Raw genomic sequence first — 1,153,433 nt, 5'->3', positions numbered from 1 at the left:
GGCCAATCCGATACAAAACTTTTATGTTTATGTTTATGTTTATGCATTTGGCAGACGCTTTTTTCCAAAGCGACTTACAGGGGAAAACCAATTAAATCACTCAGTCAATCAAATTTTATTTATATAGCGCCAGATCACAAGAAAGTTATCTCTTGACATTTTATATATAGAGTTGGTCAAAACCAGACTCTAAGTCAATTTACAGAAACCCAACAGAATCCTCCAGGAGCAAACACTTGTGACTGGTGACAGTGGCGAGGAAAAACTTCCCTTTAACAGGCAGAAACCTTGAGCAGACCCAGACTCCTGGAGGATGGCCGTCTGCCTTGACCAGTTGGGGTTAAAGAGAGAGAGTAGAGAAGGGGAAAAAGAGAGAGCGATAGAGATAGGGACTGGGGGAGAGGGGGAGAAGGGGGGAGTAGGGGGAGACACATGGAGGCGGTTGAGGATAAGTGAGTGGTGATGATGAGGGCAGGGAAGAGGCCGGACCACCGCAGCAGGTCCAGAGATAATCGTGAAAGAATCTGTGGTTGTCCTGGGAAAAACCTTATTAGAATATTTAAAATGGAATGTTTGAAAGTGCTAGGACAGGAGGTGCTCTCGGAAGAGCTGGGTCTTCAGGAGCTTCTTGAAGATAGGCAGGGATGACTCTGTTCTTGTAGCACTTGGTAGAGCGTTCCACCAACATGGAACGACCCATGAAAAGAGCCTGGATTGTCTTGTACAAGGTCTGGGGACCACCAGACTACAGTCCCCAGACGAGCGGAGTGGTCGTGGGGCGACATAAGCTTTTATTAGTGCACCTAAGTAGACAGGAGCAGACCCACGGAGAATTTTGTAGGCTAGGATTAAAGATTTGAATTTGATGCGGGCAGCTATGGGTAGCCAGTGTAACTCAATGAGTAAGGGGGTGACATGTGCCCTTTTAGGCTGATTGAAGACCAGACGCGCTGCTGCATTCTGGACCATCTGTAGTGGTTTGACAACACAAGCTGGGAGGCCCGTTAGAAGAGCATTGCAGTAGTCAAGACGGGAGATAACCATAGTCTGCACCAGGAGCTGGGTGGCCTGTTCGGTTAGGTATGGCCTGATCTTTCTTAGGTTGAACAGAGTGAAACGGCATGATCGGGTGACAGAGGCAACGTGATCCGTGAAGGTCAACTGATTATCAATCATGACTCCCAAGTTACGTACTACACTGGTAGGAGCCAGAGGTATGGAGTCAATAGTGATGGAGATGTCCAGCTGTATGGTTGGCTTAGCTGGGAAGACCAGCAGTTCAGTTTTGGACAGGTTCAGCTGAAGGTGATGGGCTTTCATCCATGCAGATATGTCAGAGAGACAATCTGAGATCCGCACTGAGACTGTGGAGTCATCAGGTGGGAATGACAGATAGAGCTGGGTATCATCAGCATAGCAATGATATGAGAAGCCGTGTGAGTGGATGATCTGACCGAGTGAGGTGGTGTATATGGCAAAAAGGAGGGGGCCCAACACAGAGCCTTGGGGGACCCCCGTGGTGAGGCGGTGAACTGCTGATGTGTGCCCTAGCCAGGACACACTGAAGGACCGACCAGTAAGGTAAGATTGAAACCAGGAGTGTGCGTGGCCTGTGATGCCCATGTTCCAGAGTATGGCTAACAGGATATCATGATTGACAGTGTCAAATGCTGCTGATAAGTCCAGTAGAATGAGTACTGAAGACTTGGCTGCTGCTCTAGCCTCTTTCAAGGCTTCTGTCACAGACAACAGAGCCGTTTCAGTGGAGTGGCCGATTTTGAAGCCAGATTGGTTGATGTCCAGGAGGTTATTTTGGGAGAGGAATTCTGTGACCTGTTTGAAAACCACCCTTTCGATGATCTTAGAAAGGTATGGGAGGAGTGAGACTGGTCGATAATTCTCCACTTGAGTGGGGGTGAGGGAAGGTTTTTTGAGTAGTGGTGTTACCTGCGCTTGTTTAAATACTGTAGGAAATGTTCCTGAAGTCAGTGAAGCATTAATCACATGTGTGATTGGTGCTGTGATAGTAGGGGCAACAGACTGTAAGAGGTTGGATGGAATAGGGTCCAACAAGCATGTTGTAGGACGGCTAGAGGAAAGGAGTTTAGACACCTCGTTCTCTGTGAGCGGAGTAAATGAGGGGAATGACGCAGTTGGGCTTTTATCAGTTGAGTTAGTAGTAGCCATAGTCAGGGGAGAGGAAGCAGTGTGTGATGATGATGATGTTGAAGAAGGAGGCGTGCAGTCTATGGGTGGATCAGTGAACTGACTGCTGATAGTAGACACTTTATTTGTGAAAAATGAAGCAAAATTGTCTGCTGTCAGATTAGTAGTGGGCGGTGGAGGTGGAGGGTTGAGTAGTGTTTTAAAGGTTGAGAATAGTTTCTTGGTGTCGGTGGCAGAATGAATTTTGTTATTATAGTAAGCCTTCTTCGCAGCAGTGACACTGGATGAGAAGGATACCAATAGTGACTGGAATGTGATCAGGTCAGAAGAGCTTTTTGTTTTGTGCCATTTTCTCTCTGCGGCTCTGAGGTTGGTACGCAGCGACCGGAGGTTATCATTGAGCCATGGGTGGGACTGGGAGGATCGAGCGGGTCTAGTAGATAGAGGGCACAGATTATCCAGACAGGAGCTAAGTGTAGAGCACAGAGACTCAGTGGCATCGTTAACCTCTAAGGAGGAAAAAGTGCAGGGGGGAGGGAGAGCGGAGGCTACGACAGTGGAGAAGTGGGTGGGGGACAAATTGCGGAGGTTGCGGCGGAAAGAGACCATGGGGGAGGGAGCAGAGTGTTTTTCAGGGAGAGACACACTGAACTGAATGAAATAGTGGTCAGACAGGTGTAAAGGTGTGACTGTGAGGGCATCTGTGATGCAGTTTCGGGTGAAAATGAGATCGAGCTCTTTACCAGCTTTGTGGGTTGGAGGACTGCAAACCCGCTGTAGCTCAAAAGAGAGTATTAGTGACATGAAATCTGAGAAGCTGGGATTGTCTAAGTGGATGTTCATGTCACCGAGGACTAGCATGGGGCAGTCATGCTCTGGGATGGAGGAAAGCAGAGTGTCAAGCTCATCAGGAAAATCACCCAGTTGCCCTGGTGGACGATAAATGACAATTATGTAAAGTTTGACTGGTGCTGTCACTAGGATGGCATGGTATTCAAAGGAGTTGTATTTGACTGAAGGTAGGAGTTGATTGTGTTTCCATTTGTTGGAAATTAACAGACCCACACCACCTCCCCGTCCAGATGGACGAGAGGTATGAGAGAATGTGTGGCTGATAGAAAGTGCGGCTGGGGTTGCATTGTTTTCAGGCGTAATCCAGGTTTCAGTGAGAGCCAGGATGTCCAGTGTGTGATGGTTGGCATAGGCAGCAATAAAATCTGCTTTGTTCACTGCAGATTGGCAATTCCATAACCCTATAGAGAAGGACGCACCAATGACTGCGGTGTATATTAATGGGCGGAGATTGGTGATATGACAATGCCTTTTAGCAGTGTGAAACCCCATACGTGAACTGAAAATAACAGGAATAGGATGGTGACCAGTAGAGAGATTGTTCCTCAGAGGTGAGCTGGTGTGAGTGAGGGGTGTAACTGTCATTAGTGAGGGGCTGGGAGAGGAGGAGAGATCAGCTGGGGTGGTATTCAGTCTGACTACAGACTGTACAGGAGACTCTGAACGTGGTGATGTTTGATGTGACCAGCAGGGGGAGCAGGTGACTGCAGCAGAAGACGGGGAGCGTAGTCACATAGGTGTGGGAGTGGTTTTAGTCTGGACAGCGTGTTGAATGTTTTGAGCCAGGACGCTGCTGCCTAGTGTAGAGGGGTGGACGCCATCGGACTTGTAGAAGGAGGAGCGGTTCCAGAACAGATTAAAGTTATCAATAAAACTGAAGCCGTTCAGAGCAGAGGCGGACTGGAGCCAGGTGTTCAGGCTGAGGAGTCGGCTGAAACGGCCCTCACCACGGGCAAAGGAGGGGAGGGGCCCGGAAATGAAAACAGCCTTCCCGGATCTTTTCAGTTTATCAAAGAGGTTTTTAAAATGAACCTTCGTCACTTCGGACTGTTGAAGAGAAGTGTCATTGAAGCCCACGTGAACTATGATCCGGGTAACGGTGGACGGCAGTGAGAGCAGCATCTGAGGGAGTTCATGGAGGATGGAGGTGACGGTGGAACCAGGAAAACACCTGGTTATGGCGTTAAAGAAACGGACGTGACGGATGATGGAGTCCCCGAGGATAGCGGTGGTCGGAGGGAAAAGTGGTCGAGGAGACGGTGTTGAAGGTGAAGGGTTCCTGGTCTCTCTAGGTGGACATTCCACGGGTGGACCGTCGGTGTGACGGCGGACGGCCTCTCGGAGGAGGCGGCGCCGGGCAGAGGAGCGGACCGAGGAGCGGGGACCCTTGTTCGACGGCTTCACAGGAGGACCGGCTTTAGGACCGTCGCCGGTAATCAGTTCGGTGGCAGCCACGGAGTCAGCAGGAGCCGGTTCCGGGACAGAGCCAGGTGGGATGGGGGGCACACCAGCCGCGGGGGGAGGAGCCGGAGCGTCCTCCACGGACAGGACGGCGAAGCGGTTTGATGTGCTGATGGTCGGCGGTGGTGAGTCTTTGCTCGTGTTGTTTTTGCGGCCACGAATCACCACTTCAGACCAGGGTGTAGAACACGGGGGGCGAGAACAGGCAGAGGAAGGATCCCATAACACCGTATCATCACAGGAGGCTTTGGGCTTCTCTGCGCTTTTCAGAAACAGACTGGACAGTGTGGGAAGGCGGCTGGAGAAACCACAGAGCTGGGCATTTTTCTCCTCGAGTTCTGCGGAGAGGCGCAGTATTTCCTCTTTGAGATCCGCGATAGTTTGGTAAGCCTTTACCAGGGTTTTGTTGGCTTCGACAAGAGGACTATCTCCGGCTGATGAGGATGACGCCATGGTGGAAACAGCGAGATACCGGGCAGAGCGCGGGAAGCGATGGGTGACAACCAGAGGTAAGGATCCACTGACAATACTGACCTGTCCTGATGGAGGTTTGGATTGATGGCGTCAAGTTAAAAAGACACGGTTAAGAGGTTAGGTTCAAGTGAGTAAGCGTTGAAAGGCAAGAAATAAGTAGTTAAAAAGCTGTATTTCTAGGAGTAGATCCGCCGGCGGCTTTTGCAGATACGACTGAAACCGTCTTCATCTGGACAGGGTCTTAGTTTGAGCACACAACGCATGAGGACTCTCCTCCATCAGGCTTCACTAGTTCAACCCCTTGTGATTCATTTACATCCACAACCTTTATTTTGAGGATCAGTTTCCATGTGTGAATATCTGACTGATTAAATTAATAAACTTAATATCATGTAACTACTGGTCATTTCCAAACACAGGATAGTTGTCATAACAAAGATTCAGCAGCTGTTCTTAAGACCCACTCCATCTCTCGCCTAATGGATGCCCACATTCACATACTAATAACTGATGATGAAGTATCTCTGAAGTCGTCTTCATCTTTTTATAGTGTGACTGGCTGTGAATATGCGTGGGTTTATCAGGGGAAAAAAATAAATGATGAAGTGAAGTCAAAGTCTTTGATTGATCTGTCAACTGACAGACAGTTCTCAGTATGCTCTTCATATTAAAAATTGGAATGCCTTCTTCATTGTTTTATTTCTGTCATAATTCCATAAAAGAGGTGGAGAATAAATTGAGTCACAATCAGTATCAGTTTGTGCAACTGCATATTCGCAAAAGGCTGTAATTTAAAGGTCCAATGTGTTTGCATTGGGGATATTTGGGATCAAATGACATTGAGTAGAGACAGCTATTGTAAATATCCTTTTATATTTTTTATACTGGTTTAAATGTGTATGACTGAGTAGGAAAAATACATATTTCAAAATTATTAATATCCTGTGTATCATTAGATTGCAATATTCTACATAATAGTCATGGAATTTTAATTTATTTTTTGTCTATTTTGTTATGAATATTCTATAATGTGTTTTATATTTTGACTTTCAGCGTCAACTATATTAAACAAGACTAACATTGAATGATGTAATGACTCCTCATCCAACCCTTTTGACACAGGTCTGCTCTGCACCATTATCACTGTCCCCTCACCTCATCTGTGCGACCTTCTCTTATCTCCCCCCATGACCATGCACTGACCCTAAAACACATGAAAAATGAAGGTCAACACTTCCATCCAAAGTTGACATGTCAAGCCCAATTTGCCCTTGAAAATAAAGGCCAAGGAACACCCAAAAAAGTCATCCAAAAGCTCCCCTAGTTGAACCAAAATACCAAAGATGAAAGAGATCAGATGATTTGGTGAAGAGTAATCTCACTGACACTGATAAACTGACAGACACACAGACGGACACTGCAGGGTATGATAATACCCCTGCAGACCATGGCCAACTGAAGGGTTAAAATAGTAACTGAGTACTCACATGTAATGACTTGAATTTGGCCTTACAGTGATATACAATCCTTGTCACAGTCTTTTCTCTTTTTTCTCCAGGTTTTGTCATAAATTATACATTCATGGGTGTATAATCCCTATAGTACATGCAAAAGTGCAATATGCATTTGATGACGGAAATTATGGAAGCCATTTCTTTCTGGTATAAGTAATTTTCCATATAACAATTCCAATTGCTTTGCTACTTTTTTTTTTTACAGTTATTATTTTAGCAAACGTGAAATCAACAGTAATACCCTATTTATTCTGAGGTTACTACACAACAGCTGACAAACACACTGACGCTTCTCTATGATTTCTTTGCACATCAGTATAAAAATAATTTTTCCTCTATCAAAGTTATAGTTTTGGATTTTTAATTATAGTTTAGTTTTATTTAGTTTTGACTTTTTTTTTTTTCTCTAATTCAGTTAGTTTTAATTAGTTTTTACAGCATGTTTGCCAGTTTTTATTAGTTATTGTTTTTTTCTGAATGCTTAGTTTTAGTTTAGTTAAGTTTTAGTTTTAGTTATTTCATATATTTTATCTTCCTCACCATCCTATTCAAAGAAATTAGTGAGCTACGGATCAGTGGGTTACCCTGGACACTTTATTTGGGGGTCGGGTTAGGGCGGCTCATTGACTGAGCAGAGACACAAACACATGTACAGTACAATGTATAAATTCCCTATAGCAGGTTGGGGGGGGTGATACATACACAACGTCCCTTACGTGAAAACAATGCGAAGATGTGCAAAGCGTGAGAGGAGATGCACAAAGCAACCAGCAGTTAAACCGCATACAAACATATAGAAACCATATAGAAACATATATAAACCACTTATAAACATATCTAACCCAGTCCATCATCAGTAAACCACACCTTAGCAGATCTCTCATCTCTTAATCATCTCCAGTTCCATTATTAGCCAACTTTGCTTCAGTTCAGTTCAGCTAGCTGTAGGTAGTAACATCAAATGTTTTTTAACATTCTAACAGGTTCCATACCTCTGTAATTGGATTAGTTTTCATCCTCCTCTTCTCTCCTCTTCTAAACTGTGCAGTTCAGGGCTTGGAAGGCCTTTTCATGGTGATACACTCTCCAGTTTTTACCTGGATGCTAGTCCTGTTTGACTCTGTCCTTTAGCTCCGCTCTGTCTCTGTCACTCACGCGCACACGGTGAGGAAAAAAAAAAAAAAACCCACCCCACTCATCACTAAAGTAAACCCCAGACAGGACTGTGCTGCTGTGTCCCAGCTTTAGTCTGTATGTTCCAGGTAGAGTGGGGACCAGAAGACGACTGGAAACCACCAGTGACCAGACATGACAGACTGTGAAGTGTCGTATGGTGCTGCAGCTAAAACTGCTGGAGCCAAAGAAATCCATTTCATATCAATCCGACATTGACAAAGACGAAAACGAAGGGAATTTTATCCATAATTTTTAGACGTTTTAGTTAGTTTTGTAAGCTCACAATACAGTTTCAGTTAGTTATGTTTTTTTTTTTTTTCTTTTAATTAGAGTTTTGCAAAAGTGCAATATGCATTTGATATGATGGAAATTATGGAGGCCATTTTTTTCTGGTATAAGTCATTTTCCATATAACAATTCCAACTGCTTTGTTATTATTATTTATTTTTTTTACAGTTATTATTTTAGCAAATGTGAAATCAACAGTAATAACCTATTTATTCTGAGGTTACTACACAACAGCTGACAAACACGCTGACGCTTCTCTATGATTTCTTTGCACATCAGTATAAAAATAATTTTTCCTGTATTAATACAGTGTGTCTGAAAGCTGTGCCTTCTCGCTGTCTCGCTGATTCCACATGTTGCACGTTTTGTTAAATATCATGTAACTGTGTGTACGTTTAAGTAATGAATAAACTGGTTTGACTCATATTAATTCCTGTTCCAGTTTGTACTGACATTTATCTTACACATTATCGGTGTCTTCTGAGGTTTTGAGCCATGCAGTTCTTTAATGTCGTTTAATTTCAATGAGCTGTAATTAACATGACAATAATAGTTACTTAAGTATTATCACGCACAGAACACTTATATATTTTAACTCCAGCTAATGTATGTAACATCTTGAGAACCTTATGCCCTTAAAGCTTACTAATCAGTGTACAGGATGAAAGAAAAAAGAAACAACCGTGTCTCCTGTGACTGTTTTATTTTGGTGCAGAGTGTCTAATCTGTTGTAGCAATGATTTTATTTGTTGATTCGTCTAACACCTCTAAAGAACCAAGGACACTCAAGTCACACTGCATTTAAATGGCTTTAAATATAGCACCTTAAAAGCTTCTGTGACTGTGCAATCAACACCTTTTCACATGAATTGGAGTCAATTGAAGTCAACTGGCGTCACATTAGTCTCCTGTAGAGTCTATGTTCTGTAAGCTCACTTACTGCAGCTCTGGTCGATCAGGAGGCAGTAGGTTTTATTCTGGAAACGTATTCTGTCCAGGGGATGCTGGGAGATTTTCAAACGCAATTATATTCATTATTGATTCAACCTCAATGGACCAATCATGAGTCTGTGTTCCAGCTAACACTAACAAAGAGGAGAAAACTTTCATCTTGGGCAAAACAGATTTGAACTTTTTTTCTTCCAACTCTGGGAAGAATAAATACAATATGAAAAATGCAATCGACAGTGTAAGAAGAGAAACCTTTTGAAGTGAACCTTTGAAATATTAGACATTATTTTGTCTTTGTTGTAACTTCCAGAAATGGTGAATCCTTACTTGAGAGAATGCAGTATTTTTTCAATAATTTGTTACAGGTATATTCATATTTTCCTTAAAAAAACAGTATTTAGGTTCATATAAAAATCATCCCTGTCTTCTGACCTCTGACCCTCTGTCAGTGTGTAGTGGTATATTTATCTTCTGTCTTTATTTTGGATTTTCCCATCATCCATTCCAAATTAGGGCTGTGCAATTAAAGCTATACCTACCGATGTGGCATTTCACAGCATTTAGTAAAAGTTTGAACATGAACAGCCCACCTCCCTCCAAAGCCCCGCCCACTTCCCCCTGCCTGAACTCTGACGCTCCCCTCCTCTCACCTGATGCGTGCGGTGGAAGCGGAGGTGGAGGCGGAAGTCCAGTCCGCTTCGGCGTGTCCGCGGACCCCTCCCTCAGCAATCAGATACATCATCCACCTGCCGCGGCTCCTGTTTCATCAGTAGACCCTGTATTTAAGGGTCTGGTCTGTGCAGTGCTGGGTCAGTGTCTTCACTGCACATCATCCCCTGGGCGATGGGCGTGCGCACTTTGAACTTGCGCCCGCCGCAAATTTTCCATGGGTATTTCAGGTTTCATAGTCCATTCATTTATCATCCTACATAATCCTACATTGTGTGACACCAAGTACATGTTCGTGTATGAGTCCTGCAGTCATAACAGCTGAGCTTTGTGCAGACCTGTTTGGTCCAGTACACCTGACTTCCAGACTTTTATCTCCATCCTTCATTCATCAGACTCCTGTTTGTTCTCCTTAGTTGTTGTTTCTGTTAATAAATCCGTTTTTTCCCTTCCACGTGTGCATTTGACTTCTATCCATACACATCCTAGACAGTAGACTGTGGTCAGTGACAGGAGGGGCAGCGCGAGTGAAGCATCAGATTCAGAGGTACCCACTGGATGTGGGAACGGCGATAATGGATCGGATGCTGGACGGCCGTACTGGATGATTGACAGGAGGCTCAGCCAGGTTCGACCAATTATTTCATTTGGACCGAATAAAATGACTGGTCAGAATTTTATCAGAAATATGAGCAATATATGAGAATTCAACATTTTTGAGTTTCAAAACCTGGTGGATTTCTTTTACATTTTAGTTTGACACACGCTTATTAGGAGCATTTTAAGATGACAAAAGAAAAGTGCAAAAATGCCACATCACACGGTATAGCTTTAATCAAATAGTAATTGTTACATCAGCTCGTGCAGTTCTATAATCACAAAAGGCTACAGTTAAAGGTCCAAATTTAGGAGGATTTAGAGCAGTGTTTTTCAGCCTTGGGGTCACAACCCCACGAATTCCGGGTAACCTGGAAATCAAATGGGGTCTCCTGAAATTTCTAGCAATTGATAAAAAAAAAAAAATTACTAATAAAATTATTTTTTAATGATTAAATATACAGAGTGGGGAAGCAAAATTTACAATGAACATTTAGTTGTTTTTTCTCAGCAGGCACTACGTCAATTGTTTTGAAACCAAACATATATTGATGTCATAATCATACCTAACACTATTATCCATACCTTTTCAGAAACTTTTGCCCATATGAGTAATCAGGAAAGCAAACGTCAAAGAGTGTGTGATTTGCTGAATGCACTCGTCACACCAAAGGAGATTTCAAAAATAGTTGGAGTGTCCATAAAGACTGTTTATAATGGAAAGAAGAGAATGACTATGAGCAAAACTATTACGAGAAAGTCTGGAAGATACTATTAAAGAAGAATGGGAGAAGTTGTCACCTGAATATTTGAGGAACACTTGCGCAAGTTTCAGGAAGTGTGTGAAGGCAGTTATTGAGAAAGAAGGAGGACACATAGAATAAAAACATTTTCTATTATGTACATTTTCTTGTGGCAAATAAATTCTCATGACTTTCAATAAACTAATTGGTCATAAACTGTCTTTCAATCCCTGCCGCAAAATATTGTAAATTTTGCTTCCCCACCCTGTATATTTCATTATAATTAAAACACCACACACTTTTCCTAATAAAAATCAAGTTCAAATAAAATGCAGGATATAGTATCTGAGAGGGCATATCTTGATTGACCTGATGATGTGACTGCATGCGATACCATGCTTCAGCCTGCCCGGACACACTCGCAGTCAGAAAACCAGATCAAACAGACAGAGTGTATGCATATATAAATGTATGTATATATAAAATACATTATACAGCCTAAGTGTCGTCTAAAATTAACTTTATTTACAACATAGTACAGCAAACTATTACATGATCAAAAACAAATTAATTTGAGCAAAAAAATGTCTCAGTTTTGAATGTCTGGGGTCACCAGAAATTTGTGATGTTTAAATAGGGTGGTCACAAGCCAAAAAAAGTTTGGGAACCACTGATTTAGGGTGATCTAAATTTAAATATGGTTATCCATGATAACCAAGCGACTGGATTTCAAAATTGCAAGCACAATATCACCTACAATCAGTGGCAGCTGGTGCTAAACAAGAGAGAAATAAAAACCTTGTTACTTGAACTTTATACTTGAATTTGCACACCTCATACTTGTGAAATACCTTGTGAAAAACACGCAGGTGGAAAGAACTAAGTGTTGGTGGAACAGGCTTAAGAGGACACATTGTCATTGTCTGTGATATTTGGAGCAGGTTCATCATCTGCCTTGCGTTCATTTTGAGGTCCTGACTCCATCTGTATGTTACTTGAAATGTGACAACCCCAAAGTTATCCAATCACAGGAAGACGAGAGTCTAAAAACAACTCTGATTGACTACTACCACCACAAAAATGCCACCTACGGTGAATCTTTAATCCTCAATTGAGATTGCAGCCTCGTATCACCTGCTCAGCAAAAGTCTTATGAGCCACACAAACTCATTTTACCAGCACCCCTCGACCAGACAGTGAACACATTCACACAGAAATTTACTGAATATAATGAAGAACAATTTAATAACACACTGACATGAACTACAGGACACAGGAGTATTATATCAAACTAATACAAACAAAGCAGATGCTGCTCATCTTCTTCCAGTAATTTGAGTGGGGTGGTGCCTCTGTGGACTGGCCGCCGCTGCCTATAATAATAATTCCAATGTAATTTTTCACCCAATCGACCAGCACTAAAAACAGAGTGACCTGGGTTCATTCTGCTCTTCTCATTTACTGCACTACTCATACACCACTGTGAAGATACTGCGTACTACTGGAATACTGATTCTGACCAAAGGTCGTATGCAGTTTGTGAAAAATCCGCAGTACGCCAAATATACCTGAATGTATACTGTATACGACATCTGAACAAACGTCTCAGTATGCTGCTTGAGCTACCTGAGTGATATAGTGCATCCCACAATGCATTGTAATCATCCTCTTCTCCTTTGGTCTAATGATGGGCACAACTAACACTGTAAGTGCATTCCCATCACCTGCTATGTTGGAGTTTGAGGCAGAGTTCACTGTTTAATGTGAATACACAGCTGAGGAAATGCAGACAACAACTGCAGAGCACTGCAGTGCTGCAGAGGAAATGAGTGACAACACTGTAAAGACCTCAGCACTACCATGAGACGATTGGCTCTGATGCATCTAAAAATCATTATTTGACAAGAAAAAAACAAAACAAAGCATTGCAGTCTGAAATATTGAAACGGCCTAATGACCTGCTGATGCTGTAAATATAGTGACCATAACATGAACAATATTATTTGTATCAGACATTTCACAGAAATGTTAGTATAAAAACAAAGCAAACTTATGTAAATGTGTCTGAACATCGGACACATTCCTGTATTTATGGTAATATGCATGGTGGTCATGTGAAATAAGTGGCAGTACACTGTAAGTAGCATGCAGTGCAGTATATTGTACATAGGTGTGCCTTGGTGTGGGCAACTGTATGTTTTTCAGAGAATAAATGCTGTGGGGAAAAAAAAACAAAACTGAACATTACATTTTATTTTTCTGTTTCGCTATTTTCATCTTGCTTTCACTGCTTGCTCTCCCAGTACGTCTATTGCTTGTTTGACGACTGCCATTTCTACCTTGCTGGCTGAACAGAGAGGAAGAGCTGTTTGTTAAAAGTGAAAAATGTTCATCTTTAAATCACTGAAACGCAGACATAAATAAAACAGCCATATTATGACTAACATAAACAAGTTACTGTTCATATCTTGAGTGAAAATATTGTGCATTTTGAGTTACACTCCACTGAATTTCTGTTACTGTTAATCAAATGTTACTGTGTCACTCACACTGGTGTATGAACTCGAGTGAATGTTCGGCGGTGGTTGGAGGGGCCTGCCTCAGGGCAGCTGTGGCTACACATGTAGTTCACCACCACCCGAGTATGAATGTGAGAGTGAATGAATAATAGATCCCTAATGTAAAGTGCTTTGGGTGCCTTGAAAAGCGCTATAGAAATCTGATCCATTATTACTATCATGAATATCATAATATTTTGTACTTTGCATTTGTTGCGCTGGGCGACACAGTGGTGCAGTGGATGGCACTGCCTCACAGCAAGAAGGTCCTGGGTTCGATTCCAACACCAGTCAATGGGGGTGGGACCTTTCTGTGTGGAGTTTGCATGTTCTCCCTGTGTCTCCATGTCCAGGTACTCCGGCTTCCTCCCACCATCTAAAGACATGCACTGATAGGTTAATCCGTTAATCTAAATTGTCCATAGGTGTGAATGTGAGAGTGATTATTTGTGTCTGTATGTTCAGCCCTGCGGTGAACTGGCGACATGTCCCCCCCTGTACCCCGCCTTCACCCATAAGTAGCTGGGATTGCCTCCAGAGACCCCCGTGACCCTAATGAGGATAAAGCGGGTTCAGAAAATGAATGAATTTGTAGCATTTGTTTCCTGATGTTTAAAACGTACATTTCATTGTGTTTGCGCAACGTGAAAAAACATCATAAATTGTGTACGCATAACATGCTACTTTTAATTGGTGTGTTATCTGTACACATTATAAGCTTTCCACATGTATGTTCATGCCACGTAAAATAACACGCAATTAGTGCCATTAGCGATTAGTGGCTAGTGCAATCAGTGGTTAGGGCCAGGGTTAGGGTTAGGTTTAAGGTTAAGGTTAGCGGTTATGGATATGTCAACTGGAGATCTTGGCATATATTCACACACCATCAAATGGCGTTGAATAACATGTGAAAGGAGGAAAATGTGTAAGTATTAGGCCTGTAACGGTACAAAAAATTTTTGGTTCGGTACGTTTTAGGTTTTGAAAGCCACGGTTCAGTTTTTTTTTCGGTTCGGTACAGGAAGAAAGAAAACCCCTCAAAATGTCTTTAATGCATTTATAAATTTTTGAACATTTTTCCCAAAATTTTGGAGACAATAGAATATAGAAAAACGGGAATACTATAATTCTGCTGCTATAAATCAAATAGAAAATAAAATAAATTATTAATATTACTAAATATATTTTAAACATTAGTATTGCACTTTTCCCTGAAAGGTAGTTTTGAACAAACCAAAAATCTAATCACAGTTCTGTCAGTTCACATTCTGCATAAAAATAAAAAAAATTCCACATGAAGTGCAATATTAACAAGAGGACAAACTCATATTCTCTTTTAACAAACTGAAGAGCTACATTGACAACAAAATTAACAAAGTTATTTATTTTAGGATATTGAACAAACTGTTTAGGCCACTTTGTGTATTTGTGTCTGTGTGCAGGGTGCGATTCGTCAGAAACACGGGGGTGGGGGGGGTGGGGTGGGGGGTGTCGGAGCCGAGGGGGGATACGGTCCATAACTAACATAACTAACGCTGGCGTGAAACAAAAGTGAAACTTTACATACTTTACATGTTATACAGCGTGTGTGTGTGTGTGTGTGTGTGTGTGTGTGTGTGTGTGTGTGTGTGAGAGAGAGACAGACAGACAGAGTTAGTGTGTTTTACAGCTACCATAGTTCATGGGGCCAAACAGCGTTCATCCTATCTTCTCTTTCCTCGTTATTGTCTTTCACTGGGACCTGATGTGATTCCAAACGGGACTGTAATGATGGTGGAGAGTCTTCAGTCTCTTCCTTCCAGGTTGACATCATATTTGTTATTTTTTTTAACCTTATATCAGCTGCTGTTTCATATTTTGGTTCGTTGTGCGCTAGTTCCATATGTCCATGTAAAACTTGCGCGGATTTAAAGTTCCGCATCGAACGACGTCTTTCGTTCCTTTTTCTTTTTCTCATCATACTGTGCCGTTTCGGTACAGCTGTGTACTGAACCGAACAGGTGCGTACTGAAACGGTTCGGTTCAGTACGTGTACTGTTACAGGCCTAGTAAGTATAGCACGCCAAATACGATAAAAACTGGCATGACATGCAACGTGATTTCATAAGATTAGTCTGGTTTGCAAATTACAAAACTGGCCACAACAGTAACCCGTTTCATGATGCACTGCTGGAATGTGCTGTATCATCCCACAGCCTTTTCGTTGTTTACTTACTCAGGCTCTGACTCTTGTGCCTCAGCTTTTACTCTGCCTCACATAAGAGGTCATCTCTGCTTCATCCTCTCTTTATGCAAACTAAAGTGAATTCAGTCCTTTATGGTGCCCCACCCGTCTCCCATCCTGCCTATCCTTTTACTGTATTTCACCTTTTATCTTTATCTCCTTCCTTCTTCCTTCCTTCCTGTCACATTTTATCTTCCATCTATCTGTTAACACCTGTCTTTCTCCACCATCCTAACCCGAGTACATGAGTTTGTGTACTTTACATCCACACACTTTTACACTCACACACATACAAGATCCTATTAATATGACAATGCTCTCATCAGTGAAGAGTTTGCAGCCCACTGAGTGCAGCACATTACTCCTCGGCTCTCTTAAATCATCACCTCTCCTCTGCTCTCTTCTGTTCATCCTCCAGTTAAGTGGAGCAGCTCCAGATTGAACCCCTCAGCAACTGTCATCTCTCACTTGCTCTCTCTTCAATTCTAGGTTCACGCAGCATTAAAACACTGTATGAAAACCATATTAACCCACAGAGACAGACCCACAGCTACTTGAGATCTGTCTCCAGAGCGGTTCCAGAGATAGTATATCAAACTCTAAATCATTTTCAGGGATTTAGGTAACTACAGTGATGAATTCTCCTTATCCGTGCTGAACTTTCATCACATACTAATCTTCTCTATATCACATCCTCTTTTTTATTTCCATATATTTAGCTCTCCCCTCCCCATCCTTCATTTTTAGTAAATAAAACACCTCCGCACTAAACCGCTCCATCAGTGTTCACTCATTTTGCGCTATGACATGAATCAGTGTAGGAGCAGGGTTTCATTAAAACCATATTAACCCCCAGAGAGAAAAAGAGAGAGATGTGCCAAAGACTCAAAGAGGTCATCAATCTCTTGGGCTTTTTTCTTTCTCCCTTTTCTTTCTCCAGATAGATAATTCAATATGTTGAGAACAGGACAGAGTGCTGTACCTTTGCACAATTTCATTAAGCAAAGCAGCTCTACTAAAGGTGTGTCAGAGAAGAAATAGATTTGAATTAGAATGTGATGAAACAGGGCATCAACAGGAGAAAGGTGACAGTGTACGTGCCGCATAGTGTCACACTAACAGCATTCAGCCGCTCTAAGGCAGGATTTACATAACCTACTTGGGCTCCCATTATTTCTCTCAGGGTTTGGGGGGTTGGGGGGGGGGGGGTGATGATTGGAACGTCTATTGCATCCAAACATTTCCCTAAGCCTCATCTATTGCAGAAGGGAATGATGTTATTAAGGTGTATTGTGAAACAGTTTATATTACTTTGTCCCACATTTAAGATACCGAGAAATTATTTCTGTTTATTGTACTTCTATGCACATGTTTGTGAGCAAGTTTTGTCTGTGTTTTACATCTGTTTAATCTAATAAAAGTCCTGCAGGCAGTTAATGGCCTTAGTGTGCCCTAAAACTGGCTGTTTGGGTTTTTATCACTTGGAAGAAAAGAATAGTTGGAGTACCACCTAGATATTGTTCTGCTCACTTCAGCCCACAACACTGGCTGTGTAACCCAAATCCTGAATAAAGTATAGGCTCTCTACTTTTCTCTCGGTTGTCCTTGAGCCCCTGGAAGTTGTTGAGTATATGTTATTTAAATATAGTGATGCTATCTTCAGTGTGATAGTTGCTAAGGCAACAATGGCAGAGGAAGAAACTTTAAACTGTTAAAACTAACAATTCTAATTTGTGAAATAAAACAGTTTTTTTTAGTGTGAGAGTACAGTACTTTAAAATTCTCTTGCTAGCGTATAAAGCACTGAATGGTTTAGGCCCAAAATACATCAGAGACCTTCTAGTCCAGTATGAACCATCCAGACCACTCAGGTGGTCTGGTGCAGGTCTGCTCTGTGTTCCCAAAGTCAGGACTAAACATGGAGAATCAGCGTTCAGTTTCTATGCTCCATATATCTGGAACAAACTACCAGAAAATATCAGGTCTGCTGAGAGTCTGAATTCTTTTAAGTCAAGGTTAAAGACTCACCTGTTCACTGCTGCCTTTGACTAAAAGGCTTTTTACTTTTTAAATTTGATATTCTCTTTTGAAACTCTGCACTGCAACTCTTACTTTAATATGAGTGTGTTTTTATTTATTTTTATTTTTTTATTTTTTGGATTTTATGTGTTGTTTTCTTACTTGCTGTTTTTAATCACCTTTTACATGTTTCTTTTATAATGTTTTAAATGTGTTTCTTTTTCCCTGTCGTTGTATTTCAATGTCCTGTGTGAAGCACCTTGAATTGCCTTGTTGCTGAAATGTGCTATACAAATAAACTTGCCTTGCCTTACAGTTTAGATTAGAATATGTGGACAGTTTATCTAAAAACAGCCTTCTTGACAATTTGCTAGAACTTTTTTTTGAGAGTTTCCATTTGCTTGACTTGGTATTGTAGATAAGGATAAACATCTGCATTGACACTGCAGTGTTTCTGGACTGACCAAAATTTGATCTGTATGACTACGTCACATTTACTATAGCTTTAGCACACTTTAAACTTCAATGAAGTTGATTCTAGAAATAGTATTTAATTGAATAATGGTCCCTGCTCTTGGGAAAGGGAAATGCAGTCAGTGCAGAAGAATCCATAATTAGTGAATAATTACCAGATATAATCACTTACATCATTACATAAGTCATCCATTATATGTTTTTTTTAACCTAGAATGAGACATTTTGATTTAGCCAAAAAGGACGTCTTTAAACAGTCAGTTGGTTTTTAACAATCTGCAGCTTCACTACTATATGTCACTAAATATCACACACTGAGCGCCTATAGCTCAATGTGAAGCAGGTGGAATACAAGTCAACAGAGTGATTTGTGCGTTAATGGATGATTGCGTTTTTTGGGTTAAGTGCAAACAGTTCACATGTGGTGAAGGAGTTTGGCTCTCCTTCATGAGTGAGATTGATGCGGTGCATGTGACTGACATGCAGTGGAACTGAACTTTGCTGGGTGTGTGGGCTCACCCTGAGAATCAAAGTGTGAAGCATGATTATCTGAAACAAGCTGGTGTCACTCAGAGTCAAAAAGAATGCACCATCTGCTGTATTTAAAGCAGCCAGTTTTGGTGGCTGGGGGCTTTAATTAGAGGTCCTGGACTCCTCCCAGTGGCTACATTACAGGCCCAATCAATAGTGAAGGGAAGAAGAGCACACTGTTGGGATTATACTGTGCCACCTGGCCTAGTAGTGACTTGGCTGACACGGAATAGCTGGACTTGATGGCTGAGGAAGAGGACCTCTACTTTACCAGCTACAGACAGCAAAGAGGAGCAGCCTCCACACTGCAGTCTGCTGAGAGATTGAAGCAACTGATGCAGTGCAGAGAAGGTCAGTGAGAGTTATGATGAGAAGGTTTATTCCACGGTGAGCTGTTGCTGTGAGCGATAGCACTGATTGTCAAATGATTGCTCCCATAGCATCCGCTGCAGCTTACTTTGATGTTTGAGGGCAGTAATGTTGTGACAGCACATGCTGACTTCACATCTGGGTCCTATTCTTTGTACGTGGCTAACCGAGTTACAGATGAGTTTGTTGACAGGTTGGAATCTGCCCAAGATTTTCTATTCCCTAAAGCAGTTTTGTCTGTCATGTTACCGGAGCACCAGCTCAAATCTGCAATGTCAGAGGCTAAGTGTTTTTTTTTTCTTCCCATAAACAATTTAAACATGAAATAAAAAAGCTCAGCTCACAGATGTAAAATATGTACATCAGTGAGCTAATAATAGCTGGCAGGTATTCCGACAGGTTTACACGAATAATTTACATGCAACACAAGTTGAACATGAGCTCAAAACAACTACATCTGGTTTAGTAAGTTAGAAGTCATTTATCCGATCTAATAACAACTACCATTAGCATAAAAATGATTAGATATTTTATATATACATCACATTTGCCTTATAAGAAATGGACTGATATATATTTCAGTACCCTGGCTTGTCTGCACAGTTGAAAAATAGTTGCTTTCTCATTTACAGTGACTCAGCAGTGTGTTCGCAGCGTCCTACCAAATCAGCCAATATTAGCTTTACAAAATTATTTGAACTGGCTGGTTAACACGATATTATTCAACATTAATTTCCCAGTTTATGAGAAGCAGGACCTTTACTCAGCTCCCTCATACCTTATCTTTTTACATTTTTTTTTTTTTTATTTTGCTCTATCCTTTGCTACAGCCCATTCTCTGGCAGCTTCAGGCAGCAGTGATGGAGTGAGTGTGTGTGTCTTATTGTTTGTCATGAAAATAGGATTTCAGCAGATGGATGGAGGGATTCTGGGGGAGAGGTGTAATATAAAGGGAGCAGCACAAAATGGATGGTCTGTTGTGGTTAGTGACTTTCTTCCTCCCCAGTGAGGCAGCAGTAGTGGGAAGAATTTCCAACTTCCATTCTTCTGCACATGCATATATTATGAAGTTATATTAAAATGAAAAAGAGTCTAAATTATTGACTTCATACACTACCAACCATCTTTGCTTCCAAGTTTGCTTTAGCTGTCATCACAGCCCTCTGATAGTCTAGTGTTATGGTGTCAGCTGGTGCAACATGGCTTTTAGTATTTTAATTAGAAATTACTGAACAAAAAAAATCAAACTTCAAATCATATCAAGCTGAGAATTGATATCTTGCCTCAAAAGTCCTATGTGGCAATACATTTTCCAACATATCTTCATGTCTAAATGGCAGTATAGGTCAACATACAATACAGTTGACTGCAGGTGGTGAGAACCTCGACTCCAAAATGAAGCCAATGCAATTTACTGGGGATGGTTCTAAAAAACACTGGCTCCCATAGACTTAAACTTTGAGTTATTCCAGTCTCTTCCATTTTATTTCAAACCTCCTGTAACTGATCTGGCGGTTCATCTTAAAAGTTTTCCCTGCTGATTAAATCTCAGGTCAAGTAGAAAGCTTTGATGTCTGTTGTATCAGGCTTTGATTGACAGGTCTGTATGACAGCTTGCTCACCTGCTGAGTCAGACTTTCAGAGTTTCCGTTTCTTTTAATAGATGATTTTCTTTCCTGCAATAGGTTGCACTCAAAAGACTGTACGTTTGTTATGCAGTGCATTATGAAGTTTAGCATTTTACCTTCTTAGTCGGCTAGTGCTTAGCATTAGCTCACCTCTGACCCCTTCTGGTCACAACAACAACATGGTGATGGCCAAATAGTGAATAAATGTTTCAGCTTCAGAAACCAATGGGTGACATTCACGGTTCCTCCAACCACTAAGTCTATACAGTTTATAGTTGATGACCGTAAAAAGTGTTGCATTTATGCTGTGACCTTGCCATGTGTGAGCTTTAATGAGGTTTCGGCTGAAAAATAACTTGGTAAGTGTTGGCTAAAATCTTCAAACAGGACTAAGATAAGAAAGTTACATGACGATCATTGTCATGGTTATAAAACAAACATATTCAGCATTGTGGAAAGGGGCCAGTGCAAGTATAAGACCTACATAGAAAAGACTTTTATTCCACCATGTCAGTCTTTACCTGTCACCAGTTCAAACCATTTTATTGACCTCAGTTGACCTACATCACTTCTTCCCTCCTTCCTGTACTAAACCATACAATCATTGGTTATTTCAATCATTTTCCATATAGTCATTTTCATAGTGATAAATGATCATTATAATTTTTCCCTGACAGTGTGAATAAAAATGTTAATTCTTCTGAAACAGTTTGTGTTTAAAGCTATGAAAGGTTTTAAAACCGGGGCTGTTACCTGATAATCACAGATGCCACCATGATGTGTTACATCTGTGTGTAGGTGTTTTTCTGTCAGTTCATCTGAGGCAAGGAAATAAAAAGAGACTGAATAAACTGAAGGGCGCATTAAAAATGGGAATGAAAATTGCTTCTTCAAGTAGACGAGACAACAATAGCCTTTGAAGAAAAAAAATCTTAATGTGGCATTTAGAATGTCAAGCATGCATTTTTCCATCAATGGATGAACAATGCAGTGCAATGAAAATGCAGATCAAGTTATGTTTATCAATGATTTAGATAAGATAAGATAAGATAAGATAAGATAAGATAAGATAAGATAAGATAAGATAAGGGGTCAGTCCATCTCAGATCACCCACAAAAAAAAAATGTATTTTTAAACCTCACCCCCTCCAATTTTTATGAAATTTAGTATATAAGTAATTCATATTCAGAAAAGCCAAAATTTCACATTTTAGCTGTATCACACCAACAGTTTTGGAGATAATGCGATTTCATTTTTTCACTTTTCGTTAAAATAAGGCAGTGGCTGCCAAATTTCAATTTGCTGTAGCTCAGCAACCACACGTCCAATTTTAAAAAGCAAGGTATTTCTGTAAAAGGGGATACCATACAGAATCTAAATCTTGCATTCCTTTGTGCGTTTGGACACTTTTGAATTGGATGACCTTTTGACCTATATTTTGACCTTGAAATTGATACTGTGGGACATGCCCGACCTCTTTGACACCATAATGAAAAATGTAGCCCATTGTGTCAACTACAATATATTAAAAAAATTGGAGGAGTTAGGGTTTAACTCAATGGGTGAACTGAGATGGACTGACCCTAAGATAAGATAAGATAAGATAAGATAAGATAAGATCATCCAAAGTGTACCCCACCTTTGCCCATTGGTCACTAGGATAGGCACCAGCAAGTCCTTGACCAAGGACTAAGCAATTTGGAAAATGAATAAATGAATGAAGAGAAGACAATCTTTTATTGGTCCCAAAAATTTTCAACTGGCAGCATATCAGAATTCTGTTCATTTTTTGTACTTGTCTGGATGGATAATTTTGACGACGTTAACTCATATGGTGAGCAACAGACACTTCAAATACTGCAGAGTGAACATAAAGCAGATGGTAAATGTACTCCAAATTTTATAGGCGAAAGAGTTTAGTCTCATTCGGTCTGTTACTCCTCCATTTAGGCCCCTTCAGCTCTCTGTGGGTGTGTTTTAACTGAGTGTGATGCAAGTAGCCACATGGTTTTTTGGCTAATTAACCCAAGACGACACACAAAACGATGTCTGTTAATCTTCTCTGTAGTAAATAATTAATGTTTTTTCGCAAGAAACACTACAATACAGGTGCAGTTAATCAAACTATGAAATTGGAGTTTAGGATATGCCAACACACATGATTTCAGCTGACTGGCACATTAAAAATTTTGCTGTCAGCTGCTGTTCAAATTATCTCGCAGCTTCCCAATCTTGTTTACCACCAGTCGACATCGGAAGAAAGAGCCAAGTCAGTCCTGTTATCAGGCTAATGTGGATACAGCTGCCCATAAACACATTCTTTACCACTTTAGGTCTTTTTCTACATAGAAATTGGCAATCGAATAATAGCAGTTACTGATAATTTGATACCTGAGGATAATAATTGTTGTCCTGTACACAGAGCCTTATTCACCTTAAGACTGTGTGTGTCGGCCAATTAAAAGTTAAATGCTAACACAACATATTATATTTGTTTAAAAAGGGTCAGATGCACTTATGCCATGGAGTTGTGTGCATTGTTGTTTGTAAGCTGCTTAACACAAATGACCACTCTGCTATTATTCATCTCTGCTGTTGTGTCAGCAGTGATGTTAATTTCTAAAAGCTCCAGATGAAAGAACAAAAAACTAAAAAATATAAAGCGATGTTAAGCCTTTTCCATCTTTTATTCTAATTAATTCTTCTCTATGTTTGATTAGTAGGAAAATATAATTATGTGTTTGGTTTGCTGAGAGCTCGGCTGTGGGTATTAACAGAGTGGATAAGTGGATAAATCTTGGACTGTGCAGAATTACACTACTTTCTTGTGTTTAGCTCACTGTCTTGACTTTATCTTTGAGCCTTTTGTTGTGTCTCATTCTTTAAAAATCAAAGTCAGTACTTAAGATGTTAATTTCAGCAGTGAAAGGCGGTGTATGAATTGATATTCAGACAGATAAGCTCGCTGAGCAGAACTAAACTCATTAAGTCAAAAGTCAGCTTCTCCTCTTCTTTCACATCAGTCTCTACCCTCAGTCCTCTTTTTTTTTCTTCCTGGCAGCTGTCTTTAATATCCATGCTTTAGTCTCAATGCTCCCATTAATTGGTTTTAGCATTTATTCATTCTGTCCCCCACTCATCCTGCACCTGACGGACTAAACCTTACAGATGTAGGGTTTTCTTTTTCTTTTTTTTTTTTTTTTCTGAAATCCATCCTGACATTCAATAGCTAACACTTTTGATTTCCAACAGTCAGTCTCAGTGTGTTTTGTCAGTCGTTTTAATCACACTGTAATTAGGTTGATGGGGAGATTAAAAACATGATGTAGCTGTCTCATAAGTCCCCTTACTTCGTCTGTTTTTGTATTTTGATTTTGGGTGGAGTACACTGGTTAGTGCTCGTGCCTGACAAGTTCCATTCCCGGTCAGACCAGGACCTTTCTGTGCTGAGTTTGCCTGCTCTTTATCACCATCCAGAACAGTTATGTATAGAGTAAAGAAGCACAAAACATCGTTTGAGCATCGCCATAGCAATATATGTGTGCGCAGTATTCACATCGCAGGTCCTGCAATGTAGGAGGCCAATGAACTCATCTAATTTTAACCTGGGTAGCAGACACACACTGTGCACAGCGATCCACCAATCACAATCATTCTTAATCAGTTTGTCGAAGTAGACCACCCCCCTGCACATGGAGTGAGTCGCTGGTAACAACATGGAGAAAGGAGCAACGAACAAGAGAAAATCACTGAAAACAAAGACTTGGTGCCAAAAAGAAAAACAACATCAGTGATCGGGAATTATTTTGGCTACAAGAAGGGTGATATTAGTCGCTTTTCTGTTGACCCTCAAATTGTGCAAATAGAACATGCGCATAAAAATGTACCTAATGGAAAAATCACAATTTCACCAAAAGTCTCATTTCTCGATTAAAAGTTTTTGCGCTGGCAAGAGGTGGTTTTTCAGGCGTAGCGCAAATGGTATATCACGCAAAACTGCAATGGAAAGACCTTTTTTCACAACTAGAGTCAGGTGAAAAAAAAAAAAAAAACAGATGTTGACATACATTACAACAAGCAAAGAAGAAGAAGAAACATGTCGCAGTATGTGTGGACACACCAGGAAACCCAATCATTTTTTAATTTAGTATGAGATAGGGGGGTAATATTTAATAATAATGAATATATCTGTAAATCAACACCATATTTATGTTTGTTGTCATATTCATGGAATGACTTTTCGTGTCATCTTGCGATAATAAACAAATCATTGTATTTGTGATTTAATGGAAAAACCAACATTACGCACTTCTTTTTTTTTTCCATATTTAGTAAATATTGGTAAAGGTTTGGGCATATGTCGAGTGGAAAAGAAACTAGTGTCATATTAAAATTAAACCTACGAAGTGAGCTTTGTATAGCTCTGCCAACGTACCAACTAGCAACTATTTCAGGGTCCTGTTTTACCGGTGTAGCCAAATAGCTACACAGCGGAAACTAAGTTTCAAAGGAGGTGGGCTGGACAAAACTTTACTACCTACGATATTTGGATTAATCATCTGCTTAATTTTCACTCTGGAGTTCTGAAAGCATCCGAGTCTCACCCAAGGCCGAGAAAGCACAAGAAAGTAGAAAGAACTCTGATTGGTTAAGAACATCAAAATTGCTTTTTACAGTAATATAACCTGGAAATGTGAGCAAAATTACTCTAGTTTGTGTAAAAAATCATCATCTATGAAGAACGTTAACATGTGTGTCATTACTAGGGGTGTTACTGAACACAAAAATCACAATTCAATATGTACCTTGGTTTTTGGATTATGGTTTACAGTAATATACAAAACAGAAAACTGCAGAAAGCAGCAAAATCCCAAATGCCTTTGCTTTTTTTTTTTTTTTTTTTTTTTTTCTGGTACTTGCAGCTGCAAGTAGTAACAGAAACACAACAGAAAAAATTTAAACCCAATGGGAGAGACGCACAAGATACAGGATAAAAATGTCTTGTTTAGAATAAGAAAACAAACATAGGCTAGATGATATTCAGTTTACAGAATACCACTGTTGAAGAGGCTGGTTCAGGGTTAACACAGACAATGAACCTCTGACCACACAGACTGGAATGGACCCAGCTGGACACACACTGGACCACTACACAGGACACAACACACTGAACAACTGTTTACAACAGCTGAACTAAAAAAGCTGAATGAATGTCAACCATTACAGAACACACTAAAGCACTTATATGAGCTCCTAACATATCTGATTCATCAAATACAGTGACTCATCTGAAGACTCACAATCACAGTATTATCTGACACATACTAGCCTGAAAGTCATGGGTTTTTCATGGGTTTTCCTGAGCATTTTTTCTCTTACCTTTTCCTGGAGATTTATCATGTAAACTTATCACCAAATGTTTCTATTACATTGTACATCCAATATACCTCTCAGCTGTCGATATACAGTCAAAATATGTTTGTATTAATATCTGATATGTTTGATTTTGCCTGTGATATTAGTCGCTTTTCCATTGACCCTCAAATTGCGCAAACAAAACTTGCGCATAAAAATTTACTTAATGGAAAAATGACAATTTCACCAGAAGTCTAATTTCTTGATCAAAAGTTTATGCGCTGGCAAGAGGTGGTTTTTCAGGCGTAGCGCAAATGATATATCACGCAGAACTACAATGGAGAGACCTTTATCTGCAACTAGAGTAAGATGAATTCAAAAAACGGATGTTGACGGATGTTACAACAAGCGAAGAAGAAACATGTTGTGGTATGTGTGGACACACCAGCAAACCCAATCAATTTTTAATTTAGTATGAGATAGAAGGGTAATATATAATAATAATGAATATATCTGTAAATCAACACCATATTTACGTTTGTCGCCATGTTTATGGAATGACTTCTCGTGTCATCTCGCGATAATAAATAAACAAATCCTCGCATTTGTGATTTAATGGAAAAACCAACATTACACACTTCTTTTTTTGATTGATCATGATTGGCTGACGTTCTGTGACACTCCGCTCTGATTGGCTGGTGTTCTGTGACGCTGCGCTCTCATTGGCTGACGTTCTGTGACGCTGCACTCTGATTGGCTGGCGTTCTGTGACGCTGTGCTATCATTGGCTGACGTTCTATGACGCTCCACTCTCATTGGCTGGCGTTCTGTGACGCTCCACTCTCGCTGGCTGATGTTCTGTGATGCTGCGCTCTGATTGGTTGACATTCTGTGATGCTCTGCTCTCATTGGCTGGCGTTCTGTGACGCTGCGCTCTCATTGGCTGATGTTCTGTGACGCTGCGCTCTCATTGGCTGGCGTTCTGTGACGCTGTGCTCTCATTGGCTGATGTTCTGTGATGCTGCGCTCTCATTGGCTGGCGTTCTGTGACGCTCTGCTCTGATTGGCTGGCGTTCTGTGATGCTGCTCTCTCATTGGCTGACGTTCTGTGAAACTGCGCTCTTATTGGCTTGTGTTCTATGATGCTTCACTCTCATTGGCTGATGTTCTTTGACACTCTGCTTCCTTTTGGCTGCTGTCCTGTGACGCTCCGCTGTCATTGGCTGCTCAAAACAAATAAATGAATAAATGAGAAAAAGCTTGTTTTTTTGTTTTTTTTGTTTTTTGTTTTTTGTTTTTTTTATAAATCATGGCTTCCTGGTGCTCTTTAAGGCTAAAAATTAAAAAAAAAAAAAAAAAAAGACTGTTCTAGGTAATTTGCAAATGCCCATGTTCCTGTGGCTTTAATAAAAGAAGCCTCAAATCATCGCAACTTTCACTGCAATTTTTTTTGGAAAAGCTGCCGCAAAATCAGGCATTTTAGGCCACAATAATAAAAAAAAAAATCCCTTGAAATCCTGGAGGGACTGGTTTATGGAAAAGTCATTACATTGGTGGGATTATTACGTTAAAAGCTGCAAATTTGTTTGTTACGTTTGTGGTTTATTACATTTGCTGGGAGTTATTACGTTTGTAGGGTTAACAGGCCCCATGTGCAAAAAAAAATAAATAAATAAATAACTTGGAGCCCCAGCACTTGAATACTGCAAACCCTAAAAATATAATACTGTGCAGGCATAGAGCAATATTCTGCTTTATTATCACCCTGTCTTTTACATTCTAATAATATTTTTGAGTATTAGAACAGTATTAGAATATTTTTTCATTGATACACAAATACAAATAAAATATAGATTTACTTTTTTGATGGAAGAAGCTGACTGGATTTTACTCTTTTTTTTTTTTTTTGTCAAAAACAAAACTAATCTAATGCAAAAATATATATCTGTATATGTTCATTAGCACCTTGTTTACATTCTTTTATGGTTATAGGTTAAGAATTTTCTTTAAAAAAAATGTGACTAATGCTCTTCTGTTTTCCTGGGCCTCTGTCAGTCATGGACCCTTAGAATCATCATCACTTTTCTCCCTTTTCTGTATCAGTATGAATGACAGATGCATTTTTTCTCTTCATCATGCTTATACTTCATACCTGTACCATGTACTGAACCACAGAGTAACAGTTCAAATACAAGTCACATTACTGTTGTGTGTGTCAGCATAAAGCCTGAACACACATAGAAGCAGCTGTCACAGAGGTGAGGCATCCAGTGGATCCCAGTGTGTCACACACATAGACGACACTGGGCTTTGCTAATGTTAACAGCTGCCAAAGTAGATTTAGTTCACGGTGTGTAATTGTAACATTTCCACCTCCACCAAGCAGGTTATACCAGACACAAACATATAAATATAATAAGCCGAAAATACAGAATTTGCATCTTTTGTCACACGGCTTTTAGGTCCCAGGGAGAGTCCCAGGTTTTTGTCTCGCTAAGTGAAGAAGGAGATGAGCCCCACTTACACAAAATCCTCCTCTGGGACAGGTGAGGCGAGGTGTTTAAGTGTTACCTGTCAAACTGTGGCATGGGCGTCCAAAGGTGAGCTCAGGAACACATGCTTTTATGTACCCAAAGGGGACCAGAGTGCTGTGGACTAACCAAACCCTTTTAGCTCTGACAGAGTGGACACACTGCCACAAATAGTCCAAAAAGAAGTCTAAAAATACTGTTATCAACATGAGGGTGTGGCCACAGGTTCAGAAGAAGATCATCTTGACACTGTTAGTGTGAGGTGTACTTTTGGACATTTCACCCTGTGACAAAACCTCCCACGTTAAAGGAGTGATATTTTGCTTTTTGAAATGGAATTATTCATTTTAAAACATTTCCCTGTGGTCTACATAAACTGTAAATGCTCTGCTTGGGTCTGAATTCTTCATTAATTCAACTCCACAGGTCCATCTTCAACCCTATTTCTGAGTAATGACACCAGAAAGGTCATTTTGAGCGCTGGCCCTTTAAATGCAAATGAGCCACTTCAGGCTCCAAGTTCCCTCCAAGTTGTTGGCTGTGCTGCTCTGTCCCGTTCATCCAACTACTGTGCATTTTAGGTAATCGGCTCAAAGTTTGGACATATTTTCAGTATGGACTACAACCGCTGCTGCTGATAAACAATTATGTCATACTCGGAGAAATGTTCATCAGAAATCTTGACCTTATATGTTCAAATGTCATGACAGAACTAGTTATAGACAAAACAAATTAAGCAGGAATTAAAACAGGTTGTAGAAATCCACTCAATTTTCGCCAAAATGAATATAAAGATAGCTTTACAGCACCTGGAGGGTTCAAATAAAAACTTTTTGAAGTATTATGGTCCCCAAATACACAAATAAATGTACCAAATACTAATAAAAGTGAGTTTAGCTAAATATGACCCCTGTAAAAGATGCTAGTAGTCTTCTAGCCACACACAGAATTAAATTTGCTTAGAAACGTTACAACTCCAGCCTGTTCAAGTTGAAATAAGAGCTTGTGCTGAGTTTTAGGCTATATCGGTAAGCTTGTGAATTTGCATATAGAGTGGAAAAGTCAAAATCCGATCACATTTGGAGATGCATATGGAGAAACACTCTCTTGTGAACAGATGCATTTAGAGCTGGTCAGCTTTTATCAATTATCAAAACCACAAGATTAGCAGAAAATTAATTCCAGACTCCAACACAGCCTGAATTTTACCCCTTACATTACAGTCTTCATGTAAGAGAGGTGTTGAGACTTTCTTCTAGCTCCCCTTCCAGTGGCGGCTGCTCGTCTTGCAGACAGGGGAAGCTCATTGTCAGCTTACATCAAAAACAATTGTCAAGTTATTTTAACATACATTCATCCCTCCGTTCCTTTTTAAGAAAATGCTCAGTGACCTTATCGTACCAAATAGGCGTCTTTTCCAGGGACTGGACCAGTGTCCTCTCTGCTCAGATTGCCTTTGCCCATTGTGTTGTGAGTGTAAGACTTCAGCCTTTTTAAACTACAGATGCTCCTTTCACTCTGACCTAGCTGACAGTTTGATTGATTTAACTATCTACAAAACAATATTAAACTCGAACAAGAAATGATTAAATTATGGAACTGAAACAAGAAAACACTGAAATTATGTTAAATTGAAACAAGGAAGTCCATTGAGTGTGTTTTATTTACAGTGCAAGAAATGAACAAGTAATTTGGTAGTAGTTTCTCTGATTTCACAGCAGAATGTGTGACGGTATTAAACTGAAGTGTGTCAGTGAAGGAGCAGATCTGAAACTAGCTGTCAGTCAAACGGGATTCAGCCTTTCGACTGATCCTCCAATCAGCACGTGGGATTCTGGCGTCCAGCCCAGCTGAGCTCCGCCCACAGCTTCATTCAACCCCAGAGACGCCCGGCGTCCAGGGGCGGGACAACATCGTAGCATTTATCCAATTACTGTCCAGTTTTGAGGCAATGAAAAAAACTGTTCCACTCAGTCCCATTGAAGCCCAGAGACGCTCCGGCGTCTACAGACAAATGCACTGAGCAGAGATGTATGAGAAAACAGCGCAACAGGAATGGATGAGAAGTGAACAACATCGAGTCTATTAATTTGTGATAAAGCTGATTCTGAACGAACTCGTCTGTGAGATGAATGTGTTCTAACACATTTGTAGTCAATAAAATGTCAACACAACCGTACATATTTAACCATTTAATTTTCGTAATTTTAGGGGAAGCCGGGCTTCCCTTGCAGTCTATGAGAAATCACCATTGTCCCCTTCCGATATGTAACAGGAAGTAGATGCAGTAGAACCATTCAGCAGGTTAAGTGACCATCTATGGCAGATGAAGGTATAGAACCTCACAACTCCCTCACCCATATGCTTTTGTTCTGGTACCTTTCTATTTTTGACCTCTCCTGCCCTTATGGGGAAGGACAGGTGCATGCTGGGATAACCATAGAGCAGTGAGCCTCTCTCAGACCTTTGCCCCTGTCAGTGCAGTGGAATAGGACCTGGTCTGTGGTTCTGGCGGTTCGAGAAACACTTGTTATGAAGCCATGCCCTCTTCACCGAAAGGGAAAGGTAAGAAAAAAGAAGGAAGGTTTTTTGGTATCCTTCCTCACAGATTTTTTCCTGACATTTATTTTATGGATTTTCTCACTGGGCCATGAATTCATCCAGAAGCGTAAGGTTTATCTAGTGGAAACCACTTGCCTGGATGTGTATATATTTTCTCCCACTTGAGCCGTTTGAACCACTTCTTACTGTAGTGTTTCTGCATTAGAAAAAACATCCACTGTCACACTAATCTCTTCCTCCAATTTGTATTAGCGTTGCTGATGTTTGCTGTTTATTTATATTTATGTTTTGCATTTTGATAAAGAATAATCCCATGTTTTGGCATCATATTACTAAATGTATAAATGCTGCAGGAAACAATGTAACTGTAGTTAAATCTTCAGAACTGTCACTCAGGCTGGTTGGATGGGGCTTATTAGGCCATGAAAGACCTTTTCTGTTTTTAAAGTTAATTAGATGTTCAAACTGGAGCTGCAAAGGTGAGTGGGTTTGGGTCCTTTAACTTTGTTTCTTCATCAGCTCTAGGCAGCTCAAAGAAACTAGACATCCACAAAGCAAAGTCAGCCACTGAATGGGCTAAATCCCCCTACAAAATTAAATTTGTCCTTGCAACATTGTCTGACAGCTGCACAGAGCTCACAGGAGAACGGATTATGTTCCTCCTCTCCCACTTTTTCTGCCTACAGTCTTATAATGGAGAGTCTTTGAACCCATGTAATTAAACATTTGTCTCAACTGCTGCGTAGATGTGTTCACATCATTATAGGCTGCCACCAATAATTATGAGATTTTTATTTTTTTTTGCTGTTTTTCCTTTTGAAGAAGTCCCAGGTATTATGTGAACATTTTATTTTTATGCCAGTTTTTAATCCTCAAACTAGTAATACATGTTGATGACTGGGTTAGTTGTGGTTACGCCAAGATAAGAGTTTGGATCATGGTATAAGTGTCCAAATCTGGAGGCTAATAAAAGTGAAGAAGTTGAAAAAGTTTACAAAGTTCTACTTGTTTTTAACCCTTAAACTGCCAAATAATTATACCCACAGTTATTTTTCAGTTGCGTAATTTTCTGTTCTAATAAAATGTAGAATCTCCCCTATTCTCCTTTATTCATACTTTTTTAATATATTACTGTTTAAACATTTAATTTTTATTTTCCTCAGGAGGTTCCTTTTATTTATGCAAAGTACATTTTCTTTTATGAAATGTTCTGTATAAATAAACTTGCCTGGCCTTGCCCAGATTTGAGTTTTCCTAAAATTGTGTTGTGTTACATTTTGTAGAGTTAAACCTGGTCAAGATCAAACCAGATTGAAAATGTAAGCGTTTATACCAGTGAGTGGGTCAAATGTACTCTTATAGAAATGCATGGATTTTTACACCATTTATGTTGTAACACTGAAGATTTTTATTCAAGAGTATTTGTTTGATTTTTAAGTGCTTTGTGACGTTTCACAATGGAAATACTAAACAAAAATACTGGTATTTTCTTTTGATCCCCATTTTCCTTGTCATTACCCCGCCCACCAAAGAGGAGGGGTAATGTTTTTGGTTCAGTTTGTTTGTTTGTTAACACTCTAGCAGCAAAACTATTGGTTGAATTCATTCCAAATGGGGTTTATAGATTGCCAGTGACCCAGAATACATCTCATTATGTTTTGGGAAAATTAGGTGTCAAAGTTACAATTTTTTATGAATTTTTTCAATCTTTTTTTTTTTTCCCATTTACTTATAATGGGTGAAATTTCACGTCTGTAGCAGCAAAACTATTGGTTGAATTCATACCAAATTTGGTTTATAGATCACCAGTGACCCAGAATAGATGCTATTACATTCTGGGAAAAGTAGGTCGAAGTTTTAATTTTTTAAAATATATTTTTAAATCTTTTTTTTTTTTTTTTTTCCATTTACTTACAACAGGGCAAAATTTTATGTGTCTACAGCAGCAAAAGTATTGGTTGAATTCATACCAAATTGACTTTATAGATTACCAGTGACCCAGAATGGATCTCATTATATTTTGGGAACAGAAGGTCAAAGTTCAAATTTTGTATGAATTTTTCAAATCTTCACATTTTGTTAGAGCCATTTTTTGTGTTTCAGTTAAAAACTCATATTTATATTTAGGTTTGATTTATCATTAATAATTTATGTATATTATATGAATGTTGAGTAATAATAGTATAAGTGATAGAAAAATTCTGTAATACACTCTGAGACAAAGGACGGAGTCACTGGATTCTGGAATCAGAAGATTTTACTTGCAAGGAGTCAAGTACATACAGTGAGATGCAGCAGTTGACTGACTATCAACAGGAAGTGTAAGATCTTATGAAAAAACATGAGTATTACAATCATTGGACCAAGTGTACAAATATTATGACGTTGATCAGGTTCACCATTGGCTTAGGTATTCAAAACACGGTGATGCATGGGTTCAGTGACCACATTTGTACTCTTCCCCCACCTGCCCCATGGCCTGATCTCCTCAAGGGCAGCAGCCCACTCTGGACCCAAACTGGATGGACAACAAGTACGCTTTGGTCCCAAACTGGAACAAAACAAGCAGATAGCAAAGAAATGGTAGACATACGAGGGCCGTTCAATAAATTCATGGCCTCACACAGAACAGAACAACACAGACTGATAATTTATATTTTATTTTTCAACATAATCTCCATTTACAGCAATACACTTGGTCCATCGATGTTCAAGCATCACTATCCCATCACAAAAGAATGTAACATCCTGTATTATAACAACCAGTATTTCTGGGTGAGGCCATGAACTTATTGAACGGCCCTCGTATCCTGAGTGAATATGTCCAGGCATTCTTGCAAAATGTCATCATAACCCATCCATGATTCGTACTCTGGACACCTGGTATTTACAGGATATAGTCTAATAGCCTAACTTTTCTAACAATAAATTTTGATATAATTGTGTGACGCAATCCTATTGGCTGCTAAGATTATAAAAATGTAAAGAAAAAGGAGCAGAACCGGAAGCCTGGAGCCTGGAGCATCACAGTCTTTTGACCGTCACGTAATTTGATTTAGAAATTCATCTTTTGTTTGTATTAATCTAAGTTTTAAGAAAAGACCGCAAACAGAAAACTCGGATTCCAGACCTTTTGTTTACTGATACATGTCGCGTACAGAAGAACTCCGAGGTTCACGGCTAGTGAGTTATACGCCGCACTCACACATTTACTTATAATGGGTGAAATATGTGTGGGGGCGGGGTTTGTTGTGCCTGGCACCACTTGTTTTAGACTGATTTGTACATGCATCTATGCAAAGTGATTAGTGTTCATTAAGGTTGTTTAATTATAAAAGCAGAAAACCAAAACACAGAGGATGATTAAACCAAGTCTAGATTTTTCTTGGTGAAAAGAATGGCTTAATACACAGGTGTCAAACATGCGGCCCGGGGGCCAAATCCAGCCCGCCAAAGGGTCCAATCTGGCCCGTAGGATGAATTTGCAAAAATGCAGAAATTACACTGAAGATATTAACAGTCAATTGTTTTAATTTAGGGCTCATAACAAGTCCTACTTTAGTCTCAAGTGGGTCAGATCCGTAAAATACTACCATAAAAACCTACAAATAATGACAATTCCAAATTTTTCCTCAGTTTTAGTGTAAAAAAAAAAACGTGAAATTACATGAAAATGTGTAAATTCACAAACTAGCCTTTCACAAAAAATATGAAAAACTAGAAATGTGTTAAGAGAAGTAAATGCAATTTTACTAATTTTCTGCCAGTTACTAAAATATTTTGTAAATTTGCAGATCCATTGTGACCTGTAAGTGGTAATGCACATTTACAAATGATAAGCAGAGGCAAAATAGAGTTAAAATTGCACTTATTTTTCTTAATAAATTTCAGATTTTTCATGGTTGTTCATGTTTTTCACATTTTTAAAAGGACAGTTTATAGATGTAAACATTTCCATAATGTAATTTTACCTTTTTTTCACTATAAAATACATTGAAATATTTGGAGTTGGCATTATTTTTTATATTATTATATTATTAATTCACTGGTCCGGCCCACTTCAGATCATATTGGGAGGATGTGGCCCCTGAACTAAAGTGAGTTTGACACCCCTGGCTTAATACAATGACAGAGGGCATTTTTGTACAAGGATAATTTAGATCCAGTGGTTGTTTTAGGTGTATAACAAGCTCTGGAAGTTCTAGTGTTAAAGACTAAAATGGTCAGAAACATTTGTTATGTATGTTTTTTTTTGGCTGCCTCTCTATATATCCACAGTACAAATGTAGCATCTGAGCTGCAGCCAATGTGGTAACACACTTTGAAGAGTTCCGTCTTTATAGATCTAAACATAAAAGCTGAAAATGGCTTCATGCTCACAAACGAGCAGACTACTTTCCAAGTTTGGAAGGTTACTTTATTTTTAGAGAATATTTTACCCTCCAGTAAAGCTGGGAAGTCTAAAAAAACATCAATTTAAACCGGCATAAACATCACAGTCGACTATTAAAAGTAGTCATGTTAGAACCCTTATTGACTTCCAGAAGGAAAATCTGTGTGAACTTCCAGTACTGAAAGGTGTTCTTGTTAGACAGCGTGCAGGCTTGGCAGATACAGGTTGTTTAGAGCAATCCTATTGATTTGATTGGCAGACAAGAGGCGGTGAAAACCCAAACAATAAATGAATGGGTCCTGTCTAGACGAAGAGACCTCTCCTTGTAAGCCATCCTGCCCTTGATGGTGCACTCACATTTGTCCCAGTGCATTTTCTGACCTGAGCTGTCTGCCAAAAGAAGACACTGCTGCATAGTGAAGAGATACCGAGCAACAGAAGGAATGTCCCATTCTACAAATAGCCTTTTTCTGAGGAGAATATAGTCATATGTAATTACCACTGCTTTGATGGACAAATGTAATTTAATTATAGTCCTTACCTTCAAAGTAATGACAGACTAGTATGTTTCAACATTATTTTATTATTTACAGATTATTCCATTAGCGAAGGAGAGGCAAAAGTAATAAAGAAAATGAAGATACCAAGAGACTGATAATGTTGCCAATCAGAAACTTCAGAAATCTGACGTTACTGATCTTTTTGTTCCTGCAACCTTCACATTAGGGAATAACCCCCCCCCCACACACACACACACACACCTACACACACACACACACACACACACACACACACACACACACACACACACACACACACACACACACACACACACTGAACAGTGCAGCAGCTTATCAGGATCTGAGAACACACAACTGCCCTCTCTTTGCACTCTTACCTTCACACTAACAAAATCTCCGCTTTCCTCTGTCCCTTTAATTTGTTCCTTTGTCTTAATTTATGTCACAGCAGTTCCTTTAATCAAAGTAATCTGTCTGGCTTCAGTTTTGCCTCTGTTGTAACACTAAGCAAACAGCTGGTTCAGCTTTCATCAGTCACATCTGAATCCTCGGTACAGTTTTCTGTGCTCCTGAATAACCCCATAATCTCCAGAGACAGGAAAGAATAAATCAACCAAAGCAGGTGGAAGCAGATAGCTGCCTTGTTTGAAACTCCCTGAATTCAGAACACTGTTTAATTAGAAAAAGAAAAGAAAAGAAAAGAAAAGAAAAGAAAAGAAAAGAATTGTTGACAAAGGGGATGTTCCTCGTGCAGTTTAAAAAATACTAGCGGAAAGGAACTAAATGAATGTGATCTCTGATCTCATTAGGTTTACAAATGTGTTTTCACTCTTGAGCTGTCAACCCAGAAGAAGGCCATCAACGAAACAATGCATGTGTTTGTGTGTTTGTGGTTTTGTACTACTCTGCCTTTGTCAGTGGAAAAATCTGAGGGCTGCTGGGTTTTGTCTGCCCTCATAGTCTCTATCGATCTAAGACAACAGACATGAAAGACACAAGGAGTGAGAGAGAGAGCGGAATGAGAGAGACAGGAAACAGAAAAAGGAAAGGAATGTTATTTCCAACTATAAACCAGTTTCTTATATCTGACCTTCAGGTGATCGATGGCTTCTCCTGTGAGGAGCATATAACATCTATGGCTGTTTAGTATCACTTCTTCTTGGATAACATGGAGACAAATCCCTGTGTGGAACCAAATTTGTTTTTGTTTTAACTGGTAAAGCAAAAAAAATATTGTGTAATTTGTGAAAAAGTGCAGGTTTGCTTGTACGGATGGATGTGGATGAAGTATAAACAACCTGTAAGACCTGCATCTACAAATTTGAATGATCTTGTGGCTATTACTATTGCTGATTATTATGAACATTTGCAGTTATCGAAGCTCTAGACTTGTTAATAGGGGATTTTTTTTAGCTGTCTAACAAAGTCCTTATCTCGGTGATCAGAATGGAAGGGTGCTGCTGATACAAGCTTTTCAGAGTATCTGTTTCTTAATCTGTTCAGAAGGTGACCTGATGCTTTCTCTGCTTTTCTAGTCCTGGTATCTGTGTTTGTTTTTGTCTGTTGTCTACTCTGCCCCATGAACCTACAGAGGATTAAATTGTAACAGATAATGAATGAATGAATGTTTTCTATTGTCTTCGTCACTAATCCCTTTGACTGAACGGCTGCTGTGCATGTGCTTGTACATATGTGTGTGGGACATGGATTTCTCTTGGTGTGATAAGACTGTAGAAGATCCAGAGTTTATCACTGCCTGTAAATCTGAAAAATAAATAAATAAATAAATAAATAAATACAGCCTCTTCTATATGATCAGGGTAAGAGGACTGTGAATTCAGACATTTTTTGGTCCTCAGAATTCCAGCAACCAGTCTCCTCAGTTGCAGCACTTATGGACTGTTGTTTAAAGATTCTCCACAGTAGTCAACATGGTCCTGTCCCAATTTTTTTTAAAGACATATTGCTGCTATCAAGTTAGAAAACAAACAAACAAACAAAAAAAATCTTGTGGTTTTCCCTGAAATTTTCCTCGGTGTAAAGATTTGATCAATTTTCTATGTTCTAAGGTGAATGAAATATGGGTTCATGAGATTTGCAGAGATTGTTTATATATGGGTGCTTCTATGAAACTGGGTTCATTTTGGTATCTGGCAATTTGCCAGCTTTTTTAGACCGACTAATAAAAGAGAAATGTAGACATATTTTTATGTAAATATGTAAATCCCATTTAAATGTTAAGAATGTTTAATTGTAAATTCTCTATTCATATAAATATTTATTTATATAAATACCAAATTTCTCATTTTCTATTTCAACTCTCACTTGTGTTTTTTTTCTACCTGGTTTTTGCACTGGTTTGTTGAATGTTGCTGCTGTCAACTGTAAAACTTCCCCATGCATAATGGGATCAATAATGTCTTATCCTATCTTATATCGCCCCAGGATGTACCTAATGATAACCTCAAATAAATGCAAAAAAAAAATTATACTCTTGCTCTGAGCCATCCCAAAATTAATGAATTTTTATTAAAATATTGGGGCCAAAAATAGGACCAAAACTGCGACAGGAATAGCTACCTAGGTGTCAGTGCATTTAATCTGGAAAACATGGCTTGAAATGGTCTTATATACCACTGTAATAAGGACATTGCGTTAAATTTGATGATCCTAGTGACTTTTCTAATCCAGACATGCGGGTTTTTCATGAATCTCAGTCTCATTCCAGGTTTCATGTGTAACCTGTTGCGTCCACTGGTGTTACATGCAGAACCTACCCATTTAAACACATATAAATAGCGAGTGATTTTGTAACAGTGGTCATTTTTGTGAAACACTCTGCCTTGCATATATTTACTTTTTCCCAAAATGTACCTGTGAGAGAATAAAAAGATATTTGAAAAAATAGTGATTTTTGTGTCCATTTTACCGTGTTGCACACAGATTTTTGTATACAAATATATAAAAATGGGTTTTATCTGAAAAATTGTTTCTCTTTTATTTCAGTAAATATGTATTTCTAAAATAAACCCAAAGTGCTTCCAGACTTCCTTCATAACATTAGTCGACATCTTGTTTGAATTTTTAGCCCCTCTGTCCTGTTTTTGGGGACCAGTTTCATAGAAGCACCCAATTCCATTTTACACTGTGTCCCAGCTATTTTGGAGTTGGGCTTGTATGTTAGAAATGTGCAATGAGTGCACTCCACCAGTTGAAATCTGCTATTGAATTTTACTGTTCCCTTATCTGGTGGCAGCTTTCATCAGCTATTGCTCCCTCCACCTCACACACACTCCCATTGCTTTAAAACCATCTTCTGCAGACTGTAGAGAGGAGGATTACTGAAGTATAGTGATTGTGTAGTTTGGTTCTCTGAAAGCACTCTGCTGGAATAAGGATGAATATTTCCGTCTCTCTGTGACAAGATTGTCACTCTCCTTCCTTCAGCTATTGCTTTGAAAGCCCCCCTCTCTATGTGAAAGAACAACAACACTGAACCACAACTACATCCTGAAAATGACAGGTTTTGACAAAGACATACATCTTTTCATTTGTCCTTTTATTGTGTAGGGAATATTAGTACATGACACATTTCCTCATGTCCACATGTTCCACCAAAATAACTTCTCTACAAACACTGTTTTGCAAATGATCTGCTGCAGCATACTGTGCTCAGCCTGGTCTAAGAAGTACCGAAACACCTCAGATAACTTTTAGTCCTATTTCAGAATGAGACGTCAGATCCACAGCTATAGCACAGTGAAGAAAGCTCTGGTTATATGCAAGGCTAGCTGATGGAGTAGTTAGACTGTAGTGTTAGAATAGATTATTATAGCGTAAATCTTATAATTAGTTGTGCGTTTACAGGATTTAGCATTTGAATTAGTATTTTTTGACAGTTGGTATCAAGGTTATTATCGTTAACGAAGACTAGAATTGAAATAACATTTTTGCTAACTGAAATAAATAAAACTATAATTACACGAAAAAAACAACTGAAACTGTATTGTGCGCTTACAAAACTAAGACGTATAAAAAATTAAGGCAAAAATTCCTTTAGTTTTTGTCTTTGTCAATGTCGGATTGATATGAAATCGATTTATTTCGCAAACAAATTTAGCCGGCGGCACCATACGGCACTTCACAGTCCATCACTTCTCGTCACTTGTCATTTAGAATCGGCTTCTCGTCCCCACTCTACCTGGCAACATGGAGACTAAAGTTGGGAGAAAGCAGTGAAGTCCTGTATGGGATTTATTTGAATACGACAAAAAAAACTAAAACTAATACTAAAACTAAACTAAAACTAAGCATTTTACAAAAAACGAAAACTAATAAAAATTAGCAAACCCTCTAAGAATAAATTAAAACTAACTGAATTACAGGAAAAGTCAAAACTAAATTAAACTAAACTATAACGAAAAACCCAAAACTGTTATAACCTTGGTTGGTATATTGTTATCTAACTTCAGCTAAGCTAATGGTTGACACTAGCATAAATTGGACGGGGGGACACTGACTGTGGAAAATGCTGCACATAGCTCTTAATTTCATGGGATGATTTATACCGTTTTTCACCACATTTATGCTGTGTGACAACTTTACTTGCCAGATACCTTTTAACTTAAAGGGGTCATATTTAGCTAAACCCACTTTTATTAGTCTTTGGTTCATTTATTTGTGTATTTGGACCCTAAAACTTCATACAGTTTGAATTTGAACCCTCCAGGTGCTGCAAAGCTACCTTTATATTCATTTTGGCAAAAATCGAGTGGATCTCTACAACCCGTTTCAATTCCTGCTTAATTTGTTAAGTTTTATAACTAGTTACATCACGACATATAAGGTCAAGACTATCGACGAACATGTCTCTCAGTACCTCATAACTGTTTGTCAGCAGCAGCGGTTGAAGTAAAAATCTGAAAATACGTCAAAACTTCGAGCCGATTACCTGAAATGTTCAGTCATTGGTTGTATTAGTGAACTCAAGTGGCTGAACAGGACAGAAAGCACACTCAACAACCTGGAGGGGGCGGGGCCTGAAGTGGCTCATTTGCATTTAAAGGGCCAGCGCTCAAAATGACCTTTCTGGTGTCATTACTCAGAAATAGGGTTGAAGATGAACCTGTGGAGTTAATTAATGAAGAATTCAGACCCAAGCAAAACATTTACAGTTTATGTAGACCACAGGGAAATATTTTAAAATGCATAATTCCATTTAAAGAAGCAAAATATCACTCCTTTAAAGAACTACTTATGTGGTGACTCCCTAAGAAAGTGTGTGGGTTGGGTGTGTGTAAACTTATCTAGTGATGTATTTGCAGATTGAAATGAACTGAAGACCACCTTCCCATCTCCTACAGCTGTAAAACATAATGCAAGAGATCATCCTTAGAGGCTCTATTTATTTTGTTCATCATCAGTAGGAAATTAGCTGTGATTTGTACACAGTAGTTGTACACTAGATTCTGAGGAGGAAGTCTGTTTGGAGGTACTGTAAAATATACAGGGTGGGGAAGCAAAATTTACAATGAACATTTAGTTGTTTTTTCTCAGCAGGCACTACGTCAATTGTTTTGAAACCAAACATATATTGATGTCATAATCGTACCTAACACTATTATCCATACCTTTTCAGAAACTTTTGCCCATATGAGTAATCAGGAAAGCAAACGTCAAAGAGTGTGTGATTTGCTGAATGCACTCGTCACACCAAAGGAGATTTCAAAAATAGTTGGAGTGTCCATAAAGACTGTTTATAATGGAAAGAAGAGAATGACTATGAGCAAAACTATTACGAGAAAGTCTGGAAGATACTATTAAAGAAGAATGGGAGAAGTTGTCACCCGAATATTTGAGGAACACTTGCACAAGTTTCAGGAAGCGTGTGAAGGCAGTTACTGAGAAAGAAGGAGGACACATAGAATAAAAACATTTTCTATTATGTCAATTTTCTTGTGGCAAATAAATTCTCATGACTTTCAATAAACTAATTGGTCATACACTGTCTTTCAATCCCTGCCTCAAAATATTGTAAATTTTGCTTCCCCACCCTGTATATAATACAAAAATACAATAATTCTCATTTTTATGTGATTATTCAGTAAATTTAAGGCTTACTCATTGACATATTAAAAAAATATGCGCACCCGATTGTTGCTGTTGGTATTTAAAAACACTAAAATATTTTATTGTGAATTCCTTGCTAGCCTCCTGAGTGTTTCTTGGTATGCACCAGATGGCTAAACCAAGCCTGGAGTCATTCCACAGCAGTTTAGGTCATAAAACTGAAAGAGAGAAAGCCCCTCTAGACTCACTGTGGGCCTTTCAGCAGAGCCCAAGGAGACTGAAGTGGATGTCAGAGGAGAGAAATTGGATTGTAGAGACATTGAGTATCAAAAGTAACAAGAGATGTATTTCAACACTTTAAAGCTATTGAGGGACTGAGAGGAGAAATGAGAAAGGAAGCACTCAGGGCAACACAGGGCCGTCAAAAGAGGAAATAACAGCAGAGAGACAGCGAGACTGAGAACTCAAGAGAAATAGTGTAATAATCTGTAAGAGAAAGTGAGGTAGGTAGAGTTGGGATAAGCAGCCACTATTGACTAGCACAAGATTGACACTTAGAGGAGAGAGAGAAATGAAGAATGGGTGAGCAATATGGAGAGAAATGAATAAGTCCTTAGAGGTAACAGTGGAATGACAAAAGGAGAAGTGGACTGAAATGATAAGGTAGGGGGTCATTTATGGAGGTAGGGTACACTGATGTATGGGAATGAAAAGGCGACAAAGAAAAGTATAAAAAATGGAAAAAAAGGAACAATAATAAAGAAAAAGCATGAAGTTTCCAGGGGTTTGTGTGTGAAAGAAGGCAACATGCTTCAGATTGTCTTCCGCCTGAGGAAGGGGATATTTAGGAGGTGAAAGAAGATAATGTTTAGCTGTTGGCATCCTGCTCTTTCTCTTCCTCTGCAGCAGACCTGTGGAAATGAATAACAGTTGGAAATGTTATCTGTCTACACTTGCCAAAAGGGGGTTTACACATGCACACACAAACACATAAAAAATGATTAGACCACCCCTTGTTTTCTTTGATTTCTTGTTCATTTTAATACCCGATACAACTAAAAGTACATTTGTTTGGACAAATAGAATAATAACAACAAAAATAGCTCATAAGACTTTAATTTCAGAGCTGATATCTAGTCATTTTCCATGTTTTCTTGATAATAACCAATATCACTTCAGTTCTTACATCAATATCTATGACATTGTACTGTCAAAAACAGTGCTTTTAGGCATTCCATGTTTTCTTTTCTGTCTGTTTTAGTCACATGATACACACAGGAGTTAGTACTTGATTGCATAACCATAGTTTTTGATCACTTTTGATGGTCTAATAATTTTTTCCGCGACTGTACAAATGGGTTGTGATTTAACCCATAAAGATCCAAACAGCCACCAGTGACCAAAACCATCTATTAATCTAAAGTGTTTAATATGAAGGTATGTTTGTTTCTTTATTGCTTCAATCAAAAAAAAAAAAAATTCAATCAAAAACATATTTTCAATAAAAAAAAAAATTCACTTCAATCAAAAAAAACCTTTTCAATCAAAGAAAAAAGTGTTTGAATGTAAAAAAAAAAAAAAAAAAAAAAAAAAATTAAATCCAAAAAACCCACATTTGAACACTTTTTTTCTTTGTTTGAAAAAGTTTTTTTTTTTTAATCTTTTTTTGTTAAGACAAGTTTCTTTTTGATTGAAGCAATAAAAACACAGATCTACCTTCATAGTTTAATACTTGTTGATCCATTAACTCTGTCAATACATGTGACTAATTGGTGTAAAATATAGTCTGTTATCTTTTTATGGTCATCAGATATGACTCATTTGGACGTTCAGAGGCTCTGTAGTCGCTGTGGAAACACTGTCATCTTCTACAACATTGACTCATCAGTAAAACCCATGGAGTTGGATCAGTGACAGTGGATGGAGAAGCTGGGTTTATGCTCAGTTATTGTTATATTCTGCTGAAAGTCACTTTTTCAGTTAATAAAAAAATAAAACAAAAAGTTTTTGACGTAATAACCCTCAATTTTACTCTGAGCTTTGACGAACATCTACATGATCTGTAATGAAGATACAGGGAAAAAAAATCTCTTAAAAATGCAAAATACAGAGGATAATATCATAATAAATTCTAATAAATGCTTAAGAATGGTTAAATATAGAGAAAAAAATCATCTACATGGGAACTGGCACTAAAGAGGCACTGGGTCTTTTTTGGGTTAAGGAGAAATATCAGTTACAGTGGCCAGATTTAGAATGGTGCTATTTGACTTTGCTCAGTTTTTTTTTTCATTTTAATAGACTCTGTTATTTTTACAATTCACAAACCATACTCACGACATACAGCAGAGACATTTCAATGTGTGTGCATTTGTGTGCATTACCAGTTTTTGCTTGTAACAATATATTTTCTGACACTTTTATAGTTTTAAAGAATGAAAGCCAGACTATTTTTTTTTTTTTTTTTAGGTTTTAGAAGCAGTTTTATCACAGTTAATAAAAATGAAAACCATATTCACACAGGACTACAATATCCCGGGGAAATTACCCTCATGTGTTTCATTCAACATATTTGCATGGGATAAATGAAGTCTGGGTTTTATTCATTTCCCCCAGCTCTAATGTCAAAGCTCACTGTTAACAAGCTATCGCTGAATGGTGAGTCTGTAGAAAAATACTGTCGAAAAATATTTGTTACCATCACCTTTCTAACACTTTCAGCTTGTTATTTCTGTGAATGGCCTCCCGTACTGTGTTGCAGGATGAGGTAAATTTGCAGCAGAAAATTATTTAATAATTGTCAGCACGGCCTCCATTATTCAAGCGAGAAATAGGCAGAGTAAATGTGCAAAAGAAAAATGAAAAAGATTACTATAATTAATTTTATTGTACAAATTTCAGACATGGGATATTCATATGGGGTTCATATCACAGATGACCTCCATACTTTTTTTATTTTTCTTTTACAAATTACCACAGATTGAAAAGAAATGCCAATCCTGTTCTAGTAGGATAAAATATCTCTTAAAAAATTATTAACTAAAACAAAACACAAAAACTGAATAAAACCCACCATGACCAAAACAAAACAATTTCCTCTGTAATCCTTCTCTTTTTCTGTCAGTTGTGGACGCTGGTATTTTTCATTTCATAAGACATACACAGGATCTCTTTGTGTTTGTTGTGTCACTTCCTACAGTGTGTGACTCCTGTTTATCACCAGTATTCAGTGTCAGTGTGAGTGATGTTTACTCTTTTCATCCCTAGTGTGTGTGATGTGCTCTGGTGCCACACACCGCATGTCAGCCTGGTCTTTTTCCAGTAAACAGGAACACCTTCATAGTCTCATAGGAGCTGTTGGCGATGTTAGTAACATTCCTGTTCTGCCTTCCCAAATGCCAAATCATGATCATGAAAATATAATTCAGGTCTGCTGTCACAATGAAGCAATTATTGGAGTTGTTCATTATCTGCACTAAGGGGGACATGGCACGCCCATCTGTTTGTTGTTGGCAGGATTACGAAAAAACTACCCTCATTTTCAAGAAACTTGGTGGAATGGTACAATGTGGACAGAGGACGAACACCTTTAGAAGCAGCTCCACTAAAGGGGGCAAAGCCTGGAAGTGTATCTTGCTGTATTTGGTACATTTAACAAAAGTTGAAAATTAGGGCTGACAAAATTAACGTGTTAACATAGATTAATCCGTATCCGTATTAATCCCTCCATCCGTAACTGTGACTCTCTCACCACATCCAAATCCAGACTCAAAACTCACCTTTTCAGAATAGCCTACCCTCTATAAGCTCTACTGTCCATTCTACAACTTCATTTCTATATATAATAATTAGTTTTAATCTGTTTATTTCTTTGTATTTTATGGATTGTTTGTTTTATCTTGTTGTACAGTGTCCTTGGGTGTCTTGAAAGGTGCTTATAAATAAAATGTATCATTATTATTATTATTATTATTATTATTATTATTATTATTATTATTATTATTATTATTAATCCATCATCATAATTAATCTGATTAAAAATTTTTATGCAATTAATCCATCTGCAGCTCAGAATGACTCTGAACGTTTCTGCCAATGCATTTGGGGCAGTTTGACCAAGTAGAGTTAGCGCTGCGCATTCGCAAATGCAGGAACTGACATAAAAGTAGCACTGTGGGTCTTTATGGGTTAAAGGGGTCATATTTTGCTAAACCCACTTTTATTATTCTTTGGTACATTTATTTGTGTATTTGGACCCTAATAGTTCCAAAAGTTTGAATTTGAACCCTCCAGGTGCTGCAAAGCTATTTTTATATTCATTTTGGTGAAAATTGAGTGGATTTCTACAACCTGATTTAATTCCTGCTTAATTTGTTATGTCTGTAAACAGTTACCTCCGCCAAGGAGGTTATGTTTTTGCCAGGGTTTGTTTGTTTGTTTGTCTGTCTATCTGTCTGTCTGTCTGTCTGTCTGTCTGTCTGTCTGTTTGTCTGTCCGTTAGTGTGCAACATAACTCAAAAAGTTAAGGACAGATTTGGATGAAATTTTCAGGGTTTGTTGGAAATGGGATAAGGAAGAAATGATTAAATTTTGGTGGTGATCGGGGGTGGGGTTGGCCCACGGGGGGGTGGGGGGGTGGGGGGGGCACTGATCGTTAGTGTGCAACATAACTCAAAAAGTTATGGACAGATTTGGATGAAATTTTCAGGGTTTGTTGGAAATGGGATGAGGAAGAAATGATTAAATTTTGGTGGTGATCGGGGGTGGGGGGGCCCACGGGGGGGCGGGGCACTGATCAGCCTTGGCGGAGGTCTGCGCTCTCCGAGTGCTTCTAGTTATGTAATGACAATTGCACATATAAGGTCAAGACTATCGACAAACATTTCTCCAAGTACGCCATAATTGTTTGTCAGCAGCAACAGTTGTAGTCCATACTGAAAATATGTCCAAACTTTGAGCCGATTACCTAAAATGTTCAGTTGTTGGTTAAACGGGACAGAGCAGCACAGCCAATAACCTGGAGGGGGTGGGGCCTGAAGTGGCTCATGTGCATTTAAAGGGCCAGCGCTCAAAATGACCTTTCTGGTGTCATTACTCAGAAATAGGGTTGAAGATGGACCTGTGGAGTTGAATTAATGAAGAATTCAGACCCAAGCATAGCATTTACAGTTTATGTAGACCACAGGGAAATGTTTTAAAATGAATAATTCCATTTAAAAAAGCAAAATATCACTCCTTTAATACTTAGGTGAAAATCCTTTACAGTGAATAACTGTTTGAAATCTGAAACTTATGGACATCACCAAACACTGAGTAATGTGGAAAAAATAATATTTGTACCACTATCAAAATATACGAGGACGTGACTCATTCATTCATTCATTTATTCACTCATTTACTTTCCAAAACGCTTTGTCCCCAAGAGGGGAGCCAGTGATCGAAATAGTGATTATAAATAGTGATTATTAATCAGGAAAAACACAATCATGATTCCTCTAAATCACACAAAACCTTAGACACTGCATGTCTTTGTTTTGTTGTTTCTTTCTTTACACTTGTCTCTTGTGTCCGTCATTCTTGTGTTCTTTGACACCACCATCCTGCACGTCTGTAATGATGTGCTGACCTGCATGTTCAAAAATAGAGATGAACTTTGACTCAATGCTGGTTCAATCAGAGCATTATCCAGCTGAACCTCTTCACCATAAGCTGTCAAACAAGTGGCGTTTCTGCTTCCCTGAGCCAGGGGTGAGAGAGGAAAGGAAAGATCAGGGGGGGGAAAAAGTCGAGTGAAGAAGTGAGAGATAACTGGAGCTGTGTTGTTGCCTCTAGCAGGTGAAAAATGAGTGAGGGTAAAATGAGAAATTAAGGCTGTAGAGTTGATGCAGGTGCAGGTCAAATTGATGGAAACGCTACTACAGTTTTCAGAATTTTGACGCTAGGGGAATTGCTGGAAGATTGACAGAATTTGTAAGAGGAGATGGAGAGATACTGAACCTGGAAGAACAAGGAGGAAGGAAGGTATCGGCAGGCTGACGACGAGAAGGTGCAGAAAAACAAGAGGAGAATGAGTGTAGGGAGGGTGGGTAGTCAGAGAGAGATTGATGGAGGTAAGGGTAAGACTGGGCAGGATGTTATAATTCGTGCAGGGAATAAATCATCTAACCTTGTGTGTTCTTTGATCTGGGTTGCCTTGTCAAAATGACAGAGGTGAGATTCAGACTCAGGGTCAACAGAAATGCCACATTCGTCAGTCAGGCTGATTGTGGGTCACAAATAACCACAATATTTTTGCCTTATCCAGTTAAACAAGGGGAAGAGAAGACATGACAGATGCTGAGAAAACATGAGAAGCTTCTGTTACGTCCTTGAAAATGGCCAATCCACAGGGTTTATGGCTCCTTTTCTTTCTGTAAGACAAGACTATATTTGAAAAGGTCTTATGTAACATGGTGGCTTTCAGTTTAGTACTTACTGAGTTCTATCTGGGACCATTTTCCTACATTTTTAGCTCTATATACACATACTGCGTTTTCATCTCTCATCTTCTTTATAAGCAGTCAGTCAGTGTTTGCTATTGGGCAAATATGAAAAGAAAGCTGACCACAAAACCAGTCCTTTCCTATACACCATCCAGCCTGCGAAGGGTTGGTTTTGTTGTTGATGATGCTTTTGGGCTTTTTGGTTTCTGGCTCCATTGGCTCCCGTTTGTCTGGCTGTCTTTCAGAGTTCACACTTTGATCGACTTGGACTGCTGTGTGATTGTCTTCTCTCTGCCTGTGTAATCTCGGCTGCTGCAGACAGCCTGCAGAGCCTGCCTTTAAAATTGAAATCTAGTGAACATCACAGAAACATGTGTACCGTCTGATGGACACAGCGCCCACACAGAAGAAGCGTGGATGTACATGGGTCACATGATGATATGCTGGAGAACAATGTGACTATTAAAGCTCTTTGTCTGATTAGCTGGCTCTCTTTATGACACATATCGCATTATTTCCAGTGTAGTAAGACAAAAGTATACTTTACAATCAGTGTTCACCTTTTCAAGTTCAACACTGAACAAAGGAGTTTTCTGACAAATCGCATACTCCTGACTTAGATAAATCACTGCTTATCTAACGGCATTCAGGTTTTAACCCTTATGTCTCCCTCAAAAAAAAAATAAAAAATAAATAAATAAATAAATAAAAAGCCTCTGGTCACTGGTCACCCTCGTGGACAAAAATGTACATGCACATGAAAACTGCTCTAAAATCATATGTCAACATTTTTTTTTTTTTTTGCTTTTTAATTTTTTTTCTATAAACCTCTTAAACAACTTCCCCGCTGCTCAAAACTACCAAACATTCAATTGTTTTCAAGACTGTAACCCTTTAAATGCCAGTTTAATGATTTGAATTCTAGGTGAATTATTACAAAAACTAGAAGCACTCGGAGAGCGCAGACCTCCACCAAGGCCGATAAGTGCCCCCCCCAATCACCACCAAACTTTAATCATTTGTTCCTTGTTCCAGTATCAACATTTCCTGAAATTTTCATCCAAATCCGTCCATAACTTTGGAGTTATCTTGCACATGGACAGACAGACAGACAGACAGACAAGCCAACGCCAGAAAAAACATACCCTCCTTGGCGGAGGTAAGTAGAAAAGCACTTGGAGAGCTAACAGACAAACCCCGATGAAAATATAACCTCCGCCGCTATACTTGGCGGAAGTAAAAATCCACAAAAAATGGAATATTTTCCATAAAATAAATAGTAGGTGGATGAAACATTGGTGGTTATTAGAGCCTTGGATAGGTCAAAGATTAGCAACAAAAATGATTTGATTGCATCAGTCTTTTTTCTGTAGTGTCAGATACTTCCTCTGGTCACCTTTGTGGAAAAAAAATGAGAAAATGGGCAAAAATGCCTGAGAGGGTCCTAAGGGTTAAGCTGACCAGATGAAATCGGTATAAGAATTGACTTTAATTATAACCTTTAAAATATTCCCTTTATAATTTGTCATTAAATATATCTGCCTAAAATCAAAAGAATCAAAGAAGTCTTATCATCTTGACCTTTTCCAAATTTCTGCAAAGCTGAATCTCTCTTCAGAGACACTCATAAATGGTAAAAGAGAAACAGCTTCTGTTTCTAACTCTGAAATACACACATAAAAAGCAGCAGCAAACAACTGGATAACACTTTAAACCTTAACCATAATTGTTTGTCAGAAACTTCACTAGATTCACTGCCCTTTGAATTCAGCAAGTGAGCCCTGGGTCTACAGTGGCCCAGAGGGGCAATAGCCCAAAAAATATCCACTGTAAGAAAAAAAATTTTAAAAAAAATTTAAAAAAATGATATCATTTAAAAAGTAGTATCAGGGGAAAAAAAATGTATCCCTCAAATAAAAATACACTTGCATGAAAAAACAAACAAACTATTTCCTCAAAAAAAAACAAAACTCTTTTAATAAAAAATAAGTTTGTACAAAGAAATAAAATAAACTTGTATGATTTTTTTTAAAGAAAATTCATTCATTCATTCATTCATTATCTGAACCCGCTTTATCCTCACTAGGGTCACAGAGATCGCTTGGAGCCTATCCCAGCTACATAGGGGCAAAGGTGGGGTACACCCTGGACAAGTCGCCAGTTCATCTGTAATGCCCAGAGTACGAAAACTGAACCCAGATGCACGACCCAGAGAGACTGAAAAGTTCACAGTGTTTGTTAAACACCAAGCTCACTGACAGTTCAGTAAAAATGATACAGTACAAAATCCTGAGGATAATGGTGACGAGGTTCTTCTCAGGGTGAGTACCCCAGACCGGAGACGAAAACCCACCGTCCAGTTCGGTAGAACACGTCGGTCTCCCGACTGGGGAGAAGCAGAGGGAGGTCAGTGGCAGAACCAGGTCATACATGGGAAGGCAGTCAAACAGGCAACAGGACATAAGGATCAGGCTAGCTCACGTACCGTTAAAGTCAGGCGAGGAGGTCAAAACCAGGAGGTCAGAATGAGGCAGACAGAACCGACAGGGATAAGGCAACAGGCAAAACAGAGACGGCAAACCGGGTCAAACACAGGAAGACAGACAGACAGGATCAAAAACGCTGGTAAGTATCTCACAAGTAAATACGAACTGGCAACAAACAGGGGAAAAGACAGGGCTTAAATACACAAAAGGGAGGGAAGACAATGAGACACAGGTGGAACAAATTAGGGCGGAGTCAGGTAATCACACAGGTGGACACAATCAGGGACAGGAAGCAAAGACACCAGACATGACACACGAGGGAAACTTAACAAAATAAAACAGGAAATGACAGACAACATAAAAGACAGACAAAACCAGACTATCGTCTGGAGACAGGCTTGACATCATCGCAGGGCTGAACATATAGAGACAAACAATCACTCACACATTCACACCTATGGGCAATTTAGATTAACCAATGAACCTAGGTTAATAGGTTTTAAAGAAAATAATCTCCTCAAATAAAATGGACTTTAAAAAAAAAGTGTCTCAAAATAAAATTGGGCAACATCAAAAAATTGATTCAGTGTTGGGTTTTAAAATATGTTACCCCAAAATAAGACAATACTCATTCAAAAAATATATTTATTAAAGAAAAAGAGTGTTTGAAAACAAAACTTCATATGCCTAAAAAAGAAAACCCCTTCCCTTTTTAAATAAGGTTCATCCATCAAAAAAAGAAAGAAAGAAAGAAAGAAAGAAAGAAAGAAAGAAAGACAGAAAGAAAGAAAAAAAAACAAAATCATACAAGTTTATTTTATTTCTTTGTACAAATTTATTTTTTTATTACAAGTTGGGGTTTTTTTTAGGAGATTTTTTTTATACAAGTTTATTTTTATTTAAGGGGTATATTTATGTTTTCAAATACTTCTTTTTAAATGAATCACAATCTCTTTTTTTTTTTTTTTATAGTGGATAATTTTCTGGGCCACCGTAGCTTTCAGTTAAAATTATAAAGTTTAGTTTCTGTTTTTGTATCACCTGTGGCCTGAATATTAGCAAATGTAAATAATATTTGGTCAGAGATGGAGTCTAAAGGTCTTCAAAATGAAATTGCAGCATGGATTACACAAAGTAAAATCTGTGTCTAACTGTGAAAAATATCAACCAAAATGTGTAAAATGTCATCTAGGTTGAAAACGAAAAAAAAAAAAAAAAATTCAGGCAAACGCACAGACATAATGGTGAGTCTAATTTCGTTTTGCTTCGCCTCACTGCACATCTAAAAGTTGCAATTAAATTTATCATCTGTCACCAGCAGAGACGGCCCTGGAATGGTGCATGCCATTTTATTTTGAATGTGACCGCTCTCAGTAATTGGGTGTGATTGCACGGGTGCCTTAGGCTGCTGTTACAGGCAGTTGTTAATGAGAACAGCATAATGTGAAGAGTTTTTGTTTTTATAGTGTGAGTGGCAAGCTGAGCCTAACTGTTGGTTCACATGTTTAGACAGATATGCACACAGCCTTCATACTTACTCTGCTTATTCGCTGTAAATTGAACTGGTTTTCATTCTAATTATCGTCATATTTCGTTCATTAATCCCTCCAGCTGTCTGTCAGGGTCCCATGACCTCACCTGGCAACTGTCTGGAATAATGTATTCAAACACCTTGGATATTTGTTTACAATTTTTAACACAATTCTGATATTACATTCATCTGTCGTATGAACAATGCCTTTTTATATGTTGTTTTCTAAACTTTCAGATTGAATTCTGTTATTTGGAAGATGCAAAATTCTGTAAAATTTAACTATTTGATCATTTTATTCAAATGAATTAAAGCAATAAATAAAAAATAGTGAAATCTGTGTTAAAATGCAGTGCCTTAGATTAAAAAACTTTTTAGAAAAATAAATATTCAGATAAAGTACGCCTACTTGATATGCAGTTTTTGTGTTTTATTATTTCCACCTCTGGAAACTAATGCTCTGTTTTTCAAAATTCTGCAAACAAATATAAAACCACATGTACAAAATGCAAGAAGCCTGGGGGAAAACTATACACATAACACCCTCCAAAATAAAAATACTAACTCATTGTTTATATGGAGACACTATTGGATGAATCAGGCAGACTCTGGTGTGCACTAAACAAACTTCATTGCTCTTTCCAGCAGTTGTAAGTTTTCCAAATGCAAAGTATCTACTCTACAGTCTACTGAAACACAATAACAAATATATTTGTCTGAGAAAACACAGGGCTCAAATGCTATACAAACTGTACCACATACTGTAAGTTGAAACAAAGGAACAAAAAATAAACAAAAACAATCCTGTCTCCTGCTGGGATCAGGCGCAGCACAACCCAGTACCTCATCTACATTTACAGTGCATTCTATGATTCTCTTTCATCAAATAACAGAAACATAGCATCCAGAATGGAGCGTTCAGGCTCCATCATTGTCACCATATGCCTCCTCTGTTCCATGTAGAAGAGTCGAACCTTCCATCGCTACGTTGAAAGAGTTCTTCTGTGCAACGTGATGTCATGAATTGTACACAGATAACACACCACTTCTAATTGGCGTGTTATCTGTGCGCATTACAGCATAAGGTTTCTGCTTGTATGTTCATGCCGCTTAAAATACCACGTGATTAGCGGTTAGGGCTAACGGTTAGGTTTAGGTTTAGGGTTAGGTTTAGGGTTAGGGTTTGGTTTAGGGTTAGGGTTAGAGTTAGCGGATAGAGTTAGCATTAGGTTTAGGCTTAGGCTTAGGTTTAGGGTTAGGTGTAGGTATAGATTTAGGGTTAGGGCTAACCGTTAGGTTAAGTTTAGGTTTGGGGTTAGGGTTAGGTTTAGGGTTAGAGTTAGAGTTAGAGTTAGCGGATAGAGTTAGGGCTAGGTTTAGGTTTAGGCTTAGGTTTAGGGTTAGTGGATAAATTTAGGGTTAGGTTTAGGTTTAGGATTAGGGTTAGGTGTAGGTATAGGTTTAGGGTTACGGTTCGTGGATAGAGTTAGGGTTAGGTTTAGGGTTAGTGGATAGATTTAGGGTTAGGTTTAGGCTTAGGTTTAAGTTTTGGTTTAGGATTAGGTGTAGGTATAGGTTTAGGGTTATGGTTATTGGATAGAGTTAGGGTTAGCGGTTAGGGTTTGGTTTAGGATGAGGGTTAGTGGTTAGCAGTTAGGGTTTGGTTTAGGATAAGGGTTAGTGGTTAGCAGTTAGGGTTAGGTTTAGGGTTAGGTTTAGGGGATAGATTTAGGGTGAGGTTTAGGCTTAGGGTTACGGTTAGTGAGTTAGGGTTAGAGTTAGCGGTTAGGGTTAGGTTTAGGCTTAGGTTTAGGTTCAGGATTAGGGTTAGGTGTCGGTATAGGTTTAGGGTTAGGGTTAGCGGTTACGGATATGTAACCCGGAGATCTGACACGCAATCAAATGGCGTTGAATTAAAGGATGAAAATGCGTCCGTAGCACACGCCAAATGCCATAAGAACTGGTGTGACATACAGCATGGTTTCATGAGATCAGTCTGTTCTGTGGGAGTGAAAAAGGAGGATATTTGGATTGGATGGAAACTCCCATCATCCCAAATGCCAAACCTGGGCTGCTCTGCGCTCACTCTCATGCCAAGTGGAAGGATGTTGTTAAGTGTGTCATGAAATCACATTGTGTTTTGTGTGGATCTGATTCAACATGACCATGAATGACACCATTCTGGGCAATTATAGCAAATGTAACATCCATTCTGTCCAGTCATAACAGTGACAACGGCACACTGTCCTGGTCAGACTGAAGTCAGCTCCGTCATAAACATGCACTCTGTTTGGGGGGGGGGGTCATCCACGTCCATAAGTCAACAAAACATACAAAGGAACTACTTGACACTATAAGTAGGCTACGTACAGACTGAAGGCAAATGTGGCCCAAATCCCATCTTTTTGCCCATATGTGACGTGTATTCGATCTGTTACAGACAGTTTGAACGGCACAAATTAGATTTTTTCAAATTTGACCCAGGCCACTAAATCTGATACATATCCGATATTTTGCGATGTGACTTCAGGCTGAATGGCCAGGCTGCATTTATCTGACCTTTACGTTATTGAAATGCGACAAACATTAAAATTCTGTGTCCCAGGAGGAGAAGTGGAGGGAAAAACATTCTAACATCCATTAACACAGTGTGTGCCTGCATTGTAATGTATTACATCAGGACCTCTTTGGTGCATGTGGGTCACTTTAGGGTCGCATTCAGTTCAAACTCAAAACTGATAGAATTTGCATTTAATGTGTACTATGAACGAGCACACATAAAAAAAAAAATTGGATTTCACTAAAAAATCCAAATTGTGCAATAATTCCTGCTGTCTTAACGTACCTTAGACACAATATATGTCAACAGAGTGTAATCTGGTTTATGTATGAAATAGTATGTTTCCTTAACAACATACACACGGATTTGTTGGCGGTAAATGCTGTTGTTTGTTCATGATGAGGGTGTTAAGCAACAGCTAGAATTTTTTTTTCCTGATTTGTTAGGGTCCATGAAATGTGTATCAGTGGCTTATTTGTGAAGCCGGTTACCGGACGTTAGTCTGGGGTTGTCTGTCTTCTATGTTTGTCTGTCATTTCCTGTTTTATTTTGTTAAGTTTTCCTCATGTATCTTGTCTGCTGTCTTTACTTCCCTTCCTGTTTGGTGTTCACCCTTACCCTGATTTCCTGACTCCGCCCTAATTTGTTCCACCTGTGTCTCGTTGTCTTCCCTCCCTTTTGTGTATTTATACCCTGCCTTTTCCCCTGATCAGACGCCAGTTTGTTCTCTCTTGTAGATTACTTACCAGCGTTCTGATCCTGTTTGTTCGTTTGCCTTACCGTGTTCGACCTGTTTTTTGTCATCCGTTTTACCTGTCTTTTGCCTGCTCCCTGTCGGTTGTTGTCAGCCTCTATCTGCCTTCCTGGTTTTTTGACGCCTTCGCCTGATTATTCGGTACGTGAGTTTTGCCTTTCCCTATGTCCTGTCGCCTGTCTGATTGCCTTCCTGTGCATGACCTGTTTCCGTCCCTGACCTCCCTCTGCTTTCCCCTAGTCGGCGTTCCGGCAGTAAACCCGGTGCCGAACCGTGGGTTCGTGTCCGAAACCCGGTGGACGGTTCAGACGAGGACTTCCTTGCCCGCTGTCCTCAAGATCCTGTTCTTTATCATTATCGTACTAATTGTATTCAATAAACCCTGTAAACTTTTACATCCGTCTCTGCGTTCTGCATTTGGGTTCTGGGTCTGTGCTGAAAGCATTACAGTACAAACTGGCCAGAAAATGAACCCAGCAGAACTTAATCAGGTCCGGGAAGCAATACAGTCCCAGGGACAGAGACTAGGGGGACATGATCAAGCCCTCCATACCCTGCTGGATAAGATGAATCAGCTGACTACTCAGGTCTCGCTGCTCACCAGTACCCAGGCTGCGGCCGCGGCCGCCTCAGGCGAATCCAGGGTTACCAATTCCCCGACGAGAGGTACGGATGAGCCTAACATCCCTCCTCCCTCTAAGTACGCAGGTAACCCTGACACTTGTCGTAATTTTTTCACTCAGCTTCAACTCATTTTTGACTCTCAACCTACTCGTTTTTCTAAAGACTCTGTCAAGATTGCTTACGTTGCTAGTCTGTTGGAAGGCCCTCCCCTGAGCTACTTTAATGCTCTATTTGAACAAGGCTCCCCGGCCGTTCAGTCTTTTTCCGGTTTGGTGGCTGAGCTAAAAAGGGTTTATGATCACCCAGTTAGAAACCAACTAGCCAGTCACGAGCTATTGAGGCTGAGACAGGGAGACAGGCCTATCAGGCAGTATGTTAGTGATTTTCGGTCCCTAGCGGTAGAATCGGGCTGGAACAATCAGGCCTTGATTGCTGCCTTCCTAGGCGGCTTATGCCGCGTAGTGGGCCGAGAGATGGCGCTCCATCAACAGCTCCATTCTCTGGATGACGTCATCGCCGAGGCGATCCGGGTCGCTGACCAGGAGGCAGTTTGGCGGGCAGAAGGATCTGAGAATCACCCATCCGCTTCGTCTGGTACTGTGGTCGCTCGAGAGACTTTTCATTTCCCGGTAAAAGAGACTGGTAGACCGCCTAAGGAGGAACCCATGCAGCTGGGGCGTACCCATTTATCCTCGGAAGAACGACGACGACGCCTTACCGAGGGTCTCTGTTTATACTGTGGTAAGGAGGGCCACAGAGTCGCCAGCTGCCCTACTAAGCCTGAGGGCAAGTCAGGTGAGGGGCCCCTGTTAAGCAGGACTGTATGTTTATCCTCTTCATCTCGTCAGTTTCCACTGGTTCTTCTCTGTTCTGATTCTGTGTCTCTGCAGCTTCCCGTTCTGATCGATTCCGGGTCAGACGCGAATTTAATGGACAGTAGCCTGGCCAAGAGACTGAACCTGGAACTGGTCCCAGTACAGCGTCCGTTGGAGGCCCGGGCCCTGGATGACCATGTTATCTGTCGTGTGACTCATCGCACCCAACCTGTCAACATACAGTTTCCGGATGGGCACACAGAGAATCTTAGTTTTCATGTGTATAAGTCTGATTCACAGCCCCTCATTTTGGGGTTTCCCTGGCTTCAACTACATGACCCTCATATTGACTGGATCACGGGGGAGGTCCAGTCTTGGGGTAAGGGATGTGAGACCCATTGTTTAAGTGTGAATTCTGTTGTGACTGTATCTGAGACTCCACAGATTGCTGTGGCACCGGTCTACCTCCCTAAGAATAGTGAAGAGGAGTTTCCAGCCTTAGAGAAGGTTCCTCCTTGTTACCATGACCTTAAGGAGGTTTTTAGTAAATCTAAGGCCACGTCCCTTCCTCCACATCGGCCGTATGACTGTGCCATTGAACTGCGCCCTGGCACTTCTCCCCCTAAGGGGAGATTGTATTCCCTATCGGGACCTGAAACTACAGCTATGAGGAAGTATATAGACGAGTCGCTGGCGGCCGGCCTTATTAGACCCTCCTCGTCCCCTGCGGGGGCTGGTTTCTTTTTTGTCGACAAGAAAGATAAGTCACTCAGACCATGTATTGATTATCGAGGATTAAATGACATCACTGTGCGTAACAGATATCCTTTACCACTAATGTCTTCTGCTTTTGAACTGCTACATGGGGCTAAGATGTTCACTAAATTGGATCTCCGTAATGCCTATCATTTGGTGAGGATTAGAGAGGGGGATGAGTGGAAGACAGCCTTTAACACCCCTAGCGGCCACTACGAGTATCTCGTAATGCCTTTTGGCCTTACTAATGCCCCTGCTGTGTTTCAAGCTCTGGTGAATGACGTGCTCAGAGACATGTTGAACGTTTTTGTTTTTGTGTATCTGGACGACATTCTAATTTTCTCTCCAGACGAAGAGTCTCATGTGCAGCACGTTCGTCAGGTCCTACAGAGGCTCCTCGAGAATCAGCTGTTTGTCAAAGCGGAGAAGTGTGAGTTTCACCGTTCGACTGTTTCGTTCCTGGGTTTCATCGTCTCCGAGGGAAGGGTTCAAATGGACCCTGAGAAGGTTAGTGCTGTCAAGGATTGGCCCACGCCTTCGTCTCGGAAGGAAGTTCAGCGATTTTTAGGGTTTGCTAACTTCTACAGAAAGTTTATCCGGGGGTTCAGCAGAGTGGCTGCCCCCCTGCATAGTCTCACTTCTCCCAAGTCTGTGTTTAGATGGAGCGTGGAGGCGGACAGGGCTTTTAACGCCCTTAAAGGAGCCTTCTCCTCGGCTCCCATCCTGTCTGTGCCGGACCCGTCCCTGCAGTTCGTGGTGGAGGTCGATGCATCTGATCTGGGACTGGGGGCGGTAATCTCCCAGCGTTCTCTGAAGGACAATAAGCTCCACCCATGCGCCTTTCTGTCCAGAAGACTCTCTCAGGCAGAGAGGAACTATGACATCGGCAATCGGGAACTGTTAGCCATCAAGGTGGCCTTGGAGGAGTGGCGACACTGGTTGGAGGGGACGGAGGTTCCGTTCCTGATTTGGACCGACCACAAGAACCTCGAATACCTAAGGTCAGCTAAACGTCTCAATTCCCGTCAGGCTAGATGGGCCCTATTCTTTACTCGTTTCAACTTCACCCTGTCCTACCGTCCCGGATCTAAGAATGGCAAACCGGATGCTCTGTCTAGGGTTTTTCACCCCGATAACTCTGTTGATGTCCCTGAAACCATTTTACCAGGCTCATGTTTTGTGGGGGCTTTTCTGTGGGACATTGAAAGAGCTGTTGCTAATGGACTGGTTAATTATGCTGTCCCGGATGGTGTTCCGCCAGACCGGCTGTTTGTTCCCCATAACCTTCGTTCCCAGGTGATTAGTTGGGCCCATACCACCAAGATGGCCTGTCACCCCGGGGTGAGGAGGACCCTGTTCATCATTAAACAGCGGTTTTGGTGGAGAGGAATGGAAAAGGACGTGACGGAGTATGTGGCTGCCTGTCCCGTTTGCGCCTCCTGTAAGGCGTCAAGCAGATCTCCGTCCGGACTGTTGCGTCCGCTTCCGACCCCTAGGAGGCCCTGGTCGGATATTGCCCTGGATTTTGTGACTGGCCTTCCCTCTTCTGACGGTAACACTGCTGTATTGACTGTGGTGGATAGGTTTTCTAAGATGGTTCACTTCATCCCTATGCCTAAGTTGCCTTCTGCGAAAGAGACTGCAGAGGCGCTGTTGAAACATGTGTGTCGGTTACATGGTTTTCCTAAAGACATTGTCTCGGACAGAGGTCCGCAGTTTACTGCTAGATTTTGGCGTGCCTTCTGCTCCCTGATTGGGGCCTCTGTCAGTCTCTCCTCTGGTTTCCACCCACAGACTAATGGACAGACGGAGCGTTTGAACCAGGTGTTGGAGGTGGGGCTTCGGGTGTTGGCTTCGCAGAACCCCGCCTCTTGGTGTCGTCAGCTGTTGTGGGTGGAGTATGCTCACAACTCTCTACCCTGTGCTTCGTCTGGGCTGTCCCCGTTTCATGTGGTGTACGGCTATCAACCACCTCTGTTCCCATCCTTGGAAAAGGAGGTTAGTGTCCCTTCGGCGCTGGCGCTTATCCGGAGATGTAAGAGGACTTGGTTCCGGGCCAGGCAGGCCCTGTTAAAGGCTTCTGCACGGTACAAGTCGGCTGCTGATCGCCATAGGACTCCAGCTCCAGTCTACCATCCTGACCAGCGGGTGTGGTTATCCACGAAGCACCTCCCCCTGAGAGTGGAGAGCCGCAAGCTGGCACCCAGGTTCGTTGGTCCTTTCCCTATTTCTAAAGTGATTAATCCTGTCTCTGTTCGTTTGAAACTACCAAGGTCTATGAGAATTCACCCTACCTTTCATGTGAGCCAAGTGAAGCCGGCCAAGGAGAGCCGTTTGGTTCCACCCGCCCAACCGCCGCCGCCCCCCCGCCTCATCGATGGAGACCCGGCCTACTCTGTCCGTCGCCTTATGGCAGCTCGTCGCCGTGGGAGAGGTTTTCAATACCTCGTGGACTGGGAGGGGTATGGACCTGAGGAACGATCCTGGGTGCCGGCCTCCTTCATCTTGGACCCAGACCTGATTCGGGACTTCCATAGACGTCATCCTGATGCCCCTGGTCCGTCTGGTGCCGTCCCTAGAGGGGGGGGTACTGTGAAGCCGGTTACCGGACGTTAGTCTGGGGTTGTCTGTCTTCTATGTTTGTCTGTCATTTCCTGTTTTATTTTGTTAAGTTTTCCTCATGTATCTTGTCTGCTGTCTTTACTTCCCTTCCTGGTTGGTGTTCACCCTTACCCTGATTTCCTGACTCCGCCCTAATTTGTTCCACCTGTGTCTCGTTGTCTTCCCTCCCTTTTGTGTATTTATACCCTGCCTTTTCCCCTGATCAGACGCCAGTTTGTTCTCTCTTGTAGATTACTTACCAGCGTTCTGATCCTGTTTGTTCGTTTGCCTTACCGTGTTCGACCTGTTTTTTGTCATCCGTTTTACCTGTCTTTTGCCTGCTCCCTGTCGGTTGTTGTCAGCCTCTATCTGCCTTCCTGGTTTTTTGACGCCTTCGCCTGATTATTCGGTACGTGAGTTTTGCCTTTCCCTATGTCCTGTCGCCTGTCTGATTGCCTTCCTGTGCATGACCTGTTTCCGTCCCTGACCTCCCTCTGCTTTCCCCTAGTCGGCGTTCCGGCAGTAAACCCGGTGCCGAACCGTGGGTTCGTGTCCGAAACCCGGTGGACGGTTCAGACGAGGACTTCCTTGCCCGCTGTCCTCAAGATCCTGTTCTTTATCATTATCGTACTAATTGTATTCAATAAACCCTGTAAACTTTTACATCCGTCTCTGCGTTCTGCATTTGGGTTCTGGGTCTGTGCTGAAAGCATTACATTATTAGTCTTGAAAGGTCCCATATTATGCAAATCTCACTTTGTGAAAGTTTTCTTATAGTAGTGTGTGTTGCAGTAGCCTCATTATGAGGTTCGAATTTGAAAACTGTCTGTTTCCTCCCTGCCTTGCTACACCACATTTTGTGAAAATGCTTGCTCAAACTGCCGAGTTTGAGTTGGGTCCGCTTATGACGACATAAGCAGATTTAACTCCTCCCCCTGACTGTGCCCCCACCCTGCATGAAAAGGTGAGCCCCACCCTGGCAAAGTACCTCTTGGACAACAAACATGGCGAAGGCGAGACACGCAAGTTGTGGTGTTGTTGGCTGCACACACCAACACGAAAGTTTATTTTTGCTCCCCACTACCGAGCCTCTCCATAAAAAGTGGCTGGATTATATCTTTGATGGTCATGGACCAAACAACATTCCGAAATGCTTGTATGTGTGTGCCCGGCATTTCACGGACGAGTGTTTTTCGAACATGGGCCCATACAGCTCCGGCTTAGCACAAAGACTCCGAATCAAGAAGGACGCAGTACCAACGCTTCGTGACCCAAGTACAAGTGTGGGAGATGTAAGTTCTTCTCATTTTTTTGTATCTTTACTGCATAACCCTACATTACGGATAAGCTGGTGGTTGTTGATGTGTACGTCTAACGTTAGCATGGCAGCTAACATAGCTCGGTTACTGCTGCTAACGTTTGCGTCCCCGTTAACATGCAAGAGCTGATAATATCAAGAGACATTCAACAGAACTACTTTGAACACGGGCCTTTTGTGGTTGGCATCAGTATAGTTAGCATCAAGCTTGTTAGTAGCTGCCCGCATTAGTGGCGGCAGGCGTCTTTCCGTGTCAGGTCCATGAACCCGACACACAACACCGCCGTTTTCCGTCGGGGCTCAATCACACCTCAAGGCAAAGAAAGCCAGTGTTTGGAAAGACGTTCTGTCTGAGACATGTATCGTAGACGAGAGAGGGGCATTTCAGACAGGTGACTTGTGTATTCAGAACAGCGAACGCTAGCGTAAGCCGCGTCCTCTCCCAGAGAGGGGAGGGGGAGTGGGCGTGGACAGATGCGTTCATTTGCATACCCGGAAGCAGGCCCAGAAACAGACTGTTCTGAGGAGGGCTGGTGAGAGTGACTTTTTCGACCGCTGAAACTCCGAACAAAGGATGATTTTGGGGCGAACAAACTTAAATACTATGTTTTTGGGCTTCTGAGACCTATATGACGTGACTGAAAAATAGCATAATACGGGACCTTTAAGTATGCTGTTTCTATTGTAGTCTGAGCCCAATGAGCAAATTAGCAGTGAGCATTGAGGACTGTGTCTTTTCTAAAGAAGTAAGCAGACAGAAACAGGGCTGATGTTATTTGTATTATAGTCCAGTAACCATGGTTAACATTTTCATTAATGCAGTTAAAGGTTTCAGTGGCTGAATGTCAGCTTTCAAGTTTTGTCTGTTAATATGTAAATAAAAAAAACGTAATCCATGCAAAAATGTATTCTGCAAGGACTTTAATGGAGGGAATCTACATTTGACACCTGGAAATCTCCATACAAACCGAGTCAACGTTCCCATGTGGGTGCACCGCTCCATCTGCTCTGACAGAGACAGCAAGAGATGGTGATGATGTACACAGTGAGATTCTATAAAGATTACTATAGATAAATAGCTCAGATAGCTCCACATATTGTATATTTTTACGAAATGTTTATCTGCGCAAACACTGTTATTTTTGAAACACCCTATCTGAAACCATTGCCACACAAAGGAATTACATTTACCCACAATGAATGCACATTCTCTTCTAGACTCACTTTGTAACTATAATACACTTCTAACAAAACAAACCGTGTATGCAAAGTGGATAAAGTCTTACAGTCAGACTCACAGACAAAGAGAGATTCAACCAATTTTCTTTCTGTTGCGTTTTTTCTTGCAGTTTTTTTTTTTTTTTTTTTTTTTTTTTTCTGGGCTTTTCTTTATTTCTTTGGGACTGTTACATTTTTGAGGAAATGTTGAAAATACATTCTCCTAAATTACATATTTTTGTCCTATCTGTGTTTACTACATGTACAACAAACCACTGTGTCCGATTGCTTTGTGTTGCACACAGAAAAAAAAGCTAAATCCAGTTTCTTTCATTTGTTACTCTCAGTGTGCAGTTGGTGGTGTGTTAAAATTAGGATTTGTGTCCAAACTTTTAAAAAAGGAGATTTGGAAATAGTTTTGTTTTCTTTTACAAAAAAATATGTCATGTTTTTCTGCTTGTGTTGCTATGGTTTTCAGTTCAGTGTGTCAGATGAACTATAGCCTGGTTAAATGGTCGGTACTTACTACTTCCTTACTTTTATGGTGCCCAAAGCGCTTTATAAAGCCTCACATTCACCCAGTAGGCGGCTGCTGCCATGCAAGGTGCTGCCAGGTCCTACTGGGAGGAATTTAGGGTTCAGTGTCTTGCCCAAGGACACTTCGACAGTCGGAGGCAGGATTCAAACCGCCGACCCTTCAGTCACTGGATGACCTGCTCTACCAACTGAGCCACAGATGCCCAATATAGCTACAAAATGTTGATAATGTTTTATTACATATGTCACCAGTAGGCCTATCCCTTAGCAGTCCAGAGGAACAGAGGAGAGCTGAGGCAAAGTGTGCAGGAGCAGACCGAAGTACATTTTATTCATATTCACCCAAAGACAGACAATACTGACAAAAAGAGACAAAAAAAAAGGTTTAAAACATGCAAAATGTGCAAAAAGGCATCACCTCAGCTCAGTTCAGTTCAGGCAGCACTCCTCCTCAACAATGGAGGAGAGCAGCCTTTTACAGGCCGGCCAATGCACTAACCTATACTACATTAGAGCACAGGTAAGTTCACTTCAGCCGCCATTAATTATTTAAATTTACACATTTGCAAAAAGTACCGTGATTAACTACATGTCAAAGAGTCGTACAAAAATATATATTTTATTAAGTTAACAGTGTCCATTTTAAATATTAATTAGATTTGGCAGACAGGTGAAGTTAAACACCCCTGCTCCTCCTTCCACAGTGGTCCCTCCTGGAACCTTCTTAAGGTGCTCCGGCTCCCCGGGGACTATTTTAGCTGGAACACCTGGGACCAGACCAGAGAGACGAGGGTAAGTCCCATTTCCACACAAAATTACAGCAATTACCTTTAGTTTTACTTATACTTTCCTTTCTTCTGCAGATCTACACCTCCGCCCCAAGAGCAAGACACCAAAAAATAACAAATAAACATTTTGAAAATATACCGTTGTGGAAAAAATTATTAGACCACCCTTGTTTTCTTCAATTTCTTGTTCATTTTAATGTCTGGTACAACTAAAAGTAAATTTGTTTGGACAAATATAATGATAACAACAAAAATAGCTCATAAGAGTTTAGTTTCAGAGCTGATATTGTACCATTTTCCATGGTTTTCTTGATAATAACCAAAATCACTTCAGTTCGCACATCAATAGCTATGGCATTGTACTGCCAAAAACAGTGCTTGTAGGCATTCCATGTTTTCTTTTCTGTCTGTTTTAGTCACATGATACACACAGGAGTTAGTACTTGATTGCATAACCATTGTTTTTGATGGTCTAATAATTTTTTCCATGACTGTATAATGTGCATGTCTCCTTGTCTAACTGATCAAGTAATGGACTTACATTACAGCATATCATTGAATAGTGTATAATTCATAATTGAGCAAAACATGCATTATCATATATTCAAGTGACAATATTCAAAATATCACAAACCTTGTGCATTAAGCAAGCAGACCGTGTGGGCTTTGTTTTTTTAAGGAAAGAAGTTTAAGGAGAAGCTGTCCTGCTGAGCAGAGGTAAACTGACTCTACTAGGTTTAATCTAAAGTCAAGTGTAGCTTTCAGCAGTCAAGATGCTTCATGCTGTGGCTGTAAACAGAAGAGTGAGCTGGGTCAATCTGTCACATCTCATGCATGACTCTAAAAGACAGGTAGCACGTCTCCTCTTAGAGCAGGTGTTACAGCACTCAGCTGAGCTTCACTCGAGAAATCTAATTATAAATAGCTCTCGATGGGAGAGGAGGGCCATTTTTGTTCACATCAGACTGACAGAAAAGGAGATGTACAGCACCAAAACTGTTTCTTCAAATGTGCAGATCTGAAAAAACAAAACACTTTTGCACCAAATGCACCACCGTTTACTATTCTGTTGCTTTTCACTGTCTGTCATCTGAAGCTTTGTGACAGAAAGCTCATATTTCGGAACAAGTCGAACTGATCTAATCCTCCAGAGGTGGAACAATTGTTATGTTGTCATTCCTTCCTCTGCATGTTGTTCACCACCACAACCATCCCTTTTAGTTTCTCTTCTCCCTCTTCTCCTTGTGTTCTAAATGTCTCAGATTTTTATTTTTATTTATTTAGTTATTTATTTTCACCATTTTTCATTCAGTCACATAATCTCGATGATTTCAGATGTGAATTGTGCAGATTTGTGGTTTCCGTCTCTTGGAGGATCTTGGCTGAGTCATCAGTTATAATCGTCTGTTTGACAAACATTTGACTTTGAGTGACTTTCATGTTTCTCGGATTCTGTCTAAGCTTTGCCTCTGGAGCATAGCTAGCTTATCCCTCTTGGGCTCACACATACATGCAGACACACACAGTTTCCACCCTCTCAATCTCCCAGCTCTTCCTTCACTTGTGCATGCATCACTAATCACTAATGAAATGTAACCATATTAGACAGCCCAGCTCTTTTCCCCTGCTCTGCCTCTGAATGTTATTCCATCACCATCAGCTTTTCTTTCTTTCTACTGTCCGGATCCATTGCTTCATTAGTTTCTGAAGTGTCAACTGTCATAAACGATGTGGGATAATAGGAATAAGTTGCTGATTAAAAACGTGTTCCTGAGCTGAAATACTTATTTTAGCAGAACACCCACACAAGAGTCAATGACCGTGAGGTTCTTAAAGAGTTATGCAAAAGTAAAATGAGAAAAAAATGACCTCTCATCAGATTTTTATCAGAGCTTTGGTTTCTTTGTGTGTGTAGAGATGTGTGAAGATGGTGGATGTGACGGTTCACATTCAGTTTTCTGCAGGTTGATGGAGTTAATGTTTAAAACCAGACGGGGCTTTAAACTAATCATAAAGTAAATGATGCGCTTTATCCTGCATTACATTTTACTGGAGCCAGGAATCAGATACAATCAGATGTGATTTTGGTTTTTTGCTGCAATGGGAAAGTGAAAATATTAACCCATACAGACCCAAACCATCTACTGATGTAAAATGTTTAGCACCTGTTAATCCACTAATCCTATTAGTACATGTAAATAATTGGTGTAAAGTACAGTTTGTCATCTTTTCATGGTCATCAGATATGACCCATTTGGACGTTCCGAGGCTCCGTAGTGAACATAGAAAGACTGTCATCTTCTACAACATTGATTCACCAGTAAAACCCATGGAGTTTGATAAATGACAGAGGATGGAGACACTTGTTTTTATGTGCAGTTAATGATATCTTTGCTGAAGAAGTCACTTTTCCTTCAGATTTCTATATTTTGATGTAATAACCTTTGAATTTACTATAGAATTTTTATAGGAAATTAAATACAGGAAAATACATAATTTAGAGTGAAAAATTGCAAAATAGAGAGAATAATATAATAATAAATGGTGAAAAATCATTTAAGAAAGGTTAAATAGAGAGAAAAAGTAATTTACAAACTACCACAAAATTAGCACTGGGTCTTTACGGGTTAAAATATCGTGTATGTTATTTCTGTGACAAGAAGTGGACACGGTCTTAACATGATTGATAACTAGAGCTGGCACAGGAGTAACACAGCAGCTGTCATATATTTAACACTCACACCTGCCTGGAATCTCACATGATCAGCTAAAATCTGCCATCATGGGTTAGATTTTCTCCTGCCACTGTAGAAGCCTCATTTCCCTTCAGATCACCTGAATGTAGTGAAAAGTAATCATGGGATTTTTGCCCAGTGATGCCACAAAGCTCACTGAATATTTAAATGCTTAAATACACAAGTGATATTTACCTCCATCTGGGCGCTTCTAAACTGGGTTCATTTTGGTACCTGGCACTTTGCCAGCTTTGTAGACCCAATAAGAAAAGAGAAATTTAGACATATTTTCCCCCAGGATGTACCTTATAATGACCTCAGATAAATGAAAAAATTATACTCTTGCTCTGAGTCATCCCAAAATTAATTTTTAATAAAATATTGGGGCCAAAAATAGGACCAAAATTGGGACATGAAAAGCTACCTAGGTGTCGGTGCATTTTATCTTAAAAACGCGTCTTGAAATGGTCTTATATACCGCTATAAATAAAGACACTGTGTTAAATGTGTCGATCCTAGTGGTTTTTCTAATCCAGACGTGGGTTTTTCATGAATCTCAGTCTCATTCCAGGTTTCATGTGTAATCCATCGTGTCTGCTCGTGTTATACATGGAACCTGCCCATTTAAACACAAATAAATCGCAAATGATTTTGCAACAGTGGTTATTTTTGTAAAACACTCAGCCTTGCATAATTAATTCAATTCCCAAAATGTACCTGTGAGAGAAAATAAAGGTATTCAAAAAAATAGTAGCGCGTAATTTTCATGTCCTTTTTACCATGTTACATGGGGATTTTTGTATAAAAATAATATAAAAATTATATAAAAATATGTTTTATCTGAAAAATAGTTTCTCTTTTATCTCAGTAAGTATTTATTTTTAAAATAGACCCAAAGTGCTTCCAAACTTGCTTCATAACATTAGTCTACATCTTGTTTGAATTTTTAGCCTCTCTTTCCTGTTTTTAGGGACCACTTTCACAGAAGCACCCATGTTCTATTGGACTATGTAGATCTATTCAAAATTTATACATAAGTTGTCGACTATATTGTTCTTTGGCCAGCATAATTTTGAATTTATGAGATAAATCAAACACATTCTATGTTTACTAACTTAATAAAAGAATAAATACAGTGAAGACCTTGCTTTAATTTAGAAAAATACATGTCAAAAGTGGGTTTAATTTCAACACAGTATCAAACCCTGTTCCTGTGTTCACCAGCTGATTTATAGCACCATGGACAGCTCCGGTGACAAACTCATTGTTGTGTTGGCCTGTGCTTTAACCTTACTTTAGAAAACACTCAGCAAAGCACAGACCCTTTCAATGTTTTCCATAATAATATCTGACTTTTTTCACTGCTCACCCTGACCTTTTTCATCACCGCTAATTGCTCCTCCTCCAGCTCGTTGGTTCTCTGTTTTGAGGTAACAGCTGGCTGGACGTCATGTTTCTGGCTGACCTCTGCAGCCCTGTGAGTTTGTCTATGAGCGTGTGAGAGAGAGGCAGCGTCTGAACTGATCTGGACCCAAAGCAGATGGTGTTTGATCCCCTGATCCTTTGAATTGTTTAATATCACTCATATGGAAATGTATCAGGGAGATTTGCATTTAAAGGTTAGAGTAGCCAAATGTGTGGCCCTGCTTTTTACTTCTTCTTTAGATTACATTACATTACATTACACTTCTTCTGTTAAATAAGACTGCAGATTCATGACATTCTTTTTGTTGTGCATCTCATTGTGTTGTCTGTGTGAGTGGTTGTGGCTCTCAGTTGTGTGAAGATTGGCTACCTGATGTTAAATTATTTAAAGGGAAGGTGAGTTCTACTGTCTGTGTTTACGTGATTGTCTGCTATTTCCAAAATAGCCTTAAATAAACAACATGAAAACAGCCATTTCCAAATACAAACAGTCATACAGTTGTGGAAAAAATTATTAGACCATCAAAAGTCATCAAAAACAATGGTTATACAATCAAGTACTAACTCCTGTGTGTATCATGTGACTAAAACAGACAGAAAAGAAAACATGGAATCCCTAAAAGCACTGTTTTTGTCAGTACGATGCCATAGCTATTGATGTAAGAACTTAAGTGATTTTGGTTATTATCAAGAAAACATGGACAATGGCTAGATATCAGCTCTGAAATTAAACTCTTATGAGCTATTTTTGTTGTTATCATTATATTTGTCCAAACAAATGTACCTTTAGTTGTGCCAGGTATTAAAATGAACAAGAAACTGAAGAAAACAAGGGTGGTCTAATGATTTTTTCACACATCTGTAGGGTAGAATTAAATTTCATATTGTTTTCATCTGATATTTGGGTCTGATCAAGTGAAAGTGAACATCAACATGAAAAAGTAAATCTGCACAAATCATTTATCAAGTGGGCTCATTTTTTAGCTAAAGATCTCTGTTTTATGGAGCTGTTATCCCTTTTAAAATACCACTTGTAGAAAAAAGTTACAACCGATTTTATTGATTGTACTTTTTACACCATGGCCATGCTTCAGACATAAAAATATAGCTCAAATTTGACTCAAAAAATTACATCTAAACAATTTTATAATTTATTCAATCTGTCACATTAAAAAAGACTATCTGTGAACTGTTACTGAGAAATTACTCATTATTTGTAGTTTACCTATATCAGTATGGACCACCACAAGTTGTAAATAACACTGTTTTAGTATTAAATACATTAAATAAAGCATTGTGATTATATCTGGCTTGTTTTAAAAAAAATAAGTTAAGATTCTGGGTGATGCATACAATGGTAAAGAGTTGTTGTGTTACTATGGCAACCTGTCCACGTGTTACCACATTCTCACATCAATAAAACTTTTACAAGTTATGCTTCTTCTCACTCCTTTTTCAATATGTATTATATGTGTTATGTTTAAGTGTTTTGTTTATTCATTTTCTTCTGTTTTTACATTCATATTCAAAATCAATCAATCATTCAAAACTTTTCAATATTTTACTCCATAATTTATTTTCAGCATAGTTGAACATAATATCTAAAAGGTTTTGTGCTACTTAATATCAGTTTGTCGAGAACTGCATGTTTTGAATGTTTGCGAAAAGCTTAAAAAATTTATGTCCGTTTCAAGTCCACATGTTACTGAGCACTATTTTGACATTTTTCACCTAAAAATTTTTATCTCCCCAAATTTTGTTGTACATAATGATAAAGTGCTTATAAAGACCTACTCAGATATGTATAATACATGCATATAAGGTACTCTGCTTACATGACAGAGACTGCTGAACACAAAATGTGTCCACGTGTTACCACTTGACCCATTTGCATTTCAAGTGTTATACATATGCACTATTTTTTTTCCTTTTTGTTTGCAGTATAGTCTTGTTACTTGTCTTGTTCCTTTTGGCAAGCCGTGCAGTATGGAAAAATATGAATAGGTATGGAATTTGATTTCAATCATTTGGATCTGGGGAACTACAGAGAAACAAAAGAAAATAGACTGTGGAAAATTATGTGTTCAGGCCATTTCCCCTATTCTGTTTCCTAAAATACATAATTCAGCATCCTTAAAATGAAATGGATCCTTCAAGCAGAGTGTTCTTTATGGTGTTTGGAGCAGACATCTGACACAGACACATCGATAACTATAGTGTGAAACAGCTCAACGGTGACAAAATATGGTACAAAGTACAGCATGTGACTGAGTGCACACTTCTACTTAGAGCAGCTCTTACACCTGGTCCATCATCCTCTGTTTGACGTTTTTTAGTTAGTTTAGTTTTATTTTGAGCACATAAAATCATCAGATAACAAAGAACCATACAACATGTCAAACAAAATTTTTGGCGCTCGAAAAGGAGTGGGAAAAAGTACAACTTACAGACTCCCACCCCTTCTTTACAAACTAGTAATTGAATTAATTCCGCATCCTTTGCTTTGTTAACACACTTATATATATATATATATATATATATATATATATATATATATATATATATATAAACAAAAAACATCCATATAAACCATTTACATACACTTTTGTTTATTTGTTTAGTCACCTCACACACAATCACATTTTCATAATCAACCTTTTTTAATATAAACTACAATATTTATATGCACTTTAAATATTTACAACAAATACAATCACTCATAAATGTGATAATATCTCCTAATCATGATAATCTGTGTTAAGGTGCTGTTCTGCGTGATCTTGAAAAAGTCTCATTTTTCTATATATGCCTGATCATAGACCACAATTTAAAGTGAGATTATCAGCACCAAAACAGGTTATTTTCAAATGCTTTTTCCATCTTCCCTGGTCAGGTCAGACAAGACCGGACTGATTTACGGCAGACTTATGTCACTATGACAACACCACACCAACCGGCAGAGTTTAGTAGTGAAAAGTAAGCTGAACAAATGAGGAGTAAGATCTGTCCTTTTTCCTATAGGAAGGGATTTATTGGATTTATTTTGTTGTAATGGTCAACACTGGAACTGGAGCTGAACTGGCAGAAAGAAAAAAGAAAAAGAAAACTAAACAGAGGAGTGACAGAGCATGGGCTAAAACACCAGTAAACCTCTGCATTGAACGGATGGATAGAACTAAAGGAGTTAAAGGAATGAAAACAGAGCTGGAGTTGTCCCTCTTCCTTCCCCACAGGTGTAGAATGCTTCTGTTCTTTATACATATGCGTTGGAACATTGTATTTTTCTATTGTGTCTGTTGGTAGCTCAGTCAAACACTTAGTAAACACATCTGTGTTAGCCACAGGGCTAGCTCTTTAGCATTGGTAATCTGTTTTATTTGGAGCATTGTTTCAGTCGCAAACTAAGGGCTTTGGAAGGTGAGACTGAAATGGTTCTGTATGGAGTTGAATGTTCATGCTGGGGCCTGGATACTAAACTGTCCTTCAGGAACAGGACAATTCTAACAGTAGAATACTGTGAATGCAGAAGGCTAAAGCAGCTAGCACTGAACTGCTAATGCAGAATGAGGAAGATGTTGAATGACTGAAGTCATTTATGGAAATGACTGAATACTTTGCGGAAAAACTAGTGCACATGTATATTATTGGGACATGTCTTAGACCACCGGTCTGTTACACTCTGGAGCTCTGGAGTAAAAGAGACATAGAAGCAGCAGTCAGACATCCAAAGTTAGGTTTCACTTTCGTGTTCACCCTGGTTACTAAACTACACTAAAAACAGACTTTATGAAGTTTGCTTGCTGTCTGTTTCAAACATCCCTTTGCACCTGCTAGTTACTGTCTGGGAAAAAGAAATGCAGAGTTGTAAAGAGGATCCACTCTTCAGTCATTAGCTTCAAATTAAATGCACGCCTTGCCCAGAGTTATGCGACAGTAGTTACTAGTGGTCATGGGATCTGGCCGAAGGTGTCGCTGCAATCCACTTTAAACAAACTCTCCGTACAGGACCTTTAATTAATTAATTACAAATAGGTACTACACATTAATATCATATTTTTATGTATACTTTTACATTCTAACTAGATATTCACTTATTCAGAAAATGTTCTATATGTTGTTATTATACTGGATTTATATATTCTTTTAAATGCACAAATTGAAGAAGATATTTTAAAGTTTTGCTCCAGATTATTCCACAGATGTACCTCTCTAACAGAGATGTACTTACTTTTTACTTTACTTTTTTTTGTTTGTTCTATACTTAATTTTCTTGAAGATTTCACTTCCCCTTAAATTCTAATTACTTTGCCTCAGCTCATACATCTCCTGTATACTGTAGAGGAGCATATGGCCATGGGCTTTATACATTATGATAAGAGTATTAAGGTCAATAAGATGTTATTGGATTATATATGACACAGTCAGTCTGTCAACTATGAGAGCATAATATCGAGTCAGGATCTAGCCCATGAATTAACTTTAGTTTAAATAACAGTTAGGTATTTATGCTCAAATGTCACTATGAAGAATCTGAAGTAGAATATGAAGCACAGAATTGGAAATCAAAATGTGTAGGAATTGCAGTGACAAAGGTGAAAGTAAGCAAGTTACAACTAAATGAACAAAGTTTGAGTGGAAAATCAAAGATGCCCTGAGTGTGGAAGAGTTTGCTGAAAAAGCATCTCTCAGACTTTCTGTTCTGTCAGGTCAGCTGAAGTCTGGAGGGAATATCTGTTACTTTGTCATGATGACTCAAAGGTCATGGAGTCCACCAGGTGGGCGGGGTCATTACTGCCAGTCTGCCCTCCATTGGACATCTGCCCATTGGTTTGATTGATGGACGGACAACAGTGATCCAGAGTCGCTAGTGTACGGCAGACTGATAAATGGTTTATTTTGAAACAAGGACAGACAAGATGGATTTGTTTGCATTCTGTATCTTTTCTGGGTTCACATTAAATGGAGAAAATTCTCATTTATATGTATGTATGTGTACACACCAGTTTTTGTAGGTGCACTAATTTCTTATATTGACCAACCGCAACCAATTTCCAGCATTTAAAGCCCCAAGAGGTAATTTATTTAGGTGTCACTGGGTAAACATTCCATAATAACCCTTCAGTATATTGTAATGGAAGTGGTCTCAGGGGAAGCTCCTCTTAGCTCTGTTTCCAAGCTTAAGAAAATAAAGCCCGTGACATGAAATTCTGGCCTATCTCAGATTTTGTCAGAGCATGGAATAAAAATGCATGATTGACAGCTGTAATGATCAGTCACTGTCAGGAATCCATCATCCGTGTCTGTCCTTTACAGACTCTGTGACTTGTCACGTTAGAATATGGCAACTCCCCTATCCATGATATTTTAGCTTTACTTTTCCATAACAGCATGAAACATTGTTGCATCATCCATTTTTATATTCAGTCAAGGCTTAGGACAGACTGAAGACAACTGATTTCTGGCATTTTTTTGTTGAGATTTCTTCCTGCTGCAGCTTTAACTGACACAGTGTGATTTCCCTCATTTACTGTCTTACATCCACACACAGGAAATGCACTCGGTAAGTCAGGCTGAACAGAAAAAGGGCTGGGATCTGTTTCATGACCTAATTTCAACACTTTACAGTTGCCTGAGTCAGCCTCATTTGCTCAAGATGACCGCTAAACATCACATCAGAGTAGAATTCTTAGTTTATTCTTGTTTATTCTGTGTCTGATTGTGACAGCATCATTATTTCTATCTTCCATTAAGCGCCAGCTAAGTCATTAGTGCTAGAAATAAATCCTACCACACAGAAAAAAAAAACACAGAGCCGATATCAGACCTCAAACACAATGTCAATCTTCACTCATGTGTGGCTGGATGGTAATTAAATTGTGAGAATGAGATGGACGTCTGTGCTGAGTGTGCTCTCACTGCATCATTACTTCAGTGGCTTTAATTCATTAAATATGTGATAGAGGATAACTGTTTTGCATTTTCCCTTACTTTCAAACCTTTATACGAATTTTCTGTCTTCCCTTTTCACTCTGAACAATTCACCATGTCTTGGTTCTAAATTTTTTTTTGTTTGTTTTTTTTGCACTTAAATTTAATTCACTGATCCAACATATTTGTTTATCCATCTTTCTGTCTCTTAGCTGTATTAAGTAAAAGCAAACCCTTTGACTTATGAAGTGTCACAAATCGCTTTTCCGTTGACCCTCAAATCATGTGAATATAACTGGTGCATAAAAATGTACCTAATGGAAAAATTACAATAGAGGGTATGCACATACCAGACTGAGTGGCAAAAACCAACCTGCTCAACATGACGGAGTATAGCAGTAAACACAGCAAGACCGGGAAAATATGAAATATGAAATTAAATTAAGGACAATTGGACTGGACATGGATCTGTACGAGCTACCGAAGAACAAGTAGTCCACGAACATTGACATGTGGCCCGAAATCGCGTATCCTGACATCCAGGGTGGAGGGGATCATCGCTATTTTTACCTCAAACAAATATACATGGTTTCATCATTACTGACAACCAGGGTCCAAAACTAGGGCCCAGAACCAGCTGATCAGCAAATCACCAGCAACTCATTATTTGGAGTTCTAACTGGACTCGCAACAGTGATTTGACCATTACAACCAGTACAAGACAGTTAATATCTTTCACGGATGTTGACACACGTTACAACAAGCAAAGACAGAGAGCTTTGAAAGAAACATGGTGCAGTATGTGTGGACACATTAGGAAACTGAATCCTTTTTTCATTTAATCAATCAGTCAGTCAAATTGTATTTATATAGCGCCAAATCATAACAAAAGTTATCTTATGACACTTTACATATCGAATTGGTCGAACTCAGACTCTAAGCCAATTTACAGAAACCCAACAGAATCCTCCTGGAGCTAACACTTGTGACTGGTGACAGTGGTGAGGAAAAACTTCCTTTTAACAGTTAGTATGGGATAGAGGGGTAATATATAATAATAATGAATATACAAGGGGTGATTGAAACGTTTTGAGCCTAACATGGAAAGGATTAAGATATGAAGACCAAATTTGGTCCATGAAATCTTTCACATATCTTAATCTTATCCACTAAATTTCTTGGTCATAGCAATCTTTTTCCCTGTTTTACACATCCCTGAACTTTCTGTATCAAGTGTTTCCTGAAAAATGGACAAACTTGAGTATTGGGCTGATTTGTGACTATGGATGAGACTTGGGTCCATCACTATCAGCCTGAGACCAAGGAGCAGTCAAAACAATGGAAACATCCCATGTCACCAACCCCAAAGAAGGCAAAGGTCGTACACGTACTTGATGACAGCCCCATACTCAAGTTTGTCCATTTTTCAGGAAACACTTGATACAGAAAGTTCAGGGACCTGTAAAACAGGGAAAAAGATTGCTATGACCAAGAAATTTAGTGGATAGGATTAAGATATGTGAAAGATTTCATGGACCAAATTTGGTCTTCATATCTTAATCCTTTCCATGTTAGGCTCAAAACTTTTCAATTGCCCCTCGTATCTGCAAATCAACACAATATTTACGTTTGTCGCCATGTTTATGGAATGATTTCTTGTGTCATCTCACAATAATAAATAAACAAGTCATCGCATTTGTGATTTAATGGAAAAACTGACATTATGCACTTCTGTGTTTTTCATCATTTAGTAAACATCGGTAAAGTTTTGCGCAGATGTCCACTGGAAAAGCCATTCCAGTTTGCTTCGCTGCTGTCTCCTCCCTGACCCTACCACCTTGTTAGCAACACTGGTTTCACCTGGGACTCCCTGCTGCTGTCCTCCCCCTCACCATTCCACACCTAATCAGCCTAACCCCTTCCACCTGTCTCCCCCAGCTGTGCCTAATCAGTTGGCCAGTACTTAGGAGGCACAGATGCATCCACCCAGGACCAGATTGTCCTTGGATCCTGCCAGACTTTCCAGCATTCATCCTGAACCTTCGTTCTTGTTTCTGACCCCACCTGATTTTGACCATGTCTCTTCACCTCAGCCCTGGTAACCTGACCTGTTTTCTGTCCGTGACCCTGAGTTCAGTGACTGTGGATTTCCCTGTTTTTGACCCTGCCTGGCCTGACCACGTCTCTTCACCTCAGCCCCGGTAACCCGACTCACCATACTGTCTGTGACCGTAATTCTAGGCTGTTAGATTTCCTGAGCCTTATGCCTGAGACTACGTGGCATTGTACCAATCAGACACAGGTAAGCCCCAGACTCAATGCTTCCATCTGTTCATTTGGCCTAGTGGCAACAACAGTAGCAGTCACATCTGAGCCCCAGGTTTGAGTCCAGGCAGCGCACCTGAGTTTCACTGTTCCCGAACTCTACCAGTGTCAAAGACTGTCAGTCTACATTTCTGCATTTGTCTGCTCTCATATTAAGATCTATTCTTAATAAAACTTACTTCTAAACTACTGAGAACTCTGCTGTGTTTGGGTCCTAACCACACCCGTTACATAGAAAGATGTGCTTTATTGATCCCAAACTAGGAAATTACAGTGTAGCAGCAGCATGACACACATTCAATAACAATATAATACCACAGCAAACATGAGTAAAGAGAAATATAACACAAAAGCAAACACTGTACACTATAAATTAGAAGTATAAAAAGATCTGGGTAGAATCTGGATAATAACTGTAATGTGCTGAAATAGAACTGTAGGGTGCAAAACAAGTTAAAATAGTCCAACCAGGAATGTGCAAAATGACATTTAGGTGCAACTAGGGATGCACCGATACCACTTTTTTCCAGACCGAGTACGAGTACTTACATTTGAGTACTTGCCAATACCGAGTACCGATATGAGTACTTAAAAAACCCATTCCAGTTGTTAATTCCTTTTGTAAATGTGCTTTATTGTCATTGTCATTAGTCTGACTGGAACAAGGTACTGCTACTGACATTTAATGTGTTGGAATGAGAGTTTCTCAATTAATCCACCAGGGGGCGCTGCTCTTAATTAACCATACTGGACAAGTACCACGAAGAAGAGTAAAGTTTTTTGAGAAGAAGAAAGTCAGCAATAGCAAACATGGAGACGACAGAGGTAACACTACTGTGATACTAATATTGCAGCGTTTTCACTGGTAAGGTTTAAAAGCGAGGCTTCAGCAGGTAGAGGAAAGAGAAATGAGCAATACAGGGTGTCCCATAAGTCTCCATACATAGGAAAAATAAACATTTCTTGACATAAACCATTTTTATTTATATAATATGCTCTATATGACTGCCATTTTGTCGGGAACACATTTCAATGCGTGTCCTCCACTGCTGAAGAACTATAAAGAAGAAATATAAAGAAATACATGTTAGAACCATATGTATTATGTCTCCGATGTATGGAGACTTATGGGACACCCTGTAGTTTCATTTTCACTTCTGCTGGCAGCGGTCTGCACCGCTCCGTACCCTCGGCTCAGCCCTGGGTAGTTGTCCTAAATCTGTCAGTAGTTTTTCACTAACTCACACAGTCGCTCTTTGAGCAGATCCTCTACCTCCACGGTTCCTGCTGGTATTCTCCATCTGGGTATGCATCCGCAAGCACCTGGAAAACAGATGGAATGACTGCAGAGGACGGACAATACGCTCCATCTGTATCTGTCTGTGTCTTTAACGTTACTTACAGTCAGCGTTACTTTTATCACCGTCATTTATTTTGAAAAATCTCCACACTCTTCACACTCCCCACACATTATTCCACCGCCGGATACCTGCTGCACTGAACTGTTAATGTCACATGGCCGTAAGTAGTATTGGTGCATTTGTATCGGATTACTTTTACGAGTACGAATACGAGTACACACACTGAGTATTGGAGCCAATGCCCGATACTGGTATCAGATTGGTGCATCCCTAGGTGCAACTGGATTTATGAGCAGAGACCTCAGACAGAAGTGAGTTTATTGTACAGTGTTATGGAATGTGGCAGGAAAGATTTCCTTAATCTGTCCATTTGACAGCGTCTACATGAAGCAGATTGGTAAAAATACCAAGTAGAGGAACGTGGAATTGCAATTTACTTTCTTTAACATCAGTGAGGTGTCTGTTAAGTTAGACAAAATGTACGGTACTGATGAAGATCTGAAGTTGATCCCTTGTGCTAATTGGCTAATACTAATGGTTGGTACTGTGTGTATTGACATGGGTAAAATGCAGAAACCAAATTTCCCTCTGGGGATAGTAAAGCAAGTTAACATTTAACCTTTCAAACTTGATCATTCACATGTATTTAAAAGTTACTGTAAATACGCATTGCCTGTCACGTGATACTGCAATTAATGTTCTATATAAGCAGCTGTGTCATGACCTGCCTCATGTCTGATGAAGGGCCGAAGCCTGAAACGTCACTGTGGTGAATAAACATCTTCTTGGGAGCTTACAGGTTGTGCAGATCTTATCTCATTTTTTATTCAACATTTAACCTTTAACCTTAACCAAATGGCCACAACTGCCAAATTAGAAGATGGCCATGGTAAGTCAACAAAAAAGAGAACAACATAGGCCATAATTTGTGGTTTGTTCATAGTTTTATATGTGAAGAAGAGGTGGTATTTGTTTCTGAGTGCCCTTTTAGCTTATAAATGAATAAGACAATAGGTTTTTATCTCAGTCGAATGGACACTTAGCAGCAGATTATTGGATTTTGCTTGGTTTGATAAAAGATGATGCATTTTTAAAACATTATGACCTTCTAAATACATTCATGTAACTGACTCTACTGCAGAAATAGTGAAGGGATTGCAGTTTATTTAGGCTTGAGCTTCTCACTCACAATAAACACACACAGAAGAACTCCTGTCTGAATCCTGAACTGGAGTCTGTTGAGGTGCATCTGCCTCCTGAACCCTCATCTTCCTCCCATCAACAACAATACAGCACTTAACTGGCTTAAACTGTAAATCTCTCAAGTTTAAGCAGTAGAGTGAGAGTGAGGTAGCACCTCAGGCAGGAACTCAGAAAAGAAGCGTGTGTGTGCGTGCGTGCGTGTGTGTGTGTGTGTGTGTGTGTGTCAGACAGTGCAGTTTACTGATAAGCAGGGTAGAGCCTATTAGCTGTATGGCCCGCAGCATGAGTGACACCAGTGATTTTTCAGAAACATTGTTATTGTTTTAGAGCCAGAAGAACATGGCATAAGACTCCATAATACATTTCCTGTTACATTTATTTTGGGAGAAGCTGTAAAATATGTAAATCTGTATGTGCATGTGTTAAGCAGGCATTAAAAGGCATTTACTTAATAAAATCTGCAGCCATTTGAAGTGGAGCTGAAAAAAGTCTTGTTGTGAATAGGCTTTAATATGGTTTGTCTATGTTATCGTTTATAATGTTTTTATATAGTTGTTTATACTGTAATTGTATTTATCTATTGAAAAGCCCAACGAGGAATGGGAGGTGCAAGCTAGTTAAATTCTATATACTCTGTGCAAACATCAGATGTTCTATGTGGCCACTGTGTTTCAATGCTTTGTCCCAGATAAATACATGAATAAATAGAATAAAATAAACTTATGAAATGATAAAAAAAAAAAAAAACATTTTGGTATTATAACGTCATTTGATTATATAAATTAAAAATCATAATAGATGAAATCCAGTGGACTGAATTCACCGCACAGACAAATCATTCAGTTGTGCTATGTTCAGTTCCTTTCCCTAATGTTTTCTGTGTTTTCACCTTAAAGTTTGGTTAAAATATTATTTTATATGACTTTGCTACCTTAACCCTCCTCTTACCAATATATTGAACATATATAGACCACTGACCAAGCGTAAACTACTCTGTTACAACTATCATGATGTTCTTTAGTCTCTAAACTTTATTAGTTATGTAATTAACACCATATGAAACACTAAACAGCTCATTTTTGTTTTTACATTTGGAAAGTTACAGTTGGTTTAGATATTGCATAATGCAAAAATGTATGTTTTTCTTATAACACAAGTGGCAGTTTTCATTATTTTTGTACAGTTCACAATATTACTTAAAAGCATTTTTTTTAATCAGGAGTTGATTCTGGTATCATTTAGTCTTCAAAAAGTTCCAGTAAACATTATTTGGGTTATATTTTCAGGTGTCATTTGATACCAATTGACATGGATGACCAGGATATTTTTGCTTTGGGAAAATAAGGATATAGAACACTAATAAAACTTCAGACCAGGCCAGGAATCTGGGTGTTGTCATGGATTCAGACCTGAATTTTAAAAACAGCACACAAACAATTACAAAGTCAGCTTACTATCACCTCAAGAACATTTCTAGGGTTAAAAGACTGATGTCGCAGCAGGACCTTGAAAAACTTGTCCATGCATTTATCTTTAGTCGAGTTGACTACTGTAACAGTATCTTCTCTGGTCTGCCTAAAAAGTCTATCAGACGACTGCAGCTGATCCAGAATGCTGCTGCTCCAGTCCTCACTAAGACCCAGAGAGTGGACCACATCAGCCCAGTTCTGAGGTCTCTACACTGGCTCCCTGTCTCTCAGAGAATAGACTTTAAAATTATCTTGCTAGCGTATAAAGCACCGAATGGTTTAAGCCCAAAATCCATCAGAGACCTTCTAGTCCAGTATGAACCATCCGGACCACTCAGGTCATCAGGTGCAGGTCTGCTCTGTGTTCCCAAAGTCAGAACTAAACAGGTTCAGTTTCTATGCTCCGTATATCTGGAACAAACTACCAGAAAATATCAGGTCTGCTGAGAGTCTGAGTTCTTTTAAGTCAAGGTTAAAGACTCACCTGTTCACTGCTGCCTTTGACTAAAAGACTTTTGACTTTTTAAATTTTATATTCTCTTTCGAAACTTTGCACTGCAACTCTTACTTTAATATGTGTGTGTTTTTATATTTTTGGATTTTATGTGTTGTTTTCTTACCTGCACCTTTTACATGTTTCTTTTATAATGTTTTAAATGTGTTTCTTTTTCCCTGTCGTTGTATTTCAATGTCCTGTGTGAAGCACCTTGAATTGCCTTGTTGCTGAAATGTGCTATACAAATAAACTTGCCTCGCCTTGCCTAATATTCATGTCATGAGAAAAACAAGGGCAAATAAAAAAAAAGCAGCTTAAATTCTCAATAAACTTCAAAACAAGCTATTAAATTAAGCCTAAGGTTAAAAATAAACAAGTAATTGTGCACATATTGGTATTTTCAGGATTTTCCCAGTGTGAAAAGGCTTCAGAATAGAATAAAACAATCAGGAACAATGTACAAGCCATGTTTTTAAGTCTGATTAAGTCTTAATTCTCACAAGTATGAGATGTACTATTCGAATTTGCTTGGTTACCACAGTATGTGTCTTATGAAATTAGCAAATTTACTTTTCCAGATGTCCTGGCTGATCTACACATACTGTGAGAAATATTTTAAGATGCCTGAAGCCTACTTTTGTCTGTCCTGTTTACTGAACAAGTGGAGAGAAAAACAAATAGAATCTATTTTAATCTGACCCGAATGTGTTTTCCCAGTTTATCTTTATTCATTGTGTTTTCTTTCAGAACTGTGAAATACACTACAAATAAATAAACCTTTTTAGGATAACATTTTGGATTGAAATAATTTTCCAGTCTGAAGAACTCTGTCAAAATCCCATCAGGACTCTTCTTTATCTCAAGTCCTGTTTGTAGGAGAGCAGCAGGGTTTCTGCCCTCTTTAACTGGAATCAAGTGAAGAGTAGAGGATGTCAGAATCATCAGGGAACAATGTCAGCACCATACATGAGAAACTGACTCCTACACATATCAGCATCTGTGCCTATAGATGTAGATTTCTTTCAGTCTTCAGCCCATTGTGCTCTCATCTTTATGCAGAGAGGCTTTCACCATATTCTCTTTGTCTGACTGGTAATAACTCAGCTCTAGAAGCTTCAGAAAGGGTATCTAAAGCTATAACCACCCAGGTGGTTATAGGTTTCAGGATGTCATTAGAGAACAAAAACAGCAGAATTGGATTCAGTCAGGAGGTGACTTTAATTTTCTGCACTGTCTACGTCGAAACATTACCATGATACTGGAAGCTCATGCTCTCAGTAAGATTTCAGATGTTTGGGACAGCAGTGTAACAGTGAACAAACCTGCCTCCCACAAATTGCCTTCATACAATTCACATAGACTACACTGTAATTTCTTGTATGTTGTGGCAGAAATACAATACACACATCATTATACTTTGATTGAAATATAATAAGTGTCTTTTTTTGGCAAAAAACTAAAACACAAATTAGATTTTTTAGAACTCCTTAGTTGGCAGGAAGTTGTGGAGGTGGATGGTTGGATGATGAACATGCTGTGGAAAATCAAGAGTAGAATTTTGGTCCCAACTGTAGCTCTTTTCATGACAACACAGACACAGGTCAAACCTTGAAACAGCCGTTTATTACCCCTCCCCCCCAAAGGGTCGGCAAGGGGTACTGGTTTTGGTTCGGTTTGTTTGTTTTTTTGTTTAACACTCTAGCAGCAAAACTATTGGTTGAATTTATACCAAAGTGGGTTTATAAATTTCCAGTGACCCAGAATAGATGTGGTTACATTTTGGGAGAAGTAGGTCAAAGTTCAAATTTGAATGAATTTTTAAAATCTTTTTTTTTCCCTCCCATTTACTAAAATTTCAAATGTGTATAAAAACATAAATTTTGTTTCAATTTACTTCAAACGTGGCACATATATAGGGACAATTGATATGCTGATATCACCACACACAGACATGATGACATCAGCTGGATCGATGCCAAAATAAGCTACAATACTTGCGAGGGGCAGGGGTTTGTTGTGCCTGGCACCACTTGTTGCCTTTCTAATGTTGGACTTCAGTCTTGGTTACAGTTGTGTATACTTAACCACATCATCTTAGGACTTCATATAATACCGTACCTTTTTAACACTGTGAGAACTATACATGCAAATAAACAAAGTACAAATGCACTTGAGAACTTACAGTGCACTCACCGTGCTAACATTAAGTTATTTATACATTTAATGAAATACCTTGTATGTGTCATGAAAAGAGTCCATCAAAGTCAATTTTAGCTTTTAGATGCCTTCAACATGGTTTTGAGCTTTGTGTCCTCTTAACAGTGACCTTTACTAACCTGCAGTCCATAACAGGTCTCAGTGGGCTTTATGCACAGCCCCACTATTTCCTGAACTTAAACCAGCTCCTTTATTTCCTGTCTTTCATTATTAGATACACTGATTAATCCAGGTTTGCTTGTTACTTGTTGTTGTGTCTACTGTGGTCAGACACACCTGAATTAATCAGTGTGTCCAATAATGAAAGACAGGAAATAAAGGAGCCGGTTTAAGTTCAGGAAGTAGTGGGGCTGTGCATAGAGCCTCCTTCAGTCCACAAACTCATATTCTCGCAAGGTGACAGTCTCTTCTGCACACTTACAAATGATCTTTAACTGTAAACAAAAATAATTTTAAAAAATCATGCAGCATAGAATTACATTATTTATGTGTTTTATGTTAAAAGCTTAAATTGTTTATGCATGAGCACTTACACCAACTCTTGCAGGTTTTAATAAAGCAGTTTGGTTTGGGCTAAAAGACACCTACATCAGTATCTTAGTAAAGCAGGTACATGGTAGTATTCCTGGTGTTCCTGTTAGTGAAACACAAACAAGTACCTTATGTGCAAACAATTTACATTTACATTCAGGATCAATACTTTTTCTATTTTGTTAAATTTAGTTATTTTGTTGAAGCAAAAATGTAATTAAGGCAGCCTCCAAAAACAGAGACTGCTGGCTTTATGAGAAATCTACAGAGGACAGTCATTTAGTCTACATATAATCCACTCCATTCACAGGGAAATAAATTGACTGTATTGAGTTTATGTTTATCATTGCAGTGTAAAATACCAGAGGTGGAGTTTCTGCCTGTTAAGCCAGGGTACTATATATATGGTTGAAGGAAGTATTGATTTCCCTACTGGAAATGCCTCTGATTCATTTATTCTGTGTGTTTTAGTGTCATTAATATCTGTAAGAAGGTGTGATTGTGTGATTGTGTTCTCATTGATTACAGGATGATGTGGTGGTGGTTAGAGACACTGCACTGACTCCAGATCACTAGTTTTATATCTTCTACAATCAATATGTCCATTCCTGCTGTTGTACCCCACCACCTCTTCAGCACATTGTGTGCTGCAAACAGAGCTTTAGAGCTAACACACACACACACACACACACACACACAAAATAAATAAAAAATCAGTGCAGTTTAATCTCATGTCTTGCATATTTTACGTCCATTCTCATTACCTGCCGCAGAGAGAATAATGGAGGCAAAGACAAAAGGCTGAGAAATGTTGTGCTGTAGGATAAAATGAGAAGGATGCAGTATATTATGAATAGAAACCAATGTAAGCAGCAGAACTGCTGTTAATCTCATGAAATGGAAGGAAAATGACCTAAAACCTTTTAGTGTTTATGCCCCACAAAAATGGAACACCCTGCCTGATACAGTTAGACATGCCACATCAGTAGCCGTTTTTAAAAACAGATTAAAAATGTATCTTTTTTTTTGACAGTGTTCTGTTGAGTTGTGTGTGTGCATGTGTGGTTGTGTGGGTATGTGCAAGTTTGTACATATAATTGTTTACTTGCACTTGCACTCTCTTTTTTATGATTGTTTTTTACTGTAGCTATTAGAGCTGCACAATATATCGTTTGAATATCGGCATCATGATGTATGTATGCGCAATAGTCACATCACAGGCCCTGCAATGTAGGAGGCAAATGAACTCAACCTGTTCTCATCTAATTTCAACTTGGGTGCACAGCGATCCACCAGTCACTATCCTTAATCGGTTTGCTGAAGCAGACCACGCCCCTACACATAGAGTGAGTTGCTGGTAACAACACTGAAAATGAGCTTGAACAAGAGAAAATCACAGAAAACAAAGACTTGGTGCCAAAAAGAAAAGCAATGTCAGTTATCTGGAACTATTTCAGCTACCAGAAGGATGATACTGAAACATGTGTTCTGTGTTGATAGTGCCTTGCACCTGCCGCCACAACGAGAGGAAGCACAACTAATTTGTTTGACCATTTACATCGGCACCACACAGCTGTTATATCCTCCCAAGTATTTTTTCATATCGCAATATATATTGCATCTTTAAAAAAATTGCAATGTCATTTTTTTCCAATATTGTGCAGCCCTAGTAGCTATATACCTGCTGTGAAGCACATTGAGTCTGCCCTGTACATGAAATGCACTTTATAAATGAAGGTGAATTGAATAAAAACAGTCATTAGATGACATCCTTTACACTGTCAGGCAGCATTGTTGCACAACATGGCAAAAGGGACTTCATATTCACAGGCACACAGATGTTAATATTATTTTAACATATTAGCTCTCAAATAATTATCTGATAACTTGTATTTTGTAATATTGATTATGACAATTGTAAGGAATGAAATGGACTTGCTGTGTTAAATGGTCCTGCTTTTGACACCAATAAATGTCAAGATTAACACAGCCCTGCACAGAAAAAAGGAAACTGAACCAAATGTGCATATCAATTGGAAATGTATTATTTTGAGTCATCATTAAGCTATTCATGTGATGTCATGTAAGTTATTACTTAGCAGCAGCATGTGTGAAACATGTAAAAGCATCTTTAGATTTCTGCATTATTTGGCACTGGCTACTGTACACTGCACATCTGGTGGCTGGTATATATGTGTCAGTAGATATGAATGACAGTGACAGTGAAACAAGGTGAAAGCAAAAGAACATTGTCATGGTGCAGTCATGCTTTGCCACAGACCCCTCCCTCAGACTGATTATATCTTCACCTGCTAACACCGCACCTGAGTCAGATCTCCAATAGAAGCCTCTTAAAGCGGCTTCTCTTCAGGTACGGTGCTGGATCATTACTACTGTTTCATACCTTCATAGACTCACCCGGACTTTTCATCTGATTTTATCATGCTGTGGACTGCCCTTTCATCTCCCCTCAGGTTTTTGTTTGAACCTTTGTAGTTAGGGGTTTTATTAAACAGAAAACTTTCTCCCTTCAGCACCATGTGCATGAGTCCATTCATTCACTCCGTCATGACAGAATGATCCAGTCATACATGGACTCAGCCAGTGCTGAACGGAACAGTTTTCATTTTTGTCATGCACACCGAGTTTTTGTTATCCACAATTTTTTTCTCTTTTGTTCGCTGCTCAATGCGTTTTGTGCCAGCTTTCTGGTAGTGATGTGCGGATTGATACTGAAATATTGATATCTCTGATACCAGATCTTTACACTCTAGAATCAATTCACAAATCAAAGTATCGATACTTTTGATACTTTGGTCATTTGAGGTAATATATCAGGAACACAGTGGAAAGTAACTAAACTATTGGGATCTTGTCCAAATGATATGCGATTGGTGGGAACTACTTCTTCTTCCGCCTGGGTAAGTGTGTACCTGTGTCACACTTCTCAGTCAGTCAACTCTGACTCAGTCTGTAGAAAAAAATGGCAGAACGGAAAACGTGTCGTGTGTAGCTATTTTAGTTCCACAAACAACCAAGAAAATGATTAATATGCAAGTTTTCATTTTCATAATAGTTTTTAATAATTAAACAATAATTACTGTCATGTCTTGTATTCTTTATGAAGTCATGATTTGAAATACACAATTTTTACCTCCGCCAGGAGGTACTGTGATCACTTTGCTTTGTGTGTTAGCGTTTTTGTTTGTTTCTTTGTTTGTTTGTTAGCAAGATAACTCAAAAAGTTACGGCCGGATTTTCATGACATTTTCAGGAAAAGCATTTTCAAAAAAAAAGGGGGGGGGGGGGCAGATCTGTCTTGGCGGAGGTCTGTGCTCTCCGAGTGCTTTTCTTGTTATTTTTCATTCCCCAAGCCATTGGGAATGTTCTTTTTTCAGTATCTGTTTCACCAGAGTTTCATGTCTTTCTCCATGATGAGTCTTTATTCCCCTCATGTGTCCATTAGTTCAGATGAGCCTATTGTTTCCAGTCAGTCTGTCTTCATGTCTGCCTGTCTGTCTTCAAGTTTGTCGCTTTGTCTGTCTTATCAATCTTTCATGTCCTTCTCTTTCCTCCATGACTTTTTCACTTCATTCATGGCTTTTTCATTTATTCACATCTCTTTCATTCATTCATGTCCTTTTTATTTGATCATGTTTTTCTTGGGTCGACATCTTTCTCCTTTCCATGTCTGTCTCTGGTCTCCCATGTGTCTGTCATGACGGTGTGAATGAATGCATGGTTGTGAAGGGAGAAACAGGTTTTATTAAACAGAAAACTAAAAACAAAAATGCAAAGAAAATCCTGAGGGGAGATGAAAGGGCAGAGTCCGCAGCATGATAAAATGGAGGCATGAAACAGCAACAAAGATCCAGCACCACACCTGAGCAGTGGAGCCACTTAAAAAGGCTTCTAATGGAGGTCTGACTCAGGTGCGGTGCCAGCAGGCGGTAATATTATCAGTCTGAGGGAGGGGTCTGTGGCAAAGCATGACTGCACCATGACAAACATAAATGGTGATTAAACTACTGAGAAGGTAGGAAGGTAACAAAGAAGATCTTATAAAAGTGTCTTTGTCTTAAAGGTGTGGGAGACTTTCATCACCAATTTTTCATCACATCTGTAAAACCCCAGTCATGGCCTAAGTATCACAAATTCATAAGACTTTCCGTGATTACTCACCTGAATCTCTTCCCTTACGGTGAACAATTTCGAAGTATACTCCACCATAAACAAACCATTTGTTTACAAACAGAGCCAATAGGTAACTCAGGCATCTTTGGAATTTTGTCACAACATGCATTGTGGGAAGCGGAGGTTCATGCAGCCACCTGACAGCGACAGTGCAACCATATGATATCATATGGCTGCAACAAACACAACGCGGAAACAGCTGGAGGCAAGCGGAGCTCCAGCCATTTCCGCATCGTGTTTGTTGCAGCCATATGATATATGGTTGCACTGCCGCTGCAGCTGCCAGGCAGCTGCGGGAATCTCCGCTTCCCATAATGCACGTCACGACAAAACTCCAAAGATGCCCAAGTTACCTACCGGCTCTGTTTGTAAACAAATGGTTTGTTTATGGTGGAGTACACTTCGAAATTGTTCACCGTGAGAGAAGAGATTCAGGTGAGTAATCATGGAAAGACTTACAGATTCATGATACTTAGGCTATGACTGGGGTTTTACAGATTTGACGAAAAATTGGTGATGAAAGTCTCCCACAGCTTTAAACATTTTCATTTAAAAGCTGCGGAATATCACACACTCTCATACCTTAGAATGGCAAAATTATAGGGGCTGGCCAAGCGGTAACAGATGGACAGCCTTACAACATTATTGTTTGCCTTTTCACAACTATTTTTGGTAGAAAAATTAATGATACCTCATTTTGCAGGGAATAATGAGCACTTTTAGATGTATGATTTTAAAAAAAATGTTTTAACCTAATTTTCTGGCTTAAAAATAATAAAAACCCCTTGGTAACAGATGGACAGAAAAATAACATCTGTTTTTGACCATTTTATAAAACCTGCCTTAAAGTGCAGTTCCAATTTTCATAAAACTGTAAAATCTTTACAGTTGGTCCTCTAGAGTGTCTATTTTGCGAAACAATAAACAGTTTGTTTTTTCAATCTATAAAGGCATAAAATAGCAAGAGTTTTGCTAAGTGTTTTGTAATGGGTGGAAACAAGGGAAATTAATTACAAGTTTCAATTGTATATTCAGCATATTTATTAGTGTACATATACAGTGCATATATAATATCTACAAAGTCAAATACCTTAATGAACTGATTTAATATACTTTAACATATATTGATCTCTCTTGTTAGATATTTGTAACCACTGTAAAAAAGAGTAGCAAAAGGTTTGTTAAACTGACCTTACAACTTATAAGTGTAATAAAGGTCCAATAGAGGAGGATCAAAGTTATGCCATCTAACTATTTTAAAAACATTTTTCTATAAAATAAAACTTGTGCTGGACACTAGAAGTAATGTAGTTTCAAAATATATGTCTTCAAAAGGTGATTTTAAATTAATTTTTTTATCTAGATGTTAGCCTTCCCTTGGCCAGCCCCATATATTAAAATGAAAGCTACCAAAATTGACTCTTAAAGATATCGGAGTTTTATGCCACTGAATCTATGTGTTTTGAGCTGATGGAATATTTAGAAAAAGACACAGATGATAGCATCAGTACATCTGGCGCTCAATTTTCTTTTTCAGTGTGAGGAAAGGTGAAAACATATGGCAGGTAAGAAGCTGCTGTAGAATAGTTAAACATGTAATGCTCTGTAGTGTATGAACTAACTTTTTTCACATTCATCTCACACATCTTAGGCTTCACAGCCTGATTTATTATCTGATAAGATTAAGTGATAGTGAATTTTCTGTGAGCAGGTGAAGAAAGATACTGAAGCCCAAGGAACACTCAGAAGACTCTCTGTATGTATTTTGCAGGAAACATATATTGGAACGAGCTTGTGAGAATAGATCAAGAATCTAGTTGTGAACGCCCTTCCTAACGTGTGAAATTTATGTAGTAGTAGATATCTGCAGAAAACCTAAGGATAATGTAGAGGCTGATGCACAGAGGTGTCAAAAGTATTCACATTCATTAGTATAGATACTAGGGTTTAAAAAGACTTCTGTAGATGTTGAAGTATCAACTCAAGTTTTTACTCAAGTAAAAGTATAAAAGTACTGGTTTCAAAACTACTTAAAGTATAAAAGTAATTGTAAGGGGAGAAATGCCATTAGGACAAAAGCTTAGACTGAGCCACAGGGGCCTATAGTGCACTACCCCACCACCCAAAAAACAGTTGTATATAAAAATGTTAATGTTGAAAAATTTAGGATGCACTATTCTACCTGTTTCAGCTGCACATATGAACATTGAAAATGAACGCATTTTAGTCCAATGCAAATGTATTAAAGAACTATATATGTGTACTACGGGGCATTAACATGTGTTTCATGGAGCCAAAGATGCGATGATGAGTTGTCTGTAAGTATTGGAATGGTGCAAAAAGTCAGGTGTGATGGATCGCTTACAAACCAATATGGTGTCAGAATGGTATATCTTTATACTTCTCATCCAACTACAATCAGATTCACTCACTCAGTTTTTTTTTTTTTAATTTGAACAATGACAAGCTGAAATTAAATAGGAGTAACGAGGCTATTTTTAAAATGTAAGGAGTAGAAAATACAGATAATTGAGTGAAAATGTAAGGAGTAGAAGTAAAAACTGAAAAATAATTACTCCAGTGAAGTATAGATAACCAAAATTTCTACTTCAGTAAGGTAATGAAGTATTTGTACTTTGTTACTTGACACCTCTGCTGATGCGTGTATGCACTAGAGGTCGACCGATTATCGGCCGGGCCGATTATCGGCGCTGATATTTGGGAATTTGACGTACATCCGTATCGGCCTTTTTTTTAATCCGACGGGCCGATATTAAGAAATCAATTTAAAACCGGGTTATTTCGGCTCAGATGCAGCCGCGCCCCTCTCGCTCTCTCTCTCTCTCTCTCCCCTGCACTATCCACTCTGCGCCCTCTGACTGGTTGACGCAGAAGCTGTCCTCACACACACAGACTGGGACTGACTTAGGATGAGACTGTTCTACATACATTTTCTCCATTACTAATGCATAGTCTGCAGTGCGTTTAAAGCCAGACTGATGAACTAATGTTCTGGTAAAAGCTCATCAGACTCCATCTCAGCGTGCTTCCCTAAAACAAGTGAACTGAGTTTTTTAGGCGCTCTCTCTTAATCCCACACACATGCTTTTCTATCACAGACTGTTTCCGTCTCCATATTATCAGGAGTCTAATTCACACACGTCAGGAGGTAATCTGAGTTAGCAGAGCTGCTGCTAATGTTTACTCTGCTCTGACGTTCTTCTGAAACATTAGTAGTAGTTGTGAGATGTAGAGCACAGGGATGTTTAGTGCAGTTTCAGAAGAGTTTTCTGCGTTTACCTTTGACACATGTGTTTTCTCTCCAGAGCTTCTCACACAAGAAAACTTCACCTCTCCGCGGTGCATACTCCGACACGGAAGGAGTACCCCCCCCCCAACGTCAAATAGTGCCGCTCTGGGGCTCTGACCGCATGCGTCGATTTCTGACTATTTGGGATGAGACTGTGTTGGTATGTAATGTAATAGTGTGTGTTTGTGTTAAAGTCACATGAAGAACTCTACAACTCACAACTACTAATGTTGCTGTGAGCTTTCTAGTCCTATGATCGGAAAATTAAAGTGAAGATGAGAGAGAGTCAAATTCAGAAGTGATTTATCTGAACATGGTGGAACATTTTAAATAATGTGTGTGCTCATTAAAGCCCTAAAGGCTGTTTGTGTTCTGTCAGGAGTTTAACTGCACTCATAGCAACTATTATACTTTTTATGTAGCTTTTGTCATATTAATCATTAATAATGTAGCAACATAGTTTTGAATGACAGGGTCCCTGCTATCGCATGGTAAAATATAAAATTTAATAATGAAATCAACTTAAGGCTTCCCAAATGCTGTACTAAATGAAGCATGATGAGTTAAGCATATGTCAGCATGTGGCCCAAGAGTTTACAAGAGTCTCCCTGTATTTTTGTTGTGTTTGAACCTAAAACAAAGATAAGTCATTATAGTTATATTTAAATTTTACTTTATTTACTGTGGAAAAACTTAAGGGAACTATTTATTTAAGCTTTTATTCAACTTTATAAGAGATGCTTCTGAGTCTAGGAAATCCATGCACTTCTGGAGCTATTATTTTCTATTTATTTGATTAAATAAACATGCTTTAGGCATTTAAACGAAGTTCAGTGTTTGCATTATTCAAAATTTTTCACGCCAATTTTTACACTGTTACTGCAAATGAATATCGGCTCCAAATATCGGTTATCAGCCTCTTCTAACTACTAATAATCGGTATCGGTATCGGCCCTGAAAAACCCATATCGGTCGATCTCTAGTATGCACATTCCTAAAGAGACAGAAACACAGAGACACAAAGTGTGTCCGTGAGCCTTGGGCTGTAGACCACTTGTCTGTAGATCCAGATGGAGGACAGAACACAAGGCAAAGTGTGCAGACTCTGAACAATGAATGAGGAAGAATAACATGAAGTCCGTTGTGGCATTTAACTATGTACAGCATATGTTCCCAGCTCACACACACACATTTCGTTTCCTGAGGAAATTGAAGTTGCAAAATTGATTTCTTATTGTCGAGTTTACAGCTGTAACAAACATTTAATCTCTCCATTATGCCCTTTTATTCCTAACAGTTATTGCTGTGTGGACAACCTGCAAACATTTATTTTTCATTATTTCTCCCCCCGTTGCCCTTAGACTCTTTGGAGTGTAAATTGAAAATAAAGGATTTATATAACTAATTCAGCATTTCATGTTGAACAGTCCAAAATGTACAGAGAGCTATTGATCATTAAGGATACTGTTTGCTACATCAGTATATGAAATTATTTATTTAATGGTTCCTAAAGGCAAGAGAATATTGGCTGGAAAGAATTTGGGCTGATCTCAGCATTTACTTCAAATTCAATTTATCTGACCTCCACACAGGCCCACACAATAAAAACCTTTATTATTATTATTGTTTTTTCCAAAAGTTCAATGGATTTTTCTTTCTTTTTCTTTTTTAATAATAAGCAAAACTACTTTGTAAAGAATTTAGTATGATACAAGGCTCTACTAGTCTGTGGAGTGTTTCGCATCTCTGATACAAGTATAAAAACACTTGAAAATAGGCAGGTCAAGAAACTCTCTGTCATCGAGTCATTTACGCTCACAAAGACACTCGGTTATATAAAATTTTATCTATATCATGTTCAGCTGTGCTCTTGCAGTAGTGTCTGTCAACTAGAAAGGACAGAGGAAATGAAACTGAAACTTTCTACGAAAGATGATGAGCTGTTTCACTAACTGACTCGAGACAAAAAGGAAGAGAAAAAGAAGGTCATGTTTGTTTTTCACATTGTGGAGAGGTTATGGCAGCAGTGTGGAGAACTGGAGCAGAGCTCACACTGTTAGTTTCTCTAAAATGCACCTGCAACAGAACACATTCATCATCCTTACGCAAATGGCTCCAAACTCACGGGTAGAGCTCACCTCACACATAGTTTATTTCTCAAGTTTGATTTTTTTTTTTTTTTTCCACATTTTCCATGGATTCCTGCCCCCCTTCTGGTAAACAGAGTATACATCTAGTCAGCTATGTGTGCTAGATCTGCAGACTGCCATACATTCTGTGATTTATTTTTTTTACATGAAATGCATGTGCCTTTTCCTAAGGTCTTGGATAAGCAATTATGTAAACAAAATTAAAACATGCATTTCTTAAAAATCCAACTTCACTTCTTCACTCTTTGAAGTGACAGCTGTCAGTCAAGCACAGACATACATATGAGCAGACAAACATCAGCAGTATTCCACTCACACTTTATTCCCACTCACTTTTTGACCTGTACAAACTTAGCCAGAGTTGTTTGCAGAAAATACAGTGTATTGTCAAATTTTTTTGGTCAAATAATTCATGGTTACTAATGAGAAATTTCTGTATTTTTCTGTCTCCCTTCATTATTTTGATGCAGAACTCTGACATTCCTTTTCACTTTCCTTCTCCTTCCTCCCTCTTATTTTTCTTTATTGATATGTCTATATTTTACCCATCTTTTACCTTCTTTTACACTTTGATATCTTTCCTCTCACTTTCCATGTCAAGCAGCAGCCAAGGGCAGCAGGATTTTAGCGGCGTCTGGCTAATTGGAAGACATGGTGTCTCATCTCTTATTCATACTGGCTCTACCTGCAGCAGCCAGTGGCTTTGTCTGTGCTATATTTAGGATGACCAGACATGTCTCTCTGCAGCTAAAGGCTACATCATTCAGAAAAATGGACTTGAATTTGAGAAAAGGGGTTATAGTCTAAGAACAACTTGGGGTCTCTAGATGAAATGCAATTATTCTACCAGTAAATATTCATATTAAATAATTTCAACTGGTCAAATCTATGGTGTTTCTTGTATTTTGCAACTACATTTTACTTATCACAACTATACAATCACAAGTTTGCTCTGTGCTAACATTACACACACAAGATCAACTGGGTGAAAACCTTTGAAACAACAAAGCATACTGTTTTTATACAACTACGTTAATACAGCGTTTACATAACAGTATATGATTAACAACACTTGGCAGCAGCCTAATTTGTACAGTGTACTTTCACAGTATGTAACCTACTTAGAGGAGTTATAGTTTGTTGTAATGACTTATCCAGCTGAGAGGTAATGGAAGCTGCCAGACATAACACTTTAAAAGTCACAACATTCGCATATTCACCATCTTCTCTCTCTCTCATTCTCTTATTCTGTACACAATCACAGTGACGGAAATAGCAGCACACAGAATGAACACATATTAACCTAACTCATAAAATGACTCAACATCTTTACATATGTATATTGTGACATGTACTGTTTATAGTTATAGATAAAATCTTGATAAATGAATTTGTTTATCGACCACAGTTTTTTTTTCTTTTAACTTTTTAGATTTTGTAATGTGATTATGCTAAAGAAAATGAGTAATTTAGGACATTTAGGGCATCCAGACCCTTGCTATTTTTAGATTTTATTGCAACTTCATGTAGAAAAATCATACATACAAACAAATACACTACCTGGCCAAAAAAAGTCAAGTCAAAAAGTAATTTGTAGGATCAACTTTACCTTTATTCACAAGAAGTATTAAATGTGGTATTGCTTAGGTCACACAGTACTTATTCAAAGTCAAACTAAAAGTCAGAATGTGTATATGCATCCAGAGTGGCAGTAATTTTTCACCTTCAGCCAACCTCTGGCCCAAGGGGTATTGTAATCATTTTGTTGTCTGTCTGTCTGTCCAACTGTCTGTCTGTCCATTCAATGACATAATCGCATTATCTGAAGAATGCATTGCGATATCTGCTCCAAATTTATACTGTGGATGCATCTTGGCATGGAGAAGAAGCCTGTTGAAATAGATGACCTTGACCTACTTTTTCAAGGTCCAATGTCCTTGTGCAGTTATAATATCTGAGTACTTTCAAATTTAAATACGTATGTAATAAGTTTGACACAAAGACAATCTAATTTAAATTATAAGGCAGTAACTTTCAACAGAATCTGACACTATATTTGGCCAAGGGGGATTAAAAATGTGCAGATCTTTGTATTGATGATGAAAGAGTTGGATTGTTGTGCAAAGTGTTTTCTAGAACCAGAGCCGACGTAGGCAAGGTAGGCAACTGCCTAGGGCCCCCTCGCTGAAGGGGGTCCCCGATGGCCGCATGGTCATTTATCTGTCCAACTTATTAAAAACCACCCATTGTAAACACACCACCACAGTGAGGCAGCGCTTACCCTCTCCTGTACTGTTTTGTGACTGCCCCCCCCCCCCAAACTAGAGGGATTCCCCCTATGCAGTGACAAACGCTATGAGGGTCATGTAGAAGTGACCTCCACCCTTGCACACCCCCCATCACACCCCCCACTTGCTGTCAGTGGAACAAACGGTCTGTCCACACTGAGCACGGTGGCGGCCATTTTAAAAGAACAGCAATGATGAAGCTCCTACCCTTCAGGGTTTGAAAAAAGACAAAAAAAAGAAAGAAGAGGAAAAACGCCAACGACACAGCGGTAAGTATTAAGTAAAGCATTGTTTTCTCCAAATAGGCTACAACTGTGTGATATGTTTGAAAGTGTGTGAACAAAAGCCCTCACATCAGTGACCAAACACACAGATCGATGTTAGCATGAGAGGGAGAGGATTCAGTTCAACAACTAATCATATACACACAACACAACTGTGTTCTGTTGGAAGAATTTAAGGAGAGAATAAACACGACTTCTCCATCGCCCTTTTCTACTGTTGTACAGCGTTCCAAAACTTCTTTGGAGCTAAATAATGTGGATGTGGAGGCCCGAAGTACGACAGCATTAACAGTATTTAGTCCTGAAAAGCCAAAGCTAAGCCTACTGAAGTGTTTTCACTTACTCTGGATGGTTGTCTGCTCCTGCTGCGGTCACCCACACAACTTTATTCCAAACAAAATCGTCTGGTCCTATGAATCCCATCCAGTTTGGACAAATAATCCATCCAGTTCAGTGGACATTTTCGGTTAGCTAGCAATTTCCGTTGGTGATCTGTCCATCCCATTAGGAGAAAAATGTCCCTTTTCCATTGCGTTTGTCCGTCTCATCAGTACGTCTGTTCCTTGTGTGTCAGCTGGTTTAGGCACAGAAGAGGACTAGAGTAGGACTGCAGCAAAAGTTTGTATTTTCAAGCCAACATTTGTTCGAGTCCCTCACATCAGCTCTGTGCCCTCACTGCGGAACTGAGTTCTGTTTACGTTCAAGGAGGCACACGTAAACAATACATGAGGCGTTCAGGAACAATTAGAATAATTAGGAAATTACAACACTTTTCAAAATCGTCAAATATTCAGAATATTCAAATACAACATCAAAAAAAATGAATGGCGATGTCTGTGAACCATGTCTGTGAACCATGTAATCACAATCCTACATTTTAAACTCTGTAATTATCTAGATTTCCCACACTTGCCCATCAACACATCACAACACTTTGCACCATGTGCTCAGGTAGTTTTGCCGATGAGGTCTGACATTACATTTTGGTGCATTATGGGAAGTGAAGTTCTTCTCCTGCAAAGTTACTATCAAATCTTCTGCACTTTAATCATATACTTCTAGAATAAGGACAAAAGTAAGCCTACTCATCAAATGCCTTTTTTTATTTTTTGCTTGCTTTGCTTAAATTTCTGTCAGCACCAATTGATAGTGACAATGCCACCTCCTCACAAACTGAAGGTATTTATCAGGCTACATGGAATTAGTAACATCACAGTCTAGGAAAAAAAAATCTTATCATTATTAAATCTATCACAATCAGTACTAATTGCATATTATTACATAATAAATAGGCCTAAAAAAAATAAAAAACTAATATTATTAATAACAATAATAATAATAATAATAATAATAATAATAATAATAATAATTGTATTTGTTTATCCTTTTATCATCAGTAGTACTAGTACTAAATGCACCAGAAAACAGGAAATCGCATCTGGATTTTATTTTTCTTCTTCGGTGATTTGACCACCACATCTTCATGTATTAAGGGCCTCACTTTACTTTCTTGCCTAGGGCCCCCAGATATCTTGAAACGGCCCTGTCTAGAACATTCTGAAAATTCTCAGTGGGGTTCAGGTCTGGACTCAGACTGTGAAAATGAAGTCAGCATGAACCATTCATTTGTTCCTTCCTTCCTTCCTTCCTTCCTTCCTTCTTCCTTCCTTCCTTCCTTCCTTCCTTCATTTATTTTCTGAACCACTTCGCAGTGCTGGAGCATATCCCGGTGTAACATGCCAAAGTATACCCCAGATAGGGACTGCACCCAGGCCTAAAGCGGCTTAGGCCCATTTGTTTCAACATACAGTTGACCATATTGTTACAATTGCATTATGTTACAACAGTTGCTTTAACCCTGGGTATTGTCTGGAAAGGGGTATACTTTGGCCCGTTACCCCGGGTGGGCAGGGTGTCACCCGTTCATCGCAGGGCTGACATAAACACATTAAATAGTCATTCACTCTCACATTCACACCTACAGGCTATTTAGTCACCAATGAACCTATTAAGGTACACATCTTTGGTACCCAGACAGAAATACTCACAGACACGGGGAGAATATGCAAACCCAACACACAAAGGCCCATGCTGATCTACTTGGGCCATTATTTCACAATTTGAACCTGCTAAATCCTGGTAATGTCATCTTGGAATATGCCTGTGCCCTCAGTGAAGAAAAAAAATCCACTGATGTTCAGACCTGGTCATTCGGTACATTTATGTATTCAGGTGGCCTCAGTTTTTGGACACAAAACACTGACCTGACCAACTGAAGCAAACCCAGATCATAACACTGGCCCCACAGGCTGGTATTATAGGCACCATAATGGGTAATCACGTCATCCATATCTTCTCTCATCCTGATGTGCCCATGACTCTGGAACAGGGTTAGTCTGGACTCATCAGACCACATGAGCTTTTTTCCATTGAAACACAGTCCAATCTTTATGGTCTTTAGCAAGCTGATAGTTGTTTAAAGGAATGATATTTTGCTTTTTAGATGGTTTTATGCATTTTCAAAACATTTCCCTGTGGTCTACATAAACTGTAAATGCTATGCTTGGGTCTGAATTCTTCATTAATTCAACTCCTCAGGTCCATCTTCAGCCCTATTTCTGAGTAATGACACCAGAAAGGTCATTTTGAGCACTGGCCCTTTAAATGCACATGAGCCACTTCATGCTCCACCCCATCCAGGTTATTAACCATGCTTTCTGTCCCGTTCAGCCACTTGTGTTCGTTAATACAACCAACAACTGAACATTTTAGGTAATGGGCTCGAAGTTTAGGCATATTTTCAGTTTTTACTACAACTGCTGCTGCTGACAAACAATTATGTCATACTCGGAGAAATGTTTGTGGGAAGTCTTGACCTTATATGTGCAAATTTTGTGACGTAACTAGTTATAAAACATTACAAATTAAGCAGGAATTGAAACAGGTTCTATAGTAATCCATTCCATTTTTGCCAAAATGAACATAAAGATAGCTTTGGAGCACCTGGAGGGTTCAAATTCAAACTTAATGAATTATTAGGGTCCAAATACACAAATAAAGGTACCAAAGACTAATAAAAGTGGGTTTAGCAAAATATGACCCCTTTAAATAATGAGAAGCTACTCACTGCATCAGTTAGAGTTAAAGAACTTGTTGTAGATGAAACATAATAATCACTGTAGAAATTATTCTATTTCCTTTGTTAAATCTAGGTGGCATAGTAATTTAAAATACAGTAAGTCTACAAATGTTTAACTCTTGTATCAATAGTTTCACTGTAGTTTATGCATTCATAAAATCCTTTTATGTCTTTTAATGTCCTATATTTGTTCTGTTTGAACTACACTCTGTGAAATGTAGTCATCTGTCCAGCCAAATCCATGCAGTCACATCTCCAAATCTAATCTACCTATTAACTGTGCCATAGAGGTGGCAAATGAGCTACTACCAAATGGCTTATATCCTTTCATGCATAATGGATACAGAGTTGAGAAATACAAGCAGCATCCCAGGACACCCTGTCCAGCTGATGCAGCAGCTGTTGCGTGAATGCAAAGGATGCATGTTACCTGCACAAACACAGGAAAGATGTCACTGGTGCCATCTGGCTATACAAATCCATGGCAAGTCAAATTATTGAAGTGCTGCTTCTGTAGACATTGGGAATACAAAGCGCTTATTAAGCTCATCATAGATTTGGCACCAGCTTTTCTTTGTCATGATTTTTACTTAGTTTTGTAAAGTGTGGCAAATGACTTTAAATACCAGTCTCATTATTCTTACAGGAATCAGGAACGGTCTACAGACTAATTTGTTTTATTCAAGTCTGTGACTTAATGATTATGTCTTGTCTGACATCTTTGGTATTTAATTGTGTCTCTGCATTAGTGTGGCCTCGTGAGACTAATGACAGTGGTAAATTATAAGACTGACTGTTGTTAAGCTAGTTTATTAATTAGTTACATTACACAGTACATTCAATAACCTTTTAGAGTTTATTCTGTGTGTTAACATTTGCAACCATATCATCAAAGATCATTTCTCTGTGAAATGATCGGAAAATCTGTTTCTCAGCTATGTGCCTTGTGTTTGGTCATTTTCTGTTTTGGCCACCGCTCTGTCTCTTCTAACAGTGTAGAGTAACACTAGACAGAAAATGCATCTTTCACTTTGATGGCATTCTAAATCTGTCGTACCCCTCCCTATCAGTCGTTGGAGGAAGATGGATAAAATATGTGGACATAACTCTACTATTTATTAGTTGAGAGAGAGGAAATAGACGGGAGGAAGAAAAAGATATATGATCACAAAAGGCAGATTTTTTTTATTCCTCCAATCACTTTGATGGGCCTTATTAATGCTTTTGATATTAGTATTGAATAGTAATAAGGTTTTGTCTAAAGAAAGGTCACCCTTCAGACATAGGTGAAATAGTGAGAGAGTATAGCAACCATTATGACCATTGTGCTGAAAACATGAGAGACGGCTTAGATGGTTTTATAATAAACTATTTTCTCAGGCTTTTCAAGAGAACATCAGTTTGTAAATAAGCGAGCAGATTTTAACTGACATGGAAGGGGAGAGTCTACAATGCAGGAAATCACATTCTTGTCTATCGCCTGGATTTTCTTTTTTTTTTTTCAGTCTTCACTTAATGAATTCTACTGGTGAAAAGCTTTTTCATGATGTAAACACATGCCTGTTTAATAAATTTCACCTTAATGAGCACTAAATCCACTCACACCATCAATTACTTTAATAGCCACCTTCTAAATAACCACTTAATTGGCACATGCATCATATTCATGCTCATGCTTTTGTTCGTATAGAGACATATTTTAAGCAGCAGAAAAGGCCAGTGATAGACAGGAAAGTGTCTGTTCCAGTTTCCCCAGGAGAAAGTATATATCACTATCTATACTCATCTTTTCCTCACTTTTTCAACTCCTATAATTTGCCCTTTATGTGTTTGGAATTACACGTCACATCAAATAAGACTATCTGGTCTCTGCAGCTTAGTGTGTGTGTGTGTGTGTGTGTGTGTGTGTGTGTGTGTGTGTGTGTGTGTGTGTGTGTGTGTGTGTGTGTGTGTGTGTGTGGATAAAGCAGTGCTGTGGTATCAGGACCACGTTTTAGCAGATTCCCATTACATGGGTCTTTGATCAGAATAAGTAGCATAGGGTAGTAATATAACTGATAAATGTAGAGTTTCTCAGTACCGCTGACCTTTCTTCCATAGTTATTCTTTTGTCTGCAGCCATTAAAGGAAAGTAAAGGAGGTAAATAAATTATCTCATGTATATGCTATTATAATATGCTGAAATGCTCTGTAGCTCTATAGACCCTTTTACTGTCAGTGTCCTCAAAAGCTGCGTGCACATCCTGGCAACACAACATTTGCCCCACCCTTTTCACTTTGGTTTGGCAGCTGTGGCTCAGTTGGTAGAGTGGGTCGTCCAGTGACCCAAGGGTCGGTGGTTTGAATCCTGGCTCCGACTGTCCACATGTCAAAGTGTCCTTGGGTAAGACACTGAACCCTACATTGCCCCCAGTAAGGTCTGGCAGCGCCTTGCATGGCAGCAGCCACCCTCTGGTGTATAAGTGTGTGTGTGAATGGGGTGAATGTGAGGAATTGTAAAGCGCTTTGGGCACCATGAAGGTGTAGAAAGTGTACTATGTAAGTTCAGTCCATTTACCATTTACTTTAAATGAGGACGACTACTGAGTTTTAAATGCTGATAAAAAGAAAGCGAAGATCTTACACTTCACATTTGACACCTGCCATCCTGACCCTACCCCCCTGTTCACACACTACTGGCAAACTCAGCATAATGTAGAAAAGCAACAGGGTAAAATAAGAGAAAATAATACTCATCCTACCATGCAGGTACAATTTACTGTTAGGACATAGAGCTCTGGTTTGTTTACCCATGCCTCATTGCCTCATATATAGTCGTCTTATGGCCTTGTCTTTGACTTGGAAGGATTTCTGCCTTTAAAGTACAAAACAGAGTCCTGCACAGGTCCACTTTTCCAAACCCGCACCTGCCCGTATCCGCAAAGCTGAGTACCACTACCTGACCCACTACCTGCATTTTTTTTCTGGTCCAATCCACACTCGCCCATACTCGTGCACATTAGACCTGCAACCCCACCTGACCCATCATTAAACACATTGTCAACACAGTAACTCACTTTTCAGGGCTTTATTTTTGGCTAAAATGCACGCCATCAATAAATCTCTAATATATGCTGCTCAAAAACGTCTGTGGGTGGATGTAAACAGAGGTGAAGCTCACTTCACAATAAAACAAACTATTTGTGGATCAACCACAGTGAAATTAGATGATAATGATCATTAAATGTCCGGCAAATTATTTTCATCCATGAATCTTCTTTTATTTTTTCACTTCCTTGCCCACTACCCTCCTGCATTCACTTTAATTTTACCTGTGCCCGTACCCATGAAAATTCTTCCTCTTTTTTTTTTCTTTTTTTTTTACCTGTCCCCGCATGATTTTGCAGGTTACCTGTCAGATACCTGTGGGCTGGGGTGTCGTAAAGGGGGGGTAAACTAGACAAACTGATGGGGCCCAGTATTCCTGGGGGGGCCATAGAGCAGTGAAGGGGGCCCAGTGGATACAGGTTAGAAGTTGGGAAAATTTTGTGTAAACTCCTGTGTACAACAGAGGCATAGAAACTAAATCACGTGGTTTTTCCAAACTCTTGTCTTTAATCCATTTTTCCGTCACCAGAATGTGCATCATCTACGTCATCACTGTTTACTAACAGTAAAAGGATCGATTCCTACTCCTCATGAGACTTGTGTATGTTTTTCCTGGCAACAGTATTGTTAACTTTCTGATGACACTGCTTAATGCTACAACATCACTGCCTTAATAAATCCAACAGCAGAGCTTGTTTAATTGACAGCTGATTGCTAAATAATCATATTATAAGGGTGGGCTCACTGTGAATTTGATTTAAGCAGGTTTGTCACATGACTTTGCGTTATAAAACTTTATTAAATCTAATGTATTTACATATTCTTTTGACCTTTAGTAAGCTATTGGTAACTCCAGAGCAGTGGTTGGAGACCCCTTCCCTGAGGGAGCTACCCAGATATACTGTATTGTTTTCTCAGAGGACATGAGCTATTGCTGCAGAACCAGAGAAGTGCTCATTTAAATGCACAGCACACAGAACCTAGGATGACCAGCCATAATTTGGTGCATTTGAGAAAATTATATCATAACAAGTTAGGAGTCACTTATACATTTATTGTGGAATATGTAAATATTGGGTTACACTTTGGTTATAAAACACCTCTCCTCTGTATGTTTGCCTGATTTGAACCTTTTTTAACATTTATCTTGGCTGCTATATGAAATGCATTGTCAGTTTTATACTCACTGAAGGCTTTTTCCACAATAATATAGTAGTTGCTAATGAGGACTTTGGCTGCCATGACACCTACAGCTGCTTATCTGTAAACCTAGTCTATGAGGACATGCCTCATGAATATTTTAAGTGTCCACCAGTTGGTGAGACAGTTTATATTACGACAGAATACCTACTGTATTTATATTGTTGACAGTATATGTGAAGTAACTGGACGTAGGAGGTGACAAAATGACAAAGAACTAGTTTAGAATAGTCTGAGAGGTCATGTGAGAGATCGTGGGCCTCAGTGGTGTTTTCAGTTAGATATCAGCAGCAGTATTTGTCATATGACAGCCTCTGCATAGGTAAAATGTGCATGTGCATGTCAGATCTAATAATAACCTGCACTGTAAGATACCTGAAGAGCCTGATTAAGCTGCCCTGCCCATCCAGACCACCGGAGCCCCATGTGCCTCGGGTTATAAATGGCCCAGATCTCAGTGTTGCTCCCTCACTTTGCCCTGCTGGTGTCTGTGACCCAACTCTTTACATCACTTGAGCCTGACCTCCTACTGGAAATGTATTAAAGTCTCTGGTTTAGCGACATCTAGCGATCAAACCAAAACCTCGTACTGTGACACAGATAAGAGCAAGGCCACTGTTGAGAATGTGGTTCAGCGCCAAAGTCCTCAAGGTCTTGGTTGAATAAACAAGTTGGCCTTTCATATTATAAGGCCTGTAAAAAAAAAAAGTTATTTTAAAGTTTATTTTATTGTGTTACATACCTAGATACTGACAAATGAAAGGAAGCTGACTCGACAATAATAAATGTTGTGTTTATACTGTCTACAATGAAATCGTAGTACACTACATTCTCTTTTTTTTTTTTTTTTTTGCATTTTTCATTTTCCAATCTACCTCTGTTTTTCATTTGGAATTTTGTGCATTTTCCCCTTGTATCGGACACGGAACCAATCTATTAAACATTGCTATATGTCAAATGAAATGGTACAAACCAACAATGCATTTAGTCATTTAGGTTGGACTACTTGTAGCATGGTTTAGACACATTCACATCAAAGCATTAACTGCCAATGACTAACACACACTCCCAGTCCAAAGCATTTAATTTCCTTAAAAAATTACTTTACTTTATGGACATTTTGTTTTAGTGAAGCATTTGTGCATGAGGAAGCAGTTGTATTAAATGGGTCATACTTTGCTAAACCTACTTTTATTAGTCTTTGGTACATTTATTTGTGTATTTGGACCCTAATAGTTCAAAAAGTTTGAATTTGAACCCTCCAGGTGCTGCAAAGCTATCTTTATATTCATTTTGGCAAAAATGGAGTGGATTTCTACAACCTGTTTTAATTCCTGCTTAATTTGTTATGTCTATAACTAGTTACGTCATGACATTTGCACATATAAGGTCAAGACTTCTGACGAACATTTCTCTGAGTATCATACATTGTTTCTCAGCAGCAGTAGTTGTAGTCCATACTGAAAATATGCCCAAACTTTGAGCCAATTACCGAAAATGTTCAATTGTTGGTTGTATTAACAAACACAAGTGGCTCAACGGGACAGAAAGCATGGTCAACAACCTGGAGGGGGTGGGGCATAAAGTGGCTCACGTGCATTTAAAGGACCAGCGCTCAAAACGACCTTTCTAGTGTCATTACTCAGAAATAGGGTTGAAGATGGACCTGAGGAGTTGAATTAATGAAGAATTCAGACCCAAGCATAGTATTTACAGTTTATGTAGACCACAGGGAAATGTTTTAAAATGCATCATTCCATTTAAAAAAAGCAAAATATCACTCCTTTAAAATGATCAAATCTGTGCAATAGAAACCACTGTGCTTTTCTTAAAACATGTTATTTTCAGTATGTAGACCTAGTTGCTACCTTAGAGATTGCAGTTTCATGTAATGAGAGGTTTGAGAACTGTAATAGGCAGATACCAAAAGGGAGGAGAATTCCAACCAAAATCATTGCCCAACAGTAGGATTATTCCAGCAGAGCATGTGAGGCAGACTATAGTCACTGCTAAACAGTACAGCAGCGCTCCTCTTGTGTTGTACAATATTGTTCTCATGGCAGACTGTGCACTTATGCACGTTGGAAAAAAAGGAAATGATTATGGTAAAAGATGGAGCCACAAAAGAAAAAGAGTTGGTGAAAGAAAGTCTGTACAGTTGGAAGAGCTGCAGGTGCAGCATTGGGCAGTGAGCTGTGAAAAGTCAAAATTGGTGACTGACTGAGGCATTTTGTCATCTCTCAGTTGGAAAGAAATGTTTTTTCACAAGGCTCAAGCCAACTGAGCCACTTTGATAAGCCAGGGGGACTTTCGCTGTGGGCACTGATTTGAGTCCAGCTGTGGGTGATGAAGCAATTTTCCCCCTCAAAGCACGTGCCTACAGCATTGTCAGGAACAAAGCACTGGCTTTTGATTTTTAACCCATGTGTTTTTGGAGTTGGCTGTCATACTCATAAAGCAAAACCTCTGTGTCATTATCTCCGTCAGTTTAATGCACTTATGGTTGTATTTGTAACAATACCAAATGACTTAGCAATTATATTTAATCCACAAATTTCAACTAAATCCAATTATGTAAAATATGATACAAAGGTTTTTACTCACACTTGGCTCTGTTTTCTGTAAACAGGGTTCCTATGAAAGTATGGAAAATATGGAATTTGATTTGATAAATTTCCAGGTCTGGAAAAGTATGGAAAATGGAAACAAATGTATGGGAAAATATTCATGTTTTCAAGACTGTTACTACCGTTCTATTTTCTAAAACCGTTTACGGTTACTACCGTTCTATTTTCTAAAACAGAAAATTATGAATATCTAAATAAAGAAATGGATCAGTTTGTTTTGTTAAGGCGCTTGCTAGTGTGGTGGAAAATGTTTGTGTGAGAGCACATACAGTAGGCTGCGTGTCCCAGAAAACATTTGGGCAGATTGACAAGTTGAATGCCCAGCCTTCTGCTCTTATCCTCCCCCAACCCATTTTAAGGCCTGCCCAGGTGTCTTCAAGTTTCACTGCTGCTTTGAGGGACAGATGATGTCCACACTGTTTGTGAATGAGCTATTCAACATACCTTGTATGATCACTGGCAAAACTCATAATGATTTGATATGAATTCTCTGATGACTGGCTCATAAATCCCAAATATAAAGAGTGGTTGGCTGGTGGGATTTTTTTTTTTTTTTTTTTTTTACCAAGAAATCTGGAAATTAGGGTCTGGAAAAAGTATGGAATTTTGAAATTTCAAAAGTGTAGGAACCTTGTGTAAATGAAAACTAACAAACTTAGTAACTTGGGCACCATTAAATGCAGCCAGTGTTTATTTATACATCTAGGACACTGAATCCGTACCTCTATTTGTGGCACAGGTAACATTGTGTTAGATTATTAGAGGTATTTAGGCGCTCACATGAACTCTTTGATCATGTACTAGTTTGACTATAATTATGTCAACCCTCTGCCTTTGGTAGAAAAATGCATTTAAAGCTGCATTAAATGGAGGGTTGATATGTGAGTGGGTGGAGAAGGGAAATCATTTTCAGAGTACAGCCCTCTAATCAGTATTTAACTTCAAACATTTGCTTGTGTGGCTAATTGAGGATGACAGATGAAGAGAGGCTAGCCTGTGCACAGAGCGTAATTGGAGGGTAATTCTCTGTGATTTGTCTCATCTCAATGGGACAGATCAGTGGTCTGGGGAGGGGAGATAATCACGTGAACAAATCACTGTACTCTGTCTCTAAATTCTTGTTGAACTGCTCAACCTGATAAGCCAAGCTGATTAGAAGAAAACACAGCACAACACAAATGCATGCTGCAAGTTTGTTCCCCTGTTAGATCAAAAGCCATCTTTGTTTGGCAAAGTGATTGAATGACTATACCCAGTAATACACACTCCGCACTGTGGGTGGAATGCTCTTGTTTGAGAAACCGTGTACTTAGCGTGCATGTTCCTATAGTGTTTTATCTTCCTAACACTAACGCTACTCGGCATCCACTTTGTCTCATGGAGCGGTTTGTTAGTTCATTACAAATAGAGATTTTGGGAGAATAAATACTTGTTGAAGACCATCAGTTCTTAAGCCTTTTTAAATATTTGCATTTCACTAAGAAAGAGGGAATAAACAGAACAGACTAAAAAGAGCTGCACTAATTTCGTTTTCATTCTCTGCCTCTCAGTGATGCATATGTTCGGTCTGAGTCGACAGTGCAGGTTTACATACATTCTGTCTATTTCTGTCTCTGTGTGTTCAGTGCTGCCAACATTTATTTTCCATGCTTTTGTTATGCCGTGTTGCCTTTCACAATGACTACTTCAAGTATGAGGCTCCTGCCAAGTTCCTTCGACCAAGGTAAGGCGGTCTCTTTGTTTCTTCCTGTGTATGCCACTGGGCGTACTTGTGCTGGGAAATGAAAAAAGATCACTCAAATAATGTGAAGATGTAAGAATTGTATTGTATTAAGCTGACAAACAACATGCAGTCGTATTCTTGCAGGTATTTCTAACTCACTGTCACTCAACTGATTCTTTCGCCTTGTGTGTGCTGCTTCTTCCATCATCCAGAGCATTTATTGGTGTCATATTTGTATAGCGGGTTTGTGTTGGTCAAATTCTCTTCTGTACACAGGGCCTTTTCTGTCAAATCTCTGTACCCACTTACGGTAAATAATCAATTCTGTAACCCTTTAAGATCTAGAGCTATTTTTGTAGCATCTTCCAAATGATTTTTCTCTTCATTTATCATTTCCTCAGTGATTTATCATGACATAAATTGTAATATTATCCTCTACATTTTGCATTTTTCAGTATTTTCCCATATTTAATTTGTACAGTATGTTCATGAATACACAGGGTAAAATTGAAGGTGGTTAAGAAAGGTCAAAGAGAGAAAACAGAAGAAAATGGGACTTTTTCAGCAAAGTATGTCAATATTTACACATAAAAACAAGTGTCTACAACCACTGTCATTTGTCAGATTACATTACATTTTACTGGTGAATCAATGTTGCAGAAGATGACAGTGTTTCCACATTCACTACTTAGCTTCTGAACATCCAAAAGGGTCATATCTGATCATGATGAAAAGCTGAGAAACTGCATTTTATTTGAATACTTGTATTATATTGATAGGATTAATGAATCAAAATGTATTTAAAATTTTTATATCAGTAGGTGCTTTACTGTTTAGGTTTAAAATAATTATCTCTAATGAAACTATGAAGTCTTAGCTATCACATACATCACAGTAAGAGTTAACAATAGTGAATTTGGTATATTAAATATGCCTGCTCTGTTTTGAGGTGTATATAAAATGTGTTATCTCACCAATTTTTATATATATATATATATATATATATATATATATATATATATATATATAACTAAACTCTCATGACAACATCACATTCAGATTTTGTGAAGTTCTAGCCACTTACTATATGGAAGAAGGTCCAATTCTACAACATGACAGGTTGTAGCTGTTAGAACAACAACCACAGTGGTAGGAAGTGAAATCTAAGGCCCTGTCCATACGAAGACGGTTTCGGTTGTATCCGCAAAAGTTCTGTATCGTATAGGCCTTTGGTCCACATGAAACCGGTGTTTTTAGTCACTGAAATTGCCAATTTTTTTGAAACCAGGTCCCAGAGTGGATAGATTTGAAAACGCTGGTTTTGCATCTTCGTCCGTATGACCAAACCACAACTTTGATGTCATAGCCCCACCTCTCTAACCAGGGATGGGAATTGAGAACCGGTTCCTTTTGAGAACCGGATCCCAGTAGCTCGATTCCTTGGAATCGTTTGCCTGCCTGCTTAACGATTCTGCTTATCGATTCTGCCTTCGTTGCGCATGCGTGATGACGTCACACGTATGCTGCATTGTTTTGGTCAGAACGTAGCTAACATGGCGTTGTGGCAGAAATGGTCTAAAAAGATGACACCGGGTCCACTTGTAACACTGTCAAAACTTCCATTTCTTCAAAAGGGTGGAATCCCTCCAATATGCTCAAACATTTGTCCACAGCATGTGATTTAATTACTGGAATGTCACGTATTTGATACATTACTTCGCGACGCTTGTGAATGTAGCGGCAGAGTGAACGCCGGACCCAGTTCCGGTTCTGGTGCGGGCAACAAACGTCGTACCCAAATATAAGTTTCCGAAGGTAGGGGAAAGGAAATCAGGTGCACAACAACAGGAGATGAGCCGAGCCGAGTCAATCTGGTTCGATGTAGTGGACATGCGGCAATAGAGGAATCAGTAAAGCGTCTTAAGTTTCACTTTCACTGTACGCCCCCCCCCCCGAACCAGGCCCGGCGTCATCTGTAAGTATTATTTGTACAAACTGTATATGGTATATTTTCTGTGCAGATGGAAATATAAAAGACAGTTAATGCAAACACACCTGTTTGTAGTCTTTTATTCCCTTACCCAATGAGAATCGATAAGAAATCGGATCGACAAGCAAAATCGATAATGGGATTGGAATCGTTAAATTCTTAACGATTCCCATCCCTGTCTCTAACCTCTCACCCGGAAGCAAGAAACAACAACAACCTATAGAGCAGTGCTTGTGCTACAACAGCTATTGAACTTCTTGGAAATATTGAATCAAAATCTTCGGCTACTTTTTCATTACAATGAGCGACAAACAACCATAGCTAACAATATTCACTACGTGCTCTTGGATCTTACGTGGAGAGGGGTGACCGAGAGGAAATATTGGATCAGACCCAATAGAACCAAGCAAGATTTATGTGCATACTCCATGTCTTCCCCCTTATTTTGCGAGAGCATTACAATGCCACATACAGGTCTGGCATCAGAACTACATTGTTTTCAGTGGTTTTTGTTTGGACGCAGATATTTCCTGAAGTGACTTTGTGTATACAGAGCACTTTTTTGAAAACAACAAAGAAAAAGATCGGATAGGAAAAGATGCAGTTTCATGTGGACATGTCCTAAGAAAGCGAAGTTCAAGATATGATGCCGTGAAGGGACGTTGACTAAAAGCTTTTAAAGACAATTGGGGGAAAAATCTTCTCAGCTCCTTTGTGAGGTTCTGGCTGCAAAAGGAATATGTCATTATTCACCTTTACAGATTCTGCTGAAATGAGCAGTGTCAGAGAGGAAACAGGCAAATGAGGAGAGCTGAACAAGAGACCAAATTAAGTGAAGGGAACAATTTATGACATTACACAGAGACCTTTTTGCACCTTTCCATAATGCCTCTCTAGTGGAAGGAAGAAAAGATGTAATGAGAACTCTTGGGTACACTGAGGTTTGTTACTGTGAGGATAGTTAAATACTGAGGTCTATAATGTAAATCTGCCCTGTTATAAAGGGTTTATTTACGTGACAGTGCAGAAAATCCACTTACACTTTAAATCCTGCCATTCATTAGTTTAAGTTTTAAGATTTATTGAAGCCACAGAAGAAGTTGGTTTGGATTAAAGGTTCTGGTTGATTAATTGTTCAGCATCACCAGCAGGTTGGTGTTTTTACTATACGATGGTATTCTCTGGATTGACTTGAGAGATAATCTGGGGATTTCTTCCTGTTCCTTTAAAACCAACAATGACTGTTTTTGCTCTATATCAGATGTTGTAGCGACAAATGGATCAAATATGTCAGTGTTGCTCATATATATATTTACATCAGTCATTGAAAAACCATCCAGCACCATCAGCAGGTCAAATCATACCTGATAGTTTAGCTCATCTGTTGACTCTGTCTTGTTCCGTTAGGAGTGTGATTTCTGAAAACGCATATTGTAAAAGTAGTGACAAAAAGATTATCATCAACAGTTTCCTGAAAACTTATTCTTTTCTTATTTGTACATCTGATTAATTTTCTCCTCGAGTTTTATTCTCGTTCTTTATCACGAAGCAGAGGGTTTTTGGAAATGTACTCTCAAAGCATTACGTCATCTCCTTAAAGTGGTTCATTAGCTTAGTTTATTACCTCCACAACTGCCTCAATTTCTTGTTTTAGTTTAAGAGTATGCCATTCAGACTATTACATATATTTTAGGGGTAAAAATCCAGTGTGTCTCTTGGAAAACAAATATTTTATACTGTTTTCTAGCACATGGGATGGCAATGTAATTCATTTAAACACACATAAACAGATTATTTGTATGCGTTTTGCACATACTTTAACAAGGTAATCTTTGGATCTTTGCTCAACCAAAATTTGGGATTACCATATGTTAAATTTTTTCCTCCTTGGAAGCCATGCCCAATAAAATCAATAATTCTGTGATGATTTTACATAATGTGAAAAATTTAATATGAGAAAACTTTCATAAGATAGTGTTCAGGAACCAGACAGCAGCGCATTTGTATGTACCTCCTTGACTCCTCACTGATGGTAGTGGATTGAGTATAAATATTGATTCATGAGTCTATGATGTGATATTCTATATACATACAAGTATGCACACCTTTAACCTTTTTCTACTGCAGCTACTTTAGCTGTTATATCAGCTTTAGCCTCTGCACATGTAGATGTGTCAACACTCTTTTCTTGTTCAGTAAATCCTGATTACCGATATGAATTATTTAATAAACTGTTTAACCTACACATAAATTAGCATACATTTTCTGAATATATTTCATAAAATGATTCTATGACAGAGATGCATGTTTCTTTGTCTGTTGGATGTAAGTCATTTCAAAAATTATGAAAAACAGAGAAAGCAAAAATGACTGATCTAAATAATCAGTAAATGTTAAAAAATAAAAAAAAAATAAAAAAAACAGGGACAAAAGATTTTTTTTTTTTTTGCCGTTTGCTCTTTTGATTCTTTCAGTCATACTTGTTAGCAGTTCTTTAGTGTCACATGATTAACACTGAATAATGTACTGAAGTCTGAATGCCTTGAAGACTGTTTGGTTCATGTTTGCTTTGTTTGACTTGTTGAACATTAGTTTAATTGTTATAATGCCAATTATGCCTAATGTCCCTAATTTGTATCACAGCTTTTGTATGGGCTATATTCAAATGAAAAATCTCCACTTAATTTAACATCTGCATCAAAAACACCATTTTTTTTATTAATATATGTATATTGTGAATAAATTTGGGCAGTACGGGGTTAAAATTGAGCATGTCTTTTTCATTACATCCTGAGGAAAGCACAGTGGCGATGGTGTCTCTAGCTGGGTTTCCATTACAGTTGTCCAGCAAAATAAAAGCGATATTTTGAGTGTTTGGCTTCTGATGCATGATTCTAGTAAAGTCCGGCCTTGCGACATGTGGCAATCCTCATAAAATACTGTATAGTTCTTGCAAGATGCTTGTTTAAGGAAGATGGACCCACTGAGTTTCATGTCAAACCTCTGCGCTGTTGGCACTATAGTGTTTGTTCATCTACTGCTATTGCAGTGACTGTCTTAAACAAAAGATGAAGGGGACATATAATCATCCCAAGGTACAGTCCTTATTTATGGCAGTGGCCACACAGAATGGATTTCTGGGAGAGAATTGTACATCAGGAATTCCCCAACGAGTTGTAGATCCAGAATTTCCAAATGATCCGGGCAACTTTTAATGAACTGTGTGATGTTATTGAACCTCTCATGACACCAGATTTGTCATGCCCTCGGGAAGCAGTTCCTACACAAAAGCCAGTGTCTATTGCCCTGAACGTACTAGAACCACCTGTTCTGAGTACAGGGTCATAGGTGAGACGTTTGGCCTGAGGAAGACCACCGTAAACAGATGGGTGAAAATGCGCAAAATGTGTTTCCATTACACTTGTGTGCTAAACTTCTATATCAAAATGTCCCAAAAATCACCTCATGAGAGTGTAAAAACGTTTTTGCGACCTTTGACAGTTTTTGCAACATTTCGGTGTTTCCATTACCAGTTTTTGATTACCTCGCCTGTTCTCTATTCTATTTCTATTGTGGGATGACACGGTGGTGCAGTGGATAGCACTTGTGCCTCACAGCAAGAAGGTCCTGGGTTTGATTCCAACACCAGTCGATGGGGGTGGGACCTTTCTGTGTGGGTTTTCTCTGGGTACTCCGGCTTCCTCCCACCATCTAGAAACATGCACTGATAGGTTCAGTGATTAATCTAAATTGCCCGTGAGAGTGATTGGTCTCTTTATGTCAGCTCTGTGATGAACTGGCGACATGTCCAGGGTGTATCAGATGCCTTGGATGCTTTCTCTGGCGTTGTTGTGTCTTTGCTTATGTTCTGAACAGTGGCTAATGGCTATTGATTATTTGCAACACTTATTGCTTTTTCTGTTTTTCATATAGTCTCTCCTGTCCTTGATGAGCATTTTATTCCTTCATACACTTGTACATTTTGCTTTTTTTTTTCTAAACAAGTGCAGCACTCACTACAGATGTTTTAATCTCAGAAATAACTTTGAGTGTCATGTTTTCATAGTTGCAAAGTTTGACTAAATGTTTGTGTTTGATAAAGCCGAAATATCCTCAAAATACAGATGGATTTCACAATACAGGTTGGATCAGACATTTAATTTCTTTTTAGTGTTCTCAACTTTAGTAGGTTCTTGTGATAAAGGAGCCTTTAAACAATGTGACACTGGTATAAAAATGTCTACAGTTGCCAGATTTCTTTTACTGACAGATGTCTTCCTCTACATCTTAAGGGTCTTTCTAGATTCCATCGCTTCTCTTTTCAGTGGCTATGGTTTGTTTGATACACATTTTTGCTGTGCATTCCAAATTACAGTGACAGTGTGAATGATGTGAACATCTAATGAAAAGTATGAATCTTCCCTTGTTGGCATGTTGAACAGTTGTGGTTCTGTTCTTTGTAGTCTTGGTACACTGTGCTAGTTCACTGAACTACAACAAAATATCACTGTGTTACCGTGGTGACTTGGCCAGCACAGTTGATTTGACATTCATCTTAGGGACTGTGTAGCAGCTGGCCATTTATGTGTGTTTGTAACACTTAATAGATGTAATACTTCACACTTAGAGACAGGGAAGCTCTGATCCACCTGCCTCACCCCTGTGCATACAGAGGGAATGAAAAACAAAAGAAAACACAAGCAGAGAATAGAAGTTCTTGTTTGTGTGAGATAATGAATGGGAGATGAGGCCATCAAAGCTAACATCTAACACTTTTATCACAAGATTGAGCTTCAAGACTGACTATAGATCAGTATTCACAGCGAAGATGATCCCTGCCACGGAGGGAAGAAGGTCATACAAGAACTGTATTATTTTGATAAATGAGAACAAAGCATGTCCACATCTTTTGAGTTTTATCATCTCAGTCAGCATTATCCATTTGATCATTATCACCCTTTTTACCCTTTATTACCATTATGATGGAAACTAAAGGAGCACTGGTGTTAAACAGCTGAAGTCTGAACATGCAGCCTGTTTTCAATGGAAAATTACTTATACTTTGTTGCACCGCATTATGTAATAATGGTGCAATATGTAATAATGTAATAATTTTTCACCTCATTATGTAATCCTGCTGCATTTTGTAATACAATTCTTGAACGCATTTTGTCAGTAATACTTAATTAGTGCAGCTTTTGTCTCCATTATAATGAATACAGTTATATTTGATTTAGGTCTGACCAATGAAACATCCTACTAGTTTTAAAGATTAAATTAAATCAAAATTGAATTAAAATGAATTCTAATTAAGCTGGAAGGCTTAATGTTGTTCTACTGGTAGGGTGGTTTTTCCAGTTACGGCATCAATTTCAATGTTTTTTGATGGTTTATTACATAATGCACCAAATTATTCCACTTTAAAAAAAAAAAATCTACACCCGCATTTTGTAATAACTGTTGCAATATGTAACAACTTATTACAAAATATGGCAAAGTTTATTACAAAAAGCATTACAAAATGTGGCATTATTACATAATGAGGTGAAAAATTATTACATATGGCACTGTTATTATATAATGTGGTGCTACATGCTTTATTGTGGTGTTTGCCTGTTCTGCGACTATGTTAAAAATCAGCAAACTATAGAAGATGGAGGAAAGTGGGGCAACACCAAATAACTGTGTGGGCTTACACTACAGTCACCAGGGTTTAAAATAAAGATAAATGCTGGGTGTGAAAAAGAAGAGTAGTTTTCTACCTAAGTTGAACCATCTGTTGTTACTCCAACTGTCATGATTGTCACATAATTTTCTTCTTTTTTTTTCCCCACTTAAGTTTTTATTGAAATTTTATAAACACATAGTCACCAAAAACAACAAAAAACAAACAAGCAAATAAACCTTGCTTGGGTACACTACACAACACTACATTCACATTATTCAGTCCTTCCACTATTCCGGGTTCTGTAATAAGTCCATTTATCCCATTTTTTATCAATTTGTGCTTCTTGTAGTCGCAGTTTGTGAGTTATTTTTTCCATTGTATATATATTTCTTCAATAATTGTGATCCATTGGTCTTTGGCTGGTGGTTCTGTCTTTCTCCAGTTCCTTGTAATATTTTTTTGCAAGCCACTAAAAGTATCTTAACCAAGTATATGTCATTTCCCACTACACTTCCATCAAACAAGTTACACAAATACAGTTAATCACAGCACATTGGAATCTCATACCCATCACATCATTTTCTTAGTTTAACCTTAACCGCAGTGCTGTCCTAATCCTACTCGAGTCATTTTTTGTATGTATTTAACCTTAACCAAACGTTAGCCATGGCAAATTCACCACCTAAAAGAAACAGTTATGGGATTATTTATGGACATTCACTGGTATTTTGTCATACATGTTTCGTTTTGCCAGTGAATGGTCATCAGTCTTTTCTGTCATCAGGTTGGAGGATTTTCTGGATGCTAACATTGAATCACAAATGTTTGCTGTAACATAGCTATATGTCACAGTGCTCACACTTGCACAAACTTACATTCGTATACCCAGGTGGCTGTCTTTGCACTCTGTGTGACACGCTGCAGCAATCTCAGCCTGGAGCAGCTGCCTTGTAGTCATTAAAATGTCAGCCATGTCTTGACATTTACCTCATTTCCCATTTACAGGAAAGAGGAAAACAGTCACATTCACAAACAATCTCACACACTCATTCCAAATAAATGCAGAGACTCATAAAAACCACCCGTATTTTGTTTTCCCTCTTTTCCAGTGTTTCTGTGTTATATTGTCTCCACACCTCCTACCCACAATTCAGAGTGAAACAATGAAACACACCTTGTCCTGGTGAGCACAGCCTTCTTTCAAAATCAAGCACTGAGCTGTGTATGTGTTTCTTATTTGTTTTCATCGTCTGCATTTTTCCATGCTCTGTTCCATTAGTATTGTTTGTGAAGTTGCTTTGAATAGGCCTTTAAGCCTGAACAAACAGACAGAGACAAGAGGGGAGGAAGAGTCCTTGGGAGTAGATAAGAGCTGAACAGTCAGCAAGGCAAATTTCATTTTGAGTTCTTGTATATCAGAATGCCCAACAGATTTGTGAGGTTGAGATTGTAATGTATTATCTGGTGAAGGCAGTCAAAGGGAGGATTACAAATGACAGGCAGTGCCCCATTATCACAGCCAGTCCAGTGGAGCACCAGAGAGTCAAACTGGCAACCAGACTCTGCCAGAGGACACAGTGCACAGACATTTGGACATAAAAAGGAAGACAGGCACGGCTGAAGAAAAGTTTGGAATCAGTTACAGCTGCAGTTTGTGTTTGGTTAGTAATAAGTGATGTAATGTTACAGTCTGATCTAACCTTTCTTATTGAAAGTTGTGTTTTGGTTGTAAAGCCTGCAGAGGTTCCAACATCTAATCTATTGCATTCTTTTATTTTTATGTCTTGTTTTGACCTTTTTTATTTGCCAGTTTTATCAAATGTAATTTTCTCTCAGTTCTGCATCAGCAGTGGGTTTAGAGGCCAACCCTGAAACCCTGCTCTATCTCAGGAGGAAATATACGGCCCACAGCCAGAATGGCTTTCCAGTCACACTGTTGTGCCTTAATTAACACTGGGGCTGGGAGAAAGCATGGTGTCTAACTGTGTTAAACTACAGTTACAAAGGAGGCATTATTTTTGTGCCAGAGAATCAATCCTTTGACCCACTGACAATGAGTTTCTCTGCTTTTGATTAGCACTATGTTTCTCAAAGATATACTGCAAACCACAAATTAGAAATTTTGGGACAGTGCTGACTGCAAAAGACTGTGGAAAGCTGAGGCTTTTAATTCCATCTCCATAAATAAATAAATAAATAAAGGTTAAAGGGGTTGTCACTTTAGGTTAAACACTGAGGGCCAGATCCAAAAAAGGATTGTGTGGCTTTTGTGGGCACATATTTGGTACAAACAAGGCAAAAAATATAACAAGTAATGCACAAACCACCTGCAAAGGATGGAATTCATATCATTCATAGAAAACTGCTGCCAAACAATATAATTTGTCTGCTGTCCATGAGGACCAACATTCTCCGTACTTATGCTGAACATGAGGACCAATGTTTCTGCTGAATCCCAGATGTGTTCAGTGACAGTACTTACTATGGCTGACATTATTTTCAGTGTCAGACATTAGTGTAATGCATTTCAGACCTCCCTGGATTGTATTAATAGTGGGAGCCTCTTTTGGGAAACATTTCAGTAGATTGGGATATAGATATGAAATACTATAGAAACATGAATGTTGGCTTGATTGTGTGTGTGTGTGTGTGTGTGGGGGGGGGGTCATTACAGACATGTGATGTGAGGGTATTTGCCATTTTTATCACGGACCAATCGGTGTGCTGAAATGCAGAGAAACACCTGAAACATTAGAAACTCTCATGTGAATCAAGGGCATGTACTCAGGTGCAAAACCTTATGGATGTGTTTGTGTCAGCATATCATGGAAAAACTAAAACCTCTATAAATAAGCGCATAAATGAAATAGATCGCAGGTGCAAGGGCCTTGAAATTCCCTGTACTAATATGGTAACTAATAACTAATATGGTAAACTTTGTCTAGCTACAAGTAAGCAACACATTTGTGCCATTTTTCATCCAAGAAAGCCCTGATGACTACTCTAACAATCATATGTATTCAGTCTGAATTTTTTTTTATCTTCACTTACACTTCACTGAGGGTCAGAGGAGGACTTCAGCCCTCACTGTCAGGAGAGTCAGCTGACTCTCTCTGAAGCTGGTGTGCCTTCTCTCCAGGACTTGGGATGTAGATAATATCAAAGCGTAACAGCATACATGCATGCACGAGTGCAGACATGCTTCAGTGTACGCAATGTTAACGCTGCCTGGGGCATCGGTCTTTAGTTCATATACCACCCACTGAATGAGAGGTTCAGCTTGTGGCTTCTCTTTTATAAATCATGATCATGATCCCACTAAGAATCAAATCAACACAACCTTGATAATTCCCTTGCTTTATAGAACAGGTGCTGGTATGCTTTCAGTTTTTCCGACACACAGAGCAATGCCCAGTCACTTCATGATGAGGAAGTCTTATAACGTAATTTCTGACTGTGTGTGGGGTTTTAATCATTCACGTTGGATGGTAGATGGTTTAGATTTACTGTGTCCCTATATATGATTAAAATAATACCAGTGACTTGCAGTGGGGTTCATGGCTGGGGAGGCACTGACTCTTTCAGAGCCAGATCTACAAATATATGGTGGCCTGAGGAACTGGAATAGAGAGAGTGAGCAAAAGGAATGGCCTGGGTATATGGGCTCTGCATCATGTCAGCATAGGTAGACTGGCAGGAACTCAACAGGAAACCTTCAAAAAGAGCCATTTCAAACTAAAAATAAAAAAGTTTATGGTCTTACCTTTATTTGTACATGAAATCCATCCATTCTCAGCTCAGAAATGTAATCCTCCATTTTTGATGAGGTGAATTAAAGTGTATAAAAAAGAACGAAGAAGATTATAAGCGCATGAATCTGTGGACTCACAGGCGCCATCTATCATGAGGCAGGGGTACTGTTTGCCTCCCCCAGTGACTTTTTCACTGCGGTTTTATGATTAATCTGGGAGCCTAAACGCATTACGGAAATACATTCCATACGTTATGCAGATTATGGAAGGATAGAGCATATAATCAGAGTGTTTGAAAGCATTTTAACTGCGATATACAGAGGGACAGCGACACAATATTTTCATCGGGTACCAGCAGAGTTCATGAGGGGAGTAGACAGTTCTCCTGGAGGCACAGCACAGCGCTGCCTCACAACGCATCTCCTCCCTGTATTTGAACGGAGCATGTGGAAATTCTGCTATTCTAATTGACAAAAAAAATAATAATAACAATAACAATATTGGATTCGAACGGAAAATGAGTTTATAGGACATACCAGCTGACAACTATCAACATTTATTATATTTTATAGTTAACTGTTTTTCTTTTCGAGATTGACAAGGGAGGCTCTGCCTCCCCTGCCTCCTCTGACTGCACGTCACTGAATAATGCATACTTAATATTTGTAAATGGCAGTGTAGAGGACTGTGTGTTAAAACAGGAAATGGCTACAATGGCTTAGGGGTTAGTCAGAATGATTGTATTGATTTAATTTCACGTATGAAGGAATGCTTTTAAACAACCAGGTTATTCTGGAGTGGAATTCATTGCTTGGGACTATGATTTAAATCATGCTGAATTTCTTTTGGTGTTGGATGTCTGGAAGAAACAGGTGATTAGAGAACGCCCACTGTGTTAGGAGCATTCTTTGAGCACTGAGGACCAATAAAGCAATGTATGTGTAAAAGCTGCTTATTATATTCCATTCAATTGGTTCAACAAAAGGAAAAGTGGACACTCATTTCTTTGTATATGACCTTATAAAACGCCCTTCCTCATCCACTGATACGGTTACATACTTTTCCACATCAGTTAAGAGGACTGACCGACTCTTTTGTGGGTTGTAGACCAGAGATGTCAAGAGTATTCACATTCATTACTCAGGTAGAAATATAGATACTAGGGTCTAAAAAGACTTCTGTAGAAGTTGAAGTATCAACTCAAGCTTTTTACTCAAGTAAAAGTAGTGATTTCAAAAATACTTAAAGTATAAAAGTAAATGTAAGGGGGGAAAAAAATGGCATTAGGACAAAAGCTTAGGTGGCGACATTTAGGATGCACTAGTCTACCTGTTTCAGCTGCATATATGCCCATTGAAAATAAAGGTATTTTAGTACAATGCAAATGTATTAAAGAACCATATATGAGTACTACTGAGTATTTACATGTGTTTCATGGAGTGGAAGATAAGATGACGATTGTATTGGAAAGTATTGGAATGGTGCAAAAAGTCAAACTTCAGAGGCATGTTATCAATAACCTTTAATGGAATGTAAATGTACAGCCAAGATTAGCTGCAGGAAAGGCAAGGCAAGGCAGGTTTATTTATATAGCACATGTCATGTACAAGACAATTCAAAGTGCTTTACATAAAACATTAAAAGCATTACAGCAGAAGCAATAAAAAGTATAGGCATGAGAAAAACAAACAAACAAACAAAAACTCTGATAAATAGATAAAACAGACAAGCAGATAAAACAGATCAAAACTTTTATCTTAAAAGGAACAGTGCAGATCTGAACTGATGAATAAAAACTCTATTCAAATGCAGCTGAGAACAGGTGGGTGTGTAACCTGGATTTAAATAAAAATGAGGGTTTCAGCTGATCTGAGGTTTTCTGGAAGTTTGTTCCAGACATGTCGAGCATAGAAGCTGAACGCAGCTTCTCTGTGTCTGGTTCTGACTCTGGGAACTGACAACAGACCGGATCCAGATGACCTGAGGGGTCTGGTAGGTTCACACTGGGTCAAGAGGTCACTGATGTATTTCTGTATTTTGGTTAGGAAACTGTGAGGTTAACGGATATAAGAAAACAAAGTGGACAAGAACATTGGCGTACCCAGGGCAGGTTTAGTAATGATGGCCCTTGTATGGTTGTAGTGGTTGGGACATTTCGCTCCAGTTCCCTTGAGTCTTTACCACAGACATCTTCATACTAGGCTGCATACGTCTGCGATGTCCTTGCTGGGGTATGTCAGGATTTGTGTCATGTGCAGGTAGATCACATACAAACCAACAGGGTGTTGGAATGATGTATGTTTATACTTCTCATCCAACCACAATCAAATTCACTCTATCTGGCTGGCGCGATTTATCTGGATAGTTTTTTGTTGTTGCTTTTTTTTTTTTTTTATTTGAATGATGACAAGTCAGAATGAAAACCAACCGAAATGAAATAGGAGTAACGAGGCTATTTTTAAAATGTAAGGAATAGAAAGTACAGATAATTGTGTGAAAATGTAAGGAGTAGAAGTAAAAGTCGGCTGAAAAATTACTACTTACTAAGTATTTGTACTTTGTTACTTGACACCTCTGTTGTAGACGCACCCTTTCTGATCTTGATCAGAATCTAAGTGTGCCCCAGTTTGTTTTAATTATGCACATATGCAAGTAAGTCTGTGTACCACAGCCAAACATCCAAATTGAAAATAACCTGTTTATTTTATCTGTGGTTGCATTATCATGTATTTGATTTGATGTCATGTGATCACATGAGTAAACACACGTTATCATGTTCAATACTTAATTTTCTGGATATGAAATTCCTTGAATAACAGCATCCTCCCAGAGGCCCCCATTACGCTTCCATCCCTCCATCATTCCTCTGTGTATTTCATTGATCTACTTCCTCTCTAGAGGAACATTTACAAAGAAGAATGAGGAAAATTTTTTATCTCCTGATGTGTTTGTCTTTCTGCCCCTTTACTTTCTATCATCCCTGAGGTGAAAAAAAAAACATGCTCTATAATTAGTTTATCATAGCCTTGAACTAGTGTTCATTTTTAAATAATGTGCAATTGTCACTGCTCATTTACATCATTTGAATCATGTTAATTTGCAAAAAGATGCAGTACACAATGAATAAAGAGCTAATGCAAGCACCTTTCTTTGATATTTTTCTCTAAACCCCAAAGCTAATGCCTGAAAAAACAGGCCAGTAACATCCCATAACAAATATGTCCTTGCTCTTAGTGTTTAAATGAGCTAGACCTAAGCAGAGCTGCCTCTTATAAAGGTAAAAGAGCACACGGAGAGGAAAACACATCCCACTGACCCATGCCCAACACTCTATTCATTAATTAGAGGCTACCTTTTTTCTGAGAAGGTTTCTTGGCAAAGTGGCCTCTTTTTTTTTTTGGACTCCAACTATCTTTACTGTCCAATCAGTGCTGGACTCCATCCAGAATTAGAGGACACAGTGAAAGTGTTTCATCTTATCTTCCTCTTTACTTTTCTCTGAAGGAACATTAGGTGTGAAATATATACAGATGGTCAGAGTATCCAAGGAAGTAATTGTATTTCAAACTTCACCTTTATAGTTATTATTTTTTTACATTTTAACTGTGAAGTTGTTTCAATTTTTTTTTTTTATTTTGCTCATCACAAATACATGGTATGGAGCACAAACATTATGTCATAACAGAAAGAAAAAGATATACATTCAATGCTAACAAAATTAATTGAAAAAGAGGTAAAGCCCTTTTCAAAAAGACACCTAATTTATGGATTGTTTTTGGTTGTTTGGACTGAAGAAGTATTACAAGTTTGTACATTGATGGATGCTGTGAGTGGTATTTTGGCAAATACTTTTCCCTAAATTCAACAACCTGTACATTATTACATTTAAATAAAACATGGAATTCGTCTCCCACACAACCACTACAGCACAAATGACAGACTCTCAGACTTATTTCCAAACCCTTGTAGGGATCCTTGTGTGTTTTGCTCTAAAGTTACAAATTGCTTGCCTATAACCAAGGTTTTTACATAACAGACATTTCCAAACAATGGTACATGTGCATTAATTAACTAGAAAATTGAGTTATTGTTGAGCATTTTATTTTATTTGGCTTATTTTTTGGAAAAATATGGAATTTTATCACCTTGACACACCAGAGTATGAGGACTGTTGGTGCTATTTAACACCTTCTATCCTTTTTCGAGCTTCATTTCTTTCATGACTCTGGCTAGCATTTGCATTATACACTAAGTGTCAGATCACCTCTAAAATCTTAATGCACTGAAAATTGTTGGCTTTGGGTTGTTTCATATATGAAGAATAAATAATCATGCAGAAACCAACAAAATGACAAAAGTAAGGCAATAATAGTGTAAAAATTAAAGCAACAATCTGGAAGGTTTCCATTTTGCTCTCTTTGGCACCATCTATTGGTAACAATATGTAATTACAGGTTTGTTTTAGTACTGCACTTAGTAGAGCTCCACTTGTATGACATCATCAATTACAACGTTTTCCACAGACGCAAAATTGTGAAAATTGATTGACACTAGGATAGTCTATAACCCAAAAACTAATTAGTGGATGGAGGAACCACATCACCTACTAGTTTCTGAGCTGCAGATTTATAGCCAGTTGTTAGCGATCTTGCTGTTGCCATGTTGGACTTTTGGAGCCAGAAGTGACCATATTTGGATTAAACATCAGATGGACCTTAATTGGGAATGACTAATTCATTTTAATTTGTCTGTTGCATAAATCTCCATTCCGTGCTCACATATCCATGACCCTATAACCCTCGGAAATACAAATTGCGTCACGGCAAACATAATTCTACTGCAGTACTTTTATCGTGCCCACCCAACTGTAGGAAAAGGAACTTAACACTAAAGTAAATGAATCCATCAGTCAGTCTATTGCAGACAGCACTGAGACAGGGAGGTTTGTTATATAATGTAAAGTCAGTACAATAATTATGTTGAAGAATATGCAAAGTCCCCCTCAGGCGTTTCATTTCAATCCACACTAATACAGCCTCTCAAAACAGCATAGATGATATATGAATTATGACACATTAGTCCACCAGTCTTCATTGATATGCACCAGCATAACTCTGTTTCATTTACACACTGATGCTGCCCTGCACAAATATTTTCTGTGTTTTTTTCCTGGTCAATAAACTTGGAGATGATGGAGTTGAATTTCACAGCAGCTCTAACAACAATTAAAAGTTTGATGTTCGGAATTAAATGGAGTTTTCAAATGAAGGTTTGTGTATTTCTAATGGTTATCGCTAAATTGGGTTATTTTGGAGTTTAGACCTTGCATTTCATTGTATGATTATGCTAAAATAAATGTTTACACTGCAGATGCTCAGATTCCTTTTTTTTTTCTAACACCTTCACTTTATTGGGCAAAACATTTTCATCAAAACAGTATACTACTACTACTACTACTACTACTACTACTACTACTACTACTACTACTAATAATAATAATAATAATAATAATAATAATAATATAAATAAATAAATAAATAAATAAATAAATAAATAAACACATACATAAATACATAAATAAAATATAAAAATAAATAAATAACTAAATAAATGTAAAAAATAAATAAATAAATAAATAAATAAGTACAAGGTGTCCGCTATCTCAAAATCTCAAGTCAATTACAGCAAATTCCAAGTATTTTTTCATACCCTACTACTAAGTGCTGTCATTTCACAGTTGTATTACAATAATAATAATAATAATAATAATAATAATATAAATGAATAAATAAATAAATAAATAAATAAATAAATAAAAAAATAAAAATAATAATAAATGTTAAAAAAAAAAAAAAAAAACAGTACAAGGTGTCCGCTATCTCAAAATCTCTCGTCAATTACAGCAAATTCCAAGTATTTTTCATACCCTACTACCAAGTGCTGTCATTTCACAGTTTTATTACAATAATAATAATAATAATAATAATAATAATAAATACATAAACACATAAATAAAATATAAAAAATAAATGTTAAAAAAACAAAACAGTACAGTACAAGGTGTCCGCTATCTCAAAATCTCAAGTCAGTTACAGCAAATTCAAAGTATTTTTTCATACCCTACTACCAAGTGCTGTCATTTCACAGTTTTATTACCATGAAACATCTTGTGAAGAATCATCTCATTTATTTCACACTCACAAACTTTCAGCTTCTTCAAATTTGCAGCTTTTTTTTTTTATTACATGACAGCCACAATATTTCATTGTTTTGTTTAAAAATTAGATCCTGTGGTACGGTGAATATGTTGTAAATAAAAAAATAGGGGCAGGTGGAGGTGAAGGAGAGAACTGAAAGAGGATGAGGAAATGCGAGGTGTACAAGGTGGCTGATTGTGGTGCAGAGACGCCTGCATTACCATTGATTGGATGGTTAATGAGTCGGCGCTTCTCGCTCTAGGTTAAATGGATTAAACTCGCTTCTCTTCGGCATCTTCCTCCCTCTTACTTATCATTCATCAGTGCCACTTTTTCATCTCCTTTAGCCTTCCCCTTCACTCCTGTGTACTCTCCTGACCTCTTCTGTCATCTTCTTCTCTTATCAGTGTCACTACATCTGTTCTTCTCTTGTGGTGCATTCATGCAATCGCTTCCATTTTCCACTGTCTTTTACTGGTTCTTTTACTTCCCCTGTTTTTTTTTTTAAAGAGACTACACCTGTAAAGCAGGTTTCACATTATGAAATTTTACCCGTAGAGAGGAAATTCTGTTTTTGTATGCTTTGTACAGTCTGCTTTGTCTTTAAGTACAATTATACGGAAACAACAGCATTGACTTTAATGAAATATATTCTATGATATTGTTGTGTATTGGGTGAGGTCAAGGGTGTCACAGATGGACAGCCCACTACTTTTTGATACGTAACTTTTGAACCAGACAAGTTTAAGACAAATATTACACATAATTGGAAAGGTCTAAATGCCATCTTAAACATACTCATAGGGCAAAATTTAGTTTCAAATATTTTTAAATAAAAAATATCAAAACCTACTGTGTCTTGGATGGATAAAAAATTAACGTCTATTTTTTTTGTAAGAATTACAAAGTTCTCAAAAGTGAAGTTCCTATGACATTTTCATCCTAAACTGTATTCAGTGTATACCTTAAACCCTCTATTTTACAATCTAATAATTGTTTAGAGGAAAAAAAAATATATGATCATACCTAAATAGCAAGAGTTTTGACAAATGGCAGCGTCATGGATGGACAACAAAAGTAAATATCTAATTAAACATTTTTTATTTCAATTATCAATATCATATACATTTTTTTTAAAAATATTTACAGCATACAAATAATATTAACATTATATTCAAATGAATTTTGCATAGATATATGCATTTATTAATTTTAAACACTGTGTGTTTAGAATATGACATAAATAATATAATAGCCAAATATCAATGTATTTGGAATAAATTTAGTTCATTTATGAGTTTATAAAATGAACCCAGAATGACGGCAGAAAACTTTGTCACTTTCTAAACATTCACACTCATAAACTTCTCAAATTTTTTTTCACATTTTTTTTTTCTCATTTTCCTGAAAATATAAGTAATTACCTACCCAAAAATTCAAGTTTGGTGTAGATTATTGTGATTTCTTTTTTTTTTTTTTTTGACCAGATGTTAACCTTTCCTTGACTTCGCCCTATTGCCTATTGGTAATTAATTAACTACCACAGACTATAACAATTAGGAGATATTATCACATTTATAAATGATTGTATTTATAGTAAGTATTTAAAGTGCATATAAATATTATAGTTTATATGTACAAAAAGGTTGATTATGTAAATGTGATTGTGTGTGAGGTGACTAAAAAGTGTATGTGAATGGTTTGAATGGTTGTTTTGTGTTATTGTAAAAAAAAAAAAAAAAAAAAAAAAAAATATATATATATATATATATATATACATATACACACACACACACACATATATTATATATATATATATATATATATATATATATATATATATATATATATATATATATATATATATATATATATAATAAAAGTGTGTTAAGAAAGCAAAGGAAGTGGAATTAATTTAATTGTTAGTTTGTAAAAGGGGTTGGGAGTCTAAAAGTTATACTTCTTCCCGCTCCTTGTTGAGCACCGAAAATTTTGTTTGACATGTTGTATGGTTCTTTGTTATCTGATGATTTTATGTGCTCGGAATAAAACTAAACTAACTAACTCACTATATTGGACGGTAGACAGTATCAGTCAGAGACAACCTCCTAAAATGTTGGACCTGATACAGAGGGTTAGAATCTGCATTTGCTGTTCCTTTGTCTAATATTATTACATAGAGAATTTGATCTTGTCTTGACTTACAAGACTGTGTGAAGGCATGCCTGTCCACGTTACTTCCCTGATTCTTAACTCAAATAAAAGAAAAAAAGTCATATTAAATTGGACAGAAATGGGAAAGGTTCACTCCAGCACTGATAGAGGACAAACCTAAATTAATAAAACAAATCATCTTCAGCAATATCATTCTGCCCCTTTGTTGCAATCTTAAAAATACTGTACGTCTGTTTGTGTTTTTGTAAGTGTGAAGTTTTGCGACTTTACATCTAACACAGTCTGTCACAGCGAGAGAGGAAATGACCTCTGTTCCTTCCCAGCGGATCAGTTTCTTTGATTGTACATAAATAAGCTTTGACACTTTTATTACGTGTGTGTGGGTCTCATTTTCTGTCTGTCACTTACCGGCATGTTTTCCATCTTTATTGTGCAATAGTGGTCTTTTTTTAGAGTCCCTAAGTAAAGCTCCAAAACCACAGGAGCAGAAATAGACTCTCCATCTGGACTACTGCGGAACTGTGCTGTAGAACTGGTGTCTGTCTTTGTGTGTGGAACTTCACTGTTTATTTTACATTAATATGACTGTTGATTATGATATTTAGCTGAGGGAATAAGCCTGATTTTATTAATGTTATGTAACCAAGATAATCCACTATGCAAACCACTGTGCGGTGTGACCAGAACTGGCAGATGATGTAAACATCAGATAGACAAGCTTACTCTCTTCTGTCAAATTTGCAGCCCATTACTTTTACACAGCACAGTTGTAGGGTAAGTATATAATTGAGGGACTTTTGAAGTGTGTGGGATATATCTTGCATACATCTTTATTAAAACTAAAAAAATAAAAAATAAAAAAAAATTAATGTTCATTATGATCAGGTCTTTAAAAATTCCATAATTATTTAATTATAGAAACAATCACTTATTAATAAATGATTAATAAAAAATTAATAAACGACTATATATTAAAATGTCAACCAAATAACCATCCAAATTTAATAACAGCCACCTTCTAATTAGCTAAACAATAATAAAATGAGCTTATTCAAAAATTATTTTGTTCTTTTTATTAAGTTGAGATAATCATGACAGATATGTCTTTTTTTTTAGAATTTCTCAAATTTATATGGAAAATAACAAATTGTATCTGTGTCCGAGATATCACTTTCATTTAAGTTACTCATTACAAAAACACCTCTGAAGGAAGTGTGTGAATTCCAAGTCACATGACCTGCTCCACATGATGTCATTTCCTCCTGAAGAAAACACTGGAAACACTCCAAGGTATGTTCTGTCTCCTCTGTCTTAGTTATTTAATATAAAGTAGTGTGTGAGCCAAGTGTGGATTTATCACATGTCAACAGCGTTACTACAATTTCTTTATAAATAACTTTCAATTTCTATTTTACTCAACTGTATATATGATATTTAGAAGAATCTTTCTGTAAAAATGCTATGTGGTGTTACGGTTATGTTGATTTTAGGCCTGAAAATAGCAAAAATGTCAACTATACCTGTCAACTGTTACCCTGTAAAGGGAACTCAAAAAGTCCCTCAGTTATATATTGCCCCTTTAGATCTCTTCACAGGTCACAAAAGATAATAAATATGCATAGCAACAAGGATGACCAGAGTTTGTTCTTGCTGTTGGGTGTTTGTGTTTATGATGTTAATAATTTAAATATAGATTTTTGAGTTCCAGGACTGAAAAATAATGTATTAAGGAATATTTTTAACACGTCGATATATTCGAGTAAATGACAACCGTATTAATATTAGGTTAAAGTATAAATTTTACAAGTGCATCCACAGAAGATGTGCCCAGTAATGCATATTTATCTGCAGCGTTTAAAGTTACTGCAAGTTGTCTTATTTTATTTCTATGGATCACAACAACCCTGTGGATTTCCTGTCCATCATATGTAATGAATCACCGATTTGTTCAACCTGTGAACAAACATCCACCGAAAACTTGGTTGACTAAAGTTGTTTTCACATCTAAAAGTCTGGTAGACTCAGACGTTCATTTAGTATGAGTTTGCTTCCACACTGCACTTTGCACTATTGAAACCTTTTCAATAACATATTCCCCTCCTCGCTGCATCAAGAATTACTGAAGGAGAAGACAAGACAAACAATGAACAAGAAACCTCACTTATCTATTGAATAATGTGGGGCAACTTCCATTTCTACCATATATGTTTACCCATGATGCCCTGTGTTGTAGTCCGTCCACTAACCCATAAAGACCCAGTGATGCTTTTATGGCAGTTCCCAAATTAATTTTTCTCTCTATTTAATCTTTCTTAAATGATTTATCACCATTTATCATATATTATCCTTATTATTTTGCATTTTGTTAGTGAAAATCAGGTATTTTCCAATATTTAATTTACTGATCATACACTTTTATCATCATGCTGGGATTACATTTAAGGGTTACTATACCAAAAATCGAGAAAACTGAAGAAAAACTGACTTTTTTAGTCAAATATATCATTAACTGAACATAATCTAAGCATCTCCATCCACTGTCATATATTAAACTCTATGGGTTTTACTGGTGAATCAGTGGTGAAGAAGATGACTATGTTTCCACGTTCACTACGGAACCTCTGAACATCCAAATGGGTCAGATCTGATGACCATGAAAAGATGACAAATTGCATTTTACACCAGTTATGTACATGTATTAATAGGTTTAGTGGATCAGAAGTTATTAATCATTTTAGATCAGCAGATGGATTTGGTCAGCAGTGGATATTTGGGTCTTTATGGGTTAAAGTGGACTGAGACCTATATTTTTAGGTGGACCACAGTTCTACTGCACATTCACTAGAGTTTGAATAAACAGGGCTGGTGTCAACTAGTAAGGGCCAGCTCTGGGTAGACACATACTGACATCAGCTATTATTTTCATCGTTACACCATGTATAGTCAGTGATGCTGTTAACCCACAAAGACCCAGTGCTACTTTTGTGGCAGTTCCCAAATGAATTGTCCTCTCTATTTAACCTTTCTTTAGTCATTTATCACCATTTGTTATCACATCATCTTCTGTATTTTGCAATTTTCACTGTAAATCATGTATTTTCCTATATTTAATTTAGATGCTCATAAAAACTCAGAGTAAATGCAAAGGTTATTACATCACAACAGAAAAAACTGAAGAAAAAATGATTTTTTCAGCCAAGATATAATTTACTAAATGTAAAAACAAGTCTCCATCCACTGTCATTGACAAAACTCCATGGGTTTTACCGGTGAATCAAGGTTTTACAAGATGACAGTGTTTCCACGTTCACTATGGAGCCTCTGAATGTCCAAATGGGTCATATCTGATGACCATGAAAAGATGACAAACTGTATTTTACACCAATTATTTACACGTATTGATCGGATTAGTGGATCAACCGGTATTAAACATTTTAGATCAGTAGATGCTTTTGGTCGGTGATGGATGTTTGGGTTTTTATGGGTTAAAGTCACGTCCTGTTTTCCATTCCCGAGGCAAAATATATATTGTAACGATGTGCAACATTGTCTCAACTATGAAACACAGTTTTAAGAAGCATTCAAATCAAGTTATCAGTCAAGCAAAAACCATAGGAGTCTGACTTCAGTAGGCATATGATTGCACAGTCATCATATGATACTGCCTACTTTATAGAATAACATCTTTGATTGGCCTTACACTTTGTCCATGTCATAGGGCACAGCTGTCAAACGTGCGGCCCGGGGGCCAAATCTGGCCCTCCAAAGGGTCCAATCCGGCCCACGGGATGAATTTGTGAAATGCAAAAATTACACTTTAGATATTAACAATCACTGATGTCAAAATCATTTTAATTCAGGTTCCACATACAGACACATACAGTCCAATTAGAGTCCAAGGTCAGACCAGTAAATATTATCATAACAACCTATAAATAATGACAACCCCAAATTTTCTCTTTGTGTTTTTGGTGTAAAAAAAAAGTATAATTACATGAAAATATTTACATTACCAAATTAGACTTTTACCAAAAAATGTGAATAACCTGAACAAATATGAACAAACGGAAATGTCTTAAGAAAAGTAAATGCAATTTTACCAATAATCTGCCTGTTACTAAATGTTTTGTGCAATTGCAATGCATATGTGTAAATGATAAACTGATAAACCGAGGCATAATATTGTTAAAATTGCACTTGCTTGTCTTAAGACAATTCAAGTTGTTCATATTATTCAGATTTGTAAGGAAACTTTGTAGATGTAAACCTGTTTATAATATAATATTACTTTTTTCACTATTATTATTTTACCGGTCCAGCCCACTTGAGATCAAATTGGGCTGAATGTGGCCCCTGAAGTAAACTGAGTTTGACACCCCTGTCATAAGGGCTTTTATATTGTGAAATTATATTCTGTGCTTTTCAAGATAATGTATTATGAATTGTGCATGGTTGGGATTTGAGAGGACATGCTTTCCAACATTCTTTGTTCACACTTTTGTAGGATGTAATGCACTTGCAGCTTTTCATTTTGCCCTGTTCTTGACATTTCCTTGTCCTTAAAGCTAAAAACTCTTATCTCTACCTTACTGTCACTCGTCCTTTCCTTTCCTTTTTTCAACTTATTTTTCATGCTCACCTGTCCCAGTGTGTCCGTGCTGTTAGCCTGGTGTGAAATGACATAATGTTTAGAGTCAATGAGCTGCTGTGATCTCCATCACTTTGAGCGCCAGCCAGCTGTGCCTCGAAGCCACGGCGATAGCATCAACATGTAGATTGATGTGGAGGAGAATGGGGTTGAGACCCTGAAAAATTTTTTAATTTGTTCTTGTATATACAAAAAAACCCTCCGATTTTATTCTTATTTTGTTAGAGCCAGTGGTACACTACATTTGTGTAACTCATACCTCTATATTTTGTTGTTAATCTGCCAAGTAGAAGACTCCTGTTCAATATACATAGTTATAATTTAAGGGATAGATTTAATTTCAAAATTCAGAGGGTGCACACTGTTAGGAACAGTTTGAGTATATCTGTGTGTGATGTTCAAGTATGGAATAGATTGGGGGAGGAGCACAAGGAATATTCAAACATAAGCCAATTCAAAAACACTTATAAGAGCATGTTTTTCACAAGATATAGGGATAAGGGTTATTAATTGTCACCATATGTTCACTATTGTTTATGTATATATTTCCTTCTTTGAGTTAGTTATTATTTGTTTATTTATTTGCCAGCACAACTAAGAAACACATTGGTAAAAGATTACATGTGTATTTGTATGCGTGCATGTGTACTTGTATGTTGTGTATATGTATAAACGTATGTATATGTGTATGGATGAATGAGTGTGTGTGTGTGTGTGTGTGTGTGAATAGATTTATAAATATGAAAGAGTAATGTAAAAGGAAGAGAGACATATATATTATTAATTAATTAATATATTATTAATAATATTTTAGGGAGAGGGAGTGAGATTAAATAAGTTGCACTTCTTCCCACCCCTTTTCGGGCATGTAAATGGAACTATTGTGCTGTTCTTCTGTCTAAGATTATTATGTTTCTTGATATTTGTGTTATTACCTCCGCCAAGGAGGTTATGTTTTGGCCAGCGTTGGTCTGTCTGTCTGTCTGTCTGTCTGTCTGTCTGTCTGTCTGTCTGTCTGTCCGTGTGCAAGATAACTCAAAAGTTCTGAGCAGATATGGATGAAAATTTCAGGTAATGTTGATACTGGCACAAGGAACAACTGATTAAATTTTGGTGGTGATGGGGGGGGGGGCACTGATCTGCCTTGGTGGGGGTCTGCGCTCTCCGAGTGCTTTTCTAGTTATGTATGTTTTGCTATGCTAGTTTGCATATATGTTAAATTTCATTGGCTGTTCAGAATAAATTGCTAAATCACAAAATAAATAAATAAAAATCACATAAGGGACTCATCTGACTGTACTGTATGTTTTATGTTGTTTGTGTAATTTCTAAACCTTTATACTGAAAATAAAGGAAACAAATGCTTATTTAGAGAGCTTTTTTAGAATGACTCTGATCAGCATATTAGTTATTTTCAAAGTCAATACCTGATTAACCCATAAAGGCCCAAACAGCCACTGGTACCAAAATAATCTACTGATCTAAAATGTTTAGTATCTGTTGATCCACTAACCCTTTTAATATGTGTCAACAATTGGTGTAAAATGCAGTTTGTCATCTTTTCATGGTCATCAGACATGACCCATTTGGACGTTCAGAGGCTCTGTAGTGAACGAGGAAACACCACCATCTTCTACAACATTGACTCACCAGTAAAACCCATGGAGTTGGATCAATGACAGTGGATGGACACACTTGCTTTATGATATCTTTGCTGAATAGTCGCTTTTTTTCAGTTTTCTCTGTTTCTGTTTTAAGAACCCTCAACTTTAATCTGAGCTTTTTTGAACATCTACATGATCAGTGAATTAAATATAGGAAAATACCTGATTTTATTTTAAAAAAAACCACAAAAATACAGAGGATAATATAACAACAAATGGCGATGAATCACATAAAAATGGTTAGAGAGGGAAATTAATTTGAAAACAACCACAAACGTAGCACTGGGTTTTTATGGGTTAATATAACAAACTTAACACTAGAGATGTTTTTTCTGTGGTTTTGATTTGGCCTGTATGTTCACAGAAGTGTAAGCACACTTACAGGATAAAGTTGTGCTCTTACAGTGTGGTAGTAAGGCGTTTCTTTGTATTTGGATTATGAATTACATTAAAGAGTATTATCCTGGATTATTTCTGCCCCCTGTTGATCAGTGCTGCAGCTCTACTATAGCAAACAACAAATTCCTGGTTTATATTACTTGACATGATTCACTGAATTGTAATGCAACATTAGACACACAATAATGTGAATAGTATGATTTAATTTTTTTGGTGTCATGTCTGTGCTCTTTACATTCATAATCCCTCAGTGCAAATATCATCTTCACTATGGCAGAAAGATAAAGAACAATGATATCCCATTATTATAAACTTATACTTTCCAAAAACTCAGCTGAGTATTAATACTTCTCATTACAGAAGAAGAGCGAGCACTTTCTTTTCTCATTTCTTGTGAGATACTGATACTATAAGTGGTAAAACATTTAATCAATGCAATATTAAAGACAGAGCAGTTGATACAAAGCTCTTTTTCTGGTGTTTTCACTTGCCTGGGGGAGGTAATTTGTCTCAAAACACAGTGCAGTCTCTTTGTCAACAAATTTCTTTAAGCAACATTAACAGCACTATGGGAGGTGAAAGGGGGGGGTATGGTTGTGAATTAGAATTTTGAGGAAAATACAGAAAATACTGGTAAAAAACCTAAGCCTTTGTAGATTTTGTTTTTGTAAAGATGTACATGTACATAGAGTCACCCTGGCTAAACACAAGCCATTCATAGGCAGAATTTACATAACGCATCTCAGTTTTCATTACTCATTTTGGGGGATTGTGAAATTGGATTTTTTCCCAGCTAGTCCAAACAATTTCTTACCCCTCACTTACCTGAAATGAGATTTATACTGTTAAATTACATTCTGAAGTAGTCCATCTATCTTGTTGTTTACATCGCATTAGGTTTGTACTGCTGTGTATAATAAAATGTCACTGGGCATCTTCTGCATCTAATGGTGTGTTTACATGACTGCTTAATGGACACATCTGTCCATCGAAGATAAATCACTGTTTCTGTCTCAGCACATCATTTCCTCACTTTCTTCACACATTGTGACTTACATACTGCATCTATCAGTAAAAAAAAAAATTAGCTAATATTCTTCACTTTCTGATTTTAGTTGCTCTGGTCACCAGTACACCGTCAATACATTGGTATATTATTAATATAATTATATTATTACATTATTATGTAAATATAATAGCTACAGTCATGTGGGATCGACTGGTTATCAACCATGATGATTATTAGTCTTGGTATTGTAATATACAGTCGCAGAAAAAATTATTAGACCACCCCTTGTTTTCTTTAATTTCTTGTTCATTTTAATGCCTGGTACAACTAAAGGTACATTTGTTTGGACAAATATAATGATAACAACAAAAACAGCTCATGGTAGTTTAATTTCAGAGCTGATATCTAGACATTTTCCATGTTTTCTTGATAATAACCAAAGTCACTTCAGTTCTTACATTGCACTGTCCAAAACTGCTTTTAGGCATTCCATGTTTTCTTTTCTATCTGTTTTAGTCACATGATACACACAGGAGTTAGCACTTGATTGCATAATCATTGTTTTTGATGACTTTTGATGGTCTAAAAAATTTTTACAGATGGAAATTAGCACTGCTGCTACAATTTGGTATATTTACAGCTGCAAATGTTGTAGATGTTCATTAATATGCACTGTCCCTAATAAATAAATACATAAATAAATACATTTTCTCTGACTGTTTATAGTTTATAGTTTAGTTTATTTGAAAGGGGACAATGCAATTTCATAAAACACATGGTTACACATGGTTACAAAAAGCCAGAATTAGCCAGAAGGTTAGTTTTCATCTGTAGTCCCCTGGCCAAGTTTTAAAAAGGCAGTAAAAAAAAAAACATTTACAGGAGAAAGACATGATTAGACACTTGATAGGGCGCTAATGTAACAAATAACATATACATAACAGACTGTTAAGGGAGCACAAAACGCACAATACCTGTACAATATAATACAAGATACATTTTCAAACACTTACTATACAATTAAAAGAGAATAAGACAACACAACATATCACGACCACATTTGATCACAACATCAAAACGTCACAACAGGCTTGTCCTTTAGTGTTGGCAGCTGTAGGTGTTGATAAGCCACTGTATGACTGTATCATAACATAATATCTGTGTCACTTTTTTTGGTGTGATATTTGGTAAAATAAATGGATTGGGTTTTTTGGCCTTTAGTAATATTCAATTACAGTTAGACATCCCAAAATATAACCTATAAACATTACATTCATTCATTCATTGGTATGTATTCTGTCATTAAATATTGCTGATATCTTATTCACTGGTACATTCCTCACATGAGTTATGTTGGATGGACTGTTAATTTTTATACCAAGATAGTAATTTTGCTACAAATACATATCTGTTATTGTCATCAGGGTTCCTACAGGTTTCTACAAGTTAAATTTAAGACCTTTTTAAAACTACTTAGAACAGAATTTAATGCCCATTTCACAGCTTATTTCACAACCATACAAAGTCAGCTTTTTCGGGTGATGTGCACGGCTACATGTGTTTTGGGCTGAATGTTCTGTGATCATTTCTGCAAAGTTAGCGATAATTGGTTCCTAATTTCAGTATAAATTGTTGGGTTGGAACGGGTAATGACTTATGTTACTTTCTTTGCAGTTTGGACTTTTAACAGACACATTTAAACACAATGCAGCCGACAAGTTTAGGGCAACATAAGTTAAGACGTACTATATCAAATGTACTGCCTTTTAAAGACTTTTTTAAGGTATTAAATGCAGATTTGTCAATTCAAGACTTTTAAGACTTTTTAAGACCCCGCAGGAACCCTGGTTATCCTTGATTATTGTATCGTATCATATCGTATAATGACATATTGTATCAACCTTGAACAAAAAAAAAAAAAAAAAAAAACACTGGTTGATTCTAGACAAACAGTTTAGCTACATAAAAATCATGTAACATTGGTTCTTGGTATGATAATACATATAGAGGAGGCATAGAACTGTCTGAAAGGATGATCTCAAGAAAATGGGATGGATTGTATTTTCTCACTCAAGATCTCTTCAAAATCCCTTAAAAAGATGAAAGAGTGATTTATAGAACAAGACAAAGTTGTGGTATAATGTGTATGTGGCACAGCACACGTAGGTATTTAATCTTTATCAAAAGCATAATCTCTAACATAAAACTCAATAGGAGCTATCATTTCCAGCTGGCGTTTATCTTTGATGAAAACGAGGCAGCTGTGTCCTGCTGCTAAACTATGCTATTATTAAATCTGATTTTAGCTCATTATGTATAAACATTTTGAACTATTATGAGAGGATTCGCATGCAAGAAAGAAAAGAGAAGATCTGATCTCAGAAGAAATAAACTGACTGCATTTCTCCCTTTGGATACATAATCATGAAGTAAGAATCAGTCCAGTGTGTGTGTTATTGCGTGTGTGCATCAAATGTGTCAAAATAGCTGAGCGCTGCAGAATCTATTCATGAATACAAATGTGTCCTTGACTTCAGGGATGACAAAAACTTTCCACTCTGTCTTTCTCAAGCATCCGTCCTGTGTTTGTTGCACATACATTTTTCTTTATGTTCAGGTCCATTTGAAAGTATAACATTGATCCATGTTATTGAGCTCTGACTGCCACTGGACGTAGGTGTTGTAGTACATGTATTACTCACTTTTAGTTCGATTTGTTTCTTTTGTTTGTTAACACTCTAGCAGCAAAACTATTGGTTGAATTCATACCAAATTGAGTTTATAGATTGCCAGTGACCCAGAATAGATGTGATTACATTTTGGGAACAGTAAGTCAAAGTTCAAATTTTTTTAATGAATTTTTAGAATTTTTTCCCCTATTTATTTATAATGTGTGAAATTTTAAATGTCTGTAGCAGCAAAACAAATGGTTGAATTCATACCAAATTGAGTTTATAGATTGCCATTGACAAAGAGTAGATGTCAATACATTTTGGGAAAAGTAGGTGAAAGTTTAAAATTTTTATGGATTTTTTTAATCTTTTTTTTTTTTTTCTCATGTATTTATAATGGGCAAAAATTCACATGTCTGTAGCAGCAAAAGTATTGGTTGAATTCATACCAAATTGGGTTTATAAATTGCCAGAGATCAAGAGTAGACGTGATTACATTTTGGGAACAGTAGGTTAAAGTTCAAATTTTTAATGAATTTTTTAACTCTTTTTTTCTCTCCCATTTACTTATAATGAGTGAAATTTTAAATGTCTGTAGCAACAAAACAAATGGTTGAATTCATACCAAATTGAGTTTATAGACTGCGATTGACAAAGAGTATATGTCAATACATTTTGGGAAAAGTAGGTCAAAGTTTAAATTTTTTATGGATTTTTTTTTATCTTTTTTTTTTTCTCATGTATTTATAATGGGCAAAAATTCACTTGTCTGTAGCAGCAAAAGTATTGGTTGAATTCATACCAAATTGGGTTTATAAATTGCCAGTGACCAAGAGTAGATGTGACTACATTTTGGGAACAGTTGATTAAAGTTCAAATTTTTTATGAATTTTTTAAATCTTTTTTTTTTTACTCTCTCCCATTTACTTATAATGAGCGAAATTTCACATGTCTACAAAAACATCAATTTTGTTTCAACTTACTTCAAACTTGGCACACATATGGAGGCAACTGAAATGCTGACATCACCACATACATAGACATGATGACATCAGCTGGACCAATGTCAAAATAAACTATAATATATGCAAGGGGTGGGGTTTGTTGTGCCTGGCACCACTTGTTTAATAATTAATACTTTATGACACAAAAACAAGTGGGGGATTATGGGAGATGGGAGGAAGAAGGATGAAAACAAAGCAGGTAATTCCCAGCCATGATCCAGTGTTTAATATCTGACTTGTATCTTAAATCAACAGTGTATTTGATGAGATACACACAGCTTTTCAGCTTAACTGTTCACTGCGTCTTCCTCCTGCGTGCAAGTATAGTCCTGACACAAACATTAACACTCTCACTTGTTTCTTTGCATACAGTCCTCGTTATAGTTTCTCTGTTAAGCCACGGATATTTGCATTGTACAAGTGATATACTACGCTACAGTCTCTGTGCCAAACTGCCTCATAACAAAATACAGTGGGAGTGTTATATAAATGTGGGAGAGTTACATAATGACTGAAATAATTGGTGATAATTTTAGGAACTTGAAACAGTCAGCCAGCAATATTTATTAATTATTTACATAACTCTTAATTTATCCTCTGAACTCATACAGACCCAGCAGGACTTTGATGTCAGTTCCCAAATGATTATTTCTCTATATTTAACCTTTCTTCAGTGATTTATCACCATTTATTGTAATATTATCTTCTTTGCTTTACGTTTTTTCAATTTAAATCCTGTATTTTACTATATTCAATTCCCTAATCATGTAGATGTTCATTAAAGCTCAGAGTAAAATTCAAAGGTTATTATATCAAAACAGAGAAAACTGAAGAAAAAGTGACTTTTTCAGGAAAAAAAAAAGATATCAATAATTGAACAAAAACCCAGTGTCTCCATCCGCTGTCACTGATCAAACTCCATGGGTTTTACCGATGAATCAATGTTGTAGAAGATGACGGCATTTCCATGGTAACTACGAAGCCTCTGAACATCCAAATGGGTCATATCTGATGACCATGATAAGATGACTAACTGTATTTTACAGCAATTATTGACATGTATTGATAGGATTAGTGGATCAACAGGTATTAAACAGTTTAGATCAGTAGATGGTCTTGGACACCAGTGGATGTTTGGGTCTTTATGAGTTAATGTTGCAAAGTGTCAAACTGAGTCATAACAAATATGTCCCACTCAAGCCAAAAGTAATATAACAATATTCAAAAACGAGGGTAATATAGTAAACATACAACCTGCCAAGACAAGAAAGATGGCATTTATATTTTATTTATAAACACATATTTCTTACTGTCACCACTTCTACTGTCACCACTACCTTCTCATACTGGACAAATTCATGTTTTATATTATGCAAATAAAATGACTTGGAAGAATTAGATCCAGATTAAGAAACAGGATCAATAACTATGACTGGAGGCCCTCTGCACCTGTGATTGTATAAATCTGTCTTTTCACATTTTTCCTCTCCCTCTCTGTTCTGTCTACTGCTCTATTCATCTCCATGTCGTCCTCCCCTATGCTTTTTCTCCATTCTTATATTTCATGGTGACACTTCTGCATAAAGGTCAGATCAATGACCCACACATACTGACTGCAGAGATGAATTTATGCCATAGGTATTTCGATCTTGTCCTGTTTTTGAAATCCCTTTCACATGCTGCTTGCTCTGTGTTTGTCTTCTACTTTGGTGTTAGCAAATCAACATGTTGTATTGATATTCCAAAGCAGAATGCACTCACAGCTAACAAACCCACTAACCACAAAAAAAAAAAAAAAAAAAAAAAAGAAATGGCAGTAAAACAACAAATAGCCTCTGTTTTCTGTACGATTTGTGTTGTCATGAGCAACACTAAAAGATCCATTTCGAAATGTGCAAAAAAACATCAGAACTACCACAATTTAGTCTGAACTAATACTCAGTACTACACTACTAATACTAATAAAAAATACTTAGACTAACTAGTCTGAGTATTTATTTGTATTTCTCACAGTCACTTTTGAATTAAATTTCCAAGATGTAAAATATCACTACAGGTTCTTGAGCTTTCTCTTTAGCAAACAGTCACATAATGGAAAAAATACATCATTCATATTTCAGAGTGGAAAATAACAGCAATTCTTCAAGCTTTTATCACTTACTTTAATCTATCTATCTATCTATCTATCTATCTATCTATCTATCTATCTATCTATCTATCTATCTATCTATCTATCTATCTATCTATCTATCTATCTATCTATCTATCTATCTATCTATCTATCTATCTATCTATCTATCTATCTATCTATCTATCTATCTATCTTCCTTGCTTTTGCATTAGATTAGCACCTGGCTATCTATCAGTCTGTCTGTCTGTCTATACTCAAAAAACAATTTGTTTGATGAACGGATTTTGATGTAATTTTCAGGAAATGTTGAAACTGGCACAAGGAACAAATGATTAATTTTTGGTGGTAGGGGTGGGGGGTGGGACAGATCTGCCTTGGTGGAGGTCTGCGCTCTCCGAGTGCTTTTCTAGTTTAAAAATGTTTAACCACTAAACATGAATTAATAAAATAGAACCTACATGATATACTTATGTTGTTAAAAAAGGCACTCATGTTTTTTTGAATGATCTGTCTGTCTGTCTGTCTGTCTGTCTGTCTGTCTGTCTGTCTGTCTGTCTGTCTATCTATCTATCTATCTATCTATCTATCTATCTATCTATCTATCTATCTATCTATCTATCTATCTATCTATCTATCTATCTATCTATCTATCTATCTATCTATTATCCTTGCTTTTGCATTAGATTAACACCTGGCTATCTATCAGTCTGCTTAGAAATGGGATCCATTATTGATTGTTGTGGGGAATTTTGCTTTTGCTGCATCATCTCAGAATGCAGTGCATCAGCTGCAAACTCGTCCCCCAAGGGCTTTCTGGTACGCAGTGTTTTACTGAAGATGACTTCAACAGAGTGAATGCTTCCACTCAGATGAGCTTCTATTGAAGGTTTCTCTTAAACACTAAGCCCCGTTGTGCACTGAATGAACTGTACAAACGCTTTGCTTGTATTCCCTTTGGAGCAACTTTGATGTCAGTCGTGTCTGACTCTGACATCTTAAAGCCGGACTGACCCTGCTGTGCCACTGAAAGAAACCGTTAACAGGACACTTTGTCTCTGTGTATCTTGTCCCTTTGTATGTGCATGCCTGTCTCTCAGTTTGCATTTGTTTTCTGCTGTAGCTTTCTGACTCACTGCCCATCGCAGGCAGCAGAGCCGTGCCTGTCCAAAACCATTTGGGTCACAGCAATTGAAACAGAAAAGAAGGTTCCTTTGAGACTCATTGTGGGACACAGTGCAACATCTAAAGACAGTAGAGAACCAAAGCAGGGTGGGAGGCCAGGACAGTTGGTGAAGATCAAGAGTCTCCATCACAATTAACATATTAAGCCTGAGCCAAAACATTAAACACTGTTAAAAGGAGAACCAGAAAAAAAATGAAGAACAAGACAAGCACCTTGTTTTTCAAATTTGTAAGATGTTTGGAGTTAAATTGTATCTATTTGAGTAGAACGGAACAACCCACTGTCAGTGTTTTACAGGGACATTGCACTGAATAAAAGGAATTAACAGACAGAAAACAGATTAACTTCCATGAGGAGTCACACTTTACTGTTCCACCTCACATGCTACAATACAACACACATGTACACCTGACTCGAATGCTGACTGAGCCCTAACCCCAGGGTGACTATAGCCAATTGGAATAAGTACGTAACCATATGGAATCCAGGAAGGCATGTTGAGATAAATGAACGCAAAATAGAGAAGAAGATTCAACATCTTTTGTCAAAGCAACAGCAATAATAATAATAATAATAATAATAATAATAATAATTATTATTATTATTATTATTATTATTATTATTATTAATTGCATTTATAAAGCACTTTTCATTCAGCAGAATCTCAAAGTACACAGAGAGAAGACCATCCAGTAAAATACTATATCAGGAATAAAAGACTGAAGCGAATAAAAAAAAGTATCATGGTGGCCCCTAAAAAGCTTGTCTAAACAGGAATGTTTTTAGCCCCTTTTTGAAGGGGTCCAGTGACTGAGGAGCTCTGAGGTGGTCAGGGAGGGAGTTCCAGATACAGGGGGTGGCAGAGGAGAAGGCCCGGTCTCCCATGGTCTGAAGTTTAGTTCTGGGAGGGAGGAGGAGGTTGGTGCTGTGGGGCCAGAGACTACGGGTGGAAGTGTGAGGAGGTCCTTGAGGTAGTCAGGGGCGTTTCTATGGAAGCAATTGAAGGTGAGGGTGAGGGCTGTCTTATAATTAATTCTGAAGGGGACTGGTAGCCAATGGAGGTTATGGAGAATGGGAGTGCTGTGTTCCTGTTTATGGGTCCGTTTGAGGATTCTGGTAACACTGTTTTGAATGGACTGGAGTTTTTGTAGCTGTTTCTTGGGGTCCCATAAAGAAGGGCATTACAGTAGTTGAGCCGACTCCAAAAACTTGATCAATCCTCAAACTGTAAATATATAAACATAACTATAGCAATACTAATGTGTACATAGCTCAGAAGGCAGGCATCTTATAAGGGCGTTTTCACATAGTGTACTCGAGTCTGTATCCGAGTACGCTGGACCCCTAAGTCTGCTTAATTTTATCCATGTGAACGCAACTGTTCCGTGCTCGAGTACCGTGCCCGAGTCTAGTTGAGAAAGTTGTCCTGGGTCTGGACTGCCTGTACTCCAGCATGGTACATTGCCGTGTGAATGTGATCCGTGTTCGAGTCCGGAAGTGACCTACCTAATCACCACTCTGACAACGGAAGTGGGTTAATCACCACAAAACCATAGATGGCGCTCTTGTTGTCTCCTGAAAAACCCTTAGATTTGCACAGCATGGGCTCACATTATCAACCAATCCGCTGTGTGATATATCAGGGACAATGAAGGTCGCTCTGCTTCACTTTGCCTCAAACAGGCTAACAGATAGGTAAAGGTTTGTCTGCTTCTGACGTCTGCCTTTGTAGGATAGCGACAGAATTCCTTTTCATACCGCCACCTGTAACATCCATTCGTACTCGGGTACGGGCCAAGCATATCAATGCAACATCTGCGAGAAAGGTGTGAATGTATCCAAGTACTTTACGGCCTCGAGTACGCTGTGTGAAAACGCCCTAAATCAACTACAGTACACGAATACGAAATATATGATCCAAATGAATGAACTTGACCAATGAACTCTACACGGAGAAACAATTTACTGGTAGTCCTACATCTGTGTACAGCATATCAAGTAAACAATAACCTGTAATGTGCATGCTTTGTCATACCTCTGACAGCCTGGCTCACACTAAGATGTGAAAGCTGTATTATTTTGCAGTCCATCACAACAATACAGCAATCAACACACGTCTTTTCTTCCTCCCCAGAGTGACTTCACATGCTGTCATTTCTGTTGATCAATTAGTCCTGTCAATCAAGTGAGAAAATTACACAAATAAACACAAACAAACTAATATCCAGGTCACGTGTAATTACCAAGTTGTGTCTCCATGGTTACAGAGAAGAAATTTCAGCTGACACAAAACTGTGTGTTGTGTTGATAAATGCTTTGTACTAATGAATGGTTATATGTGAAAATGAAAAGGAGAGAATTCATACAGTGTCTTGCTACATTCTTGTCTCCTTGCCTTTTTGTTATTGTGAAGCGCAAGTCTCTATTTCCACACATACAGAAACCTTGAATGTATAGTATATAATATTTCCCACTTGTTGCTTGTGACGACATTCTTAAATGTTGGTCCCTCCTTTCCACTCAACAGCTGATGGAGAGTATATCTATTGTTGGGTGGGCTAGAAAATGGAGAGCATCAGTGAAATCTGTGAAACAGAAATATCAAATGCTATTTGCTGATGGTTCAAAGGAGTGATATTTTGCTTTTTTAAAAAATGGAATTATGCATTTTAAAACACTTCCCTGTGGTCTACATAAACTGTAAATGCTATGCTTGGATCTGAATTCTTCATTAATTCAACTCCACAGGTCCATCTTCAACCCGATTTCTGAGTAATGACACCAGAAAGGTCGTTTTGAGCGCTGGCCCTTTAAATGCAAATGCTCCACATCCTCCAGGTTGTTGATGGTGCTGCTCTGTCCTGTTCAGCCACTTATGTTCATTAAAGGGGTCATATTTAGCTAAACCCACTTTTATTAGTCTTTGGTTCATTTATTTGTATATTTGGACCCTAATAGTTCATAAAGTTTGAATTTGAAAAGCTATCTTTATATTCATTCAGGCAAAAATTGAGTGGATTTCTACAACCTGTTTCAATTCCTGTTTAATTTGTTATGTTTTATAACCAATTACATCATGACATTTGCACATATAAGGTCAAGACTATCGACGAACATTTCTCCGAGTACGCCATAACTGTTTATCAGCAGCAGTAGTTGTAGCCCATAATGAAAATATGTCCAAACTTTGAACCGATTACCTAAAATATTCAGTTGTTGGTTGTATTAACGAACACAAGTGGCTGAACTGGACAGAGCAGCACAGCCAACAACCTGGAGGGGGCGGGGTGTGAAGTGGCTCATTTGCATTTAAAGGGCCAGCGCTCAAAATGACTTTTCTGGTGTCATTACTCAGAAATAGGGTTGAAGATGGACCTGTGGAGTTGAATTAATGAAGAATTCAGACCCAAGCATAGCATTTACACTTTATGTAGACCACAGGGAAATGTTTTAAAATGCATAATTCTGTTTAAAAAAAAGCAAAATATTACTCCTTTAATACAACCAACAACTGAACATTTTAGGTAACCAGTTTGAAGTTTGGACATATTTTCAGTATGGACTACAACCGCTGCTGCTGATAAACAATTATGGCGTACTTAGAGAAATGTTCGTCTGAAGTCTTGACCTTATATGTGCAAATGTCATGACATAATTGGTTATAAAACATAACAAATTAACCCTTTCATGCACGAATTATGAGAACCTTAATCAAAATTTTTTCCTGAGTGTTTTTATTCCTCTTTAGGCATGAAAAAACAATGCAATTGAAAATTTTCTTCTGGAAAATTTAAAAAAAAAATAATAATAATAATAATAATAATATTTAAAAAAAAAAAATTATAAATACATAAAAAAATAATAATAATGAAAAAAAAAATCTCATGAACCTATTTTTCATGAAGTTGCAAAAATGTCCACTCAGCTGGACACCACATGTTTAATTTTTGACGCACAGAAACATGAATTTACTGATAAATTGTGTGAAAACTATGGGGAGGGCTTGTGATTCTGGGGGTTTATGCTCAGGAGAGATCTACATAATGTTACCAATTCATGTTAGAAAAGATATGTAGTGTCTTAAAACTTTAATAAAGATATGTGTAAAAAAAAAAAAAAAAAAAAAAAACAACGAAAAGAACAACAAAATCCATGAATATACAAGGGAACAGCTGTAGAATAGCTGCCCACTGTAGTGACCAGTGTGCATGAAAGGGTTAAACAAGAATTGAAACAGGTTGTAGAAATCCACTCAATTTTTGCCTGAATGAATATAAAGATAGCTTTGCAGCACCTGGAGGGTTCAAATTCAAACTTTATGAACTATTAGGGTCCAAATACACAAATAAATTGTACCAAAGACTAATAAAAGTGGGTTTAGCAAAATAAGACCCCTTTAACAGTGGTTATGTTGTAAAGCGCAAATAATTATACCATAATTACACAATAATGTGCACCTGCTTTATCTGCACCAGAACTGTTATGTTTCATCCCTCAAACTTTATGCAGTGCTCTTATTTATTGTAGAGTACAGATATTCCCTAAATGCTGACGCTCAGAAACAACCAAACTTGACAGAACACATTGAAATTAAATTCAGACAGAAGACAGAGTCTATACAGGTACATACACTACCATAGATTTTAGGAAATTAAAATGATAATTTAGAAAGATTATTGTTGTATGAGTCTCCCTTTTTCACTAGAATCTTCCTTACTAAACCTTAAATCTTCTGACACTTATGACACATATACTTTACTTTGACAATGACAAGATTTTGTCCCAGTGTTCCACCTTTTTCCTTTATATCTGTTCAAAATTAGTCCCACTTTTGAGAGGTCTACAAGTCATATTTGCAAAACAAAAACCCAACAGTGGAATCTGTAGTATCTTCTATAAGCACCTAACAGGAGTGTTTCTGAGTCTTTTCTTACAGTGCAGTTTATTTTGTCTTACTGCCCTCTACCATTCCTCATTTTTTTATTTTTTTTATTTTTTTTTTTGTGAGATGTAATATCCAGCTTTTGAAGCTCTTCAGAGAAGCGGGGCAGCCACTTCAAAGAGCACTGTTTTGGATTGATGAACACCCAATCATAAGGGGCAGGAGAACTCAGATTGGATATTCATGTAAACGAGAAGCACAGTATTCATGGCTATGTGGCGCCTTGACAAGGAAAAATGTACATGTCTTTTTGAGATGCCTCTTAAGTATTCCTATTTAAAGTAATTGCCATCAAGCACTTGCTCATTTATGTCTAAACTCAGTAATGTTATGATATGTTACATCAAGCTGTTCTGGCTAATGTAATTATGTTGTAGTAAATGCACTCAGTGACACAGCTACAACTGGGTGACTAAAGAACCAAAAATTAAACACAGATTAATTCATGCACACTCATACTGAATAAGACAAAGTGCCATTCGACAGCCACTTTCAGGTTTTGTGAAAATTATGAAACATGTAAATCAGAATGGATTGTGTGTCAAGGCTTGCTTTTTGTCATTACATTTTGTACTTTCATAGGCTTAATTACAGTCCGCTATTTTCAAAATATTCTTTTAACAGCAGGATGGCTTTGGAAGCAGTACAACACATGTGCAATGTTACTTTGACATGAGCTGAGCAGGTGGGTTATGTAATTTTTGCTATAAGTGGCACCAAAGTACACTTGATGCTTGAGCGTTAGTGCCACCCGCTCTGTTAGTTGTTTTTTAAATGGCTGGATGGTTTGATCAAACTCATCTGGCATCAAGCTCTTGCGTTTCATTAAAAAAGTATAGTGTTGCAGCGTAATAGTGTTGCACACTGAGGCAACTCAGCAAATGTTTTTCATTGTTTTGCATCAAATCCACAAAACTTTACAAAATTTAATATAAAACTTAATGCTCAACAAACATAAAGTGAATGGAATAATACACTTAAATTGCATGGAACTCTATGTAAATCTTTTTTTTTTTTTTGATGTTGATCTTGATATTTTAACCAGTTTACCTTGTACTGTCTTTCATGTATTTTTATGCTGAGCTCTTGCAACTCATTTTTCAGTGCAGTTTTTCTGCAAGTGGCAAATAAACTGATTCGGATTCTGATTATGGAATTTTATTTTGAGCTATTAAACATATTATGTATCATATTTAATCCACTAATGTCCGTCCTGTTGGCCACTACACTCTGACAACCAACATCTTAACACACCAGGGTGTTTTTTATCAGTTAGACTTGAACTCAACCCCTCCTGGACCTGTCAGAGCTGAGGACCTTTGACTTTGAATGAGTTTTGTACGAAACTCCTTTTCTCAACTTCCGCAGATCCTTTAAAAATGAAAACTTGCCAGAAAATTCAGCTGCTGCTCTTTCCTAAAGCCTATGTGTGGCTACCTAGCACATGCTTTTCCACAGAGTTGGGTGAAATCTCAGAGGGAGGGTTGAAAGGATGCAGGGAGGAGTTAAGATGGTCAAAAGTTAATGATACAGCACTGGATGTATATACAGGGGTTGGACAAAATAATGGAAACACCTTAAAAAATCAACAAAATATAATTTAATATGGTGTAGGTCCGCCTTTTGCGGCAATTACAGCCTCAATTCTCCGAGGTATTGATTCATACAACTTGTGAATTGTTTCCAAAGGAATTTTAAGCCATTCTTCAGTTAGAATACCCTCCAACTCTTTTAGAGATGATGGCGGTGGAAATCGACATCTTACTTGAATCTCTAAAACTGACCATAAATGCTCAATAATGTTGAGGTCTGGGACTGTGCCGGCCATATGAGATGCTCAACTTCATTAGAATGTTCCTCATGCCATTCTTTAACAATTCTAGCTGTATGGATTGGGGCATTATCATCTTGAGGTGAAGGTGTTTCCATTATTTTGTCCAACCCCTGTAGAGCAGTGAGGTTTACTGACATGGTACAACGCAAGATTTCATTCATTCATTTTCTGAACCAGCTTTCTCCTCACTAGGGTCACGGGGGTTGCTGGAGCCTATCCCAGCTACGTATGGGCGAAGGCGGGGTACACCCTGGACATTTCGCCAGTTCATCACAGGGCTGGCATACAGAGACAAACAATCACTCTCACATTCACACCTATGGGCAATTTAGATTAACCAGTTAACCTATCAGTGTATGTCTTTGGATGGTGGGAGGAAGCCGGAGTACCTGGAGAAAAGCCATGCAGAGAAGGAGAACATGCAAACTCCATACAGAAAGGTCCCACCCCCATCGACTGGTGTTGGAATCGAACCCAGGACCCTCTTGCTGTGAGGCATGAGGGCTATCCACTGCATCACCTTGTCACCCTTACACAGGATTTAACATGTAGATTTTCACTGACTCTTAAAAAAGCAGAAATATGATGTTGTCACTGAATACTCACTGCATGAGCTGGATGGAGGGTGATGTAAATGAAAGTGTTTATACTACCTCCTGCAGATGGAAGAAGAGAGAGTGATGGGAATTTTTTTTTTTTTTTTTTTTTTTTTTACAAACAGTGGTATAACGTGCAAAGATAAGGGGGCATCAACTGGAATGAAGCTGATGTGATAAACATGGATAGGGTTTTATCCACAGAAACTTTGAAGAGGTTATTGACAGTTAAAATCAGTACTTTCAGTGGAAGCAAAAGGGGTGGGGGGGGGGACGAATGAATGCTGTGTTGTTGGAATAGGCAAAAAAATTGAGTTCCATTTAGTTTAATGACAGCTGCCAGTCACTCATCTCTGTTCAAGGACACAGCAACACACCAGGGCTGCTAACACACAGACACTGTGTATTTCATGTCCATAGTTCTACAACACATACACCCATACATACATAACATTAAAAAAGTGCATAACATGAGAAGTGTATGTTTGTGTATGTTGTGGAAGGTGACTTGTTCCCTTTTGGCAGATTTATAACCATTGGCCTGCATTCCATAAAATGATTATCATGGCAGCACTGGCTATTGGGTGTGTGTGTGTGTGTGTGTGTGTGTGTGTGTGTGTGTGTGTGTGTGTGTGTGTGTGTGTGTGTGTGTGTGTGTGTGTGTGTGTGTGTGCGTGCGTGTGTGTGTGTGTGTCACATATGCTCTTACAAAACGAGGCAATCTCAACAGCTGTAAGACAGTAGTATACACATGTATATACATATATACACACATAGTTCAGTGACAGCTGTCAGGCACTCATTCCTGTCCAAGGACACAGTGCATACATGTTTTAACATATGCAAGGACAATGTATTCCATTTTCGTATTTTATATCTGAAGTAACACAGTAAATTGAGAACCTGATTGTAACGAAGGAAATTACTATTTATTATAAAAAAAATATAAAGCAAAGCTGCAAAAGAACGATCTTAAAATATCCACTTATTTTATAACGTTTTTCTTCCTGCTTTTAGATGTGATTCCTGATTTAGTGGCTGGATATTTAAAAGTTCAGGTTGTGATATTTAGTGGCATCTAGCGGTAAACTCACAGATTACACCTCTTTGCCCTCACTACTCCCTGAGAAGAGACTACGGCTGGAAAAAAAAACCTCAAATGGCTCCGGTTGAGCCAGTCTTTGGTTTATCTTCTCTGTGTGTCATAGTTAAGGGATAATAACTGTGGTTAATACTCAAAACATTGTATGTGATGGTAATACACCTAAACACTGGATGTCAAGGGGATCAAAGTAGTAAGTCTGCTCTAACCAGCTGCAGAAACATGGCTACACAACATGCTGGGGATCCACTCCTTCTTGAGACATAAACAGATCATTCTAAGGTTAAGAAAATAGAGTGTTCGTTTTCAGGTGATTATTCACTAATTATGAGTAACCCATAAAGACCCAAACATCCATCATCGAACAAAATTGCCTATTGATCTAAAATGTTTAATACCTGTTGATCCACTAATCCTATCAGTCCATGTAAATAACTGGTGTAAAATGCAGTTTGTCATCTTATCATGGTCATCAGATATGACCCATTTGGATGTTCAGAGGCTCTATAGTTACCATGGAAACACAGTCATCTTCCACAACACTGATTCACTAGTAAAACCCATGGAGTTGGATCAATGACAGTGGATGGACACACTTGACATGTATTCAGTTACTGATAGATTTGGTGAAAAAGTCACTTTTTCTTGAGATTTCCCTGTTTCCGATATGGTAATCATGAACTTTAATTTGACCTTTTTCAGGAAATCTACATGTTCAATAAATTAAATACTGGAAAATACCCGAGTTTTACTGAAAAACCACAAAATACAGAGGATAATGTCATAATAAATGGTGACAAATAATTTAAGGAAGGTTAAATGGAGAGAAAAATTCATTTAGGAACTGCCACAAAACTATCACTGGGTCTTTATGAGTTAATACATTTTATTTCTGTTATTAATCCTACATACAATAACAAAGTAACTTTTGGACACTGAACATTTTTAGTCATGATACATAACAGTTCTTGAATATCTGTGAATGAACTATTCAGACTTTGAAAGGTGAGAACAGCAGCTGGAGACTGAATGAGTGGAAGAAGTGGTGGTGGTGAGAACAAAGCTGTTGATTGCTGATTGTTGCACAGCTCCATGTCTGATGGACAGACACACCGACAGCAAACCAAGAATAAAGCTGAAAGGGAAGACAGTCATGTTAGCAGTCACTGCATTTTTCCCATAGATACACAGATGAGACAGATGAGACAAAGTATTTTTTTGCATTTTATTTTTGCATGTCATTTCAGAGAGGGCAAGCAGCTGTTGTGGAGCATAGACCTGTACTAAAGATCATGTCCTATTTATACAGAAAAACTGCAGTACCCACATTTACTTGAACGTGTTCACAGAGTAGTTAGTACTGGACCTGTGTTTGGTGAAGGTGTTGACATATGATCCTGTGACCAGTGAGACGTCTGTGTCTAGTACACCCTGTGCAATGTTATTATTTGCTGTGGGTAGAAACTCCCAGACAAAACATCCATGCCTAGAAACATCATGAGCACAGCTAAATGAGTGGAAAGAACTAGAAAATACAAATGAGGGCAGTTAGTGTGTCTTGTTTGAATCATGTATGACCATTCTTAAGCCTCACACTTTATTTCCCTACGCCAAACCTAAATAATTTCTGTCTTTCAGATTTTTTCTTTGATCCAGGTGGAGTGCTGTGAGACTACCATCTCTGTGCTAGTAATCCAAACTGCTGGAGACAGTCTGCAGAGCTTCCCTTTACAAGTGCTGGTAAAACACTGTGAACATAAAGTGTTACAGGTCTACTGTCTCTTATAGGCACATCACAAAGAGATGTGTGCTACACAATATTTTTTAACCAAAAACTGTTTTGGTCTCTATATGATAAATTCAGATGAAGTATTGTCATCATCACAGGAAGTCCATTTAACAACCATCTGTGGCTCCAAGTCCAATATTGACTCACTTTTTTGCATTTGTTTATCTCATCAAGAACTGAGTAAAAAATCTCTTTGCCCTAATAGATGTTTGAGCTTTAAATTTCCAGCTATTTGTTTATCCATGCTGTCCCACTGGGTAGGTAGCATTCAGTCAGTTTATGTAAGCTGGATGTGTTGGTTGTAAAATTTTGAAAGGAGGCTTGAGACAAACAAGCAAAGACAGTGAGCTGAAACTGCAAACCTGGGTGTGGATTTTTCTTGCCTTGGATGCATTAGCACATTCAGGTTGTGAACTATAGGATTTAGTATTAAAGAAACTCTCTCCACAGGGAGATCTTATAAGTGTGGGTGTGTTGGAGGAGTGGATGTGTTCAATTTCAGTCAGAAAATACACCCTCTTCATCTGTGTCTCTTAACACATAAAGACCCAAACATCCATCACATATCAAAACCATCTACTGATCTAAACTGTTTAATACCTGTTGATACCTCAATCCTGTCAAAACATGTAAATAATTGGTGTGTAATACAGTTTGTCGTCTTTTCATGGTCATCAGATATGACCCATTTGGACACTCAGAGGCTCTGTTGTGAACATGGAAACACCATCATCTTCTACAACATTGATTCACCAGTAAAACCCACAGAGTTGGATCAATGACAGTGGATGGAGACACTTGGTTTATGTTCAGTTAATGATAGATTTTACTGAAAAGGGCACTTTTTCTGCAGTTTTCTCTGTTTTTGATAGAAAACCCCTCAACTTTAATCTGTTTTTAGAAACATTTTTATGATCAGCAAATTAAATATAGGAAAATACCTGAATTATAGTGATAAAAGACAAGACAAGACAGGAAAAGACAGATGACAGTATTTTAACAGACGGTGATAAATCACTTAAAGGTTAGATATAGAAAAAAATTTCATTTGCGAACTGATATAAAAGTAGCACTTGGTCTTTACGGGTTAACCATGGAAATACCTCGCTGACTTACAGGAAACACTGTATGTTACTGAATTACCCCACAGTCAAAGCTTTCTATACAGTGTTAAATGTTTCTGGTGTATCAGAGAGGCTTTGTTGTTTGTTTCTAAATGTGTTTCTCTTTATCTTATCTTTGTTAGTTTGATGCTTTTTGAACACATGAGCTGAAATCCTCAGGAGGAAATGAGGACTATGTGCGAACCATGAGATTACAAACACCAATCAGAGTCAGTTTTCCTGTCTATCAGTCAGTTTCAAGTGATGTTGTCTGTTCTCTCTATAAAGATAAGAAACGGGAAGTTTCAGTGGTGTCATTATCCTCCTTCCACCAAGTGATGTCGCAACACACACATCATAGGGAGGCAGTAAAAGCTGCAGTGGCGCATAAACATATGAAACACTCAGGTCAATTACAAACCACGCCGACTACACTGATAAAAGTAGCCATATGTGGAAGTTCTGCTTTTCTCTCTGTTATGGGATCTTGGTCTCTCCACACTTATTTTTAATATCCATATTGCCTCTCAGAAAACCAAACCAACTAACACAGTAATAAACTGGTCACTGTGAATACGGTCTCCATTGTAAGTATGGTAAACATTTTTTTAGTTGTTTTCTGGTCTTTTTTTTAAGCATTCTGCAATTCTCATGAAACTGGGTCCAATCAAGCAAAAGTGAACATCAACATGAAAATGTAAATTTGCACACATCATTTACCAAGTGGGCTCATTTTTTTGGTGAAGATCTCTATTTTTTGGAGCTGTTTTCCTTTTTAAAATACCACCAGTAGAAAAAAAGTTACAACTGATTTTATCGATTGAACTATTTACACCATAGCCATAGCTCGAATTTGACGCTAAAAATTATATCTAAAAAAATTTGAAAATATATTCAATCTGTTGATTATATAGATGACTGTTAAGTTTCGAGTACTTTGAATATTATTGACATTTATGAGATTGAACATTTGTGAGTTGCTTAAAAGGCCCTGTCCACGTGTTATGACAAAAATACCAATTTTTAATTTTTAAGTTACTTAGAATTCAGATATTTGAGTAAAGCTTTCAGAAAGTAATGATCTTTTGATACATTTTGGGTGATGCATTCAATGCTAAAAAGTCGTCCATGTGTTACCACTTGATCGGACACAACTGTGTCTTAATGGTGTTAAATCATAGTTTGGTTTTACCAAGTAAGATAAACAAATAAATGACAAACAGCTTTATATTGACATGAAAACTCATTTGTAGAACAAACTTCTACATGTGTATTCCTACAGAAACAGAACTGCAGTGTAGCTCGTTTTAGAAATGACTTACCTTTGTGTTACAGCATGTGAAAGTAATGCATTTAAGAGTTATTTTGCTCAGTTCTATGAATGTGACCTGATCAACTTCTGAGCACTCCCATTGTCATCTTAAAAGTCATCTCATCAGACACACCTTTGTCTTAATTTAATACAGTTTATTAAATCCATTCCACTGATAATGTTCTTTCTGTGGTGAGTCTGATTGATGCAGCAAGAAGAAGCTCAATTTTCTACTATCTTTCCCCATGTTTCATCCCTCTCTTTTCCCCTATCAGTCTATCTGTGACATTGTCATGGTGAAAGCTTTGATATAATGATTTCAGACCTGTTTAAAGCTGCACTTGAGTGAAGGGATGGATTATTGCACGTACTAAACTTAAAACTTGATTTTGATGGGGAGTGACAACAAGGTCTCTGGTGTCCAGACGTACGACCACAGAAAATGTGATAGCACTGGCATTCTATTTGATGTACATTTATGTGAAAACCAGATCAAACAAATCATTTGTAACAATGCATTGAAATGCAAGACATTTCTTCAGTTTTCACTGCTGTTAACTGTGAAAAGAACTCAAGAAAGGAGGCAGAGAAGTGCACTGCTTATTCATGTGGCTGCTGTTCACAGAACAGATGTTGCCAGACATCTGCATGTGGGACGTTTTATTTCCTTTCTTTCTTACATAAATATGTGTTTTCTCCATGTACAAATATGTACATTCATTCTTTTTCCTCTGTATTTGTTGATTGCTGGCATAAATGCATACTGTGCAAGCCTGGGAAAGCTGTGACACTGATGGGAGCATCTGGTTATTTCTCCTCGGGGAGTGATGGGTGGCATCCAGGTTTTATCAGTTGGATGTGTTGACTGCAATACAGCACTGTCCTCCAGGCTAATATTGACAGGTTGCACATTCTGTACCAAAAAATTGTGCTTCTCTTTTCAATTTTTGTCTGCATTACTCAGGCAGACAATAAGATATAACAAAGGGTTTTAAGTCTCATTATAACTGCACAGCACACTGCTCTCTGATGGATGAAAGACAATTGGATTGCATCATAGCCAGTGTTGTAGGCAGACCAGCTGCTCCATATTACCTTTGGGTTTAACCCCTTTCCAATGCATCATTAAGGTTGACTGCGTGTCCTGGCCTCTAGATTGGGGTTACTGGTCTTAATCCACCACGCTGATAAACTCCTAATAGCTTACCCTACGCGGACATGAGGCATGTCCTGCCCTATTTCTCAAAAGGCCTCATTCATATTTATGACAACCCCAACTCTCAAATTCCTGATTAATCCACTTAATATTGGTACGCAGATCTGTAAATCTCCTTCTGCCTCTGTAGTGAGCAGCTAGAGAGCCAAGCATGTGACAAGAATGTCAATACTGAGATTTACACACAAAAAAAAAAAAAAAAAAGCACAGATTCATACTCATACACACACATAACCCTGTTGCTGCAGTCCCAGTTTTTGGTCTTTTCCAAGAGCCAGACTGTCACAGAGGCTGAGCAGGTGGCTGGAAGACACCAACAGTTGTGTATTCTCACACCCATACAGCAACTTCTAAGAAGATCAGTTTAAATCATAAGCAAGCCAATGAAGTGCTGACGATTATGATCCTCTCTTTCAGTAGAGAGGACAGAGAAAGAGAGCATGACAGACACACACACTGAGTCACAGATTAGCAAGTCATAGAGAATAAGTGCTGTTTAATTCCCTCTGAGGAGTTCAAAGGTTTCTTCATCCTTGTTGAGAGCTACACTGCACCCACTGAAGAGCAAATTAAGTTTTCATGGGAGGGTAATCATCAAAGCTTTAACATGTCTATGACAGCAAGGCTACAAGAGTCACATAAATGGGTGTTACAGAGTTTTAAATATATGAAGAGTTGAAAACTAAAAGCTATTAGCCTCCCCTCTGATATGTGGCCAAGATGGGGTTGTGAATCCCATGTCACTGAATTTGTATATATCACCTGTTTCTGGGAGTGGGTAAATGGATTCAATCTCTCATTCTTTGTCTTTATAAGTCAGTGAAAATTGTTAGAGATAACAAGCAAGACTGTCCTTGAATACCCCAGAGTCCCGCTTTCCACCTTCGCTCATTCCTTTCACCCCTCAACTCAACTTTAACAGATGGTCGCAGATGGGAAACTAGAGCCCAGCGAACTGGATGGCATCTGTTTTGGGTCATGCTCTCCATAACTTACCCACATATCTGTCTTCGAACACCATACATACACACACAGAGCACTTCCCTTCCACTCAAAGCTTCGTCACTTTCATACATACAGATGCTGCAGTGACAGCACCAGTGTTTCGTCACTCCTACTGTAACAGCATAATCTGTATGTTAATACAGCACAGAGAACATTCTGCAAATATCAGCCACCCTCCAGTTCCACCATACTTTTGGTAGATGAGCGAGCAAATTAGTGATAATAACATATATATGAGTTGAACCAAATGAATCAATTACTCATGCATGACATTATATAAAAATGTGCAACAGATTTTTGTGTTTATTTAGTTAAAATAATAACATTACCATTGATAAGGAGATATTTTCTCAGACATTGTTTACATTGCTCAATAATGAGCAATAAAACACATCTTATATCTTCCTAGAGAACGCAGTGCACTTCTAAAATATAAATCTCTTTTTTGACAGTCTCCCCACGTATATTATAAAACTATGACCTAATGAGATTCTGAATGAAGTCTTGGCAGCTCCCAAACTGCTGGGGTCATGAGAAGTTTTTGGACCAGAAAATCAGGACTCAATTGAGTGTTTACTTTGATATATCTCCTCTGATTTAGTTGCATGTCTGTTACTCTTATTATAATGGAAAATTCTTCAGTTTCATCTTCAACAACGTACCAGGGTCCTTCTCTCATCTGAATGCTTACGTGTGACAACCAGGTGAAATGAGGGATGGAAGAAACAGCCAGGACAGCTCTCATCCACGGCGCAGCAAGTGCCATCCATTTCCAAGCGACAGATCATTACAGCCCTGATGGTCGACAGATGGTGATGAATTGGCCCTGACATTCGTACTGGACAATTTTGGAGGCAGTCAGGTGCACAAACTGATCTATCACTTTTTCCTTGATGTAGCTGTCCTGAACATGCCAAATAGTGACAGTAGCTCCACCAACTACCATCAGAGATGTTGAACTGGAGGGAAACCTTTGGGGAACTCCTTGAGCTTCTTGCTTGGTGCACAAACAGATGTTTATTCAGATACAATAACAATTCACTGCAGACACAGACAAATATCCAGCATATGGCAACCTAATAAAGTCTAACAAACTGCATGCCAAAATTAATTCAAACAAATTCACAAATAGACTTGACTTCAGAGTGCCCCACTGAGTAATACAAACAACATGAGCTCCTGGGATGTTATTTTCTTTGATAATAAGAATAATATCCACTGCATTGTAGAAGCCATTAATTTTTCCATTAACCAATGCTGCCACCTAGTGCTGTACATCTGTACAGACTACGTTATTCATCAACACTACGAACCTCCAGCCTACACACACACACACACACACACACACACACACACAAAATCTAATCTGTAAATGAGATTCCAACAGGCCTACTTATGAATGGAAATAATATACCACTTTTTTTTCCCCCAAAATGTGCCACATTAGACATCAAGCCCGATATATGTATATATGTGTAGTGAAGCAAAGTTAAGATATCAAGTCTTTTTGGGTGTGATATACTGATACTACTGTATTTGATACTGAAATAGCCCAAACTACTTCCACAGCATTCACAAAAAAAAAAAAAAAATCCAATCCAAATGATCCATCCATAATGACAGATTTTTTTTTTTTACAGAGTTAAGCGTAGCCTTCAATCTAAAATGAGTCACTAAATATGGCCCTCTGCACCTCTGAAGGCTCATCATTTAATTGCTGTGGTTCAGAGTGACCTCTAAACCCAATAAGACTCACACTATACTTCCATTCTCCTCACACTGTAATTTTAAGTTTACACATAGCTGATTATAGCATCACAACCAATAATTTGCATTGACATCATCAACTGCAATAGTAGGTAACTGGCTTTGTGAGTCACCTAGCTTAACACAACCAGTCTGATTTTCTTTTATTCATTTTCTTTTGGTAATGCTTCTACATCACCAGTCACGCTAATTGGACAGCTGACCTTTTTCTGGTTTGAAATAGTGCACTCAGCATTTTGGAAGCCACATTGTCCCAACAGTCATTGACAAAAGGGTTAGCTGAACCCTGCTTACTTGGGGAAAAAGAAGAATAACCTGTGAATAGATGGAGCTAATGATCAAGTCAACTGTTGCATGTCACAGAAAAACTTAAAATGAAGAGAATCCCACCTACACTGGTGTTAGATATCATGAAAATGTAAAATGTTTTGAGGTGCAGTTCCAAAATAAGCACAAAGGTGTAACCTCAAGTGGCAATAGTAGTCAACTCAGTGATACTCTGTATGCAACACATACAAACAGTCACATGAGTTTGAAATCCCTTTGGTCTATCTTATCAACAGATTAAGAGGCAATCTGACAAAAGACACATGAAGATTTTTTTTCTTGTTTTCCCATATATATATATATATATATATATATATATATATATATATATATATATATATATATATATAAATATATATATATATATATATATATATATATACACACACACATATCTATATATATATATATATATATATATATATATATATATATATATATATATATATGTATATATATATGTGTGTGTGTGTGTGTGTGTGTGTGTGTGTGTGTGTGTCTATATATAACAGCCATTCCATTCCTGTGTCTGTTGAATTCCAACACAAGCACACCTTATTCTACTGAATAAACACCTGATCCATGTCTTATTTAAGAAGGAGAAGTATAAAAACCACTACTGGGGCCATCACTATGTTCTTACAATAGGCAAAAACTGTGCTATTAGTACTGCAAAAGTAATTGGAATCCGAAAACAGCTATTCAAAACAACTGGACTTCTGCTCTGACAATGTTCCCAAACTCTGAGGACTGGTTTTTCTGTCAGGACAATGCTCCTGGCCTCAGCTACGTCAAAAAAGGTGTGGATGATGGACCACCAGATGCAGACCCTGTCATGGCCAGCCCAATGTCCAGACCTGAGCCCACTTTGAAAACTTCTGGAATATAATCAAGAGGAAGATGGATGGTCCCAAACCATGGAACGTTGCTGAGCTTTTTGAATATCTATGCCAGGAGCTGCATAAAGTCATCCAACAGCAATGGTGGAGAGACAAGACATATGAAAGCTGTCATTGAAAATCAGTTATTCCACCAAATACTGATGTCTGAACTTTTCTCCAAGTTACAACATTAGTATTGTGCTGTTTAGAAATAAATATGAACTGGTTTTCTATGCATTATCTGAGGTCTGAAAACACTGCATCTTTTTGTTATTTTGACCATGTGTCGTGTTCTGCAAATACATGCTCAAAATAACAATATTTTTATTTGGAATTTGGGAGAAATGTTGTCGGTAGTTTAAAGAATAAAACAAAAATGTTCATTTTACTCATTTTACTCACTCAACACATACCTATAAATGGCAAAATCAGAGAAAGTGATAATTTTGCAGTGATCTTTCTTTTTCTTCCAGAGCTGCATATGTATAATTTTTTTTTCGTGTGCCTGGAGTTGAATGGCTGAACTTAGATGTCAAGTTTCCAAAGTGGCCACCAGAGGTCGTTGCTCGCACAATGGCGGTAAACTGTGATGTTATGAATCACTACTATAAAGTGGATAAATTACTGGACTCGCCGAACTTAAATGCTATGGATAATATAAATGTCTATATAAATAGCAATTAAAAAGTAAATTGCTTGCAAAACTTGTGTTCAAATAATCCATCCTACCGTTGCACTTGAGCCACATCACCTTTACTACAAGTCCCATAAAGTATAGGGTCTAACGTCCGCCCAGCTTTTGGCGATGTTTTCAGACTTTGTCCAATCATGATTGAGAGTGTCATGATTGGCGTAGTGGCCGAGAAATTCTATTGGTTTCTATGTGGTTTCCAGGAAGGGAACGCCACAATTCTAACCACCTCCCACATGTGAGCCCGTCGAAGGCACCACGCGCAGTGTGGAGGAGATAGAAACCGGTCGGGAAGGCAACGTCATTCCTCGGACCACCGACTCGACGTAGCAGACAGAGAGCGGAGCGGAGCGGCGTTGTCCGAGGCAGGTACCGTATAACTTTTATTTTATCCTGGCGTAAATTCAGCACTAGAAAAGCTAGAGGTTGGTTTCCGTGTGGTTTCTAGGGGAACTTGGAGGTGAAAGTAGGTCGTATTAGATAAGAACAGGGTGGACGCTAGGGCCTAGCAGACTGTAGGCCTGTGATTCTCCCCGCACTGTACTGACTGAGGCAGCCCAGACAGGGTCTTTTCCTCACGGTCAGTCCAGCTGCCAGTAGCGGTCAGGTGCCTTTACAGACACCGTGCCGCTGGTTTGGAGAGGTATCTAGTCCGGCTACTTGCTGCTGATATTTTCTCCGACTTATTCCATACGAATTATATATTAACTCTGTCTCTGATCGGTTCACCCCTTATGTTGTGCTCCTTTTTCACGTTTTTTCAGGTGCTGAAGCGATTACAGCAGAAAGATGGCGGACGACCCCAGCGCGGCGGACAGGAACGTGGAGATATGGAAAATCAAGAAGCTGATCAAAAGTTTGGAAGCAGCCCGTGGGTAAGTAATCGGTTCGAAGTGCCTGCTGATACAGTGTCGGTGCTAACTGTCTCATGGCTTATGGCTTTTGGTGATGGTGTATGTGGACCACGGCAACAGCTGGAGCTCGAGTAAGTGGGGCCAAATTTGGGAGTGGTAGCCTAGCACCGCTAACTTAGCTTTGTTAAGTAGCCCCGGCTATTAGCTTGCTAATACATTTAGCACTAGCCAACTGTTGTCGCATTTTAATCTCTGTGAGTGACAATACTGGGTTTATTTGGAGAGATTATTTTTACACATGTTTATGTTTTTGCTTTATAGATGACATTTCGGTAGAGTTTCACTTTAGTCTTACACAGCGAGCAATGGTTGTGTTAGCTGTGCGGCTAACGAAACCCGCTAACAGACGTCATCTCTGTAAAGAGGCCGCCATGGGTGTCTTACCCAAGAAAGCACGTTGATGCGAAAGGGAGGCCGGCTAGCTTACAATAGTTACAGTTACCCCACATGATCCGATGAACGGTTTTCACAACCTCCAACTGTTACCTAGTGTGTTTAAAAGTGAGTCTATCGTCGAGTGTTGTAACTAAGCCTAGAGTCTACTTGGTAAATTGCCTTGTGCAACCCTTAAGAATAAAGCGTGTATAACTAACGGTCACAACGACCAGATGTAAATCCTTCTAGTCAGTGGTTTACTGGTTAGACTCGGTGGCCTTGTTAAATTATCAAACAGGACATGTGAGTTGTGGGTGTTGCTATACTTGCTAATAGCTTGCTCTGCGACAGCTTGTCGTCTAGTGTTGCGCAGAATTTGCTGCCCTGTGCTCTGCCGCCTGCCATGTCACACAGTTGACCATTTGCCCTATATTCATCTATAAGCTGCTACTTGCTTGTGTACAGAAATGCGTTTCCTGAGAGACAGATACATTATGTGCAGTAAGTGTGGAGCGGTGAAACTTCACACTCAGTTCATAGCTTCAAGGACAGAGATTGTAAACTGAAAGCCCACCTTGTTTGTCCCTCACATGTTGTCAAGGTGATATTTTGCCAACCAAGGTTTTGTTTGTATAATGAATCACAATAGTAGAAAAAAGTGTATTGGTTGTACATGTAGCAAATGATAGTTGCAGTAACGAAATTTGACTAGTTGTACTGCTGTGCTACAATATGGATAGCAGTGTTGATGTAAAGCTTCTCTGACAGTATGTTTCTTAAAGCAGCAATTTAATGATGTCTTGTAAGATGCCATATGCTGTAGCATTGTATACATGTATGTAGGCTTTTGTCAAAGTATGCATGTTTGTGAAGACTTAAAAGATGTATTTTTTTTTGTCTATAGTAATGGCACCAGTATGATCTCCCTGATCATCCCTCCAAAGGACCAGATATCCAGAGTGGCCAAGATGTTGGCGGATGAGTTTGGAACTGCTTCCAACATCAAGAGCCGAGTCAACAGGCTCTCTGTACTTGGGGCCATCACCTCCGTACAGCAAAGACTAAAATTGTACAATAAGGGTATGTGTTATCAACAGATCACCAACTCAAATACAAAACCTGCTGACCTTCATGCAGTGTAGTGTAAGGCAGCGTAACTGACTATTTGTGGCATCATTTCCTTGTATAGATTAACTTTTAATGTCATCATTAACATCAGGGAAATTATTAAATACATAACCTGAAAATTCTTGCAAAAACATGAGTAGAATGTAAACAGATTTCATTAAGCAAACTGCAATATAATTAAAACCTAACTAGAATTATTATTCTGACAACCTCAGCACTTCTTCATTTTCAGAATTATGTATTAAGTATGTTAATAGCTGTGTTAATAAGTTGTACCCCTTAGTATGAATGTTAGGCACTAAATAGGAGTCGCCACACTACACAGTGGTCAGTGGGGCTTCTAGCAAGGTGGAATATTATATTTTGTAATTTTCTGCCTATTATAGTCTTAAAGCTGTTTCAACTATGCCAAGGAGTGGCTGTATGTAAAAATGAAAGCAGGTATACCAGTGATCTGGTGCAGTATTGACATTTTTTGGACAGCTGGATAAAATTTTTATTGGCAAGAGCATGACTGATGTTTCTAGATAGGTGGTTTGATTCTTGATTAACTTGACCATAATCTGGTGTGCAATTAACTCACATTTACATGTAACTGATTACTCCTCAATGAATACTGATGACCTGTTAATCAGTACCATGAATATTTATAGAATAGACGTAGCCAGTTATGACAATGTCTCCCCATCAAATCGAGTGTGTAAGTAGGTAAGAAGATAATAAATGGCGTGCTGTGAGGCTCCACTGTAGAATTGTTAGAATTATTTTAACAGGATATTTACTGACACATTAGAGTAGATATTCAGTGTACTGTGTTCCCCATTTTGTTAGTGTATGCACTGAAGTCTGTACAAAAGATAAGAAAACTGGAAAATATTGAGGTCTCATAGAAAAAGTGAAATTTGCAGAGTACCAAATTTGATCCACAATAGATTCTCTTTAAACATGAGCTGTTAACCATTTTTCCTTTCACTTACAAACTGTCGATTGATGCTTTTCTAACACTTCATCTAATTTATATTGTTTACCTCCTTTCTCTTGCCAGTGCCACCCAATGGCTTGGTTGTGTACTGTGGTACCATTGTGACAGAGGAAGGCAAGGAGAAGAAAGTCAATATTGACTTTGAGCCTTTTAAGCCAATCAACACCTCCTTGTACCTCTGTGACAACAAGTTCCACACTGAGGTGAGAGCTTTTTTCTTGTTTTGTGGTCGTTTTTATTGTTTGCTTTCTGTTGCACTATCTTCACCCATTCTTCCTTCATTGCTTTCACAGGCATTGACAGCTCTGCTCTCTGATGATAGTAAGTTTGGCTTCATTGTGATTGATGGAAGTGGGGCACTTTTTGGCACACTGCAGGGCAACACCAGAGAGGTGCTGCACAAGTTCACTGTGGACCTACCTAAAAAGCACGGTACTTGCACAACACTTATCTTTGACATTATTATATATGTATTAGAGCTCATTGGATAATTACTCAGTATTGTTTTAGGGCCATTTGTCTTGTCTTTTAAGATAATTTCAGTCACTGACTTTTTATCTTTCAGGCAGAGGAGGACAGTCAGCTCTGCGTTTTGCTCGTCTGAGAATGGAGAAGAGACATAACTATGTGCGAAAAGTAGCTGAGACGGCTGTCCAGCTCTTTGTGTCCAATGACAAAGTCAATGTGGCAGGAATGGTCCTGGCTGGGTCTGCCGATTTCAAAACCGAGCTCAGCCAGTCTGACATGTTTGACCCAGTAAGTGTGTGTTTGTTTATGTCAACAAAGTGTAACACCAGTTGCATACTGTATTTATAATATCAGCTTATTTTTCACACAATTAAGAAACTAGGTGAGGAAGAGGTATACACTCTGTCAGTACCATTCTGTAAAAACACACTTTGAACTGTGTATATCACTGTGAATCATGATTACTGATTGAAGTTAGACTCAGACTTATCATAGTAGTTGCAGCTCATCACTATTTTCTAGATCTATTCTTTTCAAATTTGAAAGGTGATCAACACAGTGGCCATAAACCTATAATGTGGCATTCTGTAAAATGCTCTAGTACTGTATGGGTACTTTGCTCACTAAAGTCAGAGTGATGTTGGTAACTTTAATTCAGTGAACTAATAACAAATTCAGATGGAAATGCAAGGGAAAGAAGGGTGCTAAAAAAATATTTGAGAATAATCTGCACATCCTTGGTATGACGTTCACCAGTTTTTCATCAAATTTGTAAAATCCGAGTGATAGCTTAAGTATCACGAATCTATTAGTTTTTCCGTGATCATGCGCTGGAATCACTACTAAACCTAAATGAAACGGTCACTGTTATTTTTGGGATTCCACGCAGCCGCAGTAGGAAGAAACAATGAAGCCGTTTTATGTGTTTGTTGCCCCTACGGCCATACTGGCTCCAGCGGCTGCGTGGAATTCTGAAAAAAAACAAACCAGAGTGACCATTTAGGTTTGGTATGTCAACAAATGGAGTGTTTGTAGTGGAGTATACTTCGAAGTTGTTCACCGTAAGGGAAGTGATTCAGGTATGTAATAACAGAAAGACTAACAGATTTGTGATACTTAGGTTATCACTCTGGTTTGAGATTTGATGAAAAATTGGTGACGAATGTCATGCACAGGTTTAAGTATTGTGTTGAATCAAGTGTTATTCTGTGGGTTAACCAAAACCTCAGGAAACCAGCCTTAACAGTTAACATTTGAATAATCTTTTGTGGGGTTTTTATATAAATGCTGAAGTGGGAATAGTATCCTCTGCATAACATGTAATTTTTGTTAGCATGTTTCTTTTATTTACTTTTTAATGACTGAGGTTTAGGTTTCGTACTGCTAATGTTAACTTGCTACATTGATGAATTATGTTGCTTTAGATAATCACTGTTTGTGCATTAAAACAGTTTGTTAAAATTGTCTTTTTTTTCTGTACAGAGGTTACAGGCCAAGGTGCTGAAGCTGGTTGACATCTCCTATGGAGGAGAGAATGGTTTCAACCAGGCAATAGAGCTCTCAGCAGAAGTTCTTTCTAATGTCAAGTTCATCCAGGAGAAGAAGCTCATAGGTGGGTGGTCTTCGTAATTCAATGAAACAACTTTTGGAATTCTTAATTTCTAAGAGATCAAAGGAAAGGAGTTTTTCTTTATGTTGTAGTTTAAGAAAAACAAATTGACATGTTTTCTTGCCTTATTTGGCCCCACTATACAGGGCGGTACTTTGATGAAATCAGTCAGGATACGGGGAAGTACTGTTTTGGTGTGGAAGACACACTCAAAGCCCTGGAGATGGGAGCAGTGGAGATCCTCATAGTCTACGAGAACTTAGACACCATGCGTTACATTCTACGTGTGCATGGGGCAGAGAGCAACGGAGCAGAAAATGGTAAAAATCACCACATGCGTCTGTGTCACACTGCTGAAAAACGAGGTGATAAAACGGTCTGACGCTATTATGTTTTTCTCTATCATTTTTAGATGAAAAGACTTTGTACTTAACGCCAGAACAAGAAAAAGACAAGTCTCACTTCACAGACAAGGAGGTAATGGCCCCACCATTATGATGGACAAAAGTGTTGTCACTGATTTATGACTCTAAACTCATGTTGTCATGTGTTCCTCACCCATGTCTAGACGGGGCAGGAACATGAGCTGATCGAGAGCATGCCACTGTTGGAGTGGTTCGCTAACAACTATAAGAAATTTGGAGCCACGCTGGAGATAGTCACAGACAAGAGCCAGGAAGGGTCTCAGTTCGTTAAGGGCTTTGGAGGCATTGGGGGTGAGCACCGAGTGGTTCCTAATTCTGGAATTGCACATTTATACATGAAAAAAATAGAGAACAGTTGAATGTCCATATGTACTTAAGCTGTTAATGAGTTGGTGTACTGCCCTTCAGCCACAGAGGGTCAAACCTCTTAAGTATCTATGCGTATTTGTTTCTTTGTCCTACAAGTTCTTGGAGCTCTGTTCTGAACAAAATAAGTTAAGTCATAGGTTATTACTGGACATTATTACAAAATATATTGTGAAGGGCATTACATGAAATAACATAAAGAACATCAATAATGACAATGTAAAGATTTAAGACAATTGACAAAAAATCCAAAATATTGAAAATTTTGTTCACCTGAAAGCTCTCCCAGAGAGCATAAATATTTAACAAATATGTTTTACTTTTTTGTGCTGCATTAACTTCATTTAGTAAAAGACAGGCAACCATGAGTACTTTTTTTCTTAGTTTTTTGAGTATGAAATAGGTCGTAGGTGTACAGAATTTGTAAATTATTTAGTCTAAATATGTAATGGCTGTATGTATAATAATATGCATTGAACACATTAGAAAAGACAACAAAAGATCTCTGAAAAGTACCAGTAAAATTATCTGTAGCACTTGAAATAAATCGTATCATAGCACTTAAAGACAGGATTTTTGGAAGGTATTCATGTTGGATTATACGCACAGTGCCATAGTTAATGAGGATTAATTTGTCCTTGTCTAATTCTTTTAATTCTGCACTAGTCTGATAAAAGATGGCACAAGCAGGCCACCATTACATTACTTCTCTTAATCAAGTTATTATCTCTTTTCTTCAGGTATCTTGCGGTACAGGGTGGATTTCCAGGGCATGGAGTACCAAGGAGAGGACGATGAGTTCTTTGATTTGGATGACTACTAGGTAGTCGGGGACTGATATTGGGAGAAAAAAAAGAAAAGCAAAGGAATGAATGAAGAAATGAGGAAAGAAAAATGCCACCTCTCTTGCAGCAAGTGAGAGGTGCAACTGTGTTGACCATATATATGACAGACACACTTTCCAATTTACCTGTTGCATACACAAACTTGCACATACAATTCATCTGTACACATGACAAAATACATCACACAGGCTGAAGAGGAGTGAGATTTTCTTTCATCCAGAGAGGGAGAAAGCCCTTCCTGAATAAATCCCTGCCTTAGAGTGCTGGTTCCTTCCCCTAGTTGGATTGGACTCGACTCATTTTTTCTTATTTTTTTTTTCTCCTCCCCTCCATTTTGAATGAACACAACAGCAAGTTCCCAGATTCCTCATTGCCCCTAACCTGGTTTAAAGATGAACTTTGGGCTCAGTCCACACAAATAGAAAATATATTTTCCTTCCTTGCCTCATCATGCCCCTTCCCTCTCTCTCTCTTCTATGCTTTCTCTCTTTTTTTTCTTTTTTTGCATTTCATTTTTTTACTGGTAACTGCTGCTGTTGTATTTTATGAGAGTGGGGGATTTTTTTTACCTGGGTTTCTGTAGAGAAAGGGGGACAAAGTATTAAATTTGAACTGCTGAAAACCATTGCTACCTCCTCATCTGCTGTGGTCTCAATAATTGTGGTGTCTGTCCTCTTCCTGGAAAAGCCGACCTTTTCTCCACTTTTCTCATGAGATGAATATGATGTGATAATTCTGTGTGATACATATGCATGGCTGATTTTCACCAATTACAGTTGTATAAGTTTTTAAGATCCGGCTTAAAATGGTATCTAAATATGACGGAGATCGGAAATCAAGCTTATTTGATTTTGATAGAGGTTGTCATTAGCCAATAGTATAGCATTGGAGTTGAGTGCTCTGATTTTGAAGTAACAGAATACAAACATTTCAATGACGGATGGTTTTATAAATGGATTTTTTTTTTTTTTTTTTTACAATGTCATTGGCGTGCAAACAAAACGTTTTTTTGGCACAGATGCATTACATATAAAACTTAACATCCTCAGCATCATGTCATTTAAACATGGTTTCTCAAAATGGCATGGACTTCGAAATGATCAAATAGGTAAAGCTGTCTGACATTTTATTAGGTTAGTTTGTGATAGTGTCCCCAAAGATAATGCCAAGGATAATCACAAACATGTGCCTAAAAATGGCAAGGTTATGAAATAATCTACCCATTTGAATAAAATACAGAATCTTACTGCTTGGAACAGCTTGTTTCACACAAAGAAGATACCTATGTTTGAGGTGGCTTTGAATTGTACTCAACAAATGGGATGAATCCTCTTTAAAGAAGCTCATGTTGTCTCCTGTGATTCACTTTGTGGAACTGCTGAAATGTAAAAATGACCGGGTTTGCTAAAATAATGCAACTACTCAGCAATTTACTGAATTAACCAAAATCTGATTTCAAACTGATCTAGAACTCTACTGCTGACTTCTGCCAATGTACTGTGGATCAAAAATGCCTTATAGCTGTATTGGTTTTATTGAACATAATCACAATTGCCTTTTTCCCTCACAAATGACAGTGAAATACCTAAGATCTTGCAGCATCTCATAGCAAAGCTATGCGGATGATTGATTTCGCCTGAGTGTATTCCTGTTCAGGATAGCAACAGCATCTTCATCCATTTGCCCTTTTGTTTGGGGGAGTCACCAGGGAAGCCTTGGTAGCACGGTAAGCCAATCAATAAAAGGCATAGCTATGAAACCACGCCTCTTTTGACAAAATCTGCCCAATCAGCGTGGTTTTCATTGCATGGGCGTTCCCACCCCCCACCCACCCCTTTGACACTGCCCTACCAAAGCTGTGTGGTTGAGCGAAGTGAATGACGTCTCTGCATTTGCGGGCCGCCGACGCAGGGCTGGGTTTCCATTTTCAGAGCGAGTTTCGGGGGGGATCGTCAACATGGAGCCGGAGATGGAGGACAAAACGTTGGAACTGATGGTAAGATAAATTTCGATATGGCATCCTGAACACCCGAAGTGCTCCTTATCATTTCTAAATTGAGGGCAGCGCCGAGGCTCGATTCGACGGCAGCAATGGACTGAAGCGGCTTGTCGGGAGAGGAGGAGGAGAAAGGAGGGGGGACCAGAAATCAGAGAGGGCCTGAAATTATCGATACATTTGGCTAAGAATGCTGCGTATACCGGTCGGATTGATCAACAAGACAAAGACGTCAGTTACAGATTAATGTAACAAATAGGGTTATTGGACATAATGTTCTAAAATGTGGGCCATTAGAGAGGTTGATGTAAAGTCGTCGGGCGAAGACAGCCGAAGATTCTCGGGGTAGCGTTCACTGCGGTGACGCTGCGCCACTTTAACTGGGCCCTGTCTGATACTTAGCCGTCTAGCTAACACGGACTAGAAGGCAATGAACCTCGTAAATTTTACGGATATGTTATTTTACCTAATTCATATTGAGGTAAAGTACATAATCATACATGTCTGGAACATGTCACCGGTGTTTTCAACATAAGAAATATATTTAAAATCCCAATAGTGTGCTCCTCGTCTGTTTATATTTTTAAAGTGCGTAGAAGGAAGTGTTGCTTTTTCATTCGTATAGTACAACCACGATTAGCAAGGTAGCAATTAGCTTAATAGCTAGCATGCTAAAATGCTACGTATACTGGACAGCGATTTCTTTACCAAAACAGTTCGTTGGTAGACGAAAGTAGCTCTTCTATTAATCGGAACTGAAAACTGTCAAATGTTAATATAGCTATTCTTCATGTTTTCGAACAACAGACAATTTACTGTCCTTGTTAGACGATTCGCTATCTCAAAAAGCTAACTGGCTAGTCGAAATGGCTAACGTTAGCTTGCTAACATCATTAGACGGGTCAAAGTGATCGTGGACAAGACGTCAGTTAGCTTAGTAATCATATTTGTTAGACAAAATACTCATTCACTGACATAGTTACATGCTATATTCATTTGGGATGATGCTTACACAGCAGTTCAAGATAAAATACTGCTCAGCATTTAATTTCTCCGAGAAACAAATAAATTGTTTTGGCAAATAGTTTCATAGTTTACATACGTAGTGGGTATACTGATTTGGCCTTGTAGATCCCGGAGTATACAGGGTCCCATCACACTTTATGCTTATGTATTATCAATATCAAGTGTTGAAGGTGTTGGTAAATAACATCACTGATGACTTATTTATTGTATCTCAGCTAAATTTTCATTTATCTCCTAAAAAGTTTGATAGAAATAAAATACAAATAATTATCTGCAAACCAGAAATACCAGAAATGACTAAATCGATCAAAACATCTTTCACAGCCACTAAAAGTATAAAGTAAGTATAAAAGTTTGCATTTCTTAAATTGTTTTTGTCTTTTCACATATAGGCGATAAATAGACTGAGTCGTATAACTTGTGCTGAAAATGATTCCACAAAGTAAACCAAAAAATAAATATTAGGCTAATATTTGTGCAGGCTTATGGAGCCAAACTGTTACAGGCCTTCTGAAAAAATGTAAATCTTGTCTGGGTCATATCTGTGTCTTTGATTTTTATTTTATGTCCCAGTGTTATTCACTAACCACTCATGAGAGTGGGGATGGCAGAACAGTGGGTGGGGTATCTGTGAAAACCAGAATAATTGACACCAAATCCCATTGCCCCTCCCTCTCCTCTACCTATCCCCACCCAGTTCATGTCTAATAATGCTTCTGTGTGTATGTTTATCAGTCTGTATCTTGTGTGTGAACGAGTGTGTGTTTTTGCGCTCACTGTGCCAATGTGTGTGTAGCTCTAATACTGGTTTTTCCCCTCACTATCCCCCCCACTTCCTCCCCTCTTCTTCTCTACTCACCTTTGATGGTTACACTCCCACCTCCTCTCAATTTCCAACTAAATTTTGTTTATTTACCCATTATTTCTTTTATGTTCTTAAAACTTTTCTACACTACCACCTGTCCTGCTCCTCTTTCTCCTCACCACTTCATCCATCTGTCCATGCATTGATCCATCCATTCATTCCCTTCCTTTGGTTTCCTCTAAATTTCCCTCATCACCTCCCCTCCTCTTTTCCTTTACCTCCCATCTCTGGTCTTTCGCTCTTCCCTTTCTCTTCCTCCTTCACCCTGTCCACTTCGTTCTCCTCCTCCCTTCCTCCCTTCCTCTCTCTTTCACACAGTGCTCTGTGCCTCGCTCTCTCTGGCTGGGCTGCTCCTCGGTGGCTGAGAGTTTGTGTGCACTCAGGTGCCTGCAGAGCATCCCCTCCACCCGGGCTCACAACCAGGTTCTGCCTCTCTCCTCTTAATTCTGCTGCTCCTCCTCCTCTCCCTCCCTTCCACCCTTGCCATATTCTCACCCTTCACTTTACTTCGCCCACTCCACACAACTCCTCATGCCACCTTGGTGCGGACAGCACCCACTCACCCCCTCAACCTCCTACTGCCTCACCTTCCGTTGTCCTTTCCTCCCTGTTGGAAGCATACTGCTCTCAGATTCTTCTCTGGCCTGTCCTCAGACTCACACAGCATAGAACAGTTATTGTAATTATCATCATAATCATTGTAAGTCATAGTTTGAATACAAAGTTGTGTGATCTTTTCTGTTATGTAAATTAGAGACTCTTAGTTAGACTTGTTTGAATTGTAGACAACATGATGTATTCTGGTGGTCATGAAACAAGGGGTGCCAGAGAATAACTTGGATTGAGGAGTAACCTTTTCTCCTCTTCTACCTGGAGGTGTGAGGGCTGAGGTGGGGGGGTCCTTCAAGCTCTGAGAGGCTACATGCTTGCATGCCTGCCTGCCTGGCTAAATCCAAACTGTCTGTTTTTATCTCTCCTTCCTTTTCTTTTTCTGCTCTGCATGATCATCAGCACCAGCAAGCCCATTCTGGCTTCTTGTCCTGTCTGCTTCAGGCTTGGTATCTGACTATTTGTTTTGTTTGTGTGGTTGTGTTAGAGGCAACCGCTGATATGTTCTTTGTTGATTTTGCTCAATCTTGACATGAAGAAGCATTGCCATGTTAGCTGGATAACAAGGACAGGAACAATTCTTAATCCGAGCTTCACACATAAAGGGAAACTGACTTTCATATAGAAAAATATTTCTTGATTATTTAAGTAGCCTATTTTTTTTAGGAGAGGGCTCACATAGAAACTGCCAGTGGTACCACTTCTGTCTCTGGAGAAGCATTAACAGATGGCTAATTACAGTATGTGATAACTGTATTCTAGCCTTTTCGCCTACTCTGCCATTTCAAAGATTTGTCCTTGCAATAATGTTCACCTTTTCCAGGTAAAGGCTCTAAATATGTAATATCCCTAATTAGTCACTTACCATATTTGTAAACTTGAAATATGATTTGTTAGAAAACACTAGGTGCCAAAACTCAACTGAACATTGAACCAGTAATGATGGGTATGACGTTTTTTTTGGTGTGTGTTACAAATAATTTTGTCACAGATAGTCTACTTTTTTGTTTGTTTTTTTGTCTTTATGTATTGTGTGATGCAAAGGATATTCAGATTAGAGTCGAACTATGAAAATTGTTGGTTCTTTAATAAAGAAATGTTTGTTCATTTGCAACTCATCTTAAAAAAAAAAGTCTTCCCTACTTCCGCCTCAAGTCTCCTGTATGTATGTAATGATAATATTATGATGATGATAATGCCTCAGTATCCATTGCTTAAGTAAATATACTACAGAGAACCTGCTATTTGCCAGTAGAATGATTTCATTGGTCTCCTGTAATTTAGGGCTGGTATGCTCTCTCATTGTCAATAAGCAATTTATGTTGTAACCCTATTCTTAAACTGATTCAAGTCAATCTCACTTGTTGACAGTGTACTAATAACAGAACTCTAACTGTAACACGTAAGTCATGATAGACTTAAATGGGATCCGGTTACTTTACAGTTTTCTATCTTCAGTACATGTACTAAGGACAAGGATCTGATTTAGTTTCATTACAGTCATGCCTGTGCTGCTGCCAGTGACATATCCCAAGATTTCCTGTCCAGACTCTTTCACAGACAAGCAAGCAGATAGATTCCTTTTGTTGCAGTGCTCCTTTAAAAAAATGATTAAAAAAAAAAACAAAAAACATCACATCTGTGTGTATGCACGGGTGTTTGTGCGTGCACGCCTCAGAAGCCATGATGACAATCCTTTCTTGGCTGTGTTTGTGGCACTCTTGTGTCCAGTGCTATCTTAGCTGCTGCTCTGGCTCTCACAGTGCCTGTAACACAGACTCTTTGGGAGTAAAACACTAACCCGAACCTGTTTTCTGTTTTGTCTTTTATTTTTTTTATTTATTTATTTTTTCAACAGACCACATCAGGGATGGAGTCACAGAACCTCGTGGACGATCTGTCGCCAAAGAAGAACACAGTACTCAAGGTGAGTGTTCCTGTTCATTTTATGTTGGTAGATGGCATGTGTATTATTTTTGTTACCATAGTTTGTTGAAAAATTGTGAGATCTTCATGTCATTTAATGAAGAGGACATGACATAAAAATGTTATATTTAAACCTCTCAGCCTTGCATAGAATTAGCAATAAGGAGGAAAAATGTTCCATTGACAATGAGATATGTTGTGGCATTTGTTTAAAATAAGTTTACATGTCAACTGCATGCATACATGCTGTAAAATGTATAAACTATTGATCTAGTACAGAAACTGTCACTCCAATGCAATAACAGATGGTTTCCAACTTAATTTTAATTGAGCACTTTTATTTCAGCAGTGGAAAGTTATTGAATGCATTTTGTTTTCATGCCATTGGAGTGATTACATATGAAGTTCCATTTTTATGAATTTACTACACTGATTCAGCAGATTTCAGATCTATTTACCAGCCCCAAGGGTGAAGCTGCCATCTCCTTTTTCCTTTTTTATATAGAAATATAAAGAAATTGCTTAGGAAAATTTGATGGACTTAGATGAATTTCCATATGTGAATACCATGAAAGGTGGAGAAAAAGTGTTCCAGTTGGAGTGCTTCATATAAGTCTCTTGAAATACTCTTAACCTAACAGAGATTTGACACATTTAATAAATTTGTGTTCCCACTCCTTACAGCTTAGTAATGGTCCTGTTGTGGGGTCCCGCAAGCGTCCGTCAGAGGGGAACTATGAGAAGGAGAAGGAACACTGCATTGCCCTGTTTGACCAGTGGTCGGAGGCCGACCAGGTGGAGTTTGTAGAACATCTGATCTCCCGTATGTGCCACTACCAGCATGGCCACATCAACTCCTACCTCAAACCCATGCTGCAGAGGGACTTTATCACTGCACTGCCAGGTACAAATGCACATTGAAATTGTTAAAACCATTATGAACTTTATAAAAGATGCTGTACATACGAAATTGAGTCTTTTTTTTTTAATCTTACAATTAGTTTTTCAATCACTTTAAAATTATTTTGTCATTAAACTTGTAGCAAGTATTGTGTTGTGCTGAAGATTTATTATTTACTGTAAAGGAGATGCACTTAAAAAGTAATATGAGCTAAAAATGCTATTGCTAAAATTTCACAAAGATGCTTTCATTATTGGATCTGTAAAACTGATTTCATACTTTACACGAACCATAAATGTCTGTACTTTTTGTTTCAAAAATAAATACTAAACATACTGAGCCTTAGGCACAAAGAAATAAACCAGATAAAATCCTATTCATCTTTGCACCAAATCCCAACTCAGATTTCTCTCTGCTGATTTCCAGCACAAGGCTTGGATCATATAGCGGAGAACATCCTGTCATTTCTGGATGCACGCTCGCTGTGCTCGGCAGAGCTGGTATGTAAGGAGTGGCAGAGGGTCATCTCCGAAGGTATGCTGTGGAAGAAGCTCATTGAACGAATGGTCCGCACTGATCCACTCTGGAAAGGGCTGTCTGAGAGACACCAGTGGTGAGAATGGATTTGAACATATTGATGGGGGCTTTAATAAATTAGCTTTATTGCCAAATGGATAAAATTGGTGGGAAAATAATGGAAATTACTCGAGTACTTCCTGAGCATATGTCTGTTTTTGTGTGTGATAACCTTTTAGTTTTAGCATGTAAATGAGGGTAAAGAGAACGCTTGGGGCAATAAGAAAACCAGGTCATATGAGGTTTTGGACTTGAAAAAGAATCTCAGCAGACACAACGCATGTGTCATTCTTATTTTTCATCCCTCAGGGAGAAATATCTGTTCAAGAACCGCACGTCAGAAGTCCCACCCAACTCTTACTATCACTCCCTTTATCCCAAGATCATCCAAGACATAGAGGTAAGAAATGGTATACATTCTAGCTATTGAGATCTTGAAATTATTATTATGACATCTGATGTTATGGCATCTGCAGGACTGGTATCTCAAAGAAACCACATATTTTGGATACATTCTTCTTCATCTTTTGATTATTATTATTATTTTTTTTTTTTTTTTAAATAGGAACTCCGCAGTCATGTATCTGTGTGATAACCCTTTTGTTGGTGTGAAAAAAGTGGAGAAAAGTTTGATTCGAATTTACCTTGTTTGGCCACCTTTTAAACTGGGTTTTTACTTTTTAGAAGTATAACTAATTATTAGTTAATTTAAGTCATTGTTTTAGTTTTTTCCCATGCCCATAGTATAAAGATAATTCTACCAGCTGGGTTTCATTAAATTTGTTTCTGTGTCTTCTAATAAACTGTATATTAATTGATATTAATCTGTTATTTCAGACCTGTGTGTCTGCTTATTTGTCTTTCTCACAGTTTCTTCTTCTTAATTACAGACAATTGAGGCTAATTGGCGGTGTGGCAGACACAATTTGCAGAGGATTCAGTGTCGCTCAGAAAATAGTAAAGGAGTTTACTGTCTCCAGTACGACGATGACAAAATCATCAGTGGCCTTAGAGACAATTCCATCAAGGTATGACTATACAGTTTAGCTACTGTAAGAATGATGGCTTTTCCTGCTCAGTTACGTTTGCTGCTGTGCAGTTGTTTGACTATTTTGTACCATTTACTGGACAAAACTCTGTACCTCAAGTGTGTAGGGGATCCTGACTGCCTGAAATAATAGCTCATAACACTTGTTCTGCATCTTTCCTCTTTCCAATAAAATGACATGATGATACCATGTTATATTTCTAACATTTACTGAAAGTTTGGCATACACAATGAACTCTTGCAATTTAAAGAGTGTCTTAATTCATGCCTGACAGTATATTGAGGAAGTGAAAGCATACGGTTGGCATGTACTAGTCTGACATAACTGGTTCAAAATGACATGTAATTACATTTTATCCCATTAATGTGCTTAAGCAGCATCACCGGACAGCTACAAGTGTTCACTGTGAAAAAGTTGCACTGACTGTGTGCGTATTTTTCCCCTTACCTCTGTTTTTTGTATTTATGAATTGAATCTTTTTTTCCCCCTGGGCTCAGTGTGGTTTATCATCTTATTGTCTGTGGCGCTGAGCTAAACCAGCAGACACTGAGACAGAACACAAGTGAATTATGGGATAAAAGAGCTCAGCTTCAGGCCCGTTGTGTGTTCCACTTATGTGTCTGACCTGAGAGAAGAGAAGGAGAGGGGAGAGTGAGCAGAAGAGCGGATTTGTCATCTTATTGTTCTGGAGTAGGCTGACGCTTACCGAGGGAAGAGTTGAATAGCTTCTACATTCACAAAGAGAGCTCAGCACAGCAGTAGGGAAATGGGGCACAAAAACTGCTGTGAGAACAGGCCATTCTTATCATGACCCAAATCTGCAACCTTTCCAAAACCACTGATTTCTTCCTTTCTTTCTCATAACCTTTATGTCTTAGATCTGGGATAAACAGTCTCTGGAGTGTCTGAAGATACTGACCGGTCACACAGGTTCAGTGTTATGTCTGCAGTATGATGAGAGGGTCATCGTCACCGGGTCATCTGACTCAACTGTCAGGTATGAAGGTCATCTGGTTGCAGATGATGCACACTTTGAATTGGGACTCAAAAGTTAGATGCAAGTTTTAAGTCTTGAATGGTTCTACTACTTTACACTGTCGGTTCATAGGACATTACTTTCACACTTTTGAAGCTATCCCATTTAGAGCTCTTATACCATTTTGTCCATGTTTACTTGTTTAATATTTTGTGCAGAAAATTGTGGAATCATACAAATGATTTCAAGCAGCACAAGCTCTTTATCTGGAGTGAAGTCTGACAATCTGAAAATTAATATCAGCAACATCTAGTGCTGCATATTTTTTTAGTTCTCACTTCAACGTACAGCGGCTTCTCACAGCTTGGCAATAAATGTGCTTTTTTTATATCACATGGAAAAAGAAAATACTGAAGTTTATTATTTCATAGTTAGCTAGATTTACTATCACTACAAGAGATAGTTGTGTTTGTTTAAAAGCCAAAATTTAAAGGTCTGGCTTATGTCTGTGTGTTGACACTTGCTTGGCTACTGCACACAGAAGCTCAACATTAATTCTCTTATTACTTCACACTTCAGCCATACTCATTGGGCAGTATCCAAGGAAAATGTGACTTCACTTCCTTAGAAACGACTTGACATGCACTTTGTTTGTTGGTTCGGTGTAAGCTTTTCCAGTATGTTCTGCACTTGACTCTTGAATGCCCAGCGGTGCCGCTTAGTACCATGTTCTACACTGTGACTCCCATGTGTCACACTGTCTATTGTAAAACTAATAAACAAAATTCTCTCATGTCTCCATTGTTTTCCTTTTTCCTGTGCTCCCCGTTACATTTCTTTTCCACTCGGCATCTTCAAATGTCTTTCATTTTGACAAAACTTCACGGCCCCTTTCTCATTCCTTTCCTGCTCACCCCTTCCTGCTATCTTTTCCACTTTTCTCACTCCATTGTAATTTCCTCTCTTTCTGTCTCATACCCCAACTACTGTCGAATGTTATTTTTCTGCTTTTCCACTTCAACCTTTACTTTCCTCCCTCTTGCCACCTTTGCCCTCATCTCTCCCACTACTGTTTTCTCCTCCACTGCTGCTTCTTTTCCTCTACAGGGTATGGGAGGTGACGACGGGTGAGGTACTGAACACACTGATCCACCACAATGAGGCCGTGCTTCACCTGCGTTTCGCCAATGGCCTGATGGTTACCTGTTCTAAGGATCGTTCAATTGCAGTATGGGACATGGCTTCTCCTACAGACATCAGTCTACGTCGTGTCCTGGTAGGACATCGAGCTGCAGTAAACGTGGTCGACTTTGACGACAAATACATTGTGTCTGCCTCAGGGGACCGCACCATCAAGGTAAGAATATCCACAAATGAGATTTCTAGCTCAGTGTGGGTTTTATTCTCATATTTACTTTTTTTTTTTTTTTCTTTTTTTTAAATACGAAAATTTATTATAGTTAAGATTGAAAGAGGATGGTGAGTGTGAGAAGAAATCAAAGATGCCAGTGTGGTGTGTTGTTTTTTGGGAACTGCACAACAGATATTTGCCCCGGGCTGTTGAATTTTAAAATATTTATCTATTTTTTGCCTTCTGTAGGTATGGAGCACCAGCACTTGCGAGTTTGTGCGCACTCTAAATGGTCATAAGCGAGGCATTGCCTGTCTACAGTATCGGGATCGTCTAGTGGTCAGCGGATCATCTGACAACACAATCCGGTATGTGAGCATAAAAATATTTCCACCATGAAATTTATTGTGCAGTCTAGCTTTGTCATCCAGGCAGTACCTGTGTTGAATAGGTTTATGGTTTATATTTCATTTAATGTTTGCATTTAAATGTACAATATTGGAATCATTTCATGCAAACCTTTTTTTTTTATGTGAACACAACCTAAACTTCATTTGCTGATTCACTCATAATTGAAATGTGGTCAATGAGCTGGAAGTTTGGCCACATAAAACTCACTCACTATACATACTGTTAAGTGTCACTACTTGAAATAGTACTAGAACATTGTATAAAGGGAGTATTTTGTGTATTTTGCTGCATTTGTTAATGGGGACTTCTCTTCCCGCAGGTTATGGGACATAGAGTGTGGGGCATGTTTGCGGGTGCTGGAAGGTCATGAGGAGCTGGTGCGCTGCATTCGCTTCGACAACAAGAGGATTGTCAGTGGTGCATATGATGGGTGAGTGTAGTAAACTCAGCTCTGTTCACTGAGATATATTTTGTTTCTTACATTGTCTGTTCTTGTTTCTTTTTACAGTAAGATCAAAGTGTGGGACCTGCAGGCAGCCCTGGACCCCAGAGCCCCTGCCAGCACACTATGTCTGCGCACTCTAGTGGTAAGAATTCATTCATTTAGGTCATATAGTTAATGTGAAAATGCACACAAAAGGTCAGCTAGTGAATTGATAAAATGAAGCATTTTTGTGTTTTATAAAGCTTCCACTTACAAGCTCCTCTCTGAGTTATTACCCCACCCCAGAAGGGGAGTCAAAGGGTACTGTTTTTGGTTCGGTTTGTTTCTTTGTTTGTTTGTTAACACTTAAGCAATAAAACTATTGGTTGAATTCATACCAAACTGGGTTTATAGATTGCCAGCGACCCAGAATAGATGTGATTACGTTTTGGAAAAAGTAGGCCAAGTTAAAAATTTTTTAGGAATTTTTTAATTTTTTTTTTTTTTCCCATTTACTTATAATAGCCGAAATTTGTCTATGCTGACATCAGCACACGAATAGACATGATGACATCAGCTGGATCGATGCCAAAATAAGCTGCAATACGTGCGAGGGGCGGGGTTTGTTGTGCCTGGCACGACTTGTTATACTTGTAATGCTCACTTTGGTCCAAATGTTTTCATCTGTGTTGATTTTAATAGTTGTAGTTTTGGTTGTTACTCAGTATAAATATTAAATTTTGTATTATTACTTCAACTAAATAAGCCAAGATTTGAAGCACTTTTCTGAATTTGTATGTGTGTCTAACTTAACTCAGTTTTTGCAGTGAAATTCTTAAAACAAGATAAAGCAATGCTATATATCAGATTTGAAATTGTAAACTAGCTGCCAGTTTTACATCAAAGTGCAGGTTCATGTATTAAAACACTGAATAGCTTTAGAACCCAAGCAGAGAAAATAAATGGATGAGTGGCGATTGCAATGACTTTTCTGGATATAAATTATGTTGATAAAAGTATCTGCATGTAGAATAACACAATTTTGTATTGTGTGTTTGTAGGAGCACTCTGGCCGTGTTTTCCGTCTCCAGTTCGATGAGTTCCAGATCATCAGCAGTTCTCATGACGACACCATTCTGATCTGGGACTTCTTGAACGTCTCGACCAATGGCCAGTCAGAGGGACGGTCTCCTTCCCGCACTTACACATACATTTCGAGATAGCAGGTATAAACATGCACTTAGCCAGGCTTTCTGTTGAAATACATTGTCCTTCACTCTGGCCTTTGCACACAAGCCTGTATTTCTCAATTGCATTTTTTTTAAAAATTGCCCTTTGCACAAAACAACTGTGCATGACCTAAGTCAATGTGTTTTTTTATTTTTTAATTTGTTCTGAAAAGATGACGAATGAGGTCACCAAGCAGAGACAATGATTTGTGCACCTGCCAGTTCAGTTGTAAATAATTTAATCCAGATTCTGCTGTTGGAAAAGTGCACACTAGATGATCAGTCTCAAAGAACTGCATCGTATGTGCAAGATCATTATCCTTAGTTCTGTGATCAGTTTCTCATGCATTTGTCAAAGCTGATACCTCTCAAGCCTTTGCCAGGCATCCCAGTAAAATCATGTGTAAAGTCTCGTTGCCTAGGGCTTGCAGTGTTTACTTCTTGAGATTCTGTAAATTTTGTTGGTTTGTAAACATGATCGACACTTGATTGTATTGTATTGCTCCGTCCAAATCCTTAAAAAAGGCGTTTTTGTCTTCTCAGGTGGCGCCATCCACAGCACCCTATCTTGGAGGAGCCCAGGGCTGATTGGCTGACGGGTGCGACCATCTTCTCCTTCCTCCTCGTCATCTCTCTGTCCACCTCCCACCCTGCCCCCGCCACACCCATCTCCCTGCCCGTTCTGACAGACTCTTAAGCTTGTGCCCATTGCCTGCCAGTACCAAGACATGCGCACACACACAAACACACAGGTCAACACGGATGAGGATGCCCTACTACAGAACCAATGCAACTCTCCCAAACAGTTCACCCTCTACTAATTTATGTTTTGTAAAGTACACTAATGACAGTATTAATGTAGACCTATAAGACACAAGTTCCCTTTTATCCCCTTTATTCAAACTTAAAGCAGCTTCTGCTCCTCAGTTTTCAAGCCCTGCCAAAACAGGTTTCCACAGATACGGAGTCGCTAATAGATATATATTTATATATATATATATATTTAGAGAGAGAGTGCACGGACATAAATACACACACACAGTGGCACAGTTGGACAGAGGATGACTGGAGCTGTGATGTGGGAGACAGAGACTCTTTACTCAGCTCGAGGAAAGGAGGAAAGGATGAGATTTGGAAGGAGTGAGCGAGGGAAAATGTGTCGGGGACGACTCGCATCCTTCCCTGCTCCCTCTCACTCCTTCTTACTCCTCCTATTATCCCCCTTCATACACCCCTCTCCCCTCCCTCCCTGTAATCCCGCCCCCCAAAGATGCACACTTGCTTGGAAAATGGGGGCGCGCACACTCAAATTTGTGTGAGTGTGTTTGTGTATGTGGACTTGTGAAGCGGCAGAACAGAGCAGAAGCGTCAAACAGACAGACATGCATGTGAGGTTGCCATGGATACAGCATCCTGGTACACCTCTGCTTTTTTTTCTCTTAACTCTTACTTTCTTACTGTTTTTTATTACTGTTATTTTCTAATTTTATTTGAGTATTTTGGTTCTTCGTACAAAAATCATACTAAGCGCAGTCCTCTTTCTCTTTCGATCTTTCTCTCTGTCTTTCCTCATTCTTTCTTCTAACTTCAACCCTTGTTCATCTGTCCCTTTCACTCCATCTTTCTCTCATCATCTACGTGCTTGCTTTGGTTATGAGAGAAGCTGGAACTCAAGAGCTCAAATTTAGCTGTAAACGGAGTTGTCTTGTCAAAATTGTGTTGTATATTAAAAATGATTTTTTAAAGAAGAAAATGACCTTATTGTGAATAAAGTACTTGACAGTGGTGGAGTGTTGAGCCAACTGGAACATGAATGAGTGTCTAATTGTCTGTCTGTTCTTGTCTGTGTGTGTATGTGTGGGTGGAATTGTGCTTTGCTGCCTCACAATCTGACATGTAGATACAACACTCAGGAGATCTTTTGGGCTGTTCATTGTGTTCTTCTGAACACAAAAGGGAACAAATGACTGCCAGTCTCATGTTTTTATAGGAAACCAAGCAAAAACATAAGCATGCAAATAAAGTCTAGCTCTGCTCCACTCATTCACACACCAGCATCAACATTTAAAGTTTTAAAAGTTCAAGTCCAAGCAATTTGTTCAAGGTCAGGATTGAATGTTTTCGTTTTACTTGTGGACTTATTTGGGAGGATGTTAGGAACTAGTGGAATGTGTGATGTCAGAGGGATAGAATGCTGCGTCATGGAACTGGAGAACATTAATGAGCCTCTTCATGTCTGACTGAATTTGTTCCATCAATGTGGACTATTTGCCCATAACTTTTCAGATAAAATTGAAAGGTAAAGATGTATACCTTTAAGCTTTAACAGTCATACAAGTTTCAGATGATAGAATTTTCTTTTTTATAAAAGTCAACGTATGAAATAACTAATATTGTATAATAACTGGCCTATTACAGGATATTGTAAGGTGTTCATTCATTAGCACACTCTAACTTTGTATGACAGGTGTTTAAAGGGATTACAGATGTGTACACAGAATGTAAAAGATGTTATAAAAGTAATTTTACTTTTTAAAATTAAATAGTAAACCCCTGAGATTCACCTAATTATTTATTCACCTACTTACCTAATCATTATCAGAAACTGTCATGGAAAGAAATACAACTGATTGATCTGATAAAATATTTCTTTGTAACAGATGGTATATATGTGCTACACATTCTTAAAATCTTTGAATGTATACAGCTCAGCTCATACAGCTCCTTAACCATTGTAGTGGATGACAAGTAATCACTATTTGCATGTCATTTAACACTGTGTATCCAACACCAGTGTCTGTGTTAAAGATGGCCACCAGGTGGGAGTATAAACTCATCCATCTCCTCCAGTGTAATCTGTTTACGAGACTCTGAGCTGTCTGGGAGCCAAGTTTGGAGTCTAAACAACCTGTTTCAGTGCAGTTAATACACAATCTAGTAAACACTAGCTGTAGGAGGGATGTATATTTAAAATGCAGAAACAATTTCATTTACAGCAAAGCACTGGCTGGTGTATCATAGTCTATAATACATTTCTCTGGTTATTGTACAGTGTGTATTCTTTAGAGCAGGGGGAGGAGGGGAGTCTGCCTGCTATGGGGGCTGGTTTGCTACATTTCTGGGTTTAGTTCAGTATAGTAGAATGTTTCAAATTCTGGGAATACGTTATGTGGGATGGATTTGTGCTTGGTGGAGCACCATTAGTATATGATGTGTGTATGTGTTGGATATGGGTGTGTGTGCTTCCTCTGGGTCTGTGGGATTTTGGCCCATAATTCCTGCAGCTCTCAGGTCACAGCTCCGTTCTCACGCACATATTTGGCATTCCTTCCCCGACATGATTACCATACACCTTCCACTCTGGGTTTGGCTACGCAGAATATTTCCATCATTCCCGAGTGGAACTGGAGCAACGTTCCAGAAATGAACAACTCGCCCCACCACCTCCACCATCCCCTAACACTCTTCTTTATCCCACCCCCACACCCCGATTCTCTCCGACCCCACTGTCTCCTCCTTATACCAACCCCCTCCAGTGCAGATTCCTGCTGCCTTGGAAAAGGAATCCTCTGGTACAACCCTTTTTTCCCCCTGAGTCAGCTGTTTGTGTCTGCCGGCATGATTGGGTCATTTGGCAGCGACATCTCTTCAGTGACCTCCTGCTAGGATAGGGAAGGAAGGGGAGGGATGGGGGCATAAGAGCAGGATAGATGAGCAAAGAAGCAGCTATGAAACACTGTGCACTCTCCTGTCTTACTCGTCTTATTGTATAATCATGGCAAAACTTTATAACATGTAAGGGATTGCACAACAGTTGGTGGTAAACTGTATTTCATGCAAGTTCAAAGAGTTCCTGACTGAGTCTGGCCCATCTTAGATTTGTATTTTTCATGGAATTTAATATCTAAGATTAGATTTTGGAGTTCTGGCAAGAATGATGAAGACTTGAGATTCTGTTCTTTGGCCTTCAGCTGCCTACACCTTGGCTCTATTGGAAATGTTCTTGTTTGATTTAAAGTGCTGTAGAGGTCAAATAACTTTCATGAAAAAAAGAGTTGTGGGATATTCAGAGTTTTGTTTTGCAGTAACTTTGTAGAAGCAGGAGAGTAACATGAGTTCACTCTTGGCTTTTGATACTTGCTCAGAGTACAATTTCTAGTAATGTCATGAAGTAAATCTGATGATTCACAGTGTGAATGACAATACTGGCAAAATAAGATATAGATTTGTTATGAATTGTATGGTGAACTATTCATCTTGTCATATTGGCTAAGCCCATAATGCCTGTTTTAATTAATCACAGTGGAAAAGCTCCATTAGACTGACTCAACTCAATTGAATTAAACTCTTTTTGTTTTCCATCAAGCAAATAAAGGTGCCATCTCCACTGTTCTCCAAGTTCTGAGTGAGCTGAAACGATAAAATGTGACATAAATGCATTGCAGGCTACTGAGTAGTCACAGAAAATCCTCACTATTCATTGTTATGTCATCCAATTATACTGAGAGTCCTATATCTATAGAGGAGGTCCCTGCTGCCAAAGGCAAGAGGAATTAAGTTGATATGATACCATGTGATATAAAAGCATGAAGGTGGTGTCCTCTCAACAGCACAAGCTCCAAAAGTATGAAGTAGAAGAGAATGAGAAAACCGTCAAAACCCCCTATTGCAGTTGTTGGCTTTATCCCATTAGAAAGACCTGCTGTTGAATTTCTGTCTAACTAATCAAGCCCTAGGGCCATCTGAGCTTATCTGAAGCATGAGCAGACTTGTCTATACTTATTGATAGAAAAAATGTGTGAAGAAGCAATGTAAAGACACAGGAGCTGTTTCTGTAACGTTTACTGAGTCGAGAAAGACTGCTGCACACAGAGCTGAAATAAATAAAAGAAATAATTTTATCGTAATAATTATAGTAACCATCATAGTAAGGTTGCTTATTTAGGGTTTCTGTCTTCTTTCATATATATAATATATATATATATATATATATAACTTTCAATAAATTGTTCCCTTTAATATTCTTTCTCCTGTGTGTATACATGAGACTTTGGTTTGTTCCACTGAATGTCCTGGTAGCAGCACTCTGTATCCACGGTATCGCACAGGAGCATCATCCCCCTGGGTCGTTTCTATAGCAATGCTAATAGAGAAGGCACCCTCCCCATCGTGCCCCCCCTGCACTCATCACCCTCTGCACTTATAAGCCGAGAATGTTGTGTCCTCTGGGGGCAAGGTGTGGGGAGGAGTCATTTAGAAGGTGTCCAGTTGTCTTTGGTTGGTCGGTTTGGTTTAGTGTGATTGGCTAGCTGTTTTTGGTGCAGCTTGGTTTTTATACATTCCAGTTCTTAAAGCTTCAGTCCCTGCAGTGAGTTGTCACAGGTTCATGCGGGGACTTTATGGTCCCTTTCGAGAGTCCCTTGTGATCCAGCTTTACTCATGGTCGTTGGTGCACGCATTCATACACAAACACACACACTCTTACATACATTTCATTCTCGTCTTCCCATTACAAACATTTATTCAGCAGCTCATTCACTTTGTCATTCCCTCATACATCCTTTTGTCATCTATCCATCCACCCAACAGTCTCACAGTCTCACCAGTTTAGCCGTGAGACAGATAAGTGCGTCACATGTCAACAGTTCATTATTGGTCCATTTGATCTATTCAGATCTTTTTATCCCTTTGTCCACTCCACTGTTTTTTCACCCTCTGCTTCTTGTTTTCCCTTTGTCTTGACTAAGCACCCACTCTCTTGTTCAGTCAGTCTTCCTCACTCTTGTTCTCCTTCTGTATGGTCCAGTCATAATCCCATGCTCAGTATTGTCCAGCTGGTCCAGAACAGGAGAAATGAAGGCTTTGTGGTTTTCAGGGTTGGGAATGAAGGCCTTCGTGGAGCCATAAGCTTGGGACTTCTGCCCTTTTTTATAGTATGTCTGGTTTATGAAGGGAAGCAGACCAGGTCCACTGAGCTTCCAGAGATGAACCAATAAAGGTACAGTTGGAACTAAAACTGAAAGGAATGATCTCTAACTGGGGGCTGTAGTGGCAAAATAGTAGGTGTAAAGCAAAACCCCATGAATGATTCATCAAGTTTCTGGTCAATGTTTGTCCCGACAAAGGGAGGTGTTCAGTCATGTGCGCCAAGAGATGACTGGGTAAGCCTCAGGTCAAGGCTTTGGATGACAAGACAGTGGGTGCTGGTGTTAGCCACTACTAGCGTGGCCCAGTAGCACGCACTCTCTTGCTCCGCTTGCTGACTGTAGTAAAGCGGAAGGGGGTGGTAAGGTCAGGTTGCTCCCCAGGTGGGAAGCGCTTCATGAAGTGTACGTCCTGCTGGTTTGGAAGTGTGTGAGGGCCACGGCGAGGGCGGCCTCTCTTAGTGAAGCCCACATACCAGCCTGTATAACGTGCTGACATCAGGGCTGTGTAGTGGTTTTCCAGAACCTTTTCCACAAAGACGCAGTCAGCGCTTCGATTACTGGCCTTCTGAGAGAGCAGAGAAACCACAGGTATACACACACATACACACACACATTCATTCATTCATTGAGAGAAACAAAAGAGAGACTGGTCAGTAATCTGAGAGAAAATAAAACATTTTCAATAAGCTTTCATCTGCAGTTCAAAAGAAGTCTCACCTTTCCTACCAGCTTGCCACGGCGGTTCATACACAGGTAGAAGTTGGTTTCTTTGCCCCTGATTCTCACCTGGCTACCAAAGGTATCAGCCTCCACTACGAGCTGGGCTTGTGAAGGGACATACAGAAGGACAGACAGACATTAGAGCCACAGGTGGTGCAGAGAGTTATAATGTACTGTTTTGCTTTACAGGATATCAAAGTCTTATCAGGTTGTACGCCCCGACAAATAACAGAAGTAGAAGGATCAGGGGGAGCCCATATTTGGAGATCAGTGTAGAGCTCAAATTGGTTGCCATAACAGAGAAACACTAGTGGACTAACTGCAAAGTAGCATGTGTAATTACATAGATTACCAACCACCATTAAATTAAATTTGGATTTTACACTAGATAAGAGATCCCACTGAATCACAGTTTTGGGATTCATAGTTGCTGTTAAACTTGCTGATAAATCACAGACAAATGTAAATGTCTCTGGCTGGACAGATGGTTGACAGATAAGCACGGTCACACACATGGATGTGAGGCCGCGGAACACAAATGGGCCTCGTAAAAAAGATAACAGTCAAGAGTAGATGGGCTGAGAGGAGCGGGAGGATCACTCAGACTGAATGTCTGCGATACTGTTGTGTTAAGGTGTGTACATGTATGTGCAGAGCCTCATGTGTATATAGGTGCACACATTCTCATCCTTCCAGGCGATATGACTTCACTAAGGACACATCTTAGAGCGTTTGTCCCTGTTTAAAAATAAATCCCTAAAATGGTTCCTACATGACCTTAGTCAACAAAGGGGTCAAAAGAAATCAATACTTCCCCCCCCTTGCCCTCTTCCTCTCTCTTCCCCCAACTCTCTTCTCATCTCCCTTCTGCTTGTTCACTTCATGTTTATACCTACATGCACCCGCCCCTTCCTCACTTTATTTTTTTCTCTGTGTGTTTTTAGTTCCCTTGTGTGATGCTTCATAACCATAGCTGGTCTGTTTTATGTGGATATTCATCATGGAAGGAATATTTGAAACACAAAAAAACACTAAGTGGTACATGTTAGCAGTCTAACATGTTTGTCAATGCTATGAATGTGCAATATGTGCCAATGCCAGAGCGCACATAGAAATATGAGCTGTATAGCTTTACACATTGGCTTTTTTCTGCTCATTGATTCTGTGTGTTGTTTAAGAATGGGTTAGACATTGAAAGGCTGGGGAAGTAGGAGGAGAGGTGGAGGGAGTGGGGGATGGACGAAGGGGGTGTTAGAGGATGGAGGGAGGGAGGGATGGAGGGAGGGAACGAAGGAAGGAGGAAGCCTGCTGTTTTAAATCCAGAGGAGACAACAGGGAGGATGAGAAATCAATGGATGGATCAATGAAGGAGATGAGTTTCTAACACTCGGTCCGACACTCTACCTGCCAGGCTTATCCCTTGAACTCACACTTTTTTTCACCTTTTCTCACCCTCTCTCAGTCTCTTTCTTTTGCTCTCTTGTGAATCATTGAGTCAGCAGCTAGTCGATGAGGTCTTTGTACTCCCAAGACAAGCTCCACTGCCCCTCTGTCAAAGCCTGGGGAGGCCAGTGTGTGTGCTTTTGTGAGTGTGCCTGCACAGTTGCATTCTGTATCCATTCATGCATGCACTTGGTCAACCTTCGAGGCTTTGTAGTGCCAGCATCTTTCCCAGTATGCACTTGCATGCACCAAAGTAGTCCTATGTGTTCTACTGCTTTCCAGCACATGTGTGTATGTCTGTCTTACCATATTTGTCCCCGTCTTCTCCACGGGCGCTGATTCTACGTCCAAGGACCTGGACATGTTTCCCGCTGGTGCGGCTGTAGAGCTGGTAGACCCGGTGGTGTCTGCGACTCATGGTGTCTCGCACCTGTGTCTGGTTTTCCACATGCACGCTGAAGTTTACTCCATCCACACCAAGTACCTGCTGAAAAAACATACATGCAACGAGGCAGACACACACCAAAAGACAGGGACACAGAGAGTCATCAGCAGGCTTTAAAATCTGCACACACTTGCCTTTTCCACTGTACAGCCAATCTGTGTAATGCATGCAGACTCTCACCTGTAATGGATTGCACATCACCAGCAACATCTGGATACATCTGGAAAAAGTAAAAACAGATGAGTTTAGAAATATGTAAGCAAAATTGAATGCTGGAAAAGTCAGGCGTGACACCATCATTTCCATCGCTTTCTTCTCGTCAGATCTCTCTTTACAACATCTCTTTTGCTTATTGCATTATTACTCACACTGCCGGGCGTGCAGCTGGCACAGCAACATGACATACAGAAAGGCACATGTCCAGAGATCGGCAGACAGACAACACCCAGTTCAGTGTTTGGAGTTACGCTACAATCCCTCTGCCCAAACCTACTTTCTGACCCATCTGTGACTTTCGCCACACCAAAATCTGGCCTCCAAATGACCTGATTGGACCATGGCAAAATGGCAAACATGCCGAGACAACTAGAACATGTTTTGGTTTGGACATCTAAGGGAAAGGGCTGGCTTATTTGGCTGCTCTGTGTATGTAGACAGCTGGGCTGGACTACAGGTGTACACTCTGCTGTGATGTGGCTTTGGAGAGCAACGGACTGTGGTTACATTTAGAGATGCTATGAATAAGTGAGAACATGATCTACCAAAATGTGTGGAAAAATGATTTGTGGTAGAATCAATTGGTGGAGTGTAAAAATGGTGCTGCAGAATGAAAGTGTATGTGTCTGTATGAAACTACAGCTTGTTGGTGCTATTATTACTCACAGAGCCTTCTGACATTTCAGGCTATAGAAGTATTCAGATTATGAGTGAAACAGGTGGTTTCAGTTACAATTAAAATTATTTTCATTTTCACATTACTTAATTGAAATTAAGACTTTGACCTTGGATGTATCAAATATTATTTATAGCTTTGTTAAGGGAGTAATTTTGTTGCACAAAATCTTTTTTGGCAGGCCTTGAACTGCTCTGAATAAGGGGCTGAGCCCTTGATGAAGTTCAGAACAAAGTGTGTGGTCTTAAAAGCATTTCTTCAAATTCTCCACCACATCTTTTGGTATCACTTTGCATGCTTCTTCTCTCTTTCCTCTGACTTGCTGTCCACACTCTTGTCTACCTTATCTCTCCTTCTCTGTCCACTCTACCCTTCCCCTCTGCTCCCAATCTTTCTTTATGTTTGGAGTTCGCAGGGTGACTCCTCCACACTGTCATGGGCATGCACACAGATGTGCAGATGTGTACAGGCTGTATGTGTGTGTACAGGAGCAGGCAGCTGACAGCTGGCCCAAAGCAAAGGCATATGTGCTGCCGAGAGAGGGAGATAGGGAGGACAGAGATGCAGACTGAGAGGTACACAAAGGGATATGAAGACGACAGGACAGAGCAAGGTGATGTAAACAGAGGAGAGACAAAGCCAGAGGTCTGACAAAGGATAAAAGAGTGAGGAGATAAAATCAGAAGGAAATGGAAGATGCACAGATGTGAGAAGGAGGAGAGAGAGGTCAAAAACAAGACAAGGCTTCATCTCTCAGGAAGAAGAAATAAAGTGGCTAAATGAGAGACAGTAGTGTAACCACAGAGTGTGGTCTGGCCTGAGAAGTAGACAAAAAGATAAATAATGGGAAAGAAACAGGAAGGGGGTTTAACTCATGCACATCATAACACATGCTGCTGCCTCCTGACTCACACACATACATACCATTACAAGGCTATTGCTTCCTTTCTCTCTTCTCAGTCTTTTCTTTCCCATAGCTTGTATATTGGCCCAGGAGTTGCTCTAATAGATGCAGACATCCTGGGCAATGCAGTTGTGTGCTGGCCCTCACATTTTGCCTGCGCAGCCGAAAAAACCTGAACGCCTTTGCATTGTGAGGACTCTCAGCTGTTAAAACACCACGGCTGTACTGCCGCCGAGGACACTGCAGGAAAAGTGCCTCGGCACTGGATTCCCTGCTCCCACAAAAACCACAGACACTCCATATTATGCCAGCCACGGAGAGAAAGAGAAGGAGAGAGGGAAGAAGGAGACAGGATCAGTCGAGTGGGGGAGGGATGAGAAAACGAAAGAATAAGAGAGAGCAGAGTAAAATTCAGGGAGAGCAAAGACAGAAGGAGGTATGGAGAGAGGGAAAGCCCGGTGCGCTTTGGCCGACTGCCAAAACAAGCAAGAGTCTGACATCATAAACCTGCGTCCCAGCAGATCTACCATATGGAGGCTGTGGTTAGACTAGCAGGCCTCAGCATTGAGGACTGGGCACCAGCATGGAGTGAGAGCGGTTGGCTTGGTGGGACTCAGCACAGAGCGGCGGTTTCAGCTGTGTGTAGCAGTGGTTAGAGTGGTAGGCCAACAGAGCAGCAGTGGGCTTCGGCATGGTGCAAGAGTTTCAGATGTTCAACAGTGGGCCTCAGTGAAGAATAGTGGTTAGGCTAGTGGGCGTGTGAGTGGTATCAGCAGTAGGCCCTATGGTGGAGGAACGGTTAGAGAAGTGGTGAGCCCTGACATGGAGCTGTGGCTTTTAAAGAAGAGCAGTAACAGGTTGCTGGTGCACTTTGCCTGTGACTTTTCTCTCGTCTGTGAAAGAGGCATGTTTCCGAGGAGAGGTGCAAATCAGATGAACTAAATGACTGATAGGCGAGAAGGAAATGAATGAAGAGATGACCGGCTCTGAACGACCTAAACTAAAAACAGCAGACTAAACAGTCAGGCTGCTCCTCCTCAGATACTGCAAGGGGCGCCATCATTCATCAGTTATTAATTCATACTTTTTATCTGAGCTAGAATCCATGGAAAAAGGGGTATAGGCAAGACAGGAAGACAGATGTAGGCAGTTAGGTTGGTAAGTGGAGAGAGTGTGAGGGAAACAGAGGAGAGAGAAAGTCAGGCAGACACCAGCACCAGCAGCAGCAGCAGCAGCAGCAGCAGCACACACCCTGTCCAGGTTGTGTGAGGAATGAGAAGTATCTAGAGATGACTGCCATCTGGGAGAAGTACAGCCGACATAAAGAAAGAAAAATAAATCCCTTGGCTTTTAACAAGACACACCTCGAATGGGCAAACTCAAGCCCCCTGAGTCTGTATCCTCCTCCCTCAGATTTGCTCTTGGCACTTTATCATTTTCCTATCCCACTAGATAAAGCCGGTGTTATTTGACTCAACTTCTGAAATATTTTCAATTGGAAAGTATTTACTTGGCGATGGGAAAATGACCTTCTCTAAGCTTGCTTTGCCATCCCTCAAGTAAGTGCAGATGGTGATGGAGATGTTTATGGCAGGTTTTATGAGTAACACAGCCCTGACTCTGACCCAGTGACCCTGAACTGTCAGCCAATCAAAACAGGGCCTTCCTTGGCATGTTTTCTATGGGGACTGATGAGGAGTGATGTAATCATCAGACACTGCAAACCTTCCTCTCCATCATCTGCATTTGAAGGTAGTTCTTTTGAGAAAATGCTTTAAACAGATCAGAAAACACATGACCTGAATGGAGATACAAACCTATTACATGAGTCTAAAGAAAAGAAAAAGAAAAGAATGACTTACAAGACGGTCAGCGTGGAAAGAAGGGACCACATTGCTTCCCCCCTCCACTATGGAACTTGGCCCAGAGACAGTCTCCTCGCTCGGTCTGAGCCAGTCCGACAGTCCGGAGAGTTCCTCTGTGTGGTTGGAATCCGCTGGATGTTGTGCAGAGTCAAAGAGTCAGTGGACACTCCCGTTGGCATCGGCGGCAGCGTATCCCGGTTCCCCCGGCGTGGGTAAATATGCGGCCGCGTGAAGGTAGTGTGTAGGGCCGGGGTAACTGTGCCACTGTGACCGCCGGGCAACCTCTAACAGCTGTCCAGACCAGTGCAGAGCCGGATGGGCGGGGGAGCAAAGGGGGAAGGTTAGGGCTTTAAATGCCGCGCGTCCCCGACAAGGAGAGGAACAGGTGAAAGCGCGTCCACGCTTCACAGATAACCAACTCCGACCTTGCTGACCCTCAGAGTGATGGTCACCCCTGTAGACAGATGCGGTCGGCGCGTAAACTTCTGCGTAATCCAATGCGTAATCAGCCCAACAGTAGGCTTCTGGAAAGTATTGGAGAGTTTATCCCGGCACAGACTAGAGCAGGAGGCAAGTTTAGTCCAAACAGAGCTGGATCAGGCGCTGTTGGAGGTGGAGTACTACCTGGGTTGGCTGATGAACTAACCGGCGAGATGGAGACGGGGGCTCTGAGGGCGCAGGGCAGTGAAAAGCGGCCCCGGTCATGACTGCGCCCCCACGCTGGCTCAACGAGTCTGAGGCTCAGGTGACACCAACCAACTGCGTCCGGTAAAGAATGTGATATGGTCCCGGAGCGGTCCAGCTCAGAGAGGAATATGGAGAGCGCTGAATGAGAATGGGAGGGGATAATAAAGGGAGAAGAAAGACTAGGGAGGGAGGGGTGGCTGGAGAGGATGGGAACAGCTGTGGCTGGGTGGCGGACTCAGCCACCCGCGACACGGCGAGGAAATGACAGCCGCACTTTGCACCTGATTTTCCGGACTTCCCCGCTTGCCTCAGCCGATAGTTACCGCCTGGCTGCAGTAGTCCTCCCTGCGCCCTCTCGACACAACACCAGCCAAAACACAGCACGATGACATCACCTCCAAAATGTTTGAAGGGGGAAAATGCAATCCGATCGTTTTATTTATTTTTTTTTAAACGTAGAAAGTTTAAGCAGTTTCTGTGAATGGGGAAAACACTCAAGTATCTTCGTTCCGAGACAAAAAAAAAAAAAGAACTCGGCATAAGAATGCGGTACAAGAGGAGAGAGGAGTCGAGCTTGTTGTGAGTTGAAGAATTAAAAGTTGTACGTGCGCACTGGAAACGTGTTTACCCCAAATCCCACTTACAGATCGACTCTCACCGTAGAACCTGCACCGTCCCGGCGCTTCTTAAATCTGCCTCCTTGTTTCATTCAGACACCAAAGGACAAAACCCAAGAGAAAGGACGCAAAAAAAAAGAACTCAGTCGTGCGTTTTTTTATCCACTTCACTTGTATTATGCAGATCCTTTTTCTTAAAAAAACCCAACAAGCTTTCCTTCCATAAAAAGCTCTTCTTGAGGGGGGCTGCACAAGGAGAGGCGCGTCGGCAGGCACAGACCTCACTCCAAGAAAAACCAGAACAAGATTTTAACAGACGCGGATCAATCCTCCCTCCTCTCCTCTCTCCCTCCCACCTCTCTCTCTCCCCTCTCTCTCCCTCACACACACACACACACACTCACACTCACACGCACGCACACTTATTGGATCAAAATGGGATTAGTCAGTCGCTATGCGATGCCGACCAAGACTGCAAAATATCCATTTAGTGCTCCTTTCCGTAAGTGAAAAAATCTGCTAATGAGGTGAGATAATTTCACTTGGTTACAATTCATCACTCGGGTAGTTTTCTTTTAGGCTATTGTCTGTGTTGTTTTGCCTTGTTTTAACCGTAATTTGTTTGTGGAAATTCCTAAAAGAAGTGGGACAGACCTACAAAGTAAATGAAAACAGTTGGAATAGTATTATGGGATCGGGAGCAGATGATTTAGGAGTGTATTCCAGCTTTTGCTTTTGCAGAGAATAATCTCCAAAGACAGAAAGTGGCAAAGCATCTTGTTTATTTAAGTTCGTCATAAAGACACCTGTCTCGGTCAAGTGGACATCTGCCTTTTGGACAAAGGTAATTTTGCCCCTACATAATCTCCCCTGAAGAACCTCACCCCTGCAGCTTCAGTGGCTCCGGACTGTGGATGAAGGGCGGAGGGCAGTGCGCTCACACACTCACACACTCACTCTCAGAGCCGCTGCGCTTTCAAGTGATGTATTTTGACTCCCCATTTCATAACTTTTAAGTTAAACCTTAAGAGGGAAAAATGAAACGGAGAATGAGACAGTCGGGAGGGCGGTATGTAAGCACAGACACGGATCCAAAACGAACATTTCTCAGGGATTTCGGCAGCAACGCCCGCTCTGCGCTCCCAAAACTCCCTCTCACCGCCGCACAACCGCAGACGGTCAGCCAAGCCAACACAACACTCCTGCCATACCTTTCATTCACACACACACACACACACACACGCACACACACACACGCACACGCACACATACACACACACACACACACACACACACACACACTGAGGGAAAGAGAGAACAGAAAGAAAGAGTAAAAGTGTGCACAGAGTTGGGAGGGGGTTGGCCTCTTACATCGGGGACAGTTATCTTGGCTCCAACTTTAGGCTTATTCTTTTCAGCATTGTACTTTCAATTCACACACACGCTTCTGCAACTGGACAGGGCTGCACTGGGCTGGGTAGGGGTACTGTGGTTGAATGCCTTTCCAGTCATGCTCCATAGACAAGCCTCTGGCCTTCTTTCCTACTACTGGCTCTCTCAGTCTTTGCACCTGTGTAAAAAGACCTTCACTGCTCACCGCACTGCTGCAAGGGACAAGAGTGTAAATGTTGTGGAGAGGGATTTGAACCACATTTTGGTGGTGAGGTATGGGCCTGTCTGGTACTCTTAAGCCCAGATGGAAGAGTTCAGAACAGGGACTGCAGCACATCTAGGTACAAGTGCGGTGTAAGAGAAGAAACAAAGCCAGATTTTATTCCCGTACTTTTCAAGGGTTAAATTCAGTCACGGCAGAAATAAAAATAACTACACAAAAGTTAAAATGAAAAACAAGTAGGGCTGAAAGACTTAGGAGCTAGTTTATATGTGTACTGAGAATAATAATGATTTGTGTTTCAAACTTCTCTTGCAATTGGCTCTTCAGCAAAAACAGTTCCACACTTGCAGATTTATTTAATGATCTTGTCATCCAGATTACAATGATGTATTACTGTTTTCTTTGGAAATGAAGATGGGCTGAGATAACCAGTAGGTGTTTGTGGATGGACAGAAGTGGGATTTATGCAAAAAGTTCGATAGATTATAAATACAAAAACATAAAGTTAGAAAAAAAAATAAATAAATAAAGTAATTTCTGCCCACTCAGGCCTTTTCTGTCTTATTCTCTTTTTGTCACATCGCTCTTTCTCTTATTCATTGTCCGTCCTCCCTATCTAGCTCTTTAATCTCACCGGCTGTTTTTTATCTTCTCACTCTGTCCCTCCCTCTGTTTGCAGCCAGCATATTGATTGCCTATGTCTTTGCCTCTGCAGATCCTGGCTATTGATCCTTAGCTAAGACACACACAACGTCCCATATGCACAACACACACACGGATGTCCCCTTCCAGTTTATGTTCATTATATCTTGATTCAGACCAATTTTGCCACAAATATGATTAATAAATGGACATGTACGTTCATACACATGTGCACAAACACACACAAAGAGATGCACCGCAGCACACTTTTTGCATATACCCTCTCTTGTGTTGAATAGACTTGGCATTGATGGACGTTATGCCTTTGTGCTCCTCTCCTGACTCATTAAAGTGAATGAGAGTGTGTGTGTGTGTGTGTGTGTATGTGTGTGAGGCCTTGTAGCTGCTGCAGGTCTGGGCCCGGCAGCTTTCTCTCTGTAGCTCTCTCTCACTTTGACTGGGCCTGCAGGCTTCTTCATCCAGGCAGCCTGGTCAATATGGCCATTCTGTCTAGCAATTAACATCGATCAGCCCTCGTCAATACCGTCAGCACCCAGACAAAGACCCAGGGTGCATTGCGTGTGCTTGCCCTTTCTCTATCACAGTCCAACAAATCCCCAAACAGCACTCTCATTATATGAGGGCACTCTGGCTTGACCCCAAGGTCATTGTGGAGAAGAGGCATGGTGTGCTGGACTCTTATATCATGGGTGACTGAAGTGGAACCGAATGCAAAACTTGCAAGGTTCAGAGCCACAGGCCGGTCCTTGAACCATTATGACAGTCATGTGTGTATGTCTACGTATGAGGAGGTGTGGGTAAGGAGTCAAGTTTAGATATGCCTTCGCTTGAACCCAAGACAAGTTGGCAGTATATATCAAGAAATCATCCCCCTGCTGTGCACTCTGAAGTGTGAGACACTTTGAAAACTTTGAACACTATAAATGCAATCCATCATCTTGGTGACACACTGTGCAGATTTGGAGTTTTCAGATGTGTCAAGTGCAGTGGATTGGGTCCAATTAGCTTTGTCTATAAAGCATGTGCTGTATATGTTTGGAAGTGAAGAAGGACTGAGCGTATATGGGAAAGAGAGAGGCGCGTGGTTTTGATTAATACCTGCAGACATGGACCTTAAACTTCACATCAGATGTTGAGATGTCAGCCTAACATTGGTTTCTGAGATAGATATCTCTGCTCTGTTAATCATGGGCCAAGTTTAAACTGTTCCCCAATGTGTAAATGTATGAGACACTTAATAAAGGCCCTTTGATGACAGGGGGCCCATGCGAAGTCAAGGAATGTGTACAGTGTGCCGGGCTTTGAAATGAGAACCTGTTCGCCACTTGTCTGCGTCTGCAAGATGAGAGAATCGACAGCTGCAACTAAGTAAGAGCAGGAATTAATTAGCAGAGAGACGTTTGTGTGATAGTCAGCCGCTGTTGAGATGAAGAGAGAGGCAAAATATTGTTTTTATTAGCAGCGATGTTGGTGGTGCACAGCCTGCTCCTTTCTCGAGCTTAGCAAGATTAATCCAGTGAATATGAACGTTTACTCTCCTCTCCATCCTGGAATCCATTGCAGCTGTTGTCTCTATACATAGGCCAGCTGAAGCACTGGAATAACTTTACTTTGACACTTTCAAGTTGGAGGGCTTGATGCTGCTTTGGACTTGTGTCAGGGTAATTATTCATGCAATCTAGCTTGTCATCGTTAGGCCAGAACCTGGTTTTAGCGGGAAACGTGTCCAGGTAGTCTTGTTCCTTTGGCCATACCTGTGTGCTCGGGAAGAACTATTTTCCCGTAATTGCATAATTAAGTGACAAAATAAATACAGTTGCTGAAAAAACTATTAGACCACCCTTTGTTTTTTTCAATTTCTTGGTCATTTTAATGCCTGGTACAACTAAAGGTACATTTGTTTGGACAAAAACAATAATAACAACAAAAATAGGACCAATGGCCCTGTAGCTTACTGGACAAATTAAAAGCTTTGGGAAATGTATCCAGATGCCATTTATTGTCACCCAGTTATGTGTATTTATTATATTACAGAAATAGCCCATGTTGGTTGGTCATATTCCAATCAGATCTGTAAAAAATTCAAATTCCAACTTGATATCATTGATACTTACTGATTTATTGGATCAATCCACTTCCTATCTGTTATAATGGGAACATTTTTCAAAGTGGCACCAAATCCAGAATCAGATCCGGATCGAAATAATTTCAATACCTTGTGTTGACATCACCATAAAGAAGCTGTATACCAAGTCTGAAGTCAATCAGAACTGTGGTTTCGGAGAAAAAGACGATTGAAATTATTCCCCCATAAGAGCCCATGTTAAAATTTCCATAAGTTCCCGGATCCAGAAGAAGATCCTGATCAGCATGTGGCCATTATGTTTTGGTCATCTCCCCATCAGGGCTGGACTGTAGAAATTTACACTTGATATCATTTATATTTACTGAGTTATTGCATCGATCCACTTCCTATCTCTTATAATGGGGAAATTTTTCAAAGTCACACCAAATCCAGAATCAGATCCGGATCCAAATAATTTCACTAACTTTTGCTGACATCATCATAAAGAAGAGGTATACCAAGTTTGAAGTCAATCGGAATAGCAGTTTCGGAGAAGAAGACGATAGAAATTTTTGTAATGGACGACAGACGACGACGACAGACAACGACGGACACCGCATGATGACAATAGCTTACAGCCTGTCGGCTGGTAAGCTAAAAATAGCTCATAAGAGTTTAATTTCTGAGCTGATATCTAGTCATTTTCCATGTTTTCTTGTAACAACCCAAATCACTTAATTTCTTACATCAATCTATGGCACTGTACTGACAAAAACAGTGCTTTTAGGCATTCCATGTTTTCTTTTCTGTCTGTTTTAGTCACATGATACACACAGGAGTTAGTACTTGATTGCATAACCATTGTTTTGATGACTTTTGATGGTCTAATAATTTTTTCGGCAACTGTATACCTTTGTTGTTATGGTTACTAAGGAAAAGTTATATTTAAAATTCATCTGCTGATCAAAATTTTGACTTGCATTTTAGTCAGATGAATCAATATTCCAGGTATGGACAAAATAGGTGCTATCTGATCCTGACCAAAGATGGAGATGACCATCCACTATTCCAATCAACTTGTCCAAAAACAAGCGTCTGTCATGGCCAGTGTCCTTAGCAAAGGTCACTTGATGATGCACCACTAATGCTGAAAAGCACACTGAGATTTTTGAGTAACACACGCTGCTGTCAAGTTCACAACTTTTCCTGGACTGCCAATGCATATTTTAACATGATAATACAAATCTACTTTTTGCATACACTACAAAGGCCTGTTCAAGGAAGAAGAGGGTGCAGGTGCACTCCTTACAACATGCTTGCAGGAAGATTAGGGCAAACTTCCACCCAAAATGCATTATCAGTTGGTGTTTTCAATCCCTCAATGTGTTATAACTGTTGTGAAAAACAGGTAAATGCTTCATGTTCCCAGCACTCTTTTTTAATGTGTTGCAGACAAGGAAGCGATGACATGAAAGGATCCACTAATCCTATCAATACATATAAATAACTGGTGTAAAATGCAGTTTGTCATCTTTTAATGGTCATCGGATATGACCCATTTGGATGTTCAGAGGCTCCGTAGTGAACGTAGAAACACCATCATCTTCTACAACATTGATTCACCAGTAAAACCCATGGAGTTGGATCAATGACAGTGGATGGAGACACTTGGTTTTATGCTCAGTTAATGATAAGTTTTACCAGAAAAGACACTTTTTCTTCAGTTTTCACTGTTTGTAACATAATAACCCTCTACTCTAATCTGATCTTTTATGAACGTCTACATGACCAGTAAACTGTAGGAAAATACATCATTTACATTGAAAAAATGCAAAATATAGAGAGTAATATAAGAAAAAATGGTGATAAATCACTTTGGAAAGGTTAATAGAGAGGGAAAAATTCATTTGGGAACTGACACAAAAGTAGCACTGGGTCTTTATGGGTTAATTATGTTCACCGGTAAGACGCTCATAGTACAGTAAGATGTAACATTCATTCATTCTGTTGTTTTGCATCTTTTTGCCAGGCAGGAACACCTTTCCTTATGGCTGATTGTCAGACAACACATGTCTGCAATGCAAAGTTGGAACAAATTTGAGTGCAACTCCATCAAGGGCTGAATGGTAAGAGGAGCTCATTCATTTGGCAGCATACACTCCAACTTTAAGTGTTGTTTTTGATTGGTTCTGTCAGTTGAATTTTCATCACCTCTTGTCAAATCAATTGCCTAGTTTAAAAGATTTGATAGGAGAGTAACCATAAAGTAACCAGTTGCAGGTTACACAAATTTGACTGAGTAATCAAAGTAGTAATTTATGTACTCATTTTGATCAGGTATTAATCTGTATTCTGTTACATTTCAAGACTAGTCCTTCCAACACTCCCTTTAACTCTGCCAGAGAACTATCAGCACACACACAATTCACAGTAATTTCTCATTTTTAATATCTGTTTGTTATTGCTTATATTACTATCTATGCCTGTGGGATGAAATGTAAATTTACCTTCAAACTTATGTGCAGTCCAGCAGCTACAGTGCCTCATCTCTGTGTCATCTGGAAAGACGAAGCTTGGATACTTTGCTTTGGTGGAGTGGTATGTAAAACACATAAAGACATTAAGGCAGGCAAACTTGGAAGGCACCATCTTTATGCACCTGGATCATATATCAACATCATCAGAAACTCATGACAGACTCTCTTACACAGGCCAACTATTTAATTTCGAACATCCCCGATAAAATAAAACAGGGATCAGGATCAGGGAAATTGATTCCCAGCGATGGCCATCTCTTTCATTTGACAATAACCATGTTAGTGCATTAGAAAAGATTGGTGCAAATGTAATGAAGATTTGAAAAAGCTACCTTAACTTCACAAACATGTTTCTCTCTTTAGGTGGCCTTTGCCTTGTTAATGTTTTCAATGAGGAATGTGTTTTACGGAATAACTTCTAACATAACCACATTTAAAGGTAGGGTAGGAGATCCAGGAAAAATGGTTCAAGCAAGCTACATTTTGAAAATACCCAATTCAAATGTCTAAACCCCTTTTTTCAGACTTCCCCCATGCCTCCAGAGTATCAGAACATGCAATACTTATCCCCACCCCCCGATATGTGGATCTGTGCGTACCTCTGAGTTCAGGTCTGCAGGCGTGCCTGTTCATCACTATATTAGATTAGAACTTGGACTTTTCACTTGTTATTTTAATACGTGTTCTGAGTAATCTCAGGCTAGTAAGAACAGCTGATTGCAGTAAGATTGATGTCTAGCTAGCAGCCCACTACAGTTTGCTTTGAACGCTGTAATCTGTGCATTTCACTATTATGTTTGTCGGCAGAACAGCCCCAATTCATACCTAGCTGGGTAACGTTACATTTCCCCATGATTTATGTTAGTGACAAAACAGTTTGGCGGTGAACTTTCCATCCTAATATAACTAATATAGCCAAGCTCTGACTCTGACTTTGTTTCCTGTACAAGTGCTCCAAGCCTATGAGAATGCACGATTCATGCACAAAGAGGGGTTTGCGCAGAGGGGGGAGGGACATATGACAGTTGAGTTTGAAAGACATATCACCATTTGATCATTTCGATGGGCCGGTTAAAATGATCGGATGGTGTTTTTTTTCAGTCCTGTCCATTCCACAGGTGACTACTTTTTTTTTTTTTTTTTTTAATTTTTGTGTTAGAGCATTTAATTAATTGGTTGTAATTGGAGTGTGAAGGGGATTTTAAGTAATATCGTATAAAATGATCCAGGAAAACATCTTCTACCCTACATTTAACTTACAAGGCTGATCAGCAATGTCTCCATCTAGAAGAACAAGAAGTTATGTCCAGTCTGAAAACATGACTGGTTGTTGCAACAGGTATGTGTTCAGTGATGAGAGGACTAATGTTTTCCTCAGTCTTATCCAAAAAAAAAAAAAAAAAAATCAAGCAGAAAACAGCAACAGAATATCACAATCTACCGCTCCATGATCTCTACTAGTTCTATTTTGCTTGTTATAGCCATGCATAATGGAGCCTATACTGCAACCTTCAGTAAAAAATATATGAAAAAATAAAATAAAACAAACACCAGTCGATGGGGGTGGGACCTTTCTTTGTGGAGTTTGCATGTTCTCCCCTTGTCTGCATGGGTTCTCTCCAGGTACTCCAGCTTCCTCCCATCATCCAAAGACATGCACTGATAGGTTAATCTGTTAATCTAAATTGCTCATAGGTGTGAATGTGAGAGTGATTGGTTGTCTGTTTATGTCAGCCCTGCGATGAACTGGTGACATGTCCAGGGTCCCACCTTTGCCCATAGCTGGGGTAGGCCTCAGCGACCCCGGTGACCCTAGTGAGGATAAAAGCGGGTTTAGATAATGAATGAATGAAAGACTGAATAAAATAAAACAACCTCGTTAATTTGCTCCAAGCTTATGAAAAGGTGAGACATTTCAATTTTGCTCAGATGCACTGAACATTTACAGGCAAAATGGGCTGTAAAGATGCTCACAGCTGGAGATGAGATACAGCAAACCTTTAGGGTAAACACAAACACACTGTCCCATGGGAATTTATTGCAGGAGTGGCACTGCATGCTGTCTGACTCTGATTGGCAGAAACTGGTTTGTGTGCTCTCTGAGTATGTACTTGTTAATTGCTTCTGACCAATGAGGTTGTATATAAATATGCAACGCTCAGCGACTGGGTAGATGTTTGTTTAATTATGGTCCTTGTGGTTGTGTGTGTTTGGTTGAGTGAGTGTGTCATGACCCTCAGTGACAGACTATATGCAGCTGAGTGTGTGAGGTTTGTGGCTCTGGTGTGAATGCTTACGAGTATGCAAAGACTGTGTCAACAAGTGTAAAGATGTGTAGGTGTTGTTTCGTGGCTGCATATTTGTGTGTTATCCTGTGCTCTCCATGCATAGTGATGTGAATTGCAGCTGTGGTTTGTGTTGGACGCTGATCTGGCATGCTGGTTTTTTTTTTCTTCTTCTTCTTTCTGTTTCATGTTCAGGCGCTCATCGATGGAATCCATGAGCATGGTAACCTTCACTCCTGTCATCTTTTCTGTTCATCTCTTCCACACTCCTCCCTTCTCCTTCCTGCCCCCTCCTCTCCTGTAGTGTCCTCCTCTCTTTTCTCCTTTGTGCTGCGTCTGCTCCCTCTCACTCTGTCCATTTTTCTCATTCTGTTTTTTCACTCTTCCTGCACCTTTAGCCTTGCCACCGGGCAGAGGAGGAACTGTAATGTTTATGAAACCCTTTAATGTGCTATGTAATTACCCTGGCAACACCTCCCATCATTACTCATGCCAATAAAGCACCTCTGAATTGACATGTCAGAGTGGAAGAGCGAGAGAAAAACAGAAAGAAGGGGAATGGCACACACACTTTCCATCATTCAACCCCCTCCATTAGTCTTTCCTCCTTTCTTGTCTTTCTTCAGTGTCCATTTGTTCATCTCTGTTTTGTCGTTTCTTTCATTCCTTCCATCCACAGCTCCTTCCTCTCTTTCTGCATCCCTCCTGCTTGCTGTGACTTCTGCCAGATGCCCAGGTGGTGGTCAATTACAGCACAACTCTTTTTGGAATAACAAAAGCATTCTTAAACTTGTTGAATGGGCCTATTTTAGGAAGAGTTTTCTGCATGTTGGAAACAGGGTGAATGGGTGTGGGGAAGAGAGAGAATCACAAAAAAACACTTGCAGAAAGGGCAAATTTGTTGTTAGACTAAAATGTTGCCATTGTCTGTTTCTGAAAATCATAGATATGAATTGTTTTAACCTTCTAAACACATATCACAGTTTTAGTGGTATAAGCCCTCATAGCTCTATTGGCTTGAACATAAATGTCAGTTATTCACAGACAACATACTTGGTTTGTTTTCCTAGCATTGTTACACTTATTAAACTTTTTATGGTTAGGTTTAGGCACTGGAAGCACTTAAAGTTATGGAAAGATAGCAGGGCTTAGTTTAATACAGAAAAAAAATATTTATTAATATTTACACCAAACCACAATCTTTTACAAACCCTAAACAAGGTTCTTTTATGGGCTAAACCAAAATACCTGCAGGAGTCAAGATATGAACTCTCTGCTGGAAAAGTTCTTCACAATCCATTTCCTAATTATTGAGGGAAGGCCAAACAGTATCACATCCTTCAGTGATAAATTGCAATGGGATTATGCGTATCTGTGGTTTTGAATAAATGTACAATGGCAACATTTCTTTGGCAACTGTGTTGGGAAAGAGTGTAAACAAGGATCTTTAAAAACCCCTCCATTAATCTTTCCAGTAGGAGCAACTAATGTGACTGTAGGAGAAGCCAGAAATGGTGTATTTCTTGAATCAAATTGTTGTGAGTAATGAGCAAATGTTTGTTTATGCTAAAAACTTCCATATGCAATTAACACATACTTCAGGCCGCTTACACGGCCCCTCCCTTTCCAGCAGACCCACCCATGCTAGTCCTCCGGTCACTATACCTCCCACTTGGAACGTGGAGGACCTGGTTGTTCTTGTGTTAGCGCTTATGCTAAGTCCCATAGCTTTTCTGGACCTCTCCTGCAAATGCTCAAAGCCCAACTTCCATCTCAATGTTGGACTCTTAGTGTAATACCCTTCACTTTCCCTCTGTTCATGACGGACTGTAGCCTCTCGTTCTTCCTCTGTCTTGACAAAATCCTCATTTGTAAGACAAATATTATAACAAATTAAGCAGCAAAACAATGGGTGGGTGTCTGCCTGACGTCAGCCTGCATTTCATTAGCAATCGCTAGGCTAACACGTTCCATATGGAGGAGCCTGCAGGGTAGCCCCCTGCTGCCCAGCCCAGCCCAGCATGGCCTAACTCGACTCGGTTGCCACAGTCTGCCCCCACCCTAAGTCTCATTCAGCCCCCAGTTTGGACCCCATCCGGGCCCCCACCATTATGTCATCTTTAATTTGGACTTGTCACACATCACCTGACACCTACCCCCGTCATGCTGTAACCTTTTGTCCCGCTGGAGCGAAAAAGCACTCCGGAGGCTTTCTCCCTCTCCTTTTCTCTCCCACTTTGCCTGTTGTTTTATTCTCCTTTTTCCTCTCATTCTTTCTCTTTCTCTCACGCTCTTTCCCCCTCGCTCACACTCTCTCTGTTGGTTTCTGTCACTTTCTCCTGTTCTCATCAACTCCTCACTCCCTGTAAACCAACCTACCTTTCCCTTTGGCCTTTTGTCATTCAAACTTAGGTGCAATCTATGAATGTTTATTGGAGGAGCAGAAGAAACAACTAGGAAAGACTCAGGCAGGACTGGGATGAGGCCTCCATTCAGTCACCCACAGACCTTTTCCCAGACCCCCGACAGATGAACTGAATGACAGTGAAATATGGGAAATGACAGTCAGAGGGAAAGTAAAGCATTCTGGTAAAGGGCTAAATTATAGCACATGACAGAATTCTGGAGGCAGACTAGTGTGTTGGACTGAGCTGTGGACTTCTGGAGAGCGGCAGGACTGTGGAGCTGTCTCCTGTGATGGAAATATGGAATGTGACGGATCTCTGGAATTTGATAGAAGAGGAAGGACAGAGATGGGGAGCAAAGTACAGAGAAAAAGATGAGAGGAAACAAGCAGATAAGAAAGGATTTATGATAACAAGAGGGGGTTTAAGTGTTCAGTGCGCACAGAGATGTGTACGCATGTGCACTACAGGTGTGATTACTTACATGTGCAGGTACTTGTCAGCGTGGCCTGTGTATGCATTGGTAATGATTGCTCCTTCTGGCCTGTGTATCACTCTGTGTCATCATGTGGGTTTTATATGGCTTGTGTGCACTGGTGTGTGTGTGTGGGTTGCTGTGCACACCCATGTGAGTTGCTGGGTGTCTCTGGTAGCCGTCCCTCATCACTGCTCTGTTCCCCCAGGTCTCTCTGTTGGCTTCGATCTCCTCTCCTGTTATGTTACCCTGCCATATGCTGTGTTTCCACCTCTATTCTATTCTATTCTATTCTATTCTATTCTATTCTATTCTATTCTATTCTATTCTATTCTATTCTATTCTTTTCTATTCTATGTTTTACTGCCCTGTTGAATGTTCCTTTGTGCAGCACTTTGGTCACCTCATGCTGTGCATAAATGTGCTCCAGAAATACACTTACTTAAATCATATAAGGTCTTTTCCAATGTAGTATATTTTATGATATAGATAATATTTTTTTTTGGTTTAGACTGTTACGAAACTCATGGTTGGACTGTTGAACGCCTAATTTGTAGTCACAATAAATTCACAAGTTTTGAACACTATTTTTACATCAGGGAAGTCATTAATCCCTTTCCCTTCTGGAAAAAAAAGAATTTATCAAGTAGTGACAGCTGGTAGACGGCCATTTGGGTAAATTATTCTCTTCAGCTCAAAAGCCTGTATTCAGCTTGGTTGCAGAAAAATTATTTTTATTATGAGAGAATTATTTCTGGTGAGAACTCCACTGACTGAAGTGAGGGGAAACGTCATAAGATATAAATACCTCCATTCAAACACATTAATTAATTTAATCTAAATTCTTTCAGAACAAGATAACACAACAGGGATGAGTGCTATCCCCTTTAAATGGTTAATTTGGAATATATGAAGCAAGGTCAAATGAGTCACTTATGAGAGATGGGCATTTTAATTACTTTTCAAAGTTCAATAGTCAAACCAATATAAGTTGATGAGTCGATTAGTCACAAGCTCATCATCAGCATGTGCCCTCCACCAAACCCATAATAATAATAATATCATTACATATTGTTAATGATTTGACCAATCACGAATCAGTTATATTTACCCATTCTACCTGCAGTAGACTGTGGTGAGCACATCCCCAGTTCAAAGAAGCAGACAGACATTTTCTGAAGCATTTTGTCCTTGAGAGGGTCATTGGGGTGTGCAGGGGATATCCTGGATGTGTTACCAGTTCATTGCAGGGCTGACATATGCAAATGAATATGAAAAGAGGTGATGACACGCACATCCAGTTGTTAAAAGGTGTGCAGGATAAAAAAAAAAACAGTGAATAAAAAAGAAAAGATAAGGTCCACACAACCTGTGAGCTGCCAAGAAGATATTTATTCACCACAGAATAAATATCTTCTTTAGAGCTCACAGGTTGTGCGGACCTTATCTTATTTTTTCATATATGCAATTGAATGAATGAATTAATGAACCATTAATTCTCACATTCACACCTTCAGACCAATTAACCTATAGGTGCATACCTTTGAATGGTGGGAGGAAGAGAGAAGACAGAGCCCATGCAGACATGGGGCGAACTTATAAACACAATCGTACCTAAGACCTACTTGCTGTGAGGATACAGTGCTCACCACTGAACGACTGCTACCCTGAGTATTAATACAGTAAACGAGAAATGTGCAGGTGTGGACAGTAGCTAACAAAATACATTTTGACTGCATTATCTTGTTGTAAGATTGCCCTCTCTGGAAACCAAATTTTCTTGATAGGGAATCATTAAAGGCAGGGTGCGATATGTTGGGGGGGATGGGGTCATCCCCCCTCTGGTTTTTACATCCCTACTTCTGCTCAACGAATTTCATCCTCGGGGGGACATCCAACCAAGTGAAATATCAGGCAGGTTGTGACAGTTTTCTTTCACCTACAGTATATCCTACATTACTGGCACTAACGGTCACCTGAACCGAACTGTTGGCAGTATTAGAATTTGTGAATGTCCCCATGCATGGGGGCGCCGTAAAGGGGGGGTAAACGTGACAAATTCATGGGGCCCAGCATTTGTGGGGGGGCTCATAGAGCAGTGGAGGGGGTCCAGTGGATACAAATTAGAAGTTGTGAAAATTTTGCATAAGATCCGCTGTATAATAGAAACATAGAACCCGAGAGGTGGATGTTGAAAGTATGTAAAGTTTACTTTCGTTTCATGCCAGCGTTAGTTACGTTAGTTATGGACTGCACCCCCACATATATAACTCCCCCCCCAACTCCGACCAAAAAAACAAACAAAAAACACCCCCCCTCTGTTTTTTGGACAAATTGCACCTTGATTAAAGGCTTATCTTATCTCATCTCATCTCATCTTATATCAGTCTTACCTTGCAGAATACAAAAATTGTTGGTCTGTCACCTCCTCAGTCTGTTACTTTGTCTTGTGGTGCAACTTTGGCGTTCTAAACTACCTGAGAAAGGCAGCTATCAATCAGAAACTCACATGTTCTGTGAGTTGAGTTGTCTTTTTTTGTCAAGGTAGTCTTGTGGCTTTGAAGAGCACTTCAGGACTTCAGCTCCTAGTTGGAAACGGCTCTCTGACAGCAAAGCAAAGTGGTACCAGTACAGCGGTACATTGTTCAACCTCCATGCTTGTATTCCTTGTGTTTCCCCAAACATTCAGTGTGCTGAGTGCCAACTGTAGGTAACACACAGACTATAGTAGATCCTTCATTCAACTTCAGTTCAGTCTCTTTAACATATATTATGTGACAAACGGACATTGCATGATGACAAAGCAACATCACTTTGCAACAAAAAAACACTTTGGATGGGTCTGGAAAACAATGTGAAGCAAATCTTTCATTAAGACTTCTGAATATCATGACTAAACAAAGAAGAAACATGTTTTTACAATGAAGAATAAAATTGTATGACTTTTCTATAAATAACATTCAGAGTGGAGTGATATTGACCTAATCACCACAGATGTGTTCACATATATCCATTACAAAATGTTTTTCCGCTTTGTTATTATTTTGGGTGAAGATGTAAACTGTGTTGACATAGTAGAATGGTAGCACTTGAGCTCTTTTTTCATCCATTAACTGTCAGAATATATGAATTTTACTTTCAGCACAGCTAAAATCACAATGGTAGCACACTGAAAGTAGTGAGGTTGGCTTATAAAAGGACAGTGGTGGAGTGGTAAATACCAGAGCGACAACATCAGACATTTGTTTAGTGAGTTTAGAGTGTCTGGTTGCGCGGTATGCTCAGTAGCAGTGTGTTTTCAGTGGCTGCGGTGTGTGTAGTGTGTGTGTTTTTGAATGAAGGGGTTTGTTCATATGTGAGTCGTTTACAATGTGTGTACATAATGTGCATATGTAAATGAATGCATGCAGAAACTGTCAATAGTTATGCATCTAGTAGTGTGTGTTTATGTGTGTGTGTGTGTGTGTGTGTGTGTGTGTGAGTGTGTGTGTGTGTGTGTGTGTGTGTGTGTGCATGCGTACGTGTGCGTCTCTCTGTGTGTTGCTCTCTGTGGGGTTGTCGGTTGCTCATACTGGTTGGAAGTTTATGATCAGTATTTTCCGGCTTGCATGACTTAGCGTGTGAAAATCCATTCACACCCAACACAAACACACACAAATACACACACACACACACACATACACACACAGAGTAATAGTGTGGATCTTGATGATATTCCATGGTGTGTCCGTTACTGTATGGTAGTCTTGGTAGCGGTGCAGTGGGGTGGGGGGTAGTGGAGCGTGGGTGTGTGTGAAACTTTTTGTGTTTGTGAGTGCAGCTGCATGTCGGTGTGTGTGGAATGAGTGTAAAAGACATCAGACACCACCGTTAATGGGCTTAATCAATGGCAGATGAAATTCCTGTTGTTTTTCTCACCGCAGCACTGTCTGCTCCAATAGAAACAAGGCACAGAATGTGCAGAGAGACTGATGGGGACGACTGAGGTTGGAAATCTCACTTATGTTCTCAGCCACCATATACACACACACGCACACACGCAGTCTCATAAACATTACTGGGGAAAGGTTCGACACTGGCATGGACCTGCTTGCATTTTGTTCAGCCACAGCGTTTACGAATTGCATGAAATATGCATATTACAAATAAACTATGCATACACTGGTCTATGACTCTGTTACACACATATGTCCACACTCACTCACACACGCACACTTGCCAAAGTCCTTTCTGTGCTCCAGCTGGGGACCCAGCTGCAGTGATGTCATTGCTTGCTGCCACTTTGCTGATTGTGACTCTTATTGAAAGCAGAGCACTTTGATTCAGCTTCAAGAGTGGCCGCTGTGCACAGATGTGCACATGCATGCACACAATACATAAACACTAAAATAGATTGCGTACATTATGCATAAAAGCTCACATACAGTTCATCCTATCAGCATGTGTAATTTAAGCACACACACAAAGACACAAGTGTTTCAAGGTTATAGTGGGCACATCAGTTTTCACAGCACTTTTAAAGAACAGACAAATAGATTGAATAGTCAATAGATGAGATGGAAAGCAGGATGAGAAGGGAGGAGCACAAAAAAAGACTGTTCTCCTGAAGGCTCGATCCAAAAACACAGAGAAAAGGGAGATAAGGGAGAGGGACAAAGAGAAGGAAAGAGAGAAACGGAGAGAGATAAAGGTGGGAACATGGCATTGACAGTTTGCTTTGAGAGCATAGATAAGAGAGATGAAGTTACGCAATGAGGGAATGTCTCCTTTGCCTCTCCAAGCTATCCCCAAATACATCTATCTCTCCCACATGTGATTTTACACTCAGACACCTACCTCACCATAGTGTGGCAAACAAACACTCATAACTGTGTCCATATTTGGGTGAAGACACCCACAGACACACCAAACAGCCCGTGCCAGAACTTTTTTCAAGATCTGATATAAAACATCATTCTCCTCTTAACCTCCCCAACAGACACACATGCACACACACTGACAAAATCAGTTACAAGGATTTGAGAAAGTCCTGCCAGTGTAAAAAGCTGCAAACATATGAGAACAGGCCTGAACAGTTTCCCCATATTATGGTCCATCTGGATTTGTCCCAGCACCCCCCTTTTCCTTCTCTGCTGGCCTTCTCTCAGTGTCCTCACTGCCAGTGGCACAGTCTCAAGTCCTCAACCCTCCATCACCTCCTCCACCACCCCTAAGACCTTTCTACCCATTCATGTCCTCAGACCCTAATCGTTTGTCTCACTCCAAACCTTTCTGCCCTGTCCCCTTCACCGTTCCCCCTTTCTCTCCCGACTCCCCTCTCCCTCCCTCCTCTCCCCTCCTCTCTCCTCTGCCTTGTATACACTCGTCTGTTGGCATGTCCTCTGTCTTTCCAGCCTTTGAAGGCTTTTCAGGCTGCTAATAAAAGACAGGTCCCCACCACAACAAAAGGGCTCAGCGCTGCCTTTGAATAAACAGTTTATTTCGCTTTTATTTTTTTTCTCCCCATCATACACCCCCCCTCCCTCCCCTACACCCCACCCCTGTGTGTGTTTTTTTCATTCCTGGCTAAGGGGGAAATATGTGCACTTGCTATGTTTTTTTCCATGTGATCACAATGCTCTGGAACAGATTAACAGAAGACGAGGGAGGGAGAAAGAAGGATGAAAAAGAGCAGAAGAAGGAACAGAAAGACATAGCAGGTAACTGTGGCAACCTTGGCCTTTAGAGTAGACAGGCAGTCTGTGTATGTGTATGTGATTTGTCAGTCAGTCAGTCAGTCAGTCAGTCATTCATCCTGACCCTTTGTATCTCTATACTGACTCGGACCATATTGCTCAGGGGTCGTGGGACACAAGCTCTCCTCCCATCTCAGCATCTTATCTTCTAAACACTGCTGCACACTCCTACAAGCACCTGTAGTCTGCACTCTGAGGTAAACTCCCCAAACCACATTAAGCCTGTGTACACTGGCAACACCTGGCTTTTCCCAAGGGGATTCGAATAAACATCTTGTTGAAGAGAGACCTGTTTTGTTGGATAAACTGGAACAACCTGGCTTTGAATCTGAGCGTAATCCACCACATCCAGGGGAATCACGTCAAAGTTAAGTTGACAATTTGTCCTGTTTACATGTGTAGAAATATTTCTTTGGCTAGAAATTACTTGTAAGGCATATTTGAAAAGGCACATTTTTCCCCAAATGTAAATAAGCTCTGAGTTTGTTGGAGCCGGACCCAGTGTGGCCCTTCAAGCTGGAAAGACACTCTGCTACTGAACGGGCCAGGAGCAGGTTGGGCAGGGCAGACAGATCCCTCCAGCAGATCTGGACAAACATAAATACAGTTCAAAATATCTGGAATGGTTGAGGTGAAAATTAATTCCCTCATCAGACTGTCATACAGCCTCAACATGGACAAAAAATGTGGAAAGATATGATTATTAAACACTTGTAATGTGTGTTTTTCAAGTGCTCGGAGTGAATGCTGCTACTTTCTTGCCCGGGTTTGTTTCCCACTCATTTCAGCCCAACCCACACAAGCCACAGCCAGACTGTAACACAACCAAATGCTGCACCAGACCAAACCACAGCTCGCTACTCCACATCCACCAACAAACTTTCTCCCTCTCTCTCAACCTACAGCCCTTTGTTACTCATCGGTTTCTCTATCTTCCCTCTGTCCTTTTCTCTTGTTCAGGTACCCTTTGCCTTCCTACTCCCTCCTCTGTTTTGCTCTTTGACTCCTTCGTTTTTCTGCAACTGGCAGGCTGTGTTGCCGCAGCCCCACAGCTCAAAGTAAATAAATGGTCATTTTTCGGCCTCTTTCTCTTGGAAGAAGAATAACAGCAAGAGTAGCATGTGTGTAAAGGTTTGTGTTAAGTGTGTATGTATGTGTGTGTATTCATGCACCAATGTGTACATATCTGTGTATATATATGTGTGTGTGTGTATGCATACATGTGTGTATGAGGCAGCAAACCACAGGCTTATTGGAGCTATTAGAGAGCTGGCTGAGCAGCACAGCATAGCAGCACCAGATGGGCAACTAGAACTAGACACACTGCATGTAGACCCACAATACACACTGACACCTAATACATACATAAAACACACACATTGTATACAGACACATGGTACACATTAATACTGACAGACTGACAGAAGGGATATTGATAAATGCAATACACACGTGTGCATAAACAGACTTTGAAATGTATGCAAACAAATTGATTACACACACGTAAACTTGTGCACAGCTGGCATGCACAGCTGCCACAACCTCTGATGCTCCAGATGAATGATGGACAGAGTGAGAGTGAGGATGGGTGACACCAGAGAGCATCCCTTCATCTCTGTCATTCAGCTAATCCCTCTCTCCTCTCATCCATTACGTCACTCTGCGTCTTGCCAGGCACCCCCTCGATCCCCACCCCCAACCCTCATCCCACTCTGTGCGTCAGTCCTTTACTCTTTCCCTTCTCCTGTTGCCTACTTTCCTCTATGGGATCCATCTATTTTTTTTCTCTTCTCCGCTTTTTCCCCCCACTCGTAATCACCTGGTTATAATTTTCAATTTTGTTAATTTTGTATAGCTGTATAAAATTGACCTTTTTCATATAACTGTGCGACACTTTTTATTAGTGGCTCATTTATTACTATATATAAAAATGAACTTAAAAGGGTGTAAAGGTGCAGTGCTTGATAGTTTTTGAGCAAAAAAAAAATCCATAATTACCTTTCAGCATTGTAATTCAAGTGGTCTGATAGTACCTGACTCTACACTACACACGTGCATTACGTCTGTCTGGTTTTGGGCAGTGGAGAATTTACTTTATTACTCTGTTTTTTTTTCTAATGACAGACATTTTAAGAAAGGTAGGAAGGTTTCATCTGTGACTGCCAGCTGAAATGACAAGTTGCAAATCTGTCAAATGTCAACACAGAAGCTTTGAAAAGTAGTTACACTATCATAAAACAATATCAGGTAAGCCTTTTGATTTGGTCTGAGAGGTGAGGGCTGTAGAGACGTGTATTTTCTAATTCTGGTGTGCCAGATACTGTACATTTCCCCAAAATTAACCCATAAACACCCAAATATACACCAGTGTCCAAAGGCATCTATTGATCTAAACTATTTAATACCTGTTAATCCACTAATCCTGTTAATACATGGAAATAATTGGAATAAAATGCAGTTTTTATTGTTTTCATGGTTATAAGATATGACCCATTTGGACATTCAGAGGCTTCGTAGTTACCGTGGAAACACTTTCATATTCTACAATATCGATTCACCAGTAAAACCCATGGAGTTTGATGAATGACAGTGGATGCAGGCACTTGGTTTTTGTTCAATTAATGATAATGATAGATTAATGATAGATTTTAATAGATTAATGATAGATTTTACAGAAAAAGTAACTTTTTCTCAAGTTTTCTCCATTTTTTGGTATGATAACCATCAAATGTAATCTCAACATGATGATTAAAGTACATGATTAGAAAATAAATACAGTAAAATACAGTAAAATAAAATAAGAACAATTTTCACTGAAAATAATGCAAAAAAGGGAGGATAATATAAAGATAAATGGTGATAAATCACTTAAGAAAGGTAAAATAGAGAGAAAAATTAATTTGGGAACTAACACAAAACTTGCACTGGGTCTTTATGGGTTAAACTACTTATGTTTGTAATGCCAAGGCTCTTGAGGACTAACCAGATGGATGGATGGATGGATGAATGGATGGATGGATGTTTTGACCAGTTTCCATTTAGTGTTATTTAAAATCTGATTTCTCTTAATGCAGACTGTATTCCCTCCACACATATGCTTTACACTTTTCATAATATTGGGAAATGCTTGTCCATAAAACTTTCCAAAGTCAATTATAATAATGTGAATCCACAAAACATTACATGTCACACTTATCTGCAACTCAGAACTCACAACAACTGATCGAAAATGTCTTCTTTTCCCCGCAGTGCTCACTTTGCATCTCCTTTTCGGCCAGCTGGAGTTTACTCTAAGTGTCAGTGTTGCCCCTAACGTGATCCATTTGTCATCCATCAGGCCCACTGCAGTTATTGGAACATTGCAGCTATGCTTCCCGTGGCGTGCATGTGGCCAGCGGGCACGTTCTTGGGGTTGCAGTAAAACAAGCGTCTAATGACACCCCCTGTAACCACAGCAAAGGGGGGGGCACGCGTCACCACTGCTAACCCAGGAAATGCTTTGGTTGGCCACAGGGTAATTGGGACTGTCCCATGTAATTTGGGCGGAGAAGCAGTCAAGTTTGGCCGGCACTTCTGCACTTGTCTCTCCCTGGCTGTTGGTCAACCACACAGCACCACAAAAACGACAATGGGATGCAGTAAGGGAGCAGGGGAGATGGAGAAGATAGGGCAGTGACAAGAGATAAGGCCCGAGTTGAGAAAATTGTGAAAACAAATGAAAACCGAACACTGAAAAGTTGCATGGGAAGAAATCAGAGAATATAAAGCAGAAGAAACTCTAGAGATTGACTAAGTGGATTAGCGGTGTGTATGTGCACGTGTGTGTTAAAAGGAGAGTAGAGAAAGTGAAGCGTGGCGTGTGTATGGTGGGCATTATTTTTCCCCACACAGGTTCTCCTACGCTGAGGCAGATGGAAAATAGGAAAGGGGAGCAGGGGGGAAATTCAGCTTAGTCAGGTCTTCTGCTCCAGCAGTGTACTCATCACAGTGTGTGTATGTGTGTGTTTTCTCTGTCTGTCAGGTCCTCTTCACCAGCAGTGCTCAGTTTAAGTGGGACAGACAGCTTGAAGACTAAAGAGTTCTCTGTGTTCTGGCTTGAAACCACAGGTGTGTGTTTGTGTGCATGCACTTATATCTACTTACTGTATGTGTGCGTTTCAACCTTTTCTGTGTATTTATTTTTCTTTTGGTCTGAGTGGGTTCAAACGTGCTGGTCATGCATCTGTATGTGTTTGCACATGTTTGAGTGTAATGTGTGGGTTGTATAGTACGCATGAGACTGGTTATCAGCTGTTTCAGTGTGTGTGTATGAGGTAAACCTTAATAAATACTTAACTTTGCACTGTAGTGTGTGTAATGTCTATCTTTGTGTTTGTAGTAGCTTTGTGTCATACCTGTCTGTCTCTGCAGATTTTTTCGTATTAGAGGAATTAGACTGCTTGTTCCGCATGTTGTCTGCGTGTGTGTGTTCTGTCTGCCTATCTGTCTGTGTTTTCATGGCTGGCTGGTGTGTATTTGTGTGCACGAGCAGAAATATGTCGGCATATTTCTTGGGTTTACATGTGTGTGAGTGTGCATATAGAAATATACAAGAATGTGTGTGTGTTTGGGTGTGTGTTGCAGGCTATGGGGTCACTGGCAGGTCCTCATCTCCTCAGACCAGACCAGACGATGAGGAGGGGAGCAGCTCGGTGCGGCACAGAGTGCAGCGGTGCACTGTGAAGCAGTCTCCAATCTGGGACATAGCCTTGGGCTGTGACTAAATGAAAAATGAAACAGTACAGCAGCGGGGCCTTAAATGTTTGTAAATCGGAGACTGACTAAACCGCGCTAAACACAAAAACACACACAGAGCAGACTCCAAACATATCTCCCACAGAACAGCACCCTTGACCCGCTTTCCTGGTCTGGTTCTGGCCCAAATCCAAACCTAGTCAGGTACACACAAAAGGCAATTTCTCCACAAGTGGCCTGCCTTGGGTTTATTTTCCTTTTAAATGCTGCTTTGTTTTCATGATTAATCAGAGTGAAGGGTTCTCAAGCAGGATTCATGACCGCAATTGAATGCATTTTTAACTTCAATAAACAAAATATTTAGCAAGTGTTGTTGTTCTTTGCCCCAGATTCTTGCGTAACAGTAATATGTTTAACAAAGCACAGATGCTGTATCAGCCTCGAGACATAGGTCTGAGTTACAGAAGAAGAAGAAGAGGAAAGACAAGCAGAGAGACTTTTCAAGAATGTACCTACCTTTGGTCCAGCCACAACACACATGTCCTCATCCAGCCTGGACCAGAGGCTGTCTGAGTGCAAAACACACTCTAACCTTTCTCTGGACAATCCTGACCTATTAAGTTGGTATCATGTTTTCATTGTGACATTTGCGCTCTGCTCTCCACATGAGGCTTGAGAGGGGATTTGGGGTAATACGGGAATAAGCTTAAGTGAAAACACAAGGGAGGCATGGAGGAGGAGGTGTAAAATGTGATGGAACAGGAGATGAGGAGAGACAAAATGGTAGAGATTTACAGCAGTGAGAGGCAAAATGTGGTAGGGTGGGGGGTCCGGCCGTAAATGGAGGGAGTACGACTTACACTTTGCGCTTAGAGACCAATAGAATTTTAAGCCTTTTGTGTAGCAGTTGAGGTTATGAGTTGTTTCAATTCAGGAAGGACTCTCAAGCCAACACGGTTCCAGTATCCCTGCACTAGTACAACACACAAAGCCAAAACTCTGCACAGCTGGGAAAGTCCAATCTGACTCATTTGTGGATTCCATTCAGAGTCTATGCATTTACACATGGAGAAAAACTGCTGCACTGTAAATAAGCCTGAAATAGAAAAAATAAACATGAAACTCATCCTGACTTCTCACTCATTAAAAGGCTCGTCCAAGCAACAGCTACTGCCCAACAGACATAAACGTAGAGTTGCATCACACATTTGACAACTGAATCGTCTCCCTTTGATCTTACTTTATGTAATACTAGACTAGGGCTCTCTCATTCAAAACAATAACAAAATACATTGTTGTAAAGTAATGGGTGATCATGCCAGTTCCTGTGTTCACCACTTCTCTCAATGACAGACATATGAGATGACAGATGAGATAACATACAGTTGCGGAAAAAAATATAAGACCACCCCTTTGTTTTCTTCAATTTCTTGTTCATTTTAATGCCTGGTATGACTACAGGTACATTTATTTGAACAAATATAATGATAACAACAAACATAGCTCATAAGAGTTTAATTTCAGAGCTGATATCTAACCATTTTCCATTTTTTCTTGATAATAACCAAAATCACTTCAGTTCTTACATCAATAGCTATGGCATTGTACTGTCAAAAACAGTGCTTTTAGGCATTCCATGTTTTCTTTTCTGTCTGTTTTAGTCACATGATACACACAGGTGTTAGTACTTGATTGCATAACCATTGTTTTTGATGACTTTTGATGGTCTAATAATTTTTTCTGTGACTGTATTACCCCTTAAAGACCCAAACAGATAGGGGATCAAAACCATCTACTGATCTAAAATGTTTAATAACTTTTGACCACCCAATCTTATCAATACATTTCAATAATCCAGGACAAATATAGTTTCTCAGTTTATCAGTGGTATCAGATTTGTCTTTTTTGGAGATTCAGAGGCTAGTGAACATGGAAGCACTGTCAACTTCTGCAACATTGATTCATCAGTAAGACCCATAGTTTAAGTGCTTATAGATGCTTGTTTTATGTGCGATTAATGATAAATTTTGCTGAAAAGGTTACATTTGCATTTTGTGTAACTTTCAAACTTATTCAGTTTTTATGAACATCTACATGGTCAGTAAATTAACCCATAAAGACCCAAACAGCCACCAGCGACCAAAATTTTCTACTGATTTAAAATGTTTAATAATTGTTGATCCATTAATCCTATTAATACATGTAAAGAATTGGTGTAAAATACAGTTTGTCATCTTTTCATGATCATCAGATATGACCCATTTGGACGGTCAGAGGCTCCGTAGTGAATGTGGAAACACCGTCATTTTCTGCAACATTGATTCACCAGTAAAACTTATAGAGTTGGATCAATGACAGTGGATGGACACACTTGGTTTTATGCTCAGTTATTGATATCTTTGTTGAAAAAGTCACTTTTCCTTCAGTTTTCTCAGTTTTTGATATAATACACTTCAAGTTTAATCTGGGCTTTTATGGACATTTCCATGATCAGTGAATTAAATAATGGAAAATACCAGAGTTTGACAGAAAAAAATGCAAAATACAGTAGATAATATTATAATAAATGGTGATACTCACTTAAGAAAGGTTAAATAGAGAGAAAAATCATTTGGGAACTGACATAAAAGTAACACTGGGTCTTTATGGGTTTAATATAGGAAAATACCTGATTTTTCTGAGATCTAAAAATGCAGAGGTTAATAATATAACACATGGTGATAAACTTTGTAGGAGAGTTAAATATGGAGAAAAAAATCGTCAAAAAGTTGTGACGAAATATGGGTCTTTAAGGGTTAAAGGTGAATTACTTTTAGTTATGTATGTATACCTATTTCATTTGAAATAGCTGCGAGGAATGATATGGTTCCACTGACAGAGGATTAAATGAATTAATGAATGATAACATAAAATAAGTCTGGTCATTTTTTAGATACTGTACTGATATTAAATGCAACATATTACTTTGAAGTAGTATTAAAAGACTACAGGTGGAATGATAACAGAGAATTTGGGAGAGTGACAGGGAGTGGAAATGACCACTAATGATGTTTTGATGTATATTTCCAGATACAGATACAGATATTGTGCCATTCAGCTACAACCATTTTATTATCTACAAGTCTAAACATACATTTCTCCATCCCTGCTATTATTAATGTGAATTTAAAAAGCACTACCAGCACGTAGCCTTTCTTTCATTCATGAAGTTGTATTTTGGGAAAATAGTCAAAGGCAAGCAAATTAGGACTATGAGACACATCAATAGTTTTACACATCAGATGACACTTTTTAACCCATGTTTGTTCCCAACGAGGAGGCCATGCTCTTCCTCCTGTACTCCTCCCATTTGCACTCTCATCCCTCCCTTCTGCTCCCTCATTCTATGTCCTCTTCCTCTTTCATCTCAAGCCAGACATGCCCAACTGTAGCCAATTAGCATTTTTCTCCCTCTCCTTTTCTCTTTCTCCCTCCCTCTTTTTGCCCTCTCTTCTCTCCTCTCTCTGTTGTGTAAATTAGATTTGGGAGCTCTAGACAGATTTTGTACTGTTTGAGCGCTCTCTTTCTTCTCCTCTCTCGCTTAACATGAATAAACCTGCTGGCAATTAAACATTTATGGAACTGGCATGCCCCCATTTATCCCATCTTGCCCTGTCTTTCTCTCTCTCTCTCTCTCTCTCTCTCACTCTCCCTACTCATTCACCTCTAACCTGCTTTTATCCCACTCTGTCACTCTGTCTTTCTTCTTACGTTTTTGCTCTGGCACTCACATTGTCTCCTGCCTCCTCACCTTTCATCACCTGCAGGTTGTCCAGTGCCTGCACTTGTCTGTCCTCATCCTTTAGTCCTGTACATCTCTCTCTCTTTTCTCTCTCTCTCTCTCTCTCTCTCTCTCTCTCTCTCTCTCTCTCTTTTTCTGGGTGGAATAGGGGAATGATTAGTGAGAACACATTCAGATTTTCCTTCCATGTGTTGTGCCAATGAAACGCCCGTGTGCCCGCAGCATTGGGACAGATGTGCCAAGGAAGAAGTGGTGTTTGAATATGTGAGCATGTGAGTGCATGAGTGTGGGTTAAGGATAAGAAAGACCAAGGTTAAGGAGCTGCAGAGCGTGATACAATCAGTTGCACTTTGCATAACAAAAATGGGGAACTGGCTGTACAATTCGTGTGGCAGCAAGTGTGTCCTATGTGTGTGTGTCAGTTGTGGTGTTGATGGTGAGCATGCTTGCTGCTTACAGTGCACAGATCATGGTTTATCAAGGTGTGTGCAAAACGTAGGAGAGTGTGTGCAGGCGATGTGTTTTCAGTCGTGGGAACTCTAATTCTGCTCCGGCGGCCCAGATGTGCTGCATGGTGCTATGAAACCTGACCCCCCCCCACCAACTATAGCAGCCCCCTCTCCTCCCTTGTCCTCCAAACCCGCCCAGAACTCTACGTTAAGACACATGTGGAAACAATTCAGTCAATGCCCTGAGCAGGGTAGCCCTCACACACACAAACAGACATATACACACTTTAGTCTCTCATACACACAAGATACACACTTATTTCACACTCAGCCCTCTTATATACTATGCATGGACATACACACGCCCAGCATACGTTACTCTCATCTGTCCCCTGTTGAGGTGCTCATTGCATGGCATTTGACAGTGTGTTAACTCTACTGTGATCCTAAACTGCTATCAGGTTGTCTACACTCAATCAGTAAGTCATGTGTATCCCCAGGATAGCGGAGGGTTTATGTAGGAGGTGAACAGGGGGCTACACTCCAGAACAATATGTGCAGAAGGCAGTGCGACTGCTGACTTTAGAAATACTGTCTAATAATGCCAGAGTCTGTAGCAGGGATGTACAGAGAGCCAGGTATTTGCATCTGTATTTGTGAGGGCAGCAAAATTATTTGTATTTGCATATGTGTTCAAATAAATGTGGAAATACATGTAACTGTTTCTGTCATTATTACACTTATAATTTTAAGATATTAAACTAGTTTGTTGGGAATTGTTCCTCAAATACAAGTAGTTTAAAGGAATATTTATGAACCCAGCAATAAATGTGCACAATAAAACATCAGTTTTTATTCTTTCCAAATAAATCTCAATATTTGTATGAAATAAATATGTGTAAAGACCCATTATTTGCACTTTTCCAAATACTATATTTATATTCAGACTTTAGTTAATAGTTCCAAATGCCAAGTGTCAAATATGATCTTCGTGACAAAGTAATCACAGCTCAAAAGTCCATTTACAACCCTTTTGTAGACATTAAGTCGTCAAAAAAGCCTCATCAGTAAATTTAGTAAACTGAACCACCTCATGATTCAAAATAACTTACATTAAGTTTTGTGGATGCCATATTCATCTTTATATATTCCTTCTATATCTCATCCTATAGAAAAATTGTGGAATTCAGAGTATTTTAATCCATTTTGTCTTTGAAAATTTGGAAAATCATTGTTTCTATTAATTACAATAAATTTGCTACTGTTAGCCTATTACATCTCAACACTAAGCATATTAACTTTATTTATCTTGTATGCCACTGCTTTGGTACAATTTTTTCAATGGATTTCATTCATTTTTTCCCATTAAACTGTACTATTTTGTTTTTTTTCCTCCATTTTTATTATGTTTCTCTGTCTATATTGGACTGTGAGTCTGGAATAAAGTTGAATTGAATTGTACAGAAGCATGAAACTGTGAGCATTTTCAAGTCTAAACCTATTAAAGCTACATTGCTTGATAGTTGTTGGTGTTACTGGGGAAAAAAATATACAATGACATTTCAGCATTTTGTAATTTGAGTGTAACAGTTGACAACTCTGTTTTCTGAAAATCTATGACACAGTCTCTGTCCAATCACAGGTGTTTTCAGTAGGTAGGTGGGTTATATACATGACAGCTGTAATCCAGTCAGATGAAACTGTAACATACTCTGCGGCTCAACACAGAAGAAGAAAAGTATCTTCTCATTTTCACTGTAGCCATCTATACATGTCATTATAACTATTAAGTTTTTCATTTGAACTGAGAGGAAAAGCTCAAGCAGCTTTAATATATGGCAACAAATACAAAAATATAAATATTAATAATGTGAAATAAGACTGAAAGGATTTGGCAAAGTGATGAAATTGTGTTAAATATAAAAAAGAAACATGGAATAAATAACTTTTCAACAAGCGTTAATCTTACCTTTGTCTAATTATTGTTCTATTATGTACAGACAATATGTAGTTATGATCTCAGTATGCATAGGCATGATCTGTTCTGTGAGCAATATGGAAATCTACAAAATTACATTTGGAAAATGTCAGGTTTTGATAAATTCGACTCATATCATGGAGCCCACCGAAGCTATAGGTCATAGAAATGTCAGCCACTGTAACTATGTTTGAATGGATCGATAATAACACAAGTCATTAATTCAGAAAAAAAAAAAAAAAAACATTGAAAAAGATTTCAAGTAGAACTTTGTAACATTTTACCATTTTAGTTCTTCTTCACCGTTTTTGTGGTCATTTTTCTCTATGGCGCTCCCCCTACACTTCCAGAGTACATCAGCAAGATGGCAAGAAAATTGTTATCAAATACACCACCGGAGCAGAGTGGAGTGGGAAACTTTAGCCGGACATTGATGTTTTCGACATTTGTTTTTACTTCACAGAAGAGGTCATGGAAGCAGAGCTGCAGAGGGGGGATGTGTGGACAGGAACCCCCTAACCCATCCAGGTGGATGTGTCACATTCACACACCGGTTGTAGGTGCAGAGACCACCAGTCCGGGCTCCATCTGCAGCCGCTAGCACCGTGCTGCTAACGTTAGCCACACAGCTTAAGAGCTAACAGGCTAACAAACATCAGCAGCATCCACCTGTCACCACATCCCAGCCCTGTTAGCGATTAGCATACTATCATCCAGGCTAACATTTATAACAACAACAACAACAAACACCTAGATTCTAGACCAGGGGTATTCAAATCCGGTCCTCAAGGGCCGGTATCCTGCATGTCTTCGATATTTCCCTCTTCCAGCACACCTGGTTCAGTAGGGGTTTTTCCACACATGACCCGGAAACGGTTTGAAACGACTCATTTTGTGTATCGTTACTTCCGGTTTACTTGTCAACAGTGGCTGAAGCCATATCGAAGTGTCACTGTTGTGTGCCCCAATATACACTGAATAAACAAAGGCAACTATATTTAAGGTTTCATGGTTTTCCTTCAGATTTAGTTGAGAAGAAGAAATGGGTGGTTGCAATTCACCAAGATGAGGGGCCGAACTTCAGAATTCAACTAGGAAGTACGTTTGTGTGTACCAGGTGTCCTGAACACCAGCATTTCTGGGAAACATCAGTGGTATTGTGAAAGAAATCAAGAGGTTAAAAGTAGGGGAAAAAATGATCAGCTCATCATCAAGCTCTGCAGAAGCCTGATAACAATGTAATGTCTTCCAGGTGTGATGGAAGAGGGAAATATCTAAAACATGCAGGATACCGGCCCTCGAGGACCGGATTTGAATACCCCTGTTCTGGACCTTCACCTGTACAAGAGACAAGTATCATAGAACACCAGGTAAGATCAAACATCAAGGCTAGTTGTTATGACAGTCGCTATTCAGATTAACCCAATTAGATATGGGTCATATAAAGACTCACAAAAATTAAATTCAACTGACAAAATTCTGTAACTGGTAATAAAAAACACACTCCTGAAGCAGACAATGGGCTATCTAGTAAACTCAACAATCATACACCTATGATTATTAGTGAGTATGCTAACATCTCCACTAGCTAGCAAGCATCTGGGCGTCAGTAAAATAAGTTCATAAACAAGTAAACACTGTTGCAACCAATATCAATCACCAAGAGCACGCAAATCCACAAAAATACATAGAGTACAGATAATTTATCTCAGCAATACTTACAAGTACAGCAGCAACAACATCAAGTCTACATCTGTTTTGATGCTTCCTTTTCTTTCAGCTCTCACCATTCTGCAAAAGCTCAACCTATACAGACTGTTGTCTTGTTCCTGGTTTGCTCACTCACTCTTTTCTTCTTCCTCCGTCCACTGACAACGGTCACCTCTTCCTTTTCTCTGCCAACTCTGCCATGGTAAACATCTGTGAAATGAAGACATGGCTGGCTTTTGTTTACAGCTAGCCAGCAGTACTTGGCTGGGGAGGGTATTTGTGTAATAGTGCTGTAAACTGTGGTGGGGACGGTGTCAGAGAAGTTGCAAGTGGCATATTCAGCCTTAGAGACCCTAGTGCAGGGGTCTCAAACTCATTTTAGTTCAGGGGCCACATTAAGCCAAATTTGATCTGCAGTGGGCCAGACCAGTGAAAAAAATAACATAATAACACATAAATAATGACAACTCCAAACTTTCCTCAATGTTTTAGAGCAAAAAAAAAAACTAAAATTATGCAATGAAAATGTTTACATTTACCAACCATCCTTTAAAACAATGTGAATAACATGAACAAACAGAAATTTCCTAAGAAAACTCAATGCAATTTTAACACTATTATGTCTCAGTTTATCATTTACACATGTACATTACAACGTACAGATCACAGTGGATCTACAAACACACAAAACATTTAATAACAGGCAGAATATTGTTAAAATTACACTTCAGACATTTCAAAATGTTCATATTTGTTGAGGTTATTTGTGTTTTTATGAAAAGTTAGTTTGTTTTAGTGTAAATACAGTACAATGACATGAAAATGTTTACATTACAAAGGGTAAAATTTGGAATTGTGAGTATTTACAGGTTATTATGATAGAATTTTACTGATCTGACCCACTGGGGATTAAATTGGTCTGCTTTTGGTTCCTGAACTAAAATGATTTATATCTTCAGTGTAATTTTTGCATTTCACAAATTGATCCCAGGGGTCAGACTGGACCCTTTGGTGGGCCGGAGTTGGCCCCCAGGCTGCATGTTTGACACCTGTGCCCTAGTGGGAAGGTGGAGGGCTTCCATTCTCCCCCTAACAATCCATTTAACCATCACAATTACTTTGAAGCTGTTTAATCAAAGTAAAAATGTTACATAGTTACACTTTGACACTTACAGCTGCAGTGCTTGGTACTTGTTTGGTGTCATTAGGTATAAATTCCTAAGTACCACTCAACATATTGTAATTCAATTGTAATTCCTCTAAGAGGAAATAAGAATTTTCCACTGTACTCTGTGACAGACTTTGACAAATCACAGGCGCTCAGGCAAGTAGGAGGATGAAATTTGTGATTGACAGCTGTGATTACCAATCATTGTTAAGCTTTCTTCTGATACAACTGCTCTGCTCTATTCTGTACCTCCACATGGAATCCTGGAAAGCTTACTTGTCTTTTTCAGTGGTATATCAGAGTTTTGTCAAAGTTAAAAGAGTGAGAAAATGTGCATACCAGCAATGTATGTTATATGTCACAGATATAATTATCCTGTGCAAATTCAATAACTCTGTGATGTATGGGCCACAGTGAGCGAGAAACAAAACACACCAGGAGGGCAGAAAACACCAACTGAATGTGCACAAATCAGATGCACTTGCACAAAACAGCCACAGTTTATCAATTCTGCCCGCTACAGTGATCTGACTTTTGACAGTTTGAAAGCCTCTTGTAATTCATCACTTTCAACTGTCACATCCCACAACCTCTGAACCTTGATTGACTGACAGCTGTCATTTAACACCACGCAGCAGGAATATCTGTGTGTGACACGTTACTGGTGGGGTATGATTTCTTGTTCTCTCATAATCAATAATCATGTGAAACAGTATCATATTATATTTAATACATATACACATTACATACACATTACATGGGATAAGAGAGCTACATGTGGAAATTCTGGTTATTTTTCTACCTGATTTTGACTTCTGCAGCTTTTGGATTAAATGTGTAATTCAGCAATTTAATGTCGAATGAATGTCAACCAAGAAAAATTGTTTAAAATGAAAAATATATATAAAAGATTAATCTTATACAGTATATAAATAGCTTTACTGGAATTGCTTGATTGCTGATACTCTAGAATGCTGACACTATAAAACGAACCTATTATACATTATACATAGTGTGAAATGATATGTTGGTTTCAATATATTATGATTTTTTTTTCCTGAAACAAGCATCTAGAGGTCTGAGGAGGGACTGCATCTTCTGGCACTTGTATGTGAGCTTCTGCCACAGCTAGAGCGGCTGCAAAATGTTTCAGTGATTTTTAAACATCTTATAAAAAAAATACATATATAAAGTTATATGTGAAGGTTAACAGAGTCAAAGCGCTGCCTTTTACCAAATACTTATAAGACAAATATTTGCTAAAAGCTTCTCAGTGGGTAACAAGCTGTTCCTTTCACCTGTGCTGTATGGTGAGACACAGTATAAGGCGTGAGTGTGTGTCAGGTCAGGAGAGAGCAGAGGCTGGGTTGTTTTTGATATAACCAAAGTGCAGAAACAAGCCCATTTCTGTAATTTAATATTTCACTGCCTTCACATCTGGAGCTGCATGTAAAAATGGAAAATAGAGGGGTGGGATATAAGACTGACATGGAGAGAGGGAGGAAGAAAGAGGAGAGAAAAAAATACACCCTCTTCTCCAGCTCACACATTCATAGCTTTCACTCACTCACTACTCACACTATGACCACATGCTTGTCTGCGCACACACACTTTTTACAGTAACAGGATGCATACTTGCTCTATGCACATATACTTCTTGTCTTTCATTTTCTTTCTCTCTCTCAATCAGTCTCCTTTTTTTTTTTAGACATGCAGGCACACACATACACACCACTCTGGAGTGACTGGTGTTGTAAGTTGGCGTGAGCGTGTAGGTGATCTGGGTGTGATTACTGCTTGGCTCTCCGACAGCTCTGATGATGACATTCAGTGCTTTGAGCTCCTCTGGCCTGGGTCCGCTCCAAACACAACCAGGCTGTACACTCTTTCTCTACCTCGCAACCAGCATACATGCGGCCTAAATACTACGGCAACACATGCTCTGTATCCAAGCGTTCATCAGTACATTCCAGTTTTGCACACAATGTTAAATTTTTTTTTACCTAAATACTGAGGTATGATAATGACTGCGCCATCACCATCTCATTACATCGGTGTTTTGTTGTTTACACCCTTTTCAGCCCAAGTGCAACCTGTTCTTGAGTTTGTTGTTTTTCTGCTCAACTCTCTTCTATCTGTCTGTGTTGTCACTGCCTCTGTCTGTGTTCCATTGCTCCAAGTGTCTGTTTGCCTCATTTAAATGCCAAGCTTAGAGAGCAGCTGTGTGTTGGATCGTTGCTATCAAGACAGAGTCAACATATGCACACACAAACACACACACACAAACACACACACACACACCATTCTCTCAGTTGTGGGGCTTCATGCCCAGATTGTGTTAATCCTCTCTGTCCTCCACACATTTCTGTACACCCATCAACGTCAACGCTGCTTTGATGAAGACACACGTACACACACATACACACACTTACTACTCTCCATCATTATCATTGTTTCAGCTGGAGAAGAGTCAGCGCTTTTGTTTGTAATTACAGGGGTTTGAAGTGAAAGGGAAGAATTTTCAAGAAGAGAGAAGAGGATGGATGGAAAAAGAAATAAGAGAAAGAGTAGGTCAGAAAAAAACACACCAGTATGTCTGTGACATATTAGTCACATTTTACCGTAATTGTTGTTCGACCCCATCCCACACTTGTAAAAAGAAGAAAAAAAGAAATACTTTGCGAATGCGCTTTTCAGTGGATGGCTTCCAAGGTTTTGTCTGGTGTGTTCTGTACAAAGGGCAAAAGGAGCTTTGTGGCTGGCTGGTATGGCTTTAAAAACATTACAGCTATGGGCAGAGGCCTGTTCCGCTTCCTAAGCCTGGGGCTTCAGTTAGGATTGACCCCATCAAAGCAGAATAGATTGTGCCATTTGTAGAGGTACTAAGGAATCAAAATGAATCCCTCAGTGCAAAACCCAAGATAATATGAAACCAACTTAGTTTTCTTCCATCTGGACATGCAGTGATAAGCTAACCTTAGGATCTTAAATGACAGAAAAACCAATTGATTGATGGATGGATTGATTTCGTGTTCAACAAACCTATTGATCTGTACATCAAAAAGAGAAGTCTTCCCAGTCCAAGACATAAGCTTGTTTGACTCACTCACAGAATGTTCAAAAACAACACTGTTAAATGATGACAGGCCTGTGGCACACAGCAACATCCACACAGCTTACTGAGATTCCCTCAGGATTCATAAAACACAAGCCTTGTTAAAGCTTGTGACCCCTCTGTGACAAGCAAGCCAAGGTTACAATTCAGGGAAAAGGGTAAAGTAAAGAGACTCTCTCAAGAGACAAGAGACTCACTGTAGAAAACAAAATCTGCCTACGCCACATTTTTCATGCCCTGGTATTTATCATGTCAGTTTTTGCAAAGACTGATCTACCTAATTGCCCTCTTTGATTCCTTCCTTGGATGATGTATACACTATGTAAACATTGTTCCATTCAATGCCACTCCCGCTACACATACTTCACATAGCATCTTGCAAATTAACTTTAATTTGTTGTTGTTGTGCATGGGCATGTAGAAGAAGAGTTTTATTATCATAAAAAAACTGAAGCACATGACCAGAGTTGCAAACTAAGTGGTAACATGCAACTTCATCATGCAAACAAAGAACAAAATAAATGTAATTCTAATGTGTTACCATTGCAGAACAAATATGTGACGACTAATCATTACTGTGAAGTACAATTGTTAATCAAATTGCGATCACAAATGTCTCACATCGAAAAACATTATTTTCAGTTAAAAGATTATTTGTGGAAAATAATATTAATTCCCCTGCTTCACATGTTTTCATCATCTTTCCAGACAATGTGGGCCAGCAATATTGTTGAGACAAATATCTTCAATATTAGCAAAAAAAAAAAAAAAAAGTAAAGTAATTACAATTTTTGGTATATTTACGTTATTTAGTAGATTTCATCAGGGTAAATAAGAATATCTAACTTACAGTATTTCAACAGCAACCTTCCTAATACTGGCTGCACCTAAAACATTGATGAAAAATGCACAAAACATGCACGTACAGCTTTCAAACCCAAGCGCTTGGGGAGCTGTGTGACCCATGTACGTCCTCTCCTGTATCCCAGTGTTGCCCAACAGGGAGTGTTTGTGTGGTATCCAAGGGCAACGGTTAGAGAGGGTGGGGGAGGCTGATGTTAGAGGCAGGGCTGCAGCCACACTTTCTTCTCTGGTTTGTTTGCATGTCTGATTGCTCTATGTATGTGTGTGTGTGCCTGCAGAGCATGCAGGTGGACTTATGCACGATGTCAGTGTTTGTGTATGGCTGTGTGTGCATGTGTATTTGTGCATGCATGCGTGTGCTTAACAGTGTGTGGAAAGTGTTGTTGTCCACAGGCTAACTGTTACTGACAAGCACACACTGACTACTGGAGTCAAAAAGTTAAACGTACTCTGTGCTCTTTTCACTCCCCGGAGGCTCCCTCTTTCTGCCTCTCTAACTTTCTCTCCTCCCATTTTTATTTTCTATATTTTTCTCTCTGTCATACTCTCCTGCTTTTTCTCTCTCCCTGACGGTTTCTTTCTTTTACTCCCTCCTCCCCCCTTCATCTCTGATGATTTTAGCAGAGGTGTGACTCATTGGGCATCGGGCCACAATGTCAGGTAGCGAGAGGAGGGCGGGAAGGAGGGAGAAAAAGGAAAAGAGAGAATGAGAGGGTGAAGGAAGAAGTTGTTTTAAATGTGGTGAGGTATAGTGTGTGGGGGGGTAGGGGGTAGAGATATGCAAAAAGGAGTGGAATGTGCAAGAGGGAAAGAGTGAGAGTGAAAAGGAGGAGACTGGGGAGAGGGAGGGGTGTACAGTCAGCAGAAGGAAAACATAAAAAAGAAGGGAAATGAATAATTTCTGCAAACGGTTTCCGTCAAAATTGAGTTTTTTCCTCCTTGCATGTTTTCTTGATTGCTGGTCTTGTTTTGGTCATGCACCACACTCAGTGACCTGGCCAGTGTGTTTATGTGCAAACTTGTTCATGGGCAGGGCTCCATTCATATACAGAAGGAGTAATTATATACACATTATGTAGGTGCAAAGCTATTAACGGAAAATACCACTTGACAGATCCTGTAGTTTACAGTGTGAGGGTCACTCAGTACTTTAATGCAGTCAAGTGTCTTTTTTTTTTACCCTTTAAAAACACTGGTCCTGGCAAACATTCCACTTTTATCAGACAAATGCAAACAAATCATTGATATGTTTCAGCCTATTGTGGGTTGGTTGTGGCTCAGGCAGAAGACTGGATAATCCACAGACTCTGGGGTTGGTGGTTCTTTGCCATGTAGAAGTATATTTGGGTGAGATTTGAAACTTTCAAGTTGCTCACACTGGCAACTCTGCTCCTTCTTTTGTGTGAATGGGTGAATGATTAACACATTAACCCTATAACGCCAAACGTATCATATTTGATACATGGGTTTTAAGCCCTCTACATGATCAGTGTGATATTTTTTTCTTGAAAAACCTGATGTATACAATTAGATACATGCAATACATGGATAATCCACCAGGGGGGAGGAATTCGTACACCAGAGGCCTTTCCAGTGACACTACAAGATTGTCATTAATGAGAAAGGAGGAAGAACTTTGCCAATTTTGAAAAGGAGTTAACAATTTGTTAGATGTGTTTATGTTACATTATGTTTTTGTTTGTTCAAAATTAATAATATTTGAGCCTTGAGACCTGATGTATGAAATATGATATAACATTGAAACACATACACAGAAATTGATATTTGAAAAAAAAAAAAAAAATAAAAAAATGTTGGGGCCAATGAAGACTCCAGTTTCAAAGAACTGGAATTTTTTGTCAATGATTTAATGGTTCAGGCTTTACAGGGACAAAAAGGAACTTGGGTACCAAAAAAAAAAAAAAAAAAAAAAGAAAAAGAAAAAAAAAGAAAAATTGGTTACATAAATGCTGTCCATGTTAAGAATAAAACACACATCCTTTATCCACTATTTTTAAGCCATAATCCAAATGTTCTGATCCCATTAGGTCCATTCATGACATTTTATACTTAAAACTCACTAAGAAGTCATTAATATGTACCTGCCTCGTATGTTACAAAGACAGATTGGTGATGGTAAGAAGAAGAGTGTAAAAGTTGAAAATGGCTGGATAGAGGACAGGTGGACGATGGGTGGTGCTGAGTAGTAGTGGAGAAAATATTTGAGCCTATTGCTTGTGCATGTGATATGCCAAATATGGAATGAATATTTTTACTAAAACATCCAGATGCTCTATTCCCCCGTCACTTTCACAGATTTCTACTTCTTTAAACAACGACACATGTGGGCATGGAAATTAAGTCAGGGTGTGTGTTAAAAAGGCACTGTTTTATTGTTTCTGTAGGGCTATTTTCCTCTACTTCAGTTACACACACACACACACACATTATGATGTATTGTAGATGATTGTCTTGCAATGTGTCAAGTATTACAGATTAACTGTATCGTCATATCATTAGTCTGGGAACATATGATGATATTTGATCATGAAGTATTTCTATGGTTCCCACCACTAGTGAGGAGGGACAAAACAGAGAAGGAGGTTGGATTATAAGGATTTGGTAAGGACAGGGTTACACATGTATGTTCATGTTTATGTGGCTTGTCAATCAACTGTCTTTGTGGCCCCTAAGGCAGGGGTTCTCCACACTCATCTCAGCCTTGGCACAAATACACACACTCTTGGCTGATGTTATGGACTTTCTGGTATTTTCTTCCTTGTGATGAGACATTGTACTGAATGATTTTGTTTAATATGCCCTAAGGTCCAGGTCAGCATGAGGACACAATCACAGCACACATGTCTGCACACACACATGCACAAACACACACTTGAGCTTTTGACTTCTGTCCTCAGTAGACACTGCATTCATGCCAGATTCACATCTTTGTCTCCTCTCTGTCTCTTCCTTTTTGACTTCCTTATGTTTTTCTTCCCTCCCTCAAATCCCAGATAATTTTGTTGACAATCTGGAACATTACTTGAAATGATCATTAATGTGACTTGTATTGGCAATGGTGATGTTTATGTTTTGTTTTGTTTTTCTTTTTCACTTCTACAGCGCAAACCTTACCACAATGTTATTTCTAACGCTTCAGGTGCAGCTCTACTCAACTCCCTGGAGCTTCTCTCAACACTGCCCCCTTCAGATAATTTTCCTACAACTGAAGAGATGCACGTAGTTGTGCCATCTCTACTTTACTTTGGATGAAACACAAGGAGGTGTAGTTTGAAGAAGAGACAGAAAACATGCATTTGGTTTAAGCTTCAGTGGGTACATACATCTTGAAATACATGTAATGCACCAAAACTTTTTTACAAGTATTTGCTGTGGTGCTGTTATTACATCTTGGCTTGCATTTTCAGATTCTGATTGATGAGATGGGCTTGATCCATCCAGTGTATTTCAGCAGTGGTGACAGAAACGTGGGGAAGATCAAAGTCATCCTGATAGATTGCTATCGCCACTCCCACCTGTTCCCTCTGGAATTTCCTCCCTTCTCAGCATGTGTGGATGCGCGTGCACGTCTGTTATGTCTATCAGACTGTTTGTGTTTCTGCATGTGTGCCTGAGTTTGCATCTGTTACCAGGTGGTTGTGAACCTGTGTGTGTGTGTATGTGTGTGTGTAGTCTGTTTCAACACGCCTGCAACTTGCGGGAATCTTATAATCTGGAGCTGGAACATGTGCTCATGTCTGTGTCTGTCTAGCCCTGCTCCACCTCTCTCTCCATCTTCTTTCTTTTTTCTCTCACTCTCTCTTTTCTCTCACTCTTTGACAGCTCTAATAAGTTCAGTAGATCAGGTTACACCAGTAAATACATGCCAACCTCTCCCCATTTTTCTGTTCTTTTTATAATTCTGTCTTCTTTCTTCTTTCTTTTGCCCATTTCATATAAGTGCTACTATGTCTCACCAACAGACAGTTTCTCATAACAGGCAGTGAGACACAGTGCATGCACGCTCTGTCTCTGCAGGCCTCTCAGGTTGCTGACATTTTCCATTTTTGCGCATATAAAGTAATAATAATAATATTAATGGGTGTGACAGAGCAAGGGTCCATTCACTGCCACTGCCAGTCTCCTATAAATATCCCCCTTCTTCAGGGGAATCCGAGAAGCAGCCGAGACCTTCAGTTTACACAGCTGAGGAGCATGTGGACGAAACCCTCTATTCTCTCTCTTTCCCTCTTTTTCCTCCCTCCCCTCTCCCCTATCCTTGCTCTTCATTTTCCTATCACTTCACCCACTCGGTCTGCTACTGTATATCCTTAACATATTTCAGATTTCTTGCCCCCATGTCTCAGTCTATGACCTTTTCTCAGTTCATCTCTCCTTTCCAGATTAATCTTTCTTTAATTGATTTGTAGTGTCAAGTTGGGCAGAGTTCAGCAGAATATTTTGATCAGATACTCAAAATTATATGCACACATAGCCTACATCAGGACTAAGAGGAAATAGAAAAATATCAGCATATTTATAGGGAGACAGAGACACAAACTCTGATGTACATATCAACTTTAAATCATATTCATGTCAGTGTATTTAGACTGAAATAAAGTGGAATTAGAACTTTCATTTCTTAGTCTTTAGCTCCTCCTAGTGGACTATGGATGCAAGCAAACTTTTTTCCACAGGAGATAACGTCATTTTAAGACTCAATCCGGGTATGCTCTGAGTTTGTCTTGTTGCACATTTTAGGACTGGAATAAACAGAATGTGCAGACAAAAGCTGGTAAAAATCAAAGTAGACAGCTCCAAAGATTTGCACATTTTTAAGACTGAATCACAATCTGCACCTCGAGAAACGAAAGTTAAAAGCAAACCACACACTGTTGTCCTCCAAGTTTACCTCCTGATCATAAAGCCATGTAATAAGTAGCCTACTACAGATATCACGTGACCTGCAGTACCTAAACAGGAAGTGAAACGTCCAGCGTCAAAACCTCCTCACTCTTTAATTCATGGAGTTTTTATTTCTTTGCGCGTCTGTTCGATCTTTTTCTACACGTTTTCTTAAAGTCATTTTATATCGATTATGGCTGATACACTCCAGCCTCAAGCCCAGTGTTGTAGTTTCCAGTGTGTTGTTCATGTATTTATATCACCTGTACTCATTCATCCACTGCATCGGTTTAGCTCGACGGTTTCATCTTACCCTAAAGTTTCCGATCTTCGGACCGCGGGCCGTGGGTTCCGACCGTGGGCGCTGTCCGATGTTTTTTTTTTTCTCTGTCCCTAAATATTTTTTTAAGGTTTCTAGATCTGCTGATAACAATCTGAGAACCACCTGATCACATTTTCAAGTTTTATCTACTCTGTAAGCCCGGATAAGTTCAGTTTACTTAAAAAAAAAAAAAAAGAAAAGAAAAGAAAAGAAAAGAAAAGAAAAGAAAAGAAAAGTGGTTACCTTAAAAAAAAAAAAAGTAATAATTAATTAACTTTTTAAGTACATTTAACTTAAAATATTTTTAATATTTGTAGTTAAATCAATTTAGTGCGTTGAACTCAATTATTTACGTGTGATAACTATGCAAAGCAGCTGATGTTATAAAATATTTTAGGTTAAATGTACTTAAAAAATGCATTAATCATTACTTAATTTTTTTTTCAGTAAGTTAACTCAACTTATCCGGGTTTACAGCGTATAGGGGAAAAGCCTGAGAAGTGAGTAGATTATTATAATATTCAAACTCCTGTAAAATACAATAAATGAACATCAGATTCAGATCAGTTTTATTTGGCAAATCTGACCAAAAAAACAAAAACCAGAAAACAAACACGTTCCTACTGTTTTGATCATACCCTCTTGAATGAGAATATTTCAGAATAGTTCGGGTTAATACACAGTAGTGGTTAGAAAATGAAAGTATGTTGAGGCAGTATGTGTCCAGCAGAAGTCGCTGTGAAAACGTTTAACATGGGTGTCAAATATGGCCCAGTATGATCTCAAGCTGAAATAACTCCCAACTTTTCTTTATGTTTTTAGGTGAAAAGAAAATGACATGCTGAAAATGTTAACAACAGTAAAAAATGTAATAAAATGAACCTGAAATTTCTTAAGAAGAATAAGTGCAATTTTAACAATATTATGCCTCAGATTGTTATTTACAGATGTGCATTAAAACTTACAGACCACAGTTGATCTACAAACACACCAAACATTTAGTAACAGGCAGAGTATTGCTAAAATGGCACTTGTTTTTCTTTAGACATTTCGGGTTGATCATATTTGTTCAAGTTATTCACATTTTTTTGTGAAAGGACATTTTGTAAAAGTAAAAATTTTCATGCAGCCTAATTGTACTTTTTTACACTAAAATAAAGACAAAAATGTGGCATTGTACTTTCTTTATTGGTTATTATGATAATATTTTCCAGGTCAGATCCACTCAAGATGGAACAGGGCTGTATGTGGCCCCTAAATTAAAATGATTTGGACTATCTTCAGTGGAATTTTTGCACTAATTTTTGCACAAATTCTTCAGGACAGTTTTGGCCCACAGGCCGTGGCTCAGGAGGTAGAGTGGGTGGTCCAATAACGGAAGGGTTCGTGTTTCATGTCCTGCTCTGTCCTGTGCTGTTGTGTCCTCGGGCAAGACACTTAACTCACCTTGCCTCCACAGCTACTACTCACACTGGTTTATGAATGTTTGATGGTGGTCGGAGGGGCTGTTGGTGCGGGTTGGCAGCCACGCCACATATGTAGTCTACCACCAGCAGAGAGTGAATGTGTGAGTGAATGAATAATGGATCCATTGTACATGCTTTGACATTTGACATGCATTGTACATGCTTTGAATATGCGTTAATGCATATGCTATATAAATCTAATCCTTTACTATAATTATATGTTTGACACTGCAGATGTAACATTTTGAACATGATTTAGGCCTCAAACTCTTGTCACCCTTTCACTGGAATAAACTTAAAAGGGAGTCATCTGAGGCGTATCAAATGAGATAGGGGATATAGTTTCAGGTGCATGACTGCAACTTCAAACATCAAAATTAGTGTGAGCGTGGCTGTAATGAAGTAGATTTTACAAATATGTGTTTTAAGCAGTGAAAGAATTCACATATGTTATTTGAGTAAAATTACTAAGACCACCCTTTGAAAATATTTAACTGTAAAATGAAAGTTATGCATCCAAAACCCTACTTAGGTTTGCATATACAACTATTATCAGCACAAAAGTACAAGTAGGACTAGTATTTGTGCAGTATGGATTTGACTGACTTTAGTTCTGAATGTATGTGAGCATTTCATTTCAGTGCCATCTATAGCAGTGAAAAAAGTAAAGTAAAAATAGAAAAAAAAAAAAAAAAAAGTAAACATCTACATATGTTTAGGTTCACTGAACATTCATTATATACTATTGGCTAGTTGACTGACTGACTGACTGACTGACTGACTGACTGACTGACTGACTGACTGACTGACTGAAAATATTCACAAGTGTCCAAAAAGATACCAATATCTGCAGATACCCATTTCTGGTTACATAGAGGGAAAGGAGGAGAAAGAAAAAGATACAATGCATCATAATCTATAAAATCATCATAATAATCCTAATAAAAAAGTATCTTTAGACATTTATTTTGACCCTGTATCTCTATTTCTCTCTTTTCAGCTTTGTAGCAACATATATTCAGTTATTCAACTGGGGTTTAAAGTCTAAAATATAGTTTGGAAGGAGGATGTAATCCTTTGGTTTATTACAAACAATCAAAATCAACACATTGGTTTTCACTGGACAGGAAGACTATACAAAACTGTAATCTGAAAAGTAACCTTAGTGATTAGTGTAAAATGTCCCTCTGAGGTAAAGAAGGATAATGGTACACAGTCGCATAAAATGCAAACTAGGAACATTCAAGTGTAGTACAACTGGTATCATTTAAGTGCATCTACCATTGTTTGTTCCTTGGTACAGACGAACAAGATGGCAAGTCTGAGGAACAAGTTATAATAAACCATCGGAACTTTAAAAGTACATGTATTCTACTGTGTATTTGTATAATATGATGTGGCCTAGACATGACATACTGTATTGAAAACAATGTTGTTTTACCTTTACACTAACTTAACTTACCTTTTTTTTTTTTTTTTTGCTTTATTCCATTATATACAACATGCAATATTATCTTTTTTAATCTAGGACATTTATTAGCCTGATGTTACTTTTTAAATTAATAAAATAAAATAAAATAAAATAACAAAAAAACAAAACAAAACAAAACAAAAAAACTGATACACACAATAGCCCTAACATTTGGTCCATGTTGATGAACTCCAGTATTAAAATTCATGTGCATGTATTTGTCAGTGATAAAAAAGAATGAAATACTATTAGAAAACTTTGACAGGGGCCTTGATACCATAGCTATATTCAGAATAGAATAGAATAGAATAGAATAGAATAGAATAGAATAGAATAGAATAGAATAGAATAGAATAGTGGTTAGTAGTGCTGGTTCAGTTTCTAGTTCTTTACATTCTCCACTGAACAAATCCATGATTCCATGGCTTTGAACTATAGCTCTATATAATCTCGCATAAAAAATAAACCAAATGAACTGAAATAAAAACGTATTTTCCCTCCAACTCTATGAACCATGACGATGTAAAACTTAAATATGCTTAATGAATACAGTATCAACACAAACGCTTTGCTAGAAACATCCAACAGATGGCGTACCAAGACCACAGATCAACACAAGACCACCATCCCTCCTGATATTACATGATGGCACCTGAGACCAAGAAGCACCTAAATTAAATGACACGTCCTAATTGGCCAATTAATTAGTTTTAATGCGTTTTGTTTGAAACATATTAAATGCTTTTCTATTTCTTTTAACAGTTAATTACTTTCCCCGCCGTGTGTAAAACCAGACATTTGTTTCCATATGATAAGGTATAATTGCGTCGAGTCGGGGCAATGTGGAGTTTATGAGTTTTTCAAAGTACTTAAACAATACAGAAAAGTGTAATTTTCCACAGTCAGCGTCACACAGTAATGTTTTATTCCAAAATGTATAAAACTTTGGACTGGTAAAAGGGAAAACTCAATTTTTGTGGCTCTTTATGCCTGTTACTGTTTAAAACTTCTAATAATAAGCTCGAACAAGAATAAATAAGGATAATGAGTTTGTTAGTTTGCTTTGTGTTGCTTGGATTCACACATTTTTATGGATCAATAGACTTGTGGATTATAAATCTATAATGATAAAATAGGCTACAATAAGCAATAACTCCATATAATATAATGGGGCCCTTCATAGGTGGGTCTGAATTACTGAGATTGCATTAAGCTTATCTCTTTTCAAACCTGAGTACAATTTATGACTGTACCCAGTAGATGGTGCCACTAGATCGTGAAGGAAATTATTGTGTATTTATGTGCGCTGTTGCACATGGAAGTGGGGGGGGGGGGGGGGGGGTCACACATCAACACCTGTGATACATACATCTATTGTTAGATGCTTCAAAAGTGGAAACATCTGGTCATTAGTATCGAAACACACAGAGAAACAGAAAACTTTCCTTCTATCGCTGCTTTGCATCCTTTACCCACTCAGTGCCACTTGTCCCCCTCTGGCACACACACACTTCACAGTGGAGTAACGGTCACGGTCAGGTGGCTGTTGAGCGGTAGTTCAGAGAAAGTAATGGCCGTCTTTCTGTCGGACAATGGGGTGAGCGAGCCGATAGGGGCGGATGAAACCAGCTTAATGCTCCGTGTAATGCATGTTAATGTAACAGGCACCGAGGGACCGCCGGCCGGAGTGCTTTGGGATTATTTATCACAAAACATTTGTATTCTTCCGTCGGAGAACGGTTGATCCCGGATAGCTGCACACTAATCCCTCACTCCGTTAATTAAAAAGAAGGGTAAAGCAATGGAACTGGTGGTGGTGGTGTTTTTTTTTTCTTTTCCAGAAATGTAATCATTTCTGGAGAAGCTTAACCATCTGCTTGAGGTTAAGTCTGCAAGCAGATTGTGTTTTCTGCTTATTTAAACCTGGGGATTTTAGTTTTTTTCCTGAAAAGGGAGGGTGATGCATTTCAGGGGATTCTTGTTGGAAAGATAGGGACAACTTTGGTTCATAAAGTATAAGAGATCCTTGGTACAATCATTGATTCCATATGATCATATTCAGGTTAAAGAACTACAAAAAGAACTACATATCTATTTTTCTGTGTCTTTGAATCAATAGTCTGTCAACTTTTTGAGTAAAAAGTTGAACCACCATCACGTTTACCATTATATTTTTCTTTCAAATGAAAAAAACAAAACACAAAACACACACACACACAAAACATGGTTGGGTTGCCCATTTATTCTCACAGGATTCGAGCATCACCGCTGTCTTTGACAGAGGAATGGAAACGTCAGTGTAAAAATGCTGCCTCAGGAAAGAGAAATATTTGTTTCTTGTTCTTTCTCTCTCATCTCCCCCTCGCCTTTTTTCTTTTTAGTAGCTAACAAGCCCAATACTGCCCGGGGCTCAAGGCTGTTTCGTCAGTCCCAAGAAGAGACTTTCAGATTTCAAGCCACCGTTTTACATTAGGATGCCACTCGTGTCTGAGACGAGCTCGAATTCACAAAGGCATCCTTTAGTTTCTCTCTCAATCTCTCTCCTCTCTCTGTGGTTCAGTGGTTGTCTAACTGACCAGGATTAACAGCCAAAAGATTAGATCTGAACAAACATGTGCCGCACTCTAAAGAGGCCCGAGTTGTTCTCTTTGTCCTCAGAAAACTACACGATCCCAAACTGTCACGTAGTCCACTCAGATTGAAGAATTTGCAAACATCTCTCAGTGATACACGTGCGCCTTTTTCTGTCATTTCCAAGCAGGAAACACATCACCTGTGGATATTTATCTAATCCCAACTATAATACCTGATTACAGACACGGTTTTATGACATTATGATATTGCTTTTATGTTGATTACGTTTGTACATGTTCAGACCTACTTATGTGAATTAAACTCGTGTATAATGCGTGTGTAATGCGTGTTTGTGAGTGGATCACCAGCTCATGATTGTCGCTGTAATCATTTAAAGCCCTAAGGAAGCACTCATTTAAATATTGATTAAAATACCCTGACCCATCAAAGATTCTTTTTGTAAAGCAAAATTTTGTTGTGATGATTAATGAATAGGACTGTGTTTACCACTCTGGCATTCATCTTCAAAGGGTTTTCATTAAAAAAAAGCATTGTGGCATCCCAGGAGTCCACTGCCATGGCCACTGGCCGATTTACTGGAAAGGCCTCTGTGTGTGTTTGTTTTCCATAGAGCCACGCGTAATGATCAATCGCAGGAATAATAGTTTCAGGTTTTGTGAAGCTATCATGTGGGTTATAATAGATCAAAGTAAATCGCAGCCCTATTATTCTCACGGTCCTGACACCACGGTCACCAAGACAAATCCATGTCCATCCTCATTTGTTAAATGCAGCCTAGAAAACGACACCCACAACACAATTTGTTCCCTAATCCAAATCTGGCTCTGACGTCTGCTGTCAAACTTACGCCTTCTCGTCCATTTAATGGGTCAGAGGAACAGACACGATGATGTGAAAGGGTTAAACGTCTATAGTAATTAGAGTCGCACTTGGCGTCGGCGTCCTCCAATACGGAGCAGCGAGGAGCGGCGTCCACCCCCTCCATCCCTCTCCTCCCTCCTTCCCTCTCTCTCTTACACACACACACTCTCTCTCTTTCTCTCTCTCTCTCTTTCTCTCTCTCTCTCTCTCTCTCTCTCTCTCTCTCTCTCTCTCTCTCTCACACACACACACCCTCACCAGCTCCTCCGAGTGTCTAATACAGTGGAAAATCAAAGCGCAAGCCTCCCCCGTTCACACACCACCGGTGTTGCGCGTGGAGTACAACAGAGAGCGAGTGAGAGAGAGAGAGGGAGAGAGGGAGAGAGTGGTGTTTTCCCTCTCCTCTCGCCTGCCATTCCCTCCACTGAACTCCCCAGTAAAGTTCTCCCTGAACATATGTGTTCAAACGCACATATGAAGACATCTCATCTGGGGAGACTCCGCTTCTGCGTTTCCAGCCAAATGGCCTCATAAGGAGCATGGTGTCTGGCTGAGGTGATTTTTACGCACGGAGCTGACATGGATCACGGACTCTTCAGAGGCAGTTGGCTGCCGGTGACTGGGATGGTTGTGTGCCTCCTTCTCTGTGCGTGTGTAGTGGACCTGGTTCTTGCGCAAATTCGCTACTCAATACCTGAAGAGCTGGAACACGGAGCATTTGTGGGCAACATCGCCGAAGACCTGGGCTTAGATGTGGCCAGGCTGTCAGCTCGTAGATTTCGTATAGTTTCTGGCGCAAAGAAACAATATTTAGAAGTGAACTTGGAGAACGGCATTCTCTTTGTAAACGAAAAGATAGACAGAGAGGAGCTGTGTGAACGAAGTCCCAGCTGTTTCTTACACTTACAAGTGGTCATTGAAAACCCCTTAGAACTGTACAGAGTGGAAGTGGAAATTTTAGATGTAAATGACAACTCTCCTAGTTTCCCGTGGAGCGAGTTTAATCTTGATATCACCGAGTCGGCTGCCCCCGGCTCTTGTTTCCCATTAGAAAGCGCACAGGATCAGGACGTGGGCACCAACTCTCTGCGCTCCTACCAGCTAAGCGCAAACGAACACTTCATCCTAAATATTCAGACGCGTAATGATGGAAGCAAGTTTGCTGAGCTGGTGCTGGATACCCCACTGGACCGAGAGCAGCAGAAAAAGCATGAAATGGTTCTGACTGCTTTGACGGGGGCTCTCCTGAACGGTCTGGGACAGCACTGATAACTATTACAGTGTTAGATGCAAACGATAACGTGCCGGTGTTTGATCGCTCTGTTTACCGGGCGAGTCTGGTGGAAAACGCACCTAGAGGGACACTGGTGCTGAAGTTGAACGCCACAGACCTAGACGAGGGCTCCAATGGGGAGGTGACCTACGCGTTTAGCGGGCACGCACCACTCAAGGTGCGTGAACTGTTCAGTGTGGACCCGTACACGGGTGAAATCCGAGTCAAGGGCGTTGTGGACTATGAGAAAGCCAGTGTGTATGAGCTGTACGTACAGGCGAAAGACAGAGGTCCCTCGGCTGTGGCAGTACACGGTAAAGTACTCGTAGACATTCTGGATGTGAATGACAACGCGCCAGAAGTCATCCTCACATCAGTGTCCACGCCAGTACAGGAGGACGCGCCACCTGGCACGGTGATCGCTGTTATCAGCGTCATGGACAGGGACTCGGGAGAGAACGGGAATGTTGACTGCCAAATTCCAAGCAACGTACCTTTTCAGCTCCACTCATCCTTTAAAAACTATTATACTCTGGTGACAAGCGAGTTTCTAGACAGAGAATCGGTGTCTGAGTACAACATCACCCTCACCGCCCGTGACTTGGGCTCTCCTTCGCTCTCCACCAGGAAAACCATCCTCGTCCAAGTGTCTGACATTAACGACAACCCCCCGCGGTTCTCTCAACCTTCATACACAGTTTATGTGACCGAGAATAATGCCCCGGGCGCTTCCATTTGCTCTGTAACTGCATTCGACCCCGATTCTAACCAGAACGCCTATCTGTCTTACTCTATTCTTGAGGGTCAGATTCAGGGCATGCCGGTGTCCACTTATGTCTCCATCAACTCTGACAACGGCAACATATATGCATTGCGCTCTTTCGATTATGAACAACTTAGAAACTTTCAGATTCTGGTACAAGCGCAGGACGCGGGTTTCCCCCCTCTCGCCAGTAATGTCACAGTGAATGTCTTTGTTTTGGACCAGAATGATAATGCACCTGTTATTATATCTCCGCTGCCCAAAAATGGGACCGTAGCCACGGAGGTGGTTCCGCGGTCGGTAGACGCGGGGTATCTGGTTACAAAAATCACAGCTCTAGACGCAGATGCAGGACAAAACTCCAGACTGTCCTACCAGGTGTTGCAAGCCACAGATCCGGGGCTGTTCAGCGTGGCTCTGTACACGGGAGAAATAAGGACTATTCGCCGGTTAGTGGAAAAAGACGCAACAAGGCAAAGACTGGTAATATTAGTCAAGGACAACGGGCAGCCGCCTCTCTCCGCCACCGTATCTATTGTCCTCACAGTGGTAGACAGCGTACCCGAGTCGCTGTCAGATTTCGGAGACCTCACTCTCAGCCCACAGCCCCCCTCAAACCTCGCTCTCTACTTGATCGTGTCACTGAGCACAATATCTTTAATATTCCTGGTGGCTATTATTGTGCTGGCTGCGGTCAAGTGCTACAAAGACAGAGAGACCCTCAGCGGATACAATCTGCCCCCCTTCGCCTGCTGCTGCTGTGGGGGGTTTCAGCCCGAGCCGCCTCCGGAGGTGTTCAAAAAATCCAACCTGAACCTGCAGATTTCATCCGCAGCTAAAGTGCCCACGAACTGTATGGAGGTGAATGGAAACAGCAGTCTGTCTCAGTCATATTGTTATAAAGTGTGCCTGACTCCTGAATCAGCCAAAAGTGACTTTATGTTTCTAAAGCCGTGCAGCCCAGGCAGCACACCGAGGAACAACGAGGCGAAGAGCGCAGAAAACTCCTGGAACGCGCAAAGCCGGAGTGCATCTGTGAACAACGGAGCAACCACTCCAAATGAGGTAAACCAGTGTCCAAGACAGTGTGTTAAAATCCACAACAAAAGGCACTATTTTTGCAGTTTCTAACAATGCAGACAAGGAGTTTTATCTATGAAGGTCAAATTTAGCCTTTGAACTATAAATACTGAGCAAAAGCTTCTCCTGCCTTGATTATAATTATATTAGACAGAACGTGTTCCATAATTATGACAGCGCTTTATTCTAATTGTACAGCCTTTAGTGATGATTTGTACCCGTGAAATGAAACGAGAAAATGTGAGATGGCATTTTAATTGATATGTTAATCAAAGTGTATAGCTCGTGTCTTGCACGGAGCATATGCCGTGCGCACACCGTGTCTTAACATCTGTATAGGATGAAGTGAAATATCAATTAATGTAGTTCAAGTTAAGAGCTCAGTTTAGTCTTTTCACATTTCATATGAGAGGAAAGCTCTTGATAATTACTTATGAACTTAATTATAGGAGATTGTTGTCTGTGAAATGAATGATCCACTGGCTGACGCACACTTTTCGTGGACACCTTGACCTGCTCAACATCACGTATGCACGAGTTTCAACTAAACCTCAAGGTTATTTACGTGATGGACAAGGTGAATAGACCTTGTTTGCTGAGGATTCAGACGGTTCTTGTGCGACCAGCCGGATCTGCGACACGCCTTCTTATTCTCAAACTAACAATATAGGACAGATAACCTTACTAACTATGCCTCAAGGGCACGGGGACGACTGAACCATTATACTATACACAATGTGGCGTATTCGAACGGGAGGGGCCGGTGGTGGTCCATTATTGATGAAAAATGGCAAATGGCCGGTTTTTTGGGAGACAGGGGAGGACATAGAGAGGGGAGGGGGCAAGGAGAAAAGGGGTGGGGGGGTGGTGGTGGTGGGGGGGTTACAAGGACACGGCTGGACTGAAACGTGGGCCGCCTGTAGATCGGCCTCGGCGTTGTCCTCTGAATGCCACGAGAGAGAGAGAAATGTGGCTTCATATTTGTCGAGTGAGGTGGGGAAGAGGAGGGGTGAAATAAGTAGAGGAAGGAAGGAAACAAGGAGAAGGGGAGTTTATGCAGGCAGGATGTCTCCACCAGTGTTTTCTAATCCTACTAGACAGAGCAGCAGACCGTAAATGTGTGCGTATTGCTCACTGACGTCTCTACGTCTTTAAAATACAAAGGGACAAAGACTCAGAGCTGTGATAACTGATTCCACCAGGCAACAGACTGAGAAATGTCAGCTCGGTTACTGGTACATACACCTCTGGCCACAAGAGGGATTTCGAGGTCACTGTGATTGTTTTGCTGGAGGCTATGATCTTTCATGACAAAGTGCCCTTCCTATAGTTAATTGGTTCCTCCAGTTCACCCGGTGCTATTCAGTCTTAAACAAAAATAATAAAGGATGTGTTTTTGTTTTTTGTTTTTTGTTTTTTTGCATTGCACGGTGCTTGCCCAGACTAAAGCTGAAGGTGAAGCACTCACAGGACAGACGTGTGCACACAGTGTTTATGTTTTTCAACTGTCTTGGTTATGCACATACAGCTGCAAGGATTGCAAACTTTTCAAGGTTCTCTTTGAGAGTTTTAATTAAAAACCTTGCTCGAGGAGCATCAGGCAAATATTAATGTAAAACGATGCATAAAATCAACAAAACAATGACGTGTGTAATTTTCTTAATTTCCTCCCTGGCACGCTTTCCTTTGAAGATTAAAATCATGTTTCGTTTCATCCCGGTGGGGTTCTAATTGGTTTTGTGCATAGTTGGCGAGGAGTGTATTTGGAATACCGATTCTAATAATACGCTTACGTCGCATTCTCATCGTTAACAACTTTAAGTGAATTAATAAAGCGTGGAATCCATAGTATAAGACTCAGACTGAAATAAATATCACTCATCTGTTTTCCATAAAGCCCTCCCACTCCGTCTTATAGGATAAAAGTGACAGGCTGGTGGCAACTGAAGGCAACATAATCTCCACTCTGAAATATGTGTTCTGTAAAAAGTCCACGAGGTGGCAGCCACGCTCCATGATAAGAAAAATCAGATCTCCATTTCAGGGCAAACATGATACAGACTATTTCTCATGTCATTGATAACCTGAGCTGTCCTGAAACACGTGGAAAATAACAGGCGTCATTTGCTTTTTTCCCCAATATTGCTTCAAATAAATGTGTCATGAAGTTGCTATGGATATATGATTTCACTAATAAGTGGCAAATCAATGATGTATTTTTTTCCTCTGCAGCTCAAACAGCCAAACACAGACTGGACTCTTACAAAGAATCAGAACTCCTCCATTAAAAGGTAAGTATCCTCTGAGATTTTCATTACATTGCCAAAGTACTTGATATGTCTTAAAATATGAATATGTCTAAAGTCTAGAGTAATCATATATTGTTTCCTTTTGGTTTTGTCTGCAGTTACAACTCTATCAACATGGATGGAACTCTTATGCGTAAGGCAATGCACGCAGATCCAGAAAACTATGTCACCTCCATGGCACCAGGACAGTACTGGACTTGGGGTACTCACATGAGAGGCATGAAAGGTAAGGGAGACAAACCTAGAGCACCACAAACACATTTACTTAAATCTAGTTCTGTTTTTTTTGGTTGTTTTTCAGGTAATTTACTGATTTAGTCTAACTTCATGAATTATTGTTGTTTTTCTCTTTTAGTGTAACTCATGATTTGAAATAATTTTATTAACATGGCACTTTCCTTTACAAAAGTGCCATGTAAATGAAAGTGAGACTACAGTAGTCAGTCAGTATTATATAATCGAGTAGTTGTTTCTTCTCTCCTCTCTCCTCCAATGTATCACACCACAGATTATAAGATGACCCCTTCAACCAGTGGTGTCCAGTCTCGTCCCTGGACTCCAAGGTGCACACCGCCTCCCCAGCAGCAGCAGCCATCCATCCCCTCTCATCCTCATCCACACCCCCCGCCTGATTACCACCACAATGTGTACATCCCTGGGACGCCATCAGGGTTTTGCACCCTGAGGCCTGCAACGCAAAGAAGTGAGCTGGATGTTCACAACTCCTTCTCCACTTTTGGCAAGAGGAGACGTCTTCAGATGTCACCTCAGGGAGAGGCTGCTATGATAAATAATGACTTGTACAATGACTGACTTTTGAACGACTATCTAAAGGGATGATGAGAATGACAGATAACCTCATAAGAAGTCGGAGGAAATGACTATTTAGTATATAAATAATTGGACAAAAGATTTATTGAATAAAAAGGAAAGGAACTGTGCAAAAAAAAAAAAAAAACCTGCTTTGGCAAAATATTGGAAATAATGTCTGATGGATATTTGGTATTTATGTGACATGCCACTGCGATATGGTTAATGTATGCATTTGCCAATTATTATCATTATTATTATTATTATTATTATTATTATTATTATTATTATTATTATTAGTTAGACAATCAAACTGGAGAAGCAGTTGCCAGTTGTTACATCCAAAATGTACTAAACAGCATTAGCAAATAATGATTTTGCACATCCTTATCAATTTATATTTTTTAGGTTTAATGAAAAAGAAAATTGTTTTTGTATGTTTGTTTGCAGAGCTTGTGTGAATACGACAAATAGTATGATAGTGTTTTTGCAAGCTGCAACATACCGCAGATAACTGTAAAGAAGGGGAAAATTCTCCACACATGTACTGTACACATTTATGAAAATAAAGTATTTTTTTCATAAGAGTCTCCTAATGTTTCTGACTACATGTGTAGCCTCCTGTGGTTGATTAGCTCCTTACATGATACATGAATGTGATCAGAGTTCTACTTGGTCTTACAACATGCATAAACCACTGAGATGTTAGTTTCCTAGATGTATGTTTAATTAGCTCGAGTCAATTATTTTGGGTGGAAAAGTTCCACAGCTACTCTTTACAAGGGCGGAAAGCTTTTCGCCTGGGTAAGCTGTTTTTCACGGTGAGGAATAAACATAGTAAAATGCTAACATATGCTAATTGGAGTGCTTGCATTTCCATTTGCCCGCAGAGAATAGTGAGGTTCATTAACTGAACAAACAGAACCTCCTCTCTCGAAATATCACTTTAATTAAGACCACGAACACGAATACAAGCATCAGGGGAAGGGGGCTCAACTCCAAATGCCATACCTGGATGTGAGCTAAGGGGGCTGTGGCTTCTCTCTCTGTGCCCTTTTACATCTTACTTTTCAGGCAACAGATGAGAGTTGGCCTGTGGCCAGAAATGAGCAGGGTAATTAGGTCGTCGTGTGGCTCAGATTGAAAATAATTCCGTTAATAAGGAAACGGGTGTCCTTAGAGAGTGTTGAGGGGAGCAGAATAACCTTCTGTGCAGTAAGGTGATCCATAGGGACGGCTGAAGGGGCAGCTGTATTTAGGTCAGCTTGGCTTACTTGAAGATGAGTAAGGGATTGAAACAATGTTCCCAAAATAGGAGTTTAGGATTTTGTTGTCTCCGTTAGAACAACTTTAACATGAAAACTTCAAAGTCATTGAACGGATTAAAGTAAAATGAATAATAATCTACCTCTACACCCATAAAACAAACCGACAGGATTGCACACACTGGCTGAAACTGTAATGAGGCTGCGGATTTAATTAGTCACATTTGCAAAAAAAAAAAAAGTGTGGAAGTTACACATGCAGCTAATGTGACATTTAACACACGGAAGCTTCTGTTCCCCCGCGACCCTTCACCACGTCGGTCAGTCACACTGGGAGCTGTCCTTTCACGTGGTGCTGAAAATGCTTTTAACGTGTTTTTTTTTTTTTTTTTTTTTTTTTTTTTTTGCCATCTGCACTCTCACATTTGTCCACCAGAGGGCGCGTACACTACGTATGATAAAACTGATGCTGAAGAACTGTCTTCAACATTATCCCCTCCACGAGGTTAGGACACTTTGGACAGCACTTTTTGGGACCACCCCTAACAAAATACATCGTTTCAAATAATGGTAAAAAATAATTATAAAATAAATAAATTAAAAAAAAAAAAAAAAAGAATTATAACAATAGTTTACACATCTTAGAGCTTAGGTTTAAACAGAACAACAGGGGAAATGACCCTTCAGTTCAGCTTTTCACTCTTATATGTTCTGAAATGAAGTAAAAGTTTTTCTCAGTGGCATAATTATACAATAAACGTCTAGATGACAATCTGTACCTGTATGAGATCTTGTTGTATTTTGTTGATCCATTTGATCCAGCAGAGGGCATCATTGAGTAAGAATCAATGAAAACAACACGGTGTAACGCTAGAAGTAGAAGAATTTTACATTATAACGTGTCAAAGACTGTTGAATAGTCATAACTGGATATTTAAAATAAATAAATAAATACAATTTGAGGAACATATAACAATAGTACATGAGTTCTTCAAGGTATTGTGTATAATGTGTATTATAATATACTGCAGTTGTGTTAGTAATTCTTTTCTTTTCGTTTCGTTTCTTTTCTTTTCTTCTTTTCTTTTCAAAGTATTTCCATGATAAATAAAATGACCATAAACATGAATAAATACATATATGTCTCAAATGCTTGACCAGTATTTTCTTTCTTTCTTTCTTTCTTTCTTTCTTTCTTTCTTTCTTTCTTTCTTTCTTTCTTTCTTTCTTTCTTCTTTCTTTCTTTCTTTCTTTCTTTCTTCTTTCTTTCTTTCTTTCTTTCTTCTTTTCTTTCTTTCTTTCTTTCTTTCTGCTACCAGCAGCCAAGTACTAAACACATACATACATGTCATAATACAAATACACTTTTACTACGGATGCAAAGGAACCCAAACTGCTCTGTCTACTAACGATGGGCAAAAGTCACACTATGTCAGGACATACAGTATCTTAACAATGAATAATAACTGCATGACTACAAGACATCAGTTAATAATTTAGCAAAAAGAAAGTGATATGAGTCATTCAAGGGGCAGGTTACAGAGATCACACAAACCCATTATCCTTACAATCCAAACTGTTAAAATTTAAAGATCTAATAGAATTTGGGACAGCTCAGATATTATTGAAAGCAATAAATAAATAAATACCAAACTATTCATAGAAAGGGAAGGAGGTTATGAATTAAGAGAATAACATAATTTCAAAACTTTAAAAGTGAGAATGACAAGAAGTCTTTTTTTTTTTTTCAATTTGTGGAGTAAAATTATAGAACAGATTGAACGTGGAGCTCAAAGAATGTCCAAATTTCAGCCAATTTAAAAAGAGATATAAAGACATGGTTTCTACATGGTATAAAACTGAAGAAGGTGTTTTAGTGTTACCAGATGGTTACTGTGGTTGTTTTGTTGTTTTTGTTTTTTATGAGTTTCTTGTTGTGTTTATTATGTTTGTTTGATTGCTGTTACTTTGTCTTATTGTTTACTTTATTGTATTCATTTTGTATTGCTTTTAAGGATGAATGTATGTATATATTTATTTCTTTACTTTTCAGGGATATCAATATAGGTGTGTGTGTATGTTTGTGTATGTGAAGATGATAAGTGAGGTTTATTATTTACAAAAGATCCAAGCGACTTGATTTTTCATATACTATGCTGATAGGAAGCTAAAGGATAGAATGTGTGTGTGTGTGTGTGTGTGTGTGTCTGTGTGTGTGTGTGTGTGTGTGTGTGTGTGTGTGTGTGTGTGTGTGTGTGTGTGTGTGTGTGTGTGTGTGTGTGTGTGGAGAAGGGGTGGGATTAAATAAATTATGCTTCCTTCTACTCCTTTTTGAATGTGCGAATGAAATCATATTTTGTTTTCATGTATATGTATTCGTTTTTTTCATGTTTTCTTCCAAACTGTTTTATTTATAAGGACTAAGAATGATTACTTTTATTTTGTTGCATATTCAAAATAGACTAAACTGAACTGAACTGAAGGAATGTTGGCTGTTGACGATCAGAATGTTACGTGTAACATTGCTTGATGTTTGTCAAACATCAAATAATGGTGGAAATGGTTTGACATGATGTGCCAAATTCCAAAATTCCATCACGTATTTGCATAAATTTAATCTAAGAGTTTTACACAGCTCTGAATAATCATCATCTTCTACATCTGCAATAATTTGATCTACAGAACTACAGAGAGATATATAAATTCTGTCAACCAGAATTTATTATTAGAATAATTTCAGTGGAAGTCTATAAGAGTCAAAGCTAAAGCTGACAAACTGATATTCAGGGGAAAAAACAACAACAATATCTTTATCAGAAATAGAAGGTGAGTGAATATTGCTGTATATGTCTATATCTGCTGCTGTTTAACAGGGTGACCTGAGTCTGAACATTTCCACTTCATGTCCAGTGTGTGTCACATGGCGTCACTGTTCACCACAAATACATAATGCTCCTCCATCCTGTAAATCATGACACACCCATTTGAAAGGGTGTAGGACAAAGATTGCAGATTTTGTCTTTTCTTTTTGACATCAGTTTAAGAGATTTTTTTTTAAATAATTTGGTGGACTTAAAGTGACCTATAGCCCAATGTTTTGACGTACTCTGGAGTATTTTTTATGTTTTTTTGAAGACGAAAGGATGCATTTCTGGAACACTGTCTTTATCCTGTGTGCATTATGGCCCACTGCTTTGTCTGTGACGCGGTACTCTATAGCCGAAGAGATGCCAAGAGGCTCTGTTGTGGCTAATCTTGCTGCAGATTTGGGACTGGAGCTCGGAGGTTTGGCGCAACGAGAGGTAAAACTTGACATTTTCCACAACAAAAAATACCTAGACGTTAATAAAAAGACAGGGGAGTTGTATATCGTGGAGAAAATGGACAGGGAATATCTTTGCCCTGCAAAACCTACCTCCTGTTTTCTCAAGCTTGATGTTATCATAGAAAGCCCTTTACGTATATTTAACATTGAGCTTGGTATAACAGATATAAACGACAACGCTCCTCATTTTCGAAGGGACCGGGTAGAACTAGACGTTTCTGAATCTGCAACACCAGGAGAGAGGTTCTCCCTGCCTAATGCTGTGGATCCAGATGTCGGTATTAACACTATAAAAACATACAAACTCAGCGCCAGCGAGCAGTTCACCATAGAAATTCAAACGGGCAGTGATGGAACTCAGTATGTTGATTTAGTCTTGACCAAGTCTTTAGACAGAGAAGAAAAAGCTGTTCATAATTTAATTCTGACTGCTATAGATGGCGGGGTCCCTGTACGCTCTGGAACTGCGAATATTATCGTTAGAGTACAGGATACAAACGATAATCCTCCTCGGTTTGACAAACAGACATATGCAATTAACATGACAGAAAATTCACCCATTGGAACCGTAGTGATGAAACTAAACGCCACAGATCGTGATGAGGGTCTCAATTCAGATATAGTATATTCATTTACGCTTTACACGTCAGAAAAAACGCAAGACGTCTTTGCGCTCAACCAAAACACAGGAGAGATAACCGTAAAGGGAACGATTGACTACGAAGACATGAAATTTTATGAGATGCACATTGACGCCAGGGACAAAGGGGCGCAGCCTTTATTAGGGCAGTGTAAAGTTGTTGTCCACGTGACAGATATGAACGATAACTATCCCGAAATTACCATTCAGTCTGTGAAAAACACAGTGGATGAGAATATCCCGGTAGGTAGTGTCATAGCACTAGTGGATATTAGTGACAGAGACACAGGAGAGAATGGGGAGGTAAGTTTATCCATAAGTAATGACATGCCCTTTATTCTTAATAAGTCCTTAGACAGACCAACGCATTACAAACTTTTAGTGTCTGAACCCTTAGATCGAGAAAAAACCCCAGAATATGATATCATATTGATAGCAACAGATGCAGGAAAACCACCTTTATCCGACAATGAAACTATAACTCTGCATCTTTTAGACGTTAATGACAACGCGCCACAGTTCCCTCAGTCATTTTATACTATACGTGTAATGGAGAATAATGCACCAGGAGCCTTGCTCAGTTCTCTCACTGCGTTTGACCCTGACCTCCATGAAAACCAGTATCTGGTTTATTTCATCCTGGAGAAGGAGATAGCCAACACCTCCATGTCCATGCTGTTCTCCATCAACCCAGAGAACGGGAACCTTTACGCACTGAAAACCTTTGACTATGAGATTGAGAAGGAGTTTCTTTTCCACATTGAGGCCAGAGACTCTGGTTCTCCTCCTCTCAGCAGTAACGTGACTGTCCACATCATCATTGTGGATCAGAACGACAATGCTCCTGTTATTGTGTCTCCGTGGCGAGCCCACGGCTCAGTGGTGGAGGAAAAAATCCCCAGATCCACCGATAAAGGCTCCCTGGTTGCCAAGGTGATAGCCTTGGACATAGACTCGGTGCACAACTCTCGGATTACCTACCAGTTTCTCCAGGTGACTGATGTCAACCTGTTCAGTCTGGACCAATACAACGGAGAGATCCGGACCATGAGGATGTTCAGTTACAGAGATCCACGCCACCAGCAGCTGGTGGTCGTTGCCAAGGACAACGGACAGCCTGCTCTGTCCGCTACAGTCACCATCAAGCTGTCCACAGTGGAGACTGCTGTGAAGGCCTATTCTGACATGACTGAGGTGCCTCTAGAATATGACATCTTCTCAGACCTCAACCTGTATTTGGTCATTGGTCTGGGCTCAGTGTCATTTCTCCTGCTCATCACCATATTGGTCACTATTGTGCTCAAGTGTCAGAAACCCAAGGCCAGTAAAACAGCTCCTCCCTGTAGGAACAGTGTGATCAGTGAGAGGAACTCCACCATCGCAGACTCCACCCTGGTGTCCAACGATGCCTACTGGTACAGTCTGTTTCTAGCAGAGACCAGGAAAGGAAAGCTGGTGGTTAGACAGCCTGTGCCAAAGGGCTCCAGATACATTGTGTCCAGTATACCGAGAAGCACAGGAGTGACTGACACTAGTGACTCTGCAGCTTCTACTCTACAGGTATGAGAACATATGTATTACAATCTAATACAGTAAATGTCTGTCATACCAGTGTTTTTCAATGTAAATCACGCAAGACAGGACTTTCTATTCCTCTGTCTTTTTGTGTTTTTCCAGGTATGATTATCATTTACATACTTATTTTGCGTTACCTAATGCAACAGTGTTTTTAATTTAGAGTGGTTCGTCATTGGGTTACATATGCAAATAAAACTCACGACTGTTATCAGCAATACTAAATTAAATAAAAATAGAATAAAATAAATAAAATAAAATGAATCTTTTCCAGTCTTCGAAGCAAAAATAAAACTGAGCTCATGAATTATAAAGGGTGGCGCTGTTTGTTAAAATGTCGGCCCATGAAAGCCATCATTGTGTATCACTGTCATTTGGGCGGATCATAAACGTGGCGGACAGCTCCGTGGTGCTGAAAATCAACCTAAAACGCGGTCGTGCTTTGTTTTTACCTACATATTTCCAGGACAATTAATTTCTTCATACACATGGAAGAAAATGTTCTAAATCTAAACCCAATTTAACAGAAATGTACAATGTACCAGGTGAAATGCGGTAAGCCCAACATGACAATGGGACAATTGGATAACATGGAGTCTTGTAAGAGGTACGTGCTGCTCGCTTTTCTTTTTATTTTCTGCTTTGTGGATCATATTTCGACTTCAGTGACTCATTATTCAATACCAGAGGAAATGAAAGAAGGATCGGTTGTTGCTAATGTTGCTACCGATTTGAGCCTGGATGTAAAAACACTGACACAGAGGAAGATGCGTCTCGACATCATCTCCAGCAAAAAGTATCTGGATGTGAACAAAGAAACCGGTGAACTCTACATTGTTGAGAAGATAGATAGAGAATACCTTTGTCCATCAAAGTCCGTGATGTCTTGCTATCTCAGATTAGAGGTAATATTAGAAAATCCATTGCGGATCTTTAATATAGAGGTGGAAATTTTAGATATTAATGACAACGCCCCGCAGTTCCGCAGAGACGCCATTCATTTAGATATATCCGAAGCCACGCCAAAAGGAGAGAGATTCTCTCTCAGTAATGCTGTTGACCCCGATGTAGGAATTAATACGGTGAAAACGTACCATTTGAGTGACAGCGAACATTTCAATATCGAGGTTCAGACAGGAAGAGAAGGGTCGAAATTTGCCGATTTGATATTGAAAAGGGCCTTAGACAGAGAACAGCAAGCTGTTCATAACTTAATATTAACTGCTTTGGATGGTGGTACACCCGCTCGATCTGGCACCGCAAGTGTAATTGTGCACGTTATGGACACAAACGATAACGCACCAAAATTTGACCAACCAACCTACGACATAAAAATAATGGAAAATTCTCCTATAGGCAGTCTTGTAGTTCGTCTAAATGCAACAGACTTAGATGAAGGATCAAATTCAGAAATTATATATTCATATAGTCTTTATACTTCTGAAAAAACACAAGAAACATTTATATTAAATCCCTCTACTGGTGAAATTACAGTCAAGGGGGTGTTAAATTATGAAGATTTCAGGATTTATGACATGGAAGTTATAGCAACAGACAAAGGAACTAATAGTTTATCAGGACAGTGTACAATAAAAATTATGGTTGAAGATATGAATGATAACCACCCAGAAATATCTATTAAATCATTTCAGAGTCCAGTCAGTGAAGACATCAAATTAGACACAGTGATAGCAGTAGTTAGTGTCAGTGATAAGGACTCAGGTGATAATGGAGTGGTTGATCTTCACATTCCAGATCATATGCCTTTTAAACTGAGGGAATCCTCTGATAACTATTATGAGTTAGTGGTTTCAGAGCCATTAGACCGTGAGAAGGTTCCAGAATATGACATTACATTCACTGTTACAGACAGAGGTTCTCCTCCTTTATCTGATAATGAAACAATGACTTTAGAGCTGCTGGATGTTAATGATAATGTTCCACAGTTCCCTCAGTCATTTTATACTATACGTGTAATGGAGAATAATGCACCAGGAGCCTTGCTCAGTTCACTCACTGCGTTTGACCCTGACCTCCATGAAAACCAGTATCTAGTTTATTTCATCCTGGAGAAGGAGATAGCCAACACCTCCATGTCCATGCTGTTCTCCATCAATCCAGAGAACGGGAACCTTTACGCACTGAAAACCTTTGACTATGAGATTGAGAAGGAGTTTCTTTTCCACATTGAGGCCAGAGACTCTGGTTCTCCTCCTCTCAGCAGTAACGTGACTGTCCACATCATCATTGTGGATCAGAATGACAATGCTCCTGTTATTGTGTCTCCGTGGCGAGCCCACGGCTCAGTGGTGGAGGAAAAGATCCCCAGATCCACCGATAAAGGCTCCCTGGTTGCCAAGGTGATAGCCTTGGACATAGACTCGGTGCACAACTCTCGGATTACCTACCAGTTTCTCCAGGTGACTGATGCCAACCTGTTCAGTCTGGACCAATACAACGGAGAGATCCGGACCATGAGGATGTTCAGTTACAGAGATCCACGCCACCAGCAGCTGGTGGTTGTTGCCAAGGACAACGGACAGCCTGCTCTGTCCGCTACAGTCACCATCAAGCTGTCCACAGTGGAGACTGCTGTGAAGGCCTACTCTGACATGACTGAGGTGCCTCTAGAATATGACATCTTCTCAGACCTCAACCTGTATTTGGTCATTGGTCTGGGCTCAGTGTCATTTCTCCTGCTCATCACCATATTGGTCACTATTGTGCTCAAGTGTCAGAAACCCAAGGCCAGTAAAACAGCTCCTCCCTGCAGGAACAGTGTGATCAGTGAGAGGAACTCCACCATCGCAGACTCCACTCTGGTGTCCAACGATGCCTACTGGTACAGTCTGTTTCTAGCAGAGACCAGGAAAGGAAAGTTGGTGGTTAGACAGCCTGTGCCAAAGGGCTCCAGATACATTGTGTCCAGTATACCGAGAAGCACAGGAGTGACTGACACTAGTGACTCTGCAGCTTCTACTCTACAGGTATGAATTATATCTTTTATGGTATGAAACAGTAAACATGTTGAATACCCATGTTTTTCATTGGAATAATACCTGACTGTATTCTGCAGCGAGTACTCTTGAGATATGACTTTAATTTGAATGTTTCTTTTATATTACTTAACAGCAATATATTTCAATGTGTCTTTTAAACAGCAGAATAATATGAGTTCAGAATTTTTATCACATAGTCTAAGTCACAAATAGGAACAAAACTTATCATTCTTTTTCGCCCTACTCTTATTTTTAAAACATAAAAATAAATACAGTAAAAGGAATTGCTTTGAATCTTCAATACAAAATAAGCACAAAAATTCATAGAACTTTCAAAGGGTGGCGCTGTTTAGTGAACTGATATTTACTGACAGTCACATGAGTCTATCAGTGTCGGTTGGGCGGATCAGAAACAGAAAAGACAGCTCCGTGGTGCTGAAATTCAGCCTTATATTCCATTGCGCACTGCCTTTATCAACAGGCCACGAGCAATTCTAATTTTTTCGCCTTACGGGATCACAGTAATTACAGTTAATTTGATGCAACACACAAGTACATTATACCAGCTGAAATGCAGTAAGTCTGCACACAACAATGGGGCATTTCGGAATAATGGAGTCCTATAAGAGGTACGTGCTGTTCGCTTTTCTTTTTCTGTTTTGCTTCGTGGACCATATTTCGACTTCAGTGACTCATTATTCTATACCAGAGGAAATGAAAGAAGGATCCGTTGTTGCTAATCTTGCTACCGATCTGAGCCTGGATGTAACAACACTAACACAGAGGAAGATGCGTCTCGACATCATCGCCAACAAAAAGTATCTGGATGTGAACAAAGAAACCGGTGAACTGTATATTGTCGAGAAGATAGATAGAGAATATCTTTGCCCTACAAAGTTTGTAATGTCCTGCTATCTCAAACTGGAGGCAATATTGGAAAATCCATTAAGGATTTTTAATATAGAGCTAGAAATTCAGGATATTAACGATAACGCCCCACAGTTTCGACGAGAGGCCATTCATTTAGACATATCTGAGGCAACGCCAAAAGGAGAGAGATTCTCCCTGAGCAACGCAGTCGATCCCGATGTCAGAATCAATTCAGTGAAAACGTACAGTTTGAGTGAAAGTGACCATTTTAATATTGAAGTCCAGACAGGAAGAGACGGATCGAAGTTCGCCGAATTAATCCTAATAAAGAATTTGGATCGAGAGAAACAAGCTATTCATAATTTAATATTAACAGCCATAGATGGCGGTACACCAGCTCGATCCGGTACTGTCAGTATTATTGTACATGTATTAGACACAAATGATAACGCTCCGACGTTTGACAAGCATAATTACAGCCTTAAAATAATGGAAAATTCTCCAATTGGTAGCCTCGTTGTTCATCTAAATGCAACAGACTTAGATGAGGGGTCCAATTCTGATGTAGTATATTCATACAGTCTTTATACCTCAGAAAAAACACAAGAAACATTTAATCTGAATCCCTCTACTGGTGAAATTACTGTCAAAGGAATGCTAAATTATGAAGATTTCAGGATTTATGACATGGAAGTTATAGCAACAGACAAAGGAACCAATAGTTTATCAGGACAGTGTACAATAAAAATTATGGTTGAAGATATGAATGATAACCACCCAGAAATATCTATTAAATCATTTCAGAGTCCAGTCAGTGAAGACATCAAATTAGACACAGCAATAGCAGTAGTTAGTGTCAGTGATAAGGACTCAGGTGATAATGGAGTGGTTGATCTTCACATTCCAGATCATATGCCTTTTAAACTGAGGGAATCCTCTGATAACTATTATGAGTTAGTGGTTTCAGAGCCATTAGACCGTGAGAAGGTTCCAGAATATGACATTACATTCACTGTTACAGACAGAGGTTCTCCTCCTTTATCTGATAATGAAACTATGACTTTAGAGCTGCTGGATGTTAATGATAATGTTCCACAGTTCCCTCAGTCATTTTATACTATACGTGTAATGGAGAATAACGCACCAGGAGCCTTGCTCAGTTCACTCACTGCGTTTGACCCTGACCTCCATGAAAACCAGTATCTAGTTTATTTCATCCTGGAGAAGGAGATAGCCAACACCTCCATGTCCATGCTGTTCTCCATCAACCCAGAGAACGGGAACCTTTACGCACTGAAAACCTTTGACTATGAGATTGAGAAGGAGTTTCTTTTCCACATTGAGGCCAGAGACTCTGGTTCTCCTCCTCTCAGCAGTAACGTGACTGTCCACATCATCATTGTGGATCAGAATGACAATGCTCCTGTTATTGTGTCTCCGTGGCGAGCCCACGGCTCAGTGGTGGAGGAAAAGATCCCCAGATCCACCGATAAAGGCTCCCTGGTTGCCAAGGTGATAGCCTTGGACATAGACTCGGTGCACAACTCTCGGATTACCTACCAGTTTCTCCAGGTGACTGATGCCAACCTGTTCAGTCTGGACCAATACAACGGAGAGATCCGGACCATGAGGATGTTCAGTTACAGAGATCCACGCCACCAGCAGCTGGTGGTCGTTGCCAAGGACAACGGGCAGCCTGCTCTGTCCGCTACAGTCACCATCAAGCTGTCCACAGTGGAGACTGCTGTGAAGGCCTACTCTGACATGACTGAGGTGCCTCTAGAATATGACATCTTCTCAGACCTCAACCTGTATTTGGTCATTGGTCTGGGCTCAGTGTCATTTCTCCTGCTCATCACCATATTGGTCACTATTGTGCTCAAGTGTCAGAAACCCAAGGCCAGTAAAACAGCTCCTCCCTGCAGGAACAGTGTGATCAGTGAGAGGAACTCCACCATCGCAGACTCCACTCTGGTGTCCAACGATGCCTACTGGTACAGTCTGTTTCTAGCAGAGACCAGGAAAGGAAAGCTGGTGGTTAGACAGCCTGTGCCAAAGGGCTCCAGATACATTGTGTCCAGTATACCGAGAAGTACAGGAGTGACTGACACTAGTGACTCTGCAGCTTCTACTTTGCAGGTATGATTCTCATTCAATGTGTTTGGGTTATGTCATCTAAGTCTTTATTATATTATAATATTGTTGTAATGGAACATTTTAAATTTACTGAGTTATGCTGAAAAAAAATGCAAACAAATTTAATGATTCTAAGCAACATTTTACTCAAAAGACAGAAAACTACACTTAAAAGAATGTCATTCAGTCTTCAACACAAAACCTCATAGCTTCTCAGAAAGAATAATGGGTGGCGCTGTTGAGTAAAATATCAGTTCATGAACGGCATGATTGTCCATCGGTGACATTTGTGAGGATCACAAAAATAGCGGACGTTTCTGGACTGCTGAAATCCGAACAACTAAATAATCGAGCTGTAATAACGACGACCTATCCCTTGGATTACGAATTTCTCCATAAGATTCAAGCTATCACATGTCTTTCCGAAATGGCAGAATTGTGTGCTGTCCCAGCCGCAATGCACTAAGCCCATACACGACAATAGGACAATTTGCAATAATGGAGTCCTGTAAGAGGTACGTGCTTTTCGCTTTCCTTTTTCTGTTTTGCTTCGTGGACCATATTTCGACATCAGTGACTCATTATTCTATACCAGAGGAAATGAAAGAAGGATCCGTTGTTGCTAATCTGGCTACCGATCTGAGCCTGGATGTAAAAACACTAACACAGAGGAAGATGCGTCTCGACATCATCGCCAACAAAAAGTATCTGGATGTGAACAAAGAAACCGGTGAACTCTACATTGTTGAGAAGATAGATAGAGAGAATATTTGCCCTACAAAGATGTCGTGCTACCTCAGATTGGAGGTAATACTAGAAAACCCTCTACGAATTTTTAATATAGAGGTAGAAATTTTAGATATTAATGACAACGCCCCACAATTTCGCAGAGACGCCATTCATCTAGATATATCTGAGGCAACGCCAAAAGGAGAGAGATTCTCCCTCAGCAACGCAGTTGATGCTGATGTTGGAATCAATTCAGTGAACACGTACCGTTTGAGTGAAAGCGAACATTTTAACATCGAAGTTCAGACAGGAAGGGAAGGATCGAAATTTGCTGATTTGATCTTAACAACAACGTTAGACAGAGAGCAGCAGGCTGTTCACAACTTAATATTAACAGCTGTAGACGGTGGTACACCCGCTCGTTCTGGCACTGCAAGTGTAATTGTGCGTGTTTTGGACACAAACGACAACGCACCGAAATTTGACCAACCAACCTACAATATAAAAATTATGGAAAATTCCCCTATTGGCAGCCTGGTTGTTCATCTCAATGCAACAGACTTAGACGAAGGATCAAATTCTGATTTAATATATTCTTACAGTCTTTATACCTCAGAAAAAACACAAGAAACATTTAATCTGAATCCCTCTACTGGTGAAATTACTGTTAAGGGAGTTTTAAACTATGAAGATTTCAGGATTTATGACATGGAAGTTATAGCAACAGACAAAGGAACCAATAGTTTATCAGGACAGTGTACAATAAAAATTATGGTTGAAGATATGAATGATAACCATCCACAAATATCTATTAAATCATTTCAGAGTCCAGTCAGTGAAGACATCAAATTAGACACAGTGATAGCAGTAGTTAGTGTCAGTGATAAGGACTCAGGTGATAATGGAGTGGTTGATCTTCACATTCCAGATCATATGCCTTTTAAACTGAGGGAATCCTCTGATAACTATTATGAGTTAGTTGTTTCAGAGCCATTAGACCGTGAGAAGGTTCCAGAATATGACATTACATTCACTGTTACAGACAGAGGTTCTCCTCCTTTATCTGATAATGAAACTATGACTTTAGAGCTGCTGGATGTTAATGATAATGTTCCACAGTTCCCTCAGTCATTTTATACTATACGTGTAATGGAGAATAATGCACCAGGAGCCTTGCTCAGTTCTCTCACTGCGTTTGACCCTGACCTCCATGAAAACCAGTATCTGGTTTATTTCATCCTGGAGAAGGAGATAGCCAACACCTCCATGTCCATGCTGTTCTCCATCAATCCAGAGAACGGGAACCTTTACGCACTGAAAACCTTTGACTATGAGATTGAGAAGGAGTTTCTTTTCCACATTGAGGCCAGAGACTCTGGTTCTCCTCCTCTCAGCAGTAACGTGACTGTCCACATCATCATTGTGGATCAGAACGACAATGCTCCTGTTATTGTGTCTCCGTGGCGAGCCCACGGCTCAGTGGTGGAGGAAAAGATCCCCAGATCCACCGATAAAGGCTCCCTGGTTGCCAAGGTGATAGCCTTGGACGTAGACTCGGTGCACAACTCTCGGATTACCTACCAGTTTCTCCAGGTGACTGATGCCAACCTGTTCAGTCTGGACCAATACAACGGAGAGATCCGGACCATGAGGATGTTCAGTTACAGAGATCCACGCCACCAGCAGCTGGTGGTCGTTGCCAAGGACAACGGGCAGCCTGCTCTGTCCGCTACAGTCACCATCAAGCTGTCCACAGTGGAGACTGCTGTGAAGGCCTACTCTGACATGACTGAGGTGCCTCTAGAATATGACATCTTCTCAGACCTCAACCTGTATTTGGTCATTGGTCTGGGCTCAGTGTCATTTCTCCTGCTCATCACCATATTGGTCACTATTGTGCTCAAGTGTCAGAAACCCAAGGCCAGTAAAACAGCTCCTCCCTGCAGGAACAGTGTGATCAGTGAGAGGAACTCCACCATCGCAGACTCCACTCTGGTGTCCAACGATGCCTACTGGTACAGTCTGTTTCTAGCAGAGACCAGGAAAGGAAAGCTGGTGGTTAGACAGCCTGTGCCAAAGGGTTCCAGATACATTGTGTCCAGTATACCGAGAAGTACAGGAGTGACTGACACTAGTGACTCTGCCGCCTCCACTCTACAGGTATGGCCATTATAAAAATATTTCCCCTTAAAAGACTTTCTTATATTTTAATTTCAGATATCCAAGCATAATATTGCAGTGTATAAATTTCAGATAATGACCATGATCACTACCATACCATAGAATATTTTACGTGACTTAAGACATGCTTGATTCTTGATAATGATAATCATTACAGCCCCCAACTTAAACTGCAATTAGACCAGAATTTAAACATAATTTTGCTGTTTTTTTTTTTTTTTTTTTTTTTTTTTTTTAATAATAGTCTATCTTCTGTGAATAGATTAAAGGGAACAACATGTAAATATTAGGGAATGTAATGTTAAGAATCTAAAAACATAGTTTCTTGTATACTCTATAGTGACTCTGAAGGGTATATATTTTGATGTTTCATTGGTACTTAAAACCCACTCTGGTTATTCCAATTTTCAAGTGTACTTATTGTGAACAAAAAAGCAGAACTTTTGGAGAGGGTGGTTGAATACGGTTTGTGACACTTAAGATAATTTGCAGTTTGTCATTGCCCAATTTTCAAAAACCTTTTATATTGTTTGTAGAGATACACAATCATTAGGCTGTATGAAGGTATTTTTAAATTCAATCCAAATTTTGGTGTGAATTGCGGGCTGCACCTGAAAGCATACAGCCTCCAAATTCTGAGCTAAATTATTCCTGAAGCTAAATCTGTAGAAACCACTCGGGCAAACTTTAAAATATTGCAGGTTTAAACCATTTTTAGTTGTTTAGCTGTTACACAGTTTGCAAAGTGTGTCGCTGTTGACTAGATAAACTGGAGAACCCACGGTCGCCATGACAGGGAGTTATACAATGCAAAGAAACGCGAGCAGCCGGACAGCTCCGTGGTGCTGAAACTCGCATTTGAAGGCGGTTTATTTTCTCACGTATTGGTGAGCATCTTTGTTTCTACTGCAACGAAAAGGGCTGGATCGAAATTTTAAGTACAAGGTTTGAAATCCGTGGATTGCTTTATATGGACTGACTTGCTGCAAAAGGAGAGCAGATAAATAACAATGCGGTGTGACCAAACAATGCAGTCATGGGGAAGGTACGTGGCGCTTGTCGTTTTTCTTTCTTTCGTTCACATTATAAAAGCTTCAGTGACTCATTATTCCATACCAGAGGAGATGAAAGTAGGATCAGTCGTCTCTAACGTTGCAACGGATCTCAGCCTGGATGTTAAAACACTAAGCCGAAGAAAAATGCGCCTTGATCTAATTGCCAACAAAAAATATCTAGATGTGAACAAAGAGACTGGTGAGATTTACGTAGTGGAGAAAATTGACAGGGAACATCTTTGCACAAAAACACTGACATCATGTTATTTGAAAATGGAAGTGATACTTGAAAATCCTGTGCGTATATTCAACATAGAGCTGGAGATTCTGGACATAAATGACAACGCCCCTCAGTTTCGAAGGGGTGTCATACACTTGGACATATCTGAGTCAACACCTGCTGGAGAAAGATTTTCCCTCAGTAACGCAGTTGACCCTGATGTCGGGATTAACACCGTGAAAACGTATCACGTGAGCGCAAGTGAACACTTTGCTATTGAGGTTCAGACTGGAAGAGATGGGTCAAAATCAGCGGATTTAATTTTGACAAAAACCTTAGATCGCGAACAGCAGGCTGTTCATAATTTAATACTAACGGCTGTAGATGGCGGTACACCCGCTCGTTCCGGCACCGCAAGTGTAATTGTTCAGGTTTTAGACACAAATGATAACGCACCTAAATTTGATCAACAAACTTACAATATCAAAATAATGGAAAACTCTCCTATTGGAAGTCTTGTAATTCATCTAAATGCAACAGATTTAGATGAAGGATCAAATTCTGATTTAATATATTCTTACAGTCTTTATACCTCAGAAAAAACACAAGAAACATTTAATCTGAATCCGTCCACGGGTGAAATTACAGTTAAGGGAGTTTTAAACTATGAAGATTTTAAGATTTATGACATGGAAGTTATAGCAACAGACAAAGGAACCAATAGTTTATCAGGACAGTGTACAATAAAAATTATGGTTGAAGATATGAATGATAACCATCCACAAATATCTATTAAATCATTTCAGAGTCCAGTCAGTGAAGACATCAAATTAGACACAGTGATAGCAGTAGTAAGTGTCAGTGATAAGGACTCAGGTGATAATGGAGTGGTTGATCTTCACATTCCAGATCATATGCCTTTTAAACTGAGAGAATCCTCTGATAACTATTATGAGTTAGTTGTTTCAGAACCATTAGACCGTGAGAAGGTTCCAGAATATGACATTACATTCACTGTTACAGACAGAGGTTCTCCTCCTTTATCTGATAATGAAACTATGACTTTAGAGCTGCTGGATGTTAATGATAATGTTCCACAGTTCCCTCAGTCATTTTATACTATACGTGTAATGGAGAATAATGCACCAGGAGCCTTGCTCAGTTCACTCACTGCATTTGACCCTGACCTCCATGAAAACCAGTATCTAGTTTATTTCATCCTGGAGAAGGAGATAGCCAACACCTCCATGTCCATGCTGTTCTCCATCAATCCAGAGAACGGGAACCTTTACGCACTGAAAACCTTTGACTATGAGATTGAGAAGGAGTTTCTTTTCCACATTGAGGCCAGAGACTCTGGTTCTCCTCCTCTCAGCAGTAACGTGACTGTCCACATCATCATTGTGGATCAGAACGACAATGCTCCTGTTATTGTGTCTCCGTGGCGAGCCCACGGCTCAGTGGTGGAGGAAAAGATCCCCAGATCCACCGATAAAGGCTCCCTGGTTGCCAAGGTGATAGCCTTGGACATAGACTCGGTGCACAACTCTCGGATTACCTACCAGTTTCTCCAGGTGACTGATGCCAACCTGTTCAGTCTGGACCAATACAACGGAGAGATCCGGACCATGAGGATGTTCAGTTACAGAGATCCACGCCACCAGCAGCTGGTGGTCGTTGCCAAGGACAACGGGCAGCCTGCTCTGTCCGCTACAGTCACCATCAAGCTGTCCACAGTGGAGACTGCTGTGAAGGCCTACTCTGACATGACTGAGATGCCCCTAGAATATGACATCTTCTCAGACCTCAACCTGTATTTGGTCATTGGTCTGGGCTCAGTGTCATTTCTCCTGCTCATCACCATATTGGTCACTATTGTGCTCAAGTGTCAGAAACCCAAGGCCAGTAAAACAGCTCCTCCCTGCAGGAACAGTGTGATCAGTGAGAGGAACTCCACCATCGCAGACTCCACTCTGGTGTCCAACGATGCCTACTGGTACAGTCTGTTTCTAGCAGAGACCAGGAAAGGAAAGCTGGTGGTTAGACAGCCTGTGCCAAAGGGCTCCAGATACATTGTGTCCAGTATACCGAGAAGCACAGGAGTGACTGACACTAGTGACTCTGCAGCTTCTACTCTGCAGGTAGGAGCAATAGTAATATATTTCTCATTGATACACACACTTTTTAGTTTTTCATTTTCCAGCCTATGATACTTTAGTCTATAAAGTTGAGAGGATCAACGTGGTGGTTGTCACACCATCTAGTTTTCAACCTGATTTATCACATGCTTTCTCTTTCTCTACCTGTAGTCTGTCAATAGGTACAAGAGAACATAATGTGAAGTTTAGGGAAGGCAAGGATAAGAATCTAAAAAAAGTATTTATTCCATACTGTAAATATACTCCATGGGGCATATTTTTTGTGTTACTGTAGAAGACATAATCCACTTTACCAATTCTATTGGTAGAATATTATTTAAAAAATCCAAAAAGGATGTTTTGGTGGGGTATTGTAACACTGTTCTTTCCCCTAACATGTCAGTTATTTTTCACATTGTTACTCTCTTATTCTATAAACTTTGTGTCTTATTGGTACAGATAAACTACTATTAAATGACTGTTTTTGTTAAAAACAGTCCCATTTACGCTGAGAGTTCAGGGTTTTTAACTGAAGTACACCAAACTTAAATGATTTAAGGTGAATATTTAGCAAACATTTGAGCACTCTTTAAAATTGTTGCATTTTAGTCATTTTAAAATATCTCGCTGTTATACAGTTGGCAAAGTGTGTCGCTGTTGACTAGATAAACTGGAGAACCCACGGTCGCCATGACAGGGAGTTATACAATGCAAAGAAACGCGAGCAGCCGGACAGCTCCGTGGTGCTGAAACTCATATTTGAAGGGGATTTATTTTCCCACGTATTGGTGCGAATCTTTGTTTCTATTGTAACGAAAAGGGCTGGATCGGGATATTAAGTACAAGGTTTGAAATCCGTGGATTGCTTTATATGGACTGACTTGCTGCAAAAGGAGAGCAGATAAATAACAATGCGGTGTGACCAAACAATGCAGTCATGGGGAAGGTACGTGGCGCTTGTCGTTTTTCTTTCTTTCGTTCACATTATAAAAGCTTCAGTGACTCATTATTCCATACCAGAGGAGATGAAAGTAGGATCAGTCGTCTCTAACGTTGCAACGGATCTCAGCCTGGATGTTAAAACACTAAGCCGAAGAAAAATGCGCCTTGATCTAATTGCCAACAAAAAATATCTAGATGTGAACAAAGAGACTGGTGAGCTTTACGTAGTGGAGAAAATTGACAGAGAACATCTTTGCACAAAGCTGGCTTCGTGTTATTTAAAAATGGAAGTGATACTTGAAAATCCTGTGCGTATATTCAACATAGAGCTGGAGATTCTGGACATAAATGACAACGCCCCTCAGTTTCGAAGGGGTGTCATACACTTGGACATATCTGAGTCAACACCTGCTGGAGAAAGATTTTCCCTCAGTAACGCAGTTGACCCTGATGTCGGGATTAACACCGTGAAAACGTATCATCTGAGTACAAGTGAACACTTCGCTATTGAGGTTCAGACTGGAAGAGATGGTTCAAAATCAGCGGATTTAATTTTGACAAAAACCTTAGATCGCGAACAGCAGGCTGTTCATAATTTAATACTAACGGCTGTAGATGGCGGTACACCCGCTCGTTCCGGGACCGCAAGTGTAATTGTTCAGGTTTTAGACACAAATGATAACGCACCGAAATTTGATCAACAAACTTACAATATCAAAATAATGGAAAACTCTCCTATTGGAAGTCTTGTAATTCATCTAAATGCAACAGATTTAGATGAAGGATCAAATTCTGATTTAATATATTCTTACAGTCTTTATACCTCAGAAAAAACACAAGAAACATTTAATCTGAATCCGTCCACGGGTGAAATTACAGTTAAGGGAGTTTTAAACTATGAAGATTTTAAGATTTATGACATGGAGGTTATAGCAACAGACAAAGGAACCAATAGTTTATCAGGACAGTGTACAATAAAAATTATGGTTGAAGATATGAATGATAACCATCCACAAATATCTATTAAATCATTTCAGAGTCCAGTCAGTGAAGACATCAAATTAGACACAGTGATAGCAGTAGTAAGTGTCAGTGATAAGGACTCAGGTGATAATGGAGTGGTTGATCTTCACATTCCAGATCATATGCCTTTTAAACTGAGGGAATCCTCTGATAACTATTATGAGTTAGTGGTTTCAGAGCCATTAGACCGCGAGAAGGTTCCAGAATATGACATTACATTCACTGTTACAGACAGAGGTTCTCCTCCTTTATCTGATAATGAAACTATGACTTTAGAGCTGCTGGATGTTAATGATAATGTTCCACAGTTCCCTCAGTCATTTTATACTATACGTGTAATGGAGAATAATGCACCAGGAGCCTTGCTCAGTTCACTCACTGCGTTTGACCCTGACCTCCATGAAAACCAGTATCTAGTTTATTTCATCCTGGAGAAGGAGATAGCCAACACCTCCATGTCCATGCTGTTCTCCATCAACCCAGAGAACGGGAACCTTTACGCACTGAAAACCTTTGACTATGAGATTGAGAAGGAGTTTCTTTTCCACATTGAGGCCAGAGACTCTGGTTCTCCTCCTCTCAGCAGTAACGTGACTGTCCACATCATCATTGTGGATCAGAATGACAATGCTCCTGTTATTGTGTCTCCGTGGCGAGCCCACGGCTCAGTGGTGGAGGAAAAGATCCCCAGATCCACCGATAAAGGCTCCCTGGTTGCCAAGGTGATAGCCTTGGACATAGACTCGGTGCACAACTCTCGGATTACCTACCAGTTTCTCCAGGTGACTGATGCCAACCTGTTCAGTCTGGACCAATACAACGGAGAGATCCGGACCATGAGGATGTTCAGTTACAGAGATCCACGCCACCAGCAGCTGGTGGTCGTTGCCAAGGACAACGGGCAGCCTGCTCTGTCCGCTACAGTCACCATCAAGCTGTCCACAGTGGAGACTGCTGTGAAGGCCTACTCTGACATGACTGAGGTGCCTCTAGAATATGACATCTTCTCAGACCTCAACCTGTATTTGGTCATTGGTCTGGGCTCAGTGTCATTTCTCCTGCTCATCACCATATTGGTCACTATTGTGCTCAAGTGTCAGAAACCCAAGGCCAGTAAAACAGCTCCTCCCTGCAGGAACAGTGTGATCAGTGAGAGGAACTCCACCATCGCAGACTCCACTCTGGTGTCCAACGATGCCTACTGGTACAGTCTGTTTCTAGCAGAGACCAGGAAAGGAAAGCTGGTGGTTAGACAGCCTGTGCCAAAGGGCTCCAGATACATTGTGTCCAGTATACCGAGAAGCACAGGAGTGACTGACACTAGTGACTCTGCAGCTTCTACTCTGCAGGTAGGAGCAATAGTAATGTATTTCTCATTGATAAACATACTTTTTAGTTTTTCATTTTCCAGCCAATGATACTTTAGTCTATAAAGTTGAGAGGATCAACGTGGTTGCTGTCACACTATAGAGTTTTTAACCTGATTCATCACATGCTTTCTCTTTCTCTACCATTAGCCAGTCAATAGGTAAAAGAGAACATAATGTGAAGTTTAGGGAAGGCAAGGATAAGAATCTAAAATATTATTTATTCCATACTGTAAATATATTCCATGGGGCATATTTTTGTGTTACTTTAGAGCACATTACCCACTTTACCAATTCTATAGCTAGAATATTATTAAAAATTTAAAAAAAAAAAAAAAAACGATGTTCTGGAAGGGTATTGTAACACTGTTTTTTCTCCTAACACGTGGGTTATTTTCCACATTGTCTCCTTCTTATTCTATAAAATTTGTTTCTGATTGGTACAGATAAACTAGTATTAAATGACTGTTTTTGTTAAAAACAGTCCCATTTACGCTGAGAGTTCAGGGTTTTTAACCGAAACACACAAAACTTAAACGATTTAAGTTTAATATTTAGGAGACATATGAGCACTCTTTAAAATTGCAGCATTTTAGACATTCTAAAATGTCTCGCTGTTATACAGATTGCAAAGTGTGTCGCTGTTGACTAGATAAACTGGAGAACCCACGGTCGCCATGACAGGGAGTTATACAATGCAAAGAAACGCGAGCAGCCGGACAGCTCCGTGGTGCTGAAACTCATATTTGAAGGGGATTTATTTTCCTACGTATTTTTGCGCATCTTTTTGTCTACTGTAACCAAAAGGACTGGACAGCAATATTAATTCCAAGGTTTGAAATCCGTGGATATCTTTATATGGACTGACTTGCTGCAAAAGGAGAGCAGATAAATAACAATGCGGTGTGACCAAACAATGCAGTCGTGGGGAAGGTACGTGGCGCTTGTCGTTTTTCTTTCTTTCGTTCATATTGTAAAAGCTTCAGTGACTCATTATTCCATACCAGAGGAGATGAAAGTAGGATCAGTCGTCTCTAACCTTGCGACGGATCTCAGCCTGGATGTTAAAACACTGAGCAAAAGGAAGATGCGCCTTGATGTGATCACCAACAAAAAATACGTTGATGTGAACAAAGAGACTGGTGAGATTTACATAGTGGAGAAAATTGACAGGGAACATCTTTGCACACAAACGCTGACATCTTGTTACCTAAAATTGGAAGTGATACTTGAAAATCCTGTGCGTATATTCAACATAGAGCTGGAGATTCTGGACATAAATGACAACGCCCCTCAGTTTCGAAGGGGTGTCATACACTTGGACATATCTGAGTCAACACCTGCTGGAGAAAGATTTTCCCTCAGTAACGCAGTTGACCCTGATGTCGGGATTAACACCGTGAAAACGTATCACGTGAGCGCGAGTGAACACTTTGCTATTGAGGTTCAGACCGGAAGAGATGGGTCAAAATCGGCGGATTTAATTTTGAAAAAGACTTTAGATCGCGAACAACAGGCTGTTCATAATTTGATACTAACTGCTGTAGATGGCGGTACACCCGCTCGTTCCGGCACCGCAAGTGTAATTGTTCGGGTTTTAGACACAAACGATAACGCACCGAAATTTGATCAACAAACTTACAATATCAAAATAATGGAAAACTCTCCTTTTGGAAGTCTTGTAATTCATCTAAATGCGACAGACTTAGATGAAGGATCAAATTCTGATTTGATATATTCGTATAGTCTTTATACCTCAGAAAAAACACAAGAAACATTTAATCTGAATCCGTCCACGGGTGAAATTACAGTTAAGGGAGTTTTAAACTATGAAGATTTTAAGATTTATGACATGGAAGTTATAGCAACAGACAAAGGAACCAATATTTTATCAGGACAGTGTACAGTGAAAATTATGGTTGAAGATATGAATGATAACCATCCACAAATATCTATTAAATCATTTCAGAGTCCAGTCAGTGAAGACATCAAATTAGACACAGTGATAGCAGTAGTTAGTGTCAGTGATAAGGACTCAGGTGATAATGGAGTGGTTGATCTTCACATTCCAGATCATATGCCTTTTAAACTGAGGGAATCCTCTGATAACTATTATGAGTTAGTTGTTTCAGAGCCATTAGACCGCGAGAAGGTTCCAGAATATGACATTACATTCACTGTTACAGACAGAGGTTCTCCTCCTTTATCTGATAATGAAACTATGACTTTAGAGCTGCTGGATGTTAATGATAATGTTCCACAGTTCCCTCAGTCATTTTATACTATACGTGTAATGGAGAATAATGCACCAGGAGCCTTGCTCAGTTCTCTCACTGCGTTTGACCCTGACCTCCATGAAAACCAGTATCTAGTTTATTTCATCCTGGAGAAGGAGATAGCCAACACCTCCATGTCCATGCTGTTCTCCATCAATCCAGAGAACGGGAACCTTTACGCACTGAAAACCTTTGACTATGAGATTGAGAAGGAGTTTCTTTTCCACATTGAGGCCAGAGACTCTGGTTCTCCTCCTCTCAGCAGTAACGTGACTGTCCACATCATCATTGTGGATCAGAACGACAATGCTCCTGTTATTGTGTCTCCGTGGCGAGCCCACGGCTCAGTGGTGGAGGAAAAGATCCCCAGATCCACCGATAAAGGCTCCCTGGTTGCCAAGGTGATAGCCTTGGACATAGACTCGGTGCACAACTCTCGGATTACCTACCAGTTTCTCCAGGTGACTGATGCCAACCTGTTCAGTCTGGACCAATACAACGGAGAGATCCGGACCATGAGGATGTTCAGTTACAGAGATCCACGCCACCAGCAGCTGGTGGTCGTTGCCAAGGACAACGGGCAGCCTGCTCTGTCCGCTACAGTCACCATCAAGCTGTCCACAGTGGAGACTGCTGTGAAGGCCTACTCTGACATGACTGAGGTGCCTCTAGAATATGACATCTTCTCAGACCTCAACCTGTATTTGGTCATTGGTCTGGGCTCAGTGTCATTTCTCCTGCTCATCACCATATTGGTCACTATTGTGCTCAAGTGTCAGAAACCCAAGGCCAGTAAAACAGCTCCTCCCTGCAGGAACAGTGTGATCAGTGAGAGGAACTCCACCATCGCAGACTCCACTCTGGTGTCCAACGATGCCTACTGGTACAGTCTGTTTCTAGCAGAGACCAGGAAAGGAAAGCTGGTGGTTAGACAGCCTGTGCCAAAGGGCTCCAGATACATTGTGTCCAGTATACCGAGAAGCACAGGAGTGACTGACACTAGTGACTCTGCAGCTTCTACTCTGCAGGTATGAGATACATATCAAATCAATTGGTTCTGTTCAGATACTTGCCAAGCATGTCCTTTAAATATACAAAGAAATGTGCCAGTCTCTGTCTTGTATTCTAAAAGTACATATAAAAAACAATTTTATTCATTTAATTAACATTTAAAAAATGTAATATAATTTTTCAGTAGTTACCAAAATAGTCTGCAATAACACAAATCCATCAAGTAAACTCTATCATGTCTCTTCAAACAAATCAGACATATTTGTAATCCATTTCAGAGCGTTGTTTTCTCCATAGTTCATCCACTTTGCAGTAAGTGGCTGTTACATATGGTGCAGTCTGTTACACAACAAAAATGCATTCAAAACATTTAACAAGCACATTAAAATGTCATAAAACAGTTATGGAAACTGTTTTTCAACATGGATTTACATAAAGTCGTGGGCAGCTTCGAGATAATGGTATTCTTTGTTTTGCATAATAGAAAGTGAGGAAGGTCATATGGCAAAAAAAAAAAAAAAAAAAAAAAATATATATATATATATATATATATATATATATATATATATATATATATATATATATATATATACTTGTAAAGCAGGAAATATAACAACCTTGAAAAACTAATTAAAAAAAAAAACGGAATAAAATGGAGTAGTTGTCCATTGGAACACCGTGGGAAAATCTATACTATAAAACATTGTATAATCCATAATTAGATGATCCAAGCATGCTCACAGTTTTTCCTTTACAAAAGATGAAATGCAAAAACTACTTGACGATGTGTAAAGGTTCCTCAAAGGTCTATTGACGTCGCTGCTCTCCACAAAAATGTGAACTGATGAGGTCATCCTTCTCGCGATGTTTGATTGGAGGCTGGAAAAGCAGACATAACCATACCACCCCTCTATTATTAACAGCAAACAGAAACGCCGTTACTCAAGACCCTTCTCACTTTTCATCTTTAATCAGCATACCTATTTTTTTCTAACTAGATCTTTTCAAGGATTTAACCAAAAAAGATTATTCGCAATGGCTCTTCTTATTTGCTGTTCACGGAGAGGGTACGTTTCAGTATTTCTCTTTCTTTCTTTTATCGTGGACACGGTTTCCCCCGTCACCCATTATTCTGTTCCCGAAGAAATGGAGGAAGGCTCTGTCGTTGCCAATTTAGCGACAGATTTGGGATTGGATGTCAGGACTCTGAATAAAAGAAAAATGCGAGTAGATGTAGTAGGAAATAAGAAATATATTGACATTAACAGAGAAACGGGAGAGCTGTTCATCTCCGAAAGAATAGATAGAGAGTTATTGTGCCCGTTGAAGACAACAACATCATGCTTCCTTAAATTAGATGCTACCATTGAAAATCCCATACGGATGTTTAATATCGAGGTGGAAATTCTGGACATTAATGATAACGCTCCTCATTTTCGCCGCGGGACGATGCATTTGGACATATCTGAGTCCAGCCCCGTTGGAGAGAGATTCTCATTAAATAATGCTGTGGACCCAGATGTTGGAACGAATTCTGTGAAAAACTACCACCTCAGCTCCAGTGAACATTTCTCCATTGAGATTCAGACCGGTAGAGACGGGACAAAGTTTGCTGATTTGGTTCTGAAAAAGGCTTTGGACAGAGAGCAGCAGGCTGTTCATAATCTAATACTGACAGCTGTGGATGGAGGAGTCCCCACGCGCACAGGTACAGCCAGCATCATAGTGCGCGTGCTTGATGTGAACGACAACGCCCCTTCATTTGATCCGGACAAATATGATGTAGATGTTATGGAAAACTCCCCGATTGGCAGTCTAGTGATTAAACTGAATGCAACAGATTTAGATGAAGGGTCAAACGCAGAGTTAGTGTATTCATACAGCCTGTATACATCAGAGAGAACACAGAAGATGTTTAACCTGAATCCAGAAAATGGTGAAATCAGAGTCAAAGAGATGATCAATTATGAAGATTTTAAGATTTATGAAATGGAGGTTATTGCCAATGATAAAGGACCAAACTCCTTATCTGGACAGTGTAAACTGACAATACAGGTGACAGATATGAACGACAACCACCCAGAAATTTCTATTAAGTCATTTCAGAGTCCAATCAAAGAAAATGAGCCTGTAGATACAGTGATCGCAGTGGTGAGTGTCAGTGATAAGGACTCAGGTGATAACGGGATAGTTGATCTAACTATTCCTGAAAATTTACCTTTTAAACTGAGGGAATCCTCTGATAACTATTATGAGTTAGTTGTTTCAGAGCCATTAGATCGTGAGAAGGTTCCAGAATATGACATTACATTCACTGTTACAGACAGAGGTTCTCCTCCTTTATCTGATAATGAAACTATGACTTTAGAGCTGCTGGATGTTAATGATAATGTTCCACAGTTCCCTCAGTCATTTTATACTATACGTGTAATGGAGAATAATGCACCAGGAGCCTTGCTCAGTTCACTCACTGCGTTTGACCCTGACCTCCATGAAAACCAGTATCTAGTTTATTTCATCCTGGAGAAGGAGATAGCCAACACCTCCATGTCCATGCTGTTCTCCATCAATCCAGAGAACGGGAACCTTTACGCACTGAAAACCTTTGACTATGAGATTGAGAAGGAGTTTCTTTTCCACATTGAGGCCAGAGACTCTGGTTCTCCTCCTCTCAGCAGTAACGTGACTGTCCACATCATCATTGTGGATCAGAACGACAATGCTCCTGTTATTGTGTCTCCGTGGCGAGCCCACGGCTCAGTGGTGGAGGAAAAGATCCCCAGATCCACCGATAAAGGCTCCCTGGTTGCCAAGGTGATAGCCTTGGACATAGACTCGGTGCACAACTCTCGGATTACCTACCAGTTTCTCCAGGTGACTGATGCCAACCTATTCAGTCTGGACCAATACAACGGAGAGATCCGGACCATGAGGATGTTCAGTTACAGAGATCCACGCCACCAGCAGCTGGTTGTGGTTGCCAAGGACAACGGACAGCCTGCTCTGTCTGCTACAGTCACCATCAAGCTGTCCACAGTGGAGACTGCTGTGAAGGCCTACTCTGACATGACTGAGGTGCCTCTAGAATATGACATCTTCTCAGACCTCAACCTGTATTTGGTCATTGGTCTGGGCTCAGTGTCATTTCTCCTGCTCATCACCATATTGGTCACTATTGTGCTCAAGTGTCAGAAACCCAAGGCCAGTAAAACAGCTCCTCCCTGCAGGAACAGTGTGATCAGTGAGAGGAACTCCACCATCGCAGACTCCACTCTGGTGTCCAACGATGCCTACTGGTACAGTCTGTTTCTAGCAGAGACCAGGAAAGGAAAGCTGGTGGTTAGACAGCCTGTGCCAAAGGGCTCCAGATACATTGTGTCCAGTATACCGAGAAGTACAGGAGTGACTGACACTAGTGACTCTGCAGCTTCTACTCTACAGGTATGAGAATATTTTAAAAGTAACATGCAAAACATAGTAGTACTTAGAAAACATCCAATTTGGTTTCTCAGACAGTTATCAGACACTTTTTTGATTCTCCGGACAATTGTAACCTTCCTGTGCTTTTAGTACTTGAAGGATTATCTTCTTCTTTCAGTAATTAGATAGTGTTATATAATTTCAACTGACCATTACTCTACATGTTCTGGCAATGTTATAGTTAGATTTTAAGTAAAACTCGATACAATTTGAGGAAAACTAACTAACGAACTAGGTAATTTAGGTGAAAAGTGTACAAATTTGTCTCAGTCTATTAATACATATTCTTGATGTTACAACATGAATGTCTTTACATATTAGAAAAATCAAGTTAGAGAATCCGCAATCCATATTCGTAAAATATCACATAAATAGTGTTTATAAAAACCTGTTTGTGAATATACATCCAAAGGTAATTTCAAGTTTTAATATTGTGTTTTATCATTGACAAAAACGTGTTGGTACAAGTAGTGGAACATAAAGGAAAGAGGATTAACCAAATATTTACAGTTACCTCATCCGTTTGTGGGTAATGAAAGTTTTAGCAAGAAATGAAAAAGTAATAAACTATAGCAAAAATTTTGGGTGTTTATATTTATAAGTCTACTCCATGTTCATTGATAAAACTTCAGCAAAATTGTTTTTTTTTTCAGCTATTAATGCCATGTTACAATTATTATTTTAAATTGTGTAAAATAATATTTATTGCGTTGTTTACGAAATGTTGTACATGCTCCTCCTCGGCAATTTTCGTCGCTGTTGCCCATGAAAATACATTCAGTGATGAGCTCACAGCCTTCAGGAGCGTTCATTGGAGGGAGAACAGTCATTGTACTAAATGTTGGCTATGTCACTGGTGGTCCAGCCTAAAAAGGTTTCATATCAATAAAACCCTTGCGTTAATTTATTCAGTAAGGATATCTACACGGTTCGACGCGTAAAGACGGAATAAAATTAAACTTCATAATGACTCATCAAACCCATCAGTTTTTCTGGAGACGGTACGTGTTGTTACTTTTCTTTCTTTCTGCCTTCATGGACGCAGTATCCACCGTCACCCATTATTCTATTCCCGAAGAAATGGAGGAAGGCTCTGTCGTTGCGAATTTAGCAGCAGATTTGGGACTGGACGTGAAGACGCTTAAAGGAAGACAAATGCGCATCGATGTTGTGGGTAATAAAAAATATTTAGACATCAATAAGGACACGGGAGAGCTGTTTATTCTGGAGAGGATAGATAGGGAGTTTTTGTGCCCACTGAAAACGACGGTCTGCTTCCTTAAATTAGACACCACAATTGAAAATCCCATACGGATGTTTAACATCGAGGTGGAAATTCTGGACATTAATGATAACGCTCCTCATTTTCGCCGCGGGACGATGCATTTGGACATATCTGAGTCCAGCCCCGTTGGAGAGAGATTCTCTTTAAATAATGCTGTGGACCCAGATGTTGGAACGAATTCTGTGAAAAACTACCACCTCAGCTCCAGTGAACATTTCTCCATTGAGATTCAGACCGGTAGAGACGGGACAAAGTTTGCTGATTTGGTTCTGAAAAAGGCTTTGGACAGAGAGCAGCAGGCTGTTCATAATCTAATACTGACAGCTGTGGATGGAGGAGTCCCCACGCGCACAGGTACAGCCAGCATCATAGTGCGCGTGCTTGATGTGAACGACAACGCCCCTTCATTTGATCCGGACAAATATGATGTAGATGTTATGGAAAACTCCCCGATTGGCAGTCTAGTGATTAAACTGAATGCAACAGATTTAGATGAAGGGTCAAACGCAGAGTTAGTGTATTCATACAGCCTGTATACATCAGAGAGAACACAGAAGATGTTTAACCTGAATCCAGAAAATGGTGAAATCAGAGTCAAAGAGATGATCAATTATGAAGATTTTAAGATTTATGAAATGGAGGTTATTGCCAATGACAAAGGACCAAACTCCTTATCTGGACAGTGTAAACTGACAATACAGGTGACAGATATGAACGACAACCACCCAGAAATTTCTATTAAGTCATTTCAGAGTCCAATCAAAGAAAATGAGCCTGTAGATACAGTGATCGCAGTGGTGAGTGTCAGTGATAAGGACTCAGGTGATAACGGGATAGTTGATCTAACTATTCCTGAAAATTTACCTTTTAAACTGAGGGAATCCTCTGATAACTATTATGAGTTAGTGGTTTCAGAGCCATTAGACCGTGAGAAGGTTCCAGAATATGACATTACATTCACTGTTACAGACAGAGGTTCTCCTCCTTTATCTGATAATGAAACTATGACTTTAGAGCTGCTGGATGTTAATGATAATGTTCCACAGTTCCCTCAGTCATTTTATACTATACGTGTAATGGAGAATAATGCACCAGGAGCCTTGCTCAGTTCACTCACTGCGTTTGACCCTGACCTCCATGAAAACCAGTATCTAGTTTATTTCATCCTGGAGAAGGAGATAGCCAACACCTCCATGTCCATGCTGTTCTCCATCAATCCAGAGAACGGGAACCTTTACGCACTGAAAACCTTTGACTATGAGATTGAGAAGGAGTTTCTTTTCCACATTGAGGCCAGAGACTCTGGTTCTCCTCCTCTCAGCAGTAACGTGACTGTCCACATCATCATTGTGGATCAGAACGACAATGCTCCTGTTATTGTGTCTCCGTGGCGAGCCCACGGCTCAGTGGTGGAGGAAAAGATCCCCAGATCCACTGATAAAGGCTCCCTGGTTGCCAAGGTGATAGCCTTGGACATAGACTCGGTGCACAACTCTCGGATTACCTACCAGTTTCTCCAGGTGACTGATGCCAACCTATTCAGTCTGGACCAATACAACGGAGAGATCCGGACCATGAGGATGTTCAGTTACAGAGATCCACGCCACCAGCAGCTGGTGGTCGTTGCCAAGGACAACGGGCAGCCTGCTCTGTCCGCTACAGTCACCATCAAGCTGTCCACAGTGGAGACTGCTGTGAAGGCCTACTCTGACATGACTGAGGTGCCTCTAGAATATGACATCTTCTCAGACCTCAACCTGTATTTGGTCATTGGTCTGGGCTCAGTGTCATTTCTCCTGCTCATCACCATATTGGTCACTATTGTGCTCAAGTGTCAGAAACCCAAGGCCAGTAAAACAGCTCCTCCCTGCAGGAACAGTGTGATCAGTGAGAGGAACTCCACCATCGCAGACTCCACTCTGGTGTCCAACGATGCCTACTGGTATAGTCTGTTTCTAGCAGAGACCAGGAAAGGAAAGCTGGTGGTTAGACAGCCTGTGCCAAAGGGCTCCAGATATATTGTGTCCAGTATACCGAGAAGCACAGGAGTGACTGACACTAGTGACTCTGCAGCTTCTACTCTACAGGTATGAGAAAAAGGACTAATGCTGTATAACACAGTAAATTTCCATCAAACTGATTTTCAAATATTCTTTTCACTTAAATCACACCCTTTCCCTGAAATCTGAACTCCAGCATTTATTTACAGCTTAATTAATTCAAAGTGGATTTAAAGAATACTAAATAAAAAAAAGTAACAAATAAGTAAACATTTTTAAAATAATTAAATAAAAACATTTAAATCGTTTGTAAACAACCATATATTGAAGATTAAAATGCCTAAGACCAAACCTCTGAACATGTTCAAAAGTTTTACAGTACCTCAGTATCACTATTGTGAATTCAGTGAGCAATTTTGAGGAAAAAAAGTATATATATATATTTTCCCTTGTGTGCCTTGTTATTTTAGTCTTGATACGTCTGCACCCATACTTTAAAGATAAATAGGATATAATTTGTCAAACATGAATTTAAACTAAATAAACACACGATTGGGATTTATTAATGATACAAAATAAGCTTTTTACCGTATGCAAACTGATACTGTTCATGTCCATGATTGGAAAAAAAATATATAATGAAAAAGTATCGGGATCAGAATCAACTTTAAAGTTTGTGCAAATAAACATGGAATTTGAGTCTGGCCTGTCCTTAGCTCTCAGGTAGTATATAATAAATATGTGTATAAAACTATAGGAACAAAAACAAACAAACAAAAAAACTTATGGTAAAAAACAAGTCTTTTTCACTGAACTGTACACATACTGTGACCCCAAATAGGAAAATGAACTATAGTGCAAAAACCAATAATGGGGAATAAAAGGAGTATAGTGCAAATATATGAGGTATATACTGTCTGCTACAGTTTGTCATTCAACAGAGTGACTGTCTCGGGAAAGAAACTGTCCTTGAATCTGTTGCTTTTGGCGTAGTGTTCAGTAACGTCTATAGGGAAGGAGTTTGAACAGTTTGTGTCCTGGATGTGATGAGAGTGCAGAGGTTTACTGTATGATTCCTGAACCTATTGTGATGAAAGAGTTTGTCTCCTTTGCCCACGTTGATTCCAAGAAAGATTCTTGTTATGATGACATATATTGATATTCTACACCTATCTACACCCCTCCTTCACAGAGGTTTAGATAGTTAAAGAATATCAATAAATGTCATCATAAGATGCCATTTATTCATCCATAGACGTGGACTGATAGGTTAATTGGTTAATCTAAACTGCCCATAGGTATGAATGTGAGAGTGATTGGTTGTTCGTCTCTATATGTCAGCCCTGTGATGAACTGGTGACATGTCTGGGTGTACCCAGCCTTCGCCCATAAGTAGCTGGGATAGGCTCCAGTGACCCCTGTGACCCCAGGCTGGTTCAGCTAATGAATGAATATCTAAACCTGCAGATGCTACAGCAGCAGCTTAACTCACCCCCATTTGCCATCACCTTGCACCAGGAATATTTCCTAAAAATCACATCAAAGCTCTTATGCAATTTTATCAGCTTTTATATCATTCATACATATAACACTTAAATAGTGCCTTTAATATGTATCCAGCTCCATATAGTGACCAAACATGACCTTTTGACCTAAACTAATTTGAAAATCATCTTGGAAAATACAGCAAAATCATTAGGTTTGACTTTTAAAATCTAAAATAACATTCTTGCCCACCTTGTAGATTCTATTGCTTGAAATATGTTAAACACTATATTTATACATAAAATATATCAAGTTTTAGAATCTACGAGGAGGGCCAGATGTTAAATTATTAGGCAAATTAAGAAGGTTTAAAAATTATACACTACATGCAGAAGTGAATGCAACATCCCAACTGATCATCTAAACAAATCTTATTTACAAATGTTTGTTGTTATTATGATCATAAGCATGTGTTGGTTTAATGGAACTTCTTTTCAGTCGAGTGAATCATGTCTCTATTAATACAAAAGAGTTCCATACATAGTTTAAACAGGCATTATCAGCCTAAAAGGGATCAATTTTGGATATGCTTGATGTTACTGTTTTGCTTCAGCAACTGAATCATGCATCACTAACATGGTCCAAAATGATTTTCTCGACATCATTATGCATTTTACTGAAACATACACCGCTATTTTGTTTTTTAAACAATTCCAAAGTGGGCAAAATAGATAGGATACCAGAACATGCCCTTTAGTTTTATGTGTGAGACAAAGAAAAACGCTCTAGAGGCATGAATTGTAAGTTAAAGTGCAGTGATTTTTTATTTCTTCTTGCACCTCAGACCTAAGAGTTGGATGTTTGCGTTGCCACATTGCGTTTAAATCCAGAAAAGTTATGTTTTGGAGAGGCTGCAAATGCTCGTAGGAACTACATTCGTCGCTACATTCCAAGAAAACAGATCACTGCTGAGGTCATCGTTCTCTCAACAGATTATTGGACGGAGGGACAGACAGATATCGTGGTCTGCGCATGTCACTTTTACTGTCTTGCAAACATTTCCAGTGACACCCTTGATTTCAGCGTTGACTCTAAATTGCGCAACATCTGGATTACAGCACATTTTAATAGTGTAAAGGAATTCTTCAGGATGGCGCGTCATACCCGTGAGCACACGTGGAAACGGTATTTTTCGATATTTCTTTTTCTATCAGCCGTCATGGATGTGGGATTCACCGTCACCCATTATTCTGTTCCCGAAGAAATGGAGGAGGGTTCTGTCGTTGCGAATTTAGCTACAGATTTGGGGCTGGATGTGAAGACCCTGAATAAAAGAAAAATGCGCATTGATGTTGTATCCAATAAAAAATATTTAGACATCAATAAGGATACAGGGGAGCTGTTTGTTTTGGAGAGGATCGACAGAGAGTTTCTCTGTCCGTGGAAAACCACCACATCGTGTTTCCTTAAATTAGATGCTGCGATTGAAAATCCGATACGGATGTTTAATATCGAGATAGAAATTCTGGACATTAATGATAACGCTCCTCATTTTCGCCGCGGGACGATGCATTTGGACATATCTGAGTCCAGCCCCGTGGGAGAGAGATTCTCTTTAAATAATGCCGTGGACCCAGATGTTGGAACGAATTCTGTGAAAAACTACCACCTCAGCTCCAGTGAACATTTTGCGTTAGAGATTCAAACCGGTAGAGACGGAACAAAGTTTGCTGATTTGGTTCTGAAAAAGGCTTTGGACAGAGAGCAGCAGGCTGTTCATAATCTAATACTGACAGCTGTGGATGGAGGAGTCCCCACGCGCACAGGTACAGCCAGCATCATTGTGCGCGTGCTTGATGTGAACGACAACGCCCCTTCATTTGATCCGGACAAATATGATGTAGATGTTATGGAAAACTCCCCGATTGGCAGTCTAGTGATTAAACTGAATGCAACAGATTTAGATGAAGGGTCAAACGCAGAGTTAGTGTATTCATACAGCCTGTATACATCAGAGAGAACACAGAAGATGTTTAACCTGAATCCAGAAAATGGTGAAATCAGAGTCAAAGAGATGATCAATTATGAAGATTTTAAGATTTATGAAATGGAGGTTATTGCCAATGATAAAGGACCAAACTCCTTATCTGGACAGTGTAAACTGACAATACAGGTGACAGATATGAACGACAACCACCCAGAAATTTCTATTAAGTCATTTCAGAGTCCAATCAAAGAAAATGAGCCTGTAGATACAGTGATCGCAGTGGTGAGTGTCAGTGATAAGGACTCAGGTGATAACGGGATAGTTGATCTAACTATTCCTGAAAATTTACCTTTTAAACTGAGGGAATCCTCTGATAACTATTATGAGTTAGTGGTTTCAGAACCATTAGACCGTGAGAAGGTTCCAGAATATGACATTACATTCACTGTTACAGACAGAGGTTCTCCTCCTTTATCTGATAATGAAACTATGGCTTTAGAGCTGCTGGATGTTAATGATAATGTTCCACAGTTCCCTCAGTCATTTTATACTATACGTGTAATGGAGAATAATGCACCAGGAGCCTTGCTCAGTTCACTCACTGCGTTTGACCCTGACCTCCATGAAAACCAGTATCTAGTTTATTTCATCCTGGAGAAGGAGATAGCCAACACCTCCATGTCCATGCTGTTCTCCATCAACCCAGAGAACGGGAACCTTTACGCACTGAAAACCTTTGACTATGAGATTGAGAAGGAGTTTCTTTTCCACATTGAGGCCAGAGACTCTGGTTCTCCTCCTCTCAGCAGTAACGTGACTGTCCACATCATCATTGTGGATCAGAACGACAATGCTCCTGTTATTGTGTCTCCGTGGCGAGCCCACGGCTCAGTGGTGGAGGAAAAGATCCCCAGATCCACCGATAAAGGCTCCCTGGTTGCCAAGGTGATAGCCTTGGACATAGACTCAGTGCACAACTCTCGGATTACCTACCAGTTTCTCCAGGTGACTGATGCCAACCTGTTCAGTCTGGACCAATACAACGGAGAGATCCGGACCATGAGGATGTTCAGTTACAGAGATCCACGCCACCAGCAGCTGGTGGTTGTTGCCAAGGACAATGGACAGCCTGCTCTGTCCGCTACAGTCACCATCAAGCTGTCCACAGTGGAGACTGCTGTGAAGGCCTACTCTGACATGACTGAGGTGCCTCTAGAATATGACATCTTCTCAGACCTCAACCTGTATTTGGTCATTGGTCTGGGCTCAGTGTCATTTCTCCTGCTCATCACCATATTGGTCACTATTGTGCTCAAGTGTCAGAAACCCAAGGCCAGTAAAACAGCTCCTCCCTGCAGGAACAGTGTGATCAGTGAGAGGAACTCCACCATTGCAGACTCCACTCTGGTGTCCAACGATGCCTACTGGTACAGTCTGTTTCTAGCAGAGACCAGGAAAGGAAAGCTGGTGGTTAGACAGCCTGTGCCAAAGGGCTCCAGATACATTGTGTCCAGTATACCGAGAAGTACAGGAGTGACTGACACTAGTGACTCTGCAGCTTCTACTCTACAGGTACTAAATTTGTTGCACGATCAAAAACGTCTAGTGCAGTATTTTTTTATTTTATTTTATTTTTTTTAACATACTGTAAGTAAAAATAACATCTATAAAATTAATTTAGTATCAAACCTCACTTTGATACAGGTTTCATTCGCATCAGCTTCAAAAAAGTATTGCTGACCAGCATACAAAATATTAAGTTAATCTTCATAAATTATTCAAAATATGTTAAGTTTTGATGCATTCGGTGATCGTCCAAGTAGGTCTACATTTATCTGATTAGACAACCTGTTCTGTTTAGGGGAAGCTGAGCCTTGTAAAGGTCAACTAAATCACAATAGTGACTCTAAAAAAGAATAGTAATACAAACAATTTTTGTACCAAGAAATAAAAAGTTAAACCATCAACACAATTAACCTGTTAAAAGTTTAATCCCCAACAGTTCTTCCTTTTTTTTTGTATAATTTTGTGTTATATCATTATTTTTGTATCTTGTTTTAGGATTTTTTTTTTTTTTTATCACTTTGAGGAGTTCCTTTAAGGTTTGTTGTAACTGCTTCATCATTTTTTGTCTGTTTTTTTTTTTTTTTTTCATTTGAATGAAAAAAACAACTTTTTTTCCTTCTGAAAATAGAAACACAATGACGCTATAAAGCCTACAAAATACTTTTCCTCAAAGTGCCTGAATCTTATCACACAATATTCATTTCATGATCTTTGTCTCCTATCTATCTATCTATCTATCTATCTATCTATCTATCTATCTATCTATCTATCTATCTATCTATCTATCATGGTAAGTATTAGCTTGTGGAGGGACTAAATGTAGATCTAAACTCTGTGTGTTTAACCTACTTTCTCTGAATGTAATGAGCTGCTGTAAAAAGGGTCACACTAAACATGGTTAAAACATATTTTCCCTCACATTTCTTTCTTAGCTCGTCAACATAAATTCTTTGATTATACTATAGGATACATACACAACAGTCCTTTTTATGCTTGTAATGACTTGACCATTGAACTGCTTGTTTCTTTTCTCCCCACTCTAAAGTACCCTAAATGAGGGAAGTCCACTCTGCAGCTGGAGGTATGCAGGAGTCTCACTCCCCCAACCCGGATGCCCTTACATGAATGATGTTAAAGAACTTAGTGTTTGTTTTTGTCTTTGTTTTGTTCTCAGTGTTTAGTTTTCCTTCCTAAAGAAAATCATTACTTTCTCTTCTTTCCTAATATTATTTTTTGTCTTCTTTTACTCTTCGCATAAGGTCACTCAGTTGACATCACATGCAGTTTGCCAAATCTCCTCTGTTAGCCTTTTCATGCCCACATTTTGGTTCAAACTAATTATAAATAACACTAATAAATGCACTTGTGTTATCTCATTAGTAATTAACACTACCCTGTGAGTATTTTAGGACTCCCCTCCTTCAACGTATTTTTATCAAAAAAATAAAGCACAGCTACTCTTGTTAAAAAACAAAAAAAAAAAACAAAAACAGACCTATGTCATAATAAACACCATACTAACATTTTCAGTCTGACAGTGTGTACTGAGTTCTGCAGACAAGAAAATGTCAGTCCAGGTCAACTCCTATAGTCATTTATATGAATTAGAATTAACAATATCCAGTCCGTGAGCTACACACTTGTCCCTTTATCCCATATAATAGTAATCATTTAACACCAACATGCTACTTCTACTAACAGTTTTCTAACATTCACTCTTCTCACAATTTGGCTTTTGCTGTAATGTCAAGAAAATGTCTTTAATTCTTTCACTTTTCATGTCAAAAGGATTGTGTGCATGTGAGGATATTTACCTGTGTTCACCCCTGCTGAGTAATCACTAATTTATTATTTATTACCCTGCATTTAGATTTTTATGAGTGGGATTATACTCAGGATTACATTGACAAGAATGCTTTTTTTTCCTTTGATAAAGTGTTTCTTACTTCACAGAACAGCTCTTAAATTACTCTGTGATATACAGTAGTGTGAAATATGACCCACTTTTTTGTGCAGGGGAGGTGTAAGTGAAAGCAGTCGCCCAGTTACCTAGCAACCACTTACCCCCCTTGTAGCATGGTTGTTATTGATAGACCTGCCACTTCACCAGTAGACGTTCAAGGATCTTCCCAACCCCTACACCCACTATGTCTTCTGCTTGAAGCCCCTGCCTGAGTGACAGACGTCGGCTGCATGACATGTGTCCATTTAGCTAGTGATAGAAAACGCTATGGTGCTTTTCTAAATTGTATATTTCTTTTGTCTCTTCTGCAGGCATCCACTACCAGCAGCAGCAGTTCTACATAAGGCCAAACCTCCAGCTGTGTCCTGTACTTTTGAGAAGAGGAATGCCTAACAGAGGAAAGGAGAAATCCCTGCCAGTGAGCCCCCAGTGTTTATCACGCTTAGATTGGTCCTCGTCGCTCATGTCGTGTAGTAATCATGAAGAACTACACAGGCTAATTAAGGGCACCACTCTTCTCTCCATCTTTTGTTCTTTAAGCACATGAAAAGCCAATCAACAATGCCTCACCGTCTGTTCAATATGCATGATGAGACTGCATGGCTTCAGTCACACCAACATCTTTAAAACATTCAAGAGGAGATGCTTGTAATGATGAAGACCAAACAAAATATTGCACCAAGATGTATTTGAAGAAGCCAAATGACAGACAATTTGAGTGGACACTGGAATGTTGAAATGCCTTTAAGAGACTTTTCCCTCTCTAAAAAAAGAAACACATGGTGGATATTACATTTTTAACCTCTGTGCTTTGTCATTCCAGCGTTGATGTATTATAATATACAGTGTAAGTTAAGACGTGAAACCGCCAATAGCACAATTAACTAAGTGTCAGAAAAGCACCAACCGTGACTATTAAGTGTGGAGCAGAAGGGAAGCTGTATTCTGCAAATGGGCTAGCTTTTAGTAGTTGTATGTTTTCTACATGACTTTGTGCTTTATATGTTAGTAAAAGTGGGGCCTTACGCCTTCATGCATCTGCCTTTAGGTTTTTATTGCATGGAATAATACATAGTGAGTCCTTCATCGGCTTTACATACAGTATTGTATAATACCGATCAATTCATTTAAGCCTTACTGTTAAGTACATTAACCCCCTAAATTTAACATTACATTTATTAGGAAACGATTTTTTAGAAAGGCTTCACAGGAAATTAGATGAGTTTTATAGTGTGATGAAAGAAGGAGAAATATGGGTAATTTTTATGAAAGTACTTAAACTTTAACTTTAGGTTGTGCAAGTGTTTCATCCCTCGTGACACTTTGAAGAATATTGAGTCCAGGGCACTGAACTGAACACAAATGAACCAAGTGAGTTGTTGTGAATGGGTTGATAAATGTGTCATTATAACTACTGCTTATCGTACATAAACATACCATGTATTTTCACTTTTATGATCCTTAATATTCTCTGAGATTGCCTAATGAACTGAAAACTAAAACGTTAACAACAACCTTGTTTGCTTTACAGTACTATAACAGCATAAATTGTGTTTGAATTCTTTACATGGAAGCTGTGATCACTTGTATTACTATCTACTGTATGTACCTGCATATGCAACATGTATTTTCAGACACAGGTATAAGGGACAAATGCAGTATATGATATATCTGTATCTATGAATAGTTCTCTCTTTTTCAGTGCCAGTACTAAACATAATGTGAGATAATAATGATTTCTTTTTCTTTTTTGTCAGACAGGATGGAAAAAAGTTAATTTTTTGCCTTGACGTATTTCGGCTTCCACCTGTAGCCCTCCTCAAAAGGGTCACTTGAAGTTACCGTGAGTGTCATTATCAGCTGTTTTATCCAGGTTTGCCAGGTGACAGGGGACGATTATGCCCCCCGCTGCCTGGCATCCCACTGAGGACAGCATCTCAGACATGGGATAAGGTATAGGATCCCTCATCCCTGTTCATGATCCTCGGGCCCATTTTCTGATGTCTATGGCCTCCCTAATCCTGCAGTGGTACTTGTGGTTTCTGACAAAAAATGACAAAAAAGAAAAATAAATCTTTATAATTTCTAGTAGATGGTATGAACCTTATCAGACTATAATGTGAACTAAAACAGTGGGGATCCTGTGCCATCAGATTCATGTATTGGCTACTATGTAAAGCATTAAGCAATCAGACATCATATACTGTTATTGTTTAGTATAGCTCACTTGTATAAAGCTATTATGTGTTACAGGGAAACATTTACAGTAAGTACTTTTGTACAGTGATACTATATGGTGCGGTAGTAATGTACAATGTGTGTGTTTATTGTATGCAATCATTTGATCTGTATGAATTAAATAAAAGAAGAACAATGAACGTAAAGATAATATCTCTGTTGATTCTGAATTAAATGACATGGTTTTAGTAGTAGTTGTATTAATGTATGTTAGTCAACCTGTTAAGGAAATGGTTATGGGTTTGTATGAGTTGTTGTCATTGTTTCACTATTATATGATATTTTTGAATTCATATTACTGCAGCATTAATATGCATGCAATTTTAATATTATAGATGTTTAAAGTTAAGCTGATTTGAAGTAATTTCTATAGTTTTCAGTCTTCAGTCCACAGCAAAGCTTCAGATTCTATAACATCATCACATTTGTGGCATCACTGTCCTGTAAGAGCCACATCTTTACAAAGTCAGCTCCTCAGAAAAACAGACCTATTTTCAGATTTGTGACAATACATTTACAGATTATCTAAGGGGATTTCTGACAAATGTATTAAGCTTTAGAAAGGGGAAATTTTGTCAGCCACAAAAAAGTAAACTTAACACACAGCTTTGGTCATAGGTGGTTTTCATTTGACAGCAAGAATGTAAATCTCATCATCTAAAAAGTAGCAAGAGGAACAAAAAGTAACACACATCTACCAAAAAACATATATTGACCTCTGAGATGTAGTGGAGAAGTTTGAAGATGGAGCGTTTTCCAGCAATAACAGTAAAACATATAAATTGACCATGTTACATATTTTAGCATGAACAATGTTATTTGACAGTTTGCTAATTGTAAGGTCCTTAAAGTGTAAGATTTTAATGTGAAAAACAAAAGAAAACATGACCACAATTAGACATGTAACAAAGATCTATTTAAAGAGTTGAATGGAATTATGACACTCATCAAATGACAGGATAGGTTTTCCTTCTTCATACACTGTGTGACTGTTCAAGCAGACGGCCACTGTGGGCCCTGTAACATGAGACAGATAATCTTGGAAATCCGATATCTAAGACTAGGCTTGAATAATTGAAAATGTATGAGAAATGTTTCAGTACTCAGATTAATCCTCATATCCTCCTGAGACCCAGGAAAAGAAAAGTTTTGGCTTTTTTTTTTTTTTTTTTTTTTTTTTTTTTTTACATAAAATAATTGAGTTGATTGGAAACAACAGTTTTTTCAGATAGATTTTTTTAAATTTTTTTTATGCATTGTCCTTTGCAGTGGGCAGCATTTTTTTTTTTTTTTTTTTTTTGTGTGTGTGTTTTTTAAATAAATAAAGCCGTAAAACTCTTGTATCCTACAGAGGACAAAAGTGCATTGCTGGGTCTCAGGAGTATATACCAAGAGAGTTCTGAAAGGCCCCACTTAAAGCTATGGCTTGATGCTCTAATAAAATTCATTCTTGTGACACAATGCTGACAAAAGGAGAAGTTTGAGAAAAGATGTGAGTGGTTGGTGGGTCCATTTTATTGATCATCACAAGAAAATATAAAACTGTCCATTGTTTGTTACAGTGTGCACCTGAAATTGATCATCCTATGTGTTCTTGTTATCCCCAAGCACATGAATGCATGTGCATGTGTATAAGACATGTGCACACATTATTCAAATGAAATATTGTTTTACTTTTACCTTACTTGTGTTTCATTTGTTACAGTGGATTATGTTGCTAGTTGTTACTGTTTGCTGTTTTTTTTCCTGCAAAATTCAAGTTTCCAGTCTCAAAATGTCATTTTAATACAGACAAAAATAATAGGTAATATTGTCTTCATACTATATTGATATTTAAGGGATTTTTATAGAAACTCTTATTGGCTGAATTATTTTTTTTCCTCTCTATGTAGACTATAATTCATGTATTAACTCACATTTATTATTTTTGTTATCTTAAAAAGCAATGAAATTGTCCATGTAGATATAAGAATACTTGTCTTATATAAGATAGTAGTGGAAATTATTTCATCCAATGTGTGAGAGCACCATCACTTTTATAATTATTATCATGTAAAAAAAAACATAAACAAAGGTAATTAACATTTACAAAAGAGCAACCACATTATGTTTTAGCTGATGTTACACAAAGTGGTAATAGATGTGCGAAAGGTCAAATCCATAGCTAAAATAATTACCAGTATATGTCATGATGGCAGTAATAGTCAATGTTGGAATGAATTTTTACAATTGTGTTTGCTGTTTTGCTTGAAATTGATATTTAAGCTCACAGCAAAAGCTTTTTTCTACCTAAATATTCAGCAGTGTTTCAGTATTTGGTAGCTGTAACAGTTTATGTGACAGAAAGTAAAGCATAGATGTTGTCCTAATACATGTTTTTTTGTATGTTTGTGTTCTTAATATATGTATTTTATTGTTATATTTAGGTTTTATTTATTGTTATATTTAGGTTTTATTTATTCTTCTGTACAGCACTGTTTTCTTTTTTTGTACAGTTCTATGTCTTTTAATCTATTCTTGTATTTTAATCTTATATTTTGGTTTTGATTATTCTTCTGTACAGCACTTTGGTCCACTGCGGTTGTTTTAAAGTGCTTTACAAATAAAGTTGGATTGGATATTTTATAATTGTTGTAGCACACACTAGAATACTTTTTTTTAAAAATTAGTGATACAGTTAAGAAGACATATTGGAGATAGTGGAAAGAAAAAAAAACAACAACAAATAAACAAAATATAAATTAACCAAATAAACAAACAAAAATAATGACAAATAACAACAATGACAACATTATATTACAATGAAAAAGATAATAAATGTAAAGTGCAGCTAAACAATATAGACTGATTAAGGGCGATAGGGAAAAAGAGAAGGGGGGAAGAGTGAATGAAAGTAAGAAGGGGGGTGAGTGAGAGGGAAAATAATAATTATTAAGATAATAATAACAACAACACAGCAATAAATAGTTGTGAGACTAATAGTCTAATTTGCTTTTATTACTGCCTTAACAGTATATGTGACAGAAAGTAAAGCATGGATCTTGTCCTTACACATGTTTCACAATTTATAATAGTTGTAGCACATACTGGGATACTTTGTGTCACTTTGTATCTGTGTCTTAACCCATAAAGACCCAAACAGTCACCGACGATCAGAACCATCTATATTTAATAACTTCTTATAATTCTTTCAACCCATGTAAATAATTGGTGTAAAGTGCAGTTTGTTATCTTTTCATGGTCATCAGATATGATCCATTTGGATGTTCAGAGGCTCTGTAGTTACCATGGAAACACAGTCATCTTCTACGACATTGATTCACCAGTAAAACCCATGGAGTTGGAGCAATGACAGTGGATGGACACACTTGGTTTATGCTCAGTTAATGATTCATTTTTCTGGAAAAGTCACTTATCCTTCAGTTTTCTCTGTTTCTGATACAATAACCCTGAACTTTAATCTGAGTTTTAACTCTTTCATGCGTACTGGTCATTACAGTGGACAGCTATTCCACAGCTGTTCTCTTGTATATTCATGGGTTTTGTTGTTTTAGTTCCATATCAGCCAATACAGTGGACACTTATGCACCATCCCATACACTGCAATTCATACCATTACTGCAACTTCATGTTCTTGATAAACCTGATCTGCAGTAACATGATTAAGTGTAAATCAATTGCTGGTTGTTATTAGATTGTAATTAACAAGTTTTTTTTTTTTTTTTTTTAAACAAAAAGCGTTTTTTTTTTTTTTTTTTTTTTTAATATTATCTCCATGAAGAGAGTAGGAACTAGTATTAGAGTATGATAAAAGATGAGAAAACATCAGATTAGCTGCATTAAAAATGCTTTTGTTTCATAGTTTTCACACAGTAGATCTCTTTCTGATATTGCATTTTAAATACATGTTTCTTTGCTTCAAAAATTAAACACATGGTGTCCAAATGAGTTGACATTTTTGTGAATCCATGAAAAATGTTTTTTTGTTTGTTTTGTTTTGTTTTTTCTTCATGCCTAAAAAGGAATAAAAACACTGGGGGAAAAAATCTTGACTAAGGTTTTCATAATTTGTGCATCAAAGGGTTAATGAACATCCACATGATCACAAAATTAAATACAGGAAAACACCTGATTTTTTTTTTTTTTTTTCATAAAAATGCAAAACACAGAGCATAATAGTAGAGTAAATGGTGATAAATCACTTTTTTAAAAAAAGTTAAAAAATAGAGAAAAATAAGCTATTTTGGAATTGCCACAAAAATAGCACTAGGTCTTTGAGGGTTCAATCAAACTAATATACTTTATGTATATGAGGTTTGACTTGATTTTGATTTGGCTTAATAACTATTTAGTGTGTGAGCTAAAATAAAGCTTAACAATATAGAATTACAGTGAATGTCCTTTTTGACCACTGCTTTATCATGAGACACTCAAATACTTCCTGTGGTGCTGATGCAGACTTTTACTCTGTTACATGAACCAGCAATGCACCAATGTGGAACAAAACCCCGGAACAACCACCAGCGGGCACTACTAGTCTAACACATGAAATGACAATGTCTTTTTTTTTTTTTTTTTTATTTTTTTTTTTTATTTCCAGTAGGGTTGTTGTATATTACATAGATTTTGTTTTTAAAAATGTTGAAATGCAGAATTTTTTAAAAAGATATTTCAGTTCATCCAGCTTGTTAATATGTCTTACCCCAAACCCTTTATATATTCATAATATGTTTTTCTGTAGGTAGAATGGAAGAGCAAAAATAATTTAAACATCTGGATAAATCAACTGAGAATATTTCCAATCTGCACATTTTCTTTTTCGGCAATCACAGCCCTCCCCATCCCATCTCTTCCTCTCTGCGTCTGTACTTTCAGAGCGCCTGCCTTTGTCTCAGAACCACGTACAGTGACCTGCCTAATGGGTCTGCGTTGCCATGGAGACAGGCTGTCTCGTCACAGGAAATCGGGGTTTGGTCAGAGGCTGCCGGTAATTTAATATTCAGACCAGCCCCCCCACAGTTCACTGCTTACAGACATCAGCATCAGCATTAACAGTAGGCCTATCTGCTTTGGACTGAGACTAACTGATCATAATAATAATAATAATAATAATAATCGAGTTTTTGCAACAGTGTGGCCGCATTATTACGGCATGAGGGAAAGTGGTGGAGGCAGGAATAGGAGGAGTGGTGTAATGCAGAATGCGGCAGTGCACACGCATGCGTACATCGTCAAAGCAGAGCCAACGCACACGCCCAGCTCCAGCATCAGGGAGTGGTGTGCAGACTTGCTTTATTTTATTAATTATTATATAGGTCAGTTGGTTTTCTCTTTACTGCTGGTGTGTTAGCTTGTTTTCTTTTTTCTACTATATCTTATTTCGTCTGTACTATGCACTTGGGATCTTAATGGTAGTATGTCTGTGACTGCATTGAACAAAAGGCACAGTTCCAATTGAATGATATAATGCACATGTGCATGGTCCTAGGGGTACATGCAGGTTTAATCCATGAGATGTCGCTGTTCACCTCTGCAATAGGAGGCTTTTGGGAGTGTGCACACAGGATTTAAAGAGACAGAGTCATGTGAACAACCTCACTCAGCCAACATAAACCCAGAAAGAGGAAAACGATTCATTTTGAAAGTCTCAGTAGAATGGTAATGTGTCAGATAACTTAGTACTGATTATAGAAGAATGAAAGAAAGTGTTAAACCCATAAACTAATAAACAGTTTGTGCAACAAAAGACACTGAATGAAAAGATATGATTGGTAAATGGTTCCGATGGTGTGAAATGACAGCTGATAAGATTTAAACTGGGAGAACACACATCAATAGTTTAACCCATAAAGACCCAGTGTTATTTTTGTGGCAGTTCTCAAATAATTTTTTCTCTTTTGTTAACCTTTCCTAACTAATTTATCACCATTTACTCTAATATTATCCTCTGTATTTTGCATTTTTAAGTGAAAATCAGGTATTTTCCTATATTTAATGTATTGATGTTTATTAAAGCTCAAATTAAAGTTGAGGGTTATTATATCCAAAACAAAGAAAACTGAAGAAAAAGACCAAATTTTCTGCAAAATATATCATTAACTGAGCATAAAATAAGTGTGTCCACCCACTGTCATTGATCCAACTCCATGGGTTTTACTGGTGAATAAATGTTGTAGAAGATTACATTGTTTCCACGTTCACTATGGAACCTCTGAACGTCCAAATGGGTCATATTTGATGACCATGAAAAGATGACAAACTGAATTTTACACCAAATTATTTACATGGATTGATAGGATTAATGGACAAACAGTTATTAGATCAGTGAATGATTATGGTGGATGTTTGGGTCTTTGTGGGTTAACTTTATTAAAAATCCAAAATAACTGAGTGAAACAAAATAGGTGACTGAAACATAAATAGATAATGATAAATACTGCATTATATGGGAATCCATTATATGAAGACTTTTATTAATTCTGCTTTTGTCTTGTTTTGAATGGCAAAAGTGTTAAAATAACTGTGAAAATGAAAAATCTACTATTTCTGTCTACTTCTACACTGGCTACACTACAGAAGAACAGTTTATGGTTAATGCAGAGCCAGAAACGGGCAATAGGTGACGCCGTTACATTATACATTTCACGACAGTGTTCGTGTGGGATAGGTGGCATTTTTTTCATTTTAGCGTTCACTAAGAAGCCAAACAGACATCAGAACAGCGGACTAAACCATCTTACTACAATGATTTGTCCAATAGACCACCGGTGTTTATTATTATTATTCTAAAAAAAAAATCCCTCAGTATTCGTTGACGAACCTGATTTAAAAGCGTTTTAAAACAAACAATGGCGTTAAGGAGCATAAAAGGACAATGGATGAATGTGCGGACTGCTTTTCCTCTGGCGATGCTGATTGTGGCCAATTTCGGGGAAATTTCAGCTCAAATACGATATTCCATTCAGGAAGAAGTCAAATTAGGGACTCCGTTTGGAAATGTAGCCAAAGACCTTGGATTAGATCTTGGGAGGCTGGCGGACAGAAACCTTCGTGTGGTCTCAGGAACAAAGCAGGATCTGTTTAAGGTAAATTCGGGAGATGGAGTTTTGTTTGTGAACCAGAGAGTGGACCGAGAGGAGCTGTGTGGACAAACCGTTCCATGCGTAACAACTCTGAAAGCTGTTATAGAAAATCCTCTGGAAATGCACCAATTATTAGTTGAGATACAGGATGTTAACGATAATTCGCCGAAATTTTCCGAGGAAAACTACACATTAGAGATACCAGAATCCACTCCAGTCGGGTCTCGGTTTCAAATAGAAGGAGCCCATGACCTGGATGTTGGCTTAAATTCCCTCCAAGCATATAAACTAAGCCACAACCAATATTTTCGAGTGGAAACTGAGGAATTTGGAGAGGATGGAAAGGTTCCCTTCTTAGTGCTACAGCGGCCTTTGGATAGAGAACACACAGCCCAGCACTGGCTACTGTTAACAGCTTCAGATGGAGGTAAACCACCTAAATCTGGTAGTATGAATATCACTGTTATTGTATCTGACATAAACGACAACTCACCTATATGTGATAAACAAAAATACACCGTAACAATAAAGGAAAATGCACCTGTCGGGACATTTCTGTTAACAGTAAATGCATCTGACTCGGATGATGGACTGAACGGTGAGATAGAATATTCTATAAAGAGTAAACTTAGAGGTCTTTCAACTGAACCCTTTGACTTAGATAGTACAACTGGGAAATTAACTGTAAAGGGGACACTTGATTACGAGGAAAAGCAAATTTATGAGATTAAGATACTGGCTGCTGACAAAGGTGCCGTGTCTCTGTCCACACACTGCAACGTGTTTGTGAGAGTGGAAGATGTGAACGATAACCAACCAGAAATAGACATCACATCCCTTTCAAGCCGTATTTCAGAGGACGCACCACCTGGCACGGTGGTAGCACTGATGGCTGTGACGGATCTTGACTCAGGTGTGAACGGACAGGTGGTTTGTAGCGTACCTGGTGATTTACCTTTTGATCTGAAACCATCCCCTGATGGACAGTCTTACTCACTGGTTACAAAACAGTATTTAGATAAGGAGAAAATACAAATGTATACAATCACAATAACGGCTAAGGATTTAGGAACCCCCCCTCTTTCAGCTGTAAAGGTGATACAGGTAGATGTACTCGATGTTAATGATAATGGTCCTTTATTCACCGAAAGTCCGTACACTTTTTATGTCAATGAAAACAACAAGCCCGGAGCGTCAGTTTTCTCAGTGAGCGCATCTGATGCAGATGGTGGAGAAAATGCAGTGATTTCATACTCACTTGACCGAAAAGGCTCGGGGACCTCTGTAACCTCATTTTTAAATATAAATGAAGCCAATGGCACAATTTCTGCCCTAAAGAGTTTCGATTTTGAAACTTTGAAAACGTTCCAGTTCCAAGTTGTCGCCACAGATTCTGGAACTCCGTCACTGAGCAACAATGTGACAGTGAACGTGTTCATTCTGGATCAGAACGACAACGCTCCAGTCATTCTGTATCCACTCAGCTCCAACGGTTCTGCTGAAGGTGTGGAGGAGATTCCACGGAATGTCAACGCAGGACACTTGGTGACTAAAGTCAGAGCCTATGATGCTGATATAGGATATAACGGCTGGTTACTGTTTTCACTGCAGGAAGTTACTGACCACAGTCTGTTTGGTTTGGACCGCTACACAGGACAAATCAGAACACTTCGCTCATTCACAGAAACAGACGAGGCTGAACACAAACTGGTCATACTGGTCAAAGACAATGGGAACGTTTCACTGTCAGCAACAGCTACTGTGGTTGTCAAAGTTGTGGAGCCAAAGGAGGCTTTTGCAGCTTCTGATGTGAAAAGTGCATCAAAGGATGATGACAGTAATGTGACTTTTTATCTGATGATAACTTTGGGCTCAGTTTCAGCACTTTTTATCATCAGTATCATTGTTCTTATTGCAATGCAGTGCTCCAAGTCCACAGACTATACATCTAAATATCTGGAAGATAAAAATTATGATGGAACTCTGTGTCACAGCATCCAGTACAGATCTGGAGACAAACGGTACATGTTGGTTGGGCCCAGAATGAGTATAGGATCTACTATAGTCCCTGGAAGTAATGCGAATACTCTGGTTCTACCTGACAGGAGAAAGGCATCTGGAGAGGTAAGACTTTAAAACTTAAATTGTGTGTGTGCGTGTGTGTATGTGTTTTAAATAATATTTTATCACAATTATCTGTGGGATATTTAGGTAATACACAGAGTAACTTACCCAATATCTAACTTGTACTAAAAGTATGGATTGTCAGTTAAGCAAAATTTCGAAAATGCTGCAGCTTTGTACATTTGTAGTTTTAACATGAATTCACCTATTCTAAAATCTATTTTAAAAAGATATAGAAGAGAAGGTATATAAACGCAAGGGGTTGTATGTCTCACATTATTAAGATGTGATCATAGTTATACAAACCATTGTTATAGTAGTTGTTTTGATCATCTTGGCGCAACATTGCGCTGTCCGTGGTGCTGAAACGGGGCCGTATCACTATACACGGAGTTCCAAGAATCTTTCCCTGTTTGTCGCTGTACTGTGAGACACTAGCCACGTGGTGCCAGTATGGCATTGATAATTGTTGTGTTAGAGTCTGATTAAGCCCTGCCCATGTACAGATCATCTTTGATGGAGGTGGTATGGATGACCGAGTACATGTCTAGCGGTTAACATTTATATGTTAAGGCTTCTGCATCACAGTCGTAACATGGATATTATTGGGCTTGTTTGATGAATTAAGAGTTCATTGAATTCGCTTCAGCGACAGTCTTCATTTTTTGTTTTACGATGGGAGGACGGACACAAAGACGGCAGGAGAACTGCTGGTGGATTGCCGGGGTTTTGTTGCTGTGCTTTGTCGATTGCCTTCTGGCTCAGCTAAGATATGTGGTTCCAGAGGAAGTACAAGTGGGGTCCACTGTTGGAAACGTGGCCAAGGATCTGGGACTTGATATAAATACTTTGTCAGTAAGGCGGTTTCGTATTGTTTCAGGTCCAAATGATGAGCTGTTTCATCTGAATCAGAACAATGGAGTGCTGTCTATTGGAAAACGTATTGATCGAGAGGTGTTATGTGATGAAACAAAGGTTTGTTTGATAAACCTGAAAATTGTCGTTGAAAATCCACTGGAAATACACTACGTTAGCGTTGAAATAACGGATGTGAATGACCATTCGCCGACTTTTCCGGAGAACGAGCAGCAACTGGAAATAGCAGAAAATACTCGTCCGGGTACCCGTTTCCAGATTCATGCCGCAAGAGACCCTGATGTCGGTACGCAGTCAGTTAAACTGTACAAATTAAGCCCGAATGATTTGTTTGATATTGAAGTCAGAGATAGCGAGGAGGACAAGATACCGTTTTTACTGCTGAAGAAACACTTGGACAGGGAGCAAAAGGCAAAACATTATTTAGTGCTAATGGCTCTCGATGGGGGCTTGCCTGTGAAATCTGGGAGTCTGAACTTAACAATAAATGTCTTAGATGTAAATGATAATCACCCCGTTTTCAGCAAAGACACATTTACGGTGTCATTGTATGAAAATTCTCCCATTGGAACTCGTGTATTAAAATTAAATGCTACAGATTTAGACGAAGGGCAGAACAGTGAAATTGAATACTCTTTTGGAAAAACGCAAAAGAAAAAAGTGTACGATACTTTTGACTTAGACAGTGTAACTGGGGAGATACGAGTGAAAGGAAACCTTGACTTTGAGGATACAGAGATTTACAGGTTAGATTTACAGGCCTCAGATAAAGGGCAACCACCGTGGACGGCAGGAAGTAGAGTTGTGATAAGAATCAAAGATGTTAATGATAATAAACCAGAAATAGAAATAACATCTCTGTCTAACGTGGTCCCCGAAGATTCAAAACCTGGGACTGTCATCTCTCTCATAAGTGTTACAGACAGAGATTCAGGTCTCAATGGAAAAGTCAGATGTTCCATCGCGGACAACGTTCCGTTTGATCTGACGCCGTCCGTTGAGGAAAACATGTACTCTCTTGTCACAAAAGGAAATTTAGACAGAGAGACAGTGTCTAGTTATGACATTACAATAACTGCTACTGACTGTGGTGAACCACCACTGTCCACTGTAAAAACTCTGAGTGTTCAGGTGTCAGATGTAAATGACAACAGACCAGACTTTAGTCAGAATCCGGTTGAGCTGTATTTGACAGAAAACAATCCCCCTGGTGCATCAATATGTTCTGTACAAGCGGCCGATAATGATCTGAATGAAAACGCAGCAATAACGTATCACATTGTAAGAGGTGATGGGATACAGCGGGACATGACGTCATTCCTCAATATAAATTCAGAAAATGGACATATTTCTGCTCTAAAAAGTTTCGACTTTGAAACTCTGAAAACGTTCCAGTTCCAAGTTGTCGCCACAGATTCTGGAACTCCGTCACTGAGTAACAACGTGACAGTCAACGTGTTCATTCTGGATCAGAACGACAACGCTCCAGTCATTCTGTATCCACTCAGCTCCAACGGTTCTGCTGAAGGTGTGGAGGAGATTCCACGGAATGTCAACGCAGGACACTTGGTGACTAAAGTCAGAGCCTATGATGCTGATATAGGATATAACGGCTGGTTACTGTTTTCACTGCAGGAAGTTACTGACCACAGTCTGTTTGGTTTGGACCGCTACACAGGACAGATCAGAACACTTCGCTCATTCACAGAAACAGACGAGGCTGAGCACAAACTGGTCATACTGGTCAAAGACAATGGGAACGTTTCACTGTCAGCAACAGCTACTGTGGTTGTCAAAGTTGTGGAACCAAAGGAGGCTTTTGCAGCTTCTGATGTGAAAAGTGCATCAAAGGATGATGACAGTAATGTGACTTTTTATCTGATGATAACTTTGGGCTCAGTTTCAGCACTTTTTATCATCAGTATCATTGTTCTAATTGCAATGCAGTGCTCCAAGTCCACAGACTATACATCTAAATATCTGGAAGATAAAAATTACGATGGGACACTGTGTCACAGCATCCAGTACAGATCTGGAGACAAACGGTACATGTTGGTTGGACCCAGAATGAGTATAGGATCTACTATAGTCCCTGGAAGTAATGCGAATACTCTGGTTCTACCTGACAGGAGAAAAGCATCTGGAGAGGTAAGCCCGAGTTTTATTTTTATTTAGAATACATTTAAAACTTAGAGAATGAACTGTTAAATTTAATGTATAGGAAAAGAGCTTATTGCAGTGCTGGATTTTAAATAAGACATCCGTGTTCTTTTACTACAGTAATATAATTATTTTTTTTTTTATCCTATGATTGTGTCATCGTCATTACATGAAACTTTACCCTGTTGCTTGGCAAAGTTTAAACCAAAGCATAGCCAAAATTAAAATGTTTTATTTGCACAGCAGAAGCCAGAGCAACACACAGGTTTACTTGCGCTGTCCATGGTACCAAAACATATCCAAACTCAAGACAGATATGCCCTCACAACGGTCACATGATCACACGATCACAATAGTTAATCATAATCCAGTCACTAAAAATGGTCAGCTGTTATACAATGCCACTGTGTCTGAAATTCCAACGCATCTTGTTCATCTGATGAAATACAATATAACTGCACTTATTAAACCCCGTCAAATTGTTACAAACAAACAATAAAAAGAAGACGGGATTGAACATGTTGATGGTTAATTTTCAGTCTGTCAAAGCAGGTGCCATAATGTTTCTAGTCCACAGGGTGCCAGTGTCATACCGGCATTCATCCACTCTATAGAATTAGTCCTTCCCCTCTGAGGTTTTGTTCAATCGACAGCGAAGAATAGATAAAGAAAGGCGTGTGGATTACGTTAGACATATTCTGGGATTGTGGTTTGTGTTGCAAGTATGTTGATTTTTGTAGTTCCTGTGAAGGGCTAACATAGGAGGAATACGAACTGTAAAGATGGGAGGCGAAGGACAAAGGAATGGGATGCATTTTTGGTGGGTCACCCTCCATATTACTGTGATATTTTGCTGTTTGGATCGTGTTTCAGCTCAGATAAAATATTCCATTCCGGAGGAAGTAAAAGTGGGATCTGTTGTCGGAAATGTTGCCAAAGATCTTGGACTGGATATCAGCTCGCTGGAGGAAAGAAGATTTCGTATTGTTTCCGGTACTAAAGATGCTCAGTTTACAGTAAATGGGAACAATGGCGTCTTGTCCGTACATAAAACTATCGACCGAGAGGAGCTCTGTGAAAGCCTCTCACCATGTTTACTGAACCTCAAAATCGTAGCTGAGAATCCAATGGAAATACATTATGTGGGAATAGAAATAATAGATGTAAATGATAATGCACCCAGTTTTCAAGAGGATGAAAAAACACTAGAAATCCCCGAGTCAACTCTCCCAGGAAAATATTTCCAATTGCCACTTGCGCGTGATCCAGATGTGGTCTCCAACACAGTGCGGATGTATAAATTAAGCCACAATGAATATTTTAATGTACAAATTCGAGAGAGAGGTGAGGACAGAATACCATTCTTAGTTTTACAGAAGACTTTGGATCGAGAAAAGCACAATGAGCACAAACTGGTTCTGACAGCAGTTGACGGTGGGAATCCACCGAGATCAGGGACCCTTAATGTAACAGTCATTGTTCTTGATTCAAATGACAATCATCCCATATTTAGTCAGGAAGTGTATTCCGCAACAATACCTGAAAATGTGAATGCAGAGACAAGTGTGATTAAGGTTAGTGCCACTGACATAGATGAAGGTGTAAATGGAGATGTTGAATACTTTTTCGGGGACGAAATTGACCCTAAAATATACGACATGTTTAGTATTGACCGAGCCAGTGGTGAAATTAGAGTAAAGGGGGAAATTGACTTTGAGAAAGTTGACGTTTATAAGTTAGACGTACATGCTACTGACAAAGGACAACCGCCAATGAGTACTGACTGCAGGGTAATTATTAAAGTGCTGGACGAAAATGACAACAAACCTGAGGTAGAGGTGGCATCTTTGTCAAATATTATAGCAGAGAATTCTAAACCAGGAACAGTTGTTTCTCTGATAAGTATAACAGACAAAGACAGCGGTTTAAACGGTAGAGTAATCTGTAGTCTTTCGGATAATGTACCATTTGACTTAAAACCATCGTTACAAGATAATATGTACACGCTAGTTTTAAAACACAGCTTGGATCGTGAATCAGTGTCACATTATGACATTACAATAACAGCTACAGACAGTGGTCAGCCTCCACTATCAACAGAAAAGACTGTGAGAATTGACATAGAAGATGTGAACGACAATAGCCCAGAATTTTTGCAAAGTCCTGTGGAGCTATACCTACTGGAAAATAATGTGCCGGGAAATGTAATATGTTCCGTTACTGCTTCAGATAAAGACTTGAATGAAAATGCGGCTTTAAATTATCATATAGTGAGAGAGGAGGGGAGTAAATTAAAAATGACAACGTTTTTAAATATCAATGCAAACAATGGAGAGATAACAGCTCTGAAAAGTTTCGACTTTGAAACTGTAAAAAAGTTTCAGTTCCAAGTTGTCGCCACAGATTCTGGAACTCCGTCACTGAGCAACAACGTGACAGTCAACGTGTTCATTCTGGATCAGAACGACAACGCTCCAGTCATTCTGTATCCACTCAGCTCCAACGGTTCTGCTGAAGGTGTGGAGGAGATTCCACGGAATGTCAACGCAGGACACTTGCTGACTAAAGTCAGAGCCTATGATGCTGATATAGGATATAACGGCTGGTTACTGTTTTCACTGCAGGAAGTTACTGACCACAGTCTGTTTGGTTTGGACCGCTACACAGGACAGATCAGAACACTTCGCTCATTCACAGAAACAGACGAGGCTGAGCACAAACTGGTCATACTGGTCAAAGACAATGGGAACGTTTCACTGTCAGCAACAGCTACTGTGGTTGTCAAAGTTGTGGAGCCAAAGGAGGCTTTTGCAGCTTCTGATGTGAAAAGTCCAGCAAAGGATGATGACAGTAATATGACTTTTTATCTGATGATAACTTTGGGCTCAGTTTCAGCACTTTTTATCATCAGTATCATCGTGCTGATTGCAATGCAGTGCTCCAAGTCCACAGACTATACATCTAAATATCTGGAAGATAAAAATTATGATGGAACACTGTGTCACAGCATCCAGTACAGATCTGGAGACAAACGGTACATGTTGGTTGGACCCAGAATGAGTATAGGATCTACTATAGTCCCTGGAAGTAATGCCAATACTCTGGTTCTACCTGACAGGAGAAAAGCATCTGGAGAGGTAAGACTGAAAACATCAATTGTGCTCAATGTGTCTATTGCATTTAAATTCTTGATTGATTTTTTTTCCCGAGTAAATATAAGTTAGACAATATCTATCGTGTACTTAAAGTATACATTATCAAAAGGGCAAAGTTTTGTAAATGCTGCTGTTGTGTTATTTGCCATATATGGATGAGATTAGTTGTTTTAAAATGAAACCACCTCTTTTATCAAAATGAGTTTGCATTATAGGGTCTTTGGTTCTGAGGCGCATAGGAAGGATGCAAGCACTATTAGTTAAATCCAGAATGAGTACAGGTTCTGCTATAGCTCCAGGCAACAATACGAATATTTTGATGGTAAACGGTAGAGGACGGCTTTGTGCAAAGGTGAGAGTTTTACAAATATAATTTACAATGGCGTAAACACATCATCATTTATGTTGGCTTTAAGATCTGTAGCACATTCATTTGTTGTCATTTACAACCCTTAATAGGACACTGAACAGCATCAAATATATTAAAAAAAATAAAAATAAAAAAATAAAAAAGGAAGGCGTAACAATTGTGATGAACAGGGTGTGTCCCGTATTGGTGTGTAATGTTTTCTCTATAAAACACTGGCCAAAACAACTAACAGAAAAACTTTAAAATAACATTGTCATCTCGTGAAAGAGAATACAATTAACGTGTTCAAGGAGCTGAAATGCTTTTGCTTTGTGTATTCATACAGAAAAAACACATACAAAAAATAGTTGAGCAGTTGAGGATGCAGAATGTCATGTTTTGAAGTAATGATTGTTTCTTACAGTTAATCTAATACATTGTACTTCATTTTGTCATTCACAAAAAGAGAACACCTTAATCAGGGGTTCAGTCTTCACTGGTTTCATTGTTGGTATCAAATACGTTTTATGATGCAAATATTTATAATATTTTGAAAGGGCAAAAAGGAAGGATGTATGTTTGAATCATCATATATGACCTCTGGGTGTCAGTGCTACATTAGGAAACCACAGAACCATCTGCCCCTCCCCTCAAAATGCTTTTGTTCGCTTCCTCAAAAAGGAAATGAAAAGAGGAAAGTCGAGCTCACCGTCTCGTGAAATGCTATGGTTCTTTTACAAAGCATGCGATAACGAGAGGATAACTGGGAACAGACTACAAATTCACACCAGTAAGGAGCGGCTGTTTGTTTGTCTTTAGCTGGAAAATGATGGAGACCGCAAGACGAATTAGAACAAGGGATTACTCCTGGATTGCTCTACGTTTGGCTCTACTGGCGTTTTTTGGAAACCAGGTTTTGGCAGAAATAAGATATTCCATTCCAGAGGAAGTGAAAAGTGGAACTATTGTTGGAAATGTTGCAAAAGATCTTGGTCTTGACATCGCTTCACTGGTTGACCGGCGATTCCGTGTTGCACTCGAATCTAAGGAGACGCTGTTTGAGGTAAACCAGGACAATGGGGCTCTGTATGTAGATAAGAAGACTGACAGAGAGGAGCTCTGCCAAGACACCGGGGCCTGCTTAATGGAGCTCAAAGTCATTGTCGAGAATCCTTTAGAAATACACTATGTATCTGTAGAAATAACCGATGTAAATGACCACTCTCCGAGCTTTCCAGAAAAAGAGCAGATGTTTGAAATCGCCGAACACACGCTGCCTGGGAAGCGATTTCAGCTCCAATCTGCTCGTGACCCTGATGCTGGAATAAACTCAATTCGCACATACACATTAGCAACAAACGAATACTTTGATATAGATATTAGTCAAAGCGATGAAGATAAAATACCCTTTTTGGTGCTTAAAAAGTCCTTAGACAGAGAAAAAAAAGATAAACACTTGCTGACAGTCACAGCAATTGATGGAGGAAAACCTCAAAGATCAGGAACTCTAAATGTTTCAGTTACTGTACTAGACAGTAACGACAACAGTCCGATGTTCACCCAAGATACTTATCAAATAGAGATTTATGAAAATGCCCCCGTTGGCACGACTGTTGCAACTGTGAATGCAAGAGATCCAGATGAAGGAACCAATGGAGAAATAGTTTACAGCCTTGGAAAAACACTGAGAAGAAAGGTGTATGACATTTTTGAGCTGGATAGTTTAAACGGACAAATTAAACTGAAACAATCATTAGATTTCGAGGAATCAGAAATTTATAAAATTGATATTGAGGCTTCAGATAAAGGAACACCTCCCTTAACAGGAAGGTGTAGAGTGATTATTAAGGTGAGAGACGTTAATGATAATACACCTGAAATAGAAGTCACATCTCTGTCTAATACAGTGTCCGAAGATTCAAAGCCTGGCACAATTATATCTCTAATCACAGTAAAGGATAAAGACTCTGGTGTGAATGGGAAAATAATTTCGCAGATAACAAAAGATGTACCTTTCGAATTAAAACCCTCCTATAAAGAAAACACGTTTTCTGTCGTTACGAAAGGATTTTTGGATCGAGAAGAGGTGTCTTATTATGAAATAACAGTTAAGGCCACCGACTGTGGTGAGCCGCCATTAACGACTTATAAAACACTGAGCATTCAGATATCAGACGTAAATGACAACAGTCCACAGTTTAACCAAAATCCTTTATATGTTTATCTTTTGGAAAATAACGCTGCAGGCGCATCTATATTTTCTGTTAGAGCAACCGATAATGATATCAATGAAAACGCTGTAATTTCTTACAATATCATTCAAGTAGGGAATGAAAAGGGTGTAACATCTTTCCTGAATATTAACTCTGATAATGGACACATCACAGCTCTGAAGAGTTTTGACTTTGAAACTCTGAAAAAGTTTCAGTTCCAAGTTGTCGCTACAGATTCTGGAACTCCGTCACTGAGCAACAACGTGACAGTCAACGTGTTCATTCTGGATCAGAACGACAACGCTCCAGTCATTCTGTATCCACTCAGCTCCAACGGTTCTGCTGAAGGTGTGGAGGAGATTCCACGGAATGTCCACGCAGGACACTTGGTGACTAAAGTCAGAGCCTATGATGCTGATATAGGATATAACGGCTGGTTACTGTTTTCACTGCAGGAAGTTACTGACCACAGTCTGTTTGGTTTGGACCGCTACACAGGACAGATCAGAACACTTCGCTCATTCACAGAGACAGACGAGGCTGAGCACAAACTGGTCATACTGGTCAAAGACAATGGGAACGTTTCACTGTCAGCAACAGCTACTGTGGTTGTCAAAGTTGTGGAGCCAAAGGAGGCTTTTGCAGCTTCTGATGTGAAAAGTGCATCAAAGGATGATGACAGTAATGTGACTTTTTATCTGATGATAACTTTAGGATCCGTTTCAGCGCTTTTTATCATCAGTATCATTGTTCTTATTGCAATGCAGTGCTCCAAGTCCACAGACTATACATCTAAATATCTGGAGGATAAAAATTATGATGGGACACTGTGTCACAGCATCCAGTACAGATCTGGAGACAAACGGTACATGTTGGTTGGACCCAGAATGAGTATAGGATCTACTATAGTCCCTGGAAGTAATGCAAATACTCTGGTTCTACCTGACAGGAGAAAAGCATCTGGAGAGGTAAGACTGAAAACAAACATTATGTCCACTGTGCTTGGAGATATTGAAATCCTTGCCTATTTTGTCCTATGTCTAAAAAACATGTTGATAATAATGTACAGAATCTAATTCCACTTGAGTATTTTATATATCAATTACATAAAAGTTTGACAATGCGGTTTTTCTGCTATTTTAGATATGATCAAGATCTTAGGCTGAGCAAGATTTTCTTTGTCATAAAAGTGTAACATTACCCCCGCTGTAAGTCTAATTGTATCCACTGCATAGTTATTACAGATGTGTAGTCGAAAAAAAGATGAAAAGAGGGGCTGAATAAACAGGTAGATGGATGGCAGGAGGTAATATAGGACTCGCAAGAGAATCACAAGACACCCACAAAACCATATAAAGGTCTAGGTTTGATTTTTGTATTGCTTTAGGAGTTACATTGGCCCTAGAAAAAATAGAATATTTTTTTCCTCTTTACCGTCAGATAGTTCTTTTCCACAGGGACATGAACGCCTGTTGTCCTCTGTAAGCCAACCATAATCATCCACTGCCTCAATCGGCGATCTGTGTTCTTGTGTCTTTAGTGGATCAACATGTTAGTTCAGCTAAAGATATAAGACATACTTTTGACAGTATTTTTAATGGACTCTGGGTGTTCCAAATCGAGCGCTGTCACAGTTTGATTTCTTCATCAGAAAATGAGCCACTGAAGGCAGGATGACCACACATGTCTGAAAAGAGCACATTAAATCTGATTTTAAAACATATTTCATCACATAAAATATCAGTAATTGCTGAATACACGGCATTATAATGAGGGAAGGCAGAAGATGATTCTAAAATATGAAGCCCCACATTTTAGGTTCATAGTTGTATTCACAGCTCAATAAAATACCTTTCAATAGGCCTACTTAGAATGACTTCAGCAAGAACTATGATCGCTATCCATGGTGCTGAAGGGCAAGTACAGGTTGGAAGTAATACAATGTATAAAACGACATGGAAGAAAATACATTTGATGAGCCTTGCATGAAATAACTAATAAGACCTCTGGCAAGTTGAAATTTTTAATTATTAGGGGAAATACAGTGACGGAGAACAACACGTAACATAAACGCCGATTTACAATGTCAATACGCCTGATCTTAGATTGGTCTTTCTATAATTAAAAAAAAAATACAAGGGGTTGCTCTCAGTTCTTCCCTGTGGGTGTCACTATTACATACGTAAACCACAAATAGTCTTGCTCCTCCCCTTAAAACCCCTTTGTTTGTCATTTCAAAAGAGCATAGGAATCACACCAGTACATGAAATGCTGCGGTGTATCGTGTGCACGAAAAAATAGTTTTGTAAGGAACAAACTCCAAATCTTAAGGGCTTGCTGGATAAGGATGGGGATCGAAACAAAAAGTCTTATGAGGGATTACTCCTGGATTGTTTTTTATTTAGCTCTACTGCTGTTATTCGGACGGCCGGTTTCGGCTCAGATAAGATATTCTGTTCCAGAGGAGGTAAAAGACGGAACTGTTGTTGGAAATGTTGCAAAGGATCTTGGTCTTGACATCGGCTCTTTGAGTGATCGACGGTTTCGTGTTGTATCTGGAACTAAGGACGCAATTTTCGAGGTAAATCCAGATGATGGGGCATTGTACGTTCATAACCATATTGACAGAGAGGAGCTGTGCCAGGGAAGCGGTACATGTCTAATGGAACTGAAAATTCTCGTCGAAAACCCGTTAGAAATACATTATGTAGTTGTAGAAATCACTGATGTAAATGATCACTCTCCTAGTTTTGCTAAGAATGACCAAACCTTTGAAATAGCGGAGCACACACTGCCGGGAAGACGGTTTCAGTTGCACTCTGCTCGTGATCCAGATGCAGGAATAAACTCTATCCGGACATACACGTTGACCTCAAACGAACATTTTGAAATAAATATTCGACAAACCGATGCAGATAAAATACCATTTTTAGTGTTAAAGAAATCATTAGACAGAGAACGAAAAAGTAAATTAAATCTCTTGGTAACAGCACTTGATGGAGGTAAACCTCAAAGATCTGGAACATTAAATGTTTCAATACTTGTTCTTGATATTAATGATAATCGGCCGGTTTTCAGTCAGGATGTTTATGAAATTACAATTAAAGAAAATGTTCCTGTAGGAACTTCGATATTTAAAATCAATGCAAGTGATCCAGATGAAGGAATAAATGGAGAAATTGAATACAACCTAGGACAAACGTTGAAGCAGAAAGTCTATGATATTTACAAAGTGGAAAAATTAACTGGAGAAATTTTGGTGAAAGGAAATGTAGATTATGAAGAAAACGATATTTATGAACTGGATATTGAGGCATCAGATAAAGGAACACCTCCAATGACGGGTGAATGTAGGGTTATTATAAAAATAATAGATGTCAATGATAATGCACCAGAAATAGAAGTCACTTCACTGTCTAATACAGTATCTGAAGATTCAAAGCCTGGTACAGTTACGTCTTTAATTAGTGTCACGGATAAAGATTCTGGTGTTAATGGTAAAATAATTGTACAAATAACTAATGACGTACCTTTTGAGTTAAAGCCCTCCTATAAGGAGAACACATATTCAATAGTCACTAAGGGATTACTGGATCGAGAAAAAGTGTCATTTTATGAAATAACAATAAAAGCTACAGATTGTGGTGAGCCTCCATTATCAACTTTTAAGACCCTCAGTATTCAGATATCAGATGTAAATGACAACAGTCCTCGTTTCCAACAAAGTCCTTTAGAGTTTTATCTGACTGAAAACAACGTTGCTGGTCAGTCAATACTCTCTGTAAGCGCAACAGATGATGATTTGGACAATAATGCAGTGATTTCCTATCATATAGCGAGGGACGGAAGTCAAAACGATATTATGTCTTTCCTAAATATTAACTCTGATAATGGACACATCACAGCTCTGAAAAGTTTCGACTTTGAAACTCTGAAAAAATTTCAGTTCCAAGTTGTCGCCACAGATTCTGGAACTCCGTCACTGAGCAACAACGTGACAGTGAACGTGTTCATTCTGGATCAAAACGACAACGCTCCAGTCATTCTATATCCACTCAGCTCCAACGGTTCTGCTGAAGGTGTGGAGGAGATTCCACGGAATGTCAACGCAGGACACTTGGTGACTAAAGTCAGAGCCTATGATGCTGATATAGGATATAACGGCTGGTTACTGTTTTCACTGCAGGAAGTTACTGACCACAGTCTGTTTGGTTTGGACCGCTACACAGGACAGATCAGAACACTTCGCTCATTCACAGAGACAGACGAGGCTGAGCACAAACTGGTCATACTGGTCAAAGACAATGGGAACGTTTCATTGTCAGCAACAGTTACTGTGGTTGTCAAAGTTGTGGAGCCAAAGGAGGCTTTTGCAGCTTCTGATGTGAAAAGTCCAGCAAAGGATGACGACAGTAATGTGACTTTTTATCTGATGATAACTTTGGGTTCAGTTTCAGCACTTTTTATCATCAGTATCATTGTGCTGATTGCAATGCAGTGCTCCAAAACCCCAGACTATACATCTAAATATTTAGAGGATAAAAATTATGATGGGACACTGTGTCACAGCATCCAGTACAGATCTGGAGACAAACGGTACATGTTGGTTGGACCCAGAATGAGTATAGGATCTACTATAGTCCCTGGAAGTAATGCAAATACTCTGGTTCTACCTGACAGGAGAAAAGCATCTGGAGAGGTAAGACTGAAAACAAATACTTTGTCTACTGTGTCTAAAAACATTGAAACCCTTGTTTATTTTGTCCTATGTCTAAAAAAAACACGTTGGTAATAATGAACAGAATCTAATTCGGCTTGAACAAAAACTAATATATTCTATAAGAATAAAGAATCAGTTTCTTAAAGGTTTGAGAATGCTGCTTTGTTGCTGTGTGAAATATAAGGAGGATCTTAGGCTTAACCAGGTTTCCTATGTCATAAAAGTGTAACATTACCCCAGTTGAAAATCGAAATTCATCCGCTGCGTAAGTTTTATAGGTGGTGTAGAGTCGGGAAAAAAAGATGAAAAGAGGGGCTGAATGAACAGGTAGATGGATGACAGGAATTAATGTAAAACTCAAAAGAGAATCACAAGACACCCAAAGTACCATATGAAGGTCTATTTTTGATTTGATTTGATTTGATTTTATTTTTAAATATTGCTTTACCACTTACAGTGGCCCTAGAACAAAAAAATAGAATATTTTGTCCTCTTTATAGTCAGATGGTTCTTTTCCACAGGGACATGAACGCCCGTTGTTCTCTGTAAGCCAACCAGACTCATCCACTGCCTCAATCGGTGTTCTTGTGTCTTTGGTGGTTCCACATGTTAGTTCAGCTCACGATATAAGACATACTTTTGACAGTATTTTGAATGGACTCTGGGTGTTCCAGACCGAGCGCTGTCACAGTTTGATTTCCTTATCAGACAATGAATCACACACTTCCACTGAAGGGCAGGTTGACCACAGATGTCTGAAAAGAGCACATTAAAACTGACTTTAAATCATATTCAATCATGTAAAATACTAGAAACTGCTGAATACACATTATAATATGGGACGGCACAGAATGATTTTAAAACATGATGTAGCACTGATGCTGCCGCACTTTAGGTTCGTAGCTCCTTTCACTGCTGAACAAAACACGTTTTAATACTTTAGAAAGAACTAAGATCGCTATCCATGGTGCTGAAGAGCAAGTACAGGTTGGAAGTAATACAGTGTTTAAAACAACATCGAGTCTTGTATGAAATAATTAGTAAGCCATCTGACAAGTTGAAACGATGTGAAAAATGTGTTAAATTTTGAATTGTTAGGGAAACACACTGACTGACAACCACACAAAACAGATATGTCGATATCCAATGTCAAGACGCCTGATCGTAGATATGCTTTACATATAAAATATACTAAAGGTTGCTCTCAGCTCTTCCCTGTGGGTGTCACTATTACATAAATAAACCACAAATACTCTTACTCCTCCCCTCATAACCCCTTTGTCTGTCATTTCAAAAGAGCAAAGGAATCAGTACATGAAATGCTGCGATGTACCGTTTGCACGAAATAATAGTTTCGTAAAGAACAAACTCCTAATCTTGAGGGCTTGCTGGATAAGGATGGGGACCGAAACAAAAAGTCAAATTAGGGATTACTCCTGGATTGTTTTTTATTTAACTCTCCTGCTTTTATTCGGACGGCCGGTTTCGGCTCAGATAAGATATTCTGTTCCAGAGGAGGTAAAAGACGGAACTGTTGTTGGAAATGTTGCAAAGGATCTTGGTCTTGACATCGGCTCTTTGGGTGATCGACGGTTTCGTGTTGTGTCTGGGACTAAGGAAGCAATTTTTGAGGTAAACCCAGATAATGGGGCATTGTACGTTCATAACCATATTGACAGAGAGGAGCTGTGTCAGGGAAGCGGTACATGTCTCATGGAGCTAAAGATACTGGTCGAAAACCCGTTGGAAATACATTATGTAGTTGTGGAAATCACTGATGTAAATGATCACTCTCCGAGTTTTCCCGAAAATGAACAAACGTTTGAAATAGCGGAGCACACGTCGCCCGGAAAGCGATTTCAGCTGCACTCTGCTCGTGATCCAGATGCAGGAATAAATTCAATTCGTACATACACCTTGACCTCAAATGAGCATTTTGAAATAAATATCAGGCAACGTGATTCAAATAAAATACCATTTTTAGTGTTAAAGAAATCATTAGACAGAGAACAGATCAACAAACACACTCTTCTTGTCACAGCAGTTGATGGAGGTAAACCACCAAGGTCTGGTACTTTAAATGTTTCCATCATTGTTCTTGACAGTAATGATAATAAACCGATTTTCAGCCAAGAGATTTATCAAATTGCAATTCAAGAAAACGTTCCAGTTGGAACGTCAATATTTAGAATGAATGCAACAGATTCAGATGAGGGTTCATATGGAGAAATTGATTACAGCCTAGGAAAAACATTAATGAGGGAAGTATATGACATTTTTGAGTTGGACAATTTATCTGGAGAAATTAGAGTCAAAGGTTCAGTGAATTATGAAGAAACTGATTTATATGAACTGGACGTCGAAGCATCAGATAAAGGAACACCTCCACTGACAGGTGAATGTAGGGTTATTATAAAAATAATAGACGTCAATGATAATGCACCAGAAATAGAAGTTACTTCACAGTCTAATACAGTATCTGAAGACTCAAAGCCTGGTACAGTTATTTCTTTAATTAGTGTTACGGATAAAGACTCTGGTGTTAATGGTAAAATTATTCTACACATAACAAATGACGTACCTTTTGAGTTAAAGCCCTCCTATAAGGAGAACACATATTCAATAGTCACTAAGGGATTACTGGATCGTGAGAAAGTGTCATTTTATGAAATAACAATAAAAGCTACAGATTGTGGTGAGCCTTCATTATCAACTTTTAAAACCCTCAATATTCAGATATCAGATGTAAACGACAACAGTCCACATTTCAGACAAAATCCTTTAGAATTTTATTTGATTGAAAACAACGTTGCTGGTCAGTCAATACTCTCTGTAAGCGCAACAGATGATGATTTGGACAATAATGCAGTGATTTCCTATCATATAGCGAGGGACGGAAGTCAAAAGGACATCATGTCTTTTCTAAATATTAACTCTGATAATGGACACATCACAGCTCTGAAAAGTTTCGACTTTGAAACTCTGAAAACATTTCAGTTCCAAGTTGTCGCCACAGATTCTGGAACTCCGTCACTGAGTAACAACGTGACAGTCAACGTGTTCATTCTGGATCAGAACGACAACGCTCCAGTCATTCTGTATCCACTCAGCTCCAACGGTTCTGCTGAAGGTGTGGAGGAGATTCCACGGAATGTCAACGCAGGACACTTGGTGACTAAAGTCAGAGCCTATGATGCTGATATAGGATATAACGGCTGGTTACTGTTTTCACTGCAGGAAGTTACTGACCACAGTCTGTTTGGTTTGGACCGCTACACAGGACAGATCAGAACACTTCGCTCATTCACAGAAACAGACGAAGCTGAGCACAAACTGGTCATACTGGTCAAAGACAATGGGAACGTTTCACTGTCAGCAACAGCTACTGTGGTTGTCAAAGTTGTGGAGCCAAAGGAGGCTTTTGCAGCTTCTGATGTGAAAAGTGCATCAAAGGATGATGACAGTAATGTGACTTTTTATCTGATGATAACTTTGGGCTCAGTTTCAGCACTTTTTATCATCAGTATCATTGTTCTTATTGCAATGCAGTGCTCCAAGTCCACAGACTATACATCTAAATATCTGGAGGATAAAAATTATGATGGAACACTGTGTCACAGCATCCAGTACAGATCTGGAGACAAACGGTACATGTTGGTTGGACCCAGAATGAGTATAGGATCTACTATAGTCCCTGGAAGTCATGCAAATACTCTGGTTCTACCTGACAGGAGGAAGGCATCTGGAGAGGTAAGACTGAAAACAAACATTGTGTCTACTGTGTCTAGAAACATTGAAATCCTTGCTTATTTTATCCTATGACTAAAAAACACGTTGGTAATAATGAACAGAATCTAATTCGGCTTGAACAATAACTAATATATTCTACAAGAAATAAGAACCAATTTCTCAAAGGTTTGAGAATGCTGCTTTGTTGCTGTGTGAAATATAAGGAAGATCTTAAGCTGAACCAGGTTTCCTTTGTCATAAAAGTGTAACATTACCCCAGTTGAAAGTCAAAGTTCATCAGCTGCGTAAGTTTTATCAGTGGTGTAAAGTCGGGAAAAAAAAGATGAAAAGAGGGGCTGAATGAACAGGTAGATGAATGACAGGAATTACAATAAAATTCAAAAGAGAATCACAAGACACCCACAGTACCATATAAAGGTCTATTTTTGATTTAAAAAAAAAAATGTTTTACCATTTACAGTGGCCCGACAAAAATATAATATTTCGTCCTCTTTATCGTCAGGGTTAGGGTTAGGGTTTTTCTCCACAGGGACATGAACGCCTGTTGTCCTTTGTAAGCCAACCAGACTCATCTGCCTCCTCAATCGGCGATCGGTGTTCTTGTGTCTTTAGTGGATCCACATGTTAGTTCAGGTCACGATATAAGACACACTTTTGACAGTATTTTTAATGGACTCTGGGTGTTCCGAATCGAGCTCTGTTACAATGAGCGAAATTTAGCACATTTCGCCTGAAGGGCAGGTTGACAACACATGTCTGAAAAGAGCACATTTAAACTGATTTTTAACACATATTTCATCACGTAAAATGCTATAAACTGCTGAATACACATTAAAATGAGGAAAGGCACAGAATGATTTTAAAACATGATGTAGCGTGTTGAGCCATTTTCAGTTTCGAACCCCCCCCCCCCCCAAAAAAAAAGCCCAAACTAGTTCGTATATTTCCATTAGCACTGATGTTACCGCACTTTAGGTTCGTAGCTCCTTTCACTGCTCAACAAAAAACACGTTTTAATACTTTAGAAAGAACTAAGGTCGCTATCCATGGTGCTGAAGAGCAAGTATAGGTTGGAAGTCATACAGTGTCTAAAACAGCATCGAGGAACATACCTGTACAATTGATGAATTTTGTATGAAATAATTCGTAAGCCATCTGACAAGTTGAAACAATGTGAAAAATGTGTTAATTTTTTTTTTAATTGTGAGGGAAATACAGTGACTGACAACCACACAAAATAGATATGCAGATATACAATTCAAGACGCCTATCGTAGATAGGCTTTCATTTATAAAATATATAAAAAGGTAGCTCTCAGTTCTTCCCTGTGGGTGTCACTATGACACAAATAAACCACAAATAGTCTTGCTCCTCCCCTCATAACCCCTTTGTCTGTCATTTCAAAAGAGCAAAGGAATCAGTACACGAAATGCTGCGATGTACCGTTTGCACGAAATAATAGTTTCGTAAAGAACAAACTCCTAATCTGGAGGTCTTGCTGGAAAAGAATGGGGACCGAAACAAAAAATCTCATTAGGGATTACTCCTGGATTGTTTTTTATTTAACTCTCCTGCTTTTATTCGGACGGCCGGTTTCGGCTCAGATAAGATACTCTGTTCCAGAGGAGGTAAAAGACGGAACTGTTGTTGGAAATGTTGCAAAGGATCTTGGTCTTGACATCGGCTCTTTGGGTGATCGACGGTTTCGTGTTGTATCTGGGACTAAGGACGCAATTTTCGAGGTAAACCCAGATAATGGGGCATTGTACGTTCATAACCATATTGACAGAGAGGAGCTGTGTCAGGGAAGCGGTACATGTCTAATGGAACTGAAAATTCTGGTCGAAAACCCTTTGGAAATACATTATGTAGTTGTGGAAATCACTGATGTAAATGATCACTCTCCTAGTTTTCCCGAAAGTGAACAAACCTTTGAAATATCGGAGCACACGTCGCCCGGAAAGCGATTTCAGCTGCACTCTGCTCGTGATCCAGATGCAGGAATAAATTCAATTCGTACATACACCTTGACCTCAAATGAGCATTTTGAAATAAATATCAGGCAACGTGATTCCAGTAAGATACCATTTTTAGTGTTAAAGAAATCATTAGACAGAGAACAGATCAACAAACACACTCTTCTTGTCACAGCAGTTGATGGAGGTAAACCACCGAGATCTGGTACTTTAAATGTTTCCATCATTGTTCTTGACAGTAATGATAATAAACCGATTTTCAGCCAAGAGGTTTATCAAATTGCAATTCAAGAAAACGTTCCGGTCGGAACATCAATATTTAGAATGAATGCAACAGATTCAGATGAGGGTTCGAATGGAGAAATTGAATACAGCCTAGGAAAAACATTAATGCGGGACGTTTATGACATTTTTGAGTTAGACAAAATATCTGGAGATATTAGGGTAAAGAATTCAGTGAATTATGAAGAAACTGATTTATATGAACTGGACGTTGAAGCATCAGATAAAGGAACGCCTCCAGAAACAGGTGAATGTAGGGTTATTATAAAAATAATAGATGTCAACGATAATGCACCAGAAATAGAAGTCACTTCACTGTCCAATATAGTATCTGAAGATTCAAAGCCTGGTACAGTTATTTCTTTAATTAGTGTTACGGATAAAGACTCTGGTGTAAATGGTAAAATTATTTTACACATAACAAATGACGTACCTTTTGAGTTAAAGCCCTCCTATAAGGAGAACACATATTCAATAGTCACTAAGGGATTACTGGATCGTGAGAAAGTGTCATTTTATGAAATAACAATAAAAGCTACAGATTGTGGTGAGCCTTCATTATCAACTTTTAAAACCCTCAATATTCAGATATCAGATGTAAATGACAACAGTCCTCGTTTCCAACAAAGTCCTTTAGAGTTTTATCTGATTGAAAACAACGTTGCTGGTCAGTCAATACTCTCTGTAAGCGCAACAGATGATGATTTGGACAATAATGCAGTGATTTCCTATCATATAGCGAGGGACGGAAGTCAGAATGACATTATGTCTTTTTTAAATATTAATTCAGATAATGGACACATCACAGCTCTGAAAAGTTTTGACTTTGAAACTCTGAAAAAGTTTCAGTTCCAAGTTGTCGCCACAGATTCTGGAACTCCGTCACTGAGCAACAACGTGACAGTCAACGTGTTCATTCTGGATCAGAACGACAACGCTCCAGTCATTCTGTATCCACTCAGCTCCAACGGTTCTGCTGAAGGTGTGGAAGAGATTCCACGGAATGTCAACGCAGGACACTTGGTGACTAAAGTCAGAGCCTATGATGCTGATATAGGATATAACGGCTGGTTACTGTTTTCACTGCAGGAAGTTACTGACCACAGTCTGTTTGGTTTGGACCGCTACACAGGACAGATCAGAACACTTCGCTCATTCACAGAAACAGACGAGGCTGAGCACAAACTGGTCATACTGGTCAAAGACAATGGGAACGTTTCACTGTCAGCAACAGCTACTGTGGTTGTCAAAGTTGTGGAGCCAAAGGAGGCTTTTGCAGCTTCTGATGTTAAAAGTCCAGCAAAGGATGATGACAGTAATGTGACTTTTTATCTGATGATAACTTTGGGCTCAGTTTCAGCACTTTTTATCATCAGTATCATTGTTCTTATTGCAATGCAGTGCTCCAAAACCACAGACTATACATCTAAATATCTGGAGGATAAAAATTATGATGGAACACTGTGTCACAGCATCCAGTACAGATCTGGAGACAAACGGTACATGTTGGTTGGACCCAGAATGAGTATAGGATCTACTATAGTCCCTGGAAGTAATGCCAATACTCTGGTTCTACCTGACAGGAGAAAAGCATCTGGAGAGGTAAGACTTTAAAAAACAAATGCTTGTCATTTATAGCAATGTAGGTTCTCCAAACTTATTCAAACATTCACTCTTACTTCTCAGTTTTGTCAGCAAACAGATGGTTTTTTTTTGTTTGTTTTTGGTTTTTTTGTAGATCTTACATGGGTCTCTATTAGAAGTTTTAAAAAAATGGCTGTGATTTTCTTCTTAGAGATATGCTGTGTACATGAAATTTAAAACTGAAAATAAATGTGATTGCTGTCTATGGTCCTAAAGAGCAGGTCATAGATGACAGTAAAAGTGAACACTGTGTAGAGTTCTATGGAAGAGCATGCATTACATAATTTCTGTAAATGACTTGTGGATTTGACAAATTATGCCTTAAGTTTCGGCCCTGGCACGAAAGCATGTGGACCACAGAGTGTAACATTGTGACACTATGTGCAACAGGATCCATGCCAGAAATGTAACTTTTTGTTTATTGGTCCTGAAGAAAAAAGGCTTGAAAATAACGGAAGATAATCGGTGAGAAAATACCAAAATTTAAGTTTAATTTTTAAATTTAGTTTAGTTTATTGTTTAAATTTAACCAAAAGTTAAATCAAATTATTCACTATGTATTAAACAAAATAGCAATAAGATACTCTAAATATACAGCCGTGTTCCACTCAGTCTCTATCATATAACAGCTTCTAGAACAAATAAAAGGGAGCTTGAGCAGGGGCTGGTTTAGCCTACGAGGGCCGTTCAATAAGTTCATGGCCTCACCCAGAACAGAACAACACAGACTGATAATTTATATTTTATTTTTCAACATAATCTCCATTTACAGCAATGCACTTGGTCCATCGATGTTCAAGCATCACTATCCCATCACGAAAGAATGTAACATCCTGTATTATAACAACCAGTATTTCTGGGTGAGGCCATGAACTTATTGAACAGCCCTCGTATTAAAATATTTGGTTGTGGTTTGATAAATCAGGTCAGGTCTTTCCCTCCTGGTAAATACATTTTTAAACAACTTATACATCGGGCACTTGCAGAATTCGTTGCTGCATCGAGACTATTTGGAAATAAATGCTGACTTGTATTCCAGTTTGAAGATAAGGGCAGGTACTGTCAGGCACACTAACAAACACGCTCGTCTGCTTTTAGATAACTACCAACTGTATTATTTCTTCATGTAAGATGCAGTGTGGGCTGCTCTCAGTTTGTACCAACGGGTGTCACTATTACAGACAGAAACCAAAGCTGATTTCGTCCCTCCCCTTACACCCCTTTTGTTTGCCATCTCAGTAGAGCAGAGGGATCACTTGAATTAATCACGCCAGTTCATGAAATGACGAACAGTATCGGCCTGACATAATAATGTTTGTGAAAGTATAAAGAAAACAGCATTAATAGAAGGTTGGACAAGGATGGGGGAGGAAAAAGACACTCGAGGGAAGGATTACTCCTGGATTGCTTTTTGTTCAGCTTTCTTGTTGTTCTTCGTACAGCCGGGTTTGGCTCAGATAAGATATTCAATTCCCGAGGAGGTAAAAGACGGAACTGTTGTTGGAAATATTGCAAAGGATCTTGGTCTTGACATTGCTTCTTTGAGTGATCGGCGGTTTCGAGTTGTTTCTGAAACTAAGGATGGTATTTTTGAGGTAAACCCAGATAATGGAGCATTGTACGTTCATAACCACATCGACAGAGAGGAGCTGTGTCAGGGCAGCGGTGCGTGTCTCATGGAGCTAAAAATCCTTGTCGAAAACCCGTTGGAAATACATTATGTAGTTGTAGAAATCACTGATGTAAATGATCATTCTCCGAGTTTTACTAAGAATAACCAGACGTTTGAAATAGGTGAACTAACATCGCCCGGAAAGCGATTTCAGCTGCACACCGCTCGTGATCCCGATGCTGGAATCAATTCAATTCGAACATATACATTGACCTCAAATGAACATTTTGAGATAAATATCCGTCAAAATGATGTGGAGAAAATACCATTTTTAGTCCTGAAAAAGCCGCTCGATAGAGAAGAAAAGAGAGAACACAAGCTTTTTGTGACAGCGGTTGATGGGGGTAAACCTCAAAGAACAGGGACATTAAATATAACCATTATTGTTCTTGATAGTAACGATAATAAACCGATTTTCAGTCAGGAAGCTTATCATATTACAATTCAAGAAAATATTCCTCTCAAGACACCGATATTTAAAATGAATGCTACTGATCCAGATGAAGGTATAAACGGTGAAATTGAATACAGTCTAGGTAAAACGCTGAGGGAGAAGGTTTATGATATTTTTGAAGTAGACGAACTAAATGGAGAAATAAGAATTACAGGATTAATAGATTACGAAGACAACGATTTGTATGAACTTGATATTGAGGCATCAGATAAAGGAACACCTCCACTGACAGGAGAATGTAGGATCATAATAAAAATAACAGATGTCAACGATAATGCACCAGAAATAGAAGTCACCACACTGTCTAATACAGTATCTGAAGATTCAAAGCCTGGTACTGTTATTTCACTTATTAGAGTTAAAGATAAAGACTCTGGTATTAATGGAAAAATAATTTTACAAATAATAAATGACGTACCTTTTGAGTTAAAGTCCTCCTATAAGGAGAACACATATTCAGTAGTCACTAAGGGATTACTGGATCGAGAAAAGGTGTCATTTTATGAAATAACAATAAAAGCTACAGATTGTGGTGACCCTCCATTATCAACTTTAAAAACCCTCAATATTCAGATATCAGATGTAAATGACAACAGTCCACATTTCCAACAAAGTCCTTTAGAATTTTATTTGCTGGAAAATAACGTTGCTGGTCAGTCAATACTCTCTGTAAGCGCAACAGATGATGATTTAGACAATAATGCAGTGATTTCCTATCATATAGCGAGGGACGCGAGTCAAAATGACATCATGTCGTTTCTAAATATTAACTCTGATAATGGACACATCACAGCTCTGAAAAGTTTCGACTTTGAAACTCTGAAAACGTTCCAGTTCCAAGTTGTCGCCACAGATTCTGGAACTCCGTCACTGAGCAACAACGTGACAGTCAACGTGTTCATTCTGGATCAGAACGACAACGCTCCAGTCATTCTGTATCCACTCAGCTCCAACGGTTCTGCTGAAGGTGTGGAGGAGATTCCACGGAATGTCAACGCAGGACACTTGGTGACTAAAGTCAGAGCCTATGATGCTGATATAGGATATAACGGCTGGTTACTGTTTTCACTGCAGGAAGTTACTGACCACAGTCTGTTTGGTTTGGACCGCTACACAGGACAGATCAGAACACTTCGCTCATTCACAGAGACAGACGAGGCTGAGCACAAACTGGTCATACTGGTCAAAGACAATGGGAACGTTTCACTGTCAGCAACAGCTACTGTGGTTGTCAAAGTGGTGGAGCCAAAGGAGGCTTTTGCAGCTTCTGATGTGAAAAGTCCAGCAAAGGATGATGACAGTAATGTGACTTTTTATCTGATGATAACTTTGGGCTCAGTTTCAGCACTTTTTATCATCAGTATCATTGTTCTTATTGCAATGCAGTGCTCCAAAACCACAGACTATACCTCAAAGTACATGCAAGAAACCAATTATGATGGGACACTGTGTCACAGCATCCAGTACAGATCTGGAGACAAACGGTACATGTTGGTTGGACCCAGAATGAGTATAGGATCTACTATAGTCCCTGGAAGTAATGCAAATACTCTGGTTCTACCTGACAGGAGAAAAGCATCTGGAGAGGTAAGACTTTAAAAACAGTCTTTTGTCCAATGTGTCTTGATTGATTTCACTTCTTTGAATTCAGCTTAAGCATTGCTTTTTATGTCCTCCAAATACTTTGTCAGAAAACAAAATCAAAAGTGAATTTGGAATAATCTAATGTAACTATTAAATAACAATCTGTCACAAACATTTTGAGAGAGAGTCCATGGATCTAGGTTTCAACTGACAGGAGATGCGTTTGCTGTCCATGGTCCTGAAAACCAGGAATTTAGGGTACACCATATATATGTATGACTTCTGTGAGTGACTTGTGGATTTGGTGGATGTTACCTAAGGTTTCAGCCTTAGCCTTAAGGGCAAATATGAGGGATAGGGACAGAGGTTGACATTTTGTTGTGGTTTAAATATCTAGCTGAGGAAAGGCTTGAAAACAATCCTATTGTTCACGCTGGCCAAAAAAAGCAATGACCGCATATTGAATCAGCACCTTACGTCAACACCTTACACAAACTGTCATCTATCGTTTTTTCAGCGGAAAGGAAACTGTCTAATATGAAACCGGATTTTACAACAACCTATTCGTGATCACTTGAAAAATTAGATGCATCCATAGGTCATGTCCACTCAGGTTCTGGCCTACCAGGAAATGCAGTTTTCAGCAACTCCTTCATCTGGAACTTAAGGGCATTGTCTATGGAACGAATTGCTACATCCAATACATGCTATTTAGAGATAAATGTTGATGTTAATGTTACATTTTAGACATGAGCAGACAGACAATATCAGAAACGTTTATCTTCACTTTATATCTGACCGCTCTAACAGTTTTCAAAGTAAAATGAAGTCTGAGTTGTTGTCAGTCTTTGCCAACGGGTGTCACTATTACATACAGAAACCCTAGACACTACTTTGTCCCTCCCCTTACACCCCTTTTGTTTGTCATCTCAGTTGAGCAGATGAACCATTAGAATCAAACCCATCCGTACACGTAATAACGCTGTGCATCGGAGTACATGTTTAACATTTATGGAAGGATACGGCTCATAGTAAGATTGGGTTGTTGATGAAGGATGAGGAACGAAACTCGAGAACGGAATTTCTGCTGGACTGCTTTTTACACGGCTCTCCTGCTTTTTTTCGGACAGCCGGGTTTGGCTCAGATAAGGTATTCCACTCCCGAGGAGGTAAAAGACGGAACTGTTGTTGGAAATGTTGCAAAGGATCTTGGTCTTGACATTGCTTCTTTGAGTGATCGACGGTTTCGTGTTGTTTCTGAAACAAAGGACGGTATTTTTGAGGCAAATCCAGATAATGGAGCACTGTACGTTCATAGCCACATCGATAGGGAGGAGCTGTGTCAGGGAAGCGGTACGTGTCTCATGGAGCTAAAAATTCTTGTCGAAAACCCATTGGAAATACATTATGTAGTTGTGGAAATTACTGATGTAAATGACCACTCTCCGAGTTTTCCCGAAAATGAGCAAACGTTTGAAATCGCGGAGCACACGTCGCCCGGAAAGCGATTTCAGCTGCACTCTGCTCGTGATCCAGATGCAGGAATAAATTCAATTCGTACATACACTCTAACCTCAAATGAGCATTTTGAAATAAATATCAGGCAACGTGATTCCAGTAAGATACCATTTTTAGTGTTAAAGAAATCATTAGACAGAGAACAGATCAACAAACACACTCTTCTGGTCACAGCAGTTGATGGAGGTAAACCACCAAGGTCTGGTACTTTAAATGTTTCCATCATTGTTCTTGACAGTAATGATAATAAACCGATTTTCAGCCAAGAGGTTTATCAAATTGCAATTCAAGAAAACGTTCCGGTTGGAACGTCAATATTTAGAATAAATGCAACAGATTCAGATGAGGGTTCGTATGGAGAAATTGAATACAGCCTAGGAAAAACATTAATGCGGGAAATTTATGACATTTTTGAGTTGGACAAAATATCTGGAGAGATTCGTGTCAAAGGTTCAGTGAATTATGAAGAAACTGATTTATATGAACTGGACGTTGAAGCATCAGATAAAGGAACACCTCCATTTACAGGTGAATGTAGAGTTATTATAAAAATAATAGATGTCAACGATAATGCACCAGAAATAGAAGTCACTTCACTGTCTAATACAGTATCTGAAGATTCAAAGCCTGGTACAGTTATTTCTCTCATTAGAGTTAAAGATAAAGACTCTGGTGTAAATGGTAAAATTATTCTACACATAACAAATGACGTACCTTTTGAGTTAAAGCCCTCCTATAAGGAGAACACATATTCAATAGTCACAAAGGGATTACTGGATCGAGAAAAGGTGTCATTTTATGAAATAACAATAAAAGCTACAGATTGTGGTGAGCCTCCATTATCAGCTTTTAAAACCCTCAATATTCAGATATCAGATGTAAATGACAACAGTCCACATTTCAGACAAAGTCCTTTAGAATTTTATCTGATTGAAAACAACGTTGCTGGTCAGTCAATACTCTCTGTAAGCGCAGCAGATGATGATTTGGACAATAATTCAGTGATTTCCTATCATATAGCGAGGGACGGAAGTCAAAATGACATCATGTCTTTTCTAAATATTAACTCTGATAATGGACACATCACAGCTCTGAAAAGTTTTGACTTTGAAACTCTGAAAACGTTCCAGTTCCAAGTTGTCGCCACAGATTCTGGAACTCCGTCACTGAGTAACAACGTGACAGTCAACGTGTTCATTCTGGATCAGAACGACAACGCTCCAGTCATTCTGTATCCACTCAGCTCCAACGGTTCTGCTGAAGGTGTGGAGGAGATTCCACGGAATGTCAACGCAGGACACTTGGTGACTAAAGTCAGAGCCTATGATGCTGATATAGGATATAACGGCTGGTTACTGTTTTCACTGCAGGAAGTTACTGACCACAGTCTGTTTGGTTTGGACCGCTACACAGGACAGATCAGAACACTTCGCTCATTCACAGAAACAGACGAGGCTGAGCACAAACTGGTCATACTGGTCAAAGACAATGGGAACGTTTCACTGTCAGCAACAGCTACTGTGGTTGTCAAAGTTGTGGAGCCAAAGGAGGCTTTTGCAGCTTCTGATGTGAAAAGTGCATCAAAGGATGATGACAGTAATGTGACTTTTTATCTGATGATAACTTTGGGCTCAGTTTCAGCACTTTTTATCATCAGTATCATTGTGCTCATTGCAATGCAGTGCTCCAAGTCCACAGACTATACATCTAAATATCTGGAGGATAAAAATTATGATGGAACACTGTGTCACAGCATCCAGTACAGATCTGGAGACAAACGGTACATGTTGGTTGGGCCCAGAATGAGTATAGGATCTACTATAGTCCCTGGAAGTAATGCGAATACTCTGGTTCTACCTGACAGGAGAAAAGCATCTGGAGAGGTAAGCCGCCCCCCCCAAAAAAAAAGAAATTAATTAAAAAAATTGTCCATTTATGGCAATGTTGGCGATTTTATCTTATTCTAACGTTCACTCATACCTCCCTTAATTTTTTTGTCAGCAAACTGATTTTTTCATGTCTAACGTGGGTCTCTATTAGAAGTTTCAACAAAATGGCTGTGGTTGTTTTCTTAGAGATATCTTCTGTACATAAACTTTAAAACTGAAAATAAATGTGATTGCTTTCCATGGTTCTAAAGAGCAGGTCATAGATGAGAGTAAAATTTAACAGTCCAGAGTTCTATGGAAGAGCATGCATTGCATGATATCTGTAAATTACTTGTGGATTTGACAAATTATGCCTAAAGTTTCTGCCCTGGCACGAAAACATGAGGACCACAGAGTGTAACATTGTGATATTACGTGCAACAGGATCCATGCCAGAAATGTAACTTTTTTTGTTTGTTTGTTTGAATGGCTTGAAAATAACGGAAGATAATCAGTGAGAAAATACCAATATTCTGTGTAGCTAAATCAAATTATTCACTATGTATTAAACAAAAATAACAATAACATAGTCTAAATATACCGCCGTGTTCCACTCAGTCTCATATCATATAACAGCTTCTAGAACAAATAAAAGGGAGCTTGAGCAGGGGCTGGTTTAGCCTATTAAAATATTTGGTTGTGGTTTGATAAGTAGGTCAATTCCCTCCCTCCCAGTAAATACATCTCATACATCGGGCACTTGCAGAATTCGTTGCTGCATCGAGACTATTTGGAAATAAATGCTGACTTGTATTCCAGTTTGAAGATAAGGGCAGGTACTGTCAGGCACACTAACAAACACGCTCGTCTGCTTTTAGATAACTACCAACTGTATTATTTCTTCATGTAAGATCCAGTGTGGGCTGCTCTCAGTTTGTACCAACGGGTGTCACTATTACAGACAGAAACCAAAGCTGATTTCGTCCCTCCCCTTACACCCCTTTTGTTTGCCATCTCAGTAGAGCAGAGGGATCACTTGAATTAATCACGCCAGTTCATGAAATGACGAACAGTATCGGCCTGACATAATAATGTTTGTGAAAGTATAAAGAAAACAGCATTAATGGAAGGTTGGACAAGGATGGGGGAGGAAAAAGACACTCGAGGGAAGGATTACTCCTGGATTGTTTTTTGTTCAGCTTTCTTGTTGTTCTTCGTACAGCCGGGTTTGGCTCAGATAAGATATTCAATTCCCGAGGAGGTAAAAGACGGAACTGTTGTTGGAAATATTGCAAAGGATCTTGGTCTTGACATTGCTTCTTTGAGTGATCGGCGGTTTCGAGTTGTTTCTGAAAATAAGGATGGTATTTTTGAGGTAAACCCAGATAATGGAGCATTGTACGTTCATAACCACATCGACAGAGAGGAGCTGTGTCAGGGCAGCGGTGCGTGTCTCATTGAGCTTAAAATTCTTGTCGAAAACCCGTTGGAAATACATTATGTAGTTGTAGAAATCACTGATGTAAATGATCACTCTCCTAGTTTTCCTGAAAGTGAACAAACGTTTGAAATAGCGGAGCACACGTCGCCCGGAAAGCGATTTCAGCTGCACTCTGCTCGTGATCCAGATGCAGGAATAAACTCGATTCGCACATACACTTTAACCTCAAATGAACATTTTGAGGTAAATATTCGTCAAAATGACGTGGAAAAAATACCATTTTTGAAGCTAAAAAAACCGCTCGATAGAGAAGAAAAGAGAGAACACAATCTTTTGGTCACAGCAGTTGATGGAGGTAAACCTCAAAGAACAGGAACATTAAATATAACCATTATTGTTCTTGATAGTAATGATAATATACCGATTTTCAGTCAGGAGGTTTATCATATTACAATTCAAGAAAACATTCCTCTCAAGACGCCAATATTTAAAATGAATGCAACCGATCCAGATGAAGGTACGAACGGCGAAATTGAATACAGTCTTGGTAAAACGTTAAAGCAGAAGGTCTATGATATTTTTGAAGTGGAGGAATTAACTGGAGAAATTAAAATTAAAGGATTGGTAAATTACGAAGAAAATGATATGTATGAACTTGACATTGAGGCATCAGATAAAGGAACACCTCCACTTACAGGTGAATGTAGGGTTATAATAAAAATAACAGACGTCAACGATAATGCACCAGAAATAGAAGTCACTTCACTGTCTAATACAGTACCTGAAGATTCAAAGCCTGGTACTGTTATTTCACTGATTAGAGTTAGAGATAAAGACTCTGGTGTTAATGGTAAAATTATTCTACAGATAACAAATGACGTACCTTTTGAGTTAAAGCCCTCTTATAAGGAGAACACATATTCAATAGTCACTAAGGGATTACTGGATCGAGAAAAGGTGTCATTTTACGAACTAAAAATAAAAGCTACAGATTGTGGTGAGCCTCCATTATCAACTTTAAAAACCCTCAATATTCAGATATCAGATGTAAATGACAACAGTCCACATTTTCATCAAAGTCCTTTAGAATTTTATCTGATTGAAAACAACGTTGCCGGTCAGTCAATACTCTCTGTAAGCGCAGCAGATGATGATTTAGACAATAATGCAGTGATTTCCTATCATATAGCGAGGGACGGAAGTCAGAACGATATCATGTCTTTTCTAAATATTAATTCGGATAATGGACACGTCACAGCACTAAAAAGTTTTGACTTTGAAACTCTGAAAACGTTCCAGTTCCAAGTTGTCGCCACAGATTCTGGAACTCCGTCACTGAGCAACAACGTGACAGTGAACGTGTTCATTCTGGATCAGAACGACAACGCTCCAGTCATTCTGTATCCGCTCAGCTCCAACGGTTCTGCTGAAGGTGTGGAGGAGATTCCACGGAATGTCAACGCAGGACACTTGGTGACTAAAGTCAGAGCCTATGATGCTGATATAGGATATAACGGCTGGTTACTGTTTTCACTGCAGGAAGTTACTGACCACAGTCTGTTTGGTTTGGACCGCTACACAGGACAGATCAGAACACTTCGCTCATTCACAGAAACAGACGAGGCTGAGCACAAACTGGTCATACTGGTCAAAGACAATGGGAACGTTTCACTGTCAGCAACAGCTACTGTGGTTGTCAAAGTTGTGGAGCCAAAGGAAGCTTTTGCAGCTTCTGATGTGAAAAGTGCAGCAAAGGATGATGACAGTAATGTGACTTTTTATCTGATGATAACTTTGGGCTCAGTTTCAGCACTTTTTATCATCAGTATCATTGTTCTAATTGCAATGCAGTGCTCCAAGTCCACAGACTATACATCTAAATATCTGGAAGATAAAAATTATGATGGGACACTGTGTCACAGCATCCAGTACAGATCTGGAGACAAACGATACATGTTGGTTGGACCCAGAATGAGTATAGGATCTACTATAGTCCCTGGAAGTAATGCAAATACTCTGGTTCTACCTGACAGGAGAAAAGCATCTGGAGAGGTAAGACTTCAAAAACAGTCTTTTGTCCAATGTATCTTGAATGATTTAGCTTCATTGAATTCAGCTTAAACATTGCTTTTCATGTTCCTAAAATAGTTTGTCAGTAAACAAAATAAAAAGTAGAATAAGAACAATCTAATTAATTAACTAACAAACTATCAAACACTAAGAGAGAGAAAGTATATGGATGAAGTTTTCGCTTGAAAAGATATGTGTTTGCTGTCCATGGTCCTGAAAACCAGGACTTTAAGGTACACCATACATCTATGACTCTAGTGAGCGATTTCTGGATTTGGTAGATGTAGCTTATGGTTTCAGCCTTAGCCTTAAGGGCAAATATGAGGACTAGGAATGGAGTTTGACATTTTGTTGTGGTTTGATTGTCTAGATGAGGAAAGACTTGAAAACAATCAGATTGCTCATTAACCACTGCCCCCCCCCCCCCCCCCAAAAAAAAGAAGCACTAACTGCACATTGAATTAGCACCTTACATCAACACTTTACACACATTTTCATCTTTCGTTGTTTCAGCGGAAAGGGAACTGTCTAATAAGAAACAAGATTCTACGACAACTTATTGATGATCTCTTGAAAAATTAGATGCATCCATAGGTCATGTCCACTCAGGTTCTGGCATACCAGGAAATGCAGTTTTCAGCAACTCCTTCATCTGGAACTTAAGGGCATTGTCTATGGAACGAATTGCAACATCCAATGCATGCTATTTAGAGATAAATGGTGACGTTAATTTTACATTTTAGAGATAGGCGGTTACTGATAGAAATTAATATCAGAAACGTTTATCTGCATTTTATATCTGACCGCTCTAACAGTTTTCAAAGTAAAATGAAGTCTGAGTTGTTGTCAGTCTTTGCCAACGGGTGTCACTATTACATACAGAAACCCTAGACACTACTTTGTCCCTCCCCTTACACCCCTTTTGTTTTTTATCTCAGTTGAGCAGATGAACCATTAGAATCAAACCCATCCGTACACGTAATAACGCTGTGCATCGGAGCATCGGAGTACATGTTTAAAATTTATGGTAGGATACTACTCATAATAACATTGGGTTGTAGTTGGAGAAGGATGAGGAACGAAACTCGAAAACGGAATTTCTGCTGGACTGCTTTTTACACGGCTCTCCTGCTGTTTTTCGGACAGCCGGGTTTGGCTCAGATACGGTATTCCATTCCCGAGGAGGTAAAAGACGGAACTGTTGTTGGAAATATTGCAAAGGATCTTGGTCTTGACATTGCTTCTTTGAGTGATCGACGGTTTCGTGTTGTTTCTGAAACAAAGGACGGTATTTTCGAGGTAAACCCAGATACAGGGGCATTGTACGTTCACAACCACATCGACAGAGAGGAGCTGTGTCAGGGAAGCGGTACATGTCTAATGGAGCTAAAGATACTGGTCGAAAACCCTTTGGAAATACATTATGTAGTTGTGGAAATCACTGATGTAAATGATCACTCTCCGAGTTTTCCCGAAAATGAACAAACGTTTGAAATCGCGGAGCACACGTCGCCCGGAAAGCGATTTCAGCTGCACTCTGCTCGTGATCCAGATGCAGGAATGAATTCAATTCGGACATACACTCTGACCTCAAATGAGCATTTTGAGATAAATATCAGGCAACGTGATTCAAATAAAATACCATTTTTAGTGTTAAAGAAATCATTAGACAGAGAACAGATCAACAAACACACTCTTCTGGTCACAGCAGTTGATGGAGGTAAACCACCAAGGTCTGGTACTTTAAATGTTTCCATCATTGTTCTTGACAGTAATGATAATAAACCGATTTTCAGCCAAGAGGTTTATCAAATTGCAATTCAAGAAAACGTTCCGGTTGGAACATCAATATTTAGAATAAATGCAACAGATTCAGATGAGGGTTCGTATGGAGAAATTGAATACAGCCTAGGAAAAACATTAATGCGGGAAGTTTATGATATTTTTGAGTTGGACAAAATATCTGGAGAAATTAGAGTCAAAGGTTCTGTGAATTATGAAGAAACTGATTTATATGAACTGGACGTTGAAGCATCAGATAAAGGAACACCTCCACTGACAGGAGAATGTAGGGTTATTATAAAAATTGTTGACGTCAACGATAATGCACCAGAAATAGAAGTCACTTCACTGTCTAATACAGTATCTGAAGATTCAAAGACTGGTACAGTTATTTCTCTCATTAGAGTCAAAGACAAAGACTCTGGTGTTAATGGTAAAATTATTCTACACATAACAAATGACGTACCTTTTGAGTTAAAGCCCTCCTATAAGGAGAACACATATTCAATAGTCACTAAGGGATTACTGGATCGTGAAAAAGTGTCATTTTATGAAATAACAATAAAAGCTACAGATTGTGGTGAGCCTCCATTATCAACTTTAAAAACCCTCAATATTCAGATATCAGATGTAAATGACAACAGTCCACGTTTCCAGCAAAGTCCTTTAGAATTTTATTTGCTGGAAAATAACGTTGCTGGTCAGTCAATACTCTCTGTAAGCGCAACAGATGACGATCTAGACAATAATGCAGTGATTTCCTATCATATAGCGAGGGACGCGAGTCAAAATGACATCATGTCGTTTCTAAATATTAACTCTGATAATGGACACATCACAGCTCTGAAAAGTTTCGACTTTGAAACTCTGAAAACGTTCCAGTTTCAAGTTGTCGCCACAGATTCTGGAACTCCGTCACTGAGCAACAACGTGACAGTCAACGTGTTCATTCTGGATCAGAACGACAACGCTCCAGTCATTTTGTATCCACTCAGCTCCAACGGTTCTGCTGAAGGTGTGGAGGAGATTCCACGGAATGTCAACGCAGGGCATTTGGTGACTAAAGTCAGAGCCTATGATGCTGATATAGGATATAACGGCTGGTTACTGTTTTCACTGCAGGAAGTTACTGACCACAGTCTGTTTGGTTTGGACCGCTACACAGGACAGATCAGAACACTTCGCTCATTCACAGAAACAGACGAGGCTGAGCACAAACTGGTCATACTGGTCAAAGACAATGGGAACGTTTCACTGTCAGCAACAGCTACTGTGGTTGTCAAAGTTGTGGAGCCAAAGGAGGCTTTTGCAGCTTCTGATGTGAAAAGTGCATCAAAGGATGATGACAGTAATGTGACTTTTTATCTGATGATAACTTTGGGCTCAGTTTCAGCACTTTTTATCATCAGTATCATCGTTCTAATTGCAATGCAGTGCTCCAAGTCCACAGACTATACATCTAAATATCTGGAAGATAAAAATTATGATGGGACACTGTGTCACAGCATCCAGTACAGATCTGGAGACAAACGGTACATGTTGGTTGGACCCAGAATGAGTATAGGATCTACTATAGTCCCTGGAAGTAATGCAAATACTCTGGTTCTACCTGACAGGAGAAAGGTATCTGGAGAGGTAAGACTTTAAAAACTTAAATTTGCCTCATATATTTATAAGTAAATCATTGCCTGTTTGCTTTGTTTTCAAATATTTACTGATGTTTCTGTAAAACATTTCATTGATTACAACTACTACAAATGGACAATCATTTTTTTATGGTGTCAAAGTGAAGCTGTTAGGATGAGCGTATTTGTTTCAACATAAAGCTAACTTTGGTGCTACAACAAGTCTGGTTGCTTTCCATGGTACTGCAGAGAGGAAGCAGGATGGGAAATAATAATTGGAAAAACTGATAAGAACTTGGACATAATAACTTATATGTTTAAGAACTAATTGTTTTAATTAATAAGCCACACAAAGCCATAAAATCAATAAGCAAACACACAAATAAATAAATGGTCACGTCAAACTGTATGTTTTGACGGTTGCAAACAGGCTGAAGATGCAGTTCACCGGCATTTAATCAACTGAAAACTGCCGTATGTTTTAAAATTTAAAATGGTGATCCTGTTGCCGTTCTTACCTGAGGGTGTCACTGTTAGACTATGAACCTACATCTGACTTGGCCCCTCCTCTACCAACCCCTTTCTTTGTCATTGCAAAAAATCGAACACAACAGAACGTGAGGTGACGATGTGTATCCGTTTGACATAAAAAACTGTTTGTGGAGGTACCAGGCTCCGGATCATAATGTTTTCCTGGATAAGGATGGCGAGCGGAAAGAGATCTCCGATGAAGGATTATTCTTGGATTGTGATTTATTCAGCTCTAGTGTTGTTTGTCGGGAAGCCTAGTTTGGCTCAGATAAGATACTCTGTTCCAGAGGAAGTAAAAGACGGAACTGTAGTGGGAAATGTTGCAAAGGATCTTGGTCTTGACATCGTTTCTTTGAGAGACCGGAGGTTTCGCGTCGTGTCTGAGACTAAAGATTCTGTTTTTGAGGTAAATCCAGATAATGGGGCATTGTACGTTCATAGCCACATCGACAGAGAGGAGCTGTGTCAGGGCAGCGGTTCGTGTCAAATGGAGCTAAAAATTCTTGTCGAAAACCCGTTGGAAATACATTATGTTGTTGTAGAAATAACGGATGTAAATGATCATTCTCCCATTTTTCCTGAAAATGAACAAATATTTGAAATAGGTGAACAAACATTGCCAGGGCAGCGATTTCAGCTGCACTCTGCTCGTGATCCCGATGCTGGAATAAACTCAATTCGTACATATACATTGACCCCAAATGAGCATTTTGAAATAAATATCAGACAACGTGAGGCAAATAAGTTACCATTTTTAGTGCTTAAGAAATCATTAGACAGAGAACAACTAAAAAAACACACGATGCTGGTCACAGCAGTTGATGGAGGTAAACCTCAAAGATCTGGTACTTTAAATGTTTCCATTATTGTTCTTGACAGCAATGACAATAAACCTATTTTCACTCAGGAGGTTTATGAAATTACTGTCCAGGAAAATGCTCCAATCAGATCGTCAATATTTCAAATGAATGCGACTGATCCGGATGAAGGTACAAATGGTGAAATAGAATACACCTTAGCGAAAACCTTGATGAGAGAAGTATTTGATATTTTTGAATTGGACAAATTGTCTGGAGAAATAAGAGTAAAGGGATTGGTGGATTATGAAGAAAACAATATATATGAACTGGATGTCCAGGCATTAGATAAAGGAACACCTCCACTGACAGGTGAATGTAGAGTTATTATAAAAATAACAGACGTCAACGATAATGCACCAGAAATAGAAGTCACTTCACTATCAAACACAGTGTCTGAAGCTTCAAAACCTGGCACAATTATTTCTCTCATTAGAGTTAGAGACAAAGACTCTGGTGTTAATGGTAAAATAATTTCACAGATAACAAATGACGTACCTTTTGAGTTAAAGCCCTCCTATAAGGAGAACACATATTCAATAGTCACTAAGGGATTACTGGATCGAGAAAAGGTGTCATTTTATGAAATAACAATAAAAGCTACAGATTGTGGTGAGCCTCCATTATCAACTTTAAAAACCCTCAATATTCAGATATCAGATGTAAATGACAACAGTCCACATTTCCAACATAGTCCTTTAGAGTTTTATCTGATTGAAAACAACGTTGCTGGTCAGTCAATACTCTCTGTAAGCGCTACAGATGATGATTTAGACAATAATGCAGTGATTTCCTATCATATAGCGAGGGACGGAAGTCAAAATGACATTATGTCTTTTCTAAATATTAATTCAGATAATGGACACATCACAGCTCTGAAAAGTTTCGACTTTGAAACTCTGAAAACATTTCAGTTCCAAGTTGTCGCCACAGATTCTGGAACTCCGTCACTGAGTAACAACGTGACAGTGAACGTGTTCATTCTGGATCAGAACGACAACGCTCCAGTCATTCTGTATCCACTCAGTTCCAACGGTTCTGCTGAAGGTGTGGAGGAGATTCCACGGAATGTCAACGCAGGACACTTGGTGACTAAAGTCAGAGCCTATGATGCTGATATAGGATATAACGGCTGGTTACTGTTTTCACTGCAGGAAGTTACTGACCACAGTCTGTTTGGTTTGGACCGCTACACAGGACAGATCAGAACACTTCGCTCATTCACAGAAACAGACGAGGCTGAGCACAAACTGGTCATACTGGTCAAAGACAATGGGAACGTTTCACTGTCAGCAACAGCTACTGTGGTTGTCAAAGTTGTGGAGCCAAAGGAAGCTTTTGCAGCTTCTGATGTGAAAAGTGCATCAAAGGATGATGACAGTAATGTGACTTTTTATCTGATGATAACTTTGGGCTCAGTTTCAGCACTTTTTATCATCAGTATCATTGTTCTAATCGCAATGCAGTGCTCCAAGTCCACAGACTATACATCTAAATATCTGGAAGATAAAAATTATGATGGGACACTGTGTCACAGCATCCAGTACAGATCTGGAGACAAACGGTACATGTTGGTTGGACCCAGAATGAGTATAGGATCTACTATAGTCCCTGGAAGTAATGCGAATACTCTGGTTCTACCTGACAGGAGAAAAGCATCTGGAGAGGTAAGACTTTAAAAACAGTCTTTTGTCCAGTGTATCTTGAATGATTTAGCTTCATTGAATTCAGCTTAAACATTGCTTGTCATGTCCCTAAAATAGTTTGTCAGTAAACAAGATAAAAAGTAGAATAAGAACAGTCCAATTAATTAACTAACAAACTATCTGAAACACTTTGAGAGACACACTATATGGATGAAGTTTTCAGTTGAAAAGATATGTGTTTGCTGTCCATGGTCCTGAAAACCAGGACTTTAAGGTACTCCATATATCTATGACTCTAGTGAGCGACTTCTGGATTTGGTAGTTGTAGCCTATGGTTTCAGCCTTAGCCTTAAGGGCAAATATGAGGACTGGGAATGGAGTTTGACATTTTGTTTTAGTTTGATTGTCTAGATGAGGAAAGATTTGAAAACAATCAGATTGCTCATTAACCACTGGCCAAAAAAAAAAAAAAAAAAAAAAAAGCGCTAACTGCACATTGAATCAGCACCTTTCATCAACACTTTACACACATTTTCATCTTTCGTTTTTTCAGCGGAAAGGAAACTGTCTAAAAAGAAACAAGATTCTACGACAACGTATTGATGATCACTTAAAAAATTAGATGTGTTCTCATAGGTCATGTCCACTCAGGTTCTGGCCTACCAGGAAATGCAGTTTTCAGCAACTCCTTCATCTGGAACTTAAGGGCATTGTCTATGGAACGAATTGTAACATCCAATACATGCTATTTAGAGATAAATGGTGACGTTAATTTTACATTTTAGACATGAGCGGTTACTGATAGAAATTAATATCAGAAACGTTTATCTGCATTTTATATCTGACCGCTCTAACAGTTTTCAAAGTAAAATGAAGTCTGAGTAGTTGTCGGTATTTGCCAACGGGTGTCACTATTACATACAGAAACACTAGACACTACTTTGTCCCTCCCCTTACACCCCTTTTGTTTGTCATCTCAATTGAGCAGATGAACCACTAGAATCAAACCCACCCGTACACGTAATAACGCTGTGCATTGGATTAAATGTTTAACATTTATGGAAGGATACTACTCATAATAACATTGGGTTGTAGTTGGAGAAGGATGAGGAACGAAACTCGAGAACGGAATTTCTGCTGGACTGCTTTTTACACGGCTCTCCTGCTGTTTTTTCGGACAGCCGGGTTTGGCTCAGATAAGGTATTCAATTCCCGAGGAGGTAAAAGACGGAACTGTTGTTGGAAATGTTGCAAAGGATCTTGGTCTTGACATTGCTTCTTTGAGTGATCGACGGTTTCGTGTTGTTTCTGAAACAAAGGACGGTATTTTCGAGGTAAACCCAGATACAGGGGCATTGTACGTTCACAACCACATCGACAGAGAGGAGCTGTGTCAGGGAAGCGGTACATGTCTAATGGAGCTAAAGATACTGGTCGAAAACCCTTTGGAAATACATTATGTAGTTGTGGAAATCACTGATGTAAATGATCACTCTCCTAGTTTTGCCGCAAATGAACAAACGTTTGAAATCGCGGAGCACACGTCGCCCGGAAAGCGATTTCAGCTGCACTCTGCTCGTGATCCAGATGCAGGAATAAATTCAATTCGGACATACACTCTGACCTCAAATGAGCATTTTGAAATAAATATCAGGCAACGTGATTCAAATAAAATACCATTTTTAGTGTTAAAGAAATCATTAGACAGAGAACAGATCAACAAACACACTCTTCTTGTCACAGCAGTTGATGGAGGTAAACCACCAAGGTCTGGTACTTTAAATGTTTCCATCATTGTTCTTGACAGTAATGATAATAAACCGATTTTCAGCCAAGAGGTTTATCAAATTGCAATTCAAGAAAACGTTCCGGTTGGAACATCAATATTTAGAATAAATGCAACAGATTCAGATGAGGGTTCGAATGGAGAAATTGAATACAGCCTAGGAAAAACATTAATGCGGGAAGTTTATGACATTTTTGAGTTGGACAAAATATCTGGAGAAATTAGGGTAAAGAATTCAGTGAATTATGAAGAAACTGATTTATATGAACTGGACGTCGAAGCATCAGATAAAGGAACGCCTCCAGAAACAGGTGAATGTAGAGTTATTATAAAAATAATAGATGTCAACGATAATGCACCAGAAATAGAAGTCACTTCACTGTCCAATATAGTATCTGAAGATTCAAAGCCTGGTACAGTTATTTCTCTAATTAAAGTTAAAGATAAAGATTCTGGTGTTAATGGTAAAATAATCGTACACATAACAAATGACGTACCTTTTGAGTTAAAGCCCTCCTATAAGGAGAACACATATTCAATAGTCACTAAGGGATTACTGGATCGAGAAAAGGTGTCATTTTATGAAATAACAATAAAAGCTACAGATTGTGGTGAGCCTCCATTATCAACTTTTAAAACCCTCAATATTCAGATATCAGATGTAAATGACAACAGTCCACGTTTCCAACAAAGTCCTTTAGAGTTTTATCTGATTGAAAACAACGTTGCTGGTCAGTCAATACTCTCTGTAAGCGCAACAGATGATGATCTAGACAATAATGCAGTGATTTCCTATCATATAGCGAGGGACGGAAGTCAGAATGACATGTCGTTTCTGAATATTAATTCGGATAATGGACACATCACAGCTCTGAAAAGTTTCGACTTTGAAACTTTTAAAACTTTTCAATTCCAAGTTGTTGCCACAGATTCTGGAACTCCGTCACTGAGCAACAACGTGACAGTGAACGTGTTCATTCTGGATCAGAACGACAACGCTCCAGTCATTCTGTATCCACTCAGCTCCAACGGTTCTGCTGAAGGTGTGGAGGAGATTCCACGGAATGTCAACGCAGGACACTTGGTGACTAAAGTCAGAGCCTATGATGCTGATATAGGATATAACGGCTGGTTAATGTTTTCACTGCAGGAAGTTACTGACCACAGTCTGTTTGGTTTGGACCGCTACACAGGACAGATCAGAACACTTCGCTCATTCACAGAAACAGACGAGGCTGAGCACAAACTGGTCATACTGGTCAAAGACAATGGGAACGTTTCACTGTCAGCAACAGCTACTGTGGTTGTCAAAGTTGTGGAGCCAAAGGAGGCTTTTGCAGCTTCTGATGTGAAAAGTGCATCAAAGGATGATGACAGTAATGTGACTTTTTATCTGATGATAACTTTGGGCTCAGTTTCAGCACTTTTTATCATCAGTATCATTGTTCTAATTGCAATGCAGTGCTCCAAGACCACAGACTATACATCAAAATATTTAGAAGATAAAAATTATGATGGGACACTGTGTCACAGCATCCAGTACAGATCTGGAGACAAACGGTACATGTTGGTTGGACCCAGAATGAGTATAGGATCTACTATAGTCCCTGGAAGTAATGCAAATACTCTGGTTCTACCTGACAGGAGGAAGGCATCTGGAGAGGTAAGACTTCAAAAAAATTAAATTTGCTTCATATATTTATAAGTAAATCATCGCCTGTTTGCTTTGTTTTCAAATATTTACTTCTGTTTCTGTAAAACATCAAATTGCTAAACAGAAAAATCTAACTTAATATTTCAAATAGTGTTACATAAATTACAACTGTTTCAAATAGACAGTCATTTTCTTATAAAGTTTCAAAGTGAAGCTGTTAGGATGAGCGTATTTGTTTCAACATAAAGCTAACTCTGGTACTAAAACAAGTGTGGTTGCTGTCCATGGTACTGCAGCGCAGAAACAGGATGGGAATTAATAGTGTTTGAAAACTCATAAGAACTTGGATTTTATAACTTACATGTTTGACAGCATATTGCTTTAATTAGTCAGCCACATGCTAAACTAAAGCTATTAAATAAATAAGCAAACACAAATAAATAAATAGCTACGTCAACATGTATGTTTTGACGGTTGCAAGCAGTCAGAAGGTGTAGTTCACCAGCTTTTAGTCAAATGAAAACTGGCACGTTTTAAAATTTAAAATGCTGATCCTGTTGCTGTTCTTACCTGAGGGTGTCACTGTCCCATTATGAACCTACATCTGACTTGGCCCCTCCTCTACCAACCCCTTTCTTTGTCATTGCAAAAAATCGAACACAACAGAACGTGAGCTAACGATGTGTATCCGTTTGACATAAAAACTGTTTGTGGAGGTACCCGGCTCCGGATCATAATGTTTTCCTGGATAAGGATGGCAAGCGGAACAAGATCTCCGATGAAGGATTATTCTTGGATTGTGATTTATTCAGCTCTAGTGTTGTTTGTCGGGAAGCCTAGTTTGGCTCAGATAAGATACTCTGTTCCAGAGGAAGTAAAAGACGGAACTGTTGTTGGAAATGTCGCAAAGGATCTTGGTCTTGACATCGTTTCTTTGAGAGACCGGAGGTTTCGCGTCGTGTCTGAGACTAAAGATTCTGTTTTTGAGGTAAATCCCGATAATGGGGCATTGTACGTTCATAGCCACATCGACAGAGAGGAGCTGTGTCAGGGCAGCGGTTCGTGTCTCATGGAACTAAAAATTCTTGTCGAAAACCCGTTGGAAATACATTATGCCGTTATAGAAATCACTGATGTAAATGATCACTCTCCGAGTTTTCCTGAAAAAGAACAAACATTTGAAATAGGTGAACAAACATTGCCAGGAAGGCGATTTCAGCTGCAATCTGCTCATGATCCAGATGCAGGAATAAATTCAATTCGCACGTACACGTTGACGTCAAATGAATATTTTGAAATAAATATCAGGCAAAGTGATGCAAATAAGGTGCCTTTTTTAGTGCTTAAGAAATTATTAGACAGAGAACAGATCAACAAACACACTATTGTGGTCACAGCACTCGATGGAGGTAAACCTCAAAGATCCGGAACGTTAAACGTTTCTATCATCGTTCTTGATAGTAATGATAACAGGCCGGTCTTCAGTCAAGAAATTTACCACATTTCAGTTAAAGAAAACGTTCTTTTAGGAACTTTAATATTTAAAATGAATGCAACTGATGCGGATGAAGGTACAAACGGGGAAATTGAATACAGACTTGGAAAAGCATTGTTAAGAAAAGTATATGATATTTTCGAACTGGACAAAATATCTGGTGAAATTAGAGTAAAAGGACTAATAGATTATGAAGAAAACGAGGTTTATGAATTGGATGTCCAGGCAATAGATAAAGGAACACCTCCAGAGACGGGGGAATGTAGGGTTATTATAAAAATAATAGATGTCAATGATAATGCACCAGAAATAGAGGTTACATCACTGTCTAATACAGTACCTGAAGATTCAAAGCCTGGTACAGTTATTTCTCTCATTAGAGTTAGAGACAAAGACTCTGGTGTTAATGGAAAAATAATTGTACACATAACAAATGACGTACCTTTTGAGTTAAAGCCCTCCTATAAGGAGAACACATATTCAATAGTCACTAAGGGATTACTGGATCGAGAAAAGGTGTCATTTTATGAAATAACAATAAAAGCTACAGACTGTGGTGAGCCTCCATTATCAACTTTTAAAACCCTCAATATTCAGATATCAGATGTAAATGACAACAGTCCACATTTCCAACAAAGTCCTTTAGAGTTTTATTTGGTAGAAAATAATGTTGCTGGTCAGTCAATACTCTCTGTAAGCGCAACAGATGATGATCTAGACAATAATGCAGTGCTTTCCTATCATATAGCGAGGGACGGAAGTCAAAATGACATTATGTCTTTTCTAAATATTCACTCTGATAATGGACACATCACAGCTCTGAAAAGTTTCGACTTTGAAACTCTGAAAACTTTTCAGTTCCAAGTTGTCGCCACAGATTCTGGAACTCCGTCACTGAGCAACAACGTGACAGTCAACGTGTTCATTCTGGATCAGAACGACAACGCTCCAGTCATTCTGTATCCACTCAGCTCCAACGGTTCTGCTGAAGGTGTGGAAGAGATTCCACGGAATGTCAACGCAGGACACTTGGTGACTAAAGTCAGAGCCTATGATGCTGATATAGGATATAACGGCTGGTTACTGTTTTCACTGCAGGAAGTTACTGACCACAGTCTGTTTGGTTTGGACCGCTACACAGGACAGATCAGAACACTTCGCTCATTCACAGAAACAGACGAGGCTGAGCACAAACTGGTCATACTGGTCAAAGACAATGGGAACGTTTCACTGTCAGCAACAGCTACTGTGGTTGTCAAAGTTGTGGAGCCAAAGGAGGCTTTTGCAGCTTCTGATGTGAAAAGTCCAGCAAAGGATGATGACAGTAATGTGACTTTTTATCTGATGATAACTTTGGGCTCAGTTTCAGCACTTTTTATCATCAGTATCATTGTCCTGATTGCAATGCAGTGCTCCAAAAGCCCAGACTATACATCTAAATATTTAGAAGATAAGAACTACGATGGGACACTGTGTCACAGCATCCAGTACAGATCTGGAGACAAACGGTACATGTTGGTTGGACCCAGAATGAGTATAGGATCTACTATAGTCCCTGGAAGTAATGCGAATACTCTGGTTCTACCTGACAGGAGAAAAGCATCTGGAGAGGTAAGACTTTAAAAACAACCCGTTGTCCAAATTGACCAGAGATGTATTTGATAATAATTCATTGTATACAGTCGCAGAAAAAAAATATTAGACCATCAAAAGTCATCAAAAACAATGGTTTTGCAATCAAGTACTAACTCTTGTTTTCATCGTGTGATTAAAAGAGAAAGAAAAGAAAACATGGAATGCCTAAAAGCACTGTTTGGCAGGACAATGCCATAGATATTGATGTAAGAACTGAGGTGATTTTGGTTATTATCAAGAAAACATGGAAAATGGCTAGATATAAGCTTTTAAATTAAAGTCTTATGAGCTGTTTTTGTTGTTATCATTATATTTGTCCGCACAAATATACCGTCAGTTGTACCAGGCATTAAAATAGACAAGAAATTTAAAAAAAAAAAAAAAAAAAAAAGATGGTTTCATGATTTTTTTCTGCGAATATATAATAATAATAATAATAATAATAATAATAATAATAATAATAATAATAATAATTTATTACGACATAAAGCATAATTTAAATGGCACTGACATGATATGACTCTTGGGGGCAGTATAACATCAACAGGATAGAGAAATTCCTTGTCCCACCCCTAAAACCCTTTTGTTTGGTCAACATTTGCAGAGAGTACATTTGATGAATACATGGCTCGAATGAGACCTTGTGCTGTTTTTAATATGCGATACGCGAGCAGTAAGATGTATAGATTTTAACATTCTGTCCGCGTATGCCTTTGTATAACGATGGGGAACAAAAGACGATCAATGGACTGCACTTGGTTTGTTTTTTTTGTGCATGTACTGCTGTTTGTCGGAAATCAAGCTTTGGCTGAATTGAGGTATTCTATTCCAGAAGAGGTTAAAGAAGGGACTGTTGTTGGGAATGTTGCCAAGGATCTCGGTTTGGATAAAACCTCTTTGATTGAACGAAGATTCCGTGTTGTGTCTGGAGCTAAAGGGACGTATTTTGAGGTAAATCAGGACAGCGGCGTCTTGGAAGTTCATAGGAAAATCGACAGAGAGGAGCTGTGTCAGGGTAGAGGTCCATGTTTAATGGAACTGAAAATCCTTGTTGAAAATCCGCTCGAAATGCATCACGTCGTTGTAGAAATTACTGATGTAAACGATCATTCTCCAGTTTTCGCTGAAAAAGAGCAGATATTTGAAATAGGTGAGCAATCTTTTCCGGGAACGCGATTCCAGCTGCCCACGGCCAGTGATCCTGATGCTGGAATAAACTCCATCCGCACATATACATTATCTTCAAACGACCACTTTGAAATAGATATTAGTCAAAGTGACGAAGATAAAATACCTTTTTTGGTGTTGAAAAAGCCGCTAGACAGAGAACAAAAGAACAAACACTCGCTACTGGTTACAGCACTTGATGGAGGTAAACCTCCAAAATCAGGCAAATTAAATGTTTCTATTATTGTTCTGGATAATAATGATAACCGTCCAACGTTTAGTCAGGATACTTACCTTATTGAAATATATGAAAACACCACAGTTGGCACTACTGTTACAGCAGTGAACGCAATAGATCCAGATGAAGGGACAAACGGAGACGTAGAATATAGCCTGAGCAAAACTTTAGCACGTCCAGTTTATGATATTTTTGACTTGGACCATTTAAGCGGACAAATTACATTGAAAAAAGCTGTGGATTTCGAGGAAACAGATACTTTTAAATTAGACATTCAGGCATCTGACAAAGGTCAACCATCGTTAACTGGTAGATGTAGAGTAATTATTAAAATTAAAGATGTTAATGATAATCCACCAGAAATAGAAATAACTTCACTGTCAGACTCAGTACCTGAAGATTCCAAACCAGGTACAGCAATTTCTCTGATCAGTGTCACAGATAAAGATTCCGGTGTTAATGGAAAAACTATTTTACGCATAACTTCAGATGTGCCTTTCGAATTAAAAGCCTCATATAAAGAGAACATATATTCAGTAGTGACCAAGGGATTATTGGATCGAGAAGTGGCGTCAAGTTACGAAATAACAATAAAAGCCACCGATTTGGGTGAACCCCCAATATCGACCTTTAAAACACTTAACATTCAAATTTCAGATGTAAATGATAACAGTCCGATTTTCCATCACAATCCATTACAGTTTTACCTGTCTGAAAATAACTCCCCTGGAGCTTCAGTATTTTCTGTAAGTGCAACAGACAATGACGTGAATGAAAATGCGGCTATTTCATATGATATTGTAAGAGCAAGAGGCGAAAATGATGTGACGCAGTTTTTGAATATTAACTCAGAAAACGGACATATTTCCGCGCTAAAAAGTTTTGACTTTGAAACTGTGAAAAAGTTTCAGTTCCAAGTTGTCGCCACAGATTCTGGAACTCCGTCACTGAGCAACAACGTGACAGTCAACGTGTTCATTCTGGATCAGAACGACAACGCTCCAGTCATTCTGTATCCACTCAGCTCCAACGGTTCTGCTGAAGGTGTGGAGGAGATTCCACGGAATGCCAACGCAGGACACTTGGTGACTAAAGTCAGAGCCTATGATGCTGATATAGGATATAACGGCTGGTTACTGTTTTCACTGCAGGAAGTTACTGACCACAGTCTGTTTGGTTTGGACCGCTACACAGGACAGATCAGAACACTTCGCTCATTCACAGAAACAGACGAGGCTGAACACAAACTGGTCATACTGGTCAAAGATAATGGGAACGTTTCACTGTCAGCAACAGCTACTGTGGTTGTCAAAGTTGTGGAGCCAAAGGAGGCTTTTGCAGCTTCTGATGTGAAAAGTGCATCAAAGGATGATGACAGTAATGTGACTTTTTATCTGATGATAACTTTGGGCTCAGTTTCAGCACTTTTTATCATCAGTATCATTGTTCTAATTGCAATGCAGTGCTCCAAGACCACAGACTATACATCTAAATATCTGGAGGATAAAAATTATGATGGGACACTGTGTCACAGCATCCAATACAGATCTGGAGACAAACGGTACATGTTGGTTGGACCCAGAATGAGTATAGGATCTACTATAGTCCCTGGAAGTAATGCGAATACTCTGGTTCTACCTGACAGGAGAAAAGCATCAGGAGAGGTAAGACTTTGTGTGGGTTTTTTTGGCTGTAAATCCACTGGGTTGATGAAGTTTTTTGCTGAGGTTCTCTCAAATATAGTTTGATCAGTTTAACCATGAATAATATTTCAAATTGAACACTGAAGGAAGTCCTGGTCTCTTCTTTTTCTAATATGTGTGGCTACAATGCTTTTGCACTTACATATAGTAAATACTCTTTTTTAAATAGTGGAATGCATATGTCTGGTTTGTGGTAATGTGTTCACTATTGCTTATGGCTGATTTCCAAGAGGAAAAACAGGATAGTAATAATTTAGAACAGGGAGTTTGCTGGGAATTGCTGTCCATGGTACTGAAATGTACTTCCGATGATCATACAGCAATATGTGTACAAGAAAAAAAAACGTATATGATTTGGAATAGTATTTACTTTCACTTTTAGGACCATCTCTGAATGTTACCTATTTAAGCTGATGCCAGTGTTACATTTGTGATAAGTCATATTATTCAAACAGCTGAAACATTTTTTAGAGGGTTTTGGATGACAATCAGAACAAACAATTAATTCCAAGGGTCAAAACAGGTTCTCCGAAAATTTAGTGTATTATGTAGAGAAGGTAAATACTATCCGAGCAAACTGAAATCCTTAATATTGTTTTCCTCTTGGTGTCACTGTTACATCAAGAAAGCTTTGAAAGTGTGTTCCTCCCACCAAAATAACCTTTTGTTCAGTATACTGGATGGTGGAACACGGTTGTGTGGTATTTGGAAATTGTTTTCTAAACCGGTTGGATGTGCGAGATTTACTGGTTTCAGTACAGATATTTCTCTGTGTCTTCATGAAACATGGGGTACGAAAGACTTTTCAGACTAAGTGACTACTGTGTATTTTTGTTCCATTTGTACATACTGCTGCTTTTCGGAAATCAGGCTTTGGGTGAACTGAGGTACTCTATCCCTGAGGAGGTAAAAGAAGGATCGGTTGTTGGAAATGTGGCCAAGGATCTCGGTTTGGACAAAACCTCTTTGACTGATCGACGGTTCCGTGTTGTGTCTGAATCCAAGGATATATTTTTCGATGTAAACCCGGAAAGCGGTGCCCTGCATATCAGTAAGAAAATCGACAGAGAGGAGCTGTGTCATGGTAGTGGGGCATGCTTAATGGAACTGAAAATCCTTGTTGAAAACCCTCTGGAAATACATTACGTAGTAGTAGAAATTACTGATGTAAACGATCATTCGCCAACATTTTCTGAAAAGGAACAGATATTTGAAATTGCGGAACACACATCTCCAGGAAGTCGATTTGAGTTGCATGTAGCTCGTGATCCCGACGCGGGAATAAACTCTATACGTACTTATACATTATCAACAAACGATCACTTTGAAATAGAAACAAGTCAAGGCGATGAAGAGAAAATACCATTCCTGTTGCTGAGAAAATCGTTAGACAGAGAAAAAAAGAGTACACACTCGTTACTGGTTACAGCACTGGACGGAGGTAAACCTCCAAAATCAGGGACATTAAATGTTTCTATTATTGTTCTAGATATAAATGATAATGGGCCAGTGTTTAGTCATGATCCTTACCAAATAGAAATATATGAAAACATCTCCGTTGGTGCTACTGTTATACGAGTTAACGCTGTAGATCCAGATGAAGGTAATAATGGAGAAATAGAGTACAGCCTTGGAAAAACATTAGCCAGAAAAATCTATGACTTATTTGAACTGGATAGTTTAAGTGGAATAATTAGAGTGAAAGCAGCCTTGGATTTTGAGGAATCTGAGATTTATAAACTCGATGTTCACGCATCAGACAAAGGAACGCCCCCATTAACAGGTAGATGTAAAGTTATTGTAAAGATAAAAGACGTTAATGACAATCCACCAGGAATAGAAATCACATCACTGTCGAACTCAGTGTCTGAAGATGCGAAGCCTGGTACAGTTATTTCACTGATTAGTGTAAAAGACAAGGACTCCGGTGTAAATGGAAAGATTATTTCAAGCATAATCTCAGACGTTCCTTTTGAGTTAAAGCCCTCCTATAAACAAAACACATATTCAGTCGTCACCAAAGGGTTTTTGGATCGAGAGGAGGTGTCACAGTATGACATAACAATAAAAGCCACCGATTGTGGTGACCCTCCGTTATCAACTCTGAAAACTCTAAGTGTTCAGATACTGGATGTAAATGACAACAGTCCACACTTTCAACAAAATCCTCTGCAGTTTTATATTATAGAAAACAACGTTGCCGGATCGTCAATTTTCTCCGTAACCGCAACAGACAATGACAAGAATGAAAACGCAGAATTATCCTATAGTATTGCCAGAGCAGGAAATGAAAAAGACGTAACATCTTTCTTAAACGTGAACGCCCAAAATGGACACATCACAGCACTAAAAAGTTTCGACTTTGAAACTGTGAAAACGTTCCAGTTCCAAGTTGTCGCCACAGATTCTGGAACTCCGTCACTGAGTAACAACGTGACAGTCAACGTGTTCATTCTGGATCAGAACGACAACGCTCCAGTCATTCTGTATCCACTCAGCTCCAACGGTTCTGCTGAAGGTGTGGAGGAGATTCCACGGAATGTCCACGCAGGACACTTGGTGACTAAAGTCCGAGCCTATGATGCTGATATAGGATATAACGGCTGGTTACTGTTTTCACTGCAGGAAGTTACTGACCACAGTCTGTTTGGTTTGGACCGCTACACAGGACAGATCAGAACACTTCGCTCATTCACAGAAACAGACGAGGCTGAGCACAAACTGGTCATACTGGTCAAAGACAATGGGAACGTTTCACTGTCAGCAACAGCTACTGTGGTTGTCAAAGTTGTGGAGCCAAAGGAGGCTTTTGCAGCTTCTGATGTGAAAAGTGCATCAAAGGATGATGACAGTAATGTGACTTTTTATCTGATGATAACTTTGGGCTCAGTTTCAGCACTTTTTATCATCAGCATCATCGTTCTAATTGCAATGCAGTGCTCCAAGTCCACAGACTATACATCTAAATATTTAGAGGATAAGAACTACGACGGGACACTGTGTCACAGTATCCAGTACAGATCTGGAGACAAACGGTACATGTTGGTTGGACCTAGAATGAGTATTGGATCTACTATAGTCCCTGGAAGTAATGCAAATACTCTGGTTCTACCTGACAGGAGAAAAGCATCTGGAGAGGTAAGACTGCATTTATGTAGATAATGTGAAGATTTTATTGCACTTTCATACAGTGTTAAACTGTGTTAAATGTTGCTTCAGATTCTGGAGTGATATGGCTTTCTATTTTCATTGTTAAACAGATGCATTTAGACTCCCTGAATCATAATATAAGAATTTAATCTCCCCAAGTGGAAAAAATAGTAAAAGCAATTTCTTTCTCATTTCTTTTATCACGATATGGGTCCACACAGCTTGGCCAGGTGGTTCAGATAATTGTCACATAACTTTTAGTTATATTTACTCTTGTTTCACTATAACGTATCCAATAAATACTAATATGTGGCTGTATGTTTCCAGTCTTAAATAAATGATTTCCAAACAGGCACAAAGCATAAACGATGGCAAAACTATGTGTTTGTAACAAAAGACGACTACTGTGGACCACTGACCATGGTGCTGAATTATATAATCTACCTACTGGAGTATACTAAAAAAGCCACACAAACACACTGAATCTGCTGTAATAAATATCTCTTTGATAATTCATATTATGACCACCTTCAGTTTCCACCTATTTAAATTGCTGCTGACACTAACTGTGCATTCAGAAAAATAAATCCAATGTATGCATTGTTTTTGGGTGCACAGAAAGATAGTAAAATAAATAAATAAATAATAATGATAATGATAATTTTTTCAAAGTTTCTCTGAATGCTGTCACTGCATTTTCTAGGTTTTTACCCCAAATTATTTTGATAGGTTTGCCGTGAATGGATACATTATTACGAGAAACGTGCTGTAAGCACTTAAAATCGTTTTTATACCATTTTCCTCTTGGTGTCACTGTTATATCAAGAAACGAGTGTAGAATTTGTTCCTCCCCCAGTTGAAGCTTTTGTTTAGTACCTCAGGACGGTGTACGGCGCTATGATGTGCTTTGGGAAAATGATATAGCAAACGGATTGGATGTATAGAATTTGTTCATTTTTGGGAGGAGATCAAGTTTCTTTGTGCCGTTGATGAACGATGGGGTTCCAAGGACTTTGTCGATCAAGTGACTACTGTTTATATGCGTTTAGTGTGTCGATATTGCTGTTTTTTGGAAATCAGGCTGTCGCTGAGCTAAGGTACTCTATCCCTGAAGAGGTGAAAGAAGGAACTCTTATTGGAAATGTGGCCAAGGATCTCGGTTTGGATAAAACCTCTTTGGCTGATCGACGGTTCCGTGTTGTGTCTGGATCCAAGGAAACATTTTTCGATGTAAACCCAGAGAGCGGTGCCCTGCATATCAGTAAAAAAATCGACAGAGAGGAGCTGTGTCATGGTAGTGGTGCATGCTTAATGGAACTGAAAATCCTCGTTGAAAACCCTTTGGAAATACATTATGTAGTTGTAGAAATTGCTGATGTAAATGATCACTTCCCTGTATTTTCTGAAAAGGAACAGATATTTGAAATAGCAGAAAATATTTCTCCGGGAAGTCGATTTGAGTTGCATGTAGCCCGTGATCCCGACGCGGGAATAAACTCTATACGTACGTATTCATTATCAACAAATGATCACTTTGAAATAGAAACAACTCAAAGCGATGATGAGAAAATTCCATTCTTGGTGCTGAAGAAATCGTTAGACAGAGAACAAAGGAGTACACACTCGTTACTGGTTACAGCACTGGATGGAGGTAAACCTCCAAAATCAGGGACATTAAATGTGTCTATTGTTGTGTTGGATATAAATGATAATCGCCCGACATTTGGTCATGATCCTTACCAAATAGAAATATATGAAAACGTCTCCGTTGGTGCTACTGTTATACGCGTAAACGCAGTAGATCCAGATGAAGGTAATAATGGAGAAATAGAGTACAGTCTTGGAAAAACATTGGCCAGAAAAATCTATGACTTATTTGAACTGGATAGTTTAAGTGGAATAATTACAGTAAAAGGAGCCTTGGATTTTGAAGAATCTGAGATTTATAAACTCGATGTTCACGCATCAGATAAAGGAACGCCCCCATTAATAGGAAGGTCTAAAGTTATTGTAAAGATAAAAGACGTAAATGATAATGTTCCTGAAATAGAAGTAACATCTCTGTCAAATTCAGTGTTGGAGAATTCAAAGCCTGGCACTGTTATATCTTTGATAAGTGTGACAGATAAAGACTCCGGTGTAAATGGAAAGATTATTTCAAGCATAATCTCTAATGTACCTTTCGAGTTAAAGCCCTCCTATAAACAAAACACATATTCAGTCGTCACCAAAGGGTTACTGGACCGAGAGGAGGTGTCACAGTATGACATAACAATAAAAGCCACCGATTGTGGTGACCCTCCGTTATCAACTCTGAAAACTCTAAGTGTTCAGATACTGGATGTAAATGACAACAGTCCACACTTTCAACAAAATCCTCTACAGTTTTATATTATAGAGAACAACGTTATTGGATCATCTATTTTCTCCGTAACCGCAAAAGACAATGACAAGAATGAAAACGCAGAATTATCCTATAGTATTGCCAGAGCAGGGAGTGAAAAAGACGTAACATCTTTCTTAAACGTGAACGCCCAAAATGGACACATTACAGCACTAAAAAGTTTCGACTTTGAAACTCTGAAAACGTTCCAGTTCCAAGTTGTCGCCACAGATTCTGGAACTCCGTCACTGAGCAACAACGTGACAGTCAACGTGTTCATTCTGGATCAGAACGACAACGCTCCAGTCATTCTGTATCCACTCAGCTCCAACGGTTCTGCTGAAGGTGTGGAGGAGATTCCACGGAATGTCCACGCAGGACACTTGGTGACTAAAGTCAGAGCCTATGATGCTGATATAGGATATAACGGCTGGTTACTGTTTTCACTACAGGAAGTTACTGACCACAGTCTGTTTGGTTTGGACCGCTACACAGGACAGATCAGAACACTTCGCTCATTCACAGAAACAGACGAGGCTGAGCACAAACTGGTCATACTGGTCAAAGACAATGGGAACGTTTCACTGTCGGCAACAGCTACTGTGGTTGTCAAAGTCGTGGAGCCAAAGGAGGCTTTTGCAGCTTCTGATGTGAAAAGTGCATCAAAGGATGATGACAGTAATGTGACTTTTTATCTGATGATAACTTTGGGCTCAGTTTCAGCACTTTTTATCATCAGCATCGTCGTTCTAATTGCAATGCAGTGCTCCAAAACTCCAGACTATACATCTAAATATTTAGAGGATAAGAACTACGACGGAACACTTTGTCACAGTATACAGTACAGATCTGGAGACAAACGGTACATGTTGGTTGGACCCAGAATGAGTATTGGATCTACTATAGTCCCTGGAAGCCATGCAAATACACTAGTACTGCCTGATAGAAGGAGAAGATCTGAGGAGGTAAGGAGTATAAAACAAAGTTATTTCCTCCAAAGTTGTGTCCCGTCTACTATGATTTTTTTAAAACAAAACCTGAGCTTTATCAGTTACTGTCAAAAAAAGTTAGGAATTGTTTTGAAAAAATTGGATTCCGGAATTACTGGCTGCTGTTCTTCAGCAACCCTTTTTTTCCCCGCGACACAAACTGCTATAGTAGAACACAGAGAGTACGTCTAATATAACAGTCTACTTGTAATATAACAGTCTACTTGCAAGAGTTAAAACTTAAGCAGCATAGTAAATTTTCTTTGGCAACACTTGACTTTGCCACCAGCTCCCGTGCATTTTTTTTTTTTTTTGTCAGGCAAGTAATGACCTTTGAATTATTGGTGCTCCTGTGTGTGTGTGTATGTACTGTATGTATGTATGTATGTATGTATGTATGTATGTATGTATGTATGTATTTATTTATTTGAATTAGTACTTATTCAATTTTCAGATTATTCATACTTAGTTTTTGACTGGGTGACTTTGCTTTATGTTGCTGTCCATGGTGCTGAAATTCGCTGCATTCTCTTTAAGTATTAAAACACCCACATTTTAAATGTCAAAATTAAACTAATATATATGTATTTTTGTTACCAACTAACGTTTAAATGGTCACTTGGTGTCAGTATTTGTCAGGATGACTATTTTCGAGCCAATCCTTTGGTCAGAAATATAGATCCTCCCCTTTGTGGGTGGGTTTTAGTATTTTAGTGATGGATGCACCCGACACATTCACAGCAAGTACGTTAGTCAGCTTATGGATTTTTGACAACGTACTGGAATTTTTACACTGATTTTAGCGAAATCATCCTTTGGTTTAATTACAGACTCAGGTTTCCTTATCACCTGGATACATCGTTGATTTTATAGTTATGGAGGAGAGAGGGTTTGGAGCGAGGCGCGGACAATGGGAATGGCGGAGCGTTGCTTTCATTGTGTCTTTAATTTTGCTGTGGAGCAGAACTTCGGCGCAGATCAGATATTCAATCCCCGAGGAAGTTAAAGAAGGAACAGTTGTGGGGAATGTAGCCAAGGATTTGGGATTGGATAAGAGTACACTGATGGAGAGAGGATATCGTATTGTTGAAGAATCAAATGAGTCATTTTTTAACGTGAACCAGGACGATGGGATTTTGTATGTTGGACGAATAATTGATAGAGAGAAGGTTTGTGAGCACAGCAGCGTGTGTCTGATCAATCTAAAAACCGTGTTGGAAAATCCTTTAGAGATTCATTATGTTACCGTGGAGGTACTAGATGTGAACGACCATTCTCCCACCTTCTCCGTCAACGAATCACGTCTTGAAATTTCGGAGTCAGCTCTCCCAGGTTTTCGCCTCCAGCTGAAAGCAGCAGATGATCCAGATGCTGGTCAGTTTTCTGTCCAAGAGTATAAACTAAGTGCTAATGATCACTTTCGATTGGAAGTAAAAAATCGAGGGAAAGATGGAAAAATACCGATATTAGTTTTAATGAAGACGCTGGATAGGGAAACAAAGACCGGCCACAAGTTGGTTCTTACAGCAGTTGACGGAGGTAAACCAAGCAAATCTGGGACTGCAGAAATCAGGGTCGACGTTTTAGACGTAAATGACAATGTACCAGTTTTCACGGAAGACAGTTATTCAGTGTTTCTCGATGAAAATGCACCGATTGGTACAACAATAATAAAAGTAAATGCCACTGATTTAGATGAAGGCTCCAACGGTGAGATTATTTATTCTTTGGGAAATAATGTAAATAGGAAAATACGTGAAATATTTCGTGTAGATCAGAATACAGGTGAAATTATTATTCAAGGCCTGATAGACTTCGAAATACAAGGAAATTATGAAATTGATATAGAGGCTTCTGACAAAGGTTCTGCTCCTTTCAGGACAGAAAAAAGCGTTTTGGTGAATGTTGTTGATTTGAACGATAATACTCCACAGATTGAAGTTACATCATTTTCTAGTGCGATACCAGAAGACGCAAGAATAGGGACAACTGTGGCACTGATTAGTGTTTTTGATAGAGACTCTGGTCTTAATGGTAAGATTGTGTGCTCCTTTAGAGAAGATGTTCCTTTCGCATTATCACCTTCAACACAAGACAAATTGTATGCTGTAGTAACAAAATCTCCCCTAGATCGAGAAAAACAGCCAATATATGATGTTACAATTGTTGCAAAAGATGCAGGAGTGCCGTCATTATCGTCAGAAAAAAGCATCACTATTGTTATATCAGATGTCAATGATAACAGACCTGAATTTTCCTTAAGTCCTTACACGTTTTATCTTTCTGAAAACAACTCTCCTGGAACTTTGCTGTTCTCTGTGAGGGCTTCAGATCGTGATGAAGGTGAAAATTCTCGCATTTCATATCACATTATCAGGGACGAAAGAGAGAATACCAAATTTAACTCAGTTTCTCTTAACATTAACTCAGAAAACGGAGACATTACAGCACTAAAAAGTTTTGACTTTGAAACTCTGAAAACGTTCCAGTTCCAAGTTGTAGTCACAGATTCTGGAACTCCGTCACTGAGCAACAACGTGACAGTCAACGTGTTCATTCTGGATCAGAACGACAACGCTCCAGTCATTCTGTATCCACTCAGCTCCAACGGTTCTGCTGAAGGTGTGGAGGAGATTCCACGGAATGTCAACGCAGGACACTTGGTGACTAAAGTCAGAGCCTATGATGCTGATATAGGATATAACGGCTGGTTACTGTTTTCACTGCAGGAAGTTACTGACCACAGTCTGTTTGGTTTGGACCGCTACACAGGACAGATCAGAACACTTCGCTCATTCACAGAAACAGACGAGGCTGAACACAAACTGGTCATACTGGTCAAAGACAATGGGAACGTTTCACTGTCAGCAACAGCTACTGTGGTTGTCAAAGTTGTGGAGCCAAAGGAGGCTTTTGCAGCTTCTGATGTGAAAAGTCCAGCAAAGGATGATGACAATAATGTGACTTTTTATCTCATGATAACTTTGGGCTCAGTTTCAGCACTTTTTATCATCAGTATCATCGTTCTAATTGCAATGCAGTGCTCCAAAACCCCAGACTATACATCTAAATATTTAGAAGATAAAAATTATGATGGGACACTGTGTCACAGCATCCAGTACAGATCTGGGGACAAACATTACATGTTGGTTGGACCCAGAATGAGTATAGGATCTACTATAGTCCCTGGAAGTAATGCAAATACTCTGGTTCTACCTGACAGGAGAAAAGCATCTGGAGAGGTGAGTAAATATTAACATTTACTGCATTATAAGCATCAGTCATTCATTATTTGGGAAATTCTACAAAACTTGAACACATGCGGCCATTTTAGCATTTTATCAACTATAATTCACTAGTTTTAAGTCATATTTCTTAAGCTTCTTATACTATGCAGTCACAAGGTGGCAGGACCTTATCAGTATAACGCCCGTAGGATAGGCTATAGACCTGGGTCCGCCCCTTCTCTGTTCCCCTCTTGTTAGAAAACATTTACAGCGAGACGGTGACTGGGAGTACGGTGCTGGATTTTTGTATTTTTTATAATCTTTCCACCGTGAACTGATGATCTACAGTTCTTGCCTTGATGGAGACTAAACTATAAACAAAAAGAAAATGATGGACGCGTTCGGATTTGTACTCTCACCTAAAAGCATGAAACAAAGAGGATGGGGACAGCGACTACAATTGCTTGGCGTTTTGATTTTGCTCGGATTTTGCAGAGATGCTTCAGCACAGTTAAGGTATTCTATATCTGAAGAGCTTCCACAGGGAAGTGTCGTTGGTAATATAGCGAAAGATTTGGGAATAGAACTTAATTTATTGAAGCGCCGGGGGTTTCGTATTATGCCTGACTCCACTGAACCTCTTTTCAGTGTAAACGACAGTGACGGGGTCCTTTATGCAACGCGTAAAATAGATCGAGAGGAAGTGTGTAAAGACAGCAGTGCGTGTTTAATTAATCTAAAAACCGTGCTCGAAAACCCATTAGAAGTACATTATGTTACTGTGGAGGTAACAGATTTAAACGACCACTCTCCCACGTTTCCAGAAAAGACGAAAAGGCTTGAAATATTCGAATCTGCATTGCCAGGAGCAAAATACCAGCTACAAAATGCTCATGACCCGGACGGTGGCACAAACTCCATTCAACAGTATAAATTAAGTCCAAATGAACACTTTCGTTTGGAGGTTAAAGATAGAGGTAGAGATGGTAAAACTCCAATATTACAGTTGCAAAAACAACTGGACAGAGAGATAAAAAATAGTCATAAATTAATTTTGACAGCCATTGATGGCGGGAATCCTCCAAAGACAGGGACGGTTGAAATATATATCGATGTCTTAGATGTCAATGACAACATGCCTGTCTTTACCAAAGATTCATATTCAGTCGTCCTAGAAGAAAACGCACCAATTGGTACAACTGTAATCCAAGTAAACGCAACAGATTTAGACGACGGCTCCAACGGGGAAGTGGTTTATTCGTTTGGCAGTGCTGTAAAAGGAAAAACTAGAGAGTTATTTGACATTGACTCTGTTACTGGGGAGATAATTGTGAAAGGTAAGGTAGACTACGAGGAACAAGATAGTTATGATATTGACATCCAGGCCTCTGATATGGGAAGCATTCCGTTCAGGACGGATAAAAGTGTAATAATTAAAATAGGTGATACAAATGATAATGCTCCTGTCATAGAAGTGGCATCATTGTCCAGTGCCGTTTCAGAAGACTCTAGATCAGGGACAACTGTAGCTCTCATTAGTATTACTGATTTGGATTCTGGAATAAATGGAAAAATAATAAGTTATATTGACAAAGAAAGTCATTTTACCATAAAACCATCAATACAAGATAACATGTTTGCTGTTGTCACAAAGTCACAGCTTGACAGGGAACAAGAATCAAGTTATGATATAACAATAGTTGCTAAAGATGCAGGTGAGCCAGCATTAACGTCCGAAAAAACTATCAGCATGTTTGTGTCAGATATAAATGACAACAGTCCTGAGTTTTCAGTGAGTCCATATACTTTCTATATCACCGAAAACAACCCGCCAGGTGCTTCTGTGTTTTCTGTAAAAGCGTCTGATCGTGATAAGGGAGAAAATGCGCTTATTTCTTATCGTATTCTTAGGAATGGAGGGGATGAAAATAAAGTGATATCTTTTCTTAACATCAACTCTGAAAACGGAGATATTTTAGCCCTGAAGAGTTTTGACTTTGAAACTCTGAAAACGTTCCAGTTCCAAGTTGTAGCCACAGATTCTGGAACTCCGTCACTGAGCAACAACGTGACAGTCAACGTGTTCATTCTGGATCAGAACGACAACGCTCCAGTCATTCTGTATCCACTCAGCTCCAACAGTTCTGCTGAAGGTGTGGAGGAGATTCCACGGAATGTCAACGCAGGACACTTGGTGACTAAAGTCCGAGCCTATGATGCTGATATAGGATATAACGGCTGGTTACTGTTTTCACTGCAGGAAGTTACTGACCACAGTCTGTTTGGTTTGGACCGCTACACAGGACAGATCAGAACACTTCGCTCATTCACAGAAACAGACGAGGCTGAGCACAAACTAGTCATACTGGTCAAAGACAATGGGAACGTATCCCTGTCAGCAACAGCTACTGTGGTTGTCAAAGTTGTGGAACCAAAGGAGGCTTTTGCAGCTTCTGATGTTAAAAGTGCATCAAAGGATGATGACAGTAATGTGACTTTTTATCTGATGATAACTTTGGGCTCAGTTTCAGCACTTTTTATCATCAGTATCATTGTTCTTATTGCAATGCAGTGCTCCAAGACCACAGACTATACATCTAAATATTTAGAGGATAAGAACTACGACGGGACACTTTGTCACAGCATCCAGTATAGATCTGGAGACAAACGGTACATGTTGGTTGGACCCAGAATGAGTATAGGATCTACTATAGTCCCTGGAAGTAATGCAAATACTCTGGTTCTACCTGACAGGAGAAAAGCATCTGGAGAGGTAAGAATCATAGTTTGACAAACACTCTTGTAAATTTTCGTAACATTATCTCTTGTGCATAGTTATTGGTTGAAAAGGGAAGGAATTTTACAGTCAGTGTCTTTTGAAAATTATATTTTCACTTCAGTAAATCACCGGATTTTCCTTTCAATGTATTTACTACTGACGTGCAATCAAACTCTAAAGATATACAGGAAGTGACAACTCTCAGATTTTATTTTCTAGACATAATATTTAGTCGTTGACCCATCTGACCCTGATCCCGAACTGATACTCCTACAATAGACCTTTCTCGTCATGGTCTGTTGGGGTTTGTGGACTATGAAATGCCTTTATTTTATTTATTTATTTTATTTTTATTTTAATTATTATTATTATTATTATTTTTTTTTTTTAATAGTATTTGACTAACTACTGCAGCGTTCTCCGCTGCCACTTGGTGTCAGTATAAGGACAAATAACCTTCCAGGTGCTGTCGTCATAACCTACATGACATAGCCACCCTCTTAATGATAAAACATTGGATCTAAACAAGGTAACGGATTAACCTAACGGTTTACCTTCAACAGCTGTGGATGTTATAAGACGCTCATATAAGGAAACGAATGTGAGGGAGGATTTTACTTCTACACATTCAGGTCGTAGGCTGCGCTTTTCCACCATGTTTCATTTTGGGATCATGGAACAAAGACAGACATGGAGCAAATGGCCTATGTGGATTTCTCATATGATAGTTTTGATTACGCTGTGCAGCGGAACCTCTGCACAATTCAGGTATTCTATCTCCGAGGAAGTGAAAGAAGGCACCATTGTTGGAAACATTGCGAAAGACTTAGGTCTGGATAAAACAACACTGAAAGACAGAGGGTATCGTATTGTCTATGGTTCGGCTGAGCCCCCTTTCCGCGTAAATCAGGGTGATGGTTTTTTGTATGTGAACCGAAAAATTGACAGAGAAGAAGAATGTGATCGAAGCAAGGTTTGTGTAATCGACTTAAAAACGGTGTTGGAAAATCCACTCGAGGTCCACTACGTAGCGGTGGAGATTTTGGATGTAAATGATCATGCACCAAGCTTCCCTGAAAATGAAAGAATAATAGAGATTTTTGAATCTGCATTATCGGGAGCAAGATTTCAGTTACAAGCTGCTCGTGATGCCGATAGTGGTTCCTTATCTGTTCAGCAGTATAAGTTGAGTCACAACGAACATTTTCGTTTGGAGGTAAAAGATCGTGGTGCAGATCGTAAAATCCCTAGTTTAATTCTTCAAAAGCCTCTTGATAGAGAATCTGTCAAGACGCATATGTTACTTCTGACAGCTATTGATGGAGGCAAACCTCCAAAATCTGGAAACATGACCATAATTGTTGAAGTTTCTGATGTTAATGATAATCCACCCGTTTTTACACAAGATAACTATAACGTTGAGCTAGAGGAAAATTCTCCACTTGGAACGATTGTTATTCGAGTAAATGCAACAGATATGGATGAAGGTACAAATGGAGAAGTTGTGTATTCATTTGGTAATGATGTAGATGAACAAGTACGTGCACGTTTTGGTTTAGACCCAGTGACTGGAGAGATTACTGTGGCAGGATTAGTGGATTTCGAAGAAAGTGGTAAATATGAAATTGATATTCAGGCCTCTGACAAAGGTGCAGCAACGCTGACTACAGACAAAACTGTGATAATAAATATTATTGATGTAAACGATAATGCCCCAGAGATTGAAGTGACATCTTTTTCACGCGCACTTCCAGAAAACTCCAAACCAGGGACAACAGTCGCACTGATTAGTGTAAAAGATTCAGATTCTGGACTGAATGGTAAAGTAATCTGTTACATCAATCAAAACCTTCCTTTTACACTAACTCCGTCTTTACAAAAGAACATGTATTCTCTAGTAACCAAGTCACTTTTAGACCGGGAGCTTCAATCACAATATACTGTAACAATTATTTGTAAAGACGCAGGTTATTTGTCCTTGTCATCAAACAAAACTGTCAATATAGTTGTGTCAGATGTGAACGATAACGGTCCCATATTTAGTCAGAATCCATATAATTTCTACATAATGGAGAACAACACTCCGGGTGCCTCTGTAATATCAGTGACAGCCCACGATGACGACGAAGGGAGTAATGCCCTGATTACCTATCATATTTTACTGACATCATTTCTAAACATTAACTCAGAAAATGGAGACGTCATAGCGCTGAAAAGTTTTGACTTTGAAACTCTGAAAACGTTCCAGTTCCAAGTTGTCGCCACAGATTCTGGAACTCCGTCACTGAGTAACAACGTGACAGTGAACGTGTTCATTCTGGATCAGAACGACAACGCTCCAGTCATTCTGTATCCACTCAGCTCCAACGGTTCTGCTGAAGGTGTGGAGGAGATTCCACGGAATGTCAACGCAGGACACTTGGTGACTAAAGTCCGAGCCTATGATGCTGATATAGGATATAACGGCTGGTTACTGTTTTCACTGCAAGAAGTTACTGACCACAGTCTGTTTGGTTTGGACCGCTACACAGGACAGATCAGAACACTTCGCTCATTCACAGAAACAGACGAGGCTGAACACAAACTGGTCATACTGGTCAAAGACAATGGGAACGTTTCACTGTCAGCAACAGCTACTGTGGTTGTCAAAGTTGTGGAGCCAAAGGAGGCTTTTGCAGCTTCTGATGTTAAAAGCGCATCAAAGGATGATGACAGTAATGTGACTTTTTACTTAATGATAACTTTGGGCTCAGTTTCAGCACTTTTTATCATCAGTATCATTGTTCTAATTGCAATGCAGTGCTCCAAGTCCACAGACTATACATCTAAATATTTAGAGGATAAGAACTACGATGGGACACTGTGTCACAGCATCCAGTACAGATCTGGAGACAAACGGTACATGTTGGTTGGACCCAGAATGAGTATAGGATCTACTATAGTCCCTGGAAGTAATGCAAATACTCTGGTTCTACCTGACAGGAGAAAAGCATCTGGAGAGGTAAGAAGTGCTAAACATCCACTCATTTCCTAAAGATGTGTTGCCTTTGATATGTTTCTTTTTAGAGTGAGATTTAATATTATTCAGTTAAGGACGTATATGGTAATAAATAGCCAATAAGAAGCTTTTATACTATTGCTTTTGGCAGTGAAATTGATAAAATGGTATGGTTACTGATGATAATCATATCCCCACACCTACTTATCTGGATATTTTCGTAATTGTCGTTGTCCCCGGTGCTGAAATTGGGCTTTCTTTGTAGTTGTGGAAAATGAATGTTCTGAATGGATGCACTTTCAGTTTAAAATAATTTGCAACTTGTTAGTGTGAACACTGCAATAGCCTAGTAAATGTGTCTGACATTTAATTTAGATAGTTTCAGCACTTTAAATGTATGTAGTACAGATCTCGGATGTTTTAAATGTTTAAATTGTCAAATTGTCTCTGTCCATGGTACTGAAAGGGTTTCCTATCGCATCACGGAGGAATTGTCTATTAGATTCCTTGCTGCGGTTAGTGTCCACGATGTACACAATCCACTATGTACAATGATGATCTGAGATATCTAAGCAGACGTATCTTGGTATCTTTAAATTGTAATGATGATTATTATACTTACTGCAAACGTTTTACACTTGTTATTGCATGAGCAGACTTATTCACTGCTGTTTTAGATGCGTCTTGTTGTGTTTTATGTTGTTTTGGTTCATAGCATTTGCATCATTGTAATGTAGTGAGAGGCTTCATTCGGTTTGCTTATAAACATGAAGGGATGTCGCAAAATAAGGCGTTTTTTATAGTATTTCCTTGTGAAGAATGTAAATGTAATTGTAGATATTATTTGAACGCTTGGTGTCAGTGTAGCTCAGGTTGTAACGGTTTTACGTCACAGACATTATTTGGACAGAGCTCTTGTATTTCTTCAACAGTTCGGCGTCAGGGACTGATCAGCAACGGCTTTGTTTCATTGTCGATAGTTGTTCGGGAACATTTTACGCATCGCTTTTAAAATGATATATTGAGTTGTACTGAAAACGGGGCTTGTTGAGAGGAGGACCCTTTTCAACCTTCAAGTCATGGAACAAAGACGGCGCAAACCATGGGGGGAGCGTCGGTGCTGGCTGGTTTTTGTCATCGTTTTGGATGCTCTGTGGACCGGAGTTTCTGCACAGACCAGATATGCGATATCCGAGGAAGTTCAAAATGGATCTGTCGTTGGGAATATAGCTAAAGATTTGGGACTAGACAAAAGCGCACTCAGGGACAGAGGATACCGCATCGTAACAGGCTCAACTGAACCACTGTTTGAGGTGAATCCAAATGACGGTATTATGTATGTGAAAAGGAGAATAGATAGAGAGGAAGTGTGCGATCGAAGCAGTCCTTGTCTGATTAATCTTAAAACTGTGCTAGAAAACCCATTGGAGATTCATTACGTGGCAGTGGAGATACTTGATATTAACGATCATTCTCCTGTTTTTTTAGAGAAAGAGAAAAAGCTCGAGATTTCTGAGTCGGCCCTTCCAGGAGCCAGGTTTCAGTTACAAACAGCCCGTGATGCTGACGTAGGCCAGTTTTCTATTCAGCAATACAAACTTAATCACAACGACTATTTTAGAGTAGAAGTAAAAGACAGAGGGGAGGATCGAAAAGTGCCATTTTTAGTTCTGCAGAAACAGTTAGACAGAGAAACATCTGGGAAACACAAGCTACGACTAACAGCCATTGACGGAGGAAAACCGGCCAAGTCTGGCACCACAGAGATAAATGTGGATGTACTAGATATTAATGATAACTCCCCGGTATTCACTAAGGAGATGTACTCCGCAACAATAAAGGAAAACGTTCCCATCGCTACTGTAGTGCTGCAGGTAAATGCAACAGATCCTGATGAGGGTGCTAATGGCGAAATAATATATTCATTTGGAAATGAAGTTGATTCCAAACTACTGGAACTTTTCAGTATAGATCCAAACACTGGTGAAATTAAAGTGACTGGTCAGATAGATTACGAAGAAAGCAAAAATTATGAAATTGACATACAGGCGTCTGATAAAGGACATGTTCCCCTCACAGCTGGCAAAAGTGTCATTATAACTGTCACTGATGTGAATGATAATGCTCCAGAAATAGAGGTAACATCTTTTTCTAGCTCCATTCAGGAGGATTCAAAAATAGGAACCACGGTTGCTCTGATCAGTGTAAGTGATTTGGACTCTGGAATTAATGGTAAAGTTTCATGTAGAATTAAACAGGATGTTCCATTTAGTTTATCACAATCTTTACAAGAAAACATGTATGCTGTTGTAACCAAGTCGAAGTTGGACAGGGAAATTATTTCCCAGTATGATGTAACCATAATTGCAACAGACGCAGGTGACCCATTATTTTCAACTGAAAAGACAATTAATGTCCTCATATCAGATGTTAATGACAACAGCCCCGAGTTTTCATCCAGTCCTTATATAATTTATATTAGTGAGAATAATGCACCCGGAGCGTCAATATTTTCAGTGAAGGCCTATGATCGAGATGAAAGTGATAATGCAGTAATTTCATATAATATTTTGAGAGAACAGAGCGAAAATAATAAATTATCGTCGTTTTTAAATGTAAACTCTGAAAACGGAGACATTATGGCACTAAAAAGTTTTGACTTTGAAGCAGTGAAAAAGTTTCAGTTCCAAGTTGTCGCCACAGATTCTGGAACTCCGTCACTGAGTAACAACGTGACAGTGAACGTGTTCATTCTGGATCAGAACGACAACGCTCCAGTCATTCTGTATCCACTCAGCTCCAACGGTTCTGCTGAAGGTGTGGAGGAGATTCCACGGAATGTCAACGCAGGACACTTGGTGACTAAAGTCAGAGCCTATGATGCTGATATAGGATATAACGGCTGGTTACTGTTTTCACTGCAGGAAGTTACTGACCACAGCCTGTTTGGTTTGGACCGCTACACAGGACAGATCAGAACACTTCGCTCATTCACAGAAACAGACGAGGCTGAGCACAAACTGGTCATACTGGTCAAAGACAATGGGAACGTTTCACTGTCAGCAACAGCTACTGTGGTTGTCAAAGTTGTGGAGCCAAAGGAGGCATTTGCAGCTTCTGATGTGAAAAGTGCATCAAAGGATGATGACAGTAATGTGACTTTTTATCTGATGATAACTTTGGGTTCAGTTTCAGCACTTTTTATCATCAGTATCATTGTCCTGATTGCAATGCAGTGTTCCAAAACCCCAGACTACACATCTAAATATTTAGAGGATAAAAATTATGATGGGACACTGTGTCACAGCATCCAGTACAGATCTGGAGACAAACGGTACATGTTGGTTGGACCCAGAATGAGTATAGGATCTACTATAGTCCCTGGAAGCCATGCGAACACTTTAGTACTGCCTGATAGAAGGAGAAGATCTGAAGAGGTAAGACATATATTTCAAATCTTGTAAACATTTTGTTTATAAGTGATTCCTTTGAGTCTTTGGTTTCGTACAGTAGGCTCTAAAACACAAATGTTCTATGCTGCACTGAGTAGGTTGATACATTCTATTAATTATAACTTGTTGACTGAAATGCACATCGTGGGGTTTTGCCATAAAAAGTGAATGAACAATTTTAAATTCCTGTTTTAATGTATACAGATATGTAAGGTTTGGAATTTTATTTCTGTCTGCACTTACACAGGGAACACAATATTTATCTCGCAAAAATTCACCTAAATTTAGCTGTTTCAAAAAATATAAAATTAGCTTAGCAGTTTATCTGCAGCGAGAAAAAAATTCGCATGGTGTCAGTGTAGTGTAAAAAACCAACATTGCACCCGATTGTCGTCACAGAATTTGTTCCACCTCTTTAGAAACGCATCTACATCTCAGTCTTTTCTGACCTACCATTGTTCATGTGAATACCTTGTTGGACTTATCTCTCCTTTTTGGATGTGAATACAGTACTGTAAGAATGAGTTGTATTCGGCTGTTGCAACAGATGTACTGATCTTAAGACGGATAACTGATGTTGTGGGAAATAAACATGGAACAAAGAAGAAGCGCGCTGCGGTGCTCGCCTGGATGTTTGTTGGGCTGTGTGGTGGCTTTGCTGTTGTGGACTGTGGCCTGGGCACAAATACGATATTCAGTCTCAGAGGAAGTAAACGAAGGGACTGTTGTTGGAAATATAGCGAAGGATCTGGGTTTAGATAAAAACACGTTGAGACAAAGGAAGTATCGGATCGTTTCGAGTGATGCAGAACATCTTTTCCATGTGAACCAGAACGATGGAGTCCTGTATGTGAGTAGAAAGATAGATCGGGAGGAAGTCTGTGAGCAGAGCAGTACCTGTTTAATAAGTCTTAAAACAGTGCTGGAAAACCCACTGGAGGTCCATTATGTGGAAGTGGAAGTAGCCGATGTGAATGATCACTCTCCCAGTTTTTCAGAAAAAGAGACAATGTTGGAGATTTCAGAGTCCGTGTTGCCTGGAGCACGATTTCAGCTAAAACCTGCGCGTGATTCAGACAGTGGTCATTTCTCTGTGCAGCAGTATAAACTCAGCCAAAACGATCACTTCCGTTTGGAGGTTAAGGACAAAGAAGAGTATGGTAAAATACCAATACTGATTGTTCAAAAATCTTTAGACAGAGAAGCTGCTGAACGGCACTCATTAATACTGACAGCATTAGATGGAGGTAAACCTCCAAAATCTGGAGAAATGAATATAATAGTAAAGGTTCTGGATGTTAATGATAACCCTCCTATTTTTACGACAGATGTTTATTCTGTGATGCTGAGTGAAAATGTGCCAGTTGGAACAACAGTCATACAAGTGAATGCAACTGATTTAGATGAAGGACCAAACGGTGAGGTAGTTTACTCCTTTAGCAACATCATGGATCAAAGATTATTAAAATTATTTGATATAAATGAAATAACAGGCGCCATTCTTGTCAAAGGTTTAACAGATTATGAAGAGAAGCAGAAATATGAAATCGAAATTCGAGCAATGGATAGAGGTATTGCTCCTCTAACAACAGAAAAAAGTGTCATCATAAAGATAGTAGATGTCAATGATAACGCACCGGAGATTGAGGTGACATCGTTTTCCAGTTCCATCCCTGAAGATTCCAGACCTGGAACTACAGTGGCCCTGATCAGTGTTAATGACGTGGACTCTGGTCTTAACGGGAAAGTTATCTGCGCCATAAATGACGATGTGCCTTTCACTTTATCACCATCCATCAAGGATAAAACGTATTCACTAGTAACTAAATCTCCTCTGGACAGAGAGAAACAGTCCAAATATGATGTAACAATAGTTGCAAAAGACGCAGGTAAACCTCCATTATCATCTCAAAAGACAATAAGTGTTGTGATCTCAGATGTCAATGACAACAGTCCAGTGTTTTCACTGAGTCCTTATACTTTCTATGTCACTGAAGCGAATGAACCTGGTACATCTGTCTTTTCAGTTAAAGCTTTAGATGATGATGACAACGACAACGCCCTTATTACCTATCATATACTGAGAAGTGAGGACACAGTGTCTTCATTTCTAAACATTAACTCTGAAACTGGAGACATTACAGCACTAAAAAGTTTCGACTTTGAAACTCTGAAAACGTTTCAGTTCCAAGTTGTTGCCACAGATTCTGGAACTCCGTCACTGAGCAACAACGTGACAGTCAACGTGTTCATTCTGGATCAGAACGACAACGCTCCAGTCATTCTGTATCCACTCAGCTCCAACGGTTCTGCTGAAGGTGTGGAGGAGATTCCACGGAATGTCAACGCAGGACACTTGGTGACTAAAGTCAGAGCCTATGATGCTGATATAGGATATAACGGCTGGTTACTGTTTTCACTGCAGGAAGTTACTGACCACAGTCTGTTTGGTTTGGACCGCTACACAGGACAGATCAGAACACTTCGCTCATTCACAGAAACAGACGAGGCTGAAGCACAAACTGGTCATACTGGTCAAAGACAATGGGAACGTTTCACTGTCAGCAACAGCTACTGTGGTTGTCAAAGTTGTGGAGCCAAAGGAGGCTTTTGCAGCTTCTGATGTGAAAAGTCCAGCAAAGGATGATGACAGTAATGTGACTTTTTATCTGATGATAACTTTGGGCTCAGTTTCAGCACTTTTTATCATCAGTATCATTGTTCTAATTGCAATGCAGTGCTCCAAAACCCCAGACTATACATCTAAATATTTAGAGGATAAAAATTATGATGGGACACTGTGTCACAGCATCCAGTACAGATCTGGAGACAAACGGTACATGTTGGTTGGACCCAGAATGAGTATAGGATCTACTATAGTCCCTGGAAGCCATGCGAACACACTAGTCCTGCCTGATAGGAGGAGAAGATCTGAAGAGGTAAGGACAATAAGAAACACTCGTTTTCCCCAACAAATTTACATGCACCCTTGTATAGCTATTGTGTTAGAAGAACGAAATATGCTGGCATTTACAGTTTACAGCCCTTCTCACTATTCACATAACTGCAGTCAAGTCCGAATATCTGTCCATGGTCCTGACTTTTTCCCCCAAGCCACACTATTCTATAATGCATTCAAGTCGCATATCGAAGTTTGGAAGGTTTCAATATGTATAACAGTAGTCAGTATTGACAATTAGTCATTTTTAAAAAGTAATTTTTTCATCACATCATGCAACAAAGCAAAATTTCACGTCTCCCGCAATGGAGATATAAAGTTAATGCGTCTATCCTAACTACGTGACTTTGGTAAAAGTACACGTAATATTGCAGATACTTGTGCTTTTGTATAGTACTGTCGGTTCTTTGAATTCTTCTGTTGCAGTACAGGGGGAGCTCGCATGGTGTCAGTGTAAAAAATCGTTTCATAAACACCTGTCTTTGCTGTTTTCGGATCCGCCCTCTGACCACATTACCATTCCAGCAGAAAAAGCCCGTCGTATGCAAGCTGCCGGTTCGTCATTGTAAAACTGTATAAGATGCTTTGAGAGCGCAACGTTTGTGCTTTCAACTTGGAATATACTTCTCTTATGATGAATTTTCATTCTCGCGAAATGGTATAACATTTTCCGATGGTGATCATGGAACAAAGAGGACGCAAAGCACAAAGGGCGACACGTCCGTGGGTCTGTTTCGTATTTGCTATGCTCTTGTGTAGTGAGACCTCGGCGCAGATAAGGTACTCCATATTTGAGGAAGTCAAGGAAGGAACGGCCGTGGGGAACATTGCAAAAGATCTGGGAATAGACAAAAACACGCTGAAAGCGAGGAAATATCGGACAGTTTCTGGTGGAACGGAACCTCTTTTTCATGTGAATCCTGATGATGGCATATTGTATGTGAGTCGAAAGATTGACAGAGAGAATGTGTGCGAATGGAGTAACACATGTTTACTTAATTTGAAAACAGTGCTAGAAAACCCTCTGGAAGTCCATTATGTTGGAGTTGAGATTTTGGATGTAAACGATAATTCCCCAAGCTTTCCCGAACAAGAGAAGAAGCTAGACATTTCAGAATCTGTGTTAAGCGGAAAAAGCTTTCAGTTACAAGCCGCAAGAGATCCAGACAGTGGTCTTTTTTCCGTGCAACAATATAAACTTAGCCCCAACGATCATTTTCGTTTAGAAGTTAAGGACAAAGGGGAAACCGGCAAAATACCGATATTAATAGTGCAAAAACCTTTAGACAGAGAAACAGCAGGAAGTCATGAATTAGTGTTGACTGCGTTGGATGGAGGAAAACCTCCCAAATCTGGAGAGATGAATATACTGATAAATGTATTAGACGTTAATGATAATGCTCCTGTTTTTTCCAAAGATGTTTATTCTGTGGAGCTCTATGAAAATGTCCCAATAGGAAAAACTATTTTACAAGTAAATGCAACTGATTTAGACGAAGGTCATAATGGGGAAGTTGTTTATTCGTTTAGTAACAGCGTGAATCGTGAGTTATTTAAACTCTTTGAAATTAATCCATCAACTGGTGAGATAATAGTTAAAGGTCCGATTGATTACGAGCATAAGGATAAATATGAAATTGAAATACAAGCGTCAGACAAAGGCCTCGCCCCTCTCACAACAGAAAAAAATGTAGATATTAAGATAATTGATGTTAATGATAATGCACCTGAAATTGAGGTGACTTCGTTTTCCAGTTCCATCCCTGAAGATTCCAGACCTGGAACTACAGTGGCCCTGATCAGTGTTAATGACATGGATTCAGGTCTCAATGGGAAAGTTATTTGCACGCTTAGCGAAGACGTTCCTTTTATGTTATCACCATCTGTACAAGAAAAAATGTATTCATTGGTAACTAAATACTCTCTGGACAGAGAGAAACAGTCACAGTATTCATTAACCATAATTGCAAAAGATTCCGGGCAACCGCCGTTGTCATCTGACAACTCTATAAATGTTTTTGTATCAGATGTAAATGACAACAGTCCACAGTTTTCAGTGAACCCATACACTATATATGTCGCCGAAGGTAACAAACCTGGGACTTCAGTATTTTCGGTGAAAGCATTTGATATTGATGAAAACGAGAATGCATTCATTTCGTATGACATTTTAAGACCGCAGAGCGGCAATAAACAGATGTCATATTTCAGCATAAACAGCGAAAATGGTGACATTTTGGCGCTAAAAGGTTTTGATTTTGAAACTCTGAAAACGTTTCAGTTCCAAGTTGTCGCCACAGATTCTGGAACTCCGTCACTGAGCAACAACGTGACAGTCAACGTGTTCATTCTGGATCAGAACGACAACGCTCCAGTCATTCTGTATCCACTCAGTTCCAACGGTTCTGCTGAAGGTGTGGAGGAGATTCCACGGAATGTCAACGCAGGACACTTGGTGACTAAAGTCAGAGCCTATGATGCTGATATAGGATATAACGGCTGGTTACTGTTTTCACTGCAGGAAGTTACTGACCACAGTCTGTTTGGTTTGGACCGCTACACAGGACAGATCAGAACACTTCGCTCATTCACAGAAACAGACGAGGCTGAGCACAAACTGGTCATACTGGTCAAAGACAATGGGAACGTTTCACTGTCAGCAACAGCTACTGTGGTTGTCAAAGTTGTGGAGCCAAAGGAGGCTTTTGCAGCTTCAGATGTGAAAAGTCCAGCAAAGGATGATGACAGTAATGTGACTTTTTATCTGATGATAACTTTGGGCTCAGTTTCAGCACTTTTTATCATCAGTATTATCGTGTTGATTGCAATGCAGTGCTCCAAAACACCAGACTATACATCTAAATATCTGGAAGATAAAAATTATGATGGAACACTGTGTCACAGCATCCAGTACAGATCTGGAGACAAACGGTACATGTTGGTTGGACCCAGAATGAGTATTGGATCTACTATAGTCCCTGGAAGCCATGCGAACACACTAGTCCTTCCTGATAGAAGGAGAAGATCTGAAGAGGTAAGGATGATGCACACAGTTATAATCATGCCTTGTTCTGAGTCTCTGGTTTATTTTCCAACATATATTTATATTTGCTTCCACACGTTTATGACCTATAAGTGGAATTTTGAAAGCCTGTTGTTAGATTTGTAGATTACTCTGTGAACTGATGTAGAAATATTGATCATTCCATATTATTTTACATCAGTCGTGTATAAGTTGGATTCCATAATATGTGTCCATAACGCTGCAGTATTTATATGTCAATTTTGTAAGTACTTATAAGCCTAAGGAACTTTCTGACTGATATTTCCCTCATGCTTCCTTTCATGTATTTTATTTTAGGGCAGTAAGGACTTTTCAATTACTGTTATATATTCGACATCTGTTGCTTGAGGCATGTTTAGAACAGGAAAAAAAAAAAAAAAAAAAAAAGCCATTGCATGAGCTGAGCATTTATGAAAGTTATTCACTTCACCTTAGACAATACATAATGAGATATTTTTCTGAAAAACAATAAATACAAAAACATGAAAAATAAATCCTTATAACGTTAAAGGGGTGTAGACAACCCCACGATAGAATTTCTGTCCATGGTGCTGAAAACGTTCGTTTTCAGCACAGTATTTGGTAACTTTGGTGACAGTTATTTTTCCAGCCGAGCATATGGCCTGAAATGGATTGTCAGTATATTGTAGAAAATGCCATATTAAATTAATGACATAGATGTAAATGAAAAGAATAATTATTTCAGAAAAGGAGACCTGACTGGTTTCAGACAGATGATACAGACAATGAAAACCCTCTTGATAAAACGAAAGAATTTGGTATGTGACAAAATTCCATCACATGTAGCACAAGACTACTGTCAATTCATGTAACTGAACTAAATAACTGAAAATTTCCCATTTGAGGTAAAAATAATTTTGCTTTTTGAAAATTAAAAATGAAGAAAAAAACAACTTTCGAACACTCAGAGAATCCGTTCATATTGAACTAAACAAATACAATAATCACAGCGGTTGTATTAAATGTTGAAAAACATATGACAATGAACGAATCTACCACTTTAATATCTGCAGATATATATGATTTCGCATGGTGTCAGTATAACGTAAAAAAATCAGCATAGCACGAGCTAGTAGTCATTGCATTTCGTCAGCATTTCTTTCGGAGCATTGGCTTGGATATTACACTCATGTTTGTCCTGCTGATACCTTTGAGTATATCTTATTTGTCACGCTGCGTTACGCTAACAAGTTGCTGACTACATGTGAGTGTTTCACTCTTGATATATAACACGTTTATAGTCCGTGTGATGGACCGTTGTTGCCATTGTGCTTAAACATGGAACAAAGAAGACGCGATTCTTCAAGGGCGCCTGGATGTTTGTTGGGCTACGTCGTGGCTTTGCTGTTGTGGAGTACGGCCTGGGCACAAATACGATATTCAATCTCCGAGGAAGTGAAAGAAGGGACTGTTGTTGGAAATTTAGCGAAGGATCTGGGTTTAGATAAAAACACGTTGAAAGAAAGGAAGTATCGGATTGTTTCGAGTAATGCCGATCCTCTTTTCCATGTGAACCAGAACGATGGAGTCCTGTATGTGAGTAAAAAGATTGACAGGGAAGAAGTCTGCGCTCAGAGCAGTACATGTTTAATAACTCTGAAAACAGTGCTGGAAAACCCACTGGAGGTCCACAATGCTTTTGTAGAGGTGCTCGATGTAAATGACAATTCCCCCAGTTTTCAGGAGAAGGGGAAAACATTGGAAATTTCAGAATCGGTGGTACCTGGAGCACGATTTCAGCTGAAGGCTGCGCGAGATCCAGACAGTGGTCACTTGTCTGTGCAACAATATAAACTCAGCCAAAACGATAATTTCCGTTTAGAGGTTAAGGATAAAAGAGACAGCGGTAAAATACCAGTACTGGTTGTTCAAAAATCATTAGACAGAGAAACTGCAGAAAGGCACTCATTAATTCTAACGGCAGTAGATGGAGGTAAACCTCCAAAGACTGGAGAAATGAACATTCTAGTTAATGTTTTGGATATTAACGACAATGCACCTAGTTTCTCTAAGGATGTTTATTCTGTTATGCTGGATGAAAATGCACCCGCTGGCACAACAGTACTACAAGTGAATGCAACTGATTTAGATAACGGACCAAACGGAGAGGTGGTTTACTCATTTAGCAACAGCATGGATCAAAATATTCTAAACTTATTTGATATAGATCAAACAACCGGTGAAATAACAGTAAAAGGTTCAATAGATTATGAAGAAAATGAAAGATATGAAATCGAAATCGAGGCGTCAGATAAAGGTCTCGCTCCTCTAACAACAGAAAAGAGTGTCATTATTAAGATAGTTGATGTTAATGATAATACACCTGAGATTGAGGTGACATCGTTTTCCAGTTCCATCCCTGAAGATTCCAGACTTGGAACTACAGTGGCCCTGATCAGTGTTAATGACATGGACTCTGGTCTTAATGGGAAAGTTATCTGCGCTATAAATGACGATGTGCCTTTCACTTTATCACCATCCTTCGAGGAAAACATGTATTCACTAGTAACTAAATCTCCTCTGGACAGAGAGAAACAGTCCAAATATGATGTAACAATAGTTGCAAAAGACGCAGGTAAACCTCCATTATCATCTGAAAAGACAATAAGCGTGGTGATCTCAGATGTCAATGACAACAGTCCAGTGTTTTCACTGAGTCCTTATACTTTCTATGTCACTGAAGCGAATGAACCTGGTACATCTGTCTTTTCAGTTAAAGCTTTAGATGATGATGAGAACGACAACGCCCTTATTACCTATCATATACTGAGAAGTGAGGACACAGTGTCTTCATTTCTAAACATTAACTCTGAAACTGGAGACATTTTGGCGCTGAAAAGTTTTGACTTTGAAACTCTGAAAACGTTTCAGTTCCAAGTTGTCGCCACAGATTCTGGAACTCCGTCACTGAGCAACAACGTGACAGTCAACGTGTTCATTCTGGATCAGAACGACAACGCTCCAGTCATTCTGTATCCACTCAGCTCCAACGGTTCTGCTGAAGGTGTGGAGGAGATTCCACGGAATGTCAACGCAGGGCACTTGGTGACTAAAGTCAGAGCCTATGATGCTGATATAGGATATAACGGCTGGTTACTGTTTTCACTGCAGGAAGTTACTGACCACAGTCTGTTTGGTTTGGACCGCTACACAGGACAGATCAGAACACTTCGCTCATTCACAGAAACAGACGAGGCTGAGCACAAACTGGTCATACTGGTCAAAGACAATGGGAACGTTTCACTGTCAGCAACAGCTACTGTGGTTGTCAAAGTTGTGGAGCCAAAGGAGGCTTTTGCAGCTTCTGATGTGAAAAGTCCAGCAAAGGATGATGACAGTAATGTGACTTTTTATCTGATGATAACTTTGGGCTCAGTTTCAGCACTTTTTATCATCAGTATCATTGTTCTTATTGCAATGCAGTGCTCCAAAACCCCAGACTATACATCTAAATATTTAGAGGATAAAAATTATGATGGGACACTGTGTCACAGCATCCAGTACAGATCTGGAGACAAACGGTACATGTTGGTTGGACCCAGAATGAGTATAGGATCTACTATAGTCCCTGGAAGCCATGCGAACACTTTAGTACTGCCTGATAGGAGGAGAAGATCTGAGGAGGTAAGCCACAATTAAACAAAAGTCAAACATTACACAGTAGATTATTCTAACCAGAGTCAAAAAATTTTCACTTCAAAAGGTGTTAATCCACTCTTTTATTATTTATCAGATCAGATCATTCTCTTCGGCTTGGTATAGGAATGTTTTTTTGTTTGTTTGTTTGGGGTTTTTTTTGTTTTCTTTTCTTTTTTTCTTTTTTTTTTTTTGATGAGCTGCTCCTTACTTAGGTTGCTGACGTGCACAGGATGAAGGATTGTCCATTTCTCTGCGATCGTAAACAACCGACTGGCCCTTGAAATACTTGAAATATCGGTCAACTCTATTGTTGAACAAATTGTTGAGGCTAATATATTGACTGAAACTTGGCAGTGAGATTAGATGAATCGGCATGGTATTCTCATTCAGAAAGTTTGTGACCATTTTTCATAGATTTTTTAAAACTGTCCTTGATAAATTGTCGATATTAGCACCATTTTCATTGCATGTTGTCTTAATATATAATATGTGTAAATGGCGTTTGTGTAATGCTATTTGGTAGTCAATGAAAATTATTTGAGAGTTGTTTTATTTATTTATTTATTTATTTATTTATTTATTTATTTATTGGGAGGGGGGGGGGTACTAAAAAAGTGCTAAAAGGTTTCAGATACAGGAGGAGGCTGTGTCGAGAATATACCATCATATCTATAAAATTACATCCATAAAGGCCTTAACTGTAAACCGCTGTTGAATTCTATGCACATGTTCGTACGTCTTTATGTCTTTGCCATGAGTGCTTGTTGAGTGTGCACATCACATCCTATGCTTAGGAAAGATAAATCCACCTATGCAGGATTGTTTTTCTCCAGCAGTGAAAATATGAACGCTGACTTGTTTTTGAAATGCGCTAAAATCTCTATTGTTCATTTGCAGTGATACATTATTTCGGATGGTGTCAGTATAATGTAAGAAATCAGCAAACCATTGCTTTGTCGTCATTGCCTCATGTCCCACCTCTTTATCACCATTAGGTTGAGTGTTAGTCTCATTTTTCCCGTTGTGTGAAGCGTCGTTACGGGGATTTTTTGGACTGTAAAGCGATTGACTATTCATATGAAGGAATTATTGGAGTCTGTTTATACAGTGTGTTTATAGTCCGTTTGATGGATCATTGTTGCTATCGTGTTTAGCCATGGAACAAAGAGGATGCGATTCTCGAAAGGCACCGGGATGTTTGCTGGCCAGCGTGGTAGCTTTGCTTTTATGGAATGTTGCATGGGCGCAAGTAAGATATTCCACCTCAGAGGAAATGAATGAAGGGACTCTTGTTGGGAATATAGCTAAGGATCTAGGTTTGGATAAAAACACTCTGAGAGAAAGGAAGTATCGAATTGTTTCGAGCAACGCGGATTCTCTTTTCCATGTGAACCAGAATGATGGAGTCCTGTATGTGAGTAAAAAGATTGACAGGGAAGAAGTCTGCGCGCAGAGCAGTACCTGTTTAATAAGTCTTAAAACGGTGCTGGAAAACCCACTGGAGGTCCATTATGTAGAGGTAGAAATCCAAGATGTAAATGACAACTCTCCCAGTTTTCCAGAAAAAGAGGCAGTGTTGGAGATTTCAGAATCGGTTTTACCAGGTGCAAGGATTCAACTACAAGCCGCCCGTGATCCAGACAGTGGTCATTTCTCTGTCCAGCAATATAAACTCAGCCAAAACGACCACTTCCGTTTAGAGGTTAAGGATAAAAGAGACAGCGGTAAAATACCAATACTGGTTGTTCAAAAATCTTTAGACAGAGAGACTGCTGAAAGACACTCATTACTACTGACAGCATCAGACGGAGGTAAACCTCCAAAATCTGGTCAAATGAATATCCTGGTTAATGTTTTAGATATTAACGATAATGCACCTGTTTTCATTAAAGATGTTTACTCTGTGATGCTGGACGAAAATGTTCCAGTTGGTACAACAGTTATTCATGTAAATGCAACAGATTTAGATGAAGGACCAAACGGGGAGGTGGTTTACTCATTCCCTAACAGTATGAACCAGAGGTTATTAAAATTATTTGATATAAATCAATCAACAGGTGAAATACTTGTCAAAGGGTTAATAGATTATGAAGAAAATGAAGAGTATGAAATTGAAATTAGAGCCACGGATAAAGGTCTCGCTCCTCTGGCCACAGAAAAGAGTGTCATTATAAAGATAGTTGATGTCAATGATAACGCACCTGAGATCGACGTGACATCGTTTTCCAGTTCCATCCCTGAAGATTCCAGACCTGGAACTACAGTGGCCCTGATCAGTGTTAATGACATGGACTCTGGTCTTAATGGGAAAGTTATCTGCGTTGTAAACGAGGATGTGCCTTTCACTTTATCCCCATCCATCAAGGATAAAACGTATTCACTGGTAACTAAATCTCATCTGGACAGAGAGAAACAGTCCAAATATGATGTAACAATAGTTGCAAAAGACGCAGGTAAACCTCCATTATCATCTGAAAAGACAATAAGCGTTGTGATCTCAGATGTCAATGACAACAGTCCAGTGTTTTCACTGAGTCCTTATACTTTCTATGTCACTGAAGCGAATGAACCTGGTACATCTGTCTTTTCAGTTAAAGCTTTAGATGATGATGACAACGACAACGCCCTTATTACCTATCATATACTGAGAAGTGAGGACACAGTGTCTTCATTTCTAAACATTAACTCTGAGACTGGAGACATTGTGGCGCTGAAAAGTTTTGACTTTGAAACTCTGAAAACGTTCCAGTTCCAAGTTGTCGCCACAGATTCTGGAACTCCGTCACTGAGTAACAACGTGACAGTCAACGTGTTCATTCTGGATCAGAACGACAACGCTCCAGTCATTCTGTATCCACTCAGCTCCAACGGTTCTGCTGAAGGTGTGGAGGAGATTCCACGGAATGTCAACGCAGGACACTTGGTGACTAAAGTCCGAGCCTATGATGCTGATATAGGATATAACGGCTGGTTACTGTTTTCACTACAGGAAGTTACTGACCACAGTCTGTTTGGTTTGGACCGCTACACAGGACAGATCAGAACACTTCGCTCATTCACAGAGACAGACGAGGCGGAGCACAAACTGGTCATACTGGTCAAAGACAATGGGAACGTTTCACTGTCAGCAACAGCTACTGTGGTTGTCAAAGTTGTGGAGCCAAAGGAGGCTTTTGCAGCTTCTGATGTGAAAAGTCCAGCAAAGGATGATGACAGTAATGTGACTTTTTATCTGATGATAACGTTGGGCTCAGTTTCAGCACTTTTTATCATTAGTATCATTGTTCTGATTGCAATGCAGTGCTCCAAAACCCCAGACTATACATCTAAATATTTAGAGGATAAAAATTATGATGGGACACTGTGTCACAGCATCCAGTACAGATCTGGAGACAAACGGTACATGTTGGTTGGACCCAGAATGAGTATAGGATCTACTATAGTCCCTGGAAGCCATGCGAACACACTAGTCCTGCCTGATAGGAGGAGAAGATCTGAGGAGGTAAGGATTATGCACACAGTTATAATCATGCCTTGTTCTGAGTCTGATATATTTCCCAACATATGTATTTGCTTCCACACGTTGATGACTTTTTAATGGAATTTTAAAAGCCTTGTGATAGATTTAGAGATAATTTGTGAACTGCTTTAGAAATCTTCATCATTCCATATTATGTTACATCAGTCGGATTCCATAGTATGTGTCCATAACACTGGAGTATTTATATTTCATTTGTGTAACTGCTTGTAAGCTTAAGTAACTTTCTGGCTGATATTTTGCTCATACTTCCGTTCATACATTTTATTTTAGGCCAGTACGGACTTTTCAATTGATGTTGCATATTCGACATTTGTTGCGCGAGGCATGTTTAGAACTGAAAAAAACCGTTACATAAGCAGAGCATTTACGAAAAAAAATTTTGTTACCCTAGACAATACATAATCGGATATTTTCCGGGGGAAAAGAAGCCCAACAAAGTTAACGGAGTGTAGGAAAGCAAGGCTGCTATAACCCTACGATAGAATTTCTGTCCATGGTGCTGAAAAAGTTTATTTTCACAGTCTTTTCAGTAACTTCGGTGACATTTTTTTGTCAAGCTGAGCATATAACCTGAAATAGATTGTCAGTATATTGTTGATTATGCCATGTTAAATTAATAACATACATGGAGATTAAAAGAGTAACTATTTCAGAAAAGGAGACCTGACTGGTTTTAGACCCATGATACAGACAATGAAAACCCTTTTAATAAAACGAAAAAATTAGGTATGCAACGAAATTCCATCACATGTAGCATAAGACTACTGCCAATTCATGTAGCTGAACTTAATAAATGAAATTTCAAATTTGTGGTAAAACTCATACTGCCTTTTAAAAATTAAAAATGAAGGTAAAAAAACCTGGGAAATACTCAGAGAATCCGTCCATATTGAACACAACAAATACAATAATCACAGCGGTTGTATTAAATGTTTAAAAATAAGTGAAAATGTGTTTGTTAGGTTGTAGGAGCTTTTTTACCCACGAATCTACCACTTTAATATCTGCAGATATATATGATTTCGCATGGTGTCAGTATAACGTAAAAAATCAGCAAAGCACGAGCTAGTAGTCATTGCATTTCGTCAGCATTTCTTTCGGAGCATTGGCTTGGATATTACACTCATGTTTGTCCTGCTGATACCTTTGAATATATCTTATTTGTCGCGTTGCGTCACGCTAACAAGTTACTGACTACATGTGAGGGTTTCACTCTTGATATGTAACACGTTTATAGTCCGTGTGATGGACCGTTGTTGCCATTGTGCTTAAACATGGAACAAAGAAGACGCGATTCTCCAAGGGCGCCTGGATGTTTGTTGGGCTACGTCGTGGCTTTGCTGTTGTGGAGTACGGCCTGGGCACAAATACGATATTCAATCTCCGAGGAAGTGAAAGAAGGGACTGTTGTTGGAAATTTAGCGAAGGATCTGGGTTTAGATAAAAACACGCTGAAAGAAAGGAAGTATCGGATTGTTTCGAGTAATGCCGATCCTCTTTTCCATGTGAACCAGAACGATGGAGTCCTGTATGTGAGTAAAAAGATTGACAGGGAAGAAGTCTGCGCTCAGAGCAGTACCTGTTTAATAACTCTGAAAACAGTGCTGGAAAACCCACTGGAGGTCCACAATGCTTTTGTAGAGGTGCTCGATGTAAATGACAATTCCCCCAGTTTTCAGGAGAAGGGGAAAACATTGGAAATTTCAGAATCGGTGGTACCTGGAGCACGATTTCAGCTGAAGGCTGCGCGAGATCCAGATAGTGGTCATTTCTCTGTGCAACAATATAAACTCAGTCAGAATGATCATTTCCGTTTAGAGGTTAAGGACAAAGAAGACGAGGGTAAAATACCAATACTGGTTGTTCAAAAGTCTTTGGACAGAGAAACCAGAGAAAGGCACTCATTAGTACTGACCGCGCTAGATGGAGGAAAACCTCCAAAATCTGGCGGAATGACTATTCTGGTTAATGTTTTAGATATTAACGATAATGCACCTGTTTTCACCAAAGACGTTTATTCTGTGATGCTTGATGAAAATGTACCAGTGGGTACAACGGTCACACAAGTAAATGCAACCGATTTAGATGAAGGACCGAACGGGGAGGTGGTTTACTCCTTTAGCAGCAGTATAAATCAGAAAATATTGAATTTATTTGATATAAATCAATCGACAGGTGAGATAATCGTTAAAGGATTAATAAATTATGAAGAGAAGGAAAAATATGAAATTGAAATTGAGGCTTCAGATAAAGGTCTCGCTCCTCTAACAACCGAAAAAAGTGTCATTATTAAGATAGTTGATGTTAATGATAATACGCCTGAGATTGAGGTGACATCGTTTTCCAGTTCCATCCCTGAAGATTCCAGACCTGGAACGACAGTGGCCCTGATCAGTGTTAATGACATGGACTCTAGTCTTAACGGGAAAGTTATCTGCGCTATAAATGACAATAACCCTTTCACTCTATCACCATCCTTCGAGGAAAACATGTATTCATTAGTAACTAAATCTCCTCTGGACAGAGAGAAACAGTCCAAATATGATGTAACAATAGTTGCAAAAGACGCAGGTAAACCTCCATTATCATCTGAAAAGACAATAAGCGTTGTGATCTCAGATGTCAATGACAACAGTCCAGTGTTTTCACTGAGTCCTTATACTTTCTATGTCACTGAAGCGAATGAACCTGGTACATCTGTCTTTTCAGTTAAAGCTTTAGATGATGATGACAACGACAACGCCCTTATTACCTATCATATACTGAGAAGTGAGGACACAGTGTCTTCATTTCTAAACATGAACTCTGAAACTGGAGACATTTTGGCGCTGAAAAGCTTTGACTTTGAAACTCTGAAAAAGTTTCAGTTCCAAGTTGTCGCCACAGATTCTGGAACTCCGTCACTGAGCAACAACGTGACAGTCAACGTGTTCATTCTGGATCAGAACGACAACGCTCCAGTCATTCTGTATCCACTCAGCTCCAACGGTTCTGCTGAAGGTGTGGAGGAGATTCCACGGAATGTCAACGCAGGACACTTGGTGACTAAAGTCAGAGCCTATGATGCTGATATAGGATATAACGGCTGGTTACTGTTTTCACTGCAGGAAGTTACTGACCACAGTCTGTTTGGTTTGGACCGCTACACAGGACAGATCAGAACACTTCGCTCATTCACAGAAACAGACGAGGCTGAACACAAACTGGTCATACTGGTCAAAGACAATGGGAACGTTTCACTGTCAGCAACAGCTACTGTGGTTGTCAAAGTTGTGGAGCCAAAGGAGGCTTTTGCAGCTTCTGATGTGAAAAGTCCAGCAAAGGATGATGACAGTAATGTGACTTTTTATCTGATGATAACTTTGGGCTCAGTTTCAGCACTTTTTATCATCAGTATCATTGTGCTGATTGCAATGCAGTGCTCCAAAACCCCAGACTATACATCTAAATATTTAGAAGATAAAAATTATGATGGGACACTATGTCACAGCATCCAGTACAGATCTGGAGACAAACGGTACATGTTGGTTGGACCCAGAATGAGTATTGGATCTACTATAGTCCCTGGAAGTCATGCGAACACACTTGTCCTGCCTGATAGGAGGAGAAGATCTGAAGAGGTAAGATATGCTTTAAAAAGATTGAATTTGACACTATAGATTTTCAATTAAAGTCAATAACCGATCCTACATTTTTTTTCCCTCATATGTTTAAAATACACATTTTTTCTACTAAACTTTTTAACCGTTTCTCAACATCATGCAGTATAACAGCTAGGTTGGTAGGGGATTATGCTTGAGTTATGGTAGTATGTAGGAAAAAAATATCATGGATTTGAATTATCATGTCTTGGAAGACTGTTGAGGTTTGCAATACTGCCATTTTCAAACCTTTCTTTGTTTTTCACACTTTTTCTACCCGTAAAACATAGACATTATATGTCCCAAAAAATCATAAATGCTCCTGCAGTGAGACATTATATCGCATGGTGTCACTGTCATGTAAAAAAAAAAAAAAAAAACAGTGGTTTTGTCGTCATCGTGTTGTGTCTCCACCTCTTTAACAACACTGGATGGAATATTAGCAGCTCTGGTTGTCTTCTCGGTGTCGTTTTCATGGTAACCCTGTGCGTGACAGTTCTTACATTTGGAAAACATCTGATTCATTTATTCATTCGGTTCTGATACATGGGAACGTTTGGGATTCTACAATAACTGTCAGAGCCTGTGTAATGGATCTTTTGTCGCTATCGTGCTTAACTATGGAGCGAAGAAAATGCGATACTCGGACGGCGCCTGGGTGTTCGTTGGGCTGTGTGATTACGTTGCTTTTGTGGACTGTGGCCTGGGCGCAAACACGATATTCAGTGTCAGAGGAAGTGAACGAAGGGACTGTTGTTGGAAATATAGCGAAGGATCTGGGTTTAGATAAAAATGCATTGAAAGAAAGGAAATATCGTATTGTTTCGAGCAACGCGGATCCTCTTTTCCATGTGAACCAGAACGATGGAGTCCTGTATGTGAGTAGAAAGATAGATCGGGAAGAAGTCTGTGCTCAGAGCAGTACCTGTTTAATAACTCTAAAAACAGTGCTGGAAAACCCACTGGAGGTCCATTATGTGGAGGTGGAAGTGACCGATGTGAATGATCACTACCCTAGTTTTCCAGAGGAAGACAAAACATTGGAGATTTCAGAGTCCGTGTTACCTGGAGCACGATTTCAGTTAAAACCTGCGCGTGACCCAGACAGTGGTCATTTCTCTGTCCAGCAATATAAACTCAGCCAAAACGATCATTTCCGTTTAGAGGTTAAGGATAAAAGAGACAGCGGTAAAATACCAATACTGGTTGTTCAAAAATCATTAGACAGAGAAATTGCAGAAAGGCACTCATTAGTTCTAACGGCAGTAGATGGAGGTAAACCTCAAAAAACTGGAGAAATGAACATTCTAGTTAATGTTTTGGATATTAACGACAATGCCCCTATTTTCTCTAAGGATGTTTATTCTGTTATGCTAGATGAAAATGCACCCGCTGGCACAACAGTACTGCAAGTGAATGCAACTGATTTGGACAACGGACCAAACGGAGAGGTGGTTTACTCATTTAGCAACAGCATGGATCAAATATTCTAAACTTATTTGATATAGATCAAACAACCGGTGAAATAACAGTAAAAGGTTCAATAGATTATGAAGAAAATGAAAGATATGAAATCGAAATTGAAGCCTCAGACAAAGGTATCGCTCCTCTAACATCAGAAAAAAGTGTCATTATTAAAGATAGTTGATGTTAATGATAATACGCCTGAGATTGAGGTGACATCGTTTTCCAGTTCCATCCCTGAAGATTCCAGACCTGGAACTACAGTGGCCCTGATCAGTGTTACTGACATGGACTCTAGGTCTTAACGGGAAAGTTATCTGCGCTGTTAATGACGAATAGCCTTTCACTCTATCACCATCCTCGAGGATAAAACGTATTCATTAGTAACTAAATCTCCTTCTGGACAGAGAGAAACAGTCCAAATATGATGTAACAATAGTTGCAAAAGACGCAGGTAAACCTCCATTATCATCTGAAAAGACAATAAGCGTTGTGATCTCAGATGTCAATGACAACAGTCCAGTGTTTTCACTGAGTCCTTATACTTTCTATGTCACTGAAGCGAATGAACCTGGTACATCTGTCTTTTCAGTTAAAGCTGTAGATGATGATGAGAACGACAACGCCCTTATTACCTATCATTACTGAGAAGTGAGGACACAGTGTCTTCATTTCTAAACATTAACTCTGAAACTGGAGACATTTTGGCGCTGAAAAGTTTTGACTTTGAAACTCTGAAAACGTTTCAGTTCCAAGTTGTCGCCACAGATTCTGGAACTCCGTCACTGAGCAACAACGTGACAGTCAACGTGTTCATTCTGGATCAGAACGACAACGCTCCAGTCATTCTGTATCCACTCAGCTCCAACGGTTCTGCTGAAGGTGTGGAGGAGATTCCACGGAATGTCAACGCAGGACACTTGGTGACTAAAGTCAGAGCCTATGATGCTGATATAGGATATAACGGCTGGTTACTGTTTTCACTGCAGGAAGTTACTGACCACAGTCTGTTTGGTTTGGACCGCTACACAGGACAGATCAGAACACTTCGCTCATTCACAGAAACAGACGAGGCTGAACACAAACTGGTCATACTGGTCAAAGACAATGGGAACGTTTCACTGTCAGCAACAGCTACTGTGGTTGTCAAAGTTGTGGAGCCAAAGGAGGCTTTTGCAGCTTCTGATGTGAAAAGTCCAGCAAAGGATGATGACAGTAATGTGACTTTTTATCTGATGATAACTTTGGGCTCAGTTTCAGCACTTTTTATCATCAGTATCATTGTGCTGATTGCAATGCAGTGCTCCAAAACCCCAGACTATACATCTAAATATTTAGAAGATAAAAATTATGATGGGACACTATGTCACAGCATCCAGTACAGATCTGGAGACAAACGGTACATGTTGGTTGGACCCAGAATGAGTATTGGATCTACTATAGTCCCTGGAAGTCATGCGAACACACTTGTCCTGCCTGATAGGAGGAGAAGATCTGAAGAGGTAAGATATGCTTTAAAAAGATTGAATTTGACACTATAGATTTTCAATTAAAGTCAATAACCGATCCTACATTTTTTTTCCCTCATATGTTTAAAATACACATTTTTTCTACTAAACTTTTTAACCGTTTCTCAACATCATGCAGTATAACAGCTAGGTTGGAAGGGGATTATGCTTGAGTTATGGTAGTATGTAGGAAAAAAATATCATGGATTTGAATTATCATGTCTTGGAAGACTGTTGAGGTTTGCAATACTGCCATTTTCAAACCTTTCTTTGTTTTTCACACTTTTTATACCCGTAAAACATAGACATTATATGTCCCAAAAAATCATAAATGCTCCTGCAGTGAGACATTATATCGCATGGTGTCACTGTCATGTAAAAAAAAAAAAAAAAAAAAAAAAAACAGTGGTTTTGTCGTCATCGTGTTGTGTCTCCACCTCTTTAACAACACTGGATGGAATATTAGCAGCTCCGTTTGTCTTCTAGGTGTCGCTTTCATGGTAACCCTGTGCGTGACAGTTCTTACATTTGGAAAACTTCTGATTCATTCATTCACTCGGTTCTGATACATGGGAACGTTTGGGATTCTACAATAACTGTCAGAGCCTGTGTAATGGATCTTTGTCGCTATCGTGCTTAACTATGGAGCGAAGAAAATGCGATACTCGGACGGCGCCTGGGTGTTCGTTGGGCTGTGTGATTACGTTGCTTTTGTGGACTGTGGCCTGGGCGCAAACACGATATTCAGTGTCAGAGGAAGTGAACGAAGGGACTGTTGTTGGAAATATAGCGAAGGATCTGGGTTTAGATAAAAATGCATTGAAAGAAAGGAAATATCGTATTGTTTCGAGCAACGCGGATCCTCTTTTCCATGTGAACCAGAACGATGGAGTCCTGTATGTGAGTAGAAAGATAGATCGGGAAGAAGTCTGTGCTCAGAGCAGTACCTGTTTAATAACTCTAAAAACAGTGCTGGAAAACCCACTGGAGGTCCATTATGTGGAGGTGGAAGTGACCGATGTGAATGATCACTACCCTAGTTTTCCAGAGGAAGACAAAACATTGGAGATTTCAGAGTCCGTGTTACCTGGAGCACGATTTCAGTTAAAACCTGCGCGTGACCCAGACAGTGGTCATTTCTCTGTCCAGCAATATAAACTCAGCCAAAACGATCATTTCCGTTTAGAGGTTAAGGATAAAAGAGACAGCGGTAAAATACCAATACTGGTTGTTCAAAAATCATTAGACAGAGAAACTGCAGAAAGGCACTCATTAGTTCTAACGGCAGTAGATGGAGGTAAACCTCAAAAAACTGGAGAAATGAACATTCTAGTTAATGTTTTGGATATTAACGACAATGCCCCTATTTTCTCTAAGGATGTTTATTCTGTTATGCTAGATGAAAATGCACCCGCTGGCACAACAGTACTGCAAGTGAATGCAACTGATTTGGACAACGGACCAAACGGAGAGGTGGTTTACTCATTTAGCAACAGCATGGATCAAAATATTCTAAACTTATTTGATATAGATCAAACAACCGGTGAAATAACAGTAAAAGGTTCAATAGATTATGAAGAAAATGAAAGATATGAAATCGAAATTGAAGCCTCAGACAAAGGTATTGCTCCTCTAACATCAGAAAAAAGTGTCATTATTAAAATAGTTGATGTTAATGATAATACGCCTGAGATTGAGGTGACATCGTTTTCCAGTTCCATCCCTGAAGATTCCAGACCTGGAACTACAGTGGCCCTGATCAGTGTTACTGACATGGACTCTGGTCTTAACGGGAAAGTTATCTGCGCTGTTAATGACGATGTGCCTTTCACTTTATCACCATCCATCAAGGATAAAACGTATTCATTAGTAACTAAATCTCTTCTGGACAGAGAGAAACAGTCCAAATATGATGTAACAATAGTTGCAAAAGACGCAGGTAAACCTCCATTATCATCTGAAAAGACAATAAGCGTTGTGATCTCAGATGTCAATGACAACAGTCCAGTGTTTTCACTGAGTCCTTATACTTTCTATGTCACTGAAGCGAATGAACCTGGTACATCTGTCTTTTCAGTTAAAGCTGTAGATGATGATGAGAACGACAACGCCCTTATTACCTATCATTTACTGAGAAGTGAGGACACAGTGTCTTCATTTCTAAACATTAACTCTGAAACTGGAGACATTTTGGCGCTGAAAAGTTTTGACTTTGAAACTCTGAAAACGTTCCAGTTCCAAGTTGTCGCCACAGATTCTGGAACTCCGTCACTGAGCAACAACGTGACAGTCAACGTGTTCATTCTGGATCAGAACGACAACGCTCCAGTCATTCTGTATCCACTCAGCTCCAACGGTTCTGCTGAAGGTGTGGAGGAGATTCCACGGAATGTCCACGCAGGACACTTGGTGACTAAAGTCAGAGCCTATGATGCTGATATAGGATATAACGGCTGGTTACTGTTTTCACTGCAAGAAGTTACTGACCACAGTCTGTTTGGTTTGGACCGCTACACAGGACAGATCAGAACACTTCGCTCATTCACAGAAACAGACGAGGCTGAGCACAAGCTGGTCATACTGGTCAAAGACAATGGGAACGTTTCACTGTCAGCAACAGCTACTGTGGTTGTCAAAGTTGTGGAGCCAAAGGAGGCTTTTGCAGCTTCTGATGTGAAAAGTCCAGCAAAGGATGATGACAGTAATGTGACTTTTTATCTGATGATAACTTTGGGCTCAGTTTCAGCACTTTTTATCATCAGTATCATTGTTCTAATTGCAATGCAGTGCTCCAAAACCCCAGACTATACATCTAAATATTTAGAAGACAAAAATTATGATGGGACACTGTGTCACAGCATCCAGTACAGATCTGGAGACAAACGGTACATGTTGGTTGGACCCAGAATGAGTATAGGATCTACTATAGTCCCTGGAAGCCATGCGAACACACTAGTCCTGCCTGATAGAAGGAGAAGATCTGAAGAGGTAAGGACCGTTTAAAAAAAAAATCCTATACGTAATATATACTGATGACTTTTTGACATATTTACTGCGAAACACTTATGCTTTAAAGTTCATCGTCCAAGGACAAAAAGACAGGCTCAATTCAAACATTTTCTCTTCGGTCAATCACGACTTTTATATTATTGTTGCCAAACACCGCATGTATGAGTTCGTAGGGTTGAGATGTGATTTATGAAGGTCGTACATTCTTTGACTATTCCCTTGTATTCCAACTGTCTGGATTTTAATATTTCATTTTGCAGTAACAGAGATTAAGATGAACACAAATAAAGACAGATAATAATATTGAAAACTTTTATTTTATGGATGTTTTTTCGGCAGTTCTGATTATTCTGGTCTTTCTCGGAATGTTCATCTTACAGTATTTTAAACTGACATATTTTCATGAATATACAGCATTTATATAGCTTCATTTTGAGTTGTTTCACTGAGCCGTGAGTGTTTTCCCCGCCCGGTGGATTGATAACATTAGTATTTACATATGGAGGAAATGTATTTGCAGGTCGCCGTTTTTGTCTCTTATGCTTCATTTGTTGTTTATGTTGCACATGAAGTGTCATAATTTAGGACAGGGACAAGTGAACTATTTCTAACAGACGTTAATGTAAATCATTTGCGGAAATAGATTCAGCGAAAGATGCAATAAACACAAATAGCTCAACACTGCTGTCACTGGATTGCCCAAATGCCGGGTTTAGAAGAAAGTCGCTGTCCTTGGTTCTTACCAGGATTTTCTGGGAATACCCGATAAATGCTTGAACAACGTAACCCTGGAGACGAATTTGGGAATATTTATGGTGACATGTCCAATATTCACAACTGTTACATGTGATAGTTTCGCGCTGATGGTTTTGTACTTATTTGTGGGTGTGTGTTTAACAAAAAATAAATCCACTGAATTCTGCAGAAAAAAATCATCTCGCATGGTGTCAGTGTAATGTAAAAAATCAACAAGCCAAGACCTTGTCGTCATTGCATTTGGTCTCCACCTCTTCCACAACATTGGCTAGAATATTACAAGATTCGTTCTTGTCGTTCCTGTTGCCTCACGTTAAACTGTTTTGCGCAAATTTTACATTTGGAAGCGGACTGACTATATATAAAAACGTGGTGGATTCGGTTTGTACAACTCATCAAAAGTCCGTGTGATGGACCATTGTCGCGATCGTGCTTAACTATGGAACAAAGAAGACGCGATTCTCAAAGGGCGCCTGGATGTATGTTGGGCTGTGTGGTGGTTTTGCTTTTGTGGACTGTGGCCTGGGCGCAAATACGATATTCAATATCCGAAGAACTAAACGAAGGGGCTGTTGTTGGAAATGTAGCTAAAGATCTTGGTTTAGAAAAAAGCACGTTGAAACAGAGGAAGTATCGGATTGTTTCAAGCAATGCGGAACATCTATTCCATGTGAACCAGAACGATGGAGTCCTGTATGTGAGTAGAAAGATAGATCGGGAAGAAGTCTGTGCGCAGAGCAGTACCTGTTTAATAACTCTAAAAACAGTGCTGGAAAACCCACTGGAGGTCCATTATGTGGAGGTGGAGGTGACGGATGTGAATGATCACTCCCCGAGTTTCCCAGAGAAAGAGAAAACATTAGAAATTTCAGAGTCCGTGTTACCAGGAGCACGGATTCAGCTGAAAGCTGCGCGTGATCCAGACAGTGGTCATTTTTCTGTGCAGCAATATAAACTCAGTCAGAATGATCATTTTCGTTTAGAGGTTAAAGATAGAGGAGATGACGGTAAAATACCAATATTAGTTGTTCAAAAAGCTTTAGACAGAGAAACTGCAGAAAGGCACTCATTAATACTGACAGCATTAGATGGAGGTAAACCTCCCAAATCTGGAGAAATGAATATACTAGTAAAGGTTCTTGATGTTAATGATAACCCTCCTGTTTTCGCAACTGATGTTTATTCTGTGATGCTCAGTGAAAATGTACCTATTGGAACAACAGTCATACAAGTGAATGCAACTGATTTAGATGAAGGACCGAACGGAGAGGTGGTTTACGCATTTAGCAGCAGCATGAATCAAAGGTTATTGAAATTATTTGATATAAATCCAATGACGGGAGAAATAATCGTGAATGGTTTAATAGATTATGAAGAGAAGGAAAAATATGTCATTGAAATTCAAGCCATGGACAAAGGTCTCGCTCCTCTGGCCACAGAAAAGAGTGTCATTATTAAGGTAGTCGATGTCAATGATAATACACCTGAGATTGAGGTGACTTCGTTTTCCAGTTCCATCCCTGAAGATTCCAGACCTGGAACTACAGTGGCCCTGATCAGTGTTAATGACATGGACTCGGGTCTTAACGGGAAAGTTATCTGCGCTATAAATAACGATGTGCCGTTCACTTTATCACCATCCATCAAGGATAAAACGTATTCGTTGGTAACTAAATCTCCTCTGGACAGAGAGAAACAGTCCAAATATGATGTAACAATAGTTGCAAAAGACGCAGGTAAACCTCCATTATCATCTGAAAAGACAATAAGCGTTGTGATCTCAGATGTCAATGACAACAGTCCAGTGTTTTCACTGAGTCCTTATACTTTCTATGTCACTGAAGCGAATGAACCTGGTACATCTGTCTTTTCACTTAAAGCTTTAGATGATGATGAGAACGACAACGCCCTCATTACCTATCATATACTGAGAAGTGAGGACACAGTGTCTTCATTTCTAAACATTAACTCTGAAACTGGAGACATTTTGGCGCTGAAAAGTTTTGACTTTGAAACTCTGAAAACGTTCCAGTTCCAAGTTGTCGCCACAGATTCTGGAACTCCGTCACTGAGCAACAACGTGACAGTCAACGTGTTCATTCTGGATCAGAACGACAACGCTCCAGTCATTCTGTATCCACTCAGCTCCAACGGTTCTGCTGAAGGTGTGGAAGAGATTCCACGGAATGTCAACGCAGGACACTTGGTGACTAAAGTCAGAGCCTATGATGCTGATATAGGATATAACGGCTGGTTACTGTTTTCACTGCAGGAAGTTACTGACCACAGCCTGTTTGGTTTGGACCGCTACACAGGACAGATCAGAACACTTCGCTCATTCACAGAAACAGACGAGGCTGAGCACAAACTGGTCATACTGGTCAAAGACAATGGGAACGTTTCACTGTCAGCAACAGCTACTGTGGTTGTCAAAGTTGTGGAGCCAAAGGAGGCTTTTGCAGCTTCTGATGTGAAAAGTCCAGCAAAGGATGATGACAGTAATGTGACTTTTTATCTGATGATAACTTTGGGCTCAGTTTCAGCACTTTTTATCATCAGTATCATTGTTCTAATTGCAATGCAGTGCTCCAAAACCCCAGACTATACATCTAAATATTTAGAAGATAAAAATTATGATGGGACACTGTGTCACAGCATCCAGTACAGATCTGGAGACAAACGGTACATGTTGGTTGGACCCAGAATGAGTATAGGATCTACTATAGTCCCTGGAAGCCATGCGAACACACTAGTCCTGCCTGATAGAAGGAGAAGATCTGAGGAGGTAAGGACCGTTTAAAAAAAATAAATTAATTAAAAAAAAAATAATAATAATATATATATATATATATATATATATATATATATATATATATATATATATATCTTATACGTAATATATACAGATGACTTTTTGGCTTATTTACTGAGGAAAACTTATACCTTAAAGGTCATCGTCAAAGGACAAAAAGACAGGCTCAATTCACGTATTTTCGCTTCGGTCAATCACGTCATTTATATTATTGTTGCCAAACACCGAACGTATGAGTTTGCAGGGTTGAGATGTGGCTTATAAAGGTCGTAAATCCTTTGACTGCTCCCTGGTCTTGCAACTGTCTGGATTTTAATATTTCATTTTGCAGTAACAGAGGTTAAGATGAACACAAATAAAGACAGATAATAATATGGAAAACTTGTATTTTATGGATGTTGTTTTTTCGGCAGTTCTGATTATTCTGGTCTTTCTCGGAATGTTCATCTTACAGTATTTTAAATTGACATATTTTCATGAATATGCAGCATTTATATAGCTTCATTTTGAGTTGTTTCACTGAGCCGGGAGTGTTTTCCCCGCCCGGTGGATTGATAATATTAGTATTTACATATGGAGGAAATGTATACATTTGCAGGTCGTATTTTTGTCTCTTATGCTGCATTTGTTGTTTGTGTTGCACATGAAGTGTCATAATTTTAAAAAGTACAAGTGAATGATTTCTAACAGACGTTAATATAAATCATCTGTAGAAATAGGTTCAATGAAAGATAAAATAAACACAAATAGCTCAACACTGCTGTCACTGAATTGCCCAAATGTATGCTTTATCAGAAAGTCGCTATCCTTGGTCCTAATCAGGATTTTCTAGAAATACCTGATTAATGCTTAAATAATGTAACCCTAGAGCCGAATTTGGGGAAATTTATGGTGGCATGTTCAATATTTACAACTGTTACATGTGATAGTTTCACGCTGATTAATTTTCAGGTTTTGTACTTATTTGTGGGTGCGTGTTTAACAAAGAATCAATCTAATTCTAGAGAAACGTCCTCTCGCATGGTGTCAGTGTAATGTAAAAAAATCAACAAACCCAGACTTTGTCGTCATTGCATTTGGTCTCCTCCTCTTTCATAACATTGGCTAGAATATTACAAGATTCGTTACTGTCGTTGCTGTTGCCTCCCGTTAAACAGTTTAGCGCAAATTTTACATTTGGAAGCGGACTGACTATATATATGAACGTGGTGGATTCTGTTTGTACAACTCGCCAAAAGTCCGTTTGATGGACCATTGTCGCGATCGTGCTTAACTATGGAACAAAGAAGACGCGATATTCAAAGGGCGCCTGGATGTATGTTGGGCTGTGTGGTGGTTTTGCTTTTGTGGACTGTGGCCTGGGCGCAAATACGATATTCAATATCCGAAGAACTAAAAGAAGGGGCTGTTGTTGGAAATGTAGCTAAAGATCTTGGTTTAGAAAAAAGCACGTTGAAACAGAGGAAGTATCGGATTGTTTCAAGCAATGCGGAACATCTATTCCATGTGAACCAGAACGATGGAGTCCTGTATGTGAGTAGAAAGATAGATCGGGAGGAAGTCTGTGCGCAGAGCAGTACCTGTTTAATAACTCTAAAAACAGTGCTGGAAAACCCACTGGAGGTCCATTATGTGGAAGTGGAGGTGACGGATGTGAATGATCACTCCCCGAGTTTCCCAGAGAAAGAGAAAACATTAGAGATTTCAGAGTCTGTGTTTCCGGGAGCACGATTTCAGCTAAAACCTGCACGGGATCCAGACAGTGGTCATTTCTCTGTGCAGCAATATAAACTAAGCCAGAATGAAAATTTCCGTTTAGAGGTTAAAGATAAAGGAGATGACGGTAAAATACCAATACTGGTTGTTCAAAAAGCTTTAGACAGAGAAACTGCTGTGAAGCACTCATTAGTTCTGACTGCACTCGATGGAGGTAAACCTCCAAAATCTGGCGAAATGAATATACTAATAAAGGTTCTGGATGTTAATGATAACCCTCCTGCATTCACTAAAGACGTTTATTCTGTGATGCTCAGTGAAAATGTACCAGTGGGTACAACAGTCATACAAGTGAATGCAACTGATTTAGATGAAGGACCGAACGGAGAGGTGGTTTACGCATTTAGCAGCAGCATGAATCAAAAGATATTGAACTTATTTGACATAAATCAATCGACAGGTGAGATAATCGTTAAAAGTTTAATAAATTATGAAGAGAAGGAAAAATATGAAATTGAAATCGAGGCATCAGACAAAGGTCTCGCTCCTCTAACAACCGAAAAAAGTGTCATTATTAAGGTAGTCGATGTCAATGATAACGCACCTGAGATTGAGGTGACATCGTTTTCCAGTTCCATCCCTGAAGATTCCAGACCTGGAACGACAGTGGCCCTGATCAGTGTTAATGACATGGACTCTGGTCTTAATGGGAAAGTTATCTGCGCTATAAATAACGATGTGCCTTTCACTTTATCACCATCCATGAAGGATAAAACGTATTCACTAGTAACTAAATCTCCTCTGGACAGAGAGAAACAGTCCAAATATGATGTAACAATAGTTGCAAAAGACGCAGGTAAACCTCCATTATCATCTGAAAAGACAATAAGCGTTGTGATCTCAGATGTCAATGACAACAGTCCAGTGTTTTCACTGAGTCCTTATACTTTCTATGTCACTGAAGCGAATGAACCTGGTACATCTGTCTTTTCAGTTAAAGCTTTAGATGATGATGAGAACGACAACGCCCTCATTACCTATCATATACTGAGAAGTGAGGACACAGTGTCTTCATTTCTAAACATTAACTCTGAAACTGGAGACATTGTGGCGCTGAAAAGTTTTGACTTTGAAACTCTGAAAACGTTCCAGTTCCAAGTTGTCGCCACAGATTCTGGAACTCCGTCACTGAGTAACAACGTGACAGTGAACGTGTTCATTCTGGATCAGAACGACAACGCTCCAGTCATTCTGTATCCACTCAGCTCCAACGGTTCTGCTGAAGGTGTGGAGGAGATTCCACGGAATGTCAACGCAGGACACTTGGTGACTAAAGTCAGAGCCTATGATGCTGATATAGGATATAACGGCTGGTTACTGTTTTCACTGCAGGAAGTTACTGACCATAGTTTGTTTGGTTTGGACCGCTACACAGGACAGATCAGAACACTTCGCTCATTCACAGAAACAGACGAGGCTGAGCACAAACTGGTCATTCTGGTCAAAGACAATGGGAACGTTTCACTGTCAGCAACAGCTACTGTGGTTGTCAAAGTTGTGGAGCCAAAGGAGGCTTTTGCAGCTTCTGATGTGAAAAGTGCATCAAAGGATGATGACAGTAATGTGACTTTTTATCTGATGATAACTTTGGGCTCAGTTTCAGCACTTTTTATCATCAGTATCATTGTTCTAATTGCAATGCAGTGCTCCAAGACCACAGACTATACATCAAAATATTTAGAAGATAAAAATTATGATGGGACACTGTGTCACAGCATCCAGTACAGATCTGGAGACAAACGGTACATGTTGGTTGGACCCAGAATGAGTATAGGATCTACTATAGTCCCTGGAAGTCATGCAAATACTCTGGTTCTGCCTGACAGGAGGAAGGCATCTGGAGAGGTAAGGACTAAACTAAAAACAAATTTTATTTCAACTGATTGGTGTGTGCATAATACTATTTTTTCCCACTGATTTTAAAGTACATTTCTTTTCATGACACATTCGATTATACAGCAAAAATTTAATCAGAATAATTTAATTGTAAAAGTTATGTTCTTACATGAGACCAGTTAATCACTACATTACTTTGGTTCAAATGTATATTTCTTAAGGCTAATTAACATATAAATTTAAATACATGACCATATACAATTATCAATTATTGTTTGGTAATTCTTATGAATTCTTATGCTTATTCTTATTTTTTTGTGCATCAGTTCAAATCCATTTAGTAATTGGGGTCCATTTTAATATCTTTTATTTATGCTAAACGTGTAAATTCTGATGGTTTAAGAGAGTATTAATTTAAATATATGCATTTGCAGTCTTTTAGTGTACTGAGAGAGACACATAAGACAAGCAAACGGCTTTTTCATTGCATTTCTGTAAGTTGGTATAAGGAAAAGGCTTAAAACAAAAACAAAAACAAAAAAAACAAAAAAAACTACTGCATATACCAACACCTCTGAGTGCTGAAATGAGTTTCTCAGATAATAAGAAACCGATAATATACTATAATGACGAATTACAAGTGTAATTATTCAACGAAAAAAAACAAAACAAAACACAAAAACCTCGTACTTATTAACAAGTTAGACATTTTCTTTTTTATTTAAGGGGTAATTTTTTTTTTCTATTTTATGTGTTTTAGTGTTTTAAGCTGCAATAACATTGTAGATCGCATGGTGTCAGTATGTTGGGAAAAAAAATACCGGGTGATGTTTCTTATTATCATTTGGTCTGCCCTGGGTTTTGTCATTATTTGTTAAGGGTTTGAACAGGAGCATCCTGCAATTCTGTCTGCAGCGTTTTATTCATGGAGTATAGATTGCAAAGTCTTAAGACATTTTATGACTCCATAAAATAATAGTTGTACTGTCGGGAATATTTTTTTTTCTTTACACGATGGACCAAAACAGACAACCGACGTGGACAAAGCGATGCAGATATATCGCCTACATGGTGGTTTTGGTAACGATTTGGAGTGAAGCTGCAGCGCAGATAAGGTATTCCATTTCCGAGGAGGTGAAAGTAGGAAGTGTTGTTGGAAACATCGCGAAAGATTTGGGAATTGACAAGACCTCGCTGAAAGACAGAGAGTATCGCATTGTTGGTAGTTCAGTGGAGCCTCTCTTTCATCTCAACGAGGAAGACGGTATCTTGTACGTCAGCCGGAAAGTGGACAGAGAGGAGATCTGTGAACGAAGCAGCGCGTGTGTCATTAACCTTAAAACTGTGCTTGAAAACCCTCTGGAAATCCACTACGTGGTCATAGAGGTACTGGATGTAAACGATCATGCTCCCGTTTTTCCGGAGAAAGAGAAACGATTGGAGATATTTGAGTCCACATCACCGGGAACGAGGTTTCAGCTCCAACCTGCACGTGATCCGGACAGTGGTCAGTTTTCGGTCCAGCAGTATAAACTAAGCCACACTGATCACTTTCGTTTGGAAGTTAAGGAGAGAGGTGAAGACCGTAAGATGCCATTTCTGATTTTACAGAAACAGTTAGACAGAGAAGCGATGAAAGAACACAGGCTGGTTCTGACGGCTGTTGATGGTGGGAAGCCACCGAAGTCTGGTACAACACAAATATTAATTAATGTACTAGATGTTAACGACAATTCTCCAGTTTTTACCCGAGATGTATATTCTGCCATTTTGCATGAAAACGCAGAACCTGGTACATTAGTTATTCAAGTGAATGCAACAGATTTGGATGAAGGCGCAAACAGTGAAATTATTTATTCATTTGGTGATGAAGTTGATATAAATGTGCAAAAACTCTTTACGATACAACCAAGTACTGGCGAAATTAAAGTAACAGGTGAAATTGATTATGAAAAAAACAGAAACTTTGAAATTGACATAAAAGCCTCAGATAAAGGCAGTATACCGTTGACAACAGACAAGACAGTTAATATTAAAGTGATTGATCTTAATGATAATCCTCCAGAAATTGAAGTTACATCATTTTCCAAATCGGTCCCAGAGGACTCTAGAATCGGAACAACTGTAGCTCTGGTCAGTGTCAGTGATTTGGATTCAGGTCCTAATGGAAAAGTTTCCTGCTTTATCCGCGAGGACGTTCCTTTCGCTGTATCTCCATCTTTGCAAGATAATATGTATGCAATAGTGACCAAATCCCATCTGAACAGAGAGGAAAAGCCTTTTTATGATCTTACAATTGTAGCAAAGGACACCGGTGAGCCATCACTCTCATCTGAAAAGACAATAAGTGTTACAGTATCAGATGTAAACGATAACAGACCACAGTTTTCACTGAGTTCATATACTTTCTACATCACTGAAAATAATGACTTAACTTCCCCAGTGTTTTCAGTTCAGGCATCTGACCTTGATGAAGGTGATAATGCACATATTTCATATCACATTCCAAGAGACAGCAAAGGAGATAGTACTGGACTATTCTTGAACATTAACTCTGAAAATGGGGATGTTATGCCACTGAAAAGTTTCGACTTTGAAACTCTGAAAACGTTCCAGTTCCAAGTTGTTGCCACAGATTCTGGAACTCCGTCACTGAGTAACAACGTGACAGTGAACGTGTTCATTCTGGATCAGAACGACAACGCTCCAGTCATTCTGTATCCACTCAGCTCCAACGGTTCTGCTGAAGGTGTGGAGGAGATTCCACGGAATGTCAACGCAGGACACTTGGTGACTAAAGTCAGAGCCTATGATGCTGATATAGGATATAACGGCTGGTTATTGTTTTCACTGCAGGAAGTTACTGACCACAGTCTGTTTGGTTTGGACCGCTACACAGGACAGATCAGAACACTTCGCTCATTCACAGAAACAGACGAGGCTGAGCACAAACTGGTCATACTGGTCAAAGACAATGGGAACGTTTCACTGTCAGCAACAGCTACTGTGGTTGTCAAAGTTGTGGAGCCAAAAGAGGCTTTTGCAGCTTCTGATGTTAAGAGCTCAGCTAAGGATGATGACAGTAATGTGACTTTTTATCTGATGATAACTTTGGGCTCAGTTTCAGCACTTTTTATCATCAGTATCATTGTTCTTATTGCAATGCAGTGCTCCAAGTCCACAGACTATACATCTAAATATTTAGAAGACAAAAATTATGATGGGACACTGTGTCACAGCATCCAGTACAGATCTGGAGACAAACGGTACATGTTGGTTGGACCCAGAATGAGTATAGGATCTACTATAGTCCCTGGAAGTAATGCAAATACTCTGGTTCTACCTGACAGGAGAAAAGCATCTGGAGAGGTAAGGACCGTTTAAAACAAACTAACTTTTCTTCCAACTGGGCGATTTATGTAATGATATTTTTATTGACTCTATGATGTGTTATTTTACGACACGTGTCATTTTTTGTATGAAACATTTAATTTCAACACTTTATCATCAACAAAGGCAGGTGTTTGGGCATATAAAAGCGGTCACATGACATCTGTCCGTAATTGATATTTCCTAAGTATTTAAATAACAATTTGATATTCATTCATAGTATTTAATTGCACATTTTGTTGTCTCATTAATTTTAATAGTTATCCTGACGATGAATGTATTTCAGCCTTTTTAATCAACTGAATAACCTTGTAATTCGTGCGTTCACTCATTTTAAGAGTTATTTGAACGTACTGATTTGCTAATCTTTGTCAATAAATATATAGTTTTATGTGTGTTTATCAAATACATTTGGTTCTTAAGGACGGCCTTAGAGAGAACATCATTCTTTCTCTAAAATATATAAATCGTGATATTTAACAAGGAGGATTCATTATATTATTATTATTTATATACCTCACTGTCTTTTTTATACCCACACAAAGAGAAACATTAAATTTAAATCGGGTTTTCTTAACTTTACCGTCAGCCTCTATAAGGAGTATGAATCTATTTGCCAACGCGCCTACATGCCGCTAAGTCGCTGTCCATGGTTCTGAAAGTATTTTGGAAACTCGAGCGTTTTTTTTTAACTAGTTTCACAACATGTAATCGATTGTCAGAATAATTGCAAGTGGACTTGTTCATATATAAGTTTTGTTTTTTGTTGTTTTTTTTTTAACATAATACGATATGCGACCCTTTTCATCTGTCTTTTTTATTTAATTCTTAAGTTATTGTTAAACGTATCAGTCTTTTTATTTTTAGTTGAAAACTGCAATAACGTTGTGGATCGCATGGTGTCAGTATGTTGGTAAAAGAGTGTCTCGAATTTTTTCCGTTCATCGTTTGGTCAAACCCTGGATTTTTTTCTATACGTGTTAAGGGCTTGAACAGGAACAACAGTCAGTATTTCCATCGTTTTATTTTCTATGGAGCACAGTTGGTAGAGTACTGAGGCAAATGATGACTTCCTAATTAAATAATAATAAATTATCTGGAATATCTATTTTTTCTTTTCACCATGGAATACACGCGGTGGACAAAGCGATGCAGATATATCGCATTCATGGTGGTTTTGGTAACGATTTGGAGCGAAGCTGCAGCGCAGATAAGGTATTCCATTTCTGAGGAGGTGAATATAGGGAGTGTTGTTGGAAATGTCGCAAAAGATTTGGGAATTGACAAGACCTCGCTGAAAGACAGAGAGTATCGCATTGTTGGTAGTTCAGCGGAGCCTCTCTTTCACCTCAACAAGGAAGACGGTATCTTGTACGTCAGCCGGAAAGTGGACAGAGAGGAGATCTGTGAACGAAGCAGCGCGTGTGTCATTAACCTTAAAACTGTGCTTGAAAACCCTCTGGAAATCCACTACGTGGTCATAGAGGTACTGGATGTAAACGATCATGCTCCCATTTTTTCAGAGAAAGAGAAACGATTGGAAATATCGGAATCAACGTTACCGGGAGCGAGGTTTCAGCTCCAACCTGCGCGTGATCCGGACAGTGGTCAGTTTTCGGTCCAGCAGTATAAACTAAGCCACACTGATCACTTTCGCTTGGAAGTTAAGGAGAGAGGTGAAGACCGTAAGATGCCATTTCTGATTTTACAGAAACAGTTAGACAGAGAAGCGATGAAAGAACACAGGCTGGTTCTGACGGCTGTTGATGGTGGGAAGCCACCGAAGTCTGGTACAACACAAATATTAATTAATGTACTAGATGTTAACGACAATTCTCCAGTTTTTACCCGAGATGTATATTCTGCCATTTTGCATGAAAACGCAGAACCTGGTACATTAGTTATTCAAGTGAATGCAACAGATTTGGATGAAGGCGCAAACAGTGAAATTATTTATTCATTTGGTGATGAAGTTGATATAAATGTGCAAAAACTTTTTTCCATTGACCCAGATACGGGCGAAATTAAAGTGACCGGTGTAATAGACTTTGAACAAAACAAAAACTTTGAAATTGACATCCAAGCTTCAGATAAGGGAAGTATACCGTTTTTAACATACAAAAATGTAATAATAAAAGTAATTGATCTTAATGATAATCCTCCAGAAATTGAAGTTACATCACTTTCTAAATCGGTCCCAGAGGACTCTAGAATCGGAACAACTGTAGCTCTGGTCAGTGTCAGTGATTTGGATTCAGGTCCTAATGGAAAAGTTTCCTGCTTTATCCGAGAGGACGTTCCTTTCGCTGTATCTCCATCTTTGCAAGATAATATGTATGCGATAGTGACCAAATCCCATCTGAACAGAGAGGAAAAGCCTTTTTATGATCTTACAATTGTAGCAAAGGACACCGGTGAGCCATCACTCTCATCTGAAAAGACAATAAGTGTTACAGTATCAGATGTAAACGATAACAGACCACAGTTTTCACTGAGTTCATATACTTTCTACATCACTGAAAATAATGACTTAACTTCCCCAGTGTTTTCAGTTCAGGCATCTGACCTTGATGAAGGTGATAATGCACATATTTCATATCACATTCCAAGAGACAGCAAAGGAGATAGTACTGGACTGTTCTTGAACATTAACTCTGAAAATGGGGATGTTATGCCACTGAAAAGTTTCGACTTTGAAACTCTGAAAACGTTTCAGTTCCAAGTTGTCGCCACAGATTCTGGAACTCCGTCACTGAGCAACAACGTGACAGTCAACGTGTTCATTCTGGATCAGAACGACAACGCTCCAGTCATTCTGTATCCACTCAGCTCCAACGGTTCTGCTGAAGGTGTGGAGGAGATTCCACGGAATGTCCACGCAGGACACTTGGTGACTAAAGTCAGAGCCTATGATGCTGATATAGGATATAACGGCTGGTTACTGTTTTCACTGCAGGAAGTTACTGACCACAGTCTGTTTGGTTTGGACCGCTACACAGGACAGATCAGAACACTTCGCTCATTCACAGAAACAGACGAGGCTGAGCACAGACTGGTCATACTGGTCAAAGACAATGGGAACGTTTCACTGTCAGCAACAGCTACTGTGGTTGTCAAAGTTGTGGAGCCAAAGGAGGCTTTTGCAGCTTCTGATGTTAAAAGTCCAGCAAAGGATGATGACAGTAATGTGACTTTTTATCTGATGATAACTTTGGGCTCAGTTTCAGCACTTTTTATCATCAGTATCATTGTGCTGATTTCAATGCAGTGCTCCAAAACCCCAGACTATACATCTAAATATTTAGAAGATAAAAATTATGATGGGACACTGTGTCACAGCATCCAGTACAGATCTGGAGACAAACGGTACATGTTGGTTGGACCCAGAATGAGTATAGGATCTACTATAGTCCCTGGAAGCCATGCGAATACACTAGTACTGCCTGATAGGAGGAGAAGATCTGAGGAGGTAAGCAAGGTCCATTTTAGTACATTTTATAGTTCGAAATAAAAGGAGTAAGAAAAGAAAAGTAAGAAGAGAAAAAAAAAAGTTCTTAGTCCTAATTTATTCGAGCACTGATGAACTACTACTGATAACTATAATTAAAATACAGTTTTTTTGTTTGTTTTTTTTTTTTAATCTCCATTATTATTCTTGCATCATTATCAGATTTTGAGTGTTTTACCAGCACAAATGGTAACTGAAAAGATGATTTTGTCGATGAAACTGTACAATGCTTGCACTGTAATGCCAACTCGCATGGTGTCACTGCTTGTGAAAATGAGCGACTCTCCAACACGTCAGTAGTTTATACATCCCTGGTTTTATTTCTTCCATGGCTGTAGTTTAGTGGCACTCTACGCTTTGGGGCGACGGCTTCAGACCTGTGACAGCTCTACTCACATTTTTTCCGCAAAATGTGTGTTTTTGTGTGGACTCATATTTGAATTTTCACCTTTTTCCTCCTATGGTTGTTGTTAATTCATCCAATATGGCACAGCCAAGATGCAACGCATGGCTGCAGCGCATGGTCGTCCTTATTGTTTCTTTGGGTGCTACTTTGAATTTGACTTCGGCACAGCTACGATACTCTATTAACGAAGAGCTTGCGGAGGGGACTGTTGTTGGGAATATTGCTAAAGATCTCGGTTTGGATGTCAGTGCTTTGAAGACTAGAGGATTTCGTATCGTTTCTGGACCGACTGAAGCCCTTTTTCAGCTCAGCCATGACGGTATTTTGCACGTTAAGGAAAAAATCGACAGAGAAGAAGTATGTGTCCGTATCAAAACGTGTATTGTCAACGTAAAGACGGTTCTGGAGAATCCATTAGAGGTGCATTATGTCTCCATTGAGGTTTTGGATATAAACGACCACTCTCCAACCTTTCCCGAAAATGAAACGCTATTAGAAATATCCGAATCTGCTTTACCAGGGGCGCGATTTCAACTACAGGGCGCCCGTGATCCAGATAGTGACACTTACGCGATTCACATGTATAAGCTCAGTCAAAATGACCATTTCCGGCTGGAGGTTAAGGATAGAGGAGAGGATGGGAAAATTCCTGTTTTGTATTTACATAAACCGCTGGACAAAGAAACTGCACGAAATCATAGATTACTGCTGACAGCCATTGATGGAGGAAAGCCCGCCAGATCAGGAATCACAGAAATACTTATCAATGTTTTGGATGTAAATGACAACATGCCAATTTTTACCAAAGACTCATATTCTGCAAGGCTTAATGAAAATTCACCAATTGGCACCACTGTTCTGCAAGTAAACGCCACAGATTTAGATGATGGTTTAAATGGAGAAGTGGTTTATTCATTCGGAAATAGCGTTAATAGCAAATTACGCAAACTGTTTGAAGTTGATGCAAATACTGGTGAAATTATTGTAAAAGGATCGATTGATTTTGAAACTAAAGACAGATATGACATTGATATTAAAGCTTCAGATAAAGGACAAGTACCCTTAGCAACAGAAAAAACTGTTACTATAACCATTGTAGATCTGAATGACAATGCACCTGAGATTGAGGTGACATCATTTTCAAGTGCAATCCCAGAGGACTCCAAACCTGGAACAACAGTAGCATTGATAAGTGTAAATGATAATGATTCAGGTGTAAATGGAAAGGTAATCTGTTATATAAGTGAGGATGTGCCTTTTACATTAACACCATCTTTACAACATAATATGTATTCTATAGTAACTAAATCTCTGCTAGATAGAGAGCATGAGTCCAAGTATGATGTAACAATAGTTTGTAAGGATGCTGGTGAACCATCTTTATCATCTCAGAAGACAATAACTGTGACTGTGTCAGACATTAATGACAACAGTCCAGAGTTTTCAACAAATCCTTACACTTTCTATATTACTGAGAACAATGTTGCAGGGGCTTCCTTGTTTTCACTGAGTGCTTATGACTGTGATGAGGGTGATAATGCTCTCATATCATACAAGATAGTGAGGAATGGGGATGAACAAAAGAGAGTTACGTCATTTTTAAATGTAAACTCTGAGAATGGAGGCATTTCTGCACTGAAAAGTTTCGACTTCGAAACTCTGAAAACTTTTCAGTTCCAAGTTGTTGCCACAGATTCTGGAACTCCGTCACTGAGCAACAACGTGACAGTGAACGTGTTCATTCTGGATCAGAACGACAACGCTCCAGTCATTCTGTATCCACTCAGCTCCAACGGTTCTGCTGAAGGTGTGGAGGAGATTCCACGGAATGTCAACGCAGGACACTTGGTGACTAAAGTCAGAGCCTATGATGCTGATATAGGATATAACGGCTGGTTACTGTTTTCACTGCAGGAAGTTACTGACCACAGTCTGTTTGGTTTGGACCGCTACACAGGACAGATCAGAACACTTCGCTCATTCACAGAAACAGACGAGGCTGAGCACAAACTGGTCATACTGGTCAAAGACAATGGGAACGTTTCACTGTCAGCAACAGCTACTGTGGTTGTCAAAGTTGTGGAGCCAAAGGAGGCTTTTGCAGCTTCTGATGTGAAAAGTGCATCAAAGGATGATGACAGTAATGTGACTTTTTATCTGATGATAACTTTGGGCTCAGTTTCAGCACTTTTTATCATCAGCATCATTGTTCTTATTGCAATGCAGTGCTCCAAGTCCACAGACTATACATCTAAATATTTAGAGGATAAAAATTATGATGGGACACTGTGTCACAGCATTCAGTACAGATCTGGAGACAAACGGTACATGTTGGTTGGACCCAGAATGAGTATAGGATCTACTATGGTCCCTGGAAGCCATGCAAACACACTAGTACTGCCTGATAGAAGGAAAACATCTCAAGAGGTAAGAAAGGTCAATTTCAGTACACTTTGTTGTTCTAAGTAAACATGATACATATGTTCTGCATCAGCTCTATTATTCAAATAAACTAGAATATGAAATCCATAGCTGATGACATGATTTAAATGGTTTACATGTCTGCTTTTACAATCACGCCAGACTTCAAATAGTCAGCAGATTTCACAGTGGTTTGCAGTTTAAATGGTGTGTGGTTTAATAATGCGTCCTTTGGTATCCAGACAGACTAAGCTTCTTTTTTTTTTCCTCCTTTGCTGGTGTGTATGTCTAGTTCATCGTTCAGGAGATTTGACTTTAGCTCTCAACAATTTGTGATCACTGCTCTGATGAACCGTCAACTATGTAATATACAGTAGGTCACAAACTGGCTTTGAACCATAGAAGTATAAGGACAGTTAATTCAGTTTGTTTTGCCTCAGTCTTTCTAGGTCTTTGTGTTGTGTACTAAAGCACCAAAAGTCTAATCTACACAGTTTGAAGAGGAATGCACATTTCTTGCTTGTGTTGTATTTAGGTGACTCCAACTAATCTGTATTATACACTGTAGGTTTTGTGAAGTAAGTAAATATGAACATAAGAAAGAAAAAACACTGTTGGTATATAATGATTGATATTTGATTTTATGTCAAAAGTGGGGTTTGTGGATTTACAAACTACACAGCATAAAATAATTGTTCTTTCTTTATTTCATATGTATAATGAGAATGACCGACTAACAGAGTTATTTGAGGTCTGTGCTGAGGTGATTCAGTTGGCCATGAATGGATGGAGCTTCTGCAGAAAGGGGAGAGGGAGCCTGCAGCTGGTGTGCTGTGACTCATAATGTACAGCCTATAAGGTGGGCTTTGGACATTTTGTTTTAGCGGAAATCCTTATTTACTAGAAGACTGCAAACATACAATATTTGATTTGTTAGACTTAATGTGCTTTTAATTCTTTCTTTTTTTTTTAAAATGTCACATAATGATGCAAAATACAAGCTAGTGTATGTACCCTATGTGTCTATATGTATCCTGTATATTTCTATGAGCGTCTGTCTCATCCCTTTTGAAAATAGGTCATATTTTATCACATGTGCGAAGGCCTGCATGCTAGGCTTCTGGGCTGATTCTCTGTTGAACACTGTGTGTTGCCAATAGCAACGCATAGGGAGATCCACCTCTCTGAATTTACTGGTTTCCACAGACTAGTATGCACTCAGCGGTCTTAGCAACAGCAGCAGAAGAGGATGAGGGAAGGATAGAGAGAGCTGTAGAGGAGGGGGAAGGGAAGGGAAATGGCTTTTGTTCCGCTATCTCACAATATTTAATGAAAATGTGTTTATTTAGATTGAAACACATGGATTATGTCACTAAATCTCCATTGTAAATCACATAGCAGATGGTGCAGATACAGAAAAATGGTGAAGGCAGGACTAGTTGAGCTTCTAATTAGATATTTTATAGATGGGGATAATCTTTTCTCTCACAAACAACTAGGTCAACCATCAATATCCTACCTAGAAAACAACAGGCAAAAAAACATACTGCAGCTAACTTTTTCTTTCTTTTTTTTTTTTTTTTTTAAATCTCATGGTATAGTTTGACCCACTGAGAAGCATGTGAGTTTGAGGTGAAAGGCAGAGAGTGATGTGAATGTAGGCAGTGTAAGAGATCAGTTCAGTCATTCATGTGCCAGCAGCCCTGCATCCTGAAATAAAGACTGGACATGTTTTGTAACCTTTTCCTCTGTGTAGTTTCCTATATTCATTTGCTAAATTATTTTGAAATGATAACAACAAAATAACAATGATAAGATATTAAATGACAACACAGGCAAAATAAAAAATAAAAAAAAAAATAGGTGATTAACACAGATTACAAAACATCACTGTAAACCCACCAACATTGATACTACAAGACAGTAACTGAAATTAACAGGGCAGCCACGTGGTAAGATTCATCCTGGCAAGTGTTAACAGGTAATGATTCATGTATTTGTCTAAAATATGTGAATCAAAACCTCTACATATTCAGAATGGTCACAATAGTCCAGTCATGAACTTACACATCATGTATAAAGATTGTTTTTTTTTTTTTTTTTTTCATCTTTGATTCGAGTATAAATAACACAATAGCACTTGGGGGCGTGGCAGCTCTGCACTGGCTTTGTCTGTGTGCTTGACTGGCTTGACAGATCTGTGCAATTGTGTTTGCATACTGACACTCTGCACTAAAATCATTCACACTGCAGTGACCCTTGTTTTGTGTGTGTGGTCTTTGTTAAATGGGTGAGAGCATTTTTGCTTATTAAACTGTATCCTGAGTTGTTCGAAGAGAGATAAAAGGACAGAGTAAATGTCAGGGGGAGGGAGGGAGACAGCTGTTACAGTATGTATGTACTCTATGTACCAGTATTCCAGCAGACTGATGAAGAATTATGCAGCTGCTCTTCTGCATCAACACATATAAATAAACATGCTCCTGGGCATTATCTTTTTATTTGTGTTCTACATGTGCATATACTTTCTAACATTTTCTGTCGTCATCTCTTTCACCCTTTTCCTCACATTTTATATAAAATAAAATAAAATCTGTTATATTCCTTTTATTTTATACATATTGAATAGGACATATAGATATACAGAATATAGGGTTTTTTGTGTAGCTCCTTGCTGTATAATATCCTCTTTGTGGGAATATGTTCCATAAGTGGGAGGCTGTTTTGCCTTTTTCCAGATACAGGCAGTGTTTTGTTAACTACTTACAATTTATATTTGCATTGTGAGCTTTATAATATTGCTTTTGTTTGAAGCTGAAAATGTTCCAGGTTTACATTTGATATCAGTATTTATTTTTGGCTTGGATTAATTTTCTTTATATCCACAATTAAGAGTTTCCATTTACTGTGTTATAATAATAATAATAATAATAATAATAATAATAATAATAATAATAATAATAATAATAATTTCTTTAAGTGGGTAATTGAAATTTGCACAAAGTATCTTTTATTTCATTTATAATTATTAAGAATATGGTTCAAAAATATTATGGCTTTTCCATGTGGTCACTGGATGTGAATTGTTTATCTGTTGAATTTACAGAAAATGTGCAACATTGTGCTGTTGTTTGGATATGCATTGACCTACATTGGTGTATGAGAATTCGCTCAGATCACACATCCCAATTCTAAATCTGCTCTGTTCTGTTTCATTCTTCAACACGCTTTTCTTTCCTCTGTCTCCTCACCATCCTTACACTCTGTACTGATATCGCTCTCAGTTTTCCCCCGCCCCATCTATCCCCTCCCCCCCTTCTGCTCTTGGCCTCCTTTTCCCGCTTTTATGTCTGTCCTTCATTTGGTTCTTTCATATGCCAGCCCTCTCTCTCTTTCTCGCTATCATTTTCTGTGGTCTATCCTCCTTCGTTCTGCCACATGTGCCTCATGCCTGTGGGGTTGTGGCTGTGGATGCTACATGTGCTGTTGTGTGTCAGTAGGGCACACTAGCTCTTATTGCTCCAGCTTTGTTGGAGGATGGCGCCGCTCACATTGAGGTCAGCAGTGATAGTAATCTAATTTACTGTGCTGTGCAAAGCAAACAGCTTCTATCTTAATGTTCACACTTCATATGGAACACTTGTAGTCAGACTCACACACACACCTAATCCTCCTCACTGATATCTGCGTAGTGAGAGAACAGGAAAATGTAGAAAGAGGACGGCATGGTCTCTTGATGATAATATGACGTTGAGGAAAGACAAAACCCACAGTGAGACACTTAAATCAATCAAAACCTTGTGACAAAATTCAGAAGCCCTCTACTAAATGAAAATATCTCATATGGGCCTGGCCAAGCAAAGGTGAACATCAGGGTCAACTTATTTTTTCTCTAAAACAACATTTTTGATTACTCAACATGAAAGACATATATCTCTAGTTTCTAAAACTTTGTTTATTTAATTAGTACCTGAATTACAACTGGATATATAAGAAAATATGAGAATACAGTGTAAATAAAGAACAGTAAAGGTTGTAAATGAATGTATACAGCAGAAATTCAGAATGTAAATGTGTAAATAAATATGTTCAAAATATATGCCCGTGTCTAAACCTATATGTTACAATAGTCAAATGATATAAGGATTTTGAATGTTATTTATTCTAAAAAAAAAAAAAAACAGCAGAAAAATATGTATTAAATATAGTAATGAAACATATGTGACAAAGAAATAATTGTAAAAATTTGATCAATATCTTAATAAAATCTTAGATTATTATTCTGGTGCATCACACTGAACAAACACCTCACTACGTTACTTTTTTGGATTCTCTCTCCGTTACTATGAATTCATGTCTTTTAAAACTAAAATAAAAATTACATCAGTTTCATTTTTTGATATAATGTACTCTCATGTATCAAGAAAAGTGTGGTCTGCTAAATATTTGCACTTTCCTTGAGGAACAGCCCTTTTTGATATTCTTTCCAAACCTTGAATAATTGCTGTATATTTTTCCTCACTCCGTTACTTTGTCAATGATGATAAATTCATGTTTTTATTAAATATTTGGTTATTATTTCTTAATGGCATGCTAAAGTACTTGCTTAGACCTAGAATTTGAGCTATTATGGTTACTGCTAAATATTTTTTTAAGAACAGATATGGAATAATTAGTATTACTGCACAGTGCTTTCTCATTCTGTTACTCACTTGGCCAGGCCCATATATTATCACAATGTTCTTCTGATAGACGGAAAGTGTGCTTATGAAAAAAAAAAAAGCTTTGTTTTAAACACATTGCCAAAGAAAATGTTTCACAAGGGCAAACCCTCTGACAACTTTCAAAATTACCTAAACAATTAACCAACTAAAAAGAGTAATTATTTGAGTTTTTGGTAACACAACTGTGTATACCGAGTTGCTCATTCTGTGAAAATCTTGCACATGCATCCAATGCACGCTTTGGTTATTTGAGTAAAAAATGTTTTCATATTGTTAACTTCCTTTCACATACGTGTCTTCAGGCTAAGTCAGTTAATAGTCTGCTCACCTGATTCCATTTTCTGTAAATCATGCCTCTAAACTTCTTTTGTTCTCCTGGTTTAAAGTGACTTCACATACAATTAGATCTGGTGATCACCAAGATAAATTAGTATGTGTCTATGTGTGTGTGTGTGTGTGTGTGTGTGTGTGTGTGTACAGCCATACTGCATTATTTAAGAACGCTATGAGATATTTCCATCTGTGTCAGTGAAAAAAAGACGTTTCATAACTTTCAAAAGAGCTGACATGGTTGACTGTAAAACATTTTTATGAATTAAGGTAATGTGTTATTGTGAAAATATGAGGGTGACTATTATAATGTTGTGTTGATTCGTAGACAGATAAATAATTAATATCCAAAATGCTTTGTTAAATCGTGTGGTAGCTGCTTTCTAGAAGTGAACAGTTTTCTTTATGTGCTGATACTATCTGTACTGTGCCTGTGTGTTTGTGCATTTCTGCACAGCTGACCATTCAGGTGATGTGGTTTCTGTGAATCAGGAGGTGGTTATTGTCAGTGTCAGCAAGCACAGGGCTGCTGCAGTGCAGCGTACACTGTATTTAGTCATTAGGCTGTTTGTGTGGTGCACTACTTTGAATGCAGAGCGGCAGGAAAGTGTTAGACAAAACAGCTAAATATCACTTGTCTTTTAATTGTAATATATAAGTGTCTTGTGGTAGAACGTTTAATTTTTTTGATAATTTTGGATGTATCAGAGCAAAACAGATAAAGTCACCATCAGTGGGCATACATTTTCATTGTGGTCTGTATTAACAACTTTGGCTCAAGATGCGCTGGCACACTTTTCTTTTCTTTTGCTTTTGTCAACTGTGATAATGGGAAAAAACAAACTCTGAGACCAGACTATTTCAGTGCCATCACTGAGTATACTGCTTTGATGTGAATTGGCCCAAGCTATTTTTCAGTATATGGGTCAAATATGGTTTATCCATGGTTCAATGTGTGAGCTGGTCAAGTAGGTCTGATATTTAGTATTACTGCATTGATTCTCGTAAATCTTAACCCATAAGGACCCAGTGCTACTTTTGTGGCAGTTCCCAAAGGAATTTTTCTCTATTTTTAGCCTTTCTTAAGTGGTTTATCAACATTTATTCTCATATTATGTTCTGTATTTTGCAATTTTCAATGACAATCAGGTATTTTCTTATATTTAATGTGTTGATCATGTAGATGTTCATAAAAGCTCAAATTAAAGTTGAGGGTTATTATATCAAAAACAGACAAAATAGAACAAAAAGTGACTTTTTCAGTAAAATATACCATTAACTGAACATAAACCCAGTGTGTTCATCCACTGTCACTGATCAAACTCCATGGGTTTTACTGGTGAATCAATGTTGTAGAAGATGACGGTGTTTCCACAGTAACTACGGAGCCTCTGAACGTCCAAATGGGTCATATCTGATGACCATGAAAAGATGAAAAACTGTATTTTACACCAATTATTTATATGTATTGATAGGATTAACTGATCAACAGGCATTTAACTTTTTATATCAGTAAATTATTTTGGTTGCCAGTGGATGTTTGGGTCTTTATGGGTTAAGTAAAAATCTTTTTTCTTTTTTTTTTTAATAATAAGTCTTATCTATCTCAAGCCTGACATAGTGAGAGGAAGTCTGACCCCTTCCCAGTCCATCACTCAGTTATGTAAACCCTTAGTTTCATTACTTCTCAGTCCATTGACTCTTTGCTGGGTAGATGACTTCTATAGGTTTAAGTTTTATCAAGGCACCATCGCCTTTCTCCTTTAATAACACTGTACAAATGAACAGCATTTGCATGTGTCATTTTAAATCATTGTAGGATGATAGGAGCAGAGCTCAGTCTGCTATATCCCACTGATGAGTTTGCATGTTTCTTTTTTTTTTAAATAAATCAATGTGTTACTGTTACAATATTTAAATAATAAGCATATAAATACTGTAATATGCATATATATGAATCTGTCTAATATAAAAGTTAAAGCTGGTAACACAGTACAGTTCAGTTAACTGTGTGCTATATTTAAATAGGCTTTTTTCTCAGAATCAACAGAGCTCAAAACAGATGTAAGTCTGCACTGCTCTTGTTTGGCATCAGTGCTCATACAGCCACAACATCTGCTGCTATGCTTAGGTCATCACTCTGTGCCTGAAGGATTGAACTGACAGAGGGGCTAGCACAAGGCTGCACAGCCTGCCATAATGTGCAAAAGACGTCACAGTTGGTTGAAAGATGACTGGATACGTGCCCTGTTGAAAAGCATGTAACAGACAATATTCAAAAGGTTGTAATCTTTTATTGAAATAATGTATAAATTAGAGGGGGAAATCCGGAGTAAGCTGGACATTGAATGGAGCCTTCATAAGAGGATTCCCGTCTTACAGCAGGATCTTTGCTCTGCTTAATATGGGGTAGACTGGGTATACTGCTACAATTGCCATAAACTTGTCTGATTAACGCTGTATGTTGTGTTCGTTTGTGGTTATGCTCGGGTGGGATCAGATGGTGGCTGTGGGATGGATACAGACTGTAGCTGCAGGGTTCTTTTTCCCCCTGTGGCTACTGGCCTGTACCAAGTGCTGCTGCAAAGCATCCTGGGTAATTATTTATCCTTTTTTTAGCAACTGGATTTTTATTTCATGGCTTCCTGTCTGCGTATATATAACAAAGAAGCAGCCAAAGTGTAGTAAACCTTATCTGATCATAGTCACAACACATGATTGTTAACCTCTTTATCATTTAGCATTACACAGCTATAAATAAGTACAGCCATAAATGCATCAAACATGCTGTGTATTTTTATAGATGTTTTATCATATAAGTAGCCTTTATTATAATAGTCTAATGCAGTGTTCACAGAGTAGCTTGCTTACAGCTGGTGGGATGCTCTTTGTTTATAGGATTCATGTTTAAGACAAAGTGTCTATTACTGCAGGTCACTGCAATCAGAGGAAAACAATCAAAAGTAGTTTTAACATTTATTTTAATGAAACAGTAATAATCAGCCAATCAGTGAAGCTTGATGATGATGATGATGATGATGATGATGATGATGATTATCATCATCATTATTATTATTATTATTAGTAGTAGTAGTAGTAGTAGTGGTAGGACTTTGATTTTCCTTAAAACATTTATACATAAAAAATAAAATTATCAAAAATATAGGAGTAAAGCAATAATCTAACTGATCAACACAGAAGTTTTGACACTCCTTACATGTAAATTATTGATCTGTAGTCTCTTGGGACTGTGCAGTGAGTCATTCTAATGCCAGTTGTGTATTTTAAATACTTATACAGATATACAGAAAGAAACCCAGACAATGACAAGAACATATTTTATCATTATTATTATCATTTAACTGAAAGTTTTGTGGTACATTCTGGTGATCATCGTGAGCGTTAATCAGTGGGCAGTTCTGTGCAGTGGGTGACTCAAGTCATCCCACATTTATTTTGCACACATTGCACTACTGTGTCTATTTTTAGGTGGGCCATCTGCCATAAAACAAAAACAAGGAAAATCCACAATTTAGCCCTCTCAGGTTTGGGGTTACATTTTTCTGTCAAGGTAAACACAGACTCAGATCTGTGATATCTGGTAGTCACACAGGCTCTGGTTGTATGTGTTTATACTGTAAGTGTGTAAACTGCTAAATATTCCTCCATGTTTCCCGCCATCTTATCTAGTGGGTGAAGTATATGAATAAAACAAAGAGACATGGGTGTGGAAGATGAGTGTTAATGCTGTAAGCCTGACTCATATCCCACTCTCTCCTCCCACCGACCAGCTCGCTCCTTTCCTCTGTCTTTGTTCTCATTATCGCTTCTGCTCTTTCCTCCAGCCTTGAGTGTCTCTCCCTCATCACTACATCTTACTGTTATATCCTTTTTCTTCTAGTTTCATCAAGCTTTGTGATTTTATATCTTTTCATTGCCTTACACAAAGAGTCTCCTTCACTGATTTTCTTCAACCCTCCTCTCCCCCTCCTACGCATCCTTATTTTTTGTCTGGTTGACTCTCTCTTATGCCCCCTCCTGTCTCTCTATGAGACTGCACACTGATAGAAAATGGCTGACAAATTTTAGAAGCTAGGTTACACCGTCCTTCTTTCAGTCCTTCGTGTTTGAGAGCCTTATTCTTAGTTAATGTTTAAGTTGCAGTAGCTTTATGCTGTAGTGCTTATGCCATCATGTTACCCCATGCTTCCTCTTTTTCATTTTGTTGGCCACATAGACAGCCTCTCCTCTCCTCTCCTCTCCTCTCCTCTCCTCTCTTTTTTTTTTTAATCTGTCTTTAGAAACTGGAGCTGAATAATTTCCTTTTTCTCTCAGCTTTACATCTGCAGCAGAGGTAGATAATTGTGAGTTAGTTAAAGAAAGACTAAAGCTGAGCCACAGACAGAGGAATCAGAACCTACATTTACAAGTCTCTACATTTTACTGGAGTGATGAACACCACACTGCAAAAATCAAAATCTTACCAAGTGTATTTTTCTCATTTGTAGTCAGAATATCTCATCACACCTAAAATAAAACATGATCACTTAAAGAGTAACTTGTGAGACATATGAACTTATAGATCTTGAAAATCTTATTTCAAGAAATCTTACCAAGATAATTTTCACTTGTTCCATTGGCAGATTTTTTTTTTTTTTTGCTTAATTCAAGATTTTATTTTATTTTATTTTATTTTATTTTTTTTTTTTGCTTAATTCAAGCAAAAAAATCTGCCAATGGAACAAGTAAAAATTATCTTGGTAGGATTTTTTGAAATAAGATTTTCTAGAGCTATAGTCTAAAAATAAGTTCTTATATCTCACTTACAAGTTACTGTTTAGGTGATTATGTCTTATTTTAGGTGGGATGAGATATTTTGACAAGAAATGAGAAAAATACACTTGGTAAGATTTTGATTTTTGCAGTGCATTTTTCGAATAGATATGGATATAACCTCCTAAGACCCAGGAAAGTAAAAAGTTTTGACTGTTTTACATTAAATACTTGTCTTGAATGGGAACAGCATGGTATAACACCTTTTCCAGATACATTTGAATTTGTTTCTATGCAATGTCCTTTGCAGTGGACAGCTTTTCATTATTTTTTTAACCTCCTAAGACCCATCTATGGGTTTTCTCTCCACATTTGTGGACAAGAGTTTCACAACTTTATACCAAGAAAAAAAAAAAAAAAAAAAGAGAAAAGACAACTGTCCACCACAAAGGACATTCCATAAAATTTTTAAAAACTGCATCTGAAAAAAAGTGTTGCATCATGATGTTTCCAATATAGGCATGTATTCAATAAAAAAAAAAACAAAAAAAAAGCTTGTACTTTGCTGACATTTCCTGGGTCTTAGGAGGTTAAAGTAAAGCTGTGAAACTCTTGTCCCCTACACAGGACAAAAATGCATCGCTTGGTCTCAGGTCATTTGTTGTTTTGATAATGGTGATGAAGAATGCAACCTCACATATTAGTCTAAACCCTTTCACAGGTGTTCAGTGGAGTTAAGACCTGGTGGATATGAAGGCCATAGCATGTGATTTACACAATTTTCATACACTTCAAACTATTCACTGAGCCCTTGTGCCCTAGGGATAAAAACATTGCCACCCTGAGAGAGAGATCACTCCTTTCCGGTTTTTATGCATGTATTTCAACCCAAAAAGTGGATTTGTTTAGAGTCAGACAGATGTTTTAGTTCTATGGATTGCTATCTAACTGCTAATATTGCTTTACTTAATACTATGGTCGTTGGCTTTCACTTACATTTTGCATGAAGCTGTGTTCTATTGAAACAAGCACTTCTTATTTTTTTTTATTTTTTTTTACTTTTTACTAAAATCATACATACAACATTAACATGCACTTATCACTAATAATAATCACTGCTTTATTACTTTTGGACTGCAGAACAGTCTCAAGGCTTGCAATTATTTGATTCAAAGTTAAAAGGCCACTCAATCCTGCTTCTATGGTATTTTACGTTCTTCAAAATAACACAGATGAAGGAGAAATATTTTGATTTTCCTTTTTTTCTTATTACCTTACATCCTTGTTTTCGGGAGTTAATTTTTGCAAAGTGTTTTGAGGTATTGCAGGTTTTTTTTATTGTGTCCAAGTTTCAGTTATGTTTGGCTGACTATGTATAATCAAAGAGCTTCATGTTGCAGCAGCATTTGTAGTCAGTAGATGTGAAATGCAATAACATACATTCAGATATCAAGCAGCCTTTCTATGTACCTCAACCTTCTATTACTCTGCTCTTGTAAATATGCTACTGCCTGGCAATCAGTATACTGTGTTGATGTGTTTAGTCAAAATATCAGTACGATATACTATGAGTGGATAAAACAACAGGTATCATACGATGCAACTAATTCTCCCACAGCAGATACTGGTCCAGATAATCCATGCATCTCATTACAGATAATGAATTAGGCTGTTTAAAAAAGAGCAGTGAGTCTGAACACAGACGGCAAAGATGTTTAAAAGAGGGAAAAAGAAAAAAAAACATCATGAAAGGTTTGGTGGTAAATTGGGTCTTTGCAGTAAAACTAAACTGTAATTGTTCCCTAAGCTCTTGTTTACTGCCTGATGTTGGTCTTAATCCTGACTCACTTTGCTTCGTCCTCTAACTGAAAACTGGAGAAGTAATAATGTAGTACAAACACCCCATAGCAAATATTAGCATGATTAGCATTATTAACCAAAAACATTACATTTTTATGTATGGATACGGGATAGCTGCCCCATCAAAGATTAAAATTACATTATCCCTGTCAGTCAGGTGTTTTAAATTAGAAAGTCCTGTCAAAGCCTTCTTTCCACTCTGCCATTGCTGTCTGTATTCCCAGTAGTCCTGGATTAAGCCTTCTGTAAAGTGTGTAAAGTGATAATTCCACTATGTTGCCTCTTTAATACGATTAGGTGACATGAAGTGAAGCTCTGAATAGTCTTCAACACAGAGGATGCCATTTACCCTTTAATTCCAGGCGACCACTTATTTATTTTTGTGATGTGATCTATTATTGTCACTCATGTATTTCTATGATCACTTTTTTAGGTGGTTTATAATCATAGGGACTCTTCTGAATAATTCTGTCAAATTCCTTTACCTCTCATTCATTTCTTGTGATACCTGTCCTTCATTTCATGTCAGTAGGAGAGAGGGATATCAACTGTATGGTGTTTTGGATTCTGTAGCTTTGGCTGTTGAATTACACGTCTAACTGAGTGGTCTTAACAATAACAGAAATGTTAGTAGGTCAATATATTGTGATGCCGAGGAAGAGCAAGAGCAGGATCTGGAATTGGAATTGAACACCTTCCACCTGCAGACAGAGGAGGATGTGTGATTATTTTCTGTTCACATCAGATGTTAGTGGCAGATATATTCCAGTCAGAATATGTACTATGTCAGTACAGACTGAGCAAATCTGTGTCAGAGGCTTAGTTTGGGATCCCTAATAAACTGAAAATATGATAAATGACTCTCTTTAATGTATACACACAATCCAATTTGCCACACACACACACACACAAGCTAAAAGATATACTGATGCTGTATGTGATTCTTTATCAGCAGTAATGCATATATACAGAGTTTCTGTTATTACACATGCTGAGGTGGGTCCATGTAGCTGTTTAAGTTTTGATGTGGAAGAGAGTGGAAGACGGTGTTTGCTATTCTGGGAGAGCGGTACAGCCTTAGCTTAAATGATGGGAGTCAAGTCATTATTTTATAAATAGTTATCTTCATTTTCTGTGGAAAGTGGAGCAAACTCACAAAATCATTTCAACTGCTTCCAACATCAGAATCTCTGCAGGCCAGCACTCCTCCTCTATTATTCAGACACTTTCTTTTTTCTTTCATTTTTTTTCTCAAGAAATGGGCCAAGCCCTAGCACAGCAAGGCTGCACCTGCAGTGCACTTCACATGCAGCACTGCCTACTGCATATTTGCTGCATGACTAATAACCCAGTAAAAATAGATATTACACAATGGTTTGAAGCTCCTTTTTTTCCCACCTATGCAGAACTGATGTAGGGAAATTGTATGGTGGTGAAATATTAATCATACTTCCAAAAATCACCCTATATTCTATTACTATCTGTCATTGCCTGTTTGTGGTTAGACATGCATATGGTTGGATGAGAATGTGCAGAGTCTTTGAAATATATTCACATCTCCTTTTCTACCTTGAAGAGTTGACAGTTTAATTTCCGCAGGTAGAAGAAACACGGTGTACACCAAGGCTGCCAGTGTATCTGTACCACTAGTACATTTTTGGAGTGTGAGCATGTAGATCTAATATAAGACACCGTAGTTCTGCCTGCATCTGACATCACTGTCTGTCTGTACATGTGGAAACTGCTACAGAGAACAAAAGAAAGGCTAAAAAAAATGCTCCCCCTTGTGGCAAAAAAGTGGAATTTACTTACCAGCTCCTCAGTGGTGGACAGTATGTTTGTATGTCAATAGATTTAATTATTCAGTTGCTACTCTGTATGTGGTAGTATATTGAGTGGTATTGTCAGTGAGTTTCTGTGTTAGTATTGATCCATGGATAGTGGGTCCTGTCCCGTTTTGCTTTCTATCTATTTAAAACGAACACAATACATGCCCTGTTCTCTTGTGAATTTTTGATCTAGGCAAATCTAGGTTATCCATGTCTGACTATAATGCTAGATTTATTCTTAATCCCACATTAAATGTTTGGTTCAGGCTGTTTTATATGTGAGTAGGAGAACGATAATTTAAAAAAAATGTAGACAAAGCATGTGCATTTGCTTTTATTGTACATTTATACTATGTTTAGAGGTGTACAGTGTATAAGATAAATATTCTACAATTAAATTAGTTTTATGGTTCTTGCATGGTTGGGATACTGAAAAGAAACGCCCTGTCCTTGGCATATGTACTGAGTGTTCATAAAGCAGGGTGTGCAGCAGGGGGGTACAGGGAGGGGCACCGGCAGGGGCTGCATTTGCGTCACCATGGATACTGAAGGGGAGCCAGTGAATCAATTACGGGCGCTCACCACAGACACTATCTTTGTCACTATGCTGAGGTTGAGCCAATCACAGTGTCCGTTACAGTCACATTGATTCTACATGACCAATCAGATTTTTATGCTACCGTTTCTGTTGCCAAAGCTTCATCTTGTTTTATTGACAGCTGAGATTAATGGTCTGTTGTTGCAAAGTACACCATGACTGTGCAAGTGCAGTCATAATACTCTCACTGAACAAGAATAAGCATCAGTGTAATGATTAAAACTAATGCACATATATAAATCTTTATTTTCTTTCTGTACTTTTCTTTCTGTTTCTCACTTTCACACCTCTTACTCACATATTTGCGCTGATGGTGTTTTGCTGCTCACTGACTCTAGATTCCATACAGCATCGTCAGAAACACATGATTGCATTTGTAAATACATAGCTCCATTACAATGAGGGTACATTGTTTTTATGACCCAGAAGGACATTTAAACTAGTGCTAATGTGCACCCTGACCCCATCTGAATTTCTGTGTGTTATAGAAATGATTGTTATTGTAGACATTCTGATGCAAGGAGGAGTAGAGGTTGAAAATGGTAAAAGTATAAAATGACAAGTTGCTTAAACATATAAATATTTTGATTCTACATCAGAGTAAAACACTTCTGCATGACTATAATCTACAAGTAACTCATCAGTAGTTTTAGAGTGTGATAGTAAGTAACAAAGTTGTACAATAGTTATGGTATTGTAAAAAAAAAAAAAAAAAAAAAAAAAAAAGTCAAGTCGTTTTTATGGAAAAAAAACTGGCAGCTGTGGTTACCAGAACAATACTGTAAAAAAACAAAAAAAACAAAACAAAAACAAAAAAAAAAACACATCAAAGTAACATGTAGATTTCAAATTTTAAACATGTGAATTCAGCATTGAATTTTGGTGATATTTACATGTTTAAAATGTTAAATTAGCTTTTTATTACTTTTTAATTTATTTAAGTATGAGCATAGGCTATTATTTCAACATTATGGCAATTTAAACAGCACCACAATGTTTTTCAACTTACAGTTTTATTTTCTCAAAACAATAGAAATACATCTTTTTTACATGCAAATCTGGCTTTGTTAACATACTCTTCCTGTATAAACTGTAGCGATATTTGACTGAATTGTTAACACAAACTTTTTTTTTTCAAATAAACAACTTTGCATTGTATTTTCACTTATAATTTTTTTATGTTGCAATTTGTCAACTTTTTGGTGTTAATTCTATGGTTATATATATATATATATATATATATATATATATATATATATATATATATATATATATACATATATATATATATACATATATATATATATATATATATATATATATATATATATATATATATGTGTGTGTGTGTGTGTGTGTGTGTGTATGTATGTGTATGTGTGTGTGTGTGTGTGTATATATATATATATATATATATATAGTTATTTATTTATTTTTATTTTTTTACAGTGTGTATATCAAAATATGTGCACCTGAATGTGGAATTTTGCAAATTACTTACATTTAAAGTAACTGTGGATGTACCTAGAATAAGTATATGTGATGAGTTTAAAATTGTCTTTCACTGATACATCTTCCCAGTTGGAAAATAATACTTCATTACAATTCATTCACACAATACTCTTAGTAACAATGGCGTGCAGTTGTTCCCTGTCTGTTGTTTCACAGTAGAGTAACTAATTATGCTTTTTTTTGGCACTGCACCATCATTATTCAAGTGAGTGAACACTGTTGGTGTGCCTAAAGTCTGATCCCATGGGCATTTGCATGTGTGTGTTTGGGCATGCTCCATATTGCTGTGTCCTGGTTTTCATCCTGTTTCGGCTCATGTTTTCCCGGAGCCGCCCTGTCCTACTTACTCCAGAAACCAGTGAAGGCAAGCACAGATTTGGAAATAAATGATTAAGTTGTAGTTGGATTAAATACTTGAAGTGATTCATTTATCTTTTCCTCCTCACTCTGTCCCTTCCTATCTGACACATATGATGTCACACAGTGTGTGTTCATGAAATAAATAGTGTCATATCATATTAGTGGATATTTATTTGTTTGAATAATGAAATGCATATGTAAAACACATTTTGACTGTCCCACATAAATATTTTGAAAAAGGCTGTGTGTTTTCTTCTTTAATAATTTTGAATATATTTTCCTAGTAACTTTCTGGAAACTTTTCTCAGAATTTCTCTCATCTTTTAGAGAATGTATAATAATAATAATAATAATAATAATAATAATAATTATTATTATTATTATTATTATTATTATTATTATTATTATTATTATTATTATTATTACTACACTTACTATGTGTTAATGTAAAATACTTCATAAATACATGTCACTTAATTCTAAAGACAGATTTCATTTTGATTCCCGATGCTGTTTTCTTAATGTTAAATTTAAATTAGGTCTGTACTTTCAATTGATATGATGAATAATAAATAAAACACTTCCCATGAGACAAAATGTATCTTACCCAGGAATTAAATTTATTTATATCATCTTAGGATATGTCTTTGGAGAATATGAAAGCTAAATAATGGAAACCAGGTTTTTGTTTTTCTGCTTCCCTGGTTAAAGTTAAACCCAAATTTAGATGTAACCTTTTTGTGTTGTGTCATCACTAGTGCTTCATCAGATCAACCATGTCATTAGTGCACTGCTACATTTGGGTGTGGCTCTATTCATACCATCGTGAAATGAAGTGCTTTATCGGTGACATGCCCATCTTTAATCGAATAATTGCATTGGATTCTGGTGTGTGAATCTAGCAGTTCAGTAGGCAAAGATGAAGTAAAGGTAAAAAGGGGGTAGAATGTAATGAACAGTGTAGTATCAGAGATATGCACAAGGAGTATATTGCCCCCTTGTGCTGTAATGAGCTATTCCCCACATTAAAACAGTACACATGACATCTTGTCACATGAAGCAGGATATAGTGGGGGTGGTCTGTGGAGTCCCAGAGGGTACAGTGGGTAGGGCATGGCTGACTAAAAAGGTCAAGCTCCCTGTGAGGATATGGGGGTGGAAATAGATGCAGGCGCTGCAGCTAAAGTGCATCCATCAAGACGAATATGTTGCTGCAGTGCTGCATTACCAATGTATGAGTAGGCCCTGGAAAACCTGGTCCAGTACACATGGAGCTGCGGTTTGAGCTGGACTGAGCACATGTGTTTTCAGTTGTCACTATAATTCAGAAGTGTAAAAGTGGACCGTATGTGTAAGTAGGTACATTTACAGTCTACTACCATTTGTACTATGCCTTTCAGAAAACACGCCCATATGCTCGTGTGTTAGTGTGGGTGTGTGTACGCATGCACTGTGTCTGTGCCTGGGACAGCGTTGCTATGGTGACAGGAGAGCCGTGCAGAAGGAGAGAGGAAAGGGAGGGGAAGACTAGCCTTGGAGCATGTTCAGATCACACCCTTCCCCCACCAACTCACACAGATGAACTACACAGTACACACCCTTATAACATACTTACTTGCAAGTACAAACACATGCGGATGAAAAGAAATCATGTATTCAGCACCGTGGAGGAGATATAGTAGCTGATTTAGCTGACTGTATGTGGCAGTAGCTTTTTAATAATGCATTTAACAAGCCTAAACCACTGTTGTCAACTGCTTCCGCCCATTCTGCCCTCCCCCTCACCTCTGCTCACTGTTTCTGGTTGGTTCTGCTGTTTCTGCTCATTATGACATTGTAGGTAAACCACAGACGGAGAAGCAGCTTAACAGACACACATTTAACCAATAAATCGTTTTTTATGCTCAGCTCTATGTCTTTAGGGCCCTGTTTTGTTTAACCAGTATTTATTCAACATTAATTATTCATCAAATTCAATTATCATGCCCTGAAGAAACATGACTTTTATCAATGTATACAGACTAAAAGCAGGAAAAGGCTTTTTTTTTTCAATAGGGCTTGTTTAATCTATCTGAATTAAGTTTATTCTACCATGTGTGAACCTGTCAACATATGTTCATATTGATTAAGTGGACTCCTACAGAGATGCTCTTTTGTCTTGCACTGAAATGGTTTATTTTATTAATTTATTTGTCCAAAAAAAAAAAAAAAAAGTTCAAAAACTTACTCTTAAATAAGTATTGTAACCACTTAGGTAACCACAGACAAACAAATACCACATGCCCCTACCCTATAAAGTGATGTGACTGGTCATAATGTTGTCTTACTCACTTGACTAGGTGGTTGATCTGCATGTTAAACTGTGTGTGATGAGCCAGAATTCGTCTGCATGCTCAGTAAGGAACTTTAAGTGTGTTCTGTGAGAAGAATCAGGACTGTGATATTTGCTGTCATACACACACTTCATGTTAGACTATGTAATTATATTTCTACTTTAATAGCTTGTGTGTGTGTCTCTCACAAATAAGGTCATACGGTTATGATGTCACCAGATCCCACAAGGAAAATCCTGTGGAAATTCATGTCAATCCAGTTTTTAAATTAAAATGTCCTTACTGTACTGAGCAATCTCTAATAGTGTGTCCTTGTGTGAGAAAGATATTACAGATTGAAGTCCTGTAAGGTCACTGATATAGACTGTGACCTACAAATAAACTATGAATCACTGAATTGCATCATGTGCCGTGTGAGTTTATTGTGGAGGTTGGCCGTCGTCTGTGCATAATTGTATAGTATGTCTGTTATTTTATTATGGTATGTTTCTTTTGCCCTACATTATGAAAGTGGAGCACAAAGGCCATTCCTTTGTGAGCTATTATTATCATTATTATTATGGCATGTCAGGGTTAACAGATGACTGCAGCTCAGTGTGATAGTTATTAATATTTTCAAATCAAATCATGCTTTCCACAGAATAGGAATGGACAGGAGTATGTGAATCCACGGCTTAATCCAGGGATTACAAATGAGGGAGTGTTCATGTCCCATGGCTCATGCTGACAGTTTCTATGTGAATGTGGAGAGGTACTGAAATGCTGCAAAATATAATACAAAACATGGATTGTACTCCTGAGTTTATGAATGCATGAAAACAGTATATTCAGATTATCGCCTAATGTCTTCAAGATTTTTTTTTTTTTTTTTCCCCTTCCCTCCCTTGGCTTTCTAATATGATGAAAATAGACCGACAAACACAAGTGAAGGTGACAGAGGTTTAAACTACTGTTTAGAATACCCACTGATAAAAGGTCCAAAGAATTTAAGTCAAGACTCAAGATTTTATTTGGCGTTTGTGCACACACAAACAGTCCAGGCACATAGGAATGCTCTCTCGGAGCCTTGCACAAGAGGAAAAAAAAACACTTAAAACACTGTACAAGAATAACGATATAAAAAGAAAAGAGAGTGAGCAAGATACAGAGAGAGACAGAGATAGAGAGATAGAGAGAGAGAGAGATAGATAGATAGAGAGAGAGAGAGAGAGAGAGAGAGAGAGAGAGAGAGAGATAGATAGATAGATAGATAGATAGATAGATAGATAGATAGATAGATAGATAGATAGATAGATAGATAGATAGATAGATAGATAGATAGATAGATATAGATAGATAGATAGATAGATAGATAGATAGATAGATAGATAGATAGATAGATAACCATCATTAACCATTAACCATTTCATTTTTGAAACATTCACATGGGAAATCTTAGTCTAATGGTAACAGAAGATTTTTGAACATAATAGCTTTATTATAATAATAATAGCTTTATTTATATAGCACCTTTTAAAACAAAGTTTACAAAGTGCTTTGACAACAAGTAAATAGACATAAATAGAAAAATATTGCATATTATATTACATGAGGGGTGGAACTGAGATTGACTGAGATTTTTTTTTTACAGTGGTGACTGAAAATTATTGGACTTGTCAACAAATAGTAAATATACAAAATCATTCTGTTGCATGAGAGGTGGAGTCAGGAAGGTATAATAAATTAAATATAATGAATATAATACATTCAATTTGGACCTCAAAAATCCACTGACAGCTGTGTGTGTGTGTGTGTGTGTGTGTGTGTGTGTGTGTGTGTGTGTGTGTGTGTGTGTGTGTGTGTGTGTGTGTGATATACAGGTCAGTTACATCAGATTCATTCCACATTCAAAAAGGCAGATCTTTGTGCGCTGTCCGTGGTGCTGAAACCTTACATCAACCTTCCCAGAACAATGTCATTACAATTACTCTACTGAAGATGTCCCTCTAAATCCAGTTGCTCTTCAGAGCCCAGCATCAAATTCTCCTTGCCCTCTGCACATTACCACTTTGACCACTTGGTGCCATTGTTGGTCCATGAAAGACAACCAGACTCTTTGATACAACTAAGCCCCTCCCGTTTTCAGGCGATTCGGACTTGTCTTCAGTTTTTGTAACAAAGAGCCAGAGAACGGAGGAACAAACATATATTCCGTCCATATTCAAAGCATAGTGAGGCTGATATGCCTGATAACATGTAAAGCATTGCTAAGTGGTATTTGACCACAGAGAGATTAACAGAAATATGCCGTCGCCGGTGAGATGGAGCTATTTTGGGATGTATTTATTGCTTTTTCTTCTGGATTTTTACTGGGAAACGGTGTCTGGACAGCTTTCATATTCCGTCTCAGAGGAGGTAAACCCTGGTACTCCTGTTGGAAATATCGCTAAGGATTTACACCTTAATTTACAGGACTTGGAATCTCGTATGTTTCAGATTGTTACTGGATCAAAGAGAACATTTTTCGAGGTAAATCTTAAAACCGGAGTTCTGTATGTCAGTGAAAGGATAGACCGAGAGGAGCTCTGCGGTGAAGAACTTAAATGCTCAGTGAGTGTAGAGGCAGTGATAAACAGCCCATTGAAGCTTTATCGCATTGATGTAGATATTTTAGATGTAAATGATAATTCACCGATTTTTACAAACAAATTGCAAAATCTTAATATCGCAGAGAGTACTTTACCAGGAGTCAAATTCGTGTTATCTGAAGCAAGTGATGCAGATGTTGGAAAAAATGGAGTCAGCACTTACAAATTAAGTCAAAATGAGTATTTCTCTTTGGCAGTACACAAAACGGGAGACAGTGTGTCTGCTGAGTTAGTCTTGCAGAAAGCTTTAGACCGAGAGAAGCAGGCTGTGATTGCAATGACACTGACGGCTGTAGATGGGGGTACTCCTCCCAAATCAGGCACCTCACAGCTTGTTGTAAATGTTTTAGATAATAACGACAACATCCCGGTATTTGGTGAATCTCTATATAAGACAAAAATTCCTGAAAACGCGCCTGTGGGCTCAACTGTAATCACTGTAAATGCCACCGATGCAGATGAAGGCCTGAATAGTGATATTATATATTCACTTAGAAGCAAAGATCAGGATCACGTTCTTGATATGTTTGAAATTGATAGCCAAAGTGGAATCATCAAAGTAAAAGGAAATATAGACTACGAAGAGAAAAGGGCTTTTGAAATACGTGTGGAGGCCAGTGATAAAGGCCAGCCTCCAATGTCTGCTCACTGTAAAGTACTTGTGGAAGTTGTGGACCTGAACGATAATGCTCCGGAGATCACTGTAACGTCACTACAAAGCAGCGTTAAAGAGGACGCTAATTTAGGCACTGTAGTTGCCCTGGTATCTGTTATCGATAAAGATGGAGGAAAAAACGGCGATGTGAAAATTCAGATAAAAAATAATGTTCCATTCAAACTCGAAACTAATTACAAAAACTATTATTCTTTACTAGTAGATGGGCCCATGGACAGAGAGAGTGTGGCTTCTTACAACGTTACTATAGTGGCCACGGACAAAGGCACACCGCCACTGTCCAGCACCAGTGTAGTGTCAATACAGGTCTCTGATGTCAATGATAACGCGCCTCTCTTCAAAGAGCCTCTGATTAATGTATATGTGACAGAGAACAGTCCAGTTGGAGCACTTATTAAAACAGTGACTGCAACGGATATTGACGTTGACCAGAATAGTCACGTGACATATTCATTTTCTCACACTAATGGTAACCCTTTGCCATTATCTACCATGGTGAATATGAACTCAGAAACAGGAGATATAGTCAGTTTACAGTCTTTTAACTATGAGGAGTTAAAGACGTTTCAGTTTAAGGTTCAGGCCACAGACTCTGGTGTTCCTCCGCTCAGTAGCAACGCAACTGTCAATGTTTTTATCCTGGATGAGAATGACAACAGTCCCACAATCCTGGCTCCTTATTCTGAACACGGTTCCGTTAACAGTGAGAACATTCCCTATTCTGCTGAAGCGGGATACTTTGTGGCAAAGATCAGGGCCGTAGACGCAGACTCTGGATACAATGCACTGCTTTCTTATCACCTCTCTGAACCCAAAGGAAACAGCCTGTTCCGGATCGGAACCAGCACCGGCGAAATCAGGACTAAGAGGAGGATGAGTGACAATGATCTGAAAACTCACCCCTTGGTGGTGTTGGTTTCTGATAACGGAGAACCCTCCCTGTCAGCTACTGTGTCTATTGATGTAGTGGTGGTTGAAAACACAGCTGACATCCAGACTCAGTTCAGACATGTACCCATAAAGGAGGAGAGCTTCTCTGATTTAAACCTGTATCTGCTGATCGCCATTGTGTCAGTGTCCGTGATCTTTCTGCTGAGCCTCATCACTTTAATAGCGGTCAAATGTCACAGGACAGACGGCAGTTTCAGCAGGTACAGCGCCCCCATGATCACCACCCACCCTGACGGGAGCTGGTCTTACTCGAAATCGACTCAGCAGTATGACGTGTGTTTCAGCTCAGACACACTGAAGAGTGACGTAGTGGTTTTCCCCGCCCCGTTTCCACCTGTAGATGCTGAACTGATCAGTATCAACGGAGGAGACACTTTTACAAGAACTCAGACTTTACCCACTAAAGAAAAGGTAAGACAACTTTGAAAAAGCCAACTTATTTATTTATTTATTTATTTATTTATTTATTTATTTATTTTACTACGCTTTCATAAGAGAATGAACAGCTGGGTCATACATCTTCCGTCGGTTAGTATTGACTTTACTGCAGGTGACTCAAGCGTTTACCTATATATGTAACAACGGTTTCAGGTGACGTAAGTTGCTGTCCACGGTCCTGAAGAGTCGAAAGCCTAAATTTCATGAATCCGTTTTAGATATGTATTTTTTTTTATTGTTTGTTGTTATTTCTTTTACATTAATTATCTATACAAGGTTTAATAACATTGTGTGATGGTATTGTTAAAATAAATTTATAAATAAAACATAAATGAAAGCATCTTTTATTTTGCTATTAGTTTATTATTATTTTCATATATAATTGCATTTCCTCCCTTTCCAAACAAAGATACTTTTGACAGGTAAACAAGAGAACAGGGATACTTTATGTCCCACGTCTTTAAGTTTCTTTTAAGCTGAATAATTTCATAGTTTGGATGAGTGAAGATGAAATCCTTTTCTTCATTATCTTCAAAGTATGCTTTTTGAAGTTGTTTCAAACGTCCACATGGGGGCATTATAGACCATCACATGTCGGAATTCCTCTCGTACGTTTGAGGCTCCTCCCAGACACGGAGGACGATGATGTTTGTCAGGGCTTTGTTACAATAAAGCGCAGTGAAAGACCGCACGATGAGGCCATGATTTTCGTCCTTCACCACTAAAAAACACGGAATTTGGAGATATCAGAACCCATATGTTGAGTTCATGTTGGATACAATTATGTGGAGGCAAAGGATGCGGAGCTCTTTTGGTATATTTATGGTCGTTTTTCTCTTGGAGTGCTACTGGGAGGCGGTATCTGGACAGCTCTCTTATTCTGTGTCAGAGGAGGTAAACACAGGAACATCAGTGGGAAATATTGCTAAAGATCTAAACATTAATATCAATGAATTGGAGACCCGTGGTTTTCAGATTGTTAGCGGATCCAAAAGGAAATATTTCGATGTGAATCTGAAAACAGGATTTCTGTACGTCAATGAAAGACTCGACCGGGAAGAACTATGTGCAAAGGCAACGAAATGTACTGTGAATGTAGAGGCTGTAATCAACAATCCACTAAAGCTTTACCGTTTGGAGATAAATGTAGTGGATATGAACGATAATGCCCCTTTTTTCTCTGAGAGTTTACAGTCTCTTAATATTGCTGAAAGTACAATGCCAGGGGCAAAATTCGGATTTATTGGAGCTTCTGATCTTGATGTCGGTAAAAATGGTGTTAATACATACAAGTTAAGTCCAAACGATCATTTCTCTTTAGAGAATCACAAAGTGGGTACCAGCGTGTCTGCTCAGCTTGTGCTTCAGAAAGCTTTAGACCGAGAAAAGCAGGCGACAATAAAATTAACAGTGACTGCAGTCGATGGTGGAAATCCACCTAAGTCAGGAACATCTCAAATTGTTATTAATGTTTTAGATAACAACGACAATGCACCGGCTTTCAGCAGTTCTTTATACAAGACTCGTATACCTGAGAACTTACCAGTAGGGACAACAGTTTTAGTTTTGAATGCAACTGATCCAGATATGGATTTAAATGCAGAAATTGAATATTCGTTGAGAAGTAAAGGACAGGATCATGTATTGGATTTGTTTCATATAGATCCTAAAACCGGTGCCATTTTAGTCAGAGGTGAAATTGATTATGAAGAAAATCCTGCATTTGAGATTCATGTACAGGCCAGTGATAAAGGGCAGCCTCCGATGTCAGCTGATTGTAAAGTACTAGTAGAAGTGGTAGACATAAATGACAACGCCCCTGAGATTACTTTCACGTCACTGTTAAACACAGTGAAGGAAGATACAACAGTAGGTACTGCTATTGCTCTCGTCTCTATACTAGACAAAGACGGTGGGGAAAATGGCATAGTACAAGCCACAATAGCAAATGAAACTCCCTTTAAGTTAGATACGAATTATAAAAACTATTATTCCCTTGTACTGAATGGTCAGCTTGATAGAGAATCATATTCTCAATACAACGTGACTATCGTAGCAACTGATGAAGGTAGTCCACCTCTGTCCAGTACCAACATAGTCACTGTTCATGTTTCAGATGTCAATGATAATCCACCTCGCTTTTCGGGAGATATAGTTAACATTTATGTAAAAGAGAACAGTCTTACAGGAACAGTAATTAAAACAGTGACTGCAACTGATGCTGATATTGATCAAAACGGTCGGGTGAGTTACACATTTTTACCAAGTAATGTTGATTCGCTGCCTTTATCCACAATGGTTAATATTAACTCAGAGACAGGAGATATAGTCAGTTTACAGTCTTTTAACTATGAGGAGTTAAAAACGTTTCAGTTTAAGGTTCAGGCCACAGACTCTGGTGTTCCTCCGCTCAGTAGTAACGTAACTGTCAACGTTTTTATCCTGGATGAGAATGACAACAGTCCCACAATCCTGGCACCTTATTCTGAACACGGTTCCGTTAACAGTGAGAACATTCCCTATTCTGCTGAAGCGGGATACTTTGTGGCAAAGATCAGGGCCGTAGACGCAGACTCTGGGTACAATGCACTGCTTTCTTATCACCTCTCGGAACCCAAAGGAAACAGCCTGTTCCGGATCGGAACCAGCACTGGAGAAATCAGGACTAAGAGGAGGATGAGTGACAATGATCTGAAAACTCACCCCTTGGTGGTGTTGGTTTCTGATAACGGAGAACCCTCCCTGTCAGCTACTGTGTCTATTGATGTAGTGGTGGTTGAAAACACAGCTGACATCCAGACTCAGTTCAGACATGTACCCATAAAGGAGGAGAGCTTCTCTGATTTAAACCTGTATCTGCTGATCGCCATTGTGTCAGTGTCCGTGATCTTTCTGCTGAGCCTCATCACTTTAATAGCGGTCAAATGTCACAGGACAGACGGCAGTTTCAGCAGGTACAGCGCCCCCATGATCACCACCCACCCTGACGGGAGCTGGTCTTACTCGAAATCTACTCAGCAGTATGACGTGTGTTTCAGCTCAGACACACTGAAAAGTGACGTAGTGGTTTTCCCCGCCCCGTTTCCATCTGTAGATGCTGAACTGATCAGTATCAATGGAGGAGACACTTTTACAAGAACTCAGACTTTACCCACTAAAGAAAAGGTAAGACAACTCTAAAGGAATACATTTGTCACAGTTCGCAGAGTATGATTTTGCTCTAAAAGTACGTGCGAATGAATTTTCAAATCGAGCACTAAGTTTACAGCTTGGGACTTTACAGCCTTTGTTGCTGTCCATGGTGCTGAAACCAGACTGCCTATGGAGAACATTCCGAAAAACAAATGCGTCTGTATATTCTGTGTTTTTTCAAGTGCATACATTTGGATTTAAATGGCAGTTTTTAATAACTGGTGACTGTCTGATGTAACCTGTACTTCATTTCCCTCAGACTGCGTATTTAGAGAGGCGTTTCAATTACGTGCAGGTACTGTTATAGGAATTGAGAATATGGTATAGTTGATTGTCATCATTAGTTTAGCCTTCTTTGTGTCTTTATTTAAAAGGTATTTTTCAAAATGAGTAGATGTGTTGTGGTACACTGTAGTTCTCGGTAACCTCAATGAGATACATTATTATTATTATTATTATTATTATTATTATTATTATCATGATGATGATGATGATGATGATGTTTGAAAAAGGGCAACACAAAGAACTTATTTCCTTTTTGTTATTGTAGCCTTTCTATCTTTTACGACATTTTTGTTTGTTACTGTCAGGTGTTTGTTTGCATGTGGGTTTTCTCATGTCACTGTTTTTGTCACACTCTGAATGTACTTATTTTACAACACCACATGGGGACACTGTAGACCATGGCATCTGATATTAACGCAGGAGGCCCATAACTCCTCCCAGAAAAGGGGGCTGGCAATGTGTTTTGATTCTTTAACAAAGAGACTAGGGCGAGAGGGACGGATGCAAATATTCCTTAGATGAACAGCGAAAATGCATAAAACTAGATGTTTGCGGTTTCCATTGGATATATGTATTTGACTGGAATGACTGGACTTGGATTACCGTTGTCGTGCTGGATGTAACTATGCATTTCTCAACCAGAACGATCGGTTTTCGTATTTTTCTTGCGTCTGTGCTGCTGAATAACTGCTGGGAAGTGGTGTTCGGGCAGCTCTCTTATTCTGTTTCAGAGGAGGTAAACCCGGGGACTTCTGTTGGTAATATCGCCAAAGATCTGAACCTGAACGTCCAGGATTTAGAGTCTCGTATGTTTCAGATTGTCAGTGGATCGAAGAAAAAATACTTTGACGTAAATCTGAAGAAAGGTATCCTTTATGTCTCTGAAAGAATAGATCGAGAGGAGCTCTGCGCTAAGGCTTCAAAATGTACTGTGAATGTAGAGGCTGTGATCAACGAACCATTAAAGCTTTATCGTTTAGAGGTAAATATAATTGATATAAACGACAATGCGCCCGTTTTCTCTGAACAAATGCAGTCACTTGACGTAGCAGAAAACACTTTACCGGGTGTAAAATTTGCGCTGATTGAGGCATCGGATCTGGACGTTGGGAAGAATAGTGTTAATACATACAAGCTCAGCGCCAATGAGTATTTTTCTTTAGAAATTCACAAAGTGGGAGAGAGTGTTTCTGCCGAGTTGGTACTGCAGAAACCTTTAGACAGGGAGCATGACTCTGTTGTAAAACTCACCCTGACTGCAGTAGATGGAGGAAACCCATCTAAATCGGGAACCTCACAAATCATTATAAACGTCTTGGATAATAACGACAACAACCCCGTTTTTACTAAATCTTTATACAAAGTCCAAATTGTGGAAAATCTGCCAATCGGATCGACAGTGATCATTCTAAATGCAACAGACGCAGACGAGGGTACCAACAGTGAAATCGAATATTCATTAAGAAAAAAAGGTCAGGATCATGTGTTAGACTTATTTCAGATAGATCCTAAAACAGGTGCTATTTTAGTCAAAGGAAAAATTGACTATGAAGAAAATCCTGCGTTTGAGATTCACGTACAGGCCAGTGACAAAGGCCAGCCTCCGATGTCAGCTCACTGCAAGGTTCTTGTAGAAGTTCTAGACATAAATGACAACGCTCCTGAAATCACTGTAACATCATTATTGGGCACAGTGAAGGAGGACGCAAAAACAGGTACGGCAATTGCTCTAGTTTCTGTACTTGACAAAGATGGTGGTAAAAATGGCGTTGCAAAAGTTTCAATAGCGAATGAGACTCCCTTTAAGTTGGAGACAAATTACAAAAATTATTATTCGTTAGTAGTGACTGGTCTGTTAGATAGAGAAACTAAATCTCAATACAACGTTACTATCGTAGCAACTGATGAAGGTAGTCCACCTCTGTCCAGCACCAACATAGTCTCTGTTCATGTTTCAGATGTCAATGATAATCCACCTCGCTTTCCTGATGATATAGTTAACATTTATGTGAAAGAGAACAGTCTGACAGGAACAGTAATTAAAACAGTGACTGCAACTGATGCTGATATTGATCAAAATGGTCGGGTGAGTTATACATTTTTACAAAGTAATGTTGATTCGCTGCCTTTATCCACAATGGTTAATATTAACTCAGAGACAGGAGATATAGTCAGTTTACAGTCTTTTAACTATGAGGAGTTAAAAACGTTTCAGTTTAAGGTTCAGGCCACAGACTCTGGTGTTCCTCCACTCAGTAGCAACGTAACTGTCAACGTTTTTATTCTGGATGAGAATGACAACAGTCCCACAATCCTGGCCCCTTATTCTGAACACGGTTCCGTTAACAGTGAGAACATTCCCTATTCTGCTGAAGCGGGATACTTTGTGGCAAAGATCAGGGCCGTAGACGCAGACTCTGGATACAATGCGCTGCTTTCTTATCACCTCTCGGAACCCAAAGGAAACAGCCTGTTCCGGATCGGAACCAGCACTGGAGAAATCAGGACTAAGAGGAGGATGAGTGACAATGATCTGAAAACTCACCCCTTGGTGGTGTTGGTTTCTGATAACGGAGAACCCTCCCTGTCAGCTACTGTGTCTATTGATGTAGTGGTGGTTGAAAACACAGCTGACATCCAGACTCAGTTCAGACATGTACCCATAAAGGAGGAGAGCTTCTCTGATTTAAACCTGTATCTGCTGATCGCCATTGTGTCAGTGTCCGTGATCTTTCTGCTGAGCCTCATCACTTTAATAGCGGTCAAATGTCACAGGACAGACGGCAGTTTCAGCAGGTACAGCGCCCCCATGATCACCACCCACCCTGACGGGAGCTGGTCTTACTCAAAATCTACTCAGCAGTATGACGTGTGTTTCAGCTCAGACACACTGAAGAGTGACGTAGTGGTTTTCCCCGCCCCGTTTCCACCTGTAGATGCTGAACTGATCAGTATCAACGGAGGAGACACTTTTACAAGAACTCAGACTTTACCCACTAAAGAAAAGGTAAGACAGCAATGGCATTAAATGAGCATAATAAGTTTATGTTGATGATTCTGTAACAACTGGAGAGAGTAGTTGAGTAGATACTCTAATGCCTTATGCATTACGTACTTGCTGTGGGTTTCGCACATTTCCATGATGTATTGTGAAATGATTTGATCTGTGCTTGTCATAGTTTTGTGTATTATTTTTGCAAAAATATTGCACGCTGATATTACGTAGATTTTACAACTCATGGAACAATAAAATTATAGATTAAAGCATGACGATTATTCTGTGTAGACGAGGTGAAAGGGGACTGGAATATGTATATTTCCAGTAACTTTACTTTAACCTAGCCACTCTGGTCAGTAATTTTTCAAAAGCTTCTGAAGTAAAACATAAACTGAAAAAAAAAAAAAAAAAATTCCAGTCAACTATCAGGAAGAAACACATATTAGGCATTATATAAAGGAAATTACCAACATACTGGTTTTATCCTCTTACTGTGACTGAATGAAAATGAATGAGTCATTTTATTTAGGTTAAATACAGCATAACAAAGACCGATTAACTTTCAGTAACCGAAAAAGGAATCCGCTGAATCTAAAGGCCTATTCTCGCTTGTGTGTGTGATTACCAGTGTATTGTTTTTAAGTGTCCACTTGGGGACACTGTAGACCATGACATTCTGTCTTTTTTTCAGCGGCTCGGGCTCCTCCCAGATCCATTTGATGATTTCGTTTCATACGCGACTGAAACAAAGAAATGTAGAGGACGCTGTGAGGAGGGCACGAGTATTTTCCTCATCGTATTTTTAAACATCCAGAAAAAACAAAAACAAACATTGGATGTTCTATGCTGTTACAGTACATTGTTTATTTTACTAGTATAATTACTCGGACATGTCTATGACCTTCCATCGTTGGTTGAAGTATGTATCTACCGAGCAGGACGCGCTCTTTGTGGATGTATCTCTTGGTTTTGCTGCTAAACCGCTGCTGGAAAGCGGTGTCTGGGCAGCTCTCATATTCCGTTTCTGAGGAGGTTAACCTCGGGACTGCTGTCGGAAATATTTCTAAAGATCTTAATCTCAATGTCCAGGAATTGGAGGCGCGCATGTTTCAGATCGTTACTGGATCAAAGAGGAAATATTTCCAGGTAAACCAAAAGACTGGTGTCCTATATGTAAACGAGAGAATAGATCGAGAGGAACTCTGCGGCGATGACGCAAAATGTACACTTAGCGTAGAAGCCGTGATTAATAATCCACTGAAGCTGTACCGTATTGAAATTATAATCCTAGATGTAAATGACAATTCACCGTCATTTCCGAGTACATCACAGATAATAGACATCACTGAGAGCACAGCCGTTGGGACAAAATTTCCGTTACAGCATGCAGATGATGCAGATGTTGGTAAAAATACTGTAAATACCTACAGGCTCAGCCAAAACGAATATTTCACTCTCGCCACAACCAAAGGGGAAATCGTAGTTCCAGAATTACAGCTTCAGAAAGTTTTAGACAGAGAAAAACAGTCTATAATTCAACTCACACTGACTGCTATTGATGGAGGAACACCTGCTAAGTCTGGAACAATGATCATAACAGTCAATGTGTTGGACGTAAATGATAATCCACCTGTATTCAGTCACACTCTGTACAAAGCCAGTGTCTATGAAAATATTAAGATAGGGACATCGATAATTACACTGAATGCCACAGATCTGGATGTGGGCCAAAATGGAGAAATATCATATTCATTCAGTAAAGTGGGTCGAGGGAAACAAACAGACATATTTGCGATAGATGAAAAGACCGGGACTGTCACAAATAAAAAGAACATAGACTTTGAGGAAAATACTGCTTTTGAGATACGTGTACAAGCAAGTGATGGTGCATCTTCTCCTTTAACTTCACACGCCAAATTACTGGTTGAGGTTTTAGATGTCAATGATAACGCACCGGAAATTTCACTCACATCACTGCTGAATACTGTTAAAGAAGATGCATCCATTGGCACCGCCATTGCACTTGTTTCAGTGTTTGATAAAGACGGAGGTAAGAATGGTATGGTTCACAGTAAAATTGCTAATAATGTCCCTTTTAAATTAGAGACAAATTATAAAAATTATTATTCATTAGTTGTAGACGGTCTTCTTGACAGAGAGTTTACACCACAATACAACATCAGTATCACTGCTACTGATGAAGGGAGTCCAGCTCTGTCCAGCACAAGTGTTATTACTGTGCACATCTCAGATGTAAATGATAACAAACCTCTATTCACAGACGGCATCATAAATGTTTATGTTAAAGAGAACAGTCCAGTAGGAGCAGTAATGAAAACAGTATCAGCAGTTGATGCAGACATCGATCAAAACGGTCATGTGAGCTACTCTTTTTTGCATAACCCCAGTGACTCAGTCCATCTGTCAGCGATGTTAAACATTAACTCAGAAACAGGAGATATAGTCAGTTTACAGTCTTTTAACTATGAGGAGTTAAAAACGTTTCAGTTCAAGGTTCAGGCCACAGACTCTGGTGTTCCTCCGCTCAGTAGTAACGTGACTGTCAACGTTTTTATCCTGGATGAGAATGACAACAGTCCCACAATCCTGGCACCTTATTCTGAACACGGTTCCGTTAACAGTGAGAACATTCCATATTCTGCTGAAGCGGGATACTTTGTGGCAAAGATCAGGGCCGTAGACGCAGACTCTGGATACAATGCACTGCTTTCTTATCACCTCTCTGAACCCAAAGGAAACAGCCTGTTCCGGATCGGAACCAGCACTGGAGAAATCAGGACTAAGAGGAGGATGAGTGACAATGATCTGAAAACTCACCCCTTGGTGGTGTTGGTTTCTGATAACGGAGAACCCTCCCTGTCAGCTACTGTGTCTATTGATGTAGTGGTGGTTGAAAACACAGCTGACATCCAGACTCAGTTCAGACATGTACCCATAAAGGAGGAGAGCTTCTCTGATTTAAACCTGTATCTGCTGATCGCCATTGTGTCAGTGTCCGTGATCTTTCTGCTGAGCCTCATCACTTTGATAGCGGTCAAATGTCACAGGACAGACGGCAGTTTCAGCAGGTACAGCGCCCCCATGATCACCACCCACCCTGACGGGAGCTGGTCTTACTCTAAATCTACTCAGCAGTATGACGTGTGTTTCAGCTCAGACACACTGAAGAGTGACGTAGTGGTTTTCCCCGCCCCGTTTCCACCTGTAGATGCTGAACTGATCAGTATCAACGGAGGAGACACTTTTACTCGGACCCAAACTTTACCAAATAAAGAAAAGGTAAGAAATTCGTACCATTTATAACTTATACTCTACACAGCTGGCTTTGAGCTACTGACATTGCATCAAACAATAGCAGTTAAGGTCTTACGAATTTTAATGTATAATAATCTGCTGTAGAAAGTAGTGTGCAGTACATTCTGTGGTTTTGTCATTTGGTCTTTACAGTCTTAATCACTTGTCATGGTGCTGAATACAAGTACTTCTATATGAATGTGTGACGTTTCCAGTAAGAAGAAAAAAATCTAAATGCACCGTATGAATCAGTTTAAAGCAGAGTTGAACAGTAGGTTTTCCATAGTGTGTTTTTAGGACAAATTTTCGTAACTGATCACTTAGTTTCTCAGCTAAGTATGAACAATACTCCTCATTCGCAATCCAGCGATATAAAGAGGAATATCTTTTAACTGTAACCAGTTGTTTTCTTTTATTTATATTAGTTTGTAAAACATTCTATATTTTGATCTGCATTTAGAAAATATAGTGTGAAAATAAACTTTAATTCGTTTTATGTGTTTATATGTACTGAATGATTTTGGTTTCTGCAATGTTTTGGGATAAATATGAATACATGCCGTGGCCCAGTGTTATGTTATTAATGAAGACTGTTGTAATGTTGAATGTCCACATGAGGACACTGTAGACCACGACATTTGGACTTTCTCTTCGTAGCTTAGGACTCCTCCCAGCTTTAGTAGATGACGTTGTATCTGTGTGCTTTGTTACAAAGAGGAGTCGGACGACAAAGGATGACTTGATTATGTTTTACAGAAAATGCCGGAATATTTCTCTGGAATACTTCTTCCCTGATATGTATGCCGGGGTTATTGTAATAGTCACTCCATTTGCCTTCACGATTCGTCGCAATGCGTGGAATAATGTTTTTACAGAGTAGAACGAGCTCTGTGTGGATCTACCTCTTGGTCGTGCTCCTTGATTTTCACTTGGAATTCGTGTGTGGACAGCCTTCATACTCTGTGTCCGAGGAGGTAAATGTGGGAACTTTTGTCGGAAATATTGCTAAAGATCTCGACCTCAGTGTCCAAGATTTTGAATCGCGCATGTTTCAGATCGTTTCTGGATCAAAGAGGAAGTATTTTGAGGTAAATCTGAAGACTGGTGTCCTCTATGTTAACGAGAGAATAGACCGAGAGGAGCTCTGCGGCAGTGAACCAAAGTGTTCACTTAGTGTAGAAGCGGTAATTAATAATCCACTGAAACTATACCGAATTGAAATTACAATTTTGGATGTAAATGACAACTCCCCATCATTTCTCAGCAAATCACAGGTAATCAATATTACAGAAAACACACCAGCAGGTGCAAGATTCCCCTTAAAATTAGCTCATGATGCAGACGTCGGTAAGCATAGTGTGAACACCTACAAGCTGAGCCAGAATGAACACTTCTCTCTTGCTACACACAAAGAAGCGACTGTAACTACGGAACTAGTCCTTCAGAAAGTTTTAGACAGAGAAAAGCAGTCTGTAATTAGACTAACACTGACTGCCATTGATGGAGGAACTCCTCCAAAATCAGGAACAATGGTCATAATAGTCAATGTTTTGGACATTAACGATAATGCACCTGTGTTTGGTCGAGCTCTGTACAAAGCCAGTGTCTTTGAAAATGTTAAGATAGGTACGTCCATCATTACCCTGAATGCTACAGATTTGGATGTAGGCCACAATGGAGATATATCATATTCCTTCATTGAAATAGAACAGGGGAAACGATCAGACATATTTGCGATAGATGAAAAGACGGGAACTGTCACAAATAAAAAGAATATAGACTTTGAGGAAAATACTGCCTTTGAGATACGTGTACAAGCAAGTGATGGTGCATTATCCCCAATGACTTCACACGCTAAATTGCTAGTTGAGGTTTTAGATGTAAATGATAACGCACCCGAAATTTCAGTCACATCACTGCTGAACACTGTTAAAGAAGATGCGTCCATTGGCACCGCCATTGCACTTGTTTCAGTATTTGATAAAGACGGAGGTAAAAATGGTATGGTTCACAGTAAAATTACTAATAATGTCCCTTTCAAATTAGAGACAAATTATAAAAATTACTATTCGTTGGTTGTAGACGGTCCTCTTGACAGAGAATTTACACCACAATACAACATCAGTATCACTGCTACTGATGAAGGGAGTCCAGCTCTGTCCAGCACAAGTGTTATTACTGTGCACATCTCAGATGTAAATGATAACAAACCTCTATTCACAGACGGCATCATTAATGTTTATGTTGAAGAGAACAGTCCAGTAGGAGCAGTAATGAAAACATTATCAGCAGTTGATGTAGACATCAATCAAAACGGTCAAGTGAGCTACTCTTTTTTACATAACCCCAGTGACTCAGTTCATCTGTCAGCCATGGTAAACATTAACTCAGAGACAGGAGATATAGTCAGTTTACAGTCTTTTAACTATGAGGAGTTAAAAACGTTTCAGTTTAAGGTTCAGGCCACAGACTCTGGTGTTCCTCCGCTCAGTAGTAACGTGACTGTCAACGTTTTTATCCTGGATGAGAATGACAACAGTCCCACAATCCTGGCCCCTTATTCTGAACACGGTTCCGTTAACAGTGAGAACATTCCCTATTCTGCTGAAGCGGGATACTTTGTGGCAAAGATCAGGGCCGTAGACGCAGACTCTGGATACAATGCACTGCTTTCTTATCACCTCTCGGAACCCAAAGGAAACAGCCTGTTCCGGATCGGAACCAGCACCGGCGAAATCAGGACTAAGAGGAGGATGAGTGACAATGATCTGAAAACTCACCCCTTGGTGGTGTTGGTTTCTGATAACGGAGAACCCTCCCTGTCAGCTACTGTGTCTATTGATGTAGTGGTGGTTGAAAACACAGCTGACATCCAGACTCAGTTCAGACATGTACCCATAAAGGAGGAGAGCTTCTCTGATTTAAACCTGTATCTGCTGATCGCCATTGTGTCAGTGTCCGTGATCTTTCTGTTGAGCCTCATCACTTTAATAGCGGTCAAATGTCACAGGACAGATGGCAGTTTCAGCAGGTACAGCGCCCCCATGATCACCACCCACCCTGACGGGAGCTGGTCTTACTCGAAATCTACTCAGCAGTATGACGTGTGTTTCAGCTCAGACACACTGAAGAGTGACGTAGTGGTTTTCCCCGCCCCGTTTCCACCTGTAGATGCTGAACTGATCAGTATCAACGGAGGAGACACTTTTACAAGAACTCAGACTTTACCCACTAAAGAAAAGGTAAGAAATAAGTAGAATTAAGTTTTTGCTTTGTATTATGTTTGTATTACGCGCAAGACACTTCAGCAGTATTTTTTCAATTACTGATACATTTTTAATTGTCATTTTGGTATTGTGGTTAAATGATTATAGCCGAGTTTATAGGCTGGTATTTGCTGGTTCATTTCATGTTCTGTTGCTAATGCACACTCAGAAGCAGGGCTGGCTATCCGTGGTTCTGTAGTTAAAAAAAAAATGCATTTCCATGTTATCTTTGGCAAAAAATATTGTTTGTTTTTGTTGTAAAATTTGACCACACCTTTAGAATTTTGATCAGTTTTCATTTAATTTTTTCGTCAGTTTTTATGAATTCAAGCAAAGTAACTGAAGCCCAAGTTGGAGCCTTAATTTTGACCATTTCATTTAATCTGTACCTTACATAACAAACAGTCCTACATAGTTTTAATCCAATTATTGTAAGAATTGTAAGAAGAAGATTGTAATAATTGTAATTCTTATGTTTGTTTCTAAACTACTGAAAAATATTAATGTGTTGCCCACTGCTTTACCATGCTGTTTGTAGTGTGATTGTGTTAAGATCCAATGCAATTATTTTAAATGTCCACATGAGGACACTGTAGACCACCACATGTGGATCTCTTTATCGCGGCTTCGAGCTCCTCCCAGATTGAGTGAATGACGACGTATCTGTGGGCTTTGTTACAAGCAGAGGTCGGATGACAAAGGCTTGCTTTCTTGGTTGTATCTGAACTGCTGAAATGGTTGTGTGGAATATTGCTCTGTGAATCTTCAGTTCCGGGTGGATCTAAAACAGATCAAATCAGTCTCTATGCTGTTTTGCGATTTATGGGATAATGCGTTTACCGAGCAGAACGGGTTCTGTGTGGATATATCTCTTGGTCGTGCTGCTGGATTCTTACTGGGAAGCGGTGCTGGGGCAGCTTTCCTACTCCGTATCAGAAGAGGTGAATCTGGAGACTTTTGTCGGGAATGTTGCTAAAGATCTGAACATCAATGTCCAGGACCTGGAGTCCCGCATGTTTCAAATCGTTTCTGGATCTAAGAGGAAGTATTTCGAGGTAAATCTAAAGACTGGTGTCCTCTATGTTAACGAGAGAATAGACCGAGAGGAGCTCTGCGGTGAGGAACCAAAGTGCTCACTTAGCATAGAAGCCGTGATTAATAACCCACTAAAACTGTACCGCATCGAAATTACAATCTTAGATGTAAATGACAATTCCCCATCGTTTCTCAGCACATCACAGATTATCAACATTACAGAGAGCACATCAGCAGGAGTGAAATTCCCTCTACATTCAGCAAATGATGCAGACGTTGGTAAAAATACGGTCAGCACTTACAGACTAAGTCAAAATGAGTATTTCACTGTCGCCACTCACAAAGGGGAGACTGTAACTCCTGAATTACAGCTTCAAAAAATTCTGGACAGAGAGAAACAGTCTGTAATCAGACTAACACTGACTGCCATTGATGGAGGAACACCTGCTAAATCTGGAAGTATGATTATTATAGTCAATGTATTGGATGTAAACGACAACACCCCAGTTTTCAGTCAAACTCTGTATAAGGCCAGTGTTTATGAAAATGTTAAAATAGGCACTTCTATAATAACACTGAATGCGACTGATTTAGACGCAGGTTCAAATGGCCAAGTATTTTATTCATTCAGCGATGTAGGCCAAGGGAAACAAACAGACATATTTTCGATAGATGAGAGGACGGGGACTGTCACAAATAGTAAAAACATAGACTTCGAGGAGAAAAATGCTTTTGAGATTCGAGTACAAGCCAATGATGGTGCTTCTTCCCCCCTAACGTCCCATACCAAACTGCTGATTGAGGTTTTAGATGTTAACGACAATGCACCTGAAATTTCAGTCACATCACTGTTGAACACTGTAAAAGAAGATGCGTCCGTTGGCACCGCCATTGCGCTTGTTTCAGTATTTGATAAAGACGGAGGTAAAAATGGTATGGTTCATAGTAAAATTACTAATGATGTCCCTTTTAAATTAGAGACAAATTATAAAAATTACTATTCATTAGTTGTAGACGGTCCTCTTGACAGAGAGTTTACACCACAATACAACATCAGTATCACTGCTACTGATGAAGGGAGTCCAGCTCTGTCCAGCACAAGTGTTATTACTGTGCACATCTCAGATGTAAATGATAACAAACCTCTATTCACAGACAGTATCATAAATGTTTATGTTACAGAAAACAGTCCAGTAGGAGCAGTAATGAAAACAGTATCAGCAGTTGATGCAGACATCGATCAAAACGGTCAACTGAGCTATTCTTTTTTACATAACCCCAGTGACTCAGTTCATCTGTCAGCGATGTTAAACATTAACTCAGAGACAGGAGATATAGTCAGTTTACAGTCTTTTAACTATGAGGAGTTAAAAACGTTTCAGTTTAAGGTTCAGGCCACAGACTCTGGTGTTCCTCCACTCAGTAGCAACGTGACTGTCAACGTTTTTATCCTGGATGAGAATGACAACAGTCCCACAATCCTGGCTCCTTATTCTGAACACGGTTCCGTTAACAGTGAGAACATTCCCTATTCTGCTGAAGCGGGATACTTTGTGGCAAAGATCAGGGCCGTAGACGCAGACTCTGGATACAATGCACTGCTTTCTTATCACCTCTCTGAACCCAAAGGAAACAGCCTGTTCCGTATCGGAACCAGCACCGGCGAAATCAGGACTAAGAGGAGGATGAGTGACAATGATCTGAAAACTCACCCCTTGGTGGTGTTGGTTTCTGATAACGGAGAACCCTCCCTGTCAGCTACTGTGTCTATTGATGTAGTGGTGGTTGAAAACACAGCTGACATCCAGACTCAGTTCAGACATGTACCCATAAAGGAGGAGAGCTTCTCTGATTTAAACCTGTATCTGCTGATCGCCATTGTGTCAGTGTCCGTGATCTTTCTGCTGAGCCTCATCACTTTGATAGCGGTCAAATGTCACAGGACAGACGGCAGTTTCAGCAGGTACAGCGCCCCCATGATCACCACCCACCCTGACGGGAGCTGGTCTTACTCGAAATCGACTCAGCAGTATGACGTGTGTTTCAGCTCAGACACACTGAAGAGTGACGTAGTGGTTTTCCCCGCCCCGTTTCCACCTGTCGATGCTGAACTGATCAGTATCAACGGAGGAGACACTTTTACAAGAACTCAGACTTTACCTACTACAGAAAAGGTAAGGAATTTAAAGAACTGAGTACTTGTATTATTAGTTTTTTATGTACAAGACACTGTGGTGCAGTTTTCTATAATTTTTTAAATGACCTGGATTTTATTTTATTTTTTGCATTTTTGGTTCAAGCAAATTGTTACAGCACTAAGATGGATCATAACCGAGGTTATGAGCTGGTATTTGAAGCGACGTGTCGTGTGCTGTCTGATCCAAACTCAGAAGCAGCAGGAGCTTTCCGTGGTCCTGAAGCAGTACAAACGCATTTTTCTTGCAATCACTGGCACTCCTTCTTGAATTTACCTCTTCAGACCACTTATCTTGCATGCTTTAAAATTGCATTATTGCATAAATTCACACAAAACCGCTCAATACAACACAGGTTGCTCAAAAGTTCATTACATATTTAGTGTAATCTATGCTTTGTACACCATATGATTTCTTTCTTTTTTTTTTTGTCGTTTTCACAGTTTAATGAATAATGTTAATGGAGTGTACGTTACCTTACAGTATTGTTCTGGCTATTCCTTAAGAGCCTAGATGAGCTATGAAGTGTGCATAAAGCTAAAAAATGTGTCAATAAAGGTTTCATAAAAACGTTTTATGCTATTAATGCATTTAGTGAGAGTTGGGGCTTCTTGGAAAAGAAAAAGTGAAAGCAAATCATACAATGGTATTACCGCTGTGAACACATCGGAGTGAGAACGGACACAGATTTGTGTGCTCTCAAGGTTCCGCTAAACCAAAGGTGAACACACTAACAGTGACAAGCAGGTTGTTTAACATTATACAACCAATAGGATTGCAGAAGTAAATAGCATGAATATCGCAATTACACATTATTAAAATGAAACCATGCCTAATCACGATACACACTATAGCTCTAAACTTTGGGTGGTTAAGATTGAGTGTAGTTTTGTTAAATGTCCACATGAGGACACTGTAGACCACCACATGTGGCCCTTCTCTTCGTGGCTTCGAGCTCCTCCCAGATTTACTGGATGACGACGTATCTGTGGGCTTTGTTACAAGCAGAGGTCGGATGACAAAGGCTTGCTTTCTTGGTTGTATGTGAACTGACGAAATGGTTGTGTGGAATATTGCTTCGTGAATCTTCAGTTCCAGGTGGATCTAACATAGATCACATCAGTCTCTATGCTGCTCTGCGATTTTTGGAATAATGCGTTTACCGAGCAGAACGGGCTCTGTGTGGATATATCTCTTGGTCGTGCTGCTGGATTCTTACTGGGAAGCGGTGCTGGGGCAGCTTTCCTACTCCGTATCAGAAGAGGTGAATCTGGAGACTTTTGTTGGAAATGTTACTAAAGATCTGAACATCAATGTCCAGGACCTGGAGTCCCGCATGTTTCAGATCGTTTCTGGATCAAAGAGGAAGTATTTCGAGGTAAATCTAAGGACTGGTGTCCTCTATGTTAACGAGAGAATAGACAGAGAGGAGCTCTGCGGTGAGGAACCAAAGTGCTCACTTAGCATAGAAGCCGTTATTAATAACCCACTAAAACTGTACCGCATTGAAATTACAATCTTGGATGTAAATGACAATTCCCCATCGTTTCTCAGCACATCACAGATTATCAACATTACAGAGATCACATCAGCAGGCGCAAAATTCCCTCTACATTCAGCAAATGATGCAGATGTAGGTAAAAATACGGTCAGCACTTACAGACTAAGTCAAAATGAGTATTTCACTGTTGCTACTCACAAAGGGGAGACTGTAACTCCCGAATTACAGCTTCAAAAAGTTTTGGACAGAGAGAAACAGTCTGTAATCACACTAACACTGACTGCCATTGATGGAGGAACACCTGCTAAATCTGGAAGTATGATTATTATAGTCAATGTCTTGGATATAAACGACAATGCTCCAGTTTTCAGTCAAACTTTGTATAAGGCCAATGTATATGAAAATGTTAAAATAGGAACATCTATAATAACACTGAATGCTACTGATTTAGATGAAGGTTCAAATGGACAAGTATTTTACTCATTCAGTGAAGTAGGCCGAGGGAAACAAACAGACATATTCGAGATAAATGAAAAGTCTGGGACTGTCACAAACAAAAAGAATATTGACTTTGAACAAAATACTGCTTTTGAAATTCGAGTTCAAGCCAGTGATGGTGCATCTTCCCCGATGACTTCACATGCCAAATTACTGATTGAGGTTTTAGATATCAACGACAATGCACCTGAAATTTCAGTCACATTACTGTTGAACACTGTAAAAGAAGATGCGTCCATTGGCACCGCCATTGCGCTTGTTTCAGTATTTGATAAAGACGGAGGTAAAAATGGTATGGTTCACAGTAAAATTGCTAATAATGTCCCTTTCAAATTAGAGACAAATTATAAAAATTACTATTCGTTGATTGTAAACGGTCCTCTTGACAGAGAGTTTACACCACAATACAACATCAGTGTCACTGCTACTGATGAAGGGAGTCCAGCTCTGTCCAGCACAAGTGTTATTACTGTGCACATCTCAGATGTAAATGATAACAAACCTCTATTCACAGACGGCATAATCAGTGTTTATGTTAAAGAAAACAGTCCAGTAGGAGCAGTACTGAAAACAATATCAGCAGTTGATGCAGACATTGATCAAAACGGTCATGTGAGCTATTCTTTTTTACATAACCCCAGTGACTCAGTTCATCTGTCAGCGATGGTAAACATTAACTCAGAGACAGGAGATATAGTCAGTTTACAGTCTTTTAACTATGAAGAGACAAAAACGTTTCAGTTTAAGGTTCAGGCCACAGACTCTGGTGTTCCTCCGCTCAGCAGCAACGTAACTGTCAACGTTTTTATTCTGGATGAGAATGACAACAGTCCCACAATCCTGGCACCTTATTCTGAACACGGTTCCGTTAACAGTGAGAACATTCCCTATTCTGCTGAAGCGGGATACTTTGTGGCAAAGATCAGGGCCGTAGACGCAGACTCTGGATACAATGCACTGCTTTCTTATCACCTCTCTGAACCCAAAGGAAACAGCCTGTTCCGTATCGGAACCAGCACCGGCGAAATCAGGACTAAGAGGAGGATGAGTGACAATGATCTGAAAACTCACCCCTTGGTGGTGTTGGTTTCTGATAACGGAGAACCCTCCCTGTCAGCTACTGTGTCTATTGATGTAGTGGTGGTTGAAAACACAGCTGACATCCAGACTCAGTTCAGACATGTACCCATAAAGGAGGAGAGCTTCTCTGATTTAAACCTGTATCTGCTGATTGCCATTGTGTCAGTGTCCGTGATCTTTCTGCTGAGCCTCATCACTTTAATAGCGGTCAAATGTCACAGGACAGACGGCAGTTTCAGCAGGTACAGCGCCCCCATGATCACCACCCACCCTGACGGGAGCTGGTCTTACTCTAAATCGACTCAGCAGTATGACGTGTGTTTCAGCTCAGACACACTGAAGAGTGACGTAGTGGTTTTCCCCGCCCCGTTTCCACCTGTAGACGCTGAACTGATCAGTATCAATGGAGGAGACACTTTTACAAGAACTCAGACTTTACCCACTAAAGAAAAGGTAAGGAATTTAAAGAACTGAGTACTTGTGTTGTATTTTTTGTTTTGTTGTATGGACGACACTGTGGTGCCATTTTCTGTAATGTTTTAAACAACCTGTTTTTTTTTGTTTTGTTTTTTTTCCCCAATTTTGGTTGAAGCAAATTTTCACAGAATTAAGCGCGATTATAACCGAGGTTATGAGCTGATATGGGCTAGTACATGTCATATTCTGTTGGTAATCTGAACTCAGAGGCAGCAGTAGCTATCCGTGGTCCTGAACGCAGCAGTATAAACGTATTGTACTTGCTGTCACCCGGCAGTCTACCATGAATTTTACCTCTTTAGACCACTTCTCTTGCACGTGTTAAATTTATGTTATTGTAATAATTCACATTAAATAACTCAATATTAGACTTGTTGCTTAAAAGGTCATTATATACTTGGTGTAATTCATACTTTATACACCATATGATTTTTTCCCATTGTTTGTTTATTCTTTTTCAAAATGTAATGAAAAATGTAATACATTGTGCATTACTTTACAGTGTCGCCGGTGTGTGGTTCTTATTTCTTAAGTGCCCAGATGCGCTATGAAGTCTGCATAAAGCCGACAAATGCGTCACTAAAGGTTCCATATCTCCTTTTTATGTGATAAATGCATTTACTGAGAGTTGGGGTTTCTTGACAGTAAAATGCATAAACAAACTATATCACGGTACTACCGAAACATTGGAGTGAGAATGCACAAAGATTTGTGTGCTCTCTAGGTTCAGTTAAGCCAAAAGTGAACACGCTACAAGTGACAAGCAGGTTGTTTAACATTATAACTAATAAGATGATAGATAGCGTGACTATCGTGATTAGACACTCTTTAAATGAAATCATGTCTGATCATGATGTACACTGTAGCTCCTAAATTTCAGGGTTAAGATCAAATGTAGTTTTGTTAAATGTCCACATGAGGACACTGTAGACCACCACATGTGAAACTCTTTATCGTGGCTTCGAGCTCCTCCCAGATTTAGTGGATGACGACGTATCTGTGGGCTTTGTTACGAGCAGAGGTCGGATGACAAAGGCTTGCTTCCTTGGTTGTATCTGAACTGATGGAATGGTTGTGTGGAATATTGCTTCGTGAATCTTCAGTTCTGGGTGGATCTAACATAGATCACATCAGTCTCTATGCTGTTTTGCGATTTGTGGAATAATGCGTTTACCGAGCAGAACGGGCTCTGTGTGGATATATCTCTTGGTCGTGCTGCTGGATTCTTACTGGGAAGCGGTGCTGGGGCAGCTTTCCTACTCCGTATCAGAAGAGGTGAATCTGGAGACTTTTGTTGGAAATGTTGCTAAAGATCTGAACATCAATGTCCAGGACCTGGAGTCCCGCATGTTTCAGATCGTTTCTGGATCAAAGAGGAAGTATTTCGAGGTAAATCTAAGGACTGGTGTCCTCTATGTTAACGAGAGAATAGACCGAGAGGAGCTCTGTGGTGAGGAACCAAAGTGCTCACTTAGCATAGAAGCCGTTATTAATAACCCACTAAAACTGTACCGCATTGAAATTACAATCTTGGATGTAAATGACAATTCCCCCTCATTTCTGAGTAAATCACAGATCATCAACATTACAGAGAATACACCTGCAGGAGTGAAATTCCCCCTGCATTCAGCAAACGACGCAGACGTCGGTAGAAATACTGTCAGCACTTACAGGCTGAGTCAAAATGAGTATTTCACTCTTGCTACACAGAAAGGAGACACTATCACTCCCGAATTACAGCTTCAAAAAGTTTTGGACAGAGAGAAACAGTCTGTAATCAGACTAACGCTGACTGCCATTGATGGAGGAACGCCTGCTAAATCTGGAAGTATGATTATAATAGTCAATGTATTGGATATAAACGACAATGCTCCAGTTTTTAGTCAAACTCTGTATAAGGCCAGTGTATATGAAAATGTTAAAATAGGAACATCTATAATAACACTGAATGCGACTGATTTAGATGAAGGTTCAAACGGACAAGTATTTTACTCATTCAGTGAAGTAGGCCGAGGGAAACAAACAGATATATTCGAGATAGATGAAAAGTCTGGGACTGTCACAAACAAAAAGAATATTGACTTTGAACAAAATACTGCTTTTGAAATTCGAGTTCAAGCCAGTGATGGTGCATCTTCCCCTAAGACTTCACATGCCAAATTACTGATTGAGGTGTTAGATGTCAACGACAATGCACCTGAAATTTCAGTCACGTCACTGTTGAACACTGTTAAAGAAGATGCGTCCATTGGCACCGCCATTGCGCTTGTTTCAGTATTTGATAAAGACGGAGGTAAAAATGGTATGGTTCACAGTAAAATTGCTAATAACGTTCCTTTCAAATTAGAGACAAATTATAAAAATTACTATTCATTAGTTGTCGACGGTCCTCTTGACAAAGAGTTTACACCACAATACAACATCAGTATCACTGCTACTGATGAAGGGAGTCCAGCTCTGTCCAGCACAAGTGTTATTACTGTGCACATCTCAGATGTAAATGATAACAAACCTCTATTCACAGACAACATCATAAATGTTTATGTTAAAGAGAACAGTCCAGTAGGAGCAGTAATGAAAACAGTATCAGCAGTTGATGCAGACATCGATCAAAACGGTCATGTGAGCTACTCTTTTTTGCATAACCCCAGTGACTCAGTCCATCTGTCAGCGATGGTAAACATTAACTCAGAAACAGGAGATATAGTCAGTTTACAGTCTTTTAACTATGAGGAGTTAAAAACGTTTCAGTTCAAGGTTCAGGCCACAGACTCTGGTGTTCCTCCGCTCAGTAGTAACGTGACTGTCAACGTTTTTATCCTGGATGAGAATGACAACAGTCCCACAATCCTGGCCCCTTATTCTGAACACGGTTCCGTTAACAGTGAGAACATTCCCTATTCTGCTGAAGCGGGATACTTTGTGGCAAAGATCAGGGCCGTAGACGCAGACTCTGGATACAATGCACTGCTTTCTTATCACCTCTCTGAACCCAAAGGAAACAGCCTGTTCCGGATCGGAACCAGCACTGGAGAAATCAGGACTAAGAGGAGGATGAGTGACAATGATCTGAAAACTCACCCCTTGGTGGTGTTGGTTTCTGATAACGGAGAACCCTCCCTGTCAGCTACTGTGTCTATTGATGTAGTGGTGGTTGAAAACACAGCTGACATCCAGACTCAGTTCAGACATGTACCCATAAAGGAGGAGAGCTTCTCTGATTTAAACCTGTATCTGCTGATCGCCATTGTGTCAGTGTCCGTGATCTTTCTGTTGAGCCTCATCACTTTAATAGCGGTCAAATGTCACAGGACAGATGGCAGTTTCAGCAGGTACAGCGCCCCCATGATCACCACCCACCCTGACGGGAGCTGGTCTTACTCGAAATCTACTCAGCAGTATGACGTGTGTTTCAGCTCAGACACACTGAAGAGTGACGTAGTGGTTTTCCCCGCCCCGTTTCCACCTGTAGATGCTGAACTGATCAGTATCAACGGAGGAGACACTTTTACAAGAACTCAGACTTTACCCACTAAAGAAAAGGTAAGAAATAAGTAGAATTAAGTTTTTGCTTTGTATTATGTTTGTATTACGCGCAAGACACTTCAGCAGTATTTTTTCAATTACTGATACATTTTTAATTGTCATTTTGGTATTGTGGTTAAATGATTATAGCCGAGTTTATAGGCTGGTATTTGCTGGTTCATTTCATGTTCTGTTGCTAATGCACACTCAGAAGCAGGGCTGGCTATCCGTGGTTCTGTAGTAAAAAAAAAAAATGCATTTCCATGTTATCTTTGGCAAAAAATATTGTTTGTTTTTGTTGTAAAATTTGACCACACCTTTAGAATTTTGATCAGTTTTCATTTAATTTTTTCGTCAGTTTTTATGAATTCAAGCAAAGTAACTGAAGCCCAAGTTGGAGCCTTAATTTTGACCATTTCATTTAATCTGTACCTTACATAACAAACAGTCCTACATAGTTTTAATCCAATTATTGTAAGAATTGTAAGAATTGTAAGAAGAAGATTGTAATAATTGTAATTCTTATGTTTGTTTCTAAACTACTGAAAAATATTAATGTGTTGCCCACTGCTTTACCATGCTGTTTGTAGTGTGATTGTGTTAAGATCCAATGCAATTATTTTAAATGTCCACATGAGGACACTGTAGACCACCACATGTGGATCTCTTTATCGCGGCTTCGAGCTCCTCCCAGATTGAGTGAATGACGACGTATCTGTGGGCTTTGTTACAAGCAGAGGTCGGATGACAAAGGCTTGCTTTCTTGGTTGTATCTGAACTGCTGAAATGGTTGTGTGGAATATTGCTCTGTGAATCTTCAGTTCCGGGTGGATCTAAAACAGATCAAATCAGTCTCTATGCTGTTTTGCGATTTATGGGATAATGCGTTTACCGAGCAGAACGGGTTCTGTGTGGATATATCTCTTGGTCGTGCTGCTGGATTCTTACTGGGAAGCGGTGCTGGGGCAGCTTTCCTACTCCGTATCAGAAGAGGTGAATCTGGAGACTTTTGTCGGGAATGTTGCTAAAGATCTGAACATCAATGTCCAGGACCTGGAGTCCCGCATGTTTCAAATCGTTTCTGGATCTAAGAGGAAGTATTTCGAGGTAAATCTAAAGACTGGTGTCCTCTATGTTAACGAGAGAATAGACCGAGAGGAGCTCTGCGGTGAGGAACCGAAGTGCTCACTTAGCATAGAAGCTGTGATTAATAACCCACTAAAACTGTACCGCATCGAAATTACAATCTTAGATGTAAATGACAATTCCCCATCGTTTCTCAGCACATCACAGATTATCAACATTACAGAGAGCACATCAGCAGGAGTGAAATTCCCTCTACATTCAGCAAATGATGCAGACGTTGGTAAAAATACGGTCAGCACTTACAGACTAAGTCAAAATGAGTATTTCACTGTCGCCACTCACAAAGGGGAGACTGTAACTCCTGAATTACAGCTTCAAAAAATTCTGGACAGAGAGAAACAGTCTGTAATCAGACTAACACTGACTGCCATTGATGGAGGAACACCTGCTAAATCTGGAAGTATGATTATTGTAGTCAATGTCTTGGATGTTAACGACAATGCCCCAGTTTTCAGTCAAACTCTGTATAAGGCCAGTGTATATGAAAATGTTAAAATAGGCACTTCTATAATAACACTGAATGCTACTGATTTAGATGAAGGTTCAAATGGACAAGTATTTTATTCATTCAGCGATGTAGGCCGAGGGAAACAAACAGATATATTTATGATAGATGAAAAAACGGGGACTGTCACAAATAGAAAGAACATAGACTTCGAGGAGAAAAATGCTTTTGAGATTCGAGTACAGGCCAGTGATGGTGCATCCCCCCCCTTAACATCTCATACCAAATTACTGATTGAGGTTTTAGATGTTAACGACAATGCACCCGAAATTTCAGTCACATCACTGCTGAACACTGTAAAAGAAGATGCGTCCATTGGCACCGCCATTGCACTTGTTTCAGTATTTGATAAAGACAGGAATAAAAATGGTATGGTACACAGTAAAATTGCTAATAATGTTCCTTTCAAATTAGAGACAAATTATAAAAATTACTATTCATTAGTTGTAGACGGTCCTCTTGACAGAGAGTTTACACCACAGTACAACATCAGTATCACTGCTACTGATGAAGGGAGTCCAGCTCTGTCCAGCACAAGTGTTATTACTGTGCACATCTCAGATGTAAATGATAACAAACCTCTATTCACAGACAGCATCATAAATGTTTATGTTAAAGAGAACAGCCCAGTAGGAGCAGTACTGAAAACAGTATCAGCAGTTGATGCAGACATCGATCAAAACGGCCAAGTGAGTTACTCTTTTTTACATAACCCCAGTGACTCAGTTCATCTGTCAGCGATGTTAAACATTAACTCAGAGACAGGAGATATAGTCAGTTTACAGTCTTTTAACTATGAGGAGTTAAAAACGTTTCAGTTTAAGGTTCAGGCCACAGACTCTGGTGTTCCTCCGCTCAGTAGCAACGTGACTGTCAACGTTTTTATCCTGGATGAGAATGACAACAGTCCCACAATCCTGGCACCTTACTCTGAACACGGTTCCGTTAACAGTGAGAACATTCCCTATTCTGCTGAAGCGGGATACTTTGTGGCAAAGATCAGGGCCGTAGACGCAGACTCTGGATACAATGCACTGCTTTCTTATCACCTCTCGGAACCCAAAGGAAACAGCCTGTTCCGGATCGGAACCAGCACCGGCGAAATCAGGACTAAGAGGAGGATGAGTGACAATGATCTGAAAACTCACCCCTTGGTGGTGTTGGTTTCTGATAACGGAGAACCCTCCCTGTCAGCTACTGTGTCTATTGATGTAGTGGTGGTTGAAAACACAGCTGACATCCAGACTCAGTTCAGACATGTACCTATAAAGGAGGAGAGCTTCTCTGATTTAAACCTGTATCTGCTGATCGCCATTGTGTCAGTGTCCGTGATCTTTCTGCTCAGCCTCATCACTTTAATAGCGGTCAAATGTCACAGGACAGACGGCAGTTTCAGCAGGTACAGCGCCCCCATGATCACCACCCACCCTGACGGGAGCTGGTCTTACTCTAAATCTACTCAGCAGTATGACGTGTGTTTCAGTTCAGACACACTGAAGAGTGACGTAGTGGTTTTCCCCGCCCCGTTTCCACCTGTAGATGCTGAACTGATCAGTATCAACGGAGGAGACACTTTTACAAGAACTCAGACTTTACCCACTAAAGAAAAGGTAAGGAATTTAAACAACTGAGTACTTGTATTTTTTGTTTTGTTATATGCAAGACACCGTGGTGCCAGTTTTTGTAATGTTTTAAACAATTAAATTTTTTTCCCCCTCAATTTTGGCTGAAGCAAATTTTCACAGAATTAAGCGGGATTATAACCAAGGTTATGAGCTGACATGTGCTAGTACATGTCATATTCTGTTGGTAATCTAAAGTCAGAGGCGGCAGTAGCTATCCGTGGTCCTGAACTCAGCAGTATAAACGTATTGTACTTGCTGTCACCCGGCAGTCTACCATGAATTTTACTTCTTTAGACCACTTCTCTTGCACGTGTTAAAATTATATTATGTAATAATTCACATAAAATAACTCAATATTAGACTTGTTGCTTAAAATGTCATTATATACTTGGTGTAATTCATACTTTATACACCATATGATTTTTCCCATTGTTTATTCTTTTTCAAAATGTAATGAAAAATGTAATACATTGTGCATTACTTTTACAATGTCGCCGGAGTGTGGCTCTTATTTCTTAAGTGCCCAGATGCGCTATGAAGTCTGCATAAAGCCGACAAATGCGTCACTAAAGGTTTCATATCTCTTTTTTATGTGATAAATGCATTTGCTGAGAGTTGGGAGTTTTTGAAAGTAAAATGCATAAACAAAGCATATCACGGTACTACAGAAACATTGGACTGAGAATGCACAAAGATTTGTGTGCTCTCTAGGTTCAGTCAAGCCAAAAGTGAACACGCTATAAGTGACAAGCAGGTTGTTTAACATTATAACAAATAAGATGATAGATAGCGTGACTATCTTGATTTGACATTCTTTAAAATGAAATCATGTCTAATCATGATGCACACTGTAGCTCCTAGATTTCAGGGTTAAGATCAAATGTAGTTTTGTTAAATGTCCACATGAGGACACTGTAGACCACCACATGTGAAACTCTTTATCGCGGCTTCGAGCTCCTCCCAGATTGAGTGGATGACGACGTATCTGTGGGCTTTGTTACAAGCAGAGGTCGGATGACAAAGGCTTGCTTTCTTGGTTGTATCTGAACTGATGGAATGGTTGTGTGGAATATTGCTTCGTGAATCTTCAGTTCCGGGTGGATCTAACACACATCACATCAGTCTCTATGCTGTTTTGCGATTTATGGAATAATGCGTTTACCGAGCAGAACGAGTTCTGTGTGGATATATCTCTTGGTCGTGCTGCTGGATTCTTACTGGGAAGCGGTGCTGGGGCAGCTTTCCTACTCCGTATCAGAAGAGGTGAATCTGGAGACTTTTGTCGGAAATGTTGCTAAAGATCTGAACATCAATGTCCAGGACCTGGAGTCCCGTATGTTTCAGATCGTTTCAGGGTCAAAGAGGAAGTATTTCGAGGTAAATCTAAAAACTGGTGTCCTCTATGTTAACGAGAGAATAGACCGAGAGGAGCTCTGCGGTGAGGAACCGAAGTGCTCACTTACGATAGAAGCCGTGATTAATAACCCACTAAAACTTTACCGCATCGAAATTACAATCTTAGATGTAAATGACAATTCCCCCTTATTTCTGAGTACGTCCCAGATAATCAATATCACAGAAAACACACCCGCAGGTGCAAAATTCCCCCTGCATTCAGCAAATGATGCAGACGTCGGTAAAAATACGATCAGCACTTATAGGATTAGTCAAAATGAGTATTTCACTCTCTTAACTCACAAAGGAGAGACGGTAACTCCTGAATTACAGCTTCAGAAAGTTCTGGACAGAGAGAAACAGTCTGTAATCAGACTTATACTGACTGCCATTGATGGAGGAACACCTGCTAAATCTGGAAGTATGATTATTATAGTCAATGTATTGGATATAAACGACAATGCCCCAGTTTTTAGTCAAACTTTGTATAAGGCCAGTGTTTATGAAAATGTTAAAATAGGCACTTCTATAATAACACTGAATGCTACTGATTTAGACGTTGGCCCAAATGGGCAAGTATTATATTCATTCAGTGAAGTAGGCCGAGGGAAACAAACAGATATATTTTCGATAGATGAAAAGACTGGGACTGTCACAAATAAAAAAAATATAGACTTCGAGGAGAAAAATGCTTTTGAGATTCGAGTACAAGCCAGTGATGGAGCCATTTTCCCGATGACTTCACATACCAAATTACTGATTGAGGTTTTGGATGTCAACGACAATGCACCTGAAATTTCAGTCACATCACTGCTGAACACTGTAAAAGAAGATGCGTCCATTGGCACCGCCATTGCCCTTGTTTCAGTGTTCGATAAAGACGGAGGTAAAAATGGTATGGTTCATAGTAAAATTGTGAATGATGTTCCTTTCAAATTAGAGGTAAATTATAAAAATTACTATTCGTTGGTTGTAGACGGTCCTCTTGATAGAGAGTTTACACCACAATACAACATCAGTGTCACTGCTACTGATGAAGGGAGTCCAGCTCTGTCCAGCACAAGTGTTATTACTGTGCACATCTCAGATGTAAATGATAACAAACCTCTATTCACAGACGGCATCATTAATGTTTATGTTAAAGAGAACAGTCCAGTAGGAGCAGTAATGAAAACAGTATCAGCAGTTGATGCAGACATCGATCAAAACGGTCAGTTGACCTATTCATTTTTGCATATCCCCAGTGACTCAGTTCATCTGTCAGCGATGTTAAACATTAACTCAGAGACAGGAGATATAGTCAGTTTACAGTCTTTTAACTATGAGGAGTTAAAAACGTTTCAGTTCAAGGTTCAGGCCACAGACTCTGGTGTTCCTCCGCTCAGGAGCAACGTTACTGTAAATGTTTTTATCCTGGATGAGAATGACAACAGTCCCACAATCCTGGCACCTTATTCTGAACACGGTTCCGTTAACAGTGAGAACATTCCCTATTCTGCTGAAGCGGGATACTTTGTGGCAAAGATCAGGGCCGTAGACGCAGACTCTGGATACAATGCACTGCTTTCGTATCACCTCTCTGAACCCAAAGGAAACGGCCTGTTCCGGATTGGAACCAGCACCGGCGAAATCAGGACTAAGAGGAGGATGAGTGACAATGATCTGAAAACTCACCCCTTGGTGGTGTTGGTTTCTGATAACGGAGAACCCTCCCTGTCAGCTACTGTGTCTATTGATGTAGTGGTGGTTGAAAACACAGCTGACATCCAGACTCAGTTCAGACATGTACCTATAAAGGAGGAGAGCTTCTCTGATTTAAACCTGTATCTGCTGATCGCCATTGTGTCAGTGTCCGTAATCTTTCTGCTGAGCCTCATCACTTTGATAGCGGTCAAATGTCACAGGACAGACGGCAGTTTCAGCAGGTACAGCGCCCCCATGATCACCACCCACCCTGACGGGAGCTGGTCTTACTCGAAATCTACTCAGCAGTATGACGTGTGTTTCAGCTCAGACACACTGAAGAGTGACGTAGTGGTTTTCCCCGCCCCGTTTCCACCTGTAGATGCTGAACTGATCAGTATCAACGGAGGAGACACTTTTACAAGAACTCAGACTTTACCCACTAAAGAGAAGGTAAGAAGACTTTGAAAAACAAATGTTTATTTCAACTGTGAATAATTATTCAGAAAACAAAACATCTCCCCTGTTGTTTAATTTTATTTTCAGAAGCAAAATATTTTAAAATATACATATGTATATACATATACATACATATATACGGATGCATCCATGAAAGTTTTGATTTTATCAGTTATAAGTATACTTCTGTATGTCTCTGTCCAAGGTTCTGAAATTAGACCCACAGTTGTGAGGTCTGACTCAAATGCAGTTTTTTTTTTTTCACAATGTGCCTTTTTTTTCTCTAAAACTTTTCATGGCATTTTAAAAGTGGAATCTGTATTTTCCTGACTTTTGTTGTTTAAAGTGTGATACATATTAAAAAGACACAAAGTAGGACCTAAGGTCAAAACCACCATTAGGCTATATACCATCTTATCATTCATCTGTAGAGTGATTTTTTTTTTTTTTTTTTTTTTACTACAAAGCTCATATTTACCTGAATGGAGTGCGGCAAACGTATAAACAATATTATTTTCTTCAAATTCAAATTTCTATTGTGTTGTCTGGAAAGAAATACAGTATATGATGATGGATACAAATCCGTCTGTAGTTGCCAGTTAAAGATTTGAATGTAAAAATGCAATGAGAAAAGCTGCTGTAGTTTTGAATCCTTGTGGTCGTTATTTGTTTTGGCTTAATTTGGGTGAAATAAATAAAGACGCAATGGAATTGTCCATGTCCTTTATAACTTGGGGTGAGATTTATATCATTGAAGAACCTGGTACAGACCAGGTGATTTTTTTTTATTATGGCCTGATATAAACAACCACAAAATTCGAAGATAGTCTACTATATTTTGTTCTGACTGTTGCATTAGCATCTCTGTGATATTTACAAAGATTATACTGTGCTGTTACATTGTGACGAACTACTGATTTTACTCATATTGTCCTCTGGCATGCATTAGTTGATAAAAGAAGGTTTACTGACATTCTGTTGTAGTTATTCTGTTTGACCATGAAGTGACGCTCTAGACCGTGTAACCGCTTGGAGGTTGCTGATTTGTTGAGGCCCCTCCCACGTTATTAGCAGTGGTTTTGTCAGTGCTTTGTTTGACACAGAATCGGTGCGAAGAGGCGCAAGAACATCTATTGGGGTATAATTTGTGCTTGAAAACTACGTTATTCCCTAAACAATCGAAAGACTGGTCACGCTAAGTATCTATGCTGAAGATTCTAATGGAATTATGCATCTACGGAGAAAAAGGACCTTTATTGGAATATATGTGGTGCTTCTTGTCTTGGAGTATAAATGGGGAGCGGTGTCCGGTCAGCTCTCATATTCTGTCTCGGAGGAGGTAAACATCGGGACTTCTGTTGGCAATATCGCGAAGGATCTGAACCTTAGTGTGCAGGATTTGGAGTCACGTATGTTTCAAGTTGTTACTGGATCAAAGAGAAAATATTTCGATGTAAATTTAAAGTCAGGTATTCTCTTTGTCAGTGAAAGAATAGACAGAGAAGAGCTTTGCGAGAAAGCAGCAAAATGCACTTTGCACGTAGAGGCTGTAATTAATAATCCCCTAAAGCTTTACCGTATTGAAGTTAATATTCTTGATGTGAATGATAATAACCCCTCCTTCACTACCAAATCTCAAACTATCGATATAGCAGAGAGCATACTGCCGGGAGCGACATTTCTAGTGTTGTCGGCTTACGATGCTGATGTAGGAAAAAATGGTATTAACACATACAAGCTCAACCCAAATGAATATTTTTCTTTGGCGGTACATAAAGGGGAGAGTGTGTCTGCAGAATTAGTCCTTCAGAAAGCCTTAGACCGAGAAAAACAGGCTTTAATTAAACTCACCCTGACCGCTTTAGATGGAGGAACACCTTCAAAATCAGGCAATTCCGACATAATCATTAATGTTCTGGATATCAATGACAACATTCCAGTTTTTACAAAAACACTGTATAAAACACGTATTACAGAAAACGCACCGCTTGGTAGTACAGTCATAGATGTGACTGCAACAGATGCAGATGAGGGAACAAATGGAGAGGTTTCATACAAGCTAAGCTCGAAAGATCAGGACCATGTATTAAAAATATTTCAAATCGATTCCGAAACAGGAATAATAACAGTTAACGGGAACGTCGACTATGAGAAAAATCCTGCTTTTGAAATTCGAGTGCAGGCTACTGACAAAGGCCAGCCTCCACTTACAGCGCAGTGTAAAGTACTAGTGGAGGTAGTAGACGTAAATGACAATGCGCCTGACATCACGGTGACGTCTTTGCTCAGTACTGTGAGGGAGGACGCAGAAGTAGGTACTGCTGTTGCCCTTGTTTCAGTTCTTGACAAAGATGGAGGGAAAAACGGCGAAGTTAAATGTGAGATATTACATTCTGCTCCATTCAAACTAGAGACAAACTACAAAAACTATTATTCTTTGGTTACTGGAGGTCCTCTAAACAGAGAAGTGATTTCCCAATATAATATTACTATTAAAGCAACTGATGAAGGCACCCCTCCTCTTTCTAACATCAGTGTAGTTTTTGTCAAGATATCTGATGTAAATGACAATGCACCTCGGTTTTCGGTAAATAAGATTAATGTATATGTGAAAGAAAACAGCCCAGTAGGGATGGTTCTCAAAGCAGTATCAGCAGCTGATGATGATGTTAATGAAAATGGTCATGTGAGTTATTCATTAGTCAGTGAAAACAACTTCGGACCATTGTCTGCAATAATCAGCATTAACTCAGAGACAGGAGATATAGTCAGTTTACAGTCTTTTAACTATGAGGAGACAAAAACGTTTCAGTTTAAGGTTCAGGCCACAGACTCTGGTGTTCCTCCGCTCAGTAGTAACGTGACTGTCAACGTTTTTATCCTGGATGACAATGACAACAGTCCCACAATCCTGGCACCTTATTCTGAACACGGTTCCGTTAACAGTGAGAACATTCCCTATTCTGCTGAAGCGGGATACTTTGTGGCAAAGATCAGGGCCGTAGACGCAGACTCTGGATACAATGCACTGCTTTCTTATCACCTCTCTGAACCCAAAGGAAACAGCCTGTTCCGGATCGGAACCAGCACTGGAGAAATCAGGACTAAGAGGAGGATGAGTGACAATGATCTGAAAACTCACCCCTTGGTGGTGTTGGTTTCTGATAACGGAGAACCCTCCCTGTCAGCTACTGTGTCTATTGATGTAGTGGTGGTTGAAAACACAGCTGACATCCAGACTCAGTTCAGACATGTACCCATAAAGGAGGAGAGCTTCTCTGATTTAAACCTGTATCTGCTGATCGCCATTGTGTCAGTGTCCGTGATCTTTCTGCTGAGCCTCGTCACTTTGATAGCGGTCAAATGTCACAGGACAGACGGCAGTTTCAGCAGGTACAGCGCCCCCATGATCACCACCCACCCTGACGGGAGCTGGTCTTACTCGAAATCCACTCAGCAGTATGACGTGTGTTTCAGCTCAGACACACTGAAGAGTGACGTAGTGGTTTTCCCCGCCCCGTTTCCACCTGTAGATGCTGAACTGATCAGTATCAACGGAGGAGACACTTTTACAAGAACTCAGACTTTACCAAACAAAGAAAAGGTAAGAACACCAGTATGACGCACGTTGACAGTTATATTTCTATGTTAAATGTGTTTGCTGGTTAAATAACAATATACGTTAACAGTATAATGTGTTGGGTTTGTTGGATTGATCATGGTTTGACTGCTGACAATTCGTCGTAGCGCTGACCGTGGTGCTGAACGCTTGCGAGCTAGTATGAACCTGACTGTGATTTCTAATTTGTGATGACAGGCATTTCTTTGTAATATCTAACACAATAACAACTCTACATCTATATCCACATATTAAGGTTTTATTTAATGAGTCCACTTTATTTTAATGACTTTTAATGTTGTTGTCAGAGGGAGCAGCATTCATTTCCTGCTATTAGTTTGGGTTCTCTGTTATTTCCATAATTCAGTAGAGCAGTTAAATAATAGTGAATTAACAGAAGATACAGAATAAATCTATTCGATTCTGTTGGGTTTCTGTAAATTGACTTAGAGTCTGGTTTTGACCAACTCTATATATAAAATGTCAAGAGATAACTTTTTTGTGATCTGGCGCTATATAAATAAAATTTGATTGATTGAGTGATTTAATTGGTTTTCCCCTGTAAGTCGCTTTGGAAAAAAGCGTCTGCCAAATGCGTAAACATAAACATAAACATATTCAGCACGAGGTGTTGTGAAGAATATTTACGTGTTTGTGTTCTTAATCGGATTTTTGTCACAATACTTTCAAAAGCCTATAACGCCTTTGAAAATGTACGTTCCTCACAATGACAGAACGACAAAGTGTATTTTACAGAATCACCACACAGTGACGCCATAGACCATGACATAAAAATAATGAAGCTCCTCCCAGAGAGAAAAAAACCCGAATGACTGTCGATTTTCCTCACAAAGAGACGCCGAGAGCGAAGGATGGCATAATGGAGTATTTTTCTTTTCAAAACGAAATATCGAAATAGTGCTGGCTAAAACTTTCTTGCATCTTATGATTTACATGAGACAGTCAAACGTGGATGTTTGCCTTGTTCCTCTTCGGTAAAAGTATGCCTTTATCGAGAAAGAATAGATGTTTTAGTACCTATTTTGTGCTCCTGCTGTTGGATTGTTTCTGGGAAGCGGCACATGGGCAATTGTCCTACTCTGTCTTAGAGGAGGTAAACCTGGGGACAAATGTCGGAAATATCGCAAAGGATCTAAACCTCAGTGTGCAGGATTTGGAGTCTCGTTCATTTCAGATTGTTCAGGGGTCAAAGAGGAAATACTTCGACGTAAATCTAAAGACCGGATTTCTCTATGTCACCGAGAGGATCGACCGTGAAGTGCTCTGTGCGGATGAACCCAAATGTACTGTAAGCATAGAAGCTGTGATAAACAACCCACTAAAGCTTTATCGCGTGGAAATAGAAATACGAGATGTGAATGATCATTCTCCGTCTTTTAACGCTAAATCTCAAAAACTGGACATTGCAGAGAACACCCTGCCTGGATTTAGATTCGCGTTGTCGGAAGCCAGTGATGCCGATGTGAGTAAGAATGGTGTTAGTGCGTATAAGCTCAGTCCAAACGAATATTTCACTCTTGAAACACACAAAAGAGACGACAGCATATCTCCAGAGTTGGTGCTGCAGAAAGCTTTAGATCGAGAGAAAAAGTCAGCTATACATTTGATGTTAACGGCGGTAGACGGGGGAACACCAGCAAATTCAGGTACCTCAGAGATTGAAATAATGGTTCTAGATACAAATGATAACGCACCAATATTCAGTAAGACTCTCTACAAAGTTAAAACGTTTGAAAATGTGCCAGTTGGAACGGCGATATTCACACTAAATGCGACCGACGCTGATGAAGGAACAAACAGTGAAATAATATATTCTCTTCGTAGTAAGGATCAGGATCATATTCTAGATATATTTAAAATTGACCCTGAAACTGGCATAATTTCAGTGAAAGGTAAAATCGACTATGAGGAAAGAAAAGCATTTGAGATTCGAGTTGAGGCTCGGGACAAAGCCCAGCCTCCTTTGTCTGCTCATAGTAAAGTACTAGTGGAGGTGATAGATGTGAACGACAATGCTCCTGAGATCACTGTGACTTCACTGATCAATACAGTAAATGAAGATGCAAGTGTCGGCACAGCTATTGCACTTGTGTCCGTTTTAGACAAAGACAGCGGTAAAAATGGTGAAGTTAAATGTCAACTTTCGAATAAAGTTCCGTTTAAACTAGAGACAAACTATAAAAACTATTTTACGTTAGTGGTTGACGGGCCATTAGACAGAGAGAGGACCCCCCATTATAATCTTACTATATCAGCCACTGATGAAGGGAGTCCTACTCTTTCCAACAGCAGTATCCTTACAGTATACATATCTGATGTTAATGATAATGCTCCATACTTTCCAGAAAAGTCATTAAATATATATGTGAAAGAAAACAGCAAAGTAGGAAACGTCCTTAAAACCGTGACTGCAACTGATGCAGACATCAGCCACAACGGGCAAGTAAGGTATTCATGTTTAGATATTAGTAAAACTCTACCTCTACCTACCATGATAAACGTAAACACTGAAACTGGAGATATAGTCAGTTTACAGTCTTTTAACTATGAGGAGTTAAAAACGTTTCAGTTTAAGGTTCAGGCCACAGACTCTGGTGTTCCTCCGCTCAGTAGTAACGTCACTGTTAACGTTTTTATCCTGGATGAAAATGACAACAGTCCCACAATCCTGGCACCTTATTCTGAACACGGTTCCGTTAACAGTGAGAACATTCCCTATTCTGCTGAAGCGGGATACTTTGTGGCAAAGATCAGGGCCGTAGACGCAGACTCTGGATACAATGCACTGCTTTCTTATCACCTCTCTGAACCCAAAGGAAACAGCCTGTTCCGGATCGGAACCAGCACTGGAGAAATCAGGACTAAGAGGAGGATGAGTGACAATGATCTAAAAACTCACCCCTTGGTGGTGTTGGTTTCTGATAACGGAGAACCCTCCCTGTCAGCTACTGTGTCTATTGATGTAGTGGTGGTTGAAAACACAGCTGACATCCAGACTCAGTTCAGACATGTACCCATAAAGGAGGAGAGCTTCTCTGATTTAAACCTGTATCTGCTCATCGCCATTGTGTCAGTGTCCGTGATCTTTCTGCTGAGTCTCATCACTTTAATAGCGGTCAAATGTCACAAGACAGACGGCAGTTTCAGCAGGTACAGCGCCCCCATGATCACCACCCACCCTGACGGGAGCTGGTCTTACTCGAAATCTACTCAGCAGTATGACGTGTGTTTCAGCTCAGACACACTGAAGAGTGACGTAGTGGTTTTCCCCGCCCCGTTTCCACCTGTAGATGCTGAACTGATCAGTATCAATGGAGGAGACACTTTTACAAGAACTCAGACTTTACCCACTAAAGAAAAGGTAAGACATGTCTGACTTTCATAAATATTCAGGTGTGCTGTAACATTGTCCTGATATTTGACGTTATTTGTGACTGTTTTTTTTATTGCAGTCAACTGCAGATTGTAATTATTTGAAAGGAGTCATTCCTTCTTGCATTCTCGAAAGTTGCAGATTTGCAAAAGTCTGAAAACTTTCTAAGGTTGGCACTTCATATTACAATTAAAATGCTTTTGTTTGTGTTAAAAACAAAACAAAAACAAACAAAGTTTATGATTTTAGATCTGTATTTGTTGTTGGAAAAGGCATGAGACTGCGCTGAGACGCTGTCTATGGTGCTGAAAAAGACCCTTTATTCCCTGAGAAGTTTCCCTGTGTCGTCAACAGCCACTGAGGAAAATGTTAAACAATGGAAAATAGAGTATTTTATAATTATATATTTGAGGACATTTTTTGTTTTGTAAACAACCCCAAAACTAAAACTTTATACATGGAATACATACATGATTTTATTCAGCAGTGACTTTTCCCCCATGATTGTTTAAGACCCGCACCACGCTGTTCAGAATTGCCTTACTTCCACAAGTGTAACACAAGATGTCGCTGGAGACCACGAAACAAATGTTATGTTCACCGTTTAGAAACTCCTCCTCCTCTTATAAGACGTCATAATCTACCATTTCTTTGTGAAAACGGCATACAGACAAGTGTAACCCCGAGGAAAGACGAACTTGAGCTACAATGGAAACATAAAAAAACATGATTTCTTATGTTCCGTCGGGAAACCAGGAAGCATAAAAGAGGATAACTCACATTCGACTGGACAGCGATGGCAGCTCGAGAACGATGGGATAACGCGTGGGGTCTATTTTTTCTTCTGCTTTGTCTCTGTGAATGGTCCGAGGCTCAGATATCGTATTCCGTTTCGGAGGAGGTGGTAAAAGGGACGACGGTGGGAAATATCACAAAGGATCTAAGCTTGAATATGCAACAACTTGTATCCACGGGTCTTCGCATAACATCCGGGAATAATAAGATGTATTTTGACATAAATCAGGATTCTGGAGTACTTTACGTTAGCGAGAGGATAGATCGGGAGGAGCTTTGTCCAAACACGGTAAAGTGCATTTTAAATATAGAGGCCATAATGAATAACCCCCACAGCCTTCATCGAATTGAAATTGTCATTAATGATATCAATGACAATGCCCCGTCTTTTTTGGAAGAAATTGGAACAATTGACATGTATGAGTCTTCATATGTTGGGGAGAGGCATCCTTTGCCGACTGCTCATGATGCAGATGTCGGTACTAATTCTGTGAAGACTTACAAATTGAGCCAGAACGATTATTTCTCTTTGGATATACAGAACGCTGGCGACCAAAGTGTGTCTGCTGAATTAGTGCTGCAAAAAGCATTAGATCGAGAAAAGCAGGCTGTTGTTGAACTCCTACTGACCGCGGTAGATGGAGGAAAACCTGCAAAGACGGGGACATTACATATAAAAGTTAACGTACTGGATGTGAATGATAATTCACCCGTATTTAGTAAATCTCTCTACAAGGTTCAAGTTAATGAAAATGCAGAAGTTGGCACAACGTTATTGACGCTGACAGCCACGGATTTAGATGAAGGTGTTAATGGTCAACTTGTATACTCTTTCACAGAAAGGGGGCGTTTTAACCCCGATGAGAAATTCTCCATGAATGCAAATACTGGAGAAATTACTGTCAAGGGTAATATTGATTATGAAGAAAATCAGGCATATGAGATTCGTGTTCAAGCAAGAGATAAAGGTACACCTCCGCGCAGTGCTCATGGTAAGGTTTTAGTCGAAGTTATTGATGTCAATGATAATGCACCAGAAATTTCAATATCATCACTTTTGAGTCCAGTGAAAGAAGACACTGAAATAGGTACAGCTGTTGCAATGATAACCGTCACTGACAAAGATGGAGGGAAAAATGGCCAAACAAACTGTAAAATAGCAGGTTCTGTCCCATTTAAATTAAAATCCAGTTATAAAAACTACTACACTCTGTTGGTTGACGGGCCGCTTGACAGAGAGGGTACTTCCCAGTATAATGTATCAGTTACAGCTGAAGATGAAGGAATCCCATCTCTATCAAGTTATGGCATCATTAATGTTAAAATTTCTGATGTCAATGACAACTCGCCTCGCTTTCTGGAACCTGTGATTAATGTATATATCAAAGAGAACAGTCCGATAGGAAGTACCATCTATACACTGACGTCTTCAGACCCAGATTTGAATGAAAACGCAAAAATAACATATCGCTTATTAAATAATTCCCCAAAAACTATGCAGATATCTTCAATGGTAAATATAAATGCAGAGACTGGTCATGTAGTTAACCTGCAAGCGTTTAACTATGAGGAGTTAAAAACACTTCAGTTTAAGGTTCAGGCCACAGACTCTGGTGTTCCTCCGCTCAGTAGTAACGTTACTGTCAATGTGTTTATCCTGGATGAGAATGACAACAGTCCCACAATCCTGGCTCCTTATTCTGAACACGGTTCCGTTAACAGTGAGAACATTCCCTATTCTGCTGAAGCGGGATACTTTGTGGCAAAGATCAGAGCCGTAGACGCAGACTCTGGATACAATGCACTGCTTTCTTATCACCTCTCGGAACCCAAAGGAAACAGCCTGTTCCGGATCGGAACCAGCACCGGCGAAATCAGGACTAAGAGGAGGATGAGTGACAATGATCTGAAAACTCACCCTTTGGTGGTGTTGGTTTCTGATAACGGAGAACCCTCCCTGTCAGCTACTGTGTCTATTGATGTAGTGGTGGTTGAAAACACAGCTGACATCCAGACTCAGTTCAGACATGTACCCATAAAGGAGGAGAGCTTCTCTGATTTAAACCTGTATCTGCTGATCGCCATTGTGTCAGTGTCCGTGATCTTTCTGCTGAGCCTCATCACTTTGATAGCGGTCAAATGTCACAGGACAGACGGCAGTTTCAGCAGGTACAGCGCCCCCATGATCACCACCCACCCTGACGGGAGCTGGTCTTACTCGAAATCTACTCAGCAGTATGACGTGTGTTTCAGCTCAGACACACTGAAGAGTGACGTAGTGGTTTTCCCCGCCCCGTTTCCACCTGTAGATGCTGAACTGATCAGTATCAACGGAGGAGACACTTTTACAAGAACTCAGACTTTACCCACTAAAGAAAAGGTAAGAAATCTCCAACATTTTCACTCCATTATATTCTCTTGGTAATCACGAGTCGCAAAATACGGGCTGTATAATTCAAGCTTCTAAGGAATATGGGTTGTGAAATGGAAGCGTTTGGAATTAATCAGAACTGTATTGTTTTTCTTTACTTCCTTTGTTATAGTAAAACGGGACTTGGAATTGCACGAAGACGTTGTCTTGCATACTTGAAAGTGGTCACGTGCAATTTAATTTACAATCTGTATAGAGCATTAACAGTTTTAATGAAAAAAAAATGTGTTTAACTGATATTTGTCATCATGCAATCTTCACTGGAGTGAAAGCATGAAACGACCCTTAAACGCTGTCCGTGGTGCTGAAGATGAATGCCTTTTTATGAAGTGAGGAAATCGTATGCAGTACTGAGAGCATCTCCACTCCTATATGAGGAATGTACAGGATCTGGATGCTTGCATGAATGCTTAGCTGTACATGAGCCGTTTCATATGTTTAGACTAATGCTATTACGAATTAGTTTCCCTAACAGATTAACAACTGACGAAATAACTAACTCCTATCTGCGAAATATCACCTTTATTATTGCAGTTGTGGTAGATCCCCACATGGTGACAGTATAGACCGTTACATTTTGAGTTTATATCTGGCGGTCGATGCTCCTCCCTGTTGTCGGAGGTAGGTTTGGCTTCACCAGACTTTGTCACAAAGAGGGAGTAAGGACAACAGGCGCATCCATTTTAAACATGGGTTTAATATATATGTAGATAAGGTCACCTAAAGGGATTTTAATACGTGTGGAGTGGAATCGTCTGGCACTGGATTTGTATTTACATCATGTCATCATGGCTGTGCTTTTAAGGAGGTCTATTGTTTCATTTCTGGTGCTAGCACTATTGGAGTGTTGTTGGAAAACGCAGTCTGTGCAGCTTTTGTATTCCGTGCTGGAAGAGGTGAATCCTGGGACCACTGTTGGAAATATTGCTAAGGATCTAAACCTCAGCGTCCAGGATTTAGAGTCACGTATGTTCCAGATCGTCGCGGGATCAAAAGGAAAATATTTCGATGTAAATGTAAAAACTGGAGCTCTCTACGTTAATGGCAGAATAGACAGAGAGGAGCTCTGCGGGAAGGCATCGAAGTGCACACTCACTGTAGAGGCTGTAATAAATAATCCTTTAAAGTTGTATCGTGTTGAAGTAAATATACTAGATGTTAACGACAACAACCCCTTATTCACGGAAAAATCTCAAACCGTAGACATAGCAGAAAATACACCACCTGGAATGAAAGTCCATTTGTCGGAGGCAATTGATGCTGATGTAGGTAAGAATACAGTAAATACATTTAAAATATCGCCAAATGAGTACTTTTCTCTCGCTACAATTAAAGGAGATGAACGTCTGTCTGCAGAATTAGTCTTACAGAAAACACTGGATCGAGAGAAACAGTCTGTAATACATCTCACAGTCACCGCTATAGACGGAGGTACTCCACCAAGATCTGGCACATCTCAGATTACTATACACGTCCTAGATGTAAACGATAACCCGCCAGTATTTAGCAGCGCTTTATACAAAACTAGTCTGTCTGAGAATGTACCGATAGGAACAACAGTAATAACCCTAAACGCAACCGACGCAGATGAAGGGACAAACGGTGAGATAATATATTCCTTAAGAAGCAAAGGGCAAGATCGTATATTGGAGATTTTTCACATTGATCCGGTAACAGGTGCGATAATGGTCAAAGCCAATGTGGATTTTGAGGAAAACACGGCGTTTGAGATCCGTGCAGAAGCAAACGATAACGCTCAGCCACCGATGTCAGCTCACTGTAAAGTGTTGGTGGAGGTACTTGATGTAAATGACAATGCTCCAAAGATCACAGTTACCTCACTACTAAATACTGTAAATGAGGACGCTGATGTTGGTACGGCGATTGCTCTTGTATCCGTTGAAGACACTGATGGCGGTAGAAATGGTGAAGTGAAATGTAGAGTTTTAAATAAGATTCCCTTCAAACTGGAGAAAAATTACAAAAATTACTACTCTCTAGTTGTTGACGGGGGACTTGACAGGGAACTAATATCCACCTACAATGTCACCATATCAGCTACCGATGAAGGGACCCCTCCTCTTTCAAACACTAGTGTTATTATTGTTAATGTAGCCGATATAAATGACAACTCACCTCAATTCTTAGAGCCTGTAGGAAATGTTTATGTAAAAGAAAACAGTAAAGTAGGAGTTATTATTAAAACTGTGTCTGCCTTTGATGCTGACATTAATCAAAACGGTCAAGTAAGATATTCATTTTTAGACAGTAATAACTCAGTAAAAGCATCTACTATACTGAATATCAACTCAGACACAGGAGATATTATCAGCCTTCAGTCTTTTAACTATGAGGAGATAAAAACGTTTCAGTTTAAGGTTCAGGCCACAGACTCTGGTGTTCCTCCGCTCAGTAGCACCGTGACTGTCAGCGTTTTTATCCTGGATGAGAATGACAACAGTCCCACAATCCTGGCTCCTTATTCTGAACACGGTTCCGTTAACAGTGAGAACATTCCCTATTCTGCTGAAGCGGGATACTTTGTGGCAAAGATCAGGGCCGTAGACGCAGACTCTGGATACAATGCACTGCTTTCTTATCACCTTTCTGAACCCAAAGGAAACAGCCTGTTCCGGATCGGAACCAGCACCGGCGAAATCAGGACTAAGAGGAGGATGAGTGACAATGATCTGAAAACTCACCCCTTGGTGGTGTTGGTTTCTGATAACGGAGAACCCTCCCTGTCAGCTACTGTGTCTATTGATGTAGTGGTGGTTGAAAACACAGCTGACATCCAGACTCAGTTCAGACATGTACCCATAAAGGAGGAGAGCTTCTCTGATTTAAACCTGTATCTGCTGATCGCCATTGTGTCAGTGTCCGTGATCTTTCTGCTGAGCCTCATCACTTTGATAGCGGTCAAATGTCACAGGACAGACGGCAGTTTCAGCAGGTACAGCGCCCCCATGATCACCACCCACCCTGACGGGAGCTGGTCTTACTCGAAATCTACTCAGCAGTATGACGTGTGTTTCAGCTCAGACACACTGAAGAGTGACGTAGTGGTTTTCCCCGCCCCGTTTCCACCTGTAGATGCTGAACTGATCAGTATCAACGGAGGAGACACTTTTACAAGAACTCAGACTTTACCCACCAAAGAAAAGGTATGTTTATCTACTTTCACCAGTGTTGTACCTGAAATATGACTCGCTGATAGATTGCATCTTTACTTTAATATGTACATTTCCACAAATAATGAAAAATCCATATTTAATTGTGGATGAGTTATCACCGCTGAATAATACAGCAAAGGGTTACTGATGGAACTTGAGGTACGTTCCATGTGCAACGCTATCCTTGGTGCTGAAATGTAAGTTTTGTTTCTGAAAGCCCTCTGCTTTTAAACGTTTGCTATATTCCCATGATAATGTCATTTAAATGATTACTAGTGAACTGACAAGAAAGCAAAAATCTATGAACCTAATATTTTCTAATTCATTATATGTATTGCTTATACTTCCATGTTTATATTGGTCCAAAATTCGCTGGAATGTAGTGTAGTTTTTCTTCATTCTTCATGTCAGTTTTCCTTTATTGTATTGTATTGGCTCTTTACAGTTCCACGTTTACGTCTGGATATCATCGAAGTTATCACATCTACCGTATTATCTGATAATATTCCCCCGTCTTTTAGGATTCTATGAAAAAAGTATGGTCATGTTGACTTATCTTTAATTCACCACATGATGTCGCTGGAGACCATAGTTACAGATATGTTACTTACAAGCGTAAAACTCCTCCCTGCACAGGAAACCTAAACCCTTCATTGGCTGTCGGTTTAGACAAACACTGAGGTTCTGCTGTAGTGAAAAGGGCTCCCGCTAAGGATGGAAAATCTTGCTTTGTGACGGATTATAGCGACACACGCATTGCTGAAGTACTATATTTTTTTCAAGGATGGGTGTTCGACAAACAGAGGAATATGTCTGGTTTTATTTTATCGCACTGCTTGCTCTTTGTGACTGGTCGACGTCGCAGTTATTGTACTCCATTTCCGAGGAGGTGAACAAAGGCACTGTGGTGGGGAATATCGCAAAGGATTTGAACCTAAATGTCCAAGAGCTGGAGACAAGGGATCTCCGTATTGTTTCGAGTTACAGTAAGGAATATTTTGGCGTAAATGTGCAGACCGGAATTCTGTTTGTAAATGACAGAATTGACAGAGAGGAGGTTTGTCCGAACACAATACAATGCTCGCTTAGAATACAAGCTGTTCTGAGCAATCCAATGCACGTACATCGCATTGAGATTGGTGTTTTAGATGTTAATGATAACTCCCCTGAATTTCTGGAAAAATCCTGTTTGCTGAACTTCTCTGAATCATTGTCACCCGGAGAACGATATCTTCTCCCGGTAGCGATAGATGCAGACATAGGAAGTAACGCAGTAAAAACATACAAGCTAAGTCAAAATGAACACTTCTCGCTGGATGTTCAGAGCGGTGGAGAACACGGTGTGTCTGCTGAATTAGTACTGCAAAAGACTTTAGATCGAGAAAAGCAGCCTGTTCTTAAACTTATTCTCACAGCTGTCGATGGAGGGAAACCTCCTAGATCAGGAACACTCCAAATAATTATTAATGTAATAGATGCAAATGATAATTCACCAGTATTTACCAAATCGCTTTATAAAGTTCGAGTGCCTGAAAATGCTGTGAAGGGAACTGTTATTATAAAATTAAACGCAACAGATTTAGACGAGGGTATTAATGGTAAGATTATGTATTCGTTAGTTAAACGGGGCAATATCGACCCATCTAGTATGTTTGATCTAAATTCAGAAACTGGAGAAATCACTGTTAGGGACACTTTAGATTATGAAAACACACCTGCTTACGAAGTAAGAGTTCAAGCAATAGATCAAGGTCACTCTCCTCGAACTACCCATGCTAAATTACTCATAGAAATAATCGACGTTAATGACAATGCGCCAGAAATATCTGTGACATCTCTGATGACTCCTGTAAAAGAGGATGCAGAACTCGGGACAATCGTTGCTTTGACAACAGTTACTGATAAAGATGGAGGAAATAATGGTTTAACTAACTGTAAGGTAGTGGGGTCTGTTCCGTTTAAACTAAAGTCCAACTACAAAAACGATTTTTCATTAGTAGTAGATGGACCACTGGATAGAGAACACACCCCGTTTTACAATGTGACCATTACAGCCACTGATGAAGGGAGTCCGCCTCTATCTAGTATCAGAATCATTACTGTTCATGTTTCTGACGTCAACGACAACGCACCTCGGTTCACAGAGCCTGTAATTAATATCTATGTGAAAGAAAATAGTCAAACAGGCTCCAATATTTACAGCATCAATGCGTTGGATTCAGACTTGGACAACAACGCAAGACTGACTTACACACTGTTAGACAGTTATCCAAGAAATATTCCTGTTGCGTCACTTTTAAACATCAACTCAGAGACAGGAGATATAGTCAGTTTACAGTCTTTTAACTATGAAGAGACAAAAACGTTTCAGTTTAAGGTTCAGGCCACCGACTCTGGTGTTCCTCCGCTCAGTAGCAATGTCACCGTTAACGTTTTTATCCTGGATGAGAATGACAACAGTCCCACAATCCTGGCTCCTTATTCTGAACACGGTTCCGTTAACAGTGAGAACATTCCCTATTCTGCTGAAGCGGGATACTTTGTGGCGAAGATCAGGGCCGTAGACGCAGACTCTGGATACAATGCACTGCTTTCTTATCACCTCTCTGAACCCAAAGGAAACAGCCTGTTCCGGATCGGAACCAGCACCGGCGAAATCAGGACTAAGAGGAGGATGAGTGACAATGATCTGAAAACTCACCCCTTGGTGGTGTTGGTTTCTGATAATGGAGAACCCTCCCTGTCAGCTACTGTGTCTATTGATGTAGTGGTGGTTGAAAACACAGCTGACATCCAGACTCAGTTCAGACATGTACCCATAAAGGAGGAGAGCTTCTCTGATTTAAACCTGTATCTGCTGATCGCCATTGTGTCAGTGTCCGTGATCTTTCTGCTGAGCCTCATCACTTTGATAGCGGTCAAATGTCACAGGACAGACGGCAGTTTCAGCAGGTACAGCGCCCCCATGATCACCACCCACCCTGACGGGAGCTGGTCTTACTCTAAATCCACTCAGCAGTATGACGTGTGTTTCAGTTCAGACACACTGAAGAGTGACGTAGTGGTTTTCCCCGCCCCGTTTCCACCTGTCGATGCTGAACTGATCAGTATCAACGGAGGAGACACTTTTACAAGAACTCAGACTTTACCCACTAAAGAAAAGGTATGTGTACCTTGGTTCATGTTACTTCACTTATTTCCTATTAATAATCTTCCACCTAAAATGTAATTTGACTGAATATTTGCTGTGACTTCCTCTTCAAGTAGCCTACATCTGCGAAAATGTGCAAACACAAGTCTACCCATGAACAAATCAAGAAATAGCAGAGGAATCTTTTCTCTGTGTAAGCACACTCTCGTCCTTTAAGTGAATTTACACCAGTGATGATATCTGTTTCCAAATATATTTAATTGTGGTTATAAGACAGACACTGTGGATAATAGGCTAACCTGCTTCTGGTAGAGTCGAACTTGTTGGCGGGCTGCGTGTGCAGAGCTATCCTTGGTCCTGAAATTTATATCTGCTATACTTATGTATCTGATAGCCTACACTGTGAAATTATTGTACCATTGTCTTACGACGAGGTCATTGTGACGAAACTTCGAGCAAAGCAAAGAAACTCTAATTTGTTCACTGGTTTCTCATTACTGTTTTCTTACAGTCAAAAATTCATTAAAATTCTGTGTAGGTTTTTGTACATTTTGTTCCATGCTTGACCTTTACTGTAGTTACCATTGGTTGATTATATGTTTATGTTTTACTTTTGGAAACCGTCAAACCTGTAACATACTTTGTGTTACCGAAAAAGATACCATAGTGTGGTATTTTATGAAAAATACATCCTCATGATGCATTATTTTCCATTTACCACATGATGTCGCTGGAGACCACGGGTACAGATATGTTACAGTGTAAAACTCCTCCCTTCACGCGAAATCTAAATCCTTCATTGGCTGTTGCTTTCGACAAACACTGAGGTCGTGCTGTAGTGAGAAGGGCTCCTGCTAAAGATGTACGGTCTCATTTTACGGAGGATTGTAATCAGAAAGTAAATACTGGAATAATTCCGTTTTTACAAGGATGGGTGTTCGACAAACAGAGGAATATGTCTGGTTTTATTTTTTCGCGCTGCTTACACTTTGTGACTGGTCGACGTCGCAGTTAGTGTACTCCATTTCCGAGGAGGTGAACAAAGGCACTGTGGTGGGGAATATCGCAAAGGATTTGAACCTAAATATCCAAGAGCTGGAGACAAGGGATCTCCGTATTGTTTCGAGTTACAGTAAGGAATATTTTGGCGTGAATGTTCAGACTGGGATTCTGTTTGTCAACGAGAGAATAGATAGAGAGGAGGTTTGCCCGAACACAATACAATGCTCCCTTAGAATACAAGCTGTTCTGAGCAATCCAATGCACGTACACCGCATCGAGGTTAATGTTGTAGATGTGAATGATAACTCCCCTGAGTTTCTTGAAAAAATATATTCGTTAAATATCTCTGAATCACAGTCACCGGGAGACCGGTATCTTCTCCCAATAGCGGAGGATCCAGATATAGGAAGTAACGCAGTAAAAACATACAAGCTCAGTCAAAATGAACATTTTTCGCTCGATGTTCAGAGCGGCGGAGAAGACGGTGTGTCTCCTGAGCTGGTGCTGCAAAAAGCATTAGATCGAGAGAAACAGTCTCTTTATATGTTACTTCTAACCGCTATAGATGGAGGTAAACCTTCCAGATCTGGAACACTGAAGTTGACTGTTAATATTGTAGACGTAAATGACAATACACCGACATTTAGTAAATCTCTGTATAAGGCAAGTGTAAAAGAAAATTCCTCTCCTGGAACTCTGCTCATAAAGTTAAATGCCACAGATTTAGATGAAGGTTTGAACAGTAAGATCCTGTATTCCTTAATTAAACGACGCAACAGTGATCCATCAAGTGTATTTAACCTGAATTCAGAAACTGGGGAAATAACAGTTAAAGGAACATTAGATTATGAAGACACACCTGCTTATGAAGTTAGAGTTCAAGCAATGGATCAAGGCCAATCTCCTCGAAGTACACACACTAAATTGCTGATAGAGGTAATAGATATTAATGATAATGCCCCAGAAATAGCTGTGACTTCACTTATGACCCCTGTAAAAGAGGATGCAGAACTGGGGGCAATCGTTGCTTTGATAACAGTGAGTGATAAAGATGGAGGAAATAATGGTTTAACTAACTGTAAGGTAGTGGGGTCTGTTCCATTCAAACTAAAGTCAAACTATAAAAACGATTATTCATTAGTAGTAGATGGACCACTGGATAGAGAACACACCCCGTTTTACAACGTGACCATTACAGCCACTGATGAAGGGAGTCCGCCTCTATCTAGTATCAGAGTCATTACTGTTCATGTTTCTGACGTCAACGACAACGCACCTCAATTCACAGAGCCTGTAATTAATATTTATGTGAAAGAAAATAGTCAAACAGGTTCCAATCTATATAGGATCAATGCGTTTGATTCTGATTTGGATAGCAATGCAAAACTGACTTACACACTGTTAGACAATTATCCAAGGAATATTCCTGCTTCGTCACTTCTAAACATTAACTCAGAGACAGGAGATATAGTCAGTTTACAGTCTTTTAACTATGAAGAGACAAAAACGTTTCAGTTTAAGGTTCAGGCCACCGACTCTGGTGTTCCTCCCCTCAGTAGTAACGTGACTGTCAACGTTTTTATCCTGGATGAGAATGACAACAGTCCAACAATCCTGGCACCTTATTCTGAACACGGTTCCGTTAACAGTGAGAACATTCCCTATTCTGCTGAAGCGGGATACTTTGTGGCGAAGATCAGGGCCGTAGACGCAGACTCTGGATACAATGCACTGCTTTCTTATCACCTCTCTGAACCCAAAGGAAACAGCCTGTTCCGGATCGGAACCAGCACCGGCGAAATCAGGACTAAGAGGAGGATGAGTGACAATGATCTGAAAACTCACCCCTTGGTGGTGTTGGTTTCTGATAACGGAGAACCCTCCCTGTCAGCTACTGTGTCTATTGATGTAGTGGTGGTTGAAAACGCAGCTGACATCCAGACTCAGTTCAGACATGTACCCATAAAGGAGGAGAGCTTCTCTGATTTAAACCTGTATCTGTTGATCGCCATTGTGTCAGTGTCCGTGATCTTTCTGCTGAGCCTCATCACTTTGATAGCGGTCAAATGTCACAGGACAGACGGCAGTTTCAGCAGGTACAGCGCCCCCATGATCACCACCCACCCTGACGGGAGCTGGTCTTACTCGAAATCTACTCAGCAGTATGACGTGTGTTTCAGCTCAGACACACTGAAGAGTGACGTAGTGGTTTTCCCCGCCCCGTTTCCACCTATAGATGCTGAACTGATCAGTATCAACGGAGGAGACACTTTTACAAGAACTCAGACTTTACCCACTAAAGAAAAGGTATGTGTTCCTTAGTTCACGTTATTTCACTTATTTCCTGTTAATAATCTTCCACCTAAAATGTAATTTGACTGAATATTTGCTAAGACTTCCACTTCAAGTAGCTTATACCTGCGAAAATGTGCAAACACAAGTCTACCAATGAAAAAATCAAGAAATAGAGGAATGTTGCCTTTGGATAAGCACACATTCTAGGTCTTTAAGTAAATTTGCATCAGTGATGATATTTGTTTCCAATTGTATTAAATTATGGTTATAAGACATACACTGTGAATAACATACTAACCTGCTACTGGTAGAGCCGAACGTGTTAGTTGGCTGCGTGTGCAGAGCTATCCTTGGTCCTGAAATTTCAATCTGTTATTTTTTTTGTTTCTGATGGCCTCCACTGTGATAACATTGTACCATTCTTCTATGACAAAGTTGTTGGGAAGAACCTTAGAAGAAAGCAAAAAACTCTAACTTGGTCATTGGTTTGTCATTACTGGTTGCTTATTGTCCGAAATTCATTAAAATTGCGTGTAAGTTTTTGTAGATTTTCCTCCTCGCTGGACCTTTATTGTAGTTATCATTAGCTGATTATACGTTTATGTTTACTCCTGGAAACTGTCAAAATTATAACATACTTTGTGTTACCTGAAAAGATACCATGGCGTCGTATTTTATGAAAAATACATCCTCATGATGCATTATTTTCCATTTACCACATGATGTCGCCGGAGACCATGGATACAGATATGTTACTTACGGTGTAAAACTCCTCCCTTCACGCGAAATCTAAACCCTTCGTTGGCTGTTGCTTTAGACAAACACTGAGGTCATGCTGTAGTGAGAAGGGCTCCTGTTAAAGATGTACGGTCTCGTCTTACAGAGGATCATAACCAGAAAGTAATTACTGGAATAATTCCGTTTTTTCAAGGATGGGTGTTCGGCAAACAGAGGAATATGTCTGGCTTTATTTTATCGCACTGCTTACTCTTTGTGACTGGTCGACGTCGCAGTTATTGTACTCCATTTCCGAGGAGGTGAACAAAGGCACTGTGGTGGGGAATATCGCAAAGGATTTGAATCTAAATGTCCAAGAGCTGGAGACAAGGGATCTCCGTATTGTTTCGAGTTACAGTAAGGAATATTTTGGCGTGAATGTTCAGACTGGGATTCTGTTTGTCAACGAGAGAATAGATAGAGAGGAGGTTTGTCCGAACACAATACAATGCTCCCTTAGAATACAAGCTGTTCTGAGCAATCCAATGCACGTACATCGCATTGAGGTTAGTGTTTTAGATGTTAATGATAACGCCCCAGAATTCCTGGAAAAAATATATTCGTTAAATATCTCTGAATCCCAATCACTGGGGGAGCAATATCTTCTCCCAATAGCGGAGGATCGAGATATAGGAAGTAACGCAGTAAAAACATACAAGCTCAGTCAAAATGAACATTTTTCGCTCGATATTCAGAGCGGTGGAGAAGACGGTGTGTCTGTTGAATTAGTGCTGCAAAAGACTTTAGATCGAGAGAAACAGTCTTCTTATAAACTACTTTTAACCGCTATAGATGGAGGTAAACCTCCCAGATCTGGAACACTGCAGTTGACTGTTAATATTGTAGACGTAAATGACAATACACCGACATTTAGTAAATCTCTTTATAAGACAAGTGTAAAAGAAAATTCTTCTCCCGGAACTTTGCTAATAAAGTTAAACGCCACAGATTTAGATGAAGGTTTGAACAGTAAGATTGTGTATTCCTTAATTAAACGACGCAACAGTGATCCATCAAGTATTTTTAATATAAATTCAGAAACTGGGGAAATAACAGTTAAAGGAACATTAGATTATGAAGACACACCTGCTTATGAAGTTAGAGTTCAAGCAATGGATCAAGGCCCTGTTCCTCGTAGCACACACACTAAATTGCTGATAGAGGTAATAGATATTAATGATAATGCCCCAGAAATATCTGTGACTTCACTTATGACTCCTGTAAAAGAGGATGCAGAATTGGGGACGATCGTTGCTTTGATAACAGTGAGTGATAAAGATGGAGGAAATAATGGTTTAACTAACTGTAAGGTAGTGGGGTCTCTTCCGTTTAAACTTAAGTCCAACTATAAAAACGACTATTCATTAGTAGTAGATGGACCACTGGATAGAGAACACACCCCGTTTTATAACGTGACCATAATAGCCACTGATGAAGGGAGTCCGCCTCTATCTAGTATCAGGATCATTACTGTTCATGTTTCTGACGTTAATGACAACGCACCTCTATTCACAGAGCCTGTAATTAATGTTTATGTGAAAGAAAATAGTCCAACAGGTTCCAGTCTTCACAGGATGAATGCATTTGATTCCGATTTGGATAGCAATGCAAGACTGACTTACACACTGTTAGACAATTATCAAAGGAATATTCCTGTTTCGTCACTTCTAAACATTAACTCAGAGACAGGAGATATAGTCAGTTTACAGTCTTTTAACTATGAGGAGACAAAAACGTTTCAGTTTAAGGTTCAGGCCACAGACTCTGGTGTTCCTCCGCTCAGTAGTAACGTGACTGTCAACGTTTTTATCCTGGATGAGAATGACAACAGTCCCACAATCCTGGCTCCTTATTCTGAACACGGGTCCGTTAACAGTGAGAACATTCCCTATTCTGCTGAAGCGGGATACTTTGTGGCAAAGATCAGGGCCGTAGACGCAGACTCTGGATACAATGCACTGCTTTCTTATCACCTCTCTGAACCCAAAGGAAACAGCCTGTTCCGGATCGGAACCAGCACCGGTGAAATCAGGACTAAGAGGAGGATGAGTGACAATGATCTGAAAACTCACCCCTTGGTGGTGTTGGTTTCGGATAACGGAGAACCCTCCCTGTCAGCTACTGTGTCTATTGATGTAGTGGTGGTTGAAAACACAGCAGACATCCAGACTCAGTTCAGACATGTACCCATAAAGGAGGAGAGCTTCTCCGATTTAAACCTGTATCTGCTGATCGCCATTGTTTCAGTGTCCGTGATCTTTCTGCTGAGCCTCATCACTTTGATAGCGGTCAAATGTCACAGGACAGACGGCAGTTTCAGCAGGTACAGCGCCCCCATGATCACCACCCACCCTGACGGGAGCTGGTCTTACTCGAAATCTACTCAGCAGTATGACGTGTGTTTCAGCTCAGACACACTGAAGAGTGACGTAGTGGTTTTCCCCGCCCCGTTTCCACCTGTAGATGCTGAACTGATCAGTATCAACGGAGGAGACACTTTTACAAGAACTCAGACTTTACCAAACAAAGAGAAGGTATGTGTACTTTGATGTTATATTTCTGCGGTGGTCATCTGAATCTTGAAATCTTGAAATTGTTCTGCAAACAGTTCGTAATATCGCCTTTTTTTGTTTATCGTTCATTTCTTGGTTCTGAACTCTGAGTTATTTTTGTATTATCCTTTTATTGTGTGCGTCTTGAAATAAGTTTAATTAATAGTGATCTCATAATGTAAAGCATTCTTTCCGTTGAGGCGTATCTTGGAACTGAAATTCAACTTCTATACTCAGTAATGGTGTAGTAATGGATGCTGGGAGCTAATATTATGTTTTGAAAAGAGGCCACTGAATGTATTGAAAATAGGGATCTATATTTTATGCTAAATGTGAACTAACTTTTTAGAAGTTACCATTTAACATGTTAACATTCTCTCGAACCATTGATTGACTGACTGATTTTTTGATATAATACATTCATTAGAGGAGTATGTTCAGAACAACGCTTTGGATCCATTTCAGTTCTACTTAGAACAGTTCCGTTAGTCGTTGTAAGTTCAGGACTGTAGCTGTCTACTAACCAAAGGTATCTATATGGTAAAACTACTTGTTTTTTCATAGCAATGAAACACTTGTTTAACCCTTGTTAGGATCCCTGTGTAGAATTAGCAGTACTTATGAAGAAAAAAAATCTCATTATATCCTTATATCAGGTTTGCACTTGCTGGACTATCATTCACCACAAGATGTCGCTCGAGACCATGGCAACGAAATTGTTTGTGTGACTCCTCCCTGTATGGACAAAAAATAATGAAATCGTAATCGGTCAGTACTACACCGTGTCGCCAGCTCTGATAGCGCCAGTGCTTGATCGTCGCCATCATATAAACGTTTCGACGGAACTTTCGACAATAACGTCAAATGACTGACTGGAACCTACCGGTCTGTTGTGTCAGCGATGTTTCGTGGACAACAGGAATATGTTTGGATTCACGCCTTTCTCTTGCTGTGTCTTTGTAACCGGTCTGCCTCTCAGTTATCCTACTCGATTTCCGAGGAGGGAAACAAAGGCACCGTGGTGGGGAATATTGCAAAGGATCTGAATATCAACACACAGGAACTAGAGACGAGAGATCTACGTATTGTTTCGAGTTACAGTAAGAAATATTTGGATGTGAATCTACGGACCGGGGTTCTCTTTGTTAATGAGGGGATTGACAGAGAGGAGCTTTGTCAGAATATAGAAAAATGTGTTTTGAGAGCACAAGCTGTTTTAAACGACCCAATGACTGTACACCGCATTGAAGTAAATGTTTTGGATATAAACGACAATTCACCTGTATTTATTGAACAGACTTACTTATTGAATATATCAGAGTCGTCGTTAGCAGGAGAGCGATACCCGCTCCCAGCAGCAGTAGATGCAGATGTAGGAAGCAATTCCGTTAAGACGTACAAGCTGAGTCAAAATGAACATTTCTCGCTTGATGTGCAGAGCGGAGGAGAGCACGGGGTGTCCGCTGAGTTAGTCCTGCAAAAAGCTTTAGATCGGGAGAAACAGTCGGCTATTACACTCCTCTTAACAGCTGTAGATGGAGGTAAACCTCCCAGGTCGGGGTCGTTACAAATTAATATAAATGTCATAGATGTTAATGATAATGTACCCACTTTTAGCAAATCACTTTATAAAGTCCGTGTAAATGAAAATGTTGCACCAGGGACTATGGTAATAAAGTTGAATGCCACAGATTTAGACGAGGGCATGAACAGTAAGATAGTGTATTCCTTGATCAAACTAGGCAACGTTGATCCATCAATTATCTTTGACTTAAATTCAGAAAGTGGAGAAATCGCCGTAAAGAGTGCTTTAGATTATGAAGAAACTCCTGCTTATGAGATTAGAGTTAAAGCAATGGATCAAGGCCCCGTTCCCCGTGGTACTCATACAAAATTACTAATAGAGGTCATCGATGTCAATGATAATGCCCCAGAAATATCTGTGACTTCACTTATGACCCCTGTAAAAGAAGATGCAGAACTGGGGACAATCGTTGCTTTGTTAACCGTGAGTGATAAAGATGGAGGAAATAACGGGTTAACTAACTGCAAGGTACTGGGGTCGGTTCCATTTCAACTAAAGTCTAACTATAAAAACGACTATTCATTAGTAGTAGATGGACCGCTGGATAGAGAACACACCCCGTTTTACAATGTAACTATTACAGCAACTGATGAAGGAAGTCCGCCTCTATCTAGTATCAGAATCATTACTGTTCATGTTTCTGACGTCAATGACAACGCACCTCAATTTACAAAGCCTGTGATTAACGTGTATGTGAAAGAAAATAGTCCAACAGGCTCCAATGTTTACAAAATAACAGCCTATGATGCCGATTTGAATGATAATGCTAAAATGACTTACACACTGTTAGACAGTTATCAAAGGAATGTTCCGGCCTCATCACTTTTAAACATCAACTCAGAAACAGGAGATATAGTCAGTTTACAGTCTTTTAACTATGAGGAGTTAAAAACGTTTCAGTTTAAGGTTCAGGCCACAGACTCTGGTGTTCCTCCGCTCAGTAGTAACGTCACCGTTAACGTTTTTATCCTGGATGAGAATGACAACAGTCCCACAATCCTGGCTCCTTATTCTGAACACGGTTCCGTTAACAGTGAGAACATTCCCTATTCTGCTGAAGCGGGATACTTTGTGGCAAAGATCAGGGCCGTAGACGCAGACTCTGGATACAATGCACTGCTTTCTTATCACCTCTCGGAACCCAAAGGAAACAGCCTGTTCCGGATCGGAACCAGCACCGGCGAAATCAGGACTAAGAGGAGGATGAGTGACAATGATCTGAAAACTCACCCCTTGGTGGTGTTGGTTTCGGATAACGGAGAACCCTCCCTGTCAGCTACTGTGTCTATTGATGTAGTGGTGGTTGAAAACACAGCTGACATCCAGACTCAGTTCAGACATGTACCCATAAAGGAGGAGAGCTTCTCTGATTTAAACCTGTATCTGCTGATCGCCATTGTGTCAGTGTCCGTGATCTTTCTGCTGAGCCTCATCACTTTAATAGTGGTCAAATGTCACAGGACAGACGGCAGTTTCAGCAGGTACAGCGCCCCCATGATCACCACCCACCCTGACGGGAGCTGGTCTTACTCGAAATCTACTCAGCAGTATGACGTGTGTTTCAGTTCAGACACACTGAAGAGTGACGTAGTGGTTTTCCCCGCCCCGTTTCCACCTGTAGATGCTGAACTGATCAGTATCAACGGAGGAGACACTTTTACAAGAACTCAGACTTTACCCACTAAAGAAAAGGTATGTAAACCTTCTCGAGTTAAAATACATTTTAAAAATGTGTAGGTTATATGTAGTTTCATCATGTATCTAAATGAAGTATTCGCTCTTTCTGGCTTTCTTTCTTTCTTCGTCTGAGGCATGTGCGCTGTCCATGGTACTTACGTTGAACGTATTACTATGTTCATTCTAATCGCTGGAAAGATGCAGTTTTTTCAGCCGTGCTATCGCAGCATTCTGCGTATAACCTGTGTATTGTGAGTCTCAGTGTTTTTACTCTTGATTCAAAAAAACTGGTACTGCTGCGTTGAACTTGGGGTTTTGATAACATTTATTTTATGAACAAAACCGAAGAATCAAAAATAACTCCACACATAGATCTATTGTTTCTAAAATTGCACACTCTTCATGGTGCTGAAATCAGAAATGGTTCGAGGTTTTGTAAACCTTGTAACACAATAATTCCGTTTGGTGTATTTTTTTCTGTTGTTGATATGGTAAATGGTGATGAGGATCGAGATTTAAGTGTTCAAAGAAAAGGAAACATATCTAAGGCTTGAAATTATTTTGAATGCCATATGTTATTCAATCTCTGAAGCAGCTGATCTGACTTGATTTGTCAACAAGTGGATGGTTGTTAAACTTTTACTCATGCATTAAATGTTGGACTTATAGACATCTGTTCTTTTAAGCCCGTGAATAATATATTTCAAAAACTTTTTTAATGGAAAAATGTCTTTACAGCGGGACATTTAATTGTGTTTAAATCCCTCAGGAAAATGTTTTGTGTAAATTCCAACACCTATAAATATCACTGATCACCTTTTGTCACACGATGTCGCTGGAGACCACAGATTGCAATATTTCTGTATATGTGAAACTCCTCCTCCCTACAAAGGGAAATTAAATCGTCATCGGCTGTCGCATGTATCTGGAACAGTATTTGTCGAAAAAGGCAGGATATGAAAACAGATTACATTGCGTTTAACAAAGCATCTAAATAGTTTGTTAATTAATGATTTGGGGTCTGCTTTATTTTGGCACTAAGGATGTATGTTCGACGACTAAAGGATTACGCCTGGATTCATATTATTTCGCTTCTTTGTCTTTGTGACGGGACTGCTTCTCAGATCTCTTACTCCATTTCCGAGGAGCTGAACAAAGGTACCACGGTGGGAAATATCGCAAAGGATTTAAGTCTCAGCCTTAAGGACCTGGAGACCAGGGACCTCCAAATCGTATCAGGTTATTCTAAGAAACATTTTGATGTGAATTTGCGAACTGGAGAGATCTTTGTTAATGAAAGAATAGATAGAGAAGAATTTTGTCCATCCATTGAAAAATGCTCCTTAAAATTACAGGCTGTTCTAAGTGATCCGATGAATGTGCACCGTATTGAAATAAACGTGTTAGATATAAATGATAACTCGCCTGTTTTCAGTGAGCAATCACATGTTTTTAATATACTTGAATCCTTGTCTCCGGGAGAGCGATATCCTCTCCCAGTGGCTGAGGATGCAGATACTGGAAGCAACTCCGTAAAAACATACAAGCTGAGTCAAAATGAATACTTCTCTCTGGATGTGCAGAGCGGAGGAGAACACGGTTTGTCTGCTGAGTTAGTGCTACAAAAAGCTTTAGACAGAGAGAAACAGTCGGTAATTACGCTACTTCTGACTGCTGTGGATGGAGGTAAACCTCCCAGGTCTGGAACACTGCAGTTGACTGTTAATGTTGTAGATGTCAATGATAATACACCGACATTTAGCAAGTCTCTTTATAAGACGAGAGTTAAAGAAAACTCTGCACCCGGAACAATGGTAATAAAGCTGAACGCAACTGATGTGGACGAGGGCATGAACAGTAAGATCGTGTATTCAATGATTAAACGAGGTAACATTGATCCATCGGTATTGTTTAATATGAATTCAGAAACAGGAGAAATCACTGTGAAGGGAGCATTAGATTATGAAGACACACCTGCTTATGAAGTTAGAGCTAAAGCGATGGATCAAGGTCCGGTTCCTCGAAGTGGATATGCTAAATTATTGATAGAGGTCATTGATGTTAATGATAATGCACCAGAAATATCCATAACTTCATTAATGACCCCTATAAAAGAGGACACAGAACAGGGGACAATCGTTGCTTTGATAACTGTGAGTGATAAAGATGGAGGAAGTAATGGTTTAACTAACTGTAAGGTAGTGGGGTCTGTTCCATTTAAACTAAAGTCCAACTACAAAAACGACTATTCATTAGTAGTAGATGCACCACTGGATAGAGAACACACCCCGTTATACAACGTGACCATTATAGCCACTGATGAAGGAAGTCCGCCCCTATCGAGTATCAGGATCATTACTGTTCATGTTTCTGACGTTAATGACAACGCACCTCAATTCACAGAGCCTGTAATTAATGTTTATGTGAAAGAAAATAGTCCAACAGGCTCCAGTCTTTACAGGATAAAGGCCTATGATGCCGATTTAAATGACAATGCTAAAATGACTTACACACTGTTAGACAATTATCCAAAAAATATTCCGGCTTCATCACTTCTAAACATTAACTCAGAGACAGGAGATATAGTCAGTTTACAGTCTTTTAACTATGAGGAAACAAAAACGTTTCAGTTTAAGGTTCAGGCCACAGACTCTGGTGTTCCTCCGCTCAGTAGCAACGTGACTGTCAACGTTTTTATCCTGGATGAGAATGACAACAGTCCCACAATCCTGGCTCCTTATTCTGAACACGGGTCCGTTAACAGTGAGAACATTCCCTATTCTGCTGAAGCGGGATACTTTGTGGCAAAGATCAGGGCCGTAGACGCAGACTCTGGATACAATGCACTGCTTTCTTATCACCTCTCGGAACCCAAAGGAAACAGCCTGTTCCGGATCGGAACCAGCACCGGCGAAATCAGGACTAAGAGGAGGATGAGTGACAATGATCTGAAAACTCACCCCTTGGTGGTGTTGGTTTCTGATAACGGAGAACCCTCCCTGTCAGCTACTGTGTCTATTGATGTAGTGGTGGTTGAAAACACAGCTGACATCCAGACTCAGTTCAGACATGTACCCATAAAGGAGGAGAGCTTCTCTGATTTAAACCTGTATCTGCTGATCGCCATTGTGTCAGTGTCCGTGATCTTTCTGCTGAGCCTCATCACTTTGATAGCGGTCAAATGTCACAGGACAGACGGCAGTTTCAGCAGGTACAGCGCCCCCATGATCACCACCCACCCTGACGGGAGCTGGTCTTACTCGAAATCTACTCAGCAGTATGACGTGTGTTTCAGTTCAGACACACTGAAGAGTGATGTAGTGGTTTTCCCCGCCCCGTTTCCACCTGTAGATGCTGAACTGATCAGTATCAACGGAGGAGACACTTTTACAAGAACTCAGACTTTACCCACTAAAGAAAAGGTATGTAATCCTTCCCAACAAGTTAAAATACATTTTAACCTTTTGTAGAATGCATGCAGTTTCAATCTGCATCTAAATGAGTTAGCTTTTATGTGTTTGAGGTATGTGCACTGTCCATTGTACTCAGTTTACCGCGTTGTTATTTAATATGCTCTTTTGTCAGCCGTACCATAGAAACATTCTATTGCAAACATCATTTGTTTGTGATTCTCATTGGCTTTCATTACAAAAGCGAGTACTTAATTCTTAAAAGAAAAAGAAAACATATCCGAAGCAATAGCGGTTTCTTAATGCTACACATTATCTGGCCTCTGTAGCAGTTGATTTGGCTTGATATGGTCATAAACAGGCAATGGTTGAACTCTTAAAAATACATCAAAGCTTTGAATTATATGCCTCTGTTTGTTTAACTTTATAACTGATATTTTGTAATTTTTTTCGTTATGGAATAAGTTCTGTCGTGGAAAATTTTACGGTATTTGAATGCTGCAAGACAATGTTTCTGAAAACTTACTGGGCGAAGTCAAAGTTGTACTTGCCATTATTCGGCACCTGATGTCGCTGGAGACCACAGATCGCAATATTTCTGTATATTTCAAACTCCTCCCTTCAAAGGGGAAACGCAATCGTCATCGGCTGTTGTACTTATCGTGGATAGTATTGTGTCAGAAAAGGCAGGAGCTGAAATATCACACTGTCTTAAACAGAACCCTTGAACTGTGCATTAAGGATTGTTTTGAGATCAGCTCTATTTTGGCACTAAGGATGTACGTTCGACAACTAAAGGATTACGTTTGGATTCATATTATTTCGCTTCTTTGTCTTTGTGACGGGACTGCCTCTCAGATCTCTTACTCCATTTCCGAGGAGCTGAACAAAGGTACCACGGTGGGAAATATCGCAAAGGATTTAAGTCTCAGCCTTAAGGACCTGGAGACCAGGGACCTCCAAATTGTATCCGGTTATTCTAAAAAATATTTTGATGTGAATTACGAACCGGAGAGATCTTTGTTAATGAAAGAATAGATAGAGAAGAATTTTGCCCGAACGTTGAAAAATGCTCCTTAAAACTACAGGCTGTTTTAAATAACCCGATGAATGTGCACCGTGTTGAAATAAACGTGTTAGATATAAATGATAACTCGCCTATTTTCAGCGAGCAATCGCATTTTTTTAGCATATTTGAATCATTATCTCCGGGAGAGCGATATCCTCTCCCAGTAGCTGAGGATGCAGATATTGGAAGCAACACAGTTAAAACATACAAGCTGAGTCAAAATGAATACTTCTCTCTGGATGTGCAGAGCGGAGGTGAACACGGTTTGTCTGCTGAGTTAGTGCTGCAAAAAGCTTTAGACAGAGAGAAACAGTCGGTAATTACGCTACTTCTGACTGCTGTGGATGGAGGTAAACCTCCCAGGTCTGGAACACTGCAGTTGACTGTTAATGTTGTAGATGTCAATGACAACACACCGACATTTAGTAAACCTCTTTATAAGACTCGTGTCAGAGAAAATTCGGCACCCGGAACAATGGTAATAAAGCTGAACGCAACAGACTTGGACGACGGCATGAACAGTAAGATCGTGTACTCAATAATAAAACGAGGTAATACTGATCCATCAATTAATTTTGATTTAAATTCAGAAACTGGAGAAATCACTGTGAAGGGAGCATTAGATTATGAAGACACGCATGCTTATGAAGTCAGAGTTCAAGCAATGGATCAAGGTTCTGTTCCTCGCAGTGCTTATGCTAAATTACTGATAGAGGTCATTGATGTCAATGATAATGCCCCTGAAATATCTATAACTTCATTAATGACCCATGTAAAAGAGGACGCAGAACTGGGAACAATCGTTGCTTTGATAACAGTGAGTGATAAAGATGGAGGAAATAATGGTTTAACTAACTGTAAGGTAGTGGGGTCTGTTCCATTTAAACTACAGTCAAACTATAAAAACGATTATTCATTAGTAGTAGATGGACCACTGGATAGAGAACACACCCCGTTTTATAACGTGACCATTACAGCCACTGATGAAGGGAGTCTGCCTCTGTCTAGTATCAGAATCATTACTGTTCATGTTTCTGACGTTAATGACAACGCACCTCAATTCACAGAGCATGTAATTAACGTTTATGTGAAAGAAAATAGTCCAACAGGCTCCAGTCTTTACAGGATAAAAGCCTATGATGCCGATTTAAATGACAATGCTAAAATGACTTACACACTGTTAGACAATTATCCAAAAAATATTCCGGCTTCATCACTTCTAAACATTAACTCAGAGACAGGAGATATAGTCAGTTTACAGTCTTTTAACTATGAGGAGACAAAAACGTTTCAGTTTAAGGTTCAGGCCACAGACTCTGGTGTTCCTCCGCTTAGCAGCAACGTAACTGTCAACGTTTTTATCCTGGATGAGAATGACAACAGTCCCACAATCCTGGCTCCTTATTCTGAACACGGTTCCGTTAACAGTGAGAACATTCCCTATTCTGCTGAAGCGGGATACTTTGTGGCAAAGATCAGGGCCGTAGACGCAGACTCTGGATACAATGCACTGCTTTCTTATCACCTCTCTGAACCCAAAGGAAACAGCCTGTTCCGGATCGGAACCAGCACTGGAGAAATCAGGACTAAGAGGAGGATGAGTGACAATGATCTGAAAACTCACCCCTTGGTGGTGTTGGTTTCTGATAACGGAGAACCCTCCCTGTCAGCTACTGTGTCTATTGATGTAGTGGTGGTTGAAAACACAGCAGACATCCAGACTCAGTTCAGACATGTACCCATAAAGGAGGAGAGCTTCTCTGATTTAAACCTGTATCTGCTGATCGCCATTGTGTCAGTGTCCGTGATCTTTCTGCTGAGTCTCATCACTTTAATAGCGGTCAAATGTCACAGGACAGACGGCAGTTTCAGCAGGTACAGCGCCCCATGATCACCACCCACCCTGACGGGAGCTGGTCTTACTCTAAATCTACTCAGCAATACGACGTGTGTTTCAGTTCAGACACACTGAAGAGTGACGTAGTGGTTTTCCCCGCCCCGTTTCCACCTGTAGATGCTGAACTGATCAGTATCAACGGAGGAGACACTTTTACAAGAACTCAGACTTTACCCACTAAAGAAAAGGTGAGTCTTCCAACATCTGAACAGATGTGTCTTTTTGGTAATAACGCAGTTAACTTTGTGATGTTCATTTTTGGGTGTAGGACTTTTATACGAAGGCACAATCTTTTACTACATTTCGATCTACAACATACCTCGCATGGTATTTATTTCTGGTGTAAACGTCAGGGCATGGTGCTATAATACTCATTCTAAACAAAGGAAATACATGTTCAACAGATGAAAAAACAACTCACTGGTAGAGTTTTGTATGTGATATAATATCCAAGTATTTATCTGCTGTTGAGCTGATCAGGACTAGGCGCTGTCCATGGTCCTGAATCTTAATTTTGGCTAAATTCACATAGGGTTGTCTCGCGTTTACTACATTATATACATACAGTAAGGTTATAATATTACACACAACGTCTCCTATATATTTGCTTTTGTTTCATACATTTGCTAGACTACAGGCACAATAGAGTTAAATTTGTGAGAAATGAGGCGTATATATTTCTGCTCAAACCTTTTCACCGCTTTAGCCGTGTACTGATGTCTTTAGTGAATATCGTGTCTTCATGCATTAGCGTTACTGTTACAGCTGGTGGCGCTGGAGACCATACATTTTCCATTTCTCCCTTTTTCCTACAGCTCCTCCCCTCTCTACGCAGCATCTGTAGCTTCCATCAGCTTTGTTCGAAACACAAATGATCGCATTACAGAGAGTTTAGTCCAGCACTCGCCCTGTGGATGGGTTCACATTTGACTACTTCTTACATTCCGTGACAGCAATGGGGTGTGGAGGACAAACAATAACGATTTGGATACAATTAATTTGTTTGCTCTGCTTGTTTGGACGGTCTTCGGCACAGCTATTCTTCTCCGTTGCCGAAGAGGTGGACAAAGGAACAGTGGTAGGAAACCTTGCAAAGGATTTACATATTAACGTTCAGGATTTGGAAAGACGGGACATAAGGATCGTATCCGGAAATTCAAAGAACTATTTCGATGTGGATTTAAAAACAGGAGCTCTATTTGTTTCTGACAGGCTTGATCGGGAAGAGCTTTGTCCGAATACAGGAAAATGTTCCCTCAATGTAGAAGCCATTCTGAGCCACCCGATGCATCTGCATCGCATAGAGGTTAATATTATTGATATCAATGATAATGCGCCATATTTTAGTGAAAAAGAGAAGACTTTTAATATTTCGGAATCATCTTCTATTGGAGAGAGGTACCTACTTCCGATAGCAAATGATGCAGACACAGGCAGTAATTCTGTAAAGAGTTATAAGCTTAGTCCAAATGAATATTTCTCACTGGATGTACAGAGTAGCGGACAGCACAGTGAGTCTGCTGAGTTAGTGCTCCAAAAACCTTTAGACAGGGAGAAACAACCTCTTATTCATCTAACATTAACTGCCTTTGACGGAGGAAAACCCGTCCTTTCTGGGACATTAGAAATAGTAGTACATGTGATGGATGTAAATGACAATGCCCCCTTATTTAGTCAACCCTTATATAAGGCACAAGTATCCGAAAATTCTCCATATAATACATCAGTACTGACTGTATCTGCTACAGATTTAGATGAAGGAATAAACAGTGAGATAGTTTATTCGTTTATTAAAAGGGGAAATTTCAATCCGGAAGCTTTGTTTTCAATTAACCCAGTCACAGGCGTAATAACAGTGTCAGGAAGAATCGACTATGAGGAGAATAATGCATATGACATTCGTATACAGGCAAGAGATAAAGGCACACCCCCAAAAAGTGTGCATGGTAAAGTGTTAGTGGAAGTCATTGATGTTAATGATAATGTACCTGAAATCACTATAACGTCCCTTATGAGCCCAGTTAAGGAGGACGCTGAGACAGGAACAGTGGTTGCTTTAGTGACTGTTACTGACGAGGACGGGGGTAGTAATGGTCTCACCAGTGCCACAATTGTAGGTTCAGTGCCTTTTAAACTTAAATTAAATTACAAAAATTACTATTCACTAACGGTTAATGAACGTCTTGATAGAGAGATCGTTTCTCAGCACAATGTCACTATTATTGCCACTGATGAAGGGAGTCCACCTCTTTCTAGTACCACTGTTGTTCCTGTTTATATTTCTGATGTTAATGACAATCCACCACTATTCTCAGAACCAGTGATGAATGTATATGTGAAAGAGAATAGTGCAGTTGGATCTACAGTCTTCACTATCAGTGCAATTGATCCTGACATAGAAGAAAATGCAAGAGTAACATATTCTTCATTAAGTGATTCAAAAAATATTCCCATAACTTCAGTTGTAAACGTAAACTCGGCGACAGGAGATATAGTCAGTTTACAGTCTTTTAACTATGAGGAGTTAAAAACGTTTCAGTTTAAGGTTCAGGCCACAGACTCTGGTGTTCCTCCGCTCAGTAGTAACGTGACTGTCAACGTTTTTATTCTGGATGAGAATGACAACAGTCCCACAATCCTGGCTCCTTATTCTGAACACGGTTCCGTTAACAGTGAGAACATTCCCTATTCTGCTGAAGCGGGATACTTTGTGGCAAAGATCAGGGCCGTAGACGCAGACTCTGGATACAATGCACTGCTTTCTTATCACCTCTCTGAACCCAAAGGAAACAGCCTGTTCCGGATCGGAACCAGCACCGGCGAAATCAGGACTAAGAGGAGGATGAGTGACAATGATCTGAAAACTCACCCCTTGGTGGTGTTGGTTTCTGATAACGGAGAACCCTCCCTGTCAGCTACTGTGTCTATTGATGTAGTGGTGGTTGAAAACGCAGCTGACATCCAGACTCAGTTCAGACATGTACCCATAAAGGAGGAGAGCTTCTCTGATTTAAACCTGTATCTGCTGATCGCCATTGTGTCAGTGTCCGTGATCTTTCTGCTGAGTCTCATCACTTTAATAGCGGTCAAATGTCACAGGACAGACGGCAGTTTCAGCAGGTACAGCGCCCCCATGATCACCACCCACCCTGACGGGAGCTGGTCTTACTCGAAATCTACTCAGCAGTATGACGTGTGTTTCAGTTCAGACACACTGAAGAGTGACGTAGTGGTTTTCCCCGCCCCGTTTCCACCTGTAGATGCTGAACTGATCAGTATCAACGGAGGAGACACTTTTACAAGAACTCAGACTTTACCAAACAAAGAGAAGGTAAGAGCGCTGGGTTATGAAATGCGAGTCTGAAAAGTATTTCTTACCTATTTATTGGAATCTCTTTTTTGTAAGTGAGCTGGGCGCTCAGTAACAGTGAATAGAATTGTAAATTCGTTGCGGTCGTATTGTCTTGAAGTTTGTGTTCACAGTATGCCCCCTGAGCCATCACTGTGCTTACGGATGCTGTACTTGTTTATTCGTTTGTGGCCTTTTCTTCTTTTGTCATTGCCTTTACTGGAAATTGGTTGCATTCAACACTGTTGACTCATTACCTTTTATTTAATGAGTGCACCCATGTTATCCAGTTTTGTTTGACTGATCTGTCATTTGATTGCAAATTGATAAGAAATATCTGTTATTAGTATATTTCTCCAAAATGACCATAGTCCAGTAGCTTCATCGTCACTTTCCTTTAGTTCTCGCGCTTGTTATTTAATTTTACCACAAGATGTCGCCGTCAGCTCAGGGTGTTCTCACTTATTTCTGTGCCATGCTCCTCCCTTTTACTGAATTCGAGGTTTGTAATGCTTTGTTCGTCTTACCGATGTGAAAGGCTCAAAACGTATCTGTACTTGAATAATGTTACAGCTGGACAACAATTTTTGTGATTAAACCTGCCGACAGAATGCACAAAGGGAATGTTTTCCGGCATTGGATTTATTTTCTGATCCACTTATTTCACATATGGAGTATCGCAGCAACGCAGATTGTTTATTCTGTTACGGAGGAATCGAGCCCGGGCACCACTGTGGGGAATCTGGCAAAGGATTTACATCTTGATGTACAGGAATTGGAAAGCCGAGGTTTTCAGATTTCAGGACCTAATAAGAAGTACTTTGAAGTCAACGTTAAGACTGGGATACTTACAGTGACAGACAGAATAGATCGAGAGGAGCTCTGCTCTCGGAACGTGAAGTGCTCTCTGGAGGTGGAAGCTATTGTGAATTCTCCGCTGAATCTCTATCGTTTTGACGTTAAAATTTTGGATATAAACGACAATGCGCCCACTTTTAGGATACCAGGAATAGTACTGAATGTGTCCGAATCAGCTTTCCCTGGTGAGAGATTTACTCTACCTAACGCATTTGATGTAGATGTCGGAGGCTATTCACTTAAAAACTACAAGCTTAGCCCAAATGAGCATTTCACACTGGATGTACAGAATGGTGGCGAGCAGACGATGTCTGCTGAAATGGTACTGCAGAAGGCGTTGGACCGCGAGAAACAGCCAGTTATTAAACTAACACTGACGGCTGTAGATGGAGGGAAACCTCCAAAATCTGGCACTTTACATATAACCGTTAATGTGCAAGATGTAAATGACAATATTCCAGTTTTTGACAAGTCGTTGTATAAAGTCGCGGTGCCTGAAAACGCCCCGAGAGGTACAAGCTTAATTTCTGTGCATGCTCGGGATTTGGATGAAGGTCTTAATGGAGAAATAATATATTCTTTTATTAACCACGACAATGACGACAACGTTGATAAATTTGTCATCAATCCCACTACAGGAGAAATTACAGTAAATGGTGGAATAGATCATGAAAAAAACAATGCTGTCGAAATTCGCGTTCAAGCAAAAGACAAAGGATCAAGTCCAAGAGCCTCTCATTGTAAAGTACTTGTTGAAATCACGGACGTTAATGATAACCCTCCTGAAATATCTGTAACATCTTTGGTCAATGTGGTTAAAGAAGACGCACCCCTGGACACAATGGTTGGACTTATAACGATTAAAGATGACGACGCAGATAAAAATGGCGTTGTTGATGTTAAAATAGTTGATTCTGTGCCATTTAAAATTAAGAATACATACAAAAATCATTATTCATTAGTCGTGGACGCAGCGTTAGACAGAGAGCGTGCTTCTGCGTATAATGTAACAATAGTGGCCTCTGATCAAGGGACCCCATCTCTTTCAAGTACAAGTGTCATCACTGTACACGTTTCTGATGTCAATGACAATGCACCTAGTTTTAAAGAGCCTGTACTCAACATTTTTGTGAAAGAAAATAGTCTTGTGGGCGCTCCGATCTATACAATGACTGCAGATGACCCGGATGTGGATGAAAACGCCAAAGTAACTTATTCTGTTGTAAGCAATAATAATAAAATAATGCAATAGGGACGATTATAAACATTAACTCAGAGACAGGAGATATAGTCAGTTTACAGTCTTTTAACTATGAGGAGTTAAAAACGTTTCAGTTTAAGGTTCAGGCCACAGACTCTGGTGTTCCTCCGCTCAGCAGCAATGTCACCGTTAACGTTTTTATCCTGGATGAGAATGACAACAGTCCCACAATCCTGGCTCCTTATTCTGAACACGGTTCCGTTAACAGTGAGAACATTCCCTATTCTGCTGAAGCGGGATACTTTGTGGCAAAGATCAGGGCCGTAGACGCAGACTCTGGATACAATGCACTGCTTTCTTATCACCTCTCTGAACCCAAAGGAAACAGCCTGTTCCGGATCGGAACCAGCACTGGAGAAATCAGGACTAAGAGAAGGATGAGTGACAATGATCTGAAAACTCACCCCTTGGTGGTGTTGGTTTCTGATAACGGAGAACCCTCCCTGTCAGCTACTGTGTCTATTGATGTAGTGGTGGTTGAAAACACAGCTGACATCCAGACTCAGTTCAGACATGTACCCATAAAGGAGGAGAGCTTCTCTGATTTAAACCTGTATCTGCTGATCGCCATTGTGTCAGTGTCCGTGATCTTTCTGCTGAGCCTCATCACTTTGATAGCGGTCAAATGTCACAGGACAGACGGCAGTTTCAGCAGGTACAGCGCCCCCATGATCACCACCCACCCTGACGGGAGCTGGTCTTACTCTAAATCGACTCAGCAATACGACGTGTGTTTCAGCTCAGACACACTGAAGAGTGACGTAGTGGTTTTCCCCGCCCCGTTTCCACCTGTAGATGCTGAACTGATCAGTATCAACGGAGGAGACACTTTTACAAGAACTCAGACTTTACCCACTAAAGAAAAGGTAAGAGCGCTGGGTTAGGAAATGCGAGCCTGAAAATTACTTCTTACATATTCATTGTAATCTATTTTGTAAGTGGGCTGGTTGTTTAGCAAAAGTGAAAAGACTTGTAAATTCGTATGGTTTCGTGGCTGGTAGGTGCGAAGTACATCCATATTGTGCGAGTCTGCCAAAGGCTCATTCGCTGTCCTTGGTGCTGAAATTTTAACAGGCTATTTGAGTTTCCATGTCACGTTTGTTGGTGTAAACTAGTAATGTCACGACAAACAAAAAGAGGTGATACAAACTTAAACTAAGTTTCATATTTATCTATATTAATTCACAGCCAAACATATTTAAAATGTGATGACGATTAACATTTACCTGCATCTTTTGTTATTAATACTGGAAGTACACTGGTCTTCAGTTATGTTCGTAGGCTACCCCTCTTTGTTGGTACAGGAATGCGTGAGTCTGTATCGGCATTGTGTGCCATCAATGTTGATTGTTAACTGCCTATAAATGTTGTAATCCTCCTTCCTTTTACCGTATATTAATGAGTTGGTTTTCAAGGCTGTAGCGGGCTTGTGTGTATAAGAAACTATGTTGTCAGTTGATGTATTATTTTAGTATGACTCCAGCCTTGGTAACTGAACCCTGACACACTGTACTGTAGCCTGTATCAAGAACTGTTAGTTTAGTTTGTCTACTAGCATAACTTCGAGCTAAACTGAGACAATGTATTTTCTACCAAACCTAAATTTATGCGTTTAGTGCATCTGAGGCGCTTATTTGTTCACAAGCAAGCTGTAGGTAAAAAATACTTCCTTGAGTCAAAAGGGGAAAATATGTTTAAAAAAAAAAAAAAGGCATAATTGTCATCTCTTTATGGAATTTTTTTCTATATTTTTCCACTTTATTAGCAAAGCAATGATTAGCTAAAGTCAACTAAACTCAGCTTTGGAGGACATAAAATGTTTGTGTTTTGAGTAAGTTTATAGCCTTGGATGCGACGTGGATATTTTGAGCTAGCTACATGATCAAATAGTCACCTGGAACATACTGGAACTATTCAACATTTCTCAGAGAAAATTCAGATGGATTTATATGCAATATTACCATGTATATTTTAAAAGCCGAATATATAGGCTTAGAGATGTTAGCTGTGAAATAGTAGAGGCCAGGCCGTTTGATAAAAAAAATATAATAATTAGGCACCTCCACATAGTAAGAAGGCTCTTGGGAAGTGAAGTGAATTTAATGAATGAACAGGGCTCGTTCACTTTTCTGCAGAGGTGTCAAGTAACAAAGTACAAATACATTGTCATCTTATATAAGTAGAACTTTTGGTTATCTATACTTCACTGGAGTAATTATTATTCATTCAACTTTTCATTTCTACTCCTTACATTTTCACGCAGTTATCTGTACTTACATTTTAAAAATAGCCTTGTTACTCCTATTTCATTTCAGCTTGTTTTCATTCCAGCATCGCATTGTTCAAAAAAAAAAAAAAAAAAGAAAAACAACTATCCAGATAAATCACACCGTCCGAATAGAGCAAATTGGATTGTGGTTGGATGAGAAGTATAAACATATAACATTCAGACATTTTGCACCATTCCAATACTTATATTCAACTAGTCATCACATCTTCCACTCCACAAAACACATGTTAATGCTCAGTAATATACAAATATTCTTCTTTAATACATTTGCTTTGTACTAAAATGTGCTCATTTTCAATGGGCATATATGCAGCTGAAACAGGTAGCTTAGTGCATCACACATTTTTCATCATTAACATTTTAATATAATATTATAGTCATCATGAACTTCAGAAAAAAAAATTTTGGGAGGTGGGGTAGTGCACTATGGGCCCCTGTGGCGCCGTCTAAGCTTTTGTTATAATGGCATTTTTCCCCCTTACATTTACTTTTATACTTTAAGTAGTTTTGAAACCAGTACTTTTATACCTTTACTTGAGTAAAAAGCTTGAGTTGATACTTCAGCTTCTATGGAAGGTTTTAAAACTCTAATATCTATAGTTCTACCTGAGTAATGAATGTGAATAATTTTGACACCTCTAGTTTTCTGTTACTGTTTACATGTTTCGGAGGTCTGGATATTCACATACATGTACGCTGAACAACAGTGTACACACTGTCTGTTCTGCATAATGGTATTTCTGGCATTGCACTGATTCCAAATCGTGTAAATAAAAAGTGTCAAGGTTTCTTCATCTGCTTTTTATGGAATTATCTGATCAAAGCACTGTGCTCAGTTCTGTCACTGATTGCTGGAAGGTATATTGCAATCATTTTGGTAGAAGTTGCAGTATGTTTCAACTTGCGCTGTGCTGTATTGAATGATGGAATGTAAGTCTGTACTGAAGTACAGATGTTAGAAAATTTCCTTAAGTAATTTGATTTTTCAACACTGCATACTCATGGGCACATGTTGTACTTTTTAATCCAAACATATGTTCTGTCATTTAAAAGATTTTTCTCCTTTTATGTGTAGTGAAAATCACAACTGCTGATTGTGAATGCTTATTATATAGGCTACAGAAGTATTGATTTATTTTTTTTTATGCATAAGAAAAAAGCAGTTTCTCTCAAAATCAAGCTCTTAATCTGAGATAATGAAGTTGGCTTTTTGAGATACATGGTTCTGGAGGGTTAGCAGAAATATTAATCCAAACATAATGTTGACAAGGACTATCCCTGTCAGCGTTACTGCACAATAACTGCATTCACTATTCATACTTTAATTGCGTTTTGAGTACATTTTGCTAATAACACGAAACAATAATTTTACCTAAATAAAGTCTCTGGATTTTCTGGATTATTCTTATCAAGACTTTTTTGTTCTGGTCACATGATGTCCCAAGTGAATGGTAGATACTCATTGCAAACCTTGCCTTGTTCATGCAGTGTACATAGGTATGATGGAAAAACTAAACTAATCCATTAACAAAAATGGTTTACTAAACCTTTGTTCACCTATGTTTATGTTATGGGATGGGGGGTTATGGTTTCCTTTTGTGGCTAATGAAGGCTGGTAACTTATCAAATGATGTCAAACGCTATGTGGTCTTCTGTCTGCTCCACTTTGTCCCTGTGGTGTTACAGTCAACATGGAACTGCTGTCTTTTTTCATGGTGGGGAAAGTTGTTGTAGTTTAACATGACACAGCTGGTCTGTAGCTACACACTCTGTAAGCATATTTGGTCTCCTCTTCTTCTATTGTAACTCTTTTGTGGTAGTTCTCCATTGAAACTTGAGTCTACCATGACTCACTATAGTAATTTTTTAGTGATTCCCAAAGGAAGTGAAAACAGTCAGCTTTATGGGTCTGTCAAAGTCCTTTTCTCTAAACAAAAAATGACATACACCCAAAGCTTCTTCTTTAAATATTTATACTGATTGCACACAATACTTTTTTAATGGAGTACATTCTTAAAGATTTTAATAATATTAAATGAAGTAAAATGAAGGAGCTAAAATCTTCTCTTCTCTTCTCTTCTCTTCTCTTCTCTTCTCTTCTCTTCTCTTCTCTTCTCTTCTCTTCTCTTCTCTTCTCATGAATTCAGCCACTATGAACTGCATTATTTACACTTCTCTACCATGCAAAATATCTATCATAATAATAACAATCTTTTCTACCTTAACCTTCCTGGAAGGACATCTATTTAGGATAATATATGACAACACCTGTGAAGGTGAATCACGGGTGTCAATGGGCTATTTAGCTTTAAAGAAACAATTTTCACTATGTTTAATCCACTCACACATCTGAATTTCTCTCTGAGATTTTTAACACTCTCTCTGGACACAAACTCTCTATTATTTACAGCTCCAGCTTTCATTATTTTTGGTGTACGTGCCACCTAGAATTATTACTTCAACAGTTACTCTTCTAATCTTTGCATCATAGCATTATTTTGAATCAGACTCCTGTGTAGGCTGCTGTGCCATAGTGACTTGCAGATAAATGAGACAAGAACAAGCCAAGAGGAAAAAGCAGAGCCTTCCTGCTCAATTAGCCACCTTTTTCCTTGAAATTGGCTCAATAAAATAGTACCTGGATGGAAAGCAGTTCTAGTTTTTATTTTAAAGAAAAACACAAATTATTTCTATTTAATATATACCAATTCCAAACTCAAAATTGTAAAGCTTACTAATGTAAGTGTCTATTTTATTTGTATTTCTCTCATTGACAGATGAATATTCTCTTTGTCTTTCCTTCACTGCCCTTTAAAACATAGCCTGCACTATGCTCCCTTTCTCTTCCTTCATGCTGCTAGCCTTTCTCCCCTCCCCCGCTTCTTCACCAGATTTCTCAGAGGAGAAGGGGAGCAGCTGAGAGAAGTGACGGAATTAACGTCCATCTCTGAAGACATGTGTGCTATCAGCTTTAGGGCGCTGTAAACACGATCTAATATATGGTGATTAACATCCCTAATGTGTGTAGTGAGACCATCATTCGCTCATGTAGAATAAGGCAGAGCTGCATGTGTCTTTAATTGAATATATCACTGGTTAATCTAGTGTTTATGCATATTTGTGTGACATACATACGGTAGTACTCTATGTCTCTGAACTGGTGGGGCGTGATCACAGAGGCTGTTCTCGGAGATGCTGAATGCTCTGTGGGTCCGAGATGCTTTGAGTCACTCAGACGGTATGACCTCATTTCAGGGAGTGGTCCAACACAAACAGTCGCGGTCTGATCTGTCAAATCTCTGCGTTTGGCTCGTCAAGTGTAAAGGAGGCTGAACAAGGCTTTGTGTGCATTCAGTCAGACTTTGCCCGTAGTAGGCAATGCGCAAATGCTACGTAGCTTCGAAGTGGGTCAGCATGTGATTTAAAGATGGCAGCCGCTACATGCGCCATGAGAATGAACCTGTGTGGGAAAGCTGCTTTGCAGTTGCTGCCACGTATTACTGATATATGCACAATCTACCCATGCTCTGGTTTCCTGAAACAACGCCTGGAGCCTTCTCTCTGCGAAAAAATCGGTTCAGTATGTGTTCTGTATGCTGCAGTTCTCAGTGAATGTGAGTGAGAGAGGGGGGAGGGGCAGGTAATTTTCCGCTACTTGCTGCAGCAGCAGCAGGGAGCTTCAGTACCGATGGAGGTATCAGCTGAGCCCGGCTCAGCTCTCCCTCCTGTTCTGTTCTATTCTGCTCTGCGGCTGGGCGGGGCTGACAACACCTTGTGTCAGTCAGAGCTAAACCAGCTGGGCGGACTAGAGGTCAGCGTGGATGAGAAGGAGAGCTTTTATCCATGCACTCATCACAACACCATGTGTTAGTGCTGGTGTGTTAAAGCATTACAGAATATTTCGTAGAACTGCACGTCTATACATGTTTGTAAGGACTGTTTAATCAGTGCAGATTACACAATGTACTAACTGAAGGACTATTTTAAAGACATGTTTTGCAGTCATCTGCTGCGGTTGATGACAGTGTTGTATGAGTGCTGAGTGTGTCTGCATGAAAGCTTCCCTCAGTGCTTCCAAATGCATTGCATTATTGATTCCACAGTACATAAGCTGAGCTAAGTGGTTCACAGTTCATAGATTGCAGTCCTACAGATACAATATTTATCTCTACCTCATTTTGTTGAATTATATAGATGGGTTAAATAAAATGCTCCAAAATGATTTCATATGTTGACATCCTGATAAGACAGGCACATTCTCTCTTACTTTTATTTCTGTGTATCACATACGTTTGTCTCAGTGAGGTTATACATAGCACTTCCTGTTTTTCTCCCTTACAAGGGCGTGTCTTTTGTGCGAGTGAGGTTAGCGCTATCTGGGGTTGCCATGGAGACTGTTCTGAGCCATAATGAAATGATGAACTAGTCTGTTTCCAGGGAGCTGCCAGTATGTACCCGCCCCCACCCAGACATCTATCCCAGCATGTGATAAAGGCAAGCCGGAAGGAAGCAGGGTGGACACAATGGGAGACTAGAGAGATAGGGAGAGACAAAGAGAGAGATGCAGACCTAAGACATAGAGCATCAGGCACAGAAATGCCATGTCAGAGTATATGTAAAGGCGTAGAGCAGCCAAGAGGAAAGCATGTGAAATTAAAGACTTGCTTCCATAAAAGGGGGTTTTAGAGGAAGGCACAAATACAGCAGTGCAGATTTGAGCCTTGAGCATTAGATGGTGAGAAAATGGGAGCTTCTGCGGATGAGATGAGCAAAAACATATTTAATACATGCCCTCCAGCTGAGTGAGAACATCACAGGATTACAATTGGTCACAGATAAAAGGGAAAAACTTATCATCATCCCTTCCCGTCCCTACTTCCAGCAACCCCTCTCCCATCCTTGCACCTCTTGGGATGTGGTTGAAGCCATTCGATTAGCTTTGTCATGCTCACAACCAAGGGTCCCATCCTCTTCCATCCAGTATGTATACAAAGCCAGGGCATCCTAAGAGGGAAGTATCCTAAGCCAGCCTGCATTTCCTGATAGCTTTGTTCAGTACCACAACAAGAATCTGTTTAATTTATGCACAAACTGAATCAGGACAGCCAAGGAACTGTTTAACCCTTGCTGGGCTCTGGAGGGAGGGATTTGTGCTGTTTTTAGCTCTGTTATGCCCTTTATTATTGAAAGCAAGGTACACAAGGGATCAACACAAACAAACTTACCAAGAAAATGCCTTCTCCACCTTAGTAAATGGATTGTTTTTATCATGGGAGTGTTTAGAAAGCATAAAGTTCTTGTGTTCAGAGAAATTATCATAAAGGAGGGTATGAAAACACAGTTTTTCTGCATTAAAAACCAATACTCCAGATAAAACTCTGTATTTACTTAGCAGTTTCTGATATCTGCCAGTGTTGCTGCAGCTTTAATTTCATTTGATGTGAAAGAACAAGTTTATTAAAATGAGAAAGCACATTATTGCACCTTAACTGTGATTACATGTTCATTTGATACGATTCAACAGTAACGCAGAGAAAATATGCATGAGCACAGCTGACATTTTTCTTCTTTTCTTTTCTTTGTAGGCAGCATTTTCCACTATGCCCCTTCAAGTGAGTACCCATCTAATAAATTTACAATAAATTCATATTGTTTTGATGAAAAATAAATAAAGTTCAAAGACTTGCCTTTGAACTGATTAGAGGTAGCAGTATTGTACATTTTTCCATCCAATGTTTATACTGCTCCTTCTTGTTTCACCTCTGGATGGGGCCTTGCCTGATACTTAATCCACTGTGGTCACCGTGAGCGAAAATGAAAATGTCTGTGCCTTTTGTCCCTTTTTCTCTCCCTCCCTCCCTACCTACCTCTCTCTCTCTCCCTCCCTCCCCAACATACACACACACACCCACACACACACACTGACAGCGAGGATTATGTTTTAGCGCACTGGCTTAATGAGAGTGCCTGTGTGGATGGGCATGGGGTTGATGATCATGTGTTCAACCCTTGTACTACCAATTTATTCCAACAGAGGGACCAGTTTCACTGCTTCTCCACCTCTAATCCCATGAGCACAGCCTCTTTGCCACTCTCATGTTTGCTGTGGGTCTGGCAGTGACGTTTACCCACTAAACAAGGTCAAAAAAAAAAAAAGAAAAAATCACATAGCAGTTGAATTTCTAAGATGATTGCATTGTGCTATAATAGTTCCATATCTTCTTAAACTGTATTTATTCTGTATACCCTGACCACACCCATCAAGACACTGAGATTAATTTAGATCAGGGGTCACCAACCCTGGTCCTCGAGAGCCACTATCCTGCATGTTTTAGATGTATCCCTCTTCCAACACCTGATTCAAATGATAAGCCTATCATCAAGCTCTGCAGAAGCATGATAATGACCCACTGGATGTGCTGGAAGAGGGAAACAGCTAAAACATGCAGGACAGTAGCTCTCGTGGACCTGGGTTGGCCACCCCTGATTTAGATGCTTATTCCATTCATGTTCTAACTGGATATATCTTCATGATAGTAACTGACAGTCATCATTTCTGAATATCTTATTAATTTGCCAAATATGAATCTAAAGTAACTTTCCTTGGCACCACACACACATACATCCAGTCTTTCGGCTCTTTGGGATATGGCTGCGAAGACATGTCAACTGTTTTTCCCTCTCAACTTCTCTGTGAACTAGCATCAAATGAAAGTATTTTAAATGACTGTGGTATTTAACATTGACAAATTGAACACTACTGATATAAAATGAAGACAGTCTGGTCTTTTTGATGGAAGTGAATAATAATTTTCTCTGAATGCTGTGTAAGGCACTAAAAAGCTTTGTGTAGCACCTGTAGTCACTACATCTGTTTATCAAAATCCCCACATTTGAGACAGTCAAATCACACCTATGGAGACTTACTTTTGATATTTGCTGGTTATAATAATATATAAATATTAATGATATGTTAACATTTTGTTCATGTTTTAACTTTAAGGTGATGTAAACAGTTATTCTTCATGATATTTTAGCCCTGACCCCTTTTACTTTGGATATGACAACTTACTAAGTAAAAAAATAGGGAATTCCATAGGCTCAGGGGAGGGAATATAAATGGGTTTTAGACTGGCTGCTTACACTATTAATGAGGTTGAGGTTCTCAGTGAAGAGAATGTTATAAATGTAGTGGCTATCTTGCATTTTTAATAGAAATGGAGGGTGTTAATAGAATGAACAAAAGGGGGTCTCATTTTTTAAACGTCTTTCCCACAGCCCTAAATCCACAGTTTTTCTTTTCCACCTACTTTTTCATGTCTGTAAAAGGCATGAGATTATTGCATTTGTGCTTTAGACCCCTGCATGCCCCCCAGCGAACTCTCAGCTGGAATAGTAGATGTCTAGAAAGGAGGATGCATCTGAAGATAATCCAAGGTGGAGACAGAGAAGAAGAGGGAGAAATTAATAGAGGGCTTGATGGTGGTGGTGTGGATTAGAGAGGACTTGGGGGAAGGGGGGGGCATAAAGGTTAAATCACTTGATAAAAGCTGGTTGGAATGCAAGGTTAAGCTTTGGTACGGTTCAAATAAATCCAAAATTCTCCTTTAAAATCATTATTTACTGATGCGTAACAGGCGTATGTCTGCCAGTGGAAAAATGGTGATGGCTTTATCTACCTCACCCTTGAGTGAAAATGAAATAATCCTGAGCTCTGCGGCATGCAATTAACTCCGAGCAGATGGGAATATTTTAAACAAACAGGTTGTGAGAGAGTTGCGTCCCCACATACATTGTAAAAAAAAAAAAAAAAAAAAAAAAAAAACCGGAAGGTTAAGATGAATAAAGCAAATGAAAGAAAAGTGCAAAGGCTTAGTGTAAATCCATTTCTGTGGGTGTAATTGATGAGATAAGCGACGCGTCTTTTCATGTTTTGTGTCACAGCCAAACATAGAGGTCCAAATGTCCCAGCGGGAAAATCTTCTAAATGTCACGGGTAGCGTGGCCAACCATGCAGACCTATCTGAGGCTGCTTTCGCCTGGCTGAAAAGACTTTATCACTGCTGTTTACTGGGATGATAATATAGCAAAAGACGCCAGTGCCAAATAACCCTTTAACACGTTTTGCATGTGCCACCAGGGTTGGTGAAAGCAGTCATTTGTTTGTGTGACGACATCTGAAATACTAAATCTGATCTTTGCTCGGTGACAGCACCTACAATTTCATAGTGATGCGTTCACTAGTGACTGACACAAACTGAGTCTTTTATAGCCACATTAGTAGAAGAGTTGCTGTTTCTTCCTTTAAGGGACATTTGGCTGCTTCATCAACTCCTCATACCGCCACCTCCTCCTCGTCGCCTTGGAGTGTGAATAGTCGCTCTGTATCAACCCGTACACTAGCAGCATCCCAGTGACTCACTGTCTTCTCTCCGTCTCCCGCGATGCCAAGCGCTGTCATCGCCGTGGGCAGACCGGGCGTGGGTGCGAGTGGCTGCGCACCGGGAAAGGAAGGAGATTAAGTGGGCGGTGGACGTACATCTTGGCCCAGTAGCCGGGGTGAAAGATGACTTAGGGTCTCGCAGAGCTGTGTCTTTTCAAAGAGAGCGGAGATGAACATACTTTTAATCTTTAACAAACGCCTTTACTGTTAGATCGGCGGTGCGCACTGTTGACTCTTTCCAGGAGTTTGTTTTCTCTTTCGGCTTGAATTTGTGTTGTTGCAGTCAAGGCAAAATCGAACAGTGCAGCTTTCCTTTGTTATTAATTCAATTCAGTTTAATTTAACCCATAAAGACCCAAAACAGCCACCGGCGACCAAAATCATAGTGATCTAAAAATGTTTAATACATGTTTATCCATTAATCCTATCAATATATGTAAATAATTGGTGTAAAATGCAGTTTGTCATCGTTTCATGGTCATCAGATATGACCCATTTGGACGTTCAGAGGCTCCATAGTGAACGTGGAAACACCGTCATCTTCTACAGCATTGATCCACAACTAAAATCCGTGGAGTTTCATAAATGACAGTGGATGGCTACACTCGGTTTATAATTAAAGATATATTTTGTTGAAAAAGTCACTCTTTTCTAATTTTTCCCTGATATGATAACCTTGGAATAATCTCTGATCTTTTATGAACATCTACACGATCAGTAAATTAAATATAGGGAAAAATACATGACTTACGCTGAAACATGCAAAATACAGATAATATTGTAATAAATGATGAGAAAATCCCTTAAGAAAGATGGAATAGAGAGAACAATTTATTTGGGAACTGATACAAAAGTAGCACTGGGTCTTTGTGGGTTAATTTAATGTACGAGCCAAGAGAGGAGTGATTTGATCTTTTATGTCTGCGCCTACTAAACTGTACCTGTGCAAATTGATCTGTCCTTTAATCGAAGCGTACATTGTGAATTCTTCAAAATTTTCTTTGACATTTTAAAGCCTGCAGATTTAAAATTGGGGACATAAGTAAGGTAGCCTGAGCATATCAGAATATTATAAGAAAATGTGGATTACGGACATGGCTCTAATGATAGGGTATATGTGCAAAACCATCTGTTAATATTTGATTTCTCTGTCCTGGTGGCTACTCAAAGACAGCAGGGCCTTTGTGCATAACCATTACTGTCTGCTAGAAGACGTCATCACCATATTATTACAGATATGGAAAGGGGCCACATCTGGAGCATCTTGTCTCTGACCCGATTTGTTCGTGTACAGTGAGCGACCAAGACATAATTAAATGTGTGTGTGTGTGTGTGTGTGTGTGTGTGTGTGTGTGTGTGTGTGTGTGTGTGTGTGTGTGTGTGTGTGTTAATGGAACTGGAACTAGGGGCTGCTCAACCTAAGTACATTCAGCTATAGGATGAAGTTATTTCATCGAGGATCAAAGAATAAACATAACAAAATTTCTTCTAAAATGTCTTGTCTGTCGATTTTCCAGCGTCTCACCTCATAACTCAAGTGGAGACACCAGGTGAAAAAGTCAGATAAACGCACCAAGTATGGTTTAAGTCACCTGTCAGATCCTGTTGTGTTTGATGTACTACTGGATTTAATAAAAGCCTACCTTCTGATTTAGACACTGTTATACACTAAATGTATTCAAACGCAGCGTTGAAAGTAAATGCTATGGTGCTCTTTAAATCCATACCGTCTATATTGCTTATCTATTTCTGTTAAATTTCACCATACGGTCAGCATATACCAGAGATCTGCCTTTCTACTCGGCTCTAGTTCTGCCGAGTAATTGTTGGTTTGCATTAGTGAAGACGTCTAATCGCCAGGCTGGTTCATAAATCAGTTTTCCGGCGCACAATAAAAAGGGCGGTGGCACTGACAAAAAGAGGGAAAACCATTGTGTCGACTTCATTTCCGAGAAATCTGTGTGCACATAACGTCAATTTCATCGCCTACGATATCTAATATTGAGGATTAAACTGGATAAAACTTGTAAGTTTTTATGTGTCGGTAATTATTTTTTTTTATTAGATTATGTTAGATCATTTGATCGGTGGTGCTGAAATGCAGCCAGCATCGTTTGAGAGAGTGGCTCCCCCTCCCCTTTTGCCCACAGACACCATCACCACATCGCAGGGAGAGAGCTAGACCAATAGGCAGCATCAGGGAAAGGAGTCAGCCCTGCAAAGAGGACAGAGACATTTCTAAAAACATCGCAGGCAGATATAGATAAACATGGATGCACGGGGGAAAATTCCCTTTAAAACGACACTGGAGAGGATGCGGTGGTGGTCATGCACATAGTCGGACCATTCCCTCCGTTTTAATGAGGCGGGTGGGGACGCACACGGAGCTGAAAAGGTGGAAAGATTTCTCCAACCCGTCTGCAAAGTCTGCCTGCCTGCGATGGCTGTGACGGTGCGATGCTGGTACAGTGTAAAGGAGAATGTGCCTTTTTCCTTATATTTGGCTATTTTCGTACTCAGTGGCCTTACAAATGCACAGATTCGATACTCCATTCCAGAGGAGCTGGAGAGCGGGGCATTGGTCGGTGACATTGTCCGAGATTTGGGTCTGGACCCAAGAAAACTTTCCACCAGACGCTTAAGAATATCATCGGAAAGTGGGCGAAGATTTTTCACCATAAATCACAAAACTGGGAAGCTGGTGGTGAGTGACCGTATTGACCGAGAGTCAGTTTGCGAATTTAGTGGCACCTGTTCACGTAACCTGGAGGTAGTGTTAGAAAATCCGCTTGAAGTACACAAAGTGGAAGTGGAGATCGTGGATGTTAATGATAACGCGCCGCAATTTCCAAGCGATGAGTATCAGTTGGAGGTGTCAGAGTCTGCTATCACGGGGTCACGTTTCCACATAGAAGGAGCTCAGGATGCAGATGACGGGTCCAACTCTATCAAACAGTACCGCCTCAGCCCCAATGACCATCTCACTCTGGACTCCATTAAGCCGTTTTCCAATAATAAGCAGATAGAGTTGATTCTCAAAAAGCCCTTCGACCGTGAGCAGATGCCTTCTCATCAGTTAATCCTGACAGCAATGGATGGAGGCACCCCACAGCGAACTGGCACGGCCAAAATCAATGTACGTATCCTTGATGCCAATGACAACGCGCCTGTGTTTGACAGCACTACATACAAAGTTAAACTGTCTGAAAACTCTCCAAAAGGCGCACTTGTAATCAAGTTGAATGCAACGGACCCTGATGAAGGCTTAAATGGGGATGTTTTTTACTCTTTCAGCAGTTACACCCCTGAGAGAGTCAGACAGATGTTTTCCTTAGATACTGACACTGGGGAAATAAGGGTGAAAAATAATATAGACTATGAGGAAACCAACTCATATGAGATGTACATACAGGCAATGGACAAGGGGCCAGCTCCTGTTGCAGCACACTGCAAAGTAGTTGTGGAAGTTCTGGATGTCAATGACAACATTCCTGACATTGTGCTGTCTTCACTCTCCAGTCCTGTGCGTGAAGATGCTCGGGCTGACACAGTTGTAGCTTTGATCAGTGTAAATGACCGTGACTCTGGACTAAACAAACAAGTAAACTTGGAAATCATGCCTAATTTGCCTTTTAGGATCAAGTCTTTTCGCAACCACTATACCATTGTCACAGCTGCTTTCCTGGACAGGGAAATCATTTCATCTTACAATGTCACTGTCAGTGCCATAGATGGAGGCACCCCACCCCTGTCATCTCAAATGACTTTCAGAGTAGATGTTGCAGATGTAAATGATAACCCACCCCGATTTGAGCAGACTTCTTATACTGTTTATATTACAGAGAACAATGCTCCAGGTGCATCTCTGTGTGTTGTTAAGGCCACAGATGCTGATGCTGGAGAAAATGCACGCATAACCTATACTGTCCTCAATGACAACAACCATGGGATCCCTATAGCCAGCTATGTCAGCGTCAAACCTAATACAGGTGAGGCATACACCTTGCGAGCCTTTGACTTTGAGAAGCTGAGGGAGTTTCATTTTCAAATTAAAGCCCAGGACAATGGCGTGCCTCCCCTACATCGTGTGGCCACAGTGTATGTTTACATCATGGATCAGAATGACCATGTGCCTAGAATAGTCTACCCACCAGCTAATGGAAGCCACACCACAGAGATGCTGATGAAAAATGCTGAAGCAGGAGTACTGGTCACCAAGGTGACGGCATGGGATGGTGACGCAGGACAAAATGCGTGGCTGCTCTACACCCTGGAGCAGACACACACAGAACTCGACCTGTTCAAAGTGCATGAATATACAGGTGAGATCCGAACCACGAGGCGTGTCGTAGAAGACAACTCCACCTCCTTTATTCTGACAGTGCTAGTGCGTGATAATGGACTACCACCACTCTCTTCAACTGCCACCATCCATGTGCATGTGATGGAGCTACCACCGAAGCTGACCCCTGACCCTAAGCGCATCATCAGACCTAACAGCCCCCTTATGCTTTCCAACATCACCATCTACCTCATCATTGCCCTGAGTGCCACAACCTTTGTATTCCTGGTTACCGTCTTTGTTCTGGCAATTGTACGTTGTCATGCCTACTGTACCCAGCCTGGCTCCTGCTCCCCATGCTGTGTATCTAAAAAGAATTTTCCAGAAGGAGGCACCTCAGCGACTGGGGGTGGAGGAAGAACTGCAGGTGGAGGAGGTGGAGGTGCAGGTGCAGGTGGAGGTGCAGGTGCCGGTGGGGGCCAACAAGCCAACAATGTGGCCCTGCGCCGTGACCTCAAAGTGGAACCACATTATATTGAAGTGCGGGGTAATGGGTCTTTGACTAAAACATACTGTTACAAGACATGCTTGACTGCCACGTCAGGAAGTGACACTTTTATGTTCTACAACACTGGACGGCCACACAGTGGCACCTGGGGCTCGGGCTACGTCACCAGCCACAGTGGACAAAGCCAGATATTTGTACGGCGTCTCAGTATGCCAGATGCAACAGCCATTCAGGTGTGTGTTTGGTGTGATGTCTTTGTTGTATGTATTTTAGAGAATGATAAATTACAATAAAAACACAAGCCATAAAAACACATATGTGTAATAGTTATGGGTCAGGTTTGTGTTTGGAGCAGGGCTCTTGGTGTAATATTGCAGCTGACATTTATAGGTCTGGCACGGTTGACACAAACATTTAAAGCATATATTGTCTTCAGATGTGTTTTTGATATACTGATTTATCTGTTTAAGTACAGAGGCAAACTGTGCCTTTAGTATGTATTAATGTCGCACTCAAATTTTTGTAACAAAATCAGTAAGAGGTTAGATTTTGTGGTGTTTTGTGAGGATTTGAAAAGTCCTGTATGTTTTTCTTTTTTAAACAAATTTATCTGCCAAAATTGAGAATGAGTGTGACTGGTTTTCTAAGGGGTTCTGTTTAATTTCTTGCCACACAGTATACCACTGTTATTTTTCTTCTACAGATTATTTATCTCTGCATCCTGATAATAACTAGAAAGCAAACTTCGAAGTGGTAATTTCTATTATATGGGTTATTACATGGGTATGTATTTGAACAGTTGAGTACGCATACTCTACTTATATTGCAACTTTTACTACTGTACTGTCACCAAAGCATAGATTTTAATAGTCGTTTTTACTTGTGACCTCACACACCCATTGTTTCTCTTCTGTGATCTGTTTGAGTCCAGGGGGCATTCAGTAGTCATCTCTGTAGAGAAGCAGAGTCTGGAAAAATAATATAACCTTCGCCAGCTACGAGAGCCACCAGTCCCACTGCACCAAAATATTCTCTTCTGGTCACGTACCTCTCTGGTACTAAATCGAGAGCCAGAGTTTGGGAATCAGTGATGAAGGCAGGAACAAGGCAGACACTGTATCTGTGCGGCTTGTATCAGTGTGTTGTTTCTTGGTTTTATGGTATTCAGTTTCCCATTATTTCTCCAGTGTTAAAAGGAAATGATCGTTTGCATCACCTCATGTTGTGTTCTCAAACAGAGCTAAGCTTTCATAAAAACAGTATTCATATTTTAATACATAATCATGTTTGTCCCATAGCCTTTTTTTCCCTGTCAGCATAGTCTAAAAAAATATACAAGGGCATATATGTGATTAAAAAAAAAAAAAAAAGAAGAAGGGACAAATGATGTGATGGGGAAAGAAAGGAATGTTTAAAGTAATTGTTTTCTTATCATTTGACATGTTCCTCATTAAATGCCAGTCATGTTTGTGCTTGCCATGTAATTAACTGGCAGCATTGTGTTTCTCATTGCTCTGTGTGGATTGGTTGGCTCCATACAGATGAGGAGGGGGATGAAAGGTGATTGGTTGCAGTGGTGATGGCGGAGGTGTGAGCTCTGTATCTATGCTAGGAGTGTTAACTGAGAGGAAGGGGGAAGAATGGAGGAAATAGCAAGAAAAGAATTAGAGTGACCACAGCCAGAATCTTATTTGTTCTCTGGTTTAAAATATACAATATAGTAAGAAAACAAATACACTAATAACCCAAGGGAGTCTTTTAAACGACTGCACTGATTTGTGATTATTCTTGTACTTGAAATTTGTTTTGAGTTTGTTTTTGTTTACATTTGTTGTGCGGATACTGGTTTTGTGTGTTTGTCTTCCCTTGGGATTATATTAGAGTTGTTTAGATTCCAGATGCTTGCATGTAATTTGTGTCTGTGCTAGAGTATGTGTGCTTTCTTTTACACCCATAAACACCATACGGCCAAACAGACCAGCCTCCCTTTGGCCATTGCCATGCCGCAGTAAAGCCGTTTAGTCCCATTTCCGTGCAATCTGTCCTTATTTAAAGACTTTATTCTTCTTGTGCATTACCCAAGAAATACATTTAGATTAAGGTTTTTATGTGGTTTATGCCACTTTTTTTCTGGTCAAAATGTGCAAAAGTGTCGATACAACCAGTGATGTATCTCCGATAAATAATTGTCATCACATAATCAAGTGGACTGTTTGTTTTCAGTATGCATACCGGTCTCATATGCTGCAGTGCTCTAATTCCCTGTAGACATCCTGCTCTGTTTGAATGACTCCTGGAGGAATACCAGGCCTTCCTCATTAAGACCAAATATTGGATTTCAAGGGTGATGAATGCCCACTGCAAACTCATAGAGGTCACTGCAGCTTCAGCAGCAAGTGAACATCTGTCATATTCGAAAGGAAATGGGATTGCAAATGGGTCTCTTATGAACTGCATGGCCAAGCAAGGAGAATTTAGTGGTCTCAGTCTGATTGCTTTAGTTCTGTCTGTGGTTTAGGTTAAGATTAGAGAAAATGCAATCTCATGTTGGTTATGAGGTCATGGTAGTAGCGTATGTTTAGCATGAACTTGCACAGGAATCTTGACAACTTAAATTGTCTTTGCAGATTTAAAACATGTCTTTCTGTATTCAATTTTCTGGAACTTAATAGAGCTATAGCCAGTGTTGCTTCACTAACAAACTGCATCACTGACTTAAGGGAGGGATATTAATGGTGTGATGTTTTGTCCGTCTTGTTACCTCAAAAGTCTGAATCTAGATAGAAAGCTGAGGTGGTTAAAGAGTTATCTGCCATCCCCTCCCCCTTTTTCCTCCACCTGTGACCTTCCTAGGAGTGAAATGACTGAGGGCAGTGGGTGGAGGGTAAAATGGAGACTGGGCATTGCGCAGTTACCATGGTGAGATGTGTCAGACTGACTCAGGCACACTGTGTACCAGTGAAACTCAAGGTTTTGATCGGTGTAAGGATGATAAAACAGGCATAAAGAACTCGGCTGGAGTGGAGAGGCGGTGGTAAAAATACGAAGGCAGAACAGAAGAGAAGATGAGGGTATGGAGAGGAAAAAAATGCCAAAGATGATGGAGATTGTTCAGAAATTAGTGTTTTTTCTTTTCTTTTCTTTTAGTCGTGCGTCACTTAAAAGCACTAATTTATTATTTCAGAATTTTTGATGTCTGTTTTTGGAAGAATAACAAAAATAATAGCCAATAGGGAGGGATGGACTGAGAACATGTAGATGGTGATGGTGATGATGATGATGATTATTATTATTATGTCACCCTTCTATATAAACAGCAATGTGAATGTCATGCAATGTTTCCATGGTAATCGACTGTACCATGACCAGCCTTGTCTGAGTGGACTAACCCGACAAGCTGCCTGAGGGCTGATGTGTCAGAGAACCAGGGTCACTGGGCCGCTGGAGAGGAATCCATATTTTTTATTCATGTTTAAAGGACACGGGTGTCAGTAGAAAGGGAGAGAGTGATGGAGATGGTGTTGGGGTGGGAACAAGTGGGCATACCTATAAGGTTCAGTTAATGCATTGAGTCTCTCCAAATGCTGGAGAAGCAGTCACTTCTATGATTTGTGAATGTGACTGAACTCTGAATGTGTTTATATGTGTGCATGAGCACATGCACTAGCTGTTATCGCCATGACTTATTAATGAGATGGTATTGAGTTTCGCCTGTACTTAAGATTCAATTCCTTTCATTTCTCTCTTGCAGCCCAAAGCACCTAATGCAGACTGGAGATACTCAGCCTCCCTGAGAGCAGGAGGGGTAATGCAGAGGTAAAAAGCCCTTTTTATTTCAGCTGTCACACTAATACATTTCTCATCAGACACTTTCCTCACAAATATTCAGCATGTTTTGTCAGGGCATAACTTTCCACAGTACAGGCTGTACTCTTGTCTTTTCTGATAACGTCTACAAATCTGGAAAAAAAAAAAATCCTGCAGCTTTCTGTAATTGACTGGTATTCTAATAGCTTTGCAAATGATCGTAAATAAGTAACTTCTTAAGGATTTCCATGAGAAAATGAAGGTTAAAAAAAAATTGGCGTAAAAAAAGACACATGAAAAAGGCTCCCATAACTCAGAAAACTGAAGTCATAGGGGTTCCTATTCCATTTGGTTCTGCTCCATACATCTTGTTTGTAGTAAAATCACTTTTCTCACTCTTGAGTCATCTTGTACACAGATATTATATGGAAATCATTAGATCTGAAGACATAAAATGACTTGAAATAGCACAACTAACCAATATATGTACGCTTAGTAATTCCTGTCAGCGCAAAGGAGAGCGGTCCTGTCATCTTGGCTGAGTGTTAAATAATAATTTTAGTTTTCTTTAAAGAAATGCTAAGGGGATAATGCTTTTAAAAAGATATATCCACTGCGTAAAAATCGATGTGGCATTGACACTGACCACAGTCTATTCAATTCATTTCACTACATTTAGCATTGTAAATTGAAGTGCAGTAAACAGCATCAGTAGTAAACAACACTGGGCACAGGGGGGTCCTTATTGAAGCTCCAAGGCAAAACATATCCCTCTTTATAGCACAGAACTAGGTTATTAATGTTCATACAATGCTCGTTATCTTTCCTACTCAGCTTTAATTGAAATGAGCCTGTCCAAAAAACAGAATCAAAATTTTCTTGTTTTACAATATAGGACATTAATTACAATATATACATAGTTCGACTATAACAATTCTGAGATTTCCATTAAAACATTAATTTGATCTTGAGGAAGTTGCACCTTGTCGTGATCACTGAACATGATGAAGTAAAAAAAAATGAGAAGAGACAAACTGTGTAGAGGAATGTTTAAGATGACCGTCCTGATTTTGCTATAGACAGATGGAGAACTGACAGGAGGGAAGGCAAAGCAGTGAGGGGGTCACTGATGGATGAAGGGCAGATAGTAAGGTACAAAGATGGCCTGTCAGGGACACAGGGACTGCTGCATGATCAGACCAGTGATCATATTACCCATAAGACACTGGAAGATTACACTGGAATCTTCCCTACTGAGAGATCAGATGTCTCCAACCAAATTAATGTTCAAACTAATATCACACCATACATGAAGAGATAGATTACACATTTTACAGATTCTGTATGGATACATATATTGTATATGTTGCATGTATTAATGTATAGTTTAATGTTCCTTTAGCATTAATATCAACACCATCTGAATGTCAGGTAATGTAGCACAGATTTAGAATTACAGCAGGGATTACAGAATGTTAATGTCCATATGTAAACCGTTGACCTTCCTCTTTATTCACTACGTCTGATGTGCTTCAAGTGGACTAACCCATATTCTCCATTAGCACTAAATGCCTATGTATTTATGTTCTGGCATAATCACAGATTTTAGGAGGGATTTTAGATGCCACACCCTAACACCATGTAATGACACTGACTTGTTTAATTTTGTGTGGAATTCAAATTGAATGCCATTAGATTTCAACATGTGATTATTTATAATGTTTAGTGTGTAGTGTTTTTTTTTTGTTTGTTTTCAAATTTACAAGAATAAAAGTCACTTAGTGTTTGGTTAAAAAGTATTATCAGTTTAGTGTTTGTCTTTAATCTTTGATCATCTTATCTTGAACACTTTGGGAATCAGCAGCACTCAAAATGGCCTCCATCACTAAATCATCTCTGTTCACTTAACATACTCACTGCATACTGCAGACACATGTTTTACATTACTATTTCACTATGAGACAAAAGTGAATCAATGTTTCTGTGGGAAGGAGAAGAGGAATAGGAGGGCAGAACAGCACACAAAAATATTACTAATGACACCATGTACACTGTGATAGTGAGGACAAGAGAAGTTAGGCTTGTTCATGTAAAATGGCAGCTGGTAGGATCTTAAGAACAAGAAATAGAAGAAGCTTTGAAGGGGCTCTGTCTATCTCTATTTGGTGTCAATACTTTACACTGCTTCCTGACAAATTGCAGGGAAAAAGTATCTCCCATTCCAGTTGTGGTATCCATGGAAAACATAATTGTAACATTTGGTTGAACTGACCATTTGAAAGAGCAACCCTAGTTACATTTCAGAAAGCACTGTGCCATTTTAGAGATACACATATTTAAGTGGCTCTTGAATAATAAATGCTTTTGGTTAAACTGAAAATACAATCCCTCTAATAGAGGCAGTGAGAGGGAATGTTTCGTAGCAATGCTGCTGTAGCTTTTTTCCCCCACTGCGAATAATATGGTGTTTTCAACAGACAGAGGGGGGGAGGGGATCCCTGAAATCCCACAGAGTTAGTGTGAATATGTAAAAATTAATCTGTAATCCATAATCCAGAGAATATCAGGAAAAATGAGTTAATATTTTAATCCCAATCTTAAAGTTACATTTCTGGGATTGTGGATGATGTTGTACCCCCTATCAACTTATCACACACAGAATAGAGAGGTTTGAATTTATTATATTGCATGTGATAGGAATCATGTGGTGAAGCGGATATTAGATGTATTGAGTTATATTTTCTATTCTCTTTGATTTGAAACATCTTTCACATAGAATCACATAAGCGATGGTTTATGTACAAGTATGCTGTGTGTTATGCAGTTGATCTTATGGTCACTTCCTCTGTATTTTGGAAAATTCCTGTCCAGTATGTCTAACATGTCTGTGTTTTTGTGTTCCAGCTCAGTGCACATGGAGGAGTCCTCAGTAATGCAGGGAGCCCAGGGGGTCCTCGTTCAGAACTGGCCCACTGCATCCAGTGCCGCCGGTGAGCATCAGGCCACACATTTAACACTTCTTCTTCAACAGTGACAAAGGCACATAAAAAAACTTAAACAAAATAGCAAATAGTCTGAAATATGTAGTCTTTATTTCAATGATTCCCATCTACATTTAAGTTTATTTGTATAAAATCAGTCTCAAAATGGGAACATTACACAACATAGACAAATCTGACTATTATGTTCTACCAGTTTCTCAAGAGCTTATCACACTTCTAGGGAGCAATAACAGGGAGGAAACTGAGATATCAACTACAAGATCACCCTGATCCACTCCTTCCACCTCCCACTGCAGAAAGAGGAAGTGACGTACTGCGTAGGCATAGATCAATATCACTCCTCTGCTCTCTGTAGCAGGAAAGGAGACAACACTATTAAAAAAATCCAGAAAGACCCAACAGATTATCACCAACATGTTTACAGACACGTAAAATACTGAGCCACAGAGGGCAAGTGTTACAGAAGGGTATGACATTTAGACAATCAGGATCAAGTATCTCTGTATCAGTTCAGTCACTGTGCAGTTGATTAGTGATTGATATTTAAAGGATACTCTTATGCTCTCACATTTTTTTTTAAGATCCCATGCTGATATAGGCCTACATTTTAATCAGGAGAAAGTCTTTGAAATTCCACATATTAAATGGATTTTTTTAATACAGTGGTTTTACTGTGAAGGAGCTGGGGGCAAGTGATGCAAATGAAAATGTTATGTTAATGTTGGTTTAGAAAAAAAAGTTGAACTGACTTTGCCACATTGTTTTCTGGTCATGAAGTATTATAAAGATGGAACAGACATGTGTCTGGTCCAGAAATCAAGCAACCACTGGTTTTACCATTTATGTGTTATGATTTTTTTTTTTTTAATTTTAGAGATGATGATGATGATGATGATGATTATTATTATTATTATTAACCAAATTCCAAATATCAAGTGTCATTTGGAGCTTTTTGAGGTAGAACAGCTGTTGGCAGACCTTGACTATTGCAAAGAAAGAAAAAAAAAACAATCATTGTACATTAATTCTGAAGATTAGGCTGATTTCAGAAAAAAAGTATTTGGTGGAATATTCATGATTTTCAATCTCAGCTTTCATTTGTCTTGGCATACTGTCCATCAGTTATTTACATTACTGTTGGATTGCTTATGTCACTCCTGGCACAAACATTCAAGCAACTGGGCTTTATTTGATAGCTTCTGACCATCAGTCTTCTTCTTGATCACATTTAAACAGGGACTGAGGACTGCAAATTTAGGGTCATTTATTTTTTCCAGAGATCTTTCCACCTGGCTTGTTTTGCCCATCTGGCATTTATGACAATGGAGTAGAACTCATCGCAGCTTAAATACTGTATGACAAAGAACATGAACAGAAACAAATGATAGATGAATTGTGAGAACAGAAATCATTGACCGAATTAAAACTTCAGCTGACAGCATGCTCCCAGATGACATTTCAGAACCATTGAAGGATGAATGTCATTTCATATGATGCCATGTCCCCTGCCTTTAACCAGAATTTATGACTGAAGATGGTCCTCAAATATTCATGCATTGCAAAGGAGTAAACTATTGACTGTCCTCATGATAACAAAACATGGGGTTAACAAGAATTTAGAGTAACTTTGAAAATGTAGGAACAAAAGAGATCCTTTAGGATAACAATTATACCTGCATGAGGAATGTGAGGAAAATTAGGAAAATTTGCAATGTGTGATGACATTGTATAACATTATCCCCAATAAATAAACAAACTAACCTCTTACTTGCCACCCAATTAAAAACTATTCATCTAAGCGTAGCTGACAGCTATCTGGAAGTTCATCCGATTTGTCAGTTATAATGTCTATTTGGGGCTCATTGTATCTACATAAACATGTTTTTTTTAATGTATTATAGTTTAGACAACCTTTTATAATGTACGTATTGCACATATACATATTATGATGAAAATGCAGTTTATTGGTCAGCACTTGTATAAATGAAGGTGAAGGGAAATAAGAGGACAAAACTGGAGGTATGTGCATTAATAGGACTGGAATGAGGACGACAGTACATTTAAGCTTAGATAAAGAGGTGATTTGTTGTAATTAAGAATGTAAAATGGCTTTGCCTGGTATCTTTTATAGACAGCAGGCGGTGGGCTGGGCAGTCAGACAAATTACCCACACACTGTTTCCTTGTCTCTTCTTATGCACACACACAGCTTCCTACATCATCGATTTCTTGCCCAGGCTTAGGAGTTATAGCCTGCAGGCACTTCAAAACATGAGATAGAACAAGGTATACAGTAGATAGATAGACAGAGAGAGAGAGAGCATAGAACAGGCAGTTGTGACGTCTTCAGGGTGGGTCAGTGATAATAAGATCAGCTGGTGGAGATTTAAGGCGGTCTAATTACGCCACAGCAGCATGAGTGTAACACATGTGAACATGCTAACCTTGTTTTGCTTAAGGGTATCTGTTCCCTCTTTGTCTCACTGTTTGCCAGGTTGAAAATGGAAATATTAGCTGGAGGCTTCATTTATTTTGAAGGGCATATTATAGGGTTGGAGTAGGGACAATTCTGGATTAAGACATAAGACAATATGAAAAGCATTTATTTCAAGAAGTCCTTTATTGGACGACAGAATTATGAAAGATTTGTTTTGTACTTTAAGACAGAATTCTTCATGTGAATACTCCCAAAACAGAGAAGAATTTGGATATTGATTCAATATGGCCTGTCACATAAGAATGACTCACGAGTTGTACTATTTAGAACTAAATCATCTTGTGTGCTATGCAGGCTTAGGTGCAGAGCAGGAGGATGTCTGAGTTTGGTTTGTTGATAGAAATATATCTGTCTGTTTGCTGTACCTACGGTGTGCTGCTACGCCTCACAGTCTATTTTTTGCTACGATGTGATACACAGCCGACAACGCCCCTGTTTCTTTTCTCAGATTTAGAGTGTGCTGATTTACATGGCGATGTCAAATTGTGAGCTTGTGTACTTGCAAACGTGTGCTGTACCATCACGTTTTGTGATTTCGGAATACATGTGTGCTTGTTGGCTGTGTTTCTGGTTGTGTTTTGGCTGACTGCTTAGTGTGCCACTCCTGCTGTGACAGATGGAGTGCAGCCCACGCCCAGATTAACAGACCCACATTAATGAAATCAGGGTTCTGCTTACCGTCTAACCCTCTCTCTCCCTATGCATTCTCACTTCCTCTGTGTCTATCCCTCTGTTTCACTACTCTGTCTCTAAGTAACAGAAATTCAGAGAGCACAGTGCAGGCGTGGTACCTACCCGTTGAGATAAAATAAAATTAAATAAAAAGCAAAATCAGACAGGAGGGAAGTGGGAGACAGGTGGATTGCAAAAAGAGAATGAAAGAAACTAGACAAACCAATATGAAATTATAGATTAGAGTGATTTTTGGAGGGAGTAACATTGAGTACACTGGAAGGAATGACAGTAGAGACTGCAAAAGAAAGATAGGAAGTGCTATGAGGCTGCTGTTGCTAGGGGAGAGTGGTTAGACCAGACAGAAAGAGAGAGAGAGGGAGAGAGAGGGAGAGAGAGGGAGCTTGCAGCATTATTCTCCATCAGCACAAACACTGTCACCATGACTCCTACCAATGTCCTACTGCTTCACTGAAGGATGTAGTTTCCACGGCAACCATTCATGGCCCTTAATATTGGCAGGAGAGAGGGATAGAGGAGGGGAGGGGCACTGTTATACGGATGGGAGTGCTAACATATGGTGTGGGACAAAAGGTACAGAAGGAGGGGGATTAAGGGGGGGGGGGGGGGCAAACTGGGTGTAAGGTGAAGGTCAAGCAAAAGGAGCTGTTAAACAAAATGCACTGACAAAAGCAAAAATAGAGCCTGGGTGAGTGGTACAGCTATAGGAGAGAGGGATGTCTTGGGAAAGTGAGAGTTGGAAGTTAGAGGTGTAAAAGTAGAAGGCAAGAGCGGAGGAGGGAATAACAGAGTGACCTACATTCACTGAGGTAAGGGTGTACTGCAGGAGTGGTTGCAGCTTTACTGTGTGCTGTATCACCTCACAGACACAAACATATACATAGAAGAAAAGACAGAGGCTGTTTGAATAATACAGTCATGGAAAAAATGATTAGACTATCAAAAGTAATCAAAAACAATGGTTATGCAATCAAGTACTAACTCCTATGTGTATCATGTGACTAAAAAAGACATAAAAGAAAACACGGAATGCCTAAAAGCACTGTTTTTGTCAGTACAATGCCATAGCTATTGATGTAAGAACTTCAGTGATTTTGGTTACTGTCAACTTAAACATGGAAAATGGGTAGATATCAGCTCTTAAATCAAACTCTTATGAGCTATTTTTGTTGTTATCATCATATCCGTCCAAACAAATGTACTTTTAGTTGTACCAGGCATTAAAGTAAACAAGAAATTGAAGAAAACAAGGGGTGGTCTAATCATTTTTTCCGCAACTGTAGTTCATAGCTAATGCTGCAGACAGCTGTCAGGGCTAGAATGTAGTGAATGGTAGTGATAAGAGGAAAAGTGAAGGCAAAACAGTGTGCTGAGATGATGGGGGGGGCAACGGAAAAGCAGTCCTTTGCAGCATTTGTAACCACAGGCTTATCCTATATCACAAGGATGATATTACCAAAACATTAACTATAGATTTGTGTCAATTTTATGGATATTTAGCAATTTTAATCAGTCGTTTTTTGTCTAAATCAACTGAAAACAAAACTTCCTCCAAAAAACTGGTTCTTTCCTAAAATGATATGCATGTATGGAGAAATATATTCACAATTAACATATCACAAAATGCTAATTGGTTGCATTTTGAAATTGTGGTGAGCAGGAAATGTCCACAGATGAATAATGTTGAGTATGCAATAGGCATTTCCTTATGATTTTCAGAGAGAAAAACCTAATTTAATCAGATGAGATCCATATATTATCCAACCCTGTTCCCTTGTATTTTCTGTAATATCAATATGAGTGTATTATTAGCATTAAATACCTAACAAGTGACTAGGTATGGCACAATGCAGATAAACAATATGAAAATAAAGAGTGAGAGGCTGTATTTTCCATTTATGCTTATTTTTATGTGTAGTTTTAAGTTTTTGGCACAATCAGACAGGCAATATAGAATAGTGCTAATGCTGTCACTTTTGCAGAATCTTTTCACTCCATCTGTTAACTGTTCTCATCCAAATTCATCTTCTTTATAGTTTCCTTTATTTTCACCCAGCATTCTTTCCCTTAGCTGTTTAGCTTAATAGCTTTACATTATCTGGCCATTTCACTCCTTCTCTCTGAAGAATGAATCTACGTTTATTTCTCCTTAGCAATCTTACATAATAATAGTAAAATAATAGTATACACAAACAGAAAAAAGGGGGGAAAAATTCAAAGCCACACACACACTTACAGTGCATTTCTAATTGCACTGTGTCCTGTCACTTGGGAAGAACTGTGTCCACCATCTGCCACATGATCCAGCTGGGAAAAGACAGCAAGGTGCTAGAGCTGGCATGGAGCCCAAACAGGCATGCAGACAACACTTTACACATCACTTGTCTACAGTACTCGAAAACATATGTATGTAAGGGCATAATTGCCCATAAAATCCCAAAACCAAGCCAACACTGTAATTTTACCTTCAACAGTTGTGTTTGTGTATTCTGTTCGCTTTTATCAATTTGGTAAATATGGTAATTTATGCATGCACACAACTGTAATGTGTTACCACGCAAGCATAGCAGTGAAAACCTACACTTGAATAATAATTAGGACTTGAATTAACAGCAGCATTGCACTTTATTATCAAGAACTACAAACACACAGACACTGATGAACAACATTTTCAAAGGGAAGGGTGTGGTCCCAGATTTTGCTGATGGTTTGCAATCATAAACACTACAGATTTTGCTACCACTGCAGAGTGAAAAAGACAGAATTGTACCTTCAGGATCTTTTCCCTCAATCTAATCACTGTTTTGGTGGTGAGCATCATGTTTCGTATCTGCATCCTTGCACTTCCAGGCCCCTCTTCCACCTCCTCCTCCTTCTTTTCCACTTCAGCTCATTATGTAACGCTGCGCTCCACTGCGCTTCTGCCCAACTGGCCGATGGTAGGGTGAGACAAGGGGATGAATAAAGTAAATGTGGCAAAATGGAGCCTGGGTGATTTAAGTTGCTGTGAAAACCTTGGGTGGCGTAAAAGAGTGAAAAGGACATTCATACACAGAAATGAATAAGACTGCAAAGCTCAAACTTATGCAAAAATACAGACAGAATCACAAACTGTGATGCCCCAGTATTAACGAGTGTGGCTTGTGTCACTCCGGTATATCAGCAATGCATGCAAAAGCAGAGGATTTTGAAAACACAGTCACAGAAACTAAGAGAGACTAGAGCTATGATCTGAATGGGAAATATACATCCTCATCCTTATCTCTAATGTGTGTGTGCCAATGAGCTGTTTAAAAGCCGATCACATTAATATTACCATAAACATTGATAAGCATGATTAAGACTTTTGTCAATAACTGGAAGGGGTGGGTGTTGGCTGGCTGACTTTTCACACTAGATTAGACAAAAGGTCAAGGGAAATGAGTCTTAGAGAGAGAGGGTGGCACAGAAGAGAGAAGGAAGGAGGTTGTGCAAGAGAAACAGAAGAAGAGAGAATACTGAGTGTTTTGCTCTGCAACAGAGATTGGCAAATCCAATAAAAACAGTGACTGTGTAAAGATCAATGTTAGGCGATTTAAATTTGTTGCCATCCTGAAGTGAGAGAGGAGGAATGTGCAAGGAATAATAAAAGAGAAGATGAGAAATGATATATAAAGAGACATGTCGGGAGGACATAGACAGTTTATTAGAGAGGGGATAGCTGCCTTTCCACGTTAAATCATGTGTCAGAGTGATGGACAACATTGTCTTTTTAAAGAGCCACCTGCCTTACCCTGTTACTTCTGTCTGCTTTCAGAATGACTCATCACTCTTGAGGGCATTTTGTTTGTGAAAGTTTTCATTAGGGCACCGGTGCCTCATCAAGTTCCCACATTAAGTAAGATAATTTAAAAAAAGCAGTGAAGCACTCATCAGTTCATAATTTTTATTACATTAATTGTGCTTTCTCTTCATTAAAGTTTCTTTATTTGAGCCAGTTGAATCAGGGTCATTTTTTTGGCTGAGAGAATCGGAAGACGACATATCAACTGTAGGAAGACTCTTGTCTTGTAAATGAATGTGATTGTAGCTGTCTCTGTGTCCACATGTAGAGGAAGTTTTCTTGATCTTTATAGACTCTGTCAAATTCTATGTTCTCGCTGTAACACTTGGAGCAATGTTGTCAAAGTTGGTGAAAGAATGAAAACTTTTTGGGGAACAGAGATGTGCAACAATTCATGACCCACCTAATTCTCGTATGGTGCCTGATTTTTAAATATTTGTAAGGAAATTTAACATGACATTGAAAATTACACTCAAAGGGAACTGTGGCTACTAATTATTCTAAATATTAAATTATCGACTGATTGCTTTCTCATTTTATGTATTAACTGACTGCTCTGTAAGCATGAAATGTTTATTACAAATCACAATTACTTTATTAATGGGTCCAATCAAGCGGTAACACATGGACACATTTTGTGTTCAACAGTCTCTGTCATATAAGCTTATATGCATGTATTATACATATTTGAATAGGTATTTAAAAGAAATTTAACATTATGTGTAACAAAATTTGGAGAGATAAAATTTTTAGATGAAAAATGTCTAATTACTGCTCAGTAACACGAGGCCTTAAAGGAGTGATATTTTGCTTTTTGAAATGGAATTATGGATTTTAAAACATTTTCCTGTGGTCTACATAAACTGTAAATGCTATGCTTGGGTCTGAATTCTTCATTAATTCAACTCCACAGGCCCATATTCAACCTTATTTTTGAGTAATGACACAAGAAAGGCATTTTAGTGCCAGCCCTTTAAGTGCACATGAGCCACTTCACACCCCACCCCCTCCGGGTTGTTGGCTGTGCTGCTCTGTCCCATTCAACCAACAACTGAACATTTTAGGTAATCGGCTCGAAGTTTGGACATATTTTCAGTATGAACTACAACCACTGCCACTGACACACAATTATGGGGTACTCTGAGAAATGTTTGTCAGAAGTCTTGACCTTTAAAGTGCAAATGTCAAGATGTAACTACTTATAAAATGTAACAAATGAGGAAGGAATTGAAATGGGTTGTAGAAGTCCACTTGATTTTTGCCGGAATAAATATAAAGATAGCTTTGCAGCACCTGGAGGATTAAAATTCAAACTTTATGAACTGTTAGGGTCCCCAAATACACAATTTTTTTAAAGACTAATATAAGGGGGTTTAGCTAAATATGACCTCTTTAAAACGAACATAAATTTTGTAAGCTTTATGTAAACATTAAAAAAAAAAAAGTGGTTCTCAACAGAAATTGATATCAAGACAAAACCTTTTAGATATTATGTTCAACTATGCTGAAAATAAATTTTGGTGTAAAATATTGAAAAGTCTCTGTTTTATTGACATGAGAATGTGGTAACACATGGACAGGCTGCCACAGTAACACGTGGACGACTCTTTACCATTGTATGAATCACCCAAAATGCTGACTTATTTTTTCAAATAACAAGCCAGATGTAATCACAAGACTTTATTTTATGTATTTAATACTAACACTGTTATTTACAACTTGTGGTGCTCCATACTGATTTAGGTAAATTATGAATAAATAGTAATTTCTCGGTAACAGGTCACAGATTGTCTTTCTAAATGTGGCCAGTGTATGAATTCACAAATGGGTTAATTATTATTGTTCATTATTCAAAATTTTAATTTCTCAAAGTAATAGACAGTCTTTTGCTTGTCTTTTTGCTAATTGAATGCAGCCTAGCATAAGGTTTGGAACTTCTCCTTTACAGTGTAAGTGGTATTTTAAAAAGGACAACCATAAAATAGAGATCTTTAGCTAAAAAAATGAACCCGCTTGATAAATGATGTTCGTTTGATAGGACCTTAATACTGACTAGAATTTTCACTTCAGTTGCATTTGTCTTTTAGTTCGAAACATGACATAGCAGTTTGGTTCAGTCTGCCTCAGTGTGGTGAGGTTCTCTGCAGATGGAGGACTTAAGCAGCAATGTGTGCCTCTATAACTGATGAGGATTGTATGCCAAGAAAAAGACGTCATGTTCAGTTTGGATTAGATCCCTGAATCCATTAGTGTAAGCACACTTCACAGAGTTGGTAACTTAAAATTGAGAAATATGGAAGGGAAAACAGAAAAAAAATATTGCTGAAAAGCAAGGAATAGAATAATTGAAGTGATTGTAAATTACACTATACTTTGAAGCAGACTGGATAATAGAAGGGTAAGCTATGAGTGGAAGGTGGTATTCTTTGCCCTGGATGTCACATGAGGTCAGGTTACTTCTTCCAGACACAATTCCTTCTGGTTGGATGGCACTCTGCTTACTTAATCTTCCCTTTGGAAAGAACTCAGAAAAAGAGTTAGAGAAATGAAAGGAATGCAAGAAGCAAGTAGGTCATTGCTGTGAAGGAAGGGACACAGAAGAGGCAGGCTTACCTCTGTGAAATACTGCACAAACATAAAAATTATGACAAATACATATGAAACCATGAAGTAAAGGTGGATTCACTCTTTTATGCTGACTATTACAACTGAAGTAACTGAATATTGGCATGGTACTTTTGAAACCATTTTATAATCATAGTTCAAGTAAAAGTACATTTTGTTTATTTGTTTTTACTGTCTTAATCGAAATGTAAGGTGAATGAAACCTACAGGACTCCTGAATTACGTCTTAGTTGTTTTGAGTCATTGTAATGGACAACTTACTGCGAAAACCTCTGGGAAACTAAAATTGACTATGAAAGGAACATATGCAGCCAGAAACACATTCTGGTATAAAACTAAAATGCCCTTTTTATGGATAGAGTTTAGTTAAATTTAGTAAAATAACAAGTAATAGTAAAATCTAGTCAAATTATTTGTTGGCCTTTTTCATCTTTTAACATTCTATGAAAGGTTTATAGTGTCCATTTTGTCAGCAGATATTAAGTGTAGCCAGGAGGGAACCTTTGATTTATTAGTATTTCACAATCTCCCTCTAGAAATTTACCATGAATTTCAACCACCTTCCTTCTTTCCATGGCATTTCACGGCCATTCTCATTGAATGAAACAAATTATTATAAGACTCCTTAAGTGACTACTGTAGAATTCATTAAAAATGTCTTACTTTTAATGTTTAACACACGTGCCTTTAAAATGAAAAATTTACATAGCTTTTCCTTCAGTTTCCTACGGTTCATTTCAAGACTGCCTTTGAAAGGCATATTCTGCAAGACACATAGGTTTATAAGTTTAGTTCATTGCCGCAATTTTTTTGATAGCGCTACACTTGGAATACTAATCAAGATGTTGTAATAGAGATAAATATGGACAAAATTCCCAGCTGCAGTTACAAGTAATACAACATAAATTACATTTTTATAGAACATTTGATGAATTCCTTAATTTTTTCTCAAAATGCACCCATTTGAATCCAATATATAACAAATAATAACCAATTTTGATTTTTCTTCATTAATTTCAGATGCTGAAGGGGGAGAGGTGTCCCCCCCAATGGGTGCTGGTGTAGATAGCAACAGTTGGCACTTTCGCTATGGCCCCGGAGGTCCTGGTGCACCCCCACAACACCTAAAGCCTGGCGAGGTTCCCCCAGAAGCATTCATCATCCCAGGCTCCCCCGCCATAATATCCATCAGACAGAACCAGGGAGGTGACGATGACAAGAGTGATTTCATCACCTTCGGTAAGAAGGAGGAGGCCAAGAAGAAGAAAAAGAAGAAGAAGGAGAAGAAAGACAAGAAGGATAAGGGAAAGGATGATGGAGATGAGTAGAGGAGCAGAAAGAGAAAACAGGAATGAAGAAAAGGGTGTTGTTAAAACAGAGGTACCAACCAAAGTCCTTTGGGCAAAAAGAATATGTGAAAACTCATAGAGGTTTGCAGTTTCATTCACTGATAATATTTTAAAGCTTTTCTTTTGAGAACCTGGCCTTATCGAGATTTGCTTTACCTCTAATCTCTGAGGTAAATTATTGATTTTTGCCTTGATAAACAATAAAATTATTAACTTTCCCCCATGCCCTTTTGTGCCTATACACCAGTCAACCCAAATAATCCTTTCAATTAAGGACTCGTCTTTGCCCTGATCTAGATTTGTCTCTCCTTTAACCCACTGGGCATGTTGGCACCTCTGTCTTACCCCCTCCCCAAAACCATTCTCTCTGAGAGAAGACAAATACTTTGTACAAGAACCACATAAAGTTCTGTGCCAGCCAAGGAAAAGAAGAAAGACAAAGAAGATTGAGACAGATGTATGATATCTGGAGCTGGACACACACTACTTGTAAATAGCACAGGAGAGAGTCACTGAAACTTAGGCTTACATGACACTGCTGCAGATTCCTCTTGTAATTACCAACAGTGTTTCCTGAAATCTCAATGAAAACACATGCACACACACGCATGCTCGCCAACACAAACATCCAAACACAGATACATATATTTACTATTATGTAATGGACATGGAAAGCACTTGACAACTGGAGATACGGAGAAATAAAATGGAGAGAATTCAACTGACATCAAAGAAATGTGCTTGAAACTAGACACTGCAAGCTTTTTGCCCTGCACAGTCACCTCTGCAGTGCACATGTACATCAACTCTCTCAGGATGGAAGCAGCATCCTTTGCGATCACTCTGTATTTGCTTATTGCATTTGAAAGGACACAGAGAGCTGCATTTCCAGCCAGAACGCCAAATGAGTAATGAAGAGAGCACCAGAGAGGTGGAAAGATGGGAGGATACTACGCATTCTCCCCAAGATCTGCGGGAGAATCCAGTGAAGCTGGCTTGTGACTCCGCTTTAAGTCAGAGGACTCTCATGATACTTTGCAGAGTAATAGGAGTCTAGAATTTTTGATAACACCACCTCCTCTCCCCCTGCTGCAGCAAAGCCTAATGCTTTCTGCTTTGAATGTTTGGTAGCAACCAGTCCTTACCTGATACCTTGAGTTTACAACTGCTCACCTGCTTGTACTTGCCCTAAGCTGCCACGAGCCATCCTCTCCTCCATCAACTGCCTTTTTTCCCCCCACACATCAACTATCTCACTTCCACTGACTGCCTCCTCTTGTGATGATGAAGTCTGTGAACTTGTTCTGTTTTCATTTATTCTCTCAACAAATTTGCAATTACATACTTCAGCATTCTTTTATTTTCTTCCTCATCTCAGCTTTAACTGCTTCTTGCGTGTCATTCCCAACCCATTTTTGCTTTGTCACTCCTTTTAAGCCCCCCTCTGACCCCTTGCTCAGGACTGACCCTGAGAACAGCCTGCTCTGAACATTGTGGTGTGCTGACAACAGCATGGAGTAATGTATATGAGGCCAAGGGAAGCCCAGTTGGGGGACAATGCCCTGAACTCTTGTCAGATGTCTCTCTTAAGTGCAAAACGGTTCAGTGCTTTTAACTTGTGAATACTACACTATGCTGTTTATTTCCTGTTTGTAGACACTGATGAGAGAGGACCAGGTGGGATGAGGCAGATTACGCGGGTGGAGAATTCTAATAAAGTAAAGAGACAGGTGCAGTGGGCTGGCCCTCCCCCTCCATTTCTAAGTTGTTCTCCAAATTGATTGTTTAGGATTGTTGAATCACATATTAGCTTGTATGTACGCTGTAAATTTAGCGTAGACATTTATAGATTGTCTCTACACAAGTAATTATCTGCTGGAAATATCAGCATCAAGGGATTCCAATCCCATAGCTATATCCCACCAATCCTCTCTCAAGAGGTTTTGAAAAAGGAGCAAAAACATCTCAGACTGCTCCTGTCGGATCCCTTCCCTGCCTGTTTCTTGTTGCCACGTCCCCAAGGTTTTGCGGCTCAGTATGATGTCACTCCATTAAGTGGCTGCTGCATGTACTGCTCTAAGGAAACACATACTATATAGAGAAATATATATATAAATAGATAGATGGCTATGATTTTATTCTTTTGTATTATCATTTTTCTTCATTACTCACACAGGAGATATTTGTATGTACTTCTGTCAATGCCAAACATCTGTGTAATACAGTCTTCACGAATCACAGATGGCTTATGGCAACCACTAATCATCTTTAGATATTTGTAAATGCTATAGTGTGATACCTTTCAGCGCAAGTTTGTTTATTTTTCTTTTTCCAACCATGATTTCTGTTTTTGAGAACAAGCAAAGCAAGAAAAAAAAAAGTTCTAAAAAAAAAAAACCTCTCTATGTCCAGCTTTGACATGACGATCTAACTAACACTGTAATATTGTAACTGAAATATGTATGATCCTATGATGAGCTATCACTTCCCTTTCACTCCTTAAATGACAAAAAAAAAAAAAAAAAAAAATCAGAAAAAAATCTGGTGTAAAAAAAAGAAAAAAACAACAACAAAAAAACATATATGTAGTGTATGCTTGTGTTTAGTGACCTTTCATGCTGTCATTCTTTCCCAATGTATGGTGGTGAAATATGGTGGCAATGTGCTGTTCTAAACTGATCAGCCCAGCTCTGTTGTAAAACCCTTTTTTGTACACCGACTCATCAACTGTGACAGTGAAGTAGTGAATTTTCATTTATTTCATTTATTTTACGACTTTTTAATTTTACCTAAATGGATAATGGTGGTAATGTGTTTTGTTTATAAATCACTAATAAAGTTTTCTTTCTTAAAAATTCATTTCAGGGCATTTATATATATATATGTATATGTGTGTGTGTGTGTGTGTGTGTGTGTTTGTGTGTGTGTGTGTGTGTTTGAGCTTACAGTGATGAATAAATTAGAATAATGATTGATATTTATAGAATTATACCATAACCCTAGACTTTATAATTCTATTAAAATGTAACCATTTATGCTTTTTGTCAAATACTACAGTTTTTCAGTGTAACATGGTATGAGGATTTAATGAGATATTATTTATGTCTCAGAGGAGAATGGAAAATGGTAATAGTGACTCATCAGAAAGGTAAAAAAGAAATAGCCATTTGCACTACCAGTCAAAAGTTTGGACTCCTCTTCTCATTTACATGGCATGAGATGGACCGCAGATGGCCAGCAAGTGCTCAGCATCACTGGGAACAGCTTCAAGACTTTTGGAAAACATTTCAGGTAACTAACTCATGAAGCTCATCAAGAGAATGCCAAGAATGTGCAAAGCAGTAATAAAAGCAAAATGTGGCTATTTTGACAAATGTAAAATATAAAACATGCTTTGAATTATGTCACACTTTTTTAACTACATAATTCCACATGTGCTAATTCATAGTTTTGATGCCTTCAGTGAGAATCTACAATGTAAATGGTGGTGAAAATAAAGAAAAAACAGTTGAGTCCAAACTTTTGACTAGTAGTGTAGAGTAAATGTCTTCTATATAAATCAGGTAGGACAGAAAACTCTTCTCCTTTATTATATCCCGTATTCACATCCTTCTTTCTCTGCCCTGACAAGCACTGAGAAAAGCTAATTCCCTGCAGAAATGAGAGTGACCTGTCTGGCACCGATGCCATATTTTTCTTTATCAAAGCCACAGTCACAGATGGTCCAAACAGTCCCTTGTGAAAGGAGGCTTCCAGACACAAAATAATTTAATAGAGTGGCTAAGTAGATTTATTGTCTGCTGTTGGCAACTTAAAAAATATATATATATATCAAAATGGAGAGACATCAGTCATGCTGCCCTAATTAAAATGCAGAATTTTTAATCAATATTTATATCCAGTTATCTACTTGTGCAGGAAATTCGATAAAAGAGTCATTTAAAATTCTGGGAGCATTGACAGCACTGATTTTATTTATTTTTTCTGTCTGTATGAATAAAGTCTGTGTTTATGGCTGAGTAGTGATACAGATTGTGCAATATAAACTGTAGAAACCAATCACAGAAGATCAAAAGATCATGAAAAATCGATAAAATATTGCTGCTTTCCAGAAAACAAAACTGGTTTCTGTTGTTACATATATTGTCTGAAATACTCTCTACAGCAGCAGCTTTGTGAATTAGGCAGCACTGGAGGGGAGAAACAGTAAATTGTACAACAAAGTACTTCACAAACTGACTACTGATATGATGCAAAATTATCTCTGACCTGCACTACACTGATCTGTATTTAAAAAGAAAAAAAAAAGCTTAATAAAATCAACAACACCCACACATCCAAAATATAATATACTTGCCCACAGTTATATATTCCCATGAGCATTCACAAAATGTGTAGTTTTTTTCCTGAACTTCAGATAATTTGAGTTTTACAAACAACAACTGAATGTGCTCAGTGTACACACAAGTAGCCTGCAGTGTTGGGTCTACACAGTGAATCTCAGGATAATGAATATGGATATTTACTGTGGCAGAGTGAACAGAGTCATACAAGGAGAATGGTGGGTGCTCACTGTCGTTACAGGTTAGCCACATCTACAGAGACAAATGCAAACCAGTTTGAACAGAAATTTGCACTGTGCTATTTCGAGCCTGAACCTACTGTTAGTTAGTATTCTATTGGAGGTTAATAATAAAGAGAACGCCCTATGGAGCCGGAAAGTAGAATTGCTCTGATTTTAAAATACAACGTGATTTTGCGCTGGTGATGTCGCAGATGCAGTGTCTCTGCACTGGTATCTGCATTTTCTAAATACCGTCCTTTAACGTGGAAAAAAAAAAAAAGATGTCGGACTTCATATACCATAATGCAGCGCGTTACAAAGGTGTCCATCCATCGTTAGTGCTTGAGACGCTTCACCCTCCAGTATGTTCAGTGACAAAATATATCAAAGGAATCGACATGGGTGTTCATTAGTTACAAGGTTAGATATTCAGAACAGCTGCACGTTTATGTTATATATTATTGTTTGACAGTAACTGCCGTAAAGTAGTGAGCTATAAATGCTCAGGCACATTGCTTTGTCCCTGTTCATCCCCACGCAGTAGTCCTTTTCTATCTGCAGGAGGGCTGAGTAAAAGGCGCCATCTCCTGGTAACAATTTTACAACACATATCTGCAAGAGGGAAACAAACTAAGTTGAAAATGGTTTAACAAGATGAGACCTTAACTCTTAACTTATTTGTCATTTATTTATCTACTGTCACTTGTATTATATTGTATCATTATATCATGATGTTTTAATCATGCTTTTTACAGGTTTTATTTTGGCATTTTTAGTGATACTTGATGACTTTTATTTATTTTAGTCTGCTTTCTATTTTTTATCTTTAGTCTGTTTTAATCATGATCAGCGAGCCGCTTGAAGTACCTGTCTATGTCTTTGTGCTGTTTTTAATCTGTCCCCTGTATGTGTCCTGTGGTTTTAATGGGGGTTTTTGTGTGTGTGAGATGCCCTCCCCAGACTGCAGAACAAATCTACCAACGGGTCAAGTCACCTTGAACCTCAAATTGATTAAAAGGAAATGGAGAGATCAAAACAATCTAAAAACAGATGAATGTATTCCAGTATTTCTGAGATGTTAAAGGTTATAACTGTAATTAAAATTATTATTATTATTATTATTATTATTATTATTATTATTATTATAAGAAGTAGAGATTAAATATTAAGCATAAATTAGATTACTGTGGTTTAAAAGCATTGTAAAATTAAGGTACAGTAAATACTCCACCGACAACGGCACACAAGCCTGTATAATGCATCACAACTGCATGACTACACCTCTCATGGGGCAGGGGCTTTATAGACTTAAATAACCTCACTCTCATAGTTTTTCAGGAGCTGATGCCAGGTGAATTGTATGAGATTTTAAGAGTAGTCATTTAGGATGCGTTAGAACTGTTTATACGGAAAACAAAGAGCTATATATAAACACAAGAGAAAAACCAACTGCTGGATGCGTTCAAACAACAATTAGGATAAAGGACAACAAGATGGAATATGACCAGCATAGGCTACACCTCTTTTCAATAATCAAGAAAAGATCTGTAATCATAAATTCAGAGGTTTCAGCAGAATATGCAAACCAATTAAGTATAAAAAGACGGGAAAAACAGCTGTTACAGAATGCACGTGTAATGACTGGCTACCAATGGAAACGGTCCATAAGCCTTTACTTATGATTTCACTGCAAAGAAAAACGAAGCAATGCCTATGTTCAGTTAAGGCCGGCGTCTCGAGCCCCGCGGCTGCACGGACATGTAACTCCCGCCACAAATTAACCACACCCACCAATTTGGCGCGCTATTGAAACAGCTGTTTCTCAAAGACACCCGTTTGCTCTTTAACCACAACTATCATCAGGAAATGTTGATACTGGCACAAGGAACAAATTATTAAATTTTGGTGGTGATGGTGTGTGTGTGTGTGGGGGGGGGGGGGGGGGGGGGGCTGACCTGCCTTGTTGTTTATGTGAAGGCCTTCTTTAACCTCTGATCTTGCCAAGGAAAACAGGATGCCTCTGCACACCGCAGCTCCTTCATCATCGGTACAGCAGGTAACAGCTCTCTGAACGGCTTGTCCACCACACGCCTGCAACATCCCCGTCAATGTTCTGTCAGCTCAGGAAAACACTGACGTCGCAAGTCAGTCGCCATCAGTGGTCGGTGGTCCGGTCGACGTGAGGCTCCATCCCAGCGAAAGACCGAAACAGCTTCACATCGGCCCTCTTGTCCTTCCTGCTCGCAGTTTAATCATCTCTTTCTTCCTTACAGGTTCACTAGAAGATGACGCCGACATAGCTGCTCGTAATTTAAGCACACAGGTTTGCCCCTGGAGCACGTTACCCTCCTTTTTCCCTGTGACGTCACACCGCGGAGTTTCATGGGAATTAGTTCCCAGGTGCCTCTACTGATCTCGGCCTTTGCCTCCTACTCCAGCATCTCCTGATCCCCTCAATGATTCAAGTGTTCGGTGTTATCTTTACCTTATCATGCTTCTTTTCCAGAGATCATGATACTGACTAATTTAATTCAGGAAATCTAAAAGGTACTTTGGTTCCAGATGAAGTTTGTCTCTTAAATCTGCAGCTTGGCCTTTGCACTTCACTGAGTTGGAATGGGATTTATTTCTTTTGTATAATTCTAATATTTATGTTTTCACCATGCCCATCTAAACCAAACGCACCTCAGTGGTTTCAATGGCCACAAATGTCAGGCCAATTCAATTCCAGTCTTATTGTCAATTCAAAATCCAACCCTCAGTATGAGCCTTTAGTTGCTGCTCACTATGGGGAAGCAGCTGAACCAAGAAGAAATATTGCTGTCCATGCTGCAATAGTAGAAATAATCTCTCTAGTTTGTGCATCTATTCTGTTCCTTTGTCAGGGTAACAGGGATTCACTTTTCTATTCTGTGCCAAAATCCAGCATCCTTTGGCTTTCTTGAGAATCCCCACATAAATGCATATCCTCCAGGTAGTGATGAAACATTACTTCTTATTCTTTCTTTTGTGCATTAAATGATTTATCTCTCTTGTTCTTTCTGATAGACACTGTTCTGCTTGTGTTCCTGGATGAAGTGAATAAACTACAGGGTGGGGAAGCAAAATTTACAATGAACATTTAGTTGTTTTTTCTCAGCAGGCACTATGTCAGTTGTTTTGAAACCAAACATATATTGATGTCATAATCATACCTAACACTATTATCCATACCATTTCAGAAACTTTTGCCCATATGAGTAATCAGGAAAGCAAACGTCAAAGAGTGTGTGATTTGCTGAATGCACTTGTCACACCAAAGGAGATTTCAAAAATAGTTGGAGTGTCCATAAAGACTGTTTATATTGTAAAGAAGAGAATGACTATGAGCAAAACTATTACGAGAAAGTCTGGAAGATACTATTAAAGAAGAATGGGAGAAGTTGTCACCCGAATATTTGAGGAACACTTGCGCAAGTTTCAGGAAGCGTGTGAAGGCAGTTATTGAGAAAGAAGGAGGACACATAGAATAAAAACATTTTCTATTATGTAAATTTTCTTGTGGCAAATAAATTCTCATGACTTTCAATAAACTAATTGGTCATACACTGTCTTTCAATCCCTGCCTCAAAATATTGTAAATTTTGCTTCCCAACCCTGTACTAAAACTTTCTTTAATCTGAGTGCAATCTCATTTTTCTGATCCAGCTTTAGAAGAGCTGAATGTTCATGTCTGATAGAAATGTATCATTGCTTGTACTGCTGTTGGCCTTCTTACCCCCATGATAAAAAATCTGATCTCTTAATCTAACCCATCCATCGGCTACCCTCTCTATCTCCAAGAGAAAACTCATGAGACCAGCTCTAATTGCCTCTCCAGTTGCATTGTTTCTGCCCAAGCTGTGGCTACCTTCTGAGCACTACCCTCTTCACTCTTTTGCAATCAGTGCAGCTTCATCAGCTCTGTGTATCCACTGGAATTGTAAAATCCTCATGTTCTTGGTCCTGTCTTGTCAACACTGCAAAGCTTCACCAGAACAATCTTGTCTGTGAAAAAAACTATTGTGTTCCGGTACTTCTAATCTGTGTATAACATACAATATGTATAAATGTATTTTTGTTTATCAGGTGGCTTGCTGATTTATAAAAAATTATAAAAAAAAACAAAAAACAAAATAAAACCATCCATGTATTGGGTCGGATAATCATATTGTAAGTTTCTCTGGATAGTGTATCCTCTTTATAGCTACAGTGCTAGGAAGAATTCATGGTACTGGTGATAAGGCCCCACAGCAGCTTCAGCAGATAAAGCATCAGGCTACACTTTGCAGTTCTTATTGGGAACAATTTATTAATGACCTCCCATTACTACCACTAGACAAATACATAGCATGAATTAACCAATTGAATGGGATAATTGTAAAGGTATATATTCTGCATCCTCAGATACAGCCAAATATTTACAAGTATACTTGACTGGTTGACACAGTAACCAGAAGCTGTACAGAAGTGTCTGCTGAGGTCTCATTACAAAATATTTTGAATTAAAAATAGCCTCTAAAAACTCCCTAAGATGATAGTCTCAAACCATAGAGGTAATCATAACCCACCATTCTATTAGTATAAACTGAAAAAAACAAAACAAAACCTCAATTCAATTCAGTTTACATTAAAAAAAAAAAGTACATCGGTTGCACATAATAAAGTTATGTTTAACAAAAAATATTTATTTGTGCTACGTATACTCAATTCTTATTTGTTCAAATAACATAACTTCTTTACATATGTTTAAAATGTTTCTTTTATGTCATGTATACAAAACTAACTTATGTTAAACCAACATGACTTCTTTATGTACAGTATGGAAGGATTTGACTTAACTGTCTTGAATCATATTTGCTTGTACAATATGATTAACTTATTTTGACAAGGTAAGTACAACGACATTTACAAGTGGTAAAATGACACTTAATAATCATGCTACCTGAACAACATTAGAGTAAATTCAGTCATGTTCTTATATCCTTAGAGATTCTCAACCCTTCCCTTCTGTCACGGTTAAGATTTCCTGATCAGTCGGGCTCCTTTTTTCCACTTTCCTCCGATATCATAAATGGTCTTAATCTGTTTTGCAAAAAAAATGGTACGATTTGCTGATTAAATCACAATCTGGAGCACTCATCAGAAACTAGACTGTAGCTTTAGTCTAAATACAGAGCACATTAAGACCAATAATTAGCTGTATTTAAGGTGATATGGACATTAAAATGTTATGCTATGTCCCACTCAGGTCTTTACGTAAACCTGCAGAACCTAATAAAAATTAGACTTGGCATTTTAATTTTCTGAAGGTTTGTGTAAGTGAAGTTCGAGTGGTTATCAGATTGTGATCTAATAAACCTGTAAGGTTATTTGCAAAAGTAGCTGACAGGAGGAAAAGACAAAAAAAAAAAAAAAAAAAAAGTGGGGAGCTGGCTTTCACCCGATGGACTCAACTGGATCTTCTGCTTGCTTGCTTGCTTGCTTTTTTTTTTTTTTTTCTTCCCCAGCTGGATCTTCAGATTCGCTACAAACCAGACGTCTGACGTCATATCTAGCCCGACACATCACCACAGGGCGCATGCCTGCAGATGACGTCATTTGGCGGGATCATCTTTGCTGTCGGCTTGTTCACTAGGAGTTAGCTACTGAAGTAAACCCATGGTTTTTATCTGTCATTATATCATGCTCAGAGTACAGTGATGATACTACTTTAAATATACTAATCTGGACTGATCTGTTCGGTCCTGATAAAAAACAAACAAAATAACCTGAAGCAGAGAATACATGAAGACGACCGGACAGAACTGAACAGGTCCCTCATCTCCAGGACTGGACTGGTAAGTTCGCTAACTGTGTGCTTGTCTCAGGCAGCTGTTAACCATGTTTATGAGATGAATATAATAGTTAGACACCTCTATACTGTTTGTGACTGTACAGTCAGTATGTCTGTTTGAACCATAAAAAAACGCCAATGCCGACCGTATGCAAATTAGCTAGCTGTCTGTTTCTCCGTGTCTAAACTCAAATAACAATGATTGCTTAGAACACTGTAGTACTAATATTATGTGTTTAATCCTCTGTTTGTGAGGTTATGAGCCCGTATTTAAAACGCTTCACTTATTTAAGCTAGGCTACATTGGTGTAAACTAGCGTATCTCTACGGGGGCGGTACCGCCCCCAAGGGCCGTTTGGCCAGCGTCGGCGTTACAGTTGGCCCTTTCGGTCGTCATGTTCAGATCTCATCTACGTATGTACACTGTAATCAGTCAGAATCTGTGTCATCTACGCATGTGCATTGCATATCTGTCAGAATATGTCAGAACGGCTGCTAGTCCGAAGCAGAAGAAACGAACAGGCTGGAATATATTCATGCAAACAGAAGCAATAAGTGCACATTCATTCTATTCTTTCACGTTATAATTTTTATTAACTGAAATGTTTTGAACCAAGCAACCATACAGCCTGTCATATTAGCATTTAGCGCAAGTCAGAGGTGGGGCAGTTGTTAGTCAGGGAATTTCCTAGGCTTTCCCTATTCAATCAGCATCTGTAACTCTGCAGCACTGGATTGGTGAACCAGGCCATTTAGCAGTGATTAACTAATATTCCGAAAACTCTAATATGCATGGCTTCCTTTAATATAAGAACTATGTTTGTAATAAATACATTTCACCTCCTGAGACCCAGGAAATGCCAGCAAAGTACAAGCTTTTTTTGTTTTTTATTACCTCCGCCAAGGAGGTTATGTTTTTGCCAGGGTTTGTTTGTCTGTCTGTCTGTCTGTCTGTCTGTTTGTTTGTTTGTTTGTCTGTCCGTTAGTGTGCAACATAACTCAAAAAGTTATGGACAGATTTGGATGAAATTTTCAGGGTTTGTTGGAAATGGGATAAGGAAGAAATGATTAAATTTTGGTGGTGATCGGGGGTGGGGGGGCCCACGGGGGGGGGGTGAGGGGCACTGATCAGCCTTGGCGGAGGTCTGCGCTCTCCGAGTGCTTCTAGTTAAATAAGTGCCTGTATTGGAAACATAATGATGCAACAATTTTTTTCAGATGCAGTTTTGAAAATTTTAATGGAATGTCCTTTGTGGTGGACAATTTTCTTTTCTTTTTTTGTATAAAGCTGTGAAACTCTTGTCCACAAATGTGGACAGAAAACCCATAGCTGGGTCTTAGGAGGTTAAAGTTTCATTTAGCCTAGTGGGTAAAACTATACACAACATACTTTTTTTTTTTTTTTTTTTTTAAAATATGTATGTGTTTTGTATTTTGTATTTAACTGAAATAAACATTCATTCATACTTGCAAATGGATTGGTGGCCAAAAATTGATTACTAAACAAAGGCTGTATTAAAGCAAACTATTCACTTGCCCTTTCTGTAGAATATATGTGATTTGTGGTTTACTCTGAGTACATTTTAATGAACGTAAAGTAGATGACCTGTTTCACCAATCCTGTGCTGCAGAGTTACAGATCCTGACTGAATCGGGAAAGCCCAGGGAATTCCCTGACTGACACCTGCCCCCCGCTTGACTTGCACTGAATGCTTATATGACAGGCTATATAATTGCTTGGTTCAAAATATTTCAGTTAATAAAAGTTATAATGTGAAAGAATTCAATGAATGTGCACTTATTGCTTCTGTTTGCATGGATATATTCCAGCCTGTTTGTTTCTTCCGCTTCGTACTAGCCGCCATTCTGACATATTCTGACAGATATGCAATGCACATGCGTTGGTGAGACAGAGTCTGACAGATTACAATGCGCATGCATAGAAGAGATCTGGAAACATGACAACCGTATATGAAAGGACCAACAGCATCAGCATTTTGAATGAGAAAGCTGAGAGGGAGGGCTCAGACATAAATGGGGGGTGTTAGTCACCTGTTATTCATCACATCTATGTCAGAGTATCTATATCAGAACAAACTTTGGTCATTTGAACATGAAATAAGATAAAACTATGTAGGCCTATTTTGGGTGTGATCAGAAATACCAGTGCTGCTGGTGCTTTCCTACTGTCATGTTGTCTCCATTGCAACGCCCCTAAACAAATTCAGTGCTGACTATGCTCTAGAGCAGGGGTGTCAAACTCAGATCCTCAAGGGCCTGTATCCTGCATGTTTTAGATGTTTCCCTCTTCCAACACACCTGATTCAAATGATAAGCCTATCATCCAACTCTGCAGAAGCCTGATAATGACCGTCAGGTGTGCTGGAAGAGGGAAACATCTAAAACATGCAGGATACCGGCCCTCGAGGACCGGAGTTTGACACCTGTGCTTGAGAGTCTTTGGCAGAGAGGGGTTTACGGCTCCAGATGGCTGACAGCAGCCGAACTGCAGGAGGCTCATGATGAGATGAGCATTATCACTAAAGAATTGCAAGTATTTATTTTTATTTAGGAGGAAACTGTACACGGGCAATGAGCATACACTGAAATAAATACATTACTAATTTACATACAGTTGTGATTGTAATTTTTATGACTCAAACAGATATACTGCTTATAGAGGGATCTATGAATTCCCCCCCCCCCCTTTCATCTTAAGTTTTTTTTTTGTCTTTTTATTTTTGACTGCATTAGGTAGGCTACATTTCAGACTCCAGACCTTTCTATGCAGCTCTATCAAAGGGTGCATTGTTCATATTCACCTAATCAAACTGCATCCACTGTTGCTAACTCCTCAGTAAGGAAAGTAGCTATTGGCTGTCCTAAAAGCCACTAGTAGTCGCTAAATGACTTCATCCCTTAATTTGCACAATGGACTCTATGCACAGCCCCACTACTTCCTGAACTTCAGGTGGGTCTTTCATTATTGGACGCACTGATTAATCCATGTGTGTCTAATTAATCAGTAAAAAGGTGAACGACACGCAAATCCAAAATTAGAGGTGTGCAGGATCCCAAAAAAGTAGAACGTGAGAAAAAATAAAGGAAGGTCCGCACAACCAGTGAGCTCCCAAACCATTTAATAGTGATGTTTCGGGCCGAGGCCCTTCATCAGACTCAACAGACTCATCAGACTCATCAGTCTGATGAAGGGCCTTGGCCCGAAACGTCACTATTAAATGGTTTGGGAGCTCACTGGTTGTGCGGACCTTCCTTTATTTTTTCTCACGTTCTAATTAATCAGTAGTCACAACAAGAAGTAACAGACACACCTGGATTAATCAGTGTGTCCAATAATGAAAGACAGGAAATGAAAAACCCACCTGAAGTTCAGGAAGTAGTGGGGCTGTGCATAGAGTCCATTGGATGTGTATGTAATTGTAATAGACAAATGAACATCTGTTGATCCTTTTCTTTGTTTCTTTTTCTTTTTCTGTTTCTTTTTAAATTATGTATTATGAACTGTAAACTTTTAATTTGAAAAACTGAACATCAGATGGATTTTATGTTGCGGTCAATGGTATATAATAATAATAATAATAATAATAATAATAATAATAATAATAATAATAATATACATTATAATATATTATATATTATGATATAATATATTTGTTTATTTTTCTATTTTTATTCTTATATATATATATATTTTTTTTTAGTTTCCATAGTTTATTTTGCTTTATCACTTAGGAGCCTACAACAAGTCATAGTAAAACATGGACATTTGAAACCATAACATTTTAACCATAATATTTTAAACTACAGACTACAATTACTATTGAAGTGGACAAAAATGAGACATCTGAAAAAATGAGAGAAAATGATGTTACCTAGTCTGGTCCTAATTCAGGTTCATTTCTTTTCCAACAGGTTGTCCTGGCTCAAAGAAAGAGTGGGTCATCCTCATTTTGGTCAAGGCACTCTATGGCAGGTTCAGCAACTCAGGGGTCTAACTTAAACAAGTAAGCAACTGATGTGCCAAAAAGCAGCAAACCCTTATCAGGCTGCTGGTGCTCAGCAAGCCTTCCCAGACAACTTCAGTCCATATTTACAGGAGGGAGTTAAGGGTCTGCAACCACATCTGATTTCTAAGTTTGCTTTATAGCACACTCAAGTGTGTGAGTGTGGCAAGGATACCACAGACATGATAACCATGGCAAGTTCTTGAAACAGATTGTTGTCAGCTGCATCCCGGAAGTTCTCAATCTCACTCCAGAAGCTCATTGCTGGACAATCTTATCTGTCTCTGCAGAGGAGCCTTAGAAACACTTACATACATGGACTCATTGAAGAGGAGGCTGAAACGCTGATCACCCATGTCCGTGACCGATTTTTTTTTTTCAGAAAGTAAGGACATAGAACACCACTAATAATTTATCTGCACTTTGTCCTGTCCATTGGGAAGTGAAATAGCGGCAGTGGAGTTTAAGAAAGCCACTCTACATGTTTCTCCAATGTGATCACGCTCCAGCATGGAACAGTGTTCAGCAATAGCTAACGCCATAGTATCCTCAGCCTTTTTTTGCAGTCATTTTTTTTAAAAACATAAATTGCAGCTTGTCTTGGTTGGAACTGTTATAAGGCTTTGACTTTTGAATATGTTTTTGGGTTGCCAAGTGTTTTTATATATTACTAATTTTGTTGTAGAAGTAAGTCTTACAATACAGGCAGTATGTCCATGTGTCATTTCCAATAAACGGTTTTAACCAACCTTTGAATCAGGGTTTGATTTCCACTCCTCTATGTACTTTTGTGTTTAGGGCAGGGGTCAGGAACCCTGGTCCTAGAGAGCCACTATCCTGAATGTTTTAGATGTTTCCCTCTTCCAGCACACCTGACAGTCGTTATCAGGCTTCTGCAGAGCTTGATGACAGGCTTATCATTTGAATCAGATGTGTTGGAAGAGAGATACATCTAAAACATGCAGGATAGTGGCTCTCTAGGACCAGGGTTGCTGACCCCTGGTTTAGAGTATAGACTGAGACATGATAGCCAGCTACATGTTAAGCTTCTTGCAGAGGATGCTGTCACAAGTGATGGCCACATCCTGCTGTTGACAAAGTGAAGAACAATCTAGCTTCTTGGTAAATCCAAATGAATAATATATTATATAGCCCTGCCATACATTACCCCAGGTACAAAGAAAATAAACCACATTATTACTGCCCAGTGTTTCAAGTCCACTTTAAAAAAAGTTTGAGACATCAGGATGCAGTCATTGATCAATCATTATCAGAATAGAACATAAAATAGTCCCAGCAGTTGATAAGTAGGTACAGAGCAGCATCTTCTTCACTTGATTTAATGGACCTGACAAGAATTGACTACTTTTATCCTTATCCTCAGCAGGAACATGGGGAATCTTTATAAGTGTGCTGTATCAAAAACAGATGTGTCATGCTCTCATAAGTTTAGAAGCGTAGACTTTACATTTGAACTGCATGATGATATAATTGGTAACCAGAGTTTTCACAGGAGCAGTAACATCACTGGTGTACTGCTGAGAAGAGTACGTAAGTCCCATGTCACATCGCCCTAAAACTCATTTCCATCTCCAGTCAGTACCAGTAGAGTCTGTGTGATGCTTTATTGTAACTTCTCTACCAAATGAGACATTAGTAGGAGTTCAGATGGTTAAATGAAGTTATTTAAATTGAATACAGTCATTAGTGCACACATAAAGAGCAGCTGATCTAAATGTGACTGTGTTTTATCGATATCTACAATCAAAAACAGCATGATATTAGAGCAACACAAACATAATTAACAAATTGGCTTCTAAATTTAATACAATACTGTAGTAGTCTTATATCCTCCGATACCTGGGAGTACTGTAGTAGTCTACAGTACTCCCAGGTATCGGAGGATATAAGCCTGACACTGCTTTGTTAGTGGTAAAAATTTCTGTATATCAGTCAGACTAAGCATTCATGTAAATACAAATCCTTTATCAAAGGGTTACATCTAATTAACTGTAGGTAGTCACTTTGTTATAATCTGTAATTTAATCTTAAAGACAAACAAAGATGACCAGTCAAGCATTAATAGTAAAATGTAAATCTGAAATCATAATGTCAGGCATAGCAAATGGATACAAACTTCACACCAATCCAATCAAGGGGTAGAAGATATAAAGTGACCTTCTCTTCCTCAATATTTATGCAATTAACTTAGATTATGACCAGATGAGAATGGGTGGGTCTACATTGAGGAAGTAGATGATAGTGTGGTTCTTTTCAACACACGCAGTACTAAAATTGTTTTCTTATCTGTTTACCAAAATATTGCAGTCAACAGGGTTTCATTTAAGTTCGACTCACATTAGTTTTTGTGACTGCCCTTTGTGGAGTCATAATCAAATCACTGAATACTTTCTAAAACAGACTGTTAAAACTTCTCAACAGGTTTGTGCTAAAAAAGAATGTATTATCGTGTATATATATATATATATATATATATATATATATATATATATATATATATATATATATATATATATTATATGATATGATATGATATGGGAAATAAAGTTTTATAATACAATTACAATGGCATAGGTTTTTTGTTTCAAACTTGCCAGAAAGGACGAGAGTTGACACATAAATCTGTATGACCTCAGTATAATACTGCAGTGGCTTAAATGGTCTTATGTCCTCTCTCCAGGTCACTCATTCACCAGAGAAAATCCTTGTTTGTGGGTACCACTGGATATACTTGAAGACATGTTTCTACTCATCTCTTAAGAGCTTCTCTGCTGGTGAGTAACTTGACTTGAATTCACCTTCCTGCTGGTACTAGTTGTTCTTACTTGTTTACATTTTGTTAAATGGTAACACAGAAATTTAGTTGACAGTATTTTGATTTGGGTTACAAATAGAACTTTCTTTTTAAAGCTGCAGTGTATAAAACAACAAACATTTGAATTTACAGAAGAAATTATGCCAGTGTAATCAGTGTACAAATAAATATGAAGGAATTGAGACAAGTGTAAGAAGAGACTCAAACTGTGTCTAGAACAGGGATTAAAGTTCTCCGTCACCACAACGGATTTCCGTCAAATGGAAAAACTGAGGGGGGAAAAAAGTCATATTGAAGTAATTTCCCCACGTGTTTCGCGGAGTCCAGTCGGCACCGCGATCCTGTCCTGGGTCTGCTGTCCTGGGTCTGCAGGTGTTTAACATAGGCACGCCACGCACAGGGGGCTGATAGGTTTAACAGTGATGATAATAAGATGACTTCTTTATTTTTATGTTGGGAGGAGAGATTGATGATTATTTATCTTTGGAAGGAAACGCTGCTCATTCTGTGCCTCAGAAACACATGGACAAGTTCAGCTTTACCGAAGTTCAGCCTCCAGACGCTAACTTTAGTTTAGTGCTAACAAGTAGCTTTCATTATGAAAGAACCACAGCGAAAAGGAAAGAAGACAGAACTGATCTACATGTACCTTCATGTTTGGGTTCATAGCTTATCTCCTCATGCCGGTATATGACTAGTGTGTGTGTTTGTGTGTATGTGCCCTTCCTGTGCGTACGGCTGTGCGCGCCGCGGCCTTACGCGGTTACGCGCCTGACTGCATAAGTGCTTTATTTTGACCCGTTTAGCATCTTATTTCTATCTGTGTGGTACAGTACGAAGATAAAATTGAATGAATGAGTAACACCCTTGGTATTTGCAAAGCCACTGTATTTTAAATACCCTCAGAGAGTATCTGTAACGGAATATAATTTCTGTTTCAGTTGACGTAATTTCTTCCAATCAAAAGAGAACATGATATTGGCGGGGGGGGTTGTGGACGCAGGTTTGACGATGTACAGATTATTTTGGCTAGCATGTACGACATCATGGACACGTTTGTAGAGGAAGGTGCTGAAGTGGTAACTATTGAGAGATGCGTGAAAAATAGATGGAGGTGGGCATGGCTTTATGAGAAGGGAGACGATGGAACTGCAATTAGATCATGGTGCAAAAAAAATGAAGCAGCCTGGTGCGTGCATGTGCGTAGTTTGCCACAAGAAAATTCTGTATGGTTCCAATGGTAAAAAAAAGTCCTGATCCGCCATCAATCTGAGAAGCTGAAGATTAGTTGGTTAGGGTTACATTTACACAGACATTTTCCCCAAAATTCATGTGCTGTTGGAGTTGGAGTTATGTTTTAGGAGTTCCTAAATTGTTAAATAAAAAGTTTTTCATTCATTTTTTGCAGTAAGGTTTTCTTCTAGTTATTTTCACTTGCTTCAAAGGTTTTCATACCCTTTAAAATTAACCAGAGAGCACCAAAATTGACCTGAAGTTTTAAAAATTTTCTGGGGGAGGACCCCCAGACCCCCCACCAATACCACTCATGACATTTTTTCTATCCATGTTACCAATCTTCTACACCTGTACATTCTCCCATTCAGTGTGTTTTACAGTATTGCCGAATTTGACTATATGAACTTGTATGCTATAGTAGTATTGTACTGCATCATTTTTAATAGTGGCCAATGATTTTGACCAGAAGAAATTTTCAGTCAGATGAAAAATTTTTGCTTTAATCCCTGGTCTAGAATATCAAGACAACTAAAAGCTGGTTGTTTTAACTTGAATACAGCTTCAAAAGCATACAAAAAGTCCATCAAGTCTCCAGAATGATATATTTTAGAATATTGTTGCAATATCTGTGTATAAAAGCAGAGTTAATGTTCATAACAGAAACACTAAGGAGACAGTGAATGGATTTAAAAGGTTATTGTTGCCCTATCTCATCATCTCTTTATAATTAAGATATGGTGGTGCATTGTAATAATAATAATAGAGTATAAAATGCTTTTGCTCTGTTGTCATTGCTGGGTAAATTATATACCTTTATGATTTATCCAACTGGATTTTGTCATTTTTTTGTTGAATATTTTCAATTCTTTAAAATCTAATTTCGAAGCAAAATTTTTATTGGAAATTCTTGGAAAATGGTCAGTTTTGATGTATGTGATAATTATGTTTTGGAGTCAGTATATAATTGAGGGACTTTTGAAGTCCATGGGATATATCTTGCGTACATCTTTATTAAAAGTTAAACAAAAAAAAACATTTTTTTTTTTTAATGTTCATTATGATCATGTCTTTAAACAATTCCATAATAATTTAATTGTGGAAATTATCACTTATTGATAAATGATTAATAAATAATAACTGACTTGATATACTAAAATGTCAACTAAATAACAGTCCAAATTTAATAACAACCACCTTCTAATTACCTAAACCATAATAAAATGAGCTTATTCAAAAATTGTTTTGATTGTGTTCTTTTTAAGTTGAGATAATCATGACAGATATTTATTTTTTTGTAATATATCAAATTTTATATGGAAAATAACAAACTGTATCTGTGTGTCTGAGAAATCACTTTCAACTAAGTTACCCATTACAAAAACACCTCTGAAGGAAGTGTGTGAATTCCAAATCACATGACCTGCTCCACATGATGTCATTTCCTCCTAAAGAAAATACTGGCAAGACTCCAAGATGTTATTTCCCCTTTTTTTTAGTTATTTAATATAAAGTAGTGTGAGTCAAATGTGTATTTATTGCACTTTTATCTCAACACTGTTACCAAAATATCTTTATAAATAACTTTCAATTTCTATTTTACTCAAATGCATGTATGATATTTAGAAGAATCTTTGTGTAAAATGCCCTGTGGTGTTATTTTTATGTTGATTTTAGGCCTGAATACAGTAAAAATGTCAACTATACCTGTCAGCTGTTACCCTGTAAAAATAATTCAAAAAGTCCCTCAATTATATATTGACCCATTGCTAGATTTATTGCATCCCCCACTTCAAGTTGTGATCTTAGGTGAGTGGAAATGTTGCGCTGTCCGTGGTACTTAAACTGTAAACGTCTGCGCTCCCTTCACAGTATTGAGGTATCTCTGTTTCAGTGCTCGGTGTTTTATTTAATACTGTGTTTTTCTAAATACGCAAGGACAAATATTTGTTTCAGTCTTGAAAGTAGTTCTTGATAATTAATTATTCTATGTGCAAACTGGTAGGAAAGCAGACGTCATTATACATCAGCTTAAAATCCAGACAAAGATAAACGCCAATCAGTACAGAAAACATGAAAAATGTTACTTTTCCTAGATTTCTATTCAGTCGCAGCACGTTTGTTTGGGATGAATATTTCATATGAAAACTAGTGAAGATATGTGTGTTTAGGCTGTGTCAAAAGGGTTGCAATAGTGAAAAGGCAACTCGTGGTGCCGCTGCAGACTAACAGAACTGTGGAACAGACATCTCCACCCACTGATACTGCGTAAAAGCAGTAGTAACATAAATAGGATATCCACAGATTTCATTGCGATTGTTACATGTAGTTTTAAACACTGAACTATTGAGTCATAATTTAGAATTTTCTTTGTGTTCTGGACTGTAACTGAGCAGTGGCCGTATTTCATACCATGATGGGAGACAAAGGAATTCAAGCGACAGGCAAGACCTTCTGCATAGCCGCCTTTATTCTAACGCTGCACCTCGTTAATGGAGATCTGAGTTATTCTATTCCAGAAGAGATGAAACTCCAGTCTGTTATTGGAAATATAGCCAAAGATCTCGGACTTGACCTGACCACCATATCTTCACGAAAGGCCCGTCTGGATTTTGAGGGCAATCATAAACGCTACTGTGATATCAATCTGAGCAACGGGGATTTGGTCACATCGGAAAGAATAGACAGAGAAACCCTTTGTGGAAAGAAAGCGTCCTGTGTTTTAAAAGCAGACTTAATGCTGGAAAATCCTTTGGAGCTTCACCGCGTAAGTCTTCATGTTCAAGATGTCAATGATAACTCGCCAAAATTCAAAAATAATTTGATCGAAATGGAAATAAGCGAGTCAGTTGAAAAAGGAAGTCGTTTTTCAATCGAGGAGGCCCATGATGTTGATATAGGCCAAAATTCTGTTCAAAGATACACTCTACAAAAAAATGACAATTTTATTCTCTCTATTGACAGTAACAAAGCTGAAATACTGCTGGAAAATAAACTTGATCGGGAAAAACAAAAGGAAATTAATTTGACTCTAACAGCTTTTGATGGTGGCTCTCCTCAGAGATCAGGTACCGTAGTAATACACATCACTGTACGGGATGCTAATGATAACGCCCCAGTGTTTAGTCAGTCCGTTTATAAAGCCACTCTACCTGAAAACTCTCCTCTTGATACCATAGTGATCAGTGTTAGTGCTACAGATGCAGATGAAGGAATAAATGGAGACGTGATATATGACTTTGGTCATTTATCTGACGACGATGTAAAAGTATTTTCTATTAACCCAAAAACTGGAGACATTCGGATAAACGGAGTGATTGACTTTGAAGAAAGAAATTCATTTGAAATGAGAGTGGAAGCTAAAGATGGATTTGGTCTGATGTCGTATGCCAAAGTAATAGTAGATGTCACCGATATCAATGACAATTCCCCAATAATAAACCTGAAATCCTTGTCTAACCCAATACCTGAAAACGTGTCTCCTGGTACAGAGGTGGGAATCATCAACGTTCAGGACATTGATTCTGGCATCAACAGTCAGGTCCGCTGTTCTATTCAACAAAGAACTCAGTTTAAGTTAGTCCCTTCATTTAAAAACTACTATTCTCTGGTGACCACAGAACAACTGGACCGTGAACTAGTGTCTGATTACAACATTACAATCACTGCCACTGACGAGGGCTCTCCACCTCTGTCCTCCTCTAAAACTGTTCAGTTATCTGTAGCAGACATCAATGACAACCCACCTGTGTTTGAGGAGCAGTCCTACAGCGCATATGTGACTGAAAATAACAAACCTGGCTCCACTTTATGTTCCGTTACTGCTCGAGACCCCGACTGGAGACAAAACGGTACAGTGATTTATTCTCTGTTACCTGGTGAGGTGAACGGTGCCCCGGTGTCCTCCTATCTGTCTGTGAATGGAGACACGGGAGTGATCCACGCTGTGAGGTCGTTTGATTATGAACAGTTCAAGAGTTTTAAAGTCCACGTGATGGCCAGAGATAACGGTTCTCCTCCGCTCAGCAGCAACGTGACAGTCAGTGTGTTTGTATCTGATGTGAATGACAACTCTCCTCAGATACTGTACCCCACCCCGGAGGGAAACTCCTTCATGACTGAGCTGGTCCCCAAAGCTGCCCACGGAAGTTCCCTGGTGTCCAAAGTGATAGCTGTGGACGCGGATTCTGGACAGAACGCCTGGCTGTCCTATCAAATAGTCAAATCCACTGATCCTGGCCTTTTTACTATTGGACTCCACAGTGGAGAGATCAGGACACAGCGGGACATTTCTGAATCTGACAACATGAAACAGAACCTTATTGTGTCAGTGAAAGATAACGGACAGCCTCCTCTCTCTGCCACCTGTGCCATGTATTTACTTATTTCAGATAACTTGGCTGAGGTTCCCGAACTGAAAGATATTTCTTATGATGAGAAGAATTCCAAATTGACCTCATACCTCATCATAGCGCTGGTGTCAGTTTCTACAATTTTCCTTACCTTCATCATCATCGTCATGGGTGTGAGGTTTTGTCGCAGGAGAAAACCCAGACTGTTGTTTGACGGAGCAGTTGCAATCCCCAGCGCGTATTTGCCTCCAAATTACGCAGATGTTGACGGTACAGGAACTTTACGCAGCACTTATAATTATGATGCCTATTTGACAACGGGATCTCGAACCAGTGACTTTAAATTTGTGACATCTTATAATGACAACACACTCCCTGCTGACCAGACTCTGAGGAAAAGTCCTTCAGATTTTGCTGATCCGTTTGACGATTTGGATTCATCCGATGAGGTAAGAACTTTGCACAGGACTGAAGTGACAGTGCATTTTTGATTCCCCGTTTTCCCCCAATGCTGTCCCTCAAAAGAAAGTTTTTGTGGCTCTGCAGCAAAGGTAGTCCTATCTTTATGGGCTGGTAGTTAAACAACGGAATGTAAAGAAATCTATTTTTTGTCCTTTTCTTTTTCATGGTAAAAACCTTGTCCTCAGTGAATGAATATCTAGGCAGGGAATGTTTAAACACGAACGTAAGATTTTCAGTTTAACGGTAGTAGAATTATGGTGGTTTTGTCCGCTTTCAGTTTTCATAGCTTGCTAAATTCGATGTTGTACCATCAGCAAGTATTTTGTTCTCTCCATATAGAAATATGTGAAAACATACCCACCATTATGTGTTGTTTCATCTCTCTCTCTCTCTTTTTTTTTTTTTTAATTCTGAGAGCTATGTTTTGTGGACACTAAGTCGCAGCGTGCATGCAGCGTGTCTTTTTAATCCTAAAATAGACAGTAACATTTTTTATAGTGTTATCATTGCGTTGTCTTTTTGTCTGAATTTTGTGTGAACTCTGAAGGGAAATTATTTATTCGTAATTTCAACTTAATCTGAAACTTGACCATTATGATTCACGTGGTTTCTAACTCCCTCTCTTTAGGGTTCTGAAAATATGTGAAAGGATTCATGGAAAGGATTTGTGTAAGAAGTGGCACTGCCGTGGTGGTGAATCTGTTCAATTATTTTGTGCTTTAATTAGTTACAGAATGCATGGCTATCTTTTTTGCGTTAATGTTCTTCATCGGACGAAAATTCACCGGTCTGGTTTAGGTCGTTAATACAAATCAAGAGCTATAGTAGGTGTTGGACTAATTAAATCGCTATTTTGCATCACACTGCTTGTTTAATGTCAACCAGTATATGAAAGGCCAGGCAACTGGGCAAACTACAATAAAATGCATTATTTTGGATATTGTGGATGCAGTTTTGCCTTTTTGACGTCGCTTTTAATAAACGATATTATAAGGAGTGGATATGGGAGGGTTTAGAATGTGCACCAAGGATTGCAATAGAGAAAAAAGGACTCATGGTGCCGCTGCAGGCCAACAGAACTGTGAATTAGAGATGTCCACCCACTGTTACTGCATAAGAATAAGTAATAACATCAATAGGATATCCACGGATTTCACAGCTCGTTATATATGTGGTGTAAAATCTTGGACTACTGGCTCATAGTTTGGAATTCTTATTCTTTTCCTGTACTATTAGTGGCGCGCGGACGTATTTTTGAAAGAATGGGAGACAAAGGATTTTCAACGACAGGCGCGATCTTCTTTATTCTAACGCTGCACATCGTTTATGGAGATCTGAGTTATTCTATTCCAGAGGAAATGAAAGGCCAATCTGTTATTGGAAATATAGCCAAAGATCTCGGTCTTGACCTAGGGACTATATCTTCACGAAAAGCACGACTTGATTTTGAAGGGACAAATAAGCGCTACTGCGATATCAATCTGGGCAGCGGGGATTTGGTCACATCGGAAAGAATAGACAGAGAAACCCTTTGCGGAAAGAAAGCGTCATGCGTCTTAAAAGCAGATCTAATGCTCGAAAATCCTTTGGAGCTTCATCGAGTAAGTCTTCATGTTCAAGATATCAACGATAACTCGCCAAAATTCAAAAAGAATTTAATTGAAATGGAAATACGCGAGTCAGCAGATAAAGGTAACCAGTTCTCAGTCGAGGAGGCCCATGATGCAGATATAGGTCAGAATGCTGTACAAAGATACACTCTACAAAAGAACGATTACTTTATTCTTGCTTCAGACAGTAAAAAACTTCAACTCCTTCTGGAAAATACACTCGATAGAGAGAAGCAAAGAGAGATGAATTTAACTCTAACAGCTTTTGATGGTGGCTCTCCTCAGAGATCAGGTACCGTAGTCATACACATCACTGTACTGGATGCTAATGATAACGCCCCAGTGTTTAGTCAGTCCGTTTATAAAGCCACTCTACCTGAAAACTCTCCTCTTGATACCGTAGTGATTAGTGTTAGTGCTACAGATGCAGATGAAGGAATAAATGGAGATGTGACATATGACCTAGGACATGACGATGATCTCAATGTATTCTCCATTGATACTAAAACAGGAGAAATCCGAATAAGTGGTGTGATTGACTTTGAAGAAAGGAGTTCATTTGAAATGAGAGTGGAAGCGAAAGATGGCTTAGGGTTGACATCTTATGCCCAAGTAATAATAGACATTTCTGATGTCAATGATAATGCACCAATGATAAATCTCAAATCACTGTCAAGTCCCATACCGGAGAACGTTTTGCCTGGTACTGAGGTGGGAATCATAAACATACATGACATAGATTCTGGTGCCAACAGACAGGTCCGTTGCTCTATTAATCAAGGTGTCCCTTTTAAGTTAGTTCCTTCCTTTAAAAACTACTATTCTCTGGTGACCACAGAACAATTGGACCGTGAACTAGTGTCTGATTACAACATTACAATCACTGCCACTGACGAGGGCTCTCCACCTCTGTCGTCCTCTAAAACTGTTCAGTTATCTGTAGCTGACATCAATGACAACCCACCTGTGTTTGAGGAGCAGTCCTACAGCGCATATGTGACCGAAAATAACAAACCTGGCTCCACTTTATGTTCCGTTACTGCTCGAGACCCCGACTGGAGACAAAACGGTACAGTGATTTATTCCCTATTACCTGGTGAGGTGAACGGTGCCCCGGTGTCCTCCTATCTGTCTGTGAATGGAGACACGGGAGTGATCCACGCTGTGAGGTCGTTTGATTATGAACAGTTCAAGAGTTTTAAAGTCCACGTGATGGCCAGAGATAACGGTTCTCCTCCGCTCAGCAGCAACGTGACAGTCAGTGTGTTTATATCTGATGTGAATGACAACTCTCCTCAGATACTGTACCCCACCCCGGAGGGAAACTCCTTCATGACTGAGCTGGTCCCCAAAGCTGCCCACGGAGGCTCTCTGGTGTCCAAAGTGATAGCTGTGGACGCGGACTCTGGACAGAACGCGTGGCTGTCCTATCAAATAGTCAAATCCACTGATCCTGGACTCTTTACTATTGGACTCCACAGTGGAGAGATCAGGACACAGCGTGACATTTCTGAATCTGACAACATGAAACAGAACCTTATTGTGTCAGTGAAAGATAACGGACAGCCTCCTCTCTCTGCCACCTGTGCCATGTATTTACTTATTTCTGATAACTTGGCTGAAGTTCCAGAACTGAAAGACATTTCTAATGATGAGAAGAATTCCAAGTTGACCTCATACCTCATCATAGCCCTTGTGTCAGTTTCTACAATTTTCCTTACTTTTATCATCATCGTCATGGGTGTGAGGTTTTGCCGCAGGAGAAAGCCCAGACTGTTGTTTGATGGAGCAGTCGCAATCCCCAGCGCGTATTTGCCTCCAAATTACGCAGATGTTGATGGAACAGGAACTTTACGCAGCACCTACAATTACGATGCCTATTTGACAACAGGATCTAGAACCAGTGACTTTAAGTTTGTGACATCTTATAATGACAACACACTTCCCGCTGATCAGACTTTGAGGAAAAGTCCTTCAGATTTTGCCGATCCGTTTGACGATTTGGATTCATCTGATGAGGTAGGAACTGTTCACATTGCTGAACTGACAATATCATATTGCTTGTTTAATGAAAATAATTGTATTTTAATACCCTTGAGATCTGAGGTTGTTCCTTAAAATTGACTTCTTTTTTCTCTGTTCTCATAACAAATATAATTCTTTAGTAACTAAGTTGGTATTTGACCGCTCATCTTGCTGTTGTCAGTAAAAAAAAAAAAAAAGGTTTTGTCAGTAACATAAAAACCGCACAGAGCAAGTCAGTGACTACATTTACAAGGACACTTTTATTCCTATATCTCTTCTGTAATTTATTATAAGAGGTTTACATGTTCAGTGAGAATGAGCATAATAATGTTCTTGTTCATATGCAGAAGTACATACCCCATTATTTTTTTTCCCAAAAGTTTTACACTGGCAGCTTTCGTTCCACTGTCTATACTTACCTTGTTTTTTCTCTTTGTTCTATCACACATCTACTAGAAAATGGTCGGCTTGTCAATGTTTAGACAGATCCACTGTCACGTCTAACATGATGCAGGTTTCTCTCTATGACTACAGATGGTGACTCCTCTGTGGAGCATCCATTACTACCAATGGTGATACTTGTCTTTGAGACTATTCACAAGGATTTTTTGATATTATGCTGAATGATAGCGACTGTGGGTAGACATAGTTGAAATGTTTCGCTCGTGGAGGTTCGCTGTCCGTGGTGCTGAAGCATTTCGCCTCCACATTATTTTTTACAGCCATCTATGGGTACTTTTGTGCATTAACAACCATTATACATGTTGTTTGAGATCAATTTGTTTTTGCCAATTGAGTAAATAGTGATATTTTTTGATACAGACGATAAAGAAATTAAGTGGTAATATAAAAAAATAAATGAATAAAGGGAGATACCAGATATAGTTTTACTTTACATCAGATGACTGTTCACAGACAGACAAAAAGGAACATAACCTAAATGGAAAACACTTAAATGATACCATGACATTTATTTGGGTAACATCAAATCCTATTAAGTTTGTACTTTTCATGATAGACTGTTTGAGAGCGAGTGAAAAAAGGTTTCAGGTTTGTCAAACAGAATGCAGCAGGGGAAAAAAGGACGCATGGTGCCGCTGCAGACTAATAGAACTTTGAAAACAGACATCTCCGCCTTCTGATAATGCTTTAATATTTGTAGTAACATCAATAGGATATCCGCAGCTTCCGCAGTTCGTTTTTTTTCTATTTATGTGCCGTGAAATGTTTAACTACTGACACACGATCGAGAATCGCTTTCCTTTTCTGGATTATAACTGAGCTGAAGTCATGTTTTTAGGGATGACGGGAGACAAAGGATTTTCGGCTATTGGCACGATCTTCTTCATTTTGATGCAGCACCTCGTTTACGGAGATCTAAGTTACTCTATTCCAGAGGAGATGAAAGCTCAGTCTGTTATCGGAAATATAGCCAAAGATCTCGGTCTTGACGTCGGGACTATATCTTCACGAAAGGCCCGTCTGGATTTTGAAGAAACTCATAAGCGTTACTGCGATATCAATCTGGGCAGCGGGGATTTGGTCACATCGGAAAGAATAGACAGAGAAACCCTTTGTGGAACGAAGGCGTCATGCGTCTTAAAAGCAGATCTAATGCTGGAAAATCCTTTGGAGCTTCATCGTGTAAGTCTTCATGTTCAAGATATTAATGACAACTCGCCGAAATTCAAAAAGAATTTGATCGAAATGGAAATACGCGAGTCAGCACCCACGGGTAACCGGTTCTCAGTCGAGGAGGCCCATGATGCAGATATCGGTCAGAATGCTGTACAGAGATACAGTCTACAAAAGAACAATTACTTTGTACTGGCGGTTGACAGTAAGAAGGTTCAGCTTCTCCTAGAAAATGCACTTGATAGAGAGAAACAAAAGGAGATGAATTTAACTCTAACAGCTTTAGATGGCGGCTCTCCTCAGAAATCAGGTACCGTAGTCATACACATCACTGTACTGGATGCTAATGATAACGCCCCAGTGTTTAGTCAGTCAGTTTACAAAGCCACTCTACCTGAAAACGCTCCTCTTGACACCATAGTGATCAGTGTTAGTGCTACAGATGCAGATGAAGGAATAAATGGAGATGTGACATATGACCTAGCGCATGTTTCTGACGACGATTTGAATGTATTTTCCATTGATACAAAAACGGGTGAAATCCGAGTAAGTGGTGTGATTGACTTTGAAGAAAGGAATTCGTTTGAAATGAGAGTGGAAGCTAAAGATGGTTTAAGTTTAACGTCATATGCCCAAGTAATAATAGATGTAACCGATATCAATGACAATGCCCCAATTATTAACCTGAAATCCTTGTCTAACCCAATACCTGAAAACGTGTCACCTGGTACAGAGGTGGGCATCGTCAATGTTCAGGATAGAGACTCTGGCACCAACAGACAGGTCCGATGTTCTATTCATCAAAGCGTACCTTTTAAGTTAGTCCCTTCATTTAAAAATTACTATTCTCTGGTGACCACAGAACAACTGGACCGTGAACTAGTGTCTGATTACAACATTACAATCACTGCCACTGATGAGGGCTCTCCACCTCTGTCCTCCTCTAAAACTGTTCAGTTATCTGTAGCTGACATCAATGACAACCCACCTGTGTTTGAGGAGCAGTCCTACAGCGCATATGTGACTGAAAATAACAAACCTGGATCCACTTTATGTTCCGTTACTGCTCGAGACCCCGACTGGAGACAAAACGGTACAGTGATTTATTCCCTATTACCTGGTGAGGTGAACGGTGCCCCGGTGTCCTCCTATCTGTCTGTGAATGGAGACACGGGAGTGATCCACGCTGTGAGGTCTTTTGATTATGAACAGTTCAAGAGTTTTAAAGTCCACGTGATGGCCAGAGATAACGGTTCTCCTCCGCTCAGCAGCAACGTGACAGTCAGTGTTTTTATATCTGATGTGAATGACAACTCTCCTCAGATACTGTACCCCACCCCGGAGGGAAACTCCTTCATGACTGAGCTGGTCCCCAAAGCTGCCCACGGAGGCTCTCTGGTGTCCAAAGTGATAGCTGTGGACGCGGACTCTGGACAGAACGCCTGGCTGTCCTATCAAATAGTCAAATCCACTGATCCTGGCCTTTTTACTATTGAACTCCACAGTGGAGAGATCAGGACACAGCGGGACATTTCTGAATCTGACAACATGAAACAGAACCTTATTGTGTCAGTGAAAGATAACGGACAGCCTCCTCTCTCTGCCACCTGTGCCATGTATTTACTTATTTCTGATAACTTGGCTGAAGTTCCAGAACTGAAAGACATTTCATATGATGACAAGAATTCCAAATTGACGTCATACCTAATCATAGCCCTGGTGTCAGTTTCTACAGTTTTCCTTACTTTTATCATCATCGTCATGGGTGTGAGGTTTTGTCGTAGGAGAAAGCCCAGACTGTTGTTTGATGGAGCAGTTGCAATCCCCAGCGCTTATCTGCCTCCTAATTACGCAGATGTTGATGGAACAGGAACTTTACGCAGCACTTACAATTATGACGCCTATTTGACAACAGGATCTAGAACCAGTGACTTCAAGTTTGTGACATCTTATAATGACAACACACTTCCCGCTGATCAAACTTTGAGGAAAAGTCCTTCAGATTTTGCTGATCCATTTGACGATTTGGAGTCATCCGATGAGGTAGGAACTTTTCACAGTGCTGAACTGACGATATCATATTGCTTTTTTAATGACAATAAATGTATTTTAATAGCTTTGAGATCTGAGACGTCTCCTAAAAAGTAATTGACTTTTTTTTTTCTTCTGTTCCCATATGAAAAGTAATTGTTTAATAACTAAGTTGGTATTTGACCGCTGATATTGTTCATGTCAGTAAAGATCATGCTTTCGTCAGTAACATAAAAACAATACAGAGCAAGTCAGTGACTGCGTTTGCAAGCACACTTATATTTCAATTAATCTTTCCTAATTTCGACAAAGGCTTTGTGTAGTATAAGAGGTTTACATGCAGAAGTACACACCCAATATATTTTTTTTACTCCAAAGTATTCCACTGGCAGCTGTCGTTCCACTGTCTGTACTTAGCTTCTGTTTTTTTTGTTTTTTGGGGTTTTTTTTCATAATCGTTGTCTTATTTTTTTCCATCACACATCTACTAGAAAAGGGTCGGCTCTTAAATGAACCTGTTCATATCCATTGTCACATCTTACATGATGCGTGTTTCTCCCCTATGACTAAAGATCTTGACTCCTCTGTGGAGCATCCATCACTACCAATGGTGATCTTTGTTCTTGACAAGGAATTTTCACATTATGCTGAATCACAGCGATTTTTGGTAGACATAGTTGAAATGTTTCGTCAGAGGAGTTTTTCCGTCCGTGGTACTGATGCATTTTGCTTTTGTGTTGCCTTTGCAGCCATTTATGGATTTATGGATACCTTCTGTGCATTAATAACCAGTATTATGCATATTGTTATATTGTTTGAGACCCATTTCTTAGAGTCTATTGGGTAAATAAGGATGTGTGTGTGTATATATGTAAATATATATATATATATATATATATATATATATATATATATATATATATATATATATATATGGTAGCTAATGTAAGTAAGTGATAAGATAAAAATATATGAATAAGGGCAGATAGCAGATATTGCTTTACTTCACATCATATTACTGTTCAAATACAGACTACAGGTAAAACGGCATATAAATGGAAAACACTTAAATGATTCGATTACATTTATTTTAGTAACATTGAATCCTATGAAATTTGTACTTTTCATGATCGACTGATTGTTTGAGACCGAGTGAAAAAGGGTTTAAGGTTTGTCAAATGGAATGCAGCAGGGAAAGAAGGACGCGTGGTGCCGCTGCAGACTAGCAGAACTGTAAAAACGGACATCTCCGCCCTCTGATAATGCTTTAATATTGGTAGTAACATCAATAGAAAATCCACGGCTTCTGCAACTCTTTTTTGTACTTATGTGCCGTGAAATGATTAACTGCTGACACACAATCGAGAATCACTTTCCTGTTCTGGATTATAACTGAGCTGAAGACAGGTTTTTTGAGATGACGGGGGACAAAGGATTTTCGGCTCTAGGCACCATCTTCTTCATTCTAACGCTGCACCTCGTTTATGGGGATCTAAGTTACTCTATTCCAGAGGAGATGAAAGCCCAGTCTGTTATCGGAAATATAGCCAAAGATCTCGGTCTTGACGTAGGGACTATATCTTCACGAAAGGCCCGTCTGGATTTTGAAGAGACTCATAAACGCTACTGTGATATCAATCTGGGCAGCGGGGATTTGGTCACATCGGAAAGAATAGACAGAGAAACCTTGTGTGGAAAGAAAGCGTCATGCGTCTTAAAAGCAGATCTAATGCTGGAAAATCCTTTGGAGCTTCATCGTGTGAGTCTTCATGTTCAAGATATTAATGACAACTCGCCGAAATTCAAAAAGAATGTGATTGAAATGGAAATAGGCGAGTCAGCAGTCACGGGTAACCGGTTTTCAGTCGAGGAGGCCCATGATGCAGATATAGGTCAGAATGCTGTACAGAGATACAGTCTACAAAAGAACGATTACTTTGTACTGGCGGTTGACAGTAAGAAGGTTCAGCTTCTCCTAGAAAATGCACTTGATAGAGAGAAACAAAAGGAGATGAATTTAACTCTAACAGCTTTAGATGGTGGCTCTCCTCAGAAATCAGGTACCGTAGTCATACACATCACTGTACTGGATGCTAATGATAACGCCCCAGTGTTTAGTCAGTCAGTTTACAAAGCCACTCTACCTGAAAACTCTCCTCTTGACACCGTAGTGATCAGTGTTAGTGCTACAGATGCAGATGAAGGAATAAATGGAGATGTGACATATGACCTAGCGCATGTTTCTGACGACGATTTGAATGTATTTTCCATTGATACAAAAACGGGTGAAATCCGAGTAAGTGGTGTGATTGACTTTGAAGAAAGGAATTCGTTTGAAATGAGAGTGGAAGCTAAAGATGGTTTAAGTTTAACGTCATATGCCCAAGTAATAATAGATGTAACCGATATCAATGACAATGCCCCAATTATTAACCTGAAATCCTTGTCTAACCCAATACCTGAAAACGTGTCACCTGGTACAGAGGTGGGCATCGTCAATGTTCAGGATAGAGACTCTGGCACCAACAGACAGGTCCGATGTTCTATTCATCAAAGCGTACCTTTTAAGTTAGTCCCTTCATTTAAAAATTACTATTCTCTGGTGACCACAGAACAACTGGACCGTGAACTAGTGTCTGATTACAACATTACAATCACTGCCACTGATGAGGGCTCTCCACCTCTGTCCTCCTCTAAAACTGTTCAGTTATCTGTAGCTGACATCAATGACAACCCACCTGTGTTTGAGGAGCAGTCCTACAGCGCATATGTGACTGAAAATAACAAACCTGGATCCACTTTATGTTCCGTTACTGCTCGAGACCCCGACTGGAGACAAAACGGTACAGTGATTTATTCCCTATTACCTGGTGAGGTGAACGGTGCCCCGGTGTCCTCCTATCTGTCTGTGAATGGAGACACGGGAGTGATCCACGCTGTGAGGTCGTTTGATTATGAACAGTTCAAGAGTTTTAAAGTCCACGTGATGGCCAGAGATAACGGTTCTCCTCCGCTCAGCAGCAACGTGACAGTCAGTGTTTTTATATCTGATGTGAATGACAACTCTCCTCAGATACTGTACCCCACACCGGAGGGAAACTCCTTCATGACTGAGCTGGTCCCCAAAGCTGCCCACGGAGGCTCTCTGGTGTCCAAAGTGATAGCTGTGGACGCGGACTCTGGACAGAACGCCTGGCTGTCCTATCAAATAGTCAAATCCACTGATCCTGGCCTTTTTACTATTGGATTCCACAGTGGAGAGATCAGGACACAGCGGGACATTTCTGAATCTGACAACATGAAACAGAACCTTATTGTGTCAGTGAAAGATAACGGACAGCCTCCTCTCTCTGCCACCTGTGCCATGTATTTACTTATTTCTGATAACTTGGCTGAGGTTCCAGAACTGAAAGACATTTCTTATGATGAGAAGAATTCCAAGTTGACCTCATACCTAATCATAGCACTGGTATCAGTTTCTACAGTTTTCCTTACCTTTATTATCATCGTCATGGGTGTGAGGTTTTGTCGTAGGAGAAAGCCCAGACTGTTGTTTGATGGAGCAGTTGCAATCCCCAGCGCTTATCTTCCTCCAAATTACGCAGATGTTGATGGAACAGGAACTTTACGCAGCACTTACAATTATGACGCCTATTTGACAACAGGCTCTAGAACCAGTGACTTCAAGTTTGTGACATCTTATAATGACAACACACTTCCCGCTGATCAAACTCTGAGGAAAAGTCCTTCAGATTTTGCCGATCCGTTTGACGATCTGGATTCATCCGATGAGGTAGGAACTTTTCAAAGTGCTGAAATGACAATACCGTCATGATTTTTAAATGAGAACAAGTGTATTTTAATAGCCTTAAGATTTGAGGTTTCTCCTAAAAATTAATTGACTTTTTTTCTCAGTTCCCATATGAAATATAATTCTTTAATAACTGAGATGGTATTCGACCACTGATCTTGATGTTGTCAGTAACGATCATGGTTTTGTCAGTAAACATAAAAACCGCACAGAGCAAGCCAGTTGCTACGTTTACAAGGACACTTTTTTTTTCCTTCTCCAGTTTCTCCTCCCTAATTTAGTATAAGAGGTTTACATGTTCAGTGAGATGGAGTACAATAATATTCTTGTTTTTATGCAGAAGTACATACCCCGATATTTTTTCCCCAAAGTTTTCCATTGGCAGCTGTCGTTCCACTGTCTATACTTCGCTTTTTTTTTTTTGTGGTTCAATGACACATCAACTCGAAAAGGCTCGGCTTGTCAATGTTTGAACAGATCTATGAATCTGTTCAAATCCACTGTCACGTTTAACATGAGGCGTGTTTCTCTTTCTGATTAGAGATGGGGACTCCTCTGTGGAGCATCAATCATTACCAATGATGATCTTTGTCCTTGAGAGTATTTAAAAGTAATTTTCATATTATGCTGAATCATAGCGATTGTGGAGAGACATAGCTGAAATGTTTCGTCGGAGGAGTTTCTCTGTCCGTGGTACTGAAGCATTGTGCTTCTGTGTTGTCTTTACAGTCATCTATGGATACCTTTGTGCATTAATAACCAATATTATACATGTTGTTTGAGATCCATTTCTTATAGTCTATTGGGTAAATAATGATTTAAAAAAAATTTTTTTTTACAAAGACGGTAGCTAATGTAAGTAAGTGGAAGATAAAATAAATGGATAAGGGGAGATACCAGATATATCTTTACTTTACATCAGATACTGTTGAGAGAAAGACAAAAAGGCATACAGCCTAAATGGAAAACACTTAAAAGATACCATGACATTTATTTGGGTAACATTGAATCCTATTAAGTTTGTACTTTTCATGATAGACTGTTTGAGAGTGAGTGAAAAAAGGTTTAAGGTTTGTCAAACAGAATGCAGCAGGGGAAAAAAGGACGCATGGTGCCGCTGCAGACTAACAGAACTTTGAAAACAGACATCTCCGCCCTCTGATAAGGCTTTAATATTTGTAGTAACATCAATAGGATCTCCGCAGCTTCCGCAGTTCGTTTTTTTCTATTTATGTGGCGTGAAATGTTTAACTACTGACACGCAATCGAGAATCGCTTTCCTTTTCTGGACTATAACTGAGCTGAAGACATGTTTTTTGACATGACGGGAGACAAAGGATTGTCGGCTATTGGCACGATCTTCTTCATTCTGACTCTGCACATCGTTAATGGAGATCTAAGTTACTCTGTTCCAGAGGAGATGAAAGCTCAGTCTGTTATCGGAAATATAGCCAAAGATCTTGGTCTTGACCTAGGGACTATATCTTCACGAAAGGCCCGTCTGGATTTTGAAGAAACTCATAAGCGTTATTGCGATATCAATCTGGGCAGCGGGGATTTGGTCACATCGGAGAGAATAGACAGAGAAACCCTTTGCGGAAAGAAAGCGTCCTGTGTTTTAAAAGCAGATTTAATGCTAGAAAATCCTTTGGAGCTTCATCGTGTAAGTCTTCATGTTCAAGATGTCAATGACAACTCTCCAAAATTCAAAAAGAATTTGATCGAAATGGAAATAAGCGAGTCGGCTGAAAAAGGAAGTCGTTTTTCAATCGAGGAGGCTCATGATGTTGATATAGGCCAAAATTCTGTTCAAAGATACACTCTACAAAAAAATGACAATTTTATTCTCTCAACTGACAGTAACAAAGCTGAAATAGTGCTGGAAAAGAAACTTGACCGGGAAAAACAAAAGGAAATGAATTTAACTCTAACCGCTTTTGATGGTGGCTCTCCTCAGAGATCAGGTACCGCAGTCATACACATCACTGTACTGGATGCTAATGATAACGCCCCAGTATTTAGTCAGTCCGTTTATAAAGCCAGTCTGCCTGAAAACTCTCCTCTTAATACAATAGTGATTAGTGTTAGCGCTACAGATGCAGATGAAGGAATAAATGCAGATGTGACATATGACCTAGGACATGATTCTGACGACGACGTGAATGCATTTTCCATTGATAGTAAATCGGGTGAAATTCGAGTAAGTGGTGTGATTGACTTTGAAGAAAGGAGTTCATTCGAAATGAGAGTGCAAGCTAAAGATGGTTTAGGGCTAATGTCATATGCCCAAGTAATAGTAGATGTTTCTGATATTAATGATAACGCGCCCTTAATAAACTTAAAATCCTTGTCTAACCCAATACCTGAAAACGTGTCACCTGGTACAGAGGTGGGAATCATCAACGTTCAGGATAGAGACTCTGGCACCAACAGACAGGTCCGTTGCTCTATTAATCAAGGTGTCCCTTTTAAGTTAGTTCCTTCCTTTAAAAACTATTATTCTCTGGTGACCACCGAACAATTGGACCGTGAACTAGTGTCTGATTACAACATTACAATCACTGCCACTGACGAGGGCTCTCCACCTCTGTCCTCCTCTAAAACTGTTCAGTTATTTGTAGCTGACATCAATGACAACCCACCTGTGTTTGAGGAGCAGTCCTACAGCGCATATGTGACTGAAAATAACAAACCTGGCTCCACTTTATGTTCCGTTACTGCTCGAGACCCCGACTGGAGACAAAACGGTACAGTGATTTATTCTCTGTTACCTGGTGAGGTGAACGGTGCCCCGGTGTCCTCCTATCTGTCTGTGAATGGAGACACGGGAGTGATCCACGCTGTGAGGTCTTTTGATTATGAACAATTCAGGAGTTTTAAAGTCCACGTGATGGCCAGAGATAACGGTTCTCCTCCGCTCAGCAGCAACGTGACAGTCAGTGTGTTTGTATCTGATGTGAATGACAACTCTCCTCAGATACTGTACCCCACCCCTGAGGGAAACTCCTTTATGACCGAGCTGGTCCCCAAAGCTGCCCACGGAGGCTCTCTGGTGTCCAAAGTGATAGCTGTGGACGCGGACTCTGGACAGAACGCCTGGCTGTCCTATCAAATAGTCAAATCCACTGATCCTGGCCTTTTTACTATTGGACTCCACAGTGGAGAGATCAGGACACAGCGGGACATTTCTGAATCTGACAACATGAAACAGAACCTTATTGTGTCAGTGAAAGATAACGGACAGCCTCCTCTCTCTGCCACCTGTGCCATGTATTTACTTATTTCTGATAACTTGGCTGAGGTTCCAGAACTGAAAGACATTTCTTATGATGAGAAGAATTCAAAACTGACCTCATACCTAATCATCGCCTTGGTGTCAGTTTCTACAATTTTCCTTACTTTTATCATCATCGTTATGGGTGTGAGGTTTTGTCGCAGGAGAAAGCCCAGACTGTTGTTTGATGGAGCAGTTGCAATCCCCAGCGCTTATCTTCCTCCAAATTACGCAGATGTTGATGGAACAGGAACTTTACGCAGCACTTACAATTATGACGCCTATTTGACAACAGGATCTAGAACCAGTGACTTCAAGTTTGTGTCATCTTATAATGACAGCACGCTTACCGCTGATCAGACCCTGAGGAAAAGTCCTTCAGATTTTGCTGATCCGTTTGAGGATTTGGATTCATCTGATGAGGTAGGGACTTTGCACCAAACTTTGGTGATTACAGTTTTTATAATTGGTACCAATTTTAACAGTGTTCCTTATGTAATGCATAAGTCGTATTTCTTAATAATCCCAGTGTGTCCGGGTTGTTCGTCTAAAATAGTTTAAAGTCATCTAAGATACGTTTTCATACTAGCAGTGACACTCACACTTTACTTTTTCTCTAACATCAGTTTTTTTATGTGTAATGTAGCTCCAACATCAACAAATTTGCTCATGATTTCAATCATGATTGTTTTGTGTTTTCACTATTATATGTACTTAGTTTCTCAATCATGGAAGAAGAGTCTTAAGTCATGTAGTCGATGAATTCTTCAGCAATTTTTCGTAGACTTTTAAGATTGCTGTAGCTCTGCAGGTTAAGTAATTTTTTCCCCAATAATCTCTCTCTCTCTCTCTCTCTCTCTCTCTCTACATACATATACATATATATATATATATATATATATATATATATATATATATATATATATATATATATATATATATATATATATATATATATATATAAACATCCGATTGGCTGTGTGGTGCTTCACTGTTGTTGAAACGAAGGCTAAGCTTTGTTTTTTACCACACGATAATAGTTGCAAGACATTTGTCCTATAAAAGGCTCCAGTTTTGCCTAACAAATTTTTTTTTGTTAAATCGTATGTTTTTGAACCAGGGCACATGCTTACTCCGATTATTTTATTTTATTTTATTCTTTATTTTCAAAAGTAGAAAATCAGTATCAAACGCTAGAATGAATGATTTAAAATACACCGAAATACATACAGAACAAATATCAAGGATACAGAAAGAGGAACAAGACAGTTGTATTTGTTGTTTTTCGCAGTTATATGTCACATGGAAATCGTCCACCCTTAAAACGTATCAAATAAACAGTTGCACTATGATGCTGAACAAAATAGGTTTGCTCTATTTGTATTGCTGGAGAAATAATTTATTCCTGAATCATAAAACTGGAATACACTGTCGTAATGTTGAAGTTTTACAGTATGTCGAGGAATTTTGACAGGGGGAGAAGTCTTGTCCTGTACTATACTTGTATATTACCATGTTCCTCAAATGAAGTTGGTTAAATCTGTGGATAAATTTGTGAAATTATTTGCTCATTGTATGACGCTATCCGTGGTGCTGAAAAAGTTTAGTTCCGTTCGTCAGTTAATACTATAGACAACTATCTTTCTGTATTAATCATAAATTGCTGATTTTTTTTTTTTTTTTTTTTTTTTGTGGCTTTTATCAAAGACATGTCCCATAACCAACTGAAGATTACTTGTTCGTATGGTGACGATGATTCATGTAAATACTGTATTTATACACTAAGGTTTCAACGTGTGCATAGTTGTTATAGTCATCGCTTGAGTTTGCATGACGTTACTATTCAAAACCCAGACTGAAGATATGAGGCAAACCACTAGATAGAACATGAATAAAATCATTATATTTTGCAGAATATTATGAATACTTTCCAGTTTTTTCTTTTCATTCCTGTGGTAAGTTATTTGTATGAGTGAAACAGAAAATGAGTGGGCTCAGTCTTAATCAAAAGGACTGCAATAGTAAAAAGGCTACTCTTGGTGCCGCTGCAGGCTAACAGGAAAGCGGAATAGACATCTCCACCCACTGATTCAGCTTTACAAATAGTAGTAATATCAATAGGATACTCGCAGATTTCACGGCTTTTGTTTCTACATCTGCAGCGGTGTGTAACTATTGACTCATACTTTGGAATTACGTTTCTGTTCTGGACTTTAACTAAGCGACCGCCGTATTTCTTATCATGATGAGAGACAAAGGAATGTCTGCGCTTGGCACGATCATCTACATAGCTTCTTTTATTCCAATGCTGCCTCTTGTTTGTGGGGATCTGAGTTACTCTGTTCCAGAGGAAATGAAACGCCAGTCTGTTATTGGAAATATTGCCAAAGATCTTGGTCTCGACCTGAGTACCATATCTTCACGGAAAGCACGACTTGATTTTGAGGAGACTCATAAGCGATATTATGATATAAACCTGGGTAACGGAGATTTAGTCACGTCACAAAGGATAGACCGAGAAAGCCTCTGTGGAAAGAAAGCATCATGCGTTCTAAAATCAGATCTGATGTTGGAGAATCCTCTGGAGCTTCATCGTGTGAATCTTCATGTTCAAGATGTCAATGACAATTCGCCAAAATTCAAAAGAATTTGACTGAAATGGAGATTAGCGAGTCAGCCGTCAGAGGTAACCGTTTTTCGATCGAGGAGGCCCATGACGCAGATATAGGTCAGAATGCTGTACAGAGATACACTCTACAAAAGAACGATTACTTTATTTTGTCTTCTGACAGTAACAAAGTCGAACTCCTGCTGGAAAATAGTCTTGATCGAGAGAAACAAAAGGAGATTAACTTGACTCTAACAGCTTTAGATGGTGGCTCTCCTCAGAAATCAGGTACCGTAGTCATACACATCACTGTACTGGATGCTAATGATAACGCGCCAGTGTTTAGTCAGTCCGTTTATAAAGCCACTTTACCTGAAAACTCTCCTCTTGATACCATAGTGATTCACGTTAGTGCTACAGATGCAGATGAAGGAGTGAATGGAGATGTGACATATGATTTTGGTCATGCGGATGATCTCGATGTAAATCTATTTTCTATTGATCACAAAACAGGGGAAATTCGAATAAGTGGTATGATTGACTATGAAGACAGAAACTCTTTTGAAATGAGAGTGGAAGCTAAAGATGGTTTGGGGTTAACATCATATGCCAAGGTAATAATAGATATTTCTGATATTAATGACAACGCGCCCTTAATAAACCTGAAATCCCTCTCCAACCCAATACCAGAGAATGTATCACCTGGTACAGAGGTGGGCATCATTAACGTTCAGGATAGAGACTCTGGGACCAACAGACAGGTCCGCTGCTACATTCAGCAAACTGTTCCCTTCAAGTTACTTGCTTCTGTTAAAAACTACTATTCTCTGGTGACTACAGAACAACTGGACCGTGAACTAGTGTTTGATTACAACATTACAATCACTGCCACTGACGAGGGTTCTCCACCTCTGTCCTCCTCTAAAACTGTTCAGTTATCTGTAGCTGACATCAATGACAACCCACCTGTGTTTGAGGAGCAGTCCTACAGCGCATATGTGACCGAAAATAACAAACCTGGCTCCACTTTATGTTCCGTTACTGCTCGAGACCCCGACTGGAGACAAAACGGTACAGTGATTTATTCTCTGTTACCTGGTGAGGTGAACGGTGCCCCGGTGTCCTCCTATCTGTCTGTGAATGGAGACACGGGAGTGATCCACGCTGTGAGGTCTTTTGATTATGAACAGTTCAAGAGTTTTAAAGTCCACGTGATGGCCAGAGATAACGGTTCTCCTCCGCTCAGCAGCAACGTGACAGTCAGTGTGTTTATATCTGATGTGAATGACAACTCTCCTCAGATACTGTACCCCACCCCGGAGGGAAACTCCTTCATGACTGAGCTGGTCCCCAAAGCTGCCCACGGAGGCTCTCTGGTGTCCAAAGTGATAGCTGTGGACGCGGACTCTGGACAGAACGCCTGGCTGTCCTATCAAATAGTCAAATCCACTGACCCTGGCCTTTTTACTATTGGACTCCACAGTGGAGAGATCAGGACACAGCGGGACATTTCTGAATCTGACAACATGAAACAGAACCTTATTGTGTCAGTGAAAGATAACGGACAGCCTCCTCTCTCTGCCACCTGTGCCATGTATTTACTTATTTCTGATAACCTGGCTGAGGTTCCAGAACTGAAAGATGTTTCTTATGATGAGAAGAATTCCAAATTGACCTCATACCTAATCATAGCGCTGGTGTCAGTTTCTACAATTTTCCTTACATTCATCATCATCGTCATGGGTGTGAGGTTTTGTCGCAGGAGAAAGCCCAGACTGTTGTTTGATGGAGCAGTCGCAATTCCCAGCGCTTATTTTCCTCCTAATTACGCAGACGTTGATGGAACAGGAACTTTACGCAGCACTTACAATTATGACGCCTATTTGACAACAGGATCTAGAACCAGTGACTTTAAATTTGTGTCGTCTTATAATGACAACACACTCCCTGCTGACCAGACTCTAAGAAAAAGTCCTTCAGACTTTGCTGATCCGTTTGAAGATTTGGAGGCATCTGAGGTAGGACGTCTTCACATCCTAATGCACCTGATTACGTTTGGGGTTTTGAATTCTTTAATCCCTGTCTTGCCTCAATAATTTGTTTCTAAAATGTTTGTTCTGATTTGCGTTGTGAAATGTCATTTAATTTTCTGAAGGCATTAATCTCACTTCATCTTCCTCCTATTATATTCCTTTCAGTTTGCGCCAGCGAACTGTAAACCACTCGTTTCAAAAATAAATTTACTCCCCAGAGGAAAAAAAAAATACAATTAAGCATTTATGGTTAGATTCAGACAGCTTTTAGCGCTGGATTGTGTATGACCAAAATGCAATTTGGAGAGGTCTTGGGGAGGCTATTGTGTGACGATGAGGTAGTAAGAATATCGCGTGAACAGTTAAACTCAACACCAGCATACGAAATGGAAACAACTTCAGGCAAGACATCGTTCGATAACTGGGGATAGCTGTCCGTGGTACTGAAACAACCAACTCATTCTTTAGGGAAAAAAAAAGAAAACTGAACAGTGCAATTTAAAATAATGACAATGTTCTGAGTGTTACTAACAGTGATACAGATAACTGAATAAAACAAAGTAGCGTTGTTTTTTTGTTTTTTTTGGTTTGTTTTTGTTGTTGTTGTTTTTTTTACAGCTCTGATGCATTGGGGAGTGTTCCTCAGATCTTTTGCCTGAGGTTTAGCTTCAATTAAAGTCGAGGGTAAAACTATTTTGTCATAACATTATTAGTAGTTTTAAAGCATCTAAATTACATTTAGTTTAGTTATTGGTAAAATTATACGTATATTACATGCGTTTGTAGAAGTGCTAATTTCTTCACTGCTGATTTAATAGAGAAGAAACGCCATAAATTATAGCGAAAATTATATTTTGCCATTTCCTCACGTGTCATCATGCATATGCTCTAATGTTAACAATACATTGTAGAGTACTGAGTTTTTGTGTTTGTCCATGTAGTTAAACCTTTGTCTCCTTTGCATAGTTTGTGGCTGATAGTAAGATTATGCAGCAAAATTTTATTCCCTCTTACTTGTAATAGATTAATGAACCTTAACTAAATAATTTGACAGATTATGGTTTTGTTTTCGGATGGTCATCCGTGTGTATTTCATACATGTACGAAGAAATGTTAATGTGACTGTAAAATGTGTAAGGAAAATCTCTAAACCATTTTAGTGTACATTTTGGACATGACTCATGGTGTCGCTGTTGACTGGCAGAATTTTACTTTCTTCCACTCCACCCAGCAGTGCATGAATATCTGTGGCCGTTTGTCTAAACTGTCGGTTAAAAACCAGGATACATTTCATCATTATATTCCTGCAGCGATCAAATTTCTGTTTTCTTGGATTATATCTCATTATCTTTGGTTTGGATACAATTTTTTGAAGCGGGGAACACCATTTGTATCGGAATGGAAGACAAAGGATTTGCTGTGCTTCGCCTGATCTTCTGCTTTGCTTCCGTAATGCTTCCCTTCGTTTATGGAGATCTCAGTTATTCTATTCCCGAAGAGACGAAACGCAACTATATCGTTGGAAATATTGCAAAAGATTTAGGTATCGATTCAAGGAGCTTTTTTTCACGAAAGGCCCGACTTGATTTTGAGGGGACTCGTAAGCGATATTGTGATATCAACATGAATACCGGAGATTTGATCACACTGGAAAGAATTGACAGAGAAGATCTTTGTGGACAGAAACCTTCCTGCGTTTTAAAAACGGATTTGGTGTTGGAAAATCCTCTAGAGGTCCATCGACTAAATCTGCACATTCAAGATATAAATGACAACTCGCCAAAATTCATAGATAGTTTAATAGAAATGGAAATCAGGGAGTCAGCCGACAAGGGTAACCGCTTCTCGATAGAAGAGGCCCATGATGAGGATATAGGTCAAAATGCTGTCCAGAGATACAGTCTGCAAAAGAACGATAATTTTATTCTGTCCGCTGACAGTAATAAGGTTGAACTCCTCCTGGAAAATACACTCGATAGAGAGAAACAAAAACTTATTAATTTGATTTTGACAGCTTTGGATGGCGGCTCTCCTCAGAGATCAGGTACCGTAGTCATACACATCACTGTACTGGATGCTAATGATAATGCCCCAGTGTTTAGTCAGTCCGTTTATAAAGCTACTCTGCCAGAAAATTCACCTCCAGATACCGTTGTGATCACTGTTAGTGCTGCAGACGCAGATGAAGGAATAAATGGAGATGTAACATATGACTTTGGTCATGTGTCCAACAACGATTTAAGTATTTTCTCAATTGATCCTAAAAGTGGAGAAATACGAGTGACTGGTGTGATTGACTTTGAAGAAAGGAATTCATTTGAAATGAGAGTGAAAGCTAAAGATGGTTTAGGCTTAACGTCATATGCTAAAGTAATAATAGCAGTAACTGATATTAATGACAATGCTCCTGTGATCTATTTGAAATCCCTGTCTAATCCCATACCAGAGAATATATCACCTGGCACAGAGGTGGGCATCATCAACATTCAGGATACAGACTCTGAGAATAATAAACAAGTCCGCTGTTCTATTCAGCAAGGTGTCCCTTTTAAGTTAGTTCCTTCTATTAAAAACTACTATTCTCTGGTGACCACAGAACAACTGGACCGGGAACTAGTGTCTGATTACAACGTTACAATCACTGCCACTGACGAGGGTTCTCCACCTCTGTCGTCCTCTAAAACTGTTCAGTTATCTGTAGCAGACATCAATGACAACCCACCTGTGTTTGAGGAGCAGTCCTACAGCGCATATGTGACTGAAAATAACAAACCTGGATCCACTTTATGTTCCGTTACTGCTCGAGACCCCGACTGGAGACAAAACGGTACAGTGATTTATTCTCTGTTACCTGGTGAGGTGAACGGTGCCCCAGTGTCCTCCTATCTGTCTATAAATGGAGACACGGGAGTGATCCACGCTGTGAGGTCTTTTGATTATGAACAGTTCAGGAGTTTTAAAGTCCACGTGATGGCCAGAGATAACGGTTCTCCTCCGCTCAGCAGCAACGTGACAGTCAGTGTGTTTGTATCTGATGTGAATGACAACTCTCCTCAGATACTGTACCCCACCCCAGAGGGAAACTCCTTCATGACTGAGCTGGTCCCCAAAGCTGCCCACGGAGGCTCTCTGGTGTCCAAAGTGATAGCTGTGGACGCGGACTCTGGACAGAACGCCTGGCTGTCCTATCAGATAGTCAAATCCACTGATCCTGGCCTTTTTACTATTGGACTCCACAGTGGAGAGATCAGGACACAGCGGGACATTTCTGAATCTGACAACATGAAACAGAACCTTATTGTGTCAGTGAAAGATAACGGACAGCCTCCTCTCTCTGCCACCTGTGCCATGTATTTACTTATTTCTGATAACTTGGCTGAAGTTCCAGAACTGAAAGACATTTCTTATGATGAGAAGAATTCTAAGTTGACCTCTTACCTAATCATTGCGCTGGTGTCAGTTTCTACAGTTTTCCTTACATTCATCATCATCGTCATGGGTGTGAGGTTTTGTCGCAGGAGAAAGCCCAGGCTGTTGTTTGATGGAGCAGTCGCAATCCCCAGTGCTTATTTGCCTCCTAACTACTCAGATGTTGATGGAACAGGAACTTTACGCAGCACCTACAATTACGATGCTTATTTGACAACAGGATCTAGAACCAGTGACTTTAAATTTGTGACATCTTACAATGACAACACACTTCCCGCTGATCAAACTCTGAGGAAAAGTCCTTCAGACTTTGCTGATCCGTTTGAAGATTTAGAAGCAACTGCCGAGGTATGATCTGTTCAAATCTTTTGAAAAGTAATGGAAAATGTCGCTTTTTTGTAATATTTAATTTCTTCCTTTTTGGAAGTACTTTTAAAGTTTGATCTGTTAATATAGTTGTCACTTGGCTAACAAAATCAGCAAATATTTAGGCGAGGTAGTGTATGTCCCAAAATGATTAGGAACAATTATCAGGTAAGCTCTTTGGAACTGTATAAAATGAAACGTTTATTGTCATTTGAATCTTGCACAACTGAAATTATCTCACCATGTTACTGAAATACGCCGGCCAGAAGACATTAATTGTAGTGGCAGTTTTGTTTCATACTTACTCTTTGAGTATTGCTATTGGGAATAGAAATCCTTCACTTGTTTGATTTTTTATGTAGCTTTAATATAAACATGAGACTTTTTGCCACTCACCCACGTGTCTTGTTACATGTGTTGTTTTCTTATGGCTTTATTGAACACTGTCTACATTTGCCCATCGTGGTCAACTTTGTTTTGACTTTTTGTTGCTTGGAACTAATTATTTCTAAAATTCGTAGGTTGAATTCCGTTTCTTTTATTACCATATAGCTCGGTGAACCTTCACGTTAAGCTCTTTGTTGTTGTTTATCAAATTTTTGGGATATTTCTGGGATTTATCGAAGTTTTTTTTTTTTTTTCCATAAATGTGACACGTTTTATACGGTCAAGATATGTTATATAAGTTACTCTAAAACGTTTGTTGATCATCTCAAATCCTATTTCATGATAAATTGAGAAAGGACTCAGGGTGTCGCTGTTGACTGGTGGAATTTGAGTATCTCTCACTCCACCCACGCCTGCATACATATTAGCTCTCATTGTTAAAGACAGTCGGTTACTTCTTCCAATACATTTCATCTTGACAATGCTGGAGAGCGTTTGAATGTTTTTTTTCCTTGGATATATTTTATCATCTGTGTTCTGGATTAATATCGGTGAAGCTGGGATCATTTTTTGCGTCAAAATGGGAGACAAAGGATTCGCAGGGCTTTGCCTGATCTTCAGCTTCGCTTTTTTAACGCTTCCCTTCGTTTATGGAGATCTCAGTTATTCTATTCCTGAAGAGATGAAGCACAACTCTGCCGCTGGAAATATAGCAAAAGATCTAGGTATCACTCCAAGGAGCTTTTCTTCACGAAAGGCCCGACTTGATTTGGAAGGGACTCGTAAGCGATATTGTGATATCAACATGAATACCGGAGATTTGGTCACATTGGAAAGAATTGACAGAGAGAGCCTATGTGGACAGAAACCTTCCTGCGTTTTAAAAATAGATTTAGTTTTAGAAAATCCTCTAGAGGTCCATCGACTAAATCTGCACATTCAAGATATAAATGACAACTCGCCAAAATTCTTGGATAATTTAATAGAAATGGAAATCAGTGAGTCAGCGGACAAGGGTAACCGCTTCTCGATAGAAGAGGCCCATGATGCAGATATAGGTCAAAATGCTGTCCAGAGATACAGCCTGCAAAAGAACGATTACTTTATTCTGTCCGCTGAGAGTAATAAGGTTGAACTGCTCCTGGAAAATACACTCGATAGAGAGAAACAAAAAGAGATTAATTTGATTTTGACAGCTTTGGATGGTGGCTCTCCTCAGAGATCAGGTACCGTAGTCATACACATCACTGTACTGGATGCTAATGATAATGCCCCAGTGTTTAGTCAGTCCGTTTATAAAGCTACTCTGCCTGAAAATTCACCTCCAGATACCGTTGTGGTTCAAGTTCGTGCTAATGATGCCGATGAAGGAGTAAATGGAGATGTAACATATGACTTTGGTCATGTGTCGGATGACGATTTAAGTGTGTTCTCAATTGATCCTAAAAGTGGAGAAATTCGAGTGACTGGTGTGATTGACTTTGAAGAAAGGAATTCATTTGAAATGAGAGTGAAAGCTAAAGATGGTTTAGGCTTGACGTCATATGCTAAAGTGATAATAGATGTTATGGATATTAATGATAATGCTCCAGTGATTAATCTAAAGTCCTTGTCAAACCCCATACCAGAGAATGCGTCACCTGGTACAGAAGTTGGCATAATTAACGTTCAGGATAGTGATTCTGACAGTAACAGACAGGTACGCTGTTTCCTTCACCAAACTGTCCCCTTCAAATTAATTCCTTCTATTAAAAACTACTATTCTTTGGTGACCACAGAACAACTGGACCGTGAACTAGTGTCTGATTACAACATTACAATCACTGCCACTGACGAGGGTTCTCCACCTCTGTCCTCCTCTAAAACTGTTCAGTTATCTGTAGCCGACATCAATGACAACCCACCTGTGTTTGAGGAGCAGTCCTACAGCGCATATGTGACTGAAAATAACAAACCTGGATCCACTTTATGTTCCGTTACTGCTCGAGACCCCGACTGGAGACAAAACGGTACAGTGATTTATTCTCTGTTACCTGGTGAGGTGAACGGTGCCCCGGTGTCCTCCTATCTGTCTGTGAATGGAGACACGGGAGTGATCCACGCTGTGAGGTCTTTTGATTATGAACAGTTCAGGAGTTTTAAAGTCCACGTGATGGCCAGAGATAACGGTTCTCCTCCGCTCAGCAGCAACGTGACAGTCAGTGTGTTTGTATCTGATGTGAATGACAACTCTCCTCAGATACTGTACCCCACCCCTGAGGGAAAATCCTTCATGACTGAGCTGGTCCCCAAAGCTGCCCACGGAGGCTCTCTGGTGTCCAAAGTGATAGCTGTGGACGCGGACTCTGGACAGAACGCCTGGCTGTCCTATCAAATCGTCAAATCCACTGATCCTGGCCTCTTTACTATTGGACTCCACAGTGGAGAGATCAGGACACAGCGGGACATTTCTGAATCTGACAACATGAAACAGAACCTTATTGTGTCAGTGAAAGATAACGGACAGCCTCCTCTCTCTGCCACCTGTGCCATGTATTTACTTATTTCTGATAACTTGGCTGAAGTTCCAGAACTGAAAGACATTTCTTATGATGAGAAGAATTCGAAATTGACCTCTTACCTAATCATAGCGCTGGTGTCAGTTTCTACAGTTTTCCTTACATTCATCATCATCGTCATGGGTGTGAGGTTTTGTCGCAGGAGAAAGCCCAGACTGTTGTTTGATGGAGCAGTTGCAATCCCCAGTGCGTATTTGCCTCCAAATTACGCAGATGTTGATGGAACAGGAACTTTACGCAGCACTTACAATTATGACGCCTATTTGACAACAGGATCTAGAACCAGTGACTTTAAATTTGTGACATCTTATAATGATAACACGCTTCCCGCTGATGAGACTTTGAGGAAAAGTCCCTCAGACTTTGCTGATCCATTTGAAGACTTGGACTCGTCTATTGAGGTAGGCGACTTTCAAAATGCTGATTTTGACATACACAATTTTTGCCTCCTTAATAACTCTCTTAGCTATAAATATAGGTTTGGATGTTTCGTAGCTGTTGCAGTTAATTGCAAAATGGAGAGAAAAACAGTCCTACTCCAGTTTTTAAAATTACAGTGACATTTTATTGGTGTTAGCTGAAGTTATGTTCTTTTCTTCCAAATTAAAGTGATATTAAGGGTGTAATATGGTATTTAGTCATTTCCTTCCAGGAAGTCAAATATTTTGTCTGTCTATCCAGTCATTTCACCTACCTTGTCTTAATATCGAAATGAGAGAACAGTTAACCACGGCATAATGTTGTGTTCTTTTTATCTTCCTCTACGCATCTTTGCTCATTACTTTTTATATACGTATTGTTTTTTTAGAACGTCTCTGACCTCTAAACATAGTAACTGTTTAATACTCATAAGCATTATTTTTTTTTTAGATAAAATAGAAATCGGTAAAGATGACAATTGGGTGTACATATTTAGTTTACTTTGTATTGTGGAAAGCTCACAGAGTTTACACCATTGTCAGTTACTATGACACAATGAAATATTATATAATCTAACTTGTTCATTACGCAAGCAAACTAAGAGATGTGTTCAGATATCTTCTCAAACCCAGCAGCGCTGTCCATGGTGCTGAACGGGTTGTTTTCTGTACGCGCATACAGTAGTCAATCAACCTTTTATTTATTTTTTTCTGTTTACGTTTCGATAGTCAAATATATGGATACAGTTAATTTGTAAGTAAGGACAGGACCTGTTTGTCCATTACATATTGCGTTTGCAATATTCCAAAAGAACCCATGGGGTCGCTGTGCAATCACACATAGGAGAGTGATTTCCCCTCCCACCGCCAGTTTATCCAGGAGAAAACCATAGGGCAAATCCAGCATTGTCTGAATTTCACCAGTGCGTACGTTTTTATTCTCTTATATTTGGTGAAAAGATGGAACTCAAAGGATGTTCATTGCTAAGCTTCGTCTGCGGTTTTGCTGTTTTTGTTCACATCGCATTTGCAGATCTCAGCTATTCAGTTCCCGAGGAAATGAGACCGGGGGCCGTGGTTGGGAATATCGCTACGGATCTCGGCCTGGAATTAGGACAATTGTTCAATCGTAAAGCTCGTATAGATACCGACAAAAGCTACCAGAACTATTGTGATATTGATTTAAAAACGGGAAATTTGATCATACGACAAAGGATAGACAGAGAGGAGTTATGCGGAGAGAAGGTTTCGTGTATGCTTAAATTTGAATTGGTGCTGGAGAGCCCCTTGGAGCTTCACCGCATTGCATTGATCATCCAAGATGTAAACGACAATTCACCTGTTTTTCCAAAGGATGTTATGAAACTGGAAATAAGAGAGTCAGCCGACAAAGGAGCTCGATATCGTGTCAACGAAGCACATGACGTGGACACTGGTCAAAATGCTGTTCAACAATACATCTTACAAAAGAATGAGCATTTTGTTTTGTCTGTCCGTGATGATGGTGGATCTAAGAATGTGGAGCTGGTTTTAGACAAAGAGCTTGACCGTGAAAAGGAAAAGGAATTCAATTTTGTGTTAACTGCCGTCGATGGTGGCAACCCTCAAAGATCAGGTACTGCCCTCATACATGTGACTGTCTTGGATGCTAATGATAATGCACCAGTGTTTGATAAAGCTGTTTACAAAGCCAGTTTACCAGAGAACTCTGCCCCTGATACTGTTGTCCTGACTGTAAGTGCTACTGATGCAGATGAAGGGGTGAATGGAGAGGTGACCTATGAATTTAGTCGCATTTCAGAAAGGGCTAAATGGTGTTTTTCACTGAACAGTGAAACCGGAGAGATCAAAGTCATAGGACAACTTGATTATGAGACTGATTCTAAATATGAAATGCGCATAGATGCGAAAGATGGATATGGACTTTCATCTTACTCCAAACTTATGATAGATATCACCGATATAAATGACAATGCCCCTGTGATATATATGAAATCACTAATGAACCCCATACCTGAAAACCTGTCACCAGGTACTGAGGCGGGCATCATAAACGTGCAAGATAGAGACTCTGAAAATAACGGGCAAGTCCGCTGCTCCATTCAGCGAGGTGTCCCTTTTAAGTTAGTTCCTTCTATTAAAAACTACTATTCCCTGGTGACCACAGAACAACTGGACCGTGAACTAGTGTCTGATTACAACATTACAATCACTGCCACTGACGAGGGCTCTCCACCTCTGTCGTCCTCTAAAACTGTTCAGTTATCTGTAGCTGACATCAATGACAACCCACCTGTGTTTGAGGAGCAGTCCTACAGCGCATATGTGACTGAAAATAACAAACCTGGCTCCACTTTATGTGCCGTTACTGCTCGAGACCCCGACTGGAGACAAAACGGTACAGTGATTTATTCTCTGTTACCTGGTGAGGTGAACGGTGCCCCGGTGTCCTCCTATCTGTCTGTGAATGGAGACACGGGAGTGATCCACGCTGTGAGGTCGTTTGATTATGAACAGTTCAGGAGTTTTAAAGTCCACGTGATGGCCAGAGACAACGGTTCTCCTCCGCTCAGCAGCAACGTGACAGTCAGTGTGTTTGTATCTGATGTGAATGACAACTCTCCTCAGATACTGTACCCCACCCCGGAGGGAAACTCCTTCATGACCGAGCTGGTCCCCAAAGCTGCTCACGGAGGCTCTCTGGTGTCCAAAGTGATAGCTGTGGACGCGGACTCTGGACAGAACGCCTGGCTGTCCTATCAAATCGTCAAATCCACTGATCCTGGCCTCTTTACTATTGGACTCCACAGTGGAGAGATCAGGACACAGCGGGACATTTCTGAATCTGACAACATGAAACAGAACCTTATTGTGTCAGTGAAAGATAACGGACAGCCTCCTCTCTCTGCCACCTGTGCCATGTATTTACTTATTTCTGATAACTTGGCTGAGGTTCCAGAACTAAAGGACATTTCCTACAGTGAGAACAACTCCAAATTAACTTCCTATTTGATCATCGCACTGGTGTCAGTTTCTACAATTTTCCTTACTTTTATCATCATTACCCTGGGTGTGAGGTTTTGTCGTAGGAGAAAGCCCAGACTGTTATTTGATGGAGCTGTTGCAATCCCCAGCGCATATCTACCTCCAAATTACTCCGACGTCGACGGCACAGGAACTTTACGCAGCACTTACAATTATGACGCCTATTTGACCACAGGATCTAGAACCAGTGACTTCAAGTTTGTGACATCTTATAATGACAACACACTTCCAGCTGATCAGACTTTGAGGAAAAGTCCGACAGACTTTGTTGATCCGTTTGAAGATTTGGAATCGTCTGATGAGGTAAACACATCTTATTGCAAATGATGCCCTTTTGGCTTTTGTTGTTTGATGTTCATTTGCATAATGAATCTAAAGAAATATGAGTCTAAAACGATTTTTATCCATAGATTTTTTGTTTCATTAATGTATTTTGAGAGTCATTAGTTGTCTGAATACAAAGGCTAAGAATAGCACAGGTAAAATGAGTCTTGCATTTTAATTGGGGATAACTAGTCTTTCCATAAGTCACCATGGTAATACTCCTAATACACACGTCAAAAGTTATTGTCATTTTAGCCATTAATTGCTTATATAATTGTACTTGTCCTAATTACATTAGATGTGGTACTTCTAAGAAATGGAATACCATACCAGTATCAATAATAACACTTTAAAGGAAGTTTTGCAACTCATGCAAGTGAGGTTTTCTACACACAGTTGCATTATCATTGTTTTATGTCCGAGTAAACTGCTGTATTTGCCTGTGGGGTGAAACTTATGTTTCTCTTGTATTGGTGTGGATTAATCTTCAAACTCCAGGTCTGAATTTTTATTTTCTTTGCTGTGTTTGATAAGTTTATACATTTGTTGTCAGTTATACATGAGCTGATTTCAGTTTAAAGAATATTTTAAAAATGTAGCTGATACTTGAAAAACTATAAGTTATACGCCACTATTGCATAGAAATTATTTTCAGGACGCATGGTTGAAACATTAAAACATTTGTTGTTGCACTTATGGTGGATAGTGAAGAATTTGAATACATTGTACTGTCTCTATACAGTAATTATATGACCTGGGAATGTGCTTTTTCTTGGGTGCAGTATTGGGAGAAAGCATTGGTAAGCCTTCAGTAAGCTGTTTGTTTTGCTACCTTTATTATATTTATGCATAGAGATGTGTATTACCATGGTTCAGGGGAGTAGAGACCTGTACAGATCTTGGTCTTCAGCTGAGAAGTTATCTTAATGGAAGATCCATGTTGTTTTTGCAGTAGCTCGTATAAAGCACTGTAATATAAATATAGGTATCGAGGATTGAATTACGGTGGAGAAGTCGATCATTTGTGGCAAGGAAAGAATCATATGTGTTGACCACTGTTTTTGGTGTAAATCATTAGGTGCAAGAAATACATATCTGAAATCCTTGATCTAACCCCATACCTGAGAGTGATTAATGTCATACAGGTGGGGACTGTTAATGGTCAAAGTAAACACTCCTGCAGTAACAGACAAATGTGCTTGTTCATTCATCAGCACATCCAGATTCAGTTCAACGGTTTCAATTAAATTGGGTCTTGTGGATTTCTTTAAAACACTGTGTACATCAGCACCGCAGTCATTTTTTTTTTTCTGTTTTCATTTTCATTTTAATGTACTATCCACAAAAACATGCTTGCTATGTTTTGTATGTTACACCTCCCTTTTTGTTTAAAATAAAGAGTATCAGGGAATTAACAACTTATAGAGATACATTCTTTAGAGCAACATGTATTATAACTTAGACACATGCATACTGTGATTACTTCTTTGAGTCGCAAATGAAATACCATAAAACTAAACTGATCTAGAATGACCCGGTTCCTCTCTCCACATTTATGCAAGTAATAGTGCAATGATTGAATGTGTGCTTTATGATAAAATAAATAGCTTTACATTGGTCCTGAAACAGAGTTGCAGTATGAGTGGTAATCCACTGGAGTACACTTGTGTATGGAACTGTCCATGGTACTTGTTTGATGGAGCAGTTGCAATCCCCAGTGCTTATCTGCCACCAAATTATGCAGATGTTGATGGCACAGGAACTTTACACAGTGCTTATAATTACGACGCCTATTTGACAACAGGATCTAGAACAAGTGACTTTTAGTTTGTCTCATCTTGTAATGACAACATACTTCCTGCTGACCAGACACTCAGGAAAAGCTTGGATGATTTCACTGAGGAGTTTTTTCCACCAGACAAGTTCCTTGAGGTAGACTAAATAGATTTTCACTCATCTGGCATGTGACAATTCTGCCCCCCCCCCCCTTTTTTTTATCTACTTCATATACTTTGCTTCATTCTTAACAACTTCATTGACACTGTAGTATCAAATATATGTCTCTATATTTAATATAGACAGGTAGTAACCGAGAGCACTGACAGCCTCATGAAAAGTTATTGTACTTGCTGTGGCCATGCCTTTCATTTTTCTGACTTTTACAAATAGGAGTCTTCCATTTTTCATTTGTTTCCAAAATACATATGTTACATTTAAGGATTGCAAGGGAAAACAGGATGTTGAAACTAGTTTGGTTCATTCCCAATGACTAGGGGACTATTATTGGTTTTGGACGAATATTATTTTCTTTAGAGCCTTTGAAAATAAATCACATGTCGTTTTTACAGTGACATGGCGTGTTTCATGAGCCGTTTTACTTCGTTCTTAGGGACATTCAACTCCCTGACTACAAGGGTTCGTCTAATACCAGTAAACCTGAAGGTAGTAGTATTATTAACAGAAGTCATAATTTCCTATTATAGTATATTGAATAAACGTGACAAAATCATATTAAGGTGGATTTCTGATAATCACAATTGGCTTGAAGGTATGGTATGATCATTAAGTAAAAACTTCTATTTTGTGGAATTCATCACCACATTTTTACCGCACTCTTAAATAGTACACGACACTAAGATTATTGATTCACACGTTAATACACGAGCGCTGTCCTTGGTGCTGAATGTTTTTGTTTTCTCTTGCAATACTCGATCAATGCCCATAAACTTATTTTAGGTTGAGTGTCAACAGTGAAATTCATTATTGCTGTTAGGATTTTCGGTTTTATACTTGTCCATCACTTTTTTTTTTTTTTTAATGTGTAATAATTAAAATGAACCCACGGGGTCGCTGTGCCGCTGCACATAGAAGGGGCTAAATTTCTCCACCCATTATTAGATGAACAATCCTTGCAGTTAAACCAGAGCTGTATTGTTATAGGAGCGACATACCGCAAGACTACAATTGTCTTTTAATTTTACCAGTGTCTACGAATATTTTCGTGATCTTGGCAAACATCGGGAGGAAATGGAATTAAAACTGGATTCATTGCTAAGCTGCTTCTGCGGCTTTGTTCTCATCCTTCACAACGCATTTGCAGATCTCAGCTATTCTGTTCCCGAGGAAATGAGACCAGGAGCCGTGGTTGGAAATATAGCCAAGGATCTCGGCCTGGAAGTAGGGAAATTGCTTACTCGTAAAGCCCGTATCGATACTGACAAAAGCTACCAGAACTATTGTGACATTGATCTAAAATCGGGAAATTTAGTAGTCAGGGAAAGGATCGACAGAGAAGAGATATGCGGAGAGAAGGTTTCGTGTATGCTTAAATTTGAATTAGTGCTGGAGAGCCCATTGGAGCTTCACCGCGTCTCACTGATCGTGCAGGATGTTAACGACAATTCACCTGTTTTTCCGAAAGATGTCATGAAACTGGAAATAAGAGAGTCAGCTGTCAAAGGAGCTCGATATCGTGTCAGCGAAGCGCATGATGCGGACATCGGACAAAATACTGTAAAGCAATACATCTTACAAAAGAATGAGCATTTTGTTTTGTCTGTCCGTGATGATGGTGGATCTAAGAATGTGGAGCTGGTTTTAGACAAAGAGCTTGACCGTGAAAAGGAACGGGAATTCAATTTTGTGTTAACTGCCGTCGATGGTGGCAACCCTCAAAGATCAGGTACTGCCCTCATACATGTGACTGTCTTGGATGCTAATGATAATGCGCCAGTGTTTGATAAAGCTGTTTACACAGCTAGTTTACCAGAGAACTCTGCCCCTGATACTGTTGTCCTGACTGTAAGTGCCACGGATGCAGATGAAGGGGTGAATGGAGAGGTGACCTATGAATTCAGCCGCATTTCAGAAAGGGCTAAACGGTGTTTTTCACTGAACAGTGAAACCGGAGAGATCAAAGTCATAGGACAACTTGATTATGAGACAGATCCCAAATATGAAATGCGCATTGAGGCGAAAGATGGATATGGACTTTCATCTGATTCAAAAGTAATGATAGATATCACTGATATAAATGACAATATTCCAATTATACATTTGAAATCACTGAGCAACCCTGTGGCAGAAAACATGCCGCCTGGTACAGAGGTGGGAATCATAAACGTCCAGGATAGAGACTCAGAGAATAACGGACAGGTCCGCTGTACCATACAGCAAGGCACACCTTTTAAATTGATCCCTTCAATTAAAAACTATTATTCTCTTGTAACCACAGAAAAATTGGATCGTGAACTAGTGTCTGATTACAACATTACAATCATTGCCACTGACGAGGGCTCTCCACCTCTGTCGTCCTCTAAAACTGTTCAGTTATCTGTAGCTGACATCAATGACAACCCACCTGTGTTTGAGGAGCAGTCCTACAGCGCATATGTGACTGAAAATAACAAACCTGGCTCCACTTTATGTTCCGTGACTGCTCGAGACCCCGACTGGAGACAAAACGGTACAGTGATTTATTCTTTGTTACCTGGTGAGGTGAACAGTGCCCTGGTGTCCTCCTATCTGTCTGTGAATGGAGACACGGGAGTGATCCACGCTGTGAGGTCGTTTGATTATGAACAGTTCAAGAGTTTTAAAGTCCACGTGATGGCCAGAGATAACGGTTCTCCTCCGCTCAGCAGCAACGTGACAGTCAGTGTGTTTATATCTGATGTGAATGACAACTCTCCTCAGATACTGTACCCCACCCCGGAGGGAAACTCCTTCATGACTGAGCTGGTCCCCAAAGCTGCCCACGGAGGCTCTCTAGTGTCTAAAGTGATAGCTGTGGACGCGGATTCTGGGCAGAACGCCTGGCTGTCTTATCAAATAGTCAAATCCACTGATCCTGGCCTTTTTACTATTGGACTCCACAGTGGAGAGATCAAGACACAGCGGGACATTTCTGAATCTGACAACATGAAACAGAACCTTATTGTGTCAGTGAAAGATAACGGACAGCCTCCTCTCTCTGCCACCTGTGCCATGTATTTACTTATTTCTGATAACTTGGCTGAGGTTCCAGAGCTAAAGGATGTTTCTTACAATGAAAACAGTTCTAAATTGACAACTTATTTGATTATTGCTTTGGTTTCCGTCTCAACCTTTTTCTTGACCTTCATCATTATCATACTGGGTGTGAGGTTTTGTCGCAGGAGAAAGCCCAGACTGTTGTTTGATGGAGCAGTTGCAATCCCCAGCGCTTATCTGCCTCCTAATTACGCTGATGTTGATGGAACAGGAACTTTACGCAGCACTTACAATTATGACGCCTATTTGACAACAGGATCCAGAACAAGTGATTTTAAGTTTGTTTCATCATACAATGACAACACCCTGCCTGCAGGAGAGACGTTAAAAAAAAGTCCAACAGACTTTCTGGACGCTTTTAACGATTGTGACGAGGTAAGATTTTTTTTTTTTTTCATACGTTCATTTCTTTCTTTTTTTTTTTTTTATCAGATATAGTTACCACATGACTAATTTAAAGGGGAGGTGGTGGGGTGTCAAATGATTCTGTACCATGTTTTTGTTTTTTTTTTTAAACCTCAAGAAAATCTGATTGTGTTGATCCATATTTCTGCATTCAATCACAAAGTATATGATTTCATAGTGATAGTAAGAGTCACAACCTTAAGACCTTGATACTTAACCTTAAAACCTTGATACTTTAGTTCACATTTCCTTATGTAACATAACTGTTTATCTCAAGCACATTCACCCTTCTCAGACATCGATTGTACCTTTTCAACATGAACATGCCGTTTGTTTCTCTTTAGGTATCTTTTACTTTTTTAACAGAATTTGTAGGTGACTAGATTTTTTTCAACACATAGTTTGAGTTATCAGTGCAGATAATTTAAAAGGCAGGTGAGACTGGATTGCACATAAAGTTGCTCTAAGTAATACTGACTGCAATCAGTTTATGGTTGACAGTCATATTTACAAACACATTTGCTTACTGAAATAGTTGCCTGGGATGCTGGAATGTAATAGGGCGATGACAGTTATACTTGTAGTTTTCAAACTATCCGTTTATATGTCTCTTGTTTAAAAATATAGAAATATTCTGCAATTTATATATGTTTTCTTTTGGATTAAAAATAGGCCTTTTTTCATTTCAGATAAAAAACAAAACAAAACTGTGTCTGTTGAAAGTGTTCAGTTTTGATCTGAAATACCGTTGCAACCGTAAACGACTTTAATTCCCTTACTCAGTTTTTTGAAATGGCACGATGTTTTGACTTAAGATGAAAGTTGCATTCATGGATCTTGGATTGGAATGTCAGTTTAAGGTGATGACTGCAGGTTTTGTTGTAATGTGTGTTTGTGTGCGTGTGTGCGTCTAAAACACTACTGCGTGTTTAATATAAGCTGTATCAGATATTGCTCTTCTTTTCTGCACTAACTGGGAAGAAGTCAGTGCATGCCACGTACCTCACCGCGTCATGCTTTAGCATAAACACACCGTGTCGCTGTCTACCAGTTTTCTAGAAATAGGCAGTGCTGCATATTACAAGATCTCCTCCCATTGCTCCTTCTATGTGTTTGTCTATTCAATAGTCTACGTGCATGAGCTGTGACATTATGGTGCTGATTTCTGGATTTGAATTTGCCGTGTTTTATTCATCCTAAGTGCTTTTGGGAGTGACACAAAACTACATAATTTTGTCTTTTAGTGGATATTTGACGTTTGGAATAATGGAAGCCAAAGGATTTTCAAAGCTTGGACTCATAACCCGCTTTATCCTCTTTCTGTTTGCGATGAAGACAATATCTGCCGAGGTGAGCTATTCTATCCCGGAGGAGATGAAACCAGGCACTGTAATTGGGAATATCGCCAAGGATCTTGGTCTTGATGTAAATACATTGGCAACCCGCAAGGCCCGCATTGATTCCGAAGAGAATAACGAAAGATTTTCTGTTATACATTTGATAAACGGAGATCTGAGTGTTGCTGAGCGACTCGACAGAGAGTCTCTTTGTGGTACTAAACCATCGTGCATCCTAACCCAGGAGCTTGTGCTGGAAAATCCTTTAGAATTACATCGTCTAAATTTGCACATTCAGGACATCAATGACAACAATCCGCAATTCAAAAGAGAAATAATTAGAATGGAAATAAGCGAGTCAGCAGAAAAAGGTACTCGTTTCTCCATAGAAGAAGCACACGACGCAGATATCGGTCAGAATTCTGTTCAGAAGTACAGCCTACAAAATAATAACAATTTTATTTTGATGATTGACGCGAACAAAGTTGAATTAGTTCTAGAAAATAAACTTGATCGAGAGACACAGCAAGAGATTCTTTTGTCTCTAACGGCAGCTGATGGAGGTTCTCCACAGCGATCGGGAACAGTAATGATTCAGGTCACTGTACTGGATGCTAATGATAACGCCCCAGTGTTTACCCAGACAGTTTATAAAGCCTCTCTTCCTGAAAACTCCCCCCTTGATACTGTAGTGGTTATAGTAAGTGCCACTGATGCAGATGATGGGATGAATGGCGAAGTGACCTATGACTTTGGTCACGTTTCAGAGACAGATGAAAAGATCTTTTCGATTGACGGTAAAACTGGAGAAATAAAAGTAATTGGTAACACTGATTTTGAAAAGAAAAAGGCGTTCGAACTGCGAGTCATGGCTAAAGATGGACTTGGATTAAGTTCTTATGCTAAAGTTTACATAGACTTAACGGATGTAAATGATAACCCTCCCATAATACATTTAAAATCTGTTACCAACCCCATACCTGAGAACGCATCACCTGGTACAGAGGTGGGCATCATAAATGTACAAGATAGAGACTCTGAGAATAATAAACAGGTCCGCTGTTCCATTCAACAAGGTGTCCCTTTTAAGTTAGTCCCTTCAATTAAAAATTACTTTTCGCTGGTGACCACAGAACAACTGGACCGTGAACTAGTGTCTGATTACAACATTACAATCACTGCCACTGACGAGGGCTCTCCACCTCTGTCCTCCTCGAAAACTGTTCAGTTATCTGTAGCTGACATCAATGACAACCCACCTGTGTTTGAGGAGCAGTCCTACAGCGCATATGTGACTGAAAATAACAAACCTGGATCCACTTTATGTTCTGTTAGTGCTCGAGACCCCGACTGGAGACAAAACGGTACAGTGATTTATTCTCTGTTACCTGGTGAGGTGAACGGTGCCCCGGTGTCCTCCTATCTGTCTGTGAATGGAGACACGGGAGTGATCCACGCTGTGAGGTCTTTTGATTATGAGCAGTTCAGGAGTTTTAAAGTCCACGTGATGGCCAGAGATAACGGTTCTCCTCCGCTCAGCAGCAACGTGACAGTCAGTGTGTTTGTATCAGATGTGAATGACAACTCTCCTCAGATACTGTATCCCACCCCGGAGGGAAACTCCTTCATGACTGAGCTGGTCCCCAAAGCTGCCCACGGAGGCTCTCTGGTGTCCAAAGTGATAGCTGTGGACGCGGACTCTGGACAGAACGCTTGGCTGTCCTATCAAATAGTCAAATCCACTGATCCTGGCCTTTTTACTATTGGACTCCACAGTGGAGAGATCAGGACACAGCGGGACATTTCTGAATCTGACAACATGAAACAGAACCTTATTGTGTCAGTGAAAGATAACGGACATCCTCCTCTTTCTGCCACCTGTGCCATGTATTTACTTATTTCTGATAACTTGGCTGAGGTTCCAGAACTGAAGGACATTTCTTATGATGAGAAGAATTCTAAGTTGACCTCATACCTCATCATAGCGCTGGTGTCAGTTTCTACAATTTTCCTTACCTTTATCATCATCGTCATGGGTGTGAGGTTTTGTCGTAGGAGAAAGCCCAGACTGTTGTTTGATGGAGCAGTTGCAATCCCCAGTGCTTATCTCCCTCCAAATTACGCAGATGTTGATGGAACCGCAACTTTACGCAGCAATTACAATTATGACGCCTACTTGACAACAGGATCTAGAACCAGTGACTTTAAGTTCGTCTCTTCTTACAATGACAACACACTTCTTGCTGACCAAACTCTGAGGAAAAGCCCCACCGATTTTGCTGTGGCATTTGAAGATTCTCCAGAGCCTGCAGAGGTAGGCGAATGCGCTTTTTTCAAACAGTCATTGGAAAACATATAATGCATTGTAGCACATACTATGAAAGCTTTGCCAAAGGACTAAATATTATTTGCTTATTTTTGTGGTTAAAATAACGTTTTTGCTTTTTTCTTTTGTGGAGTGAGTTGTATTGAAAATTTGAGTTTCGAAAAAATATTGTGCTTGTGGTTTACCTTCAGCTCACGTTTGGTCAGCAGACCGCTGCGCATTTGTTAGCGACGCACGTTCCGTCATGTGAGTTTCTGTCCATGGTACTGAAACAACCTGGCCTTCATTGATGTTCAGTTACTGTTCTGAGATACAGCTTATTTACAGCGTAAACACACACGGGATTTTACAACCAATTTGATAACCTCATGTTTCTCAGTGCTTTTTCCACTTATATCTTGTAATATTCATTAGATTTGCTTACAGTCTGCAATTAGTTTTTTTTTTTTCACCATAAAACAATATTAAATCTACTGTAATACCCCTGCTTCACTCACAGCGTCGCTATGAGCCAACTTTACTCGGTGGTGCTGTCGTGTTAGTCGTGTACTTAACCATTTCCAAATCAGCAGAGACTGCCCTTTTGTGAGAGCTGTACCGTTTGCGAGTGGATTTCTGATACTGTCTGAACGAGATTTCAGTTTGTCTGGTAATTTACATGTATTGAGTGCGTTTGAAGTGGCCCTGGTCCTTCAGGAAAATGGGATTTAATGGATTTTCGAAGATCAGCCCGGTTCTTTACTTTGGAGTATTTCTTCTGACGCTGCATGGCGCCTGTGGAGACGTATCTTATTCTATTCCAGAGGAGATGAAAAGTGGATCAGTTTTTGGAAATATAGCGAAAGATCTTGGACTTGAAATGGGCATGCTATCTGCTCGAAGGGCTCGTATTGATGCAGACGGGAACAGCAAACGTTACTGTGATATTAATCTGAGTACTGGAGACATCTTTGTTGCCGAAAGGATTGACAGAGAGGGGCTTTGTGGTAAAAAAGCGTCTTGTGTTTTAAAGCATGAACTAGTCTTGGAGGAACCATTAGAGCTGCATCGTATTAGTGTTCACATTCAAGATATCAATGATAATTCGCCACAGTTTAAAAAGAGTATAATAAAATTCGAAATTCATGAATCTGCAACCAAAGGGAGTCGCTTTCGGTTAGATGAGGCCCATGATGCAGATATCGGACAAAACGCAATTCAGGGTTATAGTATCGAGGCAAATGAATACTTCAGATTAAACATAAATTCAAAAAGTGGAGGAGGAAAATACAGTGAGCTAATTTTGGAGAAAGAGCTGGACAGAGAGCAACAACAAGAGCTAAAAATTGTGCTCGTTGCAACTGACGGAGGCACGCCTCAGAGATCCGGGACTGCTGTGATTCACGTTACAGTACTGGATGCTAATGACAACGCTCCGGTGTTTGAAAAACCGATTTATAAAGCCAGTCTACCAGAAAACGCTCCTATAGATACTGTAGTAATCACAGTACACGCAACTGACGCAGATGAGGGAGTCAATGGAGATGTCACATATGAATTTGATCATATTTCAGATGAAAGTAATAGCGTGTTTTCTCTTGATCAGTCATCTGGTGAAGTGAGAGTGAGTGGATCAATAGATTATGAGGAGCTCACTACTTATGAAATGCAAATTACAGCCAAAGATGGTCTCGGATTAGTGTCCTCATGTACATTAATAATTGACATAACGGATATCAATGATAACGCGCCTGTGACATCTATTAAGTCCTTGAAAAACCCCATACCCGAAGACACCCCTCCTGGTACTGAGGTGGGCATTATTAACGTTCAGGATAGAGACTCTGACAGTGACGGACAGGTTCGCTGCTTCATTCAGCAACATGTTCCTTTTAAATTAATTTCTTCCCTAAAAAACTATTATTCTCTTGTAACCACAGAACAACTGGACCGTGAACTAGTGTCTGATTACAACATTACAATCACTGCCACTGACGAGGGCTCTCCACCTCTGTCCTCCTCGAAAACTGTTCAGTTATCTGTAGCTGACATCAATGACAACCCACCTGTGTTTGAGGAGCAGTCCTACAGCGCATATGTGACTGAAAATAACAAACCTGGCTCCACTTTATGTTCCGTTGCCGCTCGAGACCCGGACTGGAGACAAAACGGTACAGTGATTTATTCTCTGTTACCTGGTGAGGTGAACGGTGCCCCGGTGTCCTCCTATCTGTCTGTGAATGGAGACACGGGAGTGATCCACGCTGTGAGGTCGTTTGATTATGAACAGTTCAGGAGTTTTAAAGTCCACGTGATGGCCAGAGATAACGGTTCTCCTCCGCTCAGCAGCAACGTAACAGTCAGTGTGTTTGTATCTGATGTGAATGACAACTCTCCTCAGATACTGTACCCCACCCCGGAGGGAAACTCCTTCATGACTGAGCTGGTCCCCAAAGCTGCCCACGGAGGCTCTCTGGTGTCCAAAGTGATAGCTGTGGACGCAGACTCTGGACAGAACGCCTGGCTGTCCTATCAAATAGTCAAATCCACTGATCCTGGCCTTTTTACTATTGGACTCCACAGTGGAGAGATCAGGACACAGCGGGACATTTCTGAATCTGACAACATGAAACAGAACCTTATTGTGTCAGTGAAAGATAACGGACAGCCTCCTCTCTCTGCCACCTGTGTCATGTATTTACTTATTTCTGATAACTTGGCTGAGGTTCCAGAACTGAAAGACATTTCTTATGATGAGAAGAATTCCAAGCTGACTTCCTATCTAATAATTGCACTGGTTTCTGTGTCCACATTCTTTCTAACATTCATCATCGTCGTCATGGGTGTGAGGTTTTGTCGTAGGAGAAAGCCCAGACTGTTGTTTGATGGAGCAGTTGCAATCCCCAGTGGTTATTTTCCTCCAAATTATGCAGATGTTGATGGAACAGGAACTTTACGCAGCGCTTACAATTATGACGCCTATTTGACAACAGGATCTAGAACCAGTGACTTTAAGTTTGTTTCATCCTACAATGACAACACACTTCCCGCTGACCAGACCATTAAAAAAAGTCCAACAGACTTTGGTGAACCGTTTGGAGACTGCGATACATCACCTGGGGTGAGAAAATCAATTTTTATCCTTTATTGTTTTCAGTTTTTCTTACGTATTATTATTTTATTTTATTTTACTTTTTTTAACTATTCACGTCATGCACATGTATATTCAACGGTCAGGATTTCACTTGAAGTTTTGTTTAGCTGATTTAAGTCAACGATTCCCTTTTTCTCCAGTGATACACATTTGGGCAGTGTATAATAGATGTAAATATTTAGTGTGCACTATGCAATTTCAGCTTCTGATTTCATCTCATTCAACATTGCACACTCAGAACTGCCTTGCACCAGTGTGGATCTCTATAAGGATATATAATAGGCATTGCTGTTTGCTGCTGCTTTGGTTTCTTTTTATTTATTTATTTTTTGTTCGATTCTTAAATGATCTTCTGTCATTACTCACAGGTATATCACCATATTTTCCCATAAAAAAAGACAGTTTGGTATGATTGTAAGATTGTCTTTAGTAGTTGAAAGAATTTAGTTTGTTAGTAAATGTGATTTTGTGTAATACATTCTTGCTTCAGGTGACATTGATATATACTAACCAAACCATTTTTGCTGGTTATCTCAACTGGTCTTAGATAGAACTTTAAGGATCTAGTATACAACATAACTACAATTAATCTGTATTTTCAGTGAATGAAACACAGTGTTAGTTTGGACTATTTCTTAATGCTGCATGGTAATAACTATGCAATTCTACTTTAAATAGTGTATCAAACTTGTGTAATGTCCTGAATGAACATATTTCATTTCACTTTGAAGACATTAAATATGATATGAACACAAGTTATTACCTTGATTTTGGGTTTATATTTAAACTTTAATAAGGAAATTTATCGAGGCAACTTATTAAACAAGGTCAAATACATATACATATGTTCCACAGTGAGTATGTCCAAACATGTGGTGTACTGTAAATATGTGATTATTTTAAGGCAGTACTTTCACACCACCATGCTTATCTGTGTTGAAACTGTAATCGCTTCCCTGACTCTGATTTGCTAATTGGATTTATGTTTGTATGAATAGGGTACTCTAACTATCAATTAATGAGAAGGCTGAATAATTGCTATTTAGTATTAATTAATCTTCTTCCACTTAGCTATGGTGTAAGGCATACTTTAAATATGTGTTTTGTCATACTTATGTTCAACTATTTTTCTTTGTAAAGTTTCACCTTTAAAAGTTGTGGGGTTCACTATTTTTTTTTAATCATCAAAAATAATTATGAGAAAGACTTTCTCTGCTGACTGTCACATCATTTAGGTTATTTTAGACAACTTACATTACAGGTAAAACGTTAGTCTTTGTATAATTGTGTAACTTAAACCTAGACTTAATGGCTGGATCAGTGACAAAAATATAGAGGCCATGTACTATTTTTCATTCACAATGTAGATAAAAAGATACGTCAAGAAATCATTGAATTGCATGATATAATTTTCGGTGCAATAACTGATTTAAAACTCGTGGTGTCACTGTGCACTCACAAAGGAAGCAAATGTCAGCTGCTCCATTCGTTCCCTTCCACCATTGCGAAGGTCTGCTGTGGTGCTGTATTTTGTCGGTAAGGGAGACCACAAAAATATCGCATTTAGATACTGGGGTATTTAATCATACACTGGAATATAGTCGTCCTTCGTCAGTTTTTTTGTCAACGTCTGGCCTGTCATGGGGACCGTACATAATGGATTTGCCAAGAATTTCCGTTCAGTTGTTTGCCTTTTCCTCACCGTGTATTTGGTATCTGGAGATGTGAGCTACTCCATTGTTGAAGAGATGAAACGCGGATCTGTGATTGGAAATATTGCCAAAGACCTCGGCCTTGGGATTGCTACACTTTCCTCTCGGAAAGCTCGTATTGATACGGACAGAAATGACAAACGATACTGTGATATTAATTTGGGCACTGGCGATTTGATTGTTGCAGACAGGATCGACAGAGAAGGCCTTTGTGGTAAGAAGGCATCTTGTGTTGTAAAAGAAGAGCTTGTGTTGGAAAGCCCATTAGAGCTTCATCGTATCAGCATTAATGTGCAAGATATAAACGACAACGCCCCACACTTCAGTGAGGACTTGATTTCATTTGAAATCACAGAATCAGCAGAGAAGGGGACTAAATTCTTGATAACTGGAGCCCACGATGCAGATATCGGTACAAATACAGTCCAGCGCTACGACATAGAGAATAATGAGCATTTTACCATTGGTGTAGATACAGAGGGTAGTGGGCGCAAACACTGCAATCTGGTTTTACTTAAAAAATTAGACCGGGAGCAGGACGAAGAATTTAAACTACTACTTACAGCTAGCGATGGTGGTTCTCCACAAAGGTCAGGGACTGCAGTCATACACATCACTATTCTGGATGCAAATGATAACGCACCAGTTTTTGATCAGGCCGTTTACAAGACAAGTCTACCTGAAAACTCTCCTTTAGATACACTAGTTGTTGCAGTAAGCGCTACTGATGCAGACGCAGGACCCAACGGTGTAATTACATATAGTTTTGATCATGTATCAGATGATCATGCTTCGTTGTTTTCACTTGATCCAAAGACGGGAGAGATACGAGTCACCGGCTCTATTGATTATGAGAACGAGGCTTCCATTGAACTGCGAATAACAGCAAAAGACGGACCAGGTCTGAATTCTTATTGCACAGTTATAATAGATATAACAGACGTTAATGATAACCCCCCAGCTATTTACTTGAAATCACTTTCTAACCCCATATCTGAAAACGTGTCACCTGGTGCAGAAGTAGGCATCATTAATGTACAGGATAGAGACTCTGAGAATAATAAACAGGTCCGCTGTTCCATTCAGCAAGGTGTCCCTTTTAAGTTAGTTCCTTCTATTAAAAACTACTATTCTCTGGTGACCACAGAACAACTGGACCGTGAACTAGTGTCTGATTACAACATTACAATCACTGCCACTGACGAGGGCTCTCCACCTCTGTCCTCCTCTAAAACTGTTCAGTTATCTGTAGCAGACATCAATGACAACCCACCTGTGTTTGAGGAGCAGTCCTACAGCGCATATGTGACTGAAAATAACAAACCTGGCTCCACTTTATGTTCCGTTACTGCTCGAGACCCCGACTGGAGACAAAACGGTACAGTGATTTATTCTCTGTTACCTGGTGAGGTGAACGGTGCCCCGGTGTCCTCCTATCTGTCTGTGAATGGAGACACGGGAGTGATCCACGCTGTGAGGTCGTTTGATTATGAACAGTTCAAGAGTTTTAAAGTCCACGTGATGGCCAGAGATAACGGTTCTCCTCCGCTCAGCAGCAACGTGACAGTGAGTGTGTTTGTATCTGATGTGAATGACAACTCTCCTCAGATACTGTACCCCACCCCGGAGGGAAACTCCTTCATGACTGAGCTTGTCCCCAAAGCTGCCCACGGAGGCTCTCTGGTGTCCAAAGTGATAGCTGTGGACGCGGACTCTGGACAGAACGCCTGGCTGTCCTATCAAATAGTCAGATCCACTGATCCTGGCCTTTTTACTATTGGACTCCACAGTGGAGAGATCAAGACACAGCGGGACATTTCTGAATCTGACAACATGAAACAGAACCTTATTGTGTCAGTGAAAGATAACGGACAGCCTCCTCTCTCTGCCACCTGTGCCATGTATTTACTTATTTCTGATAACTTGGCTGAAGTTCCAGAACTGAAAGATATTTCTTATGATGAAAAGAATTCCAAACTTACATCATATCTAATCATAGCACTGGTGTCCGTTTCCACAATTTTCCTTACCTTCATTATTATCATCATGGGTGTGAGGTTTTGTCGCAGGAGAAAGCCCCGACTGTTGTTTGATGGAGCAGTTGCAATCCCCAGCGCTTATCTGCCTCCTAATTACGCAGATGTTGATGGAACAGGAACTTTACGCAGCACTTACAATTATGACGCCTATTTGACAACAGGATCTAGAACCAGTGACTTTAAGTTCGTTTCATCCTACAATGACAACACTCTGCCTGCTGACCAGACTCTGAAGAAAAGTCTAACAGACTTTTCTGATGCATTTGGAGATTGTGACTCTTCTCCTGAGGTAGGAACAGTTGATTACTTCACGTATTAAATAATTATTACAATTTTTCCAAGCTCTTGCTTATATTGAAAGTGACTTCATGTGTGTTAAGCAGAAAACTGTCGAGGTTTGAATTGTGTAAAGGTTGGTCAGAGTTGTTATTCGACTGATTTCCTGTCAGTTAATGATATTTTGTTTGCTGTGATGTACACTCACAAGCCAGTCTTGAAAATAATTATTCTGAGGAGGGTTTCTGCGTATCTTTACCTTTACTTGCACAATATTAATAATTCTCCAAAGGTTACAGTGAATATATTGCATGCTGTTTTATTTATTTGCAAAGTTTAGTATTAAAATGCATTTTTGAAGTACATGCAGGACAAAAAAGTAATATTATGTGAGTGAACACGTTTTTTTTTTTTTTGTTTTTTTTTTTTTTGTCATCTATAATGTATATTTCGACCTGCTCCACTTTTAGTGTGTTGGCTTGCTGTTGTACTCCTGAGAAGCTGGTAATTAAGTGGTGCTACTAGCTCCAATTTGTTACATTATTCTTTTAGCATTACAGGGCTTGTACAAGATGAGACTGTGATAAGATTCATTATTCTTGCATAGCTATGCATTTGTATTTTCACCCCTAAGCCGCGAGTCGGTCTTTTTGTCTTGATCAGAGCTACGGTGTGTCTCTGTCCCCGGTGCTGAATTTATGACTCCGTGAACGACTTTCAAGTTTCTTTACTTATTGAATACCATTCAAATGAACCTGCACTTTGACTCCACTGTAGATTTCACAATGGATTGTTTTCTATCGTTTGCACTCGTGGTGTCACTACAGACCATTTTTTCAGTGAAAGATAACGGACAGCCTCCTCTCTCTACCACTTGTGCCATGTATTTACTTATTTATGATAACTTGGCTGAGGTTCCACAACAGAAAGACATTTCTTATGATGAGAAGAATTCCAAGTTGACATCTTACTTAATCGTTGCGTTGGTGTCTGTGTCTACATTTTTCTTTACTTCTATTTTAATCATACTTTGTGAGGTTTTGTCGCCGGAAAAAGCCCAAACTGCTGTTTGATGGAGCAGTATCAATCCTGTTTATAAATAGGAATAAAAGGAGTAGTGTGTCTGAAAACAAAACTATTCCAACTTAATGGTGAACAGAGTACATGCAGTAAACTCTGTTTTGAAACACATTAACCATTTATCTGTCCTTTTTGATGGCTATGCACTGCGTGTATTTTCACCGTATGTCTTTTGAATAATATTTTGATGAGAAGGGAATTTAAGAACAGATGTTGTAACCTTGTCCAATTTATCCAAAGTTTTGTAAAGTCAAGCTCAAATTGGTAATTTATAATACACCGTGTACATTCTTTTTAACTTAATAAAGGCTAATGCATCATATATACTATCTGAATTGCTCTAATTGTGTTAGCTGTTTTCCGGCTTCTTGAAGATTTTGTTTGTGTAGCCTTATTATTGTTTTTATTCAAGTCTGTGTTTTCAGATAATATTGAATAGGTAGTCAGTTCCTCTCGTATTCAGGGGTTGATCTTTCCTTTCGTTATTTACTCAACATATCGTATTCTTCATTTGATTACGGTGTTTCATGCGTCAAAAATACTTTCTATGGATGCTATTGCCACCTGAAGTCACATTTATTCACAAAAAAATGATTAAATCTTTTTTTTTTTTAAGTTTTAGATTTGTTTTTAACGAAGTAATAAATAGTCTGAGATATTGGAATAGTTTCTATACCTTGAAAGCAGTGGACAGCATGGAGCTCTCATTGATAATTTACTTTTGTTTCATTGACACCCTTTCTCACGTTACTTAATACACCTACATTTACAACCACCCTCGTTTTCTTCAATTTCTTGTTCATTTTAATGTCTAGTACAATTAAAGGTACATTTGTTTGGACAAATATAATGATAACAAAAAAAATAGCTCATAAGAGTTTAATTTCGAGCTGCTATCTAGCCATTTTCCATGTTTTCTTGATAATAACCAAAATTACTTAAGTTCTGACATCAGTAGCTGTGGCATTGTACTGCCAAAAACAGTGCTTTTCGGCATTCCATTTTTTTCTTTTCTGTCTGTTTTAGTCACATGATACACACAGGAGTTAGTACTTGATTACATAATCATTATTTTTTATTACTTTTGATGGTCTAATATTTTTTTACGCGACTTTATGTGATCTGTGTAGATGGCTGTTTTTCTGTTTGTGCGGAGTTGATCTGTGTAATTTCTTGACCAGACTCACGATGTCGCAATGCACCAGCTGTTAAATTCTTTTGATATACACCCACTTCTCTCCAGGCACAATTTGAGTTTAGATTGTCTGCTGCAGTAGATCTTCAACAGAGGCTCGTACTTCGCTGGGTTTCTTTTACTTGTTTTCCATTCGCGGTTCTGCCATACTGGCTTGGACTCCTTCACCATGATTGTCAGTGGATTCCCAATACAAATCGTGGCTGTTGATGTATTAATGCTGTTTTGTTTGCGTTTTGTCAGTGCGGATATAAACTATTCTTTTCCGGAGGAAATGAGACATGGATCCGTGATCGGAAATATTGCTAAAGATCTGGGCCTTAATATCAATAAACTATCGTCAAGAAACGCCCGAATCGATACTGAAGGAAGCGACAAACGTTATTGTGATGTAAACCTCCGTAATGGGGATCTGACTGTTGCCGAGCGGATTGACAGAGAAGGCCTTTGTGGAGACAAAGCATCCTGCGTCCTCAAACAAGAGCTCATGTTAGAGAATCCGTTAGAATTGCATCGAATTAACCTCCATGTCCAAGACATAAATGACAATTCTCCTCAGTTTAACAAAGAACTGATCCATATAGATATCAGTGAATCAGCTGTAAAAGGTGCTCGTTTTCCAATAGAAGAAGCACATGATGTTGATATAGGTAAATATTCCGTTCAGGCATACGACCTCCAAAAGAATGACTATTTTATTCTGGGCGTTGGAACAAATTCCGTGGAACTTGTCCTAAACAATGAGCTTGACCGTGAAAAATTAAAAGAAATCGATCTACTTCTTACAGCTCTGGATAGCGGTTCACCACAAAGATCAGGTACTGTGCTCATCCACGTCACCGTACTAGACGCTAACGATAATATCCCTGTGTTCAGCGAGGCCGTGTATAAAGCCAGTCTGCCTGAAAACTCTCCACAAGATACTACCGTCCTTAGAGTGAGCGCTACTGATGCAGATGAAGGACTAAATGGAGAGGTGACTTACGATTTTGGACATATTTCAAACGACATTAGGTCAGTGTTTGCCATAGATCATAAGACAGGTGATATAAAATTGACAAGTGCCATTGACTATGAAACAACCTCATCATTTGAACTTCGTCTCACAGCAAAAGATGGTTTAGGATTAACCTCTTATGCTAAGGTTATTATCGATGTTACTGACGTCAATGACAATGCTCCCATTATACACCTGAAATCACTTACCAGTCCAGTACCAGAGAGCGTGTCACCTGGTACAGAGGTGGGCATTATTAATGTACAGGATAGAGACTCTGAGAATAATAAACAGGTCCGCTGCTCCATTCAGCAAGGTGTCCCTTTTAAGTTAGTTCCTTCTATTAAAAACTACTATTCTCTGGTGACCACAGAACAACTGGACCGGGAACTAGTGTCTGATTACAACATTACAATCACTGCCACTGACGAGGGCTCTCCACCTCTGTCCTCCTCGAAAACTGTTCAGTTATCTGTAGCTGACATCAATGACAACCCACCTGTGTTTGAGGAGCAGTCCTACAGCGCATATGTGACTGAAAATAACAAACCTGGCTCCACTTTATGTTCCGTTACTGCTCGAGACCCCGACTGGAGACAAAACGGTACAGTGATTTATTCTCTGTTACCTGGTGAGGTGAACGGTGCCCCGGTGTCCTCCTATCTATCTGTGAATGGAGACACGGGAGTGATCCACGCTGTGAGGTCGTTTGATTATGAACAGTTCAGGAGTTTTAAAGTCCACGTGATGGCCAGAGACAACGGTTCTCCTCCGCTCAGCAGCAACGTGACAGTTAGTGTGTTTATATCTGATGTGAATGACAACTCTCCTCAGATACTGTACCCCACCCCTGAGGGAAACTCTTTCATGACTGAGCTGGTCCCCAAAGCTGCCCACGGAGGCTCTCTGGTGTCCAAAGTGATCGCTGTGGACGCGGACTCTGGACAGAACGCCTGGCTGTCCTATCAAATAGTCAAATCCACTGATCCTGGCCTTTTTACTATTGGACTCCACAGTGGAGAGATCAGGACACAGCGGGACATTTCCGAATCTGACAACATGAAACAGAACCTTATTGTGTCAGTGAAAGATAACGGACAGCCTCCTCTCTCTGCCACATGTGCCATGTATTTACTTATTTCTGATAACCTGGCCGAGGTTCCAGAACTGAAAGACATTTCCTATGACGAGAAGAATTCCAAATTAACGTCTTACTTGATTATTGCGTTAGTATCTGTATCCACATTCTTCCTTACTTTTATTATCATAATCTTGGGTGTGAGGTTTTGTCACAGGAGAAAGCCAAGGCTGTTGTTTGATGGAGCAGTTGCAATTCCAGGCGGTTATCTCCCACCAAATTATGCAGATGTTGATGGAACGGGAACTCTACGCAGCACTTACAATTATGACGCCTATTTGACAACAGGATCTAGAACCAGTGACTTTAAGTTCGTTTCATCTTACAATGATAACACTCTTCCTGCTGACCAGACTCTTACGAAAAATCCGATGGACTTTGCTGAGGAGTTTGAAGATTTTGATGGCTCTCCTGAGGTAGGAACTTGTATCAATCCATTACAACCTGTATCCGTGTATTCTTCCACTTATAAAATTACTAATATGTTATAATTTGTGATGCTTCCATTTGTTTTGTTTGATTTCAACACAAACGTCACTTTAAAGATTTTTTTTTTTTACATGGCCATATGAGCTTGGTGATGCATGTTTTCTTTTGAGTACTTTTTTTGTATTTCGGATGGGGTAATCATTTTCACACCTCAGAACGCAGACATTTTATGCGCTGTGGGTCATTATAGGGGTCTTGATGTCAGTATAGTATTGGTCTTTGTTGGTGCCATTCAAGGAAAGCTACAACGTTTTGGGTTCTTGGCCTTAATGAATGCAGGTGTTAGTGCTGTCCTTGGTGCTGAAACTAAGTGCTGCTCTTAGGGCTGCTCTGGGGCGACTTGTCTCTGCCTCATTGCATTTTTCTTGATGCAAATGGTTTGAGGTACTATGTTATTATATGCTCCTATGCACGAGATGCTTCTATGTCCTTTTATAAATAACGTGGTGGTGCTGTACAGTTATCTTTTTGTGTAACATCTACATACTTCAGTGCTGTGATATTTTGTTTTTCAACCTACTGTACATCTAGGGTTGTTAATTCTGCGCGTACACTGACACACCTACCATTATTACATCACCTTCTTAAACTCATTTAACCATAAAATTCGCTTCTTCTAAAGAAAATACGCATAATGTCATCGACACAGAGCATTCTTTCTCTTTGTAAAAATATTATTACACCTTTTTATGACATCCTAATTTAGAAATTGTTGTTCCTCTTCATTTGTATTTTAGGAGTGTTTAGACATTGTGTACATGATGATATAGAGTTTGTTTGACTTACGTGTTCTTTTCAGGAAACTAGAAAAATATTTTTGGGAGAGGGGGGACACTATATTTTTTGTCATGTTTATGATAGTTTTGTCCGTTAAATATGGTGGAAGTAAGTACCGTATTAAGCCATATGACAGAAAGACAAAGATCCATCGTCAAATGAAAAGTGAAATTACATAATACGTATTGATCAAACGTTACCATTATATAAAAATGCCCTTTATTCAACCATTGGGCCAGACAATTGTTTTATAAGTATATTACATGTTCTAAACCTGTTATATTTCCTTTGTACTCACGGTGTCACTGTAGGCCAGCAAAAATAGGAAACTGCAGCCCTCTTTGCATTCCACCCATTATCTGGATCTACTATCCTATGTTTCTCTGTTGACTTAAAAGCACACGAAGAGATCTAATAAGGTTTATAGACCGATCGGCTAACATATTTTGAAGGTTGGCAGTGAACTGATTGATAATTGGAAGAATGTGGGGTCTTCAGACCTATGGCTTTGTGTTTTTCTTTGTTGTGCTTCACCACGCACACGGAGACCTTAGCTATTCTGTACAAGAGGAGCTGAAACGCGGATCTGTTATTGGGAATATCGCCAAGGATCTCGGACTCGATGTGGGAAGATTGTCTGCTCGAAAAGCTCGTATTGATCTGGATGGAGGCGACAGACAATATTGCGGAATTAACCTTCGAAGCGGGGAATTGTTTGTTGCGGAGAGAATAGACAGAGAGGAGCACTGCGCAGACAAACCCTCCTGTGTTCTTAAATTCGACTTGCTATTGGAGAATCCATTGGAGCTACACCGTGTGTCTCTACAGGTGCAGGATATAAACGATAACCCACCAATTTTTCAGAAGGACAATGTGAAATTGGAAATTACAGAATCAGCAGACAAAGGCGCAAAGTATCGTGTAAATGCAGCTCACGATGCGGATATAGGCCAGAATGCAGTTGAAAGCTATGTTTTGCAAGAAAACCCCCATTTTGCATTCAATATTCAGACTACAAGTGCTGGAAATAAATATGGTGAGTTGATTTTGGAAAAGGAATTAGACCGTGAGGAGCAGCAGGAAATAAAATTGGTGCTTACTGCTGTGGACGGTGGTTCTCCCAGAAGATCCGGGACAGTAGTAATACACGTCATTGTGCTTGACGCTAATGATAACGCCCCGGTGTTTACGGAATCAGTTTATACAGCTAAGCTGCCGGAAAACTCACCTTTAAAAACAGTAGTTATTAGTGTCAGTGCATCAGACGCTGATGAAGGTTTAAATGGAGAGGTTTCATATGAATTTAGCAGACTCTCTGATAAATCACGGAAGCTCTTTGCAATAGATGAGAAAACCGGAGAAATAATTGTAACCGGTGACATAGATTATGAAGAAGGATCCAAATATGAAATGAATGTCGAAGCAAAAGATGGTTATGGCCTTTCCTCAGAGGCAAAAGTCATTATTGATATCACTGATGTAAATGACAATGCCCCGGTTATGTATTTGAAGTCACTGACTAACCCAATACCTGAGAATGTGTCACCTGGTACAGAGGTGGGCATCATTAATGTACAGGATAGAGATTCAGAAAATAATAAACAGGTCCGCTGCTCCATTCAGCAAGGTGTCCCTTTTAAGTTAGTTCCTTCTATTAAAAACTACTATTCTCTGGTGACCACAGAACAACTGGACCGTGAACTAGTGTCTGATTACAACATTACAATCACTGCCACTGACGAGGGCTCTCCACCTCTGTCCTCCTCGAAAACTGTTCAGTTATCTGTAGCTGACATAAATGACAACCCACCTGTGTTTGAGGAGCAGTCCTACAGCGCATATGTGACTGAAAATAACAAACCTGGATCCACTTTATGTTCCGTTACTGCTCGAGACCCGGACTGGAGACAAAACGGTACAGTGATTTATTCTCTGTTACCTGGTGAGGTGAACGGTGCCCCGGTGTCCTCCTATCTGTCTGTGAATGGAGACACGGGAGTGATCCACGCTGTGAGGTCTTTTGATTATGAGCAGTTCAGGAGTTTTAAAGTCCACGTGATGGCCAGAGATAACGGTTCTCCTCCACTCAGCAGCAACGTGACAGTCAGTGTGTTTGTATCAGATGTGAATGACAACTCTCCTCAGATACTGTACCCCACCCCTGAGGGAAACTCCTTCATGACTGAGCTGGTCCCCAAAGCTGCCCACGGAGGCTCTTTGGTGTCCAAAGTGATAGCTGTGGACGCGGACTCTGGACAGAACGCCTGGCTGTCCTATCAAATAGTCAAATCCACTGATCCTGGCCTTTTTACTATTGGACTCCACAGTGGAGAGATCAGGACACAGCGGGACATTTCTGAATCTGACAACATGAAACAGAACCTTATTGTGTCAGTGAAAGATAACGGACAGCCTCCTCTCTCTGCCACCTGTGCCATGTATTTACTTATTTCTGATAACTTGGCTGAGGTTCCAGAACTGAAAGACATTTCTTATGACGAAAAGAATTCCAAATTAACCTCATACCTAATCATAGCACTGGTGTCAGTTTCTACAATTTTCCTTACGTTCATCATCATTGTCATGGGTGTGAGGTTTTGTCGCAGGAGAAAGCCCAGACTGTTGTTTGATGGAGCAGTTGCAATCCCCAGCGCTTATCTGCCTCCTAATTATGCAGATGTTGACGGAACAGGAACTTTACGCAGCACTTACAATTATGACGCCTATTTGACAACAGGATCTAGAACCAGTGACTTTAAGTTCGTTTCATCTTACAATGATAACACTCTTCCTGCTGATCAGACTCTGAAGAAAAGTCTAACAGACTTTTCTGACGCATTTGGCGATGGAGACTCTTCTCCTGAGGTAGGAACAGTTGCTTTACTTTAAGTATTACTTAATTATTACCATTTTTCCAAGGTCTTGCTAATACTGAAAGTGATTTTATGTGTGCTAAGCAAAAAAAACAAAACAAACAAAAAAAAAACACTCGAGGTTTGAATTGTGTAGAGGTTAGTCAGAGTTATTATACGTCTGAAATCCTGGCAGTTAATAATATTTTGTTTGCTCTGATGTACACTCACAACCAAGTCTTTGATATGATTATTTTAGGGGGGTTTCTACTTTTCTTTACCTTTACTTGTGGAATTATTGACAATGTTCCAAAAGTTACAGTGAATGTTTTGCATGTGGTTTTATTTATTCTGGAGAATTTAATATTAAAATGTTGATTTTCTGAAGTACCTACAAAAACTTCTTGTCATTTGGGTGAACACTATTTTTGTTGTCATTTATTTATAATGCATATTTCCACCTCTTCTACTTTTGTGTTTTGTTACTGTTTTACTCCCCAGAAGTTGGTGATTAAGTGGTCATAATAGTTCCAATCTGTTACATTATTTTTTTTAGCGTCAAAGAACGTGTCCAAGATGAGCCTGTGATAAGATTCTTGCATAGCTATGCATTTGTGTTTTCACCCCTAAGCGGCGAGTCGGTCTGTTTGTCTTGAACAGAGATACGGTTTGTCTCTGTCCTTGGTGCTGATTTTATGACTTCGTGAACGACTTACAAGTTTCTTAACTCATTGACAACCATTCAAACGAACTTGCACTTCGACTCCACTGTAGCTTTTAAAATGGATTGTATTCTATCGTTTGTACTCGTGGTGTCACTATAGACCAATTTTGCGGTGGAACAATTGGGCTGCTCTAAACGGCATCCATTACTGGAATTCTCCATCCCGTTTCATTTCCAGGCTAAGACACTTTGAAGGGTTGAATACGGATTTGATCACATATTTAATGTCTGAAATTGCCTTTTTGTGATTTGCCTTGTGAATTTTAAGGATGATGCCTTTACGGTACATCAGTCAGAGCTATGGCTTTATGTTTTTCTTTGTTGTGCTCCGCTACGCACACGGAGACCTTAGCTATTCCGTACAAGAGGAGCTGAAACGCGGATCTGTTATTGGGAATATCGCCAAGGACCTCGGACTAGATGTGGGAAGATTGTCTGCACGGAAAGCTCGTATTGACCTGGATGGAGGCGACAGACAATTTTGCGGAATTAACCTTCGAAGCGGAGAATTATTTGTTGCAGAGAGAATAGACAGAGAGGAACACTGCGCAGACAAACCCTCTTGTGTGCTTAAATTCGACCTGCTATTGGAGAATCCTTTAGAGCTACACCGTGTGTCTCTTCAGGTGCAAGATATAAACGATAATTCACCAGCTTTTCCAAAAGATGTGATAAAGCTTGATATTAGAGAGTCAGCTGTCAAAGGTGCTAGGTATCGGATTAATGCAGCACAAGATGCAGATATCGGCAAGAATTCTGTCGAAAGCTACACTTTGCAAGACAATGCCCATTTTGTGTTTAATATTCAAACAACAAGTGCTGGCAGTAAATACGTTGAGTTGGTTTTAGAAAAGGAATTAGACCGTGAGGAGCAGCAGGAAATGAAATTACTTCTCACTGCTGTGGACGGTGGTTCTCCTCATAGATCCGGGACAGTAGTCATACACGTCATCGTGCTCGACGCTAATGATAACGCCCCAGTTTTTACAGAATCAGTTTATACAGCAAAGTTACCAGAAAACTCACCTTTAAAAGCAGTAGTTATTGTTGTCAGTGCATCAGACGCAGATGAAGGTTTAAATGGAGATGTTACATATGAATTTAGCAGACTCTCTGATAAATCACAGAAGCTTTTTTCACTAGATCAGAAAACTGGAGAAATAATTGTAAATGGTGCCATAGATTATGAAGAAGGGTCAAGGTATGAAGTGATTGTCGAGGCCAAAGATGGTTACGGCCTTTCCTCAGAGGCAAAAGTCATCATTGATATCACTGATGTGAATGACAATGCGCCAGTAATATATCTGAAGTCACTGACAAACCCCACACCTGAGAGCGTGTCACCTGGTACAGAGGTGGGCATCATAAATGTACAGGATAGAGATTCAGAGAATAATAAACAGGTCCGCTGTTCCATTCAACAAGGTGTCCCTTTTAAGTTAGTTCCTTCGATTAAAAACTACTATTCTCTGGTGACCACAGAACAACTAGACCGTGAACGAGTGTCTGATTACAACATTACAATCACTGCCACTGACGAGGGCTCTCCACCTCTGTCCTCCTCGAAAACTGTTCAGTTATCTGTAGCTGACATCAATGACAACCCACCTGTGTTTGAGGAGCAGTCATACAGCGCATATGTGACTGAAAATAACAAACCTGGATCAACTTTATGTTCCGTGACTGCTCGAGACCCGGATTGGAGACAAAACGGTACAGTGATTTATTCTCTGTTACCTGGTGAGGTGAATGGTGCCCCGGTGTCCTCCTATCTGTCTGTGAATGGAGACACGGGCATGATCCACGCTGTGAGGTCGTTTGATTATGAACAGTTCAGGAGTTTTAAAGTCCACGTGATGGCCAGAGATAACGGTTCTCCTCCGCTCAGCAGCAACGTGACAGTCAGTGTGTTTGTATCTGATGTGAATGACAACTCTCCTCAGATACTGTACCCCACCCCGGAGGGAAACTCCTTCATGACTGAGCTGGTCCCCAAAGCTGCCCACGGAGGCTCTCTGGTGTCCAAAGTGATAGCTGTGGACGCGGACTCTGGACAGAACGCCTGGCTGTCCTATCAAATAGTCAAATCCACTGATCCTGGCCTTTTTACTATTGGACTCCACAGTGGAGAGATCAGGACACAGCGGGACATTTCTGAATCTGACAACATGAAACAGAACCTTATTGTGTCAGTGAAAGATAACGGACAGCCTCCTCTCTCTGCCACCTGTGCCATGTATTTACTTATTTCTGATAACTTGGCTGAGGTTCCAGAACTGAAAGACATTTCTTATGACGAAAAGAATTCCAAATTGACCTCATACCTAATCATAGCGCTGGTGTCAGTTTCTACAATTTTCCTTACATTCATCATCATCGTCATGGGTGTGAGGTTTTGTCGCAGGAGAAAGCCCAGACTGTTGTTTGATGGAGCAGTTGCAATCCCCAGCGCTTATCTGCCTCCTAATTACGCAGATGTTGACGGAACAGGAACTTTACGCAGCACTTACAATTATGACGCCTATTTGACAACAGGATCTAGAACCAGTGACTTTAAATTCGTTTCATCTTATAATGACAACACTCTTCCTGCTGACCAGACTCTGAAGAAAAGTCTCACAGACTTTTCTGAAGCATTTGGAGATTGTGACTCTTCTCCTGAGGTAGGAACAGTTGCTTTACTTCAAGTAGCCAATTAGTTAATTATTACCAGTTTTCCCAATATCTTGAAGGTATTGTAAGTTTTTTTGTGTGTGTGTGTTAAGAAGAAGCCTTTCGAGTTTTGAATTGTGTAAAGCCTGTACGACTGCTTTCTTGGCAATTAGTAATGTTTTATTTTCTCTCATGTACACTCACAACCCACTCTTGAATATTACTATTTTGAAAGGGGTTTCAACTTTTCGTTACCTTTACTTACAGAATTATTAATACTTTTACAAAGGTAACAGTGAATGTTTTGCATGCGGCTTTACTTAATCAGAAAATTTTAATATTAACATGTTGATTTTCTGAAGTACATTAAAAAAAATCATGTCATTTGGATGGAAACGTTTTTAGTTGTCAACTATTTATAAAGCATATTGCCACCTGATCTACTTTTAGTGTGTTGGGATGCACTTGTACTCCTCAGAAGTTGGTGACTAAGTGGTCCTACTAGTTCCAATCTATTACACAATTCTTTTAGCGTTAAAGAACGTGTTCAAGATGAGACTGTTATAGGATTCTTACACAGCTATGCATTTGGGTTTTCACCCCTATGAGCGGCGAGTTGGTCTGCTTGTCTTGAACAGAACTGCCTCTTCTACCGTGTGTCTCTGTCCTAGGTGCTGAATTTATAACTTCATGAATGACTTACAAGTTTATTTACTCATTGAAAGCCATTCAATTGAACCTCCACTCCGATTCCACTATAGATTTTGTAATGGATTGTATTCTATCGTTTGTACTCGTGGTGTCACTATAGACCAATTTTGCGGTGGAATAATTGGGCTACTCTAAACAGCATCCATTACTGGAATCCTCCATCCCGTTTCATTTGCAGGCTGAGACACTTTGAAGGGTTGAATACGGATTTGATCACATATTTAACGTTTGAAATTGCCTTTTTCTAATTTGCCCAGTGTATTTTAAGGATGATGCCTTCATGGTACATCAGTCAGACCTATGGCTTTATGTTTTTCTTTGTTGTGCTCCGCTACGCACACGGAGACCTTAGCTATTCTGTACAAGAGGAGCTGAAACGCGGATCTGTTATTGGAAATATCGCCAAAGACCTCGGACTAGATGTGGGAAGATTGTCTGCTCGGAAAGCTCGTATTGATCTGGATGGAGGCGACAGACAATTTTGCGGAATTAACCTTCGAAGCGGAGAATTATTTGTTGCAGAGAGAATAGACAGAGAGGAGCACTGCGCAGACAAACCCTCCTGTGTGCTTAAATTTGACCTGCTATTGGAGAATCCTTTAGAGCTACACCGTGTGTCTCTTCAGGTGCAAGATATAAACGATAATTCACCAGTTTTTCCGAAGGATGTGATAAAGCTTGATATTAGAGAGTCAGCTGTCAAAGGCGCAAGGTATCGGATTAATGCAGCACAAGATGCAGATATTGGCAAGAATTCTGTTGAGGGTTATGTTTTGCAACAAAACCCATATTTTGTGTTTAGTATTCAGACGACAAGTGCTGGCCGAAAATATGGTGAGTTAGTTTTAGAAAAGGAATTAGACCGTGAGGAGCAGCAGGAAATGAAATTACTTCTCACTGCTGTGGACGGTGGTTCTCCTCATAGATCCGGGACAGTAGTAATACACGTCATCGTGCTCGACGCTAATGATAACGCCCCAGTTTTTACAGAATCCGTTTATACAGCAAAGTTGCAGGAAAACTCACCTTTAAAAGCAGTAGTTATTGTTGTCAGTGCATCAGACGCAGATGAAGGTCTAAATGGAGATGTTGCATATGAATTTAGTGAACTATCTGAAAAATCACGAAAACTTTTTTCAGTAGACGAAAAAACTGGAGAAATTCTTGTAGCTGGCGAAATAGATTATGAAGAGGGGTCCAGGTACGAAGTGATTGTCGAGGCCAAAGATGGGTACGGCCTTTCATCAGAGGCAAAAGTCGTCATTGATATCACTGATGTAAATGACAATGCGCCAGTAATATATTTGAAGTCACTGACACACCCCACACCTGAGAATGTGTCACCTGGTACAGAGGTGGGCATCATAAATGTACAGGATAGAGACTCAGAGAATAATAAACAGGTCCGCTGCTCCATTCAGCAAGGTGTCCCTTTTAAGTTAGTTCCTTCTATTAAAAACTACTATTCTCTGGTGACCACAGAACAACTGGACCGTGAACTAGTGTCTGATTACAACATTACAATCACTGCCACTGACGAGGGCTCTCCTCCTCTGTCCTCCTCTAAAACTGTTCAGTTATCTGTAGCTGACATCAATGACAACCCACCTGTGTTTGAGGAGCAGTCCTACAGCGCATATGTGACTGAAAATAACAAACCTGGATCAACTTTATGTTCCGTTACTGCTCGAGACCCCGACTGGAGACAAAACGGCACAGTGATTTATTCTCTGTTACCTGGTGAGGTAAACGGTGCCCCGGTGTCCTCCTATCTGTCTGTGAATGGAGACACGGGAGTGATCCACGCTGTGAGGTCTTTTGATTATGAACATTTTAAGAGTTTTAAAGTTCACGTGATGGCCAGAGATAACGGTTCTCCTCCGCTCAGCAGCAACGTAACAGTCAGTGTGTTTGTATCTGATGTGAATGACAACTCACCTCAGATACTGTACCCCACCCCTGAGGGAAACTCCTTCATGACTGAGCTGGTCCCCAAAGCTGCCCACGGAGGCTCTCTAGTGTCCAAAGTGATCGCTGTGGACGCGGACTCTGGACAGAACGCCTGGCTGTCCTATCAAATAGTCAAATCCACTGATCCTGGCCTTTTTACTATTGGACTCCACAGTGGAGAGATCAGGACACAGCGGGACATTTCTGAATCTGACAACATGAAACAGAACCTTATTGTGTCAGTGAAAGATAACGGACAGCCTCCTCTCTCTGCCACCTGTGCCATGTATTTACTTATTTCTGATAACTTGGCTGAGGTTCCAGAACTGAAAGACATTTCTTATGACGAAAAGAATTCCAAGTTGACCTCATATTTAATCATAGCCCTGGTGTCAGTCTCCACAATTTTCCTTACATTCATCATCATCGTCATGGGTGTGAGGTTTTGTCGCAGGAGAAAGCCCAGACTGTTGTTTGATGGAGCAGTAGCAATCCCCAGCGCTTATCTGCCTCCAAATTACGCAGATGTTGACGGCACAGGAACTTTACGCAGCACCTACAATTATGACGCCTATTTGACAACAGGATCTAGAACCAGTGACTTTAAGTTCGTTTCATCTTACAATGACAACACTCTGCCTGCTGACCAGACTCTGAAGAAAAGTCTAACAGACTTTTCTGATGCGTTTGGAGATTGTGACTCTTCTCCTGAGGTAGGAACAGTTGCTTTATTTTAAGTATTATTTAAATATTATCATTTTTTCAAGGTCTTGCTTGTATTGAAAGATATTTTACGTGTGCTAAGCAGAAAACTTTCAGGGTCTGAATTGTGTTAAGGTTGGTCAGAGTTATTATACGACCAAAATCCTGGCAGTTAGTATTGTTGTGGTTGCTATGATGTACACTCACAACCCAGTCTTGAATATCGTTTTTTGAGAGGTGTTTCTACTTATCTTACTTGCGCAATTATTAGTAACTTTCAAAAGTTTACAGTGAATATTTTGCTTGCGGTTTTATTTACTCTGGAAAATAATTATGGCGCCTATTTGACAACAGGATATTGAACAAGTAACTAAGTTTGTGTCTTCGTATAATGACAACACTGCCTGCTGAGCAAACTGTGAAGACAAGCATAGCGGACTTTTCTGACTTCTTTGGAGACTGTGATGATTATTTTGAGGTATAGGCACAATTTTCAAAGCATGAATCTGATATTTGTAATATATATGTTTAAGTTACATAGTTTTTGTTTTTTGTTTTTTTTTTTCGGTTTTTTTTTTTTTTTGGTATCGCAACCTCTATGTTATCTTATGTATATTGCATCCAGTTCGAAGTAGAGATGCGGTGTGAGAATATTTTTATAACTTAAAATTGAGTAACTACGGTATGGGAACGTGTTTTTTTTTTTTTTTTTTCCCGTTTTTTGATTTTTCTTTTTTTAATTCACTTCTCTACTTTTAAATGTTGTTACACTTCTCTCTGAGGTCCTTTAGTATTTTACAGAACAACAGAGGTGTCAGTGCCATACTCCTAGAAATGCTCACGGTGTCAGTGTCCACTAATAAACGAGGAAACACGTCCACTCTCCTCCCATTTTTTCAGACAGCATATAGCATTTCTTATTGTGCAGCATTTGACTTGAAACACTTCCTGGCTTGATATCTTTTTTTGGATACTTTTGGAGCTTTTGATTTATACTTTGGCTACTGATGAATCGTTGTTTATTGTAAGAATGGAACTAAACCGATTCGCGCTGCAATACTATGGTCTTGCTTTTTTTGTATTTGTCCTACGCCCCATCAGTGGAGACGTGAGCTACTCTATTCCCGAAGAGATGAAACGTGGATCTGTAATTGGTAATATTGCTAAGGATCTTGGACTTGATTTGGGTGGATTGTCTGCTAGAAAAGCCCGAATCGATACCGAGGATGATAACGTTAACTACTGTGGTGTTAATCTCAACACTGGAGATCTGCTGGTGCAGGAAAGGATCGACAGAGAGGGGCTTTGTGAAAAAAGAGCATCGTGCATTCTGAAGCAAGAACTCGTGTTGGAAAACCCTTTAGAACTGCATCGGATTAATATCCGCGTCCAGGACATAAACGATAACTCACCACAGTTTAAAGAGGAGTCAGTGAAAATTGAAATTCAGGAGTCAGCAATAAAGGGTGCACGGTTTCTTCTCGGTGAAGCACATGACGAAGACATCGGAGAAAATGCTGTTCAGGGCTACTCTCTTCAGCAGAATGATCATTTCAAACTAAATGTTAACGCAAAATCTGGTGGGCGGAAATACTGCGAATTAGTTTTAGATAAAGAATTAGACAGAGAGGACAAAAAGGACATTATGCTTTTGCTCACTGCATTTGATGGCGGCTCTCCTCAGAGATCAGGGACTGTAGTCATACACGTCACTGTACTGGATGCTAATGATAATGAACCAGTTTTTAGTCAGACTGTGTATAAAGCAAGTTTGCCAGAAAATTCTCCTCCCGGTACACTGGTGATCACAGTCAGTGCCACTGATGCAGACGATGGTTTAAACAGTGAGATTACCTATGAATTTGATCATGTATCAAGTAAAAATAGCAAGGTGTTTTCACTGAACCCCAAAACAGGAGAGGTGAAAGTACTTGGAGTTATTGATCACGAGAAAGTTTCATCTTATGAAATGCAGATAAGCGCAAAAGATGGACTGGGACTAGTTTCTTATGCAACTTTGATGATTGAAATTACTGATATTAACGACAACGCCCCAGTTGTATACTTGAAATCACTGACTAACCCCATACCTGAGAGCGTGTCACCTGGTACAGAGGTGGGCATCATTAATGTACAGGATAGAGACTCTGAGAATAATAAACAGGTCCGCTGTTCCATTCAGCAAGGTGTCCCTTTTAAGTTAGTTCCTTCTATTAAAAACTACTATTCTCTGGTGACCACAGAACAACTGGACCGTGAACTAGTGTCTGATTACAACATTACAATCACTGCCACTGACGAGGGCTCTCCACCTCTGTCCTCCTCTAAAACTGTTCAATTATCTGTAGCTGACATCAATGACAACCCACCTGTGTTTGAGGAGCAGTCCTACAGCGCATATGTGACTGAGAATAACAAACCTGGATCCACTTTATGTTCCGTTACTGCTCGAGACCCCGACTGGAGACAAAACGGTACAGTGATTTATTCTCTGTTACCTGGTGAGGTGAACGGTGCCCCGGTGTCCTCCTATCTGTCTGTGAATGGAGACACGGGAGTGATCCACGCTGTGAGGTCTTTTGATTATGAACATTTTAAGAGTTTTAAAGTTCACGTGATGGCCAGAGATAACGGTTCTCCTCCGCTCAGCAGCAACGTAACAGTCAGTGTGTTTGTATCTGATGTGAATGACAACTCTCCTCAGATACTGTACCCCACCCCGGAGGGAAACTCCTTCATGACTGAGCTGGTCCCCAAAGCTGCCCACGGAGGCTCTCTGGTGTCCAAAGTGATAGCTGTGGACGCGGACTCTGGACAGAACGCCTGGCTGTCCTATCAAATAGTCAAATCCACTGATCCTGGACTTTTTACTATTGGACTCCACAGTGGAGAGATCAGGACACAGCGGGACATTTCTGAATCTGACAACATGAAACAGAACCTTATTGTGTCAGTGAAAGATAACGGACAGCCTCCTCTCTCTGCCACCTGTGCCATGCATTTACTTATTTCTGATAACTTGGCTGAGGTTCCAGAACTGAAAGACATTTCTTATGATGAGAAGAATTCAAAATTGACCTCATACCTAATCATCGCCTTGGTGTCAGTTTCTACGATATTCCTTACATTCATCATCATCGTCATGGGTGTGAGGTTTTGTCGCAGAAGAAAGCCCAGACTGTTGTTTGATGGAGCAGTTGCAATCCCCAGCGCATATTTGCCTCCAAATTACGCAGACGTCGATGGGACGGGAACTTTACGCAGCTCCTACAATTATGACGCCTATTTGACAACAGGATCTAGAACCAGTGACTTTAAGTTCGTCTCATCATATAATGACACTACATTACCTGCAGATGGGACTCTGAAAAAAAGTCCAACAGACTTTAGTGACGCATTTGGAGATAGTGATGGCTCACCTGAGGTAGGCTAAATATCCTCTCACTTTTGAGTTTCTGGTAGTTCCCGGATTAAGGTAGTTTTACTGTTTTTCAGGTATTCTATTTTATGTCTTCCGTTTTCTCATTGTTGATGGCTGAATAGTTGGCTACCAAGTCTAGTGTTCGCCCCGGGGTAGGGAAGTATTTTAAATCAGTTTAATTTCACAAGCATTATTGAGATAACTGCATTGATATACAGCATTTGTAATTGTGTGCTTTATTGATGCTGTTTTAGCACTCAGTCGTAAGAATATTTTAAAAACATAGCACTGCTGTTTTTGTTTTGTTTTCTTTTTTTGTCTTGCTCTTTTTCCTGCTGTATATAGGTTCATTTTGAGTTTCTATTTAAATTCATAGTGTTTAATATCCTCTTTGTTGCTTTGCTACACTGGCTTTTTTTCGGTCAATACTAAGTTGATATTCGTATCATAAAGTGTTTCTTGTAATTTTTCAATTCAGATTTGGATATTTTTCACAAATCCTAATAAACAATTATCTCATGATATTTCAACAACTTTAAAGCTATTTTGAGAGTGAATTAATTAAACACACCATCCTCTGCACACACTTGGACAGACTTTTATTTACCTATTCTGTAATGAATTGGATTGCATTACAAAAAAAAAAAAATAAATAAAAAAAATCCCCCCTGTGATAATCCGTTATCTCTCTTGCTGGTCCTATGTATCTGTCCATGGTGCTGAAGTTAGTACATGATAAGCTTTTTCTAGATGAGTTTTTTTTTTTTTTTTTTTTTAATTATCCCATATCATTGATTGATATTTGTGGTCATTTCAGTCTTTTCCCACTGTTTTTTGACTAGATCCTCTGAAATGTATTGAGTATTTCGTCAGTGATAGAACGGCGATAATAAAGTGGTGAAGGGTCCTGTGGATTTGTGTAGTCAAAAGTTTTTGACTGCGCCTGTACGTAAAGGAATTCTCAAGACCTGGTCTGAAATATAATTTCCTTGCTTACATTAGGATTTTATGTAGTCTATCGAACGTGATTTAAATAATTATATTGTCTCCAATTCTTTTAATCATATTGTAATTTTTTGACAGTGTATTTATTATGTCGTTACATATAATTGATTAGTGTTTCACAAGAGTAAATCCCACCATCCATACTGCCCAATACAAAACAATACAAACTAGTACACATTTTAAACTCAGCAAACCGTGGACACGTTCGGATTACTGCCCCGTTTAAAATACGAGCATAATGTATTTGACCAACGCTTCAAATGATTGACTTTTGCTGTCTGTAACGGTAGTTTCTCATATACACTGTCGAACTACATATCAGAGAAGAGAAACACGGGTTTGGATTTTTAGAACTTTTGTTGACATTTGATTCTAATTAACGTGGGTTTAATTGAAAGGAATGAACAGACGTGTTGAAAAACGTGGAACCTTTTTTTGTAAGTGTTATTCCTGACACTATACTCATGGTGTCAGTGTCTACCAGCTATCGAGAAAGGTCGTTTATTCTCCACCCGTCTTTGTCAGCAAATGTAAAGACTGAATCATCTACTGAACCGCACTTGAGATAAAACCATTCTTCTGTGGCTGGATAGGAGAAAATACTATTACTTGGAGGATATTGGTCTAATTCACTTTTTTGTATCCAATCGTTCAGTGACTGAAAATGGGTTACATCAAATGTGCACTGTACTACGGCTTTGTATTTGTTTTTCTTACTGTTCACTCGATCCACGGAGATGTGAGCTATTCTATCCCAGAGGAAATGAAACGGGGATCTGTCATTGGAAATATTGCTAAGGATTTTGGACTTGATGTGGGAAGACTGCCCGCTCGCAGGGCTCGTATAGATACTGAGGATAACAGCGTTCAATACTGCAGCATTAACCTAAATACCGGAGATTTGATCGTACAGGAAAGGATCGACAGAGAAGGACTATGTGCGAAAAAGGCATCGTGTGTTTTAAAACAGGAGCTAGTCCTAGAAAACCCTTTAGATCTTCATCGTTTCAGTATCCGCGTCCAGGATATTAATGACAACTCACCCCAGTTTAAAGAGGAATCACTTAAATTTGAAATTCAGGAATCAACAGACAAGGGCGCACACTTTCCACTGGATGAAGCACATGATGGAGATATCGGAGAAAATGGTGTTCAGGGCTACACCCTTCAACAAAATGACCATTTCTCCTTAAATATAAAAACAAAGGACAATGGACGAAAATATGGCGAACTAGTATTAAATAAGGAGTTAGACAGAGAAGATAAAAACGAGATTATGTTGTTGCTCACAGCATTTGATGGCGGCTCTCCTCAGAGATCAGGTACTGTAGTCATATACGTTACTGTTCTGGATACTAATGATAACGTACCAGTATTTAGCCAGAATGTGTATAAGGCAACTTTACCAGAAAATTCTCCTTTTGATACTGTTCTGCTCAGAGTGAGTGCTACTGATGCAGACGAAGGAGTCAATGGTGAAGTTATTTATGCATTTGATCATGTTTCTGATGAAAACCAAATTTTCTCTTTGAACCCCAAAACAGGAGAGGTCAAAGTTGTTGGACCTATTGATTATGAAAAAGAGTCATCATATGAAATGCAGATTAGTGCCAAAGATGGTTTGGGATTGGCGTCATATTCTACTTTAATAGTTGAAATTACTGATGTTAATGATAATGCTCCAGTTGTAAACTTGAAATCACTGACTAACCCCATACCTGAGAATGTGTCACCTGGTACAGAGGTGGGCATCATTAATGTGCAGGATAGAGACTCAGAAAACAATAAACAGGTCCGCTGCTCCATTCAACAAGGTGTCCCTTTTAAGTTAGTTCCTTCTATTAAAAACTACTATTCTCTGGTGACCACAGAACAACTGGACCGTGAACTAGTGTCTGATTACAACATTACAATCACTGCCACTGACGAGGGCTCTCCTCCTCTGTCCTCCTCTAAAACTGTTCAGTTATCTGTAGCTGACATCAATGACAACCCACCTGTGTTTGAGGAGCAGTCCTACAGCGCATATGTGACTGAAAATAACAAACCTGGATCCACTTTATGTTCCGTTACTGCTCGAGACCCGGACTGGAGACAAAACGGTACAGTGATTTATTCTCTTTTACCTGGTGAGGTGAACGGTGCCCCGGTGTCCTCCTATCTGTCTGTGAATGGAGACACGGGAGTGATCCACGCTGTGAGGTCGTTTGATTATGAACAGTTCAAGAGTTTTAAAGTCCACGTGATGGCCAGAGATAACGGTTCTCCTCCGCTCAGCAGCAACGTGACAGTCAGTGTGTTTATATCTGATGTGAATGACAACTCTCCTCAGATACTGTACCCCACCCCTGAGGGAAACTCCTTCATGACTGAGCTGGTCCCCAAAGCTGCCCACGGAGGCTCTCTGGTGTCCAAAGTGATAGCTGTGGACGCGGACTCTGGACAGAACGCCTGGCTGTCCTATCAAATAGTCAAATCCACGGATCCTGGCCTTTTTACTATTGGACTCCACAGTGGAGAGATCAGGACACAGCGGGACATTTCTGAATCTGACAACATGAAACAGAACCTTATTGTGTCAGTGAAAGATAACGGACAGCCTCCTCTCTCTGCCACCTGTGCCATGTATTTACTTATTTCTGATAACTTGGCTGAGGTTCCAGAACTGAAAGACATTTCTTATGAAGAGAAGAATTCCAAATTAACCTCATACCTAATCATAGCACTGGTGTCAGTTTCCACAATTTTCCTTACATTCATCATCATCGTCATGGGTGTGAGGTTTTGTTGCAGGAGAAAGCCCAGACTGTTGTTTGACGGAGCAGTTGCAATCCCCAGTGCGTATCTGCCTCCTAATTACGCAGATGTTGATGGAACAGGAACTTTACGCAGCACTTACAATTATGACACCTACTTGACAACAGGATCTAGAACCAGTGACTTTAAGTTCGTTTCATCGTATAATGACAACACTCTGCCTGCTGACCAGACTCTGAAGAAGAGTCTAACAGACTTTTCTGATGCATTCGGAGATTGTGACTCTTCTCCTGAGGTAGGAACAGTTGCTTTATTTTAAGTATTATTTAATTATTACAGTTTTTCCAAGGTCTTATTGAAAGTGACTTCATTTGTGCTAAGCAGAAGACTTTGAAGGTTTGAATTGTGTAAAGGTTGGTCAGAGTTTTTATACGACTGATTTCCTTGCAGATAGTAATGTTTTGTTTTTGTTTTTTTTTTCTCTGATGTACACTCACAACCCAGTCTTTAATATGGTTTTTTGAGAGATGTTTCTACTTATCTTTACGTAAACTTGCGCAATTATTAATAATTTTTTCAACGTTACGGCGAATGTTTTGCATTCAGTTTTTTTTTTTTTTTTACTCTGGAGGGTTATCATAACGCCTATTTGACAACAGGATCGTGAACAAGTGACTAAGTTTGTGTCTTCTTATAATGACAACACTCTGCCTGCTGACCAAACTGAAGACAAGCATTACGGACTTTTCTGACTCCTTCGGAGACTCGGATGATTCTTTTGAGGTACAGGCACAATTGTCACAGCACGAATCTGATATTTTTAATATATATGTATAACTTGCAATGTTTTTTTTTTTTGTTTGTTTTTTTTTGTTTTGTTTTTTTGTTATCGCAACTTCTATGTTATCTTCTGTATATTGCATCCAGTTTGAAATAGAGATGCGGAGTCAGAATGTTTTTATAACATAAAAATGAGTAACTATGATATGGAAACGTGTTTTATTTTTTTTTTTTTTTTTAAATTCACTTCTCTACTTCTAAATGTTCATACACTTCTCTCTGAGGTCCTTTCGGATTTTACAGAACAACAGAGGTGTCAGTGTCATACCCGTAGAAATGCTCACGGTGTCAGTGTCCACTAATAAACGAGGAAACACGTCCACTCTCCTCCCATTTTTTCAGACAGCATATAGCATTTCTTATTGTGCAGCATTTGACTTGAAACACTTCCTGGCTTGATATCTTTTTTTGGATACTTTTGGAGCTTTTGATTTATACTTTGGCTACTGATGAATCCTTGTTTATTGTAAGAATGGAACTAAACCGATTCGCGCTGCAATACTATGGTCTTGCTTTTGTTGTATTTGTCCTACGCCCCATCAGTGGAGACGTGAGCTACTCTATTCCCGAAGAGATGAAACGTGGATCTGTAATTGGTAATATTGCTAAGGATCTTGGACTTGATTTGGGTGGATTGTCTGCTAGAAAAGCCCGAATCGATACCGAGGATGATAACGTTAACTACTGTGGTGTTAATCTCAACACTGGAGATCTGCTGGTGCAGGAAAGGATCGACAGAGAGGGGCTTTGTGAAAAAAGAGCATCGTGCATTCTGAAGCAAGAACTCGTGTTGGAAAACCCTTTAGAACTGCATCGGATTAATATCCGCGTCCAGGACATAAACGATAACTCACCACAGTTTAAAGAGGAATCAGTAAAAATTGAAATTCGGGAATCGGCAGATAAGGGTGCGCGGTTTCTTCTCGGTGAGGCACATGACGAAGACATCGGAGAAAATGCTGTTCAGGGCTACTCTCTTCAGCAGAATGATCATTTCAAACTTAATGTTAACGCAAAATCTGGTGGGCGGAAATACTGCGAATTAGTTTTAGATAAAGAATTAGACAGAGAGGACAAAAAGGACATTATGCTTTTGCTCACTGCATTTGATGGCGGCTCTCCTCAGAGATCAGGGACTGTAGCCATACACGTCACTGTACTGGATGCTAATGATAATGAACCAGTTTTTAGCCAGACTGTGTATAAAGCAAGTTTGCCAGAAAATTCTCCTCCCGGTACACTGGTGATCACAGTCAGTGCCACTGATGCAGACGATGGTTTAAACAGTGAGATTACCTATGAATTTGATCATGTATCAAGTAAAAATAGCAAGGTGTTTTCACTGAACCCCAAAACAGGAGAGGTGAAAGTACTTGGAATTATTGATCATGAGAAAGTTTCATCTTATGAAATGCAGATAAGCGCAAAAGATGGACTGGGACTAGTTTCTTATGCAACTTTGATGATTGAAATTACTGATATTAACGACAATGCCCCAGTTGTAAACTTGAAATCATTGACTAACCCCATACCTGAGAGCGTGTCACCTGGTACAGAGGTGGGCATCATTAATGTACAGGATAGAGACTCTGAGAATAATAAACAGGTCCGTTGCTCCATTCAGCAAGGTGTCCCTTTTAAGTTAGTTCCTTCTATTAAAAACTACCATTCTCTGGTGACCACAGAACAACTGGACCGTGAACTAGTGTCTGATTACAACATTACAATCACTGCTACTGACGAGGGCTCTCCTCCTCTGTCCTCCTCTAAAACTGTTCAGTTATCTGTAGCTGACATCAATGACAACCCACCTGTGTTTGAGGAGCAGTCCTACAGCGCATATGTGACTGAGAATAACAAACCTGGATCCACTTTATGTTCCGTTACTGCTCGAGACCCGGATTGGAGACAAAACGGTACAGTGATTTATTCTCTGTTACCTGGTGAGGTGAACGGTGCCCCGGTGTCCTCCTATCTGTCTGTGAATGGAGACACGGGAGTGATCCACGCTGTGAGGTCATTTGATTATGAACAGTTTAAGAGTTTTAAAGTCCACGTGATGGCCAGAGATAACGGTTCTCCTCCGCTCAGCAGCAACGTGACAGTCAGTGTGTTTGTATCGGATGTGAATGACAACTCTCCTCAGATACTGTACCCCACCCCTGAGGGAAACTCCTTCATGACTGAGCTGGTCCCCAAAGCTGCCCACGGAGGCTCTCTGGTGTCCAAAGTGATAGCTGTGGACGCAGACTCTGGACAGAACGCCTGGCTGTCCTATCAAATAGTCAAATCCACTGATCCTGGCCTTTTTACTATTGGACTCCACAGTGGAGAGATCAGGACACAGCGGGACATTTCTGAATCTGACAACATGAAACAGAACCTTATTGTGTCAGTGAAAGATAACGGACAGCCTCCTCTCTCTGCCACTTGTGCCATGTATTTACTTATTTCTGATAACTTGGCCGAGGTTCCAGAACTGAAAGACATTTCTTATGATGAGAAGAATTCCAAATTGACCTCATACCTAATCATCGCCTTGGTGTCAGTTTCTACAATATTCCTTACATTCATCATCATCGTCATGGGTGTGAGGTTTTGTCGGAGGAGAAAGCCCAGACTGTTGTTTGATGGAGCAGTTGCAATCCCCAGCGCATATTTGCCTCCAAATTACGCAGACGTCGATGGCACAGGAACTTTACGCAGCACCTATAATTATGACGCCTATTTGACAACGGGATCTAGAACCAGTGACTTCAAGTTTGTCTCATCATATAATGACACTACATTACCTGCAGATGAGACTCTGAAAAAAAGTCCAACAGACTTTTCAGACGCATTTGGAGATAGCGATGGCTCACCTGAGGTAGGCTAAAATATCCTCTCACTTTTGAATTTCTTGTAGTACCCGGAATAAGGTAGTTTTACTGTTTTTCAGGTATTCTATTTATGTCTTCCGTTTTTGCATTGATGATGGCTGAATAGATGGCTACCAAGTCTAATGTTCACCCCGGGGTGGGCAAGTATTTCAAATCAATTTAATTCAACAAGAATTATTAGCATAACTGCATTAATACACCGCATTTGTAATTGTGTGCTTTATTGATGCTGTTTTAGCACTCTGTCGTAAGAAGGTTTAAAAACAAAGCACATCTTTTTTTGTTTTGTTTTGTTTTTTGTCTTGCTCTTTTTCCTGCTGTATATAGGTTCGTTCTTAGTTTCTATTTAAATTCATAGTGTTTAATATCCTCTTTGTTGCTTTGCTACACTGTCTTTTTTTCGGTCAATACTAAGTTGATATTAGTATCATAAACTGTAAGTGTTTCTTCTAATTTTTCAGTTCAATTCAGATTTGGATATTTTTCACAAATCCTAATAAACAATTATCTCATGATATTTCAACAACTTTAAACCTATTTTGAGAGTGAATTAATTAAACACACCCATCCTCTGCACACACTTTGACATTCTTTTATTTACCTATTCTGTTCGGAATTGGATTGTATCCTAAAAAAAAAAAAACAATATTCTTCTCCCTGTGATAATCCGTTATCTCTTTTGTTGGTCCTATGTATCTGTCTATGGTGCTGAAGTTAGTACATGATAAGCTTTTTCTAGATGAGTTTTTAAAAAAATTTATTGTTGGAATTATCACATATTATTGATTGATATTTGTGGTCATTTCAGTCCTTTCCCACTGTTTTTTGACTATATCCTCTAAACTGTATTGAGTATTTCGTCAGTTTTGGGACGGCGATAATAAAGTGAAGGGTCCCGTGCATTTGTGTAGTCAAAAGTGTTTGACTGCTCCTGTACGTAAAGGAATTCTCAAGACCTAGTCTGAAATATAATTTCCTTGCTTACATTAGGATTTTATGTAGTCTATCGAACGTGATTTAAATAATTATATTGTTTCCAATTATTTTGATCATATTGTAATTCTTTGACAGTGTATTTATTATGTCATTACAGATAATTAATTAGTGTTTCACGAGAGTAAATCCAACCATCCATACTGCCCATTATAAAACAATACAAACTAGTACACATTTTAAACTCAGCAAACCGTGGACTAGTTCGGCTTACTGCCCTGTTTAAAATACGAGCATAATGTATTTGACCAACGCTTCAAATGATTGACTTTTGCTGTCTATAACGGTAGTTTCTCATATACACTGTCGAACTACATAACAGAAGAAAAATGCGGGTTTGGATTTTTAGAACTTTTGTTGACTTTTGATTCTAATTAACGTGGGTTTAATTGAAAGGAATGAGCACACGTGTTGAAAAACGTGGAACCTTTTTTTGTAAGTGTTATTCCCGACACTATACTCATGGTGTCAGTGTCTACTAGCTATCGAAAAAGGTCGTTTATTCTCCACCCGTCTTTGTCAGCAAATGTAAAGACTGAATCATCTACTGAAACGCACTTGAGATAAAACCATTCTTCTGTGGCTGGATAGGAGAAAATACTATTACTTCGAGGATATTGGTCTAATTCACTTTTTTGTATCCAATCGTTCAGTGACTGACAATGGGTTACAACAAATGTGCGCTGTACCACGGCTTTGTATTTGTTTTTCTTACTGTTCACTCGATCCACGGAGATGTGAGCTATTCTATCCCAGAGGAAATGAAACGGGGATCTGTGATTGGAAATATCGCTAAGGATTTTGGACTTGATGTGGGAAGACTGTCCGCTCGCAGGGCTCGTATAGATACTGAGGATAACAGCGTTCAATACTGCAGCATTAACCTAAATACTGGAGATTTGACTATACAGGAAAGGATCGACAGAGAAGGACTATGTGCGAAAAAGGCATCGTGTGTATTAAAACAGGAACTAGTCCTAGAAAATCCTTTAGATCTTCATCGTTTCAGTATCCGCGTCCTGGACATTAATGACAACTCACCACAGTTTAAAGAGGAATCACTTAAATTTGAAATACGGGAATCAGCAGATAAGGGTGCACAGTTTCCACTGGATGAGGCACATGATGGAGACATCGGAGAAAATGGAGTTCAGGGCTACACCCTTCAACAAAATGACCATTTCTCCTTAAATATAAAGACAAAGGGCAATGGACGAAAATATGGAGAACTAGTATTAAATAAAGAGTTGGACAGAGAAGATAAAGACGAGATTATGTTGTTGTTTACCGCATTTGATGGCGGCTCTCCTCAGAGATCAGGTACTGTAGTCATACACGTCACTGTACTGGATGCTAATGATAACGTACCAGTATTCAGCCAGAATGTGTACAAGGCAACCTTACCAGAAAATTCTCCTCTTGATACCATTGTACTCATAGTGAGTGCTACTGATGCAGACGAAGGAGTTAGTGGTGAAGTTATTTATGCATTTGATCATGTTTCTGATGAAAACCAAATTTTCTCTTTGAATCCCAAAACAGGAGAGGTCAAAGTTGTTGGACCTATTGATTATGAAAAAGAGTCATCATATGAGATGCAGATTAGTGCCAAAGATGGTTTGGGATTGGCGTCATATGCTACTTTAATAGTTGAAATTACTGATGTTAATGATAATGCTCCAGTTGTAAACTTGAAGTCACTGACTAACCCCATACCTGAGAATGTGTCACCTGGTACAGAGGTGGGCATCATTAATGTACAGGATAGAGACTCTGAGAATAATAAACAGGTCCACTGCTCCATTCAACAAGGTGTCCCTTTTAAGTTAGTTCCTTCTATTAAAAACTACTATTCTCTGGTGACCACAGAACAACTGGACCGTGAACTAGTGTCTGATTACAACATTACAATCACTGCCACTGACGAGGGCTCTCCACCTCTGTCGTCCTCTAAAACTGTTCAGTTATCTGTAGCTGACATCAATGACAACCCACCTGTGTTTGAGGAGCAGTCCTACAGCACATATGTGACTGAAAATAACAAACCTGGCTCCACTTTATGTTCCGTTACTGCTCGAGACCCGGACTGGAGACAAAACGGTACAGTGATTTATTCTCTGTTACCTGGTGAGGTGAACAGTGCCCCGGTGTCCTCCTATCTGTCTGTGAATGGAGACACGGGAGTGATCCACGCCGTGAGGTCTTTTGATTATGAACAGTTCAGGAGTTTTAAAGTCCACGTGATGGCCAGAGATAACGGTTCTCCTCCGCTCAGCAGCAACGTGACAGTCAGTGTGTTTATATCTGATGTGAATGACAACTCTCCTCAGATACTGTACCCCACCCCGGAGGGAAACTCCTTCATGACTGAGCTGGTCCCCAAAGCTGCCCACGGAGGCTCTCTGGTGTCCAAAGTGATAGCTGTGGATGCGGACTCTGGACAGAACGCCTGGCTGTCCTATCAAATAGTCAAATCCACTGATCCTGGCCTTTTTACTATTGGACTCCACAGTGGAGAGATCAGGACACAGCGGGACATTTCTGAATCTGACAACATGAAACAGAACCTTATTGTGTCAGTGAAAGATAACGGACAGCCTCCTCTCTCTGTCACCTGTGCCATGTATTTACTTATTTCTGATAACTTGGCTGAGGTTCCAGAACTGAAAGACATTTCTTATGAGGAGAAGAATTCCAAGTTGACCTCATACCTAATCATAGCGCTGGTGTCAGTTTCTACAATTTTCCTTACCTTCATTATCATCGTCATGGGTGTGAGGTTTTGTCGCAGGAGAAAGCCCAGACTGTTGTTTGATGGAGCAGTTGCAATCCCCAGTGCATATCTTCCTCCCAATTATGCAGATGTTGATGGAACAGGAACTCTACGCAGCACTTACAATTATGACGCCTATTTGACAACAGGATCTAGAACCAGTGACTTTAAGTTTGTCTCATCATATAATGACAGTACATTGCCTGCAGATGACACTTTGAGAAAAAGTCCAACAGACTTTTCTGATGCGTTTGGAGACTGTGATGGTTCACCTGAGGTAGGCAAACATCTCATTGAACATTTATTTTGACCGACTCATAAAGGCAGTTTAATTTTCTTTTTCCTCTTTTATCGTGGTGTCCGTCTTACCTATACTTTCATGATATTTTTTTTACGGGGGCACTTAAAAATGGCTTCAAGTATACTCTCTAGACTTTATTTTTGTCTCGGTATTGTGTTGGCAGTTCTATTGTTTGTTTGTTTGTTTGTTTGTTTGGTTGTTTGGTTGGTTGGTTTTTTTAAGCCGTTTTTGTAGATTCCATATTTGTTGTCCACCACATAATAATTTCATGTAGTTGCTTTTTCACTTCTTGCTATTTGTTGACATTTCAACGATGCTCTGCTTAAAATGTCATTCATAGAATTATCGCAGTTTTCTACATTGAATATATCATTAATATTACCAATCAAACACACAATTCAACAAATACTATGGATTTTGGTCAATGTTTAAGAAACTTGAGGAAAAAAGAAAAACTTTTATCTGTTTTCTCCCATGTTGTGTGTTTTGGGCCTTCTTTCCTCTGTCCTTGGTGCTGAAATCTTAATCACCATTTTATCTACTTTATTTCTAGTACAACTCACTATAGTTTTGGCCAGAATAGTGAGGTTTCTCTTGGCATGTTGTTACAGTGTGTGAGGGACTGGTCTATGTGATTGGTTTGGTCTCTTTTTCTTTTTTTTTTTTTTTGGTAGTCTGAAATATTTTTAGCTTAATTATTGACAATGTAAGAGATTAGAAGAACAGCAATGCCTGACAGCTCCCATTTAAAGTAATTCATATGAGTTACTTTGATGGAAAAACTACTTTCTTTTTTTTTTTTTTTTTTTTTTTACTTTATATGCTGTTGACTTATAATACGAAGGACAGCATATAGCAAAATTAAATATGTTACATGTGGTGTACAAGTTTTTTTGTTTTTTTCCCCCCCTTTTTTTTTTACTTATTATTATGATTAGAAATTAATTTGTGTTGTATCCAAGTAATGAGAGGGTGCAATTAAGCTGTTTTCCTGGACTGAATCACACTGCTGTTCTCGCATGTTAAAAAGTAGTGAAACTCAATCGCTCACATAGATCCAGTATGTTTTGGCACATTTATCGGATTAGTGTACCCATGTCCATTTTATCTATGCAAAGTTGTTTAAAGCTCTTGCTGTTTTTGTGTTTCAAAACATCCAATTTGGATAAACTATGAGAACAGTGGTCTGAAAGATGATAGAAGCAAAACGGTTTTGAGTGTTTAGAACTTTCTTGGGTTTATGAGATTCTTGATTCCATTGTTTTAGTCTTCTATTTCAAAACGGGAAATTGATATTGCCAGTCCAGTTTTCACATAAAACTGTTATTCTTTACAACCGCCTCATGGTGTCAGTGTGTACTAGCAAACCAGGAAGTACAGTGTTTCTCCACCTTACATTGTCAACGAAGACAGATTCAGCCACTATACCATAGTTGCGTTTAAACGCTTTGCTTGATACGGCAAAGAAGATATCAGTAATGCATCGCTGATGTTTTGTCTTCTTGTTAGAGTTTATTGCGTTCAGTATTTCTGTGAATAACAATGGATTACAGTCGATGCACCCCACGGTACAGCCTTGTACTTATTTTTCTTATTCTTCATCGGATCAATGGAGACGTGAGCTATTCTATTCCAGAAGAGATGAAACGTGGATCTGTGATCGGAAATATCGCGAAGGATTTTGGTCTTGATGTGGGAAGACTGTCTGCTCGGAGGGCTCGTGTTGATACTGAGGACAACAACGTTCAGTATTGCAGTGTTAATGTCAATACCGGGGATTTGATTGTGCAGGAAAGAATCGACAGAGAAGGGCTTTGTGGGAAAAAGGCGTCATGTGTTCTAAAACAAGAACTCGTCCTGGAAAACCCTTTAGAACTTCATCGTTTTAATATCCGCGTCCAGGACGTTAATGACAACTCACCACATTTTAAAGAGGAATCACTCAAACTGGAAATTCAAGAATCAGCAGATAAAGGTGCGCGGTTTCCGCTGGATGAGGCACATGATGGAGACATCGGAGAAAATGGTGTTCAGGGCTACACCCTTCAACAAAATGATAATTTCTCACTGAATGTAAAGACAAAGGGCAGTGGACGAAAGTATGGTGAATTGGTGTTAGATAGAGAATTAGACCGAGAAGATAAAAGCGAGATTATGTTGTTGCTCACTGCATTTGATGGCGGCTCTCCTCAGAGATCAGGTACTGTAGTCATACACGTCACTGTACTGGATGCTAATGATAATGAACCGGTATTTAGCCAGAATGTGTATAAGGCAAGTTTGCCAGAAAATTCACCTCTTGATACTGTTGTACTCACAGTGAGTGCTACTGATGCGGATGAAGGAGTGAACGGTGATGTCACGTATGCATTTGACCATGATTCAGATGACAGTCGTATTTTTTCTTTAAATTCCAAAACAGGAGAAGTCAAAGTTGTTGGATCTATTGATTATGAAAAAGAATCATCATATGAAATGCAAATTAGTGCCAAAGACGGTTTGGGATTGGCGTCATATGCAACGTTGATTGTTGAGATTTCCGATATTAATGACAATGCCCCAGTTATTTATGTAAAATCACTGACCACTCCTGTACCTGAGAATGTGTCACCTGGTACAGAGGTGGGCATCATTAATGTACAGGATAGAGACTCTGAGAATAATAAACAGGTCCGCTGCTCGATTCAACAAGGTGTCCCTTTTAAGTTAGTTCCATCTATTAAAAACTACTATTCTCTGGTGACCACAGAACAACTGGACCGTGAACTAGTGTCTGATTACAATATTACAATCACTGCCACTGACGGGGGCTCTCCACCTCTGTCCTCCTCTAAAACTGTTCAGTTATCTGTAGCTGACATCAATGACAACCCACCTGTGTTTGAGGAGCAGTCCTACAGCGCATATGTGACTGAGAATAACAAACCTGGCTCCACTTTATGTTCCGTTACTGCTCGAGACCCCGACTGGAGACAAAACGGTACAGTGATTTATTCTCTGTTACCTGGTGAGGTGAACGGTGCCCCGGTGTCCTCCTATCTGTCTGTGAATGGAGACACGGGAGTGATCCACGCTGTGAGGTCGTTTGATTATGAACAGTTCAAGAGTTTTAAAGTCCACGTGATGGCCAGAGATAACGGTTCTCCTCCGCTCAGCAGCAACGTGACAGTCAGTGTGTTTGTATCTGATGTGAATGACAACTCTCCTCAGATACTGTACCCCACCCCGGACGGAAATTCCTTCATGACTGAGCTGGTCCCCAAAGCTGCCCACGGAGGCTCTCTGGTGTCCAAAGTGATAGCTGTGGACACAGACTCTGGACAGAACGCCTGGCTGTCCTATCAAATAGTCAAATCCACTGATCCTGGCCTTTTCACTATTGGACTCCACAGTGGAGAGATCAGGACACAGCGGGACATTTCTGAATCTGACAACATGAAACAGAACCTTATTGTGTCAGTGAAAGATAACGGACAGCCTCCTCTCTCTGCCACCTGTGCCATTTATTTACTTATTTCTGATAACTTGGCTGAGGTTCCAGAACTGAAAGACATTTCTTATGATGAGAAGAATTCCAAATTGACCTCATACCTCATCATAGCACTGGTGTCTGTTTCTACAATTTTCCTTACATTTATGATCATCGTCATGGGTGTGAGGTTTTGTCGCAGGAGAAAGCCCAGACTGTTGTTTGACGGAGCAGTTGCAATCCCCAGTGCGTATCTGCCTCCTAATTATGCAGATGTTGATGGAACAGGAACTTTACGCAGCACTTACAATTATGACGCCTATTTGACAACAGGATCCAGAACCAGTGACTTTAAGTTCGTCTCCTCTTATAATGACACTACATTACCAGCAGATGAGACTCTGAAAAAAAGTCCAACAGACTTTTCTGACGCATTTGGAGATAGTGATGGTTCACCTGAGGTAGGAAACCATTTGAAAAATTTCCTTTTTTATTGAGAAGACTAAAGGCAATGTGAATTTCACTTAATTCTCTCTTCCTTTGTCTTTTGTTTGCCTTTGCTACTATCTTCACATTTTGAGTGCTTTTATGGGTTGGTAAACGTTGACATTGGTGTACACTCTGTGGGCTTTTTTTTTTCTTTCTCGATCATGTGTTGACAATTCTATTCTTTAATGGTGCAAGACTATTTTCATCAAAATTTTACGTCCGTAAGCAGCTTTCTTAGAATTGTGACATTTCACTCTGCCTCCACACTCTGCACAACTTTGCCTTATCATTTACAGGTATTTAGTGAATTTTGCTAATGATTTACAATATAATTATTGTAATTTCTATCAGTGCTTCTTCATTAAATGTTATTTTACAGATGTGACATGACCAAAAAATTTGCAACGATGCATGTTAAGTTTCTAATTTTAACATTTCACCTGCTGTGATCAGTATAGCCTTACTTTAAAAGGAGAATGCATTCATAAATGGAACGTAAAACCAGAAACTGACAATTGACCTTTTATGGTGATGACCATGTGTTTAAAACCGCTGGCATTTCTGTGACAGGTAGGCATCAGAGAGAAAGACTCTGTTGTCTCACTATATCTTTACATATGTAAAAATATACTTGCTTCAACCCCGACTCAGTGACTTTCGTGCTTCAAATTGTGTCCAGAGTGCTAGAAAACGTCCATGACAGACACTGTACATTAGTGATGGTAAACCCGTGTCATGGTTTTGTTATGAGGTGTTTCTGACTGTCCTTCTTCTTCCTCTGTCCTTGGTGCTGATCACACATCTGTAGACCTTTCAGTATTCACATAGTCACTCCCTGCTTTCTCAATCTTGTTTTAAAATGTAGACTGCATGTATTTTGTGTCTCTATCTCAACCCCAGATGACACTGAAGTGCATATGATGGCTTTAGTCTGTTTTTAGTGTATTATATGATAGTCTGTGCTGCAACAGAATAGAAGAGTGTGCAGAAAGGAAATCACATGTGCGGTCATTAACAAAGAGCAGCCTTGAGGGACACATCAAGTGATTAACATTAGTACGATTTTATTTTATTTATTTTTTTAATTCGCTTTTACTGAAGTACACTTTCAGTATTTTTACAATTGGTATTTGCTTTCCTGCTTTGTTTTTCGCTATGAATTTGTACTTTTGCATTTGTGCCAAGAGTCAGTACCATTCAACAATGTTTTGTTTTGTTTTGTTTTTTGTTTGTTTGCTTTGTTTTGTTTTGTTCCCAAGAATAAACTCCACTCCTATATCTACACAATATATACAGCTATAAAACATGAGAGCTTGGGACAATAATTTACTTAAAACAAACATTAGTGTGGTCTAATACATTTTAACTATGCGCAAGTTTCTTGAACCTTGCAAACTTTTTTTTTTATGTGATGTGATGATTAAATTAATATGGTTAAATGCGCGAGGTAAACGTCGAAAAGGGATGTGTTGAAGTGCAGACTAATTCATTTTTACATGCCCAAATGTTATTCCTTCAAATATACTCATGGTGTCAGTGTGCACCAGCAAACCAGAAAGTCTTTTCATTCTCCACCCTTCATTGTGAACGAAATTGCAGCCTGATGCAGATACCGAATAGCAGCTGAGTTAAAACGTTTCAATTGCTATACGGCACAAAAGGAATCACTGATTCATCTTTGCTATTTTCTGCCTATTTAAAGTCTCGCTTGTCCAGGCTTTGTGTGGATAAGATGGGATACAGCAGGTGTGTGCGGTGCGACAGCATTTTATTGCTTTTTGTTACTCTTCACTCGATCCAAGGAGACGTGAGCTATTCTATCCCAGAAGAGATGAAACGTGGATCTGTGATTGGAAATATCGCGAAGGATTTCGGTCTTGATGCAGGACGACTGTCTACTCGTAGAGCTCGTATCGATACTGAGGACAACAACGTTCAGTACTGCAGTGTTAATCTCAATACCGGGGATTTGATTGTGCAGGAACGAATCGACAGAGAAGGACTTTGTGGGAAAAAGGCGTCATGTGTTCTCAAACAGGAACTAGTTCTGGAAAATCCTTTAGAACTGCATCGGTTTAATATCCGTGTTCAGGACATTAATGACAACTCACCACAGTTCAAAGAGGATTCACTTAAATTAGAAATACACGAATCGGCAGTGAAGGGTGCACGGTTTCCACTGGATGAAGCACATGATGAAGACATCGGAGAAAATAGCGTTCAGGGCTACATTCTTCAACAAAATGATCATTTCACATTAAATATAAAGACAAAGGGCAATGGACGAAAATATGGTGAACTCATCTTAGACAAAGAGTTAGACAGAGAAGATAAAAACGAGATTATGTTGTTGCTTTCCGCATTTGATGGCGGCTCTCCTCAGAGATCAGGTACTGTAGTCATACACGTCACTGTACTGGATGCTAATGATAATGAACCGGTATTTAGCCAGAATATGTATAAAGCAAGTCTTCCAGAAAATTCTCCTCTTGATACTATTGTACTCACAGTGAGTGCTACTGATGCAGATGAAGGAGTGAACGGTGACGTTACATATGCATTTGATCATGTGTCTGATAAAAAACAGATTTTCTCTTTGGATTCCAAAACAGGAGAGGTCAAAGTTGTTGGACCTATTGATTATGAAAAAGAATCGTCATATGAAATGCAGATTAGTGCAAAAGATGGTTTGGGTTTGGCATCATATGTATCTTTAATCATTGAAATTGTTGATGTTAATGATAATGCTCCAGTTGTAAACTTGAAATCGTTGACTAACCCCATACCTGAGAATGTGTCACCTGGTACAGAGGTGGGCATCATTAATGTACAGGATAGAGACTCTGAGAATAATAAACAGGTCCGTTGCTCCATTCAGCAAGGTGTCCCTTTTAAGTTAGTTCCTTCTATTAAAAACTACTATTCTCTGGTGACCACAGAACAACCGGACCGTGAACTAGTGTCTGATTACAACATTACAATCACTGCCACTGACGAGGGCTCTCCACCTCTGTCGTCCTCTAAAACTGTTCAGTTATCTGTAGCTGACATCAATGACAACCCACCTGTGTTTGAGGAGCAGTCCTACAGCGCATATGTGACTGAAAATAACAAACCTGGATCCACTTTATGTTCCGTTACTGCTCGAGACCCCGACTGGAGACAAAACGGTACAGTGATTTATTCTCTGTTACCTGGTGAGGTGAACGGTGCCCCGGTGTCCTCCTATCTGTCTGTGAATGGAGACACGGGAGTGATCCACGCTGTGAGGTCGTTTGATTATGAACAGTTCAGGAGTTTTAAAGTCCACGTGATGGCCAGAGATAACGGTTCTCCTCCGCTCAGCAGCAACGTGACAGTCAGTGTGTTTATATCTGATGTGAATGACAACTCTCCTCAGATACTGTACCCCACCCCGGAGGGAAACTCCTTCATGACTGAGCTGGTCCCCAAAGCTGCCCACGGAGGCTCTCTGGTGTCCAAAGTGATAGCTGTGGACGCGGACTCTGGACAGAACGCCTGGCTGTCCTATCAAATAGTCAAATCCACGGATCCTGGCCTTTTTACTATCGGACTCCACAGTGGAGAGATCAGGACACAGCGGGACATTTCTGAATCTGACAACATGAAACAGAACCTTATTGTGTCAGTGAAAGATAACGGACAGCCTCCTCTCTCTGCCACCTGTGCCATGTACTTACTTATTTCTGATAACTTGGCTGAGGTTCCAGAACTGAAAGACATTTCTTATGAGGAGAAGAATTCCAAATTGACCTCATACCTTATCATAGCACTGGTGTCAGTTTCTACAATATTCCTTACTTTTATCATTATCGTCATGGGTGTGAGGTTTTGTCGCAGGAGAAAGCCCAGACTGTTGTTTGATGGAGCAGTTGCAATCCCCAGTGCTTATCTGCCTCCTAATTACGCAGATGTTGATGGAACAGGAACTTTACGCAGCACTTACAATTATGACGCCTATTTGACAACAGGATCTAGAACCAGTGACTTCAAGTTCGTCTCCTCTTATAATGACAACACCCTACCAGCAGATGAGACTCTGAAAAAAAGTCCAACAGATTTTGCTGATATGTTTGGAGATAGTGATGGCTCACCTGAGGTAGGCACGTATTCCATGTTTTCATCCAATTTTGAGTTTTGTAAAGAAGATATTGTCACGTTTTTCTCCATATACTTTCTTCCATCTATCTTCTACGTTTGATATTTAACTGGTTTCTGGTGTTTTAATTGGGTGCTTTACAGCGGCATACTTTTCCCCTCGAAAGTGTTTTTATAGTCGTGTTGTTATTGTACTTGGAAAGTACAATTAATTATTATCTTTGGCTACTTCTCAATTATTTTTCTGTTTTTTATCCCATATTTCCCTTTAGGTAACATTCACTAAAACGGTGAATTTACACACACATGCAGTACGTTTTCCAAGGCTTTTCAATAGATACTGTGACATTTGAAAAGTTTCAGTCTCTATTCCTACCAGTCATGTCCAGAGTTAGTGATGCTTCCATACACTTTTTTTTCAGGTTTTAACCTTATTTTTCTTTTTCTTTCTTTCTTTCTTTCTTTCTTTCTTTCTTTCTTTCTTTCTTTCTTTCTTTATTTCTTTATTTATTTTTATTTTATTTTATTTTATTTTATTTTCCCATTTGAATTATTTATTTATTTTGCTACATTCGGTAGATTTTCCATGTCGTTCTTATTCTACGGATATCTATGTGTGAATGTTTCCATCTGTTTAGTCATTTGTGTTCTTAATTTTTATTCTGTCTTGTTACGTTTCTTGCTTCAGGACAGAAGTTTCAGAAAGTTGGAAATGGATTAATACGTTTTCTTCAGACAAAGCTGAAATGCTATTGATATTTACTTGAAAATTTGATTTTTCTTTTACGATTTGACTTTAAAGTGTACAATTTATTGAGTGGATAATACTGCAGATAATATCATGAGGTATTTAATCTAAGGAACATTTGCTTTGGGCTGTTAGTTTATTCTGTCTTTTCACATCTCAGAATAACAGATCAATGATGTGTGGTGTTGGTCATTTTTAAAGCCAGTCATGCAACATGAACTTCAAACAGTGATACAAGAAATAGACCTTTCTTCTTCTTCTTCTTCTTCTTCTTATTATTATTATTATTATTATTATTATTATTATTATTATTATTATTATTATTATTATTATTATTATTATTATTATTCCCGAGTCACGATCAATGCAGAACATTTTCCATGTACAACTGCTGTTCCTGAAAGTGTACTCATGGTGTCAGTGTGTACCTGCAAACAAGAAGGGTTGTTCATTCTCCACCCTTCTTTGCCAACGTATGTAAAGACTCATTTAGCTACTGCATCTGTGTTGAGTAAAGGCACTTCCATTTGGATAGAAAAGAAGCAATAATCGATGTATGGTTGATGTTTACTTGGCTTGGTATGGTCTCGTGTTCCCTGTCTTTCACCATGGGCTACAGTGGATTTGTGCTGCAGTACGGTCTTGTCTTTATTTTTCTTATTCTTCGCCCGATCAGTGGAGATGTGGGCTATTCTGTAGCGGAGGAGATGAAACGTGGATTTGTGATTGGAAATATCGCGAAGGATTTTGGACTTGATGTGGGACGACTTTCTACTCGCAAGGCCCGTATCAATACTGAGGATAACAGCGTTCAATACTGCGGTGTAAATCTTAATACAGGGGATTTGATTGTGCAGGAAAGGATCGACAGAGAAGGGCTTTGTGCAAAGAAGGCGTCATGTGTTTTAAAACAGGAACTCTTACTGGAAAACCCCTTAGAACTCCATCGTTTCAGCATTCGTGTGCAAGACATTAATGACAATTCACCTCAGTTTAAAGAGGAAGCAATTAAACTGGAAATCCGGGAATCGACAGTTAAGGGCGCACAGTTTCTTCTCGGGGAAGCGCGTGATGGAGACATCGGTGAAAATGCTGTTCAGGGCTACTCTCTGCAGCAGAATGATCATTTCAAACTGAATGTTAACACAAAATCTGGTGGCCGGAAATACTGCGAATTAGTTTTAGAAAAAGAATTAGACAGAGAAGATCAAAAGGAGATCACGCTTTTGCTCACTGCATTTGATGGCGGCTCTCCTCAGAGATCAGGTACCGTAGTCATACACGTCACTGTTCTGGATGCTAATGATAATGTCCCAGTGTTTAGCCAGACTGTGTATAAAGCCAGTTTGCTAGAAAACTCTCCTCCTGATACACTGGTGATCACAGTGACTGCTACAGATGCAGACGATGGTTTAAACAGTGAAATTACATATGAGTTAGACCATTTATCAGATGAAGATAGCAACGTATTTACGTTGAATCCTAAAACAGGAGAGGTAAAAGTAGCTGGACTTATTGATCACGAAAAAGTTTCATCTTATGAAATGCAGATTAGTGCAAAAGATGGACTGGGACTAGTTTCATATGCCACATTGACTATTGAAATTATAGATATTAATGATAATGCCCCAGTTATATACATGACATCACTGACTAACCCCATACCTGAGAATGTGTCACCTGGTACAGAGGTGGGCATCATTAATGTACAGGATAGAGACTCTGAGAATAATAAACAGGTCCGCTGCTCGATTCAGCAAGGTGTCCCTTTTAAGTTAGTTCCTTCTATTAAAAACTACTATTCTCTGGTGACCACAGAACAACTGGACCGTGAACTAGTGTCTGATTACAACATTACAATCACTGCCACTGACGAGGGCTCTCCACCTCTGTCGTCCTCTAAAACTGTTCAGTTATCTGTAGCTGACATCAATGACAACCCACCTGTGTTTGAGGAGCAGTCCTACAGCGCATATGTGACTGAAAATAACAAACCTGGATCCACTTTATGTTCCGTTACTGCTCGAGACCCCGACTGGAGACAAAACGGTACAGTGATTTATTCTCTGTTACCTGGTGAGGTGAACGGTGCCCCGGTGTCCTCCTATCTGTCTGTGAATGGAGACACGGGAGGGATCCATGCTGTGAGGTCGTTTGATTATGAACAGTTCAAGAGTTTTAAAGTTCACGTGATGGCCAGAGATAACGGTTCTCCTCCGCTCAGCAGCAACGTGACAGTCAGTGTGTTTGTATCTGATGTGAATGACAACTCTCCTCAGATACTGTACCCCACCCCGGAGGGAAACTCCTTCATGACTGAGCTGGTCCCCAAAGCTGCCCACGGAGGCTCTCTGGTGTCCAAAGTGATAGCTGTGGACGCGGACTCTGGACAGAACGCGTGGCTGTCCTATCAAATAGTCAAATCCACTGATCCTGGCCTTTTTACTATTGGACTCCACAGTGGAGAGATCAGGACACAGCGGGACATTTCTGAATCTGACAACATGAAACAGAACCTTATTGTGTCAGTGAAAGATAACGGACAGCCTCCTCTCTCTGCCACCTGTGCCATGTATTTACTTATTTCTGATAACTTGGCTGAGGTTCCAGAACTGAAAGACATTTCTTATGAGGAGAAGAATTCCAAATTGACCTCATACCTCATCATAGCGCTGGTGTCAGTTTCTACAATTTTCCTTACTTTTATCATCATCGTCATGGGTGTGAGGTTTTGTCGCAGGAGAAAGCCCAGACTGTTGTTTGATGGAGCAGTTGCAATTCCCAGCGCGTATTTGCCTCCTAATTACGCAGATGTTGATGGAACAGGAACTTTACGCAGCACTTACAATTATGACGCCTATTTGACAACAGGATCTAGAACCAGTGACTTTAAGTTCGTCTCCTCTTATAATGACAACACCCTACCAGCAGATGAGACTCTGAAAAAAAGTCCAACGGATTTTGCTGATATGTTTGGAGATAGTGATGGCTCACCTGAGGTAGGCACGTATTCCATGTTTTCGTCCAATTTTGAGTTTTATTAAGAACATATTGTCACGTTTTTCCCCACATACTGTCTTCCATCTCTGTTCTACATTTGATATTTAACTGGTTTCTGGTGTTTTAACTGGGTGCTATACAGCGGTGTATTTTTCCCTCGAAAGTGTTTCCATAGTCGTGTTGTTATTGTACTTGGAAAGTACAATTAATTATTATCTTACTTCTCAATTATCTTTCTGTGTTTTTTTTTAAATTTAATTTTAATTATTATTTTTTTTAATCTCATATTTCCGTTTAGGTTACATTCACTAAAACGGTGAATTTACACACACATGCAGTACGTTTTCCAAGGCTTGTCAATAGATGCTGTGACATTTGAAAAGTTTCAGTCTCTATTCCTTCCAGTCATGTTCAGGTAGTGACGCTTCCATACATTTTTTTTTTCTTTTAAGGGTTTAACCCTAATATTTTATTTATTTATTTATTTAGTCATTTGAATTATTGATTTTTTTTTTCTACATTAGGTAGATTTTCCATTTCGTCCTTCTTCTACAGATATCTATGTGTGAATGTTTCCGTCTGTTTAGTCGTTAGTGTTCTTAATTTTTATTCTGTCTTGTTACGTTTCTTGCTTCAGGATAGAAGTTGCAGAAAGCTGGAAATGGATTATTACGTTTTCTTCAGACAAAGATGAAATGCCATTGATATTTACTTAAAGATTGGATTTTTCTTTTACGATTTGACTTTAAAGTGTACAGTTTATTGAGTGGTGAACACTGCAGATAATATCATGAGATATTTAATCTATGGAACATTTGCTTTAGGCTGTTAGTCTTTTCTGTCTTTTCACATCTCAGAATAATAGATCAATGAATTGTGATGCAGGTCATTTTTAAAGCTGATTATGCAACATGAATTTCAAACAGTGATACAAAAATAGGCCTTTATTCTTCTTCTTCTTCTTCTTCTTCTTCTTATTATTATTATTATTATTATTTTTTTATTATTATTATTATTATTATTATTATTATTATTATTATTATTATTATTATTATTATTATTATTCCCGAGTCACGATCAATGCAGAACATTTTCCATGTACAACTGCTGTTCCTGAAAGTGTACTCATGGTGTCAGTGTGTACCTGCAAACAAGAAGGGTTGTTCATTCTCCACCCTTCTTTGTCAACGTATGTAAAGACTCATTTAGCTACTGCATCTGTGTTGAGTAAAGGCACTTCCATTTGGATAGAAAAGAAGCAATAATCGATGTATGGTTGATGTTTACTTGGCTTGGTATGGTCTCGTGTTCCCTGTCTTTCACCATGGGCTACAGTGGATTTGTGCTGCAGTACGGTCTTGTCTTTATTTTTCTTATTCTTCGCCCGATCAGTGGAGATGTGGGCTATTCTGTAGCGGAGGAGATGAAACGTGGATTTGTGATTGGAAATATCGCGAAGGATTTTGGACTTGATGTGGGACGACTTTCTACTCGCAAGGCCCGTATCAATACTGAGGATAACAGCGTTCAATACTGCAGTGTAAATCTTAATACAGGGGATTTGATTGTGCAGGAAAGGATTGACAGAGAAGGGCTTTGTGCAAAGAAGGCGTCATGTGTTTTAAAACAGGAACTCTTACTGGAAAACCCCTTAGAACTCCATCGTTTCAGCATTCGTGTGCAAGACATTAATGACAATTCACCTCAGTTTAAAGAGGAAGCAATTAAACTGGAAATCCAGGAATCAGCAGATAAGGGTGCAAAATTTCTTCTCGGGGAAGCGCGTGATGGAGACATCGGTGAAAATGCTGTTCAGGGCTACTCTCTGCAGCAGAATGATCATTTCAAACTGAATGTTAACACAAAATCTGGTGGCCGGAAATACTGCGAATTAGTTTTAGAAAAAGAATTAGACAGAGAAGATCAAAAGGAGATCACGCTTTTGCTCACTGCATTTGATGGCGGCTCTCCTCAGAGATCAGGTACCGTAGTCATATACGTCACTGTTCTGGATGCTAATGATAATGTCCCAGTGTTTAGCCAGACTGTGTATAAAGCCAGTTTGCTAGAAAACTCTCCTCCTGATACACTGGTGGTCACAGTGACTGCTGCAGATGCAGACGATGGTTTAAACAGTGAAATTACATATGAGTTAGACCATTTATCAGATGAAGATAGCAACGTATTTACGTTGAATCCCAAAACAGGAGAGGTAAAAGTAGCTGGACTTATTGATCACGAAAAAGTTTCATCTTATGAAATGCAGATTAGTGCAAAAGATGGACTGGGACTAGTTTCATATGCCACATTGACTATTGAAATTATAGATATTAATGATAATGCCCCAGTTATATACATGACATCACTGACTAACCCCATACCTGAGAATGTGTCACCTGGTACAGAGGTGGGCATCATTAATGTACAGGATAGAGACTCTGAGAACAATAAACAGGTCCGCTGCTCGATTCAGCAAGGTGTCCCTTTTAAGTTAGTTCCTTCTATTAAAAACTACTATTCTCTGGTGACCACAGAACAACTGGACCGTGAACTAGTGTCTGATTACAACATTACAATCACTGCCACTGACGAGGGCTCTCCACCTCTATCCTCCTCGAAAACTGTTCAGTTATCTGTAGCTGACATCAATGACAACCCACCTGTGTTTGAGGAGCAGTCCTACAGCGCATATGTGACTGAAAATAACAAACCTGGATCCACTTTATGTTCTGTTACTGCTCGAGACCCCGACTGGAGACAAAACGGTACAGTGATTTATTCTCTGTTACCTGGTGAGGTGAACGGAGCCCCGGTGTCCTCCTATCTGTCTGTGAATGGAGACACGGGAGTGATCCACGCTGTGAGGTCTTTTGATTATGAACAGTTCAAGAGTTTTAAAGTTCACGTGGTGGCCAGAGATAACGGTTCTCCTCCGCTCAGCAGCAACGTGACAGTCAGTGTGTTTGTATCTGATGTGAATGACAACTCTCCTCAGATACTGTACCCCACCCCTGAGGGAAACTCCTTCATGACTGAGCTGGTCCCCAAAGCTGCCCACGGAGGCTCTCTGGTGTCCAAAGTGATAGCTGTGGACGCGGACTCTGGACAGAACGCCTGGCTGTCCTATCAAATAGTCAAATCCACTGATCCTGGCCTTTTTACTATTGGACTCCACAGTGGAGAGATCAGGACACAGCGGGACATTTCTGAATCTGACAACATGAAACAGAACCTCATTGTTTCTGTGAAAGATAACGGACAGCCTCCTCTCTCTACCACCTGTGCCATGTATTTACTTATTTCTGATAACTTGGCTGAGGTTCCAGAACTGAAAGACATTTCTTATGAGGAGAAGAATTCCAAATTGACCTCATACCTAATCATAGCACTGGTGTCAGTTTCAACAATTTTCCTTACTTTTATCATCATCGTCATGGGTGTGAGGTTTTGTCGGCGGAGGAAGCCCCGACTGTTGTTTGATGGAGCAGTTGCAATCCCCAGCGCATATCTGCCTCCTAATTATGCAGATGTTGATGGAACAGGAACTTTACGCAGCACTTACAATTATGATGCCTATTTGACAACAGGATCTAGAACCAGTGACTTTAAGTTCGTCTCATCATATAATGACACTACCTTACCTGCAGATGAGACTTTGAAAAAAAGTCCAACAGATTTCTGTGACGTATTTGGGGAAACTGAAAGTTCACCAGAGGTAGGGAAAACCTTCATGTAACTTAGGTTTTATTTAATGTTGCTTTTGTAAGTTGTTCCTATGGCAAAAGATTGCACATACCTATACAGGTTGATGTGTTTCTTAAATGCACCATATTGACATTTTTCGTCCATCGTTTTTCACTTTTATATATTTGAATATCAGGTATATTTTTTGACAGATTAACCTTTTAATCTCTTTCTTATTGTTGGGTTTCTGTGATTGCTGGTATTGCTTCTCTATCCATGGTGCTGAACTCTGGTTCGCTCAAGCCTTTCTTGTTTTGTTTTTTGATAATCTTTCAGTTTAATGCCCTGCATGATCCTTCTTGTCTTTTTTTCTCCAATGATCATATTTGCTGTTTTTTATTGTGGCTCGTCTTGTTGTTTACCCTCGTTTTTTTTTTTTTTTTTTTTTTTTTTTTTTTTTCTCTCTTTTTAAATATATTAGTGCTCAATAACCGAGTATCTAAAGAGATTGAATAGTATGTCAACATTGGAAATTAATTGTGGGTATTATTTCAGGCAACGCTTTTTGACACCCCTGTTTTAGGAAAGATATTTGCTAGAGCCTTTGAGGAAAAAAGTCTTCCTTTTCTAACGTTTTTTTTTTTTTTTTTCCCCCCACAATTTTTTTTTCAATTATTATATTAATGTAGTCATTTAAAACCCACTGACCGTAACAACCGATGCTTTTTTCCCCACAGTGTGCTTTTATAAATATGGTTTTATTTCGTTTTGATTATAACCCATGAAGTACTGCTATTTTAATATATTCATTGAAGTTCTTCTCGAATATGATGGTGTTCATATAATTAATTTCATATATTAAAATACTGAAAAGTTAAATAACATAACCTAAAGCAAAATCTAAATAATCAGCCGTCTGAACCAGCAAAGTAAAGTTATGAGTCTGAATTCATCAAACTCTTACCAATTTATATAATTACAGCTGATTTGGTTTAGTCCCTCAATTAAAATTATTGAACTGTTTTGCTTGTAAAGGTGTACACGATTTCATATACGCCTGTTACACCTAAAAAAGACTCAAGGTGTCAGTGTGGACTAGCAAATAAGAAGACGCTTTCATTCTCCACCCTTCTTTGTCAACGAATGTAAGGACTGATTCAGCTTCCTAGTCGCAGTTCAGTTAGAAGGCTTCATTTCTGAGTACGAGGAGCAGATCATTAACGCATCGTTGGTATATGCAGATTTTAAGAGTCTCAGGTGTTGCTTTTTTCCTCTGAAGGACCATGGATTACTGCAGGTGTGCACCATACTATGGGCTTCTGTTTGTTTTTCTTACTCTTCGCCCGATCAGTGGAGACGTGAGCTACTCTATTCCAGAGGAGATGAAACGTGGATCTGTAATTGGAAATATCGCAAAGGATTTTGGACTGGATTTGGGAAGGCTGTCTGCTCGCAAGGCTCGTATCAGTGCAGAGGATAACAACGTTCAATACTGTAGCGTCAATCTAAATACCGGAGATTTGGTTGTGCATGAAAGGATTGACAGAGAGGGACTCTGCGGGAGAAAGGCATCGTGTGTATTAAAACAGGAACTAGTCCTAGAAAATCCTTTAGAACTGCATCGTTTCAGTATCCGCGTCCAGGACATTAATGACAACTCACCCCAGTTTAAAGAGGAATCACTTAAATTTGAAATTCGGGAGTCAGCAGTGAAGGGTGCACGGTTTCCATTGGATGAAGCACATGATGGAGACATCGGAGAAAATGGTGTTCAGGGTTATACCCTTCAGCAAAATGACAATTTTTCCTTAAATATTAAGACAAAGGGCAACGGAAGAAAATACGGTGAACTCGTCTTAAACAAAGAGTTAGACAGAGAAGATAAAAACGAGATTATGTTGTTGTTTACCGCATTTGATGGCGGCTCTCCTCAGAGATCAGGTACTGTAGTCATACACGTCACTGTACTGGATGCTAATGATAATGAACCAGTGTTCAGCCAGAATGTGTATAAATCACGTCTACCAGAAAACTCTCCTCTTGATACTGTTGTACTCACAGTGAGTGCTACTGACGCAGATGAAGGAGTGAACGGTGACGTTACATACGCATTTGATCATGTTTTAGACGAGAACCAAATTTTCACTTTAAATCCCAGAACAGGAGAGGTCAAGGTTGTTGGACCGATTGACTTTGAAAAAGAGTCGTCATATGAAATGCAAATTAGTGCCAAAGATGGTTTGGGATTGGCGTCATATGCTACTTTAATAGTTGAAATTGTTGATGTTAATGATAATGCACCCGTTATATATATGACATCACTGACCAATCCCATACCTGAGAGCGTGTCACCTGGCACAGAGGTAGGCATCATTAATGTACAGGATAGAGACTCTGAGAATAATAAACAGGTCCACTGCTCCATTCAGCAAGGTGTCCCTTTTAAGTTAGTTCCTTCTATTAAAAACTACTATTCTCTGGTGACCACAGAACAACTGGACCGTGAACTAGTGTCTGATTACAACATTACAATCACTGCCACTGACGAGGGCTCTCCACCTCTGTCCTCCTCTAAAACTGTTCAGTTATCTGTAGCTGACATCAATGACAACCCACCTGTGTTTGAGGAGCAGTCCTACAGCGCATATGTGACTGAAAATAACAAACCTGGCTCCACTTTATGTTCCGTTACTGCTCGAGACCCCGACTGGAGACAAAACGGTACAGTGATTTATTCTCTGTTACCTGGTGAGGTGAACGGTGCCCCGGTGTCCTCCTATCTGTCTGTGAATGGAGACACGGGAGTGATCCACGCTGTGAGGTCTTTTGATTATGAACAGTTCAAGAGTTTTAAAGTCCACGTGATGGCCAGAGATAACGGTTCTCCTCCGCTCAGCAGCAACGTGACAATCAGTGTGTTTGTATCTGATGTGAATGACAACTCTCCTCAGATACTGTACCCCACCCCTGAGGGAAACTCCTTCATGACTGAGCTGGTCCCCAAAGCTGCCCACGGAGGCTCTCTGGTGTCCAAAGTGATAGCTGTGGACGCGGACTCTGGACAGAACGCCTGGCTGTCCTATCAAATAGTCAAATCCACTGATCCTGGCCTTTTTACTATTGGACTCCACAGTGGAGAGATCAGGACACAGCGGGACATTTCTGAATCTGACAACATGAAACAGAACCTTATTGTGTCAGTGAAAGATAACGGACAGTCTCCTCTCTCTGCCACCTGTGCCATGTATTTACTTATTTCTGATAACTTGGCTGAGGTTCCAGAACTGAAAGACATTTCTTATGATGAGAAGAATTCCAAGTTGACCTCATACCTAATCATAGCACTGGTGTCAGTTTCTACAATTTTCCTCACATTCATCATCATCGTCATGGGTGTGAGGTTTTGTCGCAGGAGAAAGCCCAGACTGTTGTTTGATGGAGCAGTTGCAATCCCCAGTGCTTATCTGCCTCCTAATTACACCGATGTTGATGGAACAGGAACTTTACGCAGCACTTACAATTATGACGCCTATTTGACAACAGGATCTAGAACCAGTGACTTTAAATTTATCTCATCTTATAATGACACTACATTGCCTGCAGATCAAACTCTGAAAAAAAGCCCTACAGACTTTGCTGATGCATTTGAAGATAGTGATGGTTCCCCCGAGGTAGGCGCAAATTTCCCTTCACTTTTTTATAAACTTCTCACCCATAAGTATTATTGGCCAAATGCTTTATACTCTTTTTGACGTTTCTTCCTCTGTTCGTGCACTGATATGGCAAATATTTAATCTTACTTTGTTCTTTAAGAGTCCTACAAAACATATAGCCTGGCTCCTTTCCAGTCTTTCCTGGTGCATCTTTCTTGTCTAATTTCCTGATTAAAAGGTTAAAAGGGTTTACATTTCTATGGTGGTTGATTCATCTCATGTTCTATAGTTGTATTTGTTGTTAGATTGTGTTGATGTGCATACTGCAACAACTGAATAATTTCTTTTGTGTGTAGACAAACGGCTCTTAAACAGGTTTTATAGTAGGTTTATTCAACACCTCATTTGCTTCACACAATTTAGTAAAACTTTTCCCAATGCATAGACTGCCTGTCGGTGGAACCTGACGTGAAAATAATGGTATTTCTGTTTATCGGCTCTTTGGTTGCAATCCTTGCGTCACTGTCCTTGGTACTGAAATGCATTCAACCATGCATCTTTAAAAAGTATGTCCTTTTATCACCTCCAAGCTTTTCCATATCGGTGAGTCTGTTCAAATAAACATAGTCTTTTTGGTAAATGTGCAACTTTTTGTGCTGTGATCTAATATGATGATGGATTTGTATGATTGTTGCAGTCTTTTGGAATATTTTGTAGTGTAATCTATACAGCAAGACAGAACCGTACGGGCGAGCTTTATTGATACCGTGCGTGTGATCAATGTTGCTGTTCATTGCGTCCTTAAATGAAGCGTGTTACAACATTCATCCAATATTTAGTATTTTAAAAGCCATATACATATGTAAATCGTTTCAGGTGTCTTAATAAAAATGTGATTTTGTATTTTTTAAGGTATTTAGATGTAAAAATGATCTACTGCTTTCCAGACGTGTCTGCATTAGCAAGGTAAATTAACACATGCACTTAAACATATCTATGCCAGCTTCCCTAGATATAGTGGGATTACTTGACATGTCGGTATCGTCATGATTTATAAGACCCATTTAACAGGTAATCATTATGCGTCTTCCAGAATTTATGTTTAACCATTTCGAGAATAGTACTGTCAGTTAAGTTGAAAACTGGGTCTTGAAAGTCACCAAGTAGCATTCTTACAACAAATAATTACGGATATTGACGCTTAAAACTTTTGGTGGTTTATAATCATTCCAGTTGTTTTAGGTTTTCACAGAAATTAAAAATCTAGGACTGCATAATATATTTGGAAAATGCCAACAATTGTAGCCTTTATGTTGAACTGTTATTCCCACAAACATACTCATGGTGTCAGTGTATACCAGCAAACCAACAAAACCCGTTCATTCTCCACCCTTCTTTGTCAAGGAATGTAAATCATGATTCAGCTACAGAACCGCAGACGAATTTAAACGCTTCCTTTAAAACTGCCAAGAGGGTGTCATCAATGCGTCGTTGATATCTGGTTTACTTGGTAAAGTCGCATGTGTCCATTCTTTCTGTTTGTAACAATGGCTTACTGCAGGCGTGCGCTGCACTACGGCTTTATATTTATGCTTCTTTCTTTTCACTTGATCAACGGAGACGTGAGCTATTCTATTCCAGAGGAGATGAAACGTGGATCTGTAATTGGAAATATCGCTAAAGATTTTGGACTTGAAGTTGGAAGACTGTCTGCTAGGAGGGCTCGCACCGATACTGAGGATAACAGCGTTCAGTACTGCAGTGTTAATCTCAACACCGGGGATTTGATTATACAGGAAAGAATCGACAGAGAAGGACTGTGTGCGAAAAGGGCATCATGTGTTCTAAAACAGGAATTAGTACTGGAAAACCCCTTAGAACTCCATCGTTTCAGCATTCGCGTAATAGATATAAACGATAATTCACCACAGTTTAAAGAGGAAGCAATTAAACTGGAAATCCGGGAATCGGCAGTTAAGGGCGCACAGTTTCTTCTCGGGGAGGCGCATGATGGAGACATCGGTGAAAATGCTGTTCAGAGCTACTCTCTTCAGCAGAATGACCATTTCAAACTAAACGTTAACACAAAACCCGGCGGCCGGAAATACTGCGAATTAATTTTAGATAAAGAATTAGACAGAGAAGGTGAGAATGAGATCACGCTTTTGCTCACTGCATTCGATGGCGGCTCTCCTCAGAGATCAGGTACCGTAGTCATACACGTCACTGTACTGGATGCTAATGATAATGTCCCAGTGTTTAGCCAGACTGTGTATAAAGCAAATTTGCCAGAAAATTCTCCTCTTGAGACAGTGGTGATCACAGTGAGTGCCACTGATGCGGATGAGGGTTTAAATAGTGAAATTACCTATGAATTTGACCATGTTTCAGATGAAAATAGCAACGTGTTTTCTTTAAATCCTAAAACAGGAGAAGTAAAAGTAGCTGGGCTAATTGATCATGAGAAAGTGTCATCTTATGAAATGCAGATTAGTGCAAAAGATGGACTAGGACTAGTTTCATATGCCACATTGACTATTGAAATTACTGATGTTAATGACAACGCGCCAGTTATGTACATGAAATCACTGACTAATCCTATACCTGAGAATGTGTCACCTGGTACAGAGGTGGGCATCATTAATGTTCAGGATAGAGACTCTGAGAATAATAAACAGGTCCGCTGCTCGATTCAACAAGGTGTCCCTTTTAAGTTAGTTCCTTCTATTAAAAACTACTATTCTCTGGTGACCACAGAACAACTGGACCGTGAACTAGTGTCTGATTACAACATTACAATCACTGCCACTGACGAGGGCTCTCCACCTCTGTCCTCCTCGAAAACTGTTCAGTTATCTGTAGCAGACATCAATGACAACCCACCTGTGTTTGAGGAGCAGTCCTACAGCGCATATGTGACTGAAAATAACAAACCTGGCTCCACTTTATGTTCCGTTACTGCTCGAGACCCCGACTGGAGACAAAACGGTACAGTGATTTATTCTCTGTTACCTGGTGAGGTGAACGGTGCCCCGGTGTCCTCCTATCTGTCTGTGAATGGAGACACGGGAGTGATCCACGCTGTGAGGTCTTTGGATTATGAACAATTCAGGAGTTTTAAAGTCCACGTGATGGCCAGAGATAACGGTTCTCCTCCGCTCAGCAGCAACGTGACAATCAGTGTGTTTGTATCTGATGTGAATGACAACTCTCCTCAGATACTGTACCCCACCCCTGAGGGAAACTCCTTCATGACTGAGCTGGTCCCCAAAGCTGCCCACGGAGGCTCTCTGGTGTCCAAAGTGATAGCTGTGGACGCAGACTCTGGACAGAACGCCTGGCTGTCCTATCAAATAGTCAAATCCACTGATCCTGGCCTTTTTACTATTGGACTCCACAGTGGAGAGATCAGGACACAGCGGGACATTTCTGAATCTGACAACATGAAACAGAACCTTATTGTGTCAGTGAAAGATAACGGACAGCCTCCTCTCTCTGCCACCTGTGCCATGTATTTACTTATTTCTGATAACTTGGCTGAGGTTCCAGAACTGAAAGACATTTCCTATGATGAGAAGAATTCTAAGTTGACCTCATACCTCATCATAGCACTGGTGTCAGTTTCTACAATTTTCCTTACCTTTATCATCATCGTCATGGGTGTGAGGTTTTGTCGCAGGAGAAAGCCCAGACTGTTGTTTGATGGAGCAGTTGCAATCCCCAGTGCTTATCTGCCTCCTAATTACACCGATGTTGATGGAACAGGAACTTTACGCAGCACTTACAATTATGACGCCTATTTGACAACAGGATCTAGAACCAGTGACTTTAAGTTCATCTCCTCTTATAATGACAACACCCTACCAGCAGATGAGACTCTGAAAAAAAGTCCCACGGATTTTGCTGATATGTTTGGAGATAGTGATTGTTCCCCTGAGGTAGGCAAACATTTCTAACTCATTTGCTTCATTTTTGTGTTGGAAATCAATCACACTTCTTTTGATATTTGTTAAACATGAGCTATCTTGAAACTTTATTCCAGTATTTTTTTCCAGGTGACTCTAATTTTATAAACAAAATAGAATATGGCTTTCATGACACTAACAGCAGATGCGTTATTTAGAGTATAGTGTATATATATTGTAGTCATATATAGGAAGTCAAGCAAAGGCTGTTTTGAATGGTTTGCCATGGGCTTTTAATAATACTGATCAACTTCTAAAATCCACTTCTTTTTTTTAAGTGGTGTTTGAGTCTTAGTAATGTTATTGTTTAGGCATTCAAGCAGTGTTCCTCTGTCCTTGGTGCTGAAATGGGATTATCTGATGATGCCTTTGAAGAAATTCACACACAACTCTTCACACAGTTGCTTTTCTTTCTTTCTTTCTTTCTTTCTTTCTTTCTTTCTTTCTTTCTTTCTTTCTTTCTTTCTTTCTTTCTTTCTTTCTTTCTTTCTTTTTGTGTTTTCCATGGTGATATTTGTAATTAATTCCTGCATGTTCAACTAATCATAATTTATATGAAGTGCTTTTGTTCAGGTGTGTGTATCCTGTTGTTTTGCCTTTGATGTGACTGCTTGAAATGATAACAGTTCTGTTGTAGTTCAGATTCATATTTACAACTATTAGGCTTTTCATACATTAATGAAGTTCAACAATGAAGAACATAATTTGAAATACAGATGTGGGTGATATATATTTTAATAATTATAGCTGAAGTATTGTCATAAATAATTTTTCAGTTATGCACAGGAAGTGGAAGTGTTGCATTTCAATATTTTTTTGAAACAAAATTTAAATTAAAATTCCATTTCTATATCATGCTCAAACAATTTTAACCTTTTCCGAAATGCAGATATATATGTTTCCCTCCTTGGCATCTCTGCAGACATTTGAAGAGTTTAATCATGTTCAATACTTTCTTCTGTGTTTTTCATTTAAATTTAGAAAAATGAAACCTTTTTTTTCTCCTTTGAATAGTTCTGATATATTTACCTAATACTAAAATGCAAACAGGTGAAATTTAATTTACTCATTTTGGCTTCATATTTATAATGCTTGTATATCTGCACACCTTTTTGTGCTTGTTTTGGTGTTTGATGCAGTATTTCAATGCATATATGCCATAGTGCAGTATTTGAAGAATTATTTAAACATTACAATACTTTCTTGTGTTGCTTTTGTTGTTTTTTTTTATGGAGACACCATCTAAGTGGTAGAGTTTCCACAACCTCACAAAGGAAAACATTCCTGTAGTCAGAAATGAACCATGTTTTTTTGCTTGTAAATATGATGGAAAACTTTTTTTTTTTTCCTCAAATCTTTAGCAAGAAATAACCGTCATGTAAAAGTTCATTCAAGGTAGAATGCAAGTAAAAACGTCCATCTTTTCTTTTGGATGTTACAAATTGACCTGTCATCATTGCTGGACCATTGTTGACACACATTTACTTAACAACCACAGAGACTATGATGTCGTCAAAGAAGCACTTTAAAAACAAAATAATCAAAAAATGTAATTTATCAGTAGATACAAATATAAAGAATTACCAGCATTTCAGTGCAGTATGATTACAGAGTATTTCCTTAGCTCAATGATTTTGTCAAATTTACCTCACGGTGTCGCTGTATACCAGCCTTATGAACATATCTTTCTCCTTTGTGGACAGGCGTTCCTGTACTCCTCTTCCGTTGTCTAGATATTCTCAGAATATCGCTGAATTGCACCACTTCGTGTTATTGAGAACGTTTCTAGCGTCACTTCTGCAACGGGTTGGAAATCCATCCGTTACAATGACATCTAAAATGAACGGGATTAAGTCGCATTGGTTTTATTTATTCCTCTTTTGGTTTCATACCGCATATGGAGACATTAGCTATTCGTTTCCAGAGGAGATGAAACCAGGATCTGTTATTGGAAATATAGCCAAGGACCTCGGGCTGGAAACGGGCGTTTTAAGCCACAGGAAAGCCCGCATCGACACCGACGGCACCGACCACCGGTACTGTGACATAAACCTGAGGAACGGAGAGCTGATTGTTTCCGACAGGATTGACCGAGAGGGGCTTTGTGCTAAAAAGGCTTCGTGTATCCTGAAACAAGAGCTTGTGCTGGAGAATCCTCTGGAGCTCCACCGCATTAGCCTACACATTCAAGACATTAATGATAATTCGCCGCAGTTTAAAAATGACGGAATTGATCTAGAAATGCAAGAATCGACAGTCAGGGGTGCTCGTTTCGTGATAGAGGAGGCGCATGATGCGGATGTAGGACAAAATTCCGTGCAGCAATATAGTCTTAAAAAGAATGAGAATTTCGTTTTGGTCATTAATGGAAACAGTGTAGAGCTTGTTCTTGATAAAGAGCTTGATCGAGAAAAACAGCAGGACATTAAATTGGTGCTTACAGCTCTAGATGGTGGCTCTCCTCAGAGATCAGGTACAGTGGTCATACACGTTAACGTGCTGGACACAAATGATAACGCCCCAGTGTTTAGTCAGTCCGTTTATAAAGCCAGTCTGCCTGAAAACTCTCCTCTAGATACTGTAGTGGTCACAGTGAGTGCAACTGATGCAGATGAAGGAGTCAATGGAGATGTGAGTTATGACTTTGGTCATGTAACTGATGATGTGAAGCAACTATTCAGTATTAACCCTAAAACTGGTGAGATACGTGTAATTGGTAATGTTGACTATGAAACTACCACATCATTTGAAATACGAGTCCAAGCAAAAGATGGATTAGGCTTATCATCTTATGCCACATTAATAATATCTGTCACTGATGTTAATGACAATTCCCCTGTGATCGGTTTAAAATCTCTGTCTAGTCCCATATCAGAAGACACCCCTCCTGGTACAGAGGTGGGCATCATTAATGTACAGGATAGAGACTCAGAAAGGAACAGACAGGTCCGCTGCTCCATTCAGCAAGGTGTCCCTTTTAAGTTAATTCCTTCTATTAAAAACTACTATTCTCTGGTGACCACAGAACAACTGGACCGTGAACTAGTGTCTGATTACAACATTACAATCACTGCCACTGACGAGGGCTCTCCACCTCTGTCCTCCTCTAAAACTGTTCAGTTATCTGTAGCTGACATCAATGACAACCCACCTGTGTTTGAGGAGCAGTCCTACAGCGCATATGTGACTGAAAATAACAAACCTGGATCCACTTTATGTTCCGTTACTGCTCGAGACCTGGACTGGAGACAAAACGGTACAGTGATTTATTCTCTGTTACCTGGTGAGGTGAACGGTGCCCCGGTGTCCTCCTATCTGTCTGTGAATGGAGACACGGGAGTGATCCACGCTGTGAGGTCTTTTGATTATGAACAGTTCAGGAGTTTTAAAGTTCACGTGATGGCCAGAGATAACGGTTCTCCTCCGCTCAGCAGCAACGTGACAGTCAGTGTGTTTGTATCAGATGTGAATGACAACTCTCCTCAGATACTGTACCCCACCCCGGAGGGAAACTCCTTCATGACTGAGCTGGTCCCCAAAGCTGCCCACGGAGGCTCTCTGGTGTCCAAAGTGATAGCTGTGGACGCGGACTCTGGACAGAACGCCTGGCTGTCCTATCAAATAGTCAAATCCACTGATCCTGGCCTTTTTACTATTGGACTCCACAGTGGAGAGATCAGGACACAGCGGGACATTTCTGAATCTGACAACATGAAACAGAACCTTATTGTGTCAGTGAAAGATAACGGACAGCCTCCTCTCTCTGCCACCTGTGCCATGTATTTACTTATTTCTGATAACTTGGCTGAGGTTCCAGAACTGAAAGACATTTCCTATGATGAGAAGAATTCTAAGTTGACCTCATACCTCATCATAGCACTGGTGTCAGTTTCTACAATTTTCCTTACCTTTATCATCATCGTCATGGGTGTGAGGTTTTGTCGGCGGAGAAAGCCCAGGCTGTTGTTTGATGGAGCAGTTGCAATTCCCAGCGCTTATTTGCCTCCAAATTACGCAGATGTTGATGGAACAGGAACTCTACGCAGCACCTACAATTATGACGCCTATTTGACAACAGGATCTAGAACCAGTGACTTTAAGTTCGTCTCATCTTATAATGACAACACCCTACCTGCAGATGAGACTCTGAAAAAAAGTCCAATGGATTTTGCTGATATGTTTGGAGATAGTGATGGTTCCCCTGAGGTAGGCACATATTTCGAATAACTCCCATTTCCTTTGCGTTGGAGATTAATCACTCTTGTTTTTTTCAATACTTTGTTAAATAATTGTTAAATTGAGAATTTGTTCCAGCTTACTTTGTAGGTTATTGTAATTTTGTATACAAAAGAGAATATGGCTTTTGTGACACATATAGCAAACGTATCATTTAGACCATAGCTGTCAAACTCATTTTAGTTCACGGCCACATACAGCCCAATATCATCTAAAGTGGGCTGGATAACAAACATAATAACAGTGGAGAAAACTAAGTTCAATTACATTATGAAAGCGTTTACTTAAGTTTGCTTTAAAATCTGAATAACATGAACAACTTGAAATTTCTTGGGAAAAAAAGAGCAATTTTGGCAATGTTATGCCTCAGTTTATCCTTTACACATGTACATTACAACTTACAGATCACTGTGGATCTACAAATACACAAAAACATTTAACAACAGGCAGAATATTGTTAAAATTACACTGACTTCTCCTAAGACATTTCAGGTTGTTCATATTTTGTTCAGGTTGGTCACATTTTGTGTGAAACATAGTTTGTAAATATAACTTTGTCTTGTTTTTGTATGGAATTGAACTGGTTGCACTAAAAAAAAGAAAAACTTTGAGTTTTAATTATTTATAGGCTATTATGATAGTATTTTGCTGGTCTGATCCACTTTAGCTCATATTGGTCTGTATGTGGAACCTGAAATGAAAAAATTTAAAACCACTGATTGTTAATATCTTCACTGTAATTTTTGCATTTCACAAATTCATCCCAGGGGTCAGATTGGACCCTTTGGGCAGCCTGTTTTGGCCCATGGACTGTATGTTTGACACCTGTGATATAGTTTATATATAGTATAGTGGTCATATAGAGGAGGTCAAGAAGAGGCTACTTTGAACTGAATCCAATATGTATTAAATTATAACAATCTACTTTTCAAGCCCACTTCTTTTTTTAAAGTCCAATTTGAGTCAGTGTTTGCAATGTAATTATTTGGTCAAGGAGAAGCATTCAAGCTGTGTTCCTCTGTCCCTGGTGCTGAAATATGGATTATTTCAACATGCCTTTGAAGACATTCACACACAACTCTTCACACAGTTGCTTTTCTTTCTTTCTTTCTTTCTTTCTTTGAAAAGATGATGATGATAATTATAATGATGATGATGATGAACACAAACTAGTGACGGTAGTAATATTTACTATTATAGCATTTACTAAAGTAAAAGTTCCCATGCCACACAGTCAAATATTGCATCTTGACTGCTTGAAATAATGTCTTTTCCATGGTATTTTGGATTCACACTCACCTGATAAATAATTGTACTCTACTACAGGTCAACAGGGCAGAAAATAACTTCCCATTAAGATGGGGTTGATTTTATTGAGCTATACTTGAAATATTTTCATAGTATTTTTTTATTGACATACAGGAAATGAAATGTTTGTATTTAATATGTTTTTGATGCAAAACCTAGTCCAACTTCGATGTCTAGCAATTATTTGCTCGAATAGGTTGCACTATATCAAAAATGCAGATATGCATTTCTCCGTCCCTAGCATTTCAGCAGACGTGTGAAGAGTTTAATATTAGTCAACATTGTCTTCTATTCTCCCATTTTTGTCATTTCAAATTAGAAATGTTTTCATTGAATAGCTCAAATACAATGAAATGGAGTTTAATTAATTGAGTTTGGTTTTATATTTATAGTGCTTCTATATCAACACATCTTTGTGCTCTTGTCTAGGTATCTAATACAGTATTTTACCACATATCAGACATAGTGTAGTATTTGAGAAATTATTTAAATATGTAAGTACTTACTTGCTTTTGTTGCCTTGCAGAGGCACCGTAAGTGGTGCTAAGTTTTAACCTCCTCACCCCAGCAATTTAAATAAATAAATAAATAATAATAATAATAATAATAATAATAATAATAATAATAATAATTATTATTATTATTATTATTATTATTATTATTATTATTATTATTATTATTACTATTATTATTATGTTTAATTGAACGTTTTTTGTTCGTTTTAAGCTTAATACTGTGCTACATTTTTTTTCTGAAATCACTAAAAGAAAGTTAGCATCACGTAGAAGTTTATTTGAGGTCAAATGCAGGCAAAAAAGCCCATCCTTTCTGTTGGCTTTCGTTAGAATTTGATGTGTCAGCACTCCTGTGGTACTTTCAAATAATGTAGTCAAATATTTAGTTATATATCAGTACAAATTAAACGAATTATCAAATTTTCAGGGCAACATATTTATTTTTTTTTCAGTCAGTGATTTAGTTAAACTTACCTCACGGTGTCACTGTACACCAGCCTTTTAAAGACCTCTTTCTTCTTTGTGGACAGGCGTTCCTGTACTCCTCTTCGTTTGTCTAGATACTCACAGAATATCGCTGAATTGCAGCACTTCGTGTTATTGAGAACGTTTATAGCGTCACTTCTGCAACGGGTTGGAAATCCATCCGTCACAATGGGGTCTAAAATAAGCGGGATAAAGTCGAGTTGGCTTTATTTATTCCTCTTTTGGTTTCGTACCGCCCATGGAGACATCAGCTATTCGTTTCCAGAGGAGATGAAACCAGGATCTGTTATTGGAAATATAGCCAAGGACCTCGGGCTGGAAACGGGCGTTTTGAGCCACAGGAAAGCCCGCATCGACACCGACGGCACCGACCACCGGTACTGTGACATAAACCTGAGGAACGGAGAGCTGATTGTTTCCGACAGGATTGACCGAGAGGGGCTTTGTGCTAAAAAGGCTTCGTGTATCCTGAAACAAGAGCTTGTGCTGGAGAATCCTCTGGAGCTCCACCGCATTAGCCTACACATTCAAGACATTAATGATAATTCGCCGCAGTTTAATGATGACAAGATCGATCTGGAAATTCAAGAATCCACAGACAGGGGTGCTCGTTTCCTGATAGAGGAGGCGCATGATGCGGATGTGGGACAGAATTCCGTGCAGCAATATAGTCTTAAAAAGAATGAGAATTTCGTTTTGGTCGTTAATGGAAACACCGTAGAGCTTGTTCTTGATAAAGAGCTTGACCGTGAAAAACAGCAGGAAATTAATTTGGTGCTTACAGCTCTAGATGGTGGCTCTCCTCAGAGATCAGGTACAGTGGTCATACATGTCAATGTACTGGATGCTAATGATAACAGCCCAGTGTTTAGTCAGCCCGTTTATAAAGCCAGTCTGCCTGAAAACTCTCCTCTAGATACTGTAGTGGTCACAGTGAGTGCAACTGATGCAGATGAAGGAGTCAATGGAGATGTGAGTTATGACTTTGGTCATGTAACTGATGAGGTGAAGCAACTATTCAGTATTAACCCTAAAACTGGTGAAATACATGTAATTGGTAATGTTGACTATGAAACTACCACATCATTTGAAATACGAGTAAAGGCAAAAGATGGATTAGGTCTGTCATCACACGCCACATTAATAATATCTGTCACTGATGTTAATGACAATTCCCCTGTGATCAGTTTAAAATCTCTGTCTAGTCCCATATCAGAAGACACTCCTTCTGGTACAGAGGTGGGCATCATTAATGTACAGGATAGAGACTCAGAAAGGAACAGACAGGTCCGCTGTTCCCTTCAACAAGGTGTCCCTTTTAAGTTAGTTCCTTCTATTAAAAACTACTATTCTCTGGTGACCACAGAACAACTGGACCGTGAACTAGTGTCTGATTACAACATTACAATCACTGCCACTGACAAGGGCTCTCCACCTCTGTCCTCCTCTAAAACTGTTCAGTTATCTGTAGCTGACATCAATGACAACCCACCTGTGTTTGAGGAGCAGTCCTACAGCGCATATGTGACTGAAAATAACAAACCTGGATCCACGTTATGTTCCGTTACTGCTCGAGACCCCGACTGGAGACAAAACGGTACAGTGATTTATTCTCTGTTACCTGGTGAGGTGAACGGTGCCCCGGTGTCCTCCTATCTGTCTGTGAATGGAGACACGGGAGTGATCCACGCTGTGAGGTCTTTTGATTATGAACAGTTCAGGAGTTTTAAAGTTCATGTGATGGCCAGAGATAACGGTTCTCCTCCGCTCAGCAGCAATGTGACAGTCAGTGTGTTTATATCAGATGTGAATGACAACTCTCCTCAGATACTGTACCCCACCCCGGAGGGAAACTCCTTCATGACTGAGCTGGTCCCCAAAGCTGCCCACGGAGGCTCTCTGGTGTCCAAAGTGATAGCTGTGGATGCGGACTCTGGACAGAACGCCTGGCTGTCCTATCAAATAGTCAAATCCACTGATCCTGGCCTTTTTACTATTGGACTCCACAGTGGAGAGATCAGGACACAGCGGGACATTTCTGAATCTGACAACATGAAACAGAACCTTATTGTGTCAGTGAAAGATAACGGACAGCCTCCTCTCTCTGCCACCTGTGCCATGTATTTACTTATTTCTGATAACTTGGCTGAAGTTCCAGAGCTGAAAGACATTTCTTATGATGAGAAGAATTCTAAGTTGACCTCATACCTCATCATAGCACTGGTGTCAGTTTCTACAATTTTCCTTACCTTTATGATCATCGTCATGGGTGTGAGGTTTTGTCGGCGGAGAAAGCCCAGGCTGTTGTTTGATGGAGCAGTTGCAATTCCCAGCGCTTATTTGCCTCCAAATTATGCAGATGTTGATGGAACAGGAACTCTACGCAGCACCTACAATTATGACGCCTACTTGACAACAGGATCTAGAACCAGTGACTTTAAGTTTGTCTCATCTTATAATGACAACACCCTACCTGCCGATGAGACTCTGAAAAAAAGTCCAACGGATTTTGCTGATATGTTTGGAGATAGTGATGGTTCCCCTGAGGTAGGCACATATTTCGAATAACTCCCATTTCCTTTGCGTTGGAGATTAATCACTCTTGTTTTTTTCAATACTTTGTTAAATAATTGTTAAATTGAGAATTTGTTCCAGCTTACTTTGTAGGTTATTGTAATTTTGTATACAAAAGAGAATATGGCTTTTGTGACACATATAGCAAACGTATTATTTAGACCAGAGCTGTCAAACTCATTTTAGTTCAGGGGCCACATACAGCCCAACATCATCTAAAGTGGGCTGGACAGCTAACATAATAACAGTGGAGAAAACTAAGTTAGGCTATGATGGTAGTATTTTCCTGGTCTGATCCACTTTATATCATATTGGTCTGTATGTGGAACCTGAACTAAAAACATTTTTAAAACCACTGATTGTTAATATCTTCATTGTAATTTTTGCATTTCACAAATTCATCTCAGGGGTCAGATTGGACCCTTTGGGCAGCCTGTTTTGGCCCATGGACTGTATGTTTGACACCTTTGATATAGTTTATATATAGTATAGTGGTCATATAGAGGAGGTCAAGAAGAGGCTACTTTGAACTGAATCCAATATGTATTAAATTATAACAATCAACTTATCAAACCCACTTCTTTCTTTAAGTGCTATTTGAGTCAGTGTTTGCAATGTAATTATTACAAGATGTGTTCCTCTGTCCCTGGTGCTGAAATATGGATTATTTCAACATGCCTTTGAAGACATTCACACACAACTCTTCACACAGTTGCTTGTCTTTCTTTCTTTCTTTCTTTCTTTGAAAAGATGATGATAATTATAATGATGATAATGATGAACACAAACCAGTGACGGTAGTAATATTTACTATGATAGCATTTACTAAAGTAAAAGTTCCCATGCCACACAGTCGAATATTGCGTCTTGGCTGCTTGAAATAATGTCTTTTCCATGGTATTTTGGATTCACACTCACCTGATAAATAATTGTACTCTACTACAGGTCAACAGAGCAGAAAATAATTTCCCATTAAGATGGGGTTGATTTTATTAAGCTATAGTTGAAATATTATCATAATGTTTTTATTGACATACAGGAAATGAAATATTTGTATTGTATATGTTTTTGATGCAAAACCTAGTATAACTTTGATGTCTAGCAATTATATGCTCGAATAGGTTGCACTATATCAAAAATGCAGATATGCATTTCTCCGTCCCTAGCATTTCAGCAGACATGTGAAGAGTTTAATATTAGTCAACATTGTCATCTATTCTCCCAATTTTGTCATTTCAAATTAGAAATGTTTTCATTGAATAACTCAAATGCATTTACATGATAATAGAAATACAATTAAATGGAGTTTAATTAATTGAGTTTGGTTTTATATTTATAGTGCTTCTATATCAACACATCTTTGTGCTCTTGTCTTGGTATCTAATACAGTATTTTACTACATATCAGACATAGTGTAGTATTTGAGAAATTATTTAAATATGTAAGTACTTACTTGCTTTTGTTGCCTTGCAGAGGCACCATAAGTGGTGCTAAGTTTTAACCTCCTCACCCCAGCAATTAAAAAAAAAAAATAATAATAATAATAATGATGATGATGTCTTAATTGAACGTTTTTTGTTCTTTTTAAGCTTAATCCTGTGCTACATTTTTTTCTGAAATCACTAAAAGAAACAACATCACGTAGAAGTTTATTTGAGGCCAAATGCAGGCAAAAAAGCCCATCCTTTCTGTTGGCTTTCGTTAGAATTTGATGTGTTAGCACTCCTGTGGTACTTTCAAATAATGTAGTCAAATATTTAGTTATATATCAGTACAAATTAAACGAATTATCAGTTTTTCAAGGCAGCATATTTATATTTTTTTCAGTCAGTGCTTTAGTTAAACTTACCTCACGGTGTCACTGTACACCAGCCTTTTAAAGACATCTTTCTTCTTTGTGGACAGGCGTTCCTGTACTCCTCTTCGTTTGTCTAGATACTCACAGAATATCGCTGAATTGCACCACTTCATGTTATTGAGAACGTTTATAGCGTCACTTTTGCAACGGGTTGGAAAAATCCATCTGTCACAATGGGATCTAAAATAAGCGGGATAAAGTCGAGTTGGCTTTATTTATTCCTCTTTTGGTTTCATACCGCCCATGGAGACATTAGCTATTCGTTTCCAGAGGAAATGAAACCAGGATCGGTTATTGGAAATATAGCCAAGGACCTCGGGCTGGAAACGGGCGTTTTGAGCCACAGGAAAGCCCGCATCGACACCGACGACACCGACCACCGGTACTGTGACATAAACCTGAGGAACGGAGAGCTGATTATTTCCGACAGGATTGACCGAGAGGGGCTTTGTGCTAAAAAGGCTTTGTGTATCCTGAAACAAGAGCTTGTGCTGGAGAATCCTCTGGAGCTCCACCGCATTAGCCTACACATTCAAGACATTAATGATAATTCGCCCCAGTTTAAAAATAATGGAATTGATCTCGAAATGAGAGAATCCACAGACAGAGGTGCTCGTTTCCTGATAGAGGAGGCGCACGATGCGGATGTAGGACAAAATTCCGTGCAGCAATATAGTCTTAAAAAGAATGAGAATTTCGTTTTGGTCGTTAATGGAAACACTGTAGAGCTTGTTCTTGATAAAGAGCTTGACCGTGAAAAACAGCAGGAAATTAATTTGGTGCTTACAGCTCTAGATGGTGGCTCTCCTCAGAGATCAGGTACAGTGGTCATACATGTCAATGTACTGGATGCTAATGATAACAGCCCAGTGTTTAGTCAGTCCGTTTATAAAGCCAGTCTGCCTGAAAACTCTCCTCTCGATACTGTAGTGGTCACAGTGAGTGCAACTGATGCAGATGAAGGAGTCAATGGAGATGTGAGTTATGACTTTGGTCATGTAACTGATGAGGTGAAGCAACTATTCAGTATTAATTCTAAAACTGGTGAGATACATGTAATTAGTAATGTTGACTATGAAACGACCAGTTCATTTGAAATTCGAGTTCAAGCAAAAGATGGATTAGGTTTATCATCTTATGCCACATTATTAATATCTGTCACTGATGTTAATGACAATTCTCCTGTGATCAGTTTAAAATCTCTGTCTAGTCCCATATCAGAAGACACCCCTCCTGGTACAGAGGTGGGCATCATTAATGTACAGGATAGAGACTCAGAAAGGAACAGACAGGTCCGCTGTTCCATTCAGCAAGGTGTCCCTTTTAAGTTAGTTCCTTCTATTAAAAACTACTATTCTCTGGTGACCACAGAACAACTGGACCGTGAACTAGTGTCTGATTACAACATTACAATCACTGCCACTGACGAGGGCTCTCCACCTCTGTCCTCCTCTAAAACTGTTCAGTTATCTGTAGCTGACATCAATGACAACCCACCTGTGTTTGAGGAGCAGTCCTACAGCGCATATGTGACTGAAAATAACAAACCTGGATCAACTTTATGTTCTGTCACTGCTCAAGACCTGGACTGGAGACAAAACGGTACAGTGATTTATTCTCTGTTACCTGGTGAGGTGAACGGAGCCCCGGTGTCCTCCTATCTGTCTGTGAATGGAGACACGGGAGTGATCCACGCTGTGAGGTCTTTTGATTATGAGCAGTTCAGGAGTTTTAAAGTCCACGTGATGGCCAGAGATAACGGTTCTCCTCCACTCAGCAGCAACGTTACAGTCAGTGTGTTTGTATCTGATGTGAATGACAACTCTCCTCAGATACTGTACCCCACCCCGGAGGGAAACTCCTTCATGACTGAGCTGGTCCCCAAAGCTGCCCACGGAGGCTCTCTGGTGTCCAAAGTGATCGCTGTGGACGCGGACTCCGGACAGAACGCCTGGCTGTCCTATCAAATAGTCAAATCCACGGATCCTGGCCTTTTTACTATTGGACTCCACAGTGGAGAGATCAGGACACAGCGGGACATTTCTGAATCTGACAACATGAAACAGAACCTTATTGTGTCAGTGAAAGATAACGGACAGCCTCCTCTCTCTGCCACCTGTGCCATGTATTTACTTATTTCTGATAACTTGGCTGAGGTTCCAGAACTAAAAGACATTTCTTATGATGAGAAGAATTCTAAGTTGACCTCATACCTCATCATAGCGCTGGTGTCAGTTTCTACAGTATTCCTTACATTCATCATCATCGTCATGGGTGTGAGGTTTTGTCGGCGGAGAAAGCCCAGACTGTTGTTTGATGGAGCAGTTGCAATCCCCAGTGCTTATCTGCCTCCAAATTACGCAGATGTTGATGGAACAGGAACTTTACGCAGCACTTACAATTATGACGCCTATTTGACAACAGGATCTAGAACCAGTGACTTTAAGTTTGTCTCCTCTTATAATGACAACACCCTACCTGCAGATGAGACTCTGAAAAAAAGTCCAACGGATTTTGCTGATATGTTTGGAGATAGTGATGGCTCACCTGAGGTAGGCACGTATTCCATATTTAGTCCAATTTTTGCCTTTTTTTAAGAAGATATTGTCACGTTTTTCCCCACATACTTTCTTCCATCTATCTTCTACATTTGATGTTAAACATGTTTCTGGTGTTTTAATTGGGTTCTATACAGTGGCATACTTTTCCCAGCTAAAGTGTTTTTATAGTCGTGTTGTTATTGTACTTGGCAAGTACAAATAATTATCTTTCTTCTCAATTATTTTTCTTGTTTTTTTTTTATCCCATATTTCCCTTTAAGTAATATTCACTAAAACGGTGAATTCACACACAAATACAGCACACTTTCCAAGGCTTGTCAATAGATACTGTGACATTTGAAAAGTTTCATTCTCTATTCCTTCCAGTCATGTTCAGATTTAATGATGCTTCCATAAACATATAAGTTTTCTTTACAGGGTCTAACCTTATTTTTATTTTCTTTTTTCATTTGAATTATATATATATTTTTTCTATATCACGTAGATTTTCCTTGTTGTCCTGATTCTACAGATACCAATTTTTGAATGCTTCTGTCTTTAGTCGTTTATGTTCATAATTTTTACTCTGTCTTGTTATGTTTCTTGCTTCAGGATAGAAGTTTCAGGAAGTTGGAAATTGATTAATATGTTTTCTTCAGACAAAGCTGAATCTGACAACATGAAACAGAACCTTATTGTGTCAGTAAAAGATAAGTGACAGCCTCCTCTCTCTGTCATTTGTGCCATGTATTTACTTATTTCTGATAACTTGGCTGAGGTTCCAGAACTGAAAGATATTTCATATGATGAGAAGAATTCAAAACTGACATTCTATCTGATCATTGCACTGGTGTCTGTCTCCACATTCTTCCTTACCTTCATCATCATCGTCATGAGTGTGAGGTTTTGTCGTGGGAGAAAGCCCAGACTGTTGTTTGATGGAGCAGTTGCAATCCCAATGGTTATTTTTCTCCAAATTATGCAGATGTTAATGGAACAGGAACTTTACGCAGCACTTACAATTATGAGGCCTATTTGACAACAGGATCTAGAACCAGTGACTTTAATTTTGTGACATCCTGCAATGACAACACTCTGCCTGCTGACCAAACACTCAGGCAAAGTTGAATTGATTTTTCTAAAGCTTTTGGAGAATTTGATGAAAGTTCAGAGGTATGAGTGCATCACTTTCATCAGTGTTTCAATTTTTTTAATGAGTTTTTCATCTGATACAAAAAATATTCTCAGACGCAAGCCTTTTGTCATTGTTGTATACTTTCCATATGCATATACTTGATTTAAATGTGACAATAGCATATCACAGGATCTCAACAGAATATGTCAACATTGGCTTCTAATCATCTTGTAGACAAAATACTAACACAGTAAAGCAGAAGAATTAATAAGTATTTTTAAAGCAGAACTATTGACCTAACACTCAGGATCCAGAGCTCAAAATATGTGCAAAGTCACTGTCAATTAGATTTCAGAATCTACTGATGTTTTCCATGTGGTGTTTGATTTCACAGATTTTTGTGTTTACAACATCCTTTTAACATTCTTCACAGACAAGATGTTGTGTCTAATGGTTTAGTTTCTTGCTCACTTATGCAGTTAACTTATAAATGTGCTTCCATCATGAAATTATAATGCTTTTAAATTGTTCTGTGCTTGCCATAGATGTTTTGTTGTTGTTGTTGTTGTTGTTTACAGTTGGCAGTGTGCTTTGGTTGATTGGTGTCTGGTCTGACCACTTTGATAGTAAAATATAGCCCATACATGGAGTTAAAAAACGTAAAATCATACAATTAGTTTATTGTTTTTATAGTTGTGACCTGACTTTTTTATTATTCACTGGATACAGTGTTTATTTCTCAGTGATCAAAATGTTTCCAGCTAAATAATATGTTTCATCTTTGATATTGGCTGAAGTTTTGGTGTGATCCACATTAAGCCTTTTGCTAGTTTGTCACTAAAAGATTTCTGAGATAATGTCTTGACAAATTATTTATCATCCTGCTTTTTACTGCCTATAAAAAACCACAGGTGACTTTGATAATGTTACTGTATGTGGCATTATTGACCATAGTTGATGTTTTCTTCCATCTATCATCAGGTATTGCTGGTACACCTTTTGAATAGGTTTCCATGATAGATGGGTTTAATGCATTTTATGTTAACTGCTTTTGTATAGCTTGTATCGTCTGGTTTTATGATCTGATTTGTTAGTTAGTTCTCACGTATCAGCTAATGGCTTTTTGATATTCCATAAGACGTTGTTATCCTATATCTATATTTGGTAGTGGCAGAAGAGAGAGGTGGGTTATTTGTAATTATTGTTTGTGGTGTTGCATATCCTCTTTTCTTAAACCCTGGGAGCAGTTCTGTATTTACTCAGTTACATTTATTTGTACACCTACTGTATTACATGTGTTCTTGAATCTGTCTCTTATAACTAACTGGATGCTTCAGCTTTTTTGTGATCAGTATCTTGTGGAGTTTTGCACAACCTCCTGTGGCATTCCTGCCTTTAAATTACTTAGGGCATCTAATTTTCACTTGTGTCCCTCTAATGATTTGATTTTTTTTTTTCTTCACCTTACAATTATTTTATTTTAAGTGGAAGACCCATATGTATTTCTCCTTCATAACAAGTTCTGAGCTTATCTTCAAATGTCTTTCATGACAAATAGTGTGCATCTCTTTGCAATATCTTCATCACATTTTATTAAAGAAATAATTTTCAGCTTCTCAATGCCCATCCTTTTTTATGTAGTCCTTTTTTTGCACTCTTAGATATAGTTGACTAAATTTATTAAGAATACACTGTGCAGTTCAGTGTAGTTATTACAGCCTAGTTCATTTTACAACTTGTAGACTTGGAACATTTCAAAGAAGTCTGTACAAACTGAAATCTATTTTTTTAGCAACAGTATTCAGAGAGACACATTATCAACCAAAAGAAAACAACCTTGCAATTTTGCACGTTTATTGTATTAGATCATTCATTATGTCTCCTGAAATATATCGGCTTTACACTGGAATGTCTTCTTAATCCCAGTGAAAAATCTAATGGAGTTTATTTCAGATGTAACACTCATCTGTCATAGCAGGTTAGAGTCAGGCTGAACACATTTACAAGACTCGTTTTTATGCACCTTTTTTCATTCTGGAATAAAAGAAGATTTGACATCAATTGTTTTTTGTCTTCACTTTACAGCAGTAAATCTGCTGAAAAGTTAATTAAGAATAACAGTGTACAAAAATATATAGGTTATGGCCAGTCTTAACAGTAGCAATGTTTATCTTTATGTTAGTGATAAAGATGAAATTTCCTCACGGTGTCGCTGTATACCAGCTTTAAATAGACGGATTCTTTTTCTTTTGTGGAAGGGTGTTCCTGTATTCCCATTGCGTGGTCTAGATAGGGGCACAAGAACGTATTGTAGGAGCTGTTGTTTTAATGTTGTTGAGGTGCCTTTGTTGCATGAATTCTGCGACGGCTTGGACATTCATCTGTCACAATGGGATATAAAATAAGCAGGATTACGTCCAGTTGGCTTTTTCTCTTCCTCTTTTGGTTTCATACCACATATGGAGACATTAGCTATTCGTTTCCAGAGGAGATGAAACCAGGATCTGTTATTGGAAATATAGCCAAGGACCTCGGGCTGGAAACGGGCGTTTTAAGCCACAGGAAAGCCCGCATCGACACCGACGGCACCGACCACCGGTACTGTGACATAAACCTGAGGAACGGAGAGCTGATTGTTTCCGACAGGATTGACCGAGAGGGGCTTTGTGCTAAAAAGGCTTCGTGTATCCTGAAACAAGAGCTTGTGCTGGAGAATCCTCTGGAGCTCCACCGCATTAGCCTACACATTCAAGACATTAATGATAATTCGCCGCAGTTTAATGATGACAAGATCGATCTAGAAATACGAGAATCGACAGTCAGGGGTGCTCGTTTCGTGATAGATGAGGCGCATGATGCGGATGTGGGACAAAATTCCGTGCAGCAATATAGTCTTAAAAAGAATGATAATTTCGTTTTGGTCGTTAATGGAAACACCGTAGAGCTTGTTCTTGATAAAGAGCTTGATCGAGAAAAACAGCAGGAAATTAATTTGGTGTTTAGTGCTCTAGATGGTGGCTCTCCTCAGAGATCAGGTACAGTGGTCATACATGTCAATGTACTGGATGCTAATGATAACGCCCCAGTGTTTAGTCAGTCCGTTTATAAAGCCAGTCTGCCTGAAAACTCTCCTCTAGATACTGTAGTGGTCACAGTGAGTGCAACTGATGCAGATGAAGGAGTCAATGGAGATGTGAGTTATGACTTTGGTCATGTAACTGATGATATGAAAAAATTATTCAGTATTAACCCTAAAACTGGTGAAATACGTGTAATTGGAAATGTTGACTATGAAACTACCACATCATTTGAAATACGAATTAAAGCAAAAGACGGTTTAGGGCTGTCATCTTATGCCACATTAATAATATCTGTCACTGATGTTAATGACAATTCTCCTGTGATCAGTTTAAAATCTCTGTCTAGTCCCATATCAGAAGACACCCCTCCTGGTACAGAGGTGGGCATCATTAATGTACAGGATAGAGACTCAGAAAGGAACAGACAGGTCCGCTGCTCCATTCAGCAAGGTGTCCCTTTGAAGTTAGTTCCTTCTATTAAAAACTACTATTCTCTGGTGACCACAGAACAACTGGACCGTGAACTAGTGTCTGATTACAACATTACAATCACTGCCACTGATGAGGGTTCTCCACCTCTGTCCTCCTCTAAAACTGTTCAGTTATCTGTAGCTGACATCAATGACAACCCACCTGTGTTTGAGGAGCAGTCCTACAGCGCATATGTGACTGAAAATAACAAACCTGGCTCCACTTTATGTTCCGTTACTGCTCGAGACCCCGACTGGAGACAAAACGGTACAGTGATTTATTCTCTGTTACCTGGTGAGGTGAACGGTGCCCCGGTGTCCTCCTATCTGTCTGTGAATGGAGACACGGGAGTGATCCACGCTGTGAGGTCGTTTGATTATGAACAATTCAGGAGTTTTAAAGTCCACGTGATGGCCAGAGATAACGGTTCTCCTCCGCTCAGCAGCAACGTGACAGTCAGTGTGTTTGTATCTGATGTGAATGACAACTCACCCCAGATACTGTACCCCACCCCGGAGGGAAACTCCTTCATGACTGAGCTGGTCCCCAAAGCTGCCCACGGAGGCTCTCTGGTGTCCAAAGTGATAGCTGTGGACGCGGACTCTGGACAGAACGCCTGGCTGTCCTATCAAATCGTCAAATCCACTGATCCTGGCCTTTTTACTATTGGACTCCACAGTGGAGAGATCAGGACACAGCGGGACATTTCTGAATCTGACAACATGAAACAGAACCTTATTGTTTCAGTGAAAGATAACGGACAGCCTCCTCTCTCTACCACCTGTGCCATGTATTTACTTATTTCTGATAACTTGGCTGAGGTTCCAGAACTAAAAGATATTTCTTATGATGAGAAGAATTCTAAGTTGACCTCATACCTAATCATAGCGCTGGTGTCAGTTTCTACAATATTCCTTACCTTTATCATTATCGTCATGGGTGTGAGGTTTTGTCGGCGGAGAAAGCCCAGACTGTTGTTTGATGGAGCGGTTGCAATCCCCAGCGCATATCTGCCTCCAAATTACGCAGATGTTGATGGAACAGGAACTTTACGCAGCACTTACAATTATGACGCCTATATGACAACAGGATCAAAAACCAGTGACTTCAAGTTCGTCTCCTCTTATAATGACAACACCCTCCCTGCCGATGAGACTCTGAAAAAAAGTCCAACGGATTTTGCTGATATGTTTGGAGATAGTGATGGTTCCCCTGAGGTAGGCACATATGTGGTGTAACTTGTGTGTATTCTATTGTGTTGGAGATTAATCACTCTTTTTTTTGGTACTTTGTTAATTATCTATTATACGGAGAATGTATTCCAGCCTGCTGTCTAATTGACTGTAACTTTGTTTACAAAATAGAATACTGCTTTTGTGAGACATATAGAAAACATATCATTTAGAGTACAGGTGCCAAACATGCGGCCCGGGGGCCAAATCTGGCCCGCCAAAGGGTCCAATGTGGCCCGTAGGATGAATTTGTGAAATGCAAAAATTACACTGAAAATATTAACAATCAATACTGTAAAAATCATTTTATTTCAGGTTCCATACAGACACATATAAACCAGTTAGATTTCAATTCGGTCAGACCAGAAAAACATTATCATAATAACCTATGAATAATGACAACTGCAGATTATATCTTTTTTTTTGTGTAAAAAAGTGAAATTACATGAAAATGTTTATATTAACAAACTATCCTTTTACAAAAAATGTCAATAACCTGAACAAATATGAACAACGTGAAATATTTTGAGAAAAGTAAATGCAATTTTATCAGTCTTATACCTGTTACTAAATGTTTTGTGTATTTGTAATTGTAATGTAAGTTGTAATGCACATGTGTAAATGATAAACTGATAAACTGAAGCAGAATATTGTTGAAACTGACTTTGTTTTTCTCAAGACATTTCAAGTTGTTCACGCTATTCAGATTTTTAAGGAAATGCTGTAGATGTAAACATTATCATAATGTAATTTGACTTATTTCACTGGTATTATTTTACTGGTCCGGCCCACTTGAGATCATATTGGGGTGAATGTGGCCCCTGAACTAAAATGAGTTTGACACCCCTGATTTAGAGTAAAGAGTCTGTAGTGTAGTGGTCACATAGAGGAAGTCAAGAACAGTCTATTTTTAACTGAATGCAATAGGTATTTAATAGTAATGATCAGTTTTTAAAACCCACTTATTTTTTAAGTGCTATTTGAGTCTTTGCAATGTTATTGTTTGGTCAGGAAGCATTCAAGCTGTGTTCTTCTGTCCTTGGTGCTGAAATGTAGATTGTCTGAAGATGCCTTTGAAGACCTTCACACAAGTCTTGAAACAGTTGCTTATTCTTTCTTTCTTTCTTTCTTTCTTTCTTTCTTTCTTTCTTTCTTTCTTTCTTTCTTTCTTTCTTTCTTTCTTTCTTTCTTTCTTTCTTTCTTTCTTTCTTTCTTTCTTTCTTTCTTTCTTTCTTTCTTTCTTTCTCTTGTGATTTCCATGATGATGAACACAAACCAATGATGGTCGTAACATTTACTATTACATCATTCAGTATTGTAAAAGTTCCCATACCACACAGTCGAAGATTGTGTCATGACTGCTTAAAATGATGACTTTTCTATGGTAGTTCGGATTCACACTCACTAGATAATTACTCGTACAGCACTACAGTTCAGCATAGCAAAAAATAACTTGACATTAGAATGAAGTTGATGGGTTTTTTTCACATTTATTTCTATTTACATTTATGCATTTGGCAGATGCTTTTTTCCAAAGCGACTTACAGGGGAAAACCAATCAAATCAATCAATCAATCAATCAATCAATCAAATTTTATTTATATAGCGCCAGATCACAACAAAAGTTATCTCATGACACTTTATATATAGAGTTGGTCTAAACCAGGCTCTGATTTTGACTCAGACTCTTTTAAAGCTTTTGCTGGAGTAATATCCTAAGGTTTTTTTTTATTGCCATATAGGAAGTGAAATGTTTGCATTTTTGATGAAAAAACTAGTACAACTTCCATGTCTAGCAATTTTAACATGCTTGAATAGGTTGAAGTATGTCAGACATGCAGATATGCATTTCTTCATCCTTGTCATTTGAACAGATGTGAAGAGTTTCATCTTAGTCACAGTATTTCTATTTTTTGTCATTTAAAATCAGGAATGACCTTTTTTATTGAATGACTCAAATGCACTTACATTATACTAGAAATTTAATAAAATGGATTTAAATTAATTCAGTTTGGTTTCATATTTATAGTGCTTGTATAGTAACACACCTTTGTCCTCTTGTCTTGGTATCTAATAGAGTATTTTACTGCATATGAGACATAGTATAGTATTTGATGAATTATTTAAATATCTACATACTCCGTGTGATTCCTCTTGTTTCACAGAGGGACCATGTAAGTCGTGCTAAATTTTACCCACCTCACCTCTGCAATAGAAAAAAAAATGTGTTGTTATAATTGAACCTGTTTTTTTGTTTGTCAGCTTAATGCATGACTACAATTTATTTTTTCTAAAATGACTACAAGAAAGTTTTTGTCATGTAAAAGTTAATTTCAGTTCAAATGCAGGCAAAACACTGATCCTTTCTGTTGGGCTTTAACTTGCAAGCGTTTCTGGAGTGATGTAGACATGCAGTCACTCCACAAGCATTCACATTATGATGATGACAAAAAACTTTTTTTTTGAATAATGCAACATATTATCTAGTTTAGTTATTAATAAAAATAAAACAAATGACCATTTTTTCAAGGGTGGATATTTATATTTTTCAGTCATTGATTTAGTTAAACTTCCCTCACGGTGTCGCTGTACACCAGCCTTTTACAGACTTATGTCTTCTTTGTGGACAGACGCTCCTGTAGTCCTCCTCGGTTGTTTAGATACACACAGAATATCGCTGAATTGCACCACTTCGTGTTACTGAGAACGTTTATAGCGTCACTTCTGCAACGGGTTGGAAATCCATCCGTTACAATGGGATCTAAAATAAACGGGATTAAGTCGCATTGGTTTCATTTATTCCTCTTTTGGTTTCATACCGCCTATGGAGACATTAGCTATTCGTTTCCAGAGGAGATGAAACCAGGATCGGTTATTGGAAATATAGCCAAGGACCTCGGGCTGGAAACGGGCGTTTTGAGCCACAGGAAAGCCCGCATCGACACCGACGGCACCGACCACCGGTACTGTGACATAAACCTGAGGAACGGAGAGCTGATTGTTTCCGACAGGATTGACCGAGAGGGGCTTTGTGCTAAAAAGGCTTCGTGTATCCTGAAACAAGAGCTTGTGCTGGAGAATCCTCTGGAGCTCCACCGCATTAGCCTACACATTCAAGACATTAATGATAATTCGCCGCAGTTTAATGATGAGAAGATTGATCTAGAAACTCAAGAATCCACAGACAGAGGTGCTCGTTTCGTGATAGAGGAGGCGCGCGATGCAGATGTAGGACAAAATTCCGTGCAGCAATATAGTCTTAAAAAGAATGATAATTTCGTTTTGGTCGTTAATGGAAACACTGTAGAGCTTGTTCTTGATAAAGAGCTTGATCGAGAAAAACAGCAGGAAATTAATTTGGTGCTTACAGCTCTAGATGGTGGCTCTCCTCAGAGATCAGGTACAGTGGTCATACACGTTAACGTGCTCGACACAAATGATAACGCCCCAGTGTTTAGTCAGTCCGTTTATAAAGCCAGTCTGCCTGAAAACTCTCCTCTAGATACTGTAGTGGTCACAGTGAGTGCAACTGATGCAGATGAAGGAGTCAATGGAGATGTGAGTTATGACTTTGGTCATGTAACTGATGAGGTGAAGCAACTATTCAGTATTAACCCTAAAACTGGTGAAATACGTGTAGTTGGAAATGTTGACTATGAAACTACCGCATCATTTGAAATACGAGTTAAAGCAAAAGATGGATTAGGCTTATCATCATATGCCACATTAATAATATCTGTCACTGATGTTAATGACAATTCCCCTGTGATCAGTTTAAAATCTCTGTCTAGTCCCATATCAGAAGACACCCCTCCTGGTACAGAGGTGGGCATCATTAATGTACAGGATAGAGACTCAGAAAGGAACAGACAGGTCCGCTGTTCCATTCAGCAAGGTGTCCCTTTTAAGTTAGTTCCTTCTATTAAAAACTACTATTCTCTGGTGACCACAGAAAAACTGGACCGTGAACTAGTGTCTGATTACAACATTACAATCACTGCCACTGACGAGGGCTCTCCACCTCTGTCCTCCTCTAAAACTGTTCAGTTATCTGTAGCTGACATCAATGACAACCCACCTGTGTTTGAGGAGCAGTCCTACAGCGCATATGTGACTGAAAATAACAAACCTGGCTCCACATTATGTTCCGTTACTGCTCGAGACCCCGATTGGAGACAAAACGGTACAGTGATTTATTCTCTGTTACCTGGTGAGGTGAACGGTGCCCCGGTGTCCTCCTATCTGTCTGTGAATGGAGACACGGGAGTGATCCACGCTGTGAGGTCATTTGACTATGAACAGTTCAGGAGTTTTAAAGTCCACGTGATGGCCAGAGATAACGGTTCTCCTCCGCTCAGCAGCAACGTGACAGTCAGTGTGTTTGTATCAGATGTGAATGACAACTCTCCTCAGATACTGTACCCCACCCCAGAGGGAAACTCCTTCATGACTGAGCTGGTCCCCAAAGCTGCCCACGGAGGCTCTCTGGTGTCCAAAGTGATAGCTGTGGACGCGGACTCTGGACAGAACGCCTGGCTCTCCTATCAAATAGTCAAATCCACTGATCCTGGCCTTTTTACTATTGGACTCCACAGTGGAGAGATCAGGACACAGCGAGACATTTCTGAATCTGACAACATGAAACAGAACCTTATTGTGTCAGTGAAAGATAACGGACAGCCCCCTCTCTCTACCACCTGTGCCATGTATTTACTTATTTCTGATAACTTGGCTGAGGTTCCAGAACTGAAAGACATTTCTTATACTGACAGCAACTCCAAGTTGACCTCATACCTTATCATTGCACTGGTGTCGGTCTCCACATTTTTTCTCACCTTCATCATCATAGTACTGGGTGTGAAGTTTTGTCGCAGGGGTAAGCCTAGACTGTTGTTTGATGGAGCAGTTGCAATCCCCAGTGGTTATCTGCCTCCTAATTACGCAGATGTTGATGGAACAGGAACTTTACGCAGCACCTACAATTATGACGCCTATTTGACAACAGGATCAAGAACCAGTGACTTTAAGTTTGTAACATCCTACAATGACAACACTCTGCCAGCTGACCAAACACTCAGGAAAAGTCCCTCCGACTTTTCTGAAGCCTTTGGGGAATTTGATGAAAGTTCAGAGGTATGAGTCATCAAAGTCTCACACTTTTTAATCTTTTTTTTTTTTTATCTGGTTTCAGAATTCCTTCCAACTGCTTTTTTTCTTGGTCATATATTATTGCATCTCAGCATTTCATTTTCCAAAAACACTGTAAATACATTATATGAAGCGCTAAATAATGTTTGTTAAAGCCATATTTACATGCTTATTTGTGCCATTTATGTTATCTATTCGGATTTCTTATTGGTGTCTTGCTCTGCATTTATTTGTGGTCTTTCATACAAGCTTGTGCTACTGCTAGAAGCTTTATTTGGTCTGATTTTACATTGCAGGTGTGCTGGTTGATGTTTGGTCTGCATAAATTTGGGTATTGATATGAAGGCTTTAAGGAGGCTTTACACTAACAACCTGTACTACCCACTGTCTAAAGTTACTCAGTGAAAATTATTGCTGAATCTTATTGTCTTCTATTTTTGCAGCATGGTCCACACACTGCAATTAAAAATAATATCTGCACCTTGTTACAATTTCTGTTTTTGAAGTGCAGTGGACTCTCCTATCATCTGTCTTCATGAAGGTGCAGTGTTCTTCTTTTTGTTTGCACTAATAAACAGCAGCTCTGTCATAACTAACTCTATGATCATTCCGGAAACTGTAGTTTATGTCCTCAGTGAACTGTCCTGAGTTACACTCGGTGTGTTCTAATATCAGTTTATCTACTTCTGGTGATTGTTTTTTGACCATCTGATAGATAGATTCTTTATTGTCATTGCACAGGATTATACAATACAATTTGTTTGACAGCAATCTGAAAATAGACTTAAAATATAAAAATATAAATATTCTAAATAAGTCATGTTAAAATAGGAAAATTCAGAAATGTGCCCAGAAAAGGACAGAATGTCTTCAGCTGAAGGTGTAAAAGTGCAGAGCAACGTTATTATCGTTAATGAAAACTAATGAAAAGATGAAAACTGGAATTGAAAAAACATTTTCTTTAACTGAAATAAATAAAAACTATAATTAAAAGAAAAAGACAATAACTAACTGACACTGTATTGTGTGCTTACAAAACTAACTAAAACATATAAAAATTATGGATCAAATTCCCTTAGTTTTTGTCTATGTAAATGTTTTATTCATATGAAATTGATTCATTCTGTTTGAACAATTTTAGCTGGCGGCACCATACGTCACTTCACGTTCCATACTTCTCATCACTTGTCATTTAGAGTCAGCTTCTCATCCCCACTCTACCTGGCAAAATGGAGACTAAAGTTGGGAGAAAGCAGCAGAGTCCTGGATGGGATTTCTTTGTATATGACGCAAAGATATGAAAATAATAAAACTAAACTAAAACTAAGCATTTAGAAGAAAACAAAAAATAATAAAAACTAGCAAACCTGCTCTAAAAACTAATTAAAACTAACTGAATTAGAGGAAAAAAAGTCGAAACTAAATAAAACTAAACTAAAACCAAAAATCCAAAACTATTATAACCTTGGTGCAGAGTGCAGTCACAGCTCAGACTTGAACAAAGCTTGTACAACCCTGGGGAAGAAGCTGTTTTTCAGTCTTTCTTTCCTTGACCTTTTGACCTTGAGTCTGCCGGATGGGAGGGAATCCGAAAGATGCTGTCCAGGGAATAAAACACTGCTTCTTCATCATATCATAACACAGTCAATACCTGATATTAGGGCAGTTATTATGGCTTGTCAGTAATAGCTGTATTAAACATGAATACACTGACATGTTTGTTGCATTACATTCCATCACAACATATTTCTGATTGTCTTGCTCGGCAGATGATTGTCTCTTTTTTTTCAATCCAAATCATTTTTGGCTTTTCAGACAAGTACATTTTACAGCCAGACAGTAGGGAGTCATTTTTAATTGCAGCTCTCTGATAATTAATATTTAGTCAACATAACTTTGTTTTTTCACAATATAATATTTTATTTTAAGGAGATCATTGCACCGTTCCTTGTAAAACTTTGGCCTCTAATACAAACTATAATTTGAAGATTTTTTAAAAATAAATACTTTAATATAGATTTAGCCAAGCTCTATGTTGGCATCAAGTTTCTAAGAGCAAATCCCTGAAAGAACACTCATGATGACCTTGAACATATAATATGTATAATGTCAGTGGTTTTAGATACAGCAGTTATAATGTACATATTTGTACTTTTTAGAAGCTGTTGTTTTGTTTTGTTTTGTTTTGTTCATTGATTTTTTTTTTTGTAAAATATAGCACAAATTATGGTGGCTGTTTGTTTTCAGTTTCTACTTTACTGTGTATTTGATCCTTCAGACTGGCCAAGGTTTTACTGTGAAGACCAAGTCAGGTCTTTGACTGTGGGTCATTTGGTGTTTCTAAATTGACGCGTTGGAACAATATTAGGAATCTATCTTTTCATTATCAAAATACAGCATGATTTTCATTTCTGCCTAGAAGATGCTGATAGTATTTTACTTTTTTGCAGCATCTATTACACAGGTTTTAATGTACTGATTTGGTTTGCCTTAACTACTATAGGGTATGCTGCTTGGATTTATTGTGCAGTTCTGAGTATTAATTCTTGTGCATCATTGTTGAGGCTTTGTTTTGTTTTGTTTTGTTTTGCTTTGTTTTTTTTTTTTTTTTTTTTTATACTCTATTCATAAACAAAATGTATCTTGTTTCTCTTTCTGGTGGTAGAAGTAAGGGAAGTGTGTTAATTTCAGTTTTACTTCTTTCTTAAAATTTGATACCACATCTTGTTCTGTACTGTTTAACAGGTCTGGTATAATGCATGAAGTGTTCAACAATATGACATCTTCTCCAAAGAGACTGAATATAGCAATCATTTTTCTTTATAAAGTACCTTGAAAAGTTTTATACATCACCTTGCTCTTGTTGCATTCAAGTCCTATCTGGGATTCTCCTTTTTTTTTTTTTTTTTTTTTGCCAGTTTTTAACTCATCTTCAAAGTACTTGTATGATACATCCATGGCATCTTTCTATACATATTAACAATTCTCTTCAAATTAAGCCGAATATTTCTGCCATTTTTTTTACATTTAGAAAAAATCTACTATTTCTTTTCATACTCAGAACATTATTGACAAGTACTTTGAAGTATATCCATTTACCTTTGAGACACACAGACTCCAGACCGTGGTTATCATTGTCTTGAAAATAGCTGTATATCATCAAATAATGAAAAGACCATTTCTACTGTGAAAGTCATGGCATACAGATAAGCAGGTGAGGTTGGATGTTTCAGCCTGACTGCATCCAGAATGTAAAAAGACTCATCAGGGCACTGAGATTACAATAACAGATGGTGAGAGGGTCAGATTTTATAATCCTTATTCTAACTTCACATACTTATATTTTTTTAATATAATTATTATTATTATTATTATTATTATTATTATTATTATTATTATTATTATTATTATTATTATTATTTGTTTTTTTTTTTTTTTTCCTTTTTTTTTCTATTCAGTCATCTCATGAAAAGGCAAGATGTTTACTGTAAATGTGATCAATTTTTTTTTGATGCAGTGGCTTTTGAATGCACAGTATTATATAGTCGATGTCTTCAATGTTGATATCACTGTAGTTTGAAACTTGTGTCATTAGGAATCATTGATCTGCTTGTTGATCATGTTAAATTGTTGATTCTTTAATAATTTCAGCTCTGAAATTAATCAGTGCGTCAGAGTAGTTTTAGTGTCTGTACCACGATGGATAAATCGTGTAGAGTACTAGTAGTGCAATAACACTTTTTGAAATTGCATTTTAGTTGAACCTAACTCACGGTGGCGCTGTGCACCAGCATTCAAAGGCTGTAATTCCTTGTTCTTTTGCATTTGACGCACATTCCTAAGCTCGTATGTGTAGATACTGCAAGAACTATCAGTCTTTTACCGCTAGTTTTCTGTGTTGTGTTGTGTTTTTGGACGGCGGTATTATATTCTAATAGATACTCGCGTTGAAGATGGATCCAAAGAAGGAAATATTTCACACGTTCGGGATTTGTGTCCTCCTCTTTTGGTTTCATGCCGCCCATGGAGACATGAGCTATTCTTTTCCAGAAGAAATGAAACGCGGATCGGTTATAGGAAATATAGCCAAAGATCTTGGCCTGAAGATGAGTGCATTGATCCAAAGGAAAGCCCGCATTGATACCGACGGCACCGATAACCGGTACTGTGACGTGAACGTGGAAAACGGAGAGCTGACTGTAGCCGACAGGATTGACCGAGAGGGGCTTTGTGGAGAAAAGGCTTCGTGTATCCTGAAGCAAGAGCTTGTGCTGGAGAATCCTCTGGAGCTCCACCGCATTAGCCTACACATTCAAGACATTAATGATAATTCGCCGCAGTTTAATGATGACAAGATAGATCTAGAAATAAGAGAATCCACAGACAGAGGTGCTCGTTTCGTGATAGAGGAGGCGCACGATGCTGATGTTGGGCAAAATTCCGTGCAGCAATATAGTCTTAAAAAGAATGAGAATTTCGTTTTGGTCGTTAATGGAAACACTGTAGAGCTTGTTCTGGATAAAGAGCTGGATCGAGAAAAACAGCAGGAAATTAATTTGGTGCTTACAGCTCTAGATGGTGGCTCTCCTCAGAGATCAGGTACAGTGGTCATACATGTCAATGTACTGGATGCTAATGATAACAGCCCAGTGTTTAGTCAGTCCGTTTATAAAGCCAGTCTGCCTGAAAACTCTCCTCTAGATACTGTAGTGGTCACAGTGAGTGCAACTGATGCAGATGAAGGAGTCAATGGAGATGTGAGTTATGACTTTGGTCATGTAACTGATGAGGTGAAGAAATTATTTTCTATTGACCGAAAAGTGGGGGAGATAAAAGTAACTAGTAATGTTGACTATGAAACTACCAGATCATTTGAAATACGAGTTAAAGCTAAAGATGGATTAGGCTTATCGTCATATGCGAAGGTGGTCATTTCTGTCACTGATATTAATGATAATTCTCCTGTGATCAGTTTAAAATCTCTGTCTAGTCCCATATCAGAAGACACCCCTCCTGGTACAGAGGTGGGCATCATTAATGTACAGGATAGAGACTCAGAAAGGAACAGACAGGTCCGCTGTTCCATTCAGCAAGGTGTCCCTTTTAAGTTAATTCCTTCTATTAAAAACTACTATTCTCTGGTGACCACAGAACAACTGGACCGTGAACTAGTGTCTGATTACAACATTACAATCACTGCCACTGACGAGGGCTCTCCACCTCTGTCCTCCTCTAAAACTGTTCAGTTATCTGTGGCTGACATCAATGACAACCCACCTGTGTTTGAGGAGCAGTCCTACAGCGCATATGTGACTGAAAATAACAAACCTGGCTCCACTTTATGTTCCATTACTGCTCGAGACCCCGACTGGAGACAAAACGGTACAGTGATTTATTCTCTGTTACCTGGTGAGGTGAACGGTGCCCCGGTGTCCTCCTATCTGTCTGTGAATGGAGACACGGGAGTGATCCACACTGTGAGGTCATTTGACTATGAACAGTTTAAGAGTTTTAAAGTCCACGTGATGGCCAGAGATAACGGTTCTCCTCCGCTCAGCAGCAACGTGACAGTCAGTGTGTTTGTATCTGATGTGAATGACAACTCTCCTCAGATACTGTACCCCACCCCGGAGGGAAACTCCTTCATGACTGAGCTGGTCCCCAAAGCTGCCCATGGAGGCTCTCTGGTGTCCAAAGTGATAGCTGTGGACGCGGACTCCGGACAGAACGCCTGGCTCTCCTATCAAATAGTCAAATCCACTGATCCTGGCCTTTTTACTATTGGACTCCACAGTGGAGAGATCAGGACACAGCGGGACATTTCTGAATCTGACAACATGAAACAGAACCTTATTGTGTCAGTGAAAGATAACGGACAGCCTCCTCTCTCTGCCACCTGTGCCATGTATTTACTTATTTCTGATAACTTGGCTGAGGTTCCAGAATTGAAGGACATTTCTTATGATGAGAAGAATTCAAAATTGACCTCTTATCTGATAATCGCTCTGGTATCTGTGTCAACATTCTTCTTAACCTTCATCATCATCCTCCTAGGTGTGAAGTTTTGTCACAGGGGAAAGCCCAGACTGTTGTTTGATGGAGCTGTTGCAATTCCCAGTGGTTATCTTCCTCCTAATTACGCAGATGTTGATGGAACAGGAACTTTACGCAGCACTTACAATTATGACGCCTATATGACAACAGGATCCAGAACCAGTGACTTTAAATTTGTGTCATCTTACAATGACAACACTCTGCCTGCTGATCAAACTCTGAGGAAATGTTCTATGAACTTTGACGGTTCATGTGGAGATTCTGATGGATCTCCTGAGGTATGCACTATTTACATTTAACACATCTTTCATCTCTGATACATCTTGCTATTATTGTACTTTGTCCCTCTCTCTCTCTCTCTCTCTCTCTCTTTCTTAATTTCATTTCAGTTCAACAAACTATTGGCATGACTGGTAATATATACAATATTGCCAAATGATAATGATTATCTTACAAATCACATATATGCACATATATTGAGGAAACTTCTAAAATGAAAAAAAGAAGAAAGTTGTTTACACAGTTATTTAGAGAAAAGAAGAAAAAGAAACACAAGAAAATGGCAGATGTCACAGACTTCAGTGGGAGTCAGTTATTGCATGCTGAGTACAGTACAGACTGTGACAACATGTGCTCCAGATATTATGTGTTGTGCTGGTTATCCCTTTAGCTTTCACGTTTCTTGTGGCGGATGAGTGATTTTTTTTTTTTCAGCAGATGTTTTATTTTGTGTTCATTTGTGTATAGAACTTTGTTATTCTGTCTTCATATGTTTTGTTTTGTTTTTTTGTTTGTTTTTTTTAGTGATATTGACTTAATGGAGTTAATACACAATTAATTACCCTAGATAGATAGATAGATAGATAGATAGATAGATAGATAGATAGATAGATAGATAGATAGATAGATAGATAGATAGATAGATAGATAGATAGATAGGTAGGTAGGTAGGTAGATGGGTAGGTATAATATATGAAGATTCATGAAGAAAAAGTAATTTTAAGTGTTACGTCAGATCATATAAACTTCCTTTTTAAAACAGAAACAGTTCCAAAACAGAACTAACCTCACTTTTACTTCACAATCTGTCCGTAGACTCTCAGTCCAGATAAGGAAATCAACCTCAAAACTGTAATTTTATAGGAAACAAAGGGAACAAACTTTGGGAAAATTAAGAGGTTAGGGATCCTCAGTGACGGTGATATGTACAAATTCAAGAGCCATGCATGGACATCTAGGCAGTAATGTTTCATAAAACATTGTGAGATGCTTTGTTTCCAGAAGATTGAAGAGTTGGTTCAATGTGCATAAGTAAATAGATGAATATATGTGGAGTACCAGGTATGACAGGTATTAGATATTATTTTACTGTGCAAATTCAATGTTTGCAAAGTTTTGATGGTATGAGTTTTCTAGTTTTGTGTTAGTTTGGTATGTTATACTCTATTGTATCCGCCAGAGGGGAAAGGTTCATGTGAGAATGGCATTAGGAATTAAGAAGTATTATGCATAATCATACCACAAAAAAAAACTGTATCTGAATTTAGAAATATGTTGTTGCAGATGCTTAATATACTATTGCATTACATTTGTCAATGTTGTTTTATATTGCCTTTCTTTATGGAAAATTTATGATATTAAGTTGAAGATGTGCAGTTTTATTCCTAACACGTGTCAGGACACTCACTACGGTTGTATTTTCTCTCTATGCCTTTTGAGGGCGCTCTTTTATAATGTCTGACTCAGGATTCTATGGCGTGTCTCTTCTTATCTGTGTCAGTGGAACTGGAGTATTGGGTTAGAGCCGAGGGCTTTAGATGCGTTTGCGGATGCGTTGGTGTGCACTGAGAGAGAGAGAGAAAGAGAGAGAGAAGGAGATGCAGACCAACGCTCTGTCTGGCTCCCTCTGTATGCGTCTATGAGTAAAGCAGGAGAGAGAGAGAGAGAGAGAGAGAGAGAGAGAGAGAGGAGAGAGAGAGATGGAGAGAGAGAGAGAGAGAGAAAGAGAGAAAGAGAAAGAGCGAGTGGTGAAATGGGGCCAGAGAGAGAGGAATCTAAGCTGACAGCTTCTTTTAATAGAGCATGATTAACTCAGCTGCAGAGCAGGAGAAGCAGTGAAATACTGCAGGATTTTCACCTCGAAATTCTGATGTACATGTTGAGGATTTTACTATCATGTCGACAGTATATCTTTTTTTAAAAACATGTTTCATAATGGGCCAGCGACCGAAAACAACACTGCATTTTTTACTGTTTTGTTTCCTTTTCAACGCTTCGCTGGGAGAAGTCCGTTATGTTCTTCCAGAGGAGAGGCAGCAGGGGTCGGTTATCGGGAATGTTGCGCGGGATCTGGGACTGAAAGTGACGGACCTTGGTGCTCGTCGAGCCCGGGTTGTTGCAGAAGGCACTAGGCAGTTGTGCGAAATGGACAATACGTCGGGTAACCTTTTGATCAGCCAGCGGATAGACCGAGAGGAGCTGTGTGCACAAGCCAGTGTTTGCATCCTTCAGTATCAGCTTTTACTCGAAGATCCTCTTCAAGCATACAGCCTAGTTTTGGATATTGCAGATATAAACGACAACAACCCAGTATTTGCTGCAGAAGAAACAAAACTAGATTTAGTCGAGTCTACCGTTCTTGGCAGACGTTTTCCATTAGAGAGCGCACACGATCCTGATCTGGGTACCAACTCCATCCGGGAATACAAACTGAGTCCAAATGAACATTTTGCTCTGGAAATGAGCAGCCACATAAACGGTAATGCATATCCAGAACTAGTTCTAAAAAAGGTTTTGGACCGGGAGGCACAAGCTGAACACGTGCTGAAAATCAATGCAATTGACGGGGGAAAACCAGTCAGATCAGGAACTGCTTCTATCTTCATCCGCGTGTTGGACGCCAATGATAATGTCCCAGTTTTTAGTCAACGAGTTTACAAAGCCACTGTGTCGGAGAACTCGGCCATAGGGACTGTCATAGCCACACTGAATGCCACAGACTTGGATGAAGGTGTTTATGGGAAAATAACATACTCTTTCAGTCACCTGTCAGACAAGATGGGAGGGGTTTTTGAAATTAACCCCGACAGTGGAGAAGTTCGGGTGGCAGGTGTTATTGACTTTGAAGATGCTAGCACGCACGAACTGGATGTCCAGGCCAAAGATGGAGGTGGTCAGGCCTCTCACTGTAAACTTGTTATTGACATTATTGACGTCAATGACAATAAACCTGTCATAGAAATAAAGTCAGCATCTGCTAGTGTGGCTGAAGACTCTAAACCAGGGACTATGGTTGCTCTGATTTATGTTTATGACTTGGATACTGGAAGCAGTGGACTGGTCACATGTGTAATCTCAGGCAATGTTCCTTTTAAACTTGTATCAGAGGTCAAAAACTACTTCATGTTAATGACTGATGGAATATTAGACAGAGAAATTGAGCCGGAGTATAACATCTCAATTGTCGCCACTGATGGGGGCTCTCCCTCCCTCTCCAGTGTCAAAGTGATACAGGTTGCTGTGAATGATATTAATGACAACCCTCCCACTTTTATGCAGAACGACTACATTGCCAACATCTTGGAAAACCAACCCGTAGGCACATTTGTGATGAAAGTGATAGCACAAGATACTGACGCCGCATCTAATGCTAAAATACGTTATCAAATATCAAAGCACACCAAGTCAGAGGAGTTCTCTTTTCTTACAATCAACTCAGAGACTGGGGAGCTCTTCACAGCACGTCCATTTGATTATGAGAACTCGGTTCACTTCCAGATTAGGGTGTCAGCTCAAGATGGAGGCGATCCTCCACTTTCTTCTACCTGTACAATAAACGTTTTTGTCAAGGACCAAAATGACAATGCACCTGTTGTCTTATATCCAGTCCAAACAACTGGGTTCATTGCTGAAGATATGGTGCCTCTTGAAGCACCTAGAGGTTATCTGGTTACTAAGGTGGTAGCAGTAGATGCCGACTCAGGTCACAATGCTTGGCTTTCTTATAAAATAATGAAAGCCACACAGCCTAATCTGTTCAGTATAGGTCAGCATTCAGGTGAAATTAGAACTTTGCGAACATTCATGGATAGTGATGAATCAAAACAAACCCTAGTGATTATAGTGTCGGACAATGGACCTGATTCTCTGTCTGCCACTTGTACAGTCAGTATAGTAATTGGTGACGGGCTGCCAGTGTTAAACGAACTATTTGAGTTCGCAGATGATTCAGAAGATAGCGGTGACTTAACGCTCTACTTAATTATTGCATTATCAACCGTTTCCTCTCTCCTCATCCTTTTAATAAGTGGAGTAGTTTACTTCAAGCTCTGCCGACGTAGTTACGTTTACCGTTCCAACACTACCAATCTCCCCGTTTTCCCCACGCCCTACTGCCCCTCTACTTTCACAGATTTCAGCCATTGCGGAACCCTCCTGAAAGATGATCGGTTTGATTCCTTTTTGACCACGGGGTCGTGGAGAGGCGATTTCCGTTTCAGCTCAAACACAGACACTGACACGCTGAAGCAAAGAAGCGCAGCCTATCAAAAAAACACCCTAAGGCGCATTAGTACAGATAGAGCTAGTCTGAAGGTCAGGGCAGGTGCACCACATCCCTGCTATGTGTTCACTTGAGAAATGTCTATTTAAACATCTCTGTGCTGTGATTTACATTTGGACCATCTCACTGTATGGGCAAAATGGTTTTAACCTACAAAAATACGCCCTGTACTTGTGTGCTTTTAAATTATATATATTTTGTGTGTTTATTTATTCATGTGTTCCTATTTTTACAAATAACTTTGCAGTCTTATAAATATGTGCACAACATGTTCTTGAAACTTTCCATGAATGCATTTCGCCGTCCCCCACCGGAGTTTGAACATTCAACTGTATCTTAATAATCCTATGACTAGTCTAACTTATGATGTACTTTTAGTTATATATAGTAATAGCAATAACTATGTACTATGTATGCATCAGTTTTGTGCGGTGTATGTTTTACAGAGTGAAAATATTTTTGACTGATAATTGTTTATGGTAATCTCTTTCAAACTTGTTTTGTTTGCGATCCATACAAGTCAGGGACACATACTGTCTTGCAGGTGTACTTGGTCATTTTACATCCCCCTTTTCTCCCATTTTCTTATTTATTAAATACAAATATATGCACTTTGTGACTTTGTGAAGCCATATGCCAATGTTGACATGCTATATTTACTGCTGACAATTTTTCATAGTACTTTGTAACGTTTCAAAAAATGATTTTTTCTTATTTTTATTTTTTGTGTAATCAGTATTTAGGTAAAGCCATGCATTGCATGAAATGAACAATGACAGGATACACTGTATGAATGATTAAAAATAAACTTGAAGACAATATTTTGCTTCCATTTCCAGTGGCCTATTGCAATTTTTGCACACACAAAAAAATGAGTGTAAGTGTAACAGTTGCAAAAGAAGCAACATGGTTATCATAATAGGTACCTGAGGCAACTCAGATCAACTAGGTTGCAAAGGAAAATAAATGTCATAATAATTATTATTTGAATGGCTAATGCAGCTTCAATTGTCTAAAGGCACACATTTATGCAGCAGCTGACTTCTACTGGTTTGGCTGCTCACCGGTTGTAATATACAGTACATTACATTCTCTAACAAAGAAAAGCTTTAAAATAACAGAAAACAGTTATGATTCAAATTTCTATGTGAAAAAGAAAATTCAACCTTATCCTCTAGAGCAACTCCTTCTTAGTATGCTCTTGATTTTTTTTTTGCATAATTTTAATGAGAATGCTAAATATTCATGTCCAATCATCTTGTGATATTTATTTATATAGTTTTTTTTACTTCCTGCATTTGTTCAGAAGATGTCAGTAGAGGGATGAGAAAATAAATCTGCTCTATATGTTCTATTTCCAGTGCACAGGAGTGTATTTTAATCATATTAGTAAGAGATCACAGTTGCTTATTTCTTCAGTGTTAAAAAATTATTCAACTCTTGAAATTTTCAACCGCTATTTAAGAAGCTATAACTGAGGAATATACAATTATGAAATGACTGTAACTGTTGAGGTTATGACATCATTTCATATTTACATAACATAAAAATACTTTGTCTTTCTTTGTTTGTTTCTTTTACAAAGGAATGTCAAAGTAACATAATAACACAAATCACAATACAGTGGTTAGTGAGTCACCTATTAAATGCTAATGTGTTTGTAAGTTTTTGTGAGAGAGGTTGATTGTGATAAAGACAAGAATGTGTGGGGTAGATGTGACTTTTATTTTGCTATATTGTGCAGGAAGAATATATTTCTAATATAGCCCTAATCATCACACTGTAGCCTATATGCCACCTGTATTTTAATATAATACAAGACATAATATAGTTCACTTGTAATACAGTTGAAATATTGAAATGAGTTGCACATTTTGAACTCTGTGATATATGTGTTATTAAAAATGTATAACAGTGAAGTATGAAGCAGTATTCTTCTTATTATTATTTTTTTAAATTTCAAGAATAGCACTACCCCCCATTCATGATGTGCATGTGTATGACAATACAATTTGTTAGATCCAAGCAATAGGGTTAGGGATGGTAATAAAATAATTCTATCTATCTATCTATCTATCTATCTATCTATCTATCTATCTATCTATCTATCTATCTATCTATCTATCTATCTATCTATCTATCTATCTATCTATCTATCTATCTGTCTATCTGTCTGTCTGTCTGTCTGTCTGTCTGTCTGTCTGCACAGTTACACAGAGCAACACATTTTTACTACAGCTTTTCGAGTGACTGTCTTCTTAGAGACTATGATTCCTGATGTGGCCAAGTCATTCATCAGTGTCTTGGCAGTTGATCTGGGGTCTTAAGACACATCTCTCATGACTTTTCTTTCCAGGGTCTTTGAAATCTTTCGCTTCCTACCTCTACCAGGCTTGTTCTGTACTGTGTGGCTGTCTTTGAATTGCTGGATTATACTTCTCACTCCAGTTCTTGACACTTGCCTTTGTATATCCTTCTGCTTTGTGTGCATCAATAATTATTTTTCTCAAGTCCAGAATGATTTATTTAGCTTTCAGCATGGTGCTTTTTCAACTGACAACTCAATCACTCATACTGAGGCTTTTATACCATGTTTTAACTTAAATGTTGAGTGAAATAACTTGATTTACCTGATCACTTATAAGAACATCACCTGTGAAGTTAAAGCACATCATTGCACAAAAGTGGTTTGTGCAATGACTTAATAAATGATTTTTTTTTTTTAAGGGGGCTAATAATAATGTCCCTGGTTATTTTAGGTTTTTCTTAAACAATTCTGTTTTGGTGTGCAAATAAAAATAAATTGTGCCTTCTAAAGAAAACTAGTATGTTCAGAAATGTTATGTTGAAAATTCCTTGCTCTATTAAAAAAAAATATTTGGGAAAATCTTGAAGAAGCTGTACAGTATATATATATATATATATATATATATATATATATATATATATATATATATATATATATATATATGTGTATATATATATATATATATATATATATATATATATATATATATATATATATATATTTATATCCTACACATACACACAAACATTATTTCTGAGATAAAACTTATTTTATTTCATTTTATTTTATTTTTATGGGTATAAAGTATCTGAATGCAAAGAAAATGTTGTGTTTCAAAAACCGTACTGACTGTTTTTTTCCCTCTTCTTTTCTTTTTTGATGCATTCCTTGGCTGCACATCTGTCCCAACAGGTAAGACATTTTATTCTTATTAATTTTATCTTATTATATATCTTTAATAATGTCATGCACTGCAGTTAGTTTAATGTTCTTTTGGTATCACATTGTTACAAAAATTGTACACAGCTAACACAATCAAGTAAAACAAACAAACAACCCCCCACACACATACCCCCCATTCAGTGTAATCTGATTTATGTACTATATCTTTGTTAATCTGCATCCATTCTCACTGGACACAAACTGTCCTAACTAAAAAACCTTAACCAGCTTTTTACCTAAATGGCAAACTGACTGAAGCATTGAGAATTTCTCATCTATGCAGCTAAACTGCTTCCTGGTCAGATTCAGTGCTCTTGTTTTTTGTGTATTCTCCCTTATGCTTTACATTACATGGATATGTATTATCCCAGGTGCTACAGCTCTAATAACGCAGAGTCAGGATGTGCAGAGAATTCTGGTCTGAGGCAGTATCTGGCAATACTGTGTATGGACAGGACAGGAATGTAAGGCACAGTCTATCTTCATTAAAAATTAATATTTCTACAGTCAACGTGTTTCAAGTGCATTGGCAAGAAAAACATTACAGTCATCAGTGGTGTGTGGGAGAGTGGTTTATGGAATGGGGAAAGTCTTACACTTTCATCCTGGATATTAATTCCATTGCTCAAAAGTAGGTCACTGCATGTATCAGTCAGATCAAGAGAGATGAGATTATCTATCTATCTATCTATCTATCTATCTATCTATCTATCTATCTATCTATCTATCTATCTATCTATCTATCTATCTATCTATCTATCTATCTATCTATCTATCTATCTATCTATCATCTATCTATCTATCTATCTATCTATCTATCTATCATCTATCTATCTATCTATCTATCTATCTATCTATCTATCTGTCTGTCTGTCTGTCTGTTCTAAATGTCTGTACTGTACATATAAACATCTGCAAAGATAAATTTTCCTTTGCTTTGTGGATACAATAAACAATATACAATACAATGCGCTACACCATAAAATAATATAGTAAAACAAAGTCCCCATTTAAACATCTGTGACCACTTGACTGTATACACCGGCTTAAACTTCTAAGAACCAGGAAATGTCAGCAAAGTAAATGCTTTTTTTTGTTTTTTTATTAAATAAGTGTCTATATTGGAAAGATCATGATACAATACTTTTTTTCAGATGCAGTTTTAAAATTTTTAGAGAATTTCCTTTGTGGTGGATAGTTTTCTTTTCTTTTCTTTCTTTCTTTCTTTCTTTTTTTTTTTTGTATAACGTTGTGAAACTCTTGTCCACAAATATGGACAGAAAACCCTTTCGCTGGGTCTTAAGAGGTTAAGGGATGCAGTACATTCTCATAGATTCCGAGGACCATAGTGATTCTGTAGTTATTTTACCTGGTTACTGGTGGTGGTGCTGTTGGCTAAGGAGACATCTTGTATAACATCGGTCTTATCAATGCAACCAAGTCACCGCCCTTCGTTGAAGAAAACGGGATGGTATTACTCCCTCCTATATCCACTAAGGATTTATTTTGTACGTAGGAAATATATGAATTAGAACAACAAAATATTTCTGTACAATATACCGTGTATGGCTTTTGTGAGACATCTCTCCCATTACGGATAACTATAGTTTGTGTTGGACGTTCAGAAATGGATGCACTGAGGAGTAAAGGGAAATCACTGGATTGGAGAGTCTCCATTTTTCTGCTCTGCGTTGTTGCTGCTGCCAGCGGACAAATTCGCTATTCTATACCAGAGGAGATGAGAAAAGGGCTGTTTGTTGGAGACGTTGCAAAAGACCTTGGCTTGGATGTCAAAAGGTTGGTCTCTGGTCGGGCTCGACTTGTTATAAACGATAATAACCAATATGTCGCTCTTGATCAGAACAAAGGGCATATCGTTGTTAATGAAAGAATTGACAGAGAGAAATTATGCGCAAAAAAATCGCCGTGTAGCTTCAGTCTAGAAATAGTCCTCGAAGATCCACTTGAGCTGTTTTCCGTTACGATCGAAATACAAGACGTTAACGATCATTCTCCTTCTTTTCCCAAAAAGGAAATTAATTTAGAAATAAGTGAATCCACACCCACAGGGACTGTATTCTTGCTTGATAGTGCATCTGATCCTGACGTAGGGATAAATTCGTTGCAGAGTTACTCTTTAAAGGCAAACGATTATTTTGTCCTTAAACAACACACTCGGACAGATGGGAGTAAATACGCTGAAATGATGCTTCAGAGTGGTTTAGACCGCGAGAAACAAAACAAACATACACTCATACTAACTGCTGTCGATGGCGGAGAACCGCAAAGATCTGGGACAGTGAAAATAAATGTGTCTGTTCTGGACGCCAATGATAATGCACCGGTGTTTACGCTCCCTTTATACAAAGTATCTGTGCTAGAAAATGCGCTGCCGGGTACAACTGTGGCAAGAGTGAGTGCCGTGGACGCAGACGAAGGTTACAATGGTAATGTGACATATTCCTTCACCCACCTAGAGGAAGGATCCTCCTATCCTTTTCAAATTGATTCGTATACGGGAGAGGTTAAGATCACCGGGGAACTGGACTATGAGGTTTTTCCAAACTATGAAATAAACCTTCAGGCTAGAGATCCATGGGGTGTAGTGGGCGTTAGTAAACTGATTATTGAGATAACAGATGTGAACGATAATACGCCATTTATTACAATGGCTTCATATTCAGGTAAAATTTCAGAGGATTCCACTCCGGGCACAGTAGTGGCGTTGATTAGTGTCCAAGATAAAGATTCTGGTAAAAATGGACAGGTTCATTTAAATATAATTGAAAATATCCCGTTTAAAATCAAATCGTCTCTCAGAAACTATTATGCATTAGTCACAGAGGAAAACCTTGATCGAGAAAAACGCTCTCAGTACAACATCACTCTCACTGCCACGGATGAGGGCTTGCCCTCCTTATCAAGTAGTAAAACTGTCGTTTTAGACGTCACTGACGTTAATGACAATGCACCAGCTTTTAGTCAAAGTGTTTACAGCACACGGGTGATGGAGAATAACTCCCCTGGTGTCGCTCTTCTACAAATCAAGGCATCTGATTCAGATCAGGGTCAAAATGCCCGAATATCATACCTCCTTATTGAAGAGGACATTAATGGAAATCCAGTCAGCACATGTTTCTCCATTAATGCAGAGACTGGGATCATTGAGTCGTTGCGTTCGCTTGACTATGAACAAGTGAGAGAGTACAAAATACGAGTTAAAGCGCAAGACGGAGGCTCTCCACCTCTAAGTAGTAACGCAACAATAATTGTGCATGTGCAGGACCAGAACGACAATCCTCCTCAGGTTCTGTACCCAGTCCAGACTGGTGGCTCTCTGGTGGCTGAAATGGTGCCTCGTTCAGCAGATGTGGGCTATCTGGTCACTAAAGTGGTGGCTGTTGATGTGGACTCTGGACAGAATGCCTGGCTCTCCTATAAACTGCAGAAAGCCACAGACAGGGCGCTGTTTGAGGTGGGCTTACAGAATGGAGAGGTCAGAACTATCCGCCAAGTCACTGATAAAGATGCAGTCAAACAAAGACTGACTGTTATAGTGGAGGACAACGGACAGCCCTCTCGTTCAGCTACAGTCATTGTTAACGTGGCGGTGGCGGACAGCTTTCCTGAAGTGCTGTCTGAGTTCACTGACTTTACACACGACAAGGAGTACAATGAGAACCTGACTTTTTACTTAGTGTTGGCTTTGGCTGTAGTTTCCTTCCTCTTCATCACGTGTGTGGTGGTCATTATATCAGTGAAAATCTACAGATGGAGACAGTCTCGCATCCTGTATCACTCCAATCTCCCAGTGATTCCATATTATCCACCACGTTACTCCGACACTTTGGGGACAGGGACTCTCCCACACGTGTACAACTACGAGGTGTGCCGGACGACTGACTCCAGAAAAAGTGACATCAAATATATGCAGCCAATGACTCAAAGTCTGGTTAGTGTGGATGATGTTGGGACCGACTCACCTCACAATGGACAGCAGTCATCAGTGATATCTCACACGTCAACACTGGTAAGTTATTGTAAAGTGAAAATATCAGCAAACATTTCTGAAATTATGATAAAATGTTCATTTTTAATCTTGTGACACTGATTTAATGAGGCGCAGATGTAACAGTAGAGATAACTTTATACAGACGACCTTTCAAGTCTTTCGCTCTCCATGGTGCTGAAGCGTGAATCTCCGAGTGAGGTCAACATTGAAGAAACCCTGTTCTTAAAACAACGACCATAACAATACCAGTAAAACAATCTAATCATCATAACCGTAGTGATAAAACTAATGCAGGACTGACTTAGGTCTATTACGTACCTGCACTTACGTTTAGCTATATTTCAGGGATTTACATTATATTTTCATTAGTTGTAATTAAAGTTAGGAGTTGAAAAGATTTAATGTTTCCAGACAATACATTAGGAGGGTGCACTTTTAAACATTGCGTGACTCCTGTATAACCATAATTTACAAATACAGTACCCGAAATACATATCAGCCAGGGTGAATCTGGTTGTGAGGTTGAGAGTGTTCCAGGTTTTGGCCTCTTAGTGACGCTGTTGGTATATATTTGAGTTCTTCCTTCATTATGCCAGTGCTGGTTCCTACCCTCTCACTACATTTTGAAAGAGGGGATTTGCTTTTCATTCGAGCTTTCCCTGAACGACGACAAACAAAAAAGAGACATCTTACATCCGCATGAAATGCATGTGTTTTCATTTATGAGTTAAAGGTTTCTGTATTTCCGCTGGTCGACACATTTTCTGATGGCATTTAAAGCGCGTATTACAGACAGAGGAGTAAGATGGCGATTGTTTGGGCGCCTGCCACGGACCATGTTCCATTTCGTTTTTCTAGTATTGTTTTTCGATCAAGCTGACACACAAATCCGATACTCGGTTCCAGAAGAGATGAAGAAAGGATCTGTTATTGGCAATGTTGCGCAGGATCTTGGTTTGGATCTGAAAAGGCTTCGTTCTGGACGCGCACGTATCGTGACCGGAGAAAACATCCAGTACGCCGAGCTGAAGACAGACAAAGGGATTCTGGTTGTGAACGAGAGAATAGACCGAGAGCAGCTTTGTGGAGATGTAACACCGTGTAGCTTTACCTTTGAGATCCTGTTGGAAAAACCGATGGAGTTACACCCTGTGACTATAGAAGTGTTGGATGTAAACGACAACGCCCCGATTTTCCAAAATAGTCACGTAGAATTTGAAATAAGTGAATTAGCTACACTTGGATCACGTTTTGATTTAGAGAATGCGAATGATGCCGATGTCGGTGAAAACGGTCTGCAAAATTACATCTTGACTCCAAACGATAACTTTGTATTGAAACAACATGTTAATCCAGACGGAAGTAAACATACTGAAATGGTGCTTCAAAAACCTTTAGACAGAGAAAAGCAGGCACGTCTGTCTCTAAAATTGTTGGCTGTGGACGGAGGGAATCCGCAGAGATCTGGTACAGTAAATATTAACATAAATGTTTTAGACGCCAATGATAATGCTCCTGTGTTCAATCAGTCAGTTTATAAGGCCGCTGTGTCTGAAAATGCTTCAAAAGGCACGTACATTGTCTCTGTGAACGCAAGTGACATAGATAGTGGCACAAACGGCCAAGTAACATATTCCTTCTCAAAATCAAAAGCAGGTATATCTGATATGTTCGATATCAACGAGAATACAGGAAGCATATTTGTAGCAAAAGAAATTGATTTTGAAAAGGACAAAAAAATTGAGTTCAGGGTTGAAGCTAAAGATCAGGGTGGACTGACAGATTCCAGCAAAGTTGAGATAGAGATTATTGATGTCAATGACAATGCACCGGTCATTAATGTGATGTCATTCTCTAGTCCTGTGTCTGAAGACTCCCCCGCTGGCACCACCATCGGTATCATAAATGTGAAAGATCTGGATTCTGGTGAAAATGGACAAGTAAGGTGCACGGTGGAAGGTAGTGTTCCTGTTGAAATTAAATCTAATGTGAGAAATTATTACGCACTGATAACCAATGCAGCACTGGATCGTGAAAGTCTGTCTGAATATAACATCACTGTTATTGCAACTGACGCAGGAAAACCTCCACTTTCAGTTAAAAAAACATTTAATCTGAAAATCTCTGATATAAATGATAATCCTCCAGTGTTTCCACGAGCGTTGTTCAGTGCCTTCATTACAGAGAATAACTCTCCAGGCGTTTCTGTACTGAGTGTTAATGCTAAAGACTCCGATGAGAACCAGAACGCACGTGTATCCTATATTTTAGAAAACAGTGATGTCAGCGGATCTCCAATCTCTGAATATGTGTCTGTTAATGCAGAAAACGGAGATATTCGTGCAGTTCGATCATATGATTATGAGCAGATCAAAGAATTGACATTTGTTGTCAAAGCTCAGGATGGAGGCTCCCCTCCACTCAGTAGTAATGTGACTGTGAAAATAATGATCCAGGACCAGAACGACAACGCCCCTCAGGTTCTGTACCCAGTCCAGACTGGTGGCTCTCTGGTGGCTGAAATGGTGCCTCGTTCAGCAGATGTGGGCTATCTGGTCACTAAAGTGGTGGCTGTTGATGTGGACTCTGGACAGAATGCCTGGCTCTCCTATAAACTGCAGAAAGCCACAGACAGGGCGCTGTTTGAGGTGGGCTTACAGAATGGAGAAGTCAGAACTATCCGCCAAGTCACTGATAAAGATGCAGTCAAACAAAGACTGACTGTTATAGTGGAGGACAACGGACAGCCCTCTCGTTCAGCTACAGTCATTGTTAACGTGGCGGTGGCGGACAGCTTTCCTGAAGTGCTGTCTGAGTTCACTGACTTTACACACGACAAGGAGTACAATGAGAACCTGACTTTTTACTTAGTGTTGGCTTTGGCTGTAGTTTCCTTCCTCTTCATCACGTGTGTGGTGGTCATTATATCAGTGAAAATCTACAGATGGAGACAGTCTCGCATCCTGTATCACTCCAATCTGCCAGTGATTCCATATTATCCACCACGTTACTCCGACACTTTGGGGACAGGGACTCTCCCACACGTGTACAACTACGAGGTGTGCAGGACGACTGACTCCAGAAAGAGTGACTGTAAGTTTGGCAGAGCTGGTAGTCAGAACGTGCTGATAATGGACCCCAGTTCAACAGGGACGATGCAGAGGATACAGAGTGAAAAGAGCATCCTGGATGAACCAGACTCTCCTCTAGAGGTGAGTTTATGTTAGCAATTTTATGCACAGTATTTGTGTTGTTTATTCTCTTCGTTGCACATATTCGAACCACTCTTACTTAACAGCGTTATTTTCAGCACCATTGACAGAAAATCACTCAGTATTCTCAGATATCCCATTTTTTGCACTTGCTTTAGAGACCATTTATCTCGGTATATGCTCCTTAATGAAAAAGTTGCACTTATACATAGTTCATGTAAAATACTTGTTATTTCGCGTATAATTTAGTAATATATTGTACTTCGGATCAAAACATCAAGCAACATTATAATATACTGCTGTTTCTTTATGTATGCATTTATTAATTTTATTTTATTTATTTAAAATAATTGTGATGGTTGTAAAAGAGAGGACCTTGTTTAGATATGACCATCAGCTCTTTCTCTATCCAGGGTTCTGAAGTGCTGATTTGTGGAACATATAGATTAATGATATTCGTGGTAGAAGTTGATTTGTAGCAATCCCTCTCATGAAATAATAATAATAATAATGATGATAATAATAATAATAATAATAATAATAATAATAATAATAATAATAATAATAATATAATAAAGCTGGAGGCATCACCCTAGCAGTACAACATGTCAGTTTCATACTTTTAATGAGTGCTTGTCCAAGTATAATTGTAATATCCAATCCATGTCTGATATTACCAGGTACGACATGCTGATCCAGAATTCAGCTGACTGTTTTTCTGGTGAGATATAACTAGTAAAATGTATTAAAATTTTCATTGTAATACGGCCCCAACTTTGAGTTTTGTGGACTATGTGTGGGATTCTTAGTGTTTCAGGTTTTGGCCTCTTAGTGACGCTGTTGTCATGTATCTCAATTCTTGCTGCTTCATGATCCATTGCTGTTCCCTCCCATTACACTGCGTATGATAAGAGGAGCGGATTTGCTTTTCGTTTGAGCATAGGTTCAGAGATTTTAAACATGCTGTGGATATTTACCGCATTTTTTAACTGACATACATTTTAATAGCTGAGTTGTAACCTTCTGTTTTTTAGTGAGTTTGACGTTCACATCTTTTGATGGAATATAAAGGATATCACCGAGAAAGCGGAGTAAAATGGCGAGTGTTTGGGCGATTGCCACAAGCTGTATCTGTGATTATTTTTCTGGTCTTTCTCGTAATGCAAGCTGAGGCACAGATCCGGTATTCAGTTCCAGAGGAGATGAAGAAAGGATCTCTTATTGGTAACGTTGCGCAGGATCTTGGTTTGGATCTGAAAAGGCTTCGTTCTGGACGCGCACGTATTGTGACCGGAGAAAGCATCCAGTACGCCGAACTGAAGACAGACAAAGGGATTTTGGTTGTGAACGAGAGAATAGACCGAGAGCAGCTTTGCGGAGATGTAACACCGTGTAGCTTTACCTTCGAGATCCTGTTGGAAAAACCGATGGAGTTACACCCTGTGACTATAGAAGTGTTGGATGTAAACGACAACGCCCCGACTTTCCAAAATAGTCATTTGGAATTTGAAATAAGTGAATCTGTTACACTTGGATCTCGTTTTGATTTAGAAAGTGCGGATGATGCCGATGTTGGTGAAAACGGTCTGCAAAATTACATATTGACTCCAAACGATAACTTTGTATTGAAACAACATGTTAATCCAGACGGTAGTAAACATACTGAAATGGTGCTTCAAAAACCTTTAGACAGAGAAAAGCAGCCGCGCCTCTCTCTAAAACTGTTGGCTGTGGACGGAGGAAATCCACAGAGATCTGGTACAGTAAATATTAATATAAATATCTTAGACGCCAATGATAATGCTCCTGTGTTCAATCAGTCCGTGTATAAAGCCGCTGTGTCTGAAAATGCGTCAAAAGGCACTCTCATTATTACTGTGAACGCTAGCGACATAGATAGTGGCACAAACGGCCAAGTAACATATTCCTTCTCAAAATTAAAAGCAGGTATATCTGATATGTTCGACATAAATGAGAATACAGGAAGCATATTTGTAGCAAAAGGGATCGATTTTGAGAAGGACAAAAAAATTGAGTTCAGGGTTGAAGCTAAAGATCAGGGTGGATTGACAGATTCCAGCAAAGTTGAGATAGAGATTATTGACGTCAATGACAATGCACCGGCCATTAATGTGATGTCATTCACTAGTCCTGTGTCTGAAGACTCCCCCGCTGGCACCACCATCGGTATCATTAATGTGAAAGATCTGGATTCTGGTGAAAATGGACAAGTAAGGTGCACGGTGGAAGGTAGTGTTCCTGTTGAAATTAAATCTAATGTGAGGAATTATTACGCACTGATAACCAATGCAGCACTGGATCGTGAAAGTCTGTCTGAATATAACATCACCGTTATTGCAACTGACGCAGGCAAACCTCCACTTTCAGTTAAAAGAACATTTAATCTGAAAATCTCTGATGTAAATGATAATCCTCCCGCGTTTCCACGAGCGTTGTTCAGTGCCTTCATTACAGAGAATAACTCTCCAGGCGTTTCTGTACTAAGTGTTAATGCTAAAGACTCCGATGAGAACCAGAACGCACGTGTATCCTATATTTTAGAAAACAGTGATATCAGTGGATCTCCAATCTCTGAATATGTTTCAGTTAATGCTGAAAACGGAGATATTCGTGCAATTCGATCATATGATTATGAGCAGATCAAAGAATTGACATTTGTTGTCAAAGCTCAGGATGGAGGCTCCCCTCCACTCAGTAGTAATGTGACTGTGAAAATAATAATCCAGGACCAGAACGATAACGCCCCTCAGGTTCTGTACCCAGTCCAGACTGGTGGCTCTCTGGTGGCTGAAATGGTGCCTCGTTCAGCAGATGTGGGCTATCTGGTCACTAAAGTGGTGGCTGTTGATGTGGACTCTGGACAGAATGCCTGGCTCTCCTATAAACTGCAGAAAGCCACAGACAGGGCGCTGTTTGAGGTGGGCTTACAGAATGGAGAAGTAAGAACTATCCGCCAAGTCACTGATAAAGATGCAGTCAAACAAAGACTGACTGTTATAGTGGAGGACAACGGACAGCCCTCTCGTTCAGCTACAGTCATTGTTAACGTGGCGGTGGCGGACAGCTTTCCTGAAGTGCTGTCTGAGTTCACTGACTTTACACACGACAAGGAGTACAATGAGAACCTGACTTTTTACTTAGTGTTGGCTTTGGCTGTAGTTTCCTTCCTCTTCATCACGTGTGTGGTGGTCATTATATCAGTGAAAATCTACAGATGGAGACAGTCTCGCATCCTGTATCACTCCAATCTGCCAGTGATTCCATATTATCCACCACGTTACTCCGACACTTTGGGGACAGGGACTCTCCCACACGTGTACAACTACGAGGTGTGCAGGACGACTGACTCCAGAAAGAGTGACTGTAAGTTTGGCAGAGCTGGTAGTCAGAACGTGCTGATAATGGACCCCAGTTCAACAGGGACGATGCAGAGGATACAGAGTGAAAAGAGCATCCTGGACGAACCAGACTCTCCTCTAGAGGTGAGTTTATGTTCGCGGTTTTATGCACAGTATTTGTGTTGTTTATTCACTTAGTTGCACATATTAAAACCCCTGTTACTTAACAGCGTTATTTTCAGCACCATTTAAAGAATGTCACTTAGTATCCTCAGATATAACATTTTTTACACTTGCTTTAGAGACCGTATTTCTCGATGTAGGCTCCTTAATGAAAGAGTTGCACTTATATATAATTCATGTAAAGAACTCGTCACTCAGAATATTATTTAATAACACATTGTACTTCGGATTAAAACATAGGTCAACATAATAATATAATGCTGTTCCTTTATGTATGCCTTTATTAATTTTATTTATTTAAAATAATTGTGATATATGTAATAGAAAGGACCCTGTTTAGATATGACCGTCAGCTCTTTCGCTATCCATGGTGCTGAAGCGCTGATACGTTAAATATGCAGATGAATGAAGTTTGTAATGGAAGTCAATTTGTATCAATCCCTTCTCATGAAATAATAATAATAATAATAATAATAATAATAATAATAACAACAACAACAACAACAACATAAAGGTGTAGCAGTCGCCCTAGTAATACAACATGTCAGTTTCTTTTAATGAGCCCTTTACCAAGTATAATCGTAATATTCAATCCACTTCTGATATTACCAGGAACAACATGCTGAGCCTGTATTCAGCAGACGTTTTTTTCTTGTGGTATATAACTAACAAAATATATTAAAATTATTTATTGTAATACGGCCTCACCTTTGAGTTTTATGGGCGATCTGTGGGATTCTTAGTGTTTCAGGTTTTGGCCTCTTAGTGACGCTGTTGTCATGTATCTCAATTCTTGCTGCTTCATGATCCATCGCTGTTCCCTCCCATCACACTGCGTTTGGTAAGAGGAGGGGATTTTCTTTTCGTTTGAGCATAGGTTAAGAGATTTTAAACATGCTGTGGATATTTACCGCATTTTTAACTGATCTGACTGGCATGTATTTTAATTGCTGAGTTGAAATCTGTCGTTGTTTAGTGAGTTTGACGTTCACATTTTTTCATGGAATACAAAGGATATCACGGAGACAGAGGAGCAAAATGGCGAGTGTATGGGCGATTGCCACGAACTGTATCTGTGATTATTTTTCTGATCTTTCTCGTCATGCAAGCTGAGGCACAGATCCGGTATTCAGTTCCAGAGGAGATGAAGAAAGGATCTCTTATTGGTAACGTTGCGCAGGATCTTGGTTTGGATCTGAAAAGGCTTCGTTCTGGACGCGCACGTATCGTAACCGGAGAAAACATCCAGTACGCCGAGCTGAAGACAGACAAAGGGATTCTGGTTGTGAACGAGAGAATAGACCGAGAGCAGCTTTGCGGAGATGTAACACCGTGTAGCTTTACCTTTGAGATCCTGTTGGAAAAACCGATGGAGTTACACCCTGTGACTATAGAAGTATTGGATGTAAACGACAACGCCCCGACTTTCCAAAATAGTCATTTGGAATTTGAAATAAGTGAATTAGCTACACTTGGATCACGTTTTGTTTTAGAAAGTGCGGATGATGCCGATGTTGGTGAAAACGGTCTTCAGAATTACATTTTAACTCCTAATGATAACTTTATATTGAAACAAAACGCTAATCCAGACGGTAGTAAACATACTGAAATGGTGCTTCAAAAACCTTTAGACAGAGAAAAGCAGCCGCGGCTCTCTCTAAAACTGCTGGCTGTGGATGGAGGAAATCCACAGAGGTCTGGTACAGTAAATATTAATATAAATATTTTAGATGCCAATGATAATGCTCCTGTGTTCAATCAGACAGTTTATAAAGCGACGGTGATCGAAAATGCGTCGAAAGGCACTCTCATTATTACTGTGAACGCTAGTGACATAGATAGTGGCACAAACGGCCAAGTAACATATTCCTTTTCGAAATCAAAAGCAGGGATATCTGACTTGTTCGACATAAACGAGAATACAGGAAGCATATATGTGGCAAAAGAAATCGATTTTGAAAAAGAAAAGAAAATTGAATTCTGGGTTGAAGCTAAAGATCAGGGTGGATTGACAGATTCCAGCAAGGTTGAGATAGAGATTATTGATGTCAATGACAATGCACCGGTCATTAATGTGATGTCATTCACTAGTCCTGTGTCTGAAGACTCCCCTGCTGGCACCACCATCGGTATCATTAATGTGAAAGATGTGGATTCTGGTGAAAATGGACAAGTAAGGTGCACGGTAGAAGGTAGTGTTCCTGTTGAAATTAAATCTAATGTGAGGAATTATTACGCACTGATAACCAATGCAGCACTGGATCGTGAAAGTCTGTCTGAATATAACATTACTGTTGTTGTCACTGACTCAGGAAAACCTCCACTTTCAGTTAAAAAAATCTTTAATCTGAAAATCTCTGATGTCAATGATAATCCTCCAGTGTTTCCACGAGCGTTGTTCAGTGCCTTCATTACAGAGAATAACTCTCCAGGCGTTTCTGTACTGAGTGTTAATGCTAAAGACTCCGATGAGAACCAGAACGCACGTGTATCCTATATTTTAGAAAACAGTGATGTCAGTGGATCTCCAATCTCTGAATATGTTTCAGTTAATGCAGAAAACGGAGATATTCGTGCAGTTCGATCATATGATTATGAGCAGATCAAAGAATTGACATTTGTGGTCAAAGCTCAGGATGGAGGCTCCCCTCCACTCAGTAGTAATGTGACTGTGAAAATAATGATCCAGGACCAGAACGACAACGCCCCTCAGGTTCTCTACCCAGTCCAGACCGGTGGCTCTCTGGTGGCTGAAATGGTGCCTCGTTCAGCAGATGTGGGCTATCTGGTCACTAAAGTGGTGGCTGTTGATGTGGACTCTGGACAGAATGCCTGGCTCTCCTATAAACTGCAGAAAGCCACAGACAGGGCGCTGTTTGAGGTGGGCTTACAGAATGGAGAAGTAAGAACTATCCGCCAAGTCACTGATAAAGATGCAGTCAAACAAAGACTGACTGTTATAGTGGAGGACAACGGACAGCCCTCTCGTTCAGCTACAGTCATTGTTAACGTGGCGGTGGCGGACAGCTTTCCTGAAGTGCTGTCTGAGTTCACTGACTTTACACACGACAAGGAGTACAATGAGAACCTGACTTTTTACTTGGTGTTGGCTTTGGCTGTAGTTTCCTTTTTATTCATCACGTGTGTGGTGGTCATTATATCAGTGAAAATCTACAGATGGAGACAGTCTCGTATCCTGTATCACTCCAATCTGCCAGTGATTCCATATTATCCACCACGTTACTCAGACACTTTGGGGACAGGGACTCTCCCACACGTGTACAACTACGAGGTGTGCAGGACGACTGACTCCAGAAAGAGTGACTGTAAGTTTGGCAGAGCTGGTAGTCAGAACGTGCTGATAATGGACCCCAGTTCAACAGGGACGATGCAGAGGATACAGAGTGAAAAGAACATCCTGGATGAACCAGACTCTCCTCTAGAGGTTAGTTAAAAGAATTATCCTTTTGTGTCATGTGTCTTTTCCGCCAATCACCGTCCCATTTGTTGTCAAGGTGAGGGTTACTTTTATAGCTAGTATACAATTACTTCTACAAAAGTACTGGCTACCTGTACAGTGGAATAAACATGTAGCAAAAAACATAAAGAAAAATTAAGGAGAAAAATGATATTCATAGTGTCTATATAGAGAATTCCAAGACAATGGAATTCTGGACATTTTTTAAAGGATGGCTCCATATCTCAGCCATCCCAGATGATGGTCTGGATTCTTGGTGTGTTTTTTTTTTGCTTAAGTTTTACATTTTTTTTTATTGTCTCAGAAATTAAGATGCTTATTAATTTGATACATTGAAGAAAATCCTATACTTCTTCAATAATAATATCTCAATACAATCCGATTCTTGATCATTCACTAGACGATGGTGATGATGATGATCATGATCATGATGATCATGATGATACGATGATTATACCTTATAAATCGTAATTGTTTTTTTGGTTTTTTTTTCCATTGACGCAATTGTGATCGCTGGAACCGTCTGCTTTTATTGTCTTTTTTTCTGGACTATATTTTACTTTCACCTTTTAGACTCTAAGGGACGCTGTTGGTCAGTGAAACATTTTCCGTGTTGTGTCGTCATTTTTATCATCCCTGAATGATGCAGAGAAGCAGAGCCTCCATGTTTATCGAGGTTTAAGGCAAGCGAGGTAGAAGTGTTTGTCACTCGCTATAATTCAACCTTTTTAGATGCAACAAAAAGTACAATAGCAAAGGGAGTATTCTTGTGGTTGTAGTTGAATTCTGTCCTCCTTGCTCGATTTTTTTTTTCATGATGGGAAGTAAAATCTTGATATGGATGTGTTCAAGACGGGATTTTTTTCACAGAACGCTACGGGAATTAGGACTGGTCATTTTTCTGTTTTATTTGGTGAACATGGTAGGTGGTCAGATTCGCTATTCAATACCCGAAGAGATGAAGACAGGTTCTGTTATTGGAAATGTGGCACAGGATCTTGGTTTGGATCTCAGACGGCTCCGTTCTGGGCGAGCCCGTATCGTGACCGGAGAAAACATCCAGTACGCCGAGCTGAAGGCAGACAAAGGGATTCTGGTCGTGAATGAAAGAATAGACCGAGAGCAGCTTTGTGAAGACATATCACCGTGCAGCTTTAGTTTTGAGATGATTTTAGAAAATCCAATGGAGTTGCACAGGATTACTGTTGAGGTTTTGGATATAAATGACCACGCTCCTGTCTTCCCGAATAAAGAAAAGCCAATCACTTTGGAAATTAGTGAATCAGCTGCAGTTGGAACGCAGTTTCCATTGCAAATCGCAGAAGATCTAGATGTAGGACAAAACGGATTACGAGATTACATTTTGTCACCAAATGTGAATTTCGTTTTGAAGCAACACTCAAATCCGGACGGAGGTAAATATGTTGAAATGGTGCTTCAGAAGCCTTTAGACCGTGAGCTGCAAGCGCATCTGTCATTAAAACTGATCGCAGTTGACGGAGGAACACCGCAGAGATCTGGCACAGTAAATATAGATGTTACTGTTTTAGATGCAAACGACAACATTCCGTCATTTAACCAGTCCGTATACAAATCATCTGTGATGGAAAACACAATAAAAGGCACAGGTATTATTACAGTAAATGCCACTGACGCCGATAGTGGTTCGAACGGACTCATTACTTACAGTTTGTCTAAAATGAAAGGGAGTGCGACAGATATTTTCAGCATCGATGAAAACACCGGTATGATTTCCGTGTCTGGCCAAATTGATTACGAAAGGGACAGAAAACATGAGCTCAGAGTAGAAGCAAAGGATAAGGGCGGCCTGACAGGTACAAGCAAAGTTATATTTGAGGTAGTTGATGTCAATGACAATGCTCCAGTTATAAACATTATGTCATTTTCTAGCCCAGTGTCAGAGGATTCACCACCTGGAACAACAATAGCTATTTTGAACGTTAAAGATGCTGATTCTGAAAAGAATGGACAAATAAAATGCTTTGTGGACGGCAAACTGCCATTTAGAATAGAATCTTCTCTTACAAATTATTACAATCTGATCTCCAGTGAAAATTTTGATAGAGAATCCGTCTCAGAATATAACATAACAATAACAGCCACCGATTTTGGGACTCCTCCTCTTTCTACTTCAACTAAATTACAACTTAAAATTTCTGATGTAAATGATAACGCTCCATTATTTGATAAGAGCAGCTATTCTGCACAAATCACAGAAAATAATTCACCTGGAACTTCCATATTTGCAATTAGTGCGCTGGACTCTGACTGGAATCAAAATGCTAGAATATCATATATTCTAGAAGACACGGAGGTCAGTGGTAGTCCAGTTTCTACGTATGTGTCCTTAAATGCTGAAACCGGAGTTCTTTCTGCGATTCGTTCGTTTGATTATGAACAAATTAAACAGCTTCACCTTGTGGTCAAAGCTCAGGATGGAGGCTCCCCTCCACTCAGTAGTAATGTGACTGTGAAAATAATGATCCAGGACCAGAACGACAACGCCCCTCAGGTTCTGTACCCAGTCCAGACCGGTGGCTCTCTGGTGGCTGAAATGGTGCCTCGTTCAGCAGATGTGGGCTATCTGGTCACTAAAGTGGTGGCTGTTGATGTGGACTCTGGACAGAATGCCTGGCTCTCCTACAAACTGCAGAAAGCCACAGACAGGGCGCTGTTTGAGGTGGGCTTACAGAATGGAGAAGTAAGAACTATCCGCCAAGTCACTGATAAAGATGCAGTCAAACAAAGACTGACGGTTATAGTGGAGGACAACGGACAGCCCTCTCGTTCAGCTACAGTCATTGTAAACGTGGCGGTGGCGGACAGCTTTCCTGAAGTGCTGTCTGAGTTCACTGACTTTACACACGACAAGGAGTACAATGAGAACCTGACTTTTTACTTAGTGCTGGCTTTGGCTGTAGTTTCCTTCCTCTTCATCACATGTGTGGTGGTCATTATATCAGTGAAAATCTACAGATGGAGACAGTCTCGCATCCTGTATCACTCCAATCTGCCAGTGATTCCATATTATCCACCACGTTACTCCGACACGTTGGGGACAGGGACTCTCCCACACGTGTACAACTACGAGGTGTGCAGGACGACTGACTCCAGAAAGAGTGACTGTAAGTTTGGCAGAGCTGGTAGTCAGAACGTGCTGATAATGGACCCCAGTTCAACAGGGACGATGCAAAGGATACAGAGTGAAAAGAGCATCCTGGATGAACCAGACTCTCCTCTAGAGGTGAGTTATGTTTCTTAGCATTGTACACGCATCCTGTCTCATATTTATGTTTTTTGTTTGTTTTTGTTGCACAGATGAAATCGGGTTCACGTTATGATGCTTTCAGTACCATGGACCGCACCTCTGTCTACATCATTTGCAAGATTGTCCTTAATGACTTCACTCTGAAAGTCTAAAGTGCATATATTTAATGAAATCTGATGTTAAAGGTATCGTGGGCACAGGTCCTTTTGAGATGAAGTGAGAATGCAAAAGGAAAGTTAAGACAAGAATATGGACATTTAAAATTTATAGAAAGGTCAGGTGAAACTCACTTGACATGACATGACATGTAACATGAATATTGGGTCTAGTTAACACATACACTATCCCCATAAACACACGTTCAAATACAAACAAAGTGTTCTGTAATATTGGCTGTAATTTTCCATAAATATAGAGAGTGTCGACATGTTGGAATTTCCAGTGTGCATTTTTTTTTTTTTAAGTTAATGAAATATATATTCCACAGAAAATAGTGGTGTGTTCAACGCAAGTTTGCACAACAGTCTTTTGCCCTGTGAAATTTCACTTTTCAGACTCTAAGGGACGCTGTTGGTTAGCAAAATATTTTTATGTGTTATGTAGTCATTCAGTCCTCCCACATCCAGTGTGCAATGAGGCAGGCTCTTTATGGTTAATCGTTGTGTAGGGCACGTAAGAGAAAACACGCTCTCTCTGTGTTGTATGTAAAGGTCAAATTATAGTTTTGGATGCAACCAGGTGATTAACAAACCCGGACAAAATTTAGTCTTGTAACAACTGGATTCAGTCCACGCTTCTTTTTATTTTTATTCCCATAATGGAACATGGAAAACATTTAAGCTTTGTCGTTTACCAAAGATGGCGCTTGTTTTACGGACTACAGCGGAATATAAAGCTGCTAATGATTATTCTCTGTATGGTGAACACGGTAGGTGGTCAGATAAGGTATTCAATACCCGAGGAGATGAAGAAAGCATCTGTTATTGGTAATGTGGCGCAGGATCTTGGTTTAGATCTGAAAAGGCTTCGTTCTGGGCGAGCCCGTATCGTGAGCGGAGCAGACATCCAGTACACCGAGCTGAAGATAGACAAAGGGATTCTAGTCGTGAATGAGAGAATAGACAGAGAGCAGCTTTGTGGAGACATATCGCCTTGCAGCTTTAGTTTTGAAATTATTTTAGAAAATCCAATCGAGTTGCACAGGGTTACTGTTGAGGTTTTGGATATCAATGACCATTCTCCTGTCTTCCCAAATGCTAAGCCCATCCGTTTCGAAATTAGTGAATCTGCTGCAGTTGGAGTGCAATTCCCTCTGCAAAGTGCAGAGGATCAAGATGTAGGGCAAAACGGATTGCAAGATTATCTTTTGTCACAAAACGACAATTTCATACTGAAAAAACAAACAAACCCAGACGGAAGTAAACAGGTTGAAATGGTGCTGCAGAAGCCTCTAGACCGCGAACAACGTGGTCATCTGTCTTTAAAGTTGATTGCAGTTGACGGAGGAACACCGCAGAGATCTGGTACAGTAAATATAGACGTTACTGTTTTAGATGCAAACGACAACATTCCGTTGTTTAACCAGCCACTGTATAGAGCATCTGTGAGAGAAAATACCATCAAAGGCACGACTATTGTAACGGTAAATGCGACAGATGCTGATAGCGGTTCAAATGGCATTATTACTTACAGTTTGTCTAAAATGAAAGGAAGTGCAGAAGATATTTTCAGTATTGATGAAAATACAGGTATCGTTTCTGTGTCTGGTCAAATAGATTATGAGAGAGACAAAAAATATGAAGTTAGAGTAGAGGCAAAGGATCAGGGCGGCCTGATCGGGACAAGTAAAATCATATTTGAGGTTACAGATGTCAATGACAATGCCCCCGTAATAAATATAATGTCGTTTTCCTCTCCTTTATCGGAGGATGTACCTCTTGGGACAACCATTGCTGTTTTTAATGTAAAAGATTATGATTCTGACCTAAATGGACAAATAAAGTGTTTTATAGATGGTAAGCTCCCGTTTAAAATAGAGTCATCTCTAACAAACTATTACAATTTGGTGTCGGATCAAGCTTTCGATCGAGAATCCATCTCAGAATATAACATAACAATAATAGCCACGGATATGGGTACTCCTCCTCTTTCTACTTCAACTAAATTGCATCTGAAAATTTCTGATGTAAATGATAACGCTCCATTATTTGATAAGAGCAGCTATTCTGCACAAATCACAGAAAATAATTCACCTGGAACGTCTATATATGCTGTCAGCGCGAGGGACTCTGACTGGAACCAAAATGCCAGAATATCTTATCTTCTAGAGGACACGGAGGTCAGTGGTAGTCCAATTTCTACGTATGTGTCTTTAAACGCTGAGACCGGAGTTCTTTCTGCGATTCGTTCGTTTGATTATGAACAAATTAAACAGCTTCACCTTGTGGTCAAAGCTCAGGATGGAGGCTCGCCTCCACTCAGTAGTAATGTGACTGTGAAAATAATGATCCAGGACCAGAACGACAACGCCCCTCAGGTTCTGTACCCAGTCCAGACCGGTGGTTCTCTGGTGGCTGAAATGGTGCCTCGTTCAGCAGATGTGGGCTATCTGGTCACTAAAGTGGTGGCTGTTGATGTGGACTCTGGACAGAATGCCTGGCTCTCCTATAAACTGCAGAAAGCCACAGACAGGGCGCTGTTTGAGGTGGGTTTACAGAATGGAGAAGTAAGAACTATCCGCCAAGTCACTGATAAAGATGCAGTCAAACAAAGACTGACTGTTATAGTGGAGGACAACGGACAGCCCTCTCGTTCAGCTACAGTCATTGTTAACGTGGCGGTGGCGGACAGCTTTCCTGAAGTGCTGTCTGAGTTCACTGACTTTACACACGACAAGGAGTACAATGAGAACCTGACGTTTTACTTAGTGTTGGCTTTGGCTGTAGTTTCCTTTTTATTCATCACGTGTGTGGTGGTCATTATATCAGTGAAAATCTACAGATGGAGACAGTCTCGCATCCTGTATCACTCCAATCTGCCAGTGATTCCATATTATCCACCACGTTACTCAGACACTTTGGGGACAGGGACTCTCCCACACGTGTACAACTACGAGGTGTGCAGGACGACTGACTCCAGAAAGAGTGACTGTAAGTTTGGCAGAGCTGGTAGTCAGAACGTGCTGATAATGGACCCCAGTTCAACAGGAACGATGCAGAGGATACAGAGTGAAAAGAGCATCCTGGATGAACCAGACTCTCCTCTAGAGGTGAGTAACGTAAATTAGTAATTTGGATATTCTTATATCAATTCATCTCGTCACATTCGCGTAACAGTGATTACTTTGAACAGCATCAAAATTTTAAATCTTCTGTTTAAAATCTTACCGTCATTTTAAGTTTAAATGCCTGACTTAATCAGCACAGTATTTTCAGTTGAGGTAGAATAATAATGTTGTTTATGAACTGCACAATTTATGTTTCAGTACCATGGTCAGCCGCCTGTATACGTGGTTGTTTGTTTTTTTCTGGCTCTAGAGCCTTTGGCACAGAAAGAAGAAGACATTGCACCTTTATGTCATCGTAATTGTGTTAACGTTGGGCATATTTCCATACATTACATTACATAACAGAACACTGTTCGAATTTCAAAGTGACTACTTGAGTATTGTGTTTATTTTATTTATTTATTTATTTTCCAGTTAGGCTATAAGGAAAATTTTCTAGAGTAGGTAGTCTACTTGAGATTATATTACATATTCACTTCATTTTCCCTCCTTTCTATGCGCTTTCCACATTATAGTAATGGTGTAGTAGTCTGACAGACTCACCGCCGTTTATATCCAATGTAAATTATTCAGCTGAACTCTAAGGGACGCTGTTGGTCAAGTAAAAACAAATCTGAATGAGCAAACTGTAAGGCGGTGCCTGTTATCTCTCCTCTATACTGACGGTATTTTTCACAGACAGTATCGGACGTTTTCGTGGAAAGGCGGCTGGAAGCGCTACTCTTTTTAGAGACTTACATCGCTTTAAGGCCTTTAAAGTGCGTTACTGAAGTAACGTGTTTGTAGGTCGCTGTTTTCCTGCCATGGATTTCGACAAAGACAGGACTCTAAGATGGCGATTTTGCTACAGACTGTTGTTGCAAAATGGGATTTTTCTCCTGTTTCTGGGTCATATTGTCAGTGGTCAAATCCGGTATTCAGTCCCCGAGGAGATGAAGAAGGGTTCTCTTATCGGAAATGTTGCTTTGGATCTTGGAATAGATATACAGAGGCTTCGTTCTGGTCGGGCTCGTATCGTGACCGGAGAAAACATGCAGTACTGTGAGCTGAAGACAGACAAAGGGATTTTAGTGGTTAATGAGAGAATAGACCGTGAGCAACTCTGCGGAGATGAAACACCATGCAGCTTCAGCTTTGAGTTGATTTTAGAAAACCCTATGGAATTACACCATGTTATGGTTGAAGTATTGGACATAAATGATCATGCTCCCTCTTTTTCTCAGCACGGAATGATATTGACCATTGGAGAATCAGCCGCTCCCGGTGCACGCTTTGTGCTACCCACAGCCGATGATCCCGATGTCGGAGTCAATGGGCTCCAGGATTATCATTTGTCGACAAATGAAAATTTCATTTTGAAAAAACATTTAAGTACTGACGGTAAAAAATATGCAGAGATGGTGCTTGAGAAACCGTTGGATAGAGAGAAACATCCAAGTCTGGCTCTGAAGCTGATTGCAGTGGACGGTGGGACACCGCAGAAATCTGGCACAGTAAATATAGATATCACTGTTCTAGATGCAAATGACAATGCACCTGTTTTTAACCAATCAGTTTACAAGGCTACTATAATGGAAGATGCATCAGTTGATACGTCTATTATAACTGTGAATGCCACTGATGCAGATAGCGGATCACATGGTATGATTGACTATTCTATTTCCAAAATGCAAGGCAACATTGAGAATATATTCAAAATTAACAAAACTACAGGTGTGATCTATCTCATAGGACAGATTGATTATGAAAAAATCAGGAAATATGAAATTCGTATAGAAGCAACAGATCAAGGAGCTTTAGCAGACTCAAGTAAAGTCATTGTTGAAGTGACTGATGTGAATGATAATTCACCTATCATTAACGTCATGTCATTTACTAATCCTGTGTCAGAAGATTCTCCCCCTGGTACGACAGTTGGTATCATAAATGTTAAAGACCTGGATTCAGGTGAAAATGGACAGGTATCTTGTACAATCCAACAAAACTCACCTTTTAAAATTAAATCAACTCTAAGAAATTACTACACTATAGTTACAGAATCTGTTTTAGATCGTGAAGGGGTGTCAGAGTATAACATTACTGTCATTGCAAAAGATGCAGGAATACCGACACTATCAACAAAAGAAACATTTACTTTGAAAATTTCTGACATAAATGACAACGCTCCTGTGTTTTCACAAGGCCAATACACAGCGTTTATCACAGAGAATAACTCTCCTGGTGTTTCTATTCTTGCTGTAAGAGCGCGAGATTCTGATGAAAACCAGAACGCTCGTGTATCTTATATCCTTGACGTTAGTTACATAGGTGGGTCCCCGATATCTGAATATGTTTCTGTTAATGCAGAAAGCGGAGTGATACATGCTGTGCGTTCACTTGATTATGAGCAGATCAAACAGCTAATTTTCGTAGTCAGAGCTCAGGATGGAGGCTCCCCTCCACTCAGTAGTAATGTGACTGTGAAAATAATGATCCAGGACCAGAACGACAACGCCCCTCAGGTTCTGTACCCAGTCCAGACTGGTGGCTCTCTGGTGGCTGAAATGGTGCCCCGTTCAGCAGATGTGGGCTATATGGTCACTAAAGTGGTGGCTGTTGATGTGGACTCTGGACAGAATGCCTGGCTCTCCTATAAACTGCAGAAAGCCACAGACAGGGCGCTGTTTGAGGTGGGCTTACAGAATGGAGAAGTAAGAACTATCCGCCAAGTCACTGATAAAGATGCAGTCAAACAAAGACTGACGGTTATAGTGGAGGACAACGGACAGCCCTCTCGTTCAGCTACAGTCATTGTTAACGTGGCGGTGGCGGACAGCTTTCCTGAAGTGCTGTCTGAGTTCACTGACTTTACACACGACAAGGAGTACAATGAGAACCTGACTTTTTATTTAGTGTTGGCTTTGGCTGTAGTTTCCTTCCTCTTCATCACGTGTGTGGTGGTCATTATATCAGTGAAAATCTACAGATGGAGACAGTCTCGCATCCTGTATCACTCCAATCTGCCAGTGATTCCATATTATCCACCACGATACTCCGACACTTTGGGGACAGGGACTCTCCCACACGTGTACAACTACGAGGTGTGCAGGACGACTGACTCCAGAAAGAGTGACTGTAAGTTTGGCAGAGCTGGTAGTCAGAACGTGCTGATAATGGACCCCAGTTCAACAGGGACAATGCAAAGGATACAGAGTGAAAAGAGCATCCTGGATGAACCAGACTCTCCTTTAGAGGTGAGTTGATAACTTTATGTATAGTATATAATAATAACACGCCTTCAATTGACTTTCAGCACCATGGACAGCGTTATACATGCCTTTCCTTCTGATTACACTAAAAACTCCCTAAAGTAATCTGAAATGGTGACAACAGTATCCAAACTAGCATCAGGCCGTCAACCAATTTACCTTATACTAATTTTAACTTCAATGAACTGGTTTGAAGATGACTTTTTTGGTTATTAGTTTTTAAGATATTGCTCAATTTCCTTCCTGTGTTCATCCCAAGATCCCAGGGTTTCAAAAAAAGACAAAACTTTTTTGAGCTTGTTAGTTTTATAATTACTTTGCATTCATCTTTTATCTCCTGAATGGCTATTTTTCTTTTTATAAACAGTTAGATGTTGCATGATGTTACTTATTCTGGACTCTAAGGGACGCTGTTGGTCAACCCAATAATATGTATGACACATTCCCAAACAGTCTCCTCCCTTTCCACTGTTGTCAAAGAGAGATGTTTCAATATGTCGGATAACATAGGCGGAGACAGAATCGTCTCTTGATCTGTCCTCTAAGATTTAAAGAACACATTTTGCATCTTCAACGATAGGAATTATTTTTTATATATATATATTCTTTGGAGTTTCTTTTGTTATGGCGTGTGGAATACCCTATTACTTCTGCGGCGGCAAACGACGCTTTGGATCCGAAAAGAAATGGCTGTTTCTGATCATTCTTTTTTATCTGAACCATATCGTTGCCGGACATATTCGATATTCAATTCCCGAGGAGATGAAGAAAGGCTCCATCATTGGTAATGTAGCACAAGATCTTGGTTTGGATCAGAAAAGGCTTCGTTCTGGTCGGGCCCGTATTGTGACCGCAGAGAGCATCCAGTACATCGAGCTGAAGACAGACAAAGGGATTTTAGTCGTGAATGAGAGAATAGATCGAGAGCAGCTTTGCGGAGACGTAACACCGTGCAGCTTCAGCTTTGAGATGATTTTAGAAAACCCCATGGAGTTGCATCAGATTACAGTTGAAATAACAGATATAAATGACCATTCGCCCACGTTCTCCATAAAAAACATACATTTTGAAATCAGCGAATCAGCAAACGTCGGCTCTCGTTTTTCCATGACAAGCGCAGAAGACCCAGACGTAGGTATTAATAGCCTTAGAGAATATTTCTTGACCGAGAATGACTATTTTATTTTGAAACAAAACTCGAATGCGGATGGAAAGAAATATGCTGAGATGGTTCTTCAGAAACCATTAGACAGAGAGACGAGTCCTAATCACTCTTTGAAGTTAATAGCCGTGGACGGTGGAACTCCGCAGAGATCTGGTACAGTAAACATAGAAATTGCTGTTCTTGACGTCAACGATAATGCCCCTGTATTTAATCAGTCAGTATATAAAGGTACAGTGATGGAAAATGCCTCCAAAGATACTTATATCACTACTGTCAATGCTACTGATGCAGATATTGGATCAAATAGTGCCGTGACTTATTATTTTTCGGATATCAACAGTGGAATCACTAATTTATTTACAATTGATGAAAAAAGTGGTGTTATTTTAGTAAAAGGCTTAATTGACTATGAAAAGGAAAAGAAGTATGAAATTAGAATCAATGCAAAAGATCAGGGAGGTCTGACAGATTCAAGTAAAGTTATTATTGAAGTTACGGATGTAAATGACAACGCCCCTGTTATTAACGTCATGTCATTCACTAGTCCATTATCAGAAGACTCCCCCTCTGGAACAACTATTGGGATAGTCAATGTTAAGGACCTCGATTCCGGTGATAACGGACATGTTGCTTGTAGAATAGAAGAAAACGCGCCATTTAAAATTAAATCGAGCGTAAGAAATTATTACACGTTGGTCACAGACACTGTATTGGATCGTGAAGGTGTATCAGAATATAACATAACCATGGTTGCCACAGATTCGGGAGTGCCTCCTCTTTCAACAAAAATGACGTTTAATCTAAAAGTTTCTGATGTGAACGATAATGCACCGATTTTTCCCCAAAGTATTTATACTGCGCATATTCCAGAAAATAATTCTCCAGGAATGTCTGTTGTAACGCTACTGGCTAAAGATCCAGATGAAAACCAAAATGCTCGCATATCTTACATTCTGGATGATACTAATATTGGTGGATCTCCGATTTCTGAGTATGTTTCTGTTAATGCAGAAAGCGGAGTAATACACTCGGTACGCTCGTTCGATTACGAGCAAATTAAACAGCTGTTTTTTGTCGTCAAAGCTCAGGATGGAGGCTCCCCTCCACTCAGTAGTAATGTGACTGTGAAAATAATGATCCAGGACCAGAACGACAACGCCCCTCAGGTTCTGTATCCAGTCCAGACTGGTGGCTCTCTGGTGGCTGAAATGGTGCCTCGTTCAGCAGATGTGGGCTATCTGGTCACTAAAGTGGTGGCTGTTGATGTGGACTCTGGACAGAATGCCTGGCTCTCCTATAAGCTGCAGAAAGCCACAGACAGGGCGCTGTTTGAGGTGGGCTTACAGAATGGAGAAGTAAGAACTATCCGCCAAGTCACTGATAAAGACGCAGTCAAACAAAGACTGACTGTTATAGTGGAGGACAACGGACAGCCCTCTCGTTCAGCTACAGTCATTGTAAACGTGGCGGTGGCGGACAGCTTTCCTGAAGTGCTGTCTGAGTTCACTGACTTTACACACGACAAGGAGTACAATGACAACCTGACTTTTTACTTAGTGTTGGCTTTGGCTGTAGTTTCCTTCCTCTTCATCACGTGTATGGTGGTCATTATATCAGTGAAAATCTACAGATGGAGACAGTCTCGCATCCTGTATCATTCCAATCTGCCAGTGATTCCATATTATCCACCACGTTACTCAGACACTTTGGGGACAGGGACTCTCCCACACGTGTACAACTACGAGGTGTGCAGGACGACTGACTCCAGAAAGAGTGACTGTAAGTTTGGCAGAGCTGGTAGTCAGAACGTGCTGATAATGGACCCCAGTTCAACAGGGACGATGCAGAGGATCCAGAGTGAAAAGAGCATCCTGGATGACCCAGACTCTCCTCTAGAGGTTAGTTCATAACATTATGTTTAATGTAATTTTAATATACCTTTGCGTCACTTTCAGAACTATGGACAGTGTTAAACTGAGCTTGTCTTGTACTTTGATGGAAATATATGGACTTTCAGCACCATGGACAGCATTGCATTTACACTGTGCTATTACTTTTTACTTTTTTTTAATAGTGAAAAATCAAAAAAAAAAAAAAAAAGTGCACAAATGTATATTATTTTTGTTTTTGTGCTGTTATGTGAGGTTTTAGAAATGACACAGTTGTCTATTTGAACATCAATCTACCAAGTTTTCTGATGGTTATTGTTCTGTCTTTAACACGCAATTAAATGGTGTTCCTGATTCTGAACTCTAAGGGACGCTGTTGACCAAATCAACAAGATCTCTGAATCATGACTAAAGAGCCTCCTCCCTTACGGTACTGTTGTATAAGGCAAAGAATGAAAGGCTGCATTATATGGGATGATATTCAAAGAGGACACTATCTTTTATTCAGAACATAATCAGTAAGTTAGGAAACAGTTTCTTGTTTGTTTCTTTTTTTTAAGCTTATTTGGTGTATTTTTTTTTTTCAAATACGAACCAGTCTTTCGGATGAGATTTGCTTCTCTGTGACTATGGCATTTACCGTAGCAATCTACTCGCGCTGGATGAAATGGCGACTTGGCTGCGGACAGAAATGGACGTTTCTCTTTTTTGTTTTTTATCTAAATCATGTGGTTAGCGGACATATTCGATATTCAATTCCGGAGGAGATGAAGAAAGGCTCTGTCATTGGTAATGTGGCTCAGGATCTCGGTTTGGATCTGAAAAGGCTTCGTTCTGGTCGGGCTCGTATCGTTAGTGGAGAAAACATGCACTACACCGAGCTGAAGACAGACAAAGGGATTTTAGTCGTGAATGAGAGAATTGACCGAGAGCAGCTTTGCGGAGATGTAACACCGTGCAGCTTCAGCTTTGAGATGATATTGGAAAACCCAGTGGAACTACATCAAATTACAGTTGAAATAACAGATATAAATGATCATTCACCCACGTTCAAAAGAAAAAATATGCATTTTGAAATCAGTGAATCAGCTAATTCGGGTGCTCGGTTTACGCTGACCAGTGCCGATGACCCAGATGTAGGAGTTAACGGCTTACGAGAATATACTTTATCTGAAAATGAGTACTTTATCTTAAAACAAAACTCTAATGCAGAAGGAAAATCGTATGCTGAAATTGTGCTTCAGAAGCCGTTAGACAGAGAAACGAATCCGAAACTTTCATTAAAGGTCGTTGCCGTGGACGGTGGGACTCCACAGAGATCTGGTACAGTAAATATCGATATCACTGTTCTTGATGCAAATGATAATTCACCTGTGTTTAATCAGTCAGTTTACAGAGCTACAGTAATGGAAAACTCACCTAAAGACACATATGTTACAACTGTAAATGCTACTGATTTGGACTTTGGGTCAAATAGTATTGTTGCATATTACTTTTCAGATCTCAGTAGTGGTTTTGCTGACATATTTCAAATAGATGGAAGTACTGGTGTCATTTCAATAAGGGGTTTGATTGATTACGAAAAAGAAAAGAAGTACGAACTCAGAGTAGAAGCAAGAGACCAGGGAGGTTTGACCGATTCAAGTAAGGTGATAATTGAAGTCACAGATATAAATGACAACGCCCCTATAATTAATGTCATGTCATTCACCAGTCCTGTATCAGAAGATTCTCCTCCTGGAACAACAATCGGCATACTAAATGTTAAAGACCTCGATTCGGGTGATAACGGGCAAGTAAGTTGTAGAATAGAAGAAAATGCACCTTTCAAGGTTAAATCAAATTTACGGAATTACTACACTTTAGTAACAGACACTGCGTTAGATCGAGAAAGTGTTTCCGAATATAACATCACTGTGGTTGCCACAGATGCAGGAGTACCCCATCTTTCAACATCCAGGACATTTAATTTGAAACTTTCTGACGTAAATGATAATGTTCCAGTTTTCTCAAAAAGTTCTTACAATGCGTTTGTACAAGAAAATAACAATCCAGGCACTTCTCTTCTCACTTTATGGGCAGAAGATCCAGATGAAAACCAGAATGCCCGAATCTCCTTTTTTCTGGCAGATACTAATATCGGTGGATCCCCGCTTACTGACTATGTTTCTGTTAATGCAGAAAGCGGAGTGATACACTCGGTACGCTCGTTCGATTACGAGCAAATTAAACAGCTGGTTTTTGTCGTCAAAGCTCAGGATGGAGGCTCCCCTCCACTCAGTAGTAATGTGACTGTGAAAATAATGATCCAGGACCAGAACGACAATGCCCCTCAGGTTCTGTACCCAGTCCAGACTGGTGGCTCTCTGGTGGCTGAAATGGTGCCTCGTTCAGCAGATGTGGGCTATCTGGTCACTAAAGTGGTGGCAGTTGATGTGGACTGTGGACAGAACGCCTGGCTCTCCTATAAACTGCAGAAAGCCACAGACAGGGCGCTGTTTGAGGTGGGCTTACAGAATGGAGAAGTAAGAACTATCCGCCAAGTCACTGATAAAGATGCAGTCAAACAAAGACTGGCTGTTATAGTGGAGGACAACGGACAGCCCTCTCGTTCAGCTACAGTCATTGTAAACGTGGCGGTGGCGGACAGCTTTCCTGAAGTGCTGTCTGAGTTCACTGACTTTACACACGACCAGGAGTACAATGAGAACCTGACTTTTTACTTAGTGTTGGCTTTGGCTGTAGTTTCCTTTTTATTCATCACGTGTGTGGTGGTCATTATATCAGTGAAAATCTACAGATGGAGACAGTCTCGCATCCTGTATCATTCCAATCTGCCAGTGATTCCATATTATCCACCACGTTACTCCGACACTTTGGGGACAGGGACTCTCCCACATGTGTACAACTACGAGGTGTGCAGAACGACTGACTCCAGAAAGAGTGACTGTAAGTTTGGCAGAGCTGGTAGTCAGAACGTGCTGATAATGGACCCCAGTTCAACAGGGACGATGCAGAGGATCCAGAGTGAAAAGAGCATCCTGGATGAACCAGACTCTCCTCTAGAGGTGAGATGCAATGCACGAAATATGTCAGTTTTTCTTTGAACATTGTTGCAAGATGCAGTTTGCTGTAAGCGTTAGAATATGCCCTTTTTACTTTTCAGCACCACGGGGCGAACAGCTCCTGTATAAAGACCCATATTTATGTTTTACTCAGGCTACTCATTACATTTTTCAAAAAATTCTACCATTTCTAAATATGGTTATATGTTGTAAATAGTAATGTCTTAAAATACCTATTATTATTATTATTATTATTATTATTATTATTATTATTATTATTATTATTATTATTATTATTATTATTATTATCACTTAATTCCTCTTCTTTACCATTTAACTATAAACCCTTTGGTGTTCGCGTTTTGGACTCTAAGTGACGCTGTTGAACAAGTAAATGATGTATACCTACCCATAATCCCTGCTTCATTCTTGAGTGACATTCCATGTATTGCACTGAAAAAGGCTTCGAGCAAACAGCAGCGAGAATATTTCGGATAGAGGAAGGACTACTTGAAGTCTAGCCTCTTTGGCTCTCTTTTATGGATATACCCTTCAGGAAGCGTGAATTTTATTAAATTCATATTGGACAGGGTCAGTTTTATTCTTGGACGTCATTTTCTGCCATGGCGAGTCAGCAACCACTCTGCAAATGGCGTTTGTATTTTGGGCTTCAACGGGTAACGATCTTGGTTTTGCTTTTCATCTGCAGTGATGTTTTTGGTCAGATCCGTTACTCAGTTCCAGAAGAGATGAAGAAAGGATCGCTTATTGGTAATGTGGCACAAGATCTTGGTTTGGATCTGAACAGACTTCGCTCTGGGCGGGCTCGTATCGTGACCGGAGAAAACATCCAGTACACCGAGCTGAAGTCAGACAAAGGCGTCCTCGTCGTAAACGAGAGAATAGACAGAGAGCAGCTTTGCGGAGAGGTAACACCTTGCAGCTTTAGTTTCGAAATAATTTTAGAAAATCCTGTGGAGCTACATCACATAACGATAGAGGTTTTAGATGTAAATGATCATCCTCCGGTTTTCAAGAAATCAGACATCATGTTAGATATAAGTGAGTCCGCTAATGTCGGTGCGCGGTTTGTGCTTGACAGTGCCGAGGATCCTGATGTTGGCGTGAACGGCCTGCAAAATTATGTTTTAACCACAAATGACAATTTTGTTTTAAAGCAGCATGTAAATCCAGATGGAAGTAAATATGCTGAAATGGTGCTTCAAAGACAATTAGACAGAGAGAAGGCACCCCATCTGTCTTTAAAGCTGATTGCAGTAGATGGAGGAAACCCGCAAAGATCAGGTACTGTAAATATAGACATAAACGTTTTAGATGTAAATGACAACGCTCCAGTTTTCAACCAGTCAGTTTATAAGGCATCAGTGATAGAAAATGCCGCAATAGGCACTAATATTGTCACCGTCAATGCAACTGATGCAGATAGCGGATCGAATGGTTATATTACATATTCAATGTCAAATGTAAAGAGCAATATAGCTGAATTATTATCAATAGATCAGGTTTCGGGTGCCTTATTTGTTGCAGGTCCAATCGATTTTGAAAAAGACAAAAAATACGAACTCAGAATCGATGCAAAGGATCAAGGAGGATTAACAGATTCAAGTAAAGTGATAATTGACGTAATAGATGTAAATGACAACGCCCCTATCATAAATGTAATGTCATTTACTAGTCCTGTATCAGAGGACTCCCCTCCTGGTACGACAATAGGCATTATAAATATTAAGGACCTTGATTCAGGTGAAAACGGGCAAGTATCGTGTAGAATTGAACAAAATTTGCCTTTTAAGATTAAATCGAATTTAAGGAATTACTACACTTTTGTAACTGATGCTGCATTAGATCGTGAAATGGTTTCAGAATATAATGTAACTGTTGTTGCGACAGACGCGGGAAATCCTCCACTATCAACGAAAAGGGTCTTTAATTTAAAAGTCTCTGATGTGAATGACAACGCTCCTGTATTCTCACAAAGTGTTTACAATGCATTTATCACAGAGAATAACTCTCCAGGCGTTTCTCTACTCACGGTTAAGGCTGAAGACTCAGACGAAAACCAAAATGCCCGCGTATCGTATTTTCTGGAGAATTCTAAATTTGAAGGTTCTCCGGTGTCTCACTGTGTCTCGGTTAATGCAGAAAGCGGAGTAGTGCATGCAGTACGCTCATTTGATTATGAACAAGTAAAGCATTTGGTGTTTGTGATTAAAGCTCAGGATGGAGGCTCCCCTCCACTCAGTAGTAATGTGACTGTGAAAATAATAATACAGGACCAGAACGACAACGCCCCTCAGGTTCTTTATCCAGTCCAGACTGGTGGCTCTCTGGTGGCTGAAATGGTGCCTCGTTCAGCAGATGTGGGCTATCTGGTCACTAAAGTGGTAGCTGTTGATGTGGACTCTGGACAGAATGCCTGGCTCTCCTATAAACTGCAGAAAGCCACAGACAGGGCGCTGTTTGAGGTGGGCTTACAGAATGGAGAAGTAAGAACTATCCGCCAAGTCACTGATAAAGATGCGGTCAAACAAAGACTGACTGTTATAGTGGAGGACAACGGACAGCCCTCTCGTTCAGCTACAGTCATTGTAAACGTGGCGGTGGCGGACAGCTTTCCTGAAGTGCTGTCTGAGTTCACTGACTTTACACACGACAAGGAGTACAATGAGAACCTGACTTTTTACTTAGTGCTGGCTTTGGCTGTAGTTTCCTTCCTCTTCATCACGTGTGTGGTGGTCATTATATCAGTGAAAATCTACAGATGGAGACAGTCTCGCATCCTGTATCACTCCAATCTTCCAGTGATTCCATATTATCCACCACGTTACTCCGACACTTTGGGGACAGGGACTCTCCCACACGTGTACAACTACGAGGTGTGCAGGACGACTGACTCCAGAAAGAGTGACTGTAAGTTTGGCAGAGCTGGTAGTCAGAACGTGCTGATAATGGATCCCAGTTCAACAGGGACGATGCAGAGGATACAGAGTGAAAAGAGCATCCTGGATGAACCAGACTCTCCTCTAGAGGTGAGATTAGCTTCATATCCTAATTTACACACCTAATTCCCTTTGTTCTGGTTTCTTAATGTCCTCACTTCTTACTTAATTGTTCTATGTTTAAGCTAAAGCACCAGTTATTTGAGTTTATTGCAGTCTCCAGATTCCTGGGGAAAACATTCAAACTGACCCCCCCCCACACACACACACACCTTTTTTTTGTTTTTTTATTGTTTCATAGGCTATAGCTGTTCGCTGATTTTGTAAGCACAGTGACTTTGCATTTAGAATACAAATATCTGCAAGTTTCTAGAGTTTAACCACAGTTTATTGACATATTTATTATCATTATTATTATTATTATTGTTATTACTATTATTTGTGCTTTATCTGTGTAGATCTACTTTATATCTACTCCTTTTCGTTGTTTTCACGTCACAATTGAATTTCTTTCCCAATTGTATTTGTATAAATACTTGAATTATTGTTATTATTATTATTTTTTTCCAAATACTATACTGATTGTCCAACTTGATACAGAATAGTATAGACCATTAGTAAACGACTGCACTCATATATTTGCCTTAAATGCATATGTGGCCTTTAACTCACAGAAATGAGTACAATGTTTGGGCTCTAAGTGACGCTGTTGGTCAGCAAAAGGATTTTAGTGTTACGTCCCAGCCTTTCCCCTCCTTCACTACCTTTGTGTGGTATGACAGCTGCGATTTTCATTCTGAAAGAGTAGCGCTCGAAGAGGCTATTTTTCAAGCATTTGGTCATGGAGTCACATTTCTACTGAAAAACAGTGTCGTTTATCTGGACTGAAAGCGCATATGTATTTTTTTCAAGTAAGGATTTGACGTTCATCTGTTTTCTGACATGGCAACCAAAGCATATACTAACGCTAGATGTTTAAGATGGCGGTTGCATAGTTTATTACAAGGGCCGATTGGATTTATTCTCCTTTCATTTTTCCTTGATGGAGTGACTGGACAGATTCGTTATTCTATTCCAGAGGAGATGAAGAAAAGTTCTCTCATTGGTAACGTAGCACAAGACCTTGCTTTGGATCTTAAAAGGCTTCGTTCTGGTCGTGCTCGTATCGTAAGTGGAGAAAATATGCACTACATTGATCTGAAGACAGACAAAGGAATTTTAGTCGTGAATGAGAGAATAGACCGAGAGGAGCTTTGTGGAGATGTAACACCATGCAGCCTCAGCTTCGAAATCATCCTAGAAAATCCGATCGAACTTCATCGTGTCACTGTGGAGATTTTAGATATAAATGATAATGCCCCGTTCTTTCCAAATAAAGACATATCGTTTGAAATGAGCGAATCTGCTACAGTTGGTGCCAAATTTCCCGTCGAAAGCGCAGTTGATGCTGATGTTAAACAAAACGGCCTACAAAATTACATTCTTTCTCCGAATAATTATTTTGTTCTGAAACAACAAGCTAATCCAGACGGAACTAAATACGCTGAACTAGTGCTCCAGAAACCCTTAGACAGGGAGGAGCACCCCAGTCTGTCTCTTACAGTAATGGCTTTAGATGGTGGAAATCCACAGAGATCAGGTACAGTGAACATTATTGTGTCGGTTTTGGATGCAAATGATAATGCTCCTGTGTTCAACCAATCAGTGTATCAGGCTGTTGTCGTGGAAAATGCGTCAAAGGGGACTTATGTAACAACAGTGAACGCTACAGATGCAGATAGTGGCTCGAATGGAGAAATAATATTCAGTTTTTCGAAAATTAAAGGCAGCAAAGTTGATATATTTAGTATAGATGAAAACTCAGGTGTCATATCAGTTGCTGGGCTTATAGACTATGAGAAAGAGAAAAAATATGAGCTCAGGTTAGAAGCGAGGGATAGAGGAGGTTTGACTGGGACCAGTAAAGTTATCATCGATGTAAGTGACGTTAATGACAATGTCCCAGTAATTAATATCATGTCATTTTCTAACACTGTATCAGAAGATGCTCCTCCCGGGACGACAATAGCTGTTATTAATGTCAAAGATGCAGATTCAGAGAAAAATGGACAGATAACGTGTACAATAGACAAAAAGCTTCCCTTTAAAATTGTTTCATCGTTAACCAACTACTACAATTTGATTGCAGATCAGCCTTTTGACAGAGAAACTATTTCCGAGTATGATATTAAAATAACAGCCACAGACTCGGGGTCTCCTCCTCTCTCGAGCTCCGACACTTTGCATCTACAGGTTTCTGACGTTAATGATAACGGCCCAGTGTTTGATAAAAATGTCTATTCTGCTCAGATCACCGAGAATAATTCTCCTGGGCAATCCATCATCACTGTTAGTGCGCAGGATTCTGACTGGAATCAAAACGCGAGAGTTTCATACTTTTTGGAAGACACGCACATCGGTGGTAATTCAGTGTCTAACTACGTGTCCATAAATTCTGAAACTGGGGTTCTGCATGCTGTACGTTCTTTTGACTATGAACAAATTAAAGAAATTAATTTTAATGTAAAAGCTCAGGATGGAGGCTCCCCTCCACTCAGTAGCAACGTGACCGTGAAAATAATGATCCAGGACCAGAACGATAACGCCCCTCAGGTTCTGTACCCAGTCCAGACTGGTGGCTCTCTGGTGGCTGAAATGGTGCCTCGTTCAGCAGATGTGGGCTATCTGGTCACTAAAGTGGTGGCTGTTGATGTGGACTCTGGACAGAACGCCTGGCTCTCCTATAAACTGCAGAAAGCCACAGACAGGGCGCTGTTTGAGGTGGGCTTACAGAATGGAGAAGTAAGAACTATCCGCCAAGTCACTGATAAAGATGCAGTCAAACAAAGACTGACGGTTATAGTGGAGGACAACGGACAGCCCTCTCGTTCAGCTACAGTTATTGTTAACGTGGCGGTGGCGGACAGCTTTCCTGAAGTGCTGTCTGAGTTCACTGACTTTACACACGACAAGGAGTACAATGAGAACCTGACTTTTTACTTAGTGTTGGCTTTGGCTGTAGTTTCCTTCCTCTTCATCACGTGTGTGGTGGTCATTATATCAGTGAAAATCTACAGATGGAGACAGTCTCGCATCCTGTATCACTCCAATCTGCCAGTGATTCCATATTATCCACCACGTTACTCCGACACTTTGGGGACAGGGACTCTCCCACACGTGTACAACTACGAGGTGTGCAGGACGACTGACTCCAGAAAGAGTGACTGTAAGTTTGGCAGAGCTGGTAGTCAGAACGTGCTGATAATGGATCCCAGTTCAACAGGGACGATGCAGAGGATACAGAGTGAAAAGAGCATCCTGGATGAACCAGACTCTCCTCTAGAGGTGAGCTTTAAAATAAGCCATTTTCTACAAGCCTTATATCTTGTGGTTTATTACTTTTTGTGAATTTTCACTGCTGAGATACTGTTTCAGCACCATCGGTTATGGACAGCTCCGTCCACGGCTGAATCAGGAAGAGTCTCTGAGTGAATATTGACTTCCATATATTTTTTGTTACATCATACACGTTTTTTTTTCCTTTTCTTGTTTTTAGGAAGTGTGCCTGATACAAAATGTTTGCACTTTTTCTTTCTTTCTTTCTTTCTTTCTTTCTTTCTTTCTTTCTTTCTTTCTTTCTTTCTTTCTTTCTGTACGAGTTTTCTTTTTGTTCTACAGAACGTGGTCATAACACAGTTGTGAGAGCATTTGTTGTTTTCATTTTGGACTCTAAGAGCCGCTGTTGGTCTTCAAAACGCTTTTAGGCGTTTCAAAAACAGCTCCACCTTCAGTAATTGTGTATTGCGGGGAGTAGGCTACGACACTCCGTCTTCCTTTTCACCAGTGATTTTAATACACGGGCATTTGTTGCCAGTGTGGATTATATGTACTTGATAACGGGACCCTGCGGTTTCTTGATCGTCTGGATTTTTTAATCATATTTTTGTGTATACTCGAGGGGATTGTTTTGGAAATATGCCGTTTATCATTGGTGAACCGCTGAGTAAATGGCAAGTACGGTCCTTCATCCTTGTCCTTGTCATCGAGGCGACATATTGTCAGATTCGGTACTCTGTTCCGGAGGAGATGAGAAAGGGATCATTTGTTGGAAATGTGGCTGAGGACTTAGGCATCGACGCTAAAAGACTGAAATCAGGCGGTGCCCGAATTGCTAATGGGGATAATAGCGAGTACATCAAACTGGATGTAGACAAAGGGATTTTGGTCGTTGGAGAAAAAATAGATCGAGAGCAGCTCTGCGGGCAAACATCGCCCTGTAGTTTGAATTTTGAAATGATTACAACGAATCCAATGCAGCTACACAGTGTTGTGGTAGAAGTGTTGGATGTTAATGATAATGCCCCAGCATTCAAAGAGAAAGAAATGCATTTAGAAATCTCTGAATCTGCTCTTCCCGGCACGGACATTCTGCAAGTCACTGCTACAGACCCTGATGTAGGTATCAACTCTCTGCACGGCTATACTTTACATCCTACTACACATTTTAATCTCAAGGTCCTGTCCAGACCTAGTGGTCAGAAATATGCACAGCTGTATCTTTCTAGTGCTTTAGATCGGGAGAAGGAAGAAAAGCTACTTCTCACGTTAACTGCTCTGGACGGGGGCGAACCACAGCGATCAGGGACACTGAAAATACACGTAACTGTCCGAGACACAAATGACAATGCTCCTGTCTTCACGCAGTCAAGTTTTAAGTCTTCCGTCAAAGAAAATATTCCAGAAGGAACTTTAGTTTTGAGTTTGAGTGCAAACGATGCAGACGAAGGTATGAATGGTCTTGTTACATACCACTTTGATCACATGTCTGGTAATGTTGTTGAACTCTTTCAGTTAGACGAAAAAAGCGGCGATTTAACTGTAAATGGCGTGATTGATTATGAGGAAACTAAAATGTTTGAGATAGGAGTGTTGGCAAAAGATCAGGGTGGGCAAAGTACGTCAGCAATTGTAATTATAGATGTGATTGATGTAAATGATAACTCTCCTGTAATAACACTGACATCGTTTTCTAGTGTTATTGCTGAAGATTCACCTAGTGGAACTACTGTAGCAATTATTAACGTTAAAGATGTAGATTCTGGCAAAAATGGCAAAGTAGGCTGCTCACTTAATGGGAACACCCCCTTCACAATCCATTCATCTCTAAAGAATTATTATACTGTAGTAACGAACGGTGCTCTTGACAGGGAGCGTAATCCTGATTATAATATAACAATTACAGCTGTGGATGAGGGGAGTCCACCACTCTCATCTGACAAGATAATAACACTCAAAGTATCAGACGTCAATGATAATGCTCCAGTATTTGAGAAGAATTATTATGAAGCTGATTTAATAGAAAATAACTCTCCAGGTTTATCGTTATTTTCTGTGAAAGCACATGATTCTGATTCTGGACTGAATGCACGAGTATCTTACTTACTTATTAATACTCAACTAAATGGTAATCCCATATCTACATACTTATCTGTTAATGCAGAAAGTGGAGCTATACAAGCAGTTCGGTCATTTGACTATGAGCAAATTAAGACATTAAATATTTTAGTGAAAGCACAGGATGGGGGTTCTCCACCTTTAAGCAGCAATACCACAGTTAAAATAAATATTCGAGATCAGAACGATAACGCCCCTCAGGTTCTGTACCCAGTTCAGACCGGTGGCTCTCTGGTGGCTGAAATGGTGCCTCGTTCAGCAGATGTGGGCTATCTGGTCACTAAAGTGGTGGCTGTTGATGTGGACTCTGGACAGAACGCCTGGCTCTCCTATAAACTGCAGAAAGCCACAGACAGGGCGCTGTTTGAGGTGGGCTTACAGAATGGAGAAGTAAGAACTATCCGCCAAGTCACTGATAAAGATGCAGTCAAACAAAGACTGACCGTTATAGTGGAGGACAACGGACAGCCCTCTCGTTCAGCTACAGTCATTGTTAACGTGGCGGTGGCGGACAGCTTTCCTGAAGTGCTGTCTGAGTTCACTGACTTTACACACGATAAGGAGTACAATGAGAACCTGACTTTTTACTTAGTGCTGGCTTTGGCTGTAGTTTCCTTCCTCTTCATCACGTGTGTGGTGGTCATTGTATCAGTGAAAATCTACAGGTGGAGACAGTCTCGCATCCTGTATCACTCCAATCTCCCAGTGATTCCATATTATCCACCACGTTACTCAGACACTTTGGGGACAGGGACTCTCCCACATGTGTACAACTACGAGGTGTGCAGGACGATTGACTCCAGAAAGAGTGATATTAAACCAATGCAGCCGATGAGTCAAAGTTTACTAAGTATGGATGGAGTTGAAACTGGTGCACCGCAGATGGACAGGCAACTTTCAGGCAACTGCTCCCAAATGTCAACACTGGTAAGTCATCCTTCACTGATGAAGCTCTTTTTTCCCACTGCCTAGCTTGACAATATATTGTGTTAGTGTCTCTGTCCTTGGTGCTAGAAACATTGATTAAGTGGTGTTAGTGTTGTAAGTTGAATATTATTCACAGTAACTGTTCTGCAGCTTTCTCAGTTTGAGTCCTCTATATTTCCAAACATATGTTTTCACTAGTTTAATAAGAAGTTCAACTGTTATATCTGCAGATGAACACAAACATTGTAATTATGCGACAAAACAAAAGCATAGACATTTGAATGAATAGAAAGTAGTCTCCAGAGTTACATGGTAAATCTTTTTTTTTTTTTTTATAAATGATATTACTTCTGCTATTTTATCTATCTAATAACTGAAATACAGTGTGTTGTATTTAACATCACATTGGCTCCCTTTTTCTTCTTAGTTTAACATACTGTTGATTATTCATTATTATGATGTGATTTTCAAGAGGAAGAACTTTAGTAGAAGTATAAAACAAGGTGGCCACTCTTACATAAAATATATTTTGTTGAAGAATGCAAGCATATATTTCAATGACACTGGTCTATTCAAATATGCCATTTATAGTTTTTAAAACATTAAAATTAGATTTGTAACTTATACTGTATGTGTGCACATTACATACATTACCGTGGATGGACTCTGAGCGCCGCTGTTGATACATCACTGTTAGAATGAAGCAAGGAGAGCAATGTTCCTCCCCTCTAATTCCACTCCGTCATTTACTGCTAGAAACGACGACGATCCGGGGTGTATTTACGCATTTCTCTTTTGCTTTTTTTGAGATAAAACACCGTTACATTTTCCATATGAGGATAAAGTTCCTTTTTTCGATTGAAAGATAACTGCCTCTGCATCTTTTGGATTTAGTAATGGCTTTTATTTGGACAACCGCTTTCAGAAGCCGATGGTTTGTACTGATGGTTATTCTTTGTCTCTCCACGGTGTGCTCAGTGACTGGACAGGCTCGGTATTCTGTACCAGAGGAGCAGACAGAAGGGTCTTTCGTTGGAAATATTGCTAAAGACTTGGGCTTGGATGTGTCACGGCTCATTTCAGGGAAAGCTCGTATTATTACTAAAGGAAGCCGACAATATGTTGATTTAAACCGAGACAAGGGGATGCTTGTTATTAAAGAGCGAATCGATCGAGAGGAGCTGTGTGGAAAGACGACGCCCTGTAGCTTTAGTTTTGAAGTCATTTTGGAAAATCCTATCCAGCTTTACCGCGTAACAGTTGAAGTAACAGATGTAAACGACAATAGTCCAGTGTTCCCTAAGGAGGAGATCTATTTGAAGATTGTTGAAAGCGTTGCATCGGGGACTCGCTTTGCATTAGAGAGTGCGGATGACCCTGATGTTGGAATAAATGATATTCAAAAGTACACACTTAAACCATCAGATCACTTTAGACTGGAAGTACAGAATCAACCGGATGGAGGGCAGTTTATCGAAATGGTTCTGAAAACCCCGTTAGATCGAGAGAAAGATGAGAGTCACACACTCATCCTGATCGCGTCAGATGGAGGTACGCCACAGAGATCAGGGACAGCACGTATTCAGATCACTGTATTAGATGCTAATGATAATGCGCCGGTCTGTGGTAACAGTGTTTATAAAGCAGATGTCAGAGAGAATTCTCCTGAAGGAACAGTTGTAACCACTGTTAGTGCAACTGACGCAGATAAAGGAATCAATGGCGAGGTTACATTTTCTATAGCTCATGTTGCTAAAGAGGCGAAGAAGCTTTTTGAAGTTAATGATAAATCTGGAGAGATTAAGGTTACAGGTAAAATAGATTTTGAAAAGTCTAAAACATATCAGTTAAATGTCCAGGCTAGTGACCATGGAGGGTATACAGATACCTGTAAAGTTATCATTCAAGTAATAGACGTTAATGATAACTCCCCTACAATACAGCTGATGTCATTTTCTAACACAATACCCGAAGATTCCCCTCCGGGTACAACTATAGCTGTTGTAAATGTGGATGACGAAGACTCAGAGGGGAACGGTGTAGTTAAATGTTCAATTAACTCTGACGTACCCTTCAAAATTGTCTCTTCTTTATCTGGATATTACACTATAGTAACCGACGACACTATAGACAGAGAAAACATTCCTGAATATAATATTACAATCACAGTATCTGACCAAGGCTCTCCACCCCTGTCCAGCAGTAAAACTATAAATGTTAAAGTTTCTGACGTGAATGACAGCCCACCTAAATTTGATGAATCAGAATATACGAAGACTGTATCAGAAAATAATTCTCCAGGGTTTTCTGTATTTGCTGTGAGTGCCACTGATGCAGATTCTGGTCAAAACGCTCGAATTTCGTATTTGCTGGAAGAGAGAGAAATTAATGGAGTAGCTCTTTCGTCGTTAGTATCAGTAAATTCAAACAGCGGTGTAATTGTTGCAGTAAAATCCTTCGATTACGAGCAAATCAAATCGTTTGTATTTAATGTAACTGCTCGTGATGCTGGATCCCCTCCACTGAGCTCTGTGGCTACAATTAAGATAATGATCCAGGACCAGAACGACAACGCACCTCAGGTTCTGTACCCAGTCCAGACTGGTGGTTCTCTGGTGGCTGAAATGGTGCCTCGCTCAGCAGATGTAGGCTATCTGGTCACTAAAGTGGTGGCTGTTGATGTGGACTCTGGACAGAACGCCTGGCTCTCCTATAAACTGCAGAAAGCCACAGACAGGGCGCTGTTTGAGGTGGGCTTACAGAATGGAGAAGTAAGAACTATCCGCCAAGTCACTGATAAAGATGCAGTCAAACAAAGACTGACTGTTATAGTGGAGGACAACGGACAGCCCTCTCGTTCAGCTACAGTCATTGTTAACGTGGCGGTGGCGGACAGCTTTCCTGAAGTGCTGTCTGAGTTCACTGACTTTACACACGACAAGGAGTACAATGAGAACCTGACTTTTTACTTAGTGTTGGCTTTGGCTGTAGTTTCCTTCCTCTTCATCACGTGTGTGGTGGTCATTATATCAGTGAAAATCTACAGATGGAGACAGTCTCGCATCCTGTATCACTCCAATCTGCCAGTGATTCCATATTATCCACCACGTTACTCAGACACTTTGGGGACAGGGACTCTCCCACACGTGTACAACTACGAGGTGTGCAGGACGACTGACTCCAGAAAGAGTGACTGTAAGTTTGGCAGAGCTGGTAGTCAGAACGTGCTGATAATGGACCCCAGTTCAACAGGGACGATGCAGAGGATACAGAGTGAAAAGAGCATCCTGGATGAACCAGACTCTCCTCTAGAGGTGAGTTTCCTTCCAGTGATGATGTGCAATTAATGCTTGCATGTACTGAGAAGAACAAGTGTTTTCTTATAAAAAAAAAAAAAAAAAAGTTGTCTCCTCCACAATTTTCAAAATTAATTTGGAAAATGAAATTGTGTTTGAACATCTTAATAGTTCAGTAAAATGTGACAACTATTTTTTTGTTTGACTCTTTGTGTGTAGCAATTTAAATCAGTTTGATAGATAGCAACTTATTAGCTGATGATGGGTGTCAGTGGATCCCATATTTAGCTGATCACTCCATCCCCATTTTTAGAAATAGAACTGATGAAGTTTCACTGATAGGACGCTCAGTGTGCTTTTTGGTATTATCATTAAAAGATTATTGTGAAATAAGGAGCGATATGTAATGTGATGTGTGGCAGAATGTATGTTATTACAGTTGCAGTAAAACCAATCCACGGGCTTTGTCCTTAAAAGTAACACATAACAGAATTAAATGCAGCCAAGCACTTTATAGTTTTCTTTGCATGTCAATTGATATGATTTTATCTGGTTTTGTCGTCCTCTGGAATGATGTTTTCCCTTTTCTGCTTGTGTTCCTGATATTCATGGTTTGGGCAGTAAGGGACGCTGTTGATCAGTCAAACAACTGTTCAGATTCAGCACTGTGGAGGTACAACCCTCTTTGTTCCGTTTAAGCAGCAGCGAATGCAAACTGTGTGTGTCATAAAGCTGATTACAGCTACGGGTTCATTTCGGAATCGGGATTGAACAATCAGATGATTTTTTTGGTTGATGCAGTGACCTCTGTTCTCTGTGGATTATACATAGCAGATTTTTGGACTTGTCTGAGCAATGGCGTTTGGAAAGGAGACCACTCCTCCTGTTAAATGGCGTTTATCTTGCAGATCACTATGGCCGTTTCTGGTGTTTTTGTCGTCTCTCAGTCACAGCGCCATTGGCCAAATCAGGTACACAGTTCCAGAGGAGATGAAACAAGGATCACTGATCGGTAATGTAGCTCAAGATCTCGGTTTAGATTTGCAAAGGCTTCGTTCTGGCCGTGCCCGCATCGTTACCAGTCAAAGCGTCCACTACAGTGAGCTAAAAACAGACAAAGGCATTTTAGTCGTCAACGAGAGAATGGACCGGGAGCAGCTCTGTGGAGACGTAACACCGTGCAGTTTCAGCTTTGAAGTGATTTTAGAAAACCCTATGGAGCTGCACCGAATAACAGTGGAAATAACGGATATAAATGACAATTCGCCGATTTTTAAAAAGGATGAAATTAAATTTGAAATAAGCGAGTCTGCCACACTAGGATCACGCTTTTTGTTGCCCACCGCCGAAGACGCAGATGTGGGGAGTAACGGGCTTCAGAAATACATACTGTCTACTAATGACATATTTAGTTTAAAGCAGTATTCAAGTCCAGATGGCCGGAAATACGGTGAGATGATTTTACAAAAGCCGTTAGACAGAGAAAGCCAGCCGAGGATAGCTTTAAAGCTCATAGCTGTTGACGGTGGAACTCCGCATAGATCTGGTACAGTAAATATAATTATTACAGTGCTAGACATTAATGATAACCCTCCAATTTTTAATCAGACTCTCTATAGAGCTACTGTTTCCGAAAATGCGTCAAAAGGCACCTATATCACAACACTGAATGCCAGTGATGCAGACAGCGGATCAAACGGTCTCATCAGCTATAGATTTTCTAACATGAAGGAGCAACTTGCTGATATATTTCATTTAGACGAAACTGCAGGCATTGTAACACTTGTGGGACAAATAGATCATGAAAAAAACAAAAAATATGAAATTATGATTGAAGCTGTGGATCAAGGAGGTCTAACAGATTCAAGTAAATTGCTAATTGAGATTGTAGACGTCAATGATAATGCACCTGCAATAAATGTGATGTCGTTCTCTAGCCCTGTACCTGAAGATTCTGCCTCAGGTACAACAGTGGCAATAATTAATGTGAATGACGCAGATTCCGAACAAAACGGAAGAATTATATGTACCACAGACAGCAGTCTCCCATTTAAAATAAAATCAACGTTAACTAATTACTATGCATTAGTTACAGACTCAGCTTTTGACAGAGAAGTTGTATCAGAATATAACATAACCGTAAAAGCAATAGATTCTGGATCACCTCCTCTATCGAGCACAGTAGTGTTACATCTGAAAATATCTGACGTGAACGATAACGCTCCATCATTTGATAAAGTTCAATATGTTGCACAAGTCACAGAAAATAATTCTCCTGGAATGGCAATATTTTCGGTCAAAGCACGAGACTTGGATTGGAATCAAAACGCAAAAATATCATACTTTCTGGAAGACACACAGATAAATGGTAGTCCAGCGTCTTCGTACCTTTCTATAAATACTGAAACTGGAGCTATTAATGCAGTGCGCTCTTTTGACTACGAACAACTTAAAGAACTTCATATTGTTGTCAAAGCTCAGGATGGAGGCTCCCCTCCACTCAGTAGTAATGTGACTGTGAAAATAATGATCCAGGACCAGAACGACAACGCCCCTCAGGTTCTGTATCCAGTCCAGACTGGTGGTTCTCTGGTGGCTGAAATGGTGCCTCGTTCAGCAGATGTGGGCTATCTGGTCACTAAAGTGGTGGCTGTTGATGTGGACTCTGGACAGAACGCCTGGCTCTCCTATAAACTGCAGAAAGCCACAGACAGGGCGCTGTTTGAGGTGGGCTTACAGAATGGAGAAGTAAGAACTATCCGCCAAGTCACTGATAAAGATGCAGTCAAACAAAGACTGACTGTTATAGTGGAGGACAACGGACAGCCCTCTCGTTCAGCTACAGTCATTGTTAACGTGGCGGTGGCGGACAGCTTTCCTGAAGTGCTGTCTGAGTTCACTGACTTTACACACGACAAGGAGTACAATGAGAACCTGACTTTTTACTTAGTGTTGGCTTTGGCTGTAGTTTCCTTTTTATTCATCACGTGTGTGGTGGTCATTATATCAGTGAAAATCTACAGATGGAGACAGTCTCGCATCCTGTATCACTCCAATCTGCCAGTGATTCCATATTATCCACCACGTTACTCAGACACTTTGGGGACAGGGACTCTCCCACACGTGTACAACTACGAGGTGTGCAGGACGACTGACTCCAGAAAGAGTGACTGTAAGTTTGGCAGAGCTGGTAGTCAGAACGTGCTGATAATGGACCCCAGTTCAACAGGGACGATGCAGAGGATACAGAGTGAAAAGAGCATCCTGGATGAACCAGACTCTCCACTAGAGGTTGGCTTTTCGTTCTTTTGTATACCTGCACATTGTGTTGTATTTGTTTAAATGTGTAAATAATTATAGTTTTCTGGGTAATTTCTTAACTAACTCATTTTCCTCTATCTCTTAGTTGTGGTTCATATTTAGTAAATCTGAATTATACACAAAAACAGATTGATAAAACAGGGGGAAAATGAAGTTAAAGAGACTTTACCTCAGCCAAACTTACAAATTATGTTTTCTATTGTGTATCATCGCTTTTTTATTATTATTAATACAAGTGAAAGGCACAGTACAATAAAACTTACCGTACATAAATATATTTTTGGTCTAAGAGATACACATATAGTCTTGACAGCTTAGTTCACAGTGACGGTTACTTTCAGCACCATGGATAGCGCAGTGTCGATTAACCTTTTTGTGTGTGTGCGTGTGTGTGTGTGTGTGTGTGTGTGTGTGTGTGTGTGTGTGTGAGAGAGAGAGAGAGAGAGAGAGAGAGAGAGAGACCCGGCCAGAATATTTTAATTCAATTCCTCTTGCAGTTTTTGTATACATATCCTGTATAATGACGGTTACTTTCAGCACCATGGATAGAGCAGTGTCTATTAACCTTGTGTGTGTGTGTGTGCGTGCGTGCGTGCGTGCGTGCGTATGTGTGTGTGTGTGTGTGTGTGTGTGTGTGTGAGAGAGAGAGAGAGAGAGAGAGAGAGAGAGAGAGAGAGAGAACAGAGCAAAAGGAGCAAACAGAGCATCTGCATTAGAGGAACACATTTGACTTTGAACTATGCCCATTTTTCGGTCCAGTATGAAGTTGTGTGTACCGATGTGTTCAACAGGATGCTGTTTAATAATACCAGACACCCATACCTTAAAATTATGAGTACATTTGAACGCATTTTTCCATCAACGCCATAAAGCTCTGATAGGTCTCTGTAGTGTGTAGTTCAATGTTTTCGACTCACAGGGACGCTGTTGACTAGTCTGATGATATTTTAGGGATTCTTTGCAGATGTACCTCCCCCACCAACTACAAATGCTATGGAGACGAGGGAAAAACGGAGAATGACGTTTTGAAACGGAGATATAATTTAACACGGAAAAGACAGGTGAATCGTCCATATATTCAGAATGCGGATTCTGGATTAATATTCTCTCATATCCCTGTAAATATTATTTTACTGGATAACGGAAGGAATATCAGTATTTTATGGACGGAAGAATGTCGGACAGAACAATGAAACGGCAAGTACTGTTGGTTGTGTCGCTTGTTTGCCTCAGCTCAGTTTGGGGGCAAGTCAGCTATTCTATTCCCGAGGAAATGCAGACGGGATCCGTAGTTGGGAACATAGCTCAGGATTTGGGTTTAGATCTCAAAAGACTGAAATCGGGGAAAGCTCGTATATATACTGGAGAGGGCACAGAATATATCGCGCTAAATGCAGAAAGGGGAGTTCTCGTCGTCAAAGAGAGGATAGACAGAGAAGCGCTGTGCGGACAGACGACGCCCTGTGCTCTGGCTTTTCAGATAATTCTGCAGAATCCGATGCAATTTTACAGCATTACTGTTGAAATCACTGATATTAATGATAACGCTCCTGCATTTAAAAACAATGAGATTAAGTTTGAGATCAGTGAACTGGCTCACACTGGATCAAAATATGTTTTAGAAAAGGCTGTTGACTCCGATGTAGGTGTAAATGGGCTGCAAGGATATTCACTGAGTTCAACCGACATTTTCACTTTAAACCCTTATAAAATAGGCACTGATAGAAAAGTGGAAATGGTTTTAAAGAAGCCCCTTGATCGAGAAAAACAAGAGCGCCTGACTTTAGTATTGACTGCCGTAGACGGTGGAAATCCGCAGCTATCTGGAACAATACAAGTAACAGTATCTGTACTGGACGCAAACGATAATGCGCCCATTTGTACTCAGGCCGAGTTTAGGTCAAATGTGAAAGAAGACTCATTGAAAGGAACTACTCTTGCCACAGTGAGCGCAAAAGACGCAGATGAGGGTCCACATGGACAAATAAAATATTCACTTTCTAATGTTCCAGATGGTGCACTTGGAATGTTTGATGTAGATGAAGAAAAAGGTGTAGTTACATTAAATGGCAAACTCGATTATGAAAAGTTTAGGCATTATGAGATAGATATCCAGGCAGCAGATGGAGGTGGTAACTCTGATGAGTGTAAAGTTATAATCGAGGTGCTGGACACAAATGATAACCCACCAGCTGTCAATATTATGTCAACGTCAACAAGTGTGTCTGAAGATGTTAAGCCAGGCACAGTTCTGACTATGATAAATGTTCAGGATCCAGATTCAGATGACAATGGTAGGGTTCATTGCGTGTTAGATGAAAATAGTCATTTCAAAATCAAGTCAACATCAAATAATTTCTTTACTTTAGTGACAGAAAGTGAATTAGACAGAGAAACAGCATCTGAGTATAATATAACTGTGACCTGCTCTGATGAAGGAGTACCCTCCCTCTCCAGCAGCGTCACTCTCACCTTACAGATCTCTGATGTCAATGATAACCCTCCTGTCTTTGAGAGGAGCTCATATGAGGCCTACATTGTAGAAAACAACACACCAGGTCTTTCTATATTCACAGTGAAAGCCACAGATGCTGATTGGAACCAGAATGCCCGTGTTTCATACATACTGGAGGACTCCTCTGTTAACGGAGTGCCAGTCTCCTCATATGTGTCCGTTAGTGCTGATAGTGGAGTCATCCATGCAGTGCGTTCTTTTGACTACGAACAAATCAAGGATTTCCAGTTCCGGGTCAAAGCTCAGGATGGAGGCTCCCCTCCACTCAGTAGTAATGTGACTGTGAAAATAATGATCCAGGACCAGAACGACAACGCCCCTCAGGTTCTCTACCCAGTCCAGACTGGTGGTTCTCTGGTGGCTGAAATGGTGCCTCGTTCAGCAGATGTGGGCTATCTGGTCACTAAAGTGGTGGCTGTTGATGTGGACTCTGGACAGAACGCCTGGCTCTCCTATAAACTGCAGAAAGCCACAGACAGGGCGCTGTTTGAGGTGGGCTTACAGAATGGAGAAGTCAGAACTATCCGCCAAGTCACTGATAAAGATGCAGTCAAACAAAGACTGGCTGTTATAGTGGAGGACAACGGACAGCCCTCTCGTTCAGCTACAGTCATTGTTAACGTGGCGGTGGCGGACAGCTTTCCTGAAGTGCTGTCTGAGTTCACTGACTTTACACACGACAAGGAGTACAATGAGAACCTGACTTTTTACTTAGTGTTGGCTTTGGCTGTAGTTTCCTTCCTCTTCATCACGTGTGTGGTGGTCATTATATCAGTGAAAATCTACAGATGGAGACAGTCTCGCATCCTGTATCACTCCAATCTGCCAGTGATTCCATATTATCCACCACGTTACTCCGACACTTTGGGGACAGGGACTCTCCCACACGTGTACAACTACGAGGTGTGCAGGACGACTGACTCCAGAAAGAGTGACTGTAAGTTTGGCAGAGCTGGTAGTCAGAACGTGCTGATAATGGACCCCGGTTCAACAGGGACGATGCAGAAGATACAAAGTGAAAAGAGCATCCTGGATGAACCAGACTCTCCTCTAGAGGTGAGTTTTCTAGAAATAATGAAATACAGTCAGTGCATATGAACGTTCATTCATTTATTTATTTTTACATGTAATAATTATGTTTTTGCCAATGGTTCCCCAGAGTATGCATTTGACCTATGTTTAGCATGGTATTTTCATATTTCACTTCTTTCAATCATCTGACAGCTATGCTTATTTGGAGACATTTCATAATGTTTTGAGGACTGGAATGAACAGTTTGATCAAATTTGGGCAAACAGTGGGTTTGTTTAGCTTTTAAAATATATTTTTGGAAAGGTTAGTGAGCAGTCAAATATGACAAGGGGTAATTTAGTTCAAGAAATATGGGGGATGTTTAAGATGTGACTGTTGTTTTGTTGTTGTTAAATCAATTTATATACAGTGCTGGCTCGTTGTAAATTTCACTTAAAAAAGGCTCATAAAGCAATTTAGATATGAAGACTTTTTTTGTCCATACTTTTTAAAAGAATTGAGGAGAATATTTTCACTGGCACTAATTTTAATTCTTCTTTAATCCTTATGTACATCAAAAAGACAGAAGGACCTAGAGAAGTCATGGAAAAAAAATATATTAGACCAACCCTTGTTTTCTTCAGTTTCTTGTTCATTTTAATGCCTGGTACAACTAAAATTACATTTGTTTGGACAAATATAATGATAACAAAAATAGCTCATAAGATTTTAAATTAAGAGCTGATATGTAGCCAATCTCCATGGTTTTCTTGATAAAAACCAAAATCACAAAGGTTCTAAGATCAATAGCTATGGCATTGTACCGCCAAAAACAGTGCTTTTGGGCATTCCCTTTTTTCTTTTCTGTTTTAGTCACATGATATACACAGGAGTAAGTACTTGATTCTATAACCATTGTTTTTGTTGACTTTTGATGGTCTACTATTTTTTTTCTGCCGCTGTACTTCAGAGAACCTCTAACAGTTCTCATATGTGTCAGTTCCCAATTCACAAGGGTTCAGAGGTTTTCATGCTTAAAGCCCACTAAACTGAAAGAAATGAGGAAACCGAGTAGATATAACTTAAATAGGCTAAATGAATTCTTGGGCTACATCTACAAATTTGGATATGGTGGTCAAAGAAGAGAATCAACTATTTTCAGTCATCCATTGTATTGCGTAGTTCTTCACTGTGGACTCTTAGGGCCGCTGTTGACTAGTCTGTGTTATTCGAGGAGATCGAATGAGCAGTACCTCCCCCACCATCTCGATTAAAAAGGAAGAGGAGCAAAAGGAAGCGTACAGAATACGACAAACGGAGTAAAATACATTTTTTCTGGAGATATACTATTTTTATTTGTGCTTCTTTTTTAAATGTCTGTGTGATTGCACACAATCCAACTGCGAAAGGATTATTACACTAGAACAACGCTCAAGATAGTGAAGGATTTTTTTTTTTTTTTGCGGTTTGCGTTAGAGTCACGACGGACAGAACAATGAGACGGCGAGTGTTGCTGTTTATCTCCCTTTTCTGTATTACTTCAGTTTCTGGGCAGGTCAGCTATTCGATTCCAGAGGAAATGCCTAAAGGCTCTTTTGTTGGTGATATTGCACAAGATTTAGGTTTGGATGTGAAACGACTGAAATCGGGAAAAGCTCGCATTTACACGGGTGACAGTGCAGAATACATCGAGTTAAATAAAGACAGGGGAGTCCTTGTGGTTCAGCAGAGGATTGACAGAGAGGTAATCTGCGCACACACGTCGCCCTGTGCTTTGCATTTTCAGGTTATTTTGGAAAATCCAATGGAATTTTATAGTATTACCGTCGAGGTCACAGATGTTAATGACAACGCCCCTATGTTTAAAACTGGTGAGATGAAATTCAGGATAAGCGAGTCGGCGGTCACAGGAGCAGTGTTCTTATTACAGCAAGCAATAGATCTAGATGTCGGTATTAATGGGCTTCAAAGTTATTTATTGAAACCAACCGATAACTTTGCTCTGAGGCTACAAAATCAAGTCGATGGAAGCAAAATGGTTGAAATGGTTTTACAGAAACCTTTAGATCGAGAAAAACAGGATCATTTGTCCCTTATATTAACTGCATCAGACGGTGGTGAGCCGCAACTATCTGGCACAGTACAAATACAAATCACTGTGTTAGACAGTAATGACAATGCACCGATTTTTACGCAGAAAATATATAAGTCTACAATAAAGGAAAACTCACCATCGGGTGCGCAAGTAGTGTCTGTTAGTGCTTCAGACCCAGATGAAGGATCTAATGGTAAAATATCTTATGCTATATTAAATCTACTCGATAATGTAGCCGAATTATTTGAAATAAACAGAGAGACAGGAGAGGTTAGACTAATAGGAAACACTGACTACGAAAAGAAACGACAGTATCAAATAAATGTCCAGGCCAGTGACGAAGGTGGATTAACTGACACGTGTAAAATTATAGTAGATATAACTGACACAAATGACAATACACCTACAATAAACGTTATGTCAAAGTCCAGTGACATAAAAGAGGACATACGGCCTGGGACCGTTGTGACAATGATTAACGTCCAAGATTCAGACTCGGGGAAAAATGGAAAAGTTCATTGTTATATGAATGAAAATATTCCATTCTCAATCTCATCAACGTCAAATAATTTCTTCAGCTTGAAAACTGAAGGTGAGTTAGACAGAGAGAGAGCCTCAGAGTACAATATAACTGTGACCTGCTCTGATGAAGGAGTACCCTCCCTCTCCAGCAGCGTCACTCTCACCTTACAGATCTCTGATGTAAATGATAACCCTCCTGTCTTTGAGAGGAGCTCATATGAGGCCTACATTGTAGAAAACAACACACCTGGTCTCTCTATATTCACTGTCAAAGCCACAGACTCTGATTGGAACCAGAATGCCCGTGTTTCTTACATACTGGAGGACTCCTCTGTTAACGGAGTGCCAGTCTCCTCATATGTGTCCGTTAGTGCTGATAGTGGAGTCATCCATGCAGTGCGTTCTTTTGACTACGAGCAGATCAAGGATTTCAAGTTTTGCATCAAAGCTCAGGATGGAGGCTCCCCTCCACTCAGTAGTAATGTGACTGTGAAAATAATGATCCAGGACCAGAACGATAACGCCCCTCAGGTTCTGTACCCAGTCCAGACTGGTGGCTCTCTGGTGGCTGAAATGGTGCCTCGTTCAGCAGATGTGGGCTATCTGGTCACTAAAGTGGTGGCAGTTGATGTGGACTCTGGACAGAACGCCTGGCTCTCCTATAAACTGCAGAAAGCCACAGACAGGGCGCTGTTTGAGGTGGGCTTACAGAATGGAGAAGTAAGAACTATCCGCCAAGTCACTGATAAAGATGCAGTCAAACAAAGACTGACTGTTATAGTGGAGGACAACGGACAGCCCTCTCGTTCAGCTACAGTCATTGTTAACGTGGCGGTGGCGGACAGCTTTCCTGAAGTGCTGTCTGAGTTCACTGACTTTACACACGACAAGGAGTACAATGAGAACCTGACTTTTTACTTAGTGTTGGCTTTGGCTGTAGTTTCCTTCCTTTTCATCACGTGTGTGGTGGTCATTATATCAGTGAAAATCTACAGATGGAGACAGTCTCGCATCCTGTATCACTCCAATCTGCCAGTGATTCCATATTATCCACCACGTTACTCCGACACTTTGGGGACAGGGACTCTCCCACACGTGTACAACTACGAGGTGTGCAGGACGACTGACTCCAGAAAGAGTGACTGTAAGTTTGGCAGAGCTGGTAGTCAGAACGTGCTGATAATGGACCCCAGTTCAACAGGGACGATGCAGAGGATACAGAGTGAAAAGAGCATCCTGGATGAACCAGACTCTCCTCTAGAGGTGAGATATAATGCACAAAATACGTTAGTTTATTGAAATATTGTTGCAATTTCTTGTAAGCCCTAAAATATGCCCCTTGTACTTTTCAGTTCCACGGGACGGACAGCTCCTGTATAAAAAGACCTATTTGTGTTTTACTTACGTTACTAATTACCTTTTTCAGAAATTCTACCATTCCTAATATTGTTCTATGCAACAAATAGTAATGTCATTAGAATAGCCTTTTTTTTTTTTTTAATTATAATAAAGCATTCTGGATAAACCAGACTCTCCTCTAGAGATTCGTTATTCAGTATAAAATATAAATCCCTGCAGATTTTTGTCTTGTACAGTTCGCTCTGAGTGTTTATTCATAAGATGTTGTACATTAACATTTCCACCTCTTGTTGCGGTTCGGCCAAGTCAGTACCATGGACAGCGAAGTAGATAACGTTTCTTTCTCCTCCCTTTTCTTCCAGTTCTATCAACGTGTTCATCTTTTAAATGGTAGTTCAGCGGTATAAAGATGCAGCACAAATCCCAATCCTTTTAGTATGGACCATTTATTAACGTCTACAATAATTTATTTGAGTTCATTTAAAAGTGATAAAAGCACAGAAAGCTCAGCTATTGATTACCTGAAGCAAAACTTCACTTACTTACATCTATTGTACTCCTTATTTTCTTCTTTCATCAGTGCATATACTAATTCATGTGATTACTGGGGGTTAAACTTGTAGTTGTTCTTAGACAACGGTGTTGAGAAATGTACATATAAAGTCACAACAATGAAATTTAATCGCGCACACACACGCACACACACACACACACACAGGAAGCTTCACCTTTCACATGTAGTTCGTTGCAGTGAACAGAGAGGGACGCTGTTGACCATCGAGTTGCTTACACAACATTTATTCGAGTACCACCCTTATACCTCAACATTTTACTCTGGGAAAGAGAAGTGGAGATTATAGCTAACAGCCACGATAGGCCCACTGCGTCCCTTTGTTCACAGGACTAAATTCGTACATTTCCTGAACAGGATCGGAGTCTGGTGCATGGAACTGACTATTTTCTTTTGAATTTTTGCCTTCAATTTGATCGAAACGATGGGATGGAAAGGGATGTTGTTTACCCTGATGCTTTTTCTCGGTGCAGTACACGGGCAGGTCAGCTACTCCATTCCAGAGGAGATGTCAAAGGGGGCACTGATCGGCAATATAGCTCAGGATTTAGGTATAAGTGGGGAAAGACTGAAATCTGGTAAAGCTCGAATATATACTGGAAACACGGAGGAGTATATTGAGCTGAAAAGAGAAAAAGGAGTCCTCCTTATTAAGGACAGGATAGACAGAGAATCTCTCTGCGGACAAACAATGCCTTGCGCACTTGATTTTCAGATGATTCTCGAAAATCCAATGGAGTTTTACACGGTTACTGTCGAAATTACGGATATAAACGACAACCCACCTACGTTTGAGAAGAGTGAAATGAAATACGAAATTGCCGAATCGGCCCTCACGGGAGCTCGGTTCCTCTTAGACAAAGCCATAGACGATGATGTTGGTATTAATGGGTTGAGCAGCTACACCCTTAAACCGAGTGATAATTTTGCACTGAAAACGATAACACGAGGAGATGGGAATAAACATGTGGAGATGGTTTTACAGAAACCACTAGACAGAGAGAAACTTGAACATTTATCCTTAATTTTAATCGCTGTTGATGGCGGAGAACCACAGCTCTCCGGGACAATGCAGATCGACATAACTGTATTAGATGTAAACGACAATGCCCCGGTTTGCTCAAAGCCCGAATACAAGGCAAGTGTTACAGAAAATGCGCCACTTGGCACTGCCATAACGACAGTAAGAGCCACAGACATAGATAAAGGAAATAATGGAAAAGTTACATATGTAATACCCAAATCTACGGCAGCAAATCTCTTTCAAATCGATGCTGATAGCGGAGTATTAACGTTAATTGGGAACATTGATTATGAAAAAAGGAGAATTTATGAGGTAGACGTCCAAGTATCCGATCAGGGAGGTTTATCTGATGCATGCAAGGTTTTTGTAGACGTAACAGACGTAAACGACAACCCTCCAAACATTAACATAATGTCTAAATCCAACACAGTGTCGGAGAACGTTAAACATGGAACGGTTGTGACGATGCTTAATGTACAAGATCCAGACTCAAATGAGAATGGTAAGGTCACGTGTGTTTTAAATGAAAATATTCCTTTTGCCATTAAAATAACAACAAATAATTTTATTACTATTGTGACTGAGAGTGATTTGGACAGAGAGAGATCAACTGAGTATAATGTAACTGTGACCTGCTCTGATGAAGGAGTACCCTCCCTCTCCAGCAGCGTCACTCTCACCTTACAGATCTCTGATGTCAATGATAACCCTCCTGTCTTTGAGAGGAGCTCATATGAGGCCTACATTGTAGAAAACAACACACCAGGTCTCTCTATATTCACAGTCAAAGCCACAGACTCTGACTGGAACCAGAATGCCCGTGTTTCTTACATACTGGAGGACTCCTCTGTTAACGGAGTGCCAGTCTCCTCATATGTGTCCGTTAGTGCTGATAGTGGAGTCATCCATGCAGTGCGTTCTTTTGACTACGAGCAGATCAAGGATTTCCACTTCCGGGTCAAAGCTCAGGATGGAGGCTCCCCTCCACTCAGTAGTAATGTGACTGTGAAAATAATGATCCAGGACCAGAACGACAACGCCCCTCAGGTTCTGTACCCAGTCCAGACTGGTGGCTCTCTGGTGGCTGAAATGGTGCCTCGTTCAGCAGATGTGGGCTATCTGGTCACTAAAGTGGTGGCTGTTGATGTGGACTCTGGACAGAACGCCTGGCTCTCCTATAAACTGCAGAAAGCCACAGACAGGGCGCTGTTTGAGGTGGGCTTACAGAATGGAGAAGTCAGAACTATCCGCCAAGTCACTGATAAAGATGCAGTCAAACAAAGACTGACTGTTATAGTGGAGGACAACGGACAGCCCTCTCGTTCAGCTACAGTCATTGTTAACGTGGCGGTGGCGGACAGCTTTCCTGAAGTGCTGTCTGAGTTCACTGACTTTACACACGACAAGGAGTACAATGAGAACCTGACTTTTTACTTAGTGTTGGCTTTGGCTGTAGTTTCCTTCCTCTTCATCACGTGTGTGGTGGTCATTATATCAGTGAAAATCTACAGATGGAGACAGTCTCGCATCCTGTATCACTCCAATCTGCCAGTGATTCCATATTATCCACCACGTTACTCCGACACTTTGGGGACAGGGACTCTCCCACACGTGTACAACTACGAGGTGTGCAGGACGACTGACTCCAGAAAGAGTGACTGTAAGTTTGGCAGAGCTGGTAGTCAGAACGTGCTGATAATGGACCCCAGTTCAACAGGGACGATGCAGAGGATACAGAGTGAAAAGAGCATCCTGGATGAACCAGACTCTCCACTAGAGGTTAGACGTTCTAAAATATCAATAATGCGTTAGTCAGTCAGTCAGTCAGTTTGTTTGTTTGTTAGACGAGCATGATGCACCAAGAGACTTATTTATGGTAGAGAAAAACTTAGTAATAATGTTGTCATTGTCATTAATGGTATTGTAACAGTCATGATATCTTTTAGGTGACAAGAACATTAGAAGTAAACTATTATTTGCTGAAAGTCGTTAAACTTCTCCGTATAGGTTATGATATCACGTGGTGTTTGGTTATGCAGTGTGTGACTTCCTTTGCTTCATGATTTCAAAGAAAAATATTATTAATGAAGCTGCTGCTTACTATGTCTGTTGATATTTTCAAAGCTCTAATTAAGATCTCGTCCTTTATTGTTTGTGTATGAATGGTTTTAGCTATTTGTGAAGAAACACTGAAATGGTTAAGTGGACATATTTCAAAATAATTTTAGCAGTATAACATATATTATCAGTTTATTATATTCTATTTGCAAACTGTGACTTTCTAATCTCTTCCCGAGCCTGATTTACCTCATTACACAGTATAGTGACAAAATCATGTCTTTAAAGTTTTTAAATTGTGTTTCCTGGATTCATCATCTGCCTTTCCGCATAACTCTTAATTTTCTGTTTGGTGTTAATGTCTCTCTCTCTCTCTCTCTCTCTCTCTCTCTCTCTCTCTCTCTCTCTCTCTCTCTCTCTCTCTCTCTCTCTCTCTCTCTCTTACTCTCTTAATACAATTATCATTTTTAGTTGATTAGTTTTCCGAGCTAGTTTCCCTTTTCCCACTTTCGGTCTCATTTTATATACATGCAGTCTTTGAAACACTTGAAATAACACTGAAATGTGTGTATATGCTTTAAACTGTAATTTTATTACAATACTTAAAGGAGACTGTACCATATGTTACTTGATGTATTCTAACAAAATTGCCAAATAGTGTACATTAAACGTCTGTAGTTTGATTTGAGACAGTCTGTAGTTTTATAAAATGAACTCTTAGGGCCGCTGTTGACCAGTGTTCACTGCTGCTTTGACGACTGTTCCAGCACCTCCCATTTAATACCGTCATAAGGAGAAAGACCACGACGGGGAAAACTGGGCTATTTGGGTCGTGTGTGATATTATTGGAAAATACTCTAACCTCGGATATATAACCTCGGATATTTGTTTTTCTTCCGTAGTTTTATGATTTCTTGATTTGGTCGTTTTTGAATGGATGTAAGGAAGATTTTTGTTGGAATGTAAAAAAAAAAAAAAAAAAAAAAAAAAGGCTGTTGAGACACTCGGACAGAAACGACACGGTTAGAACAATGAATCGGCAAGTACTGTTGTTTATCCTTCCCCTTTGCCTTGGTTCAGTGTTTGGGCAGGTCACCTACTCAATTCCAGAGGAAATGGCAAGAGGATCGTTAGTTGGCAATATAGCGCAAGACTTAGGTTTGGAAATTAAACGCTTAATATCAGGTAAAGCTAAAATCTATAGCAGGAACAGCGACGAGTACGTGGAGCTGAACAGAGAAAGAGGACTCCTCCTCGTCAAAGGGAGGATCGACAGAGAAGCACTCTGCACAGAAACAGCGCTTTGTGCCTTACATTTTCAGATCATATTAGAAAATCCTATGGAATTCTATACTGTTACTGTCGAGATTACAGATATTAATGATAATGCACCAGCATTTGAGAAAAGTGAAATGAAATTCAAAATTAGCGAGTCAGCTGTCGCCGGAGCTAAATTTGTGCTGGAAAGAGCTGTCGATCTGGATGTTGGAATTAATGATCTTCAAAAATATGAATTAATACCAACAGATAATTTTGTTTTAAAGCTACATAATAACGCTGATGGCAATAAAAATGTTGAGATGGTGTTACAGAAGCCTTTAGACAGAGAGAAACAGGAACGGATATCTCTTGTGTTAACGGCTGTAGATGGAGGAGAGCCGCAGATGTCAGGAACAATGCAGATTATTATTACAGTTTTAGACGCAAATGATAATGCTCCTGTTTTTACTCAGCCCACATACAAGGCTACAATTATAGAAAATTCACCAAAAGGCACAGTTGTTGCCACGGTTAAAGCTTCAGATCCAGATCAAGGTTCCAACGGTAAAATAACATATTCGATCACCAATACATTAGATAACGTCAAAAAAATATTTACGATCAATGGAGATAGTGGAGATGTGTCATTAATTGGCGACATTGACTTCGAAAAATCAAGGCATTTTCAAATAAATGTGCTTGCTAGTGATGATGGTGGACTTACAGACTCTTCTAAGCTAATTGTCGACGTGCAAGACATCAATGACAACAAACCTGAAATTAACATAATGTCGAAGTCAAATGTAATATCAGAGGACGCTGAACGCAACACTGTGATAACAATGATTAATACCGAGGACTTAGATTCAGGAGAAAACGGAAACGTGAAGTGCCAGATCAGCGAAAATGTACCATTTAATTTGAAGTCGTCATCAAATAGTTTCTATAGTTTAGTAACAGACAGTGATTTAGACAGAGAGAGAGCTTCTGAATACAATATAACTGTGACCTGCTCTGATGAAGGAGTACCCTCCCTCTCCAGCAGCGTCACTCTCACCTTACAGATCTCTGATGTCAATGATAACCCTCCTGTCTTTGAGAGGGGCTCATATGAGGCCTACATAGTCGAAAACAACACACCTGGTCTCTCTATATTCACTGTCAAAGCTACAGACTCTGACTGGAACCAGAATGCCCGTGTTTCTTACATACTGGAGGACTCCTCTGTTAACGGAGTGCCAGTCTCCTCATATGTGTCCGTTAGTGCTGATAGTGGAGTCATCCATGCAGTGCGTTCCTTTGACTACGAGCAGATTAAGGATTTCCACTTCCGGGTCAAAGCTCAGGATGGAGGCTCCCCTCCACTCAGTAGTAATGTGACTGTGAAAATAATGATCCAGGACCAGAACGATAACGCCCCTCAGGTTCTGTACCCAGTCCAGACTGGTAGCTCTCTGGTGGCTGAAATGGTGCCTCGTTCAGCAGATGTGGGCTATCTGGTCACTAAAGTGGTGGCTGTTGATGTGGACTCTGGACAGAACGCCTGGCTCTCCTATAAACTGCAGAAAGCCACAGACAGGGCGCTGTTTGAGGTGGGCTTACAGAATGGAGAAGTCAGAACTATCCGCCAAGTCACTGATAAAGATGCAGTCAAACAAAGACTGACTGTTATAGTGGAGGACAACGGACAGCCCTCTCGTTCAGCTACAGTCATTGTAAACGTGGCGGTGGCGGACAGTTTTCCTGAAGTGCTGTCTGAGTTCACTGACTTTACACACGACAAAGAGTACAATGAGAACCTGACTTTTTACTTAGTGTTGGCTTTGGCTGTAGTTTCCTTCCTCTTCATCACGTGTGTGGTGGTCATTATATCAGTGAAAATCTACAGATGGAGACAGTCTCGCATCCTGTATCACTCCAATCTGCCAGTGATTCCATATTATCCACCACGTTACTCAGACACTTTGGGGACAGGGACTCTCCCACACGTGTACAACTACGAGGTGTGCAGGACCACTGACTCCAGAAAGAGTGACTGTAAGTTTGGCAGAGCTGGTAGTCAGAACGTGCTGATAATGGACCCCAGTTCAACAGGGACGATGCAGAGGATACAGAGTGAAAAGAGCATCCTGGATGAACCAGACTCTCCACTAGAGGTTTGCCACAAATTATATTTTTCACATTTATAGCTTCAAGGTTAATTACTAGAGCTAATGTGATATTATTTTACATACTGATGTCTGGGTGATACATTTTTGCCTTTGTTTCAAGCTCTTTGTCTTCGTGCTTACATTGTTTTTCTCAATTTGGCATTTCTTTCTTATTTAGGAAACGGTATTAAAAGCGATTTGTTAGACAGTTATACCAGCAACAAGAAAATTAGGCCAGTAATTCGCCTTCAGGTTGTGATAATTAAAATAATAATGTGTGTTCGCCAGGTTGTGATAATTTCAGGACCTCGGACAGAGAAAGTTGTACACGCTGTTGTCTTTTCCCCACAAGCGTTTCATTTTCTTTGGTCTTTTTTATGTACTTTTTGTTTTCCTTTTGTATATTTGAATGTTTTACAACCCTGCTTTAGTACATTAAGTAAATGTTATATTTGTTCTTCAGTTGATATAGAACTTAATTAAAAAAGTGAGACGTTGATAGCTTTCTTCCTTATTTGTATATTCGTTGGATGCATTTCTCATGTGCATCTTCTGCAGTTTTATGTAATGAACTGTTAGGGCCGCTGTTGCCTTGAGTGTGGAAGCTTGAGAGTGAGATTATAACAGCACCTCCCATATCCATTCGTCATTATGAGGACCACAAAAGACGAGCAAAGAGCAGAAAAATCGACAGTAAAACCACATTTCATAGGTGAGGAACTTCACTCTGTGGGCTGGAGATATTCGACACTGATGTTTCACACTTTTGTTTTATCAGATGAACGGATTTATGGCTTAAACGTACAGCTCTTTGCTAAGGAAATACTGGGATAGAACAATGAACGTACTGGCGGTGATGTTTTTCTGTCTCCTTTCTCTGGATCGGGTAGCCGGACAAGTCAGCTACACAATTCCAGAGGAAATGGCGAAAGGCTCTTTAATCGGTAACATCGCACAGGATTTAGGTTTAGATACAAAACGATTATTTTCAGGTAAAGCACGCATTTATACCCAGGACAGTGACGAGTACGTCGAGCTGAACCGAGACAGAGGAGTCCTCCTTGTTAAAGAGAGAATCGACAGGGAGACGCTCTGCAGACAGACGACGCCTTGTGCTTTACATTTTCAGGTTATTTTGGAAAACCCGATGCAGTTTTACAGTGTTACAGTGCAGATTACAGATATTAATGATAATGCTCCGACATTTGAAGAAAACAAAGTAGAATTTAAAATAAGTGAATCAACGGTAATTGGATCGAAATTTATGCTGGAACCAGCAGTCGATCTTGATGTTGGAATGAATGATCTTCAAAGGTATGAACTGAAACCAAAAGAAAATTTTGATTTAAAGATACATAACAACGCTGATGGAAAGAAAATCGTTGAGATGGTTTTACAGAAACCTCTAGACAGGGAAAAACAGGAACGCATGTCACTCGTATTAACGGCTGTAGATGGAGGGGAGCCGCAGATGTCAGGAACAATGCAGATTGACATTATTGTTTTAGACGCAAATGATAATGCTCCTGTCTTTACTCAGCCCACATACAAGGCTACAGTTACTGAGAATTCACCTAAAGGCACAGTTGTTACCACTGTTACAGCTTCAGATGCAGATCAGGGTTCAAACGGTAAAGTTACATATTCAATCACTAATAGATTAGATGATGTTAGAGGACTATTTATAGTAAATAAAGACAACGGAGAGATAACTTTGATCGGAAATATTGATTTTGAACAGTCGCGGCATTTTCAGATAAATGTCCGTGCTAGTGATGATGGAGGTCTCACAGACTCTTGTAAAGTCACGATCGATGTGCAGGATGTAAATGATAACAAACCAGAAATAAACATAATGTCAAAGTCAAACGTAATATCCGAAGATGCTGAACTCAACACAGTGGTCACAATGATTAATATTGTGGACAAGGACACTGGAGAAAATGGAAAGGTACAATGTTCTATTGGTGAGTCTGTACCTTTTATTTTAAAATCCTCAACAAATAGTTTCTATAGTTTAGTGACAGATAGTGATTTAGACAGAGAGAGAGCTTCTGAGTATAATATAACAGTGACCTGCTCTGATGAAGGAGTACCCTCCCTCTCCAGCAGCGTCACTCTCACCTTACAGATCTCTGATGTCAATGATAACCCTCCTGTCTTTGAGAGGAGCTCATATGAGGCCTACATTGTAGAAAACAACACACCTGGTCTCTCTATATTCACTGTCAAAGCCACAGACTCGGACTGGAACCAGAATGCCCGTGTTTCTTACATACTGGAGGACTCCTCTGTTAACGGAGTGCCAGTCTCCTCATATGTGTCCGTTAGTGCTGATAGTGGAGTCATCCATGCAGTGCGTTCTTTTGACTACGAACAAATCAAGGATTTCCAGTTCAGGGTCAAAGCTCAGGATGGAGGCTCCCCTCCACTCAGTAGTAATGTGACTGTGAAAATAATGATCCAGGACCAGAACGATAACGCCCCTCAGGTTCTATACCCAGTCCAGACTGGTGGTTCTTTGGTGGCTGAAATGGTGCCTCGCTCAGCAGATGTGGGCTATCTGGTCACTAAAGTGGTGGCTGTTGATGTGGACTCTGGACAGAATGCCTGGCTCTCCTATAAACTGCAGAAAGCCACAGACAGGGCGCTGTTTGAGGTGGGCTTACAGAATGGAGAAGTAAGAACTATCCGCCAAGTCACTGATAAAGACGCAGTCAAACAAAGACTGACTGTTATAGTGGAGGACAACGGACAGCCCTCTCGTTCAGCTACAGTCATTGTAAACGTGGCGGTGGCGGACAGCTTTCCTGAAGTCCTGTCTGAGTTCACTGACTTTACACACGACAAGGAGTACAATGAGAACCTGACTTTTTACTTAGTGTTGGCTTTGGCTGTAGTTTCCTTTTTATTCATCACGTGTGTCGTGGTCATTATATCAGTGAAAATCTACAGATGGAGACAGTCTCGGATCCTGTATCACTCCAATCTCCCAGTGATTCCATATTATCCACCACGTTACTCAGACACTTTGGGGACAGGGACTCTCCCACACGTGTACAACTACGAGGTGTGCAGGACGACTGACTCCAGAAAGAGTGACTGTAAGTTTGGCAGAGCTGGTAGTCAGAACGTGCTGATAATGGACCCCAGTTCAACAGGGACGATGCAGAGGATACAGAGTGAAAAGAGCATCCTGGATGAACCAGACTCTCCTCTAGAGGTTTGACTTTAATTATTTTCATTGTAGAGCTTTTGGAATTTACAGTCGCAAGGAATTTGGCATTGTTGTACAAAGTCCATTGCTATATTTTCAACTTGTGGCTTCAACATTTTGATGCCCTGTTTATTTATACTTTTATCGTAATTATTATTTTTATTATGAATGCATGTTCTTCAGATTTATTACATAACAATCCACAATAGTTTTTCGGCTGCTTCTACTAAAACTACTTCTATTAATGTAATGATACATACAGTGTCTTTTAAATTTAGGAAATGTGATCATTGCCTCTACATGACAGTATGTGAACAGTGAAGTAATGTCCCTTTCACTGTAAGCATTTCAGAACCTCGGATAGCGAAATTTCTACATCACTTATATCCTCCATTCTATTTTTCTTTCCTTTTTTTTCTTTTCATAACTATTCCTTTCAATTTGTAATTCAATGTCTGTATTTTATAAATTCACTTTTCGAAGTTAATGTCAAATACCATATTTTGACCTATTGTTACTGTACATTTAAATATGAAAATAAGAAATTATTATAGTGAACTACAACATAGAGTTAATTTAGACTGACAGCACCTTAATGTTTCAGGGGTGCGCTTCATTTAAAGGTACCTTTCCTCATTATTTAGTCTTCTGGAAGGATTTCTCATGTTGATTTTCTGCAGTTTTATATAATGAACTGTTAGGGCCGCTGTTGCCTTTACTGTGAATGCTTGAGAGTGAGATTATAACAGCACCTCCCATATTCCTTCGCCATTATGAGGACGGCAGAATACGAGTAAAGAATAGAAAAACAACTTAAACGACGTTTCATAGATGAGGAACTTGTATGCTCTTCGCTCTGGGGATGGTAAAGATGCGACGCTGATTTTTAAGAGCTGAAAAGAATCATATTTGGAAGGATTTCTAACAGAAAGATACGATTTTGTGGAGGAAATTTTGCCGTAGAACAATGAACCGACTGGCGGTGATATTTTTCTGTCTCTTTTCTCTGGATCAGGTTGTCGGGCAAGTCAGCTACACAATTCCAGAGGAAATGGTGAAAGGTTCTTTAATTGGTAACATAGCACGGGATTTAGGTTTAGAAACAAAACGTTTAATTTCGGGTAAAGCTCGTATTTATACCCAAGACAGCGACGAGTACATCGAGCTGAACAGAGACAGAGGAGTCCTCCTTGTTAAAGAGAGAATCGACAGGGAGACGCTCTGCAGACAGACGACGCCTTGTGCTTTACATTTTCAGGTTATTTTGGAAAACCCGATGGAGTTTTACAGCGTTACAGTGCAGATTACAGATATTAATGATAATGCTCCAATGTTTGAAGAAAACAAAGTGGAATTTAAAATCAGCGAATCAGCGGTGATTGGATCGAAATTTGTGCTGGAAAGGGCTGTGGATCTGGATGTTGGAATTAATGATCTGAAAAGGTATGAACTGAAACCAACAGATAATTTTTCTCTAAAGCTACATAACAAGGCTGATGGGAAGAAAATTGTTGAGATGGTGTTGCAGAAACCTTTGGACAGAGAGAAACAGGAACAGATATCACTCGTATTAACGGCTGTAGATGGAGGAGAGCCGCAGATGTCAGGAACAATGCAGATTGACATTACAGTTTTAGACGCAAATGATAACGCTCCTGTTTTTACTCAGCCCACATACAAGGCTACAGTTATTGAAAATTCACCTAAAGGAACAGTTGTTACCACTGTTACAGCTTCAGATGCGGATCAGGGTTCAAACGGTAAAGTTACATATTCAATCACTAATAGATTAGATGACGTTAGGAAACTATTTATAGTAAACAAAGACAACGGCGAGATAACTTTGATCGGAAATATTGATTTTGAGCAATCACGGCATTTTGAAGTAGATGTTCGTGCTAGTGATGATGGAGGTCTGACAGACTCGTGTAAAGTGATGATTGATGTGCAGGATGTAAATGATAACAAACCAGAAATTAACATAATGTCAAAGTCAAATGTAATATCTGAGGATGCGGAACTTAACACAGTGGTCACAATGATTAATATTGTGGACAAGGACACTGGAGAAAATGGAAAGGTGCAGTGTTCAATAGGTGAAACTGTACCATTTGCTTTAAAATCATCCACCAATAATTTCTATAGTTTAGTGACAGACAGTGATTTAGACAGAGAGAGAGCTTCTGATTATAATATAACTGTGACCTGCTCTGATGAAGGAGTACCCTCCCTCTCCAGCAGCGTCACTCTCACCTTACAGATCTCTGATGTCAATGATAACCCTCCTGTCTTTGAGAGGAGCTCATATGAGGCCTACATAGTAGAAAACAACACACCTGGTCTCTCTATATTCACAGTCAAAGCCACAGACTCTGACTGGAACCAGAATGCCCGTGTTTCTTACATACTGGAGGACTCCTCTGTTAACGGAGTGCCAGTCTCCTCATATGTGTCCGTTAGTGCTGATAGTGGAGTCATCCATGCAGTGCGTTCTTTTGACTACGAGCAGATCAAGGATTTCCAGTTCCGAGTTAAAGCTCAGGATGGAGGCTCCCCTCCACTCAGTAGTAATGTGACTGTGAAAATAATGATCCAGGACCAGAACGATAACGCCCCTCAGGTTCTGTACCCAGTCCAGACTGGTGGCTCTCTGGTGGCTGAAATGGTGCCTCGTTCAGCAGATGTGGGCTATCTGGTCACTAAAGTGGTGGCAGTTGATGTGGACTCTGGACAGAATGCCTGGCTCTCCTATAAACTGCAGAAAGCCACAGACAGGGCGCTGTTTGAGGTGGGCTTACAGAATGGAGAAGTCAGAACTATCCGCCAAGTCACTGATAAAGATGCAGTCAAACAAAGACTGACTGTTATAGTGGAGGACAACGGACAGCCCTCTCGTTCAGCTACAGTCATTGTAAACGTGGCGGTGGCAGACAGCTTTCCTGAAGTGCTGTCTGAGTTCACTGACTTTACACACGACAAGGAGTACAATGAGAACCTGACTTTTTACTTAGTGCTGGCTTTGGCTGTAGTTTCCTTCCTCTTCATCACGTGTGTGGTGGTCATTATATCAGTGAAAATCTACAGATGGAGACAGTCTCGCATCCTGTATCACTCCAATCTCCCAGTGATTCCATATTATCCACCACGTTACTCCGACACTTTGGGGACAGGGACTCTTCCACATGTGTACAACTACGAGGTGTGCAGGACGACTGACTCCAGAAAGAGTGACTGTAAGTTTGGCAGAGCTGGTAGTCAGAACGTGCTGATAATGGACCCCAGTTCAACAGGGACGATGCAGAGGATACAGAGTGAAAAGAGCATCCTGGATGAACCAGACTCTCCTCTAGAGGTTTGACATGAACTATCTTTCTTCCATTTATAGCTTCAAGTTTAACTGCTGTAACTGATATATTACTTTACATAGGCTACTTATAACTTGGTGATAACTTTTTTACTTTGTTTCAAGCTGTTGTTCTTAGTGCTTATATATGTGAATTTTGGTCGTTTTTAAAACAGTTTTGTTCGATGATTATACCTGCAACAAGAGCATAAGGCCAGTAGTTTGCCTTTATACAACTTTATGATGGTTTCAGAACCTCGGACAGAGACAGTTGTACATGGTTATCTTCCCTAAGTGTTTCTTGTTGTTGTTGTTGTTGTTGTTGTTGTTGTTGTTGTTGTTGTTCTTCTTCTTCTTCTTCTTCTTCTTCTTCTTCTCCTTCTTCTTCTTCTTCTTCAGTCTTTATTTAAATGTGTTTTTTTGTTTTGTTTTGTTTTGTTTTATTCCCAAACTAATTGACCCCTCTTTTTTGCATTTGGTAAGATTTGATGTTTGTTACTCAATTGATATTGGTTTTGATGGCGAAAATGAGATGTTCATATCATGAACCATCACATACAGTAAATGTATAAATTATGAACAATGACTTTGCTGCAAATCATTTTAAGTAGCTTTCTTTCGCATATGTACGTCCCCTGGTGGATTTCTCATGTTGATCATGTGCAGTTTTATATAATGAACTGTTAGGGCCGCTGTTGCCTTGAGTGTGGAAGCTTGAGAGAGATTATACCAGCACCTCCCAAGTTCATTCGCCATTATGAGGACGGCAAAAGACGAGCAGAGAGACGAACAACTACAGTAATTCCGTGTTTCATAGATCAGGAATTCGTATATTCTTTGCTCTGTGGATGGTAGACATGCGACATTGATGTTAAATAACTGAAAACAACTATTTTGTTGGAAGGATTTATAGCAGGAGGACCCACTTTTGTGGAGGATTTTTGCCACAGAACAATGAACCGACGGGCGCTTTTATTTTTCTGTCTCGTTTGTCTCAGTTCGGCGACTGGACAAGTCACCTACACAATTCCAGAGGAAATGGTGAAAGGCTCTGTAATCGGTAACATAGCACAGGATTTAGGTTTAGAAACAAAACGATTAATTTCTGGAAAAGCTCGTATTTACACCCGAGGGAGTGACGAGTACATCGAGCTGAACAGAGACAGAGGAGTCCTCCTTGTTAAAGAGAGAATCGACAGGGAGACGCTCTGCAGACAGACGACGCCTTGTGCTTTACATTTTCAGGTTATTTTGGAAAACCCGATGGAGTTTTATAGCGCTACAGTCCAGATTACAGATATTAATGATAATGCTCCAATATTTGAAGAAAACAAGGCCGAGTTTAATATCAGTGAATCAGCGGTGATTGGATCTAAATTTGCGCTGGCAAGGGCTGTGGATCTGGATGTTGGCATTAATGATCTGAAAAGGTATGAACTGAAACCAACAGATAATTTTGCCTTAAAGCTACATAATAACGCTGATGGGAATAAAAATGTTGAGATGGTGTTGCAGAAACCTTTAGACAGAGAGAAACAGGAACATGTATCACTCGTATTAACGGCTGTAGATGGAGGAGAGCCACAAATGTCAGGAACAATGCAGATTGACATTACAGTTTTAGACGTAAATGATAATGCTCCTGTTTTTACTCAACCTATATATAAAGCTACAGTTACTGAAAATTCACCTAAAGGCACAGTTATTGCCACTGTTACAGCTTCAGATGCAGACCAAGGTTCTAACGGTAAAATTACGTATTCAATCACTAATACATTAGATGATGTGAGGAAATTATTCACGGTAAAAAAGGACAGTGGTGAGATTACTTTGATCGGAAATATTGACTTTGAAGAATCACGGCATTTTCAAGTAGATGTCCGTGCTAGTGATGATGGAGGTCTCACAGACTCTTGTAAATTGATGATCGATGTGCAGGATGTAAATGATAACAAACCAGAAATTAACATAATGTCAAAATCAAACGTAATATCCGAAGATGCTGAACTTAACACAGTGGTTACAATGATTAACATCGAAGACAAAGACACAGGAGAAAATGGAAAGGTACAATGTTCAATAGGTGAAACTGTACCATTTACTTTAAAATCATCTACCAATAATTTCTATAGTTTAGTGACAGACAGTGATTTAGACAGAGAGAGAGCTTCTGATTATAATATAACTGTGACCTGCTCTGATGATGGAGTACCCTCCCTCTCCAGCAGCGTCACTCTCACCTTACAGATCTCTGATGTCAATGATAACCCTCCTGTCTTTGAGAGGAGCTCATATGAGGCCTACATAATGGAAAACAACACACCTGGTCTCTCTATATTCACAGTCAAAGCCACAGACTCTGACTGGAACCAGAATGCCCGTGTTTCTTACATACTGGAGGACTCCTCTGTTAACGGAGTGCCAGTCTCCTCATATGTGTCCGTTAGTGCTGATAGTGGAGTCATCCATGCAGTGCGTTCTTTTGACTACGAGCAGATCAAGGATTTTCAGTTCCGGGTCAAAGCTCAGGATGGAGGCTCCCCTCCACTCAGTAGTAATGTGACTGTGAAAATAATGATCCAGGACCAGAACGATAACGCCCCTCAGGTTCTATACCCAGTCCAGACTGGTGGTTCTTTGGTGGCTGAAATGGTGCCTCGTTCAGCAGATGTGGGCTATCTGGTCACTAAAGTGGTGGCTGTTGATGTGGACTCTGGACAGAATGCCTGGCTCTCCTATAAACTGCAGAAAGCCACAGACAGGGCGCTGTTTGAGGTGGGCTTACAGAATGGAGAAGTCAGAACTATCCGCCAAGTCACTGATAAAGATGCAGTCAAACAAAGACTGACTGTTATAGTGGAGGACAACGGACAGCCCTCTCGTTCAGCTACAGTCATTGTTAACGTGGCGGTGGCGGACAGCTTTCCTGAAGTGCTGTCTGAGTTCACTGACGTTACACACGACAAGGAGTACAATGAGAACCTGACATTTTACTTAGTGTTGGCTTTGGCTGTAGTTTCCTTCCTCTTCATCACGTGTGTGGTGGTCATTATATCAGTGAAAATCTACAGATGGAGACAGTCTCGCATCCTGTATCACTCCAATCTGCCAGTGATTCCATATTATCCACCACGTTACTCCGACACTTTGGGGACAGGGACTCTCCCACACGTGTACAACTACGAGGTGTGCAGGACGACTGACTCCAGAAAGAGTGACTGCAAGTTTGGCAGAGCTGGTAGTCAGAACGTGCTGATAATGGATCCCAGTTCAACAGGGACGATGCAGAGGATACAGACTGAAAAGAGCATCCTGGATGAACCAGACTCTCCTCTAGAGGTTTGACATGAACTATCTTTCTTTCATTTATAGTTTCAAGTTTTAACTGATATTATATTACTTTACATAGGCTACTTATAACTTGGTGATAACTTTTTTTTTTCTTTTTTTCAAGCTGTTGTTCTTATTGCATATATATGTGAATTTTGATCGTTTGTAAAACAGTTATGTTTGATGAGTATATAGCAACAAGAGCATCAAGCTAGTAATTTGCCTTTATACAACTTTATAATGATTTCAGAAGCTTGGACAGAGACAATTGTACATGTTTTTGCCCCGTTAATGTTTCTTCTTCTTCTTCTTCTTCTTCTTCTTCTTCTTCTTCTTCTTCTTCTTCTTTTTCTTCTTCTTCTTCTTCTTCTTTTTCTTCTTCTTCTTCTTCTTCAGTCTTTTTTTTTTTCTTTTTTTTTTTTTTAATTCCCAAACTATATGACCCCTCTTTTTTGTATTCGGTAAGATTTGTTGTTTGTTACTCAATTGATATTGGTTTTGATGGCAACAATGAGATGTTCATATTGTAAACTATAACATACAGTAAATGTATATTTAAAATTAGGAAAATGACTTTGCTGCTAATCATTTTAAAGTAGCTTTCTTTCTGATATGTACTTCCCCTGGATGGTTTTCTCATGTTGATTTTCTGCAGTTTTATACAATGAACTGTTAGGGCCGCTGTTGCCTTTACTGTGGAAGCTTGAGAGTGAGATTATAACAGCACCTCCCATGTCCCTTCGCCATTATGAGGACGGCAAAAGACGAGCAAAGAGCAGAACAACTACAGAAATGCCGTGTTTCGTATATCATGAACTTGTGTATTCTTTGCTTTGTGGATGGTAGAGATGCGATATTAATGTTAAGTAACTGAAAACAGTTATTTTTGGTAGGATTTATAGCAGGAGGACCTACTTTTGTGGAGGATTTTTGCCACAGAACAATGAACCGACGGGCGCTTTTATTTTTCTGTCTCGTTTGTCTCAGTTCGGCGACTGGACAAGTCACCTACACAATTCCGGAGGAAATGACCAAAGGATCCTTAATCGGTAACATAGCACAGGATTTAGGTTTGGAAACCAAACGATTAATTTCTGGTAAAGCTCGTATATATACTCGAGGCAGCGACGAGTACATCGAGCTGAACAGAGACAGAGGAGTCCTCCTTGTTAAAGAGAGAATCGACAGGGAGACGCTCTGCAGACAGACGACGCCTTGTGCTTTACATTTTCAGGTTATTTTGGAAAACCCGATGGAGTTTTACAGCGCTACAGTCCAGATTACAGATATTAATGATAATGCTCCGATATTTGAAAAAAACAAGGCCGAGTTTAAAATCAGTGAATCAGCGGTGATTGGATCGAAATTTGCGCTGGTAAGGGCTGTGGATCTGGATGTTGGCATTAATGATCTGAAAAGGTATGAACTGAAACCAACAGACAATTTTGCCTTAAAGCTACATAATAACGCTGATGGAAACAAAAATGTTGAGATGGTGTTGCAGAAACCTTTAGACAGAGAGAAACAGGAACACATATCACTCGTATTAACGGCTGTAGACGGAGGAGAGCCGCAGTTGTCAGGAACAATGCAGATTGACATTACAGTTTTAGATGTAAATGATAATGCTCCTGTTTTTACTCAGCCTATTTATAAAGCTGTAGTTACTGAAAATTCACCTAAAGGCACAGTTATTGCCACTGTTACAGCGTCAGATGCAGACCAAGGTTCTAACGGTAAAATAACATATTCAATCACTAATACATTAGATGATGTGAGGAAATTATTCACGGTGAAAAGGGACAGTGGTGAGATAACTTTGATTGGAAATATTGACTTTGAAGAATCACGGCATTTTCAAGTAGATCTTCTTGCTAGTGATGATGGAGGTCTCACAGACTCCTGTAAATTGATGATTGATGTGCAGGATGTAAATGATAACAAACCAGAAATTAACATAATGTCAAAGTCAAACATAATATCTGAGGACGCCGAACTCAACACAGTGGTTACAATGATTAACATCGAAGACAAAGACACTGGAGAAAATGGAAAGGTGCAATGTTCAATAGGTGAAACTGTACCATTTACTTTAAAATCATCTACCAATAATTTCTATAGTTTAGTAACGGACAGTGATTTAGACAGAGAGAGAGCTTCTGAGTACAATATAACTGTGACCTGTTCTGATGAAGGAGTACCCTCCCTCTCCAGCAGCGTCACTCTCACCTTACAGATCTCTGATGTCAATGATAACCCTCCTGTCTTTGAGAGGAGCTCATATGAGGCCTACATAGTAGAAAACAACACACCTGGTCTCTCTATATTCACAGTCAAAGCCACAGACTCTGACTGGAACCAGAATGCCCGTGTTTCTTACATACTGGAGGACTCCTCTGTTAACGGAGTGCCAGTCTCCTCATATGTGTCCGTTAGTGCTGATAGTGGAGTCATCCATGCAGTGCGTTCTTTTGACTACGAACAGATCAAGGATTTCAAGTTCAGGGTCAAAGCTCAGGATGGAGGCTCCCCTCCACTCAGTAGTAATGTGACTGTGAAAATAATGATCCAGGACCAGAACGACAACGCCCCTCAGGTTCTATACCCAGTCCAGACTGGTGGCTCTCTGGTGGCTGAAATGGTGCCTCGTTCAGCAGATGTGGGCTATCTGGTCACTAAAGTGGTGGCTGTTGATGTGGACTCTGGACAGAATGCCTGGCTCTCCTATAAACTACAGAAAGCCACAGACAGGGCGCTGTTTGAGGTGGGCTTACAGAATGGAGAAGTAAGAACTATCCGCCAAGTCACTGATAAAGATGCAGTCAAACAAAGACTGACTGTTATAGTGGAGGACAACGGACAGCCCTCCCGTTCAGCTACAGTCATTGTTAACGTGGCGGTGGCGGACAGCTTTCCTGAAGTGCTGTCTGAGTTCACTGACTTTACACACGACAAGGAGTACAATGAGAACCTGACTTTTTACTTAGTGTTGGCTTTGGCTGTAGTTTCCTTCCTTTTCATCACGTGTGTGGTGGTCATTATATCAGTGAAAATCTACAGATGGAGACAGTCTCGCATCCTGTATCACTCCAATCTGCCAGTGATTCCATATTATCCACCACGTTACTCCGACACTTTGGGGACAGGGACTCTCCCACACGTGTACAACTACGAGGTGTGCAGGACGACTGACTCCAGAAAGAGTGATTGTAAGTTTGGCAGAGCTGGTAGTCAGAACGTGCTGATAATGGACCCCAGTTCAACAGGGACGATGCAGAGGATACAGAGTGAAAAGAGCATCCTGGATGAACCAGACTCTCCACTAGAGGTTAGACATAAATTATTTTTTATTTGAGCAGCTTATAACTTTCATTCCTTGAATTGATATGTTTTTGCTATTGACTCTTGGCTATTGTTTTGCTTTTGTTTCAATTCATTCTTCGTAGTGCTTGCATTGTTGTGTGATTTGCACATTTTCTTTCTTTTTGTTTTCATATAGTATTCAACATTATGTCCATAAATGAGAATGCCTCAACCAACAGTAACACTGAGGCAGTCATTCGCTCGTGTGTCAAGTTTTCATGATTTCAGAACCACGGATAGCGCTTTATCTTTTTTTCTTTTTTCCTTCCTTCCTATAAACACGTCTTTGTTTTTTCCTCTTCTTTGTATATATTAGTACTTTTTAAATACCCTTTTTCATGTCCAGGTTTTTTAAAAATATCTTTTTTTAGGTTAAGTAAAATATTAGCTTTGGTACATAATTAACAAAGGTTTTATTCTGTAAAAGTGTATTGGTATCATTACCTATCACACGCAATAGATTTATATTTGATATCGTTAAAATAAAAGTTACCTGCATTTTATTATTTGTCATTCTTTTACAATTATTACATTTTTACATAGGTTACTTTGTTTGATTTCTGCAATTTTCAATGATGAACTGAAAGGGCCGCTGTTGCCCTGAAAGTGGAATTTTGAGTGTGATTGTAGCAGCACCTCCCATGTACATTCGCCATTACGTGAACAGTTAAAGATGAGAGAAGAATGGATGTCCTATTCGACATGTTAAACATCTTTTCGTAGATAAGGAACTTGCATACTACACTGTCTTTGGATGGAATATCTGCGACATTGTTGCTTGACACTTGAAATTTTATCAGCTGGACGGATTTAGAGCACAAGGACACAGTTTGTGAGAGAAAAACTGGATTAGAACAATGAAGCGACTGGCAGTGTTGTTTTTCTGTGTTGCTTCGGTCAGTTCGGTGATTGGGCAAGTCACCTACACAATTCCAGAAGAAATGACCAAAGGATCCTTAATCGGTAACATAGCACAGGATTTAGGTTTAGAAACAAAACGATTAATTTCTGGTAAAGCTCGTATTTATACTCGAGGCAGCGACGAGTACATCGAGCTGAACCGAGACAGAGGAGTCCTCGTTGTTAAAGAGAGAATCGACAGGGAGACGCTCTGCAGACAGACGACGCCTTGTGCTTTACATTTTCAGGTTATTTTGGAAAACCCGATGGAGTTTTACAGCGTTACAGTGCAGATTACAGATATTAATGATAATGCTCCAATGTTTGAAGAAAACAAAGTGGAATTTAAAATCAGCGAATCAGCGGTGATTGGATCGAAATTTGTGCTGGAAAGGGCTGTGGATCTGGATGTTGGAATTAATGATCTTAAAAGGTATGAACTGAAACCAACAGATAATTTTTCTCTAAAGCTGCATAACAACGCTGATGGGAAGAAAATCGTCGAGATGGTTTTACAGAAACCTCTAGACAGAGAGAAGCAGGAACACATATCACTCGTATTAACAGCTGTAGATGGAGGAGAGCCGCAGATGTCAGGAGCAATGCAGATTGACATTACAGTTTTAGACGTAAATGATAATGCTCCTGTTTTTACTCAGCCCACATACAAGGCAACAGTTACTGAAAATTCACCTAAAGGCACAGTTGTTACCACTGTTACAGCTTCAGATGCAGATCAGGGTTCAAACGGTAAAGTTACATATTCAATCACTAATAGATTAGATGACGTCAGAAGGCTATTTATAGTTAACAAAGACAACGGAGAGATAACTTTGATCGGAAATATTGATTTTGAACAATCACGGCATTTTCAAGTAGATGTCCGTGCAAGTGATGATGGAGGTCTGACAGACTCTTCTAAAGTGATGATTGATGTGCAGGATGTAAATGATAACAAACCAGAAATAAATATAATGTCAGAGTCAAATATAATTTCGGAGGATGCCAAACTCAACACCGTTGTTACAATGATAAACATTGAAGATAAAGACACTGGAGAAAATGGAAAGGTGCAATGTTTCGTGAGTGAGACAGTGCCGTTTCTTTTAAAATCTTCAACTAATAATTTCTATAGTTTAGTGACAGACAGTGATTTAGACAGAGAGAGAGCTTCTGAATATAATATAACAGTAACCTGCTCTGATGAAGGAGTACCCTCCCTCTCCAGCAGCGTCACTCTCACCTTACAGATCTCTGATGTAAATGATAACCCTCCTGTCTTTGAGAGGAGCTCATATGAGGCCTACATAGTGGAAAACAACACACCTGGTCTCTCTATATTCACAGTGAAAGCCACAGACTCTGACTGGAACCAGAATGCCCGTGTTTCTTACATACTGGAGGACTCCTCTGTTAACGGAGTGCCAGTCTCCTCATATGTGTCCGTTAGTGCTGATAGTGGAGTCATCCATGCAGTGCGTTCTTTTGACTACGAACAAATCAAGGATTTCCAGTTTTGCATCAAAGCTCAGGATGGAGGCTCCCCTCCACTCAGTAGTAATGTGACTGTGAAAATAATGATCCAGGACCAGAACGACAATGCCCCTCAGGTTCTCTACCCAGTCCAGACTGGTGGTTCTCTGGTGGCTGAAATGGTGCCTCGTTCAGCAGATGTGGGCTATCTGGTCACTAAAGTGGTGGCTGTTGATGTGGACTCTGGACAAAACGCCTGGCTCTCCTATAAACTGCAGAAAGCCACAGACAGGGCGCTGTTTGAGGTGGGCTTACAGAATGGAGAAGTAAGAACTATCCGCCAAGTCACTGATAAAGATGCAGTCAAACAAAGACTGACTGTTATAGTGGAGGACAACGGACAGCCCTCTCGTTCAGCTACAGTCATTGTTAACGTGGCGGTGGCGGACAGCTTTCCTGAAGTGCTGTCTGAGTTCACTGACTTTACACACGATAAGGAGTACAATGAGAACCTGACTTTTTACTTAGTGTTGGCTTTGGCTGTAGTTTCCTTCCTCTTCATCACGTGTGTGGTGGTCATTATATCAGTGAAAATCTACAGATGGAGACAGTCTCGCATCCTGTATCACTCCAATCTGCCAGTGATTCCATATTATCCACCACGTTACTCCGACACTTTGGGGACAGGGACTCTCCCACACGTGTACAACTACGAGGTGTGCAGAACGACTGACTCCAGAAAGAGTGACTGTAAATTTGGCCGAGCTGGTAGTCAGAACGTGCTGATAATGGACCCCAGTTCAACAGGGACGATGCAGAGGATACAGAGTGAAAAGAGCATCCTGGATGAACCAGACTCTCCTCTAGAGGTTAGACTGCCTTATCATACTTTATATGCATCATATAGAAAAATTTGAAATTGGTGTTTTTTAGTCTCCCGTGTTGTGGAGCATAAAGTTCATAGACCTTATTCTTGCACATCTGTCATTTTATTCCACATCTTCCTAGAAACAGTATAGTTTTTCTACTTCATTCAGATCATGGTTATTAATATGATGCTCTTGTGAAGTCCGTTTGTCGTGTTCTCATTCACAGTTTAGATCTTTCTTTTGTTTCAGTTTCACATCATATATAAACTGTGATATATTCGTATCATTGTTTGTTTATATACGTAGACGGCCAGTTGTAATGAGTGTCCTATACGCTATCAATCGTTTCTTTTGCATGTGTACAGTGTTGGCGTTTTTATATTCTCTGGATTTAAAATGCATTTTTTTTGTACATTAATGTGTATTTTAGGGCAAGTCTTTGAAAAGAATTTTAACATTTATAATTTATTTAACTCGGTGAATATCAGAAAATTGGACAACAACACTATCTTATTAATTGGCTCCATCACCTTATTCGTAAGATTAAATCAGTGTGTATAATATAGACATTTTTGACCAGGTTTTTTTCATTATGGTTTCTTCTTCTGACTTTTTTTTCCAGTTACTTCAAATAGGATACAGTTCTTAAAACAAAAGCCTTTCTTTTACGAATATACCTTTACAGAAAACTCGGAAAATGTGGACCTTTTGTGCAAAGATGGTTGACAAGTGTTTGGAAACAAGACATGTCATTATAGTTTTTGTTATTACCTGAAGCGAAATCCACGTATTTATAAAGTTAATCTTCTGATCAGTGATATTCATGTTGGACTGGTGTAGTTTTACAATGTGAACTCTTAGGGCCGCTGTTCACCAGAGTGTCGATGCATGAGTGTTGGTTGAAGCAGTACCTCCCCTGTAACGTCGGAATAAAGACTGAACACGACGGACATGCAAGAGACAGATTCGTTTTTTGTGGAATATTCGCAAAAGAACCATCGATCCCTGTGGATTTCTGTTTTCCTTTCTGCTTTTTGCGGGGGCTAAATTACCGTTATATATGAGAATTTATATCCGTTACATGGAATACAACAACACATTAAACCCCACATTAAATCGGATGTAACAATGGCGAGGCAAGTACTGCTGTTTCTGTCCGTCCTTTCTTTCGGCTCCGTTCGTGGTCAGGTGAGCTATTCTATTCCGGAGGAGATGCCTAAAGGATCTCTGGTTGGAAATATAGCTCAAGATTTAGGTTTACAGATCAAGCGTCTAATTACTGGTAAAGCTCGTATTTATACCCGAGACAGTGACGAGTACGTCGAGCTGAACAGAGACAGAGGAGTCCTCCTTGTTAAAGAGAGAATCGACAGGGAGACGCTCTGCAGACAGACGACGCCTTGTGCTTTACATTTTCAGGTTATATTAGAGAATCCTATGGAATTTTACAGTGTCACAGTTCAAATTACAGACATCAATGATAACTCGCCAATCTTTAAAAAGGCTGAAATGAACTTTAAAATTAGTGAATCCATGATGATCGGCGCAAAATTAGTACTGGAAAGGGCTGTAGATCCCGATGTTGGAATTAATGGTGTCCATGGCTATGAATTAAAACCAACAGATAATTTCGTTTTGAAGCTCCATAACAACGCTGACGGAAATAAAAATATTGAAATGGTTTTACAGAAACCCTTAGACAGAGAAAAACAGGAACAGATATCCCTTGTATTAACGGCTGTGGATGGAGGAGAACCACAGATGTCAGGAACAATGCAGATTATCATTACAGTTTTAGATGCAAATGATAATGCTCCTGTTTTCACTCAGCCCACATACAAGGCTACAGTGACGGAGAATTCACCAAAAGGCACAGTTGTGGCTTCCGTCACAGCCTCAGATGCAGATCAGGGTTCCAATGGTAAAATAACATATTCAATTACTAATGCAATAGATGATGACAAGAAATTGTTCGAGGTCAATAAGGAAACTGGTGAGGTAACTTTAATAGGAGACATTGACTTTGAAACCTCCCGAAATCATCAAATACATTTACTCGCTAGTGATGACGGTGGGCTTACAGATTCATGTAAATTGCTCATTGATGTACAAGATATAAACGACAATAATCCTGAAATTAACATAATGTCAAAAACAAATGTAATATCAGAAGACGCAAAAGTCAACACAGTCGTGACGATGATAAATATTGAAGACAAGGACACTGGAGAAAACGGGAGGGTACAATGTTCTCTGAGGGAAAGTGTCCCATTTGCTTTAAAGACATCAACAAATAACTTCTTTAGTTTAGTCACAGACAGTGATTTAGACAGAGAGGGAGCTTCTGAATATAATATAACTGTGACCTGCTCTGATGAAGGATTACCCTCCCTCTCCAGCAGCGTCACTCTCACCTTACAGATCTCTGATGTCAATGATAACCCTCCTGTCTTTGAGAGGAGCTCATATGAGGCCTACATTGTAGAAAACAACACACCTGGTCTCTCTATATTCACAGTGAAAGCCACAGACGCTGACTGGAACCAGAATGCCCGTGTTTCTTACATACTGGAGGACTCCTCTGTTAACGGAGTGCCAGTCTCCTCATATGTGTCCGTTAGTGCTGATAGTGGAGTCATCCATGCAGTGCGTTCTTTTGACTACGAGCAGATCAAGGATTTCAAGTTTTGCATCAAAGCTCAGGATGGAGGCTCCCCTCCACTCAGTAGTAATGTGACTGTGAAAATAATGATCCAGGACCAGAACGATAACGCCCCTCAGGTTCTGTACCCAGTCCAGACTGGTGGCTCTCTGGTGGCTGAAATGGTGCCTCGTTCAGCAGATGTGGGCTATCTGGTCACTAAAGTGGTGGCTGTTGATGTGGACTCTGGACAGAATGCCTGGCTCTCCTATAAACTGCAGAAAGCCACAGACAGGGCGCTGTTTGAGGTGGGTTTACAGAATGGAGAAGTCAGAACTATCCGCCAAGTCACTGATAAAGATGCAGTCAAACAAAGACTGACTGTTATAGTGGAGGACAACGGACAGCCCTCTCGTTCAGCTACAGTCATTGTAAACGTGGCGGTGGCGGACAGCTTTCCTGAAGTGCTGTCTGAGTTCACTGACTTTACACACGACAAGGAGTACAATGAGAACCTGACTTTTTACTTAGTGTTGGCTTTGGCTGTAGTTTCCTTCCTCTTCATCACGTGTGTGGTGGTCATTATATCAGTGAAAATCTACAGATGGAGACAGTCTCGAATCCTGTATCACTCCAATCTCCCAGTGATTCCATATTATCCACCACGTTACTCAGACACTTTGGGGACAGGGACTCTCCCACACGTGTACAACTACGAGGTGTGCAGGACGACTGACTCCAGGAAGAGTGACTGTAAGTTTGGCAGAGCTGGTAGTCAGAACGTGCTGATAATGGACCCCAGTTCAACAGGGACGATGCAGAGGATACAGAGTGAAAAGAGCATCCTGGATGAACCAGACTCTCCTCTAGAGGTTAGAAACAAATTATCTTTCTCACATTTATAGCTTCAAGGTTAATTACTAGAACTCATGTGATATTATTTTACATACTAATAAATGGGTGGACGTTTTAACTTTGTTTCAAGCTGTTGTTCTTATTACTTAAATTGTTTCAGCCAATTTTGGATTTTTATTTATTTAAAAAAATAGTTTTCAAAAACTATTGGTTACATGATTATAGCAGCAACAAGATCATCAGGCCAGTAATTCTCTTTAATGCCACGTTGTGATGATTTCAGGACCTCGGACAGAGACAATTCTACACATTTTTGTCCTCTCTCCGTAAGCTCTTCTTCTTCTTCTTCTTCTTCTTCTTCTTCTTCTTCTTCTTCTTCTTCTTCTTCTTCTTCTTTATTTTATTTTATATTTTTGATGTATTTTTTTATTCGCATGTTTTTTTGACTACTCTTTTGTACATTCGGTAAGATGTCATAATTGTTACTCAATTAAAGTCGGTTTTAATTTTGAAAATGAGACATTGATATCGTAAACCATCACATACAGCAAATGTTCATCTAAAATTGGGAAGTATGACTTACCTGCAATTCATTTTTCAGCAGGATTTTCTGATATGTACGTCCCCTGGATGGGTATCTCATGTTGATTTTCTGCAGTTTTATATAATGAACTGTTAGGGCCGCTGTTGCCTTGACTGTGGAAGCTTGAGAGTGTGATTATAACAGCACCTCCCATGTCCATTCGCCATTATGAGGACGGCCAAAGACGAGTAAAGAACAGTAAATCGACATAAACGTCGTGTTTTGTAGATTAGGAACTTTTGTACTCTTCGTTCTCTTGATTGTGGAGAAGCAACATTGACGTTTAACATCAGAAAACAACTACTCTATTGAAAGGATTCATACAAAAGGATACGCTTTTTTGGAGGAAATATTACCACAGAACAATGAACCGACGGGCGATTCTATTTTTCTGTCTCGTTTCTCTGAGTTCGGTGACTGGACAAGTCACCTACACAATTCCAGAGGAAATGGCGAAAGGCTCTGTAATCGGCAACATCGCACAGGATTTAGGTTTAGAAACAAAACGATTAATTTCTGGTAAAGCTCGTATTTATACTCGGGGGAGTGACGAGTACATCGAGCTGAACAGAGACAGAGGAGTCCTCCTTGTTAAAGAGAGAATCGACAGGGAGACGCTCTGCGGACAGACGACGCCTTGTGCTTTACATTTTCAGGTTATTTTGGAAAACCCGATGGAGTTTTACAGCGCTACAGTTCAGATTACTGATGTTAACGATAATGCTCCGACATTTGAAGAAATAAAGGTGGAGTTTAAAATCAGCGAATCAGCTGTTATTGGATCTAAATTTGTGCTGGAACCAGCAGTCGATCTTGATGTTGGAATTAATGATCTTAAAAGGTATGAATTGAAACCAACAGATAATTTTGTTTTAAAGCTACATAATAACGCTGATGGGAATAGAAATGTTGAGATGGTGTTGCAGAAACCTTTAGACAGAGAGAAACAGGAACATATATCTCTAGTGTTAACGGCTTTAGATGGAGGAGAGCCGCAGTTGTCAGGGACAATGCAGATTGACATTACAGTTTTAGATGTAAATGATAATGCTCCTGTTTTTACTCAGCCTATTTATAAGACTATAGTTACTGAAAATTCACCTACAGGCACAGTTGTTTCCACTGTGACAGCGTCAGATGCAGATGAGGGTTCTAACGGTAAAATAACATATTCAATTGGAAATACAGATGATGTCAAAAGAGTATTTAGCATTAACAAGGAAAGTGGTCAGGTTACTTTGATCGGAAATATTGACTTTGAAGTATCACGATATTTTCAAATAAATGTCCGTGCTAGTGATGATGGAGGTCTCACAGACTCTTGTAAAGTGATGATCGATGTGCAGGATGTAAATGATAACAAACCAGAAATTAACATAATGTCAAAGTCAAACCTAATATCCGAGGATGCTGTACTCAACACCGTTGTTACAATGATTAATATTGAAGATAAAGACACTGGAGAAAATGGAAAGGTGCAATGTTTCGTGAGTGAGACAGTGCCGTTTATTTTAAAATCTTCAACTAATAATTTTTATAGTTTAGTGACAGACAGTGATTTAGACAGAGAGAGAGCTTCTGAGTATAATATAACTGTGACCTGCTCTGATGAAGGAGTACCCTCCCTCTCCAGCAGCGTCACTCTCACCTTACAGATCTCTGATGTCAATGATAACCCTCCTGTCTTTGAGAGGAGCTCATATGAGGCCTACACTGTAGAAAACAACACACCTGGTCTCTCTATATTCACAGTCAAAGCCACAGACTCTGACTGGAACCAGAATGCTCGTGTTTCTTACATACTGGAGGACTCCTCTGTTAACGGAGTGCCAGTCTCCTCATATGTGTCCGTTAGTGCTGATAGTGGAGTCATCCATGCAGTGCGTTCTTTTGACTACGAGCAGATCAAGGATTTCCAGTTCCGGGTCAAAGCTCAGGATGGAGGCTCCCCTCCACTCAGTAGTAATGTGACTGTGAAAATAATGATCCAGGACCAGAACGACAACGCCCCTCAGGTTCTGTACCCAGTCCAGACTGGTGGCTCTCTGGTGGCTGAAATGGTGCCTCGTTCAGCAGATGTGGGCTATCTGGTCACTAAAGTGGTGGCTGTTGATGTGGACTCTGGACAGAATGCCTGGCTCTCCTATAAACTGCAGAAAGCCACAGACAGGGCGCTGTTTGAGGTGGGCTTACAGAATGGAGAAGTAAGAACTATCCGCCAAGTCACTGATAAAGATGCAGTCAAACAAAGACTGACTGTTACAGTGGAGGACAACGGACAGCCCTCTCGTTCAGCTACAGTCATTGTAAACGTGGCGGTGGCGGACAGCTTTCCTGAAGTGCTGTCTGAGTTCACTGACTTTACACACGACAAGGAGTACAATGAGAACCTGACTTTTTACTTAGTTTTGGCTTTGGCTGTAGTTTCCTTTTTATTCATCACGTGTGTGGTGGTCATTATATCAGTGAAAATCTACAGATGGAGACAGTCTCGCATCCTGTATCACTCCAATCTGCCAGTGATTCCATATTATCCACCACGTTACTCCGACACTTTGGGGACAGGGACTCTCCCACACGTGTACAACTACGAGGTGTGCAGGACGACTGACTCCAGAAAGAGTGACTGTAAGTTTGGCAGAGCTGGTAGTCAGAACGTGCTGATAATGGACCCCAGTTCAACAGGGACGATGCAGAGGATACAGAGTGAAAAGAGCATCCTGGATGAACCAGACTCTCCTCTAGAGGTTGGTTTTGTCATTGCTTTTCTCTCAGTGATGTTGCTTTAGCTTTTAATAGTGTTGTCATCATACATTCTTGGAGCAGGGTCTTGTCCATGTTGGAAACGTTTCAGCACCACGGACAGAGCTCAGTTTCTTTATCTGCATGAGGATGGTTTAGTTTTTCTCTAACAGCAATTTTGCATTGTTTTCTATCTGTTACACTTACACAACCATTTGTCCATTTCACATAATCGAACAAGTATTTTCTCCAGTGTATTTTATTTATGTAAGTATGTGTGTGAGACTGTACAGTTTTTTTAAGAAATACTGTCGTTAACACAATTATCACAATCAGATCGTGACTTTAAAAATAGGTTAATTTTCCTTTTCTCCTTTCTTTTTTTCCCCTCTTTTAATACAAGTTTTTACTTTATAATTTTTTACAGCTTTATCATAAGTAATCATTGTTTTGTCGTTGGGTGAAAATGCAAATCAAAGTCATTATTAAAAGCTGTGTCAAGATGAGCTTTAAATGTTAAACTGCTTGAAGTATTTTTATTATTATTTGCAGTTTCCTCTTCTGTACTCCTAGTGACGCTGTTGGCCAATATGTGCTGGTTTTTTCTGCTATTCCAGCACCACCTCCCAGATCATTTCGATTTGTGTGAAGAAGGCTTGACTCGATGTAGGTTTCGCATTGCAGGGATTAACATACATCGGCTAAAAAGATGGATATGTTTTGATATTTTCATGAGGGTGATACATCAGTTTTTATTCATTGCTGATTGGACTTCGCTTGGATTATTTGTGGAATATTTTTATTTTTATTTATTTTTTATCCTTTTGTCAGTGTAGATTCGCTTGAGCAGAAACAATGAGACGGCATTTGTTCTGTGTTTTCTCGTTGCTCTCGCTTAGCTCCGTGTTTGGGCAGGTGAGTTATTCTATTCCCGAGGAAATGTCCAAAGGCTCGTTTGTTGGCAACATAGCACAAGATTTAGGTTTGGATCTAAAACGTTTAAAAACAGGAAAAGCTCGCCTGCATGTTGGAAGCAGCGGTGAATACATCGAGTTAAATAAAGAAAGGGGGGTCCTCCTCATCAAGGACAGAATAGACAGAGAGGCGTTGTGCAAACAAACGACTCCTTGTGCGTTACATTTCCAAATAATTTTGGAAAACCCGATCCAATTTTATCAAGTTAATGTGGAAATCACTGATATTAACGACAATGCTCCACTATTTAAAATGAGTAATATGTCATTCGAGATAAGTGAGTCGGCCGTGAGGGGAGCGAAATTTGTACTAGAGAAAGCTGTGGATTATGATGTTGGCATCAATGGGCTTAAAGGTTACTCACTCAACCCATCAGATAATTTCGTTTTAAAACTCACTGACAACGCAGTTGGAGAAAAAGAAGTAGAGATGGTGTTAGAAAAAACGCTCGATCGAGAACAACAAGAGCGGCTGATTTTAACACTGACAGCCGTAGACGGCGGAGAAACGCAGCTCTCGGGGACAGTGAAAATTCTCGTAACCGTGTTAGATGCGAATGACAATGCACCAGTGTTCACAGAATCAACATATAAGGCTAGTTTAATCGAAAATTCCCCTAAAGGAACATCCTTGATGAGAGTGACAGCCACAGATTTAGATCAAGGCACAAATGGTGTTGTAACTTACTCCATCTCTGGTAACACTGATGATATTTTGGAAGTATTTGAAATACATCAGACAAGTGGAGAGATACGGCTAATTGGTAAAGTAGATTATGAAGTGTCAAAACATTATCTGTTGCATGTTAAGGCAAGAGATCAAGGTGGACTCAGTGATTCATGCAAAATACTGTTTGATATTACTGATGTTAATGACAATAGTCCAGTGATAGACTTGATGTCAACAACACAGTCTGTACCGGAAGACTCCCCCTTTCAAACAGTCGTTGCTGTTATGAATGTTCATGATGCCGACTCAGACAATAACGGAGTCGTTAAATGTTATCTGACTGACAGTGATACTTTTTTCATTGAAAATACGTCGAAAGGTTTCTATAGCATCCTCACAAATAGTGATTTGGACAGGGAAAGAGCTTCTGAGTACAATATAACTGTGACCTGCTCTGATGAAGGAGTACCCTCCCTCTCCAGCAGTGTCACTCTCACCTTACAGATCTCTGATGTAAATGATAACCCTCCTGTCTTTGAGAGGAGCTCATATGAGGCCTACATAGTAGAAAACAACACACCTGGTCTCTCTATATTCACAGTCAAAGCCACAGACTCTGACTGGAACCAGAATGCCCGTGTTTCTTACATACTGGAGGACTCCTCTGTTAACGGAGTGCCAGTCTCCTCATATGTGTCCGTTAGTGCTGATAGTGGAGTCATCCATGCAGTGCGTTCTTTTGACTACGAGCAGATCAAGGATTTCCAGTTCAGGGTCAAAGCTCAGGATGGAGGCTCCCCTCCACTCAGTAGTAATGTGACTGTGAAACTAATGATCCAGGACCAGAACGATAACGCCCCTCAGGTTCTGTACCCAGTCCAGACTGGTGGCTCTCTGGTGGCTGAAATGGTGCCTCGTTCAGCAGATGTGGGCTATCTGGTCACTAAAGTGGTGGCTGTTGATGTGGACTCTGGACAGAATGCCTGGCTCTCCTATAAACTGCAGAAAGCCACAGACAGGGCGCTGTTTGAGGTGGGCTTACAGAATGGAGAAGTAAGAACTATCCGCCAAGTCACTGATAAAGATGCAGTCAAACAAAGACTGACTGTTATAGTGGAGGACAACGGACAGCCCTCCCGTTCAGCTACAGTCATTGTTAACGTGGCGGTGGCGGACAGCTTTCCTGAAGTGCTGTCTGAGTTCACTGACTTTACACACGACAAGGAGTACAATGAGAACCTGACTTTTTACTTAGTGTTGGCTTTGGCTGTAGTTTCCTTCCTCTTCATCACGTGTGTGGTGGTCATTATATCAGTGAAAATCTACAGATGGAGACAGTCTCGCATCCTGTATCACTCCAATCTACCAGTGATTCCATATTATCCACCACGTTACTCAGACACTTTGGGGACAGGGACTCTCCCACACGTGTACAACTACGAGGTGTGCAGGACGACTGACTCCAGAAAGAGTGACTGTAAGTTTGGCAGAGCTGGTAGTCAGAACGTGCTGATAATGGACCCCAGTTCAACAGGGACGATGCAGAGGATACAGAGTGAAAAGAGCATCCTGGACGAACCAGACTCTCCTCTAGAGGTTAGTTCCATGGATTAACACCATTTTCTGTCTTTTAATTCTTGCCGTACAAGAACAAACCTTTGGCTACAATATTTGCTGTTTGATGTTTGGGAGTCATTCAGCAGTTTTTGGTTAGTGGGTTGACATAGGCTGTGTTCAGCTCCACTTTAATAAGATGTATCAGTACATCACATATAAATCATGGAATCATTACTACTGAACAGTTATACATAACTTATCATCGCAGTAATTGTCTTTTTTGTCCATACATATAGATTTGTTTTTCCACATGTGCTTCATAAATGGAATTTTGTTTTATACATGTAGTTTTCTTTGCAATGAAAAGCAAAACAAAACTGAGGCATATGTTAATATGCTCCATCAAAGTATATATACCATCCTTATACCCAATAGTCTGTGATCATTTTGAAAAGTTCCATTTTCTTTTTGCACTTCTCAGTAAACAAGGTGAAGTGATACAAATGGAAAGGCTGAAAACATATTGCTTCCAATACTGTTGTCTATGTGAATGTTTCTACCTGGTTTACTTTATGCTGATTATGTTTCATCTTCAGTATGAACACATATGTGAAACCATACATTTCTTGTGCCTAAGTCACCCGTGCTCTTTGACTTTGTCCTTCAGTGTCATCCAAGATCAACCATTTAAACAGTAAGGACATGAGCATAAAACCACTTTAAACTCAATTCCCATTTATGTTTTTGGAGAACAAATGAAAGCCCGCTACAAGTCCATTACACTGGCAGTTTAAATGTATAAGCACTAGGACTGGAATTTTTGAAGAGGTGGATGAGTTTCCTGTCAGTTTGGTACTGATGGTATTGAAAAGTTTAAAATACAAACTAAGTGTGCACCTTAGAAGTAAATTTATCAGTTGCTCAGTTTTACTTGTGTTTCTACCCATTTGTCAAGTTTTACAAAAAAAAAAAAAAATCAATGGTAGCAAATATTTTGAAGCAATTTACAGAATTTTGGTGGAACAGTTTTTTAATCATCTTTCAAGATTGCTATTTGAAATCAAAAACGAATCGAATTAAAAAGTCTGTCTTATGCAGGGCCTCCAGTTTAAGTAATAAGTTACCTTCATACATCAAACACACTAAAAGTGTACATTCGTTAAAAAAAAACACTCAAACAGGAACTATTTAAGGAAATATAGTAATGCAAATAATTGTTTTGACTCTCGCAATCCACGTTGCTGTAAAGGTAAAATGTTTTAATGTTTATCCCTTAAGATGAAGTTTTCAGCTTGCTGATGATAACAATTAATTGTAAATTTGCATTTATTTTTTTTAATGTATTTTATAAACTGTATTTGTATTTTAATGGACCCCAGATAGAGTAGCAACCACTACAGTGGAAACTGATGGGGATCCGTATAAACGATAAACAAAAAACAATAAACTTCAGTGAAACATTACATCTCTTTATTCATCAAAAAATTACAACAATACATTCAAACATAATAGTCTTTATCCTTGATTATTTATGATCAAATCTGCAGAAATTGTCTGTCTTTATGTGGTTCTACATTACAGAACACGTAAAACAAACTGTTGACTCAACAACTCCAAATCTAGGCTTCTACATCATTTTGGTCTAAGAGTCTGTTGCAATGAATGTGTGTAATTTAATAGTTGCAGGTGTAATTTATTTAAAAGAAATGCTGTGGAATGTTAGAAACTGGTGATAATTACCAATCCTGCAATGACTGTAAATTTTTTTTTCTTTGCATCTTATACCTCCTACTAGTGTATGCTTCATGCAGTGCAAATGTTTGGACTCTCAGGGCCGCTGTTGTCCCATGTAGAATCTTCTCACATGATTTAAAGAGAAGCAGACACACAGAACACCAATTCGTCGTTGTCTAAACCTGGAGAAAGCCGTGCTGCGGATCATTTGTCTCGGATTTTAAAAGCAAATTTTGTCGATCGTCTTTTTCTTAAATACTTTGGAATCCGGTTACCGCAGCGGTTGGGAATACAGACATATATCACTCTGGGAAAGAGCATTTGTAGAAGAAATGACCGATTTAAGAATGATACGGCAAGTATCGTTGTTTATCTTGATTTTTTCCTTCAGCTCAGTTGCCGGGCAGGTCACCTACTCCATTCCTGAAGAAATGGCTAAAGGTTCTTTTGTTGGAAATATAGCACAGGATTTAGGGTTAGACCTTAAAAGACTGAGATCTGGCAAAGCACGCATATATACAGAGGACAGCGCAGAATACATCGAGCTGAATAAAGACAAGGGAAGCCTGCTCGTCAAAGAAAGAATCGACAGAGAGACGCTGTGCGGGCAGACGACACCTTGCGCTTTACATCTTCAGATTACACTGGAGGAACCTATTGAGTTTTACACGGTTACTGTCGAAATTAATGACATTAATGATAATGCACCTAGCTTCAAAAAGGATGAGATGAAATTTAGGATTAGTGAGTCAGCTGTGATCGGGGCAAAATTCATGCTTGAAAGAGCAATGGATCTCGATGTAGGTGTAAATGGGCTGCAGAGTTACTCTCTTAAACCTACAGACAATTTCAATCTAAAACTCCAAAATCAGCAAGACGGAAGTAAAAAGGTCGAGATGGTTTTACAAAAACACCTTGACAGAGAGGCGCAAGAACATTTGTCTTTAACACTTACAGCTATCGATGGTGGTGATCCACAGCTCTCAGGAACAATACGTGTAGAAATTTCTGTACTAGATGCTAATGACAATGCCCCAGTATTCACGCAAGAAATATATAAGGTTATTGTAACAGAGACGGCACCGCAAGGCACTGTTTTATGTACTGTTAGTGCTGCAGATGCAGATGAAGGCTCAAACGGGAAAGTGTCATATTCGATTAAAAATACTTTAGATGATGTTCCTATTATGTTTGAAATAGGCGAAGAAAATGGTGTAGTAACTTTAAATGGGAATTTAGATTACGAAAAGTCAAAGGACTATGAGATCCACGTCCAAGCCAGTGATGAGGGAGGACTAACAGATTCGTGTAAAATTATGGTTGAAGTGACCGATACAAACGACAATCATCCGTCTATTAATATAATGTCTAAAACTAATTCGGTGTCAGAAAATTCCTCCCCAGGAACTGTTGTAACTATATTTAACGTCCAAGATCCTGATTCTGGTGAAAATGGAAAGGTCTCGTGTTTTATAGCGGATAACATGCCGTTTCTAATGAAAACAACGTCGAAGAAATTCTTCAGCCTCGTAACTGACAGTGATTTAGACAGAGAAAGAGCTTCAGAGTACAATATAACTGTGACCTGCTCTGATGAAGGAGTACCCTCCCTCTCCAGCAGCGTCACTCTCACCTTACAGATCTCTGATGTAAATGATAACCCTCCTGTCTTTGAGAGGAGCTCATATGAGGCCTACATTGTAGAAAACAACACACCTGGTCTCTCTATATTCACAGTCAAAGCCACAGACTCTGACTGGAACCAGAATGCCCGTGTTTCTTACATACTGGAGGACTCCTCTGTTAACGGAGTGCCAGTCTCCTCATATGTGTCCGTTAGTGCTGATAGTGGAGTCATCCATGCAGTGCGTTCTTTTGACTACGAGCAGATCAAGGATTTCCAGTTCAGGGTCAAAGCTCAGGATGGAGGCTCCCCTCCACTCAGTAGTAATGTGACTGTGAAAATAATGATCCAGGACCAGAACGACAACGCCCCTCAGGTTCTCTACCCAGTCCAGACTGGTGGCTCTCTGGTGGCTGAAATGGTGCCTCGTTCAGCAGATGTGGGCTATCTGGTCACTAAAGTGGTAGCTGTTGACGTGGACTCTGGACAGAACGCCTGGCTCTCCTATAAACTGCAGAAAGCCACAGACAGGGCGCTGTTTGAGGTGGGCTTACAGAATGGAGAAGTCAGAACTATCCGCCAAGTCACTGATAAAGATGCAGTCAAACAAAGACTGACTGTTATAGTGGAGGACAACGGACAGCCCTCTCGTTCAGCTACAGTCATTGTTAACGTGGCGGTGGCGGACAGCTTTCCTGAAGTGCTGTCTGAGTTCACTGACTTTACACACGACAAGGAGTACAATGAGAACCTGACTTTTTACTTAGTGTTGGCTTTGGCTGTAGTTTCCTTCCTCTTCATCACGTGTGTGGTGGTCATTATATCAGTGAAAATCTACAGATGGAGACAGTCTCGCATCCTGTATCACTCCAATCTCCCAGTGATTCCATATTATCCACCACGTTACTCCGACACTTTGGGGACAGGGACTCTCCCACACGTGTACAACTACGAGGTGTGCAGGACGACTGACTCCAGAAAGAGTGACTGTAAGTTTGGCAGAGCTGGTAGTCAGAACGTGCTGATAATGGACCCCAGTTCAACAGGGACGATGCAGAGGATACAGAGTGAAAAGAGCATCCTGGATGAACCAGACTCTCCTCTAGAGGTTAGAAATTTTAACAATTACAATGATGTATTTTTATTTAAACCATCTTAATGTTGATGTAATGAGTAGTGTATTATTTTTTTAGACACAGTTTTGGTCACCAAGATTTCCAGATAGATAAATAGCCTTCCTTGTTCAGCACCACGGACAGCGGCCAATGCAGACCGCTGTTACTAGCAGTTCCTATACATACGTTTTTGTTTTTATGATTTTGCCTCATATCATTTATTCATGTATTCATGTACATAGAGGATACACAAAATAATATGCGTATTTTTGCAAAAACAATTTAAATTAACATTGTCAAAATACGCATTTCCTTAAACGCCGCGTAAAACACCAGTAAATGTTTTTTGGTTTATTCTCAAACTGGGTTTTCATTGAAATGGTTGGGGTTGATGTAAATTGTAATCTGTAATTTCGACTCAAAGGGTCGCTGTTGGCAAGCGTGTTGCTGTTCATCAAGATTTGTTTTTTTCCGTTTTCGGCCTGCCCCTTTTTGTTGGTATGTTGAAGAAAATCCGAACGGCAGACTACACCGTCGGAGCTTTGAAGACGGACTGCAGGGACTGATATCGAAGGAAACATTTTTAAACATATATTTGAACGACGAAACCTTCTTATTTCTATGTACTTTCAGCGCAATTGGATCTACTTTTTTTTAGTGGCACAGAAAACGAAACCATATCGGACAGAACAATGAGATGGCAAGTACTATTGTTTCTCTCGGTCTTCTGTCTCAGCTTAGCGCTCGGGCAGGTCAGTTATTCCATCCCCGAAGAAATGCCCAAAGGCTCTATTGTTGGTAATATAGCACATGATTTAGGCTTAGATCTAAAAAGGCTGAAATCAGGTAGAGCTCGTGTCTATACGGGAGACAATGTCGAATACATCGGTTTGAATAAAGACAGAGGAGTCCTCCTTATTCAGGAGAGAACAGACAGAGAGGCTTTATGTGGAGAGACGACGCCTTGTGCTTTACATTTCCAATTAATATTAGAAAATCCAATGGAACTGTTTCGGGTAACAGTAGAAATCACCGACATAAACGATAATTCCCCAAGCTTTACAAATCCAGAAAAGCGCTTTGAGATCAGCGAATCAGCTGTGATAGGATCGAAATTCGTATTAGATAAAGCAATCGATTCTGACATTGGGAGTAATGGATTACAACGATACTCACTCAGTCCTACTGATAACTTTGCATTAAAACTAGAGAATGATGCCGACGGTACTAAAAAGGTAGAGATGGTGTTACAAAAGGCTTTAGATCGGGAAAAGCAGGCACATATACCTCTCTTATTAACAGCTATAGATGGAGGAGAGCCACAGATGTCCGGAACAATGCAGATATTCGTCACCGTATTAGATGCGAACGACAATGCACCAACCTTTGTTAAGCCGCAGTACAGAGCAAAAATACTAGAAAATTCTCCTAAAGGCACCAGTGTAACGACAGTCAGTGCATCTGATAAAGACATTGGCTCCAACGGAGAAGTGTTTTATGCAATATCTACGAGCAAACGTCAGTTATCAGAGCTGTTTAAAATCGATAGGAACACTGGTGAAATCACTCTGATCGGTGAATTAGATTTTGAAAAGGCGAACAATTACATAATGGGTGTTGAAGTTGTAGACAGTGGAGGGCTTTCGGATTCAACTAAAGTCATAGTTGATGTTATAGACGTAAATGATAATAAACCTAACATAAATACTGTTTCTAAATCAGAGTCCATATTAGAGGATTCACCCCCAAATACTGTCATAGCTATGTTAAGTGTAAATGATCCAGATTCAGATAATAATGGAAAGGTAGAATGTGTTATAAACGATCACATCCCCTTCAAAATACAGCCTGCATTAAATGGATTTTACACTTTAGTTACAGAAGTAACTTTAGACAGAGAAATTGCTACCCAATATAATATAACTGTGACCTGTTCTGATGAAGGAGTACCCTCCCTCTCCAGCAGTGTCACTCTCACCTTACAGATCTCTGATGTCAATGATAACCCTCCTGTCTTTGAGAGGAGCTCATATGAGGCCTACATAGTAGAAAACAACACACCTGGTCTCTCTATATTCACAGTGAAAGCCACAGACTCTGATTGGAACCAGAATGCCCGTGTTTCTTACATACTGGAGGACTCCTCTGTTAACGGAGTGCCAGTCTCCTCATATGTGTCCGTTAGTGCTGATAGTGGAGTCATCCATGCAGTGCATTCTTTTGACTACGAGCAGATTAAGGATTTCCAGTTCCGGGTCAAAGCTCAGGATGGAGGCTCCCCTCCACTCAGTAGTAATGTGACTGTGAAAATAATGATCCAGGACCAGAACGACAACGCCCCTCAGGTTCTCTACCCAGTCCAGACTGGTGGCTCTCTGGTGGCTGAAATGGTGCCTCGTTCAGCAGATGTGGGCTATCTGGTCACTAAAGTGGTGGCTGTTGATGTGGACTCTGGACAGAATGCCTGGCTCTCCTATAAACTGCAGAAAGCCACAGACAGGGCGCTGTTTGAGGTGGGCTTACAGAATGGAGAAGTAAGAACTATCCGCCAAGTCACTGATAAAGATGCAGTCAAACAAAGACTGACTGTTATAGTGGAGGACAACGGACAGCCCTCTCGTTCAGCTACAGTCATTGTAAACGTGGCGGTGGCGGACAGCTTTCCTGAAGTGCTGTCTGAGTTCACTGACTTTACACACGACAAGGAGTACAATGAGAACCTGACTTTTTACTTAGTGTTGGCTTTGGCTGTAGTTTCCTTCCTCTTCATCACGTGTGTGGTGGTCATTATATCAGTGAAAATCTACAGATGGAGACAGTCTCGCATCCTGTATCACTCCAATCTGCCAGTGATTCCATATTATCCACCACGTTACTCCGACACTTTGGGGACAGGGACTCTCCCACACGTGTACAACTACGAGGTGTGCAGGACGACTGACTCCAGAAAGAGTGACTGTAAGTTTGGCAGAGCTGGTAGTCAGAACGTGCTGATAATGGACCCCAGTTCAACAGGGACGATGCAGAGGATACAGAGTGAAAAGAGCATCCTGGATGAACCAGACTCTCCTCTAGAGGTTAGAAACTTTAACCATTACATTTTTTTTTAAACAATCCTAATGTTTTTAGTACATCTCTTGTTAGAGGCAGTTTCAGTCTCTAAGATTTCCAGACAGATAATACTTAAACTTTCTGCCCATTCAGCGCCACAGACAGTGGCTAATGTAGACCTCTACCTCTGACACTTCTTATACTTACATTTTTGTTTTATTTTAAGTTTGTGACTTCATTTCTTTTATCCATGTGGTTCATCAAGATGATTACTGTAAATATCATGGCTATTTCTTTTTGGCGGAAACAGTGAAAATGAATATTGTCAAAATATGCTATTCCTTAAATGACATGTGAAACAAAAATAAATGTCATTCGATTTTAAATGTTTTCATTTTCTGTTTGCTCTGAAATGATAGGTACTGATATAAGTTGTAATATATGATTTCAACTCAAAGGGTCGCTATTGGCAAGCGTGTTACTATTTATCCTGACGTGTTTTTCACCTTTTTGTCCAGCCCCTCCGTGTGGATGGCTTGAAGAAATTCAGAGAACGGCAGAATACGCTGTGGGAGCTTTATCGATGGTTTAAGAGGATTGACGAGATAGTTTTTTTATATGTATATTATGAACGGACCCTTGTTTTGACTGTCTACCTTCAGAGCGATCGGATTCATGTTTTTGATTTAACGTTGCGGAAGACGAAACGATGTCTGGCAGAACAATGAGATGGCAAGTACTGTTGTTTCTCTCGGTCTTCTGTCTGGGCTTAACGCTCGGGCAGGTCAGTTATTCCATCCCCGAAGAAATGGCGAAAGGCTCTATTGTTGGTAATATAGCACATGATTTAGGTTTAGATCTGAAAAGGCTGAAATCAGGTAGAGCTCGTGTCTACACGGGAGACAATGTCGAATACATCGGTTTGAATAAAGACAGAGGAGTCCTCCTTATCCAGGAGAGAATAGACAGAGAGGCTTTATGTGGAGAGACGACGCCTTGTGCTTTACATTTCCAATTAATATTAGAAAATCCAATGGAACTGTTTCGGGTAACAGTAGAAATCACCGACATAAACGATAATTCACCGAGTTTTACAAATGCAGAAAAGCGCTTTGAGATCAGCGAATCAGCTGTGATAGGATCGAAATTCATACTGGATAAAGCGATTGATTCTGATATTGGAATTAATGGATTACAACGATACTCACTCAGTCCTACTGATAACTTTGTGTTAAAATTAGAAAATCAGGCAGACGGAAGTAAAAAGGTAGAAATGCTGTTACAGAAATCTTTAGATCGGGAAAAGCAGGCACATATACCACTGTTATTAACAGCTATAGATGGAGGAGAGCCACAAATGTCTGGAACAATGCAGATATTCATCACCGTATTAGACGTTAACGACAACGCTCCTACATTTATTAAACCGCAGTACAGAGCAAAAATACAAGAAAATGCTCCTAAAGGCACCAGTGTAACAACTGTCAGTGCCTCTGATAAAGACGTGGGCTCGAACGGAGAAGTGTTTTATGCAATATCTACGAGCAAACGTCAGTTAACCGAGCTGTTTAAAATCGATAGGAACACTGGTGAAATCACTCTGGTCGGTGAATTAGATTTTGAAAAGGCAAAATATTACCAAATAGATATTGAAGCAACAGATAGTGGGGGACTTTCTGATTCAACCAAAGTCATAGTTGATGTTATAGACGTAAATGACAATAAACCCAACATAAATACGGTTTCTAAATCAGAGTCCATATTAGAGGATTCACCCCCAAATACTGTCATAGCTATGTTAAGTGTAAATGATCCAGATTCAGAAAATAATGGAAAGGTAGAGTGTGTTATGAACGATAACATCCCCTTCAAAATACAGCCTGCATTAAATGGATTTTACACTTTAGTTACAGAAGTAACTTTAGACAGAGAATTTTCCTCCCAGTACAATATAACTGTGACCTGCTCTGATGAAGGAGTACCCTCCCTCTCCAGCAGCGTCACTCTCACCTTACAGATCTCTGATGTCAATGATAACCCTCCTGTCTTTGAGAGGAGCTCATATGAGGCCTACATAGTGGAAAACAACACACCTGGTCTATCCATATTCACAGTCAAAGCCACAGACTCTGATTGGAACCAGAATGCCCGTGTTTCTTACATACTGGAGGACTCCTCTGTTAACGGAGTGCCAGTCTCCTCATATGTGTCTGTTAGTGCTGATAGTGGAGTCATCCATGCAGTGCGTTCTTTTGACTACGAGCAGATCAAGGATTTCCAGTTCCGGGTCAAAGCTCAGGATGGAGGCTCCCCTCCACTCAGTAGTAATGTGACTGTGAAAATAATGATCCAGGACCAGAACGACAACGCCCCTCAGGTTCTCTACCCAGTCCAGACTGGTGGCTCTCTGGTGGCTGAAATGGTGCCTCGTTCAGCAGATGTGGGCTATCTGGTCACTAAAGTGGTGGCTGTTGATGTGGACTCTGGACAGAATGCCTGGCTCTCCTATAAACTGCAGAAAGCCACAGACAGGGCGCTGTTTGAGGTGGGCTTACAGAATGGAGAAGTAAGAACTATCCGCCAAGTCACTGATAAAGATGCAGTCAAACAAAGACTGACTGTTATAGTTGAGGACAACGGACAGCCCTCTCGTTCAGCTACAGTCATTGTGAACGTGGCGGTGGCGGACAGCTTTCCTGAAGTGCTGTCTGAGTTCACTGACTTTACACACGACAAGGAGTACAACGAGAACCTGACTTTTTACTTAGTGTTGGCTTTGGCTGTAGTTTCCTTTTTATTCATCACGTGTGTGGTGGTCATTATATCAGTGAAAATCTACAGATGGAGACAGTCTCGTATCCTGTATCACTCCAATCTGCCAGTGATTCCATATTATCCACCACGTTACTCCAACACTTTGGGGACAGGGACTCTCCCACACGTGTACAACTACGAGGTGTGCAGGACGACTGACTCCAGAAAGAGTGACTGTAAGTTTGGCAGAGCTGGTAGTCAGAACGTGCTGATAATGGACCCCAGTTCAACAGGGACGATGCAGAGGATACAGAGTGAAAAGAGCATCCTGGATGAACCAGACTCTCCTCTAGAGGTCAGAAATTTTAACAATTACAACTATTTATTTGTATGTTAGTCATCTTAATGTTCGTGGTATGTAAATTGTTGAGATACATTTTCTGCCACAATGATTTCTAGGGAGGCCATACATAAATAGCCCTGCCGTTTCAGGACCACGGACAGCGACTAGAGAGGATCACCGCCTTTAACAAATGCTCCCATCCATTTTTGTTGTATTTTAACTTTTTGGTTTCACTTCTGTTCATGTCGTTCATTGAGAAGATTATTTTAAAGGTTATGGATATTTTTTGCTACAACAGTTCAAATGAAAAACTTCAAAATATACACTTTCATTAACGCCGTGTAAAACAACAGTAAATCGTAATTTAAAAAAAAAAATGTTCTGAGCTTGGGTTTGCGTTGAAGTTACAGTTACTGGTGCAAGTTGTAATTTTTTATTTCAACTCAAAGGGTCGCTATTGGCAAGCGTGTTGCTATTTACCTAGATGTGTTTTTCCCCTTTTTGGCCAGCCCCTTGTGTATGTGATGAAGAAATTCAGAGAACGGCAGAACACACCGTGTGAGCTTTAACAACGGGCTGCGAGAAAGGATACTGAAGGAAAGGCTGCTTTCTTTTAAATTTATATCTCAACGACGGACCCCTGTTTTTACTGTTTACCAAAAGACTGATTGGATTAATGCTCGTCTTTTAGTGGTGCAGGAAACGAAACGATATCGGACAGAACAATGAGATGGCAAGTACTGTTGTTTCTCTCGGTCTTCTGTCTGGGCTTAACGCTCGGGCAGGTCAGCTATTCCATCCCCGAGGAAATGGCGAAAGGCTCTATTGTTGGTAACATAGCGCATGATTTAGGTTTAGATCTGAAAAGGTTGAAATCAGGTAGAGCTCGTGTGTTTTATACGGGAGACAATGTCGAATACATCGGTTTGAATAAAGACAGAGGAGTCCTCCTTATCCAGGAGAGAATAGACAGAGAGGCGTTATGTGGAGAGACGACGCCTTGTGCTTTACATTTCCAATTAATATTAGAAAATCCAATGGAACTGTTTCGGGTAACAGTAGAAATCACCGACATAAACGATAATTCACCGAGTTTTACAAATGCAGAAAAGCGCTTTGAAATTAGCGAATCAGCTGTGACAGGATCGAAATTCATTTTAGAGAAGGCTATGGATTCTGACATTGGAAGTAATGGATTACAGCGATACTCACTCAGTCCTACTGACAGTTTTGTTTTGAAAGGAGAAAATGAGGCGGACGGAACAAAAAAGTTAGAGATGGTTTTACAAAAGCCTTTAGACCGAGAAAATAAAGCGCATATACCACTGTTGTTAACAGCTATAGATGGAGGAGAGCCACAGATGTCCGGAACAATGCAGATATTTGTCACCGTATTAGACGTTAACGACAATGCACCAACCTTTGTTAAACCGCAGTACAGAGCAAAAATACTTGAAAATTCTCCTAAAGACACCAGTGTAACAACAGTGAGTGCATCTGATAAAGATACTGGCTCACATGGAGAACTGACATATTTGATAACCCCCAGCAAATTTCGTTTATCTGATCTGTTTAAGATTAATCAAAAAACTGGTGAAATTACTCTTGTCGGTGAATTAGATTTTGAAAAGGCAAACAATTACGAAATGGACATTGAAGTTATAGACAGTGGAGGGCTTTCGGATTCAACCAAAGTCATAGTTGATGTTATAGACGTAAATGATAATAAACCTAACATAAATACTGTTTCTAAATCAGAGTCCTTATTAGAGGACTCGCCGCTTAACACTGTCATAGCTATGCTAATTGTAAATGATCCCGATTCAGATAGTAATGGAAAGGTAGAGTGTGTTATAAACGATCACATTCCCTTCAAAATACAGCCTGCATTAAACGGATTTTACACTTTAGTTACAGAAGTAACTTTAGACAGAGAAATCGCTTCCCAATATAATATAACTGTGACCTGCTCTGATGAAGGAGTACCCTCCCTCTCCAGCAGCGTCACTCTCACCTTACAGATCTCTGATGTCAATGATAACCCCCCTGTCTTTGAGAGGAGCTCATATGAGGCCTACATAGTAGAAAACAACACACCTGGTCTCTCTATATTCACAGTCAAAGCCACAGACTCTGATTGGAACCAGAATGCCCGTGTTTCTTACATACTGGAGGACTCCTCTGTTAACGGAGTGCCAGTCTCCTCATATGTGTCTGTTAGTGCTGATAGTGGAGTCATCCATGCAGTGCGTTCTTTTGACTACGAGCAGATCAAGGATTTCCAGTTCCGGGTCAAAGCTCAGGATGGAGGCTCCCCTCCACTCAGTAGTAATGTGACTGTGAAAATATTGATCCAGGACCAGAACGACAACGCCCCTCAGGTTCTGTACCCAGTCCAGACTGGTGGCTCTCTGGTGGCTGAAATGGTGCCTCGTTCAGCAGATGTGGGCTATCTGGTCACTAAAGTGGTGGCTGTTGATGTGGACTCTGGACAGAATGCCTGGCTCTCCTATAAACTGCAGAAAGCCACAGACAGGGCGCTGTTTGAGGTGGGCTTACAGAATGGAGAAGTCAGAACTATCCGCCAAGTCACTGATAAAGATGCAGTCAAACAAAGACTGACTGTTATAGTGGAGGACAACGGACAGCCCTCTCGTTCAGCTACAGTCATTGTAAACGTGGCGGTGGCGGACAGCTTTCCTGAAGTGCTGTCTGAGTTCACTGACTTTACACACGACAAGGAGTACAATGAGAACCTGACTTTTTATTTAGTGTTGGCTTTGGCTGTAGTTTCATTTTTATTCATCACGTGTGTCGTGGTCATTATATCAGTGAAAATCTACAGATGGAGACAGTCTCGTATCCTGTATCACTCCAATCTGCCAGTGATTCCATATTATCCACCACGTTACTCCGACACTTTGGGGACAGGGACTCTCCCACACGTGTACAACTACGAGGTGTGCAGGACGACTGACTCCAGAAAGAGTGACTGTAAGTTTGGCAGAGCTGGTAGTCAGAACGTGCTGATAATGGACCCCAGTTCAACAGGGACGATGCAGAGGATACAGAGTGAAAAGAGCATCCTGGATGAACCAGACTCTCCTCTAGAGGTTAGCATGAGTCATTGCATTTAATATTTCAGGTGAAAACATTAAATCAGTTTCAAATCATTGTTCACCATCTTTCATCTTTACCTCTACAGGGTGGGGAAGCAAAATTTACAATATTTTGAGGCAGGGATTGAAAGACAGTGCATGACCAATTAATTTATTGAAAGTCATGAGAATTTATTTGCCACAAGAAAATATACATAATAGAATTTTTTTTTTATTCTGTGTCCTCCTTCTTTCTCAATAACTGCCTTCACACGCTTCCTGAAACTTGCGCAAGTGTTCCTCAAATATTCGGGTGACAACTTCTCCCATTCTTCTTTAATAGTATCTTCCAGACTTTCTCGTAATAGTTTTGCTCATAGTCATTCTCTTCTTTACATTATAAACAGTCTTTATGGACACTCCGACTATTTTTGAAATCTCCTTTGGTGTGAAGAGTGCATTCAGCAAATCACACACTCTTTGACGTTTGCTTTCCTGATTACTCATATGGGCAAAACTTTCTGAAAAGGTATGGATAATAGTGTTAGGTATGATTATGACATCAATATATGTTTGGTTTCAAAACAATTGACGTAGTGCCTGCTGAGAAAAAACAACTAAATGTTCATTGTAAATTTTGCTTCCCCACCCTGTATATCACACGTATTACCTGATTTTAAGGAACATTTTTCAATTACTTGTTGAATAAATTAGTTGGTATATTTTATTGTCACATAACTTTGCAGAAATGGTTCTAAATCTTCCAGAATCACGCCATTCATTGTCTTAACTTCATAGTACCTCTGATGCATTTTTCATCTTAAATCTTCAAATCACTTATTATTTTACTTATAAACCGACATGTGGAGTCAAGACCCACTACAGTACTGCTAATATATATATATATATATATATATATATATATATATATATATATATATATATATATATTATTATTATTATTATTATTATTATTATTATTATTATAAATCATTGTCTACATTTTTGTTATGTCCTTTTCCCTTTATCCAGCCGTATTTCACGTATCTCTTTCCTTTCCTTTGCTGTTTTCTATATTGAACAGAAAGGGCCGCTGTTGGCCTGAGTGTGGCAGTCTACTCGCGGACTGTTAACTGTACCTCCCCTTTAGTTGGTGACATGGCAGACAATAAAACAGGCACTAGCCGCCAGTCTTTTGTAAGAGCAACGCTGTTTATGGAAGTGGAATGCTGATGGTTTTTATCCTTCCCTGAGATCCGATCGGAATTTATTAACACAATTCACATGGATTACAATTGTATTTAATTACTGTGGAATACCCTGGCAAAACAATGAGACGGCAAGTACTGTTGTTCATTTCGGCTCTGTGTCTTTCGACGGTGTTCGGTCAGGTCAGCTACTCCATCCCTGAGGAAATGGAAAAAGGCTCTTTAGTGTGTAATGTAGCCCAGGATTTAGGTTTAGATATTAAACGGCTCAAATCGGGTAGAGCACGCATCCATTCGGGAGATACTACAGAATACATCGAACTAAATAAAGAAAGGGGCGTCCTCTTAATCAAAGAGAGAATAGACAGAGAGGCGCTATGCGGCGAAACGACGCCTTGCGCGTTACATTTACAGATGATTTTAGAAAACCCAATGGAATTATTTCGCATAACAGTAGAAATCACAGATATAAACGACAACGCTCCCAGCTTTGCATCCACAGAGAAAAGAATTGAAATCAGTGAATCAGCCATCATTGGATCTAAATTTGTGCTCGAAAAAGCGTTCGATGCTGATATTGGTACAAATGGTCTACAAAGTTATACTCTCCATCCTACCAGTAACTTTGCCTTAAAACTAGAAAATCAAGCTGACGGAGGTAAAAAGGTAGAAATGATTTTACAAAAGCCTTTAGATCGAGAGCATCAGGAGCACATATCACTGTTATTAACTGCAGTCGATGGCGGACAGCCGCGTATGTCAGGTACAATGCAGATTACTGTTAATGTATTAGACGTGAATGACAATGCTCCGATTTTCACAAAGCCAGTATATAAAGCCGCAATACCAGAGAACTCTCCCCAGGGAACAAGTATTATTATTGTTAGTGCATCTGACAAAGATAGAGGCTCTCATGGAGAAATATCTTATGCAATTTCAAACAGCAAGCGTCGTTTATCCGACTTGTTTCAAATAAATCAAAAGACTGGGGAGGTTATCTTGATTGGTGAAATAGACTATGAAAAAGCAAAGCTCTTCCAAGTAGATATTGAGGCATTAGATAATGGAGGACTCTCTGATTCCAGTAAGATCTTAATTGATGTAATTGATGTTAATGACAACAGTCCCCAGATTAAAATATTGTCCAAATCAGACAGCATTTTGGAAGATTCTCCTGAAAATACTGCAATTGCGATGCTGAGCATAAATGATCCTGACTCTCAGAAAAACGGAGAGGTGAAATGTAGTATAAATGATGAAATTCCTTTTAAAATCCTCAACACAATGAACGGATTCTACAGTTTAGTTACAGAGGTAGCGTTGGATAGAGAAGACGCCTCTCAATACAATATAACTGTGACCTGCTCTGATGAAGGAGTACCCTCCCTCTCCAGCAGCGTCACTCTCACCTTACAGATCTCTGATGTCAATGATAACCCTCCTGTCTTTGAGAGGAGCTCATATGAGGCCTACATTATAGAAAACAACACACCTGGTCTCTCTATATTCACAGTCAAAGCCACAGACTCTGACTGGAACCAGAATGCCCGTGTTTCTTACATACTGGAGGACTCCTCTGTTAACGGAGTGCCAGTCTCCTCATATGTGTCCGTTAGTGCTGATAGTGGAGTCATCCATGCAGTGCGTTCTTTTGACTACGAGCAGATCAAGGATTTCCAGTTCAGGGTCAAAGCTCAGGATGGAGGCTCCCCTCCACTCAGTAGTAATGTGACTGTGAAAATAATGATCCAGGACCAGAACGATAACGCCCCACAGGTTCTGTACCCAGTCCAGACTGGTGGCTCTCTGGTGGCTGAAATGGTGCCTCGTTCAGCAGATGTGGGCTATCTGGTCACTAAAGTGGTGGCTGTTGATGTGGACTCTGGACAGAATGCCTGGCTCTCCTATAAACTGCAGAAAGCCACAGACAGGGCGCTGTTTGAGGTGGGCTTACAGAATGGAGAAGTAAGAACTATCCGCCAAGTCACTGATAAAGATGCAGTCAAACAAAGACTGACTGTTATAGTGGAGGACAACGGACAGCCCTCTCGTTCAGCTACAGTCATTGTAAACGTGGCGGTGGCGGACAGCTTTCCTGAAGTGCTGTCTGAGTTCACTGACTTTACACACGACAAGGAGTACAATGAGAACCTGACTTTTTACTTAGTGTTGGCTTTGGCTGTAGTTTCCTTCCTCTTCATCACGTGTGTGGTGGTCATTATATCAGTGAAAATCTACAGATGGAGACAGTCTCGCATCCTGTATCACTCCAATCTGCCAGTGATTCCATATTATCCACCACGTTACTCCGACACTTTGGGGACAGGGACTCTCCCACACGTGTACAACTACGAGGTGTGCAGGACGACTGACTCCAGAAAGAGTGACTGTAAGTTTGGCAGAGCTGGTAGTCAGAACGTGCTGATAATGGACCCCAGTTCAACAGGGACGATGCAGAGGATACAGAGTGAAAAGAGCATCCTGGATGAACCAGACTCTCCTCTAGAGGTTGGTCACTGTAGCCTATATCAGTTATCTCGTTTACATGATCTTTGTCATTTCCAAGTACGTTATTTTGCATAATTTCTTGCCAGTCTGGAATCAGTACCATGGACAGAGAGTGATTCAGTTAAAGCGTTGACCTCTGTGTGGTCTTTTTGACCGTGCAATGGGGTACCTGCTGCCAAATAATCCAGCAGTCAGCACCATGGACAGAGTCAGGCACCCATTTTTTTCTCCTCTGTTTTACTCCCATTAACAAAATGTAAAAACTTTATTTACACATCATGTGCTCTTTGTTCATCAGATTTATCAGTTTATCTCTTTTACCTGGCTTTCTGTTATTTGAGCCATCTAGAGGTTTGTTTGTATTGTAAAGTCTCTCTCTCTCTCTCTCTCTCTCTCTCTCTCTCTCTCTCTCTCTTTCTCTCTCTCGTCTTTATCTTATAGCGGTAACCCACCAGTAACGTGCTTTAATCAGAATTTTCTTCCTAATTTGAGCAGGTCCAATTTTTTTTGTTCTTTTGCTGTGTTCGTATGCTTTGTAGCCTATAAGTTTATCAGTCGCTTAACTGATGTGACTTTCCTCATGACACTCGCAGTACTCTTGTTTTTAAATGTAATTTCTCAATTTGAACTCATCGGGCCGCTGTTGTCCGTTGAGTTTAGGGCTGTAAGTTGCTTTTGTATCTGATCCTCCTACTCGTCGTGTTAACAAAATACGAGGCTGTCTCAGACGAAGAATGCACACATCGACTAACAGACCATAAAATACATGGATGTATCAAACCGGAGTCCTGTTTTACCAAGTTGGGAATCATCACAATTTACCTTTTCGATTTTTAATCTTTAGACGACGGAATTGTAACATTGGGTCGACCGTTTGGATAAGAACAATGAAACGGCAAGTACTGTGGCTATTGTCTGTCGTCTGCTTTGGTTTTGTGAACGGGCAGGTCAGCTACTCCATACCGGAGGAAATGTCAAAAGGCTCGTTAGTCGGAAACATAGGAGTTGATCTGGGTTTGGATATCAAAAGGCTTAAGGCTGGTAAAGCTCGTATCTATACAGGGGACAGTGCTCAGTATATCGAACTGAACAGAGAACGAGGGGTCCTTCTTATTAAAGACAAAATAGACCGCGAAGCACTCTGCAGACAGACAACGCCTTGCGCTTTGCATTTCCAAATTACATTAGAGAACCCGTTAGAATTATTCCCGGTTACTGTGGAAATCACAGATATAAATGACAATGCACCAATATTTCAAAAGGAAGAGAGAACGTTTGAAATAAGCGAGTCAGCTGTTGTTGGCTCTAAGTTTATGTTGGAGAAGGCGATTGATCCTGATATCGGGCTGAATGGTCTCCAGAGATACACTCTCCGACCGAGCGATCATTTTATACTCAAGTTGCATAGTCAGTCAGATGGAAACAAAAAAGTCGAAATGATTTTACAAAAGCCGTTGGACAGAGAGAAACAAGAACGTATGTCTTTAGTTTTGACGGCTGAAGATGGAGGAGAACCACAAATGACCGGAACAATGCAGATTCATGTTAACTTGTTAGACGCTAACGATAATGCTCCCGTCTTTAGTAAAACTGTTTATAAGGCAAGCATTACTGAGAACTCTGCAGCTGGTTCACTCATTACCAAAGTCAGTGCATCTGATGTAGACAAAGGATCAAACGGAGAGGTGATCTATGTAATCGGGAACACTGCGGATACTGTTTCAAAATTATTTCACATTAACAACGAGGGTGATGTAATATTAGATGGTTCAATAGATTATGAAAAAGAAAAGAATTACCACATCGATATAGAAGCGATTGATCAAGGCGGACTTTCGGACTCTAGTAAGCTAATAATTGATGTAATTGACGTAAATGATAATAACCCTGTTATAAATATGATATCAGCATCAGGTTCGGTGCCAGAGGATTCATCCCATAAAACGGTAATAGCATTAATGAGTGTAAATGACCCTGACTCTGATATTAATGGGAAAGTTCACTGTTTTATAAATGAAAATATTCCCTTTGAAATTAAAATTACATCAAATAATTTCTATAGTATCGTGACAGACAGTGACTTGGACAGAGAGAGAAATTCTGAGTATAATATAACTGTGACCTGCTCTGATGAAGGAGTACCCTCCCTCTCCAGCAGCGTCACTCTCACTTTACAGATCTCTGATGTCAATGATAACCCTCCTGTCTTTGAGAGGAGCTCATATGAGGCCTACATAGTAGAAAACAACACACCTGGTCTCTCTATATTCACAGTCAAAGCCACAGACTCTGACTGGAACCAGAATGCCCGTGTTTCTTACATACTGGAAGACTCCTCTGTTAACGGAGTGCCAGTCTCCTCATATGTGTCCGTTAGTGCTGATAGTGGAGTCATCCATGCAGTGCGTTCTTTTGACTATGAGCAGATCAAAGATTTCCAGTTCAGGGTCAAAGCTCAGGATGGAGGCTCCCCTCCACTCAGTAGTAATGTGACTGTGAAAATAATGATCCAGGACCAGAACGACAACGTCCCTCAGGTTCTGTACCCAGTCCAGACTGGTGGCTCTCTGGTGGCTGAAATGGTGCCTCGTTCAGCAGATGTGGGCTATCTGGTCACTAAAGTGGTGGCTGTCGATGTGGACTCTGGACAGAATGCCTGGCTCTCCTATAAACTGCAGAAAGCCACAGACAGGGCGCTGTTTGAGGTGGGCTTACAGAATGGAGAAGTAAGAACTATCCGCCAAGTCACTGATAAAGATGCAGTCAAACAAAGACTGACTGTTATAGTGGAGGACAACGGACAGCCCTCTCGTTCAGCTACAGTCATTGTAAACGTGGCGGTGGCGGACAGCTTTCCTGAAGTGCTGTCTGAGTTCACTGACTTTACACACGACAAGGAGTACAATGATAACCTGACTTTTTACTTAGTGTTGGCTTTGGCTGTGGTTTCCTTCCTCTTCATCACATGTGTGGTGGTCATTATATCAGTGAAAATCTACAGATGGAGACAGTCTCGCATCCTGTATCACTCCAATCTGCCAGTGATTCCATATTATCCACCACGTTACTCCGACACTTTGGGGACAGGGACTCTCCCACACGTGTACAACTACGAGGTGTGCAGGACGACTGACTCCAGAAAGAGTGACTGTAAGTTTGGCAGAGCTGGTAGTCAGAACGTGCTGATAATGGACCCCAGTTCAACAGGGACGATGCAGAGGATACAGAGTGAAAAGAGCATCCTGGATGAACCAGACTCTCCTCTAGAGGTTAGCATCACCATGTGCACATTTATCACACTTCCTTTTCTTTGTATGTCATTTTAAATATCACCGACTTAAGTTTCAGATTTTTAGTACCTTGGACAGCGAACGACCGTCGTCAGATTTTCAATCTTCATATGTACACTTTACATACAATATTTTATTTGGCATTCATGCTGCTGGTGATTGGTTTTACGTAGCCTGTATCTGTATTTAAATGACCCAAAAAAAATGTTGCTTCATTCTTAGGTGAGTCGGACAAGTAACGCCGCAATTGTAGAGTAATTTCAGTAACAGTTAATTTAGTTGTTAATAAGGAAAAACAAAGGCCTAGGTAACATTATTTTTTCTGTTCCTCTGTACAGCATGTACTTTCCTGTTGTGAACTCAGTGGGCCGCTGTTTACCAGCGTCCTGCTTTTAAAATTCTGTTTTTCTGAGGACAACCCTTTTCCTCTCAGAAGGGATAACGACTCCGTGGCGTACAGCAGCGCTGAAACGGATAAAAACGAGACACAAGCAATATGAGACATTTTCGCTGGGAATTGTTTTATTTTTCCTAAGAGATTTAGGGTTTTGATTTTGATCGCTAACATTGGATGCAAAGGAATATTACATTTTCATTCGACGGAGGTGCTCAGCGGAACAATGAGGCGGCAAGTACTGTTGTTTCTCGTAGCCCTGTGTGTCAGCTCTGTGCTCGGCCAAGTCAGCTATTCCATTCCTGAGGAAATGGCCAAGGGTTCGTTGGTCGGTAACATTGCTCATGATTTAGGTTTAGATGTTCAACGCCTGCAGTTGCGTAAAGCTCGCATCCACACGGGTGACAGCTCAGAATACATTCAGCTTAACAAAGAAAAAGGACTCCTTCTTCTCAAAGAAAAAATTGACCGAGAAGCTCTCTGTGGCCAGACAACGCCTTGCGCTTTGCATTTTCAGATTGCCTTAGAAAATCCAATAGAAATATTTCCAGTTACTGTTGAAATCACTGATATTAATGATAATGCTCCGTTGTTCGACAAAGAAGAGAGAATGTTTGAAATCAGTGAATCTGCGGTCATTGGCTCTAAGTTCATGCTGGAGAAAGCATTAGACCCTGATATCGGACTGAATGGTCTTCAGAGCTATACACTAAAGCCAAGTGATAATTTCATTCTTAAATTGCATAGTCAATCTGACGGCAGTAAAAGAGTCGAAATGATTTTGCAGAAACCACTCGACCGAGAAAAGGAGGAGATTGTTTCGTTATTATTAACAGCAGTAGATGGGGGAGAACCCCAGAGATCTGGGACTATGCAAATCCATATTACAGTATTAGATGCTAATGATAATGCTCCTGTTTTTACACAACCTGTTTACAAAGCAAGTCTTAAAGAAAATTCGATCAAAGGGACACTTATTACCCAGGTAAGTGCTTCTGATTCAGACAAAGGGTCGAATGGAGAGGTTAGTTATGTAATCGGAAATAGCAGAAGTGCTTCTAAATTATTTGAAGTTACTGAAGACGGTCAGCTTCTATTAAATGGACCTATTGACTATGAAAAGGCCAAAAAATATGAGATAGATATAGAAGCAGTTGACCAAGGAGGTCTTTCTGATTACAGCAAAATAATAATTGATGTAGGTGACATTAATGACAATAGTCCTGTTATAAATGTGATTTCGACATCACATTCAATAGGAGAAGATTCTCGTTCTGACACTGTGGTAGCTGTAATGAGTGTAAACGATCCTGATTCAGAAGAAAATGGAAACGTAAGATGTGTAATTAATAAAAACATACCGTTTGTAATCACTTCTACTTCTAGTAACTTTTATAGCATTATAACAGACAACGAATTAGACCGAGAGAGAGCTTCTGATTATAATATAACAGTAACCTGCTCTGATGAAGGAGTACCCTCCCTCTCCAGCAGCGTCACTCTCACCTTACAGATCTCTGATGTCAATGATAACCCTCCTGTCTTTGAGAGGAGCTCATATGAGGCCTACATTATAGAAAACAACACACCTGGTCTCTCTATATTCACAGTGACAGCCACAGACTCTGATTGGAACCAGAATGCCCGTGTTTCTTACATACTGGAGGACTCCTCTGTTAACGGAGTGCCAGTCTCCTCATATGTGTCCGTTAGTGCTGATAGTGGAGTCATCCATGCAGTTCGTTCTTTTGACTATGAGCAGATCAAGGATTTCCAGTTCAGGGTCAAAGCTCAGGATGGAGGCTCCCCTCCACTCAGTAGTAATGTGACTGTGAAAATAATGATCCAGGACCAGAACGATAACGTCCCTCAGGTTCTGTACCCAGTTCAGACTGGTGGCTCTCTGGTGGCTGAAATGGTGCCTCGTTCAGCAGATGTGGGCTATCTGGTCACTAAAGTGGTGGCTGTCGATGTGGACTCTGGACAGAATGCCTGGCTCTCCTATAAACTGCAGAAAGCCACAGACAGGGCGCTGTTTGAGGTGGGCTTACAGAATGGAGAAGTCAGAACTATCCGCCAAGTCACTGATAAAGATGCAGTCAAACAAAGACTGACTGTTATAGTTGAGGACAACGGACAGCCCTCTCGTTCAGCTACAGTCATTGTAAACGTGGCGGTGGCGGACAGCTTTCCTGAAGTGCTGTCTGAGTTCACTGACTTTACACACGACAAGGAGTACAATGAGAACCTGACTTTTTACTTAGTGTTGGCTTTGGCTGTAGTTTCCTTTTTATTCATCACGTGTGTGGTGGTCATCATATCAGTGAAAATCTACAGATGGAGACAGTCTCGCATCCTGTATCACTCCAATCTTCCAGTGATTCCATATTATCCACCACGTTACTCCGACACTTTGGGGACAGGGACTCTCCCACACGTGTACAACTACGAGGTGTGCAGGACGACTGACTCCAGAAAGAGTGACTGTAAGTTTGGCAGAGCTGGTAGTCAGAACGTGCTGATAATGGACCCCAGTTCAACAGGGACGATGCAGAGGATACAGAGTGAAAAGAGCATCCTGGATGAACCAGACTCTCCTCTAGAGGTTAGCATGATCATATTCCTATTTATCACGCTTTCTTTTCATTGTATTTCAATTGTCTCAGAGTTGAGTCTGAGATATTGATTCAGTACCATGGACAGTGAAACATCAGTGCGTCTACTGTATTTCGTTGTTAATATTTACGCTTCACAAAACTTATTATCTGTCATTCATGGTACTGATTTATTGTTTCTACATAGCCAGTGTTTGTGTTTAAATGACAAAAAAATGTTGCTTTATTTCTTCGGTGAACCTGACGGCAACGTAAAGCCACAAATACAAAGCAACATGACGAACCCTTCATTCAGTGCTTATTTAACAGTATCATAGGCAAAGGGAACTGGATTTTTTTCTGTCTGTACAGCATGTACTTTCCTGTTGTGAACTCAGTGGGCCGCTGTTTACCAGCGTCCTGCTCTTGAAATTATTTTTTTTCTGAGGACAACCCTTTTCCTCTCAGAAGGGATAACGACTCCGTGGCGTACAGCAGCACTGAAGTGGATAAAAACGAGACACAAGCAATGTGAGGCATTTCAGCTGGGAATTGTTTTGCTTTTCCTAAGAGATTTCGGGTTTTGATTTTGATCGCTAACATTGGATGTAAAGGAAAATTACATTTTCACTCGACGGAAGTGCTCAGCGGAACAATGAGACGGCAAGTACTGTTGTTTCTCGTAGCCCTGTGTGTCAGCTCTGTGCTCGGCCAAGTCAGCTATTCCATTCCTGAGGAAATGGCCAAGGGTTCGTTGGTCGGTAACATTGCTCATGATTTAGGTTTAGATGTTCAACGCCTGCAGTTGCGTAAAGCTCGCATCCACACGGGTGACAGCTCAGAATACATTCAGCTTAACAAAGAAAAAGGACTCCTTCTTATCAAAGAAAAAATTGACCGAGAAGCTCTCTGTGGCCAAACAACGCCTTGCGCTTTGCATTTTCAGATTGCCTTAGAAAATCCAATAGAAATATTTCCAGTTACTGTTGAAATCACTGATATTAATGATAATGCCCCGTTATTTGAAAAAGAAGAGAGAAGGTTTGAAATCCTCGAATCTGCGGTCGTTGGCTCTAAATTCATGCTGGAGAAAGCATTAGACCCTGATATTGGACTGAATGGTCTTCAGAGCTATACACTAAAGCCAAGTGATAATTTTAATCTTAAATTACATAGTCAATCTGACGGTACTAAAAAAGTCGAAATGATTTTGCAGAAACCTCTCGACCGAGAAAAGAAGGAGATTGTTTCGTTGTTATTAACAGCGGTAGATGGGGGAGAACCGCAGAGATCTGGGACTATGCAAATTCATATTACAGTATTAGACGCTAATGATAATGCTCCTGTTTTTACACAACCTGTTTACAAAGCAAGTCTTAAAGAAAATTCAATCAAAGGGACACTTATTACCCAGGTAAGTGCTTCTGATGCAGACAAAGGATCGAATGGAGAGGTTAGTTATGTAATCGGAAATAGCATGAGAAGTATTTCAAAATTATTCCAAGTTACTGAAGACGGTCAGCTTCTATTAAATGGACCTATTGACTATGAAAAGGCCAAAAAATATGAGATAGATATAGAAGCAGTTGACCGTGGAGGACTTTCTGATTCTAGTAAAGTTATCATTGAAATAGGGGATATAAATGACAATAGTCCTGTTATAAATATGATTTCGACATCACATTCTATAGATGAAGATTCTCGTTCCGACACGGTGGTAGCTGTAATGAGTGTAAACGATCCTGATTCAGAAGAAAATGGAAATGTTCGATGTGTAATTGATAAACATATACCATTTGTAATCACTTCTTCGTCGAGTAACTTCTATAGCATCTTAACAGACAATGAATTAGACAGAGAGAGAGCATCTGATTATAATATAACTGTGACCTGCTCTGATGAAGGAGTACCCTCCCTCTCCAGCAGCGTCACTCTCACCTTACAGATCTCTGATGTCAATGATAACCCTCCTGTCTTTGAGAGGAGCTCATATGAGGCCTACATAGTAGAAAATAACACACCTGGTCTCTCCATATTTACAGTTAAAGCCACAGACTCTGATTGGAACCAGAATGCTCGTGTTTCTTATATACTGGAGGACTCCTCTGTTAACGGAGTGCCAGTCTCCTCATATGTGTCCGTTAGTGCTGATAGTGGAATCATCCATGCAGTGCGTTCTTTTGACTACGAACAGATCAAGGATTTCCAGTTCCGGGTCAAAGCTCAGGATGGAGGCTCCCCTCCACTCAGTAGTAATGTGACTGTGAAACTAATGATCCAGGACCAGAACGATAACGCCCCTCAGGTTCTGTACCCAGTTCAGACTGGTGGCTCTCTGGTGGCTGAAATGGTGCCTCGTTCAGCAGATGTGGGCTATCTGGTCACTAAAGTGGTGGCTGTTGATGTGGACTCTGGACAGAATGCCTGGCTCTCCTATAAACTGCAGAAAGCCACAGACAGGGCGCTGTTTGAGGTGGGCTTACAGAATGGAGAAGTCAGAACTATCCGCCAAGTCACTGATAAAGATGCAGTCAAACAAAGACTGACTGTTATAGTTGAGGACAACGGACAGCCCTCTCGTTCAGCTACAGTCATTGTAAACGTGGCGGTGGCGGACAGCTTTCCTGAAGTGCTGTCTGAGTTCACTGACTTTACACACGACAAGGAGTACAATGAGAACCTGACTTTTTACTTAGTGTTGGCTTTGGCTGTAGTTTCCTTTTTATTCATCACGTGTGTGGTGGTCATCATATCAGTGAAAATCTACAGATGGAGACAGTCTCGCATCCTGTATCACTCCAATCTTCCAGTGATTCCATATTATCCACCACGTTACTCCGACACTTTGGGGACAGGGACTCTCCCACACGTGTACAACTACGAGGTGTGCAGGACGACTGACTCCAGAAAGAGTGACTGTAAGTTTGGCAGAGCTGGTAGTCAGAACGTGCTGATAATGGACCCCAGTTCAACAGGGACGATGCAGAGGATACAGAGTGAAAAGAGCATCCTGGATGAACCAGACTCTCCTCTAGAGGTTAGCATGATCACGTCCACATTTTTCACACTTCATTTTCTTTGTATGTCTTTTTAACTATCACAGACTAAAGTTTCAGATTTTTAGAACCTTGGACAGCGAAAGTCCGTCTTAAGTTTTTAAATGCTCATATTTAGACTTTACATATAATATTTCATTTGACATTCATGCTGTTGGTGACTGGCTTTACGTAGCCTGTATCTGCATTTAAATGACTTAAAAATGTTGCTTAATTCTTGAGCGAATCTGACAAGTAAAGTCGAGAGTGTACAGCAATTTGAGGAACAGTTACTTCAGTGGTCATTGAAGAGTAGCATATCCTAGGTAACATTATTTTTTCTGTTCCTCTGTACAGCATGTACTTTCCTGTTGTGAACTCAGTGGGCCGCTGTTTACCAGCGTACTGCTCTTAAAATTATTTTTTTCTGAGGACAACCCTTTTCCTCTCAGAAGGGATAACGACTCCGTGGCGTACAGCAGCGCTGAAACAGAAAAAGACGGGACACAAGCAATATGAGGAATATGAGCTGGGAATTGTTTTGCCTTTAATTATTGATTTCGGGTTTTGATTTTGATCGCTAACATTGGATGTAAAGGAAAATTACATTTTCACTCGACGGAGGTGCTCAGCGGAACAATGAGGCGGCAAGTACTGTTGTTTCTCGTAGCCCTGTGTGTCAGCTCTGTGCTCGGCCAAGTCAGCTATTCCATTCCTGAGGAAATGGCCAAGGGTTCGTTGGTCGGTAACATTGCTCATGATTTAGGTTTAGATGTTCAACGCCTGCAGTTGCGTAAAGCTCGCATCCACACGGGTGACAGCTCAGAATACATTCATCTTAACAAAGAAAAAGGACTCCTTCTTATCAAAGAAAAAATTGACCGAGAAGCTCTCTGTGGCCAAACAACGCCTTGCGCTTTGCATTTTCAGATTGCCTTAGAAAATCCAATAGAAATATTTCCAGTTACTGTTGAAATCACTGATATTAATGATAATGCCCCGTTATTCAACAAAGACGAGAGAAGATTTGAAATTAGTGAATCTGCGGTCATTGGCTCTAAGTTCATGCTGGAGAAAGCATTAGACCCTGATATTGGACTGAATGGTCTTCAGAGCTATACACTAAAGCCAAGTGATAATTTTAATCTTAAATTACATAGTCAATCTGACGGTACTAAAAAAGTCGAAATGATTTTGCAGAAACCTCTCGACCGAGAAAAGGAGGAGATTGTTTCGTTATTATTAACAGCAGTAGATGGGGGAGAACCGCAGAGATCTGGGACTATGCAAATTCATATTACAGTATTAGACGTTAATGATAATGCTCCTGTTTTTACACAACCTGTTTACAAAGCAAGTCTAAAAGAAAACTCGATCAAAGGGACACTTATTACCCAGGTAAGTGCTTCTGATGCAGACAAAGGGTCGAATGGAGAGGTTAGTTATGTAATCGGAAATAGCATGAGAAGTATTTCAAAATTATTTGAAGTCACTGAAGACGGTCAGCTTCTATTAAATGGACCTATTGACTATGAAAAGGCCAAAAAATATGAGATAGATATAGAAGCAGTTGACCGCGGAGGACTTTCTGATTCTAGTAAAGTTATCATTGATGTAGGTGACATTAATGACAATAGTCCTGTTATAAATATGATTTCGACATCCCATTCAATAGGAGAAGATTCTCGTTCTGACACGGTGGTAGCTGTAATGAGTGTAAACGATCCTGATTCAGAAGAAAATGGAAATGTTCGATGTGTAATTGATAAAAATATACCATTTGTAATCACTTCTACGTCGAGTAACTTCTATAGCATCTTAACAGACAGTGATTTGGACCGAGAGAGAGCTTCTGATTATAATATAACTGTGACCTGCTCTGATGAAGGAGTACCCTCCCTCTCCAGCAGCGTCACTCTCACCTTACAGATCTCTGATGTCAATGATAACCCTCCTGTCTTTGAGAGGAGCTCATATGAGGCCTACATTATAGAAAACAACACACCTGGTCTCTCTATATTCACAGTCAAAGCCACAGACTCTGACTGGAACCAGAATGCCCGTGTTTCTTACATACTGGAGGACTCCTCTGTTAACGGAGTGCCAGTCTCCTCATATGTGTCCGTTAGTGCTGATAGTGGAGTCATCCATGCAGTGCGTTCTTTTGACTACGAGCAGATCAAGGATTTTCAGTTCCGGGTCAAAGCTCAGGATGGAGGCTCCCCTCCACTCAGTAGTAATGTGACTGTGAAAATAATGATCCAGGACCAGAACGATAACGCCCCTCAGGTTCTGTACCCAGTCCAGACCGGTGGTTCTCTGGTGGCTGAAATGGTGCCTCGTTCAGCAGATGTGGGCTATCTGGTCACTAAAGTGGTGGCTGTTGATGTGGACTCTGGACAGAACGCCTGGCTCTCCTATAAACTGCAGAAAGCCACAGACAGGGCGCTGTTTGAGGTGGGTTTACAGAATGGAGAAGTAAGAACTATCCGCCAAGTCACTGATAAAGATGCAGTCAAACAAAGACTGACGGTTATAGTTGAGGACAACGGACAGCCCTCTCGTTCAGCTACAGTCATTGTGAATATGGCGGTGGCGGACAGCTTTCCTGAAGTGCTGTCTGAGTTCACTGACTTTACACACGACAAGGAGTACAATGAGAACCTGACTTTTTACTTAGTGTTGGCTTTGGCTGTAGTTTCCTTCCTCTTCATCACGTGTGTGGTGGTCATTATATCAGTGAAAATCTACAGATGGAGACAGTCTCGCATCCTGTATCACTCCAATCTGCCAGTGATTCCATATTATCCACCACGTTACTCCGACACTTTGGGGACAGGGACCCTCCCACACGTGTACAACTACGAGGTGTGCAGGACGACTGACTCCAGAAAGAGTGACTGTAAGTTTGGCAGAGCTGGTAGTCAGAACGTGCTGATAATGGACCCCAGTTCAACAGGAACGATGCAGAGGATACAGAGTGAAAAGAGCATCCTGGATGAACCAGACTCTCCTCTAGAGGTTAGCGCGCAATTTTCCATATGTTTGCCATGATTACTTTCTTATAAATTTCTTCCAACGTTTCCATCTGAAACACTTTGTACAGTTATCTGGTGCATATTCGTTTTACAGTACCATATATTTTGATTGACTTCTTTTAAAAAATAGATTTTTTTTTAGTTTATATGTTGAACCATAATAGAAAGATTTGCGTATACTCTCATACTTCCATCATTTTTTTCACCTTTCCACAGACCCTTACGCCTCTGTGCAGTTTGGTTTTCGAACTCTATGGGCCGCTGTTGTCTGTCTAGTCAAAGTTGTTGTGTATTTCCATCGCCACTGCCTCCCTCTGACGTGTTCACTGTAAAAGGACAGGCGCAGACCGCATTGTCTTCAGTAGTGTCTGCCGTACACAGCACACGTCTTAATTCGTTTTTCTAGAATTTGGAGGACTGAGCTTTTTTCGCATTTTGTCTTAACGATAGTACATCGTTATATGGAATATTCTCAAGGTTGATGCTTCTTCATACTGTGATAATTTCAGACAATGAGACGGCAACCGCTGCTTTTTGTTTCGATCCTTCTCCTTCGATCAGTCTATGGACAGGTCAGTTACTTAATTCCCGAGGAAATGACAAAAGGCTCTTTGGTCGGAAATATAGCACAGGATTTAGGCATAGATGTTAAACGACTGAGGTTAGGTAATGCTCATGTGTATTCTGGTGATAGCAGAGATTACATCGAGCTAAATAACGAAAGAGGAGTCCTCCTTATAAAAGAGAGAATAGACAGAGAGACGCTGTGCGGGGATACTACACCATGCGCTCTACATTTTCAGATAGTGTTGGAAAATCCGATGGAATTCTACAGTGTAACAGTGGAAATTACAGATATCAACGACAATGCACCAACATTTGAGAGACATGAAATGAAATTCATAATTAGCGAGTCTACGGTCGTTGGAGCAAAATTTGACTTAGAAAGGGCAGTTGATCTAGATGTGGGCAAGAACGCTCTTCAAAACTATATACTGAAGCCAAGCGATAATTTTTCACTTAAATTACACAACCAAGCCGATGGAGCAAAGAATGTTGAAATGGTTCTGCAGAAACCACTGGACAGAGAGAAAAATGAGCTTCTTTCTTTAGTGTTAACAGCAGTGGACGGCGGAGAACCACAAATGTCAGGAACAATGCAGATTCTAATCACAGTATTAGATGCAAATGATAATGCACCTGTTTTCACACTGCCGACATATAAAGCTAGTATACCTGAAAATGCCGCTAAAGGCACCGTCGTGACTACTGTGAGTGCTTCAGATGCTGATCAAGATTTAAACGGAAAAATAGCATACTCAATTACAAATACTTTAGATGATGTCAGACAAATGTTTGAAGTAAATGAAGAAAATGGTGAGGTAAGATTAAACGGACGTTTGGATTATGAAAAGAAAAGACATTATCAGATTAATGTACGCGCTAGAGATAACGGAGGACTTAGTGATTCCTGCAAAGTAATTGTCGACGTCGTGGACATTAATGACAATGAACCAACCATAAAAATCATGTCTAAATCAACGACTATTTCAGAGAGCGCAAACCTGAACACGGTTGTTACAATGATTAACATCCAAGACCCAGACTCAGGAGAAAATAGTAAAGTGCAGTGTTCCATACCTGAGAATATCCCTTTCTTATTGAAATCATCATCAGTAAATTTCTACAGTTTAGTGACAGACACTGATTTAGACAGAGAGAGAGCTTCCCAGTACAATATAACTGTGACCTGCTCTGATGAAGGAGTACCCTCCCTCTCCAGCAGCGTCACTCTCACCTTACAGATCTCTGATGTCAATGATAACCCTCCTGTCTTTGAGAGGAGCTCATATGAGGCCTACATTGGAGAAAACAACACACCTGGTCTCTCTATATTCACAGTCAAAGCCACAGACTCTGACTGGAACCAGAATGCCCGTGTTTCTTACATACTGGAGGACTCCTCTGTTAACGGAGTGCCAGTCTCCTCATATGTGTCCGTTAGTGCTGATAGTGGAATCATCCATGCAGTGCGTTCTTTTGACTACGAACAGATTAAGGATTTCCAGTTCCGGGTCAAAGCTCAGGATGGAGGCTCCCCTCCACTCAGTAGTAATGTGACTGTGAAACTAATGATCCAGGACCAGAACGATAACGCCCCTCAGGTTCTGTACCCAGTCCAGACTGGTGGCTCTCTGGTGGCTGAAATGGTGCCTCGTTCGGCAGATGTGGGCTATCTGGTCACTAAAGTGGTGGCTGTTGATGTGGACTCTGGACAGAATGCCTGGCTCTCCTATAAACTGCAGAAAGCCACAGACAGGGCGCTGTTTGAGGTGGGCTTACAGAATGGAGAAGTAAGAACTATCCGCCAAGTCACTGATAAAGATGCAGTCAAACAAAGACTGACTGTTATAGTGGAGGACAACGGACAGCCCTCCCGTTCAGCTACAGTCATTGTAAACGTGGCGGTGGCGGACAGCTTTCCTGAAGTGCTGTCTGAGTTCACTGACTTTACACACGACAAGGAGTACAATGAGAACCTGACTTTTTACTTAGTGCTGGCTTTGGCTGTAGTTTCCTTCCTCTTCATCACGTGTGTGGTGGTCATTATATCAGTGAAAATCTACAGATGGAGACAGTCTCGCATCCTGTATCACTCCAATCTACCAGTGATTCCATATTATCCACCACGTTACTCCGACACTTTGGGGACAGGGACTCTCCCACACGTGTACAACTACGAGGTGTGCAGGACCACTGACTCCAGAAAGAGTGACTGTAAGTTTGGCAGAGCTGGTAGTCAGAACGTGCTGATAATGGACCCCAGTTCAACAGGGACGATGCAGAGGATACAGAGTGAAAAGAGCATCCTGGATGAACCAGACTCTCCTTTAGAGGTTTGTTTTTTAGCTGATTTAATTGTTAAAATGTTTCGTTTGTAATATCCTTTGTGCTTTAGATCATTTTAGCCGTTCCCGAGCTGTTATCAATCAGCACCATGGACAGTGACGTTTGAGTGACCAGCACCAGACTCTTTTTCTACTTACTTTTTATCTTATTTGGCAACAATTAACAGGGAGAACAACAGTTTTCTCTATAGTATATGGTATTTAACTAAACATCTGCATTTTTTTTCTCTAATCAAGGTTTGCTATTTCAGTGTAACTCCTCCAAACATCTATATGTAGTTGTTATGTTAAGTCTAACTGAACTTTCACTTAACACTCTAAAACATCTCCACTGTTCTCCTATAAGCTATTAACTCATAGCACATTGGTAAGTTTACCCATATTATCGAAGTTATTCTTCAGGTTGTTAAATATTCCATGAAACGAAAACTAATGAGCTCGACTTATGCATTTTCTCGTGCAATTTTGTCTTTGAACTCAGAGGGACGCTGTTGACCAATGTGTGTCAGTTTTGAAGCTGTTTTATACTCGCACCTCCCATCGGTTTCATTTGTTATAGCGAGATGTAGAAATGGAGATGGAATAAAGTACTCGGGCGTACGTTCTGCGGAGCTCAAATACCCTGGACAACGGGAGAGTTTTTTTGTCGTTTCTGAAAGGATTCTCTGCATTTTTTTTTTACAACAAATTTATGAAAACAAAACGTAAAAGGACACCAAACGCATTACAGGAGGACTCGCTACCGCCACAATGTCGGACGGAACAATGAGACGGCAAGTGCTGTTGTTTATCTTGGTTCTGTCTGTCAGCTCAGCCCTCGGACAGGTCAGCTACTCAGTCCCCGAAGAAATGGCGACAGGCTCATTTGTTGGTAATGTGGCTCAGGATTTAGGCTTAGATATCAAAAGACTTAAATCCGGCAAGGCTCGTGTTTTTACTAGAGACAGTACCGCATATATTGAGCTCAACAGAGAAAAGGGAATTCTACTCATCAAAGAAAGGATAGACAGAGAAGCGCTTTGTGGAGAAATGACGCCCTGTGCTTTGCATTTTCAGATTTTACTGGAAGATCCGATGGAATTTTACAGCGTCACTGTGGAAATCACAGATGTAAATGATAACCCTCCCACATTTGTCACCAGCGATGTGCAACTTAATATAAGCGAATCTGCGCTCATCGGTGCATCATTCACTTTAGACAGGGCGACCGATCTTGATGTAGGTAGGAACGGTTTAAAAACATATGTGCTAAAACCAAATGATGTTTTTTCTGTTAAAATGAACAGTCAAGGAGACGGCGGTAAGAGTGTTGAGATGGTTCTAAATGCGCCGCTAGATAGAGAGAAAAACGACCATCTGTCTTTGGTCCTGACGGCAGTGGATGGAGGCGAACCGCAGATGTCAGGAACAATGCAGATTCACATTACAGTTTTAGACTTTAATGATAATGCTCCTGTTTTTACACAATCTGTTTATAAAGCCTCTGTTCCGGAAAACGCACCTATAGGTACAGCCGTAGTAACAGTTTCTGCAACCGATGCGGATTATGAATCTAACGGTAGAATAAGTTATTCGATTTCAAATATGTTGGATCATGCCCGTGGATTATTTGGGATTAAAAGGGAAACTGGTGAGGTTATCTTGAATGGAAAATTTGATTATGAAAAGAAGAAGAATTTTGAGATTCATATTCGTGCAACTGACGGTGGGGGTCTCACGGGGTCTTGTAAATTAATAGTTGATGTGTTAGACCTAAATGACAACAGCCCTGATATTCACATTATGTCGAAATCAAATGTGATATCTGAAGACGCTAAGCCTAACACTGTTGTTACAATGATAAATGTTGAAGACGCAGACTCAGCTGAAAATGGAAAAGTGCACTGCGTCACTAACGATGACAATAATTTTATCTTAAAGTCCACATCAGGAAAGTTTTATACTTTAGTGACGGATAGTGAATTAGACAGAGAAAGGGCCGCTGAGTACAATATAACTGTGACTTGTTCTGATGAAGGAGTACCCTCCCTCTCCAGCAGCGTAACTCTCACCTTACAGATCTCTGATGTAAATGATAACCCTCCTGTCTTTGAGAGGAGCTCATATGAGGCCTACATTACAGAAAATAACACTCCAGGTCTATCCATATTCACAGTGAAAGCCACAGACTCTGACTGGAACCAGAATGCCCGTGTTTCTTACATACTGGAGGACTCCTCTGTTAACGGAGTGCCAGTCTCCTCATATGTGTCCGTTAGTGCTGATAGTGGAGTCATCCATGCAGTGCGTTCTTTTGACTACGAGCAGATCAAGGATTTCCAGTTCAGGGTCAAAGCTCAGGATGGAGGCTCCCCTCCACTCAGTAGTAATGTGACTGTGAAAATAATGATCCAGGACCAGAACGACAACGCCCCTCAGGTTCTGTACCCAGTCCAGACTGGTGGCTCTCTGGTGGCTGAAATGGTGCCTCGTTCAGCAGATGTGGGCTATCTGGTCACTAAAGTGGTAGCTGTTGATGTGGACTCTGGACAGAATGCCTGGCTCTCCTATAAACTGCAGAAAGCCACAGACAGGGCGCTGTTTGAGGTGGGCTTACAGAATGGAGAAGTAAGAACTATCCGCCAAGTCACTGATAAAGATGCAGTCAAACAAAGACTTAGTGTTATAGTGGAGGACAACGGACAGCCCTCTCGTTCAGCTACAGTCATTGTAAACGTGGCGGTGGCGGACAGCTTTCCTGAAGTGCTGTCTGAGTTCACTGACTTTACACACGACAAGGAGTACAATGAGAACCTGACTTTTTACTTAGTGCTGGCTTTGGCTGTAGTTTCCTTCCTCTTCATCACGTGTGTGGTGGTCATTATATCAGTGAAAATCTACAGATGGAGACAGTCTCGAATCCTGTATCACTCCAATCTGCCAGTGATTCCATATTATCCACCACGTTACTCCGACACTTTGGGGACAGGGACTCTCCCACACGTGTACAACTACGAAGTGTGCAGGACGACTGACTCCAGAAAGAGTGACTGTAAGTTTGGCAGAGCTGGTAGTCAGAACGTGCTGATAATGGACCCCAGTTCAACAGGGACGATGCAGAGGATACAGAGTGAAAAGAGCATCCTGGACGAACCAGACTCTCCTCTAGAGGTTAGACCTTTAAGCTATCTATTGTCACACTAAGGTCGCAGTCATGATTCCATTTCAGCACCTCGGAGAGCGACACGCCTCTGTTTAATTGTGTTTTGTATTGATCTTTCGCGTCTCTTTATTACATTCTTTGACATTTTACTCAGTACATGTTTTGAGTATGTTTTCAGAAGTAATCTCTTTTGTTCGTATTTCGGTGGCTTTTGTATCCAAATTATTGTTCATGTGGTTGAAAAGTGCTCATACTTATTACGTTATGCTATTTTCAACCAAATCATATCAGTGTCTGTTTTCACATTTTATATGTAATGTGACTTTATGAACTCAGAGGGCCGCTGTTGGCCAGTTTGTACTGTATTTACCGCAGACTCGTCGTACCTCCCTTTACATCCTTATTTTCGAGAGAGCATGAGACGGAGGAAAAGCACACCGTCTGGATTTTACCGGAGAGACAGAACAGGAATTATTTTTTGCGTTGGAAATATTCTTTAAACCCCTCACTGAATGGAAAAAGAGAAATAACGATCCAAATGGCAAACTTGGTTTACAGCGGAATACCGTCGGACAGAACAATGAGAGGGCAAGTACTGCTGTTTTTGTCGGTCCTCTCTCTTAGTTCGGTGCTCGGACAAGTCAGCTATTCCATCCCTGAAGAAATGCCAAAAGGCTCTGTGGTTGGTAATATGGCAAAGGATTTTGGATTAGATGTTAAAAGACTGAGAACTGGTAAAGCTCGGATTTTCACTCGAGACCGTGGCGAATATATTGAGCTGAACAACGAAAAGGGAGTGTTGCTGATCAAAGAAAGAATAGACAGAGAGTCACTCTGCGGACAGACGACGCTTTGTGCTCTGCATTTTCAGATTATTTTAGAAGATCCGATGGAATTGTACAGTGTAACCGTGGAGGTAAAAGACGTTAACGATAACCCTCCATTCTTTGAAAAAAATGAAGTTAAATTCAGAATTAGCGAATCTGCTGTTAGTGGAGCTAAATTTATATTGGACCGGGCAGTTGATTATGATGTAGGCTTAAATGGTTTACAAAGCTATAGACTTGAACCGACAGAGAATTTCGTTGTTAAATTGTACGATCAGGCAGATGGGACGAAAAATGTAGAAATGGTTTTACAGAAACCTCTTGACAGAGAAAAAAAGGAACACCTGTCTTTAGTTCTGACGGCACTGGATGGGGGAGAGCCGCAGATGAGCGGAACAATGCAGATTCTCATCACGGTTTTAGACGTTAATGACAACGCTCCTGTTTTTACACAACCCATTTATAAAGCATCAATAAAAGAAAATGCACCGGTAGGGACAGTTGTAGTGACAGTTACTGCAACAGATGCAGATCATGGATCTAATGGTAAAGTAACATATTCAATCTCAAGTATGTCGGATAATGCTCGTGGTTTGTTTGAAATAAATAATGAAAGTGGTGAAGTTAAGTTAAAGGGTAATGTTGACTATGAAAAAGCTCAGACATTTCAAATAAATATTCGTGCAAGTGATGATGGAGGTCTTGCTGATTCCTGTAAGGTGATGATTGATGTCACAGACATTAATGACAACAAACCAGACATACATGTTTTGTCTAAGTCAAATATAGTATCTGAGGATGTGAAACCTGGCACTGTTGTTACAATGATAAACATCCAGGACGCAGACTCTGGTGAGAATGGCAAAGTCCAGTGTTTTATTAATGATGATATTCATTTTGTAATGAAGTTTACAAACAATGAGTTTTACAGTTTAATGACAGAGGACAGTTTAGACAGAGAGAGAGCTTCCCAGTACAATATAACTGTGACCTGTTCTGATGAAGGAGTACCCTCCCTCTCCAGCAGTGTCACTCTCACCTTACAGATCTCTGATGTCAATGATAACCCTCCTGTCTTTGAGAGGAGCTCATATGAGGCCTACATTATAGAAAACAACACACCTGGTCTCTCTATATTCACAGTGAAAGCCACAGACGCTGATTGGAACCAGAATGCCCGTGTTTCTTACATACTGGAGGACTCCTCTGTTAACGGAGTGCCAGTCTCCTCATATGTGTCCGTTAGTGCTGATAGTGGAGTCATCCATGCAGTGCGTTCTTTTGACTACGAGCAGATCAAGGATTTCCAGTTCCGGGTCAAAGCTCAGGATGGAGGCTCTCCTCCACTCAGTAGTAATGTGACTGTGAAAATAATGATCCAGGACCAGAACGACAACGCCCCTCAGGTTCTGTACCCAGTCCAGACTGGTGGCTCTCTGGTGGCTGAAATGGTGCCTCGTTCAGCAGATGTGGGCTATCTGGTCACTAAAGTGGTGGCTGTTGATGTGGACTCTGGACAGAATGCCTGGCTCTCCTATAAACTGCAGAAAGCCACAGACAGGGCGCTGTTTGAGGTGGGCTTACAGAATGGAGAAGTAAGAACTATCCGCCAAGTCACTGATAAAGATGCAGTCAAACAAAGACTGGCTGTTATAGTGGAGGACAACGGACAGCCCTCTCGTTCAGCTACAGTCATTGTTAACGTGGCGGTGGCGGACAGCTTTCCTGAAGTGCTGTCTGAGTTCACTGACTTTACACACGACAAGGAGTACAATGAGAACCTGACTTTTTACTTAGTGTTGGCTTTGGCTGTAGTTTCCTTCCTCTTCATCACGTGTGTGGTGGTCATTATATCAGTGAAAATCTACAGATGGAGACAGTCTCGAATCCTGTATCACTCCAATCTGCCAGTGATTCCATATTATCCACCACGTTACTCCGACACTTTGGGGACAGGGACTCTCCCACACGTGTACAACTACGAGGTGTGCAGGACGACTGACTCCAGAAAGAGTGACTGTAAGTTTGGCAGAGCTGGTAGTCAGAACGTGCTGATAATGGACCCCAGTTCAACAGGGACGATGCAGAGGATACAGAGTGAAAAGAGCATCCTGGACGAACCAGACTCTCCTCTAGAGGTTAGACCTTTAAGCTATCTATTGTCACACTAAGATCACACTCGTGATTCCATTTCAGCACCTCGGAGAGCGACATCCCTCTATTTAATTATGTTCTTTTGTATTGATCTTTCGCGTCTCTTTATTACATTCTTTGACATTTTACTCAGTACATGTTTTGAGTATGTTGTCAGAAGTAATCTCTTTTGTTCGTATTTCGGTGGCTTTTGTATCCAAATTATTGTTCATGTGGTTGAAAAGTGCTCATACCTATTAAGTTGGGCTATTTTCAACCAAATCATATCAGTGTCTGTTTTCACATTTTATATGTAATGTGACTTTATGAACTCAGAGGGCCGCTGTTGGCCAGTTTGTACTGTATTTACCGCAGACTCGTCGTACCTCCCTTTACATCCTTATTTTCGAGAGAGCATGAGACGGAGGCAAATCATAACGTCTGGATTTTACCGGAGAGACAGAACAGGAATTATTTTTTGCGTTGGAAATATTCTTTAAACCCCTCACTGAATGGAAAAAGAGAAATAACGATCCAAATGGCAAACTTGGTTTACAGCGGAATACCATCGGACAGAACAATGAGAGGGCAAGTACTGCTGTTTTTGTCGGTCCTCTCTCTTAGTTCGGTGCTCGGACAAGTCAGCTATTCAATCCCTGAAGAAATGCCAAAAGGCTCCGTGGTTGGTAATATGGCAAAGGATTTTGGATTAGATGTTAAAAGACTGAAAGCTGGTAAAGCTCGGATTTTCACTCGAGACCGTGGCGAATATATTGAGCTGAACAACGAAAAGGGAGTGTTGCTGATCAAAGACAGAATAGACAGAGAGTCGCTCTGCGGACAGACGACGCTTTGTGCTCTGCATTTTCAGATTATTTTAGAAGATCCGATGGAATTATACAGTGTAACTGTGGAGGTAAAAGACGTTAACGATAACCCTCCATTCTTTGAAAAAAATGAAGTCAGATTCAAAATCGGTGAATCCGCTCTTAGTGGAACAAAATTTATATTGGACCGGGCAGTTGATTATGATGTAGGCTTAAATGGTTTACAAAGCTATAGACTTGAACCGACAGAGAATTTCGTTGTAAAACTGCACGATCAGGCAGATGGGACGAAAAATGTAGAAATGGTTTTACAGAAACCTCTTGACAGAGAAAAAAAGGAACACCTGTCTTTAGTTCTGACGGCACTGGATGGGGGAGAGCCGCAGATGAGCGGAACAATGCAAATTCTCATCACGGTTTTAGACGCGAATGACAACGCTCCTGTTTTTACACAACCCATTTTTAAAGCATCAATAAAAGAAAATGCACCGGTAGGGACAGTTGTAGTGACAGTTACTGCAACAGATGCAGATCATGGATCTAATGCTAAAGTAACATATTCAGTCTCAAGTATGTCGGACAATGCTCGTGGTTTGTTTGAAATAAATAATGAAAGTGGTGAAGTAACGTTAAAGGGTAATGTTGACTATGAAAAAGCTCAGACATTTCAAATACACATTCGTGCAAGTGATGATGGAGGTCTTGTTGATTCCTGTAAGGTGATGATTGATGTCACAGATATTAATGACAACAAACCAGACATACATGTTTTGTCTAAGTCAAATATAGTATCTGAGGATGTGAAACCTGGCACTGTTGTTACAATGATAAACATCCAGGACGCAGATTCTGGTGAGAATGGCAAAGTCCAGTGTTTTATTAATGATGATATTCCTTTTGTAATGAAGTTTACAAACAATGAGTTTTACAGTTTAATGACAGAGGACAGTTTAGACAGAGAGAGAGCTTCCCAGTACAATATAACTGTGACCTGTTCTGATGAAGGAGTACCCTCCCTCTCCAGCAGCGTCACTCTCACCTTACAGATCTCTGATGTCAATGATAACCCTCCTGTCTTTGAGAGGAGCTCATATGAGGCCTACATTATAGAAAACAACACACCTGGTCTCTCTATATTCACAGTCAAAGCCACAGACTCTGACTGGAACCAGAATGCCCGTGTTTCTTACATACTGGAGGACTCCTCTGTTAACGGAGTGCCAGTCTCCTCATATGTGTCCGTTAGTGCTGATAGTGGAGTCATCCATGCAGTGCGTTCTTTTGACTACGAACAAATCAAGGATTTCCAGTTCCGGGTCAAAGCTCAGGATGGAGGCTCCCCTCCACTCAGTAGTAATGTGACTGTGAAAATAATGATCCAGGACCAGAACGACAACGCCCCTCAGGTTCTGTACCCAGTCCAGACTGGTGGCTCTCTGGTGGCTGAAATGGTGCCTCGTTCAGCAGATGTGGGCTATCTGGTCACTAAAGTGGTGGCTGTTGATGTGGACTCTGGACAGAATGCCTGGCTCTCCTATAAACTGCAGAAAGCCACAGACAGGGCGCTGTTTGAGGTGGGCTTACAGAATGGAGAAGTAAGAACTATCCGCCAAGTCACTGATAAAGATGCAGTCAAACAAAGACTGACTGTTATAGTGGAGGACAACGGACAGCCCTCTCGTTCAGCTACAGTCATTGTTAACGTGGCGGTGGCGGACAGCTTTCCTGAAGTGCTGTCTGAGTTCACTGACTTTACACACGACAAGGAGTACAATGAGAACCTGACTTTTTACTTAGTGTTGGCTTTGGCTATAGTTTCCTTCCTCTTCATCACGTGTGTGGTGGTCATTATATCAGTGAAAATCTACAGATGGAGACAGTCTCGCATCCTGTATCACTCCAATCTCCCAGTGATTCCATATTATCCACCACGTTACTCCGACACTTTGGGGACAGGCACTCTCCCACACGTGTACAACTACGAGGTGTGCAGGACGACTGACTCCAGAAAGAGTGACTGTAAGTTTGGCAGAGCTGGTAGTCAGAACGTGCTGATAATGGACCCCAGTTCAACAGGGACGATGCAGAGGATACAGAGTGAAAAGAGCATCCTGGATGAACCAGACTCTCCTCTAGAGGTTAGCGTCTACAGCAGAAAACGTGTATAGTGGCATTCAATGTCTAGTACCATGGATAGAGACAATATCTATCTATCTATCTATCTATCTATCTATCTATCTATCTATCTATCTATCTATCTATCTATCTATCTATCTATCTATCTATGCAGTTACATATTTCTGCAATTTCATTCATTTCCCCTAAGTGCCGCTGTTGATCAGTGGGCAAAAGCAAAATAAGGCTTTTTCTTCCAGTGACGTCCTCCCTTTTCTGTCTGTGATACCAGGGCTCAGACTAGCTTGACAAAGGCACAAAAGCATTAAGCAATGGACTCTTAATCAAATACTTTTCTTAGATTTTCAGAGCTTTTCCCACTTGGATTTTGGGAACGCTCTTGTCATGATGAGCTACAGCTGGATCTCCAAAAACCCACCATTGTCATGGTGGCCGCTGTTCGTCTGCGTTTTTGTCGCAGAAATGGCTCTCGGGCAGGTCCGTTATTCTATACCTGAAGAGATGTCGACGGGCTCTGTTGTCGGGAATATAATTCAGGACCTGGGCTTGGATGTTAAACGTCTGACATCGGGGCGGGCTAGGATATTTACCGAGGACGGCAGTGAGTACATAGGTCTGAACGCAGAAAAGGGAAATTTGGTTGTGGCAAAAAGGATAGACAGAGAAGAACTGTGCAAGCAACTGTCTCCGTGCTCTCTGTATTTCCAGATCATCCTAGACAATCCAATGGAGCTGCATCGAATTGATGTTGAAATTACAGATATTAACGATAACGCTCCGTTGTTTTCGAAGAAAGAATATAATTTCCAAGTTAGTGAATCTGCCTTACCGGGGGCTCGCTATTCGCTGGAGAGTGCCAAAGATCCCGATGTAGCGCACAATACTATTCAAACATACAAACTAAATCCGACAGACCATTTTAAATTGAATATTATTTCTCGGCCTGATGGAACAAAGTATATTGAAATGGTTCTGCACACGTCGCTTGACAGAGAAAAACAAGAAGAGCATAAATTAACTCTAACAGCATACGATGGTGGCAATCCTCAAAAATCCAGTTCTGTCAAGATCAATGTCCTTGTTTTAGATGCAAATGATAATGCACCTGTATTTAGTCAGTCTGTTTACCGAGTAACAGCTTCTGAAAACGCGAAAAAGGGAACTGTTTTACTAAGAGTCAGCGCTACTGATAATGATAAAGGAACGAATGAAGAGGTAGTCTATTCATTTTCTCAGCATACCGACAGTGCATCATCCCTATTTAATATGGACCCCTATACCGGCGAAATGACTGTTATTGGTGTCTTAGATTACGAAAAAACTAAACACTACGAAATTGATATAGAAGCTACAGACAAAGGGGGGCTGACGGACACCAGTAAAGTGTTAATAGAGGTGACAGACGTAAATGACAATGCCCCCATAATCAGCGTCATTTCCCTCTCCAACCCCATACCAGAGGATTCAGCCCCAGAGACTGTTATAGCAATGCTCAATATCAAAGATCTAGACTCAGGTAAAAATGGACAAATTAAGTGTTTCATTAACCCAGATTTACCTTTCAAAATCAAATCGTCGTCCATTAATTTTTATAGCCTGGTGTCCGATGACATTTTGGACCGGGAAACTGTACCTGAATATAATATAACAATAACAGCGATGGATGAAGGCTCCCCACCTTATTCTACTAACAAAACGATTAATTTAAGACTCTCCGATGTAAATGATCATGCTCCAGAGTTCCCTCAACAGTTTTTCACAGCTCTGATCACTGAAAATAATTCACCTGGCATGTCATTTTTGTCTGTCAAAGCCAGTGACAAAGACTCTGGGAATAATGCGCGCATTTCTTACTTTCTTGAAGATAGTCAGCTGAATGGGATGTCAGCTTCAGCGTATTTTTCAGTGAATGCAGAGAGTGGAGATATACTAGCTGTGCGTTCTTTTGACTATGAGCAAAGAAAAGAGTTCAAAATCTGCATTAAAGCTCAGGATGGAGGCTCCCCTCCACTCAGTAGTAATGTGACAGTGAGAGTTATGATCCAGGACCAGAATGACAACGCCCCTCAGGTTCTCTACCCAGTCCAGACTGGTGGCTCTCTGGTGGCTGAAATGGTGCCTCGTTCAGCAGATGTGGGCTATCTGGTCACTAAAGTGGTGGCTGTTGATGTGGACTCTGGACAGAATGCCTGGCTCTCCTATAAACTGCAGAAAGCCACAGACAGGGCGCTGTTTGAGGTGGGCTTACAGAATGGAGAAGTAAGAACTATCCGCCAAGTCACTGATAAAGATGCAGTCAAACAAAGACTGACTGTTATAGTGGAGGACAACGGACAGCCCTCTCGTTCAGCTACAGTCATTGTTAACGTGGCGGTGGCGGACAGCTTTCCTGAAGTGCTGTCTGAGTTCACTGACTTTACACACGACAAGGAGTACAATGAGAACCTGACTTTTACTTAGTGTTGGCTTTGGCTGTAGTTTCCTTCCTCTTCATCACGTGTGTCGTGGTCATTATATCAGTGAAAATCTACAGATGGAGAAGAGAGCGTCTGTTGTACAAATCCAGTGGGAATCTTCCTGTTATTCCATATTACCCACCCCTTTATGCAGATGTAGGAGGTACCGGAACTTTGAAGCAATTCAGTTATGAAGTTTATGGAACTACTGACTCCCGGAAAAGTGATATCAAGTGCCCCCGGTCATTCAGTCAGAGCTCTCTGAGTGTTGACCATAGTGCTACCAGGACAGTGCCAAGGCACAAAACAGAGTCTGAGAATGTGCTCACAGAGGTGAGAACAGTGCCTTCATTTCATCACACCTGCTTTCTACCTCTTATTTTTCTTTTTCATCTGCACTACCTGCTCTTTACTTTGTTATTTGCATTTCAGTTTTGTCACCAGTCATTTGGAGTGTTCTGATACTCAGTTTAGAATGAGTACTCATTACAAAGGTGCTTCTGTTGTCTCTGCACATCCTACAGGTGACCTTGTCTCTTGCATTTAGGTTATTGATTCTTGTCTTTGTTTATAAGGATTGATACTCAGACATGGTGTTGCAAAACTGGAATTTGATATTATAGTAATTACTTTTCATTTTCATCATTGTTTAGACAAGTGGCAACATTTGAGTTTTTAAATATTCATGAAATAAAAATAGGCAATATTATTTCCATATAGTAAATTTAGTACTGTCACTTGACTCTTTGTATCAAAATGCATATTGTTGTACATCCTGTACTTACAGTGCACTCTCCAACAGTGTTATTGCTTGTATAGCGTGTACACTATGAATGCTTTTGTTGAATTTGCCTGTGTGATGAAGTAGTTGTGAGATCTGTTTTTAGACAGCACATCCAAACTGTGTTGCCACTTTACTACCTTGTTTGATCTTGATTACATTCTTTGATATGCACACTTATCTTCAGTGATAGCAATTTTATTCAAAATATCTTGTAATGTGTTATAGTCCATCTCAAATAATTACCTGCCAAAATGAAAGCGAAAAATACAGAAATAGCTGTATTCTGGGATTTATCCCTATTTAAAAATTTCTTCGAACAGATTTCTCTGGCAGAGAAACACACAACCAGGCAGTGCACTACTTTTTCAGTGACCTAGTTCCCTCTATAACATGGTGTAGCTATGTGCACTAGCCTTCTCATGCAGATATGAGGAGCTGGTGTGGGTACAGGAAACATAACAAAGGGAGTACAAGCCAATCAATTGAAACGTAAAAATACTGGCATAAACACAGAAAAGGTTTAAATATATTTTGTTTATAATAGAATAGTGGTTGAGGAGAGAGCACAGTTATTATTAGTGCTTGGGAGGTTGAGAGAGAACGGCAGTGTGATGGAGAGGCAGAGGGGGGAGGGGAAGAAGCACGTGGTAACAGGCACAGTCTCCACATCCCTGTGACGCCTTCGTGTTAGTGATGTAGGCAGCCATTTTGATCTGCAGTAGTCTTTGTCTGTTAAAATAGAGCACTAAAGGTGTGTAATGTATGAAGCAGTTACATCAGACTGCAGCTCCTAAGTCCCCATTAAAAGATTAACATGGAGTCAGGTATTTGTAAAAGAACAGAATACAGTAGATAACAAGAGACATCTGCATGGGTGATATAACAAGTAACAAAAGGATGGCAGAAATGAGGACAGAGGTTAGAATTTAATGGAATCTGGCTGTTATTAAATGAATAGCAGTCTGTAAGCTGGTTTTAATATGCATCATATTAAAACAAAAATAAAACGTTCACAGTAATGGATTCAATTTCATTTCCTTGGATGTTTCTCCATGTGTGTGGGTTTGATTACCTGCTGTGTGAACACACACAAAGGGTATTGTTTTTTTACAGATGAAATGTATGACTCTTGTCAAAACTATGATTTGTCTGAGGAAATGGAAGTGAAATGCTCAATATTTGTTGGGTTTGTTTTTGGGGAGTTTTTTCAGCTCAGCACATATAAAGTTTTGTATACCTCTAGGTTAATCTGTGGTGACTATATGTCTGACCTGCAGTTGTTTAATTATGATTTTCAGCATCAGAATAAGCATGAGAGAGATCTGGAGGCTGTTGAAGGTGTATGTGTTTGAAGTGTCTGTTTGGTGTTTAAGTCTGAGCATGTGAAAATAGCAACTGGCAAATAACAAAGCAGAAACCAGGTTAATTATATTAACTCCTAAGTCCTCAGGAAGCAGTCTGTCATCATTATTAGCCCACATGTGTTACTGCATTTCCAGGTTTTTATCATGTACCATAAATTCTTTTGGTCACAGTTTCTCTGTAGGGGTCAAAGCTCACGGAAGGGGCTTTGTAGGAAGTTAAATGCTTCAGTCTGTTTTCCATCATATCATTTCTCTTCAAGCTTTTGTTCTATCCCTTCTCTTTGCCCTGCCTTTTTTTCTTTGATATGCCTTGAACTTGTCAACAGATATTGTGGATCTGACACAAAGCCACAAAAATCAGCTTGCTGTGCTTGTTGCTGACGACCACATAATGATATACAGAAGTTCCTGGTTCACATAGTCCAGACCACTTGTTAGTGTCCTGCCTTCCAAACCAAAAGCTGTCTGGTGAGCAGCTGTGAGAGCATGTTTATGCCGCTGGGGTTAGTCATCACACTGTGCACTGTGTGTGTTAGGGGAGGTTGTTAATGTTTACACTGTTACCCTATATTGTTTTTTGTTTACCAGATAAACGTGTTGGTACGTGTTCTTTCCCATAGTGCCGATTATGGTACACTCTATTATTCACTACCCACTTTTTGTAATTAAAATATGCACACGAACTCTTAAGAAATGATTATTGATTTATAATGTATTTGGCTTTGGTTTTACATTTAAAAAATGTCATTTATGTTCTCCTCAGTTTGAGCTTTAATGCTAATACCCAGTGTAGAGCTGGCATTGGTTATGTTTATGTGCATGTATGTTAATGGGAATCCTTAAAAAAAAAAAAAAAACAGAAAGATAGCTTGATATTATTGTCAGAAATGTTGTGTCTGTGACATTATTGTGTGTATCACTGAATCTGACTGACTGTATGTTGTAGAGCTGCTGAAACACTGTTTGATGGCAATTAATGTAGAACAGATGTATTTTGTATTTCTGCTGTAGCTGAAGTTTGGCTGAAACTGAGACTGAAGTATTTGTGAACATTGTTCATTTTGTGGGAAACTAGACATATCAGCCTATTCACTTGAGTATGTGTAGACTTTTTTCATCCTGTATGAGTATTTAGCACTTTAGATATTTCTGATACTGGTATGCAGTTTTTTTCCTCTTTAAAGACATAAGTATAATGTCTCTTAATGGGTCTTGCTGGAGTAGAGATCTGTAATGGTGAACTAGCTGATTATGGATGGGCTAGATGGGTGCCTTTAAATGTATTACAATAACATACAACAAAAATGCAAACACCTACATCCAGCTTATTGTTGTTTACAACAAAATGTCACTGGGTTATATTTGTCAGACTTTTATGTTGGTGTGGTCCTATATCAACAAAAGATATTTAGCACAATTCAGAGATAGAAACCTTTACCCAGAAGTAAAGATGTAATAATTATAAAATACATATTATATAGATAATACAGAGAATAATATTTTGATGCTACAGTTTTAGTTACATGTATGTATTTTATTACCCTAGGTTATGCCCTTACTTATAAAACATTATAATTTAGCAAATTTTGTGTTCTTACATTCACCAATAAATTGGGCATCACTTTTATTATTGTGCCACTGTTGAGTGCCCACTGTTTAGCAGCATTTCTTGTGTCCAACACTCCTGCTTTTCCTCCTGATCTCATTTTCTGCATCCCTCCCCTCCCCCTCTCCAGCTGCACCATTCTGCTGCAGAGAGAAAGAGACTGAAAGGCAGAGACACTGGGCTCTTTAGGACATTTTGTTCTGTCTATAAAAAGTCATGATACCCCAGAGAGTGTCATTATATCTTTGTATAGATTGTCATTTTAATGAGAGTACTAATATGCTCATTTTAAGCTCTTAATCAGGGTTTCCTTATAACCAAGCAGATCATAGACATGTGTTTTTAAACATATTAATAGTGTACAGTTGTGTTTCTTTGTAAAGAGTGGGCTCCTATGTTTCTTTACCCATCTTATGTTATTTTTGTAGGTCTTTCTTGCTACCTTACCCAGCTCACAGCAACAAGGGTGGGATGTAAGAGAGTGAGGTGGGATGTGTTACCATAGCAACAAGCTGACTCACTGGCAGGACTGTACCATTTTCCTGAGCCACAGGGGGTCAGCAGCAGATGCTGCTCATGGTATGAGAGGTCTCCATGTATATTTTGATACTGATAGGACCAGAGACACCCCTGTTGTTGACAGAGAGGTTCAGACTGTTGAAGCCTGCAGTGACTGAGGATGGAAGAAAAAGATAGGGAGAGGTTCATCATGGCTGCTTATATAGTATTTGCTCTGATCAGTCCCTAACTGTTTGTTTATTATTTTTCCCATTTCATCTGCCTTATCTCCATGCAGAATGAAAGCACTCAGTGAACAGTGTAGTGAGATTCTTTATGTGTGTTATGGTTTATATCCATGAAAGTGTCATTCAAATCTTTAAACCTGTTATACAAAACAAAGAAGATTCCCTTGCTTTTTTTTATTTATTTACTTCTTCTCTGTTGCCCCTTGCTCTAGGTGATCTGGTTATGTATTGTGCACTATGTGTGTTGTGTTCAAACCAATACAAAGTGATGAGTAGCACTTCATGTAATTTGCTCAAACAGCGTAGGTTGTGTACAGTGGTTACAGCTTTGCTTTGTCTAAGAAGATTTAAATTGCATTCACAATGACACCCAGCTGTGGCTAACACAGGGTCACAGAGGGAAAATCTCATTAATAAGGCATGGATTTTATCAGGGCATCGCCTCGAGGCCCTCTGCTGTTGTAATGAGGGTACTGGATTTGTGCAGCAGTGCAGCATTTGGTGATGTCAGTCAGACATCACACCAGTGGTATTAACAGGGTTTTGTCTTTAGAGATGAATTTGTGACGTTTATCTCCTCGTGGTGTTGTGGCTTCAGATGAACTGATTTTACTGTAACATCAACTACTTTGTGAATCCTGTTCAAGAAGAATCACAAAGCAAGGATTGTATTAGCTTTTCCTAAAAGAGCACAGTGACATAATAGTCTTTCCTCCTCTGAAGTTTATTGCCTCTGTTTCCTACAGTAGTAAAATTTTGTTTAATTTTTGTTTATGTTTTTTTGCTTTTTGTCACCATCTTTGTCATCAGTCCTATGACTCTTGCATCTGAGTTAACACCCTGCTTTAACTCTAACCATCATCTCTAATCAATACATTATTTCCCTTGTACTTTTCCTCATATGATTAACAAAGATCTGTATGATGTTTCTATGTCTTATAATGTGGGTCCTTGCAGCTCTCCACAAATATGGAGAAGCTGAATAAAAACACAAATTATATCAATGCTGATTAACAAAACAACATCATTTTTATAATTTATGTGCAGATTCTCCAGACTGGGATAGTCCAGTCATGGGATAGGTTTTATTGCCATGAAAAATGAACCAAATTTTGCAATCAGTTAGTCATCACACAAAATGACAGTCCTTTTGTTACAGTCCACGTGGTAAGTATGTTTGTTTCTGGACTTCCCAAAGCCAGACCAAGTTTTCCGACCACCAGTCTAACCGACATCCTTTTGTCTTATTTTCTCTTCCATGTGCCCCCCTGTTGCGTGGCGGTCTTCCTGTTTCCTCCATGACCCCTTTTAATTCCTGACTCACCAAATAAGGTAAGACATAGACTTTATTGTTTTTTTCTTTTTACATCATTCCAATGAAAACACTCATCAAACAAACACAAGCTTTCATAAATCATCAAAATACAGATTGCTACAGCTGAAAACTATTACAATACATCAATACACTTTCAGTTCACTTTCAAATTACAATACTTATTTGGATATTTTCATTTCATATAGCTTTTTCTCTACTCTGTTATATTTCAGAGGTAAATATTCTGTCTTTAATTACTTTATACATTGCAATTTAATATAAATCTGCTCTCCAGTGAAACCCACATAATAGCTAAATATCTAAATGTGTTGCTTTGATTATTCGTGGTAAACTGAAGGTAAGTGTTTCTTTGTGGAGTCAGAAAATTGTCCTACATCTTCAGCTACTTTTTTGTTTGAAACATACATTTTCACAAGCTGAGAACATGGCTGTGTTCCTGAGGTCATAGCAAGCTTACATGTAAAAGATGCACATCATATACAACAATGACACAACAAATGTGTGATCCTTTTATAGAACATGATATATTGCTGTATAATTCAATTACCAGCAGCAAAAAAAAGTTACACAAATAACTTAGCCTTAAACACCAATGCCAAAAAATGCAACATTCATCAATGCAGCCACACAGCACTGACAGGGATCATTTTACTGCACAGTGCCTCCTTTTACTTTTCATACTGTAAGTACACTGCTGAAAATACTTGTACACTTATACTTGCCTTCATAGTGTGGTTTACGTGCCTTTTTTAAACCACTGTCCTGATATCATAAATTGGTCATCTATCTAGCTCTGTATGAAGTTCAAATCTAGCATTCACCACTACTGATTGCAGCCTACATTTTGTTGCCTGATGCTTAAAAAGAATGTGATGTATTTTATCTGACTTTGGAGTTAATCTAAATTATATAGACCTATTTTAGATATAATTTGCTGGTATGTGATCAATAAACTACTTATTCAGGTTTATGGGCATGAAATGACAGAATGAAGTTAAACTCAATCTTTCAACTTTAATTTTAAAGTATTTTTAAACAGTTTCTTTGCCCTCATGGTTTTCAGGCCACCATAGTACTTTACATTTGACATTTAAATGAGCTGGACTGCTTCTGCTACTAACAGGCTTGTGAGGATTTAAAGAGCGCATTAGCAGGGAACACCAACTGGTATAGTAACCCAAATGCAGCTAGACTGATTATACAGCTAAGATTTCTATCTTGGATTTTAGTTTAGTATGCATTTACATTCTTGACTTCCATAGTAAGGTAAATTACATTAACCCTTTCATGCACGAATTATGAGAACCTTAATCAAGATTTTTTTCCTGAGTGTTTTTATTCCTCTTTAGGCATGAAAAAAACAATGCGATTGAAAATTTTCTTATGAAAAATAAAGAAATTTTAAAAAAGTTAAAAAAAAAATAAATAAATAAATACATTTTTAAAAAAAATAGTAATAATAATTAAAAAAATTCTTAGGAACCTATTTTTCATGAAGTTGCAAAAATGTCCACTCAGCTGGACACCATGTATTTAATTTTTGATGCAAAGAAACATGCATTTACTGATAATTGCATGAAAACTATAACTATTACACTCAGGGGAGATCTACACAATGTTACCAATTCATGTCAGAAATGATATGTAATGTCTTAAAACTTTAATAAAGATATGTGTAAAAAAAAAAAAAAAAAATCCATGAATATACAAGAGAACAGCTGTAGAATAAGTGTCCACTGTAGTGAACAGTATACATGAAAGGGTTAAAGTAATATAGAATAATTGTCCAAATTCATCCATTTTTGCAGCTCTGTATGAAGCACTGTAATGAATAGCTCTGTATGAACAACTTTAGGCATTGTTTCCTTTGAGCTCTCTGAGTATGACCAAAGGAACATTTTAATTCTCAGGTGGTTTTGCAGAGTTCACCTTTCCCCCAAATATGCAGTTAATATTCTTGTTTGGTGATGTATCAGCAATCTACAGGACTGTTTGGACCACTCTGTGTTGTACCCTGAATCCTGTCTAGTGTGTAGTGGAGTAGGCTCAGCCTATGAAAGATGATATATGTATAGACGAATGGTGAGATGATGATGAAATATATACAAGCTTCAGAGACAAAATTTGCTGAAAAGACTATCACTTTAGTCTTTACAGCTTCAGTGTTGTGTAATGTAAATGCATTAAATTGAACAAGTGTTAGGTGTGCATGAAATCCGTTTGTGCCATGTGTTCATCAAACGTCTTCAATATGTAATTGAACCGAGACAATCCAAACAATTAAACATTTATTTTATTTTTCCTTATTGAAAAATTACAAAAATAAATATGAAATCAGAGCTATATTTTATATGTTTCTATCCTTCTATAAACTATTTTTAACCACGTAGTAAAGTTCCCTTCAGATGCAGTGTACTTTTGTATTGGTCGGTGTTCTGTTCTTGGCTGTGCTTCCTCTAAGCAGCAGCTGCAGCAGTTGACCGCCTGTGTGGCGCTGTCCACACCCGTGGTGCTGAAAGCAGTGACGCTCTCTCCCCCTCCCATCACTGTTTCTCATGCTTGTTCTCCACATCTCCCTCTGTCGCCCAGATTTATATAGAACAAATGATTTTCACAAATAAATATTATTTTCCCTGTTTATGTTTCCCTTTATTTATTAATCAAAGTACTGCTTACAGGATTAAACCACGTTAATCACAGTGATTTTATTACATTTACAGAATTATATACTAATAATGAGATGCTTATAGAATAACTCAATCTGTGCCGATGATTCAGTATATTTTTAATTTAAATGAACTATTCTTATTACCCAAAAAAAATCTATATTTGAATAAATAATATCGGTGGTTCTCTGAGTGAGAGAGAGAAAGAGAGAGATGCAAAATGAGATTAAACATCCCTGCACTCCCCCTCCCTTTTCATTTGCTCTACAGACCTCCATACGGGTATTTTATGTCAGCTGCTGACAGGAATGGTAGTCTGAGCTATGTGAGGAGAGTGTAAAGAGTACACAGACTGCACTAGCTTGTTCTGACCACAGGAAGGCAATGAAGAGCCTTGCCAGCACAGAGGCATGATAGAGCCTGCATGTATACAGGTGCATGCAGCCAGAAGATGGAGTAATAAATCATATATGAATAAATACATTATAGCATTTATATGACTTTACTCATTGCAAAACTAATAATATATAATTATTTTTAACATAGTAAATACTTCCACATTTTATCTAGAAATGTGCTTCATATTTAAATATTTTATCATATACTTAGTTAATTTAGGGAATGGTTTAAGTGCAGTAGTAATATCACGTTGTGTGTCATTAAATCCTTATTATTTAATGTGCATGTTTTTATGCATCAGACTGCCTCATACGTCACAGTGCTGTAGACTTGTATTTCTGTCATGACTGGTGGAAATCGGTCTGTTCTATCCACCAATCGCATCCTCAGCTGTACAAAGAGATCTACTCCCTTTTACCACGAAGGCTTCAGCGTCGTACCCACTAGGACGTTCTGCGCATGAGGAGGGAGACGTATATGCAGACAAAAAGCATGAGTGTTACTGTACATGAAGACGTATCTATATTGGATTACAGAGCTCCTGTTCTTCACCAAATGGTCATTTGTTATTTAAGTACAAATAAACTTATATGGAGCGAGGAATAATGTGGAACAAATCGTCTGCATGGCAACTATTTTTGTGGTGGCATCATTTCTTTTTATTGTGGAGTACAATAGACGGACAGACACGCTACAGCATCCCAGAAGAACTGAAACATGGTTCTGTGGTGGGAAATATAGCAAAGGATTTGGGTTTGGTTGTATCTGAACTGTACCGACGCAAATTGAGGATAGCGTCGGAGGCTGGTAAGCAGTATTTTGGTATGGACTTGACAAAGGGAGAACTGGTAGTGATTGATAGGATAGATAGGGAGGAACTCTGTGGACAGAGACAGTCGTGTTTGCTGCCTTTGGAACTAGTGATAGATAATCCACTGCAGCTATACAGAGTTGAAATTGAAATACAGGACACAAATGATAATTCACCTAGTTTTCTTACCAAAGAAAAAGTGGTAAAAATTGCAGAGCTGGTGAATCCAGGCGCGCGATTTCCTTTAGAAAGTGCACAGGATCCCGATGTCGGCCCTAATTCTGTACGGTCGTACCTCATAAGCAAAAATGACCATTTTAAATTGACTGTTAAAAACCACAAGGACGGACGGAAAATCCCTGAACTGGTCCTAGAAAAACCACTTGATCGAGAAAAGCAGCCTGTACATAATCTTGTCCTCACCGCTGTGGATGGAGGAGATCCTGTGCGCTCAGGGACATCTGAAATTACAGTTATAGTGCTGGATAACAACGATAATGCACCACAGTTTGAGAAAAATGTATACGAAGCCAATGTCAGCGAAAAGGCAACACCTGAAACAGAAATTCTACGCGTTAAAGCTACAGATGCAGACGAGGGACTAAATGGAGAGATTGAATATCAATTTGCAGAGCAAACAACCGATCTGATTTTATCATTGTTTGACATAAAACCATCCACTGGAGCTATTGTTGTTAAAGGGGGTTTAGATCATGAGACTAATTCTATACATAGATTTGACATAACCGCTAAAGACAAGGGGAACCCTGAGATGGATGGACACTGTGGCGTTGAAATCAAAATAGTTGACATCAACGATAATATTCCTGAAATAATTGTCACATCTTTAACAACACCCGTACCAGAAGATTCACCCACTGGAACAGTTATTGCATTATTAAGTGCAAAAGACCTAGATTCAGGTGATAATGGGAAGGTAACATTGACTGTGTCCTCTAAATCCCCCTTCAAATTAAATCCATCAGTTTCTGACCACTACTCATTAGTTACAAATGGACCGCTTGACCGTGAGAAAAATGACAAATATAGTGTTAAATTAAGTGCAGTTGATTCTGGAAGACCACAGTTATCAAGTGAAAAAATTATACTTGTTGAACTGTTAGATGTTAACGACAACCCGCCAATTTTCTCGCAGTCTTCCTATGTTGTTTATATAAAAGAGAATTATCCACCAGGCAGGATTTTGTACTCAGTATCAGCGTCTGATGCTGATTTGGGTGAAAACGCTAAAATCTCTTATTCTATCCTGGACTCTAAAGTGCAGGACGTGTCAGTTTCATCTTACGTTTACATTAACTCAGATAACGGTAGCATCTACAGCATGCACTCCTTTGACTATGAGAAACTCAAGGTGTTTCAGATTCAGGTCCAGGCAAAGGATCAGGGTTCTCCGTCTCTCAGCACCAACGCCACTGTCCATGTTTTCATCCTGGACCAGAACGATAATGCCCCCGCTGTTATTTACCCCTCCTCCGCTGCCCTGGGCTCCCTCTCTCATCAGAGGATGCCCCGCTCCGCTAAAGCGGGTCACCTGGTCACTAAGGTGACGGCTGTGGACGCGGACTCGGGCCATAACGCCTGGATCTCCTACAAACTGGCGGAGGCCACAGACGCCTCTCTGTTCACTGTCAATCTGTACACAGGGGAGGTGAGGACTAAACGCGCTGTGTCCGAGCAGGACGACTCCTCTCAGAGGCTGCTTATAGAGATCAAGGACGATGGGGAACCGGTCCAGTCCGCCACCGTCACCGTGTCCATCCTGATGGAGGACGCTCTCCACGAGCCCATCTTGGACATCAGACACAAAGTCACTGAGCCCAGCAAGAAAACTGGGAGAATCACCCTTTATTTGATTCTGTCTCTGGCCTCAGTGTCCGTGCTGTCTCTGGTGACTTTTCTCATCTTAGCGGTGAAATGTATCAGAAACAGCAGAAGCAGCGGTAGCTGCTGCATGAGACGGACCGACTGTGATGATTACAAGAACCCCAACAGGAACCTGCAGATTCAGCTCAACACTGATGGACCTATAAAGTATGTGGAGGTCCTGGGAGGAGACATGCTGTCTCAGAGTCAGTCGTTCAGGTCCTGTATGTCTCCGATGTCAGAGTACAGTGATTTCACTCTGATCAAACCCAGCAGCACCACTGACTTTAAGGAAGTGATCAGTGTCCTGGATGCGTCTTTACCCGACAGCACCTGGACCTTTGAGAGTCAGCAGGTAAGCAATGAGCAGAACAAAAATTAATGCAGTTGCATGCAGAAAACAACACAGTATTATCGAGTAAATCTATATTTGTTATTTTGCCCTTGTATTCTGCTAGACACCTGTCATATCAATGTAATGCCATACGCGCACATATCCGTATCACTGGTTGATTTCTTCAGCACCACGTTATGTGGACAGCGACTGTTAGTGGCCTGCAGGGTAGTGGCAAAACATGCTGTTGAAGTGCACAGTATAAATGTCAGCCTTTCTCCCCTAAATATACATCAACTAGTCTATTGAAAAGTGTCACACGTATGGTAGACTGTGTTTCTGTTGATTTTATTTTTAATTTTTTTTTCTTTCTTGTATTTACGTGCTCCTTCGACGCTCCAATTGCGATTATATTCTATAAGCAGTCAGTTTAGTGTAGGAGACAGAGATAGTAGAAGCTGTGACTTTAAGAGGGTGGATCAGCTTCTCTCTCATTGGATGACAGGGGTGAATGTGGTGAACCAATTGGAGTGTGGACTGTACAAAGCAATCTAGTCCCAACCCCCATTCAGCTTCATCCCTATCACACGTACGATGCAAAAGGGTACAGCAGAGATGGGTTCATGGTTTATAACATGAAAATGTTGTATTTCATCATATAAATATGCTCAATCGATTTGCAAGTTTCTTTTTTGGAGTATTACTTGCAATGACTGATTTCAGCTTGCCTCTGCGCGGTATGTCAATGGGATTTTATGTTTTATAGCGGACCAAGGATGACAAAGACAATAGGATACCGAGACTGGAGATGGCAGTTGCTTTGGTGGCATCATTTCTTTTTCTTATGGAGTACAATAAACGGTCAAACGCGTTACAGCATACCAGAGGAAATGAAACCGGGCTCTGTGGTAGGAAATCTAGTCAAAGATCTTGGATTGGGACTATCTGAGATATTTGACCGAAAGCTGCGTGTCGCCTCTGATGCTGGTAAGCAGTATTTCACTGTGGATGCGGGAAAGGGTGAGCTGGTGGTGAATGAAAGAATAGACAGAGAAGCTTTATGTGGACAAAGCGCCAGCTGTGTGTTGCCTTTACAGGTTGTTATTGAAGACCCTTTACAGCTGATTCGTGTGGAAGTAGAAATACAGGACATTAATGATAATGAGCCAAGATTCCCATCGCATGATGTCACATTGGAAATCGCGGAATCAACTGTTTTAGGGGTGCGTTTCCCTCTAGAAAGCGCGATAGATCCAGACGTAGGAAGTAATTCACTGAAATCATATACTCTAAGTAAAGATGAATGTTTTAACATCAGAGTTAAAGAAGTTGCCGGTGGAAGAAAGGTTCCTGAATTAGTTTTAGCAAAACTGTTGGATAGAGAAAAGAAAGCTGTACACAAGCTCTTATTGACAGCACAAGATGGGGGCAACCCAATAAGATCTGGAACGTCTCAACTAACTATTAAAGTTCTTGATATAAACGACAATGTTCCGGTTTTTGAGAAAACGTTGTACAAAGCGTCTGTGGCTGAAAATGCCGTAGAAGGTGCGTTCATCATACAAACAAAAGCGACAGATGTGGATGATGGTCAAAACGGAGAAATAGAATATTCATTTGGATCTCATACACCAGATAATATTCTGTCTGTATTTAGAATTGATCCTTTGTCTGGAACGATTTTCCTCAAGGGAAAGCTAGATTTTGAAGAGACTGCTAATTATGAAATAGATATAAGTGCTAAAGATAAAGGTAGTCCTAGAATGGAGGGACATTGTACCGTACATATTGAAGTTACAGATACTAACGATAATGCCCCAGAAATCATACTCACATCTCCTCCAAAGCCAGTGCGAGAAAACTCGCCTAACGGCACCGTAGTGGCTTTGCTGAGTACCCGAGACCTGGACTCTGGAGACAATGGTAAAGTAACCTTACAAATCGCTAAGAAATCTCAGTTTTCCCTGAAACCGTCCTTTTCTCAAAACTATGCACTGGTGACCAGTGGTGTTTTAGATCGAGAAAATGTCTCCGACTATACTATTGAAATAGTTGCAACCGATTCAGGTTCTCCTCCTCTTACTAGTAGGAAAACTATACCTGTGAGCATCACTGATGTCAATGATAACCCACCTGCATTTACCCAACCTTCCTATAATGTCTATGTAAAAGAGAATGGTGTAGCAGGTTCTATATTATTTTCAGTTTCAGCATCTGATCTGGATTTTGGGGAAAACGCTAAAATCTCTTATTCTATCCTGGACTCTAAAGTGCAGGACGTGTCAGTTTCATCTTATGTTTACATTAACTCAGATAACGGTAGCATCTACAGCATGCACTCCTTTGACTATGAGAAACTCAAGGTGTTTCAGATTCAGGTCCAGGCAAAGGATCAGGGTTCTCCGTCTCTCAGCACCAACGCCACTGTCCATGTTTTCATCCTGGACCAGAACGATAATGCCCCCGCTGTTATTTACCCCTCCTCCGCTGCCCTGGGCTCTCTCTCTCATCAGAGGATGCCCCGCTCCGCTAAAGCGGGTCACCTGGTCACTAAGGTGACGGCTGTGGACGCGGACTCGGGCCATAACGCCTGGATCTCCTACAAACTGGCGGAGGCCACAGACGCCTCTCTGTTCACTGTCAATCTGTACACAGGGGAGGTGAGGACTAAACGCGCTGTGTCCGAGCAGGACGACTCCTCTCAGAGGCTGCTTATAGAGATCAAGGACGATGGGGATCCGGTCCAGTCCGCCACCGTCACCGTGTCCATCCTGATGGAGGACGGTCTCCACGAGCCCATCTTGGACATCAGACACAAAGTCGCTGAGCCCAGCAAGAAAACTGGGAGAATCACCCTTTATTTGATTCTGTCTCTGGCCTCAGTGTCCGTGCTGTCTCTGGTGACTTTTCTCATCTTAGCGGTGAAATGTATCAGAAACAGCAGAAGCAGCGGTAGTTGCTGCATGAGACGGACCGACTGTGATGATTACAAGAACCCCAACAGGAACCTGCAGATTCAGCTCAACACTGATGGACCTATAAAGTATGTGGAGGTCCTGGGAGGAGACATGTTGTCTCAGAGTCAGTCGTTCAGGTCCTGTATGTCTCCGATGTCAGAGTACAGTGATTTCACTCTGATTAAACCCAGCAGCACCACTGACTTTAAGGAAGTGATCAGTGTCCTGGATGCGTCTTTACCCGACAGCACCTGGACCTTTGAGAGTCAACAGGTAAGCAATGAGAAGGACTAAACTATTTAAATTACATACATTGTTATAATTACTTGCATAGAAGGAACTACACAGTATTTAATATATTGCAAAATTTAGGTGTATATTTTTGTTTTCCTTTTTGCTGTGTTAGACACCCATCAATGCATTACAATATATCTACGTCAGTGAGATTTCAGCACCACCTGTGTGGACAGCGACTGTTTGGGGAGTGTAGGGCTGCATCAGGGTTTACCACTGAAATTTTATCTGAGCTCTGTACTCTTTCAGTCGTTGTTTTACCTGATTTTGTTTTTTGTTTTTTTTCCCCAGACTTTATTTTCTAGTACTTTACTAAAGCGTAATGGACATTTGGGTAGATTATGTTTGTACAAAGATGTATTTGCCAGTTTGTTTGTTTGTTTGTTTTTCTTTCTTTTTAGTCAGGAACACTTCTTCTGTAGTTGCATATTTGTCAAATACTCAAACATTCATTGAGTCTCATAATAAGTGACTTTGGTTGAGAAAACAGGTAATAGATGCTGTCACTTTAAGGGTGTAGATCAGCTTCACTCTCATTGGATGATAGAAGTGGATGTTGTAGACCAATAGGAATCGAGATTGTACAACGCAATCGAGTCCCTGCCCCCATTCAGCTTCAGAGCTGTATTATACAGAATGCAGAAAGCTACAGCAGAGATGAGCTCGTGGTTTATAACGTGAAAATGCTGTATTTTCTGTAACGAACATGCTTAGTCTTTGTGGAAATTTCTCGTACGGAATATTATTTGCAATGACCGATTTCAGCATTGTTCCATACAGTATGTCGATTGGATTTTATGTTTTATAGCGGACCAAGGATGACAAAGACAATAGGATACCGAGACTGGAGATGGCAGTTGCTTTGGTGGCATCATTTCTTTTTCTTATGGAGTACAATAAACGGTCAAACGCGTTACAGCATACCAGAGGAAATGAAACCGGGCTCTGTGGTAGGAAATCTAGTCAAAGATCTTGGATTAGGACTATCTGAGATATTTGACCGAAAGCTGCGTGTCGCCTCTGAGGCTGGTAAGCAGTATTTCACTGTGGATGCGGGAAAGGGTGAGCTGGTGGTGAATGAAAGAATAGACAGAGAAGCTTTATGTGGACAAAGCGCCAGCTGTGTGTTGCCTTTACAGGTTGTTATTGAAGACCCTTTACAGCTGATTCGTGTGGAAGTAGAAATACAGGACATTAATGATAATGAGCCAAGATTCCCATCAAATGATATCACATTGGAAATCGCGGAATCAACTGTTTTAGGCGTCCGTTTTCCATTAGAAAGCGCGATAGATCCAGATGTAGGAAGTAATTCACTGAAGTCATATACTCTAAGTAAAGATGAATGTTTTAATATCAGAGTTAAAGAAGTTGCCGGTGGAAGAAAGGTTCCTGAATTAGTTTTAGCAAAACTGTTGGATAGAGAGAAGAAAGCTGTACACAAGCTTTTATTGACAGCACAAGATGGGGGCAACCCAGTAAGATCTGGAACATCTCAAATTACTATTAAAGTTATTGACAGTAATGATAACGTTCCAGTATTTGAGAAATCACTGTATAAAGCTTCTGTTCCTGAAAATTCCGTAGAAGGTACGTTCATCATACAAACAAAAGCGACAGATGTGGATGATGGTCAAAACGGAGAAATAGAATATTCATTTGGATCTCATACACCAGATAATATTTTGTCCATTTTTAGCATTGATCATTCATCTGGAACTATATCTCTCAAAGGGAAGCTAGATTTCGAAGAAACTGCTAATTATGAAATAGACATAAGTGCTAAAGATAAAGGTAGTCCTAGAATGGAGGGACATTGTACTGTACATATTGAAGTTACAGATACTAACGATAATGCCCCAGAAATTATACTCACGTCTCCTCCAAAACCAGTGCGTGAAGATTCGCCTAATGGCACCGTAGTGGCTTTGCTGAGTGCCCGAGACTTAGATTCTGGAGACAATGGTAAAGTCATCTTACACATACCTAGGAAATCTCCATTCTCCCTAAAACCGTCCTTCTCTCATAATTACGTATTAGTTACCAGTGGACGTTTAGATCGAGAACATGTCTCCGATTATACTATTGAGATAGTGGCAACTGATTCAGGTTCTCCTCCTCTCACTAGTAAGAAAAGTATACCTGTGAGCATCACTGATGTGAATGATAACCCACCTGTATTCACTCAGCCCTTCTATAATGTCTATTTAAAAGAGAATGGGGTAGCAGGTTCTATATTGTACTCAGTATCAGCATCTGATCTGGATCTTGGAGAAAACGCTAAAATCTCTTATTCTATCCTGGACTCTAAAGTGCAGGACGTGTCAGTTTCATCTTATGTTTACATTAACTCAGATAACGGTAGCATCTACAGCATGCACTCCTTTGACTATGAGAAACTCAAGGTGTTTCAGATTCAGGTCCAGGCAAAGGATCAGGGTTCTCCGTCTCTCAGCACCAACGCCACTGTCCATGTTTTCATCCTGGACCAGAACGATAATGCCCCCGCTGTTATTTACCCCTCCTCCGCTGCCCTGGGCTCCCTCTCTCATCAGAGGATGCCCCGCTCCGCTAAAGCGGGTCACCTGGTCACTAAGGTGACGGCTGTGGACGCGGACTCGGGCCATAACGCCTGGATCTCCTACAAACTGGCGGAGGCCACAGACGCCTCTCTGTTCACTGTCAATCTGTACACAGGGGAGGTGAGGACTAAACGCGCTGTGTCCGAGCAGGACGACTCCTCTCAGAGGCTGCTTATAGAGATCAAGGACGATGGGGAACCGGTCCAGTCCGCCACCGTCACCGTGTCCATCCTGATGGAGGACGCTCTCCACGAGCCCATCTTGGACATCAGACACAAAGTCACTGAGCCCAGCAAGAAAACTGGGAGAATCACCCTTTATTTGATTCTGTCTCTGGCCTCAGTGTCCGTGCTGTCTCTGGTGACTTTTCTCATCTTAGCGGTGAAATGTATCAGAAACAGCAGAAGCAGCGGTAGCTGCTGCATGAGACGGACCGACTGTGATGATTACAAGAACCCCAACAGGAACCTGCAGATTCAGCTCAATACTGATGGACCTATAAAGTATGTGGAGGTCCTGGGAGGAGACATGTTGTCTCAGAGTCAGTCGTTCAGGTCCTGTATGTCTCCGATGTCAGAGTACAGTGATTTCACTCTGATCAAACCCAGCAGCACCACTGACTTTAAGGAAGTGATCAGTGTCCTGGATGCGTCTTTACCCGACAGCACCTGGACCTTTGAGAGTCAACAGGTAAGCAATGAGAAGGACTAAGTTATTTAAATTACATACATTGTTATAATTACTTGCATAGAAGGAACTACACAGTATTTAATATATTGCAAAATTTAGGTGTATATTTTTGTTTTCCTTTTTGCTGTGTTAGACACCCATCAATGCATTATAATATATCTGCGTCAGTGAGATTTCAGCACCACCTGTGTGGACAGCGACTGTTTGGGGAGTGTAGGGCTGCATCAGGGTTTACCACTGAAATTTTATCTGAGCTCTGTACTCTTTCAGTCGTTTTTTTTTTTTACCTGATTTTGTTTTTTGTTTTTCCAGACTTTATTTTCTCGTATTTTACTAAAGCATAATAGACATTTGGGTAGATTATGTTTGTACAAAGATGTATTTTCCAGTTTGCTTGGTTTTCTCTTTCTTTTTAGTCATGAACACTTCTTCTGTAGTTGCATATTTGTCAAATACTCAAACATTCATTGAGTCTCATAATAAGTGACTTTGGTTGAGAAAACAGGTAATAGATGCTGTCACTTTAAGGGTGTAGATCAGCTTCACTCTCATTGGATGATAGAAGTGGATGTTGTGGACCAATAGGAATCGAGATTGTACAACGCAATCGAGTCCCTGCCCCCATTCAGCTTCAGAGCTGTATTATACAGAATGCAGAAAGCTACAGCAGAGATGAGCTCGTGGTTTATAACGTGAAAATGCTGTATTTTCTGTTACTAACATGCTTAGTCTTTGTGAGAATTTCTCGTACGGAATATTATTTGCAATGACCGATTTCAGCATTGTTCCATACAGTATGTCAATTGGATTTTATGTTTTATAGCGGACCAAGGATGACAAAGACAATAGGATACCGAGACTGGAGATGGCAGTTGCTTTGGTGGCATCATTTCTTTTTCTTATGGAGTACAATAAACGGTCAAACGCGTTACAGCATACCAGAGGAAATGAAACCGGGCTCTGTGGTAGGAAATCTAGTCAAAGATCTTGGATTAGGACTGTCTGAGATATTTGACCGAAAGCTGCGTGTCGCCTCTGAGGCTGGTAAGCAGTATTTCACTGTGGATGCGGGAAAGGGTGAGCTGGTGGTGAATGAAAGAATAGACAGAGAAGCTTTATGTGGACAAAGCGCCAGCTGTGTGTTGCCTTTACAGGTTGTTATTGAAGACCCTTTACAGCTGATTCGTGTGGAAGTAGAAATACAGGACATTAATGATAATGAGCCAAGATTCCCATCAAATGATATCACATTGGAAATTTCTGAATTAACTGTTTTAGGGGCACGTTTTCCCTTGGAAAGCGCGATAGACCCAGATGTAGGAAGTAATTCACTGAAGTCATATACTCTAAGTAAAGATGAATGTTTTAATATCAGAGTTAAAGATGTTGCTGGTGGAAGAAAGGTTCCTGAATTAGTTTTAGCCAAAACTTTAGATAGAGAAAAGAAAGCAGTTCACAAGCTTATGCTGACAGCTCAAGATGGGGGCAACCCAGTGAAATCTGGAAGCGCTCAGATAACTATTAGAGTTCTCGATATAAATGATAATATTCCATCATTTGAAAAAGCCCAGTACAAAGCTTCTGTTCCTGAAAATGCCGTAGAAGGTGCGTTCATCATACAAACAAAAGCGACAGATATGGACGATGGTCAAAACGGAGAAATAGAATATTCATTTGGATCTCATACACCAGATAATATTTTGTCTATTTTTAGCATTGATCATTCATCTGGAACTATATCTCTCAAAGGAAAGCTTGATTTCGAAGAAACTCCTAATTATGAAATAGACATAAGTGCTAAAGATAAAGGTAGTCCTAGAATGGAGGGACATTGTACTGTACATATTGAAGTTACAGATACTAACGATAATGCCCCAGAAATCATACTCACGTCTCCTCCAAAACCAGTGCGTGAAGATTCGCCTAATGGCACCGTAGTGGCTTTGCTGAGTACCCGAGACTTAGACTCTGGAGACAATGGTAAAGTCAGCTTACACATACCTAGGAAATCTCCATTCTTCCTGAAACCGTCCTTCTCTCATAATTACGTATTAGTTACCAGTGGACGTTTAGATCGAGAACATGTCTCCGACTATACTATTGAGATAGTGGCAACTGATTCAGGTTCTCCTCCTCTGTCCAGTAAAAAGAGTATACCTGTGAGCATCACTGATGTCAATGATAACCCACCTATATTCACACAGCCTTCCTATAATGTATATTTAAAAGAGAATGGGGTAGCAGGTTCAATAATATTTTCAGTTTCAGCATCTGATTTGGATTTTGGTGAAAACGCTAAAATCTCTTATTCTATCCTGGACTCTAAAGTGCAGGACGTGTCAGTTTCATCTTATGTTTACATTAACTCAGATAACGGTAGCATCTACAGCATGCACTCCTTTGACTATGAGAAACTCAAGGTGTTTCAGATTCAGGTCCAGGCAAAGGATCAGGGTTCTCCGTCTCTCAGCACCAACGCCACTGTCCATGTTTTCGTCCTGGACCAGAACGATAATGCCCCCGCTGTTATTTACCCCTCCTCCGCTGCCCTGGGCTCCCTCTCTCATCAGAGGATGCCCCGCTCCGCTAAAGCGGGTCACCTGGTCACTAAGGTGACGGCTGTGGACGCGGACTCGGGCCATAACGCCTGGATCTCCTACAAACTGGCGGAGGCCACAGACGCCTCTCTGTTCACTGTCAATCTGTACACAGGGGAGGTGAGGACTAAACGCACTGTGTCCGAGCAGGACGACTCCTCTCAGAGGCTGCTTATAGAGATCAAGGACGATGGGGATCCGGTCCAGTCCGCCACCGTCACCGTGTCCATCCTGATGGAGGACGGTCTCCACGAGCCCATCTTGGACATCAGACACAAAGTCACTGAGCCCAGCAAGAAAACTGGGAGAATCACCCTTTATTTGATTCTGTCTCTGGCCTCAGTGTCCGTGCTGTCTCTGGTGACTTTTCTCATCTTAGCGGTGAAATGTATCAGAAACAGCAGAAGCAGCGGTAGCTGCTGCATGAGACGGACCGACTGTGATGATTACAAGAACCCCAACAGGAACCTGCAGATTCAGCTCAACACTGATGGACCTATAAAGTATGTGGAGGTCCTGGGAGGAGACATGTTGTCTCAGAGTCAGTCGTTCAGGTCCTGTATGTCTCCGATGTCAGAGTACAGTGATTTCACTCTGATCAAACCCAGCAGCACCACTGACTTTAAGGAAGTGATCAGTGTCCTGGATGCGTCTTTACCCGACAGCACCTGGACCTTTGAGAGTCAACAGGTGAGCAAATGACAGTTTTACTAATTGAATTTTTACAGTTATTTATTTATTAATGATTTCTCAGTACTTTTATACTTTCAGCCTTAGAGATTCGTGTTTTTTTCTGTGTACAATTTTGCGTATATATTTATACAGTCTGTAATGTCTTCCCAGGAATTATTTGGTTTTACATGGTGCTTTGCAAAGCTGTGTACCTATGTGGTTGGTTCATTTGCAAGGCCGTTGTTTTCATCCCTTTTTTTTTTTAGTTTATTTAAAATCCATGTTTCGTACCCAAAATGTTTTTTTTCTTCTGCAGTTAATTAATTGTACCAGTTTGTTGTGATATACTTGTTTGGCGCTCTGGACAGATGTTTCAATAAAATGTCATCATTATAAAACCACATTGAAATATTAACTATAACTGTAGTAACAGTCATATTTTTCCTATGTAGTATTTGTCACATGCATCTACAGTAGAAACTCACAAACAGTAATGATGCTGTGACTTTAAGAGTGTTGATCTGCTTCCCTCTCATTGGACGGTAGAGGCTGGTGCTGTGCACCAATAGCATTTAGAACTGTACAAAGCAATCTAGTCCCTACCCCCAATGCAGCCTTAGCTCTGTCGAGCTTACAATACAATGACCGTGTGGAAGAAACCTGTGAGGTCTTATTTTCTACCATAAAGTGTATCACTTTTGCATGCAGCCATGTTCGAAATGAGTGAGGATTTTTCTGTGGGAGTATTTCCTTTTTATATGGAATCAAATACTGTTATTAATAAGCTCTCGGTTGGAATTAATGCTTTTTAACGGAACCAAGGATGACAAAGAGAACTGGATATCGAGACTGGAGATGGCAGTCGCTGTGGTGGTATAATTTCTTCTTTTTGTGGAGTACTATTGAGGGACAGACTCGTTACAGTATCCCAGAAGAACTGAGACAAGGATCTGTGGTCGGAAATCTGGCCAAAGATCTGGGTTTGGGACTATCGGAAATATTTGACCGTAAACTGCGTGTCGCCTCTGAGGCTGGTAAGCAGTATTTCAGTGTGGATGCAGCAAAGGGCGAGCTGGTGGTGAACGACAGAATAGACAGAGAGGCTCTATGTGGACAGAGCACCAGCTGTGTGCTTTCTCTTCAAGTAGTTGTTGAAAATCCTTTGCAGTCTCATCGAATTGAGGTGGAAATTAAGGACATAAATGACAATTCTCCTAGCTTTCATACACAAGAGATGAACCTTAAAATACCAGAATCCGTTGCTCTTGCAAGACGCTTTCCATTGGAAATAGCTGAAGATCTTGATGTTGGCAGTAATTCTTTAAAAACGTATTCTCTTAGCAAAAACGATCATTTTTCACTAAAATTTAAAGACATTAAAGGTGGCCAGAGTGTGCCAGAATTAGTGTTAGAAAAGTCATTAGACCGGGAAAAAGACTCTGTCCATCAGCTGTTGCTGACAGCATTAGATGGGGGCACGCCTGTCAGATCGGGGACATGTAAGATTACCATTAGTGTAATTGATGTTAATGACAATTTCCCAGTATTTAATGAAAATGTGTACCAAGTCTCTATGAAGGAAAACAGCACAAAAGGGACGTTTGTGATTAAACTTACAGCTACAGATGCTGACGAAGGTCCTAATGGTGAAGTGAAATATTCTTTTGGGTCCCGCACTCCAGATTTTGTGTTGTCACTATTTGAAATAAATGATCTAACAGGAGACATTGTTTTGAAAGGTGAACTCGATTATGAGGCTTCTACATCCTTCCTCATTGATATAACTGCAAAAGACAAAGGCGTCCCTGAAATGGAGGGTCACTGTCGTGTACAATTGAATGTAGAAGACATAAATGATAATGCTCCAAACATTGTTCTCACTTCGAAGCCCAGTCCTGTACGTGAGGACGCACCGAGTGGAACAGTAGTGGCGCTGATTAGTGCTCGAGACATGGACTCTGGTGATAATGGTAAAGTGAAGCTGAAACTCGCCAAACGTTATCCTTTCAGTCTGAAGCCATCATTTTCTAACAATTACGAGCTAGTTACCAGTGGACCTTTAGACCGAGAGATTTTCTCTCAGTATGATATTGAGATAAAATCTACTGATTCAGGTTCTCCTCCACTCTCTAGTACTACAGTTATTCCTATCAGCATCACTGATGTAAATGATAACCCACCTATATTTACTCAGCCCATATATAATGTCTATTTAAAAGAGAATGGGCTCCCCGGTTCTATCCTGTATTCTGTATCAGCATCTGACCTGGATTCTGGTGAAAACGCTAAAATCTCTTATTCTATCCTGGACTCTAAAGTGCAGGACGTGTCAGTTTCATCTTATGTTTACATTAACTCAGATAACGGTAGCATCTACAGCATGCACTCCTTTGACTATGAGAAACTCAAGGTGTTTCAGATTCAGGTCCAGGCAAAGGATCAGGGTTCTCCGTCTCTCAGCACCAACGCCACTGTCCATGTTTTCATCCTGGACCAGAACGATAATGCCCCCGCTGTTATTTACCCCTCCTCCGCTGCCCTGGGCTCCCTCTCTCACCAGAGGATGCCCCGCTCCGCTAAAGCGGGTCACCTGGTCACTAAGGTGACGGCTGTGGACGCGGACTCGGGCCATAACGCCTGGATCTCCTACAAACTGGCGGAGGCCACAGACGCCTCTCTGTTCACTGTCAATCTGTACACAGGGGAGGTGAGGACTAAACGCACTGTGTCCGAGCAGGACGACTCCTCTCAGAGGCTGCTTATAGAGATCAAGGACGATGGGGAACCGGTCCAGTCCGCCACCGTCACCGTGTCCATCCTGATGGAGGACGCTCTCCACGAGCCCATCTTGGACATCAGACACAAAGTCACTGAGCCCAGCAAGAAAACTGGGAGAATCACCCTTTATTTGATTCTGTCTCTGGCCTCAGTGTCCGTGCTGTCTCTGGTGACTTTTCTCATCTTAGCGGTGAAATGTATCAGAAACAGCAGAAGCAGCGGTAGCTGCTGCATGAGACGGACCGACTGTGATGATTACAAGAACCCCAACAGGAACCTGCAGATTCAGCTCAACACTGACGGACCTATAAAGTATGTGGAGGTCCTGGGAGGAGACATGTTGTCTCAGAGTCAGTCGTTCAGGTCCTGTATGTCTCCGATGTCAGAGTACAGTGATTTCACTCTGATCAAACCCAGCAGCACCACTGACTTTAAGGAAGTGATCAGTGTCCTGGATGCGTCTTTACCCGACAGCACCTGGACCTTTGAGAGTCAACAGGTGAGCTTTTAACAGTTTTACTGCCTGAAATTTTATGGGGGTTTTTTTCATTGTCTCTATAAATGTTATTAATTTATTGTTTAAACTTTAGACTTAGAGTATGTTGTAACGTTTAATTACGGAGATTCGCGTCAATTATGTATTTTTACACCTGATTCGGTTGATGTTGTGGACAGTATTCATAGTCTGCTCATGACTGCTTTGATTCATTACAGTGTTGGACAATATTTACAACACCGTTACTCGGTTGTATTTTCTTTGTTTTCGTAAAGTATTTAGAATGGAGCACGTCTTTCACTGACTTACACAGTACCCTTACCACATAAGGACCAATTTTCCCAGAACTAGAGAATTGCAACCTATTGTGACAAAAAATGATAATTTTAAACGGTAAAAATGATAAATGATCAGTCATGATTGAGCATACATGTAATTTTAAATGTTTTATTTGTATTTTACTGTTGTTTCACACTCTTTCCGCATTTTAACAGAATAACAATTTAAGTATTTAGTCCAGTTTTATTAAAATATATTATTGTTATTTGAATTAATCACAGAGATGCAAAAAACAAGCTTTATCTTAAAAGATATATCATTGATTCATTATATTTGCAACCTATAAAATTATTTAGGCCAATAATATATTTTTTTACTCTTTGTAACATGTAATGCAATCATCATCGTTCTTGCTGAACGTTATCACTCTTTTATAAACCATAAAATCTGACAAAAGTTGCATATATTTGGCATTGAGTCACTTTTGTAGTCATTTACCACATAATCTTTGTCTAATCAGCCTCATCGTACTTCGTCTCATACACATTCAGTTAGAAGTGCTGCACCTAGAAAACAGCACCGGTGCTGTGATTGGGTGTGTAGTATGTGCTGTAAACCAATAGCATTAAGAGCTGTACAAAGAGATCTACTCCCTCCCCCATCTATCCTCTGCACTGAAACCTGCACTTTGCTTCGAGTCACAAATGAAAGGAACATGTATTGTAGCAGTGGAATTAGCAAATATACACTTACTTTAAATCATGCTGCATGAAATCGGGCATCTGTTGACAAGGAGTTTGTCCTTCATGGATTATTTCATTTACTTTTGTGTTCTATACAATATGGGACATTATGGAGTATAACGGATCGGCGATGACAAAGACAAAAGGATGCCGAGACTGGAGATGGCGAGCTTTTTGGTATCATTTCCTGCTTTGTTGGAGTACAGTACTCGGACAGACGCGTTACAGCATCCCAGAGGAGCTGGAACAAGGTTCTGTTGTAGGAAATATTGCCAAAGATCTTGGTTTGGGATTGTCGGACATTTTTGACCGTAAGCTGCGTGTTGCCTCTGAGGCTGGTAAGCAGTATTTCAGTGTGGATGCAGGGAAGGGCGAGCTGGTGGTGAACGACAGAATAGACAGAGAAGCTCTATGTGGACAAAGCCCCAGCTGCATTCTACCTCTGCAGGTTGTTATAGAAAATCCTTTGCAATTGCACCGTATAGAAGTAGATATTAGAGACGTAAATGACAACGCGCCCAGTTTTCTCAAAACTGATCATGTAATAGAAATAGCTGAATCCACTGCCATAGGTTTGCGTTTCCCTTTAGAAAGTGCAGAAGATCCCGATGTTGGAAGTAACGGATTAAAGACATATACTCTTAGCAAAGATGACTGCTTCTCTTTAAAAGTAAAAGAAATTGAAAATGGGAGGAAAATTCCTGAACTGGTTTTGAATAAATCATTGGATCGGGAGAAAAAGGCCGTTCACAGTTTAGTTCTTACTGCTATGGATGGAGGAAATCCAGTCAAATCTGGAACTTCTAAAATAACAGTAAAGGTGCTTGACGTGAACGACAATTTGCCAGTGTTTGAAAATACTTTTTATAAAATTGCCGTAAAGGAAAACACTGCGAATGGTTCTTTTGTAATTACAACAAAAGCAACGGATGTAGATGACGGTCCAAACGGTGAAATTGAGTACTCACTCGGCATACATACACCGCCATCAGTGTCCTCCTTATTTTACATAGATCCAGTAACAGGAGATATATTTTTGAAAAAACAACTAGACCATGAAACTCAGTCCTCATATCGGATAGATATCAGTGCAAAAGACAAAGGCTTTCTTAAAATGGAAGGTCATTGTAGTGTGCAGGTAGATGTCCTAGATGTAAATGATAATGCCCCAGAAATTGTCCTCACCTCAAAACCCCCCTCAGTGCCCGAAGACTCTCCCAGTGGGACAGTAGTAGCTTTGCTCAGTGTCCGTGATCTTGACGCTGGTGATAACGGCAAAGTAATATTACGGGTTCCCAAAAACTATCCTTTTACTCTGAAACCATCATTTTCTAACAATTATGCACTGGTCACTAGTGGTCCTTTAGACCGTGAGAGGGTCTCTGATTATAGTATCGAAATAACAGCAACTGACTCAGGTTCTCCTCCTCTGTCCAGTAAAAAGAGTATACCTGTGAGCATCACTGATGTCAATGACAACCCACCTGCATTCACTCAGCCCTTCTATAATGTCTATTTAAAAGAGAATGGTGTAGCAGGTTCTATATTATTTTCAGTTTCAGCATCTGATGTGGATTCTGGTGAAAACGCTAAAATCTCTTATTCTATCCTGGACTCTAAAGTGCAGGACGTGTCAGTTTCATCTTATGTTTACATTAACTCAGATAACGGTAGCATCTACAGCATGCTCTCCTTTGACTATGAGAAACTCAAGGTGTTTCAGATTCAGGTCCAGGCAAAGGATCAGGGTTCTCCGTCTCTCAGCACCAACGCCACTGTCCATGTTTTCATCCTGGACCAGAACGATAATGCCCCCGCTGTTATTTACCCCTCCTCCGCTGCCCTGGGCTCCCTCTCTCATCAGAGGATGCCCCGCTCCGCTAAAGCGGGTCACCTGGTCACTAAGGTGACGGCTGTGGACGCGGACTCGGGCCATAACGCCTGGATCTCCTACAAACTGGCGGAGGCCACAGACGCCTCTCTGTTCACTGTCAATCTGTACACAGGGGAGGTGAGGACTAAACGCGCTGTGTCCGAGCAGGACGACTCCTCTCAGAGGCTGCTTATAGAGATCAAGGACGATGGGGAACCGGTCCAGTCCGCCACCGTCACCGTGTCCATCCTGATGGAGGACGCTCTCCATGAGCCCATCTTGGACATCAGACACAAAGTCACTGAGCCCAGCAAGAAAACTGGGAGAATCACCCTTTATTTGATTCTGTCTCTGGCCTCAGTGTCCGTGCTGTCTCTGGTGACTTTTCTCATCTTAGCGGTGAAATGTATCAGAAACAGCAGAAGCAGCGGTAGCTGCTGCATGAGACGGACCGACTGTGATGATTACAAGAACCCCAACAGGAACCTGCAGATTCAGCTCAACACTGATGGACCTATAAAGTATGTGGAGGTCCTGGGAGGAGACATGTTGTCTCAGAGTCAGTCGTTCAGGTCCTGTATGTCTCCGATGTCAGAGTACAGTGATTTCACTCTGATCAAACCCAGCAGCACCACTGACTTTAAGGAAGTGATCAGTGTCCTGGATGCGTCTTTACCCGACAGCACCTGGACCTTTGAGAGTCAACAGGTAAGCAATGAGCTGAGAAAAAATGACGAAATTGCTTATTAGTGTCACCTAGAGTAAAAAGTAATAATGACAGGACAGAGTGAATGTGTAATTTAGTGCATTGTTTAGTTTGGTGGTGTTTTTTTTTTTTTGACACCTATCAATAGACCCTCACTTACTCACTCAATCGGTGGATATTTCAGCACCACAGAGTTGGACAGCGACTATTAGAGACGTGCAGGGACACGGAGGCGAACTGTTCAAGTTTGATTAAGGACGTCGGGGTTGTTTCCATTATTGTCCATCTGTCAAAAGAAGGAAAAAAATGAAGTAGTTCAATAAAAAGTGTTCTCCAACCGGCAAAAATTTTATAATGCATATCTGTAGTTTTATTCATCTCTTTCTTTCTTTCTTTCTTTCTTTCTTTCTTTCTTAGCTTTATTACTTCCTTATGTTGGTTTTGGTTTGGCTTTGCACTGATATTTTTCTACTAAATGCACGTTTCGTTCACACATTTTTTAAAACAGACTGTGATGCATTTGCTTTGCACTGAAATGCTTGTGCGTGTGTTTCCTTTGAGTGTAGCTGTGTCTTTAAATGCATTGCTCTGTCCTCTTTGCTATTGGGTGTTGTGAGAGATGCTGTGGACCAATCAGAGCCTGAACTGTACAAAGAGATCTACCCCCTCCTCTGCAGCTTCAGCACCGCTAAACGATGACAATGCGAAGAGCTGGAGGACGGTAGTCGATCTGTATACATTTGTCAATTAAAGAAGAAAAGGCTTTAAGTGAGATTAAGACATGCACAAAAATGCTTCATAATATGCAAAGAGGAATATCTAGTTTACACTGGAACTGGGTATTTGCTTCTTTTTGGTCTGAAGGAAACAGCATACTCTAACGGACCGTGGATGACAAAGAAAATGGGATACCGAGAGTGGAGATGGCAGTGGTTTTGGTGGCAATATTTCTTTCTCTTGTGGAGTACAATTCATGGACAGACTCGTTACAGCATCCCAGAGGAACTAAAACAAGGATTTGTTGTAGGAAATCTGGCCAAAGATCTGGGTTTAGGACTATCAGATATTTTTGACCGTAGACTGCGCGTTGCCTCTGAGGCTGGTAAGCAGTATTTCACTGTGGATGCAGGAAAGGGTGAGCTGGTGGTGAATGACCGAATAGACAGAGAGGCTCTATGTGGACAAAGTACCAGTTGTGTTCTTCCTCTTCAGGTTGTTCTTGAAAATCCACTACATTTACACCGAATAGAAATAGAAATAAAAGATATAAATGACAATTCACCCTGGTTTCATACAAAAGAAATGTCTTTGAAAATTGCAGAAACTGCAGCAGTGGGAACTCGTTTTTCTTTAGAGGCAGCAGAGGATGCAGACGTTGGGAGTAACTCGGTTAAATCCTACACCTTAACTAAAAATGATTGTTTTACTTTAAAAATGAAAGAAGTTGAGGATGGAAAAATTGTTCCGGAATTAGTTTTAGAGAAGACTCTAGACCGAGAGAGAAAAGCTGTTCATCGGCTGCTCATAACTGCTTTAGACGGAGGAAACCCCGTTTTGTCTGGTACCTCACAGATAACCATTACTGTTCTTGACGTGAATGACAATTTTCCAGTTTTTGACAGAAGTACATACAAGGTTTCATTAGGAGAGAATTCTGCAAAAGATACTTTCGTTATCAAAGTGACAGCAACTGATGCAGATGAGGGACCTAACGGAGAAGTTGAATTCTCTTTTGGCTCTCGGACACCGGACACTGTCTCTTCTGTGTTTGAAATAAATTCACTAACGGGAGAAGTGTTTTTAAAAGGAACCTTAGATTATGAAAAAACAGCATCCTACAAAATTGAAGTAACCGCAAAAGACAAGGGCAGTCCTGAAATGGAGAGTCACTGTCGTGTACAGATAGATGTCATAGATGTCAATGATAACACTCCAGAAATTATTCTCACCTCCGAACCACAACCCGTACTTGAAAATGCACCAAGTGGGACAGTTGTGGCTTTGCTGAGTGCACATGACGCGGACTCGGGTAATAATAGCAAAGTTACGTTATATCTTCCCAAAGGATCCCCTTTCATTCTGAAACCTTCATTTTCTAATAATTATGCTCTGATTACCAGTGGTCTGTTGGACCGTGAGAGGGTCTCTGACTACAATATTGACATAACAGCCACTGATTCAGGCTCCCCTCCTCTGTCCAGTAAGAAAACTGTACCTGTCAGAATCAGTGATGTGAATGACAACCCACCTGTATTCACTCAGCCCTCCTATAATGTCTATTTAAAAGAGAATAGCGCACCAGGCTCTATATTATTTTCAGTTTCAGCATCTGATCTGGATTCTGGTGAAAACGCTAAAATCTCTTATTCTATCCTGGACTCTAAAGTGCAGGACGTGTCAGTTTCAACTTATGTTTACATTAACTCAGATAACGGTAGCATCTACAGCATGCACTCCTTTGACTATGAGAAACTCAAGGTGTTTCAGATTCAGGTCCAGGCAAAGGATCAGGGTTCTCCGTCTCTCAGCACCAACGCCACTGTCCATGTTTTCATCCTGGACCAGAACGATAATGCCCCCGCTGTTATTTACCCCTCCTCCGCTGCCCTGGGCTCCCTCTCTCATCAGAGGATGCCCCGCTCCGCTAAAGCGGGTCACCTGGTCACTAAGGTGACGGCTGTGGACGCGGACTCGGGCCATAACGCCTGGATCTCCTACAAACTGGCGGAGGCCACAGACGCCTCTCTGTTCACTGTCAATCTGTACACAGGGGAGGTGAGGACTAAACGCGCTGTGTCCGAGCAGGACGACTCCTCTCAGAGGCTGCTTATAGAGATCAAGGACGATGGGGAACCGGTCCAGTCCGCCACCGTCACCGTGTCCATCCTGATGGAGGACGCTCTCCACGAGCCCATCTTGGACATCAGACACAAAGTCACTGAGCCCAGCAAGAAAACTGGGAGAATCACCCTTTATTTGATTCTGTCTCTGGCCTCAGTGTCCGTGCTGTCTCTGGTGACTTTTCTCATCTTAGCGGTGAAATGTATCAGAAACAGCAGAAGCAGCGGTAGCTGCTGCATGAGACGGACCGACTGTGATGATTACAAGAACCCCAACAGGAACCTGCAGATTCAGCTCAACACTGATGGACCTATAAAGTATGTGGAGGTCCTGGGAGGAGACATGTTGTCTCAGAGTCAGTCGTTCAGGTCCTGTATGTCTCCGATGTCAGAGTACAGTGATTTCACTCTGATCAAACCCAGCAGCACCACTGACTTTAAGGAAGTGATCAGTGTCCTGGATGCGTCTTTACCCGACAGCACCTGGACCTTTGAGAGTCAACAGGTGAGCAAAAATCAGTAGACATCTTATTCAGTCGTTTTTTTATATGACCATTTAAAATAATTCAACTGGGGGTTTTTTTGGTCCTGAGTGAGATCATAATTTAACTTGAACTGAACTATTTGACGAGCAAACGTAATTAAAACTATTTGCATATTTTCGGTATGATTTCTTAATGTAAAAGAGGTTTTATTGATGTGATGCTTGTTCATAATTTTTCCTCACCAAAACCATTGCAATTGTTCGTGTAAGAAACATGAATCATTTCATCTTTATGCCTTTAAATTTAATTGATAGTTTGTCTAAAGGAAAAACTCTTGCCAACAATTTTTGCGCTGCGGAACTGTTTCTGTTTTATCAATATATCAATATGATTCTCTCTAGTAAGATGACGGTTACATGTTGTAACGTGAAGTATTTAATGTTTTGAAATTTGTTATACTCATATTATAATGAGGATATATATATATATATATATATATATATATATATATATATATATATATATATATATATATTTTTTTTTTTTTTTTTTTTTTTTTTTTTTTAAAGAGCAGTTTAAAGTAATAACCTTAAATTTGGTGTTTCCTATGTGTCAAACTGTGCTTTGTGGCCTTGAGAGGCTGCAGTATCAGAGAAGCCTGTTGGCTCTCTGTGATTGGATAGCACAGACAGACGCAGTGGGCCAATAGGAAACCAAGCTGTACAAAGAGATCTACTCCATCCTCTATTCAGTCTCACAACGGTAACCTACACATCGCTTTGAGCTGGAGAAGAGATGTCTTCCTCCGAATGACTATGGAATATAAATGTTGTTACAGTTTACATATGGATTGGTTTATGTTGGAAAGGACATTCAAGCCATGGATTTTAAAGCTGCGTTGTTTTTGTTAAACACCACTTCTTTGGGAAATAACCTGCTATAACGGATCGAGAATGACAAAGAGAGTAGGACACCGAGACTGGAGGTGGCAGGCGCTCTGGTGGTATTATTTTTGTCTTTTGTGGAGCACAATAGACGGCCAGACTCGTTACAGCATCCCAGAGGAACTTAAACAGGGTTCCGTGGTAGGAAATATTGCCAAAGATTTGGGGTTGGGGCTCTCTGATATTTTTGACCGAAAGCTGCGGGTCGCCTCTGAGGCGGGTCAGCAGTATTTCACTGTGGATGCAGGAAAGGGTGAGCTGGTGGTGAACGAAAGAATAGACAGAGAAGCTTTATGTGGACAAAGTGTTAGCTGTGTGTTGCCTTTACAGGCTGTAACAGAGAATCCCCTACAACTACAGCGGATAGAAGTGGAAATAAGAGATATAAATGACAATTTTCCAGTTTTTATGGCGGCGGAGCGATCATTGAAAATAGCAGAATCTACTGCTATAGGCATACGATTCCCTTTAGAAGCTGCACAGGATCAGGATGTGGGTAGTAATTCGGTAAAATCTTACAGCTTAAGTAAAAACGACTGCTTTAGTTTGAAATTGAAAGAATCATCAGAAGACCGACAGGTTCCAGAATTAGTGTTGGAGAAAATGCTTGATAGAGAAAAACAAAGCATTCATGAACTGCTACTGACAGCTTTAGACGGAGGCAATCCAGTAAAAACTGGAACCACAAAAATTATAGTTACTGTACTCGATAATAATGATAACGTCCCTGTTTTCAAGAAGCCTTTATATAATGTATCTGTACCTGAAAATAGTCTAACTGGTGCAGTACTCGTCAAAGTTGAAGCAACGGATGCAGACGAGGGTGTCAATGGGGAGATCGAATATGCCTTTGCTGAGCATACACCACAGTCCTTGTTGTCTATTTTCAAGCTGGATTCAAAGACTGGTGAAATATCTTTAATAGGGAAATTAGATTATGAAAGTAATTCGGTCCATGAACTCCGTATCACTGCAAGGGACAAAGGGGTTCCTGAAATGGAAGGCCACTGTCGTGTGAAGGTACGAGTCATAGACATTAATGATAATATCCCAGAAATAGTTCTGACTTCAACACCTAACCCAGTCCGTGAAGATGCACCAAGAGGGACAGTAGTGGCTTTAATAAGTGCAAGAGACTTGGACTCAGGTGATAATGGTAAAGTCACTTTAAAACTGACAAAAGGGTCTCCCTTCAGCCTCAAACCATCATTTTCTAATAATTATGCGTTAGTTACTAACGGTATTTTAGACCGTGAGTTCTCTTCAGGATATAATATTGAGGTGACAGCCACTGATGCAGGTTCTCCTCCCCTGTCCAGTAAAAAGAATATACCTGTGAGCATCACTGATGTGAATGATAACCCACCTGTATTCACTCAGCCCTCCTATAATGTCTATTTAAAAGAGAATGGTGTAGCAGGTTCTATATTATTTTCAGTTTCTGCATCTGACCTGGATTTTGGTGAAAACGCTAAAATCTCTTATTCTATCCTGGACTCTAAAGTGCAGGACGTGTCAGTTTCATCTTATGTTTACATTAACTCAGATAACGGTAGCATCTACAGCATGCACTCCTTTGACTATGAGAAACTCAAGGTGTTTCAGATTCAGGTCCAGGCAAAGGATCAGGGTTCTCCGTCTCTCAGCACCAACGCCACTGTCCATGTTTTCATCCTGGACCAGAACGATAATGCCCCCGCTGTTATTTACCCCTCCTCCGCTGCCCTGGGCTCCCTCTCTCATCAGAGGATGCCCCGCTCCGCTAAAGCGGGTCACCTGGTCACTAAGGTGACGGCTGTGGACGCGGACTCGGGCCATAACGCCTGGATCTCCTACAAACTGGCGGAGGCCACAGACGCCTCTCTGTTCACTGTCAATCTGTACACAGGGGAGGTGAGGACTAAACGCGCTGTGTCCGAGCAGGACGACTCCTCTCAGAGGCTGCTTATAGAGATCAAGGACGATGGGGAACCGGTCCAGTCCGCCACCGTCACCGTGTCCATCCTGATGGAGGACGCTCTCCATGAGCCCATCTTGGACATCAGACACAAAGTCACTGAGCCCAGCAAGAAAACTGGGAGAATCACCCTTTATTTGATTCTGTCTCTGGCCTCAGTGTCCGTGCTGTCTCTGGTGACTTTTCTCATCTTAGCGGTGAAATGTATCAGAAACAGCAGAAGCAGCGGTAGTTGCTGCATGAGACGGACCGACTGTGATGATTACAAGAACCCCAACAGGAACCTGCAGATTCAGCTCAACACTGATGGACCTATAAAGTATGTGGAGGTCCTGGGAGGAGACATGTTGTCTCAGAGTCAGTCGTTCAGGTCCTGTATGTCTCCGATGTCAGAGTACAGTGATTTCACTCTGATCAAACCCAGCAGCACCACTGACTTTAAGGAAGTGATCAGTGTCCTGGATGCGTCTTTACCCGACAGCACCTGGACCTTTGAGAGTCAACAGGTAAGCTGAAAATCGCAATATCTTGTGATATTGCGTCAGCAACACTGGACTTTTGTTTTGTCTTCACATTACATCCTGGCGACATGTAATTAAGAAAAAGAAAGAAGCTATTTTCCTTTCGTCACAGTTAGTATAGGTTTTGGTTTACTAAAGGCTAAAATCTGCTGATGAGTTTTTGGTGTTGTGTTGATCTGTGTATATACAGGAGTGTGTGTTCTGATTATGTGTATTTTGTCTTAACTTCGATTGATATTAGATTTAGATTTTTTTATATGCACTTTCAGATTTTGCATTGAATGTATTTTAACAACACTGAAGTATAAGGAAAAAAATGAATCTGATGCCAAAGTTTACATAATGCTGCCAGTGTCTACATTCATGCACTAAAGGCAAAAAACAGATCGATATAATTATGTACAGGGACTGAAAAGGAGTTTGCCTTAATTAGTTAAACTGTCCTTTCAATGGGCAGACGCAGTTACGTTTGAAGAATATTCTCTAAGTTTAGACTAAATGTTCCATATATCTATACTTTCCTATTTGTATTTAATAGGGTTTTCTTGCAAAGTCTTACAAAATTTCTTGAACATTAGCCTCCTGTTGGAATCCTTACGCTATTAATCACTTAATAATTGAATCATAAGCAATGTTGGAATTATTTGTAGAAAACAATCAACAGAAACAACATACAGTAACTGGCTGATAATAGATTTAAAACATACTGTTCATCAATAATCATATTTTCGTGGGCTTGAATAAAATTCCGTTTTGTTCAAAGAGGATAACCTCACATAACAAACAACTCCTCATGTGTCATAATGTACTGAGACCTTCAGAGGGTGCAGTAGTGTAGTCAGCACTAGTGGCTCTCTGTGATTGGACAGCAGAGGTGGATGCTGTCAACCAATAGCATGCAGAACTGTACAAAGAGATCTACTCCATCCTCCATTCAGGCTCACAGCGGACAAATCTCACAGTGCAGCGATGGAGAGAAGATGGGTTCAGCTAAAGGTGTCCGGAATATAGGCTTTGTTACAAATATTCGGGGTTTTATTTCTAATGGACTGTCCACACTGGCGATGGAGTAAATATCGTGGTTGTGATGCTGTTTATTTCCTCATATGAAAATAGCGTATTTTTCGATAAAGGATGACAAAGAGACATGGATACAAAGACTGGAGATGGCAGTGGCTTTGGTGGCATCATTTCTTTCTCTTGTGGAGTACAATTGTCGGACAGACTCGTTACAGCATCCCAGAGGAACTGAAACAGGGGTCTGTAGTGGGAAATCTAGCCAAGGATCTGGGTCTGGGATTGACAGACATTTTTGATCGAAAGCTGCGCGTTGCCTCCGAGGCTGAACAGCAGTATTTCAGCCTGGATGCGGGAAAGGGTGAGCTGGTGGTGAATGACAGAATAGACAGAGAAGCTTTATGTGGACAAAGCGCAACCTGTGTGTTACCTCTGCAAGTAGTGGTAGAAAACCCGCTACACCTTTATCGGATTGAAGTCGAAATAAAAGACGTCAATGATAATTCCCCTACCTTTCTCAGTAAGGAAAGAAATCTGAAAATTGCAGAGTTAACAGCAGTAGGTGCACGCTACCCTTTAGAGACTGCACAAGACCTAGATGTGGGAAGTAATTCACTAAAATCGTATAATCTTAGCAAAGATGAATGTTTTAGTTTGAAAATTAAAGAGCTGGCTAATGGAAGAAAGGTGCCAGAACTTGTTTTAGAGAAACCGCTGGACAGAGAAAAACAAAATGTTCACCATTTATTATTGACAGCGTTTGATGGGGGAAATCCTGCCAATACGGGAATATTAAAGATTATAGTGACCGTGTTAGACAACAATGACAATGTCCCTGTCTTTACAAAGGCCTTGTATAAAGTCTCTGTTCCTGAAAATAGTAAAGGTGGCTTCATTTTGGCAAGAGTAGAAGCAACAGACGCAGACGAGGGTGTTAACGGAGAGATTGAATACGCATTTGCTGAGCATACATCTGAAAAAATATTGTCCATTTTTCAGATAAACTCTGTAACAGGAGAGATTTTAGTGACAGGGGAGTTAGATTTTGAAAATGTTGCAACACATGAAATAGATATTACGGCAAAAGATAAAGGCGTTCCTGAAATGGAAGGTCATTGTCGTGTCCAAGTTGAAGTAATAGACATAAACGATAATGCACCAGAAATTGTTCTCACCTCAAAACCCAGCCAGGTACCTGAAGACGCACCGAGTGGCACTGTAGTAGCTTTGCTCACTGCTCGAGATCTGGACTCGGGTGAGAATGGTAAGGTGACATTACAACTTCCAAAAGGTTCTCCTTTTACTCTCAAGCCTTCGTTTTCTAACAATTATGCACTAGTAACAAAGAGTAGTTTGGACAGAGAAAAATTCCCAAGTTACAGTATTGAGATAACAGTCACTGATTCTGGTTCTCCTCCTCTGAGCACTAAGAAAACCATAAATGTTATAATTACTGACGTGAATGACAACCCACCTGTATTCACTGAGCGTATCTATAATGTATATTTAAAAGAGAATGGTCTGCCAGGTTCTATATTGTACTCAGTTTCAGCATCTGATCTGGATTTTGGTGAAAACGCTAAAATCTCTTATTCTATCCTGGACTCTAAAGTGCAGGACGTGTCAGTTTCATCTTATGTTTACATTAACTCAGATAACGGTAGCATCTACAGCATGCACTCCTTTGACTATGAGAAACTCAAGGTGTTTCAGATTCAGGTCCAGGCAAAGGATCAGGGTTCTCCGTCTCTCAGCACCAACGCCACTGTCCATGTTTTCATCCTGGACCAGAACGATAATGCCCCCGCTGTTATTTACCCCTCCTCCGCTGCCCTGGGCTCCCTCTCTCATCAGAGGATGCCCCGCTCCGCTAAAGCGGGTCACCTGGTCACTAAGGTGACGGCTGTGGACGCGGACTCGGGCCATAACGCCTGGATCTCCTACAAACTGGCGGAGGCCACAGACGCCTCTCTGTTCACTGTCAATCTGTACACAGGGGAGGTGAGGACTAAACGCGCTGTGTCCGAGCAGGACGACTCCTCTCAGAGGCTGCTTATAGAGATCAAGGACGATGGGGAACCGGTCCAGTCCGCCACCGTCACCGTGTCCATCCTGATGGAGGACGCTCTCCATGAGCCCATCTTGGACATCAGACACAAAGTCACTGAGCCCAGCAAGAAAACTGGGAGAATCACCCTTTATTTGATTCTGTCTCTGGCCTCAGTGTCCGTGCTGTCTCTGGTGACTTTTCTCATCTTAGCGGTGAAATGTATCAGAAACAGCAGAAGCAGCGGTAGTTGCTGCATGAGACGGACCGACTGTGATGATTACAAGAACCCCAACAGGAACCTGCAGATTCAGCTCAACACTGATGGACCTATAAAGTATGTGGAGGTCCTGGGAGGAGACATGTTGTCTCAGAGTCAGTCGTTCAGGTCCTGTATGTCTCCGATGTCAGAGTACAGTGATTTCACTCTGATCAAACCCAGCAGCACCACTGACTTTAAGGAAGTGATCAGTGTCCTGGATGCGTCTTTACCCGACAGCACCTGGACCTTTGAGAGTCAACAGGTAAGCTGAAAATCGCAATATCTTGTGATATTGCGTCAGCAACACTGGACTTTTGTTTTGTCTTCACATTACATCCTGGCGACATGTAATTAAGAAAAAGAAAGAAGCTATTTTCCTTTCGTCACAGTTAGTATAGGTTTTGGTTTACTAAAGGCTAAAATCTGCTGATGAGTTTTTGGTGTTGTGTTGATCTGTGTATATACAGGAGTGTGTGTTCTGATTATGTGTATTTTGTCTTAACTTCGATTGATATTAGATTTAGATTTTTTTATATGCACTTTCAGATTTTGCATTGAATGTATTTTAACAACACTGAAGTATAAGGAAAAAAATGAATCTGATGCCAAAGTTTACATAATGCTGCCAGTGTCTACATTCATGCACTAAAGGCAAAAAACAGATCGATATAATTATGTACAGGGACTGAAAAGGAGTTTGCCTTAATTAGTTAAACTGTCCTTTCAATGGGCAGACGCAGTTACGTTTGAAGAATATTCTCTAAGTTTAGACTAAATGTTCCATATATCTATACTTTCCTATTTGTATTTAATAGGGTTTTCTTGCAAAGTCTTACAAAATTTCTTGAACATTAGCCTCCTGTTGGAATCCTTACGCTATTAATCACTTAATAATTGAATCATAAGCAATGTTGGAATTATTTGTAGAAAACAATCAACAGAAACAACATACAGTAACTGGCTGATAATAGATTTAAAACATACTGTTCATCAATAATCATATTTTCGTGGGCTTGAATAAAATTCCGTTTTGTTCAAAGAGGATAACCTCACATAACAAACAACTCCTCATGTGTCATAATGTACTGAGACCTTCAGAGGGTGCAGTAGTGTAGTCAGCACTAGTGGCTCTCTGTGATTGGACAGCAGAGGTGGATGCTGTCAACCAATAGCATGCAGAACTGTACAAAGAGATCTACTCCATCCTCCATTCAGGCTCACAGCGGACAAATCTCACAGTGCAGCGATGGAGAGAAGATGGGTTCAGCTAAAGGTGTCCGGAATATAGGCTTTTGTTACAAATATTCGGGGTTTTATTTCTAATGGACTGTCCACACTGGCGATGGAGTAAATATCGTGGTTGTGATGCTGTTTATTTCCTCATATGAAAATAGCGTATTTTTCGATAAAGGATGACAAAGAGACATGGATACAAAGACTGGAGATGGCAGTGGCTTTGGTGGCATCATTTCTTTCTCTTGTGGAGTACAATTGTCGGACAGACTCGTTACAGCATCCCAGAGGAACTGAAACAGGGGTCTGTAGTGGGAAATCTAGCCAAGGATCTGGGTCTGGGATTGACAGACATTTTTGATCGAAAGCTGCGCGTTGCCTCCGAGGCTGAACAGCAGTATTTCAGCCTGGATGCGGGAAAGGGTGAGCTGGTGGTGAATGACAGAATAGACAGAGAAGCTTTATGTGGACAAAGCGCAACCTGTGTGTTACCTCTGCAAGTAGTGGTAGAAAACCCGCTACACCTTTATCGGATTGAAGTCGAAATAAAAGACGTCAATGATAATTCCCCTACCTTTCTCAGTAAGGAAAGAAATCTGAAAATTGCAGAGTTAACAGCAGTAGGTGCACGCTACCCTTTAGAGACTGCACAAGACCTAGATGTGGGAAGTAATTCACTAAAATCGTATAATCTTAGCAAAGATGAATGTTTTAGTTTGAAAATTAAAGAGCTGGCTAATGGAAGAAAGGTGCCAGAACTTGTTTTAGAGAAACCGCTGGACAGAGAAAACAAAATGTTCACCATTTATTATTGACAGCGTTTGATGGGGGAAATCCTGCCAATACGGGAATATTAAAGATTATAGTGACCGTGTTAGACAACAATGACAATGTCCCTGTCTTTACAAAGGCCTTGTATAAAGTCTCTGTTCCTGAAAATAGTAAAGGTGGCTTCATTTTGGCAAGAGTAGAAGCAACAGACGCAGACGAGGGTGTTAACGGAGAGATTGAATACGCATTTGCTGAGCATACATCTGAAAAAATATTGTCCATTTTTCAGATAAACTCTGTAACAGGAGAGATTTTAGTGACAGGGGAGTTAGATTTTGAAAATGTTGCAACACATGAAATAGATATTACGGCAAAAGATAAAGGCGTTCCTGAAATGGAAGGTCATTGTCGTGTCCAAGTTGAAGTAATAGACATAAACGATAATGCACCAGAAATTGTTCTCACCTCAAAACCCAGCCAGGTACCTGAAGACGCACCGAGTGGCACTGTAGTAGCTTTGCTCACTGCTCGAGATCTGGACTCGGGTGAGAATGGTAAGGTGACATTACAACTTCCAAAAGGTTCTCCTTTTACTCTCAAGCCTTCGTTTTCTAACAATTATGCACTAGTAACAAAGAGTAGTTTGGACAGAGAAAAATTCCCAAGTTACAGTATTGAGATAACAGTCACTGATTCTGGTTCTCCTCCTCTGAGCACTAAGAAAACCATAAATGTTATAATTACTGACGTGAATGACAACCCACCTGTATTCACTGAGCGTATCTATAATGTATATTTAAAAGAGAATGGTCTGCCAGGTTCTATATTGTACTCAGTTTCAGCATCTGATCTGGATTTTGGTGAAAACGCTAAAATCTCTTATTCTATCCTGGACTCTAAAGTGCAGGACGTGTCAGTTTCATCTTATGTTTACATTAACTCAGATAACGGTAGCATCTACAGCATGCACTCCTTTGACTATGAGAAACTCAAGGTGTTTCAGATTCAGGTCCAGGCAAAGGATCAGGGTTCTCCGTCTCTCAGCACCAACGCCACTGTCCATGTTTTCATCCTGGACCAGAACGATAATGCCCCCGCTGTTATTTACCCCTCCTCCGCTGCCCTGGGCTCCCTCTCTCATCAGAGGATGCCCCGCTCCGCTAAAGCGGGTCACCTGGTCACTAAGGTGACGGCTGTGGACGCGGACTCGGGCCATAACGCCTGGATCTCCTACAAACTGGCGGAGGCCACAGACGCCTCTCTGTTCACTGTCAATCTGTACACAGGGGAGGTGAGGACTAAACGCGCTGTGTCCGAGCAGGACGACTCCTCTCAGAGGCTGCTTATAGAGATCAAGGACGATGGGGAACCGGTCCAATCCGCCACCGTCACCGTGTCCATCCTGATGGAGGACGCTCTCCACGAGCCCATCTTGGACATCAGACACAAAGTCACTGAGCCCAGCAAGAAAACTGGGAGAATCACCCTTTATTTGATTCTGTCTCTGGCCTCAGTGTCCGTGCTGTCTCTGGTGACTTTTCTCATCTTAGCGGTGAAATGTATCAGAAACAGCAGAAGCAGCGGTAGCTGCTGCATGAGACGGACCGACTGTGATGATTACAAGAACCCCAACAGGAACCTGCAGATTCAGCTCAACACTGATGGACCTATAAAGTATGTGGAGGTCCTGGGAGGAGACATGTTGTCTCAGAGTCAGTCGTTCAGGTCCTGTATGTCTCCGATGTCAGAGTACAGTGATTTCACTCTGATCAAACCCAGCAGCACCACTGACTTTAAGGAAGTGATCAGTGTCCTGGATGCGTCTTTACCCGACAGCACCTGGACCTTTGAGAGTCAACAGGTAAGCAAAGAGCAGAACAAAAATGATGAAAATTTTGTGGTTAGGTTAGACTGACTGCAGAAATATCTCTTAAGATTGAGAAATATCAGGAAATCCAAATACTGTGTTTCAGTATTATTTGTTCTTTGTAAATGAGTGTCACTTTTCCGAAATCAAACCTGATAAATTATCAGTTTATCTTTGACATCATTTGTATCACAGTGGCAGTCATTCTTTTACCTCAGGACACATTGTAGTTATTGGAAATGACCGTTTCAGCACCACAGCAACGAACAGCAACTCTGGACAAGTACTGATAATATACAATGCAGTTCATGTTATTTCAGTGATTCATTTAGTAGTTTTTTAGTTGTTTTGTTCACTTGCCTGAAGAAAAGATTGCATTTATATTTTGAAACCAAAAGCAAAAACAACAGCTGATATCAGATAAAATGAATAATTACATTAACTCTATATTTGTAATGAACAGATCACCGCTGAAATAATTAATTTCAATTGTATACAAATCATGAAAAGTTAATTCGGCATCGCTGTCATTTTACGGGCTTTACATCACATTGTAAATGGGTTTGTGTGTCTTTAACGGTGCTCCCGGCGGTCCCTCTCATTGGATGTGTGAGATGGATGCTGTGCACCAATAGCATTCACGACTGTACAAAGAGATCTACTCCCTCCCCCATGCAGCTTCAGCACCAAAACCACAATGCTCAGGTTGAGAGGGGAGGAAGTAAAGGATGTACACTCCAAATATAAGGATATATTTTAATTATTTGACCTTGAAGAGGCGTTTTGAAGGAAATATCACGCCCTCCAAACATGGGTTTTGACTTCATCTACTGCGTTTCTGTGGTTTGGAAATAATGTGTTTTACAGAACCGGCGATGACAAAGAGAATGGGATATCGAGACTGGAGATGGCAGTCGCTTTGGTGGTATCATTTCTTTCTCTTGTGGAGTACAATACACGGACAGACTCGTTACAGCATCCCAGAGGAACTAAAACGGGGCTCTGTAGTGGGAAATCTGGCCAAAGATCTGGGTCTGGGGTTGTCTGAGATTTTTGACCGTAAACTGCGGGTTGCTTCTGAGACTGGTGAGCAGTATTTCAGTGTGGATGCAGGAAAGGGTGAGCTGGTGGTGAACGACAGAATAGACAGAGAGGCTTTATGTGGACAAAGCCCCAGCTGCGTTCTTCCTCTGCAAGTGGTTATTGAGGATCCTCTACAGTTACACCGGATAGAGGTGGAAATACGGGATATTAACGACAATTCCCCAACTTTCCTTTCAAATGTTTCACTATTAAAAATACCCGAATTAGTTTTAGTTGGTTCTCGTTTTGCTTTAGAGAGTGCAGTTGATCCCGATATTGGCAGCAATTCACTCAAGTCATATACACTTAGCAAAAATGAGTGTTTTTCCCTTAAAACGAAAGAAATAGAGGGTGGTAAGACTGTCCCGGAACTCGTTATAGAAAAACCTCTTGATCGAGAAAAAAAGGCTGTTCACAAATTATTACTAACAGCATTAGATGGCGGTAATCCTGTAAGATCAGGCACATCTCAAATAACCATAAATGTGCTGGATGCAAACGATAATTTTCCTGTTTTTGAAAAAAATAATTACAAAGTTGCACTGGATGAAAAAAGTAAACCTGGGGCTGTTATAATCAAACCTAAAGCAACAGATGCAGATGAAGGTTTAAATGGTGAAATTGAATTTTCATTTGGTTCACGGACACCTGACTCTGTATTTACCATGTTCGACATTAATCCTTTATCTGGTGAAATTACCCTAAAAGGAGAGTTGGACTACGAGACGACCAAGTCATATGACATCGATGTAACTGCTAAAGATAAGGGTAGTCCTGAGATGGAGGGACACTGTGTTGTGCATATTGATATAATTGATGTAAATGACAATGCCCCAGATATTGTTCTTACTTCTCAACCAAAACCAGTGCGTGAAGACGCGCCAAGTGGCACCGTAGTGGCTTTAATCAGTGCGCGAGACCTTGACTCTGGTGACAATGGTAAAGTCACTTTACAACTCACTAAGAGCACTCCTTTTACTCTGAAACCATCATTTTCTAATAATTACGCCCTTGTTACTAATGGTGCTTTGGACAGAGAGAGCATTTCACAGTACAATATAGAAGTAACAGCGACGGATGCAGGTTCCCCTCCTCTGTCCAGTAAAAAGAATATACCTGTGAGCATCACTGATGTGAATGATAACCCACCTGTATTCACTCAGCCCTCCTATAATGTCTATTTAAAAGAGAATGGTGTAGCAGGTTCTATATTATTTTCAGTTTCAGCATCTGATCTGGATTTTGGTGAAAACGCTAAAATCTCTTATTCTATCCTGGACTCTAAAGTGCAGGACGTGTCAGTTTCATCTTATGTTTACATTAACTCAGATAACGGTAGCATCTACAGCATGCTCTCCTTTGACTATGAGAAACTCAAGGTGTTTCAGATTCAGGTCCAGGCAAAGGATCAGGGTTCTCCGTCTCTCAGCACCAACGCCACTGTCCATGTTTTCATCCTGGACCAGAACGATAATGCCCCCGCTGTTATTTACCCCTCCTCCGCTGCCCTGGGCTCCCTCTCTCATCAGAGGATGCCCCGCTCCGCTAAAGCGGGTCACCTGGTCACTAAGGTGACGGCTGTGGACGCGGACTCGGGCCATAACGCCTGGATCTCCTACAAACTGGCGGAGGCCACAGACGCCTCTCTGTTCACTGTCAATCTGTACACAGGGGAGGTGAGGACTAAACGCGCTGTGTCCGAGCAGGACGACTCCTCTCAGAGGCTGCTTATAGAGATCAAGGACGATGGGGAACCGGTCCAGTCCGCCACCGTCACCGTGTCCATCCTGATGGAGGACGCTCTCCATGAGCCCATCTTGGACATCAGACACAAAGTCACTGAGCCCAGCAAGAAAACTGGGAGAATCACCCTTTATTTGATTCTGTCTCTGGCCTCAGTGTCCGTGCTGTCTCTGGTGACTTTTCTCATCTTAGCGGTGAAATGTATCAGAAACAGCAGAAGCAGCGGTAGTTGCTGCATGAGACGGACCGACTGTGATGATTACAAGAACCCCAACAGGAACCTGCAGATTCAGCTCAACACTGATGGACCTATAAAGTATGTGGAGGTCCTGGGAGGAGACATGTTGTCTCAGAGTCAGTCGTTCAGGTCCTGTATGTCTCCGATGTCAGAGTACAGTGATTTCACTCTGATCAAACCCAGCAGCACCACTGACTTTAAGGAAGTGATCAGTGTCCTGGATGCGTCTTTACCCGACAGCACCTGGACCTTTGAGAGTCAACAGGTAAGTTGAGAGGCAAACGATTACAGCTTCATATCACCTTCACTACCTAAATATAACTGTTTTTGCACTGTCATGTGCATGCCCTGTGTGACTTTAAATGTTTAAGGCGTTTTGGTTGGATTTAATATTCTATACAGAATTTTAATGATATTATATAGAACGAACTCGTGATGGTAAATGGTCTTTAGATACTGACTGTGTAATAGTGAAAACCAATTTGGAAACAATGCCCCCTTCCGGAAGCAAATAATACTGCAGGTACTGGTTATTGATAACATTTCTATTTTTCACAATGTAGGGGTTTTCAAAAGAATCAAACTAAAATTCCAGTACCCAAAAACTATAAAACCAAACCTGTATTCTGAACATCTATTTTTTCTGCTGTGTGAAAACACACTTCCACTGTCACAGCACAGTCTCTGTGTTCTGTTCTGTGAGAAAAGGCTGAGACTTGTCCGTCAGTGGAGGAGGCGTCACAAAAAAGTTTTCACCCTGTGTCTGTGTGTGGCAGAGGAAGCTCAGCCCAGTTTTCCAGTGTGAGGGAAGGCCTCTGTGGCCTGTCCCCGCCCATGAGGGGAGTGAGGCGCCGGAGACAGGGGAGAGTTTCAGAGGGACAAATACTTTGATTTGCGTGCTTTTTTTTTCTCCAAAAGCGGCCGTCATGATTACTTCAAAACCCCCCAAAGCTGTTTGTTTAAACGGGAATGTTTACTACCGAAGCTGGTAGCACCCCTATAACGTGAATATGGATCTGTTGCGGTGAAAGAAGAAGATTAAAACTTTTCCATTCTCCGATCTGGGAGCGCAGCACAATGGACTCCAGACAGAGGAAGCGCTCTGGAGGACAGAGGCAGCTGCTGAGGCTCTGCCTCTCTCTGGCTTTCCTCTGCTGCGCGTCCGCTCAGCTCAGCTATTCCGTATCAGAGGAACTCAATCCGGGATCTATCGTTGGGAATATAGCGAAAGATTTGGGTCTTACTACCGAGCGGATTGTTCAGAGAAATTTGCGGATGGTTTCGGAGTCTTCAACACAGTATTTTGAGGTAAAGCAAGCGACGGGCGATTTAGTAATTAAACAGAAAATTGACAGGGAGCAACTGTGTGAATTAAGCTCCACATGTTCCCTCCACCTTCAAGTACTTTTGGAAAATCCTTTAGACATTCAACGCGTGGTGGTGGACATTCTGGATGTGAATGACAATGCACCGCACTTTACGACAAGAAACATTTCTTTGGAAATATCCGAGGCGGCTGCCCCGGGCACGAGGTTCCGTTTGGAGAGCGCGCACGATCCGGACGTGGGTACCAACTCTTTACGCACTTACCACCTTGCAGCAAATGACTTATTTATTTTAAATGTGGAATCTAAAAGTGACGGAAGCAAGTTTCCAGAGCTCGTAGTGGATAAACCTTTGGACAGAGAGACGCAGGCCTCCTTTCGCCTGTTGCTCACCGCTGTAGATGGGGGCCAGCCGGAGAAATCTGGCTCTACACTCTTGCTTATTAAAATTCTGGATGTGAATGACAATGCGCCCGTCTTTGATGAGCCAGTAAAGAAAGTAAAACTTTTAGAAAATGTTGCATTGGGCACTTTAGTAACTAAACTGAATGCTTCTGACGCAGATTCGGGCCATAATGGAGAGATATCCTTTCATTTTAGTAAATACACACAGGACCGTGTTCTTAAACTTTTCAGTGTGGATTCTAAAAGTGGGGAAATCCGTGTGAAAGGAGATGTGGATTATGAGAAAGCCACTGCTTATCACATCACAGTACAGGCCAGAGATGGCGGGTCTCCCGCTATGGAAGGTTCCTGTAACGTCATAGTGGACATCATGGATGTAAACGACAACCCACCAGAGGTGACACTGACTAAACTGACCAGTCCCATTGGAGAGGATTCAGCCCCAGAGACTGTGATAGCCCTCATCAGTGCTCGGGACCTGGACTCTGGCAGGAATGGAGAGGTTACATTAAGTGTCCAGTCAGGTTTGCCATTTAAGCTGAATTCTGCCTTCGGTATGCATTACAGCCTCACTACTGCCAGAGTCCTGGACCGTGAGACCACCCCAGAGTACACAGTGGTCATTAAGGCCACTGATGCTGGTTCCCCTCCCCTGTCATCACAAATCACCTTTGTGGTTAAGCTTTCTGATGTAAATGACAACTCCCCTGTCTTCTCTCAGCCTTCATACTCTGTGGACATTCCAGAAAACAATGCTCCCAGTGCCCCCATCACTTCTGTTTCAGCCACTGACCCAGACCTAGGAGAAAATGCTCACATCTCTTATTCCATCCTTCCAAGCATGGTTCAAGGCTCACCAATCTCTTCTTATGTCTACATTAACCCTGAAAGTGGACACATCTATAGCATGCGTTCTCTGGACCATGAACAGCTGAATGCTTTCCGTATTGAGGTGCAGGCTCGGGATGCTGGGGTGCCCCCACGGACAGCCAATGTCACTGTGCATGTGTTTGTGGTGGATGTGAATGATAATGCACCGATGGTTGTACACCCCTCTTACCCAAAAGAAAAAGGCTTACAGCTCAGTGTGCCCCCATCTGCTGGTCCAGGGTATCTCATAAATAAACTTGTGGCTGTAGATGCAGACAGTGGGCACAATGCATGGCTGTTTTACTCAATTGCCCCTGGACCACACGTGGGCATGTTTCGTATTGGTGCCCACAGTGGTGATCTGCGTACAGCCCATAAGTGGGCTGAGGAGGAGGCAGGGTCAACTTATGACATTATGATCATTATCCAGGACAATGGTGACCCTCCAAAGTCCTGTACTGTAAATGTCACAGTAACTGTGGATGAGAAGGCCCCACCCAACAATGTTCCAGTTAACACCCGACACAAACCCTCTCTTCCCCGTACTGGAATGCCAGATATCACTTTGTACCTCATCATCTCTCTAGCCTGTGTGTCAGGTGTGTCCTTTATCACCTTTGTTGTCCTAATGGTACGTTGTCTAAGGCATCGTGGACCAGGGATGGGCGGCTCTGACTGCTGCTGCTATGGTCAACACAGATCCAGCCGATACCATCAGAGACCCAGCAAGGACCTACACTTGCAACTAAATACTGATGGACCCATCCGCTATATGGAGGTGGTTGGAGGCCCTCAAGAGCCTCACACACGCACCTACAGACCATGTTATTCCACCCTATCCAGCAGAAGTGACTTTGTATTTATGAAGACGCCCATGCTGAGTCATAACAACACTCTCAACATGACACTCAGCAGGAAGCACCTTATGAACTCAGCCAGTGAGGTGAGGGGCTTAGTAGGAGAGTAACCGTGGCATTAGTGAGATATGCCATGATACATTCACTGTGGATGTTTGAGAATGTGGGTTTAAAAGAGGAATTCAGCATCTCCAGCTATGTTTTTCATTTACTGTTTGTTAGAATAGCAAATGAAAAGCATCACTGGAACAGTATTTCCATACAACAAATGTGTTGTTGCCATAATTTTGTTACTTCATACTAAATCTGTAAATATATGTTCCTCGTCACGTAGCTTTGCAGTATTTTACCTGGAATGTGACTGGAAAATCACTCTGTGAATGGTGAAAAAAACTCACAGGGATTTGTCTTACTACAAGACAGGCTTGTGTGGATGTGGAATGAAAAAATTTAATACATAATCTAACCCATGGCTTGGAAATGAGGTTACCATCTCTGACTTTCAGTAACTGAGCTTCCAAAGAATTGTTATATGATTAAGGAAGACAGAGAAAATGAAGCAGATAAAGTGGAGCTGGAGATATTGAAGGAAATGATTAGAGGAAGGGGAAAAGGGGGGAAACACAAGAGTTCTTAACAGATGGAGAGGAGGAGACAAACAGATGAAAATAGGTCCTGCGGTGTTGGCTCAGTTGAATGAGTAGGAGACAGAGGGGAACAGGATGACAGAGGGAGAGATGGGGGTGAAGGAAAGGAAAAAGGCCAAAGGAAAGAACATGGATGGAGGGGTGGGGGGAAAGAATGAAGCAGTAGCTAAAAAACAGGAATTCAGTGGGTCAGTGGCCTGACCCCTGACTTCCTGTTGTCCTCTGAACTTTTGGTGATTGGTTCCAGCACTGAACATCACATGATCAAGGCTGTCCTCTGTGTGTGTGTGTGTGTGTGTGTGTGTGTGTGTGTGTGTGTGTTTGTGCTCCACAGCTGTATCGAATTCCTAATATTAAATCATTGGCCTGAAGTGGCACTCCTTTGTATTTGTTTAGGATAACCAGATAATAATCACGCGCAAAAGACACAGACAACCTGTTTAGTGGTTTGATGTAGCGGAAATGTGTTGGGTGATAAAAATGTCTGACAGTAGTTTTCCCTGAATGACTAATTTAAGGGGATTTCAATGGAAGGAAAAAGTATAAAGTAAAAAAGTGTTCACATCCTCAATCCCCATATCGTGTTTTGACTTTTCTCTTCCACAGTAATTCCAGAATAACTTTATTTCTGCTTCACACAAGATGTTTCCTTTGTTCTAGACATTCAGTGTGGGCTGAATTAGGTTGTCCCCCAGGTCAGCAGGGTACCATCTGTCTCTCTGCTCTAGTGACACGTGTGCTATGAGAACAACAGAGGAGGGGAGATAGAGGAGTAGATAAAGGAAAAGAGAAGATGGCTTTACACACACACGTGTGAAACATTGACAGGCAGCTCAGTGGGTGTTTATGTGTGTCTGAGCGTGTGTGTACAAAGCATCAGGCGCCTCCAGTAGTGTGTCATTTTAGCAGGAACCCTCAGGCTTCAGTGCCTGATTTCCTGTCACTTCCCACTGCCCCACTTTGTATTCTGTCTTCACTTAAAATGTGCTGTTCTGCGACTCTTTAAAAATATTTATTAATAATAAAATAAAAAAAATCATGCTTCCCGCTGGCTTATAGTATATAAATTTGTACTGAAAGAGTAATATTTGTGTTATTATGACAAATGTTTTGGCTTAGTGGACAAGGCAGACTGTCATGTCTCTGTAGCATCAGACGTATCCGTTCAAGATTTGAATATATTTACATAAACATAGTTGTGCTCTAGCCATTACTCTTGAATGTGGGAGTTTAAGAGTTGGCATTTGTAGTGGGAAAGGCCAAATGTTTGGAAAATTTCTCTGGCGATCATAAAGTTGAATTTTTGACAAATAGGCTCACGTCATTCAGTGACACTGGATTTTAGTGGTGGTCTTAAGGGACAGGAATTAATGTGAAGCACCACAAGTTGTACTTCTATCTCATTTGAGTCATGTATACACAGTTAAATCCATCTAGAATGTTAGTGTTTGCATCCCGTGGACCCTGATGAGGACACTGTCTTTTAACACAGTGTATGACAGACAGGAAACAGCATGGGAGTGAGTGTGTTGGTCAGTACGTGTTGAAGGTTATATTGTGTGGTTTTACATGTACGCTGAAGGTTATCAGACCAACAAAACAGAGAGAACTTCCTCTTCTCAGATCACCAGGTGCAGCACAGAAACATGTTTTTTAACTCCAGTATAATCTGTGTATGTTGTATCTGAAAAAGAATTAGACTTGTTTCCATGTGCTCAGTTTTTTCTCTCCTATCCAGTGGAAAATATAGTTTTTCACTTGTTTTCACTTTTCACAGGCTGTACATCACTTTCATGCATGATGAAGGTTAACCTGTAAAAAGATGTTATGCTCACATACACATGCTTACACACATCCTGGATGAAATCCAGATGTGGCAGCTCTCACACACTGAATATCCATCTTCTTGCTAAAGACAGTAGTAGCTGAACTGCTCCGTCAGGTTACAGTGTAAATCTCTTGTTCAACTTAAACACAAAAAAGGAGTTGACTGGTGACTCTTTAAAAATTTCAGGCTGTTATTAACATGTCTTTTGGATGAGAATTTAGGACCGTAATCCACAAAAAGTCCTAGACATTTTGAATACTTTCATCTCAAATGTCTCACTTCAGAGATAAACAAACACGGCTAAATATGGAGCTAAGTTCAATTAGGTGTTGATCTCTTGGTGCCATTAAACTGCTCATTAAAATTATTTTCAGTCGTCAGTTTAGAACTTGGTAAAGTCTGAATTTTGTTTCAGCCTCTAAGCTTGACTTGCTACTGTGTAGAAGTGATTTGAATTATTAATGTCATCGATCTGTTTGTAATGTAAAAACATCCAAACTGTCCACAGGGACGTGTGATCACAGTACAGTATATCACTCTATTTATATTCAAACTTAAGTAAAAGTCGGGTCCAGTATTTCACATAGTCTGTTACCATTTATTCCACACGCCTATAGTGGGATCTGACCTTGGAAATACCAAGTACGTGTGAGTGTGTTGTGTGTCACACAGCTGGAATGCTGGGCCTCTCTGTGTATGGACACCCTCATTCTCTCACTACCAAACCTTAGACACATCCACGCCAACACAGACTCATATTTCTAGGATAGTCTTAGAGCAGATCAGGGTATTTTAACATCCAGTAAGCTTCGATCTACATCTTTTTTAATGGACTTTCTAATTGTTAAATTGAGAAGGACTAGGCTGATTCTCCTAAATGATCACCACTCAACACTACTGTAGGATTGTTTAACATTTCTATTACATGGTTGTGCAACCAAGTCTTTCACTCATTTAATCACCCTATGATCAGACCTTCACAAATTCTAGATAGGCATTTCTTTCATTCCCTGAGCTGGTTGTTTTCACTTTTAATTACTTTTACTTACTGCAAAATTAAATATCCCCAATTCCTCACACTATTACATTTTACATAATGTTCAATCAATCATTGTCTCCAGTTTGTTTTGCCACACTGTTCAATTTGTAGAGGTATGTTTGTAGGGCTTTTCTCCCTCTGTTTTCTGTCCTCCTCTCTTGTTTCATTCCATCATTCCCTAGGGTAAAACAGCTCTTTTAATAATGCAGCACATCATCCTGCTGGCCTCTCTCTCCAGGGAACTCTTGTGTCGATTAGGCGGCAGAATCTGGAGCCATGCCAAGGCTCTATTCACCGCATCACTGCACAACAAGAGAGCCTGAGAGAGAGGCAAAGAGCTAGAGAGATGGGAAAGACATGGTGACATGGTCAGTGAGGTGGAGATGGACAACAGTGCAATGGGCTCAAAGGCATTAATAGAGAGGAGGAGGGACATGCAGAGATGAGATAGACAAGAGACTGTTATGACGACTGAGCTTTCCTGTTATCTCTGTAAAGCTTCGGTATCAATATATGAAACAGTTTGGTGTGTTAAGAACTCTCTCTGTGCCCTATTAAGAGGATTTTAAAAGAGATCTGCAGGAGTTCGGTTAGCAATGCAGGAAGGTGATCAATATATGCCTTTTAAATCCCCAACATATTATAGATATAATAGTTTTGCTGCATTGTAGGCTTTATTTTAGACCGATCCTTTATTTGTCTTCCTATGCCAGTCCCTGTTAGCATGTTGAATAAGCATATTATTTTTCTCTACTTCTAAATACCCATGTTACATCATTGTGTAATTATCTTTTTGATGATCCTTTTGCTTTTAGTTTTAAATACTCTTTTATAAGCAGATCCAGGTTTGTGTATGTGTCATGTTATGCGTCATCTCTGAGTTTAGCCTCTGCAGTATTTCATGCCCCTCAGCTTTTGGAACAACGTGGAGGCCTGTGCATACAGATATTTGTTGTGATCTGTAATTCTCTGTTTACCATCACCGAAAAACTGGAGAGCTTGTCTATGAGGCACAACAGGCTACACACAAGCATACATTATTCATGGCCACATCACATGAACTGAAAGGTACACTTCAGGAGCACCGCAGTTATAGTAAAACACACATTAATGTAATCTTTTCTGGTCTCTTCACAGCAAAAGCCCCCCAACAATGACTGGCGCTTCACACAGGGACAGAGACCCGGACCCAGTGGGTAAGTAAACTACAACACACAAACAAATAATGTCAAGCACAAAACAGATTTATTGTTGCAATAGAGGGAGTACTGAAGGATGAGGAACTTAAAAAGAGGTGGTGGTGAGTACTGGAATTTGCTAAGTACAATGGACATTATAGTCATAATACAACCATGGGAATCTGACGATGAATTACATGGTAGTGATGTAATTTATGGTTGTATTTCAATGCATGAAAGTTCAGTGCATTACACTTCTGGTTTTTGACCCAGAATGAGCATCTCTGCTTGTCTGAAGGCTGCTTTATAAAATGGCTGCCGCAGCTTCCACTCCCCCTCCCCCTCTCCTCCTGTTCCTCTCCTCTCTGCACTCTCTGAGCTTGTGCACCATCACTCAGTGCTACTGATGAGGGACGGTGACCAGAACGAGTGGGGGGATGGGACGGTGTATTCATCCTTCATGCTCTCTCTTTCCTATCAGCCATCAAAGAGTATGGCCTTCTAAAATGTACAAGTTTAACAGGGATCAGCGATTTCACAATGATGATAGATTAATTCTGCATTTTCAGCTCTTTCAGCGAGTGTTGGTGGTTGATAATTTCTATGTTTCTAGATTGTGTGAACCAAAATGTATTGCGTGCAGTAACAGTTTTCACAGCAGTGGTTGCACAACACTTCGTATGAGTCAGGGTTTCTCCCTGAGATGTACCAGCTGGGGCAAAAAGCTCAGTTGAGCCAAGTCAGGAAAATATTAGACACACAAACACATGCCATTGCCATTTCTGAATAACACTGAGGCCATGAAGCTATAATTTATATAAGTTGTGTAAAAACTAAAACAAATAACTTTTCCATTTTCTAGAATTTTAAACAGATATGACAGACTGAACATGTTCCACTGAGAGTTAGACCACAGTTTTTCTGCATTTTTTTCTATTTCTTACACTACCCCTAGCCAGCAGTCAAATACACAATGGTTCTTGCGGACTGTATAACCTGTTGTGTTTTTAGTCCCCACATGCCATACGGTACACACATACGATGGACGCCGAAGAGTGGGACAAGGTATTAATATAGAATTCGACTCTATATGGCCACTTTCTGTCCGTAATAGCTGATTAGTGTTCAGTTTTGCCGAGTATTAGAAGGACCTGTTCACGAATCAACTATTAAGGACAGACAGTGACTAAAATCTTTTAGGTAGTGCACTGCAGTTGAGTGCTGTGCTGTGTGTAGATGTATCTAACCCATAGCTTTTGTTAGTCTCCCTGAAAGTTTGATGGGGTTTGTTGATCGATGTGCATAGGCCACAATGCTTGCTGTGGCGTAGAAAGAACTGTGACTCTTGATTTTACGTGCAGTGTTTTGTAGATTTGCTATGCCTTGTATGTGTGCTATACATTTAGTCATATTATAGTCTGAGAGCTCTTGTTTTCTCTCCCCCAGAGGATTGGCTTACCATACACTGTGGTCTTTGATGTATGTCTGTGATGGTGGTAGCTCAACATCACCACATATGGCTTTTTCATGTGATTTATCAGCTGGATGACGGCAAGAAAGATAATCCAGACAGCTGTGTGATTGATTCCTTTAAAATGTATGTTGCCTGGGGTTAAAATGCAGCTCTTTAAAGCAAAAAAAAAGTACTGCACAAGAAATTCATGTACAGAAATTATAATGGACACCATGTGACTGTCTTTAGAGATCCAAATGAAGTTTGAGATGCCCAAGATTCTTTGTAAAACAACAGGAAAAACCCAGAGAGATAAATTATGCAAGTTTACACAGGAAAAGAGATAGAACTGTCTGGAAAACCAAAGTCATCCCCCTGGACTGTAGTTTACAATCTTACCCACAGGAAGTGATAATCCTGACCACAGGAAGTGCTTAACACCACCACAGGATGTGATAAGTACAATGTGATGCTAATTTAACACAAACGAAGCATTACCTTTATCTTAAGTGATGTGAAAAGGCCCAAAATGGCTGCTGTGTCTTTGGTGACCACACTTTAACCTAGCCTGTTTCTCATTGATGCCTGGCACAGGATGTACATGTTTCTCTCTCTCAGTCTCTCTCTCTGGCACTTAAGTGAAAACCACTTCAGAGTTTTGGCAGAAAGACCTGGCAACCTGCTCTCAAGCAGAGCGCTGGTTTTGTCTTTTCACTTTTTCCCTTGTTGTGTCCTTTACTTTTTCCTAATTCCCCAGAGCAGTCCAATTTGTCCAGGAGGTTTGAGTTTTGAATAGAGAACACTGAATATTTCAATTCATATCCACACATTTACAGCCTTGTTGTCCTATCGTGTTACATCAGAAAAGTAAATCATTTTAAGATGTAAATGCATATGGTCTCTAATAAGTAACACTCAGAAATACTTGGTGTCATAACAACTAAATGGCCACGATTCTGCACTAAATGGAGCCATGTGACTTGTCTCTGCCCAGAACAGTCAAATAAACAATGTATTGCACACAGACATATTGTTTAGGGAGATGGGAGACCTTATTAGGCTATACTGTTTTTACTATGCAACAATGTGAGGACTTTCATAATGGTGTCACAGTATTTTTTATTCTGATAAAATGTTCTGCAATGACATAAAATCTTTCAGTTTCCTGGCAAACCACAACCTCCAGCTAAAATCCAGAGATGTTTAGTAGCGCTTGGGGAACAGGAGCAAAGCCAGTTTGAAAGTGTAGAGACCTAGATGTTAGCAGTAGAGATTGTGTTGGTGTGTCACAGTGTGGGAATGGAAAAGAGTAGGTGTACATAATAGATTGCAGGTCAGCTTTCTCCTTTGTTCCCCCAAATGCAAATTGCCGACTTTAAATAAACAAGTCTTTGAAGCTGAATTTCACCCAGATGGAAATGTTTAGTGCTCACTGAGCGCTGCATGTGTGACTATGCAGACAGCTATTTCCTCTTACAGGTGGGATCATTAAATATTTAATCAGGTACTAGATGGGGCAAGGCTCATGGCCATACTAGAAAGAGTGTGAAGACTGTACAATGTTTACTGTGTGTGAATGTGGAAACACGCTTGCTACTGTGTGTCTGTGTGCAGACACATTACCTGCCTTAACATGAGTGTGTTTTAGAGTTTGCCTTTGTTTGAGACACACCCTGTTTTGTATATTATACATCCTCCTTGTTATCTTTGCTAAGATCTCCTCAGGCTGTATATTTCTCTGTGAGCTGCTTTGCCTTTACATCATAAACCACCAACTGTCAAATCAGTAAAACACACACACTGGACAGGACAAAGCACCAGTTATTTACAGTTGTTCTTTCCTCATTTCTGTCACAGGGCAACCGGAGGACCTGAGGTTGCCATGGGAACTGGCCCCTGGCCCCAGCCCCCTACTGAAGCTGAGCAGCTCCAGGCCCTGATGGCTGCAGCGAACGGTGAGTCCAATACCTTGTCGTTTATTTTGTAATCTTCCAGTGAGTTTATCAGGTTATCCTCTCTTTTGAAAGACTCTTCTTTTTATCAGCTCTGCCAGGCTGTGTAGGCTGGAGTGAATTTATTTAGGTTTCTGTTTTGTTGAGAGGCAACTACCCAGACCCATTCATTGATAAATCTCTCTGTCGGCATTGATGTTTCCATGACATAGTGGGTATTCTATTTGTGTGTCAGAGAAAGTCACAGATGTTGTTCAGTGTGGGAAGTACAGTAGCTACCTGCAGTTTCTCAGATAAACAGAACAATTGATGTGTTGAATTTAATAACATGAATCGCATGTTTTCACTATACACACTGATCACATGCACAGTATTTCGTCACAAGCAGAGGGCCATAGGTCGACACATGTACAGTCATTATCTAATGCAGTATGACGCCTTTAGGCTGCTGCATGTATGTACACACATCTGACTCTACTGTCCCTTCTCTGCAGTCACTACCTAGCAGCACAATAGGACACACACAGTGACTCATCTTGGGGCTGTTACTGTGGAAGTCATGAAAATATACATGAATCTGTTTGTAAAAATGAAGCTGAGCGCCTTCAGATGCAATGACAGCAAAAAGCAAAGCACACAGAAAAATAGTGGAAGGATGAACAGGACAAGATTTGCCAAAGAGACTCATTGTTTCCACTGTTAGTTTAACAATTAACACATCACGGCTCCCTCTCCACAACACACACGTCTCCCTCTTTAACACTGAACCGGATGTGGTGTAGAATTTTTCCACTGGGGTTAACAGAGAGACAGATTCCTCATCTTTCTTCGGGCTTAGGTAGAACCTGTATACCAGCACAAAGTTAAACAGCATGAACTGTTTGTGCAGAACAGAGGGAACAAACAGGACACACGATGAATACTGAAGGTCGTCACTCTGCATTAGTTAATTTCACTATGAATGTACAGTGAAGTAGGAGAGCACACAAGGGTAACATTCTAAATTACTGCCCTGCCTCTATGGAAGCCAGTATATGCAGCCTGACGGTGCTCACGTGCATCTGTGTTTTTATAAGCTGAAAGGAGCTTCAGGATGGGGGAGGGAGCGCTTGTGTCTGGCTCTGCATTGCAGGGGCTGTAGGAGAATTATGAGCAGAGCAGATACGTCATGCGCACAGAGCCCCAGTGCTTGCATGATAGAAAACTATACACACAAGGAAATCACTGAGAGACAGCTGCTTTTTCCCCGTTTCTATACCCTGAGGATTGTTACTTCTCTGCACCATTTCTGCCTTCAGTTTGGGGATATGTGTTACATATTGTATTTCCACAGTATCTAACTTCAGTCATGATTGTTGAAACAATTTCAGGCCCCAGTACTTTTGCTTCAGTTCCAGGTTTCGTACATTTATAGATGCTGTTTGAGTGCGTTGAATGCACTGACACTGATGAGATTGAAGCTTCAACTTCACATTATACTCAAATAATATTTTTTGACACTTGATAGTATCTTAGCAATTTGCTTCGTGCCCTAAAAGTATCACAGTTCAGTACCCAGCCTGAATTCATGTATCTCCTGTTTACAGCCTAAAAATTATTTGTTGAATTTGTGTTTTCTGGTCTATCTTTATGTCACCACTCTTGCATAACTGTACAACTGTTATTCTATTATTTGCATTGTCGTCTAACAAGTTTATTGCTCTCTTCTCCCCTCTTTCCCCCTCCTCCCCCACTCTGTCTCTCTTTCCACCAGAAGTGAGTGAGGCTACGGCCACTCTGGGACCCGGAACCATGGGCCTGAGCACCCGCTACAGTCCCCAGTTCACCCTGCAGCATGTGCCTGACTATCGCCAGAACGTCTACATCCCGGGCAGCACTGCCACCCTCACTTCCAACCCCCAGCAGCAGCAGGCCACAGCCCAGCAGGCCACCCAGCAGGCTCTACCCCCACCCCAAGCCACAGGCCAACCTGAGCCCCCAAAGGCTGCCCAGACCCCGGCCTCCAAGAAGAAGTCCACCAAGAAGGAGAAGAAGTAAAGCAGGATAGAGATGTGTCGATAAGATTGGCCCGGCCTGATCTGATAAGAAATCCAACCCCCCATATCCCCCCATTTGGTATCTTACTGCTCTGCTGTTAATCATGCTGTCTAAATACTGACAAGAAATCACTTTTGACCACATGGAGGATGCTGATGGTTCTTTGAAAGTTTGTCTTGAGGGCCTTGCGGAATCAGAATGTGCTGAAGGCTGGTGTTTCTAAGTCATGCTGTGCTCATATAATCTGTGTCGGTAGATATTTCTGGATGGGTATGGGGGGTTATTGTGATCTTCGTTTTTCGTTTTGGTCAAATCCAGTGAACTTGGACAAAGAGATTCAGTATACGGAACCTTGCTGGGATGACAAGGCTATATACACGGTGATGTATTCAGAGATGAAATGTTAATGTTTTTCATGTTGGAGTTATCCTGCTCTTTCCATGATGTGGAAAGTTTGCTATTGTAAAGTACACTAGTTGCCATCCATTAGATTCTTATATAGGGTCAGCCTTACAGGATCTTTAAGCAGCTCCTGCAGATATAAGGCTGTTGTTTGACAGGTATTAAAAACTCTTCTGCATGCTCTATAAGGTTCAAACCACATATACTAGTTTAGTGTTGCAAACTATGCATTGCAAAAGCAAAGAGGGGGACATCCTGAGTCTATTCTCCTCCCACCAATCGCAGGTCAATATAATGCACATGTAGCATTTACTTGACACAAAATGAAAAATTACTTTTGTAATCATAGTTTAAAGGATAAGATTTTAATCTCTTGATATTTTTATGACCTGAGCATGCACCTAGAGGAAAGGTTGGCAGAGGGTGTGGCAGCATGGTGTTGTGTCATGCTGTCCATGCAGGTGGCACAGCAGCAGGGTCTGGCCTCTTTTCTGTTTTTTTAACATCTCCAGATGGGCACTGACATTGTTCTGTTGCCTTGCATCCTCTACCCTCCCCTCTCCACACCCAGCTCGTGTTCTCCCCTCACTCACTACCCCACGTTGAGAGCCAAACAATGAAAAATGCACTGTTCGTATTCTGAAGATGAGATGATGTAGGGGTAGTAATCACTTCATTCTTTAGGGAAACGCATAGATGTGGTAAACTTAAGTGCTTAGGAGTTTCTAGACACTTTGTAGGCTTCTAGGGCCACAATGGAGTATTCCCCTCACTACCCTGAAGTGCTGAAGAAATGTCTTGATGTGACACATGTTTTGTTTTTTCTTTGGGAGACTCAATAGCATAGAGGAAAATATGAAGTCTTTACTTTGCCGTCCATCTGTCTGTCAGGCCCCTGCCTCAATTCAACTGCATGAAAAAAGGCAGGTTGAAGGCTAGGTTATAGAGGGAGTGGAGAGGGTGTAGTGAGTGGAACATTGGTGGAGTTGACACCAGAAGAGTGGGAAATGACCTTGGCTCCAACCACTGAATGTACAGAGGATCCACTGTTGACCCACTCACCTCCAAAACTTTGTCCAATGCACTGACCCAGGTAAAGGTCAACAGAGCCAAGCACAGCTGTACCTGCATAAGATACCACTTGTGAAAGATGAAGGTGTCAGAAGTTCAATATCTGTCCTCCATTCAAATCCATGGAAAACCTCATCCTGTGTCCCACTCACATCTCCCCCTCCACACCCTGGTCTGCGAGGCTCTCCCCCACTGTAAATAAACAACGTCCTGTTGATGGTATGAGCCAGTTGTTTGTAAAGTAGGGACCACGTCTAACATTTTCAAAATAAAAGTCCCTCTCCACAAGACGTGGCTTACTACTGGAATGTGTTGCATTTTGTTTTTCAAGAAAAATGAGAAAACCACACACACAAAAAAAAAAAATCTGTAATGAATTAAAATCTGAGATGTTCTTCAACAGTTTGTGTTGCAATGTAGTAACTAAGCACCATGAAAGCCAACTAACTCTTCAGTGTAAATAAATGAATTAAAGATAACTTTAGATAAGTAAACAAAGTGACACACGTAGACTAGTTAACTTGTGATATGTGTTGCGCATATTTTTGTGTTCATTTTCTCTCTACTATCTTTTATCACCCAGTAAAGAAACAAAACAAAAAAATATGAAAATGTTTCTATCCTTCTGTAACCTCTTAATGTTCTTTTGCGGTGATTTTATCTTGTGCATTTGTGAAGAATGCCTCTCATTCTCTTTCTGTCCATATGAACAAATGATTATAAATATTATATATGTGTAAGTCCGTCCGCTGCTGAATTAATACTACTCTATCCTGCTGTATTATCTTTCTTATCAAATGCTTAGCTCCCATGCTTTACCCCTGTGTTACTCTTATTTTTATGCTAATATTTATATTGCTGTTTTATTTTCTCTTAAACACTGACATTTCAAATAAAAAGATTCTGAAATCATTTATAAATGTCTTCTGTGCAAGTTTGTTTGGTGCTACTATGTGTAACCTATTACTAATATATGGGCTCCTGCTTCTGAATAATTCTACTTTGTGCATTATTTATGTCACTAATGCTATTAATTGAATAACAGTTCCCTGTGGGAAACACAGAGTATAAAATGATGTTCCAGGTACTGAAACTCTCAGATCATTTTTATCATATGTGCCAGTTTAGCATCATTAAAATACTGTTGGATGAAAAGTATGAGTCAATAATTAATTTCAACTTTGCTTTTAGGTCAACTTAAAATGATAAAAAAAATCCAAATCTGTGTAAATAAGATAAATTCTAATATCATTATTGTATATATCTAATCTTAAAAGGAGTAAAATTAGTTGAATAGATTCACTTAACAAGAGAAAGAATAAAGACATATTTTCTTCATATATTTAACTTGGAAAAAGACGCAAAGTTTTTTGAATGAATAATCACACAGAATCAGTCACACAGACGTAGAAACCACTAGTTGCAAACTGGACAACAACTGATTCCATAATGTGTAATGTCTGCAGGTGTCTAAATAGAAAATACAAAACTACTTATGACAATGCATTTGGAAGATAAACTAAAATGTCTAGATTCATACAACATAAGCAGCTTCATTTCAGCCTAAATTCACAGATGTCCATTGTCACATCTGTAGCTCTTCTTATTGGAGCTTCATTTTTACTCGGTTCTTTTAGAGATCCTGAGGCAGCTGCAGTGAATATGGCGGCCTGCTCAGGCTCTTTGTGCCTTCTGCAAAGTCTTACACAATAACATACGTCCCTATAAATAGCCCATGAGACGTCACTGACCAAAACAAAAGAAGCAGCCCTGCAGATGTGGGGGGATGGAAAGAAGGACTGAGAATCTGGATGGATGGAGATGACATGTATGTTGTCCATTAACTAAGCGCGACGTCAATTCTTAGATAACCCAGTTTTTCTGGATTAAGGTTACAGTTTAATTTGACAAAAACTGAACCAGAATAGCAGTTATGAGACACATTTCAAGTATCTCTGTAGCATTGGACTTATTCAATATAAACTGTTTTATTTTTATACTATGACTCATATCGTAACATCAGCCTTCCAACATCAAACAGACCAGAATACCCAAAATGGCCGACTCCAGGCTTATTGTATTATGTGGTTGCCATGACAACTGTCAGCCCCAGCGCTGGATGCTTTCCTCTGTTCTCCGTATCTTCATTACAAATGTGTGCATTGTTCAGGGTCTGATTGACCTATAGAAAGACAAATATATTCAGCCAATAGACAAACCTGGCAACGCTGAGAAAAGCATATGCAGGAAACATGGCAGAGCAGAATGTCTCAGACACACACACACACACACACACACACACACACACACACACACACACACAAGTGGATGAGTCAGAGGTGTGGGTTTGTCCCAGTTTGATTCACTCTGGGTGCTTCCACTTGAGAGCTATTTTGAATTTTAAGTGACCTAACAAAGGAAATATGAGTATTATTCATATGTGTGTATGTGCATTCACTACCAGGCTTTAAAACAGCTGTAGAGTTACTCTATCAGCTAATGTTAGTCATCCTGTGACTCACAGAGACTCCTGCTGTCCTCACTGTCCCCATGTGTCATCTATTTCCTGTAGAAGGGAAACCCAGTAGAATGGGGAGATTGTTCTTTTATTGCCCCCTTTATGCCCCCACCCTATCTTGCTTAATTAAGCACATTCCCACTGATTATACACACAGTGACACACAGAGATGTGCACAAAAGAACAACACACAAGCACAAAACTTCAAACTAGTGATGTATGGCAGGGTTATCCAAGGAGCTGAGGCTGGGGCAGATTGGAACTTGACAATGAGCCGCCTGTGTTCTGAAACAGCCAGGACAAAAGTAAGAATAGTAGGCATCGTCACATCCTGACACATGCAAACAGACATGTGGTGACTCTGACATATGTGGTGAGTCAGTAAAGAAAGCAGACATTTTCACACACACTAACAAAGTCATTACAAATTAATTTCTTGAAATGCCTCATAGCCGCTTTACTTTAATTTGACCTGATTCTCTTCTAGTGCTGAAAGTGGAGTTACCTCTTTCTTCTCTCATTGTGTGTGAGCTACCACGAAGACCCAGTGAGAGGAAACAAGGATCTCATTTCAGGCCTGAGGAGGACCCCATGTAAGCCATGTAAGGAAAGAGCAGGATATGATGTAAAAGCTGCTCACGGCGGGACAGGAAGTCAGTTTCCGCGGCTTTTTTTTTTTTTTTACACTTTTTTAACCCACGGTAATCAGACTAAAGGAAGGAACCCTCCCCCGACTTCCTCTTTTTCCTTCCCTGCCCCCCACTCTCCCTCCTTCCTCTCATCCTGCAGCTGTCTCTGAACCGCAACGTTTTGGGTCAACACATGTTGGAGGACAGAGCACTGCTCTGTGGATATGCACACTGCAAACACAGAGGGGATAAAGACCAGTATAATCTGGACTTTACTGGGAGACCACTCTGGGATGAAATATATAGGATCTATTGCCACATTCAACTTACAAATGACTAAATCCAAATGAAGCTTGCAAAGTTTCAGACATCAGATTACTTTGAGGAGATAGCAGTGGGTTAATACAAGCTCTGTACAAGCAGTGTTTGGTTCAATGTTCCTCATAAAAAAATAACAGAAAGTGAAAGGAATGGAACCTTGTTTTTTCTGAAATCAGCTTTAAAAATAGATCTGGACTCTTTGGCACACAATCAAAATGAAGTCAGATCCACTGGTTTGTTAAAAGGACAAACACATGATTTTGGTTCTTATTTTGGACCAGGACTGGAATACATTTCTAAACTGTTTTTGACATTTATATGAACTCCCTGAGGAATTTCAAACCATTTCTATGGCATTTTCAGGTAGTCACCAATGTCCTCCCATGGTGGGGTAATAATGTTATACTATCTGCGGTTTTCATACGTGTTTCTATATGAGTGGTGTGAATAATTCATGAATGTTTCACGTATTATTACTTTTTTTTCAGGTTGCCAACAGCCTGCAGTGATAAAGAAGATGAAGACAATGTGCTCTAAAAATTATTCATATAGGAATGTGTTTAATTTATGCTTCTAAAGTGTTTGAGGGGCCTACTGTGGTGAAAGTAAATTATAGTATATAGTCAGAGAATGTATATTTTCAACATGATTAGGCACATGTGGTCACAGTACACACAACATGTTGTGAAATAAGGTCATACTTTAGTATAATGTAAATTTTGGTGGTAGGTGTTATGTGTCCATACATATTAGTCACTTTTCCATTGGACATCTGCGCAAAACTTTACCAGGATTTACTAAACGTAAAAAAAAACAGAAGTGCCTAATGTTGGTTTTTCTATTAAATCACAAATGTGATGATTTGTTTATTTATTATCGAAAGATGACATGAGAAGTCATCCCATCAACTTGGCAATGGATGTAAATGTCATGTTGATTTACAGATATATTCATTATTATTATATATTACCCCTCTATGCCGTACTAAATTAAAAAATGATTCAGTTTCCTTGTGTGTCCACACATACCGCACCATGTTTCTTTTAAGACTTCTTTTTCGCTTGTTGTAACGTCCATCAACATCTGTTTTTTTTTTTTTTTTATTCACATGACTCTAGTTGCAGAAAAAGGTCTTTTCATTGCAGTTTTGCATGATATACCATTTGCGCTATGTTCGAAAAACCACCTCTTGCCAGTGCAACAACTTGTAATTGAAAAATGAGAGATTTGGTGAAGTTGTCGTTTTTCCATTAGGTCCATTTTTTAATACTTGTTATTTATTTTTAAAAAAAATATTTTTATATTTGCACAGTTTGAGGGTCAGTGGAAAAGTGACTAATGACTGATATCAGTATCTATGATCAGATATATTGTATCTCATTTGATGTAAAATTTGGTTATAGCATGATGGATTTTGGTCAAGGAATAATATCAGAGATGATATTTGGTCACAGTGTAGTATGTGATATAGAATTTAGTTATACATTAGTATCATGAAATTTGGTCATAGTATAAATTCAGATTCAGTTCGGTTTCAGTTTATTGTCATTGGCACAAAAAGAGACAAAAAGATATCATTAGACCACCTGACCATTGGCATCACACCCCAGTGTAACCAGTGTTAGTATTGATTGGCATCACTATTCATGATCACATGAGCATAACTAATTTGGTCATAGATATCATATGAGAACATGTGATGTAAAATTTTGACACAGTACAGTTTGTCTTGTGAAATGTGATTGTGGAATATTATGTGGTGAAATTTGGTTATCCTCCTGAGACCCAGGAAAGAGAAGGTTTTAGCTTTTTTACATTAAATAACTGTCTTGATTGGAAACTGTATAATGCAACAGTTTTTTCAAAAAAAAAATTTTTTAGTACATTTTTTAATGGAATTTCCTTTGTAATGGACAGTATTTTTTGAGTAAAACCTCGAGACTTTTGTCCCCTACAGAGGACAATAATGCATTGGTGGGTCTCAGGAGGTTATAGTAAAGTGTTTAACATGAAATTAAATCACCAAAATGCATTGTCTCCCATTGTTAAGCATCATGCACAGGCTTTGCTGATTACACTATATTTAATCATTTCAGACTCTCCAAATGAGCTGTGGTTATTTATTATTCAAGTCTCCAGGAATGTGGCCACAGGCGAAGTTAACTGGAGTAACAGCGAGTTTCTGGCTGACAGAGGAGGAGGCCTTTGAGCAGGAGCATTGGAGCGCTGGAGCCTAAACGTTGCTAAGGCTAACACTACCCTGATTTAAAGAGACACAGTAATGTGTTGGCTGCTGACTCTAACTAAATCACAGAGATGGAGCTGTAGCAATGTGGAAGAACAACACAATGCTCCCTTTCAAAGCAGCGATCCTTTTTTCCCCTCGTCTGAAAAGCCCCCTCTCTACTCTCTTTCTCTAACCCTCTCTCTCAGTCTCTGTTGCCTCGTCTCTTCTGCCAAGATCTCTCGCGCCTGTTTTCTCAGCTGCGAGGATGGAAATCAGACAGGGGAAGACTGGGAGACAGGGATGAAGTGTGTGGAGGAGACAGCCTGGCTGAGCTGAAAGTAACGCATACATGGGAGGTGATAACTAGCTCATCATGGTTTTACTACATAACAAAGGCAGAAGATGAGAGGAGCACATGCATCAGGTGTTACATGTTCTAAGTGCATGGTGGAGTCTATAAAGGAGGGGACTGGTAGTAGATTATCACAGACAGTAATTTGTCCTTTATCCATTCAATAAGACAGAACAGTGTGTGTTTTTAAGGGGATCAAAGCTTTCCATCTGCTGCAGTGTGGTTTTAGGGCACCCCCAACCCCCACTCTGTCACACACACACACACACACACACACACACACACACACACACACACATGCGCACACACACATACATAGTATATGCACAATTTAAAAACCCCAATCCCTCTTTATTAACCCAATTCCCAATAAGCATCCCCTTCCCCCTGTCCAGCCATCACATATACAGTTACCACACCCCCAGCTAAGTGCAGAGTATCTAATCCACTTCCTCCACCGCTGTGGTTGTCATGGAAACATACAATTCCTCATCTAAATGATGACATGGAAAATGTTCTGGAAAAAAGAGAATAGATTATGTCAGGATGGAACAAACAGGCCAAAAAGCTCCAAATGCTCCACTAGCTATGCTTACTTTAATAAATCTGCTACACTGTGTGTGTGTGTGTGTGTGTGTGTGTGTGTGTGTGTGTGTGTGTGTGCGTGTGTGTGTGTGTGTGTGTGTGTGTGTGTGTGTGTGTGTAGTTCTATGTTAACACTGTCATATAGAGGATGTTGTGCTGCATGTATAAGATTTTGGACATGCCGAGACATTAGCTTTGGGAGTAAGTGCATGCTCCATGTGTTTTCAGAGGTCTGCCATGCTTTAAATGTGCAGCATTCAGACCCTGACACAGAGGCATGTCGACAACTCAGCGCCATGGTGACAGGTGTTGCCACGGAAATGGTGCAGCTGCTACATGGATATTTCAGGCTAATAAGCGTGCACTATCAAGCTCTCGCCCCTCCCCACTGCTTGTTCCCTGGACCGACACAGCCAGGCCTGAGACTGGAAGTTGGAATGCAAACTCTGAGGGGAGTCGATAGAACTGCATTTATACTGTCATTAGACACTGAGAGAACACCAGATGCACAAGTAATGGTCAAAACTTTAAACTGCTTGAAAAAGGGTCCAGACAAAGGAAAGTTTAGCATCAACTTGGGAAAAAAATACTTTTATATAGCACTGTGCAAAAGTCTTAGGCTTTGTCATTTTTGCAGGGTTGTAATGAGCACATAACTTAATTACTCAGTCTCTTCATTAAGATACACTGAGAAATCCATAATACACCCACCCTCAAATATTCATTCATTAATTCACTCATTCATTATCTGAACACGCGTTATCCTCACTAGGGTCACAGGAGTCGCTGGAGCCTATCCCAGCCACTTATGGGTGAAGGTGGGGTACACCCTGGACATGTCACCAGTTCATCGCAGGGCAAAAAATTTAAGTAAAAGGCAATATTGACATATTTAGAATTCCCTGTATTTGGGTTTAATACATGTTTAATTTCCATGGGTAACGTAGATGTTTTCTTTAATAATCTTGTTGTTTATTAGCTTCAAAGCTACCAAGCTTTTTTCAGAGCATCCCAGTTTTTCTTAATATTTGGAGTGTCTTCATATATTTTTCGACAATGTTTTTCTTTTTAATACAGTCTATATATTTGCTAGTTTTTTCTTATGTACATACACTGATATAAATGGCAGAAACACCAGACTTAATGCTGGCCTAAGACTTTTGCACAGTACTGGATCTACTGGAATTAATGCATTCTATCCATATTTGTATCTGCCTGAAATATTAAATAATGGCCATAAAATAGTGATTTTACAATATAAAACACAACTAAACAGCTTTTGAAAGATCATCACCTGTGTTGGTTTTCTTTGATCATATCTGAGTATAACAAGTGGTGGCAGGCACAACAAACCCTGCCCCTCGCATATATAAAATATTTTAAAAATTCATTAAAAATTTGAACTTTGACCTACTTTTCCCAAAATGCAGTCAGATCTATTGTGGGTCACTGGCAATCCATAAACCGAATTTGGTATGAATTCAACCAATAGTTTTGCTGCTAGAATGTTAACAAACAAAGAAGCCAACTGAACCAAACCAATATGCGTATCTTAAATCCTGATAGTGGATGAAAATATTTCACTTAAATGAGTGAGAAAGACACAAAAGCATAAATATTGTCTGCCAACAAAACCTGAAAATGATTTGTCCATGTAGAAATGTAGTCCAGAAGCTGATGGAGAAATACCCTTTAAAAGCCTTTAATAATTAACAGTGAGCTTTAAACATTTTGTTCTGTAACTCAAATAGCTTTAAAGTGACTTTTCATTTCAAAACCACAATAATAAGCAGTAGAGAGTCTAGACTCAGCAGGCCAATGTGTAATTTTATGAGAAAGATGCATATTTTGAAGCACAAGGGAATAATAAACTGGATCTGAACTATAGGAATCATGGGAAAACAGCCGTCTGAATGACAGCACTGTTGAATTTAGACACTGCCCCATGAAAGGCCTCTGGGACAGGTGCTAAAACCATTACACATGGAGGCCATACAAACAAGAGTATGAGCATGGGAAATCTACACAAACACAGCACACTGCTGAGGTATAAAGACACAAATGGAAAAAAATATGTGTATCCACATTAATTTCTGTCTGGAAATAAATAGTGAGGCTACAGCAATTATGACCTGCTCTTGTGCCACTTTGTGCTTTTTGACGCAGTGCAGTCCAACTGTGCACAATTAAACTTCACAAGTCTCAATTGGAAATCTGGATGAATCATCATTACTTATGTGTGTGTGGGTCAATGGCGAGAACCCTCCGAGAGGATTAATTAGAAAATACTGCAGGATGTTCTGAGAAACGAGGAGAAGAAAGGAAAGAAGAGAGAGCAAAAACAAGCTCCAGTGCCCTAATTTACTGCTCTCATGGCACGTCACCCTCCTTCATTCCCTCTGCTCTCTCTCCATTTTTCTTCACCCCCCCCCCCCCCACTACCATCACCACCACCATCATCTACTCTGCATTTCTGTCAGCATACAAATCCTTTCATTTCCCCAACTCTATTATTGTCTCTTCATCCATTTTAGATTTTCTTGCTTCACTCTTTCCCCAACCCAGATTAACTGCATTCTCTGCACTAGACAAAATGAAGGTCTGTCAGCCTCCATCGTGACCCCGCCTTTCTTCCTTCCCTTCCCTTCTCTCTTTCCTTCCCTCACTATATTTCAGTCTCAGGCAGAGTAGAAGTCCAGAGAATGTGTGTCACTCGTCTGTCCGTGTCCATAAATCTCAAATATTCATATGCCTGTTCCGCGCCGAGAACCAACAGATGATGTCGGCTGGCAACAGACTCCCAGTTTCCATGGCAACCTCCACTATCCAGCATCCCCCCCCCTCTCTGACTGAGCCTTGTGGTATAAAGGGATGGTAGAGGTGGGGTGGGGTGGGGGTGATCACCTCCCGGGAAACATGTAGGAAAAGAGGAAGACATGTTGGCATCACAGGCAGGATGATCACTCTGAGAAGGGTGGGGGAGAAGGGGGAGAAGTGGGAAAACCACAAATAATTAATGTGGATTAGAGAGATGTGGCAGACGAAAACAAAGAGAAGCAGGTTTGGTGATTGAACAATAAGAAAAAACCCTAAAACGATGCAAACCTTGTCGGTTCTTTGTCCTTTTCCTATCCCCCCTTGACATAAAGAAGCAGCCAGGCACAAGAACTGTAAGCTGCTTACTCTAATACAGCTGCACAATGGTTCTAATACTCCACGTTTACCCCCCACCCACTCTGCCTGTCTGTGAAATGGATTGTAATGCAGCACACTGCCCCCTGTCCTTATGTCTTCCTTTAGTGCACATCCTTGTGGGATGTAGCTTCCCTGACCTCAATGTTGCAGCGCTTCATCCTTCCTTCCTTCCTTCCTTCCTTCCTTCCTTCCTTCCTTCCTTCAGAAACACATCACTGGAACAGATTTTAATGGAGTACTTGACCGATCTGTCCTTTACGTTATGGGTATGGAGCTGTGACTCATAATGTCCAACTGTAACGGTCCACCAGTCTCAGTCCAGTCGTTGTTTACAGGCCTGATCTTTTCTTCTTGTCACCTCTGCTGCAATCAGTATTTTATGTCTGACTGAGTCACATTCTCAACCCATCAGGCCGTTTCAGATGCAGCACATTTTCAGCAGTTAAATGTTCACATCTGTGTTTTCTGCGTCTATGTGGGTCATCGCTTTCTCTGCGTGTTTTTTTTCATTCTCCGCATTCTCTCTAATACCTCCTCAGCCTCCATTTTATAACAAAGCTTCGGAAAGGAAAATCTTAAAAGCCTGTCAGTAAAATGCATGAAGGCCTGAGTGCTGCGAGAGGGCGAAAAAAAAAAAGTAGCAGGGAATTGAAGGGATGGGTTGAAAATAAATACAAAAAAATGAATGCATATAGAAGAGCAGTTTTAATAAAGCAAAGAAAAAAAAGGAAGAGAATAGACAAAGTGAGTTAGAGCAGAGAGAGCATGACAAAAGAAGACAAGGAAAGCAGGGAGGTAAAAAGCAAGGAAAGTCGGGTATGGGTGCTGATTTTTGCTAGCAGGAGGTAAGTGTAACCATGGTTACCAAGCCAAAGAATGATGTCATTGCGTCTAATAGGTGCGTGGCATAGTGAGGGTATTTTGGGGGGGTTGGCAGTGTGAGTCTGTCTTCATCCTCAGCAGTTTATTGTCTCACACAAGGAGAAGAAATGGCTCTGATCCTGTTATAGCCTCAACACATATACATATAATACTCATACGTGACTTTCAGAATCATCAGGGTACAGTTTGTCCCCTTTTCTAACAACATCTGAGCATCTGCCCATAAAATTTACAAGTGGATTCATTGTGTTTATTATATTTTTCAAACATTTTGTCATCTGTAGTCTATCAAGTAGTGGCACATAATAAAAAAATCACCTTCACAAAGACCCGGAGGTGAAAAAATGAAGTCTTGAAGTTGCTCCAGTCAAGCAAAGATGTTCATCAAACACTGATTCAAAGTAATAATAAAAGGCTGCTTCTCAACTTTAAGAGCCTGATTAATGAATTAACGACCCAAAAATCTGAGTAAGAAGGAGTATTTCCTTGTGTTTTTCAGAGGCTGATTATGGGGATTTACTCCTGATCAGTTGCATTGATTTCTGCTTAATTATAAAACCAGAAGAATGACAGGCCGTTAAAAAGGAAAGCACATAAAATAATCTATAGAGATGAAATCAAGAAAGTAAAGCTCAGTCAACTTTGGAGCATATCTGATAACCTGCTCATTTTAACCCCTAAATGTCACTGCGGATGAGAAAGACTTATCTTCACCACATACACCCCCTCTTCAGATGGGGTCATGCCTTATATAGGACACACAAACACACCCATCACACACATACAATATATACTGCGCCCAGATATTTATGGTCCCCTGAGGAAATCAGACCACCGCAGTCTGAGTTAATGTAGGTCAATTGGCATCGCCACTACCTCCACCGATGTGTATGGACAGATAGGGGGCAGGAGGGAGGGGCACACACACACACACACACACACACACACACACACACACACACACACACACACATTCATATAAGAAACACACTCCAATGATCCTTCCTTTCAGCCATTTTTCCACATATTACAACAAAATGAGTCATGTAAACAACGCATACGTGCTCATGACATACAGTTAACACGCACACAATGATCTTGGGAAATGGGGCAGGGGCTCAGACCCTTGTGATAAGAACCCTTGTGATGACAGACACAACAGCCTCAGGGGAGCCACGTGAATCGAAGCGTTGCTCTAACTTCTTCACATCAATGATTACAGTCATTGTTCTCTGGATCAACACACTCTTCAGACGGTCAGAGCTCAGGTTTTGAGGACAGGAATTAAAGATCAGTGTCTTTTTGGAACTAATTTGGAATAGGGGGACAAATAATTGATCAAACCATCAGTGAACCACAATCATTTTTAACCCATAAAGACCAAGTACTACTTTTGTGGCAGTTCCCAAATGATTTTTTTTCTCTATATTTAACCTATCTTCAGTGTTTTATTACCATTTATTGTAATATTATCCTGTTTATTTTATTTTATTTTTTTTCAGTGTAAATCGTGTATTTTCCTACATTTAATTAACTGATCATACAGATGTTCGTTAAAGCTCAGAGTAAATTCAAAGGTTATTATATCAGAAACAGAAAAATCTGAAGAAAAAGTGACTTTTTCAGTAAAATGTATCATTAACTGAACATAAACCAAGTGTCTCCATCCACTGTCATTGATCCAACTCCATGGGTTTTACTAGTGAATCGATGTTGTAGAAGATGACAGTGTTTCCACGGTAACTACGGAGCCTCTGAATGTCCAAATGGGTCATATCTGATGACCATGAAAAGACGACAAACTGCAATTTACACCAATTATTTACATGTATTGATAGGATTAGTGGATCAACAGGTATTAAACATCTTAGATGAGTAGATGGTCTTGGTCGCCAGTGGCTGTTTGGGTCTTTATGGGTTAAAAAGGAAAGATATTGTTAACCTAGACGGACAGGTTTGTCTACATGTCTTGTGTTTCTGTCACTTCCATAAACATACTGACTCACAACAACAGCCTGTATCAGTCAGCAGTGACCACATTAACACACTGTCAAGACCATCAACAACATTAATAACCTTTTGGCTTGTCTACTTGACACTTTAACTGCATGTGACACACTCGAGGTTGATTTGTTTACACTGTCATCTGTACTGCTACTGATAATTTGTTCACTGTAAATGAAGAATTTATTTTCCATTGTCAGGAAGTATGTTTTTTTTTTCTTTTTTAGGGAAGTAGAAAGAGAGAGAGATGGGTTGTGCATGTGGCTGTGTGACCTCTGGTGCTTATTAATATTCTGTTTGCATCAGCCTTCAGCAGAGCCTGCAAAGCGAACAGACTCTCCTCTCTCTCAGTCTCCCTCACTTTTTGGGAGGGGGGTGTTTTATTGGCCTCATATTATTTTGGGGGAATAGATTAACATACGTTATAATTAAAGGGAAAATCAATGGTAGACGGGAATGCATCTGTTTTTTTTTTTTTTACATTATGCCAGAGAAAGATACAGCACAGGATGATAAACCTTAAAACTCAACTGTTTAGGACCGCGTTCTTTTTGTGATCACAATTGCGTTGTCCAGTTTTTTAACCTGCCTTTTACTTTTACTTTTTACTCTATGTTTTATTGCTTGTTTTATACTCTACTTGTTCACTGTACAGTGTCCTTGAGTGCCAAGAAAGGCTCCTCTAAATAAAATGTATTATTATTATCATTATTATAAGGGGGAAAACAAAACTTAAGGTACTGAGTCTGTGTCAAAAACTCACAGCAGACATGACTGTTTCAGTCTATTTTGGTAACACAGGAATCATTACTGAAGTTTTCAGCATATTACAAATGTCTGCTTCAAATTATTGCTTGCACAAAACCTCCATCTGCTCTTTAATGGGATTTAATGCTTGGTTCACATCTGATGTGCACACATTCACACACATCAAAGCCCTTTTCATAACAATGACGCTCTAAGTTCATGCTGATATGCAGGACATGCTTATTTAATCTGTTTACATCTCATATCTCCAGGATGTTTTTTTCCCAGCATCATGTTGTTCCAGTACGACAACTACTTTACTTCCACATCAACAAACACACAAACAAGAGGCAAACAGAGGACAAATGGGCATAGAAGTCACATGACAGTCAGAGGAAATGATGAAGCAAAACCAAATGGACAGGAAGGGTTCATATACCAACAGACAGGATTCACACATCAGACCAAAAATGTTTCTGGGGACCTGTTTTTATATGAGCACCCTGGTGCTTCGAGTAGCGCTGTGATGATGGAGATGTCACTCAGTGGTATGATGGCACAGCCAATCGTTTGACACTCACTGGCCCATGCTAATTGTCTGCTAATTGTGTGTCACATGCAGAGTGTTATACAAGAAGCCGAGTAATTTGATCAAGGGGATATCATTAAGACACGAGGGCAGATGAAGGGAGACTAAATGAAGCAGGCAGATCCACATTCACAGTCTAAAATACAGGTGTGTGAATTTATGTACCCACTTAACGCAAATTCAAAGTGATGCAAATATGCACACAAATGCACAGATACACAGAGCAAATATGCAAATATGCACGTCATACATTTATTATCATACTTAAACATCAATTCGTTTTTCTTAGCGGTGACTCAAACTGTGTTTTTGTAGAGTTTAAATGCCACATCAGTGTGTATTTCTTTCTAGGACCAGCAGGATAGCTTAGCAATGTCCAATCTAAACAAATGAGCAAGGCTTTAATCCACAGTTCTAAGAAACAGAGAGTGAGTGAAAGAGAGAGAAGCTCTGGTGTGTACAGCCAAGTTAAAGACAAATGAAACACATTTATTTCAGGGCCCTGGTGATGTGGACACTAAAAGCAGCCAGAGAAATACACACACACACACACACACACACACACACACACACACACACACACACACACACTGACTGGAGGAGGAGAGAAACAGTGTGTGATAAAGAAGGGATGAGAAAACAGGGCCGATGACACATACAGTCACTAACAGAGTACGGCGCATGTATGTAAATTCATTGTTTTGCTTTCTCCCCAGCTGAGGTCACATCGCCCCTTCTTTCACCTCCTCCCTCTATCTCTTGAGGCAGAGGGTGGCAGATATGCTTCGAGGTTCACTTTGCTACCTGGAGACCGACAGCCTCCCTTAGCCAGCCAATCAGAGCCTGTGCAAAACAGTCTCCTGCTCCGCCATTGGTTCGCCGCTCCCAAGAACTCATTCCACTATCAATGGCCATGTCATTGTGTCGTCTGGCAGTGCTGAAGCCAATTATACTGCCCCCTTTCTTTGTTCAGACCTCTTTTCTGCAGCAGACCCCCTTCACGCATATAAGGGCATAGACACACACAGACATGCATACAAATCTCCCTCGACTTCCCAGAATGTGTCAACAGGAGACTGAGGGAGTCTGGGAACCAGGAGGACTTTAAACTCATATCAATGAGATCATTATGGCTCTCACCGCTGTCCATCCTGCATCATTAACCCGACCTTCAATACAACTACAAATAAACCAAGCTGACACACTAAAATATATTTTACACTCTTACATTTCATTCCTGTCCACACAATGCTTTTTTTCTGAGGCATGTGATGGTCATATTCTCCTGTGACAAACCATAGCTTGTACGATTTACTTTAAAAAAAAAAAAAAAATTGGTATGAATTTGCACTCAAAAATATTAAGAATTCTTTACATATTAACATCACGTAAAACATATGTTTGCATCAAGTAACACTTTATATTTTCAATAAAATGTTATGTGAACTTTTTAAGTAAATCTTGCTCAAACCATGTAATATTTAAAGTAATTTTTACCTGAAAAAACTAAATAAAATGTACTTACTTTTTCAAGTGACTGAATGGTTGCTACATTTTACTCAAACTGGTTATGGTCAGGTGACTTAATGCTATTATTCAAATTTACTGTTACCAGGCGCATGAAAGCATCATATTGTGCAATCCCAAGTGATAGCAGCATCAGAAAGAAAAAACACAAGAAGCTCGAGAAATACCAAGATAGAGAAAATGTGAGGTGTGAAGGTAACAGTGGTACCAGTAGTGATGGGGGAACTAGGGGCAGTGACCCCCAAGCTGAGTGGATGGTTCCAGCAGATACCAGGAACAACATCAGAGAGCTCTGTCCAAAAGAGCACAGTCCTGGGAACAGCTAAGACCCTCAGGCTCCCAGACCTCTGGTAGAGGACCCAAACCTATATCACTGGTGTTGAATATATTGGAAGTTAGTATTTTATGTAGAAATATTTCCAGGGGCTCCTAGGTTAATATTCTTTCATAGATCCAGAGGAAACATTGTGCCAAAATGGTAATTTTATCCAACCAGTAATGGTAATTTCACTAAGCCACCTGACTATTAGTATTTAAAGTAATATTTTTAACCAAAAAACTAAATAAAATTTATTTACTTTTCAAATGACTAAATGGTGTCCATATAGAATATTCTAGTAAGTTTTACTCAAGCAGGTTAATACTTGCAGTCATTTTAACCTAAAAACTAAAAATTACCATTAAATAATTCTTACCATCTTAGTAGAAGTAATACATTTTACACCAGATGTTTGCATTTACATAAAAAACAAAACCAAAACACTGTAAAACTCTCATTGGTTATTACTTTTAACTTTTAGCAGTCCTTTATTTAAAGATCAGAGTGTGAACAAATTAACTGAATAACACAAAACTGGCTCCAAGGGTGGTCTACAGTGTATTTGACTACTTGAAAAGGAACATTTACAGTTCTGTCAGCTGGAGCAGATATGACAAAGATTAGTCCTACACCTCTATCCAGGTACGGCATGTTTTGTTTTTTTTCTGTAAATCTGACTTGCATAATTTTCCAGAGTGGACAAATAGACATTTAAAACAAACTGAACTTAAGCACTGAAACACAAAACCTGTCTGAAAAATAACCTCAGCAAAATTAGAATGTCATAAAATGAAGCACACAACCATGGAATTATGTTGCTGCCACAATGAAGAACCAAAAAAAAAGCCATGTTACATGATGTGCGGAGGTCTGCGCTGTCTTTTCTAGAAAAGCACTCGGAGAGTGCAGACCTCTGCCAAGGCAGATCAGTAGGCCCCCGTGGCCCCCCTACCCCCAGTCACCACCAAAATTTAATCATTTGTTCCTTGTACCAGTATCAACATTTCCTGAATTTTCATCCAAATCTGTCCATAACTTTTTGAATTATCTTGCACTCAGACAGACAGACAAACAGACAGACAAACAGACAAACTAACGCCAACAAAAACATAACCTCCTTGGCGGAGGTAATAAAATGTAGCTAACTCAAATTTCTCTAAATGAAATAAAGGAGGCATTAAGATGTTTATTTATAACATTAAAATACTGCAATGAGAATTGTTGTCTCTCAGCATCTTAATTCAAAATGGCACCAAAATGTAAAGTTATGCCAGATTACTGGTAAAATGCACAGATTTTATCCAAACAATGAAATTTGAAAATAAAAACACTTAAAGTTGTTGTAATGTGATGGCTGTTCAATAAAAGTCACTTAAAATCCTGATCCATGGGAGCAGCACACACCTGTTAACAGCAAGCCACTGTTCAAAAGCATCACCAGAGTAGTTTGATCTTCAGGGTTTTGACACATCCAGTTCTAAGACAAGTTTCTGAAACACCTTCAAATGTGTATGGTAATGCTTGAGGGTAGGCAGGATTGAGTGCATAAATGAGAGCCATAAGTAGAGTGCATGACTTCACCACATTTCCATAATCAGTGAGTACCTGTTTGCCTTCAACAACCGTGTAGACAGGTGTGTCCTGTAGACAACCTTCATTTGACCCGCAAACAACCAGGATCTTTGTTATGTGTTGTTTTTGAGATCCATCACTGCACTATCCTGGCTGAACGCAAAAAGAACAGTTACCTTTACTGACTAAATCAATTTGCGAATGGCTGCTTATTAGAACAAAATGTTAATATGTTTTGTCTGGTTCAGTCAACATGAAACAAGGGTCCTGTAAACTGTAAAGTGTAAATTAACCACATGTTAATTTCAGTACTTACCACACAAGTTTTAAAGAGCACCTCCTCTTTTCCTCCAAGATAGAGCATTAGACTTCGTGGACCATTTGACATCTTGTCTCAATAGTTTGGTTCTACGAAAAGATTAACATGTTTAGAGTGAGACCTAAAAACGCTTCCGCTCCCTTTACCTAAACTACTGGATGGGGTTATGTTTTCACATTTGTTCATGGACTTGATAGCTACTGAATTTAATAACTCAAAAACTCCCGAATGGATTCGGATGACAATTTTAGCATAAGTAGAATAGAAGAAATCTTCTGTGCATCTTATCTTAGCATGGCTTAGCTTCTTTGCTGACACACTCCAGACCCTCTCAGAGATGGAGCCTGTTATAGTCGGGTTTCGTGTGTACAAACAATACTTGATGTGCACACAACAGGGGGCAAAAGACTGCTTTGGAGTGAATTGATATCAATGTAGATGTCGTATTGTTTTTAAGTTCTTGCTGATTCAATTGCAATGAAATGGCATTTCATAGAAAAATCTGTTTGTCTTTCATTGCACCACACATCAGAACACTTGCAGAAATGTCCATGAATTTCACTCAGCTTACCAGGTTGTGATGGTTGTTTTGGATGTCTACAATATCAGGAGCATGGTGGTAACGTTAGTGAACGCTAACAAACTCAAAGTAAAAATGTTTATGACGAGGCTACTTAACAGCCTGCCAACATTTAGAAGGAAAAAAATAACTGCTAATGTCACTGTAAAATACGTTACACTACACATCTGATAGCTCCTTAGCTAGGTCTGGGACAGAGATGGCTCAGACCAACAGCCTAAGCAGCTCAGACTGCACCTATTAGCTCAGAAACTGGTCCTCAGTAATAGTGAGAAACTACCAGACCCATATAATATTCCCAGTGACCAATGGATTTCAGATATGTCCAAATGTCCTGCTATCATATGGCACCACATATCCAGTTATCTCATAGAGAAGCCCAGTGTGTACACAAAGGACAACTGCATATAAATCTTTAGATGTATATAATTAGATAATTTGTGGTCATGTGCAAAACTTAAAGTTTTGACAGGTTCAGGGTTTGGTGCTTTGAGGGCAGGTGCCCTGCCCAACCAGAGACAGGGACTAAAGACACAGCCTCATGATGCTTTGGTGTACATGCACAGGGATCTTGGGTACATCCTAACAGCTAACTGCACATGCATGGCAGGGTAAGTCTCAAACTGCAGATATTGTGAGCCCTTCTAATGGCCTGGAGACATCATCATCTTCTTCTCTCGGCAAATGGATGAGATTCCCTCAGGATATTATACACTTTCCATTCATCCATTTGTTGGTTTGTGTGGTTAACAGCACAACAACTCATTATTTCTTTTTTGCTGCTTGAATCCACTTGTAAACAATGAGAAATGTCCTGCTTTTTGCCCCCTGGCTGTGTGCACATATCTGCGATGACATTGCACAGAAACCGTCTATGTCAGGAGTAGCTGGAAAGGCCGCGTCTCTCACACTAACACTATTATACAGAATTACCACAACCAGATTAGACGTCTTAGACATCCTGCCGATGAAAGGAAGGAGGCTGAAAAGTCAGGCCTTGTTCTGGGAGCAGAAAAACCTTAATTTTTGAACCCATACACTGGTTTTATGCTACACTGCAGTTTGAAGCCCATGTTCTACATCTTATTTTCTGTTTTCAGTGTGTTTCTGTGGCAACGACTGTCTTCAAAGAATGAACAACAAATAAACAGGTTCAGTCTGATGTGGGCAAGACCTCAGACAGCATGACAACAGGAGCCAGTAGTGACAGCACAGTGAGCGCTGAGTGTTGGATGAACTTGAAGAAGGTGCCGCACACAGATTGACTAACCTGGAGTTAATGTTAAGAAAAGTTGGTCAGCATTACCAGTTTTTACTGCCCACACTTCTACTTTGTGAATAAGTCAATAAGCGAAAGCTTTTTCTGCTCTCCTCAGTCTAAACACCTGCTACCAGTTAGCTTTAGCTCATGTCTCTAGTTAGCCTTATTACTGTTCAACACTCGGTGCCTTCCATTAAAATGTAAATTATGCACGAATGTCAGTTAGACACTTTGTAGCAACACTTCAACTGAAGACACAAAATCTTTTTTTTTTTTTTTTTTTTAAAGCAGTTACTTACCTTTCCATTTCTAGACAGATAACACCAGGTTTTGGAGTCCAGGACAAACAGCTGAAACATGCGCATTCCTTACTGCACATGTGCAACATTCAAAACATTTGTTTGATTTTTTTTTTAAAGTAACAGTACCATATTTAAAAAGTCTAAAAAATCCTGCCTGTCCATTAACTGGTCTATCACTTTATATATATATATATATATATATATATATATATATATACATATATATATACAGTACAGGCCAAAAGTTTGGACACACCTTCTCATTCTTCGCATTTTCTTTATTTTCATGACTATTTACTTTGTAGATTCTCACTGAAGGCATCAAAACTATGAATGAACACATGTGGAATTATGTACTTAACAAAAAAGTGTGAAATAACTGAAAACATCTCTTATATTCTAGTTTCTTCAAAGTAGCCACCCTTTGCTCTGATGACCCCCTTGCACACCCTTGGCATTCTCTTGATGAGCATCAAGAGGTAGTCACCTGAAATGGTTTTCACTTCATAGCTGTGCCTTGTCAGGGTTACTTAGTGGAATTTCTTGCCTTATTGATGGGGTTGGGACCATCAGTTGTGTTGTGCAGAAATCAGGTTGATGCACAGCTGACAGCCCTATTGGACAACTGTTAGAATACATATTATGGCGAGAACCAATCAGCTAAGTAAAGACAAACGAGTGGCCATCATTACTTTAAGAAATGAAGGTCAGTCAGTCTAGAAAATTTCAAAAACTCTGAATGTGTCCCCAAGTGCAGTCGCAAAAACCATCAAGCGCTCCAACGAAACTGGCTCACATGAGGACCGCCCCAGGAAAGGAAGACCAAGAGTCACCTCTGATGCTGAAGATAAGTTCATCTGAGTCACCAGCCTCAGAAATCGCAAATTAACAGCAGCTCAGATTAGAGACCAGATGAATACCACACAGAGCTCTAGCAGCAGACACATCTCTACAACAACTGTTAAGAGGAGACTGCGTGAATCAGGCCTTCATGCTCAAATAGCTGCTAGGAAACCACTGCTCAGGAGAGGCAACAAACAGAAGAGATTTATTTGGGCCAAGAAACCCAAGGAATGGACATTAGACCAGTGGAAATCTGTGCTTTGGTCTGATGAGTCCAAATTTGAGATCTTTGGATCCAACCGCCGTGTCTTTGTGCGACGCAGAAAAGGTGAACGGATGGATGCTACATGCCTGGTTCCCACTGTGAAGCATGGAGGGGGAGGTGTGATGGTGTGGGGGTGCTTTGCTGGTGACGCTGTTGGGGATTTATTCAAGACTGAAGGCAACCTGAATCAGCATGGCTACCACAGCATCCTGAAGTGACATGCCATTCCATCCGGTTTGCGTTTAGTTGGACCATCATTTATGTTTCAACAGGACAATGACCCCAAACACACCTCCAGGCTGTGTGAGGGATATCTGACCAAGAAGGAGAGTGATGGAGTGCTGCGCCAGATGACCTGGCCTCCACAGTCACCGGACCTGAACCCAATCGAGATGGTTTGGGGTGAGCTGGACCGCAGAGTGAAGGCAAAAGGGCCAACAAGTGCTAAGCATCTCTGGGAACTTCTTCAAGACTGTTAGGAAACCATTTCAGGTGACTACCTCTTGAAGCTCATCAAGAGAATGCCAAGAGTGTGCAAAGCAATCATCAGAGCTAAGGGTGGCTACTTTGAAGAAACTAGAATATAAGATATGTTTTCAGTTATTTCACACTTTTTAGTTAAGTACATAATTCCACATGTGTTCATTCATAGTTTTGATGCCTTCAGTGAGAATCTACAATGTAAATAGTCATGAAAATAAAGAAAATGCAAAGAATGAGAAGGTGTGTCCAAACTTTTGCCCTGTACTGTATATATATATATATATATATATATATATATATATATATATATATATATATATATATGTATATATATATATATAAACTATCCAATTAATTTATATGAACTGTACCTCTTTTACTCATCGTCTTGCAATTAATGAGTAAACATGTAGGCAAATAAGTAACTGTTAAAAGCTAATTTTGTTTCTTAAAAATTATGAGAAATAATTTTATAATATTTACAACCCCAAATAGTCCTTACAAATAACTGCTGTTATTAAGTTTCATCTAGTTGCATACTTGGAAGCAAAAAAAGTCATATTAACTGCAATAAACTGAGCATTTTTGGCGAATTCAAAACAGATCAGTTTGTGTTTTTAAGATCTAGTGGAAAGTGCAAATCCATAAAAACAGGGTGCATCATTTCATTTTTACTTAGAGTCCAAACTATTAAACATGTTCTTGTTTCTGTTCTGTTTTCTGTATATTACTGTCTGACTTTAGCCACTCATGACTTATGACATATTCAAAAACATTTCTTTTTTTTAGGGTGAACTTCTGAGGATAGCTTTATAAGAATTATGGGATACTAAATGAGGGGTGTGATAAACCAAAAATTGTTAGAAATGAAGAGACTCTTGAAAACGTCTTAATCTACTAGCTATTTTGGTGAGGTCCTGTGGTCTTCTGTACAGTTGAAAGTCAAACAGAGGTTAAATGATTCTATGTTTCTTTTTTCTTACAGTTCCCTTTGGCTAACTTGAACAGGATGTGCTCACATATTTACAGAGCCACTTGTGGAGTGTAAACACAGTCACACGCTTGGGAGTAACTTAGTCTATGCACACACTAAGACATACCCATGTAAGAACATAGAATCTACTCAAGGATGCAAATGTCCCAAACAAACTCAGTAAAGAGGACACTTATACTGCTGACATGAGTACAGAGCACACACAGACACACCGTGAACAAAGGCTGCAGCTTTTTAATCCACATTCCTCCTCTTCTGGTTGTTAGTTAATCACATCACAGCAACCAGCATGGCCTCATCTACTGTGTTAGAGTCCCTCAAACTTGTCCGTCTACTTTTCTGTATGTTCATAAACCCCTTAGTGTTTGTACTGCAACTTTAAACAGCTGAACTCTTCTTACACTCGGGAATTGAACCCAAGTCTTCCATGTTTCACTCTGATAAGTCACCGAGTGAGATAAATGTCTGCTGTGTTTTAATTCGGCCTATTCGTTATGTGATTGGCTTGGTACTTTTCAGGATGTACGTTACCAGTGTAGACATGATATAACAAGGGTGCTGATTGGCTCTGCTAATAGACAAACCGATATTTTGCGTCACAGTACGGTGTCAATAGCCACTTCAAAATATAAACTATGTATGGATGACATATATTTTAGTAACTGTGATTAGATACAACCAAGAAACCCATGAATCTCAATGAGACAGAATCACTATGCCAGAGTTTTAAAACTGTGGAGTATTAGGAGGAAAATATACATAAAAGACTAACTTTACAGGTTTCTTATGCCCTCTGCTCTAACTATGAGGAATGAATTTTGAATGAATTGAAATTTTGAAGTTTTTTTAATTTGTAAGAAATTATGTCTCAGAGATTAAATGTGTTGAATCTTACATACTTTGATAAGATTAATTTGAAAACAAATGACAAAAGTACTGTTTAGCTGATGTTTTCAATGTGTATGATAAAGTGTTATTACACATATGTATTGGTTTATGCACATTTATACAATAGGTTTATAAATCTTCCACTAGAAAGCATCTGTAACGTGAATGTATTGTAATGTTCAGACAGTGTTTTGAAGTAGATCTGGTATTTCTGAAACAGAGTAAAGGCCATTCTTTCCTTGATTCTCAAAATTTCACATTTTAACTCAAGACTGTATCTTTGAAACTACAGCCGACCAGAATTTTTGACAGAATTTTTCTTATTACCGACTCAAACTTGGTAAAGTTTCATATTTACTCCAGGTGTATGAATATTACTAGCAGACCACTCTAGTTATTACAACGATGCTTGCTCATTTATTACCCCACCCCCGAAGGGGAGGTAAGGGGTATTGTTTTTGGTTTGGTTTGTTTGTTTGTTAACACTCTAGCAGCAAAACTATTGGTTGAATTCATACCAAATTGGGTTTATAGACTGCCAGTGACCCGGAATAGATGTCATTATATTTTGGGAAAAGTAGGTCAAAGTTCAAATTTTTTAAATATTTTTTTGTCTCCCATTTAATTATAATGGGCAGAATTTCAAATGTCTTTAAAAACATCAGTTTTGTTTCAATTTACTTCAAACTTGGTACATATATAGAGGCAATTCATAGGCTGACATCAGCACATACATAGACATGACGACATCAGCTGGATCGATGCCAAAATAATCTACAATACATGTGAGGGGCGGGGTTTGTTTTGCCTGGCACCGCTTGTTTATTTTTATAATTATTTTACAAAAAGCAGATTAATTTTATCTCTTTATATTTGATGTTTCACACTATATACTGTCTTCCCTGCAAATTATTTTTGTACTTGCTGTTGCCAACTCTGAAATGTCCCTATCACTAAAATCTCATCTAATCTTAACTTACTCTGCCCTATAGCGATGTTAAAAATCAGAACATTCATTGTGTATAAAAGCTCAGTACTACAGGCCACACTGCAGTTCACTGTATTTAGGATCAGATACTGTCACATACAACTTATGTGCAAATACATAGATTTAATATCTCATTCACTGTTAGATTATTGCACATGATTGTAACGCACCAAAATGATAAATAAAATGGACTTTCTAAAAGTAGTGGCTAATGACATGAAATGAGCAGTGTCAGTTCAGTCACAGTGTAGAAGACATGGTGGAAAAGCCTGTATTATGACAAACTTTACAGCTGGTTTGAGAATAACCTCTGGAATGGATAACTTCACTGTTTACATTACCCCGACTTTAACTATATTTGAAGAGGTAAACATCAGATGAAATAACATCGTGGAATAAATCCCTCCAATTTGTCCTTTTACTGTTTTTAACTGAAGCGCTGTGCTCAGCTGTCACTGAAGAATTTCATTGGCTAATAAACCTGACCAGCCTGGCTTTCTGAACTCTGCAAGTGAAGACTAGCATCTGTACCAGCACAGACTGATCTGCACCTACAAGAGGAGATAAATCTGAATCTGCCCTCCAGCTGATTGAACTTCATTTTATAGAACCTAAGAATAAAAGACGTGATAGATGCTTTTCTCTTTCCGTTTTAAATGAGAAACAGATGGAAGGGTTTCACTCTGAATGAGCGGCAGCCAGTGAGACGAAACTAGGACAGATTTAGGAGATGTGGAAGGAGTCTATCAGAGGCCAGGAGTCTTTTCCAGATATTTGGCCAGACTACATCTATGAGTTTGCTACAACAAAGCAAAGCACAGAACAGAACAGGATGTGCTTGGTATTTTAATGAATTAATAGAAATGAAGTGTTTTGGTTTTAGGACTTTGAGAAGCTTGTCCAAAGCACAACATGTGACCTAATACTGTACTGTATGTCTCCCAATACTTAATATGTTCACCATCTTATCAACTTGGCTGAAGGTTTGATGAAAAAAACTCCTGTGCTTTTTTTATTTTTATTTTTTTGTTGAAGAGAAGGGGGAATGAAGAGTCAAACAGACCCTCGCAAACAGTTGAATGATTCAAGTCAGGGATCAAGTTAAACACTGGCAATCAATGCTGGAAAATGACTAAAAACCCTGAACCCACAGAAAATCCTAGAATTCCACTGTTTATTCATTCTTCTGGCTTCTGACTGTAAAATGATAGTTTGACAGAGCGCAGCGCTGGTCTGGTATTTTACTGCACAATGTGTTTACATGGGAGAGAAGGAAGGAGGAGAGAAGTATGGAGAGATGTGTTTCAAGAGGAATGTACTTGGCAAAAGTACAAGAATAAAAGTAGGGAGGGAATCACTTAAAAATAGACACAAACACAGAATGAGCTGATCACGTGATTAAATTACTTAAGACATTTTAATAAGTCTGTGTAGCAAACAGAATGACTGTGCATTATTCTGTATACATAAAGCGATTTCTCAGAAAAAAAAAAGAAAGAGAAAAACCTCAATTGAAATACAATAAAATAATCAACTGTAAAAATTCACATAGAAAACAATCTCTTAAAAAATTAACAAAAGGAATGTCTCAATTCAAAACATGTTATTTCCAGTGATGTTCTGATAAACTTTTGATGTAATTCTTTCACTTTTCAGTGTCAGGTATACAATTAACCCAAAAAGTGAGGAAAAATGTACTGCAGATGACAAAAAAATGGTCATATCTCGAGTTTAAATATGGCTAAAGCATATTTTGTGTTTGCAATTATAGGCACAGCAGTCTACAGTCTCATATCTTGTTGCAGTTTTCTGTATAACTGATTTCAATGAGAAAAAAAAGGTCCAAAAGCCTCAAAATGTCTGAAGACACAGTTACTTGTACATTTGAGCCATCATAAAATCTACCTTTTCTTTTTTTATCTAATGCAACTTTCTTAATACGTCTGTGTTCCACTATAGGAAAGCAGAAGCAGGTGTTCAAAATAAAGGCCTTGTTCCTTTAATGGTGTGATTTTTAAGTGCGACATTTACATTTTTAGAGAAGATTTTCCATTTTTGAAGAGAAAAAAAAAGGAAGCACACCTGATTCCTGAAACCTGAACATTTGGATGTTTAAAGGTTTTCAATAACCAGCATTCTGAAGCACTGGTCTTAAATCAGCAAGCTGATAGAGACCACAAAAGTCACCCACTGGGTTAAAAATCCTGAGGCTGTCTGGGTTGTACACAATCATGTTTGCATAGGAATAAATATTGCATGGAGCAGCTGACATCACCTCTCAGGATCCTTGTCAGATTTTACAACATCATATCAACATGTATGCTGATCTGTACTGAACAAATACAAGCAAGGCTAGACATCCAGCATGTTTAGTAGGAGGAAAATGGGTGAACACACATACTTGTGTCAGCAGTTTTTGGGCAGTTTTCCAGTGTGCAATATCCTCAGCAAAAAGACCACAGAGCTGTTTCTGAAACCTAGCATTTATGACAGCATTGACGGTACCATACAGTAATTACAGGCGGCAACACACACACACACAAAACCTACATACTCAAACACAGACGTGTCCACAAACCTGATCGTGCACACAAAACTAAATATAGGCGGCTTACTTCACACACAGACATGCTCATACACAGAAACACAAGCACGCAGACTGCTCAGTCTAAATTTGTGTGGAAACACCCTTTAAAGAAAGCATTGTTGGATTTTGGTTAAATTGCCTGGAAGAACATGTCTCCTCCCATCTAACTCTAGATCCCTTTTGGAGTTACAGAACCACTATCAGAACCACTATGAAGATCACACAATCATGTTTTCCTCAGATAACTGCTGTGGGACACGTGTGGCAATTGAGTGAAGATGTGCATGTGTAAGTTAACCGTATTATATATAATTTAAAAAAATCAAAAACATCAGTGAACGGACTCAGTTTTCAGGAAAAAACAAACCCTCTGATACACCCAGGTGATAAATTGGTGATATATTGTTGGATTGGTCCACATAACGAGTGAGTGCAAACTGTGACTGAACAAAACCTCAAAGGTGAACTTCTATTGGTTGGCACGTTTTTCAATGATACAGCAAAATGCTAAACAAATGTTAACACCGGACTGACAATTACAAAGCAATATGTTTCATCAGGCAACAACGAGCAACAAAAATGATATTGGCCTGGAACATCCAGAGAAAACTATGAAGCACCTACAGGATGTACCAGAGTCCAGGCATTTGCAGTCGAAATTTGTAATTTGGAAATAACCGCAAAAAAAATAAGGGTGGATTCTTCCCGAGTATGTCTTTGGAAGACGCCCTTTGACAAATGACAGATACATCAAAACAGAAAACATGTATGAACAGATATGTGCACATGCTGAAAAAAAAAAAAAAAAAAAAAATCAAGTATGTTTTTAATGGGATTGGCAAAGATCGGGGCATCTAGGGGTCGCAGCTGGAGGGACAGCTCTGCCCTCATCACACCTCTCCATAGCCTCCTGAAACAGTCAATTCTATGTTTAAAGACGATCCTGTTAAGACATAGGTGGGAGAAACAGACACCTAATATCAGAGCTCAACTCTTACATTGATATTGGCCTCTGTAATGGCTAAGAAACAGATCTGTAACCACTGACTCAAAAGTTTAAAACAAAAACAAACTTCCTGCCCCTAACTGGACCGAGGTGGAGCAGCTTCCAGTAGCTCCTCCAGTGACTCAGCCCCTTCGAGTTTGGGTTCGTCCTTCTCCTCTGTCCGCTTCTTCTTTACTGGCAGTTTGCTTGATGAGGGCGTGTCTTCCTGCATCAGTTCCTTGGCCAGGATGTTGGTCACTGCATGACCAGCTCGTCTGTGGTTGGCTACCAATGAGAGACAAACAAGACAAAACAAAGACTGGAATTAAATGCCATTCTTCAGTCATGAGTTGATACTGGTATGTCAGCACACGCCATGAAGTGACATATCTGTACATGCAAAAAATATGTCATGAACTTCATTAGGAAACAGATACTAAGCAATTTGTACATGTTAAGGATAAAACAAAATGGATGCTGGTTGCTTCTCCAACATACACCACATGCATGATGACACCACGTAAGCGTACAACTGGCCGGGTTTTATAGCTGTGCACGTGTGTGGATTAGTGTGAAATCTGGAGCAACTCTACTAATGTCAGATTAGACCTGCTCTCATCCTGATCTTTACTGAAAGGAGGGTACAAGAGGAAAAAGAGGAGAGGAAAAAGCAAATGAGGAGGAGGAAGAAGAAGAAGGAAATAAGACTGATCAGTTGAAGGAATAAGAAGGGGGAGTGTAAGAGCAAAGAACCAAGAGAGGAAAAGATGCCCTGAACAGCAGGGTGATTCATGCTGTGGGAAGATTAAAGAGGCAGGGATGAATGAAAGCCAGACAAACATGGATGGAGAGACTGAGTAAATGAGAAATGAGGCGTTAGTAATGAAAGGCTGCGACAGAAGTAAGAAGCAAAACAGTCAAACAGAGGCTGCAGTGAGGAGGGCTTCAGGATGGACAGAGAAGCAGGAACTGTGACAGATTGTGCCCTGAGGATGCTGCCCTTTTTATTCTTCTACCTGCTTACTCTGTTGTTTCCTCACCTCCTCCCACACACTCTCTCTCTCTCAATCCCTCCCTCTATCCTTCAGCAAGCCTCATTTTCCTGTGTGTGAAGACAGCTGTGCAGCGGTAGCAGCCATTTTGAATTATATAGGTCAGTGGGAGATTGTGTTTACTGTTATTCTGGTTTATATTCAGAATGCTTCAGTCCACCAGCTATACTATAAATAAATATGAGACTCTTTAATAGAGACAAGCTCTGGATGGATTTGACGGTTCTACATCAAGAGTCATCAGTAACATTCCACTATTACTGCGAATTTGACAGTATTGTATGATGTGTGTCATGTAGGATTCTTTAGACGTGTACATATAGTGCATTCAGCATACGCTTTTTTTTTTCTTCTTTCTTTAAACCACAGGTTGCAAACCACACCCCTGTTTGCAATCAACTGGTGGAAAGACAAAGATGCTCTCCTGTAAAGATGGATAGCCAAGCCCACATTTTTTTTGGTTTCAAGGAGAAGCATGTAATTTTACTCATAACTGAACTACATAACCATAAGTTTTTGGAAATCAGCACCAACATTTGCAAGATGATACATGAAGTAATAAAAGAGGGAGGCTGAGTTTTTAGAGCTGAATAAGATCACTACAACTTGGCTGCATGTAAACAGGAATTAGTGGAGTACACATTTTCATTAGCCATGTAAACTTGCTTATTAGTAAGATTGTATTTCAGAATAAGGGTCAAATGTGGATTATTTTGCACAGAGACACAGAAAATGTTAATCTGTTGGTTTGGTAATCTCATTGTGAAAAATAGCATTGTCCAAAGCAGTATGACGTTCATAGGAAAACTAAAAATCTTATCTGATCTGTGTAAAAGAAATTTCCACAATGAAGCTAACTTTGCTGTAAGAGTGTTCACGTTTTTATCCAAAAATTATCATTACACCTGATAGTAACGCTACAAAAGACTAAAAATTAGGGATCAGATTAGATCACTTTGTATAACTGTCAAATAATTATGTAGGATCATTCTAACTCTTTCACATCTTTTTTTGGTTGGCACTGACTGCTATTATTGAATCCATTTATTATTTCATCTGTTCATCATCTTTCATGTTCATCTGTCTGCTGAAATTAAATTGTCAATATGAACACATTGATATAATGTGTTCCTGTAATACTGATTACCCCATTCTCACAATGCAAACCAGTAAGAATACACATGCAAACGAATCACAGCAAATACAACCAACACACCAAAATCTGACATGGACATGAAGTAAATGCACATGAAAAACACACACAAACTGAGTTACCGAGCAGGTCTCCAGAACAAGCTGTGATAAAGACACAATTGAGTCTGGGGAGAAAGAGGAGAAGGACGATTTGGGGATTTAGGCTTGTGTTCACAGTTCACTTGTCGTCTTCATATTTGAGCCTCAGCTGGACTGATCAGCCCCGACAGCTGGGGTGTCAAATTATCACCTCACACACGTTTCTTACACACACACACACACACACACACACACACACACACACACACACACACAGTCACAGATCTCTTTAAAACACGACACCTCTCATCTCTTTCTCAGGCTTCTCTTACATATTTTCTCCACACCTATTTTCATCCTTTTCTGAACCCCTCCCTCACCAATGAACTCACTAATTAGAAATTATGCAAATGACCTACAACCTGAGAGACCCAACATGCGTCAGTGTGGGAGTTATGTGTGTGTTCTGTGCTGAGCTTGTCCTAAAAAATCCAACCCGCAGAGAAAAGCTCTTCAAAGGGTGTCAGCCCAGCTTCTCTTATCCTCCTCCACTCCCTCTTGAGAGAGAAGACAGAGGAGCAGAAACAGTGTCAGGATTGGAGGACTGCTTCACTAGAAAAAGATGATTTTAGACAGAAAACTGCAGATTAACTGCACAGTGACAACATTTTTTTTTTAAATTTTCAAATATAAAGAGTGAATTTTAAATGCATCAAAGACAAGTAAATCACCCAGTGGACAGTTCAAAGATGATCAGTGCAAGATCATCAAGTGTTTGATATGAACCTAAATAGAAAACCTAAACAAAAATTACAATGGTTGAAGCAAGTCCACTTGGAGTCCAAGACACATTTCTCTAAAAGGACAGTACAGTATCATATCATATCATATTATACTGTACTTCGATAGTACTCTCCACCATTAATGTCTGTGTAGGTTGATGCCTTTTTTAAGCTCACTGCACACATAAATGTGCATAGGTAAATGGTAAGAATTTAGATTTTTAACTGATTATCAAACAGCCGATAAAGCATTCTTCAAACAGAGGTAGAGTTTCTGTAATTAGATGTTTGAGCCAACAACAACCATCATGTTACCTTCCTTATCTAATTGTCCTGACTGGTTAGAGTGTGATTTAATTGAAGTATTTGAAATGGCATGTGCTACTCCACACACAGGAAGTTATTACACAGGACAATTCAGCATGTGCATTGTTTTCAGAAAACTAGCTGTGACGTTGGTTTAAATGACCCATGCACTTGGCATGATGCCTAGTGTGTGCAGCAGAAACAAGGCATTGACACCCACAACAAAGACCGTATTTGGTCTGTTTACTGGAAGATGTTGAAAGAGCAGCAGCGTGGTTTTACACACTGGAGGCTAATCAGTGGAACAAAGAGTGAAGTGAAAGCATCATCTGTAACACATTACACTCCAGGAGACTCAGTGATTGCCTGATTAAGAAAAATGTGCATAGCTGTACAGTGTGTGTGTTCTGTGCCACAACAACAGATGAATAACCTAACTCAGTGTCTTTGTCAAGTTATACAGGAAACAGATAAATCTCATAACATAATATAAAATTATGAATTATGAATATTATTTACAGAATACAAAGGGATGTAGGAAGCAGCCATCTTTATGCTCCTGTTTTATTGTCTGTGCAGCAGCTGCAGTACAGTGCTGCTGTAGCATGATGGTGTATTTGTACATCCATCAGCGTCCTCGGCTTAATAGGGACTCATATCGCCCTCCTCAGGCTACACTTGGAACCTCACGTCTGCTCTGCACCAGAGGACTGTGGGAAAAAGTGACGTCATCTAGCAACACTACATGCTAGTGTCTGTGTTAATACTGATGTGCGAGCATGCACGTCATGGGATAGGCTCAACTGGTGCATGTTTGTGTGGCTCGCTGGGCTTTATTGTCTCAGTGGGTGTTTTAATTGTGGATGTGAAAGCAGCAGCACCTTAATGGATTGATTGATGAGCGCTCTCCCATTGGTCTCCATTGTCTCTCTGGTGTGTGTGAACATCTGTGAAAGCACAGATCACTGTTGGGTTCTTTTTCTTTTGTGTAAGTGCAGGCCGTCTAAAACAGCAGCGTGTGCCTTTATTGTTGCTATACCTTTTATCTCTGTGTCTCTTGTTGTGATTGGTGCTTTGTCATCTGGTTGCTACTGTGATTGGTTGTTGTAGTGAGGGTCATGACCCAGCAGATGGATCTATAGTGAGTCTTCAGACACGGCATTCCTACACACAAGCTCATTTAAATGGCTTTAAAGGCATACAAATTCACAAATAAACAAGTCTACATTTGAACACTTAGACATACATCTAAAAAGCCAAGCAGAAATGATGTCTAAAAAACTTTGAGACCTGGCTATCCCCTGGAGTGAAGGGTGTTTGGGTCGATGTATTGGTATGCAAACATCTATGCGTGTCTTTGTAATGGCATGCAAGCATCTGGTGTGTGTGTTTTGTCTGGGTATGTTTAAAGGGGGAGGGTGAACTGGGGATCCTCATGCCGTCTGCTTCATTGTATACAACATACACATGGGGAGTGGGCTGAGGTGCAGGTTAAAGGTCAGAGGATATATCGCCATAGCCCCCACAGCCTCGTGGCTTTGCATTCAGTCAAAATGCTGTGACACAATGAGCATGACAACATACTCTACAGGCCGTCAATAGTCCTTTAAAACAAAGTTGGTGACGTTTTCAGCCAAGACAGCTGTGAGGAGAGCAAAGACAAAGGAGGGGAAGAAAGGGACACACTTCATATGGTGATCAACACTGGTTCCACAGCAGCAATCATTAGCTTTTAAGATAAAAATAAAATATGGATAAATGTTTTATATCAGAATATAATGGCAATAAAAATGTTTTATTCCCTGCTTTTGTCATATGCTATTTTGTGAGCAGAATGAGTGGGTGGGTAGGTGGGTTAGGAGGCCCTTATGTGAATGTGTTCCAATATTTTAGTTCTTATATTTTCTTGTTTTGTAAAAAATGTGATCTGAATTTCCTTTTGTTGTTCCTATATTTCTGAAATCTTTTTCAATGAAAAAACATTCTGACAAAAAAAATAGACTAGACTGGAATAGATAGACTCTGGGGGTGTCCTAAAACCATGCACTGAAAATCACATAAATATTCAAAATAATTCATAATAAATATTCATTTACACAGCATGTTATAATGAAGAAGTACATATTTTCAGATTGAGCTCCTAAGACCAGTATAACAAAAAGATAATAATAATAATAATAATAATAATAATAATAATAATAAAACATTTTATGTGTTCAGCGCTTTTTATGGAACTCAAAGACACTTTACATACAGCAGATAAAAACAGAAAACAAACACATTAAAGACAGATAAAAGCAGGTGCAGAAGGCAGGTATATAAATATAAAACAGTTAAACATTAAAAGCAATCTTAAGTGAGTGAGTTTTTAAAAGGGATTTGAAGGTGTTGAGGTCGGAGCAATGTCGGACGGTAGGTGAGAGAGAGTTCCAGAGGGTTGGGGCAGCAATAAAGAAAGCTCTGTCCCCCCAGGTTCGGTGCTTGGCTTTTCATGGTGGGGCGAGGAGGTGAGCAGAGGAGGATCAGAGGGTGCTGGAGTGGCCATGGGGCTGACGTAGTTCGATGAGGTGGGGGGGGGGGGGCCTGGTGTTGGAGGGCTTTGTGGGTGAGGAGGAGGATCTTAAATGTTATTCTATGTTTGACAGGGAGCCAGTGGAGATGTTGGAGGATGGGAGTGATGTGTTCACATGATTGGGTGTGGGTGAGGAGATGGGCGGCAGAGTTTTGAATGAGCTGGAGTTTATTAAGGAGTTTTGAGGGTAAACCATAGAGAAGGCTATTGCAATAGTCGAGTCTGGAGGTGATAAAAGCGTGAATGAGTGTATCAGCTGCAGGAAGGGAGAGAAATGGATGAAGACGGGCTATGTTTTTTTAGGTGAAAAAAGGACGTTTTTGTGACCTGTTTGATGTGCTGTTCAAAAGTGAGGTTGGTGTCAAAGATGATTCCAAGGTTGCGGGTGTGGGAAGAGGGAGTCAGGGATGAATTGTCAACAGTGAGACATATGTCGGGGACGGACTGGGTAAGGGATCTGGGGCCGATGATTAACGGGTCAGATTTATCACAATTGAGTTCAAGGTAGTTGGTTTGCATCCAGGTTTTTATTTCAGAGAGGCAGTTTGACAGGGTAGAGAGGGTGGAGGAGGTGATGGATTCGGAAGATATGTAAAGTTGAACATTATCAGCATAGCAGTGGAATTTGAGACCATGACGACGAATGATATTGCCAAGGGGGAGGATGTAGAGGATGAAAAGCAGGGGGCCAAGCACCAAACCTTGGGGGACACCCTGTGACAGGAGAGCAATGGAGGAGGAGGAGTTATTTATGTGTATGAATTGTTGTCGGTTGGAGAGGTAGGATTTTCCAACTTCTTGGAAGTTTAACTCTGTCCCACTTAACAGCACTCTCTGAATTACTTCCTGCATATATTCAGTTCTTTTCTTTTGTCAGACACTGCTTCATCACTGAGTAGCCATACCCCAACCCTTTGTTTCCATGGTTTCATCCAGAGTGGAACAGAACCACAGTGGAATCAACAACTGGAATGAATTCACTAAGCTAACCTTTCTAAAAGAGATGGGGTCTAAAATGGACCAAATGAGTAATTTTGGTAAAATGACATTAGAAAATGACATTAAACTACTTGCTACTTATGACTACTTACTCAGACTAGTCTTAAATCTGGACTTGTATTTTAGTCAATTTCCATATGCTGCAAAAAGCATTCAAACTGTCTGAAATACTGCTGGAAACAAAGGGAATGAGCCATATTACACCAACCTCATTTCATTTTCAATTCACTGGCCAAAAAACTTCCTGCCCCCAGTTGGATGGATGGACCAACCACCCATCCATCCGTAAACACACACACACACACACACACATATACATACATATATATATATATATATATATATATATATATATATGAAGAAAAACAATAGACTACAATTAATTAATATTATAGATATATTACATGTAGTTATTAAAGACTATAAATTATATTAACTTTTTTCAGTTACCAAATCTGTACAGTTGTCAATATCAATGACAAAACTCACAACACCTTTTCTCAGTAGTCCAGTCCCCTTTTTTATCCATTTCTTTTCAGTCACTTTCATCTTTTTACTTTTGATACATCACCAATAGATAAACCGAATAATGTCTTTCTGTATTTCTGTATCATTCCTTAAAATCAGTCTTAATGTTAGGAAAGCACAAAAGGATGCAAAACTAAAAAAAAAAATCCTAATTCAACTCAAATGCTTTAAAGTAGCAATTATGAAGATTTGCGTTGCTGTGTTTGGTGGCCCCTATTGGTGATAAGTGGTTACTTCAAATAGATGGAGGCAGTTCCCTGCGTGATGTCATCTGGCATCATCAGTCAGCTGACAGATGGCGCCTGTGGCCACACCTCCACAGTCCTGCCTCACACTAGACTGCTATAAAGATAGCTTTGCAGCACCTGGAGGGTTCAAATTCAAACTTTTTGAACTATTAGGGTCCCCAAATACACAAATAAATGTACCAAAGACTAATAAAAGTGAGTTTAGCAAAATATAAGCCTTTTATAGCATTAAGGAGTAAATTTTAAAAATCCCCTCCAAGTGTACATGGGCTGCTGAGGGAAGCTGCCTGTGGCCCCAGTGGAGCCAAAAAATGCATCATTCAAGTCAGAGTCAAGATGTGCCACCGCCTCCTCCGCTATATTAAGACCTCGAATTCAACCAACTAGTCAAAGATGCACACACGCACGCAAGCGCGCACACACAATTGAAGGCACACTCCTTTTGTGTGGGTTAGGGACATAAGGTCCTTCTAGGTCGTAAAGAAGTGATGTGGGTAAGTAGAAAGTAGCAGCTTTTAAACATTGCTATAAAAATATGAACCAACAAAACTGAAGTTGGAAAATACCACACTGCTTTACACCCTTCACATAAACCATGGAAAATCCTGAACCAAACAACATAGTAACGACAAAACAGGGGCAGAGAGAAAACAGGGAGGAGACAGAGAGAAAGATGTGATACTTACAGTCACTTAAACTTTCCTGCCACAAAAGAGTGAAGAGGCAAAAAAGCCGTCTTTCCCTTTTTCTCTCTCACAAACACATGTTCAGGTATTTCCTGTTAGGAGTGTGAGGTGGCCAAACACTATTATGGGTGACTGACTGAGCCCCTCAAGTGGGCCCCACACATTCTCATACAGTGTTCCTCCATAAACCTCTTTCCCCTACATTTTCAATTCTTCCTGGTGTCTCATTCATTTTAGTCACCATGGGTCTGGTCTGTTTTGAAAAAGTTTTGTGCTTCAGATTTTTTTTTTTCTCAGTGTGGCTCATTCTGTTTGTCACAATCAGTTTTGTGCAATAAATAATTATAGCTAACAGCCAACATAGGCATACATGTGTAGAGGGGGAGCTAAGACTATAAAACAAGAAAAACAAAGAGAATGTAAGCCAAAGAGCAAAGAAGTAAAACTAAAAGAAAAAAAAAAGAAACAGCAGAAAAGAGTGCAGTCTACCCTCTAGCTCTGAGCTTTTCACTCTGAAGCGCCGCTTCACATCTGGCTTCCATTGAAAGAGGGATTGGGTTGCACACACACTTCCACAACTTCTCTTTATGTGTGAATGCTGAACCCACACATGGGTATGCGTGAGCAAACACACACACACACACACACACACACAGTAACCCTCCCTCCTTCTGTTAATGGGTATTGGACACTTTCCCGCTCACATGGTTACACATGAGTTCCTAAAACCAGGAATCATGTTACAAGCTTAGAAAATTACTATCAAATTCACGCTGCCAAACAAACCTACATTTATGAGTCTAAAAACAAAAAACCTAAGACAATGACTGATACTCCCCTAATAGATGAATAAAACTTGACTGAACAGGCAGCAGTGTAAGTAGCTGAACAGATTACTGTCCTGTTTAAACACTTGAAAAGTAAAACACAGCCTGAGTGAAAATCAGTACAAGGTTGATAAATGTATGGCTGCATGTACAGACACTGACATCTGGCTTGCTCTGCTATGGAAAGCTACAAGATAAAGTGAAAATGATTTTTTGACTCTAAACTAAATAACATTTCAAAAAAAGCTACCAGAGTTGAAGTTACAAAAGGTATGAAATCATGTAAAACTGATTTATTTAAAGTATAAGAACATAAATAGTCTGTACTAATGATGTCTGTTACTTAACTTATACATAATCTAGAAAAAAACACTTCCTAAAGAAATCTTCTTTCCTTCTTTCTTTAGCCAGTTAAATAATCTGCCTTGCCTTGGTCCATTCTGTAATCCCACTATTCACAGTACATTTTTCATGCCATTGCCACACCCTCACCAGTTGCTCCTCTCGTAAGTATCTTTATGCCCACACCCACCCACTGCAACCCCTCCCTCCTTTTTCTTTTGTTGTTGTGCACAGAATTAGTGGACTTGGCATTGCCCCTACCACAGCCCACAGTCCCCGAGCCATGCAACAGATGGAACAGAGACAGGGGAACACAAACAAATCTGTTGTTGCATTGCGACAGAGAGAGAACAAATGCCTCTCATATGTTGCATGTGCTTCATATATACAACAAAAGTGTGTGAAAGGAAACTGAAATCTGTAAATCAAGTGAGACATGACACAACATCTGCATGTTGTGTGACGGTTTCTACATGTGTACCTGCTTGCCGAGGGCCCCTCTTCCGTCTGAATGCAGCGCCAGACTGCAGCGCCTCCAAAAGGCCATCCATGATACCAGTTTCATCACCCTCTGTAAACACAGCATAAGCATATACATCAGCAACATCCAATTAAATCAGTATGTGGAGTAACAGTTAAACTTTTTATTTATATCACTCCACTCTATTTTAACAACCATGTTATTTAACTTCAATACTGCACTGACACAGACTGTTATTTTCATTCTTAACAACAGGGAATTGACTAGTGGTTTTGCTAAACCCATCACTGTGTTTCTCAGACATGCCAGCACACACGTGGGCTAGGGGGTTATTTACCAGCCACGTGGTAATGTTGGAAAATTAGCTACATTAACCCAGATAGGCAGTGACCTAGTTCAGCTACTGTCAATGCTAGGGGCTGTGTACTGCACTTGGAAGCAACACACACACACACACACCTTTACTGAAAGGACACACCCACTAAGACTAGAGGCACATGTCAACATTTAAATACTACCAATTTAATAAGCATTGGTCTAACTTAACCATAACCTTGTATCTGTGTGTACAAACAGGGACAGTTTGAGTCAAGTGTGTTATTTAGTGTTTGTTTACATCTGTATTCTCTGCACAGTTTCAGTGTCTGGTGGCCTCAAATCAGGAAGGGGGGTCAAGTATATAAGTGCATAATGCTTCGGTGTGTAAATGTGTGTTGTGTAGTTGTCGCCGCTTGGCGCTAAGGCAGATGGTTTTAATTATTTCCATTTGAACCTCAATAGAAACAGTGGAGTTGTAGAAAGGGGGGGTTGGAAGTGAAGTTGGGGGTTAAAGGTTTATGTCGCCACTTCCCAACCCCCAAAGCGCATGCACTCTGGTCTCTCACACACAAACACACAATATCTAATCTTGGAGTAAGCCATGCAGCAGATGGCCTGTGGTCTCACCTCTCACGTCACAGATATTCTCTCACACACACTCTCAGTCTTTCACGGCTCACATACACCACTCAATGTTCATGTTGTAGAACTGCAGAGATAGATGTGAATGATGTAGGCCATGTTTTCTTCTTTCCAGGGGAAACACATCTGGCACATTTCCACATACACTAATCACATGGTCTCCTTAAAACCACTGGAGCAAGCACAGAGACACAGAAACCTATTTATGAAGATCTGCTGGAGGCAGCAGAGTTACCAACAATGACCTGGCTGTGTATTCAACAGGCATTTTGTTGACCCAACTAAGAGAAGCAGTTTAGAGTTAATACTGTAAAGAACCATACATATAGCTCTATAATACTTCTGTGTGTATGTGGCCCTGAACAACACTATGTTCTAAGAAAAACACCCTTGTTGAGTTCAAACATGTTGATAATCATGTGCTCTTGTTGATACACAGAAGACTCTATGTAAAAGGCATTGCCCTAGAGCACTATTGACCACCATAATAATCCATATTAAAATGGCCTGAAATCTGTAGTGCCTAAAGACTCGGTGCCACAGTGACATGGACTGTATGGCATACATGACCTCACACTAAGAGTACATGATACAAACAACATTTAGCCTGAAGCAGGTAAGAACATAAGACAGATAAATTAGCGTAAGAGCATTAGATCACGAGCTTTTAAATGTCTCTTTGAATCTGATCTCCACTCAGTGCAAACACACAAAGACAGGCACAACGGAGAACAGCATCTTGTGTGGAACAGCACGCCTGCTGGATGTTCACACAATAGCATGTGCACAGAGGTGGAACAACAAGCATAAAAGAAGAGGGGAATATCTAAAACCAACATAAGAAAAACCAAATAGAATAAAAGAAAGGAGGATAATACTGGTTGGGACAGATGATCTCTTTCCCTATCTTTGTGACCATCTTTCACAATTGCCTACATGAGAATATAGACATCAGTCTTATAAGATCTCATCCCTTCTCTCATCCTATTCCTTTCTCTTCTCTAATGCCCTTTACTGAGAGACAACACCACATTTTAATCCCCATGAGAGCAGCTGCTGCCCTACTCTCCTCTTTGCTCCCCTCCCCCACTCTACTCACGCTGCTCTGCTCATTTCTCTGTGGAGCGTGAGCACACCTAGTGGTGGTTCCCAGACCAGCATTTGGGTGGGTGTGTAAACCACACTAGCACACACCCTTTGCCACATCCATAAAAACACATCCATATAGCATCTTTTATAGAAAGTGCTGACACCTAGCTGCGGAAAAGAGGAAAATACTTCCTTCTGTCATTTCTCTAAAACATAATATATGACAGCCAGAGATGAATACTATATGTTGTTACAACCGCAGACAGTATTTATCAGACCACAGAAGAGCCAACTAAAATTACTTAAAAGGACAGATGGTGAATGTGGCCTTGTGGGTGTGGAACCCAAACACTCTGACGTGTACAATACATTCTGAACTGTAATTTGTGCTGAAAGACAAACAATGGAAGTCATGAAATTTATTCAATAATTGCATTACTGCTAGTTTGAAAAAAAAAAAAAAAATCTAAATAGAATGACTAGTGTCTATTTAAAGAGTTCTTTCTTTTACAATAACTACCATCACATGCTGAGCACATGTGAACACTGAGGCTCCATTGAATGTAGGCTGTCTGTTTGTCTCACAAAGGAATGGCAAGGCCACAAACTGCAAACACTCACTGACCTTGCAGGGGTTTACAACAACTGGGATACTGTGTATAAGCCAGTAACAACAACAGGCAAATACTAAGGGTATGTCCACAGACCAGTAAGAAACTGACAAAAAAGGAACAAGGAAAAGGTGAACGTGCAAAGGAGTTTAAGCTGAAAACAACCTTTGTGTGATGGACATCTAGTATGAGGGTCATAAACAAATACAGAACAAAGACCAGGTTTGTGTATGCTGGAGTTGTGTGTGGTTGAATTCAAATAGGGGGGTGTTGAATGACTCTGGAGTACAGGGGCAGTCAAATATGCCACCTGTATGTAAATGACCTCCAGCTCACTGATGTGTCTCACATAGACACATAAACACACTCCCCCACACACACGTTCTATTCAAACATGCAGCACATGAAATTTGACTACCTTATTTCTACCACAAAACTTTTCACAGTGAAACAACATATTCCAAGTGGAGGCTGAGTTCTGTGTCTTTAAGTGCCTTTTAAATGAAGGCCAGAGACAGGGGGAGGGAAAGGGAAAAGGGAAAAAAGACTGAGGTGAGGAGAAGCCAGCTGGAACATGAAGCACTAGGAGAAAGGCCAAAAAGACTATTTATAAAAGAAGTTCATGGAACAGACACACACACACAATGATTTAACACACACAGATGAGTCACGCACTGGCAAATGTTGTTTTTCTAATGCATAGCAAAACAGAAACATTAACAGTACAAAGCAGAGCAATTTTTGAACACTGAGTACGCAGAGGCTGCAGCAAATTTTGACTGTGAAACTGTGGAGTCCCAAGAGAACCCAAGTGGAGGCAGACTGAGAAGGAATGTACTAAAACTAGGTCACAGTCTTGGGGAAGGGGGAAAAGTGTCTGCATTAGTGTGTTTCTGCAAGGCAGGATTTCAGTGTAAACTATGTATATGTGGATGATAGCTTGAGAGCATGTGTGTGACAATATGCTGCTAGTCTTTTTGGAAAACATGTTTTTTACTGATAAAGTGGTTTAGGCTTCCTGTGACTTCTCCTTTAAAGACACAAATCCCTCATTCATCAAAGGACTGAGAGGAGTTCAACCAGTTTTGTATATTATCTTCACTCCTTTTTTGAAGAGGTTCATTGTTATTTGCTTGCTCAAAACACAAGTCATCAACACTGGATTATCTCTGCTCCATAAATACTAATGGTGTTTTTTTTCCCACACATTGCACCACATACACACATCTTCTGCAGAAGTGTGGACTCTGAGTGCCCCCAACTGGAATGTGCTGGAAATACAAAATGAGTTTTCACTGAGGTAAACAGATAAGATCCAGCCAGTGTGACCTGCATTGATGTCTGGGAGCTGGCTCCTCTTGAGTTTCTCCTCTTTTTCCTTCTCTGCCTTTTCCCTGGCCAATTTAGCCCTCTTGATTTTTTCTTCAGCTTCTTTTCTCTTCTGATTTTCCTTCACTGCTTGCTGGTGGAAGAAGAAAGACAAAGAAAAAAATGTGAGACATGGTATGGATGTTACTAAAGATGTTACTAATGGGGTATTTGGTATTAATAACTACATCAAAATTAATAAAGAGACACTTAAAACACAAATTGAGTGGTACATGTGATGGAACTATGACATCTGTGTAAATATAACCACTGAATGGCAGTTATACATTATAACTGGTAAAACAAGTTATCCCCTGGACAAGTGATCAACAAAGAGAAAATTTTGCAGTTGGCAAACAGTAAAGTTGATGTATAAACTGAAAAGGAGTCATTTATTATTGTGTCAATACAAATAGGTGCTCTGCCTCCTGTTTTCTTTTCTCTCCACCTGGTTTGATCTTTTGTCTTTGATCCTTTCTATTTCATCATATGAAATTCTCTTCCACTCCTCTTATGTTCATGTCACTGTATTGTATGTGGTTATGAGCGGGTCGGAAAACACAAACCACAGCATTCCTCTATTTAACAACAGACACAAAAGGAGTTAGTACTTTGAGATGCACAAAAACACAAGCATACGCACCTGAAACATATTCTTAAAGGTGTTCAGGTCCCCGAAAAACTCCTCTACTGAGACTTTCTTCGTGTCAAACACAAAGTATTGTCCTAGGTCGGTATATTCCTTCTCCATATTCTTATGCAACAAATCCAGCTTTTCATACTGTTCTTGGGCACTGACCACAAAACTGTAAATCCGCTGTGTTAAGGAGAAACAACATCTATTTCTATACACTGTAAACTATGTATTTCAAAAAGTGCTCACTCATTCATAAAATGTTTATTCAGTCAAAACTATTAAAAATCCACAGTATTGTAAAATATTATACATTGATAATCTTATTTAAAGCATTCAACAAATTACTACCAAGTAATATACAAATTTATTTTACAATTCGGGAGATTACTCATAATTTGAGAAGTTTTGGACATTTCATACCAAACCACTTGTAAACCTTTTTGTGTGTCTGTATGTGGAGTGAAACTTTGGAGCAGTCTGGACATCAGAAGCAATGCCAAAATATCCACCAGTTTAAACTGGTATATAAACATATGGTCAGGTCCCAGTATAAAGATAGAGGGTCTAAATACTTATGTTACATTAGCAGTCTGTCGTACAATGTTAATATGTGCTTGTTGTTCTTCAGCTAGTTGGTATGTGTTGTCCATTACCTTCTGGCATTGTTCTTACCATTGCTGGTATGTGCTGCCCTTTACCATTTGTGGTATTGTAGTTTTCTTGCCATTGTTGGTATGTAATTATTATAATGCAAGTTAACGGTTAACTGTTACCCATGGTAACACCACCAAGAATGTACTTTGTTTCTAATTTTCACACACATTTTGGTTACATAATGTAAATACTGTTAAATGAGTTTATTCTAATTTGGTATAGGCCTATTTTGTTCATTGTTCTGTCTTGAAGTTTAAAGACAGGAGTGAGTATTTAAAATGTTATTATGTTAAGTAATTTGATGATGAACATGGGGGTGGGATTAAATAAGTTTTTTCTTCTTCCCACTCTTTTTTGAGTGTAAATGAATGATTTTGGAATTTTGAACTAGCATGTATTCTGTAAATGCTTGAAATAAACAAATAAATGAATGAATGAAAATAAAAAAGACAAATGATGATTTCAAAAATTCACAGGCTAAACCAAGCAACATGCTTTGATACATCTATTGAGTAATGATGATAAATGTGAAACTAAATCAAAAGGATATGGACAACTTCTCCACAAACAGGTCCTTGTCATTTTGTGGTGGAGGGAATGTTTCTAAATCTTTCTGCAAATTCTTGATCTGACGACCCATCAGTTCTAGGTTCTTCTGAAGTGTCTCTGCAGAAACTACAGGGGAGAAAAGAAAAAAAAAAGCTGAGTGTAATGAAGCACAGCTCATAATACAGTGTATACTACACCATATCCCATTAATCAATTCAAAACAAAAATAAAAACAACAGAGGATATGTTAATATGGCCACCACCCAACACAAACAGAATTGGGATTGTATATCACTATAATGAATAGGAAGTAATGAAGGGTTTGAAATATATACTCCCATGTACTGTAGGAGAGGTGATTCAAGGTCAGTTAAACGTTCTGTGTACCTCGGCTGGCCTTTTCCACGTGGATGAGCTCATCAGGAAAGCTCATGACATCAGGATATTGCTCCTGGCATATGTCAGCAATGAAATGAAGCAGTGTCTGTTTCAGGTCAGCTGATTTTGTGTCACGTAGCTGATTGAAAGGAGGAGAAAAAACAGTAAGTCAAAAGTTATTCATTCATTAATTCAGTCATCTTCTGAACTGCTTTATCCTTGAGAGGGTGGCAGGGGTGGTGCAGCCCATCCCAGCTGCGTTTTGGGCAAAGGCGGTGTACACCCTGGACGTGTCGCCAGTTCATCACTGGGCTGACAACAGTTATTGAGTGCGTGTAAAAGGTGTCAGCATTTTTCACATTTGTGTTGTGATACATGTATGAATAGGATTTAGATTTCTATTCAATTGAGAATTATTATGTACTAGCGGGTTGACCTGTGGGGAACCATGAGTCATATTAATACCGATATCTAGGGACTAAAGTTGGTAAATGTGTCGTTCCTGTTTTTAACTTCATTTCCCATCATGTCGTGTGGTACTGCGCTTTCAATCAACTGAACAACGTGATTGTAAGGCTAATGTATTCCAAAATGACTAATATCTCCCAAAATATTGGTCCTATCAACTCGAGATATTTAATGTAGAGGTGGAACTACTCCTTAAGTGTAGGTACCTAATTGGCCAGTTAAAAATGTATCAATTTCTCAGAACTGGGCAGACAGACAGCCAGACAGACAAACACACACTCACACAGATGCTCTGAGACCTCCCAGTATTATGATATAGATAGTTAAACTAATGAGGCAGAGTCTCCATTTTTTCCATCAAAATATCATCGATTCATTTTGTGGAGATAAGACAATCACGAGACGGGCCTTTCCACTGCAGTCATCCTGTTTGTAACGTGTCCGTTTAGCTTGTTTTTTTTCTTCTGTTTTATTTACCTTGCAGAGATATGAAATGGTGAAGCCAAATGCCTTGCCATTGCGGGAACCTGCATTCATGTAGTTGCCGACAAGGAGGGTGATCTGTAGCAACTTGGAGAAGGCCTGGCATTTGATAAGCTCCTCACAGGCTGCTGTCACCGATACCACATCTGGCTTGATGTTGTTCAGCTGCTCCTCAAACTGGAGCTTGAACAGGATGGCCTGAAGGCGTGGGTTCAACCGCTTCACAGAGGACATCTGGAGAAAAAAGAAGGTGGTTTTGAGACTCAATCCTGGATCGATTTATTTGCTTCTTTACAATTGCTGTGGACATTTCTGTGTTATTGGGACAATACTCAAAATTTCATAGTATTTTATTAGGTTTAACATTTTGTGTTAAGATTACAGTGATTGGGACAAGCACTATGGCAGTGAGTCTTCAAAAAAAAGAAAGACAAGACTTCATTGTATGTTTGAGTAGTTATGTGTGAGAAGGGGATTTCATCACTTATATGCATCTTCCACAGTTGAACAAAGCAGTCTTTGTTTAACAGCATGAAGACATTCTGTATCTAATATATTGATACTTGTATGAACTTATCTCGGTATCTCAAACTTATACACGTCTCGTTTCCCATCACAGTGACTTTTGCACTGAGTTGGAAGTTCCAAATCAGCCATTTTCTGTGTGTTCTGATTGATGCAAGCATGTGCATGTGTCTCCTTACCACCACTCCAAACTGTTCAGACTCAGCTAAGTCGTCATATTCATCTTTCATCTCTCCGAGGACACTCAGCTGCTCTGGAGCTGGAAGTTGTTTGATCAGGTTCTTCAAGGTAGCAGGAGGGAAATTTACATAATTAAAATGATGTGGAGACGTGACTGACACTTAAATGTATAAAACATTTTGTGAAGGTCATAAGGCCATGATAGTTATTCTTTATTTTCCACTGAAGAACTTCATGTGTAAGCCAAGACATGTAACAAGGTACACTGTATGCTTGTTTTACAAAATATATTATAAGCTTAATACACTTCTAATTATTATTCATTTCTGAGTCTACTAATTGCTGAACCATAAATGTAATACATAAAAAGAAAATATTTCAGAATGTAACCTATACTGTTACTACATATTTATTTACTAGGTGGATTAGATTTTCAGATTTTTCAGCCCAAACATTTGGGCAAATTTACCTGAACCATGGACTCTGTGAGGATCTTCTCATTAACCTCCAAGATAGCATTCTTGATCTCTTCATAAGGAAGACGGAATGATCCCAGGAAAATGGCTATATGAGTAAAAATAAAAAGAGTGACTTAGCTAAACATGTTTGAGAAAACTGACATGGGGGTTTTAGGGTTTTAATGAGATGCACATGTGGGAGTGAACTTACAAAGATTTTGTGAAGATTTGCCATCCAGAACCTTCAGCTCCTTCACCTTCTTCTTCTGCAGCTGCTTCTTATCATCTCCACCATCCTGCTCCTTTTTGGCTAAAGAGGTAGACAAACGGAAATACAGTCACTAACATTATTCTTGTCACCATTTTATTAAACGTCATCTTGAAACATCATGAGGATTAAGCCAGTTTTCACAACTGGTAACTACAGAGAAAGTTGCTCCTTTGGTAACAAAACCACATTGGCAGAAATATTTTCGAGTGGAGGGTAACTAATGTAAAATGACTTCAAGCAGACATAAAAATCAGTACAATAGGAAAATAACTGTCTCTGTGATAGAAAAAGAGGCGGACAAAGGATAAATAGAAGGCCTTTAAGACTGCCATTGAACCTGACAGATTTGGCACTAGCTTTCGCTTTTTCACACTCTCCAAAATGTCTGGTGTCATGAATGTGTTAGGATTATTGTATCAGTGGCCTTGGGTAGAACAAAACTATCCCAAAAGCTCTGTAATACTGGGGGAGGCTGTCTCTGGTGTGTGGGTCTAGTAAATATGCTTAGACATTTGTTAGCTGTAAGGCTTTTGCAATGGTAGTCAGCATACATACACATATACAGTATAGTACATTTCATCAGACACACAGACTTACCAGAAACACTACACATTAACATGTTCTGACAAGGTCGGATTATGACTGTGAGGATGTGTCAGAGTGTGGGAGAAACTGTGTATCAGATGATAAATAACAGTGAAAGATCATTTGGCCATATAGCAGCCAACTGTACTTTACCACATTTTATTGAAAAAGGTCAGTAAAGTACCCAGTGACATAGTACTCACTGTTATTGACATGTTTAAATGTTTTTGAAATATTAGTTTGGCTTAAGGTAACTTGAGGGAATCCAAACAACACATGAGTCAAGGAAAATCTTTAGATATAATTTCAAAAAAATATATTTTCTTTGACCAGTTGATTAAAAATTTACTCTACTCCTATTAGGAATAGGACTTAAGGCACCATAAACCTTGGAATGTGTTGGTCTCTCCTGTACAACTGTTTAATTTTTTATACAACTTTTTAAATCTCTGATCTTGTTTTTCCTTCACCTTTGTAAAGAACAGACAGGAAAAGGAAGCAAGAATCCCTGGATAAGAGCCAGCCAGTTCTTATATACAATTTAAGTGCGCTGATCTTAGCAATAAAGTGCCACTTTACATCTAAAATCAGCATGTTATGAAACTCAAAGTCACCCCTGTGAGGTTATCAACACATCCGTTTCCTAACATCATAATGACCTTATGTAATAATATCAGCAGAAAAGAAATACTGTCCCAATCAACAAACATCACAGCAAGTGTCAACCACTCAGACACAGAGAGCGACTATAGCATAACAAGTCTTTGCTCCATTTGTCCTGTGCTCCATATGTCTGGTCAAACAGTGCTTTGTCTCTGTGTGAGAGAGCACTCAGTAGGACAGTCTGTTAATGAGTGCAGTCTTCTTAATGAGCTCCTCATTTCTTCATTCAGCCATTCATTTGGAACACAGATACAACAGTCAGCCACTGGACTGAGGCCTCAAAAGTCCCTTTGTGTCACTCAATATCAGCTTCAGCTTTTTTATATGAAATGTATCTTAATAAAACAATAATCAATATTATCTGTTTAAACTTTAGACATCAATTTCCATATCATTTCTGTTATCTGTGTAATCAGATGTGTATATCCCTTGTATGAATCAGTGATACTATTTTGACCAATCCAACTGAGAGCAGGAAACCAAAGCAGGAAGTACACTCTTACACAAACAATCCAGGACATCTGGGAGGAAAGAACACAAGCATCTACGTACAAACACATTAAAACATAGCAAGTCGCAGCTGGAAGGTAAGGAAGAACCCCACAGGAAGAGACTTACATTTACAAATAAACATTTAAGGACAGAGAAACAAACAGGGAAACTACTGGGTATGGAAAATAGTCTTTTGTCAAGTACTTACATGATTATAAAAAAAATAAAGATATGAATGACTGTTAATAATGAAACATAAGGTGTAAATATTATAACACCATGTGCACAGTAGATGAAGTAGACAGGCTCCATACCATAAGGATGAACGTCTAATCTGGATGATGTATAATCTCAAGCAGTGACAATCCAGTTAGTCTGGGAAAGGACCTCAGGATCATGTCACTAGGTCAGTGTGTGTCTGTGTGTGCATGTCTCACAGAGAGCTGGTGTGGGAGAGTATGGGTTCATGTGTGTGTGTGCATCCATGCTACAGTGCCAGCTGCGCTCTAGCCAATGGAATTAGACATAGCTGTGTTGACATCATGGCTGATTCATAAAATGGGGTCTGGTGTGCAGATTGTAAAATGGCTGCTCTGTGGTTTCCACATGCACAGCCGGCTCAATTCATTTATGAGCCTATGGCACCTCTAGTGGTGGACATGTAGCTTTGCACCACATTGCACTTAGTCATTGTGGGGGAGGAGAAGAGATGACAGAGGCAGAACACATGTGTGACGGGAAACGCACACTAAAATTACAAGAAAATAACTTACACACAAACACACTTGTGGCATGCTCCATGTTTTATTGCTGTTTTTGTCATGCTGCCACACAAACAAAGTGCCTTTTCTGAAAACCAATCAAAGCTTCCCCTAACAACACACACTCGCATGCACTTCTGCTTTCCCAGAGTGCCTCCCCCTCATCTTTAGCCTCCAACAGCTGCTTGGCACCAGGAGATGATGAAAAAAGGGGGGGCTGTGCATTTGTGTGTGTGTGTGTGTGTGTGTGTGTGTGTGTGTGTGTGTGACTGTGCATACACGCACACACATACACACACGAGTCAAGAAAGTAAACTAAATTCTTCCATTTCTGACTTCTGTTTTTAATTAAGTGGAGAAGAGGAGGAAAAAAGAGATGGCAGGGGAGGAAGCAAAAGGGGGAGTTTCACAGAATCATGAGGAGCCAAGTCATGCAGAGGTCTCTGTCAATATGTAACTGTCTGTGTGTGTGTGTGTGTGTGTGTGTGTGTGTGTGTGTGTGTGTGTGTGTGTGTCTGTCTGTCTGCACAAAGAGAAGTCTGTGTATCAGTCAGCAGACACCCCCCCACCCCCCCACCCAATTCCCTTCCTCTCATTCTCTCTCTCCTTCTCTCCTTAAAAGGACAAACTGTGTGGTGGAAAAGGTGATGGGTAACCATGCTTGGAAAAAAACACAAACCAAAAGGAGAAAAGTAGACAGACCACATGGAAGAAAAACAAAACAAAAAGAACAGAATGTTTAGGAAAAGAAACAACAAAGGAAAAATATACTGTATACTTTTATCCTTAACCAATATGAACTATACATGTAGACTCAAAGAGTTTCTAAAGAAAGCCACTTTTCTATTTTCATTGTTTTCTCTTTTCATTAAGTAACCTGTATTCTTCCTTTCACCACCGATTCCTGCTTGTGAAGGAGTGCAGTTTATTTTTAACCCACTAAAAGCTTTCAGATGATGTGCACCCATTTATGTGGCGCCAGAAGTGTTTTTCATGGGCCCTCTGCTGGCTAAACAGGAGAACACAACATTAACTTTATATAACTGCAAACTTCTTTCCACTTGTTTCCACAAAGCATTCCAAGGCTGGTGATTGCTTAACAAAAACAGAAAGGAGGGTTTTTAATTTCAACATGGATTTCTGTGGGGTTAGCAGTTCTTTGGAAATAGTTGTTTAAGTTACTCCAGAGAAAGAACAACACAGAGGCACAAACAAATCATTTGTCAACATCTAACTAACTAAACATCTTACTTACTAAACTGATTAATATTTGATTTAAAAAGTTAAGAGAGACTTCAGAGAAAATCCATAAGAACATGGAATGTTAGTTTACTTTGTCAAATTTACTTTAAAACTTCTGAAGTATCAGAAGTAAAAGAAAAATGGGACAAAGTAGTAAAAGAAGAGGAGGGGGGCATAAAACTCTTTGTCTAAAATGCACACATGGCCCAGACAGAAGGACAGCTGTAGCTTTGGTCCCTTTAAACTTTAAATGTCCAACATTCTGTCACTTTCTGCATCAGTGTGTATGTGTGAGTGCGTGTGTGCGTTACAATGTCAGCGTGTTTGACAGAAGAAGAATAAGGGGGTTTCCACAGTAACCTCATGTCTGAAAGAGCCCCTTCATCCTGTTTTTCACTCTGAAAGGAAACGAGGAGAAAAGATTCCTGACTGTGTGTGTGTGTGTGTGTGTGTGTGAGTTTTGTGAAAAGGACCAGATGGCAGGGTGGGGCAGAGGGGAGGGGGGACGGGGGCAGGATGTGGGAGGGCCAGGATGCAGGGGGAGGGCTAGTGGGAGGGGCTAGGACTGTGCTCCCTTGCGCACCCCTGGTGCATGAACAGTGTAACTGCAGAATTTTCCCACAATTTGTTTAAAAACAAATTATTTCTGCTTTTAAGGCAGAAAAACTGCCAATATTTGAATGGAAAAAAAAAAAAAACTTTTCAAAAATCTGAACTGAAATTTGTTTTACTGTCTGCTCATGAATCTACATGAGCTGGCTCTCACTAATAAGGTTTAAATTAAGACTGAAGCACATCAACTGTAGAAATTTTGTTAACCATGAAAAATGTTCAAATCATACATTTTCAGTCTCACATTAGTTACAATATGTTTTTAAGAATAGACAAAATATAATATTTTCATTTTAAGATCTAATATTTGGTAGTATTACTGCTTGTCCTCAGTATAACACCTTCCATTGATATATTTTAATATTTCAATTATTCTGTTCTAGTATTGCAAACATAATTAAGCAACAATCTCTAAACTGATCAATGATATTTGATCAGTTAAATATGTCACTAAGGATTATGACAACAAGAGATATAAACATAGACATAGTAGTGACCCATATATTAAGACAGCTGTCATATGAACTTGAGAAATGAGTATTTTCAATATTCAGCCATATTTGTCACTGCTAACTCCTAAAAAAAAAAAACACTTCTTTCCTTTTTTTTTTTTTTTTTTTTTTTTAAATCAAAAGTAGTGGAGACAGGAGCCACAAAGTATCGGTCCCTCAAGTGAAGTTACTATTCTTCCATGGAGTCACAGTGCCCTCTACTGGTTAAATAAATGTATTGTTTGTAGACAGTGTGACTAGCACAATCTTTACATCTAAATACACTGTATTACCTTCACACTCCATCTCTCTTGCCATTTAAGTTGTGCAGAAGGAGGAGGAGAAAAAAAGAGAAAACCTTGTGGTATATATAATTGTGTGGAGGGTAGAAGAGGTCAGATGTAGGCAGAGAGTGTGCAAGTGTTTTGGAGTGGAGAATAATGGGACAGAGGTTCTGGAAGTGTGTGTGAGAACAAGCTTGTGTGCCAGTGTGTTTCTCTCAGGGCCATTCTGACCTCTCTCTGCTCTTCTGGCCATGAAGGTCTTCAGCAATGACGCACACACAGCACGTAACGGCATCACTGATTAGACACACATACACACAGACACACACATGGAGTATGCTGCCTGCATTGCTGATAAGGTGTGCTACAGTCGGCACACCAACACAGCACTACCTTGAACTCAAATTCGCACTTGCTGAAACCACACAAACAGCCCATAAATCCCTATAGCAAATAACAGAGGACACAGACAGAACCCCAGCACCACATGCACACACACACAGACACACAAACAGATAGGGAGAGGTGAGCTGCTATGGTGTGCTTATTAAATCAGTCCTATATCAGCCAGTCTCCTTGGGACAGCAGAAAAGATTTACTACAGCAATTACACTGGCTAATTACAAGGAGGAGAGATAGAGGGAGTGAGGAGAAGCTACAGAGTGTAAAGGAGAGAAGGAAATCAAATCAAAAGGAGAGAGAACAAATAAAGGTGTGAAAACTGAGACGAAGAGAGAGCAAATAAAGGGCAGAGGCAGAGAAGTGAGTTAAAGAACAAAAAGACAATATGAATGCGACCTTGAGTCATAAAGTACACAATACCTGAGCCATCAACATGAACAAGAAGAAAACACAAAGACACACAATGGTTTAATGTTAAAGCCTCAAAACCAGGCCTTTGTGCATGTGCATGTCTGGCTGACTGAGTGACTCAGAAGGTATGTGTGTTTGCAAATAGTTTTACTCTGGTAATCAGGTAGTCTATGTGGTGCTCTGGTTTTTATTATTCACAGTGTGAATGTCCTTGACGCTGCACTGGCCTTCACAGCACAGTGCTCCCTCTAGGGGGAGGAGAGTGAATTACATCCTTAAGATGGATTGGGATGTTATACTGGGTATATCAATCAACCAGAAGTATTAATGCTATGGGTGGGGTGGGGTGTAATCTTAAAATAAAGTTTATACATATGTGTGGGTGTAAGACTGACAGTTGAGATTGCTGTTCTTAAAGACAGCTGCATGTGAATATGTGAATCTAAATACAGCCTTCATGAGCAGCAGTTTGAAAACACATACTAAACCCCCATTAGAAATGCTGTTTGCAACCCCTTGCCCTTACTTTACCTTTACCCTGCAGGGGCTTCAAATACAGCAGAGGTTTAAAGCTGTTTTGATGGATAATTCATACTGTGAGATACAGGTGGACACAGGTCTATACCTAAAGCATCAACTGGCAGCCAGTGTATCCCACATTTTCTTGCTTATTGAGTGCACTGTCCATTCTGGCTTCTTATATGACATATGCACAACCATGCAGAAAGTCTCATTACATCAGCACAGAGGTAGAAATGGAAACTTATAAATTGGGTTCCATCTCAATTAAAAAGTTAGATGAACTGTAACACAAATGCACCCCATGAGGAACATTCTGCCCTGGGCAAAAGGGATTAGGTTCTGCACTGCTGTCAGCCCTCAAATATTCATTATTACCTTATGGAAAGATAGCAGAAGCGAGTGAGTGAGAGAGCAAGAAAGGCCACAAAAAAAGTGCAAAAAAAAAACATGAGTAAGTCATAGAGAAGCACTTTATGAATACATGTGGTTCTGACTTATGCAAAGCAAACTAGATGAAAGGACTACAGAGAGAAATGGAGGTCTACACGGTGTCATGCCATGGAGGACAGTTAAAAGCTGGTCGTAGGGCTAGAGCACACACTCATCTCTGTTAATCCCTCAGTTTCTATCCTCTTGTGTCCAACCATCCATCCCTTCACTCGTCTTTATCTCTGCTTCAGTGATGAGGACAAAGAAAAGCACTCACTCATTTGCTCCCCAATTCTACCCCCTCCTTTCTCCCACTCTTGGTCTCTTCAGGCAAAGCTTGCAGGCCTGATTAGCAATTGTGACTTGACCGCATGGTGGAAAGATTGGCACACAAGCACAAAAACACGCAGAGGCATGTACACATATACACATACTGTATGTGACTACAAGAGGACAGGGGCCAGTTCTACTAGGTCTAATTACCCCCTAAGCATGGCCCAGGGACAATGAGGGGGTTGGAGAGTAGGAGGATTTTTTGCCTTTTCAAATGTCAGCCATTGCTTGCAGGGCACACATGCGCAGACACTTGAGAAAGTCTAACTGTCTGGAGGCAAAAATATTGGGCTGTTTTCTGGTACTTGTCACTACGCCTTTTCCAGGCAGCATGTTAACATGACAGAGCCAAGTAAAGCATTGAGGAGAGGAGAGGAGAGGAGAGGAGAGGAGAGGAGAGGAGAGGAGAGGAGAGGAGAGGAGAGGAGAGGAGAGGAGAGGAGAGGAGAGGAGAGGAGAGGGAGAGGAGAGGAGAGGAGAGGAGAGGAGAGGAGAGGGAGAGAGAGGAGAGGAGAGGAGAGGAGAGGAGAGGAGGAGTGAGAGGGAGAGGCTTAAAGAAAGATAGACATAAGTAAAGTAGAGCAAATGCAAAGGGAGACACTATTGTGGAAAGAGACTCCAGAACAAAAGAATGAGTGAAAAGAAGATGAGGAGAGAGATGGTGACACTGTCAATGGAGTAAGAAGAAAGTAAGGGGGGAAGGGAGCACAGTTCTTGACCCTAATTATGATGATTACCACACTATACATTTCTCCTTTGCTTGCATATAAACCCAAAGCTCTACCTCTCTCAAGTTTAGTGCATTTTATTTAGAACTTTAAAACCATATAATAACTGCATAGTGCAGAGTTTCATATCGAGAAGAACACACAGCCAACACATATTGCATTTGCGTGTGAACTGTGCTCTTTGTTTTCAAATGCTTGGGAAATCTACTGCAGGTGTTTTGAGGTACATCAATAACACTGGATCATAGTTAAACTAAGTAGCTGGAGGGGGATGACAACCATGATCTGGCAACTTCCACCTCTGTGTGGGATACTTGGGAAAAGTCTCTCTCATCAAAGGCAGATGGGGTGCTGCAGGGGTTCAGGTCTATAAAATCAATTTTACCTAAAAAGAAAAAAAAAAACACCCTCTCTCCCTAAATAAACTAAGCAAGAGAAATAGATATTTCAACAGAGACATGTGAAAATCTTCACCTAGAACATCTGTCTGCTGGCCTCTTGCAAGAACTGGCTGTAGATTCTTACACAAAAAGACAGACAAATACACACAGTACACACCTAATCCACCGTGTGCTAGTGAGCCATCGGGGGGGATGTGTTGCCAATCAGACAGCTCAATGAGACTGGGCGAATGAAAACAACTCAACAATGCACAATACGGCTCAGAGACTGGCACCTGTTATTAAGTGGCAGTGTGTATATGTGTGTGCGTTTTTTTTGTGATGTGTTCATAAACCCATGCAGAAATAATGCCAACCACCGAACATCCGCTGTCCTAACATAATGCATTCCTAGAGGGACCACGGAGCAAGAGTTTTGAGACTACTCTAACGAAAAGTGATTGATGGTGAGGGGCATATATGGAGAAAATGATGAATTTTTTAGGATTCACTACTTCTGTATCTTAGTGGTGCAACTTTGGACAAAAAAACATCTGCAAAAATAAATTTAATGCAAACATTGCCTTGCTCACTGGGCTATTTACACATTCACTGAAAAGCCTCACCTGAATATGAATCTTTCTTTCTGTTGTTCCTTAAACAATACAGCAGCAGATACCTAGTGTTCATATTCTCAACCAGGTGCAATAATGAGTGAAATGTTACACTTAAAAATATTAGCACAAACACTGCCAACAACACAGAATTGTAAAGCAGCAGAATCTGCTTTTTGGGTTTGATGCACACGGTCAATAAAATGCTCAGAAAAACATTGTAATTCTACACTGTGTAGAATTTTCTTTATTCTACCTGTTGTTTGTAGTGTGGACGGCTGTAACCTAGCATGAGTGTGTATGTCTAGTGAGCGATCGCTCCTCTCTCTGTCTTGTCTCTTCTCACGGCTCAGTGAGTGTGTCAGTCTGCATTGGCCCTTTTTCAGAAGCTACTGAGAGATGGCAGCACCATTAAAATTTAACCCACTATCTCACCACTTGCAACACACTGACAAGAGAGGGAGAGAGAATGGTAGAGATAGCCAGGCAGGCATACAAGGATATACACAGGCATGTATCTAACCACGAATATGCACACACACAACCTCACACAGTCATTCCCGAGGAGTCAGTCAGATGTGATAGCGAGAGATGGGGAGCGACGGAGCGAAAGATCCTATACAGATGGAAAGTAAAGAATAAGATGAACAGATTACCGCTTGAAAACCACACACATACACACACATCTGATGCATAGATGGCTATGGAAATGAGTGGCATCAATTCAGCAGGGGAAATGGAGAACGTGCATGAGCCTTATGTCCTATCACTCAACACCATCCCTTTTTCTAAATCCACACATACTTTTTCTATTGCCATCTCCTGGACCGGCTCTAGCTTGCCACAATCCTTAAAATGCAATCCCCGTTTTAGTTCTTTTTTTCTGTTTTAACACTTTATATGCTCAGTAGTTTTTGACATGTGGCTCTTTCATTTTTCTGTCCCCTCTCTATAACATCTTTCTACCTCCTTCTCCTTCTGTTCCTGTCCCTTTCTGCCCCAGTGGAGTATGGGATAGGAAGCAGTGCTGGGAGGCCTATGGTCTCTTAATTAAGAAGCAAGGCGGAACGAGGCCACAGTTAACAAGGACACACACGCACACATACATATACACACACTTTGCTTTCCTTTACTTGTGAGTAACCACATTGTCGACAGGTTCCTGTGCTTATCATCATTAACACCACATACTCAACACAACCTATACCCCCAAATATTAATCTAACTCTAATACAAAGCTTCTTCCTACTCCAGGTCTTAATGTTAAATGTGTCCCTTGATCAAACACAGAAAAAGCCAAAATACCTCACTGCACTAGATCCATATATTCCATTATCTGAATATTCACTGGGTAGACTTTCAATTTTAAGATTTGAATATTTCCTTTTTTTTTATTTTTAAATTGCACACTGCAACAGCTGGAGGTACAGCTGAACTATGAACAGAACACTTTGTCAATCACTGCGTCCTTGTCAAAACAGGACAATCAACTGCATCCACTCAGTGTCAAAGCTTCTGTGCTCTTACATAAAAATCATGAAAATATATAAAGGATGTGTATGTACATTTTTCCCCTACCCAAACTATTGAATTGTTTTGATTTTTGTTGTTGCTGTAAACAATTTCGAAGTTGGTAAACAGTGATGATGTATTTTGTGGGCGGGGCCTTACTGGCGGCATAAAGTCACAGTTGTGGTATCAACAGTACATGGAAGCCGGCGTCAGGAATGCAAAAATCAGGACAGAAAAAGAGTCATGGAAGATACAGAAGCCTTCTCCAATCATTTTATTGATCTGTCAACGAGAGACAAGGTGTAAAGATAAGCTGACCATTAGCAGCGGGGTGAGGTGGTTCCCTCATCCAGACTCACTGTGGGCTCTGTGGGTCACAGAGCCGACCAAATGGACCAAGCTACAGTGGATGGACATCTGATTATATCTGGGTGAAAAACCCAGCATTTACGCTCAAGAAAAGCTCAAGGCAGTCCAACCCCTCCATGCCAATAACTTTGTGCTTTGCAGTCATGTCCAGGATATTGAATACCAAGTGTTGCATCAGACATTTTAAGGGTAGGAATACCGTGGTAACTCACACAATTCATGGGAGAAAAATCACATATGCAGCGATCGGTAACGTTGAGCCCATGTTTTTACTAGTGAACATCCTGTTTGACCCTTCACTTTAAGACCACAAAGAACATATAACAGGTTGTTATACAGAACATTGAGAATTGTCTGATGGTTTTTGTGTGTTGAGGACCGACGTGCTGCCTAGTCGGCGACAAGGACATAAAATGCAGTTTTACCAGATATGGGCGATCATGGACAAGTGGACTTACTCTATACTGACGGCCAACTGCACTTGCATAGCTGGGTAAGTATTGTATAATGTACATTAAAAAATATGTAAATCACTGCTGATTCAGTCAGTTCCATCAGTCCAGTTCGTCCGTTTAATGGCTTGCCACCATAAGCGTCTACAGTTTGCCTCAAATGGCGTCTTTAACAACGGTATTCGGTAAAAGTGAAGGTTGCCTTTGTTAGCATTTCCATACTGACAACCTACAGCACAGCAAAACATTTTTCCTCCTCTTGTCCCTCTATTCTCTCCATTTACCCTCGTTGATATACAGTTTTTCTCTGCCACCAAACTACGTGCGCAACTGCAGTGATGTAGACCGTGACGTTGACTCTGAAGTGGTCTATTGTTACCAAGTAAAAGGAATTGGTAGCTATTTTATTTCATTTTGTTTGGTGATATGAAAAAGGGAGTAGGCATAATAAGCTTTGTCTTCAGCCTATTACTTTTCAGACTCTTGTTTTTAAACATTGTACCCTGCACAAATGTACAATGCTTGAAATGTCTGAAGAAACACAATTAGCCTAAACAGAAACTGAAAAAGTAATTAGCACATGACATGATGAACTGAACTACACACATATTAAAAAAGAACACAGAGCAAAGCCACACTGCAAGATCTAAGTAAAAGTCCATAACTTCGCTGTCACAGAAACAAGGGCTTCTCTGACAGCCTCTGACAACTGGACCATAGACAATCTTTGACCACCTGATATCACACATCTCACAAGTATGGGGCTAATGTTGACAAACATGAGGCTGACACATAATGTACATTCAGTTGTGGGAGCTCTGACAGATTACAGCTCAATTTTTGGAGGAAACAAGAATAAAGGGAAATCACCATAAGAACTCAGTTATGGTGAGAAGAGATCAAGCTCTTTTTTTTCTAACCAGTGACTGTTACTAGCTAAAGTATTTAAAGTTATCCCAAAAGAAACTAATGTGCAACTCCATAACAGTGTTATCTGTGATGCAGGGGGATTAGAAAGAGAGAGGAAGAAGGAGGGCCCTCTAACAGTCTCTCTCACTGACTCCTGTTTCTGTGTTGTTCTATGACTTTACAGGCAATATGCCCAGAGCAGACCTTTTAGTATTTTTGGAAATCTGATAGCATTAAATATATTATCAGTAGAGGCTTTTAAAGGAGTCTAAAAACATGATTCTCTGTACGCTTGAGGGCTTCAAAACATGCAATCTGGGCCAACTATAGTCCTCACTTTGCAAGACTGTGTTCACTTTTAGCTAAAGCTTGGCTAAAACTTAAATCCTGTCCCATAAGAATCAAACAAACAAGGACCCAAAGTACATAGAAACAGAAAGCAAGAAACACTGTTAAGGAGCTGTGTGCTAAGGCCATACACCTCCCCACAGATTCACTTCTCTTTCACACATCACAACACCTAATCAGAGGCTGAGGACCTGGGCTAAAATCTGCGGGTCTGGGACTCAATCAGCTATCAGCAATCAGACACAGGACACACACACTCATCCACACTCAGAGCTACAATTACACACTGGTACAACACACATTTAATAAGCCCTGAGCTAACGGACAAGAGGAGGGCCATGATAATATTCAGTCTACCTCATCACCACTGTAACCAGCACACATACACACACAGAGGAGGCGGGATGGAAGTAGCTATTTTGAGATCATGTGCGTCCGTTCTTTGCGAAGGTGACTTTGGGCAGGCTGGAGTGGTAATTGGGTACACATACAAATGCCTTTTTCTTCCTCTTCCCCACGTTCGCTTAAACTCCTTTTCCCCCCTCTTTTCCTCCAACCGTGCTCCCTCTCTTCCCTCAACACAGCCCCAGAACGTGATTACATTTCCGACATATGAGAGAGAGAGAGAGTGCAGTGGAATGAAGAAAAAGTGAGTGAGACAGATGATTGACTTGAAAAACAAAGACAGGGTAGAAAACAGATCTTTCACTGGATGGGAAAACAAATGTTCAGTCACATATACATACATTAATTTGCATTTGCCCCCTGCAGACAAAAGCTAACACCTATATATATATATATATATATATACATATATATATCATTTACTCGGCAGGGGAGCAAGGAAAAGCAGAGGAAAAATACGCAAAATGTCACTCAGACTGTCACCCTGATCTTTTCTGTAGAGACGCCCATGCACACACACATACACTGTGCAATGGCCATCTCATTTCCTCAGACGAGTGACATTTTCCCTCTCTCTCTTTTTCATTTTTTTTTCCACACTGTCGCTGTGGCGATAAAATTAGCATTCCTTTCCTTCCTCTGCTTCTCCCTCCCTCGACGGCTGGACAAGAGGTGAAGACCACGGGGACGGAAGAAAGGAGAGAAAAAAAGAAACAAGAAGAAAGATGGGAACAAAAGAAGACATTAAGAGAAAGAAGAAACAGCCTGAGAGACAAAGAAACAAATAGAAAGCAGGGTATGATAGACAGACAAAGACAAAAAGATGCATAGAGGGAAAAATACAGAGACTGAAGGAGAAAAGAGACAAAATACAGAGTGGCAGAATTCTGACTTGTGGAGAGAGTAAATGAGGGGGGAAAATATACCCTCGAGGGACTCTTATCACCATGACAACTCTCTTCTGTCTCCTTTGCTGTCCAGTTGTATGATGAACTCCTGCTACTTTATAGTGGACCTTAGTAATTGCAGATATCTCATTTTAAACCACTGGCATATTTAAAATAGGAATAAAGCATTTTTCTTTAATGATTTGACAGCGCTTTCTTAGTTTATTCTTTACAAGTGGGATACATGTGGTCAGGTGCATAAACCTGCATGTGTGAATATTTTCAACAGAGAAAAAGCAAAAGGCCCACAGAGTATAATTAAAGTCGAAGACAAGGAGTCCTTGAGTGTAATAGCAGCTAAAACTTTATGGTTTGAAGGAAAAAACACAGAGGGGGGAGAGAAAATGAACAAGAAAGCAAAACTGACCTTTAAAAACAAAGTGAGACGGAGAGAAATAGTGAGAGATGAGAGGTCTAATGGAAGATGGGGTAGCGGGAGATAGACTGAATTAGATTATGCTGAATTGAAGGCAGTAAAAAAGAACAAAAAAAGTGAGAAAAGGAACAGGAAAGGAAACATGGGACTGAGAAGGGGAGGGAAAGGCGGAGGGACAAAGACAGAGACAAAGAGAGGGAGCCAGAGAATCCTGATCAGAAATCTGAAGAACAAAATAATAAGGCTTCCTGACAGCAAATGTCAGCTCAGGGAGGGGAAGCAGATGGAGGGAGAGAGTATAAGAGAGATACAGAAAGAAAGAGGAAGGAGAGGAATGGAGGAGAAAAGAAACATTTAAAAGAAGACAGGTGGGGTTAGAGAGATGGAGAAGCTTCCCAATCCCTCCTCCCTTAACAAAGAACGAATACAATCTTTTGGATGCGAAGAAGCAACACATAGCCACGAAATATATTCCCCATCTCCCACTGGAGGGAAACAGAGCTGCCAGGTCAGGTGGGTGAATCCTCATATGAGGGTGGATAGGTGTGTATGTGCTTGTCAACGAACACATTCATTGGCTGACTGGAAAACACTGCCCTTGAATCAACCTTGACTGCTGTTTCACTCTAGCTAAGCTCTGCTTTAATTCTAGACTCTAACAGCATCCCTCTTAAACCACAACTTGATAGTGGGATAGAAACTAAACAGTTTTTGACATTGTTATTATATGTATGCTTCCTCTGACAGTTTGATTAATGTAATAACAAAAAATTTTAAATACATATTAAAACAAGTGTATTAGCCAGGCAAAGAAAGCAGAGCTTAATGCTGAAAAAGTCATTTGAATATTTATAATTCTGTAATTAAACTAAACTGTGACCTAAGTCTTAAAAATTTAAACATTCAGCACTGTCAAAAAGCCAAGAAAAAGCCAACAGTGAATTAGATAATATATGCATTGTTTTAGGGAGAGCATGAATGTGTGAATGTTGAAAAGTAATCAGACTTTTATGAGCAACTCTTTCAAGTTAACCTAAGGTTAACCAGTTAGGGTCAAGGATATTCAGAAGCAACTCCGTCTGATGTACTGCAACCCTTTTTAGAATTCTCAGTGCAGATCTGACTATGTATTACTGATGGCTTATACTGCTGTTTAATTCTGTCCTTTAAATATACTGTATGTGCATGTTCCCCCCTCTTTATCTTCACCCTTGCTTAGTTGGTTATGTTATCATTACCGCTTGTTTGTCTGTCTGTCAGTGGATTACACAAAAAAAAACTACAAGTCTATTTTCAATAAACTTGATGGAAGGATAGGGCATGAGCTGTGGAAGAACCCATTAATTATGGTCCTTTTGATCCTGAAATTTATTTTTTCCACTTATTCTTTTGTCTGTTGAGGAATTTTTTTCTCTGCTGCTGGTGAATTATGAAATAGAGACTTCTGCCGGCAGACAAGGTTTTTATTTCTTTGCAAAGAAAGGTCAGTCTGCATACGAGCAGTGATTGTGAAGAAAGACCCTGAGCTTCTGGCAAAACCCAACTTTATAGTGTGGATACCATCTCTCAGTTGACAACTACAGGGGTCTTCAAAGGGGCCCTTTTGGTTAGATGGTGGGCCCCGGGTTTTACACCTAGTCAGGAACATGCAGTCCCTTTTTGTTGCTTTGCATTTACATATGCAATAAGACACCTCGGTAGGTTCCATTGAAAAGCAACAATAGGGGGTGTTGGGAAAGGAGATGAGACAAAGAAGCTAAAATTCCATTACATGTCTCAATAACCTTTTGGGTTAAATATTCAACTGTTGTTCAACCAAAGTCATTATCTTTCACCAACTGCATTATCAAGTTACCATTAGTCCAAAGTATTTACAATTACTCCTTGGTAATCTCATGACCTTAGATTGTGACTGACCTTAATTTTGCATATGATCTACTTTTCAGAGGGATCATAAAAGATAAAACCATTCTACCCTACTAACATAGATCATAAATGGTCTGTTCACCAGCGTAATTATGTTATTTTATGCAGTGTATTGCATAGATTTGTAGCACTAATGTCAATAGGCTAATGAATCTATTTCAATCCAGTTGCAGTTTACATGCTTTAATTATTTACTTCAACGTCTGTAATGTGTGAAGGGTTTTGCTTTCAGTCCGTTTTACCTTGCAGTGTTTATGTACTAACTTTTTTCGCTGCTGATTAAGGAACAGCAAGTGACAAAATGATGACTTCAGACAGCAAATAACTACAAGTCTGTGGACTGTGGGTCCTGTTTTTGAATTGAAACATGTAGAAAGTCTGATTTGTACAGATACTTTAGAGTTATAGAATGTACAAACATTTCAAAAAATTAAACCACAGTCAATGCAATTCATGTAAACACTGCAGCTGTCACAGATGTATGTGCAGGGAAAAACTATATAGTTTAAAAATTACAATGTCAGTCCAAAATGATATAAAATGCAGCGTTTCAAGTCAAATACCAACAAAAAGCCATTTCACAGAGCCAAATCCTCTTGAAACTAGAGAAAACTTGTATGGTTGTGACTCACCATCATTTTATAAAAGGTTATAAAATTGTGATTCAGATTATGGGTGGTAATTCTACCCTAAAATGTTTTCAAATAATGTTTTGGCCAAATCAGCCAGGGCAGAACAGAATGTTTATGAGGAATTGTTACCAACAATGCCTCATGCATGTGGAAAACTGCTGTGATATGTTTTTTATATTTTCTGTCACCACTGCAAATAATACATAAAGACTATTTCCCTGATCACTGCAGTGTAATTCATGCAAATGTAGGAGTGCCTGGAGATTCAAGTATAACAATTTTAAAAAGTATGTGTACGTGTTGGTAAAAATGTAGTACGGTTATTTACAAAACCTTCAGCACCAGTTTAAAAAAGCATAGTTGACAAGACATAGTCTCTGTAGGATACAGGGAAAAAAAACGCATATTAATGAATACTTACTTTTGATTTCATACATTAAGAACACAAACACACACACACAATTATGGAATGTGCCATGGATCACGAACCCTATACACACAGTACTTAATAAGGCTTGTGTCTCTAGAGGTAGTCCATGGCAGATTTTGAAGTATGTTTCAGATCATCCTGTTGTAGAACCCATTCTCGTTCAAGTGTTGACTTTTTTTTTTTTTCTTTACAGACAGTGCCTTGTTTGCTTCTAGAATTTGCTTGTAGTTAGAGGAATCCACTCTTCCCTCTACCTGTGCAGTGTTTTCAGTGCCACTGGCTGAAACCCCAAAGTATGATAGATCCACCCCGATGTTTAACAGTTGGCAAGGTGTTATTTTCAGGAAATGCAGCACTTTTTTTTTCTCCCCAAACACACCTGTGCTTATTGTGGCCAAAAAGTTCTATTTTAACTTCATCGGCCCACAGTGCTTGTTTCCAAAACACGTCAGGTGCCTGTACATGTTCCATTGCATACTTTTGACGTTGGATTTTATGATGAGGACAGTGCAAAGTTTTCTCCAACAGACTCTTCCATGAAGGTCTTCTTTTTTCAAGAATTACTACACAGGATAATGGTACACCACCACTCCTAATAGCCAAATCTTCCTTCAGGTTCTTTGCTGTCAATTGGGGGTTTGATTTGCCATTCTAGACAGCTTATGAGCAGTTCTCTCCAAATGTTTTCTTGGTCTTCGAGATCTCATCTTGACCTCTATAGTTCCTCTCACCTGGCATTTCTTAATTATACTTCATACAGTGGAAACTGCAAGCTGAAAACGCTTCACTATTTTTGTGTAGCCTTCTTCCTTCAAAGTGGGCCTCAACAAATTTCATTTTTGGAGTCTTAGGCAGCTGCTTAGAGGAACTCATGGTTGCTGAGTGTTTGCACAAGGCTTTAAGAGTCAGAGTGTTTAAAAGCTTTGAAAATTGCACCAGCCGACACTTCCCAGTGACAACTGTTGGCATGCATAGTGAGCAGAATATGATCTGAGATTGTAAAAACTACAGAATCTGAGATTTAGGAATATACAGGGTGCTCAAACTTTTGCACATGCCACAATTGTTTATTTATGTATTAATTTTATGAAATAAATAGCATGTATCAAAATTGATAATATAAATCACCAAATATTATAAGGGGTGCCCAAAATTTTGGCATGAAAGCTGCATACATCTGAGAAGATCTGAGAGATATATAATTATCAACTATTTTCTTGTACTTCCCACCATCACAACTTAACCATTGTCTTCTGTAAGGACATCTTCCCAGTCACTTGTTCTCCAATTTTCTCCCTCTCCTCATCTCCCTCTCTACATCCAGTGAGTAATGGCAGGAGCAAAGGATAGTGGCAGAGAGCTATAAAAGTGTAATTTGCTCCATTTTCCTCAGGAAACCAAATTCACTTTCTGTCCTGTGTTACAATCTGTTAACATTCAGATGGCCAGCATTGCAGACAGCGCATTACCGCCTACACTCACTACTAATGACCCTCACACAAAGTGCACCCATATACACACATTCACAAATGAAGGGAGCAGGGACACACAAGCTGTAATAGTATAAAAAGTACAAAGTGAGTCCATGTACACTTACATATGCAGACACAAATACACAAAGAAGTCTGGTTGTAAATGGGGAAAAAGGAAGGAGATGGGAAGGAGAGCAAGAGATTACAGAGAAGAAAAATGGGATGAAACTGTAGAGAGGCCAAGTACTTTATGTCTCTCTGAATCAAATTAAATAACTTATTCAATCTCACATTTCTGTCCTAAGAAAGAGCTCTTTACTAGCCCACAAGATTTTTCCTCATTTAATCGGTCTCTCCTCCTAATTCTCTAAAATCTCGTTCTAGTTTTTGCTCCATGTAAATCTGCCCAACTCTTGCTTCCTTATTCTATTTCTAAGTCACCCTATACACTCATCCATTCCTTTCTCTCCCATCCCTCATTCGTCAATTCGCTCTCATAGTCTCATCTAATCATCCCACCCTCACAGCAATCCTTTCTCTCTTTCTCTCTATCCTTCTCCTCCATTTCCACCACTCGTCTCTCAGGGAGTTAATAGCCTCCTCCTTTGTTCTTGGAGAAACAGCGGGAACAATGGCGGAGTGGGGCTTGTTCGTTGTGGCAACAGGCATGAGACAAGAGAGAGAGAGAGGGAGGGAGACAAAGAAGAAAGGCAGTGGAGAGAAAGAGCAAGCACAGAGGGGATGCTGGTTGTTAGCCGGGCAGCAGGGAAGCGAGCGCTGGCTAATTACACTCGTTTCTATGCACACCGCAATTAAAACCCTGATGCACACACGTACACCGCCCTCACTTAGAATATCCATTGCCAGTTACACATACACACAAATACACTTCTGCACACATCAGAAAAAAGCAGGCAAGGAGGTGGCAGAGAGGAGGAGGTTGGGAAGTAAAAAAAAAAAAGAAATGACAAGAAAGACTTGGGCTATTCTAAATCAGTGCTACTGTCTCTCACTAGCAACAAAAGTTCATTAAATATCTGGTTCAAACACAATTAGCATCATCAGTTCTATTTAAATACTGCGTAGGTTTGCTCCATGACTTATCACACTCACCATTCTTCTCTTAATCTAATACTCAAACATGCATTCCAACAGCTAACCTAGAACTGCTGTATTGTTATGCGGTGACTTCAGTTTTAATACTTGATACCATTAATTATTCCCTTCTCCTTTATCGGTTGTATTCCTCCCAGTGCATTTCCTATCAGTTCATCTCAATCTAATCAGCTCATCGAGCTCCATCTCTCCACAGGATGATCTCCCATCTCCTGAGATGAAGAGGTTAATGTCACACAAATTAGCAAAGTGCGAATAGCTGAGGGAGTGAAAGAGAGATTGAGATAAACGTGAAGGAAAGAGTGAGAGAGATGGAAATGGGGGGTGAGGGGGGGGACTTGCATCCAGGTCACACTACCCTACAGGGTAAAATGTTTCTGATGTCTCATAAACACCCATTTCCAGCTTCCCCCATCCTTCTATCTATGCCTCAATACTTTTTTCCGTTAACACGTCTTGGAGAAACATGTGCTCCATGCTGCCTGCCTGTCTGTTCTATTATTCATGTGGTTTAATGCTTGCCCAAAGTGAGTGCATGTGTGCGTTAAGAGTGTTAGAAGTTCATGTTAAAGAGCAGGAATGTGTCACTACATGTCTGAGGACCAGCTGATGAACACAGTGCAGGTCACAGTGAGCTTTCAACAGAAAAAAAAAGCTTACAAAGAATGTGCATGTATACACACACATGCATATGAAAATGCACACCATGGGAAGAACTTCACACCACAGAATGAACACACACACAAATGCAGGCTGCCAATGAGGCAGATGAGGAGTGAAAGGAGTCACATTAAACAGCCAAACTTGTCCTGTTTCGCTTTCATAGCCTGAGTCCATTTTCATAATGCATTAAAAACCACCGCTGAGAAGAGAGAGACGAGGAGAGAAGAGGAGAAACATGAGGAGGGGTAGAGAGGGATGGGGACACAGAGAGAGAGAGAAATAGAAAGGAAGGAGTGGGGACAAGAAACATTCTCAAAGTAATCTAAAGCCTTTGGATGTATGGGGGTGCAAGGAAACAAGATAAGGATGAAGGGAGCGGAGGAGTACGAAAAGAGAGCTCGTCTTAGAGGGAAGATATGGGAATAGAAAGTGTCTGATAGAGGCACAGACAGATTAGGGAGGTGGATAAAAGAAGATAGGATGCACTGATAAAACAAGCAAGGGTGATGCCAATAGATGAGGGAAGATGATTTAGTAACAAACTTTGATGTTTTCGTTATATGTGCATACGTGTTGGTTGTGCTTTCCTTATTGTGTATGTATGCTTGCCTGTGTGCGACTGTACAGTGGCAAGGGGCAGAAGGTTCTCCGTTTCAGCACCAGCAGTCTGATGAGAGTTTGGGGCCAAACAGCCCGAAGGCAGAGCTGGCCTTGTTACTCTTTCTTTTCTCTCTCCCTCACACATAAACACATTTAAACCAAACAGAGCTACAGCCATTGTAACAAGCTGAGCATGTTAATATAAAAACCTCAGATTATAACAGAACAACTTGCATAATTAAAAACAGCTGGGTTGTTAAAATATTCAGAACTAATAGCTTGTTGTTTCATTAATTATCACTTGTTAATAATGACACATTTTAATGAACAATGCCATGTTGTCACACCTGGACATGGTGTACCAACCGATATTAAAATGCCACTTTTGTTTTGTCTATTGCATGTACCTCTTGGGCATAATAATTTGACAAGCTGATGATATGCCAAAGTTTGCTGCTGGGAGTTCATTTTACAAACTTCCTTGATTTAGCACATGTTGAAAACTAACTTAAAAAAACTGCTTGAGGTATGTAATCCATCACATCAGACACTATGCATAGATTTTTCGTGTTTGACAAAGTTACATTATCATCATCTTTAACTGCCAATATGATGGTTTATCTGCGGAAGAAAAGCACCTTTTCTTACATTATAGTCATTTTACCATTTGTTTCCAAGGTTTAATTTCCAACAAATTCTGATATTTCATGAATATATAAATATGCAACTCCTTACACTCACACCATCTTTTACAAGCACTGCTACTCAAAAAAAAGTACAGGCAAAAATGAAAACCTTGTGAAATTCACTATTTACTTATCTGAACTCAGTTTTAGATCTTTATAAGCACCCTGTTGAAAAAGTCATGGATATAAACAGATGCCTGGAAGGTAAAAAAAGAGCTATCAAAAATCTGTGTGGGGATGTGGTTGCATTCTTTTGGAAATAAATGGTGGTAATTTACCGGGCATTAACTGAAATGGTCAGTATGTTTTATATTATGAACAACCTTCAATTACAAATTCACACAGCTATTGAATATCTGCACATTGGCAGGGTAGGAAAGAGTTAAAGAAGCAGTCGAACTGAGGCAGAGGCATCCAAAACTCTATCTCCTCCAAGTCAATGGCGTGAAGGCTATCTCACACACACCTGACAGAGACAGAGTGCTGCCAATAGTGCCAGAGGGAACAAGAGAGAGGGAGGGTAGCAGACAGCAAAAAAGAAAAGAGCAAAGAGGGAGATGAAGAAGACGGCTAAATAATGGAGGCAAAAGGGGGGAGAAAAAAAAAAAGCATAAAACAAGGGCATAAAAAAGATGGATGGATAACAGAGAGCACAGTGGTCACTGGATCAGCACAAAGCCTACTCGTTATTTGGATTTCAATGCTTCTATCTCATTATGAGAGAAAGTGACAGAGGAGTTATATAGGTAGCAGTTGATATTTGTGTGCTCCTGTAATATAAAGACTGACAACTGATAGACGCTCTGTGTTAGAAAAGCACTAAGCGCTCCAGCAGCACCATGCTAAAAATTTAATCAGGCATTAACAAAAACAATATCATTACTGTCTGCCTAAGGAAGCAGCAACACACACCTCACTGTGTCTAGCAGGCAGGCACAAATGTGCAGACAAAATTACAGGAAACACAAATCACTCCGACATAAATAACCCTATCACTCATATGCTTTCTGTTTTTACCTCTGCTTTTCCCCATCTCTTCATCCTGCTGCTTTTTATGTCCTTTCATCTAGCAATATACCTTAAAAATCATTGCATAAGATAAAGTATAAACAGAATATGAATACACAAACACATACACATCTACAAATGAGCAGCTACAAAAAGGAAGACTGAAAGCATCGTCTCAAGGACAAAGGTAAGCCATTCTTTGTCTGAAAGCCGCTTCACACAGCAAAAAGGGCTGAGACGTGAATGAAGCAAATGTAAGTAGTGCAGCTCCACAGTTGCACTCTTCACCATAGAAATAAAGAGAAACTATGAAAAATTGGAAGGCAGATGTAGAATGGACATCCAGAGAGGTACACCAAAAGGCTAGAGCCCTCTTTAAAGTGTAGCAGAGCTATAGAAATCTGTCTCACACACATTCTCTTTAACAAAAGCAAGGCTTGAAGAACGAAACCTGTGAACGAAAGCATACACCGGACATTAAAAGACAGAATGGTGACACAGGAAGCAGGAGAGAGGCAGAAAACAAGAGGCAAGAGGGACACTGAAAAAGTCAATTCGTGGATGTTCCTAGAACATGCAATGGGAAGGAAATCAAGGTATAGATAATGTGATGATGGATGAAGAGCAGAAGAGGGTAATAAGTAACAAATAGGATAATAAGTAAGGCGGGCAGAGCTGGAAGAAAAGAGGGGAGAGAGAAAATGAAACGAGGGAAAACTGAATGAGAAAGTAATAAAGTCAGAAAAACCATTAAAATTCTTGACTTTTCTTAGTTCAAAATAATCCCTGTCCTATATACATGCTCAAAAGAAAAAGATGTGTATGTGCACGGTTGTGCACGCATGTGAACGGATCACGCACCGATAACATTACACTCCTTAATTCCTAATTAATCCGTCTAAAGTGGATTATGGCGCAGAGCATGACAAGGCCAGGATTCCACCCTTCGCCCTGACAACTGTGAATATGTGCGTGTGTGTGTGTGTGTGTGTGTGGTGGTGGTGGGGGGGGTCTAATGTCACTTTGCTGTTTTTCAGCTTGAGGTCTCATAAGGCTGGCCTGCCCTCAGTTACATGATGTTGGGAAATGAAGCTGACAGTTTCTGAGGTCCCCAGTGACACGATCTGTCCATACACATTTGCTCATTCTCTTGTACTCTTACACACATACAATGTCTCTTGTGCCACTCAAACAAACACACATACACAAATGCACCAGCTGTCCCTAGACAACAGGTTTTGAAATTATTACAGCGAGTGGCAAGAACTCTTAGCATTACTTTACACATTTTAAGTGAGGACTCATGGGGGATATGTGCTTACTCACATAACAGACATGTGTCCCCCGACACACTCACTTGTCCTGGTTTGAAAAGCTGCTCCACAAACTGTCCCATGTGAAGTATTCTGGATTACATTCAGTCGGCAATGAAACCAGAGGACTCTAAAGACAACAATACTAATGAATTCATTTTATGCAGATTGTACTCTGCAGTTGTGCTGGGAAGTGTGCTGTATAGCAAAATGGCTTCCATTTCTTTTCACTTCTTTCTTTTTTGTAAGACTAACTTCATTTTCAGTTTAGTAGACATACCACTATGCAGTTAATCCTATGTAGGAATTACTGGAAAACACAATAAATACCCAGATCCAGTTTAGATTTAACAACATGTAGTCACTGTGCAGCTGTACATACTCTATCAATGCTACTGTTGCTGTAAAAAAACAAAACAAAACTGTAGATTACTGATATTTGTCAGTTGTTGTTTCACATGAGTATGCAGGGACTTTCATGTTAACAGAGGAAGGCAAAATTTTAATTTAAATTTCTATTTAATTCTATAGTGACTAAATTATTTTCAGTAATTCTTTTACTTTCTAAAGTGACACATTCTTGTACCAACCTGGTAAATTTTGCATACAATAAGTAACCAACATGAAACTGAGCCACAATACTTCCACGTAAGGACAACTTTCGCTAACTGTAAAAAAAAAAACAAAAAAACCTTGCTATTTGGACCACAGTATAAATAAGTAATGTGTAACATATTGTATTGCATGGTACCGTGTGTAGAGAGTTGTGTTCCAAGTGCTCATTAAACCACACTCTGTCTACAGTGTAGGTGGGGAGTTACCGGGGAACAGAAAGGAAGAAGTGATGGATATTTGGGGGGGGCTCACAAAGAAATAGATGGAGTGAGTTGGGGAGAATTAGCATGCTTTCATGCGTTCCATGCTTCAGTGGAGCACCACGGGGCTTGTTGATGCCTCTAAGTGCTATGCAGTATTAACCAGACAATCTCTAAGGAGGCCCAGTGGCATAGTGTGCTCGTGGTGTGTGCTGACTGACCGCTAACTGTGTACAGTTAAGTACCAATCCCTAAATAACCTATTTAGAGAACAGAGAGGGTAGGGAAGTGGAGAGATTCAGTGAAGAGACAAACACTGGCAGAAGAGAGAAGCATTAAAATACTTGTTTTAACCACTCAGAGAGGGAATACGTAGAGCAGAAACATCCAAGCCAACAAAGATTTGAACGCAAAAATGCTCTCAGTCCATCCATGTATGGTGACAGGAGAAAAAGAGATGGAGGACACAAATGCTGGTCAACTAACCTTTAATTCTGAGCAAAAGTGTTGTCTTATGAACAAAGCAGTCACCTATTATAAAATGCAAGAACCAGTACATCGCCAACTGAACACCTGGACTGTCTCTCGTGCTCTCATTTTACACCTTTACCTACTCACATAGTTTCAGCACTAACTTAACTCAGTTTCCTGAGAATTTTCCCTCACTTCAATCATTCTCGTTGCTTCATATCTCTTCACCTTTTGATCATTTGTCATTCCTTCATTCCCTCGCTCACTGCTCTCTTCAATTGTGCGCCGATCACTCCTGCCTCCATTTGTCCTTCTCTGAGCCTCATTTATTCTGTACCTCTCTCCTTCACACTACCCTCAATAATCCATCTGTCTTTTCGTCTACTGAACCAAGGTTAGTCTCCATCCATCTGTAACTCTCGAAAAAAATTCTTTGACTTTGTTTTTTGCTTTTGTATATGGGAATCTAGAATTTAATTTACAAACATTTAAACAAGTAACACAGAAAGAAGAACAAAGAAGCTCAAATATTCATATTAATTTTATCAAGATAAAAATGCAATATCATTTTACTGTAGACTTGCAGAACAGATGTGAAAATGTTACTTTTACCCACCACTGAACAGGAAAAACAATTCAGGTAAACAATGCAGATGCTTTCATGTTTGTTTCCTTCAGTTGATTCAACCAAGTAGCGCACTTCGCATTCAACCAGCTCTTTGTCAATGTGGTGGCAAGCTTTTATCTAGAACGGGTTAGCCAACTACTTTGTGAGCCAACAAAATACTGTTTAGTAACTTTAACTTTCCCTTATAAACTGCAGTGCTCCATCAAGTGCTGCGCACATTTCTTTCAAGTGTGGGATAAACAAAAAGTGGAATGTTTGTAGTTCACTGTACAGCCCTGAATATCCCCAAAATGTGACTGTCAATAACACTGTTTTGCATTTTTATTAAAATACATATTACTCAAAAAACTGTCCTTGTGCAGAAAATGCATAACATTAATGACTTAAGATTAGTTTTCAAGGTCTGCCACCCATTTTATATTTATTAGTATTATTTGTAATGTGGTCTGTTGCTCTTGCTGTATTAAACCACCATCTTCTTTTAGGCTAGAAATGAAGAAAACAACTGGAAAGAAAATACTTCAGAGCACAAATCAACATGAAACTTGGAAAGCACAAACTCTCTGGGTTTTATAAAAACTTTCCAGATCAGACTTTTAAAAAAATCATTCTTGGAGAGATCTTAAGAAATCTCAGGCAATGCGCTCCATTCACCCAAACAGAAAAGAGCTGCTTCTGATGCCATGTGCATTCACAACAAGTCCTGAAAGGCTCTCTGTTGGATTTATATCTACAGTGTAACAGCTCTGGTAGACAAAGTATTTCTACATGCAATAGATATAGAGGAAAAAGACAAACACACTACACATGCAAAACCAGTCTCTTCTTAGTGCTAGGCATTCCAAGTATCATCTACTAAAGCTTTTTATGGCTGTATAATTTATCCATATCTCTAGTTAACTGGTACTGTTCTGACTTTTAACGCTGTTGAGCTATCACTGCACATCAAGAGCATACTTGCCATTTCATAGCGATGCTCCAAATAAACGGAAAGATATGGGGCTAGGCATGGCTGGTTTTGTCTCATAATTTACTGAAAAACATCACTTTAGTTTCTCAAAAGAATGTTCAAGTTAAGATGGAATTTTAGTAGACTTTTAGTCAAACTAGGCTCAACTTTTCTGGCCAGTCCAGCTGTACAGCCCCTTTGAAGTTGTATGACTCAGAGACCCAATCACTAGGATCAATACTTAAAGGCATAACTCTATTCACAAGATGACAAATTACTCATCTGCTATCTTCCTCTGCTTCTATTTCTTTTACTGCTAGTCCCTGATGCCCTGCTACCATCACCCTGCTTTGCCAGTTTCAGTTTCACCCTGCAGTTAATCTGCTGGGTAGAGTGATGAGCACTTGGGGAACCGACGCAAAGAAGGAGATGAAGAAAGAGTGGGATGGGGGTGGGGGTGGAGAAGTGAGGGATGGCCATGCATTATTGAGCATACAGAGTGGAGTTTTTAGGGAATAAATGTGAAAGCGTGTTTAGGGACAACCTTTTCCCTTCTGCCTCCCCCGCCTTCTCCCTTCCTTCATTCCTTGCCCTCCCTCCAACTTCCCTTTCCCCATGAGGGCGGCCACATCTCTTATTCAGTGGGGAGGTTAAAAATTCAAAGCTTGAAGGGAGGAGGTGGAGAGGAGAAGGAAAGAGTACCTGAAAATGGTCAAAATGAAGGAATGTCTTTAGGGAGTTTTCACAAGTGCTAATCTAGAGAGCCCCTTGCTTTGATTAGGCGTGTGCGTGTGGCGAGCAGTGGGTGGTGGTTGTAGTGGTGGAGTACGAGGACGGGGGAGGGAGATGAATAGAGAGGGGGAAGGAGAGAGAGCAGGAGAGGGAGTAGACATACACTTTCATGCGGTGCAGTGTAGTGTAGTGTAGCACACAGCATGGTGAAAAATTAAGGTGCCTGCAGGGTGAAGCAAAACCCACGTCTCACAGAACACGACACATGCAGATACTGAGAAATGGAGCAAGAGATTCAGCATGCAAAAACACATACGGCTACAGGCACAAAGACATAGGACAAAACCAACTGTAACTGACCAAGCAGGATATACACGCAGCTAAACTGTATTCATATAAACTATTCAAGTTCTAGTCCCCACACATTCATGACACATGAACACAAATTTCAGTGCTTACAGCATTAGTGTTACTGGTAGCAGATTAAGGTCAGAAAGTGGAGCATGGTTTGGTCTACCAAGCCTTGCAAATACCATCGGTGTCTGGTGTAAATGTCACTGGGTTATCCATATTACACATTGCCTCTCCAGCTAGGGACTGGGGCTGTGTTCCATTAGCAGAAATAAAAACTGTGTGTGTTACACTATGAAGACCGTTCACATACATCACTGAGTTACATTTACAATCATACATTTGCACGTAATATAGATATATACGCGACTGTGCCCAAACAAAGTTGGTACAAGTATGTACAAAGTTTGGGTGAAATTAATAGCTTTAATATGTGCAACTGTGTGCAAGCCCTGAACACATAGCCTGAGCCACTGGCATAATGGGAAAGATAGTCTAATAGCACCCTAATAACTCACTTGCTAGCCAGCACCCCATCAGTAACAGCTTAAGGCTACTGTTCAACAATTCGAATGAGATAGAAGCATTGGGCTTTAAAGGATACTTTCAAATGCCTCTTTTAGCTCCATCTATCTTGCTTTTTTCTCATTTTACAGTTTACTTTATCTACACACTCCACCAGTCTTCCATCAGTTTTTTTTTTTCTGGTTCCGTCTCTCATTCATTGTTTCTTTTCATAAGAACCCCTTTATCAGGAAGAGATAAGAGAAGGAAATCAGGAGAGAGTAGAGGAAGAAGGAAAGACAGAAGGGAGATGGGGGTTAACGCTCCTATCTTGTCAACTCCATCTTTGAAGTTGTTGCTCTTTAGTGCTCCATTTTTTATGTATGCTATCAGTGACATCAAAGTGGGCTATGTCTTGTGTGTGCGTTAGAGTATATTTCTGCGTGTCACTACCCTCAAGGATAGGTAGCTGATATTGGAGAAAAAAAAGATTTTTTGCTGTGTAGCATACCAAACTGCCCCAGTCAATCTACTCCATACTTTGACTCTTTCTTGTCCGCTCTCCAACCCCCCATAGGAAGCATTATCAACAGGCTTTCTAATCATAGATAAGCCCTTAGTATGACTGCCCTATCTCCCCAACCCATCAATATCAAAATAAGGCACCTCCACCTTCGCAAGCACTTCAGAGACACAGGCACTCACACATGTACATACATAGAACACAGACAAAGCGCACGTATAAAAAAGACAGAGGGGGAGTGGAAAAAAAGTCTCTGTGGCTGTGACCAAGAGAAACGAAACAGGAAAGAGTGTGGGAGGAAAGAGTGTAGGTGTTCATACATATATCCCTTTATCCCCACATCCTTCCATCTCTGTTCATCTTTTTTCCCTCTTGGCTTGGTTAAAAGAGACAGAATCACAAACACTAAAGACACTTTGCATGTGTAACAAGCTTTCGAGCTTATCAGCTAACCCCTCAATTAAACATATATATTTGCTAAGAATACAAACGTGCATAAACACTCACATACACACACATAGCTGTTCTCTAGCCCTACTCAGCTGTCATATCACTGGGACCATTTAAATGGTAATGGTGTAGGTATGAGATATTGGAGCGGTGGCTGGCTGGCTGGCTGACCGACTGCTGGCTGGGAGCTAAACTGAGTGAAGCGAAGACGGCCTATTCCGTTTAAAAACAGGATAATCTCCAAGAAAGAGAAAAGGCTGCAAGGAGATTAGGCACACACAGCGGTAATACTCCGGCATGAGTACACTTAGCTCATTTGCATGTAAAACAGAGAGAAGAGAGATGTAACGAGGGAGGAATGGAAGAGAATGAGTGGGACAAAAGCGTGTCTGTGTGTGTATGTGTGTGCGAGAGAGCATTCTTACACTTAAATGTATGTTTCTGTTGGCTGTTTGTTGTGCATGTGAGTGAGCTACTGCGGTTGGCAGTGAGAGCCAATGTGAGCACACACAGATGTGTTTGAACCTGATAAGGCCTGATGAATGAGCGGCGTTTTGCGGCTGTTCTACAACCATAAAGAGGTGGTGAATGAGGGAATGCTTTCTATTGCATGAGAATACACATGGAGGCTTAGAGAGCCAGGAAAGCTAACCTAATGTACCCACTCTGCTCCTATTGAGGGCTTAAAAGGCATAGTCAGGATTTAAACTAAAATATATTACAAAATATAAACACTTTCGTGTTACACAAACACACAACACAACCTATAAACATCAAATCTGTTATTTACAGACTATCAGCATAAAAAAAAGCAATTTATATACATATACTATAGGTGCTATGCAAATGTATCTGTTACCATGAGAAAACTGTGCACAATCTTCCCTGTCTTTTGGTAATTTGGATAAGAGATGCACATGGAAGAATGGCTAAAGCCAGAAATGGAATGGAAGCAAGAATAGAATGAAAGAATAGTGTGATATTTTTCGCAGCTCGCTCTACAGCATTAGTGACCCTTGCATTAACCCGCTTCTCGTTCTGAGGCCCCAGCCTGAACACTGTATGATTTATTAACAAGACCTGCTACTGTGGACTCCACAAGAGCAAACATACACAGACACATTCAGAGAACTTAAAACACATCACACACAAGCTATTCAAAGCCAATACTAATTTAGAGCAATCTCTCGAGCACGCACAAACACTCTTACAGCTTAATAAAGTGTGCCCATTCCTCATTTAGTCCTCTAAGTGCTTTAATTGTACATGTTTTAAAGAGTCTCAGGAGACTGCAGCTCTGAGTCTACACAACCCCATAAACTGTTATCAAAAACTCTCCCTAATTATATGCAATCAAACACACCACCCAAACCCACATCAATGTTTCTCAGCCATGACAGAGTGGAATAGCGTAACGTCACTGGAAGAGGATTGTGGTGGGGATTTTGAAAGTTGGATATAAAAACAGGAGACAGATAAAGGCAAGAAAGGAGAGATCTAACCAGTGTAATGAATAGCAGAGCCTTCCTCTTTCTCGCCTATAGTCATTTTCAACAAAAACCTTGCAAGTCATTTATCAGTGCTGTCAAACATGGAGCAAGTACAACATGACCATCAGCTATAAAATAGGATTTTTTGTTACTTCCCTTGAAGGGAGTGTGTTCTGTGACCAACACTGACCTGGAACTATACGGTCATAAAAACAAGCTGCTAAATGTTGTTAACTTCATTATTATTATGCAGAAAATGCATGACCTTATCATCAAGGCTGACTTGTATGTCTGTGCACCTCATGATATTTTCTTGCTTATTCTGTATATTACATATTACATGTCTCATCTATTTAACTGATTTGTCTGCTACCCTAAAGAAGCTCTCGGTAGGAATGCACATGCACACACCCACACACAGCAGGCACTTTCTTGCAAATTGGAGGCTCATTAAGGTGAACAGTGAACGGAATAAACCTAGGAGGAAACTGAAACACAAGTATACACACATACACACACACACACCTACAGAGAAGGAAATTGATTTCTTCAGAACACAGGGAGATCAAAAGGCTTAATATAATTGGTTTGTAAATGTGGCTGAGCTCTCCCACCCACTCTCTTCAGAACATACACGACCATACAGACACCCATGCACTGAAAAACATGTATCATCATCTGCAATAAACCTGCTTGTTTTGTTTAGAAAGCAAATGTGATTCAGGAAGACGCACACAATACACACCATACACAGTGGCTAGCACTCCCCCTCAAGTGACTCCTTGGGGTGGCAGATCACTACCCAAAACCAGGAATGAGGTCACTACACTACAATGGGCTACAAAAATACAGCAAGAGAATGAGACAGAGGAGAGGAGGCTGTATAGGCAGGAGAATTAGGATATAAAAATGATCCTCCCATTATGAGGATTAATAATCATATATGCTCCTGGCCCTTTTCTCTTCTTTTCTAACCCGAATCAAATTAATCACTACCGCTCCCCCTAGCCCAGCCTTTCCCTCTGCTCACTTTTTATTCCCACCTCCTACTTCTTCTTCAATCTCTTGCTGACTCTCTCATTCTTTGGCTAATTGGGCTATCTGAGCTACTGACTTCAAAAGGCACCTTCCATCAAACAGCCTGCAAAAGTTAGAAAACCAGAAAACCACAGGTAGGATACATATTTTAAATGAACAGTGTTGGGCTTTGGCCTGATCACTGCTCTCCTGCACTGTTCAGATATTTGATTAAATTTTTATCTGTTTGAGATTCTGTTCTTCTCCTCTAAACAACTAACCTGTTCACAACAGCAAAAAGTCATATTAGAGAAGATTATGAGGCTTTGAACTCCCAGACAACCATAATGGAGGGAAAAATGTCACGAAAAATGAGGTCTACAGACAACATAAACAAAGAGAAATTAACGTTCCACAGATTAACGTGAGAGAGGCAGCGTTGCTTATATTCTCATGAACATATCTACAAAATGTATTACTAAAATCTACTCTTCTGGTTTAAAAGTGGTATTAAGGCAAGAAAAGAATGTCTTATTTAGGACGCAATGGATTATTCACTGGACCACAGAAACGTAACAAGAATGTAGCCTGCAGGCAAATCTTGAAAGTGAAGCTCCAAGACTTGGTGTACGACCTGAAAACCTTCAGTGTGCATACTCAATAAGCACAACCAAACACTATTTACTGTCTAAAGATGCATAATTCTCCTTTCCCATGTTGAGAGTTAAGTTTATTTCCACAAAAAACATTCTGCAGCACAGTACTGTCCTCAACATATGGCCTTGGCTGCTACAGTTGGTTGCAAGGCAAGTAGTAGTGAACAGAGGAAAGATAAAAAGTCCTGAGGTACAGAAGGCCAGAATAAATTCAACAAACATTCTTCTTTTCTTTGGTGGTTGCCTGATTGTGTATACTTACATAATCTTCTCTGAACTTGGAACTTTTATTGAAAATAGGTAGAAAACAGGAAGTTCAATGTTATGAACTGTTTGAATTGATGAATGTTTTGAATCTCTCAGACAAGCTCCAGAATACATTCTAGATGTGACAGAGATACATACATTTAATAAGTAGATAATGTGAATATTAATGAATGCACATACTGTATGTAGGCACATGTGGCTATGCATGTGTTCGAGCCAAAGTGCTGAATTATGATCATGAGAGCCATTTGCAGTCAGCTACAGGGTGTGCCTCTCACCATCAGCTCTCTCCTCTTCCACTGAGCCTCAGAGGTCAACACCCCTGACCCTGCCGTGGGCACACTAACCCACTGCACATTTGTTTTTTGTGTGGGTGTGTGTGCACTCAGCCCCAGCCGAGCTGCTGGGCAGCTGATGGAGAGGAGGAGGAAGGGTCAGGGAGGTTCAGTGGTGGCTCGATGTGGTGTCGATCTGCTTTTGCTGGGTAACGAGGAAGGGGAGGCACAAGAGCAGCACGAAGAGGAACAGCAGGATGAGCTAGAGTGAAGCCTAGATCCCAGTGGTGAGGTATTAAGAGAAGGGTAGAGAGGTCAGAAGGAATGCATCAGGCCTTGAGCAGTGTGTTTAAATAAGAGAAGGTGGGATGAGGTATGAGGGTTCAATCTGCATGACCAGAGCTGGTGGCTTATTGGGTCATGTGTGCATGTGTGAGTAAAGATGTTCATGTATACACAACACAGAAGAAATGTGGAGTAAACAACGCATTATAACAAATATATATCTATCAAAAAAACATCCTCTCTTTCTACAGGGTTTCTGAAGATTTCAAAAAGTTAGAATTTTTAAGACCTTTTTAAAAACAGTCTTAAATTGCATTCATAATAATTTGACATCTGTACTGGTTTAAAAACAAAAGAAAAAACCACAAGGACATGAGGAGTTTGAGAATGCAAAACAATTTTGGGTGTTGGTAGATGTTTGCTTGTGGCTTTTTACTGCAGTTTTGTGCTGTAATTCCTTCTGACTAGTGTCTTCATACCCAAAGCTCCTAGAACGTATGTTTTTTTTTTTTGTACAAGGTGTGGCACACATCAAATGTATTATTTTTAACAGGTTCCAACCAAACAGAGAATGCACGGTTATCAAGCTGGACTTCAAACTTGCACCTAACAAAAAAAAAAAAGAAAAAAAATAAAAAAAAATTACATTTAAACTTCTACTTCTTGTACCACTAATTACTTTAACCCGTAAAGACCCGGTGCTACTTTTGTGGCAGTTCCCACAGTAATTTTTCTCTATTTCTACCCTTCTTAACTGATTTATCACCAATTTTTTTTTTTTTTAATAATATTCTGTATTTTGCATTTTTTGGTGTAAATCATGTATTTTCCTATATTTAATTCACAGATCATGTACATGTTCATAAAAACTCAGAGTAAATTCAAAGTTAATTATATCAAAACAGAGATAAATGAAGAAAAAGTGACTTTTTCAGTAAAGATATCATTAACTGAACATAAACCAAGTGTGTCCATCCACTGTCATTGATCCAACTCCATGGGTTTTACTGGTGAATCAATGCTGTAGAAGATGACGGTGTTTCCACGTTCACTACGGAGCCTCTGAACGTTCAAATGGGTCATATCTGATGACCATGAAAAGATGACAAACTGTATTTTACACCAATTATTTACATGGACTGATAGGATTAATGGATCAACATTTATGAAACAGTTTATATCAGTAGATGGTTTGTGTCACCGGTGGTTGTTTGGGTCTTTATGGGTTAATGAGAGGAAACGTCGTGGTATTTCCAACGCCATGTCATGACACACTATGCTCCACCACAATGCACATTTTGCATTACCTGTTACAGATTCCATATATGCTTTGTTTTTTCTTTCTAAAACAAATGTAAACATGAGGCTACTGTTAATGCAAAAATGTAAAAAAAAAAAAAAAAAAGTATTTAAATATATTAAATATATATTAAATATTTTATTGCCTAAGATTCAGACTACTGTTTTTGGTTTTGTTTTGGTTTTTTTTTACTTTTTAAGACTCTAAAGACCCATGGAAGCCCTATTCCAATGACTAAACCACAATATACAAAGAAATGAAAACAGTGGATCTAGTCTTTCAAATCTCCCTCACTCCCACACACATGCACACGCATACAGTACACAAAAGGCAGATACACAGACAGGTGTGCAAGTATGAAAAGGCCATGGTGTCTTTATAGTCAGCTCTGAGAAAAGGTTATTAGACATCAACTGGAACAGGCGCCTGTCTTGGCCAATAAAAAGGGGAGGCATGGGTGCATGGGCCAAGAGCTGAGGGAGGTCAAATTAAGAAGTGACAGGCATACGTTAGGAGCTGCCATACAGGTGAATGCAGATAGGACAGCTGCCAACATTGACATTTAACTGGCATAAACAGCTAGCATCAGCCATAAGTGCATGCGCACTTTTGTTTATGTATATGACAGGTGCAAGAGTCTGTGTGTGTGTACAGAGACTCAATCTGAAGGTCAGATGGAATTATATACACCCACAAACACTGTCTGTCCGTGGCTTCCTGTTTATGATATGAATATGGAGAAGCCAGAGCAGAAGGCTCAGTGACACTGGGACAAGGTGATAGGAGTGGACAGGTGTGGTTGTGCGAGTATACGCCCGTGTGTCAGCGCTTTGTGCCAGGACAGCAGGTGGCTAGTCAAAGGACATCAGTGACCTTCTCCTTATCCCTCCCTCAACTCTCCTTCCTTTGTCCATCTCTCCCACTGTCCCTAAGTCCCCATTCATCTCATCTGCTAGTGAGCACTCTGTCTCTGCACAACAAGTCACGGGCACATTCAGAAGATGAATACATACACAGGTGTGGGTGGTTTATTCATGAACTTGTATTAGATGCTGTTTTTACACAGTGTTGCTGAATAATGTAAATGTGCAGTATGTCCTTCAAGCAGAGAAAAAGAAAAGTGAAAAAGGTTGGAGAAGATGTGTGGTAAAAACCTACTGAGGTGGGTGTGTGTGTTATATTCTTACCTTTAGTAGCTGATGGAAGCAGCGCACATTGATTGAAAAAGACATGGAGTCAGGAATGGGGTCGAGGATGCAGAGTTGTGAAAAACAGAAACATTTCTCATTACTGTGAAACACAATATAATGACATTGAGGAGTAAAACACACAAAGCAGACACTCACTCTTTGTCTGTGAGGAGAATGTCAAGGTAAGTTTGGCAAAGAGCTCATTGTTTTCAAATTGCTCCTCTTTTGCCTTTGTCCAGAAACTGTTCTCTGAGAGGTCCTCGGGTCCAATCTATGAGAGAGAAACATAGACAGGAAGAGAGGAACTCCATTTTAGTTTTACAACAAAATTTTGCAAAAATGGTCATCATTGCAGCTGGCAAACAATGAGATGAACAGATAAACACACAAACAGAACAAAAGAAACAGTGGGTTTGTAATAGGAAATACATGAATAAGGTGGGGAGGGGAGTGGAGGAGGAAGGAAGGCACAAAGAGCAAAAGATGAGGAAACATCTAGTCATTTTCTCTAATCTTTACACACTGTCTCTACCACAAAGGAACCTGAGCTTCAGACAGAAATACATGGGAACACAGAGTGCCACTCTTTCCTTTCCCCTCTTCTTTCTTTCTTCACACAGGTGTTCATTCTATATTCTTCTCTTTGTTTTAGTGTTGCTCACTCTCTCTCTTTTGCTCATAAGATGCAATTAACTTCTTGCATTTTCCTTTACTTTCCGAGTGTTCTCATCAAGGGAGAAGAGAGAAAGTGAAACAGAGAGAAAGTGAAACAGAGAGACTAAAAAAGCAGTGGTAGTAAATTTTCAGATATCAGGCCTTTCATTATGGACAAAGCCTTAGGGAGGGGGAGGGGGGTGTTGGACAGAAAAGACAGAGTCGGGAAGGGAAATGTGATATGGGGATGAACTGAAGGAGCAAGGAAAAAAGCAAGAGTGCTCATGAAAAAAACGATGAGACCAAGCTAGAAAAAAAACTTAATTTAAATTACAAAAGAATACTGTCCTTTCTAGCAGCAATTTAATTATCTTTCAGTGGCGCAGTTAAAAGAAGAAGGCTTATTAAAAAGCAATTTCTGTGACATCCTCGTCAAACACTCTCACTAGTCCGAGAGAGAGGGAAAGAGAGAGAGAGAAAGAGAGAGAGAGAGAAGCTAAATGCTGATGAAGTCTACTTCAGCCATTAAACAGTAGCTTTAGGCTAAAGAAAGACAGAGGGCCGTTTTGATGTTTTAACCATCACAGATGAGAGGGAGGGGGAGAACATGAGGCACATAGTCATGAGATCCATGCATGCACACAAGTCATTTTAGGTCAGAATCTCACAGTTAAACCTCCATTTCACATCTCTGTCATGGTGCTCATAGCGTTGCATTCACAACAACAAACCCTGAGCCACTTCTGACTGCATTGAAGAATAACACTGGAATGACCAAGGAGTTATATTACAATTATTTCAAATTAATTTTTGAAACCTCTGAGCTGAAATACATCAACCAAGACAACCATTCTTAAAAAAGGGTCAATGAGTAAAATTTAGGGGGATCAAATTGCAAAATAATGGAATATAATTTTCCTAATTAAGGCTGTCACCATGATGAAATTTCCGTTGATTAACTGAAATACCATTTAAGATTTACTTTTCAATGATCTAACTGTCTTGTAGTTTCTTATGTGCCACTTGCATAGTTTAGTACAGTTGTACAACTACTGAAGAACCATTTATGGATACTGAACACGAGGACAGATGAATAAACAATTGCATTTGTTTGCTTTCAGACTTGGTAAACAAAAATAGATATGACTTAATTCAAGGTCCAGTGGGTTAGATTTAGTGGGATTTCAAAGGACTTAATTGCAGGAAATGGATATTGCATTCACAATTCTGTTTTAATTAGTGTATAATCACATGAAAGTAAAGATCACTGTGTTTTTGTTACTGCAGACTGAGCCATTTATATCTACAGAAAAAGCAGATGCCCTCCTCACGGTCCACCATGCTGCTACATGCTTTTACAATAGCCCAGAACAGACTTCCTCTTTCCTTCCGTTTTATCCCAGATAAACTCCAGTGTTACGGTGCATTAACATCACCAACTATGTTTGAGAGTAGATCAAAGTTAATGTCCTGGACAATGTACAAAACAACAACTGGTTCTAAAAAGGACCTTCCACTTTTTCTTTTTTTTGCACTGACCATGGGGAAGATTGAGGTTCATAAAGATGTTTGTTATGTGCCCCTTTACTTTTACAGAAAACTCTAACTGAAATATGGAACAGACATGCATATATGAAAGAAAAGACAGTAGTAAAAGGAAGTTTAGTGATTCAAAACTAAGATAAAAAAAGTGTCAAGTAGATATCAAACAATGGAATATCATGTTTAAGTAGTGACAAAATTAGGACATTTTTTTAGTTTCATTCAGTTTTTATACAACTGAGTAAAGATAATTAAATAACAAGGCTTACGCTGTCAGGGGCCAACAGCAAGGGTATATCCCTGAAATCCCCACCAATTCTCCGCTATATAATAAAGCAAATAAACGACACAATGTACAAAAGATACCAACTTAATTCTGGATGAACGATGTGAACCAAATTTGCCCAAAAAACTGATATTTCAACAGAACTGCCCACATTTGGACAAGTAATAATATTCATTGAACACCCAAAATCAATAGTGTTCTCCCAAAAGGGGTCACCGTTGGTGCTAAAGGGAGATAGTTATGTTCACACGAAGGATATCTGGTCTGAATAAAGTCAGAAAATTATATGCTGAAGAAAGTCAGAAAAGATATTAGACATTTTGTTGGACGATCAATATGAACCAAGTTTGAGCTTGATTGGCCTACTTTTTCTTTAAAAATGTCCAAAAAACAGATTTTTCAACAGAAGCTCCCCTAACCATTAACAAAAAACTCACCACCTGTGTCAAAATATGACATCATGTGAACTCAAGGTAGTGGCATGAAGAAAGATAATTGTTAGACAATTGATATGAACTCAGTTTGAGTTATATCGACCCGATAGTAGCAGAATAATGGTCAGAGAACTATTTTTTCCCCACAAAACTCCTCCTAGTGAAGTAAATGACACCATATGAACTCTGGATGGTAGCAAGAAAATGTACAATTGTAAATTTTTATCTCAATCGGCCAATTATTGCTTGATTTATGTCCAAAAAACTGATTTTCAACTAAAGCGCCTCCATTTGGATGACTAATAGAGAAGCTGAAATCGATATAGTTCTTCCACTCTTCCACTAGGGGTCCCCTATGTTGGTTATCAAGGGATAAGAAATCCAACTAAATCTGTCTTAGGTGGGGTACACACCTAAGGATTTTCTCAATCTGAAGAGATTTTTCATCTGGTACAGACCCCACATATGAAGATAAAAACGTCAGGCATTGAACAGTTTTGATCGTACTGTGTGTGGTGTGCTCTGATAATCTCAGCACAGCACACCACATACATAACGATTCTGTCCCACCACCGATCTAGAACCTAGTCCTCCAAGCCAGAAATCTCGTATGATCAAACATGATCTAACAAAAATTAAGAAACATGGCATCATAGAAATTTTATATATATATACACATATATATATATATATATATATATATATATATATATATATACACATATATTTATGTGTGTGTGTGTCTATGCATAGCATGACTTGGGAGCAGAGTCCTGAATTGGGTCGGGTAAACCCCCCCCCCCCCACACACACCAAAAAAAAAAAAAAAATTGGGTCGGGTAACCCACAAAAACATGTGGGGATGGGTAAAAAAAAGAAAAAAGAAAAAAGAAGAAGAATTTTCGCAGTACAGGCCCAGGTAAAATTAAATGAAATGCGGATAGTTAGCGGGCAAGGAAGTGAAAAAATTTTAATTTGTGGATTAAAATAATTTGCAGGACATTTAATGATGATGATCATCTAATTTGACCGTGGTTGATCCACATTCGGTTTTATTTTGAAGTGAGCTTCATGTCTGTTTACATCCGGCCACAGACGTCATTGAGCAGCGCATATTAGAGATTTAATGATGGCGTGCGTTTTAACCAGAAATAAAGACCTTAAAAGTGAGCTATGTGTAGACAATATGTTTAAATACCGAACAAGTTTAATATTTATGATTGTCGGCCCCGACCCGTTTCAGAGCCAATTATCGAGACAAAGTCATTCTTAACACACCTCAGACCACAGGACAATCTGATGGGACAATCTTTTAAGACATAAGATAATCTGGCGATTGCCATCCTTGGCCAGGAAGGGGGAAAATCGGGACAAAAACAGTTATCACGTTCACACCAAGGATATCCAGGGTAAATCCAATATATCCTCAAAATCAAATTTCGGGAATATAATAATTAAATTAAAACAGCTACACAAAATAATTATTGTAACCAAAATAATTGCAATACAATAGTAATATTACAAGTGTTAAACCTTTTTCATTATTATGTATTAATTTGTGTATAATTATCTGAAAATAAGAATTGTGCTTTGGCTGCCTTATAATGAATAGTTTTTATTTTTACGTAAATAAACAGCATTTGAGGAGATTTCCCATGTTTATACGGTAACTCAGAGCATATTTCCACTTCTACACAGCAAAGATAATCATTCAAGCTCATACAAGGTTATTAACGCCACTGCTTCTGAATTGCATGAAATTCTTTATGTCAGGAGGTCATATGACACAACTCTGAAGAAAGCTTTTAATTTAATGGAGAAATGAAAACGTGTGGCAGCTACCATCTAAGGAAAGCAAAGGAGAGAAGGTTATGTAGATTTAAGCAAAATCACTGAGTCTATTAACTACCAATAAAATGATTTCAGGGACAAGATTCGCTATTGCTGACATTTTAGTCACGCATTACCTTTTTCCTTTTCATCCATGTTGCAAAATCTCTGTAAAAGTTCTTATCTTATCTTTCTCTCTTTAAAATTGGCAGAGTTTTAGTTTGCTTCTCTCTGTATAAGATGCAGGGTTTTCAGCTTATTTTGGCTGTATTCCCAGTTGACTAGGATGACATAAATGCTGTCAGTACTTCCTTTATAGAATCTTCATTCTCCAGAATAAAAGTATGTGCCCTTTTATCACTTGCTATCACAAGTTGCTTAATGATTGGTAAAACTCTTTGTAATTTCCCTCGCTTGTAACCAGTTGAACTCAATTTAGTGATTAATGTGTGTATTAAGCTAGAGAGGAGACAGAGAACAGTGTAATGTAGATATAGATATGGATAAAAGATCAAAACCAACAAAACACAAAGACAGCATATAGCAATATTTCTGCAAGTTGCCATGGGTCTTATTCAAACAAACTTCAATGGGATGAAGGGGAACCACATAAGTATCAGCCAACAGATATCCAAGTTAAGTATCCACATAAATGTTGTTACATTTGGGCAAAAGATTAGTCATGTCCCGTTCTGGAAAGCCATAGTGATGTACATGATTCACAGTGTCTCTCTTTTAAGTGATTTGATAACTGAACACAAAAACTGACCTTGCTCCAGTTGGCTCTCTTAAGCTGGACTTCGGGCTTGTACTCTTTTTTCGGTTGGAGGCCATACGGCAGCTGAGGTGGTGCAGGGGCACCCCAGCCACCCATACCGAATGGTGGAGGTGGAGGCATACCAGGACCTGGTGGTGGCGGTGGAATACCAGGCCCTCCAGGCGGAGGTGGTGGGGGTGGTGGACCCATTCCAGGAAGCGGCGGTGGCGGTGGAGGTCCTGACATACCAGGGAGTGGTGGAGGTGGTGGGGGTCCTGGCATGCCAGGGAGTGGTGGAGGTGGTGGGGGCCCCGGCATGCCAGGTAGGGGAGGTGGAGGAGGAGGGGGAGGAATACCTGCATTGCCTGGTAAAGGAGGAGGTGGAGGTGGGAAAACATTCATGCATGCCTGGCCTGGTAGGGGTGGGGGTGGGGGTGGTGGAGGGACCATTCCACCATTCTGAGCAGGGAGAGGAGGTGGGGGAGGTGGAGGGGGCAAACCAGGAGTTGGCACAGGAACAGTAACTGTGACAACTTGAGTCTTGGCCTTTTCAAGATCTTTTGAGAGCTTTTCGACCTACAGGAAAGAAAAGGTATTAGTACGTTATAAATACTATTCGTTGTACTCATTATACTACTTAATCTATTTCATATTTTCTACCCACATTCTGTAATTTCACTTTTCCTCAATTCAATAATTTTCTTTGTTTTCTCCCTGAAGTAACAATTTTCTATGCATTTTAAAATACTATTTCCACTGAATAGCTGTACCAAGGGAGTGATTGGATTTGAGAAACAAATGGCAGAACCAAAGACAGGGATAGTGACACAGAGAAACAATAAAGTCTGGACAGGATGCGCTGGAAGCATTGGGAGAGGATGAAGTGCAGAGCACAGAGAGGAATACAGAGCAGGGGGTAATCAAGTCCAGAGTGGAAGAAAAGAGAAGACCAATCTTCTAAATTTCAAGTAAAGGAAAAATCATTTTTTAATTCTACTCTAAAAGAAAATGGAAGTTTATTTTTACACAAATTAAAATGTTGATCTATCAAAAACAGAATTTTTCCATGGGATTCTATATACTTAAAATACAAGCCAACTGCAAGCAAAGTGTGCAAAGTCTTTATGCACCGTAACACATTGTGTTTCCTCCAATATTAAAAAGAAGACAGTAACAGACATAAAGGGCCTCTGAGGCAAGCTTTCTTAGCGCCGAAGCAGATGAAAGGTTGGGCACTGCATCACAAAACGGGACAGTGAGAGATCTGAACATGTGAAGAAATCTTTCGATGGGCAGTGCCTCAAACAGAGAGAAAGTGAGCCATCTTAGTTTGAGAAGCCTCTGATGCTTGGCTGTTTATTCTTTGGACAACTGCATGTGCATATGTGCTGTATGTGTGTGTGTGTGTGTGTGTGTGTGTGTGCGCGCGCGCATGTACAGGCTTTTGTGTGGTGAGAAGATGACTCTGCTGGCATCAGCCACTTTGGATGAAACTCATTTTGGAAGCTGTATAGTTCTCTAACTGACAAACAGCCGTGCTTGTGTGTGTGCATGCTCACACAGCACACAAAAACATCTTTATGTGGTTATGAGCACACATGCACAGAGTCAGACGGTTCTGGGTCACTTGGTGTGTTTGCTAGTTAGGGTGTCACTGTGAGGCAGAGTCCAGCTGGTGTGGCAGCAGGACACTGACAGCTAAACAATCCTGATCTCTTCCTTCATACTGTACACACAAATCAGCACACACAAGACCAACATACACAGCCTGTGTGTGTGTGTATCTTGGCCTTAAAAATATTGTTGTCCTATTTACATCCTTTCACTGTCTTCTTTGTGCAGTCACTCTTTATACTGCCACCCCCTATTTTTCTACAAGTTTCTTAATCTCTTAAGGATTTGGCTTCTTCTCATGGTTTCATTTAAAATATTCTTCCTCTTTTTATTCCATGCAAGCAATTGGCTAAATCATTTACAGCCAGCAGGCTTTGGTGTTTGTGTACATATGCATAGATAATGGACAAAATTTTCATGTCAAAACTTTTGAAATACTAGATTTTTCCAGTCCTCAACAAAATTAATGTTACAGCTTTAGAAGAAGTTTTGCGTGAATGTCTTTCCAGGACACTAAACAAGACCAATTCAGTCTTTATAGGGCGGAGGAAAATATCAATACACTGGAGGATAACAATATTATGTTTTGTTATACTGTATTGATTCTCAAAAACACTATTGGAATGAAATTAATAGTTAATAACAAGACTTATGACAGACAGCGGTTCCATTTGTGTGAACTCCTGACCACCAATTCTTTTTCACTTAGATTCTGTTGATATATTGGTGTGTTCTTCATACAATGACACACTGCCTGAACTATGATGACAAAAACAAACAACAAAAAAACAATGTATTGCCAATTTATATTGAATTATAATCCCTGTGTCATAAGTATTGTACCATCCCATTTTTGTCAATACACAGCCCTCATCTTTGTTGATTTTGACTTATTGCTATTGTTTATATCTATTTTTTAACAATAGCATGAAGCAGTGATGGAAATATGTGGGTGAGGAGATGATTTTTTTGTTTTGTTTTGTTTTTAAATCACAGCATATATACATTTCATATTTTCATTCTCTTTAAATCTGTTCAATGAAATATAGTATCTACTTTCATTTTCATCATGTTAAGAAATGTCAAGATGTTTTCACATTTAACTTAAAATTGCCAACAGCTTCTATTTGGAAAGTGTTATTTGAATTCTAATAACACTGAATGACATACAGGAGGATGGTGTGCGTGCATTGGTATGTACCTGCTGCTGCAGAGTGCTTAGCTGTTGTTGTAGTCCCTGATTCTCCTTTTCTCTCTCCTGCTTGGAAGATGCCAGCTGTTCCTTTTCTTGGCTCAGGTCCTGCAGCTTCTGCTCATAGTCACCCTCTAGTTTCTTCAGCTCCACCTGCAACTCATGCCGTGCTGTCAACTCGGCATCCAGCTAATATGCATGGAAAGTATAAACAATGCGTCAGAAACAGTTGTGGCGAAACCTTTCAGTGACTTTAAATTCTCACAGGAAACAAACACTTCTACTACACAGAATGACATCTTAGGACTTGTACATTTCTAGATGGGAGGCACATATTGAATCAACTAATTAAATTTGCTAAAGCGATAAATATCTCTGAAGTAATAACATACCTAGGTAATCTAACCTGATTCTTACGGTAAGAAAATCATTATTTAAAAATCACTAATTATTTTTTAAATCACAATGATAATGATAGGTATGGATGTACTTCAAAATGTACTACATTATAATTGGTGGCTAATCGATCTTTATGCAAGAAAAAGAAAAGTTAATTTGTCATTTCCCAATTCAGAAGGGCTGAACCACAGTGAATTAAGGTTTACAGAAATGTTTTAAAAGTCTACAATATCTACTGTACTATTTATTTAAAGGGCGGTTATATGTAAATAACTATGAAGCCACAACAGTGTTTTCCAATGAAATATGAGCTAAGTGTGAATGTACGCTCATGCTTTTAGCTTCCCTCTTGACACCACAGCTTCCATATCTCAAACACCTGCATAAGACATTTCGTGCAGCGGAGTGCTTTCAGTTTCATTTATGGTGAAAATAAGTGGCAATTTTTGATTTAGGATGCTCAATTGCACACATGTGAGCTCACTTCTTCCCTCCTTTTTAAAAACCTTACATCAAAATTGAAACAAAAACTAAAACAAAAACCTAAATTAAAGCCCAAGTTTAAATTCTCTTATTTATAATTACAGATTTTTTTTTCCTGTGAGACTTGACAATTCAGATATAGGTATTTAAGCAGTGTGAAACTGTGAAAATCCATGCAGACAGCAAATCCTTTACACTTACTGTCCATAGCCTGAAAGGTTAATACCTAATTCCTGCCAACAACACTGTGCAAATACCCCATCATATGCAACTAGTACTCTGGCCTTTGTGGTCAAGGAAAATGAATGCAAGTGTGCTGATGTAATTTAGATGTGCATGTGATCACCAGATATGTTCTCGTGTGTGTGTGTCTATGTGTACCTGAATAAAGGATAGTTTCAGCTCCCTCTGCAATTATCCTGTCACTGGGACTGAAACATCAGGGTAGCAGCACACCGCAATCAAGGCATTTACCCCCTTGTGTGAATATGTGTTTGTTCTGTGCAGTGTTTTTGTTAGCCTGTGAGAGTATTTGTCTGTCTGGTGGCTGTCAGATGTGGATATGCTCATTCTCTTAATCACCCTCTATTCTCCCCCTTTTTCAGTTGTCATCCCATGTCAGACAGACACTGGTCACTGAATTGCATTAGATTCCCAAAGAGCGTGTGGCAGAAATGTTACATTTGACAACATTATTACTTTTGTGTTTATGGCTGTATTTCCTGGATTTGACATGTAAATGTATAACCGTGAATGTTATGCTTTGTTGTGTGTGGTTATGGCTTCACATGTAAATAAATGTGTGTGCATTTAACCTTTTTCTCCAGCTCAGTGGCCTTAGCCTCACTGGTTTCCACCTTGGTCTGGTCCACCATGTTGTCTGTGTGAAAAAAAAAAAAAAAACAGAGAAAGGGAATATAAAAAAGGCAGCAAGAAAGATAAGAGCTTCAGACAACGCACCTGCACACGTCTAGCCGTGAAGACATCGCACCCTTCAGTCTGACACATGGTGTGCACACATTCATACACAAACAGACGGTCACATTCACAGCAAGCGTCCTGTCTGCCTCCTTTATAACACCACACAAAGTCAAGATCTGTACGATGATTGTGGAAGCATCTCATTACAAAGGATACAATAGGATGCTGTCTGTTGCCTGCTTCTTGTACACATCATTACCTTCTACGGCTCCAACATGCACCTCTTTCTGATGACGCATATGTGAGAGACCAAACTAATTTTCCTTTATGCAATGTACATATCACACTACTTTACTGAGAATTCCATGTCTCTAAATTATTCTGATAAATGAAAGAACCTTATGACACTTTGGGAGAAATTCATAATCAGAAGTTCTGCTTGATAGAGGACAGGGTGAGAAGGACACGAACTGACCAATGGGGCACTTTTACAGCATAATTGGAGGATCTACAGGTGGTTAAGTGCCCCAAGGCTGTGCAGTAAAAGAGCTAATTAACACCAAGATGAATGCCACAAAGTCACTGGATCAAAGACAGCCCAGGAGGGCAATCAAACATCTACAGAGGAGAGACAGCTCAGAGAAGCTAGAACGCAAAATTAAAAACATGTTTAAAGAAACTATCAAATCACAAATCATTATAATGATATTTTACAAGTCTATGCATTAAAATATGGTTAAATCTCTTTACATCTAGATAAGGTAGTAAGTAAAGCAATATATATATATATATATATTTTTTTTTTTAAAGAACTATTTTTGAATGACAAAACCTTACAATAACACACCCAGCCACATATAATTTCAGAGTTTGCATTTGTGTATGAATTCACATGGTTATTGGATGTGTAATGGGGGGTTACTTCTGTCAAAGTGGTGAGGCTAAATGGGACAAACTTTGAATAGAGAGCACTAAGGGAGACAGAATGTGGGGAAAAACTGTGCTGAATTTCAGAGTTCAAAGAAAAACACTAAATAATGCATGCAGGGCAGAATTGGGCTGCTTTCCACCGATAATAACTCTGGCAGCCTTAAAGGAGGCCAGCCAGCCTGTGTGTATGTCAGGACGCATTTAGAAGCAGTGCAATTAGAGTCTCCTGGAGTGAGCAACAGAGACCTGCCATAAAGGAGTATTGAACTCTTGAGACATGGCCTGCACCTCCACTCTGCTCTGGTTTAGTCTAGTTCACATTTACAGCTGTCACTCACATTAATCAAATTCACAAGCGTATGTATGTACTTATACTGTATTCTGATCAATGTAGTGATCACTTTTATAATTAATAGTGCGTCAGCATATGACAGAAAGCAGTGGTCATTATAATGATAAAAGGCTTCCATGACCCATCAACAGATGCCTTTTTCTTGTTGAAATGAAGTAGAGGTCAGAGGTTTAGATAAGTCTTGGTTAGATGCACTCAAACTACATTTTCTTTTTGTAAATATTACACTGTTAAATACTTTATTTGGGTGATGTGAGGATATAATATAATAGAAAGTGGTTTTAAGATCAGCTTTCATTTTTTCATATTATTATTTACTATCATTCTCAGAGGGTCTAAAATGTACATAGATCAAGTTGAGTGAGTCATTTAATATCCTAGACGACTCTCAATTTTAGGGCCTCTCGTGTCATCATAGGCACCTATGAAACCTATTTTCCAGAAATTTGAAGATCTTAGATTAACTTACAACGGCGTATTAGGGCCACATAAGAAAATAAAAACACTTGTCACTATAAGAAAAAAGTTGTCAAATATCAAGATAAAACCCAACCATTTTATGAGAATTTTAATACAAAAGAGTCATAATTTTACATGAATGAAGTCATAATATTATGAGAATAATGTCATCATATTTCAAGAATAAAGCCATAATATTATGAGAATAACATCGTAATTTAAGAACAGGTGGGAAAAATATCATAATTTACAAGAATAAAGTCGTACCTACTCGTCGCACAATGGAGAACTTGGAACATTTTTTGAGGTTATACTTTCATTTGGGACTTACGCACGGCGAAATACTGAGCCCATTAGCCCCACCCACCATAAACACAAACCCTCTCTGTATAGCACTCTGGTGTAACCACTAATAGTCCTGCAGCCGACCACTTCCAGTCACTTCCTCTTCCGCAAAAGAGGCAATTTCCTTCAAGTCAGTTTGGTTCTCACAACAAAACAAACCCAAATGTGTGCAAACTCGCTTCAAAGTCCTTAGACTAATGATAATGTGTTGATGGTGGGCTACTAGGCTCAGTATTTTACCGTGCATAAACCCCAAATGAAACTATAACCTCACAAAATATTCCAAGTTATCCGTTATGCGACGAGTGAGTACGACTTTATTCTCGTAAATTATGATATTTTTCCCGCCTGTTTTTAAATTACGACATTATACTCGTATTATTATGGCTTCTTTCTCGAAATATGACATTATTCTCATAAAATTATGACTCTTTTCATATTCAACTTTATTCTCATAAAATTCTAGGTGTTATCTTGATATTTTATGACTTTATTCCTCTAGTAACAAGTGTTTTTATCTTCTTATGTGGCCCTAATATGCCTTCATATTAACTAGTGCAAACCATAAAACCCAAAAATGAAAAGTACAGGAGCACTTAAGTAGAAATGTCTAAGAATGATTACTGACGGGCAGGGATGAACATGCTTTGGTTCCAAGCTTTCTGTGAAAAACATTTGAGGAACTCGTAATGATGTTGGAGTTAATTGGGCTGTACTGTCATAACATAAAAGCCTGTAGAACAGCACAATAAAGCAAGACTAAAATTTGCAAATACGCACTGTGACACGTATCTGACCATTTAGAGGAATGTTCTCTGGTCAGAACCATAATAATTGAATAGTTTAGCCAATGGCATGAATGAAAGAATAAGGCTGAGACTTGTAATGTGAAGAATCTCATTACATATCCCAATCATGAAGAACTGGAGACACAACATCATGTGGGGTTCTTTTTCTTCAACCAATAAAACTGATGGCATCAAAAACAAAATTATATGAAGATTTTGAAACTCTGAAATATCCTTGCAGAAGGCTACAATATGTGTTAGATTCAAGTGACATAATTCAAAGCCTCACTGCCCCATAGTTTATTTGGAAAACCAGACAAAAATCCTTACACTTATTGTAATAAGATGGAATTGAGTGATTAAATTATGTCATTAAATTACACAATTAAATGAACTGATTTCTGCACCTCTGTTTGACTACATTTCCAGGATATAGAAAGCCTACCCTGTAACAGGTGGTTTTGGCACAGATTTTATCAGAGAGGTGAGGGGGTTAAATATGTGATTGACATTTGTAATTACAGATTGCTGTTCAGCTTCTGCCAGATGCAAGTCTGCTGCTCTACTCTGTAGCTCGTTACAGAAGCTTGGAAAATGCCTTCACTTTTCCATAGTGACGTGAACCAACAGCAGGTCATCTATCATCGCATTTTATCTTTTGATTTTGAGAGAGAGGGGAGAACTGAAGGATGAATGCATTTTCAAATTCTGACATTATGCTCCCTTAATTCAGGTCCTGCAGCTATGAAGCCACCAAATATTAAGAGGAGTATGTACATTCACGGTCACTGTGAAAGTGGATTGAGATAGGTTGAATATTGTGAAAACTTTTGAATGCTTTCAGCATTCACAAAACCTGAAGTATAAAGGTAAAATTCAGACACTGCAGCCCCAGGGATTCAGTGTCTTAGTGAAGTACACAGCACAACTGGAGATGCTTGTAGAGAAAGGGATGTAGGTACTCATGATTTTATTATAATAACGCATTTTCTGCCAGTGCTTAGAGTTACCATTTAACCAATTTACCATCTAATGTAGAGTATCAAACATTGAAAGAGGACTCACTACTTGTAAAGGAGACTCTGGGATTGCTAAATTCAAATGAGCTTTTATCCTCTTGATAAAGTAAGCTCCATACCACCAACCTGCCACTGTAAAACCTGTAGCACCATTCATCCCAGATTGAGATACACTTTCTCTCTGGCTCCACCTTGTGGTGATACTAGGCAAATGGGAGTTACTAAAAAGATTGGCATGATGAGCGTAATTCTAGTCCTTTACCTGTATCAGGTAACATACTTATGTTTTGATTCAAAGCACAATATGCATAGTCTTGTTTCTGTTCTGTGCAATATTTATGCTAATGGACCTCAATATAGTAATAATAAATGAAAGTTCAACTGATATCCCTATGTTTCAAATAATATGACAGGGTCTATTTAATTAATGCAACTGAAACATATTCAGTTGCAGAAGATGACTGATAACTTTGCATTTTTTCACTATCTGTATATTACAGTCTCGTACTCACCTATTAAGCAGTCAACATTGAGGCTAAGGTTACGGCACTTAAAGTCAGGGTCTGCTCCATTCCTGTGAAGCACGATCTGGGCGATACACTCGTCTATCAACTTGTAGTACTGAGGCCTGCAGGAAGGACAGAGTGACAGATTAAAAGAGAAAGATGGATTAGAGGACAGAGACACAAATGGAAGGAAACACTGAGAAAATAACAGCAACACTAGAGAAGAACTTGTGTGTCTTATTAAATGATAGAATATGTAACTTCATAGGGAGAAATTTGTACATTGTGTCCACAGAGGTATTTATAGCAGTAAGTTTATTTATTTCTATGGCATAGACTGCTTTTTACAGAAATCTGGGACATTAGGTGAGCAGAGGATGTGACTGACACGGAGCAAGGAGGTGCATTTGTCCAGATAAAAGTGAACACACGTGTTGTCACTGCCTTTGTCTGGGTCTGAGATTGGATGTCTGTTTGAGCATGACAGTTTGAGTTTCTTGTCACCAAGATTGATTGTGTGCTACTGTGCTTGAAAAAGCGTGCCAGGGCATGTCCAACACTGTCTGTCTGATCAAGCCAGTTTCACACAGACAGTCAATTTTGGAGGTGTCTTATTCCCTGACCCCATTAGATGCTGCCAGAGTCACAAACCCAATACTTTATTTATTCTGTCTATCCCCTCCCTCTCCTGTCTCTCTCTTAGTCACCATGTCTTTGTCTAACACTTATTTCAGTTCTTCACTATACTTCTGGAATTTTTTTTTCTTGAAGCTGCAAATTTATCCGTGGAGCGAGAGAGACATCTAGTGACAAAACACAGGCAAAAAAAGAAAGCAGTGTGGAGTTCACACACATTTTAGTGAATCCAAAAATCATACAAAGAATATTTTTTCCTACATTAAATATGTCTTACTTATCTAGACTGTGCAGTATTTATATGAATACAAGCTTGGTCAACCATTTTTTTTTTAAATGATTGCATCCATATGTAACAGTAAAATATACTAAGGCAAAAGCAGCTTCCTCACTTTCTCACCCTCTACCCATCAATTAACCTTAATTTTAACCTGTCCTCTGCATTATTGCCTCACCTACTTGAGCTTTTCTCTTTGTGTCTCTGTAATTACCATGCTTAAGGTTTACTTAGTTTTTTTTTCCATTGCCACTCTTTAAGCTCTCCTTCCCTCCCTCACTTCTATTCTCTCAGTGAAGTCCATCACAGAACACTTCTATAATCCTTTACTGAAACGCTTGTTGTGTTTTAATGGATGGAGAAAGCAAGATTGGAAAGATTATGGATGTAAGAGGGAGTTAGTTAGTCATTAGATTCTTGTTTTACATTTGCCATTTATTCCTCAATCCCTTTGTTAAAAATACACCACAATTTCCTGCCTGTCTGATACCATTAATGCAGCACTGGAGCTTCTGTTTTACCTGAATACTGTGCAGAGTTAAGGGTGAAAGTGGACAGATATAGGTAAATGTGTATTTATGTCGGACTGCTTATTTTCCTATTATTCTACCCCCATATTGTCATTCAACTGCTCTGTCTTCTTCCTCCCTTCTCTGTATTACTAGGTAAAGCCTCAAGGGCTTTGGAAGACACGGAGAGAGAGACATTTGCATATTTCTGGTGATAAGAGGTGATTGCGTTCATTTCTATTAAAATGGAATTAGACTTCTTTGCATGTATTAATTTCACAGCTTTGGAAGGGTGCTCTAGAAAACAAACAGCAAACAGACAAAAGTGCAAATAGAGGGAGGTGAATGATAAGAGGGAGCTAAAAGGACGAAATGGAAGAACCTTGTACTATTGAATGCATCTTGGACATTCTACTTTTATTCAACTGGTAAATGTACAAAGAAATAGCTGTGTACACTTGTATGGGGGTGTATCACACACTGTATGATAATACAATGTGTGCATTATTTGAGTTCTGTAAAACTAATAAAAATCTGCTAGCAATACTTTGGGGATGAAAATACTGACATTTCACAAATTAATAGAGAAATGTCAACACAATAACCTTGATGTGACAATTGTAGTTTATTTACTTAGGTTTAATTAATCTGTTTTATAAAAACACACACAGTTTGAATTTTAAATTCAATGTTCCGTAATGACATCTTGCTATGACAATATTAAAAAAAAAAAAAAAACATAATACGAGTGTCTATAGGTGCAGTACCTGGCCAAATAATCGTTTCGGATCAGTAGCAGGTGCTGCATCACGGACAGGAAGTGGGTTTCAGCCTTGGAGTCCTTCACTGTATTGACTAGAATTTCGAACACTTCCCTCACATCATTAAAACAAAACCAGTTAAGGTTTAACTGACAAAGAGCTCAAGACAAACATTAAATGCCCCTTATTCAATTCTAACCTCAATTTCAACTAAAAACTGTGACATTGTTGCACCAAAATTGCTGCAGGTATTATTCCTACCAAGCTCAGTGAAACAAGTTTGTGCACTACAGAATTACAATGACACAACAAAGGTTAGACTTGTGGGGCATTTGAATTTCTTTTGTTTGTAAATAAGATTGCAACTAGGATAAAACAGTACGTCTTACTGAACTATTGTCCTGCTGGGAAAACTGTTTTTGGAGATTTATACATTATATTACATTATTTCTCATCTGAATAAACTACCAGACATTGCCACATTTATTATAAGTTAATTTTTAGTTTTTGTTTATCAAAGTTCACATAATAAAATGGCACTATGTAATCATTAAATAGACTTAAATGTGGTTCTTAAATTTAGAGCTAGGGTTAAGTCATAATGGCAAAATTATCAGGTAATTGTCATCTTAACACATGCCATCATGTTTGCATACAACTGCAGACATTAGTATTTCATCAAGTACCTGTTTTTGTTTGTTCTGTTTTGGAGTACTCCTTATGTGAATTTATTATAAAAAACTATTAAAGAGAGTTACAACAAAGTAATGCCCCAGTCCCACAGTGGTTGGCTACTTGCTTTATAGCAATGCAGATAAGTAGTTAGGGTTGCTGGTTATTAATTGGCAAAATATGAATATAAAAAAAACAACTTATTACTCATCTGAATAAGAATTTTTCTTTTCTTTACAAAGAATGAGGGCAGTGGCCTTGATTTCATTTATGATGTTTGAAAGAAACAGAATCCACAAAATTCTATACTTGATTTAATTATGAATTCTACAAAAAATTGTATCTATTGTACTATATACATTCTCTCTTTCATTCCTTTTAGCATGTACTGAAATATATAAACCACTGATTTCACAAAATGGGTAATAAAAATGCAAAACCAAGTTCCTGAGTATCACATTGTATTTAGTAGTCAGGTGCGTAACTGTGTCATTCTGTTTCTTTTACTTCGGAAAAGGTCAAAAAGTGGACTAATTTTTCACTTCTACAGAGGGACCATTTTGCTCAGGGCAAGGATATTCCATCTCAATGCGGATGTCCTCAAGACGTGCTTTGAGGTCCTCCGAGTCATCTTCAGCTTGCTCATCAAATACATTGAGTTGCACCCTCAGCTCGTCATTTTCAATTGTCCGTACCTCCTGCAGGGAGAAGGTTTAAATGCAGGTGGAGGAAAGAAATGGCACATGAAAAATGGCAAAGGTAGTGAAAAAATAAAACATTTTACATTTGGACAGCTGAGAAACCCCCCAACACACACCCAAATACATCTGTGTTGAGTGAGTCAGCAGACAGACGTATTGACAAAGGCACATAAACATTAAGACTACGCTTATCAAGAGTGTATTTTCTGTACCGTCAGCAGGTCTCTAAGTCCCAGTCTTAGCAGTTCAGAACGAAGATGGATCCTGAAGTCCAATTCCTCTCCACGACTGATCAAAGCATTGATTAGCTGCATGCAGCCACCCTACAAAAACACCAAAATTAGCTTCACAATTCAGACTAATCAAGATATACCTCTAATACTCTTATGATGACAAATATACTAAGGTGTGACTTATCCAATCGAAAGCACATACAATTTTTCAACGGTATGAGTGCATCTGTCCATACCTTAAGAGCAATGTTATGACTGTTCATTCCAGACAGAAGAGGCTGAAACCTTTCAATGTCCCCTTTCTCTGCTTCCTCTGTAATGGCCTCTAAGACTCGCTCATGACTGTAAATGACAGACACCACAAAAGTGTAGCTACCTGAATAACCCAAGTAGAAAATTCTTCATAAAAATAATAAAAAGGCATCAGTGCAGTAGAGACACCTGTTGGAGACTCTGTGGGACAAATAACACAAATCACTATCCTATCTTCTAGAGTTGTCCAGTGATCAAACCATTCTGGGAGCATCTATGTGAACATTTAAATAACAATTTTAATGAAAAAATTCCATGTAAGTATGAAGTTCTGTACTTAGGAGATATTTCATGTGATAACTGGACTCTGAAAGATAAAAAATTGTTGTTAATGGATCGACATTGTACAGGACATTTACATTTTGGAGAAGTTGACATTATGTTTTAAGGGTCAAAGGGAATCTTTTTTCACTATTTGGTCAAAATGGACAAACTACGTGAAACCTGTAACTGATGTGAACTGAATATATCGGTTATGTGAAATCATTTATATGATATACATTTCTGTTTAGGTTAGAGTGAACATACACACCTTAAGGTGGCTTATCTTGTTGAAGAAGCGGAGCAAGCCCTCTACTCCCACCCACTTGCTATATTTGTTCTATATTCTACTAAAAAATTTAGCATCTTCGTTCACATTGGAGGTGTGGACATTGAATTGTACTTGAAAGGGGCAGTTTTGTATGATCAGCTTCTCCAAATAAACAGAGTGGTAAGTAAGTAAGTAAGTAAGTAAATAAATAAATAAACAAATAAATAAATAAAAAGGGGTTAATGGCAAATATCATCTCTAGTTAAGGTTGGACGTTGTGGTCATAAAATTGTATTTCAGGAATGTCTAATTTTATATCACAGTAACAGTGTATATGAGGGTAAAGTACGTATGGTTTAAATAACTTTACTGTATTTCATCACATTTTACAGCCCTCTTCTTTTGAACTTTAATATGCAAAAAAAAAACTATTATATCATGAGAAATCGCTGGAGTTTAAAGACTTTAACAGCAAAATTAAAATCCTTACAATTGGAACCTTTCAGTTTCCAAATGAGCATAGTAATACTGCAAAAAATACATTTCAATATGGAAATAGCTTGCAATCATGTAATTCTAGATTCAATAAGAAATATTTTACTAGTATTATGAGGTTCAGTAGTCCTGCAATCCAAATCGTGTTATTTTGTGAGGCAACTGGCTTTCAACATTGCAAAAAATAAATTAATAAAAAATAATCACATAATATCGTGAAATCATGTGAGACCAGGGCAAAATTCTGTGGCCGAAATGTCACTGCCCAATCTACTGATCACATATACCCACTTTCACAATATACATCATCATCACCAAAACCCTCTAGTAACTCTTAAGTCTCTATTACTGGTCCAAAGCAATGACTCTTCTGTGTTAAAATCATTCAGCAAAAATGTCAGACTTAATTACTTACAGATTCTCAGGGTGTTCCAAAATGGAGATAGCAGACACCAACTTAACAGCATCCACCATCATATGAGGCACCCTAGGGTTGATGGCTCTCACTAGCAAAGGTATCCCCTCATCTGAATCCAGCATGGCTTTTAAACCATACTGAAAGAAAGAATGGAAGTGAGGAAAGAAACAACAAGGCAGGTTAAGGTAAGATACTTGAAAATCTTTTGTGAAGCACTATATCTCTGATTTGCATATCATAAAACCCCCTTGCTGATACACAGGCTTTGAAGAGATTTGGAGTGTGTCCAAAAAGTCCAAAAAATTACCTCCTATCTACTTTTCCTAAGCAGTTTTTCGTGATGTTACAGAAAAAAAGTCATGGGGTTATGGAAAGATAGAATGGTGAATTCATAAGGCCTTAGGAGAGGACAGCATGATGCTGACAGAATCCTATTGCTCGTATGCTAGGTGAATATTATGTAGGACATTTGGAGTAAAACGACAAAAACACACCCTCAACACTTCCTTCAGTGTGTTCTTATCATGCTGTTTAATACAGGATATAAACATGGACGAGACAATAAAATTTGACTGGATTTTGAACAAATATACGCCTACACAAAGGTTAAAGCTACTCTACCAGTTGGACTCGATCTCCTATCCATTCATATTTGTCCATATGAATCCTGAATCAGCACAATTGTATCAAAATAGTAAATGTAACTAAGATAAGCATAAAGCTATATATGTATACACATATATAATTATGTCTTTCAATCTACTAGCCTACATGAGGTAATTTTTAATTTAACTTAGTGAATCAAACTTTATTTGCCTACATTTCTAACACCATTTTATTCCACAGATACACTTCTTCCAGCCTGATGTGGCAGCATTTCTCTTCATGAACATCCTATTTGTAGTTTTAAACTACAGTTTAGTGTTACTAAGGCATCTGTGACTGAAGGAACCAAAAAGTAATCAATGACTAAACTACAAGCTGCGAGGAACTAACTCATCCAAACTAAAACTGAGCACAGGTTCTTTTGCATCAACATAACATTTTACACCAACAAGTGTTTAAAGTTAAAAACATGTCATTATATTAGACAATTATGACATAAGATGAAAATGTGCATCCTGTCTGTCATGCTGATTGTTTATTTTCGTCAACAGTTGGGCTGGGCAATGTTACTGTTGCAGTGAATGTGGGACAGCATTTTCTCCACCTTCAGTAATGGATGATCCATGGTATCCTATACTAAAAGGAGGTGCTGAAGGAAGCATTGACTTTCCTTTGCATTCAGAGAGTTTGGACAGCTTTTATCATGGCTGACACTCATACTTCCAGGTCATTCCACTCAGCAAAAAGGACAATTCAGACACATCCTTATACTAGTAGCCTTACCTTACACCTTATACTAGTATAATAGCTCCACCTCCACTAAAGTCAATTCTTAAGGCTTTCTCTGAACCACATAAAACTGGCTAAATTGATTTGACAGTGCCATCTGGTGGCAAATAGCTACACTACAGCCAGGCCACAAAAAAGCCAGTGCTAATTTTATTGAACAGCCAGTCATGTATCACTGAAATTACATATTTTCTAGAGACCTAACACTACACTCTAATACTGTTGTGCCCAATCTACTAGTAGTGATCTCTGACTTCACTTACAAGTGTTATTAAATGATTTCAAAGTATCTTATGTAGGGTTTTTAAAAAATTACCTTGTTGTTCATGAAGGCTTTTAGACAGCGGATAATCTCGTGTTGACATTTCACCCCCATCCCACTGGTTCAAAGAAGAGAGAGGATAAATTCAACAAAAATATTTCTAATATGTAAATTGGGATATTCTGAGGTTTGATTGTCTTACGGGTATTCATCTTTCTCCTCTTGTAGTCTTCTAAGAAGGTTCAGTAACAGTGCCAGGCCCTCATCTCCAAAGTTCTGTACCCAACTGGAAATGACAAAACCACATGATCAACACACTATTACACAGTTGACATTTTAACTTCATAATGGTGACTTTTTTCCTCTGTCTTTTTCAATGGGTGGTAGAAACCTCCGTTGATAATATGCAATGTATGTTGAAATTTTGATTGCATCTATCATATTTCTTCAGCTTATCTGTGTCTCAAGGGCAGCGGAATAAGTGACGAATCCTGACCAGATGCCCAAACCACTTCAACTCCTCAAAATGTGAAGGAACAGCCACTCTACTCTAAGCTCCTCCAAGATAAGCTAAGATTTTGATTCTTCAGTTTTTATACAGTTCTATCATATCTAGAAGTTCTTTGTTCTTACTTAAAAAATGACAGCACACATCTTACAAAGCAAAGCTTTGGTGCAGCAAAAACACACATATCGATAATTTTCTTCAAGATGAATTATTTTAAAATTGTCTTGAAACTTTTAGAAATGTCAGCATTTATTAATGTAATTATTATATTTAAATCCAACATACACAGTTGTCAAGTCTGGCCATAAAGTCTTAAGTTATTCTGACCTTTGGTCACTTCCATGTGTTATGATTTTTCTCTATGTAAGTCTATACTGTGTGTATTACCTGACAGGGTTGTTATTGAGTGAAACTCTTAGAGACTCCAGACAGCTCAACAGCTGTGCATCTCTGTAGTCTGCCTTTAACTCTTGAATGTACACCATGGCAGACTTGGAGCTCTCTTTCTGGTTTTGACCCTGACAAACAAAAACAGACACAGTCAGCAACCAAACAAGCTTGCTCAAGCTCTGCATTTACATTTGTATTCTTGGCAGTCATAGCTGTTTGAACTTGATAGAAACTGTCGGGGCTTGCCCTTTTTGGTCAACAGACAATACTGTAAAATTTTACTGAATCTATCCATTTTAGCACTGGAAGCACAATACTACACATTTTAACACAAATAAACACAAATAAAATCTCACATAAGTAAGAAAGGTGAGGCAAAAAAAAAACGATGATCACAGACCACCCAGTGACTGTTTATCAGTCTTAACAGTTAATAAACAGCACCACCATAAGTCATGATCCATTTTAATACAGAGCCTTGTAAAAAAAACAGTGTGACCTTCCTTTATTGAGTTCTGACAGTGCATAAAGCACAAGACTGTTCAGCAATATTTATTTGCGTACTTACAGCTTTGGATGTGTGGAGGTACTGAGAGACCATTTCTCGTTTAATCACAATGTCTTTCTCTCTAAGAGGCTGCTGCTTCTCCTCATTAAGGTTCATATCCACCTATAAAATTACAGCATGGGGACAGAAAAACTTAGATGATGAGATTTTTCAAAGCAATAAGATCCACAGACTCATGCAATTTACAGAAAAAAATTGACTATGGAACTCATTATTATTGTTAACATTACATCAACCGGTATTCACTGAACTTGAGGCATGGAAGATGACACCCCTAAGGAGACATTGCTTAGTTTTTTTAGTGTAACGGAGAGCATTTCTGTCGTACTAACAACAGAGCAAATATATCCGAGATTAATTATAGAAAATGTCCTGTGCTCATGTGTGTTTATGTTAAGTTTGTGCAGTCTAACATAGGTTTTTAAGATAGCTTAAGTGTTGCACACTGCAGAGGACAGGAAAAGAAGCACTGAAGAAGTGAAGAAAAACCACCTTCACCTACAGGGTTTTACAGACTACAGTGACCCAAGATGAAGAGACAAAAATCTTAATAGCATACATATAATACCATAAAACCCGAAAATAGACTGTGTTTCTTCTGGAAATAAGCATTTCAAAAGGTCTGTGTGGAATACTGGAATTGTGTATTCCTGTCATTAATAAACTGACTTGGTTTGTGCTCCTTTTAAGTATATTCTGAAATAAGCTGTATGTCCAAAATTATGCACCAAAAAAATTCCTTTATTTAATATGGATGCAGGTAATGCATAACATGCTCAATACATGTGAATATTGTCATATGTTACACATTTGATCTTCTTTTATATTAGCATTTTTAATGATATCTGATTATTTCTATTTATTTTCGTCTTTTTATTTATTTACTTCTAGTCTGTTTTAAACATGATCAGCAAGCTGATGGGAGTACCTGTCCATGTCTTTTGTCTGTGCTGTTTTTAATCTGTCCCCTGTATGTGTCCTGTGGTTTTAATGTTTTTTGTGTTTGAGATGCCCACTCCAGACTGCAGAACAAATTTACCTATGGGTATTAATAAAGTCACCTTGAACCTTCTTCAAGCAGTAAATGAAAAAAAAAAAAAAATAGATGCTATCATATTAAGACCAACCAGAGTATTCTATAGGTATGTTTCCTAAGGTGTGGTCTTGCATTACCACATGTGTAAATGTGCATCTCACCAGCATCTGTTCAAAGAGTTCCAGGACGTATTCATCAGAATGATCATGCAGCATGGCACTTTGAGCGTTGATCTCATAGCTGGCAGCTGACGAGTGACGTTGACCTGGCACATGACCAGGCTTCTCCTTGTCCTTTTTCATCCTCATACTGGTGAAACGCTCCAACTGCATTAGCAGACAGCACATTTAAAAAGTGAAAGGTCTGTGACAAGAAGAGCGGCAGTCTCTGTGGGACCACAAGTCAAGCGGACAATCCCTAATCCACTCACAGTTCAAAGATATGTTTAGGATGTTTAATGATAAATGATGTATCAACAAGAACATACTCTGAAGCTTTTTCTCTTTCACTTTTTTGCTATAACAACAAAAATCTTTCAAACATGTGAGAGGATAATTAGGGATTAGCAGTGACAAAATTCCTCAATGACAATGGCACACAAAGTCAGCATGAAAGACTGACAAGCACAGAAAGAGTTCCAATTTTGACAAACAATTGCAGAGATTGGTTTGGACAGATTTTGATGACTCTGTGTGGTAACATGCCATTCATTGAAAAGGACGATGCTCATATTTACTGTAACCTTGATACACTGTGATATAGGGACTTTCCTATTATGAATATCAAGTTATTGTATGCAGACTTCACTAGACAATGTGTCAAGTATACTGTTAGTTCGCATGTCCAGTTCATGCAGATTTGTTACAGTATGAGTAGAACACAGGGCAAAGCTCAGATGGTGGGTGACACAACACTCAGGTTACAATAAATGACGGTGGTATGACATTAAACAGAAAATGTTGAAGAGGTTTTTGTTTGTTTTAATGAAAGATCACAGCATCAGAAGGACGAGTTAAGCACACAGGTGAAGGAGCAGAGTCAGAATAAACCTACCTCATCAGGAATCAGCCGTTTGAGTTTCTGTAGAAGGGGGTAAGGATTCGAGGGAAGAAAAATGGGATGGAAGGTAAGCAACACCAAGCAGAAGGATAAGTGATAGGAAGGGAGGCAAATGGAGGGAGAGAAAAACAAAGAATTAATTAGACAGAAATCAATTACGACAGGAAACGGATCCAGGATGTAATCTACATAGTTCTTGATTCACAGGAGGACAGAGGAAAATAGTGAAAATAAAAGACAGTTGTAAATCAGTACGGTCATTCATTCAAACTTCTAAAACAGAGCACTAACATTGGAAGTTTAACTAAGAAATTAATTAAATTATCGCTTTATAGCAAATCAATAGTCAAAAAGTAGGGCTGATGGGTCAAAATAAATTTAAACCACCAAATGATGCAAGCATGTCTTGGCCACAAGATGGCAGCCTACACCCAAAAATGTCCCCTTAGGAACCCTATTGTCAGCAGTGTCACATACAAACTTAACATACACATACCAACAACAGAAAGCACATTGGCATTAAAAAATCTCTAATTAGAATAATCCAAATATATTGCATCACCAAAGACAAAAGAGTCGAATCTGAAAACACTATTACAAAATCTCATTTGGGTTGAAAGTCTGTGATAAAACATTGTCCCTTAAAAATTTGCATAGTATTCAAATTTGAATGACAAGTTGTTTTTCATGGCTTGGGATGGTAAAAAGCACAGCCACTTCCAGGACACACTATATCAAGAAGCAAGATGTGGAAAAGGCTTGGCTGTATCAAAGCCTGACAAATTCCAACATCAAATGGCATGTGACCTTGTGACTGAACAGCAGCTTTGAAGGTAAAGGGTCCCAAGATCAAAAAACAAGCAGTTTTCCATGGGTCTCTATCTTTCAGGAACAAACACAGGCTAAATACAGTGCTATTTCAACATGGGTCCCTTCTCCTGTTATTAGCCAAGTCCTAAGTAGAGAGGTACTCTGTTCTCAGTGTGTAGATAAAAAATGACACTTGGAATGTCACAAGCATGTCACCATGTAGTTTCTACATTTTACACTAGCAATATTTCAAGCATTTTACAATTAGAGACAAGTAGAAGGTAACAAATATTGCACATGTTGTAATTCTCCCCAGGCTTCCCAGCAGCCAGTTCTGCAAGCCTAAAAACAAAAAAAAAAGAAAAGAAAAGAACAGGCACAAAAATTGAAAGACAGAACCAAACTCGGATTATGGGCGAACATTGAAGAGAAGGATGTTTCTGCTTACACAGCTGCCATTAAATAACAGACCCTCAACTCATTTACACACAGAAAGAGACAAATAGCCTACTTTGCCCACTGTGCGGAAATGTAGACCTAACTGTAAACACAGTGGATTGTGGGTAATGGCACAGGAAACTGAATACAAGTAGGTCAAAGATTTGAGAGAAAAAATAGAATTAACCACAAGTACAGATATGAATAGATACATATACAAAGAAAAATTTGGCCACAGTGCTCGAGCAATTTTGTCTCGTTCTGTATCTATAGTATTTCTCTAAAGGGAACCATAAATTTAAATTTAGTTGGTGTAAAGCAAGAGGCAAGAGAGGGAAGTTGGAAGAGAGGGAAAGGTGGATGTAGAAAAATGTAGGACAGTCCATGGTGAAATACCTTTCCAAAGTGCTCAGGCTATCAGGGAGGGGCAAGGGTTGACTTTTCAACAAGACACTATAAAACATACTGACGAGAAAACACAAGAGTGGCTTTTGGAATCCTCTGTAAAAGTCCTAGAATGGCCCAGACAGGATCCAGGCTAAACCCAATTCAGCATCTATGGAGACCTGAAATTGTTTACAATACTCTCAATCCAATCTGGTTGAGTTTGAACAACAGTGCCAAATGGAAGAAATATGAAAAAGAGAGGTGTAGCTAACTAAGAATAGAATACATGTCTGTACATTTATTTTAGTCTATTATTTTCTAATAAATTAACCCTTTATCGGGCAAGTGACTATTTTTTGTGATTTCCACACACATTACAAGACAGTGACAGCAACAGTTACAGTGAGGCAACAATCTGAGGTCAAATGTGGTCTGTAGGGTCTTTAAGGTCCACCTCTGCATCAACAGTGAATGTACCTACTTTGTTGGGTACCATGAAGTAATGGTACTAATGTAAGTACTGATGTTTAAAATGATAATGTGAATGTTGACAGGTGTTTGGATTAACACTTAAGATGTTGTAATGTTCTAAAAGTAATGTTCTAAAATCCATGTTTCTTTCGCCTTATATTTGTTTTTATTGTATTTTTTTTATATATAATTCTTAGATTTTTTTTTCTTTTTTTTTGCTATTTATGGGTAAGGAACCAAATATGGTAAGTTCTTTGATTTTCTACACAACAATAAAGCATTTTGAAAAATTTCACAAAAGTAAAAAAGTTATGTTGTTGTCTTGTTATGTCCTCCAATAACACACTAAGGCTGAAATGTTGAACTTCAGAGTATTTCTATGAGTGCCCTATAAAGGGTTAAGAAAACAAACCTTTGCTTCATCATTGTATAATGTTGTTTATACTGATGACAAAAAAGTAAAATAATACATTTTTCCAGATGTAGTGTATGCTTTATCAGTCTGTGTGGGTCAGGCCATAGTAATTTTTGAATGCATAAAGCCCCTTCCAAAAAGGAGCATAATTAACCAACATTTAAAGTATCAGCAAAAATTTCACACCTGGGTCTGCCTGTGTCAAAGACCAGAAAGCTGTTGAGAAATTCAATCAGCAGATGCATAGGGCTTGTGTGCCCTGTACCCATGTCTGTTGTGAGTATGTGTATACCTGCACCTATCTCTGCAGATATATTCAAGCAGAAGCCTTAGAGTGGTGAGTGACATAATGTAAATCAGGACAAGGCTAAAAACTAAGTATATGCAGACTGGCAGAAAGCAGAGTGGCAAAATCTGAATTAAATTTTCACAGTTCTGTCTGATCATTATTCAAATTTGAGGCATACACCATTAATGGTAGGTATGGATAGAACAGAAAAAGAGTTTTATCAAAGATGGTGCTAAAGACAGTCCTCAGTTGCAAATCGAAACCAACTACATACTTCCCCACACTCACTGACCGTGACCATATGGAAATCAGTCTGAAAGAAACTGTTTTGTCCTTTATATTTTTTAGGTTAGCGTGTGGTCACACTCAAAAACAATAGGTAACAGTAAGGCATCTTCACACTTGATGCTACAAGCTAGAAAAAAGAAAAAAGGAAGTATAATATGAGCAAATGTAGAAACATGGTGTTGCAACATGGCAAACTGCACGGTAACACCAACGGCCAGTTGGCCTACTTATAATTCAATGACCTCTGATATCATTACATCCTGGGTTGATTTTGACTTCGAGGCATTCAGCTAAATGGATGGTTCCCTCCTCGGCGAGCTCACCTCAGGACACCTGTGTTTTGACAGGTGTAGCTCTAGCATAGTGCTGACACCAGAAAACAGAGCATATTCGGGGCTCAACTGTGCACAGCTCTGAGTCAGTGAAAAAAGTTATTCCTTCTGTGTTCACCTTCTCTCATGAGTTCAACCATTGGCACAAGCTTTCACTTTTTTTCATGATATTATTATTGATCATTATTGTGTATTCTGGTCTGAAATAAGCAAGAAAATAAGGAAGAAGGTCTCTTCAGAAAATCCATCTCATACATTATACTTTTGCCCTTCTCACACATGCCAGTGACATAAATAGTCCTTATTAGTGTGTCTCAATGATAATTCACCATCAAAATTGTAGGAAAAATCTCTGCTTATTAACTGGCTGAGCACAGGCCAATGCTTATAGCACTATCATGCTGTGTTATGGTGAGGTATTAAAAAGCAAACATTGAACATCACAAATGTCAGTCAAATTTTAAGATGCACTGCCTAAAAAATACTGTGATATACCACGAAATTACTGGAATATTAAAAGCTCCTATAAATATTTGGTCATACTACCCAGCACTAAATCTCAACTCCTCTTTCAGCACAAAATCCTGTAAAAGTGCATGGTTTTCTGTACAACATCCATCTTAGTGAGAACCAATCTTAGTCGAAGCGGAGTACCTGTCCTACTAAATGAAGACAATTTGGCTGGTTCTCACTTGGAATGAACATTCAAAGGGCTTTTTGAGGGTTAGATCTTATGTTAGACATTTAGCTATGATGGTTAGCGAGAGCAGGGAAGGGCCAGCAAAAGCAGCAAGTCCATGAGTTTCCTCACAAAGACAGCAGTACAAATGTGTGTGCAAGTGTGAGATCTTGTTAACCACCCTGAGTTAATATTGCTTACAATGTTGTCATGGCTACACACCAAGTGTACTAATGATATCATACAAGAGGAAGCTGCATTTGAGCAGACACACCCAGATCAAGCAAAAAAAGAATCCTAGTCATACAGCCTTGGCAGGAAACAACTGTCTATCATGATATATTATACATAAAAAGCTTATTTGTGAACAATGTTCTCTGCTCATTAGTGCTAGGATGGTGAGCTGTGTTCTGTGGCCTTTTCCAGCTGAGGTTTTCAAGTGTGTTGCATTTCTGAGAACATAAGAAACATAGTTGTTCATTATCACAAATGTGCAGTGAAACACTTTCTAATAAAGGTCACAGAGAGTAAAATTTAAAGTAACAAAAAACAATAGACTGGAGCAGGAAAAAGCTGAAAGAAAATAAATTGGCCAATATGATCCCAGCCCCAACCTAAAACAAATTTACACTGAAAATATATTATATACATCTCAGATTGTCTTCTACTTTATTAGAAACTCATCGGTTGTTGAACTGAACATTTAAGTCATGGTAATACACACCTAAATGAATGACTGAACATCAAATTCAAAGTAAAAAAGAAATATCAATGAATTGTTTCGTTCTCTGGGGTGGGACATATTGGTAATAAGATTAACTAGATTAACTGTAACATTATGGTGTCATAAAACACATTTCTTGGGTTCAAATGATAACAATTTGACCTGAAGTAGATTGTGATTTTGAGCATTTTGTAGTATATTGCTTTAAGCATTGTATGAATTTCATCACACATTTTTCTGTAAATTTGTAAAACCTGGGTGATAGCCTAAGCCTAAGATGATTCCATCACAAGCAGTCCATTTGTTTATATACCAAACCGACACATCACTTGGACCTTTTTGGAAATTTCTGGCATGAAGCGCATTGTGGGAATGGGAATTCCACACAGCCACAGCAGCAACAAACATGGAGAAAACAAGCAATGAAACCGTGTCCACTACTGGGTCAGAAGAAATGACAGGAATCACTTTGAAAATCTAAGATTAAAATTTGTAATTTTATCATGTGATGCTTAGATAGCACAGCTTTGTGTATATACACAATCATATATTACACGTGGGTGGGGGCAGTGGTTGATCATCAGCATCATACATAATCCAAAAGCTTTACATGCGTTTTCCTTATTTATGTTTATTACATTTAAGCAAAATAGGGCTGCTCCTAACTGATAATTTTATCAGTGGTCAGACAGATCAGAGGTCTTTTTCCAAATTAATACAGCTCCATATAATCTGTAAACTGCTGTCATGAAAAGCTCTACTTTCTGATCCACAGACCCAGTAATACACAGTAATACACTGTCATTGAACCGTAGAAGACGTGTCTATTCTTCCAGAGCTCATCTTTGAACACCTGCTGAACAGTTTGACAGGTAAGGTCTGACCACCTCCCTGTAACTCCAGGACTTTACAACAAGAGGAGTCTCCCTCCTCACCAAATGAGAGGAAAGGGTGAGTCTCCCTGCAAAGTGGAAGCTGTGTGGAAAGACATTCAAATTGTAGTCACCTCCCACTATTTTGTATTTCTGGGATTAGTCTATGTTCCTGTGCCTGGTGAAATTAGACCATTGAATACAACTTCCTTGGCAGAGGTAAAATGCCACAGTTACATACTATGAACATAATATATTTTTGTAGCTGTTAATGTGAGCACGGCCCATTTCAGTCTATGTGAGTGAATCAGTGGACATGCTGTCCACCTCACTTTACCTCTGTATGTTCAGGCCTTACGTTCTCAAACAAACACAGTGATAGGTCATTATCACTCTGGTGATGAACACATGACAACTGTTTGCCACCACAGACACCCACATCATAAAACATAACATGCTTTGCGAGTCATTCAGTCTATTGAACTGCTGAACAAGACTAGATACCCCGACCATAAGAAGACAGACCAGAAACAAAGCACACTAATAAAATTAAATCAAGCACGCAGAGCACAAAGTTGTTTTAAGCAACATAAAGTAGATTTTATAGTAATTAAATGTGATTAATTGGATTTTTCTTAGTGGTGAAGCTTATAATAATGAATAATCAACTACAAACATCTCATAATATTAAATAAATACATGAAAGGTCAATTTGATTCAGTGTTCAAATTCTCTCGTGAACTACAACTTTAAAACCATCAAGGTCATCACAACAAAGTCTCAACTTGAAAGGCCTATTTCTCATCTCTACCAACAGAACAAAGAACAAAACACCAGGCTGTTTGTGGCGGTGACATTGGATTTTCACAGTAATCATGGCCATTCAAATTGGATACTAGCTTAGAAGACAATAAAGTCTTAGATACATCAATATTAAACATAATTAACAAAAATGTATGGATGCAGTGATCCAATATATCTCATCCGTCCTGCAACAATTACCCAGAGCACTGAGACAGGAAGAAAAAGCACAGGAGACCAAAATCAAAGCTTCATTCATACTGATCTGTACATTAATTATAATGGCGTGGGTTGCTGACCTCTTGACCAGGTCACTCTTGTAAATGAGATCTGGATCCCAATGGGTATTGAGTAAGTAAACATTTTTGGTTTTTTTGTTAATCTGTTTTTGTTTGTGAAAAAGGTTTTGAAAACAATAGCAACACTTCAGAAATAATCTCCATCCCTGCAACACATGTCACATGACCAGGGAGGGCCGATGACTCAGTAGACATATAAATTGTCACCAACTGTTTACATAAAAGCTTGTTGCCTGTAAATGTAGTCTGTTGCAGGATAATAAAAATGCAGAATTCAACTGCACAACAGCTGCTGGGAGAGGTAAAAAGACCACAAAACGCTTTAATTTTGGGGGGAATTAAGGTTGATACCTTGACTTCTTCCCAAAGGACCAAGTGATAGAGGCATAAAAATCAGTCAAGAACAACTGAGAAGACCCAGTCAGGCAGAGAACAAGGAACAACAACATCATGTTTAATAACCTTTGTTTGCTAAAACTACAACCCCATAATTTACACACTAAAATAGGGTCAGCAACATTTCCATATAAGGCATCCTAAATTAATAATAGTGTGGACACTGGGAAGTAAAGCTGTCAGATGCCTCATTGAGATAAAGATCTCATTTACAAGAGAGACCTGAGAACAACATATATATTTACAGACACATTCACAAAGGATAACAACCACACATTGTCTTAAACGTAAAAGATCGATACTCCCATGTTGAGTTTCACAAGTTGTTGTTCTTCCTGACTTTTAACTGCACTTCTAATGTTTGTATATTCCTGCCTCCCTGACCCAAAGGCTCAAGGTGCATTTGGGTGCAGTGACTGTATGTGTCTGACATTATTGGGATTGTATGTCAGCACAAGTGGAGCATGTTTGCTGCATGACTGCTCCTCATCCTTGGTCCTCTGTTGTTCATGGAGGCAAAACCCAGCCACCCCCACAAACCTCTTAAAACAAGGGAGGCCACTGTTGCCTTGCATCTCCTTTTAGAGGCTTTTACTTTTGTCTTCACAAACTAAAAGAACATTTGTTTTTCTTAATTTCAATGAAATCGTCCATTATTACCAGTGACTTAAATATAGCAACTCCCAGACTGGCTATTGTGTAGATCATGAAAATGGCAGTTTTCTTTTTATAGCAGTGAATTAAACTGAAAACATCTCCTCCTTCCCATACAACACTCAAAAAACTTTTAATCTAAGGAATTCTCACAAATATTTTGAAGATTTAAAGAATTAATGTTTAATATAATCAATGATTAATATTGTTTAGCACATCATTAAAGGAGTTAAAGAAATACATGCAATTATCTATGTGCAGCAGGAAAGAAATGGTAAGATGTATGCCTCCACAGAGAAGTAAATAACAGCAGTTTGAAGTGTGAGCAAGCCTAAAGCCTCCATAATAACACAATAGCATTTATTAGTAGTGTTTGTGTCATCACATACTCCAACCACTTCAACAGAAATCACCAGTCGGGAAATGTAAAACCTATTCTGCAAGTTTATAGAAAAATGTCTGGAAGGTTGTTAAAGTTGCTACGTAATTATTAGGTACAATAACTGAGTAACTGACACCAAGTCATTATACCAGGAGGGGAGAGAGCAAAAATAAAAGGGGTCTATATTCAGTCCAGTCAGGAAAATTCTGTACATTATGGTTATGCAGTGCAAAGTCTAAATGACAAAAAAGATTTGTGAATGAAGGGTTGCTGGTTTGATTCCCTGGACTGGAAGAACACTGTTGGCTGATGTGCCCTTGAGTAAAGCATTTAACCCCCCGATTTGCTCCCCGGTCACCTAATAGCTCACTGCTCCTAGTCTGCAGTGTTCATACATGTTGTAGTGATGGGTTCTATGCAGATGAATTTCGGTGTGTGGTGCATGTCTACATGTGTGAACTATAACCTATACTGACAAAAATAGTCATAATAACAGCCTTCATTAGTAATCACAGAAAAAAATTCCACCACAATGGACCATAATTTTTTCAGTTTTAAGAAACTGATGTAATTTACGAGATAGAGTTGTAAGAGTTATTCTGTCATAGAGGTGCTGCTCCTATGATATGGTGCTGTTTTTAAATAGGTGTTTCTTCTGCTATGGTTCTTTTACTTGAAACAGAAAAAAAACACTCAAAAAAAAAAAAAAAAAAACAGCATTATTTTCAAAATGTTTAATTTGTTTTTTCTTGTGAGACATTACGTAGCCTCTTTTAAATTTCCTCCAAACACACTTTTCCGTTCATAAGTAATCAAGATTTCCACTTTGTTGCCAAAGCTGTCACCTATCATATGAAGTTGTGACGCCTCAACAAAGCTCTACCTTTGCATGCTGATTTGTTTCATGACTGCATGCTTCACAGACCTCAGCTTACTCTGCACAACAGTCATTTAATAAAGATTAAAAATCTATGATGTAAGGCCTGCAGAGTCATTTAAATAAGAGCAGTCTCCAGGAAGCTGGAGTTAAAGAAGTGATGAGGCTGCCATAATGTAATGTTTAGAACATGCACACATGGCTGATAAGCATGCATCACTGACTGCTCCTAGTCAAGACTACAGCCTTCATAATCAACAGGCAGACAGAATTTGTTCCCGCATTGATTGAGAGGCCAAAACAATTAGCTCATCACAGAAGACCTGTTTATGCTGTAAATAATGAGAAACTGACTCTGCTAAACTCTGGAGGGACAACACCACAAAACATCTGCCTTTTGGACTTAGAACACATGGAACAGTCTATGCTCTTACAGATATGAAACCCCTTCCACCCTGTTTCATAATAAACTGCTACCATTGCAACAGTCAGAAAGTGTTCTGAACAATAATGTGGTTAAACTTGGATACTTAAATAGACAACAAGAAGCTCATAAAGAGTATGGAGTGTCTTGTCAATCACCAAGGGTCCATAACTTGCCATGGGTGGTGTGTTTATTCAATGAAATATACCTGTACGGTGGGTTCTCCCCACAGCCACACAGTGCGGGTCCTAAGAGGAACCAACCCTGAGCTTCTGAAAGAGGCGGCATTTGCACAAGTGACAAAAGGGTGGGGAGAAAGCAGGACTGAACTTACAAGACAAAAGAGATACAAATCAAGGGTCATAAAGTGTGGGTGAGGGTACACCACGTGTCAACAGGGTGTAACCAATTGGTATGAAACAGATGTAATAAAAATGTTGTTAAAGGGTATGCAGGGGGCACGGTAAGGTCACCAGGTGAGTCAGGGGTGCCATAAGGCAGAGGATCAGGATCAAAGACCTGACAGTATGGGATCAGGAGGGAATGACTTGACCTACGACCAATGGGTCCTTTTGTTAATCCTGCAATGTTTCTCTACTAATGTTTACATACCTATGTTTGGGTCTCATTGTCATCCCAGTACAGAATGAATTCAGTCATTGTTACGGTTTTGAAAATCCAACATATATTTACATAATATATAATGGCTCCTACAGACTGTGATTTCACCAGTCTTGTGACATAAATCGAATTAATGTGGGCAGTACATGCAAACAGACTATGCAATGATAAAAATCTACTGACTCAATTCAAAGTACAAGAATTAAATGTCATCAGTGCACTTTCCTTTCTGTGCCACTATAATTATAAATTATGCTAAACTACTGGTTACGCTGTTACAATAGCAGTAATTTATCTTTACAGCAAACATCCAAAGTCAGGGGGAAGGACTACGCAAAAGAGGACAACTTAGGAGGACAACTTTTTGTCATTTCATGGTGCGTTCCTGATGATTGTAGTAGACTCAGAGCTGTAGCAGGAGTCACACACTAATGACATCTCACACTACAAGATGGTCATCCTCATTTCTGACTATGTAGAATTTCATCATCATTTCATCTTTCACATGGGATAGCTTTAAATCACACATTTCTTATTGAGCTTTACATGATAAATTGAATGGTGCGATGTATTGTAAAATGACCACAACCATTTTACTAGCATCTCTAAATTGTTGATACATAAACTGGAATTTCTCTGACACACTGTCTCAGGACACTAGACTCACCAAATATTCAGGCTATTACACATGGTCACACACACTTCATTTACAGCTGAAAATACGCCGATACTTTTTAAGTCCAACATTGCGCTTTTACAGCAGAAACAAAACACCTGACAAATTCAAAGGAGGTCAAAGTAACCAAACCGCCTTGGTGCTGACAGACACAGGCCACAGAAGAAACTTAAATATCAAAGCTTTTTTAGTTGTTTACCTTCACCATTCTGAAATATTTTTATCTCCTAAGGTACTACTAATACTACTAATGTCTCTGGTATGTCTCTTGTCATGTGGTAATTATTATTTGAAGATTCTTTGTAGGTAAAATTACTTCAGATGCTAATTTAAGCATAGTTTTTTACTCTCCTCATCAAGTCACTAGAGGTTGTGCATGTGTCTCCAGCATTTAAATTGTACGGCATGGACTATCTTAATGTCTTCTTGGTCTGTTCTTAGTAAACTGCTCGAGTTGCTCTCCTCCACAAACTTAGCTGTGACAGTGGCAAGTATGCCCGTGCTGTTTACTGACAAAGTATTGAGATAGACAGGGCAGTCAGATTAACTATAATCTGCCAGGGGGAGACAGGGGAGAGTCCACAGAGGAAGAGTGACGATGTAATCCTGACTAAGCCCCCCCATACTTAACATAGGTAAGACACGCACAGGCGAGAACATTCATATCTGTGAGGATCAGTCTACAACTCTGACTATATATACACACACACTGAAAATCACCTTTAAGAGCAGCACCTCATTGGCTCGCTGTTTATCTGAGACAGGCTAATACTAAAACAGCATTACTTTGTATGAGCTTACATGAGTGAGACAATGGCCTACATCACTGTATGTTTTGACATTTAAAACCTGATCAGCTATAAACATTCCCTAAAGGCTCAAGCTCTGAATGTAGTTTTATGCTAGCAAGTGTATTAAAGTTCATTTGACTCTACAAGAGCCATGTGTTTGGTCAGTTTAATGTAGATAGGAGTTTGCGTAACATGATTTGCTGACATAGTAAAAGCATGATGTCGGTGTTTAGCTTGCAGTTGAGACTGCATTTAACTGCTGTTACCTGTAGTTGTCAGATAGTATGGCAAGCCCAGTTTTACACAAATGCTTAGTTTATGTGGTAAAGAACAAAATGTCAGAGGTTATTATGAAAAGTGTAAAGATACTGCATTACAGTTTCTCTCTTATCAATATTTTGTCATTAGCATACCTTCATCACAAATGACTAAATTTTGATAATTTTTATCTGAATGATTTCAAATAAATGTGATTCAAAAAATTTCAGACGACACACCATTCACAATTTTACAATTTGCATATTCTTCACAATTTTCATAAAGCAGATCCTCAGTTGATAGAACAGCAAAACTGTGACATCTGGAGTGCTAGGTTGAAAACAAGAACGTGTACATGGGATGTAACTAAAGTGATGCTATAGTCACTGTTCAAACTAAAAGCTCAAATGTTCTTCTTGTCTATGGTGAGATTACATCTCCTCTCATATCAGAATTTTCTGGTTTGTTCTGAGAGTGCTGTTCTCACTGGTTCCCACAGTCTATATAAATAATAGGAAAAACTGGACAGAAAATCTGTCAGACCTAAAAAATGACAGCTGTCACTGATGATAAGCTCATATGGTCACAAAGATGGTGTGAGAATTGTGAAATGTCAGAGAAATTTAAGATGATTCAACTTGCTCCACTAACTCAGTGAACTGCTGATGGCTACAATCTCAACAGTAAACCTAGTTTCACTGATGTTACTTGAAGAAGTTAAAATGTTCATCTCTTGTATGTCAAACCTTTGTCTAGTTAACATCATATAGGCCTTTAAGGCACCCAGGCCTCTAAATACTGATATCAGTTTTTGTGTGCAGTACATGTACTGTATGTGTGAGTAAACACACTTGCTAGCCCACTGGGCCCTCCATGCACAATGGATGGAAAAGAGTATGAGAGAGATAAGGCTAAGCAATTATGGAGAAGAATACGGAAGCATCCTGTTCGCTATATTTGCACAACTTCCTGTCACAGCCCTCAGAATTTGAGAAAAAAATATCACTGACATAGCGGGGTTTAATACGCAACTAGAAAAAGAAAGAAGAGGAAGTAACGTTCAACATAACAAAACGAGCATGTGAACAATAAATGAACACACCAGAGAGTAGAAGAGCACAAACTAAAACAAAAGTAAATTATGTAGCAGGGTATTTTTGTCAGTTCCCTTGAGACATGATGAATTTTTCAAACTCTACCAGAAATATGAACCAGATTATTTTAAAATAAGATTTAAGTATACAATCAAGCCGAGTCAAACAACACTGTGAAGTCTGCTCTCAGCTTGAAGTCTAATTTATACCAGTGCAGGCCTTCAACAAACATCTGGGGAGGTTAAATTAACTGTGGAAAACATTCAACACCTCAGAGCGCTATATGCACACATAGGCATTTGATGAATGTACTCTGTGTGAAGGCAAATTTGCATGACAAAAAATGACACGTATGGAACCAGAATGATTTGTTTCCTCTACAGCCTCCATTTGTCACACTCAACAACACATACAGCATGCACATCTCTATGCAAACAGACAGAAAGACTGCTTTTTGTGTATTGACAAATCGCAGGTGACACAAAAATGGTAAGCTGTACAATCTGACAAGGACAAAGAAGAGTAGTGACAGTGACAGCTTTTCTTCCAATTAGATATTGATTGATACAAGTCTTCTGTTACCTTATCTCCAACCCACAGCCATAAGCCTGCCACTACCCAAAAAGGTATATAGGTCTAAAAATAGCAGCTTATATTTGATCTGTTAGCTTATCAAACAGTGTGACAGAAGCACTGACATACAGAAATGCTTTCCCCTTGAAGTCTGCAGAATGCTGACAGGGTGGTTTGGACTAGTTATGCTGTGACACCAACCAACTCTGCCCATTTATTCACTGCAGCATAAACAATGCCTAAAAACTCACTGAATGCATGGCAGCTCATTCAGAGACTCAGTTAAAACCGAGGTAACAACTCACTGCAAGAAACAATATACAATTTTTCAGTAATAAATAAATATTCCAAATGTACATTTATTAGGCAGTGAACATTCTTAATTTGTTTATTTGTATATTAAGACAAGTGAAATGGATAATAAAGCAAATATGTTCTTGCACTTGCAAGATATGCTAAAATACTGTCACACAGGCTAACAATAGCTGTTAAATGTAAAATACCATCCATACAACCAGTAAAACAAAATGTTAAAACCGACTGAACTGAATCTCATTTTTAGCAACTTCTTAGTTTAAATAAATATGTTTATAACCTGGTGCAAAAAATGACTATGGTCTCAATACTTTATCCCTTTAAAATCATTTAATTTTTATACAAGTCAATTGTTTAGATTATAGAAAGGTCAAAAGTCAGTTTAAATTAAAGTTTTTATGCATTATTGAGTGAGCGGCTGCTGGGATCAACAGGTGAGATTGTCTGTGTCTGCTGTACTGTGTGGATTTTGATTGGCAGCTCGTGACTGCTCAGATGCCTGGTCAGACATTTGGAATTTATTAAAAAAAGACTTAATTTTCTTTCTGAGAGACAGTCCTGATATACAGGTGCATCCCAAACAATTTGAATGTCATGGACCTCTTTAATTTATTTAAAACTTTTCATTATTGCAAATCAAGTGAAGTATTTCAAGTTTTCTTTTGTTTTAATTTTAATGATTATAACTCGTAGCTTACAAAAATCCAAAATTCAGTCTCTCAAACATTAAAATATTTCATAACATCAATTGAGAAAAAGGATTTATTATACAGAGACATCACACATCTGAAAAGTATGTTCTTTTATGCATTCACTTGGCCAAGGCTCCTTTTGGATGAATTACTGCATTAATGCAGCATAGCATGGAGGTGATCAGCCTGTGGTTCTGCTGAGGTGTTACTGAAGCCCAGGTTTCTTTAATGGTGGCCCTCAGCACATCTGGTCCGGTGTCTCTGATCTTCTACTCAACAATAGCCCACAGATTCACTATGGGGTTCATTTCAGGTGAGTTGGCAGGCCAATCAAGCACAGTTATACCACATTCAGAAAACCTGTTCTGAGTAGTTTTGGCACTGTCGGCAGGTACCAAGGCCTGCTGAACAAGGAAATTGTCATCTCTATAACCCCATTAGCAGATGGAGGCATGAAGTGCTGTAAAATCCACTGGTAGGCGGCTAATGCCGCATTTCCACTACGTGGAACCAGCTCGACTCGACTTTGGTACCAGACACTATTCCTGGAGACAGTCTCCATTACAGGATACTGCTGACTTTAGAGTACCTGGACGCCATAGCAGCATGGCGCAAAACTTTCGTGACATCTGCTCAGATAGCTGCCGATCAACTCGCTCATTGCGTGTTACCCTGTCAAGCTAATGCTACATTTTTTCGTTGGTCACTAAGGACAGAAATGTCTGAATCTCCTCAACCGACCACGGTGTAGTTTTGCAGGCTGCCATCATCTGGATTAACCTATCATTATATTTACTGTGAACTTCTGAATCTGTTTTTTTAAAATGGCAGTTCACACATGACACAAAGACCACTCTCTGACCAATCAGTGGTCAGCAATGTTTACATGTCATGTTTTCGTATCTCTTCACCCGTTTTGGAACCTCGGCCAAGCAGATACCAAAAAACTAGTACCGGGTACCAGATTCCATGTTCATTTACATAATGGAAACAGAAAAAGGCCAAGTCTAGTCGAGTTGAGCCAGTACAACGTTATGTAAACGCATCATAAGTTGACTTTAGAATTTATAAAACACTGTGGAATAACACCAGCTGTTGACATGCCACCCCAAATTATTACTCACTGTGGAAACTTCACTCTGGACATGATATAATGTGGATTCTTTGCCTCTCCACTCGTCCTGCAGACTCAGACATCGATTTCCAAATGAAATGCAAAATTTCCTTTCATTGGAAAAGAGGACTTGGGACCACAGAGCAGTGAGTTCACTTCTTGTCCTCTTCAACTCTTCTGACGTCGTCTCTGAGTACTGGGTTTGGCACTAGAAATGTGATATTTGTAGCTCATTTCCTGTACACATCTGCACGTGGTGGCTCTTGATGCACTGACTCTAGCCTCAGTCCACTTGATGTGAAGCTCCCCCAAGTTCTTGAAACAGCATTGCTTGACAATTATCCCAAGGCTGCAGTCATCCCTGTTGCCTGTGCATATTGCCCTATCACACTTTTCCCTTGACCTTAATAGTCAGTCCTAATTGCCTTCAAAAATGAAATAGTCTAATATTTTGAGATATATTCTTTTCAATTTTTTTTTGTCAAAATTAAAAAGATAAAAATATTTCAAGCCTTTGAGTTTGTGCAATGAGTCTAGAATATATACAATTTTCACATCCTGAAAAACAGACAAGAAACATTGAAAATTTACACTATTTTTTTTCATCTGTATTTTTGTAGTTGTGATGAAGGCAGCCAGAGAATTCTGTCATGAAGTTTACTGGTACTTAATTAATATAATTAGCATAGCTTAGCTGCATTAGCTGATATTAGCATTAATTCCCATTGAATTGTAGGGCCTGTGACCTAGCCCACTAATTAGCTCATGTAGATGTAATTAGGGCTGGGAATCTGGCCAAAACATCAAATGATATTTTGAGGGGAGACAAAAAAAAAAAAAAAATCACAATCCACTATCTGAATTGCAGTTTTCTTACCACCTGTGAAATACAGGCATGTTACAACCAACTACGTTACATCTAACCAACCATTTTACAACCAGATCTAGGTGAAGTACACAAACGCATGCGCATTTTTCATTTAATTGAGCTACAATATTTCTAAGCTCGTAGCAGTATATTACACCCCACCACAGTTTTATATTGAATCAATAAAATTTTTCACACTGCATAAAACTACAGCATCTATGTAAATTAGATTCATTGCTGACTCATTGCACAGACTTACAGTAATTCTTCATTTCTTCAACAGCTGCAAAAACATGCTACCAAATCTGCATGTTAACGCTTACCAAAACTCACGAAGTGAGCAACCTGTGCTAGCCTCAGTAATGCTGACAAAATATACAGGTCTTTGCCATAAGTTAGAGCACTGCTACTGTAATTATACTGATAGGACACTTAAAACTAAGTTTATCTAAGTAGGGAAGTTCTGACAGCATTGTTATTTGTTTTTTTAAGACAGGATCTGTACCATTCATTTTAAAAAGTAGACGATATGACACATTATGAAAGATCCTCTAAGATGGTGAAATCACCCAGTCCCTGGTATAATTATTGTTTATACATTTCATGACTATGACGACAGTTTTCAAACACCCACAACTGGATGTGTTAATATTTATTAAGTTGCAAAAAATACTCGTTACATGCTATTTCTGCTGTATTTCACTAGGCATTCCATACTCCCATGAATGTTGTACATTGTTCTTTGTACCAACTTGTTTTAACTTATGTAAAGTGCCTGACTATTGCAAAAAGTGCTACAGAAATAAAATGTATCATTATAATGTATCATTCTACAATCATCAGCTCCATGATGTAATGTACACAAACAGTGTAGGCTTAGAGTCAAATGTGTAGGCTGAACCAAAGATGAAAACTCTGGAATGAAGTAATCATCCAGGTGAAGGTAAAATTACTGTATTTCAGAGTTATAGTGACTCTGCATTCCTCTGTGTGCTTGCCTCAACAGATTGGCTAACAACACTTTTATTGCACAATTCAGCTTCAGGCACCAAAACGACAGCAGAGCCAAAGTGATGCTGCTTTTTAATTTAGAAATCCCAGTCAGGGCACACCAGTGATAAATGTCATCTTTTAAGGAAGCTGCCCTTAATAATTTAAAACATCTATTAGGAAACCTCTTCATGATAAGGCTACAAATTTGTTAAGAGTACCAACTTCAATGATAAATCAGCATTTCATGTTACACTTTAAGTCATGTCATCAGTGACACAACCCCAGGAGTTTTGTCTGACAAATAATAAACACAACTAGCCTTGAAATGACACTGTAATGGTGTGACAATCATTAGAATACTAGTTAATGTTCAAAACAAAAACCTGAAAATAATAAGAGGAATAAAATGGGACAAATCAATCAAACTCAAATATCCAGACTAATTCAGTGCTCTTTACGATGTAACTGTAACTTTTACAAACAACTCAGTTCCATAACCATACAACCACCTTGCTAATAACATATGACAGCAGTGGCTTCACCTTCACTCACATTTTTCATGGAGTGTCTTAAATTTGTGTTTTCTGGCTTGCTTTCCAGCTCTTTCTTTTGCTTTCTGTCACGCATTCCTCCACACTCTACTTCTCAAGTTGCTGCTCTCCCTGCTGGTCGCTGCTCATTCATGGCTCACTTTCTTTCCCTTACTCAGCCTTCATCTCTAAAATACTCCCGTTCACTCTGAGCCAAGAGGACCCTGCCACTAGCAGTCCATTAACCACTCCAGTTTCACGCTGGCACTCAGTCATTCTATTCTCCAGCTCACAGTATGCTCTTCTTCCCCTGAGTTACAGGAAAGTGTGTGACTAGGTGTGTGTTGCAGAATAGAACAGGCATACAAAAAAGTAAAGATGATAAAACAGCAACAAAGTGAATTGTAACTACTCCACTTGACACCAACTAAACGAGTCCCAACGTGACTCAGGAGTTTTGACCTTGTGACTTAAATCGTGCTGCTATTTTACATTAAGCATTTGCTGAGGTGGTTCCCCCAGGAAGTCAGCAGGCTGCTGCATACTCATAAAAGTGCATACTTGATGGAGGGTGCACATATTATGCACACCTTTATGCTAAACATTGACACAAATGCATCAACACTAGGTAGATAGGATACACACACATCAGGACAAATTAGGTTTTTCACTCTTCTTGTCCTTAATGCTTAACAGATTGTAACCTACTTTATGACCTCTAAAACTCCAATGCATCAGTGTGCGATTGAATTAAAAATAAATTTAGATATTAATCATAATTATGATTTGAGTCATTAATTATATGCAGACATTGAGTGTCACAGCTGATTAAACATAAATATTCTAGGTTGAATACAATACAACTTTTTCAACAAAAGTCATAGGTGAGTTGGTATGGAATGACCCAAAATATAAACTCCAACACACCCACTCAATACACAAACTGATGAGATGGCCCTAGTTGACCAGCATGGAGCAACTATCTCTGTCTCTGGATTCCTGTCTGTAGCAGACCTACTTTAACACACAGGCACATGGATACACCAAGCAATACAACATCACCTAGTATGCAACTAACCAACCAATTATAGGCAAAAAACTTGCAAATAACCTCAATCGAATGAAAAACAGGCTCCGTACGTACACAGAGAACAACCTTGGAGTCAGCATAGTACAAATACCAAATACCTGTGGGGATTTTTTTTTTTTTCCTTTTCTTTGGCTGGAATGTAACATTAATGTCAGTGTAAAAGAACAAAAAACTACCAATTTACATATTTTATGAAAGAGTAAGAGATTTTTAAAATCTGTAATAGCCTTAATAACAGCTCTAACAGAATGGAAGTTCTTCAACTATGAAGCTACATTCTGTCAGATTTATTAATTTATTTTGATACAGGACAGAATATCTTCGAAGCATGTTCAGTCTAGTCTTGTGTAGCCAGGCCTATCACCACATATCACTAGCACTGAGCCAGTATTGCAGATATGTTCTGGCATCCTCCACTATCCTTCTAGAATAGAGAGCCAAAGTCCTGCCCTTCTGGGTCTGCCTTATTGGACCTTAATTCAGATTTTTATTTTTATTTTTACTGTAGTCAGTGGTGCTAGACTGTTAATTTTTTGATTCCCTTTGAATTAAGCCATCATAAAAACACATGATGTTTGTCAATTTAAGAGATTGTTTTACAAGTCAAGAGAGTTCCAGTTTGTGAACTGCAGTTTCTGCTGAACTATCAGACTGTGAAAATATGTCAATAGCAAGACACCTTAAAGTCACAGAAGTGACATCATTGTAATGGTCTCATTACAATCTGTTTAGAGTCACTGAATATGTCCCTGCAGCTTCAACATGACCAGGCTTGTAATAGGGGTGTTACAGTACAGGTAGCGCACGGTTCGGTCTGTACCTCGGTTTTTGGGCCACAGTTTCGGTTCAGTCTCAGTACGTGTTTAGAGAATAGCCTTTTTTCTCCAAAATTATATTTTTATTTTGCTTGTCAGCAAAAACTGAATTTTACAGTAGGAACAAATTAGATTGCAGTATAAAAACACCACGGTTAACTACTGTACACATTTCCTTGAAATAACGTGTCACGGTATTGTATATGTGTCAGAGTTTTGCACTGGGTCAGGAACCCGCAGGAACTTATGAGTTACAGAGTAGACAATGTGCTTAATCATGGGTTGGGTCGGGTCATGGGTGTAATGAATGGGGGTCAGGAGGGTGCTGGTTTTAGAAAAGTGGGGGACCCCTGGAGCACTCTGATGTGTGTTGAGTCTAAAGCCGCTTCTCTGTCCGCTGTCTCTCACAGAGGGGCGGGGCTTCCCCGCACTGTGTGCTCACATACATGTCGAGCGAGCGAGAGAGAAATCAATAAACCGAAAACCTGTAGTCCACAAGGACGGATTGTCCTGTGCAGGGAGGACCAAACGGTACACAGTTTCCCCAAGTACCATTGCATCCTTAGCTTGTAGTGATTTTGGCCTCTTAATACGTTCCACCTCTCTCTGGAGGAATGAGGTAAAAATGTGTCAAGGCAGTGACCGTTTTGCCACAGGAGATGCAGTACATTTAGCAGTTTAACACAAAACTATTCTTTACCATCTTAGCCATAAACTGCGACTTTCTTGGCTCATAAAATTAGCCTTTATACTCACATAAAAAAGTAAATGTTGGCATAATTTAAATGGGGTTAAAATTGTCTATCATCATTGACTGCTCATCTTCATTTTTCCAATATTTAGGTCCCACAGGTCACATCAGAAAGGGTGGGAAATCAGCTCTTTATAGGGGTAATCTGGGTATGTTTGGCCAGTCCTTGCTAGGGATGGGAACCAAAACCTAATATTAAATGGGCCCCAGGGCTAAATAATAAAAGACTGGAGTATCAATGAGTTCTGTCATCATTGGTTTTCGTAACATTACTGAAGAAAGGAAAATAAGAAAGAGATTTCCTATGTATTATATAAGCATAAAGGTTGTCTATCAAACTTTTCTTGGCAACACTATTTTTCAGTAAGTCGTTCTTGATGCATTTTCGGGATTTTCAATCCAGGTGAGCTCTCTGTCAGACACTGCCGCACCCAGCAGCTAAAACACATATAGGCATCCTTTCGACAGCAGCCGGTGTTCACCGAGAACTAATCGGGAAAGTGGACACTTCACTTGGTCACACAAGTGCAGCAAGTCTTTCGCATATTTGCATGGAAAGACAAATGATCTGTCACAGAACCTAGCAAAAGTTCTTCAAGAACAGGTAGAGAAATGCAGTTTGACTGTTCAGCACATAGTCCATCGGCCCTGTTTCTTATGTAAAAAAGGCTGCTAGCATACATTTAGCAGTAAAGCCATCATCAGTATCTGCTAATTTTCCATTTCTTTGACCTTTTCAAAGAAAAGCTTTGCATTCAATTTTGTTCTTAAGAATTCTTAAACACTATTTTCTCTTGCCATAAATAATTCACATTACTATCATAGGAAAATCAGAATCTATGATAATAGCATATTCAAAATCATTCTGTTACACTTTCATCCAGTAGAATATATATCATATATCAATTATGCCATAAATAGGAAAAAAAGCAAAACAAATAACACTGATCTCAATTTGAACCATAACCCTGACCCTTACCTGAAAAAAAAATTAATAATAATACCAGAACAATAAGCAGTATTGATCTGGGTAGTAGTATTGATCAAATCGTAACAATACCCATGGGATACTGCAGCTCTACAAAATAGTTTCATGAGAGAAGCCGTTTTGGTGGAACGTGCACATGACAGAACGATCTGGCATTAAAATAACTAAATCCCTTCAAAAGAAAACATAAAATAACATGCGACATCTAAACAGGTCAGAGGTGGTTGTTCTTTCATTTAACAAGGGAAACTTTCAAAACAAGAGTGCGAAGAATGGAAAATGACAATTCTGCCGCAGTGCAAAAGAAATTTTCACCCTTGTGTCTGACTTTGTTCGTTAAAACTAGTGAAGACATTAATTTGTTTCCTTGTTTTAAGTTTGCATGTTTTCCCCCTGACTGTGTGGGTTGTCTTCTTATAATCTGGTTTCCTCCTACCTTCCAAAGACCAGCGTGGGTGTGAATATGAGAGTGAATGACTGCTATATCAGCTCTGCAATGAACTAGTGACATGTCCAGCCCCGTCTTCACCCAGTGTCAGCTGAGATAGCGTCCAGCCCTCCTGCAACCTTCCAGTGGATTAAGCTATTGAATGAAAATGAATGAATGACTGATAAATTATTTAAATGTATTAATTGATCTCAGGAATGAATGTATCTTACATTTTGTCTGTGATTTCTTGAATGTGTAGCTTCAAGGAACCAACTTAAAAAATCCATATCTAAAAAAGTATCTAGGGTAGAGCCTCAAAATTTTACAAGGTACCATGAAGTTCATAGAAGTTTTCATATGATATTTTTAAGAAAGTCCATAAAGTAAACTTGGAAAAGCTATGCATTTTGGATGATATGCAGCTGACATGTAATGACAAAGGTATGTTTAGATGAGCATGATGAATATTTTTTAACAGTAAACATTCAGCAAGAGTCAAAATATGTGCTGCTTCTGCTCTTACAGGGCTCAAAATTAACTTTTTGACCTAGGAGCACTGTGCTCCTAACCCTAAAAAGTTAGGAGCACAGGCTAAAATCTAGGCGCACCACTATTATATAAAAAATTTGGAGAACAAGCAAAACTCTTGGCCATACCAAGTAATATTCCTATATGTTTTTAAGCAATGTTAACAACCTAGAATAAAGTATTTGAATAGAGTATGAAAGAAAAAGCTTACATTGACACAGGTGCAAAACAATTGTCAATGTGTGGTATATACTTTAGTTGGTTCTTGGAGAAGAAAGACGAATCACACCATTATTTGCAACAACCAACTTTTTTATTTCATGGCCTAAAGGCCCTTAGGGGCCGTTTACACGGCGTCGGCTTCAGTCGACTCCGGGAAGATTTCATCGCGGATTAGCCTTCTGTTAACATGGAAACGGTGCCTAGAGTGCCTGAATCCGGAAACTTTTGATACCAGGGTCCAGGGTGGAACGTTATCGATACGCTCCGCATTCCAGCTCCGTGTTAACGCGAGTCGGAGCGTTCCGAGGTAAAATATGACGTCACCGCATGCGCACGCAGCCAAGAACCACCAGTTAACCCACTCCGGGCCAGTTGGTGGCGGTAATGCGCCTCCAAGCTGGTTTGCCAGCCTCTATGACACAATAAAGCTGCAGAAAAAGAAGGAACAACCACAACAACAATGGCCGGTTTCAGAACAACATACGTGCTGCTAACTGTGCTCAGCTCGTCTGTCCAGACAAAGAAGTCCTGCGTCTTTGTACGACCACTCGCCATTGTTGTTTGTAAATAGTGTTGTCGGCCTCCTCCTCTTCTTCTTCTTCTCCTCATTTAAAGGCTGTCTAAACCGGAAATTGTTTGTGCGCAGGCGCCTGTTTTACCACCACTGTTTCACTACAGCTCTACATCGCCAGCTACTGGTCTGGCATGGCCACTACAGCCGTCCTCGCGGACTCATGTTAACGCAGATCGTTATCATAGCGGCGGCGTCTTAACGCGGAATGATTTTATAACGCAAAGGAGAAATCTTTGCGGATTGTTGCCGTGTAAACGTACCCTAGTCACTGTGGTCTGCACCACGCCTGAAGTCAAGTCTCCTTGACCTGGTGCCCCTTAGTCACTGTGGTCTACACCACGCCTGAAGTCAGGAGATTGTTTCAAACGTCGGTGGAGTTATTTGATCCCTTTGTTTATTCCGCCTGCGCACGCGAGGGGGCGGGGACTAGATTTTCCGCTTCAGTCAGCGGGGCGTGGAGCTTGTTTATTTTCAGCTGACGAGTTACTTCTGCAGCCATTATTCTAGGCGCACGTATTAATTTTCGCTCATTTTTTTATTGGCGCACCGTGCGATCGTAATCTCAAAAACAGTTGCACTACCGAAATTCTCAGGCGCATGCGATCGTAATTCAGTCGCAGTCACGAGCCCTGTCTTATCAATGCTTCTTTCTTATCAACAAGTAAAGCTTCCTTTCTTTCTCGTTTTAACACAAAACAGTCTTCTGACACTGCCTATCGAATTTCAGAGTTTCATATTTTTGTCTCCAAATCCAATTAATATAAACATTTACTTGATTAAATTATAAAATATCTACCACTGAAAAACCAGTCATGCTCAGGAATGTCTCAGAACATCCCAGCTAAAATTACTTATAGGATATATTAGCATAGCATTAGTATAGCATATATTAGTTATCAGTATTGTTATCAATTCTTGAAAACATTTCTACTTGTCCTAGTGCCATAATCCGTTATCTACAGTTGTCCAATGCCGTGATCTATGGCTAAAACACACTGTGATGGCCTACTGAGATGAGGCAGTCTGTTTATATCAACAGCTTGTGTGCATACTGTTCTGTCTTTATGTGCTTGATATACACATGTAACACTTCAAATAGTACAGCTAAAACTGACTGCATATAATTTCAAACAGACACATGCATGTTGTTCCATGACAGAGTGCAGTGAATCATGCTAAGTATAGGTTACATATGCCATTACTTTGTGGGAACTGAGACTCACAAAAATGATTAAGTTTACAGACATGCTTGGACACAGCTGAATAATCATTACCGCACTCTATGGGACACGTGGAGCAGCCTTAAATACTGCAGGCATGAACACTGGGGTTTGCACTGTCTGATACATTAAATGCCAGCACAAAGGAATATAAGAACATATTTTGACAAATTAAATATAGATTCTAATTTTAAAGAGAGAAAAATGTATTAGTTCCTGGCTAAAGTTAACAATATTGACTGATTCTTACAAAGCATAGAAAAAAAACAAACATTTATAACATAATAGATGCAAACAAAACTGTGAAAAACAGAGTGTAGAAAAAGAAATGCCTAAAATTGGATAATCCACCCACGCTAAATCTTGCTTTCTTTAGACTACAGTTGAGAGCCATTTACACAGAGAACATTTTAAGACAAACCGCCAAGTTGACTGGAAACCACAACCATCACGAATCATACACATCACATCATAACACTAACAAAAAAAGAGGTGAGAGGTGAGCCATGAAGTCATACACTCAAAGATGATGCGATATATGACAAAACAAATACAGCACAGTACAGCACACACAGATCAACAACCCTTTAACCTCTGTCTGAACTCTGGCCAACACTTAGTGTGAGCAGGTGGTGAGATACTGTAAATTTCTGCCAGAATGGGTTTACATTTCAGAGTTAGAAAGGTACTAAAGTCAAGGACATTCCAGTGCTTCTCTCTAAGGTGAACAATGTGTACAGATATGTACTTGCACTTCTACACTTACAAATAATCAGAAACAGACAATGCAGCCTTATCTCCAGGTACTGCGCAATTGTTTTTTGCCCATGACTCATGTTTATTTATAGACCAACCTAAAATCTTTGTGCATATGGTAATACAAAAGTTTAACTTCACCTACTTCTCTGTGTAGTATTCCAAAATTAAAGTAAATAAATAAATAAATATATAAATAGCACACAATACAAATTAATCAGCTGAAAAAACATATAATAGAATAAATTGACATAGCACAGAATCAACTCTTAAGTTGAGTTGAGTGTGCATTTGTGTTTATGTATGTGGTGGAATTGCTTACACAGTAACCAGATGTGTCTTCTGAGTATCTTCTATGGTTACCGTTTGTCAGTGTATACAATATCAGTTTTCACCTGTTGCTAGACATGGCCAAGGGGTTAAGTTACGTAACACTTTGCCTTGGCTGATGAATGGCATTACTACTGGTGACTCTTACTCCTCTCCTCCCAATCAGTTACCACAAAGTCACACAGCTAGGTAAAAAAAAAAAAAAAAAAAATGATGATGATGTTATCAGAATTAAAGGAGGCATGAGGAAATTCAGTGCCACACCCTTTCATGGGTATTTTACTCATTTTTCAGTCACAATTACCTAATATATTTTCTCTTTCTCTATATAATCCTTTAAAGAAGTCTTAAAAGTCTTAAAAAGTGAAATTGCAGCATAGTAGAGTGGACAGATGAGTTATAGACTGACAGCATGTGTTTTAAGAATTTGTATCACTTATCTGTCAGAGTGTTGCAACTTATCAGGACTGCAAAACACAGTGCAAGTCTAATGAGTTGCATCAAGTCTAGAAAGTTATAAGGGAAACTACTTCCTCAAATATGTCCATGTACTTTAACCTGAACATGACTCCTGAAACTCAAACATTTTCAGCTGTTGAAAGGTCGTGCACTTGTGGATACATGTAACTACAGGTATGTTGGCAGTATGTTGTTTTGTAGCTCCTTGTAGCCATCAACTAAAATAAAAATAAGTGAACTACATCTTGAGTCTACTTGCTGAAAAAGATTCTAAAGTACAAAAACACAGTGACCTACAGCAGAACTTGATGAATACTCACAAATTTCTTTTTTCCATCTCCATCCTCGTAGTTTTTCTTTGATTTCTTGTCCTTCTTGGGACCAGGAGCTGAGGCAGAATTCCCCGTGTGTTGATCCATATTCAAAAATTAATCCGTTTACTTGGAATATGCGTCAAAATACGTGTAAATGTGACGATAAATCCACCTTGGATTTCTAAACATAGAGCCAATAATCCCCCGGTCTTTTGTTTGCAAACTAACAACAAAGTGAACAGTTATTTCCCCTGGGCCTAAACTAGAGCCCAGGCTAACTAGCCACAATTAGCACAGCGTTGCTAATAATTTGGGACCCAGCCAACTACACACAGCGGACCCCTCGCTAAGCCGCCTGTCTGTTACACTGAAGGAGGGAAATTCAAAGCACTTTCCCAAGTCCACTGCACGAAAAGTATAAAGACAACCTGTTGCGACCTTATCATATAATCAACAGCTTTATACTAGTAGTAACCACATGTAACATGAACTGAAACGTGTGCAGTGTAATTCTGACGTCCCGAAAGAGTGGGGTACTATGAGTGCTAATGTTAGCTTCTGCTAGGCTAGCTTGGCTGCTACACTAGGTAAAGTCTCAGTGACGAAAAAGAACTCCGCTCTTCCCAGGTTCACGAGTTGTTTCGGTGACTACAACACGGATAAAAGTCGGTGTTACCGATGACTTGGGTCGACGGTGTCTTCTTTATTAGTTTCCATGGCTGCTAAGAGTTCAACAAAGTTTGTAACCCCTGAATGACAGTGGGTAATCGACTAGGGCTTCGACAATAAAAGTCTTCCTGTTCTTCTGACAGTCCGGTCCAAGCTGGTTGGGGAGGAGCTTAAGGCTCTGCAGCTACACCTGAGAGGATTTAACTGACAGCCAGGAGACAGTCACAGCCCACAGCACACTGAGGATATGACCCCTGTTAACTGTTGACCAACACCACCAAAATTAGACAAATATCACAAAGTTTGTTCATGTAGTTTCCCATGGCCTCAAAAGAAAAATGATGGTTAGGTAATGATGGAAACAGGATTAGCTCATTACTGTGCTGTTATTGCAACCTACTGATCCATAGTCTGTAATGTTCTGGAAAATCTAAAATAAAATAGTCATATTTGGATGATGAATGACAGTAACAGTTTGCTTTTTAATGTGTACCATGAGTCTGTAATAAAGCTTATCTATCTATCTATCTATCTATCTATCTATCTATCTATCTATCTATCTATCTATCTATCTATCTATCTATCTATCTATCTATCTATCTATCTATCTATCTATCTATCTATCTATCTAGTAGGTCAACAAAGCAGCAAGGCAGTGCATGTCATTGTGGATGCAGTAGTTTTCTCTGAACCTATGCAAAGTCCCACTATAATGTTAATTTAAAACTGGATTCAACAGTAACCTCAGCATCTCACCCCATTCCCATCATGGTGTAAAGTGAAGTCTAATAAATAGTTGGAAATAGCCTTGGTCAGCATAAATCATCTCAAGTCAGCATTCCCAGAGGCATAGGCCTATGCTTTTTCCCTGTTCCTTTATTTTCCTATCTGTCTTTTATTTCAAGCAACCTTGGAGAAAAACAACTAACAGTAGTTCAGTACTGCAGTGTAATTTCATCACAGTATTGGCATTGCTATTTCTGTGGTGGTAACATAGGCTACTGAAACACACCTCGACAAAAAAAAAAAAACTGTCTCCTGAGCTCATGACACCCCTATAATCAAAGTCTGCACACTCCCATTCTAATTTGTGATAAGTGTGAAATAGAAAAGGTCAGTGCTATATCTGGATCAGTAATATCATGTATATTACTGATCCAGGTTACTGCAGGTCAGCATTAAACATCCCTTATGAAACAGTCAGTGAAACCATGTTAAAACAACGAGGTGACATAATTATACAGGTACCTCAGTGCGTGTGTGTGTGTGTGGGGGGGGGGGGGACGTGTCTAGTTAAATAAGATGCAATGGCATTTTGATCTGTGATCATATTCTTAAAACAAATAATCAGGGTAAGGACGCCACCAAGTGGTTACAATGAAGACTGCAAGCGCTGGAACACCAGAGACATGTGGGAAGACTGGGATTCAATGTAAAGTGATTAAAACATTTCAGCTCATGAAAAAATCAACCCACAGAATTAAAACACACAAGGCAGTAGAGTGTGTTCCTCTGAATTTGCTGACTCACTTGGCCAAATGTTTTCTAAATGCAACATAGCCCATAATTGATCTGAAACTGCACACGCAGATGAAGCCTTCTCTCCCCCGTCTGTCCTATTTCAGTGCTTCAAGTATCTTGATTACGGACCAAAGGGAAATAATCACTTGGTTTAGTTCCTCTCACTGAAAATTTACATTTTTGACGAAGCCTTCAGGAGTTACGAATGAATTTCACAGGAATTCATTAACCTGTACGCATATATTAGGCGGATCTCTCTCTCTCTCTCTCTCTCTCTCTCTCTCTCTCTCTCTCTCTCTCTCACACACACACACACACACACACACACACACACACACACACACACACACACACACAGGATTACAGAGATAGGCACATTTATCTGTCTTGGTATGTGCAAGATGTTTTCCAACAACAAGATTGGAGACGATTTGCGCATCACCGGTGGCACTGAAACTGACAGCAGTTTAGTTTATTACATAGCACTCGTCATACAGTTCAGCCTCAGGTCTTCATTCTTACTAGATATTGGCGCAATAAATTGTGGGGGAGAGGTTAATTAAAAGTGAAAGTGCACGACAAGGCTGGCAGCCCTGTGGCACCTGTAAAAACGCCTTTACGGACACATTAAATGATCACCACTTAGACCACTTCACACCAGTGGCATCATCTGTCGAAAAACAGGTGGAAAGACGAAAAGAGTTCCACTAAGTAGGTACATTTGAATATCTTTATATGATGATGGGCCTTCAGGATTTCATTTTTCACCATTTTACAATAAACAACGGTGAAAATTGTGTCGACTGCATCAATTCACAAGACAAGACAAATTAACATCAGTATACAAAATATTGTACAACCAGGTAAACATACTGCAGGCCCCTTCTATGGCAAGGCGGGTCACGTCTCCACGAAAATAAAACTAGGACCTGGTCAGAGTAAAATAGTGTGAATTCTCACCCTACAAGTTTATAAGCAATAAATCAGTGCTTGCACGTCATTATTATTATTTATGTATTTTTTTATATAATAAATGGGGTGACCCTTTTAGTTCAATTCCACACAAGAGCTTCAGTAAGAGATGGATTGTTTTAGATATCAGTCTTTAAATATCAATAACAGAAAGTGGTGAGTAATTTGACCATGGATTTTACTTGAAGCAGGCCCACACACAACACCAATCTGTTGAAATGGCACCCATGTGGTCAGAAGGGTTGGGAAAGGGGTGGAAAGTTTGGCATAAAGAAGCTCCCAGCTGGTCATGGTAAGTCTTATAGTGGACCTCAGGGTTTTTAGGCTCCAAGACAACTGAACAAAAAAAGGCATCAGCATCATGTCTAAAACGTGCAGCAGCAGTAGGAGATTGGCATGACAGTCCTAAACACTTCACAGAGTCCCACTGAAGTCCTAAAGGCTCGTCCTGAATTTGCTGTTGGGTCTAGAACCTACTTGTAAGAGGTCCGGGCCTCTCTCAGTGACCTGTCATATGGCATGGAGGCGAAGAAAGAGTTCCGAAGCTGACAGTTAATGAAGAACACAATGAGCAGCACTAACAGGAAGAGCAGTAGGCACATGACTATGTAGGTGATCAGGTCTGGTTTGTGGAGTTCGCCTTCCCGGAGTCCTCCTCCCCCACGCCCCGTGGTGGGTCTCAGAAGTGCGGCCACGCTCACCGAGCCACCGTGGGAGGTGTTCAGGGACGTGGGGGCGTGCGTGGAAGACTGGGCCATGAGCACCAGGTCGAAGTCCGGGTTGTCGGTTGAGTTGAGGAGGATCTGCCTCAGCATGGCGTCCCGTGGGCTCACCGGTTTCGTGGGTCGGCTGAGAAGATGAAAAGGACAAAGAGAAGGTTATTTGGACTAGTCCACTTTAGGTGTCCTTTAGACCGAGACCAAAAGAATAAAGGGGCATCCATCTGCGGTGCATTCAGGGACAGACTTAAAGGAATGGATTCTGATGCGTAAAACAGACTACCTTCATGCCCAACAAGGTCACTGTCAAAGTCTATGTGGTAACACCGATAATCACCTCTGTCTACTGTTATTAGATCATAACCAAAACACCAGACCCCAGAATCAAGCGCAAACTATACAATTGTGTGACTTTACCTTGTGCATAATGCGCGCACAGTTACATCAAGCAGACCATATGGTTTTAGGTAACGGGGATACTTACTTTGGTATGCGCTGCGAAGAGTTCCGCAGGTGAATTGAAAAAGACAAAATCTCGGTTCTGCATTCCTCAGCGTCCCGGGCTCTGTCTGCTCCAGTCCCGCCGAGGACGCGCTGTGGAGTGGCGGCGGGTCGATAGCTTCAAACCTGTGATCACAGTCCATATGTCACCGAGTGGAATATCAGCACAGCCGTTCCCTCCACATTAAACCAAACCGATCCTTTCTGTGCCCCCTTGGATCAGAGTACCAGTAAAGGGACACTGATCCATTTTCCACTTGTTGGTGTCAAAATCCAAACCACGCGTGAGACTGAGCGCAGATGCAGACCACAGTGGCAATATCCAGATCACTCTAGGCTATGGAAGTGAAGTTCAGCTGCAATCGCTGGTGCGCACACATGTCCTCTTGTGCGTCGTGGTGGGTTGTAAAACAATTGCATTTCCTTGTGCGTCCAGGGCGCAGAAGAAGGGCACGTCGGATCACCTGTTTTCCACCCTCCCTGCTTGTTCTTTTATCCAGTTAGAGTCGATGTGTGTCTGATAGATGATCCAGACAGTCTACTCTTAGGGGACCATCGATCCAGTTTGACTAAAATGAGACGAAAGGTGAGATTAATTAAGTGCAAAACACAGCAGCACACCGAGTCAGCTTCCTACCCTCACAGTGGGTAGTATGTGTGTGGAGTGTGTGTGTGTGTGTGTGTGTGTGTGGAGAGGGAGTTGCAGATTAGGAGAAGGGAAGGAGGGCGCTGGAGGTACGTCATCAAACCGGGTTAGGCTACTGTAAAGAGCGTCTATCTATCTATCTATCTATCTATCTATCTATCTATCTATCTATCTATCTATCTATCTATCTATCTATCTATCTATCTATCTATCTATCTATCTATCTATCTGCTCCATGTTACGGTATTCAGAAGAAACTGAGTTCCAGGACTAGTGTGTGGAATGTCTCACACCAGGGTGATGAGAGAACTGGATAAGTGTGACATTGGTGTGTCTATGTAAAAACTTGTTGGGGTGATTAAATCTAAAGCGATGCCAGGTATCTCCTGTCTACAGCAAAATATGAACACAGTAATATGTTTGGCATTGGAGTACTGCATTCAGTTTCTTTCTTTAATAAATGTCTTTTTATAAAACAGCTGAATAGTAAGGCAAGTATTTTTTTAAATACATAAATGATAGGAAATTCCACGCATTGCATGTGACATAGATTGTGTTCATACCACAGATGTGTCTGTTATTGGAAATATACAGAACATTTGGCATTTCCTTCAGGTACAATAAATGTCAAAGAAGTTACAAAAGATGGAGACTGGAAGTTCGTATGTTCTGACATTATGCTTTGGATATGAGCCTGAGGGCCAGACCTTAAAGGCTCTGCTGATCTGATTCATATTCATCTGCACCTGTTTTGTCACAACAGAATGGCTGCCAGACATAAAACAAGGACAGAGCACACTGCAGTGAAAATACTGTCTAACATGACCACTTTGAATCAACTTTAATACCAAACATCAGACAGAAACAACAAAAAGTTTGAGGCAAACTAACTTTCAAAACCAGACAAATACCAAATGGTGTCTTAGTGTCTCATTTCAACTTTTAATTTAACAATAAAAAGGATTACAGTGGACCAGGTTTAGTCAGAATGTGCATGTCTCATGGGAAATCTAAATAGAGCCTAAAGCTAACTTTCCAAACATACAGGGACAGCAATTATTGTGATGGCTAAGGAGATTACTGTTTATTATTGCTTTTGGCTGCAGCACCCATTCCCTGTTTCACTACAGGCTTGCTACTGTCCTCAACTGTATCATACATTCACAAATACACACTGAAATACACACTTGCAGGAAAGGCATGTAGGCAAATCTATAGAAATACAAAGGAAAACGGACCCATTTTCCCAAAGTGATACATTGGTTGGGACAGAACTACTGTAAATAATTCATCATATCAGATGATGTTGTTAGTTGAAAGGAGAGAGAAAATGGAAACAAGACTGAGATTGTGATACACCACATAGACTGATGTCTTACTCTGTAACTAATCATTGCAGTTATCAGGTTAAGCTCATTAGCTGTAACCCATGCCAGTGGAATTTTGAGTAGGAACGAGAAATTGTAATTCACAACTGTAGGCTTCATTTATCCACTCCAATCCAACTTTATTTGTAAAGCACTTTAACCCTTTCATGCATAGTGATCACTTCAGTGGACAGCTGTTCAAAGATGTTCTCTTACTGATTCATGGATTTTGTTGTTTTAGTTCCATATCAGCCAACACATTAGATGCTTATGGATCATCTCATAATACACTGCAATTCATACCATTACTGTAACTTTGCTGTTCTTGATAAAACTTGATAAACCTGATCTGCACTAACATGTTTGAGTGTAAATCAATTGCTTATTATTGTTATTAGACTGTAATTAACTTTTTTTTAATTTTTTTTTTTTTAACAAAAAGGTTTTTTTTGCATATTACCTCCATGAAGTGACTAGTGACTAGTATTAGAGTATGTTAAAATGTGTAAAAACATCAGAATAGCAGCATTAAAAATGTTTTTATTTCATAGTTTTCACACATTATATCAGTAAATATATGTTTCTTTGCTTCAAAAATTTCCAGCTGAGTGGACATTTTTGGAACTCCATTTAAAATAGGTTCAGAAGAAAATTTTCAATCGTATTGGGTTTTTTTATGCTTAAAGAGGAATAAAAACACTCAGGAAAACAAAAAATCTTGTATAAGGGTCTCATAATTCATGCATGAAAGGGTTAAAACAACCACAGTGGACCAAAGTGCTGAACAGAAGAATAAATAAAAATCTAAATAAAAGAATAAAATACAAGAAGAGATTAAAAAACATAAAAAGCTGTACAATTAAAAACAAAACAAAAAAAGAAAAGAATAAACCAATACCAAATAAAACAATAGAATAAAAATAATATATTCAAACATCTCACATAGTTTCAAAAGTCAAAGAGAAAAGATGGGTTTTCAGAAGGGATTTAAAAACAGACAGAGGAGGCCTGTCTGATATGGAGAGGCAGATCGTTCCATAGTTTAGGAGCTGCTTTAGGATTGAATCTTCATCCGCACAGATCCTTTACTCATTGAGTATGTCAAGTGTCATGTCACACAAAACACTGCACTTTAAGACTTTGTGTTTGTTCATTTGTTCTCTCTGTTGTCACATATTCACATATGATTCTGAATGTACAGCAGATGGAAACACAACACAGTACTTCTTTTACTGTTTGCATTCTACTCTTTGAGTGGTCTCTACTCCCCTATGTCTCTCACTTGTGTCTAGTCCTGCCCTCACTCTATTTCATTCACAGCATCCTTTTCTCCAAATGTTCTGTTTCTTAATCCGTTTAATCCATACAATAGTGGAAAAAGACAAGTCATCCATGAAGAAGTGAAAGCTCGAAATGGAGATAAACAAAAAAAGTTGTTGGAATTCTTTTAAGCGATGTTGTTTTAAAGGGAGGAAAAAAAGAGACGGAAGGACACATAAAAGAAGCTTACTGTTGTCGCTGACGAGACAGAACCAAAGCAAACGGCAGGACATACAAGTCAACAGGGATTATGAATGTGTAGGCTACACACACCAGCCACACACTTGGTCTTTCTCACATTTACATGAATACTAATACACATTCTTCTGCACTGTCAGTGAAGTGAAGAATTGAGTCTGCTCAGTAGTTGTTGGTTTATCACATTTATTTTTCATTATTTCCACAAGAGAAAGAATCAGCACTTTGTAAATCTTTACTTACAGCCTTCTGCTCCTGTTTTACCTCAGTCACCTCAAATTATGCCATGTCAAGTGAGGGTGACGAAGAGAGTGTTAATAAAAGTGTTGGTAATGTGGATTCGCTCAGTGCTTTCCTCAGCTGTTAGAGCTAATTCCTGTGAGACTAAAGGCTTGAATTTACTGAGTTTTGTTTATTTTTGCTTCGTGAGAGTAGCACTATTTACAGCACACTATAGTCATTTCCTGCACAACCTGGAGTCCAACAGACACCCAAAGACACTGCCTTTCTGTCTCTGCTTTTCACTGCCTTGCAGCCAGGCTCATGAAAACAATTTTACCAAAGCTCCAAACCATCAATGATCAATGTTTCTAAACAATGAAACCATCCCCTTCTGTGTGTGAAGACAGATGGAGGCGCAGACACACACAAAAACACAACATCTGATAACAGTGATACTCCCAGACAGACTCTCTAGAATAATACAAAAGACAGAAGAAGACAGATTACGAGGACACTGATGTGCATCATCTAGCATGCATACAGACACATAAAACCCCTAGAACACCACACAAACTTAAATCAGAAACTCCACAGCAAACGTACACAAACACACAGCCCAAGACATTATGATCACTAATGACTACAGAAGCAGCTCGGACTCCCTTATCTCTTATGTCAATACATTTCTATTTTCTGTCTGACTGATTTCAACAAGAATCTTCAACAAACAAAAAAATGTGACACACACATGTTTCTGCTCTCTTATTTTCTGTAATTGTGTTCATTTTCTTCAAGCTATCTTCTGTTTAACCTCCATAGAAAAATCATCCAGTAAAATAGGATTTCTTCCTGCCAGCGCATCAAACGCCCCCATTGGCAAAAATCAGACGGTCTACAATTAGTCACTTGATTATCTCTCCAGAACACCAAATGCTGTTTCTCATCTCAGGGAGGAATTAAAGGAGAGTCTTTCTCCTGCAGAAGAAATGACAAAATGACACTCAGAATAAGTAACAGCTGTTGTGCAACTTCAACAAAACAAAATGCATGTAACGTAATACTACAACAAACAGATGTGTAGACACAGTAAATTAATAAACAGTACATTATGTTTATTCGCACAATTATTTGAGACAGATTATATTTTAGCAGATATATATTTATGATCAGTGGAAAAGAGATACTTTAACAAAATAAATATTGTGAAGTTAAATCAATTTCACCAATGCTTAGTTTTGCATATTTTTCCTAAAATGTTCAGCTTCAAATATATATTTTTAATTTACCCTGTGCACATCACTGACTCAGACCTGTTCAACTATTCAACCAGTTCAACTCCAAAGCAAACAAATCAGATTCTACCAGCAGGCATGGGCCACTAAGGCATTTCAAAGTGTCAGCTTGAGGACGCTAAGCACATAATAAGGGAGAAGCACAGGAGTCAAGCCAACAGCTTTCTTCTCTGTTTCCTTCATTTCATCTGAAATTCAAATGTGAATAGTTTCAGGGGGGTTGTGTTCAGGATCAGTGAAATTGAGCACGGAGGAAGTGCCAACAGTTAAATGGGTGTGTTCAGGAGCAGTACTTGGTCCAGTAGTCAGAGCAGAGACATACCCTAGACACCCTACACACTAAAAATCCAACAAATAGATGGAGATGGACAAGAGAAGAAGGGTACAGGAGGAGGTGTGATGAAGAAAAGAAAGGGAGCACAACAGGCAAGGGAGAAGACAGAGAATGGAAAGAACAAGCCAACAACCTATGTCCCCTTTTCAATGACCCAGACGTCTCTAATTGCAGCCTCTGTGTGTTCAGTGTTAAATTCTGCTGCCTCACAGCAGAGACTGGAAGAAAAAGGGTCACAAAGTACTGAAGAAAAGCCAAACAAACAGAAAAGAGTTGGTACTAAAGGGAGAATCAAGTAGCCGATGAAAGAACTGGAAAAACAGGGAGGTGAGTCTGTGGAAAAGGGTGAAGGTATAAAAACAGAACCAAACATAAAACCTAAAAGCAACGTGAGTCAGAAGATGAATGGTCTTACAACTGCTATGGCTCATCCATAAAAGGCAAACTATGTTGTAGGTGCATAAATACAGTGAGGGGAAATGTTGCTGTATATTACGAGCAGCAGGGCTGGGATTGTTATAAACATAACTTCCTCTCTATGTCTCACTCATTCTGTTTTCACAGTTAAGTGACTTTTAACACAGTGAATGGGTTAATATTTGCTATTCAAGAAATGTACACAGACCTGATTCTTGTGCAGTATTCCATATCTATTTTTCTCTGTTGCCTCTAAAGAGAGATGAAGATTTAAATTTGAAAGCAAGACTGAAGATAACACAAGTTTAGGCAGAATCTTGTTAATTAATTAAAGATCATAATCATGATGATGACAAAAATTGCAATGAGAATGCTTGTAATCATGATGAGAATATATGCAATAAAAACCCCCAACATAAAAATAAGTGGTGCCAGGCACAACAAACCCCGCCCCCTGCACGTATTGTAGCTTATTTTGGCATAGATCCAGCTGATGTCATCATGTCTATGCATGTGCTGATGTCAGCGTAGACATAGACAGCATAGACAATTATAAGTAAATGAGAAGAGAAAAAAAAAAGATTTAAAAATTCATAAAAAAACTTGAATTTTGACTTACTTTTCCCAAAATGTAATCACATCTATTCTGGGTGGCTGGCAATCTATAAACCAAATTTGGTGTGAATTCAATCAGTAGTTTTGCTGCTACAGGCATTTGAAATTTCACCCATTATAAGTAAAGGGGGAAAAAAAAGATTTTAAAAATTCATAAAAAATTTGAACTTTGACCTTCTGTTCCTAAAATGCAATGACATCTATTCTGGGTCACTGGCAATTTATAAACCCAATTTGGTATGAATTCAACCAACAGTTTTGCTCCTAGAATGTTAACAAAGAAACAAAGAAACAGGGGGGCGGGGTAAAAAAAAAAAAACCCTATAGCCTTCTTGTCACATTTGTACATAGATGAGAGAAGATGTAGAATGTGCCTTTTAGCATATGTGGGAAATGTATCTGACAATACAATGTTTTCGTATGACATTTCACATGAAGACACATGTTATAAAACCATTCTGACTTTTGGTACCACTGTTTCACCATTCAGTAAGGTTCTATAAAATAGGTACCATAAATATTTGCAATTTACAGTAATATTGTAACAGTTGTCGCTGATATTCTGAATAGGGATATACTGATACTGATGATACTCATTCTTTTTACATCATAATCAGTGTCTGTTATTTTAATGACATTAATTAAAAATGTGCTATTTGGCTCTGATGCTGCTGCCTCTCTCTGTGTGTATTCAACACTCTGTCCTGCCCATAATACTGATTGGTTACACATTCCATAGCCTATCAACACTGAAATGAGAACATTTATTTATATACTGGTGCTTATTATTCAGAATCCCTACAGTTCATTTGTGAAATCTGAAAAATAATAATGGTGACATACTGTATTATTCAATTTTATGTCCTTTATTTGCGTAAAGACCTTCAACAAAGTTTTGTATTGGAGTTCTTCTAATATTTGAAAGTCAGACTTGTGCAAATATGTGAGAATATATGAACCTCACTGAGAAATGATAATGTCAGGATCACCCTCTGGGACTAGGTGAATACAGTAACCCTTAGGAACATAAGATTTTCTGGATTCTTTAGGTTCAGAGTCTGTTAGAGTTATTTCTGTAATGGGTAGCACAAAACTCTACCATAAAGATTTTGCTATTTAGGAGAATTTAAAAGAAATTAAACCTCAAGCGATAACTTAACACCATAGCCACCTAACACTGCTCTGTTTATTGAGCGAGCTTATGAAACAACAAACATTAGTCTTCCTAATAGTCAGCCACATGTACTTTGTTCTATTTTAAGTTATCATTTGATATATTGCATCAGACTTAGCCTAAGTCTAAAAGTCCCTGTAGAATATTGCAACCTGCATTTAATTCTGTTTATGTTTTGTTCTAAAGAAAGCCGTGATGACAACAATTATACCATCTGGAGAAAATCACCCATGAGATAGATCAATACATGACACATGCTGTATATCTTGTGCTCGACAGTTTCATGCACCGCACTTGCAATTATGAGTGCACCCAGCTTATGCGCCTCAAGAGCTGGTTGAGCCACCTGGAGGGCTTGTCAGGGTGTTGTCATATCAATCTCTCCATCCATCTCAAAGCAGTATGCCCTGAGTTTGAAGAATTGGTAAACACTCGACAAACCTTACGTTCTGATAGCCCCCCAATAGCTCCGTCCTCTGCTACTCCATCAGCTCCAGACTGCTCCAGAAATGAGATATTGGCTTTTTGCCAATGATGAGAACTCATAAAAAAGTCTTAGTTCCACAGATTTGTGATTTTTTACAGGCTGTCATCTCAGAGGAAAGAGAAATAGGACACATTATTTCAGATGATATTCTTATGATTGTAATAAAGGTTGTGTCTTTAGTGATAAATGACAATGACTGTACGATTGTGACAGCTTTATTTGTTACAATTGTCCCTTGGATTGTCCTGCTGGGGTCCTCTCTGGAGGGCTTTCTTCTAATGAGATACTCTGATGAGAAGGACTGAGCTGGCTTAAGGGGGTGATTGATGCAACAATAGGGGATATATCTATATATCTATATCTCTATCTATCTATCTATCTATCTATCTATCTATCTATCTATCTATCTATCTATCTATCTATCTATCTATCTATCTATCTATCTATCTATCTATCTATCTATCTATCTATCTATCTATCTATCTATCTATCTATCTATCTATCTATCTATCTATATATATATATATATATACACACACACACACACACACACACACATACATACATAGGGTGTCCCAAAAAAAATTATGCACATTTTAAATAATTTATACATATATATATATATATATATATATATATATATATATATATATATATATATATATATATATATATATATATATATATATATATATTTATTTATTTATTTATTTATTTATTTATTTATTTACACACACACACACAGGGTGGGGAAGCAAAATTTACAATATTTTGAGGCAGGGATTGAAAGACAGTGTATGACCAATTAGTTTATTGAAAGTCATGAGAATTTATTTGCCGCAAGAAAATTTACATAATAGAAAATGTTTTTATTCTATGTGTCCTCCTTCTTTCTCAATAACTGCCTTCACACGCTTCCTGAAACTTGCGCAAGTGTTCCTCAAATATTCAGGTGACAACTTCTCCCATTCTTCTTTAATAGTATCTTCCAGACTTTCTCCTAATAGTTTTGCTCATAGTCATTCTCTTCTTTACATTATAAACAGTCTTTATGGACACTCCAACTATTTTTGAAATCTCCTTTGGTGTGACGAGTGCATTCAGCAAATCACACACTCTTTGACGCTTGCTTTCCTGATTACTCATATGGGCAAAAGTTTCTGAAAAGGTATGGATAATAGTGTTAGGTATGATTATGACATCAATATATGTTTGGTTTCAAAACAATTGACATAGTGCCTGCTGAGAAAAAACAACTAAATGTTCATTGTAAATTTTGCTTCCCCACACTCTCTCTCTCTCTCTCTCTCTCTCTCTCTCTCTCTCTCTCTCTCTCTCTCTCTATATATATATATATATATATATATATATATATATATATATATATATATATATATATATATACATATATATATATATATATATGTGTGTGTGTGTGTGTGTGTGTATGTATGTATGTATGTATATATCTGCCTGAGTCCAAAAAAGATGAGTGACATATGTGTCTGGGACTATGCATCTGCAGGAGTACGAGGCACAGACTGTTGCAGTTCATCCAACCCCTACATTAATCCATCTGTGAATCACACGCCTGTGTTTGTGTGTGAGCAAGTTAGCGTTCATTGTTTAAATGTGAGTGCTAATCACAGTCTGGTGTGTGAGTGTGCATATGTGAGTATTTGGACTTCAGTGAGTGTGTAATATGTGTGTAGACTTCTGACTGCGAGGGCGTTTGAGCCCACCTACGTGTATGCTCAAGCTAAAAATAAATAAGTTGGAGTAAGCTTTTGTGTATGTGTGTATGTCTACATAAGCAAGAAAAGCATCTTTTTTATGTGCGTGCTGCTAAGTTCGTCTCCTGAGGGGGCTTCCAGGCCGTAGGTGGGAGGCACGTTGGAAAGGGAGTCTAATCTCTTCTCCAAGTCCCTGGAATCCCTGTCTTTTTTGAGACAGGAGGTCACTGCTCTGCTACAAGAGACAGAAGCAGTGAAAGACAGATGGAGGAAGTGAGATGGATGGGGAGAGAGAGAGAGGATGAGGAGCAGGAGAAAGAGGAGAGAAGGCAGGAGGGCTGGAAACATTTTCTTGCTCCAGGCCTATGGGACAAATTACACCACAGAGGGGATGTCAGTTCTACTATGTTGGTCTAAGACACACACACGCACACACGCACGCACACACGCGCGCGCGCGCACACACACGCACGCACGCACACACACACACACATACACACACACACGCACACACACACGTTTAAGTGTCTTCTACTCAAACACACAGGCCAAAGTTCATTGTGAGCAAACAGATGTCTTTTTTAAAAGACTTTTTGTTTTGTTTGATAGACGTAGATAGAAGTAGTTAAGCAAAGGGCCTGAGCCAGGGCTGCTGCAGCATGTGACTAAAGATACAGACATTTACAGATATACAATGAACAGACACAACTGCACATGTACATCAGTGGTGTGTATTACTGAGTAACACCTTAAAGGTTAAAACTCATATCAAGAGTCTGGGGGAAGACGCTAAAGGAAATCAGATAATAGACTTTACTGCGTTCGTCCAAAAGTACATCTCCTTCTGACTGACTTTGTTGCTATGGAGATATGGAGTCCAGTCTAGGCCCCGGCTGCTATTTATGTGTGTGCTGCACAGCATTTCTTGGACTTGCCTGAAAATAAATCCTTCCCTTCCCGGGACACTGCTTTGGCATTTTTGCCTTTCTGGACTGTTTAGAGCAGTGGTGAGTGATGAGTGAGAACAAGGCTGCAGCAAACAGAAAAAAATGAGGTGACAATAGTGATAAAGCATATTTCACAACATGTTCACTAAAGGATGGTTCAAGGTGTACCAGTTAGTGTACTGTGTTGTCAAGATTGCACTGCAATTTTAAAGGATCTTTTGTTTTTCTCAAAATGCTGAGGACGATTATAGCTGATGATGATCTGAGAAACATCTTTTTAGTCATTTAGTTGTAAACTAAAGTTATCAATTTGTGAATTTGATGACTTCTAGATTTCACACTTTCTGCCTTTGAAAGAATTTAAGTATTTCTATTATTTATTTATTTTGTTTATTTAATTGGGACTATGTATATTTATGAACACTTGTACAAAAAATACACCCATGTAAATATGCCAGAATTAGTAAAAATAACTACTTTTCATCTGCAGTCCCTAGGCAGGTGACAGAACAAAACATAAAACAGCCAACAATTGATACAGCACTCATTTACTATAAATTAAAAAAAAGAAAAGAAAAAAAGATTACACATAATGACATAGACATCATCAAAACAAACAAGTAAAACAAAAAACAAATAGACATATTATGATCACAGGGGCATTGGCCTATTTATTTACTTCTATACTTACATCCAATTTAACAGAGAAAGTGTATGGGTGATGAAATGTATGTCATATAAAAGTGAGTGCATCTGGTTTTCTAGGAGCCACCATTTTAAGTGAGTTTTGAAAGCATTGTAAGTTGGACACTCTTATTGGGAGGTCAGGTTATTCCAAAGTTTACTTCCTACCATTGACAGTACATTATGTCCAAAAGTGGTGAGTCGAAATGGTATCACACAGTTCCCATTTACAGAGGCCTGTGCACTACCTCCACTTTCAAGTCTCTGGAAAAAGCCGTGCAGTGGGGGAGGGGCAAGGTTATGAAGCATTTTATATAAAAAACAAGCATACTAAAAAAAAAATTAAACTCTCAAAATGTAGAAGTTTGTGTCTCTGTAGGATATCATAATGATGAAATGACAATGCGTTTTTATCAAAAGTTTTTATAGCTTTCTTAAAGAGAGACTCAATGCTTTTAAGTGTAGTCATGCTAGTTAGTGACCAGTCTATAAAACAATATTCAACGTGTGAGATGATCATAGTGTATAAGAACACCTTGGCAGCTTTAGTGTCAAGAAATGGTTTAACTTTTTTAAAATTCTGCAAATTATCCTGTGATGCTCTTCTGTGTATATCCTGTAAGAACTGGACAGTTTCAAAGCTATGCTGCACTGAAAACAAAGACATCTAAAACTTGTTAAATCTTGTCGCCTGTGGTCTGGTGGATGACCGTGTACGGGAAATTTCAGTGACAATTTAACTGAATTCTTTGACCGCTTGTGTAATAACATGCTAGACAATAAAACAAAGTCCTTGTGTGACAACCTGAAACAATGCAGAAGGTCCCCAGTGAGACTGGTGAGGGAACAATCTGGTGTAAGTGACTGAGGTCTGATAAACATCTGGACATATGTTCGAGCTGAGTGTTTATAGTACTGAACTGTAGGGCAGCTTTCAGGATGTGTCTTACACGCAGTGGCAGTAAAGTCAATGTAAGCAAATCAGGTGCATGACAGAGCACGCACACACACATTCCAAACACTCTTTGGGTTTTAAGACCGTCTTTAGCAGAAGCAATTCTAATACACACAAGTGAACCAGTAGCTTTATGTAATTCTTTACAGTAATGTGAATTAGTGTTTTTTTTTTTAAGTACTTGCTCCTAAAGCCCAGCTCCTTATCGCATGTAAGCATTACTGCACCATGACAGATTTGTGTTTCTTTTGTGCTGGTGGGAGGGGTACTTTAAAGTTGGGCTGAGTTACTCTATTTTTCAATATGCAATGTTTAGAGTATGTGCTTGCGTTGCCACCAGCCTTCTTGCTTTTACATCAACTGCTGAGCAACATGACCCAGTAAAGTGTTTATGACGTTGTGCAGAAGTGAACCTTCATTTCAGTATAAAATTACATTCAGTCAGAAAGCAATCACATAAATATGCATCACTGTTTATAATTTAACTAGAGTATATACATACACTGTAAAAAATGACTGCTGAATTAACACCAAAAAGTTGTAAAATTGCAACATTAAAAAATTGTAAGTGACAATACAAATCAAAGTTGTTTATTTGAAAAGATTTTTGTGTTAACAACTAAATCAAATATAGCTGTAGTTTTTACAGGAAGAGTATGTGAACAAAACCAGATTTGTATGTGGAAATTATGTATTTCTATTGTTTTTAGAAAATAAAAGTGTAAATTGAAAAACAATGTGGTGCCGTTTAAATTGCAAGACAGTAATGTTGAAATTACAGCGTATATGCTTATACCTATATATATATATATGCTTATATATATATATATATATATATATATATATATATATATATATATATATATATATATATATATATATATATATATATATATATATATATAAACATTTAACAATGTAACATTTTCAATTTGTAAATGAATGGGTTGGTAGAGTTGGTAGAGTGGCTTGTCCAGTAACCAAAGGGTTGGTGGTTTGAATCCTGGCTCCATATGTCTAAGTGTCCATGGAAGACACTGAACCCTAAATTGTTCCCAGTTGGACCTGGTGGTTTTGGACACCATGAAGGTGGAGAAAATGTGCTAAATAAGTGCAGTCCATTTACCATTTAAATCCAATGTTAATTATACATGTTTAAAATGTTAAATCTACATGTTACTCTGCAAATATGTTTACAGTTGGATGTGTTTTTTACAGTATTATTCTGGAAACCACGGCTGCCAGTTTTTTTCCATAAAAACAACAGGATTTTTTTTTACAGTATAGTGTTCAGAACCACTCCTATCATTGGGACATACAGTTGCAGAAAAAATTATTAGACCATCAAAAGTCATCCAAAACAATGGTTAAGCAATCAAGTACTAACTCCTGTGTGTATCATGTGACTAAAACAGACAGAAAAGAAAACACGGAATGCCTAAAAGCACTGTTTTTGGCAGTACAATGTCATAGCTATTGATGTAAGAACTGAAGTGATTTTGGTTATTATCAAGAAAACCATGGAAAATGGATAGATATCAGCTGTGAAATTAAACTACTATGAGCTATTTTTGTTGTTACCATTATATTTGTCCAAATAAATGTACCTTTAGTAGTACCAGGCATTAAAATGAACAAGAAACCGAAGGAAAACAAGGGTGGTCTAATAATTTATTCCGTTATTATATATGTGACACAAGGCTTTAAAAATGAAATTAACACCAAGTGCGTTTGAGCATTTTGGAATTTAGATTATGTAAAAATTGTGCAAACCAGCAAGTTGGGGTACAGAAGACAGTATGAACATGTATTTGAAATGGATGTGTAATATTATGCAGCACTGTCTGAGATACTGAAGAGCTTGTATGTGTGATATGATTAGCACGTCAGGCGAGTGCACATTTAGCACAAGTTTTAGAACTCGGATGGCGCAAATATTTGCTTTGTTTGTGTGTATGTACATATCATTATTTCATGCACTGAACAAAGCTGAAGCCATGTGTTTGGTTTTTCTCCAGTGCCTGCCATCAACTGCAGAGAACCAGTGGGGATAAACACAGAATATTTACTCATTTAATTTCATCCAGCTGCACATATCACAAACACAAAAACACAAAGAACACCAGTGATGAACAAGGGAGTTTACAGCTTACTCTGTTTAATTCAAGGATCAAAAATATGACAATATACAGTACAAGATTTAGCTTTAGTCAGTATTTCCTGCGTACAAGTTAAAAATACAGTATCTTGGGGAATTTTGTCTTTCCTGGTGGTGGAAATCATAAAACATTATCGGGAAAAATCTTTTAAGCCTGGGTCTGTACACACAAAAAAGTTAGCTGCTCTTTTTCTCTCTGACACACACACAAATCAATAAAGACGCAAGTTTTAATCAAGCCTCTTCTTTTAGTGAAAACTTGAATCTTTAACAGTATTTGTTGCTAAAGTAAGCCTTTTAAATCTTATCTAAAGGCCTCCTGATTAAAAAAAATCAACACTTTTCTACATCTGTGTCAAAAAGTGAGCTGGGGCCTACTACACCTGCATGTACAGTACTTGTGTCGATTTGCTTTTAACCTCAGAAGCCTCTAAACTTTCTGCAAGGATTTAAATATAGGTAGATTTAGTATTCACAATCACATATCTCACACATCTCCCTTTAATTGTTAATGAGGTTAACATAACCATTTGTTTACACCCCCCTGCTAAATAAATGATGCAATGAAGTGAATGTGTTATAAGTGGAGTAGGCCCCTGCTGATTCTTCCCTATGGAACTAATGGCATTTGATATGATCCACAAATCAACAGAATAACAACATTACAGTGTTTTAGCTTGAGAAAATATTTATGATGTTAGAAGTAGCCCTGGAGAAACTTGTGTCATCTGCCCTCTTTTATAAAGTTGTTTTCAAAAGATAACATGGTACTATAAACGAACTGGTGTCGTGGCAAAATTAGACGTTATTCACCAAAGCACAAATACAGCAAAGTATCATGTTAGACACTGCATTTGGTTCATATTAAAGCGTTCTAACTAGCAATGTGAGCATAAGCAGCTATGAGAATGTTATATGAGATGTAAGCTGTGCTCAAGTCTGGTGTTTGGAATTAATGTAAAAGCTGATCTCTATTGTTTTCCAGTTATATATTCCATATCTGAAGGGCCTTCCCTGTATGTACGGAATATGTAACTCTCTCTGAACGGTTAGAACATAATGCACTGTTTTATTTAATTAAGTAGGTTTTTATTAGAGCAGTCCAGCATCTGTATTTGTCAAATTCCTGGTGACACACTACAAACAGAAAAAACATGACCTTAAAATTACCCCACACAGCTTATCCACGCTTTTTTTTTTTTTTAAAGCCAAATCATTGCAGATTGGTTCTGAAAGTCTGTTATCAAAACCATATTAACTGATTTGTAGGTTATTCAAATATGTATGAAACTCACCTGCGTTGAAACAATTTGGAACTGAGGGAGTGTCTCCATCACTTGTCTTTTCAGTCGACTTTATTTGCAAATGGAAAGATGCTGTCTGAAGTAATTTTATTGTTCCATTTGTTAATGATAAATTCGGTTCGGTTTTTAAAATGACTTTTTAATGAGTGCGTAACTTCGACATTGTTTCCTGCTATACTTCCAATCAATCCAACTCATAATAACAAACTGTGGAAAACAATGGAAACTGTATTAATTAGATTGCCTGGTGCACTGGCGTATGGCTGTACAGTATCTTGACGGGCATCACTATGCTTGACCAGATGAAGTGAAGACGTACAGTAAAAGCAAAGTCAGCCTTTCTGGTGTGAACAGCAGTGACAGTTTCTTCTATATATTTTTCTGTCTTGCCTATTTGCTTCTCTTTTCTAACCTCTCTGGCCTGATTTGTGTCATCCTTTCTCTGGGTTTCCTACTCTGGCAATGCGCTCATATGTCCTGACAGCGGATGTGGGGGCCTATATCGCTGTGCTGCCTCAGTCTTCCGCCCTGTGGTCCCTCTTCGTATTCCACAGTGCTTATGTTGTCCTCCTTCACTCTACCTCCAACCTCTCCTGCATGACTCTGCTTTCGTCTCCTCTCTCACTTCCTGAAGATGTTGCCTTTAATTAAAATTCAGCTGTCAACACAGACCTCCCCGGCTGGGCTTACCTCACCTCCAGCCCTTTGACCTCATGCTTACTTGCAGACGCAACTTTCTTCTTCTCACACTCCAACTTAATTGGTCATTGCATATACAATAGATTTTTTTGTTGCCTCAATGACTCCGTGTCTAGTTTATATATTGCATTCTTTCCCTCCACTTTCTTCTGTGTCTGTCTCATAAACATCCTTCTTTCTCTCTCCGTCTTCCACTATCAGCATCTTAAAATACCTAATCTGTCTCTTCTTTCTGCCCCCGCCTCCTCCCGATGTCACCCTCTTTCTCACTCTCATCTTGCTCCCTCTTTTTCCTCTCTCTCTTTCGAGCGAGTCCTGTTAGTGTCTCATGGTGTTCTTGCCAAACTTGTCGCTAAGTTGCTGAATGAGCAGAGCCAGCTCGCCAGCCGCCTGGGACTTCTCTTCTAGGAGCTCATAACGGAGACTGGAAATGTCTTGCTTGATCTCCTTAAGCTCACCTACAACACAGTTACACACAAATAGAGTTACAAAAGAAGTGATGACTAAATGCACAATAATCAGAACATGTGAGCATGTGCAAATACCCACGGATGCAGGTATGAACTGATCCGCAAGGGCAATAAACTGTGCTGGACTGCATAATACACAACTGTACAGTAGATAAGAGCAAATCTATGCTGCGATGAACATTATTTACAGGAAATCATGACCAACCTTATCTCTGATATACAGACGTACACCCCCCCACACACAGATTCTGTCATTGTCATCCTCACATACTGCGCTCATCCAGACTACTGTATATGCTGAAACTAGAGGATTTTTTTTTTTTTTTTGGGTTTGTTTTTACCTTCATTAACTTCATCGCTCTCTCTGTCCACTTGGGCCTTTAAGACATAACGTTTAATCAGACGCTTCATGATCTTCTACAACAAGAAAGAAGAAAAGAAGACAGGATGAATTGTACAGGAAAAGTCACAGTAGTATTTTTAATAAAAAAAAAAAAATTCTAAACCACATAGACTTTTATATTTATCATAATTTTTGGGGTAGCAGGAATATAAAGCGACGGTCAATACCATCCCTGGCTGAATAAGTTTAGTGTCCAGCTTGTAGTAGGTGCAACAACAGCAGCAAGGTTAACAAAGACAAAGTATGAAAAAATACAAAAAAACTGCAAATATTGAAAGAATTAAATAATAAACAGTAATGTAGGAAAACCACCAGCAAAGTCATGTGGGAGGGATTGGTCAGGGACCAGAGGCAGTATTATTCTGCAAAAGAACCCCATTCATCATCATCATTATTATTATTATTATCATGAAAAAAAAGTCAAACTTAACCTTGGAACATCCACTCTTTCTTGGAAACTGTACAATTAGCCTAGTTAGGACAAGGTTTTTAAGTGGGTTTTTGAAGAGAGGCCGTCTAAAGTCCACCCCCCCCACCCCACCCCCCCAAAAATAAAAAAAAAAACAAAAAAACTGTCAAGCATCACCCTAACCTTAAGCTAGGGTTAGGGTTAAATTGAAGCACTGTGACTCCAGTATGAGGATATACTTTCATTCAAGGAGGAACGTCTTGTACTTTCTGTATTTAACATGTGACTGAAATAATGTAAATCATTTGTTAGAATATAATACTACTACTACTACTACTACTACTAATAGATTAGATTTCTATAGCACTTTTCAAGGCACCCAAAGCACTTTACATTATTGATCCATTATTCGTTCGCTCTCGTATTCACACTCTGGTGGTAGTAAACTACGTTTGTAGCCACGGAAGTGTGACTGCCAATACGTGCCAAACAGCCCCTCTGACCATGGTGGTGACACTGAAGGCAAGGTGGGTGAAGTGTCTTGCCCAAGGACACAACAGCACATGACTAGGTTAGAGCGGGATTCAAACCGCCAACCCTTCGGATATTGGACAACCCCTTCTACCTCCTGAGCCATGGCTGCCCCAGTATAGCGCTAACCCAAACCTTCAAATGGGTCACTGGTGTCTTGATGGATGGTAACAGGGTAAGAACAGAAAGCATACATTTGTCTGTACATGCAGAGGCCATATACATACAGAGCCATACAATGTGCTCCTGAAATGCTATTGATCAGTATCCAACAGGGACGTCCTGCAGCTCTAAGGCTCCAGTGGTTAATCCCTGTATGTAGGCACTCCATCAGTCGATACCTGTCACCACACATACAGATGTCTAATCAACAGGCATGGGTGACTTCTCAGTCGTTGGTGTATCCATGCTCATGTGTGTCTGTAGGCAGGGTGACTACACAGCCTTGGAGGGTTAACACAATGGTGCAGTGGAGTAGTGAAAGAACTCAGATTTCCCACAGGACAAAGGTGAAGAGCAACTAAGGGGGAGAAAGTCTTTTCTGATTCTCACTTAAATACTTTGCACTCATTTATCAAGTGCCTGTATTTGATTTTCTTTGAACAGTTTATTAGCCTTGTTCTTTTACTCTTGTTCCCTTTTTCGTTTTTTCTTTCCTCCTTCTTTCACTTACCACTTAACTCTAGCGTAACCTTCCTTTCCTTTTGTCATCTCTTCCTACCTCATTTCTCCTAAAACATATCTTACAGTCTCTCACCGTCTGCCCCTTACACCTCCCTCTTTTCCTCTCACTATAGCTCTCCCTGTCTTCTTTTATCACCTTCCAACCATCCTCACTCTCAACCTCTATTACTCCCTACTTTTGTTTTGTTATACATTCCTCAGCCTCTATATTTCTCCTTGTCTCTCATTTCACTCTTTCTTGTTCTATCCACTTTATCTTTATGAAGAGTCTCTTCTGCTGTCTTTCATTTCCATTCCATTCATATTTCATTCTCTTATTCATCTTCCCACTTCACCTGGTATCTGGTCGGGTGTTTTCTGGATTTCCTGGGCATGAACTCTTCTCCTGGTCGTGGATAAGACCTGAAACGTTCATCCTGTTGAAAGACAGAGATACAACACAGCAGTGTTAACATCACATTTCAGGGCCGAGTGATCTTCCAAAATGAGAGTATTTGAAAAGGTATGAAAATATCCAAGATTCTGCTAAGACTACACAACAAAGAAAGGCAAGATATGGTGTCTGAATGTGTTGCTTACATATTTTAAACTATGCACCTATATTCAAAAGAAGGCAATGAGAATGAAGAATTTCTATTAATTATGTTCTCAATGCCTTCTATGCCCATGACTTTCACAACCTTGCTCTGTAGCTTGTGTGCAACTTTAGCACTCTTGTGTTCATTCAATCCAAGCAGTTGCTTCTTTTCATGTACAAATTCAAGTAACCCTTTATCGGGCAAGTGACTATTTTTGGCAATTTTCGCAAACATTAAATATGGGGCCTCAGTGACGTCAAGAAGCATGGTGGTTTTTATAACACTATACAGTGATTCTGGGAGATTTTCTAGACATTTTGAAGCTGTAAATAGTGAATATGAGTGATTTTTGTCAGTTTATGATCTTATAACAGTTGTTTTATTGCATGTGTTTACCTTTTATCAAGTGCTCGGATGTTTTACGGCAGAAGGAAGGAGACTGTTTTCATGCCAACCGACAGGGAGGAAGCTGACAAAGTCCAATAACACACTAAGGTGGAAATTTTGAATTTCAGAGTATTTCAATGAGTGCCCTATAAACTTTTAATGACATGCAAGTTATGTAAAAAAGGTTTGGGAAAATATCTTCTTAAATTTCGAAGCAGTTATTGTTCAATCTGCACAAATCAAGTATGTTCTTAAATACAATATATAAAGCAAAACATGACAACTTTAAATCCTTTACACCTATATACTAATGAAAATATAGCAGTTAAAGGGAAGTTATTTTATAAGGTGTTTCAGCTCTTATACACTCAGGTCACATACTCTGTGATGTGCAGTCATTTTTATGACTTTACAAAACAGAGACAACCTACTGAAACAAAACGTTTGGCATGGGAGATGAACCTCTCATAATCTAATTGCTACTCGGTCAAACACAATCAGACAGCGACTACTTGTTTGAGCTTGATATGAAAATGAGGAACAAATTTATTATGCAGAGATCTGACTAGAATAACTTTATTTGTTGTGATCTACAGCCTTAGTGACCTGTTTTGTTGACCTCTGCTGTCTCCATTCAACAAATGAGCAAGAAATGTTCATTTGTGTGTTCCACAAGTAGATAACTACTGTGAAATAATGTTACGCATAGAGTTGCAGAAAAAATTATTAGACTACCCTTGTTTTCTTCAATTTCTTGTTCATTTTAATGCCTGGTACAAGTAAAGCTACATTTGTTTAGACAAATATAATGGTAACAACAAAAATAGCTCATAAGAGTTTAATTTCAGAGCTGATATCTATAGACATTTTCCATGGTTTTCTTGATAATAACCAAAATCACTTCAGTTCTTACATCAATATCTATGGCATTGTACTGACAAAACAGTGCTTTTAGGCATTCCGTGTTTTCTTTTCTGTCTGTTTTAGTCACATGATACACACAGGAGTTAGTACCTGATTGCATAACCATTGTTTTTGATGACTTTCGATGGTCTAATAGTGTTTTTTCGCAACTGTATGCAATAAAGGTCTCATGAACACACTGTTGTATGTAAAGAAACCCATAGAAACATGGTGCAGATCCTTACATGTCCTACATTCCTTACATACTAGTTCATGTTTCCCTAAAATATTCCGATTCAGTCATTAAAATGGTACTACGTAAACCACGGACTTTGTTATCTCTTTGAAGATATGTAGCTTTGAAATTGATATGATTAGCTTTCATTTAGTGCCTCGCTTTTCTCAAACAGTGGAGATTCCACATAGATCAAAAGAGTGAGAGGAAAAAATTACTGACTCAAGAAGGCCATGCTGTCTCACTTGACATTCTCGCTGCTGCACTGTGGTTCAGTGTGAGCTTATGTACTGATTGTTTGCTGAACTTCCTTGCTGCGGTTAGGCTGACAGGTCTGCAGAGAACTTTATGGGCTTACAGAGGCAGCAGGGTGTAGCCCGTCTTGTCCCGATCCACAACCCGCCTGGGCATCTGAAGAAATGCAGGCAGATCCAATGGCCTGACTAATAGCTTAACCGAGGTGCTGAGGTGAGCCATTTGATTCGCGGAATCAGAGAGAGGAAATGCCTGTGGACAAGGCTGGTGCTGAGATTGATTCTCTGTTAAATGCTATGCTATTTTCTTCACGCAAGACTTTCTTTTCATTACAGAGATTTTATTTAGATGGACAATACTTGAGGAGGAGAAAGTGTGAAAATTAGCAGTGTTGGAATTGCATCCCGAGTCTGCAGTGGGAATATCATTTCATGGGACTTGCAGTAACCACAAGGCCATCTGTGTATACTTGGTCCAGAGCTGCACCTACACACTCTACCACAGACTGTTTCGATGCAGTGAATATGTCTTCTGCCCCTTTTTAATTCACATCAGTTTATTAAGACAATTCAATTGGAAAGTCAAAAATTACAATGCACCAAAACAGGAATATCCAGGTGATCCGGTTACTGTATGCACTAGTGTCAGGGGTAAATCATGCAGAATGATATACACTGAATATTTTATCAAAGATAACAGCAAAATACACAAAAGTTAAAAAAAACAAACAACCAAAAAAAAAAAAAACAACAGGCAGAATTCTATAAGCAGTCTGTCAGCATGCAATTCTGGCCCTTAAATAGAACAGCTTCTGGCACAAAACTGAGTGAAAGAAAAGTCATGAAGCAAACCTTAGTAAATGATCTCAAAAAATGAAGTCAGCAAGTTTGATAAAGGAGTGATATTTTGCTTTTTTAAAATGGAATTATGCATTTTAAAACATTTCCCTGTGCTCTACATGAACTGTAAATGCTATGCTTGGGTCCGAATTCTTCATTAATTCAACTCCACAGGTCCATCTTCAACCCTATTTCTAAATAATAGAGCTGCAACCGATTAATCGACTCAAAGTGATCCAAAAAAAAAAAAATCATTCAACCACAATTCTCCTGAATCAAAGCTTTGTTTCCTTCATTTCTCTGCTGTTAAACATTGGTTCCACTGTTGTGTTTCACACGGACACTTATTGTGACGCACAAAGAAGCTTAAATTCAGGAAAACTGCAATAGAATATCTCCCTTCAATCAATTCGAGTCGATTAATCGAATCGGGACTTTTTGCATTGACTTCAAGCACCTAGTTGATTAATCGGCTGCAGCTCTACTGAGTAATGATACCAGAAAGGTTGTTTTGAGCGCTGGCCCTTTAAATGCACATGAGTCACTTCACACCCCACCCCCTCCAGGTTGTTGGCTGTGCTGTTCTGTCCCATTCAACCAACAACTGAACATTTTAGGTAATCAGCTCAAAGTTTGGTCGTATTTTCAGTATGTACTACAACCGCTGCTGCTGACAAACAATTATGGCATACTCGGAGAACTGTTTGTTTGAAGTCTTGACCTTATATGTACAAATGCCATGACATAACTAGTTATAGACATAACAAATTAAGCAGGAACTGAAATGGTTGTAGAAATCCACTCGATTTTTGCCAAAATGAATATAAAGATAGCTTTGCAGCACCTGAAAGGTTCAAATACAAACTTATGGAACTGTTAGGGTCCTAGAATACTCCTAGAAATGCATATTTTATGTAACTCTGGAAAATCATTTGTCATAAAATTAGGAATCAAAGAGCTCCAGACACTGACCTTGGCCTGTGAGTTCAGCATGCCCAACTCCAGCTCATTGTTATGGCGATGGCCATTGGCCTTACAAAGGTGTATGAGGCAGGATTTGATGCGAAGAACTAGGTAATAAAAAGACTTTGGGCTGGGAACCAGGTTGAAGGGTGCAGGCAGTGTTCGACCCTCATCAAAGTAAGATAACCACAGCTTTGCTCGTGCAAACTTCCACTCCACATCGGCATCCTCCTGTAAACACAACAGACCGAGTGCATATTTAAAATCAGTGGAGACTGAAAAATATTAAAAAAAAAACGTCCATCTGTAAACTTTGGAAATGCATTGAACTGTGGGTAAAGAGAGATGGAGGGTTATTTGGTATTTGCAGGGTTGACGGGTTAATACCCATCTAGTCACTGGACAAGGCGCTGAACCCAAGATTGCAGTCAATGGTCAATTAAACACACTGCATGTTTACTTGCTGTCATCAGTGTTTCCATAAAAATCTCCATTAATGTAATATGTTATTAGTTCCAGACAGTGCATCCAGCTTTGGGAACAAAACCCTGAAATAATGTTCCACTATGAATAATTTCCACAATTATATTTATATATGGAAGACATGTTAAAATGTATAGGTGGAGAGAACTGAAGAAAATATTTAGTTCATAGTTCAAAATAACAATCCGGACCTCTGACTTGTTTTTACTGTATAGCCACTATGCTCAGATGTAGTGTTTTGGAGATGTAATAAAATGGGAAAAAATCTAATCTCATTTGGATTTTTCCCAAACGATCACACCCAAAAACCTGCCAGTTTTCTGGACACTACTGAAAAATCAATCTATAACAAGTGGTGCGAGGCACAACAAACACCGCCCCTCGCATGTATTATAGCTTATTTTGGCATGGATCCAGCCGATGGCATCATGTCTATGTGTGTGCTGATGTCATCATATCAATTGCCTCGAGGTTGAAGTAAATTGAAACAAAATTGATGTTTTTACAGATGTGGAATCTCACCAATTATAAGTAAATAGAGAAAAAAAGAGGTAAAAAATTCATTAAAAATTTGATCTTTGACCTACTTTTCCCAAAAAGTAATCACATCTATTCTGGGTCACTGGCAATCCATAAACCCAATTTGGTATGAATTCAATCAATAGTTTTGCTGCTACAGACATTTGAAATTTCACCCATTATAAGTAAATGGAAAAAAAAAAAGATTTTAAGAATTCATAAAAAACTTTGACCCATTTTCCCCAAAGTGTAATGCCATCTATTCTGGGTCACTGGCAATCTATAAACCAAATTTGGTATGAATTCAACCAATAGTTTTGCTGCTAGACTGTTAACAACAAACAAAGAAACAAACCGAACTAAAATCAATACCCCTCGCCTCCCCTTTGGGGGGCAGGGTAAAAAAAACCCTGTAATTCTATTTTAGTGCAATAACTTTATTATGTAACTCAGGTTTATTATATGTTCTAGTATCTGATAGCAATGCAAAGGTAATTAAAAATGGTAACATTATACCTTCTGTCTGATTCATTGTTGATTCATTCAGTTCATTGTTTCATACCTCTATCTCCTGATATGAGCTGTTGATCATGGCAATGAGCATGTTGAGAAGGACCACCACCATGGTGACGTTGTAGACCCCGTACAGCACATAGCCAATATTCTCTATGAACTTGTGGTCGTACTTCAGCACCACCGAGATTACTTCAGACAGCCCGAAGATTGACCAAAACAGAGTCTTAAAGCTCTCCTCCACCCTGCAAATAAAAAGTGGGTAAAATGTCAGTAAGAAAAAATTGCAAGAAAGCTCACACTGTTAGCAGCTAATTGGTTCTTCATTTATACACATTTACACACATAGAAATGCACAATGCATTTCAAGATGGTGGGGTTTATGAGGTAGCACTGATGAAATACCTGATGAGTCATGTCCAATTTGTAGACATTATCCCCTTTCTCTTTCAGATGTGCACACTGTGTTGCACACACACACGCTTATAGAACATACAGTACTTGACTTCTGTGACACCTAGAAAGTGAAAATGATTCAATGCAGTGAAATGGCTAGGTTCATCCAAGTGAGTACATTAAGTCTCTAACCTAGTCCCATGTCAGCCAGCTATTTTTACTAAAAATAGATACCGGGATGTAACAGCAGTAAATGGAAAAAAAGGTTCAGTATTACTTGATAAGTAGAATCTTCCTCGACCACTTTGTGTGAATTTCCTACCATGTTCACCAGACAGCATTTACTGCATGGTTCACACACTTCTCAAGCTACAATTGTCTTTTCCCAACCTGAGATTTGGATATGATAAATCAAACACATTTCAAGATGTAGTGTGATATTTGCTAAGGTTCAGAGTCAAATCTCCATTCAGGAGGATTACTCTAGTGTGTATTTGAGAGGCAAGAAAGAGGAGAGACGTTCAAACTGATATTCAGGTACAGTAGATATCTGTCCTTAAATATTCCATGAGTTGCAAGTATGGGCTTGAGATGACTGAGGGGAGCTGGGTACAGAGAAAGAAGCTGCCAGGTTGGATAGCTGGAAGGAGCTTGAGGGGAAACAAGGCTTTGAGAGAAGATCTGTAGTCTCCTGGTCTGAAGCTGTAGGCGTCCTCCAAATTGACTTTTTTCAAAGACACAAAGTTTTATTGCCAGACAGAGAGCTATGAGACAAAACACACTATCATATTTACTAAAAGACAGGAACAGACACAAACACGCTCAGGCATAGACTCCATTCCCTCCCTCTCATACACATAAAAAACAACACTCCTCTGAGTATTCCCGCTTTAACTGTAGAGAAAGAGAGCAAACCACAGTTTAACCTTCAACACCAGATCTGTGCCTGTCTGTCTGTGTTTGTTCTTGCAAACTCAAGTGTAAAATCTCTCAGAATACGCTCTGTCAGAAACATTTCCTTCAACAAAGACAACACAAAAACAGCAAAAGCAAAAAGATGAAACTTATGCCAGGTCAGACCTCTTAAAACAGTAGAAATCAACTAATAAACTCTGGAATTACTTAGACCAGGGGCGTCAAACTCATGTTAGTTCAGGGGCCACATCCTCCCAATATGATCTGTAGTGGGCCGGACCAGTAAAATAAAAACAATAATATATAAATGATGTCAACTCCAAACTTTTCTCTATGTTTTAGATTGAAAAGAAGCAAAATTACATTATGAAAATGTATACATTTAGAAACAATCCTTTAGCATGAACAACCATGAAAAAACTGAAAAGTATTATGAAAAATAAGTGTAATTTTAATAATATTCTGTCTCAGTTTATCATTTACATAGGTGCATTACAACTTACAGATCTACAAATACACAAAACATTTAGGAACAGTAGCAATGACAGTGACAGATGTAACATTGTTGAAATTGCACTTATTTCTCTCAAGACATTTCAGGTTGTTCATATTTTTACAGGTTATTCACATTTTTTGTGAATAGATAGTTTATGAATGTAAACATTTTCATGTAATTTTCCTTTTTTTTACACTAAAACAAAGAGAAGATTTTGCAGTTGTCGTTATTAATAGGTTATTATGATACTATTTTACCGGTCTGACCCACTTGTGATTGAATTGGGCTGAATGTGCAACCTGAACTAAAATGACTGTTAATATTTTCAGCCTAATTTTCGCATTTCGAAAAGTTCACTCCATGGGCCGGACTGGACCCTTCAGTGGGCCGGTTTTGGTTCCCAGGCCGCATGTTTGACACTTGTGACTTAAACTAAAACCCTCATTACATTATGTTCAGCACAGAAAACCCTGGTTCATTGAGTTTTTCCTTTTGTTCTTTTATCACAGTGGCATGACACATACAGACACAATTCCCAGTTTCTCAACTTTAGCAGACTACCATGTTTAATAGTAAAGATAATTTAGTGCATTTAAAGCCTTTCACAGCTCAACAGATAAACGCTGAACACATCCTATTTGAATGATTTCCCCAAGTTAACATTCAACTGACAAGCTGTTTAGTTCTTGGCATCAGAAGAAATAGTCTCTGTCGGCACTGATTACAACTAACCTGTGTGTTAATAATCTGAATACAGGACTTTACACACAAAGCTTTGCAGTGTAAACGCCAAGGTGATGAACACTGTTAGTTTTGAAAAATATGAAAAGTAGTTCTCTTCCCCATCATTTAATATCTAAAAATCTGTAGTGCCGGTCTGTTGGTGTTCCAATCCAAACTGAAATATCTCCAAAATTATTGGATGGAGTGCCACAACATTTGGTTTTTAATTTCACTGACTAACATTATTCTTAGTTCTAACTAAGCCCGAGGATTCTGACGACAAAGTGAGACATAATTCCACTTCTAATTTGCTCCAGGATTTAAGGAGTCTGATCTTGGCTGATGCCCTACCCTTAAAGGGGTCATATTTTGCTAAACCCACTTTTATTAGTCTTTGGTACATTTATTTGTGTATTTGGACCCTAATAGTTCAAAAAGTTTAAATTTGAACCCTCCAGGTGCTGCAAAGCTATCTTTATATTCATTCCAGCAAAAATCAAGTGGATTTCTACAACCCGCTTTAATTCCTGCTTGTTATGTCTATAACTAGTAACTTCACAACATTTGCACATATAAGGTCAAGACTTCTGAGGAACATTTCTCCGAGTATGCCATAATTGTTTGCCAGCAGCAGCTTTTGTACTACATACTGAAAATATGTCCAAACTTTGAGCCGATTACCTAAAACAGGGGCGTCAAACTCATTTTGGTTCAGGGGCCATATTTAGCCCAGTTTGATCTCAAGCGGGCCAGACCAGTAAAATAATGACTTAATAACCTATAAATAATGACAATGAAGTTTTTCTTTTTGTTTTAGTACAAAAAAACCCAATTAAATTATGAAAATATTTACATTTTACAAAAAAAGATGCGAAAAACCTGAAAAAACAGAAATTTAATTTGAAAAATTAGTGCAATTTTAACAATACTACGCCTCGACTTATTATTTATACATGTACATTACACACAATGTTACATAAACATTTGGTAACAGGCAGAATATTGTGAAAATTTCGGAGTTTGGAACTAAAACTTGAACAACTTCTACAATATTGCATCTCTTATTATTAACACAACTACAGATCACAGTGGATCCATAAATGCACGAAAACATTTAGTAACAGGCAGAATATTGTTAAAATTGCACATTTTGGGTTGTTCATCTTTGTTTTTATTAAGCATTTATTTGTATTTTATTGTGAAAGAATAGTTTTGTAAATGTTAATATTTTCAAAGTGTAATGTTATTTTTTTCACTTAAATTTTTTCCACATAATTTTTCACAAAGAAAATTTGTAGTTGTCATTAATTATGGGTTATTGTGTTGTTATTTTTACTTGAGATCACATTGGTCTGTATGTGGAACCTGAACCAAAAGGATTTTGACAATGTTGACTGTTAAGGTTAATTTTTGCACTTTCATCCTGCCGGCCGGAATGGAACCTTTGACGGGCCAGATTTGGCCCCCGGGCCGCATGTTTGACACTTATGACCTAAAATGTTCAGTTGTTGGTTGAGCAGCACAGCCAACAACCTGGAGGGGGTGGGGCATGAAGTGGCTCATTTGCATTTAAAGGGCCAGTGCTCAAAACAACCTTTCTGGTGTCATTACTCAGAAATAGGGTTGAAGATGGACCTGTGGAGTTGAATTAATGAAGAATTCAGACCCAAGCAGAGCATTTCCAGTTTATGTAGACCACAGGGAAATGTTTTAAAATGCATAATTCCTTTTTTTTTTTTTTTTTTTAAAAAAAAGCACAATATGACCCCTTTAAACCATGTTTCATATATATTAGTGAAGTGATAAATAAATCCTCCTCAAAAAGATGTGAATTTAAGTGAGAAAGAAAACACTCGTGCCACCAACACCACCTATTATGACCCATAGGTGCACATGATTATCTAGTATTTGTACTCCAAAATGTCATCTCTTTATTTCAAGAAATTGCACATGGCACTGTCTGACATTACAAAAATTAAAGCTGCATGAGCTGAAATCAGGAGGAAAAAATGCCAGAATTGGATTTGGAAATACACACGTTAGTTCTGCAGCTGTTGATCCATATCAGAAGACTAAGTATAAATACAGGTGAACCTGATGTGGTTTCATGCTATTTATGGAAAAGTGAAGCTACTTTTATGAGATTCTGTGTTGAGACATGGAGTAGAGCAAGAGAATTGTGTCCAAGTTGCATCTGACAGAATCTGATCTACGACTGGTCATTACAGCTGTCAATCATGTTTTAAACCATAAACCCACCAGTCTGAAAACACCTGTGATTAACCAGAAACCTGCCTCAGAAGCCTGAAAACACACAGAGGGAACAGACACACTCCTTTGTCCTCTAAGACCACTTGAATTACAATATGCTGAAAGATTTTTTGTCCAGTGATGCTACAAAACTATCAAGTGCTGCAACAAGTGTGGCCCTTGAAGACTTTACAAAGAATGGGAGTTCATAGACTAGGATAACTTGCAAGACAAAAAGATATTCCTTTTTATTTTGAAGTTTTTTGTTTTGTGTAAGAGTTTAAGCTTGAACTCTACAAAACAATAAGTCTCAGACCAGATCATCAGATATGAGGAGTTAGAATAAAATAGGAGTTTTTGAAAAGAGAAAGGTGAAAAAAGAGTAAAACAAAATCCTGGAGATATACATAAGGTATTTAACTTACTTACTTACAAACTACTGCAGCTGTTTCTTCTCCGCAGACACTTCTCACCAAACTGGATCTGATGTATAACAATTTGCTGTTTCATATCTGGTGTTAGAAAGGGTTATTGACTGTTGACAATGTTCATGTTACTGTTTGTGTGAAAAGTCTATGATAACACACTACCCTGCCATAAAAAGGGACATACTCAATAATTTGTGGGACGCACTGACCAAGGCATCGTTTATTAAACACTATGTAATGTAAATGCAATGTAAAATTAATGTCACATCTATTTCTTTCCAGACTTGCCTTCATTTTTCACCAAGATCTCTTATCAGTGATGTGAGAGATGGGCTTCTGTGTAAACTCTTTTCCATTTCATCCCAAAGATTCTCCATGGGGTCTGGACTCTGTAGTGGCCAATCTATGTGTGAAAAGATGTCTCATGCTCTCTTTACCACTCTTTCACTGTTTGATCCCGGTGAATCCTAGTATTGTCATCTTGGAATACGCTTGTGTCATCAGGGAGGAAAAACCACTGATGCTCAAACCTGGTCTTTCAGTATATTCAGGTTCAGCTGACCTCATATTATGGACACATGACGTTGCTGAACATAGACCTGGCAAACTGAACCAACCCCAGGTCATAACACTGCCCCTGCAGACTTGGACTGTAACCACTAGGCATGATGGGTAATCAGTATGGGTGGGAATCTTTTACTATCTCACCATTCAATTCCATTCCGATTTTTGGGGCTACAATTCAATTCAAAATCGATTTTCGATTCAAAAGGATTTTTGAATCAGAAGGATTTGATTCATAATGATTTCTTCTTCAATCTATAGGTGTACAAAGGATCCTCATGACCTACTCCAGCCTGCTTTGCAAGACAGAATGACAAATGCAGACATTAAAATGTGTTTTTCACATTTATTAAGTTTTAAGCATTTATCCGTGCTTGGCAGGGAGTTTGGTGAGGCACAGCAGTGTGTGTTTGTTTGCCGCTGGTGGCTGACTGTGCACCATGTCCTTAACCTCTGGGTGATGCCTGCTGACAGACTGATCTCATGAAATCACGTATGTGATGGCAGTTTATTACATTTGGTGTGCTATATGTACGCATTTTCATCCGTTTGCATGTTATTTAATGCCATTTGATAGTGTGTCAATGCACTAGCCGCTAATCGCGCTAATTGCACTAACTGCGCTAACCCTAAACCTAACCGCTAATCACGCTAATGGCGTTCAGACTGCCGGCATATTTGTTTTATTTTTAAAATCAATTTTGGGACATTTTAAATCGATTCTGAATCGTAGTAAATGAGAATCGTGATTTTTATATGAATCGATTTTTTAGCACATCCCTAGTAATCACTTCACTCACCTCTCTTCTCATCCTGATGGCTCCATCACTCAGGACCAGGGTCAATCTGGACTCATCAGACCACATGACCTTTTTCCGTTGAAACGATCCAATATTTATGTTCTCTATCAAACTGATGGTTGTATAAGAAATGAGAAGCTATTCACTGCAGCAGTTAAAGGGTTAAATTACGTGTTACTGCCTGAAACATATAGAAAGGGTAGTTCGTGAGTATGCTATGTTTATAGAAAATTTTAATGTACTCTCCCCCCCCACCCCATTTCTTAGCAAATAGCCTCCAGTTATAGTTGCAGGGCTGCCAGCTGGGTACTTCTATGAAACTGGGTACATTTTGGTATCTGGCACTTTGTCAGCTTTTTTAGTCCCAATAATAAGAGACATTTAGACATATTTCCCCCAGGATGTACCTAATGATGACCTCAGATAAATGAAAAAAATTATATTCTTGCTCTGAGCCATCCCAAAATTAATGAATTTTTAATAAAATATTGGGGACAGGAAAAGCTACCTAGGTGTCAGTGCATTTGATCTGGAAAGCATGGCTTGAAATGGTCTTATATAATATCACTATAAATTAAGACACTGTGTTAAATTTGACAATCCTAGTGGTTTTTTTAATCCAGACGTGGGTTTTTCATGAATCTCAGTCTCATTCCAGGTTTCGTGTGTAACCCATCGCGTCCACTGGCGTTAAATGCAGAACCTCCCCATTTAAATACAAATAAATTGTGAGTGACTTTGCAACAGCGGCTATTTTAATGAAACACTCTGCCTGGCATAATTAGTTTGACTCCCAAAATGTGATTCCCAAAAATGGGTTTTGTCTGAAAAATCGTTTCTCTTTTATCTCAGTAAATATTTATTTTTAAAATAGACCCAAAGTGCTTCCAAACTTGCTTCATAACATTAGTCTACAGCTTGTTTGAATGTTTAGCCCCTCTGTCCTGTTTTTAGGGACGCTCATTAGAAGCACCAAACTACTATTTTGGAGCGTGGGGAAGAATTATTATCCCCTTAACTAAGTAACTAAATAAGTAACTAACTGAATAGAGTCAAACACTGACCAACAAAGGAATGCCATGTTTTTTGCATTCACCATAGGGTGGTAGAAGGGGAAAAGTTATTGGTTAAAGTGTGTAACTTCACCTCAACGACCTTTTCATACAGCTAATACAGACAGACTTTTACAACCACCTTAGATCAACAACCAAGAAGAAAAAAAGTGTCCCTTAAACTTTAACAAAACTGATCAAAAATGACATTTAAATTTGTTTGGTGCAGCCTTAGCCCAGTTATTATTCCCAAATTTTAATCTAAACATTTTGTATTAAAATAACATGACAGTTGCCAAAAGAGTGGCTACTTCATCAACCGTTATTGTGTTGGGTGCTGAGTTTGATTACTCTGAGACTATCTATTGACAAATGACTGATTAAAACATCTTCTTCCAACCATAAAAAACTGCTTGTAGACATACAGTTGTGGAAAAAATTATTAGACCACCCTTGCTTTCTTCATTTTCTTGTTCATTTTAATGCCTGGTACAAGTAAAGCTACATTTGTTTAGATAAATATAATGATACCAACAAAAATAGCTCATAAGAGTTTAATTTCAGAGCTGACATCTTGCCATTTTCTGTGTTTTCTTGATAATAACCAAAATCACTTCAGTTCTTACATCAATAGCTATGGCATTGTATTGTCAAAAACAGTGCTTTTAGGCATTCCATGTTTTCTTTTCTGTCTGTTTTAGTCATATGATACACACAGGAGTTAATACTTGATTGCGTAACCATTGTTTTTGATGACTTTTGATAGTTTAAGAATTTTTTCCCTGACTGTAAATAATATTTCTGACACCACATCATTATATTCCTCAATACCTAACTTGACACCTATGCCTTTTTTTCACAATGGCCACATTCACATAGACATGAAGACCAGAAAGAGGCCAACATGACACAGTGGAATCAGTACCGGAGAAGTATAAATAAAAACACATTCAGGAACATTACCACTTGTTCTCTAGTGGTTTTCCCCTTTATGTTGTCATGAAAGGCAGCCTAGACTCCAGCCTTGTCATTGCTGCGACTGCGACGAAGGTTGTTTTCAACAGTCTCATCTTCTCACTCACTATTCACATCACACACATCCAACAGCCTCGTGCAATCAGGAGAGCTGAGGAAGGTGATTTTGGTGGGCTTGCCTTGAAAGCCCGTTATTCTGAGTGCTGCGCTTTTTAAATAAAGTCTCGTCAATCATCTTGAGCTTCTTTTACCAGATAAAAAAATACTTTGCCCTTCCTTTCAAACATGTAAAGCAAACCGGTTATCTACCCATTATTGTTATACACTAATTTTTTTTTTTAATCAAATTATTCTCTCTTACTTCTCCTTCTCACCTGACTGAAATTCTCACTCTATTTAGATTTTATGTGAGTGTAGATAATGATGAGGAGCATCGTTTCAGGCAACATTAATATACCATTAAACCAGACACTGTCAGAGATGAATGCTTTTACACAATTACAGACCACTCTTTATCTCAAAATCTTATTACTGATTCTGAATCACTTTTGTGGAAAAATATAATACCTTTAAAAATCTGCATTTGTACAACATGTACTATCTGCATTGGCAAAGTTACTGGGAAAAAAATCCTTCATCCATACAGGACATTCCACACCTCTTCAACACTTCACAGAGACATATACAGTATGAAATTCAGAGGGTTATACTACATTGGATAGTCCTGAAACATTTGGAATCAGTGCTGCTGTGCATCATAATTCCATGCCTTGTTTTCTGCTTATTGCCTTCTTGAAGGAAAAAGAAACAAAAATGCATCTCCGGAGATCAACAACTTTGATAGATGTGCATTTTTCTGTTGCTAATGTCAGCTGAGGCACTGGTCATATGTGTTATGTAATACCCTCTTACTAAGATGGATGAGATGCTAGATGTTCTGGGTAATGGGAGATTTTTTAACAACCTTAGTAGGACATGATTTGATTTCAAACTTGTGTGTGTTTTATAATGGCATTTTACAAGCATGGAACAGGCAGTGAATCAGCAAGGACAGTGGGCATCTGGAGACAGAGATGGACAGTGTCATTATCTGTTATTAAGAGTGGCAGCTCCCAATGGGCTGCACACTGCATGATGGCATTAGACACACACATACACACCCTTCAGGACACAAGCATTAAAGAGCCAGCTCTGTTACACAGTGTGTGTCTGTATGTGTGGGAGAATGGTGAGTCACCTCGGCTCCACGGCTGCAGACCAAACCCAATCACCAACGGGCCCAAATCAACCTCTTCTCCCCGGAGACATCATCCAGTCTGTGTTGCTTTGCACTATATGTTTATGTCTATAGTCATCCCTGCTCCTTCTCTCACTATCATCTGTCTCTCATTGGTTTTCTCTATCTCTTTTTGCCATTTTCTCATTAAATTGCCATTGCTGTTAAATCTTTCTCGCCATCACCCTCCGTTCCTTTTTCTCTTCCCAATAGCTTTTAGCTATTTCTGTCACTCAGTCTATTCTTTTGATTTATATTTTTTCTTTTATTACCCCCTAACCCACCACCCAACCCCCCCTTTCAGATCTCTTCTTGGATAGATCTGAAGCAATATTCTCACATCTACATTTGGTAAATGTAAATGTAGACTTTGCAAACAGCTGCAGCCGACCCTCTGTCTCTCACTCTTTTTCTGCCCTTCAGTCATTAGAAAGATATTAAATTTCTCCTCCTCGATCTCTTTTCCTATTGTTTTCATCCTCTCCTCTCCTTTCCTCTCCTCTCCTCTCCTCTCCTCTAAAGAGTAGACAAAACACCTTTAAATGTTAAATTAAGTTTAACTTCTGTCTGTTGCACCAAAAGACCTGTCGCCATGGTGACAGCAGGGGTGGAGTCTTACCCACCTCAGTTTTTAATGAATGAATGAACGCTGCTCCTAAGAGACGCCTGCCTGCCTGCCTGTGTGTGTTGCACAGGGAAACAAAAAGAGGGAGAAGAAGGCACAAAGTAAATTGAACAAAAACTGATGTGTGTGTCTTGGGTGTGCCCTCCTGTATGTGTGTGTGTGTGTATTTATGAGAGACAGTGGGATAGAAATGAGGCAGAAAGCAACGCAAAGAGGAGGCTGTTTTGGTGTGTCTTCCGGCAGGATGTGAGAGAAATCTTATTAAGTGGGGAATACAACACCGCAAGACGAGCAATTAAGAGTGTTTTGATAGTGAATCAAGCTCGACATCAACTTTTTTTTATTAGCCTCCTCCCATGTTATCTGTCTTCTCTCTCTCTCTCTCCTTCTTAGTCTGAGTTGTCTTTATTATAAACAGTGCACAGCAGCGTTTTGGGCTGACTTTGATGTTATGTGTGATAGAAACCAGTCATACTGATAGTTTCCTCTCCATTTTAGATTACCAATTTGACTATTTAATAGAAACATTATAATAAACAAGAGTGGATGTAAGGTTGGAGGTTCACTATTTTAATGTTAAATGACTGACTCAATGCCAATTCAGTGCTTGACACCAAATTCATTGTTGAATAAAATATAAAAATAGAATATTGGCACACTACAGTGTACAGCTTTTGGTCTGGGCACTGACATTTAAAAGCCCATATTTGTCATACTGCATGAGCGCATTTGTTTCTTTTCTTTCCCCTGCTTCTTGCTTGTCTCTGTCTCTCTCCTTAATTGTAACTGTGTCTCCTCCCCTCATTTTGACATTCAGATGTGCTTGACTGGTAAAGGCGGAACATGACACCTCTGCCTTCCCTTCAGAGCTAATAAATTCTCTCTTTTGCTCACCCTGACTCTGTCTCAGCCATTCCTTTTATTCTTGACTCTCTCAGCCACCTCTTAGCCTCCTTTCCCTCCATCTCTCACTAGGACGCCTGGCTCACCACCATGTTCCACTCCGATCCCTCTCTCTAGAGTCGTTTTCGCTCTCATTTTGCGTTTGCTTTGTTCTTCCCTCACTTTGTCTCACTCCTAACTTCAAATATGATTTCATTTTCTTGCCTGCATCTTAATGACAATATTTGACATCTTTCATACTGGGCCTTTAGTCCTTACTTTCTCTGTCTTTTTAATAAAATATTTCCATTTACATTGCATTATATATCTGCGACCCTTGGCTTGAGTAAGATATGCATCCTATCTCACCCATACTGTTTCAGCTCATTGAGTTTTTCAGTTCAATTCAAATATGGCAAGGCAAGAAAATAAGGCCCCTGTTTCTAATATCACACAGCATACTGCCTCATGTCAATAGCAGCTGAGTGAATTAACTGCAAACAGAAAACAGTCCCGAGAAACTGGCAAAATCTATAAACTGTACATTTTATGTTGCTATTTTCTGATTTCTGCCCAACTTTTCACACAGTTTGTGGCAAAATCTGTGCAGTCTAAATCTGGGCTAAAACCATTTGGCTTCTACTCCCAGTGGCTCATTCTGCTTGACCTTCTCTCATCCTTGTTCATTCTCTCTCCTTTTTTTTTCTCCTCCTTTGTCTGTGCATCCTGGCTCATCTCCCACATTCTGCCTGAACAAACAGGCTGGCCAAAACCACCTTCCTCTGCATCTGCATCTCCCCCTGCAGGTTCTCTTCTCATCTTTATTCCCTCTATCCCCACCTGTCTTCTTCCTCTTCCCAGTAGGTTTTCTCTTCGAACATTGTTGCGCTGCTGTTACCTGTTCCTGTAATTATACTACATTCATTCACAGTACATTCACTGTTTCACTTCAGTGTCACTTAAATCATTACTTCTGATTCTCTCAAGGTCATTGAAATTCACATTTGCCTCTGCTCCAACCTCTGTTTTAGGATTAGCTCTTTCAGTTATCTCTCCTTTCCCTGTTGTTTCCTCCCCTCCTTCTGTCTCTGTTTCTGAGCAGTGTTGTCATGCATGGCTAACTAGAACATAGAGACGAGTCCACTGTTTCACCCACTCTGTCCAAATCCTGAAATTCTCTATGTGCATATGTATATGTGTGAACTGAACTATAAATAAGTATTTGCCCAACTAAGCACTGTTTGTAGAATATGAAAAACAGTGTAACACAGAGGATGTGTTAATGTGTATGCGTGCTTTTGTGTATCCCTGATTAAATGTGTTTGCACATGCACATAACTGCGTGGGCACTCACCAAAGACCATGTGGTGTGTGTTTTTTTAAGTCTGTGAGTCAGATAGGCGTCTGAGTCTTCACGCCTCTGGGGATTGGGTGGCTATTACTGTTCAGTCTTCATTAAGCCTTATCCAGCTGTGCATCGTGTGTGTATATATATATATCTTTTTTTTTTTTTTGCCTTGTGTAAGTGTTTCTGACCCCTAGAGCATATGAAGCCCCTCCTGACACGGCAGTACTGCCTCCACCTGGTTCAAGCGTCATCTTAGCCATCAGATTGGCTGTTTCTTCGGCCTACTGTCAAGCATGCCCTGTCTGATAACTACAGTCGCACAGCCCACACACACAGAGCTAAGCCTAAGCACACTTCCATCCACATAAGCATATGTTTCTTTGTTTTTTTTTGCTGAGATTTCTCCTTTGAGAATTCATGATTTGCACACACCATAGGCTTGACAGGCACACCAAACACACTGCAATCTATTGAGTAATTCAATTAATACTCAAATGAAAAAATACAAACACTGCAGCCACAAAAGAAAACAAACAAATACCTCAAAATGCTCAGACTGCAGATACTATGAAACATTTATAGGAAAAAAACGTCTGATTAAATCCCCCCAAAATTAGACCCAGTGTATATAATAAAGGCTTTGAAGCATTTCTGTACAGTTGAGCAGACGAATTTACTCAGGCAAAGACCATATTTTCAGTGAGAGTTGAAGCCAGACTGACCCCTGGTGGTGAGACTGACAGCAGCAGCAGAAAGTAAAGGGTCTCTCATGCTGTGCAGCCCCTGCTGCCAGAGGACACAACAGAAAACAGTCTCAGAAACACCACTGCTGCTCATTTAGACACATACATTTAAGGATATTATCTTGACAAAAATGTCCTGGGAAGACAAGGTTGTTATGATGAGGAGAAGTGGTTTCTATTTTTAACATGGCTCTGGTAACGCTGATTTTCAGTCCAATGGCCTGAAGGTCTGATGGACAGTTGGAATCAGTTGTCATCCGTCTGTCCACAAACAATTTTTCAAGAATCTTCTTCTCTGAAAGAATGACTTGATATTTGATGTAGGACATATTTGGGGTAAGGTCTACCAAGTTTGTTCAAAGAATTGGGAAATATTGATTTTTGAATTTTTTATGAATTTTTGAATTTTAAAAATCCCCATTGGTTTATAACAGGAAACATTTCACAGTGTAATTTCAAAGTTGAAAACAATTGAAGATATTGATATAATTACTACTGGCCATAGATAAGAAGTCACATATGGGCTTTCATTTGGTGCCATGACCTTTGACTTTGACTGACCTTGAAAGGTCAAACCCAAGGTCACTTATGTCCAGATTTCTAGAAACTTCTCCAAAACCGTCAACCAGAATCAACTGAAATTTATAGCAGAGGTTTCTTGGAGTGAGGTCTACCAAGTTTGTTCAGAGAATTGAGAAATACTGATTTTTGAATTTTTTTATGAATTTTTAACATTTTAAAAATCCCCACTGGTTTATAATGGGAAAAATTTCAAAGCGCTATAACTTCAAAACAGATGAAGATATTGATGTAATTACTACTGGCAATAGATAGGAAGTCACATATGGGCTTTCATTTGGTGTCATGACCTCTGACCTTGAGTGACCTTAAAAGGTCAAACGAATGTCAATTTATGTCTTTAAATATGCCGTCAGGCTACAGGACCCTTAGTCCTATTTTTAAAATCAGCATTGATCCTGATCTCTAAAGCAGAGAGAGGAAATGATAAAGGGTCCCTGTTCAGATATGGATCTTACAGAGTGGAAATACCTGTGTAATGATAAAGATAAGGCAGAGGGGCCTGGGTCTTCTCTCTATTTGTCTTTTGGTCTTTGGAAAGTTTTAATTGTATCTTACTCTTGGCTTGTGACCACCTTTTCTCTGCCAACTACAACTTTACACTTGAACTCCATTAGACCATTTGGGCTCATCTCCCTGCTTTTCTGGAGGTTAGGTTCTCTTATGCCGCTGCTCTGTCTGCCCATCACGTTGCCTGGATCTTTGGCTCCATGTGGGCAGTCAAGCAGAACTCACAGCCTCTAAGACCCATGTGCTGCGGCTCAGCAGAGGCTGCTGTATATGCACAGCACAAAGGTGCAAGTATTAGAAAAGGAAAATAAAGTTTTCACACCAAGAGTCCAGTCGCTTTTTATCATCAAGGGTGAAGGTTTAACAGGTCAGACACTTGGAAATAGCTCCCACTGCACACACATTTCAGACTTGACAGCAGTATGTGAGAGAAAGTGGAGTGACAGATCTAGTCTATTTAAACAAAACGAAATGAGGCTGCTCAGATGTCACACATTCCAGACTGGTAATTGGCACTTTAGAAAATGGTATCAGCCACTACTGTTGTGCAACTTACCAGCTTACCATACTTTACCATATCAAAAGAAGAGTATCCATTACATTTATTTCTAACCTGGCATTTCTGAAAACACAATTCACCACACATTTGCTCTTTACTTTTATTATCTTTTCATTGTAATATGATGTTGTCATTGTTTTTGTTTGCCATTACTCTGTCGTTGTTGTTGTTTTTAGTTTATTTGTTTGATTTTCCTTTTGTTTATGTGTTGTTGTTGTTTTTCGGTCCACAATGTCTTGTTAACTATCACCAACAAAAAAAAAACAAAGAAATGAACAAATTCTATTTAGTGGACATACAAATCCAAACGAGAGGACAAAAACAAACAGTATAACCAGAAGAGCTGTTGTCAAAAATATAACCATGACCATTTTATCGTGTGCCAAAACAACTAAAAGCAAAAAAAGATGCTCACAAGTCATTTCGACATACTATATCCTATTTAATTCTTGGTCAAATTTGTCTGCAAGAAAAATAAACACACCTAATGTTCTAAAAATATAAGTTATATAGGTAAACCCTAGTCTGTTTAATGATAGTATCCAAAATCAGCAACAGTTAAAATCACTATAAAATTTGCTTTGGCCTATGGGTACTTGTTGACATTTGGTGGCAATTTGTAGAGGCTAGAAAGTCAAATATAACAAAACAACTCAAAACAGTATTTCCAGTTTCTTGTTGGCCTGGTGCTCTGGAAAAGAGTGTATTGGCCAGGACACTCTTGGGAAAGAGATTTTTAATCTCAATGAGATTTTCTTGGTTAAATAAAGGTAAATAAATAAATAAATCAGGAAAAATTTAATTAGATATCTTGTTTTTTTCTGCCATTGCACAGCTTAGGTACAGCACTCAAGAGATTTTGGGAACAACCAAAGCCAAATTAATTTCCGATCAATATGGAGAGCATCAAAACTAAATACATGACTTTTTGTGATGCCCAGTGTACTTTTGGATGCTGTTTATTTATTTTTTTTAAGTTCTCTAGTGTTAGTGTTAGTTAGTGTATTCTCCTGAGACCCAGTAAGTAAAAGTTTTGTCTTTTTTATATTAAATAATTGCATTGATTGGAAACATCATAATGCAACAGTTTTTTCAGTTACATTTTTTAGTTTTGTTTTGTATGGAATGTCCTTTGCAGTGGATGTTTTTTTGTTTGTTTAAGTAAAGCTGTGAAAATCTTATCCTCTACAGAGGACAAAAATGCATTGCTGGGTCTCAGGAGGATATGGTAATACTACTGATCCAAAATGAAAAGCTAACTGTGGATTGGTACATTTATTTAACATACAGCTAATTGTGATGTCTTTAATCCAGGCAGCAATACAGCCACTGTGAACTTAAGTAAACAAAAAGCAAAAAAACAAAAACAAAACTGCTTTCCACTATGTGTGTATATGGGAGTGTGATTAGCAGCCATCCTGTGAAGAATGTTTTCTCCATTGTTATGTTATCTGTTTAAATCTGAGGATGTCATCCTCTGAGAAAATGAAAGTTGATACATGACAGAGAGAGACCTCAGTGAGAGTTTTCATTTTGAGATAGATGATGATAAACAGACTTGCAGAAAGAATCTGTCAGTGGCCCAAGATAAATAACTTTTCTACAAATACCAGACAGTGAAAGACTCGCTGTCATTTTGTTTGCTGCAGATGTAAAAGGACAAGCAAGGCAGCAAAGAGCTAAAGCAAATCTGTTGGACTTTTTTCCTCCTTTTATTGTCTTTTGTTTATGCACAAACCATATTAAAATTAATGGAATAAACATTCACTCATTTGAAGATAATGTTTAAAATTGTATAAAAGCGCAAATAACGGAAACCTGTGGTGGACTTAGTGCAGTGCAGCCTTTAATAGTCTTCCATTTATAAATCCACTTCACAGTAATAAAAGGATGTCCATGATAACTGGGCTGATCACTGCACTTCAGCAATTAAAGTACATTTAGTGGAATAAATGCCATTATCTCCAGCTTTTGTAATTTCTGTCCAATGATTTTCAATTATCAAGTGCAACAATAGCCTCTCCCAACTGATTTGGCTAAATCAGACTGCTGGTGCCTCAGATTAGCTTTGGCTGAATGACAGATCTGGATCTTTTGCAGTGGAGCTGTGCAAGGAAGAGATAGTTTCATGAGGAGTATGGAAGAGAGGAACTATCACAGCTACCAGTCACTCTCTCTGGCTCTCTCTCTCTCTCTATACATACATATACTGGAAATATCTATAGTACATCAGGAGCTCTAACACATTGTCCTCAAAATGTATTTTTCCAGACTTTTTGGTAGATTATTGAGACTGTATGTGATGTCTTTGCCCAATACACTACATGTGTACTGTCTAAATACATGTTTTTTACATCCAGTACTATTCTGATCATTTAGTATGTCCTGTCCCTTGGTTCATTGTTATAGCTGGTCTAGGTCTCTCATTGCTTTGGTCCAAAAACGTACCATGAATGCCATGACAATATAGACATATTTTTGCCTGTACATATGATTTACAATTTCTGCCTCCGCCATATTAGAGATGTTGATTTTACATATCACTTGAACCTCACTATCTTCCTATTTGGAATCCTTGCCAAAGCAGGCTTTACATTTGGAAGTGTCTAGCCAGCACTAAGAAAACTTGGTTTTGCCCATTGTGCCATTCAGCCCCCTCTCCGACACTGAAAGTTGGGTTACATTCCAGGTATATGCCACTTCTACGCAGAGATTCCGGAAAAAAAGAGAAATGGTGATCCCACCTTTTTCCACCACTGATTTCTACAGCCAAAGGAGTTACAGAGGTGCGACAGGCTGGATTTTTACCCAACAGACCTGCGTTCTGGAATCAAAGGGGCGGTGACGCAGCGCAGTGTATAGTGCGACGTATAACTTGCGCATTGGAAACATCCCGAGGTATAGTGGTGTTGCTACCCTTTCCTGAGTCGGCTCACCTTTCACCATTCCACAAATGCTAGCATGGATAGAGTCCTCCGCCCGAAGTGACAGCAGCTCGTGGATCTCGGCGTCTCCCCAGTTTGACATCTTTCTGGTCGCGTTGATATGTTTGTTTACTGTACACAGCCCACACTCATTTTTAAATCCCCTCGGTGCAGGGGTTCGCACACGCAATAACGTCACACCTTGGTTGCGGAACAAGAGGTGTTCCTTTTATAGAGCATTCCAGAGTCATGATTCCACCTTTATCATGGCTCTGTTACTACCTCCAGAGGTGTTACAGAGCCGAAAAAGGCGAAATATTACTGTAACAGAAGTGCTGTGTAAAAGGGGCTATAGATGCAGCTCTGAGCAGGAGTGTGCATTTAGATTTTTTGTTGCCTCACTTTAAATGGTATCAGACATTTTGGCTGTGTTACTTCCACAGCGCTATGGCAAAAACCCTGTGCTTGTATTGTAAGAGCGATGACCTGGACAAATGAGAACCTACACAAACAACCTGTCCTTCTATGACCAGATTATTTTTAGAAATTCTTATCGTTATATGTTGACTCCCATTAGGTGTTGCCACATTTAAGAAAACTGGAAACAATTCAGTTCACATACTTCTTATACTGTGCTGGATGTATTCACAAGGAAGCAAATCTGAACCAGGCTTCACTGTTTAAGCCATTTTCAATTGTACTGACACAGCACACTACTGAGAAAAAACTGTCCATTGTCAGTTCACACCTAGACAGTGTCTCTTTCTGTATGTCTCGGCTCACACCTTTCACCTCTCACTGACACTTGCAATTACCTCTGTACTTTTTTTTTTTTTTTTTTTTTTAAGTTGACTGGAGTAAGAAAAAGTAGAAGTTGTTTTGCAAAAGACAAGGTTCTTTACCCACCATTTACTTAAAGATGTGAGTGTGTCTGGCTAATTTGCTGAATAGTTCAGAGAGAAAACCATCACTTTTAACTATTCTCATTAGATTAAACAAAATTGACCAGCAACATTACACCTGCCTAAGAGGAGATTAAACTTCGATCTTTGCCACTGATAAAGCACCGTGAGTTTAATGAGCCTGGCAAACAAACTAATGAAGGAAGATTTGTGATTGTATTGCACTGCAAGAACACTAACATGGGCTCTAAAGCACATGAGAAAGATACAGTTATAAAAGGTTTTAATTAACCCATAAAGACCCAGTGCTACTGTTGTAGCAGTTTCTAATTTAATTTTTCTCTCTATTTAACCTTTCTTAAGTAATTCATCACCACTTATTGTAATATTATCTTCTTTATTTTGCTTTTTTTTTTCCTCAGTGAAAATCAGGTATCTTCCTACATTTAATTCACTGATCATGCACATGTTCATAAAAGCTCAGATTAAAATTTAGAGGTTTTATGTCAAAAACAGAGAAAACTGAAGAAAAAGTGACTTTTTGAGTAAAATATTTCATTAACTGAACATAAACCAAGTGTCTCCATCCCATCATTTATCAAACTCCATGGGTTTTACTGGTGAATCAGTGCTCAAGAACAGGGGTCACCAACCCTGGTCCTTGAGAGCTACTATGCTGCATGTTTTAGATGTATCCCTCATCCAACACATCTATTTCAAATGATAAGCCTATCATCAAGCTCTGCAGAAGCCTGATAATGACCCTGGCTCTAATGGCTCTCCATCAGCTCCCAGTTACGTTTAACTGATGGAGAGCCTTACTTGGAACTGGATCGGAGGTCTGTTTAAGTAAAATGGGCTGCTGTGCTCTGCGTCCGGCTCATAGCTGTGGCTGTGAGCCGGGGGTTAGAGCTTGGAGCACGGCTTGGTTCCCAGTTCTGTAAACAAAAGTGGTTCCGTTTACGGGTCTTGGAACTGGTTTTGAGAACGGAACCAACTTCCCTCTGCCAGGTAACAATAAGTGGTGTTATTTAAGGTGAAATAGAGACATTATGGTGGTACTTCGCAATCGCTCCATTGTAGTGAATGAGGTGATATCTGTCCGTCACCACTAATATTGCTTCCTGTCTGGACCAGGTCTTGACACGCCTCTCATCTAACCACGACCCCACGTCAACAAGCGCCAGAATGTTTTGTGACCACAGAAAAGTGTTTTGTAACCACAGAAAAGTTTTGTAAATGCAGAGAATGTTTTGTAAAAACAAAAAATGAGTTTGTAGGAGCAAAATAAGTTTTGTAGGTGCATTTTTTAAAAGAAATATATATTTTTGGTTTACAAAACTTAATTTGCGCTTACAATACTTCAACGTTCATTTATAGTGTTATCTGGCATCATGTTATCTGTCATCTTGACGCCATACTTTATGAGTTAAATAGATGATAATGAATACACACATACATTTAGACATACAGAATAGACTACACTGTCACACTCTGCACTGCACACTCCAAAACACTCACAAACATCGGCATAACTCACGTGGTGAAGGCAGGATTGTACTTGGCTCCCAGGTAGTAAGAGTAGAGGTTGAACATGCCAATCATAAAGGCCACAAACACCATGATGAAGATGACCATGAACTTGAAGATGTCCTTGACTGTGCGTCCCAGTGAGATCTGCAGTGGGCCAAAGCTCTCGTTGGCTGGGAGGATATATGCAATACGTGAAAAACTCAAAACCACAGCGATGGCGTAGAGGCCTTCTGAGATGATCTGAGGGTCTGATGGACGCCACTTGTTCCTGGCTGTGGGAGGAGGAGATGGAGAGTAATGGTATTTAGCTCAATTTATCTGTGATTAGATTTGATACCAAATTTTAGTATTTACATTGTAATAAATATTTTCAGTCAGCCATTGCTGGTTCTGTATCATATACTGATATCGAAACAATTTTTCAGAATGAATAACCTTTATTTTGTCAGTGTTATTTTTTTCTATAAGGCTTAAACTGCACATCAGTGTTGTTAAAATCCCTGCTGAGGTTGTATAGAGAAAATATTTGGCTCCAGTGCAGCCTCAATGCTTGAACAGAGAAACTTCTAAATAACGCAATCTTGGCTTTAGGAAATATGTCCTTAGATGGATGGGAAGGTATAGCAAGAACATGGATTAAGAAGGATGGAAGAAGGAAAGTTAGACTCAAAAAGAGGGGAAGAAGGGGGAGTCAAAGAAATAAGTATAAGATTTGTAGACAGCAAAAAGGAAGGATAAAGGGATAGTGAATCCAAGGAGAAGGTAGGACAGGAGTGAGAGGGAGGGAAGCTCAGCAAAAGATGCTTAGTCAGGCATGTAGAAAGAAAGGATAATTGAACAAGATGGGAAAAACAGATACAAAGCAGATCGATACACAGAGGGGCACAAACAGAATGAAAATAAAGTTAAAGGAAAAAACAGACTGGCTGATATGAAAAGTGACCTATGATAAAATATGTGATTATAGATATAAAAACACAGCATGTTCAGTATTCAGTGGAGAATCTTGACATGCAGTTTGGGTGAGAAGTGGATCTGTTGTGACGCTCACTGTTATGAATTTATTTAAGTGTCATAACAGAGTCACACCACCAGATGACAGCACTGATGAAGGTTCCCTGTGTGGGCCACTAATAAGGGAACAGTCCAGCAGCCTGCAGCACTTTATAATATGGAGTAGATTTGGTCAGGGTTAATGTGCATTTAACAGGGAAAGGAAAACAAGCAATTATATTACTAGTTTGGTATTAATCTCATTATAGACAGACCCTTTTCTGTTTTATGTTCTGATCTTAGGAGTATTTTTTTTTTTTTCCAATTTGGCTTTTAATTACTCACTCCTGTCTTTAAGCTGTTATTAAATATTGGATTAATTTAAACATTTAGTTTGTTTATTCCCTTATTTGTGCATCTACTCATGGCGATGTTTACATCTGTGCTATTTGCTATCTGTTACTAATTAGAAGTACATTATGTGTGCGTATGTGTATCAGTATGTGCAGTATGTGTGGACTGTCAGTGAACTGAGGGTCCAACAGAGAGATGTTGGGCAAATATGTGAACATTTTAAGATAAAGCGTCTTAAAAACAAGAATAAAATCCCAGAATCTAAAATCTAAACCCTCCTCATGCAGCCCTCTCCTATCTATCATAATATAGGCTGGATATGAAGATGGACAACACAAGCTTCATGGTGTCATGCAGCTATATAGAAAAGTGAAGCCAAAATGATCATGGGTATTAAAGCTGCCATGTTGTGTCTTCGATAAATCACATACTCTGTGTTGTCAAGATGCAACTGATTCAAAACAAAGTGTGAAAACAGAGCCAAGAGGATATGCAGAATTCTAGTTTCCTCTCAGGTCAATTTAATTATGATATACTGAAAGGTTATTAAGGACTTTTTTCCTGACGACAGGAAAAATATTACCCACAGAAGCTTTAACTATGCTCCAAGGACATTTTTATCTAAATGACATATGTTCTAGTCTTCTCCCTCTGCTGATGTTATTTGTAATGCTTGACACCATTACTGAAGCTGCTCACCATCACCTTCAGCTATAAATGTAAAGTAATGATTCACCTGCCTATAAGGGTTCCTAAATTTTATCTGTTGGCTTTAAATTGGTCATTCATTCACAAAATCAGACGGGAAGGAGACAGTTTCACATTTTATGCAGTAGAGACAGACCATCTTTCAACTCAAATGCCCAAAGTTTCTTTTTTCAGTTTACTTGTGGGTGTTGTGGATTATTGTCAGTTATTATCATTATATTGTATCATTACAGTTGTCATTATTATTGTTATTGGCACTATTATTGTTGATATTTTCTTGTGTGAGGGTCTCTGCCGTCTTCTTTTTTGTTTTTTTCTCCTTCTTCTACCCCCTTCGCTCTCTCCTTCTTTCTTCTCCCTTTCCTCTCTTTCCCTTTTTTCCTGTCAGGTCCGGCATCAAAATATGGTTCAACAAAACCCAAGATAAAACAGTGGAATATCAAGGGGAACCTTATATACTTTATGAAGAGTCCCCATTGGCAAAGCAAATTTGTTCAACACAACAAGGCAGCCAGACCACCATTCTGCTGTTATGATGCTTGACAAGACAAGTAATAAATAAATAATAAATAAATAAATAAAAAATGTCCAAAGTTTCAAAATAAATATCCAAAGTGACTTAAAACCAGGAGTGTCACAGACAGATAGACAGAAAGCAGCGCAGTGCACAACTACTGTGTAAAGGTAATTGGAAGCTAAAGCAAACATGGAACTTGATTCACAGATACGTTCACTGTCATATAAATGAATGCATTTACTGAGTCCAAGTCAGGGAATTTCTAAAATGTTATTGATAACATCAGCAAAGAAGTCTTTGGATTTCTTTACACTTTTTTGTTCCTCAGATGGAAACTCATTGACATACAGCTGAAAAAATTATTAGACCATCAAAAGTCATCAAAAACAATGGTCATGCAATCAAGTACTAAATCCTGTGTGTATCATGTGACTAAAACAGACAGAAAAGAAAACATGGAATGCCTAAAAAGACTGTTTTTGGCAGTACAATGCCATAACTATTGATGTAAGAACTGAAGTGATTTTGGTTATTATCAACAAAACATGGAAGATGGCTAGATATCAGCTATTAAATTAAACTCTTATGGGCTGTTTTTGTTATCATTATATTTGTCCAAACAAATGTACCTTTAGTTGTACCAGGCATTAAAATTACCAAGAAACTGAAGAAAACAAGGGGTGGTCTAATAATTTTTTCCACAACTGTAGCTGTTGGATACATGACAAATGGACTTATGTGTCCTGGTAGTCCAGGTGCGTAAAAAATAAAAAGGCAAAAATAGTCTAGGAGGAGAAGTGACAAAAGCAGCTGAATCATGAAGTCTAATGACACTGGGCAAGAATGACCACCTCTATCACAGCTTTGCACACCAGGGTTGAATATTCATACTACAAACAGTATTATCCGTCTGTCTAAAACCCAATTTAGCTTATTTGTCTGTGCCATAAAGCTCCATTGTTGTCTGAAAACAATTAAAAAGACATCACTCAACCTTTGAGCTTTTCACAATCTAGACACATGTTCTGCCTGGCAGAGGCAGCAATGATGGTCATTATTATTCTTTGGAGCTGTGTTGCTGATGATTACTTTCCATTTTCTAAGGAACGCATGTGTCACTGAGTACCACTGTCTGGCTTAATGATGTATCTTTAAACATTTGTGGATGTCTGCGGTACAAATAATAAGCTAAAATTGGCTAAATATTGCTTTGGATACAATGGCAATGCTATTTGTTGCTGTAATGTTTCCAATAAAGTTGTTGACAATAACAAAAGCATAGAAAATCACTGTATTTATGCATTATTTCTTTTAAAGGAGTGATATTTTGCTTTTTTTTTTTTTTTTTTAAAAATAGAACTATGCATTTTAAAACATTTTCCTGTGGTCTACATAAACTGTAAATGCTCTGCTTGGGTCTGAATTCTTTATTAATTCAGCTCCACAGATCCATATTCAACCCTATTTCTGAGTAATGACATGAGAAAGGTTGTTTTGAGCGCTGGCCCTTTAAATGCAAATGACAAAACTTCATGCCCCACCCCCTCCAGGTTGTTGGCTGTGCTGCTCTGTCCCGTTCAACCCACCACTTTCATTCATTCATCATTTTAGGTAATCAGCTCGAACTTTGGACATATTTTCAGTTTTTACTACAACTGCTGCTGCTGACAAACAATTATGTTGTACTCTGAGAAATGTTCGCTGGAAGTCTTGACCTTATATGTGCAAATGTAATGACGTAAGTAGTTATAGACAAAACAAATTAAGAAGGAATTAAAAAAGGTTGTAGAAATCCACTCGATTTTTGCCAAAATGAATATAAAGATAGCTTTGCAGCACCTGGAGGGTTCAAAATCAAAGTTTTTGAACTATTAGGGTCCAAACACACAAATAAATGTATTAAAGACTAATAAAAGTGGGTTTAGTAAAATATGACCCCTTTACAGTAGCTGCTCACCATAAGTGAAGTAGGCCACTTCGTCAGGCAGCGAGGCGTTGCTGAGGTCTTCGTCGGGTACATGCATGTCCACGTATTGCTGGGCTTTGGACGCCTTGAGGAAAGCCATGAAGCGTGCTGTAAAGGATGCCACAAAGATGGACAGCATGCCAAAGTCCAGAACATTCCAAAGGTGCATGATATACTCCCGTGGCCCGTCACTCCAGATCTCCTTACATTCTGACCAAATCATACCTGAGGAAAAGAAGTAGAAAGATGCATGTGAGAAATAGACACACACATACAGACGTGGAAAAAAATGATTAAACCACCCCTTGTTTTCTTCAGTTTCTTGTTCGTTTTAATGTCTGGTACAATTAAAAGTACATTTGTTTTGACAAATATAATGATAACAACAAAAATAGCTTATAAGACTTTAATTTCAGAGCTGATATCTAGCAATTTTCCATGTTATCTTGATAATAACCTAAATCACTTCAGTTCTTACATCAATAGCTATGGCATTGTACTGCCAAAAACAGTCTTTTTAGGCATTCCATGTTTTCTTTTCGGTCTCTTTTAGTCACATGATGCACAAAGGAGTTAGTACTTGATTGCATAACCATTGTTTTTGATGACTTTTGATGATCTAATCATTTTTTCCGTGACTGTAAACAGCACATATGGAGTAGAAAGGCACCCATGATATGTATGGAGAGGAAACACTCATATAAGAGTAGAAATACACATGTAAGGACAAGAAAGACGCTGAAAAAGAAGAAATACATCCATTGTATGTACACAAATAGAAAAAATCTGCAAAGACATACACAAAATCAAATCGTATTTCTCTTGCAGGCACTTATACAAACACATATATATTTGTAGACATGAACACATAATTTGCACATACACGGATGCTGAAAACAAAGCTCATGATTTCTAAAGCACTCAGACATCCTTGTTATAGTTCAGTTACATACATCCGCTGACAAACACACACACACGCACGCACACACACACATGCACACATGTACACAACCACTCTGTCATTCTCTATTTGGAGCCAAAACAAGGAGAAAATTGCTTAGTGAGAAGCCCCCCCTGATCAGTATCATCTCTATAACAATTACTGGGCCTTCAAAGCATGCTGCTGGAATTACAATTACCCGGCACTAGCTCAGCCATGACTCACTGCACACATACTCACACAAATATAGAAACAAACACACTTGAGCACCTGCTGCCAAAATGACCATGGATAAAAAAAAAAAAATGGTGTCATTACCAACATAGAGGTAAAAAAAATAGAGCCATATGTGAACAAAATACATAAAGCACACATATATTACCAATATGTAGGTGTCTTTCAGTGAAATGAGTAAGCAAAAAGCAGATGGGCAGGAGCTGAGGTCTGATATATATATGTTGTCAGAAAGTAGTAATTTGTCAAGTTAGTTTTCTGACCTTTCCTCCTATCCACCTGATTCATCTCTGCTATCTTCATATATGCCATACACTTTGGCCCAACACCTTCCGCTGCTTTCCTAAAATTCTTTCCTCCTTCTAATATTTCCCTAGAACTTCCACTCAGGCCAACCTCCAAATTTCCCCCTAGCTTATCGGCAGGATTCAGCATGGCTCCAGCTACGACAAGCCAGGAAACTTCTATTTGATCTTCTGAGGATAAAAGAGAATGAATTGTTGTATTGCCATATCCTTGGCTCATATCTTCTAAGTTGGTATAGTGTTGATCTTTAATTCTGCCTTATATAAAGGTGAGCGAAAAACTTCTGCAACTTTTCAGCTATTTTATGTTGAATAAAACTTTAAAGAAACTTAACTTGTAAAACCATGCTACTCTTGCACATCTTCATAGAAAACATTCACATTTTGACAAAAAGAGATAGTCGGCCTCTATTTATGAGTGGTTTTCCTTTTTTTTTTGATCAAGTTTTTATTTATTTTCATTGTGAACCTCCAAAAGTACAATACAAAAAAAAGAAAGAAATTCAAATTTTATGATATAAGATTTTGTGACACACAAAGTATAAACCCCACCCCCCCAGAACCAATGGTGACCCCCATACCAACCCAACCTGGATCTCAAAATACGAAGACCACTAATAAAAACAAATACACATATATAGATGAAAGAGAATATCATTTACAGATATAAACAGATAGGTGATAGTGCTATTACTTTTTAATATAGAATCCATGTATGTACCAAACATAGACATATTCAAATTTTATACTGTAGTATGTGCAGACTGAGTGTCAGAACAGAATGCAACTCACCCAACACCCACTTCATGATCAACATCTCTGTCCAGGAGAACTGGGTGGTCTTGACCCTGAAGACTTGTCGCGGATGGTCTGTAATGGTCTCATTTGGCAGGTTCTTAACACCTTCGAAGCGGTCAGAGGCATTGACAACCAGCAGACCCAAGAAGATGGTGAAGGACACAGCATGAGCCACGAACTTCATGAAGGGGCTCCGCAAGATCTGACCAAGCTGGAAGAAGAAAGAGCGACAAAAAGGGTCAATACTCCCTTATTATCTATAGTAACTTTTACACAGAGATCCCGGAAAAAAGATGAGATTGTGACCCTTTCATTGACCGATTTCAACAGCCAAGCCATAGGAGTAACAGAGGTGAGACAGGCTGGACTTTTACACAGCGGACCTGCGTTCTGGAATCAAAGGGGTGGTGTATAGCGCAGCGTATAGTGTGACGTATAACTTGCGTGTCGGAAATAGCCTGAGCATAGCGGTGTTGCTAACCTCTCCAGAGTCTTTCACCATTCCACAAATTAGCATGGATAGAGTCCTCCACCCAAAGCAACAATAGCTCGCAGATCTCAGCATCTCTCAGCATCTCTCCAGTTCTGGTTGTGTTGATATGTGTGTTTACTATACATGGCCCACACTCATTTTTAATCCCCTTGGCGTGGGGTTGCACACGCAGTATGTCATAAAAACTTCACACCTTGGTTATGGAATAAGAAGTGTTCCTTTTACATAGTGTTCCGGAATCATGATCCCACCTTTGTAACGGCTCTGTTACTACTTCTAGAGGCGTTACAAAGCTGCGATAAAGGTGGGACCAAATGATCCACCATTTTGTTTATACAGACGTCATTCTGGAATAAAGGCGAAATATTCCCGTAACAGAAGTGCTGTGTATAAGTTGGCTTATGGTTTGTCGTGATTCCAATCTAAGGTAAATCCATTTGCTTTCATGTGATGCACAATACCACACTGTTCTAAGAATTGTACTTACATTTTTGAACTGCAAAAGACAAAAAAAACAAGCAAACCCAAAACATCTGCTCTGTATTTACTGAGAAAGTCACATTTTTGCCAAATTCCTGAGGTTCTGGCCTCGTGAGATTTAAATCTGAAAAGCAGCGCTACGCCACCATATTCGCAGACAAACAACAGCTGTTATAATTCATGCATAATGCTTATCTACTGATCATTTTAACAGTCAGTGTAACTAGACAGCAAACAATCACCAGAGTTTGAGGAAATGCACCATATGGGGAAAACACAGTGCAAGGTGCTGCTACTCATGGAGGTTTAAAGATACTGTCACACACAGCGACCTTCTTATAATTGCAGTAAAGTATGCCAAGGCCCACAATTGCGCACTGATACACATACACACACACACACTCCCAACCCCATACAGATATTAGAAGTCTGAACATTTGCCGCTCTCTAAACCTGCTGTGTTCAATATTAACAACCCACAGGATATCTGCATACTGTGTGGATTGAAACACGTCGCATCCTGTACCTGCTCCCCGTGCCACACACACATAATACTAAACCATGTGGGAAGAGGTTATCTGGTAAATCTTAACCCTGCAAAACCTCCTCTGCACCTCCTCCTCCCACTGGGATCTCTGTAGCTCCTTCATTACTCCCAGCTGCTGTGCTGATACGGTTGATCCATTTCACCCCTCAGCTTAAATAAGATGGTCATTCTAGATCAGGGTGAGTGTTGAATGAGCACAGCACACTACATAGGTTTTCTCTTATGTCAGTGTGACTGTTATAAAAGCTGATGTTCTGCCTTCGAATAAAATGGTGACCACTGGGAACGGGCACATGCAAGCTAAAAGAAAAGAGGTTTGGCGTGAAATAGAAATTTAATATGGCTAGAATGAAGCTGCTGCATTCTCTCACATGAGGAAACCTAGAAAGACAGGCCTATACACTGTGTGCTGACAGGCATCCACTGCAAATAATAAGGTGTTAGGCAGGAATCAAGGCTAATTTAAGATACGTCTTATGTAAATTGAGGGCATACTGTATACAATAACATCATTAATTACTGTTTCCATAACATATCTGACTTCTCTATTTCTTTAAATTAACAGAGGTAAAATGAAAAAGAAAAAGAAAAAGGGCTGGATGTTTGTGATGCCTCCACTGTTTCCAAATGGGTGACTTGTTACACATGTTTATAGTGGTTCTTTGATAACAGTTTTAAAACCCACACTCATATTTAATCATGCAGCACCAAATTTTCTTGTAAAGTCTAATTTAATATGGAGTGGTCTCCTGTCACTCTAAGTACCTAATGAATATTGATTTTGACCCTTTCCTGAGGTTATTGATTGTTTTTTTCCCCATGTGGCGAATCTCCTACAGCATAAATCAGCAAAGGACACAAAACAACCAGATAAGAACAGAGATGATTCAGACTGAGGGTATCTTTACACATGAATAAATGAGTCAAACGTTTCATGCAAAATAATATTAGATCAAATTACACGGATGACAGGCTGCAGGAAAGTAATTAAAGAAAAATGAAAGGCTAATGGGAGTACAAGGGCAACATGTAACATTTAAAAATGTCAGCATATCGTTGTCGAATTGAGTGTGATAATGGGTTAAATTACTTTACATGAAGAGTCTGTCTTGTATGCTTTTGCTGTTCCATCTTTAAAACAGCACAATAAATGATGTAATATATGTGTAAAATGGGTTCCAAGTGCCATTTTTATTACAATACTTAACTGGGCATCTTCACTCAGAAATATATTACTGCTATTAGCATATACACTGACTGTCCAAAAAGTGACTGCAGTGATTAATATGTTTCAGTTGTGATTTCATTCTTCAGTATCCCACCCCCTGAAGGGGTATTGTTTTTGGTTCAGTTTGTTTGTTTGTTAACACTCTAGCAGTAAAACTATTGGTTGAATTAATATAAAATTGGGTTTATAAATTGCCAGTGACCAAGAATAGATCTCATTACATTTTGGGAACAGTAGGTCAAAGTTCAAAATTTTTATGAATTTTTGAAATCTTTTTTCCCCATTCACTTATAATGGGCAAAATTTCAAATGTCTGCAGCAGCAAAACTACTGGTTGAATTCATACCAAATTGGGTTTATAGTTTGCCAGTGACCCAAAATAGATGGGGCTACATTTTGGGAAAAGTAGGTTAAAGTTCAAATTTTTGTATGAAATTTTGAAAATCTTGTTTCTTCTCCCATTTACTTATAACGAGCAACATTTCAAATGTCTATAAAGACATCAATTTTGCTTCAATTTACTTCAGATTTGCCACATATATAGAGAAAGTTGATATGCTGACATTAGCACATGCATAGACATGATGACATCAGCTGGATCAATGCCAAAATAAGCTACAATGCATGCGAGGGGCGGGGTTTGTTGTGCCTGGCACCACTTGTTTATTTATTTTTTGCCCAAGTATTTTACTTCTGATTTTATTGTAAAAGCCCTTTGTGAATTCTTTCTGTTATAAGTGCTATATAAATAAACTTTTATTATTATATGATGTGATGAGTCCAGACTGACCCTGTTCAGGAGTGATCGGTGCATCAGAGTGAGAAGAGAGGCAGATGAAGTGATTAACCATCATGCCTAGAGCCGACAGTACAAGCCCGTGGGGGCAGTCTTATAATCTAGGGTTGATTCGGGTGGTCATGTAACAGTATGTGTCCAAAAATGATACAAGTGCATGTTATAAATTGCATAAGTTTATCAAAATGTGACGTAATTAAACTGATGCAAATGCCCTGCTGCCCATAAAGTTGAAATAATTTTGTTTTCACATACATTCCATTTTTTATTCCTATTCATAGACATCAGTAATCAGTTATGTCCAGGTGCAATGATTACATACTGAGTCCCAGTTTCACTTCATCTATCAAGAATAAATTGTATTGTCACAATCATTTCATAAGAAGAGGTACAAAATGTTTTATTCCAGCTTTATTTGAAACTGTGAATTAGAGTGTGTGACTTTTTTTTTTTTAGCAGGACCGTGTAGTATAAGAAAAGAAAATATGGTAGATGTTGACAGTATTTTAATAATAATGGATTAGATTGATATAGCGCTTTTCTATGAACACATACTCAAAGTGTGTACAGAGTTCCATTATTCACTGGCTCTCACAGTCTCCCTCTGGTGGTGGTAAACTACATCTGTATCCACAGCTGCCCTGGGGCAGACGGACGGAAGCGTGGCTGCCAATCTGCGCCTATGGCCTCTCCGACCACCACTGAACATTCATACACATTCATACACTAGTGTGAGTAGCAGCACTGGAGGCAAGGAGGGTGAAGTGTCTTGCCCAAGGACACAACTGCACATGGACAGAGCGGGATTCAAACCGCCAACCCTTCAGTTATTGGATGACCCGCTCTCCCATCTGACCCATGGCTGTTTTACACCATTGCCTAATTACTGTTGCTGTATTAATGCAATATTAGCAAATCCAAATTCTCCATGTTGTGTATGCCATGTACTGTATGGATCTAAGATATTATTCCTTGACTTCAGAGGGAGGGAAATCTGATGACCGTTCAAAGGTGTTTATTTTCCTTCCTTCTGGCTGTTTTCCAGTTCTTATCGCATGGCTCATGTCATTTCTATCATATGGTGAAGGTTCAAAGTATTCTCTATCTCTCCATGCATGTTTGTTTTCTTCATTTTTCACTTCCTGCAATCAATAAGACAGATTCAGTCAGAAGCATCTATTTTCATCTAATTTTCCTCTTAAAGCAGACTTCTAAAGTGATTATATAGTGTTTTCTCTCTCTGCCTGCAATGACTTACGACTTACATTTGAGCAACAAAAATATCAATGTGCTTTAATCTGTTGCTGCTGATATGAAATGGTTTGCGGCTCTGATACTGGAGTTTCTGATGCTGTAAATTGAAAATATTATAAGCTGTAAAAGATAAGCAATTGATGAGATGAGAAGAGCAAAATTGCATTATTATTGTCAGTTGTAGGAGGGTATGGTACACTTCCTCCCAACGCAGCCTGCATGTGTCTTGATTTATTTATCTGATACACTGATTTAACCTACAATATGCATTTAACAAATTCTTACCTTCTGATCTGAGCTAACATCATGTTGTTCTAAAGTTTATTTAAGCATTCATTTTGGTTCTCAGGTCTTCTATTTTTTTTTGTCTTTAAAATCTCAAATGTTTTTTTTTAATTAACGGCAGTCCCCTTCACTGATCTCTGAGTTGTTAAAAACGTGACAGAGGCTCATCAGGTGCTTGATTCATAACCAAATATAATCATGTACGCCTGCATACATGTGAATGCATACACAAAACCAGACTGCATACATTAACATGAACAGGCGTTGCCATGACATGATTATACCATGTGTTGGCTCAACATGTGTTTCACCAGCGAAGACTCCGCTCTCCTGCTCTTCATCATCTTACACACACTTGACATCAGCTGCTCTATTGCTAAGCCCACAAAATAACTAATTCATCAGCCTCACCCAATGCAAACTACTCCAAGGTCCTCAACAGTGTTTTTAAAGCTACCTCGGGGCATACACCGCTTGAAGATGAGGCAGAGGATTATCAAGGTTGATGAACAGATTTGCATAACCATTCCCTCAGCAACTGCGTGTGTATGTGTGTCATATTGTGTCACTTTACAGATTATAATTTACTTGATGGAGTATTAACAAAATGTGATAAAGTGCCTCTGGGCCCAATAATCACATAGTGATTACTTGATGCTCTTTAAATCACACTAGTCATTTAGTCAGTCTGTCCAGCACTTTAGAGTGCTTTAGAGTTAAACATGTTGACAACTACTGCACGGATTAAGAATCAGGTTTGCGCTGACATTCATGGTTGGGCAGAAAAGTACATGCAGATGACTTAAGTGATTTTGAAAGTAGCAGAAGGTGAAAAGCAGGAGCAGGAAGTCTAGCGTAAAACAACAAAGAAGAGTTGAAACATGCAATAAACCTTAAGTATAATATTGTAGGCATGTTTGTATATTTATGGGGCTGTTAAAAGAGTATTGCCATTATAATATATCGAGTTAAAATCTGTCCAAGTACATGCCCTTTAGTGTGTGTGAGTGTTGAAGCCTACAGAGGATGTAAACCACCATGATCACAGGATAAAGCATGAAGCCAAGTGAAGTTAGAGGATGTGTTTGTGTGATGTGTGTCCACATACTTTGCTACATGGCATTATCCAGTAGGCGATAGCCAGGAAGGGCAGACCCACAGTGACTCCCAGGACCGTCCAGCACTTCACCCCAATGGACTGCTGCCTCAGGCCAGGCAGGTTCTCATACCAGATTGTCAACAGCTGCTGCTGGCAGTTTGGGTGGGCGACAAACTGGAGGAAAAGAGACAAAATTTGCAATTTGTGAAGAGACAACAATAGATGCTCTGTTAACATAATGAGGGATTTTTCTTAAACAAGACAGTCATTTTGAAAAGCAGAGTAAACAAAACATGACCAAATTCTACACACTGTCAGTGAAACTACAATGGCCCCAAAAGACAGAAATATGATTAAAAACTTAGAGTTCACTTATCTATAGAAAAGAGGCTTCTGTGTGTTTCTCTACCAAAACAAATCCATGGAAAATACATTTAAAACTTTGTTACTTATTGTTAGAAAATTATTTATTAGAATAAAATCTTTGAGATGTGAGATGATCTATTCTGTTTATGACACAACATACACCACAAATAACAATTAAAGTGACAAGTTAAAGAACAGATAAAGAAAAGAAAAAAGAAAATAAATAAATCTATGTGCAGGTTTAACTATAAGATATGTACACAGAGCACATTCATTAGAACAAGAGAACTCCATCTGAAAAATAAGACAGACAGAAGTGTGCTTGAAGACACCAGTCAGTGAGATGGATCTAATATCAGCAGATAAGTTATTCCAAACTGGTAAGCCTTTACACTTGAAAGCTCTTTCGCTAACACCTGTCTTAGTATGAGGAAAAGCAAATTAGAGTTGGCCCCAAATGCATAACCTGATAATTTTATGTCAAGGTAAGAAACGTATGTGCATCACACCCAGAATACAGAACACAGCTTTTCACATAATCAATATCGGCATTGTATTGCATTTTAAAAGGGTCACACTTTGCAAAACCCACCTTTATTAGTCTTTGGTACTTTTATTAGTGTATTTGGACCCTAATAGTTCAAAAAGTTTGAATTTGAACCCTCCAGGTGCTGCAAAGTATCTTTATATTCATTCCAGCAAAAATCGAGTGGATTTCTACAACCTGATTTAATTCCTCCTTAATTTGTTACGTTTTATAACTAGTTACGTCACGACATTTGCACATATAAGGTCAAGACCTCCGACAAACATTTCTCTGAGTACGACATAACTGTTTATCAGCAGCAGCGGTTGTAGTAAAAACTGAAAATATGTCCAAACTTCGAGCCAATTACCTAAAATGTTCAGTGGTTGGTTGTATTAATGAACACAAGTGACTGAACGGGACAGAGCAGCACAGTCAACAACCTGGAGGGGGTGGGGCATGAAGTGGCTCATTTGCATTTGAAGGGGCAGCGCTCAAAATGACCTTTCTGGGATCATTACTCAGAAATAGGGTTGAAGATGGACCTGTGGAGTTGAATTAATGAAGAATTCAGACCCAAGCATAGCATTTCCAGTGTATGTAGATCACAGGGAAATGTTTTAAAATGTTTCATTTAAATGTCTGAATAATTCCATTTAAAAAAGTAAAATATCATTCCTTTAAAACCTGTTAAATGTCAAATTTTACAAAGTGGCTTCTACTCCACATAAGATGAGGTAATTTAATTGTAAAAATTAACTTAAAATTGTTTAGACTTTTTAACGTCCACAATGGAGCTAATATAATAGTGTTACTATGTCCTAAAACCAATGTTCTATCACGGTGGGATTTTAATGTCAATAGTAACTGGTTGAATTTATTTTCCTATTGTCTGTAGAATATATAACATAAAGTATATCATTCATTTTTTTTATTTAGCCTTATGGATTGAGTGTTGACTGTCCAACAATCCAGATGAGGACTGCTCCTGTTGCTCCTCTTCATTTTATAATTCATTGTATTCTAAAGTGAATGAACAGACTGCATTTTTATTTACAGCACAGCTTTTGCATGTTCATTAGAATAAAATGTATTAGTCAGAACACATTTGTATTCATAGCTGCCACTTGGGTTGGGGAATCAATTAAATATACAGTATTGCAGCAAATAGAGAATCCATTATTGAAAGATTTTAGCTTCATTTGGAAAAGCTTGGTGTGCTATATCGAGGTATTGCATGTTGATGACTCAAGAAGAGCGATAAAGTAAACAAAAGCCACCGCTGGTCTGGTGTGACAGCTCAGGAGCCAAAGGGATGATAGATGAAAGGGTTGATGTTTTTGTTCCAGCTGGAGGAAGGATGTGAACAACAGAGCAATCAATGCAAAATTGGTGATCAACTGCAAATCAAAGCCAGTGTTTATGCATAGTTGTTATGTATGATGTGAGCAGCAGGTTACCTTTCCGCCAGCCTGATCTCTGTTGATTTTCTATAGCGTCATGGTTTCCTATAATCACTCATCCCACCACTTCACCAATCGGCCTTGTTTAGTGAATTCAGGAAGAGTTGCTCTGAACTGGCAATAGATATCCTGCTCTTTTATCCACAGATCGAAACATGCAGTGTGTCCATGTGCATCCAGTCATGTCTGCATGCAAAAACACACACACCACACACACTCTACTACATACAAAATCATAGTATGTGTCTCATGACAGGTTTATCAACCCACTGACCCATGACACAAACCTTTCCTGCATCAAACATCATGTCCACTGCACAGTCATGGGCCACCTGGTTTCTATGGCAACCCCCACCTCTTCTTTCCCCTCCTGTGTAATTAGCTCCCAGAATATTGGTCACTCTCTTGTACAGGAAAAAACACAACCCAAACAGGCTGTTTACTGCCCACTGCACACACAAACACAGGCACTGACACTAACATGAGCCTGCACATGGACTCACACACTGGGGATTCAGCTGATTAGAGAAAACATGCAGCACATGAAGGTCAAATAGGAAAGTGCGTGTGTGAGTTTGTGGTAGGGGCAAATGGAGAAAAGGGATTTGGTGTGACATTTATTTAGAACACCCCTGCTCAGCAGGGATTAGCTCTCTGACACAGAGGCCAGTTTGTTGTTTACATGGGGCTTCACGCATCAAAACACACAAACAGAATTAGTTTTGCACACATATGGATCTCCGAAATGGAGTAAAAACTTTGGTGCAATTACACTTGTTTGAACAAATGTTCCCTTTGTGGTTACAGAATGGTTATTCATTCATTTTCTGAAGTGCTTTGTCCTCGAGGGACAGGTCACCAGTTCATCACAGGGCTAACATATACAGACAAACAACCATTTACTATCACATTCACATGGATTCACATAAATTGACCAGTTAACCTGTTAAGGTGTATGTCTCTGGATGGTGGGAGGTAGCTGGAGTATCTGGAGAGAACCCATGGAGACACTGGAGGAACAATATATACACCACCGTCTGCACTGTACCACTGTGCTGCCTACAGTATGGTTACCTTTAGGACAGAATGGAGGGATGTTTAAAAACAGTAACTAGCGTCTGTTATTGCTCAGGTCACTTACCTTCAATTGCCATTATCATGTTATTATTGACATAATTTTTATTGGGCAGCAGTTTTATCATCTTACCAACTAAATAGTATATAGCAAAACTTGTGACTGTTAGATAGTGAAGATCATTAAAGGTGTGAAATTTTGCTTTAAAAAAATAAATAAAAAATTGAATTATGCATTTTAAAACATTTCCCTGTGGTCTACATAAACTGTAAATGCTATGCTTGGGTCTGAATTCTTCATTAATTCAACTCCACAGGTCATTCTTCAACCCTATTTCTGAGTAATGACACCAGAAAGGTCATTTTGAGTGCTGGCCCTTTAAATGCAAATGAGCCACTTCATGCCCCACCCGCTCCAGGTTGTTGACCATGCTTCTCTTTCCCGTTCAACCAACGACTGAACATTTTAGGTAATCGGTTCAAAGTTTGGACATATTTTCAGTATGGACTACAACCGCTGCTGCTGACAAACAATTATGGTGTACTCTGAGAAATGTTCATCGGAAGTCTTGACCTTATACATGCAAATTTCTTGACATAACTAGTTATAAATGCAACAAATTAAGGAGGAACTGAAATGGTTTGTAGACATCTACTTGATTTTTGCCAAAATGAACAGAAAGATAGCTTTGCAGCACCGCAAGGGTTCAAATTCAAACTTTTTGAACTATTAGGGTCCAAATACACAAATAAATGAACCAAAGACTAATAAAAGTGGGTTTAACAAAATATGACCCCTTTAAGGTAAAATTTGGTCTCAATCAGCTCTAAGACGCTGAGATCTTTAATGAGTAGATTCTTGTTTTTGTTGGTTTTAAGTTTTAAAACTGGATCTGACACCATCACATCTCATATTCATATTTCATGCCATTTGTGATGATTTGCTGGTCTCACCTTCTTGACTTCATACTTGATGGCCAGTTTGACACGGCTGAGGCAGGGTCGGTTGTAGGCGCTCGGAGGGCACTGGTCCACATCACCATTCAATATGGCCTCCACTTCCTCTGTGTCCCGACAAAGGTCCAACACACCCACCACAAAGTCTTTACACTGCATGGACAGCTTCCGGTAGTCATTCTGTCAAAGAACAAACAGGGGAAGACTTTAAAAACCATCCGTTTACTTTGTGCTTGTTTTAGATTTGATGGTAGTGTGTCTTGGCCTCTGTTGTAGGTAACCTTGTGATTACGTGCTCCTGCATGATACTGCTTGTAGCTCTGCATGTTTTTGTTTTGTGCTCATAACACCTGCTGTGAAAATGAACATGACCAAAAGAAAAGATTAAGAAGCTTCTGACTTTGCCTCTACCTGTCCCTGTTACTATCTGTCTCAAAGTTTTCTCTTTATGATCTTGTCTAAGAAGTCTTAGCCTTCCTCCAGCTTTTCATATCTTCTCCTTTATCAATCAGCCTTTGTTCAGCTTGTTTACAATGAAATTGCTTACCTGTTTGATGCCTGCACAACTAACACTTGATTTTATTCAGATCTCCCTCTGGGCTTTTCTGTGTTAAACCATTTTACTTTTATCCGTATAGGGTTGAACCCTGATACACCCTGAAATGTTTCTCACATAAAATCAAAAAAATTTGGCATCAAACTGCTTTTGATGACTTGAGAAAGCTTAACCTCTTAAACCTTTACTCCCATTTTAAATTGTACCAAGCACAGAGGGTAAAAAATAATTGCAAAGGTCTGTGATGCCCATTCCACTGTGAAATATAGCAGCTCATACACATTTTTAACCTTCCATCTAATGGGAACCGAGATCATAAGTAATCTTTTTTTAGTGTCAGCCTATAGCACAGAGGGAGTAAAGCTGATTTACAGCAAAGATAATTCCATATATATGTATGGGAAAAAGACAAATATGGTGTGATAAAATAATTAAATTGATTCCCAATGCTATTAGATCAGTTAAAAATAATGAGATCATTAACTCTTATGGATATACAACAACAGTCTAAAAAGACATCATACATTTTTAACATCTGCAGTGGTGATGCTTGTTCAGTATATTTCCATCCCATTCTCATTTTCTGCACATTTTTGAATTTGCACATAAAATATCTTCTTTAATCATGAAGAGAGGATATGTGCAAGCATCTTTTAATGGAGAGAAGTTTTTGTTTTTTACTAGAGTTGCAAATGAAACCTGTGATGATATCCTATCTCATGCAAGACTGGGTAATCTAACAATCATAATGTAGCATGATATGGTTTTCAGGGGATTGATAAGATCATGTGAATAATAAATAAATAAATAAAACTGCTGACAAAACTTTCCTACTGCAGTAACATTCATTTTAAATGGAGCAAGAAGGGGTGTAATTACTGTAAAGAGCAGTGCATTATGGATTGGTTTTTTGTACCATTAATGTTGCTGGGTCAGTGACTTCATTTAAGTCCGTGATTTTGGTGACCATTTTCACTAAAAGTATTTGACTTGAGTTTATTTTAATCTGCACAGTTTGTGTCATGTGTTCTTTGCTACTGCTGGCCAAATACCTCCATGAACAGTTGGTCCCCCTACTGAACCACAGCCTGCAGTAAGTCTCATTTACATGGTTTGCCATTGTAATGATGCAAAACACAACTTCAAAGTGAAAAAATGGGTTCATTATAAATGTTTGGGAGTAAAAATTAGACCACCATAGTTTCAGTAATTAAAGGGAAACACTGCAGTTGTCACAGATGTATGGTGCATTTGTGTTTATTTTATTAATGAGCAGATTTGGGTTTTCTCTAATGGTTTTAAAAGATTTAGAAGATCCTCTGTCTCCTGAGCCATTCCAACTGTACAATTCCTCAGTTGGGGGGGGGGGGGGGGGGGGGCGCAATAATGAATATGATGATGGCGGTTTCTTACACTGACAGTATTTCATTATCATGCATCTATTGTTACTTATTATTATGCTTTTACTGTTTTTTTCTCACTACTTTTACTGTGTTTACATTGTATTTTAATTTTAACTGATGCCTTTTTTAATTGATGAGTGTGAGCAACTGAAATTTACCTGAATTTCCCTTGGGATTATTACAGCAGTGGTTCTCAACAGGTCTGGTTCAGGACCCACTATCACCTCTAAATAAGAAGCTACGACCTAAATTGATAATTTAAAACCTTCTCAAATGTATTTAATAAAAATATGGTGCGTTTTGAACCTGAAATAATACAGAACATTACAATATGCAAACACAGAAGACAAGTTTAATGTTAAACCAAACTGACCAGCAGGCAGTGATGCTAAATATGGAAATACTAGCGCATTGACCCATGGGGAACCAATTAATACGGACATCTAGAGACTGAAGTTAGCAAATGCGTCTTTTCTGTTTTTAACTTAATTTCCTGTCATGCAGCATGGTACTGCGCTTCCCATCAACTGTCATAGGCAACGCAACGTGACTGTAAGGCTATAGCATCCCAAAATTACTCATATCTCCCAAAATATTGGTCCTATCAACTTGCCGAGATATTTAATGTGGAGATGGGACTGTTCCTCAACTGTAGGTACCAAATTGGCCAATTAAAAATGTTTCAATTTCTTAGAACTGTGCAGATACACACACACACACACACACACACAATGTGAGACCTTCCAGTATTATGTTATAGATTATGATATAGATTCCTTTTAACACTAAATCGAGTACATTTCAACCAAAACCTAAAATGTGCACTCAGTTAAAAATTAAAAGTGGATTCAGTTGCTTATTCAAGAATTAAAGACACTGAGATTTTTGTCTTCAGTGTAGGTAAAACCATTTCTGATGTAGTCCAGAATTTCGCCATGATAGAAACTTCTGGGTCTTCTTTTATGCTGTGAAATGTCTGGTGTTAATTAGCATTACAGCACATTACCGCCACCTACTGTTGGGGAGTGTGAATGGACAGTGCTCCGCTCAATAAAAAATAAAGCACAGGATTGGTTTCTTAACATTATTTTTTGCCCAGACAAAGGCACGCGACCCACAGACAACAAGCTTGCAACCCACTTTTGGGTCACGACCCACCCACTGAGAATCACTGTATTAAAGGACAGTGTAATTTTAGCACTTATCTAGAAAATACTGTAATAATATTAGTACAAAATTATGCAAAAATGTAGAATTTCTGATCAAATGACAACAATAATAAAAAAGCCACGGCACTACAGAAAGAGAGAAAATGTAGTTGATTGTGATTCAGGTCATGGACTGTGATTCTGCCTCAAAAGATCATCATTTGATCATTTGACCAAATCCTCCAGCCTCATCTGTTATCACAAATAATCCAAGACCTGAATGCGTACTCTTGTCTTTAAATGGTTGGCTCAGAGTTTCAAAGAGGGCTTTACGTGCAGCAGATGGTCGCTTCAGTTCCCTGTCAAGGTTGTCCAACAGCAATGTGGGAGTGGTGACAACATTCTCACTTACACCTCAATTTTTTTGACATTTTTTTAACCAGTTTTCTGGCTGCCATATGTTGCAGTCACACTAACTATAAACAAAAAAACACAAACAACCCAGTTAAGAACCCAAACAAACCTTTCAAACTGGACGTGTCTCCATGGAACCCATTTAACTCCACTGACTTCACTAGAGTATAACTGTCAGACTTTTCACTCCTCTCTTCTTGTTTTTTCATTCATCATTCATCATTCCAGTTCCAGTTATTTCACTCATAACTCTTTCTGTCTTAAGTCTCCTCTTGCCTGTCCATTCATGAACATCTCATCAACAGAAAAGCATTCAGCAGATTGGAGCTTCTGGCAGTTTTAGTTCTTCAAGTGCAATTCACAATATGCAACCTTCAAATATCATTTTATCCACAAACATATATAGATAAAGCCAAAAAAAAAAAAAAAAAAATCCAACAAAAAATAACATAGGCCTCCCCAGGCAGATTGTTATGTACAGTATGTTCTCTACATCAGTCCTTCCACAGATCCCGAACATCATTGTAATTCCTTCAGCATTGGATCAGATGGAAACGTTTCTTTTTAGCATGGGTTAGTTGTAGCCACAGCCATGAATATCAAATGATGCAATCACTTACTCCTTGTGTTCCTTGTGTTTGTTTTTTTTTCCAAAATAACAACCACAATACCTTTTAAAAGCTTTCTCACTAGCATGGAATTCCAATGTAAGACCAAAGTCAAGGAACAAAACAGCATATAAGATAAGATCTGTCAGCATATGAAAATTAAAAAACTAAATCTGCTCATTGAGCAATGACACATCTATACGCCCACCGTGGACGTAAAGGAAAAGACACTATGAGGTGTAGTTTTTCCTTTAAGCTAGTAAATTAAAGAAAGCCATTATAATCTTATGTTTTACATGCGTGAAAGGGCAAGTCTTCAGGGTGATACATGCTTTCTTAATCAATGAATTTTCCCTCATGACAGACATCAAACATACATGCACAGCAGCAACACATGCATGAAAGTCCAATCATAATTCAAGATGTGGTTTGTGCCTAGGGGCGTGAGATACAGCAAAAAAGGACGATGTTGTGAGATTGAAAATGGAGACAGAGCAGAGTGAGAACAGTTACAGATGAATGAACTGAGGGGGACAAGCCTGAAACATGGTGGGAGGGAGATGTGAGATGGACGGAGGGGAGGGAAGTGATGGAAAGATTTTCTATTACAACACTTCAATGGACATCCATCACACCTCCGTTTTACTTTCTCTCTTGTCTTGTACTGTAATTGTCTCAATTTTTCATAATATCACAAAAATCTAAATTAAACCAAAACTCACTTCTTGCGGGAATAACCTCCCCTCCTATCTGCTTATTGTCTCTCTCTCTTATTTCTCCAATGGGATTTAGTGTGTGTGTGTGTGTGTGAGTCCAGAGCTTCTTCTGTGAAATTGTTGGCCAGTCTTGAAAAATATGCTATTTGAAGATGCATGTTCAGCTGTAAGAGAGGTATTGATATACTTTTTAAGATTCCTCTCAGGGACAGTCAACATACACCAACACTAGCAGCATTCTCTTTGCAGTGCCTGAAATGATGGGTACACTGAATGAATTCTTAATGACATAAAATGTTAAGATAAAAAGGATAAAAATATAACGGTCTGTGATAAAGCAGTTAGTAAACATTCAGCATGAGTTGTCTATATACAGCTCAATTCATAATCCTAAAAAATGTTATCTAAACGACATTATGCAAGTTTATTTTTAAATGCTGAATGTATTTTTGCACCATTTTACACAATGGATTGCACTCATTAATAGCATTGTGAATTGTATCATACTTGCACCCAATCTGCTTCTTTAACGACCTATTCAAAAAAGAATTTACACCAGTGGTGACCAGGACATGGCACTTAAATTGTCTCTGAAACACAAAAAAATTATTTGTCTTAATGATTATGATATAATGCACATCCTGTGTCCTGTAGTTCTTCTAACAATTAACTGACATTGGTTTTAACAGTATTTAGTTCATTTCAGTGTGAATGTGTTCACTATCCAGTCACAGGCCAGTGGATAAATGAGTGTGTATGTGGTTCCTAAAACGTCTGCTGAACAAGTGACATGAAACTCTACTCTTATTCAAGGATTAAAGATCCACCCCAGGTCCTAACATGATTGGATCATTTTTGCTGAGTTGCCAAGTTGCCTCAAGTTTCAGAACACTGAAATGAAAACTGCTCCAAATGTCACTTTGATCTGTTCAGGCTGTTACACCAATGTTTAGCCAACTTCACCTTTGTCTTTTACACAAAGGCTCATGTATAAATGAGTATAAGGCCAAATACCACTTCATTATCAAAGGCTTATGCTAAGCATTATCATCTGACTGAAATGTAAAGATTTGGCTCCACACCCAGATTCATAACTTCTGTGTTCATATTCTCTTGTGCCCTCTCAGTCTTTTTTCACAAATGCTGCTACAAACGCATCCATTAAGTTTTGTACTTGAGTAGATTTTACACTTAATTTGTGTCTGAACTATCAGAGCTGTAGAGTTATTTCTATTGTCTGACACCATTCTCTTTTATTTAACAAAGGTGTGATTGGCAAAGGACAAAAAAGCAGGAAAATATATGGTGCACCTACTAGGGGTGCAACAGTACAGGTAGTGGCCCACGGTACGGTCCATACCTCGATTTTTGGGCCACAGTTTCGGTTTGGAACATGTTTTGTGCGTAAAGAGAACTATTTTTTTTCTCCCAAAATTATATTTTTATTTTGCTTGTCAGCAAAAACTGAATTTCACAGTAGGAACAAATTACATCACTGTACTGAATAAAATAACACTTTCTGTGCTGAACAATCCAACACTTTCTTATTCCTTGACGACTTGTATACAGTAGTATAAAACAAGCATGTGCATGTATAGGACCCAAAGGGGGCTTGAGCCCCTGCCCTTTTTAAAAGAAAGCGGCAGTACAAAAAGGCCATGGTTATCTACCGTAAGCACTTCCTTATCATGTCACGGTATTGTATTGTCTGTCGACAGTCTGCCACTGAGGGGTGGGGCTTCCTCATGCTGCGTGCTCACAAGCATATTGAGAGAGAGAGGGAGAGAGAGAGAGAGGGAGAGAGAGAGAGAGGGAGAGAGAATATATCAGTCGAGTTAAAGGCCCCCTGTGAGTACCAAACGTACTTTTTCTCTCTCTGAGACAGACAGAGAGGGGGGGGGGGGGGGGGGGTGTCCAAGCCGTGGTCCATCTTCACTCCATGTGTAGTAACTGAACAGATGAGATGTGACAGTGGAGCGACTTAAACCTTTGTGAGTTATAAAGCCAAACCCCCCAATCACTGTTGAGGCACAACAGTGATTGGACATTAACTTGCAGGGGCGGGCTTTCACCTGCCTGGACAGGCACATACACTCAGTGACCTGTAAAGCAGTATATAAAGCACAAAATCAATGGCTTGTGGAGTGAGATGAAGACATGAATCAGAGGCACTGGTGACCGGTCATTATGTTTACCAATACCTGACCCCTGCCACCCCCCCAAAAAAAGTGGATTTGCATGATTCATGAGAGCCTCATTTTCAGGTCAGAAAAGATGGATTTATCTGGAAGAATCCCACCCCTGCTTTAAGTATCTGACTCATACACAGATATTGTATGAATCAGATAAATGAGCAGGTGAACTGACTTAAACATGGTGATGCAGCAGTAGCTGCGACAATGAATCAGCATTATATTAAAAAGTTTCTCTACATTTTAGGGCAGGTGAAAACAGCTGCACACATCATCACAAATACAATTCCTATTCCTAAGATGGATTTTGTCTGCACTGCCTGAATCCTGTCTTTTACAGGTGAATGCAGTCAACCCCCCCAAAGCTTTATATGTAGAGTTTTCCCTTTTTGTTTGTCTTTTTAATATTTAATTGTAAAAAGTTTAATAGTTTACACAAAGGGGCAAACGTCTCTTTAAAGCAAGGTTATGGAAAATGGTTCCAGAATGCATCTAATTTATATCAGACTCATCTAACTCCACTGGCATCAATAGAGTACGACTGACAGGCTTTTCATTCATCTCTTTTTCTTCCTCCATTCATCATTCCAGTTCCAGTTACTTCTCTGTCTTTAACTTACTTCATACTCTTCTTACTTGAAACTATAATCTCTTGCCTCCTTTTTTGGGGGCAAAAGTAACAAGAGTTAAGGGAAGGACAACTAAAATGTTTCTGTAAAGCCTCAAATTTACATCTTTAATATACCACTGTTTACATATGCTTAATATTCTTGCTTACACTGACTTTTTTCTGGTTGCCATATACTTTAGTCTCATATTGTCTGAACAATATGAACATGCTTTGGATAAAACCATTCTTACTGAGATAAAGTATTGTTTTATTCTTTAAAATGTCACATTTTTATCAGTGGAGCCACGCCTCAATCAGTGCCCTTTATTTTATTCCCCATATTCACGCATAAAAATGGACTGTTCAAGACAGTTCAGTCTTAACATTATTTGATATTTTTACATAATGAGACAATGGCAAAGAGGAAGCACGTAGGGACAAATAAGAAGAGAAGGCAGAGGAGTGATAATGAGATGGTAATGAGACAGATGAGCTCCAACATAACTCTGGTCCCTCAGGTGAGCCCTTCTCATTAACTTGTCTGGAGATGATGAACAGAATGGCAAGCAGAAAGGCTGAGTGACAAACACAAAGGTGGGCAAAAGACAGTGAGGAAAAAAAACAAACATGAAAAGACAAATAAGATGAGAGACTGGGATGAACTGCTTTATGATTAGTTCAGTTGATGACCAAGCTTTTGAGATATTAACTATAAATTTGCTTTACAACAGTAAGTAAACAATCTGAGCTGAGAAATTTCCACTACAGCAAAGTAAAAAAAACTTGAAATTTTGTGTAAATTTAACTTAAGACAATAAGAAAACAAATGAATTAAATAAGTGTTAGTAGGCGAGTGATACAAATATATGGACAGTATACCACATAAATGTGACAAACCTAACATTTATACTAGAAGTTTTGTTATTTCTTCTATAGACCTGTCATGTGATCAAACTGAATTGAATATTATTTGGACTGAAGGTAACAGGTTACTAAGTCCGTATTCTATTCCTCAGGTGGAGGATACAGCTGATACACAGAAAAGTTTTCACAGAGCGTTAAACTGTTAATGACAATGATACACAGCCACAGGTTCCTCTGGCACTGACACAAAGTGAGACTGCTACACCGTTCAAATGATCCTGCCAAAAAAAACAAAAACAAAAAACGTGCAGGGAAGGAAAGGAGCTGTGTATTTCTGCAGGCTGATGAACACTCCATGCTTTAAACTTTTTATCATGATGATATGAGGTTTCAAAGTTATCACTATATAAAGGTCTGTGGTAGTGCTACACATTGTATCAAAAAAATATTATCGCAATAACAGAGTGTGCAATATTCATATCACAAAGACGTTCAATCATTTCTTTTCTTTTTTTTTCATTAACTTTCTGTTTTACACACCATGGGGTACCAGAGTGGTTTTCTCTATCACTCAAACATGCTAGTTTTTCTGGCAAAGAACCTGAAGTAATGCTACTGCTGCTGGTTGAAAAAAAGTTTAGATGTTATTAATGTTGAAAAGATGTGACTATTTTCAGAGCACAACTTTGGGCAAGGCCTGAACACGTATATTTAAAGATTTTATTTTTATATGCAGTATTTACCAAACCAGGCAATCAATGGGATACTGTTTTCTTAAAGCTCTTACATGGCAGTACTCTAGCACTTTTGGTATTATGAAATACATCCATGTCATTTAGACATTATATGTGAATAAAATGACAAACTATTTGACTACGTTTGTGTCTGAAGGTCTATGGTAACAGCATCACCAAGTTCTTGGACAGAACTGTGTAATTGATTGTAGTAGTATAGTATTTTGTCTTAAATTATAAATAATTGAATCAGCATATAAACAATTGGCTCATTTGAACATTGTTAAGGAACATTTTTTTTTAGTAGATGAAATTGGTAATTCTTTAGGTGAATGAGGAATATCGCAAAATTATCGTTATCGCAATGTTGTACACCCATATCGCAAGTTTTGCTATTGTGCAGCCCTAGTCTGTGGTTCCATTATATGATTTTAAATGAGATGCAATTATGAACTAAAATAAAATGAGCATTTGTACATTTCTTATTGTTTTGCAACTATTTGCCATATGGTGATTACTTGTATCTTTGTAATACATAGTGGACTTTTCCCTCTTGTTTTATAAGTGTTTTAACATCACAAAAAAATGTTTGGGATAGGTGTGCAAGCTGGCACAGCAGGAAAAAATCTAATCTCTTTCAATCTCAAGCTGGCATTTAAAGCTTGCCCAAACTTTGTGAGCAGGCGTATTGCCCAGCAAACCTGAGCCAATCACACTGCTCAATCCAGGACAGATGCCAGTAAACCAGGCCAGCAGGTTGGGTGTGAGTGCTGGTGTGTAAAACCGAATCTAAACATTTTAAAGGTATATTGTCAGCTTCAGTTACACAGATATTTGTGGGTGTGTTTTGGGCTAATAAAATCAAAGATTCAAACACTATTAACTTCTAAACACTTATGCATGACCTACTTAATGCAACAACACACTATCATATTAGTTTTCTGCTATCAACATTATCCTGGAGGCAAACAAGTCCATAATGATTATTTTCATTTCTGATTAAGGCGACAATTGTTTTCTTTATTTCTCTTAAATTTGTACCAACCCACACTCCATGATCTAGAAATGTTCCACTAGGTTCTTACTAATTCACTATTTTGTGCCTCCTTGTTTATTCTGTCTATGCCATTTTGCTTATGAGGATGCTGGCCAGTGGAGCTATGAGTTACAATTGAAAGTGTTCCTGATTTACAAGGTGTATTATTTATTTACAATGACCAAATGCACAATCAGACTTGTGTGTGTTCATTTAAAAGCATGCATGACATCCCTAAATACATTATGACACATTATGAATATGAGCATTTCATGAGCACTGTTACGCTAATCTGACAGAGACCATAAAATAGAACAGTTCATTGTAACCAAATAATGGCCAGAAGCAGCTGCGCCATGTCTGGGGTTAATTTAAAATGACAGCTTGAAGCATGGATGTCTCTCTTTTTTTTTTTTTTAACATGTCTGTTGCCTCTGCTACTCTCTCCTGATGTCTCCTCCCCATCTCCTCGGTTCACATCTTAGGTGGGAAGGACTAAGACATGAAGAGGAGGTGAGGTGTAGAAATGAGTAATGAGAAGAGAGGCTGTAAGATCAAAAAAAGGGCAGAAACTTGGTAAATCATCACATCTGAGAAACTAATGTTTGTAATTTTTGCATGAAAAATCACTGAGGGAGGAAAAATAACTTATCAGCCAACCAGACCACATCCTCCCCACTGCCTTCGGGCCGTCATTTTAATGTGCCCTTGATGAGAACTAATCGTTGCTACAAGCCCTTCATTCCTTCTGCTATTAAAGTTACTCAAGACAGATAACACCCATTTTTTAATGATTGTTATTTTAGTCATTCACAATCATTCAGTGTTGCTTTATTTATTGCTTTTATTTGTTGCTTGATTTATTGTAACTTGTTTCATGTACCAGTTGTCTGTTGATACTGAATGTATGGACTGGGAAGCTACAAATTAATTGCCAATGGGAGATAAATAAAGCTGTCTGGACTGAACTTACCTGAGTTGACCACTGGTGGGTTTCTACCACTGGGTCTCTGAACTGGCTAAAAAAAGTGTAGGGGCCAAATCCAGTAACTGACAGGAAAGCATTTTGTGGAATGCAAAGAGTAACCATATTTGTGGTTATTAAGCGGATGTGAATGAAACATTTTAAAACATAGGGAAAGTATGTATTGATTAACAAGTACAAAATGAAAAGAAAAATATGTAAAATATAAAAACACAGAGATCAGCTCACCTTAAATTCTGTTTCAATGTTGGCGAGTCTTGCTAGTTCGTTGCTGAGTTCCAGAGCGGTCAGCACCGGGTCTTCACTGCTGAGGGACAAATAAGCTGCACTGGCCAAGCCCTTATATGCATTCATCCTAGAGCGAGAGTGGCTGAAAGAGTCTTTCTTCTGTTTCTCCACACATTCTGTGCATTTACAGAAGTAGTCATGTGGCCTTTCTATGCGGGCACCCTTGGACAAAAGGATGTGGACGATTTCGTATTCCTGACAGTGAGCCGCCAGGATGACGGGCGTGACATCATGAGAAAAACGTGTCCCATCCTCATCATAAGCGTAAAAGTCATCATCCCGCATCTCCTGTTCAAGGGGACTTAAAGCCAAACGGAGACCACCACCAAAAGCAGGATGACCAAGAATAGCCTCTACGATACGAACATAACCCTTGGAGATCGCCAAGAGAAGACCGTCTCCAATTCTTGCCAAACCATCCTTCTTAAGCAGTAGCTCAGTCACTTCAAGATGCTCATTACCTACTGCCAGCTGCAAAGCATTTTGGCCCATGTAGTCCACACAATTGAAGTTAAGAGTCTTGGACTCCTCTAGCATTTTGCGGACAACAGGAATGTTCCCATATTCAGCTGCATCCAGAAAACGTTCTTCCTCTGCAGTGAGAGGTGAGCCACGCTCATTGAACATGTAGGCTGGACCTCGCACTGCCTGACGACGTCCCTTCTCCCTCAGGGTGGTGTGGCGCCGATGCATGGCCTCCACCCTGGAGAAAGTAAAAGGGAGACAGAACAGTGTAGAAGATGTAGAGGAGAAAGAAAGCAAATGAGATTAAGAGGAAGGAGAAAAGAAGAGGTGGAGAGGAAAGGAGAAGAAAGTGGAGAGGAAGAGAGAAATGGTGGATTCAAGAAGAAAAAGTAGTATCATCAGTTACATCACACTGACTGTGGCTTTTTAACATGGAGAACAAAACTATGACTTTCTATTCGCGTGTGTCTCATGGATGGACACTGGAATAACACAACCAACACCTCTTAATGCAAGCTCCTCTTCCCTGACCTCAGAGAAAGCTCTACAAACATATCTATGATGGATCGATCCGTGATCAGATCAATGCAGGGTCAAAGCTCATCACAAGGCCAACTCAGGTCACCATCCGTGACTGACAGGAGGGTAATGATGCTGTCACCTTTATCGGCTTCTCCATGACAAACTCACAATACGAGCCAGTTAATCACGGAAAGTAACTGTCCAACCATTAATATCTATTGACAAATGAATGTACATATGCAATGACATGAGCCGTAATGTCCCCTCCTCAGTATAGAATGTCCATCTAAATGGTGTACTGTTACATCTCAGTAGGACAGAGTGGGCAAAAATCCCCAACATCAATAACATGTAAAGTGTAACACCATATAATACTGTCCACAAAACACTGGTAATTACCATGGTTACTGCAAACACAACCCATTTTACCAGGACTACAGTCCCCCTCTTGTTGTATTCCTGAAGCACAAAGGCCTACATCTGCTGTTTAGCCTGACACTTTGACCCACACATTGGAAAAAAAAAAAACAACTTTGATGTTCCCTGAAGCTGAAAAATCAAAAGGAAAAAGAGTAAGCGTTAATGTGGGAGTGTAACGACAGACAATGTGCTTATGTGTGGATGGGTACAATGTAAATGAAAAGTAGAAATAGTTAAGTAAAAGTGGAACATTTTACACAACAGTTTAATACATAGTATGTCACAGCACATAATTGCAACCTTTTTACTGAGTGGACTGACTGAGCCTATGTCTACTTCTTTTTACACAGGTATAATTGGATGCTTTGTCCACACAAATATCTGACTAAAGGTTTTCAGAATAATTCTGTGTTCTCTTGTCATCTGAATTGATTTAATAACCTTACATATAACAACAGGTGTTTCAATAAAATGTGCCAGAGAAATGTGAAAACACTAGGTATGGTTAGTTGCAATTCAGGCTACTTAGTATTCTGCTCACTCATTTGTGTGTGTGTGTGTGTGTGTGTGAGTGTGTGTGTGTGTGTGTGTGTGTGTGTGTGTGTGTGTGTGCGTGCGTGTGCGTGTGTGTGGGTGTGTGTGTGCACTGGTTGGACACTGAAAGAAAAGGTGAAAATGGAAATGTGCTATTGGTGAAAATATTCCCTAGGGGTGTCAAAGGATGTGGAACTGAGAAGATGAAGAGAAGGCACCAAGGCAAATCACTGTAGAGTGAGAGACAGAGAAAGAGAGAGAGACTGTGTTATCTGTGTGCGATTAGAAGGTATAAATTTTTTACACAATCAGTAGTGCATGCCTTGGGCTGTCAATCTATACTAGAGGGTACATCTCTCTCCCAGCAGTTCACATGGATGGAAATGTGGATATAGAGTCTAGGTATGTGCAAATGTATGTGCATGACAATATCACCACTACTGCTATTGAATGTTCTCTACAATGTGGACACAATATACATCATTGATGAAATTTTAGGTAAAATACAATTCTCACAGCCACTTAGAGCTTAAAGACATAGCCGAGCAACAGAAAGGTAATGAATTATAAATCACAAGTATTTTTCCGCTAGCAATGTTCAATATTCCCTTGTTGAGGGAATTAGCATTCTTTGACTTTTCAGTCTGTTACAGTTGAGTAAGAGGTTGACGGATGGTTGAATTTTAAAGGCCAGTAAAATAATGATGGAGCAAGAAAAAGACAATTAATCAGCCAGTGTCACCCCTGCCCCTCCCCCCTAAAAATGTAAAGGGATATTTCTTGAGATGAAACTCTATGTCAATGTAATCAACAAAAATCAATCTAAAACATAAAATTAGTGCTCTCAAATGATTAAAATTTTTAATCAGATTAATCACAGGGTTGCTGTGGATTAATTTTGATTTATCACGATTAAATGTCATTCATTTTTAATTTATATTAATTGCATTTCATTTCACATGGCAAACAGACTCAAGAAAGAAGGAAATATACTTGTGCTTATGCACTATGCACTCAACATATTTGTTGCAAGCTGGGTGATGTGTTAGCTGAAGTGTTAGCAGAATCCATGACTAACGTATACTTTGCATTAATGTGGTATTTTAAGCTGGAAGTGCTTCGGTGAAAACAAAACTCCTTCCTGCAGAGTGTGCATAATACTTTATGTCGGTCAACTGTTCCGTCTTGGATATTTTTGTACTCATGTTTCCATCCAGAGGGCCAACGTGCTGTTTCGCATCTTCCATCTTTATGTACTGGTTCTGCTGCTTGTCACTACCGGATCAACTGCCCATTTGTTCATGTGCGACAGTAACTCTACATAGACAAACTGCCCCAAATGCGTTGGCAGAGACAATCAGTCATTCTGCGTTGCAGATGGGTTAATTGCGTTAAAATTTTTAATCAGATTAATCATGATGATGGATTAATTCATGTTAATGTGTTAATTTTGATAGCCCTACACAAAATATAGTATAAATAAATGTCATTTTTTACAACTTTTGAGGTATTTTTCCTCAGCGCCAGTAATTCCAGTCACACTGACCACTATAGACGCCTTCTGTATTAGAATCCAGATGAGTGGTGTTCTAAATGTCTAAGCCAAAGTAAAAAAAAATACCTGAATGCAATAGTAAGCATGTTGGGAGCAGTTATTTTTGACTTTTCACCTTTTATTTTCCCTCAAAGTAAGTTCAGGAGCGCCATTGTCTTTGCTGGCTGATCCTAGTGCCAAATGTTTGTAACGTTTTGTAAGCACTGGTTTGGTTTTATTCAAAATTTATATTTTACCCAGGGATATTAACAAATTCTGTTCCCATGACCACGATTTTACAAATCTCTGTACACAAAATAAACTACACATGCTGTTCAAATAAGGCACTGAGGCTAATATTAGAAGAACATTTGACCATACATAGGGAGATAATAAAACAGTCTGCAGATACAGAAGCTTTTGCAAAAACCAAGTAAGTTGCAAATTTGTAATGTCTTATATTTCAACCTTTATTTTACCAGGAAGTCTCTTGGGATTGGATCTGTTTTGAGAGGGAGGCTTTGTAAAAGAGATCTACTGTTGACCAAACATATAAATTATTGTCTGTGTTTTAGGCACATTCTTATGACACAAATCAACAATGAGTATGGATGACTTAAGGTGTAGTATCACAGTTTCCCAAACTCCCACACAAATGGCAATGCATATATTCAGTTGTGGATTTATTTTTTATTGTTTCCCACTGCTTATTATCTACCTAACAAACAGAGATGCATGTACACAAACACCCCACGCAGTCTCACACACATTTGTAGGCATTGAGAGTTCTCATAAAGGCAGGGACAGTCTGGCTGCCATCCCATTTAGATAACCTTATAGTCAGGTAATGAATCGCTAGTTTCCATCCTCCTCTCCATCCATCTCTGACTGTTTGTGAGTCTGATTTTAAACAAAATTTACCTGTGTCATTTTTTTGTAGAATTACAGTCACAGAGGCAGGAGGAGAAAGACACAATGGAGATGGATAGATAACGAATAAACGTGTGTGTGTGTGTGTGTGTGTGTGTGTGTGTGTGTGTGTGGGAGAGGAGAAGATGGTGCATCTGCCCTGTGGGACTGTATTCATACATTAATTATCTTGGTGGTCTACCTTAAGGTATAACTAAAGGAACCATCCCATTATCACTGTCACTAAAAGGATCATTTTATTAATTGAACCACAACACTAATTGGTTCTTTACCACCTAGAAAATGTCTTGCTAAACAGCTGACTTCCTTTCCAAGCTGCGTGTAACAAGAATCTACCTTCACTCTCCAGAATTCAGCTGTTTTAGATGGCACAGTGTTTATAACAACTCTCAGATGATTACATGCACTAGATTTTAACCCTTCAACTGCACATAGCACTGATTCATCTGATGCATCTGTCACTATGTCTCTTCAGAGACTGCAAACAAACAAACAGCTCCTTCCCTTGTTAATACCAAATCTGTCTAAAAACTCACAACTACCACTCTAGTTAATTAGCTCAACTAATGCAGCTCTCTACTTGTCTTATATTAAGTATGAGTGAACTGTAAAATAAAGTCCTCATTAAAATCTGAGAAAGGAAACATTTAGTTAGCACTGCTTCTGATTCAATGGAACTACTGTAAAGTGACAATTACATCCACTGAAAAGCTGATTTCACACATGATGTATATTAAAGCAAAAAGCTGGAAAGTAATGTTTTGTTGTCATATGTTGCATGTTGTGTTTAAGTGAAAGAAATATTTAGCAATAAAGGGCCAAAGTCCCTTCTGCTGTGTCCCCTGGCATTGGAAAAAAAGAACCCACGGTCAGTGGAGAGAGACAGATAGTCTTTTGATCCCACTTGAATTGTGCCACCATTTACCCATAAGATGTTTATTGATTTAAAACATAATTTTCTGAGCCAAGAAAGTTGCTTCAAGATAGTAAAAAATCATCTAGATTTGTATTGAACTGTTGAATGAACCAACGACACGTCAGCCACTGCCTTGGCCCATTGTAGCTCAATCCTCAAGAGCGAGGTGAAAAAGAGGTCGAAATCACTACAGTCTGGTCATGTTTAAGCAGCAAAGTCATCTTCAACCACTCTGAACAGACAGTGGAGAACAGACAGATAAGATAAGGTCACCTCCACGACCTTCAGATGTCTAGTTTTTCTATTTATGTATTTTCACAGTCTGATATCTGGACAGTTTTACCACAAACTGCAACTTCCTTGACTTGTAAAATTATCTTTTCAATCAACAAACATCATATGTGTAAACAATGGCATAATTCGAAGGCGATCAAATGTAATGTTTCTTGCCATTGACTGTAAAATATATATATATATATATATATATATATATATATATATATATATATATATATATATATATGTATATATATATATATATATATATATATATATATATATATATTTTTTTTTTTTTTTTTATTAGGTCCCATGGGCACAATCCGAAGGGGTGGCATCATAACAGCAGAATGGTGGTCTGGCTGCTTTGTTGTGCAGAACAAATTTGCTTGGGCTCTCTGGCATAAATGACATCGATACATTATGGCAAGGCATGATGGGAATAAACATCTTTACTTATGCAACTGAAATTTGTTTTAGGGTGTATTTTTAGTCATCTTAAATTTATTCTACTCAGTTTAAGTAAACATCTTTGCACTGGGGAAATCCAAAAACATGGTGATGAAAGTCACATAAAACTTGAAAGGTACAGCATCTGTGATGTAGATTACCCTATTAGCATACACTCCAAATCTCAGATAGTCACTTTCTCTGAACTTTCAGTTAGGAACTGAATGAAACTGGGTAAACAATATCTCTTAAACATAGTTGAATCTTCTGGTGTTTGGTGAAAATGTTGATAGACAGTTTAGGAACTCAGTGTTTGGTTAAGAATAATACAGAAGAGAAGATGAATAAGGCTGAGATGTGTATTTTAAGGATAATGAGTGGAAAATAAATTTTGAAGTAAGTGGGAAAAATTGTAGAACTTTCTAATGAGTTATTACTTTATCAGTCTATACACATAAGCAGAGCACTTCAGAGTCACACTCTGAGCTCTGTCTCTCTCTATGCTCTCTATCAAAATGCACACACAGACAGTCTTTCAAGCAGTAAATTGCAAAATTTGAAGATCAAAGGTGAACTCCACATCACATTCTGCAGAGATGTTTGCCTGCTCTTACACTCTTTTTCACGTATGCACAGTATTCTAACATTTACCTAAGTCAATGATCACTGCGACCACGTGCTTCTTTTCCATGCATGGCCTTTTAAGCTGGACACTGATGAATCAAAGAACCAGACCAGAAAAGATCAAAGACCTGACACTGAGGCCTGCTACTCTCAATATTTGATGGTCACATAACCTGACAGGGCTACATGAATTTCCATTAAGTGTCATCCTTTATGTCCCTTTTCTCTCTTACGCATACCCTAGGCTGTGATCGCAAAATGGCCTTGTGAGCAGTTATCGAGCACCAAGCAATTAAACATATAGCAGAGTTGAGAGAAATTACAGTGGAGACTAGGTTTTAAATGGCAGAGAGATTCCCCGTCAGGCTTTTGTGAGTGCGTGTGTGATGAGTGTGACAATGTGGAATGGACTGTTCAAGTCAGTTTAGTTTACTTCAGCTCAGTGCCACATGCCCTGCCTCTCTCTTTCTCTCTTCAGATAGGCATACACTACAACATCCCTGCTGTCTGGTTTTATATTTACACACAGGAACCAATCAAGATACAGCCTCTGCACCCAAGGGCAAAAAAGGCTACACTGGAAACCTCCCAGAGACTCACTGATTCCTTCAAACTCACACAAATACATATCCATGAGTAAATTCAGAAGAGGTACACACTAATGTACAACCTAACCCTCATTTGAATAGAATCAAATAATGTTCCAATTATAAAAGATGTAAACACAATTATTAATAACAACACTACATCTGACAGTTTAAAGTGAGGAAAATGTAAGTTCACATATCACTTAGACAATGCAAACTCAATAAATCATCTGAAAAGGTTTAATTTAGGAAGGTGCAGCAGATCAGACTGTAGCTGCTATAAATCTGCTCTATATCCTATATGCACCGTCCTCACTTGTATAATCCATAAGGGCCATACAGGCTACAGCGCAACTGGGTGTAAATCATTGATTCTTAGCTGCAGGTAAATGCAGTTGAAAATCCATGGTGCTTTACAACACTGGGTTTACTGACTGCTACTTGTTGACATAACAGGTTGTTGATGAAAAGAGGAGTTTTGCATTCTCAACTCCTCTTTCTTTACATATCAAAGCAAAGGAATGGTGTTACACAGTGCAAAGGGATACAGGCTACTTGAAAAGTAGATGCAGCCTATGAATTAAATGAGTGTCTAAAAGGGATAACTCACGTTTGTCGGGATTCAGTGTTGAACTCGGGCTCTATGTGGTCCACACAGTAGTGGTTCCCGTAGTCCGCCAGCTCCGGAGCGCGGTGCAGTCGCTGTCCGCGGTGCTGAAATCGCTCAGCGTTCGCCGCGCCTCGACCTCTCCACTTGGGGAACGGGTCATCGTAGTGCTCGTAAACCGCATCCAGCTGCACATCTTGGCGTGAACAGAACGTGGAGTGGGTGTCCTCGTTTTGCCGGCCGAACTTTGTCGGTGTGAATTGTGTGGAGTTGTCCGGCTCCTTGTTCTCTAGAGATGGGTTGAGGCATTCCGGAGAGGCGAGGTAAGGCGGGTCTGTGTCCCCGAGCAGCGGTGAGGCGGAGGAGAAGAGGTCCAGGGGCCGCGGAGAGGAGGGAGATCCTCGGGGAAGACGCGCGGACAGAGGCGGGGAGGGAGACTCGGAGACACGCGTCCTCCCGCCGTCGCTTTCCTCTCCCTCGTCAGACATTGGGAGAGTTCTTGAACGGCATATACTGTACTCTAAACGGGTTTAAGCTATGTGACAGGCATTTTGGGTTTGTCAAAGTTTCAACGGCACAAGTTTCTCCGGAGCTGTGCAGCAGCTACGAGCCCAGCCTCCCCACGCACAACAGAGCACCCACTAATTAGAGAGCACCCAGAGTGCGCGCGCAACGAGCCAGCTCTTCACCAAACGGAAGAGAATGAAGTGGCATCAACAAAAATGACACTCTACTAGCGTACACAAGTGACTATAACTGACATTTATTAGAGTGAAAAAAGAAGTGGAGTATTTTAATTTTGTCTTTCCAAACAAGTTCTTTTTTTTTAACAACAGTTTAATTGGGCTTCAAGTGAACCAATAAGGTCTGTTTTATACTGAAACATCCGACTAGACACATGAAAACCGGATCAGCCCGCTTTGTTGAATGGTTTCTGTTTTTTGTAGACATGTATGTTTCAAAAGAGGAGAGAGGGGACAGGGAGACCAAGAGAGCAGAGAGGAGAACAGGAGAGAAACCACTGGGGAGTGAAGGAGTTAACATGCCCACCTGTTGTGGGCTACTGGTACAAACATAATCTCGTTACTGCTTCAGAGAACAAGTAATTGAAATTTTACAGGAACCTACACATCATCCCAGTGGTTAGTTTATGGGTTACCCAGAAACCATGCTTACCCCTCTGTAATTTTAAATAAACATGAGCACATAATCTTTGGTAACATACAAAGGAAAAAAACAAACAAAACAAAACAAAACAAAAAAAAACAGCAGCACGTGTTTGGTTCTGTGTTTGTGTGTATGTGAGATCCTGTAATTAGAGGCAGAGACCCATTAGTCATGATGGAGACTTCCTACACCCCCACACAGACAATAACCAGTCCTAATTCAGCTCTTTGATGTGTCCATGTGTTTATGCATCACACACAGATCAGATCAAATTAAAACACATCACACACAGTAAACCTTCTTGTTTACATTTGGTAGGAAGTCGCTCCTAAAACTGAAACGACGATGAATTACAAATATTACTTCATGGAGAAAAATTCACACTTTTGTAACTTACTGATCAATTTAAGACACCTTGTAAACTTTGGTTTCTAATTGGGTCTTTCCATGAGACTGGGTTTATTTCAGTACCTGGCACTTTGCCAGCTTTATAATAAAAGAGAAATTTAGACATATTTCCTCCCAGGATGTACCTAATGATGACCTTAGATAAATGCAAAAAAAAAAAAAAAAAAAAAAAAAAAAATACACTGTTGCTATGAGCCATCCCAAAATTAATGAATTATTACCCCGCCCCCCTGAAGGTGCACTGTAAAAAAAACTCTGTAATTTAACAGAATTTTTACCGTTTGTTTTACAGATTTTTCCTGTATTTTTAAGATACAGGAAAATATCAATGAAATTACAAAAATAGACTGTGATTTTACATGTCAAATGTAAAATAACTAATAACTAATAAAAATACTGTAACTCTGAAAAACAATGTTTGTCCGTATTTATAGGTAATTTGATTGTTTTAATACATGTCAATATTCTTTATTAAACATTAAAAAGTAAAAGTAAAAAAAAAAAAAAGAAAGCAAAATCTCATGTTAAGTTAGGGCAAAAAACTGTATTTTAATTATGGAAATTTACTGTATTCTTATGAGTGGTTACTTTCCGTTATTTAACATTATGTTTTCGGCATCCCTGCTGCCGGAATAAAAGTTTTTTTTACGTTTTTTTTTTTCTTTTTTTTTTACAGTGTGAGGCAAGTGGTATTGTTTTTTTTTTTGGTTCAGTTTGTTTGTTTATTTATTAACACTCTAGTAGCACAACTATTGGTTGAATTCATACCAGATTGGGTTTATAGATTGCCAGTGACCCAGAATAGATCTGTTTACATTTTGGGAACAGTAGGTCAAAGTTCAAATTTTTTTTATGACTTTTTAAAATCATTTTTTCCCCATTTACTTATAATGGGCGAAATTTCAAATGTCTGTAGTAGTAAAACTATTGCATCAATTCGTACCACATTGGGTTTCTAGATTGCGAGTGACCCAGAATAGATGTCATTACATTTTGGGAAAAAGTAGGTCAAAATTTACATTTTTTATGAATTTTTTTCACTCTTTTTTCCCCTCCCATTTACTTATAATGGGTGACATTTCAAATGTCTATAAAAACATCAATTTTGTTTCAATTTACTTCAAACTTGGCATATATAGAGGTAATTGATATGCTGACATCGCCACACACATAAACATGATGACATCAGCTGGATCCATGCCAAAATAGGCTACAATACGTGCGAGGGACTGGGCTTGTTGTGCCTAGCACTGCTTGTTAATAAAATATTGGGGCCAAAAATAGGACCAACATTGGGACATGAAAAGCTACCTAGGTGTCAGTGCATTTTATCTTGAAAACATCACTTGAAATGTTCTTAAATACCACTATAAATAAAGATACTGCGTTAAATTAGACAATCCTAGTTGTTTTTCTAATCCAGACGTGGCTTTTTCATGAATTTCAGTCTCATTCCAGTTGTTTTGCGCAATCCATTGTGTCCATACACATTACATGCGGAACCTGCCCGCTTTAACACATATAAATCGCGAGTGATTTTGCAGCAGTCATTTTTGGGAAACACTCTGCCTTGCACATTTACTTCAATTCCCAAAATGTACCTGTGAAAGACTAAAAAGCTATTCAAAAAAATAGTAGCGCATAATTTTTGTCCCATTATAATTTGCGTCCTTTTTAACGTGTTACATGCAGATTTTTGTATGCGCACGTCAAATAAAAATGTGTTAAATCTGAAACATAATTTCTCTGTTATCTCAGTTCCAAACTTGCTTCATAACTTTAATCTACATCTTGTTTGAATTTTAAGTCCCCATGTCCTGCTTTTAGGGACCAGTTTCATAGAAGCACCCAATTACAATACTTAAGACACATAACCAGAGACTATAAATTTCTAAAAGTTCCATGATTCTAGTACTTCTCTGAGATGATGTTGCATTTCCAACAAAAGAACAAAAGTAATTCCAGGACAAATGTAAAGAATCTAATTCTCTGATCAGAGGTGGGTAATCCCAGCCCCATAGAGTAAAAGTCCTGCCATGTATTGGTTCTACCTGTTCACTTAACACAGGTGATTCCACTAATTATCCCATCTACCTGGATGACGAGTTGTGCTCATCAAACTGGGCTGGTTCAGTGAGTGGTTGGAACAAACACATGGCAGGACTTTTACTCTATGGAGCTGGGATTACCCACCTCTGTCTCTGATATACAGATGCATGGATGCAAGATTTCCACATCTTTAGGTTAGAATTAAAAAGCAAATGTAGCAGCTCTGCAGGGTTAAACACTGACGATAAAACAAGTGGTGCCAGGCACAACAAACCCCACCCCTTGCACATATCCTGTTTTGGCACTGATCCAGCTGATGTCATCGTGTCTATGTGTGTGCTGATGTCAGCATACCAGTTGCCTCTATATATGTGCCAAGTTTGAAGTAAATTGAAACAAAATTCATGTTTTTATAGGCATTTGAAATTTCACCCATTATAAGTAAATGGGAGAAAAAAAAGATTTAAAAAATTTATTTAAAAAAATTTGAACTTTGACCTACTTTTCCCAAAATGTAACCACATCTATTCTGGGTCACTGGCAATCTATAAACCCAGTCTGGTACGAATTCAACCAATAGTTTTGCTACTACAGACGTTTGAAATTTTGCCCATTATAAGTAGATGGGGAAAAAGAAGATTTCAAAAATGTATAAAACATTTGAACTTTGACCTACCCTTCCCAAAATGTAATCAGATCTATTCTGGATCACCCAATTTGGTATGAATTCAACCAACAGTTTTGCTGGTAGAGTGGTAACAAACAAGGAAACAAACAAACCGAACCACAAACAATACCCCTTGCCTCCCCTTCAGGGGGTGGGGTAATAAATGTTTTAAAGGTACTGCAAGACGGATCGATGCCATTCCTTGAAAGGGTGATTCTTTTTTTTTTCAGCAAATCAACAAATCACTGGCGAAGGCTTCTCAACCAAATGACCCACATGCCCTCCACATTCAGACACCTTGAACGGAAGGACTTGCAGTAGGTAATACATTATCGCCGCTTAAGTTCCTGTTTAATCCCTCTGAAGTCTGACCTCATATGTAGAGTATTACGCGAAAGATTAGTGTGAACTAGGTGGAACTATGTTGTAGGATGCCAAGAGACACTTAATGTTGAAAAAGTAGATGTGTGTCCTTTGCTTGTCTGTTGGCACTGGAGAAAAAAATTAAGACTCTCACAAGCAGATTCTTATGTCAAAAGTTATGGTTAGACATTCAGTTGTGATGTTTAAAGTTAGGGTAAAGGATGATGGAATTTATTCTGCCACTAGGTTTCCTCACAGGGTTACTAATGTGTGTGTAGATTGGTATTGAATTACCCATTAAGTCTGTCTTTCGTTTGAAAATCTCTGGTCTCACCCCAATCACTGACGTCGCAGCAGGTTCAGTCACAGTCAGATCTCCTGCTGTGAAATCACTGATTGGGGTGCATTTAGTACTTTTTCAACCACCAGTGTCTACACTAAAGCAGCACTTTTCAAAAACGTGAAACAAATTCCTTTTCCACATGTCTGATTTACACAGACTAGATTGTGTAGATAGCCTCTTTTCTTTTTCAAACAAAGACAGATGAAGATGAAGATGTATAGAGATGAAAGGTTAGGAGACAGAGATGGAGATGTTTGATTTAGTCTTGAAACAGAACAGAGACAGTGACAGGAAAGTCCAAACTCCATTCCTGCAGGAGCAAAATATTAAACCTCTTTGCTCCTGTTGTACATAAAAGTATAACACCTCTGAGGCCACCCTTGACTCCTGGTACATTTCCTCTTCTCAAAAGTGATGAGCTCCAAACAGAAAGTCCATCTGACCTCTCCACCTCTTCAGCCACTGCACACAACATTTGCATATGCAGCCCAATTTTGACGAAGGTATGACACTACAGCAGACTAGCAGACTCTGTGATTACAGGCACTACTTCAGTCGACTCATCAGTGGAAGGACCAGGCTTTTACTGCCGCTCTGCAGCATCATTAGCAAGTTCCAATTAATCACTTCCCTGATGATCTCCGATGGCAGCTAAGTCACTCCAGTCTGTTCACCAAGCTGTTGGGGTTTCCATCCTCTTATGACAGGAGATGGTAGATGAACCAGTTTGGCAATGCCAGCTCACTTCCTCCAGAGGAAACAGAAACTACTGGTTTCCTACCAGTAGCTCCAGTCTTGGCACCACAGCCCCCCACCAGCGTCCAGACAAAAGTCCATCAAAGAGGTGACAGCCCATACAGCCTTGGGCTGTTTAGTGTTGGCTGAAATAAGAAGGGGGCACGCCTGCTTCTAAGGTCAGCCAAGTCCTCATTACATCCACTTCTGGAAACACCTTTGATTTTTTGAACGAATGGACACTATTGTGTTTGATTGCATGAAAGCAGAAGAAAGTATAACTTTAAAATAACTAGATGATCTCATGGTTTAAGTTCAAACTGCTAAGAGGTGGTTTGTGGATGAGTTACATACACAAAATATTAAGTGCAATGTCCTACATCGATTCCTGGTCTATGAGACATTTGTTGACATTGGTTGCATGTACTTCCCTCTTATTTCCCCAAAATGCCTCAAAACAGAATATTTTATAAGCACATATAGTATATATAATCTGTTGGGATGTTTACCTTGGTATATGTGCAAACAGTTCAAGCCTTTGAAGAAACAAATGGTAAGAGGCACATTGAAACAGGATGCAATGTCTTATTTTATCCAATTTCAGACAGGTAGATGGGGTAATTGTAGTCTCACATACACAAACATCACTCAAACACATATACAGCTGTACCTATAAGCCATGAAATTACTCAGGAAGCCATGCATCAAAAGGAGTTCAGTGTAGCATACTGCAGGAGTGGTTAGTTGTTAGGCTTATGCTACAGAAATACTTAAAGGTAAGGAGAATGTATTGTAGGCTGAAGAAAACTAATGACATCTTTTCTCCAAACTAACTGTGCATGAATGTCATTTTTAGTAGACAGGCTTGCAGACAGAGGGTTCAAAAGGCAGAGGGAGAGAATGACAGAAGAACCATGACAAAAATCAGCCATTAGTTTTCATGTTTTCCACTGCTTTTCACACCCTGTGCCCTTTTCTTTCTCATGCTGTCAAACATTATTTTCAAGTGATTGGGTGTCACTCTCATTGGTATTCACCAGGCCCAGTAAGGTGACAGAGGGCGTGAGTCCAATGTTACAAAAAGCAGAACATACTTAAAGCTGATGGAGATGAAATGTCTCTTCTCTTATCTGTCCAAATGAAAACACTTAATATAAAATCACACTACAGTGTTGTCCATAAAGTTAGAAGAATTTTGTTTTCACACAAATTCCTCTTTTCCTCCTATTCATACACATCAGTAATCACCTTTGACCATGAGCAGTGGTTCCATACTGAGTCCCAGTTATACTTGATCTGCCAAGAATCACTCATTTCATTAGAAGAGGTAAAAATATTTGATCTCAACTTTACGACCAACTGTGTAGATGATATGATGCCATTTTTTTCTGCGATGGAAAAGTGAAGCTAAATATAATTACTGAGTCAAGCACAAGAGTCATTAAAAGCTGTCATTCACTTATTTGACCCCACCAATAAACACCTATGATTAAACGTTTCTGAAAATCTGAAGTTATTGGGAAGAACCTGAACACATGAAAGGGGAAGGTACAGTAATATTGTGTCCTCTAATATGAATGGCATTATAATATGCTGCATAATTACTGTGGAATTTTTGATGAATTACAACACTCACAAAAAAAGAAAAATCATTATCAACCACTGAATCTTAAATAATAAATAATGACCTTATTACAGATATGAGTTCTGTGTGCAAATGACAAGAAACCATAGTACAAAAGTTAATGGGCCTGACAAAGTGAAAGTGAACATCAGGGTCAATTTCTTTTTTCTCTAAAACAAGGTTTTTGATTATTCAGCCTGAAAGACATATATCTGTAGTTTCTAAAACTGTGCTTATTTAATTTGCACCTGAATTACAACTGGAGATAATAGAAAAATGTAAATTCTATGTAAATAGAATACAGTGTAAACAAGAAAAGCACTCGGAGAGCGCAGACCTCCGCCAAGGCAGATCAGTGGGCCCCCATGGCCCCCCCACCCCTGATCACCACCAAAATTTAATCATTTCTTCCTTGTGCCAGTAACAACATTTCCTGAAAATTTCATGAAAATCCGTCCATAACTTTTTGAGTTATCTTGCTAACAATCAAACAAACACGCACGCACGCAAACACAAAGCAAAGTGATCACAACACCTCCTGGCGGAGGTAATTAAGAACAGTAAAGGTTGTAAATGAATGTATGCAGCATGAATTCAGAAAGTGAATAGCAACGTGTAAATAAATATGTTCAAAATATATGTCTGTCTAATCTTATATTTCATAATATTCAAATACTATGATGATTTTGAATGTTATTTATTATAAAAAACAGCAGAAAGATGTGTATTAAAGCTGTGTATGACTATCATCACCAGTTTTTCATCAAATCTGTAGTCATAGCTTAAGTATCACAAATCCGTATGTCTTTCCGCAGTTACGCACCTGAATCTTTTCTTGCACAGTAAACAAGCTCACTCGGGCGTTTTTGGAAATTTGTCGTGATGTGCGCTGTGTGAAGTGGAGCTCCACGCAGACGCAGTAGCAGCAACAACAAACATGTCAACCAAGTGGAAGTGGGTGTGTGGAACTCTGCTTCCCACAGTGCACGTAGAAAATGCCCGAGTGACCTACCAGCTCTGTTTGTAACACACATGGAGTGTTTGTGACGGAGTACACTTTGAAATTGTTCACCATGAGGGAAGAGGTTCAGGTGCGTAATCACGGAAAGATTTACGGATTTGTGATACGTAGGCTATGACTCGGGTTTTACAGATTTGATGAAAAATTGGTGACGAAAGTCAAACGCAGCTTTAAATATAGTAATGAAACATGTGTCCAAAGACTGATAATTTGGTCAGTATCTTCATAAAATCTTAGATTATCTTTCTTACGGTGCATCACACTGAACAAACACCTCACTCCGTTACTTTTTTGGACTGTCACTCTCACTGCAACTGCAACTTTTACTTTAATATGTGTGTGTTTTTATTTTTATTTTATTCTATTTTATTTTATTTTATGTTATTTTATTTATTTATTTATTTTGATTTTATGTGTTGTTTTCTTACTTGCTGTTTTTAATCACCTTTTATATGTTTCTTTTATAATGTTTTAAATGTGTTTCTTTTTGTTTCTTTTATTTCAATGTCCTGTGTGAAGCAACTTGAAATGCCTTGTTGCTGAAATGTGCTATACAAATAAACTTGCCTTGCCTTGCCTCTCACCATAAATTAATGTCTTTTAAAACCAACATAAAAATGATATCAGTTTCATTTTTGGATATAATGTACTGTCATACATTAAGAAAAATGTGATGAGCTAAATATTTGCCCTTTCCTTGAGGAACAGCACTTTTTGGCATTTTTTCCAAACCTTGAATAACTGCTGTATATTTTTCCTCACTCTGTTACTTTGTCAATTATGAGAAATTTATGTTTTTACTAAATATTTGGTTATCATTCCTTAATGGCATATTAAAGTACTTGCTTAGACCTACAATTTGAGCTATTATGGTTGCTGCTAAATTCATTTTTAAAAACAGATATAGAATGATTAGTATTGCTGCACAGTGCTTTCCCACTCCATTACTCGCTTGGCCAGGCCCTAAAACAAGATGTGTGGAATTACTACACAGTACAATATGTATGGTGGTTGTTACTGTTGGAACAAAATGATTTTTTTTAAATGTCACATAATCTGTTAGACTCAAACAGTTATCAGGATCATTTGACTCCAATCACTCCTCAGTGTTTCAGTTCTGTGTGTAATTGTGTGCCTGTGGCTAAAAAAATGGAGCCGTCTATCATGGGTAAACAAGACCACAACCTGGCCTCCTGTTCTATTGACTTCAACAAGCCAATCAGCGCTAAAGTGTCAGAGGAGGAAGGGTACGTAGGCCAATCAGTCACACCGTGTATTGAACTCGAGATAATTTTATCGGCTACTTGATCAATGATATGTCATGCCATCAATGAGGGCAGGAGTCCCCCAGGGGATGCAGATGCTGGTGATGTTTCACCACTAATTTGTCATTTTTCCCTGAATATTTAGTTTATTCTCAGTCTCTCCTACTTGTACCAGTGAGATATTTAACAGCTGAGACTGTAATAGCGGGTATATATTGGAGTCAATAAATACTCCATGCATATTTTATTGCTACAGTACAGACCAAGCATTGAAGTGTTTAAAAGTTTTATTATGTCTGCTTGCCGAGGTTTGATGAATGACTGGTGATGGAGCATTTAATGAAGTATTCTGCCAAGTAGCTTTTATTAAAGATGTCAGCCAGTTGTGTGTGTGCAGGTGTCTGAATCAAAAACCCACGTTCATGAACACTACTACGTGCACGCATGCATTCTCACAAACATAATCATGCAAATTCATGCAAATAAATGCTCAGAAGAAAACTTTCTTCCTTGGTCTGTTTTTTTTTCTGTTCTCAAATAAACAGATTCAAAACGTTTGCTGCTGCAAAAGAACCATTTTGACTGACAAGAATTTTTCAGCCCCCCATAGATAGTACTCAATTCTACATTTATTGTTTATGCATTGAATACTCACTCATAAACACTCCATGCAGGAATGTAATATTAAAATGCAGTCCCTATGCGTAAAGTAGATATACACATCTATTTCCAAACCAATGACCATTACTGATATTACACTTACCTTAGTTATGGCTCACTGCATTTAATACATCCCCACCTAAACACATGACCCACTATGGAAAGCGATGACGGCATGTGGTTATTTGTTTTGATGTGTATATATGTGTATGAGTTAATTTGTTAAATGTCCTTGCCTTGGAAGATGCAAATTCAGCAAATGGGTACACTGAAGTGGAACAATAAAATGTTAATTTAATATCCATGTAAAGACAAATGGATAAACATTAACTGACTTTCCTCATGATCACACTGTTCATATTTTATTGTTGTTCATTTATTATTTGTTTGTACTTTCCAGCACTGTAAATACTGCCTCTGGAGGAGCCAGAGACATAATGACAATTGGTGATATTGTTCCCTTGAACAGGTCAATAGGCTGGTGTGAAAATGGTGCTTTTAACACCTGCTATTTTTTGTGTTAAATCCAAAGAAGGCCTGGTGTTTCTGTTATGTGCATTCTGACAAGTAATGAAATTGTTGTAAAAGCAACAAATAATACATCTGCATTTTCTTGTTAAGAACTTTTTAGTTTGGGGTATTTCAGTTCCAAACTAGGATTTGAAGGCCCATTTTTTTTCGTGTGAAATGTGCAGTAGTTCGTCTTAAAGATCACCCTCATGATGGAGATCATGATGGTTTTGTCCTCTGGGGATGAGAGTTTTGAGAATTCTACAGGTCAGTTTTTAAATGGAATGTGTGTGGTTTAATTTGTTCATGCAATGCAGACTAGTGGAGTAATACCTGCCATCAATTATCCTCATCAGTGGCCTATGCTGCCAGAAGCAACACTGAAGGCCTCAGTTGGTCAATCAGTCATCTGCAGCAATGCATGGTCTCACACTGTACAGAGAGAGAGAGAGAGAGAGAGAGAGAGAGAGAGAGAGAGAGAGAGAGAGAGAGAAAATATATCAGTCGAGTGAAAGGTCCCCTTTGAGTACCAAACATGTACTTTTGTAAAAATGTAATCTGCAAATCACTATTGATCTCACAGCACAACATACCGAGAGATTGTTTCCAAGACTGGAATAATCAATACCTGTGCTTTACTTACAAATAAGTACAGAAAAAAAATCATAGAAAAAGGAAACACTCCAGATTATATATTATTAACCTCATGACAAAATGGAGGATAAAAGTCTCACATGACTATAATTGTAATTTGCATTTATTTACATTTATGCCTGTCAATACTCATATAAAAAAATAATTTAATAAAAGGTTTTGTCTTTTTTAGTGAAAATCCATTGAAAATGAACAAAAATATTTAAATACATCACACCTAGAGATTGTAGGATGTTGATATGAATAATTATCATGAAAATAATGTTTAACGTGAGTTGTACTCAACAATTATCATGATAAATAATACATAAAGGTCAAGCTTAAAGGTCAATTTTAAAAAATATATATTTTTTAAGAAAATAGATAGTCACTTGTGGTTTTAAAATTATTATTTATGGTCAGAACATGACATATTTCAGAAACCTAGAGGAAGACCAAACAAATAATTATAATGACTGCAAATAATTCACCATTGAGTAAAAGTAGTTAAAAACACACTTTCAAGCATTTTTGTAAACATAGATGACAGTGTAAACAATATTAAGACATTTATTGCATAATGATATTTATCACAACGTAAAATTATATTATCAGATTTCTCATTATTGTTTTATAACCCAGACCTTTAAGATATAAACAATCAACACTCTATTTCTTTCTATTTTTCCTATAATTGATTAGTTATAGTTGGTTGTTTTCACCTTAATTCTATCATTAATGCCAAAAATTCCTTGCATGGAGTCACAGAAACCTTGATGTCTGAGCACCACATTCTAATCACTTCATCACAAAGTTCATGTGTCTGTGTATAGACCATGTCCTCTGTTGGCAGGACATACACACTCACACTAACACTGTGCTTCTCAATCAGCATATACTGAGGTGACACAAAGGCAAACACTTCATTACTGCCAATTAATGTACATTTTAAAGACTTGGTTAGATGTTTTCAGCATATCTGCAAAACAAATCATACTGATGCTAATAGTGTAAGTGTTTCAGTCTAATTAAAATGCACTATTTAATGTTAGTGTTACCTATCCATTCACTTACTGAAGCTGTTGCTGACATGCCTGCAGCACATCCTCTACATAAATCCACTTATAATGCTTTGGATGCTACAAGTTTACACAAACGTCTACAGCAAACATTTTGCAGATATTGATATTTTTTCTAATACTTTGATAAATTCATGTAGTTCCTAAGAGAGGTGGTTGTAGTGCCTGCTTATTCCCGTAACAGCAAATAAAGAGTACAGGAATGGATGGATCACTTAATGACATTCAGATCCCCTCAGGGCAGCCTCCATTTGGGTAAGATGGAAAAGGGGAATCACAGGTAAAAATGACATCGACAAGATGTTTAAAACCAGCTTCCCCTAAAAAATTTTAAAAAAAGGTGTTGAGGATTTAGCAAGTAAGCCGCAGGCACAGCTGTGTAAACTCAAATGAGCAGGACTAAGAAATACGAAAGGAAGGTGAAAACCTTTCAACAGCAAGGCAATTCAAAGGGTTTTATAAAGTATGACAGTATTTAACCTGTAAAGACCCAAACAGCCACTGGTCGACACTGTTTAACACCTGTTGATCCACTAATCCTATCAATACATGTAAGTAACTGGTGTAAAATGCAGTTTGTCATCTTTTCATGGTCTTCAGATATGACCCATTTGGACATTCAGAGGTTCCATAGTTACTGTGAAAGTACCGTCATCTTCTACAACACTGATTCACCAGTAAAACCCATGGAATTTGATAAATGACTGTGGATGGACACACTTGTTTTTATGTTCAGTTAATGATGTTTTTGACTGAAAGTCACTTTTTCTTTAGTTTTCTGTTTCTGATATAATAACCTTTGAATTTACTCTGAGCTTTTATGAACATCTACTACATGATCAGTGAATTAAATATCAGAAAATACATGATTTACATTGAAAAAACTCAAAATAAAAAGGATAAAATTACAATAAATAGTGATAAAACACTTAAGATAGGTTAAATATAGAGGAAAAAAATCATTTGGGAACTGCTACAAAAGTAACACTGGGTCTTTATGGGTTAAAACAACACAGACTTAAAACATAATAAAAACAGCAAATACGATACATTAAAATATAGTAAAAGAAGGGGGAAAATTACTGTGTGGAGTTGAAGGCAATGACTGCAGCTGGTCTACTATTCTCTAGGACTTGGCTCCAGACATATGGCATAAAAACTAAAAGTGGCTTTGACCCATTTGGTTTTATTCCTGAGCCAGTCAATGCTTTGTACACTAACAGGGATACTTCAAAACCTATTCTTTAGCAAATACGGAGCCAGTGCAGTGATCTGTGAATGGGGCTAATGTGTTCCGTTCTCCTGGTTTTGGTGAGCACTCCAACAGCTGCATTCTGAATCAGCTGCAGGTGCCTGATTGATTTTTCAGAAAGGCCTGTGAACACAACATTACAGCAGTCAAGCCTATTAAAGATAAATGCATGGATACGTTTTTTTTTTGTTTTTTTTTTAAGTTTTGCTGAGAGATTCTGCCTTTTAGCTTTGAAATGTATTTTGAGGTGATAAAATCTAGAAGTGGCTGTTAAGCTGCAACGGTGATGCAGAGATTCCTGGCTTGATCTCTTGTGTTTAGAATCACAAACTGCAGTTGACTGCTCACTTTTAGTTTTCCCTCTTGATCTCCAAAAGCATTAACTTCAATATTGTCTTTGTTGAAGGAAGTTATGGCACACTTAGTCATTGATTTCTTGGATGCGCTCACTAAGATCCTGCACAGGATTACAATCACCTGGGGCCTCATGTACAAAGGTTGCGTATGCACAAAAATGTGGTGTACGCCCTTTTCTACGCTCACGTTCAGATGTACAAAGAGTGACATGACCGTGGAAATGTGCGGCCCTCCACACCAACTTCATAGCTGTCGTACGAATGTTTCTAGCGCTTTTGAACCTTTGGTGACACTTCGAGGTGACACTGAGAAACTGTTAATAATGTGACAAAGGTCATTCCTCCGATTAATGGGCACATCAGAAATACAAAAATGAACAATGAACACACCGACACGTCATCCTACTGCTAGAGCAGCAGCAGTAACCCCCCCCACACACACACACACAAACACACACACACACACATCACCAGACCCAGACCCTGGACCCATCAATGCTAATCCTGTCATCCGAATAGGATGTGATTTCAACCACATGAAGAGACAAGGACACAGAATTCACTTGTTGATAAATGCATTTAATGTAATATTAATGTCTGTGGGAACATTTATTAGTCGGTCCAGGCATTCATTGACGCCGCCGATTGTCCTCACAATGTCCTCTGGTGACTCAGGTGAGCACAGGTGAGGACACGGCTGAGGACAGGCATCAGCAGCTGGCTGTTGGACCGGAGAAATCCCACGGTCTGTGACAGGCTGAGACTGCGTCTCACCTTTTTCTGTCTCATTGTCTTTTGGGAAATAATAAATGGAGTGACTAAAGAGGAGTCGAAGGCTTTGATTTCCTCTTTGATATCCTGGCATGATTACGCATGAACCTTTATCTTATTTGGCTGTGATCAGACCATTGTATGACCCGCAGAATGAACTAATGTGTCATCGATCACCACCAAAATTTAATCATTTGTTCCTTGTGCCAATATCAACATTTCCTGAAATTTTCATCCAAATCTGTCCATAACTTTTTGAATTATTTTGCACATGGACAGACAGACAAACCAACGCCGGCAAAAACATAACCTCCTTGGTGGAGGTAAATATATATTTACCTTGGGGATGATTCGAGTCGCCCTGTGAGAACGGTGTCACTCAAAATAGCGGTGACTCTCTGCTCAAACGGGCTGAATTCATCCTCTTTTCTCCTTCTGCCTATTTTGGCCCCCGCTTCATGTCCACCTTGACGTCATCATCTGATCACGCGGAGAGGGGAATCACAGAGGGAATCCCACCTGTAGACCCTGTTTATGTTCATTTGCATATTTAAATGTGGGCGTGGAGAGGGAGGAGCCTGGTACTTCAACATATGCAGTCAATTCCACGCTGATTGGGATGTACAAAGGAAGTGTGCTTGGATTCGGGCATACGCACAGTTTTGTTCATCTGGATTTTTTTGTGTGTACGGACTTTTCTGGATTTGGACGTACGCCAGGTTTCAATATGAAATCCATGCAAGTCTTTGTGCATGAGGCCCCTGGAGCTAAGGCGATGTAGATTTGTAATCCATTAGCATAATTATGGTAATTTAGAGTGTGATCATAAAAAACATTGGACACAACAGGCCCCAGAATTGAGCCATGGGGAACTCCACAAACTCTCTGTTCTTTAAGTAAATATCCAACAAGAGATTTCTACCCATTTTTTTCAGTTTATCCAATAATATGTTGTGGTCAACTGTGTCAAATGCAGCACTGCGATCATATAATACTAAGATTGAGATTCTGCCACTGTTTTGGCTGAGGTGGATATTGTTACTCACTTCAGGAAGAGCAGTCTCAGTGCAGTGCTGTGGTCAAAACCCTGACTGGAAAACATTGAGGCAGTTGTTTTCAGCCATGAATTTTTCCTGAGTTGTAGAGACACAGTCTTTTCAATGATTTTACTTAAGAATGGGAGGTTAGGTACAGGCCTGTAACTGTTCATTTGAGATGCCAGTTTTCAGTGCTGGTGAAAACAAACCTGATAAGAGATGCGTTCACAATCTGCAAAAAAAAAAAAAAAAAAATCTGAAGCAATGCAACCAGAAACTTTTTTTGTGTAAGTTTGCTGATAGAATGTCAAGACAGCAAGAGGAGGATTTCAATTGTTGTATAAAAACCTCCAGGGATTTATGATCAGTAGAGTCAAATTGCGTCATGCTGCTTTACTGGATACAGGGACAACATGCATCCTGCTCCTGACTTCCAGATAGTGATTGCCTGTCTAATTTTCTGAACTTTATTGGCGGAAAAAAAAAGCAAATTCACTAAATAGGAATCATGAATAGAAGGCCTGAATACATATTTTATTGGTGTTTTCAGGAATGTATTGTTTCATAATAACTTAATTCTGTACAGAATTCTTTCCTGAAATTGTACTGTCAAAGAAAATACATCAGTGACAAGAAAAAGCAACATCAATCACCACAGTATAAGAAATGTTCAGACCCTTGGAAATGATTCAGAGTGTGTCCCTTGCTATGTGTTTGGCTTTGACACATGTTGAATTAGTCCAAAGTTATCAAGAATAAAAAAAAAGTTATTTGGTACCTCTGTCATGAGGGTTGTCATCAAGGACGTTAAAATTACCAGCAATAACTACTTGGTCAAATTCAGTACATATTAGGCTAACGATAGTTCAGGAAGGCCATCAAAAGATGCTCTACAGTATTCAGGTGGTCTGTGGCTATTAAGAACATCGGTTGCTGAGAGGAAGTCATCTGAAGAGTTACATATTTAAAGGTTTTCTTGCAATAGAAAAAAATAAAACATAAACCCATCCCCTTTTCTTGTGCAGCCTTGCTTCTCTCCTAAACTAAAGTTGGGAGTAATTGACTCAATAAGAACAACTGCATTGTTACCTTGGTTTAACCAGGTTTCATTTTTCTTTTTAGATTGCCCGTCAGCCACATCCATGCCTCTTATCAGGAGAGTGTTTGTTACTTGCAGCTCATCAAAGAGCTGCCAGATATCCTCTTTCAGGTCAGAGCTCTTTTTATTTTTTTTTCTTCTGTAGATGATTGTCTCTTCCAAAGCATAGCTGACATGATTGTTTTGGTTGATACCCCCTAGAAACATTTGTGACCTGACTAAAAGGGGGGGACTATCACAAAACCAGTAAAAACACCACAGAAGAGCCTCAAAAATAAACACAAATGGCTGCAACAGCAATGCAAAGAGAAAAGTGGGCACAGTTACTTAAAGACAAGCAACATCTGGTAGCCTATACTACCTGTATCTGGCAGCCTATACTACCTGTATCTGGCTGGAACCACAGGGGAAGTGACCTATGTAGGGGTCAGCAACTAATTGTCATGTGTGTAAACCTGGAAAACCATCAACTGAGCTGGATGTTATTGAGCCTACAGGGCAGGATGTAATCCAAGGTATTCTCCAGAAAGTCAAAGAATCACCCATCCTCGACCCAGGTGGTATGTCTCCGACAGTGTCCACAAAAATCCCCAATACTTAGCAGGTATTATGGCAGGTAAGAAAAAGGCATGCCATTAAGTTATAAACTGTTAATGTGATACTTTATTTCAGAGAAAGATCTCACACAATCTTCCTCCTGGATGTGGAAAGTGAGTGTCTATTCTCTGTGGATGCAAGAGGACTGACCTCTTACATGTTGCAGTATCACTAGATTGGTATGAGCCTCCTCCTGGGAATTGAGAGCAAGATGATGAGGAGGGTCAAAGTAATAAACCCCAGAGTTCAGGGTGAGGTCATTCCACCCATCAAGGATAGCCCAGTAAAGTACGTGGGGAATGAGTTTAATGCATCATGCCTAGCGGTGGGGAAATGCAAGGGTAACAAGAAAAGCACTCAGAGAGTGCAGACCTCCACCAAGACAGACCCCCCCCCCCCCCCCGATCACCACCAAAATGTAATCATTTCTTCCTTGTGCCAGTATCAACAATTCCTGAAAATTTCATGAAAATCCGTCCATAACTTTTTGAGTTATCTTGCTAATAAACAAACACACAAACAAACAAACACGCATGCAAACAAACAAACATGCATGCAAACACACAAAGCAAAGCAATCACAATACCTCTTGGCGGAAGTAACAAGTGTTCAGAGAACGCAAATCTCCACCAAGCACCCCAAACGGTGTGCATGTGTGGATCAACTATTTCTTTTTAAATTAAACAGTTTCAAGGTTGTTCCATACAGCAGAAAAAGTTGAAGCTTGGTACCAGTCATGTGTATGTCTAATTATATTAAATTCCAATCAATATTTGTTGAGTTATAATGAAAAATGTGTCGTAAATGGGATTTTCAATGTTAAATTGAAATGTCCACAGAGTCCACATTCCACAGTGGATGTGGACAATTTTGGGCCAGATACAAGATATTGTTATAAGCTATGGGTGTATCAAATTGGAGGCTAATCGGAGTGGTTTTGAATTTTTTATGAATTTTCGAAAATTGCACAATGATGAGAGGTAGGAAAATTTGAGATTTTGTGACCTTGCTGTGACCTTGAACTTTGGCCTACTTGGCCCAAAATTATAATGGGTTTGTCCCAGGGCCTAGGTCCATCTGTGGGTAAAATTTGGTAAAGATGGTTGTAATAGTTTTCCTGTAAAGTTGCAAACAAACGAACAAACAAACACGCAAACAAACACACAAAGCAAAGTGATCCCAATACCTCCTCATGGAGGTAAAGATCAAGTAAGACCTGGCATAGGCAGAAGTACAGACCAATGAAGAAGAACAGCAAGGTCAAAGGCACTGAAACAAGGACCCTGGATAATACCTCCACACCCATGGCAGAGGTGCGGAAGCTGCAGTCCTTATGCATTTCCTTCCTCTTGGGATAACGTGTACAACAACCTTCCTTTGCCATTACATCTGAACTGCAAGCTCTGTGGCCAAAAGCAGACATTCAGACATATACTGTCCAGTTGTAAAAGATGTCTAAGTCAAGTATGGTATAGTTGGCACTATGATAAGGCGCTTCTGTCTCTTGCTGACACACAACAGTGAGAGAGATGTAGCAAGAGGCTAGCCAATCACTCCAGCAAATGGGAAAAAAGAAATTGTCAAGGCCCAATCTGCTGCAAACTGCCAGGTCCTGGAGGTGTGTTGATGTGGGAAGGGGCAGAAGTTCCCAGAGGTGGTATACACAACCCTCTGGCCAGACATTTTGCTGTGGTCACCCGAAGACCGACCAATAAATCTAGTTGAGCTGACAGTGCTGTGGGAGATGAGCTGCAAAGAGGCCCACAAGAGAAAGACCTTGAATTACCAGCTCTTAGTTCAGGAGTGCAAGGATAAAGGTTGGCAGACAAGTTGTTCCCTGTGGAGATCATCTGCAGAGATTTCCCAGCCAAACCAACATGGCAGTTGTTTTCAAATCTGAGCCTGGATGGAAAGGAACAAGAAACAAGCAGCTTGTAGAATGGAGGGAGAGCAGAACAAGCTCAGCCTGTCAGTACTTCATTAAAAAACCAAGCTAAATGGGAAGCTGTCACTGCTCTCACTGAGGAAACAACCTTTTACAAGTATCCTTTGAATCCACAGAGGTGAGGAACTGACACTGAAGGATTCCAATTCCAGGTGTAACAGGACACAAACCAAGTTCTCATGTCCTTACATAAAGTATTTCCACTCAGACTGAATTATGGCTTTTCACTAATATATTAATCTTATGAACCATTGGCATGTTACACCTGAGGTTCCTTGGCCAAAATCCTTCATCTCAGCCTCAGCCAGCCTTGACAGCCATGGGAAATCCATGCTGTAAATTGAAAAAGGTCCTCAGAGAATGAAATAGCTGACTAGATTTCCTCTTTCACACCACAGAACTAAGGATTGAAAGTGGCCCATAAGGCCGTGTGGATCTTTTCCATGATTGCTTGTGGTAATGATAGACTCCAGCATTCTCTCTCTGACTAACTGAATAATAAGAAACTCAAGAGAAAAGATGGAACAAATAGAAAAGAAGACATAAATTTTACATCAAAAGTACTAAATTAAACGAGAAATATGATATTACTTAGGTTAATGTCTTTTTTCCACCCCAATTGTTAGGAGGTTAATGTTTGTCTAGATTGAATGTTTACTTCCCCTGTTTAGGCCAAAATTTTAAATTAGCATTTGTCTTTCATGTAATAAGTTTCTTTCATGCTGAACTGGGCTTTTAAATCTTTTTTAATTAGCATATAAAGTAGTTCAGTCCCTCAGTAATTAAATCACTATCACTGACTGTCAGTCGTGCATGTCAGTCATTCACTCAAGGTGTCAAGTGCCAATTTCTATGATGCACACTTAAAAATCAAACTAAATTAGGTAATTATAAAAAGAATCCATACGTATGTACTAATACATTCTCTTACTGCAGAGTCAGGGATAATACTCTCCAGTCTGACTCCTAGCTGCCAAATATCAAAAATCATTTCAATACACAGACTTCACAGCCTCAGTATATCAGCCAATGCTCATGTGCTTACTCTGCAAACTGAGAAACTATCATTCAAATGAAATGTCTAGGCATATCAGTGAGAAGAAATATTAATCAGTGTCAGCTAACGAACATGCTAGTAGCCAGAGGTATTTAAATCATAATGAAACTGAGCATGCAAAGATAAACAACATGGATCACATTGCCTCATTACATTGCAAGCATGTTTTTGTGTGCTGCAGACTCAGCTTTAACTTGCTGTGCGTCTGTAATCTTATCAAGAATTACAAAATCTCACAAGTAACAGATGACTGAAAATCCTCAGGCTACTCAGGGAATCAGAGCAGAACAAGCGAACAATAAATTCATCCACTTCACTTAGAAAGAGAAAGTGATTTGCCTTTGAGCGAAGAATTTATCACATTTAACACCTGCTCTGAAATCACCACAAAGTAATGCATACATGAGTGGCTCGGGTACAAGTTTAGGCGCCGGCTCAGATTCAGTGATCAGTTGGCTGGAAACGACCAACACAAAGGCTTTGAAAACTCTTTAACACTTTACTAGTTGAGGACTAGTAGAAGCTTAAGTCTTCTCTGTCTAATCTACTGCAAACAGACATGTGATTACGGCAGCTTCTCCTGTCATGCAATTCACATGTTAGGATTATTTATAAGCATTACTGCGCTTGTCCATCTTATGCTATGATGTTATTACATTATCTAATTTACAATGCCCATATGACAGGATATTCAGCTAGTGGTTAATCAGAGTGGCTCCTTAAAAATAGATTTCTCTGGAAAATGTAAATGAATATTTAATTATACAGTGGTAGTAAAAAATTATTAGAACACTTAGCATATTTAAGAGGTCTTACATGATTTGTTTCTTTGAATTGGCCATTAAAATACCCATAAAAGAAAATGTGGGGTCCCTTCCAAACACCATTCCAGATCCTGCAAATGCTTGAAGTTTAGGTGCAGCTTAACAATGCTGCTTACTCTGTAATTACTTCTAGCTTCTAGCACAGGTTTCTGTTGTGATAGTGAGCCTTTATTATGTCTAGTGCACTGGTAATAACTGGGATTATTTTATGTACAGTTTGATGTTTGCTCTGTTTTGCTAAGTTTTGTTCTGTTTTTTTTTTTTTTTTTTCCCTCTATGGTGCTAGCTGCGATTGATTTACACCCATGCTTACTAAAGAATTATGTAAGGACCATTCACCACTGCACTTGAGAAAACTTCAATAAAAAAGATCTTGATCAAAATACCTATAAAATAAATGGAATATCTACAAAGTCATCATTATACTCTATAACCATAGAATAGAGATATCATAAGGAGATTTGGATTCTTTTTTAGAATTTTTCTTACAAAAAACAAGGAAGGCCTATTTCACTGTCAATGTCACACAATCATGTTCCTTCACAGAAGAAGCTAAATCCCTTGTGTATCATCGTTTGGTGTGTTCGTGGTTAAAGGACACAGCTGTGTGACGCTGGTGAATGTACAAGCCCTATCCTGGCCATTAAAGTAAATAATAAAACAATAGGACTCATTCTTCTGATATTTGTGGTGCTCAGAGCAACCATCTGCATGTTTCAACAACACTGAGAAATGAAATCATGTTTTAGAAGCTCAAAAGGTCAATATTTTCAGATCTGTCAGGCGTTCTAATACTTGTGGCCACCACTGCATTTTTATATAAATACTGAGCAGTCATGTACAGTATTAAAAAAGAAAAAAAAAAAATCACTTCTCAAATAAAACATTTATAGCACTTTGCATATTATGTAGTAGATGACCCAGAGTAAATTAAAGCTTGGGACTGGGTATTTGCACTAAATGGATGCACAGGTTATAAATCTTGAGGAGAACTCTCAATGAGGCTGAGGAATATTATAGGTTGGACTTTAATGTTGTGTTAAATCAATACAATGACTCATGGATGTGCTGTATAGTAGTGCAATGATAGTAATTAGCAATATTTATCACTCTATACAGGGACCAATTCCATGGCCTCTGATTCCAGCAGTGTCTGATTATTTTTATACTTTGTTTTACTGGGTAAATATACCAGTTGTTGGTTATGTGTTTGATAACCATAATAATAATATGAATCTATATCATAACACTGGAAGGTCTCAGAGCATCTGTGTGTGTGTGTGTGTGTGTGTGTGTGTGTGTGTGTGTGTGTGTGTGTGTGTGTGTGTGTGTGTGTGTGTATCTGCACAGTTCTGGGAAATTGAGACGTTTTTAACCGACCATTTTGGTACTTACAGTTGAGGAATAGTCCCATCTCCACATTAAATATCTCGGCAAGTTGATAGGACCAATATTTTGGGAGATATTAGTAATTTTGGAATATAATAGTCTTACAATCACATTCCATTGCCCATGACTGTTGATGGGAAGTGCAGTACCACGCTGCATGATGGGAAATGAAGTTAAAAACAGGAACACTAGTAATAATAATAACAATAATAATAATAATAATAATAATAATAATAATAATAATAATAATAATATGAAGGGGAGTACAACAGTAATAGTTATTGATGGTATGAAATAATTTGTTCTCTTTTTTTGTAATTTAATAACTGTGTACACTAGCTGGTTAGCCAAGTCATGTAAAATTGGGGTAGGACAATATAAGCTTGGCTTCTTCCTATTCCTTTCAGACATAAAGTATTATTAAAGCTGCGGGAGACTTTCATCACCAATTTTTCATCAAATCTGTAAAACCCCAGTCATAGCCTCAGTATCACGAATCTATAAGTCTTTCTGTGATTACTCACCTGAATCTCTTGCATCATGGTGAACAATTTCTAAGTACCATCCACCATAAACAAACCATGTGTTTACAAACAGAGCCGGGAAGTAACTCGGGCATCTTCGAAATTTTGATGCGACGTGCATTGTGGGAAACGGAGGTTCATGTTTGTTGCAGCTGCCGCTGCCAGGCGGAGCTCCACTTCCACATTTCAGCCGTTTCCGCGTCGTGTTTGTTGCGGCCATATAATATCATATGGCGTAACTGCCACTGTGTGAACCTCCATTTCCCACAATGCACGTTGCGACAAAATTCCAAAAATGCCCAAGTTACCTCCCGGCTCTGTTTGTAAACACATCGTTTGTTTATGGTGGATGGCACTTAGAAATTCTTCACCGTGAGGGAAGAGATCCAGGTGAGTAATCACAGAAAGACTTACGGATCCATGATACTTAGGCTATGACTGAGGTTTTACAGATTTGATGAAAAATTGGTGACGAAAGTCTCCCGCACCTTTTAAGAGCCACAATGAAATTGTTATACATAAATACATCTGGAACTTCCTTTGCCTTGTGTTTGAAATAAAGTCTATGTATATCTATACATCTACAATCATGTGGTTCCTGAAACATATGTACATTGAAAAAATTAAAGAGTGTGGGTTTGATAAAGTGTCAGAAACTGCTTTTTATTCACTCCTACAAATAAGCAGATAAGGGTTCAAGACACCTGGGCTGTACTACTGGAAAGCTTTTGAAAGTCATCTATACGATGACAGACTGAAAAAAAAACCACAAAGAAGAAAGAGAAATTCAGTCTATGTACCTGGAGGGATATTCACTGACTTGTACAGTGTGCACTTGTCTTATTTTATGACCACATTGTGAGAGATTTAACGATGAACACGGTGTGTAGCAGGGCTAGCACAGTATCAGTACACAGTGTTCAGTGTGTTTTACTAAAGTAAACACCTCCCCCATATAACGCAAGTATTGTTTATCCTGCCAACCTGCTGCTCGGTCGAGGCTCCTGCTCATTAAACATGACTGTGTCTGTGTGTGTCAGTGTCAAAGGAGCAAAAGGCAAGAACCTAACAACAACTAGCAAATGTCTGCTGTCAGATGAAAACTTAGGAGTCAGAAGCGACAACTTCTCGAAAACTACAAAGTAAAGCTTTGTAACGTGACAGCGCAGTTTTATAAAATCACACTTTAAACTTGGAGATGTGTGTTTTGTGCTGGACATCAAGTAAATGTAAATTGGCTGTTGAGCAGAATGAAATGAAAGCAACTGTAATTTTATGCTTATTTCTGTTTACTGTCTTTTCAGCTTGCGGTATGGCATGGAAAGACAAGAAGTCAAGCTTATGTGCGTTTCACCTTAAAGGAAAATAGGAAATGCCTGTGTACAAGTACAGTAATTGGGCCGAGGTGTTCATCCATGCACTAGTGCAGGACTGTTCTACGTACACCCAAAGCAAAAACAAATACACACAAACAAAGAGGCTTTACTCTTCGTTCTCAATGATTTCCCATCTTCCTCCAACTTCATTTGTGCTAAAGTCTTGGGTGTTCTGTCCATTACATTCCTAGAGTACAATCTGTCCTTTCTACTGTTATTACTTATTCTCCTCAATGCGCCATAAGATTGAAAAGGGAAGAGCTCGGAGAATGAAAAAGCCAGTGGTGGACAAAGGCAGGTAAAATATGGAGGACACTGCACTGTGAAGGGTTAGTCTATTTCAGATCTCGTGTATTGTATGACGGGTGAAGGCTGGGAGGGAGAGGATGGGGGAGAAAATAACAACCCAAGAATATAAGACTTTGTTCTTACAGTGCACATCACATACTGTGATCTACAGGAGTCTTTCGGCTGAGTCAGAGCTGAGGCATTAAAGCAGAGGAAGAGGCACAAATGAGAAAAGGAAAAAAAAAGTAAATAAACAAGAGTCAAATAGCATTTATTGCTGTGAAATATAAGGGAATAATAATGAAATGATAGCCGTATGGATTACACTGACAACCACTAATCTCCTGAAACACGGTAACTACACATTTTATCCCAAGTTAATGAAAACAGCGAGGTATTTTCCCCACACAGAGTCATATCCAATTTACTTCTCACAGTTTATTTGTTCCCCTCAACTCAATCACATTTTTCTCTACAGCAACAGGGGAGGAAAAAACTTCCTCTGCAATGAATTACAAAACTCATCATCTTATTTCTATTCTCTTTCCTTCAGCTGGATCATGTTATTTCTCCCCAAGGTTCTCAACAATGTGATCACCTCATGCATTCTCTTGGTGATTCTGATTTTTGTGGTGAATATAAAAAAGGTGAGTGGAAACAGTATAGAACAGGAGGGAGGGGAAAAAAGAGGTCTGGGGAATTAAATCTAGATAGTGTACCTGTCCAGTTGGAAAAAAAGTACTCCTGTATGAATTTGAGGCCAAAAATAAAGATGGAGAAGGAAGGAGGTTGGGTGGTGTGTTGCTGAAAGGTTACTCTGTCCCCACAATCAAGAATAAGAGGAGATATGAGGAGCTGCCTGAGAATTGCTGAGCTTATCTAAGATGGCGCACTTGTCTGTGTCACTCAGTCTGTGTATCCTTCTGTCTCTTATCACGGTCTTTCAGTGACACTTCACCACTTCACCTTATTTGCAAACTGAGGAATGACGAAAGGCGTGCCTACTGCCTATTTTGTATGAGTTTTTGCTTGCATTTGTGAGCAGCCCTAGAGTAAAACTAATTATTTTCCCTGTGTACATCACCAGGGAGTCAGCACATTTACAGTGGCTGCTATTCAGTATTTTTAATAATTTTCCGGTATTCATTTTACAAACCACACACTGTTTAAAATGCAGCTCACGTTAAACTAAAACAAAGCCTCTGTTTTCTGATTTGACAAGTCGTATGTTGAATAATTTCTGTCTTGTAGTGACAAATGTGCCATTTAAACTGACCTCTCATCCATCAGTAAGTGCCAACGAGTCGGACAGTGAAAGGTAAAAGTCAGCGAGGGACAGAGTACATGACCGTATAAAATATATATCTATTTCATGACAACCAAACACATGCAGTGAATGCGATATTTTTAAAGGTTGTATTGATTGACAGAAAAGGCAGCAGCCAGCAATAACAACCTTAGAGGCTGAAGCTGCTGGGAGTCAAGATTTTTGACATTTTAGAAAAGAAAAGCTTGATTCTCAGATGGACAGAAACACACTCATGTAATGGACATACATGCTGCAAAGACAGCATGTCATATCAGTCAGAGAAAAGAGCTGTTTCAGATATTCAGTGTGTAAGACTCAGGTTCTAAATGCAGAAATGGATTACAGTTCCCTTGACTTCATTTCGGTAATTATATAATCCTTCTGCTTTGTTTTCATTAGCTCAGAATCAGCTGTTTTTATCTAGATGGAGTCTGTCCTCTTAAGCCCAGATCAGACAAACAAAACACAACAGAGCGCTTTAGCACTTTTTTGGTGTTTTTTTTACAGCAGGGAGGGTAAAATGTGGGTTATTCATCTGCAACTTGAACACTAAATGCCACTACATTCTGCACCTTGGATGGTGAGGTGGTGTAGCGGTTAGTGCTTCCATCTTGTAGTTAGAAGGATCAGTGCGCAAGGCTGAATTAGTCTGCTCTCTCCACACTGTGACTCAGTCAACAATGGGTAGATGTAGGTTAATTCCCCTGTCAGTGCCCTTCACCAAGGTACTTATGTAGATCTGGGGTTGGTTCCAGAGCCCTTTCAACCCTAATGTGCCCAGTGCTGTGTGTATTAGGGTGGGGAAAGTGAAGAGACTGAATTTCCCAACAGGGATGATAATAAAGTGAGTTAACCTTTTAACATTATACCTTTAATCATCTGTATAACACCAGAGGCTTTATTAGGTAAAACCTCGTTCAGTCAGACATCATTACATCCAACACGTTTGAAGCCTCTAAACATTAGTTTTCTATCAGCTCTGGAACCACTGCTGATACTGACCACGTAATAATTAACTAAAAACACCAGACACGCATATTCCATACCTACATAACTACTATCACTAAATCCAAAACACACATATCATTTCTACCCCCCTCCACTCAGCATGACCTTTTTGGTGCGGTGATAATATGTGCTTAGAGCAGGGACGACCAGGTGCTATTAGATGCTATTTCTATTATCACCTTTGCCAAGGTTTCAAGTGAGCTGAAATGAAGCACAGGTTGACATTAAATCATGCAGATCACACACGTGTCAATCCAAAATTGCTGCTGCCTCAATTATGGGTGCCACCATGTCACGCTGTAGGATGGTGAACTGTCAGAAAATGTCAAAGTAAATGCTTGAGGCACTTCTATCCTGACAAAGCAACCACATTTAAAGTCAACAACTGTATTCTTGCCATAAAAAATAATAATATAATGTAATAACAGCTTCTAACTCAAAGGTAGGGTAGGAGATCCTGGAAAAACGGTTCGAGCAGCTACATTTTGAAAATACACAGTTCAAAAGTCCAAAGCCCTTTCTTGAGACTTCCCCCCGAAGCCAGGTCTCCAGAGTACCGGAACACGTAATGCTTGTTCCAGAGGGTTCACGAACGCTGCACAGCACCAACAACCCTCACCACCACCACCACCCCCCACCCCCCCGCGCGGTCCACAGATTCGTGCATACCTCTGAATTCGGATCTGCAGTCGCGTCTGTTCATGAGTATATTAGAATAGAAGTTGGAGTTTTTACTTGTTGTTTTGATACGTGTTCTAAGTAATCTCAGGCCAGTAAGAACAGCTGATTGCAGTAAGACTGATGTCAGGCTAGCAGCCCACTAAAGTTTGCTTTGAACGCTGTAATCTGTGCATTTCACTATTGTGTTTTTTTTTAGAACATTTAATTAATTGGTTGCAATCGGGTTGTGAAAGGGATTTTAAACAATATAGGAAAAAAAATGCTCCAGGAAAGCATCTCCTACCCTACCTCCTACCCTAGGGTTTTATGTTTCATCCTCCTTTTTTCAAATGAAAATGATGTCACTATAATTTACACAGTGTCACTATGGCAACCAGCTGCAGCTAAAGAGGACTATAGAGATGTTGACATGCATCAGATTTGTGGCCAAACTGAGCCAACTTGATGCAGGCCGTGGAAAAGTGTCACCATTTCGGAGGCTAACTGCTGGACTGTTAGGTTTATTCAGAAAACACACACTCCAAAAATTCAACTCAGATCAATTCCACGTACTCTCACTTGTCAGATAATTGTACCAAGTCTTCTCTTAGCATTAAGATCTTATTATAAGAGTAATACTTTACCAAATGACAAACATTAGAGGAACACTGGCGGAACATTGGCTTCAACTTCTACTGTGGTAGCTGTTGTCCACTAAAACATCCACTGAATAATTAAAAGGAATATCTGTCACAGTTTAAAGGCCAGCGTGTTATTTCAATTACACTCTCATGAATACTGAGACTAATGGTTTTTAATTTGCATATTCAAATCACTGCCATCATACAGTAAAAGTGGCTAGGTAAAGCATATCCGAATGCAATCGCTTTTGTTTGGGTGATGGGGATTTTTCCTAAATTTGCTGAGGTCTAAAGGACGGAAAAGTATAAGAGCTCCATAAGGCATAAAATGTGACTCTGGTTAGAATAATGAGTTGATTGTTCTTAAATAAGGTCAAATTTACAGCCTTTGCTATTTATATAAGAAAATTAACGACTCTGGATGATAAAATGAGAAAGGATTTTTCTTCCATTCCCCTCTCTCTGTCTCTGTCTCTCTCTCTTTAATAGCCTTAATAAATTATTAAAGCTGTGTTAAACAAGACGCAAAGTTTAATTAACTGGGGCTACCCCTGCGGAGCTAGGAAATTAAACTTTTTTAGTACTTCTTTTATTGTCTTCTCTTACTCAAGCTCATATATTCTTAAGTGTTTCAGCCACATAGATAAGTTACTGAGGAAGAACACTAACGGTAATCCTCTGCATTTTGCATCAGACCGCACAACATATGAACTAGTCATACACATAAAAAGCCCTGTGGCAAAGTAGTTCCACAGCAAAGCAAGATGTTAACTTAATGACCTCAGCTTCAGGATCTCATTTTGTTGTAACATCTTTTGTTGCTCTCAGTGCAGCTATTATGTTGTAATCACAGAACGAAGCTGAGCATAAGTCATATCAAATTGTAAACACAGAAGTTCATCATTTATCTTTTAGAGTTAATAATGTGTTAATAGGCAAGTGAAAGCAGACTCCCCAGTTTCACTTTAGTCCTGATACTCACCAACCATGCCTTATATTCTTACATTCACAGTGGGAGTGGTTCATGTACAGTAACATTTCATTCTGGATTGTTATCAGTATTTTTTGAATCACTATCACTTTTCCTCTGATCCTAGTAGTAAATACTATATCTATGTCTGTCCGATTATGTTCATACTGTCTACTAGAACTTAGAAAGATTTCTTTTTCTATTTTGTCAGACAGATGGTTAAGGTAAAAGAATTAACCTTTTTTTCCATCTGTCTGACAAAAAAAAAAGAAAATGTAATCTTCATATCTAAGTCTATATATGTGACAAGCTGGTCTGAAAAAGAATCACAACATTCACTGTAAAAAATGACTGTAGAATTAACACCAAAATGTTGTAAAATTCCAATATAAAAAAAATGTAAGTGAAAATACAATGCAAAGTTGTTTATTTGAAAACATGTTTGTACTAACGATTAAATCAAATATAGCTGTAGTTTTTACAGGAATAGTATGTTAACAAAACCAGATTTGTATGTAGAAATTATGCATTCGTATTGTTTTGAGAAAATAAAACTTTAAATTGAAAAACAATGTGGTGTCGTTTACATTGCAAGACCATAATATTGAAATAACAGTCTATTCTCATACTTTAGTTTTTAAATAAAAAGTAATTTTACATTTTAAACATTTAAATATCACTGAAATACAATGTTAAATCTACATGTTACTGTGTAAATACGTTTACCGTTTGATGTGTTTTTTATACAGGGTGGGGAAGCAAAATGTACAATGAACATTTAGTTGTTTTTTCTCAGCAGGCACTACGTCAATTGTTTTGAAACCAAACATATATTGATGTCATAATCATACCTAACACTATTATCCATACCTTTTCAGAAACTTTTGCCCATATGAGTAATCAGGAAAGCAAACGTCAAAGAGTGTGTGATTTGCTGAATGCACTCGTCACACCAAAGGAGATTTCAAAAATAGTTGGAGTGTCCATAAAGACTGTTTATAATGTAAAGAAGAGAACGACTATGAGCAAAACTATTATGAGAAAGTCTGGAAGATACTATTAAAGAAGAATGGGGGAAGTTGTCACCCGAATATTTGAGGAACACTTGCGCAAGTTTCAGGAAGCGTGTGAAGGCAGTTATTGAGAAAGAAGGAGGACACATAGAATAAAAACATTTTCTATTATGTAAATTTTCTTGTGGCAAATAAATTCTCATGACTTTCAATAAACTAATTGGTCATACACTGTCTTTCAATCCCTGCCTCAAAATATTGTAAATTTTGCTTCCCCACCCTGTAGTATTGTGCTGGTAACCACAGCTACCAGTTTTTTTCTGTAAAGACAACAGGACTTTTTTACGGTGTTGCTCTGTTTGTTTCCCATAGTTTTACCATGTAATGTGGAAACCTTTCTCCGTACTCAAACTGATAGATGGTGTTTCATACTTTAACATTATGAAATCCCTTGAATCAGCTCTGTGCTTTGTTTGGGCCACAGTATATAAATAAAATCCCACTGACTTCACTTGACTTTATATTGGAGGTATATGTACTGAGTAATAACGGGTCTTCCCTCACAGCTAATTAAATTTGTCAAGCTTGCTCTCCAGGCCAGATAAATATAATAACACATCACGGGTATTAGGAAGTCCTCATTTCTTGCTTGCCTCTACTTTCCCCATTATCTGCCTGTGGCCTTCAAAGACAGCGAGAGCAACTGCAAGGACTTTATGATAATGGGGAAAGAAGACGAGGGAAGAGGAGAATGGGGAAGAATGAAAAAAGAGGGATAAGCCAGGCGCTTCCAGTCTCGCCCAATCTTATTTTCAGACACTATAATTTTTCATTAGCACTCATGACAGACTTACAATTCACAACCTGTCCTTTGCACTTGTTCCACTCAAATCCATCACCCCAGATATAAGCACGAAGCCTCATCATCTGCCTTCATTCGTCTTTGAAACTTTCTTCAGGCAAGTTTAATTAACAAGTAAAATAGCACTGACTCCTGTGGGAACATGGACACAAATAGTCACTTAAAAAGAGATATGTCAGTTTAAACTTGTGTGGGAGTCCCCGTTCTCAAGAATGTGTTAGGTGAGAATGGACAAAAGACAAGTGGCTGCAGTTTATATATAGGATCACTCCAAGGAGGAATAATAGGGAAACTGTCTGAACAAGTGAGACAGTAAACACATGAGACCGGAAGATCCCAAGAACTCATCACAGTGTCTCTTGGTGATTAAAACAAGACATGGTATGTGACTTCAATAATAGAGTTTACAACAGTTCAACTCCTACGTCTTCTCATTAAAAACATTTTGTATTTCCAGTTTGGATGCTTTTAGTGTTTAATTGCTATTCTTTGTCTTCTTGTGTCTGAATCAAATCACAAAATGGTGTTAACAATTGCAACAAATCCATTGTTTCATGGCAGATACAAAAACACCAAGAAAAGGAATGCGTTATTAATTTAACTTTAACTAATGAAAAATATCTTTATAACACAACAAGGTGACTAGACTGCACCAACGGCAAGAACTTTGTCCAGTAACAAAGAGCATCTAAGCAAAGAGATGTACAGTATGTGACCATTAGGGATGTAACGATTACCAGTATAATGATAAATCGTGGTAAAATTCCTCACATTTCAAATTTGAATTATCATTAAAACTGTGTTTAAACCACTTTGAAAAACTCATGGTGATACTGCTCATTTCCCAGAGAAGCAGCAGCACTCCAGGCGTACATGAGCAGTTTGCCATGTTGGCCTCTGAAAACATGGCGGAAGGGACCCACATGGACAGCGTTTCAGAGATCCCCCACACACACACACACACTAAAAGGACAAAGTCTGGATGTATTTGGGATTTTTAAAGGATGCTGAGGGGAAACTAATTGAAGATGGCCAACTTGTCTGCAGAAAATGCAGAAAAAAGTCTCTGTGAAGGTGGGCAACACTTCAAATTTGATGAACCATCTCCGTGACCACCACCCACAACTATAGAGTTACTATATGTTAATATTTTAATGTTTCTGCCAACAGAAAGTACATTATGCGTGTTATTTTTTTGTATTTTTCAACAACAACAACAACAACAAAAAACTTGGTTAAATTATTTCAGTGTGTGTATAAGTACTTTTTAAACATTTTGAGCAAATTTCAACAATACCACAATAATAATGATAACCGTGGCAATTTTGGTCACAATAACCGTGATATGAAATTTTCATATCATTACATCTCTAGTGACCACTAGAGGGAGTAGTGAGTCACTTTGGTGGTGGTGATGAAAACTAACACCACAAGGCCTTTGAACCAGAGAGTCAAAAAGCGATAAGATGGGATGAGAACTGATAAGACACAACTTTTAGAGGCACATATTGTGAAAAGGTGCTAAAAGCTAGATGTCAATGGACACAGCACTCAATGAAGAGAATGGGGTTTCATGCTGTAAAGTTCTACATGGATGAGTTTAATAATGAGAGTTATGAAGGTGTAAAGTTATGATGTGATGTTACTGTCTTTGCTAAGTTTGCCGTTTGTTGATCCACAGTTCAGACTAAACTGTGACAGTTCCAACATTGTTTGGATGATTCCAAACCGATTTTTAGTGCAGCTACTGACAACTCAAACAGTACAGAAAACAGAAGTGATTCATGGTTCTACTGTGGCTGTTATTTGCCTAAAAATAAAGCTAAGCTAACAGAGTTGTAATGTAAACTATCAGCTGATGAGGCACATGAAGATTAGAAGAAACGTTATTTTGACGAACTGTTAAAATAACCAGCAATGGGTTTTAGTTTGAAGGAGAAAACTTGCTGATACTATAATACAGATGTGTGTAAACAATGAGCTTTATCCTTTATTCTTTTAATTCTTTGAAAAAAAATCTTTATAACACAACAAAGTGACTAAACTGAACCATTCTTTTAATTTCGTTGTACATATGTATAATGACAATAAAGGCATTCTATTCTATTCCTTATTCAGTGAGTGATACAGTCTGTGGATATATAGTGTGGATTTGTTGGTGGTTTTAGTATGTTCTGGTACGCAACTTCCCACTGCTACTGATGGTTTGGAATATCAATACTACATATAGGCCTAACTCCTGCAGAACTAATGGATCCATCAGTGCGTATCATCAGTAACTTAACTCTTCTATTAATCTTTGATCTAAATTCATTGAAAGTGGTGACACATTATTTTCTTATACTTCCTAAAACACAATAATGAATGCAAAGGGAATCTTTGTGCTTCACACTTTATCTTGCTGTATTTTTTCAGTTTTAGTAGTTGAACAGACAAATCTATTGGCAGTATGTCTATTATTGATCCACTGAATTACTTCACTGAACTTCACAGCACTTGTGGAATCTCAGAGTACTTGAACAAGCTGCATTCAGCTGCATTCTTTCAATTTTATCATTCACATCACATATGTATACTAACATAGAAAAGGCTATGCCATGCCACTGTAAGTAAAAAAAACCCCCACAAATATTGATTAATTACTGCTCTTTGCCCAATCAACAATATTTACCATTCAAAAAATGTTCCTACTCTACTGTCTTATCTGGTCATGATTGCATAACACACAATAATGTCCTCAGGGTATCATCATTTTGGTCTTAAACAAAGAGACTGTGTTACACTGGTGCAAAATCTATGCACAGTGCATCATCAGCATATTATTATTTTACGCACTGAAGCAAACCACAAAATAAATAGAGCAAATACTGTGCTGCAGCACCAACATGCAATTATTCACCGTTTCTGATTGCCGGTGGAGTGTTTGCTGTAGGGAGCTCCAGTTATACCGATCGACCTGAGCCAAAGATGGCAACCACAATTACCTTTATCACTTAAGCATGAAGAGTCATCAGATATGAATGGGAAATTGCACAGAGTTGTACAAACACAGCAAGAGAGTGCTTATATTAAAAACATGTTTATAGATGATAAGGCAGGAAAGAGAGAAAGATTAACAAGGAAGAAAATCACTATGTTTGTAAAGCTGGTGGTCATAATGACTGTGCGTGTGTTTATGTGAGTGGGATTGGCCTTAACTCTACACCAGATGAATGTTCCTGCCAGACCATTAAATTAAAACACACATCTGCATCAAATTAAATCCGTTGCCCAAATCTCCATGGGTACCCTGTGAGCCAAACATTTCCTGAGACACTCCATAGAGACAGATCATGATTACCAAAGCATGATTAAAACTGCTCTACAATATAATACCACTTTTATGAAAGCAAAGTTTATGTATTTGTATTTTGGAATACCATGGCTGTGAGCCACAAAATTATAATTAATGGTAATCATCCTGCTGATGATTGTCCTGATTAATACTAGTGCCGATGGGAGGCAAAGCACAGAAATATACAGATATCAGCTCCATCCATTTACAATACACCATAAACTAGCATATATCACCCCAGGAACTGTTTTCTCAAGATGAAAAAGGATCATAGAACATCCCCAGTGTCAGTCACAGGCTCTGTTTTTCTGGTCTGATGTTAACCTGCAGTTAATGTCATTTCAGTATTACTTAGACGTGAGACATGTGCAGATATAGTTTATCAGAGAAGATGAAAGAGGTGTATCTCGTGGTTTCAAAGGGATGAAGTGAAAGACATCAGAGAGCTGTATCAGTATTACCAGAAACATCCTCAGGCTTCATTTCCTAATCACTGATCTAATGAAGATGAATGTGCAACCAGGACGTGTATGACTGTGTGTTCAAGTACGAACTTTAATGAGTATTTGTAACTGACAAAAATATGGTTATGTGTTGTGTATTTGTGGTGACTGGAAATATGTCTTTGTTTGTATTAACAATATTCTGATTAATGATTGTCAGCATAGTAATATAACTGCTCTGCATAACAAAGCACTCTGAACTACAAGCAACACTTCCCCTAGTAATCTAGTGTAATGACTTATTTTGCCTAAGGGAGCGATATGAAGACCAAGTATTGGTAAGCAGTCAACGTATTAGATAAAACAAACAACAGTATGTCAGCTTAGCTCTGTAGTTACTGCTGTGGCTGTTAGGTTGAAAAATGGATCATTGGTTTAATGCAGGCATATAAAAGCTGTCTTAGCATTATGTCTAACACCTGGTACAGTATGTAAATACATACTGATAAATATTATCATACACAAGGACCATTTAAAAATAAAACAAGTGCACTTTATAACTATGTAACTGAGTACACCTCTCTTGCCTCCTCTGGCCTTTAGCTCTTGCATCCCTCTCTGATGTCTGGGTTTGTGCTTTGTATCCTAAATATGTGTTTACACTTACTCTCATAATGCTGTTAATGTTGTTTGTGACAACACTAGGTGGTCCCAGTCAACATACTTTGTCCTGTTCAACGGGCAAGGACCTCGGCTCCAAGATGAAGGAAGTATCTTAAAGCTGCAGTACCACAGACGGCCACTGGGGGTGGCTCCAAAAAGCCCTGCCTTCTATAGATTTACATTAGGCTCCATCCTAAAAATATTAAGTCAGTATTTTTTTTCCCCCAGAACTCATTCCAGTGCCATCCATTTTTATTTGGAACCTCTACGTCAGGGGTGTCAATTTCCTTGTCCTTGAGGGCCAGTGTCCTGCATATTTTAGATATTTCCCTCTTCCGTCACACTTGGAAGCCATTACATCTAGGGCTGGGTATCATGACCAATTTCCATAATCGATTCAATTTTGATTCATAAGGTTCTGAATCGATTAATCACGATTCGATTCGATTCGATTCAATTCGATTCAATATCGATTCGATTCAGTATTAATTGATTGATTCAGAGTAATTTAGTGATACCAAAGTACAATTTTGAAATGTAACCTGATTATTTACGTACCGCAGTCATGCAACACATCAGTACTGGTATCAGTATTGATATTAGAAAGGAAATAAATATGACGTTTATGTTTATGCATTTGGCAGACGTTTTTTTCCAAAGCGACTTACAGGGGAAAACCAATCAAGTCACTCAATCAAATTTTATTTATATAGCGCCAGATCACAACAAAAAAGTTATCTCATGACACTTTATATATAGAGCTGGTCAAAACCAGATTCTAAGCCAATTTACAGAAACCCAACAGCAGTAAATTGCTGAATGTGCTCTTAAATAATGAACGGGACACAAACATGTCCATGTTTTTACAGTGGTTAATGGCTGGAGGCTTCTACTCACTGGGGGGGGGTTCCGTGATTATTGGCCGGAGCGGGGCTGGGGGGTGCATGCGCTCCGTGAATGTTGGTCAGGGAGTGGGGGGGGGGCGCGGGCAGTGTAGCAGTCGGATATTGTTGCTTTACTCTTCCTCTAACTCCATACTTAGCCATAGGTGATAGTATGGATTCAAGTTATTATTCTAAGAACAACCGGCTTCCGCGACTCGCCGGGCGGCCACTTCCTTCACACTGCAGGTTCGAGTTTGAGGCCGGAGGACCTCCAGAGGAGGGGGTTTCCCCACCGCGTCTTTTCCGTGTCTTTTTCGCGAGCGAGACCAAGTCTTCCCCAGGGGTTCGCAAGACGAGTGGCCCGCAGGTCCACGTACTCCCGGTCCTGCTCTGAAAAATCGATCTCATCCACTATTAATCGATTACGCAAAATTAAAATGAGATCGATCTAAGATCAATTAAATCGATTTTTTTACCCAGCCCTAATTACATCACTATCAGGCTTCTGCAGAGCATGATGATGAGCTGATCATTAATTGAACCAGGTGTGCTGGAAGAGGGACATATCTAAAACATGCAGGATACTGGCCCTCGAGGACCGGAGTTTGACACCACTGCTCTAAGTGATCTGGTGGTCTATCTTTAAATCTTTTCGTTATTAATAAGATCTCAAGCTAAATAGAAGCTGCCATGTCAGGCTTTGATTTAGATTTGTATTACAACTGCAGAGCCAGACTCTCAGAGTTTCTGCTCATTTTACATAACACATTTTTTCCTGACAGCTCGAATGGTTAATAAATTACACTCTCCAGGTGGTATAATGACTGTGCTTGTCAAAGTTTACTCTTTTACCGAGTCTGTATACTAGCATTTAGCTAGCATTAGCTCACCTATGACCCCTCGCGCACATGGAGCTCCACCCCTTTTATCCAAACATGGTCAACTCTGCCTCCAAAAAATCAACAGGCTGATGGTCATATCACAAAGTACTAGCTTCAAAATGAACCAATGGGTGACATCTTCCACCTGTTACTTCTATACTGTCTGTGCACCTGTTGCTTCAATTGCATTTGGGAGAATAAAAGAGTGACATTTGAACAAAAACAGCTCAGGCAGTGGAAGGGGTAACAGATGCTACATTATCAACCACATACAAGTAACTACAGAGGATGGAGAAGATCCACAGGTAATATTAATGAGTAAATGAGTTTAGTGGATGGAAACCACAGAGTCCAGGAAGAGCGAGAGAACGGAGACTCCTAGTTCAATGACCACAGTAAACTAGATTACAGAAGTTGTTGCACTATAGAATATCCGACATCCATACTGACTTCTCCATCAGACTGTAGTTTATTATATTTACATGCTCCAGATGGCTAGTCATGAATAAATAACATCAAAACAGGATGCCTGCGTGACACAGTGATTGGGTTGGTAACCTCATCATTCACTTGAGCAAAAATGAAAGACCAGCAGCTAAATGTGAGGAAATACATGCATAACCAGGCAATCAGGGCAAATGTCAAGAAGGCATTAAGAAGAGAGAGGGTGCAGGTAACGTGAAACCGCTGATATTACATGGGATTACAGCTATTACCGGGAAGCGAGAAGTGTAAAATAGCATATACATACACATAAAAGTAAACTGGTGCACACTCTGAACTGTAGTAGTAATTTTAAAGTGCTCATAAACCCCCTGGGGAAGAATATAACAGCTGATTAACCAGCTATCAGTATTATGAAGACCTACTGGTAATTTATGACAGCGATTAGCACATCAGGAAGTCAGCATTCATACACACACTGAAAAACACAAGCACAGATTACTTCCATCTTGCTCAAACAAAACACAAACAGTCTGATAAAGTAAATATGAGTATTACTACACTGTATTAATGTCCAACTGTTTTCAAGGAATAAATGAAGACTCCAAATACATTTTTCAAACTCAAACGTATCAGGCAAGTTATTACTAATGTTCACATGATTTATGGGACGGTGACATTGCAGGATTAGAAAAAGAAGCTTTGTACCACACAGACTTATTTTTTTCCTTAAGCCTGTAAAAGATATGCACTCGCTATAATACATCATGTCACACTGGAGAATGTAAATGTGTTGTGCAATAAAATGATCTGGAAAAAAGAACAGTTAAATCTTGTTTATAGCAGTTGTTGTGTGACACAAAGACCAGTATATTAAAGACAAGTGTTAAATGTGTCTTTTGATAAATTTCAGTTCTTTCCTAGCAACCTATGGCACTTAATATACTGAATGTACACTTTATATTAACTGAACAAAGGAGGCCAAAACACTATCATGTTAAACCATAATGTTCCTGATTCAAGTATTTTACAGTGGTACCCTGTGATTATTTATTATTAATATATAAACAATGTCTCATTGAGTCATCCACTGTCAACATCCACAACATTGCTGACACTCAGTAATGCGGGTATAGTTTTGTCAAGTATTGACATATGACTGGTCTTAATCTAAGCACCAATGTGCAGCACCTGCCACAAAGATGATGCACAGCAACATTAATGACTCTCAGAGGAGGGATATGTGGAGGTGGAGATATATTATCCGAATGTTCTTGCATCATGGCTTTTCCTCCATCTCTAATCGGAAAATATAAATAACTGTGCAAAACCCTGTTAAAATTATAGACACCAGCTAAATTACTTCACTTCTCTCTATGACTTTTTCCATTTTCTTATCACTGATGATCTTCACATTGAAAGAAAAACTAACACTGCTCCTAACGACAATTGGAATTGTGTCCTTTGCAGCACTGTGTTTTGTGAGGACAAATGAAATATATGTGTCTTTGTTGAATTGATGAGACCTCCATTGTCTCCCTTCCAACAGACCCTCCCACTCTGATAACAACCTGACAGCTAGAAAAATGAACACACTACTCTGTGGTGTACAACTTGGCTCGTGACTGACAATTCTTTTGCATCAGCAGAAATGAAGAGATTCAAGGCGAACCCAATTCAATGGTGCACACACATTTAATACACGCTTACAGTGTTTCCATTTAACTTGGCATCTGGTGTGTAGTTTCACTGTTGTTTTACTTTGTTATTCGTTCATTTTGGAAAACACAGAGGAAAAATTCAATTTACGTCAGCCACAGGGCTGTAGTGTTCCCTGTTCTGAGACACAGCACATACACACTTTTACACACACACACACACACACACACACACACACACACACACTAAGTTTTCAAGCTTTTAACAGACTTCCTACTGACTTACATTGATTCTGTGGAGACTTGCTTTAACATTTAGCTATCAGCCACAGCACATCTAAAACTGACCATTACGCAAACCCCCTGCTAGTCTTATTCTCCCCATAAAACAAGTCTTAACCTTCAAATTTAATGATGTACACTGTGGGGACAAACTTTATGTCCTCACAGAAGCTTTAAACCCCCATAAAGTATGGAAAATGTGGGGACACATAAATGCACACACACAAACTCATGTCCTCTGGAAATTTGACTAATTTAAAACCATTTCTATCACCCGTGGCAAATAATTCAAAATACCAAGCTCACTGGTGTAAAATCTTTGCCTCTCAAGTTCCATTTCAGTTTCACAGAGTTCTCATTTTTTTGTCAAGCCTCAGAGAGTCATTCTTGCTTGGCAGCTAAGTCATACAGTGCTGTGACAGACTGAAGCTTTGAAAAAAAAAAAAAACCTCAAGACACCCAATTTGTATTAAAGAGTTATTTATATTGAATGTATCTAATATTCTGAGGGTGAATATTGCCAAGTTCTCCAAATCTTTATTTATATAAATAACTTACTTTCAAAAGTTAGTCATAGTCATAGTGTACACAAAGTTTGGGATTTTGTAAATATCTTGTGTTAATCCATAGATGTGTATTGTGGACAGTGCTGTCCCCAAGCCGAACACACCACCACCACTGATATGTGGATGCTTATACCTGCTTCAATTGTTCCAGAGACTGGCTCCTGCAAACAGCCACAAATGTGCTACTTTTTATATCTTTACAGCCTGGCCAGTGCTGCTGCCTCAGAGAAGAACCTCTTCACATTAGCAGCCTTTTCCCTGCAAACCTCTAGGCCCTGCAAAACACAATATACGTATCCATGGGATCAGCAGTGTGTGATTAGCAGAACTACTGTCTTTTGTCTTTGTCTATACAACAGCAACAACAACAACATTGCGTCCTTGAGAAAATCAAATTATAGAAGCTGGTCATATTGTTGTGTTGAATGGGTATTCAAGTCAAATGGAAAAAAAAAATCCATTACAAGGCTTTAGTTGGATGTACCAGAGTAGGTTTCAAAGCAAAATAATGGAGGTCATGACACTTAACTTCCAAGGCGCTGTACAGTAGTAATGCTGAGATGCTCAAATTTATGTCCCAAAGACTGCTCTACTATTGTTAACCTGCTATTGTTAGTAATGACACAGTCCAAACACAGAGAGAAAAACTCTTTCAGAAGTCCTCAGTTATTGTATTCTCTGTGAATCAGAGCTGATTCATGACTTTGGTTCTAAACTTTTATGTATATAGTTCTCATACTTTTGTCCTTTGTGCATCTCCAGCCATTTGTCTTGCTCTCTCTCTCTCTCTCTCTCTCTGCGGTTCACTCAGGCTTCTAATAACATCGTTCCACTGGGAGTAGATAAGTCTGGCTGTTGTGATAAGGAGCTGGGAGAGGAACGATGCAATCTGTCTCCATCTCCTTCTACTGTCACAGCAGTTCTGATCCACTAGTGGATATGGCCGTCAGCTCTATTGATGTGCAGTACAGCATGGCTGATATCTGAGATCTACAGAGGATACAGTGTTTCATGTACATATGCCGATGTTATTCCCATGCTGATTCTGGGCTTTTTTAATAATGACAGATGAAAAGGCTACTGGGGACAGTCACAGTGGTCAATGAAGCTCTTTCATGGGTTTAAAGATGTTGCATGTTAAATGCTTTGGTTGTCAGTTGTTGTTATCTTTCCTTCTTGAACTATGTGAATGAATTAATTTAAAGCTAATTTCGTGTCCTCAGGGTACATGGAAACAAATCAAAATCAGTTTAATAGTTTCCCTTCACTTACTATCCCTATAGACATGCCCAAGGTGCATTGTTTGCCCCCAATAAAAGGGAAACACATTGCAAGATCTAATTAGTTATTGATCATATTATGCTGATTGATTTGGCCAGTTTTCAAATATTGATCCCATTCATCTTAAAGGAACACATTAATTGTTTTGTGTGAAGCTGCTAACATGGCTCATTATACCACCCAAACACATTAAAAATTAATCCCCAAAGACACTGCAGTCATTAGTAGTTATATCATTAAATTAGCTTATATAGGTAATGCAAATGTTTGACCCTGAGCAGCTTAGTCCTTACTTTTTTTTTTCTTAAAGAAAGCTTTAGATGTCTGGCTGAATTATTCAACATGAATATAAAATCCAGAAATAGCATTTATCGCATTCCTCCTTATAAAATGAAATGCAGTTATTCGGTTATGAAGGTTAAATGGGCTTATATTCATCATTTTTGTGACTATAGGAGGAGAATTAACCCGGTAAAAACCTGCTGGTATAGCACCTAAAAGCAACATGTGATCCACCACTCTAATCAGAGGTTTAAAATCATAGCGAAATGTCAGGCAGAGCTTCTTACCCTCAGTAACGTCACAGTAATGGAAATAGTTTTAATACTCTAGCTTATAGGTGAGGAAGCCCCTATAGAGGTATGAGATAAAACAGGAATACGGATTTAGACCACAGACTGCTGAGAGGAAAAAAAACAACATAAAGAGACACAGGAGCAGGTGGAAATGCGCTGCGTAAATACTGAGCAAGTAATCATGTAATGAAAAACAGCAGCACTGGTGGATATGGGAGTCAGGTGACTGTAACAAATGGGGATCATTTAGAGGCCATCTGCTGGACAAATGGAAGATGGCTATGACTGAAGCTTCATTTAAATGCAGCAGTCTAGGGGAAGGGAGCAACAAGAATGGAGCGATGGATGAAACAGGGACTGATGCATAGTTTAAATCATGTGGTAGCAAATTTACAGACTCACAATACCACTGAAACAGAGGGGGGAGAATCCTGTCATCAAACCAGGTTGAATCTGACTGAGAAGAATAAGCATAATAATACAAGCCTATATTTACATTAACCCATAAAGACCCAGTGCTTCTTCTGTGGCAGTTCCCAAATGAATTGTTCTCTCTATTTAATCATTCTTAACTGATTTATCACCATTTCTTATAATCTTATCCTCTGTATTTTGTGTTTTTTCAGTGTAAATCATGTATTTTCCTATATGTAATTTTCTGATCATACAGATGTTCATAAAGCTCAGACTGAAGTTGTGTTTTATTATATCAAAAACAGGGAAAACTGAAGAAAAAGTAACTTTTTCAACAAAATTTATCATCAACTGAACATAAAACAAGCGTCTCCATTTACTGTCATTGATCAAACTCCATGGGTTTTACTGATGAATCAATGTTGTAGAAGATGATGGTATTTACATGTTCACTACGAAGCCTCTGAACGTCCAAATCTGTCATATTTGATGACTGTAAAAAGATGACAAACTGCATTGTACACCAATTATTTACATGGATTGATAGGATTAGTGAATCAACATATATTAAACAGTTCAGATCAGTTGATGGTTTTAGTCATCAGTGGCTGTTTGGGTCTTTATGGGTTAAAGGTTCCATGAAGATTCACAGCAAACAGTTGTAGAAATTAAATACAGTACAATATAATGTTCATGGCATAGTGTCTCGTTGCCAGAAAATGAGAATAATTGAGTGTCTGATTTACACATTTCCTGACCACAAAAAACACATTCACATTATATATGTGTGAGAATGATGTCTCATGCTTCTCAAACTTAGCCTGGCCAGCCATCATTCTTTCTCAATGAGAAATTCATCTGGAATCGCGGGGCTTGAATCCAAATATGAAGGTAGGACTAACAGGTGCTGAGTAAACCAATCATAGATTAGACGGATGTGACGTAATTATGCGACGAGCAGATCCTGGATGTAAACAAACCTCAGCATGTTTCAATCATGGTGTGCGGTGGTGGTGGTCAAGGAAAAACTTCAATGAATTATTACTGTCGCTTTTGACAGAGAAACTTGAGAATACAGGGTGTAATCTGTAATTCAATCCTTATTTTGAATCAACCGACAACAGTTGTAAAAAGATTTGCTGACTTGGAACTGACTGACAAATTTTGAAACACCCATCCCCCAGACTTTTAATTGGTCAGTATAGAATAAATAGTGCATATTTCACAGCAATTGGCCCAATTCCAGACTGTTTTCTCAGTATTGAATTCACTGAGAAAACCAGATGGCTGCCCAAGCTGCTATGCACTACTCTTTCACAAGTTTAGCCTGATGAATCCTGGCATTGTCATCTCAGAAATATGAATAATAAATCAGACCTGTTTATTCACTATAGTCAGGTAGTTAATGGACTTAATTTTATGAACACAACATTGCTGAACCTAGATCTGACCACCTGAAGCAACCCCAGATCATAACACTGCCCCCACAGGCTTATGCTATAGGCACTAGGCATGATGGGTAATCACTTCAACCATCTGTCTTCTCACCCTGATGTGCCCATTACTCAGAAAAAGTAATCTGGACTCATTCGTAATCTGGATTAATCAGACCACATAACCTAACCCAGACCACATAACCTTTTTGCATTGAAACAGTCCATTCTTTATGTTCTCTATCAAACTGAAGGTTATTGCATGAGAATCTACTCACTGCATCAGTTAAAGGGTCAAAGAATTTGTTGCAGCAGAAAAACATTAATCACAGCAGTAATTATCCAAAGGAAATTTCTTACCTATTCTCTTTGTTAAATTCTGGTGGCAACAGTTTTTGGCCTGTTGGTCTGTCGAAGAAGTAACGGGTCCTCACTACAAAATCCACAATGTTGCAGCGCCATGTTTCTACAGTAGCTCTGAAAGGACTTCTTTCTGAAATGGCAGCATCAACATTAAGGAATATTACAATCTTCTCTGTTTATTATGTGTTTGCAAGAACCTGTCATCAGTAAAGGAGTCTGCAGGAGTTTGTGTAATATGCTTTCCTGCTTTAGGACTTCAAATGTGTTTAGACCACACATTGGGAAAGTTCCAGTTTCTGTATCAGTATGTTGATACAGATATTAGTAAAACTGTTGTGTATTTTGGCCCATGTTCTGCTCAGTCATATTTATCATGTTTTGTCATATTTACTTTTAACTGTGACACCGGAGCAAATTGCATATCTGAAGCACTGGGCTGCAGATGAGCCCTGTGTGAACCCAGTGTGCATGAGGAGATGCTCTGCTTGGAGTTCAAACTTAAGGCTCTGTGTGATAGAGATAGAAGCTGTCACAGTGATTAGAGTGAGACTCTGCTCACCAGAATATTTTCAGTTTATTATGAGACTATGGTGGAACAAAACAGACCATGGTGAGCCTCCACAGGCTATATAATTAATGAAACACTGAGCCTACTCCTTCCACTGTTGGTTTACTGCATCACTGGCTTAAAGGTTCAAGGAGATTCATGGAGACAGAAGTGCTTAAATAAAGTTTGTGTTGGAATTTGTTTGTTAAAATTAGCAAACTCCAATTCTAATCTAATGACACTAGCTAGAGTTACCACTAAGCAGAAGTCGGCAAAAAACTTAAATATATGGATTTTGTGGACAAAAACAAGAAATTAGGCCTCCTCTAGGTTTGTTGTTTTTGCAGGGCTTAAATGAGCATCCATATTTATTCCTAATTTTCTTTTCTTCAGATATAAGAAAATACAGGTGATATGTGTTCAGATTTAAAAGACACACAAAACTGAACTAAATGACTTACAAACCCTAGTGTCACTATTTAGTGTGACCTGTTCCCATGACAAGAAGCAGTGCAATCAGAAACTTAGTGCAATAAATCTCAAACTCTCTGAACAGTGGGTTAAAGATATATTAAGTGCAAAGAGACATCGCATTAAAGGGGTCATATTTTGCTAAACCCACTTTTATTAGTCTTTGGTACATGTATTTGTGTATATGGACCCTAATAGTTCAAACAGCTTGAATTTGAACCCTCCAGGTGCTGTAAAGCTATTTTTATATTCATTTTGGCAAAAATCAAGTGGATTTCTAGAACGCGTTTTAATTCCTTCTTAATTTGTTACGTCTATAACTAGTTACATCACGACATTTGCACATATAAGGTCAAGACTTTCAACGAAGATTTCTCCGAGTATGCCATAATTATTGTTGTAGTCCATACTGAAAATATGTGCAAACTTCGAGTCGATTACCTAAAAAGTTCCGTTGTTGGTTGAGGCTGAACAGGACAGAGCAGCAAAGCCAACAACCTGGAGGAGGTGGGGTCATTTGCATTTAAAGGGCCAGCGCTCAAAACAACCTTTCTCATGTCATTACTAAGAAATAGGGTTGAAGATGGACCTGTGAAGTTTAATTAATGAAGAATTCAGACCCAAGCATAGCATTTACAGTTTATGTAGACCACGGGGAAAAGTTTTAAAATGCATAATTCAATTTTAAAAAGCAAAACATCACTATTTTAACTACCTCTGTGGTTTATAGAAGTTGTTTTTTTTTCCTGAAACTTTTTTTTACTGCTGTGTATACTTCCCATATATCAATAGAAATGCATATGTGTGATCATTATAACTTTATAATCTAACTATAACTAAACCACTAAACCTATACTGTATATACTGAACCTGAAGCCTATGGTGTATTCCTATTCCTTGTATCCAACAAAACCCCACATTTCCAAGCAAAACAACTCATACCTGTCTCCTGCTCAAACTTGCAGTGGATATAAAAGATAACAAAAGTTTGCCTTAGCTACACTGGTTTTCCACTGTTCATTCTCTACGGGGGTTTTCCATCTTTTATTCCACCTTAACTGCTGAATAGAAAGCTCTCTCTGCTCACCTGCTTTCCTTTCAGATGACCGTAGGGCACTTTACCACCTGCTCCCATCGCTTCTATACTGGCTTTATTCATTTATTTGTGGTATTTGTATTATTTTATTTATTGGGGTCTGAAATTGAAGTGCATTGGCAGATCAGAGATGTGATCCCCTGCTCCTGAAATGTGCTGGCAAGGGCTGACAAATCTTGTCACCAATCTGACAACACCTGCTCCAAGGATAATTGCTTTGAAAGAGGCTGATGTCCTGCCTCACTTTCCTCCTCCTCTGTACCACACACATACACTGTCTGTCTTCGTGCCCCTCATCTTCCTGCTCCAATGTCACTCAACAGCAGCACACACACCTTTTTTTTTTTTTTTGACCCAAACTTTCAGCATGTTGCTCAGCATCTCTGTCAGGCTCTGTCAACTGTCTTTCACAGTTTTTGTTCACCTCTATGTCTTTCTTTAAACCTGTTCTCCACACTCACTCTGCCATGCACATTCACATTTCCGTCCATATCTCCCTCCCTTCAGGCTCTTTTCTCATTTGGAAACTGATGGCTGAATTTGACACTTGCTAGAAACTTTACCCAGCATCCCATCCCCACTGGCCAGAGAAGACTTTTTTTTCTGCTCGTGGTAGATATTTTAACTTTTCACAGCAGGAAAACTAGTATAATAGTATAAATAAAATATAGCTAAGTTCATCTGAGTGTCAACAAGCAGTATACCAATAGAATACTGATATTAAATGTGAATAGAAGAAAAGAATAAAAACATAAACAGACAGTATTCTAAATAGAATAGATGAACTAAATGAAGAACAGCTATTGTTAGTATTATTTCTTCAGTATCTTACACTTGTGATGTTGTAAGTGGAATTGATCTTTATTCTAGCTCCTGTTTTTAGAGGAAAACATAATAGCTGCAAATGATAAAATCAATTTGAGTGCAGGGTAATACAGAACTATGGTTAACTAAATATAATAATAGATTCCTCTCCCTTGATATAGTACATAAACAACCATCTGTTCCGATGTTACCTCCTCCACTCAGCAGGACTTTCCACAGCAGGACAACACAACTGCACCTCTGGCAACAGACTTGAAGACAACAGATAAGGTCTCTGTGGAAGTTCCCTGCTGATCCCAACATGAGATGGCTCTTTTCATGGGTTTGTGTTTTTAAGATCCCTCGGGATCCTCCTTTTATTCGTCTTCACTCCAGCTATAACCAACCAGCTGCTTCATCTTTGAAGTATTAATATCAGTTTTCACAGGGTAGTTTCTCATACATTTGCTCTCAGCCAGGGATTTATGAACAGATAATTAGTTTTTTGTGTCCTGCAGCTGCCAAGGAAGTTTGATTTCCTTTCATAACTTTGACTAAATTAAAGAATAGTGTATGGATTAAGGTCTACTATTGTACAGTTTCACTTTTGCTATGTCTTCTGACACCTTGCACAGTCTGCAGAGATACAGTTGTACTCAGAAATATGATGGAGCACTCAGAGCCTGTTGTTCTCATCAGTTCTTTAGACAGCGCCTGTTCATTACCATCACTTCATTAAGGTAA

The 1,153,433-nt window shown here is 39.4% G+C and overlaps 98 protein-coding genes, 3 long non-coding RNA genes and 5 pseudogenes across 170 annotated transcripts; 101 read left to right on the top strand and 5 right to left on the bottom strand.

The window, feature by feature from the left end:
- The first annotated feature begins 161,580 nt into the window (after positions 1-161,580).
- On the top strand, positions 161,581-169,092 carry LOC115427280 (eukaryotic peptide chain release factor subunit 1). 3 transcript variants are annotated; one of them, XM_030145783.1, is made up of 11 exons: positions 161,581-161,714; positions 162,110-162,220; positions 163,539-163,714; positions 164,808-164,947; positions 165,038-165,176; positions 165,310-165,500; positions 166,695-166,824; positions 166,968-167,141; positions 167,234-167,298; positions 167,390-167,537; positions 168,353-169,092. In XM_030145783.1, the coding sequence occupies exons 2-11, from the start codon at positions 162,135-162,137 to the stop codon at positions 168,433-168,435; spliced, it is 1,332 nt and encodes a 443-aa protein (XP_030001643.1). In that variant the 5' UTR covers positions 161,581-161,714; positions 162,110-162,134; the 3' UTR covers positions 168,436-169,092. The 3 variants fall into 3 exon arrangements, with proteins under 3 accessions (XP_030001643.1, XP_030001644.1, XP_030001645.1); XM_030145784.1 differs by having other exon boundaries at positions 161,582-161,710; XM_030145785.1 differs by lacking the exon at positions 161,581-161,714 and adding an exon at positions 161,859-161,988.
- Positions 169,093-170,315: 1,223 nt separating this feature from the next.
- Positions 170,316-183,610, top strand: fbxw11a (F-box and WD repeat domain containing 11a). 3 transcript variants are annotated; one of them, XM_030145241.1, is made up of 14 exons: positions 170,322-170,453; positions 172,663-172,767; positions 174,812-174,880; positions 175,564-175,783; positions 176,207-176,393; positions 176,666-176,756; positions 177,247-177,384; positions 178,284-178,402; positions 179,489-179,738; positions 179,982-180,100; positions 180,463-180,573; positions 180,652-180,730; positions 181,629-181,793; positions 182,340-183,610. In XM_030145241.1, exons 1-13 carry the CDS (start codon positions 170,415-170,417, stop codon positions 181,788-181,790), a joined length of 1,689 nt encoding a protein of 562 aa, XP_030001101.1. In that variant the 5' UTR covers positions 170,322-170,414; the 3' UTR covers positions 181,791-181,793; positions 182,340-183,610. The 3 variants fall into 3 exon arrangements, with proteins under 3 accessions (XP_030001103.1, XP_030001101.1, XP_030001102.1); XM_030145242.1 differs by lacking the exon at positions 170,322-170,453 and adding an exon at positions 172,175-172,201; XM_030145243.1 differs by lacking the exon at positions 172,663-172,767 and having other exon boundaries at positions 170,316-170,453.
- A 3,019-nt stretch (positions 183,611-186,629) lies between these two features.
- Positions 186,630-195,565, bottom strand: fgf18a (fibroblast growth factor 18a). Of its 3 annotated transcripts, none has more exons than XM_030145244.1 (5): positions 193,990-195,565; positions 190,512-190,551; positions 190,193-190,373; positions 188,441-188,547; positions 186,630-188,288 (listed from the first exon to the last, which is right to left on the bottom strand). In XM_030145244.1, the coding sequence occupies exons 1-5, from the start codon at positions 194,019-194,021 to the stop codon at positions 188,016-188,018; spliced, it is 633 nt and encodes a 210-aa protein (XP_030001104.1). In that variant the 5' UTR covers positions 194,022-195,565; the 3' UTR covers positions 186,630-188,015. The 3 variants fall into 3 exon arrangements, with proteins under 3 accessions (XP_030001104.1, XP_030001105.1, XP_030001106.1); XM_030145245.1 differs by having other exon boundaries at positions 186,630-188,285; XM_030145246.1 differs by having other exon boundaries at positions 190,193-190,370.
- Positions 195,566-242,806: 47,241 nt separating this feature from the next.
- Positions 242,807-249,315, top strand: LOC115427218 (protocadherin-10). Its single transcript, XM_030145706.1, is given in 6 exon segments — positions 242,807-243,723; positions 243,726-245,392; positions 245,483-245,596; positions 247,844-247,902; positions 248,019-248,146; positions 248,429-249,315. Coding segments are annotated over 6 exon segments (2,922 nt in total). The 5' UTR covers positions 242,807-243,074; the 3' UTR covers positions 248,734-249,315.
- A 3,672-nt stretch (positions 249,316-252,987) lies between these two features.
- pcdhb (protocadherin b) lies at positions 252,988-255,529 on the top strand. Its single transcript, XM_030144655.1, has one exon. The coding sequence runs from the start codon at positions 253,139-253,141 to the stop codon at positions 255,524-255,526; it is 2,388 nt and encodes a 795-aa protein (XP_030000515.1). The 5' UTR covers positions 252,988-253,138; the 3' UTR covers positions 255,527-255,529.
- Positions 255,530-255,905: 376 nt separating this feature from the next.
- Positions 255,906-258,577, top strand: LOC115427295 (protocadherin alpha-C2-like). Its single transcript, XM_030145800.1, has one exon. The coding sequence runs from the start codon at positions 256,072-256,074 to the stop codon at positions 258,526-258,528; it is 2,457 nt and encodes an 818-aa protein (XP_030001660.1). The 5' UTR covers positions 255,906-256,071; the 3' UTR covers positions 258,529-258,577.
- Positions 258,578-258,850: 273 nt separating this feature from the next.
- On the top strand, positions 258,851-261,549 carry LOC115427296 (protocadherin alpha-C2-like). The gene has a single exon (XM_030145802.1). The coding sequence runs from the start codon at positions 259,129-259,131 to the stop codon at positions 261,547-261,549; it is 2,421 nt and encodes an 806-aa protein (XP_030001662.1). The 5' UTR covers positions 258,851-259,128.
- Positions 261,550-261,800: 251 nt separating this feature from the next.
- On the top strand, positions 261,801-264,459 carry LOC115427587 (protocadherin alpha-C2-like). The gene has a single exon (XM_030146187.1). It carries the CDS (start codon positions 261,955-261,957, stop codon positions 264,442-264,444), a length of 2,490 nt encoding a protein of 829 aa, XP_030002047.1. The 5' UTR covers positions 261,801-261,954; the 3' UTR covers positions 264,445-264,459.
- A 696-nt stretch (positions 264,460-265,155) lies between these two features.
- On the top strand, positions 265,156-267,950 carry LOC115427632 (protocadherin alpha-C2-like). Its single transcript, XM_030146253.1, has one exon. The coding sequence runs from the start codon at positions 265,461-265,463 to the stop codon at positions 267,933-267,935; it is 2,475 nt and encodes an 824-aa protein (XP_030002113.1). The 5' UTR covers positions 265,156-265,460; the 3' UTR covers positions 267,936-267,950.
- A 3,887-nt stretch (positions 267,951-271,837) lies between these two features.
- LOC115426595 (protocadherin alpha-C2-like) lies at positions 271,838-274,505 on the top strand. Its single transcript, XM_030144695.1, has one exon. It carries the CDS (start codon positions 272,094-272,096, stop codon positions 274,503-274,505), a length of 2,412 nt encoding a protein of 803 aa, XP_030000555.1. The 5' UTR covers positions 271,838-272,093.
- Positions 274,506-275,213: 708 nt separating this feature from the next.
- On the top strand, positions 275,214-277,929 carry LOC115426596 (protocadherin alpha-C2-like). The gene has a single exon (XM_030144696.1). The coding sequence runs from the start codon at positions 275,518-275,520 to the stop codon at positions 277,927-277,929; it is 2,412 nt and encodes an 803-aa protein (XP_030000556.1). The 5' UTR covers positions 275,214-275,517.
- Positions 277,930-278,635: 706 nt separating this feature from the next.
- LOC115426597 (protocadherin alpha-C2-like) lies at positions 278,636-281,340 on the top strand. The gene has a single exon (XM_030144698.1). It carries the CDS (start codon positions 278,929-278,931, stop codon positions 281,338-281,340), a length of 2,412 nt encoding a protein of 803 aa, XP_030000558.1. The 5' UTR covers positions 278,636-278,928.
- A 2,086-nt stretch (positions 281,341-283,426) lies between these two features.
- LOC115426593 (protocadherin alpha-C2-like) lies at positions 283,427-289,068 on the top strand. 2 transcript variants are annotated; one of them, XM_030144694.1, is made up of 3 exons: positions 283,427-286,291; positions 287,331-287,366; positions 288,560-289,068. In XM_030144694.1, the coding sequence occupies exons 1-2, from the start codon at positions 283,883-283,885 to the stop codon at positions 287,340-287,342; spliced, it is 2,421 nt and encodes an 806-aa protein (XP_030000554.1). In that variant the 5' UTR covers positions 283,427-283,882; the 3' UTR covers positions 287,343-287,366; positions 288,560-289,068. The 2 variants fall into 2 exon arrangements, with proteins under 2 accessions (XP_030000554.1, XP_030000553.1); XM_030144693.1 differs by lacking the exon at positions 287,331-287,366.
- Positions 289,069-297,201: 8,133 nt separating this feature from the next.
- Positions 297,202-300,243, top strand: LOC115426834 (protocadherin alpha-3-like). Its single transcript, XM_030145065.1, has 2 exons — positions 297,202-299,692; positions 300,199-300,243. Exons 1-2 carry the CDS (start codon positions 297,335-297,337, stop codon positions 300,241-300,243), a joined length of 2,403 nt encoding a protein of 800 aa, XP_030000925.1. The 5' UTR covers positions 297,202-297,334.
- On the top strand, positions 300,226-303,477 carry LOC115426833 (protocadherin alpha-3-like). Its single transcript, XM_030145064.1, has 2 exons — positions 300,226-302,716; positions 303,469-303,477. The coding sequence occupies exons 1-2, from the start codon at positions 300,368-300,370 to the stop codon at positions 303,475-303,477; spliced, it is 2,358 nt and encodes a 785-aa protein (XP_030000924.1). The 5' UTR covers positions 300,226-300,367.
- On the top strand, positions 303,402-305,952 carry LOC115426832 (protocadherin beta-15-like). Its single transcript, XM_030145063.1, has one exon. The coding sequence runs from the start codon at positions 303,511-303,513 to the stop codon at positions 305,950-305,952; it is 2,442 nt and encodes an 813-aa protein (XP_030000923.1). The 5' UTR covers positions 303,402-303,510.
- Positions 305,953-306,915: 963 nt separating this feature from the next.
- Positions 306,916-309,521, top strand: LOC115426831 (protocadherin alpha-3-like). The gene has a single exon (XM_030145061.1). The coding sequence runs from the start codon at positions 307,059-307,061 to the stop codon at positions 309,519-309,521; it is 2,463 nt and encodes an 820-aa protein (XP_030000921.1). The 5' UTR covers positions 306,916-307,058.
- A 1,171-nt stretch (positions 309,522-310,692) lies between these two features.
- On the top strand, positions 310,693-313,237 carry LOC115426830 (protocadherin beta-15-like). Its single transcript, XM_030145060.1, has one exon. It carries the CDS (start codon positions 310,709-310,711, stop codon positions 313,235-313,237), a length of 2,529 nt encoding a protein of 842 aa, XP_030000920.1. The 5' UTR covers positions 310,693-310,708.
- A 1,286-nt stretch (positions 313,238-314,523) lies between these two features.
- Positions 314,524-316,987, top strand: LOC115426829 (protocadherin alpha-3-like). The gene has a single exon (XM_030145059.1). The coding sequence runs from the start codon at positions 314,564-314,566 to the stop codon at positions 316,985-316,987; it is 2,424 nt and encodes an 807-aa protein (XP_030000919.1). The 5' UTR covers positions 314,524-314,563.
- Positions 316,988-318,423: 1,436 nt separating this feature from the next.
- LOC115427659 (protocadherin alpha-3-like) lies at positions 318,424-320,787 on the top strand. Its single transcript, XM_030146296.1, has one exon. The coding sequence runs from the start codon at positions 318,424-318,426 to the stop codon at positions 320,785-320,787; it is 2,364 nt and encodes a 787-aa protein (XP_030002156.1).
- A 1,391-nt stretch (positions 320,788-322,178) lies between these two features.
- Positions 322,179-324,542, top strand: LOC115426828 (protocadherin alpha-8-like). Its single transcript, XM_030145058.1, has one exon. It carries the CDS (start codon positions 322,179-322,181, stop codon positions 324,540-324,542), a length of 2,364 nt encoding a protein of 787 aa, XP_030000918.1.
- A 4,407-nt stretch (positions 324,543-328,949) lies between these two features.
- Positions 328,950-331,475, top strand: LOC115426827 (protocadherin beta-15-like). Its single transcript, XM_030145057.1, has one exon. It carries the CDS (start codon positions 329,037-329,039, stop codon positions 331,473-331,475), a length of 2,439 nt encoding a protein of 812 aa, XP_030000917.1. The 5' UTR covers positions 328,950-329,036.
- A 957-nt stretch (positions 331,476-332,432) lies between these two features.
- LOC115427649 (protocadherin alpha-3-like) lies at positions 332,433-334,853 on the top strand. Its single transcript, XM_030146287.1, has one exon. It carries the CDS (start codon positions 332,436-332,438, stop codon positions 334,851-334,853), a length of 2,418 nt encoding a protein of 805 aa, XP_030002147.1. The 5' UTR covers positions 332,433-332,435.
- A 632-nt stretch (positions 334,854-335,485) lies between these two features.
- Positions 335,486-337,898, top strand: LOC115427656 (protocadherin alpha-13-like). The gene has a single exon (XM_030146293.1). The coding sequence runs from the start codon at positions 335,517-335,519 to the stop codon at positions 337,896-337,898; it is 2,382 nt and encodes a 793-aa protein (XP_030002153.1). The 5' UTR covers positions 335,486-335,516.
- A 1,072-nt stretch (positions 337,899-338,970) lies between these two features.
- On the top strand, positions 338,971-341,335 carry LOC115426826 (protocadherin alpha-3-like; annotated as a pseudogene).
- A 606-nt stretch (positions 341,336-341,941) lies between these two features.
- On the top strand, positions 341,942-344,423 carry LOC115427657 (protocadherin alpha-3-like). The gene has a single exon (XM_030146294.1). It carries the CDS (start codon positions 342,042-342,044, stop codon positions 344,421-344,423), a length of 2,382 nt encoding a protein of 793 aa, XP_030002154.1. The 5' UTR covers positions 341,942-342,041.
- Positions 344,424-345,052: 629 nt separating this feature from the next.
- LOC115426825 (protocadherin alpha-8-like) lies at positions 345,053-350,705 on the top strand. The gene is made up of 2 exons (XM_030145056.1): positions 345,053-345,807; positions 348,985-350,705. Exons 1-2 carry the CDS (start codon positions 345,159-345,161, stop codon positions 350,703-350,705), a joined length of 2,370 nt encoding a protein of 789 aa, XP_030000916.1. The 5' UTR covers positions 345,053-345,158.
- Positions 350,706-351,583: 878 nt separating this feature from the next.
- On the top strand, positions 351,584-366,544 carry LOC115427658 (protocadherin alpha-8-like). Its single transcript, XM_030146295.1, has 2 exons — positions 351,584-354,041; positions 366,507-366,544. Exons 1-2 carry the CDS (start codon positions 351,690-351,692, stop codon positions 366,531-366,533), a joined length of 2,379 nt encoding a protein of 792 aa, XP_030002155.1. The 5' UTR covers positions 351,584-351,689; the 3' UTR covers positions 366,534-366,544.
- Positions 354,788-357,322, top strand: LOC115427506 (protocadherin alpha-8-like). Its single transcript, XM_030146082.1, has one exon. The coding sequence runs from the start codon at positions 354,941-354,943 to the stop codon at positions 357,320-357,322; it is 2,382 nt and encodes a 793-aa protein (XP_030001942.1). The 5' UTR covers positions 354,788-354,940.
- On the top strand, positions 357,558-360,083 carry LOC115427650 (protocadherin alpha-3-like). The gene has a single exon (XM_030146288.1). The coding sequence runs from the start codon at positions 357,681-357,683 to the stop codon at positions 360,081-360,083; it is 2,403 nt and encodes an 800-aa protein (XP_030002148.1). The 5' UTR covers positions 357,558-357,680.
- LOC115427505 (protocadherin alpha-7-like) lies at positions 360,595-363,105 on the top strand. The gene has a single exon (XM_030146081.1). The coding sequence runs from the start codon at positions 360,727-360,729 to the stop codon at positions 363,103-363,105; it is 2,379 nt and encodes a 792-aa protein (XP_030001941.1). The 5' UTR covers positions 360,595-360,726.
- A 402-nt stretch (positions 366,545-366,946) lies between the features above and the next one.
- On the top strand, positions 366,947-373,815 carry LOC115426824 (protocadherin alpha-8-like). The gene is made up of 3 exons (XM_030145054.1): positions 366,947-368,254; positions 371,304-372,514; positions 373,807-373,815. The coding sequence occupies exons 1-3, from the start codon at positions 367,096-367,098 to the stop codon at positions 373,813-373,815; spliced, it is 2,379 nt and encodes a 792-aa protein (XP_030000914.1). The 5' UTR covers positions 366,947-367,095.
- Positions 373,712-533,624, top strand: LOC115427645 (protocadherin alpha-C2-like). 12 transcript variants are annotated; one of them, XM_030146276.1, is made up of 5 exons: positions 373,712-376,189; positions 505,634-505,660; positions 517,033-517,097; positions 519,993-520,078; positions 530,748-533,624. In XM_030146276.1, exons 1-5 carry the CDS (start codon positions 373,844-373,846, stop codon positions 531,053-531,055), a joined length of 2,832 nt encoding a protein of 943 aa, XP_030002136.1. In that variant the 5' UTR covers positions 373,712-373,843; the 3' UTR covers positions 531,056-533,624. The 12 variants fall into 12 exon arrangements, with proteins under 12 accessions (XP_030002136.1, XP_030002140.1, XP_030002138.1 ...); XM_030146280.1 differs by lacking the exon at positions 373,712-376,189 and adding an exon at positions 377,232-379,706; XM_030146278.1 differs by lacking the exon at positions 373,712-376,189 and adding an exon at positions 386,912-389,346.
- On the top strand, positions 380,933-383,522 carry LOC115427503 (protocadherin alpha-8-like). Its single transcript, XM_030146080.1, has 2 exons — positions 380,933-383,365; positions 383,511-383,522. The coding sequence occupies exons 1-2, from the start codon at positions 381,020-381,022 to the stop codon at positions 383,520-383,522; spliced, it is 2,358 nt and encodes a 785-aa protein (XP_030001940.1). The 5' UTR covers positions 380,933-381,019.
- Positions 383,989-386,509, top strand: LOC115427502 (protocadherin alpha-3-like; annotated as a pseudogene).
- LOC115427501 (protocadherin alpha-3-like) lies at positions 394,071-396,628 on the top strand. The gene has a single exon (XM_030146079.1). The coding sequence runs from the start codon at positions 394,211-394,213 to the stop codon at positions 396,626-396,628; it is 2,418 nt and encodes an 805-aa protein (XP_030001939.1). The 5' UTR covers positions 394,071-394,210.
- On the top strand, positions 426,754-429,271 carry LOC115427499 (protocadherin alpha-3-like). The gene has a single exon (XM_030146077.1). The coding sequence runs from the start codon at positions 426,875-426,877 to the stop codon at positions 429,269-429,271; it is 2,397 nt and encodes a 798-aa protein (XP_030001937.1). The 5' UTR covers positions 426,754-426,874.
- LOC115427498 (protocadherin alpha-4-like) lies at positions 429,948-432,463 on the top strand. Its single transcript, XM_030146076.1, has one exon. It carries the CDS (start codon positions 430,052-430,054, stop codon positions 432,461-432,463), a length of 2,412 nt encoding a protein of 803 aa, XP_030001936.1. The 5' UTR covers positions 429,948-430,051.
- On the top strand, positions 433,255-435,788 carry LOC115427497 (protocadherin alpha-3-like). The gene has a single exon (XM_030146075.1). It carries the CDS (start codon positions 433,386-433,388, stop codon positions 435,786-435,788), a length of 2,403 nt encoding a protein of 800 aa, XP_030001935.1. The 5' UTR covers positions 433,255-433,385.
- On the top strand, positions 436,557-449,122 carry LOC115427496 (cadherin-23-like). Its single transcript, XM_030146074.1, has 5 exons — positions 436,557-439,069; positions 439,789-439,792; positions 439,895-442,326; positions 443,130-445,559; positions 446,683-449,122. The coding sequence occupies exons 1-5, from the start codon at positions 436,680-436,682 to the stop codon at positions 449,120-449,122; spliced, it is 9,696 nt and encodes a 3,231-aa protein (XP_030001934.1). The 5' UTR covers positions 436,557-436,679.
- On the top strand, positions 450,290-452,683 carry LOC115427495 (protocadherin alpha-8-like). The gene has a single exon (XM_030146073.1). The coding sequence runs from the start codon at positions 450,290-450,292 to the stop codon at positions 452,681-452,683; it is 2,394 nt and encodes a 797-aa protein (XP_030001933.1).
- LOC115427494 (protocadherin alpha-9-like) lies at positions 453,509-455,932 on the top strand. Its single transcript, XM_030146072.1, has one exon. The coding sequence runs from the start codon at positions 453,533-453,535 to the stop codon at positions 455,930-455,932; it is 2,400 nt and encodes a 799-aa protein (XP_030001932.1). The 5' UTR covers positions 453,509-453,532.
- On the top strand, positions 457,078-469,696 carry LOC115427493 (protocadherin alpha-9-like). Its single transcript, XM_030146071.1, has 2 exons — positions 457,078-458,671; positions 468,866-469,696. The coding sequence occupies exons 1-2, from the start codon at positions 457,079-457,081 to the stop codon at positions 469,694-469,696; spliced, it is 2,424 nt and encodes an 807-aa protein (XP_030001931.1). The 5' UTR covers position 457,078.
- On the top strand, positions 463,920-466,479 carry LOC115427648 (protocadherin alpha-3-like). Its single transcript, XM_030146286.1, has one exon. It carries the CDS (start codon positions 464,056-464,058, stop codon positions 466,477-466,479), a length of 2,424 nt encoding a protein of 807 aa, XP_030002146.1. The 5' UTR covers positions 463,920-464,055.
- On the top strand, positions 473,544-476,119 carry LOC115427646 (protocadherin alpha-8-like). Its single transcript, XM_030146284.1, has one exon. The coding sequence runs from the start codon at positions 473,660-473,662 to the stop codon at positions 476,102-476,104; it is 2,445 nt and encodes an 814-aa protein (XP_030002144.1). The 5' UTR covers positions 473,544-473,659; the 3' UTR covers positions 476,105-476,119.
- LOC115427651 (protocadherin alpha-3-like) lies at positions 476,825-479,441 on the top strand. Its single transcript, XM_030146289.1, has one exon. The coding sequence runs from the start codon at positions 476,957-476,959 to the stop codon at positions 479,348-479,350; it is 2,394 nt and encodes a 797-aa protein (XP_030002149.1). The 5' UTR covers positions 476,825-476,956; the 3' UTR covers positions 479,351-479,441.
- LOC115427653 (protocadherin alpha-2-like) lies at positions 479,777-482,655 on the top strand. The gene has a single exon (XM_030146290.1). The coding sequence runs from the start codon at positions 480,256-480,258 to the stop codon at positions 482,647-482,649; it is 2,394 nt and encodes a 797-aa protein (XP_030002150.1). The 5' UTR covers positions 479,777-480,255; the 3' UTR covers positions 482,650-482,655.
- On the top strand, positions 483,411-489,326 carry LOC115427655 (protocadherin alpha-2-like). Its single transcript, XM_030146291.1, has 2 exons — positions 483,411-485,929; positions 489,266-489,326. Exons 1-2 carry the CDS (start codon positions 483,554-483,556, stop codon positions 489,275-489,277), a joined length of 2,388 nt encoding a protein of 795 aa, XP_030002151.1. The 5' UTR covers positions 483,411-483,553; the 3' UTR covers positions 489,278-489,326.
- Positions 486,720-489,399, top strand: LOC115427647 (protocadherin alpha-2-like). Its single transcript, XM_030146285.1, has one exon. It carries the CDS (start codon positions 486,958-486,960, stop codon positions 489,382-489,384), a length of 2,427 nt encoding a protein of 808 aa, XP_030002145.1. The 5' UTR covers positions 486,720-486,957; the 3' UTR covers positions 489,385-489,399.
- On the top strand, positions 489,996-495,621 carry LOC115427654 (protocadherin alpha-5-like; annotated as a pseudogene).
- LOC115427660 (protocadherin alpha-5-like) lies at positions 495,846-497,871 on the top strand. Its single transcript, XM_030146297.1, has one exon. The coding sequence runs from the start codon at positions 496,250-496,252 to the stop codon at positions 497,747-497,749; it is 1,500 nt and encodes a 499-aa protein (XP_030002157.1). The 5' UTR covers positions 495,846-496,249; the 3' UTR covers positions 497,750-497,871.
- Positions 533,625-551,911: 18,287 nt separating the features above from the next.
- LOC115426731 (protocadherin gamma-C5-like) lies at positions 551,912-884,651 on the top strand. 50 transcript variants are annotated; one of them, XM_030144942.1, is made up of 6 exons: positions 563,061-565,455; positions 573,377-573,414; positions 877,222-877,280; positions 878,274-878,327; positions 880,573-880,670; positions 882,421-884,651. In XM_030144942.1, exons 1-6 carry the CDS (start codon positions 563,121-563,123, stop codon positions 882,702-882,704), a joined length of 2,868 nt encoding a protein of 955 aa, XP_030000802.1. In that variant the 5' UTR covers positions 563,061-563,120; the 3' UTR covers positions 882,705-884,651. The 50 variants fall into 50 exon arrangements, with proteins under 50 accessions (XP_030000791.1, XP_030000810.1, XP_030000768.1 ...); XM_030144938.1 differs by lacking the exons at positions 563,061-565,455; positions 573,377-573,414 and adding exons at positions 574,674-577,172; positions 583,903-583,936; XM_030144925.1 differs by lacking the exons at positions 563,061-565,455; positions 573,377-573,414 and adding exons at positions 586,884-588,976; positions 595,761-596,156.
- On the top strand, positions 606,262-608,781 carry LOC115427491 (protocadherin gamma-A12-like). Its single transcript, XM_030146070.1, has one exon. It carries the CDS (start codon positions 606,376-606,378, stop codon positions 608,779-608,781), a length of 2,406 nt encoding a protein of 801 aa, XP_030001930.1. The 5' UTR covers positions 606,262-606,375.
- LOC115426766 (protocadherin beta-16-like) lies at positions 616,406-618,916 on the top strand. Its single transcript, XM_030144987.1, has one exon. It carries the CDS (start codon positions 616,514-616,516, stop codon positions 618,914-618,916), a length of 2,403 nt encoding a protein of 800 aa, XP_030000847.1. The 5' UTR covers positions 616,406-616,513.
- LOC115427490 (protocadherin beta-15-like) lies at positions 636,003-638,632 on the top strand. Its single transcript, XM_030146069.1, has one exon. The coding sequence runs from the start codon at positions 636,143-636,145 to the stop codon at positions 638,630-638,632; it is 2,490 nt and encodes an 829-aa protein (XP_030001929.1). The 5' UTR covers positions 636,003-636,142.
- LOC115427489 (protocadherin beta-16-like) lies at positions 639,776-642,321 on the top strand. Its single transcript, XM_030146068.1, has one exon. The coding sequence runs from the start codon at positions 639,841-639,843 to the stop codon at positions 642,319-642,321; it is 2,481 nt and encodes an 826-aa protein (XP_030001928.1). The 5' UTR covers positions 639,776-639,840.
- LOC115427488 (uncharacterized) lies at positions 655,314-662,692 on the top strand. The gene is made up of 3 exons (XM_030146067.1): positions 655,314-657,785; positions 657,894-657,901; positions 660,169-662,692. The coding sequence occupies exons 1-3, from the start codon at positions 655,407-655,409 to the stop codon at positions 662,690-662,692; spliced, it is 4,911 nt and encodes a 1,636-aa protein (XP_030001927.1). The 5' UTR covers positions 655,314-655,406.
- On the top strand, positions 675,656-678,153 carry LOC115426770 (protocadherin gamma-A11-like). The gene has a single exon (XM_030144991.1). It carries the CDS (start codon positions 675,769-675,771, stop codon positions 678,151-678,153), a length of 2,385 nt encoding a protein of 794 aa, XP_030000851.1. The 5' UTR covers positions 675,656-675,768.
- LOC115426767 (protocadherin gamma-A10-like) lies at positions 681,957-684,515 on the top strand. The gene has a single exon (XM_030144988.1). It carries the CDS (start codon positions 682,116-682,118, stop codon positions 684,513-684,515), a length of 2,400 nt encoding a protein of 799 aa, XP_030000848.1. The 5' UTR covers positions 681,957-682,115.
- LOC115426749 (protocadherin gamma-A6-like) lies at positions 686,239-689,609 on the top strand. Its single transcript, XM_030144970.1, has one exon. The coding sequence runs from the start codon at positions 686,392-686,394 to the stop codon at positions 688,849-688,851; it is 2,460 nt and encodes an 819-aa protein (XP_030000830.1). The 5' UTR covers positions 686,239-686,391; the 3' UTR covers positions 688,852-689,609.
- On the top strand, positions 693,532-699,281 carry LOC115426748 (protocadherin gamma-A10-like). Of its 2 annotated transcripts, XM_030144969.1 has the most exons (2): positions 693,532-695,913; positions 699,099-699,281. In XM_030144969.1, the coding sequence occupies exons 1-2, from the start codon at positions 693,655-693,657 to the stop codon at positions 699,264-699,266; spliced, it is 2,427 nt and encodes an 808-aa protein (XP_030000829.1). In that variant the 5' UTR covers positions 693,532-693,654; the 3' UTR covers positions 699,267-699,281. The 2 variants fall into 2 exon arrangements, with proteins under 2 accessions (XP_030000829.1, XP_030000828.1); XM_030144968.1 differs by lacking the exon at positions 693,532-695,913 and having other exon boundaries at positions 696,667-699,281.
- LOC115427487 (protocadherin beta-16-like) lies at positions 700,229-702,933 on the top strand. The gene is made up of 2 exons (XM_030146066.1): positions 700,229-702,754; positions 702,913-702,933. Exons 1-2 carry the CDS (start codon positions 700,310-700,312, stop codon positions 702,931-702,933), a joined length of 2,466 nt encoding a protein of 821 aa, XP_030001926.1. The 5' UTR covers positions 700,229-700,309.
- LOC115426746 (protocadherin beta-16-like) lies at positions 703,615-709,581 on the top strand. Its single transcript, XM_030144965.1, has 2 exons — positions 703,615-706,238; positions 709,537-709,581. The coding sequence occupies exons 1-2, from the start codon at positions 703,794-703,796 to the stop codon at positions 709,552-709,554; spliced, it is 2,463 nt and encodes an 820-aa protein (XP_030000825.1). The 5' UTR covers positions 703,615-703,793; the 3' UTR covers positions 709,555-709,581.
- On the top strand, positions 710,525-712,846 carry LOC115427486 (protocadherin gamma-A3-like). Its single transcript, XM_030146065.1, has 2 exons — positions 710,525-711,083; positions 711,888-712,846. The coding sequence occupies exons 1-2, from the start codon at positions 710,525-710,527 to the stop codon at positions 712,844-712,846; spliced, it is 1,518 nt and encodes a 505-aa protein (XP_030001925.1).
- LOC115426754 (protocadherin beta-16-like) lies at positions 713,526-716,103 on the top strand. Its single transcript, XM_030144975.1, has one exon. The coding sequence runs from the start codon at positions 713,650-713,652 to the stop codon at positions 716,086-716,088; it is 2,439 nt and encodes an 812-aa protein (XP_030000835.1). The 5' UTR covers positions 713,526-713,649; the 3' UTR covers positions 716,089-716,103.
- LOC115427485 (protocadherin gamma-A11-like) lies at positions 716,572-719,169 on the top strand. Its single transcript, XM_030146064.1, has one exon. It carries the CDS (start codon positions 716,719-716,721, stop codon positions 719,167-719,169), a length of 2,451 nt encoding a protein of 816 aa, XP_030001924.1. The 5' UTR covers positions 716,572-716,718.
- Positions 722,571-725,973, top strand: LOC115427484 (protocadherin beta-16-like). The gene is made up of 3 exons (XM_030146062.1): positions 722,571-725,263; positions 725,359-725,388; positions 725,956-725,973. The coding sequence occupies exons 1-3, from the start codon at positions 722,837-722,839 to the stop codon at positions 725,971-725,973; spliced, it is 2,475 nt and encodes an 824-aa protein (XP_030001922.1). The 5' UTR covers positions 722,571-722,836.
- LOC115426739 (protocadherin gamma-A11-like) lies at positions 725,940-728,621 on the top strand. The gene has a single exon (XM_030144957.1). The coding sequence runs from the start codon at positions 726,116-726,118 to the stop codon at positions 728,618-728,620; it is 2,505 nt and encodes an 834-aa protein (XP_030000817.1). The 5' UTR covers positions 725,940-726,115; the 3' UTR covers position 728,621.
- LOC115427483 (protocadherin beta-16-like) lies at positions 732,172-734,940 on the top strand. The gene has a single exon (XM_030146061.1). The coding sequence runs from the start codon at positions 732,490-732,492 to the stop codon at positions 734,938-734,940; it is 2,451 nt and encodes an 816-aa protein (XP_030001921.1). The 5' UTR covers positions 732,172-732,489.
- On the top strand, positions 735,554-738,247 carry LOC115426741 (protocadherin gamma-A1-like). The gene has a single exon (XM_030144960.1). The coding sequence runs from the start codon at positions 735,745-735,747 to the stop codon at positions 738,229-738,231; it is 2,487 nt and encodes an 828-aa protein (XP_030000820.1). The 5' UTR covers positions 735,554-735,744; the 3' UTR covers positions 738,232-738,247.
- Positions 739,222-741,823, top strand: LOC115427482 (protocadherin gamma-A2-like). The gene has a single exon (XM_030146060.1). The coding sequence runs from the start codon at positions 739,373-739,375 to the stop codon at positions 741,821-741,823; it is 2,451 nt and encodes an 816-aa protein (XP_030001920.1). The 5' UTR covers positions 739,222-739,372.
- Positions 743,022-745,652, top strand: LOC115427481 (protocadherin gamma-A11-like). Its single transcript, XM_030146059.1, has one exon. It carries the CDS (start codon positions 743,232-743,234, stop codon positions 745,650-745,652), a length of 2,421 nt encoding a protein of 806 aa, XP_030001919.1. The 5' UTR covers positions 743,022-743,231.
- On the top strand, positions 746,547-750,355 carry LOC115426763 (protocadherin gamma-A2-like). Its single transcript, XM_030144983.1, has one exon. The coding sequence runs from the start codon at positions 746,708-746,710 to the stop codon at positions 749,117-749,119; it is 2,412 nt and encodes an 803-aa protein (XP_030000843.1). The 5' UTR covers positions 746,547-746,707; the 3' UTR covers positions 749,120-750,355.
- LOC115426761 (protocadherin gamma-A5-like) lies at positions 750,370-752,820 on the top strand. The gene has a single exon (XM_030144981.1). The coding sequence runs from the start codon at positions 750,397-750,399 to the stop codon at positions 752,812-752,814; it is 2,418 nt and encodes an 805-aa protein (XP_030000841.1). The 5' UTR covers positions 750,370-750,396; the 3' UTR covers positions 752,815-752,820.
- On the top strand, positions 753,439-756,004 carry LOC115426751 (protocadherin beta-16-like; annotated as a pseudogene).
- Positions 756,663-759,350, top strand: LOC115426769 (protocadherin beta-16-like). Its single transcript, XM_030144990.1, has one exon. It carries the CDS (start codon positions 756,960-756,962, stop codon positions 759,348-759,350), a length of 2,391 nt encoding a protein of 796 aa, XP_030000850.1. The 5' UTR covers positions 756,663-756,959.
- On the top strand, positions 760,129-762,680 carry LOC115426768 (protocadherin beta-16-like). The gene has a single exon (XM_030144989.1). The coding sequence runs from the start codon at positions 760,290-760,292 to the stop codon at positions 762,678-762,680; it is 2,391 nt and encodes a 796-aa protein (XP_030000849.1). The 5' UTR covers positions 760,129-760,289.
- On the top strand, positions 763,385-766,035 carry LOC115426762 (protocadherin beta-16-like). The gene has a single exon (XM_030144982.1). The coding sequence runs from the start codon at positions 763,609-763,611 to the stop codon at positions 766,018-766,020; it is 2,412 nt and encodes an 803-aa protein (XP_030000842.1). The 5' UTR covers positions 763,385-763,608; the 3' UTR covers positions 766,021-766,035.
- On the top strand, positions 766,677-769,333 carry LOC115426756 (protocadherin beta-16-like). The gene has a single exon (XM_030144977.1). The coding sequence runs from the start codon at positions 766,886-766,888 to the stop codon at positions 769,316-769,318; it is 2,433 nt and encodes an 810-aa protein (XP_030000837.1). The 5' UTR covers positions 766,677-766,885; the 3' UTR covers positions 769,319-769,333.
- LOC115426759 (protocadherin beta-16-like) lies at positions 770,185-772,827 on the top strand. Its single transcript, XM_030144980.1, has one exon. It carries the CDS (start codon positions 770,399-770,401, stop codon positions 772,814-772,816), a length of 2,418 nt encoding a protein of 805 aa, XP_030000840.1. The 5' UTR covers positions 770,185-770,398; the 3' UTR covers positions 772,817-772,827.
- Positions 773,436-776,153, top strand: LOC115426758 (protocadherin beta-16-like). The gene has a single exon (XM_030144979.1). It carries the CDS (start codon positions 773,715-773,717, stop codon positions 776,136-776,138), a length of 2,424 nt encoding a protein of 807 aa, XP_030000839.1. The 5' UTR covers positions 773,436-773,714; the 3' UTR covers positions 776,139-776,153.
- Positions 776,673-779,443, top strand: LOC115426765 (protocadherin gamma-A10-like). The gene has a single exon (XM_030144986.1). It carries the CDS (start codon positions 776,947-776,949, stop codon positions 779,347-779,349), a length of 2,403 nt encoding a protein of 800 aa, XP_030000846.1. The 5' UTR covers positions 776,673-776,946; the 3' UTR covers positions 779,350-779,443.
- Positions 781,193-783,809, top strand: LOC115426752 (protocadherin beta-16-like). The gene has a single exon (XM_030144972.1). The coding sequence runs from the start codon at positions 781,359-781,361 to the stop codon at positions 783,807-783,809; it is 2,451 nt and encodes an 816-aa protein (XP_030000832.1). The 5' UTR covers positions 781,193-781,358.
- LOC115427480 (protocadherin beta-16-like) lies at positions 784,279-787,506 on the top strand. The gene is made up of 3 exons (XM_030146058.1): positions 784,279-786,842; positions 787,335-787,384; positions 787,479-787,506. The coding sequence occupies exons 1-3, from the start codon at positions 784,458-784,460 to the stop codon at positions 787,504-787,506; spliced, it is 2,463 nt and encodes an 820-aa protein (XP_030001918.1). The 5' UTR covers positions 784,279-784,457.
- LOC115426753 (protocadherin beta-16-like) lies at positions 787,355-789,982 on the top strand. The gene has a single exon (XM_030144974.1). The coding sequence runs from the start codon at positions 787,526-787,528 to the stop codon at positions 789,965-789,967; it is 2,442 nt and encodes an 813-aa protein (XP_030000834.1). The 5' UTR covers positions 787,355-787,525; the 3' UTR covers positions 789,968-789,982.
- On the top strand, positions 790,464-793,065 carry LOC115426764 (protocadherin beta-16-like). The gene has a single exon (XM_030144985.1). The coding sequence runs from the start codon at positions 790,639-790,641 to the stop codon at positions 793,048-793,050; it is 2,412 nt and encodes an 803-aa protein (XP_030000845.1). The 5' UTR covers positions 790,464-790,638; the 3' UTR covers positions 793,051-793,065.
- LOC115427479 (protocadherin beta-16-like) lies at positions 794,161-796,843 on the top strand. Its single transcript, XM_030146057.1, has 2 exons — positions 794,161-796,727; positions 796,814-796,843. The coding sequence occupies exons 1-2, from the start codon at positions 794,343-794,345 to the stop codon at positions 796,841-796,843; spliced, it is 2,415 nt and encodes an 804-aa protein (XP_030001917.1). The 5' UTR covers positions 794,161-794,342.
- LOC115426738 (protocadherin beta-16-like) lies at positions 797,414-800,068 on the top strand. Its single transcript, XM_030144956.1, has one exon. The coding sequence runs from the start codon at positions 797,498-797,500 to the stop codon at positions 800,051-800,053; it is 2,556 nt and encodes an 851-aa protein (XP_030000816.1). The 5' UTR covers positions 797,414-797,497; the 3' UTR covers positions 800,054-800,068.
- Positions 800,363-803,112, top strand: LOC115426750 (protocadherin beta-16-like). Its single transcript, XM_030144971.1, has one exon. The coding sequence runs from the start codon at positions 800,638-800,640 to the stop codon at positions 803,095-803,097; it is 2,460 nt and encodes an 819-aa protein (XP_030000831.1). The 5' UTR covers positions 800,363-800,637; the 3' UTR covers positions 803,098-803,112.
- LOC115426755 (protocadherin beta-16-like) lies at positions 803,494-806,114 on the top strand. Its single transcript, XM_030144976.1, has one exon. The coding sequence runs from the start codon at positions 803,661-803,663 to the stop codon at positions 806,097-806,099; it is 2,439 nt and encodes an 812-aa protein (XP_030000836.1). The 5' UTR covers positions 803,494-803,660; the 3' UTR covers positions 806,100-806,114.
- Positions 812,383-815,204, top strand: LOC115426757 (protocadherin beta-16-like). Its single transcript, XM_030144978.1, has one exon. It carries the CDS (start codon positions 812,738-812,740, stop codon positions 815,168-815,170), a length of 2,433 nt encoding a protein of 810 aa, XP_030000838.1. The 5' UTR covers positions 812,383-812,737; the 3' UTR covers positions 815,171-815,204.
- Positions 821,162-823,630, top strand: LOC115426771 (protocadherin gamma-A11-like). Its single transcript, XM_030144993.1, has one exon. It carries the CDS (start codon positions 821,437-821,439, stop codon positions 823,510-823,512), a length of 2,076 nt encoding a protein of 691 aa, XP_030000853.1. The 5' UTR covers positions 821,162-821,436; the 3' UTR covers positions 823,513-823,630.
- LOC115426740 (protocadherin gamma-C5-like) lies at positions 836,174-845,275 on the top strand. Its single transcript, XM_030144959.1, has 2 exons — positions 836,174-836,986; positions 843,567-845,275. The coding sequence occupies exons 1-2, from the start codon at positions 836,194-836,196 to the stop codon at positions 845,258-845,260; spliced, it is 2,487 nt and encodes an 828-aa protein (XP_030000819.1). The 5' UTR covers positions 836,174-836,193; the 3' UTR covers positions 845,261-845,275.
- Positions 839,473-841,982, top strand: LOC115427478 (protocadherin gamma-C5-like). The gene has a single exon (XM_030146055.1). It carries the CDS (start codon positions 839,487-839,489, stop codon positions 841,980-841,982), a length of 2,496 nt encoding a protein of 831 aa, XP_030001915.1. The 5' UTR covers positions 839,473-839,486.
- LOC115426743 (protocadherin gamma-C5-like) lies at positions 845,757-848,534 on the top strand. The gene has a single exon (XM_030144962.1). It carries the CDS (start codon positions 846,054-846,056, stop codon positions 848,517-848,519), a length of 2,466 nt encoding a protein of 821 aa, XP_030000822.1. The 5' UTR covers positions 845,757-846,053; the 3' UTR covers positions 848,520-848,534.
- Positions 849,657-852,804, top strand: LOC115426977 (protocadherin gamma-C5-like). Its single transcript, XM_030145285.1, has 2 exons — positions 849,657-852,107; positions 852,667-852,804. Exons 1-2 carry the CDS (start codon positions 849,657-849,659, stop codon positions 852,802-852,804), a joined length of 2,589 nt encoding a protein of 862 aa, XP_030001145.1.
- Positions 852,784-858,861, top strand: LOC115426742 (protocadherin gamma-C5-like). Its single transcript, XM_030144961.1, has 2 exons — positions 852,784-855,450; positions 858,838-858,861. Exons 1-2 carry the CDS (start codon positions 852,997-852,999, stop codon positions 858,844-858,846), a joined length of 2,463 nt encoding a protein of 820 aa, XP_030000821.1. The 5' UTR covers positions 852,784-852,996; the 3' UTR covers positions 858,847-858,861.
- LOC115426744 (protocadherin gamma-C5-like) lies at positions 856,090-858,903 on the top strand. Its single transcript, XM_030144964.1, has one exon. The coding sequence runs from the start codon at positions 856,384-856,386 to the stop codon at positions 858,844-858,846; it is 2,463 nt and encodes an 820-aa protein (XP_030000824.1). The 5' UTR covers positions 856,090-856,383; the 3' UTR covers positions 858,847-858,903.
- Positions 859,849-862,508, top strand: LOC115426747 (protocadherin gamma-C5-like). Its single transcript, XM_030144967.1, has one exon. It carries the CDS (start codon positions 859,987-859,989, stop codon positions 862,447-862,449), a length of 2,463 nt encoding a protein of 820 aa, XP_030000827.1. The 5' UTR covers positions 859,849-859,986; the 3' UTR covers positions 862,450-862,508.
- On the top strand, positions 863,203-869,402 carry LOC115426745 (protocadherin gamma-C5-like; annotated as a pseudogene).
- A 25,314-nt stretch (positions 884,652-909,965) lies between the features above and the next one.
- On the bottom strand, positions 909,966-1,019,474 carry diaph1 (diaphanous related formin 1). 2 transcript variants are annotated; one of them, XM_030145116.1, is made up of 28 exons: positions 1,018,664-1,019,474; positions 992,112-992,138; positions 991,220-991,384; positions 990,023-990,124; positions 989,452-989,582; positions 988,759-988,842; positions 988,611-988,674; positions 986,897-987,036; positions 985,379-985,484; positions 985,122-985,232; positions 984,788-984,906; positions 983,543-983,659; positions 981,360-981,475; positions 976,849-976,913; positions 975,161-975,340; positions 972,358-972,921; positions 966,999-967,113; positions 966,840-966,848; positions 930,767-930,865; positions 930,567-930,661; positions 930,097-930,198; positions 929,387-929,626; positions 928,451-928,580; positions 928,065-928,189; positions 926,867-927,031; positions 926,185-926,317; positions 922,196-922,285; positions 909,966-912,424 (listed from the first exon to the last, which is right to left on the bottom strand). In XM_030145116.1, exons 1-28 carry the CDS (start codon positions 1,018,760-1,018,762, stop codon positions 912,237-912,239), a joined length of 3,681 nt encoding a protein of 1,226 aa, XP_030000976.1. In that variant the 5' UTR covers positions 1,018,763-1,019,474; the 3' UTR covers positions 909,966-912,236. The 2 variants fall into 2 exon arrangements, with proteins under 2 accessions (XP_030000976.1, XP_030000977.1); XM_030145117.1 differs by lacking the exon at positions 992,112-992,138.
- Positions 976,817-981,471, top strand: LOC115426882 (uncharacterized). Its single transcript, XR_003936396.1, has 3 exons — positions 976,817-976,917; positions 978,059-978,065; positions 981,371-981,471. It is a non-coding gene; the product is annotated as an uncharacterized LOC115426882 (long non-coding RNA).
- Positions 1,019,475-1,021,563: 2,089 nt separating the features above from the next.
- On the bottom strand, positions 1,021,564-1,023,683 carry smim32 (small integral membrane protein 32). Its single transcript, XM_030145730.1, has 2 exons — positions 1,023,023-1,023,683; positions 1,021,564-1,022,668 (listed from the first exon to the last, which is right to left on the bottom strand). Exon 2 carries the CDS (start codon positions 1,022,632-1,022,634, stop codon positions 1,022,293-1,022,295), a length of 342 nt encoding a protein of 113 aa, XP_030001590.1. The 5' UTR covers positions 1,022,635-1,022,668; positions 1,023,023-1,023,683; the 3' UTR covers positions 1,021,564-1,022,292.
- A 15,048-nt stretch (positions 1,023,684-1,038,731) lies between these two features.
- On the bottom strand, positions 1,038,732-1,105,655 carry trpc7b (transient receptor potential cation channel, subfamily C, member 7b). The gene is made up of 12 exons (XM_030146197.1): positions 1,105,052-1,105,655; positions 1,097,121-1,097,883; positions 1,085,624-1,085,806; positions 1,081,250-1,081,414; positions 1,075,053-1,075,269; positions 1,072,773-1,073,006; positions 1,068,251-1,068,515; positions 1,047,813-1,048,008; positions 1,046,258-1,046,479; positions 1,042,424-1,042,504; positions 1,040,403-1,040,478; positions 1,038,732-1,040,049 (listed from the first exon to the last, which is right to left on the bottom strand). The coding sequence occupies exons 1-12, from the start codon at positions 1,105,534-1,105,536 to the stop codon at positions 1,039,910-1,039,912; spliced, it is 3,027 nt and encodes a 1,008-aa protein (XP_030002057.1). The 5' UTR covers positions 1,105,537-1,105,655; the 3' UTR covers positions 1,038,732-1,039,909.
- Positions 1,069,222-1,094,734, top strand: LOC115427600 (uncharacterized). Its single transcript, XR_003936522.1, has 3 exons — positions 1,069,222-1,069,232; positions 1,075,091-1,075,096; positions 1,094,561-1,094,734. It is a non-coding gene; the product is annotated as an uncharacterized LOC115427600 (long non-coding RNA).
- LOC115427601 (uncharacterized) lies at positions 1,094,653-1,094,933 on the bottom strand. Its single transcript, XR_003936523.1, has 2 exons — positions 1,094,843-1,094,933; positions 1,094,653-1,094,804 (listed from the first exon to the last, which is right to left on the bottom strand). It is a non-coding gene; the product is annotated as an uncharacterized LOC115427601 (long non-coding RNA).
- Positions 1,105,656-1,153,433: the final 47,778 nt, after the last annotated feature.

The sequence above is a fragment of the Sphaeramia orbicularis genome, chromosome 10, assembly GCF_902148855.1.
Source record: "Sphaeramia orbicularis chromosome 10, fSphaOr1.1, whole genome shotgun sequence".
NCBI classification, from domain to species: Eukaryota; Metazoa; Chordata; class Actinopteri; order Kurtiformes; family Apogonidae; genus Sphaeramia; species Sphaeramia orbicularis.
This window is presented reverse-complemented; position numbering and strand designations above follow the sequence as displayed.

What these genes read in the sequence shown, in the direction of transcription:
- LOC115427280 (XM_030145783.1), top strand. Translation starts at nt 162,135, where the DNA reads ATGGCGGACGACCCCAGCGCGGCGGACAGGAACGTGGAGATATGGAAA. An exon ending in GAGCAACGGAGCAGAAAATG is followed by an intron (nt 167,142 to 167,233) that starts GTAAAAATCACC and finishes TATCATTTTTAG; the next exon opens with ATGAAAAGACTTTGTACTTA. An exon ending in GGGCTTTGGAGGCATTGGGG is followed by an intron (nt 167,538 to 168,352) that starts GTGAGCACCGAG and finishes TCTTTTCTTCAG; the next exon opens with GTATCTTGCGGTACAGGGTG.
- fbxw11a (XM_030145241.1), top strand. Translation starts at nt 170,415, where the DNA reads ATGGAGCCGGAGATGGAGGACAAAACGTTGGAACTGATG. An exon ending in CTTTATCACTGCACTGCCAG is followed by an intron (nt 175,784 to 176,206) that starts GTACAAATGCAC and finishes GCTGATTTCCAG; the next exon opens with CACAAGGCTTGGATCATATA. An exon ending in GTCAGTGGTGCATATGATGG is followed by an intron (nt 180,574 to 180,651) that starts GTGAGTGTAGTA and finishes TTCTTTTTACAG; the next exon opens with TAAGATCAAAGTGTGGGACC.
- fgf18a (XM_030145244.1), bottom strand. Translation starts at nt 194,021, where the DNA reads ATGTGGTCCCTTCTTTCCACGCTGACCGTCTT. An exon ending in CTTTCCACGCTGACCGTCTT is followed by an intron (nt 190,552 to 193,989) that starts GTAAGTCATTCT and finishes TACTTTTTCCAG; the next exon opens with ATGTATCCAGATGTTGCTGG. An exon ending in TGATGTGCAATCCATTACAG is followed by an intron (nt 190,374 to 190,511) that starts GTGAGAGTCTGC and finishes ATGTTTTTTCAG; the next exon opens with CAGGTACTTGGTGTGGATGG.
- pcdhb (XM_030144655.1), top strand. Translation starts at nt 253,139, where the DNA reads ATGCATTTCTGGAACACTGTCTTTATCCTGTGTGCATTATGGCCCACT.
- LOC115427295 (XM_030145800.1), top strand. Translation starts at nt 256,072, where the DNA reads ATGTACCAGGTGAAATGCGGTAAGCCCAACATGACAATGGGACAATTG.
- LOC115427296 (XM_030145802.1), top strand. Translation starts at nt 259,129, where the DNA reads ATGGGGCATTTCGGAATAATGGAGTCCTATAAGAGGTACGTGCTGTTC.
- LOC115427587 (XM_030146187.1), top strand. Translation starts at nt 261,955, where the DNA reads ATGTCTTTCCGAAATGGCAGAATTGTGTGCTGTCCCAGCCGCAATGCA.
- LOC115427632 (XM_030146253.1), top strand. Translation starts at nt 265,461, where the DNA reads ATGCGGTGTGACCAAACAATGCAGTCATGGGGAAGGTACGTGGCGCTT.
- LOC115426595 (XM_030144695.1), top strand. Translation starts at nt 272,094, where the DNA reads ATGCGGTGTGACCAAACAATGCAGTCGTGGGGAAGGTACGTGGCGCTT.
- LOC115426596 (XM_030144696.1), top strand. Translation starts at nt 275,518, where the DNA reads ATGGCTCTTCTTATTTGCTGTTCACGGAGAGGGTACGTTTCAGTATTT.
- LOC115426597 (XM_030144698.1), top strand. Translation starts at nt 278,929, where the DNA reads ATGACTCATCAAACCCATCAGTTTTTCTGGAGACGGTACGTGTTGTTA.
- LOC115426593 (XM_030144693.1), top strand. Translation starts at nt 283,883, where the DNA reads ATGGCGCGTCATACCCGTGAGCACACGTGGAAACGGTATTTTTCGATA. An exon ending in CTGCAGCTTCTACTCTACAG is followed by an intron (nt 286,292 to 288,559) that starts GTACTAAATTTG and finishes TCTCTTCTGCAG; the next exon opens with GCATCCACTACCAGCAGCAG.
- LOC115426834 (XM_030145065.1), top strand. Translation starts at nt 297,335, where the DNA reads ATGGCGTTAAGGAGCATAAAAGGACAATGGATGAATGTGCGGACTGCT. An exon ending in GGAGAAAGGCATCTGGAGAG is followed by an intron (nt 299,693 to 300,198) that starts GTAAGACTTTAA and finishes GCCCATGTACAG; the next exon opens with ATCATCTTTGATGGAGGTGG.
- LOC115426833 (XM_030145064.1), top strand. Translation starts at nt 300,368, where the DNA reads ATGGGAGGACGGACACAAAGACGGCAGGAGAACTGCTGGTGGATTGCC.
- LOC115426832 (XM_030145063.1), top strand. Translation starts at nt 303,511, where the DNA reads ATGGGAGGCGAAGGACAAAGGAATGGGATGCATTTTTGGTGGGTCACC.
- LOC115426831 (XM_030145061.1), top strand. Translation starts at nt 307,059, where the DNA reads ATGATGGAGACCGCAAGACGAATTAGAACAAGGGATTACTCCTGGATT.
- LOC115426830 (XM_030145060.1), top strand. Translation starts at nt 310,709, where the DNA reads ATGAAATGCTGCGGTGTATCGTGTGCACGAAAAAATAGTTTTGTAAGG.
- LOC115426829 (XM_030145059.1), top strand. Translation starts at nt 314,564, where the DNA reads ATGGGGACCGAAACAAAAAGTCAAATTAGGGATTACTCCTGGATTGTT.
- LOC115427659 (XM_030146296.1), top strand. Translation starts at nt 318,424, where the DNA reads ATGGGGACCGAAACAAAAAATCTCATTAGGGATTACTCCTGGATTGTT.
- LOC115426828 (XM_030145058.1), top strand. Translation starts at nt 322,179, where the DNA reads ATGGGGGAGGAAAAAGACACTCGAGGGAAGGATTACTCCTGGATTGCT.
- LOC115426827 (XM_030145057.1), top strand. Translation starts at nt 329,037, where the DNA reads ATGGAAGGTTGGACAAGGATGGGGGAGGAAAAAGACACTCGAGGGAAG.
- LOC115427649 (XM_030146287.1), top strand. Translation starts at nt 332,436, where the DNA reads ATGTTTAAAATTTATGGTAGGATACTACTCATAATAACATTGGGTTGT.
- LOC115427656 (XM_030146293.1), top strand. Translation starts at nt 335,517, where the DNA reads ATGTTTTCCTGGATAAGGATGGCGAGCGGAAAGAGATCTCCGATGAAG.
- LOC115427657 (XM_030146294.1), top strand. Translation starts at nt 342,042, where the DNA reads ATGTTTTCCTGGATAAGGATGGCAAGCGGAACAAGATCTCCGATGAAG.
- LOC115426825 (XM_030145056.1), top strand. Translation starts at nt 345,159, where the DNA reads ATGGGGAACAAAAGACGATCAATGGACTGCACTTGGTTTGTTTTTTTT. An exon ending in GGTTACAGCACTTGATGGAG is followed by an intron (nt 345,808 to 348,984) that starts GTAAACCTCCAA and finishes CACTGGACGGAG; the next exon opens with GTAAACCTCCAAAATCAGGG.
- LOC115427658 (XM_030146295.1), top strand. Translation starts at nt 351,690, where the DNA reads ATGGGGTTCCAAGGACTTTGTCGATCAAGTGACTACTGTTTATATGCG. An exon ending in GAAGGAGAAGATCTGAGGAG is followed by an intron (nt 354,042 to 366,506) that starts GTAAGGAGTATA and finishes AGATCTGAAGAG; the next exon opens with GTAAGACATATATTTCAAAT.
- LOC115427506 (XM_030146082.1), top strand. Translation starts at nt 354,941, where the DNA reads ATGGAGGAGAGAGGGTTTGGAGCGAGGCGCGGACAATGGGAATGGCGG.
- LOC115427650 (XM_030146288.1), top strand. Translation starts at nt 357,681, where the DNA reads ATGATGGACGCGTTCGGATTTGTACTCTCACCTAAAAGCATGAAACAA.
- LOC115427505 (XM_030146081.1), top strand. Translation starts at nt 360,727, where the DNA reads ATGTTTCATTTTGGGATCATGGAACAAAGACAGACATGGAGCAAATGG.
- LOC115426824 (XM_030145054.1), top strand. Translation starts at nt 367,096, where the DNA reads ATGTTGTGGGAAATAAACATGGAACAAAGAAGAAGCGCGCTGCGGTGC. An exon ending in TGTTAATGACGTGGACTCTG is followed by an intron (nt 368,255 to 371,303) that starts GTCTTAACGGGA and finishes ACATGGATTCAG; the next exon opens with GTCTCAATGGGAAAGTTATT.
- LOC115427503 (XM_030146080.1), top strand. Translation starts at nt 381,020, where the DNA reads ATGGAACAAAGAAGACGCGATTCTCCAAGGGCGCCTGGATGTTTGTTG.
- LOC115427501 (XM_030146079.1), top strand. Translation starts at nt 394,211, where the DNA reads ATGGAACAAAGAAGACGCGATATTCAAAGGGCGCCTGGATGTATGTTG.
- LOC115427499 (XM_030146077.1), top strand. Translation starts at nt 426,875, where the DNA reads ATGCCGTCGCCGGTGAGATGGAGCTATTTTGGGATGTATTTATTGCTT.
- LOC115427498 (XM_030146076.1), top strand. Translation starts at nt 430,052, where the DNA reads ATGTTGGATACAATTATGTGGAGGCAAAGGATGCGGAGCTCTTTTGGT.
- LOC115427497 (XM_030146075.1), top strand. Translation starts at nt 433,386, where the DNA reads ATGCATTTCTCAACCAGAACGATCGGTTTTCGTATTTTTCTTGCGTCT.
- LOC115427496 (XM_030146074.1), top strand. Translation starts at nt 436,680, where the DNA reads ATGTATCTACCGAGCAGGACGCGCTCTTTGTGGATGTATCTCTTGGTT. An exon ending in AAAGAAAAGGTAAGAAATAA is followed by an intron (nt 442,327 to 443,129) that starts GTAGAATTAAGT and finishes GATCTAAAACAG; the next exon opens with ATCAAATCAGTCTCTATGCT. An exon ending in ACAGAAAAGGTAAGGAATTT is followed by an intron (nt 445,560 to 446,682) that starts AAAGAACTGAGT and finishes GATCTAACATAG; the next exon opens with ATCACATCAGTCTCTATGCT.
- LOC115427495 (XM_030146073.1), top strand. Translation starts at nt 450,290, where the DNA reads ATGCGTTTACCGAGCAGAACGGGCTCTGTGTGGATATATCTCTTGGTC.
- LOC115427494 (XM_030146072.1), top strand. Translation starts at nt 453,533, where the DNA reads ATGCGTTTACCGAGCAGAACGGGTTCTGTGTGGATATATCTCTTGGTC.
- LOC115427493 (XM_030146071.1), top strand. Translation starts at nt 457,079, where the DNA reads ATGCGTTTACCGAGCAGAACGAGTTCTGTGTGGATATATCTCTTGGTC. An exon ending in TAAAAACGTTTCAGTTCAAG is followed by an intron (nt 458,672 to 468,865) that starts GTTCAGGCCACA and finishes CTTCAGTTTAAG; the next exon opens with GTTCAGGCCACAGACTCTGG.
- LOC115427648 (XM_030146286.1), top strand. Translation starts at nt 464,056, where the DNA reads ATGTTTGCCTTGTTCCTCTTCGGTAAAAGTATGCCTTTATCGAGAAAG.
- LOC115427646 (XM_030146284.1), top strand. Translation starts at nt 473,660, where the DNA reads ATGGGTGTTCGACAAACAGAGGAATATGTCTGGTTTTATTTTATCGCA.
- LOC115427651 (XM_030146289.1), top strand. Translation starts at nt 476,957, where the DNA reads ATGGGTGTTCGACAAACAGAGGAATATGTCTGGTTTTATTTTTTCGCG.
- LOC115427653 (XM_030146290.1), top strand. Translation starts at nt 480,256, where the DNA reads ATGGGTGTTCGGCAAACAGAGGAATATGTCTGGCTTTATTTTATCGCA.
- LOC115427655 (XM_030146291.1), top strand. Translation starts at nt 483,554, where the DNA reads ATGTTTCGTGGACAACAGGAATATGTTTGGATTCACGCCTTTCTCTTG.
- LOC115427647 (XM_030146285.1), top strand. Translation starts at nt 486,958, where the DNA reads ATGTATGTTCGACGACTAAAGGATTACGCCTGGATTCATATTATTTCG.
- LOC115427660 (XM_030146297.1), top strand. Translation starts at nt 496,250, where the DNA reads ATGCACAAAGGGAATGTTTTCCGGCATTGGATTTATTTTCTGATCCAC.
- LOC115427645 (XM_030146270.1), top strand. Translation starts at nt 510,932, where the DNA reads ATGGCTGTGACGGTGCGATGCTGGTACAGTGTAAAGGAGAATGTGCCT. An exon ending in CAGATGCAACAGCCATTCAG is followed by an intron (nt 513,515 to 517,032) that starts GTGTGTGTTTGG and finishes TCTCTCTTGCAG; the next exon opens with CCCAAAGCACCTAATGCAGA. An exon ending in GCAGGAGGGGTAATGCAGAG is followed by an intron (nt 517,098 to 519,992) that starts GTAAAAAGCCCT and finishes TTTGTGTTCCAG; the next exon opens with CTCAGTGCACATGGAGGAGT.
- LOC115427491 (XM_030146070.1), top strand. Translation starts at nt 606,376, where the DNA reads ATGTGGGGTCTTCAGACCTATGGCTTTGTGTTTTTCTTTGTTGTGCTT.
- LOC115426766 (XM_030144987.1), top strand. Translation starts at nt 616,514, where the DNA reads ATGGAACTAAACCGATTCGCGCTGCAATACTATGGTCTTGCTTTTTTT.
- LOC115427490 (XM_030146069.1), top strand. Translation starts at nt 636,143, where the DNA reads ATGGGATACAGCAGGTGTGTGCGGTGCGACAGCATTTTATTGCTTTTT.
- LOC115427489 (XM_030146068.1), top strand. Translation starts at nt 639,841, where the DNA reads ATGTTTACTTGGCTTGGTATGGTCTCGTGTTCCCTGTCTTTCACCATG.
- LOC115427488 (XM_030146067.1), top strand. Translation starts at nt 655,407, where the DNA reads ATGACATCTAAAATGAACGGGATTAAGTCGCATTGGTTTTATTTATTC.
- LOC115426770 (XM_030144991.1), top strand. Translation starts at nt 675,769, where the DNA reads ATGGGATCTAAAATAAACGGGATTAAGTCGCATTGGTTTCATTTATTC.
- LOC115426767 (XM_030144988.1), top strand. Translation starts at nt 682,116, where the DNA reads ATGGATCCAAAGAAGGAAATATTTCACACGTTCGGGATTTGTGTCCTC.
- LOC115426749 (XM_030144970.1), top strand. Translation starts at nt 686,392, where the DNA reads ATGTCGACAGTATATCTTTTTTTAAAAACATGTTTCATAATGGGCCAG.
- LOC115426748 (XM_030144968.1), top strand. Translation starts at nt 696,807, where the DNA reads ATGGCATTTAAAGCGCGTATTACAGACAGAGGAGTAAGATGGCGATTG.
- LOC115427487 (XM_030146066.1), top strand. Translation starts at nt 700,310, where the DNA reads ATGGAATATAAAGGATATCACCGAGAAAGCGGAGTAAAATGGCGAGTG. An exon ending in AACCAGACTCTCCTCTAGAG is followed by an intron (nt 702,755 to 702,912) that starts GTGAGTTTATGT and finishes CACTTGCTTTAG; the next exon opens with AGACCGTATTTCTCGATGTA.
- LOC115426746 (XM_030144965.1), top strand. Translation starts at nt 703,794, where the DNA reads ATGGAATACAAAGGATATCACGGAGACAGAGGAGCAAAATGGCGAGTG.
- LOC115427486 (XM_030146065.1), top strand. Translation starts at nt 710,525, where the DNA reads ATGAAGAAAGCATCTGTTATTGGTAATGTGGCGCAGGATCTTGGTTTA. An exon ending in AGGAACACCGCAGAGATCTG is followed by an intron (nt 711,084 to 711,887) that starts GTACAGTAAATA and finishes CTTATCTTCTAG; the next exon opens with AGGACACGGAGGTCAGTGGT.
- LOC115426754 (XM_030144975.1), top strand. Translation starts at nt 713,650, where the DNA reads ATGGATTTCGACAAAGACAGGACTCTAAGATGGCGATTTTGCTACAGA.
- LOC115427485 (XM_030146064.1), top strand. Translation starts at nt 716,719, where the DNA reads ATGGCGTGTGGAATACCCTATTACTTCTGCGGCGGCAAACGACGCTTT.
- LOC115427484 (XM_030146062.1), top strand. Translation starts at nt 722,837, where the DNA reads ATGGCGAGTCAGCAACCACTCTGCAAATGGCGTTTGTATTTTGGGCTT. An exon ending in AACCAGACTCTCCTCTAGAG is followed by an intron (nt 725,264 to 725,358) that starts GTGAGATTAGCT and finishes TCTATGTTTAAG; the next exon opens with CTAAAGCACCAGTTATTTGA.
- LOC115426739 (XM_030144957.1), top strand. Translation starts at nt 726,116, where the DNA reads ATGGCAACCAAAGCATATACTAACGCTAGATGTTTAAGATGGCGGTTG.
- LOC115427483 (XM_030146061.1), top strand. Translation starts at nt 732,490, where the DNA reads ATGGCTTTTATTTGGACAACCGCTTTCAGAAGCCGATGGTTTGTACTG.
- LOC115426741 (XM_030144960.1), top strand. Translation starts at nt 735,745, where the DNA reads ATGGCGTTTGGAAAGGAGACCACTCCTCCTGTTAAATGGCGTTTATCT.
- LOC115427482 (XM_030146060.1), top strand. Translation starts at nt 739,373, where the DNA reads ATGGACGGAAGAATGTCGGACAGAACAATGAAACGGCAAGTACTGTTG.
- LOC115427481 (XM_030146059.1), top strand. Translation starts at nt 743,232, where the DNA reads ATGAGACGGCGAGTGTTGCTGTTTATCTCCCTTTTCTGTATTACTTCA.
- LOC115426763 (XM_030144983.1), top strand. Translation starts at nt 746,708, where the DNA reads ATGGGATGGAAAGGGATGTTGTTTACCCTGATGCTTTTTCTCGGTGCA.
- LOC115426761 (XM_030144981.1), top strand. Translation starts at nt 750,397, where the DNA reads ATGAATCGGCAAGTACTGTTGTTTATCCTTCCCCTTTGCCTTGGTTCA.
- LOC115426769 (XM_030144990.1), top strand. Translation starts at nt 756,960, where the DNA reads ATGAACCGACTGGCGGTGATATTTTTCTGTCTCTTTTCTCTGGATCAG.
- LOC115426768 (XM_030144989.1), top strand. Translation starts at nt 760,290, where the DNA reads ATGAACCGACGGGCGCTTTTATTTTTCTGTCTCGTTTGTCTCAGTTCG.
- LOC115426762 (XM_030144982.1), top strand. Translation starts at nt 763,609, where the DNA reads ATGAACCGACGGGCGCTTTTATTTTTCTGTCTCGTTTGTCTCAGTTCG.
- LOC115426756 (XM_030144977.1), top strand. Translation starts at nt 766,886, where the DNA reads ATGAAGCGACTGGCAGTGTTGTTTTTCTGTGTTGCTTCGGTCAGTTCG.
- LOC115426759 (XM_030144980.1), top strand. Translation starts at nt 770,399, where the DNA reads ATGGCGAGGCAAGTACTGCTGTTTCTGTCCGTCCTTTCTTTCGGCTCC.
- LOC115426758 (XM_030144979.1), top strand. Translation starts at nt 773,715, where the DNA reads ATGAACCGACGGGCGATTCTATTTTTCTGTCTCGTTTCTCTGAGTTCG.
- LOC115426765 (XM_030144986.1), top strand. Translation starts at nt 776,947, where the DNA reads ATGAGACGGCATTTGTTCTGTGTTTTCTCGTTGCTCTCGCTTAGCTCC.
- LOC115426752 (XM_030144972.1), top strand. Translation starts at nt 781,359, where the DNA reads ATGACCGATTTAAGAATGATACGGCAAGTATCGTTGTTTATCTTGATT.
- LOC115427480 (XM_030146058.1), top strand. Translation starts at nt 784,458, where the DNA reads ATGAGATGGCAAGTACTATTGTTTCTCTCGGTCTTCTGTCTCAGCTTA. An exon ending in AACCAGACTCTCCTCTAGAG is followed by an intron (nt 786,843 to 787,334) that starts GTTAGAAACTTT and finishes CTTTTTGTCCAG; the next exon opens with CCCCTCCGTGTGGATGGCTT. An exon ending in AGAGAACGGCAGAATACGCT is followed by an intron (nt 787,385 to 787,478) that starts GTGGGAGCTTTA and finishes GTCTACCTTCAG; the next exon opens with AGCGATCGGATTCATGTTTT.
- LOC115426753 (XM_030144974.1), top strand. Translation starts at nt 787,526, where the DNA reads ATGTCTGGCAGAACAATGAGATGGCAAGTACTGTTGTTTCTCTCGGTC.
- LOC115426764 (XM_030144985.1), top strand. Translation starts at nt 790,639, where the DNA reads ATGAGATGGCAAGTACTGTTGTTTCTCTCGGTCTTCTGTCTGGGCTTA.
- LOC115427479 (XM_030146057.1), top strand. Translation starts at nt 794,343, where the DNA reads ATGAGACGGCAAGTACTGTTGTTCATTTCGGCTCTGTGTCTTTCGACG. An exon ending in AACCAGACTCTCCTCTAGAG is followed by an intron (nt 796,728 to 796,813) that starts GTTGGTCACTGT and finishes ATTTCTTGCCAG; the next exon opens with TCTGGAATCAGTACCATGGA.
- LOC115426738 (XM_030144956.1), top strand. Translation starts at nt 797,498, where the DNA reads ATGTATCAAACCGGAGTCCTGTTTTACCAAGTTGGGAATCATCACAAT.
- LOC115426750 (XM_030144971.1), top strand. Translation starts at nt 800,638, where the DNA reads ATGAGGCGGCAAGTACTGTTGTTTCTCGTAGCCCTGTGTGTCAGCTCT.
- LOC115426755 (XM_030144976.1), top strand. Translation starts at nt 803,661, where the DNA reads ATGAGACGGCAAGTACTGTTGTTTCTCGTAGCCCTGTGTGTCAGCTCT.
- LOC115426757 (XM_030144978.1), top strand. Translation starts at nt 812,738, where the DNA reads ATGTCGGACGGAACAATGAGACGGCAAGTGCTGTTGTTTATCTTGGTT.
- LOC115426771 (XM_030144993.1), top strand. Translation starts at nt 821,437, where the DNA reads ATGATGAGCTACAGCTGGATCTCCAAAAACCCACCATTGTCATGGTGG.
- LOC115426740 (XM_030144959.1), top strand. Translation starts at nt 836,194, where the DNA reads ATGTTTTATAGCGGACCAAGGATGACAAAGACAATAGGATACCGAGAC. An exon ending in GGCTGAAAATGCCGTAGAAG is followed by an intron (nt 836,987 to 843,566) that starts GTGCGTTCATCA and finishes ATGCCGTAGAAG; the next exon opens with GTGCGTTCATCATACAAACA.
- LOC115427478 (XM_030146055.1), top strand. Translation starts at nt 839,487, where the DNA reads ATGTTTTATAGCGGACCAAGGATGACAAAGACAATAGGATACCGAGAC.
- LOC115426743 (XM_030144962.1), top strand. Translation starts at nt 846,054, where the DNA reads ATGACAAAGAGAACTGGATATCGAGACTGGAGATGGCAGTCGCTGTGG.
- LOC115426977 (XM_030145285.1), top strand. Translation starts at nt 849,657, where the DNA reads ATGACAAAGACAAAAGGATGCCGAGACTGGAGATGGCGAGCTTTTTGG. An exon ending in GGACCTTTGAGAGTCAACAG is followed by an intron (nt 852,108 to 852,666) that starts GTAAGCAATGAG and finishes GTTTCCTTTGAG; the next exon opens with TGTAGCTGTGTCTTTAAATG.
- LOC115426742 (XM_030144961.1), top strand. Translation starts at nt 852,997, where the DNA reads ATGACAAAGAAAATGGGATACCGAGAGTGGAGATGGCAGTGGTTTTGG.
- LOC115426744 (XM_030144964.1), top strand. Translation starts at nt 856,384, where the DNA reads ATGACAAAGAGAGTAGGACACCGAGACTGGAGGTGGCAGGCGCTCTGG.
- LOC115426747 (XM_030144967.1), top strand. Translation starts at nt 859,987, where the DNA reads ATGACAAAGAGACATGGATACAAAGACTGGAGATGGCAGTGGCTTTGG.
- LOC115426731 (XM_030144903.1), top strand. Translation starts at nt 866,904, where the DNA reads ATGTGTTTTACAGAACCGGCGATGACAAAGAGAATGGGATATCGAGAC. An exon ending in GGACCTTTGAGAGTCAACAG is followed by an intron (nt 869,379 to 877,221) that starts GTAAGTTGAGAG and finishes GTCTCTTCACAG; the next exon opens with CAAAAGCCCCCCAACAATGA. An exon ending in CCTGATGGCTGCAGCGAACG is followed by an intron (nt 880,671 to 882,420) that starts GTGAGTCCAATA and finishes TCTTTCCACCAG; the next exon opens with AAGTGAGTGAGGCTACGGCC.
- diaph1 (XM_030145116.1), bottom strand. Translation starts at nt 1,018,762, where the DNA reads ATGGATCAACACACGGGGAATTCTGCCTCAGCTCCTGGTCCCAAGAAG. An exon ending in TTGGAACACCCTGAGAATCT is followed by an intron (nt 985,485 to 986,896) that starts GTAAGTAATTAA and finishes TGTCATTTACAG; the next exon opens with TCATGAGCGAGTCTTAGAGG. An exon ending in CGTGGAAAAGGCCAGCCGAG is followed by an intron (nt 928,190 to 928,450) that starts GTACACAGAACG and finishes TCTCCCCTGTAG; the next exon opens with TTTCTGCAGAGACACTTCAG.
- smim32 (XM_030145730.1), bottom strand. Translation starts at nt 1,022,634, where the DNA reads ATGCTGAGGCAGATCCTCCTCAACTCAACCGACAACCCGGACTTCGAC.
- trpc7b (XM_030146197.1), bottom strand. Translation starts at nt 1,105,536, where the DNA reads ATGTCTGACGAGGGAGAGGAAAGCGACGGCGGGAGGACGCGTGTCTCC. An exon ending in TCAAGTATGAAGTCAAGAAG is followed by an intron (nt 1,081,415 to 1,085,623) that starts GTGAGACCAGCA and finishes CTTTTCCTCCAG; the next exon opens with TTTGTCGCCCACCCAAACTG. An exon ending in GATCATGAAGTGGGTGTTGG is followed by an intron (nt 1,073,007 to 1,075,052) that starts GTGAGTTGCATT and finishes TCTTTTCCTCAG; the next exon opens with GTATGATTTGGTCAGAATGT.